General features: G+C 41.1%; 13 protein-coding genes and 4 long non-coding RNA genes across 39 annotated transcripts; 10 read left to right on the top strand and 7 right to left on the bottom strand.

Moving 5' to 3' along the window:
- The first annotated feature begins 66,607 nt into the window (after positions 1–66,607).
- HSF2 (heat shock transcription factor 2) lies at positions 66,608–82,034 on the top strand. 3 transcript variants are annotated; one of them, XM_079970788.1, is made up of 13 exons: positions 66,609–66,909; positions 71,147–71,255; positions 72,264–72,391; positions 73,422–73,546; positions 74,722–74,797; positions 75,485–75,546; positions 75,674–75,758; positions 76,594–76,739; positions 77,992–78,255; positions 79,257–79,362; positions 79,675–79,728; positions 80,327–80,411; positions 81,336–82,034. In XM_079970788.1, exons 1-13 carry the CDS (start codon positions 66,781–66,783, stop codon positions 81,620–81,622), a joined length of 1,656 nt encoding a protein of 551 aa, XP_079826914.1. In that variant the 5' UTR covers positions 66,609–66,780; the 3' UTR covers positions 81,623–82,034. The 3 variants fall into 3 exon arrangements, with proteins under 3 accessions (XP_079826915.1, XP_079826914.1, XP_079826916.1); XM_079970790.1 differs by lacking the exon at positions 66,609–66,909 and adding an exon at positions 67,280–67,380; XM_079970789.1 differs by lacking the exon at positions 79,675–79,728 and having other exon boundaries at positions 66,608–66,909.
- Positions 82,035–82,282: 248 nt separating this feature from the next.
- SERINC1 (serine incorporator 1) lies at positions 82,283–92,896 on the bottom strand. The gene is made up of 10 exons (XM_079970805.1): positions 92,706–92,896; positions 90,609–90,770; positions 89,900–90,060; positions 88,427–88,506; positions 87,493–87,630; positions 86,815–86,984; positions 86,243–86,333; positions 85,357–85,498; positions 85,036–85,266; positions 82,283–84,761 (listed from the first exon to the last, which is right to left on the bottom strand). The coding sequence occupies exons 1-10, from the start codon at positions 92,742–92,744 to the stop codon at positions 84,623–84,625; spliced, it is 1,353 nt and encodes a 450-aa protein (XP_079826931.1). The 5' UTR covers positions 92,745–92,896; the 3' UTR covers positions 82,283–84,622.
- Positions 92,897–106,110: 13,214 nt separating this feature from the next.
- Positions 106,111–143,332, top strand: PKIB (cAMP-dependent protein kinase inhibitor beta). Its single transcript, XM_079970837.1, has 3 exons — positions 106,111–106,564; positions 140,363–140,540; positions 141,481–143,332. The coding sequence occupies exons 2-3, from the start codon at positions 140,393–140,395 to the stop codon at positions 141,564–141,566; spliced, it is 234 nt and encodes a 77-aa protein (XP_079826963.1). The 5' UTR covers positions 106,111–106,564; positions 140,363–140,392; the 3' UTR covers positions 141,567–143,332.
- A 4,849-nt stretch (positions 143,333–148,181) lies between these two features.
- Positions 148,182–152,528, top strand: FABP7 (fatty acid binding protein 7). Its single transcript, XM_079971116.1, has 4 exons — positions 148,182–148,388; positions 149,840–150,012; positions 151,291–151,392; positions 152,289–152,528. Exons 1-4 carry the CDS (start codon positions 148,316–148,318, stop codon positions 152,337–152,339), a joined length of 399 nt encoding a protein of 132 aa, XP_079827242.1. The 5' UTR covers positions 148,182–148,315; the 3' UTR covers positions 152,340–152,528.
- An 18,716-nt stretch (positions 152,529–171,244) lies between these two features.
- Positions 171,245–189,054, top strand: SMPDL3A (sphingomyelin phosphodiesterase acid like 3A). Its single transcript, XM_079970804.1, has 8 exons — positions 171,245–172,016; positions 175,736–175,949; positions 176,601–176,745; positions 177,449–177,545; positions 180,967–181,145; positions 182,033–182,213; positions 185,035–185,159; positions 188,210–189,054. Exons 1-8 carry the CDS (start codon positions 171,905–171,907, stop codon positions 188,525–188,527), a joined length of 1,371 nt encoding a protein of 456 aa, XP_079826930.1. The 5' UTR covers positions 171,245–171,904; the 3' UTR covers positions 188,528–189,054.
- Positions 189,055–202,193: 13,139 nt separating this feature from the next.
- CCDC185 (coiled-coil domain containing 185) lies at positions 202,194–204,399 on the bottom strand. The gene has a single exon (XM_079971156.1). The coding sequence runs from the start codon at positions 204,382–204,384 to the stop codon at positions 202,294–202,296; it is 2,091 nt and encodes a 696-aa protein (XP_079827282.1). The 5' UTR covers positions 204,385–204,399; the 3' UTR covers positions 202,194–202,293.
- Positions 204,400–227,356: 22,957 nt separating this feature from the next.
- Positions 227,357–266,111, top strand: CLVS2 (clavesin 2). Its single transcript, XM_079970810.1, has 5 exons — positions 227,357–228,751; positions 234,491–234,665; positions 257,004–257,114; positions 259,412–259,632; positions 263,691–266,111. Exons 1-5 carry the CDS (start codon positions 228,363–228,365, stop codon positions 263,776–263,778), a joined length of 984 nt encoding a protein of 327 aa, XP_079826936.1. The 5' UTR covers positions 227,357–228,362; the 3' UTR covers positions 263,779–266,111.
- Positions 266,112–301,624: 35,513 nt separating this feature from the next.
- Positions 301,625–477,289, bottom strand: TRDN (triadin). 6 transcript variants are annotated; one of them, XM_079970771.1, is made up of 40 exons: positions 476,772–477,289; positions 443,167–443,370; positions 438,664–438,717; positions 433,675–433,812; positions 431,219–431,248; positions 428,561–428,590; positions 418,155–418,214; positions 417,513–417,586; positions 414,339–414,420; positions 411,300–411,404; positions 408,062–408,127; positions 403,915–404,094; positions 397,883–397,942; positions 382,585–382,650; positions 374,185–374,220; positions 371,505–371,567; positions 371,324–371,386; positions 370,259–370,324; positions 369,563–369,625; positions 350,428–350,463; positions 348,543–348,596; positions 346,020–346,040; positions 342,911–342,943; positions 342,763–342,801; positions 341,919–341,945; positions 341,032–341,058; positions 340,271–340,318; positions 338,799–338,822; positions 335,486–335,536; positions 329,471–329,509; positions 326,409–326,435; positions 323,052–323,099; positions 320,065–320,085; positions 317,489–317,515; positions 316,657–316,692; positions 316,458–316,502; positions 313,956–314,000; positions 312,393–312,419; positions 307,473–307,511; positions 301,625–306,708 (listed from the first exon to the last, which is right to left on the bottom strand). In XM_079970771.1, the coding sequence occupies exons 1-40, from the start codon at positions 476,791–476,793 to the stop codon at positions 306,563–306,565; spliced, it is 2,322 nt and encodes a 773-aa protein (XP_079826897.1). In that variant the 5' UTR covers positions 476,794–477,289; the 3' UTR covers positions 301,625–306,562. The 6 variants fall into 6 exon arrangements, with proteins under 6 accessions (XP_079826897.1, XP_079826894.1, XP_079826899.1 ...); XM_079970768.1 differs by having other exon boundaries at positions 414,339–414,461; positions 417,527–417,586; positions 476,772–477,287; XM_079970773.1 differs by lacking the exon at positions 397,883–397,942 and having other exon boundaries at positions 414,339–414,461; positions 417,527–417,586; positions 476,772–477,288.
- On the top strand, positions 428,478–434,416 carry LOC307213101. Of its 2 annotated transcripts, none has more exons than XR_013837382.1 (3): positions 428,478–428,618; positions 432,166–432,238; positions 434,282–434,416. It is a non-coding gene; the product is annotated as an uncharacterized lncRNA (long non-coding RNA). The 2 variants fall into 2 exon arrangements; XR_013837383.1 differs by having other exon boundaries at positions 428,483–428,623.
- A 59,967-nt stretch (positions 477,290–537,256) lies between the features above and the next one.
- Positions 537,257–983,535, top strand: NKAIN2 (sodium/potassium transporting ATPase interacting 2; the record flags this gene model as incomplete). Of its 5 annotated transcripts, XM_079970818.1 has the most annotated exons (8): positions 537,260–537,838; positions 758,138–758,275; positions 783,939–784,019; positions 895,287–895,487; positions 954,969–955,029; positions 966,808–966,864; positions 975,762–975,843; positions 980,972–983,535. In XM_079970818.1, the coding sequence occupies exons 1-8, from the start codon at positions 537,785–537,787 to the stop codon at positions 980,979–980,981; spliced, it is 684 nt and encodes a 227-aa protein (XP_079826944.1). In that variant the 5' UTR covers positions 537,260–537,784. The 5 variants fall into 5 exon arrangements, with proteins under 5 accessions (XP_079826948.1, XP_079826945.1, XP_079826944.1 ...); XM_079970822.1 differs by lacking the exon at positions 758,138–758,275 and having other exon boundaries at positions 537,257–537,838; XM_079970819.1 differs by lacking the exon at positions 980,972–983,535 and having other exon boundaries at positions 537,259–537,838; positions 975,762–975,847.
- LOC307213097 lies at positions 912,538–984,829 on the bottom strand. 3 transcript variants are annotated; one of them, XR_013837376.1, is made up of 4 exons: positions 984,206–984,829; positions 980,926–981,044; positions 914,140–914,189; positions 912,538–913,599 (listed from the first exon to the last, which is right to left on the bottom strand). It is a non-coding gene; the product is annotated as an uncharacterized lncRNA (long non-coding RNA). The 3 variants fall into 3 exon arrangements; XR_013837377.1 differs by lacking the exons at positions 912,538–913,599; positions 914,140–914,189 and adding exons at positions 945,919–947,057; positions 949,917–950,022; XR_013837378.1 differs by lacking the exons at positions 912,538–913,599; positions 914,140–914,189 and adding an exon at positions 955,046–956,468 and having other exon boundaries at positions 984,206–984,828.
- A 1,675-nt stretch (positions 984,830–986,504) lies between these two features.
- LOC307213105 lies at positions 986,505–1,015,616 on the bottom strand. The gene is made up of 3 exons (XR_013837386.1): positions 1,015,070–1,015,616; positions 990,887–990,991; positions 986,505–988,069 (listed from the first exon to the last, which is right to left on the bottom strand). It is a non-coding gene; the product is annotated as an uncharacterized lncRNA (long non-coding RNA).
- Positions 1,015,617–1,019,623: 4,007 nt separating this feature from the next.
- On the bottom strand, positions 1,019,624–1,025,175 carry LOC307213103. Its single transcript, XR_013837385.1, has 4 exons — positions 1,025,037–1,025,175; positions 1,023,865–1,023,908; positions 1,023,135–1,023,232; positions 1,019,624–1,022,444 (listed from the first exon to the last, which is right to left on the bottom strand). It is a non-coding gene; the product is annotated as an uncharacterized lncRNA (long non-coding RNA).
- On the top strand, positions 1,024,584–1,068,257 carry RNF217 (ring finger protein 217). The gene is made up of 6 exons (XM_079970806.1): positions 1,024,584–1,025,195; positions 1,040,728–1,040,961; positions 1,048,090–1,048,254; positions 1,054,906–1,055,107; positions 1,060,223–1,060,294; positions 1,062,977–1,068,257. Exons 1-6 carry the CDS (start codon positions 1,024,599–1,024,601, stop codon positions 1,063,054–1,063,056), a joined length of 1,350 nt encoding a protein of 449 aa, XP_079826932.1. The 5' UTR covers positions 1,024,584–1,024,598; the 3' UTR covers positions 1,063,057–1,068,257.
- A 6,531-nt stretch (positions 1,068,258–1,074,788) lies between these two features.
- Positions 1,074,789–1,089,611, top strand: LOC307213077 (uncharacterized protein). Its single transcript, XM_079970807.1, has 10 exons — positions 1,074,789–1,074,907; positions 1,076,629–1,076,719; positions 1,077,413–1,077,491; positions 1,077,616–1,077,730; positions 1,082,444–1,082,628; positions 1,084,010–1,084,164; positions 1,084,748–1,084,910; positions 1,085,872–1,086,030; positions 1,087,164–1,087,331; positions 1,088,776–1,089,611. Exons 2-10 carry the CDS (start codon positions 1,076,631–1,076,633, stop codon positions 1,088,974–1,088,976), a joined length of 1,314 nt encoding a protein of 437 aa, XP_079826933.1. The 5' UTR covers positions 1,074,789–1,074,907; positions 1,076,629–1,076,630; the 3' UTR covers positions 1,088,977–1,089,611.
- Positions 1,089,612–1,091,892: 2,281 nt separating this feature from the next.
- On the top strand, positions 1,091,893–1,121,881 carry TPD52L1 (TPD52 like 1; the record flags this gene model as incomplete). Of its 4 annotated transcripts, none has more annotated exons than XM_079970823.1 (8): positions 1,091,893–1,092,130; positions 1,106,431–1,106,546; positions 1,109,015–1,109,163; positions 1,112,488–1,112,589; positions 1,116,981–1,116,995; positions 1,117,591–1,117,629; positions 1,119,421–1,119,481; positions 1,121,096–1,121,881. In XM_079970823.1, exons 1-8 carry the CDS (start codon positions 1,092,109–1,092,111, stop codon positions 1,121,225–1,121,227), a joined length of 636 nt encoding a protein of 211 aa, XP_079826949.1. In that variant the 5' UTR covers positions 1,091,893–1,092,108. The 4 variants fall into 4 exon arrangements, with proteins under 4 accessions (XP_079826949.1, XP_079826950.1, XP_079826952.1 ...); XM_079970825.1 differs by lacking the exon at positions 1,091,893–1,092,130 and adding an exon at positions 1,092,210–1,092,232; XM_079970824.1 differs by lacking the exon at positions 1,116,981–1,116,995 and having other exon boundaries at positions 1,091,895–1,092,130.
- On the bottom strand, positions 1,094,137–1,132,326 carry HDDC2 (HD domain containing 2). Of its 6 annotated transcripts, none has more exons than XM_079970832.1 (6): positions 1,132,174–1,132,326; positions 1,130,710–1,130,831; positions 1,129,006–1,129,108; positions 1,126,534–1,126,602; positions 1,125,541–1,125,679; positions 1,094,137–1,094,157 (listed from the first exon to the last, which is right to left on the bottom strand). In XM_079970832.1, the coding sequence occupies exons 1-6, from the start codon at positions 1,132,216–1,132,218 to the stop codon at positions 1,094,153–1,094,155; spliced, it is 483 nt and encodes a 160-aa protein (XP_079826958.1). In that variant the 5' UTR covers positions 1,132,219–1,132,326; the 3' UTR covers positions 1,094,137–1,094,152. The 6 variants fall into 6 exon arrangements, with proteins under 6 accessions (XP_079826958.1, XP_079826954.1, XP_079826953.1 ...); XM_079970828.1 differs by lacking the exon at positions 1,094,137–1,094,157 and adding an exon at positions 1,120,650–1,120,924; XM_079970827.1 differs by lacking the exon at positions 1,094,137–1,094,157 and adding an exon at positions 1,123,261–1,123,413.
- Positions 1,132,327–1,153,433: the final 21,107 nt, after the last annotated feature.

Raw genomic sequence — 1,153,433 nt, 5'->3', positions numbered from 1 at the left:
TACTGACATTTGTACTATAACCATATCTCTGAAGCATTTCAGTGTCAATTTCAGCTTTGTAAAAATGGGAAACAGGCCAGCTTTGAAACCACCTGCAAAATGAGAGCAAAAAAACAACAACCCTCTATGTCTTCAACAGCATATAGACCTTACCAGATTAAATTAAAAAGTGCTAACATATAGTTCATGAATAAGACAATGTGTTGCACTTGGCCTCTGAGAGGCTCAGTTTTGTAAGATGGGGCAAAGCTTTAATCAGGTGAACCAGGGTATTTGTAGGAATCTGCTTGCAGCCTGGAGATCCAAAATATTACAATGCAGTGATGATCCAAGCAATGAAATTGTTGACCAGTTGTGAGCAGGTGCTCAACCTCAGCATCTTTAGCTGCGGCACAAGTGGGATAGAGCTGGTCAGGTGCCATCTTTTCCCCAGTAACTGGAGAAGCTGCTTGCTGAAGCGCCCATTAACAGAGAAAACATGGTGCTTGAACCAGGAGTCCTACATGTACTCAGCCACATTCTCCAGGCACAGCCTGTGAGTGGACTGTTCTCCTCTTGGGCATGGAATTCCTTGGTGTGCTAATGTAGTACAACTTGGAGAAGCAAGTGGAATGTCCACAAAACATACATGACAGGCAAGCACCAAAGCACTTGAACTTTTTATGGATCTTTCATTCCAGTTTGTTTGGGAGGTGGGGGTTAGATGATGTTACATCAAGCAAATGTTATTCCCACACTGTCAGGAGTGCATGCAGGAGCCAGGCCCTGTGACCAGTGGGGCTTTGCAGGACTGGGATCTTCCTAAGTTTGTTCTGGAGAGGCAAGGCACAGCCACACAGGTGAGGCCACTTGGTAACTCACTGCACCTAGTGGCAAGAGCTGGGAAGGGATATAAGGTCAGCATTTCCCTTCAGCTCTTTGCCACAGCAACTCGTTTCCTGCCTTTGGCTTCTGGCTTCTTGATCCTCAGACCTCGGCTTCATGACTCTTTGCTTCTCAACCCTCAGACCCTAGACTTCATGACTCATTGCTTCTCAACCCTCGGACCCTTATCTTCGTGACTCCCTGCTTCCTGACCCTTGGACCCCTGGCTTCTGGACTCTTGTTCCTGCTCCCACCCCGCCATCTTGCCCCCAGTCCCGACATCCTCAGCCAGGACTTCCGAGCGCCCGTAGACCAGACCATGACACACACTTTCAAGTGTATTTTCACATCACTTCCTATATACTGCAAAAAGTCTGGTCTTTGGGTGTGCAAAGCCTATAAATAAACTATAATGGCAAACTATTGCACAACTGAATCTTACCCAAAAACAGAGTCTGGAAGCGCCCTGAAATTGACCATGGAAGTGCGTGGTCTTCCTCATTAGAGTGACTAGTTTCTTGAGTCTGCATTGCAGGGAGCACACAGAGTGCCAAGAAAATATCTAGGGATCCAGCTAGTTTCAGAAGTTGCTTTGAGGAACAGTGCAGAATATGACCGTAGTTAAGAACAAAAAAAATGCCGGTCATCTTTTCGGGGTTACTTGTTAGCGGATGCTTTGCTTCAAGGCAGCTGCCGCCCTGCTTAAAAGAAACTTGAACCATGGTAGCATTTTTGTGGGGAAGGTTAAAATATCTGAAAACCAATTCAGCCTGAATTTTAGAAGAGAGAAAGAGTGCTTGTCAAATATGATATAATGCTTCTGCAGTTGTCCAAGAGCAGCCTTTGCACTGCTTTCCCTCAGTGTGTTGAAAAATGCAAACAGACATGTTAAAGCCATGTTTCCACGCCAATCACATTCCCGAAAGAGGACTCTGAGTAAGTGCTAGACAGGTCTGTGTGTTCCAGGAGTGGCAGGAGGCTGCTGAGTCATCCTATGCTGAATCATCCTATGGCTGGAGAGATGTAAGGAAGCAAGAGGAGTGTAATTCTCGCTTAATATTAGAGTTGTTTTGCAGCTATGTGATTCCTAGATTTCCTTTTTGCAAAAATTATGTGTGGAGAAGTGCATTTCCGGTTCATTTCACTTTATTATGTTCACTCTAAGTGCACGGTTGTTGTCTAAGGATGTTTCTTCATGGTGCTCTATTCTGACCTCTATTAGGACTGAATGTTTGATCCCTCCAGTTCATGTGTTTGGGAGACTTTTACTTGTGTGTGTCTCCTCATCTGCAAGGGTTGGGAAAGAGAAAGCGGGCACTTGCCATTTATAAACACGTTAAGCTTCATAATTTATCAAATTATTCAATCAGTTAAAGAGGTGAAGACATTTTTTAAAACAAACAAACAAGCACAATGTCCAAAAGGCTATTCTAATATGTTTACAAAATGGTTCCAGCTTTCAAAAGGTTAGCATTTAGGATTTTCCAGTTCTTGGTCCATGTTTATAGTTACTGAAATATAATGAAGTAATGTTGAAAATCTTCCTGATTTTGGCAGAGAACAAACTGGCCAGCCCTTCCATATGGCAGATGTAGTGGGGTTTTTCAATGAACAACAAGAAAGACTAAACTGAAACACGCTTACTAGAGGATACAACCCACAAAACACAGTGTTTTCTCACATCCTTATAAAATCAGAAGATTTGCGCTAGCTTTACAGATTAGTTGTTCAGATTTTTCTGTGTGATTCCTTGCTATTCCACCGCTTGCTCCTCTCACCAGTGGGTAAAGCCTAACAGAAAATATCCCAGGTAGGGGTTTTTCATCTCTCCCCTCAATCATTCTTCTCCACGCTTCCTTCAGTTCTTACAGGATTAAACTGCAGTTCTGTTCTTTAATCATTAGTTGTTACCCAACATTTCTGTTCTGTTAGTGCAAGAAATTTCTGCTTGAAGAACAGAGCTTCTCTTCTTCTTCTGTTCCCTACACAGCCTCAGTCAGCTCCAGGGGGTTGAGGGAGGAGAGGAAGGGGAGGTCCCACTGCATGAACAGAATTCCCCTTTGGGAACATTGGCTACCTTCCTCTTTTTTAAAAAAAAAAATGTACAATTCTGATTTAACAAAATCATGCAAGATCTGAAATAATAAAAGCAAATTTGGGTTGCTTACTGCTCTTCATGCTAAAGAGCTTCCTCACCAGCAGTGATGTATAATGGGTTATCTTTACTTAGCAGCTTTTTGGTGGTAAAGGGAAAACCAGATTAAGGTAATGGCTTGCATTTTGATGATGTCATGGGGCACCACTGTAAACTGCCCTATGGAACTGCCTAAAATGTATAAGACTTATAGAAGCCATTGATCTCTCTGCAGCCCATCTCCCTCTCAGGATGGATTCATCTGTCATTTTCAGTTTCTTACTTTTCCATTCTTAAAATTCAGTTCTCCACTTTGCACAACTTTAGCAACAAAAAATCTTCATGGAAATCCATCAGCATTTTGGTGTGAATTTCTCCTATAATACACATTTTGATTTGCAGTTTTGTATAATATACATATTTCTGAAAGCAATTTCTTTCCCATAATATATCTTCATATGTTATCTTCACTAATGTGTCATTTTTATGCACAATTTTCCCTTAATATATGTGCTTTTGTACACAGCTTAGTTGGAGAACTGCATCACAAAATTTGGAAGAGTGAATTTCAGTTCCCATATTGGTTCTAGAAGCACAGATTACATAGTTTCTCATTAAAATGGGAAATAAATCTGAATTTCTCCCACCCTGCCCAATCTGGAGATATAATATTGGCTTTCATTACAAGACTACTTATATATGAAGTTCTTTGAATACTTGGAAGGTGCTACATAAATGCTAAGTGTTATTGTTACTAAATGGTTATTTGGAATATTAACCAAATGAAGCTGGAGCCAAAACAACTGCATCAGTGGCTTAAATTTCTCCATTGCAGAATATAAATGATACATAAGCACTGACTATACAATGGAGTTGGCAGCTAGACATTTTAAAATGTTAGACTAATTGATACCATCAGCACTTAACCACATAAATATGCCACAGAGTTTACAGAAGTAAACGGGTCAGAGAAGATAAGGTACATAACATACGGTAATGGTTTAGCAGAGTGGTAAAAGAAAAATGCATTGCATAAAGGAAGCTGGTTTCGTGCTACTGGTGGTAGATGGTTGCAGTAAGACACGATATCAGTCTTTAAATGAGAACAGAAGATTTCTGTTCTTCCGAAGGCCATTAAACTTTTCTGCTCTGTGGTCATAGTTTACAATATAGCCTACTTAGCCCTTATTACATTAATTCTCTCAAATGCTATGTGGAATAGTGTTCGCTGCTGATTTCTAGCAAAATGCATGGTTAAAGCTACTATCCTATTGACATATAATTGTCATCATCAAAGAGCAATGGCAGAAAACGAAAAGACAGAAGGAGTAGGAGTATGTGCAAGAGATTTTTGAACTATCCAAAAGGGGAGAGGAGAGACAAGAGGGGTCACCAGAATAAATGAACATCTTTTCTGTCCCAGTAATTGTGGGGCAGCTCTCTGGAAACTTTTGACCAGCAAGCAGGGATGAAGTTTGATTCAGTTTGCATTTACAGATGAACCTACCTAATCCACACTTCCAGAAACAACATGCGAACCAAGGCACAGCCATTTTTAAAATTTTACACTTCTTCAATTTTGTAGTGAAGTTCTTCATCGAGAAGACCAAGAATAACAGGCAAGATAGTGTTTTTCTAAAGGTCCATGGTGGACTAATAATAAATATTCATCATTTGCCAGAATAATAGAACGGTGCATGACCTTTTGTTTCGTGTTTATATTCTCACATTAAAAAGCCAATTATTTATCCCTAATGTGAAGTCTATTTTCCTTTAGATTAAAACAGGCTTCACAGCACAATTCTCCACATGTTCACTCAGAAATAAGGCTGCCGTCCTTACTATGTGTACTCAGAATTTAATGGGCCTTACTTCCCGGGAAGGAAATAGGGGTAAGTCTATAACCTTAATTAATATGTTTGACAAAGGGTCATGGATTCAATTTTCAAAGACAACTATAAAAATTATTGAGTCCTCCCCTATTATATTCATATTGCATTTTAAACCAAGTTACTATTCAAAAATGAATTAAAACACAACCAATATAAAAACAAACAAACCACTAATTACATTTTAAAATCTGATTTAATGGAAACCTTTTAATTAAAAATAAGTAAGTCCCTTTTTATCCACCCTGACCTCAACACAAGAACATGGCATAGCATGAAGTTTGTTGTTTTTCCATATTACATACCATGACTAATATTTCTGTAGGAACTTGGTACTCATTAAAATCAAGAGTTATTATTTCTGGCATCTGTCAAATCTCTTAAAATATTTAAATATTTTTTTAACAAATATTTGTCTGTAGTGATCTTCAGGCCCACTCACAATTGTCCTCAGTATTCTTGGACCCTGCATGCAAAAACCTAACCTTTGTATGTTTGTTCAATGAAATCCTACTCAGGGAAGGCATTTTTCCTCAATTCAGGGAAGTCAGCAACTCAGCTGTCAGAAAAGACCAAGCAAAATACATGTCACTCCAAGATGCACAGAAAGAGCTCAAGAATACCACTAAGTTCACTTCGCATTACAGTCATCATATTCTGTCACATCCACCTCTGTTAATTTAATTAAGGAAATGTTGAAAGGGGCATTCCAGGGCTTGGGAGAAAAGCAACACTAAAGCACAGGTCTTGTGAATTCAGCTGAGGGGCCAGAGGATGATACAGACTTCCCTCTCCCTGGCTGTATAGTTACATGCAGCCCCTTCCCCTGGTATAGCCACAGAAAGCACTACCAACATTGCTGGTGGTTGGGACATAGCAGCTCCTGAAGGAGCGTCTCCACTCCCATCGTTCGGCCCAGACACTGAGGTCCAGCGCAAAGAGCCTTCTGACGGTTCCCTCACTGCAAGAAGCAAAGTTACAGGGAACCAGGCAGAGGGCCTTCTCCGTAGTGGCACCCGCCCTGTGGAAAGCCCTCCCATCAGATGTCAAGGAAATGAACAACCATCTGACTTTTAGAACATATCTGAAGGCAGCCCTGTTTAGGGAAGTTTTTTAATGACTGATGTCTTAATGTATTTTTATTCTCCTGTTGGAAGCTGCCCAGAGTGGCTGGGGAAACCCAGCCAGATGGGTGGGGTATAAGTAATAAATTGTTGTTGTTATAGTATACAGATTGGCGGTCGCTTTGGACCCGTCAGAGCAAACAAACAAACATTACCTGGATGTGCACCTGGATCAAGATGAAGAGTATGTTAGCCTTTGAGTTAGTATATTTTATCTCCAATCAAAATCAATGGGAGTAGGAAACCAAGGAGCTATTTTCCTCAACTTCTGCCCTGGCTGGCACAAGCCTGGCAGGGCTTAGGAAGTCATGGTTCCTTCCACCGTCATCCAACATAGGATTGCTTGACCTGACTTGCTTTATACCAGGTTAAACTACTTGTTCAGCCAGCCCAGTACCAGTTACCGTAATAGCTAGCAGCTCTGCAATATCTCCAGTGGAAGTCTTTCCCTCCCAAGCCCTGCGACCCGATTCTTTTAATTCGAGATGCCAGCATGTGCTTTTGTGCATGTTTAGGATTGCAGTCTAAAACAATTAATTTAACCTAGCACAAACAATTATACAGCAAAATAAAGCAAAACAGCATGTAGCAGAATAAAAACCAATGGCACAGCAGCAAAGCATGAATAGCAGCAGAAAGGCTCAGTTTTTTTAATTAAAAAATGCATAGCATTCTGTTTGTTTCATCTGGATGAAAGAAAACTGGATATTTATGGAGGCTTTGAAATGCCATTTCCAAATATACTAGCAGAGCATTTTTGGAAACAAATAGACACTCATAGAGAAGGCAGCAAATTTACTAATCCTTAATAAAATTTCCAGGGAACCATCTTTTATCCAAAAATTCTTCCCCTTGCAACCAACTATTTCCTCTCTCTCCCCCCCCCCCTCCATTTCTCCCTCTCTCCCTGGATGTTTCCAGATTGCCACTATTTTGTGAGTGAGATTCAATTGCATGCCAGCAAATTCAGGTTGTGCACTTAAAGTGGATTCGTGGTCTTGCACAACAAACTCACTTCCGAAAATGAGACTGGACATTTTGTGATAAGGAAAGTGACAGAAAGATCTACTGGAAAGTGTGGGAAACGATTGATGCAACATGGTATATTCTCCCTGCAAACAACTCAGAATGAATTCTCAGTGACTATTGGATGTCATATAACTTCTTGCAAACTAATCAGAATGAATGACTAATTAAACAGGTCATCCGGAAGAGACCTTTCTCTCGGCTGTCTAACCTTCTAACTTTTCTGCAAAACAAACTCCAAACTATTTCCATTTGTTTTCTGTCCTTCATACCACATTTCAGAAGACAAGAACTGAGAAAGTTTCCAAGGAGTGCCTGGAAAAATAGCTCCAGCATTCTGAATATGTTCCCTCGGTTGGGGAGGCGGGTGGTCAACTTATGTTTTAAATGCCCTTAGGTCTACCACACCTTTCCAGCACTACTTTTATATGTTGCTCAGATGAAAAAAAATCATTCCTTCCCCCGCACATTTACTCCTTTGCCGAACATCTAGAAAGAAGCCTGGATCTTGCTAAGATGCATTACCCCCAACATGTGAGTGGCAGAGCTCCCTGGAGAAAAGGATAAGTAAGCTTGCATTATTTGATCTCCCAAACGTTAAGCTTAGCAACTGCTTTGTCGCAGATAAAGTTATTCTGCCTGCATTCTCTTGATGAATAATTCAGGAGGGACTGGGAGTACCAGAACTATAGTCCTTGCCAATTATGGATGCTAAGTTACATAAGACAAAAAGCATGGTGCTCTTTGCTGTAAACAACTATTCTTTTCGTAAGCTTTCCCGAACGCTTCCTTCTTCCTCCCCATCCCCTTCGCCCCTGTAAAATGGGCCTGTAAAAATAAATCAGTCTCATTCAAAGCCCTTGAGTAGGCTGGCTTGGAACAGTGTGGCAAGTTATTCAAGGACAGAATGGTGACATCCCATCCAGGGGGAACAGTTGGGCACTATTTCCAAAAGGTTCTTCCCTTTTTTACGAGGCTGGGTTTGCCAGCAGCTGCACAGCAGTGACCCCTTATGGAAAAGTTGCTTGTGTCATTAGGTTTCGCTCCCTCTTTTCTCTCTCACACACCCACTTTCTTTGATAATTTACTGTTCACTTTGCTGTGTTACATAGTTTATAAGAAGTTCCCTCCCCCCCAACATGCACATCCCAATCTATAGGTTGCAGTAAGAAATCCTGTTTTATCTTGTCATAAAATAAATACTTGGTGGTAGTCAGCAGCAGAGCTACACAGAAGGACTCGACAATAGAGCACCGCAGAATTGCAGCCCTGCTGCCTGGAGGAACAGGGTTCCACTCTTGCAAGCCTGTCTCTCAGGAATGTCAAGAATGAATTCACAATCTACAGGCCTGAGAAACCATCAGAACCATAAGGCAGGTCTGCATAATTGTTCTCCATCAAACCAAGCACAGTCCATCTGCTGTAAATGGTGTGCCATCCACCCCACTGACCAAAGGCTCAAAAAAACCTTGAGAACTACTGAGCAATATATATCAGGTGAGTTGTGTGACAGATCAGAAATTTTGCCAAGCGGCTATGCATGCAGTTAAGAAGGGAGTTTGGGGTAGAGGTGTGGCTAGTCAGATGTGTATACACTGGTACCTCGGGTTAAGAACCCAATTCATTCCGGAGGTCCATTCTTAACCTGAAACTGTTCTTAACCTGAAGCACCACTTTAGCTAATGGGGCCTCCTGCTGCTGCCGCGCCACCGGACCACGATTTCTGTTCTCATCTTGAAGTAAAGTTCTTAACCCGAGGTAATATTTCTGGGTTAGCGGAGTCTGTAACCTGAAGCGTATGTAACATGAGGTACCACTGTACCTGGTAATCAAGCCTTATTGGAAATTACAGTCAAAAACCGGAGAGCTTGTGGTCTTCCAGATGGTGTTCAACTCCAATAGGCCCCAGCAGGCATGGACAGTGGTCAGAGGTGATGCGATGTGTTGTCTAGCAACATCTGCTGGGGTATAGGCTCTTCGTCCCTTCTATAAAGCTTAGTCTGTTCTCCCACCTCTACTGTGTGGAAGCTGACTATTGTTATTCAGCGGTGATGGAAATACATTCAGTTCAGACCCGGTCTTGCTACAATTTAAGACCTGACTGGAGGGGTTACTGTGATGACTACTCAGACACTCTTGTGCATTAGAGTGGTTTCACCTGTGCACTTTCTCTGCCCACAGTGACTTTGGGTAGCTTGTTTTTCTAGGCATGGTCCTCTAGTACTCAAGACTTATATCTCCATATGTCAGCTGCTGTGGGTGAATATCACTATCCTTCACAAAGGATGGGAAGAAATGCACCTGGACACATGGGAAGGGCCCATTGAAGTCATCATTCTGTGAGGAATGAGAAACACTTCACAAATTGCTTTTTGAACAAATTTAAACCAACCAGTATGTTTTTCATTTTATTTCTGACATGATCATCAGATATACCTAAAGGACCTTTTTTGTTTTGTTTTTTATGGACTGTAAAATGATCATGCATTCTCACAGGGCATATGCAAGCTAGCCACAATGGGATTGATTCCCCCCCCCCCAGTTTCCACACTCTTTTTTCATTTTCAACCTGACTCTTGCTTTATGCAAAGATGGGGGTTATAAATAGTGTCCAATCACTTTTAAAGTTTCAAGGGTGGAGCGTCTCTGTGCCATAACTCTAGCCTTCAAAATCCTCTTTTTGGAAGAGAAACCATGACATGGCCTGCTTTTGATTTTTGCGGTTTTTGAGTTGTCATTATTTATATATTAATTTCTAGATTTGGCACTGCATCTGTGAATAAATTTGATTTCCAAGAGTATGGAAGCCAAACATTGTAATTTATTCCGACCGATAAAGTCTAATGAAAAGAAACAAATTGATGTCTGAAACATCCTGTAGTGACAAGTCTCATTTTGAATACAGCTGTTCCATTTTCTGCTGTAGTGACATTGCCAGTGCCTTCCAGATTTATTTACTGCATTCTTTTGTCCTGAGTGCTTTACCACCAAGTGCATGAGAAGAACAAAAAACAACAACACAGCACTTGATGTGATGCTCTAAACAACATGTTCCTGCCTCTTACTTCTGCAAGACTTCTGAAGAAGGATCAAATGGCATCTTGAAGCCGAGTGTGGTATATACTGGCTTAGAACATGAGTTGAGAAGAATCTGATTCAAATCTCTGCTCAGTCGTGCTCTCAGAAGACTGTCCTAGATAAGTTACTATTGCTTGATCTTAGCCAAAAGGCTGAAAAGCGATGACAAGCTACTATCTCTGTGACATGGGTATCATAATACCAACGAATACCAATGTTTCTCTCTCAGTGTTGTTTTGAAGGTAACGTTAAATGAAATGGTTTGGGGGATGCACTACATGAGAACACTTGCTGTTTCTCATCTGAAACCCATCTGAGCCCGGCCTTGGCTGGGGAGGGCAGGGTATAAATAAAAAAATATTATTATTATTATTATTATTATTATTATTATTATTATCTTGTAAATCAGGGATGGAAAATCTTTGGCCTTATTTCATGATATACAAGCATGTTGCCTTGCCCAGTTCATGATGCCATGCCCGCAGGTCTGAACTTTTTTCTGAACCAAACTTGCAAGAATTCAACAAAAGGCACTAAATGTTGGGACCCTATGAGGACAAATGTAAGTTCCAAAGGCCAAGGAGTATCAGTGTCCAACTGCCTTGATCCTATCTGTTGCCATTCTCCATTGGGCCATGGTGGGAGCTCCTCCAACTGTGCTGCAGCTGGGAGGAGGAAAAGCCCCACCCACCATGGCCATGCCGCAAACTTAGCTCCCCTATGATTACAGAGGTAACACCCATTTTGTCCTAATGTACTTACTAGTCCAACTGATTTAACTGGCTGCATTATTCCCTCACATTGCTTCCCCAAAATTTTTTTTTATAGATCTGAAGTCATGAGCCAAAGTGTAATCACTGATTAGAGGTGACAAATACATGATTTAAGACCTGTTCTGACAGTCTTCCACAAATTTTGTTTTATTTTTATTTTTTATTTGTTGGAGAATAAATGCAGAAAGGGGAGACAACTACATTTCTTCTCAACACAGAGAAGCAGAAAAATGGTTTTGTTTTCAAAAACTCGGAAAGAGGTACAATGAGTCATTAAACATTACTCAAAGGAGATTAAGGACAAATAACAAAAGTAAATCCCTACTTCTACAGCTGTATACTAATCTAGTACCATGGGAAGAAAGTAAGTATCAGCTTGTTTCTGGCTTTAGTACAAGCAAACCCAAGTTCATGTCCCATTGTATTTTATGGGATGTAGCTCAGTGCTAGAGCATCTCCTTTGTGGGCAGAAGGTCCCAGATTCTATCCCCGGAATACTAAGTGGTCTTAGAAACCCTGAAGAGCTACAGCCAGTCAGCGCTGTAGACAATGCTGAGCTAGTAGCACCAGTGGTTTGATTTGACTAAGACAGCTCCCCGTGTTTCAAGGAATACAACTTCTTAAAGTCTCAGTGAAGGAAGGTGGTCTTTACATTCATCCAAACATAGAATTCATCAGAAATTGATGTCATGCAGTTTAACGTGGCTATTGAAAAGCAGTTCAGAGGAAATTTATAATCCTATTGCTACACTCAACAGGAAAAAACTATGAAGATGATGATGATAATTTATTAGATGATGAAGATGATGATGATAATTTATTACTTATACCCCACCCATCTGGCCGGGCCTCCCCAGCCACTCTGGGCAGTTTCCAACAGAATATTAAAACATGATAAAACATGAAACATTAACAACTTCCCTAAACAAGGCTGTCTTCTAAAAGTCAGATAGTTGTTTATTTCCTTGACATCTGATGGGAGGGTGTTCCACAGGTCAGGTGTCACCACCAAGAAGGCCCTCTGCCTGGTTCCCTGTAACCTCACTTCTCATGGTGAGGGAACCGCCAGAAGGCCCTTGGCGCTGGACCTCAATTTCCAGGCTGGACGATGGGGGTGGAGATGCTCCTTCATGTATACTAGTCCAAGGCCATTTACAGCTTTAAAGGTTAGCACCAACACTTTGAGTTGTGCTTGGAAACATACTGGGAGCCAATGAAGATATTCCATTGAGCAAAGCATGCTAGCAAGAAACTTTAATCAACATTGAAAAGAACATTTGCTTTCATGACTCTTTCTTGTGAATATACATTATATATATGTCAGAGCTGCCCCTAGGTCCCAGCTCACAGAGGACCAACGCCCGATCGTCGTTATGTACAAAAGTCTTTATTGAAGTTCAACTTCCATTCCAAAGCCGCAGCGCGCAGCCCTACGTCTTAAACCCTAGACCGGCGAAGTCCCGTCTGAATCTCCTCCCCTCTGACACCAGTTTAAGATCCTAGCCCTGCTCCACCTTTTCTGTTGTTCTCTCCTCCTCTAGGTCCTCCTGCCCGCCGGGGCTTTCCCCTTTCTGGACTCTTCCGACGCTGAGTCGGCTGACTCCTCCCCCTGTCTCCGGCGGGCTTTAGGACCCGGTTCCCAATCCTCATTCTCTGCTGTCCCGCACTCCTGTACATTTGAACTTGCCTCTCGCGCCAACCCAGTGACCTTCCTCCTGACCGTCACACTGCTTCTGTCACTGCTTCCCTCTTCCGGGATACTGCCCGGATCTGACCTCCCCTCCGTTGTCTGGCTCTCCGATGGAGGCGTGGCCAGCCCTGACTTATCTTCACTCCCTGGTGTGGAATCCTCTGCCCTCGATACCTGGGACTCTTCCCCCCCCCCCACTATGCTCTGGTGGGGAAGCTGGTCCTGATTTCCAACTGCTAGTCTGGGAGTCCCTGCTGGCCCCTTGCTCCTGGAGTGTCCCCCTTGGGAATCCCCTTGCCCTGGCCACTGGCGCCCCCTTCTGTGAATCTTCCGATTCGCTGGAGAGGCTCATGGAATCTCTCGGGCCACTGTCATCTTCTCCTACGCTGCCCTCAGATTCTTCCCCTTCACTCTCCATCTCCCCTCTTCCCTGTGCTTCTGCTCCTGAACCCCTGACAATATATTATTTATTAAATTTATATCCCCCCTTTATCCCACAGGTGTGGAACATCCATAGAAAAGTAACACTAAAAGGGCACTAGCATGGAGGCAACCCTTTGGTCATTATCTATGATAGTGTGTGATAAACTCCTGCAATTTAGGTTCACCAAAAAGTAGAGGTGGCTGAATATGACAGTTTTGGATTCTCTATTTCTTGTTTTTCCACTTCCCTACGTTTCCACATCAGTTTGAAAATTTTGTAAAATACATCCTCCTGAAAATTCATCAGAATTCTGACATTAATTTCTCTTCTTATACACATTTTTATATGCACTTTTGCTTAATATACACATTTTGGCAAAGCAGTTTCCCCATACAACTTGCATTTTTGGTGTGCTTTTTCACTAACACATTCATTTCTATGCACAGTTTACCCTGCATTTTTGTAGACATCTCCTGGCTAGAGAACTGCATTGCAAAATCAGAGATGTGTGAATTTTCAAGGCTGGCTGTGTTTTCATTTGTGTGGTGTTTTGGAAAGTGAGAACTATATAGATAGGTTCGCCTTTAAATGCTAACTGAATCTCATTTGTCCCCCATCCCTACCAAAATGCAACTTTTTTCTCAATTATACACCGTGGAAGAAAACCAGAACACAGAAACTAAACGGGAAGGAATTCAGTGACTAAAGAACAATTTAAAGTGAGATAGGAGCATTTTTTAACCATGTGGATTTCATTACAAGTGATCAAAGTATGACATGGAATACAGGGAAAGGAAATAAACCCACATGGGCCTTTGATTGATTAAATGCAACCTAAATCTAGCAGTTTGACTGCTTTTAATAGTTAAAGATTTATATGGACACAGTTAAGTTTTTAAAATCAATCAGGTTGGTTTTTGTTCTCTGAGCAGTGCTACGACAAGCTCTCCATATAAGCAGCAGATGCAGCTAGACGAAAAGCTGTTCACAAGCCCGTTAAGGCTGAAGTCCTATATAATTACCTGGAATAAGTGCCCTTGAACTTAATGGGGTTTACTTCTGTCTGGACATGTCTAGGACTGCAGTGTTAGTAGCCTTGCTGCATTAAACAATACATGGACTTCTTGCTGGAGAATAGTTATACATGAGAATAGGTATTTAGAGTCTCTTGTTTTTAACAAGACCTCTATTACCGAACCCTGGTCTACAGTTATGTGAAAAGCGCCATATAATAAATGCTCAGAAATTGCTTGTTCTGCAGATTACAAAGTGGTAATTACATCTGAAGTCACCCAAAGGCACAGGCAGTGATTAGTGGGAGACCAGAAATTTTGAATCACCAGATTTCACTTGAGGAAGAACCACTTAATTACCTGACTCTTACGTGGTCCGCGAATACCCTATAATTACTAGCACTTTAGTAGAACCCTACTGAAAGGATAAGCTTGTTGAGTGAGATGGGAGCTCTTCAAATGCATTTGATCTTTTAATGGCTATGTATTGAAATCCATAGGAAGCAGTTCCCACTATTAATTCCTCAAGGAGCCAGAGCAAGCCTAGATTCATCAGCGGCTGAATTAATTTTAAGAATTGTCTATTTGGGAAGGCAGGAAATCACGAAAGACCAAAATTGTGCCTGGATCAGCTGTGCTAGTGAGGATGAAAGTTCATACAATACATTCCCAACTATTTTTACAGAGGGAAACTTGTTTTATTTTGTTTTTTAAAACTAATTTGGGTAATTAGTACAATTACTAATTTTTGCACATAGAAGCAACGTACTCATAAAATGGATTTTTAACTATTTCTGTGATTTAACATGTACACATGAATCTAGATGGAATAAGTACATTTTAAAATATTCCCTAACACCTAACTATACTCTATCCATAATGGCCTATATATAAGTGGCATATTATGCTTTTTAAAAATTGTAGTTTCTTAATAGCCTCAGTTTTTAAATATCATGGTGTATTTATTTGGGTTTGGAGATAGCTATGATTGAATCTTTGTAAGTAGTGAATGAGCTCCAAAGCAGGGCCCTAAAGCCCTGCTACCTCCTCCTTAAAGCTCCTTGGCAGCCCCCCCAGTGCTCTGCTCACAGTGCCCAAAGCCATCCCTGGCTGCAGTCTGTTCTGTATAAGGGCTATTCCATGCTGGCTCCAAGCTAGAGGCGATTGGACTCTCCAACTCCACCTGTCTCTGGGTTTTGGATTTTTTGTCAGAACGTTCTCAGAGGGTTAGAGTGGGGTCACATATGTCCACAGCCCTTAGCCTTAACACCGGCTCACCACAGGGTTGTGTGTTGAGTCCCCTGCTCTATACTCTCTATACGTATGATTGTACAGCCATCTATCCCAGCAACAAAATCATCAAGTTTGCTGATGACACTACGGTGGTGGGGCTCATTTCAGGAGGGGATGAGTCCGCCTATCGGGACGAGGTGGAGCGGCTTTGTGTTTGGTGTGGAGAGAACAATCTGGCTCTTAATACGGCTAAGACCAAGGAATTGGTGGTGGATTACAGGAAAAAAAAGGCGGACATTCAGCCCTTGTATATCAAAGGGGAACGGGTGGAGAGGGTGGCGGAATTCAGGTTTTTGGGAGTGACTATCGATCAGGGCATGACTTGGAGCGCAAATACCACTGCTCTGGTGAAGAAGGCCCAGCAGAGAATTTATTTCCTCAGACTTTTAAAGAAGAACAATCTGAGTGAGAGACTGCTGGTGTCCTTCTACCGAGGCTCCATAGAGAGCATTCTCACATACTGTATTTGTGCCTGGTTCTCCAGTTGTACAGCTAGGAAGAGGAAGGTGCTCCAGAAGGTCATAACCACAGCCCAAAGGATTATTGGTCATCCTCTCCCATCTTTGGAAGAACTGTACGGTTCCCGTTGTCTTAGGAAAGCAAACAACATCCTGCAGGATGCATCTCACCCGGGATACAGTCTGTTTGCACTACTGCCTTCTGGCAGGAGATATAGAAACATCAAGTCAAGGACAAATAGACTGAAAAATAGTTTCTATCCAAGAGCTGTGGCCTTTTTAAATGCTGTAACTCGATAGTGTGACCTGGGAGTTTGATGGGTGTGGGTGTGGGTGTGGCTGGAATGTGGTTTGTTTGGTTGTTGTTGTTGTTTTGCTTTTGTTGTTTTTAAGGGATGGCATCCAATTTCGTTGCACTTGTGCAATGTTGCACTTGTGTAATGACAATAAAGAATCTATCTATCTATCTATCTATCTATGATCCGGAAAGCTGTCTGTGGACAAACGTCAGCTCCCTCGGCCTAAAAGCGAGATGAGCGCCGCACCCCAGGAGTCCTTTACCTTACCTTTTTTACCTTATTTCTATATAAGGGTTTGAGCCCCACCATTGCAATAGTATCGTTATTCGCACAAGCCTGTAATTATTTCCACAACATCATTGTAAACAGCAAGGGGGGGGCAGTATTTTCTCAGCAAGCAAATGTAACTGAAGTCCGGGATTGCTCTGACATAGTGTTACTTTGTCATTACATGTTCCAGCCTTATATGCTCCACACACACACACAAAATCATTTTCAATACCCATACAATGTTTCAGAACTAACCTTCTGAGGATAGCATGAATCTTTTATTTGAACTTAGTTATTAATTCCTTTTCACAACTTCCACATCATTTTTTTCCTTCAATAGAAATATTGTAAAAGAGGTAGATGGAAATGGACATGTTTTACAGCATACAAGATTTGCATCACTCAACCACTAAGTGCTAAAAGAAAGAATAGGCTAGGAATGGTTTGGGATGCTTTTAATCTGGTAAGAAACTAGTGACTGTCACTTTCAGGAGGTGATGGAGGGTAGCCCTGGAACATAGGATCTATATGAATCTGCCTTATACTGAGGTGCTCTTTACTTCAACCTGGTGTCCTCCAGGTGTTTTGGTCTACAACTTCTGCCATTCCTGACCACTGACCTTCCTTGGTGGGGATGATGAAAACTGCTGTCCCAAAGCAGAACTTCTAGAGGGCACCATGTTGGGGAAGGTTGGTTTGCTCCGACAGGTACTTGATGTACTGAGTCTCAGATGGTGGCCTTTCCAAGACCAACTACCTGAGATCCTCTGAACTCAAGATGTCAGGGATCTTTGTGTGCAAAATATATGCTCAGCCACTGAGTTACTCTCCTGAATTTGCCCTATTTTAAGACAGACCATTAGCCAAAACTACTGATCCCTCCTCACAAATTCGCTTCATCTTTGATCAAATGCCCTTTTTGTCAGAAGGGACAAAATGTGACCTCTGGGCTTCTCCAATGTTGCTAAAACTAGAACAGGTCAAAATACTGCTGCATAAATTTACAGCTATCCTTCTGAGCAAATTCCATCCTCCAGCTGTAGAAAGAAGAATTTTACAACAGGAAGTGGAAAGATATTTTTATTCCAGCCAGAATATAAAGAAAAAGGTGGTGGTGAAGGCAGACTGGATTCTTTGTCTACGTAATGAAGAGGCCCATGCAAATAGTACTTAAAGTGGATGCAGGGATTAATTTGAACCAGAACAGACCAGAACCATCAAATATTAATAAAGATGGAGTTCTTTGAAGAGTATTTTGCCTTTGAGGCCAAGTAACCTCAGTCAGCCCACACAAAGTATCCAATATTCCAGGTGTGGTAACATTTTGCCCTCCAGAAGTCAGTGAACTACAACTCCCATCATCTCTGATCACTGACGATGTTTGCTGAGACAGATGAGAGTTGTAATACAGCAACATCTGGCAGGGGGCATATACCTGCAATATTCTATAACATAATTTGATGGAAGGGGAGGTGTCAAAATCAAAGGTTGTCATTCAGACACTTAGGATACTGCCTTGCCTTATAGCCCAGTATTGTCTACTGAGTGACAGTGGTTTTCTCCAGGATTTTAGACTGAGGTTGTTCCTTTCCCTACTTAGAGATTCCAGAGATTGAAGCTGGGACTCTGTCCCTGAGATGTGATTCTTCATCTTTTCATTTTAGAAATTTAGCACTCTTGTCATGCTCCCTGTTACTCAATTCCTTTTACAGTCGTACCTTGGAAGTCAAACGGAATCTGTTCCAGAAGTCCGCTAAACTTCCAAAATGTTTGGAAACCAAAGCACAGCTTCTGATTGGCTGCAGGAAGCTCCTGCAGCCAATCGGAAGCTGCAGAAGCCATGTCAGGAATTCGGCTTCCAAAAATAGTTCGCAAACCAGAACAGACACTTCTGGGTTTGCAGCATTTGGGAACCAAAACGTTCAAGAACTAAGCTGTTCGAAAACCAAGGTATTACTGTATTTGTAAACACTCCTCCTCAATATAACACAGTTTTCAGGATTATTTGTGCTGCAATCTAAAACCTTACTAGAAGTGTGTGGAGGGGAATAGAGAAAAGGGTTTTCTGACAGTTATTTGTCTCCCGATACGAAACCTGTATGCAAACCAGACCTATGACGTAAACTTTGTGGAATGGGATGTTTGCTTTTTCAGACTTGATGGTGATATCATTTGCAACTCATTTAATCAAAAAGATGCAGATGGAAGATGGGGTTCACTCCTTTTTAAAATCCTGGTTTCTTGCTATTTTGTTTCCCTTTGTACATTTTGTGTGCTATTAAAAAATAACATAGGAAATTGCATTAAATGAGAGGAAATTGAATTAAGCAAGAGGAAATCAAATTAAGCAAACCTGCTCCACTAATGCTAGGCGCTTGACTTAAACCAGGCTTGGGATTCAAAATGTCTGAGGCACCCTTGACATAAGCAGGGTATTAAGGACCCAGAACCATGGCAGCTGAAGAAAAAATTACCTAATTTCCCTAACTAGTTACTACTTCTTCTCTACTTTATACAGACCAGCTTGAAAGTGCCTGTAAATGTTGCATCTCACATTCAGAGAAAGGGGTGGGAAGAGAAGTGGTTGTGCAAATAGCAAATCTGAGTTTTGCACTTTCATATAATGTTTGGAACAGAAACCTGCAGCATATTTTCACTTAAAAAAGGTACTTTTTCTCTCTTTCCAGATTATCCAGAATTCACCCAAACACCCACTTTTTGCTAAAGCAGTTTAGACAGCTCAGTTGGTTAGACCAGTGGTTTTCAACCACTGTGCCATGGCATCCTGGGGTGCCTTGAATGATAGTTAGGAGTGACTCAGGAAACACTGGCTTCTGTCCCTCTTTCCTTCCCTCCCTCATAGAATCATAGAGTTGGAAGATACCACAAGGGCCATCGAGTCCAACCCCCTGCCAAGCAGGAAACACCATCAGAGCACTCCTGACATATGGTTGTCAAGCCTCTGCTTAAAGACCTCCAAAGAAGGAGACTCCACCGCACTCCTTGGCAGCAAATTCCACTGTCGAACAGCTCTTACTGTCAGGAAGTTCTTCCTAATGTTTAGGTGGAATCTTTTTTCTTGTAGTTTGGAACCATTGCTCTGTGTCCGCTTCTCTGGAGCAACAGAAAACAACCTTTCTCCCTCCTCTATGTGACATCCTTTTATATATTTGAACATGGCTATCATATCACCCCTTAACCTCCTCTTCTCCAGGCTAAACATGCCCAGCTCCCTTAGCCGTTTCTCATAAGGCATCGTTTCCAGGCCTTTGACCATTTTGGTTGCCCTCCTCTGGACACGTTCCAGTTTGTCAGTGTCCTTCTTGAACTGTGGTGCCCAGAACTGGACACAGTACTCCAGGTGAGGTCTGACCAGAGCAGAATACAGTGGCACTATTACTTCCCTTGATCTAGATGCTATACTCCTATTGATGCAGCCCAGAATTGCATTGGCTTTTTTAGCTGCCGCATCACACTGTTGGCTCATGTCAAGTTTGTGGTCAACCAAGACTCCTAGATCCTTTTCACATGTACTGCTCTCAAGCCAGGTGTCACCCATCTTGTATTTGTGCCTCTCATTTTTGTTGCCCAAGTGCAATACTTTACATTTCTCCCTGTTAAAATTCATCTTCTTTGTTTTGGCCCAGTTCTCTAATCTGTCAAGGTCGTTTTGAAGTGTGATCCTGTCCTCTGGGGTGTTAGCCACCCCTCCCAGTTTGGTGTCATCTGCAAATTTGATCAGGATGCCCTTGAGTCCATCATCCAAGTCATTGATAAAGATGTTGAATAAGACCGGGCCCAAGACAGAACCCTGTGGCACCCCACTAGTCACTCTTCTCCAGGATGAAGAGGAACCATTGATGAGCACCCTTTGGGTTCGGTCAGTCAGCCAGTTACAAATCCACTGAGTGGTAGCATAGTCAAGTCCGCATTTTACCAGCTTCTTTACAAGAATATCATGGGGCACCTTGTCAAATGCCTTGCTGAAATCAAGGTAGGCTACATCCACTGCGTTCCCTTCATCTGCCAGGCTTGTAATTCTGTCAAAAAACGAGATCAGGTTAGTCTGACATGACTTATTTTTCAGAAATCCATGCTGACTATTGGTGATCACAGTATTCCTTTCTAGGTGTTCACAGACTGTTTGCTTAATGATCTGCTCCAGAATCTTCCCTGGTATTGATGTCAGACTGACTGGGCGGTAATTATTTGGGTCCTCTCTTTTCCCCTTTTTGAAAATAGGGACAACATTTGCCCTCCTCCAGTCTGCCAGGACTTCGCCTGTTCTCCAGGAATTTTCAAAAATGACTGCCAGTGGTTCTGAGATCACATCTGCCAGTTCTTTTAATACTCTTGGATGCAGTTCATCTGGCCCTGGAGACTTGAATACATCTAAACTAGCCAAGTATTCTTGTACTATCTCCTTAGTTATTCTGGGCTGTGTTTCCTCTGCTGAATCATTTGCTCCAAATTCTTCCGGTCGGGCATTGTTTTCTTTATCGGAGAAGACTGAGGCAAAGAAGGCATTGAGGAGTTCAGCCCTTTCTGTGTCCCCAGTTTGCATTTCACTAGCTTCTCCTCTGAGTGACCCCACTGTTTCTTTGTTCTTCCTTTTGCTACGAACATACACATAAAAGCCTTTTTTGTTGCTTTTAACCTCTCTAGCAAGCCTGAGTTCATTCTGTGCTTTAGCTTTTCTGACTTTGTTTCTACATGTGCTGGCTATTTGTTTGAATTCCTCTTTGGTGGTTTCCCCCCTTTTACATTCTTTGTACACATCCTTTTTTAATGTTAACTCAGTTAAAAGTTCTTTAAATAACCACCCTGGCTTCTTTAGGCACCTTCCATGTTTCCGTCTCATTGGTATTGCCTGAAGTTGTGCTTTTACTATCTCCCTCTTAACAAACTCCCAGCCATCATGAACTCCCTTTCCTTTTAGTATTACTGTCCATGGGATATCACCCAGCACTTCCCTAAGTTTTATGAAGTCGGCTTTCTTAAAGTCAAGAAATTGAGTCATAGTATGCTTGGCTGCTCCTTTCCGCTGTATAGTAAACTTCAGAAGAGCATGATCACTCGTGCCTAATGATCCTTCCACTTCTACCCCACTAACCAGGTCATCAACATTGGTTAGGACCAGATCTAAAATGGCTGTTCCTCTTGTTGCTTCTCCCACTTTCTGGACAACAAAGTTGTCTGCAAGGCCAGTGAGGAATCTGTTTGACCTTATGCCCTTGGCTGAGTTTGACATCCAGCAAATATCCGGGTAACTGAAGTCCCCCATTACTACTATCTCCCTTCCTTTTGCATGCTTGGCCATCTGTTCCAGGAAGGCATCATCTATGTCCTCCGTTTGGCTTGGGGATCTATAGTAAACTCCCACAATGAGGTCACTGTTATTCTTCTCTCCCTTAATTTTGACCCAAGTGCTCTCACTTTGGCTTTGAGGTTCTAAATCTTGGATCTCTTCATAGGTATACACATCCCTGACATATAACGCCACTCCTCCTCCTTTCTTGTCTGGTCTGTTTCTCTGAAATAGATTGTATCCCTCCATTATTACATTCCAGTCATGGGACTTATCCCACCAGGTTTCAGTGATGCCTATTATGTCATATTTAGTTTGCTGTACCAAGAGCGCAAGCTCATCTTGTTTATTTCCCATGCTTTGCGCATTAGTGTACAGACATTGAAGTCCATTAATCATTCCCCCATGTCTCTTATTTAAGGATTTTTTCCTCCCACCACTAGGTCTGCGTGCTGTTTGCTCCATTTGGTCTATGACATGTGGATGATCACCTTCATCAATTGATAGACTCCTACCTTCAGGAGCACTGTCTCCCTCCCCCACATTAGTCAGTTTAAAGCCCTCCTGATGAGGTTTCTGAGATTTTTGGCAAAAACATTCCTCCCAACCGTTGTGAGGTGCAGCCCATCGCTTGCCAGAAGTCCATCTTCAAGAAACTGCAGTCTGTGATCTAAGAATCCAAACCGTTCCTGTTTACACCATTTGCGAAGCCAGCTGTTCACTTCCACTATTTTTCCCTCTCTCCCTGGGCCACGTCGTTCAACTGGGAGGACAGATGAGATGACAATTTGTGCATTTAATTGCTTCAATTTCCTGCCCAGAGCCTCATAGTCTCTTCTGATCTTCTGGAGGCTATTGCTTGCAGTGTCATTGGTTCCCACATGAACCAAGAGGAAAGGGTATTTGTCAGTGGGTTTTATGATTCGTTGCAGTCGTTCAGTTACATCTTGGATCTTAGCCCCGGGGAGACAGCACACTTCCCGAGACATCTTGTCAGGCCCACAGATCACTGCTTCTGTTCCCCTCAGTAGAGAATCCCCTATCACCACTACACGCCTCCTCTTAGGTTTGGTCAGGGTTCTTCCGTGAGCTGTCCGTTCCAAGGTCGCCTGCACATTCCCTGACGACTGACTTTGCTGCTCGTCTTCATATACCTGATCGACTGTAATGAGGGAGAGATCCCCAAATGGAGTCTGGTCTTCGTCTTCCATGCTAGGGGAGAGGACCTCAAAGCGATTGTGTATTTCTAAACAATCAGAGCGAACCCTGGGCCTCCTACTTCTTTGAGTCACGTTTCTCCATATATCTGGCTCCTGTGTTGGTGAACTAGCCTCCTTCTCAGGGGAGTCCCCTGTCTCCTCCTTGGTGGAGACGGTGTGCTCTGTTGCTTCCAAGAAGAGCTCCAGCTCTCTAATTCTTTGGAGCATAGCTACACGTTCCTCCAGTTGCTGGACTTTGTCTTTTAAGAGGGCAATCAGCATGCAATTGCTGCAGGTAAAGCTGCCTGCAACCTTTGGCAAGATGGCAAACATTGCGCAGGAACCACAGGCGACTGCAGCTGTTCCCTCACTCTCCATCTTGAGAACGTGTCGTTGGGGGTGGTTACAGCGGTCCTCCATCATAAGAAGCGTGCAGACAGGAGAAATAACTCCCCCCCCCAAAAAAAACCCTAGGTCTCCCCCAACAAACGTTTGAGACGAGCTCCCCTAAACCTAAAAGATGGGTCAAACTGCGCGCACCACTAGGCGCGCGCCGCTGCCCTACAAGCTCTGATAAGCTCCTCCCACAGCTAATCACCTGCCTCAACAGAAACCCTGCCCCCTCTGACCTTTGCACAGGGAGAGCAGCTAATCAGCCACAAAGAAACACACACACACACACACACGAGAAAACCCTTTTTGCTCCTTCTTCAGCTGCTGCCCTGCAAGGCATCCTCTGATGCCTTCTCACATCTCTGCCTCCCAAAGGCTTACACAGCTGTTTGTTGCTGGCTGCAATCTCCCTAGGTAAATGGTGCCTCTGGGGCTGACCAGGGGGTGCTAGTTGCCAGGAGCTGAGGTGGCCCAGAGACCAGGAGTGACTGCAGCAGCTGCCTGGAGGGCTCCCAAAGAGAGGGGAGAGGAAAGGAGGCTGAGGGAGGATGTTAGAAAAAGGGTGAGAGGTTGCCAGCTTTGCAGGCAAGGGGTGACATAACTGGGCTCCTGAGCCCCACAGGGATACCACAGAAATAATGTAGTTGGTCAAAGGATTCAAAAAGGTTGAAAACCTCTGGGTTAGATGCTTAATTTGACATTCCTATTTAATCTACTGATATGGAGTATGTTAGGCAGCAACAAAGCACTGTAAGTAAAGGTAAAGGTAAAGGGACCCCTGACCATTAGGTCCAGTCGCAGATGACTCTAGGGTTGCGGCACTCATCTCGCTTTATTGGTCGAGGAAGCCGGCGTACAGCTTCCGGGTCATGTGGCCAGCATGAATAAGCTGCTTCTAGCAAACCAGAGCAGCGCATGGAAATGCCATTTACCTGCTCGCCAGAGTGATACCTATTTATCTACTTGCACTTTGACGTGCTTTCAAACTACTAGGTTGGCAGGAGCAGTAACCAAGCAATGGAAGCTCACCCCATTGTGGGGATTCGAACCACCAACCTTCTGATCGGTAAGCCCTAGGCTCTGTGGTTTAACCCACAGCGCCACCCGCGTCCCATATGGAGTATGTTAGGCAGCAACAAAGCACTATAGCAGTCTTTAATGTAAATTTAGGAAGTAGGTACCTCAAGTTGTTCTGTGAGCTTTGATTGGTTTGAACATATGATGCTTTATATTGAAATTCTATACATGGAATTGGGATCAAACCAATGATAGCCTACAGACCGATATGGAGCACCTGTTCATAAGTTATTTGAAAGGAGTCTATTCCCATGCAAGAGTCCATTGGACTGCAACCATAGCTGACTAATTGCTGGCGTGAATTTTTATCAGTGGGGCTGAAGGCACTGTTGCTTTTAAAAAGTTGTTTGAATTCAGGTACATTGCTGAAATATCAAAGGAGACCCAATGTCTTTTTGACCACTGTTGCTCTGTGTCAATGCAGTTCCTGATGGGTATTTTTATTCAGATATTTGTGCACTAGTATACTGTACAGTTTTCTTTTTCCTTTTCTTAATGGAAACACAATCACAAGACCATCTCTCCACTCCCTACCATTGCCATGCCCATTTGGACCACACAGGCCCTTCTGCTGAGTGCAACTTCTAGCCCAGCTGCCCAGACTTGGGCTACCGTGGGATGCTGTCTAGTTTTGATGTGCTGGGGCAACACAGCTCTCAAGCACTACAAAATATTTGTAGATCTAGAAATGGAAAAGAAAAATATTGGTATTTGCCTCTGAAACATGTGGATATCTTAATGGAGTTCTGTATCTAAAATAACTTTAAAACAATTGTATTTGATTACCACTGGGATTTGGATAATTGCATCATTTAATAACTAAACTTTACTAGCATATTGCCGCTAGTGTGAGGTTGTTGGGGTTTTTTACTTTTTAGAGCTAAAAACAGCTGGAAAACTGTTTTTCAAATGTTTTTCTAGCATTTTGTTTCTGTGTTTTGTGTGTGTCTGAGAGAGAGAGAGAGAGAGAGAGAGCATTTGATTTTTAGCAGCTGAAAGAGAGACAGGCCATTATCAGACTGGCCATGGTGTGCAAATTCATTTGCTGGCTCCCTTCATTGCTCTCAACAGCACAAGTATGGTTCTAATCAGGGGCAAGATCTCTGAACTCTACCTTTGTGATTTCGATTAAGGGAAGACTTTTTTTTTTAAAGAAAAAGGAAAAAACCCACAAATGTAAACAAAACCACACAAAAAATCTGTTGAATAATACCATTTTTCTCCAAATGATTTTTCCACTTCTGCTGCCAAAGTAAACACATGGTACATGTTAGGCAGTCGGGTCTACATCAATTCATCAGTTGAATGAACTGCACCAGTTCAACTGCCAAACCTGTTACACTAAATCCCACTGTTTTTAAAGCCTAACTCCAAACATCCTTTTAGCCTTGCAGAGAATTCAGAGTACTGCTTACACATACTGTATTTCTAAAATTTCAAAGAGAATTTCTCTCTCTTGCAAAATATCTTTACAAAATATTCCTCTAAGCTGGAAAATAAAGCTGAGTTGCAGAGACAGTACAATTAAAAAAGAATGAAAAGCTTTTTCAGCAATTCCGAGAAATGTTTTCCCTTCTGAGCAATTTTTCAGCATTCTCTGCTTATTCATTGACACTGCCCTCGGTTGCCCTTAGTGGGATCATCGCATAGCTAAACCTGGTTCTATGTAGCAAAGTGACATCATCCCAATTACTGTGTGATCTCCAATTGGATAGGGAGACTCATGTGACTAACAAGGGAGTAGGAAGCAGCTGCCACAATGGAAACAAATGGCAGTTCCTAATAAGGTTCTGAAAATGAATAGTCATATAGTCAAATGTTTGGGAGAAGATTTCTAATTTCTATCTGAGAGCATATGCCTGTTGCAGCGCCAACTGAAACTCAAGGAGCTTAAGGGTGGAATTCAATTATGAACACCCCATCAGCATAAGTGTTGCAGCTTGTCAGGTGGCCCAATCCCAACTTCACCTCCCCTGTTTCCCTCCTCTCTAATGCCATGTTCTGTGGGCTGCCCAAATGCCCCTTCCTGAGCCAATTTTGGGGGGCACCATGGGAGAAGGGGGGAAGGCCCATTGCTCAAGGGGAAGCACTGATGTGCCTCATGAAGGAAATCCCTCCCTCAGCTATTTATAGATGTAGCATGGGATGAGGAACTGAGATAGTTAAATCAATCCAAGTGTAACTTTTAACTCACAAGTGCAAATTCGGTGAGTCAGTTTCCACACTACACCACATTACCATGGATAAGTTAACTTCACTGCTAACTTGTCTCGCTGGTTTCTATGGGACCCAAATTCAACGAACTAAGTGCACGTCAAGCCCCTTATGTTTAGAAAAGGCTCATGTCAACAAAAATACCTACAGTAGTATCTCAGCTCCCAAACACCTTCCGTTTCCGCTCCTGAACGACTGAAAACTGGAAGTGAGTGTTCCAGTTTTTGGATGTTCTTTCAGAAACTGAACATCTGACGGGCCTCCCAAGGCTTCCGATTGGCTGCAGAAACCGCCCTTTGTAAATGGACCGTTTTGGAAGTCGAACGGACTTCCAGAACAGATTCTGTTCGACTTCCGAGGTATGACTATACAACTACAGTGGTACCTCAGATTAAGTACTTAATTCATTCCAGAGGTCCGTTCTTAACCTGAAACCGTTCTTAACCTGAAGCACCACTTTAGCTAATGGGGCCTCCCGCTGCCGCCGCGCTGCACGATTTCTGTTCTCATCCTGAAGCAAAGTTCTTAACCCGGGGTACTATTTCTGGGTTAGCGGAGTGTGTAACCTGAAGCGTCTGTAACCTGAAGCGTATGTATCCTGAGGTACCACTGTGACACTAATGGTAGTGTACCTGAAAAGGGTAGTCTATACATTCTTTTTCTCTTTACTCTCCCCCCCCCCCAGATGGACTTTCCAGCTCCCGCATTTGCTGTTCTAAAGATCATTTCTGTCTTTGGAACCAAGTGAATGGAGGGTCACCAGGGTTTTACTTCTCCCAACACATCTTCACGTTGACTGAAGGTTCATGCCTTCATTCCAATGTAGGCGAACATTAAAGGCTATGTAAGGATCACCTGTATCCAACAAAGGTTATATGCTCCCTTTACGCATCTGGCAATTTGGGTCAATGCAATGTATAGTGAAGCAGCAGTATTAGCATATACTTTGTATGCATTATGTCTCAGAATGAATCCAAACCCATCCAGGCAGCCCTCTGAAACCCTGGAGACTCACTGCCAGTCAGCACAGACAATTCTGAGCTAGAAAGACCAATGATCTGATTTGACAGAAGGCAACTTCTGATGCTCCTCAGCAAGTCTGTTTCCAAACTCACCCTTATACATTACAGCAGACACAGTGAACTACCAAACTACAGGCCAGATGTGGCCAGCTGAGCCTCTAATCAAGCCCCGAGCTTCCCCTTCTCAGCCCTCTCTGTGAACCATAATTATGCTACATTAATTGAGAGCGCTAAGTGGCTTGTACAAGTCTAAACTCATGCAGGAGTCTATTTGGGGGTGGGGGTGCATCTGGGAAGTAATAGCTGCCTCCCCCTCACAATAAAAAGAAATCCTGACCAAAATTTAGGCATGTTCACTGTCATGTTAACAGTACAAAATGGAGCAGAGACCATCCTATGGTGTACACTTGCCCATTGTTGAACTGGGTCTTTGTACGAATGGGAAATTCATGTAGGATTTGTGTGTGGGATTAAAATACTTGTTATACTTATACATATTCCTTGGGAGACATGGATGGCAAAAGAGGGTTAAAAGCTCCTAGTGTTTTCTGGTTTGATCATGAATAAGGTTAAAACATTGACACTTTCTTGTAGAAAGGGTAGCTGCCAATTTAATCTGACTTCTCATAAATCTTTTTTACCTGTTGTTGTAGATTTTAACGTGCCAAAACTCTGCAAAACATTCTAGGAGTTTTCTTCTCCCATCATGTTGGGTGGTCTATTTCATTCGAATAACTATCAGATGGTGCCCATTTTGGGGGAGGGGGGAATTCCTTACATTTCGGCATGCACCCTTGGCTATGTTGTTTATACTTTTTTGTTGCTTAATTTGACCACAAAAGAAATTCCTTGCTGGTACATGACAAAGTGAATTATCGATACAAGTGTTCAGTTAGGCATTCAGGATCAGATATAAAAGCAACAATGCACAAGGGAAACCACAATATAAATTTGACATGATTTGGCAGATAATAAAACATGTCTGGAGAAGAACATATCTGAAAATTCAAGCAAACAGTTTGCAGCTTCATAATTAGCCTTAATAAGTCCCTCGTTCTTTCCTGTTAGCAAACCATGTAATAATTTAAGTTGCTTTCTGCTTTTAAGAATGGAGCCCACTCTTCTTCTTTTCAAATATTCATAATTCACTATATCATCTAGTTCAGACATGGGTACTTCGTCTCCTGAATGCTTCAGGGTTAAGCATTTCATCTTAGACGGTCAGCAACATAAATCACAAAGCAAGCTTTGTATTTGATAAGAAACCTGCTGCTGCCAGAAGGAACATGAATTTGGTATGTTCTAGCACAGACACTCATATTCTTAAACAATTAGGGAGAGATGACTCTGTAAATTTTGGTTCTCTAACTCTCTCATTTTTTTCCAATTTTAAACACAGTCGTCCACATTTCCACAGTGATTTGTTTTGTCTGGGGGGAAAAACCCTCATGAAAAATTATCAGCAATTTTGTGCCAATTTCTCATAATAAATTTTGTCACAGTTTTGACTAATATACATATTTTTGCAGAAATTCTCCCTATTATTCTTTTCCTTTTCATTAATATAGCCTCATTCCTCCACTAATATATGCATTTTGTACATATTTGGTTGGAGAACTGCATCACAAAATTCAAAGACGTGAATTTTGAAGGAGAGCTGTTTTTCAGTTCACGTGTTGGTTCAAGAAGTGCAAATTACACAGTTTCTCGTGGATATGCAAAGAAAATCAAATTTCTCCTCCATCTCTAAACAGTAAGCTATTTGAGCTTTCATACCAAGCCTAGCTAAAACCATGAATAAAGAACAATCAATGTAATCCCAGGACAAATGGAAATTTAAATGAGCCTTAAAAACATTAAGAAACATATTCAATTAATGTGAAATACCTACAACTGGAAACCTCTGGAGCAGATTTGGGGATGAGGGCAAGGAAAGAGGAAAGGAAACAGAAGTCCTGTTCTGTGTTGGATACAACTCTAAGACTACAGTTTTTCCATTAATAATGTACTAAGAGAAATTAAGGCATTGGACATGCAACAAAGCTGTTTGTCATGGAGAAATAAAACACAAGCCAGTAAAATATGTAAATGACTTGCACACAAAAAAACTGAAATCATTACTAGGTTTCTGAATAATTCCAGGACAACTGATTTCCAGGCACACAGTTTAGAACAGCGTTGAAAATGGATTTGTTGTGGCAAGGTAACTGACTACTTCAATCCACTTGCAAACCTTTGATTATGCAAACCTCTGCACTTGAATCGCTCCTGCAAAATGCAGACAGTCTGTAGGTACCCTTGGGATGTGTTCAAACTAACCCATTTGAGAAAAACTACATTTTTTCACTTTAATCTGGAATCATTCAGGCTGGTCCTCAACATGCTGTTTTCAATCTACACTGATTCTGAATCCTGCCATCCACAAGGGTGGGTGTGATTACTTGGTATAAATTTGAAAAACTTGCACTAAAGTTATCCATTTTTTTCCCTTCCTGCACATGTCCCTGTTGAAGAAGGATGTGGTGTCTGCAATCTCGGTGGAACGCAAGATGGTGATGAGAAGGTTGCATCTCCTTTGAGCTCTGCAGTCTGCAGTTTGTTTTTAGTTAGCTTTTAGTCTCTGCTTATTAGCCAGGTAAGTTTTTATATAGTTAATCTTATTCTAATACTTCTTGGGTGGTTTTGAAACCTTCAAGAACTATGAGTGAAGTCAAACAACTCTGTGAGCGAGCAGAAGATATGCTCTTCCAACTTGGAGAAGACGATCAACGTCAAGCATTAAGCCAAAACTTAATTATCTCTCTTGGCCAGGAGAACCCAAGAGGACTTGAAAACAAGAGTTATGGCGCTTACCAGAATCTTGATATAAGCCCACCCATGATGTCCTTGGGGAGTGTGGATACGCCCTCCCACCATTGTTAAGACTATCTACATCTCTTTTCAAATAGAAACACTGCAAGATAATGCAGAATCGATCTGCAATAAACTTTTTGTTTTGCAGTGAAACCAGTTTCTCAAGAAGTGTTTTTCAGGTGCTAATATGTGATAGATCTAGATTGTGCATGTACTACATAGAAGTAACAAGTGCGCAGTCTCCATTAATTCTAGAATAAAATATTATGTGTGCAACCTTAGTCCAGCAACATCTGAAGTGCCACAGATCCCCTGCCCTTCTCATGAGAGAGATGTAGGTCATGAATCTACTCAGATTGTTTCTACATACTGTGAAATATAAAAGGAGACTTTTGTTGCAAACTTTTCAGCTGGAGAGTTTTTTTATTTAAAAAATCCACTTACACCTTTATTTTCTTTACGTGATTATAGCTCTGCCCTTCATTTATAGGAAAGTTTCCTTAAAGGATTTCTAACACTTCATATTGGTAGCCCACATTTTCCTGCTTTTTATCTCTCAGAGGAGGAACAAGCCAGCTCCAACATAGTAAATGAAACCAGATCACTATTTATTAACACCGTTCAGCTGAGACCACTTTGATGCCTGAAAATCAAATCCTTTGTGGTGCCCGACTCTTTTCACATTAATTGAGAATGACTGTTTGGCTTTTGTGTTCCTCTTTAGAGCATAGTAATAAAACACGTTTTTATTGAAGACAGTGTGTCTCAAACTTTATGAAATCTCGACCCTCTTCCAAACTACTTTGATCTCTTCCCACTCCTTTTCGATCCCATCATGTAAACCTGACTGGTCCCTATATCACAAGGGCAAAGAATCTTCTTCAATCTGAGGGCCAGTCCTATCAGTGCATGCCCCATAAGTACCTGCTAAAATCCTGTAACTTCCTATTTCATAAATGTTTTTCTCACACTTTTGCTGCACTATAGAGCAAGAGTGTTAGAAGCACTGCAGAACAACTAATCAAGTAGAATGATGTGTGGCTGGTCCAGTATAAATTCACAATGAAAGCATTATTATTGGGTCAATAGCATTTTCCAGAATACACTTGCAAAAAAATAATAATCAGTCTATAGGGACTCTGAGAAGTGCCAAAGCTACAGGCTCTCTAAGGGGATCACAACCAGTCTGGTTGCATTGGGTGCAGAGCCTCAGGGGCACTACAGGGGGTGCTGCAACTATTATATAGAATGGAGGGCAAGAGGTGGGGGCACAAAATTTTGGCATTGCACAGGGCACCACAGGTCCACCACTGTCTCCACTCCACTCTTTCACCCAATTGGCTTTTACATATGCACTCTCCCTCCATGCCATGTATGATCCACTGCATTCTTCACACCAATATAACACACAAAATTTGTTGGTCAGGCAAAAATGGGGACAGAGCTCCTGCTTCAGTGCTTCAAATTGCTGTTTAGAAGAGGGAATTTTAGCAGCTGTAGCTTGTCATGCTGACATTCCCTCTTCTACACAACTATTGAAAATGGAGAAGCCCTGTCCTCCATTGTCATCTGGCCGCCATATGCAAAACGGCTCGCTCACTCCTTAGGCATTCCACACACTTTGATTTGACAAACACTGATTTGAATAATTTGCTGTATGTCTGTGTAACTGAGCAAACTTCTCACAACGATTGGTCAGTCCCTAATCAACTCACCCAACACATAATCACCAATGTATCAAGTTTGTCTCTCATGCTGCCCTGTGTGGGATCCAGGACCTACTGAGTGAAAGCATGGTCCTCAGAACTGTGAGGCATCTTCTTCAGTTTGTGCACTCTTTTGCTGTATTCCTCAGTCTCTCACTGAGGGAACTGTAGGCATCCTTAATCAAGTTCCTCAAGAGAACCACAAAAGCTTCAAAACATATTAATAGCCGTGCTTTGTTGAGACCAAAGGCCTATTCAGTTCAGCTTTCTATTCCGACAGGATCCAAACAGAATCACGAGAACACTCCCCACCCCCACACTCCAAAAAATCAGGACATGAACACAATAACACTCTCCCATAGTTTAGACTTAGTCTTCCTAAGGCAATGTAAGGAAACCTGTGGTCCTCCATTGGTCATGCTGGCTGTGACTGATGGACATGAAGTCCAACAATACCTATCTGAAGGTGTTCATGGAAGGCCACACCATTACTAAACAAAGTCCCCTTCTTTGAGTTTTTATAAAGCTACATAGCTACGACTATCCTGGTAGCCCCAATTCCAAGGGCTTGTTTACATGTAACAGTACTAAAAGCTGCCAAGGACCAGCAACTTTTGGGGGCCCATTCTTCCATTTCCTAGCTGGAGAAATCTAGCACCCACTGCAACCTCTGCTTCAGACTACAAATGAATCCTTCTTTCAAGTTGAATTTCAGTGGAGGAAGGGGACCGTGTGGGCACCAAGGAAGGTCTCTGTGGATGCATCTGCACTCATGGCTACCACATTGTCAACCCCTGAGCTATGATGTTCTCAATTTGAAGAGCAAGACAAGGATAATACTGTTCAGCAAATTGCCAAACTACCCCTTTTTCTCATTTCCGACACATAGACCGCATGGAACATCCATGTGGTATCCTCTCTTTTAAGAACCCCCGGTATATTAAGCATGTAATTCTGAAATGAATGTTTAAAAAACACTAATTCAAACCATGGAAATCAGCTGTAAATGTTCTAAATATCAAAGCAAGACAAATCATGCTTTCATAGCTCTAATTTTTGAATGCTCTGAACACATTTGTAATTCATTTTTATATTATTACTTTCTCTAGTGTGTATTTTTAATTTGTTTGTCTTACAGCTAACTATTTTTCCACTGTTGTTTCCCATTGCTTCATCTCTTTGCCAAATTCATAATGGTCCTGGAACCTTGCTGGTTTGTTTCGGACAATACAAGGGAGCCAGTGTTTCTATCTGCATCCAAACGTGTGTGGTTTTTTTGTTTTTTTTAAAAAAAGAGAGGTGCCATTAGTTCAAGACAAATTATAACTCAGCAACATAAATCAGCCAATCTTTCTGCAAAAGCACCCATTTACATGAGACATCACTTGAACCGGTTTGCACAATTTATTTTTCACACTAGTTTAATAGTATATCATCCATCATGTGCCACCTTATGGACATTAAAACAAAGGACTAGATATTTCATATATTTCAGACAGCTACATTGCTCACTTTTGGGGCAGTTGTACTCTGCAGTGGCAAGTAGTGACATCCCCCCCCCCCTGCTATGGGCATGATTCATCAAGCTGTGCCCTTGCGAAAACTTTGTTTTTGTGGTCTTTTGATTCTTTGCTGGGAAGATCAATTATTTTATCATTAAAAAACTCTGAAGTTCACATAAGTCAGGCAGATGTGCAGCACTGATTACTTGCAATTATTGTTGTTGAAGAAAGGACCAGTTCAAATGAGGTGGCTTCATAAGCCCTGTTTTATGAAGTCGGGAATGAGCATTGGGCTACACCCTCCCTCCCCAGATTCAGCATAGAGATTCTGGTTTGTTTAAAACAAGCATTCTTTGGTAAGTCTGTATGAGGAAGTTTAGTTTAATGTAGGTTTACTAACCAGGGTATTAAGCCAGAATGACCGCTCCCCGCCTAAAACGGGGGGCGTCCTTTGCGTGGACGCGTGCAGCCCCTAGATCTGGAGCGGCTCCAACAGCATAGGCTTGGCTTTGCCTTCAGACCTTGGGCGGAATCCTTTAGTCCATCTTCCTCTTTGCGGCGGCGATATCAGGGTTCCCCGTTAAAGGGGTTTCTGAAGGGAGGCTTTGACCGTACGCCGAAAGGTCGTCATTGCTCTCCCCTGTGGCGGCGGCGTAACGGGGGCGGCTATCTCTGCTTGAACACATGTTCTCCAGAGTCGGCCCATCTCCCCCCCCACACACTGGATAACCCTGATGCTCCCTAGGTCCCCGGCTGGGGACTGGGGAGGGAGAACGCCCAATGCCTGAGCCAAGGTGTACCCACATTTGAAATTTAATAAAGTTGTGGCCAATTTAATCCCATAGCATGTTGTCTTGAGTCGTTATTCCACATGACGGGGGGGGACCGCGCGGGATCTGGGGACTCCACCTGTCCACACAATGACCGCTCCCCGCCTAAAACGAGGGGCGCCCTTTGCGTGGACGCGTGCAGCCCCTAGATCTGGAGCGGCTCCAACAGCATAGGCTTGGCTTTGTCTTCCCTCAGGTGGGATACCTGGAGGTCTCCGCCTACCTCAGTCAGTTGTCCAATCCCACCTGGGGGAAGCGTTGCCAAGGAGACCAGGCCAGGTAGGGGAGGGATTACCTGCCCATACAATAGAGGGAGGATCTTACCTGGGAATCCTCACTTGGCTCCAGAGCTTCTCCCACCCTACCCACCCTCAGTTAATGTCTTATTTTGCAGGTTAACTTTTCTTCACAGGTATGCGGGCGCTGCTACGTTAAGGTCGCTGTTAAAGGGCCGGAAAGGAATTTCCCTGCATTGGCAGGTTTCGCCTTTCCCGTAGCAAAACGTCACAACTTTGGCGGTATCAGGCCTTGGGCGGAATCCTTTAGTCCATCTTCCTCTTTGCGGCGGTGATACCAGGGTTCCCCATTAAAGGGGTTTCTGAAGGGAGGCTTTGACTGTACGCCGAAAGGTCGTCATTGCTCTCCCCTGCGGCGGTGGCGTAACGGGGGCGGCTATCTCTGCTTGAACATATGTTCTCCAGAGCCGGCCCATCCCCCCCACACACACTGGATAACCCTGATGCTCCCTAGGTCCCCGGCTGGGGACTGGGGAGGGAGAACGCCCAATGCCTGAGCCAAGGTCTACCCACATTTGAAATTTAATAAAGTTGTGGCCAATTTAATCCCATCGCACATTGTCTTGAGTCGTTATTCCACATGACGGGGGCGACCGCGCAGGATCTGGGGACTCCGCCTGTCCACGCAATGAGATCAAGTGAACAAATTAAGCAAACTAGGATTTCCATTCCCAAACGTGGCCTGCAGTCCCAACTTTATGTCCAAACCAGCCCAGTGCTTTTTAGCAATAAAAATGTTCTGTCTCAATTATGGAACCCTGCCCTGTCTGTAGGTCCTTTGTGGTGACCATGATACCTTATTCAGTATGTCAAAAAGCAAAGTGGAATACAGCAGCTTTCATATAAATATTTGTCAGAAAGGGATGGAAGGGCTGTCAGTTTTGGTTCTCTCAGTTCTCTACATTTCCTCAGCAATTTGTGATCTTTTAATATTTCTAATAAAAGATATTTGAGCATTTAAGTGCAAATTTCTCCTTACAAACACATTTTTGTACGCAGTCTTGACTAAGGCACACATTTTTGTGAACAATTTCTCCTAATGGTGTGCTTTATTATGTCATTTGCACCAATATATTCATTATTGATGCACACATTCCCCCCTAATATATGCATTTTTGTAAACATCATTTGGTTGAAGAACAGCGTAGCAAACTTCAAGTGAGTGTGAATTTCAGAAGTTGGTTATTTCCCTCTTTCTAATATTGTTTCAGAAAGTGTGAATTTTTCCCCAGTCCATACTTTTGGCATATCAATCAGAAACATTGGATTACAGTCCCTGAACAAAATCCATAAAGAATAGCCACTTCATTGCCCCATGAACATCACTGTCAGTATTCTGTCCCTATTTCTGACTTTTGGGGATCCTAACTCTAAGTTTGGGGATCCTTCTGATCTGTGGTTTAACCCACAGTGCCAGGGTGGTGCTCCTGACAACCTAGCAGTTCAAAAGCATGAAGTGCACGTAGAGAAACAGGTACCGCTCTGGCGGGAAGGTAAACGGTGTTTCCGTGTGCTGCTCTGGTTCGCCAGAAGTGGCTTAGTCATGCTGGCCACATGACGCGGAAGCTGTACGCCGGCTCCCTTGGCCAGTAAAGCGAGATGAGTGCTGCAAACCCAGAGTCGTCCGCGACTGGATCTAATGTTCAGGGGTCCCTTTACCTTTAACTCTAATTTTGCTGGTGTGAATAGGCAATGTCTATACTGAATATATTGGCTAAATCAATGTCAGAATGTAGCAGCTGGAGTCAATATGGTGATGGAAGCTGGCCAACAAAGCTGGCCCACCCATGAGGTAAGGTGAGGTGACCGCCTCTGGCAGAATTCACCAGGGGCAGCAGATCCCAATGTCAATCTTTCTCCCCACTTTGCTCCTGATGTCTTCCCTCACCCATTTTCCCTACTGGGCAGGGGGTGCCATTTAGGGATTTGCCTCTGATACCAAAATGCATTTGTCTGGGCTGCTAATCAAGCTGGTGATATTTCAGCAGGGATCCTGACCTTGACATGTGGAATGTTACATACACAGGTTCCTATTTTCACCTGTGAAATAGTGGTGGGGTAGGCAGTTGCCATCATCTGTGAACTTCATCATGTGAGATTTGTGGGCTCTGCAGGTTCACAGATCAAGTAGCCAATGACACAGATGATTTAGTCTATGCAGAAAAAGTGGAAAATATTGCACAACCCTTACTGAACTCCTGTTCTTAAATGACTGCCCAAACCTATGCATCTCCACTCAGAGGCAAGTGCCACTGAGTTGATGTTCCCCATCACTACAGCAAAAGTGGTGGTGGGACCATCCATAATGAATCTGAATAGAATCTTGTTTTCCATGGTCACTAAAACATTCCAGGCTTCAATTGCCCATGCCAAAAGCTTTGTTTGAGAACAATCTAATACAATAAAATGTTAACATTATTGTAAACACTTTGGGTTGGGTGGGAGTGCAACTTCTATTAAGACATTTGAGAAGGACAAACTGTACTTAGCTCAAGGAATGTCAAGGGCAGAGCCAAAGCTTTATTTATATTGTTATATTACACAACATGAATGGAATTGTCGGGTGGAGGCAAAAGGCTTCAAACAGCACCTGATCTGTTCCTACACTGGGCAAGCTCACTGTACCTGAAGGTCATGCAAGTTGTTGATCTATTCTGGTGCATAAGGGTTGAAATGAAAGCAATTACTTAGGTTTCAAAGATCTAAACATGGTTAATGATTTCATAGAATCATAGAATCATAGAGTTGGAAGAGACCACAAGGGCCATCGAGTCCAACCCCCTGCCAAGCAGGAAACACCATCAGAGCACTCCTGACATATGGTTGTCAAGCCTCTGCTTAAAGACCTCCAAAGAAGGAGACTCCACCACACTCCTTGGCAGCAAATTCCACTGTCGAACAGCTCTTACTGTCAGGAAGTTCTTCCTAATGTTTAGGTGGAATCTTCTTTCTTGTAGTTTGGAACCATTGCTCCGTGTCCGCTTCTCTGGAGCAGCAGAAAACAACCTTTCTCCCTCCTCTATGTGACATCCTTTTATATATTTGAACATGGCTATCATATCACCCCTTAACCTCCTCTTCTCCAGGCTAAACATGCCCAGCTCCCTTAGCCGTTCTTCATAAGGCATCGTTTCCAGGCCTTTGACCATTTTGGTTGCCCTCCTCTGGACACGTTCCAGTTTGTCCGTGTCCTTCTTGAACTGTGGTGCCCAGAACTGGACACAGTACTCCAGGTGAGGTCTGACCAGAGCAGAATACAGTGGCACTATTACTTCCCTTGATCTAGATGCTATACTCCTATTGATGCAGCCCAGAATTGCATTGGCTTTTTTAGCTGCCACGTCACACTGTTGGCTCATGTCAAGTTTGTGGTCAACCAAGACTCCTAGATCCTTTTCACATGTACTGCTCTCAAGCCAGGTGTCACCCATCTTGTATTTGTGCCTCTCATTTTTTTTGCCCAAGTGCAATACTTTACATTTCTCCCTGTTAAAATTCATCTTGTTTGTTTTGGCCCAGTTCTCTAATCTGTCAAGGTCATTTTGAAGTGTGGTCCTGTCCTCTGGGGTGTTAGCCACCCCTCCCAGTTTGGTGTCATCTGCAAATTTGATCAGGATGCCCTTGAGTCCATCATCCAAGTCGTTGATAAAGATGTTGAATAAGACGGAGCCCAAGACAGAACCCTGTGGCACCCCACTAGTCACTCTTCTCCAGGATGAAGAGGAACCATTGATGAGCACCCTTTGGGTTCGGTCAGACAGCCAGTTACCAATCCACTGAGTGGTAGCATAGTCAAGTCCGCATTTTACCAGCTTCTTTACAAGAATATCATGGGGCACCTTGTCAAATGCCTTGCTGAAATCAAGGTAGGCTACATCCACTGCGTTCCCTTCATCTACCAGGCTTGTAATTCTGTCAAAAAACGAGATCAGGTTAGTCTGACATGACTTATTTTTCAGAAATCCATGCTGACTATTGGTGATCACAGTATTCCTTTCTAGGTGCTCACAGACTGTTTGCTTAATGTTCTGCTCCAGAATCTTCCCTGGTATTGATGTCAGACTGACTGGGCGGTAATTATTTGGGTCCTCTCTTTTCCCCTTTTTGAAAATAGGGACAACATTTGCCCTCCTCCAGTCTGCCGGGACTTCGCCTGTTCTCCAGGAATTCTCAAAGATGACTGCCAGTGGTTCTGAGATCACATCTGCCAGTTCTTTTAATACTCTTGGATGCAGTTCATCTGGCCCTGGAGACTTGAATACATCTAAACTAGCCAAGCATTCTTGTACTATCTCCTTAGGTATTCTGGGCTGTGTTTCCTCTGCTGAATCATTTGCTCCAAATTCTTCAGGTCGGGCATTGTTTTATTTATTGGAGAAGACTGAGGCAAAGAAGGCATTGAGGAGTTCAGTCCTTTCTGTGTCCCCTGTTTGCATTTCACCATCTTCTCCTCTGAGTGACCCCACTGTTTCTTTCTTCTTCCTTTTGCTACGAACATACCCATAAAAGCCTTTTTTGTTGCTTTTAACCTCTCTAGCAAGCCTGAGTTCATTCTGTGCTTTAGCTTTTCTGACTTTGTGTCTACACATGCTGGCGATTTGTTTGAATTCCTCTTTGGTGGTTTCCCCCCTTTTCCATTTTTTGTACACATCCTTTTTAAATGTTAACTCAGTTAAAAGTTCTTTAGATAGCCACCCTGGCTTCTTTAGGCACCTTCCATGTTTCCGTCTCATTGGTATTGCCTGAAATTGTGCTTTTACTATCTCCCTCTTAACAAACTCCCAGCCATCATGAACTCCCTTTCCTTTTAGTATTACTGTCCATGGGATCTCACCCAGCACTTCCCTAAGTTTTATGAAGTCGGCTTTCTTAAAGTCAAGAAATTGAGTCCTAGTATGCTTGGCTGCTCCTTTCCGCTGTATAGTAAACTTCAGAAGAGCATGATCACTCGCGCCTAATGATCCTTCCACTTCTACCCCACTAACCAGGTCATCAACATTGGTTAGGACCAGATCTAAAATGGCTGTTCCTCTTGTTGCTTCTCCCACTTTCTGGACAACAAAGTTGTCTGCAAGGCCAGTGAGGAATCTGTTCGACCTTATGCTCTTGGCTGAGTTTGACATCCAGCAAATATCCGGGTAACTGAAGTCCCCCATTACTACTATCTCCCTTCCTTTTGCATGCTTGGCCATCTGTTCCAGGAAAGCATCATCTATGTCCTCCGTTTGGCTTGGGGATCTATAGTAAACTCCCACAGTGAGGTCCCTGTTATTCTTCTCTGCCTTAATTTTGACCCAAATGCTCTCACTTTGGCTTTGAGGTTCTAAATCTTGGATCTCTTCACAGGTATACACATCCCTGACATATAACGCCACTCCTCCTCCTTTCTTGTCTGGTCTGTTTCTCTGAAATAGATTGTATCCCTCCATTATTACATTCCAATCGTGGGACTTATCCCACCAGGTTTCAGTGATGCCTATTATGTCATATTTAGTTTGCTGTACCAAGAGCTTGTTATTCTTTCCAGTGTCAAAGGCTCGGGACAAATAACTCACATTGATTCGAATGGGAGAGCTCTATGTGCATGCACAATTCACCCACTGAAATTATAGGGACTAAATTTGCTTAATAATGATGGGATTGTGGTCTGTATTTATAATGCTGGTACACATTCAGAAATATAAGCTCATAAAAGACCTATTAAAGTACCCTACCCTATTTTAGTAAATTTTAGAGGCATATGGTAAAGCTTTTATAGAAACATTTTTACTTAAACATTTCCCCAAAGGACAGAGATGTTTAGCATGCACTGCCATTATGAGAAATTTCATTTACAGTCATCCTGGTAATTGTGTTTTAAGGTTAGCCAGGATCTGCATGAATGTTGCTTGTAGCTGTCTCTGACACCTTTTATTGCCCACACATTCATTTCATTTCTAGCCAATTCTATAGGGTACAACTAGCAATACCAACCAGGTCATGCTTGCCAAACTCACTGTGAAAGTACCTCAGAAAAGTTTGATGATGGCAATTTCATGATAATATGCAGTAAACAGTAGACTCAAATGTGTTAATTTTTATCAATAGCCCTTAACAATAAAGTAGTAAAGCAATAAATTTGCTTGTACTGTATAGTGATTGCTCCTGGAAAGGCAGGGTAGCCTAACCTAGATCAATTCATCACTAAACAAAAATGTACCCAAAATTGCTGCCCAGCTACAAATGTCAGGAAGTTCCTAAGAGTTGTGCAAGCCTTTCCTAGATGGTAGCAACTTATTTGTTATATTGATCAATAAAAGTTTATGCCCTGGGTGTATTTTATTGAGCCAGACACAGAATTCTGCTTATTATTTTGGACAGAAGGGCTATTAAAGTTTTGCTTAACTGAACACTTTTGACATTTCAAAAAGCCTTCACCTAGACTCCTGACTCCTGTTAAGTACCTCAGCCTAAGCACTGCCCAATAAAGAAACCACTTTAACTTTTCCCTGGCTCCTGGCAGCTTCATAGAAATTATGTCTGCTTTGCACATGCTAAGGGGACTCTATTCTTTCCGATTAATTCCCATCTTCCAGAATAGTGCTTTCAGAAGGTTGAAGCTGAGGCTGAATACAACATGCAATTCCTCACCCAGATCCACCATGTCTGTAGGGATGCCTTTCTTATGGAAAGCCCTGCAGTGTGCCCATTGGAAAACAGTTGAAAACAGATGGAGGCGTCCTGGCAATGGGAGCATATCCATACCTACTCAATGAAGTTGTGGGTCGGCGCTTGCCAAGATCACAGCCACCACTTCCTTCTTCGTTCACTGGGGGCAGGGGCAGTGAGAAAAGGCACAGATAACCTAATCAAGGGGAGAGTTTTCAACACATATCTAATAACCACACACCCCCTTGTGGAAGGCTAGAGGCAATCTAGGTAAAAAACATATTGAGCAGAAGCATGAATGATCTCTGATTGAGAAAAATGACATTTTTGTGCTGCAAATGGATTAGCATGTATGCAACTGGTGACATTTCAGCTTTGAACCTTTGCTGGTGTTTAAATTCCAGTAGGTGGCTATGATTTTAATTCTAACCTAAGTTATCTGCTGGCTTTAATTCTGCCTTAGGTTATTTATTTTTTTATTGTGATACCAATGCTACATTTTCAATATCTTCTGTACCCCAGTTTGAGATGGGTGTGGGAGGTGGAATAGAAAAGTTTAAATGGCTAAATAGTGATTTCACAAGTATCCCCGCCAGATAGCAAAAATAATTAATACATGTGATCATTTAATGCACATAATGAATAGGTCACCCTATAACTTAAGGTCTCTGCATAGCTTACAAAACCTGAAACAAACAAATTCATAATCAAACAATGCCATTATAAAATTGCAACTCACTTTAAAACAGAGAGAGGGGGGAAATAAAGCAGGAAATCAGTTTAAAAACTGAGGGCAGAACTTCTCCCTGTTCAGGAAGCAAAGAGGAGGAAAATGCCAATCATAAAATAAGTGGAATGCTACATATTCCTCTATTGGATATTTCAAGAGTGGCAGACAAAACAAATGGCTAAACATGCATTATAATTTTTACTCAATGCATCATTGCGCACTACAGAGCAAACCGAGTTGTCAAAATCTTTTTTATTAAAATTCATGCCATGTGGTCATTCTTCAGTAAATGATGAAGTCAAAGGACATAATGTCAGAAGTTGGATTAATTGTTGACACTCCTGTCAATGTGTGGCCTGTTGCATTAATAGTGATTTATTTTCCTCTTACAGCTCACATTCATGAAGTTTTAATTTCTCTTTGGTCCTATCTTTTATTTGTCTTTGTTCTTTCCATTAATTTATTGAGGTCTTTCTTGTCATTTTCTACCTGAGACTTTTAGCAGTCAAAACAAGTGTTCAACCACTGAGATGCAACCCATCCCCAAGGATCTGAGTGTTCATCATAAAAGCGGGTGAAATGGCAATGGCCGAGTCATGCATCACAGAGTTTCCAGTTCAAATGAGACTTTTGCCCCTAACTCACTTGCCTTTTTTTAAAAAAAGCCTCAGACCAATTCCCCCTGTTGAATTGTTTCTTTAAATGTAAAGGTTCATCATTGTTTCACCCGATGTGTATGTCTTTAAGGGGCCAGAGCAAGGGCCAGAGCAAAACAACGAGACCCAGCTTTACAGCTGTGAAACATAGCAGGTGCTGCTGAGTTGTATTGATTAAGCTGTGTCAGCAATTGGGTGTAGTATATAAGGAGCAGCACCTAGCTCTCCCATTACCCTGGGGGATGGGTTGGTGGTTGTTGATGTATTTAGTGTAAATGGAGTTTTTGTTTTTCTTATTAAAACCTTGTTTAAGTTATTTTTGAGTCCCTTTTTAATGCATGGTCTCCCCAGCAAGCTCTCTGCAGCCCTACCATACTGCAAATAGCCAACACCCCCACCTACAGTGAGGGCATAACAACACTGGCCTGCTTTTCAGGCTTGTTGTAAGGAGGGTGTGGGAGGTGTTCAAAAATGCTATAGCACCATCAGCAGATCTATCCAATTGATGCCTGCTTCACCCAAACATACACCTATCTATTGCAGAAGTTTTGGTTATGTTGTGCCAGTGCTGTAAGAACTACAGAAATATGGAAAGGTCATTTGACCAAAGCACATGACCAGAAATGGCGTAACTGTTGTGAATACAGCAGACAATGACAGTTCAACAATACCATCTCCAGATCCCTGAAAATATATTTTCTGTACAAAGCATAAGAGCTTCCTGTACAGTGGTACCTTGGGTTAAGAACATAATTCATTCTGGAGGTCCGTTCTTAACCTGAAACTGTTATTTAACCTGAGGTACCACTTTAGCCAATGGGGCCTCCCGCTGCCGCCATGCTGCCGGAGCACAATTTCTGTTCTCATCCTGAAGCAAAGTTCTTAACCCGAGGTACTATTTCTGGGTTAGCGGAGTCTGTAACCTGAAGCATCTATAACCCGAGGTACCACTGTATCTTATTTAGTATCCTTGTTTCCCACCTCTCTCAAGGTATATCATTCTCGTCCTTTATCTTATAAGCCTAGCTATTTCCATCTCCCAGCCTATGAGCCTCAGCACTGTCTGCTAATTATTACACCATTTTAAAATTACTGGTGATTTGTTTGTTTTTTCAAATTTGTCAATCCAAGTGCCTTGATATACCATCTGAAGCTTAGAAAACTGCCTTATACTGTGTCAATCCATTGGCCCCTTCATTGAACTCAGTGGTTAAGCAGGGCTTCAGACACGGAGTTTGTTCTGGCCTCAGCTGGAGATTGAACCTGCAAACTTTTGCACACAGCGCATTATCTTTTCCATTGAGCTACTGTCCTTCCCAAACAGTATCTGACCACACTGACTTATCTCCAGTTTACAGATCCATCAGTAATGAAATAATTTCTTCTCTTAAACCAGGGGTCAGCAACTTAAGGCCCATGGGCCACAAGCAGCCCACAGGGGTCATATTACCTGCCCACAAGCTGCCCCCAAACCGAGCTGCCTGCTCGGCAAGCCCCCACGCGCTGGACTAAACTGGCGCAGCGTGGCGTGGGGACTCGCTTTCGCGGTGCCGGAAATCGCATCTGCGCAGGCACCAGAAATCGTGGGCACACACTTACGCACGCCCACAATCTGGCCCACGTAGGGGGCTCGACGGCAGTGAACAGGCCCAGGCAAGGTAAGCCTTGCCAACCCCTGTCTTAAACTATAAATGCTGTATTTACAACACACACACACACACACACACACACTAACATGTTGCTGATTAGGGAAATAGGTAGGATTTTTATTTTATAACAGGTACTGGATTCAGTCTGTGCTGGAGTCACTTTTTTATGAAGTGCAACTTATTCTGCACGAAGAGGTAAAATGGTATGAACTCATAAAACCAGCAATCTTGGACCAGATGGGTCTCGCTTGAGGGACTCATGCTTCACCCTGATCAATTTAAACTCAGAAGAACATCACAAACAGCATTTCAACAATAACGTTATTTATAGCCTAGTCCTGGCCATGTTTACTTGAAAGTCAGGACTGGTACATACTTAACACATAGGTGCCGGTAAAAACAGGCTTCCTGTAAACAGCAAATGGCCCAGAGGCATCTTAAAGACTGATTTACTGCGGCATAAGCTGTTATGAACATGGAGGCATATTCCACAATAAATCTATTAGTCTCTTGGTGGGGGATTGCTGCAGCTAAATAACATGGTTACCTCTCTGGAATTAAGTTTCCCATAGTCCATTATCTCAATCCTGGCAATAACATCTGTAACTGTTTACCATGCGAATCACTGCCATCTTGTCAAGATGATCCCAAAATGAACGTTGTTCATGACTGTCGTTGGCAGCACAAAGTACCTGAATACAAGAGTAGCTTGCCATAAGGGAGACTGGTTTTGTAGCAGGTTTGTGGTATTAATATGGACACCTGTCCTATGTTGGGGTTAGCCAAACAATTGCCATCATCCTTGGCCATTAGCCATGCTTGCTAGGGCTGATGGAAGTTTTTGTCCAACAGCATTGGCCACTCTTATCCTATGCCATGTAAGAACAGATAGGAGATATAATTTATTTAGCAGTACACAATAAATCTTTTCATTTGTGAATTCCAGACTAAATACAACCACTAGGGCACATCAACCCAAAATCATCGTGGCACTAATGGCACTTCCTTCCTAAGGCAGCTTTATGGTTGGCATTTGTATGTGTGGCAATTTTAACCAGGAGCATAGTGTCCGAGGGTTATTATTCCCTTTGCCACAGGCTGTCACCCCAGGTATTTGTAAAGAAAAATGCACAATATTGCTCAGCCCATACACACTGAATTGGTCTCCTTTGGTCTTCAGATGCTCATTGCATGGAAATTCATGCTGTTTCAAGGACTACCAACATTTTGGTAAGAGACTTTGCCTATGGAGTCACTTTGGCTTAGGACACGAAGGCCATACTTCTCCTTAACAGCAACAATTGCAGGATCCCCAAAAGAGATTAAATCCTGCAGGTAGGGGAGGCAGGAAAGCCAAAGACCCTGTGTTCCTACAACAGTAATTTTTTTTAATAAAGCTTGAAGGCCACCAATAATTTTTTTAAAAAACCCCCACAAAGGAACAAAATGGGTTCTGAACACTTTAGATGAGTTGTTAGTAGCGCATGTTGGTTTGGCCGGTTCTATACTTTTCTGTGGGTTTCATATTATTTTTCTGGGAAATTATGTGCACTTCTCTTCAGTTGTTCAGAGGACTTGCCAAGACTCACAGCCTTTCTTGAAGGTCAGAATAAATGAGCTTCACTGTTCATAGGAAGCGTCCTCTTCCAATTAATGTCAGTTGTGCAACACACACAGTCCCATACAAATATGGCTGACAGCAGGGTATATATGGCCTTTGGTAATGCCCTCAAAGGGTTGTGTCTGGAAATGGAAACCCAGGGGAAACAGGAGGAGACAGCTGCCATCAGGTGGCTGTTTACATCTGTCATGAAGAAACAGGATGATGAATTGCAGGCTTTGAAGCAGGATATTACTAGAGAAGAAGACTTACGATCGACCACCTGTGAGGTCGTAAAGGACTCTGCTACTGAATTACAGAAGGCGGCACAGCTCATCTTAGCATGCCAGTATGTCTCCCCAGTATGAATGCCAGTTTCCAGCAACTGGTATTCAGAAGGCCATTGCTGTTATGAATGCCAGTTTCCAGCAACTGGTATTCAGAAGGCCATTGCTGGTATTCAGAAGCATTGCTGTCTACAACTAGGGACAAGAAAGTAAATCCCATTGTATCTGGAAGATGTATAGAAGTCCTTCTAAATGTTTTTGGAGTCGTTGAAAAACTGATGAAAGCTATGGACCCTTCCCCAATATTTTTCCCCCCAGCAAAGATCATTCTCGAAGTAACAGGAAGGATATCAAAGAAAAAAAACATTTTGCTCTTGGTTCATGGACTTCCTGAAGACGACCCACAAACTCCTTAAGTGTTCATGGACTGCAGGTTAAGAACCCCTGGTGTAAAGGATCATGGCTGTGGATGAGAGCCATATGACGATTATTAGAGGGGAATCAAAGTGTGTCATGTGCATCAGATGAGGAAAACCCCAACCCTTCTCCATCCACTGGATCAGACAATTGGCAATGTGGAAACACATCAAAGCATACTTAGGAGTGCAACAACGAGAAATTTCAATTTGAAATGCAGACCTCATTGTGTTTCAAGCTGATAATATGTGCACAGCCTAAGTTCATTTCAAATAAAGTAGTCCTTTGCCTATGACAAAAATATACATCTAGCAGATATCAGCTACAAAACTGTATCCTAGCTGCTGCCTTAGCTGAAAGGAGTGCATCAAAACTTTGGAAATAATTCCCCTCCTCTGACAAAGATACCCCCTGTCAATTTAGAAGGTCCATTTCCAATTCACTTTGGCAGCAAATAGAACAGGAAATGCCAATGGAGCTTATCTTTGCACCTGTAACAATGAACACAATACTGGTTGCAGCCTCTCTGGATTCCAGCTGTGGGTTTTGGCATCCCTATAGTCAAAACATCTTCCAGAAGAATGCTCTCAGGAATCTAAACTTTATCAAGTCTTGACACCCTTTGCCTTCAAACGGATGTCTTCCCTTCAACAAAACTAGACAAGCCTTGCAGTTTGGGGCATTACATTTCACCATTTTAAATGCAATATTCCTTCTCCTCCACCACCAAATATATTCTTCAAGTCCTTTTATCTTTTACAGAAGTCAACATTGTTCAATGTATGAAAAGAAAATTATCTGAATTTCTCAAGGATTCCAAGCACATCACTAGTAAACAGTGTGTGTCCTCTTAGATGTAGCTCCTTGGATAAAAGGATAAAATGCATTTAATTAATCCATACCCTCAGGTATCTCGCTATCTTATAACACTGCATTCTCATACTAAAGTTGTCTATCTGAACATGTTACCTCCCATGATAACACATTACAGATAGTTCTTTTCCATTTGCAACATATAATGTTATATATATAATGCAATAGACAGTTCTGTGCTGGCTTCTGAAGTGTGTAGTAAACTGACCTTTTCCTTTTTAAAAAAATAGAAGAGTTGAACAGAATGTGTAATCTCACAGTGAATCTGGTTATACTTATCACAGAATAGAAACATTCCACATTCCAGTTCATCTGCTGCAGCAAAAACAACAAAGAGGCTTGTGGCATCTTCAAGGCAAACAAATTTATTATGGCATAAGCTTTCCTGGACAGCCCACTTCATCTGATGCATGAAGTGTTGTCATGAGTTTCAGATGTGCATATGCACATGGTTGGGGATGGTGTGGTCAGAGTGAAATGGAACATTTACTGTCTGAAGAAACCAGGGGTGGACAACCTTTTTGAGCCAGCGGGCACACTTGGAAGTTTAAGGAAGTGATGTTGATGCCAATCACAAAACGGCTGCCACACGGATATGAAACAGGACCACAAAAATAGTGCAGGCATGTCCCACCACCACCAATCAATGATAAAAAGGCACCTAACATTTGCAACATGGCCCCCTCCCCACAAACAACATGTCTGCAGGGTAAAACAGAGATAGATATTCACCAAAGACAGGCACAGGTGGTACAAAAATGGGGACAACAGAACCACATGTTTCCGCCACTGAAGTCAACATGACAAAGTGATGGATATTTTGCTTTGCTGGAACAGAATTCAGAAGTTAAATTGTTTACAGCATTCAAAGATTAGCAGCATCGGACCCAGATTTGTAGTGGAAGCAGATTTCAAGCTGAACGCTCAGGCTATGGAAAAACAAGGAGAGACCTCACACACTGGTTTGCTTCTGATCAGCCTGGCAGCCTAGACTCATCTGAAAGTATCTCAAAGCACACATTCTTAATGCGGAAGATTTCTGACACCTACAGGCCAACCTAGCTCACTGCATGGCATAATTCTTCAAAAAGCTGTAGAGCAGTGATGGCCAAACTCGGCCCTCCAGCTGTTTTGGGACTACAATTCTCATCATCCCTGACCACTGGTCCTGTTAGCTAGGGATGATGGGGGTTGTAGTCCCAAAACAGCTGGAGGGGCGAGTTTAGCCACCACTGCGGTAGAGGGAGAAATCAAACTGGAACAAGCCACAGAACAATTTATTTTTAAAAAGATGTGTAATTTTTGCAGGTTTGTGAACAGTTCTGGGCTAACACATGATTGGGCCAGCACCAGATCCCCAGTGCTATCCAGCTGGATGTAAGAACAGCTCAGAATCCAGCAGATTCCAGGCCACCTCAGGACCTCCCTCACCTCATTCTCAGAAGGGGCTTTCCGATAGGTTCCACTGGCTAGGATACCAGCAGTGAGCCTTAAGAGTCATACATTCAGCAACCAGCAGCAGGTCAGCTGAGCCAACAGAAGTGAGCAGAGTGAGGCATCCACTCAATCCAAGCTCTCCATAATCTGGCATAGGGTTGGCTTGCATCTTTACCAAGATACCTCTACGTGGGGCTACCTTTGAAGGTGACCTGGAAACTACAACTAATCCATAATGTAGTACCTAGACTGGTGACTGGGAGTGGCTGCCAAGACCATATAACACCAGTCTTGAAAGTGCTACATTGGCTCCCAGTACATTTCTGAGCACAATTCAAAGTACTGGTGCTGACCTTTAAAGCCCTAAGTAGCCTTGGTCCAGTATACCTGAAGGAGCATCTCCACCCCCATTGTTCAGCCTAGACATGGAGGTCCAGCGCCGAGGGCCTTCTGGCAGTTCCCTCACCTTGAGAAGTGAGGTTACAGGCAGAGGGCCTTCTCGGTGGTGGCAACCGCCTTGTGGAATGCCCTCCCAGCAGATGTCAAGGAAATAAACAACTATCCGACTTTTTAGAAGACATCTGAAGGCAGCCCTGTTCAGAGAAGTTTTTAATGTTTGATGTTTTCTTGTGCTTTTAATCTTCTGTTGGGAGCCTCCCAGAGTGGCTGGGGGAACCCAGCCAGATGGGCGGGGTATAAATAATAAGTTATTATTGTTATATTATCACCATCTGTTAAGCCTGGATACCTGACAGTAAAAACAGTTCTTAAAGAGAATGAACACCTATCCTGACCCCTACACAGAAAGACACCTTTTCGTCGTTTAAAGACTTCTTCACTTTGTAATTACCACTTTTCCACCTATTGTTTTATGTTGTGTATGTCTGTTGTAATTTTTATGCTTCGAAACCACCCAATAAACTTCATTTTTATAGGTGTGACCCAGAGTATGGCACTCAGCATATAACTATGAATCTTGCTTGGGAACAGAATAGAAATGTCTAAAAGAAATATACATTCCTAAGATACTTGTATTTTTGAAGGATTTGGAAGATTAATGTATCAGTGTGGTATGGAAATAAAGACCTGTCAAAAGTTTTGTCCCTCTTGCACCAGGGGAAACTGTGACCCTTCCAATGTTGTGGGACAACATCTGTAGGGCCATCGGTTCTCCATCCCTCTTTTACATAATGCCATTAAACTTACCAGCACATTTTCTCCCAAAGTCAACTAATAGCGAACTCTGGAGACCCAGCTGTGTGAAAGATAATTAATTTGGAACTGAAACCCTGGAGCCAAATCAAGAGTTTGCTCATCTCCCTGCAATTCCAGCAAACTATAATTGTCCTTGGTTTGTTATAGCAGCCAAAAGGTTTTTAATGAACTCAGAAGAGGCCCACACTTGCTCAACTATACTGAAAGACTATGGGAAAATCATTTCATGTGATTGCCGCACGAGGCTCAAACTTTTCCCTGTACAAATGCATAACTGATCCTTAAAGCACAGCGCTTTGGTTGCAGATGTTTGGCTTAACAGGAGATTACTTCACCGCTGCTCTCTCCATGCGTTGCCAGCTTTTATGCTTGTCAACACCCCTTCCCACCAACAGAGCACAGATCCTTCTGCCTGCAAAGGCGGAAAAATTAGTGCGACACACAAGTCTACACTTCTGGCTCTGCTACAAAAAAATAAAAATAAAGGGAAAAGTCAACATCTATTGGGCTGGAGACACAAGGAGGACACTCCAGGATCAACGCTATAAACCAATGTGGGGATCATGCTCCACTTGTCTTGCCTTGGTAATCTGGCCTGCACTTGGCCACAATTCCCTTTGTGAATTCCTTTTTCCTCCCAGATTATTTTCTTCTCCTCGGACTATAGGTTTTCCAGTTAAGTATGAAGAGAGATATTCAGTTAGCGGTAGGCGCACTACTAGTATATTTGGCAAATCAACAACTCACTTCAAGAAACTTGGGGAGAATAAAAACATACCAAATGCTAGCCGTAGAACTGCAGTTCTAGTATTTTTTGGCAGATGTACAATATTTCTCTCCAGGAGCAAACTTAGGATAATGGTTCTGCCTGTTTGCATTAGATGCTTACTGTGCTAGCTCTGACTGGTAGACAGCAAGGATGAAACGGAAGATTAAGTCAGTATTGGAATCAGAAGCAAGTCCATCTGTTTGCTGTACAAAGATGAGGCAAGATGGGCACAACCCCCCCCCCAAAAAAAGTCTTTTTTTAATAATAATAATAAAAAAAGAACAGAATGTGCCAACACCTGTTTTAAGCATTTTCCATGTCTGATTACATGGACTCTGGTCTCCAAGGCTTATGCCATAAAGTATTTCTTAGCCTTCCAAGTGACACCAAGCTTTTAATCATTTATTGTTGTGTTGTGTTTTGAAGTACAGCCCTTGGGAATTCCTTCTTGCCTAGGAAGTCAATATGTGAAAGCTTCAGCACAATTCTATATGTGTCTACTCAGAAGTAAGTCCTACTTTCAGTGACACTTACTCCAAGATAAGTGGAGACAGGATTGCAGCTTTAATGCCTTAGTGGTTTTTGAAAGCTTTAGAATCTACAGAGGAAAAAGAGATGCATTTTATAAGTTATGGGCCATATTCAACAAGCATGTTGCTCTAGCGGAAGCCATCACAATGATTCCCACTAGTGCAGCATGGCTTCCCTCCTCCCCCTCTGTGCCCTCCCCAAATCTGCTTCAGAGGGTTGGGAGGACCTCCCAAACACCCGCAAAACAGCATGCAAGGAGAGGAGAGGAGATACTTGTTTTATCAGAGAAGCAGAAATGCTTGAGCTGATGGAACAATCTTCTTGGCGTTACACCGAATGCAACCGTAAACTATTATGTGTGGCTGTGAGTGTGGAGGAATGCTAGGCCACAGGTCAGTGGTAGTGAACGTGTTTTGCATGCACAAAGCCTCAGGACACTTGTACCCCCTTATCTATAAACTATAGTTGTTTTCCATGTTAAGACTTACTAAACACATTCATCTAATTCTAAGAATTCAGCAATTCAAATTTCAGGCCAACTAATTCTCCATTTGCCATAGCTATTTCGCTAATTGAATCGAGAGCTCCTTTGAGCACATTTAAGTGCTTGAGCATGTGCATTGTTGTGGGTCAGAGCTGGATGAGAGAGGCTGACGCTGGAAAGCAGGGACTTGGACGCCTAAACTGCACACATGTGGAAGGGAACTGACTAATTGGTCCATCTCTGCCTCTTAACAATCTTCTCAAGCCAAATGTCTCTAATTAACAAACTTTTCTGTACAAATTTTTGTTGTGTTTTATTGCTTATGCTTGCACCCAGGTTTCCAAACTATGCACAGCAAAAGGCATTTCACCACAAGCGAAAAGATCGCCACGCTTATTGCACAATGAATTTCTTTTCTGTTATGCCAACGCGTAGAAAATAAGGAGACCCGTTAAGGGGAAAACGTAAAAACACCAGAGAGTACATTTTGTTCATTTGTTCTCCAAACTTCCTCCTTGGTCTTTGTGCAATAATTGATACCAATTATTTTCATAATGTCTTCTAGCCCTGTATGTGCTCAGTAAGCCAATTGAGTCAGCAGCAGGAGGGGGGTGGGAATTGGCTATAGGCATGCATCCAGCGACACCTGCCTATTGGCTCTGAAGTCAAATATCCTTCTGCATTAAGGGATTCAGCATGGCAGCTTGTTTGTGGCCAGTTTGAGGAGCCACTGAGCTAGATTAGGAAACTCCAGATTTGGGTTTTCTGACACCCCTTGCCACTGCAGGTCACCAAGAACCCAGGGCTACAACATTTGATTTGTCTGTTTTTGGCTCCTTTGAAGACTAGCAGCAGGAGAGGGAGGAATCCCTCGAGTTACCACTGCTATACTGTAATGCCACCCTCCCGCCAACAGAGCCTACGGTGGCCATGGGATAAGGACACATGCACACCTTGCTGTCTCATATGCATCCACATGTGAAATGGTGTGCCAGTATACCACAGCAATGGTGGTGAAGGGAGGTCAGGTATATAAGTTATACCCTGAACAGACTTGGACCAAACAACCCTTCAAATAGAAACAAGGCATATGGTGACCTAAGTCAAACAAGGCCTAGTGAATAAAAGTTTTCCTAGCCACTGCTGAGACGCAACATCACTGATGCAGTAGGTCCAAGGAAAGGCTGTGGCTCTATGAAGGCAAAATACAAGGGGTGTCTCTGCTTTCGGCATTTCTCCTGCAGCTGGTGCAGTGAGAAAACCATGTCGACTGTCGACTTCTGAGCTCTAAAGCCACATTGTGATAGACCCCATCAGCAAGTGACTGTAAATTTCTGAGAACTACACAGGCAAAGGCTTTTTCCACCACAGAACTCAGCAGGGAGATTCCACGCTAGTTGTTACAGTCATGGCAGTCACCATTGTTATTGTATAGGGTCACAATGCTTGAGTTTATAGGAAAAGGTATATTGTACTTTTAATTTTATTTTTGTTCTTTAAATTCTAGGGGACTAATGTAAGAGCACCATAACCTATCACCGTGTGCTAGATGGCACCAGCGGCAGAGAAGGTTTATATGCAGGTATGTATGGTTTGGTGGGGTGTTGTTTTTTCCAGAACTGTTGTTTAAATAATTAAGCAAACAATGGTTTTTCTCCCAGAAATGTGGTGTGAATAATTAAGCAAATAATGTTTTTAACTTTTCTTCGTGATTTGTTTAGAAGTGTTGGGCTCTAAAAACGAATCAGCTAGGCCATCAAAAGCTTAGAATTGTTTTGGAAATTGAAACAGATGTTCCACCAGACATTTTACCAAGAAAACGGAGGGCAGCTGAGATCCAGTGTGAGATCCACCATAGTTGTGCATGAGTCTTATGTGAGGAGTTACTAAGAATCATAGAATTGATCAAAAGATGTCAGATTGTTTAAATAAATATGTTACATTCTAACAGATTCCTCAATAAATGCCAGAGCACAGGGCTTTGGAAATAAATATAACATGAAACATTTGTTTTAAAGGGGGGAAATTAAACTTATTTCTCCAAGCCCCACCTGGAGATGCTTAGGGGTTATAGATGCCATGCCTTTCATTTACAAAGCTCCAGAAGCATTTGATCACAGCAGATTCTGTTGTGTATTTTCCGCCCAGCCATGGGCAAATCACTTAATAAAGCCTTTATTGCAGCTCCATCATCTCTTCACCTACAAAATGGAAATAATACCCTCGGCAATGAGCTTGCAGGAGGAATTTGAGATCCCTCTCTCCCACCTGGCAAAAGGACATGCATGGGCCCCATATCTCTGGGATGACTCATAAGGCTATAAAATGATTCAGGATGACTCATGAATATTTTCAATACCTACAAGCAAATTGATACTATCTTAGGATGCGAGTGCTGGTGGCATATAACTGTCACGGCACATTTGCAATAGCCGGATTACCCCTCCCCAAATGCTGGATTATCACACGCTGCGGATGAACTCCTAAAGAGCAATTGTGTGCGTGAACTTTTATAACCTGCAGGTACAGCTTCTATCCAGCATGCATGCAAGCTGTATCATATCACACAGTACTATCAAGAGCCAAAACAGAGCTGATATCATCTAACCAGATAGAACCCTTGAAATGGAAATTGGAGACAGGCTATATGGATCCAAGTGTTTCTACAATGAGGCCTTTAGCCAACATGGTTTTCTGACCTTGAAAGTGCCTATTAGACACATGCATGCAACAACTAACCAGAAACACATGGAAGTTCTTTATTAGAACCTGCCACAGAAGCATTACCAGACTCTAAATCCATGCCTACATTAGCAACACTAATAACAGCAGTAGTGGGAATATTAGTGGAATAAAGCCAATTTTTTTAATGTAATTCAGATGCTGGCTAAGTTCTTATCAAAGTTCACTGCTTTCAAGGGAGTTAAATAACAGCTATGTTTGGGCTAAAGAGAGTAGCTCTGTATTATTAATGATATATGGGAGACCTAATCCTAAATTTGCAGCTGCCCAGGATTAACCTGACAATCCCAAAAGAACTTTTCCCTGGATATTTAGGCTCTTTGCTTATGAATGATGCATACAGAGATTTCTTAGGATTTGCAATAAGTACAGACACCTTCCCCGCAAGGCATTTCCCAATTCACCAAGGCTTCAGCTCCACTCGGCTTTGTCTGGACAATTCAGATGGTGCCATTGCAGATTTAGGGCTAGAAAAATGGGAGCTTTGAGGTGAGGAAAGTGTTCCCACAACTCATACAACAACATGGATGTCTTGGGTGTGGGGAATGTGAACACTGTTGCTTACAGAATCTCTACATTCCAGACGGGTATCTGCTGTAAGGTGGGTGTTCCTCACACATGCAACCCTAATATAGAACTACCATGCATGAAAATCCCTTTCAGACAATTCTCCCAAATGCATTGGTGGAGAAAGGCCCAAAGCTCAGAATATCCAAGGCAAGTTTAAAAGCTCAGATCCTGAAGTCCCAAAGTCAAGAGGACATAGAACTGTGCAATGGCTGCAATCTAGCTGACTGCAAGCAGGTGGGACTCAAAAGATAACAATGGAGAGACAATGATTTATGGTCCCACAGACAGCATGTACACTGTTATGTACAAAGGTCTGTATAGTTAAAGCCATGGTTTTCCCAGTAGTAATGTATGGAAGTGAGAGCTGGACCATCAAGAAGGCTGATTGCCGAAGAATTGATGCTTTTGAATTATGGTGCTGGAGGAGACTCTTGAGAGTCCCATGGACTGCAAGAAGATCAAACGCATCAATTCTTAAGGAAATTAGCCCTGAGTGCTCACTGGAAGGACAGATCATGAAGCTGAGGCTCCAATACATTGGCCACCTCATGAGAAGAGAAGACTCCCTGGAAAAGACCCTGAAGTTGGGAAAGATGGAGGGCACAAGGAGAAGGGGACGACAGAGGACGAGATGGTTGGACAGTGTCCTTGAAGTGACAAACATGAGTCTGACCAAGCTGCGGGAGGCAGTGGAAGGCCTGGCGTGCTCTGGTCCATGGGGTCACGAAGAGTCAGACACGACTAAATGACTAAACAACTAAACAACAACACTGAAGTTCTCACCCTGGGCCAGCAGGGGGATACTGTAGATAGTTATGCAAATGAAGGATCGAAAGTGACGTTCAGTGACTGGATAGTTTGTATGCAAATGAAGGATCGAAAGTGACGTTCAGTGATTGGATAGTTTTAGAAAGTTGTTACAGTAACAAGGTACTGGAGCTCTATATAAGCAGACTGACTGAGCCCTTCAGTTCAGTTCTGTTCTGGCATCTGAATAAAGAAGAGCTGTTTGAAGAATTACTGTGTCGTCTGATATGTTCACCCACAACATAACATAAACTTTTTTTTTTCCACAGAGAATTCCGGATCACAGCTAATGTTACAACATTTTTTCCAGCCGAGGTGTCAGTCAGAGACTTTTATGCCAGGATGCGTATCACTTCGAGTTTTAATAATGGAAAAGAATGAACAGTACTGTAAAGTTCAATGTTTCTTTTCAGCATTTAAAAAAAATAAAATAAAAAATACCAATGGTGCTGCACTTGTCTATAACATAAATCAAGTAAGTGAAATGAACTGGGCACAGATTCTTTGTGTGAGTATTCTGCAAAGCACTCTGAATAAGAAATAATGGCTCTTTAGCATATTAACCACGCGGGTACAGCATTTGTTTTCACTTCATTAGAGTCCCTCCCCCTTTCTCTCTCTTGGCCTCATGAAAAATTGTGAACAATCAACTTACTGCTGCCAATGTCTGGGACCCATTAAGGAGCAGTAGTTCCGTTTCATAACTCTGTAGCCAGTTAGACTTAGAATAAAAGTATACAGCTGACCACAAAAATTAGCTTTGTACTCATAAAATCTAACCAAAAAATGTTGATGGGGGAAAATATGCGACTGAAAACTTTTTATGCAGAAATGGTTTTGTTTAGCGCCTCATCACAGCCAGTCTTTGTAAGAGCACTTCGGATTTATATGGTGCCTTCGGTGGCAAAGGATCTCAAAGCAATAGCCAGGCAGGAGTCTGTGTACAAGTGAATTACGGGCTGACTTCCAAGGGAAGAAGGCAACACACAGGGGAGAAAATGTAACACGCTAGTCCTCACCTTACAGGGCTTTAGCCAGTGAGTGCAATCAAGAGTTGTGACTGGCAAGAGACCTTCCTGGCCATCATCAGCCAGAGCTGCCTTTCTTCCTGCTTCTGTCACACTGCTGCCCAGGCATTGCAGATAATGGTCTGTGAACACTGCATGAGCTGAGTGAGTTTATGTCCTTCAGCAGCAGTAGCCCTTGTGCACAGGGCTGGATTTAGGTTTGTTGAGGCCCTAAGCTACTGAAGGTAATGGGGCCCTTTATATGCGATATTTTAGGGAGCAGGCTAGCAGGCGGGGCCCATTACCTACACCATAGGAGCCGACACAACACAAAACACTGTTGCTGTATTTAGGTTTTATTTTATTGGTTTTTTTATCTTATATTTTGGAAATGTACCGGCACATCCAGGGTTTTTTCCCTTTAATTTTTTGGGGCACCCAAGAGAGTGGGGCCCTAACATAGTTCGTTTAGCTCATACGTAAATCCAGCACTGGCTGCCCACCATTCTCTCTTTGTGCACATCCAGCACAAGGTCCAAAAAAACCAAGAAGCCCCAGTAGGCATACGCATTAAACAACAGCAGTTATGATGACAATAAATGCGTCCGTGCAGCTTTATGATATATATTCATTTTATTTCCAAGGAATAGCAGCTGACCTATCAGATAGCTTTTTTGAAGAGATATAAAAAGTGTACATTCAGCTTATGATGGCATTGAAAAGTTCTGATAATTTGTACAGCTCTTTATATTTACAAAATATTTTTTTCTGGGCTGAACAAGAGAGCTTATTTGTCTAATTAATAATAGCCTGTTTTGAATGTGGTCCTTCCCAGCATCACTTCCTGGGTGTAAGGCTAAAATCTTAATCCCGTCTGTTGTTGTTGTTTAGTCGTTTAGTCGTGTCCAACTCTTCGTGACCCCATGGACCAGAGCACACCAGGCACTCCGGTCTTCCACTGCCTCCCGCAGCCTGGTCAGACTCATGTTTGTAGCCTCGAGCACACTGTCCAACCAACTTGTCCTCTGTCGTCCCCTTCTCCTTGTGCCCTCCATCTTTCCCAACATCAGGGTCTTTTCCAGGGAGTCTTCTCTTCTCATGAGGTGGCCAAAGTATTGGAGCCTCAGCTTCACGATCTGTCTTTCCATTGAGCACTCAGGGCTGATTTCCTTAAGAATGGATAGGTTTGATCTTCTTGCAGTCCATGGGACTCTCAAGAGTCTCCTCCAGCACCATAATTCAAAAGCATCAATTCTTCGGCAATCAGCCTTCTTGATGGTCCAGCTCTCACTTCCATACATCACTACTGGGAAAACCGTGGCTTTAACTATACGGACCTTTGTTGGCAAGGTGATGTCTCTGCTTTTTAAGATGCTGTATAGGTTTGCCATCGCCTTTCTCCCAAGGAGCAGGTGTCTTTTAATTTCGTGACTGCTGTCACCATCTGCAATGATCATGGAGCCCAAGAAAGTAAAATCTCTCACTGCCTCCATTTCTTCCCCTTCTATTTGCCAGGAGGTGATGGGCCCAGTGGCCATGATCTTAGTTTTTTTGATGTTGAGCTTCAGACCATATTTTGCGCTCTTCTCTTTCACCCTCAATAAAATGTTCTTTAATTCCTCCTCACTTTCTGCCATCAAGGTTGTGTCATCTGCATATCTGAGGTTGTTGATATATCCCGTTTACCTGGATGCAACCCCGATTCCATTCAATAGGATTTACTTTTGAGTGGACAAGGTTTGGATTCGGCTGTAAGTCAATGGAATTTACTTCTAGGGTTGTATCTACCTCCCTTCCATCCTAATTTTTAAAGCAATTACACAGTGTTTACTTACGTGTCACTGTCGATATTGACAGGAAACTAATACTGTGTATATATATATATATATATATATATATATATATTCATATCTATATCTATATCTGTTTATCTATCTATCTATCTATATCTATCTATCTATATCTGCAGTGATTAACTGATTTTGACAATAAACCTTTACGTGTGTGGGGGTTTTTTTTACATTTCTACTGTCGGCAAGCTTTTTAACTTTTATTTTGGCTTGGTCTGATAGAAGCTGGATTCCAGAATTCTGGCAGGCACCATATTCCAGCATGGTGTAGTGTTAGTGTGTTGGACTAGGACAGGGGTCAGGAACCTAAGGCCCATGGGCCACAAGCGGCCCACAGGGGTCGTTTAACCAGCCCATGAGCCGCCCCCGAACCAAGCTGCCTGCTCGGCGAGTCCCCGCGTGCTGCACTAAAACAGCGCAGTGCGCGACTCGATTCCACGGTGCCAGACATTGCATCTGTGCATGTGCAGACGCCAGAAATCATGTCTGCGCAGACACTGACGCCGGAAATCGTGTCTGCGCAGGCGCCGAAAATCGTGGGCGTGTGCGATCCGGCCCACGGCGGGTTCTCCACTGGAGTGAACTGGCCCAGGCGAGGTAAACCTTGCTGACCCCTGGACTAGGACCTGGTAAAGAGCCTCTCAGCCTAACCTATGTCACAGGGTTGTTGTGAGGACAACACATGGGGGACATGAACCATGTACACCACCTTGAGCTCCTTGCATGGAAGGTAGAATATAAATGTAATTAATAAATTCCTGCACTTGTGAGAAGCAACCATCAGAATATGATTCACTGGATACAATCAGTCAGCTTAAAAAAAGTAGTTCTGCAACTGAACCATAGCTCTTGGTTAGCAGAACAAAAACATTCTCCTGAGTCTTCCCCTCAGCAATAATTTGGTATTTTCTAGACATAAAACCCAACGAGCAATATTCTGGTTTTAAGGAGAGAAAATCCCAGGGAGGAGGAAGATGAATTAAAGTAGTTTCTGTATTATGGAGCCAATTCTGAATATTTGTGGGATGAGAACCATTGGTAGATAAAATGAAAAGTAAACTGGGGTCAGGAAATCTTTCTTGGCAATCAGCAAGGAGTCAGGGGCAGGAATGTATGAAAGCCACTGAAATTCCATTGCTAATTCCACATTTTCCAGAACCAAACAATAGATTTCTGTGGAAAATCCTTTGTCCAAATCAAAATTTGGTCAGTTCATTATGGGATTCTATTCTGTACTGCTTTCTGTATTAGTTGGATCACTAATTAATGGACTTAAAAGATTTTTTGCCTGTAAACAGCATGCCTCCCAAAACGGTTTGCAAACTATATATCAACATATACATATTAAAAACCCTTTTAAGCACTCATTTAAAACATCCATTTCTTTCAAAACACTATTAAACCCCAGCATAAACCATACAATAACAGCAACCAATTTATATTGTGGACCCAGAACACAGTACGGTTTCTATAGCCCAAGTATGGTTAGCCACCAACATCCTTGATAAAAACACAGGTATTTGAAGCCTTTTAAAAGTAATGAAGGCTGGGGTTCTTGCCTGGTCTCAGAACTGAGTTCTACAGCTGTGGGGTCACTGCCCAAACAACTCTGTTCCACTCCAAGAATTTATAAGATTTCCATTAGGCATGGATCCTATGGTGCCTCAAGCAAAATGTGTTCTGCGTTTCAAACATTTGTAAGGTTTCCCTTTTATGTGCTCTCTTGTGCACCATAATAATAATAAGTAAAAGGCAAATGTCATACTTTTACTATACTTGCAGAACCATTCCAAGTCTGTTTTCTCAGAAGTAAATCCCGCTGATCTCAACAAAATTTACTCCCAGGTGTGAATAGATTTGCAGCTGTAAAGCTGTCTGAACACACCATTTTTGTGCATTTTCAAAATTGTACTGCATCATGGGAGTTGAAGCAGCATGAAGGCCCCAGTAAAATAAAAAGTAAATATTTATTTCACTGGTGCCTTCATGCTGCTTCAACTTCCATGATGCAATGCGAAAGAGTGAGAAAAGGTATTGGATAAGGAATGGGCACGATTGCAGGAGGTTTGGTGCAAAAGTTAAAATATTGTGGGAGTAACTTTCTTACAGCAATGGTGGTGGGAAAAATTCCTGGATAGATATGAATCAAAGGTAGTTTTTGGTAAAGCTGCCTGTAAGTTCAGCACAATATTCTGGTCTGACAAATTTCAGTTTCAATTATCCTGTTACTAACAGCAATAACCACATCTACCGCAGTAGTAGCCCTGGTCAGCTATGGTTAAAAATATAACACAAAGATCTATATTGCTTGAGGACAATGTCAGAAAGAATTACTATGTTTGCAATTTCTCCATTAATTGAAGTTCAGTTTTGACTTCGCTTACCTCAAGTAGAGCTGCACTGCCACTGTGTGGCAAGCTTGTTTGCAAACCTAGCAGTGGTTTCTGTGGCACAGTGAGCAGAAAGGGCACAGCAAACTGGATATAGAAATGTGAAGGTCAAGTGGGGAGGGAACTGGGGGGGGGGGATTCCAACCCCTTCCCACCTCTGTTCCTACATTCTTATGTCACAAGGTCATAAAGACTGAATTCAGGAAATCAATTTTTTGTGACTTAAATGAAACTTATGCAATGTCTTTTAACATGCAGCCATTCAAACACCAGTTACAGCCTGAACGCTTTTTCCAAAAACATGGTAATCCCCGTGTGTTGTTGTTGCTGTGTGTGTGTGTGTGTGTGTGTGTGTTGGGGGGGGTTGAAACAACATGTATAGTTGACCTAAGATTCAGTGCTCTAGCAGATATCTTCGCAGCTTTCCCATCATACCAACGTGTCAGATCCCAAGGAAGTGGAACTTTGCTCACATAATGTGATTTTCCTGGCCTGCTTGCAGAACGTCCCAGGTTTAACCCCCAGCATCTCCAGGTAGGGCTGGGAAACAACTTCGTTGGAAATCCTGGGAAGCCACTGCCAGTATGGATTACCCTGAGCTAGCTGGACTAATGGTCTGGCTTACTACAGTGGTACTTCAGGTTACAGACACTTCAGGTTACAGACTCCGCTAACCCAGAAATAGTACCTCTGGTTAAGAACTTTGCTTCAGGATGAGAACAGAAATCATGCAGCAGCTGCGCAGCAGCAACGGGAGGCCCCATTAGCTAAAGTGCTATCTCAGGTTAAGAATAGTTTCAGGTTAAGAACGGACCTGAGGTACCACTGTATAAGGCAGCTTCCTGTGTTCCTTTGAGCCCATCCACACCTCAAAAGCTGTTCCCTCTGGAACAGAATGTGATGGGGCAGGAGGCAGCAGCAGTGGCAAGGAAATTGCAAGAATCTGGCAAGTCTGCCTAACTTTAAGGGCCTTTCTGCTCATGCAAGATATTTTTGCATGCAAGTCATTGCCACCAAGTATCACGTATTAAATATAGATTTTTAAAAAATCCTGCACAAGTGTTTCGGTTTAGCTTCCCAACATGTCTCTGAACATATGTTTGGGTCTGCGAAGTTCAGTGGAAATTATTTAGGCGTGCTCTTTCTATACGTAAACCAGTAACATTACGCTTATTGAATAAGCTTACTACCAGAAGTAAAAAAAAAAAAAAGTCAAGAAATGTTTCATTCACCACCACTTTTTAACATTGGAATGACACTGGCACCACCTTGAGGTAGACGTTAACAGTATACAGTATTGAAATTTTGCAACAGTTATTCCTCTTTTTAAGAAAATAAAATATTTTAGCAAACATATAATTAAATAACAGACAGTGTTGACACTGTTATTTACAAATTCAGGCAATTACTTCTTCATACCAGCCTCTGAATGGGATCATACATAGATGAATATGTATAGCTGGTCTAGGATATTGTTGTTATTGATATGAAAATGATGATACAAGAAAGTAACACATTATTCATGTGGAAATTGTTCAGTTTGGTTGTGTACATTGTGTGTGTGTGTGTTTCTTATGTTTGGAATCTATTATCTTTTCATGTTGAGGCCACCTTGAGCATGGTTTTAAGCTATGGCAAGGTGGTGTACCAATAAAATCTCAAACTATTTCCTAGCCATTACTTTCCATTGAAGAAACATCAACCAATATCCCAGGCCACTAATAAGCAAGCCTGTTAGCAATGAAAGGCATACAACTTACAAGCATACACACTATTAGTGCAGCTAGATTATCAAAGCCAGCTTTCCTTTTACCAAAATGAGGGGGGAAATGGCACCAAAAATATAAAAACGCTTGACACATTTTGTTCTGAGGAGCTAGACTGATAGCAAACCTTCAAAGCATTAATGAACAGAGGCATTATTATATTTTATCTGGAAGGGGTTGAGGGAGGAAGAACTCCACACAGCAAGATCCACATTTCAATTTTTTCAAACTCATTAAAAGCTTTTAGACAAATGTATCCTGCTCCACCTAGCATTATGGGCTGGCCCTCACTTAACTGCTTTGGAGAAAACGTAGCACAAATCATAAAACCCAGTGCTTAGTGAAATCCTATAAAAACCTTCCTCTACTAGTTCTGTACACCTATGAACTAAATCAATAGAATTGAGGGGGCTGAGGTGCATAGTAGTGGTAGGCATTATGTAACATTTGTCCATTCCAGGCTGATTGCTACCAAAAATATGAGAGACTCTGCCCACTATTCTGGGCTTCTCAATTAAACAGCCTCCTCATATGTTTCTGAAGTGCCACCTTTTTTGGGCAGAAAAAGCTGGAGGGTAGTCAGGTGGGTTATTTTGCACTGTGGTCTTAAGTCACTATCGCACACACCAGTGTGAATACTCAAGATGGAAGCTAGTTCTAGACCACATGCAAATTACAAATGTCACACAGAGGTCACGGTGTACTTTTTTAAGGTCAGCAATAGTTAATGAGCTGTACATACATTGGCAATTTTCAGAAAGTGTCGTCTTTGAGACTATGCAATGCAAAATTGCAGGTTGGGTTTCTTTTAAAATTCAGTTTCATGAACTACAAATTTGTAGCTGTCAGGAATGGAATTGATTCCTCAGCAGAGGCAGGTATCGTTCATTAGACCCTTAAATTATTTGCTTATCCAGCAAATAATTTTTTTCTTCATTGCAAGTTATAGCCATGGGTGGAAATAAATCCAGGACACTTAAAAAAAAATTAAGAACATATATGCTTGCATCAATTCTTTCAAATCTACTTAAGCAGCATGATGTATTTTTAATTCAGTTGAAATATTAGTATGTTCAAGGGCTATTATTATTATTAAATTTAGTTATCCCTTACCTATTCCTTGAAAAATTACAGATAAAATATTACAATTACAGATAAAATAAGAACAGCTGTCAGGAATCATGTTTTCAGATGTGTTAGTGTTGCAGATTCATATTTCTCTAAGCATATAATGCTCTCCCATCATTAATTGCTTTAAATAAAGTTCTCTCACTGAAGTGATCTATTGCTTTTTCCCTTCCCCAACAAAATGGATTAATATTTTCTGCCATTTTTTCCTATTCATTTCTGAGGAACTGTAAAGGCACGTACCAAAAATACGGTAAAACTAAAATTTTTATGAAGGACATTTGCCATACAGATCTTCAGATGTGCCCACTTATTTAAGTCATTTTCTTTTGCTTTCCACATGAATTTATTAGGATTGTATTCTAAGATCTCTTTCCATTTTTTGTGTAATCCTAGATATTGAACTGGCTGTCTCTCCAAGCAATGTGTATTGTCTTCTTTGGTAGGTTTGTTTGTATCAGGGGTTGTCAACCTGGTCCCTATCACCCACTATTGGGTGTTTCAGGATTCTAGGTGGGTGGCTGAGGGTTCTACAGCCACAAGCTGAATCCTCCTTCCATCGAGCACTGGTGGGCAGTAAGGAAATTTTACCATCAAGAAAGATGCATTTGTTGGCGGTAGGTATAAAAAGGTTGAATATATTATATCCAATTCATTTGGGTTCTGTATCCATAAAATTTGTATCTATTAAACTTTTACCCAGAGACAACCAAAAGGTTAAGAGTCGTCCCCCCAAAAAATTCAGGATTGGGTATATATAGTATACATAATCTAATAACACCAGGGCACAAAATAATTTTTAATACTTCCCTGCATATTTTGACCTCATTAATTGGCAGCTTCCCAGCCACAACAGCCTCCTGCCTACCCTACTCCCCTTAAAAATAATGACCAGTTTTTTAAGAGCTCGCTGCTCTTTCAGGGCCCCAAAAACCCCAAACACATACACTGAAATAAAATGTGAGAGGTGTGTTTTTTTAGATCTGTCTGCACATTCCTGTTGCAGAAGGGACTCTGCAACATAAAGGGGCAGGGCCATGGAACACACCTGAGCCCAGCAGCTGGATGAGCCCAGCCAGCCTTTACCAGTTTATTGTATTGATCTTGTAACTGTCACTATAACACTTTTCCAGATGTAATTAAAGAGTATCACAGTGTTTTAAGACCATAATACTAGTCGTTAGGAAGATGATTCACAAACATAGTAGTGATCAGATTTCTTTTTAAGGAAAAGAAGAATAAGAATTCTAAGAGACAGTGCAATGAAGTGCTGGGTAGGGGGAGGAAGAGCAGAAGCACTTTTCCGGGTGAGCAGCAGAGGATCAATGCTGGGAAGACAGGGAATTTGTTGCATCAGATAAATGGTCCATCCAAGCACACTTGAGTAGCAGCGGCTGCCTGGGCTTCTCAGGCCCTTCTCAAAGGCTGTACCAGAGCGTGGTCGAGGGTGGATCCCCAGCCCTTCTCCATGCAAAGCAGTGCCGGATTTATGTATGAGCTAAACAAGCTATAGCTTAGGGCCCCACTCTCTTGGGGGCCCCCAAAAAAAATTAAAGGGGGAAAAACCGGATGTACATTTCCAAAACAGAAGATAAAAACCAAATAAAATAAAACGTACATACAGTAAGTGTTTTGTGTTATGTAGGTTCCTATTTGTTATGTGCAAATGACTTTAGATACCTATTAAGTCCATAAATTACAATATATTCAACACAAAAAACAGTAACAATTTGTTGATGACAAAGTACAGCTAGACATATAAAGGGCCCATTACCTTCAGTAGCTTAGGGCCTCATCAAACCTAAATCCGGCCCTGATGCAAAGCACCTGCTTGTGTCACCAATAGCTAAACCCCGCCCCAGCTATTTCTACGGGTGCAGAGCTTGGACCGCAACCTGAATTACAGTACTAGAAGCGTGGCAACTTCAGTGGCAAATACCAGGCTTCTAATTCCAACGCCACCGCCTCCCAACCCAGAGCCTTCCCCCCCCCCCCTTCTTTAATTTTCCCCCACCGTTCCCTCCCCTTCGCGCGCGCCGCTGCCGCTCCGGCCTTCCATTCTTATTTGGAGAAACTCCCCCTGATTGGCCGAACTTACGGCTATCTCCAAATTTGCATTCTACGTCGGTGGAAATTTCCGTCTCCCGATTTATATATTTATTTATTTATTCCGCGCCCGGAGCCAATGGGAGCCCCTCCGCTCGCTCCGGCGCTTTTGCGGCCAATGAAAGGCGAGAATTCTCGCTGTTGTGGCACGTGAGGGCCGCGCACGTGGACTCGTTATGTAAAAGGCGGGGCGAAGAACCCGCGAGGGCCTCCCCCCGCGCGCGTGCGGGGCGGCGCGCACGCGCCTTGCGGGGGGAGGAGCGGGCGGGCAAGAGGAGGAGGAGGAGGAGCGGCGGCGGCGGCGACGGTATTAGCAGCGGTAGCGAAGGACAACGGCGGCACCGACGGCCGAGACTGCCTCAGGCGCACCTCAGCGGGCGAAGATGAAGCAGCAGCAGCCGGTAACGTCGGCGGCGAACGCGGGCGCCGCCACCGCAGTCCCGGCCTTCCTCAGCAAGCTCTGGGCGCTGGTGGGCGACGCGCCGAGCAACCAGCTCATCACCTGGAGCCAGGTAGGCGCTGAGGAGGAGGAGGAGGAGGATGGGGGCCAGGGGAGCGGGATGAGGCGAGGCCTCCTCGCTCGGTAGGCGGCGCGGCGCGGAGCGAGGCGGGAATGAGGGGGGGGGATCGGCCTCCCCGCCATCTCCCATCGCCGTTTCATGGATCGCGCGCTCCTTCCTTCCTTCCCACCCTTTTTCTGTCCGTCTCCCCTCAGCCGCCCATCTTCGCGTCTGTGTTGCGTCTTGGGCCTTCGATCGGACAAAAGGCCGGGGGGGGGGGAGGGAAGGGGGCGTGGTCAGGCGTTGGTCACGCTTTCTGTTTTCCTGACGGGCGTGGGGGGGGGGGTGGCTTCACGCGGCCTACCCGCGAAGGGCCCCGTGAGGCCCGAGGCGCACTCGGGTTCGCCATGAGGGCGCCTTCGTCCGAGGGAGCGGGGGGGGGTGGAGAAGGAGGCCTCGACAGCCGTCTATACACACCACACGGTAATCTGAAGGCCGCGCTTCGGTTCCCGCAACATGGAAGCTCCCCCCCCCCCCAGTCTACCTAATGGCTGCGAAACAAGTTCCAGGGGAAGGGAGGCGACAGACAGCCAAATATAAAGGGGAGGAGGATGTGCCGCGCGACCCTTCCCAAACGTGGCTTTGACGTAGGCACGTGTGGATCAGCACATATCTACCCGCGTCCTTAACACGGAGGTGGTTCGCATGTAGGGAGAAACGCCTTGTATGGAAGTAGTCCGCAACCAGAGGGTGAGGGGTGTTCCTACGTGTGGTGTACACACAAAAAAAGGCACGAGTTAAGAGAACATACTTAGGTCGTGAGCATCTTACTGACTGTGTTAAGATCTGGTTTGGGGGAGTCCCTGGTTCATGCATTATTATTTTCTCCTTAGGCATGAACTTGGTCAGTAGTTCTAGGTGAACCATTACAGTATTATCTTGCCTATTACCTCCACAACATGGGCCTTACAAAACTGTTAAGCAGGAGTGGCAGAACTGCCCTTACAGGTACTGGCTCAGCTTCTTATGCACTAACACACATATCTGCCATTTTATTGACTTCCAATAGTCCATTAATTTTGGGAAGGAAACATAAATACACACAAAGTGTTGGAGTCAGTAGAGAGGTTTAGACCTCTGTTTGTAGCTCCAGGAGATCAGCAAGGGCTGAAGGTGGTTCTCAAGTTAAAAAAGGTTACTCACTTCTCTTGTAAACAGAGGTAGCCATGTTGGTCTGTTTTAGTCAAAACAGCTGTCTTGTGTATTGAGATGTGGATCATTTTGAATGCACTAAAGTGCTAAATAATCACTATAGTTTCTTGTCCTAGGTTTGAATCTAGTAGTGCTCCCCTGTAAGTAGGCTTACATGGAGAAGAGGAGGTGGCAGCTCAGTAGCTCCTTAGACCATATTGGGCTACAGGTTGTTAGATTACTGCTTCTCTGTTTTGCCCAAAATAGACAAATTCCAAGAATTATGGAAGGAGTTACACCTGTATGAATAAAACCTTATGGTGAGAAGCAAAGAACTGAGATTGTTTTGAACAAATTGATGAATGTTGAGTACTCTTTCTGTAACAATGTAGAAGAGGTCCTCTTTCATTAGCATCACAATTGTCTGGGAACTTGTACAAATTGGAACAGCAGGGTAGGAAAGCTTTGGTGATCAATTTTCAGACAGTCTTTGTATGCCTAAGGCAAACAATGTCCAGATCTCAGGAGGCATTCATCTTTTGCATAGTTTTTGTGTCACATTCCCTATCCTGCTAACAGTGACACTTTATTTTTAGCATATGAAGTTTTAGGTACTTAATTCTTTTGTTTGATTCCAGGCTTAGGAACTATTTGGTAGGTAAAAATAGGCTATTTAATCATCTTAATATAAGCAGTAAGATTTACACTGCATTCCTATTGCTCATTTGCAGTCCATTTTGTATGTCCATGCATCCATTTCAGGTCTCTTTAAGAGGAAGGACACTTTCTATTAAGGATACAGTTGCAGGAATTTGTGCAGTCATGTACACCAGTTTGGCAAAGAAACAAAAGCCAGGGTGTTATGGGTAGATGAAGGGGCAAACAATATAGAAAGGGCATTGGTGGCAGCAAAGGTTAAAAGCTCTGCCTGAGTGCTTGTCCAGGAAATCTCTCTTCATCTTCCCTTGCAGCATTTCTATGGAAAGCTGCAGATGTGGTGACTTAGTCAAGTCTTCATCCAGGTAATGGGAACAATTGAAAACATCCAATCTCTCCTAAAGACCTTTCAGGAAGTAGTACAATAAAGAATGCTGCCGAAGCGCTTGACAACAGGGAAGCAGTAGGTAACAGACCAAGGACAGTGGTGTAGTCACTGGTGCCACCAGTTGGAAACCCAAAATTTGCAGGGGACAAGCAGAACAGGCCAAATCTTGCAGTTAATTTTGTAAACAAGAATTTTTTTAAAAAACGCCAACACCACCAATAATGTACACACTGCACATGTGCTCTGATGTGCACATGAAACTTTTGTTCAAGTAGACTTTTTCACGGAGAGACAAGTTGGAAGAATAAGCCTTTTGGGCTGCTCCCTTTCATGACCAGAGCATTTGAATATTTTCTCAACCAAGAATTCTCGTCTTTGTAATTTTCCAGTTACTGAGCAACATGCATAGCATACTAATAGGGAATATGGTCTGCCTCCTTCATGTTTTATCTGAGTAACCTTGAGGAGTTGTGGAAATATGCTTGTGTTTTGTCTCCGTTTTTATATAAGTATAAATAACAATTCTGAAATATTCTAAGCTCAGCCATGATAAGAATGAATATTACTCGGGTATGTATGCAGCAGAATCATTCTGCAGTTGATTCTCATTTATCTGTTTCATTTTTAATTAGCCCTTTCTTCCTGATTTACCTGATCTTGCTGCACTCTGCACATTGTTTCAGTATGCACAAAGATTAGCATAAAAATAGTGAGGAGCAAGATTCAATAGATGATTCCTAACTTGTATCAATGGAGTTGCATTATAAATGGTCCATGTTTCACAAGCATACAGTAAGGTTGGTAGTACAATAGCTTTGTGAACAAGCATTTTGGTTTCCCTGCGAATGTACCAGTCCACAAACACACTGCACTTCAATCGGGAGAAAGCTGCACTCGCAGAGCTCAAAGGTTGTTGGATTTTGGCATCAATGTCAGCCCTTGTGGAAAGGTAACTGCCCAAGTGGGGGAAGTGATTGACGCTTTCCAACATTACACCACTGAGTTGGATTTGTAGCTATGCAGAGGCGTTGTTTTGTGCTTGTTGGTACAGCGCTTTGGTTTTTTGGATGTTGAGCGATAGGCCAAGCTTTTTATAAGCTTATGTGAAGATATTTAGGATGGTTTGGAGGTCATCCTCTTGAGTCTGCACACGCTATGTTGTCATCAGTATGCTGAAGCTTTATGGCAGAAGTTAAGGTAACCTTACTCTTTGTTTTCAGCCTACTCAAATTAAAGAGCTTTCCATCTGTTTGATATGATTTTTATTCTGGTGGGGAGTTTCCCTTCAACAAAGTGTAGGGTCATGGCAATGAAAATAGTAAATAAAGAGTTGGGGTGATATCACAACCCTGTTTAACACCTGATCCCACTGTGAATGGTTCACTTTGAGAGCAATTATCTGCAATTGCTGCTGTAATATTATCATGGATGAGCCAAAAGATGTTCACAAATTCATCTGGGCAGCCGATTTTAAGGAGGACGGTCCACAGGGCATTACGATTTACAGTTTCAAAGGCCTTAGTCAGGTCAGTAAATGCCATATACAGGGTTTAATTTTGATCTTAGCATTTTTCTGGAAGCTGTCGAGCGCTGAAAATCATGTACACTATCCCCCTACAAGGTTGAAAACCATTTTGGGATTCAGGAGGGGTAGCCTCGGATATTGTTCGGAGACAGTTTGCTAAGATCCTTGCAAGAATTTTGCAGGCTGCAGCTAATAAAGAGATCCTTTGATAGTTTCCGTACTTTGTTCTATCACCTTTTTTAAAGAGATTCATAATTTTGGCATCCCTAAAGTCTGCTGGGATCCCTCTCCCAGATTTTTTCGATGTGCTAGTGAAGTTGTTGTGTAAGTTTAGCTCCGCCCACTTTGAAGACTTCAGCAGGTATCCCATCACATCCGCTGGCTTTGTTGTTTTTCATTTGGTTAGTGATAGTCTATGCTTAAGAAACTGTTTTACATTTCTAACCACATTATTTAGGCATTGAATGTGATTGTGATCTTCATTGCAGAATGGACAGAGTTTCCTTGTGTTGGATGAACAAAGATTTGCCAAAGAGATTCTTCCAAAATACTTCAAGCACAACAACATGGCAAGCTTTGTGAGACAGCTGAATATGTGTGAGTTTTATAACAATATGTAGTATTAACCTTTAGATATACTGGTCTACATTTAAAACATTGAACTCCATGGAATTCAGTTCTGAGATGGATTCTACCTTTTATTGTAATAACAGATTCTAACTATTCCTCAGTTTTAATCATTTATTGTACAAAACAGTATCGTAAGGCATTCAGTTGCAGTCACTAACTGGAATGCAAGGGAAAACAAGCAGAATGCATACTGCATATTGAGTGAATCAAAGAAATGTAGACTTGGAAGGGATCCAGAGGGTCATCTATGCAGGAATCTCAGCTAGGAGAAGGACAGCTGACGCTGAGAGAGAATTGATTCAAAGCAACGAGCCATCCTCATAGCTGCAGCCTGCAGCTTGGTTTTTGTGTGAACTTCAGTCATGTTTGACAACCAGTAATAAAGTTTTTATAAGCATTTTGAGAGCATGGGTGGCAGCTTTATAAAAAAGAAATTGAAAGAAATAAAAAAGATATTGATAGTATCTTCTTCCAGAAGGGACAGGTTTTGACATGACACATAGCAGTTTAAGTTCATCTCTTTATTTTAGGAAGGACACCCATCTTGTAACACAGCATTGCGTTGTGATGATTGAATGTGTATGTCATATTTTAAGTGGCACTTTAAAGCTAGAACTCTTAGATATAGCCTTTATAGTACTAATATATGAAGGCTGTGGTTGGCTTTGTTCTGCCTTCCACTGCTCTTATTAGTACGGCCTTGTTATCCCAAGATAAAACCCAGGACTAATAAGGCTGGAAGGGAAACAAAATGGGACCCTGCATAGGTTGATAATGCACCTAGGGTTAGTCACACAGAAACTTGCACAAATGAAGGGCAGCTTGTAGCAGAATAGCTTTCACTAAAGGCAAAAGAAATGTGAATAGGCAGAGCTGTTACCTGCACAAAGACAGCAACATTTTCACTCAACTGAATGAGGTTTGTAGCCTTGATTATTCCAGTAGGCTTTTCCATAGGTGGTTTATTCTTTTCAGATGGTTTCCGTAAGGTAGTCCATGTTGACTCTGGCATTGTCAAATTGGAAAGAGATGGCCCTGTTGAATTCCAACACCCCTACTTCAAGCAAGGACGGGAAGACTTACTGGAGCACATTAAAAGAAAGGTTAGTGAAAGGGAGCCTGGAAGCTTTGAACCTTCTGTAAGCACTGACCTAGATCCATGTGAGGGTTTGCCAGGATCTTACAGATAGTGTAAGTGGGAACAGAAATCTAGATTGCAGAAAAGGAACAGTACAATTCAGTTTTACTGAGTACAAAGCAATGCACATGCCAACAAGACTGCCGTGCAACAGTTCAAAACAGCTGCATGCAAGCCTTCAGTCACATCAAGATCTAGAATTACAGATCAAGGATGGCTTACTGTAACCTAAAATATGCCTTCAACAAAGGGGGATGGCCAGTTCTCTGATCTAAAGGCAGAAGCAAGTCTTGGACCTATTTTGATCAGTCTAAGGAAGCACTTCACCAATGAAACAGAAATCCAGGGAGATTGAACATCTCCCTGGATTTCTGTTTCATTGGTGAAGCGCTTCCTTAGACTGATCAAAATATCTTATCTTCATTTGGCACAACTTGACCTATGTCAGATTTCACTTGCTTACCTTCCACACTTTTTCTCCTCCTTTTTACAAACCCCACTTCTTCCATCCTCTATGCTTGCAAAAATTGTCATCTGACCTCATGGAATGTTTGCACTATTTATTTCTTCAGTTGCTACTTATTTGCTACGATACCTGCATAAAGTAGCTTTGGTAAGCATCTGGGTGAAAAGGGAATTCTCTGTAAGAGATGGAACAAGGCCCTGACCATCCAGCTTGAATATCCCTCCATTATTCTCTTGACCTTTCCGCCCTATAATAATCATACATACGTACATAGCACTCCCCTTTTTATTCTTTTTGAATTATTTGAATTCAGCATAGCCTTTGTTTATTTAGTTCATTTTCAGATGGCATATGATCCCTACACTATCTTGCAGATTCCATCCATGTGTACATTTTTGTTAATTGAAAGCAGAAGTACAAAACTCTGCATGGATTCAGAGCAAAACCTTATTTATCAGTTAATAGTCACTGCAATCCATATTTTTTAAAGTAACATGTTAACTTAAATTTGTGGTGATAATTCTTACAGGTTTCTTCTTCAAGGCCTGAAGAAAATAAAATTCGTCAGGAAGATCTGTCTAAAATCATAAGCAGTGCTCAGAAGGTTCAAAGTAAACAAGAGACTATTGAATCCAGGCTATCTGCTCTGAAGAGGTAAATAAGATTTCTAGCTTGATTTTTCAGGAGGATGAGTATGAAAGACTACTAGTTCATCTAAAACTGTTTTTACATATGCTGTAAGCTTCCCAGAGTGGCTGGGGAAACCCAGCCAGATGGGCAGGGTATTTACTACTACTACAGTTATTATCATCATTATTTATATCATTACTGGTGGGTTTATGGCACTTTTAAGGAAACAGTTGTTTATTAAGGCTGGTGTTCACCTAAGCGTTACTCTGAGTAGACGCATTGAAATTAATGGCCATGACTATGGGTCTTCCATTTCAATGGGTCTGTTCTGAGTAAGGCAACTGAGTACAGTGGTACCTCGGGTTACAGATGCTTCAGGTTACAGACTCCACTAACCCAGAAATAGTACCTCAGGTTAGAACTTTGCTTCAGGATGAGAACAGAAACCGCGTGGTGGCGGCACGGCAGCAGCGGGAGGCCCATTAGCTAAAGTGGTACCTCAGGTTAAGAAGAGTTTCAGGTTAAGAACAGACCTCCAGAACAAATTAAGTTCTTAACCTGAGGTACCACTGTACTCCCTGTAGTGCTGTCTTTGTGTGTTTTGTATTACAAAGAAGAGGTGTGACAGGTCCCTGTTTCAAGGAATTCACAATCTAAAATAGGAAAGGGGGGGGATAAGCATGAATATGTGATTATTTTAATTATATATGTTTTGGCTTAGTTAACAATAAGGTATAATTACAGTTCCAAGTTTCACTAGGTCAGTTATTGGGATGTGGGTGGCGCTGTGGTTGAAACCACTAAGCTTCTTGAGCTTGCCGATTGGAAGGTCGGCAGTTCAGAAATGTGCAATGGGGTGAGCTCCCATTGCTCTGTCCTAGCTTCTGCCAACCTAACAGTTGGAAAGCACACCAGTGCAAGCAGATAAATAGGTACCACTGCGGCGGGCAAGTAAACTGTGTTTCCGTGCACTCTGGCTTCTGTCACAGTGTCCTGTTGCACCAGAAGTGGTTTAGTCATGGTGGCCACATGACCCAGAAAGCTTTCTGTGGTCAAACACTGCCTCTTCAGCCTGAAGCGAGATGAGTGCCCCATAGTCACCTTTGACTGGACTTAACTGTTCTGGGGGTCCTTTAACTTTTTACCTTTATCTAGGTCAGTTAGTAATCCTTATATTGACTGTAAACATTTTGAAACAGAGAAAATGAATCTCTTTGGCGGGAGGTAGCAGAACTGAGAGCAAAACATCTGCAGCAACAGCAAGTTATTCGAAAGGTAATTATGTAACTTCTTTCTTCAGAAGAATAATTTAAAGTCATATATAAATGCAGTGCAAAATTGGAAGGGAAGCAGTTATTTGTATATTGTAAAGGGGAAGGGGTTTTAGTGGAAATTGGTAGCTTGAATGGTAGGTGACTTGCAAGAATTCAGTAAAGCTTGAAATTATCTTCTCGGAGATAAAGTGGGTGGCAAAAAGCTCAGATGATCTGTTTAGGATATGGTAGCATGAAATGTAAAGGGCATTAATAATCTAATTTTGTTAAAAATTGTATAACAAATGGTTAAGAGATTAAACGCAGGGATATACACAAAATATAAAACTTGCAGAACTCCATGTTTTATATTTTGAATGCCTTTAAGTTCCATCTGTAGACATTCATTTCTTCTCAAAAATTTTAAATTGTTTTTAGACAAATCTGATATCTAAACATACAAAAATTAGGCTGTTTAGGGATTTGCACTATTATCTCTGCATTAGAATGACACCCAGACCTCTAAATCCTATTGTCCTATTCCTATTAGGAAGGTGACTCTAAGGCTTTGGTATTTCAGGCTTTAATTCTAGCCTACTTGACTGTGTATAGTACCATAAAAATAAAATTGAACTATTGAGTTCAGTTGAACTTGCTCCTAATTGTGTGTAGGATTTTTCTAAAGGCAACATTCTGTCTTTCTCTGCAGATTGTACAGTTCATTGTCACCCTTGTTCAGAATAACCAACTTGTGAGTTTGAAACGAAAACGGTAAGCATCGGGTTGACGATACTGGAATTGTAACACGGGTTTATTTTGTGAATATATAGTGTTTATAGAAGCATAAGTTTAAATCCTTGTGTTTTTTAGAAACATTTTTTTTTCTTTTATGATTTAGCCCATTGCTTCTGAATACTAATGGGACACCGAAGTCCAACATATTCCAGCAGATAGTCAAAGAACCAGCAGAAAACAAACATCATGTGAGTTAATTCTGAAATTTACTTAAGGAAAGTATTAAAAAATGGACAGAATCACTGCTTGGTTGGACAGAGAAAATACAATATTCCCCATGAAAACGAGTACAGTAATCATTATTCACATAGCCCTTGTGTTGGCTGTTCTCCTTTATATGGAGTGAAAATAGATCAGGCATATAGCAGTAAGGTACCAAGAATGCTGTTGACAGAAAGGGAGGGGGCACCAAGTGATGCTTTTCCATAGCATTTACACCCAATACTGCATTGTCAGATTATTGTTTAGTTTTGATAAGCTAAATGGGGTGGAAGCAGAGTAAAATATTCAACTAAAAGAACAGGTGTCATTGATGTGGGAGCTATTTTTTTCCTTAAACACAATCTGAAGAAGTCTTGTCTGTACACATTGTACAGATTTTGCATTCTTTCTGCATCTTCTCCCACAAATTATTTCACTATTCTGTAACTTTCTTCCATTCATCTTGAACCCTCTAAGGCCCACATTGGTTGTGAAGGAGAAAATGTATTTTCCCCCTCTTTATTGTGTACACACAAACTTCCTAATTAGGATGGCAGCTTTTGTTCAGAACTGTACTTACTGTCTCACCCTCACCTTACAAAGTTAAGCGGAGGGTGGTTTCTCCAGATTCTCGTCTTAAGCTGCTTTTTACATTTGTCAAGAAAGCTCATTTGGAAATTGTATCATTTTCCTCTTAAATGTTTGTTTAGTATGATGTCTGAATTTCTAATGATTTATAAATCTAAATGGGTTTCAATTTATGGTTGATTTAAATTTTTAAAAAATCATTATGACACTATTTTGGTTCTTGTAAATGGGCAGGTACCACACAGCAGGACTGATGGCTTAAAGCAGAGAGAACAGCTGTCAGACGATATTATTATTTATGATATCACTGATGATATTGGTGATGAAGAAAAGCCTCCAGTTACTCCAGAAAGCAGTGAAGATGCTGCTTCAGACTCAAAGTAAGAAAAAATATTTGTACATATTTGGAATTAAATATCCTCAGGCACACTGACCTACAGAAATTATGTCCCTATCTTACTTGATAGTTTAACCCTCTAGGTCTTGTGTAGATCCCAAGATAACTGTTTAATCAAAAGATAAGATCCAAGATATCCAATAGGTTAGTCTATAAATTTTAACATTAAATCAAAATTGTTCTGAAAGGTAACTGGTGAAAGGTGTAAGCTTAAGGGAGCCATCCTAAAGCCTATGGACCGCCTCTCCTGGTATGCCCCGCAGAGGACCTTATGGTCCACAAACAATAACACTTTGGAGGTCCTGGGCCTTAAGGAGGTTAGGCTGGCCTTGACCAGGGCCAGGGTCTTTTCAGCTCTGGCCCTGGCCCTGGTGGAATGCTCTGTCGCAAGAGACCTGCGGGATTTGACATCTTTCCGCAGGGCTTGCAAGACGGAGCTGTTCCAACAGGCCTATGGTCAGGGCCCATTCTGGACCCCCCACACACTTTTTTTTGTTATAAGACCCAGTATACAAGTGGCTACCCTAAGCCTTTCCACCGGCTCATATAAGACCAGCACAAACAGTTGCGCCTGGTGAGCACTCAGTGTTCCCATCCCCTATAGATATAATCTGTGAAATCAGAATAATCTGATTTTATTCTACTCCAAATTTGATTTTAAGCTGTTTTTTAATTGTTTGTTTGATTTATGTTTTTAATGTATTATACTTTGATGTTAGCTGCCCTGGGCCCGGCCCTAGCTGGGGAGGGCAGGGTATAAATTATTATTATTAGAAGTGGAGCGAGTGGAGCTTTGCAGTGGGATGTGATATAACACCTGCTAGAGTATCCCTGATGTACACTCACAAAAAGCTCCACAGGCATATACTCCCAGCAGTATAGGATGAAATGGGGTGTGTTGGAGCAGATTCCTGGGGGCAGGATAAAAAAAAAAGAAAATTAAAATATGCTACCACCTGCCATCCTAGCCACATTTGAGTTGGAAGAGCTTACCTCTCTTCTCTTTCCCTGGACCCCAACAAACAGGTACTTCCCTCTTCTACCCTTCCTCCAAAAAAGAAAAAAAAACATACTGGTATTCTCAGTATTTGAGCATTTAAGGAAGTGCAGAACAATAGCATTATGTAGCTCATAACAAGGGCAGCAGTTTAATAGCTGTTCTCTACATTAATATGAGCTGCAAAGGAAATGTGGGTGTTGCTTCTCTTGAATCACATTTTATCTATGTATTGCAGTTATAGTCCTGACATTGTAATAGTCGAAGATGACAATGAGGATGACTATGCTCCTATAATCCATGAAAATACAACTGCTGAATCAGCCACAGTTCCATCCAGTGATTCTGTCAGTCCTTCCCCATATGGTGCAAGCCCATTAATGTCTGGTGCTGTTCAGTTAAACAGCCAGTCAACTTTAACAGCAGAAGACCCAGTCTCGATGATGGATTCAATACTCAGTGAGAATGGAGTGATTTCACAAAATATCAATCTTCTTGGAAAGTGAGTCACATTCTTCAAATCATCTTTAAAGTTCACACTTGTTCTCTCTCTTTTTAAGAGCTTCAAGAAGAGCTACATGAATATTTAAATTTGCACTAGTTCTCTGATTTGTTGCTTTCTGAACATGGCATAGTGGGTGAGATTCAAATGTTTCCCAATTCTAAGTGCTGGTGCTGACCCATTTACACAGTTAAGGACCTCAATACCTTAAGGACTGCCTCTCCCCATACAAACTAACACGGACCCTGCACTTGTCATCCAAGGTCCTTCTCTATGTCTCCCTTCCCCAAGATGTTCAGAGAGTAGCAACACAAGAATAGGCCTTTTCAGTGGTGGCTCCCCGTCTGTGGAATGCCGCCCCCAGAAATGCTAGCCTGGTGACATCCTTACATGTCTTTAGGCACCAAGCAAAAACATACCTCTTTACCTTTGGGTATTAAATAATTTGTGGCCTGTTAAGGAGAGGGAGACTGTTACTATTATATTTTTTTATATGCTCGGCCAGTAAAGCGAGATGAGCGCCACAACCCCTGAGTCGTTCGTGACTGGACTTAACTGTCAGGGGTCCCTTTACCTTTAACTAAGATATGTTTTTAATGTTGTACACTGCCCTGGGATCTTTTGAATAAAGGGTGGTATATAAATCAAATTAATAGTATTTCTTCAGTATTCCTCAGTTTTGGATTCTGTAGTCAAGGTACAGATAGCTTTTAGAGTAGGTGCTTATTTCCATTTTTAATACTGAATAATCTCATGCTTAGTGTTTACTGAAAGACTAGTGGTCTTCTGTAGAATCAGTGCATGCTTGATCCACTATATACCCCCACTCAACATCATGGATCACTTGCAGATACCTAGAATTATACTCTTACCTGTTGAATTCCAAATAATACTAGTCGTTGTCCTCTTTACCTTCATTTTTCTTCTGCACTTTGATTCATTTGTACAATATATTTCTCAGAAAAGCTAGAATTTCATGGGGTTTTCTTGCACTCCTTTAGGGTGGAACTTCTGGATTATCTTGAGAGCATTGATTGCAGTTTAGAGGATTTCCAGGCCATGTTGTCAGGACGACAGTTCAGCATAGATCCAGATCTCCTGGTTGATGTAAATATTTACACTATATATATATTTTTTTACTTCTATTTTCCTCACAAATTTGGCTTTACAAAGATTTTGTGCAAGAAAAATACATTTGCATTTTTTAAATGTGTTATACCTTAAAAGGTCTATATTAACAACAGCTTGAGACTGCAGTTTCAGAGAGCAGCAGAATAGTAGTTTGTGCTTGAGGATTTGTGCAGAACATTTCTATTTGTGGCTATTTCAGACACAAAAGATTAGTTTGGTTTATAAGTCACCCAATTTATATCTAGAATATAGAATTTTAAAACTTGGTGTACATTTTGTCTTGTCCAGCTTTTTTCAAGTTCCGTGCAGATGAATCCTACAGGTCATATCAATAGTACAAAAGTAAGTTTTAAAGTAGCACAGCAGTGGGAAATACGGTGTAATGTCAATGGCCAGTTGTCTAATTAATCCAGTTGCATAGCATGTTAATATTTGTTTTAACATTCTGTGTGCCTTAACAGACACATTATTTAAAGATGCAGCTGTTTTCCTTTTTGTGCTTTCCATATTTTTTTCTGCATTTTGAAAAATTACACATGTGCATCTTAAGTTTTCAAGTTCTATATTGGGGGGCAGCACATGCTGCCCGGAACATCAGTTTAACACATCATTATTTTAAAAAGTTATTATCAAAGTACATCTAGCATTCAAAAGAGGGCGAAAAACACAGGCTAAGAACTGCTTTTGAAACGGGAGTTTTGCATCATTTTGAAATGTATTCTCCTTATTTTAGACATGCTTTCTAGAGTAAAATTTGAATGTGATTGGGTGGATATACCCATGGTGACAGTCTAGATTTCTAACACTCCTGTGTCCCAGCTGCTAGATAAGTTCCTGAACATTTGCTTCTAGCAGTTATCTTCTAGACAAATGTTTTCTCTGTTCCTAAAAAAAATTAGTACCAAGTCATGTGATTTTTGTAACCATGCTTGCTTTTAAGGTGGAGACAAAGGGAATTGAAACTATGAAGACTAATAGTGCTCAACCATCTACACAAGATGTGCCTACTTCTGACCCCAAATCAGGTTGATATGCAAGTTCTGTTGGTTTCAGAAATGTAGATTGGGTATAATTTAACCTGCATTCATAAATACCCTTATTTTAGACATGAAATGAATAAAATACCGTATTTTTCGCTCCATATGGTGCACCTAATTTTTAGGGGGGGGGATTCAAGAAAAAAAATATTATTTAGGCTCTGTTCAGTGCTCCCTTTCACAAGCCACATGGAGTGTGGGTGTGGCTCTTGGGGGCTTTTCCCCTAGGAGGGAGAAAGGCAGCCAGTCAGTGATGGGCTGCCCTTCTCCCTCCTAGGGGAAAAGCCCCCAAGAGCGCCTCTGCAGGGCAGCGGGATGAAGGCTCACTGCTGCCCTGCGGAGGCTTTGCGGGCTACCCCAGAGCTGCTCATGAGCTTATCGGGGCTGGCGGGGAAAGCCCGGGCTTCCCCCACCAGCCCCGACAAGCTCTGGGAGTATTCCCCACCTCCCGCAGAAGCCGTGCGCTCTTTAAAGGGGCTGCGCGGCTTCTACTGGCTTTTCTAGGAGATGGGGGAATTCCCCCACCTCCCTGAAAAGCCTGCAGGCTGCCATCCGCAAGCCTTGGGAACCCGGCGGGAACTCCTGCCGGGCTCCCAAGGCTTGCGGATAGCTTCCTGAAGCCTGGAGAGCGAGAGGGGTCGGTGTGCACCGACCCCTTTCGCTCTCCAGGCTTCAGCGAAAGCCTGCATTCGCTCCATAGGACGCACACACATTTCCCCTTCATTTTTGGAGGGGGGAAGTGCGTCCTATAGAGCGAAAAATACGGTAGTTAACATATGCCCAGTATGTTTGGAAAGTGAGTTGTAGTTGTGCTGTACATTGCACAAGTTTCTCTTCATTTTTTAGCCTTTTCTATAGGAATATAGAGCAGTTGAGTAATAATTTTGGTTTGGTTTGTTTCTTGCCCTGCAGATAAACAGCTCATTCAATATACTGCCTTTCCCCTACTTGCATTCCTTGATGGAAATCCAGGCTCAGTGGAGAATGCAAATATGACACCTGAATCAGTATCTTCTGTGGATAAACCAATAGAAGTGGATGAACTCCTGGAAAGTGGTCTGGATCCTCAACCAACCCAAAGCAAACTGGTTCGTCTGGAGCCACTGACAGAAGCAGAAGCTAGTGAAGCTACACTATTTTATTTGTGTGAACTTGCTCCTGTGCCAATGGACACTGATATGCCACTGCTGAACAACTAAAACAAGAGAGTTAAAGCAAACTATTTATTGAGGCTATTGTTTGGGATCTATCTTTTGTAAATGGCATTTTGTGAGCAGCTACTGTGGAACCTTAAACAGTTTGTTCTATCACTTTCCCCAAAACTCGGGTCTCAAAAGAGCAGTTTAAACATACAAACCATCAACAGTTCACAATGAGTTCATTCTAGTGCTGTCATATTTGGAATTATGTATTCACAATATGCCAGGTAATTGGATGCTCTATATTAGCCACTCGCAGTTTTTCTTGTTCACTTTTAGTCCTAATGTATGACATACACAAGTAAATAAGTAACTCTGGATGGAGGTCGTAGCACTCAGAGTTTAATTCTTCTGTACTTTGTTTTCTATTTTTACAACTTTGTTTAAATAAAACTGTGTTAGGGGACCAGAACTGAATATAGTGCTTCATTGAATTGACAAGTGTCCATCTTAATTTCATAGTCGTAAGAGTATCCACTACTTGCTTCACCCCATAGGCACAAATGCTGTTGAATGGGTTGGGGGTTTTCTGTGAATGTGTTCTTTGTTAAAGAGGATTTTCAGTAGCAGGCTAGAGGAAGTATATTCAGTACTATGAAAATGTATGGCCTACAGCCACATTGGATAAAAAATCAAAACAAGACTAGGCCTAAACAGCCATCTTTTCTGAATGTTTACTAAGTTATAGCATACACACAAAATGACTTTAATATTAAAGCTACCTTGAAATTGCATTCATGTTGAGCCTAAGTCAGCCATTAAATATATATAAGTATTTTTTTTATAGAAATTTACCACTGATACTCAGTAATGCACAACAGTGCTGCTACAGCTGAAACTGTTCTGTCAGCTGTGCAATCCTTAAGGAAAAGCAAACCAGAACTGTACCTCCCATTTAAGCAGCAAAACACAGTATTTGAAGATTTCCAACAAACAAACAATGCAAAACACCTAATAGTTTCTGTGTTATGTAGACTTAGGATTTTCCAGGTACAAATCCACTGCCGGCAATGGACACACAAAAGATAATACCTTTGACACAAGAATCAATGACATCTGTGAAGAGATCAGCTATTAAAATGCAAGTGTGCTTTAACTAAAAATGAGTATTGGTATACATCAATTTATCCAGGAAAGTATTTTTAGAAAGATACAGAACAACTTGATTTACAAACTAAGCTCAATTAAAACCCACTCAAGGAACAGATGGAGCCAGGATATTTTTTTTTAAAGTAACGTTTTAAAAAGCTATAAAAATAACAGTGGTACCTGAAGTCTACCTCATCAGCGTGAAATATACTATACTACAGCTACCAGCAGTGGGGGACAGCAATCCATTTCACTCCTTAATTTCAATTTAATGAGCGCTAGTCCTAAATACCTTCCAAGTATTGATTAGGTTTTTTTAAAAAAAGACTTATCTTGGTATCAAATGGTTACAAAAATGAAAAGCCTAGAGCATGCATTAATACTTCACTGCACTTCACTTTAAAAAACAAATCTGGTCAAAATGGCAACTATTTTTGATACCCCATGCACATTTTGAATAATTTCAAGTACAACCTTAAACATTTACTCCTGTTCACATTCTTTAAAAGAGGCCTTGTACTTACTCAAACCTGCAAGTACAAAAACCAGTCCTACAGAATTGTAACTGCTGTTTTCTTAAATGCTCACACCAGCCCTAGTGACAGCTGGGGATCTTTGTCGTTTAAAGTGTGGAAGGGGGGAACCCTCCACAAATTGATTAAAATGGCAACTGAATCACAGGTACATTCTTTCCCTTCCTACTAACCCCACTCCTTGCTCTGCTCTATCACCAGCTAAGGCTCATTAGAGTTGACATTCCTGTGCTCCTGCTCATCTGATATTTGTTCAACAAACAAAAGATCATACCTCCTACAGATCAGCTATGATCTAAAGGTAACCTAGACTTAACACACACCTGATACGCGATTCTCATTCAGCATCAGACTCTCCTAGACAACCATCCATCCATGCTTCAGCTGAGGTAATACAGTATCCTCCAAAGGCTTACAACCATTACGGTCTCTCCTATCTGTCATAGCCATATTTTTCTCATCTTTTCTGGGAAAATCTCACAGTTGCGAAAGATTATACTTCCTTGCTAGACCAAAGTTGATATTTTACTAACTAGAAAACTGCTGTGTAACAATTATTAAGCTGCAATAAAGGCCAGTAAGATTGTCATAGATAGCCCTAGCTTCTAACACTCTTCATGGTTCCCCATCTGATTATAACTGCAAATATCTGACTTTCAACCTCGGCCTATCTACATGCACTGAAAAATACTGTTTTACTGCACCTTTGACTGTACACGATCTAGGAATTCTTCAGTAAGCAGTAGGGCCGAGCCAAATATTTGTGGGGTTTGAAACACATGGAACTGTTGTTCTCACATCTAGTTTGACCCTAAATCCCTCTCCAGGTGCTAGTTAGGGGAAAGGAAATATACAGAAGGGAACAGTGGGAAAGATCACACTAGCTCTGCCCAACATTGCCTTTTTCATCACTTTCCAACTGGTGATAATGTAAAGCAGAGAGATGTTTGTATCTGTGGAGGCTGCCAAATGGAAAACCAAGGTTGTCACCCACAGAAGCAGGGAGTCTCCATGGATGCAAAAGTCTCCCTGCTTCACAGTCACCATTTACAAATCGTAAAAGTGACGAAAATAGCAGGGTGGTGGTGGAATCTTCATCCCTACTCTACCCACCACATGTGTTTACTTTCCCCCAACATTGGAAGAGGGCTCAGTATTAATCATTAATATGTATTATTATCATCATCAAGCTCAACTAGAAAACAGTCACTGAAATAGCAAGTGAACATGATTTAAAAGTATAACCATGCAGAAGACATGATAAACTATTCAGACGATACATACACGTATTATTTACAAATTACATCTCGATGTTGAATACTGTTAGCTTCAAATTAGCAACAAAATAAAGCAAGAGCTTTCAGATGAGACACTTGGCTTAGTCAAATTCACGGTTTGTTAGAACAAGTGGAGCCACCAGAGTCCACACGTAGAGGACTATGCCAATCCAGCTGGAAGAGATCTTCACCCAGACAGATGGCCACTTACTGGTCATTGATGCAGAGGCAGGGTCAGGGCTGAGAAAGAGGAGAGATAAAGTGTTAGCCGACTCATTTGTGGAACTGAATAACTACTTTTCTTTTGATAATCACTTATTAAAATTGAAAAAATTATGTAAGAATCAAATTCACTACCACCGATAATCTATGATAAATGGGAGAGGAGATTATGAATCCAACATCTGCCTCTCTGCCCACTTCAACCCCAACAGGTGATCAGCACTGATAATGTCAAAAAAATGTAGTCTCTGGAAGTGTCACCCTTCCATAATTTCCTGCAAGATCCACATACCTGTACCAGTTGGTTAGGGTCATCATGATGTAAAGCGAAGCAAGAAAAAGCATGAAGTGAAAGAATGAATAACTGTAAGTAACTCCATCTCTCTCATTATCAACAGCACGGTGCAAATCATCTCCTTCATCAAGAGAGCCTTCACTCCTGGGAAGTCCATCTTCTATCAGTGTTGACTCATCACTGGTTAATGTCAGTTTATTTACCTGACTATTATTGGATGTACGAATGCTGCAATTAAAAAGTGGATAGTGTCACTAGATGTCCTTTTAAAAAAAAATAACTGAAAATTGGAAAAGGTTTTCCAAAAGTTCTGCTCACCTTGAGTACAGAACACACATTAAGAACAGGATGAGGCCTACAATTCCTTGGGCATCCCACCAATGGACAAACTGACCCTTAGTTGGAGTGCTTGTGGAATTATAGCCAATTATGTTCAGCAAGCTTGGATTGCATTGTCTGTCTATATCAGTAAAGACAAACAAAATTGAAAGTCGGATTATTCTACACAAAACAATCTATTTCTCACAGAAGCAATGTCCAACATAATAATATACAAGAGGTGCTAGCCTTTTACACTGCTCGAAACTGTTTTGGAGCTGTTTGTTATGTAGCTTTCCAATTGCAATGAAATACAGCTATGGCCTTTCCATACAAAGGATATGGGATTAACAGTGCTTTCTTTGAGCACTGTACTAGCAACATCCCCATGCAACAGAAGGACACTGGCTAGTCTTGCTACTGTCTGGTGAGAGAGCAAGTGTTCAGAATAGTGTTAGAAACTGATATATGAAAGCAAGGAGATAAATGGCACCTTAAACCTAGGTTATGGGCACTGCAACCGAGTATCTAGGTGCACTTTTTTAATAACAAGAATACAAAGCTGAAAATGAATAAACTGCCCGCCCTACAAGAAGTCTTTTATATACCAAAACTGCAATCCTAATCATGCTGACTTGGGAGTAAGCTTCATTCACTTTAAGAATCATTTAGATAACCACAGATTCTCTAACAATCAACAATTTATAGCATTCTACCTTGCACTCTGAAATACTTTTTGTTTAACAGTTTTTTTCCCTTCAAAGCTCCAAAACATTCAAAAGTTTTAAAATCATCCAAAGCAGGTGTGACAGCAATAAACAAAGGAGTCCTACCAGAGTCACTTCTGGATCATAACAATAACAACAACAACATGAAATCTCCTTACCTGGCTCATTGGTCATTGCAGCCCAGGTTAGATACATTGTATAAACGGTGATCACAGATGATTGTAACAACCCAGATCTTGGTTGTGATTCCTATATGCAGACAGAAAGCAAAACAATACAGGTAACTTGCATATTGCGCTGATTTTTCTTATGTGATCACAACTTAGCACAGGGTAGGAGAGTAGGAAATGAATGAATGAATGAATGAATGAATGAATGAATGAATGGAGAGCAGAGGAAACCAACTCTCCATTTACTTATTCCCCCCCCCAAAGCTGTAATTACAGGCTTGCCAGACTTCGGGAAGGTGGTGTGAGGGCTCTGGCAATGTCCCAGAGCCCTTGTGCCTCCTTCCCAAAGCTGGGTAAGCAGTCCTTCATCTTGTGGGGTGCTGGGAGCAGTTCCAGGGTTTCCTGCCTTTATATGCTTTTGCATGTATGCAGAGACCATACACCCCCGAACCAAATGCTTGGATAAGATGTGAATTACCTGTATGTAGAAATTTGACAAATGGCTGATGTATTAGCCAGATTCCTATGAAAACAAATATCCACTTAATGTAACCTCATACCTGGATTTTAGGCAGAATTGACATTACAGATGCTCCAATGCACAGCAGCATATTGACACTGATGAATGCCTTATTTTCAGAACAGCCATCGGGCAGAGTATAATAGACATAAAATAGGACAATTGCCACCAGAGACAGAAGATAGTTTAATGCGGTGGCAGACAGCAAAGCTGTGAAGAAGCAAACAAAACTGGATTCAGGTTTTATTAGTACTTTTGAAGGAGGCTCACTAGAGCAGTGATGAAAAATAAATCCTATGGTACACTGTTGGATAAGAAAAGTGATCTGCTGGATTAACTTCAGGAGGCAGACTAAACTACGATTGCCTCTAGAAGATCTGGAAAAACTGAATCAACCCTCAGGAATTATAGTTGTTACTATAGCCGCATCAATTCAGGCACAACTTTCTCCTCTTCTGACCCCATGTGATCAATACCATTATTATGCTTCTGGGAACACCAATTCCCTCTTAACCATGGTATGTTGGGGATGGGAGGGATTCAGACTCTCAGTTCCGCACATGCACAAAAGCACACCCTTCCATGGTCAGCAACTAGCAAGTGAAGAGCAACAACAAAGAGTTCTCAGCTCATGACCCCTACAACTGAAATTTGAGCACTGCATGTCCCAATTTTAATAAACAAACCCTGTGATGCTGACCAACAAACCACTACATACCTGCATACCAGCATCTTGAGTTTCCTTCTTCCATCTTTTCGACCCAAGATTCATTCCAAGAGTGGGCAAAATCAATAAGTAAAACCAGCTGGATAAGAATGAAGCAGAAAGCACCAGCCATGCCTACATAAAACCACACTAGGAAGAAAAATAATTAATATATTAATTTTCATAAATATTTTTTCTGTTTGAATTGTTAGCATGTATTGGGTGATTCAGAGTCATCAGGGTAAAATTTACTCGTAAAATAAACTCTTAAAGTGTTTGACAATTAAAAAATAAAAAGGGCTGTGTCCCCAGGTAGTTTATAATCTAAAACCAACAGTGAGGAAATCACAAGGATTTAAAGAGATAAATATGAGTATGTGACTACACATACATAAAACTAGATTCTTTGGGAGTGATAATTAAGGGATTATGCTGAAGTAAGGAACCTCCAGCCTGCAGGCCAGATTTAGCTCAATTTGGCCCACAAAACTGTTTTCCCTAAACCATGGCCACCTGACATCATATAGGATATCAGGTATGAGGCAGGTACAGACAGCACTGGATTAGCTGTGTAACTGAGCTCAGCATGGGGAACTCAATTGGACAGCTGATTGCTGAGGAATGTACCTTTGCCAGTCCTAAACTGGCAATACCCCTTGTGCTATGGTTTCCAAATGCCTGACAATAAGCTGGCTGTTGAGCACTTGAGAATCGCTGCTCAAGGGACACTGACAGGTAGTTGGGACCACCCATCTGTCTAAAGTCGGCAAACTGAGGTAGGGCCAGAAAGGTTTCCCAACCCTGGGTCATGCCAAAGACCTACACATCTTCTCCAGTGTGACAAATCAGAACATTAAGATCTGTTAAATAAGAACTCAGTATCACATTGAAAGCTATTGGAAACAGTTTCTGTGCAAAATATACATGACTTTCAATGCAATCATACCTGTTGTAAAGGGTCCTTCTGGAATAAAAAATGCTCCAACTGTAATTGCAACAGCTGTGATGAATTTAAAGAACCAGAATCTGAAATATCACCAAAGAACCATCAAAGTTAGGGTATCAGCAGTATTTTTAAAATTTATACTTTACATAATATACTGTATATAATATTTTACTGCCCTCCACTGAACAGCCTTCAGGTTTTGTTATTTATATACCTTGTGCAGGAAACACAAGACTACAATTTATCTATATCCCTCTCTCTATATCTATCATCTATCTATCTATCTATCTATCTATCTATATGAATGAATTTATATATCACCCTATACCCAGAGGTCTCAGGGCGGTTCCCAGAATAAAACCAAAATATAAAACCAAAATACATAATACATAATCAAAATAAAAACAACAACCCAATAACCCCCTCCCAAAAAAACCCCACATTTCAAAAGGGCATAGGATGCCAATAAAAGCAACCAAAGGCCTAGTTAAAAAGGAACATTTTTGCCTGGAGCCTAAAGGTGTATAATGAAGGCACCAGGCGAACTTCCCTGGGGAGAGCATTCCACAGACGGGGAGCCACTGCAGAGAAGGCCCATTCTCATGTTGCCACCCTCCAGACTTCTCAAGAAGGCACACAAAGGAGGGCCTCAGAAGATGATAGGTTCATATGAAAAGAGACAGTCCTTGAGGTATTGCGGTCCTGAGCCGGTTAAGGCTTTATAGGTCAAAACCCGGAAACTACCATATTTTTCCGTGTACAACACGCTCCCATGTATAAGATGACCCTTTTTTTGGACCTCATCAAAAGGGGGGGGGGGAATTGATCAAAGTTGTTGTGCTTGGGGGGGGGGGGGGAGACTGCCCACAGTTGCTGAGCTTTGGGGGTGGGGTCAGCATCGCCAATCGCTCTACAGCCTGCCCGCCAATCAAAATCGCATGCATCACTGCGGCAAACAATCGTCTGCATGCACACCACCAAAAGCCCACCTGCATGCTCAGCACAACAGAAGATTGCACACATGCCTCGATGATGCCGAAAATAGCACGCACAATTGCCAAAGCTGCACATAATCGTTAGCAGGACTTGCCACAGCAACCTATCACACGCCCTATCGCCTCTGCAAATGTCATGCTGGCTGATGCCAACAATCACCCATCCCCCCTCTGCTATCTGTGTACAAGACGACCCGCTATTGTTGCATATTATTTCATAGGAAAAAATATCGTCTTAAACACAGAAAAATATGGTAATCAGTAGCCAGTGCAGTCGGACCAGGATCACTGTAATATTCTCAAACCATCTTGCATGAGCAACCTGGCCAATGAATTCTGCACCAGCTGAAGCTTCCAAACCGTCTTCAGAGGCAGTCCCTTGCAGTAATCTAACCTTGAGGTTACCAGAGCATAGACAACAATATTTAGGCTGTCCCTGTCCAGATAGGGGCATAGCTGGGCCACCATTTCTTCTTACCCATTGTGTATTGCTGCCCTTGGATCACTGCTGCTCTTCACTTTGATCATCATTAAAGAGAACAGGAGAAAGAACATGGCCATACCAAAGCACACCCGATATACTGCTTTATAGCCTACTAGAACATCACAATTCACTTGGCCATCACAAAATCCAGGAATCTGTAATGAACAACATAAAATATATTAACATATGTCAATGAAGAACCCAAACTTTTTGTTTTGTTAGGAGCCGACTATGACAGGATTATTTTAACATCTCTTCATTACTTGAAATTTGTACAGATCTAAGGTTCTCACAAGCCAATGTTAAATTGAAGATTTAAATACATAATATATATATTTAAATACATAAAATATAGTCCCCCGGTGTTTTCAAAAGCCACATACATACATGTATGTATACTCCTGGTCTGAAATAATAGCTAACTAATACGGGAAGAAGGCAAGGTTTTACAGACAACCATTATGCTAAATGTTAAAACACTTCAATGAAAGGCAGTCATAATGAGAAAACTGCTCCATAGTTAGGCCTTAGCCTATGTAAACAAAACACTAAATAACATTCTAGAATAAAAGGAGGTGCGGATACAAAGGTGCTCTCTAGAGCAATCAGTGCTTCTGAAAAGGTAAGAAAATACAAGTCAAACCCAAACTACAGTAGCAGTGCCAAAATAATTCTACCATAGTTGTCTCACGAGTAAACTGACCTTCTTCAGCTGTTCTTCCATTCCTGGAATTAACATCACACATGCAACACCCACTCCAAGGAGCAAGAACAGAGCATATATCACCCTTGTTATAGTGGAGTTATTTCCACTGGGGCAGCATCGGCACAGCAGACATGGGGCACTGCCACACAAACATGGTATCTGATGAAAGAAAGGGAGGGGTATGAGGACAAAATAAAAAGTTATGTTCAGTTAATTACGTGGTTAAAATGTTTAACCTCTGGTTCTGATGTCATAATATTTAAGGATCACACCCCCACTAATGTAATATTTGTAATCTCATATTCTGTATTACGTTTTCCTGTATACCCATTACTGCAAAGGCCATGGTTTTGATAGTAAAATGTGTGCAGATATGAGCAGTATATCCTTTGGCTCTTGATTCAGTGCCATAACACTAATAGAAGCATGAACAAGTCCTGCAAAAAAGTAAAGGTGATGTTGCAATGCTGCTTCTCAGATGGCTCTGTGATTGCCCCATGTACAGCCAAGACAGTCATCAGACTGTTTACAAAAGTTATTAGTTATGCTTACCAGGGCAAATAGTGATGTACACCATAGCCAAGAAAAAGTGTATGACTTACAGTTTGGTGGAGATTTGTTTTTACTTTATGCCTGCATCAAAGATATATACTGAATTACACACTTTACTTCAATATCCTCAGAGGTGTAGGCAAAAATATAGGACAAGCTCTTACTCTAACTTCCAGCAGATTAGGAGGAATGCACAACAGTTAAATCAGCAAAAGTTTAAGCAACATTCTATCAAGTTGCCCAGTCTGACCATTGTAACTTTCCACTCTGCCTTTATTATTCCATAGGAGGAATTTATCCTAGAGAACAGAAAAAAAATCCACAAATTTCAGTCTAACCAAACAATAATATGAATTTCTACTACTGCTCAAGATATTGTGTTGTTTTTCCTCAAAAGTCCACATTTTCTCTAGATTGATTTGATTCTCTCTTACACACCTACAGATGATCCTACTTTAATGCAGGGTTTGTCAAAAGGAGGTAGAAGCCACACTTTCACTCATAATTTTCAGTTCTGTAATCCCACATATACTGCTAGCATGGTGACTTAGCATACACTGCGGAATAAAATGGTACAAACATTTGCCAGATGCCTTGGAACAATAAACGACCCTGTAAAATTAGAGATGACGAAACCCCACCACACACACAAACACCTTTCACACTGCAACTTCAGAACCCCTTTATAGAGACATTCCTAAAAATGGCCTTAGGAAGCTATCCACAGAGGAGGAAAGCATGAGGGCTGGATAAAAGATGATGCTGATCTGGGGGGGCGGGCGGGGAGCAACTACCTAGATAGCAAACTGCCCTCCAGGAAAAAAGCGAGGAACTGTCAAATTTCAAAGGGCCGATGTTTAAATAGGCAACATCACCAACCCAGTGCCGGATTTACGTATAAACTAAACAATCTATAGCTTAGGGCCCCACTCTCTTGGGGGCCCCCAAAAAATTAAAGGGAAAAAACACCGGATGTAGATTTCCAAAATATAAGATAAAAAACAAAAATAAAATAAAACCTACATACAGCAACAGCATTTTGTGTTGTGTAGGCTCCTATGATGTAAGTAATGAGCCCCGCCTGCTAGCCTGCTCCTAAAATATCACATATAAAGGGCCCCATTACCTTCAGTAGCTTAGGGCCTCATCAAACCTAAATCCGGCCCTGCACCAACCCACTGCTTTCCATTACTAAGGGTTTTTAATTTGGGGTGCGTTATCATTTCGCCATAGCACCTGCAAGGCGCAGACAACAGGGTCGAGACGTTAACGCGCCTCCTCCATCAGTTCTAGGGCGTTGGCAAACGAAATCATATTATATATGATTTAAACAAAGGGGACGCATCACGGCCAGGGAGGGGCCGCCTCGCCGCAGAGAAAGGACAGCGCGCGGGGATGCATGGGGGGGGCGCAGTCAGAGAGCCCCCTCACTGCGCCTGCGCCTCTGGAACTGCTGCTGCTGCCACAGCCGCCGCCCCCGCGACTCCCTAACCCAGCGAAGTGGGGCCCCGAAGGAGGAGGCCGCGGTTCCGGCCACATTACCCAGCTCGCCATGGAGCAGAGGCCCAAGACAGCCCCCATCTTCTTCTTCTTCTTCCTCTTCTTCTTCTTCTCCTCCTCGCGGCGGTTGAGTTGCGCGGCAGCCCTTTAAAGATGGAGCCAGCGGCACCGAGCGGCGAGGGCTTGTTTACTCTCCAGCCTGCCTCGCTCACTAAGCTTTGACAGGCAGCAACGCGTCACTTCCGGGCCGAAGGAGGGAGGACCGCCACTGGCCACCTCCCACCTCAGCGCACAGGATTTAGTAGGGTAGACTCGCACGGGCATGTGACTTCTGGGTTACCTTTTAAGTATTTTATGTTATGCTGTTTGGTTTGGTTTTTGCGGCAAAACAGTACGGGGAAAATCCAGGATTTAAACGTAGGTGTGACTGGGCAGCAATGTTTCCTGTCCCCATTCGGTAAATGTAGCTTTAATGTATTGTTAATCTTTTGTTAGAAGCCGCCCAGAGTGGCTGGGGAGACGCAGCCAGATGGGCGGGGTATAAATAATAAATTTTTATTTTTATTTTATTTTATTTTAATAACCTAACCTCAATAGAGGGACGTGGGTGGCGCTGTGGGTTAAACCACAGAGCCTAGGACTTACCGATCAGAAGGTCGCCGGTTCGAATCCCTGCGACAGGGTGAGCTCCCATTGCTTGGTCCCTGCTCCTGCCAACCCAGCAGTTCGAAAGCACGTCAAAGTGCAAGTAGATAAATAGGTACCACTCTGGGGGGAAGGTAAACAGCGTTTCTGCGCTGCTCTGGTTCGCCAGAAGCGGCTTAGTCATGCTGGCCACATGACACGGAAGGTGTACGCCGGCTCCCTCGGCCAATAAAGCGAGATGAGCGCCGCAACTCCAGAGTCGGACACGGCTGGACCTAATGGTCAGGGGTCCCATTACCTTTTAACCTCAATAGACAGAATCCAGCTCCTCCATCTCAGAAACAATCATGCAGCATGTGGTTATGATAGCTGGAGGGCTGTCCAAATTATTGCAGTTTTGAAAGTTTGAGTCCACTATTTTGGTGGTATCTAAAGATAAACCAGAATCTGCTCCTTGACCTTAGGAACCATCATGCCAGTTTTTGCTACCATATCTTAAGCAGTGTCCAGTTCAATGCAGTTTTCTAAAGGTGCAGTTCATCATTTTGTTTCAACATTGCAACCAGGAATATACAAACACAGACAAAAACCTGCCCCATTACCTCAGGAATGACCATGCCAAAATTGGTTAAGATCTCTCAGGAGGTGTCCCAATGTGTATGAACAAACAATCAAAATATATGATGGAGAACCTGTGCTGTATTTATGGTGTTCTGTTATTTTCCCGCTATTGTTTATTGTTTGCAGGCCACTTGTGGCATTTATCTGAAAACTCTTGCATGTGTAGTACATGATAATAATAATTTATTTATACCCCACCCATCTGGCTGAGTTTCCCCAGCCACTCTGGGCGGCTCCCAATCGAGTGTTAAAAACAATACAGCATTAAATATTTAAAACTGCCCTAAACAGGGTTGCCTTCAGGTATCCTAAAAATAGGATAGCTGCTTATTTCCTTGACAACTGATGGGAGGGTGTTCCACAGGGTGGGCGCCACTACCGAGAAGGCCCTCTGTCTGGTTCTCTGTAACCTCACTTCTCGCAATGAGGGAACTTCCAGAAGGCCCTCCTTCAGGTATACAAATGCATTCTAGTAGCATTAAGCAAAACATTTGGAAGTCCATGTCACCTGACATGAATACAGGAGCAGGGAACACATTTCTTGGAAGAAATTGTAATGTTTTTCATGCCTCTCAGTTTTCCCTGAAAATGTTTCCCGCTTCCCCTGCTACTTCCTCCACTGGATTTATTTCTAGAGGCCAACTGAGAAAGATGACACCCTAGCTGTGGATGGGGAGGGGGGGATCAATAGCTATGGAAATGATAACCCCCTGATTCTTCAGCTCCCTTCATGCCATTATGAGGCAACTGCAGGGCTGAAAACCATTGTCCCCTCAAAATGTGTATTTCTGCCCTAACTCCTAGAGGTCAGTCTAAGCCAAGAAATGGATGAGCCCTTTAATGATGACCAGCTCCTAAAATGTACACCCTCCCTAGGCTAAAGCAGATTGTGTTTTTCCCACTCAGGGATGTCAGTTTGAAGTGTCATCTAACTAGCATTACCACCATTACCCAGAATGTATTTGTGTACTGAATATCTCCCTAGATGGCATTTATTTATATATAAGCTGCACGTACAGCAGCATCAGTACAGATGATGGCCGATATTTTCAGCAGGGCAATCATTTCCATGACAACAACTGTCTGTGGCTTTCCAAAGGAAGAAATGGATTCTTAGGCTACAATCCTCTACCCTTTCCTATTGAAGTCAATTAGACGTACTTATGATGAGTCATGCAAAGGATTGTGCTGTCAGTAAACAAATGTTCCTTTTAAAATGCAAGTGAAGCCAGAAGTTCTTAGTTTAAACAAGATCAAACACTGTATGTTTAATTCTGACCTTGAAATACATACAATATACAGGAAGCAGCCTGTTTAAAGAAATAGCCTTGAGATGGGGTAAGAGCTTTCGGATTACTGTGCTAGAAAGTACATTCCGTTGTTCTCTGAGTGCTGAACTGCTTGGAAGAACACACAGTTGTACAAAATGTAAAAGACTCAAATAAAACAGTGTGTCAAGTGTTCCTTTAGTAGCTGTGTCAGAGACTCCCAGCAATGTGTCACAAAAGAGCCCAGCATCCTACTGTGAAGTTATTGCAAGACTTAAAGCACAATCCTAATTTTGGTTATCATTCCTAAAATAAAAACCCTTGTGTGATGTGTCTTGGGTTCCTTGACACTGTCTTTTCTCCTCTTCCTTACTTGCCCTATGTGGGGAACGCTAATGTAAATGAGTTTCGCTGCTTGCTATAACAAGGCCTGGACAAGGTCAGGGGAGGCCTGGGTTGTTGCTGGTGGTACTGCCACTACTAACAACTAGGGAACTACTGCAACCTTTTCCATACCCCATCCTAGTGCTGCTGCTGCTCCAGCCTCTCTCACACACCACCACTACATGTTTGCAAAATGTGCACAGTGGCAAGCCTTTCTTAACTATACTGGGCAGGGTTCAATCCTGATTGCAACCCATTACCATAGAGGAAGGAAGGAACACTGAGATTTGGGTGTTCCTGCTTATTTTCTACAAACAGGTATATTTCACCTCCCTAATCTTTTGTGACAATTCGTTCACCTGGAATTTTACCAATGACAAATCAGGTGCGGTTGAGAACATTTAAGCTATAACGTAACACCTTAGACCGTTATATGGTTTGCCTTTACCCAAATGTATTATTCAAAATGCTTCTCGGGGAACATTAATTCATTTTGATAAAGGGCTGGACTGCTATTGAATGCTATCTTGGGAAATATATTTAAAAACCCAACATTGTCAATTGGGTGAAACAGTCTATAGGAATTTGCTACATTTACACTCTACCCAAATGTGTTGTGCCTTAAAGTGGGTGTACTTCTTTTGATGCTCAATTTTTGTCAGTGGCTTAGTAGCCATTGTGCTATTGCTAGTTGGATACTTCTACTACTCATTTACCCCAAGAAAGAATCCAGCAACTTTCCTGTGATCCAGGAAACTGTGAATCCAGCAACTGTCCCAAGCGATACATTGTATCTTCTATACAAACAAAATCTTTATTTGACAAAGGCGTGTAACCTAAAAATAGTCTGTGGAATCTGGGTATTTTTGGCCGTGGCTTAATAGGTCAAAGTGAAACCAAGACAGTTTAATTCTAAATGGCCTTGAAGCTTTGCTCCTGATATCAAAGCTGAGCTTATACACAGATATCAAGTCCAGATGGTACTTAAATTAATCTGGCTTCTGGATACTTTCCCTGCCTTACCATCTTAAAGTAAAAGTGTTTCCAAATTCTGTGCATGCCAGTTACTGACAACATGAGCAGCATTTGAACATTTCAAATTAAGCCAATAGGCAGGTCTTTTGGCTTCTGTAAACATTTCCTGGCTCCAAAAACTGTTTGCCATGATATATATATGCAGAGTAGAAGATAAAGGCCATTAGCTGAGCAGATCTCTGCATTGTGACCATTATATTTTTTCTGATTTTTTTAAGGAAGCATGTTTATCTGATCTGTAGAAAATGCAACTTGAAAAAAGAGACAATGCACGTATTTTTGTAAACTGAGTATATATATATATATATATATATATATATATATATATTGCATGTTTATTTAAATGCTGAAAACTGATCAATTCCAAATTTCTCCTTAGAATATGAGAGTTTATTTTTTTAGAAAATTTATCTCCTACTTTTCCATTGCGTGATAACCTCTGAGGTCTTTTCCAGTTCTATGATCCCAAAGAAGGTTCACAATAGATTGAAATAACACACACACACACACGTGTTCAGATCTGAAACCTACACAGCCTGGCCGTCCTTATCCTCCTGACATGGTGGATGTGCCACAGAGTGCTTCCTTTCAACTCCACTGTCTCAGGAAAACTGGCAGCTGGAGGTTGGTGCTCTTTCTGACAGGGTGGGGCAAGCAAACTCCCTGCAGCTCCTTCTTCTTTCAGGCTGATGGATGGGGCCAGGCTGGTCCTGCACTCACTGTGTTCTTCTTCCCGCAACCTCTCAGTGACACTTTGGCTCCAGGGTTTATTCTAATGTGCAGCTAGACACATTTTGTGCAGCATCCAAAAAAAGAAAAAATAGTTTGCGGTGTGACATGTACACTTGGGCATATGGGATTTAACAAGAAGCTAAGTAATTTATTGAAAAAAGAAAAGAAATAGATGAGCAAAGATAAAAAGAAATGGAAAATGAAGATGAATTCTGGTTCCTTTCAAATCTGCATGACCTTAATAGTACATGATGGGGCTAATTACTTGACTAGTCAAAGGCATTTATTACCTCACATTGAACTCTACTTACACAATATATGTAGGTTTTTAATCGCTACGCACCAGTACAAAAGGAACAGATTACACAATTGTGCCATGGTGCTTCATCTCACATTATGTTGAGCACATTAAGATTTGTTTTGTTTTGAGAAGGGTGGGAGCTCAGCTTCATAGTTATGCTTTGTAGGTTAAGGAATTTAGATCATTTATTCCCCCAAATAATTGGGGGATCTCTTTACTTCCCCCATTCTTTTCAAGGCACATCTCTCTTTCTTGCTCCCTCACTGCCTTTTTTATTATTTTCCCAAACTTTCTTTTTCTGTTATGCTTTTTTTGTTACCCCTCCTATCTCTTTCTCTATTAATTCTTATTTTCTCTTCCCTCTTTCATTTTTGTTCTTTTGGTTAGAATAATTCTCAGGGTGGGCAGAGTGATGGCTCCATGTGTGCAGCAGGGGGGATAGTGTATAAATAAACCCTGCTTGGCTCTTTGGCCAATGGCAGGGACCAGAATGAGTTTCCCTTCAGCTCGCATCTGACTCACAGATCAGAGATCTGAACTTCCACAGCTCCAGGCTTTCATGATCTAACCACCCCAGCCCACGGTTTCTCAGCACACCTCCACGCTCCTAGCATGGTTCATGAGCGCCTCAGTGTGCAACACAATAGCTGGTTCATAAAAGTGCATGTGTTCTTCCTTCTCCTCAAAGACGTACCTGGCTGTGAGGTGTTTGGGTGGCACTCTGCAAAGCACTTTGCAAGCCCTGGACTCAGCAAGAGAGGACAGCTCCATGAAAGGAAAACCCCAGATTTTCAAAGGGAAGTAGGCAAACCAATCATCTTCTGCTGGAGGCTTGGCTTGGAACCCACAAGGGGAAGTCAGAAATGTGCTGTCTCAGCAAAAAGGTGGTGCCATTTGAGGTCCTGGGGAGGCAACGTCAATACTGCACTTGACCACACCTCCTGGTGAAGTTGTGCTTCCTCAAAGGGCCCTTTGCCCAGTTCTGCCAGGGCTGACATCTCTAAAGTGATGGAGATGTTACAGGGGACTTGTCCTAATAGTCTGAGGAAGGTGGGAGAGCTATGTCCTCAGGTCAGGAGGTGTTAGGGACTGGCTGGATGCAGAGAAGTGGGAGGCAGCAGCTGGGGAGTGCCCAAGAGAAGACTCCAGGGGGTTGGTGGTGGAAGAATGAGTGGTCAGAGAGAGAAGAGGGAGCAGACTGGGGGGGGGGGGGAGGTGTCAGAAGCTGGAGAGGTAACAGGGCTTAGTGAGCGGGAAGAGGTTATGGCAGAGAGCAGTCCAGAATCAGAGGCAGAAGCATCGGCTGGAGAGGAGGCAAGAGGTCAGGCAGACTGCTGAAGAAATCTGGAGGTTCTCTCCCTTCCTGCTGTGGCCTGGGGGAGAGATGCCTGGAGGGCCTCATTTGGCTCCAGGCCTGATGTTCCCAACCCCTGCTGTAAGAGGTGGAAGATGCACTCTCACTCGGACCACCTTGAATGTTCAGTGCAAAGTGAGAATGACAGCATTGCTGGGATGGTGGGCCTGTTGCCAACTCTTGGACCCTGAAGAAGAAAAATGACATGCTGCAAAGTCACATCCAAAATATACCAACCACAATGGGGGCGGGGGAGAAAATGCCATTAAAACTACCCTGGCACTTCCCTTTCTTGCCACCCTATGGACTTGTCTCAGATCTTTATGATTCTAGACGTACAGCACAACCTAATGCCTGCTTACTCCTAAATTCTATTATGTCTAATGGGGCTTTCTCCCTAGTGTGTGCATACTTTGGGTTCTGCTTTGATTAAGGCCTATCACCAGCCTTTTAGAAAGCAAATCTTTGTTTGCAGCTAGCACCATTGAGAATTCTTGAATATAGTCTCCAACCATTTGTTATCAAGAGTCACATCACCACCACTTAGATTCTCTGCTTTCCAGTTGCAGTCTGCACAGTTATTTCATTAACCTTGGACCAATACATTTATACCTGCAAGGCACAGAGCAGATTATGCACTTCATTTCCTAAGAGCATCTTGCCAGTATTAGTGAGGAATCTGTTAAATCAATGCAGAGATAGCAAATCATGATAAATGACCTGAAATAGAAACTGTGATCATTTATTCATTTGAGACAAGTCTGTAGGAAAGAGTTGGCTATAGCTATTTCTGAAGCATGCATTCTTGAGGAAAAATTGAACTTCTCACCCCTGTTACACACTGAGTTTGGGAGTGGAAAGGAACACAGTAGTGAAATTTTTTAAAAAAACCAACCTTGCTGTGTATGCCACATTGGTCAAGTTAGAAACACACAACTCAGGAATATTTTCTTTGCAAAAGGGAGGTGCAAGGTAGGCAAACTAAGGCCCAATCGCCTTCTTAGTCAGGCCCGTGGATGGTCCGGGAATCAGCATGTTTTTACATGAGCAAAATGTGTGCTTTTATTTAAGATGCATCTCTGGGTTATTTGTGGGGCATAGGAATTCGTTCTTTTTTTCTCTCTCTCTTCAAAATATAGTCCGGCCCCCCACAAGGTCTGAGGGACAGTGGACCAGCTCCCTGCTGAAAAAGTTTGCTGACCCCTGTGCAATTGGGATATCAGGATAACAATCAGATCAATTTGACCTCCATGGGACACAAACCTGGGCAGTGTGAATAGAGATCCTGGGCTGCCCAGATGCCAAGACTCCCCTCTCAGTATCAATGATGTGGTCCAAAGGAAAGCAGAGCAATACATTTGGCACTAGCTTGGCTGCAGGAGTTGCCGGAAGGCCCCATTTTAGGGACTCCACTCTGGATTTGTGTAGGGTTTACTCCCTAGCCTTTCCTTCTCCCAAAGATCTCCTGCATGGCCATGAGTACAGATTTTTCCTCAGAGTTTACTCATGAAGCCTTCTCACAAATGAGTATAGCCACAAGGCAGTGGAAGTTTAGGACCAGAGTTTTCCTTCTCTTAGATGGGCTACCTTCCCAGGTTGATGAGCCCCATCTGCCCCCACTTCCCTTTTTGACTGTTGCACCCACTATGGGTCTCATCCACGCAATCTGCCAGAGCCTATCTTCACATGGAGGGGAAGTCCCTAACTCATCTTGGGCTTTTGAGACCCAATGGCTGTCCTCCTTTCCCCTAATTAGATAAAGAACAAAAATATCTACAGTTAATATTTCCATTGCATTTTTTAGGTGGACCACTTAAAGCCAGTGCTGAAATCGAAGGTCACTCAGATTTCATATTTTCACACCTTTGAGAAAATCAACATGGAACATGTGAACATTTCACAGTAAAATGCACATTTTGAGGTGACGCATTCAAACCATGGTCCCATTCTATAGTAACTTGTATCATTCATATGTACAATTTCCAAATTATTGTCTTCTATCTGTTTCAGCTTGTTGTATATTTACTGTTTTTGACACCACACTTAAATTTGCATTTGAAAAAGAATGAAGGCCTTCCAGTTTTGCTTTTCAATCTTTAAAAATGCCTTTTATAATGCTGAAGAGTTTCAGCCATGTAACAGCTGAGCAATGATAATAGCTTATAGTATCATATTGTCTTATGTCTCACACATATTATGAAATATCCCAGGAGATGCATAGCTGGCAATCATACACATTTATTTAATTGACTCTGACTTTTAATGAACTTTTACTCAACAGATTTGATAAGAGGTTCATGAATATATTTAAAATTATAATTCAAATTATATGGTACTTTTCTTATTCGCAAGAAGAATCAAGCAATATGCAGCCATTTTTAATAGTATACTCAACTTGCAGAACTGCACTTTTAGCTAATTAATCCCAGTTGGTTTTACATTCATCAGAATTCAATAGGATAGAAATAATAAGGGCAAAAAACCCCACCCACCTTATGATATCTTTACTTTGTCGGTATGATTGAGCTGATGATTATATTAATTATCAAAGGATCTGTTTGGCTCTTCATCACAGGCATCATTTAAAATGCATGTCTTTATCTCTAATTGTGCTTCCAAATGGCTCTGTAATTGCTTGTTCACTGTTGGGAGCATGTTTGCATGTGGATGTGGGCACACTGGGGAAATGACTCCTACCTCTTGGCCCCTGGTCATCCAACTCAAGCCTTGCATATTCACTAACACCCAAGCTCTGATCTAGCACACGGAGTAATCTTGTGCATTCAGATAGAAACCTCATTGGGTTCAATGTAGTTTACTCCCAGGTGGGTGTGCATAGGACTGTTGCCAAACTGTAGGTGAATTAGGGCCTAAGATGTTTGATTCTTAAGGAAATCAGCCCTGAGTGCTCACTGGAAGGACAGATTGTGAAGCTGAGGTGCCAATACTTTGGCCACCTCATGAGAAGAGAAGACTCCCTGGAAAAGACCCTGATGTTGGGAAAGATGGAGGGCACAAGGAAAAGGGGACGACAGAGGACGAGATGGTTGGACAGTGTTCTCGAAGCTACAAACATGAGTTTGACCAAGCTGCGGGAGGCAGTGGGAGACAGGAGTGCCTGGCGTGCTCTGGTCCATGGGCTCACGAAGAGTTGGACACGACTAAACGACTAAACAACAACAACATGTTTGAGGTGGTACGTAGATGGCATCAGTTTTCATGGACTTAACTGCATTCACCTTGCAAACTATAGTTGTCTCCCTTTTCCTTCAGTACTTTAGACCACTGAGCTCTGGTCCCTGCTTTTAGCTGAACTCCTCCTTTTCCCTTTTCAACCTGTGTTTAACACGCTGATCTGATCACTTATTTGTTCTGCCCTTCTTTTTTAAAAAGTGCAACACTTTTCATATTAAAAATGCTCCTAAAAGAGGAGTGGTAGCTTTGTGACTGATACAATGGACAGCACTATGCTGTCTGTTGCAATAAAGAGAAACAGGTTCTTCTGAGCTCTCACTAGGGGAAGAGATTGCATGTGTGCAGGCCCATGCAAACAGGCAGGGGTGGTAGCCAGGTACACTTGTCTCAGGCCCCTGATGCCAGGGAGCTGCTGGACTTACGCTGTCATGCCAAGAACTCCCTGTGCCTCCCTATCACTAATGCCCGATGGCAGTGCTTCTCCCTTTAACAGGAATTCTTATCAGGGCTGGGCAGCTGGATCAGGGAGCCCCTATTTTAAGTTTCCCCAGTGCCTCTTAGCGCAGCTCCAGGCCATTGGTGGAAATTCTAATGGCTGCTTTCAAAACACTGCTGCTACCCACCTCTGTCACTCACTAAACTAGAGTGGTAGGCAACGATGTTAGAAAAGACACATCAGGGGGCACCTTGCCAGCACCCCTCTCAAATCTTGAACCAGACTTATTACTGTGATGCAAATAAAATGCGCTGAACAAAGTCAAGATGAAAAAAAGAACAAAAAAGGGCAGACACACTTTGAATGGAGAGTCAGCTGTAGGATGACAAGAACATTATGATAACTAGTTATCTGCAGCCTCTCATAACTTCTGAAAGCTTTCCTTCCTACCCTGTCCCTGTTAATATATATACACATTCCGTTTCTCTCTCTGTCTCTCTAAGCAGCTTCTGATAATGTTGCTTCTTTCTGGAAATGCTTCTTGTAATCCTGGTTTCTGACTGCTCATATATTTCTTTGCAAAAACTGCAGATCAGACACAAGCTGGGATGAATTTATGGAAATTAGCTAGTCAAGGAGAATCTTGGCAAGGGCATTAACAAATCTGAAGTGGGGGCGGGACTTCAAGGAGGCTGAAAGCTTGCCTCCAGGAGCTTGCTGAATGTATATATATATATATATATATATATTCATCATTTTGCAAATGAATCATTAATTAGAATGAGGTAAACCAGGCAAAAGAGGGGGTGATTCAGTTTGTTAAATGTGGCGGTGTCATTTTTTTGTGATGTTGACAACATTCAGAATTACCTGTTTCAGAATACCAGTGCATCCACCTTGCAGTGCTTAGCTGTATGATGAACCAAGCTCTCCTTCCCCAAAAGTTGCTATCTAGCTCAAAATGGAAGATAAGTTTCAGCGTATGCTTGATCAGTATTCACAAGGACATGTGCAAAGGTGTTTTTTGACATTAAAGCCCATACAGCTGCTGAAACTACAGTTCATGGTAATCAATTAGCACTGACCAGGTTGCTCAGCCAAGCAACTTTTCTCTGTTCTGGTTGATGTCCTTGGTTGTTTATTGCAAATGTAGTATTTGAGTGTTGTCCCACCCTGACTCATCCAGGTCTAAAAACCTGTCATTCCCAGGTGTGTTTGGTTGAATTTCTCTAGGTAGGCTGATGTTGGGAACAGCTATTCCCAGGGGGCAACAGAATAAGGTGCATGCCCATGACACCATTAATATGCATGTGCCAATCTTATGAAGAAGTAAAATACTCTTGGAGAACAGCCAGGTTTCCCCAAACACTTACCAAGAAAGCTTGTAATTCCTAAACAGATTCAGAAATGTGATGAGGGCAACTCACCATTTCTTTTTATTTTAAAGTGCCCTTGTTTATTTACAGCTTCATAATGCTGCTCCTTTTTGTGCTCCAAACCTTCCATTTTTCCATTTTCCCAAACCTTCCAGTGGTTTTCCGTGGCACCCTGGGGTGCCTTGAATGGGGTGCAGTGAGCAACACTGGTCTTGACACTGTCCTTCTTTCCTTCCCTTCCTCCTCTGATGCCTTCTCACATCTCCCAAAGGCTTGTACACCTGTTAGTTGCAGCAGCCCTGGCTACAAGCTCAGCAGACGAATGGGGCCTCTGGGGCTGGTATGGGGCTGCTGGTTGCCATGAGCTGAGGTGGCCTCGGAATAAGTAAGCAAGCGGGCGGTGGAACCCAGCCAGCCAGTCCACCAACCCTTGCTGTTGGGAATGGACAGGCAAGTCCCAGGCCCCTGTGGGGCAGTGTGAGGAGGCACCTCTCTTGGGGGGAGGGGGCAGGTCAGAGACCAGGGGTGGCAGCAGTAGCTGCCTGGAGGAATCCCAAGGAGAGGGGAGAGGAGAAGAGGCTGAGGAAACACTCCACAAGGGAGGGTAAGAGGCTGCTAGCTCTGCAAGCAAGGGATCCTGAGCCCCACAGGAGTGCCACAGAAAGAATGTAGTTGGTCAAGGGAGCCTTGGACTCAAAAAGGTTGAAAACCTCTGCATTAATATGTAGAGACGGAGGTGTGGAAGGAGGAAGCAGCTAATTTGGGGAGTGTGTATTTGAACAGATGCTTGAATAAAGGAAATGTAATCTCTTCCTCTTAGAGCTGTCAACTTTGTTTAGCTGGCTCTGCTCTTCTCCCTGCTGCTGTTAGCCTAACACCCAGAGCTGCTAGATCAAAGCAGAAATCATTACAGGATCCTGGCTTCTTTGCAAATTAAGGGTGTGATGATCCTATGCATTCACTGAGATTTACTTTTCAGAGAGAAATGGAACAAGCTGCAGCTTTGCTGCAGGTAAAGTACGGTACTTTAGAATGCATGGACTCTGCCTGGGTAGCTGACAGCCAGTGGCATTTATTCTGCCTCCTAGGAGTGTTTGCTCTTTGCCTTTGCTTATGCTCTGCTTTTTATTATTTGATAATAAAGCAAATATTACAAGTCTCCAGTATTCTCTACTCCAAATGATATTAAGGCTGCAATCTCACACGCACCTGGGGGGAGGAATCCTATTGAACTCAGTGTTGCTTACTTCTAGGTAGATATAGAATTGCAGAATCATAGCATTGCAGAGTTGGAAGGGACCCCTGTTTAAATTAAACTCACATGGTTTAAATAAAAACCAACATAGTATTTTATTGTACGGTATAGCATTTTAATCCAACTACTTATAAAAACCGGAAGTGGCAAGACCTATCTTTAAACAACTGCTCTTCATTCCCACTCATGCAAGAGCAAATGCTTCTTTATCTAAGATGAAGATTTGCATCATCTAAATATATGTACAAACTTACAAAATCTAAAAAGCTCCAGAGAAAAAGGTGGGATATATATAAATATAGTAACAAACTTTAAAACTTTATGACTTTCCCCCATTTCTTTTGTTCTACTCATATGAAAATCTAATTAAGGGGAACACACCCAACCCTACTGCCCTGGTATGCATTCCTACTCGAGTCCTATTGATTCATTGGGACGTACTCTCAGGTAACTGCGTCTATGATTGCAGCCTAACTGGGGACCGAGTGAAAGTCCTCATCGCGACTTGTCCTCATCCCTATTAGCAGAGATGTCGCCGCTATGGGAAGAAATCCTGCGGGCTAGCTCAGATTATGCCCTGATCTTTGAACCATTAATTGCACGCGTGCTTTCAAGTACATGCACTTCCACGAACACTGACGGAGCCTCCCACTGATCCAACCCCTCTCATTGGACATCGGCAGCTCCTCTCCTATCACAGCGCCAAGGATTTAACACGATCGAGCAACGCGCTGTAAATCTCCTTAGATCCCTTGCTCGATCTCGCCTACAAACCAACCGGGATTTATTAATCTTCTCGACAGCTTGCGCGGTGAGGGGAGAGAGAGGGGGGTGGGAAGAAGGAGAAAACCGGGATCCAAACAAAACGCAAGAGGGCAAGAAACCTCTGGATCGCTTTGCCCCTTGCGTCAGGAGAGCCGGATCCTTGGGGTTTTACGGCGGCCAAGCTGGGAGCGGAAGGCAGGGCTGCCGTCCCTTCCCTTCTGGGGACCGGTAGGAAGGATTTCATAGGATCTTTCCTTGCCGAAGCCGCAGCGAGCGCCGCGCGAGTTCCCGCCTCCTGCCTTCGCTCATTCATTCCCGCCGCCGCCAGCAGCTGCTGCTCCATTATGAGCGGCTCCTTCCTGGTTCCTCGTTGCCAGACGCGCGACTTGGACGGCGAGCCTGAGGCGGCGGGAGCCGGGAAGAGGAGGCGGCAGCAGCAGGAGAAGCCCGGCGAGAAGCCCTCCTTCCCCGCGCCCGGCGCCTCTCGGGGTTCCTGCGCCGCCTAAAGAAGGAAACCCAAACAACCCGCGACGGGTAAGGACGGGTCGCCGACAGGGGCTGCTGGGCTCAAAGTTGTCACCGCGGTCCGGGCGCTTTGGGTCTGTTTCTCCCCCTCCCCACCCCCCAACACCTCCCTCCCTCGCGATCTGCCGTCGAGCTTATGCAATAGAGCCAGTCTGGTCCCAGGAGAAAAGGGAAGCGCCTTCGGGATTTGTCGCGCTTTTGGCCCCCTAAAGCGCGCCAGCCAAAGGGTCGAGCCCAGCCGGGGATGGTTTGTGGGCAGGATTTCTGCATGGCAGGGGGTTGGACTAGATGATCCTCGGGGACGCCGTCCAACTCTACGATACTTTGATTCTAAGCCCCGGACAGGAAGGGCTGCCTTGTTTTGCTCGTTTCCAGGGGGAACTCTCCGTAGTAATGGTTTGTGGGGAGGGGGGTTCTGTCCGTCGGGATGGGGGCGAAAGTAGGGAGGTATCGAACTTGCTTTTTCTTCTCAAAAGCGGGGGAGTTTGGTACAGGAGCAAATTGGGTGAGGGGCTATCCCCGCTTTTGCTTCAAGCACATCCTGGTGCCGTTTGATACCTGCTCTTGAAAGTCTCCTTTGCCCAAGTTGTGCGCACGTGTGAATGTTGGTGATTCGTGATAGGAAGCGGACAAGAACTTGGTGTATATGTACATGAGTGTGTGTGTGTGTGTGTGTGTGTGTGTGTGTGTGTGTGTGTTCTAGCTAGTGGAGGGATTATATCTGCAGGTGTAAATATCAACAAGTGCCCGCACTCCCCAGCCAGCAGGTGGGCAATTCAGGACTGCAGTCTTACTGCTTAGTGAGTCCCGTTGAACTTGGAAGCGCCACAGAATCTGCCTTACATGCAGAAGGCCTCAGGCTGAGTCTGACATCGCCAGGTAAGGGCTGGGAGAGAACCTTGCCTGAAACGCTGGGAAGCTGCTGCCAGTCAGTGTAAAGAATACTGAACTAGATGGACCAGTGCTCTGAGTCAGTATAAGGCAGCTTCCCATGTTCCTTCTGAGATATGCATCGGATTGTGCCATCAGTAGCCATCTTCCAATCCACTGCCCCAAGAGAATTGTCTGTTCCTGTTACCGCTTCTGGAGTAAAAAAAAAAAAAAAGGTTATAAACTCATAACGCTCCTGTGATGATTTTGCATGATTCTGTAAGCTTTGTAGCTCTATTTCTGCAATAGGCAGTCATAAAGCACAGGTTCCCAAACTGTGAGCCACCCAAACTTCTTCGAGGTGGTTACAGTGCCTGCATTAAATATCCAATATAGAGGTGATGATAGCTTTTTGCCTTCCAAGATCATAAACAAGGATTACCAAGCTGGGGCTCTTAGGCTCTAAGGCAGGGTGCTCTAGTGCTGCCTTTCCCATCTTCTATATTCAATCAATCCTATCCCAAGCCCTGCTGGGACAGGCTGCTGGTTGTGGGGAAATACTGGCAATGCTGCAGCCAAGGGTAAGGGTCAAAACAGTGGCCGTTTCACAGCCCTCCGTGGTTCATGCTTTTAAAAAATATGTCCTGCACCCAGTTTCTGCCATCTGAGTCTTCTATATTTCACACTTGGTTGCCCTGATGAGGTGCTCTTCCAGGTGACTTTCATGTGTATCAGACAAAATGATGTATTTTCAAAGGATAGTGCTAATAGCACTTTAGTGGAGGTGTTCTTGGAGGTGGGGCAGAGCTGTTGCAACAAGCACTGATAGACCTGCTACTGGCACAGCCTCCCTTAGCCTTGAAGGCAAGTAGGTAGCTGATATGAAGACGAAATTATTTTGACATGCTGAGTTGCCAGCTGAACAGTGTGCATCTGGAGAGAAGAAGAGTTATTGCCATAAATACTAACAGGATGAGCTAAGCTGGTCCCCCAGTAGCTTAGGAACGAAAGCTTTGGTTTGTTCACAATATTCTCTAAAGCTGTGCATATACTGTAATTAGGAGAGATGTTGGTTGTGCATCACCTTCTGCCCTGGAAACTCTTAACCCTTATCCCAGACTGGAAGCTAGTTTTATTAATGAGTTGCAAAAAAGAAAAAAAAGAGGCAGTTCATGATTGCTTAAGTGTTCCACTTCCTCCTTACTATACCGTATTTCTCCTGTTCTTTTCCAAGATCTGGTGCCAAAATGGCCTCAGCTAATCATTGTATGAACTAATAGCGAACACCAAAAGAAGCACAGTGAGAACTGCGTGTGCTTGGTGGCCATGGAATGCTCATTGACTTTTTTGGGGGGGGGGTGTTTGGAAACATGGGGGGAGGGTGGAATGGAATATCTTTTGGGAGGGCATTGTTGGAACCCTGAACATTCCATATGGCTACATTTTGTCGCAGGCCCCTTGTATGTGTGGATTATTTCTGCAGCCAATCAGAATGCATTCTTCTTTAGGTAATTCATGGATTGCAGAAATATGAAATGGCAAGTTGAAACACAAATCCACCTTGATGGGTGCACACACAGAGAGATTAGTCTGCTTCTGCACACAGGCCTTCCTGGCTGTGTCTGGCAAATACATGCTCAGAAACTCCTTTCGAAAACAGCTCGGGAAGGGAAGAATTGTTTGCTCAGCAATGTATTGATCATAATTAGTGTTTTCCTCCCGTGAAAGTTGCAGTGATATCATAATTAACTACTAGATGTTTTATCAGTTGCAAGTCACGTAGGTCTTCAGTTCTATGCACAGCAAAGGCAGCAAAAGTACATAGAGTACTGTAATCTCCAGTGGTTCATTGAATTACAGCAATAAAACAACAGAGTGGATTTGCTCCAGCTCACTGTGGGTGCAACGTCCTTGGGCGGATCCCCGTAGGGCATAATGTAGCTCACTTTCCCCCCACTTATGGGCACTCAGTGCACCAGACCATTACAGGAAAGGAGACTTCTAGCTCAAGTTCCATGACTGAGTGGGAGGAGGAAGAGGAAGAGGAGGGCTGGATGGGGTTCCGGAAAGTGTACAACACTTTTCCTCCATAAAACACAAGTCTAGAGTGAGACTTTCTCTTTCCATTGTGAGACTTTTGTGGGTGAGCTGAATTTGTTTGAATGCTGAGTGAGAACCCAAGACTGAGAGGAAGGGTTTGTTAGAAGGAAAATGAATTTATGTTGATTTGTATACAGTATATTAGTAACTTTGTATAAATGTACCATTTTTATATGTAACTGTGTATTTTCAAACTGTTCTGTTTAAGTTTTCTGTTGTTGCTTCAGTTTTTTTGTACCCTGCTTAGAGATATTTTTATTATGTTAAGCGGTATGGAAATTCAATAATCAATACTCAAAGTGTGCACACTGAAAAGGGCAGTGGGGAGGATGTAGGGCTGTTATTCACTGTCAGGAGCCTTTGCACCCGCAGCATGTAATCTTCAAAAACTGGATCCTGGTCATTGACAGTAATAAAGTGAGTGATTCATACTCTTCAAAAATAGATTTTATTGCAGCAATTCAAAACTGTTGTGGCTTACACAGTGGGATTATTGAGTTGTAATCTCCAGAGTACAACAAGCTTATCTTTCTCTTCTGGTTTAATAAATATCTCCACGTGGTGACTATGTTTGGCATTATTTTTTTACTGCCATGTGCCCAGGCAGCAATTCAGGGGGTGCAGCTTCTCTTGCATTGAGTTACAGCAATGGGGAAATGTTTCTTTTGAATTTTTACTTGAAGTACAGACATATGCACTTTTAAAAGGAGCTCCTGATACATCACAGTGACAGAGGTTTGCCCTGACTTATTTAGGACTTGCTCACTTAACCCTGAAAAGGTTAAAACATTTATTAATTTGCCTATCTTTGGGCACCAAGTGAAAACTTTTCTCTATAACCAAGCTTTTGGCTGATTAAACAATATATGGCCTTTTAAGTGTGTTTGTGGGGCAACTGGTTTGTTTGGTTTTTTTGTTACGTACTTCGTGTTCTCCTTTTGTTTTTTTATGTTGTAAACCATCCTGATATCTTCAGATTAAGGGCAGTATACAAATTAAAAAACTAAACCTGGGTTGTGTTTGATACTTACTTACTTAGTTACTTACTTACTTACTTTTACTAATCTATTGCTGCTGTTGTTGCTGCTGTTGTTGTAATATTGTGTTTTTATGTGGTACACAGTCTTGTTATTTTTTATGTAAGTGTGGTTTATAAATATTTAAATTAAAATGTATAATGTTTTGAGGAGAGGGTAATTATTGCCTACCAAAAAGTGCAGAGGTTACATAGTCTCCACGAAACCCAATTTTCTACGCACTTTCTTCCTGTTTGCCTTGCAACCTGTGTGAACGGCTGTTCATTGTTCAATATGACAATGTTTTAAAGACTGAAAAGCACCGGAACCTTTCAAGTTCTTTTTCAGGCATTAGCTTCAGGATACTTGATTGGTCCCTGCTCCTGCCAACCTAGCACTTCAAAAGCACGTGCAAGTGCAAGTAGATAAATAGGTACCACTCCGGCGGGAAGGTTAACAGCGTTTCCGTGCGCTGCTCTGGTTTGCCAGAAGCAGTTTAGTCATGCTGGTCACATGACCCGGAATCTGTACTCCGGCTCCCTTGGCCAATAAAGCGAGATGAGCGCCGCAACCCCAGTCAGCCACGACTGGACCTAATGGTCAGGGGTCCCTTTACCTTTTACTAATAAGACTGAATATTTTCCTACCTGGCTGTGCTAGGTTGCTGATCACTAGGGGCGCTTGGAGATCAAAGAGTGGTCTGGATTACCAATGAAGTGTAGACCTGAAGAGTTCTGCCACTACTATTATGGTGTCAAGACTTTTAGTGGCAGTTCTGTTGTCTCATATTAAAATCGCAACCCCTGCTTTCACAAAATGGATTATTGCAGTAACGTTTGCATTTGAAAAAAGCAATGATAGTCTTCCAATATTCACCTACAGTGAATCTCTAAAAGCATAATCTCTTTTGTTCTCTAGAATCCTTCCAGTGAGGTGTGATTGAAATATCAAAAGCATTTACCTGCTAGACATTCCAGGTATCTGCTGTCTCATTTAACTGGTGCTTACAGGCCGATTCTCATGTAGCTGCTGATTTGCCTTGGAGCTTGCAGATCACTGGTGCACTCACATGGCATGCAAATGTCCCAGTGTGTTGCAGGGAGCATCTGTTAAATGAAATGACTGTGATATGAAATGCCTTAATGTGCAAGTGCTTTCTGTGGGGCCTTGTCACATCTATGTCTATCCACAGCTTTCTGTTGTTGTGCTATAGTTAAATGCATGGCTGCTTTTACCCCCTTTCATGATGTGGATTAATACTTTGCCATACATTTGCAGTTTGGTTTTCCTTTACTGGTTGGTTATCAGGTACAGCATTTTTGCCTAAGAGCAAGTGCATATGGTGTTAGAAATAATACCTAGCTTGTAAATAGTATGATGTTTATAAAACTCTTCATATATGGAACACAAAACAGTGGTTTAAAGAAAGGAACTTGCAAAGATACAGTTACTGTTCATTGTGTTCATAAATTTCAGTGGGTCTACTTGGAGTCAAACTTTGTTGAATATCACCCAATATCTTTTTAGGGGTTTGATTGATAATTCTTAATGTGGCAGGATGCATCCATGTCTGGTTATGTAATGGCATTCTCCTAAATGATTAGCTGTCATCTTAGAAACCTAACAAAGTAATTTAAACTGATGTCAGGCAGCTTGCATACTTGGCAGCTTATGGTTTGGAGGATTTTTCAATTCTATGTTGAACGTAACCTCCTTGCAATTTAAACCAATTACAGAAGGATTGAATTACCACCACGCGGGTTATAAACACATGGGCTATGTTTAGCTTGACCTGAAATGCTAGGCAAGGGAATACTGTGATGGTGTCCTCCCTGCACCCTCATGGTCCATCTGCATTCCTGAAACTATCATAAAGAAGTTCACCTTCCTCTTTTCTTGGACATCAGAAACATTGGTCTTTTACCCTCCTTAAGATGATCTGCTTAGCCTACCACTACCCATTCCCTCCGTTTGTGCGACAGCAGAGTGTGTACAGTACTTGGAAACCACAAATCCTAAACCTAGGATATCAGCCAATTGTTCTAGGGACTTACTGACCCCCAAAGAGCCAGGCCACTAAGAAAGAGAAGTCTCTGCTTGATGCCTCACCAAAGACAACCTTAAACCTGCTGTTAACCTGCTTTAATGTCATGGCTCTCAAACAAGAAGCGTTGAGACTTTTAGGACCATGAGGGAACTCAAACAAAACTTATTCAGATCTTTCTAAGCAGCCTCAGAATACCCAGAGTTTTTTGCATAACATCCGTCACTCTCCAGAATGACTCGGTTTTTCTTTTTATGTAGAAGTAACTTACAGAAACCCAAGGTTCAGAATTCCCACTTTACTTTTTCATTATAGCGGTGCATCCCCTTGTTCTTGTTCTCACCAGAACTGGCTGTTCATCGTATACCTCTGAATACAAGGGAAATTCCTAATTAGAAAACTTTATTAAAGCTACAGATAGAGAAATGTAAAACGCCTTCTCTTGGCGTTCCAATCACAGTGGTTGCTGAGCATTTCTAGGCACAAGTTTGGGATTTCCAGGTCCGAGTGCTTTTTCTTTTTATCTTTTTGCCCCACCATTCCCCCCACGAAAACCCACTCTTTACTTCTGAATCAGTGCAAAGAGCAATCCATGGGAAACCTGAATTGCCATTTGCTCTGATTCAGCAGTAAAGATTGGACTTTCCTGTGGAAAATGTCAGGGCAAAAAAAGAAGTGCTCACATGCAGACTTGGAAAGTGTGGACGTATGCCTAGAAAGCATGGCACAAAAGATAAATGTGGATGGTGCAGGATTGTTTTTCATGCTTTATTAAATGCCTAAAGCCACTGCACTCAGGTACTTCCATGTGATAATCTCATAAAATAATGCTTTTACATGTAGTGTACTTTAGACTCATTAGCCATTACCTTTTGAACTTCCACTTTTCTAATTTCCCTATTTACCTCATGGTATCTATTTACCTCATGGTAATTCTCCAGAGCTTTCAATTCTGAAATCTGTTACCTCTTATGACAGTGCTCTGCCTCCTCTCACTTCTCACTTTTGTGCCATTTGTTAAATTTCCTCTTTTTGTCCTACCTGGGGAATGGAAAGAGAGAAGCATTTATTCAACCTTAAGAGAGATTCCTGCAGCCTATGACTCTGAGACTTTGCTTTGTGATCCCAGCCCATCAGCCAGGTTACAGCCCATGTGACTGCGCTTTGTAGCCAAGCGGATTAGAATTAGCTTTAGAGAGTGGGTTTTATAAGGCACTGAATCAAAAGCTTAACTGAAAATACAACACAGCAACCAATTCCTCAGTTCCTACTAATTTGATTGTCTTGGGGAAATGTGTCAGTTTTGTCTGGGTGGCTCTGTCATCCAAAAATCCATTTTGCTTATCTTGGATGGTTTTGAAATTTCCTAGATATTTTGTGATTTTTCTTCCCCTGTGTTAAAAGCAAAGAGTTGGTGTGTCAAGATTGCCCAGGATGCTTTTGTGCCTTTTCCTTTTTTAAAAAAAATTAACTCCTAAATATGTGTTCTTTTTTCATTTTGTCATAATTCACTGACATCCCACCCGCAGTCTCTCTCCCAGTTCTTCTCTAGACAAACCAGACATGCTGGTGGTGGCTGTCTTCTTCCCAAGAGGAAGCAGAAGTTGAACTTGTGGGCTGCTGATTTATGCAAATGAAAGTACACATCAATATGCTGAACTGTGCAGACATTTGGTCCCTAATGTATTTTTGATACATCCATTAGGAATGGCTCTCTGATACTATTTATTGGCTCCCCCACCTCATCTGCCAAAGGAGAGCCTTACAAATATCAGTAATAAGACTATTCTTGCCCTCACACTCATACATACAATCTAGAAGACATGATATGAATGGAAAAGGAATTAGTAGGGAGGAAGAAAAGTACAGTGGTACCTTGGGTTACATATGCTTCAGGTTACAGACTCCGCTAACCCAGAAATAGTGCTTCAGGTTAAGAACTTTGCTTCAGGATGAGAACAGAAATTGTGCTCCGGCAGCGCGGTGGCAGCAGGCGGCCCCATTAGCTAAAGTGGTGCTTCAGGTTAAGAACAGTTTCAGGTTAAGTACGGACCTCTGGAACGAATTAAGTACTTAACCCGAGGTACCACTGTAAATGGGCTTGGACACTCAAACACTTTGTTATGTCCAATGGCTTCCAGTCAGTTTCTGGGTCCAACTCAAGGTGCTTGTTTTGACCTTTAAAAACCCTAAGAGACTTAGGGCTATTTTAGTTGAGGATAATTTCCTTCCACATAGTCCTGCCTGTGAGCCTCCTGAGTGCCTGACCTGGATGACAGTCGAACTGGTGTTAACCAGTTTGGCCAGAGGAGCAAAAGTCATGAAGCTAGCCCAAGTTTTCCAATCTTTCACATGGATTAACCTGGACAAGAAACAATAATATCCTTAAGTGGCTAGTTAGCAAATGGCTTAGAGATGAGAGTGTACCAAGTACCAGTCGTGGTTCATTTGTTCATCGTTGCTGTCTCCATTAAAGTGCTTTCCAGTGTTCAAGCCTATAAAACTAAAGCTTTGCACTCTTGAATTTTGTAGGCATAAGTGTTGAGGACTTCAAATCATGTTATAAGGTCTTGAGTTGTTAACAGTGTTCACTACTTGGCTCCAGTTTGCAAACTTTTCTTTATGCTTCATGGGACTGTAAACTTTGAGGAAAACTTAGAGTTTCAGTGTCCCAATGAGTGAATGTTTCTTCTTCTTCTTCTTCTTTTCCTCCTCGAAATAGTTTGGATTCAACCTAAATTAGGTTAAATTAGAAAATGGGCGAGGGCAGGAATTTCTAATAATTGGGTTGTATCCAATCAGAGTAGACCTACTGAAACTAATACTTTCTCACTTGGGTCCATTAATTTCAATGGATTTACTTGGAGTAGGATACAACCCATTGTCCTTTCTCCCTTGCTGCTTCTTAACCTGTGTCTTTGAAAATAAGAACTGCAAGTAGAGGCTGTAATCTATACAGTTCTTTCATGTACACCTAGAGACTTGGGCAGAACTTCGATTATTTTATTCAACCACATTTCAGGCTACATCATGGACTCTGAAATTCCGCCGTCTGCTATAGGGGCTGACGGGTGGCAGTGACCACTGCTGTTAAAAAAGGTCAGAATAACTTGCTGAGCATGTGGAATTGACAAAACAATACTATTCTTGTTTACGTGGGAGTTCCACTGTGCTCAGTGCTTTAGAATTGGAGCTTCAGAGAACAAAACTTTTGAATAAACGTTAAGTGTCTTTCTGTGTTCAATGCATTGACACACTTTCCAGGAGTAAGCCCCATTGAACAAGTTTGTATACATAAAATTATCTAGAATAACACCATTAAACACAACTTTACTGTTGACTAAATAGTCAGTCTTGCAGTTGTCTGGATTGGAGCCTTAATTCAGATTTGGAATTTAGTTCATATAGATGGAAGATTTATAGGCAACTTTACCAGATTAGGGGCTCTGTGGTGGATTGTACAAAATATGAAACTGGCTTCCCAAATCATTTCTGATACCATCTGTCCCTTTTGCATATTATTATCAATTATTCTGATATTTGAAACTCATGTGTTGAAACCTTAGTTTATGAAAACATGTTGACTTCTCTTTGTTTTATGTTTATCTCTCTTACCCGACCCCCCTTGTGTGAAAAATGCAGAAATTACTCGAGACTCATGAGCTGAACAATCTAATTTAGCACAGTGGGCTATCATGAGTCATAATTAGGAAGATCACAGCCAATTTCAACGCATGTTAGGCACACTTTATTGCCACCAGCTGAAACTTTTCCCATTAAAATGTACATGACTACCTAAAAGAGAGGTTTGTTCTCTGTGTGCTTCATACTGGGTTTTCCTTTTATATTTGTACAGCAGTGCTTGCCTTAAGTGGTATTTCTTCATAGTCAAGAATCAATTACTTCCGTGTAATTACTTCCATGTTTCAAAGTACACTCCCACCAGTTGTGTCCCCTCCAAGATGGGAGAACAGAGAGTTCCAGCTTTACTATCAATGTTCAAAACTAATGAATTAGCCTCTTAAGCCACGAGCTGGCTTAGAAATAATTAGTTTTAAAATAATAAGTTTGGGCTTATCTGCCTTTTGGTTCCTGAGCGGAAATTATATGCTCGTCATTATAATAATTAGGGTTGTGTTGTTGTTTTTAACTAACTTAATCACATCTTTTCTGTTATTTTTTATCAAGGTTCTAGCCTAACTTGTCGCACTCAGTTCAGCAATAAAGCAAACTAGCATTGTTTGTATTTGTTGTAACCAGCGTGTGGCGGCTTTTGCAATCATTTTGTCAAAAGTCCGTTCCTCAGATTTGTCAGGTTGTCAAAGAAAATTCCTCAAAAATACGTAGGATTTCCGCCCTGTCTTTGCTTGCTTCTGTGCAGGCACAGTCAAAAATTTGCCCTTTGATTCACAGATACTCAGGACAAGCCCTATTGGCTCTGAGTAATATAATACATAAAGCTTAATGGCATTTTATCTGTACATTCTAAAAAGACCTTTCTTTTCTGAGATAAGTGTTTCTTTAAAATATCAGCCAGCTGTTTTTGTGCCCTGAGAAGAGCAAATATAAAAAATTCAGCAGCAGCGTTCTTGTTCTTTTTTGCTCTTAACACACAGTCTTTTAAATAGCTTCTCTGGAGTTGGGAGAGTTCAGTAAAAGCTCATGCTAATGAAGTCTCCAGGGGAAATGGGAGTTCTTTGTTAATCTGCTATTAGGATTTATTTAAGGCTGCCTGAAAGATGGATTGTGTCTCTTGCTGATCTGGCCACACTTATGTAAACCGGTGGAATCTTGTTCCCTAAAGTTACAGAAGCAGCCTGGCGCTTTTGTGTGTTTGAATGAACATGTGTATGTTATGTATTCAGTGGTCTGTGTTTGCCTGAGCTTGAGTCTGGAGTCTGGATTCTGAGCTCCTGTGTTCTGATTCAATACATGATATCCAATCACAGAACAATTCAGGATTTGGACCTCTACCATTGGCCCTTAAACTCTAAGTTATGATTCGCAGCTTGGAAGTCTAGACAGCCAATCACGTTGGGAGTGGGAGTGGCTCAGGCCTTCAGAAATGTATAAGCAGTTGCTTTGCTCATGTTGTCTAGGCCTGTCAGTTCAATAAAGGTTTTTGCTGCTACCACTGTGTCTTGCCTCGTGGGAACCCACCTACACTTCAGTGTACTCTGGGAAAGGTACAAAAACCCACATCTTATAACACATGTTATATTTATATTTCTGCCTGATTAGTTAAGAAACTTTCCACTCTTAAACTTGGAGTATGAAAGCTCAAAAAGATTTGGACCCAGAAATGGGTGGGTATGGGTGTACATAACTTGAACAAACAGTGATTTCTCTCTACCTTGCCTTGGCAAAATGTTGTAAATGATTATAATTCTCCCTAAGAAACCTAGAGCATTTCTGATCTACTCATTTCATTCTTTGTGATCCTGCTATCATAGGTTTATTAATCCAAACAAGGTATCAGAACAGGACACTAAGGAATATTTGTGACAGGTTATGTTTTGACTGAACAGATGACCTCTTTTATTATCTCTCTCTTTAAAAAAAGCTACATTCACATCTAATCCGGAAATAATGACTCATCCAATTTTTATTTTCACTATAAATTAATGGCTTTCTGGATCCTAGCTATAAAAGGTATGAGAAATCACTCGGCATATGAAACATTTAGAGACTGTGCCATGTTAGGGTCACCAAAAGAGCACTGGGCTATGGTGCCAAGAATCATGACATAGATGCCCTTTTTATGTCTTAATAGTGGTATTATATTTTCTGCATTAAGTAGCCATTACATATATAGTAAAAGAGAGAGAGTTCTGAAAAGTAGTGGGGTGGGTGGGGGAGAAGTGCAACTGATTCATACTTCTTCTACCCCCTTTTTCATATCCAAAATAGCTATGAAACTTCCTGGCCAGAATAGAAGATGTGGGGTGTGGGGTATACTCCATAAATAGTTGAAATGGAGAAATGTTTTGCTCCTACCACATCATTATCTGTATTAGTAAAATGAGGTGCCCATATGCAGGTACTTCAGGATCTTAAATGAGATACAGTATAGGAGAATGGAGACCTTTGGGTGGAAGGTGTCCTACATCCCCACAAACTCCAAAAACCAACAACACACTTGTAGAAAAATCTTGTGCACAAGAACTTTCTTTGAATGTTGGGTGATTTCTGCTGGCTGAGAAACAGGGATACCCAAAGAGCAGCCTCAAGGTCAATGCAATGCAATATAAAGTTCAGTGCTGTGGCCTGAGAAGTTTTCTTTATAACTGATTTGTGGTCTTCCTCTCTGCTTGAAGATACTTGGGTGCCTGATTCAGTGTCACTGTTCACACAGATGGAATCTACACACATATAAAAAAATGCTGTGAAAATGCTTTAAGAAAACATTTTGAAAAAATGCATTGAATTTTGCATAACTCACTTTCGCCATCTGGTGTCTCATTCATATATTGCACTTTACAACACATTTAAAATGTTTTATTTGCAGCTTTGTAGATGAGTCCACAGGGACGCAGGTGGCGCTGTGGGTTAAAGCCTCAGCGCCTAGGACTTGCCGATCGAAAGGTCGGCGGTTCGAATCCCTGCGGCGGGGTGCGCTCCTGCTGCTCGGTCCCAGCGCCTGCCAACCTAGCAGTTCGAAAGCACCTCCGGGTGCAAGTAGATAAATAGGGACCGCTTACCAGTGGGAAGGTAAACGGCGTTTCCGTGTGCGGCTCTGGCTCGCCAGAGCAGCAATGTCACGCTGGCCACGTGACCCGGAAGTGTCTCCGGACAGCGCTGGCCCCTGGCCTCTTGAGTGAGATGGGCGCACAACCCCAGAGTCTGTCAAGACTGGCCCGTATGGGCAGGGGTACCTTTACCTTTACCTTTAGATGAGTCCACAGGCTTAGCTTAGTTGCTCTTGGGTCAGACCCAATAAAAATAGGCAAAAATAATAGCCAAGAGATCTTCAGCTCCATAACTCCCTTTAGTTTTGGACACTGGGCATGATCCACCCAAAGTGAAGCGTACTTAAAACCAATTCATTTTAATGAGAGAGATAAATTAAACTGTTTTTGTTGAAATGGGTGGGACTTAGATGGGTTGAATAGATTGCACTACATTTCTCCCCACACCATTTCCATATCTTACCATTTTCCTTCCTCCTTTGTGCTACCATCTAAAACTGCAAGTCATTGTTCTCTTTGAAACTCATCCTGTGCTGCTTTTCCTCTCATTTTCTTCATCCTTCTTCATCCTTTTTTCATCAGTTGTCTTTAGCAGAAGGGCTTATGTAGGCTGATAGATTTAGGATTCTAGCGAGAGCATCCATCTTCCTTAAAACACAGTAGGTGTGGCAAGACAGCTGTGAGGTGGATGATAAATCTGTCCATTATGTATCTAGATGGCGACTGATGGATGGTTGTTTGTGAAGCCTTTACTATTAAGTCCTTTAATGAGGAGTTTTATGCAGCAAGCAGGTAGGAGAATCACCTTTAGCCATATACTTGAGTGACTGACTCTTCATGTATAAGTCATTTTTCTTTGTCATTATGTATAAAAGTCAAGCATCCTTACATATTAGGCTACAGCATCATGGAGCCCACTTCAGGTCAGATATAATAAGCACTTGAACAAAAACATTTCCCATGGAGAGGAGGCTGGATGTCAGTTTTCAAAAGCTATTGTAGTAAGCAGGGAGCCTGTTGACAGGCAACAACAATAAGGAGGGCAATAACTTTTTTACGGGACTCTAATAAATAAACCCCTTTTTTCCCTCTTTCTGCCCCACAGCCTTTGTCATCATATCCCCCATTTATTTTGCCTCTTGTTGGCTAGATTGCAAATAGTTTTATATTTTAAAAAAATTTACTACACAACATTAGGTGCTTATAAATAATGTAAAGCATTTTTTTTTGTCAAAGTGAAGACATTAACTGGGTCAACCCTTGTGTTTCTTAAGCTTGATTCACTAAAATAACAGCAAGAGAGGATATCTGACACCTATCTTAGCCAAGCACTGCTCCCTTGGGAAAGACATGGTCTGATGACTTCTGCTTCTGAAATGGAAATTGCTGGATTCAGCGCATTTGTAAAGATTTGGCCCTACATCAGGGATTTGAGCCCACCCAGGAGAATCCAGACCAGTTTTGTGTTTGTTTTTTGTGGGTATATTCTGGAACATGTCAGTGATGCAGTAATACAGTTGGGTTACAGACGCTTCAGGTTACAGACTCTACTAACCCAGAAGTAGTACCTCGGGTTAAGAACTTTGCTTCAGGATGAGAACAGAAATCGTGCTCCGGTGGCGCAGCAGCAGCGGGAGGCCCCATTAGCTAAAGTGGTACCTCAGGTTAAGAACAGTTTCAGGTTAAGAACGGACCTCCAGAACGAATTAAGTTCTTAACCCAAGGTACCACTGTAGTGCATTTGTGGTGGATGTATACTGGACCATCCAGACATAATTTTTCAATTTTCAATTGGATTTTATATGCAATTTGATTGTAGCAAGACCTCTCCGTGGTTTACAAGATATATTAAAAGTGTCAATGAAAACAGTTTAAAACATCTGAAAATAATTAAAGTGAAGGAGATAAAACACGTCAACAGCTATTTGTCTTTGTTCAGGCTTGCCTAAACAAAAATGGTTTAAACAGGCACTGGAAAGAGTACTGATGTTGATCGGCAAAGTACTGTATCTTAAAGATGGATTTCTTGCAACTTCATTAGTTCTGTGATGCTTCCCAAAAGTTTTTGCGTTATTGCTGTCTGGTGGAGGGGCACTCTTGCACTACAGTGAAATAAAAGGGATGTATGAAGGGCTCTTCAGTTTGCAGTGGGGGGGGGGGCAACATTGGATAAGTCTAAATGAACCAGGTGAGTCTTATTAATTTCTGTTAGTTTTAACCTTTGATCTTCAGTGGCAAGAGCTTGGGAAACAATAATGCTTGCAGATACAGAGGATTGCCCCACTCTGGCAGTCTGCAGAAAGTATGAGTATATATGCTGTTCCATATTGCATATATTGGGGGGGGGGGGGAGAGGAGGTCTCATTTCCTGGCCTAACCCTGGCACAAATGGGAACTCTGAGTTAGCAGGTCCTCTGCTTGTAGCAGACTAAGGCAGTCTTTGGAGTCTGTCTTGGCCTTAGAGAATCTTTCAGCAGAATGGTGTGCTTGGGAAACTGACTGGGACTCAGATCAAGATGGTTTTATTGTAGTTCCACTTTAGGTTAACCTTGTCACACCAAACCTTATGGGTAGTATTGAAGATTGGAGAGTGGGAAGAAGGATACAGGTATGTACTGTGAGAAAACTGCAGAACAGGTTTAGTGAGTGTGTGTGTGTGTGTGTGTGTGTGTGTGTGTTTGAAAATGGTTGTGTATCTGTGGTAACCAACATGGTTGCTTCTGGACGTGGTGGAGTTGAACCCCCATCAGCTTTATCCAACATGGCCAGTGGCTGGGATAAGAGTTGTAATCCAGCGACATCGAGAGTGTGCCATATTTGCTACCCCTGCTACTTGAAGGATGTTGTTATAGCCCTCAAATCTACCAATTGTCCTTTTATTCTACCCACTGAATCTGCACAATGAGATTATTTGGGGACCTAGTCCAGTGTGAAAGCACGTCAAAGTGCAAGTAGATAAATAGGGACTGAATGGCCGGAAGGTAAACGGCGTTTCCGTGTGCTGCTCTGGTTTGCCAGAAGCAGCTTAGTCATGCTGGCCACATGACCCGGAAGCTGTCTGCGGATAAACGCCGGCTCCCTCGGCCTATAGAGCCAGATGAGCGCGCAACCCCAGAGTCGGTCACGACTGGACCTAATGGTCAGGGGTCCCTTTACCTTTACCTTAGTCCAGTGTTAATGGCCGTTTGACAGGCCGTCTGCTTATTTACAGTGGCTCTTGTGTCCTGGGAAGGGCAAGGTCGGCTGCCATCTTTAAGAGGAGTGCTTGTGTTAGAGGTGGTGATACACCACAACGTTTTGTTGCCAGTCCCAGTTGTACCACATTATTGCTGAACAGTGACAAACCAAAGGTGATGTGAAACACAATTTGGGAAACGCTGAAGACAATAATTAAACAGAGAGCCAGTAAGGCATGATTTTAAAAATCAAAGATATTAATGAGTTGATGTGTGTGGATGGATTTACTTTGGATGAGCAGCATCCCTCCCACTCAACAATTTTCTAGATGAAAGACTTGTGATTCAGATGAATTAGGTACTCTCGCTACTAACTGTTTGCAGGTTGAAGCTGTAGAGGCAAGGCTACAAGAAAAAAGGTGTTTTTATCATAGCGAGCAAAGCCATTCATTGAACGGTAACTAAGGATTATGGATCTGATCTGCAAGCAGAACAATTAAACAAGCAAATAAAATATGTTACCACTACCTCCCCCCCCCCCATTGACTTAACAAAGTCAAGAATATTCCAATTAAGTGCCATTTTTATAATTACATACTGGGTAATTAACCTTTTAATTGACATTCTTGAATCTACCTTTATGTGACTTTTTGAATTCCCTCTTTGTTTTTTGATAGTATTTTAAACAAAAATGCATGTTAAGTAATTGCTACTTTTAACCTTTTCAGGAGGAAAACAGGGAAGGAAGCTCAGCGAATGCTTCATTTTGTGATTAAGCGTCAGTTTTGTGGAAAATAATGCAGATGAACTGTGTTTAAATATCCATATGAAGGGAAAAAACCTCATTCTGTTGTCGTATGTTACTTTTCTGTGGGCTAGGTCTCCTTCACTTCTTTTGCAGTGCAGAGACTTTTTAATAAAGTTGTATTCAGGAAGGTTTTCTGAAGATAGCTTTGCTTTGTGCTCTGACATCTTTGGGTAAGGAAAAGGGTTTGACAACAGGCTGCTTATATAATAGAAAAGACGCAAAGCAAAAGGTCATGCTTGATGGGGGCTCCGGAAGCATCCTGTGATGGACATCTTGTAGACTTGATTTGTCAGGACCTCGCTACAATTGCTGCTGTGCTCAAATCCTACAAATACAGCTTGTAAGCTGGGGGCTAGTATGACAGCTTCTTGGGGTAGGAATGATAAACTTTTGTTCTCTCATGGAAATTATTGGACTGCCTATGCAGTTTAACTGCCTATGCAGTTAAAGGTTGGGGTTATTGTGCAGATTGGAATGTCTGGGTACTCTGGGGAAGAACCAGTGTCTTACCATCTGAATACAGTGATACCTCTGGTTAAGTACTTAATTTGTTGTGGAGGTCCGTTCTTAACCTGAAACTGTTCTTAACCTGAAGCACCACTTTAGCTAATGGGGACTCCTGCTGCTGCTGCTGCACAATTTCTGTTCTCATCCTGAAGCAAAGTTCTTAATCCGAGGTACTATTTCTGGGTTAGCAGAGTCTGTAACCTGAAGTGTATGGAACCTGAAGCGTATGTAACCCGAGGTACCACTGTATCCATATAGGTTTATGCAATAATGGGTAGGGACCCTTCAGATATTACTGAACTGCAACCCCCATCAGTCCCAGCCAACTTGCCTAATGATCAGGGATGATGGGAGTTGTAGTCCATCAGCATCTGGAAGGCCACAGGTTCCCCACTCCTGCAGTAAGCAATAAATTATGGCTTAGCATTGGCAGCATGTACTAGTGGTCTGAAGCACTGATCCTCTTGGGCTTGCCAATCAGAAGGTCGGTGGTTCGAATTCCCATGACGGGGTGAGCTCCTGTTGCTCGGTCCCTGCTCCTGCCAACCTAGCAGTTCAAAAGCACGCCCAAAAGTGCAAGTAGACAAATAGGTACCGCGTTTCCATGCGGTGCTCTGGTTTTGGTGTTCTGTTGCTCCAGAAGCGGCTTAGTCATGCTGGCCACATGATCTGGAAAAACTGTCTGCGGACAAACACCGGCTCCCTTGGCCTGTAAAGCGAGATGAGCGCCGCAACCCCAGAGTTGTCTGTGACTGGACTTAACTGTCAGGGGTCCTTTACCTTTTACCTTTTTTTTTACTAGTGTACTGCTTATTTGATCACTCCCACTTCGTTCCACTCTGCCTGGAGCCAAGAAAAAGTGAGGCAAGAATAAACCATGGTTTCCTCATAACTTGAGAGAAACAAAGAAACCAGGCAGGGAGACAAACAAACCAGTTCTAGGCAGTGTTCAAAATTACTCAGGCACATTTTGCTACTGTCGTGTGTCCAGTTGCAACTACATGGAGATTTCTGGGCACTGGGTTGGCCACAGTTTAAAAACCTCTGCCATAGTCCATAATTAATCCAGTCTCAATTTCCACTGTGTGTGTGTTTCTCTTCCTTGCACACTGGGACAAGTGAATTGTTGTAAGAGCAAGCTACAGTCAAGCAATGTAGTTGAGATCATAGAATTGTAGATTGCAGCATTGGAAGGGATTCCGAGGCTCATCTAGTCCACCTGCCAAATAGGTGTTCTGTTGCGTGTGGACCTGCACATGGTGTTAACAATTGTGTGGGTTGTTTCCATCTTCTATTTTACTTGCTAATCTTCTAACATACTAATATACTTGTTGATCTCCATGAGCCTGGAAGGAGGGGTACCTCCAACACAAAATGTGTGTGTGTGTGTGTGTGTGTGTGTACATACACACACACACGTACATATTTGAGTATACATATTTGAGTATACACACGTACATATTTGAGTATTTGATATCTAACAGAACGTGGCGTATTGAATAAGCAGCCTTCTGTGTTGCATTTGTTAGCGGCACAATGTATTCATAGTGTCAACCTTCTGAAATTCTTTCCAAGCCTTGCTATTGAGTCATTTGCCTCTGTCCCACATTTCTCTATCAAGACTGATTCTTTGTGTGATTCTTCAGCACCCCCTCCAAAAAAAAAATATCTATTCACGTTTAATTTCCCTATTGAGTGAGATCATGTTCTTAAGTAACAATGGAATGACTATGCATGTTTGTGGGCTTATTTAGAGATTATGTAGATTCATGCTGAATAATGCCATAAACTGGATATTTTTACTATCACTATCTGTTAGCCCATTCAAGTGCTGACGTGGATGATTTGTACTAATGTTTGCACAGTTGATCTGAAATGGTGGGAGAGCCATTACACGCCTTATTTGCTGTGAGTAAACAGCAATCCAAGCTCAATACAGTGGCAGCAATGTTCTTGTCACCCGTTTGTCTAATGTAGGTGTTACTTGAACTTGCTTGTTCTTGGGGATTCATGTGATTCTCTTCCCACATTCTGAAATGACACCGTTCCAAAAAGCATTGTTATCATGTGCCTTTTTGTCTTAATGAGATGGGGGGTGGGGGTGATCTAGCAGGTCTCTGTGCAGAGCTCAGTTTACTGAATTATTCCCAAAGAGGTATTATGCTGCTGACAGAAGAGTATTCTTCAAAGAAATGCCAAATGTATAAACAAGCCTGTTTTTTGCAGCAGAAAGAATTGGGAAATTCAGCAAAATGATACCTTACAGGGGGTACCACCACCAGTAGCAGCAGCCTGGAAATAGCTTTGAAATGTTATTGAGACATCAAGGAGGATGTTTCAGGAGGGAAAAGGCGGGGAATGACATATATATATTTATTCTGTCCTACAAGGGCTGTGCTGTGTTTTCTAGATGATTCAGAAACTTCAACTGGTCCAAAATCCAGTAGCCAGATTACTGGCTGGGATTCCATTTAGATCTCACATAGCCCCCATTTTAAAACAGCTGCCCTTGTTCCAAGTTTGGTTCCAGACCCAATTCAAGGTGGTCACATTAGGGTTTAAAGACCTAAATGACTAAGGCCCCAAATACCTGAAAGACTACTTGCTTCCATGCAGACCTCTTTGGATGTTAGGATCAGTGGAGATCTCTTGGTTTCACCATCCTCAGAAGCTCCTGGAACAGCAACTTGAGAGAGGGCATTCTCTGTGGCAACCCCTAAGTTGTAGAACTCCCTCCCCACAGAGGTGCATCTTGCACCTCTTTACCTTGGCCGTTGATAGCTGCAATCTATCTTTTCAGGACCTCCCCCCACCCCGCTTACTTCTGTGATCATAAGTTGTTTTAAACTGATTTTCACATTGTGTTTTAATAGTCATAAGCCACCTTGCAGTGGATAGTAATAGTAATAATAATAATTAATGGTAACAATGATGGGAGATGTGTCCAGAACATGAGGGCAGCCACTGTTTTCCCCTCCCCTGCTTTGGGATGCAAGCATGCCTGAAGGAGCGAAGTGCCCTAAATTCAACTGCCCCAGATTGGTGTTACTAAACATATCACACTTTAGTTTTTGGAGTGCATCAATAATACATTATACAGAAAGTAAACACACTGCTAGGCAGGGCCTCTCTTGCATTATTTGATGAAGAGCCAAGTATTGTCATCTCTCTTGATCTATTTCTTACCCTTCCTAATGAGCAAGCTGACATTACAAGCTCATAAATATCTCTCTCCCAGAGCACACATTTCTTTTTGTTGCCTGAATCTCTGAGAAAGCAGTACCTTCTTCCTTGCCACCTAGTTACACTTTTTCCTTTGCTTTCTTTCTTGTGTATTACATGTATATAATACCAAATAGTATTATAGTTCACACTCACTAGTTAAAGCGATGTAGGAATATTTTTATTGTTCCTTGCAATATCTAACTTGATAGATGGGGCAAGCACTATATTGCCAGATTTCAATTTTAATCTCTACACCCTGGATGCCAGGCTTTCTGTCTCTTACTAAATTTGCATAGGGCCTGGCAAAGATTATTGCTTGATAGGCTTTCTCCTGTTGGCAGGTAGCATGTTGCTAGGCAGTGCTTTTTTCGGGGGGGGGGGGCAGATGCAGAGGTACGTATACCCCTGAACACTTTGTGAATCTTTGTACTTTTGTCCATTTATGGTGATTTTCTTGAGTCAAAATGAGAGCACCCCTAAACAATTTTTTTTTAGAAAAAAGCACTGTTTCTAGGTAATAAGAAAGTTATTTCAAAAGGGCAGCTGTTTCTAAAAAGAAGCTCTCAAAGGATAGCATATTTCTCACCCATAATTCGATTTATAATTTTAATATCCATTTCAGTAGAAATGCACTTTGAAAAAAGACCTACACATAAATGTAAATTATTCCATCACCTGTGTTAAATACCGTAATGTGACCTGCAGAACTGATTCTTACTATAATAAATGTCACAATTTGTACATTTTAAAATGCAACAAACATTAGTTGATTCAAATTCATCCCCTCTACTTAATACAGTAACAGCATAATCCTACATAGGTCTTCTCAGAAATAAGTCTCATTGAACTCAATGGAACTTTTCCCCCAGGCAGGATTCCAGTCAAAGTTAATTTCAGTGAACCAGTTATTGGCTAGGACTTGTTTAACAACTGCAGGGCAATAAATCTTCCAACATTTATTATTTTTGTGTGCTGTCAGTAGATGAAACAAGCTCAACTTTGTCCTTTGATTTCTTGCAAATGACTCCATATTACAATTACATAGCAGTTGTGTCCATCAGCTCTTCTTGACTTCTGGTGTGCTGTGAAGACATCGTTCTTTCTGTGGGTGAAGGTTGATTATATAGTTCTAGCTGATGCTTTTGTAGTGCAGTTTCTGCTTTTTTTATGATGTGATTTCATTCTCTTTAGGCTGCTTTTTATTGTTCTCCTTTGGAAGCTTGTTAATGTTCTCTTTTGGCTGGCATGTTTTTAAATTGTATTACAGGCAATAACCGATTTATGCACGCTCAACTGATGTGCAACCACACACACGTGCATCACAGTGACCCGGAAGTGGCTGGAAAAGGGGGGTGGGGTGGAGCAGGCTTATACATGCTTCATCACTGTGTGCAGTGACCCAAAATGCAGCCCCATCACCAGTCAGGGGATTACCTGTATTATGTTGTCTTATTTTTGTTAGCCATCCTGAGAGGTCTTTTCCAATGGAATGGGTTAATCTCTCAGTGAAAAAGAACAATACTGTGTGTGGAATATAGTTTTCCACCACCACAAATAAATGGTGAAGAAGAGCCTTAATTGGGTTTCCTGAGATTAAAGGAGGTATTCACTTGTTAGTTTTGACAAATGTTTCTTCTCTTTGATCCAAGAAGTTGTGAGGTGCTCTTTCCCCCCCATTCATCTCAATGTTATTTCTTCAGCAGATAATACAGATGACATAAGCTGCCAATTATATTCAGTAGAATGGGAAAATATACTAACCCTATGCAAGCAAAACCACTTACATGGTTGGTTGGTTGGTTGGTTGGTTGGTTGGTTGGTTGGTTGGTTGTCTGTGTGCAGTGTGAACGTTGTGAAGATTCCTCCATAAATACCAGTGGATGGGGCTAGTTTGCGTAGCCCCACTCAAGTGCTGTGGTTTCATTTGTGTAGATCTTGTTTTGATTGGCTGGTGAACAAATGTTGGCAGTAATCAAGGTTTTGTTCAATTTGACTGTGCCAGAATCACCTGCAGCCTGTCTCATCCAACCCATACTAATTTTGACACCGGAGCCTTTGTTTCGGGAATATAGTAAGTGGCAGGCTTTAACAAATGTTGGTGGTTTGTTAGGAGAATTGTTGGGCCAGTCACTAGCCCTCAGACCAATCTACCCCCCATGGATGCTGTGACGATAAAGAAAAGCTCATGTATGGGACTCTGAGCTTCTTGGAGAAGAGTAAACTACAAATACCGTCATTTGGCTGAGCTTTCAGTAGTGGCAAGCAAGGCTACAAGTTGATGGAAGTTTGCTTCTCATGATGTTGAATGAGAGGGCAAACAATCCAAATGCCATGTAGGCAGTCCTGAACTGTGATGGATACAGAAGATAGGTTGCCTGTTTGGGTAGCATCTATAGAGTTGACCTTGTAGATTTCTATAGCGTATATTCTGATGTGAAGCAGGTGGTGTTTGTTTATATTCAAGATGGGCTTGATAAAGGGATTTTTTAAGTTTAATTGCACCAGCATTGGAACAGCACATCAGCGCTGGGCATTGGGATTGGAAATGATTTATTACCTTTTGATTCACAGGGGACTTGAGATGCTAAATGTGGTAGTTCACAAATGGAATGGAATGCTGAGCAAGTAACTGTGCAGGTGTGGTTATTTGCAAAGGTCTTCCATTTTTGAGACAGAGGCACTCGGGGAAAGTATATTTATGAGGTTTGAGCTTCTAAAGGAGACAGAGCCCCACAACTGTGACCTAATTTGCTGACGTATTACTCGGTTGTGTCAGAATGTGCTGAGTGATAAGTATCCTGAAGTCATGGTCCTGAGCGATAAGTATCCTGAAGTTGGCACTAAAGGAGAACGAGGAAAGCATGAACTAATGATTTAATGTTCCCTCAAGTCAACAAAGAGGCTTGAAGGAGGAGACCTTGGATTTATATCCCCAAAATGAGGGCATATTGGCATTCCAACAGAAACTTTGATGCACTATTTTTACCAATGGAAACTACAGGCCCAAACATGATGGGTATTTCATTTGCCACCGGGAAATATTACGTTGAAAAAACATTGTCAATTTTCAGACACAATTTTATCAGCACCAAAGAAGGAAATCTTTTCACCTCTCCTGCTTTTCCCCTTCCTTTCTTCTTTGCACTCATTCCCATGCCTCATCTTCTCTCCTGTTCTGCAGTCCCCTTTGCACACAAGCCCCCCAGGATAACCCATTACTCTATCTATAAGGTAAACAGAATTTGAAGAGCTAGCTTGTTCAGTTAGAGACTATTAAATTCAGTCGGCAGATGCTATACACATATGTTATGTGTATATTGTTAATGAAATATCTGTTCTACACTACTGCATGGAATCTGGAACTTCTTATAGAAGATAACCCATGTTACCAGGAGTGAAATACACTGCGTGAAGTTACTATGAAATGTATGAGGGCTCTGCATCCTTTATCTCTGATGAGGAAGCTGAAGAATGGAAGAGAGAGACATTTGAGTACAGTGAGGAGGGAGTAACACTGACATATTCCCCTTCATTTCTCCCATTGCCTCTTCTTACTCCACCGCACTGCAAATGCTCCTTTTAACCCTATCCACTTCCACCTGCCTGCTCCCCAATTCTTCCTCCTCTCCAGCTTTCTTCCTTTCTGTCATCAGAGCCCTGAAACTGTCACACACTCGCATCTACCTTCCTACCTCTTCCTTTTCCCTGCATCACAAGAGGGCTGAAACTGTTGCACACAGAGACGCCCTCCCCCTTAGCCCCCCTAAATAATTTACTACAGACATGAGTCCCTATTTTTTCTTTCTGCCCCCTCCTTCCCCCGCCCCTGCCTCTAGAACCTGGGGAAGCAGCCAATGGGAACAGCACAATGATGGACTAGTGCAAATATTATATATCCACTTACTTCGGAGCCATTGCATTTTACAGAAGACCCCTGTTTGCTGCAAGTGTATGCATGCACACTTCTTCTCTCCCTCTCCCTCCTCTTAAGATGTCGTTAAGTCTGATTGGTATCGAGTGTAGAATACAAGGTGATTTAAGAAGTTGCTATGGTAACTTCTCTTTTAAATGGGATGGTGAAGTATGTTTGTGCTAGAAAAGCATCAAAACCAGTTTAGGGAATAATAACCAGCAAGCAAACAAGTTCTCCATTTCCCTTCCTGCCACTTTTAAGAAATTGCACTGTCTTTATTTAAAAGCCTTGTGATACATTTGCGACTCCGGTCTCTGAAGCAGGTTGAAGGAGGAGTCTGTCCTCCTTGGCTCTTTCTCTCCCCCCCCCCCCAATAATATTTACAGTGGTACCTTGGGTTACAGACGCTTCAGGTTACATACGCTTCAGGTTACAGACTCCGCTAACCCAGAAATAGTGCTTCAGGTTAAGAACTTTGCTTCAAGATAAGAACAGAAATTGTGCTCCGGCGGTGCAGTGGCAGCGGGAGGCCCCATTAGCTAAAGTGGTGCTTCAGGTTAAGAACAGTTTCAGGTTAAGAACGGACCTCCGGAACGAATTAAGTTCTTAACCCGAGGTACCACTGTACTGTATTGACACTTGACAGCCTTTTATCTGAGGGCAGAAAACCAGCCTGGCATTACTGTACTGTACTTCATACTCAAAACACTCATGTCTAACATCAGGTTTAGTGGAAGTAGATGCCTTATAAAATGGTAGCAAAGGTGGGACACTGTGTGAAATTGTTGCCTTTTTTTATGAGTAAAGCCAAGACTGTGGCTAACTATAGTAAAGGAAGCTGTTTTTATCGCAAGTCAGACCATGGCCCATTAGCCAGCTCTTGTACTGCTCTATTCCACTCTGGTCAGACCTCACCTGTTCTGGGCTTTGCTTACAATGTATGTTCCCAGCCAGTTGCCCCTTGAGGATAAAATATTCTTTAAAGTAAGAAAGAACGGAAAGGTAAGGTGGACCTGAGAATGTGCTCAGTAAATGTAAGAACCAATGGTGCTGTTTTTAAGGGGAAGAGAGAAACTATTTTGACAGTGAGGGTAACACCAGCAAAGAGAATGGCCAAATTCAGGATTATATCTTGGAATTGATTTTGGCATTTAAATCGCTGCACTGTGATAAAACTGACTCCTAAACTGGCGTCTCTGTCTATGGCGAAGACAGGGACTCAGGATAAATTATTAAAAAGTGAAGATGCAGTTGTTAGAAGCTACAGTGACAGGTGAAGAAATCTTTCCTTTGGCTGAATGTTAATGGAAACCATATGCTTGTAAGGATTTTGCATAATGTATTTTTGAGAGCAAGCAGATTCCATGTGTGACGTAAAGCCTCAGAGTAGAGGGCAATAATCCAGCTTTTGATAATGCATCCCTGTCTAATTTTGGTTTTCAGCTTTTTCTTTTTGCCCTAAAACAGATATAGAAGTTCTTCTGTTGTGCTCATAGCACTGAAAGCTTCCACACTGGCTGAGCTGATGGAAAGAGTCCAATAGCACAGGTGTCCCACCCACCACCCAGGAAAACAATGCTACTACCAGTGTTTTCAGAGGAGACATGGAACTGAGGGAGGAACAGATTGTCAAAAATCTCCTTGACCCTTTGGTTAGAAAACTAATGTTATGAGAGTGGGGAAAAGCAGGAGTTCAAGCAAGTCTGGCTTAGTGAGAGGCCAGGGGCCCATGTGGCAGTCCAGTTCTGGTGAATGCAGATCAGTGTTCAAAGAACCAGAGGCAGGTGATTAAGGCAAAGATGGACCTGTGCTTGGGATCCAGGGCAAGGTGAGAGAAGTCTGTTCAGCAACTTCTTCCAAGAGTTATTTCCTTAGACTGGAGATATGGGGAGGGGAGAATGTAGAGAACAGAATCTATCAGGAGATCTCTGGCTGGTTTGCAGGAGGTGACTAAGGGTTTGACTACCAGTTGCTTTAACAGTAGAAACCACCTCCACCTTCCCTTCAAGCTAGGCTGCAGAAACGAAGAAAGCTTGGAGAGGAAACCAAGAATGTATGTTTGCATGGTAGAATAGCATGCCCAGTTATGGTGCTGGAAGCATATTCATGGGCTATGATGCCTGGTAGCACATGGGCAGGTCGTGCAAGCTTTTGAGCACCAGAACAGAGAGCTGCACTGAGGAAGACTTTTTGTGAATATAAGGCTAATATTATCTGGGCCAAGAACCAAGCAGGAGTCTTAGAGTTAAACTCCACATACTAATTGAACAAATCAGTTCCTTGTCTTCTGGGTTTCTGAATTTCCCACTATGCAATAGAATGGTAAAGATGGCATAGACACGAACTGTCTCCTCCGTCTCTATTTTTTCCGCCAAGCTTTGGTTTTCCTGGTTCTTCCTGCATTTTGTATTTTAACTATACGTGAAAAATAAATGAGGACTGTCTCCCAAACGGATCCAAGGATAGCTACTGGTGCAACAAAAGCCGCTCAATAATATGCTAATTTATGAAAATAAATGAGGTTGCTTTGCTGACAGGCTGTGAGGCAATACTTGATTAAGGAAGTTATAGAAGTTGAGTTTTAGAAGCAGATAATTTGACAGCCTTAGCAATTAGTATATTTTATTCATTCATTCATTCTCCATTTTCAGAAGAGAAGCAAAACCTGTTCTTTGCCAGAATGCTAAGGTTGCCACTACGTCTTTGGCTGTTTTCATACTGCTGTTTGTTGTAGACCCAGTGCCTTTCCATCCCCCCCCCTTTTTTTTAGGTGGGGCAAATGGTCCAAAAAGGGGGCACATTCTTATGTTCTTGGCAAAAAGGGTGTAGATTTGTCTGTAACTTACTTTTCTCAGCAGATGTCCTTCAAGATGCATGCTGCACAACTCCAGTCTGTATATCAAAGCAGCAGTGTTGTATTACTGAAGGATTTACTGATTATGCAGATCTCCCTTCCTACTTTTCCTTCCTGCTGTTATTAAAGGAAATAAAATGCCATGTAATGAAAACCAACCCATCTAAGCACAGCTGCATATTAGTAATATGAGAAATCAGTTTGGAGCACTATGCAATGGACCTGACAGAAAAGGTGTTAAAAGGTCACAGGTATCTAGGTGGAAAAAGCAACAGCTTAATATTCAGACACTAAACAGTTACTGTACCATTTGGTACCACAGATGGAGTTGGGTTGGTTATGCTTCATACTAGCAAGCCATGGTTTAGCTAGTCATGAAATGGCATCGTGGTTTGTTTCTTCCCAAGAAGCCTTCGTCTTCTGTTTGTGGTTTGTTTGGAAGAAATGAACTTTGAGCCTAGGCTGTGTGCCAAACTTTTGCTTGTTTCCTTCCCTGAGTGTCCCAGTCAGGAACAGGTGCAAGCCATGCACTCATGCACATCAAGCTATTGTTGAAAATAAACTGTAATGTTGTTTGCAAATTGGGTCATTTTTGTTTTATCAGTAAGCTGTGCAGCCAGCATTTTCTGGAAAGGAACGTACAAATAGGCTGGCAGGAAACCTGTAGGTGTAATTAAGAGGGCTCTTATCTGCATTGTAGAAAGTGAAGTTATAGGGAAGGAAAACAACACTGACAAGTTCATTTGAAAGAAATATAGGGACAATGCATGTGTAGCGATGGAGGTGCAATTCACTGCAAGTGCTAGGACATGATCTGAAGGGATAGCCAAGGATGAAATAAAGGTTGAGAATGGAGGTGAAAAGCAACACTATCAATTTAGCAGGAAGTGGGCAGGACTGCACTGGCCCTTTGCATCCAATCATACGGCCCTACTAACATATTTGCCTGACCCAAACCTTGCACCAGCTGTAAACCCCTTTTAGATGTAAGCAGCTGCGTGGATCTGCCTTGTCTCTTGCGCACTGCACTGCTATAGTTTTCACTGGCTCTCCAGAATTATCCAGATGCCAGTATATATGTGTGCGTGTGTTCTAGCTATCTGGAGATTTTAAAACTTCAATTACCAGGTTCTGGATAGACAACAGAGTCAGAATGAGCTTTCTTTGAGGATGAGTTGCATTTCAAATCCAATTTTATGCTGAGTCACCCTTGTGCTAGTCAGATTTCTATTCGTAATTTCATTTAATTCATTAAAGCAGGAAAACATTATGGAGATGACGCTTGGAGATTTATATTAGAAGAGTACATAAAGTGTTAACATTATAGCTACCATGCATTAAAAAAAGAAAAAAAATGACATTTAGTAGAGAGCTATGGACAGTGGCAACAGAAGCCATAAGGGAGTGAGGTCTACTCAGGGAAGGGCCCCATGAAGGCATCTCGCCCAAAGACCCTCCAGAGCCTGGAGGTCACACTGACTTCAACCAGCCTGTTATAAGATTTTTTTTCCAGAGCCTGTGTGTGTGCTGCAGTGCCAATTAGTGAAATGGCTGCCTTGAAGCACTTCTCTGTTTCTTTTTCCACTAAGTAGAGAGAATTCTGCTAGCATTCTGCTGAGGAACCTCAGACCAGGGCCCAAATGTGTGTGCCCCAGGAAAAGACCTTTTTAATGTTGCACCAGCTAACTAGAGTGCACAGCTCTTTTCTTAGAAACTACTAGGGAGGGTAAGTGGGCCTATTTGTGTTTTAGTTATGTATTTTGTGATTACAGTTATATCTCACATTTGCTCCAAGGAGCAAAAGGTGATGGACGTGGTTTTCCTTCTCCCCATTATATCCTCACAACAACCCTGTGAAGGCAGGTAAGGTTGGGAGACAATGGCTAGCCCAGTGTTTCTCAGACTTGTAGTCCAACAACAGCTGGAGATCCAACTCCCAACATCTCTGGCCACTGGTCCCACTAGCTAGGGAAGATGGGAGTTGTAATCCAACAACAGCTGGAAACCTGTTGAAACACTGGCTCAGCCTAAGGTGACCGAGTGAGCTTCATGACTGAGTGGGAACTAGAACCCCGGTCTCCGAGGTCTCATGGAATCATGGAAATGTAGAGTTAGAAGGGTCTTGGCTAAATGCAGGAATCCCAACTAAAGAATCACTGGCAGATGGCCATTCAGCCTGTGTTCAAAAAGAAGAAGAGTTTGGATTTGATATCCCTCTTTATCACTACCCGAAGGAGTCTCAAAGCGGCTAACATTCTCTTTTCTCTTCCTCTCCCACAACAAACACTCTGTGAGGTGAGTGGGGCTGAGTGACTTCAGAGAAGTGTGACTAGCCCAAGGTCACCCAGCAGCTGCATGTGGAGGAGCGGAGACGCGAACCCGGTTCCCCAGATTATGAGTCTACCGCTCTTAACCACTACACCACAGTGGCTCTCCTACAATGAAGGAGAGTCCATCACCTTCTGAGATAGCCTGTTCCAAACAGCTCTTGCCATCAAAAAATTCTTCCTAATATTTAGTCTGAATCTCTTTTCTTGCAATTTGAATCCATTAGTCCGGGTCCTACCTGCCACAGCAGCAGGAAACAAGCTTGTTCCATCTTCCTCATGACAGCTCTACATATCTTTGAAGGGGTTTCCTTTGTCAATCAGCCTTCCCCAACTTGAAGCCCCCCAGTCATTAGAGGGAACCAGGTTAGGGACACTTGGCAGTTCAATACTAGCCACTATACCAGACTGTCTCTTCTGTTTATAAATAGGAGTAGATAACCTGCAGGTGCCAGTTATTTTTCTATATTTATTATGACCTATGGGATTTTCAATATATTACATTTATAAAACACTCATATACAGTGGTACTTCGGGTTACATACGCTTCAGGTTCCATACACTTCAGGTTACAGACTCCGCTAACCCAGAAATAGTACCTCGGGTTAAGAACTTTGCTTCAGGATGAGAACAGAAATCGTGCTCCAGCGGCAGCAGCGGGAGGCCCCATTAGCTAAAGTGGTGCTTCAGGTTAAGAACGGACCTCCGGAACGAATTAAGTACTTAACCCGAGGTACCACTGTAAATTATTCTTCTGCGATTTGATTCTGAATATATACAAGAACGACCCTTTAAGCTATGCTGAGAACCCACCCCCAAACAAGAAATCTGAACCGTTGCCTCAATCCAAACCTTAGCACACGTCAGCATTGTCTTATCTTTTAAGAGGACAGAATTTACGTCATCTTTGCAGCTGACTGAGAGTGTTTCAAAAGGGACAATCTAAAAACAGCAAGTAGCAATGTGTTTTTTCTTCTCCTTTCAGCACCCTGTGTGGAGTGGAGGCAATTGAGCTTTATAACAATTCCCAAGGAACTGTTTCCTTTCCTGGGTGAACTATTAAGTGTGCATTTGTATCCATCTCTCCCAACAGCACTCTGCACTTGCGTGTATGAGCCTTGCATTCAGAGGGGAATAATAGCGGAGGAGAGGGAAACAACGGACCACGTATGTTACAACTTCCTCGTAACAGAGGGGGTGAGATGGGCACGTACATTAAAATATTCCATGGACAAACTCTTCATTCCCATCCACTATGAACCACGTTTGAACCTGAGATAAACTACTGTGATGGTGCTTTGAGAGATCTGTGTTCTTTTTGTTACTTGCTTGAAGTGAATTCTGTGACTCATTTCCCACAATTAAGCTGGCAGTGAGGATAAGCTGCTGACATAGTCCAAATAAAGAATAAGCAATCTCACTCCCTTTCTTGTATCCCTGCTGGAAAATTTGTGCCACATCTGGGCAAACTGTGCTTGCATTTTTTTTATGCTTTAGTTAATAACCATCTTGGAGTGAATCATTAGTGACAGTTGGAGCAAATGCGGTAATATTGACATGTTATCTTGATCAGGTTTCAGAAGTTTTATTTTACATATTCCCTTGAGGGATAAACACCAGACAGGCAAGACCTGCTCATTTTTAAGCTCACACTGGGTCTGGTACTTGGCATAAGAGAATTGTCTTTATGATGACTGGAAGCTTCCGTAAAGATGAATAACTTTTTCAGCTGGAAGTGAATTATTGAGCCATATTTTTATGGTTCAGAATATGGCAGTGAAAATCTTAGTTTTTGTTTTTTACTTGAAGGCTTGCTCTGATGTGTACCAAAGGTTTACAGTGCCAAAGACAATTAGAAAGTACTTATTTATACAGTTGCACCTTTGGTTAAGAACTTAATTTGTTCCGGAGGTCTGTTCTTAACCTGAAACTGTTCTTAACCTGAGACACCACTTTAGCTAATGGGGCCTCCCACTGCCGCTGCGCTGCCACCGTGTGATTTCTGTTCTCATCCTGAAACAAAGTTCTTAATCCGAGGTGCTATTTCTGGGTTAGCGGAGTCTGTAACTGAAGCGTCCGTAACCTGAAGCATCTGTAACCCGAGGTACCACTGTATGTGAATGAATTGGTTGATGGCTTTAAAGCACAATCCTATACGTGTCTACTCAGAACTCAGTAGGACTTACTTCTAGGTTAAGTGGGTACAAGGTCAGTAACTCAACTGACATGATTTTATAGACCGATTATGCTCAACATACCCCCCCCATAATAGTATGCAACAAAAACCACTGAATACCTATAGGTCTCATACATTTATCTGAACCAAATAAGATAATAGTAAGAGCCCTGTAGCTGCCTACAGGATTGCAGCCAAAGTCTGTAGTATTTTGTACAAAAACCTGGGAGTAATCCTTGTTGAACACCATGGGACTTGCACCTGAGTCAACATGCATAGGGTTGCTCCAGAAGAGTGTGAACTAACCAGAGTTTGAATCAAGTTGCTTTCATGACTCGTGGCTTGTTTTCAGCTAGATGGAGTACTTTGTTGACATAGTTTTGAGTGCATGACCTCCACTGCCTTTACGAAGGCCAGATGACAAAAAATATTTTTTTATAGCTTGGAGTTCTTGTTGTGACTAGAGCCAGTCCTCTGAAGTAATAGCCATGTGTGTGAAGGAATTCATACAGCACCACCTACTGCTCCATCTTCAAATCTAGGCGATTCCATATGCAGCTGAGCCCTGTCTTATGTCCTGGTGTGGTCCATGTATCCTAATGTGAGCAAAAGTTTATTCGGTCTGTACGGTTATTTCTCATTTTAAATGAGCTTGAAGCCCTGCTTTTCAACTCGATGCTTTTCCCCCCTGTACAATATTATTTCATATCAGGGAATCGATCTTAAAGGGTAGCACTTGTTGTGGACTGGGGTGTTGCAAAGAGGCCCATCAAATGGAAACTCTGGGGTGGGGGAGAGAACACTAATCTGAATTTATCACCTTATCCTTCCTGATTCTAACTCCTCTTATTATGGGTCTTCACATCCAATCTCCCTTTACGGCTGCATTATTCCTGCTTCATGGGGTCAGATCTTCACAACTGCACTTCTGTGCCTGAGCAACCACATCGCTGTTATGGGGAAGAGCACTTTGCAAGTTCCCAGCAGCCCCAGGAAAGGCTCTAGAAATAATTGGGGGTGTTCTCCTAGTTCAGGGGTGTTGAACATCTGTGGCTCATCACTGAACCACTGCCCATGCTGGTTGGGGCTGGTAGGAGCTAAAGAGCTGCAGGTCCATCCATCCCCCCCCCCCCCGTCCCCCGCTGTAGTTACATGATAGCAGAGCAGTACTTCTTCCTAACTTCAAAAATGTGCTTCCTGGATTGCAGAGAAAATACATGTTTTTAATGCTAATACAGTGGCACCTCGGGTTAAGTACTTAATTCGTTCCGGAGGTCCGCACTTAACCTGAAACTGTTCTTAACCTGAAGCACCACTTTAGCTAATGGGGCCTCCTGCTGCTGCTGCGCCGCCGGAGCACAATTTCTGTTCTCATCCTGAAGCAAAGTTCTTAACCTGAAGCACTATTTCTGGGTTAGTGGAGTCTGTAACCTGAAGCGTATGTAACCCGAGGTACTACTGTATTTAAAAAGCTTTTCATATGGTTGTGCAACCAGATCACATTACCATAAAACCGTACTATGAATCCCATTTGTATCTATTTTCTTCAGACGAAAGCCTGCAGCTAGCTCCCAGCCTGTGCCGTACATTTGAAACAAAAGTTTCCATTCTTTCTTCTCCCCCCCACCCCATATCTTTCAGAATTGTTGGGAAGTTTTCTCTCCAACTTAAAGAAAATCCTCTTCTGAGATAGGACAGTAACACAGAAAGCTGGTCATCTTCTATTTGGCTGATCAAACTAACCACAAAATACACAAAACGAAATTGCCTATTCAAAGTTGTGAAAGTCCGTGGATGCTTTTCTTTGTACTAGTCATGAATGTGGAGAGTTTTCTATTATGCCGGCTCAGTACTGGTGGTTGAAGAACAAATGGGAAATGGAGAGAAAGGAAAAAGTGGATTCTGAGGATAGAATTTCAGCATCAGTGTGCTGAACCCCTGACATTTACTAAGGAACAACTGGTTCTGTGCTCCCTTCAGCCAGCTGACATTTGGGTTTTCAAAAGGCGAGCTACCTTCCTCTGTCAAATAGCTGGATTACTTTGTTCTCTGACACTAGACTCTTGAAGCTGACAATCTTCTTTCTACTCTGTGTTTTTCAGTCAATGTTGCTATGAGGAAAGAAGTCAGAGATGACTGATGTAGAGCCTGTGGTCACAGATTTTGCAGCCTCTGGACGGGCCGGTCGCCGAAATGCCTTACCAGACATTCTGGGTTCTTCCGCTGGTGCTGGAACATCGGACCTACCACACAAATTAGCTGAGCTCTCAATGTCTGAAGGTAATGCAGACAAAACGATTGAGAACAAGATGTTACCCCTCATTGATGGCCAAGGGTTGTACTATTTCCTAGCTAGTGACTGCCAACTGTACAGGCCAACTGGTACATGCTTGGACTACTGCAATGTGCTCTATGTGGGGCCATCCTTGAAGATGACTCAGAAACTACAACTAATCCAGAATGCAGCAGCTAGACTGGTGACAGGGAGTGGCCACCGGAACCATATAACACCAGTCCTAAATGAGCTACACTGGTTCCCAGTACATTCCCAAGCATAATTCAAAGTGTTGGTGCTGACCTTTAAAGCCCTAAATGGCCTCAGCCCTGTGTACGTGAAGGAGCATCTCCACCACTATCATTCAGCCCAGACACTGAGGTCCAGCTCCAAGGGCCTTCTGGCAGTTTCCTCACTGCAAAAAGCAAAGTTACAGGGAACCAGGCAGAGGGCCTCCCATCAGATGTCAAGGTAATAAAGAACTACACAACTTTTAGAAGACATCTGAAAGTGGTCCTGCATTGGGAAGGTTTTAATATTTGATATTTTATTATGCTTTTATATTTGTTGGAAGCTGCCCAGAGTGGCTGGGACAACCCAGCCAGATGGGCAGGGTATAAATAATAATAAATTTATTTATTTATTTTGGGTGCCAGAGGAACTCAAGAACTTCCTAAATGTACCGTTATATCCTCACAACAAAAAAACAGAGACATACATGTAGTATGTAATATATCCATGCTTTTTTCCTGCACAATGAAATTAGTATATCATCTCCATTATCCAAAGCTTTATTGTAGAACCACCCAGATTCTCTGAATTCCGTATGGTCCAATATTAACACAATCCATTTTTAACTCGGAATTCTCTTCACCAAACCTCCTAATGATCAGAATGTTTTGACCAAACTGCTCAGGGTACATCTAACATGTTGTTTCTCTTTAGATGAAGGAGCTGCTGGCGGGGAAACGTCCTCTTCCAACACCACAACGGAAAATCAAGAAACGGAAGGGAAGAGCATGGATTCCTAATATTTGTGAAATGCTTGGTTTGTGGAGATCGCCAACAGATTCCACTCCCAGCATATGCAAGACTCTGAAATACACAATACTTCAAACAGCTGGCAGACATGAATAAGGAGCTGTTGAAGCTTTTCAGTGGTGTTACTTAATCCATGAAATAACAAGTTATTTGTGTGCTATAGTCCACAGCCAATATCTGCAGAATGCATGTCAAGGTTTTAGATTTGTTTTCAGTCCTGTAACAAAATCAGTGCCAGCATATCCTCTCGGATACAGTGTAAATAATCAAATGCAACAACCACCCAAATACTTGCTGCTGTTAGGTTGATCTCTTGGGGGCTTTTCAGAGGATAAATCCAAAACATTTCTATTTGTGTTTAACCTGAAACATTCCTTACCCCGATTGAGAGCCGGAGGCGCACTGTACTAATGTAAAAGATGTAGGGTTCACTGTGCTGCAGCAACGGAGCTGAACCAAGGCTTTAAAAAAGAAAGTAGAAAATTAATCCTGGGCGATGGGAGCTTCAGAGTGGAGCAGGAGAGCTCAAACTCCAGAAATAACAATACATTTCTAAAAGCTGTAAAATGGTAGGGCACTGATGCAGGAAAGGCAGACTTGCCAGTGTGCTTTTTGTTTTAAGAGGTCCCTAAGAACTCTCCTTGCAGCACTTCTGTAGCCCAGCCAAAAGGAGCCCTATCTAAAAATGTAAACAAATGAATAACATGGGAGCGGCCTTATACCAGACCAGATTATTTGCCCATCTAACTCAGTTATTGTCTACATAGACTGGTAGCAGTGTTTATCAGTGTCTCGGCAGAGATAGGGAGACAATAAATTGTACAACCCCACATTCACACAATGTTTCAGGAATGGGGAATGTTGGGCAGGCACCATGGGGACAATCTAGTAGGTGCCCATGGCTCTCATGCAAGCACAATTCACACAACAACAGCCATTGGCTGATGGGAGCTGTGTTCCACACAGCCGTCACCATGGCAATGGGCTGCTCTGAGTACCACATTTTCCTGGCCAGAGAATACAGAGTGTTCAGAACATGGAAGTATCTCTGAATCGTACGAAAGGTCTCTGGATCCCTTGTAACAATGGCACAAGTGTTGTGCTACTATCTGGAAAAGGCCCTCCTTTCTTCATATCTAAAGTAACCTTTTCTCTCTTCCCCCAGCCCTATCATTTTTTAATTTCTCCAGACTCTGAGGCTATATTAAGCCGTTTATTTTTGACATAGTAGGCTGTCTAATATTTGGAGGAAATGGAATGCCACCTGTCTATAACCCCAGGATACCCTTTTGAAGTTTGGACTCTAGAGATGTCCTGGTATACAGAGGAAAATGAAAAACACTCTTTCCTCACTCCTTCAAAATGTCACAAGGCACTGAGATCACTTAGGATTTTAAAATCCTTTTGAGAGCATTCTGCGCTGCCCTTTCTCAAATCTGCCAGTGATCTCAACCTTCTGTGTATCCATAAGTTTCTAAAGTGAACTAGTGGCATTTGTAATTGATTTAAACTTTTATTTCATTTCAGCATGAAAAATGAAATTGGTTATCTCTTCATTTGGTCTTTGTTTGTCTTTTGTCACTCGTGTCTTCACAAGACCCAGGGACGCAAACTTTTCACTTGAGTTAGGATGTGGGTTTATTGGCTCATAACTGATCCTGTTAAAATCAACATTCAAAGCATTTTCTTTCAATATATATTTTGCCTGTACCAAAGGATTGATTCACGTTTTATAATAAAGGTTGTATTTAAAATATACTGCATATGTTATTTGTACAGCAATTCAAGAGCACACTTGTATCAATCCTTGCACCCATAGCAGTATATTTTTGGATGGGGTACCATCCAACTTTGTTATTTGCTCTGGCATCCAAAGTTGTTGTTGTTGGCATCCATCTGTCTTGGGAGACAATGGAAGAGTGTACCTTTAGGGATAAAGTCAAACCATTGGAGAGTTACAGCACCTGCTGTGGCTGTAGAGACCAATACGGGAGAGACATGTTTTATTGCAGGTAGGGCAGATGAAGGCATCCAGTTCCGCTGTTACAGATGTTTCTTCTCTCTGCACTCCTTCCAGCAGTCATTCCTCCTCTAGTCACTGCTGTGGATACACAACCTGACTATCTGTCTCCAGGCACTGCCAAAGATGCCTTGGGTAATGAGTTGTAAAATGTAGTGGGTTGTACAGTTGTGCCAATAATTGCCATCATTACCACATGCCATGCATCAGCATCATACAGAACTATCATGTAATACAGAAATTAGAAACGGGCAAGATGATACCCATCCTTCCTTGCCAAGAATTGACCCAAGCGGAAGTTTGGCTATCAGCTAGGAAAAAATGTATACATTGGATACCTAGCAATTGCTTTTTGTTATAGGCCTTGCAGGTGGCAAGTCAGCAAAGCAGAATTGTTAGGAACACAGGAAATGACCTCAGGATCAGTCAGATCATTGGTTCATCTACTGTAGCTCAGTATTGTTCAGGGAGGCCTGTGGCATCATTTGACTGCACCCAGGCTGGGTTCTGCTAGCCAGTCTCTTCATAAAAAGATTGCGTGCAGCTCCAGCATACCTTGGTCTCTGCTGCAAACAACATTCTGTGACAGGGAAATGGATTTTTCTTCCCCTCTATTTCACACCACAGACGCTGCATTCATCCTCCTATGCTCCACGGCAAGTCTGTAGCAATTTGTACCAAATGTTGTGGCCTGCCTCTGGGCAGGATTCAGCTGAGTTGTGTGCATGGAAAAAGGCCTGCCTGCACAATGAGACTTTCTCCTCCTCTTCCCTCCTGTGTGCCCCCCAAGTCTATTCTGGAGGGTTGAGGGGTAAACCAGAACAAGTTTAGGGGAAACTCAGGGCATAGAGGAAGGGAAAGTCTCTTTGTGCAAGCGAACCTCATTCCATGTGCACAGCACCCAGTGCTGGATTGACGTATAAGCTAAACAAGCTATAGCTTACGGCCCCACTCTCTTGGGGGGCCCAAAAAAAATTAAAGAAAAAAACTGGATGTACATTTCCAAAATATAAGATAAAAATAAAATAAAATAAAACATACAGCAACAGTGTTTTGTGTTGTGTAGGCTCCTATTTGTTATGTACAAATGGCTTTAGATACCTATTAGGTCCATAAATTACCATATAGTTTATATTCAACACAAACAACAGCGACAATTTGTTGTTGACAAAGGACAGATGGACGTATAAAGGGCCCCATTACCTTCAGTAGCTTAGGGCCTCAGCAAACCTAAACCCAGCCCTGTTTCCACCCCACTGAGTCCCACATTTTGGGGAGGGTGGTAATTGAAATGTTCGATAGTGGTAGATACTACAGTATTCTGATAATGCTTTCCTACAGGTAAAGGTAAATGCTTTCCTACAATTCACTCAGAAAGGTCACATTTCCTCATCACATGCAAGTCAATCATGTCCTGGATGTCAGTGATTCTGCATCTATTTTCCAAAGCTAAATGTGATGAACTGGAGTGTATGTTACATTAATGTTGTAAAATATGAAAACCACTGTGCAAAGTCTTTTACTTGTTTCCACAGTTCTTTACAAGCCGTAAAGTTCCAAGATAAGTTGAAGGGGCCGCGAAGAACAGTCAAAGTTGGTATTGCTTGCTGCAAGCAGTAGATGGCACTCTGCACCCATTTGAAGTGAAGCATTTAATGTCCTGCAGACTAAGCTGTTCCAGGCCTTCAGCTCAATAAGGCTTGTGCTAGCTGAACTTTTGAGGAACAGAACCTGTCTTGGACATGGATTTTCCTCTCTGCACAGTACTTCTGAATACACAGAAACTCCTATGCAAACTGCATTATTGTTTGGTGATCAAGTCGTAGACTAGCAATGCACTTCACACTATTGAGCTGTGGGGAACACATGCTAAACAGCTAGAAAATATTAATACATTTTTATGACACCTCCCACATTGGTCTCAAGGGAGTGTACAAAAGTTTTAAAATAACATAACATTACAACTGCAATGCAGTTTAAAACACAGCTCACAACAGCAAGAGTAAAGCAAAAGCAATGTACTGAAATTATAACAATGTAACAGCAAAGGCTGGGGGGATACAAGTAATGTTTTTAGAAGACACTTAAACATCAAGGGTTGTCTGAGCTGGGAGAGAAGATGATCTCAAGAAAAAGGGAGTCACCCAGTGGCGTAGCGTGGGGGGTGCAGGGGGGCCCGGCCGCACCGGGCGCAACATCTGGGGGTTAGGGTTAGGGGGCGCAAATCCACGGGTTAGGGGGCGCAAATTACTTGCCTTGCCCCGGGTGCTGACAACCCATGCTACGCCACTGGAGTCACCACATACCATCTCATGCCAGGACACTCTGGGAAGAAGAGGGTATGAGAAAAACTACATTGAGGGAGCAAAAAGTGTGGGAAGGCAGTGATTTGGAGAAAAACGTCATAAGGGCAGTGGAAAATTGCTGGCGGTACAAGAAGCTTACTATCCACATTAAATGGCAGTATGGATGAGCCAAATAGTAAAAGGCGAAAGATTTATAAGATCTGAAGAGAAACCAGAGTATGTGAATTGGCTATATTTTTACTGTTACTTGTAGCTCAATACTACTTATAATGTCATATTTTTATAAACTGTTTTCTGGTCATTGACCGTATTAAAGATATTTGAAATTTGAGCCAAATAGTAATCTAGCCTTCTGAGTCCTTGGAATTTCACCGGGTCCATGGAATTTCACCGTCAGATAGCTGTGTACACAGGATTTGATCATTTCTAAACAGTTTAGGAGACCTTATCACAGCGGAAAGATTAAGGCAGATTCCTGCAACTATTTGTCTCTTGAGAAATTTCCATTATGGCCCTGGTTCCATCAAAAAGGATGCTTTCAAGTGGTGGACGTGCTTAGATAGTAAGGAGATACAGAGCCATGCCCCCTTTTGACCATTCAATGGGTGGGGGAGAAATGAAACCAACCCCAAAGTTGGCCACCTAACAGTAAGGTCATAGGAGTGCTGTGAGCTCCTCCTGGGATTGCGTGCTTGCCCCCCAACATTTCCCTGACGAAGATAGGGACGTCCTAAGGAAAAGTGGGACATTCCTGGATCGGATCAGAAACCATGACAGCTTCTGTAAATCTGAGACTGTCCTTGGAATATAGGGACACTTGGAGGGTCTGTTGCATGTCTGTGCGGGAGGAGGGGGTTAGTTATTTATTTTTAAATACTTTTACATCGCCTTCCATTAAAAATAAATCTAAAGGCAATTCACAATAAAACAGTAAAAATATAGTAAAAGCAACAAATACCACAGCAACAGAATTCCAGTAAATTCAGCATCCTACACCACAGCATCAACTAGCTTAAAATGGATCAAGTAACTCTGGGGCAGCTGTTCCTTCATAGCAAAAGTGTCGCTCCAGTTCTCTTGATTTCCTTTGGTGATTGGAAGAAGAGGCCATTGGATTTGTTATCCCTGAATGCCATGTTCGTATGTACAAGGTATGACAATGGTGGGAAGCATATACCCAATACTGCCACAGTGGCTATCTACCTAGCAATTTAGGAAGCTGCTTTATCCTGAGTCAGGCCATTAATCCATCCAGCTCAGTATAGTGACTTGTAGTGGCTTTCTAGGATTGCAGACGAGAGACAGTTCTACTGGGAGATGCCGGGGATAAAATCTGGGAGCTTCTGCATGCAAAGGAGATGCTCTGCCACTGAGCTAGGACCTTCCCCAAAATTATTGCTACAAACACAGGAAACTGCCTTATGGTCCATCTAACTTAATATTGTCAGCAGTCTTCCAGGGTTTCAGATGAGGTTCTCACCTAACCCTTCCTTGGAGATACTAAAAGCTGACACCTTTCAAATGCATGTGCTCTATCCCTGAACTACAGATTTATTGCATGTTTTCTTGGTAACCCATACTTCTGCACGTAAGGGCGGGGGGGGGGAAGCAGTCAGTGTTAAGTCACAGATCTTTGGGCCTGTCTCTATTCAGAGTCAGAAAAAAATATTTTGTGTGCCCTGCGTTAAGTGACATCGCTGTAACAATATTTTATACTGTATCTCACTTCTTAAATACCCTCATTTTCCTTGTGGAAACAATGTCGCCTTAGTCAGTGTATATTACCCCACCTATTGATATATTTCATTCCTTTTTGGCATGGGTTGGGGGAGAGGAGGGGTGGGCAGATATGCTAATTCTATCTTTCATACTTTCCCCTTTTTAGGGAACAAGGGGTTAATCCTTGGTTTTCTTTGCAAGACAAATAACAGCCCAGTGTCTTTTTAAAATCTTCACCAGCATATAGAGTTTCAGTGGAAACTAATCTGAATGTCTTATTGTGTGGCTCTCCCTTTTGAGGCCGACACCTCCCTATGCCAAGTTTTCAAACACAACTTAAAAGACCCTCAGACATTTTTACATTCCCCTCACTCACAGAAGAGCCTCTTCTTCTCCCTCCCCTGATTTCCAATCTGAATAGGATGGCTAGTCCAACCAGCTCTGTTGACCCAGTGGCCTGATCCAATCATCTAACAGACTGGAAACCTTCCTCCCCCCCCCCTTTACTCTGCCTCAAAGGAGCAATGAGGAGGCCTGGGTGGAGCCTCCAATTTAAGTTATTTTCGAGTTTGCATGCCTCTTCTCTCAGTAAAGAAGGGGCTGAGCTGGAGTGAAGGTGCAAGATTCTAACACAGGAATAGTAACACCTGCTCTCGCACCAGCAGTTGTCTATCCCTCTCATTCAACAGCTAAAATGGTCGAGGCATTCTGTGCTACCTGGAAGCTGATTGACAGCCAGAACTTTGATGAGTACATGAAGGCACTGGGTATGTAGAAGTAACTGCTTAACTGCTTAAGCCAGGTCATCCTAGGTAATCTACTCATGCGGTTTGTGACTGTTTCTTCTTTAGCACAGTTATAGAGTGTGGGATTTTGCAGCGTGCTAACCCATTACAGTGATGTAAGTCTTGTGATACTGACCGAAAAATGATTTTAATATTTTAAATAAGCATGCATTGCCACAGGGAAGATGAACTATGTTCTGTAATTTAGACCGGTATTAACTAATCCACAAATGCTTGAATTTAAGTATTGGTAAATGCTGTTTGCAAGTCTAAATATGCTTGTGAAGAAGTAAGTCTGAATGAACTAAGGCTGAGATTCTAAGCATGTATGGTTGGAAGTGCACTTATATTTATTAAATCAAGTGGATTTGCTTCAAAGAAAATATAGTTAGGATTGGGGTGTAAATGTACATAGATATTGCTAGCATCATTTGAATGAATGTTACTCCCAAGTAAATATTTTCAGGAATCTTAGCCTAACAATATGATACCCAAGCACACTTATTAAAAAGTTCCATTGGAAATTAATGGACTAAAATGCTCATCGCAGTAAATATTTGAGCATAATAGAATTGGAAACTAAATTCTCTTTCAGTATAGCTGTTGTGGGAACTGTTTTGTGTGTGAATTAAAAAGCAGCTGAGGGACAATGAGGGTGCACTGGCTCAGCTCTGTAATGGACGGCCCATGCTTTGTGTCGCTTTATTTTTTGTGGAAAATAAATGACATCTGTTGCAGTAGCAAAGGCAAATATAAACCTGGTGCTGATTAGAGCAAAAATGTCATCTGTGTGAGCAAAATGCAGCAGTCAGTAGACAAGGTAATGAATTGCATCACTGATGATTCTATATCCTCATTATTGCTTTTCAGTGAGCTAGCTCAAGCAAGTATTGGAAGAGGGGGAAACCTCCATGCATAGACAACTATGCAATGAGTTGCAAAGTAGATGACTGAACAGAAAAATAAAATTCATGAGATCTTCTCCTTTGCAGGTTGACTCTCATGTAAGTCCCATGTAACTGCACCTAGGATTGCAGACTTAACATTCACATCTTTATTTCAATCACTTTATCTTGATTCGGTGTAATCTCTTGCACAATTCTGATTTTGTGAGCAGTCTTGAACAGAGCAATGGAATGGTGAGCTGTAAATACAATAAATAAGCAGAAGGAGATCTAGGTACGGTACTTCACTGGGATGGATTTAAGCCAAGGCTGGATGGCTGGATGCCATGAGTGCTGTAGTTGCATTCTGCACAGATTCTACATTGAGCAGGGAACCGGACTAGATGATTGTGAAATTTATTTGTTTCTAGGGGAAACATGTTTTTTTGAATGGGGCGGCAAGACCTCCTCCACTTTAAACTTCAGAATCCAATATATAAAATAACCCAGTTTCATTATTTTCATTTTAAATTCTTTTAAAAACCTTAGGAGTTGGCTTTGCTACTCGCCAAGTTGGGAATGTGACCAAACCAACTGTGATCATCTGCCAGGAAGGAGGCAAGGTGGTGATCAGAACCCAGAGTACCTTCAAGAACACAGAAATCAGCTTCAACCTGGGAGAAGAATTTGATGAAACTACCGCAGATGACAGGAACTGCAAAGTAAGTAAGAAACAGCTTTTGCTGCAGCAGAGACTTTTTTTAAAAAAAAGCTAATCTTTCAGAATTGACAGGAAGTAAAAGAATACAGGTAGGTAGCCGTGTTGGTCTGCCATAGTCGAAAAAAAATAAAATAAAATTTAAAAGATAAGAATACAGATATTTTTTGTCTGTTACTGATGGGAGCACTAAGTAAATTTTAAGAAGGACGGTTTTTTCAGCCAGAACTCAGTTCCAGCACTTCTCAGGTAGGCCCCATTGCCATTATAAGAGAACAAGAGAGGCGTTCTTGGTGGGTTCTGGCACCTCTTTGTCAAGAAAAATAGCACTGGTTTTAAGGAAGGCATGAAAAAATGATTGATTTGAACTTATTCAGCACATTGAAATAATGAGGTTATAGGGTTTTATTAAATTTTTGGGCCACCTAAGTTATGACACAAAGCACACGTACTTGGAAGATCTGTTCAAACCAATGAGATCTGGTTCTAAATAAATGCATTCCATATAGGGATGTGATTATATACTTGCCTTTCAACTTTTCCAAGGCCTCTGGGAGTGGCATCACCCCCTTAGCAGAGACCTCTGGGCATGGAAGGTAGGCATAGTGTATCTAAAGAACATTCATGACTCCATTATGCATCACCCCATGACTATGTCTCAAATGGTCCAGAATCTGCTGGATAATAATGGGTCCTTGTTCTGTTCCAGAAATGCTTCTGTTCTGATCAGAAGCTGTGTTCTTGACTTGAGATCAAACTCCACGTTAGTATTTAGCAATCTGACTTTTAGAGTGAAGGATTTCAACTAAACATTGAATCCATTTACTGGATGATGTTAATCATACCCAGAGAAGACCCACTGAAATCAATGAACTGAAATCTAAGTCCATTGATTTCAGTGACCCTACACTGAGTATGACTTGGTTGGATGACATCTATTACCATTCACTGAAATGAATGGTACACCAGGTCAAATATGAATTCTGGTACAGCTTTATTTGAACCAACGACACATATAAGAATCAAATTATTTTTATATATAGTATGCATTTTATTACCAAGCTGTTTATAACTGTATTGTTACCAAGTACATTGATCTGAAATAAATGCTTCAGACTAATAATTCAGAGATTTAAACATATGATTAATGTTTCCATTGATAATCAAGAGATTTTGAAAGTCCTTAACTGTGGCTGGATGGGCTCAGAATTATTTGGATAAACTTAATGACACTTGCCCTATTCTAAATGAAACATCTGGTGTGTGTCCTTTATACCCACAGTCAGTGGTGACCATGGATGGTGATAAGTTAGTTCATGTACAGAAATGGGATGGCAAAGAGACAAACTTCGTTAGAGAAATCAAAGATGGTAAAATGGTCATGGTAAGTAAATAAAGGTTTATTGAGGCTATATATGCTCATGTTGATAACACTATAAGGTATTATGTCTCAAACTTTCTGATAATTCCCCCGCTCTTCTGACCACTTATAAAGAACATGTTTCGCAGAAGTAACATCTGCAGTTCCAATGTTAATAATAGACTAAGCTGATAATAAACATTTAAAAAAACAGTCAAGGTGTAGCCATCTTACTTCTGAGTAGACATGGTTAAGATTGTGCAGTAAGTCCTACTTAATGCATTGGGGTTTACTCCTAGCTGAGTAAGATTAGGATTGCAACCTTAGCTGGAAGTTAGTTGGGAATGTTCTAACAATTCCTCTTCCTGCCGTCACATTGGCGGAAAATTCATGACTTTCTTCTTCGGACATCAAATGAGAATTCTCAACATATCATTGAAAGGTCTGTAAAGAGGCTTTCTCTTTTATTACTCTTCATTCCTTGGTTTCCCTTGAAATTGCATTTTGTTCCATATCTTCTTTCAAACCCTAATGGTTTTCAAAACCTGCAGTGGTACATTCTAATGTGAACTTCTTTGTCCTTGGTAAAATGGTTCTTGACTCGAACTACATTGTGCAATATACTGATGAAATAAATCATAATGCAGTATATTGATAAGGTAATATACTATGCAGGAGGCCCCTCCTCCGTCCCTGTTTGCACAATTTTTGAACGTAAGAGTTGGCTGGATCAAGCTGGCCCATCTAGTGCACTATCCTGCTCTCACAGTGGCCAACCAGTTGCTTGTGGGAAGCCTGCAAGTGGGCTAATTTTTGCAACAATGGCTTGTTGAAGAATCACAGGATCCACATGGTGCTTTGTATTATGTCCAAATGGCACATACTGGTCCTAATCACCCCATCTCTCCTTGAATTTGCAGACCCTCACCTTTGGTGATATTGTTGCTGTTCGTCAGTATGAAAAAGCATAGAAATGTCAATCTCTTGTTGGAGTTTGTATGAAGAACCGTCTTCAGACTATCATCTCTGAAATGAGCAATGCTGACATGGAAGGAAAACCAAGTGCTAGTTTGTTTTTTACCTGTATATCATCAAATTGGCAAACTCTTGCTCTGTAAATTGGTAGCAGTAAAACTTTGCAATAAATTTCTGAAATTCTTGCTTGTCTACTTAAGGATTCCAATAATATTTAACACTTCAAACAAAACTGAGACCAAGAGAATCTTCGGGCTTCATACTAATGGTACAGTTCAGTGAAAATAATTTTGGTGGGATAGCCCTTTTATTCAATAGTTGATCACAGGGAGGGACAAACTACATGTTACTCACCCCACTCCATCTGTCTTTAAAACATATACATATTCTCTTACATGAACATCTATATCTTTTCTGTTACTCATACACATGCCAGGTGTGGGATACCTTTGGCCCTCCAGATGTTGCAGGATTACATCTCCCATTATCCCTGGCTTTTGGCCATACCTGATGGGGCTGATGGGAACTGTAGTTCAGCAACATCTGGAGGATCAAAGGCTCTCAATCCCTGTGGCACATGCTTGAATCCCACCTGCAAAATACTGGACACACACAATCCATATTATAAAAGAAAAGAGATTAAATTCCAGTTTCTATTGCCAATATCCCATCTTATCAAACTTCCCTATGGGATTTTATATGTAGTTATACATCCATATACACAGAGGCTACTGTGTTCTGGCCGATGCACATGGGGAACTTGCAGTCCTCTCCATGATTGTGGCTATTTCTAAAATACTGCTGTGATTTTGAAAGGTGAGGTCATCATGCACCACTGCAAGAAGTAATTTGATAGTGTATGAATTTATTGTTCACAACTTCATAAGCTGCAACGATTCTGGACGTTTATAGAATCCCAAAGCTTGTAGCACACACTCTAAGTGGCAGAATTGTAAAATCCAAAGTGTACTCAAGATTGGGTAAATGCTTTATCATGGTTGTGTATATTTAGAGGTCCTTGTCTCTAAAGATCTAACAAGAATAAGAATGGTCCTCTCCAGCATTCTTGACAGGCACCCAAGAGCTGTAGTTATTTCTGCTTAACTAAGGGAAGATGAAATAGAGAATCCACGAAACATACAAGAAAGGCACCATATCGATCAGTTCATAGTTGTAAGGCATGAGAAAAAGCTAAGTTATGTAGTGCAGCATTTACATGTGTGGTGCGTGGGGAACACAGTTGAATATCCTTTGAGAAGGTAAGTTTAGTTCAGGGGAGTGCCTATGCTCTCCAGATGTTGCAGGACTACAGCTCCCATCATTCCTCACCATTGGCCATGCTACTGGGGTTGATGGGAGTCAGAGTCCAACAACATCTGCAAGTCCACAGGCTCCGCACGTTGGTTTAATTGATGGTTCCCTCTGCACATTATTAAAAGGTTGGTGTCTGGAGAACACACATTACTTCTGTCAGTACTACAAGGATGCAGTACTGCATTCTCAATGCTTTGGGGAAACATTTTTGATTGGATGGGAAGTTATATTCATAAAGCCAGTGATGAGAAGAAATGACCACCCAGTCTAAACAACTCTCTTTGGTATTGGTTCCATCCAGACAGAATCATAAACAGCTTTGGAGACAACTGGACTGAATCTGCTGTGGTGGGGAGTGATGAAAGTGTTGAAGCCAAGCCTTTTCTTTGTTTTAGGGTTTTAAAATACTCCAGCATTTATCCAAGAATCTTCTGTGCATGGGTGCTGAGCTTGCACTTGAACTGGTTTGGGTCCTTATTCATTAACTGCTACACATTTAAATGTATTTATTTATCCAGTTTAACAAGCCAAAGATACTACACTGAGTGTAGTGCCCATTTTATATTTTCTTTGCCATCAATTTGAAATATGTGCAGACTATTTCTTATTCGGCACATGAGAACCAAAGCAGCTTACAATGCTGACAACTCATTCCATCCTTTTATTTCATCATATACTTGAACTCAGAGCCATCCTATAAAGCGAAAGCTGTTGTGCCGGTAATGAGGCATGCATACTTAACCAGCTGAAATAACAATTGCATGGTTTTCACATTTTAAAAACTTGTTACAGGCCATTAGTGCTATAGCTGGATTACAGCGTTCCCTTATCATCAATGAGGAAGGAAAAGGTCCTTTAATATTTTACTTAAAACATGAAACGTTAGCACCCCATGGGATGCAACAGGAAGTAAAAAGCTCACATTTAAATCAGATAAGTGGTAGCAGTGCTTTCAGTTACAGTGGTGAACATAATCATCTTTCACAAGGCTGATCTGAGATATAGCAACATTTGACACTATTTCTCCCAAAGAACGCTGTAAGTGTTGAACGCACATCTCTCCAATGAAATCATTGTTGCCTACAGCTGCCTTTACAAACACTAGTTTTTCCTCACTGCTGTCATCAGCATCGCTGGAAGAGCAACCAGTACCACTTTCCTCACTCTTTTGTTATAGCAGTGGCTTTCTTACATGTGTACAGTATGAGCGTATGAATGAGAGGCTACCTTACATTACTTGCTACAAGCTTTGTCCTCAGTTCTGTAACAAAGTTCCCAGTGGTGAAGAACATGCATTTGGCAGGCAGGCCCACCTATGAGACAAGGTGAGGCGACTGCCTCAGACAGCAGGATCCATAGGGACCACAGATCCCGATGTAGAACTTTATTCCCCCTCCTTCACCCCTTCTTTCCTGGTGAGGAGGGAGGCCCCATTTGGTGGTTTGCCTCAGGTGCCAAAATGTCTTGGGCCAACCCTAACATTTGGACAAAAGTCTTGAAGGTAGACAGGTGGGAGAGACCTTTTTAGCCAAAGGGCTGTGATACAGAAGGAGGGGGGGTACCTTTCCTCGTGAGTAAGGGGCCTGAGGCGAGGGGCCCGAGGCGATGACCTCGACGGTGCCCAGCTCTGCCGTGACTCCTGAACCCCCACACTGTTGCACAAGCACCACACTATACCCTTGACTTTATAAATAATATCTTCTCCTTATATATATATCTTTTCCTTCTATATACGGGCGAAATAAGCCTTTCCCTCTTAAGTCTTGTTCGCCCTATTTCTAACGAGTAGACCGTATCATACTGTTTCCCCATTGACCATAATGGCTGCGCCTTAGCCAATCAAGAACGTGCATTCCCCTGCAGGAGCTAGCTCAGGGAGTTCTTGCACGCCTCATTTAACCTCCTGACAAGTTGTTGACGGCTCCCCGCTGCTACAACAATGGAACCGAAACTAGCGACCTCGTAAAACTGTCAAAGTCCTGTTACATTGTATCCATTTGTTTCCGCTTTCAATATACAATATACACTTGACCGGCAAGAAGCCGAAAACTTCAGAAAATAATATAAAATCAGCCAAAGCTTCGATCTTCTCCATTTTAATGTTATTCTACTCGATTCCCTCCGGACTCCATGATGCTACCCTCAGCGCCATAATCCTCGAACCGACAGGTCACGTACCCAGGAAAACCTTAATCCTGTCAAATGGTCCAGTCAAGCCCTTCCTCCAGGCAATGCTAGGTAATGGGCGATGCATGGCTGTGCCATTGTCTTGCCATCACCTGTACTCAGGAAACGTTTATGCATATCTCTATTACTCCAGGCAATCTCTGCCCTGCCTACCTTACTGAAGTGATGATCTATGTAATCTCTACCCTGCCTACCTTACTGTAGTGATGATCTATGTAGTCCCCACCTTACTGAAGTGATGATTTGTGTAAACCCACCACCTACTTTCCTGTAGTGATGATCCATGGAACCCCACCTCTTGTGATGTATTTGTGACGTTTTCTGCACTGTATTCTGGGACCTGGAGGGAACTTTTAAAAGTTTATGTCGCCCCACTCTCGGGGTTCAACCCCATCTTGAACCTATTGCACAATAAACTTGGATCTCCGCATCTTGCTCCGTCTCCGGCTGAACTCATTTCTTCCGCTAGGACCCGCGGACTCCGTCCGACGAGCCGGGTGGCAGGGCAACTCCGCACCCGGAATTTTCCGTAACATTTGGCGCCCAATGTGGGGCTGGCGGTACTCCCGTGCTGCTGACCGGGGGCCCCGAAATCTTCAGCCGGCTCCGGGCCATTTTGCCTGGGAAGATCCTTTGGACCTCCGGCCATCCTCCGGGCGGTAATCGAACGTCCCAAGGGTTCAGCCAGGGAGCAAAGGGAATCCAGCCGGCTTACTCATCGATCCCGGGATCGTCATAGAAGACGCTTGAGTATAAGGAAAAGGAAAATCCAGTGCACTGGTGGGAAAGGGGTGGAAATCTCCTGGCAACTGAATTCTCTGCCCTCCTCTCTATCGCTCCTTCTCGCCTGTCTCTTAGTCCAATTGGTGAGAGAGACCGTGGACTGCTGCTCGACCCGAAAGGGGGGTTCTGAGCTCTATCCCTTTCTCTATAATTCTCCAGCCAGCCGCACCAATTGGGAGCCCGAAAGTAAGACGGAGAGACCCGACTTGAAAGATAGCCGACTCTCCGCAACGGGTATCCCAGTTGAAAGCAAGGGGTTGGAGTTCTCTTTCCGAGCTTCCCGAGCGTCCTTTCTAGGGGGCAGGAAGTGGTCTTGCTTTCTATCCAGATCCCAGCCGCACCGGTCGGGCTACGTACCACGTGTATCGTAAGCCCGCTTCCGAAAGCAAGGGGGATTTTCGACCCGAAATTCTATCCAGGGATCACCCGATCTGGCACCGCACGGCGCGGGCATTCAGTAGGGCCCCTTTTCCTGAGATTGTGACGATAGGTAGGAGGTTGCCAGGAGGGATAGCCCATGAGGAATTGGGCGGGATCGGCAGAGTGGAAAAGGGACCCCAGGTTACGAAAATAGGAAGGAAATACCGGATAGCTAGAGCTCTTTAAAACCTCTCTAAGGAAGTTGCCAAGCGACTGAAGACCCCTCTTTACTATAAATCCCTGTGTTAAGTATACACCAATCCTTACCGCCCTTTCTCTCCCCTCTTTCTGTCTAGACACGCGTAAAACAAAATGGGTACCCAGGCTTCCAAACGCGAGCGGGCTCACTCTGAGAGGAAGGCTTCTAGAAAGCCATCTCAGTCTCAGAAGGACCCTGACTCTCCCCTCCAATTTGTTATCACGTATTGGAAGACGATTCCTGGCCACAAATTATTATCGAAGCAGAAATTAGAGGACCTCTGTTCTGTAATTTGGCCCGCCAGCACCGCCTCCGCCAAGCCCGAATTGCGTTGGCCGGCAGGGGGTTCGTTTAAAGAAGAGCGCTTGAACCACCTCAAGAAATACTTAATGGAGGAAAAGCCCCGTCAGTTGGAATATCTGGCTGCTTTTGAGACCGTAAAGGGATTCCTCCGAGCCCCGAAAGGGACTGCATCCTACCAGTTACCTATATTGAATCCCGGACGGCAGCCCATGCCCCCCCCCTTACGAAGGGCACTCAGTAGACGATGACGTACAGCGTACCCTGATTCCCTTTTACTATAGAGGACCACCGCCGCCTAGTAGTAGCTCAAGTAGTGATGACGAAATGGGGGATGAAGGGGCACAGAGCATCGAGAACAAAAGAGTCACAAGGCTACAGGCAAAGAGGGACCAAAAAGACCCCGGGCAGGCCAAGACTAAAATTCCCCCCTCAACACTTCGCAACACAGTCGAGGACCCCGTCCAAGCCAGAAATAACCCTCTCCCCTCAGAACCTTGTGAGTGCACAGCAGAAACCCCAGATCACAGTGCGGGGGCTCCAGGAACTTCCGATCAAGTAAGCTCTACCGTGAGCTCCACCGCGGTCCAGATGCCCCTAAGGGCCTTGCCGATTCCACCTCTTCAACCTGATGGACCCCCGCGAATGGTTTATACACACCAACCCTTCTATACTTCTGATCTCGTAACTTGGTCAAATCAGATGCCCTCTCTGAGGGACGACCCTGACAAATGCCACCGGCAAATCAGCGCCATCTTTTCCACCCATAACCCCACCTGGCCAGACGTCCATGTCCTTCTCAACGCCCTCTTTAATGAGGCAGAGAAGGCAGACATTCTAACTAAAGCTGGGGAGGCAATAGAATCACCCGACTATCAGAGGGGACGGCCCCAAGGATTGCAGGCTCTCACAGCACAATGCCTCCGAGTAGATCCTGCATGGGACTACAACACCTCAAATGGGATCTGGAATTTGAACCTATTTAAGAAAGCCATTCTGGATGGCGTTAAGGCTGCCGGACAACACACTGTTAATTGGACTAAAGTCCAAACGATAATGCAGGGACCAAACGAACACCCATCTGATTATTATACTAGATTGGTTTCTGCTATCAAGACGTGGGGAGGGATAGACCCCGAAAATTCACAGCATGAAGTAATCGTTAAAGGTTTCTTCAAGGATCAGGCCTGTCCAGACATTAGGAAAGCCCTAAATCTCCAAATTGGATACGACGGAAAGAGCGTAAGCGAAATCTTATCCATTGCAAAATCCGTCTACAACTCTCGAGATGAAAGAAAGAAAAAGGAAACAAAATCCGAGGCCGAGCAGATTTTGGCCTTAAGTATGGAAACCACCTACGGCCTTAACCGAGGTAGAGGTCTCAGCCGAGGAAGAGGAGTCCGGGGTGGAGGACCCCCGAATCCCTATAGGCAATGGGGGCCAGGCGCCGGGGGGTGTTACTACTGCCAAGAGGAGGGACACATAAAAAGATTCTGCCCCTACCTCAACACACCATCCTACGGGGGACAGGGCTCCAGGCCATTCCCTACCCGAACGAGCCACCCTCCTTTTTCCCCACAACCCAACCTGACCCAGGGACACATTAACCACAAACCAGAGGACTACGCTCCGCAAGTGCCTACGAATCAAATGCCTCACACTCAACGACCTCAATCGGGCCCACAAACCCGAATGCCAACAATAAACGCGCCTACTCACCCTTGGGCAAACGCTACTGCTCCTCCCTTGCACCCCCCAAACCAGCCACCTCCCGATGATCAGGACGCCTACTGACTACTAAAAGGGGATCCCAGCCTAAGTCCAAACCAAACCATCTGCCCCGTGATAACATTGTCACCGGAGGATCCTGTCTGTACTATTGAGATCGACGGTCACCCCTATGAATGTCTACTAGACACAGGGGCCACATATTCCACCCTAACTGATAGTCACCTGGAACCAGGGACAGTAACCAAGAAGGTAATGGGACTAGATGGGATACCCCGCACTTGCCCACTCTCGCAACCAGCTAAAGTTACCCTTGGACCCCTATTAGCAGAACACACCTTCCTTTTAACTAGCAGTCCTGTTAACCTCCTCGGCAGGGACCTCCTTTGCAAACTCAACGCCACCATAAAATGTTCCTCGGACGGCATCTACCTATATATGCCCGAGGACTCCATCCCCGCGTTCCAGGGTATCATACGGGAAGCAGAATTGGACCGCCAGTTTCCCGAACTCCCTCCAGAGTTAGAGAACGAATTACCCCCTTCCTTGTGGGGCACTGAATCAACCTCCGTTGGACTTCTAATATCAGCCACTCCCGTTAAGATCACTTACAGAACCGACCTGCCCTTCCCCTGTACCAAGCAATACCCCTTGCCTAAAGAAGCCATCGAAGGGTTAACACCCATGATTAAGGACTTCCTCGAAAAAGGGATCCTAGTTCCATGCGCCTCACCCTGTAACACTCCCGTGCTCCCCATAAAGAAGCCCTCAAAAGAGGGAGCCCCAGTCTGATATCGTTTTGTCCAAGACCTGAGACTAGTAAACCAGTTTGTAATACCCCGACACCCAGTGGTGGGAAACCCAAACTGCCTCCTGAATGCGATTCCGGCAGGGACAACTTGGTACACCGCCGCGGACTTATGCTCCGCCTTCTTCAGCATACCCCTGGACCCAGCTAGCCAGTTCCTTTTCGCTTTTACCTGGGGGCCCAGTCAATTAATGTGGACAAGGTTACCCCAGGGATACGTGGAATCACCCGCAATATTTTCAGCCATCTTACACCAGGATTTGCAGGACATTCACCTACCTGCAAACTCCGCCCTCTTGCTCTACGTAGATGATCTCTTATTATGCTCTACTAGTGAAGAGGCATGCAAGATAGACACTAAACACCTCCTATCTGAACTAGCGAGGAAGGGACATAAAGTGTCCCCAAAGAAACTCCAATACTGTAAACAAGAAGTAAAGTACCTCGGGCACATCTTGGGAGTGGGTACCCGAAGCCTCGCCACCGACAGAATTGAAATGGTCACTAAAATTCCACTCCCTAAAACAAAGCGACAGTTGCGCGGCTTCCTTGGAATGGCCGGCTTCTGTCGAGCATGGATTGCTGGCTACAGCGAAATAACGAAACCCTTAACCGCTATCACCCGCCAGGACCACCCAGACCCATTGGTTTGGGAAGAAGGCGCTTATAAATCCTTTGAACGCTTGAAACGGGAATTGAGATCCACTCCTGCCTTAGGATTGCTCGACTACCGGGTCCCCTTTAACTTGTTCATTCATGAACAAATGGGAGTCGCCTCAGGTGTCCTAACCCAACCCTTTCGAGACCAAGAAAGACCAGTAGCCTATTACAGCTTACAACTCGACACCACGGCGAAAGGGGCAGTCAGCTGTCTAAGAGCTATCGCTGCTGCTGCGCTCCTCCTCGAGAAAGCTCAAGAAACTGTCCTGGGCCATGAAATCACAGTTCATGTGCCACACTCGGTCTCAACCCTCCTAACCCTAAAAGGATGTCACCATTTCTCAAATTCCCGCCTCAACCGGTACGAAGCCCTCCTATTAACCCCGTCTAATGTCACAATTAAGCGCGTCAATTCCCTGAATCCAGCCACCTTGCTACCCCTTCCCAACGATGGCACTCCACATCATGACTGCGCTACCATAGTCCGACAAGCTGAAAAACCCCGGGAAGATTTAGATCACCTCCCCCTGGAAAATGCGGACTTAATATTGTATACCGATAGCAGTTCTAAAGTTATTGACGGAGTTAGGAAGACTGGGTATGCAGTGGTGTCTGACTTCGAAGTGCTAGAGTCAAATCCAATCAACCCACAATATAGTGCCCAAGCCGCCGAATTAATTGCGCTTATACGCGCCTGTGAGATTGGCGAAGGGAAAAGGACTACTATTTATACGGACAGTAAATACTGTTTCGGCTTAGTACATACAACCGGCCAAATTTGGCTTCAGAGAGGTTTCCTGACCGCCGCCGGATCCCAAATTTCACATGCCGCTCTGGTAGAACGACTTCTGACGGCAATTCACTTACCCGCCGCAATAGCCGTTGTCCACTGCAAAGCTCATACAAAAGGCAGGGATTTAGTCTCCAAAGGAAATAGACGAGCCGACAAAGCCGCACAGACAGCTGCCCTTCGCACCCCTAACAATGACTCTGAATTCCAAGCCGTGCAGCTACCTACCGATCTAGACTTGACAGAAATTTACAAATCTGCCCCAGGGGATGAAAGGGCCACGTGGCAATCTATAGGGGTCACAGAACGAAACGGTATCTGGGTCCTCCCCGATGGAAGAACCGTCCTTCCAAAGGCCTGGACTCCAAAATTAGCGAGAATTCTTCACCAACGGACACATTGGGGAAAAGGGAGGCTGATGGAACATGTTATTAGATCTTGGTATGCCCCAGGGATAGCTGCCGCTGCCACGGCAGCATCAAAGAATTGCATAACCTGTCACCGCTTCAATCCCAAGCGCGAACCCAGGAGACCACCAGGAGCTAGACCGTGGACCTTTGTCCCCTTCGAGAACTTACAACTTGACTTTATCGATCTGCCTCTATGCCAGGGTTTTAAACACGCTTTAATTATAGTGGACCAATTTTCTTCATGGGTGGAGGGATTCCCTTGCCGAAAGGCTACCGTATCCGTAGTTGCTAGGGCTCTCCTACAAGATATTATTCCCTGATATGGGATACCTCGCTGCCTAGACAGCGACAGGGGAACTCACTTTACGGCCGAAATAGTGCAGCTAGTGGCCAAGGCCCTCCAAATTCGGTGGGACCTCCACACGCCATATCACCCACAATCCTCTGGCCAAGTAGAACGAATGAACCAGGAAATAAAAATACAGTTGGGAAAACTTTGCAACCTTACGGGCCTAAAATGGGTTAATGCATTCCCACTGGTTCTTCACAACATACGTAGTGCCCCAACTGAACGTTTAAAACTCTCCCCGTTTGAACTCTTGTTTGGGAGACCCCCTCCAGTCTACAACACTCTATTCCCACTCTCAGAACTGGAGCTGGGAGAAGCAGAACTTACTAATTATGTTATTCAGCTCCAGATAGTTACAACGCCTCCACCAGTACGCCGCCATTGAAGGACAGAACCTACCCATCGACGTCCAAGCCCACTCCTTCCACCCCGGAGACTGGGTCCTAGTCAAGGTCTATCAGAAGGAACCGCTTCAACCCGCGTGGGAAGGTCCCTACCAAGTCCTTCTAACCTCACAGACTGCCGTGAAAGTAGGTGAAAAGAACTCCTGGCTACACCACACCAGGTGCAAGTCGTCACCCCCTCCCCAAGAGCCGGGGGACAGTCTCGGCGAGGACTTCACCTTCTCGACTCCGCCCACCCCACCAACTTCATACATTGACGACGACGACGACGACCAACAGACCGGACCAGATCGGGGCCAGAATCGGGCCCAACAGACCGGACCAGATCGGGGTCAGAATCGGGCCCAACAGACCGGACCAGATCGGGGTCAGAATCGGGCCCAACAGACCGGACCAGATCGGGGTCAGAATCGGGCCCAACAGACCGGACCTGATACAGTATCGCCCAACTGGACATCCGAGATCATCCCGGATTCCGACGCTATCAAGCTACGCCTGAAGCGCCTTTGACAGTTCCTTTGACAGCGCCTTTGACAGCTCCTCTGACAGCGCGCCTTTGACAGCTCCTCTGACAGCGCGCCTTTGACAGCTCCTCTGACAGCGCGCCTTTGACAGCTCCTCTGACAACGCGCCTTTGACAGCTCCTCTGACAGCGCGCCTTTGACAGCTCCTCTGACAGCGCGCCTTTGACATCCCCTTTGACAGCGTGCCTTTGACAGCTCCTCTGACAGCTCCTCTGACAGCGCGCCTTTGACAGCGCCTCTGACAGCTCCTTGACAGCTCCTTTGACAGCGCGCCTTTGACAGCTCCTCTGACAGTACATTGATAACTCCTTCCCTCTGATAATGCCTTGCTGTCCCCAGACTCTGATCATGTATTTCTCCTTCATCTTCCTCACCTTAAAGGCTTCGACCCAGTCCTCAGCCACACCAACCGATCATTGCACCGGATTAACTACAGGTTACCATTTTTTGGACTACCATCGAGTCGAAACCGGTGGGAAGTCGAATCCGGATCGAATGGGGGACTTTGACTTCTGCCTCCCTGAGTCTCGAACATTGTTACGCCATTCCCTCGTGCCCCGACTAACTGCCAGTGAATACTGGGAACTTTTCATCCAAGATGGACACCTACACCGGATTGGGTCAGCAGCAGTCACCCTTGACCGTTCCTACTACCGCCTTAGTTGTAAGAACGGGACCCATTTCCTTTACGGCAACGGAGAAATCTTGAGGAACCCAAATTGGACTGAAGTCGAAAAAGGGGGGGCCACATCGGCCTACACCGACACCACTAACCCCTCCGACAACTTGATTTTCGGGTTCCAATGTCTCTTCATGGCCCCAGAACCCCAAAAACCCCAGCTGCAAGGACTCTGCCTGAGAGGGTTCTGTTGCCTCTGGAATCTTGGAGTCACCCACGACTGGAAAGGGGCAGAATACTTAGAAGGGTGGTATCATCCGGCACATCCTTCACGCTCCCCCACTTGGGATCACGTAGGACCTTTGAGATGCGGAGGCATAGCCCAGGACAGGCGACTCCTTAATACCACCGACCCACTTCATCCACTCGGCACGGCACCTCGCCAGCTCGGCACTGATCCCTCCCTCCCAGGGGAGGATCTCCTCTCCTCTTGGGAACAGAACTCTTACATCAAACTCTTGGGCCGGGTGGCTAAAGAGGCACCCTATCCTGAATGCTGGATATGCGCACATGCGCCCAGCCACCTCCAACAAAGTCTTCCCCTTGTTCCTGTACCCGTGACCACTGAACAGTTCCGATCGGGAGACGTCGCTTCTTGGAATTTAACGGCCTTGAACTTGACCCACCAATACCTCTACCTTACTGGCCCTACAAAGGGACCCCTCTGCCGCATCTTCACTGGAGAGGGAACTTTCATTGGGTCCAGTACCTGCACCTCCAACTTAGAACTTTTACCCACCGGTCACGTCACTGTTACCGATGTGGCCGCATCCCGAACTTTCCAAAATCTCACCCTTGCTTGGGCCACCGTTGTCGGACACCCTCCTGCCTGGCAGCCTCAGCCCGCTGACTCCATGTTACTGCAAGCTTTTGCCTCTGGAAGAATGGAGTCCTACCTCAGTGGCTTGTTTTGGATATGTGGTCACCGCGCATATACTTGGGTGAGCCCTCATATGTCAGGATCTTGCTTCGTAGGGTACATTGTCCCCGGCATTAGAGTAGTCCCACACCTACCCCCTGGGAGGCAGAGGAATAAGAGAGAACAGAAGGGACTGTCGGACCTATCGGATGTCGCTGCCAACGGAGAGGCTGTCGGTCGGGCACTCTTCCCTGCCTATGCGGCCGGCTCTAATCATGTGGACATCCTCCGACTTACCGACATCCTTCTGAAATTCATGCAAGAGGCAACCCAAATCACGGACTCTCTGATGTCGGAGCTGTCAGAGGTGAGACAACTTAGTTTACAGACCAGGATTGCGACGGACTTTCTCCTGTCCAGTCAAGGAGGGACCTGTGCCCTAATAGGCACTGAGTGTTGCACATATGTGACTGATCAGACTTTGAATATTACCGGACATTTGAACAATATCCACGAGCTGGCAGGGAAGCTGGATGAGATACTACATGAAGGTCTATCCGACATAGACTTGTGGGGATGGTTGCCCAAGCTCGGATGGCTCCGACAGTTACTTAAGGTGATATTGCTTACTGCCCTTATTATTATCCTTTGCATCTCAGTGCTCTGCTGTACTATACACTGTGTCTCTCCTTGTTGCTCTCTCCTCCGCTGTCCTGCTCAATCCGCCCCTCTTCCTATCCGAGCCTATTCCCGCTCCCACAGTGCCTCTGTCTTCCCTGAATACGTACAAATGAGACACCTGGGGGAGGGAGAGTACGAAATCACAGGGGTATAGGGTGCGGAGAAAGGATTTGCAAGTTCTTACAGAACTTCAATGCAAATCTATCTCCGAATGGGGGACTGATACAGAAGGAGGGGGGGTACCTTTCCTTATGAGTAAGGGGCCTGAGGCAAGGGGCCCGAGGCGATGACCTCGACGGCGCCCAGCTCTGCCGTGACTCCTGAACCCCCACACTGTTGCACAAGCACCACACTATACCCTTGACTTTATAAATAATATCTTCTCCTTATATATATATCTTTTCCTTCTATATACGGGCGAAATAAGCCTTTCCCTCTTAAGTCTTGTTCGCCCTATTTCTAACGAGTAGACCGTATCATACTGTTTCCCCATTGACCATAATGGCTGCGCCTTAGCCAATCAAGAACATGCATTCCCCTGCAGGAGCTAGCTCAGGGAGTTCTTGCACGCCTCATTTAACCTCCTGACAAGTTGTTGACGGCTCCCCGCTGCTACAACAATGGAACCGAAACTAGCGACCTCGTAAAACTGTCAAAGTCCTGTTACATTGTATCCATTTGTTTCCGCTTTCAATATACAATATACACTTGACCGGCAAGAAGCCGAAAACTTCAGAAAATAATATAAAATCAGCCAAAGCTTCGATCTTCTCCATTTTAATGTTATTCTACTCGATTCCCTCCGGACTCCATGATGCTACCCTCAGCGCCATAATCCTCGAACCGACAGGTCACGTACCCAGGAAAACCTTAATCCTGTCAAATGGTCCAGTCAAGCCCTTCCTCCAGGCAATGCTAGGTAATGGGCGATGCATGGCTGTGCCATTGTCTTGCCATCACCTGTACTCAGGAAACGTTTATGCATATCTCTATTACTCCAGGCAATCTCTGCCCTGCCTACCTTACTGAAGTGATGATCTATGTAATCTCTACCCTGCCTACCTTACTGAAGTGATGATCTATGTAATCTCTACCCTGCCTACCTTACTGTAGTGATGATCTATGTAGTCCCCACCTTACTGAAGTGATGATTTGTGTAAACCCACCACCTACTTTCCTGTAGTGATGATCCATGGAACCCCACCTCTTGTGATGTATTTGTGACGTTTTCTGCACTGTATTCTGGGACCTGGAGGGAACTTTTAAAAGTTTATGTCGCCCCACTCTCGGGGTTCAACCCCATCTTGAACCTATTGCGCAATAAACTTGGATCTCCGCATCTTGCTCCGTCTCCGGCTGAACTCATTTCTTCTGCTAGGACCCGCGGACTCCGTCCGACGAGCCGGGTGGCAGGGCAACTCCGCACCCGGAATTTTCCGTAACAGCTGCATTCCAGGAACTGCATGCCAGAGGCGGACAGGGCCAGAGGCAAAAGTTAGTGGGTTAACAGATATGACACTTAATTGCCTACAGTAGGAGTCAGAGGTTTCTACACACCGAGACACACACACACACGCACACCACATCCTCCATCTAGGCAAACAAGGGGTGTTATCACAGTTCCAGGCCACATTCCATCCATGCAAAAGCACTCAATGAGATTCAGAGCAGGGCTATTGGAGACCATTGCCATGGGATGTGTGGCTGGGGAGGAGTCCTAAAGGCCATGCAGAGAGGCCTGGAGATCCAGATCTCAGGTCTGAGGTTCCCCACGTCTGCCACAATGGAACATAAGGGGCAGTGTCAGATTTATATATAGGCTAAGTAGGCTGAAGCCTAGGGCCTCTAAATCTAGGGGGCCTTGCCAGCCCGCCCGCTCCCCAGCGGGCAGTCTCCCTTCTCCCAAAATTGCAAACCCAAGACTTCATGTGAGGGCAGGACAACTTGGGCCTCTAAATCTAGGGGGCCTTGCCAGCCCCCCCGCTCCCCAGCGGGCAGTCTCCACTCTCCCAAAATTGCAAACCCAAGACTTCATGCGAGGGCAGGGCAACTCGGGCCTCTAAGTCTAGGAGGCCTCACCAGCCTGCCCTCTCCCCAGTGTCGCAGTCTCCCCTCTCCCAAAATTGCAAACCCAAGACTTCATGCGAGGGCAGGGCAACTCAGGCCCAGCAACTATTAGACTCAGGGCTAGCCAGTGGGGCCCACTTTGAAGCAGTGGGGCACAACTTGATTTTTTTTTTTTGTAGGGCCCCAGTTCACAGCCAAAGTCTGCAAAATCTTATAGATATAAATAAAATCCATCTAGATTGCTCTGGTGCAGAGGCCCCCTTAGGAGCGGCCCGAGGGGTCCAATTTGGCCCAATTGCCTTAAGGTCAGCCCTGATGAGACTGTGCAGCCCTGATGAGACTAACAAGACCTGCACCTTCTAGGTCCCTGGTGTCACTATTCAGAGTACAGACTCAAGGACTTGTTATGGAAATAAAGGGGGGCACTAACTGGAAATCAGTTTTGTCACCTCTTCCCCCCAAACCCCAAGACAATGAGCCCAGCCACCTTTTATTCACAGCACTACACTACAACATGGCCATAAACTTGTACGTTCAACCGCTGAAATATACACCCAATATGTAGCAATGGAAATTTATGTTACTGCTTTATGAATGAACACTGTGTTTTATGAATGGACTCTGTATTTTGTGAATTACCTAAGAGCCACCAATAGGGAGCTCTAGAATCTGACAGCTAACCTATTGGGTACTACCAAACAGCAACACCTATTGCTGAAAGCAGGTAACCAGCAGGGAATGCTTCAGCTCAGCCTTTGCACTGTTGACTGAACACCTCTTGCTGTGCAGATAATGGAGAAAGCTCATAAATTGTATCCCTTCTGGCATCCTGGCCAACTCTATTACGTTGGTGTAAACCCTGGTGCACCAGAAGCACAGAATAGTAGCAAATAAAATCCGCTCATACGTCAGCAACTGATAAGACTAGTCAACCAGTTCTTCCAAAGTCTTCCTAAATTATAAAGCTCCAAAATACAGGCCAAAAGAGAGCAGGTCTGGGAAGAGTGAGGCATACAATGGGCACCACCAGTGAAACGGCCCTGCTCCGCGTAACTCCTACCGTGTCATTTGCCCTCTTCTTGCCCACTTGCCCTCCTTCTTGCCACGGAATGCTCTCTATTGGAGTCTCCAGGCCCAGTACAAAGACCATAAGAAGGGAGAGCAGAGACCTTGAAGTTCCCAGCAGCTGTTAATCAATCAATCAATCAAGCAAGCAAGCAAGCAAGCACACAGGGCACCTTTGTCACAGTCAGGATGTCTATGTCCTGGCCAGGCCTGAATCCAATCCTGTTTTTGTACAATCTTGTTTGTTCTCAGTAACCAAAAACATATTATCAACATATACAAGGAGAAAAGTTGTTTTCCTTCATTTGCAAGGAATCGTACAAAACAAAGTGGCACAAATAAAGAAAAGTTCCAAGGTGGCAACAAAAAGCAAACTAAAAATGCTTTTGCAGTTTATCAAAACTATCCAGCAATATCAAGTTATAGGAAAACTGGTGCTATTAACAGTAATCCTTCTAGTTGGTTAATTGGTTCAGCAACTTCCATGCACATGACATATGATGCTAATTATTTCCCCCAAGAGTTAAATGAAAACTAATCAGAGGCAGCTACAGGAGAGCTATGGGATTCAGGTGAGGGTCAGATACCTTGTCAATCCCAGCCAGTATATAAGAGGACGATCTGGCCTGCCCAACTCTTGTCTTTGCCTTGCTCTTGGGTTGGGGCAACTGGCTAAAATGTTTTAAATGGTTTTAATTTTGTTTTTGTTGGGTTGGGGTTGGAGTTATTTTAATTTGGGTATAACTGTGAACTGTTTATTAATTATTATTATTATTATTTTATAATAATAATAATAATAATAATAATAATATTGATTTATTGGTTTATTTGTTGTCTGTATAAGACATTGTTTTTTAATGATGTTTTATTATATTTTTATATTTGCTGTAAGCCACCCAGAGTGGTTGGGGAAGCCCAGCCAGATGGGTGGGATATTATTATTATGCTGTGATGCAGGGGGTGTGATAGGACAAGGGTCTGGTGAGCATTGTGACCAGCACAGTGCAATGGGTAAGCTTTGGAGATGCATCTGGGGAAACTTGAGAGTGTGTCTGCTTTTTTTATATACATTTTTTAAAATTTTATTTTGGGGTTGTGTATTTTCACCTCCCCTGCAGGGATATAGCAGCTGTCTACTTGCATAGCTATAGTGTACTTCTACAATCCAGTATAATTGGTGCTCACTAAGGTTGCTCTTAATTATAAGTAGAAATCACTCAATCCTACTGGCATGCAACATGTCTTTCTTCATGTACTTAGCAATTAAAACTGAGTAATGACCCAGATGTTCAAGGCCACACTTTTATTATACACTCTTTGAGGCTTTAGGGAAACCACAGTCTCTCTGCTTCAGCCCCACAACTGTAATATAGGGATAATAGTGAGCTACCTTTCAGGGTTGTTGTAACGATTACTGAGATAATGTGAACTGCTGTCAAAATTCTATAGAGCTACATAGAATACTAGGTAAAAAGGTAAGTTAAAGGACCTGTGGACAGTTAAATCCAGTCAAAGGTGACTATGGGGTTGCAGTGCTCATCTCGCTTCAGGCCGAGGGAGCTAGTGTTTGTCCACAGACAGCTTCCGGGGTCACGTGGCCAGCATGACTGAACCGCTTCGGGTGCAATGGAACACCGTGACAGAAACCAGAGTGCATGGAAATGCTGTTTACCTTTCTGTGGCAGCGGTACCCATTTATCTACTTGCACTAGTGTGCTTTCAAACTGCTAGGTTGCATGGATCCAAACTGCCAAACTTTTGATGAGCAAGCCCAAGAGGCTCAGTGGTTTAGACCACAGCACCACCCGCTCCACTAAGCACCCAGGCACTGCAGTAAATAATGAGGAAGTGTTCATGCCTGTAGATAGAATTAAAAATATTTCCAGGCTGCTCTCCTATCTAGCACTATATTTGGCAGTGGGTCCTACACAGGGAGCTGCCGCTGCTAGTGTACTGGGAATGTCCAATGTATGGATGGAATCAATGCTGGAGTGTCCATGACAATAGCATTTAACAATAGCATTAAGCAGGAAGTTCTGTCAGCACTAGTTTTCAGAAACTGCAGCCCCAGTACAGATGTAGAATCATGATGTATGTGTGTGAATCTATGCAAGACTGTAACTTATTTGTGTAACCTCATAATACTCTTCTTCAGAGCTTGCAATGTTTTGTGACTGCAGTATGGTAATACACATTGTGTTTGTAATCCATTAATACAGCTCACATCACTGCTGTCTGGCTTGTGAGTTTAAAACAGATGACTGCCTTTCCCAGACCTCCCATTCCCAGGGATGTGAGAACAAGGTTGTTAACTTCATCTCCATGGAAAAAGCCATCATTCGAGTGGTGTTAATTTCCATGGCAACTGATTTATGGTGGTACCAAGCAAAAGAAAAAAGACGGATTAGGTTAAAGGTGGGGAGGAAAGAAAAAAATGGTTGGAAAGGATTCTGACATATATACTATGTTTAAATGATAAATAAATATTTGACAACGCAGTCTCTTCCGTTGTGTGATATTCTTCACACACACTACAAACATACTGTACTTCAATTCTCCCTTCCCTTCTTTTAACTACACACTTCATGTTATGCATCACAACTTTACTGACTTGCAACTTCTTATGTAATCGATAACTGTGAATATCTAAGGACAAGAACATGTTGCTACTTGCCATATCTTTTGGGATGCAGAGAAATTAGGCTGGCTAGCTGCTTAAAGATGCAAAACTCATGTAAAACACAAACAAGGGAAACTATGTATTTCGCGTGTAAAGTTTACGCAACATGTGAGCCCCTGGAGACCAATTAATCAGCAGGCAAAACGAAAGGAGAAGTGCTCCTCCCGAGTTAGCACGAAGGTTACGCTTCCTCAATCGAGGCAGGCAAAAAGTGATGAAGTGGATCATTGCCTTCCATGGAAATGCGGGCAAGAGACGGGGGTCGGGCAGCTACACCTGTTGGGTATCTGCGGCAGGTGGAGCCCTTCGAGGAGCTGGGAAAGAGAGAGGTGGCTTTTGCCGACGCTTTGCATTTCCGCCACGCCGCTTCAGGATGCCTTTCCCCGCTTCCTGATTTACGAGGCGTCGGCTGGCTCCGTTCCAAGCTCCTCGGAGCAGGCCGAGCCGCCTCGAGAAGCAACCGCCTTTCCTGGAAAGGGCTTGAGAAAAAGAAACTCCGGCTGCTCCTTCCCCAGCGAAGGGAAGCGAGCCAGGCTTCTCCGCGAGCCTCGCCGAAGGGGAAAAGCCAGCTTGGGAAGGGGAGCCGAGTGTTGCGCTGCCGCAAAGCCCTCGCCTTCCTCCTTCCGCGGGGTTGCAGGAGAGGCCCAGCCGAGCATGGGAGGGCGGCGCGGCTCTCGCGGCCTGGCCCTGTGGGGACTTCTGCTGTGCGGCTCGCTGCGGGACCTGGCCAGCGCCGCCCCGGCCTGCGCGGCGCCCTCGGACGCGGGTGAGTCGGGCTGAAGCCGAGCGCGGCCTTGAGTCAAGCTGGGAGCTGCCAGCCGTGTCGTAGGAGCGGCGACCAAACAAGGCGCCCCCCTCCTTCCCGCCAGAACAGAAAAGTAGGTCGAGGGGCCGCTCCAGTTGGAGGCGAGACAGGGCTGTCCGGCTGGCGCTGGGGAGGCTGGCGCGAAAGCGCCGAGGGAGGAGCGCCTTCTTCCCCCGGGCTCAGCGGCAACTCAGCGCCGCAAGGCTTCCACCTCGCCATTTGCACTCACCTCGGGCAAAGAGCGCACGCTTGCATCGAGGACTCCTCGTAGCAGCGCGTTTTATTGTGCCTCGAGACAGCATTGCGCAGAAGGCGTTAGCAAATTAATACTGATGGTTATGGTTATGGTTTATTGCTATAATAATAATAATGATGATGATGATGATGATGATGGTGAAGGCAGGTGGTGATAACAGTTCTACATGTTGAATTCAGTGAGCATTGCTGACAGGTTAGTAGGCAGAGGATTTCAGCCATCCATCCAGTGTTGCAGGAGCCTGCTGCAAGTTGCTGCCATATGGAAACTGGCAACAGCAAGGAAGTACTGTCAGACAATCCGGATGGAGCTGATAGAGAAAATATTCCTGTAACTTAGGGTGAAAGAGTGTCAGATAAAGCGTTGGCTGCATGACGGAGACCCCATTACTGATTTCATTATTTCACAGGTGTTGCATACGGAACTATGTACATAACCAAGGGGCTGGGTCACATCAAAAGTCTTGCCTAGTTCAGCATTGTGGCTCTTAAAAGTGGCCAGTCAGATGTCCTTGTGGCATTCATAAGCGAGGGCACCCAAAAAGAGCCTGCTGGATCAGGCCCAGTCGCCCACCTAGTCCAGCATCCTGTTCTTACATGCACCTTAAGTGGTGCTGAATCCAAAGTGGACACAATCTTGCCCAAAATTGGTGCTGATGATGGATGTGCTTCTCTACTAATAGCAAAGATGGTGGGACAGACTCACAGGGGTGCTGCCTCTGGGGCTTCTGCTGTCTGGTGCAATAGCTGCACCCTGTCCCATGGCCTGGCTCTGTGTGTTGCCATAGAGACAAATGAGTGGGCATTCCTCCCTCACCTGGCTGGATGTCATGTTGTCCTATGGGTGAGAAAATAACTGGCCAGGGGGAGCTGCTCTGGATTCAGTGACTGAAGTTGTGATAGGAGCGACAGAGTAGTTTGACTTGCTATGTATGCTGAATCCAAAGCTATGGCTTTGGGGGACCCTACTAGAAAACTAAGATCTTCTGGCATATCAATGTTGCAAGCCCTTCCACCCTGTTCTCAGGTTGTATATACTTGTAAATAAAACCATATATCCTAAAGACACTACAGTCTCCACTTTTGTTCCAAGGAAACTGAACCTTCAGTAAGCACTGGAACCCTGGAATCTCTGTTTCTTGGAGATTGGGGTGCACACAACAATACTTTGCAGTGAGTTTGGGAGCAGAGCTTGAGTTTGGGAGCAGAGCTTGAGTTTGGGAAAATAGGAAAGAGGAAGAGAGGTAATTGATATGCTCAAGCCACTGCCCTGGCAGCTTAAGGGAAGTATCGTGAAGGAGGGATTAGAGTCGGGAGAGTGCTTTCCTGTCTCTAGAACTTCATACCCCACAATATTTTTTCTCAGTACAGGGACTTAGACTCAATGACCTTTATGTCCCTTGCATCCCAATAATTCGATGGTTCTATTATTTCATGTCCTCAAGTAGCTTTTACAGTACTATCTGGGACTGTTGTTACAAATAGAACATAACACATGCCAAGCAAATAACTACCTGAAGTACAAAGTAAGTAAATGGATATCTTTTAATTAAATCAGTCTCCATTGTTGAAAGTATGCAAGCTTTTGAGTCTATTGAACTAATCAAGAATTCTGAACTTTTCTCATTATTACATTCCCTTTTGTGATGTCATTCCCAAAGAGCTGAGCAGTGTGCAACTGTTTCCTCTTTTTCCAACAGGTTGCATAATTTCTTATCCTTCTCTATTCTGAAAACAAATAAATCCCAATGTGTAGCAATAAGAGAGCTGGTTGTGTTCTATGCTGTATTGACGTCACCTTGGCTTGGATCCAAATCTGCAATAGCAAAACTCTGCTTGTAATGAGACTTTCCCAACGTCCGCCCTCCTAAAAAGTTTCCCCTGATGATTGGCAAAACCTCAATAAAATGGTGTTTGATGTGGTGCATAGGAGAGAGTAATTGGTTGAAATTGGAAAGCCCTTTTACATGAGTAGAAGTGCCTTCTGCTAACAAGCACCATTGGATCCTTTTCTTTTTCTTTTGGTCTCAAAGCACAGTCTAATCCTTAAACTGTGAGCAAAGGCAGTTCCTCATTTTCTGTGTGATTTACTTTCCCCATTATTTCTAGAAGTGGCATGTTTGCATGTTCTTCTGACTCATGTTCTCAGATCCATACCACTGAGACAGTATTGATAAAATTTCTTAAGATTGGCCTGAAAAACCCAATTGCCCTGAATAAAGAATGATAACACTCAAAATGTATTGGACATCAATCTGGTTTGACTAACTGTTCCATTGCTCCTTTTGATATTTGTCTCTTCAACTTTTTGTAATTACACAATTACTTCTGAGGAAGAAATTTAGTTCTCAGAGATTTGCTGCTGTTGCGTCTTCGTCTTCGTCTTCTTCTTTTTAAAAAAGCTCATAAATTTAGGGTTCTGATCCAGTGTTGTTGCAAACTCCATGTAAATCACTTCACCATCTGTATGCCATTTTCAGAACTATACGGTAAATTGTTTCATTAAATTTAAGAGACTTGCCTATTTAAAAAGTGAGAACCAACCGAAAGGTACCAACCGAAAGTATTGCTTAGTGTTAGAATAAACATTTATTAAATTCCATATTTTTTCAGATCTATGTTTTGGTTAGTCCACTACCTATGCACAAGTGTTTGTGGTATGTTTCAATTTGTCTACTGTCTTGACCTTTGCCTGATCAGAGTGGCTTTCTAGGCAGGAAATTGTTGTCAACAATTGCCATTCCTGGTCAGTTATTTCATAGCCATTGATGGAGAAAATAAACCTTAGTTGCTGTCACCTTTTAAATCTTTTTAAAAAACACAGTTGTGTAGCTGCACAGCTGTGCTTCATGAAGTGCCACAGATTACTTTCCATTTTTTATCTCCCCATGCCCTGGAAGTTATGGGATCCAAAAAATCCCCCAAAACACTGCCAACTATGAAGCAGCCTTCCATTGTAATCACTGCCATGTGGCAAGGAGTTCCTTGATTAATTTAAGAGGAAGAAAACACTATAGTACAGTGTGTAAAAGCACCAAGAGCACGCCCATTTATAAAAACAAACAACATAAGTAAACCTAGGATTACTTTCAGAATTGTTGTGATACAATAGTTCATATCTTTCATTCAGAAAGTTCTGTAAATCCAGACAAGAGTTAAAAGAAAAAAGCCTAATGTTTATAGTGAAAGCTTAAAATTCTGCAGGAGTTGATGATTCAGACTTTGTCCTCACCAGGGAAAAACTTTCTGGTCAAATGAATAAATAATTTCTAGGTACTGACCAAGGTGATGAACAGTAACCCTTAATGGGAACATGGAGTCATAATGGGAGTTTCAGGATTTTTCAGTAGCAGTATTTTTTTACATTTTGCTAAGTAAATGTACATCTAATTCTCATTTTTTTCTTCTCTTTTGTCTGGAAACAGGCCAGTTCTGGCACATCTCCGATTTACACTTGGACCCCACCTACCACATTACAAGTAATCACACTCAGGTTTGTGCCTCTTCCAAAGGAGTGAATGCCTCAAACCCTGGCCCATTTGGAGATTTCATGTGTGATTCACCATATCGGCTTATTTTATCAGCTTTTCAGCACATGAAGGATTCTGGTCAACAGGCATCCTTCATGATATGGACAGGGTAAGTAAGAAAGACACTAGTATTTCTGATGTAAAGCTAATGAAAGGTTAGAGCAAATGTATTTGGCCATTTCATAGCCTTATTTTAACTTATGGGATTAACTTTAAGCGCCAAGTTACACATTTTATTTGACTTCTGAAGCCTTGATTGACTTGTCCCTGGGCTCAGCATGCAGGCAAGTGGAATGGGGGGGGGGGAGCCCAGATAGATCCTGTTTTTTGGGACCCGGGATTACAGTCTGGCTGACAGGAAATGTATGCTACATCCTGGGGTTTTTTTTCTCTTCATATTGGCAGATTCTCCAGTACGCACAAATGGGAGGGATAGTAATATTGCTTCCTGTAGGTTAGACAGATTGCAGGTTACAAGGACTGAAGATTGTGTGCATTGAAGCCCAAAATGTCCTTTGAAGGGCCTGCAGTTTCTTTTAACTTTGGTTAGTCATAAAGCAATTTATGTAACACATGAAAACATTTCATGCTTAATTAATTTCTTTGAAACTGTTTGAGTACGTTAATTATAACTTTAATCACTCTCAATATGCAGTACTGAAGTACTTTTAGAGTACTACAGAGAAACTAATGTTTGATTTCAAAAATAATTACACAACAACCAAGTTGAGTTTTTTCTTTTTCTTTGCTTTTCTTAAAGAGACAGCCCTCCACATGTTCCTGTAAAAGAACTCTCCACAAAAATTGTCATTGACATTATTGGTAACATGACTTCTACCATAAGAAGTTTCTTTCCAGATCTCCAAGTTTTCCCTGCATTGGGAAATCATGACTATTGGCCACAGGTAAGACAAATTCTTCAAGAGAGTGAATAATTTGGCAACCTGATCCTATGTTTCTATACTCCTTGGAGGTTGTGGGTGCAAGTATAACTTAGCTGGGCACTATCTGCCTTTGATTAGTAGTCCGCATTATAAAAGATGGCTTAACAATACAACAATGCACATTTGCTTTGAAGAAAGTGCTGCTGAGTTCATTGAGACATACTCTTAAGTCAGTGTAAATAGTATTACAGCCTAATGTTTGTACATCTCTTAAGTCAGGAAAATCCTGTTGCCCCAGAATGAATTGCTCATAGAAACACAGTGTGTTTCAGTTCTAAAGTACAGAGGAGCAAGCAGTTGGATAAAGTGTGTTGTAACGATATGGAGTTAACTGCTTATGGTTGAATTCTTACCTGTTTCAAATACATTTGTCACTATTTGAGGATTCAGATGTTTAGGGTTTTTGTTCTTAAAAGCATCTCATGCACCTATATGAGAATGTGACCTGATCTACCTGTAGTGCAAAATGAGGTGGGGTAACTCTGAGACGATAAAATCAACAATGCTATTTCAGAATGTAGGTGGGGGTATAGAATGATACTCTCCTTTCATCCAATGTAGAGTTTGGGGTACATTCTTGGTACATATCCAAACTGAAAAGCTAAGATTTGGACAAATAATGATTAGTAAAGCATATTCTTAAGGGGATGTCTGTATTTTAAAGAATCAGTTGCCTGCATCTGTCAGTGAAGTTTACAATGCTGTAGCGGATTTCTGGAAACCTTGGCTTACGGATGAAGCAGTCAGCACCTTGAGAACAGGTAGGATGGATAGTAAAACAGCACACATTTGCTAGGTCCGCTGTCTTTATTTGGCCATGCTGGATATGGGTGAAATTGACATGGTAAAATTTCTAATATTGGGTTCTTATTGCAAGTGAAAATGTTTCATATTTCAGGGCACTTTCTGTCCCTGAATCGCCAAGGCCCAATCATTCTACTGATTTACTAAACATTAAAGTTATATGTGACAACACCCACGATGTTGTATATTTTGTACTGTATATCCTTGATAGTTTGCATAGGCGTTTCTCAGAGTTTAAAGTGTTTCTAAGTGTTTAAAGTCAATGTTAAGGATGTTGTTTACAGGAACAGAATGGTGTGATACAAGATATAACCCTCCTCTTTGTTGTTGTTGTTGTTTAGTCGTTTAGTTGTGTCCGACTCTTCGTGACCCCATGGACCAGAGCACGCCAGGCACTCCTGTCTTCCACCGCCTCCCACAGTTTGGTCAGGCTCATGTTTGTAGCTTCAAGAACACTGTCCAACCATCTTGTCCTCTGTCGTCCCCTTCTCCTTGTGCCCTCCATCTTTCCCAACATCAGGGTCTTTTCCAGGGAGTCTAGTCTTCTCATGAGGTGGCCAAAGTACTGGAGCCTCAACTTCACAATCTGTCCTTCCAGTGAGCACTCAGGGCTGATTTCCTTAAGAATGGATACGTTTGATCTTCTTGCAGTCCATGAGACTCTCAAGAGTCTCCTCCAGCATCATAATTCAAAAGCATCAATTCTTCAGCGATCAGCCTTCTTGATGGTCCAGCTCTCACTTCCATACAACACTACTGGGAAAACCATAGCTTTAACTATACGGACCTTTGTTGGCAAGGTGATGTCTCTGCTTTTTAAGATGCTGTCTAGGTTTGTCATCGCCTTTCTCCCAAGGAGCAGGCGTCTTTTAATTTCGTGACTGCTGTCACCATTTGCAGTGATCATGGAGCCCAAGAAAGTAAAATCTCTCACTGCCTCCATTTCTTCCCCTTCTATTTGCCAGGAAGTGATGGGACCAGTGGCCATGACCTCGTTTTTTTGATGTTGAGCTTCAGACCATATTTTGCACTCCCCTCTTTTACCCTCATTAAAAGCTTCTTTAATTCCTCCTCACTTTCTGCCATCAAGGTTGTGTCATCTGCATATCTGAGGTTGTTGATATTTTTTCCGGCGATCTTAATTCCGGTTTGGGATTCATCCAGCCCAGCCTTTCGCATGATGAATTCTGCATATAAGTTAAATAAGCAGGGAGACAATATACAGCCTTGCCGTACTCCTTTCCCAATTTTGAACCAATCAGTTGTTTCATATCCAGTTCTAACTGTAGCTTCTTGTCCCACATAGAGATTTCTCAGGAGACAGATGAGGTGATCAGGCACTCCCATTTCTTTAAGAACTTGCCATAGTTTGCTGTGGTCGACACAGTCAAAGGCTTTTGCATAGTCAATGAAGCAGAAGTAGATGTCTTTCTGGAACTCTCTAGCTTTCTCCATAATCCAGTGCATGTTTGCAATTTGTTCTCTGGTTCCTCTGTCCCTTCAAAATCCAGCTTGCTCTTTGGGAGTTCTCAGTCCCAGTGGCGCAGGGGGGGCCGGCCGCACCGGGCGCACCATCTGGGGGGGGCGCTCGCACTCGCAGCTCTCTGCCCCTACTGGGTTAGGGGGCGCAAATTACTTGCCTTGCCCCGGGTGCTGACAACCCACGCTACGCCACTGCTCAGTCCACATACTGCTTAAGCCTTCCTTGTAGAATTTTAAGCATAACCTTGCTAGCGTGTGAAATGAGTGCAATTGTGCGGTAGTTGGAGCATTCTTTGGCACTGCCCTTCTTTGGGATTGGGATGTAGACTGATCTTCTCCAATCCTCTGGCCACTGCTGAGTTTTCCAAATTTGCTGGCGTACTGAGTGTAGCACCTTGACAGCATCATCGTTTAAAATTTTAAATAGTTCAGCTGGAATATCATCACTTCCACTGGCCTTGTTATTAGCAGTGCTTTTTAAGGCCCATTTGACTTCACTCTCCAGGATGTCTGGCTCAAGGTCAGCAACCACACTACCTGGGGTGTGAGAGACATCCATTTCTTTCTGGTATAATTCCTCTGTGTATTCTTGCCACCTCTTCTTTATGTCTTCTGCTTCTGTTAGGTCCTTTCCACTCTTGTCTTTTGTGCCTTTCATATCTCCAATTTTCTTGAACAGATCTCTGGCTTTTCCCATTCTATTGTTTTCCTCTATACAAATGATCAAACAATAGTTTATTACATAAATATTCAAGCAGTGATCATAGAATTGTAGAGCTGAAATGGACCACAAGGCTTATCTAGTCCAGTGCCTTGCAATGCATTGTAACGAAGCCAAATAATTGAGGTCATCATTTATTTTTCCCTTGGTTAACAGTTTGCAAATAGTTAGCATGATATCTAGAGTTAAACTGTTCTATTTTTGCTCTGAGATAAGCAGGAGCTACAACCTGCTTATATAATCAGCAAGCAAATAAATTTCCAAATCTATTGTAGCCTCTTAAGAATTTGAAAATGGAAAAAGGGGTTTTCCCTTGAATTTGATCCTTATTTTGCACATTAAAATTCAGGAAGTAAAATGGAGACCTGTAAATCAAATTTTAGGTTAATTTTTTTTCCCAGCAAATGTACAGAATATTAGAAATATGCAGAATTCTTAAATGTTAAAGATGTTAGAATTCCTGCTCCATGATTGCAGTTGTGGGATTTTAATCTATCACATGATGGTGTATGTTTCGACTCCATAAAGTGGGAAGTGACGGAGACAGGATGTTTGTGTTACTGTGTTCTGTGAAGTGGGACTATGGTCCTTTGTTCTTTTTCTCTTTGCTGTCTGATGCTAGAGAGACAGAGGGAGCCATGTTGCAGTGCTCTATGTGTGTTTATATGTAAATAAAGTAGATTAGCCAAAATGCTGAGTTGCTGAGGTCTGTTATGCAAGCTGCGAAGACTCTGCAGATCCCTAAGTGTGCCGATGTCTGTTGGCATCGGTCGCTGTGATGTTCGGGCTGAAGAAAGCTTTTGAAGCTCCCAAACGATCGGCCAGGAGGGAGAGAACATGCCAGTCAGGCATGTGTCTCTGCCAGGGTCCTACTCGAGTGTAGAATGAGCTCCTGACAAAAGATGCAGAAATTATATTCCATTACTCCTGTTTACCCTTTATTAATTATCCCATTGGAATTATATCCATGGGACATCTTGAAGAATGGTATTACCCAACAGGAATATGTATGTTAGATTTAGGCCCATAGAAAAGATACTGCATTTAATTTGCAAGCCAATTCTTAGATAATTCTGTCCTATTCTATTCTACCTGACTGGAGAAGACAACCAAAAATCGGTGGAACTTATCCATAGTAAATTAAAGACATACATCTTCTCTCCACCCTCCCCTAGGTGGTTTTTACACACAAACAATTCAGTCCAACATGACTGCACAACCTCTTAGGATAATTAGTTTAAATACCATCTTATACTACCCTCCCAACACTATGACTCTGAATATGACTGATCCAGCAAACCAGTTTGCATGGCTGGAACGTGTATTAGAGACGGCACATCAAAACAAGGAAAAGGTAAGGATTTTTTAATAAAAAAAGTAATATGAATGAGAAAAGGGTAACTATTTGTTTCAAGAAAGTTTGCAGTTGGTGGGACCTTTGAGCAAGGTAGGTATGTCCCCTGAACTTCCACTGCTCTGAGTAGAAAGCATACTAAACTTGTATCAGTTAATCCAGGGGAACTCCTAACTTTGGTAATAAGGGAGCACCCCAAAGGCCACCCATACACAATGCTAAAGTATGAGGACACTCTTACTCAGTCTGGTATGCTGCCAAAAGTATTCAGAGTGCCAAATACCAGGTCCCACCAAATAGTTTGGTCTGCCAAATGCCAAGAGTTGGAGTTGCTTTAATCAGTAAATGTGAATGGGTTGAAAGCATGCGAGCTTTTCTGTGTGTGCTTGAGCCTGGAGCAGGTATAGTCATGAAGTTTGGAGTGTCATCTAATTCTTCATGGTGCTTATGTCTATACTGGGATCATTAGTTCAAGGCTTCTAACTCCTAAATACATCAGTTGTTGTGGCCAAAAAAGGAAGAGACTAATTAAGATAAGTCCTACCTGAAATACTACAAATGCTGTTTGAATGCAAGACTTCTTGTAACAAAGGTTTGTGCAGTTAATAGGAAATAAGTTGTAACTCATGCCTCTAGTCAATGGCATTGTAGAACTTTGGTTTATTCGACCTGTACTCTATATCCTCCAAGCTTGTAAGCCTTTATGCCTGTTTCACAAACTATGACTTCATTCTTGGTAGGGGGGAAAGTGTTTACCTTTCAGAAAGCAACGAATGGAAAAGTGAGATTATAAGCAATTTCTTTCACGTCAACATTATAGTATACACCTAATGTATTTGATGTAATATTAAAATGCTTTTTCTGATATGTATATTCTTATCCCCTAGGTTTATGTGATAGGACATGTGCCAGTAGGTTATTTGCCTTTCTCTCAAAATACCACTGCCATAAGAGAACACTACAATGAGAGGTTGATAGAAATATTTCGCCGGTATAGCAGCGTAATTGCTGGGCAGTTTTTTGGACACACTCATCGAGACAGCATCATGGTTCTTCTAGATGAAAAGGGTAATGATGTTTGCAGATGACAGCTTTCTTGGCTGGTGACACAGATTACACAGTAATGGGAGATCTTTTTTATGGTGCTTTGGGGATAGGCAAAGGCCATATTCTCTAATGGGATAAATCAGAGTTAACCCATACGATGCCATTCATATGTTGTCAGGTTGCAACTCCCATCAGCCCCAGCTAGTGTGGTCAGGGAGGATGGGCGCTACAGTTCAGTAACATGGAAGGCACCACAAAACTTGGCCCTGCAGTTGCCAGCTTGAATCCACCTTCTCCTTCATACCCTTGCTTCATGATTTTTGTACATTCTTACCCTTCCTAAATCTATCGATTCTATTTAAAACTATCACAAATAACGTCGCAGAAACTAATTCCACTTTGAAGAAATAGATGGTTAAAAACAAAGGGGCAAAACCAACCACATTGAGTAAATGCATCCCAACAACTTTAAAATTCACACTGGTATTATTACAATCAGTACTTTTCTAAGTACCGAATCGTGTTTTGCAAATGGTTTGGCTTGTGCTTTATTTTCAAATAGGAGCCATAACAGCTCTTTTGTTAGGTTCGCACTTCATCATAAGACAATAGCAGATCCTATACAAAAATCTTTCCTTCCTGTTTCTTCAGAGACAGTCGCAAATTACACTGGCCAGTTCCCACCCATTGTAGAATTTGTCAAAAGGGAATGTTCTCAAGCTTGTTAGATACACTCAGTTTTTCTGTGTGTTTCCTGCATCTTTACTAGGTCTCTGTCTGTACTGGGCTCCCTGCTGCTTCAGAGTTACCGGTAATTAAGACAGGAACAGAGAGTGAAGATAGAAGGAGAGAGGAGTCTTCTAACCCATAATAATCTGTAAAATGTAGCCAACATCCAACTTTCAAGATTATATGCAGTATTATATATTCTTCTCTAAAGTTGTTTCAGATTGAACAAAGAAACTTGCAGCAGCAGGAAGCATTAAAATCTAAGAAACACCACCTAAATATTGTATCCCTTTAAACATCATGGCCTAAACAAACTATAAGCATATTGGCTTAGTGTTGCATTTGCTGGTTCGGACATCATGCTAAACCAAGGCACGTTGTGGTTTAAATGAACAAATCACACAGTGTTATTTGCAAAGGCAGTTGAGATAAGGCACTATATTGAGTTTCCAATAGTGATATAATCATTTGGTCAATTGATTAAAAAGCAGGTGCTTAACCAACTGGATGTTCTTTAATTTGATGTCAATCCCAATACAGTGGTACCTCAGGTTACATACGCTTCAGGTTACAGACTCCACTAACCCAGAAATAGTACCTCGGATTAAGAACTTTGCTTCAGGATGAGAACAGAAATTGCACAGCAGTGGCGGCGCAGCGGCAGCAGGAGGCCCCATTAGCTAAAGTGGTGCTTCAGGTTAAGAACAGTTTCAGGTTAAGAACAGACCTCCGGAACAAACTAAGTACTTAACCCGAGGTACCACTGTAGTAGCATCCCAAAATGACATAAAAAATAAGCAAGTTCAGTGTCTGTATTGTAGAAGATCCACATTTGAGACATGCTGGCATTCATTCCAATTGATGACAGTCTGCTTCAGTTGCCTATGGCTTAGAAGGGAAAGCAAAATCGTTTCACCCAGAAAAGCAGAGCATGTACTGATTTTTTTTATATATAGTGATAACCTATCCTCTTCATTTAATCTGGTATCTGTAGATGTAAACCAGTATGCTTGTGTAACCTGAACAACAGCAGGTTTTTGAAGCATCCAAAATCCTTTTGCTTGTTGATAATTGGTGAGCAATTAAATCTTTAGTCCTGGAATCTGGAACTGGAGAGCCTCTGGTTGTTCAACTACAAATCCCATTATCCCTGGGCACTAACCGTGCTGGTTGGGACTGATACAAGTTGGACTCCAACACCATCCCTTCTTTAGCTGATTAATTCAGTTAATTGATATGCAGCCAAATCCTACCCATGTTTACTTGGAAGTAAGCCTGACTAGTTCCCATGGAACATACTGCCAAGTAAGTATATGACAGGTTCCAAAAGCTTTGAACCAATCTAGTTAATAATGCCTGGAAATTTCCACATGTTAAGTAGAAATACAAGTAATTTAATGATGTGAATGCTGATGCAATTTGACTTTTTTAAAAAAAGCAGTCCGTGTATTCTTTATGGACAAACTCAGTGTAAATAATTTTTTAAAACCCTAAGTAGTCAAATTGAATTGTGTTTTTCTTTTTGGACAACTGTGCAGTATAAATTTGTGTATGTTTACTTAGAAGTAAGTCCCACATGTGACTGACTCTCTAGTAAACGTGTTTAAATTTTCAGCCTAAATTCATCTGAAGAAGTCTTGCTTTTACAAAGCTTTCTTAAGCATGGCTTTTGTAGAGATACCTTGACAGAGGATTACCCAGAATCAGATCAAGACAAGGGTCATAAAAGTTGCTTAGGTGCACACAAGGGGCTTTCAGTGGCTTTTTAAGTCTTTTTTTACTCTGAACAGTAGACACCCTCCCAATTTCAAAACTGTGTTCATTGTTATTTAAATCTATCCATTGCCCAAAAATGTGAAATCTCCAAAATAAGTTTTACTTCAGGGAGTTGGCATAACTTTAATGATTGGCAAGCATTGATGGCTGCATCAGAAATTGTGGCAAGGGATTCCCATGTGTGGTTATTGCATAAAGATTTTTAATAATGTGCCGGTGGAAGAGCAGGACACAAAGTACATGTCCTAAAGTAGTGAACATATGTGTAAGTTTAAACATTGCCACTTATTAAAACCTTTCTCCATTTCCCCAAACCCTTTGTTTTGTAATCGTTCAGAAAAGCCAGTAAACTCCTTGTTTGTGGCACCTGCTGTGACGCCAGTGAAGGCCGTATTTCAGGTAGACTCAAACAATCCTGGAGTGAGATTATATCAGTATGACCCTCTTTCTTATAATCTACTGGTAAGTAAAAAAACAAAAATAAATCAGGTGTCCTGGAAAGTAAAAATTTAATGTGATGGGTTTTGTGATTAGTTTTTCAGCTAACACTAACTTCCGTGGTTAGTGGTAAAGCCATTTGTGCTTCCTAAATAGTCATTTTCCATGTTTCCATAATTGTGTATCAATGTTTAACGTATATGAATGGAATTGAAACCAGTAGCTAGAAATGTATGAAGAAGTATGGGGAAACGTCTGTACATTTTGTATCCTTACCTGTCTCCCAAGTTTCACATGCTTTAGAATTCCCTTGTTCCTCCCTTCTTCCCCAGTGATTGCACAGTTATCTATTTATTACACGTTTTTCTCCAAAGAGCTCAGTTGCTCCTCTCCCCACTCTCCATTGTTAACTTAACAACAACTTTGTTGAGGTAGGCTGAGGGATTGTGGTTGCTTAAAGGTCACTCAATGAGCTTTTTTGCCAAGTAGGGATATAAACCCAGATCTCTCTAGCCCTAGTCTGGCACCCTAACCTCTACCCCACACTTGTTAGAAATAAGCTACTGTTCTCTTTGCTAATCCTACAAATGGTCTTCTCTTTCATTCAGTGGTGCAGTTTAGACTCTGGACTTAATGGTCTTATGCCCCCTACATCCCTCTTTAGATGGCAGTGCAAATTACTCCACTTACATTAAAACTTGGTAATCCATCTCTGCTGTATTTGTGGGTCCTCCTGCTCATTCTGCTGCGTGTGGCCCTGGACTCCTGCCCTGAAGGCTCCACTGCTTTTTTCTTCATTCTGCCTTGGTTTCTCAAACTGTTTTCATTTGCAGGAAAGGAAGAGCAGCAATCAATATGAGGCAGCTCTGCAAAGAGGAAGAGGAGGGGTTGGGGTTGGGGAGAACACGCCTTATTCAAATGTTATTTGTAGTAATTTATTGAGGGAGGTGTAAATCACAGTTCTGCCGGAAGCATTATCCAAAGCGGTGTACATTAATGAACCCTATTATCGCTAAAAACAATGGGATAAAACAAGCCACAGACCAGGATGAGGATGCAAGCTGTAATTAAAGCAGCCAATAAATCTGCAGGGCTTGCTTGTTAGCAGGCATTTACCAGTTGCTGAAAGACCCATAACGCAAGGACCACCAGACAAGCATTTCCATAGTTTGGAATGTGTCGCCAGAGAGACCGGGAGAATTTGGTTCCACACCTTCACTTTTAAAAAGGAGGACACAGAGCAGGCCTGCCCCAGTGGATCTGAGAACATGGGAATAGATGTATGGGAGGAAGAGACCCTCCCTAAGGTGTGCAGAACTAGAGCATTTGGAGCTTTAAAGGTCAGCAACTAGGCCTGGAAACAAAACATGCCATTGAGCTAGAACTAGAACAGTAAATGACATGTTCCCACACATTTTTCACTGGCTGTTGCTGCAGAATCCTCTTCAAAGGCAGGCCCATGTCGACCACATTGCAGTGACCCAAACAGATGATTGCTGAAGCATAGATAACTGAGGCCCACTTTCTGTTTGAGAGAAGGAGTTGGAGTCAGCTCCTCAGCCTAAGCTGGAGAAAGTAGCACTCCTGATCACTGACACCATGTAAGAACCTAATACTAAAGTGAGATCCATGGGCATACCAGACTCTCAGCCAGCCTCTGCCAAGCTAGTGCCCTCCCATCAGTATCGGCCAGAATGGGCTGGCTGGGGCTGATGGAAATAGTACCCCAGACCAAGAAGGTGCCAGTTTGACAAAGACTGCTCTAAGCATTGTCCTTCATGTGGTGTCTTCATATGGGAATGCCACATTCCCTTCCTGTTTTGGGCTGTCGCAAGGTCATGATGCTTGTTCTGTCTGGATTCAGTTTCAGTTTGTTATCCATCTTCCAGCACATAAATACAACAGGGCAATTGTTCAGGAAATCCATTGTTGTTCCTGGATTTGCTGGGAAAGGAAAGCTCATGCTGGATGCTGAGTGACGCAGCACTCCATGCTGTCAAAGAGCTCTCTCAGCAGTTGCCTGTAGATGTTAAAAGTCTTGGGGCCAAGATACAACCCTTTGGTATCTCTGGTTCTGTTGGGTTTATCAGCTGCCTGTCAGGTGGGAGTGAAGCCTCCTGCAGAGCAGTGTCCTTAACTCCCAGCAGTCTCAAGTAGCACAGAGATATCTGATTATATAGTATCAAATGCCACTGAAAGGTTTAGGAGACTGAACAAAGGTATAACTCTTTCTATTCCAGACACAGGTAATAGACTGGAGCAGCTAAGGTGCTTTCAGTCTCAAACCCTTTTCTGAACTTCTATAATATGGGTCTAGAAAATATTTATCATTCAAGAGGTTTTGTTGGTCTGGTACTTTCTGGTCGAGGAAGGCAAATTTATACTGTACTATATATGTTCAGATCAACTATCTCAAATGAATATATTTTTTTTTAAATCACGAGAAGGTGGATTGCAGCATCTCTTAAGCTTATTGGCACCATCCTCATCTCTACTAGTATGTGAGAAGCCAGCACCATGAACTATTGGGTTCTGAGACCTTTATCAATCATGCACATTTGCATAGTTTCACTTCTTTTGCCCAGATTATTCTACCATAATGGAGAGAGAAAAAGAGTCCTGAAATCCTACTACACCAATAAAAATCTACTTGGCCAACAGGCATTGGCCTTGCACACATTCAAATATAATTTTGCACTAATGTGGTGCAAAAAAGTTGAAGGTTTCGTTCGCAAGAGGCTATTTTGTGCTCAGTTCCACACTCATGGGACACAGAGAGTAATGGGTTATGTTGGTGTGAATTTTCCTTGAGCTGGATATATTGTTTGTCTTATCTGCAGGCCATGCCCAAGAGTGTTGTTTTTGTCTCTTTTCTTCCCATCCGTTCCCTTCCCCCAGTATTAGCATATGACAGAAACTGAGCTATATATGAGTCCACGTCTTGTGGTGGGACATGACCTTTCTCTTCAGTTGTGAATAATAGGCAGTGACGGCTTCTTAATCAATACATCACTCTAGAAGTTTAATGAAGCAGTGGATACAATTGTGCACTTTTTGTTTCCATTTAATTCCAGGATCTTTGGCAGTTCTACTTGAACCTCACAGAAGCCAATGTGAAAAATGAATCAGTCTGGAAACTTGAGTATGTTATGACCAAAGCTTATGGAATCAAGGACTTAACGCCAGAAAGCTTGTATGAAATGGCAAATCAACTTAGTGTACCTCACAGCAAATTGTTCCAAAATTATTACAGCCACTACTTTGTGAGTTACGATGATCCAAGCTTGTTCTGTGACGAGCACTGTAGGATCACCCAACTCTGTGCAATTCAATATTTAGACCTCACCTCTTACACTGATTGTATCGAACATAAAGGCAAATTACATGGGTAAAAAGTAGCGCTCACGCTAAAGAATTGTGTCCTCTAGGGCCTGGTTCTGATGTAGCAACTTTAACCGTTGTTTCTTCAGCTGTGAACTAGTGTGGTGTCTACCCACTCCAACCCACTTCTCTCTTCCTTAGTTTTCCATTGCAAATGAACTGCTCTTGGTTTTATATCCTGGTTACCAAGCCATGATTAAACCACAGTTTCTCAGTTGAAATGTAGCAGGAAATGGTGGTTTCAACTAAACAGAATGGAAACACTGAAGCTAACATGCATTGGGGGGAAACGCACAGGCACAACATTAGTTTTTGGTGCAATAAACCATGGTTTATATAAGCAGAGGTCATTACTGCTGTATTGAGCCTAAATAAAGTCCAAATAATATTTTGCCAAATTAATTTTGCCTGCAAATTACCATATTTTTCACCCTATAGGACGCACTTTTCCCCCTCCAAAAATGAAGGGGAAATCTGGGTGCGTCCTATGGGGCGAATGCAGGCTTTTGCTGAAGCTTGGAGAGCGAGAGGAGTCGGTGCGCACCGACCACTCTTGCTCTCCAGGCTTCAGGAAGACATCCGCAGCCTAGGCAGCCCTGCGGGAGTTACCGCAGGGCTGTCTAGGCTGCGGATAGCAGCCTGCTTCCCGGAGCGCCGGGCGCGCTGAAAGCAGAGCGCCCAGCGCTTCGGGAACACATCCGCAGCCTAGGCAGCCCTGCGGGAGTTCCCCGCAGGGCTCCCCACGCTGCGGATAGCAGCCTGCCGCCCGGCGCGAGCAGCACCCTAAAGCAGAGCGCCCCTCATGCCGGGCAGACATCCGCAGTGTGGGGAGCCCTGCAGGAGTTCCCCGCAGGGCTCCCCACGCTGCAGATAGCAGCCTGCCGCCCGGCGCAAGCAATGCCCTGAAGCAGAGCGCCCCTCGCGCCGGGCAGACACCAGCCAGCCCCACAAGCTCAAGGGACAGCAGGGAGGCGCAGCGCCGCCATCCCGCTGTTCCTCGACCTGGTTAGGTTTCCCCGACCTGGTTTTGGGGGGGAAATAAAGGAAAAAATTTTTTCCTTTATTCTCCCCCCCCCAAAAAAAAAACTAGGTGCGTCCTATGGGACGGAGCGTCCTATGGGATGAAAAATACGGTAATCAAATGGAATGTTGTAGAAAGAAACCAGGTATTTCATCAACTGAAAGGGGTGGGATGGTGTGCTTCCCTGAGCTTTTAAAGCTTAGCTGTTTCTTCAATGAACTCCTGCAGTGTATGCAAACACACAAAATATCTCATTCAAGTGACTGTAAGCGTATATAGCTGCATCTTGCAAGCCTTTTAGAGAATTTTTCTTGAATGTATGATTCATTTTAAAATATTTTTAGAGATATTTATATGGAAATTGTACAATTTGTATCGTAAAATTAATAAATAATATGGCTTGATCCTAAGCATAATTTACTTCTATTGCACACAGGCTTGCAGAAATTAATTGCTGGTGTACTAGCTCAGGGACTTTCACAATCTTATTTTTCATTGTGTTAAAATAAAACTTGCTCATTCCAAGTAGATCTGCTAAAAATGTGTGTGTGTAAATGTTTGGGTGTTTATAAAAGAAGATCTATAAGAGAAGCTCCAGTGGAGAAGATGGGGACAAGTTACATATTTTTGTTAGCAGATCAGTAATTTCACTTTTGAGTTATTTGGGAACTTTCTGGTGGATGCCATCTGTCAGTTTTTGTTTTGTCAATAAAGTCTAGTACTTATCACCACTATTTGTCTCAGTTCCTCAGGCTCCCTGTGAAAAGTTGGTTAAAGCACATGGTCTATCTTATATCTTCCCCTGTGAAGACAGGTGGAAAACATTTATTCAGTTTCTTTGCAATCTCTGTTAGCACATCTTTGACTCCCTTGTCATCCAAAAGCCCAACTGCCTCTCTAGTCCTGTTCCTGCTACTAATGTATTTAAATATTTTTTTGGATCTTGGTCTTCATGTTTTTAGCAATGTGTTCCTCAAATTCTTTTGTTTAGCATCCCTTTTTGCCTGCTTGCATTTCACTGGAAATTACTGAACTATACAGATCAGTGATGACAATTCAGGATAAAGCAGCAGTTCCCTTTGGGCCTATTTGTACTATGGAGAAATCAGCTTCCTACATACCTGGGAACACATGCCTGAGTGTCATTTCTGTACTGCAAGGCACATTAGAAATGAGTAACTAGTGCTGGATGTTCCAGCATTAGTGAAACGGCAACAGAATAGGAATCTGTTCCATTTATTTTTATTCAAAAGTAAAATTACAAACTACTTAAAAAAAACAACACTGAGAAGGAGTAGATGCTGTAATGCCTGAGTAGCTACATCACTAACATAGTTGTAGCATGGGCACAGATTTAATTTGCCACCAGGGCTTCTTAGGAACTCTGCGCTAATCCTTCAAATGGCCATGCAAGAATGCAGTGAATTAGAAGAATCTTTAAGCAGGCTGTTGTATTCACTCTATGCTCTTAAGATTCAAATCACTTCTACAGCAGAATGCTCTCATTCATTGAAAACTGATGCAGATTTCCTATGTGGATGGACTTTAAGATATCCGCATTTTTCATCAAACATAAATACAGCCTACACAGTTCCTGGAGAATAGCCTAGAAAGCAGAGAGAATCGAAAGATGCCCTTTAGCTACCCATACTATTGCTGCAATCAAGAAAATGAAACTTCTAAGGATCATAAATGTGTATATATGAGTGAACAGCTTAAAATAGGCTAAATTTACTCATTCCTGTGCTTGATTTGTACCTGCTCAAGATTATGTTTCTTATTTTTCTTCTACCAGTGATCCATCCAGGCACTGAACAGACCAATGCACGTGTAACTTCAGCAAAGCGATGGCTTCATGTGCTTTTAAATTGTTCTGTGATCCAAGCTGTATTTATTTTAAGGCATTATACATAGTTTTTCAGACATAACAGTTTTCCAGAGTGGGTTGAAAAATGCAACAGAATCAGTAAAGATTCCTAAGGCACAAGAAGATCATGGCAGATGAGAAAAAAAAACCTCGTCACTCAAAAACCGGAGATTCTGAAAAGGCTGTGTGAATAATAATAATTTTGTATGGAATTCAAGATCATGAAAATGTTAGTAGTCCACCAGCTCAAGCATTTCTGCTTGCCAGATGGAACAATATCTTCCCTCTTTCCCCTGCTTACTGTTCTGGGTATTCTCCCAGCCCTTGGGGAATTTATGTTACACTTGCAAGAGTCGTTGCATTCTAGAGCAACGGGTTAGTTGAATGGCCCAAAATGTTTTTACTTAACATGGAAGGCTCCAGGGATGTAGCACCACAACAGAAAGTGAAACTGAAACTCCACCTTCATGCTCGTGCAATGGATTATTGCACATTAAACAATATTCTCTAGTGCAAAAGTAGGACATGTTGTTGGACTACAACTGCCATCAGCCCCAACCATTGACCCTGCTGTCTGGGCTGGTTGGGAACTGAAATTCAACAACATCAAGAGGACCATATGTTCCCCATCTCTGTCCTAGTGATACTTGGAACACCAGCATCCCAGTTCCGTGATTACCAAAGGAGATCTGTCATGTACATATATACCTTTTCCATTTAAAAAGACCTCCAGTTCCTTCAGTGGAAGAAAAATGCTCCTCATATAAGCAAAGACACATGTGCCCCCTCCCACCCCCTCCAGTCCAATGAGGTATGACTATGTTCTGGGCTGGACTGGTGCAAATGGGGCCAGGGTGGCAGACAGCAAATCTATATATACCATATCGGCCTGAATATAAGTCTCACTTTTTTTCCAAATTCTGACCAAGAAAAGTTAAAGTGCGGCTTAAATTTGCAACCTTACAAGAATTGACTTTTACAATATTGCTGCTGAAACAGACATACAGTAAAATGGAACAGGTGTTCGTGCCTGCGGAATTTTAAGGGAGTGGCTTACATTCAGGTATTGTCTTTTCTTCTTTTCCCCCTTAGAATTTTAAAGGTGTGGCTTATATTCAGGTGCAACTTATATTCAGGCCAATACGGTACATAGTACAAAAATGAATTACCGGTAACTAAAATTTGTAAGTGAATGGCTGACTTTAAAATATGCATAACAGTGATATGCTCTTAAGTAATATCTGTGCTCAGGTATTCCAAAGGCCACAATAAATGTGGCACTGTTGTCTTCCGTGCACAACTTCATCTTTGAATATGAGAAAATACCAAAGCTGTATAAAAAGCCACAACATTTCCTTAGAACTTTAAGATGATGATGATGATGATTATGCAGAGAAGCTACTTCACCACATACAGATGTGGTACAATTTTTAGCTAAGAGCTTTAAAAGTATCTAAAAATCACACTGGCAGAAATCAATGTGATTAATGGATCCTTCTACTGTGGAACAAAAACTACACAGGGTTGTCACTAGATAGTTGCTATGGTTTCCTGAGGCCTCCTGGCAGCAATTTGCTAGCTTAGCAGGGAGGAAAAGTGACACAATAGAAGAGAAAAGTGTTCCATCGACTGTTCACAGTCATTGCAAACATGTCCCTCTGCATACGTCCTTGAAGGTACGGTTTCAATTTTTAAAAGAAGAAGAAAACATTATTAATGACAAATATATTTTGAAGTAGGTCACACAAGCAAAATGTTTTTGTTGAAAAGCAATCCCAAAGATTCCATCTGGTAAATAATGGACTAACCATAAGGCCTGGCTGCTCTGGCTAGTGCTGTCCATGAATTTATGATGTAATAAACCAAGATTTAAGTGATTGCTAGATGCCTCAACTTTAATGATGCTTAACAACGATTAACATTTAAAATTGGTTTAGAATTATGTGCAAAGGCTTTTAAATAAACAGCTTTCATTATAACACATAATAGATTATTTAATTGATACATAGGGCAGCACTTCCAATCCTTAATCAGTCCAAGCCTGTCCAGAAAGTTCCATGGTCGATGGTTTTCGAAGCTGCTGAACAATCTAGAAGAATCAGCAAGACAGAAAATTTGACCATAAGAGAAGTTTGAACCAAATACCAATAAAGGCTATGGGAAGTTCCTCTCTGGTGGTATTCGAGCAAACACTTGATGAGTCATTTCCTGGGGATGACTTGGTGCTGGCTTGTTTGCATCAAGGTCAGGATAGCCTACAAGAGTCCTTCAACTCTATGATTCCCCCGTCTCTCTTCCAGCATAGGCCATCTGTCAGAGTGACCAAAGCAGTTTCAAAGCCAAGCCCAGGCATGAAATCTAGCTGAAATGGAACTAGGAACTCCACCTCATCCAAATAATGGAGGCTCTGTGGTAGGCATGAAGCCAGAGTTAGTTAGGTGTGTCATTTTTCATTATTCCTATTAAGAAATAATTACTGTTGCTAATGATCATTTTTGGCTTGGCTTCACTGGTGAGAGAAAGGGAAGAAGCCACACCAAACATAGCACGCTTGCACGTTTCAAAACATAAGCACAGAAAAGCATTCAAGTTACCACTACATTAACAACCCAGTGATTTGAAGACTGATGTGGATTATTAGGAGAATTAGTTGTCATTTTATGCCATTAGCTATTTACTTACAGCTTCATAAGCTTCCGCTGTGATGTTCGTGTACATGGAGGAAAACTGTAACAAAATCGGTACCTTCACAAATACTCCTCCACCCACCATAAAGACCAAAACAACTTGATCTCACAGAGATGAGACATGTTACAAGAACACAAGGAAACCGTATGTGTATGTTTATTGTACTTAAAGGTTTGTAGTGATGTACATTGGTCTCCAATTCAAGCACTGACCAAATTTGACAGTGTTGAACAGAAGGTTGGTCAGGACCTCCCAGTAGATATCTAAGATACTATTGCACTAGATTAGCCAGAGATTTTACAGTAACAACACACTCTCTCTTGTGCCTCTTAGCATTAAGTGATGTGCTTGTCTCTAACAGTGGAGGCATAACGTAGCCATTTTGGCTAGCAGCCATTGATAACTTACCTTCCACGAATTTGTCTAATCCTCTTTTAAAGCCATTCAAGTTGGTGCCTCCTATGAGAACAAAAATCATAATTTAACTAAGCTCTGTGTGAAGAAGACCTTTTGTCTGTATATTTATCTACTGCCATTAATATGCAAAATGAGCCATGTGTTTCAAAGCTATTTGGGATTTGTGGGTCACACCTCAGAAATTATAGAGAAGGAAGAAATGTGAATCATAGTGTTCTGCTCTTTTTCCTGAAACAGAAAATTGGGAGGGTGGGAGGTGAGTGAGACTAGAGCTAGTTCAAAGGTTAGAAAGAAGAATCTCTCTCTCTCTCTGAAACATTCATGTTTTATTATCCAATGTGTCTATATGAGAAAGAGAGAGCCATAGTTCATTGGGTCATATACTGTACAATATTCCCTTTTAAAATATATTTGGCACTACATTTCAAGGCTTTTTCCCACCCTGGCAGAAATCACTCCTCAAACAATACAACCCTTTGTTAGGTAGGAGCTTAGTAACAATTGGATTGTGTAGAATAGGCTTTCAGGCTCCTTTTCATTGAATCCGCGTCCATCCATTCTCAACACATTTGGCACTGCCTTTAATGAGCCTGCCTGAACTGTAGTAACCCCTCTGGCAATTTGTAAGGAAGAGAAATTAGATGGATCGCTCTCCTCTGTGTGTTAGGGATGAAGCACTCAGCTTTCATTACAGGATTTTCATTTATAGGTAGCAAATCTCACCCAGAAGTTCCAGCACTCTCTATGGGCGTATGGAGTATTTTACCATTCCAAAGGGTCAAACAAATGATCTCGTGTGACTACAGCTGGCCTCCCACTCCACACCTCTGCACAGCCAAATTCAACCTTGGCCATTTTCACTATCTTGCAAGTAATTTGGTAACCTTCGAATTTCTAGCATTTAATGATAATTGTTTCATGTTAATGAAGTTAATTTACCTGGCATGGTGAAACCGTATGTTAGGGATATATTGATAGCTGCTAAAACAGTATGGAACAAGCACTAGAAAAAAACCTCTTAACCAGGACCAGCCTATGCATGACGCAAGGTGAGACAACAACTTTAGCTGGCAGGATCCATAGGAGCCGTAGATCCTGATTCCCCCACGCTGTTCCTGATTTAGTTCTTCACGCACTCCTTCTTCATCAGTGGGGAGGGAGGTGCCATTTTGTGGTTTGCCTCAGGTGCCAAAATGTATTGGGCCAGCCCTACTCTTAATCTAGCCGCCACCATTTCAAAATGGATAATTTACCAGACAGAATTGATAAGAAAGGACTACTCTTCCAACCCATTCATGTTGCAGATAAATGGATGGACTTTATAGCTTATCAGAATGTGCCCTGGCATCAGAAACAGTTAGTGTTTTGCTTCTGAAACTTTTCTTATATTTGATTTTTTTCAGTTTGTTTTCCAAGGATATTTGTATTTTTTAAAAAGGGAGATATCTATTTATTTGTTGCATTGATATCCCACCCTATTCTCCAAGGGACTCAAGGTGGCATGCATGGCACACCGCTCTTCATTTGATCCCCACAACAACCCTGTCAGGTAGGTTAGGCTGAGAGGCAGTGAGTGACTAGCCTATGGTTATCCAGTGAGCTTCATGGCCAAGTGGGGATTTGAACCCCGGTCTCCCAGATGCTAGTCCAACACTCAAACCACTACATCACACTAATGTGCATGTTTCTTCACATGACCTTATTCTCCTTCCAAAAGGGGCCATGCCTTTCTTAAAATAAAACCCAAACTTAGAATGAAAGCTCATGGCCAACTGGGCCAAAGCAAGTGAGAACAAGGGAGCAGATGGTGCAGATTAGACCTTGTGGATTTAATAATGCTCTCAGTTGTCACTTGCAGGCACAAAACCTTTAGCTATGTATACATTAGTGGTTTAAAATACAGCTGATGATGTTCCTCCATATCCCCATTGCCCGTGTTTCAAGTTGCTTACTTATATTGCTGTACGCACCGGGGTGGTGTGATGAGGATGCCTTTGCTTAATGCGCAATTCAATGAAACCATCTTCTGTGCATGTGCAACAGCTGTTTCCGCCTTAACTGCAGCTTCCATTTCCTAATGATGGAAGCTGGTTTGAGGCAAACAGCACCAAACAGGAATATTTCTCAAAAAGTGACAGGATACCGATGGGTCGTCTACACCCCTTCAAACGCTAGTGGTGGGTGTACACCAGACCTGGGGTAAATGGCAATGTGTACACAGCCTTTGCTTTCTCTGATTGGAATCAGGGCTTTTTTTCAGCCGGAACTCACCAGAACTCAGTTCTGGCCCCTCTCAGGTGGGCACCATTGCCATTATAAGAGAACAAGGGAGGCATTCATGGCGAGTTCTGGCACCTTTTTTTCCTAGAAAAATAGCACTCACAGGAGTATATGGTTTGTGCAAATGTTTCCATGATCCAAAGACATGCTAAAACAGGCTTTGGAAACATTTGAGATATTCATTTCTGCCATTGCTTTCTGCTTTCCGCTCCTATTCAGTAATCGGCAAAAGCTGGCAGAGTGGGGCAGTTGCCTCAATCAGCAAATTCCGAGGGGCAAAAAGTGGACGTATGTTATTCTGAGCTCTTTGAAGAAAGACTGGAATAAGTAAAGCAAGTGAGTAGAACTGGCTATTATAGTCATGTTCTTAAAGCCAATGGCCCAATGCTGTGCCAGTTCTTGTGCACGCTATTTGTGAAATGGAACCACCAGCTAGTTTCCTTCTGCGCTTGTTCTTTGGATCCAACCCACAGTGCTCTGCTTTTTGATAAAGCAGTACAATGGTACCTCAGGTTACATACACTTCAGGTTACATACGCTTCAGGTTACAGACTCCGCTAACCCAGAAATAGTGCTTCAGGTTAAGAACTTTGCTTCAGGATGAGAACAGAAATCGGGTGGCGGCGGCGCAGCAGCAGCAGGAGGCCCCATTTGCTAAAGTGGTGCTTCAAGTTAAGAACAGTTTCAGGTTAAGAACGGACCTCCAGAACGAATTAAGTACTTAACCTGAGGTACCACTGTATTTTCTGAGGGCTTCAGCAGCCAAACGACATATAATGGAAGTGTTTCACTCAGCTATCTTCGTCTGTCTCCCACCTGAAGATCCAGCTTGCATATCACAAGGAGCAGAAAAAATTTGTCGCCTCCTGTTACCACATGGCATAGTCGCCGGCCTTTAACTGAAAGAGCTGGCAACTGTCTCTCTACTGAATGCAAGATTTCCTTTGCTTTCATGCTCGGCTGGTGCTTTGTTAGGCTGTGAATGCTTTTTCTTTAGCCGTCTTTTGTAAGGACAGATTTAGCTTCAGTGTGACAGTGTTGTACACCGACTGCTCTGCCATGTGTGGACAAAACATGACCAGTTTGGCTGCAGCCAGTCATCGTGGATCTTCTCCATTACATCACCATCAGACGATGGCTTGGCCTAACAACGCAAAACAGACTTCAGCTTGTGGGAGGTGGGTTTTTTGTTTTGTTTTTTTAAGTTAAGAAGAAAGCCTGGGGGGGGGGAGCACTGGTTCCCCAGACTTCTTTTTTGGTGAGGGGAAGAATAGTTGAATATCGTCTGCATGGTAATAAAGAAAACCAAGTTGGAAACATCATATTCTAGATTTACACAAAGCAGCTTCAGAGTGGGGAACGGGACAGAGAAATGTTGGGAAGCAATGTCTTCACAATTCCACAATATAATTTATTGGAAGAGAAGCTAAGGGATAAATAAGGGATATTGGTTTCATTACTCTCTTAATAAACTTTTCTGTAGGAATACCATGAGCAAGCAACAGAAAATAAAAAGTGATCAAAGGGATTATTTGTAAACTAGTACATTGGTGTTAACCAAATATACAAGTAACACTCGTTTCTAGTCCTGTTATAGCTATAGCAATGGTAGGTTCTGCGTTCTTTGAAAGAGAGATCATGAGACTCTTAGATTTTTGTTGTTTTGGTTTTTAATTTTTTACAATTTGTGTATTTAGGAATGAACAGGTTGAGAGGAGGGGAAGGAAACAACCAATACACACAAACCTTTCTTAAGCCAGGGGTGGACAACACATTGCCCTCTAGACTTTGTGGACTACAAGTCCCATCATCCCTTACTATTGGCCATGCTCACTGGACCTGATATGAGTTATCTGAATAATAATAATTTTCTGTTCATCTTCCCAAAGGAGCCCAGGGGAATAAGTAGAATCACTAGAATCCAACAAGTCAATCCAACAGTCGTGCACTATTATTGCGACATACCTTTGGTTTCTTTCTTTAAATCTGAGACAATTCTTCAATTTAACCATAGCAGTGATTCCTCAGTTTTTTCTATCCATTCTTTAATAGGCAGAGTACAAGCTGATTTCCACATTTTTGCAAAAAGAATTCTGACTGCAGGCAGCATGCAGGGAGACCATTTCATGATGTTCTATTAGGTCACTAACACAGGTTTGTGCTAAGTCAGTCTGCTGTGACTGTGGGTCCGTGGTGGATCTTGGGGTCTCAAATTTCAGCAGTGCCCTGTTTGGCACAAAAATTCAGCGGCCCTCTGCCTCTCATCATCCATTGTAAATCATAGTTTTTAAATATATATATATATTTTAAAAACCACATACCTATATTTAAGATAATATCTACTTTGGCACTGGGAGACCACTATTATATACTCTCTGAATATATAATACTGGCAAGGCAAGAAACCTGGCGCAGGATCAGCTGAAGCTTCTGGACAGTGTTCAAGGGGCGGCTCACATAGTGCACATTACAGTAGTCAGCTCAAGCGAGGACTGTGGCAAAAACTAGCTTTGAGGGAGTGTGGCTTTCCCTCATCCCAATCTACGACAGCCAATCCCATCTTCCTTACATCAAACAGCCCACCCATCACCACCACCCATTCATTATAGTGTAGAGATGCAAGCTCACAGCCAATACCATTGCTCTTAAGATAAACAGATGATGGAAAAAGCACTATCATCAGCAGACAGATGACAACAGTCCCCGTGCCCCCAATTTCACTCAAGCGATTTCATATAGATTCTTGAAATTGCTGGGGAAGTTCTTGAAGAGCTGAGATGCCTGCACATTTCACCTCTTGTAACTTTATTTCAGGTCAAATCTGATGTAATGACAGTTGATAGCAGGAACCATTTAAAAGCAGAAATGAGCAAGTGACCTCTAAAAGTACTCTGTGACACAAACAGAATATCCTCTCTCTCTGCCTCTAATAGGTTATTGGAGGTCTAGTAACTGTTAACTGGCCTTTAATGACAGACAGACAGACAGACTCCCTCGATATGCAGGGGAAGGCTATAGTAGCTGATAAGAGAACATGTGCCATGGATCCAGCATTTACAGCAGATAAGGCATGATCTGAGCAGTTAATTGAGCACCATCTGGTGAAAAGGCAAGATACAAATTTAACAAATATACAAGAGACTTCCCATTGACTCCAACAGATAACAAACATTTGCTTAACTCTTCAATTAAGATCAATGGGATTTTCATGGACGGGCCCATAAAGATACTTTAGAATAGTTCTCCCCCCCCAAAAAAAAAAAATGTTTAGGGGTAGTCTCATTTTCCTACTCATATTGAAATACTGCCCCTCAAAGAGGCCAAAGTTAGCTTCACAAAATGTTTAGGGGTATGCGTACCCCTGCGTCCTCCCAGAAAAAAGCACTGCTTTAGAGTATGCCCCATTAAATAAGTTGGGACTTGCTTCTGAATGAGAGGTTTGCACTTGTCATGTATACATGATAAGGCCAATAAAATGATTCCAGCTCCAAAATCTATTTTAACAGCTCTTTCCAGATGAGAAATCATTGTGCAACTCTTTAGTGCCCTCCTCTGGTCCATTTTAGAAGTGTTACATTCTGGTGAGGAATCTTAATTTTCCGGAAAGAAGCAAAAGAAATATTGTGAGCTATGTGTTATGCAAAAAGTAGCCTTTCCTATATCCAAATATAAGCATATCAACTTTTCTAAGATTAAAATGTGGTGGCAGTGAGATTACAGCACCCAAGCGGAGAACATTTATTTCAGTGATACACCAGTTCTTATACTTTCCAGAGTGTCTTAGGTATATACTGTGAAATCCAAACTTTGGTCCGCTCCTGGCAGGGCCAGGGTCATAGCCACAGTCCTGCCATTCACGTCAGCCAGGGTGGAGGAGACAAAAGTGATTGGGCCAAGATTGGGTTTGATTGTGTCATGTGATGGTAGTGGGGTCCACTTGGTCTGCATCTAGGCCAGTTTTAGAACTTATATGGAGGAGGAAAGGGAGCCATGTGGTCCTGTCTGTGGTACTGTCTGGTTAAAAGTCCAAACCTTGGGCTCCAAGTGCTCTGGCACCATTTCAGTCAAGTATCAGATGTGTGAATCTTGAATGTTTTGGGCACCTGTGTCAATAGAAGTGAAGTTATTGTTCCTCAAGTTCTGTCATTTTATTCTCTCCAACCAACCTATCAAATAACACACGTACTTATTAAATTTTGAATTACATTAAGATGGGTAATTAATTCACCATACTTATAATTGTATATTATCTGTTTTAGATCACAGATCAACCCAGAACATGAATGATGCAATGATAGTTTCCTGGAAGGTCATCCTAGAGGAAACAGGATAGGTGATACATATAACTCTGATGTTAAGACAGAGAAATCTGATATCAGAACTTCCCTCCTCCGCAATCCTGCCCCAACTAACATCAGAGCTCCAGGTTGGAGAAGATCAAAGGGGAGTGATTTGGGAAGCAGCTTGAATCCAAGATTTCAAATCTTCCTGGTTTCCAGGTAGCTATTTAGTTATACTCTTGTGCATGACTAAATCTCTCCCTCCCCATTCATTCCCACTGCTTTCTATGGAAGAGAGGTTTTTTTAAAGCAGAAAAATGTAGATAGAAATGTAGGGTATTCCCCTCTCTTCTCACTTCTGCCTTGCAAATTCAAGCCCAGATTTGGATATGACAGTGGAATCGTCTCCATATTCCCAACTTAGTCACTGTTATTGATCATAAAGTAATACAATTCCTACTTTTCAAAATATGGAAATATACTGATCAAGCTTTATTTTAAGAATACTTTATAAATTATACATAGTTTGTGTTCCTGCAGTTTCCTTCATAAATAGGTTTCTAATTCACTACATTACAAACTTGACAGAGCCATCATAGCCATATGCTAAAACAATATATTCGTTATGTTTGCCAAACTACGGCGATTGTGCGTGCACAGTGATAAGCACATGTACTCAGCCAAAATAAATGGGACTAGTGTAAATGGTTGACTGTGCAGATTGCAGGCAACTGCTTAGGTTATTTAGCTATAAAAATAGTATTTCTTTAGATAATTAATTATTGGAATATCTTTAAATATGATTCTATTCTTGATGTACGATGAACTGCTACATACTTTGAAATGAAGTATGTGTCATTAACCATTCACAAACTGTGTAAACTCCATAATCTGTGAACACTTCAGATATTCATTGTAAAATAGAATTTTACAAAATTATAATTTGTTACAAGAATACTCAATTGAAAGTGCCTAGCATTAAACCAAGGCCACTTTCCATAAAGAGTAGCACAGGGCCAAAGTTCAATTCTTTCTCTTTACGATCAAATCACAAATGCAAGTGATAGATTTTTAGTATAAACAGTAAATGTTTGTAAACCAAACACTTATGAGTCAAACAGTAATTAGGGCTCAAATCACTTTAGTGTACAGCAATGCAGAGTGAACGCATTACAGCCATCTTTTTTTGACACAACACAGTCTGGAATGTTTCCTTAAACTTCATTACAGGCCTCTAAGGAGGCTTGCATTACGTTGCGCATCTAAAGCCATCTGGTCGAATGAATTGCGATTTATCAGGTCTCTCACTTTTTCTCTAAGGTCATAAGATGCTTTGGCTATTCTCCTAGACTCGTCGATAGCTGCGTCCTTGTGCCTTAGAATCTGATTGCTTTTCTGAGCTTTCCTTCTTAAAGCTTCTTGCATTTCCCGTAGGTGACATTTTTCGTCATAATCAAGCTTCTGTTTGCGAAAATGGTGGTTCCGTTCTTTCATACAGTTCAGCTCTCTCACGCGCTGCGATCTGTCTCGGATATTTTTGGACATGATTTCTCTGGCCTGCTGGATCTTCATCTCAGCTATCTGCAGCAACATCTCCTTGCGCCTCCTCTTCTCTTCCTCCGTCTCTTTGGCTCTTACCTTGGCTATCAAGCCCTGCTCTTCTTCCTTTAAAGTCTTCTCCTTCAGTTCCCTGTTCCTTTCTTCAAGCAGTTGCTCCAGGATTTCCTGGGACCTCTGAAGCTTTTGTTCGATACACAGCCTCTTGTACAGCTCGTCGGCTTTGACCCGATCTTCCACCTGGTCCTTAGCGCTCATGTGCTTGGTCTGCTTGTAGTCATTCATATCTATCTTCCTCCTCTTCCTTTCCATATCCTTTATCAGCCTCTTCTCCAGGGCCTGCAGCATCCTTTCCTTGTACAAAGCGGAGTTCTGCTCTTTGGTGCGCCTATCGCTTAACCTTTTGTCCCAGAGCTGCTTTTCCTGGCACCGTTTCCGATACTCGGCCTGAAGCCGAGCGCTCTCCAGCTTCTCCCTCCGCCTGCAATCCTGCTCTTTGGCCAGCTTCTTCCACTTCTTGTCCCGAAGCATCACATCCCTCTCCCGGGCTGCCAACAGCTGCTGCTCCTCTAGCCTGAGCTTGGCTTTCCGTTGATCGCGGTCCCTCTGCCACTGGTCCAGGCTGTCAACCAACTGGTACTGCCTCTCCTTCTCCGCCCTGGCTTTGTGCTGCTTCTCCTTCCTCCTCATCTTATCCCAGGCGTCGGAAACCTGCAGCTGACGGTCCTTCATCTCTTCTTCCTCCTGGTGCCTGGCGAGCATGAGGGCCGCGATCTTCTTGTCCCTTTCGGGGATCAGGTCCTCGTACCTTTTGTCTGTCAGGTCCTGCAGGCTGACCTGTGGGTCTCCCTTGCGGGGCTTGCGACGGGGCTTGCGGCCCAGGAGGCGCTGGTGCAGGTGGGCGCTGGGGTCACGGGGCAGGTAGGCCTGAGGCTCCTCGTCCTCATACGGCCTCACCAAACAGTGCATGAGGTCTGCCAGGCTGTGGCTGCTGTCACAGGGCTCCTGCCAGTCCCTCCTGGGGAGCTCCTTCTTCTCCAGGCGAGGAGAGGCCTTGCTGTCGAACTGGGCGAAGGAGAAGGAAGAGGGGCAGATGGAGGGAGGCTTGCTGGCGTCGGTGGGGAGATCCGTGCCGTACTCCAAGGGCCGAGGCACCGGGCTGGCCCACTGGTCGTCGCGGAGCAGCTCCTCCACGCGGGTGCACCTGCCCACCGGGGAGCGCGCGGGGAGATCGGGGTGCCCCGGGAAGTCCCCGCCGTAGAGCGTGGTGCACGAGGTGGTGCACGGCGTGGCGCAGCCTTCGCCCGCCGGCGCCAGGTGCTGCTGCTGCCAAGCGGACAGGCGCAGAGGGGACGCGCAAGAGGCAGACGCGGCGGGTCGCTTGCCGCGCGGCGCCGTCGAGCAGCCCTTGCCCTTGCGCGGCGGGGGCAACAGCAGGCCTCCCTCGTCGCGGTACGCTTGCGCCAGGAGGTGTCGCCGCAGGCCGCCCTCGCCGCCCGCCACCTCGGGCTCCGAGCTGTAGGCGTCCGGGAAGGGCCGCGGCGGGGAGAAGCGGCCGGGGCTGCTGCGTCGCCGCGCCATCCTGCGCGGGGTCTCGGCGCCCGACAAGCTGCAGCACGACGTGGCGGGCGCCTTCTTGCGGCCCTTGCTGGCGCTGGGCGCGCCTCGGTCGCTCGGGGAGACGCGCCACCCGGGCTCCGCCCCGAGGTACTGGCCCGACCCGCGCCGCGGCCGACGCCGCTGCTGGTGCCGCCTCATGGCCGATGTGGCCTCGGGCCCCGGCGCACGCCGCCCCCGCCTGCGCAGCAGCACAGTCGGCGCCCGCGCGCGTCACAATGCCCGGCCAAGGAGGGCCTGGGCCGCAGCTGCCTCGGCCCGCCGGCGCCCTCCGCGCAACCCCGCCCGCCCGCCCGCGCGGGGACCCTGGTGCCGGCTTGTTCCGCACCAGGCCTCGCGGTGGCCCCCAGCGCCATCTCCTCCCTCTCTTCCTTGGCGCTATCTTCAGACGCGCGCTTGTTCTCGCTGAAACCAGTGGGAGGAATGAAGTCATTCTACCCCAAGTTTGCATTCAACCCACTGTTCGGTCCTGGTGGGCACCAAACACGTGAAGGGCACCTTGGCTAGCCCTGCTGCCCCTAGGTGCCCATGCACGTGTAGTTGACCGAGCTACACTTCCCAGGATTTTTCAGGGGAAGCCCTCTGCCTTCAGGCACATGTGGTCTGACACGTTATCATATAGCTTTTTAACATGAACTTTTGTAGGCAAGAGTGAGAAAACTCATTGCACAGTAAAGCAGTTTGGATAATCTGGGATGCTTTCCTGAGTAAACCCAAGTGGTATTAGAGAGAGACTTAAATTTTGTACAGCGACTTAATGGGATACATAATGCTATGCTAAATATAGCTATAATGCTAAATATATGAATTTTTCAGTGACCTACATCTCGGTTTAACACCATATTCCTATGCAAGTCCCATTAAGTTAAAGGTGCCTTATAAGTAAGCGTGCATTGGATTGCAGCCAGGATTATTGAAGTCACAGGATTACAGTGTTTTAGGCTGCAATCCTCATGAAAGTAAGCCTTATTGAATGCAGTGGGTTTTAACTCTCAGACATAGCAAATGTGCATTTCTAAATACTGTTGGCAGCCTTTTGCAGACAAAAGATCAAGTGTGGTATAGTAATGGATAAAGTCTTGGACTTGGATCAGGAAAGAAAATCTGGGTGTATGGCAACCCAAAAGCTTCTTTTTTTAAAGCTGAACAACTTTGGGCAAATCTTTAAAATGTCACAATTTAGTAGCTGAACAGTCATCTCAGTTTATCTGGAAAGTGTTGGTGAAGTTTCCAAAGATAAGGCTATGTCTGGACGAGCTTGTTGAACCAGCCCCTGCAGTTCACATTGCATTGCAGCGTACTTGTATGCAAGGTGCTTTCACCTTGGCTTACCTTGCTTTCACCTTGACTGTGTTCTGTGCTGTTATAAGCCACACTGATTTTTGAGATATGTGTTACTGTATCACCAGTCCATTTGCACCTGCTCTGGAGTAGCAGCACCAAATGGCACTGATTCAGCCTCACCATACTCTGAAGGAGGCTTCTAAGCACTTTCAGATGAAGGTATCTGTGGGAGAAGGATGTTGGAGGCCAGGCTTGCATGCGTGACCCTGCTGCCCTCTTCACTGACTGTGAATGCTTGAAGAGGACTTTATTTACAACTGAATTACAGCACCTGCTTTTTATGCAGTAAGTTAAAATATGCAAACTACTGCTTTTTAATTTTTAATGTATTGCTGAGTCTCATTTTGACCTTTAATTAAAAATTATTAGTGCTGACAAGCTATTTTGAGAAGATATAATTCCTCATACAGTGATACCTCGGGTTACAGATGCTTCAGGTTACAGACGCTTCAGGTTACAGACTCTGCTAACCCAGAAATAGTACCTCGGGTTAAGAACTTTGCTTCAGGATGAGAACAGAAATCGTGCTCTGGCGGTGCGGCGACAGCGAGAGGCCCCATTAGCTAAAGTCCCTCAGGTTAAGAACAGTTTCAGGTTAAGAACCATAACCATGGAAATAAGGGACCAGCAGCCTCAAAAAAAAAAAGGGATCAGTAGCCAAAATAAGGGATTTTAGTCAACCAGCAGCCAAACGAAGCCTCAAGCGGTGGTTCCCACAGCGCAGCAACCCGGCAAAGGGGATGCAGCAAGGAAAACCACCGTCACCTTTCCGCTGCGAAGCGCTGAGCAAAGGCGAGTCCCCAGGCAACGCGGCCGATTTGATCGGCACAAGGCATGCAAGCTCCACCCCCCAGTCGTTCTTAGACTCCTTGTTGGGTGAGCAACGCACCAAGCAACACAGTTGGAGCCTCCCTCCTCCCAGGCCGGCAGGGAAGGAGGGAGAGGAGCTGCTTCATTTGAAACCCGGGAAATTTACAGGATATCATCAATCCGGGACAGCAGCAGGAAATGGCGCTGGGATAAGGGAATTTCTCGTCAAATAAGGGACGGTTGACAGCTATGGGCCTCCAGAATGAATTAAGTTCTTAACCCGAGGTACCACTGTACCATCAAATCTAGATAACTGGACTAGGGTGTAAACTCATTAAGATCGCTTGAAAGGGCCTTCTGTCTTCTTGAGAAGATGATAAATATACCAAGTATTACCACATGTGCAGGAATCAGGCTGTTTCAAAAACGAATAAGCATCCTATAGGAGGTTGGTTTGGAATGAATGGGTTAATTTGTTTCCTGTTATCAAGCCTTGCCTCTCAAGTAATCAAACTGGAAGGTATTATAATTTAATTAGCAAAGTTTGATACAGATCCTATGGCAGAGCTTTCCCAACTTTTCCTGCTGGTGACTCACTTTTTAGACATGCATCATTTCGCAACACAGTAATTCAGTTTTACAGTGGTACCTCTGGTTACGTACTTAATTCGTTCCGGAGGTCCGTTCTTTTTTTTTTTTTTTTTAATAAATATTTCTTGAGATTTTTTTAAATACAAAATGCAAAAATGATAAACAATATAACATGTATCATAACACATTTTTCAAAACTTCTTTGGACTCCCTCACGTCTCCCGCTCCCACTTACATCATTATAATTTTTTTCCAGCAATTTATCATCTTATTTATATTCTTAAATCTTATTCAATTAGTTTAATCTAATCTCCAAAAGTTTTATGTTTTCCTCAGTCTCACTTATCGTCAGATTCAAATCTAATTCAATGGTAGGCAATTATTTATGATCTAGCATCCTTCTTAGCATTCGACCAAATTACAATACTTTTGTAAATAAATCTTGAATTTCTTCCAGTCTTCTTCAACCCTCTCTTCTCCCAGGTCTCGAATTCTACCAGTCATCTCGGCCAGTTGCATATAGTCCATCAGCTGCATCTGCCACTCTTCCAGTGTGGGTAGATCTTGAGTTTTCCAGCTCTTAGCGATAAGTATCCTTGCTGCCGTTGTTGCATACATAAAAAATGTCCTTCTTTAACACCTTCTGGCCGACAATGCCCAGAAGGAAGGCCTCCGGTTTCTTAGTGAAGGTATACTTAAATACCTTTTTCAACTCATTATATATCATTTCCCAGAAGGCCTTCACTCTAGGGCAAGTCCACCAGAGGTGAAAGAATGTTCCTTCATGTTCTTTACATTTCCAACATTTATTATCAGACAAATGGTATATTTTGGCAAGTTTAACTGGGGTCATGTACCATCTATATATCATTTTCATTACATTTTCCTTCAAAGCATTACATGCAGTGAAGTTCAGCCCAGTGGTCCACAACCTTTCCCAGTCCTCAAACATGATATTATGCCCAATATCCTGAGCCCACTTTATCATAACCGATTTAACCATTTCGTCTTGTGTATTCCATTTCAACAGCAAGTTATACATTCTTGAGAGTACCTTAGTCTTAGACTCTAACAGTTCTGTTTCCAACTTCGATTTCTCCACCTGGAACCCTACCTTTTTGTCATTTTTAAAAACTTCTTTAATCTGAGCGTAATGTAACCAGTCTCGCACTTTATCCGTCATTTTCTCCAAACTCTGCAATTTCCAATTGTCTCCGTCTTTTTCTAATATTTCCCAATATTTTGGCCATTTGGCCTCCATATTGGGTCTTTTTCGGGCCTTAGCTTCCAGAGGTGAAAGCCACCTCGGAGTTTTGTTTTCCAATAAGTCTTTGTATTTTGTCCAGACATCGTTCCGGAGGTCCGTTCTTAACCTGAAACTGTTCTTAACCTGAAGCACCACTTTAGCTAATGGGGCCTCCTGCTGCTGCCGCGCTGCCGGAGCACGATTTCTGTTCTCATCCTGAAGCAAAGTTCTTAACCCGAGGTATTATTTCTGGGTTAGCAGAGTCTGTAACCTGAAGCGCATGTAATCTGAAGCATATGTAACCCAAGATACCACTGTACTAGCAAACTGAAGGTTAAACTAGCCCCTTTCCAGCCCCAGGAGGAGTGCGGGGAGCATTTATGTGACACATATACACAATGCAGCTGACACACAGTTTGGAAAGCTCTGTTCTATGGTTTGGTGCCATAGGATCGATACAACTGTATTTTCTTCAATGTTTTGAAATATTTGTGGATTTAAATGTAAATCACGGCTTAATACGGGCTATAACTAGCTGGTTTATTGCACTGGCATTTAGGTCAGGAAGGATCTCACAGAGGGCTTAAAAAAGTTGACCTAACAAGATTCTGCTAAGTCTTTAAATGTTAGGGACTGTCTAATTATGGGCTAACCTGATGTGTTTATTCCTATGTTGATTTCTGTATTTCCACTCCTTTTGGGAATTGCTTTGTATTCACATAACCACTCATCTGCTTAAGCCTCCTCCACTTCTAAGAACAACTTACCGTTTTAGTAAACATTTAATCATGATTCATAACACCTTGTAGTCTCCATTATTTTAAACCACCCTGCATTTATGAGCCAACAAACACCATTCTAGCTAAAAAGAAGGAAGGTTAAGGTAGCCAGGGAAAAGCAGACTTTTGACCTGGTGGCTGTGGACAGCTCATTGTAAGGGAAGGCAAAGTAGAGAAGAACACATTATTTTGGCCAGATCTCCCTTCCCTTCATGGTCCTGGGTGCAGCTGGGGTGCCATGACACCACAGTATGTGAGAAAGTTTAAACAATTGAAGAAGTGGGGGTTAGGTTAGATGCATAATCTTATTCCAAATGATTACAAGAGCAATAGAAGAAAATGAATGAAAGACATAAGAGCGAGAAAGTCCAGAGACTTCTGATTGTTGCATAATTTTTTTGGTGCAGCTATGGGTGGATAAGATAGTAAATTGCCATGGTGTATGTGCAATTGTTTGATAAGCCACTGAGTGGATACTGATAAACCTTTCTCTCACACATTTTACCATGTTTTGTGCACCTTCATACTGCTGTGTGGCAGCCATTTTTCTTTGGGACTATCTCATGTTGCAGTGGGTAGGCTGATCAAATGAATGGGCTATTTTCATATAAGCCATACTGCAGTGTGTGTGTGTGTGTGTGTGTGTGTCTGAATTTCAGCTTTCCATTTGGTAGGGTAATACATTTGATGGGCACATTTGCTAGGACAAACTGAAATTCTTCCCCTTACTAAAAAAGACAGAAAAGAAAATGTGTCTACATGGTGCCAGTACATTATCCTGGCTGCTTCAAATATTTGTTTCAGTAACAACTGGAAATTCAGCAAGCTGTAGAAAGAGCCATATGCCGAAGGAAGACATTTACCAGGAACATAATTGTAATTGAATTTAAAGTTTAATTTTCTGCCTTAGTAACATAGGATTAGCCGTTTTGACCAGACATTTCCTAGCAAAATTTCTCTGTGATACCTGAGGACCCGTCTAACTGTGTGACTGCTATATAGACTCCACTATTGCATTCAGATCTCTGTGTGTTTTTGCTCACTGCATTTCAGGCAAAGTGACAGTGAATCGATGTGCTACGGATTTGCCAATAGAAAATAAATGATAGGCAAAAATTTGGCACCTATTTTATAAGGGGAAAGATTAGGAGAACTGCAAAACGTATCGGTTGGTTGTCTTTGGGCACTTCCAGACTCTCACTATTCTCATGTGGGCTTCAGTCGCATCCCAACAAGTTAAGGCTGGGCAACTAAAGCTGTCCTGGAGCCCTTACGAAACAAATATGCTTCCCTAAAATGATCATGTTGGGATAAGGAAAGTGATGAATAAATGCACTGGAAAGTGGGGGATAAAACTTGCTTGGTGTAACATCATTTAATATACCCCAAACAAATCAGGATGAATTTGTTTTAAATAGCCAGTGTTGCCTAAACTCCATAAACCAATAAAGTTGAATGATCATTATAACAGGTTGCCTGGAAACAACCTTTCTTACTTCTGTGAATAGGGTGCCTGCATTCCTGAATACAGTTTCATAAAGGCATGGATGGAGAAACTGGCCTTCCAGATATTGCTGGATTAAAATGCTTATCACCCCTGAGCATGAGCCATGGCGACTGGGGATGATGGGGGTTGCTATCTGACAATGCCTGGAGGACCACAGGTTCCCTGCATTAAGGTAACTTCCACGTGTCAGTGACTCCATTGCCAGGTTATGCTTCATGCTGTATTGGGAGCCATGGTTTGTTTTAAGTCCGCCTTCTCCCTCCACCCCTTTTCTTATTTTTCTCTAATGTCCTTTACCTATTTATTCATTTTGCCCCTGAAGTCTAGTTTTCATGCAGTTACAACCACTCCCTCTTTTCTGTTTTCTTGTACGATTCTGTAATGAATATTCAAATAAAAAAAGGGGGGGGGAATTCTGTGTGTAAGAAATATTCCACAGAGAGTCCAGTAGAGAGCACTAAGGGGCCACTGGAAGTTCACCAATCTGGAACTAAGTTTGTTCTTGGTATAAGCTTTAGTGTGTGTGCTACTGGACATTTTTTTTTATTTTTTATAATAAAAACATATTAAAGCAGTCCACAAAAGAGTATGCCACAATAAATCTATTAGTCTTTAAGGAACCACAAGACACTTGTTTTTGCTGCAAGAGATTAACATGCCTACTCCTGTGGAAATTGTTACATTTTGATAATGAAAGATCAGTGTTAGCCTATATAACTGTAGACTGTTAGAACTGTATGTACTACTTAGGACAGATCCCCACCATACATTTCAAGTACCTTTAATACACATTTAAAGCATGTGGCTTCCCCCAAAGAATCATGGGAGCTATAGTTTTCCCCTCATGGAGACCCTTTCTCAGCATACTTAAAACTACAGTTCTTAGAATTCCAAAGTCACACGCTTCAAATGTGTGTTGCATGAGCTTTAAATGTATGGTGTTGATACATGCAAACCCCCCAAACAATCAGATTTGCCCATAGAAACACAGAAATATAAAAGCAGTATGTTACTGCCAGATTTGTTTTCAATCGCTTTGCAAGTGATCCCCAATATGTAATTTGCCTTTTTCACAGTAGCTACACACCGGGTCAAAATTTTCATTGAGCTATCCTCCACAACTTTAAGATTCCTTCCCTGGTCATTCATTGTCAGCTCAGACATCATCAGTGTATATGTGAAGTTGATATTATTTTGCTCCGATGTGCATAAGTTTACACTTGCTTCCACTGAACTGCACAATTTACTGCTCATTCGGAGATATCCTTTTTGAGCTCTTTGCTATCCCTTCTTGTTATAACCACCCTAAACAATTGGGTTCCATCAGCAAACTTGGACACCTCACTGCTTACCCCAACTCTAGATCATTTATGAACACGTTACAAAGCACCAGTCCCAATGCAGATCCATAGGGTACACTACTATTTACATTACTCCATAGCAAGAGCTGTCCATTTATTGGTACTCTCTGATTCTGAAAAACATAAGAAGAGCCCTGATGGATTGGACCAAAGGCTTATCCAGTTCAGAATCCTGTTCTTTTGGTAGCCAACCAGATGCCTATGGAAGTCCAGAAGTAGGGCATGAGCACAATAGATCTGCTTCATTATTTAGTTTTGTTATTGTTAAGATGACCTCTCTCTATGACATGATGGCCAAGTTCAGGACTTTGCCAAATGCCTTCTGAAAATTCAGGTAAACAAATGTGTCCTGTATCACTCCCTATCCATAAGGTTGTTGACACTCCCAAAGAACTCTGAAAGGAAAGGAGACAGGACTTACTTTTGCAGAAGCCATATTGATTCTTCTTCAGCAATATTTGTACTTCCATATACTTGATAGTTATATCTTTAATAATACTTTACACCAATTTACCCAGAACAGACGTTAAGCTAACTGGTCTTTAATTTCCTGGATCCTCACCCCCACCCCCCTTAAAACAAACCTGGACGCTCAAGTAAGTCCAACTGGACCATCAGTGAAGGCAGAAAAATATCTAATTATGTTACTGCACTGAAGATGATTGGACAAGACAAATACTCAAGCCACCCCCTTCAGTACAGTATAGCAGTTCTTCTAAATCCAGCTTGGCAGACAGTATGTTTAATGACTGGTACATGATTGACAAGGCGGCATGTTAACACGGGCTAGGACTAATTCTCTGGTCTGATGCCTCCTTCTCTGAATGCTAATGATGTCTGTCCCAGTGAAATGAATGAAAAGTACATCAATCCCTCGTGGCTTTGTGCAGATGCTCAGTTGTGACAGCTGAATTTGCCCAGGAGAAAACTCACAGCTATAGGGCCATCTGGTTATATAGTATAAACTTTAATCTGTCCAGCCAAATGTTTGGCAAATCAGCAGCTGATAGAAAAGGATTTATTGTTTTCATGCTAGATAGTGCCAAAACCTCACAGGGAAGAAACAGCTATAGTTATGTTATGGGAAATGTGTAGGCTAGGTATAAAGGTATAATGAAATTAAGAATCATTTCTGGACTTGGTCAAATAGACATGATTATACCTAGCAAGAAAAGCTGAGAAGTAGTCACCATATAATGAGAATACAAAATAACTGTGTGTTTCTAGTTATTCTGGATAAACTAAGCATTTGCTTTGTTGCAGGCTCCTTAATCATCCTATTATATCCAGCTCCTGTTATAAAACCCATGACATCCCATATTGTATCAATAAATCATAACCTTTTTTTCAATTTTTTTTTAGGTAGCATTCTCACGGAATATTATTTCTGAGCTGCATAGTCTATCTTTGAGTATGACTTTTAATATTGATGATGGATTCACACTCCTCAGTGCTTATGAAAGGTAGCTGTTACATCTACTAAGGCAAGGAGACGCAACATGCCATCAAGGACTGAGGCATCTGGGTGGCTAGGAACATTCAGGAAGGACCAGAACACGGATGACATCCATACCATACACCTTTTGGTGCCACCCTTGCAGTCATGGCTGGCCCAAAGAATCCTGGGAACTGTAGCTTGAACTAGGCACAGTTAGCTATGGAAAGCTCCTGTCTGTGTGCTTCCCACAGATCTCAAGTTGGCCCCTGTGGGAAACAGGATAGTGGTAGTCCTTTGATTGACCTGACTCATCTGAGCTCCTCTTATGTCCCTGTGACATACTTTGTTTGGCATAATGTAAACTCGTAATTTAACAAAGTTGCTCTTCCAGCAACGGGCGATTCCGTTTCCAGAACCAGGCAGCCAGCTAGGTAATTGCTGTAATTCTCCCTCAATCTCAGCAATGAAGTTATCATTTTATTCAGTATCCATTTTGGCCTGGTTTCAGCAAAAGGAGTTGATGGGAGTTGAAGGGGTTTAAAGTAGGAGGTATATCTTGCCTTGCAAATCTGTCATCTTAGTGCCTTTTTAGGGGTGTTTCCAAAGAGGCATGAAATTGTGCTTAGAAAGATGGGATCCCTTCATCTGTGAATATGGCTTATAAGGTGTCGTATCTTCATTAGCAGGCTGTTTTGCTTGCTGCGGAAATAATGCACATGGTGGAAGCATATATATATACTGACTGTGCTATGCTACTCAGTTTCAGTTTTCCTTCCAATATTTCTTCCATGCCCACATTTTATTTCCTTTTGTTTGATAAATGTAAGCACAGTTTTATTGATCTCCTTTTATCATTCTTGCTTTATGGTGCAAGAACTAGAGTGTCGTCTAAATCAGTTTGATATTGCAACTGTCATCAAACATGTAATGATTTCCCCTCCAACCCTCCCATCTTGAAGTAATATCAAGGGAAGATTTATACATCCATCAGTGCAATATTATTTGCCCAGTGGCAAAGGCAAATTTTACATTACGGAGAGAGCAGCAAAACCAAAGAATTCAGTAGCTTCATATGCTGACTTACAAGGCTATTTAATTTTTATAGAGTCCTGTTTATTCTTCTTCCTTTTCTTATTTGATCCTGATGACCTTTTTTCATTTCACTCCTCCAGCACCAAACACATGCACGCAAGACAGAGAGATTTCCTTCTTACTGCAGTTTGCAATCATTACTGAAGGATGAAATTTCAGTTTATGTTCAGTGCGGGAGCATTTCAGTCTTATGTTTCTAATGCTCCCTAATATTTTCTGAAAAAAGTCTTAACGGCAATAACAAAGCAGGAAGGTCTTCCTGTTGTAGAGCAGTTTATGTTACATAAAGCTGATATTAAATACAAAGCATGAGTGTAACTTTATAGTATCCCAGTTCGCAATATACTTGCTATCGCCAGCTGATCATTTATCATTCCATTTTCAGTAGCCAGGCTGTGAGTGCTGTTGGTTATACACACCATCTAAAAGTGCAGGACGTCCCCCAAAGAATCCTGGGACCTGTCGTTTGTTAAAGGTGCTGGGAATCGAAGTTCGGTGAGATAAATTACTGCTCCCAGGATTCTTTGGAGGAAGTCACATGCTTTAAACAAACTATAAGTGTGGGGTGTTGGCAGAGGGTGCTGCTGCTGCTGCTTGCTCACTCAGAGAGGAAGCTGAAGAGACGTGCTTTTGAGAAGACTAGCTCTGCTCCTCCAGTGCTGGGAACAAGGCACAGAGCAGATGTGTGGTTTGGGAGAAATGGCTTCACAGGCCAAACTGGACCTCCTGGTATGCCCACAGCTATAGATGCCTCATCCCTAGTGCAGATTCTGCGCTATATGGACCAATGGTTTCACTCAATATAGGAAGGTTTCTATATGTCCGCATTTTACTCACACACACACACAGATAGAAAGAGAGGGGGGAAAGTATTTGCTCCCCTGCTAAATTTGCCCGTTTGCCCTCTGATGAAGAAATGACCAGTCCATAATTTTAATGGTAGGTTTATTGTAGCTGTGAGAGACAGAATAACAACAATATATATGGAGTGTTTGTGTTTGTGTTTGTGTGTGTGTATTTTTCCATGTATATGACGCCCCCCTATTTTGGGGGACTCAAATTTAAGAAAATGGGGGAGATATATCTGTGTATAAGACACTCCCAAATTCTGGACATTATTTTTTAGGGGGGGAAACCCTAGTCTTATACATGGAAAGATATGGTAATTCTTTTCTACAACATTAAGCTCATCCCCAAGTACATGTGCTTAATAGCAAGACACCAGAATCAAACTCTATTATGGTTTAAGTGCAGCTAAAATTCAAAACCGCATATGTATAGAGTATTATTCTTAAAATTCATTGTTGGCAAACTGTGTTTTCTTTGTGTTTTGCTCTAAAAATCAGGAATGCAGCAGCAGTTGTAAACTATGGAATGGTTGCTGGATTATGGGGAGAGAAGAGAAATATTAACTGGGTGCTTCACAACCTAAGTAAAACACATGACCACCTAAAAAGAAGCATTAAGGCCAAAGTCTAAAATTACCTTGCTCTATCACTGATCAAGGCAGTAAGTCGTTTTCAAGGGAATACTTAAATTGTGTTGGTTTAAGCAAACTGACTGATGTTTTCACATTCTAAAATACGGGGCTTATCTAGGCTGCCACCTTGCGGAACACATTAATCTCTTTTACATGTGGCTTTAATGTGTGTCTCATTTGTAAGATCTGCACAGGGCACAGCTGGTTAGAAGTGTAGTCCCTAATGAGTGTAGCCATGGCTCAGTGGGAGAGCATCTGCACTGCATGCCGAGTCCCTGATTTAATCCCTGGCGCAGCCAGGTAAGGCTGGGAAAGATGCTTGCCTGAAATTCTAGAATGCCACCGTCAGTCAATGCAGACAAAACTGATTAGGTGTGATTCCTGTGTACATTACCAGGGTGTTTGTGTGTTGGACTAGATTACCCTTTCGGACCCTTCCAACTCTATGATTCTGTGAGCTAGACTGGAGGCTTGGCGGCCAAGTTCTAATCCATTATGTGCAAAAACAGGAAGAAATAACAATGTGTGTACTTGCCACTCTGTTTCTGTGAGTACTCAGCTGACGCACAAGTGATGAGCTCTGACAATGCCTATAGACAACACATTTATCGAGAAGTTATCCTTATTTTACTTGCACAAAGCTTATTTGGAGGTTAGACCATACCTGAGCTTTATTGAGCATTCACTCTGATTTGTTTGAGGGGAGGTTACAGTATAGGACCATGAGCATTCATCTTGATTTGCTTGCATGGTGTTTATACGTTCGTTCGTTCCACACTTTTCAATGCCTTTTCAATGTACTTCCCAGTCAGTTTCCTAACAGCAAAAATTGTTGCACTAGGGCAGCAGAGTGCTTTAATTCACTCCAGTTGTGCAAACCTATACATCCTGATATGTTCTCAAATTCCTCCTGCAAAATACTGAGTCTGGTGATGCCCTTAAGGATATTGTGAATTTTATTAAGCTGCTGCATGCTACACCAATCTCTGAGCAGCACAAGATTCCAGGGGTACCAGACACTGACCCAGGATTCCAGCAGAAACCAGCCTTGGCTCACTCTCTCTGCCTTTGCAGCCTGCAGCTTTTGCATCCAGCTTCTAGCTCAGACCACTCAACTCTGGCCTTTTGTCTTTCTAACTAACAGACAATTGAGGGATGGAGGCTCACCCATTTGCCCACAGAGCCACCCCCTTTGTTCCCTTAAAGACTTATCTTTAGTGGGCCATTGCCAGGCTGCCCTGGCTATTCCAGCAGTGGAATCCATGCTGGATCCGGGAATTAAAAATGGGGTTCAGGCACACAGCGCCTCCCAAAAAAACTCATAACAATACATTTTGTGGATTTTATTTTCATCTTGCAGTAATTATTATTTTATGGCGAGCTGTTTACTTACATTAAAAAGTGCAAATACTTTCCCCCCTCTTTTTCCTAGAAAATGAATAGGTGATCAAGGGGGAAAGAGTAAGAAATCACCAGTCCTGGGACCACTGCATTTTCAGTCGTGATTCCTGAGACAGCTTCTGAACTGACTTACAAGAACAAAGTCATGTAGAGAACAGCACTGCAGAAACAGTGGCTTGGTTTTATTCTTCTGTATATTGTTTAATTTTATTTCTGACTTGCATGCTTGATGACATATTGCTTCTTCCCCACTTTTAATGCTCTGAACACAGGAAAAAATAATCAGTACTTTTAATTGCTGAATTTAAAAACATCCAGATAACAAATGCCCCCTACTTATATAACATTTTGCAACTTCAAAGTGGTACGCAGATCTTAACTCATTAATCTCAAAATATCAGTGTGAGGAAGTTAATTAAATATTACTGTGCATATTTTAGAGATAGGGAAATGGATTTCAGGAGACCGGTAAGAGCCTCCAGCAATGTCACAAAGCTATAATTCACAAAACTGCTTCAACTGGAGTCCTTAAATTTGAGGTGTTGGGCAGCAAAAGCGCTCGTTCAGCTTCAGCAGGGCAGAAAGAGGTTTGTATTACAATCGACAGAGACTAGTCCATTAGGGCAAATGAGGCACTACCCAACCAGTCTTAGTCTGCCCTCAACCAGCCTCTACCTGCCCACTTTCTTATTTATTACCTCCAGTCTGGGGAGTGGCCTTGAATTAGTTGGCTCTGCCTGTCTTTGGCTCTGGCGCCACCTACTGTTGGCCTCCCAGCCTCCCACCCCACCAGTCCCAATGGCACTAGCCACCACTGATTGTACCAGCCAAAGCAATAGGCTTTGCTTAGCAAATTGGGCCGAGGAAAAGGCAACAATCTCCTTGCAATCAAAGAATTGTCACTGAATTTCTCGAAATACTTGTTGTTTTTTTCAAAAAAAGACACCCAGAATTGTGCTTGTTGCGGAGATCTGGGCTTCCAGAGTTTCACGGGACACAATTTAACTGGCCATGGGTAGTGAAAAAGATAACTGTGGGCCAGGTAGCACACAGAAGGTGACCCATGTGAGGTAATAACATGAGGTCCCCTGAGACCACGCATTCCTGAATACACAAGAGAACACAATTTCCTTTCAATGGCAAAAGATGTGTCTAAGCATATGAAAACATGCTGACAATGTTCAAATTTCCTGTCTTGCATTGAAAGAAGATGGCTTTACTGAAACTAATGTCAAATTGAAGAAAAGCATGTGAGTATGGGATTATCCTAGATATTTCCAGAAATTGTTCATAAAATGGAATGCTAAATCTAATACTGCAGAAAACTAGAATTGGATCAAAGGGAGGAGGGATTTAGGCTATGCTTGCAACAACAGATGAAAATGTGAACAATATTGTTCAAGCTAAAAAAATAGTTCAGGGCAACTCATTGCTAACAAAGGTAGAAACTGAATTTAGTCTTAAGAGTCTCTCTTGATTTGGGCCTTAGTTTGCCTACCCATGTCCTAGGCCACCACCAGTGTAACATTACACCAGCCAACAAAAGAGGTGGTAAGTCATAACTCTCTGGAACACAGGGACACAGGAAGCTGCCTCATACGGAGTCAGACCATTGACCCAGCTAGTATTGTCTACACTGACAGGCAGCACCTCTTTGGGGTTTCACACTGGGGTCTCAGTCCTCCTGGAGATGCTGGGGATTGAAGCTGGGAATTTCTGCATGCAAAGCAGATGCACTACCATTGAATCTCAGCCCTCCCCTACTCTATGGAGAACCACCACCTGGTGTTCTGCAGACCCCCCACTAAGCCAGGAACCTCTTTGCACAGCCAGGCTTGCCCCTATATACCATGGGTAGGCAAAGTAAGGCCCGGGGGCTGGATCCGGCCCAATCGCCTTCTAAATCCAGCCTGCAGTCTGGGAATCAGCGTGTTTTTACATGAGTAGAAAGTGTTATTTTATTTAAAATGCATCTCTGGGTTATTTGTGGGCCATAGGAATTCGTTCATCCCCCCCCCCAATATAGTTCGGCCCCCCACAAGGTATAAGGGACAGTGGACCGGCCCCCTGCTGAAAAGGTTTGCTGACCCCTGTATTGCACAACCCCCAATATGTCTAGACCTGTCAGCATAACCGAGCATCCTCTCAAACAATATTTTAGAACAGCGGCTATTTTTCCATGTGTTTACTGGTGATGCACCGCAATGAATAATAGAGAAGCCAGCAGGCAGAGGGGCACCTCTGGCACACTTTCCTCACCAGCAGCGCAAAACATAAATCAAATATTGATAGAGCTTTAGTTTTCAGTTTCACTTTCCACAACTGCAAAGTTCAATAGTTTCTCATTGTGCCTTTCAGCAAGATGTCAATACTGTATTACTAGGGCGGGGGGGGGGGAGGGAATTCCCAATTAACCTCTCTGAAAGCCTCTTCTACCCTAGAGCAGTCTCCATCCCCATAGCAAACTGTAGATGGTGCTGAGCCCCAACTTCCACCAGCTGCAGCTAAAGGTTGCCTGCGGTGGGACTTGTAGTCCAAAACAGCTGCCTGAGAGCATTCATTTCCAAGCTAACTGCAACGAATGAACATTTCCTTTTTTGTTTAACACACACAGTGTTTTTATTCCCGCTTTCCTTGTGTAATATTTGGACTGTAACATTTGCTGTTATTCAGTGGAAACTTCACCGACTTTGTTAATATGGAATTAGGCCCATGGATTTTAGGCTAGTTAGCGTAATTGTTGTTGTTGTTGTTTAGTCATTTAGTCGTGTCCGGCTCTTTGTGACCCCATGGACCAGAGCACGCCAGGCACTCCTGTCTTCCACTGCCTCCCACAGTTTGGTCAGACTCATGTTTGTAGCTTCGAGAACACTGTCCAACCATCTCGTCCTCTGTCGTCCCCTTCTCCTTGTGCCCTCCATCTTTCCCAACAGCAGGGTCTTTTCCAGGGAGTCTTCTCTCCTCATGAGGTGGCCAAAGTATTGGAGCCTCAGTTTCAGGATCTGTCCTTCCAGTGAGCACCCAGGGCTCATTTCCTTAAGAATGGAGAGGTTTGATCTTCTTGCAGTCCATGGAGTCCCTTCCAACACCATAATTCACAAGCATCAATTCTTTGGCGATCAGCCTTCTTGATGGTCCAGCTCTCACTTCCATACATCACTACTGGCTAATATCAAACGCAATAAGGATTTTAAAGCTAAAATCACCAAACTTACAGAATGGCAGTTGCCAGCCTGGTAGTCTCATAGCCATGCAGGGGAAATTTTTTTTATTTGTGGGGGAGGGGGGAATGAGGATCATAGCTGGTGATGGGAATGGATAACCGCCCTCTCCCCGTGTACTACAGTCTCAATAACAATCCCTCTTCCCACACCTGTAATTAAGTAAAGATGAAAACCAGCTGCATGGTATACACCTTGTATAGTTAGCTTAAGAGGAGTTATCACAGAGGTGTACAAAATTATGCATGGTAGACAATTTTTTCTTTCTCATAACAGAAGAACTTGCTGTTTATAATTTTATAAAGTTCAGGGACAAAACTGTCTTGCAATTCTTAAACTTGATGTTTAACTTGATCAGTTGATTTTCATATTTCTGGGTGGTTAGAGAACTGCAGGAGATGATTCTGACTCCAAAACAACCAAGTTATCAGTGTCATAGTAGCACTGCTCTGGGTGAAGAGATGCAGCAGCAAATATAATTCTGAGTGGAAATATAGCCAAACAAATTGTACAAATCAGCTAGTCAGACTGAGTCATCACATGCAGCCAACTTACTCTTGAGGTTCAGAATAACATAATAAGAATGTTTGCACATATAAAAGAATCAACCTTAAGAAATCAGATTCTGAATGTGTGTGTGTGTGTGTGCGTGTACGCAGGAGTCTTGCAAACAGAAATTAAAATTATATATCACTTTTATTCCTCTTTTTTTGCCATGCATGTCAAATCAGCAAATCAAGTAATGTTTACAGTGCTTCAGTTCTATAATTTAATGAAAGTCCTTGAGAATATTGCATAAAGACTGGCATATTCTTTGGTTTCTTAATTCCATCTAGACCTTTCCTATGCACATACAGTGCATTTGGAGGAGCTTTGGGATCTGTCTTAGAGGGGGAAAAGGAATAAATATTCCATAAGTGAATTTTTGCTATGAAACTCATCCAAGTGATTAATCAAAATGATATGCTGAGACTCCCTGTTTATGGCTTCATATTTCAAGGGACAGAGTTAAATATCATGAAACAGTTTAGCATCTTGGTCACCAGACACAAAAATGACAGGCAGCTGCATCTGAATTATATTGCAGATGCACATGTAAAGGTCAGAGAAACCTGGTGACATTTGGAGATACATATTTACTGGAGACTATTTCCTTTGATACAGAACTAACATGTGTCCAGATTGAAAAACCTATTTGTTGTCTTATCCCACGATATAGGGGTTTCAGAAGGTGCAGATTCATCTCTCTCTCTCTCTCTCTTCTTATTTGTAGACAATATAGCATTTCTATAGATACTATGAACAGGTTGTTAGCAAAATGTATTCTTCAAATTATTGGATTTTTCTGGGAAAGTGTGTATCTACAATAAAAGGGGAAAAACCTGTTGGTACTAACAACCCCACATGGATGCTTTGAAAAATTTGCATGTGTGAAGAGCACTCATCCCACAAAAACATCTGCCTGGAAACATCCTCCTGTGACAAGCCCTCAGTCTTCTTTGTGTACCACAAAGTCTTGGTTTAGTAGCCGTATATCTATGTAAGAGAAGAACTGTATGTTGGGTATATACAGTATACAATCACAGGGATTTATGGAGTAGAAAGATGTGAATACTGTGAAGAAAAACCATGCCAATATTACTGTAAGGAAGTAAGAAGAGCCTTGCTGCATCAGGCCAATAGCCCACCTAGTCCAGCATCCTGTTCTCACAAAGGTCAACCAGTTGTCAGTGGGAAGCCTGCCAGCAGGAACTGAGTTCAACAGTAATCTCCCCACTTGCAAATCACAACAACTGGTATTCAGAGGCACACGGCCTTCAGCTGTGGCAGCAGAACACAGCCATTGTGACTAGTAGCCACTGGTTTCCACCAGCTTTGAGTGTGCCATTTCATTTTTTATTTTTTTTATAAATATTTATTGAGATTTTTTAAAATACAAAATGCAAAAATAATAAACAATATAACATGAATCATAACACATTTTTCAGAACTTCTTTGGACTCCCTCACGTCTCCCACTCCCACTTACATCGTTATAAATTTTTACCAGCAATTTATCATCTTGTTTATATTCTTAAATTTTGTTCAGTTAATTTAATCTATTCTCCACAAATTTTATATTTCCCTCAATCTCACTTATCTTCAATTTCAAATCTAATTCAATGGTAGGCAATTATTTATGATCTAGCATCCTTCTTAGCCTTCAACCAAATTACAATACTTTTGTAGATAAATCTTGAATTTCTTCCAGTCTTCCTCAACCCTCTCTTCTCCCAGGTCTCGAATTCTGCCAGTCATCTCGGCCAGTTGCATATAGTCCATCAGCTGCATCTGCCACTCTTCCAGTGTGGGTAGATCTTGAGTTTTCCAACTCTTGGCAATGAGTATCCTTGCTGCCGTTGTTGCATACATAAAAAATGTTCGGTCCTTCTTTAACACCTTCTGGCCGACAATGCCCAGAAGGAAGGCCTCTGGTTTCTTAGTGAAGGTATACTTAAATACCTTTTTCAACTCATTATAAATCATTTCCCAGTCCTCAAACATAATATTATGCCCAATATCCTGAGCCCACTTTATCATAACCGATTTAACCATTTCGTCTTGTGTATTCCATTTCAGCAGCAAGTTATACATTCTTGATAATACCTTAGTTTTTGGTTCTAACAATTCTGTTTCCAACTTCAATTTCTCCACCTGGAACCCTACCTTTTTGTCATTTTTAAAAACTTCTTTAATCTGAGCGTAATGTAACCAGTCTCGCACTTTATCCTTCATTGAGTGTGCCATTTCAAAAGATGCCTTTTTAGACATTACAAATTAAGAGCATTTGCAGATGACCTAGTATTGACTTTGCAACAGCCAGACACTAGTACCAAAAGAGTATTAGAATTAATTGAAACATTTGGTCGAGTAGCAGGTTTTAAGTTGAACAGACAAAAAACGAAAGTGTTGGAAAAAAATTTAACAATGGAAGAAAGAGAGAGTTTCCAGAATGAAACAGGTTTGGAAATTACAAAAAGGGTAAAATACCTGGGGGTAAACTTAACATCCAAGAATGTGAATTTATTTAAGGATAATTATGAAAAATGTTGGTCAGAAGTTAAAAAGGATTTGGAAATATGGTCAAGGCTGAAACTTTCCTTGTTAGGCCGAATTGCTACCATTAAGATGAATGTATTGCCTAGAATGCTGTTTTTATTCCAGACGCTGCAGATTGTGGACAAGATGGATTGTTTCAAGAAGTGGCAGAAAGATATATCAAAATTTGTCTGGCAGGGCAAAAAGCCCAGAATTAAATTTAAGATTTTAACTGATGCAAAGGATAGAGGGGGGTTTGCCCTGCCGGACTTAAGACTCTACTATGAATCAGCAGCTTTCTGCTGGTTGAAACACTGGCTACTTCTTGAGAATACTGACATTTTGGATCTGGAAGGGTATGACAATAGTTTTGGTTGGCATGCATATTTATGGTACGACAAGGTAAAGGTGTATAAAAGTTTTAAAAACCATATTGTAAGGAAAGCATTGTATAATGTTTGGATTAGATACAAAGATTTGTTGGAAAGCAAAACCCCTAGGTGGGTGTCACCAATGGAAGCTAGGGAAGTAAAAAAGCTTAATATGGATTCTAAATGGCCAAAATATCATGAGATTATAGAATACGATGGTGAAAGGGTGAAACTTCAGAGTTATGAGAAACTAAAACCTAAGGTTCGAGATTGGTTGCATTACCATCAGATAAATGAGACGTTTAAACAGGACAGGAAAATAGGATTTCAGAAAGAGAAGTCAAAATTAGAAACAGAATTGTTGGAACCCAATACTAAGAATTTATCAAGAATGTATAACTTGCTGTTAAAATGGAATACACAGGATGAAACGGTGAAATCAGCTATGATTAAATGGGCACAAGACATAGGTCATGATATTATGTTTGCTGACTGGGAACAGTTATGGACCACCGGTATTAAATTTACTGCATGTAATGCATTAAGAGAAAATATTATGAAAATGATCTACCGATGGTACATGACCCCAGTCAAGCTTGCAAAAATTTATCATTTGCCTAATAATAAGTGTTGGAAATGTAATGAGTCTGAAGGCACTTTCTACCACCTTTGGTGGACCTGCCCAAAGGTTAAAGCTTTCTGGGAAATGATCTATAATGAAATTAAGAAGGTCCTTAAGTGGACTTTTCCTAAGAAACCAGAGGCTTTCCTCTTGGGCATGGTTGGCCAAGTGGTGTTAAGGAAGGACAGGAATTTTTTTATGTATGCCACTACAGCAGCAAGAATTCTACTGGCAAAGTATTGGAAGACGCAAGAACTACCTACTCTGGAAGAATGGCAAACAAAGGTGATTGACTTTATGGGACTGGCTGAGATGACGGGCAGAATCCGGGACCAGGGGAAAGAGACAGTGGAAGAGGACTGGAAGAACTTCAAGATATATCTTAAAAATAATTGTAAAATTGAGGAATGTTAAGATGTCAGGGGGTAAGAAGTAAAGAATTGCAGCAGTAAACAAAAAAAATTTAAGAAATATTTATGAAAAAGAACTAAGACAATGGACTTAAGGGTTGCTAAAGAATTTTAAACAAGGATGCAGGGACAGGGAGGTATGGGGAAGTCAAAGAAAAAAGGCTATGAATTGATGATTATGAAGTAATACTGTGTTACATTGTTCTTCATTTTATGTGTGGAAAATTAATAAAAATCATTATAAAAAAAAAAAAAAAAAAACAAAAGATGCCTTTTTGCTGCCAAAAAATTATGACATGGTAATACAGATGAGAGTCGCATCATCTGCTGTCAACCACTGCTCACCTTTTTATGATCGAACAGATAGCCTGATCCCTCCCTTACCATTTATCACATATTACTGGAAGTTACTGAAGCAAAACCTTATTTAATAAGTGGAAGCACTACTGAAAACATTTTCTTATAGGGAAGATAAATCCATGGGAGAATACACACCACTTTAGGTCAATTTCCAGTTATTGGTTTGGCTATGGCAGTCATGTTTATAGGACATAAAGCCACTTTTTCAGTATACAAAGATCTATGCAACGATCATCATGCACAGAGTCAAGGGCAACTATAGCATCATCTAGATTTTCCCCTCAAATGGAGATTGAACTGCACCTGTCAAACTCTGATCGTGATACGGTTGGACATCACATATTTAGCTGTGATTTGACACCTTGTAAGCAACTCCCTCCTCCCACAGTCCCCCGTGATGTGATGTGGTGGGTGCTGGTGTGACACCGTGATGTCCTGGCATCGCATGTGTGAGCATCGTGCCTCCCTTCCTAAGCCGGATAGAAGCTTCCAGGTCCTTGGGAAGGAGGTGTCATACTTTAATACTCTAATTCAGTGTTTCCCAACCTTGGGCCTCCAGATGTTTCTGGCCTACAACTTCCATCATCCCTAGCTAGCAAGACCAGTGGTCAGGGATGATGGGAATTGTAGTTCAAAAACAGCTGGAGGCCCAAGGTTGGGAAACACTGCTCTAATTGACCAGGAACATTTAGGGGACAAGCCTAAATATGTGCCTGGCCTAGAGAACCAAGAAACACTTCCAGGCACTTCCCACTACAGTACTTTCTATATAGCATTGAGCCCATTTTCCTGCCCTTGCCCTCGGGGTCGTGTCCTTTGGTCTACATAGGTACGAATAATCTATCCAATATTTGAGGCTGTTATTGACCGGCTAGCACCACCTTGCTTTCGGCGGCTCCAAACTGCCTTGCCTTTAGCCCCAATCCTGTAAGGCCACGGGCCCCAGGGAGCGCCCCAAAGCAACCGCCCGAAGCAACTCATCCCGCGCCACCTTGCGCACAAAAGCGCAACAGGCAAGGCGCATTGGGGCGCAGGGGGCTTTCTTTTTCGGGTGTTTGTGATCTGGCTTCTGCGTTCCCGATTCCGTGTGTAGATCGGGGAGGGTTGGCAAAGCAGGTGCCGAGAGCGAGGCATGATGCGAGGCGGCTGGTGGGGCTGGGCTCTTCTTGGGAAAACGCCCCTCCTCCCCGCGCCCTTCCTTCAGCTTCCTCCTCCCGGCCAACAAAACCGAAGACTAGCGAGCGAGAGGAAGGGTCGTGCTGGGTAATAACAATGCGCGCGCGGGGGGCGGGGGCTGCATCGGGAGCCACTGGCCGCGGCGACAGCAGCAGCAGCAGCAGCAGCAGCAGCGACGGCTGCCGCCCAGGGAGCCTTGATTGACGTCGACCTGCTCGCGAAGCGGCGCATCGAGCGCCAGGCAGAGCCAAACAGCCGCCGAAGCCGCCGGCTGGCTCGCGCCAGAGGAGCACAAAGAGGCGGCAGCTCCATCTTTCCCAGCGGCAGCGAATCGGCCCCTCCGAAGAGGATCGCCGCCCGCCTCCGCGCCCTGTCTGCGGCCAGACGGCGCCGGCATCTGGGCAGGAGGGCGAGGAGGAGCAGGAGACCCACATGGGCATGTCCTTGGCTCGTCTGACCGCGCTCCTCGCCACTGCTTCCCATCGCAGGGAGCTGCCGTAGCTGATGGATGCCGGAAGGTGCCGCATTGCCTTGTGCGGCTTTGCAGTCTGCTTTGCTGGTGCGGATTACTTGGCTGTTCCCTTTTCGCCCCGGATGCCTTTCTCCTGGCGGATGGCTGTTCTGTTGCGAGGCGACTGAATCCTCTCTTGTCCTGCGACTCTGTCTGTCCTCGCGGGGAGCGGGGCGGGTGGTGGGGAGGAAAGGACCTGGAAGATATTTTTACCCCCTGCCTGAGAAGACCCGGGAGCGAGCGAGAGGGACATGCGACAGTCTTGCTGGTAGTGGATGAGATCACTGTGTACGTAGGAGGGGAAGTGGGGTGGGTGGGGGGAGGGCGAATCCATCCCAAGCTCCATGGGCTAAAAGGGGTGGGGTGGGGGTGCAAATAAGAACCTCGGGTTTTTATTTTTATTTTTTAAAAGAAGCACCCTTCAGCAGACCAGTTGCATGTCCTTAGTACCCTGTCACGCACTGACTTCTAAATCCACGAGGATCTGAGTTTCTTATTTTGCGGGAGGGAGGAAGTCCCTGGTGGAAACATTGCATTGCCACCTGATTTATTGATACAGCTCTTCTTGCTATCTCCATTGCACCAGTACCAAGGGTGAGATCACTGGTTTGCACAGAGGAGTGAGGTGGGAATATCTGAAGACAGTGGTGGTGGGGGGAGGGGGAGGAGAGATATATCCAGTACTGATCGCCCCCAGCTTGGTGAAAGTCACTGTACAGCGGCTGTTTGGCCTTCCTCTCTGCCATCATGTTGCTTTAACAGTACCTGCTGATCAGGGAATCTGGTGATCCAGCCAACATGACTAGTTAACCCAAAGGACAATATTGTGTGGGAGGGAGGCAGGGAGCACCATTGCCGGAGCCAGGCTATAAAGAATACCAGCTCCATCTACTTGGGCCGTGCCAAAGCCATTATTTCTGTCAATCAACAAGCAATTGCAGTGAAAGGATAGCAATTGGGGGGTTGGTTATATGCAAGGTATAGTTATACTTCAGCTTCGAGCTGTTAGTGGGTGTGGGAAGGGTGGGAATTTGAGGGCGAGGAAGAAAAGCAGCAGCTGAGTGGAGTTACTGTGAACGGGCCACCGTGAGATGGAAAGGGGAAACAGGAGCTGAGCGGGTTGTGCACACTGGACGACATCAGGGTATTTGCTTCGGAGAGATTCATGCTGTGAGGCAAAGGAGCACCAAACTTGTCGGTTCTGGAAAGGGAAATAAGGAACTCCCCCCTCTCTCTTTTTTTGGAAAGAAGAAGAACAGACTTTGTGGCATTAGGGGCTGTCTCCCTTTTTACTTAAGAGGAGTATTGGACGGAGTGGCACAATGACTCATTTGCAGGCAGGCCTGTCCCCAAAGACGCTGGAGAAAGCCCGGCTAGAACTGAACGAAAACCCGGACACCCTGCACCAGGACATCCAGGAGGTGCGGGACATGGTCATCACCCGGCCAGACATTGGCTTTCTCCGCACGGACGACGCCTTCATTCTCCGCTTCCTTCGGGCCAGGAAGTTCCAGCATTTCGAGGCGTTTCGCTTGTTGGCCCAGTACTTTGAGTACCGCCAGCAGAACCTCGATATGTTCAAGAGCTTCAAAGCCACGGACCCAGGCATCAAGCAGGCACTCAAGGATGGCTTCCCAGGAGGACTGGCTAACCTTGATCACTACGGCAGGAAGATCCTGGTTCTGTTTGCTGCCAACTGGGACCAAAGCAGGTAAACATAAGAGTTTGGGTTGTGGGCAGCTGGGGTCAAATGAGACACTTGCCTGAATTTACCATTGTGCTGCAGTCTAGAAATGTCACCTCATCATAGCAAACTGAAATCCTGTTTGGCCCCAGTGATGAAATGATGTTAATATTCCTTTCCCAGCCAGCAGAATGCCAGGCGTAAGGCATCTTGTTTTGTCCTGAGTTCTCCATGTGGCAAATTGCAATTTTGATGATCTCATCCAGATGTCCTGTCATAGTGGGGTGGTTTGAGAGGTGTCCTTCAAATTCTTTCCAAATGCAGAGCTCAGAGACAGGGAGAACCAACATTCTTAGGTTCACATTTGCATTGGGCCAGGTTGGGCCATAAAATGTAGGAGAGGGGAACAGACGAATGGAAACTTGTTCTTTTTGTTGGGATACTGTGGATCTTGGATCCTTTACTTGGAGGGCTGTCGGCTAAGGCATTGTAGAGATCCTGCTCAGTAGGGGAAGAGGGATGGTCTTGATATACCACCTTTAATATATTTCTGTGACAAGAGCTGTGATGCCTGTAAAGGAGCAAAAGTGTTGGCCGTTTGTCCTGTCACTGACATATTTATCCAATGCAGTTTTGCTCGCTTCTGTGAAATAAGCAGTCAGCTGGGACACAAACAGAGGATGACGTTCAGGAGTGCTCATTTGCATGTCAACCATAGTCTCCCAGGTGCTGGTCCTACACTATTCAACCCATAATTACTCAGAATTTGCCCCAGTTTGGAGGTAATTTTTATAGTGTTTCCCTCTGGTCATCACCCATGTTGCAGCAGCAAAGCCTGAACTTCTGCATCAACATGGGTTGCCCAGAAGATAGAGGTACTTCCTAAGACAACATTCCACTTCTCTTGGTGTCTGCATGATGGAAATTACCCATTGTGATACATAATTTCAGATGATACCAATGAAATGTAGGAGCCAATCATAGTGGGACAGAAAATTTGAACTCTGACTTGTTAATTCTACCACTTTGGTTCAGTGGAAGTTGATGGAACTCAGCTGATATAAGTGCTGCACACATGCTGATTAAGCACTCTGTCACAATGCTACTGAGCCCACAAGGAGCACCCTATGCACTTGATCCAACCCTCTTGCAGGTACCTTGGAAAAGCAAGGACTTTATCTTGGAGGCAAACTCCATGACTCCTGCCAGTAAATCTATTTATCCTAAAATTTATCAGATGCCTTTCCAGGCAATGAACATCAGTTGCTTAAAATGTAGTGAAATGATAATGCAAATGCAAAAGCAGAGTAGTCCTAAAAATATCTTGTAGCAGGAAATTGAATATTCATCCCTAAAGAAATGCCTTTATTCTCATAAAGTCCTGCAAGGCTCCATCAAGTCTCCAGAGCATGCAGACTTCCTGGCCCAGTCTGGTCCCAGTTTCCATTGTCTGGTGTGTGTGAGCACAGGCAAGGGACCAGCCTGGTTTAAACCACTGGAATCTCTGATGTGCTGGGGATGGATATGCTTTAGGGCAATGATGGGGAATCTGTGACCCTCTAAATGTTGCTGTACTAAACTCCCATCATCCCTGACAAGTGGCCATGCTGTTTTGGGTTGATGGACACTGGAGTCAAACAACATCTGTAGGTTCACAGGTTTGCCACTCCTCCTCTACAGTTAAAAGGGGATTGGCTATCAGGTCTAGCAAAGGCCTTTGCTCAAGGTTTTGGAGGGCAGGAATTACTAGGCATAAACAACCTTGAGTTACATGTTCTGTGCTGTGATTGTTCTCATTTGCTCATTCTCTCATGTATATATTGAATGGATGGAGAATGGAACAGAATTAGTGTTTGGCTCCATCTTCAACAGAAACAGTAAAACAACAAAATAGGCCTTATTATGGCATAGGTTTTCATTGACAACAGCTGTATTAATCAGATGCAGGAACTGAACTGAGACGGTAGGAGGCATGAGGTGAAGTGTAGTAGAAAATAAATCATACTAACCTAGTTCTGAATTTTCATTCAAACCCTTCCATTTATCAAACTAATACATGTAATACAAATGATTGTACATAGAGCAGAGTGAACAATACATATCTTGTCAAAATGACAGCAGAAACAGAAACACAAGGAAGCCATATTTGCTTATAAGCACTTACACTTTGGGGGGGGGGGAGGCAGTTACACCCAGGAGTTGATGTTAAACACTGCCACCATCACAATGGTGGGGGGTTTAATTAAAAAGGTAAAGATGACATCATCAGGATGCTGGATTCTGTAGTGTCAGTTTTGAGCTTTTCCTGCAATTGCACATAACCATGAAATAGGCACAGCCCTGGTTAAAACCTGCTGAAGCATAATTTGTAAATTAAGCCTTTCCAAAAGGAAATTCTACTCTGTCAATAATTTATCATTTATGCTGGTACAACCCCATGCTGTATCAGTGCAGTGGCGTAGCGTGGGTTATCAGCACCCGGGGCAAGGCAAGTAATTTGCGCCCCCTAACCCATGGATTTGCGCCCCCTAACCCGTGGATTTCCCTAACCCCCAGATGTTGCGCCCGGTGCGGCCGGCCCCCCCTGCACCCCCACGCTACGCCACTGTATCAGTGTGAAAATAACAATAGCACAATCCTATATATCTTTGCTCAGAAGGAAGCCCATTTTGTGTGTGTTGGGGATTACTCTCAAGTAAGTGTGCATGAGACTGCAGCCTCAGTATGTGCATTTACTTTTAAATATGTTTTGAGAGTTGGCAACGGTAAGAGTTAATTTTGCTTATAGCACACAAGTGCTACAACCACTTTACAGATGCGTAATTGGGTCTCTTTTCTTAAGGCATACAACATTTTAGAAATGGGATAAACAGTGGTTTTCTAACAGCATGCATAAATAGGGGGCATTAAGCACAGTTAAATTAATCATGGATCTCAGATTATCTTTAGAAATTAGTTATACACTATTGAGTACATAAATGTGACCCATGAGACACTATAAGAAAACTAAGTTTCAGTGAAGGCGGCTGGATATAAAACAGAATTTAATTTACTGGCATGCTAATGCAAATTTTCTCTTATGTTACTGAAAGGCAATAGTTCCTAACTTGCTTTTTCAGCTCTTGACATCCTTTGCTATTTATTTGAGAAAACTTGAAGATGGAGAAGGAAGAGGTTACTCTTACTTAAATTGCGTCTAATTTTGACTTACAGACACCCTACAGTGGCCTTTGGGAAATTACACATACAATTCATATGTGGCAACATACATACTGCTTACTTTTAATCACTTGATAAGTCATTGAAATGGATTGGGTAAATATTTTATAGGCACTCCCAAAGTCAGCAAGTTTGATTTAGCTCTGAAACAAACTCTGGGGCTGGGGGATCCTGAAGCATATTCTCCAAACTCAGTTTGTACACAGAAATCTGAATGCATGTTGACCCAGTCCTCCCTGCTCCACAAACAGTCCTCTCATGGATAGTTTTTGATGTGGTGGTAGTTGTAAAAGCAGTACATTTCCTTCAAACAGATTTACAGGATTGCAAATTTAAGTGTCCCTCAGCACAGAGCACTTGGGAATTTTTCAGAATTCAAACTCTGAAATGTTGGCAAATTTCAAATTTGAGCAAAACTTCGTTTCAGCTCTACTTCAAACATAACATTTAAGTCCTTAAGGTTTATTTCAGAATGGAGCATGTGTTGTGTTTCATCACTCAGGAGAATACGTTAATGTAATCTGTCACGAGCCTGTGATGGAACTTCAAGTTTACATTCATCCGCCTTACTGTGCTGTCAACATAAATAACGATAAGGATGAGGTGAAATGTTGGATATTGCAAGTCTAGGGTGAATTTATGCAAATAGTTCCTTCTGTGGGAAGACTTCAATGAAGATGTCTTTCATCATAATTTGCTTGATGCTGCCGCTTTGAAAACAAAAGCTTACAATTTGTGATTCCTACAATGTATCATGGGGCTAATGGTTGGGATGGAATCAAGACCTGGTATCCTAACCCCAGTTGCTGGGTTTGTCGGCTGCCATTTACACTTCCCAGGACATTCTGGACTAACATTATGTTGGGCACTTCGCAGCATTGCTAGAAATTTAAATGCCAGCTCTCAACCATCCTTGCGACTGCCCATCCATTTTCAGATATGCCTGAGGGATCCAGCAACATGAGAAGGGAGACACAGAGGGCATTTTGCTCATGCCTCTTCAAACCTAGCTTTGGCCCTGGTTTATCAATGAGCTTTTTTTTTTTAAATAAAAAAATTGCTGCCTTAAATTGTGTCCTGTAGTGGATATTATTATTCATCAGTGGTGGTGCAAAATGAAGCTTCCTTATCTCAATGCCATGTAAGACAAGGAGAAGGCCACTTAAGAAAACCAAGGTATCCCACGGAGATTGCATATTGACTGCTATTTTTAAGTACTTTTAATAGGTCTTTCTGGATGAACAGGTTCTTTAAATGCTCTGTTCTTTTTAAAGTTAATGGCTGCAAACCTGAAAACAGTTATGCTTCAAGAATCCAATTGACTTCCATGAGCTTTAAGCAACTCAACAGGGAGCAGGACTGCAGCCAGTATTGCTACTCTCTCTTGCTAGCTAGCTAATGAAAATTCCACAGTAGGTAAATCATGGAGAGGCGTAGAGAAAAATACTGAAGGAACATAGCTCACTTTACATGCAAAGAATTCCAGATTCAATCCCTGGCATCTCCAAATAGGTTGGGAAAGATTACTTCCCCAAATCCTTGAGAGCCACTGCCAGTCAGTATGGACGAGAAAGGGATGGGAAACCTCTGGATATTGTTTGCACCATCCCTGATAGTTGGCCAGCTGGCTGTGGCTGATAGGAGCGAAGTCCAATTGCATCCAGGGGGCCCTGGTTTCCAGACCCTTGAACCTAGTACAGTGGTACCTCGGGTTACATATGCTTCAGGTTACATACGCTTCAGGTTACAGAGTCTGCTAACCCAGAAATATTACCTCACGTTAAGAACTTTGCTTCAGGATTGGAACAGAAATTGTGCAGCAGCGGCGCAGCGGCTGCAGGAGGCCCCATTAGCTACAGTGGTGCTTCAGGTTAAGAACAGTTTCAGGTTAAGAACAGAATGAATTTAGTACTTAACCTGAGGTACCACTGTACTAAGCTAGGCCAATGGTCTGACTAGGTGTAAACACCTTCCTAAGTTGATGAGGCTCAGTGAGCCTGAACAAAGTGATGGGCTTGCAAACTCTCCCCTCTCTTCCCCCTCTGCCTCCTCTGAAACTAGAGTAAGGAATTATGCTAAGTTTAGTTTCATATTTAAACATTCTTGCCTTAGTGTTATGTACCAGCCAGGAATCCTAATTTAAAATACAGTGTATTCTAGCCAGTTTACAAGAAGCCAAATTCAAAGCTTGGGCTGTTATTAAGTTAGGCAAAGTTTGTTGCAAGCCAAGTAAAACTAAGATCAGACTCTTTAAAACTGAAACTATAAACTAGGAAGGGAGGTGGGAGTGTACAAACCTGACACTTCACTCGGACTCATTGAGACTCAGCCACATAGTTTCATGTTTCATACAAATACTGTTGTGTTGCGGTGTCACCCCATTCTTAAAGGTTTGTGTATTTATCTGATCACATATAGTGAAACTGTGATTGCCATACTTTATCATGTGCAAACTGGATACGTTGACAGCAGATTGCAAATAATATCTTTTCTTCTAGCATCGGAATATTGTTAGCTAGCTTAATATGATCTTGTCTTTGTTGGCAGGTACACACTGGTGGATATTTTGCGTGCCATACTTCTTTCCTTAGAAGCCATGATTGAGGATCCTGAACTTCAAGTAAATGGATTTGTTTTGATTATAGACTGGAGCAACTTCACTTTCAAACAGGCTTCTAAACTGACACCAAGTATGCTTCGATTAGCCATAGAAGGCCTTCAGGTAAAAAACTTTTTTTAAAGCATTACTCGTATATCTCCTAATCTTCCCTCCTCCTCACCCCCCCCCCCAGTTGGTGTGGTTCCATGCTAAAAACAGAACAAGAAGAATATAAATTCAAACAATCCAGTAATTGAAATGTTAGGCTATATATTCATTTCTCTCAATTTGTGACCTAACTGAAGAATAATCAAGTGGTTGTTTATTTTATGGCCGAGAAACTGAGTCTCATATTTGATGGTTGCCTCAAATCAAGCAGTTCTAAATTATTATTGAGGGAAGAGAAAGAACAAAAACTCCCAAAGGAGGCAGAGTTGGATTTCTGATAGATGTTGTGCATTGTCCAGCCAAAGCAAGTTCCTCTTCAATAGTGGTATTAACTTTGGGATTCCCAAATGTGGAGTATAAGTTCATTGCCTGTGAACTTGTTTGGAGTCTTCCCTCTGTGTTGTGTCTGTCTCACCTTTACCTGGGGCACATACTAGTCTGGATTGCAGCAGTTGACCTCTTGTGGGTGGGGAAGAGCATCTAAATGCAGGGAGGTGGAGTCAGTGGCGTAACTTTAAGCATCCTAGGGGTGTGGCACCCCGCCCGCAGGGGCATAGAGCATGTCCTGGGGGTGTGGCGCGCATTCTGGGGACGTGGCGTGCCGCCTGCGGGGGTATGGGGGGCAGCTGCGATGGCACCCCACCAGGATTGTGCCACCAGAGGCGGTGCGCTCCCCCCGCACCCCTGTTCCTCCGCCAGTGGGTGGAGTAGATGGCATTTTGGCCTCTCCCTTCTGTAACTCATGTTTTTTCACTGATATCTTTTCTAATAACACAGAATAAGTTGGTTGTGCTAGTTGCTATGTATCACATGTAAGAAAACTGAAATTAACCCCCCCCCAACAAACCTATAATGTAACAGATGTGCTACATTAGGTTTCTGGTGTGTTGTGAGGAGAGAGACAGAACACATAACTGGATATCCATGCTTGTATGAATGGTTGCAGAATTAATTTTACACTGGCCACGCTTTGGCCACCACAGGACTATGGAGATGCATTTCTGAGATAGTGAAGATCTTACTTTCAGTATGCAAAATGTCATTCCTATGCAAGCTTCCCACCTTGTCTGTTTCTAAGCATTGCTCAGCACATGAGTTGTGTGTGTGTGTGTGTATTGCACAGCCCTGCCAGCTGCCACCATGGCCTTGAGTAATGCACAGTGGCCCTGTTTCATGTGGTGAATAAATGCTTCACAGCATTTATTTGGGAGGTAGGAAATTTGCTACTGGGACATTGACCGCTGTGGTGAAAGTAATGTCTAGATTGGCTAAAACATATCTTCATGTCCTCAGGATAGAGTTCTGAGGTGGCCTCAGTAGTTGACAAACCACATGGAGAGCTTATTGTTTGTAGTTTCAGGCTATACAGTAAACTGGCTGTCACCACACACCCAGTTCTCTCAATTTTCTACCATGTTTAGGAGTGGGGTGATTCTTGCCCTGAGGGCAACAGAAAATGAGTTCATTAGTGTGGTTAGAGGCACCACAGCACAATGTTTTCAGAGGCCACTATGCAGTAAATGGTTGTGTGATTCAACCCTGTATCTTGAGAGTTTGCTGATACCTTAATGCTTAATGGAGGTTGCTGTGAGCTTTTTCTTAGCCATTAACTGCATACTTGATTAAAGTTATCTATAGGTTAAAGTGCTTCTCTTGCAATGTTAAATCATTGAATCATGGTACATAAGTGCTTTATGTTATATTTAATAAATGCAAAACTATCTTCATTAAAGCAAATGTTTATCTAAGAGGGAACTGAATTTTTATATCCAAATAGTGAGGTTTTTTGCCTCATTTCTTACTGCAGTCAGTTCTGCTTTCACTCGAGGAAATGCTTTCATTCCCTTACATTTCAAGCTCTGAAATGTTTTTATGACTCCTATAAAGCAAATGAGCAACCATCTCTATGAGCTTTTATGCGCTCTGATATTGCAGTCAATTTTAGCAGGGCCTGCCAGAATTTTCATCGTTCTTCTGTAGAGTTATGATCTAAGGCCACTTTCCCATGTCGATTCTACACCCAATATATATCAGGCTAATGAAATGGATTCACATGTCCCTGGACTTGACATAAGACTGTTAGATAAATGCCAGGCTGGTTGAGGAAATGCACATTACTTTAGGACTGGGGCAAAAATGACTCATTTCTCACCCTCATCCCTGAGTGCAGGAAGTCACTTTCCATTTCTGGAAACTTTAGACACGCTTATTTGTTCTTCTGGGCACCATTTTCCTGCTTCTGTGCCCACTCTAGCCCTCTTCAGGTCTTCTAGCTTCTGTATAGAAGAACATAGGAGCAGGGCTGCACTCAGTAGCCCTGCCTCTAATATGATGCAAACTGAGAAGCCAGTCTGCTGGTATCCACATATAGAGAGTAGATGTCTGTGGGAAAAGTGCCCCCCCATGCATACAGCTGGATGTACAAACATCTACAGATGTTCTCACTGTTTGCACAGATGTTGGGAGAGGGCCTTCCCAGAACACATGATATTAGGAGGGGGATACTACTTGGCCTGTTCCTGCTCCTGTGTCACTGCATGAGTGAGCTAGAATGCCTGAAGGGGGCTACTGTATTTTGCCCTGTTTGCCCACCCGGTTGTTTAATCTGGTTGGTGGTGGTAAGTCATGTGATGTCACCATAGTATTCTGACATGATGATGCCACAGACACATTGAAACAAAATCATCTGAGTCCATACAGTGGTACCTTAGGTTACATACGCTTCAGGTTACAGACTCCACTAACCCAGAAATAGTACCTTGGGTTAAGAACTTTGCTTCAGGATGAGAACAGAAATCGTGCTCTGGCGGCGCGGCAGCAGCAGGAGGCCCCATTAGCTAAAGTGGTGCTTCAGGTTAAGAACAGTTTCAGGTTAAGTACGGACCTCCGGAACGAATTAAGTACTTAACCTGAGGTACCACTGTAAGTTTATATGACATTGTGGGAAAATCAGAAAGGAAATAGTGTTCAGGAAACAACCAGAAGAACAAAAGGAGCAGCATGGAAACAATGGAAATGTTCAGTTGGAACTTAAATCTGCCTCTTATGTATGTTGTTTTCCTCTTCCATTCCACATGAGCCGTGGTTATTCTTCCCTTGAAAATGCCCACCCTTGGAGTGGATAAAGACATCCCACAGGTTTTTCAAACAAAAACTAATCTAAGGAGGTAGGCTTACTTACAGAGCAATCAATTACATGTCTACTCAGAAGAAGTTAGTTCCATTGTGTTTACTGTGGCTTGTTCCCAGATAAGTGTCCATAGGATTGCCTTCAGTGCCCTTCTCCTGACACCTCACATGTGGATTTGTTTGGGGGTATTATACTTCCTTGAGATACACTGGAATTTGGCTTGGGGACCGTCAGTTGTTCTACAAATCATCTCTTTGTTTATGTTCCTATTTATCAATGTTAAAGCATTCTTGTACATTGCAATATTAATTCAACATCACCCACCAAAACATTTTAAGGAGCCATTCAGGACTCATGATGACTGCCCTGAATGGGCTAAAGTGTTGTGTTGGGAGGCCACTTGCTGAATCTGAATGAAAACCTTCAGGTGACAATCAGAAAAAAAGAACATTTATAAACTGGTTCCTTTCCTTTTCTTGCCATGTGACGTGCACATCAGAAACTGGTCTATCTGAGTTACAGAGCAGGTTAGAAAAGTACAGATGGGAGATACTGAAAAAGGAGCATAACCAATAAGTACACATGGCGTACCTGCTGTCTTGATAAACAGCTACGCTATTTAATCAGTGGAATTGTATTTGCTTTGGCTTACAAGACTTTGCCGAGATCACATGGCAGCTGAGGAAGAAAAAAAACTAGCACTCTAGTAAATTAATTGCTTTTACAGAAAAAGAAAAAGGACACAGAGATGGGTGGACGGGCGACTCCAACAGACTAGCACAGGCTGTTTAACACTAAGTGCACCTGAATACCAAATCGGCCTGCTTAAAGATAGCCAACATTTTGTACTCCAGACTCCCATTATCTCTGATTGTTGTCCATATTGGCTGGGGCTGATGGGAGTTGGAGTCCATCTGGAGGCCACCACATTGCCAGTCCCTGATCAGCAGTGACCAGATGGTGTTGGGTGGAGAGCAGTTTACAATAGCTCCTTAAGCTGCAGTTCTAACCCCACTAACCTGGAAGTGAGGTCTGTCGAGGACTTCTGATTGTGCATGATGAGGATTGCACTGTTATTCCAAAAAATGGTTGGAATGCATACTGAGTGACTCTTTGGTGACCTTCTTTCCTTCAAGGTACAGAAGCACCTTGGTTGTGTGTGAGAGATAAGGGATAAATACATGGGTCCTCCAGGGTGCCCTATTGTCTTGTCTCACTTTCTGGACCCACATGCATGATTTCCCTCTGGATGTCATTAGGCAATATTTGGTCCACCTCTACCTAATTACGTTGTATGGATGACATTTGAATTCCATAGAATCATCGAATCATAGAGTTGGAAGAGACCACAAGGGCCATCGAGTCCAACCCCCTGCCAAGCAGGAAACACCATCAGAGCACTCCTGACATATGGTTGTCAAGCCTCTGCTTAAAGACCTCCAAAGAAGGAGACTCCACCACACTCCTTGGCAGCAAATTCCACTGTTGAACAGCTCTTACTGTCAGGAAGTTCTTCCTAATGTTTAGGTGGAATCTTCTTTCTTGTAGTTTGGAACCATTGCTCCGTGTCCGCTTCTCTGGAGCAGCAGAAAACAACCTTTCTCCCTCCTCTATGTGACATTCTTTTATATATTTGAACATGGCTATCATATCACCCCTTAACCTCCTCTTCTCCAGACTAAACATGCCCAGCTCCCTTAGCCGTTCCTCATAAGGCATTGTTTCCAGGCCTTTGACCATTTTGGTTGCCCTCCTCTGGACACATTCCAGTTTGTCAGTGTCCTTCTTGAACTGTGGTACCCAGAACTGGACACAGTACTCCAGGTGAGGTCTGACCAGAGCAGAATACAGTGGCACTATTACTTCCCTTGATCTAGATGCTATACTCCTATTGATGCAGCCCAGAATTGCATTGGCTTTTTTAGCTGCCGCGTCACACTGTTGGCTCATGTCAAGTTTGTGGTCAACCAAGACTCCTAGATCACATGTACTGCTCTCAAGCCAGGTGTCACCCATCTTGTATTTGTGCCTCTCATTTTTTTTGCCCAAGTGCAATACTTTACATTTACATTTCTCCCTGTTAAAATTCATCTTGTTTGTTTTGGCCCAGTTCTCTAATCTGTCAAGGTCGTTTTGAAGTGTGATCCTGTCCTCTGGGGTGTTAGCCACCCCTCCCAGTTTGGTGTCATCTGCAGAAACATTTCATGAGTTGAAAAATAATTTAATACAAGTGAAAGGGTAGAGTTTGGTGCTCTTCTTTGAAGGACAGCTTGTTGTTTCATGGTTCTTCATTTTCATTGCTTAGCTCAGGAAAATCTTGCTCTTCATGTAGAATGGTAAGCAGTGTCATTAATCTGATCAATTTTGGAAGTCAATCTGCATAGAAAGCCAGATTCTGAGTGTTGTAATAAACAAATGTGGGGATTTGAACTCTGTTCTCTCGAAAACAACAGGCATGTTGGTCAGAGGTGAAGACTAAGGGCCACATTTTCTTCTAGGCTGTCTTATACCAGTGCTGGGCAAGGCGAGAAGTCAATGCGAATAGATGCAAGAGGTCGAGCGTTGGGCTTATGCTATGCTCAGTGCTATGGAGCTTGTGGAGTTGAGTCAGTATGGGAGAACTCATTCATTGTGTCTCCTTCTGCATCATAGGGATTATAATAAAGTGCATTTTCATGTAAAAACCTACCACAAGACTCTGAAGCAGTGCTTTGGCAAAGAAAGAAAGAAAGGTGTATCAAATTGTATTGAAGCTTTGTAGGTAACCTGGATTGAAAGTGTGGTGGCTCTACTGTTGAAACAAAAATCACACTGGAGCTTGTTTGTTTGTAGCAAATAGTTTTCAAATAGTGTAAAAGTCTTAAGCACTTACTGCTGCCTGAGCAGGCCACAATGAAGCCAGACAGATCTGATGTTGAGCAGTTCCATGTTGTTGCAGTGGTCGTTACACAGGATTGGGCTCCCAAGTCCCCTCTTGCCCAGCTCCCCTGCCTTCAGGGGTTGGTGAAGGAGGTCTTCTTGTCTGTACAGTGGTACCTCAGGTTACAAATGCTTTGGGTTACAAACTCCGCTAACCCGGAAGTAGTTACCTCGGTTGCAAACTTTGCCCCAGGATGAGAATAGAAATTGCACGCCGGCAGTATGCTGGCAGTGGGAGGCCCCATTAGCGAAAGTGCGCCTCAGGTTAAGAATGGTTTCGGGTTAAGAATGTACCTCTGGAACGAATTAAGTTTTTAACCCAAGGTGGTGCTGTGGGTTAAAGCCTCAGCGCCTAGGGCTTGCCGATCGAAAGGTCGGCGGTTCGAATCCCTGCGGCGGGGTGCGCTCCCGCTGCTCGGTCCCAGTGCCTGCCAACCTAGCAGTTCGAAAGCACCTCCGGGTGCAAGTAGATAAATAGGGACCGCTTACCAGCGGGAAGGTAAACGGCGTTTCCGTGTGCGGCTCTGGCTCTGGCTCTGGCTCTGGCTCTGGCTCTGGCTCTGGCTCTGGCTCTGGCTCTGGCTCTGGCCAGAGCAGCGATGTCACGCTGGCCACGTGACCTGGAAGTGTCTCCGGACAGCGCTGGCCCCTGGCCTCTTAAGTGAGATGGGCGCACAACCCCAGAGTCTGTCAAGACTGGCCCGTACGGGCAGGGGTACCTTTACCTTTACCTTTACCTTTACCACTGTATTATTAATGCACCCAATGGCTAACAAGCCTAGTGTTTAAAAATCTGTCCCTGTTTCCTTTCCCCTTTTTATGTTATTACATGTAATTGGCCTTCACACATTGCTGAGCATTTCCAAGGAAGTCTGCTAATTAATTAAAGCAAAAATTACTTAAGAGGGATCCTTTTAAGAACATACAGCTCTTCCTTGCATGAAAATATTGTGATGTTAATTAACGCTTCCATAATTTCACACGCATAGGAGAAGCTCTGTGTGTCATGGCGCTTCCTGTTGTCAGGATAACTGAGTGAAGAACAGGGACTTGACACCATGATCCCTGTTCTCCCCCTGCCCCACACTCCCAACACCCTTGCTACTGGGAATACTAGCATTTTCTTCCAGTTCTCAGGAACCTTTTTCAGCCCAAGAGCCACATTCCCTTCCATGCAACCTTCTGGGGGCCACATGCCAGTGGTGGGCAGGGCCAGGGGCAAAAGTGGGCAGAGCAACAAATGGGAATGTGATATTTGTTTCTTCACACACTTCCACACCCCTCCCTCTCCTGCAACCAGGCGAGCAAGAAGTGTTCCAGCTGCACAAAACTGGGCACTCAAAGAGGATACAAAAGCATACCCAGTAAGGGGTGTGGCATGGGAACAAGGGTGTGGCCTGGAGAGAATCCCAAGGGCCAGACAGAGAGGCTTGGAGGGCCACATTTGGCCCCTGGGCCTGAAGTTCCTCATCATCCCTGATCTGCTTCCATATTCCCCTTTCTTGCATACAAGCAAAATAACCTATCCCCACTTCTTCTCTCTCTCAGTGCGGAGTGCTTGGCACCTCCCACAGAGCCAGTATTTAGTAGTTACTGTATTTTTTGCTCTATAAGACGCACCAGACCACAAGACGCACCTAGTTTTTGGAGTAGGAAAACAAGAAAAAAAATATTCTGAATCTCAGAAGCCAGAACAGCAAGAGGGATCACTGCACAGTGAAAGCAGCAATCCCACTTGCTGTTCTGGCTTCTGGGATAGCTGCGCAGCCTGCATTCACTTCATGAGACACACACACATTTTCCCCTTACTTTTTAGGAGGGAAAAAGTGAGTCTTATAGAGCAAAAAATACGGTATATTCCCAGGGACTGATGGGTTATTTGAGAATTGTCCAGCATTATACTGATTCCCAGGTACCTCTGTGCATCTCGATGAGATTCATTTATACTTCCCCCTCATCCCTGACCCCTGCTTTCCCACCATTATGTTGTCCAGATAAGTTTGATATTTGAAAGCCTCCTTAGAGAATGGCATTCAGCATGATGCTTCGGTTCACGGATGGCTGGGACAAGGGGGCAGCCAGGCCTGTTCTGTGCTCCCTCTCTTTCTCCTTCGACTGGTTTTGCTGAGCTTACTGGCTTGTTGCTCACATTATGTCGCAGCATCAAAGGTTAGCGATGAGCTAGCAGATCAACACACTGTATGGATTTCTGTGAAGGTAGCAGTGTAGTAAAAGGTGTTTGTGTGCAATATATATATATATATATATATATATATATATATATATATATATATATATGAAAGGATAGTCAGAGTGCCACATTATTAACAAGTCAAGGTGATATTTAATTATTTGAGGCAAAGTAAAAGGAGGGGGAGGGAAAAGGATACAGTCATACCTCGGGTTACATACGCTTCAGGTTACATATGCTTCAGGTTACAGACTCTTCTAACCCAGAAATAGTGCTTCAGGTTAAGAACTTTGCTTCAGGATAAGAACAGAAATCAGGCTCTGGCGGCGCAGCAGCAGCAGGAGGCCCCATTAGCTAAAGTGGTGCTTCAGGTTAAGAACAGTTTCAGGTTAAGAACGGACCTCTGGAACGAATTAAGTACTTAACCCGAGGTAGCACTGTATCCAGTTTTGGTTGCCATCCTTCTAAGTGAGCAATCCTAACTGAACACAATGGGATTTTCTTCTGAGCAAACATGCATAGAATTGCATGCTGTGGATGTGTAAATAAATCACGTGATAGGACTACTTTTAAAAATATCACTTCAAATGAGGGAAGGGAAAATAGGGAATGTTCTAGGTGTTATAAATTGATTGTGGGTGGACTCTCTAGACAGAATCATTGTTTTTTACATCTTTGTTTGGAAATACAAATGAGGGGGGGGGACTTGCTCTCTTTAAGGGCAAATTTAATGTTACATAAAGGCAGAAGGCAAATGCCAGAAGTTCTTTTAAAAAATTATTATTATTCCATCTCTTTGGAAGTATCCTAAAGCGAAACCAGAGAAATGCTAAAGCTGCAATTTAAATTTGAGTTACAGAAAATGTATTAGAAAAATAGAGCAAGTTTGTTTTTAAGAAGCTAAGCTTCCCAGTGTCATTTGGTGAAGTCATTTCTGGGATCTGCTGCAACAGATTAAAAACAAAAACCAAAGTAGGCACAGTGGTACAATACTGCAGCTCTTCATTTGTATGCTGACAGATGGGAGAATGTATTGTTCATGCCTGAGAGGGACAAGGAAGGGCTGTCTGGGTTTGCACTTACAGTAGCTTTCTCTACATTTTGAGCCGTTTTTGTGTAAATATAGTTCTATCTATTTCCCAAAATGATTTTGTAAAAGGCTAGCATAGGCAATGGGAAAGAATCTGTATTTTATCTCAGCTATTCAATTTGTATTCATGTTTGTCTAAGGTAAACCTTCCTTGCTTTTACTTGCTGGGTTTTGATATGATAAGGTATATAATTTTGAAAAGGGTTCCTGCATCTTTATCTTTGTCCAGTGACAACCTATCATCAAACACATACATCCATGAACTCCCATTTCTTTTCAAGTCTATTGAATGGAAAGGAAAGTAATCATCACTCTTGTCAATGAGCAATTAATTACTATTGCTTGTTCTCCTGTAATGGCATAAAAAACCATGCTGATGACATTAACGGCTGTTATTCAAGCCAGGCTAATTAGCAGTTCTGGTCTAAGGTAATGTTGAGTTGCAACGAAAATCATGTCAGAGTAATGCTGGAAATATTGTCAGTTATCCGCATAGTTCTCTGTATACTTGGATGCCAAGCAGTTCCTCACTTAAGCTGACAGTTACCATGGTGAGCCTTGATCAGTTAGTATGCAAACATGCATTAAATTGTGGTACAGGAGAATAAACACAGATCTCAGATGCTTAAAGCAGGAGGCAAATAGTTGTGAACTATGTGAAGAAAATTGCTCCATTTCTTTCCCCCCCTTTCTAACTCATAATGTTTCCAAAGGGCAGCCAGTAGGTTTTTAAGATACAATAGAAAACTTGAAAATAGACAATTAAAAAAAGTAATCTGCCATTCAAACAACCTGCTCTTCCCTGACTGCTAAATGACTGATCAAATTAGGCTTCATGTTGGTTCTAGAGCAGATTTGGTTGGATTTTCTTAGCCATCTGAAGAAAAAGAGTCACCTAATGAACTTTCCACAATTGGATTTGCTTCTCTGGGGGCACCACACAGAAACCTCTCTCAATTGACAGTAAAGTTTGTAACCAATTGTAGGGAAGGAAATGATTTTTTAATTTTTTTTAGTTCCTCCAAATCAAGCAAGCAGGTCAGAATTGTTGTAGCTTTGACCTCAAAGGCAACGTTCAGGCATATTGATTTCTAAAAAGAGAAACTGGAACCTGGAGAAAATGAGTGATAGGTTTCAAAGTTTGGTTTGATTTTCTTTGAAAAATACGAAGGACGGCAACATTCAATTTGTTCTGTTAGGGTTTATAGATGGGGGCTTGGCCTGCTGTCAGAAACTATGCCGCAATCAGACAATGCACTATTGGGGTTTTATTGCTATTTTCCTCTTCTGCTTTTCAGGAAATGGGGAGGAGGACAGGTACACTGAATTGTTTTCTGGCCTGTTGGCAACCCTACTACAATTACATGGTGGGGGTGGTTGCAAATTAGCCAGTCGAATAGATTGCAGATGGACTTGGTGGAGCAGAAATTATATAAATCTGTAGCAGGGAAATGACTCTGTAGAGCTGTGACCTCAGTGCTTAAGAAGCAGAGCAGAAATGTAGTGGTAGCAACAGAATCCAGGAAATATGCATAGATTAGGTGACACCTGGAAATAAGATTTCATTGTTGAGAAAATAGCTAAGGGTTATATCCAACACTACAGTTGCACTTGCTCAACAGACCTCGGCTTGTACAACAGAACTTCCTGTCGTCCCTTTCCTCTGCATTCCCTTTCCTCTCAAAATCTTCTCCAGAGCATAGGCAGACCCTCCAGAACCTGTTTTGGGGGCACACAGAAAGCGGAGAGAAAGAGAGAGTCCTGTTGTGCAAAGAGAACTATGCATGTTCAGCACTGGACACAATTCTTAAGTACTTGCCTGTTGTTTCAGAGTACAATCTTATGCATACCTACCCATAAGTAAGCCCTTTTATATTCAGTTGGGCTTGCTTCCAGGTAAAAGTCTTAGGCTACAATCCTGTACCCCACTGCTTCTTTTTCTGAGAATATATTTATTTGTTGCTGCTGTTAAACATAGATGGTTGGACAACAACTCAGCATTTTATTGTTTCCCTCCAATATCCATTCACCTCGAAACATGGCCATGAAGGACACAATAAATCCCTCTTTTTCCTCCATAGGAATGATGGATTTTCTTTTGCTTTCACTCACATTATGATGACAAAAAGCCTCAATAATTTTTATTGCTTTGTGTAGGAGAGTAGCATTGAAGGAAACCTTTATGTAAGTGTAACAGAAGAATTATTTAATGACCGTATTATTTATTTATTAATATCTTGTGGACCCAGTATAAGCTTTCAGCTCTTAGACTCTGTGCTCAAATGTTATGATTCCTACAAGAGGGTTTTTCTGTGTGTGACATATATATGATGTAGTTTATATAAGGGCATGTTAACCTGTCAGCATCCTCCGTTTAACAACTGCTGCTTTGAAAAACGACATAGTTTTCAAAGAGCTATATATCTACATTTATTTCTGTGAATAAAAACAAGCTGAAGGAGCTTTGTTCTATCCAGTATTTAGTTCTATTTTTGAGTTGCAAAACCCATTCAAAGACCTGTTGAGGTATTCTGTGTGTAGACACACACACACATGAGAGAGAGAACTTTGTGTACAAATTACTGAGTATAATTATTATAAATCATATTCATATTTATACTTTTTGTTCTGCCACAGGACGCTTTTTATATGCATGTTATATGCATTATGAAAACCATCCATGTCCATTTGGGGACGAACACTTTTTAAGCCTAGATATTGGTGCTTTTGGTCAACTCCCACCCATATCTGTATAAAAACCTCATGATTAGAGTAAATTTAAAACTTGTCTAAATGCAAGATATTTCAATCCTCTTTAGTTCCAGTACAGATATCCAAATGAGGATTGTAATTATTTTCAAAAATCATTAAGAATCCATAGGGTCATTGCTTTCAGATATGGTGCCAAGACAATGTTTAGGCTTGGCAGTCCCCAAACATTCCCTCAGAGCTTCTTTGTTCATACAATATCTAGCAGTCATGTTTGCACCACCTACACTAATGCTGCAGTGGGGGTTTCCTGCAGGAAACATATATAGCAGGGATGAGGAACCTGTGGTGCTCCCGATATCGGTGGTCTACTGCTGCAGTCACCTGTGATCATTGTTTGAAGCTGGCGGGAGTTGGAGTCAACACCTGGAAGGTCACAGGTTCCTTGTCCAAGATACATAGTGTGGAGGGCAGGTGTGCATCTCTAAATATTAAAGAACACACATTAGGAAGCCATGATTTGATGCTGCTCCCTTACACACGTCCACCATGCTCATTCAATTCATCCAACCTATTCAAGCCCTGAACAGGGTTCAAGATGATCACCATTAGATCTATGTGAGTTGGCATGTAGCATTAGCCTGAGGTTCTTTCATGTCAGTTACTTCGTGACTTTCATCAAACTTAACAAATTGAAATGACAACAACTGAGAAAACCTGAAAATTTTGTTTATTGATTGACCACTGGGCTTTCCGCAACTACTCTTTGGGTGTCTCCAAGCGATAGATTTGTCCCTTAAAAAACTTGCCCTCACTAATGGGCAATATATTAATGTGATTAGATTTTCCTGTAATAGTCTGATTTGTGAATGACGTTTCCAAAACCAAGCAATCCTATGATAATGAACAGTGAGTGCATGGCGCTCATGTTGTGTGAATGAGCTTGAAGAAACTAAACACAATTAAGTGAATGTTCAGCATCTGGAATAGTTCAGGGTGAATTCATACTTGCACTTTCCAACAGCAGTAAATTAGTCCAGCATTAAAGTACCTTACTCTGGACTTTCCACACAGCCAAATCAGTAGGGAGCTGGCTAGCAATATAGACAGTAATGAGGTGAAACACAACATTGTTGGAGTTACTGCTGGAATAAAGTGATGCTGTTTGATTGCATAGATGCAAACACACAACCCTTGGTGGTTTTCCACCTTTCCTTCCAAACAAGTTTCAGTATATATTCCCACAATAGAGGGTGATTCCTTTGAATGTGAGAAGAGCTATATGGTGTTCATTTGTTAATATTTATTATTTATCAGGCATTTAGACAGTAGATTGAAACAGCTACTAATCTCTGTAATATGTATTTAAACAGCAGGTGATAACAGCTCCAGAACAACCATTAAAACCTGTCTAATCAATAGTGTGCAACTTTCTGAATGTTTAGTGATTTAAAGCCCATAAACTCATAAATGTAATACTGCTGGGATAGCATTCTGTGCATTTTAAATTCAGGCGTGCCGCTGCAGATACAATCTTCAGACAAAATCTGTGCTGTTCAAATTGCTATCAGCAGTTAGAACGAGCCACTCTGAATGCTTCGGGGAGTTCAGTGTGCCAGGAAAGTTGTTGCAGGATCACTAGGCTAATGGACATAGCCCATTTGTGTCTTCTGGCCATGCAGTTACCACCCAGCAGCCTTTAAATATCAGTCTGTCTTAGTTATGTGATTGGTGCATTTCAGCACCTCCAGGGCTCTGGACAGAGCAGGCATGGCTTGGAGTCAATAAGTGATTGCTGAAAATGAGCAGAATACTTGTGAATTCTAGTAAGCAGTTTCTACAACTCTTCCCCAAACCTAGGCCCTTATATCTATTTCTGCTGGAATTTGAATGAGGGTAAGAAATTCTGAGTAAACTTCCTTCCTTCCTCCTTTTGGGGCCCAGATTGATTCATGGAATTTCCCTCTCAGTTTTTGTCAATCTAATGGTTCGGCTAAGGATGCTAATATCATTAAGATTATAGACATGTAGCTGGAAGAGAATGAATCACCCCAGGACAGTACATTCACCAGCTCCCTATAATTCAGCCTTGTTGATCAAGGTGACAGCATGTCACATATAGGGGAAAAGGTGAAAATAAACGTGGCTGGAAATAATGCTAGCTTGTCACATCTTTTGTGCACAGGCCATGGAATATGGTAGATTTCAATCAACTTGACCTTTCTGAAGATTTCAAAAGAAGTTCGCATTTCTGGGGCATAGCCAGCATTTCACTTCAATTTATTAATTGTGATGTCACTGCTGAATTTACAGTTCTTGACCCATTGTTCATTCCATTAAGCAAATGCAACCATTCCTAGTTGCCTTAAAAAAAGAAAGGAAAAAAGTACACAGCAAGTTTTCTTACAACTTCAGGATGCAATGAAAGATTACTTTGTTTATGTGAAGCTAAGGGAGGAATTTTAGACGAAAGAAAATAGCTCAAGCTGGAATCTAAGCTGAATTTCAAAGATACTTTTTGAGGGTTACTTTTCCAAAATTTTCAATCCAAAACTATTGAGAGCCTTTTAGAATTTTGTTACTGGTTTTAACAAGGTGCCATAGAATGCTGTATGATCTCATTCTACATATGTTGTTAGTACTTCAGTTTTAAATGCGTCATGGAAGTAGAAAAGTGTTGCACTGTTGCTTCTTAGAAGAAGCCTAGACAAGGGACGTTATTTTTTAATTCTATTAAATCAGAACATTGCATTGTTTTGAATTGCCAACATTAAGTTGAGTAAAAAAATAATACTGCATTTGCAGCTTACAGTGCATTTTTGCTGAAACTACTTCTAGATATGCCCCTACAAGCTGGAGGATATGTACTTGGCGAGCATTAGTTTGACAATAAATTATATCAGGAAACTCCAGCAGTAGGTAGCTTCTGTTTCTCCTTGGATATTTGAAAGGGATGGCTCAAGTGAGTTGGGAGTGGATCAGTACCCTGTACAGTTGCTAGTAGATACTACTAGCATCAATTCTTTACTAAGTAGCGTGTGCAGAATTGCAAGCATAAATGGATTTTCTGTGCCTTTGGTGCAGAAGGGAAATATTAACTTTATACAGTCCTTATTCTGTCACCTTAAATTTATATCAAATGACTAATAAACACCAAATAAAACATGTCAATTTACTCAAGTCTTGATAGTTTGGGGCCAAAAAAATATATATATATATCACTGCTTTAAATCCCCCTTTATATAAGAAGACAGTTTCAGCCAACATTGCCTTAGATTCAGCACTTTGTCTGGCATTTGCTCTGAATACACCCTGCTGCCGCCAACCATGTGACCTTGCACCTGTTATTGACTCACTCAAGTGTTTGATTGCTGGCTTCTTTTGTCTGTGTATCTGTACGGAGGTGTGAAAATGACTTATTTTGTGACATGATCTCTAGGCTGTCTCAGCACCTGCATCCTCTGTCAATGGCAGATCGGCATAAGCAGAGTCAATTTGCATCAAGCAAGAGCAGTTTTGATTGTGCCTCTGCTTGTCATATGGCCTCACTGACGGAGGCTGCCTGCAGCTGGTGAGAATATGCCTCTTTTCTCCGAGGGCGGCTCTTGACTGTTGAGTGAAAAGATGGCAATTCTCATTCTGGGATTAAAGCCTCATCCTCTGGGAATGCTGATGCTGCAGATGCCATTTATTTAAGAGGAGCTTGAGCTCGCAGATCCCTTTAAGGAGCACTCTGGTGCAAATCTTTTTGTTGCACACTTGGGCATTGATCTAGCTCCGGTAATGTTATTTATTTTAAGGCATTCTGTGCCATCTTCCTGTCAGACATGACATTCAAGGCAGCTTATAGTTTCATAAAAGCAGAATGAATTTTTCAAAAAGCAACAACCCTGAAAACCACTGTAAGAACAGAGGGTGATGCCTAGCATGGGCATGCACACAGGGTGTGTCAGGTGTGCAGTAGCAACTGGAAGGCACATATATCTATTTATATACTGTGCCTCAGCCCTGTGTGTTTAGCAAAATACATACCAGCTCCATTCACATTCAGATGTTCATCTGTGCCCCACTGAAATGATGTGCATCTCGTATCCAGAGCCACCCCTTTAACTGCCTGGTGATCATATCACAATTTTTATGTAGGGTGGCGCAGAGATTAGGACTAGATGTTGCATTTTTTGTTTCCCTTTCCCATTAATGATACTGCTTTAAACAGCTGCTCCTAGATTCTTATCTGATGCGTCCAATTTATTTTGTGGCCTGAAGTATTTGCTCTGTTCTCCTTCTCCTCAGCATCTGCAGTTTTGCTGTAATTCATTATCTGGGTTGTATCCAACTAAGTCATACTCACATAGACCCACTGAAATGAATGTACTTACATTATTCATGTCCACTGACTTCAATGGGACTTCCCTTATCTCACGAAATTCACAGCATTTCCATGACTTCTGCCACTTCTTACCATTTCTTGCATCGTCTGACCTCTTTGGGGTATTGACTTCTCTTACTTCAGAACCAAGAGAAAAACTCTTAAAAAACAATAAGGAACTTCATAAAGAAAGCACAAATGTTCTTCCATCCTGAAATCAGTCAAAGATCATTGCCCTTGCAGATCCTGAAGAGCTCCATCTCCAACGTGTCATTTATCTGAGCACTTCTTCCAACTGACATCATGCTTTCTGTGATGGTCTGGTTGGCTTGCTCTCCTAATACAGAAGTTGCTTCTCTGCTAACTCTGCTCTTTGTCCTGGACTCTGATGGCTCCCCACCCCCAGTAATAGACTCCCCAGTCCTCCCTGCCCCTGAGCCTACTCACTTGATGTCATGGGCGGGCTGGATGCAAAGGAGCGGTGGGAGGTACCAGCTGGGGAACATCCAAGGGAACCCCCAGGGAAAGAAGGCTCAGAGGCAGGGGATTGGTGGTGGGACAAGAATGGTCAGAGAGAGAAGAGGGGGCAGACTGGGAGGAGGAGGTGTCGGAAACTGAAAAGGTAACAGGGTTTAGTGAGCAGGAAAAGGCAGGGATGGAGTGCAGTCCAGAAGCAGAAGCAGAAGCAGAAGCAGAAGCGGAGGCTGGAGAGGAGTGGGGGCAGGACTGAAGAAGCTAGGGAGTATTTGTCTCCTTCTGTGACCATCTCCCTTCCCTTCCAGTGTTCCAGAACACAGAAAGGAATAAAGAACTTGGAGCAAGAGAGACAAAACAAAGGAGCCTCAGGTTGTTGGGGGAGGACCTGGGGGAGGAGTCTTAGAGATTGGTGAGAAGGTGGGGACCTTCAGTTCTTGCAGCTATTGGTGTTGTCTGCTCAATCTACTGGAGCCTGTCTTTGCATGCAGGGGAAGTTCCTAACTTATCCACGGTTTGAGACCCATCAGCTACCCTGGTTTAGCTGGCCAGTCAAAGCCACTTCCCAGGGTTTAGCCACTATTGCATGCTGACAGCTTCTAGGAGCCACAGATGAGAGCTGAGTGAAGACCAAGGCAGACAAATTACCCCAGAAGGAGCATGACGTGTACCCCACCAGAGATACTAGCCCTACCCCACAAACCCCTGCAATATTATCTAACATACTCTGTCCTGGAGTCTATTGGGTGTTCCCCCTCCTTGCACAGGCAATACTGCTTTCACTGCTGAGAGCAAAATCTGCAGAGACTTGTGCTTCCTATTTATCTCTCTGTAAACAAGTGAGGTTCCTTTCTTGCTGCTCTTACTTCCTGCCAAGTGTCATCCTGGCCTTTATGCCCATTCATAATTGCCTCCTTGGCGAGTATCGCAGTGAACAATGATTTTGGTAGACTCCTTCTGTAGGGGTTCTCTTAGCTCGCTCTGAAGGGCTTTCCCAAAGGTAGCCAGCTCTTATGTGGTTTCTTGCCACTTCCTTCATGTTGCTCTTGCCTCTAAGCAGAATGTTTTTTTTGGTCATCTGTTGTATTTACTTTAAAATGGTTCCCAGAAAGCTTAGCCCTTCAATTATCAGGGCTTGGGGGGCATTCCTTTGGTTGGGTCCTCAGGCTACCAGCCTTTGCCAACCTTTGCCAGCCTTTGCCAACCATGTAGAGGGCATCAGGTTGGTGAACCTTGAGCTGAGGAGCTTTTTCTTATAAAAGGAGACACATGAAAAGACATACCCACAGAAACTTCAGGAAGTATGGACAAATCTAGTCAGTTTATTCAGAGGACTTCATTTTGAACAAAAGTGAGGTTAAAAAAATTAGCGGTTTTTTTCCTTGCAGATCTATCTGCAAAACACACGAAACACACAAATCAGCTTTCCAACTTATAAAACCTCATTCATCAGTAATGAAATGTGTGACCCATAGCTAATGAAATGTGTAGCAACAGCTGTACACCTGAGGGGATCGTAGAACAGGAACAGATCTGACAGCTCCAACTAAACTCCTAGATCCTGTTTTTTTCCATTTCTTTCATTGATATGTGTCCCCCCCCCCCATCTGAAGGCATCAGCTGCATGTTATGTCATTCTAGGGTCATGTAAACCACAGATCAACTTTATATTGTAAAATAACAGGGGGAGAAGTGTGCTCTCATCCTGGGAATATGCAGTGACGAACTATACGGCATTTTAGCTTGGGGATTTAGTGGACCCGTATTTAAAAGTTCACGAAGCTGAATGAGAGTTTCTGATTCAGAACTGCAATGCGCACAGGAACGTAACTCCAGAGAAATGATCTGTTGGTCAGTTTAATGAGTCATCAACGTGGATTCCTCAAGCCTTCTCTGAGTTGAAAACAAATCAGGAACACTGCTGGAGTCTACACCGTCATCATCAGCAGTGTGGTTGAAGATTTTGTATCCACAGCTTTTAGTACCGATAGAAAACAGAAAATCCAATAACCTAGCCATTAAGCTGCCATAGGAACAAAGGAGACAGGTACTCTGGGTTTTATCCAAAGTACCACATTGCCTTCAGGAGAAAGAAAAAGAAAAACCACATGTGAAGATTAGCACTTGTAGACTGATGACCCTTACTGCATCAAATGGCTGATTCTGCTGTTTTATACTCTCACCAGGTAGCTTTTCCTGTTTTGCTGACCATGCATTCTGCAACTCAGGTGTTCTGTAGGGAGGGGGAGAGAGAGAGGTGGATGATTCAAGAAGATAATAAAAGTCACATTTTAAACTTCTGCTGAAAATAAAAAAGCAAGGCATTCCTAGGAATCAAGGAAAATTTCACATTTAAGTGTGTCTGCTCCACATTAGAAAGTGGGTGAAGGGTTTATATATGAGGGCTCCCATGTGAGGAAGGGCAATATATAATGAAATCATGAAATCATCATCAGAAGATGTTGAGCTGAAAAGGGAAACATTGAATCTCTTAGCAGGAAGTTTAGGAAAAAGTCAGTGGGATGATTTCTGAGAGAGGCCCTCAGAGTTGGGAAAACATCTTTGCTTGAATTGTTCATCTGAGAATAATCATGGTGCAGGCTTGACTGGAAAGCAGGAAGGTGACAAAGGGTACATGTCTACTGCATAATAGACTTGGCTGTTAAGTTTGAATGAATATGATCCAGCCTCTTCATAAATTTTGACAGTCGGTCAGCAACCAAAAATTTAACCTGATTGTAGTACAAATATATCATAGCATTAAAAATTCCAAGTGCTATTTGTGTTGTTCCCTAATCAGCTCTTGCTACTATACAGTTGTACATGGATATTCAGCAATTACATTAAATTGACATTTAAAAATCCATTGTTCCTTTGCACAATGACTTGTATAATTTCCCTAAGAGCTAGTGAAGTACAACTAGAATATTGCCTGCAGATATGGTAAATAAGGTTCCAATCTTTTACACACACAATACAATGTTTGTTCTGCACCTGTAAGGAATAGATCTTTTAGTGTATATTTGTATATAATAGATAGTCATGTATACTGTATTTGATATCTATGTACACATGTTTTTAGTGTATTTGCGTATGATAGATCTTTATGTATATTTGTTTAAAAGTCTGTTAATTTTATTTATATTTTGATAATTTTATGTCTACTTGTTTTTGAAGTCTGTTGATTTTATCAGTGTTTTACTTAAGGTACACAAGGTATTCTTTTTTTATTAAACGGTCAACAAATCTTGCTTTTAAAATAATCCGACTTTGCCATGAACAACACTAACTCTTAGTCTGGTCTACCTCACTGTGTTGTTGCGAAAATAAATCAGACACTTTTTTTTTTTTTACACACACAATGATGTGGTTATTATAGTGGTTGCCTAAACATCTTTACTTCAATGTAAGACCCACTGAGTTTAATGCAGCTTTCTCCTAGCTGATTAGTTTAGGATTGCAGTCTTGCTAGGAGAATGTGACATAAATAAATAAAGTTTAAGAGCATATCCCAGGAGCTGGGCATAGCAGTAATGTATGGAAATGCACATTGGGTTGAGGGGCAGTATATAGGCGTGTCTCCCCACTTATGTGGGGGTTACGTTCCCAGGTAGCATTGTGTATAGTGCGAACACTATCTGAAAAGCCTGTAAAACCCTCTAAACTTCTGAAAACTATTGAAAAACCCTGTAAAAACCAGCAGCACTTACCAGACTGGCATGAATAGTGGCAATGATGTCTCTCAGCCTTCCTCATCACTGGAGGATGATGTGAAAATAACGACAAAGGGAGTAGACTCAGTACCCCAAAGTGGGATTGCAGTTGCAAAGGTTCCTGTAATTGCTAGCTGTTTTCTTGCTCTTTTCAGGCTGTTTTTGCCCTTTCCATGCCTTTTTGCAGTTTAAACCTATTTATTTACTTATTTCCTGGCTTTGCATGTATTTGCTGTTGCATGTAAGTCAAACGTGTCGGGGTGTGTGTGCCTGTACTGAAGCGTAAATCTTTAAATAACTGAATTTATTACTTGGAACCTGCCAGAAAGGATATTCTTGATCATCAAAGTTCTGTTGAAACTTACGAAATTACATTTTCTTGCTGCTTAAAATTAATACAAAAACTACAGTATGTTGAGAGAAGGATGTGCTTTAAGTGATAAAGATGTTGTAGACAGAGGCTATGATTCTACAGAGAGGATGGATAATTGTGCGCACAGGGAAAGGTGTATACATGGCATGAGAGAAAAAAAGTGAGAGGGATAGATGGACTGGAACATAGATAGGAAGGTTCACCTAGGTTATGTTTTCAAGATTTCCTTTTTTCTTTTGCAACAATGAAGCCTTGGAACTTGCATTTTAATATGAAAACCCAACATTCCAGGGTTTTAACAAAATCATTAGAAACCTCCCCTCTGTACACAGATTCTGTGAGCTGCCAAGTAATGCAGCAGAGTCAAGTATTGCTTGTAAAATTGGTTTGCACGGTTACATTTTCCATTCTTTCATGTTTCTTTAATAGCCGCCTGTAGAGAAACAGCCAAAACCAATTTAGAAAGCAGTTCAGTAGAGAAGCTTCCTCTCTACATTTCTTATAGAAAAATCTCTCTGAGTGTGCAGCATAGACAGAGGTTCATAAATATTCTACAGTCACATTTAAAGAATACATAATGTAGTTTCAGCTTTATGATGTATTGTGAGTACTGAGTAAGTATTTACCTGTAAATCCCTCATCTCTTTTAATAATCTATAACAGGAAAACAAATATTTAATTGTTAGACCAAGGAATGGGACAAACTACTGTGTTAATTTATTGAAACATTTATACGTTCCCCCTCCCCATTCAAAGACTCGCAAGGCAGCTAACAACATATATAAAACAAGAATAGTGTTCATTCATAAAAGATAAACGAAAGTGAATTTGGGTACATGGATGGGGAAAACAACTTTTGATGGCAAATCTTGTAACTAGAATGAATATATTTCAACTGCTACCTAGCAGGCAAAATTGCCATCTCTTTATCTGAAAGATTGAGAGAGAGCTACTGACAGGAAACTGGGCATCTTGGTTATTGCTATCCTGAAATGAAAAATTGGAATTCCATTCTTTAAATATTACCTTACTTTTGTTCTTTGCCTTTTATTTTTAAAATAATGTGGCTACATTTTAGGACAGAGAATTCAAATGCCATGCATGAAATGACTTAGGTGTGATAATTGCCAATAGAATATTGGATTTGGAGTGAGAAGGTCTGGATTCAGATTCGCATTCAAGCATGATTGCGCTAGCCAAAATCTCAGCCAAACCTACTGTGCAAGGTTGTGTGAGGGTGCACTTTGTGATGAGAAGGAAGCAAATTGCAACTGTGATGAATAAAACAAGGCCACTAACCATCTTTTATATGTATTATATCCTAGGACAGTTTTCCAGCTCGCTTTGGAGGAATTCATTTTGTAAATCAACCATGGTACATCCATGCCCTCTATACAGTTATACGGCCATTTTTGAAAGAAAAGACAAGGAAAAGGGTATTTTTCTCTTGTTTGTTTGCATGGTTTTGCAAAATTGTTCTTTGTTTCTAGATTGATCACTTTGATTGGCAAGCAACACAAGCAGCAGAGGCAGTGCCCGTAGCATTGAAATAAATTCCTTATGAAACACATTTACTCATTCTAAAACTATGTTTGTTTCATCATGCAATGTGCCAATGGGGAATGGTTTCTGTTGTTCTATTAAGAGTTTTAACTTCCAAGTTATTAGGAAGCTTTGCAAAATCATAATACAGTAATCATATTTTTTAAAGAGTAAGAACAATTGTAAATATGTTTTATGTAAGAGATAAAACATTGATACCAATAGACTTTAGCATCCAGATGATAACAGAGACTAAATAAATTCATCTTCAAACACTGTTCCTCGATCAATCAAAGCCTAGCCCTGATTTTATAAGTTTTACAGTGCTTTAAAATGTTCTGAACCTAATGCAGTAAGCATAGTTTAAAAATGCTGTGTGTAAGTTAATAAAGAAGCTGTCATGAAATGGGACATAATCAAATTGCCTGTGTTTTAATTTATGGGGAGGTACATTTTCACAAATCTTGGTTATGTTGGGTGCAGGTTCCTAACCTATTACTTTTACTGAGGTGCATAATGCTATAAGTAGCCAACATGTGAAGCATTGGAGTAAAATACTCCCAGGAAGCACCCCATCAATAACTGGACTATAGTATTTTGTACCAGCTGATACTTCTGAATATCATCTCTGCAGGTGATATTCAGAAGTATCAGCTGGTACAGAATACTATGTTGACTAGTCAAAGTTATAAAGTCTTTAATGGCTCATGTTAACTTAACATTAGACAAAAATACGACACCTGTGTTTTAACATATGGTGATGTACATTTTCACAAGAGTCATAAATGGAAATCTGACTTGCTGGCTTAAAAGAGAAATGGACTCTGGGGCATTGATTACTGCAGCACTCTGTGTTTTCATTGCCCATTTTCATCAGTCCAGTGTACCAATTTGTTTGATGTGGACACTAATCAAACTCCAGGAAAGTACACCAGCAGGAAAACCCACTCATACTGTATGTGTTAGGGCTTTTTCCCATCCTTTCCCCAAGAACAACTCTTGCACCACATTCATACGCTGCCTTTGAAATCCATAGGAAATTCAAAAGCAGCTTGAAGTGACATGCTAAGTAGCACTATTCTTTGAAGTGAAAGAAAAGAAAGTTCCACTGTACATACTGGAGCCCTTGAGGGTACATGCAAAGGCTAGCTAGATGGCAGCTACTAACTATCTAGAAGCAAAATGCGGTGTCCTGCTGTAGTCAGAGCAAGTGGAATTTGATGAAGGAAGAAGAAATAAATTCCATGACACACATCACAGATCCCACTCAGTAGGATATTTAAAAAGACCCTGGCAGGGTGCTGTGGTTTATCTTAGATTTCTGAGAAGCAGAGATGCTGTGTTATCCAACTCATTCTGGGTTTTTCTCTCCAAAAAGACTGTAGTGTTTCTCGGTCATATGTCAGATTTTTTATTTTTTAGTCTGGAAAATATGCTTGGGGATATTTGGGGGCACTTATGAACCTTTGATTGCCTATTCTTTTAATATAAACACACACACACACACACACACACACACTGAAAAGCCATCTTGCCGGATATATTTGCATTCTCCCTTCAGCTTCTGCTACAAAGTATCAGCTGCATGAAACTTATTCCGGCATGAGATGCACTGGAAGTGGTCCGAATTTTAAAATTCTGCCCAGCGGGTTTGTATCCAGTGCTGTGTGAATGGAAGTCCACTTGTACCAAGAAGTATTTTTGCAACCATTTGCTTGCACTAGCTACTTCAACCTAATTTTGGCAATCCTCCTTCCCTTTTGTACCCTCCTGCCCCATACCTCAGGCCATACTTGAGAATGCCTGCCCTTGGAGAAGCTTTTCAGTGGGCACAAGAGGCTACATTGGGGAAGAGGTACGTGAACTTCTAATCGCACTGGGTACAATCCAGTACTTATGATTTCTAATAAATTAGAAACCTTTAAGTGGTCCTAAAATGCAACATTCCTTAGAGTTTAGCAGAACATATACATACACATTACACACATACATTTATTAGCTAGGATCCATAGAATGAGATGCGTGCACTAGTGGGATTTTTTTTTTTTTTTTTACTTTTCCTTGTTAAACATCAGACATTCCCAGCATAGCTGCTTTTTGAAAACCTTGCATGGATTTGCCTTGTGTCAGGAAGGACTGATATCCGCTGAAGGTGCTGGCTTGTAATGTCTTTGATTCATCCTTTTAACAGATATTTCTCCATGGAAATAACCTCAACAGCCTGCACCAGCTAATCCACCCTGAGATTCTGCCTTCTGAATTTGGTGGAATGCTGCCGCCTTACGATATGGGCACGTGGGCAAGAACGCTGCTGGATCACGAATACGACGACGACAGTGAATACAGTGTGGACTCATACAACACTTCTGCAAAAGAAGTCGAAAAGGACCTGTCTCCCAAATCCATGAAGCGGTAAGTTAGGCCTGTTGAAACAGAAAAGAAGGGTGTAGACATTGACCATTGACGATGCTTGGATGGGGCTGATGGGAGTCGGAGTCCACAAAGTTCTAAAGGGCATGTCAGTAGCTATCTCTCATGTAGTTGATTTTCTAGACTAAATGACTTCTGCTGAGGGCCAGGACAGTAGCATATTATTTCCTAGGAACATAGGAAGCTGCCATGACTCAGTCATAGTGTTGGTCCATTTAGCTCATCACTGTTGACACTGTCTGGCAGCAGGTTTTCAAGCAGTATTCTTTATCTACTTGGATATATCAGGAATTTTATCTGAGATTTTTGATACAAAGCATGAGCTGTGGTGCTTCCCCTATGTAATTTAGCCATTCCATTAAACTGTAATGCATATTGATGCAGTAACATTCATTGTTTTGTATTAATGCATTTTGAAGTGGAAAATGAAAACTCCGCTCAAGGCAGCTTGCAACATAGAACATTACATTTTCATTAATGATGTAAAATACAAAGAGAGAGGGTCAGCAGTTTAAAAAGATCGTAAAAATATTGTCTGTCTCATATAATAAAAGCCTGCCAGAACAGAAAGTAGTGATGGAGAGGGACCAAATGCACTTCATTGATTTGATTGACTATGTATTTCTATGCCACCTTCCATTCAAAGGAGTCCCAACGTGGCTTACCAACAATAAAGAACAGCCACAGCTGTAGGCTACAATTACAATGTCTGGGCAATTTAGAGCTGACCCCACCAAGGCATATAATACCATTAACAAATCAACAATCACATGATCATAGGTAATTAGAAAACAATTATAAAACAGCAGCTAAAACACAGGCTAAACATTCACCCTCACCCCTCTGCACATACTGCCTCAATAATCATTTACTCTACTGATTGAAATACAAATCCCAGCAAACAAGAGGACATTGATTCAATAGAAATACCTACAAACAGAACCATACTGCAGCAAACGCCTTGTCTCCTACACACTGATCACAAAGGGGTGTGTTTGTGGGCAGCAGCCCTTCTACTGTTCCCTGAAGTCAAGCTCTCAGCAAGAGATTGGGATAAGCCTCCTCACAAGCAATCTCAATCCCAGCAACAGACAAAAGCAGTGATATCCTATTACAGATCTATAGGTGGGCTGTCCAGGAACTGGCAGCGGACACACCTCATCTCTCTTCCCAGTAGCCACAGCTCATCAGTGTCCAGGCTGCTAGAGCTGCCACTGAACTGGGTGGGTGGATGGAATTAGTTCCCTTCCCCCCTTCCCTTTGCTTGTACTACCTGGTAGTCTGACAGCCAGTCAGAATTCTCTCCATCCACATTTCATGCTCCAGCTGCTCACCACTAAGAAATTCCTCTCTTTTGTCCCATGCAGCTGTGCTTCCACACTTAGCAGGACACAGAGGATGGCCTCTCCTTCTGATCTAAGGGAGCAGGCAGGATGGTGTGAAGTTATTGCAAGTCATGGCACTTTCATACCAGCCCTGTGGAGTGTTGTGTGATTCCAGATGTGGAGGACAACCCATTGGGACACAGATATCAGATATTATCATGAGGGAGCCAAGTGAATTCCCCCTTCAGGCATTATGCTGGAAGAACAAAAGCTATAGAATTGAAACACGAATGCAGCAAAGCAAGCCCAATGAGATATGCCCAACTTATCAGACATTGCTCATACACCTGTGCAAGCCACGCTGTGTGCTACAGAGTTCAGAAATTTAGGAACCAGAGAAATAACCTCTCAATAACAGGTTAGACAGTATTGTTAGGAACCACATATGTGACTACATTATTATGCTGAGATCTGAAGCCATCCAATTCTACAACATCAGTAACAAATATTAAATTACATTTGAAGGGAGGACTTTAGAGAAAAAACAGCATTGCATTTTCAGTGACTGCAGTTTCTTTCGGATGAAAAAAATGTTAATGAAATGTAGCTGCATGAACTCTGAAGCTTTGTTCTTTGCTAGTTGACCAGCTTTGCTGAAGGAAACTGTCCTTGCTCAGTGATAATAGGGTAACATATTTCCCTTTGCGTTGTCAGAAATATTAGTGCAGGCTGGTTGCCCGTCCATTTAAATTCAAGTGCAAGGGGTGCCATGTGTCACTATCCCAAAGTATCTGTTTGAATCCTTTCTTCCTAAGCCACAGCCTGAGCTCATCCACCCACTCATGTTTTTAATATCCTCCTTGGGCATTTCCAAGCCATCCACCAGAGATGGATACAAACAATTTGTTTCATTAGTCAAGTAGATTAAGCTTTTCTGTTGCACCTCGGCTAGTGGTCAAGTTAATCTCAAGAAGCTGGCGCATGTATTGCTTCAGCCAAGAATCATTCTGCTCCATGGCTTTGGGGTAAATACTGTTTTGGGTGTCTGCTAATGCTCCTCTTGAAAAGGCCAAGTAGGGCCTCTAGGTAGCATGTGATGCCAGTTTCAGAGCATTATTAGCCAGATGGTGTGTTGGAAATATTCCACTGCCAGCAGCTTGCAGCTGGCAAGACTTTGTATGAAATCTAATCCCCTTTCCTCAGCAACAGGACGTTTTTACCTTACTGCTAGCACAAATGCATGGAAATCCTTGCTTGACTTCAGTAATAGCTAGTAAACCTATTTTTTTTGTAAGATTCATTGAATTCAGGTGTGTGTGTGCTTTTTAATCTGATATTTCTACAGTCAGAGTTTTATTTTTATTATTTCTCAGATTTATATACCGTCCTTCATCACAAGATATCAGGGCGGTTTGTCCTCTTTGATCCATAGCAGTTTCACTTCTACTAGGTAGCTCCCTTCCTGTGAATTAAGTTGATGTCTCTGTACTTGCTCAGGACACATGCCGCTATAGACATCTGTGCACTGTGTTCAGGAATAAGGCCTTTTGAAACACAAAAGACTGGAAGGGACTTTAGCTCAAATGTGCTCGGAATTACTTACTCGGAACACTGGCTCTTCTCTGCTGGAGGGCAGACTGCTGGCTATTTGGTAGAGATGCTTTTGCCCCACCTTGAACATGATACTTTTGCCCAGTTTTGGGTGATGTCCCCTCCTGGTGCAGCTCCAGACCACACAGGAGCCCACTGACCTGCTGGAGGGGCTTTGTGGGTACAGGGGGCTGCAGAGGAAGAGAAAGGTTGGTTGCTCAAGATGCCTTCTGCTTGCACCCACCAATGAATTCAATTCCATTTGTATAACTAATGTTTCTCACACTATCTAAAATGAGTAAATTGGATGTTGAAGTGAATTAAAAGAGGTTCATTGATTTGTGCAAGATCAGAAGCCCTTAACTTCTATATGTTTTCATCATGGAGTAAGTGATCATGTAAACTTGAGGGTACCCAACAGAGTGCTCTCCAAATATTGCTGGACTCCAAGCCCTAGAATCTTCGCCCATTGGCCATTCTAACTGGGGTTGATGGGAATTGTAGTCCACAACATCTGGAGGGCACCACCTTGGTGATCCCTGATATAAAGAATTCAGTGTTGTTCTCTTTGGTGAGTGGATCAGTTTCATCAAGAGAATGGCACATGGATGACCAAAAAAATGTATTCTTTGTTAGTGTAAAATAATGATTGAAAGTGATTTATCTGTTAGCGTAGACAGAATTTGTATCTCAGGGTAGCATTCTGGGGTGACAAACCTCAAAAAAATACAGTTTGAATCTGTCCTGAGAAAAGTTTACCAGCTTTCTTTAGGGGAAGTATGGAGAAGCTGTAGCCCTTTAGGCGTTGTTGGACTGTAGCTGCCATCATCTGTGACTTAATAATGACAATTTTATTATTATTGGCCATGCTGGCAGGGTCTGATGGGCGTTGATTTCCAACAACATTTGGAGTGCCATAAGTTCCCCACCCCTGATATAGTGTGTGGAGGAGAGGTGTACATCTTTAAATATTAAATATACACTGGTTGTAGGTATCACACCATATTTCCCAAGCGATTTTCTGGATACTGGCTAGCTTTTAAAAAATAAATAAATAAGTGAAGTCTACTTTCATTTGTCTTAATATCAGGCTTTTCTTTAATAAAAAAATACTTTTTTCCACAGGTCTCAGTCAGTTGCGGACCCTGGAGTGTTAAAGCGCATGGATAAAAACGAAGAAGAAAACATGCAGCCCTTGCTTTCTCTTGACTAACAATGTCTGAGCATCAAACATGAATTGGGGTGGAAGGTATTGCCTTTCGGCAACAAGCAAACCATTGGGAGGAGAATGTGTACCAGCCGGAATCCTATTTTTCATGTTAATGTAGCATAACATAATGAGGCAGCAGGTTTTGCCAGTCAGCCTGGAACATGCGAGCCCTGGGCTGGAAAACAGGGTGGAAAGGAAGAAGATGAAAAGGAGCAAATATCAATAATATATTCTGTTAAGTGCCAACCTGTTTGTAAATAGAGTCTATTCCTTCTCTCAGAATTTGTAAGTAATGGTAGGGATGTAGTACAGGAAAGGGGAAAAAAGAGTGGCTATTAAAATATGCCAGTTGAATGCACTGTAAAAGAACGAAAAGCACTCTGAGAAAAAAGAAAGAAATCAGACCTAAGTAACATTCATCCTTTTTATACAAAGCCATATTACACCTTTCATATGGACTGCTTTATTCTGTTCAAACATTTTTTCTTTAAACGAGAAGATATAGGGTCCTGTAGACATCGTTGTAACTGGTGTGATGTTACCTGTCAATCAGATTGTATTTCACAGACATTGCTGAGATTCATGATGGAGACTAGAAAGAGAAAGAAAGAAAGAAAGAAAGAAAGAAAGAAAGAAAGAAGAAGGTATAGACACAGGGAGCCAAGCACCTTTCTTTGGCATATAAGACAACTAGTTTTTAATCTTTTAATACTAAGTTTGGGGTTTTGAGACCCATTTGGGTCCTGAGCATAAGGTGGGTCTGCCTCTTATCTGGTCCCCATTTGAGAACTTGCCTCCTTGACTGGATCATTTGTAGTAATGCTCAGCATTCTACCCATAATACTCAGCAGCAGCAGATTGATGCATTTCTAAACCTTACAAAACTGAAGTCTGAATACATATCTATATATTTTTACCACTCTCTACATATAAAGTGTCATTGGTAGATAAGTATATGTAATCAAGGATTTATAAAAACATACCTATTTGGTGTGCTTAGAGTTTATTATAGATTGTATATTAAGACAATGTCATCGTTAACATAGTAAAAGATTAAGTACTGCATCCTACTTTGAGCAAGATTTAATTGTTATAAGTACGGTGTAGTACAATACCATGCTAAGGCCATCTTTTGTTTTGTGATGTAATTGTGTAGATGAAACATGTGCCATATTAGACAGAAAATACATTTTTACCTCAAAAGACCAAACAGTCCCTAAAGTGGACTGAACACAGTCAGCTGTAGTTTAGGGGTATATATTCATCTTTGATGTGTGCTGATATGCTTGTGTATTTTCACCGTACATCAAGACAAGAATGTACCCTACAACTATACAGATCTCTGTCATCAGAATTTAATATGCCACTTGAACAGGAATGACAAGATCTCTTTCTCGCAAAAAAACCAAAACGTTACTACTGAACTCTTAAGGGCTCTGAAGAAATATATTGGAATTAATTATTGGATATTTAAGATGCCTAAGATCAGGCTTAATGCTGCGACAGATTGTGTTTCTATTGAAAATCTTCAGTTTCAAGACAGTAGAATGACTTGTTTGTTTTAAATCACCTCCATACCATTCAGAGAAAACCTTCAGATAATTTTTGGGGAAAGAGGAATTAAAATACATTCTGCCTGTACTGTCTTTGTGTAATTCAGATACTCTGTTGAGACACCATATGCATGTCTGCTATCATTGATTTCCACTGCAAGCTAATGTTTAAACAATGTGAGGCTGTAGTGTATTCTAGACCACTTAATGCTCAGTTAAGAGATTCTTATTTGGTTTAATTTTTCTTTTCCTTATTTAAATTATGACAATGGTGTTCTTTGCAGGCTAGAGCATTATGCTTGGTTACATTATAGAAGCATTCATCATTCTAATAACATGGTAAACAAGCAACCTATCTATTAAGCAGGGAAACCTTCATGGTGGGAACACTATGATGAATGCATTAACCAAAACGGATCTGTTTTTGACAGGAATGGCTTGCAGTTGACAAGAACTATGTTTATCACATCCAGAGAGCTTAAGTTGAAGGCTGTGATCTTAAAACAATGACTGCCTATTGTATGATATCAATTGCCCTTGGGCCACCTCACTGAATAAACACTTAACAGGCAGCCATGGCCAATCTAGGCTATCTGGCATATGTCCCAGGACCAGCAACTGTATCTGGTTTGACCCTTGGTGGTAAGTAAGCAGCCTAACTTATCACAAGACTGCAGCCTCAGAGTTTTCCTAGAAATACAGCTGCAGCACCTTTAGCAACATCAGCAGTAAGAACATTGCACGTCTCTCCATGGGGCTCTACATCAGTTCCCATGGAGTAATTTGATTGTTGTTGTTGTTGTTTAGTCGTTTAGTCGTGTCCGACTCTTCGTGACCCCATGGACCAGAGCACGCCAGGCACTCCTGTCTTCCACTGCCTCCCGCAGTTTGGTCAGACTCATGTTTGTAGCTTCGAGAACACTGTCCAACCATCTTGTCCTCTGTCGTCCCCTTCTCCTTGTGCCCTCCATCTTTCCCAACATCAGGGTCTTTTCCAGGGAGTCTTCTCTTCTCATGAGGTGGCCAAAGTACTGGAGCCTCAGCTTCACGATCTGTCCTTCCAGTGAGCACTCAGGGCTGATTTCCTTCAGAATGGATACGTTTGATCTTCTTGCAGTCCATGGGACTCTCAAGAGTCTCCTCCAGCACCATAATTCAAAAGCATCAATTCTTCAGCGATCAGCCTTCTTGATGGTCCAGCTCTCACTTCCATACATCACTACTGGGAAAACCATGGCTTTAACTATACGGACCTTTGTTGGCAAGGTGATGTCTCTGCTTTTTAAGACGCTGTCTAGGTTTGCCATCGCCTTTCTCCCAAGGAGCAGGCGTCTTTTAATTTTGTGACTGCTGTCACCATCTGCAGTGATCATGGAGCCCAAGAAAGTAAAATCTCTCACTGCCTCCATTTCTTCCCCTTCTATTTGCCAGGAGGTGATGGGACCAGTGGCCATGATCTTCGTTTTTTTGATGTTGAGCTTCAGACCATATTTTGCGCTCTCCTCTTTCACCCTCATTAAAAGGTTCTTTAATTCCTCCTCCTGCCATCAAGGTTGTGTCATCTGCATATCTGAGGTTGTTGATATTTCTTCCGGCAATCTTAATTCCGGCTTGGGATTCATCCAGCCCTGCCTTTCGCATGATGAATTCTGCATATAAGTTAAATAAGCAGGGAGACAATATGCAGCCTTGCCGTACTCCTTTCCCAATTTTGAACCAATCAGTTGTTCCATATCCAGTTCTAACTGTAGCTTCTTGTCCCACATAGAGATTTCTCAGGAGACAGATGAGGTGATCAGGCACTCCCATTTCTTTAAGAACTTGCCATAGTTTGCTGTGGTCGACACAGTCAAAGGCTTTTGCATAGTCAATGAAGCAGAAGTAGATGTCTTTCTGGAACTCTCTAGCTTTCTCCATAATCCAGCGCATGTTTGCAATTTGGTCTCTGGTTCCTCTGCCCCTTCGAAATCCAGCTTGCACTTCTGGGAGTTCTCGGTCCACGTACTGCTTAAGCCTGCCTTGTAGAATTTTAAGCATAACCTTGCTAGCGTGTGAAATGAGTGCAATTGTGCGGTAGTTGGAGCAATATTTGGCACTGCCCTTCTTTGGGATTGGGATGTAGACTGATCTTCTCCAATCCTCTGGCCACTGCTGAGTTTTCCAAATTTGCTGGCATATTGAGTGTAGCACCTTAACAGCATCATCTTTTAAAATTTTAAATAGTTCAGCTGGAATATCATCACTTCCACTGGCCTTGTTATTTGCAGTGCTTTCTAAGGCCCATTTGACTTCACTCTCCAGGATGTCTGGCTCAAGGTCAGCAACCACACTACCTGTGGTGTACGAGCCATCCATATCTTTCTGGTATAATTCCTCTGTGTATTCTTGCCACCTCTTCTTGATGTCTTCTGCTTCTGTTAGGTCCTTACCACTTTTGTCCTTTATTATGGTAATCTTTGTACGAAATGTTCCTTTCATATCTCCAATTTTCTTGAACAGATCTCTGGTTCTTCCCATTCTGTTGTTTTCTTCAATTTCTTTGCATTGCTCGTTTAAGAAGGCCTTCTTGTCTCTCCTTGCTATTTTTTGGAAATCTGCATTCAATTTCCTGTATCTTTCACTATCTCCCTCGCATTTTGCTTGCCTTCTCTCCCCTGCTATTTGTAAGGCCTCGTTGGACAGCCACTTTGCTTTCTTGCATTTCCTTTTCATTGGGATGGTTTTCGTTGCTGCCTCCTGTATAATGTTGCGAGCCTCCACCCATAGTTCTTCAGGCACTCTGTCCAACAAATCTAAATCCTTAAACCTGTTCCTCACTTCCACTGTGTATTCATAAGGGATTTGATTCAGATTGTATCTTACTAGCCCAGTGGTTTTTCCTACTTTCTTCAGTTTAAGCTTGAATTTTGCTATAAGAAGCTGATGATCTGAGCCACAGTCAGCTCCAGGTCTTGTTTTTGCTTACTGTATAGAGCTTCTCCATCTTTGGCTGCAGAGAATATAATCAATCTGATTACGATGCTGCCCATCTGGTGATGTCCACGTGTAGAGCCGTCTCTTGTGTTGTTGGAAAAGCGTGTTTGTGATGACCAGTTTGTTCTCTTGACAGAACTCTATTAGCCTTTGCCCTGCTTCATTTTGATCTCCAAGGCCAAACTTGCCAGTTGTTCCTTTTATCTCTTGATTCCCTACTTTAGCATTCCAATCCCCTATAATGAGAAGAACATCCTTCTTTGGTGTCACTTCTATAAGGTCTTGTAAATCTTCATAGAATTTGTCAATTTCAGTTTCTTCAGCACCAGTAGTTGGTGCATAAACTTGGATTACTGCGATGTTAAAAGGTCTGCCTTGAATTCGTATCGAGATCATTCTATCATTTTTGGGATTGCATCCCAGTACAGCTTTCGCCACTCTTTTGTTGACTATGAGGGCCACTCCATTTCTTTTACGGGTTTCTTGCCCACAGTAGTAGATATGATGGTCATCCGAACTGAATTCACCCATTCCCGTCCATTTTAGTTCACTGATGCCCAGGATGTCAATATCTATTCTTGCCATCTCATTTTTGACCACATCCAACTTACCCAGGTTCATGGTTCTTACATTCCATGTTCCTATGCAATATTTTTCTTTACAGCATTGGACTTTCCTTTCGCTTCCATGCATATCCGCAACTGAGCGTCCTTTCAGCTTTGGCCCAGCCGCTTCATCAGCTCTGGATCTACTTGTACTTGTCCTCCGCTCTTCCCCAGTAGCATGTTGGACACCTTCCGACCTGAGGGGCTCATCTTCCAGTGTCATAACTTTTATATGCCTGTTGTCTTTGTCCATGGAGTTTTCTTGGCAGGGATACTGGAGTGGCTTGCTGGTTCCTCCTCCAGGTGGATCACGTTTGGTCAAAACTCTCCACTACGACCTGTTCATCTTGGGTGCCCAGCTCGGCATAGTTCATAGCTTCTCTGAGTTATTCAAGCCCCTTCGCCACAGCAAGGCAGTGATCCATGAAGGGGTAATTTGATTAGATATGTGTTATTTCTCAATTGAAGCTCGGGTCTCTAACTTTAGAAGTTTCCTGTATAGCTCTAATACCTTTTTGCATGGCTCCATAGGAATGAGCAAGCTGTTTAATGATTGGAATCCTTATGCTTCCAAACTGATAAGAGTTAGACAATTTGGAACAGAAAACATGCTAGGCAAAATGAAATGCTAATTTGTTCTTAGCTCTATAGTGGATAAGCTTAACTGCAGATGCAGACATTTGTAGCAATGCCAGACAAGAGGACTCTGCCTTGGTGTAGCACACAAAAAAAAGAGTCTGGTGTTGAAAACAAAAATGAAACACACCTGTAGTTGGCACCCGTCTGTCTTGGGAGACAATGGACGAGTGTTCCTTTACTGGTGAGATCAAACTGTTGGCAGGTTGCAACACTTACTGTGGCTGTAGAGACTGATGTGGGAGAGACATGGTCTGTTGCAGCTGGGGCAGATAGTGACGTCCGGTTGTTCTGTTGCAGATGCACCATGGCGTTTCTTCTCTCTGTGATCCTCCCAGAAGTCATTTCTCCTATGCTATGGATACATGACTTGACTGCCTGTCTCCAGGCACTGCGGTCATCTGCAAGGAATTCCCAAAGAGCGGGGTTTATGTTGCCAGATTTCATGTCATGTTCACAGACATCTTTATAGCACAGCGTTGGTCTGCCAATTGGCCTATGGAATCCAGTTAAGAGATCAGCTCACCTATTATGCAATTTCATCAAACCAGATTGGCAGCAACATATAATGCATGGCTCTGAAATTATATGTGTGCAATGAATAATGGCATTTGTGGTACATCTTGAACTGTGTTGTGTACATAGATCTGGGTAGGTGGTGAATGAATGATCCTTCTGGTGGTTAGAGTCGGGAGATGTTGTGTCATATGGTATGTTAGTCGCTCCGAAGTCTGAAGATTTGAGATCTGCCAAATACATACAAGTTGATAGAGATAGGAAGCTCCAGGAACCCTGGAATTATGCTACAGTCAGTTTCTCATTGTCCAATAATATCCTGGCTGAGGCAGTACGGAAAGAGCTAAGCAAAGGCTTTGTTGAGTGGGACAGCCTGCTCACTTCATTATGAGCTACAGGAGCTATCCTTTCAGGACCATATGTATGCCAGGGCACCATCTGTTTCCCTATAAATCCTTGTTCTCTGGCAAAAAGCTTTTATTCAGAAAGACTAGGGTTTTTCTGAGGGGGCAGGGGATAAATGAATTCAAGCCTCAAATACTGTGTTTTGTATCACTAGGGCCTGTCCCCATGATTCCTTCCATATATATGCTGTCATGAAATGGATTATAGGTGGGTCTATTTCATAGGTTGATTCACTCTCATTTAGAGCAATAAAAAGATCTTTTTTCTTGCAGTGTCAGAACTAATTTGCCCAGAGTTAACATGTTCCATATTTAAGCTCAGTCAAGTCAGCGGTGCTTAAGCCACAGTTGACAGTTTCTGAATGTACACAGACAGAACTGCTGCTGGTGTGACTGAGCATAGCTTTATTAATTCCACTTTACAAAAGCTGAATTTCATTAAGGCTGTTATCCTGGCCTCACTTACCTGGGAATAAGCTGAATTCAATAGGACTTACCTCTGAGTAGTCATGGTTAGAATTGCAGTGTAACTCACTTTTAACAGCACAATCCCATCCAGGTATACTCATTGGATATTAGGTATAGAAAGTGAGTATAGGTTGGCATCTCTAAAGGTTCTTATTTTTGCAATCTTCATGAAACTTCATAAAGGAAAAATCAATCTTACCTCATGAAACCTCTGTATACTAAGTGGCTCGTTTTAGTACTATTTTTGCATTTGAATTCTTGTCTCTATGTGCAATTTCTGAAATGCATCCCGATGTCTAATTCAGCTATTGCTGTAATGAACACTCAGATAGTCCTCTCAGGAGGTAACACCATGATTTTGCATAATTCAACCTCCATATTTTGCTGAGAATAAACTGATATGTTCCAAAGGAAGTACTCTCGCTGTACAAAATCGGGTCTTCAGAGAGCACCAGCAGATTCTAGGTGCACTGTATGTCCCATAGCCACAAATTAATTCAGCAGCAGATTTTCAGAGGTGGGTGAGGGAAATTAATAGCTTATTCCTAAGCAGGCTTCCTCCTTTTATGAATTCAAGAAGGCTTATGATGCCAGTAGAAAAGGTCCTTTAAATGAGAAAGCCAGCCCCTTTGATAGCGGTGATCTAAAGGAATACAGGACATGATAAAATCTTACTCAGTTGAGCCATCCTTGGGTACAACCACAAAAGCAGTTTAGGAACCTCCTGTATCTATTTTACATGTTTGCCTGAATTATAAACTAAAACATACTGAGAGCTAGATCCTTGGCAAAGTGATTGTTTTGAATATCACATCATGGATATCTCCAGCCATGGCCTGGAGTTCAGCACCTAAATCTCGCATAAGAACACATGCTGCATATTTTTGTTACAGGACCAGCAATTTCACATTTGAGAGAACTCTTGGGGGGATTCCACATTGACCCAGTGAGTTGTTCATTTTATTTCTTAGAAAAGCCTACGATTTCATCTTTTGTCACCACTGCCTCAGATGCTGACTCCCTTCCCGAGAAAGTTAGTTCAGGCACAGGGATCTGCCTTACATCTTCCACAGTTAAAACAGATGCAAACAATTCATTCAGATTCTCTACGGTCTCCTTTTCCTATTTTAGCAGGCCTTTGACTCCTTTGCTGTCTAAACATCCAATTACCTCTCTGCTCCTGGTGTTTTTCTTCTTGGGGATTGTTGGGTTTAACATTTTTAACAACATGCTTCTTAAATTATTTTCCTTCCATCCATTATTGTCTACTTGCATTTCTTTTGCCAAAGTTCGCATTCCTTTTTTCGACAACACTTCCATTTTACTTCCTTGACTGCTTGTTACCCATTCTGGCATCCTCTTGGTCTTGGTAGTACCTTGGTAGTACCTTTTCCAGTTCTAGCTAAGCTTCTATTATTGTGGTTTTTAATAACCCCAAACATTCTGGAGAGAATGGTAGCTTTCTGCCCCTCAGGGCACAGCTGGGACCTCTGCCATGGCAATGATTCCATCCTCACAGTGGTGGTCCCCAGCAGATATGCATACGCGCCATCCTGCCGCCACACCCTCCATCAACATTGGTCACCAATCAACATTGGTCACCAATGTTGTGGGTGGCAGCTGTGTTAGGGTCTCTAACTCTATTGGGTTGTGACTGCTAAATCTCAGTGCAAATCATGACTTTGTTGCCATTGTTTTTATTACCACATCTAGTTTATGTGTAGCAAAGGGTTTACTAAACCCCTTGAAACAAGGTCACATTTCAGCCTAAGTTAAGTACATGCTTACTGTTCTGAATGAAATATCTGAATTTTGACTGGCTCATGCCAAATCTCTACCTTTTGGTTTGTTGCCATCAACAGGCTTCTAAGATTTGTTAGAAGATTATGAGACCAGAGGCAGAAACTACAGCCAGGCAGTTTTGTGGTTTTATTTTGGATTAGATGCTTGATAGCAACTGATATGGCATTAACATGGATGACAACATTAAGCATAAATATGTTAACATGAAATCAAGCTAATGAGATTTCATTTCTTTTAAAGCTTTGAGATGTACTGTAAAGTGCCATATTAATGTGTATAGTAGTGCCTGTTAGATATATAAAGATGCACAAAGCATTGCTTATCATATTGTGCTGGCATTATATCAATATTTTTGTTGTTGTTTGTGTCACCGTTCTTCAGGTGAAAAATAGAGACTGAGGCCTAAATGCATGCAGATTTCAGATCTGTATTCTTTGCCAATTAATGTTTGAGGCTGGTGGAAAAAGTCAAGCTGGTAACTTCCCAATTCTTTTCCTGAAATTGCTCCACGTGGTCCGATTGAGAATTAACAACACCCTAGAAAATTGTAGGAAACATTTATCATTGGCCCATCACATAAAGATGGTGGAAACTTCATCACAAAAAAGGGAAAATGCACCTCAGGGTAACTGTTCTGTCGAAAAATGGTGCAAATCAGGCAAATGTTTTCACAAAGGAAATGTTGGATGACTTGTCCATACTCTTAGTTGAGCACTGCTAGTCTGTAGTGATTAGATTACTAATAGCACTGGCATTTGTGCTATTTTTATATACACATCTAACATTATGTATTTTGGTCTCTGTGTGATATGCAGTACAATCCTTCATATACCTTACTCAAAAGTAAGCCTCATTGAACTCAATGGGGCTTACTCTCCCAAGTAAGTGGATGTGGGATTGCAGCCAGAAGCACCTTTCACAGTCACTCTCTTTTGTGTTATACGTCTGTGCTACCTGTTCATGTGACGTTTTTGACTAGGATGGGGTTAAGAATGGAAAGCGAATGATGCCGACAATTTACAATGGCTTTGTGTAGACCATATTGCAGCCAAGTTACCTAGAGCTATACATGCTGGATTTGAAAGAGAAAGAATAATCTTTTTTTAAAAAGAAAACACTGGACAGTTAATTCAGAGAGGGAAATGGAACTGATTATTTTCCAGTGTTATTAAAAGCCAGCCAGTTTTCAGATGAGGCAGGGACCACATTCCCATGTTCGTTTTTGACGAGAAAGTTACCACATAATGACATTACCTTTTCAATTTCACCTGGTGACTGTTCTTATAAAATGCACCTCCACATGGTGCCAGGTGGTATTTATCACATTAGGAAATGTTTGAGGCCTGCCAGGTGCCCCGAGGCGATATTAAATAGCAGGCACATTTATAAGAATGACCCTCCTTATGAAACTGACAGGGTAAAATTGTATTGTGATTGAATCTAGGAATTGGACCAAATCCATGTTGCTAATGAGAGTTCTGCTGAGAGAGATCTTTTTTCTTGTTCACTGTACTGACTGGGAAGAACGTATATTTATTGTACTACATTTGTGCCAAAACTGATCAGTATAAGTACATGGAATAGAATGTTTCATATTCATTTATTCGCGCAAGACTCTTTGAAAAGTTGTAACAAACCTTTTCACTGTTTATATAAACAATATATATTTGAACAAAAATAAACAACTGAAGCTAATTAGTAAGGATGGCTTCAATTTTGTCAAAATAAAGTTTTGATGAAAAAAATGGCTCAGGACATCTTGATTTTGTCTTAATTTGCATGGCTTTTTCCTTTTCTGACAGTACTGAGAATCAACAGTTTTAAGAAAAAGTAGTAACCTTCTGATATGTTGCTTAGATGATATTAAATATACACACCAGCAAATTTTTGAATTATTTTTGATCCAAACTCAATTTTTTGACTGGACCTTATTATATTTTTTAAAGTTGTTTACATATCATAAATCTGAATTGCCTTCCTTCTAGAAGGAGCTCAGGGCAATGTACAATAAAAATCCCACCAGAACAGAAGAACATATCAAATGAACAAACCATATACAAATAACTATACATTCCCTGGAGAAAGGGGAAAGAAGGCAGCATGTGAAGAAGAAGAAGAAGAAGAGATTTTGGGGCTTAAAAAAAAAAAATACTGCAGTGTTCTGCATTGTCTAGGAACTATAGGATGAACTCTGCCTCCCTAGAAGGTGAAGCTATGGCAAACCTACTTTGTTGCTGTCTGTTGTCTTGGAGGATGGCTTTGCTGGATCAAATCAGAGTCCATCTGATCAAGCATTCACAAACAGAGCACATTGGAAATAAATACCATCTTCAGTTGTGTGTCTCCAGCCACTCTTAATCAGAAATGTACTGCCTTTGAACACAGAAGCCCCTTTCTGATTTATTATGGCTAACAGAATTTGTTTCATTGATTGCCCCAGAGCTCTGTTTTGACAGATTGATAATAATATCTCTCTATTAGCTCTTTGCACAATTCATTTTTTTTAACCACTATGTTTAGTTGGCCTGATCCACTGGGGCTCTTACGTTCTTAATCCAAGACACATTTTCCTCCATCCTTAATACAGTCACATGCTTAGCTGACTGCTTTAAGAATGTTGCTGATGCTATATCTGAATTCCTCTTTCCTTTAGGCAGGCAAACATTTAATTACATCCTCTTTACAACACTCATGTTTACATCTTGAGCATGCAAGATCAAAAACATAAAAGTTGCCTATTTTACATCATGGATGTAGTGATATCCTAAATTAATTAACTACAAAAGCATTTCTAGCTTCAGAGTTCATTTGATGTTCTCTCCAAGGATGAACTTCCTACCTATTTGCTGCATTAAAAATGATAAAACTAGAACTTAATAACAATGTTTCATTTAAAATATGAATTCACACTTCTGAGAGACAGGACATATCTGCAGAACACAAGCTTAGGGCAAAAGCAGATGCACAAACATGAAATGTAAATAAACAGCAGTCAGGTTTGGGGTTCAACATTTCCGGGGGTTTGAAGGAGGTGAGAGGAAGAAAAGGGGATGAAACCTTAGCCTTGGAGTAAAGGGTGATCTTTCTTCCCTCTGGTTATCTCCCTCCCTGCCCTCCTTCTTGACAAGGTGTCTGAATGGGTTCACACACTGTGTACTAGATCTAGTGGCTTCCTTGGGTGTCTTGCAATCTGTTAGGGAATGGGGGGCCTTGAACTCTTTCCCTTTATTCAATACACACACCTGTCTTTGCCACCATTGCACACATTTTCTGTTATGCCTTTGGTAAGATTCTTTCCAGATCAAGTTTTGCATTCCCACTGTGATGCCCGAGTTCCCTGTTCCAGAACTCAAGGCAATCTGTACTTGCATAGGACTTTATCACTTTTGCCTGTTTCCTTGTGCAGTCTAGTTCAACAGCACCCTAAAGGCTCCAGCTGGAAATTCCCCCCGGATGTTAATTCTGTCTTTGAAATCTCAGATTCAAGCAAATTTCATTGTATTGCCTCATCTACTGTTACTCCACAGCTTCTTGGTTGCAGCACTGCTCTACAGCCAGCTATGAAGGCTGCTCCTGAACTTAATTCCAAAGCCAGTAGGTGGAGGAGAATTAACAGTTACCATGGTTTATTTCAATTTTATTGGGCATTGTGTGTGTGTGTGTGTGTTCCCCAGCAAATGATGAGTCACCATGGAAAGAGTTCATTGCAGGTTGAAAGTTGGAAAGCGACCAATTTATACTGGTGCATATTTCTGTTCCTGAGTGTTGTGGTGGATCACAATGTCTTGCTGCTGCACTGAATTTGAAAGATGCATTATGGCAGCAATTACAGCACATGGCAAGACAATTTTGTCAGGAAGCATGATGAGGTTTCTGGGATGGGGCCATCTAAGGTTAATGAAGAAGAAATAGATGGTGTCGCTAGCAGTTAAGAGGCAATTCGAAAAACATGCCGGTGACACTGATGGGAGAGAGAAAACCACAAGGTGGAAAAGTCACGTATAGAACTGGGATGGAGGTCCACAGGCTGAATACAGCCCTCGGGGCAGGCCATGCCCCACCCCCAAGCTCCACCTCTCTCTGCCCCTGCTCCAATCTCTCCTTGAGAGCTTTTGTAAGGTTGGAACGTGTCCTTGAACAGTGGCAATGCTCCTCCTTGCCTGGCTGGAGAGATGCAGAAACCTTTGGCTATTGTGGGGATGGAATGTAGCCTACAGTACAAAGCAAATTGTCACATCCACTTTAGCTTCTGACCCTGCTAACCTTTGCCTCTGACCAAGCTCTGCATTGTGTTGGCAAAGCAGCAGACATTTCTGGCGCTGATCCTGCACTGTGCTGAGCTCCCAGCTGCTTTGAAACCCCCCTGCCTTGGTAACTTGCAGGAGGGCAATGCAGTCGTGAGACATTGCTAGCTGCTATTAGCTGCCATCAAACATGGACAGATAATAAACTCTCCTCTTCCCTTTTTAATGAGAAGCAGCAATCAGGTAAGAACCATAAGATTCACGTATGGTTTCCTTTTGCTGATTTCTCTTGCCGCACCATAAATGTATCCTTCCTCATGTCACATATGGGGAATGGAGGGTGGCTTGCACATCCGTTGAACTCATTAACTGGCTTGAAAAGCTGAACACAAAATGCTAAGCCCTGTGGCAGTGTGTTATAATTGTGCTTTCCCACTGGGAACAGAGTTTAACACTTTGGGGCAGTCTGGCAGAGAGCCAGGGCGTTCTCTAACGAGGATGGTCCGAAATGAGTTACAAAAGAGGATAGAGGAGTCCCCAGAGATAATAGCTGAATAATATGAATCCAGCCATGACCTACCTGTGAATGTGTTAACTACCATAATAAATCTCCCCCCATAGAACCACCTGGATAAAAGCAGGGAGTTTTTTCCAGCTCTGCAAAACCTCCCTTTCTAATAAGCTGCCTGCAAAGGTTGGAAATAAAAGAGCTGCAGTGGTCCACTTCCACCTGCCACTATGGCTGAAAGCTTCCAAACATTTCTCAGAGAAGCTGGAAGTTCCCAGGTTAAAAAACAGGAAAACCTAGAAAGGCATTGGAGCCTTTAAACTATTAGGGCCCTTTAAACTGGTCATGTTTTAGGTTAGGAAAGGAAAATGTGCATGTGTACAAGCACACCTGGATTCAAAGCAAGACCTAGTGTCATACCTAGTGCTTTTCTTCTAGAAAAAAATGGCTGCTACCCACTATGAAGTTATTACAGTAAGTGCCACAATTTTAACCCTTGAGTATCTCCAGAAAAAAAGCACTGGTCAAACCCTCTAACACGTCAAGGCGAAAAACTGGGACACTGTCTTCTGGGGCCACGCTTTTTTTGGAGTGAGATTGTGGCACCCAAAATTGCCACTGTCCTCTCACGTGAAAGAACATGATGTCCTGGTTTTCCCCAGACAGTTGAGGGGTATGCTGCGTGTGCAAGTCTCAATTCCTTCTTCTCGATTAGCTCTGTTATATTACTATTGACATCAAAGGAAATTTAGCATGCCCTCTTAGAAAACAGTTTTATCATTGCTTCTTAAGTGGGCCTATTAAATTTCATTTGAATTCCAAAGTGCTCTTTTACACATACATTACGTGGCTTTGTGCATACATCATTATATTATCACCCCCATATTGTAGATGGGAAACTGAAATGGAGAGAGTTGAACTCACTTAGTGAGTTAAAGGCAGGGGCAGGTGCTGAGCAAGAAACTTCTTGTTAACGCAGCTCTGTTGTTTCCCGACAACACTATGTCAGCAGCACTTCTCTAGCCTCACCTCCAACCCCAGTCACCCATGATGCCTAAAAAGGTGTTCCCCAAACCAGGAAGATTTGTTGAGCATAGCAGTATAAGATGATGCTTTTGGGGAAAGAAGGGTAAGTTCAAAGTGCCTAATCTATTGACAAGATAAAGAGAGGAAAAGGAAATAAAGGTAAGTATCTAACTTTGTGTTTAGATTTTGTGAGTCACCATAAAATATGTCATAAAGCCACATGATTATTCCTTCGTGCTCATGTAGCAAAAGTATTGGAGTACTGGGGATTTGGAAACAAGGAAGCAGTGAAGCCATGGATGCCGATATTACGTTGTTTTGTGTGTGTTATAGAAAGGCATTCCGCCTTTGCATTAGTCCTTTAATTGCCCTGTTACATTAGGTGCCTCTAAAGCAAGAGCAATAGCCCCACCAAACCTCATAAATATTAATAGTCCAGAAATAACTTTTAGGCTAGTCCCACATGAATGGCTATATTATGCAAAAGAACAGCATGCAAGCACAGACAGGCAGACTTGTGGGAGGCGATTAGAATGTACGAGCGGATCTATCCAGACATCTAAATCACATTTTCTAAATACCATTATTCATTTCAATTTCGGAGCTAGGATTTTTATGAGATTTATTGTAATTTGACTCCCCAGGTGCTAAAAAATTTAGAATGGCTGTCAGAAGCTGTATCTTTGGGGAATTGCAATCTCTAAATAACACTGAAGGGAAACGTGTTTCAAAGTAATGGGAATTACATCAAATATTACCTTGGTCCCTGCACAGCCCAACATTCATTAGCTGAAACAAATGCATTGCTGTGCTGTATTTCCCAAGGGGCCACAGAACCCCCAAAAGTTCTAGCAAATGCAACCCTATGAAGGTTGGGGGAAGAGGGAGATAGTGGTGGAGGGCTCATACCTGGAAGGATGGAAGGGAGCAACATTCCCCCCTCCCCACTGTTGTTTTTCCTTTTTAGGATATTTTCCCTTCAGTTTGTTCCAGTGGGAGGGGAAATGTCTGAACCAGATACAAGGCTGATGTAGTTTCTGACCCATTCTAGAGCCATGTCCTAGGAGGGGCATTGGACTTCCCAAACTTGCCTCTGGCCTGGGACACCCAGTTTTGACCCTTAATGAGGGTGTATCAGCAATGGCAGTAGAGTTTTATTTGATTGCACAGGGAAGGTATCCAACCATGGATCACCCTCTCCATCTGCAGAAGAGGAGGTTCACCGTATTCTGCAACCTCTTGGCCACTCTCCAGGGGAGCGTAGGATTGCCCTCTTAGTTGCCTTGTGTCAGAAAACAAGTACTTAGGGAAGGGTGGATTCAAATTTGCCTCCATGTTAAATCATAGATGTCAACTTTTCCCTTTTCTTGTGAGGAATCCTATTCAGAATAAGGGAATTTCCCTTAAAAAAAGGGAAACGTTGACAGCTATGTGTTAAATAGATACCAAGGTGGAATGTAAAGATCATGTATGCCTGCCCTCATGGCATCATGAGCATAAATCATCACGGATGCGCAATAAAAGGGGTGGTTGAATAGGCCCTTTGACAACCTGCATAAAGCTCATTCTTAAGTTATCCTGGTGCTGAAAAGATCTAAAGACAGCCAGGGCTTCTGTATCACTAATAGAATCATAGACTCACAGAGATGGAAGGGACCACAAGAGTCATCTGGTTGCACTGCTGGAATCTTTTGTACGACAAGGGGCTCAAACCCATGACTCTGAGATTAAGAGTTCCATGCCCTACCGAGTGAGCTATGAACCAACAGTTAGTAGCTTCAGCTTCACTGCTGCCTGATAAGTTGGAGCAGCCCAAATATTCTCCTATACATCTACGCAAGGCAGAGGAACCCAGCCCATATTGGCTGCTGCTTGGTGCTGAGAATATAGGACATGGAGGCAGACACTTGTGCTAAATGGGATCCCAAAGAGGTTTGGGTGAGCTTAAATATCAGAAAGTCCACGACAAAGAACAGACCATAGCAGTTTAGTTGTGCTGCCAATGTTTGTGAGGGTTGGGAAGCCAAGGAACAGAGAAGAAAGGGAAAACCGAATCTCACATTTCTACTAACAGTGCAATCCTGCGTAAGTATACATAGTAGTAAATCCCACTGTGTTCTATGAAGTTTGTTCCCAAGTAAGTGCGCATAAAGTATGGCAGGCTACATCTTTGGCAACTGGGCTTCAATGGATAAATACAGTGTTTGTGCACAAACTGAATTTGATATGGACATGGCTCTTTCAGTTACTGGCAAGCCTGTGGCTGCCAAGTCAATATCTTAGGTAAGTGTAAATGTTTGAGTGACAAGTACCTATTTGCACATGAATCAAGTATTTACAAAGATCTTGATCTGAATGACATGAAAATATATGCCCTCTGTCTTGGCCCTCTACCAAAAAAAAAGTATAGTTTCCTGCTGTGTAGATACCGAAGTGGAAATGCGTGAGCGTTGTAAATTATAAAGCTCATGAATACAGGAAAAGGCAATCATAAAATGCATGGGCTTCCACACTTTTTATCAAGTTTATGGTACAAATCAAATATATTTACTGGTCAACAGGTTTTATAAAGCTAAATAAAGACAAAAAGTCAACTTGTTCATGTCTGGCATCCTCAAACACTGTAATAAGGATGAGGATAAAGAGGAAGCAAATGTGAGATATATTGAAAAATCAGTACTAGTAAAGCAACCACCACCACCAGTAGTAGTAGTAGTAGTAGAAATAATTGATAATGATGAATTCTACTACTGTGGTGAATGTATCACAGCTGGGTCATCATTAAGGGGAACCATCAAATAGCTGAAGGGAGGAAGTTCCCCAGCTAGGGTGCCACTGCAGAGAAGGTCTTGTCCCATGTTGCTGCCAAACATATTTTCCCCATAAGCAGGATCACCAACAGGGCCTCCAGTATATAAATGATATAGACCATTCATAGAGACCCTGAAAAATTAATGCCAAGTTGCATGGAATTGCATGAGGGCAGTGAAAATATCCAAAGTTCTCCTATATCAGAATTGCTCTTCACTGCTTCCCAATCACTATAGTTTCATAATTCTTCACACATTTTTACAGCAAATTAAAATGCTCCTTAAAATGCTGCCAAACCCGTCAATCTTACCCTGATGACTGAAGCATTAATTTTCATCTATTTTTATCTTGTGGCCACTTGCTGTTTTGATTAACTTATGCTGTAAAAACCAGGATCCCTTATCCCCGAGATTATATTTGTCCTGGATTAAGGCAATTAAATGATAAAGATGGTTTTGCTTTCACAAGGCTGCTGCTGACACAGATAAAATCTGACAGATCAGATCCCCGACAATGTAATGGTGTCACAATGGAAGCATTTCTGCTCCACTTACATCTGTGAGGAAAAAGCGACATGATTGTTCAGGAGGAGAGAGAAAAAGGCAGCGTATACTGAAGCACCCAATTAAGCCACCTCTTTAAGACCAGCTTTCTGCTGGTCTGATATCCTTAGGCATGTTATCATAGCTAGGAACCTGTCCAGAGACATATGTGTTGTATTTGGAAGGCACCACACAGGTAAAATCAGTTCACATATGAGTGTGCAACATCATAGCAGCAGGAAAGGGCTCGGTCCCTTTCTATGGAGACCCATATCTGAATGCATCCATATTTCCTGAGTCTGATCTGTGAAGAGCGAAAGGCTGTGTTCACTCCACTCCATCATTGTTGTGATGGGTAGGATGGAGGGAAGCTCTTTCTCTGAAACACTGTCTCAGCATTGGGGAGAGTGTCTGCAAGTGTGTGTGCTGCATGTGTGGGTTTGTGTGTGCTGAATATGTGGTGAGTGTGCATGTATCTGTGTCTATATGGTGTGTGTCTGCACACATGTAAATAAACATTTGCCACAGTTACCACTGGAGGCAACCCTGGTAGAGGTGGCCAACTAGTTAAAAACAAGTTTTGCCGTCCTGGCCCTAAATTGTGATGAAACTTAACTATGGTTTGCTGAAAGGATCCTGCTGCTTAAACTATGGCTTGAAATTAATAAGGTCAGTTTGTTGAGGTTAATCTAGATCAGATCAGAGGTTTTCAGACAAAGAGGAGGGAGAGGGGAGAATAGGTGAGGTGAGGCTCATCTCTGCTTGTTCTCTAAATGATAAAATATGATTTACCAAGCCACTACAAAGGTAACACATACATAGACACAGTAGCTCACCAGGCCCTGGAGATTTGAATTCCTTTAAAGTATCTAGGTGTTTCTTTACCACCTCTTTTCTTATCTTGAACTGCAGCTCCCTCCTTACAACATTTGTTCTGTTATCACCTGGTTGGGCATCACTTTCCTTTTGGGTGAAGACAAAGACCAGGAAAGTGTTGAGCAGTTCCACCTTCTCTCTGCCACCCAATAGCATTTCTCCATCTTCTCCATGCAGAGGACCTACCACTTTCTGGTTCTTCTTTTTGCTTCGAACATAGCCAAATAAACCTTTTAAATTATTCTTAACCTCTCTTGCAAGCCTGAGCTCATTCTGAGCTTAAGCCTGCCTCGTATTCAGCCTGCAACTGTTGGCTACTCATGTATACCCCTTCACGATTTCCCCTTTCTAACATTTCTTATACTTGCCCTTCTAATATCTCAGCTCATCTCCTTATGCAGCCACATTGGTTTCTTTAGATGCCTCCCACTTTTCTTACTTGTTGAATTTGTCTGGATTTGTGCCTTCAGTATTTCACCTTTAAGAAACTCCCATCCATTTTGGACTCCCTTCTCTTTGAGTGTTTCTGACCATGGGATCTCATCCAGTAGGTCCTTAAGCTTTTTGAAATCAGCCTTCTTAAAGTTCAGAGTGCATGTCCAAGTACATTCAGTTCCCTTACCTCTGTATAATGAAACCTAGGATGACATGATCACTTCCTCCCAAGGTTCACAGTACTTTTACTTCATTAATCAGTTTCTCTTTGTTGGAGAGGACTAGGTCCAAGATAAATAATCCTTTGTTGCTTCTTCCACCTTCTGGGACATGAAATTGTCTGTGAGGCGATAGAGAAATCTGTTGGATCTTATATTCTTGGCAGAGCTTGTGTTCCAACAAATATTGTGTTCCAACAGATATTAGGGTAGTTGGAGTCTCCCATGATTACTGTATCTCTCATTTTTGAATGTGTGGTAATCTGCTGTAAGAAGGCATTGTCCAAGTCTTCAGTCTAGCCTGGCAGTCTGTAGTAGACATCCACAATTTTTACCCATATACTCTCAGTCTGCCTCTAAGGTCAAGGATCTCTTCACAAGTCTACACATCCTTTCCTTATACAGTGGTGCCTCGCAAGACGAAATTAATTCGTTCTGCGAGTTTTTTCGTCTTGCGAAGCACGGATTTTGGAAAAGCTTCAAAAATCACCAAAGTCTTCAAAAACCTCAAAAAAGGCTACCACACCGCATGCTATGAGTTGCTCCTCGAAGTCAAGTCACAACTGCACCCCCTGAATGCACGGTTTTAAGAAAAAGGAAACAAACTTGCAAGACAAAGGAAACAAACTTGCAAGACGTTTTCATCTTGCAAAGCAAGCCCATAGGGAAATTCGTCTTGCGAAGCAACTCAAAAAACCAAAAACTCTTTCGCCTTGCGAGTTTTTCGTCTTACGAGGCATTTGTCTTGCGAGGTACCACTGTAATGCTACTTCTCCTCCCTTCCTGTTTGGTCTATTCCTTTTGAATATGTTATATCCCTCAACTTCTATATTCCAGTCATGAGTCTCATCCCACCAGGTTTCAGTAATGCCTATTAGGTTATATTTGCCATCCTGTATTAAGAGCTCAAATTTGTCTTGTTTCCCACACTCTGTGCATTTGGTTTAGATAGGCCTTTGGTTTCATTCAAGAGGACTCATTTGTTTTCATTGATTGCATTAGGCCCATTCATCCCTCCCTCCAAAATATGTGTTTTTTTGATGCAGAAAGAATTGCAGCATTATTCTATTTTTCACACCACAGCAAATATATGGTATATTTATTTCCTTGCCATTTATTTCTTAGCAATTGTGATATTGCAGTAGTAGAACCAATTATAATACACCAGAGAACAATTTTCTCTTTGTGTTAAGACATTTGCTGAAATAATATAGAAAAGAAAACTAATGCATTGATTTCAATCTATACCGAAGCCTAGGTTTAAAAAATTGCTTCAATTTTAACTTTGGGGTATATATATATATATATATATATATATAGTAATGAATTTTGAAATATGGTTGCTATCTTAATTTATATAGACTACATTGTGGTAGTGGCTCTGTTTTTAAATTAATATGGCTCAGAGAAGACTAGAAATATTGAGTTAATTTCTTTTATCTCTATTATTTTCTTCTGCTGCTCCACTTAGTTAACAGAGCTGATACATTTAAGCAATTAAATACACAGTCAGTTGCATTCAGATTTTCTCTATGAATGGCTTCAATATATATTTCAGATTCTGCTCCCAATTTAAAAAAGAAGATAAAGAACAAGTTTTTCAGTCCCCTGGGATACAACCTATAAAGGACAGGTTCATAAGGTGTGCATCAATTTATGAAACATATATTAGCTTAGGCATAAAATGCATGTTTGCCAATATACATAGTAGCTCTATTTCCAGTTTTGCTTGAGGTCTTCAGATTTAATAAAACAGGCATTGATTAGAGTGAATGTATTTCTATAAAACAAATACACTGTTATTTTGTAAAGGGTCTTGCAATCTAAAATTTGTTTAATAAATGAAAGTTGTGGAGGATAAGTAGCGTAAAACACACTGTCTTAAAGCAGTTCTACATAGTTTGAAGAAGGAACTGTCATCCAGCCCACACACCAACATCACTCTCAGTCTATGCAGTCTAAGTCACATTGTGTCACAGGCTAACACATGATCTAGCAGAGAAAACAGTTCCAGATTCCTCAAACAAGCAAGTAAAGTGGCATGTTGTAGGAGAAGGCAACTTTCCATAGATTCTCTAATCAAGACCGGCTCCACAAGCACAACCTGCTACCTATGACTCAGCCCCTGTTGCTAAGCTCAGGACTCATTTAGGGTCATTTAGATCATCAATCCCAGCTGAGCTCCTTTGCCAGTCAGCGCTGTGGCATGAAGCCCATTGCTCTGGCATGAGTTCAGTGCTCTTGCCTACAGACCTGAATGTCTTGCCATTTGTATGTTGTGCTCTCTGCATCTGATCCAACATTATATCCCAGGCAACTGAACATTGATTGTCACGGCATCAGTCTGAAATACAGATTCAAAACAGATGTTTACATTGCCCCCATAATTGTTATATCCCTCAACAATAAGAATCAGTATTTAACTATGATATCTGTGGCCAGCACCCATTTGCTGCAGACTGAATTTTCTTTCATTGTAAAAATGGCTGATGGAAGCTTCCCTTGAAGACAAATAGTTACTTCAACAGGGGCAGGCAGAGGGAGAATTGGCAAAATGGTTTAACCCTCTTCCCACAATCCCAATTCTGTTCAGTTCCCCACCATCTGCTATTTAAAGAACAAAAACTGTGCATATTAAATAGTTACACACATTCAAAATAATGTGTCGTTTGTGTTGTAATATACAGTTACTGACTTGCACTTGCATGCATAAAAGGGTTAACCTGAGCCCTGAGCTCAGTTTCCAGTTGGGAAGGGCTCAGCAGGCAACCAGAAGCCTTTACCTCTTCCTTTCTCTCTATCTTTCCTGAAGCTGGAGCTGCAGTATGGCTCACAGTTGAAGACAAACAATGTGAATGAAAAGTCTCTCTAAATGGAGATTTTTACTGCTTGCATCTTCCTGCATGATTCTTTTGTAAGGAAACCAAGTTTTTTTTTTTTTAAAAAAGTCATTTGGAACCTTTCTTCTTCTTCTTCTTCTTCTTCTTCTTCTTCTTCTTCTTCTTCTTCATTTTACTGCCAGTGGTTGGAGAATTGTTTGCTGTAACTCCTGGAACTGTGGGTAAAATTTTCAGACATTTTCAAAGCTAAGTGGCTGTGATTTATTCTAGCCTAAATCTTTTTGTGAGGAATACTTGTTTAAAGGTGGATGAGGGCAGATGTAGATCTAACCAAGTTTTAATATGCTTGGACCAATTGCCATTGTGCCAAGTCTGCTGTGAGACAGTAGGAATCTCTCTTCCAAACCTCTCTCCCCAACAGTTTGACCCTAAGTGATATTCATCCCCACTATCACCAACCCCACCAATTATTGGGGCTTGTTGTGCAAACAGGGACTGGAGGGATGTGCATGATTGGTGGTGATCCTAAGTGTGGGGTTACTAACATGGAGACAGCACCATCACATACCAGGTTGTCTGAGTAAGCACCTTTCCCCATATATATCTCCTAGCCTGCTGAAATTTATTTCTAAAGAACTGCTACAGAGTCTGTCAGAGTCAAGAGTGGACAGAAACAATTAAAAATTTTCCTAGTGGAATTTCCCTGTTGACTGAGATGAGAGTCAACAAATTTTAGAGTACAGTGGTACCTCGGGTTAAGAACTTAATTCGTTCCGGAGGTCCATTCTTAACCTGAAACCGTTCTTAACTTGAAGTACCACTTTAGCTAATGGGGTTTCCCGCTGCCGCCGCAACGCTAAAACACAATTTCTGTTCTCATCCTTAAGCAAAGTTCTTAACCCGAGGTACTATTTCTGGGTTAGCAGAGTATGTAACCTGAAGCATCTGTAACCCAAGGTACCACTGTAGAGCTCATTTAGGAGCCCCCCCCCCCAGTCTGAGTAGGTTTAGTTGACAGCAGGTCTATCTGCATTTCAATCCTGCTGCATTATTTTTTGCTTTTCATCAAGATTGTTGCGTGATTGTTATTTTCATTACAGTTTTATTATTCTCCATTCTGAGAATGTTTTCATTGAAATGCAAAGGATATTGTTTTTCAGACACTACCACGACCACACACATCCACACCCAATATTTGGGAAGAGTGCACTTAATGTTCGCTTAATGGATCTACCACCTAAAAGAATCAGTATACAGAGGAAAGAGATGGTCTGGTCTGTTTGGACCAAGTCCCCTATCAACACAGCACCAGCATAACCATCTCTTTGGTGCAGAGATCCTTACATGCGGAGGTATCGATGGGCACCCTTTGAACTGAGCCAAAACAATTCTTTCCTGAAGGCTGTTCTAAAATGGAAAAGTTTAGATCACTATGTATGTATTCAGCTAAAGAAGGAATCTGCCCACTTCCAAGCCATGGCTTTATATCAGAAAGACAGAAAGAAATGCAGTTTGGCTTCAGCTCTCTATTTTTGTCTCTGGATTCTTCCATTATGTGCAGCTGAAAGTTATTTTGGTTTTGCTGTATGTCAGAAAATAACATAGCTCTCCTTAAGGGGCTTTGATTCTGCTGATGCTATTCTGGTGACCTTCAGAAAAGGAGGTTTCTTGTATTCAAGGGCAGAAAGCAATGTCTTTAGTGATAACACCAGCACATTATAGGATGCATGTGTGGCATGAAATGTGTGACTTTCTAATTGCAATTAAATATATTCAGGATGTTAATTGCAGCTGGAGGGCAAAACAGTTTGAAGGCTGCAATAAGGATTAGGAGCTGGGGCTGATGGTGGTGGGGGGGAAGGAGGGCACTAGTGTCAGGGGTTGGGGGGAAGGCAGAGAGAGATGAAATCCTAAGGGTTACAACAATAAAGACTTTTTATTGCCCCCCCCTTAAGATTCCAATTAACATTCTTCTTAGGAGTACCACAATGATGCTTTCTAGTGTGCTGTGTAACTAAATTGGGGTTAGGGAAAAGAAAGGACCTGATCTGCCTCCCTGTAATGCAAAAACAGGACAACCAGAGTCTTATGCCCTAAAGGGAAGAGAAGCTGATGGAAAGCAAGCTACTTAAGCGAAATCTGGAATTCTGTAGGTTGTAGAGAGCACTTTAGCTTTATTGTCTAAGGCAAGATTGCTATTATATGGAGGCAACTACCTATTGGTTCCATATAGTCACTGGAGTTAGGAGAGGTTAAGGGGAATACCTTAACCATTAGCCAGGGCTGTGTGTACTTAAAGAAATAAAAACCCCAACTCTTGCTGCAAGGCAGCCCAAAATACAGTACTAAAAGGCGAATTCTGATTATTTGACCTAAATCAAAGAAAATAAGAAAATTTGCATACTTGATCTCACATTGCATAATTTGCTTTGCTTCTTAAAACTATTATTCATTCTTGGTTCTTGTTCTGTCACAGGAAGAGGCAAGGAAGTATGCAGGGTACTGAAGTCCTGCCTTGCAATCATTGGAAATCTTATCCAGCCAACCTTTTGGCTTCTGAAATGAGAGTGGATCCACTTACCTTTAGAAATATGTTCACAGCCATAAACGTCTAGAAATTCACATTGAAATTATATACAGTCCTGCTGAAAAATGCATCTAAAGCAATGCCCCACTCAGCCCCCAACCCTCAGGTGTTGAGTAGGTGTTGATTTTATTTTTTGTGTGCATCTTCACTTGAATGCAAGTTGAACCCTTCAAATGATCAGGAAGATTTCTTTATCAGGATCTTCAAATATTCAGAAAGTTCTGCTTGCATTCAAATGAACATGAATAAAAGCTCTATTTGGACTTTTGCCACTCAACATGGGAAAGGTCAGGGACTGAGTAGACTAGGTGATGTGCACCAGGATGTTAGAGGTAGGGCTTCAGTACATGACTCTGTCCCCATATACCAGGCACCCCCAAACTCGGCCCTCCAGATGTTTTGGGGCTACAGTTCCCATCATCCCTGATCACTGGTCCTGTTAGCTAGGGATGATGGGCGTTGTAGTCCCAAAACAGCTGGAGGGCTGAGTTTGGGGATGCCTGCCATATACAGTCAGAGCAGTCGCATGCTCTGTCAAATGCTGAAACATGCTTTGGGTGATAATAGAGTCAAGTGTTGGTAGTGCAGTTTGGCTTTTGTGATTCTGAAATACTGTACTCTTTCCTTTAGTACTGGGTACATTAAAAAAAAAGCCATAATTTAACTGGGCACCGTATGAAGAAGTGCTTCCTTATGTCTGTACTGAATTGATTGCCCCAAGTTCTAGGATTAAGAGAAGGACTTCTGCATCCACTTTCTACACACAATTAATTGGGCCAACAGTGGCCCATTGGAGCATGCAATAGGCACACTGGTGAGGAGGCCTCAGCATAACTTTCCTTCCTTCTCCACTTCCCCTAAAAATCTATCTTGTTCTAGGGACATGCTTTGCAACAATTGTCTTGATAAGACCATAATTATTTTCCAGGGGAGACAGGAGATGAAATTATCACAGCAGTGTCCCCAAAGAACTCACACATACAATTAGTGTAACTATTAGGTGTGTCTGCAGTGTGCCTTATGCAGAAGGGTTGTTGAGGCAGAAACTATTCAGTTGCATATCAGAGACATGAAGTGCCTTTGAAACCTGCATAACTGTTAATATTCTCAACAACAGGAAAGGGGCTATTGGGTTACCATTACACACAGCTGCAGTGAAATGTGTAGCTTGGCCCTGTTCATCCAAACTCAGGCATGTTTACTCAGAACATCACAAATGAAGCTTACTTCATAACAAAAAGTATTAAAGCTTAGAATGCATAGGTTGGAATGACATCAAATAATAACATAAGAACTATGTATGAATGTCCAGTTGAAGAATATGGGGCTCTGAGAGTCCAAGTTACACTTCTCCAGCTGAACCATGAAGGTCCAACTCATCCAAAGATCTAAAAACTGGGAATTAGAGTGTCAGCTTTGGCACAAAACTGGTGAAGACCTGTGGAATTGTACCTGCATCATAAATTGTCAACAGCACTGGTAGTATCTCAGAGATATTTCATTGAGAGTTGCTCCTCAGTATCTTGGTATTTGCTAATCTTGTGCATCAAGATGAAGAGGGATGCAGCATGGACCCAAATACCCAGTTACCTGGACTATCTCCAAATTGAAACCTGTTTAGCACAGAACTGATCCATGTTAAGTTATGGGTGAACATATCAGACGACACAGCGATTCTTCAAACAGCTCTTGTTTATTCAAAGGCCAGAACAGAACTGAACTGAAGGGTTCAGCCAGCCTGCTTATATACAGCTCCACTACAACGCAACTGTAACACTTTCTGTAACTATCCAATCACTGAACGTCACTTTCAATCCCTTATTTGCATATGTGGACCTGAGTGAAAACTATCTACAGTATACCCCTGCTGGCCCAGGGTGACAACTTCAGTACATAACAATCCACACCTTGCAAATTACCAGGATACCTGGTAGTGTTGCCCCACAAGCACAATGCTAGCAGTATTAGCAATAATAACATGCAGGCTTTTGTCATGTTTGGTGGAGGTGTCCTTTGGGTCAAATATTTGGATTGGTTCATGAGAACTGCTGCAAAATATTTTGGTGGCAACAGATATTAGCACAGAACTGGACATCTGGTTTATGCCCCAAAGGAATGGAATGGTTCTTTCAATTTCTTGCAATTGCAGAAATGGGCACGCAACAACATCAGAGAATAATATTAAAATGCTGAAAATATTATAAGAATTATTAATATTTAGGAGAGTGGGCTCACAGAAAACTGGGCCACCCTACTTTCAACTGCAACAAGAGGTCCTATTTTAATTTTTCTCTATATAGTTACTTCAGGCAGAGCACTTTTTACCAACACTGAGATACAGACTTCAAATTTTCTTGCAGTTGCTGAGAGGCTCAGAGAATATTGTGTGTGAACCTGGAAGAAAACAAACAGCAAGCTATCAAAGTAAATAGCAGTCAGTTGAAAAGGCTGAATAGAGGTTAATTCAATTATTTAATGGATGTCTACTTCTGTTCTTTCCTTCGGGCAGCTGTGCTTTTGCATGTTCTGCTTTCCACTCCAGACATATCTCTTCAGAGTTCTTTCCCCTAACAGCAAGAATATTTCACCTTCCTTCCTATATACCTTAGTCTTCAGCATTATGACAGTCTTCCCATACAGTTGGATGCCTAAATTTTGCTGTGCCCATTGGTAATGTGAATGACACATTCAGTCCAGTAAAAATGTAGGATTTTTTTTTTAAGTGGAAAGGTTTTAAAAATATTAGTGGACAAAGCTTATGAGCAGGCTGTACCTTTATTTATCAGATGAGTAGTTTTAATAATCTCAGTGTCTAATACCTTTGGCATGCAACAGGGCCTGACATTTTGGACAACTTATGCCCATAATTGCTGTGCCTTCAGCTCTTGAAACTACTTATTAGAGGCAGAGTCTGGGTATCTTAAGCAGGTCTCACCAGAGTTGCAAGGTCATGCTGACTATAATAATAGGCCAGAAGGAGCTTGAGTTTCACTTTCTATCTCTCTTTCCTTCTGGTATGGTGTTCTGTACATAGTATGCTTAGCGTTAAGGTTTTAGTCCTATTGTAAGTTATTGTAAGTTTAAGTTAAGGCTGCTGCAACTGGATTTCTTATGGGCAGTGCCAATCCTTAATGTATGGATTTTTGACCATTATGCTCATTTGCCTTCAGTAGCAGTAAAGCTCTGCCAGATGAAATACAATTGCCTCTGTTGTATTTTTATGGGAATCCTGCAATGAGCTACGTTTATTTTACTCTGCTAATGATACATTGGAATTTGTTCTGGATCAATACTGAGCAGAATTCTTGACACCTCCATCCTAAATCCACTGAAAAAAATCTGGATATTATCAGAGTTCGGAGGTAATTTTGTCCTTATATAACACCTTGCTCCAACATGCTGGTTAGGAGAAGACAAACCTGCTAGGGGTTGCAACCATTTTGGGCCATGGAGTTTTGAGAAAAATAGTTGCTGTGGTGCATATGGCAGAACACAAATGGTTGCCATGGGGATATGGCATAGCACAAAATGCCTCCCACATGTAAAAGAGCAGGGAAAGAATGACAAGAGCACAAAATGGTGCATTGTTGGTTTTTGTTGGAATATTTACTGAGACCTTTTATAGGCTCTACAAGCAGTGCTGGAGTGGCAAATCTTGCTGTACTTAATGGTAGATGCAGCACTGCCCCATCCTATCAGATTGATGGAGATTCCTGTTCAAAAGGAAAGTGGACTTGCTTAAGGCTTTTGCTTCAGATTGCTTTTTCTAGGCGCAGGGCAACAGCTGTAGCAGTAAGGCTAATAGCTAGTTGACACTATGCACTGCACATTTACATGCTCTCCACAGCAGTTGAATGAGATGCTTGGAGAGGGGAGATATATTTTATAATGCAGCTGTCAAGACATTGCCGCCAGAAAGCATAACAGGTGCTGTTATGTAAAATCCTATCCAGCTGTCAGATTTCGCTTAGATTTATGTTAGTTGGTGAAGAGATTGAAAGTAGTAATGGTCCTTCAAAAATAGAGGAAGAAGACCAAAGTTATATCATGGTACTGTGCATGTTTGTTTATTCAGAAGAAAGTTCAGGAGTTCCGTGGGTCTTTCTCCCGAGTATCTTTGCATAGGATGGCAGCCATGATGTTACATAATATATTTGGGATAACATCGGTATGGGAAGGAATGTTCCGCCATGTTGTGTTCTGGTTGGTTGTTAGAAAACGATTGGGGTCTGTTTTAGTAGCTGACCAGAAGTTTATAAGTTCACAGGAGGGTCAAATGTTTCATTTCAGGTACTTTGAAGATATAAGAGTGAAAGGTGGAAAGAAGCACAACAGATTTTAGGAATCAAAACTGAACAAGCATTCTGCTCGAAGCTTGAACTTTTGGAAAGTGTTTGCATAGTTGGAGTACTGTGGCAGAAAGGAGGAAGGAGAAGACCTCTAAGGGACCCAGGGAGGCAAATTGAGAAGTATTGGTAGATTAGGGAAATGGTCCAGAACAGGCATAGCAGTATCAGCCCTCAGTCACTCCAACTGAGCCCCCTAGGAGTGCCCCTCAGAGCCATGTGTGCCATAGATCTGTCACATGCCCCTTAAACTAGCAACTTGCCACCAGGTACACTGGGTTTTTTTTTATCCCATTGCCATTGCTGGTTTCAGTCCAGTCCAGTGAGCTGCTGTACATGGGTTGTGTGGGTGGATGGGTGGGTGCCATCTTGTCATATGCCTCAGGCAGTCAAATTTCTTTGGCCAGCCCTGGGTTATATAGAGAGATAATGGAGCACATAGCAGTGTAGATATAAAAACTTGTGATATTACATTTTGAAAGTTTATTATATATATATTTTGCTCTGGATTTTGCTGTCCAGAGAATGCTTTTCTGTCACAAACACTTTCTTTGAAACATTAAGTTTGTATAGGCTTGTTGAGGTTTGCTGTTCTGCTTTTGCTAGGTTTTCCTTTAGCCATAAAGTGGCCCTAGAATAGAAGGGGGGGAACCATTCACTTTCTGCCTTCTTCATCAATCATACTACGACAACCTATACAATCCATTGCAGAGTAAAAAGACAACCACTGTCTGACTGGGAAATGTAGCAATGGGATAAGTATTGCTTGAGAAATCAGTAGACTGTGACTAACTACGGTTGATGACTTTGCATGTCTCATGCAAGCTCTTTAGTACTGATGCCAATATCCACTGACACTTCCCAGCAAAGGCAAGGAAGAAGCCTTTATTTACATTGTCATTCAACATACGTCAATAACAATAACACAAAATTAGAAAGAACAGTGTGGTCCATTTGATAGAAAGCTGGGGAGACCACATGCAAACAAGAACAGGGGTTCTATAGCTTTAACGAAGATATTTGATATGGTAGAGACTTTTTTCATTACTTCCTTCATTTCTATTATTAAAGACTTCTTTTGTTTTTCATTCTTAAAATTATATTCATTTTCTTATTAATTCAGTATTCTTTTATTTGTTTTCATTATTACATTTCCTTGCCTTTTCCCGACACCCATAACTTATTTTCCACTTCCTGCAGATGTGGTAGCAATCAGAACTGATTTGGCAGGAGCCATGTTATTTAACCAGAATGCCCCAGAACAATGTAACATACAAGGCATTGGGATGGGGATGTGTGTGTGTGTGTGTGTGTGTGTGTGGGGTAATGGCAGCCACCACATAAAATGGTCTCTGTCTCTGTCTAGAATCTGACATTTTTTCTCAGAACACCCCAGAATGATTATTATTCTGGTAAAATAAAATAGCAGCTTCTAGGAGGCAACTACTGAGAGGACATTGAGTGCCAATAGGAAAGGCAAGTTCACCCCTCCAAATGAATTATGAATGGGTATGAATTGGGAAATGAAAGCAAACCCATATTGTTTCATAACATATTAAACTTCAAACAACAACAACAACACTTTATAACGGCCGTAGACCAGCGTAAGTAGGGAGGGGTACATAATTTAAAATCATTTAAAAATAAAGTATAAAAAACTAAAAAAAACTAAAAGGAGTATAAACAGAATACAGTATGTGTGCGTGTGTGTGTGTATATATATATATATATATATATATATATATATATATATATATATATGTCCATAAGAATCCAAAAGAGGCTAAGAAAGTCTAAAAGAAGGGTTAGGAACATCAGAAAAGAGTGAAAGAGCGCAACAAGGCTAGTATATATAAGACCACAGCTATCAGTCTACAGAGCCCTCCAATACGAGTGCTCATTATATCTAGTTTGTGGCACAGGTCATCATCCGCTGAATCTTGAGTGCGGCTGTGCAGAATCTGGCAACGTTGTATGTTGTAGCAAGATTGGAACTTGAACCAAGCGAACCCCATTCAACACAATTTTTTATTACTTACAAAACGATGTGAAAGGTCTTGCATTCTCTCAGGAAGGATGAGGTTGAAGCACCAGAATTGCAGGATGGCTTGTAATTAAAAGAAGTCCGTTTAATCTTAATGTTATACAGTACTTAGCTTTTTACCTGGGTGCATGTAAATAGAATATGAGAATCAGAAAGCAGAAGGAAGCCATATAAGAATGAGGGTGATTTGGGTGGCATGCATATTTATGGCACGACAAGGTTAAAGTACATAAAGCATTCAAAAACCATATTGTTAGGAAAGCATTGTTTAATGTTTGGATAAGATACAAAGATTTATTGGAAAATAAAACCCCAAGGTGGTTGTCACCAATGGAAGCGAAAGCTCTTAAAAGACTTAATATGGAGTCCAAATGGCCAAAATATTGGGAAATTTTGGTGCAAGAAGGAGACAAATGGAAATTGCAGAGTTTTGAAAAATTAAAAGATAAAGTGAGAGATTGGCTTCATTATCATCAGATAATGGAGGCTTTTAAATTAGACAAGAAAATTGGTTTCCAGGTGGAAAAATCGAAACTAGAAACAGAATTGCTAGGACCTAAAACTAAGATTTTGTCAAAGATGTATAACTTGCTGTTGAAATGGAATACGCAGGATGAAACAGTGAAGTCTGTTATGATTAAATGGGCACAGGATGTTGGACATAATATTATGTTTGCTGACTGGGAACAGTTATGGACCACCGGATTGAAATTTACGGCATGTAATGCCTTAAGAGAGAATATTATGAAAATGATGTATAGGTGGTACATGACCCCAGTCAAGCTTGCAAAAATTTATCACTTGCCTGATAATAAATGTTGGAAATCTAAAGAAACTGAAGGTACATTCTTTCACCTTTGGTGGACGTGCCCAAGGATTAAGGCTTTCTGGGAAATGATCTATAATGAAATGAAAAAGGTATTTAAATATACCTTCTTGAAGAAACCAGAGGCCTTTCTCCTGGGCATGGTTGGCCAATTGGTGCCAAAGAAAGACAGAACCGTTTTTATGTATGCTACAACAGCAGCAAGAATATTGATTGCAAAATATTGGAAGACACAAGATTTACCCACTCTGGAAGAATGGCAGATGAAGATGATCGATTATATGGGACTGGCAGAAATGACCGGCAGAATCCGAGACCAGGGAAAAGAGTCGGCGGAAGAAGATTGGAAGAAGTTTAAAGACTATTTGCAGAAATATTGTAAAATTAATGAATGTTAGAATGATGATGGAAAGAAAGAAAATGGTTTCCAGCTGTAATGCTAAGAGATATGGAAAATAAGGTTTTGAAATAAGTAAAAGAACTAATGGTGAGGATTTGCTGAACAAATAACCTGAATTGGAATATAAGAAAGGGAGGTGTGAGGAGGTCGGGAAAATAAGTTAAAAGAAAATAAGTGAATGGAAATTGTATGTGTTTTTTTAAATTGTTTTTATTTCTGTATTTTTATATTTCTGTATTTTTATACTTTTGTTGTTTCCTTTTCTTGTTTTTTTTGTATCATTTTTTTTTAAAAAAACTCCAATAAATATCTTATATATAAAATATATATATATAAGAATGAGGGTGAGGGAATAGTCTTTGGGTGCCTCTGGATAGTACAGGAAGACATCAAGCTCATATCCAGATCTTTTGCAGATTGCAAATAAATGGATAAATAGAATTTTAAAAATGTGGGATGAACAAATACAGTGGTACCTTGGGTTACATACGCTTCAGGTTACAGACGCTTCAGGTTACAGACTCCGCTAACCCACAAATAGTACCGCGGGTTAAGAACTTTGCTTCAGGTTGAGAACAGAAATTGTGCTCCGGCGGTGCAGGGGCAGCAGGAGGCCCCATTAGCTAAAGTGGTACCTCAGGTTAAGAACAGTTTCAGGTTAAGAACGGACCTCCAGAACGAATTAAGTACTTAACCCAAGGTACCACTGTAATAAGGAAATGTATAAATTTCCCACAGATAAATTAGGATGTTTACTGTCATATAATCACCCCATATATAAATAAGAATGAATGCTTAATAAAAACTGGGCACGTGCAATTGTCTCCAGTAAAGTTCCTCAGAGGAGTTTTGCAAATTGCCCAGAATTGGCCTTTTAGTTGAATACATGTGTAAGATATTTGTTCATGTGATCAAAAATACAAAAAGGATTGGAAAATGTTTGTAGAGTATTTAAAAAATCAGTATAAACAAGTGAACAGATTAGCAGGACTTGAATAAATTCAGCAGTATATGAGGAAGCAGGAGATAATGAGTAAGAAGTAGAATTTGGTAACTTGGAATATGTGGAAGAGAGGGAAAAGAAAAGATACCAGAGAAGAAGAGGAAGGGAAGTCCTTAGGTGTTTTGTGTTGTGTCCTTGGATTGTCATGGTTTTGTTTCCATTTTTCTTTGTATATTCTTTACTGAACTTTTTTTTAAACTGTGTGTAAAAATGCAAATAATACTTTTTTTTATATAAAAAAAGGTATTTGTTTATATGAATGTTTGCATTGGTGCACTACAGATCTTGTAACAGTTGAGCCCCTATATGTGAAAAATATTTTTACCTTGTTTATTATTACTATACTAATGGTTATGTACTGGGTGGCGAAATTAACTAACTACATCTTAATGTTTACACGCAGATTGATGTATCCATTTCCACTAAGAGATACAATTTCTCACTAAATATTAATTGGTTCCTTTTGACATAATATGTCATTGTTCATACAAGTAACTGCATTCAAATTATTGTTGCAGGTTGTTTTTTCCTCATTTTAAATTGAGATCAGTGATGCCAGTCCAATTCATTACCACCATATTAGTCCATATTCAATACTAGGAACACAAGCTACATGGCTGAATTAGAAAAAATGAAAGTTTGGATTAAATTTTGATCCAGGTAACATTGGGAGATGGTAGCAGTGGGAATATGTTGGTCCCATGAGCAGAAGCACAGAATTAAAAGTACAGTGGTACCTCGGGTTACATACGCTTCAGGTTATATACACTTCAGGTTACACACTCCGCTAACCTAGAAATAGTGCTTCAGGTTAAGAACTTTGCTTCAGGATTAGAACAGAAATCGGGCTCTGGCGGCGCAGGGGCAGCAGGAGGCCCCATTAGCTAAAGTGGTGCTTCAGGTTAAGAACAGTTTCAGGTTAAGTATGGACCTCTGGAACGAATTAAGTACTTAACCCGAGGTACCACTGTACTTGAGGTTAAAGCCTGGGGGAGGAAACTCCACTTGGGTTAAATGGCTGGTGGGAAAATGTTCAACGCTTCCTCTTCTCTGCTTATGGTCATCCCTGCTTGAAGCAGCTTTCGATGCTGAAAAATGGTCAATGGATTATTATTTGCACTGCAGAATTTGCACAAGATTGAGAGTGGTTTTTCTCCCCATCTCTGATCAGAACACCAGTTGGCATCCTATTCTACATTCCTATCCACAGCCTCCCATTTGCTTTGGCTTTCTTTTAATTCCGACTCCCTGCCCTTGCAAAGTCAGAGAAACATCTGATGTTTTTTAAAGTCGTGAAAGGAAGGGGAAACAACATTCAAATGGCAGCGACAGAATGATGAAAAATGCAAGCTCTGAAATACTTGCTGGGGGGCAAGAAGACTTGCACGTGTCCCATCATCCGCCATGGCTGTGCTTAAACTGACTTTTGTTGCCATGCAAATCACAAACACCTCTTCATCACAAATACGCTCTATTCAACCCTTTTCTTATTTGCAGAGTGGATTGCACAGCCTAGGACAGGGATTAAGTCACAACCATAGGTTGAGAAGATCTTTCTTTCAGCCTGATTAGTATTGGCTATAGCCAAGCCAATGAGAACAAGTGCCTCTGCCACTGAAGGTGCATCTAACAAGGGCAGCTGAGGCAGAGATACTGCACAATCCTCTTTGCAAGCCCATAAGAGCGATCTGCCCTGCAAATTATTACAGGCTCCACCCCTTCATCTTCTTCCACATTTTTCTACGATTCCCAGTTTGCTTTTCCCTCTGCTTCCACCACACCACACATCTATTTCTTAGGACTCAGTTACACAGCTGCAAATAAAACGTTTTAAATGTGTTGTAAAGTGCAATATACAAATGTGGCACTAGATGGCGATAGTAAGCTATGCAAAATTCAATGTATTTTTCAAAACGTTTTTTAAAAATGCATTTTCACAGTGTTTCTTTATATGTGTGTAGATTCCACCTTAGACGTATTCACTTTCCGTTAGCTCACTTACTTCTGCTAGCACATCCTCTTCAGTGATTAGGTTTTTTTAATCGTACAGGCAGCTGTGGGTAGAGTGACAGAATTCATCTATTGGCTGCTCTGCTGCAAGACCAGCCATGTTAGCCTGTTCTCTCTCTCTCTCTCTCTCTCTCTCTCTCTCTCTCTCTCTCACACACACACACACACACACACACACTGCATTGTAGTTTCTAGATGGGACACTTGAGTGGCCTTGCATACTGAAGATCTTCCATACTGAAGGATATGTATTGGATGCCTGAATATTTGAATGACCAGAAGTAGAATTTTAAATCTGATAAAATGTAAATGGTAATGGGGAATCCTCATACGGGGAGAAAATATACTTCAGAAGGCCAGGAAGTACAAAATCAGCATTTATTTATTTATAAATGTTGGTTTAATTTAAGGCTATTTGTCCCACAGCTTAACAGTATTTAATATTTAGGGAAAGTGTAACTATGCTTGCAAATGCGAAGTATTGAGTTTTTGTGGCAGTTTGTACCTAAGGCATGTTCTAATGCATAATTCATTTAAGCTGTGTCAGAGAACAAACTAGACCTAGAAAATTATTTCCTTAACAGCCTTTGAAAATCTAGAGTAATGCAAGGGGCTAAGACATGTTATTTGCTAAGTTCACAGTGGCTGAAATCTGTAATTGAATGTGCTTGCTAATTTAATTTCTTCTGCTTGCTCATGAGCAAAATAGCATCCTCTCTGATCTGCACAGATTAAAAGTGAAAGGACAGACTATTGGGGTGGGTGGGTCGGTTTGCTTATACCTTTGGAAACTAAAAAGATGTGTAGAATATGTAGAAACTCAGTGAATGTGGACAGCTATAGATCAACATGGGTCCTTAATTTCAACATATGCTATGGTGGAGACACCCATTGAATGTTGACTGATATTCCTTCTCCTGTGTCTGACAAATGTGCTAGACGCACGGTGGCAGAGACGTCAAAATGCCTGACTGTATCCCTCATGAAATGAATGAATGAATGTTCATGGGCAAGCAGGGAGAGCATCACTGTTGAGGTTCAACCTCCCACTTGCCACAGCTAGTATTGTGTCAGAGGGAGTAAAAGTAGCAAGGCCGATCCTTCACTGTTGCCAGAATTGCCAAGAATATGGAAACATTCCTAGGGAAAAGAAAACAGAACAAGCAAAGAGCGTGAAGAATGAAGGGAAAGACAGCAGTTGGCCATAAAGGTGGAATGAAACATTGAGCCAGAAACTAGCAAATAGGTACCAAGTGTAAGTCATGTGGTTCCTGTGGCCAGTAATTATGGGGTTTCTGGGAACGGTAGTGGTTGCAACTAGGACTTGATAGTCAGAAAGACGCCTCATTTATGGTGGCAAGTTATTACAGGTGGGTTCCTTGTGGCATAGTGTATGTGTGATGGTTTGTTCATGCATAGCCCTGATATTAATGACATATTTGTGGTGGAGCACTGCAGTGTAGGCTGTCCCTGCTCTACTTACACACAGCCCAGTGGAGCATAAGGACGGCACGTGTCGATAGGAACTGCAGACATGTATTGGCTCCACACTACACATCGTGCTTTGCACGTGTGGGGTGGTTGATGGTTTGTGAGCCCTGGGCTTGTGTCACACAGGTCACGCACAAGGTATCAGTTTCCCTTCTCTCCTGTTTTCTTGCTCTCAGCTAGTCCTGCTCATTTAAATTTTGCATTATCTCAGATAATGTGAATTTGTTTATTCAGACTTTGCATAGTCAAAGGGAGTAGACAATAGCAGGTCAAATGCCAAACCCCAAATGACCCTACAGCAAGATGTGAATATCCAAACTTAGGAACGTGAAGCAGTATCATTCTGTAGTAGAGGCTCATCTGTTAGGCTGAGTAGAGCACTGTCCCCACCAATCTCAGTCTGCCTTACGTCAGACTAGTTCAGGTGTGCCACCAGCTATCAGTTTGCTCCTCCTTATTCTCAGTGTTGGCCCTTGTAAAATTCGGCAGGGAGAAGATGGAGGACCATTAGTTGGCTCCTATTCTCATTGGCTTGGGCTCCACTTACTGCTGGTCTCTTAGCTTTCCATCCCCCTAGTCCTAATGAGCACAGGCTGCCACTGGCACTCTGAAGAATATTTTGAATTATGAATAGTATCATTATAAGATAACGAAGCTGTATTTAACTAAAATAAATGGGAAGCATTGTTGAAAGAATCTGCATTTTATTTAGGAGAATAGGTGAGGCCTTCTAAATCATGAATCACTGACACGTTTTATAACATTGGGCAGTTTGACATAAACCAAACAGTGCATTTGTTTGTTAAATGCCTCTTTGGGTAAGTACAACCTCAAGTTTCCAAACAAGCATCTCAATCTAAAGGATGATATGCCCCCTCCCTCGTCCCCCCTAAAGTATCACAGAATTAATTACAACATTTAGGAGATGACAAAATATCTGCTATATCAAATATATTTTGAAGAACAAAGATATTAAGGAGGCGTACTCCTGGAACAGAAACATTTTAGTAGTATGCCAAGGTGTGTACCAAATAACTATCCAGACGGAGAATGCATTCAAACACACAAAACAAAACAAAACAAAACAAAACATTTCCTGTCCTTGGTTAATTTTTCTTTTGAAGAGCCTTTTGGATGCAACCTTCATCACAACAAGAGCCTATTTCTTGCAGCCCACAGATATACAATAGTGAAATGAATTGGGGGTGTGGTGGGCAGGGCTGAAATGTTCTTTTGTGTGTGTGGGAGACTGTTTCTAATTCAGGCACCTGAAATCAACCACTGAGTGCCTACTAGGGCTAAATAATAATGCCCCATTGTCTGTTTAAATACCCTTATTATGAAATTAATCAGAATTTCCAAGAGAATGAAATAGGCATGATAGGCTTGATGTCCTGAGATCTGGAGAAAGCCTGGAATCTAGTTGTGGCTTTGCCTCAGCAGAAAGTTCTGCTCACACAAGTTCTGTGTGGAAAACCTCTGGAGAGAATGGGTATGGAGTGATGACCTACAGGACGTACAGAGGGCTGGTGGAAACCACTAACCAATAGTGATTTAACACTAAGTGCTAAGGAACATAGCATTAACCCATTGTGGGAGCCACACAACAGCACTATCAAACCCCGATAGTGTGTCATTGTTTCTCAAAACTCAAGACCAAACATTTCACTTTCTCATCCAGCTTATACTCAGTGTCTGCATGCCCTTCACTTTCCCTGTGCATCTTCTCTCAAATTTTCTCAGCATTCCTCTCCCAACTTCAAAATGGTGATTTGTCCCCGTTTCCCCCCTCTTACAGCCACTTTTTATGCTTTCATCTTATGACTCTGTTCCCCTCCCATTTGTAAAACATGTCCGCTTCTGTTCACTGTGTAATAATTCTCAGATCTTGTGTCCTTTTCACATAGCTTCCTAGCCATATTTATACTCTCCTTATTTACACACAAGTGCCTGTAAATCTACCAATTCCCACCATAGTATTTCTCTTTGCTTATGCTTGAGCCATTCCCAGAGTGATTCATGTAGTGCTGCTACTTGGGCAACTGGGAGATCCATGTGGCATCTCATACACAGTGGAAGTTGTGGAAAACCAGTCTTAGGTCGTATTCAAATGTTTACTTACCAACGTAACAGAATTTTTTTCCTGTTACCAATAGCTCTATTTTAATTTTATGTGTTCCTCCCCTGACCTTTCTTTCCTTTTCTTGAAGTTCTTAGAGTGCAGTCCTAATCTGTTGATGTTAATAGCTACAGTAGGGTTAGAACGACACTTTGCTTCCTCTGTGCTAGTAGGGCAAAAATACTGCCAGGCTTCAGGTGATGGGCCACAAAACAGGGTTTTTCAAGGATGGGGGCAGCTTTGGATCTGCCGGATCCAGTCCCCCCATGCACTCCCCAAAGGGCTACATCTTTTGAATCCCTCAGGTACACCAGCACATGGCATAGTGAAAAGGTAAGGAAAAAATATCTGCCACCTGCTTCTATCCTAGTTATTGTTAGCTAGCAGGACCTGATATGTGATGTCTGCTACTCCTTCCTGAACCCACCTAGGGATGCCATACAAGATGTCTAACAAAGCTTTATGCTTCTAATCCCTATCTCCTGTCAGAAATTTAACCATAGCATATTTATCTTAAAACACTGGGATTTATATTTTTGTGATGAAGATTTTGTCTTTTAACACCAGGTCTCTGGTAAGAATAGTTCTTAGACAACATCTCTTGTAGTCTTTGCTCTCACACAAAAGCATTTTTTTTTTTTTAGGATTTTGGCTAAAGATGTTGAGTGAAATTGTAACAATGCACACATTGAACATGACCCATGTAGAAAGAGACTCATTATATTTAATTCTTGGTGATAACAATATGAGCATGGACAGGAAATTTGTTTAGAGCTATACATAAACAAAGCTACTTTTAGGTGCCCCCCCCCCAATTCTCACACTGATAAGAATGTATCACAGCCACTAGGAGACATGCATTTTGTTTTGCAAAATCCCTAGCAACAAATATACCCATCTTTCAAAGTTAAGTTTCTCTGGATAAAACATGCAATTCAAGTAATGGTATATCAAGGTTTCAGATTAATTGGCTTTATGAAGCAACATTCAACTCATCTGCAAAGCAAAGCAATTAATATTTCCGAGATCAAGGGCCAAGGTCTGATTCATACCATTTTGACATTGTGATTAAAGCTAGCTATTTATTTCCTGGTCTAAGCCCTTCTGGTATTGGAAGGAAAAAAAGAAGGAAATCGATTCTCAAATGCGCTATGGTACTTTCTACAGTTAAATAACACTGAGAAGGTGAAATCTTCAAAAAGCCCAAATTAAAATGCTAAAAAAAGTTTTAACTGAAACTCGCAAAAATGAGCAACAAATGAAATCCTCAAGAAAACTTGTGCTAATTCTTTGGCTTAAAGAAAGCTAAACTGGCAGGTCTTTGGAAAGCCAATTCATCTATACTACACAATAGACAAAGCTAAGAAAAAAATAATGACAGAACCTTAAGGTTTCTGTGTGTCATAAGGTTGGAGGTAGATGCCATCCATCTACAAGAGGCCAGATCCTGCATTTGGGGTCTGAAACCTCTGCACTCATTGTTTAGCATAGTTCATTCCTGATCTAGGTGGTCTGGTGACAAATTAATCTGACACCAGCTCCGCAATTTCACATCTTGATCAGGCACTGTTAAAAGTCTTGATGTTTCTTATGAGGTATAAAGTATGAATTATTTCACCAAGTGTGACATGATATCAAAAAGGTCAGTCACTTTTGTATCTATAGATACAGTTGCACTGAGAGATATCAGAAATGCCTTTTGTAGATACACTGAAAAGGCACTAGAGTTGTTGTTTTCCAAAACAACTTCGTTGGTTAAAGTTGTTATCCTTACTCATTTTACTTATCCATGGAAAAGTCTATAGCAAAGGAAGCAGTCCTGCAAGTCTGTACTTCCAATGAGCTATTCTTCCCACTGGATAATTTACCATGTAGTTAAATTACTTAGGTCTCTTTTGATTTAGGCTTCTATCTTATACCCAGTGTCCTGGAAGTAAGCCCCGCTGAACTCAGTGGGACTTACTTTTGAGAAGCCATCCGTAGGATTGCATTACCAGGTACCAGTCCAACACATAGTGGACTTCCTCCCTTCCACTAGTGGCAGTAATTGGACTGTTATGAATTCCAGTCACTTCTAGCTTGACCTAGAGGTGAAAAAAAGAGATGTCCAAACATTGTCGTGAACTGGTCAAGTCTTTTAAGGCACAGTTAATCTGAAGAATTGTACCTTCCTATAAAAATAAATGCCAGTTCTATGGTAATGTTATCTTCCTTCTGGAAACATAGTATACACAATAAAGTTTACATGTGTTAAGTAGATTTGTCTAAAGAAGTATCCTACAAACATTCATGAGGTTTGACATTGTAACTACAAGTGTAAAACAACATAGACAAAACACGACTACATGGAACAACTTGTTTGCAAGGACACATTATTATTTACAGACTTACTGTGACTGACAATTGGAATAATGATATTCCGACATCCTCATCTAGACCAATATTGTGCATTTCATTTTGATGCTAAGAAATCAGTCTCAAACATAAAATAAGATAGATTAGGAGTTAGATGCTCATTTCAACTCTCCAAATTAAAAGTAATTAAGAGTGTAGTGTTTGTGGAAATGCAGCAAAACTGAGCATAATCTTACTTTGTCTAATTGGGACAGTACAGCACAAAATAAGACATATATAGCTGAGTACATAATTTGCTTCAATAATAGTAGCATAGTTTCCCACTGTATCTCTCCAGGGCCAAATAGTTAACTGGTTTTTCCCATTTATACATTGTATGCTAATACTGAATATGATTTGGAATAGTTTGGGGATAATGCATATGAAAAAATTTAAAACACCAAGTTTATGTCTAAAAACCCCTAAACCCTTTATCCTTCATTTAGTTCATCTCTGCTAGCCCGGCATATCCTTGATTTTTTAAAAGAAAACTGGGAAATAATTGAATTTATCTTTACGGATACATAGAAGCAAATATATGGCAGGTTTTCTTTGCATGCCTCCAAAGAGATCATCAGATTGCTATACAGTGTATTCTTTAAGGACAAAAGAAAAGCTCCTGAAACCGAGTTATGATTCAGCAAATAACTTTGGCATTGATCCATTTAAATGAACACAAGCATAGATTGAAAATACTGTCACAAATTTTTCTTCCTATGCCTAAGTATTTTTGAGTGGGACATTTGTTGTAAATTGATACTTGGAAAATGCTTTTTGTTCCAACAAGACTTGAAAAACACAAGACGGAAACATCTGTAAGAACATCCCCCTACACACACACACACACACACACAACTTTACTTTTTGTCAAGTACTATTTCAGCCCCATGCTTCCCTTCAGGAAAGGAGTACTTGGAGATTCTCTAAAATGCTGTTACATCTCCCCTCTTTTTGCCTCTGCTCCTCTGGAGATGAGCAGACAACCTTTCCAAGTGCATGTGACCTATTGGATCACATTTCTATGATCACAGGTGTCAATGGATTTCACGTGGCCCTCTGTAGAGGGCACAAAGTGCAAAATTGTCATAATGTCGCAGGTTGCGTGACTCTTATTGTTTTGGTGCCTTGGTCTTTGGCCCAGAAGTCTTTGGCTGTCCGGCCTTCCCTTTGTAGTCTGGAGCTGGAGTAACAGGGTGTTGGGATTTATGCCCATTGTATCCATTTACAAAGACACACTGATAGTAGCGGACAGCAGCTGGTAAGGAAAAGAAAAGAAAAAGAATGGTCATTAACATTTGATTTTGGTCACTATTGCATTAAAATGGCATTACAGTGGTACCTCAGGTTACATACGCTTCAGGTTACATACGCTTCAGGTTACAGACTCTGCTAACCCAGAAATAGTGCTTCAGGTTAAGAACCTTGCTTCAGGATGAGAACAGAAATCGTGCTCCGGCAGCGTGGAGGCAGCAAGAAGCCCCATTAGCTAAAGTGGTGCTTCAGGTTAAGAACAGTTTCAGGTTAAGAATGGACCTCCGGAACAAATTAAGTACTTAACCTGAGGTACCACTGTAATTTGAGGAAACGCAAAGTTTACCAAAGTGTAGGTTGACATTCCTACTTTACTTCTATACTGACTGTTGTTTGACTCTAACTCCCATCATTCCTGACCATTCGCCATGCAGGCTGGGGATCAACAACATCTGGAGGGCCACAGGTTCCCCACACTTGATATATAGTATACTCAGATAGCTCCCATATAAATCTATAATATTGTCAGGATTGACTTTCTTCAACATAGTTAGACCTGGTGCCATCACACCAAGGTGAATGCTAACCGCTCCCCCCTGCAATCTCATCTCCCCCATGCTTGTTTACCTCTACACAACAAATCCAATATTATGACCTAGAAATGACATGATCTTTCAAATCAAACTGAAATTGAACCTCACATACACCATTCTCATTTTATTAATAGAAATAAGATACAGTAAGAAAACATTCCAGTTACAAACTCACATTTATCTTTCTTTGTTGCACTTAGATCAGCGTGTCCCTCTATAAAAAAGTAGTAAATATAAGGTTCTTTAGTAAAAAGAAACTTAAAACAATGTCTGTGTTTCTAGGTCAATGATGGAAAAGGGGGAAAATATAAAATCAGCACTATTTGGGAGATAGAATTCAGATATTGCAATAGAAATATAGTTCTTGACCATTTGCATTGATTACTAGTTTGCTTCCAGGTATGGCTCAAAGTGCTGACCATACACTGCACACAGGTGACAATAAAGGATGATGATGATGATGATGATGATGATGATGATGATTACACAGACACTGCAGCAGGGTGGCTAACCTTCTCCTGAGTCTTACAGTCAGTTCCCAATTCTAGATTCAGATGACAGGATTGGGCTGATAAGAGTCTGAAAAAATCAGGCCTCTAGAAGGAAGGCAGAATGTGACCGGCACAACCCCAAAACTATGTATTTACGAGGAACTCTTCCTTATCAAATATATATATGCAAATATATATTTTTGCATAATAATTATTTGGACTTTCCATCATCTTCTGAAGCAACAAAGCTAAATGGAGTATACCAGTGACCCTGGTTCCTGCAGCTAAAAGTGTAAGCCCTTAGCTGTATGTGTGTGTGTATCCTGTTCAGTTACCATGTATTATACATGTCCTTTCTCATCTGCTCTTGTTTATCATAGAATTATAGAATTGGAAGGAACCCTGAGGATCATCTAGTCCAACCCCCTGCAATGTAGGAAAATGTAGCTGGCCTATACAGGGATTGAACCTGAAACCTTGGCATTATCAGCACCATGCTCTAACCAACTGAGCTATCCAGGCCCTGTGTATCAACACAACCAGTCAAGTTTTCCAAGAAAGCTTTCTTCTTTTCTTAAATCCTTGTGCCATGCATTTGTTTCTTGCATGATACATTTTGAACTTGGGCACATACACCCAAGAAAAGATTCTCCATACAAGGGGGAACCTTTATGTGAGTGAGCCTCTGGTGAGGCTAGCCTTTGCAGCCCCACAATGCCCCTTGTGTTATTTCAGTGTTTGTGGAGGGTCACATGAACCTCCCTAGACACATATGCATACATTCTCACTCGGCTAATTATTGAAGACACACCGATGAATAATTGCCACTTTTCCCTACACACAAAAGGAAGCCAGGTAAGAATGAGGCATCTGTACTTGAGCATAAAACATACCACTAAACCTTCACTAAACCAATTAAATCCCTCCTCTGTTATGAAAACGCCATAAACTATTGATGCTGGTCTTCTTCAAAGTTGTTTAAAGACTGTAAAAAAATAAAATCAAGCCATGAATCTTGATTTGAATATAAAAAACCTGTTATTTTGGCTAATTAGAGGCATCTCTGGGCAATTCCACCATGAGCAAAATATGTAATGAGTTATATGTGTCAGAAGCAGATCACCCAGCAGACATTTTTAATTAAAGCAAAGTAGTTTGGCAGAAATGGCGATGCAGACAGGTTTTTCTTAAGAGACAATGTGAAAAAAACAAAATAATTATTCATTTGTATTGACACGTTAATTGAAGACAGGATCAACATTTTGGATGGAAAATTCAACATAGTGCTAAGGCAAATATTTCATTAGCACAAGGATTTATTATTGCACAAAGGTAAATGTCCTCCCTTTCCTCCCTGCCCTGCACCCCTGATTACTGACCCTTTATTTGGGTTAAGTCATTTTCTAATGAAATCAAACAATTTCAGTAAATCTATAGTGATGACAGGGCAGAAAACCTCCCTGGGCCTCTGCCTAGGCTACAAAGTACTCAGCCTGGGCATTGGGAGTGTGTTCACCAGCTATTATCCCTTCTTTGAACTCTTCAAATGGTGTGTGAAGGATACCACTGCAGAAGAAATAAGTTGACCAGGAACAAGGGGGTTTAACCAAAAGAAACTGAGCTGTCCAAGAAGTGGGAGCCCCTGAGAAAGAAGAGGAACAGAAACTCTGCCTCCATCACTGGCAAGCAAACAAACCTTGAAGTCAGGACTGGTAGTCAAGAAGCAGATCATGGAAGATGAAGATATGACAAGCAGAGGTGACAATACAGGCAAAATACAGGCAAGACGTCAAAAGGTGCTAAGCCCTAACCACTCTCAGCACTCTTAACAAACTACAACTTCCAGGATTTTTTAAGGGAAGCCGCAACTGCGTAAACTGGTATCACAAGTTGAGTGGGGATTTGAACCTTAGTCTAGTCCTACGTGCTAATCAATATATGGTCCCTAAAACATATGCTGCTCCTTTGACCAAATTACAGGGCTAGAAGGAGTCCTTGACTTTTCTTTACACATTTTGTTTAATAAATTAATGTTTTATCCTTATTTCTGAAAAAAACTGACTCATAAATTAAGGGTATCTTGGGGTGCAGCTAAACCTATTGATTTTGTCTTCATTTGGCAACCATGACAGGTTAATTATGGGGATGGCAGGTCTCAATGAAACATGGTTTTATTTGCTAATCATAACATTTGTTTTGTATTCTCTTTATATCAGGTCAGTTTTTGTTGCAACATCTAATTCATTGTGTAATATTATCCCTTGAGAATGTACTTTATGTGGTAACAGCTGTGAACCCCCCCTTTGTCACACAACTTTTCCTTTTGTTTTGTTATTTTATTCTATTCTTTATTTCTTACCAGATTTCTTTTTTTTTATAAAGGAAGATGGAGGTCCAAAACATCAGGAGGGGAGCCAGTTGGGAAGGCTGGTTTAGATGCTACATTTATTTATTTATTTATTTATTTATTTATTTTCTTTTGATCCACATATACTTCTACAGCCACCCTAGTCTTTATTGTTCACTGGCACTACAGCAGGAAAAAAACCCTCAACCTCTAGGCCACTGTTGGCATATTTCAAGATGCTGGAGGAGATGATGAACAAGTTCTACCTTACATATAACAAAATGAAAGGTCAAAAATGTTCCAAGACAATTCACCCACCTTTTAAAAATGGCAGTCCCTTGAAATACTAAATGTAACCTATTAGGTAGTCGGTTGGGGAAAGACACCTGTTTTTGAGGAAACCCCATTATCCTCTTTTCAGTCTGGAATGTGCACTAAAAGAAACCCTCGAAAAACCACACACATCTCTAATAGAAACTGATGGCTTGTAATTGAAGCACAGTATCGTATGACTTTATGCTGGGAGGTATTTTGCCTAGCTTGGGTTCATGGATGGATGCCTAATGCTGCAGAAGTCTCCCCCCTCCCCTGCCAGCAACTGAGGTTAACCAGAGTGTGGTTATATAAGGGCTCTCTCTGTGTTCTTCTGATGAAAGGCAAACAGCATTAGGCTCTTTTGTGGGGGTTATGATGGAGGGAGGGTTTTTTTTGGGGGGGGGGAGGCTGTTCTTTACATGAGGAACACACACACAGCAAGAGGCAGGCACCTCCATCCCTGGCTTCACTAATTGTAAAGGGGCTGCCATATTTGTAATCAAGTAGGCCAGTGGGCAATATTTAAAGGGTTTCTACAACGTGGAAGATGTACCTTTTTTAGATGATCAGGAAACAATAACTACCATTCTGGCCTACAATAAAATTTTGCCGGAGTCCAAAAAGGAAACGAGATTGTCACACCCTCCACACAGAGATATCCTCAGATAATTGCACAGGACCTTAATCTAACATTAATCTCAACCCCTATTTGGAATTGAAAATATGATTCCTGGTTGTGCAGTGTTTATACATGCCCAGTTTTTAAAGAGTGTTATTGTCCTCCATTTTACTCTGCCATAGGTTGGGTATTGAACAGATCACCTATGTTTGGGGTAGATAAGAACATAATAAAAACAAAACCAGGTCTAATCATTTCTTCAACATGCAAAGTTAACTAATTAGTCTTAGAGCCAGTAGAGGATTATATTCAATACTGGTTTGCAAAGTGCAAAAAGATACACACAGATACCCCTCTCTGTGACAATAATCCCCATCCATTTAAAAGAATGAAAATGCCATCACTGGCCTGTGAATTGCATCATTAAGCTGTCATCTGTCAGATCTCTTCTTACAGTTTGTAAGTCTTACATTTGCATTGCCCTGAACCTAAGCACTGGTATCAAAGTGGGTTGGAAATTTGTAGTTTGCTAACCTACTAGCATAAGGGATTTAGTATGCCAAATTATAAGAAAAAAACCAAAATATATTGCAGGATAATGGGGATGAAGACCCGTGTCTTTAAGGCAATTCAGTCACTGTAACATTCAATTACCTGCATCTTTCATTTGGTAGGGGTGTGCATTTGTTTCTGTGGGCTTACATTTTCTGTTTTAGCTACCTGCAAACTGCCACCAACCTTAGCAGCAAAATTCAGGAATTCTGTCGAAGCAACTGCAGTGTTCCATGCACCAGAAACCGTTTAGTCATGCTGGCCACATGATCCAGAAAAGCTGTCTGAGGACAAATGTTGGCTTCCTTGGCCTGAAAGCGGAGATGAGTGCTGCACCCCATACTCGAATCTGATTGCACTTAACTGTCCAGGGGTCTGTACCTTTATCTTATTGGAAAGCCTGATTGACTGTCTGGTGTGGTCCACATGGAAACCACAGTGTCTAGAATTTCCCATTATTTCTCATGTGCAAGTGGCAACAGAACAAAACCCTTTGCTCTTATGAAAATTGACTTCTTGTTCAAATCCCATAACAGAATAGCAGCATCAGGAGTAGTACATTTATATTTTAGGGTTAAAAATGTATTACATTTCCCGATAGGCCTATGAAGTTTTCAAGGGCAAATGACTCATTCTTTCTCAGTCCCTGACAGAATAAATAACAATATTTTTTGATAACCCAAGTTGTGTTTTGTACAGTATTGACATGTACTATATGTCACCTGAGAATCAAAGAAGTTTGCAGTGTTGTTAACCCTAAGCAGAACTTACTTGCTCTTGCAGCTTTTGAAATCTTGTCTGCAAAGGAAAGAAAGTTGTATGTCAGAGAGACAGAGAGAACTTGAAAGACAATTGAACAACATAACAGCCACCCTCTTTGCTTATTAATACAGGTTTTGATGAAGTTAACTCAGATGAATATATGAAGTTGTCAGGCAGTGATGATGACAATATGCCCTTGAACAACTTCTTTGATAATGTGATTGGAGAATGTTTCTTTGCCCAGGCAAACATCTAAGAAACCCTACTGTTATCTACCATGGTGGGTGCAAAGGGTAAACGTGTTTGAAAAAACAATAAGCTCCAGCAAGAGACACAGCTTCACTTGTCTTCCTACTTGCTACCTAATTCATTCATCTTTCCCTGGGGTGCAACTTTACTTATGAGAATAAAGAGGAAATGTAAAGCTCCAATTTATGCGATCTGCACTCAGACTGCAACTGATTCGTAATACTAATTTAAGAAAACACCTTTAATATGATCTAAACATGCATTAGGCAAGTAAAATGGCACATAGGTTGTTATGTAGGGCTTCTGCCACTGAAAAATGAAGAGAGCCATTGTTGTGAGTGGTGGGATCCTGGGCATGTACCGCACTTGGGAGTGATTATGGGGCTGGCAGATTGGCAATCCAAACTCAAAGTATACATTCATAAACATGCCCTTCATTTTTTATTATAATGGAGTCCAACCTGCTCTGGTTGTAGCTCCCAGGTCAGCCAAACAACTAGTGACTACATCTCTTCAAAACCAGTCTATGTTTTATAAACCACATGAACATTTCATTCCTCACAGAATGCTATGGGAGAATCCTGGATGTGTGTGAATTGCACCAACTCATAATCTATCCCTCTATACTTTGGGAAAAGAAATGTGCAGTTAGGTGGATTTGTATTGTAAACAGCACCACTGAGGATTTCCTTCTTTTTCTCATGTGTTTTTGTAGGGTGGACAAAAGGGGAAAGAGGACACACTTTCTGTATTAATCTGTTTTGCTCACTAAAATCCAGCAGGCATATAAGAAATCTGTTTATCTCCAACTACTTCAATTGACATATGTGGTCAATAATTTCAAGTGAATAAGGCTGATTAGCAAAGATTATAATCGAGTGGGATCATGTGCAGGAACAAAGACCACCAGTACAGTGCTGTCAAGTAACATGGGAAATCTTATCTGAGCAAAAAAATCTGGTAAAGTAGGGGAGTGATAGAGTTATCCTCGCCAACACACATGACAGTACAGGTGACCAGCTTGCCAAAGTAAGAAACACTGAAAACAAACATGGGAAATCATCATGTATGATCCTTGGCTCAAACTGAGAGAAAGTTGTTGGTAAGTTCCATTGAATTCAAAAGTAACATTCAATTATGGCATATTATGCCCATTAATAGACAAAACCCATTCATTTTAATTGGATTTAAGAAGGCCTATTTTCTCTGGGTTGGCTAATGTTTATATGTTCATCCTTACTAATATTCAGCTTGAGCAGTACACATGTAGCCATTAGAGAACTGGGTGACTTTGGAAACTTAGAGCAAAAAACTGTTGATTACCTGTTGTCACATTGTGATGGTAGTGGGTTTCCTTTACTGCTGGGACTGTTAAGCAAAACAGAAAGATCCAATTCGTTTACATTCCCAAGGTCAATTTAGGCACTAAAGTTCCTCATTAAACCTACTATGTTTTATATATGTTGTAAGACACCCAGAGTGCCTGGGGAAACCCAGCCAGATGGGCGGGTTATAACAGCAACAACAACAACAACAACAACAACAACAGTTGCATATTACCCCCTTAAGTCACACGCATTGTGCAGGTTAAAACAACAACAGCAGTAATATTTCTGATGCTAATATCACATTTTGGTGCCCTGTTAAACACATTTTAATTTCTTAGAAATCACTGGAATTGGGCATTTAAACAAAATGCTCAATTAAAACCAAAACACAAAAAAAAATAAGGAAAGGGACATTCTTTTGGCAATGTGCTGCAGAATAAGAGGTTCTAATCGGATACTTCATAAGAAACTATCTAAGCAGCATGATCCTATATAGATTTTGGGCCTCAGAGAGATCAGATTGGCCTCGATCAGAGCCAGTGCCTTTATGGCCATGGCCTCGGCCTCGTGGAACACTCTCTCATAAGAGACTGTGGGATTTGACATCTTTACGCAGGGCCTGCAAGATGGAGCTGTTCCGCCAGGCCTTTGGTCAGGGTTCAGTCTGACTCATTTTCTCCTTGTATAAGAACAAGCATGATGGAGGTTCCCAGCCCGCTCACAGGTGCTTATAATATCAGTGGAAACAGTTGGTAACAGCCTTCAATTTTAACCTGAAGATTGCCGCTTGTCCGGTTTTAATTTTAATTTGTTTGTATTAATTGTGGGATGTATCTTAATTTATTGATCGCTTGTTTTTTATGCATTGTTTTATTTGTATGATGTTAGCTGCTCTGAGCCCGGCTTTGGGTGGGATATAAATAAATTTATTATTATTATTATTTGTACCAATGTCTCTAAACTAGGGCTGGGCCCAGGTTTCATGTTAATTTTCATGCCAAAATCTGTATTTTAACTAGATCAAATCTTTTGCCAAACATGCCTACAAATTACACAGAATCGCAATATGTTTGTTCACCCCCACCCCGACAACACAGAGAAATAGGACTGTTGAGAGGGAGCTTTGTAATGCTACTGTTTAGTTAATGGCAGTAGAAATCTTAAAACTTCAGGGAGATGAAGGGATACAGCTCAGGGAAGCTCTTGAGCCTTGGTAACTGTGAAGTCTCTGAGCTACTCTAGAAGTTGTAAGTTTCATAAATGCTACTATTAATATCTGACATTGTACCATCTTGTGAACATCCACACTTAACAAAGGAGGTCATCTGCAATTCTTCTACAATCTGGACATATGCAATCATGGTTACAATGTGCAGAATTATGGGGAAGAAAAAGCACATCCTGGTCTCTTGGAGCTATCATTCTTGGGTTAGAGAATCATTTAGAGATTATTACTTAAGAGCAGAAAATGTTTCAATTGGCTGCTGAGAACTGAAAATTAAGAACGTTATTTCTCGCCTTTTAAAAAGAAATAAATTAAGGAATGCATCCAATGTTATATTTCCCTAGCTGTCATTTGAAAATACTTATAAGGAATCCACTATTAAATATCACACATTGCTTTCTGTTCTAGTAAAAAAATTATGGGGAGTGCATTTGACAAAGCTCCCAGCAGCACCTCCAAAGTTGCTTCCTCACTAGAATCTTGTAGCATTTCTGAGGTGTTGCACTCCTTGGGTAATTAGCAGAAAGCAGAATTTAAATGGAGCTTTTACAGAAGCTCTTTATACAGCATTATAGCCTATTCCCCCCAATGATTAAGAAGTTTCTATAATGTATGCTCAGATAAAGAGCCACACTATTGTGTCTCATTCAGGATAGCTTACGTTTTGGAACATCACAACAAAGTGTGCCAAAAGTTGGGTTGGTCTGAATTCGGTGTGTGGAGATGGCACAGATTCATTTCTCGAAGCATTGGTTGATATGTAAGGTTTATTTGTGTGTGTTTTTGTGTAGCTGCCACAGGTTGGCCCAGCACACATTTCCACTACAGTATATATATAAGATGTACAGAGAGATATTTTCTTCAACATGGAATGTAAATCAGCTCATCACTTCTGGGCTGCCATACGACCGATACTCATGCTTCACACTTCTTTCTACACAGAGCTGTTCTCCATGCAGGAAAAATAAATAATTGTGTCCAATGTTCCTGATATATCCTGATGATGGAGGGCGGATGGCATATAACAATGTGATGTGCAGGCCAGATAATTCTTTTGAGTATACAGGCATAGAAACATGTGCGTTAGCCATCTCTGTTGGGTGAGTTCTGCAGGAGTTTGATTTAATTGCTTTGTGGGAAAGCTAAGCACACTCTTATTATTTTAGCTGAATATAATACTCTAGAATTTTGCTGTTCTTCCTGTTACTGTAAAGAAAATCCCATGAAATATAAAACCCCTTATGAGGTTTTATATGTAGCTCTTTGTATTACCTGTGACCTTTTTTTCTTTAAAATGTGCCTTCTCCACCTTTTTCCCTGTGTAGACCAAGAAGTGAGAAATAAAGTACAGTATAAGAAGCTGAAAATCAAAATACGCAATGCACATTGTTAATTCTTTTTTCGGGATGGGGGGGGGGAGGAATTTGCACATCTGCAATATAACGACCGTTTAAAGAAATCGAGCCCTTACCTTCTTTTTCCGTCAAAGGCGTCTCTTTTTTCTTGGCTGGGGAGATTTCCAAGGCATAATGATTAAACCTTAGTAGCCTTGAATATTTGCACACTTTAGTTTTAAAAGCACCTGAAGGACATGTCTGCTGTGTCGCTCCATCAGCAGTAGCAAGAGCGAATGTGACCAGCAGTGGCCTAGTTACTATATTTGCACCATTCTGTGCCGCTCTATGGACTTCCATTGAGCCATATCTCAAAACCTTCTGGAATACACATATGCTCTTTTTCAGGCTTCTGAGAACAGAGTCAATCATCTGTGTCTTCACACAAGGAGGCAGACTGAAATTAACAAAGGTGCAGTGCTGCAGGCACTTTCGCCATTCCCTGCTGAGAACAGCAGCAACTATCTGGCAGTCTGCTTTGGTTCATCCCCTCCCGCCCCCCCCCCCAACCTGATCTGGCTCACTTTAATACAGATTGGTTGAGTGTCTTCTACAGCACAAACCATCTGCTAAGCTTCAAGCTGGGCTGCCACTAATCAGACCAACCTAGATCAAACTCCTAAGGACCTGGCGTGCCCAATCCTATGCAGAAGCAAATCCCACTGATTTCAATAGGACTTGTTCCCAATAAGTCTCGAGTTACAGTTGCAGCAACTGTGAATGAATAAAATAAACTGACAGTTTCAGCCAAATCCTTTGATAAGGCAAGTCTAATCAGTTTTCATGGAGCTCAGTGGATATGGCAGTTTTTATGAGCTAAAGATCTAGAAATGCTAGGCTCCGTTAAGTCAAATGGTGAACCTGTTCTTATTGCTCAATATCTAAGGGGGGGGGGGGTATGATGTTTACCTGCTACTGTGATTTCAGCTGATGGTTCTTCAAGGAAGGTATGCATGAGTATATGGAAATAAGAATAAAAAATTAGAAAAAGAGGAAGGAAATAAGCGGAAGATCTTGATAATTGGATACGATGGCACTTTTGTTAACATGTGCATGAGCTATTAATTTGACACTGGGCACACGACTTTCCTGGGTACATGCATAAAAATATCACATTTTAAAGGTAAGCACTACAACCCTGTGGGGTGTCGCTACCATGCACAAGCACATGTTTGGATTCAAGTCTATGTAATTTGGGAAATGCAAATCTTTAATAATGGGCCATCACAATCCTTTTCAGACTCAAAACACTTAAGTCAGACGTTATTCTCCCATGATATAATGAGGCATTGTTTCTGCTTTGGTACATATTCTGGTTTCATTGTGAACCTTCCATCTCTATTACCTTTGAGATCACTGGAAAGAAACAAAACCCAGCACTACCTTGTTCAAATACTTCTTCCAAAATAATCTTGGCATCAATAATGGCATTTCTATGATAATGAGATAATCACTGTTTCATTAGAAAAACATTGTCTCCTATTTTAGGCATCAAGTCACAACAGAACTTCTTTTAAAGCAATCAGCATGCATTAACAATTATTTTAATGTGAATAAAGCTTCTGATGTTGCAAAATTATCAACTCGTGCCACAGGCAATTAATTAAAGATAAATGGAAATAGGATGAATTAGTAATTATTTTTTAAAAAATACAGTGCTAATTAATTTCCTTGATTGCTATTATTATCTATGTGTAGATAATTTAGGGTTTCCTTTAAGTGCAAATATATTTGCATGATCTAGCACAAAGATTACAAAGAGGTTATAAATCCATAGTTAATTAACTTGATATATTTTGAAATCCTGCGCTACAACAGTCTGTTGTTATACCAAGAGATGTGAAATAGTCACTGCATTGATAGATTTGGTTGTATAAATATTTCTGAAGTTTCACCCTTTCTCTTCCCAGTGAGATGCTCAGAAAATCTATAGTAAAAAATGTTGGTTGTCATATCAGTAAACTAAAACTACATGAACACACTCTCTGTGTGTTTCCTAGGATAAGGCAGAACAAAGTATGCATTTTGTGGCAATGCATTCTAGACACCAAATTCTGCGAAAGTCTTTAAAACAAACATTCATAAGGATCGCTGCCATCTGCTGGCTCCATTGGGAATAGCACAGCAAGGCTTTGCTAGAAAATTTTCACCAGTCATTCTGTTTTCTGTTTTTTGTTTTGCAGCAAAGTGCTATCTGACCACAGTAATTCTCTAATGGATACACACTGTTTCTAACCCACTGGGCAGTCTGCATAAATCATAAAAAGGTATACCTACCAAGAACAGCAGCAGCAGCTCATATTCTCTCACGTAATCTATCCAAAACCCCGTTTAATTACATTTAGATTGCAGTGTGGCCAATTCTTCCTATTTTACTTAATATTGCTTTCCGCAAAGCAGTGAATCGTTATACATATTTCATGGACTTTCATCGATTGGAATTGAATCAGGAGTTCTAAATCTAATCCTATGCTGTAGGCCGTGTTATTGCATTTAAATCTCACCCTTTCTCCAAGGAGATGGGAAATTTCTCATTTTACCCTCACGTCAAATCTGTGAGGGAGGTTGGGCTGTGAAGTGGTCAGTGGCCCAAGGTTAGTGTTCTTCATGGGCAAGTGGGGCTTTAGCTCGAGATCTTTTTATTTTTAAAAAGGCATATGTATAAAACACCTCCTTATAAGTGCAAAAAGTGCAAAATATTCTTCTGCATGCAAATTGCATTTACAACACAATCCTATGCATGCCTGCTCAGAAGCAGAACTCAGTGAGCCTTCCTTCTGAGCAGAAATGCATAGGATGTGCCATAAACTCAGGAGGTTGGATTCTGCATTCTTTTTACTGCTAGTAGCATTTGCTAAGTTAAGTTCTGCAACTATTATTATTATTATTATTATTATTATTATTATTATTACTAATACTAATACTACTAACCCACCCTTTACACTATGCTTCCAGCGTGGGTTGCAACAACGCAATGTTAATATTAAAACACAATTTTAGTATTACACAATATTAAAACCAGTTTTAAGCAACCCAATGTTACAGAAATAAGGTGGGTCCTAAAAATATCAAGATGTTCTTGCCAGAGAAATGAGGGTAGGGAGAGGTGTTTTTGCCAAGTTCCCTTTCCTTTTGCAGCTCCTAGTGTCACTCTCCACACTGTTCTGAATAGTAACCCCAGTATCTGGAACAGATGTGGGGGCTGCAGGGGGAGGGAGGTAAGCAGTGAGATTGCTTCCTCCCCCCCCCCATTTCACCTGTGGAGTCCCTCTGCTAGATCAGAATCTTCTGCACATATTATTATTATTATTATTATTATTATTATTATTATTAAATTTGTAAACCACCCAATACCTGCAGGTCTCAGCAGTAGCATAATTAGCACAACTATTTCAGAGGACTGAATGAAGAAAAACAGAGAATAGCTCTGTTACCATGCATGCAAAGTTAGTTTTCTATTGTTATAAATGTACTAAGGCACATACTTTTAGTTTCTTTAGGCTTGGCTGGAAAGAAAAAGAAGAAAGCAGCATATGAGAACGGAATGAAGTGAGAGAGCTAATGCTGAGGTATAGGCCTTGGTTTGAACATACCGCACTGTGTATATTCTTGACATACATATTAGAATGTGGTGGTACCCTTTAGAAGCATAATTTTAGTGTGATATTTTAATTATTATTTATTATTATTATTATTGTTTAAATAATAATTAAAATATCAAACTAAACAGTTCCAATAGCAAAAGGACTTTTAGCTGGGCAACAGAACTTCGTCCTTCCTCACTTGCCACCACATCTGGTCCTCCCTCAAGCCTCCAGAACAGATTTGTTTTTTTGAGTGGTGGTGGTGGTGGCGGCAGCGAGCTTGTGAGGAGAGGAGGGGGTTGGGAAGTTAAAACTCATTGTGCTAGTGGAATTGTTTAGATGGATACCACACATTATATTTATGATGGAAACAATCACTGAATATTTGCAGTTGCTCAGATCCCTGTGTAATTCACCTGATTTTTCTGTCCCATTGGAGTCCACCTATACAACATTCCAGAGCATCTCTTGAACCCTTTGTGTATGTGTTCAGGGGAAGCAGCCAGAAAAGGACTGCTGTGCAAGTAGAGTTCTGCTCAGTATTCTCTGGATCTAACCAGACGCATCTTTTGTCACTCAGTGGGGTTAACCCATTCTGCTACAACTAACTAAAGGAGTTGTTGTTGAGAACCTGACCAGAGTAGGGCTGTGACTAGCTGGGCTTCCTCTAGCAGCCACGTATATCCTTTAAGCTCTAACACTTAAAGTTTAAAGGGCCAATGAAGGTTTCCGATCATGTTAAAGGTAAAGGTAAAGGTACCCCTGCCCGTACGGGACAGTCTTGACAGACTCTGGGGTTGTGCGCCCATCTCACTTAAGAGGCCAGGGGCCAGCGCTGTCCGGAGACACTTCCGGGTCACGTGGCCAGCGTGACATCGCTGCTCTGGTGAGCCAGAGCCGCACACGGAAACGCCGTTTACCTTCCCGCTGGTAAGCGGTCCCTATTTATCTACTTGCACCCGGGGGTGCTTTCGAACTGCTAGGTTGGCAGGCGCTGGGACCGAGCAGCGGGAGCGCACCCCGCCGCAGGGATTCGAACCGCCGACCTTTCGATTGGCAAGCCCTAGGCGCTGAGGCTTTAACCCACAGCGCCACCTGCGTCCCTTCTGATCATGTTAAGGCCCTACAAATGGACCCATTATCTTTCCATCACCCCAACTCCCAACTCTAACAGAAAGGAATAGCATGGGGGGGCTATCAAAGCAGTCTGGATGTATTTTAGGTGGGAGCTTGTTTCTAACGAAACTGGAATGTGTCCTGTTTCAGGAGAATACTCTTAATATTTTGCAAAGGTCAAATACAATTAGCATTTTTGGTATTGTATATACCACGTGTAATGATATGAGTCAAATGTGTAAGAGGGAATGTTGAATTCATGGACCGTACTTTCATATGTGGTGAGACTTTGTAAAGGTGTCCAAAAATTGGTCTGAAGTATATATCAGAACATTCAGAATTACTGGGTGGATGATACAGATCTTTTCAAATAATCTGACAATCTTTCCAGGGTGTTACTCAAAGATTTGACTGTGTTTGTGCTCATATCCTCTAGGCTTTGAAACATTGTTTCTTTGGCTGTTCTGAGAACTTCTTGTCTGACAACAGATGATGTATAGAATTGCTGGCAAAACTTACCCATCAGCACTGTCTTTCCAAAAGACTAATCAAGCCAAATGCTTTGTATTCAACATGACACCTCTCTACCTGGTGAAAATCTGCCAATCCTTTTGGAAATACTTGTTTTGCTCACTCCTGTCTGACTTTCACCAGAAGAGTTTTTTCTTTTGATCTCCTAACCAATTTCTGTTTAGTATTCTTTCCCTTGTTCCCCTCCCTTGTTTCATTGTTTAATTATGTATCAATCGTTTTAAAGATATATGGTAAAAAGAGTTTAAAAAGAGTTGAATATAGAATGATCACCAAACAATCTTAGGTAACTGGTAAACATTCTCTATGGAGGTCATTACTGATTTGATTAGAGATGGGAAAGCAGAAGAAGCTGTTTGCTTGCTTGTTTGTTTTTTTGGCATACATTTATGTTGAACAGGAATAATGCCAGGTGCCCAAGGACATATTAGTCTGCTGGATTAGTCAGCTCTCCTTCCTGCTTTGCCAAGTGACTGTGCAACTATTACAATTTTCTTGTTTGTTTCTGTGTATCAAATGGCACTATTTGGAATGGATAGGAACTGAAAATAGACTATACATTAGGCATGGAGGAGAATTTTGTTTGGTTTGCATTTCAAGCAAACCAATTTAATTCACACCTCCCAGACTAATGGGACATAATTATCCTTCAGATTGCACACTAGAAAGATTATGGGAATATTTCACTGTTGATCATTCCACCAGCACAAGCATATTTTCCCGCCAGATGGAATAATCTACCCCTATCCTCCCCCCATGCACTGTACTGCGAGTCGGCCTCCCCCCCTTGAACTGATGGGGACACACACTGTGTGTAGGGTAAGAAGAGGGGGAATAAGTCCCATTGCACTAGCAGCACTCATTGTGCTGGCTCCCACTAAACAACTGTTAAGTTGAATCTGTGCTGATGCATGTAAGGATAAAATACATTTAGTGATGCATAATTTGGGATAAAATACACATTTAAATAAAAATGTCTCCACTTTGTTTTTAAGTAATAGATTAACAGGAGTTACAAATGAGCAGGAATGAAACTGAGAGGGAATCTACACACATATATAAAAAGCACTGTGAAAATGCTTTTTTTAAAAAAAGTTTTGAAAGAATACATTCAATTTGGCATAGCTCACTGTCACCATCTAGTGTCACATTTGTATATTGCACTTTACAACACATTTAAAATGTTTTATTCGCAGCTGAGACCTAACATGGACTGGAAATCCTTCCGTGCTTATACATACCTGGTTTTACTTGAGGAACTTCTTTCTCATGCTTAAGGCTTTCTTGTTCTACAAGACAGAAGCAGCATAAAATAAACAAGGAGCCAATTTGTCAAATAACCCCTGTCATGTGTCATGAAGAGGGCATCACAGGATAACTGCATGTCCCATCCCCAAATGAGCATGTATTGCTATGCTTATGTATAGAACTTCCCTATGCAGACTGTCCATCCCAATGTGTTGATGTCTAGGGATGAGCCCAGCTCCAGGCAAGACATGGCAATCTTAAGATTCATGCAAGAAGGGGGCTTCTTTCTATTCTACTTCCTCTGAAACTAGATAGGACCCATTCAGGCACCAAAAAGACAATATTGTACTGTAGAAAAACACAAATACGAACCTTAAGAAATGCTAAAATATTTTCAAATATAAATTTATGTATCCCTACACTACTCCTACCCAAAGTCAGTGGAATAACAGAGGAGGTTACATTACAGAAGGCGGGGGAGGGAAACACAGCATAACTTCTATAATCCAGATGTACATTCCAGAAACAGTTTACTAAAAGAAAAAAGGCAACTACTTCATACAATAATTAGCAAAAGCTTATTTCTGTAAATGGAGCCCATCTTTCTATCTTAATGGGAGTACAGACTTCAAATACTTCTGTTAATCACCTTAATAGGGTAAAATAAACTTGTTAATTTTCCTTTAAACTCCAAAGCCCCAAGAACTGTAATGCATAAACAGTGGACCCCCAACCATGGTTATGATCGAGAGAACAAGGAATTGTATAATGGAAGCAACTGGGCTTCCATTTGTGTGATAATTAAACTTCATAAGATAAGGGTCACATTACTCAAGGGAGATTTAAAGTGAATTGGTTCTGAGGAATCATAATGGATTGCCAATTAGGAATGGCATAGAAGTACTTTTTTTATCAGAATGAATCTAGTTAATAAGGACCAGTGGAAGATAGATAATGCTGCTTAAGTCCAAGCAACCATCAGCTGCTACTATAGAGAGAGCACGTTTATATGGCAAGGCCATAATATCATACAAGAATGGTTTGAAAACACATGTGTTAATAGCAAATAGATTTTTCCTTCAAATACAGGTTTGCTTTCAAATTATCACTCGAATGTATTTGCAATTCTAGTGTTTTCAATATCATTTTTAAAAAATGCAGCGATTCAGATTCTGTCATGGTAAGATTTTCAAACAGAAAAAGGAGGGGAGTTATTTGAACTGCCTTAAGAGAAGGATAAAAAATAGATCGATTTGTCAGCTCCAATTCATGATACAGTGGCAGAAAGACCCTTGTAGCCCTGAGAGAAGAGGAACACCAGGGAGGTGGACAGCGTCATTTCATATTTAGGATTGAATTTTTGAAAAGTGTTGCATGGGTTTTCTGAAAGCACCAAAAAGCTCTTTGTCTATTATTGTGCTGTGGAAACCAGGAAATGTTATTGATGGGAGGCAAAATCTCTATTCCAGCACCAGGACAGCATAGTTCTGGGTCCTTTTCTGGAGCAGGCCAGAGGAAAAAGGGCTTTTTGTATCCTGCAGATTGCAGACCACTCTGCCCCAGGATGCCCCTATTTTTTTATTATTTCATTTTATAAAGTATATAAAACAGAGCACATATAACAATGGATGAAAATTAAAAGTTGAGAAACGAAACTGCAAAACAGGCACATAGAATGCACATAAGTTAAAATAACAAAGTCCAAGTAAAAACTATCAGTATTATCAGATCATCAGGTATGGCTCCATATTTACCAGGCTTGTGACAAAGACAGTATTGAAAATGATGATTCTGCTGCACATGTCAAATAACACATTCCTTAAAGCTGCTCTGGAGTGCCGGGGGGAAACCCAGAGCAATTTTGTGGGGAGAGTACAGGCAATAAAATCCACTGGAATTTGAAAGAAGGCTTGGCATAAGAAAAAACTAACAACCTCTTGCTTTAATATTCAAAGGAAGGGGCTCATCTATATAAAAAACATAAAGCAAGTGCCTTGTTTTAAGGCGCATGACATTAGCACAAATAAACTTCAAAAACATACATTGACTTCTCTTTAAACTAAAACTGAAAGTCAATGTGTTGGGGAGAAGGTGTTTTCTATTTTCCCCAGATTCCTTTCTTTAATTCCTTACTGAGCTCCTTTTGTTCTCTAACACACTTGCCAGCTGATTGTAAGAACTGCATGCTGCAAACTGTGCACTCAGCTCCATTGCACAGCTGCGTAACTCCAACTGACAAGGCAGTTTGGATAGAGTCAAAAATATGAGGAAGCCACTGTTTTACATATTGCAGCTCTTGTCACACGTCAGCTGAATTCTAGTATGTTCACCATCATCCTCAGTGGCTTTAGATTTACCTGGCAATTTTAATAGTGGATAGAAGAGACAGCACTAGCATATAATACCAGGGGCAAAATGAGGCAAAGCAGCAGCAGAGGTTCAAAACTATTGCTTAGCACACGAGGAATCTGCAAGGAGTAGCAGTATTTATTTTATTGATTTTATATCCTGCCCACATCACAAGTAATCACAAGTCACAGTGATTATGTTGTTGGACCCAAAGCATGGTGCTAGGGGGAGAACAAGAGGACTAAGAAAATGGACTAAAAATGGCCACAACTGTATTGTTTATAGGTTGTGCATGACTTTGGCCAAGGATCCAGACACTGAACACCCTGATCAGTGAGCCTGAATGCCGGGAAATGCTAGTGGGAGCAAGGTGAGATCATGGCCACTCAAAGGCGGGCAGATACCATGGATATTGCATTCCCAAAACCAGGATTAGGGTTACTAATATGGAACATTTTCATTGACCAACAATGGCATCTATGACCAGTATGTATAAGCTAAACAAGCTATAACTTAGGGCCCCACTCTCTTGCCCCCCCTCAAAAAAAGAAAAAGAAACACTGGATGTACATTTCCAAAATATAAGATAAAAAACAAATAAATAAAATAAAACCTACATATAGTAACAGTGTTTTGTGTTGAATAGGCTCCTATGATGTAAGTAATGGGCCCCACCTGCTAGCCTGCTCCCTAACATATCACTGGTTTGCTCATTTATATATAGAGAGTGCTTACATAAAATATGTATTTTATGATAAAATACATATTTTGTTATGTGCAAATGGTTTTAGATACCTATTAGGTCAATAAATTACCATATAGCATATATTCAACACAAAAAACTGTGACAATTTGTTGTTGACAAAGGACAGCGGGACATATAAAGGGCCCCATTACCTTCAGTAGCTTAGGGCCTCATCAAACCTAAATCCGGCCCTGTCTATGACAACTGTTCATTCTTTTTTTGTTTTTTAATTCTGCTACGCAGTTTAGCAACTTACTTGCTGGTTTGTGTTCCACTTTCTTGCCTAGAAAAATACAAAGACAACAGTGAGCTACATTCATTCTTAAAATAAAGACTGCAGATGAAACTCATTTGAGCTCTGTAGCTTTACACTGCAATAAGAACACGCACCAGGGGAGCATTTGGGAGACATGGTATAGCCCTGTTTCCATAGTGCCACATTGTTGTTGGAATTCCTTTCCCTCTCAAGTATGATGGATATTTGGTGCCAGCAAAATACTTCTTTGCCCAGGCCCTGTACAATATGTACAGATATATGTGAAGTGACAATTGTCTGTCTGTTGCATTGTTAATATTATATCTTTTATGCTTTGGTTTTAAATGTTATATTTTAATTTATAGGGTGTTATGCACCCTCTAGACTGTACATAGAAGGGTGTACTTTGGTGATTTTATGGCATGGGCATGTATGTAGCGGCAGCAGTGTGCTTATTAACACAATGCCTTTTTCCTACGATTGTGTGGGACTGACCCATGCCAAATGCATTCTAGAGCTCAAAATCCTATCTCAGTTGATAGAATGCAAATGGTGTCTCATGCTCTTAGCATATCACTACACAGAAACAGCACAAATGGTTGGTTGTGTGCACAGTTGGACAGATAAGTCTTTGTCAGCTCTGCCTTTGTTCCTTCATAAATCCACCACGACTCATTTCTACATTAACCTGCATGGTTTATTTATGTTACAAAGGCACAATAAATAAATAAATACACATGTAGATGTGTATTTTTGATTGTATCTTTTTACAAAGTGCACAGCAACAAACATATTTTCTCTCAATATGGTCTTTTAGCTGACAACTATATCTCAAAATTCTGAAAAGGGCACATTAGCACATTAATCTGGGAGGTGCAGATCAGGCTAGTTCTTATCAGAATTCACAAATAAGTAATTCCCCAAGCATCCCAAGTAAAATGCCAACCACACTGAAATGGTTGGAGAATAAACAGACATGGCTTAAGGATGAATTGATCCTTTTGCAACATGCAGCATCATCCTATTACTTTATCAGAATGCCAGAAAGATATTAATATAAACAGCACCTTCCCCTCCCACCCATGGACGAATGATTGGGATTCAGGATGAAAATCTTTCAGCCAAGTGAACCATAAATTAGTAAGGCTAAAAGCAGAACATATTTTTGGTAACTTGTCAGTTACTAAATCTGTCTGTCGTTTAACAGAATGAATGCCTGTGTCTGTTGCACTTGTGTTCATGGCTGATGCATGCAGTGTAAGAAAGAGGATTTGTTAAGACACAGAATAGCAGCTATTCTAGAACGGGAGTGGGGAACCTCAGGCCCAGTGAGTAATTGTGGCCCTCCAAGCCTCTCCATGGGGGTCATCAGGACATTTCCCAGGTCACACCACTTTCCCCAGACCTACTTCACACCCTCCTTGAGTGTTTTTGCCTGGCTGTGGTGTGCCCTCAGGTAATGCTTTTTCCTTGCCTGAATGGAGGATTGACCGGGCTGTGTGTATAGGAACTAGCCTACAGCACAAACGTAAAACCCACAAATTAACTGCTCTGCCCACTGCTGCTTCTGGCTCTGCCACTTAATGGTATGTGGCCTCCAGAACGTTTTCCATAAGGGAATGCAGGCCTTCAGCTAAAAAAGCCTCCCCACCCCTGCTCTAAAACCATTATTTTTATTCATAAGAACCTAAGGAGAAGCTGCTAGATCAGGCCAGTGGCCCCTCTAGGCCAGCATCCCATTCTCCCAGTGACCAACCAGAACGTGACATAATGGGCATATATTTGGTTGCTGGTGCAGTTTAAAGAAAACGGCTTAATTTATTAATAAATTCTTTTTAGTTGTGCAATGCCCTCTGTCAGTTACCATGGCTTCATCAATTCATCATTATTTCTAAACTGAGACAATCAGCCAACATTTCCCCCTTCCTTCATCTTGGTCTTTACAACATGATCCACAAAACCAATTAAGAGCGTGCCAAAATAACTGAAAATGAAGTAAGACACATGTTGGTATACTTTTGAAAAGTATCCATCCAAAACATATAGCTACTAGATGAAGATAACTTTGTTGCAATAATTTCAATGGTCAACAAAAATTAACACAGCTGTTGGTGTCTGGATTATTTATAGCAACAAGGAAAAAGACTTTACAGGGCACAAAAGGGTTTGTCTCTTGATACTACAATAGTTTTACATGCATTATGTCTATACGTAAGTTGTATCTTATTATCGCAATGGCCACTGCTTAAACCAGAGGTAGCCAAATGGTGTGTTCCAAGTATTGTTGGGCTGACATTCCCAATATACTTGTCCATTGGCCATTGACTGCGCCTGGTGGGAGATAGCAGGCAACATTTGGAGGGTACCACAATAGCTATCCCTGTTTTAAACAATACAGTTGGTTTTGGATAAGCTGCATTATTATAATGCAAATATGACTGAATAAAAATATACAACTGAACAAAAGTATTTTGAATGCTGGTGTCACTCCACTGATAATGTCAGGCCCAATTACAAACTTGTGAAAAGTTGTATCTACACAAACAACATGCACATCTAATTATAATATTGCTCTCGTCTATGCAAACATTATCATGGATGAGATTCTGTTGAGAAACTTTTGCTTTCAAAATTATTCTGCCACTTGGAAAATAAGCTCAATGACCCTACTGGGGGGAAAAACTGCATGGCCAATTTGTGCATTGCACTGATACCACAGTATTTTAAAATGTCATACTGGTTGACAGCTAAGCAAAATGACATGAGTTTGTGAGCTGACATTATGGTAATACATTTGCATGACACACAACATGCAGCAATGCCAGGTCACCCACCGTTACATTTTTATTTTGGATAATAGAGGCTCACAAAATTGCTGCTGAGATGTTGAAGATCTCTCATTAGAGAAATTAAGAACTGAAAAACATATTGTTAGATATATTGACATTTTCAAATTGAGATTATGCCCTTCAAATTGACCAGTGCAATGCTTTATCTAGAGGAATAATTCAGTCTGTAGAAAACACAAATGCTTTCTGTTAAATACAGAAGTATCCCATTACCTGTTTTAGGTAGACTGACTTCCTTTTTTATGCCAGGTTCTGAGGTAAAAGAGAAACAATTTGTTTAAAAGTCATAACTGCTTGCCATAATTCATTTTACTGTGTTCATTATTTCTTGCTTCCTATATGTGATACTGGTTTTATATTGAGAAATTATCTTTAATTGTCAAGCATATTCAAGATAAAAGTTGAAACAAGCAGCTCAGCTCATAAATCACACAATGAATTGAATCTTCACCACCACCCCCCCCCCCAATTATGGAAAGAGATTTGATAAGGTGGGGAATAAGCACCATAGCATCTATTTTATTGTTGGGTGCCTACATGCTATGTAACACTGCCTTGGATTTCCAGTTGCCCCTCCATTAGCAGAAGTGCTTCTCACATTCACCAGTGAAACCAGGGGGAGGCAATTTTTGCTGTTCTGGAAAGTCACCCAGCCCTGATTTTTTGGAAGGCACGGGGGGAAAGGGAAGTTAGCAAAAAATATAGGTTGTGTGGGAGGGCAACCCCAACCTTTCCACAAGTTCCGCACTTGGGAAGTTAGGGTTAGGGATGCCAAAGATAGAAATAGGAGCAGGAATCACCAGCCAATGTTTACTTATTCATCCAATGTCTAGAATTGAAATCAATACATTTGTTGTTACCACTTTCAGGCTACAAAGCTTGTTGCTTTCAGTTCACACACATTATGTAATTGATTACTTCTCTCCCCCCCCCCCCCATTGAAGTTGCACTAGGTTTCCTTTGCATTAAAATGAATGGGATGGAATAACATAATGAGAATGTAGGTAACCCGTGGTAGCTACCCCATGTCAGCAGAAAGGGAAGCAGTTTTCCCAACCTTACCTTTCTGTAAAGGACCCCTGACAATTAAATCCAGTCACAAACGACTCTCGGGTTGCGGCGCTCATCTCGCTTTACTGGCCGAGGGAGCTGACGTTTGTCCACAGACAGTTTTTCTGGGTCATGTGGCCAGCATGACTAAGCTGCTTCTGTTGAACCAGAGCAGCGCATGGAAACGCCATTTACCTTCCCACCGGAGTGGTACCTATTTATCTATTTGCACTTTGATGTGCTTTCAAACTGCTAGGATGGCAGGAGCTGGGGCCGAGCAACGGGAGCTCACCCTGTTGCGGTGATTTGAACTGCCGACCTTCCAATCGGCAAACCTTAGGCTCAGTGGTTGACACCACAGCACCACCCACATCCCTTACCTTTCTGTACTGGTAGGCAAAAGTGGAAAAAGGGGTGGGGGGTACTCAAGCCAGCGGCACTGTGAAAGTGCGAGGTTGCTGGTGTAGCATGGTTGTTGACATCAGCTGGTGAAATCATCCAGTCAGCAACCATGCATTGCTCAGTGCTGGCTCTGACACCTTTGGCTTCCGCTACCACCTCATAGCTTAGAAAAGCAAGGTTGAGAATGACCCCCCTTTGTTATGACACCATAAACTGCTTCCACTAAATAAAGACACTAGACAATTTCTACAAAGAAATCGCCCACATCTTTTTGCTCATTCTATCTTCATATGCATCACAGACCTTTAGAGAATGAAACAGCTAAACTGCAAATAGTAAGAAAGCTGTGAACCTTATAATGCTAAATGTCTGTCACAGTCAAAGATGCACGGATGGTGAAATACCTTTAATCTAAACAGCAATGCTATAGCTGCATAGTGCTTCTTTGCATATTGTTATAAACTACGTGCGAGGAAAAATCAGAGTGCGCCTGTCTCTGTGGGTTTCTGCAGGGCACTGAATCTTTATAGTCACCAGAGCTATTCTTTCTTTTTGCAAGGCCCTTTTTAGACCCTATTTTGTAGGATCTGTGTGGTATGTCACTTATTATTGTTTTTTTTAAAAAAAGAGAGGTCTAATAAAGCACAGCACTGCACACAAGATGCTTGCAGCCAATTTACACATAGGGGTTATGTTTTTCTGACAAAATGTCAATGTTCTGTCACAGACATTCAACATCACGGTGCACATTCAGTTTACTCTGGAAAATACTGCGTTCATATTATATAAATTCCAGCAGATAAAAATGACTGAGAGCTGGTTCATTGAAGTCCCTTGTGTGGCACAAAATGGTTTGAAAAGATGCTTGCATGTGCCATTGTGTAAACAAGTTCATGTGTGAGTTGGACCTATTTGCTCAATATCTTTGAATTTCTCCATCCTACAAGGATCACAGATCTTGGACAAATTGTGCATATGTTCATAGGCATGAATGCTTGACTCACAGATGTGACATAATTTGTGAAGTGCCAGGTATAGATATTTCTAAGGCCCAGATATTTCCATCTATTAGTAAGACCTTCCCTTCCCAAGCTAAATGTCTCAACCTAATTCCATTGCACTGAAAAGGGGAAGTCAACAATTCGTCTCCAGATCAGATTTCAAACTGAGCCAGAGAAGAATTTGGGAGGCTTGTAAACATCACCTCTACTTTGGAGTGGGCTATAAGCAGGGGATCTCACCTAATAACATCAGTACTGAAAAGACAATATAATAAGAAGCTAACTTTTTGAACCCTCCTCACCACCATATGCTTACATTCTGGAAGGAAAAGCTTTATTTAAGTTGACAGAAAAGGACTGTTAAAACATGGATCTGAGTGGGATTTTGCTTAACATAACATAGCATGATAGTTGCATTTCTGAGCAACTAGGGTCTTCCTTCATTTCTGCTGCCTCTGGAAAAAAAATCAAATTTTCTTAGTTTACAAATATGGAAATGTTATGGTTTAATTAGGTGCACTCTCTGCACCCTGGGAAATAATATACATTCCAGCTTAGCATAAAATGCTTTAGCTGTTGCAGAATGGGTGCAACGGTGCTTCTGCTGGATTAGAATATAGCTAAAGTTGACCATGAAAGTAAAAAATGAAATATACTCCAACATCCACCATTTTTTCTATAATGGAGTCACGGTAGCAGCTCTATAGTCAAAGTGGGTGGGCTTTTCAGTCATTTTGGAGCCTGAACATTCTGTTCATCATAAAGTTAAAACAAGTTCATCTTATGATAGATGTTTCGTTTGTGTGCCTTTAGTTTCTACAGTGAAAGCCCATTATGTCGTCCTAAAGTTTGTGGAGAGGAAGACAACTGAGGTTGATGTGTGGCTGAATGGAGGCTAAGTTGTAAGTGAGCATGCCTTGTGTTTAGTGCTTAAAAGACACAGAAAATATGGCCTGGTGCCCTGTAACCAATAAACACATACTACACTTACACATACTGTGCTCACTTACAACTTAGCTGACATGCAGCTCAGTTATACCTTTCCTTCGTTTTTATCGACTAGAGTAAAACATCCTTAAACTTTGGATAATTTCTCTGCTTTCCGTTGTGTGTGAATTTGTATATGTCTTAACTCTCAGCAACAAAAGTCATTCTAATCTTAGAATAGTTCTGGTAAATAAATGAATAACAAGTTTGCAGCTATCAATTCTCCTCCATGAAAGAATTCATGAACTTAAAAAGGTATGCAACTTTACAAATAGCACCTTTCTCTTTTGCAGCATCTAGGGGGAAAATAATAATTAATCCCATGCTTACAAAATGTTTCTTCTCTACGAGCCCTGAGAAGTATGTGAATAGTTCCAAGTGTTCAGTTTTCAAACTTGCATTGTGAAGTTTTACAGCATCAGAGATCAACAAGCTCAGCTGTACTTATGAGATGATTTTAATAACAGTCAATTCGTGTGCCCTGAGTATTTCATTTGATGTAGCAAAATAATCTGGCCACATGAAGTGCCAATTATCAGTAATTCCTCCCACTAATATGGCTTTCCAAGCATCATAACTATCCTTGGAGGCTCAGGAAAGAGATTGGGTTGAGGAAGAAGACTTAAGATGTTTAATGTATACCATTTCCCAATGCCCATGGGGTTCTGGAGTTTTCAGGGTTTTCTTGTTTTACAGCATCTGTGAAGAACTATATTTAGCAAGCATTAGTCAAACTCAGCCCAATACTGAATCTATGTAAAATGCTGTGAAATATTTTGTGACTGAAACAAAAGGACATTGAAGGATCCAGAAGCTCAAAGTGAATGGAAATGGATAAATGAGATATTAAGCTGAGTATTTTGAAAATTGCAATCAATTAACTTCATAGTGTAAAAACTAAACATTATCCATCCATGAAAGCAAGGAGCTTCCTGTCATGGTAAGAGAGTTGCATTTGTGGAAGTGGCCTTTCCATTCAAATCAATTCAATTCTCCTTCTACTTCTGTCTGTCTGTCTGTCTGTCTGTCTCACCCCACCCCCATGTGTCGACTTAAAGATTTGCCATAACTGTGTTAATGTGGAGTAAATACGTAATGAACGCAATTTAGAAAATATGGGTCTCCACACCTTCCTCTAAAGTCCATTCACGTCTCTCAGTGTTTTAGGTTGGAATTCTATACTTTGCTTGGTCAAGGCTAGAGTTTTGTATTTTCTACGTAATTACAGGGTGCACCTATTGCATTGTTTTATTTTGCAGCAGCTGTCTTCAATGCAATTGAACCAAAGCTGGCACTGAATTTTGGCATTTTAAAATTGTCATGACCTTGACACTGCAGTTATTTTAGCAATTGAATAAATAGCATGTGGTTCAAATCTTGCTAAATGTCATTTCCTGTTGGTGTTGAACCACTGACCTTTCACATGCCGAGATCAGTGATGCTTTGGTAGGAATAGATTGGGACTGATGTGTCGGAAGCTGCAAAATCGTTTTGGGACTTCCTGAATATCACTTGGTTGGAGTCAAAGAATGCTGTAGCTTATAGCAGCCCTAATTGCATCCGATTATAATCTGCTTGACCTGATATGGTATTTTAAATGCAAGCCTTCTTAAAGGCAATGAATAGGCAAATGTCAAGACAGATGAGCTTCCCTATATAAACTAAATGTACAAATGATCACATTCCTTGTTATCTCACATCCTATTGATACATGCAAATACAAGACTAGTTATGCTGGGTCAAGGCGAAATATTTATTTAGTAGCACTGGCAGCTTTGAATGGGACAGACAAATGAAAACCTGTAGAAGTTTTCTATCCATGAAACTAACTGTAAAGTGTGCAGAGGGAAGCCACAAATATATCTTAAGGTGAGAAGAACTGATATGACCTAGGTTCTACTTATGAGTTGGAATGGAGTAGAAATTTGATTCAGTATGCATTTAAAGTCAAATCTATCAAATTCACATTTTCTGAAGCAATACACAAACTAAAACACAGCTATCCACTGAAGATCACACGTAACTAAATTTTATGATGCAGCTCTCCAACCAACCAATGTTTACAAAAATACATATATTAGGGGAAAGTGTGCATACAAATGAGGATATTAGTGAAAATAGCATACAAATGTACATTATATTAGGGGGAAATCCTTTCAAAAATGAGTACATTAGCCAGAGCTGCACATGAAATATGTTTATTGGGAGAAATCCACACCAGTATGCTGATGAATTTTCATGAGGAATTTTTAAATCAAGAAATTGCAGATTGCTGCAAAATGTGGAGAACTGAATTCAAGACTGGAAAAATGAAAAACTGAAATAAAGGAAATTGACAGATCCTAATGCATGAGTATAATATAAGATTGGGAGATTGCAATGTAAGTGTCTCTTAGCGGTGAGCCTGGTGACACAGGGATTTTAAATTAGAATGGGAAAATGGAAGTCAAGGATATCTGGTCTTTTAACAGACGTGGGTGTTTAAATGGTTAGAGTGAGTGTTTCTTAGCCTCTGCCTTTATGAAGTCCTGAAGGCATGTCGGTCTCAATCACACCTTCACACCAACCCATATGCTGCTGTTTGACTCCATTTATGTTATATTTGGTTTAAACTGTATTTAAACCTCTCACACGTGTGCAGAAATGTGCAGAAATGCTTACAGTTAATTTGTGCAGAAATGCTTACATTTAATTTGGCTTAGTCAATTTTGCGTGAGCTATTTTTCAATTATAGTTTTGATTGCAATCATTCTGACTTACATCTTTGTTTTCGATTGCATGGCATTACCTTTGTCTTTCAATGCTGGATGATGCTTTATTTCTTTTTCTTTGGCATCTTCTGGAAAAAAACCAAAAAGAACAACCCACTACCAAACAATTTTAAACAAACAATAGACTTGTTAAAATGTGTGTAAATACATACTGACCAAATGACAAGTAATTTACCGGTAAGTGGGAATGAATTATTATGAGTGGTATCCAGATTGGCTGTTCTGCAAAGAGCTCTTTCTGAAAAGTTCATTCTGTTTACAAAAAGCTCAGAGATCCAGCGGAAGTTCCCTACTGGTCAAAGGGAGGAGAGAATCTTGACAAGTATCTCTTCCTCCTGCTGCCCACTTGCACCACCCCAATGCTGCTCTGAAGTGTCCCCCAACCTTCTGGAGTAGCTTTTCAGGAGACAAAGGGGGTGCAGGGGAAAGGAGGTATCGGTGCAAATTGCCTCCCTAGCCCTTTCCTCCAATGCAAGAAGACCTTGCTTCTTCATTTAAAAACATAAAAAGGTAATACACACAGAAGACCAATAAAACAGTGAGGATGTCCAATTAGGCAGTTTCTGGAGAATTAGGTAGTTTCTGGAGAAGGTTCCATCTTAGGGAAGGTGATTTCTGTTGGATTCTCTGCTGCCCCATCTTGCCACCACCACCACCAACAAAAATCACCCTCCCTCTTCAATAGGCACATCCCATGAACAGCATTCTGGTAATGAGAATTCCAGATCCAAGCTAAATATCTTAAGAGGGCCTACTTAATATTGGGTTATGAACATTAGCAAAGGTGGTACATCTGAATTTTGATTGTAATTTAAAAAAAAAAAAATATTCATATGATTTTCCTTGATGTAAAAAACCCTCAGCTCTCATATACCATGCACACTGATCCTAAACACATCCTCTTCCAAGATTTCAAATGAGCTAGTTTTTGCTGAAGGTTTTATGATTTTTCTTCTGTCCTCATGAATAATAACATTTAAGTAGAGCTTCCCAATTTATTTCTGGAAACTGCAATATTTAAAATCATGGACTAACTTAGCTCATCAATTCAGAAATTTTCTTACAACAACCAACAGGAAATATGCACTGCCATTACTAGGAAGAGCTTTATGGCAATTATTTCAAAGAAAGTCATGCTGATTACTTGATTTTAGGAGATCAAACACTTTTGGAGCCTGACTCATTACTGATGTTGCCTTAAATCCCAAGTGATCTGATAAATCAGAAAATCATGCCGGAAATATTTCAGAAGCTAATGTTGTCTGCAGCAGTAATTTAGCATTTGTGATGCTGTCTTACATGTGCAATACAAATGTGGCTGAGGAACTGGAAATAAGTGATTATGGCTAGCTCAAAAAGAGTTTATTTCAGTAATGAAATATGTGACTTACTTTTTTACATATATATATATATTTAGTCTTTGCTTGATTACATCAGACTACATATATTGCCAGCAAACCTTGCTGAAGCTAAGAATTTGAACTATATTTCACTTAAAATTGAAGTACTATGATTTAGGCACAAATCTAAGCACATTTTATTGGAAGCAAGCACCACTGAAATAATTGTAAATTAGGTAAATCTTTTTAGGACAAGATAAAATAGGAGATACATTTAATCAGTGCTTTTTTCTGGGGGGACACATACCCCTAAATATTTTGTGAATCTAAGTTTAGTCTCATTGAGGGGCAGTATTTCAATATGAATAGGAAAACTAGAGTACCCCTAAACATTTGTTTTTAGAAAAAAAAGCACTGCATTTAATTATCACACATGGAACATCACTCCCCTCATTACTTTTATGGAAAATAAAAATCTAATTATCTGAAGTTTGCTCCTCCTGCAGGACAGGATATCAATATATGTTTATTTATATGCTCCTTTATACAGTGTTTTATATTTTGACTCGTATCTATCTGTCTATCTGAACATACTAGGTGAGATTCACCTAAGAAGCCTTGTCACCTCAAACCCTGTGCAAGGCCTTCTGCTTGCACAATGGGGCTCCCCTTTCTCCTCCCTCTGTGCCCTCCTCACCCCTGAAATTGGCTCAATGGGGTTGGGAGAATTCCCAGAACATCATGCAGGGGGAGGAGAGGGGGAAGAGTTCCACCTGACAAGCTGCAACACTTGCAATGATGAGATGTTCACCATAACATGATGTTGAATTATATATTTTTTCCACCTACCAATCTAACCAGCAAATCTATCTATCTACAGTGGTACCTCGGGTTAAGTACTTAATTCGTTCCGGAGGTCCATTCTTAACCTGAAACTGTTCTTAACCTGAAGCACCACTTTAGCTAATGGGGCCTCCTGCTGCTGCCACGCCGCCGGAGCACGATTTCTATTCTTACCCTGAAGCAAAGTTCTTAACCCAAGGTACTATTTCTGGGTTAGCAGAGTCTGTAACCTGAAGTGTATGTAACATGAAGCATATGTAACCCGAGGTACCAGTGTATCTATCTATCTATATCTATCTATTATCTATCTATCTATCTATCTATCTATCTATCTATCTATATCTGTCTGTCTGTCTGTCTATCTATCTATCTATCTATCTATCTATCTATCTACTCATGTGAAGTTGTGACCCAGATATTACAAGAGACAAGAAATATGAGATGGTTTATTCATATTGTGTCCCTTTGCAGACATAAAGCTCCTCAATTCCATGGAAGTTTCCATTGGCGGAAAAGGAGGAAGAGAATTTTGATGATTTCCCCTTCTGTCTGCACCCCCCTGCACTCCCAAATCTATTCAAGAGGGTTGGGGAACAGTGTGGAGATGTCTCAGGAGACGGAAGGAGAAAATGTGGATTTGCAAAAGTCACATCCTTACTTTTGGCATATAGACCACCTCCCCCAAACCAAACAGGAAATCTATGGAAGAAAATTAGTGCAGTGTTGTTTTTCTAATTGTTATGATGATTATTATTACTAAAAATCACAATTACAACTATCACACTGCACTTTTGAAATATTGTTGAATTTACCTCATAATACGTGCTTTTTGTGTTGTGGGTTAGCAAAGTGAGCAATTGTGTTATGGATAACTATGCTTCTTGCAAGGCATACTGCATTTGCTTGTTGTGCTCCAATTCATGCCTTATTTCTTGTTTCAGTAACGTTCAACATGAAACATTTTTTGAAACAAAAGAGTTTTTGAACATAATAATAATCCTGTGTTATTCTGTGGTTCGTTCAAAGAATGTGTTTGCATTGATCTTGCTGTTTCTTAAAAGGTAGAAAATGTGAACAAATAGTATATACAGGAAATGTTATTGCATAAGTGATATACAAGAGTCATAGACAATGTCATATGGCTTACTTGATTCCTTTGGTTTTGGTTTCTCTGCAAAAAGAAAAAAAAAGTAACAATCCCTCAATTCCCTTCAAGTTACTATAGCATATACGGTAATTTATTGTCAGTTTAGGGTTAAGAATAATCTGTTTAGAAATGTTGCATTTGCAGAATAATTTAGTTGCTTCATACTGTTTCCTTGCTAACCAACACATAGCAAAAGCTCTTGAGCTTCTATTTCTTTCAATCAGATCTGACTAATTCCTTAACACAGTGTCAGCCCCAAGAATCATCATTGGACTGAAACGATGACAGTTGAGTATGATGGATTTCTAACGTTACCCAATGGCATTTCTCTCGGATGAAATGAAAGACCAAATATTTTTCACATAATATTTTATTTCTGTTATTGGTGGTTCATTTCACATAACCAATGTTGAAAGGAAAAGGTCACCATTATGGATGGGACAATTATTCGAATCAGAGACGCTAAACAAGGCGAGAGCCCTGCTCTGCTTGAATGCAGGTGGTCCCCTTTTGAGGCAAACACAGTCCGCCCCACACTGAACTTGTCTGGATATAAATTGGGACTTGTGACTTGCTTCAACAAACATTTGCAGCTGAACCATTCAGAAAATTAATTCTACAAATCAGATCAGTTAAAATAACTAGGGCCAGAAATGTGGACCATGTCACAGCTAAATAGAATAGTATGGCCACTTCTCCATGAACAAAAATGTGGACAACAGCACCCACAGGTTTGTATAAAATTTGGAAATGCTGATTTATATGTATAGGTGCACATTTAGAAATAATTACCAGCACATAATGGTAGTTTCATTAGCAGTTTCATAGTGGGGAAGACTGCATAGTGTGGCTGCTTAGCCTGCTGTGCCAACTGCTGGTGAGGCTCTTTAATGATCCCTGTGTCCGCTTCTCAGTAGTGGTGCCCACCTTGTGGAACGCCGTCCCCTCAGACATCAAGGAAATAAACAACTATCTGACTTTCAGAAGACATCTGAAGGCAGCCCTGTTTAGGGAAGTTTTTAACATTTGATGTTTTATCTTGTTTTAATATTCTGTTGGGAGAGAGTGGCTGGGGAAACCCAGTTGGATGGGTGGGGTATAAATAAATTAATAATAATAATAATAATAATAATAATAATAATAATAATAATAATAATTAGTAGTAGTAGTATTTTAAAGTGGATTTAGAACAGGCACCCATCAAACAGAGGACTGTCTTCTGTGAGATAGGACACAAGGCCACCACAAAACTGAAGATGACTGAATGGGTTAATTCCAGTCACTGCAGAAATATGATTAGTGACACAGAAACTGAATTTCATCAGAAACTTGATCCAGAATTATCTGTCAAGAAAGAATACTAATAGCTAGAGAGACAAAATCAAGATGGTCCACTTTTTGAATGTGATTTTATTTTTAATCGCTATGGTGCTCTCCTTAGATAACATCAGCTTCACAGAGTTTCTCCTTACCTTTCTCTACCACCTTCAACGGCCTATCTTCTTTCTTTTCATGTACCGCTGCAAAACAAAGATAAGGCTTTTGTAACACTTCCAGTCTCAGGAAGAGTGGCTCATGCAAGCTTTCTCAAAGCACTGAAAACGCTGCTGCTTATTTGAAAGCAACTGACATTATCCTGATATTGATCTAATCTACCTTTCTAATAAATGTTATAAAACTGTAGAGTTACTTTTTTTTGCCTTCCGATAAATCTGCAGGAAGAATGAAGCCTTGCACAGTTGCAAAATGAATCATGGAAAAGTCAGCTCCCTATTTTACCATTATAAATGCTGGTATAAAAACATAGGAAGCTGGCTTATGCCGAATGAGACTGCAGGCTCACTGGTTCATGAACGTCTACAATGGTTGGCCATAGTTGTCAAGGGTTTCAATCAGCTTTACCTGGCCATGCTAGGGAGAAAAGCCAGGACCCAGCTGCACCCCATACTGGTTGAAGGGAGCAAAGCAGCAATAAATCACAAAGAGTTGAAGTTAACTCTTTGTACTGTGCTGACCTCATCGCCATCTTATCCTTGCTCCTCTACCGCCCATACTCTGCTATCTAGTTTGCTACTGATTCATCTGCTTGAGCATGGATTAAGGTTCCAAGATCATTAAATTGCATGGAGGTCCTTCCACAAACCCATCCTATGTTCAGCTTGGCCATGGACTCAGTCCAAACACTATATATTGTGTACATTTAATTTTACTGTAAAATGTAAACAGTACTGACCTTTTGGCTTATGAACTTCTGTGGTCACTGTGAAATGAAACAGAAAAAAACATTGTGAACATTTAATGGACATCTAGGATTTATCCAAAACACTCTTGTTAGGGGCAGCTGTGTAAATGGAGAAAATAAGCCAATAAAAAGCAACAGCTTCGAGTTGTTGCAACAAAGGTTTCCCTTCAGTTTTAGCAGAGCTTTCAATGCATATCCTTTTCTGGTTCAGGAAAGGGTTTGCATCAGAATCCCCTGCTAAAATGAAGGTGGTGGTCAGGAAAACATTCATTTTAGCAGCACCATGGGGATCTGGGTTGTGGAGCAAAAAAGCTCGTGCCATCTCCGCTTTAAGGAAAATGAATATGCTTTAAGGAAAAGTAGAGGACAATAAGTAGTAGAGGACAATAAGTAGAAAAGGACAATAAGTAGTAGAGCACCTGCATAGCCAGTGGAATGTCTCTGACACCTCCACTTTTTAAAAAGGAGCACTGGCTGGGGAAACCCTTTTCCTAATACAGTGGTACCTCGGGTTACAGACCCTTCAGGTTACAGATGCTTCAGTTTACAGACTCTGCTAACCCAGAAATAGTACCTCAGATTAAGAACTTTGCTTCAGGATGAGAACAGAAATCGTGTGGCGATGGCAGCGGGAGGCCCCATTAGCTAAAGTAGTACCTCAGGTTAAGAACAGTTTCAGGTTAAGAACGGACCTCCAGAACAAATCAAGTTCTTAACTCGAGGTACCACTGTACCTGATATCACTGCCAGGTTGAGCAGCAGTGGATTAGATGGACCCATTATTTGTCTCAATATAATGAAGTATGTGATATTACAAGAAGCCATAACATTATACTGTACATATATTTGGGATATATATTTAAATTTTAATCTCTCACCTTTTGGTTTATGAGCTTCATGTGTCACTGAAAAATTAAACAAAGAATTTAAGTGTGTTCAAACTACATATATACAGCTCAGGGGGGAAGGGGGATAGCTCAGTGGTAGAAGTACATGCCTTGAATGCAAAAAGTCCCAGGTTCAATTCCTATTATCTCCACAAAGGAGAGGGAAAAGATCCCTGTCTGAAACCTTGGAGAATTACTGCTAGTCAAGGTAGACAATACAGAGCTAAATTATAGACCATTTGGTTTGACTCGGTATACGGCGGCTTCTTATGTTCCTATGTGCCGTGGCCACCTGAAACAAAGCTCTTGTACCCAAGACCTCAAGCAAAGATGCTTTGACCAAAGGATCCACGAGTAAATCATACCATTTCAAGCTGGTGTATTAATAGTATTGAGGGCCACAATGTAGACATTGTCTGTATGAAATTTACATGCCTTAAAAAAAAAGCTGGCCTGCTGGAAACACTGTGATGGGGGAAACGATTGCAGTGAACAACAGGTTATGATATTTGCTTTTTGGTTAGTTAGTTAGTTTTATAAATATTTTTATTGATTTTTAATTTCAAGTAACAAAAGTAACAAAACATATCCACACTCTTGCTGATTTGTTTGCTCACGGAATTTAGATTCTACTTTTTAACATAAAAAGCACAGGGAACCCATGGTGGTTAGAATCTCCTCCAAATTATTTCTAGCCATGTTCTCCATTTTAATTCACTAGTTAATTGTTGTATGGCATACTGAATTTTATAGCATTTAGTTAATTTAAAATTTTAGATTAGAGATAAAATAGGAGAGCATTATGTTCTATGATAACTTTTCCCTCATGTCTTACCAGCTGCTTTGACAGGCACATCCTTCTTTGGGTGCTTGGCTGAAACACAAACATAAAAGGAGAAATAGTTGGTTATTGCATATCTGGAACAGGTGCATTATCAGTATGTTTGAAGAAAGCAAAGATTTGAAAATATGAGCATATTTACCTGTTTCTACTGGCTTTTCTTTTTTGTGTGGTTCTACAAAGTTGGAGGAACAAAGCCGGATAAATTATTTCTGCATTTTGAGGTTCACAGTGAATATTAGAACCATTACATAGAATGAGATAGCAGACTGAAATTGCAGAACTTTCAGCTGCATTACTTTAGCATGCAGGCAGGTGGCCATATTTTGAATATTCCCCCCATATAACCAACTTCTGGATGTAATAAGTTGGGGAATGAATGAGCAGGCTATGCAAAATCTTTTTAATGTTTACTAGATGCATGGAGTGGGCAACATTGAGAAATACCTAAACTGAGTTTAATTTTGTACTAGCAGTAGTTTGGTTATGATCGTGATCTAACATGGTAGAATGCACTCAAGCACTTTGTTGGATTCCACTCAGAAGTGGGGAATGGGGTTTTTTTTTAGCATGAGGGATGGATAATTGTGGTGGCCATGGCCAGAGACAAACATGGGTAGGGCCTGAGGTAAAATGGGTAAATAAATAGATGTGATGTTTTGGCTCCAGGTCCTGAGTGCTGAGACTCTTTTGGTTCCCCCAATGGTTTTTTTTTAAAAAAATGGGCCTCGCCCTCTAAATGTTCAGAGGGCATTCAGCTTCGGCCTCTGGCTCTGCGCGATGTCAGGACATTGCAGGATGTCATGTGAGCCATGTCAGGATGTCACACGACATCATGTGTATGACATCAGGACATCATGTCAGGCCCCCTCAATCATGCTGAGAAGATGGCACCTCTGTTACAGCAGGTTACATTCCAAACATACAAAATTCAAAGGTTTCTACACCCAGCTGTAGAAACATTATCACAGTTCAGGACACACTCCAGTTAGGTAAAAGGACTTGTGGAACAGCACCAGAGAGGGGTATGGCTTGTCCAACTCCCAAGTGACAGCGATCTACTCACAGTATTTAAACAACAGGCAGTGATCTACCCATTGTCATTGGAGAATGGACAAGAGTTGTTGAGGTTTTTTTAGGAAGCCAGAGTTGTTTTTGGAGGAATACCACTAAGGGTTCAAAGATCAACCAAGATCAACCAGGGCATGCTGAGATCAAGCTGTGGATCGCAATCGACCTACTGGACATGCCTGGCCTAGGGAAAGCCCTACGTTCCAGATGGAGAGGCCTGGAGGGCCTTATGTAACTGTTTCTGTGTTTATTATTTTGAAATTCCTCATGTCATAGCCTTTGATTAAGATCAAACTACATGAACACTCCTCTATGAGCAGACTCTTATTCATTGGGCTCACACCACAACCTGCCATCAATGGCCTTCTACCTTCACACTAGGGGAAGGGATAGCAGGAAGGAGTGTGGGCCATGTCTGTACATGAAAACTGGCAAGAGAAGAGAGGATATTTGGATGTCTGGTGAAGATATGCTTGCATGATCTTGAGGACTTGCTAAGCCAATTAGGGAGTTGTTTGTCCTTTCCCATGAGAGAAGCCTAAGGTTGTCTACCACGTTCAGGGAAGCTATGAACCAATGACTTTATAGATCACAGCTCAGATCTTAGCCTGTATGCTAGAGTAACTCTGAGCTACCATTTACACACAGCAATAGACTAAGTACTTGGTTCTAAATAGTATACCTTGTTTGCAAACCAACCAATTCTCAACAATCTTAATGTATGTTTGGTAGCAGACATGTCCTTTAAATAACCTCTATTGTCAAAAATGCTGACATGTCATTTTAAAATCTCATCAATATAGTTTTGATGTAAATTCATAGTTTGCTGAAATATGCTTCAGGTTTTTTCTCACAGCTAGCTTGCTCCCCCTGCCTGATTCATGCAGTAATCTCATTGTTCAAGTAATGTTTTCAGTGTACTCAATTATGATTGCTGAAAAACATGAATCATGGCATCACATCTGTCAGGTTCGTACAACTGCCCCTGACGACACACACGTATGCTCCCAGTAAAATTATGATAGGAGAAAGATGTTCTGAAGTAAAGCTATAATGGAGTTTTGGGCAGATCACTATATATACACCTATGTCCATGTTATTAATAATTAGAGGGAACCAGATTATGCTGCTGAAAGTGCTGCAGAAAATCTATAACACACTCTAGGCACTGAGGTTCCATGATGTCCAAGCATGGTTTCTTGGAAACAAAAGCATTGGGATTTAGTGGACTCCACAGAAGGACCTCTGTTAGGCCTCTGCTACTGCCATGAGCCTGCACTCTAGTAGCCAAGGCCATGAGGAACTTTGCAGTACATGTTTCTGTACTGCAGTAGCCAATATGGTACCCACAAGATGTTACTCAACTCCACCTCCCATCAACCCTACCCAGCATGGCCAATGGTAAATAAGTGGGAAGTGGATTAAGGCATTTCTTTGAAATCCTATTCCCTCTTCTTTATAAGCCTCTTTAGGCCACAAAATATGGGTATTTAAATGTTTTACAGTTCAGAGTTTATTTTATGTTTTGCAATTTCTTTTAAATCCTCTATCACTCATACAGTTTTAAATTAGATAAACCAAATCTGCAGCTTTGAGTGCCATAACTCTAAAAAATTCATCTTTCAGCTTAGACATTTAATTCTTTCAAATTTTCACAAATATCCTCACACATAACTTCATAGTTTCAACACTGAGGAATGAGAGCTTAGGCTGTAATCCAACCCCTTGGCTGGCAACAGCAGGGCTTGATGGAATGGCATCACCCATGGTGAAGAGGGTCATACTGGACATGTTGCCAGATTAGACATCATGTGGCAGCAGCAAGGCTGGCTCAGAATCCAGCAGATCCTATGCTGGCCCAACCCCACCTCCTCCCTTCTTTGTTTTAGGGGATTTCATAGGCTATGGGCAGTGGTGATACCACCAGAGGTAGCTTCTGCCTGAGCACTGATTGGGCAGGCAAACTGTGGTGTTCTTTTGTTGGTGGGGATTTACCACTAGCAGAGGCTGGTGAAGCCAGGCAGCACAGTTAGCTATTTTATTTTTATTGTTGCATTCTGGCAAATCACCTATCTTAAAGCAGCATGGTCCTAGAAAAAATTCACAAATTCTGGTTTATTTTTTTAGTAGGCGAAATATTAAAAAACAGAGATTGGTTCGCATAGCCTCTGCAAGCCTACCTGCTATTGACTTCTTGGCTACTGAAAAAAAAGGGGGGGGGAGGGAAATTGTTTATTTTTCTTGTATGTACCACAGTGGAGTTCTGTACAGTAAATAGTAATTGCTTTATAATGTAGATATAATTCTGCTGTAGGATGTCTTCATTCAGCTGAGAAACACTTATACAATTCCCCTGAACATGCCTTTAAGTGTTGATTTTATATTTCCAAAGGAAACATATACTTCAGAATGTAAGGTCTTCTTTAAAACAAAGGAATCATATGCTGTCAAGGAAGAGTAGTATTTGGACCCACAGGAGCCTGTAGTTGTTTCATGCTATGCTATCAAGGGAACAGAACTATTAACGATAACTTGCAGTACATTTGTCAACTGCTATGAAGGTATCCTGGTCAGTAAGTGGCGTGCTAATGAAGTCCCTTCTGACACACAGTGGTTAGATAAAGTCAGGGATATATCCTGTAATGTGGAATTGACCCATCAAAGGTTAGTAAGCTTAGACAGGTATTTATGGCTCATTTCTCACATATGGATAGGATTGTGGTTTGCTGTTCCCAGTTATGATAGGGGAGGATTAAAAGCAGAAATGCACTCACAGTACGCATCATTGTGTGCACCATGACATGTGAATGATGTCAACAAGAAGCTCTCCATATAGTCTTTGTTTTGCGCTTATTGATCACTGACCGCTTTATAATATTTTTTGTTGCCATTCGGCTGACTGCACCCTTTTCAATTTCTGTATTAAAAGTTTTATAACTGCTGTTGAATCCATCTGTTTGGTAATTAATTAATAACACAAGACTCTTTAAAACTTACTGCTAATGTCTCATTGCGTTGGGTAACACTGTATCCAGTATTTTGAATGAATCTATCACATTATGTGGATTGTGTGATATATATTGCTTGCAAAAACTATAATAAGTCAAGTGTGTAAAAAAATTAAATAACGTTTCTGTCTTTCTTAACACAGCGGGAGGAAAATAACATTGTTCTGATGTATTTAATTTTGAATTAAAATGGTTAATTTGAGGAGAGATAAGTACATCTCCCTCGAGGGGGTATCTCAAAATTGATACCTCATTTGAAGCTCCACCCACTTCAGTCTTCTTCATTTTTAAAAATGTCGTCCTGACAACATGCAGGATGGACAAGAGGGGAGGTCTTCACACAACGTATAAACCAGGCACAGGCAAACTCAGCCCTCTAGATGTTTTGGGACTACAACTCCCATCATCCCTAGCTAACAGGACCAGTGGTCAGGGATGCTGGGAACTGTAGTCCCAAAACAGCTGGAGGGCCGAGTTTGCCTATGCCTGGCATGAACTGTAGGATTCGCTTCTGCAAAATATTGTGGTGACCACCAATATGGATAGCTTTAAAATGGGTTTACACAAATCTATGGAGAACGAGGCTATTGATTGCTACTAGTCATCATTGCTGTATGCTATCTACTGGTATCGGAGGCAGTCTTCTTCTGTATATCAATTGCTGAGGAGCACAAGAGGCAAGAGGGTTGTTGTACTGATATCCTGTCTGAAGGCTTGCCATAGGTATCTTGTTGCCCATTGTAAACACAGGATTCTAGTCTAGATGGGCCCCAACCTTGCCACCTGCCTGCTTCATCCCAGCCCCATTCAGGTAAGGTGCATTGACAGCAGTGTCGAGAGGTCAGCTCCATGGCTCTGCCCCACCACATAGGCTGTTATTATTCAATGGTCAGCAGACCAAGTTGCTAAGCGCCTCTTTTGAAATAGAAAATACAAGGAAATGTCCAGCAGGCATTTTTTCAGTAGCTGCCAAACAGCTGGAAAGTCTTGGACTGTTCTGCCTCTGTAGCTCAGTATGATGTGATCTAAGTCTGTGGGTGATATTCAACCACGTTTCATTCACAGTTAGCCCACTGAAGTTAATGAACACGGCTACATCATGTCTTCTAATTTCATCATGTCTGCTCTGAGTAAAGCTTAGTAGAATACCACCCTGTGTGTCTATGAAAAGGAATGGGGCGGAGGGGAACTTGAGTGTTGGTGTCAGAACTGAATCAGAAGCAGAAAAATGGCTCTGGCCTCTGGAAGGCACCTTTGGGTGGGGCTTCCTCTCTGGGGATGATGAGGAGCAGTGGGATATACTGCAAATTATACAGTGAGTCCACTTGGGTGCAATACATCTATTATAGAAACATTGTAAGTCTCTGGCGAATTCTTCCTCCAAAGGAAACTAGTCCCTGGTAAGCACTGCTACTGGGGCTTCCACACTTATCAGAAAAGTTGTGTGTACATATAACATCAGTGAAGGATTTTCTTTCTTAACATGCAACACTTGTTATGACACATGTTAGGAACTACAGACACATGTTCATAGCAATGACACTGCACCATTATTCTTACCCAACACAAACCAAAAAGAACATTAACTTGCAGAACCCAGCAGATGGTGCTATGATGCAATGAAATGCACCATAACCAGAGCAGTTGATTGAATACATTGAAAATAAAGCAAGAGAAAACAATTTAATCACTTACCTGGTGCTGCTACTTTTACAGAAGCTGGTTGGGCTGCAGGAGCTTTTGCTGGCTCTTAAAATGAGAACAAATTAAAGCAATTACTACAAAGCATTCTACAGCAAAAACACAGGGACATGGGGAAATTTCAGATGAAAAAGATTGCCCTTAGCATCTCTTGCATAGGCGAGCAGAGAAAGAAGATTATTAAAAACAAAGTGCCTATCTGCATTCTACTCAATCAAAGGCATGGAAAAAGTAATGAGCAAAAATGGTTATTTGGAACCACTTGATAATTGCTTTCATTAACAAATATGGTTTTACTATTGTATCACTCTGCGCTGCATCTTAGTACAGTAGTAGTTTTCTTAGTCACATGCAACATTTGCATATATGGCAGAAATAGTTATGGGGAAATGCTCCCCCCCCCCCGAAGGAAAGCGCAACCTTCTGAAAACACACAGCATTAAGAGTTTCCAGGATTCTTGAGGATTCAGAAAAAAATAATACTACTACAGGCTGTTTCCTGAATCTCTAGCCTAGATTAGAGTCACCTGTGCTGTGCTAGTGTCAGAAACACATAGAACTGTGAGGGTAATGTCACTGCAGCATGAAACAGAAGATGTTTCGGTTGCCTTTGTTTTTGTCACAGTTCTCTTTCTCCCTTTTCTTCCGCTGGAATACACGTCTTAAACAATAGGTTAAATAAAAAGAATCCCTTTCGCCAGTCCCAGCCCTACCCTTATGCTGAGCGAGGCAGCTACCTTAGGCAGGTGATTTTGGGTGTCATGAAAGGGAAGCAAATTCTTCGTTGTTTGTTTTATTTTATATTATTTTAATTGCCTGGGAGGTGGAGAGACAATGGCAGGATTTTCTGCCTCTGGTGCCCAAATAACTTGACTGGCCTTGGATATATGCATCCTCATGGCATGGGGTGGGAGCACCATTGGGTACTCTGCCTCAGGCAGCAGAATGCCTTGGGCCAGCTTGGCCATCCATTTTGTGAGGATGGAGTTAGTGCTAATAGCACAGTTCTATGCATGTTTTCTCACAAGCGAGCCCCACTCTGCTCAACAGGGCTTATTCCCAGGTTGCAATAAGAACTGTTATTATACCTCAAGTCAGGTATAGGGAACCTTTGGGCCTACACATGTTGTTGAACTACAACTCCCATCATCCTTGGCCATTGACCATACTTACTAGGGCTGATGGGAGTTGTAATTCAGCAATATCTGGAGGTATCTTCACACCATTATATTATACCTGTGTAAATAATACATAGAAAGGACTTTAATGAAGAGTCACTTGTTTCCCACTGAATACAGCTCCACTGAAATGGAGACTGAAGAACAGTTAAGCTTAGGCAATGCTTCCTATATGTTTAAGGTCACGGCATACACAGAAAAGCACAGATGCACAAGCTTCCCAGCTTTTCTTTCCAGTTCTTGACCACCAAGAACATGTTCAGCTGAGATCACAGCTGACATTTCATTCCCCATGAAAGCTCTGCTTTTTCGAGACGTTAGATTAAAAAAAAAAATGAGGAAGGGAGGCAATAACTGTCAGTCACAAACAGGAATGCGGAATTAGAAATACAGTGTGAATTGATTTAGAATGGAAGAGGCAGCTGAAGTCTAAACATGTCATTTTAGAATTATAAATGGTGTCACCACCTCCTTATTTGCATCTTCTTGCAATTTCATAGCACTATCCTATGAATGCCTCTTCAGACATATGTCCCATTGAGCACAATGGAACCTGCTGTCAGGTAAGGGAATAAATGAACGAGCTGTTTTTAATTTGAGTACATTGAATCACTATCATTTGGGTACATTGGAACAGGCTGTTTTAAAACTGAGCTATATAAAAAACAGGATGTACAACCACAACTAAAAACGAGACATACTTTTGAGGTCTTTTGTCAAAACAGCTTCTTTCTTATCTGCAAGAATAAAACACACACAGAGGAATTAGCAGCGGCATTGTACCGAATGCTATCACATATATTTACAAGTGATTCGATAACACAAATGCCCAAAGAACACATTTGGAGTCTTCATCCTTCATTTTGCAACACGGTACAACCTCAGGTAGAAAGACAGCCAATAGGATTTATCTGATCATCACAAAAAGAACCATATTTATTGTTTTATTTTTTGCAGGATTCCTATTAAATGCCCTTTCTTTGATCAAAAGCAATAAAACGCCTAGAAATTTCAAGGGGAAACTCAATTATTCTTGGGTGTACGTACACTGCTCTCTGAACTAAAAATATTTCTGGGTTAATCTGCTGTCTCTACTAGCATGTTTTCTAGGAATCACTTCAAAGCATGCTAATTACCACATTGAGATGAAATTAATCATAAAGCAGCTTTCGGCCATGGGGGTCTACTGAAGCATTCAAGAAACGCTTTATAGTTGCCAGATATGGAAATTTTAAAAGGTGTCACTTGTAGTTGATATGAATCATTTATCACAATAATCTGCCATTACTGGAAGCTATAAAACCTGAATACACAGGCAGCATTATATGCAATACCAGATGTGAGCTACAATTAAATACCCTGAGCTCACTCAAAAATATTTTGAAATATTGGGATAGTGTGATATATTTTGGATAAAGAATATATTTTAAATACCTTCTTCATAGCTTCATAGTCCATACAAGTGTATTTCATTGTTGGAATACTGGAATACTGCATGAACACTCAGGAGTATTCTCTCTCTCTCTCTTTTTCTCTATCTCTCTACATATATATATGAGGTTTACATAAACACAATAAAATACAATGGCATTTAATAAAATTTCCTTTAAAATAGATAAAAATGAGGTTAAAAACAAAATTATGTAGCACAAATAAAATTTAGCAGTGTTTTAATAAATTAAGTCTACATCTCCTTCGAATATCTTAAAGATTGTCTTGGACTGTGAGTACTCCTCACTATACATTCATTATATGATCAGTTCCTTATTCAACATGCATTGTATCTATTGGAGAATGATGATCTTAAGTTTTCAAAACGGACCAGTGGATACAACTATCTGAGCTGCAACTATGAAAAGAAGTTCAATCGCAAATCAGATGTTTATAATGTTGCCAGGATTTTTAGTATGCTGCATGCATTAGTAAATTACTCATCAGTAAATCTCATTTCTGAATCCTTCACAGGTTTATAAAGTTTTGAAGTAGCTTCTTCTCGCTCCTGTCCAGTGATATACTGGAGAACTTAATTGAATTCACATTCTGACATGGAAGTAATATAACAATGAAATTATGGCCTGGACAGAGTAGCCACCTTTTGACGAAAGAATCAGCAGGCCACCAGTTCAAGCAGTAAAACTGAAGTCATAGAGGTATATTGTACCTGACTGACAAAAACAGACCAGGATTTCTTAAAATAAGCAGTACTAGCGAAAGTAGTGAAACTAATTACACTGGCACATTTGAAAATAAAAGTAATGCTTTATGAGGGGATCATAAAAACTAGGAATAGTAGCAATAATGTGAACGTTTTCAAGAAATGCAAGCCACACATTAATTATAATGGATTAGCAAAATATCAATCATTTTAGCATGTAGGAGGAGGGAATTATATTTTGCAAGGTCAAGTACAGTTTGTCACCTTGCATCCCCCCGCCCCAAAATTCTTACATCAAACATGATATTATTATGAACTCTAGAGAAGGGCTTGCCAATATTTTGGGGTCTGTGGACACATTTACAAACTGAATAAACTGCAGTGGGCACCATACACATGCCACAACTCTCTTCTCCCTATCTATATCTCCCCAAATCCACCTGACACAACTGGACTTGGAAAAAAGCCCTTTGTTGGCTAAGGAAGGCTTCTTTGAAGCATAAATTCAGCTGAGGAACAGGTGGACGATGGGACCCTGCGGGCTCCAAGGCATGGGAGTGAGGGACGGAATATCAGGACGAGGGATGGAAGTACTATCTTCACAGTAGTAATAAAAACAGCTTGACTACTTTTTTCCAGCTGGAGAACAAGTGGTTCTAGAACAGAAATACTGTACAGGTAAACACTCTGTTTCTTCATTTTAACAAGCAAATATTTTGACAAACATGATCTGTCTATAACCGTGTGTGTGTGAAAATATATATATGAAAACAGAAAAGCTCAGTCTCCTTCTTTTGGCACAAGCCACTCAATTTTACCTCAGGCCTTGTTCAACATTCCTTTGAAGTAAACTAGCAGCAATACAGTAGCTGCAAATGACATCTAAACAACACACAGGGTGATAAAAACTAAAGCCCCCCCTTTGTGTCTTCCATACAACTATATCCCTAGGTGGTTTATAATAAACTGCTATGCGATACTGCTATTTTTCAGAAAATAGACACTTGGAACATATTTTTTTTTAACTGAATCTTGAGTGAGTGTGAATCCCAGGTTTATGTTGCCAAGCCTTAACAAAAATGTTTTGGAGAGTGTGCAATTTAGGACAATGACAGACCAGCTTAGGCCATCTAAGACAGGGATGAGAAACCTTTGGCCCTTCAAATGTTGCTGGACTACAAATCACATCATCCCTGACTATTGGCAATGCTTGCTAAGGTTGGTGGAAATTGGAGTTCAACCGGATGTGGAAGGCCACAGGTAGATTTCCAACCTCTTGATTTAAGATTTCATAGAAAGGCAACTGTCCAAGTAACTATAATGAGGCTTAAACTCAACACCATTCCATTCCATTTCAGCTACCACTATAATGTTTCTTTTGTTTAGTAAATAGCCATGGCCATGACTCTCTTTCATTATGCAGACTTGGGCCAAAGTGTTGACAGATAAACTAAATTGTTCAATATGTTTCTAGAAAATGAGCAAAAACAGGGAAATGTCTTTCTTCTTCCCTCCCTGGGTTGGAAGTTTGTATCAAGGGGTGTATGCAAGAGGTTAATAGTCTGGCAGTCCTCGAAATGGGTCTGAAAGACACACAGAAGACTTGCTCACTCTATTAAGGAATTGGTGTTTCCCTTGGAAATCTGATGGGGAGCAATATCTGTTGGTGTTCATGCCAAGGACCTTCTGCCATCCAACATATATTGTAAATAAAACCTTGCATGACAGAACTCGTGTCCTATAAAACTTGGGATGTAAGTACCTAAAAGGGCACATCCCCCAGTATTGACCATCTCAGGTCCTACAATCAGTAGGTGAGGGCCTGTTGATGGTGGTTCAATTGGCTACTGCCTGGTTGCATTGATGCATGTCAGGACCTTTTTGGTGGTGGTTCCCCATTTGTAGAATGTCTTCCCTGGTAAGGTGCATCTGTCTCTGTCATTAATGTTAAAGAGGAAGTTAAAAACATTTCTGTTTGTGCAAGCATTTGGTAGCTGGAAGAGACATTCCTGACCATATTTTGGGGGGTGGGAACATTCCAGCTGTGAGTGGGACTGAAGTCAGTTGAGGGCTTGGCCAGACCTGAAACTGAACAGTGTGCACTCGGCTTTCTCACTCTCCGTTTCTGTCTCTCTCACTCCTTTTTCTTTCTCTCTTCCCTTGCTCTTGCTTAAAAAAATAAATAACTCTCCTGGCCATTCACACGAAATCAGGCTGAGGGCTGTATGTGCCCCTGGGCCCACAGGTCACCCACTGTGCTGTAGAGGCTCAGGTGCTCTAATGGACTGGGAACATAAGAACATAAGAGGAGCCTGGTGGATAAGTCCAGTTGCCCATCTTGTCTAGCATCCTTTACTCACAGTGGCCAATGAGATGCCTGTGGGAAACCCACAAGCATGATCTGAGCACAACAGCACTGCCCCCTTTTGTGCTTTCCAACCACTGGTATTCAGAAGCCTACTGCCAGAATGCCAGACATGCTAGAAATAAAGAGGCGCCATACAAGATATTTCACTAGGGAAGGAAGGATCATTTCCCCCTTATATTTCGAATCCATACAGTGCAATCTTATGCATACTTACTGAGAAGTTCCATTTTGTCCAGTAGAACTTACTCCACTGGAAGTGCGCTTAGGATTCTGGCCTTACTGCTATTACTGACTTGCTGCAAAAATAAATTACTAATGAAATGACTGAAGTCTTTCCGACTTTCGGCTCACCGTCTACAAACCGATCAGTGGTTCCACTTACATGGTTATATAAATCTAGCATAACCACTTCCAAGTGCTTCCAAGAAACTAGATAAGCAGAAGGTTTCTAGATACAGTATGTCAGCCACATGTGTGAAATCATTTCCTGCACATTTGACACATTAATGGGGGCTTTTAAACCAATACATCATGCATGGATGGTACTTAACGTTCCATTTGCTGCCCTGAGCAAAGTGTCCAAATGTGTTAAAATAAAAGAAGCAGCAGGTGGCATACGTTGTCTGAAAAATAGCTTAGCATCTGAACATTTTAGTCAATGAGAGACCATTCTTCATATAGACCAGTCTTAAATAGCAGATTTGCCTGACTTTATATATTTGTTGCTGAGCAATGTATTTTATTTCTATCCAGCGATCTAAAAGCTAGATATCTATCTGGCCAAAGCCAAGAATGAACTAAAATTAAATCAAAGCCATTACATTTCCAAAGCAACTGTTATCAACTATACAGCAAAACGCTACATCCATGTCTGAGTGTATTTGAAAAGCCTGATAAGAAGAACTTGTTTATATTTGAGATTATGTTGTTGGGATGAAATCAAGGTTATCAAACATACATTTAGGGTTATTGTGGTGGTGGTTGGTTGGGAAGAGGCCTGGTTACAGTTATTTTGTTTTCAACTGGATCTTAATTGAATATTTTTCAGGCAAATCCAATCTAAAACTGTCTGTTTGGAGCTCTAAAAATACAGTAAGCTATACATTTTAACATATAAATACAAGTGTATATTTTCAATGTGATTGCAGTGATTTGCTGCAATTCACAAGCACTCTTGTATACTTAGGCTATCCTACTCCCTGTAATGGAAGATGTAGAACTAGATGCATCTCTCTTTCTGCACTGGAAACTGCCTTACAGTTACTGGGAAACCCACTTGTGCAGAAGCTCCAGAAGTGCAGGATCTTGATTTAAGCATTTGTTTCCCAATTAGATGCAGACTGACTGGATAAATTGTGATGGAGAAGCTGCTATTGTCCTGCCTTTGTCTGAGGATAATAGTGGCTTCCTAAGAACTTTCAGTGCCCTTAACAAATAACAGTTCCCAGGATTCTTTGGGGGAAATCATGGCTGTTTAAACTGGTATAACACCACTCTAAATATACAGTGCAGATGGGGCCTCTGTCTTCATTTACAGAACCTCCATTTTTAATCAACAATAAAGATACTCAACACATCACGGCTATGTAAAATGATTGCCTAGAACATTAGAAAAAAATAAGATTAGAAATATATCTGATTACTTTTTTAAATTGTAGTGGGTTACTTTGATTTTTGCCTTACTAATTTTTGTATTAATTTTATATGTGTTAATTAATAAAACACAGCAACATCCAGAAAGCTATTGCATATGACTCAAAGCAAGATGAGCAAATAGAAAACCATTTCATTCAAATATTTTATAAAAGAAACTATCTGTTATGTGACATTGACCTGTGTTTCTATTTTGCAGTGTTTACTGCTGCTTAGCTTAGAAAATCTTTAACTAAAAAGGAATGAGTATTACTTCCCGTTACTCCAACAGTTACACAAATGGATCCTTGTATACTAGTGTCGCATGTAGAACCCTGAAACTGCACAATCTACAGTCAAGAAGATGAGGACTGAATTCCCATAATGTATTATCTAGTTGATGCTGAGCTAGGCAAGTGTATTGGCAAGGCAGCGATGGCAATGGCTCACCTCTCTGAAATGGTATGGGAGAATGAGATGCTAATGTTCAATAGCAAGATGAAGGTTTACCAGGCTGGCGTGTTGAGCACACTGCTTTATGGAAGTGACTTGTGGGCAACTTACAAGCATCAGGAGCAACACCTCAATGCCCGGAAGATTTTAGGCAGGATGCTTTTTCAAATAAGGATGTGCTCTCCCAAGTCCACATTCCCAGGATGTTCATATTCCTGTCTTAGTGACGTCTCTGCTGGCTTGGTCATGTCCATGATGTCCAATATTCCCAAGAATGTGCTCTACAGGGAGCTGGCTTCAGGCACCAGGCCCATAGGCAGACCAACTTTCCATTACAGAGATGTCTGCAAACATGACACGAAGGCTGGCAACATCAGCCCCGTCCTGTGGGAATCTCTTGCAGATGACCACAGTGCCTGGAGACATACAGGTTGTGTAGGTATAGCAGAGATCAGAGGAGGAATGACCGTTGGGAGGCGAGCAGAGGGAAGAAACACCATGGTGCATCTGCTGCAGCATAACTGGATGCCTTCATCTGTCCCAGCTGCAACCAAGCATCTCTCTCCCATATTGGTCTCCACAGCCACAGCAGGCACTGCGACCTTCCAATATTTTGATTTCACTGCCAGAGGCGCACTCCTCCATGGTCTCCCGAGACTGACGGATGCCAACAACAACAGTCTATTTGATATTTGCCACTATTGCTTTGTAAGTTGAAACTAAGGTCTTAGGTCTCCTACCAAGTCATGCACTTGCTTAACAGTTCAAAGCAAGCAGCGGGTTGCTTTATCAACACACGAGCTGAATGTAAGACCTTGCCCCAAGTAACAAAAGGATATAAAGAAGCCACTTGCTCAGGCAAAGTCTCATTAAAGTCAACAGGAGTACATCTGCTGAGGGTCTTCTCTGACATCTATAAAATTTCAAAACTAAATGAAGGTTTGAATTTGCAACAGGAGAAAGGATCTGTCTGATATTCTTTTGATCCAAAAGGGAACAAATATCTGCTGATTTTTTTTTATATTTGCAGTGGGCATGATTGCTTTCTGCTAGGACATTGCAGCAGAATCGTTAAGAATTCTGTTAAAAGTGTAGTGCAGCCTTTATTGTGCCCATTAGCCATCACAGAAGAAGAATATGCAATAATTATGGTTTTCAGTATATTATATCCCAAGCTGTCTCATTAAACCCACAAACATGCTTTGATCAGGGGCAAAAACATTATGAAAGATGTTCATTCTATGCCACAAGACTAGCTCTTCAGATCCTGCCTATCACATATTTCCTGATTGTGTGCATCTCTGTGCACAAACAGGGGGGAGTTCAATGCTAATCTAAAATCACTGTTTGTTCATTAGTGCCTATTTAACTCAATTTTGGAGTATACTGTCACATTGTACACAATAATTTGCCAAAATGTGTATTTTATGTGTACTTCAGAACTTTCACACAAGAGCAAGTATGACTAAAATGGTTTCTACTGGCCCATTTTAGAAAGGGGAGTCATACATACCGGTAAGTAGAAGTGCACTCTCTTAAGTGCTCAACCACATATATTTACTGCAATTATTTTCAAGAACATCTGCACATACCGCTAAGCCAATCATTATACAACACTTCATAGAACTTAATAGCTCCAAGTCATCAAAAAGAAAAAATGGAGGATGGCACTGTATGAAAAGGAAGAGAACTACAATTCCAGCTGCCTAAAACTGGGCACACATTGAAATAATCACGTAATTAAGGATGCAGTGGAATACCTTCCATTTATCTCTAACAACTTGTGTTGTTTCCAATGATCTCTCAAAGATGAGACATTATCACATTCAGCAGTACATGGCTTAACATGCAAGAGCTTCAAAGGGAGAAATTTCACATAGGACAAAATGGCGGAACTGTGGTTTGAACCACAAATTCTGCACCTGTGGTTTGGATTAATGTACATTAAAATGCAAAGTAAACATAATTCCCCCCCCCACTACCTACTTGAAGGTACGCATGAGTAGTTTTTAAGACCTCTCTAGTCCTTTTCAGGCACAGAAAAGCATATGTGGGAGCTCAAACTGGATAGGGATGTGCCCATTCTACTACCCAGTTTGAGTCCATATATGGATGAATAGAGCTTCTAGAAAATTCAAATGTACAGGGACACAGATCTGAGCTATACAGTTCAAAAGGATTGTGTGATTCATCTTTTGCCGAGCAGTAAAGATTCAGGCTGCTGAGGACTGACTTACATGTTTGAAAGTTCCATCAGTACTTGCATGCTAACCTGAGGTCTGAAGTGGTACAGTCCAGCAGGACTTGCCAGAGTCTGGAAATGCAATGGTTAACTCTTTGTAGTCCTTGATAAGATTTGGTAGTTTTGTCTGAAGTTAGTAACTTGCTTTTAAATATTTGCAACCAAAAAATTATGTAGGTCATCACTGGGATTTTTGGATTATCACCTAGGTACCAATTTCCACTGAGAGGTGGTGTGTTTGTGTGTGTGTGTGTGTGTGTGTGAGAGAGAGAGAGAGAGAGAGAGAGAGAGAGAAACACTAGTATTTTGTTGTGTTGTGTGTGTGTGTGTGTGTGTGTGTGTGTGTGTGTATAGCATTCCTATATCTGAAAGCAGAAAGGAGCAAAAGCTAGACAATGCCAGAAAACATCAAATGAGGAAAGCTTTGCAGGTGCAGGGGAAGAAGTGTGAAGGAATGGAGATGATAAGAGTGCTAAGGGCTAGTTGTGAAGTAAGGAGGAATCAGTCAGCAGTCCACAAGCTAAAACTCAAAAGGTAAGAGCATCAGTAAAAACAGATAGCCAAAATAAAAATTATGCCTTTTGTTATCTCAAAACTTCAATTACCGCAAAGGCCTTAACCCAGTCTCCATTTCATGCTGAGCACTATAAGATATCCCTAATCATCAACTGAAGTCTTTGATCTCCCTTCCTCATAAACCATTTGCTTTGGAATATAGTGATATTTAATAGGAAGAAAGCAATAACATAGGCAAATAGAAAAGCCCAAAAGAGAGTAATGGATATTTAGCCACAAGGGGTCACCAACATTTCTTTTGTGAACAAAATCAAATCTATTAACATAACGAAAGTTACATGAGACTTTAAAGAGGTCCTTTCTCCTCAAAACATCAAGAAGTTTAAAAATTGTCACTGGACTTTTTTTAATGTGTCTATAAAGCAGAGTAACAAAGGCCAACTTGCGAGAGAATGGCTTGGCCTTTTCTCCTCATTTCCCATGTATCGGTGCCCTTTTGAAAGCTGCAGAGATTGGCATTTCAACATCACAGTATTGATGACAATATGCCTGCTGTCGTGCTATGCAAAAAGGCAGCAGGGAATGCAAACACAGGCTTGTCTCTGATGCCTGTTCTGTGCTCAGATGGCAATATGGTAGATCCAAATATAGCCAATGATAGCCACGTATCTCCAGGTCGTAGGACTTGTTAGGCCTAAGCTACGTAAACTGTTCACCATGTGATAAAGCCATCCTTGGACCACACCACTTCAGACTACAGCTCATGTTAATGAATGAACCCTAGTTGTGGTTGTTATTTTTAAAAGAGTTTTAAAGTTCAACACTGGGGCTTTAAACCAGTCCCAGAACAAACTGTTATCCATTTGTTTTGGTATTCTCTTCTTGTAATATGACCAGAAAGCACTCACTTAAGAAGATGGAAGGGATCTTTGAGCTCATGTGGTCCAATCCCATGTTCCCAACAGGATTTATAATGCAGGTTGCAACTACTGCATCCCAGACAGTCGACTGTCTAGAGTGAAGGAAAGCCCACTACCTCCCAAGGCAGTATGTTCCACTGTCAGGCAACTCTTACCATTAGGAAGTTTCTTTCAATATTCAGCCCAAATCTGCTTGCCTGTGATTTCCACCTATTGGTTCTAACCCTGCCCTCTGAAGCAACAGAGGACAAGTCTACTCAATCAAAGATTCAGGCTTTTGACAGTCACTTAACACTCCAACAGCTGTGAAACAATCTGCCATCTAGACAAGCCTGTGCAACTATCACGCCATGCCCAGAGCAGTAGAAGGCTGGTCTATGTGGATTTTCAAATAGGGTTGTGCCAGATATTTGTTTTGCCGGTTATGTTTGTTTAAACAAGGCTTCCAAGTCAACAACAGAATTGTCTGGTGTTGTGATCGCTGTGTGTTTCCTCCAGACCAATTAGCACCATGTTTTTGCATTATTGAAGGTCAGAGGATTAATGTGTTTTATCTACATGAACATTTTAAAAAGCTAATTAACAATCCTCGGGTTCATTTTGTGTTGAAGAGTGAAACATTCAGTATTAGTTTACACTGTAGGAAATGAGAGCGAATAGAAGGAAGACTGGAATAGAGTAAATACGAATGCAAATACGTCTCGCATTTAGAGGGATTTGGTTCAGTGATGCACCATGGATGCAAGAGCCCTATTTCTGAATTGGCAGAAATCTAAATATGTATTTGGCAATTAGAGCAACCTTTTAATGAGCCTGCAAAACAGTGACCTTTAAATACAGAAAACCAGAAGGCTGTATACGGAGAGGTTTTGAAAGGGTGTTGGCAAACCATTTTCTTTTCTTAAAAAAATATATATTTTAGGTGACTGCCTGTCAAAATAGTCTTATATTTTCCAAGGAAAGATGGCTAAGGTATGAAATGCAAGAACTCATAGAAGCAACCAGCATATGCGAAATTTGGCAGGGCAGATAGCAGAAGGGGAGCAAGAAAGCTGTTATAATTGACTCCTGTCTTCACATATCTCAACCCTGGGAAAGAAATCAGTATTTTCTAACTGAGCGCCATCTCTTTCCTTTCATAGATTTTCTGTCTGTAGATGTCTCTGCCTTCTCAAAGCTAGTCTGTAACAACTTATGCTTTCCTCCCCTCACTTATATGAAAGCTCTTTCCTGCTTATTTCCCCATCTGTTCCTCCAGCAGAGTCTTCCCACTTCGCTCTTTACCTCCTTTGACCCCTATCTAGTATTCCAAGTCCAACACACTCCTGTGTTTGTGCCCTGGAAATTCAAAGCCTCCTCCACTCCTTCCATCACACAGGATTCAGTTACTGCTAGTTTTTGCTTTGATAATAGTGCACAATCAATATTAAAGAGAACTCCTGCCAAGGGAGGCATTAGGGTAAAAAGTCTTCACAAAGAGACACAGCATCGCCTTCCTTTAGTTTTTTTCTTTAGCACAGATGTTGAACTGAAGGAGGGCCTCCTTTCAGCAAGCTGCATTTTTATTATTTTATTATCAGGTTCTGCCTGCAAAATGCTATATGAGGGATTAAAAAAAAAGAAAACAACTGGGAAATCGGTAGATATTTGTGCATGGAAGTGATATATCTTTCATCAGTCCCATATTCATTCATTCATTCTCTCTCATCCTCCTCACAATAAAGCACAAAGGCTGCACACCTACACACACTTACTCATGAGTAAGCCTCACTGAAATTAGTGGGTGTAACACAGAGAGAATGAACACACTATTTAAAGACTTGAGGCATTACCTATAAAAGTAACTTAAACACATGAGGAAGCCAGTGGAGATGAGCGTGCAAGATCCTAGGGATGTAGGACAATTCCAACAAAAATGGAAAATTAAGCAGAAATTCCTGAAGTTTACAGGTTCATCTGTGATCAGAAATGGGAATCAACTGAGCAAATACAACTGGTGTTTGTTCACATCGCTGGCTTTTAGAAGTTCACAAATGATGCATACTTAATGGGGGTTTTATACATTGTTTAGACGTTTCCTTTATATTTAATTATATATTTATATTTTTATTTAAATAAGTGTAAATTATGTAATGTGTATTGCATAGCCGACAGCATGACAGAAACATAGTATTTGGCAGATTATTATTTGATGTATAATTTGACAGAAACCAAACTGCAAAAGAATGGAAACGGTGCTGACAAATACATGTTGGAACAGAAATCACGGCCTTCTAACACCCCTACTAGCTCCTTTTGCATCCAGGGAGGCTACCTGAATATTTTAGAACCCTGGAAAACTTACAGGAGCCTCCACAAATGCAATAAGCTCCCTACTTCAGACAGCCACCCTCCAAAAGTAATAATAATAATAATAATAATAATAATAATAATAATAATAATAATTGTACCCTGCCCATCTGGCTGGGTCTACTCAGCCACTCTGGGTGGCTTCCAACAAAGAGTAAAAAATATATTAAAATGTCACGCATTAAAAACTTCCCTAAACAGGGCTGCCTTCAGATGTCTTCTAAATGTCAGGTAGTTGTTTATCTTTTTGACATCTGATGGGAGGGCGTTCCACAGGGCGGGCGCCACTACCGAGAAGGCCCTCTGCCTGGTTCCTTGTAGCTTTGCTTCTCGCAGTGAGGGAACCGCCAGAAGGCCCTCGGCGCTGGACCTCAGCGTCCGGGCAGAACGATGGGGGTGGAGACGCTCCTTCAGGTATACTGGGCTGAAGCCGTTTAGGGCAACTGAAAGGCAACTGAAATGATGACAAAAGGGAGAGGAGCTAGTGTGCTTCTCCCCATAGCCTTGCTACTGAGACTGCCTTGATTCAATCTTATTCCCTATGCTACTTAACATCTATATGCTATTTTTGTGCTTTTATATTGTAAACCACCCTGTGATCTTCAGATGAAGGGCGGTATAGAAATTTAAGTGACAATGTTAATAATAAAAATAAGATGATGAAGAAGAAGAGGATGAAGCCACTGGTTCTGTCACTAAGGGATTTGGGGGCTGAGATATTATTAATATGTGGGCTCTAATTCCCCACCCATCTGAATCAGATGTAGAAATAGAGTGTAGACAGTATTGGGCAAGGTGAGCCAATGGTCTCATTAGGCTCAGTTTAAAGCAGCTTTCTATGTTCCTATATTCCTAACTCTTCTTTATATAAGTTGTGTGCAGATGACTCAATGGGGACAAATCAATGTGCATGTGTCTGAGACCATGCCCTTGGCCTCCTCCAACAGCCTCCATAATTAGGTTTGATCTTCTCCACAGACCCCCAAATTGATTTACCAGCATGAGTTGACTGCACCGGATAATATGTGCTGATTTAATGGGCAAAGTTTCTTTCCTTTGGCAAAATCGTTTCAACAACCCATGATAAATAAATAAAAACTGTTAAACACAAGAAATATATATTCCGAAATATGTACCACAGACTCACAACTTGAATTCAGCTTTACGTGCTTGGCTAATAATAAATATAATAATGATAATAATAAGTGGGTTGGCATCTGCGAAGGGGATGCAACCATCCATTGCACTCACCTTGGGAGAGTATCTGGCGATGCATGGAGAGTATTCAGTGGCACTGGTATGAGCAATCGGAGGTTCCGAGAGAGTCTGTTTTGACTATATACAATTTTGGCTTTAACCCCCATGCAAGTTGAGAGTTGATTGTATATCAGCCATTAAACACATACACACAGTATCAGTCCCAACAAATACTTTGATTTAGCAACTGTTGCGAAAAGCCACAGGCCACGACACAATTAGAGTGTGGACAATGGCCTAACAAATAGACAAACCTTATTCCAACTAAGATGCTGCACTCTGGCTATCTGTTATCCTTATATAATCCTTCCATCTTGACTGGGTCACATCTTACCTCCTGATTACCTTGTCCCCCACTCTTACGATTAGTAGTTCTTTCATCTCTGTCTGCCTTTCTAATATATACACCAGGAGATGTCAAATTCCCCAGGTCTTAGTCATATAAGCACAACAGAATGTTGGGACAGTGGGGTGAAGTATTGATAACCAATGGGGGGGGGGAGAGAGTGAGAGAGAGAGAGAGAGAGGGAGAGAGAGAATATCTTTGTATTCAAATCATTGAGAAAACAGTGACCTCTGGTTTTGAACTGGTGCACAACCAAAGGGATGTAAACAAATAATTATTTAGCAGTGTTGCCCTACAAGGGGCATGCACCAGAATAAGACAAGCACTGAAGAAGTTTTAACGAGCTTCTAAGGTGAAATTCCTGTCAGAAGCAGCGTTTATACTTCTGTGTTGGACAGATTGCGTTCCTTTGTTTTTAGCAAAATGCTGCAAATAAAAACCAACAATTTATCTAAAAGAATCCCACAAACCATCTCAGGAAATGAGACCTAGTTGCTATGACCACACATTAAAAAGTGCAGTTTGTGCTGCATTATCTGAAGGGTAAATGTGGCAAGAATTATTGGTGTATCAAATCAACAAACAGAGAGAATTTATTTAAAGTGTGACATATATGCAGCATGTGTACCTAGAATATATATATATATATTAATACTACAGTTTATTAAATTAAGAAAAACACAGATCTGTAGGGGTGGCTTATATCGTGTTTTGGCAGATTCTTTTGGAAAGTGAGTCATAAACTGTTAATAACTAGACAGATGAATACTTTTACTTCGTATTGCATAATTCTCTTCAAGTGGAATATGAAGGGGGAAAACTGCATTCTTACATAATATGCAGTCTGAAATACAATAAATTGTGAAATGTTGATTGTGATGAGCCATTTTAAAAAGGCAGTACAGAATTAGAAAGGTACATTTTCTAAGTACTCATTTGAAAAAAAATATTGTGAAGCAGATTAGAGAAACAAACTAATACACCACTTCTACATTTAATTAACTATGAAAACTCATGCCATTATAGTAAGGCTCCATGAGGAAAGTTGTGCCTACTTCTGATTAAAGGTGTCTGGGATTTCTCTGTTGCTGCTTTCACAGAACACACAGAAGTAACTTTTGAATTTTGGGTACCTATTTAATGGAATTTTTATCCCACTACCTTCATTCAGATTTTCCAGTTGCCAATCTGCCACAGCCTCACGGGAGAACCAAGGGAAGGAGCTACACTCAGTTAATTAACATATATTGTTATAACTGAATTAGAAACGTGTGACACCAGATAGCACTGTGGAGCAGTCAAAAATAGCCTATGGGATTTTACATTATGAGCTTTATGACGTCTCTTCCTGTAACATTTTTTTTAAAGACATGTCTAGATCCAGCCAAGGTCTTTCACTTTGAGCAAGGGCCTATTATTCCTTTTTCAGACTTGGGCCTTTCAGAAGCACCTAGATGTGTGCATTGGTTAGATCATGTAGCTGAAACAGCTAGATAGTAGCACTTGCATTTAATATAGCTGTTTTCTGTATTCAATTCATTGACTGCTATTTGTATGGATTACAGTAAAATGCATTCTCCATGTCACTTTTGTTAAGAACTCTTATTATTTATGGCACCACAGTGTTTTGCTTCTTGCTGCTAGACTTACATTATTCCCAGTATAATATTTCTAGTAAGTCTCAATGAAAACATTACTATTTATTGATGTGAGCGTGCATTTAGAAAGGCAATCCAAAGGGAAGATTCACAACTAATTCATATGTGGGTACAACTGTTGGAATCAAGAGACCAAGTTGTGGCCTTTGCATGGTTCCCTAGTGAGGCTGTTCCAAAGTCAGCAGTTTGATGAATGCAGCTTAGTAAGTAAGCATTATAGTCCCTGGTATACTTTTCAAAGATATTTTAATCATGGGGAGGGAGGATCTCTGTACCAAGTGATTTTGCATAGGCCAGACTGAAATGGTTCACTGGAAACTTTTCTAGCAAATTTGGGAGATTCAGTGATGGATAAAACGTCTGGAAGGAAATGGGATTGTTTTGAAGAACCACTTCAAACTGCTGCAATCGGCAGCCAGGCAGGCTGTCATATTTTCCCAGCAGAGGCAGTTTCAGTGTAGCACAACTGGTTCCGTCACACTGGGCAATGTGCTGCAAGGGGTGCCACAACAATACTGTAGAACAGAGTGGGGGGCACCAAATTTTAGCACCATACAGGGTGCTGCTGAAATTCGAGACCCCAAAGTCCACCACTGCTTCCAGAATGCTTCAGATGCAACAACGCTCTGTCATAATGTGGCATCACTAACTCAGGTACTGTTAGAGAAAATAGATGGTGGCTGTCACTGTTGCCCAGGAAGTCTTTTTGGACAATTCTGTAAGGTTATGAGAGAGTTCTGTTTCTAGATTTCAACGACAGCCTTTATGATTTTTAGCTGGATAAGGGTTAAATGGCTGTAGCAATGGTTTCAGTGGCATTTGTTTTTAGTGCTAATGTATTTTAAATGTTCCAGGTAACATATAGCTGCATGGTTTTCAAATACTACATTTTGAGAGGCCTGAGCCTTTGTTGAGTTAAAACTCCAAATAAATGGAAGAACTAACAGCTCACAGTGCTAAACTCCTTTGCATGTAAATAAATATACTTCCCCCGCTTAATGAAACTTAAATCTGGGTAAATCATGTCTAATACTGAAGCTTATTATTGCTTAAGTGCAAGCACACTGTCATTTTTATTTTAGTTTTTTGCTTGTAAATCACAGCCATAGGCTTAGTAGCTATGGAGAGCCTAAATTAATCTGTCACGATTTTGGAAAAAAAGAGCTTCAGTTCCACATAGGCAAACCAATTTTTATATATGCCTAGTAGCCATATTGTTATAAATTATATTATACTATAATATCTACATATGACATTTACATAATGTTACAAAAGCCGTTTCTCAATTAATTTTTTTGCCTTCTAGAATTTAAAATGCACTTTCAACATGCTTCTTTCTGCAACGAGCATGAGCTTCTATCAACATATTGTAATGACTGGGAATGAATTTGTGTAGACACTCCCCAAATCTCCATAAGAGATCAGCTGCTACAGGTATGAATGGCTTCCCCATTTACTGCAATACTGAAGGTAGCTCTGTGCATTTTGGGGGGGGGGGATACACATAGGAGGCTGACTCCAATTCTGCATTGAACAAGGAAGTTCTTAAGAATGCAAGAACTCTGCTGGTTCAGACCAGAGTCCTATTTAGTTCATCATCCTGTTACCACAGTGGCCAACCAGTTGTCTATGAGAAGTCCACAATCAGTACATGAACATACTAAAACTGCCCTGCTTGTGTTGCCCAGCAACTGCTTTTCGGAGGCATGCTGCTTCTAATACAGTACTGGAAATTAATAGTAGCTAGTGGCTGTTGATAGCCTTATTCTTCCTGAATGTATCTGAATCTCTTCCACAATCATCCGAGTTGGTGGCCATTACAACATCCTGAGGCAGCAGAAGGACCAACTGATGCAGTGCTGCCTAAGTTTTTATCTTAGCTGAGAACATCTACTTTGGGGAGATTTAGATCCAGTCCTGAGATGACTTTTTACACACATAAATTGAATTAGACTATGAAACCTTTGCTTTGGCAACTCACTCAAGGTAGGTAACACCAGTTTACCTCCAAAAACAACCATACTAGGCTAATACATCCACTGACAAACTGACATGAAGGCTAGACACCCATTTCACTCACTTAAGACAATGGACCATCAGCCTCACTGCCTAACACCAAAATGTTATTATTTAAGTATCACAGAACCACAGCGCAGTGTGGTGCTTATGTGGTTTTCGAGTTGACTGCTGAACAGCAAAGGCAAAACTCAAGAGTCATCTTCAATGATAAAAACATTTCAATGGTTCTAAACTACAGCAGTGTCAAAACTAAGAGCAGATGTTTCACATGCAGAACCTGGCAGGGCAGAGAAAGCCTGATGTCTAAAACCCTGGAGAGCCAACACCAGTCAGTATACCGTAATATTGAGCTCAATGGCTTTACAGTGGTGCCTCTGGTTACGTACTTAATTCGTTCTTCAGGTCATTTTATACCTGAAACTGTTCTTAACCTGAAGCACCACTTTAGCTAATGGGGCCTCCCGCTGCTGCCATGTTGCTGCCGCGCAATTTCTGTTCTCATCCTGAAGCAAAGTTCTTAACCCGAGGTACTATTTCTGGGTTAGCGGAGCCAGTAACCTGAAGAGTCTGTAACCTGAAGCGTATGTAACCCGAGGTACCACTGTATTCAGTATTTACGGCATCTCCTTGGGCTCTTAATAATAAAATTAAAATGAAATGATCTCCAGGAACTATCAGCACAGCTGGTGGGTAGGATGGAACAATTTAACCAAATGCAAGTATTCTGAGTATATGGGAGGGAGATATAGCCTCTGCCGGTTCCTCCCAGTGCTCCCAAGGCGATCAGAACAGTTGAGACTAGCAGTGCTCAGTACTAAGTGCACAGATCTTAATCACCAGCCCCAGCTGCTGGATCCAGCAATGGGCATTATGCACAGCACCCTTTTATGAATGAAGCTACTGTGCCACAAGAAGATGCACATGCAAAAGCTTGCATCTATATGAAATGTTGTTGCTGGATGTTTGTGGATGTCCTTGTAGCTAAAAAAGTTTAACATGTTTAAAGCAACATGAATCTGTGAGCAGGTAAAGGTGAGCAAAGCGAGTGGGTGGTGCTGTGGTCTAAACCAATGAGACTCTTGGGCTTGCTGATTGGAAGATTGGCAGTTCGAATCCGCATAATGGGGTGAATTCCTGTTGCTCTGTCCCAGCTTCTGTCAACCTAGCAGTTCAAAAGCACACCAGTGCAACTAAATAGGCTAAATAGGTACTGCTGCAGCAGGAAGGTAAACAGCGTTTCCGTGTGCTCTGGCTTGCGTCACGGTGTCCCGTTGTGCCAGAAGCAGTTTAGTCATGCTGGCCACATGACCCAGAAAGCTGTCTGTACAAACAAACGCTGGTACCCTCTGCCTGAAGCGAGATGAGCGCCACACCCCAGAGTTGCCTTTGACTGGACTTAACTGTCCAGGGGTCCTTTACCTTTACCTTTTAAATCTGTGAGCACAAACATTCACATCTATTTCCTTCTGTTCATTAGGTAACTAAGTATGTTGGTTGGTATTGTGCTCATAGCTTATGTAGGACTTGGCTTTTATGCTCATTATTTCATCTAAAGAACTGCCTGCATATGTCACTCTCCTAATAGAAATCTTCAACTGACATCTAGAAGTTATTTTGTTTTACTGATTGCAAGCCTAAGCAGACCTGCTCTGTAGATGTAGAGGGTGTAGCAATTTTAAAATATTTAATACTATAAAACAAAATAAAGAACATATTAAAATGCAGTTTAGCTATAAAGCAGAAAACTAGATAAAAGTGAGAAGCATTTCTGTCAAAAACACTGAATTCATAACATTAAAAAATCAGAATTTAATGAGCTCATAATTTACATACCTACCTAATTTAAACTTTTAATGTCTAAAAATGTACACGTATAATAATGGGATTTAAGAGAAGAGAGTGACAGATTGATATTTCTTACCTGCTTTTTTAACTTCGGGGACAGCTGTCTTCTCAGGAGCTTTCTTTCTTTCCTCTTTTTTTTCTAAAAAATAATTAAAAGGAAGCCATTTTATATGCTAGAAATATGAATCACACACTTCAATGTGCATTCAACCAAGCACAAGGAAGAAAATGTGACATTCTTTGATCTAAATAGCTTCTCCCCAACTATTTTACTTTCCTAGTCATAGAACAAGGTTCCCAATCCAGATCCCTCTGGGTCAAACTAGGGCTGTATCTGCAATATATATTTAAAGCAGTACCATACCACTTTAAACAGTCATGGAGCCCAGGAACTGTAGTTTGTTATGGGAGCCCAGAGTTGTTATGATTAGGAGACCCTTCTCCCCTCAGAGCCTCAGTTCTCAGATTTCCCTGGAAAGGGGGGGGGGGGGTCAATTTTTAAACCACTCTGTAAATTGTAGCTCTGTAAAGGGAATAAGGGTCTCCCTGCTGAGGGAGGGAGAGGGAAAGAATGTGCACGCTGGAGATCCACGCGGCAATTCCTGGACCGTCCGCAAGCCAGATCCAGAAGGCAACTGGGCCTGATCTGGCCTGTGGTCCTTAGTTTGCTGACCCATGTCGTACAGTATGCTATTGCTGTCGTGAACACACCCACCCCAACTAAAACTGGTTGAATAATATAATATAAAACAAGCACCTTCAAATAGCCCACCTTTTGGTTTAATTTCAGAAACAACCTTCTTCTCATGGGTTACCACCTCCTTTTCTTTTTCTACTTCTAAGAGAAAAATAAAAAGATGGCTTTGTCTCATAAGGACCCCATGTACCATTTTTGGTTTCATAAAAGTTAGACAAATACGTCATAGGAGCAAAGGGGATGGTGTGTGTGTGTTTGTGTGTGTGTGTGACACACACAGACGGAGAGAGCGCGCGCGCGCTTCTGTATTCCACCCCCAAGGCTCACTGGTGCTCATGCATATGTAGTGCTAAACTATGGTTTCTTGTTGCATCTTGGTTCCAAGTAATGTGTTTGTTTATTTTGAAATGCATACCCTGCTTTTCTCTATAAAACAAATGCAAAACAGCTTACAAAAAAGTTTGTAGAATACATAAAGCCCAGTAAAACAGTCCAAATCACTCAATATTTAAAGGCCTTAATGCCAGGTAGATGTACAGTACATTCCCAGGCAAAACTACACAATTAGGTCAGCACTATACCCAAATTGCTTCCACATGCTTCGTTCTTTTTGGGTGAAATTCAGCTGTGTCGATCTGTCAGCAGAATCAACACCATCGTCAGAGCAAATTCCATCCCCAGCCTCACTGTACACCCCAAAGTCTGCCCCAGAGGGTTTGAGGAAGCTATGGAGAAGATTTGAGGCATGGGGCTAGGTGTGGCAAATACAATGGGATGCTGCCACAAAGCTTCCCTCCCAACACTGGCATTGCTGTCATTTACCTGGATGGTGCAGGAGCAGGTCAGTGGTGAGGTCAGCATTGCACCTATACATCGATGGGAGCACCGCATTGCCTCTGCTAATCCACCCAAAAAGGCCTGACCTCACCATTACACCACCCACCCTATTCAGGTAAGTGGCAGCAATTCTGGGGTCAACAACGTAGCTCCATTGCACCACCCCTGCATGGGGGGGCAGGGGGAGGAGAGGAAGGGGCTAAAGTGACTGCTTATCTGAATCCAGCCAACGAGGCAAGTATCCATCATACAAATTCAGTTCAGTAATGATCTAGCAATGTCATACTTGTGCAGATAGCTTACCTTTCTTTTTAATTTCAGGAATAACTTTCTTTTCATGTGTTACCTTTTTCTTTTCTTCCACTTCTAAAACATGAATCAAAAGCTGATGATTTGGCTTTGCATCTTACAGAATTACAGCAGGCAGAGTTCTTTGAACATCAGGTCAATTTACTGCCACACTGTAAAATCAGAAACACCTTACCTTTTGTTTTAACTTCAGGAATAGCTTTCTTCTGTTGAACCACTTTTTTCGCCTTTTCTTCTTCTAAGGAATAAATGCAAAAAGCACTGTTTCACTATGCATGTCTTACTTAAAATATATAGATCTTTTATTTTGAGGATCAATTTCCACACTTGAGGAAAAATAAGAACTTAAAGGTAAAGGTAAAGGTACCCCTGCCCGTACGGGCCAGTCTTGACAGACTCTGGGGTTGTGCGCCCATCTCACTTAAGAGGCCAGGGGCCAGCGCTGTCCGGAGACACTTCCGGGTCGCGTGACATCGCTGCTCTGGCCAGAGGCAGAGCCAGAGCCGCACACGGAAACGCCGTTTACCTTCCCGCTGGTAAGCGGTCCCTATTTATCTACTTGCACCCGGAGGTGCTTTCGATCTGCTAGGTTGGCAGGCGCTGGGACCGAGCAGCGGGAGCGCACCCCACCGCAGGGATTCGAACCGCCGACCTTTCGATCGGCAAGTCCTAGGCGCTGAGGCTTTAACCCACAGCGCCACCTGCGTCCCGGACCCAAACCCAGAAAGAGGACCCAAACCCAGAAAGAATGCAAAGGTAGCAAATGTTGCCTGGCCAAGTTGATAGCACATATCAACACAAGGGCGGGGTTCAACTAGGTTGTTGCATGTGTGGAATGAGGTCTGCTTTTGCCATAGAACTTTTCCCCATTCTATTACCCGTGTCCCCTGAATCTGCTCTGAAGGGTTGGGGGAAACTCCAGAACTGGCTTAGGGAGCATTTGTGGGGCCTGCAGAGGTGGAAAGGGTGGGAAAGTCTTGTGCACGAGCAGACTTTTATCCCCATGTGCATACCCACTAAGAACTACATTGAATTCCAACCAATATATGCCAGGGCTGCAATTCAGTGAGGCATTTCCTTATTCATTTTAATGGGGGAAGGAGATGCTTGCATCCCCTTGCATTAGCCAATCTGCTTCTTCCCTTGAATTTAAAAGGACAGGGCAAGATGTCCAAATGAGAATCCGGTGTGTGCATGGGGAGCTCTGAATCAGGTTGTGTATCCCCGGTGCTTTTTTTCTGGGAGGACGCAGGGGTATGTATACCCCTAAACATTTTGTGAATCTAAGTTTGGCCTCAATATGAGTAGGAAAATTAGAGTGCCCCTAAGCACTTGTATCCTAATAGGTTTGCTTATTGTTCAGGTAAGCAGTCATTTACCATGTAGTCTTATTGGAGAAACACTAGACAAGCAACACCTGCAACTTTTGAAAGTAGAAGATATTCATTTTGCATTGTCCCCCTGCTCCCACCCTGGAATGAGTTTGATGAAGAATGTGTGTGAGCTCCTGACTCAAGCTTAGTAAACCGTAGCATCTGGCGTGGTTGCTGACACATTGCCAAAAAATTATAGATAAAAGAGACACAAATTTACATTAAAATGGCTTATGTATATGTATAGGTGTAAATTAAGAAATATTTACTTTCCTTTTCAAGAGAAATATAGTATAGCTCACTGCAGTGAGAAAGATATGGACAGTAACCTGTGTGTCTACTGAGACTGCTGTCTGAATACTAGTGGTCGAAAACCTAAAACACCTCCTCTCCTCCCCTTCTATGGTTCTTTAGCTTTTAAACTGGGCCAGCCCTTAAAATAGAGTCAAATAAAGGAATGTCTTCATACAGTTTTTCAAGGACTATACCCTGTAAAACAGTATACATGCCACCCAGTCTGTGCCAGAGTTTTACACCACTGGGCTGCAGATGGTACTTATATAATTGGATGCTCCCATACCATTTTTTAAATCCCCTACATATAGAAAAACTAGGTGTCAAGATATAGTCAAGGCCAGATTCCTTCTCCGGACGCCTGATTTTCTATGTGCATTTGTGTTGGGATAGTGATGGTGTGGAGGCATTGGAGCTGTCATGACTGAAGTAATACACTTTAAGCCCTGTTCATGCAACTGAATATGTGGGAAGAGGAGCATGGGAATGCAAGAGGAAGTCCTGCCCCTGAATCTATTCACATCCATTCAATTAATAATGTGAACAGGCCCAGTGTAGATTAACACAGATAATCAGAAACTCTGTTTTTCTTTTTCTTCTCTCTTTATCTCTCTCTCTCTCTTGCCGTGTGCCTACTCAAATGAGGAAGAACATGCACACAAGGTTTTTGCAGGGTTTTTATCTGTATGTGCAATACAATGCAAACCAACACAGAAATACCAACCCAGCAAAAAAAATAAAAAATGGGGGGGGGCTTAGATCCATATTTTCATTTTGGGGTGTGATGGCCTGTCTAGAGTAGCATAAGAAGGTGGCACAAGTGGCTGCAGTGAGGAGGTAAGAGAAAGCAGCAAATATTCTCATCCTCCTTCCTCTGCAAGGGAACCTCCACTGGATCGCAGTGCCTTCCATGAATGGAAGAAGCCCTTTGCCAGATGGCCAATTTGGATCCAATCCAGTGTCTCCAATAAAACAAACAGAATCTACATGTTCTCAGTATGCATTAGGATTTATTCCTGTGAGCAATTAATGATGCACAGGTCAAGAACTGAGCTTGCTGTTGAATTCCTGCTTTATTAATACACACATGTAGTTTATCTAGACTAGTCATATGAAGAGAGCTTCAGTGAGAACAAGGTATCACTGATAACCTAAAAACAAAAGAAAACAACAAATTATATTACTTACTTATTGGCTTTGTAGTTGTCACATTAGGTTTTCCAACTGCATGAGCAAAATAATATAAATATTATTTTTAAAAAATATATAGTTAAACCAAGGAATAGAAATAATAAATTACAAAGGCTGAAAAAGCACAGCGTGTGCTCAGAAGCTCTAGCAAATGTGATTGAGAATATTATAAAACAGATATCTTCTCAAGAGCTAGAAACCACATAGTCATTTTGCATATTGCTTCCATAAATATAAGCAAAAACTATAGGGAAGGGTAAGGGAGTGTTTAGAAACTTGACAGAATTTGCACGAAAACCAAATTGAATCTGCCTGTATGACAAACAATACAGTTCGGTGATATCTAAAATGCAATGGTATCTCCATTAAACTGTTTAGTCACATGAGTAACTCCATCTTAGACCATTTTTCTTTTCACTCCACAGTGCATGGGCCAACTCAGGTTGATCAGTTCAATCCACCACAAGTATATCCACAAGACAGATATATTCTGCATGTACAAAGGATACTGCTTGGATTAAAAGTCCTCAAATCTAGCACCTTGGTATAAACCCATGACCTTCAGAAAAGAGCCATTGCTCTGTGGCAGACCAATGTAGAAGGTCCTAGGTTTAAACCCTGGCATCTCCAGATACCTCTGGGAAAAGAGTCCTGTCTGAAATGCTGGAGGGCTGCTGTGAGTCAGTACAGACAATACTGAGCTAGGTGGGCAAATGCTCTGAGTATAAGGCAGTTTCTTACACACACATGCTTGTTAAGGAATGCTTAATATTGTAAGCTCTGACTGTTTATGAACACCTGTTTATAAAATGTAATGTTTCCCCTTGTACGTCCAACAGCCGATCTGTACTATTAGACTTAACAGCAACTACCATTGGTTCTGTGTATGACTGGATTTTTGCCAAGGCCCACTTCCCCCTGCAGCTCCCATGTTGCCTTCCATCTTGTTCTAGAAGATGCCTCTTCTGAACCATAAGTCCTTCCATGTGTGCAAGGACACCAGTTGGATTCCACCCTGTCTGTATAGTGTCCTTACATAGTTTAGTCACTATATGGAACTGGACTTAAGTTATATCTGGATGGTGTGTCCTGTAAGCTTTCATAGACCACTCCAAATACATTGGCAGTCCCAGGAACTTCTTAAGCTTATTCAAAGAAACATGATGTTTGGAGTAAGAAATATTATGCAATAGGCACTGATGTGGGAAGATTTGAAAACAAAACACGGAAGTATGATCTTTGGAAGTGTGGGAGAAATGTATTCAGCATTTGATGGGAACAGGGAATTTTAAGAAGGGCACATTGTGTTTTCTTACAAGCAAGTAGGCTGAAAAGAACTCATTCCAAGGTAAGTGTACATAGGATTTGCAGTCCAGGCCTCTTACATGTCTAGCCTCTTTTTGGAATATTCCATTGCATTAGCCTGTCTCTGTCTCCCAAACATGTCACAACAGCTTCTTCTTTCACTCCAAGCCTGACACCTCAGAGATGCATAAATGGGAAGAATAAAGCATGCTAACAGCCCACATAAAGAATTACTGGATCAAGGAGATTGCACACTCAGTTTGCCACAATATATGCAGCTTATTTAGGCCTTAGCAGCATTTCCAAGGGTGATCTTCTGTGATATCAAAGAACTGTTTTTAAAGTTTTCCAAACCGCATTTTCTTCTGCAGGCCCTATCCTACCTGCTACTGTGCAGAATCCCAGGTTTATGGGGAAGGTTCCTGGGAAATTGCCTGAATCAAAAAGGTGGTTTTCTAAAGTGAAATTTAACTTTTAAAAGTCACTGAGATTTATTTCTGAAGGAGTAAAGGATTGAAAGATGTGATGAGAAAAATAAGAAGGATTTAATGTTAAGCCTAAAAAGGTCAGGCATATTGTGCTGAATGGTCTTTGGTGGCTTCTGCAGCATCTCATGTTTTCCACCTGTGATGTCAAGTATCTTTTAAGAGATGGAGAGGAGGAGGGGAGTAAGAGTGCTGGCTTTCAGCCAAGTGTCCTTCAAAGTCGATTTGAGTGTAACAACAGCCTGTTGATCTGCTGGTGATGGGAAGCTCTAAATATAGCAATGCACTTGAGTTACAAGGCATGGTGTTACACAAATGAGACCCTCTCTGGAGAAATGCACTGCAAGGATCTGTATTTTCACACTTAAACTTCAAAGATGATACAGGTAGTAAGTCATATTAATGCTGACTCTGAAAGAGCTTGCCTGCCCATCCATCATCTGCAAGAGGAGGAGGTAAGAAAGGTGCTGAAAAAAAGCTATCCTCAATATGCTGTGTTGCTGGGGTAGGGGTGGGGATAACCAGAAGCAAAAATAAACTACGCAGGAGTGAATGCCAAAAGGGCCTACAAGGTGGTCTGGTTCACTTAAGTCTTTGATGCATCAAATGCTTATCTTTTGCTTCTTATCAAAATCCCTGGAAACCGTTATGGAGAGACTTTTGTGGGAGATATTTTATATATTAGCTCAGCTTTTGATAAAATATTGCTTTGAAGTTAGAAATGAAAAAGTACAGGAATATAGAAATGAAATGTATTACTATTAACAGGGTCTTTCAAAACTAATGAGCAACATGCTTTGTGTTTGAGATAGATTTCTGTCCTTGCACTAATCTATATTCATGCCAACTCCAACAACATTGTGTTTATGTGACACAGAGATATTATTAAGCATTACATAAATCTTTAAAACTCCACATTAAGAGTATAATTCATTTTGGCTAGGTCAGGCCTATTTAACGGTGCAGGTACAGGTAGCTTTGTGCTACATGCTGTTGAACTTGATTTTGAGGTGAGATAGAATTAAAACCCTGTGGTTTAGGGGACATTTGTAGGAAAATACCACACATCACAAAGGTGCCCCTGGATAAGTATGATGAAAAATTTCAGAAGGATTGGTGCATGTTTTAAGAAGCTATGATGAATAAAAACAATTTGTGTGGGGGGTTTGTTTTTTGTTCACTAGACAAGACCCTTCCTTCTACATCCCTCCCAATGATTGGAAATAAAAAGGGGAACCCTGAAAAAGTTATCTTCTAGGTGGACACTAGGCCTGACAGAAGACTACACCCTCATCTCCTTCTCCACTGTCCCTAATTTGAGACGTTGGGGGTATGTTAACGCCCTCCCACCAGATGTCATAGAGAAAAACAACTACCAGACTTTTAGAAGCTTTTAGGGAAGCTTTTAATGTTTAATAGGTTATTGTATTTTAGGGTTCTGTTGGAAGCCACCCAGAGTGGCTGGGTTATAAATTATTATTATTATTATTATTATTATTATTATTATTATTAAGAGGCATCCCGAATCTAAGTTCTTTGGGAGCTCTGAAGCAGCCATGGGGCTTTGAGAGCACCCTACTTCCATTTGGCACACCTCAGAGATCATCTGTTTTGCCTCAGAAGAGCTCCCAATTCAGACCAAAACTGGGGAACCACTGGCACATGGGCCCACCAGACTTCCCCATCTGACTCAAGAGGCCATTTTGGTCAAGCTATACCCACCTGCCCCTATACCTGGTATCATGTATGACATCAAGTGTGGGGCAAGTAGAGAAGAATCAGCTGGCTGCTGGGACTTTGCCTGTACAATTTGTTTTTAAACTGCACAGGCCAAAATGGGTCACCTGACTTCACTGTGATGCCAGGTAGACAACCCTACTGACCTGACAGAATTGGCCCAAGTGGGAATGTGGGGGATATGTCTCTGGCCTGCCAACCAGACCCTTTCTCCACCCCTGATGTAGATATTGTTTGCATGCGGACATGCTCCTCACTGCGTCTCAGCTCTCTCCGATTTATTATATGTAAAAATAGGGCATAATATGCACACGTACTGCTCATGTCACACAAAAATAGTTTACTAGAATCCAAGCTCTGTATGTATCTCTGTACTAGTTTTTTTAGAATGAATTGCCCTGCATGATATGCACTATCGTTTCAATTCTTGTTAGCAATGAGGTAAGGGAAATTGCTGCAAATGTGAGCAGTACAATTATCCTGATATTTTACAAGTCCAACACTTGCAATAGTATGATTATATATGCATGTATCATCTCTCTCTTTTTCTTTTTTAAAAAATCCCCTAAACTTATGAAATAACTATTTTAAAACTACAGAAATATTAAGGCAATCTGTGAGCCTTTTAATGTAATTGTTAATGCTTTGAAATGGAAATTTCCCAATACATGCCATAAAAATATATAAAAATATAAAATCAATCACTTTGATTTGCAAGAGAGAAAAAACTGTAGAATGACAAATGCTTGAAACAGCTATTGTTTGCTGTCATAGAACAACAGTCTTAGAGAATTGTATAAAGAAGCATGTTTTATATATATAATAAGCTTTGTCACACACATGCATAGACACACACACACCACACAAATAACTGAAACAGTAAGCGACAAGACTGCTGTTCAGTAATGATACAATAGTTAACATATCATTCAATTTCAGACATTTCATTTGATTTTTATTCTTCAAGGGACTGTAGATTGATTGACCGAGAGCATGAACAGCAGAGTTTTTATTCTCCATTCTGTATTACAAATCCACTTTGTGTTAGGCAACTGAGTCCCAGGGAGGTTTAAAAGTGTGCACTAAAAAAATATACTGGCAAACGGAGTGCAAATGTCCTATAATATGCCAGTTGTCTTAGCTCAGGGATAAGCAAATCTAGGCTCAGGAGTCAAATATACTCCTCCAAACCTCTCTTATTTTTCCTTCAGGGCTTCTGCTAGGGCCACATTCCTCACCAGCCCAGCTTTGCACCCTCCTTGGATATTTTGCCTGGCTGGAATATGTCCTTAAACTCAGATAAAACCCCTTACTTGCCAAAATGTGGGATAGAGAGGGGTGTGGGAGTATGTGTAGAAATTGCCTGCTGCATGAAGAGGGGGAAACTTGAAACTTTTCAGTGACAGTCCTGTATTACGTGTGTAGCTCCCACCTCAATGAGCTCAAAGTCAGAAATGCTCTATTTTCCATGAAGAAAACTGTCATTTATCTCTCCTCTATTTTGTTGCTTTTTTTAACCTACAATTTTGTATGTCAGTTCAGCAAACTGTTTCGTTAATGCTCGCTTTCAAAGAAATAATTATCCTTCCATTTTTAATCATTATTTTGTTCATCTTTGCTCGGAGCTTTTCAAATGCAAAGTGTCACTCTTGTTCCAGAGAATACTAAATTTATCTTTCTTGGTCTCTAGAATTATTACTTAGTGCTCCATAATTCCAGACTATGCCCACATAGACTATCCATATGATCCACATTTCTTTCTCAAACTGAAATGCTGGACTACAGCCCCAGACAACCAGCTCTACGCAACATGCTGTTTCTTTATGTCAAATTTTGTAAGGAGCTCATTTATTGCCTTCTTTTGGCTCTCCATTCTTGAATAAATCCCAATGACTTCTGATAACTGAGTTTTCTACAAGGCGCATGCCTCGTTCACCATTACTGCAGCTGCATGCATTAAGTAGCTAAAACGATTGCATACAGCCACCACTGATATGAAACATACATTGTTCATTCAATAATGGCTAAAACTCCTCAAGAAGATGCAGAAGTCATAATTCTCAAGAATAGAAACTAAATATTAATTTCATTACTTTTAAAACTTAAAGTAGTGATTACATCTTAAGACAATGTATATTTACTATTATGACAAACAGGTTGAAACAGCAGAATTCAGTTCCTAAAGGATATGGATTTGCTAATAAGCAGAGGAGGAGCATAACTGTTGCATCCACCAAAAACAATAAGAAAAAAAATCTGCTTAACACCAGACATTGTAAGGTTCAAACTGGGGATCAAGGATTGGTTTTTTCCCTTGCTCTAGCCATAGGACAGTCTGTGAGAGGAACTTGCTTTTTAATTAGATAGATAGATAGATAGATAGATAGATAGAGTATGTGTATAGATAGATAAATGATCCTTTAAAACATGCTGATCTTTACAAGAAAAGCAGTCTGCTTTCATTTTCATTTTTAATGAATATTTTATACTATTACGAAAACCAAGATTTTTTTTTTATTAAGTGGTATATAAATCTTCCTAAATAATATTTAAAAAATCAGAAGGGGAGATTTTCACAATGCTTCAACAAAACTTTATTACATTTTCCTCTTGCCCATCTTTCAAAGAGCACAGGGTAGAGTATATGATGTGTGTCTCGCACACTCATACCCTGTGGCCATTTTACCCTGAGAGGTTTAGGCATATTGCTGCTGTGTAGGCTGCAAAATGAAGCCTTGAAACATGAAAGAGAATTGAGTAGCTTCACAGATATTACACAAAATTTAAAGGGAAATTGTAGGCTGAAAAGATGAGGGAGATAACAGATGGAGTATTGTATTCAGTTCTGAAGAGCACAGTTCAAAAAAGAACATTATTGACAAGTTGGAAGAACTATGAGGATAATAAAAGTTTTAGAAGACAAATCACATCAGGAAACCCTGAAAGAGCTTGGTATGTTAGCTTAGAGAAAAAGAAGATTAAGAGGGAATATGTTGCTAGTTTTAAAATATTGCCAAGAAAGGAGAACTGTTTTTCACTCTACCCACTGTGGACAGGAGAGAAATGGATTCAAATTAAAATGCGACAGATTCCAGTGAAGCATTAGGAAACGTTTCTAGCTACAAGGATGATTCGGCAAAAGAATAAACTTCTTTAAAAGTTACAGAATCTTTTTCTTTGGGGGGGGCAGTTTCAATACAAATTTGAACAGGGTTGTCAGGGCTTGCTATTTAGTTATGGCATGGGACACCTCTATTTCAGAACACATGTTATTATCGTCCAGGCAGAGCCTATTATTTCTTTCCTGAAAGGGCACACTGAACAACTGCTTTCTGACTCAGGGAAATGGGCCTTTGTACTACATACAAATCCCTTCACTTCACAAAGGGTGACTATACTGTGCTCACAACATTGCCATAGTTATTATGAAGGGTAAAATATAATTGCAAAAAAAAATGCTCTTAAAATACGCTGCTGTCCTCCCCTCATCAGTAAAAATCTTTGAAGACACCTGCTGTCCAAAGGCCTACGTAGTCCAACATCCTGTTTCTCAAATTAGTCAATCAAGTACCTCTGGGAATCTCATTAAACAGGACATGTTGACAATAGCCACAACCTAAATGTGGATCCTGGGTGTGAAAAGGTTGAAGACACATACAGGCTGCCTTCATGTAGAAAACAGTTCTATGACAGACCTTCAGTGAGAGAATTGTATAAAGTCAGACACAAGGCCAGCCTGTTTTACAGTTAACCTATGAAGCAGCAAATGGTGACTGTTTTCAGACTGAATCCAATTGAATCTATACTGTCCTCCTATTCACAGAAGCCTCTTTGATCCAGCAGAAGCTTCTGTTAATGGAAGGGGGAAATGAGTGGATTTTTGAAAATTCACCCTTTCTCCTGTAGCCCCCTGTTTCACCTTCCAGAGAGTTTCCCAACCCTCTAGAATAGATCTGGTGGTGGCAGCACAAGGAATTGCAGAAAGAAGAGGGGAATAATCGCCTTCCACAAGGGGTAGTGTTGGATACAGCTCCTAAAACTGCCGAGAAAAATAATGTATTGATTGAAAAATATAGATGCTTAGAGTCAAGTGTAATTACCAGTAAGTGGCGCAAAAACTGCTAAAAAAAGTAAATATTCAAGGCTGTTAATCTGCAGCATGAAGTCTAAAGCAATAGTCTTAAGGATGCAGTAGCAAAATGAGTGAAGATCTACTTATATAACTTGAACCTGTTTAAAATGCACTAAAGTTATTGGGTTGTTATCAATACTGTGTGAGCAGAAAGCAGATTGTGCAAGGGTTAAGGCAATTGGAAGAGCCCTGCTGGAGCAGAAGAAGGCCTTTCTAAGTCAAGCATTTGCTTCTCAAACCTGATGCCTGGGGGAAGCCCACAACAGGGTGCTAGCACAGTAGCACTCTCCTGCTCATGATGCTACTCAAAAGCACAATGTCTTCGATCCCAGACGTAATATAGCCATCATGACTAGCTGCCATTTTCATTCCTGTCTCAGCTCCCTGTACTCCCCATGAAAAGTCATCCCAGAGTGGTGGAGCAGGAGAGGCAGGCAAACATTGTGGACTGTGTCATCTGAGGAATCCACCTGAAATTAGGTGGGAATCCTGCCCTACTTGCTCAGGGTTCACGATTTTGAGGTGTTCCACTGCAACCTTCAAGACATAGCCCACAATGTTCAGTAGAACCCCCTAAACAGCCAGAGAGACTTTATGGGAAATTCATTCATTGTGTGAGCTTCATTTCTGCTCACACAACATTGGATACAGTTCGTAAGTCTGGCCTCAGTAAAAGCAGGGTTAGGCTTCCCCATAAGAATCTACGAGTAATTTTTTAAGAACAGAAACTGAACTTGCCTTCAACAGCGGGGATTGCAGGTGTCATTGCTGGGGTTTGTGGAAACCAAAGGTGAGGAGGCGGCCCTGCACATAAGACAGGAATGAAAGAGCATTGATAAACAAAAAACAACAACATTATTTTCAATGTAGTGCCTACTTAAGCACGCATGGAACACACTTTCTTTTTAACAGTCTCTGAGCAGCCTGGACTCTCTTCTGAATTGTTTGTGTTTATTACTAAATACCTGTCAGCAGTGGAATGGAATGGCAGAACAAACAAAACTCATCAGGTCTGTCTTTTAGATTGCTAAGCAAGAAATTACAGAAGTTAAGTAAAAGAGCAGAAACTTATTTTTTGAATTATTTGCCATTCAATATTTATTCAGGACTAAAGAACACAAAAGATCTTTAGAAAAAATAAAATAAATTATTAGGTTTTACATTTTAGTATTCAACACATTTATCAAATAAACAAAGAAGATAGAATAGATAGAAGATAGAAATTAAAACAAAACCCCACCCCGTGACTTCCCTCAACTCCCCCTTCTGGTTACTTTGTTACTTCTGCTTGATTTCCCCCCCCCCTTGTTTTTCATCTTTTAATTGCACACTCTTATATTCTTATTATTTTTAAACCAAATTTTCTTCAAATTACATCTTACATTTAATAATTTTTTATATTATTATCTCTTAACTTTTACTCTTGTTTTCTTAATTGTAAGTGTTTATTTAAACCCTTCTCTGAGTAAAGAACACAAAAGATCAATATAATAAAAAGCTTTCACATTCATGCCTCCAGTACACTTTCTTCTGTTTTTAACATAAAGGGCCAGTCTCATTACTTTTAAAAATGTAATAGTTGTTTCCTATTATGTATACTGTTCTGCCTAGAACTATAGCGCTATGACGATTTAATGGGCTGCTATGTTATGTTCAGATGGTGTGTTCCTCTCAGGACAGCTTTTTACATCACATAGAAAGAAGAAGGAACATGAATGAGTCCCACTTCCATTTATCACACTTATGAAATAATATGCAATGGAGAAAACAATGTATTTCCCACAGGTGTCCGTGCATCATTGGATCATTGTACAGCATGGTGGAATCTACACAAATATTTTTAAAAAATGCTGTTAAAATGCTTTTTTGAAAAACGTTTTGAAAAGTATATTGAATTTGGCATAGCTCAGTGTCGCCATCTAGTTTTATTTGTAGCTGTATAGCTGAATCCTATGTCAGCCTGCCCCAATCTAGTGCTTTCAATATGTTATTGGACTCCAGTTCCTATAACCTCTGACCTTTGGCCCTGCTGGTGGGGGTGATGGGATGGTTGGGGGTGATGTTCAGGTGTTTGCCCGAACATGTGAACTGTATCTGTGGACTCAGGATGGGCACCTACACAAAAGCCCCACCCTAATTTCCCTGCATGCACCATGCGCCATGCTCAGTTCCCAGCCTTCTTGTGCTGAGCATGGGTCTTTTACTTGTTTTTGCTTGAACATGAGTTGAACTCTCCACAAAAGCCGGGTCTCCTGTTGCACAGCATTCTAGTCATGTTCAAGTGAGCTTGAGTAGAAGCCCTCTGTAGACCTTCACGGCTCAACAAGGTCAGGGGGTGAAAGGTGTGTCTGATGGGTGTGAGAATTTAGCAGTGGAGCTTAAGTATGTGCCCCTCCCTCCTTCCACTTATCCTTTGGGGCTTAAATAAAACAAAACTGGAAGTAACAGCTTCTTTCAGAACAGCAATCCATGGGACTAGAATATTCTTGCTCTCTGTTAGTAAATAGCTCCGTCCATGCTTAGAGGGTAAATACAATTAAAAAGTCGATTCTTCACCATCCCACCAGCCCCAATTACATTTGAGATGTGTTGGCAGTCAGTTTGGCAATAAATAGTTCCTGCACCTGTTGGATTTGGTCTCATGCATCTTTCTACGATATGGTACCCCCTTACTCCTTTTGTATTTTCTTTTCGAAACAGATATATTACCCTTTAGCAATATTTTCATAAATATTGAAAACAGGTGCCACTCACAAAAGGAATAGTAATACTTATGACCCAAACACCATGGTGCAATATGGATGCAGAGCTAGGACACTTTTATAGCAGAGATTTCTGCAGGGACTTAGAGTAGCAAAGTAGAAAGTTTCAGAAGCTTTGCTTCTATCATCACATAACAATATTTTTTAATGCCCACATTTGTGGGAAAATTTTTATAAATATACATTATCAACTTTCGTTCTGGTATCCCAGCCTTCAGAGCAGATAATGAATGAACAAAGGTGTGCTTTATATATTTTGAAAATAGATCTGACAGTTGATCTAGGGTTTAATCTGAAATTCCTAATGCTATCCTGAACACACACCAAGGCAATCCTATACACACTTACCTGAAGAAAAGAGTTTGGATTTGATATCCCACTTTATCACTACCCGAAGGAGTCTCAAAGCGGCTAACATTCTCCTTTCCCTTCCTCCCCCACAACAAACACTCTGTGAGGTGAGTGAGGCTGAGAGACTTCAGAGAAGTGTGACTAGCCCAAGGTCACCCAGCAGCTGCATGTGGAGGAGCGGAGACGCGAACCTGGTTCCCCAGATTACGAGACTACCGCTCTTAACCACTGCACCACACTGGGAGTAAGTCCCACTGAACTCAGCAGAGCTTTCATGTGAATAGAATCTATAGGATTGCACTGTTTAATTCAATAGCTCAATCTTCAAGAGAAATATGGCAAGGTAACCTATTTTACTTTTTTCCTGGGCTTTTTTCTGCAGAATTTGAGTTGAGATTTGAACTGTAGAATTATATCCTAAAGGAGTATACCAAACTTCACCCTCATTCAAGGCAGATGTTTAATTACAACCAATTTAGCACACGGAAACCCAAAACACAGAGCTGGAGGAAGGATGCTTATTTAAACCTGAAATACAGAATTATGGGAATAATTGTAGCCAATTTCATTCTAATATCCTAATGTTCAGCGGAGCTATCACATTATCATCAAACCCAACAGAATGCAGATTGGGCCAATAGTTATAATACCACACTTTGCTTGGTGCATACTCCCCAAAACCATGCAAATTCATGCGTGCATTTGCCTAAAATGCAAAACATGCAATTCATTTAAAAATGTTATATCCAAATTTATTTTAAAAGCATGTATGTATCCATTTTGGTGAATAAAGCTCCTACATGAGTTTTTTATTTCTGCTAATAACGGGGAAAGGCTGCATAGCTCAAGGGGAGAACACATGCTTTGCATGCAAAAGATCCAAAATTCAATCCCTGCCAGCTCCAGCTGCTGCCAATCAGTGTAGACAGTAGTAATCTAGAGGGACCAATGGCCCTACTAGGTGGAAGGCAGCTTCTTATGTTCCTGTGTAATCAGAATACTATGTTCACTGGAGAATTCTAGAAGCTAATGAACCTCCCACACTTTTATACTTTGGAAAATTGCATGGAAGCTTGCAGGCGTTGCTTGGTAAGACATTGCCACAAACATCACAAACATTACAACTATAATATATATATATATTAAAGTTATTTATTAATTTATATACAGCTTACACGCCAGAATGGCTTCTAAGTGTTTTACAACAATAAAATCAATTATAAAATACATACATAATTTATATACACAACCAAACAGTTCTATCCAAACAGCAACACATAATGAATTAAAATACAAACAAAACAAGGTAGTTAAAAATGTATAGCAACTAAAATGGTTTAGAACAAACAAACAAAAAATAGCTGGTGGGATGCCAATGCTGATGGCACCTCTTGTATTTCAGCAGAGAGGTCATTCTGCAATACTGATGCCACCAGTGGAAAACCCACCTCTGTGTTACTAAAAAGCAATCATCATCAGGCCATAGCAAAACTCAGAACTTTGTTGTTGTCATCCAACTTTGCCACGGAGAGCTGCCTAAACCCATTCTAGAGACACATGTCTCACATCAGAATACTTCTGAATACAATTCATGAGGAATTTTGACCCATGACTTCCCAGCTATTGCCCAAATCTTAAAAACAAGACTGGAAGGCTTTGAAAGCTAATGGTGAGTACATCAGAAGCAATTATTTGCACACATGAATTATTTGCTATAGGGAAGACTAATGATGTCACCACCAAAACCTAATTACCTGCTTCAGAATACAAACCAAACAGTATTCTGCACCATGCATTCTGCCATCAGCTGATCATACACCCCCAATTAGCTGCATTTTAGGCCCTTATGCAAAAGCTCTGATGTTTTACTCTGAAACGATCCGAGATTACTGCAACATGAAGTGAAGTAGGTATGTGTAGACTGGTTTTTCTTGCCCAAATTCTTGTTGATTACTGTGAACTGCTTGCCTGGACCACCTGACCAATTCTTATATTACATGAGTATTTTTCGTTTCAGTCAAATGCATTTAGCTGTTTTCGCTATTTCTACTATTGTTGTACCCAATCCAGATCTAGAACCCTCTTTTATTCCTGTTTGTTTTGGGAATTAGGGTGGTGCTTAAATTGCTAGGCATCATACTTGACAGTGTGCAGATATGGCACCATCCATGTGTACCAAAAATACATGCTAGGAGAGAACTGTAGGAAAATAGACAAGTTCTCTCATGCCTGCATACCCCAAAAGCTAAATGCTCACTGAGGAAGCCAGTTCCAAAAGGAGTTGATGCATTGCTACATAAAACTCCTCAGACATTTCTTATAATCAGACACCTCATCCAACATGGTTCTTTCAAAGGAGGCAGATTACGTATTCAGCTGCAAATCACTGAATGTTCAGTAATCAAGTGTGAAGATATCAAGTGGACTATGAGCAAGTGTGAACCATTCTGAGGACAGGTGAGGACAGGTGAGCAGAGATCTCTTGTGACTTTCAGGAAAAGTTTTAATAAAGAAATTGAGCTAAAGGTTTTTTTGTGCGTTTTTTTTAAAAAATAGTTTGATAAAAATTATTTAAAGCCCAGTTAGTTTGCCCATTGTCATGCAAAGGAAATGTGATAAATTACACAATCAGAATAAAATTTTTGTGGAAGATGATAAAGGGCTGATGCTCAGGAGGTTGAGTAAGCCAGTAATGAAACAAGATGGCTGATCATTAAACTGCCACAGACTTCCCCAGAAGAGGACATGGTCTAGCACCTACAGGTGTTTGCTTTAGGGCCTGAGTATATAAAAAAATTAAAACAGAAAAGAACTTCAACTTGGCAGATGAAAAAAGACCCCTGGGTCAAAATGTTTCTTTTGAAATGGCCCTCTTCTATCCTGATAAAAGGCCTATCTTATGTTTCCATGTGTTATTAAATGCCTCTCTATTCACTTTGATGAGGAGACACAGAATAGAAGAGCTGAATTAATATTTTATCCATTCTTTTGATTAAATATGTTAAAGGGGGTATCCTAAGTCAATTTGCCCTCCCCTGAATAGGTTCAAAGCACAGTTTTAAATTACCTCACAGCCATACTGAGAACTGAGAAAGTGGAATACAAATATCATTACAGTCCATGTCTAAATGGTCCTTGACATTTATGCCATGCTGTATATAAGAAAAGGCTGACCACCCGCCACTAGTAACCCTGCTGTTAATAATATTGCAGTCAATCAGATGTTTATTGGAAAAATAAGTGGTGGTCACTCATATTATAGCAGGACCTTGTGGAAAACATATCCATTTAGAGCCTTTGTAATTTTCAACCATGTTGAAAGATTTGAAACCCTTTGGGTAATATCCCTAAGTCATACTCATAGCAGACCCATTGACTAACCACCTGATAACTCTTGCTACTTAACTCGGCACTGAAGCATAATTTTTGTTCTGTTATTCCTATCCTGCCTAATTTGCCTTGCATAATTAAAACTTAACCATTACAGCCCATCTTCAAAGCTAATGTCAACAGCGGCTGGTCCTAATCTGCTAAAGCAGGAAACACCATCAGAGCACTCCCAACCATATGTCAGGAGTGCTCTGATGGTGTTTCCTGCTTGGCAGGGGGTTGGACTCGATGGCCCTTGTGGTCTCTTCCAACTCTATGATTCTATGAAATACACCAAGCCTGAACCTACTAGCCATGATTGTCCAAGACTTGCAAAGCTAAAAAAAAATCACTCTAAAGAGAGGCTGTGCCTAAGAGGAGTTTCAGAAATCACCCACCTAGGTAAAAGGCTGCTTACCTCTGGGAGTTGTCATTTTTAGGGCTTCCTCAGAAAACTACCTTCCCTTCAGAGAAAGATATTATAATTATAATTATATAATTATATAATAATTATAATTATAGTAACCTTTTATGTTCATTTCTAAATTGTTTGCACTGATTAATGCCTTTATCTCTCAATAAAAATATCATTTTTGGAATAACTCTGCAAGCTCAAATCTAACCCCACATGGCTACATCTTCGGGTAACGATAATGATCTTCAGAAGACCATATACACTGAGAATGCAGAAAGAAACCCAGCAACCCAAGTACACCTTCTTTAGTGGTCTTTCCAAGATGTCCACCTTGAGGATAGGAAGCACAATTTAGGGGTACTGGTTGCAGCTAATTACCTCTTTGGCATATTTCACAAATGGAGGTCTTAGAACCTACAAAATCCAGTAAAACAGGGGCATTCAAATCCTCCTTCATGGTCAGGTATGTGACAGGAGTAATCAAAGGTAAATCTAAGGCTTTGTACCCAGCCAAAAGGTGAATGCTGCTGATGTTGTCAATGTATACAAAACACACATGGGGGCGGGGGACGTACTTTGAAGGGAAGATAAGAAACCCATTCTTTGGTGTTGTTTGTTAGTGATGAACTAACTATCCAAGCAGAAAGAGCAGACAGGCAGTGCTGAGAAACATAGCTGGGTGGATGGCGTGTAGAAAGAAAAGAGCAGAAGACCAATAATATACTCCTGTTTCATGAATTCCAACAGATGGAAGGCCTATTCCTGAAGAGGATACAATGACTGAAGAGAGGAGCTGGATTAGAACTGATACATGGAAAGTTAAGGCCTGGTAGAAGCCAAACCAAAGAGGGTACTCAAGTTTATCACCATGCTTTCTCAATGCATCATCTCAGTGCAATGGAACGAGGATACATTTGCAGATACTTTCTCCAAGAACATGAAGAATAAATGAATAAAGTTAACAGCCATCCACAATTTTGCTGATACAGGGAAGGCTTTCCCACCAAACTGCTAATACTTCTTAGTCTAGCTTCTCAGCTGACACCACACATTTTAATTTAAATAATGGCAAGTCATAAGTTTCTGACTAACTTTGTATCACAAAATCTCAGCTTCTAACTATTACGCAGTGTATTCTCGTGGCTTAAAAGTGGAGTGGTGGGTGAAAAACAAGGAACTCATAATTATGGCTATCTTTAGGAGGCTCAGAGTAGATACAACTCCCATTGCAACCAACTGTTCTGTGCAGCTCAGAACCAAGCACTTAATTAAAAAGATTATTGCTGATATTACAATATCACAACCTCTAATGTTCCATGAGGTCAATGTATCCTGGGGATGCTGCAATAGGGCTGGTAAGCTCAGCTATAACAAGCAGCAATGCAATTAATCATTTAAACGTTTATAATCTGGTACACTTGCTATCTACCAGGGAGCACGCAAGCATGCTAATAGGATGACCCCTGCCTCCAGTATGAGGTATTAGATATTGACCATCAAAATATTCAGTATGTTTTGCTTGAATTTTTAAAAAAGAAAATATTTGAGCCACTGGTGGAGGAAGAGGAGTGCAGAGGGAGCTCACTGCCCCCGGCAGCACGATTCTGGCAGGATGCCATCGTGGCTGCACCCCCCGCCCGTGCTGGTCACCCCGCCCCTGCAGGCATCGCGCCCCGCCCCCAGGACGTGTGCCAGCCCCGCCCCCACCTGCTCTCCACCCCCCCGGTGCCAGAGCATGAAGCTCCGCCACTGATTTGAGCCCAACCTTTCAGAAAATTCCAGGCAGATTCTGGAAAAAAAGAATGGAGTACCATCCACTTCCTAAACAGCAGGAGACAGGAATAAAGCATGATTGTGGACAAGTGAACACAGAGATATATTTAAAAAACGCTTTATACCAAAGCAGACCCTTGGCTAATCTAGCTTTCTATTGCCTATTCAGACTGACAGTGGCTATTCAAGGACTCAAACGCCTTTCTTAACCTTGCTATATGAGAGCCTTTAAGCTGAGCCCTGAGCCCTTGGACCTTCTGCATGCAGACTCTATGCCACGTAAACACATTAACATGCTTTATACCAAATCAGACCATTGGTCTATTTAGCCCACTATGATGTACTGGTGCTCTCTAAGGTTTCAGGTAGAAACATTTTCCAGTCCATTTTTTTTTTTTAAGTGAAGATCCAGTCACTTTAAAGTGAAGCACCTAGGTCCTTAGTGCAAAACCTGCACTCTTCTCTTGGGCTATTTGCGCTGATCTAGAGTTAGATTGGGGCATTTATATTCTGAATAATTATATTAATATATTTTACTATAGGGAAGAAAGTTGTAAAGCATATTTAGAATGAGAAGATGAACATAAATGCATTTCATATACAGTATTGTTCCCAGTTGTGAGCTAATCTCTTCAGATAATGATTGCTGATGGATACATTTTTCAGATGTATTTTCTGAATGGTGCACATAATATGTCATTTATTATTGTGCACTGCAGCCTTCTAGAATTTCTGATTGCAGTTTACAGGATCAATTAGGCACTACTTGACACAAAGTTTTTGCTCTGGTGTGAACTGTCAGCTTCACTAAGCAAATATAAATGAAGCTACCACGAAAGACCAAACTATTTTAAGTCATAAACCAACGAGGGCAGGTGTACACAATGAAGACAAACTTTAAAAGAGGAAAGCATTGTTTTGAAGAAGAGACATAAGTTGAGACAATTGCTCGCGACACTATTTCTGGAGCTAATGTGAAGCAGCAGTGGTGAGAATTTCTATATAGCTAGAAAATATTCCATGAATCCTAACAAGATGGATTTAATATGACAAGAAGATGTCATTTGATTCCCTGGGATTCCTTTCTCTTTGTCCCCTCTGCACTCCAGTGGCCTTCTTTGCTGCCAGAAGAGCCCTAATAAGCAGCACTCTTCATCATGCTCACACTGCTCAAAAACGACAAGAGCCTATGTGCAAAAAGACAGCATCTTTTTATGCAGTTGCCAATACTAGCTAATGGCAAGTTCACTAAACTGAAAAGAAAACACAGTGAGCAGGACTTCATTTTCAGGACTAAGCTATAAAAGCCAGGGCTGCTTAACTGGGGTACAATTTATTGAGGTCATCATCAGCATCATGATCCCATCCTTCCTTCATTGAGCTCTGCAAGCATGCCTGGATCTTCCCCATTCCATCCTCACAGCAGCCCCATGGTGTAGATCAGGTTGAGTGACAGTGGCTAGCCCTTGCCACCCAGTGAGAGTCATGGCTGAACAGGGTTTGGATCACAGGCCACTCTAGTTCTAGTCCAGCACTGCAACCACTATACAACACTGGCAAGTGGTAGGAGAAAATCACACACACACTTCTGTTTCGGATCACATATCCTTCTTTCTATAAGGAGCATATATATCTGTTGACAACTCACTGGTTCTGCAGACTGAGCAACTATTGTTAGAAACATGCATACATTTGGAGCTTGCTTCAGGCATTCACTTGCAAACTTGTGAAGGGGCTTTGCAGGGAACCTGTGGGACTAGCTCCACTCAGCCAGTGATGCCACACCTGCCAGCAATACTCCTGAGCCAACACGTGATTTTCTGAATTTGAAGGAGAGCACCTTCATTACTTGCAGGGTTTCCAACACTGGGATGGGAAGCTTGTTGGGCAGCCTTGAAAGATGGTGCTGGAGGACATCTATGTGATGCCCTGAACACTGGCCTATGTGGTTCCAAGCGGTTCCAACTTGCCCCCCTGCTATTTAATATGAAGGAGTGTTTCCACCCCCATCGTTCAACCCGGACACTGAGGTCCAGTGCCGATGGCCTTCTGGCAGTTCCCTCCCTGCAAGAAGTAAAGTTACAGAGAACAAGGCAGAGGGCCTTCTTGGTAGTGGTGCCCACCCTGTGGAATGCCCTCCCACCAGATGTCAAGGAAATAAACAACTATCTGATGTTTAGAAGACATCTGAAGGCAGCCCTGTTTAGGGAAGTTTTTAATGTTTGATATTTTACTGTATTTTTAACCTTCTGTTGGAAGCCGCCCAGAGTGGCTGGGGAAACCTAGCCAGATGGGCGGGGTAGAAATAAATCATCATCATCCACATGAAATTACTGGGGGAAATCATTCAGGGATATAGAGTTCAATGCCATCAATATCTGAGTGACATTCTTTGTCTCTCTCTCCTTTTCATCTTTCTCTAGGGAGGCGGCTGAGGTGCCAAACCAACGTCAAACTGAGCAGATGCAACAAACTGATGCTTAACCCTGACAAGGAAGCTTATCCAATAGAGCTGATCCAGACATGGGGGTTCAATCTTTGTTAGATGGGGTAAGGAAATGTAGGTTCATATTTGGGAGGTTTCTTGGATCCAACCCTGACCCTGGATGATAATTTATTTATTTTTGTACCCCACTCATCTGACTGGGTTTCCCCAGCTACTCTGGGTGGCTTCCAACAGAAGATACAAAAATGCAACAGAATGTCACACATTAAAAGCTTCCCAAAATACTAATAAAGTAAGAAGAAGAAGAAGAAGAAGAAGAAGAAGAAGAAGAAGAAGAAGAATTTGTTTGTTTCCACAGGATCAGAAGTGCCTTAACCTAAGTGAGGCTAGTATGATAACTGTGACTTTTGAAAACTGCCGTTTTGGCCAGAACAGCATGTGTTACATCACCCTGGACTACTGTAAAAATGGACCTATGTAGGCTACATAGGAAAAGTATTTGGAAATGACAATTAGTCCAGAACACTGCCTGGGTTGTTATATTTAAAAATAAATAATAGTGGGCCACAGATAGTAATAATAATAATTTTAATAATAATTTATTATTTATACCCCGCCCATCTGGCTGAGTTTCCCCAGCCACTCTGGGCACCTAAGCCCTTTATAGAAATAACTGCACTGGGTTCTAGTGGCTTCATTTTCATTTGGAAGCAGAACATTTGAGGAAATCCTATTTCCATACCAGCTCTGCCCCCCCCCCGCTATTCTATTTATCATAGTTCCTTTTGTGTGCATCTGCATTCCCAGATGTATGCTTAGCTGAGACCAGAAAGAAGGTCTATTTAGTGACTGCACCCAGACTTTCCACCAGATAACTAAAACCTAGGTAGGAGAAACAGCAAAGAGTCTTGTGGCTCCTTAAAACTATTTTTAAAGGCATAAGGTCTTGTTGGTTTCATCCCATGCATGAAGTGAAGTATTAATTGGCAGCTATATTTAGGAAGGCTTTGGGGATGTTAACAGTTTAAGATTCTGAACTGATTTGTGTTTTAACTTGCTACACTGGGGATGTTTTTATCTCAAGAGGATGTCTATTCACACTAATGGCTACCTTTTATCTTGTTTGTACTCTGCTGCTTTTTGTAATTTTGTTCTTCACTTACTACTGTCAGCAGCCTTGAGAGGTGGGCTATAAATGTTTCAAACAAAGAAATCTTTGTCAAAGAAGATCTACAGTGCAGGGCGTAATATACAGAGATGTTTCTTTGCCCAAGCTCCACTGAACTGAACAGGCGCTGGGTGTAGTTCTGCTACATTTCAATGGGGTTTGCGCAGAAGTACTTCCTGACAAATTGTGATCAAAAAAGGCTTGACACAAAGTAAGCCACTTTTTGATATTTTTTGCATAACTGAATAGAAATATAAAGAAACGTCTCTGGTGCTGGCAATTGTAATTACAGAAAGAATGGTTCGTGATAAATAATACCTGATTAGACTTAAATGATTCAGTGATTAAGTCTTAATTTTCTATGCTTCTCCTAGAATGTGCTTGAAATTATTCTGTATTATGCCTTCCCTTTCAGACAGATTTAAGAATGTGCAGAGAAATGATCTCAGCGTGGTATCAAAGGAGGAAAAGACAAAATGTCAAACCAGCAAATAATCCCCAATTTTGTAATCTGCATCGGCCATCAAATAAACGAGAGCTTTGGCAAGGATACTGGAAAGCCAGTTAGTAAAGTCTCATTTGGATTGGGGAAACCTGGGTAGAAATCTCAGCTCAGCCATAAAGTGATTTGGGTGGCCTTGGGCAACTCACCATTTCTCTATCTAAACTGTTGTTGTGAACATCAAAAGGAAAAATAAGGCCACACAAATTACTCTGACCTTCTTGGTGAAACACTGGGATACAAATGTAGTGGCTAAATAAAAAACTAGGGCTTTGCAGTGACCACAAGATGTATCTGTAGCATTTGGAAGCAGCCCAACCTGTTTTAGATCCACAATGTGTCATTCCAATTTTATTTGTTACTTGGGTCTGAATCTGATCTGGTAAATCTGAAGCTTTGTTTCATTCCTGTTACCTATAATGAGGAATCTAAAAGCATCTATAAGCCCCTTTTTTGTTTTCACATAAGTGGATGAAACATTTAGGCAAAGTCCCCCCCCCCCTTTGCCCCAAGTGAATTCCGGTAAACCCGTAGGAAACATCAGTTTTAACTTACAGTCTCTTCACAGAGAAGCACCTTAGAAGCACCTCTTATAACCCGTGTCTAACTGAGCCAGGCAGTAGCTTAACATGGAAGAATTTAAGTGCAGCCTTGAGCCTATTCATTTACACTGACTGCAAGTAATCAAAGTCAGCAACACTCTCCCATGGCAGGCAGCAACTCAGATTACTAGGAACTGAATCACCATGGGTATTTTTAAGGTCATATGAAAAAAGAATGCTCAATGAAATGTTTCTTTTAGAAGCAAACAAGGGCACATGTAAAATGTACACATATATACATTTGTTGTAAGGGAACCATATTTTTTCTAGTTGGATTTGTGTGCTTGACAGGCAGGAATTCAACAAGGCCCTAGGAGCGGGAAGGAGACCATGATGTGATTACACAGGAAACCAAACAATGATTACAGGTGAACAATTCTGTTTTCTTTTCTCCATTGTAGCTTTTGTGCAGTCTCAGATATGAGCTATATCAGAGTAGCGTGCTTCCTTACCTGAAAAGGGAAGTAGATAGCTTCCTGAGGAGAAAACATCAACATTCTCTTGTTGCGTAGTTCCTCTCAAAGACAGCAGAAGAGGACCATTGGATGACATTACTTATACTGAATATTCTTTTACTCTCCACAAAGGAGGAATGGTTAGTTAATGGGTATTTGATAAGAGATTCTGAGATGATATTGTAAGACTCGTCTTTCAAACCACCACCACCACTTCCCCCAGTGCTAAATAAGATGCTGAATGTTTTACATAAGTAGGAGGAGAGTAGTCTTCTGAATGCACGTGAGTGAAAGTCTTTGTGTTATTTGGAAGTGTGGTGGTGGGAGAAAATCCTGTATGACAATGTCTTGCAGGTCAAAAAAAGTTGTATAGCAAAATAAGATGTCTCAATACCTCCCATAAGGAAACCACTGTAGCCTGACCTTGCAATGCAAAAGCTAATTGAAGTGTTTCAGCATATTTTTAGAGTAATTTATCTGGGCTTGACTGTACTGTTGGGGTATTATGCATTTTCAGAATTCTGTTAATATATTGGTATCCTTTATTATATTTTATTTAGTTATCTATTTGCACTTTTATAAATTTGTTGTATGCTACCTTATACTTTTGGGGGATACAAAAGAACAAGACAGTGGACAACAAAACATTAGGTTGTATCCTTCTGCATGTGCAACAGAACTTCCTCTCCAGCCCCCCCAACCCCCCCCCCCAAATGGATACATAGGGTTAGGGGAGGAAAGGAAATGGAAGTCCTGTTGCATGTGTGCAAATCAGCTTGTGTAGTCTTGGATAAATCACTAGAAGGAATTTATTTAACTTCTCTAAGTTCAGTTTTTACACAGCATGAAGAACTGTGAAATGCCCATAGTGCAAAAGCAATATATTTAGGAGGCATTAATTACTGTTAATTTGGTAAGAATAAGGTAGCAAAAATAAATGGAAGCATCTACCATAATGGTGGAAGTAGTAGTATCTGGGTCCTGATATGGTGGAACAAGTCGCTTGATTTTTGCCAAGATTTAGGAGCCTCACTTTAGACATCTGGCACTGATATTTTTGGCTTCAATCCTATGTGCCTGGGAGCCAGCCCCATGAAACATAATGGGACTTACTTCTGAGCAAGCATGCACAGGATTGTTCAGTTTGGCCAGCTTTCTGTGGAACAGACATTCAAAAGTGCAATTGAAATCAATGAGACAAGTAGCTGTGCTGTTCCTGGATCACGAATAGCAACTGTTTTACATCTAACCACTACATTTATTATATAGAGGATCTGAGTTGTTTTCAAGTTTCTTCCATAATTTTCTTGCAAAATTTTTCATTGAACAGTTTCCTAGAACATATTCAGTGAAGGGGCATACCTTCTTTATAAGTGGTCATGGCTCAAACATCAGAATCTCATAAATGGGTGTTTTGTCTAAAGATTATTTATATTTCACATGGGCAAAAAGGCAGATTCTTTCTTCACCATTCATTCTGGTGGTAAGCTCATCACAGAATACAGTTCATTCATTGATACATACCCTATGCACATGTTCAAAGCTGATGCCTGATGGAACTGATACCCTCAGGTACCATAAGGCTTTAAGTTCACTGACAGCTCCAGCATGCAAAACCATCTTAACCAGCAACCATCACAAATTAACAGCAGTGAACACTGGAGTGACATATGATGAATATACTCATTGTGCTAGAGATCCCATTCTAAATTTTTAACAGATGCGTTTCATATGAACGTTGAACATCTGCATGTAACAAAAGGAGTAAGCTTAAATGTGGTGGGCTTTCTTATATTCTTTACACTTTTGAAGATGACATAAAGAAATTTAAACCAAATCACCTCTTAACTTTACACATCTACCCCATCCTTTCTATGGCATAAATGCATGCAAAAGATATACCCTAAATTCCACGCCAATTGATGGTTAAGGCAAATGGTTTAATTCTTTCTTAGGTTTCCACTGGTGTCACCTTTTAAATCACCATTAATCTCAATGCATGCAATTATAGAAAAGAGTATTAGAAGCTTTAATAATATAGCCATTAGTTGATATGCTTTATTTAAACTCTCGTTGCACAGGCTTCATTTCCGCTTTTAACAAATGAAAAAAAGCACACACATTCCAGGAGCACAACAAAGCAGAAGCTCTCCGCGAAACAGAGAGTGCAATGATAGAGTTCAGTTCAAGTACCTGTATACAAATCCCCGTGCGAAAACATGTCAATCATATAACGACAGAATGCATATTGATCTAGCAGAACAGAAAGGGGGGGAAGAGTAATAAGACACAGTTTACAGGTCTTTTTCAAATCAAGCACTAAAGAGAGAGCTTAGCACTAAAACAAAACCTTTGCCAGTTTTTCATCTCCTGCTCAAAGTAATCAATAACCAAACAGGTGGTGAAATTCATGTTTCTGTTCTTCTTTTTTTAAAAAAGTGAGCTGCCACAGGAAATGCCTTCTGGCTCTCTGCACAGTGATCCCCTGATAGCTCATTGCATCTAATCATGTAGCTGCCAGGACTAGATTTCAGAGGCAAATCTCTAATACAGGCAGATATTCTTACACACTGAGGGTGCTACTAGTTTGGAAGACCCCACCACAGCCAGGCTGTTAAGGAAGGGGACTTCTGGCCCAGGGAACAAATGCTGCTCACTATTTATCTGCCTCTAGGTGTTCTCACCAGGTCACACACCTTACTGCCCCTGCAGCACACCCTTCTCCAGTTCTGCCTGGCTAGCACATGCCACTGAACTGTCACAATGCATCTTCTGTTTGCCTGGATGGAGAGATGTATGTATGGAACCTCAGACTTTTTATGTGGCTGGGCGGTACAGAGTCACATCTGTTGCCCCACCCATCAGTGGCATGTGACCCTCTGAAGGTTTCCCAGTATGGAATGCAGCCCTTGGGCTGAGGAAGGCTACCCACCCATGCTCTAAGGGAAATAAAAATGGCCTATTCTGAAATATCCATGGGACGGGTTAAGGATCGTTCCTCAAATTTCTTACATTGTGATTTATGTTACTGTAAGCAACTTTTTTTATTTCATTAACTAATGACTTTGGCTATGCAAACATATAATATTGTTCTCTCTCTCTCTCTCTAGTCAATGTAGAAAGCCAGACAGAGCCCTGTGCTGGCATTTGCTCATATTATAAACTGGACCATGACATTCTGTGGACTGTGCCTCTCATGTTTTACATACAGCTTCATATACACAAATGCATGCTCCAATGCAGAACGATGTGTTAAGATTATCACATTATTGTGTGTTACATGCCATCGTTGCCTGATACTCATATGCTGGGTTATTTTCACTGAGCTGAAGAAGAGACCTGGCCATTTCCAGTATATATTTTAAATAAGTAAATAAATATAGAGGCCAATGCAGAAGGTCAGGCACACCATCATTTTCATTCTACAAAACACACACAGATTCATCAATGAGTATGCATGTATCAAAGAATGAGAAGAACTTACTGATACAGCAGGGAGGTGCGATGGGAGTGGGAAAGGATGCAGTAATCTGAAAGTATTTGTTCAGAAAGCTAGCCAGCCAGCCAGCCTGCCTGCCCTGAAGTCTTAGATGAATTTTGCCCTCGCATCAGTGGACCCAAGGCTTCGTGTGCTACCATAACGCTCCTGTCAATGGTCTGATTCATTTATCTAGCAGTGATAGGTGACAGTTTTGGAATCAGTAATGACCATTTGACTGTCAGCAGGGTTTGCAACTGACCATTTCAGAATAGTTTCAGTTTCCTCCTCTGCTAGAGCTAGCAGCTTCCCCTTAGGCAGAATTTGTGATCCAGTTATATATTTTCTAAGCTAAGTTATGCAAGCCACTAAGAATTAAGCGTTCAGAGTTGACAGAAAATTAACCGCATGATAAATTCATGTAACAGAAGCGATATATTACTGATTCATTTTCATTTTTCATTCAATAAAAGAATATGGATTGGATGCAGATTTAGTTATGCCTGCATCCAGCCCTGTATTTTTTTAAAAAATAAAAAATCTGCAGGTGCTACAAAATAAGTAAACAACTGTACTCAAGAGATGGAGAATTCTGGATGCTTAACTAAATAATTTAGGTCAAGTTTATCTTTCACAGTTATCACAGTTCCAGAAGGAATTTCCATTAAGTACTACTTCTGCACCAATCCCACAACATAGAATTGAGCTTCAGACAGCATAAGTAAAGCTTTGTGGATCACCTCCTGTGATACTAATCTGGAATAGGGATGTGTAAAACCACTGCCTTTAGTATCACTGATTTGTTTGAAGGGGGGGGGGACTCTGCATGTTCAAATAATAATAAATAAATAAACCAAAGAGAAGTTGCACACATTGTGGCAAAGGGCTGGTGCAGGCCTGTTCATATTTTGCATGCACTAATGCATCTGCAACATTTATTTTATTTAAAATATTTACACCCTGCACTTCTGATTGCTCACATCATGACTGAGATATCCAGAGCCAATTTGCAGTGCCTCCTCTTCTTCCACAGGATGTAAGGAATAGCAGTAAATCTTATACACTTTACAGTGGGTCCAGAATTGATACTATATCTGTATGTGGAATCTGTTTTGGAAAACTACCACAACATTCGCAATCAGTAAGGATTATTTTGCACTAGCAGTTTTCTGACACAGCAATAAAATGAATGAAAATTGTGAATCAGAAGCATGGGGTGATTTCTAATATTTAAGCACACAATCTAAATGACATGAAAGTAACTGGGGGGCGGGGAGGAGAGGGAATCCTTTGACCAACATTAAGTCTTAGATTGAAAATACATATACATGCCTGCTTTGGAAGCCCCATTAAGTCCAAAGGGACTTTCAAGTAACTGTGTGTAGGATTGCAGCACAAATGCATTTGCTCATTCCTTCTGAACACAGAAGGAGTGCCAGAGGAGTCAACAGACACCCTCGTATTTAATTAATTTTATAAATAATAATAGATTTGTAGAGTTGGAAAGGATCCTGAGGGTCAGCCGAACCCCTTGAAATGCAGGAAATCTCAACACGTGGTCCCTTATCCAATTTGAAACCATACTGGCTCCAACTTAGCTTTACAAATATGCTAGATGTTTTAAATACAGTGGTACCTCGGGTTAAGTACTTAATTCATTCCGGAGGTCCGTTCTTAACCTGAAACTGTTCTTAACCTGAAGCACCACTTTAGCTAATGGGGCCTCCTGCTGCTGCTGCGCCGCTGGAGCACGATTTCTGTTCTCATCCTGAAGCAAAGTTCTTAATCTGAAGCACTATTTCTGGGTTAGTGGAGTCTGTAACCTGAAGCGTATGTAACCTGAAGCATATGTAACCCAAGGTACCACTGTAACACTTAACTGCAATAACCTCTAAGTGGCTTACAAGGATTCAATACAAAAAAAGTAAACATCAGTTAAAACTACAAAAACAAACTTCAGTTAAAATCCCTGCTAGATTGTTTTTTTTAAAAGAAGTATTCTGTAGGCACCACAAATTCAGTAGGGAGAGATCCTGTTTGACCTTAGGTGGAAATGAGTTCCATAAAATTGGACCCATAATACTAAATGCATGGCTTCTGGTGGGTGAAGACTGTGCATCTGAGCCACAGCATTTTGCACTGGCTGGAGCCTCACACAGAGCACATTGCAATAATCTAGTCTTGAGGTTAACTGAGCCTTGGTATCCTACACCTCTGAAGGCACATTAAGCCATGACAGAGAGCATTAGGCTCAGATGACCTGTTATATTCATAGCCAGTACAAATTACTCAAGTTCAGAGCCCACAACCCTTTTTGGTATGAACACTGGACTTGTGCCTCCACATATCTATATGAAGCATCTAAGAAAAAGACAAGCATACTAGTATAGTTCTGGCTGGGGGTGGGATGGGCTATGGAGAGGCAGTAAGAATGTGACCATGTTCTCCTGTTAAATATACTTTCTACAATAGTGCAAAATATTTCAAATAAAACAACATTTTGCAATGTTTGCCTCATGTGCCACAGCTAAAGATTCATGTTAAACAAATACATCTTGTGGAAGTAAATATCCGTGATTCAATTAAATCTTAGGAAGAAATTTGCAACTGAAAAGCTAAGGGTTTTGGTCTAACAAATGCCCAAACCTGAAACCTGCTGGTATTTGTTTTGTGCTCTACACTACGGTAAACAGAGCAATTTTTATAAGTGCTGTGCAAATTTTATTCTCATGTATACCTGTTATCTTTTCCCAACTAGTCATGCTGATAAATTTCTAAGGAAAGGACAATTCAAGATTGCAGGAGCCTACACACCATGCTTTGCAGTTATTTTTGAGCAATTATTTTTCAGTTCTTCAATGACATGGAAACTGCAACAGCTTACAAATCACAGAGGCCAGGATGCCTAGCTGCACATATAAAAGACGTTCACTAAAGACAGATGCTTCAGAAAGACACAAAAAGCACAGACAGAAGCCTAGTGGGGAATTTTCAATGCTTTGAAACATATATTAATCCAATATATTAATAGCACCTCAGTCTTTGAGTGTGAATTCCTATGCAGCCAAAACAGTAATATCCATGCATCAGAGGAAGGATTGAAAATTTGAGATCCTAAAGTCTGCAGAAGCACAAAATATATTTAGGACAAAACTAAGTAGCCACACCGAAAACTGCTTAATGAGGATTGAACGTTCTCAGTGGGATGACACCAAAACTGGTGGGAAGAGTGAATGGAATGGAGAATCTTGAAAGGGCATGGCTGGCCGGCTGGCATCCTGAACAGGAGTTAAGGAATGGAATGGGTGGTCTGGCTGGAACTGGCCAGTGAAGTTGCATGTGGCTGCAGCTGGCAGGAGAGGCTAACCTGAGAGAGAAGTCACAGTGTACAGAAGAGCAAGGCAGAAAATGGAAGCTGGGAAGCTAGTGGCCCCTCTGTAGGGAAGCTAGTGTACTGCACCCGGCAATCATTCAAAAAATAAAACTTTCTGCACAAGAGGGGAGAATGGCTGGAGCAGGGACTCTTGTCTTTGATGCTGATTTTAGCCCTCTTAAACTCAGGGAATGCCCACTCAGCAGAGACACATTTTTAAACTTGTTTCATATTAGACCAAAAGTAAAGGAGGCTGGCTTCCTAATTGGTGGTGTCGCAAAGGGACCTAGAACAGCCATGTTCTGTTCCCCTTTTGTTCTGGTTTATGAGGGAGGCCCTCTCTCTGCTGAAAGTTTTCTAATTCCTCCAACTCTCCTGGTTACTGTATGGTCTCTCTCTAGCACCTACACAGCAACATGAGAAGAGCCCTCCTGGTTCAGGCCAATGGCCCATGTACTGTAGTTTAGCATTCTGTTCTCCCACACACCAGACACCCATGGGGAAATATGCAAGCAGAATCCTTGAGTGAACTCTCCCCATTTGAGCTTCCCACTGTCTGGCATTCCGAGGCACACACTGCCTCTAACAGCAGAGCTAGAACATAGCTACTGGGACTAGCAGTCACTGATAGCCACATCTCCATGAATTTGTCTAATCCTCTTTTAAAGCCATCCAAGTTAGTGGAGATCACAACCTCTTGTGGGAGCAAATTTCATAGTTCAACTATATTTTATCCCATCCTGAATCTTCCAATATTCAGCTTCCTTGGATGTCCCTGACTTCTAGTATTAGGAGATATGGAGAAAAACTTCTTACCCAACTTTCTGTACATCAGTTTTGTTGACCTCTGTCCTGTCCCCACTTATTCGCCTTTTCTCTAAACTAAAAAGCTCCAAATGCCATAACCTTTCCTCATAGGGGAGTCGAGGAGACGTCTGCCACTCATGCTGGTGAAACAGTTCAGGGGGAGCAAGGAGACCCACAGATCTTAAGAGAGTGGAATACTATATAAATGGACTGATGACATAGCTCCTTCTTTCAGCTAAGACTAAAGCCTTTCACCCCTTCAGTCTTATATTGGGAAACCCTTAGGAATGGAAGATGTGTTCCTTAAAGAAACATGTGGATTGCAGAAAGAATCATTAGTCAGAGGAGCAACACATTAGCCTTCCCAGGCATTTTGTTTTCATTTTCATTTTAAATATGCTAGAATCCAGTGTATTCTTAACATTATTTTCATTCTCATGTGTCAGGGGTAACTCTCTTTTTTTTAGGAGTAAGTGTATGTATCTGGACTACTTTTAATTCACTGTCTGAATTTCTTTACCCATGCACTTCAGAGGTCCTCTGCTGCTGTCTGCTAGCATTGTTTACCTTTCTTCTCAGACTTTTCTGTAACCACCAGTGCTGTCTCTTCCTTTGCTTTGCCTTTGGCGGGCGCAACTACCTCTGCTTTGGTTTCCTTATGCTTCACTTTTTCAGGTGCCTTGGGTTCTGGTTTTCTTTCCTTCACATCCTTCTTAGCCTTGTCTTCAACCTTTATGCTCTTCTTGTCTGTAGATTATATATTTATATGTAAAAAGTCAATATAATTTTTTGTGCCTGCAGGAAATGTAGCTCTTACTGTCCATGCTGCTTTATAGTTTACCGTTGATTTTATGAATTGCATGTTGTCATTTGTATTAAAAGAAAAGAAAAATAGTCCCCAAAGAATTTTAATTATTCTCAACAAGCTCCTGGACATATTGAAAAATAAGGAAAGGAAATATCTTTTGGAGCAACTTCCCCTCCTTTTTTCTTTTTCAGGTTCCACCTATTCTGTTACTGAATTATTATTTTTTAGACCTCCGCCCCCCCATTGCTATAAAGACAAGCATATTAACTTACTTTTGAAAGGGAAAAAGTAATCGACACATACTGGGAGACCCATGTCTATAGATATATTGATTTCTTGTTTGTTTTTTGAAAGCTAATTCTATCTAAACTTCATCAGGGATTTTGGTGCACGCAGACATGTACAGTACACTTATAAAACTGACAATGAATCAGTTCACAATTAGTTTCCTTTTAAATGCAATAGTGGTCTTATCATTTTTCAAAACTGCTGTTAAAATTAAGCCATATTTTATAGGAATCAGATTTAAATGACTGTGGCATGACTTTTGCAATAAGAATAGCTTTTAAAAAATCCTATTTCCACTAGCAATTCCAGGAGCATTACACAGGACATATTTATTTTTCTTATGGGGTTTCAACTACATTATTATCATGTTCAGCTTTTCACGTTGCATTATATTCAACAGTAGCTCAGAGCACATGGCAAATGCAAATTAGTGCTGTGCTGAAACCTTTCCACCAATTTCTCAAAACCCTTTTTCCTGTGCAAAAGGAGTTTCCATTTTTCCTGCCTCTTTTCTTAGGGCAGTTTACAATTTGGGGGCATGTGGGGTTGAGCTCACTTCATCATTGTAAGGTGGCTGTGGGTGGTGTGTGTTTTTCCTCCTGGTCTGAAAAATTCTTCTTCGAGCTTTAATCAAAGCATAGGAAGCTGGGGAGATGGCTTCTGAGTGCCTGAGATAAGTGTACTTGCTGATTTCATATTTTTTTTTAAAAAAAGCTTTCTGCACTGATTTCTTTAAAAGTAAAGAAGACTGCAATTTTTAAAAAATATCAGACACACAGCTGGCACCCTATCTACCTTCCTTTGCATAATGGAAAGCCCAGGGTATCACAGGATTATCAGGAAATGGGGGCACTCAGAAAGTGCAGACCGCCAGAGATGGTTTGTAGATCTGGAGAAAGGGCACTAAAAACCAACAACTTTTGGTCACTCTGCAACTAAGGTAAGTGAAAACACACACAAACAAACATGCCTCCCACCCATGAGAATTCATCTGAAATTTTCCTGCCCCCTTTAATAAATTTTGATTGCATTTCCCCCCTGATGAATTGCTGGAGAATGGTCAAAAAATAGTGGGGAGAAATTTTCAGCATAGCACCAGTGCAAATTACAGATGACATGGTGTTCTATTGCATGAGCAAAGGTAAGTTGTTTTCTCATACACTTCATCAGAAACGGAACATACATTTAAATTCCATTTAACACCGAGGTCTCTAAGAAGATAGCTTGGGCCCCACCATTATCTGAAAAGGGCAAGGAAATGTAGGCTAGAGAGCGAGACAGAACAAATAGAAAAGACTCTAGAAAATAAATGCTATGTTTTGGCTGAAGAGTTTCTCAGAGCTAGGTCAAATAAGCTCACCAACTCTACCATTTCTTCCTATCCTCTAAGGCTCTGGAGTTTTCTGGGCTTTGCCAATAGTCACCAAAAGCCTTAAAAATCTCCCTTTGAGATATTTGCTTATCCCTCTTTGAGAAGCATTTTGCACCCAAAACTTGAACAAAAATGTAATAAAATGTAAAACCATGTCATACAGTGCAGGAGACATTATGTGTCGATAATATTCTATTTTTCAAATATTGTCAAATTGGTGACCCATTTATGAATCAAGCTGAGGAGAATTCACCCATCACTAGAGGGTGGTGGAGCTTTGAAGGAGGCTAGGTATCACCATATCTAATTAACTAAGGATGTTGGAGATTTGCCTCTATCCTAAAACCTGTGTGTGGAAATGGTGGTCAAGGGTGCATAGCTGTCAACTTTTCCCTTTTATTGCAAGGAATCCTATTCGGAATAAGGGAATTTCCCTTAAAAAAGGGGAAACGTTGACAGTAATGTGAGGGTATGAGGGCAAATAACCTAGAGTTGAATTTAGAGAAAGGAGAAGTAATGCCAGTGGAGAATGCATAGGCCTTGGAGGGAGTTAGCATGCATGTTCTGGATGAAATGGAAGTATCACCATCAGAACTTATTTTGAATCTAGGTGTTCTCTTGGGTCAATCTCTACTCCTGGAAAAGCTGGTTGCTTTGATGGCCAGCGCTAAGTTTTGCAGGCCCTTCTTGGAAAAGGGTACTTTGTTGCATGCTTTTGCAACCTCCAGGACTGATTCTCCAGAACATAATTCTAGACATGTCTACTCAGACTAAGTCTCACTGTTCAGTTGGAACAATTCCCAGGTAGAGATGCACAGTTTCTCTCTCACACACCCATCTTAAGTTCCCTTAAATTTCCACAAAGGTTTGTGCTCCCCTGCTTCAAAAACACACCTGTGAAAAGTCCCAAGTAAATTCATCAGAATGGAAAACCATCAGCATTTAGGTGCATAATTCTCCTAATTTTATATGCAATTTTCACTCACATGCATTTTGATGTGCATTTTCTTTTAATATATCCATTTTTCTACAAGAGAACTAGATTGCAAGCACAAATTTTGAAGGACAGCTGTGTTTCAGTTTGTGTATTGTTTTGGGAAGTGCAAATTAGGTAGGTTCTCATTAAAATGTGGACTCCCCCACCCTTACTCCCAGGAAATTATGGAAAGGGGCTGCAAACTTAAATAAATAATTTTATCCCATTTGTAAGGGGTTTTTGTCTATCACAAACTTTACGAATCATACATATAAAGGCTGAAAAAAAATTAGATTGATGAGAAAACCTAAAGCTTTTCTTCTTTCAAAGTAAATTTAAAAATAGAACAGAAAAATGAAGAATAGAAGATGTCCTCCTCCTCCTCACAGCCCACTACCCTAGAATGTGTGTGGTAATTTTGAGATAGAAGCATCTTATCCAGGCATCTTTCCTCGCCTTGCTGTAGAAAGAAGTGAAACTGTCAGTGACAGAAACACACATAATCTGCTGGAATGAAAAAGTTGGTGCAGTAAATAAAAGAGGGAAAATGAACGCCTATTTTTAGATGCTATGAAAGTCACAAACAAAGAGATGGTAAACAACCCCAGAAACATCCTGATCCTCACTAAATAGAAAACTGATACACAGGTAGAAAAGCTTTGTTAGAAACACATCCCTGGAACCAATTTTGGAGGGTTAAGGTAAGGGAAAGGACAAAAACCACCTCTTATACAATACCCACAGGATATTACCAGAAAACTCGGGATATTCCCTGTGTTTCCTAAGAAGAAGCACTTCATGAAATGGATATGCTATGTATTAGTACTGGGTGTGTGGGTGGCTGCCGGTGAGCTATGGACAAATGTCATGCAGCTGCTCTAAAATGAACACAAGCCCAGGAAGGTTATTGCAAAACAAATTTGTTACGCTTTAAGCTGCTCCCAGGACATTTGATCGTAATAGAGAAATGTGAGTAATGAAGGGATTAATAGTTCTTCATCAAAACACAACACTAAGTACACCAAACCAAAAGTGTTAAATTCACGATGGGCAGAAAATACAAAATGGCAGCCACTGGTGAACAAAATGACAACAACTGGGAAGTTGCACATGAATTGGAAGCTGCTCATGAATTGGGCACCACGGACCAAGCCTCCTTGCCTTCCATTCTGCCACAGTTAACAACACCCAAAATTCGCTGCCTCATGTAGGCCATTTTCACTGTGCCTCATGGTAGAGCCACTTCTCCATGAAATATAATGAGCATTACCTTTTGGGGAAGGCGGTGCTTTCTTTTTTGGCTTTTCTTCCTTTGCAGGTTTCTCTTTGGGGGGTTCTAAAAATGAACAGACACGATACAGCACTTATATAAAAAACAGCAACTGAAATCCATTTGTTTCAGTGGGTCTACTCTAATTTAATTGGGTACAATCCTAGTTACATTTTACATATTACCTATGAAAATCCACGTGTAGTTTGGTCTATGTTATACACTCTATGCAATGGCAAACAGCCAGGAATGCATTAACATACTTTTAAAAACAAACAAACTAAATCCCACCAATCAGCTGTTCAGGAGGGCATTGGGGGTGTGGATTCAGTGATTGCAATCTAACCTGAAATCTCTCCAAGGAGAGAGATTTCAGAATTTAAACTAAGTATATAGGCTCAGCTACAGCTCATCTTTACACCTCCGTTTGACTGCAGTCATACGTTTGAACTTCTTTTCAGCAGAGAGGGTTATTTGAAACAACCAGAAATTAAAGCTCAACACAACATAAATATGGATTATCACATATGCCTGTGCCACACAGACACTGATAATGAGAACTGGAAATCCTTTTAAACCCTGGTTTATCCATTGAAGTTATTTCAGACAATAGCTGTTTTGTCAATCGATAATCTCATTCCCTGCAGGGTATGAACTTTAACCCCAACTGGCCACTGCAAATACTGAAACATGATTATGCTGGAAGGAAAGTTTAAATTCGATAAGCTAAAATGAAAAATGACCGTAAGTGCTCCTGCAAATACCACATGTCCACTTGCCTTAAGCAAGTCATTTCCTTTTCAGGCAAATACAATGTAATTAGTTTTTCTTTAATTATCATCCATCAACCTTGGAAGTAGAGCACGAGTGGATTCTGTGCCTGGGAGAACACTGTGTTTTCATGACAGTTTCATGGAATAGTCTTATAACGGGTACTCCATGATTTCTGTGGAATCAGTTAACATAACATTGGACAAGTTACCCCACCTGAATCTTAGAACAGGTATCATTTCCCTGTCCCAGGGAAATCTTGAAAATACTCATGGGAATAACTTCATCATCATTTCCATTTTCCAGATGGAGGTCTGAAGCTGAGGAATCAGCTCAGTTCATTCTCTGTCATAGTTCCCATTTATTCCAATGAATGGTGCATTGGGCCTTTGGTCAATAAGATACAATTCTAGCTATATGTAGATAAAAGTGCTTTTACTTTTCTGAGCCAATGTGAGCTATGCCCGTGAAGCCATGCACCTAAAAATGATTGACAGTGTGCACATGCATTGAAAACTTGTAATTTGTTACTCAAGTCCCTAAAGAATAAGGCAGTTAACATTTTACATAACACTTATCTATAAACAATCCGACAATCACTAAATTAATTAGCATATCCCCCCTCCCCATCTACTGCCACTGTTGCAACCAGGCTGCTCATTATCTTATTTAATTAAAACCAGTGTTTCATATATATGTTTTCACCTCACTGGCCTTCCCATAATTTTGAAAGCTTGAAACTAATCAGATAAAGTTTTAGGCTTTGCACATATGAATTTTTAAATCTGAAAACAACTACAAAAAAGTCTCTACTCTCTTGCAGCTGAAAATGTTAGCTTCCTACAAAAAGCAGCATTGTGGCTTGATCCCCATTTCGAATAGGGAGCCACCTGAGAAGGTTTGCCACCATCAACAGTCATTCATAACAAATGAGATTTACAGCTACAGCAAATCCTGTTGCCAGCTGATAGGATGAGTGTCCCTGTTCTGTAGCCTTGTAGCACACTCTGGAGCATGGGTAGGCAAATGAAGGCCCGGGCGCCGGGGCAGGATCCGGCCCAATCACCTTCTAAATCCGGCCTGTGGATGGTCTGGGAATTAGCATGTTTTTACATGAGTAGAATGTGTGCTTTTATTTAAAATGCATCTCTGGGTTATTTGTGGGGCATAGGAATACATTCATTCCCCCCCCAAAAAAAATATAGTCCGGCCCCCCACAAGGTCCAAGGGACAGTGGACTGGCCCCCTGCTGACAAAGTTTGCTGATCCCTGGAGTATACAGGGTTGGGAGGCCTCAGGAGGAAAGGAAGTTTGCATAAAGCTAATGAGGTAGAAATCACAGATCATTCAGTAGGTGTCAGTCAGCAGTCTAGTCAGATGGGCAGGGTACAAATGATAAAATTATTGTTATTATTATTATTTTTATTGATTAGAATGTTGGACTAGGATCTGAGAGACCAGGGTTCAAATCCTTGTTCAGCCAAGAAGTTCACGGGGTGACCTTGGGCCAGTCATTATCTCTCAGTCTAACCTACCTCACCGGATAGTTGTGAGGATAAAATTGGGAAGGGGAAGAAGCATGCATGCTTCTTTCTCCTTCGAGGAAAGGTAAGATGTAAATGTAAAAATAAATATAGTTCGTGGAACGGGAAGAGGCACCAGCTTACGCTTTTCCCCAGGCAGCAAAATGTCTTGAGTTTTGCCCTGGCTAGAGTGTCACACAATGGCATTGTTTCACTCCTCCCCAATCTCAACAGTGTGAAATTCCAGGGATTCCAGGCACTTACCCAAGGTCTGGTTTCCTCAGAATGAGGGACAGCAAAGACTGTGGTGTAGTCAGGAAATGCGGTTTTTTACACAGATATACAACCTGAGCCTACTATGGGGGGACTCGCAGCATTAACACCCTAGAAGGTCTTGCTTCTCCCATAGTCATAGCCTTGGATTCCAGCAGAAACCAGGCATGGCTCTCACTCTCTGGCTTCTGCCTGAAGCCTGTTTCTAGATTTAGTTCACACACATGCCTTTTTCCTTCTCACCAACAGCCAGGTGAGGGAGGGGTCTACCCATTTGCCCTCTGGAAAAAAAGCCACTTCTGCTGCTACCCTAATGAGCCCTACATAGGGGACTACTACCCCTATGTATGGCCTGGCTATTCCAGCAATTGAATCTTTGCTGGATCCAGGAATCAGGTGGGTCTCAGGCAGACATACAGCCTAACTCTCTGACCCTCCTAACTCACAACAGTATTTCTCTTCCCAGGGGACAACATGAGAGGTTTGCCTGCCATTTCAAGAGACAGGCCCTTTTGTGGCTGGTGGATCATAACTGGTCCCCCCGCCCCCACCCCCGGCAAATGTAGAGCTTCCTCTCAAAGTAGGGCATCATCTCTCCATATCCCTGGTGGTTTATATGAGTCAGAACTCTTGAGTTGCTCTTTATAGAATTCATGAAAAGCAGCGATTACCTTTGGCTTTCCCCACTTTTTCAGGTCGTTCAGGTTTGCCGCTCCTGTCAGGCTTTTCTTTCTTTTCGGGCTTTTCATGTCTTTCGGGCTTTTCTTTGTGTATCACTACAAAAGGACAAGCATATTTAGGTACAAGATATAAAAACGGCATCTTGGTCAAATGGTACCATAGCACAATGTGGCTTTCAGACTAAGCTGAGGACAGATAGCGTCCGTTCCCCCCCCCCCCCCCCCGGAACTGCTGCCTCTTACCTTCCCTTTATTTCAATGAAACTCTGGCATGCTTGCTGAGGGAATCCCATTTAAATGAATAGCTACGGCACAGCAGCAAAGCATAGGGGAATTTGTTCCTATCTCCTATCTATTACTGGGTTGACCTGCTGTTTGTTTGTTTAATATGGGAAAAGCTAATTATCATTGCCATTTTTTCACAACGCACTGGCTTCCAGTATCTATTTCCCTGACAAAATTAACTACTGACAGCTAGTTTTAATTTTTAAAGTATATCCACACATACACACACAAATTGCTAAGCTACTAAAACACACACATATAAACCCCATAATATAAAACTGGCAGGTGTGGGTGCTAAGAGTGCCAAGGAAAACTGGCTGAGGGCCAAAACAGATGTAGCGTCATGGTCTTGAGGAATACACACACACACACACCACTATTTGAGCACAGGAGGAAAGCTCCCATGAGTGCCAACATAAACGTCCCTCCCAGGATTATCAGGAGAGAGTGCTGCCCTCAGGTTCTGCATATGGCTCCCTATAGGCATCAGGTTGACCACTGTGAGAAGAGGATGCTGGACTAAATGGGCCTTTGGCTCTTCTTATGTCCCTATGTCCTTCAGGGGAGGCATTTGCATCAGGACCATATTGTGGGTGGAAGATTACCCCGTTTCCCCGTGTCCCATGTTCATGGCCCTGCAACCCACCACCACAGCTGTTGTCTTGAAATAAAAAAACACATTAAATTCATTTGCGCATCATGTCTATTTCAGCCCCGAACCTCTTGCATAAGAATGTCATTTGAGCTTTTGCTACTATGCAGCAACAAAAACAAATCATCTCTAAAAATGGTGGAAATGTCCTAACCCCTGGTCCAGTGCTTTCAGGGAAAATGGGCATTTATGTATTTTCCAGTCTGGCTGAGCTGTCCCCAAGAGTTGTTCCTATTTTCATTTTCAATTGTCTAAGCAGGAAAGCAAAAAGGGTTTGTTGGCCAGCAACTTTTGTGGATTAGAATGGGGCTGACCACACTGACATCACTAGGATTTAGGTATCAAGGTCTGGAGCCGATAATTGCAAGAGATGGAGCTTTAGGTAAAAATCTATATTTTGCTTATTTATATATCCCTCCCTACTCACTCCTTTAGAATAAGAGGTTTATTTCGCCTGCTTGCTGTGGAGTGCTGGAAGCCTAGGGTAGATGCTTGAAAAGCAAGTGGAATGAGGGCGGGGGGGGGGGGGAGCGGCACAGTAGTAGACATAGTCTCAAATGACTTAAATCAATTTCAGTCAGATCCTGATTCAGGGAAGCAGTTCAAAATGTCAATAAGTGTTTTCATTAATGAATGATCCTGTTCACTGCGGCATTATGGTGGTGAAAAATAGCATGCCATTTTCAATGAAAACTATTATCAGTGAGCGGCTTTGCTGGGGTCTAGGACTTTAAGAAAATAGCAAGTTGATACAAAACTGCTTTGTCCAACTATACCACATTAAAAAAGGCTCGCTCGGGGTGTGTTATTTTCACATCAAAGCAAAAGCAAGAGAGGAGGGCTGACTCCGTCTCTGGCCTTGATTAACAGTATGATTGTTGCAGAGCATGCAGGAATGTGAGTGCTTGTTCAAACCAATCAAATGACGGATGTTTGTGGAGGCAGCTAATTACCCTCCAATTTTATTCTGGTTATTGTTTTTACACCCGCTTCTTAAGCACTTCACTTGACTGGAAATTAAAACCAGATATTGCTTCCTCTCTGCTGAGTCAAATGGAAGGACACAGTAATGTGGCTTTCACAGAGGAATTTCATTGGTGCCACTGGCACAGTGAAGAACTGCACTCTCTGGCACATCGGATGAGAAAGACTAAAACACTTTCTCATTGGCCTGACAGGACATACCAGAGGAGCACACACATGTGGGTTAGCAGGGAGCTCACACCTGCTTTCTTCAGTCTTTTTTCACTCCTATGCCATGCTGAGCTAGGCCAAGGCTAGGTCTAGTGTGTTGTCCAAACCTAGGCTCGTGCTTGAGCTTGCTAACCACAAGCCCAGGTTCGGTTCACATGCTGAGCTCTTTCCTTGATAACCACAAGTCAGGAATGAATTTTGGGTGCAGCATGTGGTTAGCAAGGAGAGAGTGTAACCACATGCTTAGATTCAGATAACATGCTAAGGTGAACTTTAGCTTAGCTCAGCACGGGAGTAATAAATACCAGGAAGGAGCAAAGCCAGTGGCGGAGCTTCATGCGGATAGCAGGCAGAGACAGGGCTGGTGGGCATCCTGGGGGTGTGGCACACTGCCTGCGGGGCATGGTGCCCAGTGTGGGCGGGGGGGGGGGGTCAGCCACGATGGCACCCCACCGGGATTGTGCTGCCGGGGCGATGCACTCCCCCCGCACTCCTCTTCCTCTGCCAGTGAGCAAAGCAACTGTGAGCCCTTCTCCAAGAGCCTGCACGTTCGCAGAAAGTCATAGTTTGGCTTATCATGTTGTGTGAACCAGCTCACTGTGTTGGAATTTGGGTCATAGCAATCTTTTATTTATAGCAGCTGTGTTCCTGTGGTTAAGGTCATCACGTTATCATCATTAGTGCCCACAGGGCAAGACTCTGGTGCAGGCATCCAGGGCCCCACTCAGCAAAATGAACAGGAGGACCACCAAGCACAGAAGGACTGGCTTACCACATTTTGAAGCCATACCCATTGTCATCTGAAGAGGGACCATTTTGCTCACTTACAATAATTTCTCCTGTGCAGAAGTACAGGGGCACGTATGCACTGCAGCTATGTCCCTCAACTAACGACTTACCTTTAGAGATTTCTCTTTTTTCAGGTTTTTCTACTTTCTCTGGCTTTTCAGGTTTCTTAGCTTTCTCTGGCTTCTCAGGTCTCTCAGGCTTCTCTGGCTTTTCAGGTTTCTCTTTCGGAATTGCTAGAAATAATAACACCAATATATTCATGTATCTGCAATACACATATAATATATTTTATTATATACATTCATGTATATTCATGTATCTGAAATATACATATATCTTAGAGAGGTACACCAAAGAATAGTGTCTAACTTGAAAACACGCACTTATAGGTCCTGTGATGTCTAAGACATTGAGGAATAGTGATTTGCTGTACAATCGTAAGCATTTTTATTCCAGACACTAATGCACATGATCACGTGCACACCTGCACCCTCCCTCTGCTTTACACACACACAAGCACACACACAGATGGACAGACACACTCTCATGGGTGTGCAAACAGACACAACTTGCTAACTACAATATTGTAATTTATATTGTAATTTAATGTTGTGAACTGCCCTGAGTTCCACAGATGAGGGGTGGTATACAGATTTAATTAATTAATTAACAAAACCCTCACTTGCCTTCCCTCTCATTCAGCTCCCCAATCAGCTGTTGAATGGAAGAAGGCACACAGTGTTAACAAAGAGGGTGAAGATCACAATCGTGCTCTTTGAGCTGTTCCATCGCTGCAAGCAATTGCAGCCAGATGAAACAATTGCCTCTCTCCTTTCCATGCATGCTGTTCCAGGGTTTCTCCTAACTCTCACCCAAGCCAATTTCAAGGGTGACGGGCGTAAGAAGAAGGGGGGGGGAGCACTATTGCACAAGTGTAAATCTGTGTGCAGAGCTTCTACTGACAGGAATGGAGAGCTGAATTCCACCTTATGATGCCACCATGTGCCTCCTCAGCTAATTGGTGTTGGGAGGAGCTGAAGAGTTCTCTAGTTGGTATTTGAACACCGACAGTTGTTTGGCTGACTGAGGAGAATGTGATTGCCATCTTGAGGTGCATGTTGTGGGACAGCTGGGTAACCCACAACCAGGCCCCCAAAAAAGGTCTGTGAGGGCCACAGGAAGTAGGTTATAAGTCTAACCTATTCTGCATTGGTGGTAGTGGTTGTCATTAGAAATTAGTTTAGCTTCATGATGGTGAATTAGCAACAATGTTTCTTTAGTAAGTGTATCTCTTCAGGGAAATCTGCATTTTCAAACACTGCTAGCTCATGGCCTGCCACACAGAATTAACACCCACAGACAGCTGCCAGCTTACACTGGTATTGTTGCAGTTCCCCCTTTCTGCATTAAAGAGATTTAAAAATCTTCAGAAACTACTTGGGAAAATGTTCCCTCAGTGGGGGAAAGCAAGACTTTCCTGATGAAAATAACTTTCCCTTGAACTTAAGCAATATTCCTTATCACAAGAGAATGACTGGTGAGGGATGAGTCTGATGAATTTAGGATTTTAGGCAGCCCTTTCTCCCTTCTTGCAAAAGCTTCTGGCAGACAGCAGAGGACAGTTGTTGCATTATTCTCACCCTGCCCTGAGAATAAACTCCCAGATCCTAGATTTAGTTCCTCAGAGAATAATATCAACGCACCATCAGTTTATAATGAGACAATAAGAACGTGCATGGAGTTGCCAGAAAGAAAACAATGGAGGGGGCACTGTAATGGCAACAAAGGGAGAAAGGTCCTTAAAGAAAAAAGGATGCTTCTTTTTTTGAGAAGCTTTCTTCCTTTGCCTGCAGGAGCTTCCAAAACTCACCCCATCATAATCCATCATTTACATCCTCTACCGTATCTCCAAGCCATCACCTAAGAGCATTTACACCACCACTAACCCAGCATGACACACTCTCCTCCATGGCCCTTTCTGAACCCCTTCTCCTGGTTCCATCCTTGAAGCCTGAATACAACCACCACCATAGCACTCCTTCTCCAACTCCAAGCGCTCCTTAACAACTGCCTGTTCTGGGCTCTGAAGTGCCACTTTAACAACCTATTTTTTGTTACTTGTGGCTTCAGGGACACTGAATCTAGTGGGTGGTAGTGGGTGAAAGGTGGAGAACCACCGACTTTCTTTATTTTGAAAGTCATGCTGAAGCCCCGGCATGCTTCCATAGCCTTGCCCCAGAGAATATTCCATGTCACCAATCCAAGCGATGTCAAAATGTTTAATCATCCCTAGAATTTGAAGTCTCCTATTTTGGCAGCACCTGCCATTCTCAGATAAGCGCATAGCCTTCAGACACGGCTCTTTCTGCGTCCTTATGAGGAAGTGGTGGTCACTGTTGTCCTACAATCCAAGATTAGCATATTGTGCTGTGAGGATGCTGCCAAGGCTAACCAGGCAGGCCTGGCAAACTAATTAGAACAATCCCTTATCCTATATTTGGTGGCAGGAAAAGAGATTTGCTCATCATGCCAATACATTCTGTAGTTATCCACATCCCCCTCTGTTTACCCAGCTAATTGGTTGCACCAAGGAGACCTCGATGCTGTGTAATTCTTTTTGAAACATTTTTAACGGCAAACTGCGTAAATGTTACTGGTCAGTATAAGTGCAAAACAAATGCTTTTGGAATTGGTCCTCTGCATCACAGTAAATGTTTCCGTTTTGGTTTGCACCATGGTTGATTTTAAGCCAGCCTCATATTTGTTTATTTATTTTTGTCCATGGCAAGTTTTTAGTTCCAGCCTCCGAAAGGCTGCTCAGCAACACAGCAAAAGGTCACTCTGTGTTCTCACTGCAGCTGCTTCTGTCTTCATGGGAGAGTGAAAGAGGCAAGATATTTTGCAGTGCTCTCCAATGCCTTATGAACACAAGTGTCTACAATGAAGATTAGCACCTACGAAATTTGCCTCATATATCTGGTTCTACAGGGGCTAGAGACTTGCTTTTCAAACATAAAAATGAAAGCACAGATTCCTGGCCAGCCAATGAAGCTAACAGGCTCTTAATGCTGGGTTAGCAAGTCATATGACTGAGCTGAATTGGCTTAGAGTGCAGTCTAATATCCATTAGGGTCAGCTCATCTGGCCGAGCCCCCTCTGAACTGGATAACCTATTGATTGGTGGGTAAGGCTTTCCACTCCCAGAGCAGATATTTGTGTGTTTTAAACTGTTTCTGAGGAGTTCTGCACATTCTTACAAACAGAACACACTTGGAATAAAATACATAGAAATCATCACCTTTGGGTGGAGGCTTCTTTTCAATTTTCTCATGCTTTACAGGCTTGTCTGTCTGGATTTCTGGAAGCAAAACACCAGTTAGTTCCTGGAAAGCAATTTTAAAAGTATGTTGGAAAAGCAACAGTGCCAGTTAGCTAGTGCACCCAATATTTGAAATTATTACCCTTCTTATTTTGTTTCAAAAAAGTATACCCTACTTTTTTCCATCCACAAAGATGCTGCTCAAAGAGGTTTGCAAATATGCAGCAATGATCTAATCATTAAAATACAAATCACGAAGACAGTGAAAATGGCCACAAAAAGTAAAACACAGAAAAACACAACCACTAAATGAAGCAGCAGGATAATTCAACAATGCTTTCAACTGTTGGCAGAGCAGAACATAATTAAGGAGGAAGATGTCCCAACAAACTAATAGGGGGACAGACACAAAGGGTGCAACTGCCTATCATAAAGGATGGGCAGATTCACAGAAGAGGAGGTGGTCCTCCAGGTAGCCTGGTTACTTGAAGCCCAGTTTAGAACTTTATTGGTAATATCCGGCACCTTTAATTGCACGCGGAAATGCACTGGAAACAGAAAAAAGGGAAGAAAACATACCCATAATAATTTAAATAGAAATTATTACCTTTGGGTGGTGGCTTCTTTTCAGTTTTCTCTGGTTTTTCAGGCTTATCTATGTGGATTTCTGGAAGCAAAACATCACTTAGTTATTGAAAGAGATACTATTGCCGCAGGAAGGCAGTGGAGAAAATACGTTAAAAAAACACATCAAAGTTACCTAGCTTAGAAAGGAAACTTTTGAAATATTGAAAAAGAATATATATTGCCTAGACACAACAGTGTTCTTGATAGTGTTGCTGTTTGCAAAATCCAGTATTTATTCCATGGGGGCGGGGGGGGGGGGAACAGTTCACTCTGTAGGGTCAAGCTAACAAGGAAGTGGAAGGGGCAAAGCCACTTACTAGGACAGGATAGGGAAAGGCAGTAGAAAGGTAGCAGATGCACAGATGCTCCTCAGAGCCAATCCAATGCTCCAACTGGCGCATCCACACACCACACTGCCAGCAGCGGAAAAAGGGGGTGCGGTGGGGGCAGTTCGCCCCAGGTGTCGTCCTGAGGGGGGTGACATTTGGCGTGCCACCCGCCCATGACTCCCAAGCCTATCCTGATTCCTGAGCGGTCAAAAGGAAGCCTTCCTTTTGACCGCTCAGGAGTCAGGGGAGAGTTGCGGGTGGGTGGCTAGCCCCTGTGTGCAGCTAGCCCGTCTGGGACACATGTGGCTAGCCCCCCTGGGACGCACTCAGCTAGCCCCAGGCACACAGCATGTGGACAGTTCCGGGTGCTGGAGCATCTAGTTCCGCCTCTGCACACTGCCATCTCACACGCTCACCCAGTAAACAAATAATATATATATTTAAATGAATTTATTGTTTCATTCCTTCCTTTAAATTTTCAAAATGGTGCAAGGATGAAATTGTGTGTTAGTGCAACTGAGCAAGACCTCTTGCCTCACGAGTCTTTAGCAGTGAGTTGTTCTTTGCTCCCCACCAGACATTTTTCAGGTGCAGCCTCTTTTGAGCTCCCTGTTGATTTTATATCCAGGGCTATGCATGTAGAACAGACTCCGTTGCAAATGACTACCATTGAGTTTTATGGGGGCATGTTCACAGAGAAGAGACAAATTCCTTTGCCACTCCTAAGAGTCCTGATGTTCTTGGGAAAAGGCACTGATTTAAACCCACTACCACATTTGGGTTCCTGATACAACCTGACTGCTACTCAGTGGGGTCAGTTTTATAGCTGAAAAACAGCATCCCTAAAGAACTTGTAACATTTAAGGGGGGGGAGAGAAATCACATTCCCCCCATCAGCTTCCTTTCAGTGCCTTTTTTAAACAGCATCTGCTTTATTCTCTATGACAAATAGCTTTAATTTTCTGCTAATCACATCATATCTTTTTTGCTGAGTTGCCAAAGCAGTTGTATTCTCATAGAAGACTTGCATGGCCAGTTGAAAGGATGCAATTTATCTCCATCAGAGAGGCATATTGTTAATAAATCCTAAATATTATGAATTCATGTTTAGAAAACTGACAGAATCCAGCAGCAGCAACGATAATCTCAGTCACCAAGGCAACCATCCTGATTCTCTATAAGATGACAGTACAGTTTATTAAATTATTGTGAGAGAGTATGTATTTTTAAAGAAGTATTTCATTGCTAAATTTTCATTAGCTACCAAGGAAATCCAGAGGGGGGGGGAACCACAGCTTTCTTTCTACACTGCTGGTTTCACAGCAGTTTAGCATTTTATTTCCTTGATTGTGGATATCACCTTTTCTGATAATAGAAAGATACACATCACCTGTAGGCAAATAATTATTTTATATTCTCTAAGATGAAAAATCAATAACCTGTTCAACTACAATTTTAAAATATTGAGGAGATATGTTTCTATAAAAGTTTAGCAGATCAGCATAGCCTTGCACTGCTCCATTTGGAATTCCCAAGCCACGGCACAGATTTTACAGATTGTGATATGAAATTGTTTTCCACATATACACTGAGGTATTTAATCAGACTGACTATTCTCCCTGCATTATTGTCCAGGCTTAAACTACAATAGCAAGAAAATGCTTGTGTGCAAACTAGATATATAGATATAGTTTTTGCTTAATTATTATGTTTCATGTATAATCACACAAAAAGTATGGTTCAGCCAAAGTTCAGCACTAATCTCATCCACATGCCACAGTAAGACATAAATTGTGGCTTGCCGTGCATGAGCAAATGGGTCCATCTTCTTTCCATCCTGCTCTCCTGGCCTGCACTTGGGAGAAAACAAACCATGATCCCTGACTCAGCATTACATCTGAACCAGGGTTTGTTTCACTCCCAATAAACAATTATCTATAGCCAATGTTTGGGTTGTTGTTTTTTAGCTTTCTGATCGTGATTTGTTGGACTCAAACCAAACATGATCTCAGCTTCAGTTGTAATATGAACATAATGTAGGATCCAAAATTGCACGGACAAACTTCCACTCGTGCAACAACACCATACATTTTTCTCCTTCACCCTGTAGACCCCATGTGCCACCAGATCTTCTCCAGAGTGCCACCCAATCCTCCAGAACAGCTTTTAAGGGCATGTGGTGGATGCAGGGGGCAGAAGGGGAGGAAGGTGAACTTCTGTTGCATAAGAAGTTTGTTCTGCTCACAGATGGGCAGAATTAGATACAATCCATGGTTTGCTTCTTCCCAGCTTGGTGCATTCATGGTAAACCATTAATTATGTTTCACTGTGTTGCATGAACTGAGCCACAGTAAAGTTCCTCCATGCGACAGTAGAATTTCAACTACTTAAAAGCACCTGAGATCTATGGCTATAGGGCAGCATGCAAATTCAGGCATTCGATCAGTTAATTAATAACTCTCCCACTGAGATCAATGGAACTCAAAAGCACAAATATTGCTTGGATTATTCCAGTTTTTCAATACAAAATCCTGGAAGATTAGAGTTTGTTTTCAAATAATGAAATATAATCTTACATTGACCTGCTCCTGCACCAATATAACATGAACTATTTAATTTTAAAGCTCACATTTGAGCATTTGGGAGTGAATTCTGACAGCAATACGTCTGTCTTGATTCCTTCATGTCAAATGCATATACCAATATAGGAAAAGGCAGAAAGAAAAAAGCCTATATTATAGAAGTAGTTTGGCAAACAGTGATCAGAATAATTTTAGCTAACCATTGTTCCTCTCCTCTGACTGCAAAAGTGTTGGGCTCAGTGAGTGGGAAATAACATCTTTAGCAATCTAATTAGCTTGATCTTTTTGTAGTTTTAACGACAGATTAACAAGGGTTTATCTCTATGCTGGCTTGCTGCTTTGAAGTCCTATTTTCTGTCAATTCAGGATGCTAACTGCCCCATACTGATGTCTACCAACCATTCAAATTAGAAAAGGATATCAGATTTTGCCTTCTGACATCCAAGACCCCATTCGCCTGTCCTGTAGACATTTTGCTGCTGCCTTCTCAACCACCTTTGTTGCCATCACTGTTCTTGTCCCCTCGGTCTTCCAGTTTAGTCTTTTCAACATCTTCGGGGTGTTTAACAAATGGATAGTGAATGAACACAAGCTGCAATGCAACACTTGTGTACTTGGCATAAAAAGTCAACTTCTGCTGACTTCTGTATGAAAAATGCATTGGCAATCAGCCAATGTACATTCTAGATTCAGAGCAAGCAAAGAGCAGGAGATAGAGGGCACGTGAACATATATGTTGACTGGGCACATGAAAAACATGGAGCATCTAGAGGATGAATAAGCATGTCTTTAGAAGATGAAGAAAACTAAAGGATGAGATTGAGAAAGAATGGGTGGAAGAATGGTGGTGGCAAAAATCTTTAAGAAACAGAGAAATACCATAGCTAAAAACAAAGACAAAGTGTATTTGTGTAGGTTAGCAGGGTTAATTTTGTGGTCCCAGTCACAGTGCCACCCTCCCCTAGGTAGTGACTAAAGAAAGGTGCAATAAAATAACCCAATCAGACGATGATCTGGATTAAAATGGCCATTAAAATGTAGGAGGAATTTGGCTCAGGCATTGGGTATATATCCATCCCAGCCTCCTTGCTGGAGGCCTGATACTTTTTCAGGGCCGTGTCAAGGATTATGGTTTCCCCAAAATGCTGATCTATTAAGATGGCTGTCCTAAGATTGCCACTGGAAGCTCTATGGCCTGTCTGCCCCACACTTGGCTTCTGGACATATACTTCCACCAAGACCCCTCTAACAGTGTACCCTGATTACACTTCTGGTTCAGGACAGGGTGACAACCACTTCACCCAAAAGCAACTGCACTGTGGAAGACACACACAATCAGCTTTTATGTGTTGGCACTGCCCATCCGAGGGGCCTCTGATTGGCCCATTTTGAACTTAAGCTTTTGGCAGGAAGTCGTGCCCTGTGACCCTGCAGGCTGGGGAATTCCCAAGCGGCCAGCCCGCCACATGTATTCTGGCTGCCAGGAATGGTAGCTGAGGGTGAGGGACCGCAACTATTGCTCACCCAAGAAAGGGGTGAACGGCCATTTTGGTCTTTTGAAGACACAGAATTACTTTTTTGTGTTTATAGCTATATAAAAGAAGCCCGTCAAATGTGATGTATAGTGGACAGTTTTGCATTCAAGAAATATTCATGTAAATGTCTTTTATGACTCTAAGCTATCCTCTTAAACCATAACAGAGCACCTCAACTTCCTGTAGAAACACACAATCCAATTTCAATACAGGAATTCAAAAAGCAGATAAGTTATTGGTGTAAAAAAAAAAAAAAAGGTAAAGGACCCCTGACAGTTAAATCCAGTCGCAAATGACTCTGGGGCTGTGGCACTCATCTTGCTTTACTGGCCGAGGGAGCTGCTTCCGCAGAGAGTTCTTCCAGGTCATGTGGCCAGCATGACTAAGCTGCTTCTGGCGAAACCAGAGCAGTGCACGGAAACACTGTTTACCATCCCGCTGCAGCGGTACCTATTTATCTACTTGCAATTTGATGTGCTTTCTGACTGCTAGGTTGGCAGGAGCTGGGATCGAACAATGGGAGCTTACCCCATCGCAGGGATACGAACTGCCGACCTTCCAAACGGCAAGCCCAAAGCCACACTAGATATTTGAAAGGTCACTTGACATGCAGCTAATCCAGAGTCCCCACTACAAGCTACACTCCTCCATGTGACTCAGTATGATTGATTGGTTCCTTGTGTTCACTATCAGGCCATTTGACTTTCCACAAGATCCCACTGACATGATGGAAAAGCAAGATGAGCTCCACCTTTGACTGGACTTAACCGTCCAGGGGTCCATTACCTTTAGCTTTACATGCAGATGATTAGAGTTTGTGATCAGTATATGTCTTCTTACTGCTGTGCTGGACGTAGTGTGCTAAGATCAAGCTGTTTGCTCTGTGTACCACAGTAAACAAAAATACTATGGCTGAGAATCTTAACTGTTCTAAAATATTTCCATTGCAGTCCTGGAACCTTTATACAGTACATCCTTCCCTCCCTGAATTACTTTACTTGGATCCACTGAGAAGCAAACAACCACTTTCAGGTCTTAGAAAACCCAGCAGCTCTGTGTTTACCAAAGAGATAGTTGAAATAGTCTGACTTTATGATGCATTCAAATACAAGTCTATTTTGTTTTCAGGAAGAGAGCAATACAGATTTATCATGGATTAAGGCTTTACTGCTGAGAATTTTAAGCGATTTCCCCACTGGGGTGTAGCTCTATTGAAGCCCTCAGTGATGAAAATATTAGTGCCAGCAAGTCAAACACATCCCTTCTTCTCCACAGCAGCAGGTGTTTTGATTTGAAAGATAATAGTTTTGATTATTTCTTTGTTGGGCAATAAGGCAAAAATGGGAGAACTGCATGAAAGTACTTTTGATCCCCCAAAGGGGAACAAATATCACAACTGGAGAGAGACCTGTTGTAATGTAATGTAAAAGTGCTGTCTAAAATGCATAAAATAGTATTGGAATGGGAGACAAAGGATGAGCAAGTAAAACCCTCAATGATACACTGGGCAATAGATATTGGTCATAATACAGACAGGGAAGCATGGGAAGGATTGTGGAATATGGATATAAAATTTACAGCATGTTATGATCTAAGAGAAAATTATATGAAAATGATATACCGATGGTATCCAACACCAAACAAATTGGCAAAAATGTATAAATCTAAAGCAAATAAGTTTAGGAAATGTAAAGAGAAAGAAGGTTCTTTTTATCATATGTGGTGGTCTTGAAGTAAGGTTAAAGCTTACTGGGAAATGATACATAATGAAATGAAAAGGATGTTTAAAATACTGTTTGTAAAAAACCCAGAAGCTTTTCTTTTGGGAATTATAGGGACCGAACTACCTAAACTGTATAAAAACTTATTTATGTATGCTACTATAGTGGCAATAATGTTAATTCAGAGCTAGCCTAATCATGTGGTGACATAAAACAAATGTTTCAACTGGAGCTGACAATAGTGGGCTGTAGTGGCCATTAGTCTCACCAGTAGTAGCAGTCAGTGTGGAAGGGTGGTGGTGTTTTCCTGACCTGTCACTGCCGTTGGATACTTACCAACAAGGGAAAAGGTCAAACATTAAGGAGGTCAGCATGGTGCACCAGCAGTAGTACTGGATTGGCTCTGCTGGTGCATCTGTACTGCACCAACCTCCCTGCCACCTCATCCCTCCCTGTTACCCTCCCAGTACAGCGATGCTGGTGGCAGAAGGTCAGGTAAACACCACCACCCTTCCATGCGGACTGCTACCAAGGCTGCATTCACAGGGCAGTTTATTCCATTTTCATGATGTTTTCCACATTATAGTAGAGCTTCCACACAATGTAAACGCCTTTTGCTCTTTTGTTTCCTTTCTATTCTCACACCAGAAGCTATATCTCTCTTCCCTGTACCTTCCTTAAATTCCCATCTAATAATTCTGCATAACATAATCTCAGCATGTTGTCTTCTTTTTGCCTAGGGTGCAAAAAGAGAACAGGAATTTAAGCTACACCTCCTGTTTTAATTAAGCATACTGTTTTCTTTGACTGAACATGATAATTTCTTTGCTCAGGTGTGGTCCTTTACTCTAGATGTGCTGCTATGGTACGGATGGATCCATCCTGGATTCATTTATGAAGGACATTGATTTTGTGTTTTTTTTCCCTGATGCCTGAAAGGTGGCCACTGATTTCAGGAAGCTTCCCCATGCACAGTTATGCACTACAAAAACAGTTATGCAGTCCTGCAGTCTTCCAAAATAAAAATGTGTATATTTTAACACAAAGTGCTTTGCAGGAAGATTCACAAAATTGCCTTCCGGTGAGTAGTAGTTAAGAGGCAGCAAGCCCCCATTGCAGTCCACGGTAAAAGCAATTCACATACAAAAAGAAGCACAGTGCCATATGGAGATATAAAGAGAAAATCAGCTAAACTCTGAAAGCACTAAATATGCAAATTGGGATATTCTTTAGAGACGAGTGAATGGAATAACTAATTACCCAAATGGTGCCAACATCAGCCATACTGACAAACTCTATAAAACCCCACAGGTTTCAGGAGAGCGTTGTGCTATTCTAGTGCTTGTATTTTAAGTGGCTCTGCAGTTTGAAAGAGGGATTTTGGATTTAGATAAGGATTGGTGTTTTTTGTTGGCTGGTTAAACAATTTCCATAAACATGAACATTACCAAAATGTTACTGCCACCCCTGAATATTATTTAAAGATTGTTGAAGTGAAAGGAGAATAAGAATTTTCAGTCCTAAGCAGGTGGACAGAAAGGGGACAGCAGAATGTCAACAAGGTGTTAACATTTACAGGTGTGTGACACATAGGCCCTGGGACAGTGCAGAGGCCGTATAACATTAGATTTTGTTATGAAAGCAAAGCATTCTCAGTAGTCTTAATGGCATATTAATTTTATTTAACATCTCCTGCCTTACACACAGAGAAAGACACTTTTTCACAGAGCAAAAGATCAGAGGTGTGACTCTAATTCAGGAGTGGGGAACTCGAGAGACATATTTCTTCTTGGGCAGCCTCCTGGATGGCAAAAGTGGGTGTGGCCAGACACACAGCACTTTCCATCCTCCATCCAGGCAAGCAATGGCTATTATCACAGGACACATTCTAGCCAGGTAAAATCACTAGAGGAGGACACAGAACAGACCTAACAAGAAGGGTAGCAGAACAGGTCAGGTAGAGAGGATTGGCAAACCACATTCAACCTCTAGGTCTGGGATTCCCCAACTCTTCTCTAAGCAAGAAAGCAGATTCTCAAGAGATTAACTGGCACTGCATATCCCAGTACATTACAAATCCCCTGATCCTCCCTTTCCCCCACCACCCTGCTCTGCATCCCATTGCAGGATTCAGCACACATTGCAAATTCACTTGCAAACCCACAAATCTCCAGATTACACTACTATGAAATGGCAGTATTCTGATGTTACAAGTACCGGTGTTAGCCTTCTTTACTAAGAAGATCAAAAGCTAGGGAGAGGGCTATCATCATCATCAACAACAATTTGGTCCAAAGACCCACAAGGATAGGGCTATCTGCGGACATTAACCATTGCCAGGAATTACATTTGCTACTTGTTTTGGATGTATGGAAGTGAGAGCTGGACCATAAAGAAGGCTAGTCGCCAAATAATTGATGCTTTTGAATTATGGTGCTGGAGGAGACTCTCGAGAGTCCCATGGACTGCAAGAAGATCAAACCTATCCATTCTTAAGGAAATCAGCCCTGAGTGCTCACTGAAAGGACAGATCATGAAGCTGAGGCTCCAGTACTTTGGCCACCTCATGAGAAGAGAAGACTCCCTGGAAAAGACCCTGATGTTGGGAAAGATTGAGGGCACAAGGAGAAGGGGACGACAGAGGACGAGATGGTTGGACAGTGTTCTTGAAGCTACCAGCATGAGTTTGACCAAACTGCAGGAGGCAATGGAAGACAGGAGTTCCTGGCATGCTCTGGTCCATGGGGTCACACAGAGTCGGACACGACTAAACTACAACAACAACTTGTTTTAGGAAAGATTTAATTTCCAGGCCTTTGCCTAGGTTTTTTGGTTTATGGAAATGAAAAAAGTTGGAGATACAGAACACCCACTGGAAAAAAGTTATCTGGTCTTGATGTTCTTTTTTATTGAAATTGATATGTTGCTCAAGCAGGAAGCTCCAGATTCACCTCCAAGCATTTTGATGTGTCACAATATGTGGAAATGTTATTATTATAGCTGTGGGCAGGGGTGGGGTGGGTGTGATACCTTAATATTTGGTGGAACTGACTGCCATTCTTCATGCATTTACATCTTAATGATTTCAAAGAGTAATGGTAATGGGGTAATGGATTTCAATGGATAATGGATTTCATGAATCCATAGCACTTAATTTTTAAAAAGGTCTTTGGTCAATATTTATTTTTACTTTGGGACAGCAGTGTCAGAGTCTAAATGGCATCTCCTTATTTATAGCACAGCCCTATGCATGTTTACCCAGAAGCAATTCCCACTGAGCTGAGTGAGACTTAGTACCTAGGAAGTTAGGCAGGCTGATACAATAGGTATTAGAACACTGCAATATTTAAAAGAAATTACAATAAATAACTAGTGACTGTAACAAGCTTTTAAGCAGTAGACAAAGCCTGCATGTGGCCATAACTTTATCTATTTCTATATCTAGTTCTTTCTAACATCATTTATTTCCTAAACATTATAACTAGTGAGCCACACACCAAGTGATGGGAATATGTAGGAAAATATGGCTGTATGATGGAGCTTGTGGATGACTGTCAACCCCACAACCTCTCTTCCCAGCTGGTTTTGGCCCACTTTTATTTCCCTTGTTCCTCTCCTCTTCCACACTTGCTCTCCATTCTCTGCCTCATCTTGCCTTTTCCCACCTCCACTTCTATTTCAGCTGTGGCCTTTCCGTCTGAAGTCAGCCACCAATGTATATTCAAATATAAGCATAGAGATGAACTGTAGCTGGGTTAGAGGTAGCCCATCAAAATTTGGCTTTGCCTCCTTGCCCATTTTCTTGGCCTCTACATCCTGCAGCTTGTCACTTCCCGCCCCCCTTTTACTGCCCTTGCCACCTGATAGGCCAAATTAAATATCTTATAGCCATTTTGAAATTTGCAGAATAGGCCAATTTAGCAATTGCTGTTTAGAATGCTTGGTCATGCAAAAATGGATATACTGGTTGATGATGTCACAACTGCCCTTTAACTCGGCTCCTAACAGTTTTAACAGTTCTCTCTCAGGCAAAATCTCACATGTTATCCAGATATGTTATATCCACTCTACCATTGTTATCTTTCTGAAGGTAGCTCTCTTGCCCATGGCAGTGAAGCAGTTCAGCAGGGATAAGGCTGGAAAATAGATCCTCTCATTTTTGAACATCTGAAATTTTATAGTAGAAGATGAAACTAAACTAGCTTTGAAATTTGCTTACCTTTCTTTTTGACCGGTGGTTGGATTCCTTCTAAAAAGAGAGAGAGAAAAAACATAAAGTAAGGTTAGTTTGCAGTTTAGGTATATTTCAATAAACTCTTCTTCTGCGTTCCAGTCATGAGCTGTTCATGTAAAAGTAAGTTATATTGGATCCACTTCTGTATGGATAGAGGATGAGGTTATGCATTAGTGGCTACCTTTTGTATCTGAGACACTATGCTGAGAAACACAAGCAGGAGATGGCTATTGCTCTCATGTTCTCCACAGGCATTTGGTTGGCTACTGTGAGATCAGGATGCTAGACAGGATGAGCCTTTGGTTTCACCTAGAGCGGATCTTCTTATGTAGAGTCAGGGTACTAATTGCCAATGCTTTATCTTTTACCATTAAGCACTGCTTTAGTATTAGTATCTCTGAGATAGTGAGATAGGAACTGATACCCGGGCACAGAAAAATATACAATAATGTATTAGGAATTGGCCAGACAATAGAACAGGGATGGGAAACCTGTGTCCCTCCAGCTGTTGTTGAACTCCAAGTCCCATCAGCCCCTGCCAGCACGGGCAGTGGTCAAGGATGGGAATTGTAGTCCAGCAACACTTGGGGGCAGGGCACAGGTTCACCACTGCCCCTGCTGTAAATGAAGGCCCTATCCACCTATCTCAGCTCTACATGGGTCTGGGGGGGGATGCAGAAATCAGAATGGCTCCCCTTGTGATCACAGCTCTCCTGTCTGAAGTTTTCATGATGGCAGGAGCTGAGCCACCCTAGCTCTGCTACACTCTCACGTGTCACTTGAACTTGAATTCTCATTGTTGGCTGATTCTTCCTACCTCATTCTCACTTCCTCTTAGCTCAACAGATTCAATATATTACATTACTCCTCTTCTGTGCCTTAAATAGTTGTGTAGGAGGGATATCTTCAGGAAGCTGATATTTTCCTGTCATAGTACTTCAGGAGAAGTGACACTTGTTATGTTATACTATGTGTTATAGGGTTAGATCCAGACTCGCCTTCCATTCACAGAAGAAGGACTGAGATCCAGCAGAGGCTCCTGCTGTTCTTGAGGGTCTCTCAACCCCCCACAAGAGTTTTGTTTGTTTGTTTTGAGGATCCAGTGGGCTGCAGGGGAAAGAGGGGAATTAGTGAATATTCCTCCCTCCTTTTCTTCCAGTAGAGCATGGGTAGAGTTCTGGATCAAGCCCACAGTTTATTTCTTTGCTGACATTCAGCTAAAAAAATGTGGTATGTATATTCAAAATTCAAATATACAGCAAACTATACTTGATACTACTTATTTTCCTTCTGTATAACAACAAGAGGAGCAGAAGGCGTGTCCTCTGTTGATTCTGGCAACCATGTTTCCTTTCCATCCCTGCTCAGTACAGTTGTACCTTGGGTTACATACGCTTCAGGTTACAGACTCCGCTAACCCAGAAATAGTACCTCGGGTTAAGAACTTTGCTTCAGGATGAGAACAGAAATTGTGCTCCAGCGTCGTGGCAGCAACAGGAGGCCCCATTCGCTAAAGTGGTGCTTCAGGTTAAGAACAGTTTCAGGTTAAGAACGGACCTACAGATGAATTAAGGTCTTAACCCGAGGTACCACTGTATATTGTATTGTGTTCTTCAATCTTGGATCCCCCTGTCTTTTACTGCAACTCACGTAATCCCCAGCCAGCTTAGCCAGTGGTCAGGGGTGGTAGGAGCTCCAGTCCAACTACATCTAGGAATCCAAGGTTGAAGAACACTGGTATATTGCGTTGTCTCAAGGCCAGGTATAAGCTTTGAACGATAGCACAGGCACATTTTTGTGCTAATTTCTATACCATTTAAATTGTCCCTCTTCAGCACTCAGTAAGGTGTCCTGTAATATCAGGGACCAAGGCTTTTGGTGCCAATAGGAGGCTGTTCAATCTGATTGAAAACGGATCAGGAACCTTTAAGGGCAGACTTTCCCAAATCAAAATGTGGGTTTGTTTTCATTTCATTCTAGTCTCCCCTCTGTTCTGTTAAGATAGCAAGTCCTGACTACTTGAGCAATGAGTTGCCAAGTATTTCTGCCATGCTCTTTTGCTTGTCAGTCTGTGTATTTGTTCAAGGGACTTAGGGAAACAATCTCTCATTTTTTCCTGCTTCTTTGGGGCTTATTGCCTATAACAGCTGGAAAATAGGCAGAATCCAATATGCTTTTTCCTAATACAGTGAAGTGGGTGGAGGGAATCTGCTCTTGAATTAATAAATGCCAGGCTGCTAAAGATATGGGAACTCTGCCAGAAAAAACAAACAAACAAACAGAGCAGTCTAATTCAGGTGTTGTTATTGCAGGTTAGCATTGCATAGGATGCTCTGAAAATGAACTCTAGTTGCAAACCCTTTGGAGCTTAGTAGCTTGTGTGCATGTATTGTCTCCATCAAGCAGTATCCCTTTGACACTCACATTCAGCAGTCCAGCTTGATACTCCGTGTGTACAGCACAGGAACAAACTATCCAGCATGCCATGCAAATGATTTTAATCTACAGAGAGGATGCTCAATTAGTAGAAAGATGTATGTAATTAGCAATAAGCACTGGCAGCATACAGCTGCATTGTTCCTGCCTAATACCCATCTAATCAAACAAAGCATGTGACCTTTTATAAAGATGAGCAAAACCAACCTTTTATTTTCAAGGAAGGCACCACTTCACCTAAACCAAGAGAGAAAAGAATAACCAGATGAATAGCAGCATAATCATATATTAACAATATATATATATAACTCCATCTGGGTTATCTTCATATTTAAATGCACTCAAGCATTATGAGTTGGACAATGAAAATAGAAAGACTGAGAGATTTTTATTCTGATGCTTCTATTTTCATATGTATATCAGGGAGTTTGTAGCTTTTTTTTGGCTCATGCTTAATGGGAGTTTGAACATTATACCCATGTGGGTCAAGATACATGTGGGTCACATACACTGGAACTGCCTCCTACAATTTCCTATTCCAGTTGCACTCTTTGTGCTCCCCCAAAGGTACCACTCCCCAAACTCAGGTGGGGTGAAGGGACTGCAAAATTCCCTACATTTTTGGATCCCAAAGAGAACTTCGATGCCTTGATAACTTGAAATGTGAAACTGCAAGAAGTAGTCATCGTGTATTGAGTCATCACATATTTCCTCCTAAATTTAGAATTGCCAAAATCCAAACAGACCATCCTTTTTAGAATGTAGAACAAAACTGAAAATAAAATAAAAATGTATTCCATGCTAACTCTTAAAAGGTATAGGATCTCTTTCAGATTCAGGGCTTGATAAAGTTAATCTCCCAATCCAGATTTTCTAGGCGGAGTGGTTCATAATGTGAAGTTCTTAAAGTCATAAAAGTAGCCCTGAAGTTATTGTTCTGAGCTGTCTTGGTTTTGATAAATTATGACAGGCTTTCTATAATGTTCACGTTTCCATTTGCAAGTATGTTTGCATTATTGCATTACCTTTGTGTTTATTTCATGATTTATACATAGTATGCTTTTCCCCAGAAGCAGTTTCTGAGATTAGAGCAGAGCCCCAAAAGCCTATTGTTGATGCATTCAAAACTAAAAAATTAAAAATTCTATTTCAAGTTTGCCAAGGATTATACTGAGGAACTGCAGAAGTACACCACAGAATAGGGTCTAGTGTCAGCAAGACCTGCTGGTTAGTATTCACATGTAATTCTTATTTAAGAGCTTTGTGGTGGGAAAAACTGGGTACTATTTCAAACTGATTAATCATATTTGGAGGAACCTATTTTTTAATTCCAGCTGGGTTTTAATTGTATTTCTTTTGAAGAGTGCTTTCTGAAGCTACAAAACAATACAGTCATACATCGAGCTGAATGTGCTTCGGGTTGAGCACGTTCGAGTTGCGCTCCACGGCAACCTGTAAGTAACAGAGTGCATTACTTCAGTGGTTTCACCACTCACGCATGCACAAATGCTCAAATTGATGTTATGTGCATGCGTAGAAGTGGTGAAAAGCGACCCGCACACGCGCAGTCGCATCTTACATTTGGATCCCGTTTGCGTCCCGAGGTATGACAGTAATGACTAGAATCACAGAATTGTAGAGTTGGAAGGACCCATGAGGGTCATCTAGTCCAACCCCTTGCAATGCAGGAATCTTTTGCCCAATGTGGAGCTCAAACCCATGACCCTGAGATTAAGAATCTTATGTTCTACTGACTGAATAATAGGCATTACATACGTCACCTGCGACCCAAGTACCTATCCACTACAAAACTGATTATCGTTTGATGTTCCATTAACAGAGTGTCACAGTAGACTGCAGTCAGGGGTAATGCATTTTAATTACAATCCTAAAGCAACAGAAACACATGCCTACAGAGGCTTTTGATTATTTTGCCCAAGTTGCTGCCTATGCTTACCTGCATTGCAGGAGTTTTTGAAGTGAAATTAACAAAAGGTTTTAAAAAGTGCTAGTTATGTGCTAAGGAGTTCCATTAGAGTTGCACAGGAGACAACAGATATCAGCTTTTTACTTCTTCTGTTTAAGTAGCCCCTGTCACATTGCAACAAAATAATCAAAAGCCTCTTTGGGCTTGCAGAGTTAGTTGTGCAGTTTCCCTGGATTCCAGCCAGTGTTTTTATTGCCTAGACCACAGGTAGCACATTAGAACTCAACCGCTATTGTCAGTTCCAGCCACAATGCCAACTACTACTCAATATCAAATATGAGGTTGGTCTTTGAATTCTAATGTGTCCAGTGCCCATTCATTGCTCAAAGGGTATACAAAATTAAGTAGAGAGCCTTGGGAACAGTTGCTACTGTTCCTTGAAGTTAATTCTTTGGCTGTATGCTTGCATTGTACTTTTCCAGTTTTTGTATAATCCAGCACAACTAGAGTTTTAAGTAAAAATAACGGCAACATTGTAATTCTGGCCTCCTTTCCATAATTGGAGTATTAAATACCATACAGCTGACCTCAAATGAGAGGTCAGCTGTCAGGCTATAGTGGTCACTTGATGAATTCTTGCCTCTTAGCTATCTATTTTGCTTGACCCTACTAGACGGCAGGATAAGAATGCAGCTGTATAAAACCAATCACTTGAAAGCATCTGGTAAAAGAATACCTCTTTCACTCTCATCTTCATCTTCAAATATGAGGTCGGTCAATAATGAAAGAAAGCCATACACCCAGTCTGTTGTATCTTCCACTGCACCATGTACAAGTCTCAGTGGATCAGTGGTGAGCTTGTTTACAGATTGCCCTGAATGCAAAATATAAAGAAGAGAAGTTTGGGAAATAAAACACATTAATTTGACTGACTGATTGATAGCCTTTCGATTAAAAAAAGTTGAATTCTCTAAAAAGTTGACTTTGATGAAGCAATCCTAAATGTGTGGGTGCCTTTTCTTTTGTAGACAACAGATGTGATCCACAAAAATGTGAGCGTATTTAAGGGCACCAATAATTTGCCCCTGGCCAGATATGCTAAATACACAGGCAGATTGTTGCCTACCTGATACCACAGACCTTGTTTTGGATCAGGAAGAGTATCTTTAAAAAGTGAAGTGCCCTAACAAATAATCATATGACGACTTTACTGCCTCAGCTCAGTTCCTATAACCTCAGGGTAGCTAAGATCAGAAGTTACGTTAGTATAAAGCCAATTGGCTTGTTGCTGAATTAGTGATTCTGCCATCGCAGGTCAACTTCTAACAGATATTCTTCTTCAGTCTTCCAGGAAACAAACTTTCTTGCTTCCCATTCCACAGATGGATACAACCCAAACCAATTTGCTGTTTATTAAAATGCCACATGGATTCTATTTGCACTTCTTCAGAGAACCAAAGCTTTGGCTTAGAGGCAGCCTGTCTATGTGTCTAGCATAGACTGGAATAAACCATTGTTATGCTTCCATTATTTGTACAATACTGTATAAAACATATGGAATGAAAAATAAAATATAATGAAAAATAAAATCTGATTAAGAGAATTGTAAGTCAGCTGTGATACAACTGTGCAAAGGGAGGAGCCTGCGGAAGGCAGAACTGTGGTAAACAAAAGGGGAATAGCGCTAGGAATGATGTGTGAGATATACGTATGTACATACATACATACATACATACATGCATGCATATATAATCCTGGGTGTCCAGGTTCGTAGGTCATCAATAAAACAATAAATCACCCAAGGCCAGTGAAGTTAACTCTTTATTCAAGGGAACAAATCACAGCTCAGGCCTAATAGTCTCAGCAACTCTTGCCAGGAGGTCTTGCCCCAATGAAGCAGTTGCAAGGACTGAAGGTCCACACCTTTCCTCCGCTTTCTAAGGCTCCTCCCCTGGTTCCTTCCCCAGCAGCCTTAGGCTTTGCCTTCTTGCCTCTTGTTCCTCTGCCCTCTTCGTTTCTCTGTGTGTGCTGGGATATCAGAAGGGAGGAGAGCTGGGTGCAGCAGGATGAAAAGACTCTCTGTCTTCTTCCACAGCCTGCCTACACTCAGCTTCTGAGTCTGCACTGCGCTCTGCCACCACCTCTTCCTGCTCATTAAACCCTGTTGCCTCTCCTGACATCTCTTCCTCCCAGTCTGCTCGCTCTTCTCCCTCTGACCACTCACAGTCGTCCCACCACAAATCCCCTGGCTCTGAGCCTTCTTCCCTTGGGGGTTCCCTAAAGGGCTCCGTGCCTCTCACCACTACTCTGCATCTAGACAGTCCATGACAATGGGTCACCTGTCTTCTGCTAACACAAGCAGTGCAATCAAGGTGTATATGCAGACTCTTATTCGTGCCTCTTAATAATGTGCTTGTAATAGAAAAAGACAAGGAGCCTTGGGCTGCCCTGAAAATCAGTCAAGCCCACTGAGTGCTCAAAAACCTTTGAGGGAAGTTCAGAGTGTTTGAAAGGAGCATTCATATTGCCCAACTGATGCATTTACTCGCCCAAAGTGGTGGGGTTTCACTGAAGGGACGACAAGTGATGGGGTGAAGGGTTGGGGTAGCAGGTGGGAAAGGATTTTAAAGGTGAGGTCTGTAAGGCTTCTCCTCTTTCAAGCAAATTATAAAGGCAAAGTCATTTACAGATGGGGATCACAGGGATTGTAGTTCAGCTCAATGATGCCCCAACAACAGAAGACATGGCCAGAATCACTTATCATAAGGAGGAGAGGGGTGTATCTGCATCACTTGCTACCTCATCCCGTTTCAACATGGTTATTCTTCCCATCACCTTGTCCTTGGGAGATGGGAACAAGGTAGCAGATGGTGCAGGCCTTGGAGTGAAAGCAGAACTGAAATGGGGAGGCAGCTCAATGTTGGTTGTGTGCCTGCCTTGAGTCAAGAATTCAAGCAGGAGTGTTGAATTTTCAAACCCACCTTTAGATTTTAGCCTTACCAATCCCTATTAATTTATTAATTTATTAATTTATTAATTTATTAATTTATTAATTTATTAATTTATTAATTTATTAATTTATTAATTTATTATTATTCTGCTCAAGCAAGGTAACCAAGTGCAATAGAAAATAGTGGTTCAGCAACTGCAGCGCTTCTTACATTTATAACACCCTGGACGTACTCTGGGGAGGCACCTGCCAAAATGCCCCCATATGGAAGCTATTGTTGCAATATGTTGCACTTGGTGTTTCCTTCAAAAACAGCTCAGAATTTCTAGTTGGATCAAAATAGGGCTACTGGAGCTGGCTGATGAAAAACATTCAACTAGTACTTTTCCACCTACACCAGACTCATTTCCAGACTCATTTCAAAGTGTTCATGTTGCTCTTTAAACTCCTAAACAGCTTTGTCCAAAGTACCTCAAAGACTGTCACCTTCCTGGACTCTTAGGTCATCTGCAGAGGTCCCTCTCAGGCTGTCCTCACCATTTAAGGCCCTGTTTGGTGGCAGTGGCACCTTGTTTCTAGAATGCCTTCCCTAGATAGGTTTCCCTTGCACCTACTTTATGATCCTCCACAGAACAGGTCTTGCTGCTGCCGTTTTTACGCGTTTTAGTTTTGTGTTGTTTTATTCTTGCTTTAATAGTTATGGTTTAATTGTTCTTCTTGTTCACCACCCAAAGAATGTTAGGTATTGGGCAGTATGGAAATATTGTTATTAAATAGTCTTAATACTAGTAGAAATAAGTAATAAATTAAAGATACAAGAGTCTGGTCTTATTTCCAGCAGAGGAGCAATATTAAACTCTGCGATTATGCACATTCCATTATCATTTTCTTTTTCACAATTGTGATATCTAAGTATTCAGAAAACCACATACAAATCTGTTTTCTTGTTAATTGTATACCTAATGTTCACAACATGGGACGCAGGTGGCGCTGTGGGTAAAAGCCTCAGTGCCTAGGGCTTGCCGATCGAAAGGTCGGCGGTTCGAATCCCTGCGGCGGGGTGCGCTCCCGTCGTTCAGTCCCAGCGCCTGCCAACCTAGCAGTTCGAAAGCACCCCCGGGTGCAAGTAGATAAATAGGGACCGCTTACAAGCGGGAAGGTAAACGGCGTTTCCGTGTGCTGTGCTGGCTCGCCAGATGCAGCTTTGTCACGCTGGCCACGTGACCCGGAAGTGTCTCCGGACAGCGCTGGCCCCCGGCCTCTTGAGTGAGATGGGCACACCAACCCCAGAGTCTGGCAAGACTGGCCCTTACGGGCAGGGGTACCTTTACCTTTAATGTTCACAACAAATACTAGTACCACCACTTCACCACCTAAAGCTCCTTACGAATTAAAATATATACCACATAATTTGTGAGTTATTTGAAGAAGACCATAAAAGGTTCTCAGAAAGAGGTAGAAAATGAAGGTTAAAATAAAATGCTGAAAGAAGAAGTAGATAGATAGATAGATGATAGATAGATAATAGATAGATAGATGATAGAAATAAATAAATAAATAATGACATACAAGTACTCTAATAAAATATGGCAAAATGAATTTAATAATGTTTTAAGAACAGTGTTTGATATGGGTGCACAGTAATAAATTGGTTTCTTGCTGCCCAACAAATGGCTGATGGAATGGGAGGCGAGCCAGTCCCAACCCCTTCTAAGATAGGTATCTGATGTTGCAAACCTGACACACTAATTCCAAATCCAGTGTCAGGCTTCATTTGCAAATGATCTCAATAGCTATGATTCAACTCCAGAAACCATGTGCATAGCACACCTTTGTGTATATGGTACTTCATCCAACAAGAAAAAACACACACAAAAGCCTGCCCAGTTCTACACACACATCACCTTTGATAGAATGCAGAGATTGCCAACACACTGTGTCAGATGTGGGGAACCTTTGCCCCCCCCCCGCGCTGTTGCTGAACTACAACTCCCATCAGCCCCAGCAAGCATGACCAGTGGCCCTATGTAGTTTTCAAAGGCATTAAAACAACTTTTCTTTTTTAAAAGAAGAAGATGGCATTTACGTGCAAATAAACCCTATCTATTAATTATATTTATACCACCCTTTCCCCCAATGAACTGAGAGCAGCTTACGTGTGATTCCCAGGTGTCTTTGGTTCAGCATTTGAACTGTATTTTTTCAACCATTCTCCGAGCTCAGTTACAGTGTACTTAAGCTGAAGTATTTAATGTGATTTAATGCCAATTCGCAAATGTACACATAACATTTGTTTTCTCTCCACGATGACTTCCCACTGAGTGTGCAAATTGACTCCATTTACAAGCATTGTGTTTGAAGTGCTATGAAAGTTTGCTTTGTGCTGCTTGACTTGCTATGGTTCATTCACGCATGCAAGCCCCTACTTAATTTTACAGTTATCAAATATAAATAAATGGATGTGTGACCCAGTCCTAATAGCTCCATTCTCTTCAATCCAACCACATTGGCTTAATATTTAAGTCTTAAATCTTCCTTCCATTCTTCCTTAACTGCTTTTTGGATCGGCTCTTGTGTCAGTTTTACTCCTTTTACCTCAGAGCATTTAGTTCCCAACAATGTATACTGCAGGTTTATTATGGAGTGTCTATATATTTCCTGTAATTTGGAAAAACAAAAACAAAAACTCTTTGCAGCAGTTGTGCAACTCAATACGATCAAAGAGCATGACAGATATGTTTGAAACGTGGAAAAAAAATAAAATGGGTTCCTTGCCTCTAGGGATCTCAGCTTTCCCCACATCTTTGTCAATATCAAGTTGATGTATTCCTATGAGAACAAAATACACATGAAGTAAGAGTAAGAAGAGGAAAAGTTAAACCTGCCTTCCCAACCCCCTCCCCTGTTGGCTTCCCACTACCCAGTCCTTCTACTGCCTTCCCAACCCCCCAGGCTTACTGAGCAGTGGGGATTACGGGCTCACTTGTTATTATTCTTGTGGGCATACAGGAACACTGCAAAGCAAAGTGTCTGCCTGGAGGCATCTACCATCTTTATATCCCAAGGATGCCTATGGGGCCCAAAGGCATTAAAGGAAATGAATGTGATAGGGGATAGGGACCAGTGCTTCACTTTGAAATGATCCCAGCTGCCCAGAGGGAGGGAGAAAAAACCTAAAAATCAAAAGGAGTTTTGCTGGGCAGCAAGGATGGTATCTGTAGGTGCACTGGGAAATCCCAGGGTAAGGCTACATACATTTTATATATGCCATTTTATCTATCCCCTAAATTTTCCTGGTGAATGCTACACTTCCAATCTACAGAATATTCCAGGTCAATTTTGAAGGTACACTGAAGAAATGGGGAATTGAGAAACAGGGCCTGTTACATGTAGGAAAGCAGGGTCATATTTCACTTCAGTTGCAACGTAATTGGAGTTGTTACATGTTATAAGTGAAGACCAATGGAAACATCTTCCACAATATTTGCACATTTCACCAGGAGACCAACCTCTGGATTTGGGCCAGGGCAATGCTTCCAAATTTTCCTATGGAATGAAATATTACATAATATAAGGCTAAACAAAGTCCTTAACAGCTTGGGACCAGTTAACTTACAAGGTTGCCTTGTGCACTATGTGTCTACTTGACAGCTTCAGTCTGTGGAACTGGCGCTACTACAGGTGCCCTATGATACTCTGTGCACAGTTGTAAGAAATTATTATTTTAGTGTGGCAGCAGCTACACTTTGGATATCTATGCCTACTGACATCAGACTTTTGCTGTACTCTTTCTAGTACATGCTTAAAACATTTTTGTTGAGGCAAGTCTATCCAGAGACATAGATGTTGATGCATTTTAATCTCTTTTACTGTTAATTTTAAAAGCTTTAAATTTTTAAAAATTGATCTAAATGATTAATGTCAATTTAAACTGTTTTAATTGACCATTTTACAGTTATTGTAAAAAGCTTAGAGGTTTTGTTACAATTAAGCTGCATATAAACTTTGTTATATACAATAAAATAAAATATGATAAAATAAGATGAAAGGTTATATAGCTGGATCTGCAAATGCAGGTCTATGCAGGGCTTTGTGGATAAAAGTTTATTTGCCTAATTCTCAAGGCTGGCTAGTTCTGCATTCCACATATTAGCTACATGAGATCCAGCCACCTTTGAAAATAGGCAAAGAACCAAGGAAGAGAATCATTCTACCTGAAGTTCCAACACCTTCAAGATTCTTAATTGTCAAAATTGCTAGATGGTCCAGCATATAAGCAAGTTTTATCTGTCCCTTTGCCACCTCCAATTATCTATACTATATTTGGGCTGAAACAAATGCAAATAGACAAATTCACTTTCAAAATGCATTTGAAAGTCACACCACAAAGTTCACAATGCCTGCAGAATCAACAAAGAGTCGCTTTAAAAACAAACCCCCTGTAATGCAGGAATATGCAGTTGTCCCATAATGGGATTGAACCTGCAACTTTGGCATTATCAGCACTACACTCTAACTAACTGAGCTATCCATGTCTGGTCATGGTCAGAATTAGATATGCTAGAAGTTCCATTTCTTTCTTTCTTTCTGAATTTAAATCAGACTTCTTCAAAAAAAATTTAAAAAAGAAGTAGATACCAAATCCCCCCCTCAATTAATTGCCAGTAAGTCAAGTCAAATGCAAGTTTAACATAGTATTTGAGCCATATCAGGCAAAATTCAAAATTATGCCTTTAGAGAGCTTGTGTTGCCCATTTGCTGCAAGAAAATTGGGAATTTGCTTCGATTTTCTTTGATAAACACATTCAATATGGGCAAAGGTTTTCTTTATCTTCTAGGAATTGCTGTGAGGATTAAGCATTGCTGAATCTCATGAAACCCCAGATGGATTTGAAAACTAGTTCTCATGCTTATTATATCCAAATTGGATTAATCTGTTTCTTTGTCTGTGGTGTTCCATCACTGTTTCTGCAAGGACTGTGGTTTGGTCCAAAACGTGACAGCAAAAATGATTGTATATTCCCAAAGGAAACAGCCACACAAAATACACTTCTCCAACTCTGAATTATTTGTCTCACTTTTTCTTCCCAAGTAGCACAATCTTAAGCAGGTTTACCTGGAATTAAACTCCACTGCATTTAGTGGGCCTAGTCCACAGGTAGCCCAAATGATAACCTCCAGATGCTGTGGACTGGGGCTTCATAGTTTGAAGTACAACACACATGTTGCTCAAAATCCATAAGAAGATCTCAACATGAGCATTTCATATTGCTATTTTGCATTTTGTCACAAAGCAATTTTGTTTTAGATTCTACCACATCACCACTTGATGCAAGTCTAGTCAGTTTTGTTCCATTCAAGAATGCACCTCATACATGTCAAACAGTTTGCCTGAATTCTCCATTTATATCGTATTAATACAAAGCTTTTTTAAAAGCCAGCTTCTGCCACCTCCCAATATACTTTTCTCTGTTTCTCTTTCTAGTCCTGGAAACAAAAGACGAAAGCCCCTAAAATCTGATTTATAATGAGAAATTAGAGAAATGTGCAGGCTTGATTTAGCCCACCACAGCATACAGCTCACAGATGTTCCCAACCTTTTGGATGAAGGGATCTGTACAATCCTGGCCTGACAGTGGCTGGAGAAGCTGCCAACCTGACTGAGCTAGAGCTAGAAGAAAGTCCTTTTTCTGGCTGTGGGGAACCTGATGCAAGCTCCATATCCAGCCATACCTGAAGTCACATGGCCATGTCAGGATGGGGGGGGACAGGGACAGGTGTCTTACAGAATGGATTTCATTCAGTTGGGTGAAGCTTACAAAACAATCCTGAGAGGCTAGAGACAACCTGAATGGCAGAGCCATTGGGAGCATTGCTGGCAGCAGCTTCCTATCTACTATGGCAGACTTGGCAGAACCTCCTCCCCTCCTTCCATCTTGTTCTTCGGCCACGACTTTTGACTTGGGTGTTATTTATTTAGCTGTTTGAAGAAAGGTCATCTTGATGAGTATGCAAATTTCAAAACAAATCTAGAAATTCACAATAGTTCAGCACAGCCCTAATGAGTGCTCATATGGAAGCATGTAAATGACTAACAGATTGGTCTGTGCAAATTATTTTGCTTAATTTTCTAATTTTAATGAGAGCACAGTGGATTAAACCTTGGTCTTCAGTTCATTTCTGTGATTGTTAAATAATTAGACGAGTCATATTTTAACTGGCTTTGGATGGATTGCAAAGATTTGTTTAATAATTGATTTTTTTTCAATTATATGTGAAGATATCAGTATATTGAGTGCAATTAAAATAACTGCACAAATGAGGGTACTTTATGCAGACAGATTTATTTATTAGATACAATCTAATTCCCTAATAATGGCAAGCTATTGTATGTGTGAATCCTTTTAGACTAATTTCTGTCAGACATGAAAGATATTTAAAGCATTTCAATAGAGTGAGTACTCAGAAGCATTTTAGTAGAGCTTGCCTGCCTGCCTGAAATGAATATACAGTGTTTCACCTAATTAATATTTTGAAAGACTTACATCATTAATGGTATTTAAAAGAAGACCAGTGTATCTTATATGAACCTATTAAATTGAGTAGACCATTAGAGCTATCCCATATCTTGCTTATTGAATTCCATTTAAGTACATGAGGAACACAAACCTTCTACATTTGAAAAACCCCTCAGAAAATCAGAGGGTTTGATCAGATTAACATTTAAGGGAATAATCTGCTGACATCATCTCACAAAGAAAAATAATTCAACACACATATGTGTGTGTGTGTGTGTGTACATATACACATACACAAATTCTTTGAAACAACCTATGAGAAACATATATAGCATAATGTTTTCTGCTCTAGACTGTTTATAACTTATTTCTTATCTCTCTGTCCTGCCTGACACTATAGTACCCCATCACTGGGAATGCAGAAGCTAACATCTACAGTATTGTACAATAAACTGATGGGAATATTCTAGGGGAAAGCTTGTACCTCCCACTTTCCCCAGGACATCATGTTAACCACTAATCATCTACATTTGCAGGCCTAAAATAACATTTGTGATGTCAATATAATGGCAACCTCTGGATATAAATACCAGCTGACTGTACTGAATCTTTTAAAATTAGACAATATACTATTTTCAATTGTTCACTCCCACACTTAGCTTGGAAATAGCAGTCATTTAGTGGTTCTCAGAAGGACCTTACAAACTGTATCTACTTTGAAAGTGATTACCTTACATTTCGTAAGATATATGAGTCTCACCTGCCAGGGTTTTGTAATCTACCAAGTCGAACATGACAATGGCCACAGCTGACCAGGTAACAATGAGTGCAGCGACAAGTAGCCATGCTGCTGGTGAGCTGAATGTGGTGGCAAAGTCTTCTGAAACTTTCTTGGACACTTTCACATGTGGCATGGGGACTGTTCCATTCTTGTTGTCTATCACTGTAGTGGTGGACACAGGTCCTAAGAAACAGGTAAAAGAGATGATATAAATGCACAAGTCTTGACGGTTGCACCTCCCAGCATTAAAGAAACATTTATACATTTGTAGAATTTAAGGCACAATACAAAAAAGAGATTTTGCCCTCAGAGCTCAACAATAACAAAGCTGCGGATGGAATCATGAGAAGAAAATTCAAATTGCATATATCTATAGCAGAGCTTGATTGAAGGACTGGATCACCATGGCTTAGTTCTGGAAATGGCCTTCAGTTCCAGAACAGGTAGAAGGCTTTTGAGCATGAACACATGTTCTCTGTCTTGCCACAAATTAACAACATCTGCTCTAGTCTTTACATTTAGGAATATTGGGGCTAAGGTTCAAATTAAACCAAAATAAGTTTTATTGTACAAGCCAAAGGCCATGACAAAGCCCTACACACACTGTCAGGAAAAGAAATACCGGTAACTGTATATAAAAAATAGAGCCACTGCCTGAAGTCTAGGGTTCATAAGCTGTAGGGCATGACTGCCTGACACCTTTCAAGTCCTGGCATTTCTCCAGATTCTACTATAGTTTAAGAAATTAAGCACTGATCAGAAGCAGTAAGTATTTAACTTACAAATGGGCAATCTAACAGCATGCTATTATGTACGCAAGTGCAAAGATAACTGAATTCTTATAACACGCTGACACAGCTGCTGTGTTCCATCACATTACTTCCACAGAAAATAAATTTAACATGGGGAAGATGTCTCAATTGCCCCTTGACCCTTGTATTTAACTAAAATCCTCAACAGAGTTTGATTCCCCCCCGAAAAGACATAAAATGTTCATGGTGCAGTGAAATAATGCCAAATGAAGGCTACACATCAACTTTATTTTTGACTTTTTAAAAATTGGACCCTGCCTTTTCCCTAAGGAGCTCAGTGTATTGTGGACTGCATTACACACTTGTATCTTCACAACAACTCATTGAAGTAAGGTTTGTATGAAAGAGAAAGATTGGCTCAATATCACCCAGCAACCATCATGGCAGAAATTTCTACCCAAGTCTCCCTAGTCCAAGTCCAATGCGTTATTTGCCTCATCACACTATTTCTCTAAATATATGCAGATCTAAAGTTATACATTTAAATGAACCTCCAGACCCTTGGAATAATAATTTTAAAAATCACAGCATGTCTATCTAACTGGTAACCACCGAACGTCTTTCAAAATATGAGAGCTAGCTAAGCTGAAGCTCAAGGCTAGATTTCAGCAAAATATAGCAAGGTAATGCCATATGCCAATTTCAAGAAAGTCATCGCCACCTGTCAGCTGGCTAAGTGATAGCTACATCTTTATGACACACTAGTATTTAGTATACTTCCATTTTAGCAGTTAAGAACACTATATTCTGCACACAGTTCAAGAGAGCGGTAGTCTCTGGTTTCATTATATAATATTCCATAGTGCTAAAATTAAAATACTTAAAAGCAACAAGCAGAAGGGTACTTTCACATGTTTTTCTCTACTCTAACTACCCCAACCCCACCTTTTTGCTTTTTGTAATGGGAGTGGTGATGCCTACATACATCCACACAGTCTGCATCAGTTCTCCATTCAGTTGGCAATGCCAGCAGTCCATTGTGAGCCTCTGTGTAGCTCTGATTGGCTAAATGTTGTCACTGTTGCCAGGATAATGTCCAGGTTGAAGACCAATAAGGCACCAAAGCTGCATCCAATCAGATCTGGCTATGTGACTTGATGGCAAAGCTTCTTAAATAGGCATTGTACTCACTCTAAATGATTTCTTTTGCCCTCTGTGAGCCACAGCTGCAGCATGTATTTAAGGCACTCTTATACCACTTTAGATGATGCCTTCCCCTAAAGGATCCTGGGAGCTGCAGTTTGTTAAGGATGCCGAGATGTTTTAGGACACCCCCTCACAGAGCTACAATTCTCAGAGCAGTTTAACAATCTTCTTCACAGAAAACTCTGGGATTCTTTGGAAGGAGCCGTGGCTATTAATAAAGTGGTATATAAGTGCTTTAAATGTATGGCTGATTGGTTACACAATGATATCAATGTTACCCAGATAGAGAATTATTTTGGGAGAAGGAGAAGATTTAAAGCAGCAGACATTTGGACTGTGAACCCCAGAGAAGAGATGTGAAAAAGGACCACTTTTGCGGTCTCTCTAAAAATGTTTCGGATTCTTCCAAAGCCTTTATTCCTTGGCTTTAAAAGCTGCCAAGGAAGATTAACTATCTTCATATTGATAAAGAAGTAATCAACCCGACAACAATTGTTTTCAAAGGTACAGAAAGCCCAAGAATTCACACTTTCCTAGTGATCCATTTTAGGAATGTCCTAGTAATTGTATGTTTTTACATTATGTGGATTAATGCACTACCATTTAATAGTCTGCAAAAATATAGCACTAAAACAAATTCCGCATTCAAAAGATTGTAAGGTTGGGTACAGAGGGAAAATGACGAAGATGGTGTCCCATTAGAATTCAAGTGCTATTTTCACAGATTGCCTATTACCCTCAGAGCTAAAATCTTGGAAGCACTTGACTTTCTTATATTAGAAGGTGAGATGCTTATGGAATGCTTCACTATCAAATCCCTCCACAATTTTACAGGATAAAATGTGAATTTACTTTTCTAGAAATGTTTGCTATGAGTACTGTTAGAATCCATGGCTCTTCCGGGCTGAATTTTTGAAGTGGGTAGCAGGTTGGGAGTGAAGGAAGAGGTAGTGGTGCTGCAGTTGTAGAAACCTATTTTCACATCTAAGGAAGTATCTTGACCTCTTTGTGTAAATAAAAGAATTTAGCATGCATCCTAGGGTTAAGAAGCCCTAGCAAGGCTCAAGTCCTCATGAAAATAATTTGATTCTCTGTTCAGCTCAGTATTTCAACATGCCTGCTATACTAGGGGGTGGGGAGAGTACAACTTGGTACATATTGGGACAGTAACACAGTGCTATAAGGTAGAGTCTATGGGAAAGGTAGGCAAGGTTTCTTGGGATGCCCAAGGGATCATTACAATGTCCTCTACTGGCAGCAGATGCCTGCTGGTCTTGCACTAAGCCTAGGCATTCAGTTTTGACTGACTGGTATCCAGGAGGATCAAGACACCTTGAAGGCCCACAGTCATGGACTGGAAGTCAATCTTCACAATTGGAGCTATTGTCCTTACAATCATTTGTGAAGATCACAGACTCCCTCAGTCTCGCCACAGAAGATTCTAATGGTTTTCAGAGTTGACAAAAGCTATTCTAATTGGCCTCCTTGTCAGCTCGGCAGTTCTAACCCATTTTGCTTTTGTATACAATTTCCCTTGTTCTTTGTCCTCTTTTCATCTCACATTCCTTTCAAACATCCCAATGCTGATCAAGTGATTTGTTTTACACTCAAGATTTCTAACTTGTGATGTCGTGTAAGCCGAACAAGATTGGCATGCTACATAGCTTTTGCCACTTACATGAAATGTGGTCTTATTTATGAATGATGCATTTGGTTCATGAATACTGTCTCATATACTTAGATACAATCCCTATGCTTATTTCTTTCTCATTTTAAATACATCTCATATTCCATGTCCCTAAGCATAATTTTGGTTCAGTCAAATTGCACCAGGAGGGAAAGTTTGCTGAGCAACGAACAGTTATAAAGATCTACTACACAATGCAAAATTACAAATCAGTAACATTACACATTCAAAAGTTGAATGTTGGTGATTACGAGAGGTGAGTGTGCATAACTAATTCTTCTTCTGCTGCTACAGTGGCTGCTACTATATAACAGTTATATAGGTCCATTGGTGCCAATATACGTATAGCATTACCTAAACCAAATAACTAACGGTTTGAAAAATCTACAGGAGCCACATCTTATATTAAACATTAAGAAGCTAAGCATGAAAATCTAGTGTCTGAAATTCTCCTGATCTGATTCACAGCACCACCAAATTTTGGAGTTTCAAGCCCATAGAAAATAAAGGTACAGAAAGGGGCAAATCATTTCATTCCTAAGTAAACTCACCTGACTCCCCATATTTCTCCCATGGAATATCCATATGGTGTCCAGCTTTTTCCAGCTTCACTTCAAGACACAAGAGGTTGAAGAGCAAAGATGCTTGCTAGGCGGAGAGGTGAATCAAGTCTGAATTACATTGCTTGCATGATTGTTCTTCAAACATAAAAAAGGGAGTACTGGGGATAATTCAGTTCTTTCCTCCTGTGCCTCAGTCTCAACAAAAAGCTCCCTTCATTGAAACTGTTATTCAGTATGGTAGGATACTCCTGTTGCCCTCATAACAAACAGCATCTTTAGATGAGTATTTTAATATATATATAAAAAGATGTAACCTTGTCCACAGGGCTACAAATTATTTCTACAACACATATCCTTGTTTATTGGTACCAACTGTTGTGAAGTCATCACACTAAAAGCTATTATTAGTTACTAAAAAGCAGGGTTGGATTAATTGTTCTGCCGATAGCACAGTGCTAGACTTCAGCTGAATTATGAAAGGTGTTATGTATTTATCTGGAGCTCTCAGTGTACTGGCTTGCTCATCACTGCAAGTTTCCCCTTGTGGTCTTCAAATGCAGGGTGTGCTCTGGGGGTTGATTTTCAGAGTAAATACAGATGACCATTTACCAAGATGGTAACTTGCTAATGCTGAGGAAGTTATACCATTCACCAGGACGATAACTTGCTGTGATAAGGATATAATCACTGGGAAAACATATATCATTTTGTCAGATGGGGAAGTAAATCTCATCCATATGGGGACAGAGCTGACTTGAGTTCTCACAAGGACTCCACTCAGGTCTGTTCCCAGGGAATAAAAGGGAAAACTCACTTCACCTTCCACCACATCTCCCATACATCCTCCCTGTAGTCAGGCTTGCATGTACCCATCATTGGGGCTAGTGGTTTTGTTTTGTTTTTACCTTGCTACAGATTATAATCAGTTGCGGTTATTTTGGGCCAGAGAAGAATTTTTCCTTCAGGTAAATTGGCCAACATGGGGTTTCTGCCTACCTCATAGCAACTGTCACAACTTTAGCGGGTAAGGCATTGGGTGAAGCCTTAGTCATGATTGAAGGGGAGGTTGTAAACCTCTGCCTGCATCTCCAAGGGAATGAGGTATTCTGTTAAAGGGATCCTGGAATAAGTGCTCCTCTCCAAATGCCCAGACAGGGACTAGGGTCATAGCATCCCTTCAAAAGGCAAACCACATGGGGTAGTACCTATTTAATGTATGTCTTGGATTTCCTCACCACTGGTTCAACCTCTGAGAGAATCATCCAGCAGGTGGGCTGGTTGATACAGGTTACACCCAACGCCTAAGCCCAAACGCCTTACATCTGTAATCAATAAAATTGTGGCCTAATTTGAACCAAAGGATTGTTGTCATGAGCGGTCATTCAGTTACATTGTACAGAGCAGGTCGGCAGGCTCACGTATTCTGGGCATGCAAAAATTACCTCCCTTCCTTTTCCATTGATGGAAGTTTCTGCTGGATCAAAACGTTTTCCATCAGCAGAGAACCATGATGCGGCCAAAGTTTCAGGCCTGGAAATTTAAATGTCATGTTCCAGAATGTGCATTGCCCACTGTACAACAAAACATTAGTGAGATCCTGTGCTGCATGAGGGCCTTTGCAAATGAGGGTATGAGCCATAAGCTCCAAGTACCGTAATTAAAAGGACCTGAGGAAATGCAGTTGGGAAAAACTTTTGGCAACGATTGCCCATTAGAATAAAGTAGACAATACTAGGTTGCATGTTGTATATGGCAGCTTCACGTGGTCATACTAATGCTTGCAGAGGAATATGTATTATGCTTCCGAGATGAGGGGCAATTCAGAATATGGTTTTATCTACTGCAGGATTAAATAGAAAATTGCACTTAACAAATGAATGTACAAGTTGTCATGTAAAATTATACACAAAACCATCTTTCCTACATAAAGGCCTAATAGGGCTTTGCATGGGAAAATCCAACACAGAAGAAATTTGAGAACTGAGCTTTTAAAGGCAGGGGACTACAGACAACACTCTTTAGAAACAGTTTCTGATCTGCTTATTGCCTCTGCCTTCTTTCTTTTTAAAAGGCATTTGCATGAAAACAAGATCTCTCTTTCTAAAGAGTTCATCAGCTCCCGCTGCTTACATCCACCTGGAGTCATAATCCTGCCTTTGTGATATCATAATCATTTTCACATCAATATATTGTGAGGATTATGGTTACTTTAACTGAGAATGAAGCAGTGGGGACATCTGGTTTTTGTTTTTGTTTAAAAGCAGTATACTATTTTAATGCAAATATGTTTAATAAAAGGCCAAAAATGTAAACTGTGTGAATGTACTTTTCTTTTCTCCTAAACAGAATATTTTTCAATGGCTCCATAGTGCATTCATATCCTTACAAATTAAAAAGCAACAAAAACCAGAGATTTCCAAAACTTGATAGCCATGTCTGCATTATAGCGGGGGCAGGCAGAAAACTGATGAGGCTCTAATGCTAGAGCTCAGTATAATGCACAGTAGATCATCATGGATTTCTGACTCCCAAATACGTAACAATAGCAACTACAAAACAATGTTTGTTTGCTTTATTCCTGAAGATGAAGAAAGGCAGTAGTGGGGAGACCAATAATGGGTTTTTGTGATAAAATGACTGTGTGCTGATTCTGGTACCAAAAAGAATTTCTGCATGTGTTCAGAGGCATTCTCTGTCTTAATGCTAACTGCACATCCACCCAACACCCCCAACCACTATTTCACACCTGGTTCTGGTTGGTGGACATCAGCACTGTGATAAAAAGCAAAGTAGTTTTCAAAAGCTTAAAATCTGCTCATCCCTGATCTGAAGAGTATAGGAAATATCTAATTCATGTACCTGTTTCCTAGCATGAAATAGAAGCATCCCATATTCAAATATATTTATTTATAGCCAGCAAAATTCTTGCTAGTGCAAGAGGACTTTCCCTCCACTCCTTCCCACACGTGCCCCATAATCAGCTTCAGGTGGTCAATGGGACCCCCAGAACACTGAGTATAGAGAGAGCAAAAGTGCAATAAGATAATTTTCAGAGAGGAGAAACACTTGCACTGATGGAACGATCTTCTTAGTGCTATGTTGCACACAATTCTTAGTATGGCATAAGCTTTCATGGACTCAAGCCAACTTTGCCAGATACATGGGCTTGAGTCCATAAAAGGTTATGCCTTAATAAATGTGCTAGACTTCAGATCATTTTTGCTGCAAGAAACTTAACAAACACATCTCTGGAAATTTATTTTAAAGCATTTTAGCCAATACCTCCTCCAGGAGCTTAAGGCCACATACATGCTACTTCTCCCCCTGTCTAAAAAAATTTAAAATCCTATGAGGTTGATAAGGCTAAGAAAAAATAACTGGCATTAACTCTCTAATCTATAAGAGCACAGTCACATATTTCTAAACCTCATCTATAACTTCCAGATGGCAAGCATACCACGGAAAAAAGTGATCTGGAAGACTTTCCCCCCTTAAAACGATTGGAGTAGTAATTTCATAGCCCATTCAAAGGAGAATTTTGAAAAGCACGCTCAGTTTATTGTGAATGTATATGAAGATGAATACTTTTCCTATGAAGACATTTGGACCCCTCTTTTTATGCAACCGTAGGATTTTATGTAAGGGCTTTTTATGCGCTCCAGCTTCATTTAATTGTTACAACTTGGGAAAGGGGATTAGCATCAAAAAGTCTTCAGACGCTATTGTTGATCCTGTCAAAACACTCTCGCACAATTGTGAGTGTATTGTATAGTCCCATGCAATCATTTCTGCTTTAAATGACTGTGAAGAGAGCAAAGTCCTAAAGCCTAGGTTTCAAATACTTAAAAGAACATAATAGCAGGTTTTAGCGGGATACTGTGTACACAGTCTATGTCATCTGTAGCTACATCACCTTTGGCAGGTAATCTCTGCAAAGACCACGAGATCAGCAGGATTAACCGTAGCTGGTCCAAGTATCCTTAATAGCACCTTTTCTCTTCAGCAGCATGAAATACTGTGTAGGTTTAAGAGAGCAAAGCATTTTTGAACTTTTGGATGGATAGAAAGCAGGGCTATACAGGAGGAAGAGAGAAAAAGAAATTCCAGAAGCCTGTGGTAGAATGAAAATAGGCTCATGAATCCAGAAACAGCAGTGTTAAATGGCAGTAGCCATGTTATTCAAACTTCCAACAGACCCAGCCAGCAGGGCCAATGGTAAGGGTTAACAGAAGTTACACTCCAATCAAAGTGGAGGGCAGAAGATTCCCCATCTCCGATTTAAAGGTAAAGGGACCCCTGTCCATTAGGTCCAGTTGTGACCGACTCTGGGGTTGCGGCGCTCATCTCGCTTTACTGGCCGAGGGAGCCGGTGTACAGCTTCCAGGTCATGTGGCCAGCATGACTAAGCCGCTTCTGGCGAACCAGAGCACCGCATGGAAATGCTGTTTACCTTCCCGCCGGAGTGGTACCTGTTTATCTACTTGCACTTTGACGTGCTTTCGAACTGCTGGGTTGGCAGGAGCAGGGACCAAGCAATGGGAGCTCACCCTGTCGCAGGGATTCGAACCGGCGACCTTCTGATCGGCAAGTCCTAGGCTCTGTGGTTTAACCCACAGTGACACCTGCATCCCATCTCCGGTTTAGATACCAGTATATAGTTGATTATGAAATGAAGAAAAGGAGAGTCAGCATTCTAGTTTGGCTACATGGATGAATCTGTCAGTTTTGGTTTCTCTCCATTTCCTATTTTTTCAGTTCTTCACATATCCGAAGAAATTTGTGGTTTGCTTTTATTTATTAAGTTTTTTAGTACTCATGAAAATTTGTCAGCATTTTTGTGATAATTTCTCCTAATATATACATTTTTGTATGCAGTTTTTACCAACATACATATTTGTAAGCAACTTTTCCTAACAGAATGCATTTTTGTATGTTACTTTCACTAAAATATGCACTTCTACACATGCTTTCACCCAGATATAAACAGTTTCTTGTTGGAGGACGGTATTGCAAAATTCAGTAAAGTGCAGATTCTGAGCAATAACTGTTTTCTTTCATGCATTGGTTAAGAAGTAAGCAGGTCATCATTAAAAAGCAAATGAAAATTAATTCCTCATCCCACTCTTCCCCCAACATCCACTCTATTCTTCAGGGATGAAACAGAACTGATTCATTCTGGAATCCACCAAAACAATTTTGCCTAATCAGTTATAGTGGACAAGACGAAAGTTTCCAAAACTTTGCCTTTTTGAATTTAAAATAACCTGCTGTTATCCTAGCTAAGTTGAAAATAGTCTTCCAAAGTTTCCTTATTACTAGCGCAAAACTTTCATAATAATAACTTCACCAGCCTGATGATATTATTCAGATCTTAATCAGTCTGTTTGATATTTATAATAAGAATCAAAAATCTACTTATTTATTCAACGTACACCTCTGCATTTCACAGCCTACTGGATTGTGGTCATTCATCATGTCACCTTTCTTTATTCATTTCCTTTCCTGCTATATAAATAGTGCTGGACTTTGACATTAATTAGATAAGCAATAATCATAAAAAATGTGTACTTCCAGTTTTATTGAAACTGGGTATTCACAATACTGTTTTAGCCTCTCACAACTTACTGTTGCATTACAGATTTTACAGTTTACTTCTTTCTTTTCTTTCTTATTTCTTCAAAAGTAAAATAATTATGGGCTAAATCCAACCCAGATAATTTTGTACCAAAATGAAGAGCTTTATATGTGTGGTATAAAATAAATTAACAGTAATATGGGCTATCATATCCACAAAGCAAAATAATCAGAGATTCAGTTCACAAGAGTACTCCTGTTTTGCCATAAAATTAACGAGCCATAGTCCTGAAATTACAATGAGCTTCTAAAGATATGGAAAACCATCCACTATCTGCATATTCTCCAGAAATGTCACCTGAATCCAATGGAAAATAAAATATAAAATAATGAAACCTTGATTCTCTAGCCATTTGAGCTAGAGCACTTAAATAGACTCACTTAGCTCCACCCAGGAATGAAGAGGAAGAGGGGTGGCAGACTGAATGTGGACTTTCACAGTTGGATTCCATATTAAGCATGGAAGAAATATAGGGATTGAAAGGCCACTTGAGAATAGGGATTACTGGTAAGTAAGAAGACTGAATCATTGCATATTTCCTATAGACCCCCTTGAGTGTTAAGATCAGCAGTGGGGGCCCTTTTAGTAGTTCTACCACTCTCAGACATTTCGGGGGTACAAGCCAAGAAAAAGTATTCTCTATGGTAGCACCTTAGCTGTGGAATTCCTTCTCCGCAAAGCATCTTCACAATGTTCATTTTGTCGGATGCTGAAGACGTACCTCATTATCCTGGCCTTTTACACCTGAGATATATATTTTTGGACCCACCTTATCTTCTTGATTGTAATCAGTTTTGCCCGCTTTGAATGTCTTTTTTAATTGATGTAACGTGCCCTGGGACCTCACGGTGAAAGTCAAGTAAAAAATTAATGATAACAATATTCATTACTCCTATTCTTAGAAGAGAAAATTGTAAAAGAAAGTGCAGCTAATCTAAAGAACATAACTTAAATGGATAAAAAGCCAAAGAGAAATATTTGCAAACAGAATGTACAGTGGTACTTCAGGTTACAGACGCTTCAGGTTACAGACTCCGCTAACCCAGAAATAGTACCTCAGGTTAAGAACTTTACCTCAGAATGAGAACAGAAATTGCGCGTGGCAGCAGCAGCAGCAGGAGGCCCCATTAGCTAAAGTGATACCTCAGGTTAAGAACAGTTTCAGGTTAAGAACAGACCTCCAGAACGAATTAAGTTCTTAACCTGAGGTACCTCTGTTTAAGAAATTGTTCATAAAGACCAGGTCATCTATGTGTAACATGTTATGCAGCGAGTTGTCTTATGTTTACATAAAATACATACATTGGTGGAGACACATTTCATGTTGAAAATAGCCATGATACATTGCACTCAAAAGGTCATGCCAGCTCTTGCATACTTAACACAGGTGTAATTAGCTCTTTCAACTTAGTTATATGCTGCTCTCATCACAAATTGGGTAACTGTAAATTGCACAACTTATATGTCCTCTTAGAAACCATATACCTATTTCTGTAATGTATGATCTTCTGAAAATTCATAGCAGTTCATAATGTGTATCCAGATTTCATAGCTTATTATTTAGTTGTTCCTTGATTGAACAATTTAAAGAAAACCACACAATCAGCAGACCATAATAATAATGAACAATTCATTACCAATTTGATTTGCAGATAATGTCTGAGGGGATTACAAAGTCTGCTTGTGCAGATTGGCAGAAGAAAAACCAGATATAAGGGGTTTAGTTGCATATCCATCTTAAAAGAATGAGTAATGTTTGCTCAGTCTTGAAAAACAAGCCGAATGATTTCAAACAATGGGAAGATTGCAACTGTAAGGCATGGGCCCTGATCCAGATCCAGAGCGTGTTCTGGATTAGACCCCTGTGACTTTTTCTTCAAAACAAAAGAAGCATGTCCCCACTTCCCCTCCCCTAGTATTTTTTTATTGTAAACCGTAATTTGACCCTGTGATGTGACTCCTTTCCTCCACACCCTATGCTCTGCTCTGCTCTCCCTTGCCTCTTCCTTATGATATTGTGCTTGTATAGCACTTGTAAAAATTAAAAGATATATTTTAAAATACAGTTGAGTACATAGGAACAAGAACTTACAATTTCCCCATCACTTAGATGTTTATAGGTTTATAGGTTTAGATACACATGCTTTTATCACCTCTCACTGCCAAATGCATTAGTTTATTCAAGCTGACAAGCAAAGGTATGGCAAATATAATTTTGCGAGGAACATTTTTTTAATCAGCTTTAATGAGGAAAGAAACCCCAACACATCACTGCCTTGAATAATCACAGAAAGAGTTACCTTAAATAAATTTATGCTAACTAAATATGATTTTGTAAACCCCTAGAAATCAAATCTGCATGTGTTTATGTGTGTGTTTTCCCTTAAGGCAGCTTTCAACATCAAAAGAATTTTTAGTTGATAAAATTGTTGTTGTCAATGTCAGCAGATCCTCTTAAAAATCAAATAAAGTAACACTGTTTTGTTTTGCTCTTTACAAGACAAAGGGAAAAAACAATCAGCAGCAGCAGCACTTGGGTAATGAATTGCTGTTGAGTGGGAGGGGTGAATTGGTCCATGCCTTTTTAATGTCCAGGACAGATCATTACAATGAATGCAGCAGTGGTGGCACTTGGGAAGAGTGGAGCAGCAACCATCTCCCAACACCTGCACCATACTCACTAAGAAAAGCAGTGGTAAGGCTGGGAGAGCTACAAGTCAGTGGCAGCCTCAGAGGTGTGCATAGCCCCAACGCAAAGCTATCTGGACCTTGCCACCACTTGGACCCAACCCATCAGGGCAAGTGCAGTGCCGTGGCTGACCAGAGGGCACTGCTTCTGCTCCACACACACTTATTTACATGCCACTGCTGTTATAATGCATTCTGTATGGGGCTTCCTATGAAAAAAAAAATGAACTGGTTCAAAATACAGCAGGCAATAGTTAAAAACCTTAATTTGCTACCAGTTCCCCTCTCCTACCCTGGGAATAATTCAAAGAGATAGTTTTAACCTAAAGAGCTCTAAACACACTGGGACCAGAACATCTTAAAGGCAGCCTGCACCAGTCTGAACTTGCTCATTTGCTAAGACCTTCAACTGGGGCATGTCTGTAGGTTTCCCCACCGTCTGGGAGTAGTAGACGGGCGCTTACAAGAACAGAGGCTTTCCTGTGATGGCCCTCAGACTCTAGAACAACATTTCCAAGCACATCCACACAGATACCTACTTTAATTTCTTCTATAACAAAGAGGAAAACAATTATTTTCTCTCTCAAACCTTTGGCAGGATATATGAAGCTACCTTATATTGAATCAGACCGTGGGTCTACCTAGCTCAATACTATCAATACTGACTTGCAGCATCTCACCAGATTTCAGACAGGGTTCTCTCCCAGCTATATCTGGAGAAGCTGGGGGACCAAACCTGGGATGTTCTGCATACAAGGCTGATGATCTACTGCTGAGCTACGACACCACTACAGAAATGGCTTGCTTAATTTTATCTGCTGGTATGATTCTTCTTGTTGTTTCTATTCTATTGATTTTAATTTTTCGATTTCTTTGTCCTGTAATGCTTGTATGATGCCTTGAAGACTGGCCACCAGAAAGACTGTATATAGACAGACAAATAAATGCCTAAATCAAACTAAACCAATCTGTCCTATGCCTTAATCCTCTATCTATACCAAGCCAAAGCTTAACTCCCATCACAGATACATTCTGCAATATTTTCCCACCGGGGCAACTGCAGCTGCTGTTGATGTAAAACTGTCTGTGCCCCATGAGAGAGGGGAGCTCCAAAGAATGTGTCAGTCCACAATTTTACAAAACTGGTTGCTGACCCATCCTCATCACGATGATTTCCATGAGCCAAAGACCTCAAATTAGAAGTCGGGTGGACTAAGAAGTCTATTTTAATGACTCCCTCCACTCAACGTGTGACTTCAAGCCAGATTGCTGAGAACTATTAGATTGCATTAAACGTCTAAGCATATGTCAGTTACATTTCTGAATACCCCAGAGACTACAGGCAAGATCTAGTGTAAGACTTTACCCGTCTCTTGATTTGTTCTGTTTTATGCCTGTGGCAACACTATTGTGGTATTGCAGCAGCATTAAAATGAACGATGAATTACTTCTATGTATCAGTGACAAAGACATTATATTCCATTTATGTGCCACAATGTATAAAATAAATCGTAGTAGTAGTAGTAATAATAATACAGTGGTACCTCGGGTTACATACGCTTCAGGTTACAGACTCCGCTAACCCAGAAATAGTGCTTCAGGTTAAGAACTTTGCTTCAGGATGAGAACAGAAATCGTGCTCCGGCGGTGTGGCAGCAGCAGGAGGCCCCTTTAGCTAAAGTGGTGCTTCAGATTAAGAACAGTTTCAGGTTAAGTACGGACCTCCAGAACGAATTAAGTACTTAACCCGAGGTACCACTGTATATTATTTATACCCCGCCCATCTGGCTGGGTTTCCCCAGCCACTCTGGGTGGCTTCCAACAAAAGATTAAAGGTACATTAAAACATCAGTCATTAAAAACTTCCCTAAACAGGGCTGCCTTCAGATATCTTCTAAACGTCAGGTAGTTGTTTATTTCCTTGACATCTGAAGGGAGGATGTTCCACAGGGCGGGCACCACTACCGAGAAGTCCCTCTGCCTGGTTTCCTGTAACCTCATTTCTCACAGGGAGGGAACTGCCAGAAGGCCCTTACCACAGTCCTCACATCAGGTAGACACGTTGTAACATGTGTGTCCCAACATTCTTGTGGTAATGTCACAGAAGCTGTCATCTAGGCATAATATCTTGCTCAATTATTTCTGTTACAGCAATTAGATAAGCACTTCTCAGTTGTGAACTAGGGACCATGGGTGGACCTCAGCCCACTTTCAGGTGGGCATCAGCACTGCAGCCCACCCTCTCTCCTTTCAGTTTTTTGATTACACAGAAACACAAGAGCCAGGCAATAGATCAATCTAACTTAGTACTGTCAACAATGGCTCTTCGGAATTTCAGACAGGAGTCTCTCCCAAACCTACCTGGAAATGCTGGAAACTGAGCCTGGGACCTTCTGCATGTGACACAGTTGTTCCACCACAGTGAAAATCTTCCCCCAGATACAGGGAAGCTGCCTTACACTGAACCAGACCATTGCTGTAGCCCAGCAACAGTTCTCCAAGATTTCAGGCTAGGTTTCTCTCCCAGTGATACCTGGAGGGATTGAACTTGGCACATTCTGCATCCAAAGCATGTGACCTACCACTTACCAATGCCAACGCCGGCAGTCCCCCTGCCCCCATGTACAGTACGTAGGCATGCATGGGAGTGAAAGCTGTGCAGGGGAAATAGTGAAAGAATGGAGAGGAAAGAGAGGAGAGGGGCAGGTGGAGAAGACTAGGAGAAGCCAGGCTGCTACATGTTGTGTCTCTGTTACACACAGACACACCAAAAGCGCTTCTCCTTCCTTCCCACTCAGCTGCCTGCCACCTCAGGAGAAAGGGCCAAAACAGGGCATTGAAGGCAATGTGAAAGACTTAGTACAGTGGTACCTCGGGTTAAGAATTTAATTCGTTCTGGAGGTCCGTTCTTAACCTGAAATTGTTCTTAACCTGAAGCACCACTTTAGCTAATGGGGCCTCCTGCTGCTGCCGCTGCACGATTTCTGTTCTCATCCTGAAGCAAAGTTCTTAATCCAAGGTACTATTTCTGGGTTAGTGGAGTCTGTAACCTGAAGCATCTATAACATGAGGTACCACTGTATTTAAAAATAAATAGACTTCTGGGTTGGCGCCATCGCCGGATGGCGGACTCCCTCCGAGCTCCGGAGGGAGCCTGCTCGGCAGGGGCTGGGTTCTACTGCGCCGGCGATGCGGGAACCCTCAAAAACCATGGGCGCTGAGGAGACTTCCGGTCGGCGCCAGCGCTTAATGGCGGTCCGAGCCTCGAGCTCCGAGGCAGGACTGCTCCGTTAGTTCGGGTCTCACCCGCTACGGCAAGCGGGGGACCCCTAAAATCACAGGCGCGGAGCCTGTGAACAAAGGAGATTCGGTGGGCACCCTTTGCGCCCCCCGGTACTGTGAGGGAGCCTTTTTAAAGGCTTCTGAGCGGCATCGGGGTAAGCGCGGTGCTGAGAGTCGTCACCCAGCTAGCGGAGTGAAGCCGCGTCGCCATGAGCGGAGAGCGCCGATTCCTTCCTGCAATTGGAATTTGACTACAACACCCGTGAGTAAGATTGAAAAAGTAACGGGACATTAAAAAAAAAATTTGGCTGAAAACGGGAAAGGCAAAAATTAAGGAAGTCTGCCTCCCCGGAACTGCAGAAGAGATAAAGCAACGAAAATCAAGCTGCACTTAAAGGGAATCTTTCTAATTTTTTTAGCTGTCAAACTGACATCGGACTTAAAACCTCCCCCCAGATTGGCAGGAGAAGGGGGGAAGGGAACGTTGTTAACCTGCTGGAAAATTAATGGAAAATTAAGACCTTCCATTGCCAAATCCCCCGGGGTCGGGCTGCCCAAACAAGACACCGGGACGTGGACTGTCAAACTTTGAGAAGTGGGGACTTGTCTGTAACAAAGTTACCGGACCTTAGACGTACTTTGTTGCATTTTGGCCACATAGAAAATAGAGACATTACAATTTGGATATTGGAAACTTCTGGCTACTGTTATATTTCCTTGCCTCTTTGTTTTCTTCTATCTTTGCCATTTGGATACAATTGAATGCTCCCTCTAGAGGGTTCTATGTGAAACTGTTGCACTTGGAAAAGTAACAGTGGGATTTTCCACTTGGGAATCAACTCTGTGAAAACGACCTTGAGGATATGAGTGCCCCTACAGAAGAGATAGTAACAAGGCAGAAAGCAAAACAATCTCACAAGAAAAGGGCCTCTATATCAGGAACTGCAGCTGTGCAGGAAAAAACACCAGCTTCTATGGATCCTATGACTCAGGCACTACTTAAAATAAATCAATCCCTGGAAGCATTGACAAAGCTATCGACAGAGAATTCTAAAAAATTAACAGAGTTGACAACAAGGTTGGATGTGAATACAGCTAGTGTTACATCGAACACAGATTCTATAAATAGATTAATTCAGGAAAGTTCAGAAACACGAAAGATTGCAGAAAGTGCAAAAACAACGGCTGAAGAGACAAGGGAAAAATTTGGGCCTATTATTAAAAAAGTGAATGAGCATGATGCAGCCCTCTCCTTACTGGAACTTCAACGTAAAGAGAAGAATTTAAAATTTAGATTGGTCCCTGAAGGGGAAGGGGACAACCTTGTGAAATTTCTTACAGAGAACATCATAACTTTTTGGCAGGAGGAATGGGAGGAAGATGAGGAACTTGAGATAATATCAGCCTTTCGACTGGGTAGAAGGCAGGATAAAAAACCAAGGGACTGTCTAATTACATTGAGATCAAAAGAAGAAAGAGATAGAATATTGAATTTGCATTATCAAAAGGCATTGGTGATCCAAAATTGTCAGATACAGATTTTCAAGGACATTCCTAAATACATTTTAGAGGTGAGAACATATTACAAAAGCTTAGTAGACCTGCTGAAGAAAAACACTATACCATTCAGATGGGAGTTTCCACAAGGATTGTCCTTTAACTTCAAAGGAAGGAAGATTAAAATAAAAACAATTCAGGACAAAGAACAATTTCTGGAGAAGTACCTGGAGGATCTGCAGAAAGGAACCGTGGAGGAAAGGGAACCACCTGATATAGCAAATTTGTCATTTGGACTTTCACTACCACCATCGGAGGAAGAGCAGAAGCTTGGAGCAGTTGGAGGAACAGCTACCTAAATACAAAATGTCTCTGCAACTCCTTAGTTGGAACTGTAACGGTCTGAACCTTCCTCGGAAAAGACGACAGGTTTTTCACATTTTGAAGAAAGAACAATTAGACATAATATGTTTGCAAGAAACCCATATTGCCAGGATACATAGGAAATTACTGATAAATAAGAGACTTGGTCAAGAATTTATCTCATCAGACAAAGTAAAGAAAAGAGGTGTTGTGGTGGGATAATGAGCTGCTTGTGCGTTGAAACTCGATCCCTCAGAGCTCACTCAGTTTAGTGAAACCCTGCCTTGAGAGGAGCCCTTGAGCATGGCTCCCTCAGTCGCTGGTAGAATCTGACAGTGGGCGTTTGCGGAAGCGTTTCCAACATAAAAGCTGTTTCACAGACATGCGCCTCCTGGATTCCCTGCGTGACAGTTTCCGGCGGGGGGTGGGAGTTCTTAAGGGCTGTTCTGATACCTCCTCGCTGTTCCCACTGGAAGTATCCCAGAGCCTCCCCTCCGACTCCCTTTCCTTTGGAGCTCTCGCACTCCCCCTACTGGTTCCCTCTTCTGCTGAAGAAGAGGCTCTCCTATTCTCCTGAAGCCTTCTCACCACCTGTCCTTCCGATGGCAGTTCCCTGACATCCACCTCCCCCCCAGGGCCCCCTTCACCCCCTCCCGCCTCTTTTCTTACTGGCGGCGAGGACGGAAATCCCTGGAAGGAACTCCCCTCATCCTCCGAGGATTCAAACACTTCTAACCACGGCCTACCGCCTCTTTCCCCCTCTTCCTCTTCTTCGTCGGAATCTGTTTCCACCTCCACTTCCGACTCTGGGAACCCTTCAAATTCCCCTTCCTCATCTGTAGTCCCGAAGTGTTCCCTCCTAAACCTTGCCACTGGTTGTGGTTTACTTGGGAAACGCCGATGAAACGTTTCTATTAAAATCTCGTCTTTGACTTCCTCTGCCGGTACCCATGCGTTTTCTGACTCTTCCTCCCCCTCCCATTCTACCAAGTATTCCACCTGATTCCCCTTCCACCTGGAATCAATGATCCCTGCCACATCCATGTTGCGTTCTCTCTCTTCTATGACGGGTGTCCGGGTGACCTCCCTCTCATGTTCCCCCCACTCACACCCCTCTCTGTATGGCGACAGTAATGACCTGTGAAACACTGGATGCAATTTCATGTCACTGGGCAATCGGAGTTTGAATGCTACTGGGTTCACCTGCTGTATGACCTCAAAGGGTCCCAACCGTTTGGGTCTCAATTTCTTACACCCTCCCTTGAACGGCAGTCCTTGGGTGGATAGCCACACCCGGTTACCCACCCTTATGGTTTCGCCTTCCCTCCTATTTCTGTCAGCTTGCTTCTTATATTCTTCTTTGGCTTTCTCTAAGTTGAGTTGGAGCTGACGGTGGATCGCTTCCATCTCTTCAACAAAATTTTCCGCTGCAGGTACACTCCACCTTCCCCCGCCCTCTCCTGGAAACGCCCGAGGATGACACCCATAATTGGCTAGAAAGGGACTCATCCCTGTGGACACGTTCTCCGCGTTGTTGTAGGCAAATTCTGCCAGAGGTAACCAGTCCACCCAATCCGTTTCTCTGTCCTTTACATAACACCTCAGATATTGTTGCAAAACCCCGTTTGCCCTTTCTGCTTGCCCATTTGTTTCTGGGTGTCTGGCGGTGGAAAAACTTACCTCCACATGCAACATGCTCATTAGTTTCCTCCAGAACCTAGAAGTAAATTGTTTTCCTCTGTCGCTCAAAACCCTCAAGGGGGCGCCATGCAACCTAAAAATGTGCTCCACAAACAACCTTGCGGTTTCTTCCGCTGTCACTGCATGTGAACAAGCTATAAAGTGGCACATCTTAGTTAGTAGATCTACCACCACCATGACCGCGGTTTTCCCTTTGGATCTCGGTAGATCGGTCATGAAGTCTATGGATACCATCTCCCATGGCCTTTCTGGGGTGGGTAAGGGTTCTAATAACCCCGCTGGCGCCAACCTCTCTCCCTTTGCTCTTTGGCACCTGTCGCATCCCCTGACATACTCCCGCACGTCCTCCCGCACCTTGGGCCACCAAAACTCCCTGGTAACCAACCACATGGTTTTGTGCTGCCCGAAGTGCCCCGCCGTGGGGCTGTCATGCAACTGCTTAAGCACCCGCCCTCTTAGTTCCCCACCTGGTATGTAGAGCGCCCCTTTGTAATATAGTTTTCCGTTCTTTTCCTCAAACCCCCCTGCGTTCTCACCTGTCTCCCTGAGTTCCCTAAGTTTCTCTTGGGCATATTCATCGTTTTCAATACCCTCTACCAGTTCTCTTTGCCCCACCAATGCCGCCCCACAAACCCAGTGGTCCTCTGAGATGATATGTCTTTCTTCCGCCCCTCCTTCCCCCTCCAAGTACTCAGGTTTTCTGGAGAGAGCGTCCGCCCTGACATTCTCAGCCCCTGGCATGTAGCGAATCTCAAAATTGAACTTGGAGAACTCTTGCGCCCATCTTACTTGTCTCTGGTTCAACACTCGGGCTGTCCTCCAGTATTCTAGATTTTTGTGGTCTGTCCGCACTTGAACCTTGTGTTGCGCTCCAATCAACAGGTGTCTCCATCTCTTGAACGCTTCGTGGACAGCGAGTAATTCTCTGTCGTACACTGTATAATTCCTCTCAGACTTGTTCAATTTCCTCGAGAAGAAGGCACACGGCCTCCATTCCGACGTATTCGCTCCTGGCTGCAGAAGCACGGCCCCCACCGCTCTGTCAGACGCGTCGGTTTCCACCCTCATCGGCTGCTGCAGATCCACGTGTAAGAGTTGTTCTTCCGAAGCAAACGCCCTCTTTAAACTTTCGAAAGCTCGCTGCGCTTCTTCCGTCCAAACAAATTTCTTCTTACTGCTGAGACAATCCGTGATGGGGGCTGTTAAATGGGCGAAGTTCTTGATGAACTTCCGATAGAAGTTTCCGAACCCCAAAAACCTCTGCACATCTTTCTTAGTTTTCGGTGGCCTCCATTCCAGCACCGCTTGCACCTTGCTAGGATCCATGGCCAGCCCCTTGTCCGACAACCGGTACCCAAGGAATTCCACCTCCCTGGTGTGGAACTGACACTTCTCCAGTTTCACCCACAGCTGGTTTTCTTGCAGTTTGCTCAGTACTTCTCGCACATCTCGCACATGCTGCTCTTCATCCTCCGAGTACACCAGTACATCGTCCAAGAACGCAGCGCAGTTCTTGTACAGCAATGGTCCTAGTACGTGATTCATGAATGATTGAAATACTGCGGAACCCGCCTGGAGGCCGAAGGGCATAACGCAGTACTCAAATGCCCCCAAGGGGGTGAACATAGTGGTTTTCCACTCATCTCCCTTTCTCATACGTATCAGGTTATACGCCCCCCTCAGGTCCAGCTTGGTAAAAATCTTCCCTTTTCTCACCCGGGTCAGAATGTCATCGATTCTGGGCATAGGGAAGCTCACGGGTTCGGACACTGCGTTTAGGGCCCTGAAATCCACAATTAATCTCGGTTTGTCCGAGTTTTTTTTGTCTACAAAGAACACTGGACTACCCCCCACCGCTCGTGACTCCCTGATGAACCCACGCTTGAGGTTTTTGTCAATAAACTCCCTTAGCTCCTGCATTTCTCTGTCAGACATTGCATACACCTTGCCCACTGGCAATTGCGCCCCTGGAAGTAAGTTGATTTGGCAGTCAAAGGGTCTGTGCGGGGGTAGTTTATCTGCTTCCCTTTCGCTGAAGACGTCGGCAAAATCTGCATATTGTCGTGGTACCCTACCTTGTTCCATTGCTTCTATCTTTGCTAAAGTGGCCTGAGTCCCCACTTGGCCCCCTCTTTCAGCGCAGTGTCCCATACAATGTGCTGACCCAAAGGAAACCACTCTCTGGTGCCATCCCACAAGCGGATCATGCAGCGCTAGCCAGCTCATCCCCAAAATGATGGGCGCTCCTCCCAACGTGGCTATATTAAACGCTATCCGTTCTGTGTGTCTTGCCACCCTCATTGTCATGGGGACAGTTTGCTGGTCTACTTCTCCCCCCAACAGCGCCCTCCCATCAATCGTGGTCACCTGCAGGGGATTTTTTTTAAAGGAATGGTTTGTATCTGATGGGCGGCTGCAAACTCCTTACTCATAAAGTTGCAGGAGCTGCCTGAGTCTAGTAACGCCTTCACTTTTAGTGGGTGTCCGTTTGCCAGCTCCAGCAATACCTCTATTACAAGAGCTGGTCTTGGGGGTTCTGGCGTGGGCACATTTACTGTTCCTTGGCCTGGCTGCTGTGCCCCGTCGGTGGCAGCCAGGCGTTGGCTTTTACTTGCTCCTTAGCTCCTTCTCCCTCCTCCCCAACAGCTCCCGCCATTCCTTGCCATTCCTTTCTTTGCGGACAAACTCTGGCAAAATGACCTGGCTGTTGGCAGAGAAAACATTTCTTGGCGCCTTTTCCCTCCTTCTTCCGCCCTTCACTGGGGTTTGAAATTGCGCGCGCGCGCGCTGTTCCGATTTCCATCGGCTCTGCTGGCAGAGAAGGCTGCTCTGGCATCTCTGGAATGCGGAAATCCCTCCAACGCTCCCCTTTCCCTTCCCGCTTCTCCAAGGCTCTGGCCTCCTGGCGTGAGCCTATGGCCAGCGCTGATTTAGTCAGAAGGTCCATAGACTCCGCCCTGGGCCCCCGGGAAAGTTCGTCTTTCACTGCCGAAGATAGTCCTTCTTCGAACAGCATTTGTATCGGTTCCGCTGACAAATCCCATCCTAATTTATGGATCAACATGGTGAACTCAGTCCAGTACTCACGGACAGATCGGTTCCCTTGTTTACACGCCATTAACTGCCTGCGCGCCACTCCCTGCTCAATCTCGCTGGAAAACATCAGATCCATGGCGCGAAAAAACTTCCTTGTGTCCCTTAGGGCTTCATTATTGGCTGCCATTAGTGGTCTCACCCAATCTCTGGCCGGGCCTTCGAGATGCCCAATCACAAAAGCAACCCTCGAATCCTCATCAGGAAAATCATCAAACTGCAGATTGAGGGCATATTGCATCTCAGTCCTGAAGGCTTGATAATTCCTGGGATCACCCCCAAACTTCTGCACCAGTCCTGGCACTTTCCTCGAGAGCTGGGCGGCTTTCCCCTTTTCTGCATCATGAGCCCTCCTCTCCTCCAACCTCGCCGTTTGCAGAGCTAACTGTACCTCCAACATCCTGTACCTTTCTTCCAGGCTAGGACCGGCTGCAGCTGCTCCCCCATCTCCGGCTCCGGCTGGGTTGCTCATGATGCCTCTCTTTGCACAAGCTGCTTTCAGGGACTGTCAGATTGCTGTGGTGGGATAATGAGCTGCTTGTGCGTTGAAACTCGATCCCTCAGAGCTCACTCAGTTTAGTGAAACCCTGCCTTGAGAGGAGCCCTTGAGCATGGCTCCCTCAGTCGCTGGTAGAATCTGACAGTGGGCGTTTGCGGAAGCGTTTCCAACATAAAAGCTGTTTCACAGACATGCGCCTCCTGGATTCCCTGCGTGACAGTTTCCGGCGGGGGGTGGGAGTTCTTAAGGGCTGTTCTGATACCTCCTCGCTGTTCCCACTGGAAGTATCCCAGAGCCTCCCCTCCGACTCCCTTTCCTTTGGAGCTCTCGCACTCCCCCTACTGGTTCCCTCTTCTGCTGAAGAAGAGGCTCTCCTATTCTCCTGAAGCCTTCTCACCACCTGTCCTTCCGATGGCAGTTCCCTGACAGGTGTGGTGATCTATGCAAAGGAAAAGTTGGCTCCAAAATTGATATTTAAAGATGAACAAGGAAGATACCTGGCAATTGAAATACAAATTCAAGGAGAAAAGATATTAATTGTGGGAGTTTATGCCCCAAATGAAGGGAAGGCCGAATTCTTTAGGAAGTTGCATGAGACATTAGTTGACTTTTTAGACTATAAAATCGTAATGATGGGAGATATGAATGGAGTTGTCTCAACAAACATGGATAAAGCACAGAGACAAGTGATTTCAAAAGAAGGGAGACTACCAAAGATCTTTTTCGAAATGACTGAAACAATGGACTTGATTGATATTTGGAGAATAAAGAATCCTCTAGAGAGAGAGGGAACCTTCTTCTCTGAAGCAAAGATGACATGGACAAGAATAGACCAAATCTGGATTTCTAGTAGTCTGGCGCCAAGAACAAAAAAAGTAGAAATATGTCCAAAAACGTGCTCCGACCATAATGCGGTGAAGATGGAGATGAAACTAACAACAACTGGATCCTTTAGATGGAGAATGAATGACACCCTATTTAAGGATGAAGAGATCCACAAGAAGGCCCTTAAAACATTAAAAGATTACTTTGAGATCAACAGGAAAACAGATGTGGAAAAAAGAATAATTTGGGACGCAAGTAAAGCCGTGATGCGAGGTTTCCTAATTCAACAAAACTCTATTAAGAGGAAGCAACAAAATGAGAAGAAGGAAAAATTTTTAGAAAAAATAAAAGAAGGAGAGAAGAAGTTGAGGTCTAAACCAAAATCCCATGAGATTTTGAGAGAAATAAAGTTCTATCAGATGCAGTACATGGAGCTTATGAACCAACAAATAGAGTGGAAGATAAGGCAAATGAGACAAAGAACTTTTGAATCAGCGGATAAATGTGGGAAACTTCTGTCATGGCAATTGAAAAAAAGGCAGAAAATGAACACTGTAACAAGTTTAGAAATGGATGGAAAAATTATCCATAAACCCAATGAGATCAACAATTGTTTTCAAAGCTTTTTTAAGAAATTGTATGCACAAGGGCCAATCAACGAGCAAGAAATAGAAGAATTCATCAGAAAATACGGTTTACCAAAAATCTCAGAACAAAGTAAAAGGATCTTAAATGAGGAAATAACAGAACAAGAAATAGAGGGTGCCATTCAAAATATGAAATTGGGAAAATCACCAGGACCAGATGGCCTGACGGCCAAATACTACAAAATGTTGAAAGAATGGCTGACACAACCATTGAAGGAAGTTTGCAATGAAATTTTGAAGGGGAAAAAGGCACCTGAATCGTGGAAAGAGGCTTTCATCTCACTTATACCGAAAACAGAGACTGAGAAGAACCAGGTTAAAAACTACCGCCCTATATCTTTACTCAATGTGGATTACAAAATTTTTGCAGACATTTTGGCAAAAAGATTGAAAAGAGTTTTAGCAGAAGAGATTCATAAGGACCAAACAGGCTTTCTCCCAGGTAGACATATGTCAGACAATGTGAGAAACATTATAGATATTTTGGAGCTGCTGGATGTTGACATTAATAGGAAAGCAGTTTTGATTTTTGTGGATGCGGAGAAAGCCTTTGACAACATTTGTTGGACTTTTATGAAAAAGAATCTCCAAGGGATGGGGGTAGGCCAAGGTTTTGAAAACGGTATAGGTGCAATATATTCTCAACAAAAGGCCAAATTAATTGTAAATAATGTGGTAACAGAAGAAATACCTATAGAAAAAGGTACACGACAGGGTTGCCCAATATCCCCTTTGCTTTTTATATCAGTCCTGGAGGTATTGTTAAACATGATTAGAAAGGACCAGTTGGTTAAAGGAGTTCAGGTCGGAGTTAGACATTATAAATTAAGAGCATTTGCAGATGATCTAGTATTGACTTTGCAACAGCCAGATACTAGTACTAAAAGAGTATTAGAATTAATTGATATATTTGGTCGAGTAGCAGGTTTTAAATTGAATAGACAAAAAACGAAAGTGTTGGAAAAAAATTTAACAATGGAAGAAAGAGAGAGTTTTCAGAATGAAACAGGCTTGGAGATAACAAAAAGGGTAAAATACCTGGGGGTAAACTTAACATCCAAGAATGTGAACTTATTTAAGGACAATTATGAAAAATGTTGGTCAGAAGTTAAAAAAGATCTGGAAATATGGTCAAGGCTGAAACTTTCCTTGCTAGGCCGAATCGCTACTATTAAGATGAATGTACTGCCTAGAATGTTGTTTTTATTCCAGACGTTGCAGATTGTGGACAAGATGGAATGCTTCAAGAAGTGGCAGAAAGATATATCAAAATTTGTCTGGCAGGGCAAAAAGCCCAGAATTAAATTTAAGATTTTAACTGACGCAAAGGATAGAGGGGGGTTTGCCCTGCCGGACTTAAGACTTTATTATGAATCAGCAGCTTTCTGCTGGTTGAAACACTGGCTACTTCTTGAGAACACTGACATTTTGGATCTGGAAGGGTACGATAATAGTTTTGGTTGGCATGCATACTTATGGTACGACAAGGTAAAGGTGTATAAAAGCTTTAAAAACCATATTGTAAGGAAAGCATTGTATAACGTTTGGATTAGATACAAAGATTTGTTGGAAAGTAAAACCCCTAGGTGGGTGTCACCAATGGAAGCTAGGGAAGTAAAAAAGCTTAATATGGATTCTAAATGGCCAAAATATCATGAGATTTTAGAATACGATGGTGAAAGGGTGAAACTTCAGAGTTATGAGAAACTAAAGCCTAAGGTCCGAGATTGGTTGCATTACCATCAAATAAATGAGACGTTTAAACAGGACAGGAAAATAGGATTTCAGAAAGAGAAGTCAAAATTAGAAACAGAATTGTTGGAACCCAATACTAAGAACTTATCAAAAATGTATAACTTGCTGCTAAAATGGAATACACAGGATGAAACGGTGAAATCAGCTATGATTAAATGGGCACAAGATATCGGTCATGATATTATGTTTGCTGACTGGGAACAGTTATGGACCACCGGTATTAAATTTACTGCATGTAATGCATTAAGAGAAAATATTATGAAAATGATCTACCGGTGGTACATGACCCCAGTCAAGCTTGCAAAAATTTATCATTTGCCTAATAATAAGTGTTGGAAATGTAATGAGACTGAAGGCACTTTCTACCACCTTTGGTGGACCTGCCCAAAGGTTAAAGCTTTCTGGGAAATGATCTATAATGAAATTAAGAAGGTCCTTAAGTGGACTTTTCCTAAGAAACCAGAGGCTTTCCTCTTGGGCATGGTGGGCCAAGCGGTGTCAAGGAAGGATAGGACTTTCTTTATGTATGCCACTACAGCAGCAAGAATTCTACTGGCAAAGTATTGGAAGACGCAAGAACTACCTACTCTGGAAGAATGGCAAACAAAGGTGATTGACTTTATGGGACTGGCCGAGATGACGGGCAGAATCCGGGACCAGGGGAAAGAGACAATGGAAGAGGACTGGAAGAACTTCAAAATATATCTTAAAAATAATTGCAAAATTGAGGAATGTTAGGATGTCAGGGGGTAAGAAGTAAAGAATTGCAGCAGTAAACAAAAAAACTTAAGAAACTTTTACGAAAGGGAACTAAGACAATGGACTTAAGGGTTGCTAAAGAATTATTAAACAAGGATGCAGGGATGGGGAGGTATGGGGAAGTCAAAGAAAGAAGGGTAAGAACCGATGAGTATGATGTGATACTGTTTTATATTGTTCTTTATTATATGTGTGGAAATTAATAAAAATTATTATAAAAAAAAAAAAAACAAAAACCATGGGCGCTGAAACCCATGGGCATTGTGACTCGGCGGGCACCGTTTGCGCCCCCCCGACCCACGAAGGAGCCTTTTTAAAGGCTGCGGAGCGGGTGACAGGGGGGGTGGTGGTGCTGTGAGTCCTCCGCTTCCCCTGCCGAGTGAAGCCGCATGCCATTCGACGGGGAGCGCTGACTTCTTCCATTGAAAATTTGGTCTTTAAAAGAATAACCCGTGAGTAATTGGAACTTGGATTAAAAAAGGGGAAAAATTCTATTTAAATTCGGAGCGAGCGGGGGAGGTGCAAAAAGGAAGTCAGCCTCCCCCCTGTTGTAGAGGAGCTAAAGCAAAGGATTTGACAACTAAGATCGAGTGTAACCTTTTTTTGATAAAGTTACTAACTTCGCGATGGAAAATTATAAGACTGGGCTGGAGGAGAAAAGTGGAATGTGAATTAAAATGCAACCCCCCCCCCCGGAAACCCCGGGAGCGATCTGAAAGAGCGCCGGGAGAGGAGAAATAGAGGTTTTGACAGCTGTCAAAGGAGCTGTCAAAGCGGAAGAACAAAAAGAGAACTTTGTTACGAGGACTTTGCTGGTCACATTTGTTACAAATTGGATATAAATTGTTTAAAACAAGGAATAATAAGTTACTTTGACTGTTGGGTGTGATCGGGAAGGAAACTGAGTTACTATAATCCCTCTAGAGGAGCTGTGGGACACTACAAGTATTGTTGGCATCAAATTTGAATAGGACTTTTTATCGCCTGGGAAACTGCAGAAATGGAACACTATTTTGTCTACAGAGGTCTACACACTAAAGGAGACAATAGATTTATCTATTGAAGAATGGAAGGGACTTGACGTAATGTTTTGTTCCTGAATAACAAAGCCTCTGCAGAGGAATTAGAAGCTTTTTGGAATTAGAACATTTGTGCAGGAGAGCAGGGGAAAAGAAAAAGAAAAAAAAAAGAGGAGGAGAGAGAACAACAAGAACAATAAGAATAACAAGAACTGGACAAAGTTGGAAGATAGACTCCTTCCAAGATTGGACATGTGAAACCAAAGATGACCAAAAGATGGCAAAGACTAATAAAAAGACGGCAAAGAGGACTGGTGAAGGACTGTGGTTTAGATGTGGGAGCTCCAGGATGACAGTAGACATTGATGGACATTGGGAACGCAACCGGGAAAGGGGGGAGGGAAATTTGGAATCCAAAGGGTGTTAAATTACATTTTATACTTTTTTTAATCTTTCTGATTATCTTAATCTGTATTGCATATTAAAGAGGGGAACTCGTGGAAGGGAACAGGTCGATTTTAGGGGATGGGAAAATATTTTTTTTAAAATTGGGCCAATGATAATAATTTTAAAATTTGGGGTAAGAATTTGTTGAATCTATTTGAAAGAATTGGAATACAAGAGGGGGAGGGGAGGGGAAGTCCTGGAAAGATGCCAATGAAAATAAGGTTTTAAATATGAATGTTTTTCTTTTTCTGTTATATTTGAAAATCTTTAATAAATATTATTAAAAAAATAAAAAATAAATAAATAAAGAAGTAAATGTGGAATAGAGAAGAATGGAAGTTGTTGAAGGAAAGAAGTGGATGTAAAAGGAGCAGGGAGGAGAGGTGAAAGAGGGACATTTTTTGGAAGGAGGAAATGGGTACTAGTTACACATGGAAAGAGAAGGGGATAAGAAAAGAAAGGTGAATACTTTGAGAGGTATTTCAGGGAAAGGGGAAAGTAGAAAAGAAAATTCTTCATTCAAAACCTCTGCACTGACAAATTCTGCCTAAAATGACGTGGGCTCTGAACATTTGTTCAGAGCAGGTGAGCAGACTGTTGTTGTATTCATGACCTGCTTGCAGGCTTTCCATAGGGATCTCTGTGACTACCATGAGCACAGACTGGTGGACCAGGTGGGCCACTGGGCTGTTTCAGCAAGCTCTTATGTTCTTAGGAATCGTATCAGCAGAAAACTATTGCTGATACACACCATTGTGTAACTGGCTCCACTCTGCAGCAGCATTTTGTGACTGGCAGGCCTTAGTTCAGCTTTCTCAAGTGGGCCCTGGTTGCAGAAAGTCTGGCATGACACCCCTGGCCTAGATGATACCTGCGCAGCTGTCAGTATATAACGAAGGGATAGACGGATAGATGCATCTAAGAATAAAACAAAAATGCATATCCAGCTTGTGAGACAGTGCTTCCATCCCCGGTGTCTCCAAGTATGGCTGGGAAAGGCCACTATTTGAAACCCCAAATAGGCTTTAAGTTTCACTGAAGACAAGGGAACTAAATGGACCAGTGGTAGCATCCTACATTCTAATGGTTCTTAGAGACCTAAATTCAATACACAGCCAGTTTTTAAACCTTAATAGATCTAACTACTTGGACCTTTTTTTAAAAAAAATGGGATCATATATTTCTTCCCAATAGCTTTGAAAATCTGGTGCAACCTACGTATGTGCCAAAATTCACACTTCTCTGAAATGGAAATGTACTGCCACCAAAAGGCCTCCCATACTCTCCATGGTGCAAATTAACAGAAGTTGTAGCAGCAGAATCGAGCCTACAATGCAAAAGATACCTTTCTTTCCCATAATTTATATCCTGCCCATCTTCCAGTACATTCAATCAAAGCTTTAGATTTTAAATTTCTAATTGCAAGACTCAAGCAAAAGCAAATTAACAATGCAGATACTAAAATAACTCACCTTGTACAAATGCCCAACATATTTGTTTTAACAAAAGAAATAATACTTAATTACAATTTGTTTTACTCTAATTAAAGATCACTCAGATATGACACTTTATGACATTTTCCAGAATTCCTCCCCCCCTTTTTTTAGCAACTGAATGCTTGTGTCCCTCCATGTCAGCTTTATCTAACGTAAACAGCACTCCCATTTTTCCAGACATTTTTGAATTGCTGCTTCTCCCTTGACCCACAAGCAGTTAGAATAGGAATTACAAAGTCAAACTGTCTACAGAGCTGGCACATTGGGAATGCTTTACAGTAGGGATCAGCAAAAGGATGTCTCTGGAGCCAAACAGACACACAGACTCCTTTCTGCTCAAATCTATCTTGCCTCTGGCTTAGCAACTCGTGTGTGTGTGTGTGTGTGTGTGTGTGTGTGTGTGTGTACTTGTCAACCAACAAGCTAGAATTTGGTGAGTAGAGAACTGTGTTCTGACAATGGGACTTGCCAGCATTCTGCTTTAGGAAGCGGGTTTGCATAGTGGTCCACAATCTTCTATAAACATAGCTACTGGCATAGGAGCCAACTTCTAGAGGCAGAGTTTACTTTGCCCCCCCTAAAATATTTGAGGGGGCCGCCTCTGCCCCCCCAGTTGATGGGCATTGCCATTCAAATTGTGTAGGTGGGTGTCACGTCTTGTGACTGATTATGTGGGGGCAGGGCTTACCTGCCCCGCCCCCCATATTTAATTCAAGTTGTCACTTGAATAAGTTCTTACCACTTTCTTCCAAATCTATTCATGAATAAAATTAATAGCTTCTTTCTTTCTTTCTTTCTTTCTTTCTTTCTTTCTCTCTCTCTCTCTCTCTCTCTCTCTCTCTCTCTCTCTCTCTCTCTTCTTCAAAAATGTCCATAAACCTAAGCCTCCTTGAGTCAGCAATGCAAAAATAAGCTATTAGAGTGAAATAACTTTAAGTATTTTTTATGAAAATGACCTGTCCCTCTGCCCTCTTGCCACACTCTTACTTTTCATCTGCATTTTCTCCCACAAACACTATGTAGGTCCAGGAGACCTCTGATGAAAATTTATAACTGCATCAGTTTTATTATTATTATGCAATGCTATTAGGAAATGTACTATTGACTATGAATATGAGCAAAGGTTCCTGGGCTCCATTAATTTTGCAATCTTTACAAAGAAACAGATTCAGTCCCTAATAATGCTTAACACAAATCCTCTTACATGAAGCATATTTTGCTTTCATATTTAATTAATAACGGCAGTGACTTGGGGCACAGTGCCTTGGTTTGGTGAATAAAAAGTGCACAGAATATTATCTGAGAGACTTTTCTTTATATAGAAAAAACACAGTAATAAGCTTGGGCAAAGAAAATGGAATGATCCACAATGGAAAAGGCTAGTGTTAGATTCCATTGTAAAATTGAATATTTGATTTTTAAAAGCCTGCATTTTAAGGGGGGGAAAGATTCCCCTTTTTCATTCTGTTGGATAAAATGTTATTTGTATATATTAATGGTCAGGACATATTAAAATTATTCATGAACTATTCATATTTCCCAGATAACCATTTCTTTATTTATAGGATCAGATCTCATTCTTTTTACCCGCTGCTTAGGCAAAGTTCTCAAGGGACTCTAAAAGTGTATTAATTGCTTAAGGCTTCCAGGATTAATATTGTGTAGCCTTGTATCAAGAACTGAACTTATTTTCAATTTGATATGACACATTATGGCACAGTCTGCTATCTTTAAGTCTTGATCATATCTTTAAGTTACCGCCTCTCGGTACTTAGGATCCCAGTGTTGTGCTCAATCTACTTCATCCTGCACTGGATTAAATATGGAGAAATGGGACGGGGGGGGGGAGATTGGGGGTGCTCCTGTTTTGAGGGACAGTCTTGTCAAGTTCTGCCCTGGAAGGCACATTTTAAAATTAAGGTTTGCAAGCCTATGCACATTAACTGACAGCAAATCCCATTGAACTCAATGTGACTTACTTCTCAGGAGACATGAGTAGGATGGCACTGTAAAAGTATTCCATAACTGCTAGGCAGTAAGTCAGCCAACACAGATAAGAGAGAAACAGAGAGATAAGGGCCTCTTTACTAGGTATAGGCATATCTGTCCATTTTGGTTTCACTAGGTTTTTCCAGTTCAACTCCCTACATTTCCACATCACATTCTTTAAAAAAAGTTCATGAAATTCCATGTGCATTTTAGTGTGATTTCCCCCTAATGTATGCAATTTTGCCCAACATATACAGTTATACCTCGGGTTAAGTATTTAATTTGTTCCGGAGGTCCGTACTTAACCTAAAACTGTTCTTAACCTGAAGCACCACTTTAGCTAATGGGGCCTCCTGCTGCCGCTGCGCCGCCAGAGCTCGATTTCTGTTTTCATCCTGAAGCAAAGTTCTTAACCTGAAGCAATATTTCTGGGTTAGCGGAGTCTGTAACCTGAAGATTATGTAACCTGAAGCGTATGTAACCCAAGGTACCACTGTACATTTTTGCAAAGCAAGTTCTCCTGATAGAAAGCATTTCTGTATGTTGCTTTCACAAATATATGTATTGCTATGCATGCTTTACCCCACCACACATTCTGATACACATTACTTGGCTAGATAACTGCATTGCCAAATTCAGAAATGTGTGGATCTCAAAAAGTGGCTGTGTTTCAGTTTGCATTTAAAGGGAAACTCGCCTTATTCGCACATTTCAGAAACAATATACTAACTGAAACACAGCCATTCTTTGAGATTCACACATTTCTGAATTTGGCAATGCAGTTTGCATGTTGTTTCTGAAAGTGCAAATAAGGCGAGTTCCCCTTTAAATGCAAACTGAATTCAATTTGTACCTCATCATTTGTCTTCACACTCTACTTTTTTTAGGTGCACACATCATATTTTATGGAACAGGTTATTTTTAATCACTAACCTAAACATGTAAAGTTATGAGCAGTGCAAAGAGTACCTAAAAACATGTGATCAGATAGGAGCCTACTCACCAGAGTATCTCCCAGTGGAAACATAGAACTGTAGAGTTGGAAGGGACCCTGCGCGTCATCTAGTTCAACCCTTTGCAATGCAGGAATCTCAACTAAAGCAGAGTGTGTGCTCTGTGGCAAACTCAGCTTTGATGTTCGGCAATGTGTAGAAAGGCACATTGTCAACTTATAGGTGCAAAATGGAATTTATGAAGCAGGAAAGACAAGGTAATGTGGTCTCTTAAAAAATAAGTTATTCAGCAGGTGAAAGGCAAATTCAAAGAAAAATAAATATTATTCACAAATGTGTGTGTAGCTCCTACAAAAAGCATGAGCACCAAACAAGAAGCTAACAAGTTATATATACCGTATCTATATCTCAAAACTGGACGATCGTCCAGTTTTGAGATGCTTTATTTCTCCTTACTTTAATCTCTGCGCTCTCTGCCTAAGCGAGCATTGCTGAGGTTATGTGACCAAGGCTATTTTTAGAGGTGTATGATGATCAAGCTTTACTAACTAGTACAAATTCCAGCTGCCGTAGAAGAGCAGCTTCTTGCCTTGAAACTCTCCCTACAGCAAAAACTGCAATTCCCTAGGTGCCAGAGATCATGCTCACAGGCTGAGTCTATTAAAAAATGTCAAGGCTGAAATCTTTTTTATTTCCAGGCAGTTAGAACATCAAGATTGTTACAGTACCTTCTGCTGTAATCTCTGTCATAATGGTGACGGCAAGGAACACTCTGGTGAAAAAGGTTAAGTTATACTGGCAGCTGAGAGGATGTGACCAGGGTCAGCGCTGACTTTTGCAGGAGACGGCAAATTGAAGGATGGGAAGTCCTCTACAGTTCTGATTTTTCTTTGGGATCTTTTCTTCTTCTTTTGAGCTATCTTCTTAGCGAAGCCCTCCCTCCCCACCTCCCAAGACACTAACCCCTTTCCCAAGGCAATGCCTGCAGCCCAGACTAAAGTATCAGCTCCTTACAAAAATAGCCGTGGCTCTCAGCAAATCTCTAGCGCGGCTTTTTTGGCATCATAGGCACCACGCTCAGGGACCAACTCTTTCCTTGTTTTCTGTAAGTGTCCAGACCCAAATAAGACAACAAAGCAGGTCAAAGCAGCAGCAGCAGCAGCAGCACAAAGGAACTGAAAAGAAGTGTTTTAAGTCCCTGCAGCTTCTTAAATATTATTACAGTTCTTTTGAGGTCTGGGTCACAAAATATGAAATATAGACTTGACTGTAATCTTATCCAACCAAGCTCAAATGTATTCTTAGCACACTCTTAGCACATTCTTTCCGGGCCTTATTTGGGTTGGGGAGGGTGCTATGAAGGCAGCCACAATGACTAAAGAAGAAAACAAACCTAGGTAAATTTCACCCTGTTAAATGGCCCGTGGACACTTAAAATCACCAAAGTACACTGTTTTACCCTCTGCTGCTTCTTCTTCAGTTGTGGCTGTTGCATTAGTTCATAAGAAGAAGCCTGCTGGATGTGACCAAGAGTGCATCTATTCCAGCAACTTAATCCTTAAATCTGTGAGCCTGCATATTTAGAATGACAGCATATAAGCTTCTAATATGCATTTTAACAAGCGTTTGAGCAGTCAGAAAAATATTAAGCAGTGACTTCTTTGAGATTCAAGTGCACTTATGCCTAAGATATTTTGTATTAAAAACATGGAGTTTCAAGTGTGTTAATGGATGCATACAACTCCTTATTAAAATACAGGCTGTCTAGTGTTCAGCTTTTAAGCTTACAGAAGGATCCCAGGTAGCTAATAAGAATTTGCAAGGTATTGTCCTGATACTCTGGAGGGCCACTGTGGTCAATGACCAGGCTGGACTGTATGTACAAATGGGCTGATTCATTATATTGCAACTTCATACAAGTTTTGCAGAATTAGAAAACTTTAGCTGGATCCTCTATCACTATCTCCTTTCTAGCAAGGAAGTCAGAGGTGGCCCAATACGATTATTACCCCAGCGGCATAGTATCTGCTGCAGCACTAGGGTGGCCATGTGTCCTTATTTGCAGAGAACAGTCCTCTGTTTGAGGGGCTTTTAACATGCAGCCCTCAAATGTCCAATCCAAGTTCAGTGTAAAGATAAAGAACCCTAGAAAGAGAGGCTTGCAAGGGCCTTGAGTTGCCCATCAGCTGTAAGCACCTAGACAGCAGACTGACGAGGCACGCAGGTAAGTTCGTCACAGTTATCCACTCTATGGGAAGATATTTCTATTTAAATAATAGCAATCATTTCTAAATTTGCACACATTGCATGTGTATTTTTGTGCAAATGTGCATCCTCTTTTCTGTCAATGCACTCTTTTTTTTTAATGTGGTATAAGTAGTTCTCCTGACTGGTGCAGCTCTTTCCTCCAGGCCATCAATAACCCTGGGCCCTGGACCACACAAAAGAAGCCCATGCTCCAGCATCACTATTATTATTATTATTATTATTACTACTACTACTACTACTACTACTACTACACGATCTCACATATTATAACATTTTTTACTCCATAAGACACACTTTTTTCCTTCTAAAAAGTAAGGGGAAATGTCTGTGTGTCTTATGGAGCTAATGTGTGGTCCCTGGAGCCGAATTGCCCAGGGGCAAAAAGCAGATCGTGCTCTTTTTTTTAGAAAGAAGGAAGGGAGTGTTGAAACAAAGCTGCTGAGCAGCTGATCAGCAATCGATCGGGAGGGGGGATAAGGGACACTAGAGATAAAGAAGGCTGCCTGGGAGGGGGGGAGGTAAAGACAGTGAACTTGCAAGGAGAGGAGACAGGAAGATTAAAGCAATGAGGAGAGAAATTAGAAGAAAAGGAGGAGCAAAAAACTGGTCCAGCTAAGGAAAAGGCAAACAAGAGGGAAGGGGGTGTTGAAACAAAGCTGGTGAGTAGCTGATTGGCAAGGGATTGGGAGGGAGATAAGGCCTCTAGATATAAAGGAGGCTGCCTGGGAGGGGGCAGGTAAAAGCACATGGATCCTCAGGATTTTTACACTAGATCACCCCAAATTCACTATCAGATCACATAGCATGTCCATGGATACAGCCTGCACCAAAAAAACCATGCACCCACTGTTTCGTGGGGCCACAATGGCACAAAAATGTGGTTAAAAAGCACGGATCCACATGGATTCTCAGGCTTTTTGCATTGGGCTACGTCAAACTCCCCGTCAAATCACATATCATGTCTGTGGCCACAGCATGAACCACAAAAATCATACATCCACTGTTTTGTTCAGAATATTTTTTTTTGTGGTGTAGTGGTTAAGAGCGGTAGTCTCGTAATCTGGGGAACCGGGTTCGCGTCTCCGCTCCTCCACATGCAGCTGCTGGGTGACCTTGGGCCAGTCACACTTCTTTGAAGTCTCTCAGCCCCACTCACCTCACAGAGTGTTTGTTGTGGGGGAGAAAGGGAAAGGAGAGTGTTAGCCGCTTTGAGACTCCTTAAAGGGAGTGAAAGGCGGGATATCAAATCCAAACTTTTCTTCTTCTTCTTCTTCTTCTTCTTCTTCTTCTTCTTCTTCTTCTTCTTCTTCTTCTTGTTTTCCTCCTCTAAAAACTAGGTGTGTCTTATGGTCAGGTGTGTCTTATGGAGCGAAAAATAAGGTCTTTCTCTCTGTATTTTGTTTTATTTTATTTTTGTTAACTGCCTTGCTGAAGGGCGACATGTCAATCTTTAAAATAACTCATATACATAAATGAGAGTGCATCATCTGGAAACTGAGTTAACTGGTTCCTCCAACCCAATACAGTACTTCTCTAATAGTTCAGTAGCCCTGTAAGGACCAGCACCATTGCAGTCTCTGTTCAACTGGAATAACGTAAGTTGCAGCACATATCAGGGGTACCAGCAGAGAATGCCACCTGTTTCCCTGGCTGGAGCGTTGGAGTACTGCTGCCACTGCAGTGGTAGAGCAGGCTTACAGCATCGTTACCCTTGCAGGAAGATCATAGTGACATGCTCTGGCTGCTATGAGTTCTCTCTCTCTTCCATCCCCCCGGCCCACCTCTCTTCTGGCAGAGAGAGGACTCACGCACAGAAGAAGGCAGAGGGAAGGGGATCAGCTAGCTAAGAGCAAGAAATGGGCAAACACCCAGGAGTTTTTTTTAAAGGCCATGCTATCCTTTCTCCCACCCCCAATCCCTGGCACTACCTGACTGCTTAATGGAACTCTGGGCAGGCATTCCCCTCACTGTAAAGGACCCTACTTCCTCTTTTAGCAGTGTAGCTTGATGACCTTTCATGCTGTGCAGCCAACATTTTGAGTGACGGAGCCCCACACAAAAATACATATTTAAATACGTATTTTAAATGTGCATTTAATTATATATTTAAATTCTTATTTTAAGTACACAGTTAAATGAACACTCTGTTTCAAAATAAGCATCCAAAGACATTATTTTGATACATTAAAAACTGCTGCGAACCGATTTGCAACATCTGAAGAAGTGTGCACATTGGTAGATAGCCTAATTCCATGCTTTAGTCTAGGTGGTACGCATCAGGTCATCATATATATATGTGTGTGTGTGTGTGTGTGTGTGTGTGTATAGGAGTTTCAGAAAACCAAATTCCTCAACCACCCTTAAATCAGATTAGGTTGGATCCTAGAGGGGGATGATTATATGGCTGGTGGAAGACAGCTAACAATTCAGTCCTAAAAATACAGTACTCCTGTAAATGGGTTGATAAAATAACATTCATGACCTGCTGCATTACAGTAGCATCTTGAACTGGTTCTGAGTGTTATGCCTGACAGCATCAGTAACAGAAGCAGCAACTTACTATAAAACTAAATTATTGCAAATCATAGATATGGAATATTATTTAAATATCCGATTAAACCTTTCTACCAGTTGGGTCTCCTGGAGCAGGAACAGCTGATGGGAGGCTCAGGATCCCAAAGATATTCTGTCTACCGCTGGAATCCTCATGTCCCGACAATCCTACACTTGTAGGTCACAGTATGGTACAGGAATTGAATTACGACTGACGTACAGAATGCAGCATGGGTGATGACAAACTCTGTGGCTATTGCCAGCACAGACATTTCAACCCTTGGGTGAATTCTTAACACCCCTGAAGATATGGACATTTTTAACCATCTCCTTATTAAAACCAAGGATTACACTGCAACTTGGGTCTGAGACTTGTAAAATTATTTGACTTTCAGGTGGGCTGTTGGGCTGACATAGTGTAAAATTAGTCACATACTTATCTTTAGTTTCTGAGATACAATTAATGCCTCCAGGTTTCACCATCCTGTATTTGTATATTGCAAGTAGAACCATAAGTAAATGAAGCATGTCTCTCTCTCTCTCTCTCTCTCTCTCTCTCTCTCTCTCTCTCTCTGTGTGTGTGTGTGTGTGTGTGTGTGTAGGCAAGGCAATATCAGCGTTTCAGCATTGCGGTATATCACCAGCCAAACATATATGACACTACACCACAATGTTGACGAAACAAGTTGCACTGGCCTCAACCTGCGAGGCGCCGGGTGAAATTGCCACAGCTCTCACCATGGAGCTGAGGCAGTTTCACCCCAGTGCCTAGTGGGCTGGGACAAGGCAGCTTCTTTGTACGGCTCAGCTGGGGCATGGGAGGGCTCCCAATTCCCAGCTGAGCCATCCCCGTGCTGGCCCCACTTGCGTGGGAGACAGCACCGGGCTGGGGTATCCTTTAACTGCTCAGCTGAGGAGAGCAGCAACCGCACACTTCTCAGCCGAGCAGTTAAAAGATGCAGAGGGAGGAACAAGCTGTATTGGTGTCTCGCCGATGCAACTTTTTTCTGCCTCTGCACAATATTAGGGCAGAGTGGGATGGCAATGTTCACGAGAGAAAGTCGCTAGCAGAGGGACTCAGGAGCAGTGAAAGTTTCACCAGCGATATGCCACTGAGTGAAGCTGACATTGCGGTCTGCTCCTCATACTGGTCCTGGGCGATATATTGATATATCGCCCAGGCTACACACACACACACACACACACAGAGAGAGAGAGAGAGAGACCTTGCAAGGAGCTTAAGTTAGAGAGAACATGGAGTTATCTCATTTTAATCTCCACTAAAGATCTATTTACATTAGGTGGAGTTATTTGTGCAGTAATCTGATCATTTTTAAAGTGATCAGAGCTGATCATTTTTGCCACATTGCATTCTATAACCATTACCTGCTAATCACATTTCTGTAACTTCAAATTATACCACCATCCAAAGTTAACACAGGAATGATCTAGAACTTATGGTACCTGAACGTTTAAATAAACATATACATATTTTCAGAGAAAAGTTATGCTTTTAAGATAGACAGAACTACAAAATTCACAAGAGCAGGAAAGACAGACCTTTGTTATGACCAACCAGTGTTCATTCACTGAAATATGACCGATTTCAGGATACACAGAACTGTTCCTCACAGCAGATATATGCCCACAGAGTGCATTGTAAGCATTGATAAAGGTATTATTTTGCAAATATAAGTTGAGTTGTATTTCAATATATTATTGAAGTGTTATTGTAATATTGTAATTTTATATGCTTATATTTTGTTTACTTTCTTGAGTGGAATTGGTCCTGAAAGATAGTTAATATGTATTTAAATTAAACTGAACTAATCCTGTAGATTCTGTGTTTATGGAGCAACACAGCCCTCTCTTTTAATCTACTGGATGGCACCCAGAAATCAGCAGTCAATAGTCTGAAGGCAGAAGATGTGGTTTTGTTCTACTGAAACTAGGCAGGCCTAGCCCTGAAAGTGGCCTTGGACCCATCTGCATCCTTCTGGCGAAAGAGCAGGATTTAAGTGGTGAGGGAATCTGTTAAAGTCATTTTGTTTCAGAAATAGATGCAGGTGACAATGTGAGGTGCTCAAGGTCAAAGCTGAAATTACCAAAGTCAAGAGTCCACTCTCACTTTTGTATTGAAAACCCTGAATGAAGAGCCTATTTTATTTGGCAAGTTGTGGTCTTTGCAGAGTGTGAATGGGAGTCGTGAATTAGCAGATCCTCAGCGTCTCAAGGCAGCTGCAGCTGTTCTGAAGGAGGACAGTGAATAAAGGGCATTTTAAGAGAGGAAGAGAGAGAGAAAGGAGGGGCTAGTTCCTTAATGGCCCTGTCATTCAGTTTGGCTTATGTATTAGTGTCCCTGAACAATATGTCACCACTTGTGATTGTCAATCAACATAAATTCTTGACCACACTCCAATACAGTCAGCTCTCTAATGCACTTGAGCATTTTATAATATTGTGGTCCAAAGAAACAAATCTTTCTTTTTCTGTTCCTCATGCCCATAAAATTCCAGTTGGAAGTGTGATACCAAGATTTCAGAAAGAAGCAAATAAAACCTTTAAAAAAATACCCAGCTTAATCTAGGAACACAGTAAACTAAAATTATGTAGTGTTCCAACAGACAGGGTAGTTTAATACTATATCTTAGTTACAGTCACAGTAACCCTATTAAAAAATAGCACTAAACTGCTATTAAGGTGTAAGGAAGAGCCAGGCTGTCCTATTCATCTGAACTTACAAAAATCATTAACATCCACACAAATGCAAAATACGGTAATGTAGACTATTGCCTCAGAGTTGGCTCACTATCTGCCTTGCTGGTGAGGACCAACTTGCATGTATAAGGAGCACTGATTCTACCAAAAAAACCACACCACACATCTGAAGCTCCTTAACTACGTATCAGATAACTGAAGCAAAACTAGTTCAAATTTTAATCAACATTCATCAATGTATTAAATTTTATTAGCATTCAGTTCTATCAATATTCAGTATGCAATAGGCAAACTGAGATTAGACCCACTGAAATTGATGGGCATGACTAACATAGTTTATTAATTTTGCTGTGTCTACTTTGAGTAAAATTTAATTGAATACAGCCCATAATCTTTGATTTCAGACAACCCAAACTGAAAATGTAAGAAATCCATTAAAAGATCCAACCCTATTTTAGTTAGGTTTAAAAATAAAAACAAACATTGTAGCAATATCAATACAAGAGAACAAAAGCTTCATAGTATCTCACAAATAAAGGCTGTATCATTATTGTGTAACAGAGAAACAATACTTTGAGCTCAGGGAGAAGTTCACAGGCAAGATTGTTTCAGAGTCGTTATGGTTATGGTTGTGCTTTTTGTGACAATGTCTAGAGTGGCCAGGTATTTGAAAAGCGTAAAGACATTTTTGAGACAAATATTTTCATTTCATTGCAGGTTAACTGCTACAAATCAGGATGTACCAAATGCACAAATATAATGCTTTCAGAGGACATCTGCACCCAAAACTAACTGGTGTTTTTATTCATGACTGTTTACAGTCACTGTGTTTTCCCTTTCGGCTTCTCCTTCAATCCTGTTTTTACTGTTTTTGCTTTACTACGCTGCCATGTAAGGCTAAGGGAGCTTGCCAGAAACCTTGACAATGACTCTATTATCCCTCCCCAACATGAACAGAACAAGAAACCCCAAGTCGCTGATATGACCATATAGTCCAATGCCACCTGGTTACTCAACTATATAACAACATTATCCACAAAACACATGATCATCAAGCTAGGGATCACCTACTGAACATGAATTACAGTGGTACCTCATGTTATGTACTGTCCCCCTTACGAATGCTGCAGGTTACGCACTCTGCTAACCTGGAAGTAGATGCCCTCTGTTGCGACCTTTGCCCCAGGATACAAACGGAAGTCGCGTTCTGGCGGCACGGCAGCAGTGGGAGGCACCATTAGTGAAAGCGCACCTCATGTTACAAGCGGTTTCCTGTTATGAACAGACCAACGGAAAGGATTAAGTACGTAACGCGAGGTACCACTGCACCTCAATGCCATACAAACAGACGGACTTACTACTATGACAACACCACCAAGGAAAAAACAAAGTCCCTTTGTGAAGGCCATGCTTCCAGTATCACAATGCTCTCACTGGCCAGGAGAAGTGTGGTAGAAATAGGGGACATGGAGGAAAGGGGAGCATCAGTAAAAGCTGGACCACTCCAGGCACTGCAGACATTTCATGTCCCACGATGCTGTGATAGCATTTGTAACTGGAAAATCAATTGTTTGGGTGATGCAGGGTAAAGGAACAGGAAAAGGAACTACCTTTTCATTCCTTTGGAAAACCATGCTTAGATAACATGCTTATGGAGGAAAATTAAACTATAATGATGGTTATGAAGTATTGCCACTCTCTCCTCTCTCCTCATAGCCTTCATTTCTTTTCCTTCCTTGCTTTGCTCTCTTCTCTTTCTTCTTTATTGTTGTGTTTATTGCTTTTTTGTGTATGAGAAAATGAAAATAAAAACAATAACAAAATAACTGTTTCAAAAAATCTCAGCTAAGCACCAATTATAATTTCCACTGTTTATATATAGACTTTGAACAATTATTCAATTTTATTGACCAGCTAACCTATTCTTCCTTCACACCAACTTCCCTTCTTATTTATCAGAACTAGTTATTTTCCTTTACCCTTTGTTCTTTCTGGTTTACATGGGCTATGAGCCTATTCATATGACATCATTCTCCTGTTACTATTCAACTTGATTAAGCTGGAGCAAGGTGATTTTACTAGGTCAATTTCCTATGGTGAGAATTTCATTAGAAAGTGCCCTCATGTGGTGAGCAGTAGTATTTAACACAGTATCTTACAACATGAGGTCACAAATCGAGGGTTCTTTTGTTTTGCTTTTTGCTCTTTACTAGATATAATATTCTTAGATCTGTTGATTGTTATTCTTTATAAAGTGCAGGTACTGCCTAAAGACACTTAGCACATGAGCACAGTAACAAAACAAGAAACGTATTGTCTTCTGCTCATACCATATAATAGTCAAACATTAAGTTTGATTGTGCTGTCTGATAATCACCATAAGGAATATTATTGCATATATGTTTGTACTACAAGTTGGAAGGACTAAGAGGAACCAAACTGTGAAATGCATGGCCACCTCAATTGGGGAAATCTTTAAAAGGCAGGCTAGCACTACCTCCAGCAACTGGGGCTTTTACTTGGGTGTAAGATTGATGGAACTCAATGGGGCTCACTTCTCAGTAGACAATTTCACTGCATCTTCGAGAGCAAATGGAGAGATTTTTGTCAGGAAAATTGCCTGCCTGTCACATTTCTGATCATGAGAGGGGATTATTGCATTGCTATTTCTCAGTAAACCAAGCCCGGGAAAGACTGTTTCAAGTAAAACAGCTATTACCCAAGGCAAAATTGTATACCCAATACCAAATTCCCCAGCATGCACCTTTACTTTCTTTTAAATCAATGCCAAAATATACAAATTGGAGAAGGCCTTGATCAGGCATACTCACATCTGAGTTTGCTAAATCCATGCAGTGGCCTTTCAACCAAAATGAAGCTGTACTAACAGGCACTTAGGTTAGGATGCCATCGCAACCAGTACTAGCTACCTTCGCAGACACTTTGCTCAAATATAATTGCAGCTGGCATGCACAAACCTGCAGTGACTGCTGCAAGGACAAAGCTATAGCTTTGCTGGTGTGAGTTGATGTACAGCAAGTACATATGTGATGAGGTATCTATCATTATCCATGGAATGCAACTCAACTAAATGCAAAGGTATCACTGTTTCCCGCCCCCATCTGTTAAACCTTTTGAAGCATTCCAGACTCTTTATTAAAGTGTTTCCAGGCAGAGGGCCTTCTCAGTAGTCACACCCACTGGGTGGAACACCATCCTATCAGATGTCAAAAAGATAAATAATTATACAACCTTCCGTAGACATCTGAAGGTGGCCCTGTATCAGGACACTTTTAGTGTGTGATGTTCTGTTCTGTTGTTGTAGTTGTGTTTTTGTATACCCTGTTGGAAGCAGCCGACAGTGGCTGGGGCAAGCAGGTCAGATAGGCAGGGTACAAAAAATAAATTAGTAGTAACAGTAGGAGCAGAAGTAGTAAAACCACCACTAAGTAAGACTGTTGCTCAACATCAGAATGACATGGAGAAAATTCATCTGCTGCTACTTCATAAAATATATTAAGCTGGAAGCACATTTTAAGAATTCTAAATGCTTTGACAGATTTGTGAGAGGAAAAAACACCAAACTCATACAAACTACTTTTCAAGTTATTAATGTTGATGATTTCACTAGTAAAATGATTATATGTATAATTTTTGAATATATAAATAACCCAGTGATTTGAATGAACACTTTAGCTTTAAAAGAGCTTCTTTTTTTAAAAAAAAGCCTTTCAAATCAAGTAGGGTTTTTTTTGTGTTTTTATAACACAGTGGAAAACGAAAATAAATTAGCACTAAGATGCTGTTAGCTGTTATTCCCAACCAAGCCTACACAAGTTGCAATGTAATCAGTATTGAAGATGACAAACAACTATCTCTCAGAAGCTATCTGAATCATGAGAGGCAGTTCAAGTGCAGGAATGATACCCGGGAGATGGTAATGGGCTGGACGTAAGTCAATTAAATGAATCCAAAAATGGTGTTGGTGTTGGTGGTGATGTGTGTTGTGGGCTCTTGGGTCTGGAGAGTAAATAGATCCCTCGCTCTGGAAGGAGGAGCATTCCTTTGGAAAGATCAGGTTCACAGTTTAGGGGTACTCCTTGACACAGCACTGTTGCTCAAGGCCAAGGTGGCTTCAGTGGCTAAGAGAGCCTCTTTCTGACTCCAGCTAGTTCAATTACAGAGACAGAGACAGCTTGGCTATAGAGCTCCATTCTCTGGTCACTTCAAGACCAGACTAGTTTTCAAAGAGAATAGATCCTGAGCAAATTTCAGCAAGTCCAGGACACTTTGGTCTAGAGAACACCTCTAGAGATGTTTTTTGGATGCATGTTTGCTCAGTGTGTCTTGTTTCCTCAGGATTTCACAGAATGTTTAATTTATTTGTTTAAACTATAAAGCTTAATGAGGAAAATGAGAAAGATCATTTGGAGAGGTTTGTTTTTTGTCTGCACCTGTGGAATGCCCTGCAGCAGTTCCATTCTTTTGGCAAAGCAAAAGTGGTCTGAGCTACAAATGCAGCAGAAAAAGGTAGGAATGAGCTCGTAAAGGTCTAAAGTGGAAAAATGGACTATACCATGTCAAACTGCAAGTGGTAGAACCATGTTTATTAATGTCCTTGGAAAAAAAGTCCTAAAAGTGAAAAATGATGACAGTAAGGAACAAGCTGGGATAGCACCTCTATCTTGCTGTGCTAGAGTTTTACTTGCATGCACGTTTTAAAATTAACCCTTTACCTAGAGTCCGATTTGGAATAGCCTTTTCTAACACCTCAGGATTTTTCCCTTTATTCTGCTGCTTGCGTGGATAGACTAAGTCAGTGTCCAAACACCAGATAAAAATGATAAGAGCTCCAAAGTTAAAGTCTTCACTTGTTTTGGACCACAAATGCAGAAATCTTAAGTACTCTGTTCTTAGTATACCATGAATTGTCTCAAACTAGCTAAGGTTATAAAACAAGGCTGAATAAAATACTTGAATGAAAAGCACGTATGCTCTTCAGAGAAAAGATGAGACTCTAGAATAGTGGAATGAGAATTAGTTATTTGCATCTCTTTCCCGTCATTACTGACCTTGATTTTTAAATTAAAACCACAGTATGTCTTCTGATTAGATCTGTAGATGGTCCAACTACAAATTGCAGGCAAATGGAGTTTAGTTAAAGACTCCTTAGGAGAATCCAGCTCTCTCTGGCAAAAAATGCTGTTGCGCTTTGCCACTCGGATATTTTGTCTGCAGCTGCCCAAAGTGCAATTATCTCTTTGTGCATACTCAGAGACAAGGCTGCTCTGTCGGCTGTGCCACTGCAATCAGGGCAATAGGAGAGCACATACCAGCCAAGCAACAAGGGACTTGCCCTTGATGTGGATCCATGGCAGTTGACCTAGCTGCTGGTGTCTGTACCTGCAAGAGGCAGAAATTAGCAGGCATTCACTTCCCAGCAATATTGATCTAAGTATCCCCCATGCCCTTTGCTCCTTGAAGTAAGACTGGGCTCCAACTGAGGAGCACAAGCATTAACAACTGTTTGTGTATTGTGCTTTTTGTTTCTGTTTCAGACAACTGTTTGTGTATTATGCTTTCAGACTCACCTCTGCACTGAAAATCAATGGCCGGGTACAAAGAACATCAGGCTGATACACTGAATGCCAAGAGGGTTCTGAATGGCAGTCAGGGATGGCATGACATAAATAAAGAGCAAATTTTTCTCTCTCTTTCTCTGCAACATGCTGGGAGTCTCTAGTGATACTTTCCACCCAGTATGGAATCATGGGTGCTGCAATTTCATCTAGCATAGCACTCCCATGTGCTCATAAGCACCATTCACCCAAGGCTGCAAGACAAATCTTGTGCATCTTTGTGGGGCCCTGCAATTTAGCCACTTCATCATCAGATTCCTCTAGGGCAAGTTTGCCTGTCGTACATTTAAAAAATCAGGCCCATGTAGTCCAGTTTGAGGAATGAGTTCAAAATCTTCCCCATAATTTGTAATATCCAGAATTTCTTTTTTAAAACTTCTCTTTCTGTTTGCTAGTGGGGGGGAGGAGGTCTGTAATTGCCTTTTTGTAATTCAAAGGAAGCTCAAAGTTCCCTTATCCCAAGGCTTTCTAAAGAAATCTATTTTTAAATAGCAGCGTATCACCTCTCTTTCCAACTTCAGAAAGACCTACTAGCCTCAGATTTAATCTTTTTTCTCGTTGTCTTCCAGAGCTACATTTTCTTGTGAGCCTTAACAACAAAAGATTGATTCCAGAGAGTCTGGCCTTATTCTGCATTCTATCTACAATATCACCAAATAAGCTCTCATGCTCAAAATGTTTTGGGACATTTCATATACACCAGTTGTTGGCATTTGTTTGTAATTAGTGCATTAAAAAAAAAATCCTTAAAGGCAGTCAGTAGAGACTAACTGGGTGGAACCTAGACTGGGTGGGGTGTCTAGGAGGTCATGTATGGGCAACACCCAGGAGGTCCCCATACTCCTTTCTTGAAAAAGTAGACAAAAAGTAGCATAGCATCAGCTTCCAGCCAGAAATTCTGGGATTAGTAGTCTCAGCCCTAGTCCCTGGTAGAAAAAAAGAATGCTCTACTGGGATCCTGGGAGTGCTCTCTGCAACCTCCACCACTGCCTGTACCTTCCTGGATATGCTCTTGGGTTGGGGAAAAGGGGGAGAGGACTTGCAGGATCCAGGTGAACCAAGGAGAGAGAGAGAGAGAGAGAGCGCACATTTGAAAGCCTGCAGCACTATACTTAAATGCAAAGAAAACTGCATTGGCTATCTAACATCAACAATGTACTTCCCATGCATTTCAAGCCCCCAGAAGCCTCTGTTCTGGCCTGCCCTCATTTGGGAAAACTAGGTTCTTTAAAAAGGCTCAGACTAAGAGAAAGATGACCATGCTGGCTGAGCAGAGACCCTAGATTTCTCTGCCACAGCCATCTTCCTCTCTACGTTTTTAAATGCTGTCTCCAGCTCCTCAAGAAAAGGCCACAAGGGAAGGCAATGCTTTCCCTATGCAGGCAAGTGTCCCCTTTCTCACAACCCATCTTGGCACAAGAGGAAAGATCTGCTGCTTCATGGCTGCCATTTCTCTCACCCACCCCAGTTTTACAATAAAAGCAAAGGGCTTTACAAGAAAGAAAACGTTTTTGCCTTCTTGCCTCAGTGAATAGTTGTCCGCCTGACTGATGCCTTATGGTCAAAAAAAGAAAAATGAAAACTAATCTCTCTCTCACTGCTACAAGCATATGAGATTAAAATGGGCTCACATACTATGTGTCTTTCTCCACACATACAGTTTTGAGAAAGAAATGAAGTAAATAAGTTTACTACATCCTGGCTCCAGGTGAATTGTGTATATCCTAAACACTCAATTGCAGTTTTCTTTAAAAACAAATCTAGAGTTATAAACTTTGCTGTTGCTGCTGTTGTTCTAAGTAATTAGCACTCATAATTGTCAAAATAACCCTCAATTGCAGAGTGTCTGGATGTCTGAAAAACCCAAAAGCAAATAAGGCAATTCTGAAATGATCATTCTCATATGTTGTTATTGTAAGCCTTCCAGAGAGCTTTGCTACTGAGTGGCATATAAATGCTGTTAATAGCAAAAGCAAACACACCAATATTTCCCAAGTTCAATTTACCGTTTTGAAGAACAGTTACGGAATGTTTAACATTTAGGCTCAGCCCAGCAGTTTGGAATCTTAAATGGTAAAAGGGGGCTTGTTACATGATGGAACATCTTGCACAGCAGCCATCAATACTATAACATTCTGTAGTCTGCAAATGTAGCTATGTTTGGACGTTGGGGGGAAAAGGGTGTGTGTGCATGAAAACAGCTCATGACACATTTCTTGGATAGCTCAATTCCAAATTATTCCAGCCTGATTCTTCAGTTTCATTTATGAGGCTGAACCTCCTTTGCAGTATGCAGAGTTTTTGCATACTAATTAGACTGCATCCCACCAAAGGGCCCTATTAACCTACTCATGCTGCATTCTAACGTAAATTGCTTTTAAACTCGTCTTTGCTGTAGATAACAAATGATGATAGCTAGGGGTATGCTATAGAGACCCCTTTCTTTCCAGATTCCTTCATTTCAGCTCTATGTTTTAAGATATCCACAGAAAACCTATCAATGTCTTGGTTATCCTCGCTTTCTTGAACAACACCTGCACATGTAACAACCCTTGTTATTTTGTAATCACAAAATATCAGTTGCAAACAAATGTATATTATAGCATAGGGGTACGAAAACCATGGCTTTCCAACTCTCATTAGCCCCAGTCAGCATGGCCAGTGGTCCAGGGGGATGATGGGAGCTGCAGCCATGTTCCAGCAAGTGGCCAGCCATGCATGTCAGCATTTTACATGTGAAAATGCATGCGCACCATCACCGATTATTCACACCATGGTTAGATAATGTTCAGTTAGCACTGAATATATCAGCTACCCTGCAACTTTGAAGTGAGTCTGAAGCCACTTCACTGCAGTGATGAAAAGGGGCTTTCTAGGAAAAAAATGCCAAGGTGAGAACAAAGCTTTTGATTTTCACCCCTGCTCTTTGCAGCCTCTGAAGATAATTATTCAACCTGGTATTAATCAGCACTGAATTTCCAACTGCACCTCTTTTCCCTGCCTTCTGTGACCAGCATGCATGTGAGGGTTTGTTGTTGTTTTTTGTAATAAATTTCATCAAGGTTTTCAGTATTGCAATAAAATACAAAAAAAGAAAACAGATATAACTTAAAACAAAACACACAAATAGCAGGCAGAGGCAACTGACACCTCTGGATGATATATATAGTGTTATGAGTTTGTGGGTGCTAGACAGCCTACATTCCTGGAACTAGTAGGTGTTAGAATTTAATTAAGGCTCAGGGTGTTAAAACGCTGGGTGCAAGGTTGATGTGTATTAAGTTGGGTACTGGACACTTATCGTCCTGGAATCAGCAGCTAATTAATCCAGGTTAAGGTTCCTGCATGAGGCAATAGCCTCGGGAATGAGCTATTAAGACTAAAAAGGTAAAGGATCCCTGACAGTTAGTCCAGTCACATACAACTTTGGGGTTGCAGGGCTCATCTCGCTTTACAGGCCAAGGGAGCCGGCATTTTTCTGCAGACAATTTTTCCGGGTCATGTGGCCAGCATGACTAAGCTGCTTCTGGCGCAACAGAACACCGAAACCAGAGCAGCACATGGAAACACCATTTACCTTCCCACCAGAGTGGTACCTATTTATCTACTTGCACTTTTGGGTGTGCTTTCAAACTGCTAAGGTTGGCAGGAGCTGGGACCAAGCAACGGGAGCTAACCCCATTGCAGGGATTTGAACCGCTGAACTTCTGATCGGCAAGCCCAAGAGGCTCAGTGGTTTAGACCACAGCGCCACCTGTGTCCTGTGCTACCCGCGTCCTTAAGACTACAAAGGATCAAATGAACTCTGTGTGAGACAGTAAATGGGAGGGGGCCCTCCCTCAACTCAGTTACAAGATAAAACCAGAACTTAGAGCTTAGAGTTAGGAGTTATGTGACCAGGAGAAGAAAAGTAGCAGGCAGAGCACAATGACTAATGGCTGCTTGAATTTAGGGCTCACATAAGGAAGAAGTAAGATCTTCTTACCTCCGTTGTAGGCTCAGGTTGTAGATATGTATAAATAAACCATATACCATGAGGACACCAAAGTCTCTGCTGTGCCCCATTTCAAAAACAACAACCATGACCCCTGGGTAGCCCCTGGAACCTTGCACCACTGTGAAGATTGGGGTGGCATGCAGCAGTATCACTGAATAGAAATGAGAGGGTGAAAATGTGAAGGAAGAAGTCAAAGTGCAGTAAGTCTTTGCCGTCTTGCAGAGCAACCCATTCAGAAAAAACTCCCCCACCCAGCCTGGACTCCTGGAAGAAACAGCAATAACTTTTCAAAGAAAATACGGTGTGGGTCATTGAAAATATGTGAGTAAAATGATTCCCCAGCCATTTATATTTAAGTTGCCCATCACTAGATTTTCATTCAGCTTCAAAAAGAAACACCAACTCCCTGTAACAGAGTTTATTTTTATGACTAATAAGGAAGAAAGAATTGGATTTTTTTTTTATTTGAACAATCTCTTGCTTTTTACCAGTTGACCATGATAACTTGAGATATTTTCAGCTTCCAAGCAGCAAAAAATGTATTTGCTGTTTTCAATGCAAACTGTAATTTGGTGCAAGTGTTTAGAATTCTGTTATAAGCTGCAGCCCATCTCACAGATCTGCAGTTCCTGAGTTACCCTGGTGAGAATGAATGACTGTTAAACAAGTTAAGTAGAAATCTGTGATGTAAATATGACCTAACGCTTCCAATCTTTGTTGCAAAATCAACTTATATAAAAGCTAATGGAAAAAGGAAAGCAGCAAACGAAAGTAATTACAGGTCCCTTTTCCAGCACCATAGCTTTGCACTGGGTTACAAACACAATTTTGCATTTCAGGGCTCAGTGTGAAATTAGGAACAAACTCAGCGCTATAGCCAGTTTCCAGGAGATAACATGCAGTTGCCAATCTTGTTAAGCAAATCCTTCATATCTAGAACAGCAGCTATAAATAGCTTTTGACTATTAGTCATATGTTTCCATATAGATTCCCTTTAGAGTTTATATTATTCCAGCTCTATACATTATCTACATGAAAGTTATGGATTTTGCCGTCACCGAAAGATGATATGTAGTAACCACTATTTCAGGAAACCTTCATGCAAAGTCTGATATGAATCAGGACTAGTAGTTCAGCCTCCAAATCTGGTTTTCAGTGCCAGGAATCGCCTCTTGAACACATGCATTTCAGCAAAATAGTACCCATAATCATGTAAAAACAGCTTTTCAATAGCACCAAGCTAACAATACTTATCCCTTGCATTCCCAGAAGTGGCAAGCCTTTCTTTTTATTCATTCAAATGGTATTCACATTTGAATGTATTAAGTAAAACGATTAATAAACATTACAGAGTGCATCACAAGTCAGTCCTAATGTATTGATTTTAGGTCTAGAATATATGATGGGGAAGTATCCAGAATCTTCCCGTATGTTTGCCAGTGGAATCAAGGCATTTGTCCTGAATTCCAGACTCCAAAACAAGGACAGACCTTCATCAAATTTCTAGACAATAAACCTGGGTCCACCAAACCCTCTAGGATGAAACTAAGTGGTTCCTCCCAGCTCTTCCTCAAGCTCTTGGACCACAGTAATCCTAGTTTAGTCTCAAAATGCCCTGAAACTAATAGAATAACTGATGATACAAAGTTATTAACTGATGATACAAAGTTATTTTATATCACAGCTTGATCCTTTAGGCAACTGAACAGGCTATTTTACACTGTGTGAAATTCAAAGTCATGACACCTCTGCCTGCTTTGTCAAAGCAGCCAAGTTAGTGCTGTCTAAAGATACAGATTCAGTAAAGAAGGCTTGTGCAAAACCACTGGATAGACCAAGTGATAGCTAGGAGGAAGTATAAAAAGAAGTGGGAGGTTTGGGACTAGCTCTCCTAGGTATAATGCTTAACAAACTTTTTAATGATGCCCTTTTGGAGCAACACCTTGGTTTAAAATGTGCTGACAAATTCAACACTGTGGGAAAACAAAAATTGTGAAACACTAAGTACCACACCCCGCTTATTTTATTTCCTGTTTCCCCAATTCAAAAGTATGCCACATCCCACTCCAAAGGGCTGAGAATGCTAAAGTTAAATCAGGCAACAAATTCTATTAATATCTAAGGAGGGGGGGGGAGAGAGAGATAAATGAAGCAACACACCAACACTGAAAGCCCAACAGACTACTTCCAATTTGTGATCTGCCAAACAAAGTGTGGCTTACCCACTCTGCACTATATACACAGGGTTTTTAAACCAGTTTTTAACAACAACAAACCCTCCTGACAAGCGACCTATGTCCCCAAATTCACTTGGTGACACATTTGAAGGGGGGAAATATGTTCCACAGAGAAATCCCATGGAGCGGGTTGGTGGTGTGCAACCCTTACAGCCTGGTTGAGTCAGAGGAAAGTTCCCATAATGCTTCATCAGCTCCCTGGGTCTTACCTTTATGCAGAAGTCCTCTTAGATCAGGCATCCCCAAAACTGTTTGGGGACAACTCCCATCATCCCTGACCACTGGTCCTGTAAGCTAGGGATGATGGGAGTTGTAGTCCCAAAACAGCTGGAGGGCCGAGTTTGGGGATGCCTGCCTTAGATCTAGAGGGGAAAGCTCCTCCTTCAGCCACATAGAAAAAAATCAAACACCTGAAATACAAGCTAAAGAAATGCCTTAATTTTCCAGTAGATTTGTACTCCTTCCCCCAGGTGGAGATCTTCCCAGTCATGAAAGAGGCAAGTCCACTAATTAACAAGAGGAGTGAGCTTTCCTTATGGGGCTCTTTAATCCCTTAGTTCTTCCTGCTTAAGGACTAACCATTTTCTAGCTAACCTCTCTGCTTTCCCCTTCCCTTTCTCCACACACACACAACACTTTTTCCTCCTCCTCCTCATCCTCCTCTTTGGGAGGGGTTCTACTCTCTGCTGTGAACTTGTACAGGTTCACAAGGGTTCTGAAAGGAGGGAAATGAGATAAAACTGTGGACATATGGACAGTTCCCCTCTCCCACTTTCTCATCTAGAGGTGCTGGTTCTGCCTTACTCATTATTATACCTGCTCTCCTGAAACTTGTAGAGATGTAACAGCCCGAATAGAGGACTCTCTTGTACTGGCAGAGACTCCTCACACATCTTTAAAGCATATTCAGAGCTGTGAAATGTACAGGGAGTGTCCCCCAATACAGAAGTCTCCTCACTTTAAGCAGAGGCTTGACAAGCATATGTCAGGAGTGCTCTGATGGTGTTTCCTGCTTGGCAGGGGGTTGGACTCGATGGCCCTTGTGGTCTCTTCCAACTCTATGATTCTATGATTCACTTCAGGCTGTTGAACTCCAAATTGTGGAGGTTTGCTAACAATGACAGCAAAGGGGAGCAGAACTAGCACACTTCTGCCCAGATGCCTGCCCATGTGTTTCCTCTACAGTGTACGCTAAGGATGAAGGAGAAAATCCAGGTGAGGCTACCTGATTTGCACTTTCCAAAACAACATGAGAACCCAAGATAAACATCCTTTGACGTTTCCACTTCTTTGAATTTTGCAATGCAGTTCTCCAGCCAAGTAACATGTACAAAAATGTGTATACACACACACACACACAAACACACACACACACACACAGAGAGAGAGAGAGAGAGCGCTAGGGTAAAGTGTGTTTAAAAATGCATATATTAGTGAAAATAAAATTAAAAATGCATTCTCTTAGGAGAAATTGCTTTGCAAAAATGTGTATATTAGGCAAAATTGCATACAAATGTGCATATATAGGATAAATTTGCTGGTGAATTTTCCTGATGACTTAAAAAAAATGCAAACTAATGTGGAAATGTGGAGAAATGAGCTTAAGATAGGGCATATGAGAAACTGAGGAAATCCAAAACTGACAGATTTACCCATCCCTACTCTATACTGAAAGGCAACGCCTGAAGCTGACTTAGGTTAGAAAAGAATGTGTGCGACAGACACCAACAAGGGCTCATGAATCACTGTGGAAAGATATGGACGACTGACAGCTTAGGAAAATATGCAATGCTTGATCAACTACTGATTATATAGTTGTATTTACTGTTGTTGTGTTTTATTATTACTAAAATTAAAAATTAGTCATAGAAAATGAAGGGCCTTTGAATGGAGCCCTTTGCTCTCCCCCAATATATGAGAATCAAGTGAAATGTGTTCTTGGGCAGAAAAGCAACAATTTCTGTAGTTGCCAGTGAATATCAAACAAGAGTAAGTGAGGTTTGTGTGGTGTGCTACAGACTGTAAGCAACATAGAGGACTCAGATTAAAATTATAGACATGGGCGGTTCAGTATGGATGCAATCTACCTCAAAAGGTTGTTGTGAGAACAAAGGAAATAAACATGCCAAGCACTTTGTTTGTACACTGGAAAGTGCTAGAGAAATGATTTGCAATCATTTAGGCAAGCATGACTAAGCACTTGAGTGCCTCCATTCGGTGCTAATGGCTATTATGTGCGTGCTTCCCCTGAGCCTTGGTTAACAATTAAAGTTATGTAGTTATTTATGAATCCTCAAGAGTTTAAGAAGTGGACACTTATGGGTTTAGAAGCAACACAAGAGTAAAGAGGGCTAAGAAATAATTATTTCAGCATATCAGTAATTACAAAATTGGCATTTCACTCTACAGGCACTATGAAGGAAGGAAGGGGGGAAGCAATTACGAACGTCAAGACAGTTGTTGCTAGAAATAACAGTGGAGAGAGGTTAATGAAGGAAATTTCTTAAACTGTAATGCAGGCAGATTGTTGTTGAGAGTGTACTTTTAGAAAACAGTAGGCGGTATCAGTGGAGAATGTGATAACAGGATAGCGGTGGGAATTCAATTTGGAAGGAGCTGCCGCATCCTCCATCTGCACCTCTATTAAAGAAAACCCATTTTAAGACTGTTGACGATGAGAAACTCATAGTTGTGAAATTCAAAAAATACATATGGGCAAGGGGTAGACATCCCATAGGTTGAACCACAAAGGATTATTCTTCTTCCCATGACAGATGGCGAGAATATCTGCATAGTTCATCAACGATGGTGAATCCATACATATCACAAATCAGATCTAAAATAATGTTCTGACTCAAAATATTCTGAAGCATTTTGGTAATAAGAAGTATGTTTATTGTTTATGAAGTGAGCAATTAATTTTGCATTTTCTTGTGGCTACCAGATGTTCAGTTGCAGGATCTGAAGGAAGCTGTAGGGGCATGAATAAGGAAGAATGTCACAAACCTTTGCCTTGTTGGTTTCCAGGGTTTCGAAACTCCCTTAGCATTCATTATTTATTTGTATTTTTTCCTACATTCTCTGAGGGTAGAGGAGTAGAGTTGTGAAGAGAAGAAGGCAGAGCATAAGAGTATCAAATGCTGGGGGGGGGGTGTGCCAGAGATTTTGCTGCAAAGATCTAGACACACAAGTTGGAAACAACAAACATACAATAAACGTTTTCTGCACACAATGCAGGATTTACTTTGAGGTGCAAAAACATGAGCCCTCAACATAGGATAACTAGTGGCCATTTCCTATACCAAAATTGATCCCTTGTAGAAGTGAATACTACCTGAACATCACCCCAACAAATGGGCATATATGTTTCACTTCTACATGAGTAGCACACCACCAACCATCGTGATTTCCTGCTATGCGTACACACAATTAGACTCACCTGCAGTTATCATGCATATTGAGAACAAAGTTTCGATTCTTGGAGAAGGCAAAAAAACTGGCATTCCTAGCATTGCAAGCCCAGATCAACCTGCTAGGTTCTTGCAAGTTAGGTCTCAAACCCCTTGTTGCCAAGGTGGTGGTGGAAGGCAAGTACCTGAATGGGATTGGAAGAATCATCTCACTACCTTGAATAACTGCTTCACCTCCTTCACTCTACTGGAGCAATGGTCTGCCAGATTGCATATGGTTTAAGCATTGCCCTTCTCCACCAGCTTTTTCACCTTTATGGTAAATCAGGCTATTGGAGAGGTGAGCCCATTTTTTTTAATGAACCACAATCAAATCTGCATTCCCTCCCACCCTACTATTCTCATACATACACCATTGATTAGTATAATACAGAACAAAATACATTGAAACCTGGCAAGTTCTTCCCGCCCCATATTTTAACATTAAAAAAACATTAAAACATAAGCTTCAAAGAAGCTCCCTCAATTTAAATATCAGAAAGGAGAAAAAATAATTAAGCAATAAAATAACAGCAAGGCAGCTATTACAACATGATAATAATTCTCCAGGGTGTTTTCAGTGGTCTCTAATCCCAGCTATAAATAGCATAAAAACAAATACTGAAGCTTTCGTTTTGCATTCCTTTTCTGTTTTATAACTCTGCGATGTAGGCAAAAGGATGCAAGATGGTGAACATTTAGGATGGTCTACAAAATGAGCAGTAATGAATGTAACAAGGTTCAGCTGGGCTTACTGAAACCCTTAAAATATATTTAACTTTACCATTGTTTATCTTACATTTCAGATCAAAACATACACAAGACTACTGTCTATCTGTATGCATGTTTTTTCTTGGAAACAACTCACATTGGGTTTCGTTGAAATTGCTTTTCAGTGAGTATGTAGCCTTACAGTCCTCGTTTACAGAAGAACTCTTCAGAAGTGACCTATTGATTTCAGTGGGGCTTACTCCTAGGTAAGTGGGTATGATTTGATTGCAAATTCTGTCCTTCTTGGGAATTTAAGAAAGTTTCACCATTTTGTCACTGGTTAACCACATAGATACTAAGGATTAAAAGAACTGAGCTAATATTTTCTGGATGTCTTTGTGGCAACTGTAATAAGAATCTTGTTTCATATAGCTGGACAAAATCGCTATGTATTTTTCTTATAACCACCAGGTTAGAGTAATGGTCGCTTGCTCCTAAGTTCTGTTGAGGACTTGGAAAGGGACCATGGCTATGAAATCTCCACTCTTGATTGTCACCATACCTGCATAACAAATCAGCCTTTGGCTCAAGTCTTTTTCACATGGAAGGCTCCCATGTGTTGAGGCAGGAGCAGGGCTTGTTCTTATCCATGCCTGATATTGCATCCCTGGGCCAGTCCTGCCCCCCAATGTCTACACATTGAAATGGTGTCTATGCACTGATGTCACCTAACGTGTGAGCAGCTGCTGATAAACAAGGGCTCCACATGCTTGGAACACCTACACAATTAGGAAGTGGTTTCCTGCTTACGCAGTCAGGACACCAACATCAAGGTGCCTTTTCAGACATCCATACTCATCGTGAGGCTAGCCAACATTGGTGTTGGGCCAAGAGCACGAGTCCTTTACACATGAGTGCTTTGCACATGTAATGCTAAAGAGGGCTACAAACAGTTAAATAAGTGAAGCAGGAATGAAATACCGTAATCTCTGTGCACTTAGAAAAGGAGGATTAGACAGGTATTACACCTGCTACAAAATTTACCTACAAAATTAATTGGTTTAACCTCCTCACCTCAGGCATCCCTACTGCTGCTGAAATTGAGTGATTAACAGAGCCATTATCTAATTAGTGGATGATTTGGCTAAACTATGGCTGCTAGTGGTTTTACTTAAAAACAAAGCCTGTGACAGTCATATTTGCTCTGATAGGTATTGTTCATAGTCCCATAGAGAAACTTAGTCACCTGTGAATGATCTCAGCTACTCAAAATCCCCAGTGTGGGGGACTCGTTTTGGTGTAGGCAAACTCCATTTGGATTCAGGGAAAAGCTAAGCCAACGTAGCAAGTTTTGAATAGAGAATTGAAAGTAGAGATGTGCTTCATGAGAAAAAATCCACCTGCTGGACCTCTTGGTGGCTTTTGAAACAATCAACCATGGTATCCTTCTGGGCTGCCTTGCTGGGATGGGACTTGAGGGCACTGCTTTACAGTGCCTGTCCACACACATACCTATGAAAACGATTTATCCAACAACCTAAATGACAGCAGCAATAAGAAAGAAAGAAATTCCCTTCAATTTGCACTTACTTCCCTCCTGAAGGAGATTCTTATTTGCCCAAAAGTGACCAGAGGAACTGAATAGCTGTCTTATACGGCCTGGTAGCACAGCATTAAATATGTGGTTTTAAAAGTTGGTTTCAGAATGGGTATGGACTCTGTGTGTTCTACATCTTTAGACATGACATTAATAGTTTTACCAAAGAAAACAAACAAAACAGGCACTTTTTTTAAAAAAACCAACACGACTTCCTGCATGATCCTCAAAACAAAGCCAAGCATTGTGTTGTATGGTAGGTGTCATCAGGAGATTGAAATCTGTTTCTGTGATTATGATCTCAGAGACTCAGGCTGAGACAGAAAGGCACACTTCAGCTGCAAATATGTAGCAATTACCATGAAATGAAGTTCCTGGCACTTTTTCTTTTTTTCTTTTTGCTAATCACCATGGAAACCTGTATTTTGTGGATTCACCCAGGAAACACTTTAAAGCATTTTAGGTTTTATGACTGAACAGTTTCTTAGAAGTATGATACTGCAGCCTTGCATTTTTGGCCAATAACCTTTGCATATATCTAGTGGAACTAAACAAATAAATATTGTGAATGCCCCCAATTGCTTCATACTTTATTCAGATTACAGAGGGGAGCTTTATCTGAATCAGAATTTCAGATTCAGAACACTCGTGTACTATGCTAATTTCCCCCCCTTCTATTTCTTTTGAGAAGGCTGAAGGTTGTCTCTTTCTTCCATCTATCAATTCTATGCTAAATCTAAATGCACATTTCTTTCTTTTTAATAAAGACAAGAACAAATGGCCTTCTCATCTAGAACATTATTTGGAAAAAGTATTGCAAACCTGGAAATAGAAAGAACTGAATTTGTATTGAATATGGTCTTTCATGTCATTATCAGGAGCTGTGCATCCACAGAGGTGTCTATGTGGCTATTTCAGTCAAAATTTTGGAGGTTTAGCAAGAAAGTCTGTTTGCTTCCACTGTTGGATGAAATTGAGCAGCATTCATTCTGCACACATCTGAATCTGTGTTCTTAATCTTTTGTATATATGTATATGCTCATGTACTTAGATGCACATAAATATGTATCTATGCATATGTGACCAGCAACGTGGAGAACTCGCCTGGGCAGAATAAAATTGTGAAATGGAAGAACTCAGAGGAAGTAGTGTGATTCTGTTTAACACAGAACTTTATTTGAAATAAAGTTAAAAATCCAGACAAGAAAAAAGACAAAGATACTTAATAATACCAATGATTTCTAATAAAGTGTGTGGGGGGGAGAGACTCATTGAGTAAGCTTGTACCACAACTGGGGTGATATAACCTAAAGACCATTGCCCATTGAGAGAGTCCGTGTAATTTATATATATATGGTTGAAAAGTGATCAGAAGCTTAAAAGACTTATACATAGGAGAAAAACAGTAACACAACATCTATTGTTGACATAGATTTTACTGCTTGTTGCACTTGCTGAATTAAGGAAGTACAGAATCATGGTGTCCCATTGCGCTGTTCTTTATAAAGTTGCTTGGGAAGCTTCCAAGCGCATGACTTAACTGCATTTCCGTGCGCTGCTCTGGCTCATCAGAAGCGGTTCAGTCATGCTGGCCACATGACCCGGAAGCTGTACGCCGGCTCCCTCAGCCAATAAAGTGAGATGAGCGCCGCAACCCCATAGTTGGTCATGACTGGACCTAATGGTCAGGGGTCCCTTTACCTTTACCTATGTTCTAGATTCTAGAACATTTGCACTGTTAGACATTCCCACTCAAAGTGAAATTATGAACAGACTAATCTACACCTGTTCCAACAATACTAACTATAGATGCATTAGTTATTCTTTTTAACCATACCCAGTCAGGTCCCAAGTTAAATAGTTGGATGAATATATGACTTCATTACATCACATGAATCTTTAGAATAATCTTTTCAAAGGACTTATACTCTGGCACATGCCACCCAACATAAATCTAAAACCAGTGCTATTCTTTTTACAGTGAAATACAGTGGTGTCTAAATTGAAATTACTACTAGCTAAGCATTTAGCCAAATAACAGGTAAACTGTAGCAGCATCATGATGTCTGAGTGTTCCTAATATGAGAACATTTGCATAGCAAACCAACTGGGATTGCTATACTGTCAATCTATGCACCTAATAAGGGTTTTCTTTTTGTTTCAGAATAATTATGTATACAGAGATTAATGCTTAAATAAAAACAAAAAAACAGAAACATGAATTGCCATACTAACACATATTCTCTGAGAGGCACTGGTAATCTAAATTAAGTTCTATAGGGCAAAATCATATTTCCCTGTAGATCTGAATATCAAAGGAAACTGTACTTAGACGTTGCATAATGTTGACTCTTGTACCCTTGAGACAGATGTGATTGTCTTATCATTAGTGAGGAAACAGCTAGCCAGTCAGTTGGTGTCAATCAAAAGCTACAAGACATTCACAAATTAGTCCTTATTGATATATAATGATATATGAATCAAAAGCAGGAGAAGGAGCAATTTGTCATTCTAACAGCCAGGTTTCCAATTAGCCTTTTTAGCTATTATTTGCTGCAGATGCCATGCATTTTTTAAATAACTCAATGCATTTTAATTGAATACCAAAAATGCTCAGAGGATATGATATTAATCCCTACCAAAATCTTTGTTTTTAATTTAATAAAGGAGAAGCACTTCTTTTGTGTATTAAACAGAATTATAAAAGGGGACAAAACACTCTTTTCTGATGTTATTCTGCATCTAACTTCAGGAATTACTTTGAATTGCTGTGATACTGGGGATTGACCCTGGAGATCAGGCAACATTTTAGGACCCAGTTTTGAATGTTGAGTGGCTGCTGGCAGGAGTGTGTTATGTTCAGGAGTAGAAAGCCATTGTTCTCAATGTTACGACCATAGCTTCATTTTTGAGGGTATTATTGTGAAAGCTATCCACACAGATTTTTCTTGTAGCTTCTTCTGCTGGCTTCTGGACATCTGGAAGAGTTGATATTGAGACTAGACTTGCTAGCTGCAACAGATCCAATGAAAACGGGAACTGCATGTAAGGCACTGATGCTGTGCCTTCTCAATCCCTGTCCACCATGACTGATAAAATCTAGCAGGAGGGCATTGACTGGATGGACCCAGGGAGTGTTTAACACATGCTGTCAGTTGGGGACACTTGAAGGACATTTCCAACAAAGTAACAAGGAACCAGGGAAGGACACTGACAGTGAGACATGGTAGTGCCAACAAAGCACATCCAATATAATATAGAGAATGATCTGTTACAGTGGAAAATACCCATAATTTTGTTTGCATTTGTGGAGTCTTTATCCAAAATACCTAAATCAATATTTGACCAATATGCTTTTCTGTGAAGAGGCCATACAAGAAATCCTTCCTTTCATTCCCAGGAACAGAATAGAAATGGTGTATTCCACAGAACTTTAAAAACAGGTAAGAAATGAGACAAGACTAATGAGTCAAAACTGGAATGACTGGTTTATTTTTTTACTGAGTCCTGAAAATGCATAAAAACTGGGTTGAAAGCCACAAAAAGGAGGATAAATCGTTAATGTTTTCTGAAAATGATTCTTCTGTTTAAGCTGTACAGAAAGGAGGATAGATAGTTAATGTTTTCTGAAAATTATTCTTCTGTTTAAGCTGTACAGAAAGGAGGATAGATAGTTAATGTTTTCTGAAAATTATTCTTCTGTTTAAGCTATACAGAAAGGAGGATAGATAGTTAATGTTTTCTGAAAATTATTCTTCTGTTTAAGCTATACTTTATTTGGATTGTGGCTTCAGATCAGCAAACCTTTTGATCCTTTTTATTTTTTAAAAATGCAAACTTTCTGTGTGTATTGCAACAGTCCAGTAATCCTACTTAAATTATCCTGAGCTGGTATTATTGTAAATTCTAGCTTTTAGAGTTTCATGTCTCAACTTTGCAAAAGCACACAGTTGCCATTTCTTCAACAACTAGGACTCACAAACTATGGAAATTTCATTAAGAAATAATAATAATAATAATAATAATAATAATAATAATAATAATAATAATTTATTATTTGTACCCTGCCCATCTGGCTGGGTTTCCCCAGCCACTCTGGGCGGCTTCCATAGAAACCAAAAATACAGTAAAAGCACACGTTAAAAACTTCCCTGAACAGGGCTGCCTTAAGATGTCTTCTGAATGTCAGGTAGTTGTTTATCGCTTTGACATCTGCTGAAAGGGCGTTCCACAGGGCGGGCGCCACTACCGAGAAGGCCCTCTGCCTGGTTCCCTGTAGCTTTGCTTCTCGCAATGAGGGAACCGCCAGAAGGCCCTCAGCGCTGGACCTCAGCGTCCGGGCAGAACGATGGGGGTGGAGACGCTCCTTCAGGTATACTGGGCCGAGGCTGTTTAGGGCTTTAAATGTCAACACCAGCACTTTGAATTGTGCTCGGAAACGTACTGGGAGCCAATGTAGGTCTTTCAAGACTGGTGTTATGTGGTCTCGGCGGCTGCCCCCAGTCACCAGTCTAGCTGCCGCATTCTGGATTAGTTGTAGTTTCCGAGTCACCTTCAAAGGTAGCCCCACGTAGAGCGCATTGCAGTAGTCCAAGTGGGAGATAACTAGAGCATGCACCACTCTGGTGAGACAGTCCGCGGGCAGGTAGGGTCTCAGCCTGCGTACCAGGTGGAGTTGGTAGACAGCTGCCCTGGATACAGAATTGTCCTGCGCCTCCATGGACAGCTGTGAGTCCAAAATGACTCCCAGGCTGCGCACCTGGTCCTTCAGGGGCACAGTTACCCTATTCAGGACCAGGAAGTCCTCCACACCAGCCCGCCCCCTGTCCCCCAAAAACAGTGCTTCTGTCTTGTCAGGATTCAACCTCAATCCATTAGCCACCATCCATCCTCCAACCACCTCTAGGCACTCACACAGGACCTTCACCGCCTTCACTGCTTCTGATTTGAAAGAGAGGTAGAGCTGGGTATCATCTGCATATTGATGGACACCCAGTCCAACCCCCCTGATGATCTCTCCCAGCGGCTTCATATAGATGTTAAAAAGCATGGGGGAGAGGATGGAACCCTGAGGCACCCCACAAGTGAGGGCCCAGGGGTCTGAACACTCATCCCCCACCACCACTTTCTGAACACGGCCCAGGAGGAAGGAGCGAAACCACTGCATAACAGTGCCCCCAGCTCCCAGCCCCTCTAGACGGTCCAGAAGGATGTTATGGTCGATTGTATCAAAGGCCGCTGAGAGATCCAGCAGAACTAGGAAACAACTCTCACCTTTGTCCCTAGCTCGCCGGAGATCATCAACCAGCGCGACCGAGACAATTTCAGTCCCATGATGAGGCCTGAATCCCAATTGGAAGGGATCCAAATGGTCCGCATCCTCCAGGCGTGCCTGGAGTTGTTCAGCAACCACGCGCTCAATCACCTTGCCCAAGAATGGAAGATTTGAGACTGGGCAATAGTTGGCCATACTGGCCGGGTCTAAAGATGGTTTTTTAAGAAGCAGTTTAATGATCGCCTCTTTCAGTGGATCTGGGAATGTTCCCTCACAGAGGGAAGCATTCACCACCCCGCAGAGCCCATCACCCAGCCCTTCCCAGCTTGCTTTTATTAGCCAGGATGGGCAAGGATCCAGGAGACAGGTGGTTGGTTTCACACGTCCAAGCAGCCTGTCCACATCCTCGGGGGTAACGGATTGAAATTGATTCCATGCAACTTGACCAGACAGAGCTCTAGCACTCTCCCGCCCCAGCCCTGCTCCCACGGTGGTGTCTAGCTCCTTCCAAATATGAGTGATTTTATCTGCAAAAAACTTTGCAAAATCGTTGCAGGAGATCTTGGGGTCTTTACAAGGCCCCGGTGGTAAAGGTGGTTCCGTTAAATTACGAACCACCTGAAAAAGTCTCCTGCTACTATTTTCTGCAGATGCAATAGAGGCGGTGAAGAAAGTCTTCTTCGCCGTCGCTATCGCCACTTGGTAGGCTCGACGATGAGCTCTAATCTGTGTCTTTGGCATATTTTAAAATCAACATAATGTTAAAAGAGAATGAGATGCATATATTTTAAATGAAAAGAATCTGACTAAAGCCTAAACTTTTAGCCACTGAAATGCATTAAATAAATGCATGATACTGTTGAATAATCACAAGTGGGGGGGGGGACACACCAGATAAGATTTGTACAGATGAGGATCTTGCATCTTCCCTCTACACACTGCCATGTCCCCTCAAATTGGCTTGGGGTGGGGAGTTCAGAAAAAAAAACCCCAGAACAACATGTGTGGGGAGAAGAGTAGGGATTGTTCTGCTTTAGCACAATGACAAATTTCTCCCCTTATTTTCTTCATTTTAATATTTTGGTGGACCTTTTTTGTTATCCCTTCATGTCAGAGTTTTTCAACCTTTTTGAGTCCATGGCTCCCTTGACCAAGTACATTCCTTCGGTGGCTCTGCTGTGAGGAAACAAGCTTTGGGCCTCAGAAGCCCAGTTATGTCACTCCTTGCCTGCAGAGCCAGCAGCCCTTCACCCCTTTTCGAATCCCCTCCCTTGTAGAATGTTCTCTCAGCCTCCTCTCCCCTCTCCTTGGGAGTTCCCCAGGCAGCCACCACCTCCCCTGGTCTCTGAGCTGCCCCCCCCCCCCAAAGAGAGGTGTCTCCTAGGGGCACTATTCCCTTGCGGAACTTGTAGCCAGGACTGTTGCAACAAACAGCTGTGCAATCCTTTGGGAGGCAGAGACATGAGAGGGCATCAGAGGAGGGAGAGAAGGAAAGAGGGATAGAGGCCAGAGTTGCCTAAGGCACCCCTGCCATCATTGAAGGCACCCCAGGGTGCCATGGCACACCGGTTGAAAACCACTGCTTTCATATTAAGGTATGCCAGCACCTTGATACTCATTCAAGTGTCCTCTGCGTCCCCTATTATGAGTGTGTATTTGTTTCAAAATGAGTAGAAAGCTGAACTGAATGGAGATACAGTTCAGTTTGCTTTTGTACCAAAACAGATACCACATCTTGTGAATAGATGTGAATGAGGTTCATCACGTTGCCTCATTCACACCAATTTGTCACTTATCAGTGGAGGGTTTCATTATTCAATGGCAAGAGAGGTCTTTTTGGCAGTTGCCTTCTTGCAGCTGCCATTTTTATTTCCCAGAATGCCCCAGACAGTGTGAATTCTGGCTACATATACCCCCAAGCAATGATGGACTTCTATGGTTATAAGATGAAACCAGAAATTTTAGGGGAAAATAATCACCAAAGCCTGCATGGTTCTATCAATGCGTTTTGACTAACCCGACAAATTGATCTCCCTTCTCCTTTCCTGTGTGTACTGGTGGGGGCATGGAAGAACAGAGGGGGGGGAGTCCCATTCTGCTAGTGGGAGACCTTGAATTGTTGGTGGGATAGTCTGTCCACAGTTTCCCATTTCATCCAAACCAGGGAACTATGGTTAGCAACTTCAGAACAAGCTAGGATATTAAGCCAACTTCAAACCCAGTTTAATATCCTGGCTTGTTCTGAAGCTTGTAACCAATTTCCTATTTGGGCAAAAGTGACAGTGAATTAGAGCTTCCTGGTTTATTCATGGTTCATACAAGAGGAAGAGTAAAGGAGCTCAGGACACAAGAAAAAGGCTCATGCACATTTCAGCTTAATAAACCAAGATATGATCATCCAAAGCAGCTATTAGCAACTTCCTCCATTATCAGTGATAATGAGTTTTTCTCTTAATTAAAACTGAACTTGATATATGACTTATCTGATATCTTTGACTTTTGGGAATATAAATCTGAAAACTGTGCTCCACATCATCTTTATAACATTTGGTGTCAAAATACAATCACAACCTTTGAAGTAGGGTTGATTGGCAAGGGTCAACCTGTAAATAAAAGGACTAGTTAACACACTTTGTACTAACCTTGGTGAAAAGCCACATGTACAAATCTGCAGTTACCAAGTTGTCTGAATCCTGAGAAGAACTGTGAATGGATGGAGCATTAATTTACTGTCTCATGCAACTTACCTCCTTGTGCATTCAGCATGCTTACCATTATAGCGTAGCAATGGCTCACGCTATTTGATAAATATGAAAGAAGAAAATCTTAGTACTTTGTAGACTGTGGAATGTGCTCACAGCCCAGCAAGGGACCGGTTGCCATGACTCCTGACTATAAAAGCAGCTGATTATAGCAATATACTATCTATACACAAGAAAATAAAAATGAGACAGGGAAATAATCTCCATATGTTTGCCTTCTGATGGCATCAGTCTTTGTGGGATGAGCTCTCGCTTTTTTTATTCTTGTGTGCCTACTCCCATTTGTGCTACTCAAAGACCAGTCACTCTTCCCAATGGGATTGTGAACAAGTTCTCCATGCAATTCTGACCTTAGGATACACCTACTGGGTGAGGATAGGATCATAAAGCCCTTGTACTGGCATCACATCATTATGCACCTGTGAAAAAAGGTGTATAACATTTGTTTATACATACATACCCCACTTATCTGACTGGGTTGCCCCAGCCACTCTGGATGGCTTCCAGCATAAGAAAAGCACAGAGAAATGTCAAACGTTTAAAACGTGCCAAGAAAGGGCTGCCTTCAGATGTCTTTGGAGAGTTGTGTAATGGTTTATCTATTTATCTCTTTCACATCTGATGGAAGGGCGTTCCACAGGGTGGGTGTGGCATAGCAATATTATTCTGCTGGCATAATCCTATCTGATGCTGGCAGGACACTGCTTCCAGAAGGACTGAATTGCATCATGGGATAGTACTTTTGGTCAAGTCAGTCTTGCATTTATAAAACCCCCTCTATGTGTTATACATGTGAAATGGGATCCACATTATCAAAGAACAATGAAGCCACAGTGCTAGAACTGGGCCTCTCCCAAGTTCCTCTGAGGTCCATACATAGGCATGGTCACCTGCAGGCAGAAAGTGCTTACGGGAGCTGGAATTTGTGATTGCTAATACATGGACATTGGGGGCAGGGGTAGAGGCAGGACAAAACCACATGATTTCAAGGGCAAAGCATGTAGTGTGGCCCCACTGACCCACATGGACAACGGACCCTTTAAGTGTCCCTATTTTCCAGGGGCATTCCTGATTTAGAGAAGCCATCCTAGTTTCTGATTTGATCCCAGAATGTACCACTTTTCCTTAAGCTGTCCATATTTTCAATGGCAAAATGTTGGAAGGTATGGAGTTATCTGACCTCCGAGCCATCTGAAGGCAATCCTGTATAGGGAAGTTTTTTTTTTAATGTTTAATGTTTTATTATGTTTTTATATATGTTGGAAGCTGCCCAGAGTGGCTGGGGTAAACCAGTCAGAAGGGTGGGGTATAAATAGCAAAAATATCATTACAGAATGGGACATCCCTATTTCCATCGAAAAATGTTGGAGGGTATGGGACAATCCTTTAGTCAAACAGCACATGAAGGGAACTTACGTCCAATTGCAAATGGAAGTCCTAAAATTCTGATTTGAAGTAGAAAAGATATATAGCTCATTCAGTCTTATGTCAGTATGGCTTGTGGAAGCTGTTGTGAAAAGTATCCCACGAGGGACCTATGGGCCAAGAAGCCAGGGCAGCATAATGCTTAGATCCTACAAACCTTCTTGTATCTTAAAAAGTTACATGGAAAGGAAAGTTGTGGAAAGCCAGTTGTGGTTCCACCATTACTACAGCATTGCGAATTTCTAAGACTAAAGGACAGTGTGGCTTAACAGGTAGCAGGATGGGGTGAAATATCATGTTGCATTTATTGATTTGAACTAACCAGCCTATCCTTGGCCTGAAGCTTTCCAGTTTGTTAAGTACATATTCATGCTTAAAGTGTTATAGTCTCCTTTTTAGTATTCACACACACACAGTTTACAGATATTATTTTTTTGTAATAAATCTCCTTTTAAATTTCATTTCTAAATACAAATTCATGGAGAATGAGGTTCTCACTGGCTACTAACCCTGATGGTCCTATTCCACCTCCACTGCCAGAGGCAGCATGCCTCTGAATACCACTTTCTGGAATGGATGGGAGGGGAGAATGCTATGGCACTCTGGCCCTGCAAGTCTGCCTCCCATGAAATCTGGTTGGTCCCTGTGGATATATGATGCTGGACTTGCCTCATCCGGCAGACTCTTTTTATGTCCTTATCAATCTTCTTATTCATTTCCCAAGGGTGTGCTGCTCTTGGAAGATTTAATAAATAAAAATATTTAGTTAATTCTCCCCCTCCCCCACCTCATCCCATGACAAAAGTTAGAAATGGTGTGGAATAGTGGGGTGTGTGCATGCACACACACACACACACACACACATTTTTATACAACCAAAGAACTGACGCATCAGAATTGCTTGCAGTTGCTTTTTCTTTCTCATTAAAGAGAAGAAAAAAGAACTCGCCAATTTCCTCTTAGTAATTTCATAGATCGCCAAATTAGTTACAAGAACAGAAAAGAAAAGAAAAGTTGTTATCTTCCCTCCACTGTATACCAGCTCTATTCTTTCTTCATTCTCAGAACAAAAGTTCAGAGGATGGTTATTTCTTTGATAGCCCAGTCATTACTGATGCTTGTGTGGTGTCAGTTTGCTACAGGATTACAAGAAATTTCATGTTCAGCTACAATGAGCTTCAGGAAAACCAGTTGTTTTCTGAGCTTTAGCAGCAACCAGGTAAGTTCCAAATCATTACCCAGACTATATTATATTGCCACAAATGTATAACGGAAGGGTCCCATTCTGCTCTTCCATTTATACCAATGAAGCATCTGTCATTTGCTTTTAGATGGGCTAAATCAGACCCTATTTGCACAGAGATTAGCATTGCAATCTTATGCATTTCTGCTCAGAAGTAAGTCCTTTTAAGTTCAATGGGATGTACTCCCAGGCAGCCTAAAACTTTTTATAGAGGTGCGTCCTTGTATTTCTGTGCTGTGCAGTGTAGATAAATATTAAATAGCATGAAGCATAAGGAAGACATTTGTTATAAATGTATTGTATTTTTATTTAACAGAATTTGTAGAACATATAATTATATAAACCTCTCAGCAGTTTGTATGAAATAATATATATATATTAAAATCATCAATAAAAGTCGAAATCAAAAGGAAGTTGACCTAAAAACATTCAAAATATAAATAAAATCAATAGTTAAAAATCCGGGGTGGAATTCAATACCACACTATATCAATACTTGTCAACTTTATAGCTTCCTATGAATTAAATGGCCTTCAAGGATCTTCCAGCTCTACAATTTTATACTCCAGGAAAGAGCCCCCATGGAAGCAAAGGTATTTACACATAGGGGGATAGTCTGTTCAGGAAAATAGTTAAAATTTAAACATATTTCAACTTAGAGATCATGATGACTAAGGACTAAGTCTAGCTGAAATCAATGGGACAAATTAGTAATGAATTGTTTTCAATAGAGCTTGGCCATGACTTATTTTAGCTGCATCAGGCTATGTTATCTTGATACTGTGTAAAGTGAGCACTCTTTGTATCCCTAGTGGAGATCTCAGAAGGCTATTAATGATCATACCAAACAAATGTAATGCATGTCATGGAGAGCTCAGCAGTTGTGAAGGCTGCGGATTCTTGTTGACCATCCGCTGTCACCAAGATTCTTCTAAGACAGTCCTTATACAAACAGCAGCAACACTGGCACAGTAAACATTATTTCAGAGCGAAGACTATTATCACAACAATCCTCTTATAAATTCTTCTATGGACAGCTGGTAAAGATGGAGCTTTTCCTTTTGATCTGTATGTGATAAGCATTCATCCCTAAAGCAATAGCCACATGAGGTCACTGTTGTTCATATGAGAATTCCAAGTTGAGACCTTTATAGGCAAGTTGACTTTTCCCAGTATGAAATAAACTAATAAAGTCAAGTAGACCATGTAGCAATAAAGGAGATTTCCACCGCTTAAAGTCCGGTTTGCATCTACAAAGGATTAAAATAGGAAGCCAATGGACTAGAAAACAAATGAGAACGTGCAGTTTAACTGTCTTGAAATTATTGTATATATTTCAGGAAAATGTTGTAGAAGTATTATATTCGAATTCTGAATTTCAGTGGTCTAGTTCTCATCATGCTAAACCAAACCATGGCTTAGCAGGAATGCATGTGTGTGTGGGTTCCCAGGAGGATTTCTCTGCTCCCCCCATGCAGTGATTTTGCTGAGCTAACCAAGTTTTGTTAAGAAAGCTTAAAGCTTGGGATATGTTCAGGACTGCTAAACCACCAGCTCATGTTTAGATGACACACTGAGCCAAGCTATGGATTAGCTGAGTGTGGGGCAGAAGCAAAATGACTGAGAAGGAGTGAAGTAGCTGTGATCTCATCTCTGGGAGCCCACACTCTTGCATGTGTGAACCAAGCCAATAAGCAGAAAATGGATTTGCATAAACTGCTGCCTTCACCTTGGGGCTGTTTGTATAGCCATAGTCATTAGTGTTATTGTGTCATTTGTATGTGTCAACACAGTTGCACCACAGAAAGGAGGCTAAAGAATGAGCCAGCAGCACGAGGGCACTCATGACATGGAAAGCTAGGCTAGCTCTCCAACACTGCTGCTACTATTTCTTTCTTGAACCAAACCAATATACCTGCAGATGTTCAAAAAAATGTTTTGGCTAATTATACACCAAGTCTGTTGTCTTATCTCCTTCCTGCCCACTGGAATTCCAGTCCTTTCTAACTGGTATATCATATGAATTAGGAACGTGACATTTTGAGAACACATTGGTTGCCCTTCACTGCCTTTCACATCAGCTTAAGAAGTCAATTCTAACCTGCTTGACATCTAATTAAGGCACTGCTAATGAGGCTGTAAAAATTGGGGTCTCTAGAGAGCAGCTACTGACATCCACTGCTCCCTATATCTGAGCAATATATTGCTGTCTGTTTTTGGTCATTTACAGGGATAACATCCCCTGGTGTAACTTCATTCAATGGTAAGTTTTCAAGGGTGTAGCTATCTGTTGCAAGGAAAAAAAGAACAAAGTAGCGAAGCCAAACAAACTTGTGTTGGATTTGTGGTGGTCTGCACTTTGTATTCAGACAGAGAGATAATATTTGTGATGTGACTGTTGTAGTTTCAGCACAGCTTGATAGGGCCATATCCAAACAGCGTTCAAAGAAGTGACTATAAACAAATGCATGCTGATGTCATTCTGAAGAATTTCATATGCCTGCAATTTTCTAATTAGGAAAATGAAAGTTATCTAAAAGGCAACATATTGTTCTATGCTAATGGACCATTATGGCATAACTTATTTACTTAACAGAGTTATCTGCTCAAGCTTAAATTCAATTTCAGCAGTTTTGGACACAAAAGCCCCATAGGCTTTTGCAATTTACGTGTCATAAAACCACATCCAAATCCAAGCCACTCTTCGTGTTTTTTTCCACCTCCCTAAAGCTTTGCTAGCAAAGCTCACATATAATGCAGTCTTTAGTAATATATTTAGATAATATAATTTTCCACTCTCGAGGCATTACTGTTGTGGCTATCAGCTCAGAAAACTCCCAGCACCAAGAGTCATGTGCCCAGGCATATGCTCACATGCAATGATGAAACAAGTCAGAACAATTGGCACCTTATTACTCTTGCCTCTTGTATTCTGCTTACTTTTCCACTGGTTTATTTCTTTGCTTCTTCTTTCACCCTCCCACTTTCTCTTGTTCTTTCCATCTCTGACTATTTCACATCTCCTTTTTTGTTATTCTGTAAGAGTGATCTTTCCCTCCATCAGGAGCTTGGAAATGACAGGGCTGAGAAGCAGGTGATGCAGTTGGCCACAAGCCAGGTGGGAACTTGCCGCAGACAAGAGGTTCCCTAACCCTGATGTAAAGTGCCATTTACACTGATGGGTCTACGTAGGAGTCCTGCTACTCCCACTGCTCTACTACTATTACTAACAGCACAATTCATATGCATAGCTACTCAGTAGCAAGTCTCTTTGAATTTAATTAGTCCCAGAAAAGTGCATACAGGATTGAAGCCTAAGTAAGTAATAAAGCTTAGGGGAAAGTTGAATTAAAAATACATTTCTGCAAATCAAACTGAAAAAAGCAATCAAAGATTTGACTGATCTGCTGACCAGAAGGTATAGTACATTCTTTCATTAATGATCATATCCCTCTGTCCTATCCAGCAGGCAATCCCTTTTGTAAAATGCTGAGCCCAAGGCAATGCACTAATTCAACGTCCTGAGTATAACAGAATATTCATCTCACATGTTTCTTAGGGCAATTTAGTTGGGCACCTGGAAAGCTTGTGTAAGAGCTATCCAGCCTTCCTTCTGTGCCACACTTTCCAGGCAAAGGTCCATGCTTTCCATGTACGTGTCTGAGAGGTGTGGTTTTTTTATTTTTGGTCCCAGCACTTTTCTCAGGAAACCCAATGTTTACTGCTGAATCAGAACAAACAGCAATTTGTAGGCACTCACTTTAAGCTCCTGACAGTTCCTTTCTAGTCGCATCCTTACCAGCCCCACAGCTAACATCATATATTATGCTGGGCCTGATCAGGCTCATAGGCCAGCAGTTCTCCACCCCTGATATAATGCATCTGAGGGACCAAGATAGGAAACTGGGAAGATACACCTTTTTCACATTTGCAACAGTGACATATCATTGCAAGCACTATATGCTACCACTGCCACAGACTACCTGAGAGCTCTTCAAGGAACAAGGACCCTGCTTTTTATTACACCTCCTAACCCTAGCTGCTATCAGGGCTAGTTGAACACTGCAAATATCAACAGGCAGGCACACAAGTAATTCTGTTCTGCAATCCCTATTTAGCCAGTGGTTACTCTATGGCAACATCCTGCCATCAAAATCTCTACACAGTTATGCATCAGTGCAAACCTGACAGTCAGCTGCAAACCTACTCATGCTAGTTTGATCCCATTCCCATAAATATCTGTCAGTCATCCTTCAGTTCAGCAAGAAAAAGCAAGAGGGATGGAGAATGCAGATTGGCCATTAAGAGTTCTTTGAGGTTTCTTTCTGTATACAGTACATGGAATATATATGTTTGGGGTGATGAAGGCTGACTGGTTAATTTACATAACTGTTCACATTCCCCATACTTCATGTAGAATTTGCACATGCCATGAACAGTCCACGAAGAGTGAATTGTGCACATTTCCTGGTCAACATGCATACTCTCCAGCATCTTGACAAATGTGCATACCTCAACAAATTGTACATTCCCTGAACATTCTGCATAATCTCTAACCGGCCTTTGGACAAAGTGCATATCTGACTGCATTTTGCATATTCTCTGGGCAATGTGCTTACTCTCAAAAAAAAAACAACCCTGTAGTTCAGGTCTAGGGTACCTCATTCTCTAATTTATTGTGACTTGTGGTACCCTCTTCTGTCAATCAGTTGAGCAGTGGGGAAAAAAGGGTATGGCTTCAGCCTCTTTTCCCTCACTGCCCAGCTATTCCTCAACAATCCATTGAGATTGTATGGTGGGCAGATGATTGTAAGGTTAAACCTTCCTATAATTCTGAAGCTCCCCAGCACATTTTAGTGGCTGCAACCCCCTTTTCCCTGCTGCATAGGTGTTCCCTGCCAATCAGTTGAGCAGCATGGGGAGGGATGCAGGAGGAAGGACAGTTAAACCAGGGAAACAAAGAGTTAAAGTTCTACCCATGCTGCTCAACTAAGCAGTGGGAGAAGGGTGACAAAAGGCTGCAGTGATGCCTTCCCCCTGCTGCTTCATTGGTTAGTGGGAAGGAGACCACGCACAACATAAAATTAGACACTGCCTGCAGGAAATTAGGCTACCCACTTCTGAATGAGTGACAGAAACAAAGGGCATGTTTCTTAGGGAGTATTCATACTGTCTAAAAATATACTGCATGCAGGAGATATGCACATTCCTCAAAGCTTATTGGAGATTATGCATAATGACCAGAAAATGTGCATATTTCCTTCTACACAGATACATTATGTGTACATTCTGCATGAAGTATGGTGAATATGTACAATGACCAGTTGTTAAGCACATTAACTCCTCAAGTCCCATTATCCCTAACGTATATGCAATGAGAAATGCCAGAAGATGGTATGTCATGCCTTAAAAGGTAAAGGGATCCCTGACCATTAGGTCCAGTCGTGACCGACTCTGGGGTTGCGGCGCTCATCTTGCTTTATTGGCCAAGGGAGCCAGCGTACAGCTTCCGGGTCATGTGGCCAGCATTACTAAGCTGCTTCTGGCGAACCAGAGCAACGCACGGAAATGCTGTTTACCTTCCCGCTGGAGCGGTACCTATCTACTTGCACTTTGGCGTGCTTTCGAACTGCTAGGTTGGCAGGAGCAGGGACTGAGCAACGGGAGCTCACACTGTCGCGGGGATTTGAACCGCCGACCTTCTGATCAGCAACTCCTAGGCTCTGTGGTCATGCCTTATCAGATATATATACCTTATGCACTATGCAGTATGCAACTTTTTAAAATGTTTTAAGTAATTTTTAAAAAGTAGAATAAGTCTGAAGGTGCTCCACCTTCTTTTCCAAATCCCCATTAAAATGTACCCTTCTTATAAGCGCCTTGCAATAAAGGCTTTTCTCTAGACTTCCCCCGCTCCCATTGATTAACATTGTTAAAATAATCCACTGTTTGTTTTTTTACCCAGGAGCAACTTGACACTCAGGCTATGAATGCACACCACACTTTAAAAGCACTCCTTTGCCTACAAGAATACTGGGAACTGTAGTTTAGCCATCACACAGCTACTTTCCCCAGCACCCTGAGCACAAACTGGTTTTATCTTTGGGAATTACCACCATTCAACCCAATTGTGGAACAGTCCGCCTCACAAGTTGATCTTACTGCCTCCCACAAGTACGGTTAAACAATCCAATAAACTGCTCAATGACACTGGAGAGTGCAAAAATTAAATGTGGCACTGGGCTGTTTAGGGTGAGTAATTTCTTTATACACAACCCAGTGTCTTCTTGAAATCAGTCCTAAGCTATTTTTATTTCATTATAGCCTTTGAGGGAACTGGCTAAGTAACATTTTATTTCTGCTAACTCTCGATGCTTATTAATTTTTGCCCTCCAGTTGTCATTTGTAGTTTTATTGTTTAATTATAACCCCATTTAGAATCTTCTTCAATGGTATTATTACAGGAGCTGCCTTGGGCTGAAACAAAGATTTCAAAAATAAATAAATGACATATTTTAGTATCATATTATAAATTCCGTTTATACCCCACTGTCAGGGTTTGCAAATTCCAAATATATTTGCTAGTGAGGTGAGAAGCTCCTACACCTCTTGACTTCCTCTTCCATGCGCAAGCTGGCAGGGCAGCCATTCATGCCTATGATGGGATGGCGTGAACATTCTTGTGGGTTTCCAAAATGATTAGTTGGAATTCTTTGATTAAAGGAGATTATTATGTTTGATCGTTATCCATTTAATTCTGTTAGTGGGGAAGCTGTCCTGTATTATTATTCTGAATTTCTGATTAATGGTCAGTTCTCCAAGAGAAATGTCAATTATGCCAATATTCTAGTTCTCTTGGTGTTTGTCTCTCACCTCTCCTCACTAGTGTATGCAGGCTTAAATTTAGCAAATATTGTGGTTTCATTAGTACCCCAGTCTTCTACTCTCACTTCTATATTGTTAATGAAGGTGTTAAAGAAGATTGACCTATCACTGACTCCAGTGCCACTTCATCATTTTAATTTATCATTACCCTTTGTTTGCAGTAATTTAGCTGGATTTCATGCCATGTGACATATTCATTATTTTCAGATCTACACCAATTTGAATTAACTTGGGCAAGATTTTGTTAAAGGGTTACTCTAATGCATCACATAAATCAAAATATGCATCTATCACATTACTTACACCCAATATTTCTGTAATTATCAGGTTTGTTCAGGAGAGCCACTTTTAAAGTCACGCTGCCTGAAAAACAACATACACTATAAATAAACATGTGATCATTTGTGGGGAAAATTATAGGCTCATAAGAACATTAAACAGGACACCCCATTCATGGAGCTTAGGGTGAGAAAAGAAGGTTTTAAAAAATCCAGGTAGTTAAATTTTTGAGAAAGTATTGGAAGATTATACCTGAGTTTATAAATAATGATCGGATATGAAAACTCTCATTGTATTTGAAATATTAAAATAGAGAAAAACAATTCAAAATATAATTGCCACTTAGATTTGAGGCATTTACTTCTAATTTACAGAATTAGCAAATTTCAAAGTGATTTGGGACTTTATGAAGATTTTAAAATAGTTCCCCAAAAATGTCTTACATACATTGAAATGTGTGATTTGGACCATTAAACCCCACCCTCAATGAGTTATTCATGAATTTACCAACAGCAGCAAACATATTAAATGTAAATAATTAGCAAAATGCAAGGCTCTTTGTATGTTCTTATGACTAGCTTAAATTAGGAGTAAAGAATTTATCAGTCCCAAAAGATCTGGAAGGATTCCACCACACAAGCAACAGCTCAGACCTGGGTAGACCACCTCATTTGAGAATTAGAGCTGAGAGTGATATGCCTGAGCCTGTAATTCTATACTCACTGACCTGGGTGTAAGTCCCATTGAACCAAGAAAACACTTACAGGATTGCATTGTTAATAGGTCACAAGAATATGAAAGCTTGCTATTAATGTGGCAGGTGCATTGTCTTTTTTGAAATGTCAGAGATGAAATAACATTGCATCTCTCTCTGCTTTTCCTGAGACACTCTAGATTTTTACATCATGTTAAAATGATGCATGTGTTGTAAGAAATGGGCTTGAAGACAACTAATGACTAAAGGCACTTTCTATGGCAGCTGAAAAAAATGTTCTGCTTTATTGGAAAATAATGATCATGTCTAACAACAAAATATTATACCACTGCATTATTTACAAAGCTTTGAGAAGACATATTAGAATACTCATTACTAAGGAAGCTTCTCTGTCTCTTCTCACAACACTTTGCAAATTTAAATACTCCATGGGATAAATATATACAGCATTTGTAATACTGTTTTGTCATCTACCCGGCAGGTGGCAAGCTGCAGTATCAGTTTATAAAAAAAACCCAACCCCTGTTATTTCATGATATAAATCCCACTACTCAATTTTTGATATAGTTTTTCTTTCTAGGACTCGTGTCTGTATTTTGAGATCAATCTAGCCTTGTTTGATTAAATCCTATCCCCACAGTCAGAACAATAACAAATCAGCAAAATGCTCACCAAGTGGTGGGGATGTATATGTAACAGCTACGTAGGTTGTTGGGTACCTCTGTGTTCCCAAATTCATTCTTTGCTCCTTTGCTCCTTTGGTCCCTGTGTTGGTTACTGGACATGCAGATATGTCTGAGGGGATGGATATCACTGATGCCTCCCTAAAGAAGGAGGAAGCAACAATATACCACATCATTAGATCCCTTAGATCTATCCAATTACCGCCCGGTTTCGAATCTTCCATTCCTGGGTAAGGTGATTGAGAGAGCGGTTGCTGAACAGCTTGGTAGGTTTCTGGATGAAACATCAGCTCTGGATCCATTCCAGTCCGGCTTCCGCGCTGGTCATGGGACCGAGACGGCTCTGGTCGCCCTAACAGATGATCTCCGCAGGCAGCTGGATCGAGGCGGGTCGGGGCTGCTGATTCTTCTAGACCTGTCAGCAGCCTTCGACATGGTCGATCACGAACTCCTGGACCACCGCCTTGCCGACGTGGGGATCCAGGGCACAGTCCTTCAATGGCTGCGCTCGTTTCTCTCTGGTCGGGGACAGAGGGTGGCGCTTGGGGGGGAATTGTCATCCCGCCACTCCTTGGTGTGTGGTGTGCCTCAGGGTGCAATACTCTCCCCGATGCTTTTTAACATCTTTATGCGCCCCCTCGCCCAGCTTGTCCGGAATTTTGGGCTGAGCTGCCATCAGTATGCTGATGACACCCAACTCTATTTGTTGATGGACGGCCACCCGGACTCGGCCCCAGACACACTGATCAGATGCTTGGAGGCTGTGGCTGGATGGTTACGTGGGAGCCGGCTGAAGTTAAATCCTTCGAAGACAGAGGTCCTCTGGCTGGGACGGGACGACATGGGACTGAGGGGGCAACTCCCATCTCTTGCGGGGGTGCAATTAGTGCCAGCACCGTCCATTAAGAGTTTGGGTGTAATCTTCGATACCTCCCTCTCCATGGAGGCGCAGATTGCAGCTACAACAAAGGCGGCATTTTTTCATCTCCGCCAAGCTAAGCAGTTGGCTCCTTACCTCTCTCGCCCTGACCTAGCCACTGTGATCCATGTGACGGTCACCTCCAGACTGGATTATTGTAACTCGCTCTACGTGGGGCTGCCCTTGAGACTGACCCAGAAACTCCAGCGGGTGCAGAATGCCGCAGCGAGACTCCTTACGGGGTCCTCGCTTAGAGATCACATTCATCCGGTGCTATACCAGCTGCACTGGCTCCCGGTGGAGTACAGGATCAGGTTTAAGGTGCTGGTTTTAACCTTCAAAGCCCTATACGGCCTAGGGCCCTCGTACCTACGGGACCGCCTCTCCTGGTATGCCCCACAGAGGAACTTACGATCTTCAAATAAAAACACCTTGAGGGTCCCAGGCCTCAGAGAGGTTAGGCTGGCCTCAACTAGAGCCAGGGCTTTTTCGGCTGCGGCTCCAACCTGGTGGAACGCTCTGTCACAAGAGACAAGGGCCCTGCAGAACTTGACATCTTTCCGCAGGGCCTGCAAGACAGAGCTGTTCCACCTGGCATTTGGTCAGGGCGCAGCCTGACCCCCTCCTCTGGCAATCTTTACAAAGCTTTAGTTTATGGTTGCCATCAATTTTGATTTTAATTCATTTTTATAATGTTTTATAATGTCACACTGTTTTAATGTTGTTAGCCGCCCTGAGCCCGGCTTCGGCTGAGGAGGGCGGGATATAAATAAAATTTATTATTATTATTATTATTATTAGTGCAGGGCCAAGGATTAAGGGACATTTGTGAGCTCTCTCCAGGTTAAAATGTTCAGGTTACCTAACCACATTCCCCCTTCTCTCTCATTGCAGATTGTACTTTTCTGACCTAAGTCAACAAAGACATTCAGTAACAGGAGGAGAGTAAAATAGACCTGCATGCAAATAGACCTACAGAAAATTGGAACATGGTTTTATTTATAATAACATCAGATGCTGGGAATTTGCATAACACTTCAGAATATCATTTATTTATTTATTTAAAATATTTTGATACCACTCAGGGTGGTTTACAACACACAACAAAAACACACAATTAAATTTCAAGAAATGCAGTAAAAACAGCTGGACACAGTCCATGGTCAGTTCTCAATAGCATTTCTATCAATGGCTAGAAATGACCTGAGCAAACAAATATGTTTTCAGGAGGTGCTGAAAACTCAGGAGCTTTGGTGCTTGCCTCAAGCTATGTGCCTCCAGCACATTCAGGAATCCCTCAAATTCCAGTAAGTCCTGGGGGTTGATCATCTTAATGTGGGTCCCACAACTCTACCGGGAAGACTACTGCTGTAAGACCAAACTTCAGCAGAAAATATTCTGACCATGACAAGCCACTCACTATCTCCATACCATGCTTCTTGCACTCTAAGGGAAGTCCTAAATTGAGGTTATGTCCTGTTCTTTGTGTATAGCTGTCGTATAGGCCATGAAGTCCTGAGCTGGCTTTGGTGTGTATGTATGTTTCTCCAACACTGCCCTCCCCACTTGAAAATCACTTCTTTCAACTGAGTTGCAGAGGCTGCTAGGCAGTAGGGTGCATCTTCCACCAGCAGCATCCCAAATCTGTATTGGTGACCCAACATCTGGCGCCACCCCTTGAAGTCTGCTGCAGAGCATAGAGGTTCACTGCTAAGAGAGATACAACCTAAATGGACCACTACAATTTCCTCCAGCCTTCCCAAGCTTCATTGGTGCTGCATGGAGGCACAGCTGTGTTGTATTAACTCCATCCAGCTCGCCATCCAGGTATCCATAATATATGCCAGGTCAGCTACCTCAAATCTTGAATGACTGAGACCTTACTGAAAATTGATTTGGCAAAAAATAACAGTGCCACCAGACTGAAAAACAAAAGAGCAACCCAGCACCTGAAGAATGGAGGAGCATTTCATATTCACTACCTCAATAATTCTGACAACAGCTCTGTGAGATGCTGTTTTTTTTTTTTTTTTGCATACAATTGTACTATGCAAAAATATCTCACAAAAGACAAATTAAATGGTTAAGCTACAAAAACAGTCCTTTCATATAAAATTGCCAGCTTCATTCTCCATGGGGTATATTCCTTAAAAGATGAAAAGAAAGAATGCAGAACCAATTGAAAGTGTAAGTATGATATTAAGTTTCAACGCATAGCCCAAAGCCCAATAAATGGTGAGTAAACAATGAAGCCTGAGGTCTTTCTTTTCCTCTGAACATTTTTGAGTCACACTGATTCTTTCCATCTGTAGTTTGCATTTTCTGAAATAAAAAGTGTATTTTACTGCTGGGCTCCACCTATATAAACTGTGGTTCCTTCTTCTATCTGTGGTTGCTTAGCTGTTCTAACTAGTGTGTAGTTGAAAGGGTGTGATTATGACTAATAAATTTAGTCTTTGTCCACTTTATACTTCCTCTGCCATTGGGGTGGGGAGAGGGAAACTAGCAGTGCCTATGTGGCAAATAGTACTGAATTAAATTCACCCAAGAAAGGCATCTCAGAAAATATGCCCACAGTTACAGAAAAACAGATAAACGAAGCATCACAATCTAAAATGTTAAGAATGTATCACGCTCATCTTCTGCTATCCAAGGATGAATTCACACAACAAAGTAATTTATTTTATCCATCAGCTTGCAGAGAGAACATGATTCTGAGGCTTCCTTTTGTATTGAAGCCTGGAAATTCAATAAGATTCAATTGCACTGGCTCTCAACAAAGGACAATGAAAAGAAAACATGCCGCAGCAGGGGGAAATGTCATATACCTCTCAGGAATGCCTACTCCTCTATAGACCTTCCCATTCCCAGACTAGAAGATAGGTGAATTATCCCTGGCTTCCTCCCCTCAACATTGTGAAATACTTTGGTTTATATCTGAGCCTAACTGAACTCTGGAAACAAGTCATGTCCTCCAGTGAGTCCCACTCCACGAATCACCCCCCCTCCCTCATGCCTCCATAGCCCATTTATTTGCTTGTTTGCAAGCATGAATTAAACTGCTTAACATTTTGTACATCTCTTAAGTGGTGCACAGTCTAAAAGCAAACACTGCCATTAAAACAAGAAATGCAACCTAAAACCAATTAAACAACAGCATGAAAGAATATAAAAAGAAACCGGCAATGGACTTGGGTCATTGAAACACATAAAATGGGGTCCAATCTTGTGGGTGAGGGAAAACCTGGTGGAAATGATAAGTCTTTACAGGGCTTGCTAGCGCAGCAGTGCTCTGGAGCAAGTGGAGACAAAAGCCCCTGGTAGACTTTGGGAAATGGAGTTTTTCCATGGACTACTACACTGACAGTATTGATTGGGGGATCTGCATCTCACTGGGCGGGGGGAGCCTGGTAGCAGAGAGTGGGAAATGCCTCCATTCCTCCCCTGCACTGGCTTGCAGCTAGAGTGGCACTGCTACAACCAGAAAGGAAGGGAGTTGAGGCAGTAGTGGAGCTTCATGCTCCTGCACAGGGAGGCGGAGAGCAGGCGGGGGCATGGCTGATGTGCATCCTGGGGGCGTGGTGCACTGCCTGCGGGGGTGGGACACCCAGCGCTGGTGGGGGGCAGCCACGATGGCACCCCACCGGGATCGCACTGCCGGGGGTGGTGCGCTCCCCCCCATACCCCTCTTCCTCCGCTAGTGAGTTGAGGTCCTGGGACTGTAGTGCTAACCTCCTTCTAAGGTAAGCAATTGGAGAATCCTGTTTCCAAGCCTAGAGGTTTCACATACCACCCTCATATATGGGGAGAATGTGCCCACAGGCTAGCCCTGCCCCCCCATAGCTGATGTGCGCAGTGGCTATGCTTTCCTGCTGCCCATGCATTTTGCTGGCATGTGAAAAGGCTCCACATCAGCTCAAGTGCAGAGCTCTTTCTCAAGTCAGCTGAACATGGGGGCAGGGAGCTGTGCATGTCAGTCTCCCACTCAGGCATTTTATTGTTACTGAGTGAGGAGGTCATCTGGACATGCTCCCCCCCCCCCGGGGGGGGCAGCATCAGGTAATCAAGCTAAAACTTCTCTGTGTAAAGTTAAATCTGCTTGAAAGCAACTTGGGGTGTTTGAGTAGCAGCATCTAAACCCAAAACAGCCTTTCCAATGACATCTATAAGGCCTATTGGTTAGCTGCCTTCCAACAGCAAGCTATGTTATTTTAATTTTCTAAAGACTGCTTTTAAACTGAATTGATATTTCACATGTTGCCTTTAGATTATAACATTTTTAGTTATTATTATTTATTTTGTTGGCCGGTATGTGTTATTTTATGGGGAAAGTGATCCATGGTTGCTGCAAACAAAATAGAAATTGCAGGCACCTTGGTATGCAACTTATAATGAGCCAGGCAAACCTTAACAAATAATGATTACTGTAGAGTTGGTTTTCCAACACAGTCTCCGCCTCGAGACCTTCATGTTTGCCAAAAGATTAGGAACAGTCAGACACAAGCAGAGCTATGGAGCCACTGCATGCTAATTGGAAAATGGGCCCTTGATGTTGTGATGACCAGAAGCTGTTGCCAGGGACAGGTGTAGTATCCCAATATTTTGAATGTTTCAAGGAGCCAGAAGCTAGCACAGAGAAAGATGGACCATCTGGTGCTATTTGGTAGCTTGGTTCCCACACTGAATTCCATTTATCCATATAAATGCAAGTGATTATATTTTTATTTTCTTTTTAAAAATCTACATATAAAGACACTTAACCAAAGGACACTTAAAGATGCTGGCGATATCAGAACTTTCAGTGGCCAATGCTTCAATCTATGATGTACTTTCCCATGTCATACATTTTATTTGATAATTGGCAAGAATAATAGATAGATAGCCTTTTATATCCCGAAGAGTGCTTCTAATATATCCATTGGCATCCTTTTAAGATGGCTAACTTCCCCTAGAGGGTCAAGATAGATCATCAATTTTTGACAGCAAGATGGTAAAGCTTTTAAGCATTTTCTTTCACAGAGTGCTTAGATCAGGAAAAACTGGGGAACGTTTAGCCCTGAGGATGGAAAGGGGAAAATATATGTCAGATTCAAAATGACAAGAAAAATAGAACCACCCAAAATTTATTTATTTTTTCCAGATATATCTGATTGTTAAAATGCTAATAGCAAACTAGCTAATTTGCACTAGGGCTTCATCCCATTTTTAGTGGTCTGGCTCAACCATAGAGTGAGTATAGCAATGATGAAAGCAATGCCTCTGGGCTTGTTCAGAATGCCTGCCTCTAACCACGCACCTAAAGTTCAGGCAAATGGATTACAGGGCAGGGGTATAATTTTTAATATTAGCCTTTCCAAGCAATGTGCATAATTATTCATTTGTTGCAGGGATACTAGACATTTAGGGTAGCACTTCTGCTGCAGGGATATCAAATTTTCTAAGCACTGAAGTCACAAAAAGTTGTTACTTGAAAATGCATTCCTTGCCCTAGATTATCAGGTCTGCTGTGATTGGGAGTGATGTGTGGAATGCAGGTGCACAGGTATCAGAAGTCCCTAATAAATAGATCTGCAGCATGCTTCAGAGAGAAAAGCAGCAGGCAGCAGGTGTAGCAGGTGTAGGATTGGCCCATTACAGGACCTTGGACAGTTCCTTTATCACACAAAGAGAGCACAAGAGAGTTGTTATATGCATACAGAGAAGTTGTGACTAGATTTCTTCTGGATATGTCACTGTGTGTGCTGGTGTTTGAGTTTTGTTTGGAAGAGAGAGATAGCAAAAGGCCCCAAAACAGCATGCGTTAAAACTGCTCCAGGGAAATGTGCTGCAGAACCTTGACAGAACCTTGTTCAAAACTCTGACACCCAGGAAACTTGAGGTTATGGTGAGGTAGAATAAAAATTATAAAATAAACCAACTGTCATATATGCAATTGGCATTAGGCTGCATTTGACACTGTAAAGGAGGATTTGTGTTTTTTGTTTTTTTTTGTTTTTAAAAGCAATATGTCTTCATGGAGTTTTAGCTGTTTAGAAGAGAAGCAACAATTGTCATGGCATCATTGCTTTCAAATCACCAGTCATTTAGCTTCAGTACAGGAAAATAATTCACAATACTATTGGACTGTAGGAACAGTCTCAGGATAAAATTCTGTGCACAGTTCCATGGAAATAAGTGACACTGAACATAGCAGGAATTTCTTCTGTGTGAAAATGCACAGGATCGAGTTTTCTCATTTTGCTAGGCTAAACAAGTAATTTGCTAGTTGGTGACAGATTACTTGACATGTCTAATCAATTTCTCTACTAATTGCCACTACCTTGACCACATGGCATACTTTTTGCTGTTTTTATGACTGCTTTTCCAGCTTCTTCACGTCCCACCTTTCTGCAGGTATCAGCATAGTTCCTCATTACTATTTGTTTTTGCTTCAAGTAAATATATATTTACTAGGCGTTCAGGCTTCTTCTGCCACCCACACTCTGTGGATTATGTGAATATTCTGCTCCAATATCTCTCAGGCTATTTTACTGTGGGGTTTGTTAGGCAGCAACACAACTCCCACAGTTTCTCTTGTAGCACTCAAGTTCCTATCTTTAGTGCTCACCAGTAAATTCAGGCTACTATCTCTATTCAGGACTGAATTAATTTAAAGCCCTCATAATTAAGTTCACTATATCTGCTGAAAACATTTCCCCCATTGCTCATGAGGTGCAGCCTTGCCCTGGCAGGGATTCTGTGTTAAGGAAGTTCAGATTGTGGCCGCAGGAACTGAATGTCTCTTGTCAACACTGTGTATGTGGCCTGTAATCCACCTTAAGCGTTCTTCTCTGTTTGTAGCCATCTACTTTTTGAGGAACAATGACAGGAGCCCCACCTGAGTCCCATGGTCCTTTATTTTCCTCCCCAGAGCATAGAGCAGCAGGCAAAAATGTTTCTCTAGAACCAAACCTTTGGTGAGTGAACATTCTATGGTCTTTCAAATGGGGTTGCGAGAGGGAGGTTATTGGTTTGTTTATGTTTTGCTTGTTTGATGACACTGAAATAGCTCAGTCAGTAGTGCATGAGACCCTTAAGCACAGGGTAATGGGTTTGAGCCCCATGTTGGGCTAAAGATTCCTGCATTGCGGGGGGGAGGTTGGCTTAGATGTTCCTAGTGGTCCTTTCCAACTCTAACTCCTAGCTCCTAATACTGCACACTTATGTCCCATACATGAGTAATGTTTGGACAGGGATTAAATGTAGGTATGCATCCCCAATCCCAATGCTTCCCAGAATGGTAATGGATAGATTTGTGTTGATGACATTACTGCAATGGAGATTATCAGTTTCCTTTTCGAGTGTTGGTCCTGCTGCCCCCAGCCTCTTTCCTCTCTCTACCTGCTCTACCTGTTGCAACCTTGGACTGGGCAGGAGGCAGGTAGCCTCCTTCTTAGGGGCTTGTCGTTAGCATGGTTCCTGAACATCACCTTGCCATAGGGCAGGACCAAAAGGGTTGGTTCTTGGTAATCCCTGGCAGTCCATCAGAAATTATAACTATGCATAGGATCAGGCTGTTGGACACTACTTGAAATCTAGAACCTTGATGATGTCTACAGATTTACTGTTCACTCAAATAATGGAAAAAAATAATTATTTTTTAAAAAAACTGGGTTACCATCAAGAAAGTAAATTTCCTCCAGTTGATGCCTGACTGGTTAAACAATCTTTTAAGCTGTAAAGGGAACAAGTAAATTGCTTCATTTTTGTATTGCTGTCATGTCAGAAAATCGTTGGCATGGATGCACTGAATTCACTCATATATATCTTGAGTAATGGGTAGACCCATATTTCAAATTAACAAACAGAATGCCTATTCTGCAAGTATATGCTTTCTAATTTGAAATAATAATATTCATCTATGTTTCTGTGGTATATTAAGCCTTTCAAGGAGTAGCCCAGACACATTTCAAGGACTGCATCTCCGTTTCAGAACCTCACCAACTGTTAAGGATTCAGAAGTCATGCCTCCCAATCCTTTGTGCTGCATCAAACCCCAAAAAAGTCTATCAAAGGAAAGGAAAGACAGTGAACGCCCACCCTCTGGCTAGAAGATTGAGAAGACAGCACCCTTCTCACCCAGCACAAACTCCATTAGAACTACCAGTTGTCCTCTTGATTGCTGCAATCACAATTTCTGGATGTTTGGGAGTTCTTCATAGTTCATTGGTGGGACACTACTTGAGTTAACAGAGCTCCCTCTGTCCTTCTGTGTGGTTAATGCATGTATTTTCTCCCTCCTAACATTACTACACCTGTGCTAGGTATAGTTCCCCCCGATCAATGTGCAGGGGTGGGGTGGGGAGTGGGTTCAGTATCCTGTCTATCAGCAAGACATCTATGCTAGCAGGAGTTTTTGTGGATGTACTCTAGCAGTGTAAATGCCATCTGGTTTCCTTTAGTCCTGTATCTGTAATTGTAACTCTCTTTGAATCTTAGGACAGAGTAAACCGCATTTTGAAAAATGATAAAGAAACCCACAATCCACCCACCATCAAGCATTGTTGCAATTTATCAGCCATATATGACCATCTGGGTTACTATATCAATCCACTCATAAGAAAGAGCCACAATTGAGGCAGTGTTAGAAACTGAGATATGAAAGCTAGGAGCTAAATGGCACCTTAAACCTAGGTTGTGGGCACAACAACAGAATGTCTAGGCACACTTTTTTATAACAAGAATACAAAGCTGTAAGTGAATGAACTGCAGCTAAAATCTTATATTCATTTTTCACATGGTCTAGTCCTCATCTGAAGACTGCAAAAAACAAAGCCATGCTTCCCCTGCCCACCTCCCTAATATTCTTAAGAAGGTCTCGTCTCCAGTCTTCAGAGAGTGGCTGGAAGTGGGGAGGCAGAAAAAGGTCCTCCTTTCCTTCTACTCTGCAGTTTTAATCTGAAACCTTAGGCGCAGCACTGTGCCCAGAGTTCAGAAACTGCTCGTGCTAATGAAATTCCCTGTCGCAAAATGCACCTAGAACAATGGGAGTTTCGAATGCTGAATAGAGGATTTCTGTTGGTGACTGTTTCCCATAGAAGGTGGGTGAACAGAGCAACAAATCTGTTTTCTTTCACATTACTGGCTAAGTAGTTAAGGCACCAATGATGTTGAAGAGCACAAAAGGTCTCCAGCATGTTTGCAGTTGTCAGAACCAAAGAGGTACCATATGTTGATTTAACTGTTGGAATTTTTGTAAGCCACTTCCTACAAACAGAAGTCAAGAAAACTCCACTTTGCAGCTCTTTTGTCACCAGGTTAAACTCCTTTCATAAGGTATTTTTTTTTATCCCTCCCCCACAACCAATTGATGAATGATTTAATGAGTAAGCATCACTTAATACTTCTTGCTGTTTAGTTAAACAAGGTATTTCATAGGGAACTTCCATATTCATAAAGCCATTTTAATGTACTAAATATCATCATCATTTTTTCAGCAGGATCTGTTACTTAGCTAAATGGATTTGAGACATCAGACTATTATATGACAGACGATTTTGTCACTATGCAAAATGTGAACCCTGTAATCAACTTGTTATGGCATTTCACAAAAGTATGTGACAGTAAAATAAGTAAACTGTCATTTGGGCAATCAAGCTTTGAAATCCTTCAGGACGAGGAAAAAGGCATTTGACACAGTCTTCATCGTAGCAATGAGGTTCAAAGATAATTTAAGACTATTACAGTCATACATGACTGCATAGCTGAATACAATAATATAACAGAATGTATTGGAATAGTTGCTTGTGACATAAATGTGAATTCTCAGTAATTTTTCATAATATTTTAATCACATTTTCCTCTTGATTTTAACCCGCATATAATAGTAACTATAGACAGATAGAGATACAGATATATAATTGCATGCAGAGGGTGCGTTTCATGAATAAAAGCATTATTTTCCTTTCATGGAGGTAACTCATATTCATGGAGGTTTTTGCTAGAGGAAGCCGGGGAGGAGTTTTTCTCAATTCCCCTTTAAGAACATCATAAGAGCCTGTTGGATCAGGCCAATTGCCCATCTTGTTCTCAGAGAGGGCCAACCTGTGGGAAACCCCCAAGCACAATTCAAGCACAAGAGCACTCTCCGCTGCTGTATTCAGAAGCATACCTGACTCCAGCTGTGGAGGCACAGCATAGTTGACATGGCCTTCAATAGCCCTCTCCTCCATGAATTTATCTAATTCTCTTTTAGAACGATCTAGGTCGGTGGCCATCACTGCCTCCTATACCACCTCCCATACTATTCTGGTGGGGTCTCCCAACCCTCTAAGACAGTTTTTGAGGGGACAAAGAAGGCTCTGCAGGGAATTCTTGACATGCAATAGACATGTAATGAACTACCAAACAAGCTATGATTCATACTAAAATTGATTATGTGGGCAAGTATCTTTTCTTGGAACTGTCTACCCAGGAATCAAGATGTATGAATAGGTGAGAGACATGCCTGAATTACTTGTGTTGATATGCAAAACACCCTCTTGGCCACTGCAGATGCAATATTCTCCATCTGCAGTCTGTAATAGCTAATGCTGCAAAATGTAATTCATTTCAACTGCCTGAATGGTGCTTGCTTTGGGCTGACATCATCTTTGATATGGTCTTTAACCAAAGATGGGGTTTTTTTGTAAGCTTGCACAGAATTGGTTCTAATATTCCAAATGAAAATATAAGGAAATATTTCCTATTGTGATTAAGCAGTAGCCCAATGATGTGTTGAATTTCCTCTTGAGTAAGGTGTCATGAATTACTTTCATGCCTTGATGATGCAGGAAAGAAAGGCGATAGCTTCAGTCAAGGGCAGGAAAGACAGAAGAGAGCAGCCTAAAGCAGAGCACCCTAGAATGAAAAGGCCAGGAGAATATAAGCACAAAAGGAGCACTGACATGTGGAATAAAAGGAGGAAGATGTATGGATGGAATGAATGAATGTGGGGAAGAGAGCTGAAGATTCAAAGGGTAGGAAGCGGAGGGGAGAAGTAGCAGATAGAACAAAGGAAATTGGAAAGCTGACCTAGAACTAAGAATGGATGAATCTGCCCATTTTAGTTTCTCATTTTCCCAATATTAAATTTAGTTTGCCACACTTCTGCATCACTTTGCATATTTTTTTTAAAAAAGTCTCACACATCACTTTATTTCATGTGCATCCTAATATACACATTTTTGTATTCAGTTTCTGCCTAATGTACATATTTTGCAAGCATTTTGCATAATATAATGCACTTTGTGAATGAAAGTGTTGTTTATGCATGCTTCCCCCTAACATACTTATTTTGAGTTTGGAGAAGTGCATCACAAAATTTGGAGAAGTGCAAGAATCTGGAGAATTTCAAAGGATAGCTGTATTTTTTTGTTCATGTACTGTTTTGCAAAGTTCAAATTAGGTAGGGTCCCACTGAAATGTGAACTAAACCAAATTCCTCCCTCCCACTCTTATGTGCACGAAACAGACAAAAACAAAAACGTTGCTAAAATGATTAAAGATGAGTGAGCTTACCCTGAAAATGTATGAGCACCATTTCAATGCTCCTTCCACTTTCCAAAGAGTTGGGAGAAGGAGAGGTCTGGCAGTCCTCTCCCGTCTTTAAGGGAGCCTTCTACCACCTGCAACCCATTCCTTGGCCCCAAAATAAGTTTTTGCTCCTTGGGTGTGGAGGACAGGAGCTCGAACAAAGACATCTTAAATTTGAGCAGGGGTGTTTGCATATGCAAAAGCTCTACTGTGCACATGTACCCCATCTCTGTCAGTAAATGAAGGTAAAAAAAATGAGTAAACACCATCTAGGTTCTGTGAGTTTCTTTGCTTTCATTTGACAGCTCAAAATTAATTCAATTGAAAACACATACAACTCTGTTGTGTTGTCTAAATCCTGACCCCACCCCCTCCAAATTTACTGATTCAGGGTGTGGCTGCAGTAGCTCTCTACTGGTGGAGCTCTGCCAACAGGCAATGAAGTACTTGTACGTAGAGGCCCCTACCACACCCAGAGAAACCTGGCATTAGGCCCCCAAATGGAGCATTCCAGGGACACAGTGGATCCAGAGCCCCTCTATTCCCTTGAGAGATGACAGCCTGCTGTTAGTGTGGGTAATCTCCCCTCACCAACCCATTGAAATGTTTATTTTAAAACCCTATCAGGGCTAAAATAAAGAAGCACATTGCTTCCCACCTCTCACCCTTTCTGGTGTTAGCTGGAAGGTGCTTTGACAAGAAATATCATTAACCACTTCCCTCCCGCTTAGGGTTGCTTAGTAAGACACTTATAAATTCATTTACGTGCCAAAAAGCATGGGAATTATGCCATGTAAGCAGGAAACACAATTCTGCAATCTCTCACAATTGTGCTTGCTTGCTTGCTTACACTTTAACATCTACACACACACTTGTATAACAATACATGCTATATAACATATTTGGTTGGTTGTTGTTCATCCATTTATTTTTAATAAAAAATAATATTAATGGAGTGAGTGGGGACATTATTGTGAGGTAGATATTTTTAACATGTTACTATACGAAAGGATGATTTTGCCTCAGTAATTTTCTGATAACTCGAGCATCCTTTTTCTTAAAATAGATCCATCTGCAGAGACTTGCTCAGCTGCTGAGGTGGATCGTCCACCTGGAGTCTCTAAGATGACTGTTAAATGAATGAACAGGCATCTTTTATCTCTGTCAATGCAGAAGCATGGGCAGAATTAGAGTGTCCTTAAAAAGCAGTATTGTACTGGCTCCTTTTGTATAAATATAAAAGAGAATGTGTATTTATAAAAGGGAGATGCTATATATTTTCCAGTAGCATTTTGATTTGGAATTAAACTCTGTCTCCCACTGACAACAGGCATAACTATATGGGGTTTTCACCCTTTCATTGGGTTTTCATCATCATTTGACCAGGTGGAGGTTTAACAAATGTAACAGTAAGTCATCACTAACTGTAGTGGCTACCATTAATGAAAACTGCAAAATTCACTCAGGCAATACTTTTGATGGTGAGGCTGAACAGAATGGAAGAATGCCTAGAAATGCCTATCCATTCATACAAATCACCAAATAGCTCTAGTTCATGCAACTCCTGGTACTATTTTATGGGTTAGTTTTCTCAAGATACTACATGTGCACTTATGCACAAGTGAACCATGTAATCTGCTCTGTTCTATATTGGTGCATTCAATGTAAAACCAGCAATCACCACAGAACGATACCTGGGCATATGCCAGCTTTGTTGGTTGTTGTGACTCACAAAGGATACTGGTGAGCTGGAAAAGGGCAACCAAAATGGACAAGAGGTTTCAGAAGCTCCCCTCTGGGGAAATGTTGCTTATTTAGGGCTTTTTAGTTTAGAAAAATGGAGTGCAGATTTGTATGAGATTGTGTGGTATGGAAAAAATGGAGAGAGAGGTTTCAGAATACTATAATCTATTATTATTAGTAGTAGTAGTAGTAGTAGTAGTAGTAGTATCCTGTCTTTTCCTGAGACTGGGACTCAACGCAGCTTACACAAATGATAACATAGATAAAATACAAAATGCTAAAAACATTTAGAAGATAATAGAGAAAAAGTAATTAAACTCTAATAGAATTAAAGCAATTAAAACAAATTTATTAAAGTACAGATTAAACACAGCACTCTCAAAAACCCTTAAAAAACAGTCATAAATCATTTCATTGCTTTTTTTGGTGGCAGCGGGGGTTCCTATGATTTTGTTTGTTGCTTTTCTCTATGCATTAATATGAACATAAGAAAAGGACATCTAGTCCAGCTGTAGCTAAAAGGGTGCTCTCCAGAAGCTGTGGGATTCCACTTTCCAAAAACCTCAGTTAATGTGACCAACAGTCAGGAATTAACGGAGCTGAAGTCCAAAACCTTCTGCAGGGCACCATGTTGGCCTCCCCTGATCTAGTCTAACATCCTATTTCCCATGGTAGCAAATCAACGGCCTCCAAGCAGCCTGAAGGAGGGCAAGAAAGAACTAGCCCTCCCATGCTGTCAGTATTTATATTGTACCTGAAAGCTGAGGTTATTGGTGTTATGTAAGCAGCTGTAAGATCCTTTTCAAAAAAGCAGCTGTAGTATCTTTTTTTGGTGTTGATGATGTTATTATCATGTCAAGATGTTTCATGGAACCAATTCATAAATCAAAATATAAATACATAACAGTATCTTCCATTCATCTCCTCTTAAAGCAATTGCAATCAATTATCGAACTTTGCACTTGACTGCGTAGGTGGAATAATACCATCTCTGAAATGTAATTGTTTTGTTTTTGTTTTGTTTTTAAACCCAATGTTTGAAGTGGCTTCTTTCAAAGTCCCCACAAAAATGAACCAGGCTAGCCTTCCTTTTCTCCTCCTCAGAAAAATAAAAATGACAGCTGTGTCTGTATCCCCTTTGCAGTGTGGTGTGGGAAGGTGGAATCCAGGGGGCCTTGGTAGGTCCAACCTACCTATTCTTTTCTTGAGGTCTTGGTATTTAAACTTTTCCTGAGGTTATTAGAAAATGTAGACTTAGAAAGTCAACTCTGTTTGTAAAACTTAATTTTAGTCAGAGGCATATACATATACCCTCACGCTTCATTAAATAGACTGCAGCACATTGCGGAACGCCTTGTTTTGGGGTACCTGTCTGTTTGGCTCGCCCCATAGCCTGGGGTCGAGGAGCCCCACAATTTGACACGATGTGTTGGGCGCCTCATTGTCATCTATGGGGACCTACCTTTTTCTTGAGCCTTTCACAGGTGAACGCCAGGACAACCCTTATGGGGAACCCCTCCTTACTCAAAACTTAGCCCAGCTTTCCTCCCTCAGGAGGGCAAGAATGACAGAGACGTGCTCAGGCCAAAAAAACCAACAACAACAAAAAACCGAAAATGGAAAAGTTGGACTCTTCTGCGGCTGCTACTGCTTTCGTGTTTTGTTTTGCTGTGGCCACTGCGGCGGCTGCTGCTTCCTCGCCCAAGGCCCAGCAGGCGGCAGCAGAGAACTCCGCGCTGCTCAGCCAGTTTCTCCGCACCTTCCTCCAGAGGCGCCCCCCGCCCCGCCCCCATTTCCCCTAGACAGCGAGAGAACGCTCAGAACCAAAGCAGCGTCCTCACGTGCACCGGGTGGGCGCGCGTAGGCGTGACCGCTGGGCGAGGGCGGGCAGAGTCTCTTCCCGCCAACACAGTACAGTTGCCGGGGCTGGCGAGCCGAGAACAAGGATGCCACCGGCTGTCTGTGTGGGTCGTTGTCTCTAAAACGTTCTCTCCTCCCGCTGCCCGCCACTTCTTGTGTGAGGGGGGAAAAAAAACACCCTTCAAAAGCGGCAGAACATCTCCCTCAAGTTCGTTGTTTCCTCAGCGACGCTGGCGGGGGTGGGGAAGAAAAAAAAAACCCAGGGCGGAGAGAAAGAGAGAGAGAGCGAGAGGAACGCGAAAGCGTGAGCGGAGGCTGTGTTGGCGCGCGCGCGCCTGCCTCTGACAAGGGAGACGACCCCGAAGTCTAGAGCAGAGCCAAAGTCATAAGGGGATTGGGAGGTCCTCCTCCGCTCCTTTCCCGCTCCCCACCCCACCCGCCGCCGCCGCCGCCGCCCCCTCCCCGCGTTCTCCAAGCTGGGCTGGAGCGGCGGCCGCCGTTGCCTTGCTTACATGGAGAGACAGCGCCTGTCATGCTTGTGAGCAGCGGCAGCCGCCGCCAGCTCCCTGCCTCCTCCTCCTCCTCCTCCTCCTCCTTCTGTTGCTGTGCTGCATTGGGAATAACCGCTCTGCCATTGACTGGAGGTGGACTCGAGCCCTCGCGAGGGGAATAATACCTAGCCGAGCGCGGCCACCCTCCTGAGGGGGCACGACAACAACAGCAGCAGCAGCAGCAGCGAGAAGTGCCCGCGGGAGGAGAGGGGGCTTCCCGGCCACCGCCGCCGCTTCCCGCCGGAATGAGCTGAGTCCACTTTCGCCCGCCTCTCTGCCGGAGTGGGCTGGATGGCTCGCGGGCTGAGCGCAGGCGGCTGGCAAACTTGCAGGGCCCGCCGAATGCCTTCGGGGAGCGCCGCTGCTCCCGCCGGCTTCCGGGACGCCGCCGCCGCCGCCCGCGCCGCTCTTGGCGGAGGCATCTTGGCACAAGGGGAGTGAAGGCTGCAAAGGCGGCTGCTGTCCGCGCAGGGGGTGCTGCTCACGCGGTCCTAATGCCTGTCACTTCTCGGGACGCGCTGGCGGCGGCGGCGGCGGCTGCAGGCGGGAGCCCCCCGAGTGCTGCTCCGGCTTGCTTGGCTTCTTCCGGCATCTGATTGGATACGGCCGGGCTCTGCGTGGGACAGCGGAGCTGTGGCGAGGGGCCTCCGAGAGACAGAGAGAGAGAGGGAAAAAAAACATGGGTTATTGCAGCGGCAGGTGCACGCTGATCTTCATCTGTGGCATGCAACTGGTACGTGAGTCGCTGGTCTCCTTGATTTCCCTTTTTTCCTGTCTGAATCCTCTCTCCAATAAAACAAAAGTATAAACAAACCCCCGAGAAGCAAGAGGCCAAATCCGATGGCTGTTTGTCGTTCGTGAGGGGAGAAGAGGTTAGAGAGGAATGGGCTGCAGGAGTGAGCTCAGGGCATGCCTACTCAGAAGTAAGCATCCTTGTTTTCAATGGAGTTTGCTCCCTGGCATGTGCGTATAGGCATTGCGGCTTGTGTTGTAACAGGGACTCCCTGAGTGACATTCACGTGGGCACGGGGTAAACTTGTTTGAGGCTGCAGTTCTGTGCTGGTTTATTGGAGAATGGAAGCGATTGGGACGTAGTGAACATGCATAGGATGCGACTGCTAACCTTAAAAAATGACACACACATCCGCCCTTTCTCCTCGAAGGCTCAAGAGATCTCAAAGAGATTTGGGAATTTTGAAAGACTGAGCATGGTTTTTGTTTGTTTGTTGAAAGGAAAGCAGTTCATAGGTAATTACAGTGGATGGAGTGGCTGATGAGAAGCATGTAGCTTTGCAGTGAGGGAGGAAAAGTTAACTCATCTTAAGAAAGGTATGAGGTAGAGACTAGAGGTTTCCTTAATTAAATGGAATGAGCACTGTTTTAGGCATGGTTATGAACTTGAGCCAAGATAATCAGATAAGAGACAAAGGGTGTGTATGAATTCAGCAGAATGATTGTTTTGAAGTATGTGGTAAAAGCTTTCATTGTTTCCAAGCAGTGCTAAAATTATGTTGTTTCCAAACAAGCAAAAGAGAGTAAACTATAAACTCTATGGTGGCCACATATTGAAGATAAGATAATAACTAGAAAATCTGTTGCAGTGCCTATTTTCTGCATGTCTAACTTCACAGATGGAGTTTTTCTGAACACCCTGAATGGATGTTGTTGTTATGCAGTTAGTCAGCCTCAGAAGATGCCACATTTCTGAATGTACCTTGAATGAGTTGTCTATGGTAGAACAGGTTTGGTATGGGGCCTTAAGGGTGCAGTCCTATACACTCTTGACCTGGGAGCAAATCCCACTGAGCTCAGTGGGACTTACTTCTGAGTAGGCATTCACAGGATTGCAGTGTTAAAGCAGTTAACCTTGAAAAGGGAGAAAACAGTTACAGTACACTCTTCCAACTGGCAGAGTACCACCAGTTTCCCCAAAAGACAGGTGCTTAAGAAGACTGCATGGGAAAATAAAATTACCATTCTGGGAACAAAATCAGTACATGGGAAAGATTCACTGACCATCGCAGAGCCTACACATCTGTGATGTTTCAGTGACTCTATCATCTTTGTGCGTAGCAGGAAGCATTCTGCTTGTCTAAACCCTGTTCTTCACAGAAGTATCTGATCCTGTGTGTTTGATTTATTCTTGTGCAAGTTATTTGAAAGAAACCCTCCCCCAACCCTGTTAAATGTAAACAAAATTGTTGGAACGTAAGCTGTTTAACATTATCACTGGAGTTCCTGCCCCAAAGCTAAATGGAACAATAGTTTTAGGCTTTCTATGCCAAAGGTCAGAATACAGAAACTGCCCAGCTGGACCAGACCAAAGATTCACCTGGTCCTGCATCCTGTTTCCAGCAATGGCTAAATAAATGCTTCTGGGAACTTCATAAGCATGATGAGGACAACAGCTTTCCCCTCCTTGCTGTCCCCAGTGTCTGATATTGAAAGGTTTGTGCCCCTTGTTGACTTGACCCAATACAGCTACAACAATGTATTTAAAGGTAGCCACAAGAGTATTCATTGTATCCTAGAGGTTGATTATAAGCTACTGCATCAACATTAGCTTGGGAGTGAGATGGCAAAAGGCAGATAAATATACATTTACCATTTTGGGGGGTCTATGAAGGAACATAGATTACAGGACTGAGTGTGAGAATAAAAAATACAACCATCCTAATACTGGAGCTTATGAAATATGCCTTACTGTTATTACTTTAGCTCTGCTGGGCCGTGGAATGACTCAAATGTAAATGTTACATGGCGCTCATCCATAGAGAGAGAGAAAAGATTTGGTATTTTAAAATAGGACATAATGACAGCCTGGATGGTTAGACTGTTTATAATGCAGGATAAGTAAATATCTTACAGATACGTTCAAGTATTGAAGCAGATTTCATGAACATAGAACAATGATGGAGGGATGTTCCTTTCACACTAAATAAAGCTTATCATTGCAGTGTTGGATCTGATGGAGTTAGGAACTGCAATTGGCTTTCAGTGACCACCAAATTTTATTCCCCAATTCCTCTCATTATGCATTGGCTTTCAAATGCTCACTCATGAGTAGTCTCAGCACTATGATGGATATCAGTGTGCAAGATGCCACATGTGAGTTCATATTGGGTTGGGGAAGTATGAATAAGGCAAATGCCATGCATACAGCTGTTCTCCTATGAAAACCATGACTGGCTGCAGCTTCCTGTTGAATGTACACTTGGTGACAAGCCTGAGACTGATGCCATAATGTGTGGAATAGCCCTTAAATGGCTTGGGTTTGGATAGCGGTAATCTTGTGAGCCTTATGAGATACTTTGTCTATTATGCTTATCAGGTACTGGACTTGCACAAGAAAAGCTTGAAGAGAGGTGTTAATTTGTAAGAGACTTATTGTGTGGAGGTTGTATGTGGAGGTCTATGTCCAGGAGCAGAGATCTTGTCAATATTATCTCTATGTTCCTACCACTACTATTAATCATTGTTGTACATTCACTTCATACTCAGTTTGTTGGGAAAAAAGGTTCATGCTAAAAACAACACCAGGTTTAAATATAAAATTGAAGCAATAGTTGTTTTTTAAATCCACTTTACAGTTTGATTCATTGCAGTGATGCACATGGTTGCTCAGAAGTATTACTCACTCAAGACAGTGTTACAAACTTATGAGCAACTCTGTTTAGTGGGTTTGAGAAACCTGTCACCTTCCAGGTGTTGCTGGATTCCAACTTCCATCCTTCCTGACCATTGATCATGCTGGCTTTGGTGGGATTCAAAGTCCATAAATATATGAATAATCACAGGTTCCCCACCCTTACTGTATAGGATTACAGTCAATTTTATGTATGTATGTATGTATGTATGTATGTTCAGCCTGGAGGCAATGTGTTAATTTCCCCTTTCAAAATATGTACATAATTACTGTGGAGGTAAACATCTGATATAATATATAAAGTGGTTTTTTTCTCTCTCTGTTTCCTTTTTCATGGTAGGATGAGGAACAGTATTATGCACTGTATAATGGTTTAAAATTTGAAGAATAATCCACATGTTTGTCTTAGTTGCATTCTCTTCTTTCTTCCATTTTCTTGTTAACACATACCCACATGCCAACCAGCTTTCATGTGTGTCATGGAAAACCATTTCTGACAGCTCATTTTCTTCTGAAACCTATATGAGAAATAATACAAGGTAATAAGCTTAACCTGCTGATAGCTAATGCTATTAATTGAATCAGCATATTAAAATTTCCTCCTAATTTCTCAAAGTTGTTAAAGTGAGAGGCTATCTTGAAGAGAGGTGATATTGTGGACCAGAGTGGAATATGAAATGCTGTTGTTTATTTTTTCATTCAAGACTACAGCAGTGGAACACATTACCTGAGGCCCCCAGTCTTAACACTTAAAACACTCCATAGCGAAATCAGAGCAACTTTAAATTGAATCCAGAAAAAAAAAAATGAGTACTGAAGGCTGCTGATACAAAATTAGTAATTGTGACCTGGCTCTTTTTTATCCAGATCTGGTTGCAGTTAGTGAACCAACCTAACCTGGTAAAAGACACACCTACCTACTGAGATTGCCTGTGCCTCCATAGATAACACTGGATCCTAGAGTACCTCTAAACTGCACAATAGTGCAGCCAAAACCAATTGCAAACCTCAGTCTAGTTCAACTCACAGTATTTCTATCTTATTTTGATTAAGATTTCAGTTTAGCTGCCTATTCTGGAATAGCATCCAGGCACCTGGTTTCTGTTGCATCTCTGTATTTAGTAAATCTGTGTACCATCTGCATACTGGAGATACCTCAGCCTAAATGTCTGGATAACCTCTTTGAGTGAAACTTTGTGACACCCCCAATGCTGGTGGCCATGAGTTGACATAGTAGTCCTTCAATGGAGTGTTCTGGATTCTTCCAGAAAGGATTGTTGTCACTGTAATACTGTGCTTCCAGGCTCCACCATCAGATGGAAACTATGGTTGGTGGTTTTGAAAACCACAAAGAGCTCCAGTGGTTGTTCTTCTTAAAATCCAGAGGTGCCAACTTGTGAGAGAGATTGGGTGGGGGAGCAACATCACGGATGCAACATCCCAATGTTGCATCAAGACATCAGAGGAGCCAGGGGGCAGAGCTGAATGTGGCAGCAGTGCAGCTTCAATGGCAGGTGGCTCTTCCTCCTGCCACCACCACTGGCTTCCCCATTCCTTCCCTTCTGTGGCAGGAGAAGGAGGAGAAGGAGCCAGTCACTGAAGCTGTGTGATGCTCAAATCCATGCTTGTGCCCAGATTTTTTTTAACATTGCCCCCACCCATATTGGGGTGAAGATGATTGAAGAGGGTGACACAACAATTTTAGCCCCATAGTCAGTGTGAAGCAGACTGTATCAAAATAATCAGTGTCATTCAAAGCTACCTGGAGTTGACACATGATAATCTGCTCCCCTATCTTGCCCAAAAGTAATTCTGTGGCTGATAAAAGTTTAAGGGAAAGTAGAGGGATTTAGCTGGATTTTATATTAATGAAGAAAATACAAGTAAAATATAAATGTAAAAGACATAATATGATAGTGTTTACTAATAAGAACATTGTCACTGGCCAAATGTTATGTAGGTGGTGAGTGGTATTTTTAATCGCTATGCACACTGCAAGTTTTCTGCAGTTTACTTTGTGTATCCCTCTATGAATGCAATTTTGTGAAAGCTCTTACGTAAGAGTACTCTTGGAAGTAACAGCCTTTAACAAAATGACTGTGATTACTATGAGTCAGGCATGTAAGTAGCTGCTTGCTTTGTCATCTTTGAAGAAGAAAACTTAGCTCTACATGACTAGGTTCGGAAATATTTTACAATTGTTGAAACTGTCTTACAGTTTTGAAGGGGAGGACCAAAATTATGTGGGCAAGTGGATCAGTAGAAACTTTGTGATATCGTTACTTTCATGAGTCCACTGGCAAAGTTAAAAGGCAGTTAAAAGATCCACACCTATAGTTTATCTGCGAAACCCCTATTTACTGGCAGGGTTATCATTTTATCAAGTAGTTTCTGTGCCTGTGCCACAGCAGCTTGTTATGTAGACATCAAATACAGTAATTGATTCTTGTTATTCAGTTTATACCCCACTCTTCCTTCTGAAGGACCTTAGGGCAGCAAACACAGCATTGGTTATATATTTTTAATAAAATTCTAAAAACAGTCAGAAACATTCCAAAACAGTTAAACATTCTATCAGCCAGTGATCTCATGTTTGCCAGAAACAGTGTTCTTTAGCCATAAAAAGCTCAAGTGAATGCCAGTGTAGTGCCGTGGTTGAAGTGTTGGGCTAGAACTTGGGAAACTGCCACTGAAAATACCATATTATGGGTCAACACCAATTAGGCAACCCTCAGGCACCACCAGCAAGGGCTCACCTGCTGATTGTAGAGTCTGAAATGGTGATACTGTTTCTTTGCATACTCTGAAAATCTTCCACTGTTGATTTCTCCAACAGCTGTGCTGTTAAAGGCACAACAGCAGGGCTGGCCAGTTTTTCTTCTTCCCTCGATCAATTGGTAGAAATAAAAAAGGGTGTGGTTCTGTGAGGTAGAGCACATGATTTGCATGCAGAAGGTCCTGGGTTCAAATCCCTGGTACTTCCAGGCAGGGCTGGGACAGATCCCAGCTGAAACCCTGTCTGTCAGTGTAGACCAGGAAAGACGAAACTGAAGAGATGGGCCCTTCAGCTATTGTTGGACTCTAGTTCCCATCATCCCTGGCCATTGACCATGTTGGCTAGGGATGATGGAAAAGCCAGCAACATCTGGTGGGCAAAATATTGCCCATCACTCATGTAGGCTATACTGAGCTATGAGAGCCATTCGTCATATGAGAGCCATTCGACAGTATGAGGCAGCTTCCTGTGTTCCTGTGGCAGCACTGTTTACTAGAATTCATTTTGATGCCCACATATAACGTTATGTAAATATGTCTCTGGCTAATAGCACTTTGGTTTATTTGGGTGCTTGACTATTCCCACACCAAGCATGTCTCCTCCAGACCATTGGAAACTACCATATACTGTAGGTAATCTACCTCATACAAAATGTTCTGGGAAACATTCTCCCCCTCCCCTTTTTATTCTCTTTTTCATGGTAACCACAAGATTTTATTTTCAATAGTATGTAGAAATGTAATTTTTAAAGTTAAACTTAGTTATAGCCTATAACCTTTTTTATTTTCTAAGCAAATATAACTCACACTTTCCTGGTCTTTCTTCATGGTGACATCTAATCTGAACATTCACTGAAAAACATTTCGTATCTGGAAAATGCTCTCATCTGAAAATATTTTAAGGCACATTTCTCTACCTTGGTAACTTAAAAGTTACTTTTGAAACTTTATTTAATTGTCATTGCCTTACACAAGTTCTTATACTTGGCTTGCCACAGCTTTCATCCTGGGAACAGGTTTTACAATGGAGCCAAGTTTCCTTTGACATTCCCATGATTCCTTGGGGAAGTCATGACAACTAACTTGCTTTAAATTCATAATGTCCTAAAGAATTTGAAAACCAATTATTGTTGAAGTTTTCTTGGGCTAAGTAGCAGAGCTGGGACTCGTGAAACCAAAATTGGACATATTTGGTTACTGGTAATTTGTGTGGTGAAAACAGTAATCAATTTTGTTTCATATGGAGTTGCTAAAGTACTTCATACATCAATACAAGTACAGTTACCAATCTCATGATTAACTGGAATAATTCTACATTGAACTAAAGCTATCATGTAAATGAGCACAGTACTAGCCATAGATGTATTATTTGTGGTTGCTAAAATATTATAAACTTGCATATAAAGGACGGCATATGTATAATATTATGTTTGTGCAATCTAGCAATATCGTCAGAGGCATCTAATCTTCAGAAGAAACAGTTCATGTCTTACAGCATTTTTAATTGTCTGTATTGCATAAATGGTAAAACAATGACACATTTAACCACATAGAACAGAACTCAATTCTCTATACAACAAGTATGTCTTAGATACCATTTGTGCAAGGGTTATGACGTAAGCCATTTTTTGCTTAAAGGGCACAGAATCTCATTGTTCATTTAATGTCTCACAAAGCATAGCACTCAGAGATTCATTATTTCTTTCATATGAGACATTTATGAAATTGTCACAGTTCACATGAGAAACTTTGAGACTTCCCATGCCTCAATGATAGATTCAACCAGCTTCATACTATATCATATATTCATGTAGAGTGGCACAGTTTGGTAAGATGAGTGGGGCTGTTCAAGAAAAGGCTATGTTTCATTGTCAGATAGTTTATCAGCTACTCTTGAGAGATGGAACTGCCCATGTCACAGGTGATGTTACTTGTGGAGCAATATCAGACACTTTTTGCAGTTGTATACTTCCCATATAATGTCTGCATGTTCTACAGGATTAAAACAAACCTGTCTCCACATCTTTATAGTTTGGCCATGAAATATTATCATTATCCTTTATTAACATATTTGTAAGCTGCCTTCAATAAGAATTTTCAAAGCAGTGAACATTTTACAACAAAGTACAAAAATAATGCACCAGCAATAAAAACATAATACCATAAGAATTATCAGTTATCGGAATACATAGTCACAAAGCAACAAACAACTGTGCTCATATACTCCCATATACTGAATGAAGCGGACAGATTTTTCAATAGCTGAGTAGAAGATACCACTGAGAACTCCAGTAGGAGGGAATTCCACAACTGGGGAGCCATGACTAAGAAAGCCCCTGTCTATGGCCAGAACTGGCTTTGTCATACTGCATACTGCAGTATTTGAAGGGAGGGCCACTCTGTCTTCATGTGACTGAGATAGGAGCTGGCAGCCTATGAGCCAACACCAGCAATACTTACCATTCAAGTGGACAATGTAGCCCTATGCATCTTTACACAGGTCCCACTCTGTTCAATGACATTTACTCTGTGGTAGTCAAGGGTTGCAGCCATAATCTTAATTGAGAAATTCAATTTTAAGGCTCATCTGTGTGCTCTTTCTTGTATTATGAAGCAGTGCTAGAAACTATTGGGGAAAGGACATTTTAGTTTACTTGCTTTTGATATCTCTTGGGTAAGAGGGCAAATCATGCATGTCAAGTTGTCTGCAATGCAAAAGAGAAAATTCAAAGAATTAATATCTGGTAATGAAGGAAATCCTTGGAGGGAGAGAGGAATAAAATTAAGACTGTGTTCTGTTCTCTTCTTGAAATTAAATGCAATGCATTGATAATTATTTACTTCATGAGACTTGGAGGTTGTGCATAGTTCCAAATAAGGAAAGTTTATAAGCTATTTAGGTAGTGCTTTTTTGTATATAGATAGAATGCAAGTCTAACAGTGCAGTATTTACAGTTCAAGGGGACTTCATTCCAGATAAGTGTGCATGGGATTGTAGGCTAAGTGACATTTTTGTGTTTTGGTTTTTCCAATACACTCTGCCTATTTAATATGGAGGCATTCACCTTGTGCTCAAAGATTCAGGCATTTGTCTAGTACAGCCTAGCGGCACCTGGTGTCCTCCAGGTGCTTTGGAGGCAAGTCACATAAACCTTGACCACTGGCTAGGGTTGATGGGTTTTAGACTCAAACACTATCTGGAAGGTGCCACATTGGGGAGCGTTGTGCTACCTTGTAATATTTTCACAGAATTCTATGGAATATTGTTGCAGTGATACTTTTAAAAGACATCTGAAGGCAGCCCTGTTTAGGGAAGTTTTTAATGTTTAATGCTGTATTGTGTTTTTAATATTCGATTGGGAGCCACCCAGAGTGGCTGGGGAAACCCAGCCAGATGGGCAAGGTAATAATAATAATAATAATAATAATAATAATAATAATATAATTACTACGAAGACCCATTATTACTTTACCAAGCAGTGCTTCTGTACAGCCAGCCCTCATTTCAATAGACTATTATTTGTAACAATAACATATCATTGAGTGTTTCCAGTAGGTTTCATAAAGCTCATTTCAGGTTTTGGACCTGCAGTCACAATAACCTGGTTGATGGAGCTGACAAGGTCAGAAAAAGCAGACCAGCAGAATAGTTTTCTGGATCTGCATGATTGGGCTGTTCATAAGGCTGCATATTTTTTGGAATTTTATAACATTTTTTGCTGAAATTTTTAGGCCAAGATCCGAGAACCATGCCAACTGTTTCTATGTGCCCAATCCTATATGTGTCAGGGCTGGTTCAGCTGCAGGTCAGCACAGAGATTCAGAGATGAGCAGTAAAGTTGATTCTTTATTCAAAAAAAAACCTGAATACAAACAGAGAAACCTATGGTGAGACTGGCCCCGGTAAAGCAGTTGCTAGAATGACAATCTGGGCCTCCCACTTCCCTCTAGGTCTCCTCTTCGTCTGGCTGTTTTCCCTGGAGTCTTAAACTCCATCAGGCAGAGGCCCCCTGTCCTTTTTGTGCTTGTTGCTCCACTACATCCAAAACTCTTTTAGCTCTAGGAGACAAGGGGGAAGGAGAGCTGAATACAGTAAGACTGGGAGGTTCCTGTGAATCTGTTGCAGCCTCAGCCCCTCGCCCCCATCAACTGCATGTTGTATGTCTGTAATGTTTTCTGCCTCATCTTCCTCTCCATCACTATTTCCTGTTGCATGTTGAGCATCCAACCATTCTGCCCCCATTCTTCCTCTGACCCGTCTTCATTGTCCCACCACCAGTGAATTTTTTATAGGGGAAGTTTGGGTCAGAGGTGCCAGCTTGTGATTGGGGGGGGGGGCGATGTCATGCATGTTACATTGTGACATCCTGATGTCACGCACATGACCATCACGCCTCCCTCCCTAATCCGGTCAGAAGCTTCCTGGGCTTTGTGAAGGAGGTACCAGGGCTCTGACAGCACGCTAGAGCCCTCCTGCCGCCTCCTAAAAGCTGGATGGGCTTTGGGAAAATGGCAGGATGGATCTTCGACCCATCAGAGCCTTACACTCCCTCCCTAATCAGGGCAGAAGCTTCCTGGGCTTTGGGGAGGAGGCACCGGGGGAACATTTAGGGGACTAGCCTAGTCCTCTTAGTCCAATGACCGCACGCCACTGCCCACTACTCCTCTCCTGCCTCTGAGCCTTAATCTTCTGATGCTTCCCTATGGGTTCTCCAGCTTGAGCCGCCCACCACTCCTTATCTTTCAGCCAGTCCCTGACATGCCTGTGTTTAGTAAAATACACAACCCTTTTTGTATTTAGCTAGGTTATCAGTGATAGAATATTAATCACTTTTTCTCATGTTCGTCTGGCTTACTGTTCAATGTATATTAAATCTAACAAATAATAAAACAGATTATTGTACTAAATGCCATAGCTTTAGGGGGGGGGGATTTAAATGGCACTAGCATAAACAGCCAGCCATTTAACTTTGCTCTGCGTTTAACTCCAAGTAAACATGGATTGGGCAGCTCTTAGTATTAGTTTGCTGGTTCTCAATTTGGATTAAGGAAAGGTACTGTATTCTATAATTGGTTTTGAGCACTCTCTATTTGCAATCTGTGAGATATTTTATATATATTCTATAGAAATACTGGAACAAATTATATATTCTTTGACATTTTGCTGGTGGAAATGATGCTGGGAGAATGAAATTGCCTGTCTTTGTACTTGCTAAAAAGTAAACATGCATAGTGAATAGTTCTATTTCCACATGTATCCCACTTATGCATTTTTAATAATTTCTTGATTTCAGTTCATCCATAACTTATGAGAAATGTTTATCGGTTTACAACTCTGTGAAGGTCCCAGGTAAAATGTGCACACATTTTCTGTATCTCTCAAGTGTCCTTTCTTTTAAAAGCATATTTACCGTTACACACATTCCCTGTCTTGCATATAAATTGTGGCATAATGCAAATAATTGGGGAGCGGACCATAGCCTAGTGATAAAGAACACAATCTGAATTACAGAAGATCCACATTCATTCCCTGGGGTCTCAGGGGTGGAAAAAAAGGAGGGAATATGTATTTGTGTTCTGAAAGGTCCCTCCCTGTCAGTGGAAGGTGATCTGCTAAGGCTGTTGGGGCACAGCCCTTCCAAGGAGAATGTCAAACAATAAAAAACGCCCTTCCCCCAAACCCCCTCAAAGCTGAACACCAGTTCCTGTCCCACACACATTCTATATTTCTATTTGAACTTGGAGAAGCTCTGCAAACATTTCTGTCAATCGGTAGCACTCAGCCAAACCTAATCCAAAAGTATAGTTCTGGCAAAGAGATCCTTCCCATGTGCTCTAAGCAGGAAAAGAGCAGCAGCAGCAAGATGTGATTGAACTGCCTGTCAAGGTTGCCCCACCACAAAGGCTTCCATTCCATCTCTGCTTATGAAGGCTAACCAGTACACACAGTATTGGTCTACTAGGGCTGCCTTGAAGGGCAGTCTGAGATTGCTCAGAGCTCTTTTCTTGAAAGCCACTTCTCAAAGCACATTCTTTGTAACTAGCCAGGAGAAGAGTGTGGTTGTTAGTTTGACAAGCTTACTTTTCTATTTAAAAAAAATACTATTTGTTAAAACTGAACAATGGTGAACAGAGTGTGTATCATTCTGTAATATCTTTTTTTTAACTTAATTAATAATTACATTTCTTATTGTAAATGAGGAGGATTGTGATGAGAAATTGTGGGTGGCTTATGTGTGTGTTGCAACTTTCTACACTTTCAGAATGGTAGGGTTCTTTATACATGGGGCTTCTTTTAAAGGACTCACCCTGTACTTGAGAGAAGTACAGTGGTACCTCTGGTTAAGAACTTGATTTGTTCCGGAGGTCTGTTCTTAACCTGAAACTGTTCTTAACCTGAGGTACCACTTTAGCTGAAGGGGCCTCCTGCTGCTGCGATTTCTGTTCTCATCCTGAGGTAAAGTTCTTAACCCGAGGTACCACTGGGTTAGCAGAGTCTGTAACCTGAAGCATTAGTAACCCAAGGTACCACTGTATAGAGAATTATCCTTCATACAGAGTTTTCTTTAGGTTTAAAAATGCTGGGTATGTTTGTTTGGCTTCTATGATAACAGGGTGCTGGGCTATATGGACCTTTGGCCTGATCCAGCAGGATCTCTGTTATGCAGAGCAGACCCATTGTAGAATCACCTAATGAAATACAAACAGAGGTTCCTCACTGATGAGGCAGATGCACTCTGTGCATGCTCATGCCACTTTTTTCTGAGGTTCATAGTTCCTAATCAGAAGTCTGTAATAGGCAGTGGTTCTTCACAAATAGGACTTGCTAGTACCAATAGTTAAACCTCTTTGGCTGCATCACACTTTGACTGGCTAGAATATTGCCTACACTTTTTCCTTCTCAGTAAACCAATTGTCAAGAGCCTCCTTGTCTTCATACTTAGAAGAAACAAGCACAACAGAGGATCTTCAGATGACTTTAAAACCCTGCTCTCTGTTGCTGGCTCATTGTGTGGTGTTGAGAACATTATCATGGTGTATTTTCAGTCAAAGGGGTAGCCAACTAGACATGGCTTGCAGCTGAAATTGAGCAATAGTCAATCAACACTTTAGAGTGTTGATTGACTATTGCTCAATTTCAGGTTGTATATATGTGTAAATAAACCATATATCACAAAGACACCACAGGCTCTGCTTTGCCCCATTTTCCAAAAGGCAACATGTACTGTGGGTAAGCACATTTGGAACTTCCTTGAATTTTGCACTGCTCAGAGATAGCGTGCAACAGTATTGTTCAATAAACCTTCATGGATTACCAAGAATGATGCATCTGGTGGACTTTAACCCCCCAAACTTCATGCCATTATGTGCTTTGTTAGTGTTTAAGGTGCTAGTACTGTTCTTTTTGTTATTTGCTAAACATGCACTATGGTCTATTTTAGATTGTTGTTGTGGGGATAAAAATATTATAAAACACTCTAGCAAACTTAAGATGCTGTTACAAAAAGTATGATGGTGCAGAGGATGGTTCAATGAGAACAAAGTGTGTAGAGCCTATATGTAGTAAAAAAAATTGGATTGCACCTTGCTGGCGCACTCTACCCCGGGAAATTTGTCCTAGCAAACAAACAGTCCCTTTATGCCAGGGACTTGTGCATACAGTTCAAAGTTTGTGGGCCTGAATATTCTGATTGTGTCCCAGATTCCTTTTTCTTTGATTTTTAGGTAAGGCTCTTTTTTTTCATGACTCCAAACTTGCCCCTCTCCCCCTAAAATCAAAACCAGGGGCAGGCAGCCTAGAGGGAATTTATTTTATTTTGTTTGTTCCTTATGAAGATTTCATTCACTTTTTAAGTACTTTGCAAATGTTAAATATTATCATTGCTTATTGTTACCCAAGTGTGGTATATAAAATAGTTTACTATAAAACTTCATTATAGGAAGTAGCTTTGTTATAAAACTCTTCCTTGGGGCATTTTCTTTTCTTATTTCTTGCAATAGACAATAAGCTTTTGTTTATGCACTAGTTCTCTCTCTTTGTAGCACTGCATCTGTCACTCTTCTATGGAGAATCGCTAAAGCACAAAAAAGTGCTAATGCATTAGCATGTGGTACATCTTATTAAACTATTTACTGTCTTTCGGGGATCTGTCAGTTTGATCTGGCATGGACCCCCCCCCCAAGTGCTCTGTATTTATGATGCATTGTGATTGGATCATAATTCTGTATTTTTATTTTATTTTACTGTTAGTGGATTTCTATATTCTTTCTGTTTTATGTTTTGGTTTGTTTTAACTTACTTTCTTTACATTTAGTTGTCATTGCTTCTGCTTTGTCCAATATTTAGATGACATATTCCACCATTATTATTTTTTAGAATACTGTATCATAACATTGTATAAACTACAGTCACCGTCACCCAAATTAAATGTGGATGTATTAGTCTTAGGGTCTATCAGTAGGCAGGAACTAAAGCCAACACATGGAGCACAATATTATTCTAGGACAGTCTTAAGGGGGGAAATTGCATTGACATTTGGCATTGCATACTTCCTATTTGCAGAATAGATATAGCCAGAGTGACCCCATGATTCTCTCCCACCCACTGCAGTCGCTCCACTAGGGCTAATGCTGACATAATGTAGTAAAAAGTTTATGCTCAGCCAGCAGTAAAATCAGAAGCACAACAATATCTGCAGAAACAAGTGCCAACTGAGCAATGCAGATACATTCTCACAGATTGTCTTGGTAACCCAGCTGCCACCACAAAAATGAGTCCATTCACTGACAACATCCTACGTTAGCCATGCAGGGAAGGTACCAATCAACACATGATGGTGGCTCTCTGACCTCATCCAGTATGCACATAGCTTCCACAAACAATGTGTAATCAGGCAGCTAGAAAGAATCCATGAAGCCTGCTGCTGTTTGGAGATACAAGATTGAATCACTTAGCAGTCCAAACATAAGCAGCTTGCGAAGAGTCACCCTTTCGCTAGAAAAAACAGCCAGGGCCACAGGTCACCCACTGAAGTAAGGCATGCCGTTCCACTTGCAACATCCAGCCAGTTCCAGTAAGTTTGAGACACAAATGGAGTGTTTCCCCAGGAGAATTGTTGCAGCATTGCTAAGCAGTCACAGATGAACACCTAGCAGAACATTGCATGCAACTCAGTTCTATTTTCTGCCTATGTGAAGAGAGCTAGTTCTGTTTTTCAACAGAGAGCTGTGCATCAACTAAGAGCTGAAACGACACCACTAGACTCACAGCAACAAACATGGAAGGCTACTTGATGACTCGGAGCATTGCAGTAGAAACTAGGAGCTATGGGTTGAGTACCACCACAGGAAGACGTTCCAGTAATTGTTAACAAGGCAAAGCTTACTTCTGGGTGTTCTGCTAACTCCCTTTTCCATTCCTGAATCACTGTTGCAGGTAGAAATTGAAACCAAACACCCCACTTTACAGAACAACTCCTTAATCACAGGAAAGGACAGAAGACAGAACCTTTAGACTTCCTTTGTAGAATGAAGTATGTATATCAGAGGCTCCCTTGAAATATCGCCACTAAATTATAGAATGCCTTCCAAAACATGATCATATTATTCATAGCACCTGTGTAATTTCAGAAATTCATAAAACAGTCAGTTTGGTCAAACTACCATAGTTGCGTAGGACAGAGTCACTCCTATAATGGAGTGATCAATATTTCAATGAAGCTTCTAACATCCTTGCTTCCTGCTATAATCAACCATGTATGTGGTTAATTGCATTTTGAATAGGCATTTACGATATTCCCTACTCCCTGCCCTGATAAGGGTTAGTTTATTCACAGGAGCAGTTTACTCTACATTCATGGAGAAACCTTGAAGTAAATTGTGGCAGGGGCATGTTTTTGGTCTTGAATTTGCAGCTGGCAACAAAGGTGGATTCTTTACTGATTTCAGTAGGTTTTTAGGGGCAAAATTTGGGGTTTGTGTGTTGTGCCATTGCAGCAATGATGGCAGCAGTTATATAAGTGGTCCTGAATAGTGACTACGCTTTTCTAGAATAAATCCTGTAATGTGATGTCATGATACAGGGAGATGTTAAAATAAGTTTTACTCAGATAAGAGCCAATGAAATTAATGACATAACTTATGTTCATTAATTTCAGTGGGTCTACTCTAAATAAAATTACATTGAATACCACCCATAGTGTTTTCTAGAAGGAAATATGGGTTCTTAAAAATATTATTAATTTTATTTATAGGTACCTACTACAAAAATGGGACGCAGGTGGCACTGTGGGTTAAAGCCTCAGCGCCTAGGGCTTGCCGATCGAAAGGTCGGCGGTTCGAATCCCTGCGGCGGGGTGCGCTCCCGCTGCTCGGTCCCAGCGCCTGCCAACCTAGCAGTTCGAAAGCACCTCTGGGTGCAATTAGATAAATAGGGACCGCTTACCAGCGGGAAGGTAAACGGCGTTTCCGTGTGCGGCTCTGGCTCGCCAGAGCAGCGATGTCACGCTGGCCACGTGACCCAGAAGTGTCTCCGGACAGCGCTGGCCCCTGGCCTCTTAAGTGAGATGGGCGCACAACCCCAGAGTCTGTCAAGACTGGCCCGTATGGGCAGGGGTACCTTTACCTTTACTTACTACAAAAATAGTCTGAAGGTGGCTTACAATATACCGGTACATTACAATACAAAATATACAGAAGGTTAAAAAATAGCAAAGCACTATAAATAGTTGGAGATTAACTCTAAAATAATAATGAACTAAACCCTACTTCTCTCCATCACCAAGAAGGTAGACAGTTAAAACACCCATTGAGATAATAAAGAGGTTAACAGTAAAATGCCTGCTAGAAGAGAAAGGTCTTTGCCAGGCACAGAAAATACGTTAATGTAGGTACTAGGTGAACATCTTGAGGAAAGCATTCTACAAATGGGTGACCACCACTGAAAAGGCAGAAACTGGCCCCTATTAATAGTCTGGCTTCTAAGTTCAACCCCAGCTGTAGGTTCCATACTCTCCAAAGGCAGCCCCTCATCCACACTGCAATAATTTAATTGGGGTTAGGGATGGCTGAGTCTGTCACTTTCTGTTTCTCTTCATTTCTCAATTTTCCAATCTTCAGTTTAGCCTACTAACAGCCATTGATAGCTTTGCCCTTCATGTATTTGTATAACTCCTCTTTAAAGTCATCTAAGGTTCCATAGTTTAACTACAAGCTCACATTGGAGACAAGTTGCTTAGATTGAGGAGAAAGCTCTGAGGCAAAGATTCAGCTGGGAATGATTAATAATGACAGGCCCAAGGAGTCATCTTATAATACCCTGGTAGGCTGGTACTGTATTTCAGTTTAGATGGTGCCCATGAGCCTCAGACCTCAATCTTGCTGTGAGACCAGAATGCCTGTGGTATACTGCAGGATGCTTATTTCAAGCCCTTTCCCACCCCTGGAGCCCTACAATTCAGCAGTGAGACAACATTAAAACTAAAGAATAAATAAATTTTGTATGTTAAGAATGCATACTCTTTGATTCCTGGAATATTTTTGTTGATCAAGATAAAACATGGTCCACACACATCTTTGAAAGGTCAAGAAGTAAAGATGATTTATTTCATTCAATTGAAATTCAACAAGTCTCGTGTGTAGGAAGAAAGAAATCAAAAATGTTAGATGCATTCATATTTTTCACATTGAGAACCAATACTTGAAAAATGGTTCAGCCACTGCTGCTTTGCAATGAAATAGCAAATGTCCAGAGCTGCATAAATATTTCTCAGTTGTAATATATTTTGCTATAATGAAGTGTTCCAGTTCCTTTCCCCTCCTCTTTTTTTGTCTTTGGCCATCTTTCTTCCTGCCCTTCCCTTGTTGATTATTCACCCACTCTTAAGCAAAACGAATACACTACATGTAACGGTGCCTTCAAAAGAGCAAAATCTCCTTCTGCTCTAGGTGTATGGTAGCAGAAAGGTGGGGTGAGTGGGTGTTATAGATGTAGGGTAAAACCTAGAAATTAATACAATCTAGGCCTTAGAAAGCACTGCAAATAACAAGGCCAGTGGAAGTGATGGTATTCCAGCTGAACTATTTAAAATTTTAAAAGATGATGCTGTTAAGGTGCTACACTCAATATGCCAGCAAGTTTGGAAAACTCAGCAGTGGCCAGAAGATTGGAGAAGATCAGTCTACATCCCAATCCCAAAGAAGGGCAGTGCCAAAGAATGCTCCAACTATCGCACAATTGCACTAATTTCTCACGCTAGCAAGGTTATGCTTAAAATTCTACAAGGAAGGCTCAAGCAGTATGTGGACCGAGAACTCCCAGAAGTGCAAGCTGGATTTAGAAGAGGCAGAGGAACCAGAGACCAAATTGCAAACATGCGCTGGATTATGGAGAAAGCTAGAGAGTTCCAGAAAGACATTTACTTCTGCTTCATTGACTATGCAAAAGCCTTTGACTGTGTCGACCACAGCAAACTATGGCAAGTTCTTAAAGAAATGGGAGTGCCTGATCACCTCATCTGTCTCCTGAGAAATCTCTATGTGGGACAAGAAGCTACAGTTAGATCTGGATATGGAACAACTGACTGGTTCAAAATTGGGAAAGGAGTACGACAAGGCTGCATTTTGTCTCCCTGCTTATTTAACTTATATGCAGAATTCATCATGCGAAAGGCTGGGCTGGATGAATCCCTAGCCGGAATTAAGATTGCCGGAAGAAATATCAACAACCTCAGATATGCAGATGACACAACCTTGATGGCAGAAAGTGAGGAGGAATTAAAGAACCTTTTATTGAGGGTGAAAGAGGAGAGCGCAAAATATGGTCTGAAGCTCAACATCAAAAAAATGAAGATCATGGCTACTGGTCCCATCACCTCCTGGCAAATAGAAGGGGAAGAAATGGAGGCAGTGAGAGATTTTACTTTCTTGGGCTCCATGATCACTGCAGATGGTGACAGCAGCCACGAAATTAAAAGACGCCTGCTTCTTGGGAGAAGGGCAATGACAGGCCTAGACAGCATCTTGAGAAGTAGAGACATCACCTTGCCAACAAAGGTCCGTATAGTTAAAGCTATGGTTTTCCCAGTAGTGATGTATGGAAGTGAGAGCTGGACCATAAAGAAGGCTGATCGCCGAAGAATTGATGCTTTTGAATTATGGTGCTGGAGGAGACTCTTGAGAGTCCCATGGACTGCAAGAAGATCAAACCTCTCCATTCTGAAGGAAATCAGCCCTGAGTGCTCACTGGAAGGACAGATTGTGAAGCTGAGGCTCCAGTACCTTGGCCACCTAATGAGAAGAGAAGACTCCCTGGAGAAGACCCTGATGTTGGGAAAGATGGAGGGCACAAGGAGAAGGGGGCGACAGAGGACGAGATGGTTGGATAGTGTTTTCGAGGTTACCAGCATGAGTCTGACCAAGCTGCGGGGGGCAGTGGAGGACAGGAGTGCCTGGTGTTCTCTGGTCCATGGGGTCACGAAGAGTCGGACACGACTAAACGACTAAACAACAACAAGGATTGTGAGTATTTGGGGTGGGGTGGGAAGGGAGAAATATAAGCTGCAGAGGAAGGGCCATTAAGGGAACAATAAAGGACTATTGAGGATCATTGCCAATGCAAGAGAACTCTCCCAACTCCACTCAGCAGAGAGAGGGGCAGGCACCTGGCTTTTGTAACAGGTGGGAAGTGGGCATTTCATCCTTTCCTTACATACTTATGTTTTGCTTCCATTCTCCCGCAAACAGCTCCCTGCATAAAGGGTTTTAATGTGTATTTACCACATTTCAACCTGTCTTTTTGGGGGGAAGGGGGGATTACAGTTTGGAGTGGATATAACCTTTCATGAGGGGCCTTAATTGGAGGTGTCCAAGTTTTTTTGTTTTTTTCTTACTTTATATTATTTTTTTGGCCACTTGGCTACCTAGTGTTTTGTACTTACAAGCAAAATTCCTCCTAGATGACACTGCCATTGCCATTACGCTTGAAGTGTGATGTGGTTGCATGAGTATTATGGGTACTTAAGAAATAAGCAAATCTTAGTAGTCCCTTAGTAGTGCTGTTAGTAGTCCCATCAGTTTCTCCCCTGCATATCTGCATAGTTTTGTGGACCTTACATTTTCCCATGTGGCTATAGATCTTAATGGTACATGTGGGCTCTCTCCCACCTCTTTGCTTGTTCAGCGTGAAAATGCACTAACAGCAAGTTAGTAAAAAGGGCAAACAGATTCATAGTAGATGGTGTTAGGCTGTAAGCCAGCCTTTCTGAATCTGGTGTCCTCCAGATATTTTGAACATGGACTCCCATCACTCCCAGCAAACATGGTTAGGGATGGTGTGAGTTGTAGCCCCCAACATCTGAAGGGCACCAGATTGGGGAAGGTTGCTGTAAGCTTTGCTCAGTTCTTACCGTGTCTGAATTATTTAGCACAATCAAGTTCTAACCAAAGTGTGTATAAAGGAACCTATTATATGTAAATATATCTCTAATTCTATAAAATGAACTGTCAGTAATTAATGATGGGATGCTAAATTTGTACTCTGGTAGCCCACTGGCCTACTTAGTTGTAAACAAATGACTTTTCCCAGTGCAGTCATGAACTGTTATGACTTAAATATATAATAAAAGTATTAGTAATGATTTCACAGCAAAATCTTTAATTGACTCATAACTGGTTGACTTTACTCGTGTGGATTTATGGGCAAGGTTCAATAAAGTTTTATGGCTGGTTTTATATTTAATGCATAAATCAACAATACAAAGGCAACATTTTTCCACCTGCATTTTTTCTGCTTGACTGAATACAGATGTCAATTCCCACCTAATCAGTTGTGCTCAGTATTGGATAGAAATCAGAAAACTGAATGTTGGTAGACTACTGTGAGCATAACTATTCTATATTAACAGGAGCTGATAATTATGTAACCTTTGCAATAAAATATTCAAATCATGCTGAAACTAGGGATTAAGGTTAGAACATGTTACTTAGTTGCTTTGTGATGAGATTGGAAAACAGGGAAAGAGGTCAGCGTAAATACTTGAAATAATGACTGTATTAGATGCTCTGTTAGTGGGGGGGGGGACACATGATAGAAAGCTGAAATTAATAGGAAAAAACAGCACAATCAGATGAATTTGTTTGTTTTATCAAACTATTTAGTAGACAGGCATAGCTCCGACATATTGCAAGTTCAGATTCAGACCACTGCAATAAAGCAAGTCATACAATTGTGTTTTGTTTCCCAGTGCATAATTTTCCCGGTGCCAAGTTATGCTTTATATGTAGTCTGTTAAGTCCATCCTACCTGGCTGAAGGAGCTGCAGGAGAAAAACCTGACTCCAACCCTAGCCAGCTCCATTCCCCTGGCCAGAAGAGGGGTGACAATGGTGACTGTGGGTCAGGCTGCCTGTATCTGCTCCAGTGTCCTCATAAGGAACAATATCTGTGAAGTGCAATAAAGTGAAGCACAATAAAATGAAGTGTATAAATTTTGGACAGCCTCCAGATATGCGCAGATTGACTGCTGCTATTTTTATATCCTTAATAAATTGTGCGATACAATTTGAGAAAAACTCATTTAAGAAATGTTGAAATTAGTATATTAATAACATGTAAGTTTGCAACAATCATATTTTTTTCATGTGTGTGGAATTTCATCATGTACCATCAGTATGCTAATTCCTTAGTGGTAGCCATAAGCCCTTTTATACCAAGAACTGAGGTGTGTGAGTAAAGCATTATATATCATGACTCAGGACTGAAGCCCATGAAGTGGAGGACTGGATGTGTCATCATATAAAATCTCACAAGGAAGAGAAACCCTGAACAAAAACTCATATCACTGAATTTCTAGTTATAAACATTCTGACAAGATCTTTGTGTATTTTTCCCCAATGAGATTTTTAACACAACCAACCATAAAAAGAGAACTTCTAGAGAAGTATTCTACCATATCCCATGTAAGCAGCTCATGCACCCCGAGTTGAGTGAGGCTGTGCAGGTTCTGGACCAGTAGCTGGCTCCTATAATAAGTGGCCCAGTGGGATGAAGATGAAAAATTGAAACTGAATCACCATAAGATAGAGATGTCATGATCTGGTGGCTCCCAGGAAAGGGAATGAGGTGAATGGTCTATTCTTGAAAGAGCAGTTGTGTACTGTGGGTATGTACACCTAATTTCCACCCTGTCACTGAAGACCTAGGTGTCTTCAGTGACTCAGAGTACCTTTCTCCAGTTCCTGGACAGAGACAGCCTGGCCACATTAATCCATACTCAGATAATTTCCTCTTTGGATTAATCTATGTAGGGTTGCTCTTGAAGATGTCCTGAAGCTATTTCTAGTGCAAAAGATGGTAGCTTGACTTCTGAGCGGAGTTGCTAGTCATAATACCCCTAGTCTCAGAGATGTGAGTTTTCAAAAAATCTTGGATTGGTGGGTTGTTGTTGTTTGCAATTCAAATTGGGGTAATTTGCATAGTGTAATTTGCAGGGGATGGGGGGCTTCCATCAGAAAAATATTCTGTTTGCATTAGAAAATTTTCTGATGCCCTAGAAAATGGTTTACTTTAGGATACTTGTTTTATTTGTATTTCATAAGCAAAGCCAAAAACTTTGAAGCTGCCAAGCTTGCCTACTATTTATTTACAATTAGTATCCATCCATTGTTACTAATGGACTGCTAAAATATTTTTCCCCACAGAAGAATAAAACCCAGAAAATTCCTCCCTTAAAGCTTTGGTAACCAAAATTTGTTCCTGCCATTATTCTCCCCACTACTCCATCTGGGTCACCAATGCCACATTTAAGGAGCAAAGAATTGCAGGTTTCATGTCTTATGGTGAGGAAAACCTGCAGTGATTGATAATGCACATGTCAAAGAAGAGAACATTGCATTCTTGGGGAGGGGGGTTGTTCATGGAAACTTTCTGCACAGTCTAAGCACTCTTATTATTTAAAATTATTATATAGGAAAGCAATGGAGCACACTACTTTGCCTTTTCTTGAGACTAATAAGTGTGAAAGTAATTTCAGAAACTCAGCCTGATCATTTAAAGTTCTCAGCTGGTTCAAGCCCCTAGTGTATTCACGGAAATGAAACAGTCTAACATGGCCAGAGGGAACCAATATTTGCCAGCCTGTCTCACCTATCACATTTTAATCTTTGATTAATTGAACCTCACATGATAGTGTGATTCTAATAGCTATATTGGAGTTTTTATCCTCTTAAGTTCTAAAAGATCTACACAATGTATTTAGTACATAAAAGTAAAGGTACCCCTGATCATTAGGTCCAGTCGCAGACGACTCTGGGGTTGCGTGCTCATCTCACTCTATAGGCCAAGGGAGCCGCCGTTTGTCTGCAGACAGCTTCCAGAGATCATGTGGCCAGCATGACTAAGCCACTTCTGGCAAACCAGAAACTTTCCCCTTAAAAATGGGTTTAGTATTGGAGGTTAATTTAGGAAGTTATTTTGCCCTTCTGAATAAATGGTGTCTTGATATTCAACATCTTTGCATGTCTGCAAGGAAGGAGAGCCCTTACATCAATAGCCAGTCCTTGCATTCCAAAAATGGATCTTTATTATGTGGAATTTCTGACAATTAAATGCAGACCTTTCTATCTTCCCCGGGAATTTACAACAGTGGTATTAACAGCGGTGTACAGTGGTGCCTCGCAAGACGAAAAGAATCCGTTCCGCGATTCTCTTCGTCTAGCGGTTTTTTCATCTTGCGAAGCAAGCCCATTGACGGCTTATCGGATTAGCGCTATTAGCAGTTTAGCGGCTTTTAGCGGCTTATTGGCTTAGCAGATAAGCGGCTTATCGGCTTTGAAAAGGGGGGGGAGGGGAAAAAACCCGCAGGAACTCGCAAGACATTTTTGTCTTGCGAAGCAAGCTCATAGGAAATTCGTTTTGCGAAGCACCTCCAAAACGGAAAACTCTTTCGTCTAGCGAGTTTTCCGTCTTGCGAGGCATTCGTCTTGCGGGGCACCACTGCACATAGCACCAACTGCAAATGCCTGCAGGGCCATGAGCAGTATGCATGGAAACATCAATGCTAAATTGAGCAGATACCCAGAGGCTGTGCACATTATTGCGGGGGACTTCAATCACACAGATGTGAAGGCAGTACTCCCAAAATTCCATCAGCACATTGAGTGTGCAACAACGGGAGAAAATACTCTTGACAAGGTGTATACGAACATTAGACGGGCATATGAGGTCAAGACCTTGGCGCACCTCTGTGGTTCAGATCATGTGTCCCTGCTTCTGACACCAGTATACACACCCCTCAGGAAACAAGGCCAGATACAAACACGGATGGTTACGGTGTGGCCTGAGGGAGCCTCTCAGCAACTGCAGGACTGTTTCCAGGAGACCGACTGGAATATCTTCGACCATCAAGATGTAGAAACTTATACATCAACGGTCCTGGATTATATTAGATTCTGCACAGCAAATGTCACCAGGGAAAAGTATGTTAAGTTGTATCCAAATAGGAAGCCCTGGATGACAGGAGAGGTTAGGAGATTATTGAAGGCCATAAATTCTGCTTTTAGAACTGGGGACCGGGTATTGTATGGCATAGAAAGAGCGAACTTGAAGAGGGGTATCAGGAAAGCAAAAGCGGAGTACAGAGGAAAAATTGAGGACCATCTGAGAAATCATGATACTAGACAAATGTGGCAGGGAGTCCAACATCTGACTGGTTATAAATCAAGGAATTCATCAGTGGTAGAGAGTACCGCTTCCTTGGTGGGAGAGTTGAATACCTTCTTTGTCCGATTTGAGGTGACACCAACAGTGACTCCAACAGGGATGCCAGAGCTATTGGCGTCACTACTAACAGGAAATGCTGTCAGGGTGGAAGAGGGAGAAGTGAGGCGAACATTAAAGGAGGTAAACACGAGGAAGGCTATGGGCCCGGATGGGGTGGCTGGCAGGGTGCTAAGAGATTGTTTGGACCAACTGGCAGGAATCTTTACGAAGATTTTTAACCAGTCTCTGGCCCAAGCCAGTGTTCCACCCTGTCTGAAATCCGCTACTATTATACCCCTGCCAAAAACATCAAAGATAGACAGTCTGAATTATTTTCGCCCTGTGGCGCTGACACCCATTATAATGAAATGTTTTGAAAAACTGGTGAGGAAGCGCATCTTATCTTGTCTGCCAGTGGGACTTGACCCTTACCAGTTTGCGTACAAGGCAAAGAGATCCACAGAGGCTGCTGTGGCAATGGCTTTACATGCTGTCCTGACTCATTTGGAGAAGCAAGGGAACTACACAAGACTGTTATTTGTAGACTTTAGTTCTATTCTTCCACATAGATTGGTGCCCAAATTATTAGACCTGGGACTTCCACCATGTTTGTGCAGGTGAATATTAGACTTTCTATCAAACCGTTCCCAAAGGGTCAGGTTGGGTTCCCACGTCTCTGCGGATCTCATCATGAATACGGGGACGCCGCAGGGGTGCGTGTTGAGCCCGCTTTTATACACACTCTATACAGCTGACTGTGCCCCCAAATACCCCAGTAATAAGATCATTAAGTTCGCAGATGATACAACGGTGGTTGGTTTAATTACGGCTGGAGAAGGGGAGACGGCCTATAGGAAGGAAGTTGAGCAGTTGGGGGAGTGGTGCAGGAAAAACAACTTACTGCTTAACTTAAAGAAAACAAAAGAGATCATTGTGGACTTTAGGAAATGTAAATTGAATATTCAGCCACTTATTACTGAGGGCAAGTGTGTGGAATAGGTCTCAGTGTTTCGATTTCTGGGAATGGAGTTGAGAGACGACCTAACCTGGGGAGAGAACAGCAAAGACCTGGTGAAGAGAGCACAGCAAAGACCTGGTGAAGAGAGCACAGCAGAGGTTATATTTTCTGAGAATCCTCCAGAAAAACATTCTCTCAAAGGACCTGTTGATGGCATTCTACCATTGCACTGTGGAGAGCGTACTAACTTATGGTCTGTGCGTGTGGTTTGGGAGCTGCACGGCCAGGGAAAAAACAAAGCTATCCAGGGTTGTAAAGACTGCAGATAGAATTATTGGGTGCACTCTTCCCACCTTAGATCAAATCTATGCTGCCAGGTGCCATAAGAAAGCGGCAGAGATAGCACATGATAGTACGCACCCCGGAAATGATCTCTTTCAGCTTCTGCCTTTTGGAAGAAGGTATAGGGTTATAAAGGCCAGGACTAGCCGCCTGAAAAACAGTTTCTACGCTAATGCAATTCTGGTTCTAAATGCAGCATAAGGGGTCTCTGTAGTATAGTGTATTTTAAAATTGGGTTTTAGAGTTTTTAGGGGTTTTTGAATGTTTTATGTAGTTTTTATGTAGTTTTGTGGTAGTTTTATGTAGTTTTTATGTAGTTTTATGTAGTTTTCAATTTCATTGTTCCACAAGGGACAATGACAATAAAGGTATCGTATCGTATCGTATCATATCGTATCATATTTATTATGCTGCTGATCATCTAAAACTAGAGGCTGTATACTGACTAAGATAAAGCTTATGAGAGCTATGCAGGGTGGATGTTTGTCAGATGCAGATGGTCCCACTATTCCAGGTTTAAAATAAATTGGTAGGAATGTTCATCTTCTCCATAGCAATGGAATCAGAACACTGTTTCTGTAATTTTTATTTATTTATTATTTTTTTACAATTCATAAAATTGAAATCTACATAGTACAGCTGTGACATGCAGTTTAAGAGCCCTGGGCAATCTTTATCAGACTGTTTGGAATAAGCTGGGCCCTGTTTTCCATGGGAGACTGAAATGTAAAAAAGAAAGCCTTAACAAAGCTGTAAGGATACAAATATGAAAGAATGGGTGCTTAAGTACTTGCATTCCACTTTGAACATATGGAATCTCCTCTGTGGCCCCAATGCAAAATCAAAACAAAAATTCCCCCACCAGACAAGCAACAGGGTGGAAAAGAATGATGATGGAATCATAGACCGACTGGCTAACAGAAAGAACTGAGATATACTGTAGTCTGACCCCTTTGCAAACTACCGTATGTTAAAGTGGATTACTGTAATTAGAATTGTCCTGAATTCCCTCAGTGCAGGCATGTCTAAAGTCCATTTTGGAAGATTCCAAGAGGAAACTGGGTTAGTGGTGGCAAAGAGTGTAAAATACCTGGGGATTAACATGACATCTAAGAATGTGAACTTATTTAAGGACAACTATGACAAGTGCTGGACTGAGATAAAGAAAGATTTAGAAATATGGTCAAACCTGAAGCTTTCCTTGTTAGGTCGAATTGCTGTGATCAGAATGAATGTATTGCCTAGAATGTTATTTTTGTTTCAGACATTACAAATTGTTGATAAACTGGACTGTTTCAAGAAGTGGCAGAAAGACGTATCTAAATTTGTCTGGCAGGGCAAAAAGCCCAGAATTAAGTTTAAGATACTTACCGACTCTAAAGAAAGAGGGGGGTTTGCCCTGCCGGACTTAAGACTTTACTATGAATCGGCAGCTTTCTGCTGATTAAAAGATTGGCTACTTCTTGAAAATGCAGACATTCTAGATTTGGAAGGATTTGACAATAATTTTGGTTGGCATGCATATATCTGGTATGACAAGGTTAAAGTGTATAAGGGTTTCAAAAATCATATTGTCAGGAAAGCACTATATAATGTATGGATACGGTATAAAGATTTACTGGAAAACAGAACTCCCAGGTGGCTTTCACCTATGGAGGCTAAGGAAGTAAAGAAACTTAATATGACAACCAATTGGCCGAAATACTCTGAGATTTTAGAACAAGAAGGTGGTGAATTTAAATTACAAAGTTATGAGAAAATAAAGTCCAAGGTACGAGATTGGCTCCATTATTTTCAAATAATGGAGGCTTTCAAACAAGACAGGAAAATTGGTTTCCAGGTGGAAAAATCGAAATTGGAAACAGAATTGTTAGAACCCAATACTAAGAATTTATCAAGAATGTACAACTTGCTGTTGAAGTGGAATACAATAGATGAGACAGTGAAGTCTGCTATGGTTAAATGGGTACAGGACATAGGTCATGACATTATGTTTGCTGACTGGGAGCAGTTATGGACCACAGGTATTAAATTTACGGCATGCAATGCCTTACGAGAAAACATTATGAAAATGATTTATAGGTGGTACATGACCCCAGTCAAGCTTGCGAAGATTTATCATTTGCCCAATAACAAATGCTGGAAATGTAAAGAGACTGAGGGTACCTTTTTCCACCTTTGGTGGACCTGCCCAAAGATTAAGGCCTTCTGGGAAATGATTTATAATGAAATTAAGAAAGTGCTTAAGTGCACCTTTAACAAGAAACCAGAGGCATTTCTCTTGGGTATGGTCGGCCAGTTGGTGCCGAAGAAGGATAAGAATTTCTTTTTGTACGCTACTACGGCAGCAAGGATTCTTCTAGCAAAGTATTGGAAGACACAAGAGCTACCCACGCTGGAGGAATGGCAGGCGAAAGTGATTGACTTTATGGGACTGGCAGAAATGACCGGCAGAATCCGCGACCAAGAGAAAGAGACTGTGGAAGAAGATTGGAAGAAATTTAAGATGTATCTTAAGAATTATTATAAAACTGAGGAGTGTTAAAATGCTGAGGGAAAAGAAGACGTAGAATTGCAGCGATAATTGGGTTTAAAATTTAGGGTGGAATAGAGAAAGAGGACAAATTTATATTTAATTGGGCAAGATAGGTTGCTGAATAATGGTACTAAACTAAGGATGCAAAAAGGGAAAGGTATGGGGAAGTCCGGGAAAAGAGGGTTATGAAAATAAGGTTATGAAAATATGAGTATTTTGTTTGTCTGTTTTTTGTTGTTTTTTGTTTCTGTTAAAAAATTGGAAATTAATAAAAATCTTTATAAAAAAAAAAAAATAAAGTCCATTTTGGGGGCCTCATCCGGCCCGCCGGTTGGTTTAATCCAGCCCCTGTGGCAGTTTATTTCCTGGGGTAAGATCCTCAAAAAAAACCTCAACAGCTTCAATCCTAAAAGAAGCTCAACTCCAACCCTAAATAAAGCTCAACAACTTTAATCCTAAAAAAAAGTCAACAACTTTGGTTGGCGCTTTGGTCGCCCCCCATGGCCCTCTTTGAAAAAAGTTTGGACATCACTGCCTCAGTGGAAAAGATGACAGCAAGGTACAGCCAGGTCTTTGGCGAAGGATGGGGTCACTCCTTCCCTGGTTCAGAGTTTTTGGAGGGATTAAATTTCCACCTGGTGCTATAACTCTGCTTTGAATCCTAGTGACCCTGAGATAGACTGAGCAGTACTGACTCACATTGACACCACTTCAACAGTTATGGTTTCCCTTAAATAATCCAGGGAACTACAGTTTGTTAAGGGTTCAGGGAATTGTAGCTCTGTGAGGGGTACACTGCAGTTCCCAGGATGGGGACATAGCCATCTTCCCAACACTGGTGTGGCTGTAGCTTAACTAGATGAGGCTTGAATGCAGGGCAGGTGAGGTCAGAGCCACATGGTTGGATGATATAAAGTTTTATTGAGTTGCTGATTCCCCATTTGATTGCACATGCAATTTATTATATCTATCTAATGAATAAACAATGTTTTCCCGGTGTTGTACAAAGACTATATACCAGCAATCTTCAAAACTGACAAAGATTATATTTTGTGACAATTGCAAATTAATATTGACTCATAAATCAAGATTCTAAAATATTCACTGCCACTTTAGCGGAGCAATTCAAAGAGTAATGAAGACTATAATTCATAACAATCAATCTGGATTCATTAGAGGATGACAGGGATCTGATAACATCTGTCGGTTGATTGATCTGATTGCTATCACTAAACACAAGTGAGACCCAACTGCTGTTTCATAGTAGGATGTGCATAAAGCATTTAGACACATGCCAATCTGAATTCAGATTGGAATTAATATTCTTTGTTTGCTCTTCTAAAATATGTCACTTTTCTGAATTTTAACTGGATTGAAATTATTTATAATTCTCTAAAGAATTATCAAATTGATTATATTATGTGGCTTTTCTACTTAAATGTGGTACAAGGCATGGATGCCTCCTATCCCCTATCTTGTAATCAACGTTTTTGCCTGGTCAGTTGAACAAGCAGGTAGTACACTGGTACCTCGGGCTAAGTAACTCTGAGCTAGGCATTTTTTACCCTTTTTTTTAAGGGCACAAGCATTAGAATAAGTAGCATCCAAGTCGTTTCCACAATTGCTGATGCTAGCCTATGGTGTGTAGGTCTGACACTTAAAATCTAATCTCTAACTCTTAGAATCTAATTTAATAGACCAATCCTGACCTGTTGATTTGAGGCAAAATATTAGACCACTTGAGAACCTACTATCTCCAGTGAACTAATTGGACCTGGATTTTTGGGGATTTCACTTACATGTGTGTGAGCTTGCTGGGACACCCCAAAAGCAGTATATCCCACTTAAACAACTCCCTTACCTCTACATTTGGACCTCATGGTCTTTCTCTTGTTTCCTGCTCTTGAAGCATTGTTCCCAAGCCTACAATATATATTAATGAGAATTAATGGCATGTTCTAAATTTGACAGAAATAAATGCTGAGCACACTGGGAAGAAGAATTGAGGTCATACATATATAAAAAAAGGAAAACAATAATGTTAGCCATAAAACAATTTAGCCTTGATGTTAGATGAAGATTGATCCAGCAGAAATTAATTTGGAGAGGCTATTGGACTTCGTTCAGACTTTATCAAAGGGGTATGCATAGAACAGCTCCTTGTGCAGCTTTGAGTGAGGCATTTAATCCATATGATCTCGTTCTGACAAATAACCCAGCCCCTATGGATGGAAAAGTTGGGCCTATGTAGGAGCTTGAACATAATTTTGGAAAATTCACTAACCTTCAAATAGCTGTTCCTGAAACTTTGACTTCTACCTGCATCCTGAACATTAAATGGGTGAAATTTCACTTTGTTAGGGTGTGCTTTGATGGCTACAAGAGACTTCCACTACAGTCTTGGAAGCTTTAAAATTTAACATAAGAAGTAGCCTGATATTTGATAGAACATAGAGCCGATCTAGTTCAGTGTCCTGTTCTCACAGTGGCCAAACAGATGCCATTGAGAAACTCACAAGCAGGAACTGAGTACAAGAGCACACTCCCCTCCTGTGATTTCCAGCAACTAGTATTCAGAAGCATTACTGCCTTCAGTCATCTCTTAAATTCTGTTGCTGGATTAAAGAAGTGCCTGCCCTTGATTATACTTGATTAAGTCAAGTATAATCACAAAATGAAACTGGACACTTACCTTTCTATCTGGATATAATAATTAAGACATTAACTTATTAGAAGCACTGAATTATAAACGAATATACATGAGTAGCCAAAGAATGCCGGGAGATGGTCAGGTAGGCCAAAGCTCAGAATGAGCTCAGGCTTGCAAGAGAGGTTAAAAATATTGATAAAGGTTTATTCAGCTATGTTTGAAACAAGATGAAGAACAAGCAAATAATAGGTCCTCTGCTGAAGACAGAGAAAAGACAGAACTGCTCAACACATACTTTACCTCTGTCGTCACCCAAAAGGAAAGCAATTCCCAACTTGGTGACAACAAAATGATACAAGGTGGGAGCTGCAGCACAAAATAGGAAAAGAGATGGTAAGGGAACACCTAGCTACTGTAGATGAATTCAGATCTCCAGGGCCTGATAAGCTGCACCCAAAGGAACTTGCAGGTGTAATCTCTGATCCTCTGTCTATAATTTTTGAGAATTCTTGGAAAACAGGTGAGGTTCCTGCAGATTGAAGGTTGTCCCCATCTTCAAATAGGGAAAAAAAGATCCAGGTAACTATTGACTGGGACGCAGGTGGCGCTGTGGGTTAAAGCCTCAGCGCCTAGGACTTGCCGATCGAAAGGTCGGCGGTTCGAATCCCTGCGGCGGGGTGCGCTCCCGCTGCTCGGTCCCAGCGCCTGCCAACCTAGCAGTTCGAAAGCACCTCCGGGTGCAAGTAGATAAATAGGGACCGCTTACCAGCGGGAAGGTAAACAGCGTTTCCGTGTGCGGCTCTGGCTCGCCAGAGCAGCGATGTCACGCTGGCCACGTGACCCGGAAGTGTCTCCGGACAGTGCTGGCCCCTGGCCTCTTAAGTGAGATGGGCGCACAACCCCTGAGTCTGTCAAGACTGGCCCGTACGGGCAGGGGTACCTTTACCTTTACCTTTAACTATTGACTGGTCAGCTTGATAATGATACCAGGAAAGATCCTAGAACAAATAATTAAACAGTCAATATGTGAACATTTAGAAAAGGATGCTGTGATTACTGAGACCCATCATGGGTTTCTCAAAAACAAGTAATGCCAGATGAATCTCATTTTCTTTTTACAAGCTTGGTGGATCAGGGCAATGCTGGGAACGTAGTGTGCCTTGATTTCAGTAAGCCTTTTGACAACTTCCCCTGTGATATTCTTGCAGAGAAGCTGGGGTAACTGTTAGGTAGATTTGTAGCTGGTTGATCGACCAAACCCAAAGAGTGTTCACTAATGGATCCTTATCAATGAATTTCAATAGGGACAATTGTAAGGTTCTATAGTTAGGCAGGAAGAACCAGCTGCACGCATATAAGATGGGGGACACCTGGCTTACTAGTAGTGCATTTGAACATTATCTAAGTGTCTTAGTAGGCCAGAAGCTTAACATTAGTCAACAGTGTGATGCAGCAGCAAAAAAAATGCTATTCTAGGTTGCAGCAATAGAAGTATAGTGTCATGATCGAGGGAAGTCATAGCTGTGCTCTAGTCTGCCTTGGTTAACCCCACCTGCAGTACTGAGTCCAGTTCTAGGCATGACAATTTAAGAAGGATATTAACAAACTGGAACATGTGCAGATGAGAGCAACCAAGATAAAAGGTCCTGGAAATCAAATCTTATGAGGAATGGTTGAGGGAGCTGGGTATGTTTAGCCTGGAAAAGAGGAGACTGAGAAGAGATATGATTGCCATCTTCTAATTCTAAAGGGCTGTCACATGGAAGATAGAGCAAGCTTGTTCTCTCCTGCTCTGGAGGCTAGGACCCAAATCAATGACTTCAAGTTACAAGAAAGGAGGTTCTGACTAAACATTAGGAAGAAGTTTCTGATAGAGCTGTTTGACAGTGGAACTCCCATGAGAGGTGGTGGACTCTACTTCTTTAGAGTTTTTAAAGCAGGGGTTGCATGACCATTTATCATGTCTAATTTAGCTGAGAATCCTGCATTTCATGGGTTGTATTAGATGATGCCCTGGGTCCCTTCCAACTCTACAATTCTATGATTCTCTAAGGGCAAATAAGGTTCTGAAAGGTCAAGGTCTATCATGCACATGTCGGTTGGAGGGAGAGGAGAAATCTCTTTAGAAATGGTAACAGCAGCAATTCGAACCATGGTTTTTTGACCAGCACCACTAATAGCACCACTACTCGTCTGAAAGATGATTAAAGGAGGTGTGACTTTTTTAAAGGGAGGGAGAATTTTTCTACCAATGTCTCCTAGTGTACTCTCAAGAGACATGGCTCCAAATTTCCTGTTACCCCTATTTTGTCCAAGTAGTCCTGTGCATGGGGAAAAAACTCAGAAGAAATGATCCATACATCTGCTCTCCTTGGAAATAAAGTTGCATCAGTATAATGATATTTATCATTTCCACTTGAAAAGCAAGAGTGTAAGAGCTATGAAGAGTACTTGTATTCATGTGTTCTCCTTTAGTGCAAGAAGATCAATGCTTGGTTTTGGTAACTGCATTTAATCTCTGAGATGGTGTTAGCTGCACACTTTTGTTAAAGAAAATTTATGTGAAAAGCAAAAGTGACAGAAATTATGGATCTGACAATGCTAAGTAGTTAAAAGCATACATATCTGGTATAACTGATGACTTGGAGATGGATGCATTGCAGTTTGCTTCTTGTGGCTGCAGTGTTGAGGATATGCAAAGCAACTCTTCTTATCAAGCAGCTTACCTCATACAATACCTTCATGACTGGGAGAAATGTAGCAGCTTCAGCATTTTCTGTGCTAGGAAAAGTTCCACCTGTTGTATTCCGTTTTTTAAAAGGCATAGGATTCCTGCCGGGGCAAATTAGGCAGCATTAGTGGGAGGCTAGAAACACCATGGGATTTGAACACACGACAAACAATAATTGTTTTATATCTACCCCACCCCAAGACAATATCCACTTCTCCAACCTTTAACATCAGCTTAACATAAAGAAATCATGCAGGTGAAGCTTTTCCTAGCATGAGATAAGGTGATTGGGAAAGCTTTACTCCTCTTATGTTTAAAAATAGGCAAAACATTATAGTAGGTAATTGCATAGGCTGGACAGTTTTAGAAAGCAGAGATCCACAGGTTACAAAAGTGTCAGGTGATCATATACTAAATGGAAAAGGTATCTGTGTCTTTAAGTGGTATACAGAAAGTAAAATTCCACCATCTGCAGCTTCACCTGCTTTGATACACAAAAGAGCCACACCTGGTATAATTTTCACTTCTATGCAGTTCTTACCAGTGAAATTTTAGACAGAGAAGCTCATAGAGACAGTGTGGAGGTAAGATAAAAACTGGAAACTGATTTTTCACTAACGGTTTCATTAATCTACAGAGGGAGGAAGTCAGGGTGGCATGCTGAGCTCTAGTTCAGGCTTTGCTTTTGCCCTGCAGACTGGCTCTGTTTGTGGAGCACATAAAGGGCCTAGTGGTTAGCTTGTTGAACTAGCACTTGGGAGACAGAGGATCCTCTGTAAATTAGGATATATGGTCACCCTACCCTGAACTCCTAGGAGGATGGATGGAATAAAAATATGTGTTAGGGACTGCCAGGACTACGATGGGTGTGTAGCAGAGGCAGAAGAGGGGACTAGTGACTTATGGGGTGAGATGCTGACTGCAAGGCAGGATACAAGGAAGGTCTGGGCAGACTGAGATGGACAAAGGTGTGCCAGATGTGGTGGAAGAAAAAGAGGCTGTTCAGCTGATAGAGGGGTTAGTAGACTCTCCACCTTCTCCCAGCCCACTATCTCCTAGGACAGTGCCTTCTGTGTAGGAGAAGTCTCAGGTTGCAGGCATGCAACCCATCATGGGATGGTATATCAAAGCTGGCAGAGGGGTGGGACTCACCTGTTGCTGCAACTGCTCCATTAGGGCCCAGACCTGTGGACAACTGCCTAAAGGCTAGAAGTGTGTATGCATGTATATCTGGAACACCTTATCTGGGATGGGCCGTGCCAATGGTATTATCATTTATGAGAAAGCAACATGACCGGCTTAGTTCAGCTCATTCCCTCTGTATCTGGCAATAGTTTTGCTGCTTGAGATACAAATTATGTTATTTGTTGGAGACTGGCAAGGTGAGTACAAACCCAGGACTCATCTTGTCTCCCCTCATGAGCTCAAATCCACAGATGGACCACAATAGTGGCTCTGGCCTTTTGATAGCATGTATCTAAAGTTAGCTGTTGAAGCATCAGTTAGGAGTAACAATTCAGTGTCATGTTCTGTAGCTCTTCATCTTTAATTTTATGATGTAGTATAAGTAATATTTCATTAGCTAGCTCATTTATCAATTTACTCCAAGATGCAAAGAACCTATTAAAATCACCAATAAAAGAAACCATCCCTATCAATTATGCTCTTTTTTTAAAAAAAAAAAAAGTGTCACCGAGTCAAAACTGTAGGGCTTCACTCCAATCTCTATAATTGTTATCTCTCTGCTAAATAGCAGAAGTGCCTTGTGTCAGTAAAGAACTAATGTGACTGTATCTTTTTTAGATAGCTTTCGCACTGATCTACTTAGTTATTTTCTACCGAGACTGTATCAAATCAGAGCATGCGTTTTCCCCCCTTACAGAATCTGTCTCTTCCTGATTCTTTTTGTGTGGCTGGATTATTTGAGTACTTTACAATCTAGTCATAAGTCTTGAAGTGTCTGCACATAATTGCATAGCACAGGCTATGCAGATGAATGACAAAAATTCCAGTGCAATATTGGATATTATTACGTTTTGCTGGCATTGCAGCTGAATATGTTGGAATAGAATATATGTGTTAGTACTGTTACGCAGCTCAATCAGTAGCACAAAACCAATTTACAAAATACATTTTCTACATTTTTTCTAGAACGCTGCACATCCCACCATATGAATTCTGCTTATACAAACAACAACCCTCCCAACTTTTATTTTACATATACAGTGCTCTCAAAGCAGGATTTATTTTTAAACCCAGAAATCTGATATGAATATTTTGAGTGTCCTAATGTATAATGAGCAAGTTTGTACTGTTCATGACCTCAGTTACTTGTAGTGGAGTGTTGGAGAATGTAATGGTGCAGGTGTTTGACTTGGTTTCCACCCACAATCCTAACCTTCATGTTCCAGAGCAGATGAAATCTCAAGACAGCTGCATCGGCTAATAGTAGGGAAATAGCATAAGTGACAATCACTGTGACATTATTCCAATTCAGGGGTATAGCTGTTGTCAGAGATAAATGAACATTGAGATGATTTTATTTTTGTCTCTTAGGATCAAATGCTTTTCTTTTTGCCAGAGTATTTATAATATATGTTTTCCACATGAGTTGAATAAATAGTGGATTATTCCATTTTTTTGCAGAATATATATATAAAACCCTGTTTTTATGGAATCTCTTGAGTCTTCTAGAACCTCCTCAGTGTCTCCTACTTGAGACACACTCCCTTCCACAGACATGGTAGAAGCACAATAGTTGCTCTTGTTTTTCACAGTCTGTCAGGAATCAATAACTGAAGGATGGAAAGTGTTTCTGGAATGTACAAAAGAACTCTAAAGAAAAGTATTTCTGAGCATGTGTAGACTACCTTGCACTTCAGAAATGCTGTATTTAGGAATTTAAAAATCGGCGTTGACAAATCCACAATGGTGGGTAATTATATGCAGCAGCATATAATGCTATATATATTAAAAAATATAAACTAAGAAAAACTATCAGCACAGTTTAGTGAGGTGAGATTTGGTCCTACTCTCTCTGATCCTTCGGTTTGGGTATTTAAGGAGAATCATGAACACTGCTGCTCTGTGTCTCTGGAATGGCAAAGTATTATTCTTTTATTTAATGTAAATCAGTATTCAATACCACAAAAGAGTAATGACGCCTGTATATGGGTTTAGCTTAGGGGGAAAATCCTATATAAAACAACTGATATGATTAAATAACACTATGCTAACTGATTCAGATATTTTTGCATAACAATTACTTTATCACTTTTGGTTTAAGAACAAAACAAGAACTTGTTTCTGCCTTTCAAATATCGTACTTATTAATATGATATTTGGCTGTTTGAAGATGTGGTGTCCTTGGCCGTGTCCACTGAGGCACCACAAAATGTACTCCGAGCAATGTTTCATATACTTCTTTCTATACTCTAATTTCTTTTGCCGCTTTGTATTAGTTAGTTCTATTCCCCCATAAGTCATTTTGAATTTCTTAAATTGTAAAGTTTGATGTCATTTTGAAATGCTGCATTTTTAGCAAATTGGGAAACTCTTCCTTTAGGCTTTAAAAATTTGCAGTCTCTCTGGCAGACCACAGTGACAGGTGAGACACCATTTGATACCAACATTGTAATGAAATAAAATGAAATGAAAACCTGATGCAGTGAAAAAGTACAGAAATTGCTAAGGCAGCACAGTAGTTTGAAAAGTACTTTTCTGTAGTCAAGACAAATTCTTGGACCGCAGTAAAGGAAATTAAAAGAGTATAGAATGAATTTATGCAAAAGCCTGTATACAGGTACTGCTTTTCCTGGAAAGGTGCCAGATTCATTATGGGTCAGGCCTGTGATTTGTCAATCTGGACATTATGCCAAAATAAAATTGCAGTGAAAAGTGTTTTTAAACCATTTGTTGTTGTTGTTCTGCTTTGTTGTCTGTTTGCAAAGAATGTGCTGCAATATGTTCATTATGCCTAAACTTACCTAAGCTTCCTTAAACACAAGCCTCAACTGCTCTTGTGAGAAGTGAAATTAAACCCTCTCTTGAATAGAGGGGGGGGGGAAGGGGGAGGAAGTTGATTTTTATCATGTGATCTCTTAAACAGGTATAATTTTCCTAGACGGAATCTGACACATTGCCTTTATCAATGATTTAAAAATTGTAAACAGCCTATTAATTTATTTTGCCAGAACATAAAAACCTGCAAGTGTTTTGAACACCAATGATGAATACAAATAGAGATATCAGCTGAATTAAAAAAAGAGATTCAACCTAGAGAAATAGTACATTAATGCACACTAGGTAATAATGTGCGTATGAGATAAATATTTAGGAAGAGGAAGCTGTTTGGAAAAAATGAGGGCAGAAAAATAGGCTTACAATATGCTTTATGAAGAGAAATTAATTCCGAGCTTTTAATTTTGGTTCACATGAAGGAGGATCCTAGGTATTATTATTATTATTATTATTATTATTATTATTATTATTATATTTTCAACATCTGTTTATATAGCACCAAAAAAATATTTGTTTGGTAAGGTACTGTTTTGTGGAGATAAGCCAGGATATTGATTTTATAAATCAAAATTGCCCATAAATTTCACCACTAAAAAAGAAAGTCAGATTTTTTCATTCTGCTATCTTTTATTGCATACATCTCTGGCCTTGAGAAAACCATACACTTTTTGCTTGGGAGTCTTCTCATGCCTCTGGAGAATGTCGTATCACAAGTGGTTCACAGTATGCATTATGAGATGTAAGTCACTCAGTTGAGCTCACAGTTTGGTATTAGGTAAACTGTCACTTCTTCCCCGCCCTTTTGGTAAAATGTGGATAAATAGTGGTTTGTTATTGAGTTAGTATAGAAATAACTGAGGAACACTCCAGCACATAAGTTAAGCATTATTTAAGTCCCATCAGTTTCATGGGATGTTAAAGCATGTATTAAACTCTCTCCCTCTTGAAATAAACTAACTGTAAAAAGGTAAAGGGACCCCTGACCATTAGGTCCAGTCGTGACCGACTCTGGGGTTGCGGCTCTCATCTCGCTCTATTGGCTGAGGGAGCTGGCGTACAGCTTCCGGGTCATGTGGCCAGCATGTCTAAACCGCTTCTAGCAAACCAGAGCAGTGCATGGAAACGCCGTTTACCTTCCCGCCGGAGCGGTACCTATTTATCTACTTGCACTTTGACGTGCTTTTGAACTGCTAGGTTGGCAGGAGCAGGGACCGAGCAACGGGAGCTCACCCCGTCATGGGGATTCAAACCGCGACCTTCTGATCGGCAAGTCCTAGGCTCTGTGGTTTAACCCACAGCGCCACCCGTATCCCTTAAATTAACTGTAAATCATCTTAAATTGATGGGATCCTATCCCTAGCATTTATAGAACTTACTTTTTTTTTTACAAACCTAGGACTAATGTTGCCCCATCTAACTCAGTTGTCTACATTTGCTGGCAGCAGTTATACAGGTTCTCTCCCAGCCCTATTGGGAAATGTTGAGCATTGAACTAGGGACCTTCTGTACACAAAGCTGATGCACAACCACTTAACCACAGTCCTTTACTGGGTTGTTATTTTTCCATATTGCTATGTTGCATTGACCACCCACAAGGTGGCTGGTACTGATAAATCCATTTATTTTCAAATGCTCTGTACTGAGGGAAGAGGGCACTCTGGTGGTGGTGCCAAAGATTTTGGTTGCTTCATTGGTACCGAAGCTGCAGTTCCAGGTATGAGATAAAGTAATTGTGTTTGAAGCAGTTTTTCAAAAACAGATGAGAAAGCAATATTGCAGAATAATCCGGCTGTATACACCACAAGCAAAGTCGACTCCTTCATACCACTTTCTAATGTTTCTCCAGCCATAACCAACTACGCTGTCTCTTATTTCTCCCTTCCTAAGAAACCACCCCCAGCAGTTTGGATTGACTGGGTTAGGTTATTTTATTTAATCTTGTTTCCTAGCCCTCTCTATTTAGTTATTTAAATTCCTTACTCTTTTTTTTATATAAAAAGGGCATGGTTGCTTATTCCACACCTTATGTGTATTTTTAGCTGAACAAACTGATAACAAAACCTCCGGACAATTGTTGATACCAGTGGCAGATAGTAATTTCCATTGTTGCCTATGATTTGAACATTTTTGTTCTTTCATGACTTAGATCTCTAGCCCTTTAAAATGGTTCAGAATTTGACAAAGAAAACTACTCAGATGAAAAGCACCCTTTTAACTGTTTTTGCTGTCATAAAGCATGACAAGAAGGTTCCATTAAACTGACCTGAATTTGTTCTAAAATAGACTTCAATTGACCCTACTTATTTGAAGACATTCATATATTTAATGGATGGGGGGGGGGAATAGTTTGCTTTCACTTTGATTACTGCAGTCATTTCCCCCCACCCTCTTGAAATATGTTGATGATTTTATTTATTTATTGTCCTCTTATGCTGCCAGTGATGACCACAGAGGCCTTCTTCCTACAACTTTAATTCCATCTGATTGTCACAGGATGTAAAAGCTAAATTTTATTACCAGCTGTATTCAAATAGCATTTAAGGTTTAGAACTATTTTATCCAAAAGTAAAATCTAAAGACCTAGATTACATCCTATGTATGATTTACAGATTATGGATTTTTGTCCTGAAATTTTCAGTGATGCCCCACCTTCTAAATTATTTCAGTATATTGTGAATCTTTTCTGTTTGGTGAATATGTTGTATCTCTCTCTCTCTCTCTCTCTCTTTAAATAATATTTATTACTTTTAAAGCTTACAAAAAAGAAAAAGAAGAAAGAAAAAAAAGAACAAAAAAGAGAAAAAAACAATACAATACAATATATAAACAATACAAAACACAACCTTAACACATTAAGCTAACACAATAAACTAAACCAAACCAAACAAAAACAATTTAAAAACATACATCATACCTTTTCCATATTCTATCTTTCATTCCCTTGTATCATCAACCTCCTCTCACCTCCCTCTTTGTATTCCACTTCCATTAATTGTTTCAGCAATTCCTTTCCATCTTTCTCTATTTTCTATCATGTAAATGTCTTAACATATTTTTAATCTTATTTCCATTAAAATTAGTATACTTATTTAAGCTTAACTCCTTATAGCATTTCAACTAAAGCCATAAAATTTCATTCCAACATTTTTCTATCACTCATTAATTTTACAATATTTCTATATATAGACTTTAAATTTCCAATCTTCTTCCACCATCTCCTCTCCCCAGTCTCGGACTCTGCCAGCCACTTCCGTCAACTCCATACAGTCCATCAACCTGGAGATCTTATGTCCGAGGCTTTTAACTCTTTTCCACGTCCCTTCTGCCAGTCTTCTTCATATTCTTTGATGCTAAAGAGCAGATCTCGGGGAAACTCCAGTCCAACAATACTTTTATTCCTTCTCGACAGGTCAGCCAAATTTCCATAATTAAAGCTAGGATCCATAAAGTATTTCAGGGCATGTTTCAAAATTCCTCCAAATCCAAAGGCCCCCAGAACTCCAATCTCCTCCTGACCCAAGTCCATATTCCAAAAGTCAGTTAATCCCTGCATAGAGGGATCTTTCCAACTTTCCTTTTCTAGTCCAGGCCAGGCTCCGATCTTCAAAATCTGACTTTTTCTAGTCTCAGTCATAAAGGGCCTCAACTTGTAGTCCTCAATTTGCCTCTGTAAGGCTAAGGCTCCCCCTTGTATTACTTTAGGTTCGACAACAGCAACTTTCTCCTTCTCCTTTTCAGCAATTTGTCCTGTTAAAATAGATTCCTGTGCCAAATCCCGAATAATTTCTGTATTGGTGCTCACTTTTGGTTCCAAAATGTCAATTTTAGTAGTCATAGCATCCATCTTTTTATGAAGCTGTTCCAACAGATGGCTTATCTTAGAAAATGCAGTCCATAAGGCTTCTCCTGTCGACATTCTTGAATATCCAAGGTCAATCTCTAGTTCTCACAGTTCTTATCAAGCAGCTGGAGATTTCCTAGCTCCACTCTTGTAACAGTTTCAAAAGCTCCCTCTAGAGGGGAACAGTCTCCACTTGTATCAATCTTTTCCAACACAGACCAAAAAGTAAAGATAGTTTCAATTTTCAGTTACTTTTCCTCCCTTTTATACGCAGAAGCGGACAATGGAAACAATATAGTTCTCTTATTTAACTGACTGCCAACATCCCGAAACGTCAATCACTGGGAGCCCGTTCCCAGGTTCAGAGCAGTGGTAATTTAATTTTAATCACTCTCTCCTGCAGAATACACAGTCCAAAATTTTCCCCCTCTTCTCCTGCTTCCAAGGGGGGTCTAATAATTTCAATCGATGGAAGTTTAATCCTTTACATAAGGCTTTCCAAGACCTTAACTTGTAAGCTCTTTGCTACAGTCTATTTACAAAAGGGGAAGGCGGACTTCCTGTTTTGAACCTTCCCCGTTCGATGTCAAATTAAGATATTTAAAGATCCAATTTTCCGTTTTACTCACGGGTTGTTGTTTAAAATCCAATTGTCCACAAGAAAAATCTGCGCTCTCTGGCAACAGCAATGAGGCTTCACTCCGTGAAAGAAGCGGTCGATTCAAAGCACCGCGCCGCTCACCCCACGTCGTTCCAGATCCCCAAAACAGGGTTTCCCCGCAAGTAGGGGAGGCGCAAAAGGTGCCAGCCGAATCCCAGGTTCACAAGCTTCTGCCGCCTGTGATTTCAATGGGTCTCCACCTTCGCCGTGGCGGTTCAGACCCAACTTTCCACGGAGCAAGTTCCTCCCGATCGGAGGAGCTCCGCCATTGCCGGGGGCGCCAACCCGGAAGTCCATATATCTCTCTCTCTGTGTGTGTGTGTGTGTTTTTACACAGTTATGCATTTGCACTGAAAACTACTTATTGCAGCTAATAATTCTACAGCCATAGGCTACTGCACTTAATCCTTCCAGATGGTACTGACCAATCCAGTTTTAGACCCTATGGACTAATGCTGATGGCTGGGTTCAGACAGTGGTTAACAAGATATTTTATACCACCCTTCAGACAAATTCTATGTCACTGTACATCAAAAGAAAATATACAGTAAAACAGTTAAAACAGCATATTAAAAATACAAAACAAGCACACACACACACACACACACACACCTAAAAATGCATCACTTGCCTCAGTTAGATCTGAGGAGAAGCCCCCCCCCTTTTGTGGTAGCCACTGGCTTGGCTTCTCTTCAGTCACAAAGGTAATGGCCTTTTTATTCATTCAGGGTTTTACTTAGTAAAAAAAAAACCTATTTTGTAGATGCTTGGGGTGGTGCCAAAGGTTGTAATTCTTTGGCAACCCAACAACTTAAAATTTGTAATGATTTTAAGAGGGCTACTTAGTCTAGATTAAATTGCATGTAGGAAGAAGTTGGATCCAAAGCACATTTATTTGGAAGTAAATCTCATTTGTTTAAAGTAATGGTTATTCCTACATCCCTCACATAAATGCGGCATTAAATAGTTCTGACATACTACTGCTCACGTTATTGGCATTGGATATTGCTTAGTACCATCCAGAAGCTGACTGGGGCTTATTGGAGTTGTAGTCCAGATGTTGTTGGACTTCAACTCCCATCATTCCTAATTACCAGCGATCCTGGCTTGGACTGTTGAGGGCTGGAGTACAACATCTGGAGGGCCACAGTTTCTCGCATCACTGCTTTGTAACAACAAACCCATTATCTCTATATAATTATTCATCAGCACCTGTAGGATGCATAGTAGAAAAACAGTCTAACTGAAAATGCTCACAATGCTTTGGAGTTTTCTTCCTTCTTAAGTCCTGTGAGTAGTCTAAAGCAGTCCAGGCCTGCCTACTGAGCAGGCTTCAATAGCTAGCTCCAGGAACGGAAGAGTAAATGCCACACGTTATGATGGTAAATACAGACGTGCTGGGTTTCTGGTTATTATTGCTACTAACGCAAACACTTTGTTATTATTTATACCCCACCCATCTGGCTGGGTTTCTCCAGCCACTCTGGGCGGCTTCCAACAAAATATTAAAAATACAATACAACATCAAACATTAAAAACTTCCCTAAACAGGGCTGCTTTCAGATGTCTTCTAAAAGTCAGATCGTTGTTTATTTCCTTGACATCTGATGGGAGGGTGTTTGACAGGGCGTGTACCACTACCGAGAAGGCCCTCTGCCTAGTTCCCTGTAACTTCACTAATAATAATAATAATAATAATAATAATAATAATTAGCATGGGTTATAGTATGTTTACAAATTAAATGTGAACAACCTGCCTGAAAGCTAATTAGAAGGGGTACTAACATTAGATTTTGCTGGTATGCACGTCTGTGATTTAAATGGCAAAGCTGGTTTGAAGAGCACTGAGGAATTTACAGAGAGTTACTTTAGTGTTATGTCTGTGTTCAACCATTCTCAGTATTGTAAATGTCCTAAGCTCTCTTGCCCAATTATGGATTTTCTCTTTGCTTATCTTCACACAACATACTGAAGCCTTAGCCTGAGCTGGCAAGTTATTGGATTTTTCATTGTATGCCTTTTTATCTAAAAGTGGTGGTGTTCAACTATATTTTGATGGAAACAAACTGTTACTACAATTGTGATTAATCTGTTAGTTTGTTCTTTAAAGGTTTACATTTCCCCCCTGTACTTTTCTTTCTTTGGGATACAGCTTAGAAAAATTCGTTTTTGGAAATCCTTCTTAATGCTTTTTAAACAGGAGGTGTTTGATGACAGGCCAATGTAATTTCAAACCAGAAAGTTTATCACTAATATCTGTCAGAGGGTTAAATGGACAAGAGTCAAGTCCTGCCATTCGAATGATGGTGCCCTAAGGATTGTTCCAGGTTCATGCTAATAAGTTGGAACTAATTTGACTTGGCGTCAGATAAGTTAGAAAAAGAGTTTTTCATTTCCCTTTCAATTCCAAAAATGTTAAAAGACAATTTAACTAGCTTATATCAATGTCACACACAGCCCTTTTCCTACTGTGTGAAGCTGAAGGCTAAGAATTAAGTATTCATTCATTGCTCCTGTGGGTTAGGGCAGTTCGAGATCAACTTGGAAAATGCAACCTGGGAGAAGAGAGGGTTGAAGAAGATTGGAAGAAATTCAAGATCTATCTACAAAAGTATTGTAATTTGGTTGAATGCTAAGAAGGATGCTAGATCATAAATAATTGCCTACCATTGAATCAGATTTGAATTTGACGATAAGTGAGACTGAGGGAAACACAAATTTTTTGGAGATTAGATTAAATTAACTGAACAAGATTTAAGAATATAAATAAGATGCTAAATTGCTGGAAAAAATTTATACTGATGTAAGTGGGAGTGGGAGACGTGAGGGAGTCCAAAGAAGTTCTGAAAAATGTGTTATGTTCCATGTTATATTGTTTATTATTTTTGCATTTGGTATTTTAAAAAAAATCTCAATAAATATTTATATAAAAAAAAAAACAACTTGGAAAATGCCAGTTGAATTCCTTTCTTCCATGTTAGTTTGTTTTTCAAATCAGGCTGTACTGTGTTAGCTACAACTATGTTGATTAAGTGGACTACAAATTGTGTGTTGTGTAGAAGAAAATAATCACTTTTCTAGTCTTCCAAAGACTGTATAGTTGAGAAGTTTTTTACATGGGCTAATTTGATTACAGTTTATAGCACAACCTCTAGAGCAGAGATTGGGAACTTGTGGCCTTCCATATATTGTTGAAATCAAACTCCATCTAGTCCTAGCCAGTATGGCCTTGGGCTAGGGACAATAGGGGCTACATACTAACAACTTGGGGGGGGGCACAGGAAGTTATGATAGTGGGTTTCCATATTTGAGGCTACTTGGCAATCACTCCAATCTGAATGGCTTTTTGTTGATAACTACTTAGATTGTGGAATCTGGATGGCTTTTAAAATGTTGTAAGTGTCAAGAGTTTATGACTGTATTTGATTATGTGAACAGCTTCAATGTATGGATGAACCATCTCACTTATTTGATGCCTGATTTGAGCTTTTTTTCCTTGCCCCCCATTTCTATATGCAGTTAAAATATTATTTGCTTATGATAACTTGTCCCAAGATATATTCAAAGTTCCTTAGTCTTAATCACTTATCATCATCAACAAAATCATTCACCTTTTATAACTTTAGATGGAAATTGTGATTGCTTTTAATAAAAAAAAAAAAGGAATTGGAATTACGGAACAAAAAGCACTTACTAAAGCAGAGCATTGTAAAAATCAATAAGCTTGCTAAATGGCTATGTGAGGTTGGGTGGGAAAAGGCTTGAGAAAGTGTCCAGAGCCTTTGGGGATTTAAAGGCATGGACTAATCCTAGTTTGAGTTCAGTACTCCGTGTGTGCAGCTGAACTCTTGCCTTGTTCATTCTTAATTTGGCAGGGACAGGACTGAGCCAAGCCCTTTTAAGACCCATTTATTTCATTGGTAGGGTTCAGCAAATGCTTACATCTTTCCTATTGAAACAAAAATGCTTAACTTTGGCTAAATCATGCTCTAGAATATGCTTCTTCAAAGAAGCATAATTTTCCAAAGCACCCTCACCTCCAGTGATGACTGATCCTGCAAATTTTATTTTTAACATGCTGTAGCTTGAAGATTTCTCCTTCAGAGTATAATGCATTCCTCTGCCTTTTTTCACTTCAGTCACTACCTTGATATGAAGGTATCTCCATCCTCTGCCCTTTAGCCAGGGGTGAATTTGCCTACCACCCTTTCTTGGGATAAGACACAATTCAGTCTATGTAATGTAGAGTTGTTCTTGGGGACCACATGGCAGCAGTGTCCAATAGGTGGGGAATGATCAGACTCCCATGTAAGACTGCTCTGCCTTCACCCCTTCCTTCTTCTATTTTGTAGTGTTCTCCTACACTCTACAATTTGAGGGTGGTTTGTTTTTTCCCTAGTAGCCTTTTCCGGGGACTGAGTACGAAGGTGGTAGCCCCTGATTGGACCTTGGGACTTTTTGGGGTTTTTTGCCTACTGTTGCCTACTGAATAGTACTGTTCTTTGATTTGCTTTTGATATATATTTGGTCTGTTTTGCATTCAGGGCAGGTAAGTAAGGGAACTTAAGAACTTAATTGGCAGGCACGCTGAGGCATTAGGGAGTTTAAGATAACTCTTGAGTCACCTTCCACAGCCTTGGGCTTGGCAAGCCCTTAAGACTGCCCTTTAGGCCTGGCATGCACACTGTGAACATGTTGGGTTCACATAGGTTCACTTAGCAAGCAAGGAGAATCTTCTCCCAATCCCTTATTGGGGATCCAGGGAATGCCTGGTGGAGTGGAGGGATGCTGCTGTCATATATGAATGTCAGTTCAAACCCAGCTGCCCATGCTAGGTAATTTGGGTATTGTTTGGCAGATATTCTGTTGTTATATTTGACTAAATATGACATTTTCCACCATTACTCTGTCTCTCAAATCTTCTTAGATGTTGTGTTGGCAAAGCTTCCTGGGCTGCTTTTGAAAACTATTATTTTTCTTCTCACTCGAAAACTGTTGCTTCCTTGTTAATTTAATCCCAAACTGATTTAATCGCACACTGGTCTATTGAGGCCTTTGCTACATGATAGAGTGTTGCAGTTCAACTTCCTATTTACCTCCTCTCTTTGGTAAACTAAATGCCTAGACACCAGCAGTGACTATCTAGTGTCAGATCAAGTTAGGCATAAAGGTGTCAGCTTTAAAAAAATATTACCTTGTGCTCCAAAAGTCTGCCACTTTTGCTCTGTTATGTTTAAAATTGCTGAATAAATTCTGTAATGATTTTGGGGAAAAAAGATAAAATTTTGGAACCAATGTCACATGGGCGGATGGCTGCTACGCAGTAGATTGTTCCCTTCTCCTCTCCACACACTCTGTGCCTCCGCTGGGAAATTATGGGAAGTGGATTGAACAGCACAGATGGTGGAGTGAGGGTATGCAGTGGCAGTAGAAAATTGTCCACTTGCCGAAGGTGTATTTGCCCGTGCTGTTCTGGTGAAGCATTTCACAGGGTGCAAGGGACTGCCTGAGGAAAGGCAGGGAAAATCCATTTTATGAGTGGTCATGCACTTGTTAAGTTCGATGCAGTCCACTGCTTCATTTTGTTTTGCCTAACTTTGATAATTTCTTCAGCTCTGTTTTCTATGAGGAGCTGCAGTGTGCTCTTTTGAACTGAAGGCCTGGAGGGTAGAATTTCCTTTTGGTAATAAATTTCTTTTTTAAAAAAAAAGAAAAAGAAAGAAACAACCCAAAAAATTGACTGTAGTTTTCAGACTACCTTTAATGACTATAAATGAGATTTGCATATTTCATTTTTAAATAATAACATTTCTATTGCTTCCCCCTCATTAAGGTAAAGGTAAAGGTAAAGGTACCCCTGCCCGTACGGGCCAGTCTTGACAGACTCTGGGGTTGTGCGCCCATCTCACTTAAGAGGCCAGGGGCCAGCGCTGTCCGGAGACACTTCCGGGTCACGTGGCCAGCGTGACAAAGCTGCATCTGGCGAGCCAGAGCCGCACACGGAAACGCCGTTTACCTTCCCGCTGGTAAGCGGTCCCTATTTATCTACTTGCACCCGGAGGTGCTTTCGAACTGCTAGGTTGGCAGGCGCTGGGACCGAGCAGCGGGAGCGCACCCCGCCGCAGGGATTCGAACCGCCGACCTTTCGATCGGCAAGTCCTAGGTGCTGAGGCTTTAACCCACAGCGCCACCTGCGTCCCCCTCATTAAGACATTATTATTAATCCATTCTTAATAGAATGCTAAGAGCTAGCACTAAAAATAGCATCCTAGATGCCTTCCCACCTAAGGTTAAAGAACCAAGCAGTCTAAATCTGAACACTTTAAGCTATATAAAATAATATCAGCTCTGTCTTTATTATTTGCCCTCATTTGATATTTCCTATTGGACCTGGTCTTGTCTTGTAGGCAGCACGGCTTGGTCAATAGAATTCTGAATCGCACCCCCTTTGTTCTGCAGGCGAACATCCGGTCATGCTGCACCAAAAAATGTATTGGTCATAAAAGCAAGACAGCAATGCAACAAGATATTTTTGTGCAGTTATGATACCAAGTAAAAAAAATAGACACATGGTGCTTCAAGTCTGAACTGCTTGTGTATTTATTTTCAGCTTGTCTTTTTGTAATACATATGGTTCACTTATCACTTATGTGGCTAAAAATACAAATGTGTAGTTCAGTTATGATGCATGGAATGCAAATGTTCAAGGATACACATTAAATTCAAAGTGTCTCCAAGGGCTATGAGTCATAGAGTTTATGGCTCAATATCCCCACCCCACCCCATTGTCACAATTTTCCATTTATTTTCCCTAAAATATGGTTCTCATTATCACACCTATATTGTTTTCTTTTATTCTGATGAGTTTTGAAATGCTGATTCATATGTGCAATATAAGGTGTACAGCATCTGCTATGTAGTTCTGCAGCTTTAGGCTCATTGTGTTAATTTGGGAGTAGAAATTATCTTAATTTCCTGAGACCTACATGAGTGACATATGCTTGGTAGGATAATTGAGGGGAATGGAGAGCAAAGAAATTTATTTACCTAAATCTTAGAAGTTCAGATAAGACATTCACAGAGAAGATGTAGAAATTGCTTTCAATATTACTATTGTAGGATAAGATTGCATGCCTCACTGCATAGAATAATTTCCTGTGCCAATTGGAAGCTGCATCTGCAAGTCCAAGTTATTTCTCAAATAGTGCTTGTTCAACCTCTCTTTAAACTTAGTAGATCTTCCTCATCCTTCACTGCCTACTTAAGTATAGAAATCTATTTGGTTAAATCTGTCTAGCTCATAAAACTATCCCCTGGGCCAAATCAGTCACTCTTGCCTATAATCACTTATTCTTGCAACCTTCACAGTTTGAAGTGGTGTGTGATATGCTATCCTGTTTCTTTTTAATGGATGTAAAACAATATCAGCACCCTATGTAGAGCCACCCAAGGCCTAGGCTTAGGTTTTGGCTGAAACAGCAGCTGTCTATCCAAGTGCCTGCCTGCTGACTCCACAAACAGCTGCAGTCTAGGCAAACCTAGAAGATGGAAGTGGGACCTGATGAATGCTAAATGTGATAATATTCGAAAGGACTTTCAACCACTTAGAAACAGCTGTTAATACTTCAGTCATGCTAATGACACATTTTTAATGTGCATTCAGTACTATATTATCTCTCTAATAAGAAAACATTTTTCTAAAAATAGCATTCAGTCTGATGTGTATCAGCTTGGCCTTCCACTACAATCATTTTATGCCTGAAGCTTATGTAAAATGTTTGGGAAATGGACAGTATCATGCTGACTCCACTTTTTTTTCTGAAATGAGATAGTCAGCACTATGGATGCTATCCAGTGAATTGCCTACCCAAAATATCCTCTGAGGGAAAGCCCCATAACAGATTTAGGGAGCATGGGGGAGAGGAGAAGGTGGGGAAGTTTCATTGTGATGCCAGAGGTCATTGTGCTAAAAACAGCACTTTGCTGGATATTGCCAAAGGAGAATATTTGGAAACTTTTTTGAAGGCATGTTGTACGGTATCTAATATTTGGACGCATCCATTAGTGTGTTTGACTTATTATATAGTGACTCTGTTCATTCTTTGGAATAACTATGTTAATTCTTTGGAATATCAATTGAACACAACTATTTTAAAGCATGAGTGTATTAATTCAAGCTTGTTAGGAAAAGGGTATGTAATTATAAATATGGTAAGTGGACCATAGCCTAATCCGAGTCTCCCTCGTTTCACATGGAACCATCTCATTCCCTTTCCTCTTGGTTGAGCACTCTCCACATTCCTTTGCCACTTCACTTTATCATTTTCCACAATTAACTGAGACTGCAGTATGAACTCCTCATTCCTTTCTGAAATCCTAGTGGATTTGCAGGCTGCATGTTTGAAATCCTTAGCTGTGACAGTTTAAATCATAATGTTTGTGCTGTGCTGCCCTTCTTCCCCAAATACTTCAGAAATATATTCGATAATATTATAGGTTTGTTTTCTGGCCCAATTTAAAGTGCTTTAAAGCCCTGCAGCTTTGAACCTGGTTAACTGAAAGACTGCCTCATTCCATATCTATCTTACTAAACCTGAAAATCCTCTTTGGAGTCTCTATTCTGGCTGCCAAGTGAAGTGAGGGAGGTAACTACTAAAGAGAAGTTCCTTTTGGTGGTGGCACCCTGCCTGTGGAGTAACTTCCACAGAAAGGTTCACCTGGCACCTTTTCTATTATATTTGTATTTATTTAACATGATTTATATACCACTTAATTAGCAAGAACATGTAAGTGGTGTGTGTGTAAAAAAATGTGAACTATATATAAGAACAATACCAACCAAATCAAACTTAAAAAACATATTTTTTAAAATCAAAGATTAGATAAAACCTTATTTGGCACCTTTTAATTCACCTAGGCTTTTATATTGTATTTTAAAACTAGCCTTGGGCTGCTGTAGCTTAATGTGATTTTAATTTGAGTAGTAAACTGTGTTGTCTCCGTTACAAGTATTATTATTTTTGCAGCACAATATTGCTTATTGATGATTTTTAATTATTGCAAACACTGTATTTTTAATACTTTCTTGTTTGTAAGCTGCTCGGTGAATATTTATTGATGGGTTGTGATGTAAATTTAATAAATAAGTGAGAATGGGTATAAAATGCCAAATAGATTTGAGTTGGGCCACACTTAATTAATGAAAACGTTTTCTTCATTTATTACTAAAAACATTTAGTTGAAGAAGTGGTGGAGCCAACTTAATGTCACCCTGTGCAAGTAAAGAGAGAGAGAGTGTGCTTTAACTGGCAGAAACAAAGCTTCCTTTCTGGGAGGTGGGAGGATGCCTGGCTCTGATGTGACAAACAAAATACCTAGCAGGAGATCATTAAAAAGTACCCTGTCACTTCAGGGAGACCATGTATTGTAATGCAGATTATATTGATTTTCTGCAGATTCATGTGTGAAACTAAAGGCTCCTCCAAGTGAGGATAGGTACTAAATCTCTTTGAGTTACACAATGGGAAGCGGCAGGATAGTTGATGTGGTGCTTCTCTTATCCAAAAGTTGAGATCAGGAGGTTAATAGTGGGAAGTTTCTGGACTTCCTCTTGAAGGCTTAATAAATTATTGCATTCACACTTGGTGGATTGCTAAAATGAAGAAATTTGGGCACCAGGGTATTGAGCTTTTTAGCTGGAAGTATACAGTACATTATTATTCTTCCTGCCTCCCTGCCCCGCTTTTGTGCACATTAAGTCCCTTTATCTGGGGAGGAAGAACATTATCCTAGATATAAATTCAGAGCTTGTTTTCAATCTGTCTCTATAATTACCAATGCTGATTTACCTCTGTCCTCCACCCAAAAAGTATACTCATTTTTTAATAACTTGCTGTTGAAGTGGAATACAATAGATGAGACAGTGAAGCCAGCTATGATTAGATGGGCACAAGACATAGGTCATGACATTATGTTTGCTGACTGGGAGCAGTTATGGACCACTGGTATTAAATTTACGGCATGCAATGCCTTAAGAGAAAACATTATGAAAATGATTTATAGGTGGTACATGACTCCAGTCAAGCTTGCGAAGATTTATCATCTGCCCAATAATAAATGTTGGAAGTGTAAAGAGACTGAAGGTACCTTCTTCCACCTTTGGTGGACCTGCCCAAAGATTAAGGCCTTCTGGGAAATGATTTATAATGAGATTAAGAAAGTACTTAAATGCACCTTTCATAAAAAACCAGAGGCATTTCTCTTGGGTATGGTCGGCCAATTGGTGCCGAGGAAGGACAAAAACTTTTTTTTGTACGCTACTACGGCAGCAAGGATTCTTCTAGCAAAGTATTGGAAGACACAAGAGCTACCCACGCTGGAGGAATGGCAGGCAAAAGTGATCGACTTTATGGGATTGGCAGAAATGACCGGCAGAATCCGTGACCAAGAGAAAGAGACTGTGGAGGAAGATTGGAAGAAGTTTAAAACATATCTTAAGAACTACCATAAAATTGAGGAGTGCTAAAATGTTAAGGGAGAGGAAGACGTAGAATTACAGCGGTAAATTTTGTTTGATTTAGGGTGAAAGTGAAAAGGGGAATGAATTTAAATTTAATTGGTTAAAAGGGTTGTTGAATAATTGTTAAAAAAAAAAGGATGCAAAAAGGGGAAGGTATGGGGAAGTCCGAGAAAAGAGGCTTATGAAAATAAGGTTAAGAAATTATGAATTTATGTGTTTGTTTGTATGTTGTTTCTGTTGTGTTTTATAAAATTGGAAAACTAATAAAAAATTATGTATATATATAAAAAAAAGTATACTCATTTTTTAATTTGAGCTGTGCATTTCCAGCTCTCATTACAATTAGGCATATGGAACTAGAGGTCATTTTACTAAGAAAAGCTATTGGACAACAGTAGAAAAAGCAGAATGAAGGAATCTTACACTAATAAAAGTGGGAAATTATTTATTTTATTTCATAAAATTTATACGCCGCTTCAATGTAAAAAACCACACACCTTGAAGTGGTTTACAAAAAGATTAATACAATAAAATAAAAAATTACAGCCCTATTTTAAAACATACAAGATTTAAAATACTAAAACAAGTTAAAAATGCCTCAACTTTCTAAGCATCTGGATAGGCATGTCCAAACAAGAATGTTCTTCGTTGTTGTTTAGTCGTTTAGTCGTGTCCGACTCTTCATGACCCCATGGACCAGAGCACGCCAGGCACTTCTGTCTTCCACTGCCTCCCGCAGTTTGGTCAGACTCATGTTTGTAGCTTCGAGAACACCACCCAACCATCTCGTCCTCTGCCGTCCCCTTCTCCTTGTGCCCTCTATCTTTCCCAACATCAGGGTCTTTTCCGGGGAGTCTTCTCTTCTCATGAGGTGGCCAAAGTACTGGAGCCTCAGCTTCATGATCTGTCCTTCGAGTGAGCACTCAGGGCTGATTTCCTTCAGAATGGATACGTTTGATGTTCTTGCAGTCCATGGGACTCTCAAGAGTCTCCTCCAGCACCATAATTCAAAAGCATCAATTCTTCGGCGATCAGCCTTCTTGATGGTCCAGCTCTCACTTCCATACATCACTACTGGGAAAACCATGGCTTTAACTATACGGACCTTTGTTGGCAAGGTGATGTCTCTGCTTTTTAAGATACTGTCTAGGTTTGCCATCGCCTTTCTCCCAAGGAGCAGGCGTCTTTTAATTTCATGACTGCTGTCACCATCTGCAGTGATCATGGAGCCCAGGAAAGTAAAATCTCTCACTGCCTCCATTTCTTCCCCTTCTATTTGCCAGGAGGTGATGGGACCAGTGGCCATGATCTTCGTTTTTTTGATGTTGGCAGTACATGCACTTTGGAACTCTAATGTTCTTAGCAGGTGCCAAAAAGAGTAAAGTGGAGGTGCCTGCTTGATCTCAATACGCAGGGAGTTCCAAAGTGTATGTACTGCCACATTAAACAACCGAGTTCTTACAAATGCAGAATGGGTATTGTTATGTGCCGGCATGGTTGCTTGAGAGCAAACAGGCAAGACTCCCATTGGTCTTTTCCAGCCTTTATTATCTGTACAAAAACATTTACAGTGCAGAGCGTCTCAAGCCCATGTCTGCTCAGTCGCTAGCAGAATCTGGGAGTGGGCGGTCCTTAAACCTTCCCCAGCATAACAGTCTTTTGACCCCCACTCTTCTCCTCCCCTCTCTGCATGTGAACCGACTGCACAGAGAGGGTGCTGGCAAAGGGGGACTTGCCTCCCCTCCGCTTTGCTCAGGCTCGGTGTTGCGGCTCTCCCTAGCATCTTCTGATGTCTGCATCCCTTCCCCACTGAAGGCAGGGCTTCCCTCCTCGCCAGAGGAAGAACTGCTTCGCAAGATCTCCAGAGGCTCCCTGTAACACAACTGCTCTTCCACCTCTCGCCTCTGAGCTGATGGCAGTTCCCTGCAGGTATTATGTGACACATGTAGTAGTGCCAATTCCGCTGATCAGAGCAGCTAAGTGGACACATCTGGGGTAAGGTGATCTCATAAGTAAACTGGTCCCAAGTTGTTAATGGCTTTATATACTATTAGTAACACTTTGAATTTTGCCCAGTAGATTTCTGTGTAATTTGCAGTAAATTGGCAAGGATATCAGATACCAAATAATTTTAGTACTGGGCCATATTATTCAGTCCAGACTAGTTTTTAGCATTTTGTGGGTAGGGAGTGGATTGAAAACTTTCAGCTGGAGTTAGGCTAACTTTTTAAAGATGAAATGGCTAAGGGTCTTAACCTTCCTAGGGGGTGACTTTACCACCCCCCTACCATCCTGCTAGCCAGCCACTATCCTGTACCTGATTTGGGTTGGTCAACCTTGGGGTTTAATTGAAAACGGATCAGCTGTTATTTTATTTACTTGCTGCCATTGTCTTAATTTGTACAGTAAAACTTTAAGGTATAAAAACCTTGCAGATGCATTGCTAGATGGCAAAATAATTTAATCATTCACTTGCACACAGTTTTGGACAGTTGTGGCATGTTAACAAGATGAAAGAAAAATACAGTGCCAATTATCTTCCAGTTTACAACAAAATCTATGCATGGTTGGCTGGAGGTGATAATTACTTTCCACAGGTCACACCAAAGCTAAATGGAACTGGCCAGACCACGTTTTCTGCACTTCGTCAAATGTTGAGATGGATTGATGGAAGGAAATGATAAAATGAAGCATGACTCTGTAAGGCAAAGGGGGAGAGTGCCATGAAACTGCTGGCGAACACAAACCCCTGTGTTGCAAAATGTAACAATCTACAAAAATGGAAATGTAACACGTTGGCTAATAACTGTTAGTGAATATATAATTGATTATGATGTCATTCAAAATATACAAATATTGTATTTTTGTGAGATGTGTTGTATGATATATACATCATTTTGAAGTGGCTTACTCGTATATTTTGAATGACATCATAATCAATTATATATTCACTAACAGTTATTAGCCAGCGTGTTGCGTTTGCATTTTTGTAGATGAAACTGCTGGCGGGCATGTGAAAGATCTTTTGGCCTTTCCTTGCTTGTTTGCTCCCAGTTTAGCGGCTAACTTTTGTACCAGGACAAGTAGTCATTGACTGGAGACTCTGCCCATCTTCTGGCTAGGTAAAGGGCCAGTGCAGCTGTGGACTCATTCTGGGTGATGGGGTTTCCAGTTACTGAGATCTTTTATTGGGGCTCTCTTTATCCCCCAAGGAACCAGCCATCTGATTCTACTGACAGAGGTGTCTTCTCAGGCCTCAGGGGATCAAAAGTAATGCAAATGCTAGTTTGGTTGTATGAAATACCTAAAAATGCCCTACGTATCTTTTGTATAAACAATGGCATTATGGTTCTGTTGGAAAAGAAACACACACCAGCAAATAAAAAAAGAGGACACAGAGTTATTATGCTAACTAAATTTTTCATAGTTCTCTGCTCTAATTTGCTCTTCTTGCACATACTTGGTGTGTTTGTGGATTGTGTTATTATTTTCGCTACAGGGTGGCACTGGACTTCGTTGTATCTGGGTGGAGTGAGGAGTTTCCTGCTGCTGTTGTGTTCTTGTTTAATGGACATACTAAGGTTCTTATCTGGCTTTCTGACTAGTGTGTCCTCTAAGTCTTCCACCCTTTAATTTAGTACCAGAATTTAGTTTTAATGAGCTCAGTTTTGTCTTGGAATGCAAATGCAAATAGCAAACTGCAATTTCTAGAGATGTCTTGAGGCATGAGGAGAAATTTTTTAGCTGTCACTTTGAACTGCTTCACTTTTATGTAATGGGTCTGCTATAAAAGAGGTAACAAATACTACAATTGGTGTATTCAGAGGGGATTATCTGCTTCATATGCAGTCTGTGGGATTTAGAAAACAGCTGTCAGACAAAATAAAAATACATGATTTTTTTGGACTCATCTCTTTAATTGATTTTAATCTATTTGCATCCGGCCATAAAATTTCCTTGTTGATGATATGGCAAATAGTGTGAATGTAATTAGTTAGCAATTCAGTAAGCCTTCCGGGGGAGGGTGGGGGACCTTTCAAGCCTCTAAAATCAGCTATTGTGAGTTCAATCCTGAGAAAGTAAGCATTTCTATGCCTTACAGAAATCAATATTTGCATCCACAGTGAGGCACTTACTCTGTTTTTTGCTCCTAGTTCAGTTTTCTGAGTATCTTCTGCCCTGTTCAAATGTTCTGTATTAAGCATTCATGTTAATGTTTGTAAGAACCTGCATGTGTATAAAGTGTTCATATATCATGCAGATCATGCAGATGTTGAGTATAGGTGTGCTTTTATCCTAGAAAAAAGGTGCCTGTAATGTGTGCCCTGAAAAAAATCACTGGAGAGAGACAGCACATGAAATCCCACTTCATATGTAAAATGTAAATAGGCCGAATATTTTTGAGTAGAATAATATAATGAGATATAATAATAATTGAGTTAGAACTAGCTTAGGTAAAGGTAAAGGTAAAGGTACCCCTGCCCGTACGGGCCAGTCTTGACAGACTCTGGGGTTGTGCGCCCATCTAACTTAAGAGGCCAGGGGCCAGTGCTGTCCGGAGACACTTCCGGGTCACGTGGCCAGCGTGACATCGCTGCTCTGGCGAGCCAGAGCCGCACACGGAAACGCCATTTACCTTCCCGCTGGTAAGCGGTCCCTATTTATCTACTTGCACCCGGAGGTGCTTTCGAACTGCTAGGTTGGCAGGCGCTGGGACTGAGCAGCGGGAGCGCACCCCGCCGCAGGGATTCGAACCGCCGACCTTTCGATCGGCAAGTCCTAGGCGCTGAGGCTTTAACCCACAGCGCCACCTGCGTCCCCCAGAACTAGCTTAGCAGTTACTAATTTCTGTACAGCTGGGGTACCAAGAGAGACAATGGATACAGCCAGTAACGTAGCAAGCCAGGGGTGGAGGGGTGGGGTGCTCCTCACCAGATGGGAGGTGCGTAGGCTGTCATGGGGGTCTGTAAGCGGCACTGGGGTCTGTAGTGTAGCATGTTGGCTACTGTGCATCTGGGGGTGGGATTCTGGGTGACAGGAGCTTGAGGGTGGCACATTGGTAGCTGGGTGTTTCAGGCACTGCTAGGGGGCGGGGGGCAAAGCCACTTCCTGTCCCTGAAATGGGCAGCTACAGAATTCTTGTGGCTGCCTTAGAAAAAGCTCAACAACAACTTTGATTTTCTAAGAAAAGCTCAACAACTTTGGTCAGCTCCAGGTGCTGGCGGGTTTGCTATGCTGCTGGATACAGGCATGTAGTCAGAAGTGTACTAGGGGTTGGTCAGGTTGGCCCCTGCTAAGTGCAAGGGACAGAAAAACTGTGCCTCTCTTGGTGCTTGGGAAGATAAATCTGGATGCTGGCCTGGGCCGTTGCAGCAGCACTGTGGAGTCCCCTTCCCAGTTGGCCCTGCCCTCTGCTCCCCAACTTGCCTCACTGTGGTGATGTGGTGACTGATAAATGTCACGTCAGGCTCTTAATTTACCACAGATGAGTTGCTTTTCCCTGGTGTTTTTCCTGCATGTGCCACTGCATGCTTATCTCAAAGAGCAAGGGTCATTTACTTAAGCAGGGCTTACTTCCAAGTAAAGTGTGCACTGTGGCGCATCCTCCCATTTAGTACTTTTCTGCTGGTGCCTTGTTGGACGTAACAGGAAAGGCATGCAATATATTGTTAGAAGTTCCTGCCTACGGCTTGCTAGATTTAGGCTGCAGTCCTTTTGGGAGTACACCCCATTGAGCTTGGTGGGATTTACCGTACTTTTGAGTAGACATTTGTAGGATTGTGCTGTTAAACACCCAGTTTAAGAGTAATTTGAGATGATTTAATTATGTCATTTTTTTCTGGACATGGTGGGGAGAGTGTTGATACATCTCCTTACCAGGAGTGCAAGGGAGCCCAGGTACACCTCTGCATGTAGTTGAGTGCATTTTTCTCTGGAGTCTCATTACTTTCCTTATCTGCAACTTTCCAGGTTCCTTTAGTGTAAACAATGAGCCAAGCTGTCTGAAGATTGATAGTACTTAGTGAAGTTTAACAGACAAGCAAAGTGAATTCCTATCTCAGATTATTGGATCCAGGAAATCATACTAACATACCAGAAATTCATTCCTGTGGTGCTTTAGGTTATTTTTCTGTCTCTCACTTTTGTGATCTTATGATTTGAAACAGACTGAGTCATTATTTCGACTGGAGTGTTCTATGGTAGGTATAGATTTTGCTCTAGATTCATGGTGCTACTGTAGTACCTTAGCCTTGAGCTCATTTAAGGGCATTTAAGGGCAGAGGCAAAAAGAGTGGTATACTGCTGCATTATTCCAGCATTGAACCACTAGGATTATGAGAGTATGTATCATCAGTGAGTCTCTTCTTTGGTTCACTGACTTGAGTGCTTGCAGGAATAAATCATGTTTTGTTTCTACTCCAATTAAAATGATGGATGTTTGAAACCACTTGTAAAGGTTCTACATCCTCTAATCTAATGAAGCCTGTATAAATGAATAGGTGGTCTAAGGATGAGTTTGTGGGGGAACAAAACTTTACTGAACATTGCTGTCTACTGGTAAGTATGTTCCACAATTTAATGAATTAGCAACAGCAAACAGATTACTGCCAGTGTTTTTATAACCCTCTTTAAAAAGTTTTGGGGGAAATGCCAATGGAAACAAGAAGTTACCTGTGTGTTGTATTTTATAATGCTCAACATAGTGAATGAAGGTTAGGTACTGCATTCATAGATGTTCCAGTTCCCAGGTTCTACAATGATGCAAAACATATCATGAATTGTCATGCTGAATAGCGTTCATCTGCTTTAATTTTTTTTAAAAAGCATAGTCAGATAATAAGTATCTCAAAGATATTATTACTTCTGCCATCATGAGCAGACCATGTGGAGTTAACACTGGCAAGTTACGCAGAGACAATTGAGTGTTTTTGAGTCCCATTGAAATCCACTGAAGCACAGTTCTACTGCAAGCACCACTCGTTTCAATTGGTTTTAAGCCCCCTTCCCTTTCTCTAGATTAGATGTTGCCAGTGCAGTGCCCCCCCCCACCAGATGATCTCCCATCACCCCTGGTTGTTGTTGGCTTATGCTGGCTGCAACCAATAGGAGCAGGGAGGCAACATGTGAAAGGCACCAGATTGGTTTTCCTCACTCTAGATCAGGTCTGTCCAATCACGATCTACTGGTCGATCGCAGGATGTACGTGGTCGATCCTGGTCAATCGCGCGCGCCCCCCAAAAGCTCAACTGCCAGTTTTTTTAATAGTGGAAGTAGATCACAGTCTATTGGAAGTTGGACAGCCGTGCTCTAGATTGTGCTCATAGGTTTCAGATGCAAATAAAAATAAGAGACTAGCATTGGGAAAGGAATTATACAAAATCAAATTTGCATGTGAATTCACTACACCATCCTAACCAATGTGTGGATTTGATGTCTATTGGATGTCAGCTTTCCAGATCACCTAGTTGCACATCTTGTATGAAGTGGGCCAAGGGCTGACTTGCTTCTGCTTACAGAGCAGCCTACAAGTGGCTAACTAGCACGTAGGGATGCTGTCACATATTGAAAGCATGGCAGCAAATTCCCCTGGCAGTGACACATCATTACTGCCATGCGTTTTCTATACAATTTCTCCAGAGAGTGAGTGACAACATGTCATAAAGTCCTGGGGGGTGGGGGCCTTGTGGCTATGTTTTCATTGCTTTCAAAGTATACAGTGGCAAGAGCCCCACATTTGTACACAACTGTAATAACATTTTAAACACAAGTGAGAGAAGGCAGAGGCGGCTCTTAGACCAGCTCAAAAGCATGTTACTAGATTTCTGTAAACTAAAAACATTCTCAGGTGGTGTTGTTTTTTTAAATAAATAATTTGTGCAAATTCCTTTTAAAACATCTAAATATCTGCATGGAATCAGGACAAGGCAGGCATTACACCGGTCGCATGAGGAACTAGGACCATCTAGAATTTGCTCTTGGTCCCATCCATACTTACATCAGAGTATGGATCTTCCTTGAGAATGCTCACTTCCAAACTTTGTCTATATATGTGACACCAAAAGGCAGTAAAGCAGAGGTGCCAAGGAAAACTCTTCATCTTCTTTATCTGTGCTTGACATTGACACTAACTCTCTGTGTGGCTCCCCTGTAACTAAGCACCCATTAAGATTTCAGGACTGTAGTTTTGTCAGGATTATCTCACTGGTCAGAATTTCAAATAACAAAGTAGTTGTTTCCCAAAAGCCATTCCTTTGTTCAGAAACTTCCATATGCAGATATACACAAACTAGGAACTGATTCAGTTTGACATGCTTGTATCTACTATGCAAACAAGTGTGTTGGCATGTAGTAGTAAACCTTCCTCTGTTACAGTAATTTGTTGACTGAAAATGGCAACACAAGAAATGGCTTTGGAAAGATGGCTACATGTATTTAGCTTTTTTCTTCCAGGCTTGTTGACACAACCATCTGACATCATTGAATAGGAATATCTGGCTGAAATGTGAATAAATGAGCCAGAAATTCCATTAAGGAATAGCTTCCATACTTCCCATGAGGTTTGCGAGAGGAATTGTCTTAGGTGATCATCATTGGCATAGTCTCACCCAACTACCACAAAAGAGTCACGTTTGATTTTGCCAGATAAAAATCTCACATACCATGTAACCTTGTTTGTACCATCAATACAATTGAGCTGCCATCAATAAAAAAATCTAGAGTTATTTTATTTCTTCATTCTGGTCCTGAAACAAAGGTAAAGGACCCCTGGATGGTTAAGTCCAGTCAAAGGCGACTATGGGGTGTGGTGCTCATCTTGCTTTTTAGGCCTCGGGCAAACAAAATTAGGGTGTGAATTGGATGAATTCCTTTAATCTCTTTGAGTACCAAAGACCAGAATGCTTGTATTGCTTGAGTTTTCTGCATTCTAATCTTGACTATTATGGGTTTTGATGCAGTGGGATATTCTCAGTGTAAAAACAGCTGGTCACAGACAGGAGCTGAAGGCTCCTCCCCCCACATACTTAATTCTGTCTCTGAAATCTTTATAAAGTATGGGTATCCAGCTCATCTTACTTTATTTATTGGGATGAGTGTACTGAAAAAAGTGTGTGTGTATGTGCTTCCATAGTGATTGCTTGAGAATACATTGAGTAAACTCCGTTTAAATAAAAACAAGGCTCCCAAGCCAGCAACTGCAGCGTTCTTTGAGCTCAAAATTTCATGGCAAAAGTCAAAAACCCTTCCTTTTAAAGTCTTGTTTTAAAGTGAAGCCTTGCTCTAGGTGCATGTCACTGATGAGAAGCTTATTTCACTGGAGGGTCTACATTTCGTAATGCCAGAGCAGCAAATCAAATTCCAGAAGATAAATTAACATGGAGCAAATTTGTACTGGCTCTGTTAATAACTAATCTGGCATTAGATTTTTATTACATGCACAGTAGGAGCTTTGAGAAGCAAAGAGGATGACAAACAGGCTCATACTTTGGTATTTTATTTAAAAGTTAAAACTCTACTTGCACAAGCACACTTGTTGCTGTTGCTGTTGTTGTTTTCAAAGTGCTGATGTCTGCTTATTTTTCAAAGCATATATTATTGATTGTCCCCCCTCCCCGCATTGACAAACTTTACAACTATTGTTGGGTCAGCCATATATTTCCAATACTTCCTCTTTGGGAAAATGAGAAATAGCAACTGAGTGAACATCATGGTATTTCATGACATTTTCAAATCTGAACATCTGGGAAGTTGAGTGTGACACTGACAACAAAGCTGACAATAAGGTTGATTGTTATACAGCATCTGTATATAGCTGTGTCATTGGTGCCTGCTTTTTTTTTAAAAAAAAAAAACCAGCTAAATACAGCCTTTCTGTTTTTGCCTTGAATATAAAATAATATACCACATTCATTTTCAGGCTTTACATAGAAGTTTGTGTGTCATGTGGTTCAAAAAGAAAGCAATGCAGATATTCACTAGGGGGAGGGTTAGGCATTATTTTATATTGAACGAGGGGAAACTCAGCTGCAGAATTCAGTATAAGTGATGACATTGGGAGGATTTTGACAATCAGCCATCTTTCTGCCTAAAATGAAAATGAAGCAGCTAAACATTAATTACTCGTACTATGACTATTATATGTTGTGATATAGATGAAGATAAAATCAGAGATGGGAAAGGTTTCCCCCCACCCCTGTTATGTTTTGGAAGTCTGGATTGGTTAGTGTGGTTGAATAAGTAAGAGGTTTCATAACAATCAAAAAAATTATTTGATAGGATGCAACGTTTTGTAAACTGCTTTGACGTTTTATTACAATTAAGTGGTATATAAATGTGAAATCAAACAAACTTGTAGAGAGGGTTGAAATGGTTAAATAAAACAACTGCTTTGTCTTTTTCTGCTGTATCTTATGTTAAATATGATTTTTAGTGCTCTTTTTTTGTTTTGTATGTATGTAAAAAAATACTTTCTTCATTATTATTTTTATTTTAATAAAATTTAAAAAACAATCTTGAAAGGAAGGGAAAGTGAAGGTTGGGGAATTAAGTGAGAATAAAAACACTTATGTAATTTTACTAGTTGCTATATTTGTATTGGGGGACGCAGGTGGCGCTGTGGGTTAAAGCCTCAGCGCCTAGGGCTTGCCGATCGAAAGGTCGGCGGTTCGAATCCCTGCGGCGGGGTGCGCTCCCGCTGCTCGGTCCCAGCGCCTGCCAACCTAGCAGTTCGAAAGCACCTCCGGGTGCAAGTAGATAAATAGGGACCGCTTACCAGCGGGAAGGTAAACGGCGTTTCCGTGTGCGGCTCTGGCTCTGGCCAGAGCAGCGATGTCACGCTGGCCACGTGACCCGGAAGTGTCTCCGGACAGCGCTGGCCCCTGGCCTCTTAAGTGAGATGGGCGCACAACCCCAGAGTCTGTCAAGACTGGCCCGTACGGGCAGGGGTACCTTTACCTTTACCTTTATATTTGTATTAATTGTAATATGATTTGTTGAAAGCTCTAGATCAGGCTTCCTCAACCTCGGCCCTCCAGATGTTTTTGGCCTACAACTCCCATGATCCCTAGCTAGCAGGACCAATGGTCAGGGATGCTGGGAATTGTAGTCTCAAAACATCTGGAGGGCTGAGGTTGAGGAAGCCTGCTCTAGAGTTGTATGGCATGTATTTGTAACCTTACTCAGGCTGGGCACCCCATAACCTGCCTCACAGATATAAGAAAACTGTTTACGTTCCTGGATATGAGCATCACATTTTGCTGGGAGATCATCATTCTCTAGTGTTAGCCCTTCTCTCCCTTTCAACAATGATCATTGCTCAGTAAGAGGGCATCTGTTTTACACACAAAGGGAGACAATATTGAGTCCCTGGCAACTGCATCCAAAGACCCCTATCTGAAACTCTGTGATCAGTGTGAATGATACTGAGCTAGATGGACCCAATGGTCATGAAGCAAGTTACCATGTCATACAAGCAGGAACAAAATGGCTCCTCCATAGCTCAAACAAAACGGCATACCAGTTTATTAGCTCTGTTAAAATTAGCAACTGGTACAGTGGTACCTCAGGTTACAAACACTTCAGGTTACAGACTCCACTAACCCAGAAATAGTACCTCGGGTTAAGAACTTTGCTTCAGGATGAGAACAGAAATTGTGTGGTGGCAGCGGGAGGCCCCATTAGCTAAAGTGGTACCTCAGGTTAAGAACAGTTTCAGGTTAAGAACAGACCTCAAGAACAAATTAAGTTCTTAACCCAAGGTACCACTGTACTGTAATTTGAAGGTCGGTCACATCATACATGACATGCAGATAGGGTGACCTGGTGTCGCATGTTGAAAATATGGTCCTCTGTTTGAAGGGCTGTTAAATCCAATGTTGGTATAGTGATAATCATTAGATGGGAAAGCAGGGATACTGAAGCTGCCCATCAGTAATTAGAACACGGATATTAGAGTAAGCAAGCACACAGGTCACCAACTCATAGCCTTCCCAATTATGGTGAGATTGTTTTCTTTTTAAAATTATAGTAATTATTTCTAAATTTTCAGCTATGCATATAAATTAGGAGATAGATTTAAAAATAAATAAATGTAGAGGTTGCTTTCTTCCCAGGAAGGCATTTTTTCCTTAAAAAGAAAGAAAGAATGGGCTTACTGGTCATGGATACACAATCTTATGTAACAAAATCAGTTGCAAAATATGTATTCCATGCTATAAAGATTCGTAAGCAACTTCTACAGAATTGTTAGGGATACTGGCTTTGATTTTGCCCTAATTTTAATTTTTTAGTGCTACATGGAATCAACTTTATTTTGAAGGTCTGTGGACTATTAATACATTTTAATACCAAATTCCTTGGAGGCTTTCTGATTTAGTCTTCTGTGAGTTTTGTCACCCTAATCGTATGGTTTTACAGAATTGCATGCATATGAATTATTAGTCAGCAGCAACAGAACTTTGCATAAGAACATGTCTTGTTTTAAATGTAGTTACTCTGCCATTATACAAGGATGACTCAGTGGAGAGGGTGGCTGTATGTTGGTGAGTAGCAGCTAATGGATGAGTTGATATCTGAAAATGATAAGCTCTAAAAGGTGTTATACAAGTGGCCGGATTTTAAAAAGTGCATTGCCTACTTGCCTTAGCACTTATATAAGTCTTAAAACATTTATTGCAGTAAAAAAAGTATTTATAAAATTGCATGGAAGGAAGAAGTGTGTGTGGTTAATTCTTTAAAAATGTACAGTACTTCAAACCTCATTGATTTTAATATTCATAATTTTGAAGATAACTTGCATTATGATATTGCCAAAACAAAACCAAGCTACTGATATTTGAAGTGCTAGGGTGGTATTTGACTAAGTCATACTTGGAGAAGTCCTATTTCAATCAACTGAGTTAGTTCATACACAAGCATAGTCTATGACTTTGTTGGGTACCATCCTAGGCAGCCTAATATATTGAGTTTAGAGAGGCTTTGTCCTCGTTTTCTGTATTAAAAATGCTCCCACAATTCCTATTTTTTTTTGGGGGGGGGGGAATCCACGACAAGAAAACCAGTTTGCTGTAGTTATCATCAATCATTTTCAGCAAACAGGTTGCTTCCAAGAACCATCTATGGGTCCCTAGACATTAGGATTAATTCTGTTAGGGCTGGGAAAGGCTCTTGTCTGGAATCCAGGAAAGCTACTGAGTCAGTATGGGGCAGGTTTGTCCAATGTGGAATCTCCAGATCTTGTTAGACACAGACTCCCTTCGGCACCAGCCAGTATAGCCAGTGGCCAAGGAAGTGGGCTAGCCTTGGTTTAGACAGTACTGAGCTAGATGTACAAATGATCTGATTGAGGAGCATAAAGCATAAAGCAGCTTGCTATGATATTGTTAGGGTAACTGCTGTTCTAGCTTTGCTTACCAACAAGCATAACAATGCAACATATTACATCTATCAGTGACAAATTCCTGCTGTACACTGAGGTACAGTTATAGGTTATTTATTTTTATAATACACTTTTTTTTGGTTGTTTTTTTTTTTGGGGGGGGGGAGTTTTTCCAACTCTTTTAAGCTTCTTTTGAAAACAAATCCTACTTACTGAACTTTCTAGTTTCTCTATGCTTAGTCATTTTAACTGGGAAGAGTTTGCAAAAATTATTATTCAGCCACCCACATCATGTTTTGCACTTTCTAGCACCATTTTGGATACATTGTCTGCTGTCTTATTTTTACCAAGTATGTTATGATGGTCTGAGTCATGGGTTTTTCAAGGTGTTTCTTTTTTAAAAAAATATGTGAAAGCTTGTGTGGAAAACACATTGCAGTATGTACGATCTGTTTTAAGGGCTTACAGCCTAATCCATATCTTGATTTAGCCTAACTGCTTGGGTTTATGTGAATTTTTGACATTGCCATTAGTGGAGCCAGCAGTTAAAGTTTTTGTCCTACAATACTGACCTAATGTAATGGACCAGGATCAAAAGAACTTGAATTTCCTCTGGGCTGGCATGTGTTTTCCTTACAATTATAGCTCCCTATACCACACTAGAGACCACTTCCAAAGTTCTATTAAAAGAAGAATATAAGAACCTTTTTGGTTCAGGCCTATCTATTGTCAAGACGGCCAACCCAGTCAGTTGTGTGAAATGCTCAACAATATTCTCCTGCCCATGATGCCCAGAAATTATTATTCAGTGGTAATATAGCTTTCATAACTAGTGGCCATTCTTTTCATTATTTTCTATTAATTTGTCTATTTTGCTTCCAAAGCCATACAACTGGGTGACCATCACTACATCATGTGGAAGTGCATTCCATAGTCTACCTGTTACCTATGTCCTGTTTAAAGACCTACTTCCTCCTGCCTCTCCAGAATCCTCCAACTTTTTGCTTAGTTGAACAATATTCAGGTTCTAGTATTGTCAGAAAGGGAGAAGATGCTCACCATCTACTTTTCTTACACTATACACACTTTTATACACTTCCGTCATCATCCCTATCCACATGCTCTGAAAGGTTAAAAGAATGAAGAGTTTTGATGTGGCACCTTAAATGCATAAGCTTTCATGGAGTAGACTCCATAAAATACCTAAAGTATTACCCTGAGTTACAGGTGCATATACATGTGGATGATGGTGGTGGAAGGGAACTTAAATGCCTAATAGCACAGATGGTAAATTGCATAACTAACAGTGATAATTCAAAACAAAATAAAAGAAAAAAAATTCCTTCCAGTAGCACCTTAAAGACCAACTAAGTTAGTTCTAGGTATGAGCTTTCGTGTGCATGCACACTTCTTCAGACACGAAAGCTCATACCTAGAACTAACTTAGTTGGTCTTTAAGGTGCTACTGGAAGGAATTTTTTTCTTTTATTTTGTTTTGACTATGGCAGACCAACACGGCTACCTATCTGTAAGTGATAATTCATAACTTGAGATGTTTACTCAGAAGTAGGCAGCAAGGCTTATTTCCATGTAAGCATGTACAAAACTCGAGTCTTAAAGCTCATGTTAATCTGGAGTTGAAATCCTAACGTTCAGGCACTGTTTACGGCATACTGCCTAAACTTCCTACATACCTCCCTGCCCCCCTATAAGTGCTCATGTAAAAATATCCCTGGAGCAAAACTAGCACATGTAGCACTATAAATACTGTGAATTTAGTTGTCAAGAAATGCTTGTGGATCTTTTAAACCTCTGAAGCAAGTTGGAATGAATAGGCTATAAAAGTGACATAAAGTTGTGTTTTGCTTTCCATCCTTCGGCTACTAGTTGTCATCTGCCCAGTGAAAATGGTATATAATGAGACCAGCCTTGGTTTAGATTGAAGTTGCAGCTTTGCTTTCCTTGTACTTGCATGTTTTACAGCCACTGTGCAACAAACTGAATTTCTCTCCACTCAAGCTGGTGTCTTGATAGTAGGTTACTTTATAAGTCATTGGACCTAATGCACAGTTCTCTATCAACATAAAATAGAATCTGAATGGTAACTCTTAAGATAAATTCTCTTGTATCCATTATCAAAAAAGTCTATTTCCATGTGAGGATAGAAGTTTTAAAATATTGCTATTTAACCTAACACTGTGTCATTGAGTGGCTGGCAATTCCTGATAGAATTGCTTGTGACCAATAGTAGTCCAATCAAAACCTTTTATTTGTTATCTTATAATTGTATACATAAAATCTACATAAAATAAGATAACAAATTATAAAACTGTCATAAATATGGGAAACCATGAGTAAATGACAGCTCTGTCTATATGTTCTACCTTTATAGCTATTCAAGCATGTGTGTGTGCGCACACACACACACACACACACACACAAAAATATTCAGGCATGAGCAGATTTTCTGTTTTTCTTTATTATTCTTTTAGATTGCTCAGATCTGTATCTCACATTTTCTAAAAATTAGTTAATATACATGGATTTGTAAAAATCAATCCCAGAATTTGCTTGAAGAAATTGCTCCGGTTTTATGTGTATGTGTATATTACAGTATGTGTATAGGTGCATTCATAAAACAATGCTCCTGTTTTGTTATTCTTGACATGCTTACATGTATGCGTGAATACAAGGTCCTTTTGTGAGGTGTTTTAGTGACACCTCACAAAAGGTGAGGTGACACTGCTGCTCAGTGGTTTAAACATTTTTGTGTGAGTGTGACAAGTTAAAGGCCAAACTAGATAGTATGGTAGCTTGATGCCCTTTTAGGGCATTTTCTGAGTCTCTGCTCTTCATTCTGTGGGAGCTGCCCGTGGACTACTGCAACATCTGTGCTGCTGTTGCAATATTGCCTGGGGTTCTGTGAACCCGTCTATCTCTGCTGTAGGGCTGCACAACATAAATTCCTAAACTTTTATTTTCTGTCAGAATAGAAGCAACCCTGAAAACGTTATCACAAAGTTAGATTGCTGTGAACCATTCCTGTTCATGCTGTGAATTGCTCTGTCTCTAGGTTTAGCTGCCTGCAGTGGCAAGATCAGTGTTTTCCTTTTTAAGTTGCGAGTTTAAATAATAGGTATAAAAAGATACATTACAATAGATCCAAAGCCTTTATTAATTCTACACTCCAGTGAAAGTCAATACCAGCAGGATAACAATGGCACAGCAGAAATTTATCCAGACTATGTTAGTGTGCCTAATGACAATGCTCTATGGAACATGTATGCCCCCCTTTTTAATATATATTACTTATTTAACCAACAGGTACAGATTGTTGTACACACACACACACACACACACACACACACACGGTTCTCCCCCACCCCCATCTATAACATATAATGTACATTGTAACCAAATACTGTGGCATAGCAGTATGTTAAAACCAGTATTCCTCACTTTTTGAACCAGGGTCCAACTTCTGAGCTTATTCTACCCTGTGTCCCACCCTACCTCATCACCCAAAAAATGTTTTCGACAAATTTTGAACTAAAATTTTCACATTGTTTGATTATAGCTGCCATCTGAGAAGGTAACAAAGGTGACTCTTCTCTCTCTCTCTCTCTCTCTCTCTCTCTCTCACACACACACACACACACACACACAAAATATTTCTACTACTGCTGAAACATGTGCAACACGATCCTTTTCCCTCTCCTGCAAGCACTTGGAGTGCCTGGCTAAACGACTAAACAACAACAATAGCTCTCTTAAGATGAGAGCTGGTCCTCCTCTAGGCATGAGGCAGCGGATGTGGAGGGCAGGGTGGGAGGGAACGGCAGCAATGTGTTGGAGGACAAAGTGGTATGTTTCTGCCATGTGCCTCCTAAGCTAGTTTGCTTCTTTATGTACAATGGAGGAAGCTGTCCTGTTGCCAATATTGAAGTAAACTCCAACTACCCATCCAGCTGATGTTTTAATCAGGAAATGTAAGGTGATGTAGAATTGATTTGAATAAATAAATAAAATTATTAATAGTGCCTCCGTGGTTAAAGAAGCATTTGCAGAAGTCTGGTGAAGAAATTTATATCTCTTTTCCCTGCATAGGTTACATTGGCTGTGAATGTACAATGAGGGAGCCAATTTTTATTTTTTTATTTTAAGCATTGAGATAAATATAATTAGACAGACAATAGCTTCTGTTCCAGCAAGAGACCTCTTCTCTGCTTAATTGTGAATGGCACCATCTTCAAACCCATAGCAGCCTTCCTTCCATTCCATGAGTAAGATATGACTAGCCAAATTGGACACATGTCAAACAAAAATTTGGTGTCATGTTAATGTGCAGTGAAACTAAGTTTTACAAGATGGACCACAGAGAGGTTTGTTAACTTAAGAAGTACATCATAAGTACCTTCTTGCAGAAACAGACAGCTAATTCCAAGAGAGAGGCTGAGCTGTAAAGCAGGACTTGGAACCAGAACGCTTAGAAACTGACAGTTCATATGCAATACCTGCTTCCACAGGAACATAATGTCAAGTTCATTTGGAACTGAGTGAGAAATGATGGTTCATATTTTTCTTCCTTAAAAAAGGGTATGTAGAAAAGTGAATGGAGAACCATAACATGATGGAGGCACCTTTTCTCCACCGCACAATTGCGTTTAAAGGCTCAGGGACTGATATCAGAAGAGGTGTAAATCCTAGATGTACTGGAATTTCTTTTCTCTGAGTTCTATAGCTTGAGATTGCAGCTATCACTCTCAGCACTCAGAAATGCACGCCAGTGGTTGTAAATATGGAATCGACTTTCAAGTGAGATGGAGCAGTAAAAATGTAAAGCCATAATCATGCCTGTTTCTCTCCAGTGCCCAAATTTTGGCTTCAAAGAGGAACATATATTAGAAGCACACACAAACTCTTTCTCTGTCATGTTTTCCTATTTCTGCTTGTGAATGATTAAATACCTCCAGATATGGAATAATAATTGTTGAGAAATGGCAATAGAATAAAGGCGAAGGAAACAATAACAGAATAATGTGTGCATTTTAATTCTATCAATCTGTTTTATGGGTTTTCTACATAATTATTGTAAAGTCGTATTACATGTGTGCAATTCAAAGTTCTTGTTTAAAATAGAATAATCAATAAAATGCACACAGAGGTTATATTGCCCACATACCTGGATTATCACATTCCCTGTAACCTCAGTCCACCCCACAGCATTAAACGTCATCTTTTGGAATTCCCAAAAACATTTCTTTAAAAATCCCCTTTTAAATAGGTATTTAAATTACATAGAGAGTACTGATACTGTAATAAATTGGTTGTAGAACAAAGTATCAAATGGTATTTTGAAGAACTAAATCCACTTGACAAAGCATTGTGGATTAACAGGATCAGTAACCTGATTCACAGAGCATGCTGAGGACGCATTTGGTTCATCCTTAAGCTACACAGGTTGAAAAAGTGAGACCAAAGAAATTATAAATCTTAGAAAATGTGAACACAGCAACTCAAAGTTCAGCATCCCTTATTGCATTGCTAGCAGTTCTCACCTCACTAATGAATTACACTTTGCATAATTTATTATATTTCTGCCCTTGTATCTCAGTAACAGAAAAGTAACATAGCCATGGAAAACTCTGCGCTGAAGAAGTCATTCTGTTTTAACCCACTGTGTAGCCCAAGGAAAGCCAACCTGGTGTCCTTTATCTGGTGTTAAATTCTACCTCCCATCTTCTACAGTCAATATGGGCAATAGCTGAGGATTATGGGAGCTGAATTCCAACATCTGAAGGGCTGCATGTTGGCCATCCCCATTCAAGCCTAATGTTCTTGAATGACTTGAGCTCAGAGGTTGAGGAAAAGTTCCAAGGTTCAATCCCTCGCACTTCAAGGTAGGTTTGAGAGACCAACCCTCTCTGAAATCCTGGAGAGCCACTGCCAGATAGTGTACTGTAGACAATACTGAGCTAGTGGAAGGATCAATGACCTGACTCATTATAAGACTGCTTCCTATGATTATGATTCAGTTTAGATAATAATTAATTATATTGCAAACATTTGACTGCAGTTTTCATAGGGACAATAGCAAGGAATCTCTAACGCCACCTTGGGCTGAATGAAACATATATTTTTATTTAATTGGCCTGAGACAACTTTTGGTATTTTCAGTAAAAAAAAAAAAAAAAAGGTACCCCCCCCCCCGAAGGGCAGTACTTTCTTAGAAGGAATTTGCCTTTCAGTGCAAGATTGGGATCCCGCCCTCACTCTTTGCAAAACACTTGCCAAGGGAATTCTTCTGAGCATTACACTGGAAATTGCTTCTCAAGTGGCTACAACAACTACTTTAAAGAAACTGATCTGTAGTGCAGTGGTACCTCTGGTTACGAACTTAATTCATTCTGGAGATCTGTTCTTAACCTGAAACCATTGTTAACCTAAGGAACCACTTTAGCTAATGGGGCCTCCCGCTGCCGCTGTGCCGCCAGCACGAGATATCTGCTCTCATCCTGGGGTTCTTAACCTGAGGTACTACTTCTGGGTTAGCGGAGTCTGTAACCTGAAGTGTTTGTAACCTGAGGTGTTTGTAACCTGAGGTACCACTGTAATATAAAGGGCTGGATTCTTCCCAGTCTTGTCAAGAGAGGAGAGTGGATGCTGCTGCAAATCATACTGCAGATGAGGAGAACATTTTCACCCCTGTTTGTTCTCAAAAAAGGGATGCTGTCCCTTTTTTTGGTAAGGTTTATCTTATGATGTTTTTCTTACATTCCCCTTGAGTCTGAACTCCATGATGTTTGGGAATATATATAACTATATGCTCATCTCTGGTGTGCACATTACACATTAAAACTTATTGTAGTTATCTAGGATAGACAGTTGGCAGCCTAGGGACTCATGCTGGTAACCACGGTTTCCTATGTGGCTCCTAATATAGCCTCAATCATCCAGGCTCCCCTGATTAAAATGTTCACACATCCCTATCTCATGTGTTGTAGGTCAAGTCACAAAGTTCTCTAACCCCATCTCACTGTGAACCATCAATGAGATCTTTGGCAGAATCCTTCTCTTAATATGCTCCTCTGCTTTCTGGATCCAAAGGGCTCCTTAATCCTGTGTGAAGAGCACGCTTTTTTTCAGAATATAAACTAAGGTACTTAAGGAGACAAGTCATGTGTGCAATGATAAAACACAAAGCACCATTAACAACAATATAAGTAAGCATTAAAGTGACTGACTAATAAAATAATATAAAAAAAATAAGCAATAAGCCTGTTTGCATAAAAAAAATTCTTCCAGAGATGCCTGAAGTTCAAAAGGGAATCTCCACAGCATGAAATTGGCAACACTAAGTGTCCAAACTCTGATTGAGGCCAGTCAGACCGATGTAACATGGGGGATAACCAACAACATTCCTAATGAACTCAGTCACTGAGCTGGGATGTAAGAGCTTAGGTGGTCCTTAAGGTATTTGATGTGTTTGGGAATAAAGTTATATATGAGTGAGGCAAGAAAATAGTAAACCACAAAAAGCTAGATTGTTTCCTGTTGCATATTCGTAAGTAACCTTACAGATATAGACATACTGTATCTGTAAAAGTGATGCTTGTTGGGGACATATGGGGTGTTAGAGGAGGGGAAGTACTTCTGCTGGGGGACACAGCATGCTCCTTCTAGGGTAGTTTGTTCATCTTTGGTCCCCACCCTGCAGTCAGCTCCTAGAAGCTGTCAGCTTGCAACAGCCACCAGACACAGGGAGCAGCTTCAACTGATTGGCTAAACCAGGTGAGGGTAGCCAATGGGTCTCAAACCCGTGGTGAGCCAAGGACTCCCCCTGCATGTGAAGCCAGTCTCCATGGATTGAGCAGATGAGACTAGTAGTGGGTTCAGCAGTCAAGAAGATGGATTCTGCACATGCTGTAGAGGGAAGTGAGGGGCAGATGAGGCTCGTCAGCCTGGGAATGTAGCCCATCTAGGAGAAGGGAAACTCTGATCCTAAGCCTCTGCGGCCTTACAGGATATCTTCAGGAGGATAAAAGGCTAAGGAGTAAATCCTACACAGATCCAGAGTGGAGTCCCTAAGCTGATTGGATGGCACCTGTATGCCTCATTCTGGCAACTCCTGCAGCCAAGCAGGTGCCAAATGCATTGCTGTGCTTTCCTTTGGGCCACATTAGTGGGGCCAAGAGGGGGGCATGGGCAGCCCAGACTTCCACATACACTGCTCAGGCTTGTACTCCAGAGAGGTCACTTGGGTGCTGCTAACACAGCGATTTGACTTCATCCCTGGAGATGCATTCCATTGTCTCTCAAGACAGATGGATGCCAACAATTATGCTTGTTGAATGGTATGTGCTGTCTTCTCTTCTCTTCTTTTCTTTCTAATATAAGCTTTTAAAAACTGACCTGGAATTTCTTATTTTTGCATCTATTTATAACTGGTATTGATTCCAAAAGCATGAAATGATGACATCTTATATTCATTTCTGCTTAAGACATTTTAAAATGACCCATGCTTACTTGGTGTATCAGCATTTTACTGTGCTGCAAATAATATGAAATTATGCTCACAAATTTTACTCAATGAAATTTGGGTCTGAATGCTTTAGTGGTTGGCAGGAATATTATCACAGAACATGCAGAAAAGCTTAAAATTGCTGGTATTAATTTATTTCACAACAATGTATTTTAGCCAGTAAAAGTGATGAGAAAACATAAAATATTTCCAATCTAACCACAGCTGAATATTTTTTATTGCTTTATTGAATATAATTACCGGTATATATTGTACAGGGATGTATATAATCCAAAAATGGAATCATGCCTAGGTATGAAAACTTAACTGCTAAATGTCCTATCTTTTGAGTAGGAAGCCATACAATTTTATCATTCTTTTGAAAGAAACCATTTGTATTGCATTCTAAAGTATCTGGAGGATTATGAAAACTAAATCCCTTCAGAAATAGGTTACGCTATACTGGATATGACATCAGACGGAAAACCCAAATCAAACTCTTTCTAATCCAGACTACTTGCCATATCCATCACGCTAATGGGTAGGGTAAGAAATCAGCCCAATTAACAGTTTCATTTGGCCGTATATAGACAATATATTTCTGACTACTACACTACTTTAGATTTCTTCAAAGGCAGATTCACTGGGGTCTTTTTTAATGATGATAATATGTACTGAAGTCTTAAAGAAAATGGAATTGTATAGTCTTATTTAAGACTCCGTTTGGTTATTAGATTTCATTTCTGAGCAAATGATCGCTAATTAATTAAGAGATGGTTTCTAATGCTAGAACTTCCTTCTTGTTCAGGTTCATTTAGATCGGTTATCAAGTTATGAATTTCCACCAATATAGTATAGGAGGAGTGTACGGAATGTTAAGTCAGCTTCATCCTGCTAATGTCTTGGCCTCTTCTCTTGGCGTAGTAGGAATTAGTTTCATAGTCAGCACATGCCTCTTGACACCTATAAAAAAACAGAAATGTGTGAATACTTAATTCCAGAAGCTGTGATTCATTTAGAAGAAAGTGGCATGGAAAGTCAGAAATGACATTGTCATGTTCTGTCATTTCTTCTGTGTGTGCCTCAACCTCAAACCCAACCAAATCCTTATTCTTCCATAGCAAGAAAGCTAATACCTATCCCAGGAGTTAATTCCCAGTCAATTATTTTATGTTGGATTTAAGTGAATTCACAGTATTTTTTCCAGTTTGACAACATGGTTAGTTGTTCTGCAGCTGCTGGTTTCCTTGCAGCTAACTAAACAAAATGTACCTTGCTGTACATTTTCTACTACTTTCTACTATTCAGCTCTACTATTTTCTAATATTCAGCTCTACACACAGATTTGAAGTTAATTCTCCTAATTTCCTTTTGATTTATAGTGTGGCTTAAATTTGTGTTAACATTAAAAAAGGAAAATTATTTTTCGTTTCTTTGTTTCTTAAGTTAGATTAGCCAGAAATCTCATCTGTAATGACATAATTTTTGTATAAGATAATGTTACTCCTGGAAATATGGTATATAGGAAAATAAAATAAATACAGTGTTGTGAGCAGGGACACAAGAAGGCATCATTTTTTCTCATTTCACCTTGTATTTGTCACATGCAGGACTGTTTTCATTCTGCTGCAATTCATCTTTCACCAAAAACTTTGTTGTCTCAATGTTCACTGTGTAGAAATTAGGTATTAATTACCTAAGTTATGTTGCCATAACATTCTTCCACCCCATTCAGGTCAATGCAGAGGAAGTGCAATACAAATGGGGGGGGGGCATAATCTATTTTGATTATGTGAACTCACAAGAAATTCCTGAACCATATAAGGATAACAGAATGTCTGGCTATGTCATCTTAAGCTTATGTTAATTCAGAGTATTTGTATTTGTAATTTTCTAGTTAGAATGATTGTGGCTATGTTTGTATCATAGCAATTATATTGACCCTCAGCTTAGATTCTAACTGAACATGATAGATTTTAGATCTTAAAAAACAAACAAACCAGAAAATGTTCCCCTCAGTATATAAACATGCATCTTCTGAGGCTAAACATAACCCATGAATGGAGAGACACACAAGAGAATTGATATGCTAAGTTTCAATAGCTTTGAAGATTATATGAAGAGAATGTGGAAGCCAGTGAGATTAATCATAAACATAGAGAGTAGATAAGTAAAGTTTGGCCAACAATGCAGATAAATAAATTAAGTGAAATTGTCAGACTGAAAGATCTGGAACAGCAGAAACTTTATTATTATCAATAATAGTTTTGTTGAAAATTTACACATTTGTATTAATATCTAACAATTTAATATCTAACAATTCCTTTTAAAATTTTCACATCTATGCCTCATAAATAATTAAAATAACTATCCTTTAATGTGTGTTATTCTTTTTATTTTATTAATCTATGAATTACTTTATGAATTTGTTGTTGTTGTTTAGTCATTCAGTTGTGTCCAACTCTTCGTGACCCCATGGACCAGAGCACGCCATTTAGACAACCTATTATAAATAGTTTTGGAAGACTGGATATAATATTATTTGGTTTCTAATTAATTGAATATTAACGGTTCATTATCATTTAAAACATTGGCATTTTGATTAAATAGATTAAACTTGTTTATAATGTTTATCAATCGTGTTATGTGATCATAATATTCAGGGTGAGCAGTATGAATTAGGTGCATGGAAGCGTCTTGAAGCGAATTGAAGTGTGTGGACTAAGAAAGAAAAATGGCAAAACAATGCAAGAAATAATAGCAATCTGAGGATAGGAAAAATAATAGATTTTGAAAATATGAAGATGGAGGTGCTGAGAGGGGAAAATAAAGAAATAAACCAGTGCCAACATCAATATTAGGAGCTTGTAAAATGAAAAAGGCAATAGTGATACTGAGAAAATGAGAAAGGAAAGATATGTTAAAGGCGGGGGGGGGGACAGTATGATTTTAGAAAAGTTAAACTGAAGGGAAGGTAGGATTAAAACATTGTGGCTGAAAGTTGTTAGCATAAAGGTAATGCAGAATACCTCCATTGGTAGAGTAAAAAGGTAAAGGTAAAGGGACCCCTGACCGTTAAGTCCAGTTGCAGACGACTCTGGGGCTGCGGCGCTCATCTTGTTTTACTGGCCGAGGGAGCCGGCGTACGGCTTCCAGGTCATGTGGCCAGGATGACTAAGCTGCTTCTGGCAAACTAGAGCAGCGCATGGGAACACCGTTTACCTTCCCGCCGGAGTGGTACCTATTTATCTACTTGCACTTTTTGGCGTGCTTTCGAACACCTAGGTTGGCAGGAGCAGGGACTGAACAACGGGAGCTCACCCCATCATGGGGATTTGAACCGCCGACCTTCTGATCAGCAAGCCCTAGGCTCTGTGGTTTAGACCACAGTGCCACCTGTGTCCCATGTTGGTGGAGTATGAAGCTCTTAATCTCAGGGTCCTGGCTTCGAGCCCCACCTTGGGCAAAATATCCCTGCATTGCAGAGGGATGAACTAGATGACCCCTGTGGTCCCTTTGAACTCTACAGTTTATGATTCCATGAAATGGTACAGCTAAGGAAAAACCATGGTAGAGAAGACCCCAAATGGAGTGTTGAGGCTCATATAAGGGCAAGAGGAAGGAAGAGGCCAAGTAAAAGAATCTATAGAACTGCCTGCATTAGGTACTAATACGTAGTATTAGTAGTATAGTAATAATAGAGTGGCAGGTGAGTTAGCTTGAAGCCACGAGAAAACCGAACTTTTGAAGAATATGACTGACAATGTCAAAAGCAGAAGACATTTTGAGGAGGAGAACAGAGATGTCTTGAAATTCGGCCTGAAGAAGATTATTTGAAATTCAAGCCAGACTGCTTTTTAGTTGAATATACAGAGCAAAGCTCTGATTGAAAAGGATTGAAAAGAGAGTGACAGAAAAATCCGAGTGAGAGAGAGACTAGAAATAACCTGTTCTTTGAACTCAGGAAGAAAAGGAAGGACAAATGGGCGAGAAATAAATGTGAATACCTGCTCTGCCATTGAAACATCATTCTAGTATAGATATAACATCAGATTTTGTTGTTTTTAGTATACTAAATGATTTGGTTATAGTTAAGGGGGGGGGAAAGGGTCGCAGGTGGCGCTGTGGGTTAAAGCCTCAGCGCCTAGGACTTGCCGATCGAAAGGTCGGCGGTTCGAATCCCTGCGGCGGGGTGCGCTCCCGCTGCTCGGTCCCAGCGCCTGCCAACCTAGCAGTTCGAAAGCACCTCCGGGTGCAAGTAGATAAATAGGGACCGCTTACCAGCGGGAAGGTAAACGGCGTTTCCGTGTGCGGCTCTGGCTCGCCAGAGCAGCGATGTCACGCTGGCCACGTGACCCGGAAGTGTCTCCGGACAGCGCTGGCCCCTGGCCTCTTGAGTGAGATGGGCGCACAACCCCAGAGTCTGGCAAGACTGGCCCGTATGGGCAGGGGTACCTTTACCTTTACCTTTACCTTTACCTTTACCTTTACCTTTACCTTTACCTTTACCTAAGGGGGGGAAATGGGTAAATCTTTCTTATTTGAATCAATGGGACTTAAATTCTTTAATCTCACAAATCCCAGTGTATTTGGAGTTTGTCTTAACTTTATTTCGAAAATGCTCTTATTTTTAGGATGGGGGTGGGGTGCCTTGCTGGATCAGGCCAATGGCCCATCTAGTCGAACATCCTATCCTCACAGTGGCCAACTTAACATATATAGGAAGCCCACAAGCAGAAAATGAATGCAAAAGGGCTCTCTCTATTTGTGCTCTCCAGCAACTGTTATTCAGGCTTACACCACCTCCAATACTGGAGGGAGTACATAGCCATTATGACTAGTAGGCCCTGATGGCCTTATTTTCCAAGAATTTGTCTAATCCCTTTTCAAACTGGGTGGCCATGATTGCATCTTGTGGGAGAAGTGGAATTACATAGTTAAATATGTGCTGTGTGAAAAATGTTTCCTTTTGCCTGTCTTTATATATTCCAACATCCATTTTCATTAATGGTCCCAGGTTCTGGTATTTTGAAAGAGAAGATTTTCTCTTTCCATTTTTTTTTAATACATTATGTGTAATACTATGCACAGTCGCATCACCCAACTTCCCTGCTCAGAGGGCAGTTGCTCCAGCCTTTTGATCACTTTGGTTGCACTTTCTGCACCTTTACCATCCCTATCATACCTTTTGGAGGTGTGATGGCCAGAAGTATATAATGGTTTCCTCTCCTAATTATTCCTGACACAGAGTTCACTTATTCTACAGCTGCCGCACACTAGGTCAACATGTTCATCAAGCTATTCATGGCAGCCCCATTATCTCCTTCCTGGTCAGTCACTGTTAATTCAGATTTATTTATTTATTTATTTATTTCTACCTACCTTTCAGCAGCAGGGGTCAGGGAAGGGTACGGCAATTTAAAATTCAGAATTATAAACAGCTAAAATAAACTGCAGTCACAGGAACAGGGAGCACCCTGAGCACACATATTTCAAGTGCCGAAGTCCAGGATAAAGAGGTACATCTTTAGCATGCATTAAAAGCTGTACAGTGAAGGTTCCAGGCACATCGTTGTGGGGGGTGCCACAGAAAATGTTCTAGGTTACTCGTGCCCAACTTCTGAAGTGGTGGAACTACCAAGAGCTCCCCCCCCCCCATGGTAATCTTAACACCCAAAGGGTCTGTAGGGAAGTTAATATTTACTTGCCCCTGTGTGCATCATTTTACACTTGCACTTGAACCATATTTGCTGTTTTAATGCCATTAAACCCAGTTTGGAGAAATTCTTTCTTTGGTTTTACTACCGCAGTTTTGTGTGTGCCATCAGTGTTTGGCTACCTTGCTGTTTATCCCAACTCCAGATAATCTGTGAACAAATTAAAAAAAACAACAGCATTGGGCCTAATACTTATCCTTATAGTTTGATTCCCATTTTAGAAATGATGAAGGAATCATAAGCTCCCAGTGGGAATCAGGGTATCACCCTCCCATCATTTACTATGAAGATGTAGCATATGCCATATATATTTGTTCTTTCAAAGTTAACTTTTTTGATATCCTTCTTTCATGTCTTTATTCAGATTTGATGTATGTAGGTAACATATTAATCGCTGCTACCAAGAATGGTGTGTAAAACCATTCTGAATACGTAAGTGTTGAAGCACCAAAACATAGCATTGTGAAAATTAGGGAATACCAAATGTGATCTTTAAATAGACAGCCACTCTACTGGAAAGAGAACATTCAGAAGTCAGCAGGTCAAGGAAATAAGGTGGCTAGGCCATTTTCAGAAACCATTTCTATTCATTATACCAGGTGAAAATTTACAAATCCTCTTGTTCTCAAGGTCCACTTTAAATAATTGCAAAGTTTAGAAACGGAATGAATGAATCCCAGAATAGATGTAAGGCTGTTCATTCAATCCAAGGGAAGGTCAAAAGAATCTCAAAGCACAAAAGTACCGGTATATCTGAAAGTACATATCTTTATTTAGCTATAATGGTTTATTAGAAGAGGAATAGGCAGATCAAAGGAAAAAATGAAGATAAAATTGTCACTTCATATTTTTACATTTACAATATGCTCAGAGCAAGGAAGAACTATTTGTCAGTAATGTCATTTGCCTGGGATTCTGTAATGAAGAGTGTGAATAGGAACATTTCATTTTCCTCTATGCAAGTTATTTTTCATCAGTGGACACAAACAGAAATATGCTTGTACAGAGACTAGAATGTTTATTGGTCAGAATATTCTAAGCCTACTTTACAATTTATAGTCCATAATAATTAACATGCTGAACATTTCCATGCCAGTACCATATATTTTAAATATCTTGCACTAGAACAGATACCGTCACATGCAGTTCATGTGGTGAGAACCTTATATAATTTTATATGATCGTCACTTACCCACATGGTAAGAAGTTTCAAAAGCATAATTAAAGGGCATATTTTCACTGGATGAACCTACCTGAGTTATGCAGTTTCTGCAATATTTGCTTTATTTGCAAATACATGAGCAGCAAAGAACTTTTTTTGGAAGCGAGTAGGCACTGCTGCGGCAGCCAGCAAATCTGAATTCCAGAAATACCCTCTACACACCAAAAATTATACCATGTCAGCCATCCCATAGCTCATGTGTCCCGTCCCTGTCCCCCACTGTGTGTGAACTTACTGCAGTCTGTTGCTCCCTCTCTCTAGCTGGAGGGTGTAACTTTTTGAACTTTGGTGAGTCTTACATTCAAAGACTGGGTAAGGATTCTGAGATATCAAGGTTCTTCTGTTAAATCCCTTGCTCCCATCAGGCAACAATTTGTGCAAAATCATAGTGGTAGATTGACATAGTAATCAAAAAGGCCCAAATAATCATATTACAGTGAAATATGCAGTCCTCACAGTGTTGTTTTTCAACTACAGCTTCCAGTGCTTGCTTTGTTATCTTTATTCATGTGTAGAAAGTGGCAACATTCGTACATCATGTTAAAGAATAGTGCTTGGTTAATGAGTCATTTATGGTTTACCATGAACATTGAGATCACTCATGCTTTTCTCCAACAAACAATGGTTGGGAAGCCAAGAACAAACATTGGCTTCATATTGTGATTGGTTTGGAGCACGGGAAACACAATTCCCGGTTCAGAGATAATACTAAGCCAGGGATCATGGTTTGTTGCTCCTGCTTATACGGGGGGGGGGGGGGCAGAGGGACTAACCAGGAACTGCTAAGAAGAAGCCATCTGAACATCACAAGCCATAGTTAATGCACAAATGCAGTAATGAGTTCTTCAATTATCTGTATAAGCACACCTTTAAAAAGTATTTGACGTGGGACAACAGCATTAAGAAGGGATTTTCCTGTTCTTTTCTTTTTACTGACATACCCTAGCAGTCACCAAACATTCATTGTTGTTGTTTTTTAAATGCCTACTTGCAATAATATTAAGTTAGTTCTTAGAGACTATGGGGAGTGGGCACAAGTCATTTCCAAGGATGTGAAGACAAATATTCAGCCAGGGATTTTATAAAGCAGTGATTAATACAAAGTGACAGCCCTTCATTCTCGTCGTCCTCTTTAGAGCTAAAGTTGGAGTGCAAATGCAACCTCTGAACAGCAAAACAAACAACCCACCCCAAACATGATACAAAAAATGGGAGTTCTTTGAACATTCACCTCACTTCTGCTTCAGGACTGGCATCTACTTCTCGTTGCTACCTACTTTTCAACATGATGTGCTATGATGCTGTCCACTTGTGCTATGCAACAAAGCCAGGTGGTCACATTTCTTCACATTACACCAAAAGATAGACAACAATGCTAACTGTATTTTGCTAGTATCAACTTCATCCATTTCTTGCTGCATATCAGATCCAATTCAAAATAACTGTTGGGAGGTGTGCCCCCCCACTGCAAGTGCTCGAAAATGGATGAACTTTCTTATCTTACTGCAAACCTCACCTCAGGCAGAGACCAAGCTTGGAAAATGTCACTATGAAATATGACTGCTTCAGAAAACGATGAGTGACAGAAATCATAGAAATGCAGTTTTATGCGTCAGTAAAATATAATAAAAGGCAACCTACACTTTTTATTCTGGGTCTTGTGTGCAATGTTTTACATACATTATCATGCAACACTTGGATAACACAGGGTGACTGTTTCTGTCATTTCTCATCAGTGCCAGAAAACAGCTTTATATTATGCAATCATGAAACCAAACACTAGCTGTATTTTTTAAAAAATGTTTTAATTATAGTGCTATTATGTTCTGGAAAATATTTAGTTATAAATGCACTTCACTGATCATTTTAATTCTAATGCTATTTAAATATCTGGGCACTGGATTTACTTAGTTACCTCTGCCTTAGCAAAGTTTCCCTTGATCATATGAAAGAAGCATGATTGGAGAGAACAACAGAAAATTGTAAGTTTTTAGAATACTGGTGACATCTGTTAGCAGAAAACTGCAGCTGTGCTATGAAAAGACAATCGGAACCTCGTTGGTAGTGCTTCTCAAAATAAAATTATTTCACAAAGTGTTTCAGCACATACTGTTGATGGAAATGTGCTATTGTGAAATGAAAATATTGTGATGCCACCAAATACCAGAAAGCAAGCTGCTTAGAAGATTTTCTGGCCCAGAGGGGGAAAGAGGTGCACAAAATTTCAAGCAGTAGTTCCTCAACTCACCCCGCTTCACGGACCACGTGAAAATTGCTTGAGGGTCTTGGCAGACGACTTTGTGATTTTTCTACCTTTTGTAACAATTGCAATGCACTGTTGTTAGATGTTGTATGATTTTTAATTGTATTTTTATTGCTTCTTCTGTTTCTTATCTATTGTATTTTCTTACGTTAGAATCCAAATTACAATACAAAAACAACATAAGAAATAATAGAAGCAATAAAAAAAAACAAAATAAATATTTAATTTGATAGGTGTGCCAACTCCCACCTTCAACTACAAATTCACAGACAATGTGCAGACCACCTGAATGAAGCTTCCAGTCCACTGGTTGTTTGTGGACCACAGTTTAGGAACCCCAGTCTAAAGCATTAAAAATATTAATAGCTGCATCATACCTGGGTAAAGCCAACAGAGAGTATCTACTAAAACAACCCATTTCATTCCATTCTGAAGTGAAACTGTATATATCTTGAGCTCAGGAACAACAGATTGCTGTCTGTGCTACATTTGAGGCCTTTCTCTGCTGGCAGATGAGGAAGAGAAAAGACCTAATGTAGAGCAGTGCTTTACTTTTTTATTCACTGAAGTTGCCCATGCAAGGACCTTGCCAGGCTGCTTGGGAGCCTCACTACACTGATTTCAAGCCCAGGAAAAGCTTCAAGTGCTGGCCTGTTCTTGAGGACTTTCCCGCACTATCAAACTCATGTAATAACTGATAAACTCTATCAGCTTTGACAGTGTTAGGGATGCTGTCAGTACTGGCCCTTGCCATGAGCAGCTGCTTCAGGTGGCAGGTGCTAAGTGCTGGAGAGGAGGCAGATTTGTGTGAACCATGCAGCCTGCCCTGCAACCCTGGATGCAGAGGAGGACTCTTTCCTATTGTCACTGTTAAATCATTGGTGTTGCTCATGATTAACTGCCCTGGAAAAGCAACAGGTTTGCAAAATGTTTTTCTCAAGAAAAAGCAATGACTTGATGGTGTTATAATTAAGCCATTTGTGTTTTGATTTGGTATTTTTTAAAATCAGATTGGGAGTTTGCTGTGTATGTTTTTCCTAGGGAGTGAGGTGCAAAATCTAAGTCTGCACATTTCAATTGGAACCATGCACAGTCGGGGGGGGGGGGGCACTGGTATGCACTGGGACCATGGTGTGGAAAGAACAGAGCTTAACTTCTCCCTACTGCTTTCCTGCTGAAAATCCCCCCTCCCAAATGCTACTATTTGCTTGCATTGCAGGTGCAGAAACAAACAGGGTGTTCAATATGGTTTCAAAAGTTAAAGGGGTATGCAGTGCAGTTCAAGAAGGATATATAGATACTCAAACATGTCCAAAGAACAACAAGTCCTGGGAGGAAAGGCTGAAGGAATATAGGATTAACGGGATGGTGATTCAGTGAAGAAGGGTCTCCTGTGCTCTTTTAATACTGAACTGCCATTAATGATTTATAATGTGCCATTCCTATCAGATCAACTTCAACATAAAAGCCAAAATACTACCAGTAAAAAAAAAAAAGGAATTGTACAGCATGGCATTTCGGAGGACAGTGAGTGTGCCGAGCAGTTAATGAGACGTAATAGCTTCCTTTTGAAAAGGAGACAAGTTGTTTTAATCAAAAAGGTCATGCATGTCAGATAACATTATTGTTTTCGATGTTAGCTTGACTTAACCTCAATCTGTGGGAATTAGTTTTCAGCGTACATTACTAATAGAAAATAAATTTGTCTGGAGATGTTGGTAGAAGTGATTTTGCTGAAGCTGTGATGTCAATAAATAATAAAGTATTGGCATCAAATTTTAAATTAATAGAAAATTTTGTCCATTGCTAAAGTTCCCAGAGACAAGCAAGTATTAAATATGCAACATGGAAATGACTATGCACCCACCCAAACCCACACACAGCAGAGATGAATGGCATGAAGTTTCAAGGCAGCCCCCTTGGAGTCAAGTTCCTTTATGTTCCAATAACTTTCTGTTGTTCTCCATATTATTATTTGTTCATGTCTTTTATACATGTTGAACGGGTTACATCCCCACTATACACTTAAAGCACATTCAGTGCTCATTTAAAGCACATGACTTCCCCAAAAACTCCTGGGAACTGCAATTTGTTAGGGTACTGAGAATTGCATCAAGCTACAATACCCAGGATTCTTTGGGGGAAGCCATGTGCTTGAAATGTGTTTTAAATGCACAGTGTTGAAGTGGCCCTAGTCTTTATATGTCCCCAAATGCATCTGTCCCCAGAAGCAACAGCGGCCTCAAAGGTAGTCTTCTCATAAAGTCATTAAAAGTTCAGGTTTGAACACTAGAATTATTTTCTTAGTCCCTACCCATGGAGAGGATACAAATTCTAGGACTTGAAATAGCTAATTAAGCCTATTAAGCAAATCATGCAAATTAAGCCATCATGCAAAGTAAGGGAATGACTTTATTTTGGATTTTGTATAGCTTGATCAAGCTATATCAAGCTATACAAAATCCAAAAGAAAGCTATTTCCTCATTTTGCATGATGGGATATTATGTTCCATAATAGCTTACACACTTTTGAATGTGAAGCAGAAGCCAGTTGCTTTATCCAGCATGTGACCTGACATATTTGTTAACTATAGTGATAAATATTTAGAAATAAGTGGAGATTCTTTGGAATACATTTTCCAAAGGAAATTTCTGAGGTTTTTCTTTTTCCACCCACACAGAAAATTTCCTCAAATATTGTCCACCATTTTGTGGGTGAGTATGGCAGTATCATTCACCTCTCATGGTGACCTAGAACAACTCTAGACCGGGTGCATTGTGGGGGATACGAAATGATGGCCAAGTCACCAGTTCACTTGTGGTGGTCGTGGTAAAACACCGAAGGGGGGGGGGGAGAAGTTGTGCAATTGCTACTGCAAAAGCTGAGCCCCACCCTCAAATAAATGTTGAAGAATTTCTCATTCCCTGGATAAATTTGGTGAAATGATTCCCCACCTCTGCTACCTCAGTTTCTCTGCCAGCAAACTGAGTTGAGAACACTGAGATGCTATTCATTCACAGCTCTTTATATCCTTCCCTTTAAATAAACCCCCAAATTCCAGTTCCAATACAAAATCAAATACATAAGAAAAAAATAATTACAGACAACACAAAACTGGCTTACGGATGGCTAAGGGAACTAAAAGTGTTTTGTGAGCTCTCCACCCGCTCTCCCAGCAGTTGCTTTTTGGCAGTTGCCTGAACTGGTTTTTGAGGACAGAAGAGAGAAGTGGGAAGCTAAAACATGACTAAAATTCACAGGTTCATTAGCATCGAGGATCCATCTATTCACATGCCTCTAAGATTTGAAGTGAGGTCAGCATCATGCTTGATGGCTGTAAAGAAAGATGATAAAGTATAAGATGGCAAACTGTTGCCTCCAAAAACTGATGCACTGATTCTTATCATTACTTAGGAAAGATTGTGGATGTATGTTCCATTCTATAGTCTCCTTTGCTGATGCTTTAATCTTTGCCACCCCCTACCTGTTATAGTTCACTCAAGTGAAAACTGGCAGGTTCTTTCCAATTTTATTCCTCTCCTTCCTTTATCTAGGGTTTTTCTCCCCTCTTAGAAAGCAAATTGAATCAAGATATTTTTGGCTCTAAGGAATGTAATCCAGTTTACAAAATGAAGCCTAGTTAAAGTATTGGGAACTAGAAATGAATGCCCATATTGAAGAAAGTCAGGCATAGGTCACATTGGCTTATAAAAAAGATATGAGTATACTGGATACAGTATTGCATTTTTTAAAATGAAAACGTAAATACAGTATGATAAATGAATGTGAACAGTACCTTTGACTGTAATGCTGGCTTTGGGTGGCAACGGGGATCAGAAGAGTGGGACAGCTGTATCTCTTTTCTAAAAAACTGGGGAACTTTAAAAATCTTTCCCTGTATTATTTTTTGAGGATGGAATTTGTCATTTTACAGTGTGCAGAGGTTAATGCACAAGAAAAGGTTGTGAATGTTGCTGAGTTATTAAGCGGCGGCATGGTAAATGTGAGTTTAATTGCAAACTGGGTGCCACACTCTGTATAGGCTTATTCTACTTTCACTGAACACACCAGTTTAGTAGTTTAATTTGCTCCTGAACTGACAGCTGAACAGTAATACAAACACCTTGGACGATCCTGATCAAACACAGATCAATGCCAGGTCACATATTCCAAGGTAATAAATGTGGATTGTAGTGCTTTACTCAGCTATTTATGAGGGGAGGGGAAAGAACTTTAAAGGGGAATTATACAAATCAATTGTGAAGCCTCATATAGTAGAGAAAATGGCCAAATGGCTCTTGACACAGAATCAGTGGCTTCAGACCAACTAGGCAACTGGTACTGAATTACATTAAGATGAAGTTTTGTTCTGATACTAGTAATTGGATATCCAGGGTACAGGTCCACTATATCTTATTCATCTCCCACCCATGCCTGCTGATAACATGGAAGCTATGTAATGTAAGGTGTTTTATACACACACACACACACATCACTGCATACGTGAATATATCCTGGTTTTGTTATCCCAGCATCCCCTCAAAGTAGTAACAATAATGTAATAAGTGTGTATGTCTGAAATCCCAGACTTTTCCTTTGTGCTTGAAAATATCAGGAAATAGTTGTTAAATGTCCTCTTTTTGAAATGTTATTACCTGGGGGTTAAGAAGACAGAGACAGAGAGCAGGCCACAGCTGATAACCTGATGCCTCAAATGAGCATAGGAACATGCTGCTGAATCCTAACTTGGCTGCAAGTGATGGAATAGCACTGTAGGATGCCTAGTTAAAAGCAAGTTCAGTAATGAGTCTTATGATTCTGTGGTCATGCTTGGTCTTAGAGGGTTGTTAGCAAGGCATCCTGGGGCTTAGATAGAGTTAGCTGGTGCACAGTTTTTTACTTTTAAAAAGCAGATGTGTCTATAAAAGTGCACAGAATGATGAGACCCATTTCATACGTTCAAAAAATGGGCGAGGAGCATTACACTGGGGAGCAGATACCTTGGCAACACAGGATTCCAGATTGCAGAAAAGCTTATATGCACATCCATTCAATCAAACATACAACCCCTTCTCAGACCTTTCAACTGAACGTGGGAAACTCAGGGCTGGAGTAGGTGTCCTCAGCTACCACACCTGTATTTAAAGCCTTACTCCTTTTTTTGAATGCATAAGTAGGTCCATGGGCACACGATGTAATTCTACTCAACCAGTGTTATGTTTGCTTAAAGTGTTTGTCAATCCAGATTATTTACATAGGCTATCTAATTTAGGGCTTATCCACACTTTCCCCCCACACTTTGCAGGCACTGGTCCACACTTTCAAGCTCAGTGCACTCCCAACCATACCCCCCCCCACTGGAGCTGTCCCCTCAAAAGCCCACTCTTTAAAGCAGAAGTGCAACAAACTGCAGTTGGGGTTTTCTGCTGCTTGCCATTTGCTCCAGTTTAGCGGTAAAGAGCAGGTTTTCATGGGGAAAGCTCCAGAGCAAAAAAATAGAATTAAAAGTCACTCAGACACAGAGCTTTAAAGTGTGAACCATGACTGGAAAGCACGGAAGAAAGGTACGCATGGATAATATGTAAACCATATAATGTGGGTAGTGGCAATGCTGCTAGTTCTTGTTGAAGGAAATGGCACACAGGCTAAGCATGTAACATAATTGTTGTTGTTAATGTTATTGTTAGGACTACTACTACTACTACTTTTAAAAAAAACAAAAAACAACTTTGAATAATACTTCCTGGAGAAAAGTTATGTGTTATTAGGTAGCCTGCTTTCAGCATTTTAGATGTTACTCCACTCAGTGAAGTTATTGGTTCACATGCTTTTAATAATATCTGCATTCAGTTCCTCTACTTTCCCCTAATGCTGGTCCAGTTATATTATTTTTTACATCTTTCTCACTTGCTCCCACATATGTCAGCTTGCCTTTCTGTATCGCAGCAGTGTGCTTCAACTAAGAAGGCAGCCATCCATACTTCATACAGTCAAGGGCCCATTTGTAATTAGGATCAAAGTCCTGCTTAGAAGAACGGCAGTCAGCGATGCTTCAATTCTAATAGAAAGAGCATATAAATCCATAGGATTCATTAGCCTTTAAGGCATCTGAAATTAATTGGCTACCATACTGGAGATGCAGATTATCTGTTGCTTTAAAATGGCTGAAGCATTCTTTAGAGTGATCCAATTATCCAAGATGTTCAGATAAGTTCTAAACATGGAACGGAGCATATGGCCATCCCTGTGGGAGTTCTCTATGGCCCTCATAATCTCTTTCCATATGACATGTGTCAGTTTAAGTAAGATGCCATCTGTATATTGGATAGCAGAGAAGTATACTATTTACATAGCCATACCATTTTCTTATACAAATGAAAGCCCACATGCAGGTTGTTGCTCGCCTGGTGTAAGCAGCATTTGCAACCACCTTAGAAGAATGGGAATGACATCCACCCCACCTCCCCTCAAGTTTCCCCTTTTATAGTGGACTTTCTGCTGCCTGAAAAAAGAAGAGGAAAACTGTTCTAAATGAAAATTTCTAGCCACTGTTGCAGCAATGTAGCACATACAATAGTCTGGATCCTAAATCCCTTTCTGTAAGGGGCTTGTAATTTCCATCCCACCTTCCAGCTGCACCCCCCATTCCATATCCTGTACCATTCACATGCGTCTCCAAACTTGCCAAATATATATATTGTTTCCATGCAGGCAAAAGGGTCTGCAGAGAAAAAGAGGAAAAGTTAAAGTCCTCTTCAGTGAGCATGAACACTGTTCTGTTCATTGAAATATAGGATTCATAACAATATGGATTCAGTGCTTGCCCACACCAGGGTTTACTGTGGTTTTTTTGCAGCTGTTTCCATTTCCATTTAATTTACACAATCCACATGATGCTATCCTCACACAATACCAGTTTAAATGTAGGTTTACACGATATGGCGATAATCCAAAAAAGGGGGCAGGACATCAAGCTCCAAACTGCTCCACTAAGTGTTGCAGATGATGTGTTTTAGGATGGTGGATTACTCATCACTTTCTGCTATTTTTCTTTTCACATCCACTAGTTCCTCAGGGTTTCCATTTCTTTTCTGGCATACTCATCACTATTTCTGATGCAATCTGGAAAAAAACAAAGTGCATGTGCAACTATTTATCCATGCATGTGCATGTGTGGACTATTGCAGTCTATTTCAATTGGGGAGAAAGTGAACTAACAGTTAAATAATGCTGAGATGTGGAGAGGCCCTTACTAGACTGTCCCTGATTAACAATATAGACAAGTGAAGGAGAACAAAACCCTGTCTGAAATAGACTCTTACTTTGGGAGATAGTGACACTTTTAGCAAAACGAACTGGAATACCCAATAAATATTTTGAAATATTATGCAAATATAATATTTTCCATTGTAGGTGTGTGTGTGTGTGTGTGTGTGTACATATACACATACTTGGCTAATGATGCTTGTTTTTGTGCAGCTGAAGGCTCTCCACATTTACTTATGTTTACTAAGTTCCATGGAGTTTGATAGTAGTTACTTCCAGCTGTGCATAGAATGGCAGCCTTAATAATTATTAGCCCCCTATACATCTCTTTTAAAATGTTTAGTAGTAGTATTTTTGGAGTTTTTGGGTTAAATATATAATATAGTAATTTAAAAGAAACCCCACTTTCCAAATTAAAAACTTCTGTGACATTAGCAGCATTAATTAAATTAGATTCTGCTAGTCTATATTTGGTAACTGGATTAGATTTGATTTCATGTCTGTGAAGAATGATAAATGGCAGCATTATGCTGCTGTATAAAATATATCAGACTTGTGAAGAAAACCCTACAGAAAGCCTAGAATTCATTAATGGAGTCCCCCCCCCTCCACCTTTCCATATAATACAGTTGCCAAAACAGCTAGCCGCAACAGCTGCTAATGGATTTAATAGGGTTGACCACTGGGTTTGAATACTTGAGCATGCAGTGCCTTAAAATGAAAACTGTGTTACTACCTCAGGACAAACTGTATGAATTTTTAGTGTTCCATTATGGGACTCTCCACAGCATGGATATAATCTCTAATTCCTTGAAGATTCCATGCTGCTTTTAAGAAACGTAGAAGTCTGTTTTGGTGCAAATAAAACTCCAGTGACCTTTTCATGCAAAAGGGAGGCTTTCCATTTAGATAAGCCCTTAAAACCTGAAAGGGTTGTGGAAACTAAGGGGAACAAAAATAATGAATTATTCGAGTGCTCAGACGAGGGATGTTTTAAGGAGCCAGCCTGTTCAAAGCTTTCACTGTGTGGTATGTGTGTTTCTGCCGAGTAATATCCTTTCCACAGATAAAGATATTGAGTACAACTCATGTTTAACTTTAAAACAACTTGCCCCATTTTAAGCCACTTTTGCGGGCACTCACAGTCTCCATCGGGGCATAGGCTTATTTTGTACTAATTGTTATTTACCAGTATTTGAATAGGCTTAATGGTAGGCAACTCAATGTAGTTATCTGTGGTGACAGGTTTTTTTTTTTTGGGGGGGGGGGGATTTATGCTCCATCAACAGCTAGAGGCCACCTTTCTTTGCTGTAGCTGCATAGGAAGAGGACTAGAGCCCTATTCTTTATCTTGTCCACTTCTGTGTAATATAACTATGTAGAAAGCTTACAATGGTTTTAATGCAGACTCAGTGAGAGGTCAGACCACAGGAAAGGCCCTTTTTGGTAGATATATGTAGTAGGTGGGTTCAGGTTTGGGGTAGAGGCTGGATGGTTGAGCTACAGAAGCTTATCAAGACCAATAGAGGCGCTTACTGAAAATTGTGGTAGTCATATTGGTTGATATCAGCTATTTTCTATGTGTTTATTTTTCCTAACACAGTTCTATAATTTGAAAACTGTGTCATGATCTTGATTACATAAACAGGAATGTGCTGGAAGTGAATATTTCCCAAATGAAGCTTGCCGTACTTCCTCCTTGCTTTCATCAAAATCTTATTTGGCCATGGTGGCAGCATTCTGAGCAGTGCCTGAATAATGCTCCAAGAGCCAGGGCCCCTGAGATGTGTAACAGGGATTTCAGATGTTCTAGAAGCCACGCGTCCCAGATCTCCTTGTTCCTTGTTCCTGGTGTTCTGCTAAGAAACTCAGAACAAAAGGATAAAGAGCTGTGTGCCATGCAATGTGCCGAAATCCCTACTGGAAAGCTACACATTTTCAGATTCCTTGTTGACTTGTATATACTCTGTATCTCAGTTTACATTCACAGAGGGAGCAGAAATTTTCAGGGAAATTGTGTTCCCTTTGTAGGAGAACAATATGCCATGGACAAAATTGTACCCTTAACAAGGTAAACCTGAACTTCAGTGACCTATCAAACTCTGATACAGATAGGAAATGCCACAAAGAGGATGCTTATAGAAATGAATAAATCTTTTTATTTCGGGAATTGATTGGAAATACAGGTAGGACTAGAGCAGGACTATAATTTAAATAGATCCAGAGCGCCAAATTGCATGAGTGTTACTGTAGCTTTGAACAAAGCCAGAAATTCAGGAGAAGAATTTGCAGCAGAATTATTTTGGGATTTCACCGTTGCTTATTCTGGATGCTGTACACCTTCGAAGATCTGACCCAAAGGGCATATCATTTGAATATGACTGTGAGGACTGATTAGTTGAGGAGGAGGGTGGGGAGTGGAACCAGGGATTTGTCCATGAGCTAGAATTTGCAATTGTATGATAAGAATCATCAACAACATGTAGTGCTCAACATCATTTTTAATTAACATTGCTACCTTTGTCCTCTGAAGCTCAGGAGATTAAAAGTCTGTTCTACTAGGAAAGATGACTTTCCCAATCAGCATCTTGATTTGTAGTTAATCAAGACTTTTGGGAAATGGCAATGGCAAATAAGATATATAGCAGGGACAGTGGCAGAGAATATATATAGGCATGGATCTTTCAATAAGATTTCTAATGTATACAAATATTTATAAACTGACTATGTATAAAATATCAAGGTAAGCATGAAAACAGTACAAAATAATAGAATTAAAATGGGCTCCTCTTAAGAAGGGTTAAGGAACTGAATAGGCCTCCTGGCACAAAAAGGTAATCAAGAGATCCCTGAAAATTAGCAGTAAGAATGCCTGTCAAATATTTGCTAGTAGAGTAACTCACAACATGGGATGCCTAATTTCTAGTTTAAGCTCAATTGGTCATCTGAAACACAGTAGACAACTAACAGCACTCTTCTGGATGATCTCAGTGATAAAGTTGGGATATAAGGGCTCGGGCATTCCTTAAGGTATCCTGGTCTCAAGTTGTTCAGGGCTTTTTATATTGATACCAGAAGTTTGAACCTGGCCTGATACATATGGACAGCGAATTGAGATGTTTTAGCAGAGGTGTCACATGCTGTCAGCTGTCTGCCCCGTTCAACAGTTTAGCTGTTGCATTCTGCACTAGCTGGAACTTCTGGGCCAGGCCCAAGGCACTGCAGTACTCTGATCTTCAGGTTACTAATGCATGGACTCCAGTGGCCAGGCTATTCTAAGCTAAATGCAGCCATAACATATACCAGATAAAGTTGGGGCATCTGAAGCAAATATGTTTCTAGTAGTACCCAACATACATGGTCTTTCATAGGGTGTGTACCCCCATCCAGAACAGGCAGTTGACCTGTCTTTCAGACATGGGAACCACCTACTGCTGGAGCTTCTCAAGATTCAACTCACTTTATTGGCCTTAATCCAGTCCACCACTGTATTCTGGCACTTGTCCAAGCCTTGAAGAGCCTTTGCTGATTCAGATATTATGGAGAAACAGAGATACATGCCAGCAGCATACTGATGACACTGTGCTAGAAAACCCCTAAGGACCACTCTCAGTGACTTCATGCACATCTACTAAGAAAACTTAAGAAAGTGTCCAGTTCTGGGCACCACAGTTCAAGAAGGACACTGATAAACTGGAACGTGTCCAGAGGAGGGCAACCAAAATGGTCAAAGGCCTGGAAACGATGCCTTATGAGGAACGGCTAAGGGAGCTGGGCATGTTTAGCCTGGAGAAGAGGAGGTTAAGGGGTGATATGATAGCCATGTTCAAATATATAAAAGGATGTCACATAGAGGAGGGAGAAAGGTTGTTTTCTGCTGCTCCAGAGAAGCGGACACGGAGCAATGGTTCCAAACTACAAGAAAGAAGATTCCACCTAAACATTAGGAAGAACTTCCTGACAGTAAGAGCTGTTCGACAGTGGAATTTGCTGCCAAGGAGTGTGGTGGAATCTCCTTCTTTGGAGGTCTTTAAGCAGAAGCTTGACAACCATATGTCAGGAGTGCTCTGATGGTGTTTCCTGCTTGGCAGGGGGTTGGACTCGATGGCCCTTGTGGTCTCTTCCAACTCTATGATTCTATGATTCATGGTATGAAAGCTTCTCTCCTCATTCCCTCCTTTCCCAGCAACCATCTTCACTCCCTCAAAAGCCTCTCTGGAGGGTCAGAGGGCCTCTAGCCAATTTGGGTGATTCTTTTCTAGTCCAGCATCACTCCCAATATAATCCTGTAATATTTAGGAAGGCCCTCAGCCTTGGTAAAGGTTTTCAGAAAGTTACACTTCCTTGGGTAAATATAAACATGCCTTTGTATCTAATTACTCTGATGTTTCCTGAACTAGACATGCATTAATGATGTTTTGGTGGTTTTTGGGGGGGGGAATGTGTTGGGGGGAGGTTATGCCATCAGAATAGAATTAACCTATGTGAATAATTGACATAACCATCAGCATGAACTGAGAACCCAAGAAGGCTTGTGCTATGCATTTATAAGCACACCATAGGTGAAAACTGAGTACACTTACATTATGACCAGGCCATTAGTGAGCTTTGGACTGAGTGCATTCTACTCCAAGTTTCCAGCAATATGAGGAGATTTGACGTCCCAGCTGAGAGCTTTAAAGTGGGTTAAGGTAATCAAATTATAGTAGTTCTATTTGAAGCTACGAGAGAGAGAGAACAACACTTCGTTCTGCTGAAAGTGAAGGATTACACTGGAAGCATACTTAGCTCAAACAAAGTCCTCATTCTGTCCTGTATAAGAAGTAAAACATAGAAAATCTTTTTTTCCCCAATTCTGTTCCCCAGATAATTTCTTTGTATTCATAGTTTTGTTTTGTTTTTACTTGGAAAAGGGGGGGAAATTAGCACCAGGTTGCATCTTGTATTGCTCTTCCAGGGCATTTGATCCAACAGAAATCTCAAGTAATGGAAGGGGGAAGATGATTTTCAAAAATTATTCCGGTACTGCCTCTCACATTGTACTGCTTGTTCTGCCAACCATCCAGAGCAGAAGAGGAGCTAGAGATGGGAGGGGAGGAATCTGTTAGCATTGGTCTCCACTTGATCAAAAGTCCTTCCACAAGTTGAAGGACATTATTAACTACAACTCTTAGTGCACAGGTTGCCAACTCAGGACCCATGAGTGTCAGTGCACCTGCTGAAGACTTGTATGGTTTTTCTGAAAGTTTTCAGGAAAATCCCCCCCCCCCAAAAAAATCACAAATCAATTCACAAGACGCTGTATTACTGTTTGCCTGTTCTGGCTAGATTTCCTCCCAGATTGAGCACACACTCTTAAATATGATTGGATGGCAGGATTGGACTCCCTTCCTCCTGTACGTTCAGAACTTTTGAGTGCTGTGGTAGTTGAGTAGCTTCATTTCCTTTGATGGTGGTAGTAGTTGATGAAAGAGCCTGATGGAGGCAGATGGCATTGCCTGACTGATTTGGGTGGCAACCTGCGACAAGTTGGGTTATTTCCCATTATCCTAGCCTTGCTATGTGCTCAGTGGATCCCCACATCATAGCCAAGTTTTGATAGGCCACTTATTGCAACAGCCATTGTGAGGGTCGTGTCCACAGTATTCTCTCTAATATCCAAATGTGTGCCTAGACTCCAAAAGGTTGGCAACCAGAGCCTTAGTATTCCCTCCTCCTCCTTTTTTATTACAGTCTTGCATTGTGTTAATAATTGACGCTATAGAGGAATACAGTACTGTATAACCTTTCAGTGCTTGTTTCTGCACCGACCTTTTACATCAGTTAACACTAATCTCTGTTTGTCACACATCTAGAAAAGCTTTCCCCAGCTAGGATCTATTGCAAATAGTAGAGTCAGAACAAATCCTCATCAATTTCTAAGCAGAGAAACATTGTTTCCCTTATGCCATCAGAGAAAGCAGCAAGGAAGCTTCAGAGGGAATGGCCTTTTAAAGGCTCCTTTGCTCTGCCTTTGTCTGAAGCAAAGCTGATTTCCCATTTAAAGTGTCAAGGTGCTCATTCTTGTGCAGTCTTTTCCTGAAACTGAAAAGAAGTAAATATATAGTTGCTTTTTACGCAGGTATTTCTATGTATATATTTGCTTCTTACACAGGTATTTCTGTCTTTGTCCCGTTCAGCCTGTAAGTGTACTACGGCTTCTAAATTTTAAAGCAGTTGGTTTACAAAAGTGGTAGCAGACATTATAACACTAGTGTTAGTGAACTTTATAGCACTATTTCAAGGAATAGAGTGGGATATTTGTGATCATCCTGTATTAGGCGTGTTTTCCGCTGACACGACTATTGAATTTGGGCTCCACACAGGTGTTGGCAACTAAACAAAATTATTAACAGTGTCCACCTTGCCAACAAAGGTCCGTATAGTAAAAGCTATGGTTTTCCCAGTAGTGATGTATGGAAGTGAGAGCTGGACCATAAAGAAGGCTGATCACTGAAGAATTGATGCTTTTGAATTATGGTGCTGGAGGAGACTCTTGAGAGTCCCATGGACTGCAAGAAGATCAAACGTATCCATTCTGAAGGAAATCAGCCCTGAGTGCTCACTGGAAGGAGCTGAGGCTCCAGTACTTTGGCCACCTCATGAGAAGATAAGACTCCCTGGAAAAGACCCTGATGTTGGGGAAGATGGAAGGCACAAGGAGAAGGGGACGACAGAGGACGAGATGGTTGGATAGTGTTCTCGAAGCTACCAGCATGAGTTTGACCAAACTGCGGGAGGCACTGGAAGACAGGAATGCCTGGCGTGCTCTGGTTCATGGGGTCACGAAGAGTTGGACACGACTAAACAACTAAACAACAACAACAACATCCATGATCTCACTACAGACCTGTAGCACTATTCCTCTTAGTCCATGTAAAGAGTGGAGGGGCAGGGGGATACATCTAGCTTGGACTTAGGGGGATGGTGCACAGTTCATTCAGGGTGCCTGAACTAGAGATGAATGAATCTGCCAGTTTTTATTTTCCTGTTTCTCATTTTTCCACGCTTAGGTTTAGTTCACCACATTTCCACATCAGTTTCTGAAATTTTTAAGAGATTATTTTGCAAAATTGAGAGCATGTAGCCTGCATTTCTCCTAAAACAACATATTTTACTAGCAAATTTCCCTAGGAAAATGAGCCCTTGTATGCCTGCCAGGACTTGCTTGCTGTTGCAGCCAGTCACGGGTGAGCAAGGGTATGTGGCTTGGGAGTGAACCAGAGGATGCAAAATTGTAATATCTCTTTATTGATATTAGATCCAATTGGCTCTTATCAGGAAAGTAATACTAAACATACAAACCCAATAATGATAGAATTCTATTCAAAATTCTTTTCAGCACATATTAACTACAGCCTGCAAGCATGCATATGACATTAAGAGTACCAACTTCACAGCAAGGGATGAGGCTTTCAGGCAGGCTTGAATCCCATTTCGTTTCATTAAAAATTATTCTCAGGTGCCCTGGTGACTGTTGTAGGATGATACTAAGGGGACATGGCTACAGCCATCTTCTCTGTTGTTACTGTAGAGAGGTTGGGTGTGTATCAAAGATTTGCTTTACAGTTCCAAACCTCTCTAGTATTTTATATAAAATTTAAATTATAATATATACTAATTTAAAGCTGTGAATTTCAAGGAGATTCCCACTGAGACAATTCAAAGTCTCTCAATATGAGAGCCCTAGAGAAACTGAGAATAGTTTCTCAATACCACTTTGAAGTGGCATCTAATTCAGAAGTCCCTCAAAAATCCAAAATCCTATTTTGCAACATTCCTAGATCTTCCTTCTCAAAATTACCCTGAACAGCACAAACAGAAGTGTGTTGTAGCTATACCATTATAATATATGTTCCTTACATAGTCCCTTTCATATACCATATAGATGACTTTGTGGGATAATAAGCCTTCTCTATACACTTATGTGAACCAGGTGTTTAGTGTTGCGCTCTCTCTCGTTTCTTAAGGCCTTGGTTTAATTGGAAAGTGAAAAGACTCAGAGCAGTTGGCAATGAATTTCCATTCCTGCTCTTCACTGTGAGGTCATCAGGCTGGGTTGCAATAATTTAAAAATGCAATATTATATATATATATATATATATATATATATATATATATATATAGCCAAGAGAATAGGGTAGTCCTAACATGTGTGTGTGTGTGTGAGTGAGTGAGAGAGAGAGAGAGAGAGAGAGAGAGAGGCATCTTAAACACATAATAAAAGTGACATAATTAAAATGCCAGGTGAACCTCCACAGCTTTGCCATTGAGAATGCCCTTTGGTGCACTGTTCCAACACCCAAATTTCTGAGGGCAGTGGACCTACCAAAAGGGCCTGTCCCTTCCAGGGGAGTGCAACCCTGTCCAGAATATCCATCAGGTTATCTCTCCATCTCCTGGATTCTAGAACTTGGAACACAAAATACCTCTATCTTTATAGGATTCAGCTTAAATATATTGGCCCACATCACCACCACCATGCATGATTTAACACTTCAGCTGGAACAGAGACATGAAGCTAGATAAATGTTCCATTCACTGTGAGTAGAGCTTCTGCTAGAAAAGTGTGTTAAGGATTTCAGTTACACAAAATAAAGCACAGAGGGATTGAACTCATGGTGGATACTTTAGACTTTTCAAAATAAGAAAACTTTGCTGGGGACAGTAGCAGATAATTGTTTGGGAACCATTCTTAGTGTGGCTAGGATTGTGAAAATCTTTGGACTAAGCTGTTTAGAACAACAACCAATCCTTTAGGTCTGCATCCTCAGATGGTTCCCTGCTAAAATATATATATATATAAAGTAAATAGATCACAAATTGGTATTAAGTGATTGACACTATTCCATGTGGGTACATTGTTATTTTATTTATTTATACTTGTTATGACTAGCCAGTTACTAGGCAAGACAAAAAACGAGGGACAAGAGTTGATGCCCGGAAGACAGACAGATGACAAAAATATACATCTCAGGTTAGACAAACTTGTTTTGCTGTATCCCAAAAGAGGGGTTTGACACTGTAAATGTCAGTATTGCAAGCAAGCTAGCACCATCAAAAGGATCACAGGAGAATTACCTAAGAGCCTCACCAAGTTTTTCATGGCAATTGGAAAACAGCCTCTTTAAATGAGCATAAGAACTCTGTCTTATGTTCTGTTATGTTCTCTTTCCATGTAGCTAGTAGAGGCCCCTTGCAGAATCCTGATGAGAGGCTTTCTTTAATTTGACTTTCCAGTCACTGCTGGGATCACTCAACATTCTGTTCCCTGCAGGAAGTCAATGTCACCAACCACTGCCTTGGGGAGGGTACTCAGCAGCCGTTTCAGCTAGAGTGTGAAACCTGCTAACCCTTCCTTGCTTTTCCCTACATGATATTCTTTTGATATCATTAAGTGAGCTGTGGACAACCCACAGTATACGTGTATCCCTGAGGTTCTCTTTCAAGAATAATAAAAAATGACTGAAGAAGTATGGAGTCTCTCAAATATTTTAAGAGGTTTTCCAGACCTGAACAGCCATAGAAGTCTTAAACCAGTCTGCCCCAATAAGTCTTAAGATTTGGGAAATCAGAATAAACTTCACAAATAGAATGCATGTGGGGGGGGGTTGTTTTTTAAAAAGGAAATAAGATCTAATATTTAATCTATGCTGTTTCATCCTGGCCTAGTTTGCACATAATGCTAAGGCAAACCCCAGTTATATGTGAACACACAAGACTACAGGTACTCTCAGCAAAAATTGTGGTCACTTACTGTAATTTCCTCCCTGATCTTTCTGCTATCACTGTGCTATCCAGAACTAAGTCCTGGTTTGGCTTTGAATTACATCTGAATCCAGGCTCATGTTTTGTCTCACTTCAGACAAGCACAAGCTGTAACCAAAGTTTGTTTGTGGCTTACCACTTATAGTTTGTCTAGGGGAGATAAACTACAAACCTGTCAGATTAGCATTAATTCACCCCATCCCAAAGACGTATTTGCTAGCATAGTAAGTAAGAGATTGCTTTGTTTGTCTAGGGATGGGTTGATCTGTAAATTTCAGTTTCTTTCAGTTTCTTTCATTATTTCAGTCTTAAGTTTAGTCCCCCACATTTTTGCATCAGTGTGCAAGTAAACAAGTGTCCTTGGATACCACACTTCTGAAAATACTTGAAAGGGGTAGAAGGAAATGGACAACATTACAGGCTTATCTGAATCTAGTGGTTTGCTATTTAGAGACCATTAGGAAACTGCTAGACAGGAAGGAAGCAATATCTATAATTTATCACAGTAATTTATCTCTGTGTTAGAACTATATTTGCTATTGATATGCTACACACCAGTTTCATCCACAAGGTCAGAAAAACAGAGTGAGGTGATAAGTCAGTGTTAAAATGAAATGAAAAGGGTTGGGTTGAAGTTGACAAGAAATTTTGTAATGGGCACAAGGGCAAATAGGACTATGCACATAGGTTCTGGAAAGACCCAGTTCATGAAGCCTTTTTGCAAATCAGGTTCAGGGATTGTAGTCCCAGTCAGCTGTTTTGCTCCCATATTCCGGGTATTTTTTGGCCATTATTGTGTTGTGTAAGTGCCATAGTTGTCATATTGGACACAAATAGGAACCTCAGGTCCCCAAACCAAGTGTGGCCCTCCAGGCTTCTCTATGTGGCCCTCAGCACTTTCTGTAGGCTACATCCCTCACTGGCCCTGCATGGAGGATGGAGGGGTGTATGCAGTGCTTTTTTCCTGGGGGGATGCAGGGGTATGCATACCCCTAAACATTTTGTGCATATAAGTTTGGCCTCATAGCGGGGCAGTATTTCAATATGAGTAGAAAAATGAGAGGACCCCTAAACACTTTTTTAAGAAAAAAAGCACTGGGTACATGTGTGCATGTGAATCTGTATGGGTATATGTATATGTATGTACCTCTGACTTTTGCATGGATTGAATGTATTCAACTAAATCTAACAGACATCTTAAAACACACGGGCCTAGCAACCGGTTTTATCACACCAGCCTTAATGATATCCTAACACTAAGTTGATCTGGAGTATAGGGTGCCCTGCACCCACAGATTCAAAACACTATGAACTAAACCATATTTCTCCTCAGTCCCTTTTGCTACACACACATTCTTCTAGGTTGAAAGGAGAGGATAAAAACAGTAAAAAAAAGTTTGCAATTGTTTCAGGTGTAAAAAGATGAGATGGGGCTTAGGGAGCAGAGACTGGTTAAAACATTGGCCTGCAGAAATGGACACGAGTAATGATTTGGAATCAATATAAAAGGTTGACTGATGCCAATAAGTGGTTTATGGAAGCAATTTATTTTAAAATTAGAATGAGAAAAATTGCACAGTCTAAAGAAACTGCAGCAGATTTTCTTCAAAGCAAAATAAAGAATAGGGAGCAGTTACATGATTTAGAAAAGAGCAGGGCAGACTCAGCATGGCAAAATGCCAGACCACTGCCATCAGTTAGATATTTGTGTTATAAGTGTTAAGAATAGTATTTTGTACTTGAACGTATGCCATTTGTTCTGCAGGATTGTAATACTATGTGATTATGAATTTATCTGGAACTTGAGGGAATACCATAAATCTACTTGACTTAGTTAACATGACTGAAAGATGTGGCAAAGGAGGGTGCCCTCTCTCTCTATCTTTGGCCTAGGTGTTAAGAATGTCTCGTGAAGATGCTCCCATTCCCTTCACAAGTGTCTCCATTTTGCAACTCCATGTTGTTGAAGTCTCAGACAAAGAGTTTAGTATTCCTACTTTTATGCATATCCACCACCAGCTGTGCAACTGAAGGAATACAACAAGTAAATGGCAGCTGTCAAAAGGAAAATTATAATTAGCAGCATTTTTACATATTTGGCTATGTTTCTACTCTAGGCTTGGTACTTTTTCCTACTGATAAAAGAGTAATTTAAATGGAAAACAGATTTAAAATTTAACTGTTTTTAAATAAATCTCAGTTACTTTCAAGTTGTCTGCAAGATATGTAGCACACAGAAAATAACTTCTTTAAAGAATACCCAATGAAACTGTAGTTATTCTGTGGCCCGGTGGGAGTGTAACTTGCCTGTGCTTTAGAGTTCTTCCAAAACTTCCAAAACTTTTTATGTCATTCTGTGGGCCATATACCTGCCTAAAAGAGATAAAACACCTCTTCTTAGGATCAAAGCTAACTTCAAAATGAATATGATCACCACGGCTTATTTCATTGTGCTTTAAGCTTATTTGTTTCCCCTTCTATTAGTACCACAATTTTTCTTATTAAAGTTTTTTCCCGGGAGTGGAGCCACACCTCCTATTTAAAAATAATTTCATTTCTGCTTCCAGCTCAGTGGTGCAAGCTGATTCTCATTCATCAACAAGAACCAAATTTCAAAGCAAATCTCTCCCCTACTGAACTTAGTAAAATGACCCCCACTAATATCTAGTTTCTTAAACAAAGGGGGGGGGATATCAGACTAATGACTACCCACTGCATAATATTTTATATGATTCACATTTTCTCCAGGTTCCCAGATTTTGTGGAAACACTGGAGTGCCAGTGTGGAATCTTATTTGGAGTGTCTCCTATTTCCCACTTTCTCTCTACACATCTTCTTCTGTAGGTACTCATAAGAAGGATACATTAGCCACTTCCTCTTTGCGATAATCTTTAAATTTGAGGGACTTTCCCCCTTCTAAACAATGGAGTAGCAGGGACGCCGACTTATAAAAAATATTGGGGGGCGGGGGCCCATACCGACTTATAAAAAATATTGGGGGGGCCCAAGACCTCCAAACCGCTGCTGATGGGGGAACAAAAGGGGCGAGCCCCGGGCTGCCCCGACCTTAAGTGAACCTGTGAGGGCCCGCCCTTTGCGGCAGCCGATTGGCTGCCGCCGTGGGCGGTGAATATTAATGAGCTAGGGGGAATCCTCGCTTCTCGCGGGGCTGACGCCAGCCCCGCGAGATTGTTGATGGGTCGAGAGCCCGCAACCCCACCCCCTCTCTAGATCGGGAGTGGCTTTGTTTTTCTTAAATTATTGGGGGGGCAGAGCCCCCCAAACGAATTTTTGAGGGGGCTCGGGCCCCCTCAGGCCCCATGGAGTCGGCGCCTATGTGGAGTAGTATATGAAAGCAAGGGGACTTCATTGAGCTGTTGTAGGAATTTGGGTTTGTTGCTAAATCTAGAATCATGAGAATTAAAGCAGTGTCAATATCACTGCTGATACTATGGTTCCTTAAAAGTCATTTAGAGCCAAAAGATCCTTACATAACATGCCTGTATCCTATCTGCATTTGTGAATCAGACCTAAGCACATTCACTGAAAAGAGCAGAACATAGGACTTTACATACATAGCAGGAATAGGAATGGCTTTACGGTTCTTGTTGTTTCCTGTCTAAGGATATGATTTTGTCCATTAGATTGCTGACAAGGATCCACTGATTAACACTAACCTATTAACTTGGTGAAATCCACTTTCATTCCAGCTAGACCAAAACAAACTGAAAAGCAGGGGCTGGGAAATGTAGACTCTGTGGCTGTCACTCTCCTGTTAGACTCTTCATCCTATTTAGCCTTAGAAAGTCATAAATTGCTTAGGAGATTAGAAGTGCCTATTGGTAGAGTTGCCTTGACATATGAAGTGGGACACACAAAGGCCATTGGCATAAAAGCATCCTTCTAGGAGTATGGGAATAGTCAAGTCCTCTCCCCATTGAAAAACAATTTGGGGAAAGTGGCACAGGGAAAACATAGGCTCTGTTTGAAATGCCAGGACCCTGGAGGTTCTGTGGTAGTTTCTTCTCCTATCCTGAGCTGAGCTTCCTTGATCCAGGTTTGGTTAGCTGTCTGTAAGTGTTGATGACAGTTTTTCTAAACATCAGACACAGACACAGAAAAAGGGTTGTGTGTATCCGTTCTGGATGAAGATCCAGTAGGAACTGGAGAAGTGGCAAAATTTGTCCTACGCTCCAGCGATAATAAATCTAAAATATATTATTCTATGGTAAAATATTTTTTCCAGTATAAACTTTTCACATAATATTTTTATAGGATACTAACTAACTAACTAACTAACTAACTAGCTTACTTCATTTTAGCTCTTAAGGATTTTGATAGGTATTGTGCAGACTCCTGTATTTTTAAATGAGGTAGCATGCAGTGAGATGAGAGATAGGAAGAGCGCTGGTGAGCAGAAAATTCCTATGCAGCAGTATGATAGTATGTGACCTCTGGAATATTCCTAGAGTAGCACTGGCAGACTAATGGAATAAGCCATACATGTGTGCCTTGGTCAGGTATTTTCAGCTTTAGCATGGCATGATACAATTTTAAATAACTAACAGAATCTAACTGGCTTCTGCATATAATAAACTATTCCATGTGTACCTACTAATAAAGCATTCCATTTGTAACTTATATAATTTTTCTTTCATTTTTCTTTCAGAACTCATTTCTGAAAAACAGTTTCAGGGTGTGTGTGTTTTGGTTGTTTTAAAAAGCATGAGAAATAATAGCCAAGGTACTGCGGGAAAGAAATAGCTCTTTGTGTAAGTGATGTGTTTTATCCTTTGTTCTCAGTGTTATTTGATTGAAAGGCATCTGAGGTGATTTAGTTAATTTAACAAAGCTGACATCACATCACACTTGGCACATTAAGATAGAGGACAGAGAGCTGTTTGCTGGTGGTTCACTCATTAGTGACAAATGCCATTCCACCCAAAGAGGGAAACAGACCTCTGAATTATTAAACATCTGGATCAGCAGCTCAGTTGGGAATTTTCTTGGGTCATGAATGTTGGCAGGTTGTCAAGGAAACGGGAATAATGCAACTACATGCTTAGGTTTATTGTGAAATGGCTTCATCTTTCATTTTTTGCTTTTGATTACTAATACTGTCTGCTAGACGAGCTTAGTTAACGGCAAGAAAATAAAACTAATGTGCTTTTTATTTGCTATCAACACCTGCTATGCAATAACATTCATGGGCTTTTTTCTGTTTGTTTTCTTAAACTTTTACTAAATACTTTATTTTAATGTGGCTCTGAATGGCTCCTGTATTTTAATGGCGGTGTAATGAATTAAATGAAATCCTGCAGATTTGGGGCAGGATTCAACAAATTAGTCCCATCAGTGGAAGCCCTGCACAAGGACTTATTGCATTATGGAGCTTTTTCTCTTCCTCCTACATGTCCCCTGTGCCACCCAAAATTGGCTTGGGAGGTTGGGAGATTCCGCCAGAACAGTGCACATGGGGAAGAGAGGGGAGATCATTCCATTTGGCAAGTTAATATGCTTGCTCTGACACAATGATTGCCTTAGCACAATGTTATTTTTTTTGCCTTGCACAATATTAAGACTCAGCTACATTGGCAAAGAAAAAGCACTTTATATGCGTTGTATACAATATGTGATATAACACTGTGATACCAGATGGCACTGTGGAGTCCCGTCTTTCCCTAACAGATTTTTCTGTATGAGTTTAAAACACATTTAACTGAATTGCTTCTTTGACATGTCTAGATCCAGCCTTAGAACAGCAATTCATTCAAGACATCCACTCAAGACAGCTATCCTGTAGTATCAGTACAGTGGTACCTCTGGATGCAAATGGGATCCATTCCGGAGCCCCGTTCGCATCCAGAAGTGAACGCAACCTGCGTCCGCGGGTCATGATTCACCACTTCCACGCATGCATGTGATGTCATTTTGACCATCTGCGCATGCGCTAGCGGCGAAACCCGGAAGTAACACGCTCCGTTACTTCCAGGTCGCAACCCTAAAATACTTATCCCGAAGCTACTTCAACTCGAGGTATGACTGTAATAGATTTATAGCAGAGAAAAAAATGTCCTTTAAAAGAAAGGGATCACATTTGATTCTCAGTTTTTGTTTAAGTGAAAACAGAAGGGGAAAATGTGCTTAGATGATTTAAAAAGGGAATTTTAAGAAATGTATGACATTTAATTACAGTGTTTAGTATCAAGTGCAGCAGAATGTGAATTTGTTACTAAAACACCAGAGGTAGCAGAAATGCCTTATAAATTGCAGGTACTATTTGCAAAGGTTACCAACCTTTGGGGGCCAGTGGGCTCTTTTGGGATTTAGAGAAAGTGCTTTGGGTGTGAATCAAAAAGCATCTGTCTTGAAGGCATGGTACAACACAAAATAGCTGCCATGAGGCATAGCATAACACAGGTGCAATGAACCTGTGGCTCCTACACAGTGGCGTAGCGTGGGTTGTCAGCACCCGGGGCAAGGCAAGTAATTTGTGCCCCCTAACCCGTGGATTTGCGCCCCCTAACCCTAACCCCTAACCCTAACCCTAACCCTAACCCCAGATGTTGCGCCTGGTGCGGCCGGCCCCGCCTGCACCCCCACGCTACGCCACTGCTCCTACAGATGTTATGGTCCCCATTATTCCTGACCATTGCGTCATGCTTGTTGGGGCTGATGCAAGTTGCGGTTCAGCATCACCTGTCATTACACAAAATGACTGTGGCATCTAAAAGAGCAGAGAAACAGAAAGGACCACATTGGTATGCACATGCTCCCCTCCCAGAAACCCCTACATCAATGGGAAAAAGCACCAGCACCAGCCACTGCCATAGTCCTTCACAGAAAATAATATCTTTGCACATCTCCTGTGATCAGAACAGAAGGGAGAGAGGGAGAGTGTCTAGTCCTGGCACCCAAAGAAATACAGGCATGCTTAAGAGGTTGTGCTTGATACAGGAGAGGCTGAGTTGTTGCAAAGAGGCACCAAGCAGGAGGAGCAAGCAGTCCCTCATGTGTTGTGGATTTTTGAAAGGTTATTTACTGAGACCTTTCACAGATATCATCTATGTGTATCTGGTGGTCCTGTACTGTTGACATCAACATTTGCGTTGTGTTGTCAAGACATGGACTGGATTTCCTTTGCTGGGAACTGGTTGAAAAGAGGTTAACATATATCACCTCTATTTATTGCACGATAAAATATGTGTGCGTAGAAATCTCAATTTGTAGACCATTGTAGTTGTCAAGTCGTATGGCTGGTGTTGCTGTCATAAAATCAGTGGCGCAACAGTTTATCACTCAGATGACAGACTGTGGTGCTGTTAATAATAATAAAAATACTAATTCTATGCTTGGAACTCCCCCACAGAACAAGGGACCTCCTCTACCTTCTGTCAAACTTCTTCTTAAAACTCTTTACAGGAAGGCTTTGGCTTATCCCCTTAATCTTCTTCCCTAAATGAAATAAACTCTTGAGTCCGTTTAAATACAGTCATCCCTTTGCCTTCTCCACTTCTCTCCTCCCATCTGTGATTCAGGATTGTAACTGTTGGATCAGGAATCTGTTTTTGTTGTTACTTTATAAAGTGCCAATTATGTTGATGGCCCTGTATTAGAAGAAGAATAAACAGTCTTAAGGGACGCAGGTGGCGCTGTGGGTTAAAGCCTCAGCGCCTAGGACTTGCCGATCGAAAGGTCGGCGGTTCGAATCCCTGCAGCGGGGTGCGCTCCCGCTGCTCGGTCCCAGCGCCTGCCAACCTAGCAGTTCGAAAGCACCTCCGGGTGCAAGTAGATAAATAGGGACCGCTTACCAGCGGGAAGGTAAACGGCGTTTCCGTGTGTGGCTCTGGCTCGCCAGATGCAGCTTTGTCACGCTGGCCACGTGACCCGGAAGTGTCTCCGGACAGCGCTGGCCCCTGGCCTCTTGAGTGAGATGGGCGCACAACCCCAGAGTCTGTCAAGACTGGCCCGTACGGGCAGGGGTACCTTTACCTTTACCTTTTAAACAGTCTTAAGTCCAGGACAATATTGCTTTTCACTGGCAGGTTTTGCAACGAAAATCACTAAAAATAGCTCTAGCATCCCCATTTTTATGTTCACTTTTCAATGCCCTAGTTCCTCTATTTAATTCCTGTGTGAATTGTAGCTTTTGTACATCAGACTTCTCTGGCAGTGATTTCACACCCCAACCTGTGTTTTTGAGATGTGTGTTACCCTTAAGTAATGCTGTTTTCATCTCAACAATTCAATTGCACCAAAAACTAAGAAAATGTCATCTTTTAGAAACCAACCCTTTTATCTCATGTTGTGTCTACATTTGAAAGATCCTTGTACTTTCATTTGACAAGCTATATTATCAATTTCTCTGATAATCTGTTCTACATTACCATATACTGTTTAGTTCTTTACAAGCAAATCTTTTTACAACTATAACAACAGCAAATTTAATTCCCTGTGTTGCCTGTTCATAAAAACTGGGATACAATCTGTACCCCATAGCAATCAGTATCATCAAGCCCATTTCTTATCTGTTTCAAAGGAGTTTCTTTAATGGCTAATGAAAGCTTTGGAAAGATTAGCTTTTGAAGAGGAGAGAAGCTTTCGTTTATATTTCTTCTTGTATTCCCCTTTTGCCATCAGCTAAATTTTATAAACCATTTTGCTACTCAGTATTAAATTCAACTGATGCACTATCAAAGGGTATCTTGGTGATCAAAGTTTCATTTCTGTTGTTATCAAATGGCATTCCCAGGTGGAAACTGGTCAGCCCAGATCTCATAGATAGCCAGTTTCAGTATAAGCATCAAAGGCTATAGCAGTGAATAACACAACTAAAATTACTGTGGTTATAGTTGTGGAAAATTTCATATGCACAGGCACTGAAGAATAGTTTCACTACTTCCATTTGTGAATGGAATGGAATTCACTGGTCGGAGAGTCATGCTTCTCCATGTAATTTTCATGTAAACAATCACAGTGAATAAAACTTACATTATAAGTAATGTTCATTATGCTCTTTATGGCGTTGATGGCATTGCATATACAAAACCTAGCAGGTTCAGAGAAGACAAGTAATAAATAAATGTTTTTGTTTCCCAGTACAATGCTATGAGGAGCTGCCTTCCCTTTTATATTTCAAAAATAGTAATTGGCCCCAACACTCACAGTTACTAAGAACACCACCCCCTGGTCAAAGCTAACACCAAAGAGTGCCTTTAGGGAAGGAAGCATTCTTCTAGGTGCACCCTGGGACTTTAAACACCAAATGAACACTGAAACAAACTGGCAATCAGGGCAGCTGCTTTAACGCAGGAGTTATAGGAGTTCTAAATCCACAAACTTCATTTTGGAACAGTGAAGTTTCTGAGTCGTCTTCAAGAGCAACTGTATGTAGAGCATGTTGCAATAATAAAATCTGGACATAACCATGGCACGACCAAGTGATCTCTGTTCAGTAGGATCCAAAATGATATCTCCAGGTTAGATGAATAAGAGAATGTGATTTGATGTAAGCAAATGTAAAGTGATGCACAGATTTATTGTTGAGGTCTGAACTGGCAATGAAACCAGCAAGGGAAGGAATTGCAAACTGCCAATATCATAATGCCATTTATACAAATCTATGGTGAGACCTCACTTGGAACACTGTGTACAGTTCTGGTTGCTATACCTCAAAAGTAAAATTGTAGCTGGGAAGGCAGTGTTGCCTGTTGGAAAGTCCTGTAGGCCACACAGAGAGCCATACTCATCTCTCAGGCCTGAGAATCCCCCACCACTGCTTTAGATCTTAGGCACCTCCAATGACTAGCCTTATTTTCTTTTCTGTCCTGAAAACATCTAACTGCAGCTAATCTTGTCCCAGTTTGCCTGTATGGTTCAGGGAATGAACTTAAGGCACACTCAACTTTCAGAGTTCAAAAATGCTGACTGACTGTAATTTCGGAAGAACCTGAGGTAGATAAAGAACAATTCAGCAAGTATTGACTAGGACTGACCTGAAATAGATGATAGATAGATAGATAGATAGATAGATGATAGATGATAGATAGATAGATGATAGATAGATGATAGATAGATAGATAGATAGATAGATAGATGATAGGCAGACAAACAAACAAACAAACAAACAAATAAATAAATAAATGCTGCTCCAAATGGCTCCCCACTCATTCTTGACATTTATTTGTTACTCTTTTTGAAATGTTTGCCTACATTTTTCTGTATTTTGAAGTGCACATGTTTCCTTTTCATTGACAAATTGTATAACACTACTACAACATGTATGTTTGTGTGGTATGTCATTTAGTTCTTTTGGTATACATGACTTCTGTACTACACTGACATAGGAATAGTCATGTAATGTTATGTCATTTCCAAGTGGACTACGTAGACTGATATAATCCATTTTGAAAGTAAGCCAGCAACATGTTGTAGGAGGAAAAATTATTTAAATTATTAGAAAAACTGATACTGTGTAATTGAAAAGTTAAGTATGGGGAATACTGCACTCAAAAGTGCAGTAACATAGTATTATAATAAAAGAAGATGTTTTGAAACGGTTTTGCATATCAAGAAAAAATTGTGCCCTTTTGAAAAAGCAGGCTAAAAATCAGCATGGGAAAAGTAGTACTGTCCCTGAGAAAAACAATATTTATTTCAATTGGGACTGCATAGAAGGAGTGCTGCTGAGTGAATTAAGGCATTAGTGTCATCATTTACATGCTGAAAATAACAAAGACGTTTGTACATTAAAAGGACTCAATACACAAGAGATCCAAAAAGACTGGGCACCTTCAGGTGGGTGATAGATTTTGTGTTAACTTCAAAGACTTAGCAGCAGAAAGGTGTTTCATTTACTTTCATTGGTTTCTTGGGCCATCTACAAAAGCTGTTAAAACACACTTTTCTTCTTCTTTCACAATTCAGAATGGAAATGGAATTTTATGTAAGAGTTTTATAAATAGTAATTTGCATATTTATTAATTAAGCTGAACAATTATACAGTTTAGCCATCTATGGTAAATTATTCCTGTTGCATAGTGTTGAAAAATGTTCACACACCATATATTTCACATATTTTAAGATATATGACTAATTAGTAAACTGGCAGCGCTTACTATTTAAAATTACATCTGCATGGAATTATATTATGAAATGTGACTATTGGTCGATATTATGTATAGCTTCATCAGATGTATGGATCAATTTATATAATCCTTCTCAATTATGTCACAGAGGGTACTAATTACTGTACATAAGCAGATAAATTTTAAGGCCTTTATTCACGTGCTTTTCATCTGCTTTCTTTCCATAGTGCATATTTCAATTTGTAGCCTCTTAAGTTAACTCCATCACAAAAAGTATCTTAGTATCTCATTAAAGTAGTAGGTGCATGGACTTTATAATATATTAATAAATGGAAAAAGGAAATAAAGAAGACAGTCAATAACACTGTGCACAGATGCCAACTCACTGGGGCCACTCACAAATTTTGGTGCTAGGGCACCCATGGCCCCAGGCGCCCATGGTCATGGAGCCTAGCTGACATTCCTGACACAGTGAAAGCTCAATGAGCCTCAAACCTGGAATAAAAAGCCAGAATGTGAGTGATGGGTGAACTAAAGGACACAACTTTATTTAACTTTCACAATGTAAATCTGCAGCAAAGGCATAACTACCTGTGACATTGGTCACCTTGCTGCCTCCTCCTTACCTGCATTTTGTGAGGAATGCTAAGCCTGACTAGGCTAATATTGCCTTAAGCATAAGCAGTAGATACCCCCAGTTCTGTCTGACAAGCCACCCTCTCGGATGAGTGGGGCTGGCAAATGCAGTTCATTGTGAACAAGCGTAAAGTGATGCATAAAGTGGGGGTGAGGAGGGCATCTTAATTTCATATATACATTTATGGGGTCTGAACTGATGGTGACTGACCAGAATGAGACCTTGGGATCATAGCTGATAGTTTAATGAAGATGTTAACCCAGAGCATGGCAGCTGTGAAAAAGGCAAATTCCATGCTGGGATCATGAAGAAAGGAATTGAAAATAAAACTGAGATAAGGCCATTATATAAATTTAGAATGCGACTGCATTTGGAATGCTGTGTACATTTGTGGCTGCCTCACTACAGAAACAATACAATAGAGCTTGAAAAGGTTCAGATAAGGGCGACCAAAATGATCAAGGACATGGAACAGGTTGAAGGATTTGAGTCTTTTTAGTTTAGAGTAAAGGCAAAGAAGATTCGACATGATAGAACTTTATTAAATTATGCATGGCATGAAGAAAGTGGTTAGAGAAAAGTTTTCTCGCTCTCTGTGTGCAGGATAGCAACCTATGAATTATTGGATGTAAATTATGTTTCATCTGCTTACCCATTGTCATTAAGAATGGGGTTGCCACTTGAGCTTGCCCAAGTGGTGCACTTATCAATAGAAGACTTTCTTCATGCCCCCTTCCATCAATCTGATTGATGTGTAATTATAAGATAGAGGACATTTTCAGTAGTGCCAACTTGTATGTGGAATTCTGTCTCCAGGGGAATTTGCCTTGCACTAGTGCTGATGTATGTGAGATAATGTTGCAAAGCACCATTACAGCAAAATCACAAGCTGATGTGGAAATGTGGAGAACTGTATTTAACACTGGAAAAAATTGAAACTGAGAGAGAACAAAATTGACAGATTCATCCAGCCCTTCTTGTACTCACATCCTTCCATTCTGTTTGGTTATAGTTTTTTAGCTACTAAAGCAATACATGCTGCTGAAATTTAGGGATAGGAGGAAGAAAGGGAGAGGTGAAGGAAAAGAGGCCAGATATTATAATCGCAGCACCTCCATACCCCCCAACACTGTGAAGCCCAAATGCAGGATGCCATCTTCCCGGACGCCATCTTCCTGGACTCCCTTTTCTCATTTTTTTATCATGAGATCCCGACATCCCTTTGGGTTGCTCTGATCTTGCACAATTTCACACTGTGCCCCCCCCCCCCAAAAAAAGCCAGTGTGATGTAGTGGTTAAGAGCGGTAGATTCATAATTTGGGGAACCGGGTTTGCAACTCCGCTCCTCCACATGCAGCTTCTTTGAAGTCTCTCAGCCCCACTCACCTCACAGAGTGTTTGTTGTGGGGGAGGAAGGGAAAGGAGAATGTTAGCCGCTTTGAGACTCCTTAGGGCAGTGATAAAGCAGGATAGCAAATCCAAAACTCTTCTTCTTCTTCTCTTCTCTTTGGGGCATAGTGCCCCAAAACACACATTTTGGAGCACCATAGCAGATCTCAACACTGGAAAGGGGTTTTTTTTCCCCGCAGGGGGGAAATGCACCTTGAAATCGTATCTGGTCTTGACAACCAAAATGGCTGCTGTTCTCTCACGATAAAATATGGGATGCCCTGTTTTTTTCTGGGACACATGCAGGGTATGTACCACTGGTTTCAAACTTCTATTTTTTTTAAAAAAAAAATATTTATTAGCAATTTAAAGATCACAAAAGAAAAGAAAAGAAAAGAAAAGAAAAGAAAAGAAAAGAAAAAGAATTAAACAATACAATGCAGTACCATACAAGAAATACAGAATACAGAAAAAAATAAAAACAGTTAAAAATAAATCCCTCTTTCTATGTCTTACAATTCATTTACTTGTTTCCATGACTCCCTCACACCTCCCTTTTTTGTTTTCCTGTTCGAATAGTTAATTCAGCAAATCCTTTCCCTCTTTATTTTATCTTAGCTCTTTATCTTAACATATTATAACATTATATTTTCATCTATTATCAATCCATTTTTACATATTCCTTTTTAACCTTATTACTAAAACAGCTTCGTTTCATTCCAACATCATATTAACATTCATTCACTGGTTTCAAACTTCTAGTAGCCATGCTGCTGTTAGTTGTGCTTTCAACAAATCTGCCTAAAAGACTGGCTGGCATAAACAAGCTTTATGTATTCCAGGGATATAAGCACTCTCACAGTATTTCAACAGTAAATCGTTCATATTCCCACAAGGCCTGATGACAACCATCTTCACCTGTAACAGTTGCAAAGCATGCTGCCTTAGGGTTACAAAGCCTTGATGTGATGCAACCATGAATGAAGTGTATGAGCTCAAAAGCATCCAATATATTAAGTGAAGAAGGAAAAATGTAAATAGAAACCATGTGAAATTGAAATAGGCAGCTTTTATTTTTTTATTTTTTTCCCTTGCATAAGAGGCCTGCTCAGGGACAGGAAAAGGGAATTAGAAATATAATTCTACCTATAGGCTTCAGGCATAATTACTTAATAGTGCAGTCTCATGCATGCTTACTCAGAAGCAAGCCCCACAGTTTTTCCTTAGGTTTCCCCCCAAGCAAATGCTCATAGTAGGACTGCTGCTTAAAAGCAGTATGTTGCAAAGATTTTGGCCAAAAGGTATGTATATGAGTTGCTAACTGTAATAACCATCGGGAGCAAGCAGGAGACTAGTGGCTCATCTGAAAGATGTGTTGGCACAAACAGTTATTGTGCCAACACTTTTATTTCCATGAAAATGTAGGGACTAGCAGCTGCTATGCATAATACTCACATTTTCAGCAGATTTTATTCATGTCTGCCCTTGTCTGAACAATCACTGCAAGCATCATGAATAACAGCTTAATACTTAACAGAGGGGGGGCAGGGATGGTAACCTAGTAACCTTTGTGTAGTTTAAGGCTTAAAAATGAGGCTAAGTGGTTCTTTCATGGCAAGAGTGATTATAGTGTTGCAGCTTATTTCACTGTATTACATTTTACCCACATTTTTAAACAAAGTTGATGCATGGTTTTCAGAACCTAATTCACTAGTATAACTTACTCTACTAGTAAAGTTACAAAATTACTCAACATAAAAATGGCTGAGGTTACCATGTGGATGGCTACTTTGATCTGCCTGCGTCATCCTCAACCACTAATAATAATACTGTACTTTTCTGTGTATAAGATGCACCCTATTTTTTCGAACCCCAAATTAAGAAATCAGGCCAGACCCTGAACCCGAGCCCAGGCCATCCACACCAGAGGCCAAACCTGAACACCTGTGCATTCACTATTCATGTACAGTGGTACCTTGGGATGCGAATGGGATCCGAACGGGATCCATTCCCGAGTCCCGTTCGCATCCCGAACAGAATGTAAGATGTGACAGCGGTCTGCGCATGCGCAGGTCTTGTTTCGCCACTTCCGCGCATGTGTGTGATGTCATTTTGAGCATCTGTGCATGTGCAAGCAGCGAAATCCGGAAGTAATGCACTCTGTTACTTCCGGGCCGCCACGGAGTGCAACCGGAAGGTGCTCAACCTGAAGCGTATTTATCCTGAGGTGTGACTGTATAAGATGACCCCTAATTTTTGACTATTTTTTTTTAGCAAAAAACATTGTCTTATACATGGAAAAATACGATATATTATTAATCAGACTAAATTATACGTGTTAAACAAACAATGCCAAAACGCAGTCCATCCAAAGCAGGATCTAATAGTCTCTTCTTCACCTGCCTCCATCCCTTTCCTGCTTGACCTTTGATGCCCCTGTGGTAGGGGACAACCTAACTGGAAGTGTCTGATGAGTACCTTTCGCATGAAGGGGTCAGTGTTGCTAGGGACAATGGAACTTGTTGGAGAAAAGCAAATACATATCCTTCTGAACTTCTAGTTATTGCATGTGCAAGTTTAAATCACACAAGGGCACTGTTTGTGTAGCAATATAGCCAGCATTTGTTTGTAAGCCTCTATGTTTACGTTAACCCCACCTCTAAAAAGCTGAGATTGTTTGTTCTTCTCTCCAGATAAGATATCTGCTATTTATTCTCTCTTATCTCCGCTCATACTGTAAATGGTTTCTGCATGAATAAAGTTTTTGAATTCCAGAAACGGTGAGTGGTTATTTCGGTCTAATTTAACCCAAGCTGCAAGGTCTGCAGTGCTAACAGAACTTGCCATTGGTCCTACTCCTGATATTACATTAGCCCCCTGCCCTCTGGCATCCATTTACTAACTGTGGACAGCTGAGTTGAGTAGGCTGCATGCATAGGCAGTTTGTATGGTAACTGGAATCCTGTGCAATCGTGGTTCCACCTTTCACAGTGTATGTAATAAGCTTCTCCAGCTCAAGATGCCCATGAACATTAGAGGGTGGGGCCTGGGAGCTTTGCAACCTCAAAGACAGGTCCAGCATCAGGACCAAGATGCTAGACACAGCTCTGCCATGGTTTGTTTAGCCAGGGTGTGGTGTGTTTGGAATATTCCATGGTTCATTTTCTGACTTATGGTTGTTGTTAGCTTATAAACCATGGCCTGCTTTTAACGATAGTTTGGTGTTGTGCCTGAACCCATTGCCTTGTTTAATCATGGTTTATTTGGCCATGCCATCCCAGACAAGCTCCAGAGATGCAAGAGCATCTGGAAAAGAAGCCGAGCTTTGGAGACAGCTTGTGGTTTGTTGAATAAACTATGGGTTTTTTTAAAAAAAACATATCTTAACAATGACACAACCATTGTCTGGAATAAGTCTACCAGGAAACCAGCTTGAAAATTTTGAATGAGAAAAGTTGCTTTTCATTTTTGCTTCTTATGTTTCAGTACTAACCCATAGCACATAAAGTAGGTGGCTGCAAAATGAGGTGATGATTTTTAACATAACCTTTCGAATTATGAGCAGTGTGTTCCTCTCAGACCTCTTGCTGTGCAGTCCAAAAATGATTTCAGTGGCACAGACAAAATGATTTACTACCACCCAGATAATGAATTAAAGAACATAAGCAATGAAATGAATGTGTTGAGGTATAACAGTAGGTCGTCTTTACTTAAGAGTTGTATTTATGAGGGAAGGAACCATAAGTAATGCAAATAGGTGATTATACAGAATAATCACATCATAAATTGAATATAATCTGTTTTTTATAAGACAGATTTTGGGTCTCTTCTACAGAATCCATCTTATTTAGAAAAGTTTATGGTTTTATTACTTCCTAAGGTAAAAAGTGATACATTTTTAATGTTGGAAAGACCATGAGATGAATAGATTTTCATTAGAATATATTTCTAACTGTGATTAGGGATCTCCAAGGAAATTTCCTCACAGGCTCAGAACACTAACTCTTGATCACATGTATGCAAATAAACTTGAAGAAAGGAGTCTTTGCTCTCATCTAAATAATTCACCTTCAGCTGGAAAGAATAATGGAAGCTGCTAAGGAAGTGCATAAAATTAAATGCAGAGTTTGCTACCATATTTCAGCCACTGAGCATGAACAATTCATCCCTACCATGCAGTATACAAAAGTAGTTGTAGAGAATAGTAGGGATGCTAGATTTCATTTGCAAGGAGACAAGTTGTCTCGTAAAACCCAGCCATGCTTAAGGACAAGGACATGGGGAGACATGAGGAGCGTTCAGGCAAAAATGGTGTCACCTAATTTATGGGTAATACAAGTTACTTGAGACAGACCTTGCTGGTTTTCTCAAATATATATATTTTTAAAAAGGATTGCGGAATGAAAATAAAGCAGTATTGCTGAAAACCTTTATCTGAAGCATTCAATAGGAAGGGATTGATATCTCGGTTTGATGAATTAGAATTTGTCTGTGTGTCAGTTTTTATCTTGTTTAATAAAATGTGTATTTTGCAGAACAATTCTTATTTTTTGTGAATTAGAAAAGTGTGGGGGAAGCCATAGATCACTGAATTTTTAGAACAGAAAACTGATATTTGGCAGTCATCAATAAATCCTATGTTTGTTGCAATGGAAATACTTTCATTTTATCTGAGTAGGACAAAACTTTCTTCTGTAATATAAATGAGATTGATGATCAACAGTGATCTGTGTTAACTTTTAATAGGTATGGGCAATGCCCTTCCAAATTGCTTTGTTTCTCCGTTATATTACAAAAGCTTTGGTTTTATCGCAGACATTTGCTTCCCTCCTCCTCCATTCCCATTTATTTTTGTTACCATTTATTTCAATGTGAAAGCCAGATGTTCTGCTGGTGCCTTTATATTCGGTGTTTTTCATACTATTGACACATATTTTCAGGCATCCTAGTTCCTACCCCCCCCCCCAAAAAAAAAACCCCAAGGGATCAAACCTGCAAAATTTCAGAGAGGGGGAATCCCAACTTATAAGCAATTAAAATAGCACACCATCTGGGTACCAGGCTTAAGATGGCAGATTTTACAAGAAAATGGGCACAAATAGGCAGACATGGGGAGCAGACTTGGCAAAGCAGAGGACAGAGGCAGATTTAGGGGAGTGCAACTGGTTCAGTCGTACTGGGTGTGGAGCCATGCGGCCCCTGCAGGAGTTGTTGCAGCTATGCAGTAGAATGGAAGGCAAGAGGTGGGGGATGCTGAATATTGGCGTCGCACAGGCACTGCACAGACACACATAAGCAGAAGACAAGCATGATAGTAAAGCTTCTTACAATGGCACAGAAGCTAATATAGAGGCAGGCCTAGAAAGCAAGCTAAAAAAGCATAGTCTGCAGGTGCACGAGAGCAAAGGCACTTTGAGAGAATGCTTCTCAGATCATCATAACTATACACAGAGGAAAGATAAATATGTGTGTAGGGTGGTAGTGGATGCAAGCACTTCCCTTTCAGTTTCCAGAAGTAACTTATCCCTGCAGCAGAAGGATAACAAGAACTTCCACGCCAGACTATTTCAGCCAGGCAGCGTTGCCGTCACACACACTTCTTGGAGCGGCTTGGGATCAATGTGACAAGTTGCATTGCTCCAAAGCCACTCTAGGAAGCTCAGCTAGCAGGAAGCAACCAATCCACTTACTGGAATGGTATGGAAGCAATGCATTGTGACATTTCATTGAGCTACTCTAGGAAGTGCAGGAAGTGAGATGAGACAAAGAGGGCCCCTTACCACTGTGAGCAACATGGGACCCTTTTTAAAATGAAAGAAAAAGACCCCTGCCTTGTCACATGGTTAAGGGAAGGGCATCTCCCTCCACTCTCTAACTATTTAACAGAGAATTATCCCATGCCATATAGTCTTCTGTTTGATTAAACACACACTTAAAATGTTGACCCAACCCACGTTGTGGGTTGTTGTTGTTTACCATACAATGCAATAAACATCCCCTATATACCTATCATCATCATCATCATCATCAGTATACAAGATCACAGGGTGGTTCACAAAATAAAAATACAAAATGAGAACACGAAATAAATAATAAATACATAATAAGACAAGGACAAAAACAAACCAAAAATCCCCTCCCACAAAAACATTTAAAAGGCCATGGAATGTTCAGTCAGCCAAAGGCCTGGTTTTTGCCTGCCACTTAAAGATATGTAATTATGGAGTATAAAGACAATTAAAAAATAAATAATTTCACAGAGCAATCAGGTGTTTTCGTCAATACTAAATTGAAAACTACTGCCTGGCCACAACTTTTCACTTTCTCTGGCAAAATGTGTATTTTATTTTCTCATGTTCTCATCACCTCAAAACAATTTTTAAGATTAGTTTATCTTCTCTGAAAGATACTGAGGCATCTAATCATAAGCCTGCATTTTTATTAAAGCTTATATGTTTAATCAGGGCTTGTATTTTAAGAAAAACTTAATGATTTTCAAATATTTTATGCCAGGAGACCAGTTGCCTAAAAACCTTGGCAAGATATTTTTACTCCTAGACAAGGGGCCCCCCTGATTTATAGCAGAAAACAATTCTCAAAGTCGTAAAAAGGGAATTACAGGCTGACAGCCAAGGTTACACTGACCCTACAAATTAAGGGTGGATAAATAGTAAAATGAGCCATATCTTCTTCCTAAGGTTAAGAAGGTCAAGAGCAGTGAAAAAGCATCTAGCTGGCAGAAACAGAACATTTTCTGGGAAGACTTTTCAAAAGCTGTTTGTTTCTTAAACTAAGATCCTTTTAAGATTTCTTTTCCTTTTAAAAGGTTGTTTATGTATTAAATATATTAGTTTAAATATAATTATGCAAAGGATTTAAGAAATGCTAGATTCTTATTTCATATAGTTGTAAGAGTTGTAACTATCCTGAAATTAAGTCAGCCACTAGCCAAGCCCCTTGCCAGACAGAAGACGCCAATCGAGCGCTCCTGATATATGGTTGTCAGGCCTTTTGTTTAGAAACCTTCAAATGAAGGAGATCTCTCAATGTTGATGTGAACTAAATCCTTGACATATGCATAAGATAAAAATTCAAGATTAATTATCTGTTTTGGAAGGCAATAGGGCAAGGAGGGTAAGAGGTGAGCTGGTAATTAAGATTCCTTGTTGAGACACATGTAAGATATATTACTACTTATTTGTCATTTATAGATAGAAGAATATATAGCTTTTTATTTTCCATAAAAGGCAAGAGGAAATGGGTGTATCTTTTGTGATTGGTTCTAGCAAACAGCCAATAGGAATTTCAACCAGGCTGATTGGACAGAGGCAGCCACAGGAGGAGCAAGGGGGCTGGATTAAGGAAATATAAGTGCTGGCCAGAATGGCAAGAGGCCAGGCCAGAGCTTGGTAACCATATACCACTGTGCCTCATATTTATTTGTCTGACAAATAAATTACTATTTTAATTTCTCTATTGCTGCGTTGAATATTTCATTCCAGCTAAGCGTTAACCACAAGCAGGGTGCTACAATACCTAGTATGTCTTTATCTTTAAAACATGATGTTATAATGCAGGAGTATTATAATGCATTGTGTTAAACCACCTGTTGTTGATGCAGATTTCCTGCCAGATCAATCACCTTTCTACTTTCATATACATTTTTGCCTCTGGCCACAAGTAATTGAAACCAGTGTCTATCTTTGTTTAATTTTCATTGAATGATAAAACATCCATGTCACTCAATACTCTGCATATTTACTTGGAAGTAAGTCTGCTGAGTTTAATGAAGCTGGCTGCCATGTAAGAGTGCATAGGATTTACAGTGATTTGATTTGATTTATTATATTTCTATGCTGCTTTTCAGTCAAATGAATCACAAAGCTGCTTATGAACAATAAATAACAATAACGTAACAATAACATAATAGACTATCACAAATACAACATAAATCACATAGAATAATTAACAAATCATCAGTGAAACAATTAAACAGTCTATAAAACATTATTAATAAAACAATTGCATACATGTCATCCCCCCCCCCAATGGAGGACCTACTGTGTTCACTCGGACTTAATTCAAAGTGCCTCTCCCCCTGTGGGTGCCAAGGGTAAACTTGCTCAGGTTTCCATGTTCCAATAGGTTCAGCATTCCAGTATGCACTCAGCAAAAATGTCATGTACGTTTACAAAACAGCTTCCTTAACTTGAAGCACAAAAAGACAATAACTTTCCTGTAGATAAACCAAGCAGGTCATGCTTTCCACTTACACCAACATTCAAAGGAGAGCCCACTACTTTCTAAGACAGACTGCTCCACTGTTAAACAGCTTATACAGTGGTACCTCAGGTTACATATGCTTCAGGTTACATGCACTTCAGGTTCCAGACTGCTAATCCAGAAAGAGTACCTCGGGTTAAGTACTTTGCTTCAGGATGAGAACAGAAATTGTGCTCCAACGGCGCGGCGGCAGCAGGAGGCCCCATTAGCTAAAGTGGTGCTTCAGGTTAAGAACAGTTTCAGGTTAAGAACGGACCTCTGGAACGTGTAAAGCCTATGTAATTAGTACTTCCATTTATGTGAATTTAGATCACCTGAATGTTCTGGATGTCATCCAATATATAAAGAAAAATGAAGTGATCCAGCAATGCCTCTAGGCTCCCATCCATCATGGTCCATAGTAGTCTCATTGCAGCCAGTATTGGGATCTCCATTTTGTTACACAGCATTCAGATTCACATGAAGATAGGGGCCACATTCAGTAAAAGGCTTTTGGGAAATTTCCTTTCTAGTTAGCAGCAGAGAAGTCCAGTACATTGGTCATGTGAAATCTCTTTTATATTCTAAAGGCCCTTGATGACTGTGACCCTTCTCTTGGCTGTGGTGACTTTTGGGGGGGGGGGGTTGAAGGTTTCCTATGTTTAAAGAGCAGTTTGCAAACCAAAATCTCATGATTATCCTCTCCCCCAAATTCCTATGCTACATAGCAAATCCAGTTTTTAGTTTTGCCCATCTGTTGTTTCACTGCCACACCGTTATTCTCCAAATATTGGAGATGAAAACAAGTCTTACATATGAGGTAGTTACTCGTACAGCTCAATCTCATTTGTGTTTACTCAGAAATAAATCCCACTTCATTTAATGGAGGTGACCTCTAGGTAAGTGTGCACAGCCCAAATTGTTATGCTGTGTTGTTCTAGTAGACCTGTGTAATCTTTTACTTTTATGAGGTAACCTGAATCATTACTCAGTTAATATTCAGGGCGGGGGGATATCAAAGGTAGTCAGGTGACAGCTTGAATGTAGAACATCTCTTTACTGCATTTTTTTTTAAATGCTTTGTTCTGTAGACTTAAGTTCAATTAAAAATATGTCTAGATATAATAATAAAATATAATTCATGCACGCTCTGCACACTTTCTCCCTTAACCCAGGGGTTGTCAACCCTGGTCGCTACCGCCCACTAAAGGGCGTTTCAGGATTCTAGGTGGGCGGTAGGGGGTTCTACGACACAAGCTGAATCCTCCTTCCATTGAGCACTGGAGGGTGTTTTATCTTGTGAGCCACATTGTATAAAACAAGGCTGTGTTTCCACCTTCATTATAATAGGGTTGATACCTTTCCCCCTTTTGACCAAAGTGGATGCAATTTACATGTACTGGTACTTCTCCAGATTTGCTTGCCAATTGAAGAAAAATAGGTCAAGGGATAATCCCTTATGCAGGGAAGTGGGTTATCTATTTCTTCTTTTAAAATAAGAGCTGGTGAAGGTGTGTGCATTCCTGCTTGTACATTTTAAAAAATATGTTGCAGCTTCATATTGGCCTATTTTCTAGTGGTTTCTTTGTGCCCTCCAATAGGCTTTGCAGCTCTTTGATAGGCCTTGCAATGTGAAACTTTCCAGAATGCTGCCTGCAGAGTTCTGAAGAACTCTCTTTGTTGTTCCTGTTAAAGCAGAACAGTGTAGGATTCTTTAAAAAGTTAGATGAAACTTCTAATTTCATCTTTAAAAAACCTTCCAGTGCTGTGCTACAACAACAAAACAACAAAAATCAGGAGCTCTTTGGTGCTCCACAGGGAACATTTTCAACAGTGTCACTTCTTGCAAAGCCCATGATTCTAAACAGAGATACTGTGTGGGAAATCATAGAGCTGTATATGCTCAGAAACTATGCTTTTGTAGAGATGTACAATCTAATTTAGGGGGCAGTTAATGACATTGCACTTAAACTAGGGAGTGTCCTCATTCAGTATTCTAAACTTTCCGTTCTGTGCAGTCACTCAAGTTCTTTGCGCAACTACACTCTGTTTGCATCAACAACAAAGGCTATAAAGGTATGTCCTTGTACCACTTAAATATGTTGACGTTAAGGAGGGTGTTGGAAAGGCAGCGATGCTTTTTTCATGTGGAACACACAGTATCTAAATATAGGCAAATAATAAATCTGTATCATTAATCATTAATGGGTTAGTAACAAAATACAGGCTCAGCATAATCCCTTTGGACATTGACAAGTGCATGCTGCCACCTTAAATAATGGCATAAAAAGGCTGCACAGCTACCTAATATAGATTTACCATAGTAAATGAGTTTGCATTACTGTATATATTTTGTTGTACATCCCTCTATTATCAATAACATTCTTTATGCCTCATAAAGGGCAGCCCAAGCAGGAAAAGAATAATTGCCATTCTGCATGGAGTAGGTTTATTGATGAGGTGGACAGAAGTAATATTTTTAGCCTGCTGGCTGTCCATCTGTAAGCAGTTTCCTGGAGCTGCCACTTCTCCTTTCTCAGGAAACTGTTATGGCTTTGTCTACCCAAGGAAAATAATGAGACCCATCTATCAAATGGCAAGCAAACAATAAACTCTATACCTTCCAATTAATTTGTTTTTTCACCTCTGTTTACCAATGTGCATGCAGTTAACTATCCATCATATTATAAGCATTTAAAGAAGTACATTTTTCAAAGGCTGAATCCATTAACCCCTTTGCTAGCAAATATATCTGAATGCCCTCCAGCTAAAGAGGGTATTTTACAAAATCAGTCATTTTAGAGAGGCAGCAACTTAACCATATAAAGTGCCTAGTGAAGCATACTGAAATGGTCTCAATCAAACCCATGGGGTGGCCAGGTCTTTATTTTCACTGAACGTTGGTTTTAAAATGCAACACTTGCTAGATGAGTAAATAATACCTACTTCCTATTCTTATTTTGTACAATGACACCTTTGGATGATGCTAATACTAGCAATGGGGGCATTTGGGGGTTGGTACACACAGATCTACTGGTACACACAGATCTACAGTTTCTTAGCTGAAAATGTTTTTCCTCCCTTTAGATTCAAAGTGCCTTTTCAGTTTACTTTTGCTACCACCTCTTTAAGTCCTTAATAGACTTCACATGCCAGCAATAAGTTCTTGGAAGGTAGTGTACAAGCCACCTGTGCAACATTGCAAAAGGCAGCATCATGTTGCGGGCAGCTGGTGCAAGTGTTTGATTGTGGCCTGGTAAAATGCTTGATTTACTCTTCATTCCTAAGATACTCATGCCAACAAATAAGTGCTTAGCCTAAGTAGCAGCTGCTACACCTCCACAAGGTCAAAATTTATGACTTGCACCTTGAAAAATACAAATAAACAGCTAAAAATTTCCTTGGTGGCCTTGAACACTGATGAACATTCCTCACATAGAAAACCCCAATGGTCCCCACACACCCATCTTCTCTGTCTGCTGCAGATTGCAAGCCCTCCTATTCTGCATCCACTATAGCATATAGAGCATTGTACACCAAACAAATATTGACAGAGTAGCAGAAGCTGAAATATACATGATATCTCTTCCACCTAAATGGGGCTGTTTAGATTTTGTCATTATTAGATTGGGGGGGGGGCATTATGAATAAGTCAATCAACAGAGGTACTGTTGAACATAATTGCCCGGATCAGAAAACTTACTGTAGGTACACCATGGTATTGTAGGTAGACCATGTCCCCTACAAAATATATAGTGAATTATTTTTATTTACATATTCCATAAAAGGTTTGCCATGCCATTGGGATAAGGAAGGAGCTGCTATTTGCGAAACTCGAGCCTAAGTGTGCAGTTCTTTGGAACCCAGACAGTGGTATGAACAATGGCAGATGCAGCTTATCACAGTATACATCAGTAACAAAGGAAAGGAGGACTTACAACATCTAACAGTATTTGGAATTTACAATCTTAGGGTGAAATCCAGGTATGAGAGTGAGTGTTGTCCAGGCTTCTGCTCACACATTGGAACTGCATCTTTATCTCCTCCTTCCTGTAGTTCCCACCCCCACCCCCCAAATTTGTTCCGGGGATCAGAGCATTGGATTGTGCCCTTGGTTCATTTTTCATTGTGCCTAAGATTGGAAATGTTTTCTCTTGAGGTGCAGTGGTAAATCTGAAGTACACAATGTCATGGTGATAGCCCCTATAAGCCCTTTCCTCAAGGTGAGACAAGCCCACAAAGAGATTTCAGGCGACTGTGTTGATGCAATATGTGAAATACATACCAAAGAACAACCTGACATACTATAATGCCTCAGTGCAACTCTGCACATAGCTTCCTGGGAGTAAGCTTCACTGTGCTCACCGGTGCTTACTTCTGACTTCACAGGTTCAGCTGCATACATAAAACATACCTCATTTTAGCAAAAGACCTGAAATGCACCCTTTCCCATTTAATTTGAAATTCAATTAATACTGCAAAGTATTACTATTTAAGCATAGCATGTAGTAAGAATGCCATCAAAGGAAAAGTATCTAGCCTTTGCTTCCTCTGTGCTAATATGTCAGAAATAGCCTTGAAAGCCTCATTATCACCTTGTTCACTTACTGGAGCAAGGAAGTTCTATCACATGGGTAGACAAACTAAGGCCCAGGAGCCTTCTAAATCCAGCCCACGGATGGTCCTGGAATCAGTGTGTTTTTACATGAGTAGAATGTGTCCTTTTATTTAAAATGCATCTCTGGGTTATTTGTGGGACCTGCCTGGTGTTTTTACATGAGTAGAATGTGTGTTTTTATTTAAAATGCATCTCTGGGTTATTTGTGGGACATAGGAATTCATTTATTCCCCCTCCCCCCCCAAAAAAAAATATAGTCTGGCCCCCCACAAGGTCTGAGGGACAGTGGACCAGCCCCCAGCTGAAAAAGTTTGCTGACTCCTGCTCTATCAGTTACCAATTACTCTCTGGCAGATGATGTTATCACTCCTGCTCTGAAGAAAATTGTGAAGCTGTATTCTCTAAATATCTAAATGATATTCTTCCCACATGCGGTGAATGAGAAAGATTGATATTTCACATGCCAGACAGCCACACAAAGCTGTAATATTTAAGTAGCACATACATGCATCCAGCTGAAAAGCACAGTTCATTTCCCTCATATAGCCAAATCTTGGTGTAGATGTATTGTTGTAAAGAGAGTATTGCATATTTGGTTGTTGCTTTATTTTTGTAAGCATTTGCAATGGTTTGAAAACTATTATGTTACTGATTTTGTTGTTGTTGACAGAAATACACTTGCAGAAAAAGTCAGATAGAGGTCAGCTCAGTGTAAGTTAGTTAATTAATGGGGCAGATGTATGACCTGGGAAGACATCCAGATCCATCTTTTTTAAAAATGAAACTGTCCAATATTGGCATCACTGAAGTTTCCCCTCTATTGCTATGCCACTGCAAGTGTAACTAATGGTGTTCAAGCCCTTTGACAATAATCAGCAGTAAAAATATTCTGTCTTTATTTGCAGGTTATGTGCATGTGTGCTTTCTTTTTATTTAAATATGCATTATAAACAATAGCTTCCACTTGTCAAAATTCACATTACTGGATTCTAATCATTTAATGTACAGTATGTGTGAGGCATAAGTAGTTTAATCCTGCTGCCTTTGTTGGTGGGCACACATTTTCTGTTGCTGCCATGTCTGGAATTACAAAGGTTAATATGGATTACCCATAATGGGAGCAGCAGTTCACACAAGCATTGGGACAGTTTTGGGGTGGGGAGCGGGGTGGGTGGGTGTGAAAAGAGCTCTGAAATAAACTCTCCAAACTGTCTGAAGGGAAACAAAATGGCAAAAGAGATTCAATGTAACTTCTTTTGTTGCAGATTGATTAAGAGTATCAGCTATTAGCCCTGGAGGAATACTTAGAAGGCAAGAATAAGATTTCATAAGAAAAGACTACAACCCCTGTAGTACTCATATTACGTTTAAAGCAATATAATCCGTTGTGATCAATTGCAGATTTTTTTTTTCTTAAAAAGCTCAAAGGCTGGGAAGTATTTTGTGAGAAAAAAATGCAGTGTGAGTGTCTTCTGCTATTAAATAAATAATTAAATAAACGGCACAGGAAATCAGTGAAGAATGAGCTCTGTTCAAAAGCAAAGCTTCCAGGCAGCTGACGTAGATTGAATCCATGTTATGCTAATAACTAGCGATTGATGTAGGGTCATTTTTGAATGAGACACACATTTAACCCTACAACACAAGTATAAATCTCCGTTAATGCTCAGTACAGATGGATCACACATTTGTTGGATTGCTGTAGGCACTTCCCATGCTAGTTTATCTATTTTTCTCTCTCAGGCCCTATATTGGCCATGATTATTGCTCTTCTGAGTTGTGTAGATGGTTGGTTCACAAACCCTGCCTAATATTTTGGCGATATTTAGGTGCTTCGGTGGTTGTGGAGCTGGGGTAATGCAGATCTACTGGGTGGTATTAAAATGCTATTAAAAGTGGATAAATCTCTGAAACAGATTCTGGACAAACCTCCAGGTGTCTGCCTGTTGTTCTTGCCACTTAGACTATCCTCCTTCCAGTGATTTTATATTTTTGCCTGCTTTGACTACTTGATTGTGATAAATAGGTTTATCTGACCCTTTCACAATGAGAAAAGGCTGCAGTTTTGTATGCCAGCTTTCAGTCAACATTGGATTGCAGTGGAAAAGCTGAAGGTTCTCTTTTCAATAAATAAGTCAGATGGATCCATTTGCCACTAGCAGCGAGCAGACCAAATCTAGACAGAAAACTGGTAAAGAAGCCACTCATCTCTTACAAAGTTACACATCTTCAGCAGCCTTCCAGTTGAATCACCTGGTGGATTTTACTTTTACGTACCACAGTAACATAAAAATTGGCCACCAGTAGACCACCTACTCACCCTGAACCTATTAGCCTGAAATTTGGCATGTTTTATCTACTTTTTGAAATTTGCATGCAGGGTAATTCCATCAGTTTATATAGAAATGTGCTGGTGCTGGTAGGGGCTAAAACCATGAATTTTGATTTTGATTTCCCAGTACTGTACTGCACAGATCCAAAGTTGAATTGGGTAGTCCATTAAGCACTTGGGATTCAGATGGTCTGTTTTTCAAAGTGCAAAACTGGGGATTAAACCAATTTGTTTGATGAGTTGAGCCCTAGTATAAAGTTTTATGTGAAATATGCATGTATAAACAGATAGAACTTAGCTTTTCAGAGATCAGCTTAATATGTATTGGCATGTGTGTGTGTGTGTGTGTGTGTGTGTGTATTAGGGTAAGAAGCTTGAAAATAGTAGCTGTGTGTAAGAACAGCCTTGGGTGAAAGGGGTCTGTCTCAAACATTTGTGAGGTCAAACTCTTGATCTTCACAGCTGGCTTTAAGGAATCATTGTAATAGCTTCCCATCAGCCAATTAACCTAAGTCCAGGAAGAATCCCCTTTCTTCATTGCCAAGTAATCTACCTTTAGTACTGCCTGCTGGCTGGTGACTGTGGAAGGATTTTTGAAAAGCTCCTTCCAGGTTTAAAGGATTGGATTCTCTGTTACTGTAGATAATACTTAACACATATAAGAAGATAATATTTGTAAACATCAAGGCCTGTGCTGCCTGATAAATAATTCTACTGAAATAGTAAAGGACTGTTCAAGGATTGCTGTAAATGTCAGCATCTTTCCTCTCACGACATTCCTCAAATTGACTTTTGTTCACAGGAGAAATCACAAATGCCACTATATTTAAAGATGGTATGAACCATTTTAATAATAATAATAATAATAATAATAATAATAATAATAATAATTTAAAATTCATTCCATCAGAAAAAATAAACAGAATTTTGTAAGCAAGCAAGCAAGCAAGCAAGCAAGCAAGCAAACAAACAAACAAAGTATATAGGAAGTTGATCATTTCATTCACATAAAATTCAAGGTCATATGTTTCAAAACACACTCACTGTTAAACCTGCAGAGTTTACAGCCCTTGTAGCTTTGTGTTGTTGGTCAAACTGAAACTATAAACTAAATATGAAAAATACACAGTTGTCTAGGTCATTTCACTTGCCAGGATTTAGAGAAAGTATAAAGGAAGCAATAAACGCAAGCTCTTATTCTTTCCAAATCATGGTTTTTATAGCCTGCTAGCATTTGGCCACTTACAGAGTAAGTTTATTTGGGGTGATGTCTGCAGCCTTTGCTTCTGTCACATTCCTATCTCAATAAATACATCAATTCTTAAATTAATATATGGCTCCCCTTAAACTCTTTGTAACACTATATCCATCAAATAGATTGAATAAGTAAGTTAAATGACACAAACTCTTAGCGCTTCCCCCCCTTTTTTTGGTTCTAGGTACAAACATAATTTTCTGTAGCCTTAGATTACATTCATACAACCTTTTAAACATATTTCCTGCCTCTACTTCTCTGGGCAGTGAAGCTTAGCTATCTTTGCAAGGCACAATGAGTTAAAAGGTCATGTGAATGTGCCTGTTGAGCATAATTGTGTGTGCGCAAGTGTATGTAGTTCTTAATAGCACAAAATCTGCCAAAATCAATTCATTCTAAATTTGGGGGTGATAAAGCCTATTGTTTAGAGGAAACATTCAAGACACATCACCAGACACCAGATGGTAGCACAGCCTGCTGTCAGTTTCAAAATTCCTAGCCAGCACTTGACACAAAGTAGCACGGTGAGATTAGCATGCCTTATTCATTGGGTAGGAATACTGACAACTTTTTTTTAAAGTAGTTTTTAAATGCTGTTTTAATTTAAAATGCAAATAAATGTCGTCGTCCCCCCCCAAATTGTAAAATAAAGTTTTCCCAACATCAACACCTTTTGAAAAGTTGCAAATTTAGTTGTTAACAGACAGAGCTTAAACTTGGACGCATCATAGGGATATGCAAAACTTTCACTTCCATAGATTTATTTCCAGTTACCCACATGCTGATGGAGCAACTATAGCAATTAAACTCTGCCAAAGTTTAAATCTGTGTGCATATCTGAATCATTATTGTACATACATGCTTTGTGGGGAATTCTTTGTAGCAGTTGGATGTGGTTAATATTTCAGCATTTCCAGTTGAGAAAGAAACAAGCACAGAAAATGTCACTATTGCATGAGAACTTGTTCATCCAGTTATCACACTAGCAGAGCCAAACCAGCCCTCCTGCCAGTGCATTCACACAACTCTGACCTCCCCAAACATCTCCTCCTCCCCCTCCCCCTCCCAGTAAGTTGTAGTACTTCTGATTATAGGAGGCTACTGCAGCAGCTCCCCCTCAATCAGCAAGCCACTCCTGGTAACTACCAGGACCTTCAGTGATTAATGCTTCAGGATTAGAAGTGGAATTCAAACACGTCCTCTCTGAAGCCCTCAGGCGGATGCAAAGGGTCACATGTTACTTAAGAAGTTTGAATAACACTGCTTCCCTCAAATTTCTATTGTAAATTCTGGTTATTTGGGGTTTAAACATTTAGCTTAGTATAATACGGCATGTTGTTGTTGTTATTGTTTAGTCATTTAGTCGTGTCCAACTCTTCATGACCCAATGAACCAGAGCACGCCAGGCACTCCTGTCTTCCACTGCCTCCCTCAGTTTGGTCAAACTCATGTTGGTAGCTTCAAGAACACTGTCCAACGATCTCGTCCTCTGTCGTCCTCTTTCCCAACATCAGGGTCTTTTCTCTTCTCATGAAGTGGCCAAAGTATTGGAGCCTCAGCTTCAGGATCTGTCCTTCCAGTGAGCACTCGGGGCTGATTTCCTTAAGAATGGATAGGTTTGATCGTCTTGCAGTCCATGGGACTCTCAGGAGTCTCTTCCAGCACCATAATTCAAAAGCATCAATTCTTTGGCAATCAGCCTTCTTTATGGTCCAGCTCTCACTTCCATACATCACTACTGGGAAAACCATAGCTTTTACTATACGGACCTTTGTCGGCAAGGTGATGTCAGCACAATACATTTCAAATTCAGACCAATTAGCATTGTAAAACAACTTACTTTAAGAAGATGCTTTTCATTAAATTAAATAGGTTCATTAATGTAAACTAATTCATTGGAATGCAATTTTGCACTGGCAATTTTGCTAGTGTGTTTTTGTGTAAACTTCTATGGGACCAGAAAAGCAGCAGATTTTGTAGCGAAAAGATAGTCATCTCTAGAAATACTGTGTTAGGCATTAGTATTATTTAATAGTATAATTTTGCAATAATGAAAGGAAAGTGAGCCAAAATATCTTTTTTCTAGAATATCATGTAGGCCAAATGGTAGAAATGCATGTTTCTGTATACAAGAGAGATCTAAATTAATCCTGGATGGTAGCTCTCTCTCTCTCTCTCTCTCTCTGTGTGTGTGTGTGTGTTTAACTCTGCTGCTTGTTAAAATGTCATATGTTTTCCTTGGGGAAAGAAAGAAAAAAGGCTTCCAGGGATAAATATATTAGCAACCTTGAAGTAATTGTGTGCATTGACAAGTTAGATGGCTCATCTGAGTTTGGTTTAAAAAGGAAACAATCTATTAAAGTAATGTAATATGGAGATGGCAAGTAACAGGGTTGCAAAAGTGCATTTATTTTGTTTTTATTTTGCTTTGAGATGGCATAGACTGTATGAAAGAAAGAAAAAGTACTCTCAACCCTTTCCCATCTTGGCTTATAAGATCAATGGATGGGCCCAGTTGATGGTGCAGATGCTTCCATGTGGCAAGGAGTTGTGCTGTCTGCCTTGAAGGGGAGAGTGGTACATCTTCTCAAGAAAACCTCCCTATCACTCAGAAGTGTGTGACAACTACTGTCCACACTCTGGAATTGTACTGCTGATCCAGCCAGATGTTGCATAAACCCACCCCAAACATCCAAACACTAAGTATGAACATCTGTAAAAGGAACTCAAAATGCACAGATCCTCTACAGCAGGGGTAGTCAACATGATGCCTTTTGATAGACTACAACTCTCACCACCCCTGACTATTAGCCATGCTGACTGCAGCTGGTGGGACTTGTAATCCAACATCTGGAGGGCAGGATGTTGCTTTCCCTGCTTTACAAGACCTGAAATCCTGCACAGCCTCATTTGACATTTTGAACTAGAAACAACTTCTAGAGGAAATAGCACTAAGTTTGTATTCCAGCAGAGCATTATGAACTGCACAGATTCATACACCAAACTAGGTAATTACAGTTTCTGGTGTCATCACTGTCTACAAGTTAAGGACTGAGGTACTAATGTTTCAGCAATCAAGATACTCTCATACATTCTGTGAACATGTTGTAAACCAGTCTTTTCTTAGCAGTGCTACATAGAGTTATATTGTGCTATTTCAAACTTGCAGATTGTAGCATTTTACAGGGATATCACATTTACGTCTAAGTGCTCTCTCTCTCTTTGAAGGAGTTTATCAGTAATATTGTAAACAGCTCTCTGGGGACTTCATTTTTATTTTCCTCCTTTGGAAAATAATAGGAAGCAATCATCTTTTTCCACCAAGCGGCACTGTATTAAGCATCAAGTTCAGCAGTCCCCTTGGGGAACTGTTGAATGTGTTGCCTTTATGGCTGGTTTAGAGATTGAAAAACCAGTTGCCAAAATTAGTGTGTCTTTATATTGGTATGTGGTTACACGTAGTTATTGCTTTCATGGGATAGTTTATGGACCCAGCAGCAAGGTCATTTAAAAAGAATCAGCAGCACTTAGTGCTGAATGCCAAAAGAAAATAAAACCTTGAATACACCAAGCATTTATCTAATGAAGTAAATAAGCGTGTTTGCATGAATAAGTTATTGCTCTGTCTCCTTGTTAATCTGTTTGACAGCAGGAAACCAAGGTGATGTATTAGTGCTGTAGTTCTCCTTCTGTTTTAATGTCATGTACTAATCCCCTTTGTATCAGATCAGAAACGTTTGACACAGTATTTTCTGATAACTTCATTTCTCTTATGGTCACTAGTAAATTTGTATGAAAGGCTGTAATAATTTAATTGAACACAGGTGCTTATAGAAAGTGATGAATAACCCCAGGTGGAGACTTTTGATTTATTTATTTTTTTAACCAAAAGCTTCATTAGAGAAATGAACAATGGAATCTAAAATTTCATTCAGTTTATCTATGGCAAGAAGTATGAGGGTCTAAGATCTGTTCAGATGTGTTTACCACAAAGTATTTGGCAAGCATTTCCCCCTCACACTTTTGTGGTCAATTTTTGTGGTCTTTTTGGCAAACAATTTCTTTCAGACTTTGTGGTCAGTTACCTTAAATATTTATTGGAATACTGGACAAGATCAAAGTCTAGCTGGATCTCATTAGAATGTGTTTTTAAATAATTGACTCAATGAATTTTCCCAAAGACAGGGATGTGGCACTTGCAGCCTTTAGGCCAAAATAGCCCTTGTGGGGGTCTTAATTTGGCCTGTGAGGCTGTTTTCCTGAGCCACCAATATCACATGTAGACTATATAAAGTGTGGAGTGGGACAGGTAAAGGACTGATTGGAGGCCTGATTCTTCCAGTTATTCACCTGCAAATAGGGTTTGCATTTGACACTTTGAAAATCTGGTGCCAAACAGAAGCACTCCTGTGATCAGCTCCACTCAGGAGGAATGATTAGAGGTCCCAAGTGGAGTCAAATTGCACTACAGATGTTTTTGGGGTTTTTTTCCTTTTAAGACTGACTTGAATTCAGGCCAACCTGCAAAAGGAAACACTTTACATGATGTCATATTGTCACCATGTGATTGGCAGGTGGGTGGTGTTAAACCATCACAGGACCTTCTTGGTAGTGCCCTGTTTGTGGAATGCTCTCCCTGATGAAGTGTTATCTGTCTTCCTCACACAACATCTCTGTTTACCTGGGCATTTGATGATTGAAACACACTGTTCCTGGCAACCTTGAAATCATTAATTGTTAGGGTATGTGACTGTTTTACATAGTTTTATGAATTCCTAATGTTTTCAAAGGTTTTATTTATTTATTTATTTATTTATTTATTTATTTATTTATTTCAGTTTTGCTTTATATTTAATAGTATTTTAATTGGTTTGGTGTCTGTTGGCCTGGGTATCTTTGGGAGAAAGGGTAGGATATAAATTTAAATAAATAAATACCCCAGGCTGTTTTTGTGCAGGTTTCCTCTGCATCTGAGGAGCCGCTTCCTAAGTCCCTTACCGACCCACTTCATAGTCCCGCAAATGTTGTCCCTCTGATGCTCATACAGCGCTGAGGCTGATCTTATATTCTCTGTTCAGCAGGATTCTCTAGTCAGTCAACATATTTCTGCTGGAATGTGACCTATAATTATGGTCCAGTAGGTTTGAATGGATTGTCAACTCAATGACCAATCATAAGCTGGCCACTTTGGATCCTACTGCTAAATACATAAAAATGGAAGTCTTGCATGGTGCATCACTATCTCTTACACAATGGTAGGGAACTCTGGCAGGCTATAACCTCAACAAAGGAAACTAGCTTATATTTTAATACTAGTTGGATCCAGAGGTTAGAAGGATTTCACACGCAGCCTACTCCCATAACCCCCCCCCCCAAAAAAAACACCCTTCATAACAGTAAGGCTCCACATAATTGTAATGAAGCATAACTATGTACGAAAAACACCACACCTTCTGAGTCACAGATCTGATGAAGATACACAGAACATATTTCCCATTCGGGCTGAAAATGAATAAATGAATGTCATTAGGATGGTACACATTATACCAGGGTTTCTACTCAGTAGTTTCTAAAAGTAAATATATATTTCACATAGGTATCAGGGGAAATCCCAACGGTCTGTAAAAAGGTGAGTTTGGAAAAGTATTAACTGCATTGTCTCAAAACTTTGCAGCTGCTTATTTTTGTGCAAAGGAAGGAATCCCATAGGAACTGCCCTTCAGATTGAAGACAAGAATTATATGTTTAGGATCTCAGTAGTGATGGAGCTATGAAAGAGTGTTGGCCCTGGGGAATGTGTGCTTCGTACTCTCAAACTTCAGAGACCACAGTAACTTTTAAATTGCATCCTATTTTTTATTTGTACACTGCAAACTGATATGTGTGTTTCAAAGTAATGGTAATTTGCTCATTCTTAGCAAATGTTGATCTTTTGAATTGTAATAATATTTATTGATTGATTGATAGATTTGATTTCTTACCTGCCCTTCACCATGAAATCCTAGGGCAGGTAACAACAATAACATGTACAATTATAAAACAAATACAACTGTTAAAACCATAACACATGGAAAGTGTAAAAACAATTAAAAACAGTTTTAAATGTAAAATAACACGAAATCCACACACACAAACACAATGCAAAGAAAATGATTCCATATATAAATGAATCAAAAATAATTCCAATACAGAAGCAGACTGGGGTCTCCACTTAAAAGCCTTATTGAAAGAACAAAGGGGGGGGGGACACAGCAGAGAAGGAAAACACAATTACAGAATGCAAGGACTTTCCTAAGGGTAGGTGCCAGCACACTAACACCTTATATAATAAAGAACAGACCTCCCATACATCTTCTTCAGAGTGTAGTAATTGATTAGGTATCTAAGGGTATATAATGATCATTTAGATATCAACGTCCCAAGCAGTACTTGTCTCAGTGGCTAATTGGCAGTCAGCTCAATTCTTTCAGCAGCAGTGTAACATGATGGTGAGCAGTGCTTTTTTTCTAGAAAAAGAGGTGCAGGAACTCCCACCCTAAGTGGCAGCAACATTAAAAGATGCTAGAATGCACCAAGGTGGTGCTGGAACTCACCATGGAGGTGCCGGAGCTCAGTTCCAGTGAGTTCCAGCTGAAAAAGAAAGCCTTAGTGGTGATAGTCTGCTCTGGTGAGATTACCCACACATGGATGACAGTGGTGAAGCAATCTTGGTCCAGAAATAGCTGTAGATGTCCAACTAAGACACTCCTAGCTGCTGAGGTCACCGGGCCTTTAGTGACTGAGATGGATCTAGACTATGAACATGGTCCCTTAGAGGGAGTATGATCCTGCTGAAAGCAACATGCTATTTTCACACATCAAGCTAAATGTTGTTTTGCCATTCCACACAAAAGTGTGGAATGCCTATGTTGTGTAGAAAGTATGTTTAATATAAAATATACTCCCCTTTTCTGTCCTGTGTTAACAACTTTCACACAGGGACACAAATAGTTCCAGGGAGATTCTGAGGATTTCTTAGTGGCATGTGATGGAGTATCATTAAATTGTTACTGTTCCTTCTTATAGCAAACACATAGTGAGTGTCAGTAGGATTTTAGCCAAAGTGGGATCACAGAGAAACTAGAGGGAGGTATCAGCATGCTTGGGGAAACTCCGAGGTGCACAATTTATACTTTTCTTTCTTTCTTAAAGAAAACAATCTTTATAACACCTAAAAAGAGTCCAAAGAGGACCAAGCATTCTCAGTAGCCATAGAAGTCATAGAAACACAGAACTGGATGAAGCAAGGAAGAGTGGCAGAAACTGCTTAGAGGACACATTCAGGTCCCACTTTCACTGATAGTTTTAGCATAGGATATGTTCTCTGCAACCATAATTTGCTTGATTGTTGTGTGTTTAAAGGTGTTGTTTGGTCTACATATTGCTTGAAGTGCTGTTGGCAAGATCAGAAGATGGCTTTTTCAGTTTTGTTATCCACTCTTTTGAACTCCTTGCAACGTGAGATCTGTTTGACCACTGCTCCTCTGGTGGCATTTTGGTGTCTCTTGAAATCTTCTTTGTCCAGACAGGCCTTTGATTTGAACGTTGATTGAATTTCCAGGTTATCTTCAGTTTCTAGATCCTGTTGCCATTTTATTTGCATTTGTTTGCTTATATCTCGGTATGTTTTATGATTTTAATTTTAATATTCTTTGCTAGGTAGGGTTTATTTTCTTTTTGTTTGGTTGTAAGTCGCTTTGGGTTGCCCTTGCCCTTGGCAAGATAAAGTGACTGACAAATTTAATAAATAAAATAAAATAATGCTGACTGTGTCTTGTTCAAGAATCAGCCTTTCTGTTCATAAAGGTAAAGCTAAAGGGACCCCTGACCATTAGGTCCAGTCATGGACGACTCTGGGGTTGTGGCGCTCATCTCGCTTTATTGGCCGACGGAGCCGGCGTACAGCTTCCGGGTCAGCTTTCTGTTCATACCTGAGCATAAATCTGAACCCAGATTTTCAAATTCAGATTTGGCAATCTTGTGTCTCATCCTCCAAGGGAGGAAAGCTAAAATCAAAACATGGAAACTTCATTATTATCTGTTCATTTCTGACTGGTTTCACATGACTTTATTCATGGAATAAATACACTCTGTCTACAATACCAGTAACTAACTTAGTTGGTAACTTAGTTGATCTCAGTGATCATGGGTAGGAGGAGGAGTTACGCTAAGACTAGACCATGTCATTACAGAGGGGGCAGGTTTAGTCGTTATCTGAGGACTATTCCTGCCTCCGGGTCTGGTCCTGACCGGATGGATACTAGAATCAGCAAGGGATACCCACATGACCTGAAGGTGCTGCTGTGCAATGCCAGGTCAATGATTCATAAGACCACTGCCATCCATGACTACTTATTATTATTATTATTATTATTATTAATAATAATAATAATTTTGTTTTGTTTCGACTATGGCAAACCTACTTGTAATTAGAGCTTTTTTGAATATATAGCATTAGCATACTTGGGGCTGCTGTTGATAAAACACACTTAATCCCTCATTATTGCCACTTCTCTAAAACAGTTTGCTGCCACAAAAACATACTGCATAACTGAAGGGATGCTTTTATCTGTAAATTCTGGATTTACTGGAAGGAGGAAATGCTTTGGCAGGGAAAGCTGGTAAACAGGCTGTGAAAGCCTCCCTTGCTCATTTTTGGTTCCCAATGCTTCTGCTCCTGTCATCTCCTCTGAAGGTGGAGGAATTTGTGCTGATTGAAACCCTGTTGTAGCATGGAAGATGCTCTCACAATCTGTAAGTCTAATTTGCCTGATTCCGGCACCTGGCATTTTTTAATTCCACTGAGAAGATTGCAGCTTGTTTTCCTCCAGCTGGTTATGTGTGTCCCCATCCCCCTCCTCAAGTTTTCATAATGGTTCAGTTTTCTATATTAATCAATAATTAAAATTCAAATAAATTCATATTATAAAATGCAGCCAATGGCCACTAATATTTCAGTGTATGCTAGAGGAAACAATACCTTGATTTCAAACAATAAGCATAGGATTACTTGTAGCAATACCAGAGCTCTAAATTTAGCATTCACAATTTGTGACAGCAATTGTCAATATGGCCAATACATGTATATTCAAAGTTCCCTCTCCTCTCAGTTTCACTCATTTGTATCTGCCTTCCACAGTAATATATATTTATTACCTTATTTATTACATCTATATTCCACCTTTTCTTCAAGGTCACATACAAATTTCTCCCCTCTCCATTTTTATCTTCAAAAGTACCATGTGAGGTAAGTTAGCTGATAGAGGGTGACTGGCCCATGGTCACCCAGTGAGCTTCATGACCAAGTAGGGATTTGAACCCTGGTCTCCCAGGTCCTAGTTTGCTATACCACACTCTAACCACTATACCACACTGCTTTTCAACTACCATTGATTATTGTAGAGGAGCCTCTTAATTAGACTGTTCTACTGACAGGAGTGCCAGCTTGGCCCCGCGACTTTGGGTGCCCGGGGACACATATGTCTACTGAGCTGTCTTTTCTTCATACTAGAGAGCATCAGCACCCCAAAATGTTCTTGTTTCTCCCACTGCTGCAGCCTTGGATTCAAACAGAAACCAAACATTGTACTCTGCCTCCCTGGCTTTCTAGTTTTGCTGCTTTACTTCTAGGTTACATCACAGCCAAGCTCAACTCTCAAACTCTGGCTTTGTCATTCTAACTACCTAAGAGTTCAAGGAGGGGCCCCACCTATTTGCCATCTGGTCCAAAGACCCCTTGATTATCTTAATGGCCCAAGCATTGCCTCACCAGGAAGCTGGTCTGACTTATATTTTAACACTTGCAGGATCCAGGGATTCAGGAAGCTTGCTTAAATCCTAACACTTGCTGAATCCAGGAATGAGAAAGATCTGGCACCCAGAAACTCATAATAATACATTTTAACTGTGCCAAGTCTCTGGGAAAAGAAATACCCTCCCACCCTGAGAGCTCAGTTGGCAGAAGTATTAGAGTTACTTCCTCTGGGAGTGTAAACGGAATATGAACTATAGTTCCATATGGTCAGAGTGCTGTACAGACAAAGAAAAAGTGTAAATGCCACTAAAGTAGAACAGAAAATGTTTTTTGGCAGGTGAATAAATGCTGAAGCATGAGACATTTTGGAATGAACAGCACTGATCCAGTGATAACACTTTCTCAGTGCGATTTCTGTAAAAGTATTTGATTGGCATAAATGCAATGTCTTCATCAGATATTTTCTAGTGGAACCAAATGGTATTTGCACACAGTGAATCTAATCCTAGTGGAGCAGATAGGATGTCCATCAGCATCATTAAGGATGTTGAGTAGGAAGGTCTGTTGAAATATCTTTTTTTTAATAAGATGTATTGCCTTATCAAAAAAATAAAAATACCACTCAGAATTTAAACACCCTTGGAGATGGGAACAAGCATTTAGCATCATAAACCCCAGGAAGCTATCAAGCTAATTATAATTTCTTAGCTCTAATCCATCTGGCTAGCATTTAGACCATAGTGTTCTGTGAGATGTGTGCTATAGCTGCTGTTCATGCAATTATGTAAGCCATTTCTGGTTGTTAGCTTGCACTGATTGTGTGTGTGTGTGTGTGTGTGTGTGTGTGTGTAGCTCGCCAACACAATAAGCTTCATCACAGTACAGGGATGAGGAACCTTTGCTCCTCTGGATGTTGCTGGACTTCCATCAGCCCCAGATGGCATGGCCAGGTGTCAGGGATGATAGGAGCTATCATCCAACAACATCTGCAAGGCCACAGGCTTCTCATCTCTGACACAGGATGTCATCTTACATTGTGGTCAGTTATTCAGAAGGTCTTTGTCCATGGAGTTTTCTTGACAGGGATACTGGAGTGGCTTGCCGGTTCCTCCTCCAGGTGGCTCACATTTAGTCTAAACTCTCCACTATGACTTGTCCCACTCCTGTGAAATGGCAGCTCCTGCCGTGTCCCCTTTGACTGACCAACTATTTCAGAGTCAAGTTGTTGCTCAGCCTCTGTACCAAGTCGTATGCCTTTCTTCATGACTATTAAAGTGATGGAATACTCCATTAAATGTGTAGTGTGGATGGGGCCTTAGGCTTCAGTTTGCTTATAGCAGTGTCCCATGGAGAGTGAAGCCATGGAATATCCACACTTCACATCTTCCTCAATGCACATGAGGTGTAGAGCACAAAACATCATTGGTGGGGAATTACCCCACCCACTACCTTTAGAAACACAATAAGAAATTGTTACAGGGGAGAGACAATGAGGAACATCATAAAATTTGAAACCATATGCCATCAGTGCTCCCAGCTATGTACGTGACACCACAGATTTTCTGAGGAAAATACAATCTTTAAATAATCTTTCTAACAATACTATACTAGCTACTATGGATGTGGAATCTCTGTATACCAACATCCCACACAACGATGGTTTACAAGCTATAAGGAACACCATTTCAGATAAAACCACAGTGGACTTTGCTACCAAACTCTGCCAATTTGTCCTTACCCACAACAACTTCAAATTCGGTGATGACCTGTTCCTTCAGATCAGCGGCACACCAATGGGCACCCGCATGGCCCCACAGTATGCCAACATCTTCATGGCAGATTTAGAACAACGTTTCCTAAACTCCTACCCACTCAAACCTCTCTTGTACCTGCGATACATTGACGATATTTTTATCATCTGGACACATGGTCAACAGACCCTGGACACCCTCCACCAGAAATTCAATGATTTTCACCCCACAATCAACCTAACAATGAATCAATCTATGCAAGAAATACATTTTTTGGACACTACTATAAAAATACAGGATGGACGCATAGACACCACCTTATACCGTAAACCAACTGACTGACAAACATATCTACATGCCTCTAGCTACCATCCCGAACATACCAAACAGTCCATTGTATATAGCCAGGCACTATGTTACAGCCGCATCTGTTCCAATTCTACAGACAGAGATTCTCACCTAAGAGATCTACAGCAAACCTTTTTAGAACTAAAATACCCAGCAGATGAAGTTAGACAACAGATCAACAGAGCCAGACTGATACCCAGAGAGAACTTGCTGCAAGACAGACCCAAAAAAGAAAATAATAGAACACCTCTAGTCATCACATACAGCTCCCAAGTTAAAACAGTACAACGCATCATCAGAGATCTACAACCTCTCCTGGACAATGACAGTTCTCTTTCTCAAGCTCTGGGAGGAAGACCTTTCATTGCCTACAGACAGCCACCCAATCTTAAACAACTCCTAACCCACAATAATACTACTACCAGACTTAACACGGACACTGGCACCAGAGCCTGCAATAAACCCAGATGCCAACTTTGCTGCCACATACACCCGGACAACATCATTACTGGCCCCAACAACATCACACATACCATCTCGGGACTATTTAATTGCTCATCGTCTAACATTGTGTATGCCATCAAATGCCAACAGTGTCCTTCAGCTCTCTATATTGGACAAACAGGCCAAACCTTACGCCAAAGATAAACGGACATAAATCCGACATCAGGAATCACAAGACAGAGAAACCAGTAGGAGAACACTTCAATCTCCCAGGACATTCTATACAAGATCTCAAAGTAGCTGTTCTATTACAAAAGAATTTCAGAAATAGACTGGAAAGAGAAGCTGCTGAATTGCAACTTATTACCAAACCTAAAACCATGGAGAGACCTAGTCTTAACAAAGACATTGGATTCTTATCTCATTATACATGACAAAGCCATTTTTCACCTTCTCATCCCTTGCTTTTTCCTGTAAGACCTATTGCAGTCGTTAAGAGTCGTCAACAGGCTCATCACAGCTATCTGCCAATCACCCATTCCCACCACCCTTCTGAGTAATACCCCTCCCCACCTTCTCACTATATAGAAGGGTCTGGTGACTTCTGTTTCAGTGTATCTGAAGAAGTGTGCATGCACACGAAAGCTCATACCTAGAACTAACTTAGTTGGTCTTTAAGGTGCTACTGGAAGGAATTTTTTTTCTTTTATTTTGTTTTGATCATAGAAGGGGATATTTCTAGGATCAAGGTGAAACTTTCATACTCCTTTGTTATTTTTTACCATTGACAGATGTTTTTACACTTGAAATATTGAAATGAGATTTTGTATGTTGTTATTAATTGTTTTTATTTCTCTTATTATGAAATTGTTCTTTAACTTGTTGATTTTGTTACAATAGTGCTTTGTTGTAACCTGCTCTGAGTTCAAGTGTGTGTGTGTGGACAGGCAACATACCAGTATAATGAAAAGGTGAGTTTGCCATGCTCTCATTTTTGCACTTCAAAGGTCAACCCCAAATTCAGGAGAAGAAGAGAAAACCAGAAATCTGTGGCTAATACTACAATGGCTGGGACCAACCCTGTTGGCAAGCTAAAGGTAGCAGGGTTACTGCGGGCCAAGTACCATCTGCTGTGTAAACTGGGGGGATTGAGTGGTACTAAATGAGTGCTTCCAGTTGAAAAAATAACCAGTACAGATATACCTCTGTCTTACCCCAAGCCACATCCATCGGTCATTTAGGTGAACATCCAGACTCAAATTCTCAGTGTCTTAATTTCCTTCTGAAATGAAAAGTATGCTTGCTTTACCCAGTTGTTGAGGATTTATTAGCAAAATGCCCATGAACAGATGAAAATCTTTGTAAAAGGTTTATTCCCATTCTTGCTCCTAACAAAGCAATAGATGGATAGAATCAGCTAGTGGCCTGGCATATTGAAAGTTTTCACGATGCTTTCTTTCACTTGGGGAAAACTGAATTTTATTTACAACCTGTTTTGTTTTCTTCCATTCTGCTCTGATCGTTTTGTGGAATGTTCCCTCCATCCCAACTTCCATTTATGTTCAAGCAGGTATATTACAGAGGCTTATGGCTAGCAATCTGTGATAGGAATTAAATATTCATGGGAATGAAAGATTAACAGCACTGACTAGAGGCAGGTACAGAAAAGGGATGGCACTATTCAGTCTCGCTTAGCTGGGTCAGCAAGCACAATCCTCCTCATTTCTGACCCACAATAACCCTGATATGCCAGCCAGAGGCCTCTCTTGAGCAAGTCTGGGAAATTATATTAAAAGAGAGGAGTGCAGCTAGAAAAAAATCATGTATTAGCCTCTCAGAAATGACATCAAAAACCTTGTTGACACTGAGGGCGAAGCGAAGCCATGACTCATCTTCACCAGAGATATATGAAATAACTTTCCCTGAATGCATTTCTATTTCTTGCCCAAATCTGTACTTCCTGTAAAATGGATCTCAAGAATTACAGCGCAATAGAAGGGTGGGGAGGATTGTCAACTTTTCTCGGTAAAGTTTAAAATAAAGTCTTCCCTTTGTTTTCAATTGTCATATTGATTTGAAGAACTCTAGAGGGGGCACAGATTCCCCACCTCTGGCATGGACCATCATCTGTTCCACGGCCACTTGACTGTCAGCTAGTTATCGGGTGATCCCATTCTTTCATTTTAAATGGTCATATTGATTTGAACTACTTTTCTTGTTGCTAGCATTCAGCTAGACTCACTGTAGCTCCATTAACCTTAGTTACAGTTTGCTCAGTATTTTGTCACGAAGTTGTCTACACATCACCTGCCTCTCTCTCTTTTTTATTTCTGGTCTCAGAGCACTTGTTTACTTTACACATAAATCAAACCCCATAGAGTATGATTGCTGTTAAACACATTGGCGTACACTTGTGACTTGTTTTCTAGGAATCAATTATTTCCCTTCCAATGGGTGTATTTGCAACCAAATATAACCATTTATTTATGACAGTGCTTCATACACTGCTTCATACACAGTTTGAGAATTTGCATGTTAAAGATGAGTAATGGAACCCACTCCCAGATAAGAGAACATAGGACTGCAGCCCATGAACGCTTATCTGGGAATAAGAGCTGTTTCCCACAATTCCTACACCAAGTAAAGTTTGTGGGTTTTTTATTTAGACTTTTAAAATGGCTGAAGTAAAGAACTGGGTTTTTCCCCTGTTGCTGGATTGTTCTTTATGATAGCTATTAGTTTTATGATTATTAGTTTTGTGATCTTTCTATATGGCTATATTGTATATTTTCTATCTACCATACTGGGTACCTTTAGGCTGAAGGATGAGATGCAAATTAATTAATTAATTAATTAATTAATAATCAGAAATAAAGTGCATTGAGTTCAGACAAACTAACTCCCAGGTAAGTAAGTGTAGCTGGGATTGTAGCCTAAATTTGCACACAGGATTTGTATCATAGCCATTTGCTTCCATCTAGCATATTTAGTATTTAAATGAAAATGCAATTCTCACACATTTTGCTGCATCCATAGTGCATTAATTGGCAGTGCACCTTCTTGACCTGAAAGGAACACAAAGTGTTCTGCCTTAGGCAGGCAAATTATACAGTCAGGTTTTGCAGCGACATGGAGCTGATGAGCAGCTCTTTCAAATGAGTTCAGTAGAAAGTCATTGAATTACAATATGCTTAACTAATAAAGTCCACATTAGTTAGTGTAGTATTCGTATGCCCTTAAAAATGCAGAGCTAATCCCATCATTAAACTCCTTGTTGGACAGTATTTCTCTATTATATGCATGTTCAGGTTTAAACCTTTCCACATCACTTCTAAGACACTGTAATTTGAGGAATCATTATTAATCTACTATTTTAATTAGCTAAATGGAGGCTTCAACAAATTAAGGAAATTAGAGATAAAACATAAGGTTTGGGGTTTTTTTGTTTTTGTTTAAAAAAACCTGTAGGAGCAGAGATAATTTGGTCATGACCCACAACAGTATAAAAACTTTCAGGGTGCCAATGAATGTCGTTTCTTGGCTAAAAATATAAGTTTATCTGAAAACCCTACTAATGGTCACTAGTTTCAACCCTATTCCTTGCTCTCTAGCAGCCCATTACAAATGGAAACAGTGGACACCTGGCACCCCCTTAGATTTGATCTTCTTTATTTGTACAGTGCAGAATAAGCAAGTTGTTGAAAAGAAGGTTGTCTGAATCCTCCTTTGAGGAATAGTTTAGACAAGCATCCAAAGGTGATGATATTGGTCGGATAAAATTTTATTTTACCTGAAGTGAAGTACTCAGGTAAATTAGTTCGGAGCTCAGTATCCAAACTGGTTTCTGAGTTTTTGGTTGGAATTGAGTCTGCTGAAACCATAACTGTTTAGGGAAGTACAAAGGCTATAGTCTGCAAATTACTGACTTTGTTACATTTTTCCACAATATGGCTAGCCTCCTGCTGCGCTAATTACATATTTTAGCCAGAATGGCTGTTAAATTTATCTGTGCAAAGAAGATAGGTGGAAATGAGTTTTCTTTTGCTACCTGTGATTTATATTTCTAGTTGCTATGGTGTCCGGGAATACCTGAATATTTTTGAAGAGGCTATCCCTTTGTAAGCCTTGATGGGTATTTTCCTTTCATACTATTTATTTTAAACATGATTTGGCACAATGTTGCTTTGGGATGAGGGAGTCCTGAGTATGTAGGAGGGATTATTTTTAAGCTATTATTTTTATTACCTTCATCCAGCCTTGAAAGTATTGAGAAAATTAAAGATAAAACTAGAATTTTAATAACTATACCACCCAAAATAATTTCTGAAAAGAACCAAGCAAAAGGATGGAGCAGTTTAAAGTTGTTTTGGCAATTATTTATTTCATATTTAAACATGAAAGCTATGAGAACTTTGTAGACTGAGTAACAATACAGAATAAGGCTGTTGTCCTAACTCTGCTACTTGGGGGTAAGCCCCATTCAGTTGAATAAGACATGTTTAGGATTCGGCTACAACTCTCTCTCTCTCTCTCTCTCTCTCTCTCTCTCTCTCTCTCTGTGTGTGTGTGTGTGTGTGTGTGTGTGTGTATCTTTAGGCACTATGCAAAAAACTTTCCTCTATAACCATTCCTTTGGCCTTTAACTATCTGTGGCCTTTGAGAAGTAAGTGGGGTGTTTTTAGTTATTTCTTTTTCCTCTTTGTTTTAATATATCTTTGTGTGTTTTGTCTGTTTGTTTGTAAGTTGCTTTGGTTCCCTTGGGCGGCATAAAGTGACTAACAAACAACAACTACAACAACATTCTTAGTAAGGGATAAGGATTAATAGGAGGGTAAATGGCAATTCCCTAAGAGCAATATAAATGTACAAAAAGAAAGGTGCAAGCTTTTCAAGAAACAGTAAGAGCAACATCCACCCAATGAAGTGGAGAAAAGGCAAGAAAGGGTAAGAACCAGAACCAGTACAAATTATTACATTTTTTATTTTATATTTTATATATATATATATATATATATATATATATATATATATGAGAAATGCTATAATTTTTAATGAAATTGAATAAAATATTCATGCCTAAAAGCCCCTCCAGGGTGAATAAAGACTGCCAAATTACAGGTATATAGGTTCTATGTGTGTATTGGATACGTTTTTAGGTTTAATATCTTTTTCCAAAAAGGAATACTCTCTCTCTATATATATATATATTAAATGTATAACATTTCTAGGTATTGTAGCCCCCTTTGAGGGGATGAATCTTGGCAGATTTAGAAAGGATAGCTGTTTTCCTGTAAAGGAAGCCTTTACAGTTTTGTGGCAATTAAAAAATGAATCGTGTCTTAAAACATTCCTTTAAAACAACATTAATTTATGAGTCATTTGTATGGTGCCTCTAGGAAAGGAACAAGCCAAACTGTAGACAAACAGGTTCAGGTTTGGTGGCTATGTTTGTTTCACTAGACACTTTTAAAGCTATTGGTGGGGGGTAATTAAAAAGTGTTCACTTTCTTCCCAGTGGCTTTGTGGGTAATAACTTTATTAGGAAAACAGCACCTACCAAAGAGGCACCCCATGGTAATTACCCTGCAAAATTTCTATGTAGGGGCTAAATAGTTATGATAAATGGGGTGGGAAGAGAGTTTCAGACTTGTGTTCTGTTAAATTACCACTAAAATTCACAGTAACCAAGTGCAAAGTTGACTTGACATGAATGGATGTGTGGGCCACTGAGGGTGGGACAGAGGGCTACTAATGTATTGGGCCTACAGCAAGCAGGGGGCCCAGACTCTGGGTTTCATTTTTTATTATATTTTAAGTAAGCTTCTAGCCTCTTGAACACAAATGTTTTTAACCAAAATGTGCAGGTATCATTCAGAGTAATTACTTTGTGAGAAATAAGCCTGTCATTTGTCAGTGTTTTTAGCAAATGAGTGAAGTCAGAGCCTGATTGATGAGTAGGGTCACAGAGAAGGGACTTCCTTGCCCATTTTGAAGCTGTTTTGACATCTTTCTTGGGGTTGATTTTTCACTTTAGGTTCAGGAAACGGAAGACTGCCTGGTTAATTTTGAAGGGACTGCCTTGTTCTTTTCATCTTCCATGGTAGAGAAGTAATTGTTGCCCAGAAAAAATAGCTGAAAAATCCAGATTTTTTAGTGCAGCTCTCACTGGGCAGTAGTAGCAGATCCATCCAAAAGCAAGAGGTAGCAGCAAAATATGTTCTCTGCTAACTCTGGTATAATTTCACACACACAAACACAAATACACCATTTTTTCCTAGGCATATAAACATTAAAAATATTACCAAGCTAATTCAAATAAAATTCATCTTTAGTATATTCATATTCCAGGAAGCACAGGATTTTGGTTGAGAAAGGATGGGTTACACCAGTCCTGTAAAGTAGTGTTGTTTTACAAATATTACTGAGGGGAGTCTAAGAAAGACTGGTGTATTACAACCCAGCACAGTAGTCCAATGTTGTTACCCAGTCTCTGGGAGCAGCAGTATCTGTGTTGGGGGGGGGCATGTCATGCTCCTTCTGGGGTAGTCCGTCCAACTTTGGTCCCCGCCCAGCAGCATTTTCCAAGCAAGCAACTCTAGCAGAACCAGCAAAGAGCATTATGTCTTTTCCCATGGATATCAATACTGATTTAAGTGTATGGGAACAGGTTTAGAAAAAAATATTCACAATGGGAACAAACAAGGCAAAATTGAATTGGTCTCAGTCCAAAGTTATTTGGAATTCTATATCAGCTGAGCATGATCGTTGATCAGTGGATCGTTGATCTTCCTTTCCCTGGAGTCAATTCCACTGGGGCATTTTGAAAATCACTGCTTAAAGGGAGACCCACAAACACCTTGTCTGAACTAGTAAGCCCTCTCTCTCTTTCCAAAATTGTTACAGTTTGTCCTTACCATCTCATGAAAAGTCACTGAATATCATCCCAACTTTTGCAAGGGACAGATGATTGGCCCAGCTTTATTCCATGCCTGCTATTCCTGGTGCCCTTTAATGCTTTCTCTTTCTTCAGTGAGATAAGGAAGAACAGAGGGAACAGAGACTGGCTTATGGTTTCAAAGGCTTTGTAAATTTAAGTTGCTTAAAAGGGTGTGTTTATTATTATTTTTTTAAAACGACACAATACTGCCTCAGTGTTCTAGCTCTAACATGCTTATATTCTCAGGAAAATGGTGTGGGGAGTGGGGAGGTTAAATATAGTGACTCTACCTGGCACAGCAAGGAATTTTGTAAAACTGGGGTGGAGGTAATATAGTCCCCCTCATTGACGGAATCCTGCCGTCATAGATGGTGCTTAGCATAGCATAGAAAGAAGACACAATGAGGCAGAGAGTATTTTCATAATGGCCGGGCAGCTGCTTCCAACCTCTCCCCTCCGGCAACTTTTTATTCTCCTTTGTCCTCCCAGCCGCATGGCTGTTTTCCAAAGTCTCCTGTTACCTCATCCGGTCAAGGCTTTTATTGCATCCGTCACCATATAAGGTAATCATTGCCCAGAGGAATGTCAGGGGGCACCCTGCAGTATTTACAAGCCTCTGCCTTGGCTTTATGACTCCCACACCTCATTTTCAAAGCAGTGATGTCCTCCTACGCATTAGACAACCTGTTCACAGTCTGCAAATTGCCAGGTGCACAGCTGTGCAAGGTAGTTTGCGCCTTTCATAACTCTGCAGCATTTTGTAGAGAGAATGCAGGGTTGCATACTTAGCCATTTTTGCTGCTTCACTTGCACGACCTTACATCCTCCTTTGTTCTGGATTATTGTATTCATAGAAATAAAAATAATAAATTGCTACGTCGGTGACCTAAAGTAAATACCATCATTCACTTAGCTCCCCTTTCTCTACTGTTATCTAAAATAAGTATGAGGCAATGTTGTGCTTAATTTTAGCTACAGAATTCGCTATGAAGTAACAAGGGGTAGGAAGTTTTGTATCTTTTCTAACCTTCATAAAAAGAACCCACTGGGGGCAATTGCTTTGTGGGGAAGGGCTCAAAAAGCACGAAAACACTTGCATGAAAAGGAAGGCATCCGCATCATAATAATAATAATAATAATAATAATTTATTATTTATACCCCGCCCATCTGGCTGAGTTTCCCCAGCCACTCTGGGCGGCTCCCAATCAGTGTTAAAAACAATACAGCATTACATATTAAAAACTTCCCTGAACAGGGCTGCCTTAAGATGTCTTCTGAATGTCAGGTAATTCTTTATCTCTTTGACATCTGATGGGAGGGCGTTCCACAGGTCGGGCGCCACTACCGAGAAGGCCCTCTGCCTGGTTCCCTGTAGCCTCACTTCTCGCAATGAGGGAACCGCCAGAAGGCCCTCGGCGCTGGATCTCAGTGTCCGGGCTGAACGATGGGGGTGGAGATGCTCCTTCAGGTATACAGGACCGAGGCCGTTTAGGGCTTTAAAGGTCAGCACCAACACTTTGAATCGTGCTCGGAAACGTACTGGGAGCCAGTGCAGATCTCTCAGAACCGGTGTTATGTGGTCCCGGCGGCCACTCCCAGTCACTGAGGGCATCACCAACACATATGAGGTTGGTTCAGCAGCAAGGCATTCCCCATGCTCTCCACACCAGGTTAAAATAAGGACCAAGCATTGGCTTCACTTGCCCTCAGTGATGTTTGTAAAGCAAAGGCTTTCATGCTTGTTTCAACAAGCTTCCCTTTAGAAGTGCGGGCTGTACTTCTTGTTTTCTCCAGTTGCTTTCAGAATGGAAGAGTGGAGTCAAGTATTACTTGCACAGCCTGCTTTATTTTAAGGTGTGGAGGCAGGGGACTTGCCTTAAAATATAGTGTAACAGTTCTACAATATCTCTTGATATGCATCAATATACACTTTTTCTTCCTTTATGCATCAAGTGTGAACAAGGTTTTTTGTATAGTATGAGAATCAGGTATGTGGCTTGAATATCTGCATTTGTTGGTTTATAATGATAGTGCAGCGGGTGTGTATTTGTGAAAGATAGACTCGGATGTCTTCATGTTCCACATTTCAGTTAAGACTATTGTCCTAGAATTATCTTCTCTCTAAAAAAAAAAAAAAAATATCAGAAGACTATGCTTTAGTTTTTCATGTGATGTTGCAATTTGGTCAAAACGAATTCAGCAACTGGCAAAGCTGTTCTACTTGTATTTGCTTAGTGCTTCATTATAGATTCATTTATGTTTTATTTAATTAGCAGGGCTCTAGTAGTCATCCCCCTCAAACGCTGCAGTCTAATGTTTATGGAAGTGCATGTGACCTTGGAGACAGACGCATAGCCATTGCTTTCCCCTGTCTTCTGAGAATACAAAACCCATATGGTGCACTCCAAAATGGGCAGCATTTATGCTGCATTGATGCCAAATTAACTGTCATTACATTTGAATAAAAGGTGAACAGTGTAAGGCAGAAATCCAATATTCATCTACTGCCGCTTAGATTGTTTGTACAAATTGAACATCTACATTTTTAATAACAATGCAGAAGACCAAAGTATATCTTTGTTAGGCTGAATATGTGAAATAAAGATATGAGGCCACAAATGAGGTTAAGTGCCACAGCTTTATTGACTATTAGCACAAGGATCTGCAATGGGAAAGGATTTACTAACTGAATCTGTGCAGGAATCCTAACTGGAAGAGACAGATAGACATATGTCCCACTCTCTCCCGTGAGCTTCATGGCTGAGTGGGGATTTGAACTCTGATCTCCTAGTCCCTAGTCCCTCCTCCCATTGTAACCACAACACCAAACTGGATCTTCAGCAATTGGTTGTGTTGGCAAGGGGCTGATGGGATTTGGAGTCTACTGGCATCTGGATGGCCACAGGTTTCCCATCCTAGTGGATCGTGCAGTGCATTGGGACACATGATGAAATAACAAATTCATTTTTGGGATCAGCAGCTGTTCACATGCCTAGCAAAAATTAGGGCCTCATGGACAGGGGCAGTCTATCCATAAAACTTGTTTGGCCACTGAGACACTTCTTGTTCTCTGTGCCGGCTCCAGAATTTGGGGTGGGGCTCTTGCACAGCACCCTATTGAACATTTTCAAGAATTAAACACAGCAGTTACAAATTTGATTTCAGTTTTTCAACAGGCAGTGTTTTTCTTTTTGTTGCAGAACATTGTTGATTCCTGCTGCTTAACCTGTCTAAAATATGCCTCTTTCTCTCTTATGATAAATAGAAAAATCTTTAGTCACTCTCACTTGGAATATACCTTTTTCATGTTTATCTGTTTCTCACTTGAAACCTCTCTCTCTTGTTTTGAATCCAGTTGCTTATCTTTCTTATGCTTGTTGCTTTTTGACCATGCTCCCTTTTTTTGTTTGCTGTGTGACTTTGGCTTTCTTTTATATTCCCTTTGAGATGCATTTAAGCATCTGTACTCTGTTACACTCTTTCCTGGCTTTTCATGGCACTCTTTCAATATTCTCTCATACTCTTCAAAACTTATGTTATCCTTTGTGTTTCTCACCTATATGGGTTTTCTCTCTGGACCTTAGTTTTTGGAATGCTATTCATATATCCTCTTCAATTATAAAATGCCATCTAAAAACCCATTTTCTATCTCAGTTATTTGGTTTTAACAGAGCAGCTTAGTAAAAAAAAAAAAGGAACAGTAGCAGCAGCAGCAGTATGCACATATTTTTCAGTATAACCTCAGCTCTGATCAATCATAACATGTGTTCTCCTTGAGGTTTTGATCTTTTCATTTATTTATTTATTTAAATTAATTATTCATTGTAAATATTTTAAATATGTATATGTGCCTCTGGACTTAAGGTGCATTGTAAAATCTAATTTATTATTTTCATTATTTATTAATAGCAGAAGCCACTTTTTGAGTGGCATTTAGTATATTGTTTGCATTTTCACATGAGGTTTGCCAATGACTTGATGACCAGAATTTACTGTGTGTGTTTGTGTCCGAATTTGTGTGTGTGTGTGTGTGTGTATAAACAATATTTTTTAAAATGGAACAGAGCATAGACAAGAGAAGTTAAGCTATCCTTGTCCAGATAGGGGTGCAGCTGCCTTCACTGTCACTTAATAGGCTCAGTAATGAACCCTCACCACTGTTCTATTTCATTCAGCTGGAGTTTTCCTCCACATGAGTTCAAGTTGTCTTCCAACTTGTCTCATTGCCCTAAATTCTGGAGTATACCAAGGAACCAAGTGGGCTCTATGAGTGGGAGATGGTGCTCAGGGATCAATGGCCTCAGAGATTCACATGTTCCAGAGGCTGACCAGGACTTTGCAAGAGTGCCAGTCATATCAGCTGGAAAATCCATGAGAGCTATCTGGAAATTTATTGGATCCATCAACCTCCAAAGGCAGACCATACTAATAGGTCCCCCACCTCTGCAGAGGTGGAAAGGTGCTGAAAGCCTACATCTCAACAGGAAATGATCTGACCATGACAAGGGACAGATGTCAATATCCCCCACTTTCAGATCACCCTCTTCCTGCTCAGTTGAACAAACAAGGTCCAGAGTGTGGCCTGCCACATGCGTTGGGCCAATGACATGATAAAACAGCTGCATGGTTGTCATGGCAGTCACAGTCCTGAGCCACCCTAGAGCCAGTCATGCTAGAGCCAGTTTGGGAGGCCTCAACACCACCTCCAGGAGCAGCTCTGTCAGCTCAGGCAGGGAGACTGCTGGGCAGCAAGGTGGGCAGTAAACCATCAGAATCCCTATTCTGTCTCGATTGCCCAACTCTACGAACACACACTCTAGATCTCTCCTCAACTGGACAGAGAGCCTGGAGATAAAGAGATGGCATTTCTATAGACTGCAGCAACCCTCCCCAACCCTCAAAGTCTGCTCTGATGCTGCATCAAGTACCCAGGTTGGCACAGCAGTGTGAAACCAACTCTACCCTGCTCACTCACCCAGGTCTCAGTGATAGAGACCAGCCTCCTCATTCACAATCAGATCATGGGTGAGGGATATCTTATTCAGAGCCGACCTGGCATTCAACAGCAGCAGCCACAAACCCGAGGGCTAGCTAATAGGACAACCAGAGTTCCCCAGGTTGGAGGAAGGGCTGGCATGTGGCACAGTCACTAGCCGCCTTGCTATGCATCCATTACCTGGCCTGCCCCTTCCCCACCCCGGTGTACAGCACAAAGTGACTCTCTCAAAGCAAGTAAGGATTCAACCCACTATGCCCCAAACAGCCCACAATACTGGTGTGAATGCCAATTGTCTCTCTTTAAGCTTGTCGGTACTACTGTCATTAAATGCAGTGTATAAGCATGTAGCGGTAATTCCTGGAAAGTATTGTGACAGTTTCTGTTTAGACCTTTTGTGCGACAAGGCTGAGAGACTACTGCTATCCAGCTATCTAACAAAGAAAGGAATATATGATAGGGAAAATGGAAGACATTGAAGTGCATGAAATAACAAACATCCTTTCACAATAGTATCATGGTTCATCTTTTTACATTTTCCTCACCAAGAGTAGCTGAGAAGCAAGATTTGGCTCCCTGACAACTTTTGCATTGTGAAAGTTCAAGGCATGCTGATTTGATTATTTATTCACAAGATGTGTACTGTATTAAAAGTAAATTCTATAAAATCCCCTTATTACCAACTATGTATTAGGATAGTACAAAAGAACCACTGAAAAATATCCAGCAGATGAACAATATATCACACACACTTAAGGACCTTAAAAGCACAGGTTGTCCCTTGAAATTAGATTTGGACGGTATAATTGAAGTGCAGTGTGAGTGCATTAGCATCGTATTCAAATAGTACCTTGTAATGGTATCATGGAAAGGTTTTGCTTCTCATCCAGTCACTCTATCTCTGCACCCGTAAATCTTTTGTAGAGCTAAATTGACTTCATTGGTAAATGATTATTGCCTTCCAGAATGGGAGCTTCTCTGCCTCTAAAAATAAAGCATTACAGCTCTCTTCTAACTATGCAAATAGACCTGCTGCTTGCAGATGTGATCTATAGTCCCTTTTTTGTCAGTGGAAAAATGGCCACAATAAGGGTGCATTTCCTGTATCTTAAAGTATTGCACATTAAATTCCAGAAATCATGAATTCTAATGGAAAAAATACCAGCCTTAATAAATTAACTTTGTACTGTACAATCAGGTAAAGGAACCATCCTAATTCTGACAGAGGATGTCCCTGGACTGTGCACTTCAACAAAATGAGGAAAGATGGTGTGTGTTACTTGCTTCACCTTTCCAGCAAACACTGAAGTGAGCTGGCCTTGAGGGGAAAGTCGCAGGTACACTGTTTACACAGAACGTCCCTAGATTGTGACAGCACTGCTTTTAATGATGACAGCTACATTAGTTTGTTCTAAAGCGGTAAAAAAACAACCCTTTTTATCAGTAATCAGAAAGGTTCCTATAATTTTAAAAGCAGGATAAAAGGTAAAGGTAAAGGACCCCTGACAGTTAAGTCCTGTTGCAAACGACTCTGGAGTTGTGGCGCTCATCTGGCTTTACCAGCCGAGGGAGCCAACGTTTGTCCACAGTTAGTTTTTCCAGGTCAGGTGGCCAGCATGACAAAGCCGCTTCTGCTGAAACCAGAGCAGCGCACGGAAACGCCGTTTACCTTCCTGCCAGAGCGGTACCTATTTACTTGCACTTTGACATGTTTCTGAACTGCTAGGTTGGCAGGAGCTGGGACCAAACAATGGGAGCTCACCCCGTCACGGGGATTCGAACCGCCGACCTTCTGATCGGCAAGCCCAAGGCTCAGTGGTTTATGGCATAAGTTACTTGAGCCCCAGATGCCCTTGAAGATTGCCTGTTTCAATCATACCCCCCATTGCAATCATTAAGATCTTTTATTTTTTTTAAAAAAAACACCATTTGCTGAACCTGGCACCTTGCTGCCCATGGGCATCACGGCATGCTCAGACACACACACTCTTAGTGCCCATCAAGGCCTACTGCCACTTCCAATTTTAATTCTTTGAAATTCTTACCATTGGTGGGTGGCACTGGGTCGGCAGAAAGTAAAGTGCAGGCATCCACTCAGCAGATTCCCTTTACCCTGAATGCTGGGGAGAGACATTTGCTTGCTTTACTGTTTTTGGTTGTATGGAGTGTATTTTGCCTGCTTTTTCTTTTGTTTGGTTGAGTGGAGGTTAGTTTAGGGAGGGGTGTTTCCTGCTTTTTGCTCTGTGTTTTGTTTGATTTAAGTGGGGGGGAGGGGGTGTCTGTTGTTTTGAGGGTGTTTCTAGGGATCACAAAATCTGTAAAATAGGTATTTTTATGTGCACACTACATTTTCTTAGATTTCCATTTGTGTCCAAGGTCCATATTGTTTCAGTTCAAGTACCTATGCAAATAGTTTAAATATCAAGACACATAAATATTTTTTTTCTCATTAGCTGACTTGAATTTAGTTTGCTTCACTTGTGGATTTACCATAATCCTAGCCTAAATTTATTTTGAAAAATTATGGGCTACTGTAAAGCACTCTGTGTGGGGCTGCCTAGAAGGCAGGTCTTGAAGCTGCAGCTAGTGAAGAACACAGTGACTAGATCCACTGACTGGGGCAGTTTACCATGAGCCACTTTTACAAGAATTGCCCTGGCTGCCAGTATGCTACCAATTCAGGTTTAAAGTTTTGTTGCATCTTCAAACAAGGCCCTGGTCATCCTGCAGCAGGATTCTGCATCAATAGGTCCATCTTTCAAGAATCAGGATGAGAGTCTTTTTGTTATGGTTTTCACCCCATGGAACAACCTCCCGTAAGAGATCAGTTTGTGGGTTTTGGTGCTTCATAAAAACTTGCAACTTCTACCAGGCCTTTGCTGTCTATTAATATTAATGAGCTGACTTTACTTGGAACATTATCATTAAACTGGAAATAAGAGAAGCATCCCTCAAAATGTTTTAACTATTAATGGTTAGAGTGAGAGTTCTGTCATATTCAGTTTCAGATTTGTACTCTCCAAAAGCTAGTACTTAAAAATGTTGGCAGTATTTCCTTTTAGTTCCTGGAAGTGACTCTGGACACACTGAATTTTATGTGAGGCTAAAGAAGTCAATAGTGGCGATTTCTTCTTTATTACAAAAGACAGAGACTAAGGGACTAAGGGACTCAGGGTCAGAAGAGGTGTATTTAAAGGTTTACTTCTCTAGCTTGCTGGTCCAAATATAATCCAAGTCAGAAGCAACAAGATCTTATCACTTTCTAACGGCTGATTTATGGCTTTAGTCCATTCCCAGTGACAACTTATGAAAGCATGCCTGTTGGTATCCAATACAAATAACTGGGGTCAGTGTGGACTATTGACTGAAATCACCTAATGAAACTTTTTGCCCTCCAATTTCAGATGTTTCCTGTTGGTGGAGTGATGACGGAAACAGGCACTGTGGTTTATTGTGTCACAGATGCCTAGTGCACCTGTGTGCAATGTATCCTACTAGCATCTTTCTGCAAGTCCAACGATTAAATTCTTTTATATTGTTTCAGCGTGTGCCCCACCCATAATATAACCACATTGTAGTACATCATCAACAAATTTTTAAAGGGCTTTGGTGGCATGCAACTCAAAAAGCATATTTTCAGAGGAAGGAAAAACAAAAACCTAAGCCCCAGAAACTGTGCCTCGTTGTCTCAAAATGGATGTGCAAAACCATTTACTTGAGCAATATTATCTTGCGATTCCTTCTGCCATTTGCTTCACATTTCACCAGTACTGCATATGTTTAGTATTATAGCAACCCTGCAGCACTATAGAAAACTATTTTTCACTATCACTTTTTAATAGTAGTAGGACTCATAATAGTAATAATCACTATCCTTTTCCTAAATGTGAAAAGCTAGCGCTTACAATAATATTACCAGTATTATTCCCATATCACAGATGTGTGGCTGAAAGACAGCCCTTTCCATAGTCATCCATGTCCAGGGAGCTATTGGCTGTGTTGAGATTTGAACCAATGTCCATCTCTATTGCTTACACTGTTAGCCACCACTCTATACCAACTCAGCACTGTTTGCTTATGGAGAAGACTGAATTAGCACAGAAGCTGAAGCAGTGGAAACAATGTCAGCGTGTGTTCTCACCAAATCCAGAGATGTGCAAATAGATTGGACCTGTTCTATAAATAAATACTGGGATGTAGATTATTCTGTTTTGTTGTTTGTCTAGCACCTTTTCAAAGCTCCTGAGGCTTATTTCAAGCATTGCCATGTGCGGGCAGCAGAAATAAAACCCTCTAGTCAAATCCTTGACTAATTTTCTTGATTCTGTTCTTTGTGGAATGCAGAGTTTATTCTTTTCTAATTAAATACAGAAAAAGGGAATGGTGTTTTTTTTTTTAAAAAAAGTGATATGTAGTTTTATTACACATTTCTGGGCCGTTGACCTGTAACATAAATTGGGTTGCTTTTATTTCAGTTGTTGTCCCAACCTGAATTACTTTTTCATAGCATGTTGCTTTTCTCAGCTTTCAGGCACTCAAATCTGTCTTATTACTTTCATGCCCTTTTCTCAGTAGAATCAATCGATATAAAGTGTTTTTAGCAGTGACACATGACACCAGTTTACTGCAGTGTAGGTGCTGGATGGTATTAACCCTGTTGACCTCCTTTTACACTGTGTTTTGAGTTAAATAGTAGGTATCATTTGTTGATTCTTTAATATATGTCCTCAAGGTGCTTGAACATGCCTAGAATTAGGCTTGAGTAATATACATGCCTTCTTGAATTCTGAAGGGACTCTTCTTCCACTTCACAATTGCTTCAGATTATGTTTAAAGTACAATACACTCCTGTGTCTAAAAGTCCTTTATTTCAAAGGAATAGCCTCCCTCCCCATTCCCAGAACTGCAGTTCTCCACAAAATAATTTGTTGTTGTTGTTGTCAAATTTGTGGATTCACATCATAGTCATCCCAGGCTTGTTTTCATCATGCTACAAAAGGTACAGTCACATATACATTTGTTTAAAACAGGCTACTAAAAATAAAAAACCATTCAGTAAAACACACTAGCACAGATATATGTATGAACTTGGTAAAGTTTGCCCTAAATACCTGGGAGAATAAAAATGTCTTCACTTGCTGACAGAAACTGACCAGAGTTTATCTCATCCATACCTCAAGCAGAAGGGAGTTTCACAGTGATGGGACCACACAGCAGGGCAAGACCAGTAGATACAGTGGGTATTATACTGCTCTAGAGTGATTATTTGTCAGACATGAGAGAAATAGTTATGAAATATGTATCTTGCAGGTGATTTCTGCAGTACGTGAAAGGGACTTTTCTGAAAGGGACTTTTCTGTTAGCCTTAATCCTCAGCTATTGCTTCTTATCATCACACAAATATTCATTGATGCCCATTAGAACTTCAACAATAGTTGTTGGTGTGGTGGGACAGAGCTGCAGAGACACCCTCCTGACACTACAGCTTACCTGGGTGGGACAGAGTGTTGGCAATGTCAGGAGCTATGTGGATGCATTAGCAGGTGTGCCAGATTGGTTTTACTGGTGCATCTGGGCAGCCCTAATCTTGCCACCATCTTGCCCCACCCAGTTCCTATCTAGGAAAATGTAATAGTGGTTGGAGGGCAACTCTGCAGCTCTGTCCCACCACCCTAGCTACTACTAATCTTAAATCATTTTGTTTCTTCTGTGTAAACGGACTGTCAAAAGCTTCTGGAATTTAACTAGATAAAAAATACACATTTCTTTGTGTAGAGAAGTGGTTCTTAATGTGTGATCCATGGACCCTAGGGGATCCATGATGCGCTTCAGGTCTGTGCACTAGGTACACGTACACGTACACAAACACACGCACACTTTCCAGATTCCTTCCTGTTACTTTGAAAATTGTCTTTGTGTGTGGAGGGGAACTGGGGAGGGGATCCATAGCTTTCATCAAATGCTCAAAGGGGTCCACGAGTCAAAAAAAGATTAAGAACAAGTGGCCTAGAGTGCATGTGTCTTGTCCTGTTTCTACATAAACAAATACTGAACTGATTTATTAAAAAAAACCTCAAGGATATGCTAGTATGAACAGTGGGTATATAAAAGGACATTAAATGCATGGAATATAAATTCTTTTCATTCAGGCTTAATACGGCATTAATTCTCTTTTAAAGTATTTGTTGTACATATCCCATGGAATGATGCATAAATAACAGGGGAAATAATTATCATATGAATATAGCTTCTGAAAATATTTTCTGTAACTTCTAAGCCCTGAGTTTAGTGACCCTCCTCAGCACACACTAATTTTCCATAGTATACACAGTTTCTCCTTCACTTCCCTTTTCTTACACCCTTATGAACTTTCGTTTATACGATTTGTATACCTTTTGATAAACTGATTGTATTGGCTGAGTTGTGAAGTATAAATTTTCATCTGTCTCAAATCAGCACTTCCTCCCTATTTCAACTTTACAATTCAGAAAAATATTGCAGATACACCACATTAATCAGAAATAATCTCTTCCTTCCTTCCCCCCCCCCCATCCCAAGCTAGGAAAGTGCAGTTGATCAAAAATGCATATTAAGACCACCTCATCTTGGAACTCTTTTGATGAGTTTTTATGCTTCTCTGATGGGGGTTGCCAGAGGTTTTTACTGGTGCCCTCAGTGTCCCCTCGCCCCACTAATATTAGCCTTGAAGGAAGCATTATATTGTAAAGTTGATGTCACCTGTTCCCTGGTCTGTTTATGGATGTGTGTTGAAAGCTACAAATATATTTCTACAGTAAGACCAAATGTGTATCAATTAGCCTGGAACAGTGGAATACCATCTCTTGGGGGGAGGGGCAGCAGCAAACTGCTTAGGAATAAGTTCACTGATTAATTGGAGTTCATTTTGATCCCCACCCCACCTCCCATGAACAGAGGAAAATAATTGACAAAGAAGAAGATGACTACTGTACTTGAGAAAAGAAATAAGGATGTTACCTAATCCCGGGGAAGGTTTCTGATCTGACTGCCTTGAGAGCCAGAAATAAAGGCTATCTCTGAGTGAAACTCCGGGGCTATGAGTTTGGTTCCTAAACTATGCATCGTATTTTCTGTTCTGATGGCTACTTGCTATCAGTTCAACCATAACTGCTGAAAGTATAAGAAGATGTTTTCACACAGAAGCTCTGAAAGCCCAGTATGCTCTCCCATGGAGAAGAAAATAGCCATGAAATGTTCTTTTAAACTCACTTCCACTGGGGAATCAGGAGCAAAAGAGTATCTCCCACAAGAAGATCAACAGTACCTTATGTTTTTCCCCATTGCTATGCAGTGGCAGAGGTAGATAGAAGGGTGGTTTTGTTTGTTTGTTTTGCATTTTCCAACCACCTCTTACAAAGAGGTGTCCATGAAGGAAAAAGGTTCCATTTGCATGGTGGATGCACCAAAACAGAGACCTATCAGCCTGTGCATTGGTGGTTTTAACTAATGTATGCTGCTATAGGCCCTGCACTCACCACCTTCCTTATTTTACAGAGGATTTTGAAAAGTTCTTTCCACAACCTGATAGGCAAGTTATGTTTCTTTACATTTTTCATATGATCATTCAACTTAGCTTCAGCAAGCTGCTAGCCTCATGCGCTCTCAGACCATACCACTTAAATATTATAACACACACACACACACTTAAATATGATAAAGATAATGTTACTGTGAAAGGTATGTTGTTCATAATTTTTTTGGGGAAAAATTTAAGCTAGCATCTGTTTCTTTCCTACAGGATCATTCTCAGCAATTTATTCTTGATCTTTATCTGCTGCACTGTGGTCTAAACCACTGAGCCTCTTGGGCTCGCTGATTGGAAGGTTGGCAGTTGGAATCACCACTATGGGGTGAGCTCCCGTTGCCCTGTCCCAGCTTCTGTCAACCTAGCAGTTTGAAAGCATGCCAGTGCAAGTAGATGAATAGGTACTGCTGTGGCGGGAAGGTAAACGGCATTTCCATGCACTCTGGTTTCTGTCACGGTGTCCCATTGCACCTGTTTTATCATGCTGGTCACATGACCCGGAAAACTGTCTGTTGACAAACTACAGCTCCCTCGGCCTGAAAGCGAGATGAGCACCACAACCCAATAATCACATTTGACTGGACTTAACGGTCCAAGGGTCCTTTACCTTTTTACTTTTATGGATTGGAGGCATCAAATCAAGACAGATATAGTTTGATAAAGGTTACTGGAGATTCTTAATGAGATTCATTTTTCACATTAGAACAAAACAACTAAACCTGCTGCATTCATCAATCTCTTTCATGATGTAAATAAGGTTCTTTGTTTAATACTAAATTATTCCCCCACCCACACCATTTTTAGATAGATTTTGCATCTGAGCAAAATTGGTTTAAGGTCTGAACATCAGGCCTTCAGATTCTGACTTTGCTTCTGTATAACACAGAAACCAAAAGTAACTGTACTTTTCACCATGTTTACATAACCATGTTCTAACTGATATACAAACACTCATGCACTTTAGATCCAAAAGAGGTATGTTTGCCTCTCTAATGTTACAGGGTTTTCCTTGTGCATACAAATTCTAAGATATGCCAGGTTATCAGAGGTAATCCTTTAACATAGTTGCATATCATCACTGAATGGTGCTGGCATGACAATTTTGAGAATCTGGAATTTGGTCCTCTTTATGAGTGTCTGCATTTTATCTTAAATCCTGCATGCTACAGTTGTTCTTTTACTTGGTGGTGGTAGTCTGCTGTTTGCGTGTCTATATACTAATGACAGTCTCCACAAAGGAGGCTATTTCCTTGTTAACAGATTCTAGCGGAACAGAAAGTGTGTGTGTAACAATTTCCTACTTTGAAACTCTCGTCAAATTATCCTGTAATGGTGCCTGATGTTCATACCTACTCCACAAACTGAACCAAATTAAACCAGATCATACTAAACCAAAGTTCTAAAATAGGCTGACTTATGCAGAATATGTCAAGCACTAATCCCTTACCACATTGTCACAGGTTCTGCTTAAAGTAATGTTTGTTTCATCCAGATTTATGATGTAAATATAAAGCCTGCATTGGCTGGAGAGCTCATTCTCATTACTAACACTTCTCATCCACACTAAGGTAAAGGGACCCCTGACCATTAGGTCCAGTCGTGACCGACTCTGGGGTTGCGGCGCTCATGTCGCTTTATTGGCCAAGGGAGCCGGCGTACAGCTTCCGGGTCATGTGGCCAGCATGACTAAGCCGCTTCTGGTGAACCAGAGCAGTGCACGGAAACACTGTTTACCTTCCTGCCGGAGCGGTACCTATTTATCTACTTGCACTTTGATGTGCTTTCAAACTGCTAGGTTGGCAGGAGCAGGGACCGAGCAACGGGAGCTCACCCCGTTGCGGGGATTGGAACCACCGACCTTCTGATCAGCAAGTCCTAGGCTCTGTGGTTTAACCCACAGTGCCACCTGTGTCCCCTCATCCACATTAGCAGCAACTAAAATATCACTATAATGGCTAGAGAGGTCTCTTTCGTTTCTGTTCCTGCTTTCTCCCTGTCTTTTCTTCTGCACTGCATATCTTTGATCTTACTGCCATAGCTTGGGAAGTTCCAGGGTTGATTGGATTGACACAGTTATATCAGCTGCTATAGGATCTCTCTGTGAGTTCTCTGCATTGAAGTGACTCATTGAGCAGGGTAGTGGAGGCATGGAGATGATAGATAGATAGATAGATAGATAGATAGATAGATAGATAGATAGATGATAGATATAGTACAACAGCATGCTGGGCTGCTGGGCATGCCTACTGATCACTTTAATTGTATGGAAATTTGTATCATGGGCCTGTGTCCAGAGTCTTTCACATACTAAGCAACACCCTTGGGTCAGTCCTATGCAGATTAAAGTATTGCTCTAGTTTGCACATATCCAGGAGGGCACCAGATTGGTGAAGGCAGAACTAGGGTTACAGAATAGGTCCTGATCTGGAAACCTTCAGATGTGTGTGCCAGCTGCATGTTGTAGCTGCTGATAGCATCTGCCTAGGCAGTTAAGTTCCCTCAGGCCTGGCACTGCCCACTCAGGTTGGCTACTGGGGACTTCTAGACATGTCCTGCTCAATTCTATGCACTCGGCTCAGACCACAGTGTTGATTCAAATGAATAAAACTGAGGTAATGGATGGTAAAAGCAAATATGTGCCAGTAGCAAGGCCCTTGGGATACAGCCAAGATATAAAACCCAGTGCTGAGTCATGATTTTCCAGTTCATATGCTTAGCAAAGAAAACACTTTATAGAAGGACTGATAAAATGTTTTGCAGCTTAATGCCTCTTTTTTCATGCTGGTTGCTCTAATTGCAGTTATAGCTAAACAATGGAGTACAATCTCTATAATTATTCAAATAAGCATATTTGCTTTTGTGAAGCAGCTGTTAAAAAGGAGGCAGAAAAAAATATTAGCTTTCCATGCAGTTTATTTATTTATTTTAAGATGGAAAACATCAGACTACTCATCATTGTCAAGAGATCTTAGGCTTCTTACTATTATTTGTACTTGGGCTAATTTGATTGTTAAAAGTCCAAATTAGTTTCAGGATGTTTGAAAGAATGAATGGTGGTTCTAAATGAACTGATCCATCTTGGGATGATACATACATGGAAGCAAGGTTCTCCGTGCATCTTCCTAGTTGATGGAGCATAACAATGGGTGCTGGCTCCTAATTCCACAGCCAGTCCAGCAAACAAAGATGTGCTCTCCTAAACCCACATTCCCAGCATGTTCACAGTCTCAGTGACGTCTATGCTGGCTTGGTCACGTGGAACTGGGAGATAAATGCAGTCAACGTTATTCCCTTTTCCTTTTCAAACAGTCGATTGGTGGATTTGGGATTCATTTGATCAAGAACATTTTGTTCTGTTTCTGCAATAGCGCCAGGTGCAGTACAATGACCTCAAAATAAGGGCTTTTCAGGGACAGCATGCTTTAAAATAAGAGATAGTCGAAGAAAAACAACAAATCTTTATGAAATATTAGGCAAGAACAGAACCTGAATATTTTGAAATGGTGTAGAAATAAGTTTTGTTTGTATGCCTTTGACATTTCCTCTCTTTGGTCTGGAGAAGGGCTATGAATCAGGGTTAGTGAATGTGCTTTGCTTGCAAAAGGCTACATTCTCTAGCTTCTTCAAGTAGGGCTCTGGCAGGCCCTTTTCTGAAACCCTGGGGAGCTGATGCCCATCAGTGTACTGCAGACAATATTGAGGTAGATGGACCAATAGTCTGGATATAGTCCCCCCCCATGTTAGTTTCTTTAAAGCAGGTATGTGGTACCTGTGACCACCCAAATTTTGCACTACAATTTCTCAGCAGCCCCAGCCAGCATGGCTAGTGTTCAGGAATGATGGGAGTTGTAGTCCAACAACATCCGAGAGGGTCCAGGTTCCCCATCCCTGTTTTATGTAATGAGCAACTTTAGTTAAGCCAATAAACAAACAGGTAAGCAGTGCAAATCCAAAGCCTCTAGCCCATCCCACAGACAGTAGTCTAGCAGTTGCATGGCCATCACTGAGGGAGAGATGAGGTAGACAAACAGTGCATATGTTCTGTATTTCTAGCCTTAGATATTGATCACTTACAGTTTTTCCTCAATTGTTTACATCTCATTTCCTAGCTAGATATTGGTGCCAAATGTTTGAGCCTCTTAAATCACAATATCTCTGTCAGGGAAGTTATAAAAATAATTACTCTAAAATGGAAAATACACAATTCACTTAGACATTCCTAACTGTTAAGCACTTTACTGAGAGAAGAAAGAGAGATTCTGATATTCGAAGAACCTGAAATGTCTCAGATAAAGGTCTGCTGCACTTTGCACATTTTGGATGGCTGAGGGAACTGAACAGAGCAGTGCCTTAATCTTTTGAACATTGACTCTTAACTGCCCTTATGAACATAACATGAAGAGAAAATGGATTTTGTTGTCAGAAGTCAGTAATATTTTTCAGTCACAGGCCAATTTGATCTCACATTATCAGACAAAAGCCAGTTTGAAAGCTATTGTTTGTCCTAGATATCTTTCAAGACATGGGTGTCTAACCTGTGGTCCTTCATATATTTTTAGACTCCAACTCCCATCATCTCTGGCCAGTATGGCCAAAGGTTAGAAATGAGGGCCACAGATTGCCAACCCCTGCACTAATTTGTAACATTTTTCTTTAGATGTGCTATTAACTGCCCTGAGATCTTATGATGAAGGGTAGTATATAAAGTTAATTAATAATAACAATAAATAAAACAATCTGCAATGTCAAAGAAAGCTGTGGCTTGGAGATCAATTCATCACTCTCTCAGCTTCCCTAATGTGATATTAATCTGTACAAGTCTTCTGACAGTCTTCAGCCATGGCCAAGATTTACCTGGGAGCATCACAACTAGCCTTTCACTTAAGAACACTCTGGTTGCTGGAGATATAGCAGCACTGTATGCACCAAGTTCTGAACCTGATTTGTGAGCACCTTTGTGAGGACATAAACAGACTGGGTTCATTTTTTATTTTTTTTAGGTTAGGGATGGAGAACCTATGGCTTTCTAGATATTATTGGACTACAGGTCCCATCATTTATGACTATCAACCATGTTGGCTGAGGCTGATGGTAACTGAAGGCCAATAGTATCTGGAAGGTAGTCCTTGACAGTTACAGTATTTCGTTTTGTGGGATTTACCTCTTTTGCTGAATCTACTACCAGAAACCCCCACACCCCTAATACAGAGGGATAAGATGAGGATGTTCTGTGGCAAGTATATATTTTGCATATAGCAACATGAACACATATAGAAAACTCTGGAATTCCATAACTTAAAAAGAAAAAAAACCTGACACATTTTCACCACATGATAGAATATTTATCTGCCTAAATAAATGCAAGTTTCCCTATTGAGTCATTTAAGGCTTTAAAAAAAGTGTTTAACATGTCTATTATATATGTTAGAACTTCAGCATAATAATGCAGAATTATCGAGCAGTACCACAAATTCAATAAGGGAACACGCAGACCAGGCTTGTCAGAAACAATAATGATGTAGACTCGTGCAAAATCAATGATCCAGCAAGAGTTTTGATTTTCAGTTAAACGGTTTCCCTGAATTATTGTAAATCCTTCAAGAGTGGCATTTTTCAATAGGCAGCTTGAACTCACTGTAACTATTACTCTGGTTGGCAAGTTGCTGGGAACACTAAACTGAAGCACAAGGTCTATTGATCCTGGCGAGGCTTGAAATGTTAGGTCTTGCAAATCCAAACAATAAAAAGAATAAATTTGGGGTGGGAGATATGCACAAAAGCCACCCTCCTAACATTTCCATAATTTGAGGTCAGATTTTGATATCGGGATCCTAGGAGGAACAGATTTCCTCATAATCTTGTATTTTATGACCCCATGAAAATAATCTGAAACACCACCACTGTTACGGCTCTAAGAGAAACAAACAGTGAATATAGCCTTTGAGCTACTGATTTAGTGAAACTTTTTGAAGGACTCTTCTGAGCTGCTGTTTGTAGTGCTGGGTTGCCAGATGTGTGGTCTACTACAGATTCTGAATCTGGGACCTGAGAGATGCCAGGAGCAGGGAGTCAGACTGATTGGCAGTCTCTAGATATGGCTAAAGAGGGAAAGTAAAAGGAGATAACCTAGGCCAGCAGTAACATGCCGGAACACCTATAGGCCAGTCACCTATTAAAAGTATTCAGGTGAGCCTTGCTCATTAGTATCAGCAACAAGGGCAGGGATGTGCAGAAAGCAGCTTGGAGTCTACGGACAGGTCTCTGGGTGATTTGCAGTAGATCAACAAGGGTTTCTGACTCCCAATTTGTTTAAAAATAGCAGCAAAACAACTTGTTCCACTTAAATTAGGCTGCTGAAATGAAGAAAGCAAAACAGAAGTGGATTTTGTGTGAAAGGAGTGTTTAACTCTGATGTTGAAAGCAATCCCTAGGCTCTAAAGAATGTGCACTTTTAGATTAATTATGGCAAACCTGAAGTCTGTCCATCCCTGACTTGCTCCTGTAGTTCCTTGTGCTGGCTACACTTGGTCCTTTCCCTGCCTTGCCATTGCCTCTGTCTCTTCCATCCCAGCCCTGATACAAACTGGGCCTGGCACAACACAAGGACTACAACAGCAAACTGAACTTCTAATAACATTCTTTGGGTTAGTAATACTTATGAACTATTCCTGATAGAATACTGACTCTCACTCAAACACAATACTTGGACTTTCCACTCAAGGAAACCCAGAAACATTAGTCAAGAAGTCAGCACACAGTGAAGGTATCAGCCCAGATGCTGGAGGCTCCTTGGTGATAAGACCAGAATCCTATCTTCTTGACTCTCCCATCACCTCTACTTGGCAAACCTTGAGAGTTCACCAACCATCTCCTCGGTTGCCCTGGGAACCTTGCATTCAAGGGGCAGAGTGGTGACTTTCTCAGGTGGCTCCCCCTCCCCTTCTGTGTTGTTCAGCAACAATGTGGCAGAACCCTCTCCCAAGTCACTGCTCAACCTCTGGTTCCTCTTCCTTTGACATATCTTCCCATCTCATTCCAGGAGGCACTGTGGTAGCCAGAACATAATCTAGTGACTTTCCTTTATTTGGAACTAGCAGTCTTGCACCTGGCCTTGCTTGGGAAATCTAAGAAAAATTAAACCAGTGCAGTTTTGAAAGTTTCCATCCGCCATCTTTATTCAAAATGGCATCCAGTTTTATCTATACATAAATGAATACATGCTCCTTGATCTCAGGAACCGTCATTCAGATTTGGTTATGATACTTTAAAGAGTGTCCAAATGCAAAGAAACAAACAAACAGCTTTCCAAAATATATGGTACATGAATGGAGAGTCAGAAAGTCAAGAAAGTAAAGTAAATGCTAGCTGCTGCATGTGAGGATCATTTTGTATATTTGTATTGGTCATGGTGAGCACAATGCACATAAAACTTATTCGGGTTAATCATATTTAAGTATGGCTTGAGAAGTGATGCTCAGTACCTGCATGTACAATATCAGTAATATTTAACCAGTAAGTATATAAATACAGTATCGCTTCTCAGCTCATTGAAGTATTTATTTTTAAGCCTGCTGCTTCACCATATGAACCTTTAAGGAGCTCGTCAATAATTGCATGTCGTTTCACAATAGTCGTGAAAAGAGTACTGGTAATCATTTTGTGTGAGTCTATGTGTGTGTGTGTTTAATCCTTAATACTTTCACTATGCCTTTGAAATGAAAACATGGAAAGCAGCAAGTGCCTCATTAGCTGTTATTATTTTTCCCCATATTTATTATTTATTTTGATTTATAATACATGAAAAGCTTTCTGTGCTCTTATGCCACGAATGAAAAATGCAGCCATAAAAAGATCAAATCAGCTGCTACTGTTCATGTCTGAAATAGAAAGTAAATTCAGTCAAAATTCATGGGAAAACTTGTGGGAGTGCAAAAGAAATTGAATTTTCATTCAGCATTTCAAGCTGTCTTTTATATAAATGTCACAAGATGACAAGGGATTGAAAGAACAAGCAAACTATGATAGTTGCACACAATACAACTAAAATTAAAAATTGTTTGAATATAGCTTTTCCTTAAATATGAAAAATTGCATGTCAAGATTGCTCCAGTCCTCCCTTAAAGTCCCAAGGATCTTCAGAACCCCACAGTGTCTCTTATTTTCAGAGACCACCTGGTGAGCCCATTGCTCTCAGAAACCTGGATGCTCTTGCCATCATTAATACTGTTTATTTTACGTTTTATTTCCTCAGCTAAATAGTCCTGATTACAGTCACACAGGGTAGGCTCCCTGCCTCACAAAATTCCTTCTCAACTCCCTTAAGCTTGCCATTGGATGTTTCCTGGTCCCCTGATCTTCTTTCCTTCCTTTCTAATGTAGCCCTGTGGCAATAGTTGCCAGCTGTTCCTCCACATCTCTCCTTATCTCTCTATTCTCTTCTTCCTCAACTTTCTCCTTCCCTTCCGTTTTCCTTTCCTGCGCTCTTTGTTTATATATCCCTAAATGCTACCTTTTCATTCTCAGGACCTGCAGAGGATGTGCAGCCAGTGACTCTTGTATCCCCTAGCTCTGTGTGGCCATTTGGCTCCTGCTGTGTTACTGGCTCACATCTCCACTTCTGGTCTATCCTGGCCAGCTCCCAGTTGGGATACAAGATTAAAGGAGTAACAGGAAGGTTGCTGTGATGCTCCCTACATTACTGATCAGTCTTAAGGTAGAGAATCAAGTTACCATGTGGAGTCTAGAGCTGGCCACGTGCTAGCTGAACACTTTTGCAGAGTGCCAGAACAAGCAGGAGCCCCTTGAATTCCATGACAACACCACACTGCTCTCCCCCATGCGTTTATTTTCTGCAAATCCATATATTGTTGGGGATATATCTACTTAAGCTGGGGTATATCTATTTGGCATAGGATGCTTCTCTTGGTAATGGAGCATCTGGCAACTCCACTGGTGTCACTTAGCAGTCCTTTTCTTCCAATCAAGTCTTGGCCTGCATCTGACTTGCTGAAGCCAAATGAAGAAGGGAATATAAGGCAATGAGCCAGCTCCCCACTGCCTCCTCCCACAGTTGAGTTACAGCAAATGCTATGGCTACAGCTCTCTTTCAGTCCTGCTGGAGACATAGTGATCTTCTCACATTAAAGTTATGGAAGACAACAATTAAAAGCAGGTTCAGATAGCAGGAGCAAAAAGTAAAATAAACAAAAACAAAAACCACAATTAGTATGGTGCCTGGGGTTATTTATTTAATTTATTTATTTCCCACCTTCTACTCCAAGAAGCTCAAGGTTCTCCACATGGTTCTCCCTCCCCTCATTTAAATCCCACAACAACCCTTTGAGGTAGGTTAGACTAAGAGGCAATGACTGGCCAGGGGCACTGAGTGAGCTTTATAGCTCAGTGGGGATTTGAACCCTGGTTTCTCCCAGATCCAACCACTATACCACACTGGCTCTCAAAATGTAGTGAGGAAGTATGATATTGTGAACTGAGACCTTTCCACAAAGCTTCCATCGTGACATCTGGGGTTTCTCAGCTGTTGCCACACAGTTGAGAGGACTGACCTGGTTCAGTACACCCGGTGTGAAAGCCAGGCTGATTGCCAAGGCTAGAAGAGGAAAGGATCCATACTTTTAAAATTCAGAATTATACAGCCTTTTATCAGAAGTCTAGGGTAGGAATGGAAAATGTATATAGTAAGCTTCCCTGGCCCACAGCCCTAAGGGACAAAAGACCCTGGACTGAAAGAAAAATGCAGGGCTCCATGCTCCCAGCCCTTATTTTTCACTTTTGATTTGAAGTGCCCTTTCCTTTCATATTAATCAGGAGAGATGCTGCAGCCGTCACATCTCTGCTACTTGTGTCTTTACAGTTAGGGCTCTATAGCTGTTCCCCCACAGAATAGTCACACAGGTACTTCCTCCATGATTGCATCTATCCTTTGGGATCTAAGTCACAGATGTCTTGCAACACATTTGAATCAATCTGTCTCCAGAAGTGAGCGGTGGCCTCTTTCTTTCCATGTCTCCTTGGGTAGTAAGGGAGCACTCTCATTGATCTTCCCTTTGTCCTTATTTTTCTTCTGTTTGCTTTGTTCTCCTTGAATGATGATGTCAGTAAGTATTAGCTTCTTTTGAGGCAACTGGTATGCAGGTCCTGGCTAATGGTGCTATTAATATTGTCATCCCCACTGGCTAGCAAAGGTGAAACACTGCTGTACTTGTACTTTCTTGTATAGAAAGGTCGCAGAGCAGTCTATTATTCAACGTCCTTGATCCTGAAGAAAGTCCTCTACTTGATTTATTTGAAAAGGGGCAAAGGATACCTCTGAGCTACCAACATCAGGTCCAGCTCAATCCCAATGTGAAATTTCTTAGGAACCAAATCCCATATGGGCTATATTGTCAGGAAATGCACGGCAAACCACACTTTGACATTTTCATGTTGTAAGCCAACTTGAGCATGGTTTGAACTGTGGAAATGCGGCATACAAATAATATTATGTATGTATGTATGTATGTATGCATGTAGTAAATGATGTGGGCAATCAATTCACTCAAGGAGATATTGAGAATGCAGTCTGTTTAAGGGACCTAAATGGCTGAAGAAAAGACTCAAAAATAAATCTTATAAAGATGGGATCATTTTGAAGTAATTCAATTTTTGCTCCTTCTTAAGTTCCAAAAGGGAAGCAGTGTGCCTTGTGCCACACAACAAAAATTGAGTATGTAACTTAACCTATTAAGCCACACACACCCCAATCCCATTACAGTCGTACCTCATTTTGTGGCTGCTAGCTGAAAAGGACACGGGGCAAACCTGTTCCAGTATTTCCGGGTTTGCCGTGGACGTTCGTCGGAATGGATGCTAGACAAGGCAGATGTTCGCGGAGGTATTACTGTAGTGCCATCTGAGCTTAGAAATGTTTTTACTCCTCTGCATATTCTTATAACCCTCAGATAGCTTTGTTTAATGTCAAATAAACATTCTTGTCCAAAAACACAGAGATGCACTAGAACTACCACTGAATTACCACAGACTACCTTCTGTTAGTCTATAGTCATACAACATATGCCAGTGTGAAATCTTTTTCATCCATATATACAAGAATGATTTTATATTGGCTTGTATCAGGAGTTTAGCACCTTGAGACCAAGAACCAAATACTTCTCTATTGATCTCTAAGGATTCTCCTGAAGGCTGTTTCACTTCCTTCCAGTCCATACCCCTTCCCAGTCTTCTTATGCATCCTCATGTTCTTTTACTTGGACAGAAGGTAAGAGTCTGATCTGTTGCCTCACCAATATTTTACCCTAGGTTCCATCCACTTTTCCCTTCTATCTCCTGCCACCACCAGCATATAACATGTGGAAGCTTCTCTACAAGGGAATATGATCCTAACCCCTGCCATGTATGTCGCTTTTCTAAAAAAAAAAGTATATAAAATGAGTTTAGAATATAATTGTGCTATTTAAAAGATGGCACTTGTGTTTGCAAAACCTAGTCAGACTTCCAGTGGCAGGTGCAGTTTTATAGACTAATTTGTCTCCCCTCCAAACACCTTTAAAGAAACATTTTGGCCAATACATGATTGTCTTCTGAAACCAGTGCTTGGACTTTTAAAGGAATTAGGTTTAGGCTTTATTAACGATTTCAGACAATTGGTTCATAGAGCTCAGTATTGCTGTCAATGACTAGCTGGAGTTTGCCATGGTTTCAGACAATTTCTTGCATATTCTTATAGTTTTAAATATCTTTCATTCTCTTCCCATTAATGCCATCAAGTTGTGCTAGCTGGGTTTGGTGAGAATTATAGTCCAAAACATTTCAAGGGCACTATATTGAGGAAAGCTGCCTAGACTGAGTCTATTGAGAATATAACATGACATCTACTCTTATAACATGGAACCTGCTATGAGCATATAGATTTGTGTGCGAGAGAGAGAAAGATAAAAGCTGTTGACATAACATCTGCATCTTTATTGACTTCTCCAAATATTCTGAATTGCAGAATATCAGACATTAAAAATCAGATATTTAATGTTTCCTTCTGTGAATAGAAATAGAGAGGACTTTAGAAGAAACATGGTGGCTAGAGCAATAATTTGTAAGAAATAAAAGATGCCTAAGAATCGATAGGAGCTGCATCAAGCTTGCTTGGCAGCCATATCATTCATATGATCCCTGAGAAAGTTGTAATTGACCTACATCAATGAATGAAGTTTTTCAATCAAAGTATTGCTATAAAGATTAACCATCTGGGGAAGCTTCAGAATTACATTTGGACAAAACTAAATGGAGTATGGATTTCTGAAAGTTGAGAAGAAACAAAAAACGTGTCCCCCACCACCAGGTATATAAATACTAGGAAGATATATTTGTCCTTTCAGAGCTTTGTTAGAAATGCAACATGCTATGGCTTCCTTCCTAGTCCATGGCCATATAGAATTAGAGGACAGAGAGTGTGGTAAAGTCTCAGTCTTAAATTTAGAACATCTACACTCTCCAGAAACAACGCTTTTCAAAAATTGTATGTTGAAAATGGGCCAAAATCGCCCATGTAACACACATTGAGTAAATACTTTTTCAATAGGTGGTGACGTTTTGCGTCCTTCAACATCACTCCTTCACTCAAGGTGGGTATTAAATTCCTCTAGTCTCTCCTATCTATTCAGTCATGGTAAGCAAGAATCGAGAACACAGATGCTCACCTGTCACTGAGATGGTAAACGTCTATTTCAGCTCTACAATTTCAGACTCCAGCTGATTGCACAGATAACTGATTCTCCTCTGTATGGAAAACACCCACACATATACAAACTCCCTACACATAGGAAATTAGATTTCAAGGAGAAGGATTCTTGCTAAGCCTTCTTCCTAACATGCTAGATTTCTGCAAAGGAACATTCCTTTATCTCAGTTTTCATTTGCAGGCTGAAGTGGTACATCAGGACCCAAGCTTACTAACTCAGTAACAGCTAGGCTTCAATCCATGGTCAATGCAGCAAAAGCATAGGGCCATATACAAAATCTGTTATATACGGTATTCCCAAAAGAAAGGGTTTGAGCTAAGCAGAATTCACTCCCCATGAATGATGATTTGACTTTCAGCAATGTGTTCATCATTACGTGAATGGCGTGGTTATTTTTTGTTGTTGTGTGAATTTTGTGGATAAATGCTTTTAGTGTATTTGCTTCATTCTGAAGGATTTTTATTGTATATTTTGTCTATTGTCCTTGAAAAACACTCCAGGAGTCCTTCTGGCAGCATGAAGCGGTAGTAAAGGGAAATTATAGTGCTAAACATTGTCTCCAGTTATTATAGGTTGGAGTTAAGACTTCTTCCTTTATCTTATTCTTGTAGGTACTTTCATTTTCCTATGCAGATGGGTATTTATTGATGAACAGGTTAACAGCCTCTTTTTCTGGGCCTACAAAGTGAGCAACCCTGCTGTATCTTTCTATATTATATTTGCAGTAGTCCATCATTGCACTGTTTTCATTTACTGTTTTCCGGGGTTCTAAAAGCAAGAAGGGGGAGGAGGGAGCAGTGAAAGGCAGGGGTTCATGTCTGTAGTAAATGACTGGGAGAGCAAGGGAAGAGCTGGGTAAGGAAAAGAAGGATCTGTCTGGCAGTCCTAGCCTTTCAATGACAGAGGGGGACAGAGGATAAGGATGAATTAGGGAAGGGGGTGGTGGAATTGAGAGGGGTAAAGGTAGCATTTGGAGGACTGAAGGGATATATAGGAGAGGAGGAGGGAGCTTTAGAGCTTTGGTGACAAATGTAAAGAAAAAGAGAAGGAAGGGGAAGATTGAAGTGGATGGGGTTAATAAGGGCACTTGCAGTGCTCTGGATGAGCAAGAGGGTGCATTGAGATAAATGAAGGAGATCCATTTTTGATAGACTCAAACTTCTCTCTCTTCCATTCCTCAGCTGTGTTGTGCAAGAAAAAGAAATGATGTAGAGTCCTCAAATATTCCATAGCACTTCGCACAGTGTATTTCACCCCTGGTACCACGGGTTGTCTTCAACATGAAGACTCAGTATACTAATTTGGAACAGATACCACACTGTGTGCAAGATGGATTTGAGAAAAAGGAGGAGGGAGGGAAAATGGTGGATGCCAAAGGTGGATGCCAAAAAGGGAGTAGAAGGGATTAGTAATGGGATTGAAAGTAGGAGTAGAAAAGAGGCTGCAGAATAGGAGGGGATGGTGATTTCATTATTCAGCCAAAGGTGAAATGGGTGTTTAGATGCAATGTGTGGAAGGAGGAAAATGCAGGCGGTTGCCATGGGATGGTCTGTATGTAAGGGGGGGTTGCAGAAAAGGAGGGGGAGGGAAGGCATGGATGTGGGGATAACACAAAAACAGGTGCACAGCAGGGCTGCAGAACAGAAGAGAAATGTGGCTTCCAAAATAGGGTTGGAAAGGTGTAGCTCTATGGAGTGGGAAGGGGAAGCTCTAGAGGGTTAATGTGGAGAAATGGCAGAGGGCTGGTGAGCAGAGCTGGCAGGGAAAACACACACATACCCCAGTATTTAAGAACTTAACAAAAGCAATACTGAATTGTTTATGAAATAACTGTGAAAAGTGAACATTGTTGGTTGAAAATTCAGTTCACTGGGTATCCAGAGTCTAAGATGCTAAGATAAATCTCATATGCTGAGAACAAATGGGATAAGACTGATAAAGCACATTCATGTGCTTAAAAATAATTATTGTGATGTTAGACCAAAGGGTTTAGGACAAAACAGAAAATGAAGTCGAAACAACTTGGATGAGGAGGAGATGATTATTAAAAGGTTCAGGGAAGAGTTTTAGATTCACATAAGTATTTTCTCCACTGCCTCTGAAGGAGTGAAATAGTAACAATATTAACCTCTGATCTTGACATACTTTAACAAATGAGCAGTGATAAAGAGGGAAAGAATAAGAGAACTTAAGCAAACAATGCTGCCAAGCTCTGCTGGTTTCATTATAGACAATCAATTTTCTACTGTCCTGCTAGCCTAACATATTATTTAATGCTTCTGATACTTTACAAAACAAGTCACTTTTTCTGCTTAGAATTATTTCATATGCATTCTCAAACTCTGGGTGAGACTCAGAATGTTGCACAACACAGAAAAGTGGATTGTTTATCTACTGATTTCCAAGCTTTGATTTCCAGGTGTTAGAAACAAACAAGAAAGGCTAGCTATCACCCATTTCTCCCAGCTTTGATCTTCTGAGGGCATCTGGCATGGAAGACAAGATTAACTTTTCTCAGGGTGCATTCAGACCTAGGAGGGTTGTGTGTGTACAGATGAGTGAGTACACAGCCATTGTTTGTTTTTCATTTCACCATAATCCACATTAAGATGGGTTGCAACTGCATACATACAGTACACTAGCTATATGAATCAGGCCTGAAAAGGAACAGTGAGGACAACTGTTCTCATGTAAATTAATAGACACAAACAAGAGCCATTAATTACCTAATTATTGCAGTCTCTTTCTTCTTTTCCCTCTGACCTCGTTGTTACAATCCGCTCCTCCTGAAACCGTGTTTGTGTTTGTATATGTGTGTGTGCACCTGCAACTACATGGACAGAGCAACTTAAAATTCAGTGTAATTTTCACTGGTGCTCAGTCATAGATCCATTCTGGTGTGTAGCTGTGTGCGTGCATGCTTGGTTTTTCTGAAGTTTTCAAAATAACACACACAAAATCTGCATGTAAATTAATAATAATAATTAATAATAATAATAATAATAATAATAATAATAATAATAATAATAATTTATTTATACCCCGCCCATCTGGCTGGGCTTCCCCAGCCACTCTGGGCGGCTTCCAACAAAATATTAAAATGCAGTAATGCATCAAACATTAAAAGGTTCCCTAAACAGGGCTGCCTTCAAATGTCTTCTAAAATTCTGGTAGTTGTTGTTCTCGTTGACATCTGGTGGGAAGGCATTCCACAGGGCAGGCGCCACTACCGGTAGGCGGCACTACCGAGAAGGCCCTCTGCCTGGTCCCCTGTAACTTGGCTACTCGCAGTGAGGGAACCACCAAAAGGCCCTCGGCGCTGGACCTCAGTGTCCAGGTAGAACGATGGGGCTGAAGACACTCCTTCAGATATACTGGACCAAGGCCATTTAGGGCTTTAAAGGTCATCACCAACACTTTGAATTGTGCTCGGAAACGTACATATTTTGTACGTATTTTGTACACAGTCTCTTCCTAACATTCAACTTATTATGTATTTCAGTGCTTTTCAATGCATTTTCATCTGAGGTATGCATTTTTAATGCAGTTCTTACTTAAAATGCATAGTTATGTGCACACTTGTTGGTAGTGAAATAGAAAAATCTGGAGAAGGGCATAATCCAACTGGCATTTGCTCTGCAAGTGAGGTTGATATGCTAAATTGGGTTGGTCCACTGTGAAAAGCGTCCTGAATAAATTTCTCTTTTATTTTTTTTTTAAATAATATTTATTCAAATTTTAAAGGTTACAAAAAGAAAAAAGAGAAAAAATAAAAATAAAAAGACAGAAAAAATACAATCAATTAAAAAAGAACAAATCGAACCTTTACATAGCTTTCTTTCCTTTGCTTATTTCCTTGACCTCCTCCCATTTTTGTATTCTAATTCAAATTGTTATTTCAGCAAATCCTTCCAACCTTGTTTTTATCTTAATAATTTGTCTTAATATACTCTAATTTTACGTTCTCTCTTTCACCAATTCATTTTTACTTAATCCTTTATGTCATTTCTGCCAAAACCACATAATTTTCTTTTTCCAACATGTTTCTAACAATCCTTAATTTTACAATATTTTCTTCCACTGACTCTTCTCCTTGGTCCCGGATTCTGCCAGTCATCTCAGCCAGTTCCATGTATTCCATCACCTTCATCTGCCATTCTTCCCGGGTGGGTAGATCTTGTGTTTTCCAATACTTTGCAATGAGTATTCTTGCTGCTGTTGTGGCATACATAAAAAAAGTTCTATCCTCCTTTCTAAATTTCTCTTTTATTCCTACTTTCAACTCAGGATAATGCTTCATGCATCTGGTGAAGTCAACTATAATCCATGAAAATATATGCCATACTATATGTGTTAGTCTAAGGTACCACAAGATTTGTTTTTACAGCGCAATAGGATGGCTACCTACCCATCTGGAATTAGAAAAGGATTTGTGTTTCTAAGATATGTTGTACCCTGAGAAAGATAGAGACAAAATTGCCCTTAATTGAAATATATAACTTTAATCAGTAAAACTTCTAAGCTCATTCTGTTTGTTTTCATCAGCCTCAAAACAGCACACCCCGATTTCTTACTTATTGAAAATAAAAAAGCATTATTTTTTCTGCACATTTTTGCTTCTTCATCTCTTTTTAATCTGATAGGGAGTAGCAACACACATGGTTTTTGTTGCTGTTTCTGTGCATCAGATACTATAACAGCATGGGTGCCCATAGTAAAGAAAATCATATGGGTTGCTGCAACAAGGTGAGCAAATTAGCCCAAAGTCAGTGAGGGCAAAGAATAAGAACATGGTAGGAGAAAACAAAAGGAAGGACACCAAACAGCCTTGAAACAATACACATGCTCAGGTAATGATTTGTTAAAAAAAAAAATTGGCTGTGTGAAATCTGTTACTATGGAGAAAAAAGCATAAAAATTAAATTATCACTGATGAAGCTATTGCTACAATCCTAAATGTTCTTACTAGGGAGTAAGCCCAACTAGACACAGTGGACCTTAAAATGTATGACTACCTGTTGGTGAATCTGGGTTTGGTGTTGTCCTTTAGCTGAAGCCCTGCACCTAAAAACCAAATGAATGTGTGGCTTTTGTTACAGCAAAATCTCTCTCCCTCTCCCTCCTTTGTGAACTGCTCTGTCTCTTTTCTCCCCCCCCCCCTTGTGAACTGCTCTTTTAAAGATAAATAATACATGCTTTTGTATTGTGAAGAACTGCAGTTCTAAGTTAACTGATATTGAAGGTGTACTGTTGCAAGGCAGATTTTAAAATCAGGCCAAAAAAATGTTAGTATAATAATAATAACTCTTAATAAGGATCATTGCAGTGAAAAGCAGTTAAAGGAAATTAGGTATCTTTTGTTGGAGGTGTAATTTAGGAACTACAGACACTTCACTTAACTTGCAGCCTACCTAATGGCATCTACATCTTCTGGTTCTATTCATGGCAGCTGCTAATTTCTGAGAAAAAGAAAAATGTAGCACATTCATTGAAGGTACTGCTGTTCGTCTTGAGCTTTGCAGATTTGTAAAATAGCTTTTCAGTGAAGAATCTCCCTATTTTGGTATAAGCAACAAACCTAGAAGTGTCCTCCTTTCTGTGGTTGGTGCATAAAATGATTCTGAACAAGGACACATTAGGTACCCAAGCATTAGAGTTAAACTATACATCAATTGTGTCATGAACTGGCAAGCCTATGGGGAGGAGGAGGAGGAGGATCCCAGTGAGGGTTGAAGCCAGGACAGGAACACACTGGGACAAGCTGGGGATGAGGAAGGAGAGGTGTAGGAAGTACTTACAGAGTGACACAGGATGATGAGGGGATGGAGGTCAGTGCACAGGAAACAGAGCAGCAGGACCCATCACCAGAGTCAGTGGGGTCCCTCTCTCCACGAACACGCTCTGAGGTGTAGGGAGCAGTGAGTGGGGTGCTCCAGGAGGCAGAGGCAGGCAAGAGCCCATAGCCTGCTTCACTAGCTGACCAGGTGAGGCTTGCTAGCTCTGGGAGGAGCATGGGATTCTTCAGCTGGAGTAGGTTTGGAGCAGGTGAGGGTCACATGCCTCATCAAGCCCAGATGCTGCAATCAGCAGGCATAGTAAAAAGGACAGCAGAGCTCAGGTGCTGAGTCTGCTCATGTTGAAGGAGCCTAGCTTGGCTGCTTCAGGATCTCTGTGGAATTGTGCTTCAGTTTGGACATGTGGACTGACCCTGGACGGGGGACTTGGCATACTGACTTGCTGCCAGGTAGGCCAGGGGTTCAGGACATATTGTTTATGAAAGAGGGTAAACTGTGGGAGCAATTGCGATTGACACATTATGGCCTAGTCCAAATCAGTACCCCCAGTCTCCCAAACACTGTTATTGTTAACCATGGCTAGGTAAGAACCAGCATTTACCATTAGAGTTAGAAATAGGATACCCTTAATGTTGCTGAATTATAACTCTGAACTATGGTGACTATCTTTGAAGAAGAATGGTGTAGGGTAAATTTGTATGCAAGAGGGAAGGGTACACTACTACACCATAACTGACAGATGAGACTGTGATTGCACTGGACACTTGAACAAATGCAATAAACTGGAGGGAAGTACTTGGAAGTTCATAACGTGTACAAATTACATCCCCAGAATACATACATTGAGAAATTAAAATGGGATTTATTTATGAAGATGAGCACTGTTTGGGCAGATGTGTGGCAAATTAAGGGTGATAGTGAATCAACTTCAGCATAAGTAGTCAGATTCTAACATTCAACCAATTTAATTAGTTAACTAAAGTCTGGAATCCTACACAAATCTTTCTGGGGGTAAGGTCCGTTCAGCTCAATGGAGCTTACTTCTGAGTAGACAAATATAGGACTATAAATAAATCTGGAAACATATATCAATGGGGATGAGAATAGACATTTTCTTCTGTGTGTTTTTTACACTGTGTTACTGTAGTCAGGAATGAAAAAGACAATATTTTAGCTGTTTCCTTCTACCTCATTTTATTTTGTGTGAACACCCTTATATATTGAGATTTTAGGTGATGTGCACCATTATTTAAAATGAATTGAGTAACTGGATAAAAGGCAGATGATTAATCAACTAAAATGTTTTAATTGATTGTCAACCTTAGTTTCCTGATATTTATTTAGTGATTGCATTGCACTGATACAGTATGCTTTTAGAAACTAAATTGAATTAATGAAGCAATTTGTGAATACAGTTCATGTTCTATAAACCTTTATTTACCCATGCCTCTCTATAATTTATACAAAAGAGATTTCCCTAGGTGAAAATGGGCATTATTCCACAGAAAAATGGTTGTCGTGTTTCTTTTACTTTGTTTATTTAAAATATTTATAGCCTGCTTTTCTTTACCAAACATGCATCCCAACATGGATAAATTCTTAAAATGCAAACATAAAATAACCTAAAAATAAACATCAGGAAAATCAGGAAAGCTTCATAACAGCAAATCAGCAGCAATAATTTCTCTTTTTTTAAAAAAAAAAAAAATAATTTTTATTGGTTTTCCAACACAACTAAAAACAAACAACACATTCACATACACAAACAAAAACATATAAAACATGTATAATTTCATAATCCTGTTTTCATACCCCTTGTTTCTGCGACTTCCCCATACCTCCCTTTTACTGCATCCTTATTTTTAACATTTTTTTTTTAGCAATTCTCCAATAATTAATTATTTAATTCACTTTCATTATATTCCTTTTTTCTTTAGCTTATTAGTTACAGCTGCAATTCTCTATTTCTTATTCCCTGTCATCTAACACTCCTCAATTTTGCAATAATTTTTAAGATATATCTTGAATTTCTTCCAATCTTCTTCCACTGTCTCTTTCCCCTGGTCACGAATTCTGCCGGTCATCTCTGCCAGTCCCATATATTCAATCACCTTCGTCTGCCATTCTTCCAGAGTAGGTAGTTCTCGTGTCTTCCAATACTTTGCGAGGAGAATTCTTGCTGCTGTAGTAGCATACATAAAAAACGTCCTATCCTTCCTTGGCACCAATTGGCCCACCATACCCAGAAGAAAAGCCTCAGGTTTCTTAGGAAAAGTCCACTTTAGGACTTTCTTAATTTCATTATAGATCATTTCCCAAAAGGCTTTAATCCTCGGGCAGGTCCACCAAAGGTGGTAGAAAGTACCTTCAGTCTCATTACACTTCTAGCAATTATTATTGGGCAAATGATATATTTTTGCAAGCTTGACTGGGGTCATGTACCACCTGTAAATCATTTTCATTAAGTTTTCTTTTAAGGCATTACATGCCGTGAATTTAATACCGGTGGTCCATAACTGCTCCCAGTCCGCAAACATAATACCATGACCAATGTCTTGTGCCCATTTAATCATAGCTGATTTCACCGTTTCATCCTGTGTATTCCATTTAAGCAGCAAATTATACATTCTTGACAAATTTTTAGTATTGGGTTCTAACAATTCTGTTTCTAATTTAGACCTCTCCTTCTGGAAGCCTATTTTCCTGTCCTGTTTAAATGCCTCATATATCTGATGATAGTGTAACCAGTCTCGTACTTTAGGCTTTAGTTTCTCATAACTCTGTAATTTAACTTTTTCACCATCTTGTTCTAAAATTTCACAATATTTTGGCCAATTAGGCTCCATATTAAGTTTTTTCACCTCTTTGGCTTCCATTGGTGACAGCCACCTGGGAGTTTTACTTTCTAACAAATCTTTATACCACATCCAAACATTATATAATGCTTTTCTAACAATATGGTTTTTAAAACCCTTATGTACTTTTACCTTGTCATACCATATGTATGCGTGCCAACCAAATCTATTATCAAATCCTTCCAAATCCAAAATGTCTGTATTCTCAAGAAGCAGCCATTGTTTCAACCAGCAAAAAGCTGCCGATTCATAATAAAGTCTTAAGTCCGGCAGGGCAAATTTCTCAAGTTCTGGAAGTTTCTGCCAAAAAACAGATCACAATGTCAACCTTATTTGATATGGGAAAGAATTCCTTAATCAGGGTGCTTGTATTGGCTTGTGGGTTGAGCATGCTGCTTTATGGGAGAGTGTTGTGGGCAACCTACAACTACCCTGAGCAACGCCTCAACACTTTCCACATGGGTTGTGTCAAGAAGATTTTGAGTGGCAGAACAGATGCGGGGAATGTGGGTTGGGAGAGCGTATGTTCACACTCCAGTTCAATGTCATCTGTGCTGACATGGTCACGTCCACAGAATGGAATATGACAACATCCCCAAGGATGTGTTCTACGGGGATCTGGCTTCAGGCACCAGGCCCGTTGGCAGACCAACTCCGCATTACAAAGATGCCTGCAAATGTGACATGAAGGCTGCCAAGATCAAACCTGTCTTGTGGGAATTCCTTGCAGACAACTGCTGTACCTGGAGATAGTCAGGTCAGGGCAGCAAACATATAAGCAATAAAACAATACAACTGAATACATCTAAATTATGTTTGGGAAGGTTTTTAATCTTTGATGTTTTATCATGTTTTTAATATTCTCTTGGGAGCTGCCCAGAATGGCTGGGGAAACCCAGCCAGATGGGTGGGATATAAATAATAAATTATTACACACACACACACACCACGCATTTTGCAGGACTGTACCATGTTGGTGAAGACCGTTATCAATAAAGTGCAAATAGAACAGTTATTCCCAGTTCTGACAGTAAGTTGAGCAGCAAGAACTCATCCAATTAGGCTGAGCAAGGAAAAAAGAACAAAACCATTAAATTAAGCCAATTGTCTGCAGGTAGGAAGGAAATATATGCTGAGCTAATTAGGCTGCAGACCTCTGGCGAACTCTGAAGTCAAGTATCACCCATTCTGGTCTGGGATATAATGAAAACTGAGAAAAGTAGCTACCGTAATTAACTCAACTGTAATAAGAACAGTTATCTCAAGATAGGGCTATTATATATATGTATTTGTTTTATTGACCTCCGAGGCCTATGTAGCTTTTGCTCTGGAGATCAAGACAATATCTATCTTCTCTGAAAACTCAAGACACTATTCACAGGGTTTTTTTTTAATGTAACAGGGGCCAAACAGCACTTGTTAAACCCTTTTTATGAAGGATGGTATACTAATAAAAATAATAATTTATGGGAGGGGAGTGGCACTAGCAAGAAATATGTTGCTATTCAGGATTCAAGCCTTCCAGCTATGATATATCTTAGACTACATTCTGTTCCATTCTCCACCTTTTCTATTCCACAGTGACAGTGCAATCCCATACATGTGTACTCAGAAGTAAGTCTCATTGACCTCAATGGGCTTACTCCTAGGTAAGTCGATTTAAGATTGCAGACTTAGTGTTCTGTAGCTCATTGGGTTGTTAACTTGTGGAAAGGGAGGTTGGTCCCTTAGGGTCCTCTGTCAAATATTTTTTTCTTGTATTTCTACAAACTTTGGTGTACTGTCTGATACCTTCACCTTGACTGTCTGTGGCCTGGCTTTGGCTGCAATTCTGTCTCCCTTCATGCACAGAGCTTGCTATCAGAGGATGTGTTACATTTCTTTTTTTAACCAATTTCCTATTTTTTAATCTTTATATTTTAACGTGTTCAGCTGCTAAGTTTTATAAACTAGAAAGCCCTGATTTGGGCCAATGTCTTGGTCTGTTCCCTGTCTTACATTCACGAAAAAGAAAACTCTGTTTTCAGGAGCCATTGCCAAAAACAAAGGTGTGGGCAGGTACAACTGAGATAGGGCTGTTCAAGTAGGCTAAGACGAGGCGCAATAATTTGTTAATAGTGGTGAAGGGTTATCTGGAAGATATGAGAAAGCTAAACGATGGGCATAGCTACGATAGTGAAAACCACAGTTAAAACCATTAGTAGGTTTAGGTTGCTAGTCCCATTGTAAAAAGCCCAGGAGGCTTTAAAAATTAAGAAATTCCAGTACAACCAGGTATTGTCATTGGATAACAACCCCATATTTCTTTTCCAGACCACAATATATTCTACCTGAAAATAATGGAGTGTTGATAGTTATGCTGCTATGATTATTGTGTGGCATGTAATTCCACAAAGCTAATTGACTCCTACTTGTTGGTGACATAAGTGATCATTAGTGCTATTTTAAAAAAATCAAAATTACTTGATGTTTGTGTGTGCCTCCTCTATAAGAGTAGGGTTTATTAGTTTTGTTTATTAGGTAGTCCTGAAAATGTACAGTTACAAAATATAAGGATTTCAATTATATTTATCATTGTTTGAGAAACAGCGCTTGATTTCTAAACGTAACAGCCCTGGCAGTAAATTCTCCCTGGAAGCAGTATGATGTGTCCTATAACCTTTCTTTTTATGATACTATGTCTCCCCTTCTGTATTACTATATCAAATATATTGAACAGGTCTTGAACCTGGCTCCAGAACCAAACCTGGTGAGCCCTGGAACACATTTAATTCTGCTTAAAAGATCAGTACAGGATATACTGCTGCCCTAAAGATTAAAATTCTTCCCTTGGAGCAAATCATTGAAACTAGCTAGATCTTCTCAAATGTGTATGCTCTTATTTTGCTCACTGCTTTGCTCCTGTTCTCTTTAAACATTGAAAGAGCAAGGAAATGCAGTTGTGTGGTACTACTGCTGTACTTGCATTTTTCCTCAAAACTGTCAGGCTAGTTTGCCAGTATTTGGGTCTTCGAAATTTGTTTCTGTGTGAAGGCTCTAATCCCTTTAAGGGTGAAAAATCAAGGTAACATAACTTTGAAGCACTTAAGAAATAAAATTACTTGTATTCAAAATGAGTTAAGTTTGAAAAGTATTAGAATACTACAATAATATATTAAAACAATTTAATGTTCACCATTTAGCTTTTGACTTAGGATTTTGTAGATTTATTTTTTGCTTATAGCAGATATTTACCCTTCAAAATAATTTTTTGCTTGCAGAACAAATGGTTATTTTCATGTATTTCAATCTTCTCCTGTGTTCATCAAATCAAGTACTTGAACACTCATTCTTATCTTTATTGTTCAGCTATCAGTGTTAGAAACAGAGATATGAAAGCTAGGAGCTAAATGGCACCTTAAACCTAGGTTATGGAATGCCTAGGCACGCTTTTTTTAATAACACGAATACAAAGCTGAAAATGAACTAACTGCAGCTAAAACACTATGTTCATGTTTCACATGATCTAGTCCTTCCCAACCACCTAATATTCTTAAAATGGTCTTTTCTCCAGTCTTCAGAGAGTAGCTGGAAGTGGCAGAAAAAGGTCCTCCTTTCCTTCCACTCTGCAGTTTTAATGTGAAATCTTAGGCACAGTACTGCACCCAGAACTCAAACTGCTCGTGCTAATGAAATTCTCAGTTGCAAAATGTGCCTAGAACAATGGGAGTTTCGAACATTGTCTGCTATCTCATCCATCTCCATTTTATGGTTGTAGAACAGATAATTAAGCAGTCAAACTGTGACCACTTAGAAAAGGATGCTGTGATTACCAAGACCCAGCATGGTTTTCTCAAAAGCAAGAAATGCCAGATGAATCACATTTCTTTTTTTGTTAGAGTTACATGCTTGTTGGATCAGGGGAATGCTGTGGACATAGTGTATCTTGATTTCACCATCATATTTTTGTGCAGAAGCTGGTAAAATGTGGACAGGATAAGGTAACTGTTAGGTGGATTTGTATTTGTTTGGCTGACCAAACCCAAAGGGTACTCACTAATGGTTCGTCACCATCCTAGAAAAAAGTGGTAAGTGGATGCTGCAGGGTTCTGCCTGGGCCTGTTGTTGTTCAACATCTTCATAAGTGACTTTGATGAATATATTGAGGGGGTGCTGATTAAATTTGCAGATGACACCAAACCAGAAAGGTAACCAATGCCGCTGAAGGCAGAATCGTGATTCAGGATGACCTTAACAGATTGAGGAATTGGGCCAAAATTAACAAAATGAATTCCAGTAGGGGAAAATGTAAGATTCTACACAGATACAAGGGGGAGACATCTGTATTGCGAATAGTAAATGTGAAAAGGATCTTGGGGTCTTAGTAGACCACAAGCTTAACACGAGTTAACAGTGTGGTGCAGCAGCAAAAATGCTAATGCTAATCTAGGCTGCATCAACAAAAGTATAGTGTCCCGATCAAGGGAAGTAACAGTACTTTCCTTGAACAGTACCTTGCACACCTAAAGTACTGTGCCCAATTCTGAGCACCACAATTTAAGAAGGATATTCACAAGCTGAAATGTGTGCAAAGGAGGGCAACAAAGATGATCACAGTTCTGGAAACTAAGTCTTATGAGGAACGGTTGAGGGAGTTGGAAAAGAGGATTCTGAGAGGGAGATATGATTGTCATCTTCAAATATCTCAAGGGCTGTCACAAAGAAGATGAAACAAGCTTGTTTTCTCCTGTTCCAGAGGGTAGGACCTGAACCAATGGCTTCAAGTTACAAGAAAGGAGATTCCAACTAAACATTAGGAAGACCTTTCTGACAGTAAGAGCTGTTGGACAGTGGAACAGTCTCCCTCAAGAGGTGGTAGACTCTCCTTCGTTGGATGGTTTTCAAGCAGAGGTTGGATGGCCATCTGTCATAGATGCTTTAGTTGAGATTCCTGCATTGTAGGGGGTTGGACTAGATGACCCTATGGGTCCCTTCCAGCTCTACAATTCTATGATTCTAAGCATACATTTTGTTTTCAGGTACTACTCACCCTTTCCCTCCCTGTCTCAAGTTTAAAGGATTCAGAATGGTGGTAGAAAATAGAGAGTTGAGAAGAAATTAAAAGCAAATCAGCAGTAATATCTTATAGTTAATTTCATAGGTTTAAGATAGGTCTGTGCCTTTAACAATGTTTTATGAATTAACCGAGCACTGAAGTATCTTGACGTGAATTAATAAGCTATTCTATTTGTGTCCCTGTTCTTAAGTGGAGTTTCTTGAATGGTGTGTGTGTGTGAGAGAGAGAGAGAGAGAGTGGGGGGGGGGATAATTGAAAATACATGTCTTGAAAATACCTATGAAGCCATGTTTATACTAACATTGCTCAGTTGGTAGAGCATGGGACTCTTAATTTCAGGGTCATGGGTTGGAAACATGGGAATCTCAGAGAAATAAAAAATGACAGATTTGTTCATCCCTAAGAGCAGAAGTGAGGAAGCATTGGCCACCCAGATGTGGATTTTTAGTTCAACAGAAACATCTGGAGGGCCAAATGTTCCTCACCCCAGGTCAAGGACATTAACAGAATCAAGTTATTAAAAACTCTTCTCCCCATGCTGTACACGGAGGTATATCAACACCAAGCAGATATTCTGTGTGAATGGGTAGTACAGTATTTGAATATTTTAAATAAACAAATTGACATTAATCATCCTGGAGCAAAAATATCAGTTCTAAGAGAGAGTATTCTATATAAACTTTATACATTGCCTAGAAGTAGAAATATTTTGTTCAAATGCTTTGATTTTCAGTTGAAATTGCTAGAATCTGTAGCCCATTCTAAGTGTTGTTCCATTGTAAAGGTAAGTAATTCAATGCTATACGGGCTACTTCACTCATCCATTCCTTTCACTCCTCACTGCTTTCCCGTCACTCAGCATCCACTCCACATACATCTGGACCCTTATCCTGAAGAAATAATAAATGCGGCTTCAGGCACTGACCTTGTTTGTTGCTATTTGTTCCCGTGGTTTTATGATTGATAGTACTGCTGTAGATTTGAGAAATTCCTTAAGTGACAGTCCTGAAACCCATTCTCCGGTGGCCAGTTGTGATTTCTTATTGCTTAGTGGAACAACTCTGAAGCATGTCCCTTCAGGAAGGTACTCACCTGTGTCAGTATTATAGTTATATGACTGCAGTTGGACTTGCATTAAATTTGCAGAACATTAATGATGCAGAGAATATAGAGAAATAATCAAAACAAAATAAAATAAAATAGAAAAATAAATAAATAAATCCTTCCAGTAGCACCTTAGAGACCAACTAAGTTAGTTATTTGTATGAGCTTTCGTGTGCATGCACGCTTCTTCAGATACACTGAAACAGAAGTCACCAGACTCTTATATATATAGTGAGAGGGTGGGGAGGGGTATTTATTCAGAAGGGTGGTGGGAATGGGTGATTGCCTGACAGGTGTGGTAAACCTGTTGACCGACTGCAATTGGTCTTACAGGAAAAAGCAAGGGGTGAGATGGCTAAAAATAGCTTTATCATGTATAGTGAGATAAGAATCCAATGTCTCTATTCAGACCAGGTCTCTCCATGGTTTTAAGTTTGGTAATAAGTTGCAAGCTTCTCTTTCCAGTCCATTTCTGAAATTCTTTTGTAATAAGACAGCTACTGGTTTCTCCGTCTTGTGATTCCTGATACCAGTAGGAGAACACTTCAATCTCCTAGGACATTCTATACAAGAATGTAGCTGTCTTATTACAAAAGAATTTCAGATATACTTGCCCTCTCATTACAAGGAACCACAGTGAATTCTGCTGGCTGTTAATATAATTGTTACATCCATATTCACTCACTTTTATATTGCTCTTGAAGAATACACACACACCCCGCTATATCCAATATTATACCTCTACTTCATCTCTTACAAATGGATCTATTTGGGATCATAATAGTAAGAATCACAAAACACAAACATGGTCTCTGGTTATAATGGAAGATTCTTTGTCAAACTTAACTAATGAAAATTGTAATCAAGGGAATTTCAGCTTTTTTAATGACAGTGGGACATACTCTGTGCAGGGAGATTATTTTTTTCCATAAAATTAATTGACAACCTACTGAATCTATATAGTAGCACATCAACTTTCCTTTTGTTTTCATTTCCACCCTTGCAGTTCAAGCAATATAATGCTATGCATATAATGCTATGCATATAATGTATGCTATTGAGTTGATTATTTAATAAGTTGTTATTCCAATGTATATCTGGCCTTTGTGCCCATAGCACTCAAGGCAACTGATGATACACTGAAAATGCAATAAAAGTAAAAGAACATGAATAGGTAAAAAAAATGCGAGGGCCAAATCAGGATACAAGAGTTGCGTATCCAGCTCTGCTCATCTTAAGGTTTTGCATGCCAGAGTTTAAGTCCTTTTCTGTACTAGCTCTGAAAAGAATGATCACTGCAATACAGAAGTTGTTTATTATTATTATTATTATTATTATTATTAAGGTAAAGGTAAAGGTACCCCTGCCCGTACGGGCCAGTCTTGACAGACTCTGGGGTTGTGCGCCCATCTCACTTAAGAGGCCAGGGGCCAGCGCTGTCCGGAGACACTTCCGGGTCACGTGGCCAGCGTGACATCGCTGCTCTGGCCAGAGCCAGAGCCAGAGCCGCACACGGAAACGCCGTTTACCTTCCCGCTGGTAAGCGGTCCCTATTTATCTACTTGCACCCGGAGGTGCTTTCGAACTGCTAGGCTGGCAGGCGCTGGGACCGAGCAGCGGGAGCGCACCCCGCCGCAGGGATTCGAACCGCCGACCTTTCGATCGGCAAGCCCTAGGCGCTGAGGCTTTAACCCACAGCGCCACCTGCGTCCCATTATTATTATTATTCCTATATAATTATCATTAAATATTTATACCATGCCTTTTCCCTGACAGGAACTCAAGGCAGCTTACTAATAATAATAATAATAATAATAATAATAATAATAATATTTATTTATATCCCGCCCTCCCCAGCCGAAGCTGGGCTCAGGGCGGCTAACAACAATCAAATAATCCAACATTCTAAAAACATTTCATTATAAAAATTAATTAAAATCAAATTGATGGCAACCGTTAAGCAAAATTCTGTGCAGATTGCCAGAGGAGGGAGTCAGGCTGTGCCCTGGCCAAAGGCCTGGTGGAACAACTCTGTCTTGCAGGCCCTGCGGAAAGATGTCAGGTCCCGCAGGGCCCTAGTTTCTTGTGACAGAGCGTTCCACCAGATTGGATCCGCAGCCGAGAAAGCCCTGGCTCTAGTTGAGGCCAGCCTAACCTCTCTGTGGCCTGGGACCTTCAGGATGTTTTTATTTGCAGACCGTAAGTTCCTCTGTGGGACATACCAGGAGAGGCGGTCCCATAGGTACGAGGGTCCTAGGCCGTATAGGGCTTTAAAGGTTAAACCAGCACCTTAAACCTGATCCTGTACTCCACCGGGAGCCAGTGCAGCTGGTATAGTACCGGATGAATGTGATCTCGCAGCGAAGACCCCATAAGGAGTCTCGCCGCGGCATTCTGCACCCGCTGTAGTTTCTGGGTCAGTCTCAAGGGCAGCCCCACGTAGAGCGAGTTACAATAATCCAGTCTGCGCCTCCATAGAGAGGGAGGTATCGAAGATTACACCCAAACTCTTAACGGACCATGCTGGCACTAATTGCACCCCCGCAAGAGATGGGAGTTGCCCCCTCAACCCCATATCGTCCCGTCCCAGCCAGAGGACCTCTGTCTTTGAAGGATTTAACTTCAACTGGCTCCCACGTAACCATCCAGCCACAGCTTCCAGACATCTGGTCAGTGTGTCTGGGGCCGAGTCAGGATGGCCATCCATCAACAGATAGAGTTGGGTGTCATCGGCATACTGATGGCAACCCAGCCCAAAACTCCGGACAAGCTGGGCGAGGGGGCGCATAAAGATGTTAAAAAGCATCGGGGAGAGTATCGCACCCTGAGGCACTCCACACACCAAGGAGTGGCGCGATGACAATTCCCCCCCAAGCGCCACCCTCTGTCCCCGACCAGAGAGAAACAAGTGCAGCCACTGAAGGACTGTGCCCTGGATCCCCACGTCGGCAAGGCGGTGGTCCAGGAGTTCGTGATCGACCATGTTGAAGGCTGCTGACAGGTCTAGAAGAATCAGCAGCCCTCACCCGCCTCGATCCAGCTGCCTGCGGAGATCATCTGTTAGAGCGACCAGAGCCGTCTCGGTCCCATGACCAGCACGGAAGCTGGGCTGGAATGGATCCAGAGCCGATTTCTCATAAAAATAAGAACAACTAAAACATAAGTGGAAAACCCCAATCATTAATTCTGTCTATAATCTATTAATTCTGTCTATAATCTATTAAACCGTACAGTCAGTTCACAAAAGTCTGTGAAACAAGAAAGTCTTCACCTACCAACAGAGGTGGGCTACATTTATCCTGTAGTCCAAAAAGAGCTACCAAGATACTTATTCTAGAAAATGGTAGTTTCAAACTTCTTTTTAACTCTCTCAAAAAATAAAAGTTAAATTTATTTCTGTTGCTCACAGTTTTGGAGATAAGCCTGAAGACTGGAGGGCACTGTGCTCACAAGTGATTGCAACCAGCAGGCAAATAACAGAGAATTCCACATTTATACATTTAGAATTTTGTGTGGAGGTAGATTCTGATTCAGATTCATGGGCAATGGCAATTTCAGGACGCTTCATCACCCCAGCTCACTATTAGACTGAGGACATTTTAAACCACATACTTGAGGCAGAATATATTGCAAGGCAGGGAAAGCCTATGGTACTGTATGCAGTCTATTGAGAGGAGGTGAAGTCCATCTACTGTATACAGTCGACTGAAGGAAGGTGGAGGTATCGGTAACTTAGGGAGACCACGTGCGGGGGAAATGGCACAGTTCCCCAAGAGGAGTGAGGCTTGGCATACCATAGACAACCTTGAACCAGGCTATATGTTTTCTGGTGCTTCTGCCAGGAAAGTGACCTTTTGCATGAAGCTTACTGATATTACAAAAGTAACTGAAATTTAAGGCATCACTGAAATGCTGACCACATGTGTCTTGCTGGATATGTTATCATAACTGACAGTGCTTTTTAAAAATATAGTAGTTTTAAGAATGTGTCTTTTCAGTACATCAGTCAATACAGATTAAGCAAAAGTGACTGTGCACTAATAAAGTAGGCTATTAGTAGGTCTTAAAGTCCAACCTCCTTCCTCCATAGCATTTTATATAATTTGAGCTGCAATAATAATTGCCAGCCTTTTTCTTTTCCTTACAGGGACAAGAAGTCTCTGAGGTTTGCTTGTGACTCAGTGTGTGTATGTACACACACACACACACACACACACCTATAAATAAATAGCATTTTAATTTTATATTCTATTTTCAGCTTTCAGATAAGAGTGCCAAAACAGCAATAGCCACACACAAACAGGATATACTTGGAAGCTTTGGAAAACAACAAGGTTTCCAAGAAGTACAAAACAATTATAGGAAGAAACAGCCCAGTAAGGACTGAGCATGCTTGATGAGCTTGGAATACTTACTGGCTATTGTGGGGTGGGGTGAGCAGTCAGAAAACAGGATGGGAGGAGGAATAGAATGGAGTGCTTGGAAAACAGACATAGATATCATATATAATACAGCCATCTCATTGGACAGGTCAGCCTGTGGTTCACATTGAGAAGCTATTGTTAAATGAGAGCTTCCTATAGAATTCGGTTGAGAAATCCAAGATTTTAATGAAGCCATGAATAGGAACAAGTAGGTATGCTCCACCACTCCTCCCACACACCCCATCCTCAAGCTAGCACAAAATAAAGCTCTTGGTGTAAAATGTTTTAGAAAAATAAATGGCCCTGCTAATGCAAATTCCAAAGCAAATGCAATTAACTGTCTCAGGTTGGAAAGGTTTGTGCTTGTAAGAGAGAATGATTTAGAACAGTCCTGCAATGTAGTTTACAATATCACATATCAAGTTCTGAGGGTTTTACAACAATCCTGCAGTTTTGTCTGGATGTTTGGATTAAAGCTGAGAGAGCAGCTGGATTTTATCCCCACATTGTGAGTTAAATTGAGAGTACTAGACAAGAAAGGCTCTCCTGCTGCAAGAGAGGGGAGTGGTTGTGGTCGGGAGCCAGACTCCGCCTCAAGCAGGGGACGTTAGCCCCCTGCCTCCCACTCACCTGGCTGGCACCCACGCCCACGGGCAGGCACCCAACCAGGTGCCTGCAAGGGGGCGTGTTTAGCAGCCTAAATTGCTGCGGCACCAGCCTTCCGGCCTCACTTTTCGCCGTCCCGTCGTGAGTCACCCACCCTCCACTCCCTTAGAGCTCAGGGTCTCAGTTTTCTTTGGCCTTGCTATGGACCTTAGGTTGGTCGCCCTGGTTGTCCGGGGGGGGGGGCTGGTAGGAATTTTTCCATTTGGCATTAGGCTTTTTGGTTTTTTCGCCTACCTCGTAGCAATCATCACAACTTTCGTGGTATTGGTGGGTAGGTTAGGCATTGGAATAATGTGTTGTGGTGTGTCGAAGGGCTAGGTGTGGCCATCGCCTGCGCCTTCAATTTTGGGTATTCCGTTAAAGGAATCCGGCGGTCGTGTATTCTGTCTGATGCCTCCCACCCAGGCCAAAACAAACACGCAGTTGCATGCAGAAACTTCATGCTCCATTTGTTTGCATGCAGACTTGTTGCACTTTTGAATGTTCAAAAGCTTTTGTTGTTGTTTAATCATTTAGTCGTGTCCAACTCTTCGTGACCCCATGGATCAGAGCACGCCAGGCACTCCTGTCTTCCACTGCCTCCCGCAGCTAGCTATGTAAATAAATAAGCATGAGAAAAGACCCAAGCTACACACAAATGCACGTACATGTACAAGGATACCCTGCAACTTTTTATTATGGGGGCCTACTTGTTAAAATAATGTGGCATTGTACAACCACTGGTGTGACGGTATTAGGGACAATGCCCCAGATCACATTGCAGCTTCTGAGTAAAACCAGAACAGCATTCCTGTACCATGAATCAAATGTCTGTGGCTTTTGTCACCTATGCATGTTAAGCTGCATTTGCCAAGAAACACTCTCCTGAAAAGCAGCTAGTGATATAGCTTCAAAGGAGGATGTGAGTTCATTGATAAGGCTCTTAATACAACCAATGTTTTTATCAGAGTTTTAAAATATTGGCTTTATATTGCAGATTGCATGTGGTACAATATTATTTCTACCTCTCTTACATTCGTTTTGCTTCTCCATTCAGAATTGTTTTACTAGGGTTGCTGTTTTCCATTCAATGTAATGAAAAGAAAGTGCATGCATAAAAACATGAAGTGCACAGAGCTAAAGGAGGTGCTCTTCTAGACTCCTGTAAAGTGTAGATCAAGCACCTGACAGATAAGTACGGGCCACTGTTCCAATAAGTGCTACTTGTTAAAATGAGAGCAAACAGAAGCATTTGTGAAAAAGCATAACATGTTTAGACATGTTCACTCTTTGAGGTTCAGTTCCCTTTCGACCAAGAGGCAAGAATAGTAAATGCACACAAAAGTTAAAGCGCATTCATTTTTCTCTATACACTATACACTGCATGCAGCATAATTGTAGGGGATATTCTACAAGAGGTTTCTGAAAAGGCTTTCAATGCTTATTCTTTAAAATTCTCCCAAGCACCAGTTTTCCATTGCCTGTCTGATAATCTTTGATTAAAGAATTGCATTTGTTGATGTTAATATTTATTTTAACAGGTGGTGGATTTATGGCACTGAGAACAGAGCAGGGAAAACCTGTCTTTCTTTGGTTTCTAGAAAACAGTAACACAAGTGAAAGTTCATGTAAATGAACAAAGTGAATCTATTTGTTACACCATCAACAACTTCATTTCTATACTTAGCTCTTGCTTGGCGGCAACACTTACTCAACCTTTGAACTTTTTACTTAGTGCTGCATGGGCAATTTATTTAGATTGCACAATAACAAAATACTTTCCAAATACTTAACAAAGTGTAATTAAATATATTGTCTTGAACACATTTACTCTTTAAAGCCTTTTTTAATGTGTTGGAATCCAGCAGAATTCTTTGAGCTCATTTCCATAAAGTTTGTGGCCTGTATTATTGCTCCTGTTTGTCTAGAACTGGCGAACTATCTTGGTCTGCAAGTGTTTCTCATATGTTCAGACTGTTTTGCAAAACGAGTGCCCATAGGTCGGGGGTGGCTGCCCCAGTAATATGCATGTTTAGCTGCACGTCTGCAATGTGGCTGTGTGCATGCCAATGCACATATGTTGGGGGGTTAGAGCCTGCAGCCCTCACTCTGCACACATATATTGAACACATGGAGGAGAGCCTTCATGTGTGAACACAGCCTGTTTTGCTGAGGTTTGAAGCTTGCAGGGGAAGTGGGCAGTAACTCCTGTTGCAAGAAATATACAAAGCAGAAATTGTTATAGTAATTAGAACTAAGTCAGATGCTAGCAGTGAGGCAAAATTCTAAAGAAAGTAGCCTTTCCCAAGTGCATTGATTAAGGCTAATCAATGTTTTAAAATGGTATCAGTTAGACAAAGCTCAGACCCAGCCTTGCTAAATTACAGTAAAAAGCACTGGATACAGAAACTATCCTCAGATATGCTTTCTCTGTCCCAAAGGTCTGCATGTGCTTTAGACCAGTCATGGCTAACACATGTTGGACTCCAGGGCCAGCAGTCTGTCAGTATGGCCAATGGTCAAGGATAATGGGAGGTGTAATCCAGAAACACCTGGAGAACCACAGTCTAGCCACTCCAGCTGTGCATGTGTCCACATAAAAGGTAAAGGTACCCCTGGCCATACGGGCCAGTCGTGACCGACTCTAGGGTTTGCGCACTCATCTCGCTCTAGAGGCCGGGAGCCGGCGCTGTCCGAAGACACTTCTGGGTCACGTGGCCAGCGTGAATAAGCTGCACTGGCGAGCCAGCACCAGCGCCGTGCACGGAAACACTGTTTACCTTCCCGCTAAGTAAGCGGTCCCTATTTATCTACTTGCACTTAGGGGTGCTTTCGAACTGCTAGGTGGGCAGGAGCTGGGACCGAATGGCGGGAGCGCACCCCGCTGCGGGGATTCGAACCGCCAACCTTACGATCAGCAAGTCCTAGGCACTGAGGCTTTACCCACAGCGCCACCCGCGTCCACATAACTATTCTCAATTCTCTTTTCGAGGCCAGGGATAGCTATATGGTTGTAAGGCATTCAGGCACACAACTGTCAAGGAAATAGGAGTCCCTCGTCCCCATGCCCTTTGCCAAGTGTAGCCTGAAACATTATCCTATTCAGAATAGATAGGCAAGAAAGAAAGAAAGTGTTTTAAGCTATGAGAAAATAAATCTGAAGTAAACATGAAGAAGGTTGAAAGGCAAATTCCCCCAATTAAACAGCAACATCTTACTAGAAGACTTCAAGGAGAGTGTTCAGAGCATTTCTGCTAAATATTTTAGGTTATGAGTTCTCCCTACAGTGCACAGATTAGGGTGAAATGGTCTTCTGGAGTCACAGTTGTGTGATTCTAGCAAAGAATTTAGTAAATTTTGTTTTGAAGTCCTCTTTTTACACACACCTTGTTTGGATTGCATCATTTCCCTCCCCACTCCTCCATGGCAATAATTATGGTTTATCATAATTGTTGCAGACATAAGCACAGTTACTGCTGATCATAGTTTGCACTCATTTCCTTCTCTGATTTGATAGGAAACCAGGGTTAATGGTAACCATAGTTACACTGTTCAGATATCATGGTGAACCATATGATTGCTAACAAGAAATGGGAAAGTGGAGAAAAGACGTCTGGGAGCCACCAGGGCGCTGCCAATTGCCAATCTAAAGGTTAGCAATAGCTGAGCACAATGTCTGAACCATGACACCATAGTTAACACATTCAAACCTTTATGGAAAGTAAACTCCACATGGGTTAGCAAATGACATTTATCCCAAAAGCAAACAGAAAGAATATCCAGTACAACAGGACTGCGCTTTTCTGTACTAAATAACAATAAACTGTATCATAGTAAAAGACCTTTTCATTAGCATTGTTTTCATTCCTTTCATGTAATGCATAATGAAAGTGTTGCTATTCATAATAACTCCTTAGGAAACTATTTGCTGCAATGAGCAAATTATTCAATGAATTCAGCTTCATTTTTAAGTTATCCATGCACAGCTTTGCTGCTATTTGTGAATTTGTTAGTAATTTAATATTGTTCAACAAATGCATACTGGAAATAGATTTGGGCATGTGAAATCTGGGGTTTTTTATAAAAAAAAAAGTCTCCAGTGGCCCAGGCTTTAAGTATCTATTATTTCCGCCTTGTAATTAGCCCTCTACAGCTAGGTCCTAAGCAGGGCTTTTTTTCCAGCCAGAACTCACTGGATCTCAGTTCTGGCACCTCTAAGGTGGGCACCATTGCCATTCTAAGAGAACATGGGAGGCTTTCAAGGTGAGTTCCGGCACCTCTTTTTCTAGAAAAACAGCACTGATTCTAAGATTAACTGAGCTAGGAAAGACATTTGTAGGATAAGGAAGACCAGGCTGGTATGCTGTTATGGAGGGTAGTATTACACCAGTATAATATCATTACGCCAGTTAACATGTTAACATGCATAGCTAAGATAGTTGTGTATTCTCATAGTATTGAGAATAATGTAAGAACTGTGAAGTACAGTCAGAGCACTGTCAAGTACAGATCATAGCTGTCAACTTTCAGATTTGAAAATAAGGGATCAGCAGCCTCACCTATCCCAGGGACAGTCTACAGGATATCTAACAATCCAGCATAGCAGTGGGAAACGGCACTGGAATAAGGGAATTTCCTGCAAAAAAAGGGAAGGTTGACAGCTATGGCACTGATCCCTCTAGGTCATCATTCCATCATCCAGCAGGAATCAGTCACATGCCATAAGGAAGATTGCAACACAAACAAAGCATGATGGTGATGTTTGTTGCCAAGTCTCAAGCTGTCCATGAACAGTTTTTTCTTCTTCTTGCTTGCTTGCTTGGTTATTTTCACAATATCTATCCTAACTGTGTATTATCAGATGCTTTTAAAAGTCCTTATATATTAGTGGCCATTCCAATCTTCTATGGCAATTAATTGCATTGGTTAATTATATGTACCAGCAGTGTGCACTGACTGCAATATTTGACTTGTATCTGCATGTGCAGCTTTGGGAGAGTAGTCCACTCTGTTTTGGACTTGTTCTGTCTTTCCAGTTCGACTCATTATCTGTGACTGAATTAGCTCTATTAAAAATGAAGCTGTGTCCCCACCCACCCCATCTAGTATATATTTTGGAGGGTGGTTTTTCTGTCTGTTTCTTGAGCTATCATCACCAAACTCAGCATGAGGTTTCCCAAGGTCAGATTGATAGTTTCCGTCAGCATTTGGATGCCAGACAGACTTTAGTGTGACTGTGCCCATTTTTTTTATCTGTTTGGCCACCACCAAGATATTGCCAAGCTTGGCACTAAGGTTCCCAAGGTGAGGGGTCTTGTCAACGTTTCAACACTAGGCTCCATTTTGAATCAAGGTGGTAGACCAAAACATGACTTTGGTGTAACTTCACACAAATTTTAGCGTGACAGGTCCAAGCTCATAAATTATACTATCCATTTAAAAATCATAAAAGGTTTTTGGTTTCTAAAAATTCCTGGGCAGTGCTGGGCACTTCCTACTATTTCAATTTAATAGGGACTCTAAAAAGGCTTTCTCATTTCCCCGTTTTCACAGAAGTGGATGAATGTTGCAGGCAATCGTCCGCTACGAGTGGATTAATTCTGCAAATTTGTAGGCAGATCTATCTTCCACTCACACAGGCTGCTTTAATGCAGGTGGGAGAGACTGACAGTGAGAGAAAACTGGCCTTGATGCCTGTTTTGCTGACATATAACTGGATTCCCCCCCCCCTCTTCCTTTTGGAAAATGCACAGGGAAAGTATTTGAGAGAAGAATGAAATGGGGGTAAATAAATTGAAGGGGAACTTGAGTGGTATCTATGGGAGATATTCTTGCAGATGGCTTTAAAAGGGGATTATACAAATCTTTGGAGGATAAGGCTATCAACATGTAACAACTTATGGCTATGTGCTACCTCCAGTTACTAGGAAACAACAACAGTGCTTACCCTGCTTGTTAGCGTCCAAGAGGCACTTGACTGACCCCTGTGGGAAACAGGATGTTGAACTAGATAATCTTTTGCTCTAATCCAAAAGGGCTCATACGTTCTAAATCAGGAGCAGGAATCCATTTGGTAGGCCTCATCCTTAACTTTCTCACCCCCTGCACACCAACTTTGACAGGTTGGTGTGCCATCCACCTGTCAATCACCTGATGTCACAGTGATGTCAGGTGACCTTCTTTGCATGGCAATGCACAGAAAAGCTCCAGTGATCAGCTGATCATCATAGTTGGCAAAAGCACAACTGTATGCAAGCCCTGCTGATCAACTAATTGTGAACACTTAGAATTCCTTAAGGTATCTGCTCTGCATGTAGGTTATATCATTCTTTCTGAATGCACTGTAGTTTCAGTCTGGATTGTATTGATGTATGGGGGTGGCAATATCTTGTATATCTGACATTGTGTTTCAGCAGTAGACTTGTAAGTATACACTGAGGAGATTTCACCCCTCCCATATCCAAGAATCTCCTGATGAGTCTGCTGATTCTCCAGAGAGGAGGGGCAGTTTTCTACTCTCTACTTATTTAGCTCCAGCACCACATCAAGGAGTCAGTCAGTCAGTGTCGGAGAGAGAGAGAGAGAGACTGAGTGTTAGAGATCGTGTGTAGAGATAAGGTTGCTGCTAAGAGCAGCTGCAGGCACTCAGTGCGGTTCAGCATTCATTTATGCTTAGACCTCATTAAGCTCTGTATATAGTTGTATAATAGTTGTAGATAGAATAAAGAAGATATTCTACAGAGCTGCTCTCCGAGTCGTTTATGCTCTGCTATACTCTGCTGTACTCTGCTGTGCGACGACTGTCTTCTTGTTGGAGTGAATCCGGTGCTCACAACTCTAAGCTGTGAGTCCACAGCACTTTGACCTGTTCCTGTGCAGAAGGTGGTCTCTGGAAGTGCTACCCAGCTCGCCTAGCCGAGTCGGGGCTGAAGTAGATGAGTCCAGTTAGTGGCACTGGCTCAAGGGCGATGCTGACAGCTGTAGATAGTTGACCAGAGTGTTTTCTATAGGCTGCAACTCTTGACCCATCAGACTTCATCACTTGAGCTGCCAGGCTTTTCTCCTTGACCCAACCAGCCTTTGCTGGTGGGAGATTTGAAGTGATTCAACTTTTGGCACCCAGTGTTTTGGAGATGCAAAATTTCAGCACCAAAATACACATTAAGGCAGCCTTTCTCAACCTGTGGGTCCCCAGATGTTGTTGAACTACAACTCCCATCACCCCTAGCTAGCAAGGCCAGAGCTCAGGGATGATGGGAGTTGTAGTCCAACAACATCTGGGGACCCACAGGTTGAGAACCACTACATTATGGCAATATGCTTAATAGGCCAACCAAAATGATGCAGAAGAGTGTGCAATGTATAGGCTTTCAGGTTCTCTAGAACTCTTCATCAGCCTGGATGGGTGATGCTGGAGGCATGGATCGAATCTGCATGGAGTCAGTTTCAAGATGGAATGTGGGATGAGACAACAGACATTCCAAGGCATCACACTGAAGTGCTCTGCAGGTTTCAGTTTGAACCTACGGCTGATGGGAGGAAGAAACATGCAATATTTGATCTCCCACCTTTGAAAATATAAAATCCAGTTTTTGTGTAGATGGGTGGGCTTTAAATGCCAAGGAGAAAATGTTCTAACAAGAGTAGCAGATTTTATTCGCTTTCTTGGGTCTGCAGTCCCATCAATAGTGTTGCTGATGTTTTTAATTTAGATAGATTAGGGAAGTAGCTAGGAAACACATTCAGTTGCTGTTCTCACAGTTAAGTAATTTTCTAGTTCATTTTTTAAAATTTTTAATTATAACAGCCAGTGGTCCATAAATTACAAGTGCCCTTGGATTGTTAAGGTTGGATTTAATTTTCTGGTTGAACATTTTGTTGAATATTCATTTTGATTGAATATTTGACTCCAAGAAAATAAGTAATCCTGGAAACTAATAGGAATAGTTTTAAAATTATGGATGGAAAAGAGCAGCTCTAGAAAAACATGTTTTAAAAGATAATGATCCAATTGGCAAAGTTATATGTAAAAAGTAGACACAATTAACTCTTATTCATAATACTATTTTCCCTTCTTTTGCAACACGGATAAATGTGAGTTGTTGCTGTTTTAAATACTTCATTTCAGGTAGCAAAACCTGAAGGAGTACCATATAGTGAATGCAGCAACTTACAGATATATCTCTAAGATTTGTTGCCTGATTGGGTCTGTAAAATACAGTTGATGGGGACTGACAGTTTGTGGGCTGTATTTGGCTGGGTGAAGTTCCCAGCTCAGCTGATTTCAGAGGAGATGAATAGGTGATCCCTAAGATGGAGGGAGCAGTTGTGTGAAGCATGAAATCCCACCAAGTGTCCTATTGTCTTCCCAACCCAAAATCATGACCTTAGAAAAGGAGGGGAAACTGGTGGCATTGTGGGCTCTCTAGCAACAGGAGAAACCTTCCTAGCAGCTCCTTAATTAGGAGCAGTGCTACTGAACTTCCACAGTTGTGTTAGTGCTTGTCAGTGAGCATGCAATTTCTTGTCTTCCAAACTAAATCAGGAAAAAATCCTGGTTTTTTTTCAGCCAGAACTCACTGGAACTCAGTTCTAGCCCCTCTCAGGTGGATGTCATTGCCATTCTAAGAGAACAAGGGCGAAAATCATGGTGAGCTCCTGAACCTCTTTTTCTAGAAAAATAGCACTGCTAATACTTTGGTATGAAAGGGGAGAAAGGCCTGTCTATATGAAATAATCTGCAGCAGGAGTCAATAACCCCTGGCCCCCTCTTCGACTCCACTCTCCATACAGCAATTAGTTTCTGTGGCAGGACATTCTGCTCACATGAATTTAACTGATTATTACTTTATATCTAAACAGGACAAGTGCCACACAAATTATGTTCTAGTTTTTCACATATAATGTGTACAAGATATAGGAACTTCCAACATTCATGAAAGCATTGTGTGACAAAATCTACAGGCAGTTTGTGGAGATTAGAGATGGCTGGGTGCATGAGGCAAGGCTGAGAGTTGAAAATCTTGATGTTATAATAATAAAACAAACATTTTACCCATTTGGTGGCTTAGTAGGGGCATTTTCTGTGGTAGCCCCTAAGTTGTGGAATTCCTTCCCCACAGAGGTATGTCTGGCACCTTCATAGTATAGCAAATGCTGAAGACACACCTTTGTGCCCTGGGTTTTGACACTTGATATGTGCCTTTTTAGAACCCACTTTATTTCTTTGATTGTAAACTGTTCTAAGCTGTTTTAAAACGATCTTTAATTTTATATTTTAATCCTTGCCCTGGGATCTTAGGTTGAAGGCTGGGTAATTTTTATTAGTATTAGTATTAGTACAGTGAATCACTCCAACTTTCAGTCACTGCCATAAATCTCAAACCCTTACCAGTCTTAACATTTACCCTAGAGTAGCACTGCCAAAGTCAATGGGATTGCTTTAGAATTATGTGTGGCAAATTGAGCAGCAATAGCAACTGTAGTCTCTGTGTTAGTCTGTATTTAAATCTTCCTTTCTTCTCCATAGAAAAATATTCAGTCCTTTGCCAAGCTGTATTAATGTAATAGTTATGAGATAATATTTATCATCGGTGGTATGAATCTTTTGTACATCTATTTTAAACTCTCATTTTCTTTGTGAAATATATCTAATAAAATTACTTTCTGGTAAGATAAAATATCATAAATATGTGTACCACTGATGCACTTACTATGTGGCATATTCTTTAGCTTTCATTACTCTTTGATTGATGAAACCTGCTTGGTATCTTAGCCTTTGTACTGAATTAATGTTGGACCCCTCGGCACAGATATCGGTAGCTAAAAAATAATAGCTGGGTAATATTATTCATTCTGGCTCACTGCAGTGCCATTTATTCCATCATTCCTACAAAGACCTAAGTTGCACTTTGCTTGAATATCTGCAAATATACCTCTGGGGCAGTGTTTTCTGGAAAACCACCACTTATTTTTGAGAACTCCTCCCTCCATAGTCATACATTTTCTAAGGCGGCTGACGAGTTTAGTCTAAAATTACTATCATCAGTGTATATATAAAGTAGCAGTGGGTATCTTTCTCAAATATTATAAATGTAACCAATTCAAACACAGTTTATCTTGCAAAAAACTTCATTTGAGACAGTAAATAACAGGAGGCTAAAGTTGTTTGGATCAGAAGAGCTTCATTGTAGAATTGTGTCTTTGCAGTTCCTTTCAGGAAAACACATTCAAACAGACAATCTGGACCAATGGTGATATTCCGCAATGGGACTTTCCTCCCTCTCTTTCACCTCAAGCACCCTCAAAGTGTGGCAAGTGGAAGAGACGAGAGTGGATTGTTCTGCATGACATGTTTGGAGTTTGGAGCTTTGGGAAAGTAAATCCAGTGTTCCTCCTCTCTCCCCCCACTACCCCCACCCCAAAGTATTGAAGGGAGGTGTCCTGGGCAATCTTCCAGAGCCTTGTGAACTATCTCTAGAACACAAGAGTGTAGCTTAGTTATGCAGTCTAAAAAAACACACACAGGGAAGTTTATAGTGAACAAATGAATAAAATTGATAATCTTTCTTCAATTAAAAAGGATTGTGACAGCTATGCTTGGCTGCAGTAGGAAGTCACAGCTATGTAAGTGTATGAGCATATTCATTAACAGTAACTGAGGCCCCACTTACCTGAAACAATATGGTTTGCACTGAGCTGTAGTTACTTCCACATTCTTAGTCTCCAACATTGTAGACTGCATAGTTACCGGGGATAAATAGTTTTTCTGCCAAATTCCATAATTCAGCAGGGAAATTTAAGACGGCCTCACCAGATTCCATGATGAATTCTGGCTTGCTCATCCAAATGTGATCAAACATTTCCAGATGCAACATCAACGCAAAAATGGGTAGAATGAGTTTTTGGTGAGCCCTGTGACCTTGTTTATCTGCTGTAACATAGCTGCCAGCCTTATTTCTATTTATTCTGTTCAAAAAAAATAAAAATAAAGCTAGGTATAATCTAATATGACTTGCACCACTTGCATTTTTACATTTCTACATATGGAGCAGCTTTAGAAAAGGATTTTCTCCAGAAGCAACCAGAACATTTTCAAATATTAAAAGTCACCCTTTGGCTGTGCAAGTAAAGGGAGGAAAACGATCAATTTTCTTAGGAAAGCATTTTAAGAAATAAGCCTTTATCTATAACAGAACATCTTTTCTAATCTTACCAGAACAAATGTGCAGTTAGTTATGGATCTGTTGGCCTCTCTGAAATGTGAGTACATTTCAAAATTTCCTACAGCCGTTGGATTTATACTGGGGGGGGGGGGCAACTGAGTGGCACACCTAATAGCAGACCTTGAGTATTGCGTCACAGAGATCACTGGTGGATTTTCTGATTGCAAATTGAAGGCTGCTTTACATTTACTTTCTTTCTCGTTTAGCTCTGATTTGAAGCTATAGGAAATAGCACAGCATCTTGTTTTCAAATGTATAAAAAATGATTTCTTAAAATACAAAAACAGGATTTCAAAAAATGCAGTACAACAACCAATTAAATGTTACTTGGTTTCATTTTCAGGTTGGGGCATTGTTTTCCAGATACCCATGATACCTGTGAGAAGGAGGTAGAATTCTGTCACATTGTTCAGGAAATCCTTATCAAAACACAGCTTGGTTCTCTGGTGGCCTGGGGTGTAAGGCTTGATAAGTGAGTTCTATTTTGTTGCCTGAACACCGGTTCTTTGTTGCAGAGGGCATTTATTAAGGAAACAGATGGAGAGACATCAGTTATCTTTTGTGCCTTCTGTTTTCTACAAAGGCCAGGAATCACAATCAGAATAATTGAAGGCGTCATAGAATAAGTCAGGTATGTCAGGAGAGAGCAGCTTTACTAAACCTTCAAGTCTTGGTGTGGTTCCCAGCAAAGCAAAGCATTTTAATCTTTATGTTTGTGTTTGTGAAGGATGTTGAAGAAACTCAAAAGGATGAAAAGGTTTTTTGTTTCTTCGTTTTTCATTGATGAATATAGAAAGGCGAATGGGTCTTTAGAACCAACAGTCGGTGTTCAAAAAGCCCTTGTTGCATGCCTAAAGTACCTTATCTAGAATGTGTGCTCCCCCTGCCCCACATTAAAATTCCTTGTATACTTTAAGATATCACTTTAGAGGTTGCCAGACTTTCAAGGGTGACATTTATGGGCGAATAAGGAAAGGAGCATCTGAATTGCCCTTGTGCACATCTGGGCCCTATCCAATAAGTTTATATCACCTGAATAATTTCTATAGTGCTCCTCCCCCTCCCCCATATTTACTTACTGGTTGCATCAATTATCCTGGAACTTGACAAACTATAATGTCCAAAGACCAAACATTTTTTGCCTTTAGTGCATAGTTAGTTAGTGAAGGGAGTGGGGAGGAGATGACATGTCTCAACCATTTCTTGCCACTCTACATTCTAATGTCACAAGTGAGGGGGCAGGAGGACTGGCCATGTTTACTCATGGACAAGCAAGAGGGGGAGAAAAATGTTTAGGAGTTAATTTACTACCTCACATGTTTCTATTCTAGAATGAATTAGAATTTGTTCAGCTTCAGGATGTCATTTCATCCTCCATGATAATGAATAATTGAATTTGGCAGTTATTTTGGGATAATATTTTTAAGTGTAGATAATAGAGAATATTACTTCTTTATATGGGAGTACATACTATCTCCTTTGAGATGTTTAAATTGAATGGGGCAGCAGACTCTAGATTATTAATAGATTATTAATTTTTATTATTTAGGGTGTTTCTTAATCCACCAAAAGGCCCTCGGAGAGGTTAGAGCATATAAAACACAATACAATGAAAACAATGAAAAACAACTCACACATAAACCCAAAACAATGATTCCACACAACTTATTACAGGGAGGACACCAAAATCCATTCTACAAATTTCAAATGCAAGGATAAAATATGCATTCATAACAGCACACAATGCTAAGCTGTTAAAGCCCTGTACATCCATTCTGGACTAGGCTACCATAGCAACACTTCACAGCTAAAGGATATATGGGTGAGGTATTCTCTGACAATAATGTATTTGTGGTGTTTTCCAGAATTAGTATAACATTTCTATGGCAGTTTTATAATTCCATACTTTGTGTGTCACATGTGCAGTATGGAATTTGAAGTGCCTCTATAAGCATGTATAACTTAGTTCTACTGGTAATAGTCCATTCTGCTTTGTTTTAATTTCAGCATGTACACCTTCCCCCCACCACCATTTCCTTAGGCCTAGTGTGTTCCCCAAATACAAAACCTCAGGAATAAACAAACTGACAGTTTAAGGCTTAGGAGCAGGGAATCACAGATTGCTTGAAGGCTGCCTTAATTTCAGATGTCCTTGCAACTTGGAAACAGTGTTGGCCGGTGTGGTGATATAAAGGAAATGTAGACTACAGAATAGTTAATATATGGATGCTCTCGCTCAGTTGCTATGCTGCAGCGTTCTTAACATAAAAGCTAACTGATGATGAGTTGATTTAGTACAGTATGATGAAGCTTTCTAAAAATGCTGTCTGTGACTTTACTGTATCACACCCACTGCATATGCATCATTACCCTAAAGCAGCCTGCTCACCCACCAGTCTTTCACCCTGAAACTTAATAAGCAGTGGGTTCATTACTGACCACTTTTAGAGGATGGCAGGTGGCCGATAAAGCACTCCATGGAATTTTCCATCTGGCTTTCCACGTTTGTTCCTATCCAGGATTTGCTAAAAGATACCCTTTCTCCTCAAACTGCACACTTCAAAATGCCAAAAATCATTTCTCTTCTGGTGCTCTGACTTCCATAATGCTTCATCAATCTGACAAGACTTTGTGATGACACACATTTTTGATTTATTTTCTAGAGTGACATTGTATCCTAGGTATACACTCTTCATGGTGCCTTGGCATTTAGTGCTCAGCAGCTGAAAAGCCCTATTAAAACAGAATAAATTCACACCAGGGGCATTTTAAAAACACACACAAAAATCATATTAATTTCGATGGTGTACAGGAAATTCAGCAATCAACCTTTGCCATAGTTAATGCTAACGAAGGTTCCCCATTTAACTGTACTCTGTGGTTCCCTAAAATATAAGAAAAGCAGCATTCCCCCCCTCCACAATAGCCTAGTAATAAGGTTTGAAGGGCCCACATAGCTTGATTCATCAATGTGTCACCAGAACTGGGAAATAAAACCATAAAAGGAGTCCACAAAATTGACTGTGATATCTAAAGGATTTCTGAAATGATCTTTAAATCATAATAGGAAACAGGAACTTTGATAGGAAATGGGAATGGTTAGCAGTAAGCATGATTAAAAATGGTGCTGATATTTCCAATAACTCTGGGAGAGGGGGTGAAAGGAGCGGGGAAAGTTATCATGACAGGCTCTCAATCTTTTAACCATGGTGAAGGAGGAGGCATTGAACTGCTTTGTACTAGACACTAAATCAGACTATGGTTTAGCACAAATGTGTGGTTGGTTTGGCTTAGCATGTCATCTAAATCCAGGCTCAGGGTTTGTAGAGCTGTGGCCAAGAGTTTTTGTTTGTTTGTTTTGTTTTTGAGGTATACAAATTTATTATTTGGCTTCTCAAGACAAACCATGAGCCCAGGTACAGATGACATACTAAGCCAAACCATGGTGTAGCTCACTATAGCACAGCAGGAATAGGACTAGGAGAAAAGCACAGCAGCTATGATATCCTCTAGAAAGTAACGCTCTCACTCACGCATTCATGCTGAGCTATGGTTTGGCTTAATGTTATGTGTGAAGCAGTTCAACATGTCTGCACTGACCCTGTGTGTGGTTTCACTCCTATTCTGCTTACATGTCAATAATTTGTGATGGCATGATATCTTAGACTTTCTGCAAACATGCAAAAAATGAGATTAATGCACTGAGAAAACTGTTTCCTGGAGTAGCCTGAATGACACTGACTTAGAAAATAATGCAGTACTTTCATAGGTGAATAAACTGGGTTTTATTTCACAGAAAGCCATGCCACTGCATCTTTTTTTTACAGATAAGTCCTAGAAATAGGTTTTTCCCCAGGCTCTACCACTCAGTTACTTGGGTGACCTGACTCAATTAACTTAATTGATTCTTGGTTAGATTGTCAATGGCAAACACACAGTGCTTCAGTGCCTAAAACCTATTAAAAATCAATAGGGATAACTAGACCTGCTAGGAAGCCGAACACTCTCAATCCATGCATGAATCTGTATTCCACTTAATTTAAGAACTGGACAAATAGCAAAGCCCTGAGTATTAGGGGGCAACCCTGAAATGGGCAAATCCAAGAATACTCCTGTAGTGCAAATGGTTTAATTACTGTTCATATCCATTATAGCCTCAAACATTTTGTCAGTTGGGACATGAGCAGCCAGGAAGGTAAAGTTGTGGGAAGCTGCAGGGAGTGGGCTGAGGCACAGTGAAGTGCTATAAGCACAGGACAGCCACTTGGGGTTTAAACAAGCCACAGCTTTATTGATTACAGATGTCAGCAGATTTTGGCACAAGCATTGGGTGTGTATTCTGAATCAACAATCTTGTCTGCTGGTAGATCATTTGGTAGGATTAACCAAGGTTCAGGATAGCCCTATGACGTACAATAAATTTGGAAGGCCATTGAGGGGGCCATCAGCCCCTGTCTGGGTGTCTGGACGGCACCTCCCTGTGGATCCCTTTAATGAAATACCTTGATTCCTTGGACTGGAGGGGTGTCCTGACCCCTCCCCACCATCCACCTAGATTAAGAATCTAACCCAATGCCTCTGGCACCAACTGAGGCCGAGGGCTATGCATGGCTGGATTTTATGGCCAGGGAGTGGACCAGAAGGAAGACATTTCTCCTCTGGTCCACTCCCTAAACTGCACTATCAAGCTCATCCACATTTGGCCGGAACCACAGGTGAGCCTCAGGAGCCAGCGCAGCCAGCGGAAGAGCAAGTAACAACCTCCCCTGGCTGCGCTGAAGCCAGAAGATCACACCACTGCTGCACCAGGCTGCAACCACCACTCTCTATTAACCGGCAGGCAAGCGGCCATTCTCAGCAGACAGAGATGAGATTAGAACCAAATGCAGTGGTGGGGCTAGACAGCAGGTAGAGAGAGACTGGGGCACTAGACAGGGAAACTGGGAAAGGTAGCAACTTAGAAAGCACCTATAGATTAATAAATTGTGGCTGATAATAGTCTTCCCTGTGCAAAGAATCACAGTTACCTGGAACCAATTATGACAAGGCCAGAGGGAAGCAGGCAATGCTTGGGTAGATGAAGCTATGCTAGAACCTGAGGTATAATAGCATTCTGCAACCTTTAATGTTCTGCTCCAATCTGAAGCCACCTGGTTCTAGTTCTGGTTGTCTCTGATACATGATATTTGGATCTTTGAGCTCTGCATCTTTCAGAATAGTTATCATTTATCCAAGGGTATGTGGAATCTGGTTTATTGAAATCTGGCACAGAATACTGAATTGTATATTTTCTCATTTAGGTAATTAAAGGCTGAAGAATTACCTTTTTATTGGTACATTTTGTTTTTAATTAGCAATATTGCCATGAAGAATGTATGTTAGAAATATGTTCAAATTGGCTAGCACACCTAATTTAGCGTTTTCATTGATATGGTCATTTAAGCAAAAATGCAGCAACTCAATGGCATTCAGTGTATTTTTATATTGCTACCAACTGCTGAGAATTTCTGTTGCTTACGAACTTAAATGGAACATTAGATTTCCCTCATAGCTTTCTTCTCCTAGACTAATCCATGTTAAATGGGTCAAAAACAATTGTAAACACCTAGCTTTTTGCAGGTCATGATTGCATAGATAATTGCTTCTTACCATTCAAAGAGGGTCATTAGCTAACAAGCCAGAGTACTCAAAATGGACAAATTTAAGTGGCTAACCTGAAATTTTCAGCTCACTTTTTTCCTGATAGGCACTGCAGAATAGTCAGACGCAGACAGTTTAATTTGCCTTTCATAGCCTGTGACAAGGCTCATGATTATTGCATACAACAAATATTCAGTGCAACAAATTAGCAGATTCTGCTGTTTTGGACAGGCAGCATTAAAAACCCTGCCACTGAATTGTTGGCTGCATCCCACATTGTCAGCATAATAATTACTGCTCAGTTTCTGGACCTCATCAAGTCAGCAAGGTGATAACCCTATTGGATCAGATAGGGATATGAGATATGGCCAACAGAAAAAAGGACAGAGTACTGAAATGGTAACTTCTCTGCGTTAGAACCCTGGCAAGTACCACTTGAATTATGGCAGTTGTTTGGCAGGGGCAGGACTGTTCTGGAGAATAGCTTGCAGCAACACTAGATTACAACATTTGTGGCTTCCAAGGGGAATTGCTGTGAGCACTGAAGCAAAGAAACCAAATCGGAGGGTGGGGAAAGTGAGGATTAGAAGGCAAATGTAGTATGGAAAACTGTGATTTGTAACAGTGTTACAAGCTCTTGTTTCACTGGACTTGCTAGCATTTTCTGCCAAGGAACAAAGTCCCTGGTATAAGCTAAAGAGGAATTATATTCTCCTCTATTTTCTCTTATAGTTTAGCAGGACGTGGTTGAAAAATGATTGACAGTGTATAAATTTAATGCTGTTCTTCTAGCCTTATCCAATGGACACTGGTTTTAAAAAAGTGCAGCAGCAAGCAAGATATATAATATCAACTGAACAGATGATTGCACAGTCTGGCTAGACACTGTGGATGACCTATGGGGGTGTCTAACTTCTCTCTCTCATACACACACCAGGTGATCATCATTGTCAGAGCTGGCTATTCATATCATTGTTTAGGAGAATCCTGCGCAAAATCAGTCCAGCACAGATCACTGCATATGAAGCCCTGTGTCAGGTTTTTACCCTTTACCCATACAGCATCCTTTGTTAAATGTATGACAAAATCCAGCAGATATATCCCATTGTGCTAGCAGGAGTCCTTATACAGGACTTTCACTTATGCAGCAGGTTAGGTGAATGCCACCCATGGTCAATTTTATAATAAATGTTTAATATATACAACAATATACTTTTCCCCATACAAATCTCTACATTTAATTTGGTTAAAGGGCATCCTGTTTGTCATATACAGCACGTATATATGTTAGTTTTGATATAATCTCTTTCCTTTAGGGTTAAATTTACCTCCATTTAATTTTTGTATGAATGAAAAATATTTTTCCAAAAATAAATGCTAGAGGTGTGAGCAAGACATTTCATATTATAAAAATAATAAGTAACATCATATCTTGATAGAATTTCATATTTTTTATATTTGTCACTTGCAGTAACTTTAAAGATTCAATCTGTTTCCTAGGATGTGTAGAATGCAACAGTGTCTCATTAGATTTGTGCTTGGCTTGTTATTGCAGTTGTTAATGAACAGGAAATCAAATATGGTATGGAGACTACTAGTTCACTGCATCTCAAAGATTATATTACGCACTGCAAGTTTGTAGCATGGAAATTGCAAATAAGCAATATTGAACATCTAACACAGAACAGTTTTCACATGGCTAGCTTTCTCAAGATGCTATTTTTATAATAGATTGATATAAATCTTGTTACTCTGTATCAGCGAATGCTAGATAGTATGCAGTTCAGACTGTCTTCTAAAACACATTGATATTAATCTTGTCCCTGCATATCAAGTTGGTAACTCAAGTATCCATACATACTAAATGTAGCCTGAATAGCCTCTCTTCATTTGCAGGACAACTTGTCCCTCACTAAAGGGGTATTCAGAAACTTTCAGGATGTGGGTGAAGTTTTAAAGAATTCTCAGAGGATGGTGGTCTTACGCTTTTCACACCTGTGGAACATCAGTATGTCACATTCTACCATTCGGAATCAAAGATCACAAGTCTCCCAAAAATCTACCCCAGGTTATTCTGACAGCCTAATTTAGCAGCTTTAATGCAGCCTCCCTGGGCCTCCCAAAAACTTTTCTAAATCAAAGTCTTTCTTGCATTCTCTCTCTCTCTTAAATATAATTTGTATTGATTTTGAAAATGTGTGTGTGTATGTGTATACTGACATTACAAAATATCCAAAACAAATAAGCCACTCAATAATTTACAGTCCAAACAAGAAAAAGAAAAGAAGGAAAGGAAAGGAAAATAAATTACAGATTAAGCATCAGAGTCCTTTTAAACTGTTTCATCTTCTTTATAGGGTTTAGCAAATGCAGTTAAGGCACAGAAATCTATTTCAGCTATAAATCATTCCATATACCCACATACTAAGTGAGGGTTACTGGAACCTCCATTTTTCATTAATAAATTTGATAAAATCTCACCACATCAAAAAGTACCTTTTTTGTTATTCCTTTATGTAAATGTATATTTTGAGTTAGCTTTTCAGATAAAGCCCCAAACCAGACTTTATTATGCCAATTTTTGAAGCAATTAGGGGCATTTTCTTGAAGCAATTGGGGCCATTTTCCTAATATTTCCAGAATCTTGTAATGGTTAACCTAGGCACCAGTAAGAGGAAGTGGATTACGTCTTTATTCTTACAATCAAGATTTTGCCCATCTCTTATATTTAAAAATGCAATGGATGGAATCACAAGAACATTTAGGTGAGAAATCAAGCACCTAGCACTAGAATCTTTCCACCTTGTGTAAATTTACCACGTGTAAATAAGTCGCTTTTGAGATCTATGTGTGACAGGTGTCAAGTGCCATCCAAAAAACAATGTTAAGGTTTGTTTCCTTACCTAACACTGAAATTGAATGCATAGGTTTAGTAGCCCAGATTTTTTTTTATTTGTCAAGCATCTACCTTGAGTTGAAAGCTAAAGCATTATTTCCAGCAGTCTTTTAGTGCCTGAAGGGAACCCATATTGATTCCAATCAGTTGATAAGTCCAGCCCTTGCTATAATTTCTTTCAGAAGGAACCACATTTCATATGCATTCAAGTTTCTGGTGGCACCTAGTGAGTGGGTTTTGCTGTAGGGGCTACTGAGGTGCTGTTCATAAACTTCGCTAAGCATCTGTAGTACTGAACAACCTGTTCTGTAGTTACAGTTGCTGATATCTGATTGGTGCCAGTCTTTCCCACTGCCAATAAGCTAATTATACAAATAAAGATTATTGGCAATGTTTCAGTGTTAAAACCTTCTGTAGTGATTGCCCCCTTTCCTTGTATTTATGCCTATATTTCTCAGCATTTTTTTCTTTCTTGTTCAATATTGCACATTTGGTTATATTTGATTTTTGTCTTCATATAGTGAATTCTGATTGGACTTAAATACTTTGTTCCTGAAACAGATCTTCCCTGCCTGTCCATATAATGTATTTTCCATTTTCTTGAAGCAGTTCTTAATTTCTTGAAGCAACCTCTTGCCCTTACGGTGATCAAATTTTCAACCCTTTCATTGCATTTCAGTTAACAGTTTTGGTCCTCCACCAACCTTCTAGAGCAATTTGGGATTGGTGCAAGGCACATGTGGGGAGCAGAGGTGGGAAATCCTGTTGCACAAGAGGAAGTCATTCTGCTTCCACAATTTAGTTGAACACAGCCCATCGTTACCTGCTTCTTAACTTTCTGCCCTAGACTTTATAACTCTCAGTAAGTTGTCACAACCCATACATTATACAGATGCCCCATGATTCCTTTCCTTTGGCAAAGTTGTTTTATATTCCTCCAACAGTGCAACTGAAAAATAATAAGTGTGATTCTGTGCATGTCTCCTTAGAAATAAGTCCCGTTGAGTTGAATGGGATTTATTGCCAGGTAGAAAGGTATAGGATTGCAGCTATAATTGTCTGTTGAGGACTATTTTAGTACTCTCCATTTCTGAAGTGAAAACTGTTGTTTTGCCTTTAAGGGTCATGTGATTACAGAGATTAGTCATCCTTGGAAGAGTACTTTTAAAAACATTGCCTTATACCTAAACATACAACCCATTCCCACAATCATGGCTAATCATACTCTTCTAGGTTCACCAGAAAGATGGGATAAATACAAATAGCATCTTAAGAACAAATCCAATGGTATATGATAGTTCAAACAGAATAGTCCAAAGAGAGATCAACAACTGATGCAAGATACAGAAAAGTTCAGCATGTGAAGTTTCCGTCAATGACAACACTGCACATTGATGACCAGATAAACCTTACTTCAGAAGTCCTTAGTACCCACATTTATTGTAGTATATTTTAAAAAGGAAAGTGTATTTTGGGCAGTAATTGGCAGCCACTAGGGACACCACTTTCCTCTCAGCACACATACCATCTAGCCAGTTTAATCTTATGGAATTGTCATCTTGAAAACTTAAGTCAGTGGATACATTTTTAATTTACCAACTCAATGCATTATTTACTTACCCATGTTGTTTTCCTATTAGGTTTCTACCTCACAACCTTGGTAATAAAATAGATACAATATGCACATTACTGGTCTATAAAATACTATGTGGGGTGGGGAATGCAAAAAATTAGAAGAGCAAACTGAGCAACCAGAATGAAATACAGAGATTTGAACAATACATGTATGTTGTTCTGGGGAGATGTGTTTAAAAGTCATCACAAAAAGGCCCAGTTATCTGTATGGTGCAGGGCTTAACCCCCATCAATCCCACCCAACAATTTTCTACTTTACTGTGAAAGGGAGGGAGGAAATGTGGTCTCATTCAAGAATGCCAAGAAAGCTGTATACCTACTATAGAAAGATATGACTGAACCATAAAAGATACATAGAAGAAGGACCATCAAAATAATTGGAAGCATGAAAAAAAAATATTTGGAAGGAAATTCTAGCATGTTCAGGGCTTTTCAGCTTAGAAGAAAAGGCATCTTGGAGAGCAGGAGGGTGGAAAAATAGATGTGTCATAAGTAGTGTGGGAAAAATGACTAAGGTACTATTACCTGCTCTCTTCCTCCACACCAGTTGTGACAAGCTTATCTCTTCAGCCTGTCATAACACACTGTTGAAATAAGCAGTTATTTCTAAGTTGATTATTATAAATCTTGTAATAAATGTCTTCAGTAAAGTACATCTCTGGGATGGGAATGTGAACTACAAATGTAAACATTTTGATCAATGGTCAATGTAATTTTTTTCTGCATTAATTGTGTTTAAGAAGTGAAACACATGATCAGCAAGTTCACATGATGATCAGCTGTTATACGACACCACATCAGACTATAGTTGGAGAACTGAAGACTTGGTTGCTCCCTGATTCAAAATAGTAATAATAAACATCCTTTCACATAACTACTGTGTTTTGGAGAAGACTAGGCTAAAGCTCTTCTCATTGCTATACTGGATTTTTGTATATGCTGTAAGTTTGCTCTCAGACCTCTGAAGTTATATACAGTGCAGATCTATTCATGTCTACTCAGAAGTAAGCCCTATTGAGTTCAATGGAATATAGTAACCATGTATAGGAATGAGTCATAGTCAAGCAACAGACATCAAGTGGAATTGCTGATCATGTCGTTTGACTATAAATTCAGAGCACAAAAACTTCAAACAAAGAAGATGGGGAAAATCTTCCTCCTAAAAATTAAGGGGAGGGGGGAGCAAAAAAAAAAAAAGAAAAAGTCCAGAAATACACTGTGAATATATCTACCTTGCTCATAAGAGACAATGGATCAATTGAATTAGGCATTTATGTCATGCGGGTACCTTAGTTAATTTAAAAGTTAATATTGGGGCCTGAGATTAAGTATCACCAGAATAATTAATTTTGTTTACTGATTTTATTTTAATTTAGAAAGGCATTCAAGAACATAACCAATCAAACTCTCCGGAGGGAACTAATTCTTATCAGTCTGCTGCTGAATATTTGCCCTCAAAAGCCAAAATTGATTCTCATGTAATCCATTCAGAAATGGTGATGTTTGTGTTTATTCTGCACTGCAGTTGGGTCCAAAAGTACCACATGAAGATGTTTTTATACAGTCTGAAGCAAGAGCCCCTCTTTAGGAGAACTCCACCACTGTGTTTTCTAAAGATTATTAGGAAATCATCACCTCTATCTTATCAGTTCAGAGAATCCATGGGATCCACTACAGTGCCCCATGTATTTGGTGATAATTGCTGCTAAAAACAGGGCCTCAATGAATGATTTGTTCCAATATGTGTTGGACCTGGAACAAATTTCATTTCAAGCACCCTCCTACTCAGTATGGACAAGAGGTTCCTTCCATACAGAGCAGCTGAAAATAAGATAGAAGGTAGAATGTTGGTGAATTTAGTCCATTGTGATGTCCATTCATAGCTGACCTGTAGCTCCCACTGATGGATTGATGCTGTCTGTTATGGAGTTGGAACTTGATTTCTCCATCCAGATGTATGACAAACAGTCTTTGATTGGTCAAAATCAGTGCATTGAGCATTGCTTGACATTTTGCAGAAAAGCAGTTTCTGGATTATTCCAGAGTTTGGTGCCGTTTCAAGGATGAATGTATTAAGCACACTTTTTGAACTTAGAGATGGGCAAATTTGTCAGTTTTGGTTTTCTCAGGTTCTCATTTCCCCCCAACCTTGAGTTCTCCACATTTCCATCAGTCTGCAATTAATTTATTTTTAAAAAGAGTCTCTGTGCATTTTAGTGCAAATTTCTCCTAATAAGCACATGTTTTTATTCACTTTTGTCTAATATGCAGTATTGCAAAGCAATATTCCATAAAACATTATTTTCACTATCATATGCATACTTTTACTTTAGTACAGGGGGGCACAACCTGCGAACCTCCAGATGGTTGTTGGACTACAACTCCCATCATCCATGATCACTGGCTATGCTGGCTGGGAGTTGTAGTCCAGAAACATCTGGAGGGCCAAAGATTGTGCACCCCTGCCTTAATAGATACATTTTTGTATACAGTGGTTGGTTGGCGAAATCCATTGCAAAATTCAGAAAAGTGTGAATTTCAAGGGATGCCTGTCTATTGTTTGCCTGTTGTTTCAGAAAAGTGCAGATGAAGGAGGTTCGCCTTTAAATATGAACTGAAAGGAATTTCTCCTCAATCACCTTTTCTATCATGCAGCAGTTAACATCAGCTGTGATTTGATCTGCACAAGAAAAGTGTTAAATCTGGCAGCATATTTTAAAAAGAGCATTTCTTTTTGTCTTATTGATGCACCATTGCTCTTAAGGGGAACTGGACATATTTTACTTTTTTTAAAATTTAATGCCCCCCCCCCAAGACTCAAGGGGAGAATTCAATGTAAAATAGTAAAATGTATGTAAAAAGATGTATGTACTTTACACACATTTTAAGCATTTTACGATTCCCCCTGAGAGCGATGGAAGGTGATCAAATTCTCTAACTTCCAGCAGGCCTTACTACGGTGATTTCATTCTGCATGGCAACAAACCACTTTTTAGGCTAGCTGTACACAGCTGGATGAAATCGCTTTTTAAAAACAACATGATTAGGCAGACAGCCCCCAGATCACCTTGTGAGAGCTCACAACTTAGACCACCTCATAAGTGGTGTGAGAGTTGTTATTGTTTTACAACCAAGCAGTATATACATTTTATAAAACAAACGTTTTCCCCCCTTTGCTTTTTTCATTTAAACAACTTCTGTACAGATTTCAAAGGATATATTCTTTGGAAACCTGTCCTGAACAACCCACATGGAAACAGGATGGAATGGAATTTTGTCCTGTCCCATGATGACATTGATTTATTCCCTGGTTCTATCCCTAGTTTTTAATAACCCAAGTAGGTGAAAAGTGTGATGGAAAGTAGCTCCAAAAGGGTAGATTTGTATGTGATGTGATATATAGATATATAGAGAGATATATAGAGATATAGATAGATAGATATAGATATAGATATAGATACACACACATATTTAAACAATACACACATATCTCTTGGTTATAAGAAATTTATAAGAAATGTATCTGAAGCAAAGGCTAAGAGAAAGGATGAGTTGGTGCAAATAGAGGGGAACGATGGGGTAGCTGTGTCTTTAACTTGGCTTGGACTTCCAAACCAGCTGGTGATAGAGAGCCTGTCAGTAATAACAGTAATAAATGACAGATGTAGTCATGCTGTACCTGCTTCAACTAAAGCATCTCCTTGAATGGGAATAATATCTTGGCAAAATTGTCCTTGTGAATATTTTTGCTATCGGATTATAACTCAATGGACTGTCACAGAAATGCTGTTTTCAGTAAAACAAAAGGAGTGAATTGTTGCAAAGTCATCCCAACTTTCCCCCCTGCTTCCTGAACCATATATCTAGTGAGGCAATGTTTCTAGTGGTGGTAAGTGAAGAGGGAAAATGCTTTCCAAAGCCTCTGACTATTCTTTCTCATGAGCTATTCTAATCAAATCATTGTTGCTGTTTAATCCTAGGTATGTGTGCTGGAGAGACAGATATTTGATTTCCTTGGTTATCAGTGGGCACCAATCCTGGCAAATTTTGTACACATTATTATAGTCATACTTGGCTTATTTGGAACCATCCAGTATAGACCTCGCTACATAACAGGAGTAAGTACCATTCACCTTGTATCCTTAACTCTGTATTTGCCATGTATGGTACAAAACAAACAAACTTGGAGCTGGGAAGAAATTTTATTTGGAGATTTGAAGTAATATGCCCGGTATATCTAGGTAATTGTTTTCAACACATTTAAATGTACAGTGTGTGGTTTTTTTAAGGGGGTGGGAGTATATTTTTTAAAAATCCTACAGAAATATATTGCTACATTATTTATTACTACATTATTGCTATACATATGAAAACTTAAATTATATTCTGCTATTGTTTCTATAGAGAAAGCAGGAATACAATCTGGCTCTCTTCTCTTTGCTTCCAAAATGGTTTAAACTTGAAAACCACCAAACAGCAGAGGAATCCTGCAGAAAATGGCCATAGTAAATACTGAAAGCCAGTGAATAGATGGAGAGAAAAGAAGATTTGCAGCCTGATATTGCACATGTTTGATGGGTTTCAAATTAGATCACAGCCTTAGAACAGTAGGCTAGTAACAAATCTAAGTGTGTGTTGAAAGTCAGGTCGGAGTTAAAGTTGAAGGGTGATCCAAAGAAGACAAAACTGATGAGCTGTAGTGAAGCATGGTAAAAAGAAATCTGTTAACAACCCTACAAAAATACTACATCGCAATTAGGCTATTAAAAGGGGATGCAATGCAATACAGTTAGAACTTGGATCAGTGGTCTCCAACCTTTCTGGTCCTATGGACTTGTCTGCAAACTACAACAACTGTTGTGAACACCACACACACTCTGGCTGCAACTTCACAAAATACCCCATACCACAACTAGGCTTGAAGAAAAAGCTTTCTGATGACCAAAGAAGGCTTCTTTCAAGGCTAATTTCAGCGTGAGAGGGAAGACTGTGGGCCCTGGAAAGGCCTCTCTGGGCATATGTGTGCCTGCAGTTGCCACATTGGCAAACCATGAACTAAACCAGTGGCTAGAGATAACATGGATATAATCCTCATAAGAGGGAACTTCTAGATATACCACAGATTTCTGAATTTGGCAAATGATACTGAATGAGCAAAATAAAAGTGAACCTGAGATTCCCCTGCAGCAAACTCATTCCCACTTTCCTACATTGCAAACTTATTATCCATCTCTGACCATTTCCCCAATTTATGACATGCCTTTTTAATATCAATTTGCAAGCCCTCGAGTCAAGGACTATCCTTAGGCTTGGTTTGCATGTATTTACGAGCTACAGATAAAGGGGATGTAGTACCCTGCCCACTAGTCTGGGGGTGCCTGTCTTCTACTGGGGTGCCTGGTCTTCTACCAGGCTTCTCCTTGTAGGTATCCTTGTTAGCACAGAGGCTAGATGTGAAAAATCCAACAAGTGTAGGCTCAATTGATATAATCTACAACCCACATACATTTTGGAAATTGGCTAAATGATTCAGACCTTGGTGCATCAGCTGTATTCAAATATTTTGCCATTGGTAGATGTCCTTTGGGCCCATAGGCATGGATGCTGCCCAAGGGCAAGGCAGAACAGTATCATCCCATTGCCCCTGTTGCATATGGCTGGTATGTTTGTCCAAACTAGCTTACTTAGTGCAGATTAAAATCTGGCAATCTTTAAAAGCATAATAAAACCCCATTCCTTTTAAAAAAAACCCACCTCTTGTTCCTTTCTTTATGATCTTAGAACTTTTATTGCTCAAAAACATTAATAAGGCACACTATTCATAATGCCCCTACCTCCTAACCTTTATGAAGATCCTTCTTTCTTTAGAATAAGTCCTGTGAAATAACATCAGAGTGACTTGTGGGTTCTTGACATTTTTACAAGCAATCTCCTTCTGTACTAAATATATAGCACTTTGTACTGGATAAAGCACAGATCAATGAACTATGTGGGTGCTTCACAGATTACAAGCATTGTCACTCAAGGGCAAAGAAATCTTTCTTCTGGCTTGGAATGGCTCACTTTGGTGGTCTTCCTGTAACCAATATAATGGAAAGGAAGTTCCTATTTTTTGCACAGCAAGTCAAGTCCCCTTAATTTTTGGTAATGAACTTTGAAAATGTGGAGTCTCTGTTTGCATCTTCAGGTTGCTTTCACCCCAGTGTTTCATACAGCAGCCTATTTCATATTTTCATGTGAAATCAAATGAATACATACCAGGGAAGTGGCACTGTGTAAGTAGGTTCCATACCTGACCTACATACATTCATTAGAATGTATCTGTAGAGAGCCCACAATGGATATGAACACTGTTGTGTTGGTGTATGCAGGGCCACACTTAGTAGGACAAATTGGCAGTTCACGTTTTCTGCCAGAAGCTTTTCCTGTCAATGGCACAAATTCCACTCAAAGTAGTACAAAAGTGGAGAACAGATGAAGTACCATCAAGAGAAGAATGGCACCTTAAAATATTAGAATACAGAACTTGCCAGCATGACAAACAGATTAAGAAATAAAGATGATACTAATTTAAAAGAGGACTGGACATCATATATAGAGAATATATAGAAAAAAATAGTATAACAAGAAATGAAGTGTAACAGACTGAAAAAAATACTCAGCAGTAGATGTGACAAAGTGGGACAGTGTAAGGTAATGAAAATAATTTAGTAGAATAAGAAAATGCAGTCAAAAAGACAACAGATAGGATACCAGAGAAAGAACAGAAGGGAGTTAAAATTAAGGCTCATAGGCGTCAATTAAATTGGAGGAATAAGCTATGTTACTATTATTATTTACAGATATATGTCTTATACTTATGTTATTTTTTCCTCTTCTTACTATCATGTGTTTGACTGCAACATACTATGCATTGATAATATGATAAAAAAGTTTTTTTAAAAAAAAATCAATTCAAAGTCTTTTACCTTGTAAAACAGTTTACTTTCACCAGTTTGAAGTGGGTGAAACACAATCTCAAACTATTTGATGGATATTAGGGGTTATGAAACTTACCTATGAGAACAGAACTTCAGTTTATTTGCAGTCTGGTTCTACAAGTCATGGTACTCTTAAGAACAGCAGTTTATCTATCTCATTGACTCCTATCCTTGGTATAAGGATGGATCCTTCATTTGGAATGGCACTTGAATGGCACTTCTGGAGCACCTGTAGTGCCATTTAAGGTTCCAGACTTCCTTTACTGAGGAAACTTCCCTCCCCTTTTAAAATAGCAATACGTTTCATTATGTTCCTGCTTGGCAGGGGGTTGGACTCGATGGCCCTTGTGGTCTCTTCCAACTCTATGATTCTATGATTCTATGTAAAATCATAGTTTCTTGTTAATATTAATAAAGACTCAAAGAGCATTATTACAGCAGGTACCATTTAGTAATGGACCTTTCAAGCCTCTCGGATGGGAAAAGTAAGTAAACAAATCCTCAGTCTTAAACTGGAGATTAGTAGTTAAAACTAGTCCACCTTTCTATTTTTACAGTGCAAGATGGTGCTTTAACTACTTCTATGTAATCCTCTGCTTGAGTTTCAAGAGCTAATATGGATTTATAGGATAAGGTTGCAAACTGTCATTTATTAGCCTTAAGCTGCAATCCTAAACACAGATATTTGGAATTAATTTTGGTGAGATCAGTGAGATTTTCTTCCAAGTAAATTGGGATTTTTTTGTTTGTTTCATCTGTCAGTTTTATGGATTAGGTGTGTTGATGAGAGGATAAGTGATGGTGGGGAAATGGTTGGGAGGATGCTTACCATTGGGTCACATTCCCCTCTGCCAGAATCCTTTAAGCTGTGAGGAGGACTGCAACCTGATCATTTAAAGATGTGGTGTAGGGTGTGGGGTAGGAGTTGTTTTGCTGGGACTTGTTTCCCACTGGATTCACAGATTTATCAGGCAGCTAACAGCTGTATCTCAAACTCTTCTTGCTTCCTAGCTTTGTAGTTTTTTCTAGGTAAATTATTCTAATGTCCTGTCACTATGAGGAGGCAACAGTGGGAAAGAGATGGCAGAAGCGTTCTCTGAGCTGCCCAAGCCATCCTTGTGCTAGAGGAAGGTCAGGACCTTGGACAGGACCCTGGACCTGAGTGCTAGACCACAGTGCAATAACAATAGTTTCAGGACCATGGTTAGCAGTCCTGTAACTGAGAGCAGGAGGGAACAAATTTCCTTGTTACAACTATCCAAGCTTTATAGCCATATCTCGAGGATATAGACTAAAACTCTACTCCCAGTTTGCTTCAGCCTGCTAGTTAAAGGGCCTGTGACCATTAATGCAGCCTCCTCTAGGTGGTAATGCTTTGGGATGTGGGGCCTTAGTTCGTGTATTCTCTGCAGCACTTCCATGATCCTTAAAGGAATCATTTGTTGATTCTTCAGAGTCCCGAGGCAAAGATACATCTTTGGTGTTTGGGTGGCTAGGTGTGGAATCTGATGCTGGTGGGTCTACTCAGAATGAGCTGGGGAGTGGATCCATTTCTTCCCTGGAGCTATTACTTCTCTAGGACTCAGGGTCTGAGGACTCTGGATTTAGAGCCATGGCACTAAGGTGACAGCTGCAACCAAGATATTGGGGCATCACTACCACATGGTTTCACTTGTATACCAAATTAGCAGAGCTGTTAAGAAAGATGGGATTCTATGGGGTGGGAGCTATGCTTGAGCTCCAAGAGCATGGCTCTTTGGACCACTGTTTTGGCCAGTTCCATAAAGCTGTTATGCAAGTGCAGAGCTATTAGCAAAGGGATATAACTTAGTGAGACCCCTACCTCAAAGTTCAGACAGCCATTGCCAATCTATGCAGACAACACTGAGCTAAATGACACAAGGCATCACCTTATTTTCCTAGACCTCACAAGACATCAAACATAGAAGAGGTAAAGAGAAGAGGCAGGGGGGTTGTGAATGAGAATATGAGATGAAAATGATGGACAGGAACAGGCAAGGTAGTGGGAGTTGGCAGAGGGAGAGAATGTTAAAGGATTATCTGTCTGTCTATCATCTATATCTATCATCTATCTATCTATCTATCTATCTATCATCTATCTTTATGTACCACTCATACAGCATAGCTCTCTCAATTATAAGCCAAAATTTTAATGAATTTATTGCTGCCTTTGCCTTTCATTCCTCACCCCAAGGATCCTTTAATCAGTGATAGGATTTCTGCCTTGCAGCATAGAGAGTGGCCTAGAGTTTACATTTTTTATAGGTTCTCATCAGCAAAACCATCCCAGAAAACAGTTTCCCCATAGTTCCCCATGTTGCAGTTCATTCAAAGATGTGTGTGCAACAGGGAGAGACTGAATAACTGTATGTTTGAGAAATGCAGTCCTTGTCAATTATGATAGGGACTGACCTGATCTGCACTTCCCAGCCTAATATGTGGACTGAAATGTAATGTATTCATTGGATTTTGCACTTCTCTCAAGGTTGCAACAGGGTTCACAACTCAACATTATTATCTGTGCTCCGCTTGCAGGAGAATGAGCAGCATGGGGGGTGGGATAGCATTGAACACATCAATCCAGTAGTGGGTTAAATATGCCCACCACTGTAATACTTCCAGCTTGTCAGAGCTTGGTGTGGCACAGGGCAAGGAGCCTACCATCAGGCAGCCCGCCTGCTGCCCAGCTTTTCCTTCTCTTGTCTTCTCACTGGGGAGAACAGGAGGGATCTGCCATGCTCTTAAGTCTACCATGGCGTGTAGCATTCTGGTGATACTGCCCACAACCTGCTTGTTTGGCAACCAGCCTTAACGCTGTAAATTGGAGCTGAGACTGTCAGGTGGCTCCAGTTAAAACTTTTCATGAAGCTCCTTTTAGTAGGCTGTTGATCCTGCCCAATCTCTCCTGCCATATCAATTTGTGATTAAAAAATAGCATAAGAACAAGAAATTCTTTATTCCTATGGGAGTGGTGAACTCTTTATTGCTTTATTGAGGCAAGGTGAGGTGACTGCCTCAGGTGGCAGGATCCACCAGGGCAGCAGATCCCAGTGTTGATATTTCTTCCCCACTTGTTCATGATGTAGATCTTCCCTCGCTCCTTGTTCCTTGGTGTGGAGGGGGAAGCCCCATCAACCAGTGTGGCTGGCCGCAGTCCACAAGCATTCTCTACTTTTTAGGAAGGGTGGTTAAGTTGGGAGCAGGGAATCCTGGCACCCATGGCATCAATTTATAACCTAGGAGTGGGCCAAAGTTCATTCCATTGAATCCTCTGATTGGCACTCTCTGTGTGTCAGGGTTTGTCCTGGGCATCAGCACCATGGTGCTGTTCCTGCTTGAGTGCTTCCCTGCTGGCTGCAGAGGCAGCACAAAGGAAGTCCCCCATGGAGATAGTGGCGAGCCAACAATTATTTTTTGTAAATATTTATGCTCCATCCTTCTAGGGCCTATGCAGCATTCAGTGCATAGTTTGAGATGAAATACATTTAGGAATGTGTGTTTCTAGAGGAACATATAATTTTTGAGCAAAACTGTGGCAGTACATGTGAACGTCACATGAATGCAAAATAAAATTGCCCATCTATCCCTAGTATATCCATTACAATCCTTCCCTGATATTTTTTGTTTGAGCAGACATTTTCTTCACAATGTGACTGTATCTGCTGGGTGGCCAAGGCAGGTGGGGAAGGGGATGTTCCATTGTTGCCCTGAAGTCATACTGTGAGACACTCACTGTACCTTTCACTTTTTAGCCACAATGCTTTGTGTAAAGCTTTGTGTAAAGCCACACTGGCTGGCTTTAGCTTTGTTTTAAAAGCTGTTTCATGCTGTTTGCCTTTCTTCCATGAACTTATGCACTGAGCCCCCTGTAAATCTTGTTGTTATGAGCACTTTAAGTGCTTATTGTTTCAACATGTTCTTCACTTTCTTGGTGGTCTGCAGGAAAATAGCGAATTACTTTTTCAAACCATCCCTGTTGTCATGAGTGCTATTACCAAGAAAGAAACATTTTACAACTGACACTGAAAAGCAAGAAAAACAACATGCATGGTTGTAAAATGCAGAAGTAAAGAGGTTTCAAAACTTCAATTCCTCACCATTTCCATAGTTTGCCTGTCAATTGTGCTGTTTATTTTGAGATTTGCTTTATTGTCTATGCACAGGCCCAAATGATAAGGCTACACATATTCTTGTCAGATAAGCTCAACTGCAGATAATAAATTTGAAACTTAAAGTAATAAGGATCTCAGTGAAGATGCATCTCATGTTATGTGAGTTCAGCAAATACTGTGTGCATTATAAATGCCGACCAAGGAGGCACTTTATATAGTCTTTGACACAGAAATAATTCCACCCCTAAACATTTCTACTGTAGCCTCCTTTTTATCTTTGCGAGTTCCATGATTTGTTAAAAAGAAAAACATTGTGAAGAGATAAAGAGGAGCTACTACTAAAATAGGTTCTTGTCACTCCCTTGTTCAAATCCAGTGAAAAGTCAGCCAATTATGTATCTCAAAACTCTTTATAGCATTTTGCATCCATTGCAGTATTCACTGTTTCTTTGTTTGAACACAGAGCTAAACAATTTCAAGCTTGAAAATCCTCTTCATATATTATTTAAGAAATTAATATCTGCTCTGTAACCAAATTAGAGCACCATTTGTTTATCTGTAAGGTTCAGTGCATGACATGAGTTGCATAGCTCATCAGTGTGATGAGTTAACAACAGAGATTACTTTGGGTATAATCTTAACATTAGTCAAAGGAGAGGGTATATTTAGATTTAGTCAGTTCATTCTGGCCAAAGTTTGCATATGGAAATAACATATTTTCTTTCCCAGTAATTGTATATTTGTATCAGTTTGCTGGAATGTATATTTTAATTATTATATAAAAGTAAATTTGAGAAACTTACTTAGCTGCAAGAAAATTTTGAACAAAAATCATATGTTATTTTCATAATTCTGGACATTTCTCAGCATATCCTGGTAAATTTACTGCGGCATGATGGAAATCAGGAGGAAATTGGATCACTTGTTGAAGACAAATGTCAGGTCTATTTTGAACACTTACCAATCAGCCATTGTATATGTCATCCTTCACTGCTAAATGAGGGAAATGAGAATGAAATTTGGTTATTAGCCAAAGGCACTTGGCTGACACTGAAATTTACTGGTAATCAGAATGTAGCACCGGTTTTCTATTTTGTTAAAAAATATATTGGTAAATGTCAACATTCTTCATAACATTTATTCTTAATGCATTCTTGGTGTTCTTTATGCATCTGATGAAGTAACCTGTTACCTACAAGAAGTCATATCAAATAAACTGCTGGTCTGAGTGCTACAACAGCTTTTGCAACCAGACCCAGGCATAAAGAGGTGAAACACAAGTGTTGTGTCAAACTAGGGTTACATTTTGTTAATAACATCTGCAATGTCATTAACAATAATGAGAAGGCCAGGAAGCTAACTTCAAGCTTTGATGATATTATTGAAGGGAAATTATAGGATGATATCAAAAGTTAGTCATACTCAAAACAGCCCTATTGGAATCTATGGACATACATTGCCTATGACTTAGTTTGATATCAACGCCAATGTGCTAGATGCCCTTTAGATCTGCAGCTGCAATAACTTGCTCTCGGTGAATGTGAATGTCATGTGGCAAGGCAGTTTTAAATCAGCTCTCTGACCTACTGAGTGAACTCTATTGTTTGTTCTTTTTCTAGAAACTGCTTTGTGATCATTTTTCAAAATGAAAAGTGACATACAAACGTGTATGTGTGTGTGGTAAATATAGAATAATTGCCCTCCCTTTAGGAATTAAGCATTTTTTCATATTTCACATTTTCAACAATACTGTTGATAAGCATGAAAATGTGATTTCTTGCACTAGAACAGATAGTGGCTACTTGAAATGACATCAGATGGATGCACATAGAACATATTTCAGAAGTCAAAACAGCAAATAATCTTGTGGCACCTTAAAGACTAATAGATTTATTGTGTCATAAGTTTTCACGGTCCACAGCACACTGTCAGATGCACCAAGTGTTGTCTTCTCTTGGCAGATATATATACACACATGAGTACGGAGGGGAAAAAGAATTCAACAGTAGAGTCAAAAGGCCATGAAATGTAAGAAAGGTTCAGTATACTATGCCAAACCCCAAATGCTTCTATGATAAGAACCGAGTAACTCATTTCCAGCAGCGATCACAGGGAATAATACTTTCTAGCTATCTGGTAGTTTGTTTCTCATTTGCAAGGATATCATCACCAGTGACTGTAGAATGAGAAACCTTCCCTCTGTGTGGCTACATATCAAATAGCTTTAATTTAGCCTCACATTTTAAAACGATTCATCCTTAAGCAATGTGCAACTGCAAAACCTGTTGCTGCTGTAGATACCAGCTGAGGTCAAGAAGGTTCCCCAGCAACTTCCTTTAATTTTCAGTAATTTTTCTTTCCTTTCTCTGAAGTGGCAGGGATTGTCATGTGCTGCTAATGTGTAGCATTAGATTATATAAGCTGATGCCTAGGAACGCTTTTGTTAAGGTCTTTTGTTAAGGTACAGAATGCATACATACAAAATGAGATACAGGAGTGCCAATATTTCAGCTATGATTTAATTTTCCATTTATATTAGAGCTGCCATCAAAATTTGACAATAAAGGAATTTTTGTTATCTCTAAATATTACTCAGAAAATTTATAACAAGCCTAATAAAACCTGCATTCTCATCCATAAAGTTCTATTGGTCAACCCCCCCTCCCCCGCATGCCAACATTCTGCAGTAATAATTGCTATATATTATTGAATTATTTAACCCTTCTTCAGAAGACCATCTCCTGTAGTTGCATTAAATCCCATGCTATCAGTGAAATGCATAATGTTTAACAATGCATTCCTATACGTATTAACTCAAAAATAAGTTTCACTGGTTGTTTGAAACAAGTGCTCCCATATGGGATGGAAGCACAACTACCACATCGGCTCTCAAAAGAACTGATGATCACAAAAGTGTGTGTCTTGTATGCATATTTCCCCATACTCTCAACCTCCTATGAGCGCAACAGGAAGCTTTGGTAACACAATAATATCTCAGCCCATCAAGGAGTTGAAAGTGTCAACAAAGGCATAAGACAGACCTCACCAGGGAGAGCATTCCACAGATAGGGAACCCCAACTGAAAAGGCCCTCTTTTTTGTCATCACCCTTCAGAGGGGGTTCCAGAGAAGGGCTTCCAGAGAAGAAGATATGTGTGTCCAGGTATGTTCATATCAGAAGAGGCATCCCAGAAGCTATTGGGACCTGAGCCATAAAGAGTCCTATAGGTCAAGATCAGCCTTTTGAATTGGTGTTATAAGATCTGTTCTCCTTGAAGAGTTGGGGATCTGCATTCTGTACTAACTGGAGCTTCTGAAAAGCAACCCCATGTGAAGTGCATTGCAATAGTCCACTCTTGATGTTACCATAGCATAGCTAACTGTAGCATATTCCTTTGAATACCTTATACATGGAACATGTCCTAAGAAATGTCTCAGTCCTGCTGGGTCAAGTCTGAGGCTTCCATGACTATTAGTCTCGATGAACAATGAACTCCATAACTGTCATTGTATATAATAGCTTAGCTGAATAGTATCAGGACAGAGCGAGGTCTTCAATATTCAAATACTGTGAACTTTTGTCAGAATTGTAAAAGCTCTATGCTATGGCTTGTACTGTGGTTTGGACTTCATTCTCAGGCTTCATTAAAGTCCATAAAAAGACTTTCTGGGACTAAATTACCAGCAGTCATTGAAAATTGTAGCTTGCTGTGTTCCATCAGAGTTACTGGTACAAATTTGTGCTAATGTGTGTAGCCGGGACTCTGCATCTGAGTTTTTCCCTGGTTTTAATCTCTTTTATTTCTTTAGTTGTGAATTAATTGAACATTATCAATATTTTAATTATGTGCATGCGCCTGGAAGGCCTTTGGCTACTGGGCAAACATTTAATTACTGTTAATAATGTTATTGCTGTTGCTACTGTGACTGCTATTATTACTAGACTATAATAATATAAGAAATAACATAAATGGAGATTAAATGAAGTTAAAGAAAGAAGAAAGGGCCTGAATAGGTCTCATGAGGTTACAAATACAAGACATAATCTGTACAAGTAATTTTCTGTTACATCAATACTTCAGTGCCTGCCATATTTAATCCAAAGCAAGTTCTGAGCTTTGACTTTTTTTCACTAGGGAGCTTCTATAATATGGATCATATCATGTACTGGTCACATAAATAGCCCTATTGCTTGCTGTCCAATTTTGATTACTGTTCCATAGTTTCATGCCCTAGGTGCTTCCCCCATCGTACCCTAAGACAGTGTTTCCCAACCTTGGGCCTTCAGCTGTTTTTGAACTACAATTCCCATCATCCCTGACCACTGGTCTTGCTAGCTAGGGAAGATGGGAGTTGTAGTCCAAAAACAGCTGGAGGCCCAAGGTTGGGAAACACTGCCCTAAGATGACCATTGCAATATTGTTTATCATCTAGGATGGGCAACTGTTACTTGTTCTGTTCCCACTCCAATGGCTACTGCAATAAACTGGAATATTCTCCATATGACATGCAGAAGCCCAAGTTCTCCTGTTTCCTTTTCCCCAGATGCTCCCATTCACTTGATTTCTTCTAGGCAACAGCAACAAGCAACAAACCCTTAGTTTTCTTCCCAGAAAATTGTTTCTGTCTGGGCAATAAAAAATATCAATTTTACAGAAGGTTTAATGGAACTTCTAACTTGGCTCTGCCTGGCATGGTAGGGGCACTTAATGAAATCTGGGAGAGCCATATTTTGATTCTTAGCTTCAGTGAGTCCCACTTACACCCAGGGTAACACTGAATAATAATCAAATTTGAGGGCATCTAGACCGAAAACTGGGGACATAGAGGACAGAACCATTCAAACCCAAATGCTTCCAGTCATTTTTCAGTGAATATCAAATGCATTTCATAAGTAGTCTGTCCCTTCCCTTGTTGCACTACATTGAAAGGATATAGAAAGGATATAGTAAGCTGCCTTAACCAGGTCAAATTATTTGCCATTCTACCCTAATATTATCTGCCCTAACTAGGAAGGACTCAACACTGCTTCAGGCAGAAGTTTGTCAAATCTCTTGCTATCTAATCTTGCCAGAGATTGGATATTGGAGAGATCTTTTGCATGCAATGCATGTACTCTGCCACTGAGTTATGGTTCCTCCCTGTGTCATGGGACTATTTCCACACATCACTTGTCAACAAACTGGCTTTGCCACAAGTGTCTGTTTGACAGGGGCCTGCAAAGAATTGTGGCTCACTGATTAGTCTATCTGTATGATGGTTACATTGTGCTGGAACGTCACTTACTTTTATTTCTCTACATTTTTATACCACTTGTTTGTAATAAAATGCCCAAAGCACTTTACAAAATGAATAAAACAATAACATTGGTCAATTAAAAAAAACTGTTTAAAATCAAGTATTTGAAACATGCAGTAAGCTAATACCAGATGAAAACACACAACAACTTCTAAACTATGGAAAACAATGTGGGAGGCAGCATTTTATATTGAAACTCATATTTTCACATTTCTGCAAGCCTCTTACCCTGGCACAAGAAACAGGAGGATGAAATGAGAGTTCACCAGGATATTGATCATATTTTAACTGTTAATGAGGTATAGATGAAATATTCATATATACAGTAGAAACCTCTATTATTCTATCTGCCTAAAATAGCCTGCTCCTGACAGCTGTGTAAGTTTTGGGGCTGTCAGTGAGGAAATGTTAACATTTGGAATTGAAATTCTGTTCTTTGTGATACTCAAGGAAAGTATAATTAAACCAATATATGTGCAAGTAACAGAGACAGCTTATGATCAGCTTAACAACATTCACCAGATTTCAATTTAATGTCTTATTGGTTTATCTGATGCCACATTCTATCAGGAAATAATGAGCGTTGGTGAAAAGTTTTACATAATTCTTCACCAAATAAGAAAAGTTTGGCTATGTATGGTTATAAGTTTATTATTGTTAAATTACCAGGGTTCAGGGTCTAGTCACGTGACTACAGATTCAAGTTTGTAAATCTGTTTAACTTTCCTTGAATGAGTTCCAAAAGAAGGTACCAATTAGGTTAATAAAGAAATCCTTTTAGCTTTAAGCCCTGTTACTGAACATGTAAAAAGGGAACAGAATTGCATCCACTGTGTCAGCCCCACATTTTATATGTGTTAGTCATTCCCCCCCCCCTATTTCTTATTGAAGCAACTTTGGTGGAGAAGGACATAGGTCAAGATCCATAGGGGAGTTGGGAGTGGCGCCTCAAGGTCTTGAAGCACCTGCCCACATAACTGAACTGGCTGGCAGAACCCAGAAGAGCAGCTTGCACCATGGTGGGCCTTAAGAGCTTGGCAAATCCCACATTGTGTCCCCATCAGACAGGCTGAGTGACTAAGCAGCCAGAAGACAGGCTGCCTGATAATTTTTGCCCTATGCCAGATCAGCCTCTGGTAACCAATCAAGCTGTGGCCTCATCTGACCCATAATAGCCTTTCTGTGCTCAATCATTGCTCCCTTGGATTATTCCTAGCTGTGCATGCATGGTGACCAGAATACTGAATCTGGAGATGACCTAAACCACAGGTCCTGAGATCCTTCCTTGGATGTTTACAATGTTTAAATGTATGTTCACATTTGAGGATGAAGGCCTAGTTTTAAAAACTTGGTCCCTGTATTTTTATAATTTGCATGTGAATTTTTTTAACACAGTCACCTCTACAAGTAGGTGATAAATTACACATACAGACACCATTTGGAGGATTGCCGACTAATTTCACACCTTTTAACTGCAATTAAGTGCTTGCTTCCAGCATGCTGAAAACGGAAATATCTTCCTGATAGCAATTCATATTTTAAAGGCTGTTGGCTGGCGCTACAGTGGGACAGTCCACCAGTTATGTTAAAAATAAGATCTTAATTCTGGGAAGCACTACAAGGTCTACATAATCAAGTGCCCTGCCCTGTGGCAAGATCTTTCCAGCATTGGCACCTATAGGCTCTCTGTATTATATAAATTGCCTGAGTTGCAGTTCTTATTCCAGCTGCCCTTCCAATTAAATCTAATTGGAATAACTCATGATTAGTTCATCCAGGTTTATTCTCAGAACAATTTTGCAGAGCATATATTTACTTATTGCCAGAACAAAATCCCACACAAAACTTCCTCTTTTGAAAGACAACATGGTAAAGAACTGCGTAGAGCTGACTCAAACGTTTGTGAGATTCAGCTTTTGTTTCAAGACTTGCATAACTGATGAGGAAGAACCTTTCATCAAACTGCCAAGAAAATGGCCTTTTAAAAACTTGTGATTCTGGGTATTCCAGCCTGGAATGATGATAATGATGATGATGGTGATAATGATAATGATAATATAATTGTTTTCCTACACTTGCCCTAAGGTTCCAGGGTGGGTTACAACATTAAAACATTAATCACAGCTTAAGGATACAGTGAACTGTACAGTGATTATTATCACTGAGTTATCACAATGGGGCATAGCTCAGAGAAGCTCTGAACCTAGCCCTTAAGTTGCTGGGGGGCAATGTTCTGACATACACTTGTATAAAGGGAGTCTATTTGTCATGGCTTCCAAACCTGGCCTCTTACAGTACACTGAGGAAGATACCAGTAGGGAGGACAGATAGACTCCTCCACTTGATGATCATCCTCAACAACGCCTTCCTTGGGGCCCTCTCAGCAGGAGAGGACCTAACTCTTGAACCTTCCTAGGACTCATAGAATGAAGCTCAAATAGCATTCCCATGCCTTGCACAATCTAGAAGTCAGTGTCTCCATACTTACGCAAGAGCCCTTTAAGTCAGCACAACCAGCTCCTTACGGAAGCAGGGCAACTGCAGTACAGGCCATGCTACCCTCCATAAGGCTACAAATGGGTCCAGCTCTTGATTTAGATACCACCTTTGAAAACTCCAAAGCTCAAGTAGCAGGGCCCACTGGGAGCTGCCCAGGGTCCTGACCTATTAAGAAAGTCATGCTTCAAACTGCTTGCCTCGCCAGACTTGTTTCTTGCTTCCACTTGCCCATAAGGTCCACAGAGCAGAAACTCTGGCTCTTTGGAGAACTTGGTCAGATAATTATTGGATTGTCCTGTTTCAATTTTAGAAATTTGTCATCTGACATATTCAGAAATGATTACAATTAATTTATTTTCCACTCCTAAGTAGAGAGATTGCAGTTCCTTTGTAGCAAGATCATTATATCCATCTATTGCATTTTTTTAAAGTACTTGTTAAACTGAGTCTGAAAGTTTAAAAGCAACATTCTATTATAAACCCATTTTACCCCTAAATTATCTCTACCTACGTGGATTCTCTTCTATCCACCAAAGCTTCATTGGTTTTCTTACTTCCAGCTGTATTTATTTCTCACCTTTTATAATTGCTTCTCTTCCCCCACCCCCTTCTTTCTACTAATCAGTACACACATTACCAGTATGGCTCTAGCTTTCAAGTATCAATACACAATCAGATTTCTATTTATTGTATCCACAAGCTGCTTGCATTAGTAGAAGGATATGATGTTTTATTAGTATTCCAAGAAAGATTGGAAAGTGAGTTAATTACTGGGAAAATCCTTAAGATGTGTAGTCAGGAGCATCCATTGCATCTCTGTCTGAAGAGGAGCAACCATTCTTTGCTATGGCTAAAGGAAATAGGGGAGTGAGGCTTCCCTAGCATTGGACTTGATTGTTCCAGCCTCCTGTGTGTAGGAGGGATCACTTTAAATCCTTCTGAGCATACCCCTTCCCCCCCATACAAGTGAATGGCTACAATTTGCTTCTGGGACACTATTTCAGAGGTAGCCAAACCTCTCCTATCTCCACTGACACTGGACATCTGACTCCCACTGGCATAGATTCCATTGGGGGCAAAGCATTTGTGGATTTAGAAATGCATTGTGTCTCCTCCTCTCCCAGTGGCTCTTTACTGTAAAGCTTTTTAGGTCTGTGTTGTGTTTATAAATTTATGCAGTGACTGACACAAATCCAATTCCTAAGTGGCAGGAATCTTGCTGAACACTCCAGGAATACAGATGTATGCTAATCATAATGATGAATGCAACTGCCTTTTCCTGCAACACAGGCCACTTTAAATGCTCATAGCCCTGTAAGTCTACACGTGCATTTACTATGGTCCTGTTCAATGTATGCCTCATCCTAGGATTCCAGCTTTAGATTTGCACATTATAATAGGAAGCATTTAAGATTTTGTTGTTACCTAGTCAAATTCATCTTGGCTCTAAAGTAGGCCACAGTAATATGAATCTCTCATATCATGTATGAATAAATGGTGGCTAAAGTACAGCTAATGTTTTGTTTATCCAGCATCAAATTACTGGTGTCCTAGGACTGTGTGACCCTGTGAGTGCAGAACTGATGTGATAAATGCATTTGCTGCTTCCTTCAAGTGAAATTAGTTTTCATGAAAGAAGCCAGTTTGGGGGCATTAGAAAATGAATCATGGTTTTATCTCCTGAATATTAGCACAGCATGTCCCTGCCTCCCTTGCTCTCCAGCATATGTATCAAAACCTTGGCAAAGGAGGAGGCACACCAGTTCAGCCTTCCTTCCTAGTGTTCATTTATGCAAATTCGCCATGACCAAATATTTCAATCTTTGTCCTGTCTGCCACATCCAATCTAATCACAGCAGTTTCTGCTACAGAACTCATTACACTGGTGCAAGTGCTTTATAAAATTATAAGTCAGCAAAATGTGAAAGTGATTTGGCTTATAACAACAACTTCCTTTTTTCAACTGCATCCATTATATTACCAATTATAATTTATTTACATATTTGCTTTTCTATTACCTCTTTCCTATTGTTGCCCTTTTCATTTCTAATACCTTCCTTTGTGGACGGCTGATCATCATTAAAACCACCCAAACTTTTTTTCTCAATGTGATGGTTGTTGATTTAATAACAAGACACAGTATTTAGTTTGTTTGCCATGTTGTTGTTGTTGTTGTTGTATTGTTTAAACACACACATATATATGTTGTTGTTGTTGTTGTTTAGTCATTTAGTCATGTCCGACTCTTCGTGACCCCATGGACCAGAGCATGCCAGGCACTCCTGTCTTCCACTGCCTCCCGTAGTTTGGTCAAACTCATGGTGGTAGCTTTGTTGTCCCCTTCTCCTGTGCCCTCAATCTTGTTTGCCATAAAAAGGTAAAGGTAAAGTACCCCTGACCATTAGGTCCAGTCACGGACGACTCTGGGGTTGCACGCTCATCTCGCTCTATAGGCCAAGGAAGCTGGCGTTTGTCCGCAGACAGCTTCTGGGTCATGTGGCCAGCATGACTAAGCCGCTTCTGGTGAACCAGAGCAGCGCACAGAAATGCCGTCTACCTTTCCGCCAGAGCGGAACCTATTTATCTACTTGCACTTTGACATGCTTTCAAATTGCTAGGTGGGCAGGAACTGGGACCAAACAACGGGAGCTCACCCCGTCGCGGGGATTCAAACTGCCAGCCTTCCGATCAGCAAGCCCTAGGCTCTGTGGTTTAGACCACAGCACCACCCGCGTCCCTCTTGTTTGCCATAAGGTGTTCTAATTGTGGCCTTTCACTATAGTAGGGTAAAAGAGCATATTGTTTCAGGTTTAGCCTAAAGCACAAGAATTGTGGAATCATACTGCTAAAGAATATATTGTGCCAAACAACCCTGTCTAATCACACATAGCTTTAATTTTTTCCCCAGCATTTTATCAATACTCCATTGTGAGTTTTTCTCACTTGCAAATAGCAAGTGCAGGTGTCTTGATCCAGATCAGGGCCACAGTGAGGAACAAATAATTAAAGATACCTCACCCCTCTCATGCCAGGGCTGCCCATGCCAGCTAAAGTAAAAGCAGCTACACAACAGAAAATTATATTCAAAAGTCACATTTTAAAAAGTAAGTTTGACTCTTACTAATCATGGGAAACATTTCTCAGGTTCTTACCAGACATATTATAGATATGCAAACTTGTGGCCAGTTTGGTTAATTTCATTCTCATATATATATGTGTGTGTGTGTGTGTGTGTGTGTGTGTGTGTATGATATATATTTCCTAAATATATTTCTAATATTGACATGGAAAATACAGTACTAAAATGCTTTCCAGCTTTCCATTTTAATTATTGAAAGACATGTGGGTAAATTAGGTGAGTTGCATTTTACTGAAGTAGTAAGAATGCTTGAGTCAGGACTTTGAATTTATGGATTCATTGTTGAATCTTTTTTTTTTTTTAAGTCACATTTTTCTCTTTGAGATCTAAAGCACTTAAGCATGTTTAAGTGTGAATAATGTTATTTTTCCTAAACTGAGTCTGAACTTTTGGCTGTTTTGCTTGACAAAGAAGAGACAAATACATATTGAAACACTTTGCATATTGATATCATTAAATCAATAGGGTCCATTTGAAGAGCAATTAATATTTGCCCCAAAAACAAATGCAAAAATCAGCCTTCATTTCAAAATGGGTTGACTATTAAGTCACAAGGGAATTCCTTATAACCTTTGTTAGGAATTCTGACCAGGAAAGGCAACCACACTAATTTGTGCTGCTAAATTGCTGTGGAAAAAAACTGCCCTGTTTGTATGATTGTGGTGCTTGCAAATGAATCAATAAAGCCATCAAAACTGCTCAGGCATTTGGCCACAAAGCAACAGGAGTTTAAAGATAAGGCTATAGATTTTCTTTCAAAAGGACATTACAAGAATATAAGAAGGTTTTTTTAAAAAAAATGAAAAATGAGTTTACAGTATCAGCAAGAGAAAATAAAGGATACATAGCTGATTTCTCTCTTCCAGCCCCTTGTCCTCAAGTGTAAGCACATGCTGCCATTGCCATACACAAATGGGGTTGTATCCAACAGTTGCTCAGTTGATGCTAAGGCTTCCATCAGTGGAACAGGAAGGGAATCAAATATGATGTAGGGGGACCTTCCAGATTTAAAGGGGCACAGAAACTGCAGGGGGAGGGAAAGTTGTTAAAAACTGCTTTTCTCCCCATTTTGCTGATGGAAGCCTTACTCTCAGCTGAATTACACCATTGAATACAACACAGTTTGTATAAAAAGATTCAAGGTGCAGTCACTAGTATACAAAGCCTTCGCCACCAATGGCTCCGATGTATGCACTCAGTTGTCAGGGAAGAATCTCATTCATTAAGCAGAGAGTCAGCTTCTTACCTGTAGGAATCAGGAGATCCATTTTTAGAAGGGAGAAGATCTATCAACCTTAGCACAATTTGGTATGAAGTAGTTTGCAGGCCAGTATTACCCATCAGAACAAAAGCTGGAAATGGGTCATTTTTAAAAAGCGAATCTTTGCCATTGAAGTCAGTGACAGCCAGCCAATTCATTTTTGCTCCAACATTAGCCTTTAATTCTATCAAGATGCTTGAAGAAGTGACCCCTTCCATTTGAATTTTACCCGTTTGATGTTTAAAATATGGGTACATTCAAAACTGCTGTGAAAATTGTAACTTAAATTTTCATATGTATAATGTACATTTTTTCCATACATTATCATTTATATTATTTATTATTATATATTTCATTTATGAAGCAATTCCTATGAAGCCTCTCATGGTGAGTTCACAGTACAATAAAAACATGTCTAAAACAATCGCATATATAAAAACAATTTGAAATTCAATGAAAATACCCACTGGAATAGAAATGGGCACTTCTTGAAAGAAGAAGGTCTTCAGTGGGCATTGAAAAGAACATAGAGGTATGGTGCCTGTCTGAAATGTTACAGGACAGAATTCCTAAAGATAGATGATGCCACACTGAAAGCTTGATTCTGACATTGTGTGTCATTGGCTTCCTGATACGATGGTATCTGCAGGATCTCCTCTCCTGCTGAGCACAGGGATCCGTTGGGTATATTATTAAAGGGATGATCTTTGTGTAGTTACCTTAGCAGTTGTAAGTACCGGCACCTGGAGCTTAGCTCACCAAGTTGTAGCTTCCATTAATATATTTATACAGATTTACTTTTCTCCAGTGCAGCAGGCAGTAAAACACAATGGACAGGAAAGAAGTTTTCAGCAATTTCCCCTCCCTCTGCAGGAACAGATAAGTGTGGTTGGTTGAAATAGTAGAGCCATGAAACCAGATCCTCAGATACTTAAAAGAGTCAGCATGTTCTAGTCTATAGCCATCAGTGGTTCAGGAATGCTTTCCTTGGCCTTTCTTTTTGAAAAAATCATAACCTTTGATTTTCATCATTAATTGTTTGAAATTCATTTCTACAATAATATGCAAATCCAAGTAGTAATCTAGTTATCAGTAGTCTGACTGGTTGAAACAGCGGGCTATTTAAACAGCCAGCATTATTTATTACTACGTCCCCAATGCAGTTTACAGATTCAATAAAACAATCCATCAATTAAAAGGATAAACCAAATACCAATAAAACCACCATAAAATAGATCATTACAGTACTTTTTCCACCCAGTGCTTCAGGATTTGCATAAGCCTTTACCCATCACCATTTTTCCTATTGCTGTTGAAATCCCCATGAGAACCAGTGATGGGTCTCCATCACTGAGCAATTCCTTTGTTACCAGTAGTCTTGCACACCTGTAAAAGACCCAGACAATTAACTGATAGTATGATGCACAGATGTGGAATGTGCTGTAACATGTATCCTAATGTTGTTGTTTTTTACTTATGCATAAGTCTCATGGAGTTGAGTGGAGGTTATCCCAAAATAAGTGAACATAGGTTTGCAGCCAAACTCATTCTGCAACCTACTGCAGTGACAAACAAAGCTTCCTTTCCCATTTCAGCACCTTATTCATAAGTTTTTCTTCTGTTATTTGTCTTTGGTTTGTTCTGCCTTCAGTTCTTTTTTCTTATGCATGTAGGTGCTTCAGCAGCATTCTATTGTTCTTCTGTTCAATAGCATCTTCATTTTATGTTGCTATAATAAATTAGTGCATGCAGTTTCACAAAAGTGGTTGAGAAATGCAAAGGGACGTTGTACACCAGTGTTTTGAGCTTGTCGGGGGGAAACCTACTTTGTGCAAAAGAACTGGCAAGGTTATGGATGCTGCCTGTCAAAGGCCATTACTTGGCGCTAAGACCCAGTCAAACACTCCAACTGACTGATGAGTGGGCACCAGGCCATCAAAGCAGATGGACATGAGTGTGCAGAGCCAAAAGACAATGTATGTGCATCAAGTGTAAATGTTGATGGCAGGTTTCCCAGCCAGTGTCTAAGCTTATGCATCTGTAGTTACAGAAATGCCAGGCTTGTTCTGGATTAAATTTTCAAACAATTAAAAGGAATGAGGGCAGAGGAGGAAATGTTTTTTAAAGCCGGCCTGGGTAGAGAAGTGAAAATAGAGAAGGTTTAATGTTGGGGATCTCATCTGCTAAATTCTCTCAGAGACACTTCCGCAGGTTGAGCCACAACCAAAATTACTATTGACTGGATATTATTCAATCAATAGTAAATTGACTGAATAATTGACTGAGCCTAGTCTTAAAATCTTTTTAAGCTTCCTGCTGAGCTGTGTTGATATGCCAAATCCCTAGTATAGAAGCTCATTGGGTCTGATGGCCTCATCTTCATAGCACAGTGAAGATTTTTCTGGTTGGCTTTTGCAGACTGTTGGCTTTAAAGTATTTTTCAATGCAGAGCCCTTTTAATGATAGACATTCACATTTTGCAAAACCACAGGTAGACTTTCTCTCCATTGTCATGGGGGATGGAATGCAGGATTCATTTCAAACATGTTATTTTCAAACGGGCTGGCTTCCTCTCCTATCAGGGTTGCCAGCCCAGGCTTTGAAACTGTTTCTTTAAAAGCAGTGAACCCTAAAAAGCAATATCTAGAAAGAAAACTGCCTAGCCAACTCCTATTGTTTACAGAAATTGTGGATTTTCAAACATTTTACTTTGGACTGAAAATGTTAAAAACTAGTTTTCTCCTTATGAGTGCTATCTTGTTCCTATGGATATTTTTAAAGCACAGTGGTGTGGCATAAGACTGGCATACTAAATACTTTATATTTGCACAATCTCTTTTTAATGAATAATTAGCTTATATTTCTGTCCTTTGCAGAAATAACATAAGAGCTGCATTGCTGGCTCGTATAGTCCAACATTGTCTCTCTCTCAGTTGACAGTCTAAGTCCTGGTTTCTTTCATTCATTCATTCATTCATTCATTCATTCATGTATAATTTCTGTATGTTCAGCTCTTCAAACTACTTTCTAGTTTCCCAATTCATTATTGCAATTATGCCCACAATTTGTACCCTCATTACTTTTATACCCTCTTCCCTTTTCATTCCACTATCTACACTTGCATCATTTCCTCCCAGTGTTGCTCATGCCTTTTATAATCTGTGGCATACCTTTGCTTTTATTTTATAATAACCTCACATCTCATACCAAGTGAGTTGGAAGCAAGGTCCTAGAAAACACAAGAGAAGACTGAGCTGGTGATGGTAAAGGCAGGAATGTTCAATGAGTTGGTGGCTGGGAGGCAAACAGACGGTTCATCAGGCAGTATAACAGCTGGGTGGGAGCCTGCTGACTCCTCCTGTCACCTGATCCTGGCTGGGCTGACAGCTATGATCTACCAAGGTGGCTCAGGGATAACTATCTTCCAGAGCTGCCAGAGTCACTAGTTTGAGACTTCTGGTCCCTTAACAAATAAACAGGAAATGAGAGAGAGAGAGAGAGAGAGAGAGAGAGAGAGAGAGAGAGAGAGAGAGATGAGCCTAAGGAAGGGAACAGCAGCAAGCTGAATCCTGCAAAAGATTCCATGAACTCCACAGAGGTTCAAGCAGTCTTTTGTAAGTCTTGCTAGTCATATTTTATCTCATCATGCTGAATGCTGGCAAGCCTGCTGAATCCCTGCCTGACTTTCCCAAACTTCAGGACCCTCTGCAGTCTCTCTAGTCCTGAGACTTCAAAGCTTACTTTCAACCTCTCATTTCTGAAACAGTTTCTCATTTCATTTGGAAAATGAGAGTGTTGGGTTTTCTCATCCACTGTCCACATGTGTGCATGATGAACTTGATAGTATTGTGGTTATTCCCCCCCCCCCATTGGTGCTGTAGCTCTTGTATCATTCCCTGCCTTGCACTCTTGAGCATTTGGCTGGAGAATTCTGTTTATGAGGATCCAACACAGTAGCTGAGCTATAGTGATTAAAATGGTAAAAAGATATGGGACAAAAATATGTCTTGTATTATAGCAATCACTTCTCATGCAGTGATACAATACTGCAACCATCATTGCATGTTTTCTTCCAGACTGAAGGGATTTGTAAGTGTTTACTTCTAAGAAAATAACATTTTGGGGTACCTAAAGCACTCCTGTCTAATGTTGCTAACTTTCACTTAAGCATAATGGTCCTAGCCTGAGCTTTTAAAAAATACAGACACAAAGAGTATTTGATGGCGACATTGTTGATATAATTGCAGTTATCTCATGATAACTTGGGTGAGCAACAAGCTATTATCCATTATGACACAATCAGTCACTGATGGATTGTTGCTTTGTATTAAACAATTTGCCCAAGAACAAGAGCCATACTAGGGGACAATAAGCTTTTTAGAGCTAGGCTATTACCTATTGCATGATGAGTATCACACACTCCCAATAACCATGGCAGCCTGTGTTTTCTGTTCCATAGTAGAACTCTGCTCCTATTTTTGCCTTTAGAAATGTTAGTTATTGTTTACACATGTGCGCAACAATTATTCACATTTCAGCTATCTCACACACAGCTGTTCAGGTGTGTCAGAGATGTTTGAATTCTAGTGCATGGGCCTAAGAATGAATATCCATTGAACTGCTTCCTTTTCATCCTCTCCTTTATAAGAATATAGCAGTCCTGCTGGATCACACAGAAATAGGATCTTGGCCTTATGCCATGCCATTTTCCTCTGTGAAGCTATAGCTAATAAAATGTTACAGTCAACATACGTTCTGGTTTGGTGACTCTGCTTCAACTATGCTCTTCTGGTTACAGCTATATGTGCAACTGATGAAAATGCCATGCTTTTGTGTAACATGGGGCCACCATGTTCTGCTATGATGGGAATGAGTTTTGGAATCAGGCATTATCCCCTATTTCCTCCAATGTCTCTACACTGAGGAGATTTGAAGTTTTTGCTTTGGTTTTTGATTAGCTACACTTTAATAACAGCTTGAGGTCTGGATATAATTCTAATCTTAACTGTGCTTTGTTGAACAAGCCTGCTACATGTTTTGAAGTTGGCTTGTTTCAACAAACCATAGTTAAGATTAACCACAATTTGTTTGGTTCAAACAAAGTAGCAAACTATGGTGAATCAAAAACTGTGACCAAAGTGGAACGAAATGATTTTCATTGAATTGTAGAACAAGAACTACTATTCTTATCAAAACACAATGGGTTGGGTTCAGACTTGCCTGAGATCCAATGGAAACTTCCACTGCAGGAAGAGGGAGGTTATCTTTACAAATACCAACTTTCTCCTATAGCCTACAGCTTCAATCCCCCCCCCCCAGTTGTTCCAATTTTGGAGACTTCTGGAGCATCATTTTAGTGGTGAGGAGGCACAGGCAGAATGCAAAATAACTTTCTCCTTCCTCCACAATGAAGCTCCTGTGCTGGTCTGGATCCAGTTATTCCGCCCACATACAAACACACTTTTATGCAAAGATTGCATTTGAAATATAACATATGGTACACACAGCAATTTATTATTATGAAAAAGGATGTCAAAATGTGGAAGGTGGTCAAAAACAAAAGCACTGTAATGACCACAGAAATATGAGCTATCAAACTAATAAAAAGAATTTAATGATGACAGTGTGTAAAATTAACTAAATGGAATATAATAGCATTGAATAACTAAAACACAGACACAGTGTTTAACATGGATAGAACAAAGAACATTTACTAAATAACAAAATGAGGATGCATAGCCTTATGGCTGTGTTTATACTAGCTTGGAAAACAATTTTCCACATAAGTGATATAATGGGCCTGTATAATCAATTTAATTATTGTGAAAATGAGGCACATTAGCATAAAGCCCCCCCCCCCTTAATTTAGTCTTGTAGAAATATCAGAGGTTGTTTTGGAATTTTTGTTTGTTTGTTTTGGCAAAGACTCTAGCAAAGAAATAAAAAGGGGTGCCTAGAAGGTTGGTCCATGGATGCAGATGCAATGGAGAGAAGAAGGAGTGTTACAAGGAGTAACAGAAAGCTGTGCTAAATATGGAAGTCCTGCCCCTGTCCTCCTTACACTGTTAGAAACTCTCCATTGACCTAGTTTCTGAATTTCTACACCTGTATCAGGCAGTTTTAGAATTTCAAATATTCATCTGCAGCTATGGCACTTAGAAATATAGAACTTCTTTGTCATAAATACTGAGATACTTAGCTTTATATTACACTAAAGTCTTGCCACAAGCTGCAGTTCTGTGTAACATGACATATTAATACCCCTACAAGTTTTCTAAAACCAGCAGCTATAACTAGTTTGTTCCAAGTGGAATGGAAATATTTTCTTTTATGAATGAAACTCCACATAGCTTTAATGCATCGACAATACTAGGGTGTTGTTGTCATTTGAGATTTGTAGTTTAAACTTAATTTAAACACCGCTGATTTTGGGATTCATGATGCATTATTCCTTTTTTCCTTTTTTTTACAGTACGCTGTCTGGTTAGTCCTCTGGGTTACATGGAATGTATTTGTTATCTGCTTCTACTTGGAGGCTGGGGACCTATCAAAGGTAATTTGCCATCTGATATATCTAAGCCAACTGATGTTAACACCCTCTGAATTCTGAGGATGTTGCTTTGTATCTATTTAAACTCTTTCCATTTTTTAAAAATGAAGAAATCACCTTGGGAACAATGAATAAATTGCATGCCTTTTGCTGTGCATGTCCTAAATTGTTGCAGAAATCATGTAGGACTACAAGCTACCTACGTGATTTTGTGCAATTTTTTTGGGGGGGGGTGACTTCAGATATGAGAAATTTCATAGATCCCATACTTTCATTTAATGAGAACTTCATATCTGTAGTTATCAAAGGTGATAGTTAAGCAAAGGATAAATACATTTGTATTATGTAGCTTACTGCTTTCTGGTTCCTTTATAGAGTTGTGAACCTAATGTGAAAACATAAAATAGTTTTGCGAGAACTGAGGCATGATAGTGAGCCAAAGCATTGGAGTGTTACGTTCTCTACTCCTTGGCCCCTTGTTAAGATTATTGTGATGGGTTGATTAGTCTGTGATATAAAGGATATTTAAAGGAGTGAAAGTTTTGGTTGTATCTTATATTGTATGTGATTTCAGTGGACTTCCTTTCCCAAATGTAGAAGACACCTGTGGCTGAGCAAGAAGTACTGTTTCCCAATAGTGCTCTTCTGCCTTGAGTTTTATTAGAGAACATAAACACCTGCCTCCTTAAGTATATATTCTACTGCATCTCAATTTACTTGCTGCTCCATCATTTCCACGCTGTAGGAAAATAAGGCATGATCTGGCTTGTGTAGTCTGAACCCATGGCTTCTTCCTCTCCAAACAAGCCACTAGCAAAAGTTAAGGTTTGTTCTTAGCTACAGAAAACAATGGGATCTAAATCTGAATGCTGGTGGCTTACTGCATTTTGTTTTGTTACCATTATCACAAAAGTAATGTAAAGTTAGTGCATATGTTTCTTTCCTGGAAGTAGAGACATCTGAGGACATTGATCTTTGCAAATTCCAGTATAAACCAACCTGATCCACATGTCCTGGACTAATTTCAAGATTGGTATAACAATCAAACCCTCTTCCCAAGGAACTCTGGGAACTGTCGCTCTGCGAGGGGATAGGTGTCTCCTGACAACCCTCAATGCCCTTAGCAAACTACAGTTCCCAAGATTCTTTGGAGGAAGCTACAGCTGTTTAAAATGGTTTGATATTGCCATAAATGTAAAGTGCAGATGGGGCCTAGGTTGTTGAGTTCAATAGCTTCTCCTTTGTCACACATCTTTACATATTTCCGAAACTCCCTGGTAACAGCTGTATCACTGGATGCTGACCTATTCCTGATGTCCTCAATCACCAATCCATCACAGGCCTGCAGAGATTAGAATGTTAATATAAAATGTCAGTACAGTATAAGATGGTAATAGAAATAATCTAAAAACATAGAAAATGATTTGACCTAGCTGTAAACCAGCAACCATCTTGGCTATGAAACTCTAGTGTGCCCATTGCAGAAAATATTCAGGCTAGTAATGAGGTAAACTGTGAATTTCATCTAGAAGAGCATCTGTTAGATTGTCTCATAGATATCTCATTGAATTCTTTGCATTACTTGAATTTGCAGCTGAGAATAAATATGACATCAAATGTGTAATGGCACTCCTGAGCATTTCCTCCTGCTGGGAAAGTAAGATTGAATCTTTAAAAAAGAAAGATATTGCACTGAATTAGCTCTAAATAGAGAATAAAAAGTAACCTTTAGGGAAGCATAGGGCTAAGCATTATCTTACACGAGGGACATGGCTGAGGTTGTAAACCATGAGAGATAATCTTGCACAAGATGGTTTTAGGAATTGCTAAGTAAAAATTACAGTCTAATAATTGCCCAGCTGGGTATACTTTGTTGTATATGGGTATGATTTATGGCTCTCTGCCACATAAAATATTTGTGGGGGTGGGGAGAGGTAAGTTTTGAGGCTTACTTCTCTTGCCTACGTACGGCTGGTTTTCTATCATTACTCAGTAATATCAAGATGCCAACAACACATTTCAAGCTACTGGCATATCTTCTGTGGAGAAGTTTACTAATGGCTGCTTCCTTTGCCCCCCCTTCCCCTTGTCACAGAGGTCATGTCATTTTTTACAGCTGCTCTTTATTGAAGTGAAAAGATAACGATAATGGGCTATTCAGAACGATGAGATTACCACCTCCTCATAAGATTGAAGCAGTTAAAGAACTGCCAGTGAGGAGCTTAGCAGAGCTGTTCACATCACATTATAGCCTGGGACAGATACATAGTTTGAAGTTTGGCAGTGGACTCAGAACACTTCATGTCACTGTGTCACTGTTAATGTCTTACCTATGACAGCATGGCTTTCACAGCCTGTCAAAATTATTATGATCATGTAGCCTGGTGACAAAAAGAAGGACAAAAGATATGTTTTAGAAAGTCGCTCTATACAAATAAAATTTGCTGTCAGGAATTCGTATCACCCAGAGCATATCCTGTTACACAAGTACCTTTAAATCACTAGTCACCATGTTGCCACCACCTCAGTCATATATCTGCCTTACTTAGTAGAAACAGACTAATTTACTATTTTTTAATGTTATTTTTTAAGACAGAAATTATATCTAATTCACAAACTGGATTCAATGGAGGTGCATCTGGTGCCCTTACTTCAAAGAACACTGGGTGTTTGCATCACATTTTCATTTCCCTCTTACTACCTTTAAAGAAGGTAACTTGAAAGTATTGGCATGGAAAGAGTTTGCAATGTTATACTGAACACAAGTATAACGCGGGTTGGGACGCGGGTGGCGCTGTGGGTAAAAGCCTCAGCGCCTAGGGCTTGCCGATCGAAAGGTCGGCGGTTCGAATCCCTGCGGCGGGGTGCGCTCCCGCTGCTCGGTCCCAGCGCCTGCCAACCTAGCAGTTCGAAAGCACCCCCGGGTGCAAGTAGATAAATAGAGACCGCTTACCAGCGGGAAGGTAAACGGCGTTTCTGTGTGCGGCTCTGACTCGCCAGAGCAGCAATGTCACGCTGGCCACGTGACCCGGAAGTGTCTCCGGACAGCGCTGGCCCCTGGCCTCTTAAGTGAGATGGGCGCACAACCCCAGAGTCTGTCAAGACTGGCCCATACGGGCAGGGGTACCTTTACCTTTACCTTTTTACTGAACACAAGATTAACTGAAAATATTTCTTTCTTTCTACTTGTGGAGTCAAAGTTGCCATGGCATCAAGTGTAACTTGGCATTAAGAAAGATACATCAAGTGATGCTCCAAAATCTTCTCAGTCTGGAGACAGCACAGTACTATACAGGTCCACCCCAAAGCAAGTCCCATTGAGCTCAGTGAGGCAGTAATTGATGACATAGTGGGGTGGTAGTACTTACCACACCTCAGATTTGTCATGTTGTTGCTGCTTTCCAGGAGATGGATGGGCAAGCCAGTGATGGCAAGGCCAGCATGGTGCAAGCACACTGGCAAAAGCACCAGATTGGATTTGCCCATGGGTTTGCACCATACAGACTTTACTGCCACCCCCTACCTCTCACTTAGCAGCAACATGACCGATGGTTGGTCAGATGACTGATGCCCTACTACACCATCCACTATTCCCTCAGGGCCAGTGTTGACTGTTAATATGGCACAGACATCACACATTTGTCCCACCGCCCTCCTACTTCCAGTCCTCCCCTGTAAGCCCATCTCTTCTTTTATGCATCATTGTGAACTGCAACAATATAGTTTCATTCAGTATTAACTGAGCTGAAGTTTCTCAGAAAAGGCTTTGCTGAGAATTTTCTCTTCTTTCTCAACACTGACTATTGAAGAAAATCTCCACCATCCTCTTTGATGATATTCAGCTTAATGCCCTACTACTTTCATCCCCATCGAATGGGGCAGACTACTTTTGCTCAGCCTTCCTTTAAAGCCTGACTCTTTGGGAAGACTTTTGTGGCTAGTTGATTATATATATTTAGTTTCCAATGGTTTGTTTTTGGTCCTGTTTTGTTTTATAAGTTTCTGCTGCACTGTAGTGTTCATAATTTTTACTATGGTATTATTTTTCTGTGTTTCTGTTTTATTTGTTTTTTGTAATAGTTCTAAATTACTTAGACTTAAAGAAAACTCAAAGTGGTATACAACAGTAAAAACACGTGTTGAAACAATTTAAAACTAAAAACTAAGAACTAAGAAACTAAAAACTAAGAAACAGATAAGTTTCTAGTTCAATTGGTCAGAGAAAGTCCAAGCAACCAGATGGGATTTTACTACATAAATTCTGTACCAGCTGCAGCTTCCAGACCATTCTCATGGTAGCCCTGCATAGAGTTCAGTATTTCAAATAGAACATCAGCAATGAATTAATTTTATTGTTTAAATGTTTTGATATCAGTTCCTTGATGTCAGTGCCCTACACATGTAGGTTTTACCTTTTCACACATGTTCAACTCATGCATATCAAGGGGGGCTATTGGGATGGGGCTACCAAGATCTGCCCAGCTCATATGTTGATTTTAACATGTGAGCTAGCTTCTGAAAAGGACTTTATTCCTAGACTGCTTTACAGACTGCTTTCAACACCAGGTGATTTTGAGCTCAGCCTAGAAAGAAACTGGTAGCCAGTGAAGGTGACTTAATGCATACATAATATGCTCTGGTTTGCAAACACCATCCTCCCTCCCTCCCACCCCAGACAGCAGTCATGCAAACACAGGCTGAACTAGGTGAAGCTTCCTAACTAGATTCAAAGGTATAGTTTGGATTTAAAGATATTAGCTTCTTTCAATGATATTTTACATTGCCTTAATTTTATTGTACATATTTATCTCTCACTGTCCCTGTGCTAAAGATATGTAGGCAGAACAATCGTCTGAAGCACTAGTAGCAAGTCACTGAGGATAAACTGTCGCACATTAAAATAAACAATTACTCCAAAGAGACAAATAATTGGAGATACTAAATATCAAGCCGCAGATTATAGTAGCAGAGAATGCCTACATTTGTTGAAAAGGGAGTTATAAACGGAGACATTCCCTTTGCTTGTTTCCCCTTTCTAAATCTTTTTGAATGGGTTTGGGGAGAGCTGTGCTTTCTACTTGAGAGAGTATTGAAACCGAACATGGGAAACCTAACCAACTATGAACATATTAGATGGTAGTGGGCAAACTGCATTGCGACCTGATAGCCGGATAAAGAAGACACATGGGGTGGGTTGAACTAGGACTGCTTTATTTAAGATTAAAACCCATTAAAAAAAACCCTGCTGGGGAAACACTATTGGTGCAGGAGCAAGCATGGATCTGAAATAATATGCAGCCTTTAGGGCAACCAAAAGCCCTGCCTGCAGGACCTGGATGCACAGCTGTCCAGCCTGCCCATTCCCAAGAGCCACCATGAAGGTGAGTAGGAAGGCTATGCTGTTCCACCCCACACACCCTGAGGCCCCATAGCTTTGGTTCAATAAAGCAGTTTAGCTTCAAGGGCAGCCCTAGAGCCCAGAGAGTAAGCTTCAGGATGAGCCCATCACTCAGAAAGGTGCATAAAGGGGGTCACTACTCCCCTTCCCTCACCTGAACCACCAGAGGTTATTGGTTTAAAGAGCAGTTTAACCTAATTAACAACACAGGAGTCCTTCTAGTGCCCACCACCCAGTCAGTAGGGCAGGGATTTTCAACCAGTGTGCTGTCGCACCCTGGGGTGTCTTGAACGATGGACAGGGGTGCTGTGGGCAACGCTGGCCTCTGTCCCTCTTTCCTTCCCTCCTTCCTCTGATGCCCTCTCAGGTCTCTGCCTCCCAAAGACTTGCACACATGTTTATTGCGGTAGCCCTGGCTATAAGCTCCCCAGGCAAACAGTGCCTCTGGGAAACACCTCTCTTTGGGGCAGAGGGGGCAGCTCAGAGACCTGGGGTGGCAGTTGCTGCCTGGAGGACTCCGAAGTAGAGGGGAGAGGAGAGGAGGCTGAGGGAACACTCCACTAGGGAGGCTGTTCAAAAAGGGGTAAGGGGCTGCCAGTTCTGCAGGCAAGGGGTGACATAACTGGGCTCCTCAGCCCCACAGGGGTGCCTCAGAAAGAATGTAGTTGGTCAAGGGAGCCATGGACTCAAAAAGGTTGAAAACCTCTGCAGTAAGGAGCAGGACAGCCCTCCAAATAGAGAATTGTCCTATGTAAAGTAAGACACATGGCCACCCTTTGTTTGCTAGGGCAAAGCTCTGGAATATATGAAAGAATAATATGCCACACATCTATAATTGGAAAGGTTTTGTGCGATGGTGATGAAACATGTTCCTGGTTGTAGCATAAAACGATGGGTTCACTGAGATATCCACATGCATGGGAAAATCACTGGTACAGTGCCCTACAGAGCAAAAGATTGCCTTCCCTAGCTGTGATTCAGCCTTATTGATCCAGAGACATCTGCAGCAGCAGTCTACCTTGACATGCTGCTGCTGCTACTGCAGCAGCAGCAGCTGCTGAGATTTCTGGAGTGCAGAAGACTATCTGTAAGGCTAGAACAGCGACAGGGGCTGGATCTCTAGACACATCCAAAAAAAAAAAAACGTGTTGCAGGAAAACACATTGTAAACTTCATAATGAGAAATCACGTTGGCAAAAGACGGGACTCCACATTGCTATCTGGTGTCACAGTGCTATAGCGCATATAAAACACTTTCTTTACTAATGTCTCTTATACTAATAATAATAACAATTTTTTTATTTATACTCCACCCTCCCCAGTTCAGAAAACCGGGCTCAGGGTGGCTAACAACAAAATTAAAACACTTAATTGTAAAAGCAGCATAAAATACAGTATAAAAACATGAATAACAATAAAAATCAAAAATCAATTTGGGGAAAATCCATCTAATAAGCATTAGATAGTCACTAGGGCTAGCTGGCTGAATTAGTCCTACTAGAGAGCCCTGTAGCAGTAAGAGCATAATGAAATGGACTGTTGAGGTTCTCATACACGGCATGCATTGAGGACCTGGTAAAGGTAAAGGTACCCCTGCCCGTACGGGCCAGTCTTGACAGACTCTGGGGTTGTGCGCCCATCTCACTTAAGAGGCCAGGGGCCAGCGCTGTCCGGAGACACTTCCGGGTCACGTGGCCAGCGTGACATCGCTGCTCTGGCGAGCCAGAGCCGCACACGGAAACGCCGTTTACCTTCCCGCTGGTAAGCGGTCCCTATTTATCTACTTGCACCCGGAGGTGCTTTCGAACTGCTAGGTTGGCAGGCGCTGGGACCGAGCAGCGGGAGCGCACCCCGCCGCAGGGATTCGAACCGCCGACCTTTCGATCGGCAAGTCCTAGGCGCTGAGGCTTTAACCCACAGCGCCACCTGCATTGAGGACCTGAGGTCCATACAAATACCTAAGGTAGCACTTCCAGCTTCCTGGTATTAAATTTTCAGTAATGAGTCAGTTAAATGTGACATTTCAAAAGGATGTTTAACACACCAGTTAAAAATACTAAGTGTTTTGTAATGTTTAAAAGGTAGGAAATTAATTTTTTAACATGACAATGTGGTGATTTGTTCATTGTATTAATCCTTCCATATTAGCTACAAGAGTGATTTGGCACTAGAGATGCATTGGTGCCTTATTAGTTTATAACCATCAAAGAAATAATTAAATCGTTGTGGTTCACATTTATAATGAAGTGGTTAGCAGTTAAATTTCAGTGTTGCGTGTATTCTAATAAGGCTACCTGCAGGATATTTAATTTTGAACACATTACCTTCTTTGGATATTGGTTTAACAGATGTTCTGTTAAGATAACAGTGAAATTAAATTAGTTTTCTTCTCAAAGCATCTGGTTAACTTTGTAGGTAAATGCCTTTGAGCACAAAATCTGACCAGGATTTTTTGGACAAATAGCTATCAAAATGTTTTAAGTAAATGACTTCATTTTATTTTTCTAACTTCTATTACTCAGGGCAGATTTGACATGGTTGATCATATATCTAACAAATGAAAATTGAAAATAGTGCTGGGATCCAACAGCGTAGGGTTATATTGAAGGTAGTTTCATGGGCAGATACTATTAAGCATGCTTGTGGTTCCAGATAAATTGGTTTGCAGCATATTTTTTTTAACCTCAGCATCTCTACCAGTTAGAATGGAACTCATTACAAAATTAAATTCCCCATTACTGTAGATACAGCACATTTGGGCAAGCTTTCATGAACACTTCCATTTTTGTACTCTCAACTAATAATTCATATGGTAAAGGTGATAGGATAGAGGGGAAATTGTATTCATGGTCTGTTAGAAATGGTTGGATACACAGCAGCCTGCATTGGAGGTTTTGGCCTAGTTTTTTTATTATTTAAATGTAAAGATGCCCAACCTTGAAATCATAGGGTGGATAACAATAAGATAAAAAAGAGGAAACTGGCCCTTCTTGAATTTCACATTTGAAATACTATTATTAAAATAGCCAAAAACATATTGCTGCTGAAACTTCCAATACAGTTCAACCACAGTTCCCAAACTTCAGCCCAGATATCACAAAAGGTTTTGGAACAGTTCAAAAAAAGGGGGTTACACCAGTAGTAGTTTTTAAGTAGTTTCTATGAGAAGGAGTTACACACTTGTAAAACAGCTATTGAAAATGCTTTTCTATATGATGTAATAAAGTGCCAGACTCTGTTTGTTAGTTGTCTTCCTGCCTTCCCTTGGTATAATCTGCATGCTAATTCATTGGTTAGTGGAAAACTCTAAACAGATTGCTAATTCTTGGTTAAAAAGAAAAAGAAAATCCATGAAACATCAGGCCTGACAGCTTATCTGTACTCCACATCAGTAGCGCCCCTCCTCTGAATAAAAGATCAGGTTGTTATCTGTTTGGTATACTTGATCGATTTTGCTGTCCATGTGGCATACATCTATGTAGAATTGCTTGCTAGAATTGGTGCACAGACAATAAATTGCTCCAGAATGCATACCCTCCAACATTTCTCCAAAGAAAATAGGGACGTCCTAGTCCATAATGATGATGATGATACTCTGGGTGGCTTCCAACACATATAAAACATAAAACTATATAGGACTGCCTTCAGATGTCTTCTAAAAGTTGTATAGTTACTTATCTCCTTGGCTCTGGGGTCACATAACTCCATACCCTCCAACAATTCTCCAATGAAAATAGGGACATCCTAAGGAAAAGCGGGACCTTCTGGGGTCAAATAAAAAACTGGGGTGGCTTCTGTAAATTCAGGATGTCCCTGGAAAATAGGGGCAGTTGAACAGTCTGAGACTGGTGTAGCTGAGGGTCCCAATCCTCATACTACACAGAGGCTCAATGGAGCTTTGCAAACATAGGATCCAAAGCCACCAACAACCCTATGTGACAAGCTCCATTTTGATATTATCTGCTGGCAATAGCTTCCTACTCAATTTGGTGAAGCTCAGGTGACCACTGTGGTGGAGCTCTGACAACGAGCAGCATGGTGGAGGCCAGGATAATGTCCTAGCAGCCACCCCCACCCCCACTGCCACACACATCATCCACAAAGGAGTTAGGAGTGCACTGAACATCAGCTAAGTCTAATAAAGCATACTTTTAAATTTATTTTAATATGCCTGAATTACCTTTCTTTCTAAATAAATCTTAATTTTGTTGTGGTTATTATTTGTTTTGTCAAGGTTATTCGGCAGTTCTTGACTAAATCTGATATTTAAAAGTGCAGCACTCTGTGTGTAGTAGGGGGGAAAGAAAATAGATATTTGCGAGACCATCCATTAAATACAAAAGGTGTGCATGAACTATACCAGGTCTCCCCTAATAATTTCTGAGTTTCCAGCTCTACAATTCTATGATTCTGTGATCTTGGGAGAGATTGCCCATCTCAATTCTTTAAGCACATCAACTTCACTCCTGGTTGTTATATCTTTTAGAGCTCCCATCAGCCTAGGTATTTAAAAAATGGTATCAGTATTTGATAACTTGAACTTAGCTTAAAAACAGAAAAAAACAGAGGTGGGGGGGGGGAGAGAGATTTTGAGAATAAGAAGCATATGCCTCATCCAGAACAAACTTCTGGGCTTTTAGGAGACACACCAGAAGGACAAGCTAATGCACCTTAAAATAGAAAAATGGAACTCTACTTTAATATTGGGAAAATAATAATAATAGAGCAGTTACTTAATACATTAAGATATCCAATTACTTTAAATAAAAACAAGTGCTTAATACATTAAAATAATTACCTAACACATTATTAAATAGGTGTCATTCTGATAAAGTTCATGTGCAATTAATCAGCATCACTATCTTTGTGGTATATTGTACCGGCAGATACCAGTGACTTTCACCACTCAGGGTAAAGTGTTTCATAAACATGCCACAGCTTGCTCAGCTCAACATGTGAATTTAAAATTGTTTATCTGCACAATATCCCAATTTATTGTGATGTGTTTTTTCATGCAAACCTACTGAAAATTTGTGATGGGCTTAAGATGCAGTCCAACACCCATTTGCCTCATTGTTGAACTCAATAAGACTTTCATTTGAGTAGGCATGTAGAGGATTGTACTTTACATTTCTTTAAACTTCCAGAATTACCAAGAACTTTAAGATACGTTTTGCTGCCAAATGAAGGTGGGGGTAGGAAATGGACAAAATCATACTCAGGTGCTCTTTTCCTCAAATGTTTATTACTATGCTATTTTATAATGGAAAATCAGGTAAAATACACCTTATTCCATTTTGTCATATAATGTCATACATTTGTGAATTCAGTCCTAGAGAGTCCAGGTCGAGCTTAATGCATCTCCTTTCAACATCTGCAGCAACAATTTCAGTGGGATTAATTTAAGGTGTATGCTATCTATTCAAGAGTCGATTGCAGTAGTATAGCATTATATTCCACTTATCAAGCTACTGCAAACACCTATTTGGAAAGAAATTGGATTCTGTGTTTTGAGGGTAGGACTTCATTGATTAAGTAACCTTATGAACTGAACAGAAGTGCACTTGATTGTTGGTTTCATACTAAGAGCGTGTTCTTCAACAAGCAACAAAATAACAAAGCCCCTTTCTCCCAAAACAGCTGACTAATCCAGCAATTCTGAGGTGATCAGAACTTTATTAATTTGATTTTTCTTAGTGGTAAATTTGGTCTCACATGCTGCTGATACCATATGGCACAGGCTGTGGGACAGAGGTGTCTAATTAGCCCCTAGCTGTAATTCCTCCAGATGATCCATTAAAGAAGCTTTCAGACCAATTGATAAGTACAGTTTCAATAAGTTAGAAAAGCAATAACTGAAAATCCAAAAGTGGAAGAATTTGCAAATAGCCAAGCTATCACTGGCTGTTCCTGTTTCCTGTATCATTCCTGTATCTTAGTTCCTCCCCCAAGTGTACAGACAAAGGGGGGGGGCCTACTATTAATAACTACCGTACTTGATGCTGGTCAACATGGCATTGGTGTAAAGGAAGACATTTCTCTAGTGGGAAAAGGAATTTTCCCCCCTCCACTGTTTCAATGGGGGTTAACAATGGAAGCTAGGTCATCAGGGCAAATGGGGCACTGCTCCCCCAACCTCAGTTTGTGCTCTGCCACCATCTGTCTGCCTTCTTACTTGCAACTATTCCAGGGGGTGGCAATGTTTGTCAACTTCTTCCTTAGTCTCAGTGCTGCCCTGGTGCAACTCCAGAGGGAAAAGGATAGGAATAATAATAGAATTAGCTGGCACTACCTGCCATTAACTCTGGTCCCATCTGCTGTTGGTCTCTCTGCCTTTTGCCCTACCAGCCCCAGTGAGCCCCAGCCACAACTGGGACTCGTTTGCTAGGATGAGCCCAATATATTTTGTGACCTCCACTGGCCAGGGAAGAAGGAATGAGCGAATATCTACATCAGGAACAAAGGTGGGAGGAGATCAGTGGTGCCTCCTATTTGCCAAGAGGCCACTGCAGAGGAAGCATTGAGGGCAAACAGGGTGAGCATTGACGGCCAGCATGGCAACGACAGTGGACAATACATACTTTGGAGGCTGGATTTGCTGCCCCTATTGATTCTGCCACCTGAGGCAGTCACCAATTTGCCTCATGGGTGGGCCAGCACTGACCTTGGCAATAGCATATCTTATTTCTTTTTCCTACAGGATTCCCGCCCCCTCCCCCGATTCTGCTACTTCAGCTGACAACAGAAACTGTATTGGCAACCTGGTCATAATTTTGTACCCACCACAATCTAGAGTTGTTATGGGAAGAAAATGATGGGAATATTTTGGGGAAATTCTGCAAAGTGGCCTTCTTTTAGTAGTTTGTGGGAAGTTAGCAAGTGGGGGGAGCTCAGAAATTTCCTCAGACAAATGACTTCTGATCATTTTTTGGCTTAGCTCTACTACTTACTATCAACAGTCTCTACCATTTGGCCTTCCACAAACCCATGCAGGGACACAGCTGAGAACTGCTGGATGCTCAGCTGATTCCCCTTCTCAAAGTAAACATTATGGGTATGTGTGTGTGCATGCTTCGATTTCTCAGTGTGCTAAATTTGTGGTGATCTCTTTTAACCCAAGAAGAGCACATGGAAAGTTCACGGAAAGTAGTTTCATGAAATTAAAGACAGAGAGTTGAGTGAAACTGCTGAGCATTGATCAAAGATGATCAAAGTTCTAATAGCTGGTAAAACTCGACTATTGTTCTTTTAGCTACTTCCTGGGTCATTATGTGTATGTTTTTTTCATTTTTAATAAGGGGAAATGTGATGGGCTCTGATGTAATCAGGCATTTGTTTGGAAGGGAGGCTTGGGAAAAGGCTTGCTAGGTAACTGATTACAACTACTATGTAATTAGTTTTTCTTCATTAGCACATATAACCTGTTACAGGAATAAGAATATAATGATAATTGCACGACTCTTGGGTTTTGCTCTCTGAAATACCATAAGGAATGAAACTGGAGTAATTGGGAACTGTTACAAGAAATGTTTCCTTCTCACATATTTAAAGTAGACTTGCTTCCCTGGCTACTGAAATATCTCTTTAATTTTGTATTGACTTTTAAGAATTAAGAACACAATCCACTGATAAATTCTCCTCTGCAGACCCTTCTGAAAATCATGGGAGTTGCACATGAGCACAATAGGATGGATATATATATATAGTGTTTGTGTGTTAAATTTGTATACCATACTACCCTTCATCCAAAGATCACAGGGCAGTTCACAACATAAAAATACAAAATAAGAACACAAAATACAAAAACAAGCCAATAATCCTCCTCCCATAAACACATTTAAAAGGCCATATAACATTAATCAGCCAAAGGTTTGGTTGAAGAGAAACGTTTTCACCTGGTGCCTAAAGATATGTAGTGAAGGTTACTGGATGCAGAGTAAACAGTAATATGTACACAGTTTTAACTGGTCAACAGAAAAGGAAGCCACTGCTTCATTGGCTTGTGTTTTGAACTATGGCAATTCTTTTTTTAAAATAAAAAAAAAAGATACCAGTTATACTGCAACAGAGCTCCCAGATTTGACTGGGGCCACACAGCACTTTACTCTGCCAGATCTTTGTTTCTTTCCACTCAACGTTCCCACAATTGCATAAATGTTCGTTCACCATATACTGTGCTTATTTCTACAGAAATTTATTTTAGTTCTCTTCTTCTAGATTTTTTTTTTTAAAGTAGGATTGGGGAAGTGTAAGAATTTGGACAATTGTGTTTTGCTTGGCATTTAAAGTAAAATGTTGCAATTGTTGAGAAGTACATCCTTCTGTACTTCCAGAGGCATAAAACAACATGGTGCTAGTTTCAGCAGACAATTTCAGTCAGCTTTAATTAGGGCTTTAGAAGTGTTTACAAGCCAGTTACATATTCATATGTCATTGACAAATAATTGGGACTATAGCTAATAGTTCAAACTCTCATACAGTTTTTGCACCTGTGTTTGGATTCTTGCTAAACTGTTATTAAAAAGCCTGATTGTGAGATTGACTTTGTTCATATTTGGATATTTAATCATAGCTGTCTTTTTCTGGAACATTTGAATATTGCTTGGCAAAGCAGGAATAAATCTTAAGAAATATTAGATGTCCAGAATATATTGAATATAATCCATTTGGAAACTGGTTTTTTCACCTAAATCATGTATTTAGAATTGGAGTGTTTAATGGCTTACTACCTCAAGATGTTAACACCAAATGTTTGCTCCAGTATCTATACCTGTGACATTATCGCAGTCCTGAAATATATGTGTAAATAGGATATAGAATTGGCAATTATGCTAGCACTGCTTCAGCAGCCGTGAGGGTCGGGCAATGAATCTCCTTAAAGCCTATAATTTTAGCTGTGCTGGGTTGTGGATTGGGCTGCTTGTGATAAACATTATGTTTCCAGGGATACTGATATAAAAGCTTTTCTAACTTTGCCAGCAAAGTTCATGTGCTTCTGTAATGTTCTGAAAGCTGTGCCCTGTGAATTTTGGGTGAGGGTTTTTAATAACTTCAGGATTTCACAATATTCCTGTTTGTATGAAAAAATACTAACCATGTGAGCTTTGTAACATAAACACAAAGTAAAACACTAATGAATCATTTTACCAACAACTATTCCATGTTCACACCTTGGTCAAGGAAAACAGATTTACAATGAAATCACACAGCCACTGCTTTGAACTTAAAAATGTTTTATCCTTACAAAAGCTTTGAAAGGTGGGTTAGGCTGAAAAGGAGAGGGATTCTGAATTGGGCCAAGGTAATCTAGCTTTTGTGGGAGCTGGGTGGCACTGTGGGTAAAACCACAGAGCCTAGGACTTGCCGATCGTCAGGTCAGCGGTTCGAATCCCCACGGCGGGGTGCGCTCCCGCTGCTCGGTCCCAGCGCCTGCCAACCTAGCAGTTCGAAAGCACCCCCGGGTGCAAGTAGATAAATAGGGACCGCTTACCAGTGGGAAGGTAAACGGCGTTCTGTGTGCTGCACTGGCTCGCCAGATGCAGCTTGTCACGCTGGCCACGTGACCCGGAAGTGTCTGTGGACAGCGCTGGCTCCCGGCCTCTAGAGTGAGATGAGCGCACAACCCTAGAGTCTGGCAAGACTGGCCTGTAAGGGCAGGGGTACCTTTACCTTTAATCTAGCTTTGTGTTTGAGCAATCTCCAGTCCCCTGGTACCTCAGTTCATTACTTGAGATTTTATGAGGTTGTTTTGATTATGTTTGTTTTAAAAGAGTATGCATAGTTGTATGCTAATGTAAATCAACACAGGTCAGAAGTATTGTGCATGCAATATTAAAGTCACCATCTCTCATACAATTCCATCCTCAAAAGCTGAACATGAGTTGCTAACATTTCAGCACCCTTTTTTGGCCACCGTTTTTATCTGTTGGAAAAATTTGGCATGGAGGAAAGGGTTATTTTCCATCATAATTGTAAATCATCCCATGGATGGGATAAGCCAACAAGTGCATGGTCAGCCAAGCCAGTTGCTATGGTAATGGCCCAGTGCATGTCAGCTCAGTGTCCAGAGTCTTGTTAATGTGTCAGTCAGAGTAAGGAGTAGGAGTCTGTTACATCCTGAATTGCTGGAGCAATAGAAATACTTCCTATTTGTATATATCTGCATCTGTATCTGCAAAGCCTTCAAGTTGTATGTATATATCAATGTCCAGAACTGTATTACTGAAGCCTTATCCTCTGTAGCAGTAAACTACTTTGGACCTTAAGCAGCCTGCATGGTGACTGGAACTGAGGGCAACTTCCACTGCGTGAGTATCTCACCTCAGATTCCCCAAAATATCATCTTAGGGAGACTCGTGACATACTCAGAAAATTAATTATCTGTAAATGAGAACAGATACCTCCCATCCTTCTCCAACTCAATTCATCCTTGAACCACTGGACCATGCTGATTGGCCCAAAACATCTAGATGGCACCTGGTTAATAAAGTCTGCCTTACACACTGACTTCTGTGAAGGGAGCTGTCCAGGTGTTGGTTTAATTTTCTTCCTCTCATGTATGGCTTTAGCTATGTTTATGATTTTCTATTCAGTTGTGCAGGCAGTGCAACACAGTCAACAGAATGTGTTTTCTGGCATAATCTATGCTCTTTGTATTGGACAGCAAACCAGGTTTTGTTCTGTTTTCTAAGTCTAAGTTTCTCAACTCATGGGAAACAATCCAACCAGTCTGCTTATTGGTCTGATATGAGCTATGGTTTTCTACCCCTTCTAAAAAAAATGCTGTGGTCCCTAACCAATATTTTACAAACAGAACAAAAGATTTGAAGCACAGTATTACCTAATAGGTATCTACTGAGCATAGGAAGCTAGCTGGAATGCATTTTACAGTACTGCATAAAGCATAGGAATATTCTACACTTTTCCAAGAGGGAATTTGGTTAGGTTGGCCAGGGCACTGCAGTCCAGCCCAGGGTATTGTGATTTTTGGCAATTTCTTCACTGCAGATTGTCTTGCTTCAGTATCACTTAGTAGTGTTTCTAACATTTTCAAGTGCATATTAGAAATGCATTTAATCTTGTTTCCCTAGTTTTCATTGAAGGCTTAAAATGATACCTTTTTTTAAAAAAATGAATTATAGAAACTTACAATACTTCATCTAAAGAGAAGAAAAGGAAGTTGACAATTGACAATAGGTAGCATCAACAAAATAGTATTTTATGCAAATGTAAGTTAAATAAAAGCATTTTCCCCCATTTACCCCCAAAAAATGATCCCTAAGGGACTCGCCAGAATGGGATGGGGCATGGGTGGAGGCTTCCATTTGCGCAAATGGGCTATATTTTTATTGCATCATAAGACGCAATTTGAAAGGTTGTCCTTGTATTTCAAATGTATTTCAACAGCATACCTGTATTCCTTCTCTCTCTTTCTCTTACTTGCGCGCGCACACACACACACACACACACACACACACAAACACCATATATGTGCCTCAAGTCAGCATTGTTTTGAAAATTTATGCAGCCTTCAAATGGTAACATGAAATGCAGAAATATCAGTTGTAAATATGTGCTTTGTGGGATGTGTATCATCTCTACTCCCCTCAATGGCTTTTGTCTGCAACTTGTATCTGACCCTCCTGGCATTTGTAATGCTCCCCTATAAATGGTTCAAGTATTGTAAAATGAAGAAGAATAAAATGCCTATCACATAATGTTGAGATAGTAAATGTTAGTCAATGGCACTTTTAAAATATATGCCATCTTGGTTGTCAATGGCTACTTTTAAAATGTTATTCATGTTCCATTTAATGGGCTTATGTAAGCTATCTTTCACTGATTTAAAACTGTGTGTAATAACTCCAGATTTCTGAAGACAAATGTTCTGGCGTAAGTAACTGTGGTTGCTACTGCAGTGGAATTAAATGCCGAGATGCTTGTGGAATGGATAACGATAGTACTATGAAATATGTCCTTTGGAAGAAGTGGCAGGGCGAGAGTATTTATGAAGCAAAAACTTGCTGCATTTGAACTTAAATACATTTGCACTTTTTTTACAACTTTAGATATGTTGTAATAAGATTAGGATTAAAAAAATCAATTCAATCAAAGTATTCAAATGTCTGCACTCATTAACAAATTGTGAGGTTTAAATCCTATTTAAGAATGCTCGATTTTTCTTACTTTAATTAATCTCCAGATTAAGATTGGTTTGCTTTTGTGCCCTTTATCCCATTCTTAGTTTCTACCCACAAAACTTTCAATGGAACGTGTTGTGATATATGATTTGGGTACTCATCCCAGGCACTTAGAAGGCCGCCTACTGTTACATTTTGGCTGCTAGAGGCCACATAACAGTTTAGAGAACATTTCTTACAAGGAGTGCAGTGGGGTTTTGTTTTGTTTTGTTGCAAATATTTAACTAACTCACTTATTATTATTATTAGTATTATTATTATTATTATCTTACTTAGCTATATTTTTTCTTAGAAGAAATGCTACGTATCACTGTAGACTTAACTCATACTGCGGAGCTCTCCTTGATCCTCCTCTTTTCTCTAGCCTGACACAATCTCAGAGAGGGGAAGCACTTCTGAGGGTCAAGGGACAATCTGGTATGGGGCATTGGGACTGCAGCAACAGGGAAGATTCAATGAAATTTTGGGTGGCTGCCTTGCATAAGCCAAAATGCCTTGTTCAAGGTAGGTTTGAATTGATGCCCACATATCCAGTATCCTTTGAAAGGCTTCAGCAGATAGAAATATTGTCATTCAATTCAAAGGTGAGTTGCTTACCTATTGCTCTAGAGGAGTCTTGAGGGTGCTGAGATATACTGCCACCGCTGCCATGTGGTAGGAACAGCCTCTGTTGGTCAGATTTGTGGGATTTGCGCTACCTGCACACTAGCCAATGTCTGGCCTGTTTCATGGATCAGCTGTGTTGTGTTTTGGATAATTTGATATATCATATTTCCTTAATTATTATTCTTTCATAAATCACATGTGACAAATGCAATATGGCTACATAAAGGCATACAAATGAATACATGCTGTACCATGCTGTACCATACTGTACTTTATTCAGCAATGAAGAATGTTTAGTATCATAGGTCTTGAATACAATGAACACACATTCAAATAAATGTAGAGTATATAGAACAGCACTGTACTGCAAAGAGAGGGAGAGGGAGAGGTACATGGATTAAACAGGATGTAAGTAACTTTGTCATTCCATGCCAGATAGTTTTGCTGGCAAAGATCTGAACAATCACACTGAACAAAGGAAACATCTATATGTAATGTGTCCAAAATAGCAGTATGATTTTGACTACTTAGTCATTCCACCTCTTTATTTACCTGACTCAACATAATGTGATTAAAATGGCATGCATGCAATTAGAAGCAATCATGGGTGATTGCAGACCACTTTAATTATTTATAATTTGCTCTCCATCTCCTTCCAACTCACTAGTTTTATGATCAACCTAATGTAGTATGCCTAACTCTTTCCCAGACCACTCAAGACTAGGAAAAGTAAATGTCTTGCAGTTCTGTCCCAAATCAATATGTGATTTTCCAAATGCCGTGGAAAGGCTTTGCTGTCTAGTTCTTTTATATTGGCACTTAAACTAATCAGAAAGCTAGTGAGGAAAATTAATTTAGGGGCAATTCATATTTTCTCAACGACATTTCTGATCTTCAGGGAAGAAGTCATGTTGGAAATGCGCACACATACAAATAGTCTGTGGACTACTAAACAGTCCTAAGGGTGACTGGCTCATTTCTATACACTTGGCATTCCAGTGTGCAACACAACACAGGGCTACACTTTTTCTTGGTATAGGTTGTTCCATGCTTTTGCTCTGGCTGGACAGAACAAAAGATGTTTAATGATGGTAGGAATAAAATGGCACATTTGCTGCTGATTTACAACATTTAGAGGCTGCTGCGCTTGGAAGAAAATGCCAGCTTCTTGGCTATAATTGTTGGTAATTTGTTGGAAGGCTTGAAATCTAGTTGACACATGCAAAAGAAGAATAAAGCATCTGCACTGAATCTCTTTTTTTTCTTGTGGCATGGAAGTCCCTTTGTATGAGAAATAATGCACACGGCACTAGGAAATGCACAGCAGTTCAAAAGTCCATTACTGCTCAGTTCCTGAATACATTACCATGTAGATCAAAGGTTATGTGGCTTTTCACTCATAGATTAGCACTTCGAAAAGTGCGGTGAAACTTTTACCATGGATAATAATATGCCATAGTTGAGCATGTACTCTAATCAACAACTTCTGAATACCTCCAGGGCCTCCAGAATAATTGTATTCAGTCATTTCATAGAATATATCTCTAATAGGGAAAGCTCCCCCCAATAGTTGCTAGAGACAGGTTCCCTAGCAGTGCACATAATATTTATAAGAAATGTTCAGTCCTCATTGGAAAAAAGGGGCAGGGGATCTGGTAAATATGTAGCAGGTATTTAGTATGTCAGTGTGAACCAGATGAAATGTAGAGAAAATGAAGATTGCACCCACTATTTAAATCTCACCTGTGCTGCCTTTTAGCTGCCTGGGCAGAGCAGTCCAGTGAGAAGGGGCTGAAGTGAATGAATCACCCAATCCCATCCTGCTGGGCTCATGCTAGCTGAAAGCAGGTGGAGATAATCAGATAGGAAATCAGTACATTAACTCCAGGGGACGCGGGTGGTGCTGTGGGTTAAACCACAGAGCCTAGGGCTTGCCGATCAGAAGGTCAGCGGTTCGAATCCTCGCGACAGGGTGAGCTCCCGTTGCTCGGTCCCTGCTCCTGCCAACCTAGCAGTTCAAATGCACGTCAAAAAGTGCAAGTAGATAAATAGGTACTGCTCCGGCGGGAAGGTAAACGGCGTTTCCGTGTGTTGCTCTGGTTCGCCATGCTGGCCACATGACCTGGAATCTGTCTGCGGACAAACGCCGGCTCCCTCGGCCAATAAAGCGAGATGAGCGCCGCAATCCCAGAGTCGGCCACGACTGGACCTAATGGTCAGGGGTCCCTTTACCTTACATTAACTCCAGAGCTGGCATTTCCCTCTTGTTCAGGAAATGTGCCAGGATAACATGAGAGCTGTGGATCCAGAGCCTCTCCTGATCATAAGAACGTAAGAAGAGGCCTTCTGAATCAAGCCAAAGACCTATGTAGTCCAGTATTATTATGGGAAGGTTGATGAATATATAATACATTGTGTTTTAGGATGCTGCTTACTTATAATGAGGTTGTGATCCTATTCCATTAAAATCACTGGAAGTCTTGCCTGTAATTTCAGTTGGATACGGCTTGCATATGATACTCACTTTGGGGCTTTCATTTGCCTTTATGGTGGTATTAGCCATTACATCCCATGATACCCTGACCTTATGTATTTCCATAATCACCCATTGAATCAAAATTTTATTATGGTGTGAATGCGTCACTGAGGCCCACTTTTATAACTTTGGGGAAAATATCTGTTTTCTGAGTCAGTTATGCATATAACCTGATAGTTGGGGACATCACTAGCATGATGTGGTGTCTTTCCTGAACTGGAATTTAGAACTACGAATTTCTGAAATGAAACATACATGCTAGTGTAGCAATACATTATTGCTTCCCATGCAAATCTTGCAAATAAATTACCCATTCTTCCAGAGAACTCTCAATATGCTATCAAAAATTGTTTCTGTTGTAAGCAAGAAATTTATTACCACTGCTCACTTAGTTAGCGATGATTCCCTCCCTGTTAAAGATTACATTAAGGTGTCTAATTTTAATGCAGCAGAAAGCGCTACAGTAATTGCATGGCATCCTCCCAAATGTTTCTGCTATCTTAAAGTTTAGTGTTTGCTCTAGGCCTGGAGAGCTTCCAACTTACTGCAGATGAATGTATCAAGAAGTGTGCCCTGTACCAAATGCCTGGAAGGGGAAATGCAAGGAAAATCAACAACCAAAATGTCATGCTTATCCTATCAGCGGCACCTTCAAGAACGCATTCCTTGAAGTCATTAATTTAGCTGTCTTTCATGTGGTGAACGGTGAAGAGATAAAAAGGGTATCTCATTTTGGTTTTCCCCTTTCAGTCAGTACAAATTATAAATGTCTAATTCATAATAAGTTACTATCTCAATTTTGGCAACCCCTGATAAAGTGATTTGCTTTATAGATCTTGTCAAGAATGTGAAAATGGAGAAAGCGTGGTCATATAGAGCAGAAGGTACTCAGGAAAACCTAGCGTTTTGGATACAGTCTAGTCTAGATGCAGGTGAGAAAAGATCAAGTGGACTTGCATCAGTTCTGGAATAGGATGGCTGTGAGATATTCCCAGGTTCAATCCCCAACATCTCCAGGTAGGGCAAGCAAAAATCCCTGCCTGAAACCCTGGACAGCTGCTGCCAGTCAGTGTAGACAATACTGAACTAGACTAACCAATTAGTGTGGTGTGGTATAAGGCAGCTTCCTATGTTCCTAAATAATAGCATATGCTCTTAGGAATTTTAATATACTGAATGCTGATTTGTATTGTTTTGAAACATAGAGAATGCTAAAAATATTTCATAGCAAACATGCTTCCAGTTCAAATGGGGAAAGCGTCACCTAACCTCTTACCACCATAAATTATTCTACCGTTAGCAGCTTTGGCTTAAGCAGTGCTCAGAGCCAGTATATAGAAACAGACCATAGATAAAATATTAAGTATCTAGAATGGAAAGAGACAGCAGAATCCCTTGGGTTTTAAGAACTGGTCTGTTGTTAAACTAGTGAAAGGGAGTGTGAATTAATTTGTGACTGAAATGGATGATGGAGAAATGCATTAGCAAAATGAACTATTACTTAGAAGATTCTCTCTGTGGAAGGACTGAGTCAAAGAAATAGTTTAATAGTAACCAAATGTGTTTCATGGGCAGGAATGCCACAAAAGTAGGGCATTCATTTCCATTTTTGAGGCTTAAACCTGTAGTGTTAGTAGGGAGTAAGAGCCATTGAATATAGTGGGACTTAAATCTAAGTAGACATGCATAGCATTGCACTGTAAATAAGCTTTGACTTAGTTTCATCCTGGAACATAAATGCAAACCCTACATTGATTAGAGCAGGGGATTTCTTCTAGGCTATATCCTGCATTTCGGGTTTACCAACACTTTCACTTGTCCCATGTCTAGAAAGCATGGATCCAAGAGGTTTTCTGCTTGTCCTGCTGCTTTCTCTGGGAAAACCTACTGTTTACTGCTGAATCGGGACAAATGTCAAACCACAGAAAACTGATTTATGATTGTTCCGATTCAGGGGTAAACAGCAGGTTTTCCTGGGGGAAAGTAGCTGGACAATTGGAAGTGTGAATGAGTCCTTAATGATGGAGCAAAGGAGAAATAAGAGGCTCAGATTAATATTGTGCCAAAATCTGTCCTCCAGTTTCTCAAAAGATTTCTTCCCTTGCAAAACTGGCTTCTATTTTTCTTCCTTGTTTTCAGCATACTTTAAATTTCCTTAGCATTTGTTTCTGAATTTTGGTGATTGTGAGGTTAGGCTTATTTTATTGTTGTGAGCAATGTGTAGCCTCTGATCCAAAAAAGCTGCACTCTCTTCCTCTGAGCTTTAACTAAGGTGCAGGAAGCTAGGGAGGCTGACTACTGAATGCCAAAGACTGGTGCTGTTCCTGTTTTTGTTTTTAAGGGAACTTATTCCTTTCAGCTTTGAAAAAATCTTTCCACACTGATTTCTTTAGAAGTCTACAGGCTTCACTTTAGAAAAATAACTATTAACAACTACCAGATGCACAGTAGGCAGCCTCCCCCGCCTTACCATGCTGACAGGAAAGCCCAGCTAAAGATGTCATGGGCTTTTCAGAAAGCAGCCAGGAAGGCTGCAAAATGCAGGCCACTGGAAAGCTTATTTGTTGAATGAAAGAACACTCACAAACAACTCTTGGCCAAGCACAAGAAACCACTGCAACCCATCCATCAGAATTTCCCTGATTTTTTCTCTTCTCTTTGATGCTTTTAAAAAGCAATTTCTTTTCCAATTAACTGGTGGAGAACATTTAAAAATGCAGGATTTGGGGGGGTGGAGTATCACACTAGAAAGTAGCAGCCTGCAGGGTGCTATTGCTTTGGTCTTCTGGCTTCTGAATGCTGCATGTCACTGCCAGTTATCAAGTGGGCTGCAGGGGCAAGGAAGTGGGGAGCTTTGTGCATTGCAAGCACAGTGGTACAGCCAATCCAGTGTTCCCAAAGCTGCTCTGTGCTGAGCTCACTGTCTTCCTCTCAAATACCAGCAATGATGAAGCATTGGGAAGCCAAAATAGCAAGGTAGCCGTGACCCACCAGCTTTTACTGGCACTATACCAAATATCCATAAATTCTGTCAACTATTACATCCATCCAATGATGTTTTTTGAGTTCTCCTGTCCTGGTCCATCTCATACACATAACAGTTTTGTCGTTCATTTAAACTGAAATAGCTAATCCATATGTATGTAACTCTGTGCATTCAAATCAGCTTCCACAACTTACATGAATAGGGAACTTTGTATATCAGGTTTGGGGAACCTCCACCCCCGTCTGTTTGTTGAACTATAATTTATATACTGCTATATCATAACAAAAAAATCAAAGCAGTTTGTAATAGTATCCATATAATATATATATAAAAAAATTTTAAAATCAGAGACCATAGACTGTTTTGGAAAATTATTGTTGCAGGGACACATGAGATATGACTACAATATTTGTTTACCGAATGAACTGGGAAGGATTAGGGGCATAGTGTAGTTCTTTGTTACTTATATGGGAAACCTTGACAGTAAGAGGTAGAATTATTCATTCTTTAGAGGCCAAATCCAACCAATGTTACATTTTTCAAGTCTTTTGAACTGCATGATAAAGCAACATGTTGAATTTCTATGAGTAGATTCACAACCAACACATTTTTTTTAACGATCTATATAATTTGCCTTCTGTTACAGCTATTGGCTGAAATCCTAAAATGATCTGAGAAGCAGCTATTGTTAAGAACTTAAGACCCTGTGAATTTCTAAAACCCTCACTCAGCTATAGTGACATTTCAATCCATCTCTTCTTGTAATTGCCAAATATATCTTACTGCATTATTTAAAACGCACAGAAGAAACACATTTATACATTTCCACATAGAGTACCTCAAAGAGTCTTTAGTAGGTAAAGTCTACACACCTTGGTCCCCCTAACTGTCTGGGAACCAAACTGGGCAAGACACTAGACATGCTGGTTAGCAGCAGGGAAGGAAAAGGGGGAAGAAACCCCCTCTTTACCCTTTGCTGCTTGACTGATGCACCAGCATAGGGCACATGTAGCTCATTTCCCCAGACTGCTGTGGCAAGATGTACGATTTCTAGGAGACTCCACAGACTAACTTGAGAGCGACTGACTGTGTCTACTTATCTCAAATCAATATGTGAAATTTAGTCCCTTCTCCCCTTGCCCCTCTGATATACTCAGTTTCCCTTCCTCTTTTATGCTTAGCCTTTTGTATCACTAAAATCCCAATTCTATCTTTCCTTCAACTCCCTGCCTCTTCTTTAGTATTCCCCACTGCAAATCCTATGGGTCCTTCTGCCCTCCTTCCGCCTGCTTCTCAGGTCACTGCATATGTGTTCTCCTTTCTCCTTTTCCTTCTTTGTTATCTCCTGGGCCCTCTTCCTATTCAGCTTCCCCCAGCATCCTCCGTTTCGGAGGACCCTTCTTTCAGTCCTCTACCTTTGTCTTCTGCCGGCAGCACACCAACTCTTTTCCTGTAGGGCAAGAGGCAGGTTATCTGATCATGCTAAATGAATAGAGAACCCAAGCCACAAAAAATTATAGTTTATTCAGAAACAGATTTAAAACATGTTGAAAATGGGTTAATCATATAAATTTTCATGTACAGATAGAAGGAGTGTACCGTTCTTCGGTCAAGAGTATACGATAGCTGCGCTCCCCTGCTAGAACCTCCAAACCAGCTAAATTTTCATGTATGATTCAGCGTTGTTAGGGTTTAATTTTCTCCCTATTATTTAGATATTCAACCTGTGACTTTAAAGGGTTAAAAAAGTAATGTAGCCATTCCTTTTCAAACTACTTTTCGTTTGACTTTTTCCTTCTTGTCCGTGGCTTCGTAAATGTGCCCCAATGTTGCCCCTACTTTATTATTATTTGCATATTTATATTCCATTGGCACAGAATGACTAGTCTAGATTACTGCCCCAGTGCTGTTGACCTTTTTCAGTAATCTGATTTGCATACTGTTAATTGTGTAGGGAAGGAAAGATGCAGGCACAGTGCCCTTTCCGCTTCTGTCTCCAGCATTATTGTGAAATGGCAAGATAAGCACAGATATTAACTCTTTTCTGTTACATAGAACTGAGAAAATAAAGACAACCTTTATATATAATCTCTGTCCCCATTAGGGTTTCAATGAATTAAAGCAGTTTAGATGACTAATTGCCTTTTTATTTTATTAGGAAAATGCAAATAGGCAAGTACAAAAAGTCATTCTAACATATAATGATCCTTTAATTAAATCAAAATATAATACTATTTTTGACTAAAATAAACAAAATCAGTGTAAGTCAGACTGTATCAGTGAAGATAATATCTATAGTTGAATATTATATTTATGTTTTGTATTCCAATGATTTGTAAATAAGCTCCACTTTTCAATAAAGTAGCTTTCTTGTAATTTTAAGTTGTTGTGTTTTTTTTAAAAAAAATATTGCCCAAACCTCACTCATATGAGGATGATCATGAGGTTTTCCAAAGCTATCTGGTTTTTTTACCTGTTAATCAATTACATAATAAATTTGAATAGTACCCAGATATTATTAAAGTTGTTGACGATAGGCTATTTGCAGGACTGTAGGTGGTCATATGAATCTATCCATGCCTCAAGGCATCAAAAGTTATTTTTATTGACCCACCTTTAAGATAATTTAGACTGACAACTACAAGTTGTCTCTGCAGTGTTCCCTGTGTTATAAAATTCCTGCAAAGGGAATGTATGGTTGACTCCTTCAGTTGAAGTACTGAAAACAGCTGCTAAAACAACACCGGTTTAGATTGTAATTTGGACATTCTGCTGCTGATTTTTTTTTTTTTTTTACTGCTTTGGAAATGGGTTTCTACTGGGGTCATTTATTAGTAGTAAGGTAAAGGTATAGGGACCCCTGACCATTAGGTCCAGTCATGACCGACTCTGGGGTTGCAGCGCTCATCTCACTTTATTGGCCAAGGGAGCCGACGTACAGCTTCTGGGTCATGTGGCCAGCATGACTAAGCCACTTCTGGTGAACCAGAGCAGCACACGGAAATGCCGTTTACCTTCCCGTCGGAGCGGTACCTATTTATCTATTTGCACTTTGACGTGCTTTCGAACTGCTAGGTTGGCAGGAGCAGAGACCGAGCAACGGGAGCTCACCCCGTCACAGGGATTCGGAATGCCAATCTTCTGATTGGCAAGTCCTAGGCTCTGTGGTTTAACACACAGCGCCACCCGCGTCCCTTCTTATTAGTAGCAGTAGTATTCATTTTTATTTGGGTTCTTTATCAATTTAAATTTTATCAGATAATATGCTTTTTGTCCCACAATGGAGTGGCAAAGATGAACCCTGTTAACATTGGTGTTTTTTTTTTAAATGATAATAATAAACATAACAAGAGCCTGCTGGAGTGGGCCAATGGCCCATTTAGTCCAATATCCTGTTCTCTCAGTGGCCAACCAGATGACAGTGGCAAGCAGGATTATGTGAGCACAAATGCATTCTGCCTACCTGGGATTCCCAGTAACTAGTATTCAGAAGCATGTTGCCTTTGGACAGTGGAAGTGGAGCATAGCCATTGTGGCTAACAGTCATTGACAGTCTTGTCCTTCATGAATTTGTCCAATCCTTTTTAAAAACTCATCCTCCTGCAGGAGCAAGTTCCATAGTTTATGTGCTGCATGATGAACAACTTTATTTTATCTGTCCTAAATCTTCCAACATTCAGCTTCTTTGGATGTCTATGATTTCTAGTGTTATGCGAGAGTGGGGAAATTAGTACTAGCACTTTATGTTAGTGGAGAGGGGGTAGAATATACAAACGCTAAGCTGGTGCCAAACGTATTGCTCTGCTTTCTTTTGGACCACATCAGCAAGGCTGAGAAGAGGGTTTTGTCGTCTGGGCAGCCCAGGACCTCCATACACGCTGCCCAGTCTTGCACCCCAAGGAGACTTCAGTGCCGCTAACACAATGGTTTGATTTCACTCCCAGAGGTGTACTCCATTCTATTTCAAAACAGATGGATGCCAACAACAACAACAACTAGATGTAAATACTTTGATTTAAAGACTTTAGCTAAACTATCCAATACCCAATTCTGAGTTCATTGATCCTGTCACACTGTTGATGATGAAATTGGGTGTGCAAAGGGGCCTCTGAACACTTCTCTTCCCATGAACTCTTAAACTCTGCCACACCACCCTTTCCTCCTCCATATCACAACTACGAAGAATCATGGGAAACTACACTTCTCAGGCTCCTTGGCACCTAGAATGCTGCAACAGTAGCACCCCAGACACCAGGAACCTCAATTTTATCACAAAAGTTCAAAATGCAGTGGTACCTTGGTTTGCATAAGTCTTGGTTTGCATACTGTCAGAGCGAGCAGCTCTGACACATACGTTTTGGATTACAAACATGTCAAACCCAGAAGTGCTTGTCCCGGTTTGCATCCTTTTTTTTTTTTTTATTACTACCCATTTTTTTGGATTACGAACAATAATTTTTTGGAGGCTCCATTGGCGAAAGTGCGCCTTGGGTTACAACCTGTTTTGGTTTACAAACAGACCTCTGGAACAGATTATGGTTGAAAACCAAGGTACCACTGTACTTCAGAAGCCTTTCTTTCTTTGAAATGTATTATTTTCCTTTTCACATATCCCAGTCTAATTTCTCCCCTCCTCAGATTGCCTTCTACCTGCAATAGAATTTCAGTACTTTGGTACAGATACTTTATATTCAGCTTCATTGATCCCAATCTGTGATAGTCACAAAGCATCAACAGTACATCTACAAGCTGCAAAAACAACTCTGCCTTGATCCCATTCAGCTGTCATCTGCTTTATGATATCTTTTTCGGCCTTTGGGGTCTCTCTTTCACAAGCAGTGGAACTACACTAACTGTTCTCACACTTCTATCAAAAACAGAGATAAAAGACACAGTAGAAAATCAGGTTGTTTAAGTTATGACTGGAAATATAATTCTGCTTGCCTCAATGTGCACTGCAGGGTGAACCCTGCACAGGCAAGATACAAAGAGAGAAAGAAGACACTTTAGGTGTTTTGTATCCCATAAATACATTTAGCAACATATATTTATCTTTTCTGGGGGAAGCTCCTTGACAGCATCCACAACTTCAAAGGCAGGGCTGTTTGTACACAGCATGTGGCACAGGTGCACATCTTTATAGTTTTATTGAGAATTCTATCTTAGCCAGCCCCTGCACATTTTGCTATATTGTTATGTATGCCGATCTGGAGTGCCTGCAGGGCTGCATTGCACATTGCTCCCCAAGGGCCCAACAGCCAACTGGTTTAAGATGTTTGGGAAGCACTGAGCCTGCAAAGCACTTCCTGCAGCATTTCCCAAATGCCTGGCAGCAGCGCTTCTGAAGTTGGTTGTCCAGTGTTTGGGAAACACTGCGCAAGGGACTTAGTATCTGGCCTACTGAGACCAAATTTTCCCACTCCTGCTATGTATCATGGAATAATATTTGTGGGACTATATGCTATCGCATGGTATCCATAGGAATGTCACCAAAACTGGCATACCTGCAGTAAGTTCCCTTTACAGATGTACTGTTTATCACTATTGGTTGATGGGAGTGTTGTGGGGTTTTGCCTTGGGTTTTGTTTTTTTACTGTGTCTGTTCCCACCTTTCTAAAAACAGATGTTTTCTCTCATAGCCAAAATACAGCTACCCAGTGACTGCCACTGCAATCATTGTTCCATTTTAGTTTACAGAGATTCATCAATTAGCTTCTCTAAATGGACCTAGTTTACAACTGAACATTTGGTTCTAATTTGTCCCAATTTTTATTTTATGAAAATCCACTTTGATAATGCATTGCTTCCGGGTATTGCAAACTTACATAAGCGCCTAAAAACTCCTGAAGCACAGAAGAAAATGCACAGCATGTAAGCTTACTAGGCTGGGATTTCTGGTGGCTTCAACAATTCTTCAGATTATCCATATCGAACACCAATAAGCTTCAGGACAGTGTCTTTATGGCCATTGGTTCTTTAGACATTATTTTGTCTCGTGAACACAAAACATAGGAAGCTGCCTTATACTGAGTAAGAGCACTGATCCATCTAGTTCAAGACAGTCTACACCAGGGGTCAGCAAACCTTTTCAGCAGGGGGATGGTCCACTGTCTCTCAGACCTTGTGGGGGGCCGGATTATATTTTGGGAAAAGTAATGAACGAAATCCTATGCCCCACAAATAACCCAGAGATGCATTTTAAATAAAAGCACACATTCTACTCATGTAAAAACATGCTGGTTCCTGGACCATCCACGGGCTGGATTTAGAAGATGATTGGGCCAGATCCAGCCCCCGGGCCTTAGTTTGCCTACCCATGATCTATACTGTCTGGCAGCAGCTTTTTCATTTTATGGTGGGGGTCTCTCTTACCCCTACCGGGAGATGCCAGGAATTGCACATGGAACCTTCTGCCTGCAAAGTATATGCTCTACCCACTGATCTGCCGCCCTTCCCCAAAATACCTACGGGTATTGTTCAATTCAAGCATATCTGCATTAACATAAAAAAACAAATATATATTTGAAAACACCTCTGACATTCTATCAGAGTTGGCTTTTTAATGCCAATTGGTTAAAGCAAGTTATTATTTTTATGCTTGCATGTAAAATCAGCATAGGCAAATTATTTTGCTTTGACAATACTGTGAACTCTTAAGAATACATGACATGTAGTAAAAGAGTAAAGTAAATCAAGTATCTTTATCCATAGCAGCTATAACCCACACTGTTATTTCCTTTAAGTGGGTAGTGTAGCCTCTCTTCCAAAGCTGTTTCTTTTTGTTGCTGCTAAGTCAGCCTCTTTCATATATGAAACACTATTTATTCACAGAAATGCCACCATGATTTTGTCAGGTTTAGTGCCTAGCATTTCATTGGTTGATGATCCCCCTCATCTTCTGTTACCCAAAAAGTTTCCACCAGAGATTTTACATAGCTCAGGATCAAAAGGGACCACACAATCATCTATTTCTAGCATCTACAGTATTGCATAGATTTCTGCCCCCCAAAATAAGATTCTGAAACCCACAAATGGATTATGATAATATGATGTTTCACAATTATATTATAAACCTTACAATTAGAATGCAAACTCTTTGGGGACACAGCGCCATCTCTTTTAATTTTCTAATATCAAATTGTAAAGATCATGCAATCCATTTTCAGCTATGGCTTTAGCATGTGCTGCGAAGTGTTTTTCAAAGCCTTCCCTGGACTTCCAGAGCCTCACAACTTAACCCTCCTCTACCCAATCTTCAGTACTCCCTTGTCAAGCCCTACACCCTCACTTCACCTTTGTTCTGCCAATCTCAGATTGTATGCCCTGTAGGTTAGAACTGTGTCAACTTCTGTGTTTTATGCTACCTCTCAGCGCTCCTTGAGTGCTTTGATGCCAAAGAGACAGTGTCTTCACCCCAGGCTCTCTTGGATAATTACTCAGCATTTGGGTCCCAGCTTTGAATCAGGTTTGATACTTAATTGAGCCCTGAATCTCTTGCATGATGACATTCTGTGTTTGAAGCTTCCCATGGCATGTGATTCATTTTTCATGCGTTGCACAGGGTTGGCATTGCAGAGTCACCTTTTCATGTGCTGTGCCTTCTCTTTCCAAGTCACTTCTTGCTGCTGCTGCTACTGATGTTGTTGTGTCTGCAGATTCCATCTTTACTCGAGTACTTCAAATGTGTTCCTTGGTAGTGTTTTTAATTAAACATCTTCTTGCAAAAACCTGTAAACACAGACTCGGCACTAGCTATTGTCTGAAAGAGGATAAACTTCACATATGCAGATGCACATACACTCAGGTGCACATACAGGCGCTCTACCAGCTTGATAGTATTCCTATAAATTACCATAACCACAAAAAAATCACAAACGAAGGTGACAGGGTTATGTAGGATTTGTAACATGCTTCTGCCCTAACTCCTAGAAATAGAAAGGCTTTATTTTTCCTCACTGTATACTATTCTATAGATGGCTAGTACTAGAAATGAATTATTACTTAATAATGCAAGGCATATGCCACAACATGTGAGAGCCAGTGTGGAATAGTTGTTAGAGTGTTGGATTAGGACCTGGGAGACCAGGGTTCAAATCCCCACTCAGTCATGAAGTGCACAGGGTGACTTTGGGCCAGTCACTATCTCTCAGCCCTAACCACCTCACAGGGTTCTTGTGATGGTAAAATGGAGAGGGGGAGAAGTGTGCAAGCTACTTTGACTTCTTTGGATCAAAGGTGTAATATAAATGCAATAATATATAAATATATAATAAACTATAGGTGGGGAGGGAATAAAAGAGCCGAGAGGGAAATTCTGGCTACCAGTACTTAGAGGGTTGAAGTGTGCTTTCTGAAGCTTTGCTTGTGCAGGCACATATAAACACATGGTACAGAGAACAGTTTTTATGAGGTCTCTCAAGGTTTTATGGGCAGGGGCCGCACTCCTGGAATATGGGATTGCATGTAAGTCATCTTCTGCATCGACACCCTCTATGACTTCATATAAAATTCCAGAATTCTGATAAACTGTCACAAAGAAAAATGATAAAGGGGTTTATGCTCAATTTTGCTGGAAGGGAGAAATGCGAGGGCTGTCAGTCTGGGTCTTTAGAACAAATGAGTCACAGTTCGTAAGGCAGCTCAATAAGGCTATCATTTCCCATCAGCTCCCATCCCCTGACAGTCACAAATTTATTGTCTGGGGAAAGCGAAAAACGGCTAGGTTTTGGTGCCAGGTGAGTCCGACACTATTACTCCATCAAACCAGACTTGTATAGACAAGAGCCTACCATGAATATTTGATATAACCTTCTTCCCAGAAAGAACACAGTGAAAGTGTTCTCTCATTTGCTGAGAAATGTTTCCTTTGTGTCAGCTTGAATCTCTTTGAAAAAAGGCCATTTGTAAACCACAAAGCTTTCTCTGGTGTTTTCACTTTTTGCTTGGATTGTTTGGCAGTGCATTTGTGGCATGCTTCTTATTTATAGCTGCAGAGAAATGAAACAAAAGAATCCTCAGCCTGCTAGATTTTTCTCTTTTTTTCTTTTATCCAGTGCATTTGTCATTATCCTTCTCACATGGTAGCATTATGCATATTGCAACGCAGCCACCTGTGTACCCAAAGAAAATAGACTTTGCCATGCTTAATACTTGTGCTTAAAATGTGCTGCTTCCTCAAGTAGAAAAATAAGGCTCTGGATAAAAATAAAGCATGGTATTTTTATCTTCTTACTAAAGGTAAGCATTAAAAAATAACTTTCAGTTTACTTTCCACTTACAATTGGTGGTGATCAAAGTCTTCTGCTGGAGATAAACTGTAGGCTCTTATTGAAAAACTCTACATTATTGGGGTTTCTTAACTAAAATCTGTATCTCCTTCATCACCGAAGGTGTGATTTATGTTTTGAAGTTGAATGAAGTTTTATGTATATATTTTGTTTAATGTATAACTTACATTAGTCCTACTTTAGTTGTATTTCTCTACTCTGTCTAATTTAAGCTCTTCAGAGTCATTGACCAAAGTCTTTAATACTTGATCCTTAAAAAAAATTACAGAGTTACTAGGGAGTGGACCTGAGACCTTCCACATGTAAATCTTGTGCTCTAACACTGGTTGGTGATTCCTCCCTATCACCAAGTTCTGCTGTGAACTGAAATAAATAATTACAGCATCTGTATTTAGCAGGTTACCAACATCACTAATGTATGCTGCACCAGAGAAGCAGGAGCTCAGTGAAAAACCACAGCATCTTTATGGGCTCATATGCAAGTACATTTGATATGGTCAGAGTATAACGCAATTCAAGAGATCGTAAAATGCTTTCAAATTATCACTCAGCATACCTTAAGGGGAAAGAAAATCACCCATATGAACCAGGTCTTTTATAGGTTTTTAATAACCCAAATATTTTCCAATCAAGCTGCTTATTAAATTATATCTGTATAACTAGTCTTCAAATCAGGTTTTTTCCTGAGTGCTTATGTTCATCGTTTTCATTTCAAAAAAAGAGTCCACAGTCAATTTACAGACTTCAGCCTTATAAAACTTTGTATCAATGTATTCTGCCTTTTTTTTTTTTTTTTTACTAGCAACAATGAATAATATGGCATACATTTCAGGCCACTACAAGCTAGAGCAAAATAGTGTACAATCACAAGAACATAAGTAAAGGTAAAGGGACCCCTGACCATTAGGTCCAGTCGTGGCTGACTCTGAGGTTGCGGCGCTCATCTCGCTTTATCGGCTGGGTCATGTGGCCAGCATGACGAAGCCGCTTCTGGCGAACCAGAGCAGTGCACGGAAACGTCGTTTACCTTCCCGCTGGAGCAGTACCTATTTATCTGCTTGCACTTTGACGTGCTTCCGAACTGCTAGGTTGGCAGAAGCCGGGACCAAGCAACGGGAGCTACCTTGTCGCGGGGATTCGAACCGCCAACCTTCTGATCGGCTAAACATAAAGTCAGATCATTGACCTAACTAGCTCAATACTGTCAACACTGACAGGCAGCAGTTTTACAGGTTTTAGACAGGAGTCTTTTTTCCAGCCCTATCTAGAAATGCCAGGGGTAGAATTGGATACTTTTTTAATATGCAAAGCATGCGCCGTACCAATGAGTTATCCCCGCCTTCCCGACATGATGGCTAGTGTATTTAAAATGACAAAGGAGGGAAACTGAGTCTTATCATTCACCATTAGTAATATATACCAGTATTTATAAGAGCTTTTTTCTAGCTCCGATGCAGTCCTTGTCAAACCATGGTTTTGAATGGTGTTGATGGTGTCTCCATTATAATCTGTTACTATTGCTAAGATGCTGGTATAATTCTCGGGTCAGGTCTTTCTAGGGTCTCTGGGGATTCAGCTGATATCAGGGTAGCTTGGATACACTGTAAACTTTCTGAGTTCAGCATCTTGGTTACTTTTGATTTAATAGAGGGGTCCATTTGGCTCGGCAATGTGTTTCACCTGCGGGCATTATGATGGACTAGGAATTGTCCTGCGTGTGATTTCCATTAGGTGGAGTGAAACTGGGAAATGGTCACTCTAAAATATAGGTATCTCTATATTCTTTACATGTGGAAGAAGGTCTTCAGAGACAATAATGTAATCAATAGCACTCATCCTGATTCCAGACAGAAAAGTGAGCTCAGCTGGATGGTCCTTTCCAAGAGCACCATTTATAATGTAGAGGCTTAGTTTGAAAGACATTTGCGCTGGGCAGAGACCCACAAAGCTTGACATTTGGTCTTTTGAGGCTCAAGTTGTAAGTGGGCCTTCAACCTCCAATCTGGTGGGGTATGGCGAAACTATGTGTATAAGGTCTGGTTGTTTGGCCCTAGTCTGGCATTTAGGTCCCCTCCCAATATCACCATTGTGTTTGAATTTTGCAGTTTAAGGTCTGCAACATATACTTTCAGATCACCCCATTGGGCTCTGATCTCTGATTTCTAATGCATTGGGGGCATATAGGCATTTATAATTAACAAAGCCTTCTCAAGATGGAGCAGAGTAGCCATGGTGTATGTCTTAAGTGAAGGCCTTGGTGTGGAACCAATGTTGGTAGAAATAAGGATCCCCAATCCCCCTTTTGCTCTGCCATGCCTCTTCCCTGGTACAGCTCCCAATATAAAGGAGAGGAATCCATTTAATGATATGTCATCCCTGGTCCAGGTTTCCTGTATCAGTCAGATGTGATGTTGTGATAGAAAATCAGTTAAACAGGTGTTCCTGGTATATGCAGACCATCTGATTACATTCCATATTACGAGGGTAACTCTATGTTGGCCTGTTGCCTGTCAATCCCCTTTTTCCCCCACAGGGTTATTGGGGGGCTGTTAATTCCACCTGTGCCTTTGGAAATATTAAAGAGTCAAAGTGGGGGTCACTGGCTAGCAAGGAGCCAGCTTTGTAAGCAGGGATATCATTTGTCCTGTTCTGCCAGAGATGTAATGGGGATAACTGATCCTCTTGTGTCTGTGCCTCAATAAGTTCCTGAGTCATGGAGGTGTTGGTCAGAAGTTGGTATGTAGTCTGGATACTGTTATGTGGCTTCAGCTGTCTGCCAGTAGCATGGGATTTCTTGGTTTCCTTAAAGATTATTAGTATAAGGGTAGCAGGGTTGCCAAGCCAGCCAGGGGAGGGCTGGCAGGGGTCTGCCAGACTTCTGCTGTCATGTCAAGAACAAGACTCCACCCTGGGCCTCAGACAAGCTCTGCATGTGCTGCCACACCCATGTGTTTCAGCCTGGTGACCCCCTTTTGGCACCTGGCCCTCTCTGGGCTCCGGAATGGGGCTGTCCTTGAGGATAAAATGCTTTATCAGCCTGGAGCGATGGGGCCTTGAAGGGGGAGCAACATAGGCCTTCCTACCACCTTCATGGTGTGGCCTGAAAATTGGGGTGTAGGCAGTGGGTTTCAATCCCCTACAGCAGTGGTTCCCAAACTTTTTTCTCTGAGCCACACTTTCAGAATAAAAATTTGCTCGCACACCAAATTTTTTATTGCCAAGAAATACATTGGAGAACAAAAAGAAACAACTTAATAGAACACAACTACTTTATAAGATGATCATGGGACATATAGAAAGCCTAAAACAATGCAGCTACATAATAACATGAATCCTTCCCAGCACTCTATTTTAACTGCGATTCTGGATCACAACTAGGATTGCCCTCAGTATCACTTGATACTCTGGCTCTCATTTTGAAAATATATTTATCCACATTCTGCAAATTATTATTACTATTATTATTATTATTATTATTATTATTATTATTTGATACAGTGGTACTTTGGGTTAAGAACTTAATTCGTTCCGGAGGTCTGTTCTTAACCTGAAACTGTTCTTAACCTGAGGTACCACTTTAGCTAATGGGGCTTCCTGCTGCCGCCGCAGCACGATTTCTGTTCTTATCCTGAAGCAAAGTTCTTAACCCGAGGTACTATATCTGGGTTAGCGGATTCTGTAACCTGAAGCGTCTGTAACCTGAGGTACCCCTGTACTTTACTATGCTATACTGCAGGCATAGGCAAACTCGGCCCTCCAGATGTTTTGGGACTATAGCTCCCATCATCCCTAGCTAGTAGGACCAGTGGTCAGGGATGGTGGGAGTTGTAGTCCCAAAACATCTGGATGGCCAAGTTTGCCTATGCCTGCTATCCTGCATGTAAATTTTAAAATGTTTCTTTCATCATCCTTGAATCTTCCTGCCACATTTGCCATCCTCTCTTGCCATCCCTTTGAGAACCACTGCCCTAGAGGCTGCCATTTCCTCCATTTGAAGTTTCCTCTCACACCAATAGTGTTCCCTCTGCAGGGTTTTTTGTTACCAGTTTAATCTTAAATAAAGTGGCCCTTTTTCAATCCAACCTCTGTGTGTCTCTTTATTCGGTCATCAGGTCACAATGTGTGAAGTGGGTCAGTGTCAGCTCTGTGAAACGTTTTTTATTCTCATGCACGTTAAAGGGGTTTGGCTTTCTTTCGTTCATTATCAGCTTAATTTTCTCCGTGCTTTCTCCAAAGTGCCACTGAGTTCAGCACGCCTCACTCCCAAGTAAGAGTACAGAGAATTTCAGTTTTAGCCTAGAGTTTTAATCAAAATCTATGCACACTCCCAGTGTCCCTTTATATCTGCATTATATTGCTCTTCTGCTTCTCAGAGTTGGAGAATTTCAGCCATACATGTTTCAGATTGCTCAAGGCTTGTAAATCTGCCTTCTAGGAAGACAATGGAAGAGTCAGTAATGATGCATAAAATATAGACTTTGCCCAACTGTGCAGCAGAATAGAAGTTAGGTAAAATAATATGCATCACCGGAGGGGGGGGGGAACTGACATAAAATAATGGCCTTTCTCTATGCAACTCTCTCTGTAGCAATTTAAGCATGAATGCACAAGGCCCCTCTCTATGAATCACTTATCTGAATTCATAGACAGGTGATCCAGGAACCCATAAGTAGCACCCAGGTGGTTCAAAATCTTGGATATAATATTTCAGAAAATATTTCTATTAACACATATTCAACACAAAGGTAATTGGCCTTGGAGAGCTAGAATCTATCTCTAGACTTCTCATTGATTAACAGAATAGCCTCATTTGGTTTACATTGCCTCTGTTTAAAGTTTGTAAATTTTTCAGATGATTTCAAAATCCATGTTTTGCCTGTCAATATAAGCACTATGATTATTTTCTGTGCTTAAGTGTTGCCAGAAACCATTTCTTTAACGCATCAACCATGAACATTCTGATCCTTTTTTATATAGGCTTCGGTCACAATCCTAAATGTATGTAAATAAAAGTAGGTTCTTACTACAGTTTCCTAGCTGATGAAGTCTGATCTGCACTCTGTTCAGAATGGTTTGCTTGCAACACTGAAGCATTGCTTGGTGTTCTCTGAATGAGCTTATCAAGTCTCTGGCCACCTTCCCTTTTCTTCAACAGTCACTAGAGCACTAGAAGCATCTGCTTTCTGTTTTCGAATAGCCACACTTTGCTGTTATGTTCAGACTGGGTGTGAGTTAGTTTAAATGTTAATATATGGTTTATTGGAACAAGCTGGTAACTGGAACTAACTTTAAACTCAGCACAGGACATGCTGAGTCTAAACCTGGAAGTGAAAACTTCAGATCTCTTCCTCTAGCACAAGAAGAAAGGGGAAACTTGAACAGTATCACTTGCATATTGCTGAACTATGTTTTAGTAGTGCACCTTGTGCACCTTGCACAGAGTATAGGTATTCTTGGGCTTCCATACTCTCTTTTTGCCTCCTCACTGCACATAGGTGGTACCAGGCAACCTGGAAGAACAGAATTGGTGGAAACTAGGGCCAGAGGAGGGGGACTGTCCCTAGTGGGTCTTGTCTTTAAGAGATTGGTGGGCAGGGTGTGGTAACTGTTAAGACATCTTAGTTGCTTCCATCCAAGCCTAATTCCAGAACTTCTGAATTGTGACTCTTGATTCTGTGCCTGTTGCTTATACCATTACTTGCATGAACAAATATTTCTTTCTTACTTGCACTTAAGAGTCTCTGTCTGCATATGTTAGGATGGATGCAAGTGAGTTATCTTTATTACAAGATTTATTTATTTTCTGTAAGCCACTTTTATAGCTGCTCAGGGCTATAAAGTGAGATATCATTATTCCAAATAAAGAAATAAATATTGCTGACCATCGTCAATTTTATACAGAGGGACAATGTTTACATAAGCTGGTTATTTGCCAAGCTCCTATAACAACAACAACATCCCTATACTGAACAAAATACAGTGGTACCTCAGGTTAAGTACTTAATTTGTTCCAGAGGTCTGTACTTAACCTGAAACTGTTCTTAACCTGAAGCACCACTTTAGCTAATGGGGCCTCCTGCTGCCGCCGCACCACCGGAACACAATTTCTGTTCTTATCCTGAAGCAAAGTTCTTAACCTGAAGCACTATTTCTGGGTTAGCGGAGTCTGTAACCTGAAGCGTATGTAACCTGAGGTACCACTGTACAGAGTTAAAATTGATAATACAGCAAAATGACAAGACTTGTTAGCCATATTAATATTAATACTTTCATACTCTGCCACAAAATTAATTGTGTATGTAAATGTGAATGATTTAATAAAGGTGCAATGGAAGGAAAACCAGCCTGTCATATGTAGGGTCACTTTAAATTTCACCCGAAGTTTTAACCACAATTAGCTCAGCAGTTTGGGGTTATTACCTGATAGGCAGCAGGGGCCTATTAGAATTAACAAGCAGCTCATAATCTATTACAATTAGGCTTAATTGGCCTTCTCAGTCTCTGTTCAACAATGACAATCATTTCAAAATCTTAAAAGGTGGTTTTTCCCCTTTGGCCACTGCCAAGATCAGTGAAATATATTGTAAGAATCAATTGCTAAGGAATGTAGGATTTTAATCTAGATGCCTGAAATTCTAAGGTTTACTCTTTCATGCTTTTCAAAATTACGATGCAATTAATTCTCAATACATGTCAACAGAGCCAAGGTAAATATATGGGATTAATAAAAGCTGTTTGCGCAACACCATCTTTATATGCCCCTCCCCCCACGTTGAGCAGTTGCACTTGATGGAACCTGTATACGATGATCATTAGAGCTGGCCTCTGAAATTTTAAACATCTGCAAGTATAGTAATAGGTTATGTGGCATGTTTATAAGGTATTTGTTAAAGCACCTGGCTTCAGTTGGTGCAGTTGCTTTGTGGAGGTTCCTGAATAATAGACATGGAGAGTGTTGAATGGCTCTAGGAACATGGACGTTGCCTGTGAATGCCTTCATGTGGAACATGACACAGATTTCATTGTGGATACATTAAAAATAAAAGCATAGGTGGTTTTAGCATGTTGAACACATTAGGTGTAAATAAATTAGCCTATTATGAACTGCTTTCATTCAAAGCATGCTAAGGCAATCACTCTGTCAGCACAAGCGTTTCTGCTTGCCTGGCGGAATAATCTGTTCTCCCTCAGCACATTGTTCTATGGGTTCTCTTTACCCACCCCCAGGCAATCAGAGGACACTGGGGCATGCGGGGGGGGGGGAGAGAAGAGAAAGCCCTATTGCACTGGCTCCCAATAGTGCGCACTGTTTGGTTGAATTCAGACCATTGTATTCAGAAATGATTGTTTCTAATACTGACCATTCCTATTAATCCAGCATCAAAGTGATTGTTGTGATGTTAAAGCCAATCTGAAATGGACATAGTTTTATGTAAGCTTAGCAATGACAAGAGGAGAGGCCCCTTTGTGGACCAGGAACTGGTTACCTAACAGGAACCAGAGTAAGACTAAATGGACAGTTCTCCCAATATCCAGTTTGGGGACCAGCACTTACATAGTTCTTTGGATTGGTTTTCTGGTTTTCTTCATGTCAACAAAAAGCAAAACAGACTGGTGATAAAAATGATCCTTTCAATATTTCAGATTCTGTCTTAACTGTACACACACACACACACAAACAAACACACAATTATGCAGGATCTTCTTAGCTTTGTTCCAGTATAAATTATTGATCAATTTTGTTTATTGTTAAATGTATGTAGTGTGTGTCCCTGTGCTGAGTGCTCCCTCTTCTGAAAGAAATGTTCTTCATTCACTGTGACCTCTAGGTATTGTCCCTGGTCAATCACTGCCAGATCAGACAATGTGAGCATGTATCTGAAATTTATTTATTGCCATGGCATGCACCACTTTATACTTGTTTACGTTGAGTTAAACAGGTCCTTCTGGAGCTCTTCGCAATCCTTTTTTTTGGTTTAATAACCCTGAACAATTTAGTATCATCAGCAAACTTGGCTGCCTTATGGTTCACCCCAAACTCTAAACCATTTACGAACAAGTTAAAAAGCATATGTCGTAGGGATATGTTACCATTTTTGTTTGAAGATCAGCAATTTCACACAGAGTTCATTGAGAATTCTCAGGTGGATGCCATCTGGGTCCAGTGAATTGTCAGTTTTTATTTTGTCTGTTAGGCATAGAACTTCATCTCTCATCACCACTGTTTACCTCAGTTCTTGTGATGGGAATGGCGGAAGATTAAATAAGCGTGCTGGTGTACAGCCTATGCTACAGGAATAAACTAAGGACAGTGGTTGAAGTTTTCCACTGCTGCTTACTTCAGTTCTTGTGATGGGAATGGCGGAAGATTAAATAAGCGTGCTGGTGTACAGCCTATGCTACAGGAATAAACTAAGACAGTGGTTGAAGTTTTCCACTGCTGCAAATTATGTTAAAATTGGACCCAAATTCACCATCTGAACAGCATGGTATAAATACAACATAGTGTACTTGCCATGTAACCTGCTGCATGTTTCACTGCACATGGCACATTTGAGTCTAGATTAGGTTAACCCCACCAGACGCCATCTGTCCAAGCTCTCATGCCTGGAACCTCAAGCTCTCATGCCTGGAAGTGTCCCTGTTTTTAAACAATTGATTCTAACTGTGGTCAGTGAATGCATTGTCATGCCTATTTTTTTCACTAAGCTTTTTCTGAAATGGTTGGTCTGCATTATTATTTTTTCTGTGGGACTACCAGATTCCTTTTCTTTTAGTTCAGTTTCCTCCCAGAGATTTATTCATCGGTGCTTGATACAGCTTTCTAGCTTTGATTTGGTTTTTATTTCATGGGAGGAAATTGTTCTCCTGGTATTGTAGCAGTTACTTTTAAATATGAATAACTTCAAGCATCAGCATTAAATGGCTGTATGCCTAGTTTCTTCCTTTAAAAAAAACACCATGGGGGAAAAAAGCACCCGTTGCCTCCAAGGATGAGATCTGCTCTGTAAGAGAAATTTATGGATGAGGTCTTGAACAATTCCTTTAACAGTGGCATGCACAGCTTCCTCCTGAAGCTTTGAGCCAGAAATGTGAGAAAATGAAGGTGACTGAAGCCTGCCCGATAGGGAAAGAAATGCCCGAAGAGTGATTATATGGATCCACAGATAGCAAAACTGAATCTGCTGCCTTCACTGCATTTATTATTCAACTGGATAAAAACCTTTATTGAAACCATGATAGGTTGGAAATGCACAATTTTAAAAACTGTCCATCCAAGAATAATTGTGAAGCCCTGAATTAAGCAGCTAATTTCTTGTGTCACGGTGAAATCTCATCATTCAAGTAGCTTTTGCATTTATTGGATTTCTTCCTCATATATTAGCAGAGAACCACTCTCTTTCCATGGCTTCATTAGGTATGCAATCCAATGTGAATTTAGAACTCCACTGTTCAGTGATGAGTATTACTCCACATGCACTGTCTCTCAATATGCATAAGGCATCCCATGACATCAAGCTGTCCAGCACTTACTCACTACATGTGCACACCAGAGTCCTGTGAGGTTTTGAGCTGTGGTCGATAAAGTAGTATTCTTTTCTCATGGTGGAAGACTGAGCCAAAGATAAGACTTTATGAGGGTACCAGAAGAGATGGTTAGAAGGTGACTCGTGGGAAATAAAGTTTGTTCCTTGAGATCTGAGAACAAACATAACCTCATGGCCACAGTATTATAATTCATCTAGCACAAAATGATTCTGGGCCACCCCCCTGGTAGATCAACATGGCTGTAGACTTTTTGCAGAGAATGAATTCAAAGCATTCTCTCTGGCAGCAACTTTGGGAGAGAGCTACTTCACACATTTGGCTTCCTGTGAGAAAATCAGATGATAAAGACGGTGCCAGCCCAAAACATTTTGCTCCCTACTTCCTGCCTTCCTCTATTTCCCAATCTTCTGCCATCTGAAGCTGGTTGCTGCACCCTGCTGCAGCCCTGGGAAAATCCATCATATGAAGGCTTTCTACTACTGCAAAAACATGATGCCGACCCTTGAGGGAGATGCCTTTATAAATTGCTATTTAAATTTTGGACAGGGTTTTCCTCTGTATTCCTGCATAGGGTGATTTCTAATTTATCCCCCTTGTTTTTCTACCCCAGCTATCAAATCAATTCTGCAATAAAAGCACCTCAAGTGCCAAAATCCTACCCTTTAGGCAGTGCTTTTTTGGTAAAAAGAAAACAGTGAAGTGCTGATACTCATATATCAATAAAAGTGTTGCGGGTGCCAGCACCAAATAACTACTATGCCAATACTCTGTTCCATTTAGTACTATCATAAAAAGTCCTGTCTTTAGTTCTGTTGCACCTTGTGTCCCCGCACCCTGATCATGGTAGAACTGGATATTGTGCTAGTAACTTTTGTGAACCACTCACCTGTTATTTTCCAATAGCCTTTGGGGAATGTCAAAGGAAAAGATTGGCTAGTAATTCCCTATGTGCCATTCTGAGCTGGTTTAAGAGGCAGGGTGGAAACATAAGAAATCAAAGTAAAGTTGAGGGTTTTTTGCTCACACACTTAACAACTGAGCATGAGCAATGCTAATAAATCTGCAATTCGCCTCTTTCAAATACAAGCTTCTATATAGCTTCTAATTGCATGCAATTCTTGAAGCATAAAACCTTTTTTCAGCTGTGTAGATAGGCTGAAGACATTTCTTTCTCCTGTTCCAGAATTAATAATGAGAAATGAGGTTAAAGATCATTTTAACCAGATTAGGGCACACTGCAGTTACAACTCAAAGCTTTTTTTAAAAAAAGTTTAATCTTATATAGTAAGGGACTGAACACAAACACAGTTCTTAAAAAGAAATACAACAGCATATATAAGCCGATAGTGTGGTGTTCTCTCTCTCTCTCTCTCTCTCCCCCTCTCTCTCTCTTTCTTTCTCGTGTGTGTGTGTGTGTGTGTGTGTGTGTGGTTATGAAGGAAAGTTGTTCAAATCTTGTTGGATGTGAAAGTGTCTGTTTTTATATGAAAATGCTTGTCAGTTTCCAGAATATGTATCACCACCAGCATTCAGTTTCAGGTTATCTTGAGAGGAGGATGATATTGTAATTTCTTTTCATTTTATAACAATTTCTAGAAATTGTAGAGTATTGATACACACACACAAACACAAACACCAAAAAAGAACCTACCGTATGTAGGTGTGAATTGATTTACCTCAGATGTATTGCCAAGGTTTGTTCAAAGACTGTAAATTTGCAGGTTCTTTTCTTCAGAGTTAAAAACCCCACCCAAGTGTGAACGAACAATGTAGGCAGGACATTAACAGCTAGATACACAAACACAAGAGGTAGAGTTCTGTTGAGCTCAAAGTGCTGAATACTTTGCTGATATTATTTTGCTAGGAAATACTAGTCTCCGTTCCTTATAAAGATTTAAAAGAACACATCATTGCTCAGCAGATCATGCATCTATCAAAATGAGCCATGCAAACATTGCATTCATGCCCCCCCTAAATACTCCATGTACACAATTTGTACAATTAAACCTTAACCCACCTTTTAATGAATTTACCATGTCTAATGCTTTTTGTTTCAAATATGTCAACATCTATCATGTTAAATGTATTGGTTTTAGCCTGCTGCAGAAAAATAGCAACAAATCCTAGAAAGTAAGGAATACCAATCTATGACTGGCAGATGGTAAATGGATGTTGACACTGTGATTTATCAGTCTAGGTGATGGCAAGGACATAAGTCACTAGAAGTGTGTGTCAAAAGGCAAACAAACAGCAACAGTGATCATAAAAAGTGTGTTACCGGTACCCTTACCAAAGCTTTATGACATAAATTGGATCACTGCAGTGTATTAGGGATGGGGCTGCCTTGAAGATTGTTTGGAAACTTCACTTGGTACAGAATAACATGGCACTATCTCTGGGCACTATTCAAAAGGCTCATTCTTGCCTAATAACATTCTTAGTGGCCTGTGACATAAGAGTGTCTGAAACACCTCACATATTTAATGCGGTAAGATTTTAATTGCTTCTTCTGATATCCTCCTTCAGTTGCTTCCATCTTTGTATTCATTTTTTTTGTTAACAGGAAAAATGCTAGGTATAATAAATAGAGAATTGCCTGTCTGACTAAGATCCAGGTTTGGAACAACTATACTTTGGTGAGAGAACCCCAGCAGAGATTTAAAATCACAAAACATGCAGCAAAGTAAAGCATGGAAACATAGGCTGTTACATCTTTAAAACATCCCTTTCTTGCTTCCAAAGTTCCCTTGTTCCCTTAGCATAGAAAGAGACCACAAGTTTGGTAAGTTAAAATGGTTTACTTACAAACCTTTCAAAGGTCAGATTCGGGGGGGGGGTGTTCATACAGTAGTAAGAAAACACAGACAGTAGAACTTAGGTGCCAAAGTGATAAATGTTTCTGTATAGAAACAGAAAGATGGCTTGCTTAAGCCATGCAGGCTGAGCATGGAGCAACCAGCCCAGACTGGCAGGGTTCACATAGTGGAAGTGGAAAAACATAGGCTTGATAACCCTTTCTCCCAAGGTGGGGGGGGGGGTGATCTAGCAAAACCTTGCAGAACAGCTTACTCTATGGTCCTTACCCCTTCATGCATTAATTAAACAAGCATTTTGGTTATATGACGCTGCTTATCCATCCTTTGGAGTTTAAGCCAGTGGAAATCAGGGGGAAAATATTTTTATGGTGATGTCTTATTGTGGACCGTCCTCCCCATATATGTTTGCCAGGGACCATCATTGTCAATTTTCAGGCTTCAGATCTGAACCATCCATTTTGCCTGAGTATTAAAGAATAATTTATTATATCATTTTTGTTTTATGGGCATCAGTTAATATTTTTATCTACTGCTTCTGCCATTTCTTGTGCTGCCTGACTTTGCTGCTATTACTGTTTGCTGTTGTGTGATTTTGTAAACTGTATTTATTATTTGGTTTTATTGTTACATGCTTTAAGCTGCCCTGGGAGGCAAATGCTGAAAGCTGGAATACAAATACTGTAGGCAGGCAAGCAAACAAACACATATTAAACACTTCCCAGTGACTGAAAATAAAGTGTTATAGAATTCAATTCAAAGCAAGAGTTGGCAGTGGAATTTTGGTTCTGCAAGTCCTGAGCCAGAACCAGTGGCGTAGCGTGTGTTGTCAGCACCCGGGGCAAGGCAAGTAATTTGCGCCCCCTAACCCGTGGATTTGTGCCCCCTAACCCTACCCCTAACACTAACCCCCAGATGTTGCGCCCGGTGCGGCTGGGCCCCCCCCCTGCACCCCCCATGCTACGCCACTGGCCAGAACACTGGAGCAACCTCAGCAAGGATCATGAAGTAACCCAGAGCTATCGTTATTGGTTCCTCTGTCACCACATCTGAGACTGACGATGCCAGTTTGATCAAAGAAGCCACTGAGCAACAGGGTGAACCAGCCACAGCCCTCATTTGAGGGCTCCTTGGCTCAATATCGGGCATAGACCCTCACAGCCAGTTCTAGGATGGAGGGGTTTCCTGGTGATGGAGATGCGTCTTGGGTACCACAACCCCCTCCATCCATCCATCCCTAAAGCCTATGTTGATGCTGTACCAGGTACCCCAGCTGGGTGCAGCTGAGTCAAGTCTACTCCCAGCCTGCCCATCCAGGTCTTGGTAATGCATGCCAGATCATTCATGATTTAGTCATGGGTGAGTAAGCTCTACAGGTTGAATTAGTGCAATGTGCTCTTTGTAGAGCTGCCCCTGAGATTGGCCTAGAACTTGCATCTAATGCAGAACATTGATCCTGCTGAAAGGATTACAGAGACTACCACCAGTTAGCTACCATGCTACTTTCAAAGCCTTATAAAGCTCAGGACCAGGATGCCTAAAAGTTCATCTCACCTCTTATATCCCCAATTGATCACTGTACTCTGCAGAAGAGGTCCGTCTGCAGACAATGTAGGAATCAGACTTATGGGGGGTAGTGGAACTCACTCCTGTTATATATCACACTGGCACCATCTTGATTGTCTTTTTGGTGCCTATTGAGTACCTTCCTCTTCCAGCAAGCCTTATAAGTGCATTTTAAAATTACAATCTTTATCTGCATTAGAAATTATATTTGTATATATTTTAATATTGATAGTTTTTTATTGTTTAATAATGCTTTAGGATGTTTAATGCAAAGTGATCCATAAATGAACTAATAATAATAAAACCAAGTGATCTCTTAAGATTTCAGGAAATGCTTTGGATGGAGTAAACTCTGTTGGGATGTGCCTCAAAATAAGCACATACACTAGACTGAGTATGAATTGGGATTCTGAACTCATTGTCAGTAGATTAATCAACAAGCCTCCAAACCATGAATTAGCTAAAAACAACAACCCAAAGCTGTATACTTTACAAAGTATGTTATTGTACTTCACTAAATCTTAACCTATTACAATATTTGTAGGAATGGATTCCAAATATCATTGAATTTGTCCATGACAAGTCTATGTTTATATGCAAGTTGTTCATATGTTACGAGTTTGTATAAGTCTTCAATCCAATCACATAAGGAAGCCATATTTTTATTTTTTTCAATTCATCAGTATCAGTCTTTTTGCTGTGGTAAGGGCACAGAGAGTCCACTCATATTGTCCTTTTGTAATGTGCTGGGCATATAATTCAAAAGGATATTTTGCTCAGTAAATGTAAGGTTTTTCCGTACAGTACTGTTCATAGTTTCAGTTACTTTCTGCCAAAAGATTTTCAATATAGGACAATGAAAAAATGCTTTAGAGAAGCATTATTGCTCTTGCATCTCCAGTGGTTAGATACCTTAGATAGCCCTTTTTTAAACAAACGTAATGGGGTCCAGTATATTCTAAACATTATTTTTTTGTTGCATGAACCTCAATTTAAGGTCCAGACACACCCTTGTCATAGCATTTAAAAGAGTCTCCTACTGTGTAGTCAAAATTGAGATCTCTAATTCTTTATTCCATTACTCCCTCAATACTTGTATATCAAATTGGTTTGCTAGTAACAAACATTCCATGTTGCAATAGCTTATGACTAACGTTGTGAGCTTGGGTAAAATGATGTCATGGGACTGAACAATATAACATAAGAAGTACTGGGAGTGTGAAATGGTCTATGAAGTAACTTATCCTGAAGGGTTTGTGCAACTAAGTGAAAACTAGGAAAAAACAAATTTTTCTCAATTTGCATTATTTTTTCTCTCAATCTGTATTTTTGAATGGGCAGTACTACAGCTGGTAGTTAATGTAGAATTTGATCTGCTCTTACATTAGTTGTGCTACTAGGGTATATAAAATGTTGCCAGAATGGGGTTATTTAAAAATAAATAAGTAGCAGCTTGAATACAGATAAAGGTAGCAAATCCAATTAGGAAGTACATTTTGAAAAAATCTGAAAGCCAGCTTTATCCTCCTTTACTAGAGAAACACAGCTGTGTGGAGTTGTGCTACTAATACAGCCTGCATTAAGCAGATTGCAGAGGAAAACAGATATCCTTATTTTGGACACAATTCAAATCATCTTCTGAGGTCACTTGCTCTACTTCATTATCATGCATAGAACTTGTTCATACGTTGTTATACACCTATCAACTCTAAGTGAGATATTTTCATGCTGCTTCTGTATTGAGAGGCATTGCATTTTGCAATTTACAATATTTAGTGTCCAAGTGGATAACTGCCAACCACAATTTACCACATAGCTACACATTTTGCAGAGCAAAAGCCTCTGTAAAAGTTGTTCATTATGCTGGACAGGCAATGTGCAGATGTTCTATGTAGGGCTACAACACTTAATTGATTAATGAGTCAAATCAAGGGAGGGGATGATCCAGTCCACAGGCCTAATTAGGCTTAATATGAGTCCCAGTTTGGCCCACAGGCCTGCTTTCCCCAAACATTCACCTGCCCCACAGCCAATGTCATGTCTGCAAAAGAAAGATGTCCATTTGCAGGCATATCTTGATTCCAAATTGCCTGCATACAGACTTTAAAAGGGCTCCCTGGAACAGCTGACTGGCACCGACAGTGCATCTTCAGAGAGGTTTGCTGTAATGGTTGATCAGATGACTGTCAGATACAACAAGCCCCTTTGAAATTTGACACTGGTATTCTGGGGACAGAGAAGGGGTGTGCCGCCCTGGGTCCACTCCTGTCGTTTGTCAGCACTGGGCCCAATTTAGGCCCAATCAATGCACCATCTCCAGGGTTGAGTGGTAATTTATGTACTTGTCCCCCAGCTTCTGCCCAGGTTAGCATGAACAGCAGGGCTGCAGATGCAGCCATTGTTTGGCCGCTCTGTTGAACCCTACTGCTCCACAGGTGGGGTTTGGATTGCACCGCTAAGCACAATTCTCAGTAGGAAGTCCCGCTGCATTCAATTTTAGTTACTTTAAGGTAAGTGGTACTTGATTTCAGCCTAAAACATGTACAATTAATTGACTAGAGTGCTTTAATCAGGTGAGAGCCATAATTTCAACCGTTGTTAATTTGGTTCTAATTTGCTGTAGTGAGGAGCAGAATTTATGCTGATGATACTGTGAAAATGGTTGCTCTAACTTGGACTGAACACTTGGCTTAACACTTTAAATAAGACGGTAGAATGCAGTCATTACCAGCCCAGAAGAAGTGCAAGGTGGTTTCACCAGCTGGTTTCTTGATGATAATAGAAATAAGAGTGTTTCAGTTTCACAAATCTGATACCTGAAGTTTAGATAATCAACCACAATACATCTCCGTACAACATATTTCTTCCAATGTTATCAAAGGAATGGATACTGGATTTAACAGAAAAATGTAATTTATTTCTGTAAAATCCTACAGCTGTTTCTGTCAGCTTAAGGCCTGTAGGCCTTATCAGGCAAACTACCACTTTTCACCTCTGAGTAACTGGCTAGTGGTTGTGCTGCCATGCAAAGCTAAGGGATAATCCTGTTTAAACTAATCAGCTTGTTAACTGCTTATTGCAGAAGCTGAGTTTGAATAGATGTAAGCCCCTATAAATGAATGCCCCTTACACCCGTCTACTTATATTTGATTCCTGGTCACTAAACAGCTGCTGGTTGTAAGGGAGTTACTAAAGCTGCCATTGTAGTAACCTTTCTCTTTGCAGCTACCAGGAAGCTGTCCCATGAACAACTATCTGTGACCAAATATCAAGTGCAAGACCTCTTAACTAGATCAGTGCTTGCATGTAACTAAGCCAGCTACTAAAGTTCTGGAATCAAACTCACAAGATGCTCACAAGATGCGCTATTAGGTTTTAAATTCCTGTCATTACAAGCTGTATGTTTGGAACTACATGCGTGTTCACCCAATGCACACTCCCAAGAGGGTTAGGATCTTAGAGTGAAGTTAAAATGTGTATCTGTTATTCATATGTGTTTACCCTTAGCCTTAAGCCCAGAAGTTCACACGCCAGAGGAATGAAGAAAGAATGGTGTATGGTTTGAAATAAAAGTGGCAAAATATATGGATGTTGCTTTCAGACAGAAAAGTTGCAATATAAGCAAGCAGCAAATCACACAGCATGCACACCTTGAACTCAAGAGGAAAAAAGGGATCCCTGTCAAAAGCCTAGCGAGAGCACGATCATTTGCCATGGTACCAACACACTAAAAATAAAATGAGAAAGGGAGGGGAAGGATATCCCTGTCTTGAAGCAAGCATGAAGTTGGCTCATTGTGAATGTAGAGTAAAAAGGGTTCCCTTGTTAGAGCTTGTAAGCTACCCAGCCATCAAGAATCTGGGACTTGAGTATTATTCTGGACCAGTGTTACATTATAGAGGGAAGAGGGTTTATATTGGATATATTTCGGATATGTCGTACTGAGTAGAATAAAAAGGGGGTGTTTGAATACAACTATCAGTTCTTGGCTGTGGTCAGCAATCTACGGTGAGTCAGCAGCCCAGCAGCCAGGGGACAAGCAAGGGCCATAGGATCTGTAAGAACCAAAGGCAGAATCAAGGAGCAAGCCAGATCAGGGCCAAAGTGTTAGGCAGGAGGCAGGTCCAACGAGCAAAGCAGAAGTTGGGACAAAAGAATAACCAAGAGTGCCAGAACAAAGGAGGATCTAGTTGTTCAAGGAAGAGCCAGTTGGACACAGAAAGTCCCAAATGCTCCTCTGGCCAGACTGGATGGGTTGAGTCAGTCCAGAAGTTTTATTTGAGAAGGCTAGTAGCCTCAGTTCATGAATTCACCACATTTTTATTTCAATGTCCTTCCCCCAGTCTGGGGTGCAGGGAAGCTAAAAAGAGGGATAAGCAAAGCAACTGTACAGAAATGAAATATTTTAAAACCACATTGTTAGGTATATGCATTGTTAGGTATAATGTGCTGGGGGAAGAAAATAATTGCCCCCCTGTTACTATCTCTTCCACTCAAATACAATGTCCCTGGGAAGTAAAGCATATCATCTTGTCCCATTACTTCCAGGGACATTTGTGGTCACTTGATAAAATACTTTTTTCAATACAGAAAAATACAGAATAAGGGTACAATCCTATAATGGAGTGGTGTGCCCTGTTTTGGGCAGTATCACCAGTAGTAGAGGTAGCGCAGCAGGACTTTCTACCAGCATACCATTCACTCCTCCGGCTGCTTGTCGTTCCTCTCGACTGGAAGAGCAGATTTGACACTGCTTCCAGCTGCTTTCCATGTAGCCCATGGCCATCTTTTAGATTGCTCTGCCAATGAACACATCCATCTCAAGTTGCTCTTTCCTAAACAGTTCTTTCTGTGGGAGGATGGGTCATGCCTTTAACAAAGACAGTGCTGGATTTACGTATAAGCTAAACAAGCTATAGCTTAGGACCCCACTCTCTTGGGCCCCCCCAAAAAATTAAAGGAAAAAAAAACTAGATGTACATTTCTAAAATATAAGATAAAAAAACAAATAAAATTAAACCTACATACAGCAACAGTGTTTTGTGTTGTGTAGGCTCCTATTTTGTTATGTGCAAATGGCTTTAGATACCTTTTAGGTCCATAAATTACCATATAGCTTATATTCAACACAAAAACAGTGACAATTTGTTGTTGACAAAGGACAGCTGGACATATAAAGGGCCCCATCACCTTCAGTAGCTTAGGGCCTCATCAAACCTAAATCTGGCCCTGAACAAAGTTCATAATATTAATATATTTTCTTAAGCATAACCTGTAGTTTTTATCTCTACAAATATTTATTCTGGTGATGATTTCATTGTTTGGAATGCAACAAATCTGTCTGTCTTCTTCAGGAAACAGATGTTTTCAGTGCTGGGAGAGTCCTATGTTACGATGTCTAGTCTTACATAGATTAGCCCTCTCTGTATTCTCAGCTGATTGGTCTAAGGTTCTCTGAAACTTAGTCACTACATATTAGAAAATACATTATCTATTGAAAAAACAACACAGTGAGGAAAAAATACAGTGACCTTTTTCTGCACAGATTTGAAACATTTTAAGTGGTTAATTATCTGCTGTAGATTTTTTTAAAGGAAAATAAAAAGGTTATTCACATCAAAACCTTTATCATTCCTCCCCCAATTATTTTGAATTGTGAGAGCCATCCCATGTAGTGGTCGTGCATATTTGTATTCCTGGGTTACTTACAAGAAGCAATGGTAAAGTATTTTCCTAAAATGAAATTGCTGCCAAAGAGCTTATGTTGTTTATCATTTATGTTTATATAAAATTATGAGTAGTGCCATACACATCAAAATAAACTTTCTCCTGATTCCAAAGCTTGAGGGAGAAAAGATGTGAAGCTGCAATAACAGACTCCTAACATTTAATGATTCAATGATAAAAAAATAGATTTAATTTAGTTAAAATGTTCACTGCCAGTCTGTCAGCCAAAAGACTCCAGCAGTGTCTCCTTGTTTCTACTTCTCTCTTGTTTAGCAAGCATATGCAACAAATCCATACATCAGCATAGTTCAGTTTGAAAAGAACCTTAACTGGGCAATATGGGTCTTTTGACTTTTCTGCCATAGTTATGTTCACTATTTTACAGAGAAATGGTAAGTTGTGAAAACAATCACCTAGTTATTGTCTATATCGTGAAATTAGGTGGTAAAACAACAAACACAGACCAAAACCTACAGACTTGGAAGTATATAGTTAAAAAGTGAGGGCTGTTCATAGCTAAATACAGGGTGCCTTTTATTCATCCATAGGCTCTGATTGTTCTATTAGTGACCTTCCACTATCTAACACTCAGGATACTAACACATGTTAGTAATTATACTGTAGATAGTTATAGATATTCAGGGTGCTTGTTGGCTTTGTATTCCCCAAATAATGAGTCCAATTGATTCAAGACATTTCTAAATCAGACAGTACAGTACCAAGATGCCTTGAGGTGGACTATTTTTTCCCTAAAAGTTAAAATGCATGAACTCCCTGCCTTCAACCATTGTCTTTTCTGAGAAATCAAGCTGTCTGGGGAAACACCCAGAGCTTGAGAGCGGAAGGTGGATAGGAAAGGAGAAGAGAGAGTGTGTGTGAGAGAGGTGGGGATATATTACATTTGGACAGACAGGACTACTTTTCATCACAGCAAATTATTTTTCAGTAACACTCCAATTAGAGTGATCTGAAGAAGAGATACTGAGGGAGAGAGAATGAAGAACCCAGGTTGTTCCGCATGTGGGTTGTCATTCTCCTTTGGGGTTTGGCTGTGAGAGTTAGCCTATAAGCAGTGGAGTTAGACTATTGAGGTGGCCCGCTTTTTCCCATTTGTTCTTTTTACTGACAAACAAAAAGAATTAAAAGCTCTTTCTTTTATTTTCATCATGAAGGGTACTTCCAGGAACAAGGGGTGGTGGAAAAACCCTGTGCCTTCCCCCCCCCCTTTAAAAACAAAGCTAAAATTCACCTAGCAAAATAGCCCCTGAGCCCATTTGTCTGAACTTCTTACTTGGGGTACCTCCCTGATGTTCCCACATTTGGAAATTGTACCATCAAAAATTATGGGATGAAATATGTCCAATGCCCGCCCTTGCAAGAGAACCACCTAATTTGGCAGGTTTAATATCCTCAAAGGGGCAAGAATGCCAGCAATTTGCATCTAATTCAGGCAGAAAATACTAATTTAAAAAGTTGGGTACTTTTTCTTACAAAAAAGTAAAGCATTTGTATAAGAAAACTCCTGTCTGGGTCTGACTGAAACATGGCAGACTTAATCCTCAGGAGGGGTTCATTTGCCTACAAATTTCATCCACGTGCACAAAAAGGAATAAAGTTACAGTTTCAGATTTAACAGATGAGATCCGGACCCAATAAGTAATGTAATTGGGATGGCACATAACAGATTCAAAACAGATCAGGCTGCTTTCAAATGTTGCAAATAAAGATAAAAGGCAACTCTTGTGGTGGATTCACATAATTTACATGTCCATCTGTTAGTAAAAAGGAAGAAAGGAAACAACATAAATGTTGAACCACTTAGTTGGGTATGAAGTTAGCCAAAATTTGTGGACCCCTGGAGATCCACTGTATTAAAATACCCACATTTTAGAATTGTTTAAAGTCATTTAACTGGCATTGTTGTTAACATTTCCCATCCACCGTTAACAGTCAAATTTTTGGTAAACCAACTGGCATTTTGACTGGGATGAGTTAACTGCACCAATAGTTTATATGTTTTGGCCATTAGTTATATTTTGAGCAATTTTTAAGTCAGGAAAAGAATGAAAGATTATTCTCATTTTTGCCTCAGCTATCTTGTACTAATATGGGAACTGTGGGCCAATAAAAATATCAATATTTTTTACCATCCTGAACTTTTCCTCTCTTTCTCTATGTGAAGCTATTACTGTCAGACCTATACATTTAAATCTGTCTCTAGAGACACATATGCAGAGTGAAGGTTGAAGTTCCACCTTTCAATTTTATTTTGTATTTATTTTGGTACTACATTAACGATGTTGTTGACATAAACGTTCCTAATAACCTCGAGATTTCGCCTTTCAGTTGTTTTTTATGTCATCATCACAGATTGATATTGGCCATTTGGTGATACTGAAAATGGAAAAAAAGAAGATTGCTCTTCACTGGAGCAGATGTAGAATTGCTGTTGGAAGGTCTTGAACGAAAATATCTTATATACTGGCTATAATTCAGGGCTCGAGACAGCTAGTCTTGAGGAGTATCAAAATCAGTGAGATGGCATTGTTTTCCTCCTCAGCAAAACAAAGTTTCAGGGCCAGTTCATAGGAAGACATTTTTTTATATAACTGTAACTATCACATTATACTTTGGTTGTGCCAAATGCCTATTAAAGGTAAAGTCCTAGGTGAAAGAAAGGGCTTTATGTGTCTTATTCTGGGACTTAGGTGATAATATATTACTTGTACCCTGCCCATCATACATTAAAATCTTCACGATACAGCTCTGCCTTCAGAGGTCTATGGAAGGTTGTATAATCGTTTTTCTCTTTGACATCTGAAGGGAGGGCATTCCACAGGGCGGGCGCCACTACCGAGAAGGCCCTCTGCCTGGCTCCCTGTAATTTCACTTTGCGCAGAAAGGGAACTGCCAGAAAGCCCTCAGAGATGGACCTCATTATTATGCCTTCCAGTGTGCAAACACATATGTTATGTAGTGGGGGGGCATGGAACTGGAAAAGGGACAGAGAGCTTGTTCTTCTACGCAGCATGCTAACTTCACACATGTATACACACCCTTACTTACCTAGTTCTACGTATGCGCATACAAAGGTTTTTGTGCATCTTATTGTGTAGAGCAATCCTGAGCATTTAGCTGAGCATGCTTAGGATTGCAGTCTTAACTTTGTAGACACAGGCTATCCACAAGTGTGAGTGGTAAGGTGAAGAACATAGCAGGTTGACCCTGCCAGGGTCCTTCCCATAGCTTTCCTGGTGCATTTTAAGGGTGTTTAGGCTGTTCCATCATTCTAATCTCCAGTAATAGCTAATCTTTTTTGCCATAGATTTGCAAACAGTCTGGGGATTGATATGCTTAGCACTCTCAGTGGACTCATTTAAATATAATTAGATATGCTTTCTTACAGAAGTTTTCTGGAACTGTTGGAACAGTTCCACAGAAATGAACACTGGGGGGGGGGGATCTCTCTAACTGTATGTATGTTCATTTACAAAGTATTCTTTTTAGTGAAAATAGTGGCAGATGGAGCTTCTTTTCAGGGAGAAAGGGCTTGAGAGGGCAAGTGGACTGAAGGGGTCTCTCCTATGGCTGTGTCACTTGACTGTTTCATAAATAACCTTGAAAAATAGTTAGCACTAGAGGAATGAAGAGTGATATATCCCTGCCCTGTCTTAGGACACGTTTCACAACTAAGATCAAGCTTGTGCTGCCTTTTAGTTCCAAGGCCTGGTATTCATGTTGCCCTGGCAGTGTGGCAGCTACCAGAATAGTGTGAAATGCCCCATATAAGCAGGAAGAGTTCAGTTTGTGGCTTGCCTCCACACTATCATTTAGCCCTAGGCAACTAGCTTTAACTCTAGCATTGAATGGACTCCTGCCACGTATGTGTTCTTGAGCTTCTCCTGTTACCCAAGTGCCATAGGAAGGAGCAATCCTGGTGTGATTCCTACATTTGTTGCCAGAGTAGCATAATGGCCCAACCTAACCATCTATGTGCATGTCCCGGTCAATATTAAACATGCTTACATTACACTGATTCTATACTTTGAAGATTGTACTGTCTGATGAATATCTTGAATTTCAATTTGTATTCTGTGTAAACTTGAATTTACAAGAGGTTCTTTTTCTTATGATGTCCCCTTTTCAGGGTTAGGAAAATAGTTTGCTTGCCTGCTGCTCTTGAAGTTAGTTTGTATTTTTTAAATTCAATGGAAAAGTAACCACAACCATTGAATTAATGAGCTTATATTTTCTTTTTTAAAAAAAAGTTGCATAGCAATAGAATGTCAGCAGTACTAAACTGGCTTTCTGATCCAAGAACATTAAATTATTTTAATTACATTTTTAATTATGTTTATTTTTTTTTTAAATGCCATTATCCACAACACTGCACCTATTCCACTTGAGGGAATTTCATGATTCTTCTATTTTTCAGTCAAAAAGTTTCCTAGTCTGAACTTTCAGTGATGCTTTTGAAACTATCTAATACAGTGGTACCTCAGGTTAAGTACTTAATTCGTTCCAGAGGTCTGTAGTTAACCTGAAACTGTTCTTAACCTGAAGCACCACTTTAGCTAATGGGGCCCCCTGCTGCTGCCGTGCCGCCGGAGCCCGATTTCTGTTCTTATCCTGAAGCAAAGTTTTTAACCTGAAGCACTATTTCCAGGTTAGCGGAGTGTGTAATCTGAAGCGTATGTAACCTGAAGTGCATGTAACCCGAGGTACCACTGTACTTCTTGACTGTGTCAAAGTCTAGTTATAAGCCATACTGATCTAAGATGAGAGTCCTACTGAAAGTGGTGACAAAGTGCAAAATAAGTTCCCAACCCCACTCCCACCACCCCTAAAAAAGTATCCACGGGCCCAGTACTGGTGCTGTAGATGTTTGTGATGTCCATATTCTTTAAGTGACACTTCCTGATGGGCCGGCATTACTTGTTCTTGATTGATCAATGTGATATATATATAAAACTTCATCCCTGACAGAGTATCATTTCTGAGAAAGTATTGTGCCCCTGTTTTGGTATCTACATATTTTTGTACCTTTTCACTCCTTGGCGCACAGCCTTACTTCAATGCCAGCTGCTGACCATTGACCCAGAAGAGCTCGGTGAGAAGGTCTCTTGTCCCCAACTCTTTCATTTCCCTAGGTAGACATGAGTTAGAACTGTTAGGTTCTTCTTCCTCTGATGTGATTGAGTAAGAGTCAAATGTCCTTGTTGTCTATCTTTGATCTGTGCTGCCGCATTGTCTGGCTGATTGATTTGCAGGGCACTGTTTAACAGAGCACTGGCTATTTGTACTGTGGAGGGCACAGTGTGTGTGTCATTTGTCTCATTTTTGCCTTAGTGGATGGAGGCTTTGTTTATCTGAAAGTAGCATTGTCTAGGGACAGAGGAAAAGCAGCTAGTGCTAATTTAAGGAAGCCAAGAGGGACTGCTGTGGGCTCTAGTGGTAACTAATGAAGATGTAGAAAGCCAAATAAAAAAATCTGCTTCCTCGGCCAGCAAGAACAGGAAATATGTTTTTAGGTTGCTGTGAAGCCAAGTAGCTAATGAAGCTTCTGAGGGCAAATGCTCAACAGAAGGCCAAATGCCAGAAAGATTAAAGTCACAGTGTGATTCTAAGAGATGGAACACAGTCTCAAGAAATCAAATCACCATCTGCTGATACCCCACCCCCGGTGAGCATTACCTCTGCTACAGAATTCCCTCCAGAAAGAAGTTAAGTTAGCCCTAACCATGGTGGTTTCTAGGCTGAAATAAACCCCTTTTTATTTTGCCTGGCTTTCTTTTTTTAAAATAATATTTATTAAGTTTTCCAATTTAACAATCCAATGAAAACCACATTAAAGCATTCCACATTATAATACAATAAAAAAAGCCAAATTCATGCCAACTTATATGTCTTTGGGTGACTTCCATTTATTTTGCCTGGCTTTCAGTCATGTTAGAATTCTGACTTTTTTTCCATTTCTCTGCTCTCTCAAGCTTTTAACAAACTTTTAAGTCTGATTGATTTCACTGGATCTGCTCTAAACAGAACTAAATATGAATCCACCCAATGTTTTAAACTGTTAACAAGCCTATTGTTTTAGGGCAGTGGTTTTCAACCAGTGTGGCGTGGCACCCTGGAGTACCTTGAATGATGGTCAGGAATGCCGCAGGCAACAGTGGCCTCTGTCCCTCTTTCCTTCCTGCCTTCCTCTGGTGCCCTCTCGCCTATCTGCCTCCCAGAGGCTTGCACAGCTGTTTGTTGCAGCGGCCCTGGCTACAAGCTCTCCAGGCAAATTGTGCCTTACCATCTAATAAAAGAAATCTGATTTAAATATTTCTAAAATTAAGGCATCATTATTTCTACTATATTTCTCTCCTGCACATAAGTGCCACCTTACTAAAGCATTCTAGCAACCTGTAAATACTATCTTTAATTTCTTTCTTTCTTGGGGGAAAACACCAGTACTTTAGTACATAAAGAGGTTGCTTATATACCTTGCTTTGAATTAAGTGTAATTTTGTTCTCTGAAAGCAGCCTTCCTAACAGCTTCTCACACTTGTGCAACTTCTCTCTAGTATAAATTGACATTGATTATCTAAGTGACTCTGGACAGGACATGCTTGCTGACAGAAATAATAAGAGGCTCTACTAATGCTTCTTAAGACTGAATGCCAAAGCATGCCCTTGAGGGACTTAAACAAGGGAGTTCAAAATTAGCTGGAGCACTGAGTTGGTCACTTGTTAAATAATTATCATTTACTTATCCTGCTGAATCTCCCCTATGCTAGGCTCCCCATTGGGCACATAAATTCTTTCCCATAGCTCAAATACAAATTATACGTATGTGCTTAGCAGCTTAAGCCATCATGCACAGAAGCATGCTAGCAAAACTTTTATGATGTTCCTAAAATATTTATGCAACTGGATTCAGCGAGAGGTTGCACTTCACCCTCTTAAGATAACGTGCTTCTATCAGCTATTGGCTCACATTAAAAAATAAAAGACATGTACCTTTGGGCAAAGCTTTTCACATTTATGGTGTCCAAGCATACCAGAGTGTGCAATTCATTTAAAATGCAGCACATTCTCATGGTATTTGAAAAATGTATAAGAAATCAAAGGAGTTTTTATAAGGCTGGTTTCCAAAGGAGCCCTGGGATTCCTGAACAATATCAGTAGTGGTTGACACATTTAAGTGAAAGACAGTTAGTGGACCACCACCCAGCCTTTCCTGTCAGATGTACAACTGCAGAGAGCTTGCCACATTCTAGACTTGGAATGACAGCTAGGCCTGAACAGTAGCCCCACTGAAATGAATATGCCCCATAGAATAGTTTGTAAAGTGTTATGTGTGTAGGTGATGCTGCATAAACACCTAAATCAATGATACAAGTCAGTACGGAAAGATTTCTCTGAAGGCAGGTTTGAAAACCACTGCCATGGTAATATTGGTGTTGATGTTCATATGTCTTTTTGTGTCTAGACCAGGAGTTCCCAAACTTAGGTCCATTGACCACCAGTGGGCTGTGAGCTTCAATCAGATATCCACCATGTGTCTGTGGATTTATGGTTGTAGAAGGGAGAAAGCATAGCCATTGCACTGAATATTCATGTAGATTTTAAATTGTGTGTTTATTTTATTCATGTGTGTGTGTGTGTAGTATTGTTTTACTGTCAATTTGGGCTGGTGGCCCAGCTACACCTCTATCTGGACAGGGATAGCCTAACGTTTGTCACCTATGTTCTGGTAACCTCTAGGTTGGATCAGTGCAATGCATTATATGTGGGGCCGCATCTGAAGACAGTTCAGTAAGTGCTGCAAAATTTTGCAGCCAGACTGCTCACCTGTACAAGACAATTTGAGAATATAATGCTGATCCTGGCCTGACTGCACTGGCTCCCAATTCAAAGTGCTGGTGCTGACCAAAAAGCCTTACAGGGCTCAGGGCCTCAATACCTTAAGGACTGCCTCTCTTCATACCAACTAGCCCAGATCCTCTGCTTGTCATCCAAAGCCCTTTTCTCTGTCTCCCATCCCAGAGGGGTTCAGAGGGTGCCAGCATGAGAGCAGGCCTTTTCTGTGGTGGCTCCTCATCTGTGGAATGCTCTTCCTAGAGAGGCTCGCTTCGTGCCATCATTACGTGTCTTCAGGCACCAGGCGAAAACATTCCTCTTTATCCAGGCCTTTTGTCATCAAATAATATATGGCCTGTTAAATTATGATTTTTATTTTTTTATTATCCTGTGTGTTATTATGCTGTGTACTGTGGGGTTTTTTTATTATGCTGTGTAAAATATGTTCTTAATGTTGTACGCCATCCTGGGATCTTTGGATAAAGGGCAGTCTAACAACTGAATAAATAATAATAGCATCTGTATGCTCTCAGCCTTTGAAATTCATAGTCTTGGACCTTGTGGCTTTGGGATTTTTCATGTTATTTTTCTTTTAATTTACAAACTTGCATTTCTGTATACCTAAAAACATCCCCTGAGTATTTAGAAACCAGGCTCTTATTTTTTTTGAATGATACACAAAGGGCATTAAATAAGTGAAAATTTCTAGCTAGACTAACAGAATCAGTTGCAGGGCAGTGCAATTGACTGGCAGCTCGCTCTTTATAGTATAGATGCCCTTGTCCTATAAAACCCTTGAACTATTATTGCTTGTTTGAATCTTGCTGATATTTTTAGAAATACAGCACTATAGTAGAGTTACAAATAAAATGCTCTGCGCATGTATACTAGGTTCTGGTTTGTGGCCATATTTCTACTCATACAGGAAATAATTGCATTTACATATGCAAACCCAATCATCTCCAGTAACCCAGGACTCTGGAAGCAAGGTTGTTTCATCGTAATAATTATGTTTGTAAAGCTATCCTTAGCACAAATGAAAGGACAGACTACTGAAGGTGTCATTGGCCTTTGTGGCAACCTTTAGTGTAAAATTATAATTGCCTTGAAGGGAAGCTGAGTTCTGATCAATTCTTTTTATTTCCATGGGACAACTTAATGACTGTGGAAGATTAATGAGACAAGAAAAATAGAAATGAAAGTTTTAGTGTTTTAGTTATACTCAACGCACCCATGGATATTAATGGACATGAACACGAGGTTGTAGGTTAGCTCCCCGTATGGGACAGCTGTATATTCCTGTATTGCAGGGAGCTGGACTAGATGATCCTCAGGGTCCCTTCCAGCGCTACAATTCTATGATTCTATGACTAAGTTAGGCTCATAATTTCAATGAATCTATGTGTTTGTTTTTACATTTGTACAACACTTGTCCAGCAAGAAACTGGAGAGAGCACTGAAGCAGTGGGTGACATGAGCTCAGAGTCCAGCAGTGATCAGGACACTGAGTTAGAAGCTCAGATACAGTTCTGTTAGTGACCAGGAGCCCCCTGAATCTGAGGCTGGAGCTCAATAAAGCAGACCCTACAGCACCATGGGCACCTTCCTCTAGTCCTGAGGAGCTGAATGCCTGCAACCCTACCTTAATTCAGATTCAGGGCCAACATCCCAGGCTTTTTCTCCAGAGTTATATATCTAGAGGTCTGAAGCACAATGTACTGTTGCTTTTAACAGCTAACTGGTGTAGCTGGGAAATGACTGTAGAGTGGAAAATTGGCTTTCTGTTTACTAGAAAGTAGAGCTTATTGGGCTTGAGAAGGGGAAAACAAGCAGAGGGGAAGAATGCATATATTAATAAGACTTATTTGTCTTTTCATTAAAAATTGTTTTGATCTCTTTGAGTATAAAGAATATTGAATCTAAATCTTTGATCTGAGACCTTTAGCACAGCAGACATTTCTGCTTTGTGACATTTTCCCTCGCATTTAATTGATAAAAGGAGTGGTATAAAACGTCAGATATGCATTTCATCACAAATGTTAAGAGCTTGATTTTAATAAATATTATACAGATTTCAATTATGCTGTTCTTTATGCCTTTAAGGATTTTCTTAGCACTAAAAGGCCCACTACTTTCAGCAATCTGGTTCGCAGCAAGGTGTTGAACTTGACATTTTATACAGCATAGATATTTGCATCCTTTGCCTTTTCAATTCCAAGCATGCTAATTGTGCATTTTCAGATGTGTGTGCGTTTTTTTCACTGCTCTTACTTCTACTTTACTTCTACTTCTTACTGCTCTTCTGATATGATGAAGAAAGAGGATAGGATAAATGTAAGCTGCTGTTATACATTTCAGTGGCCTCTTCTTCCCCAAGATCCTCCATGAGCTGCCAGGTGAATAAGGAATCTGCTTTAAATTGCTGTCAAGACATCAAATAATGTAGAGCCCAAGACATTCACAAGTTTGTAGATCAAAAACAGCATCTTACATTGGAAGACCATAAAAAGCAAGACTTTACAGTATTCTGTTTTAAATGCTTCCTACCATAGGACTGCGTCGTGGGACGCAGGTGGCACTGTGGGTTAAACCACAGAGCCTAGGACTTGCCGATCAGAAGGTCGGCGGTTCGAATCCCTGCAATGGGGTGAGCTCCCATTGTTCAGTCCCAGCTCCTGCCAACCTAGCAGTTCGAAAGCACAAAGTGCAAGTAGATAAATAAGTACCGCTCCAGCGGGAAGGTAAACAGCGTTTCCGTGTGCTGCTCTGGTTCGCCAGAAGCGGCTTAGTCATGCTGGCCACATGACCCAGAAGCTGTCTGCAGACAAACGCCAGCTCCCTCGGCCAATAAAGCGAGATGAGCGCCACAACCCCAGAGTCGGTCACGACTGGTCCTAATGGTCAGGGGTCCCTTTACCTTTACCTTTTTACCATAGGACTAATTTCCTATGGTCTTCTGCTGCTGCAGATGCCAATCAGCCTTCAAACATTGAAGATTGTAATTAAGTCTCAAGGTTACATCTGATGAAGTGAACCTTAGTCCATGAGAGCTTATGCTAAGGTGAAGAAAGACCCTGTTGCTACTGCTGTAGTAGACTAACACGGTTATAGCTCTGCAAAGTCACAAGGGAACTTGTGTTTAACTAGCATGGCTATGGGTTTCTGGGCCCTAGTTTTAGTTTTCCAAAGTTGTTGAACTTTTTTTACCAAAACCTCAAAAAATGGCTTGTTATATGTCCAGATTTTCTGAGACATTTGGCCGATTTCCACCCAGATACTGCTTGCGACAACAGTTTTCTGGTTATGTCCAGCAAATTCCAGACGTATAGCAACCCTAATCTATGCACAAATTTTGGGTGCAGTAGTACCCTGAGCTCTACCCTGGAACTATTTCCCATTCATCTCATATGCTTTGTCATTTTTCATTCTGCAAAAAAAGACTTCCAGACTGTCACTATATTGGGATAGGATTCAGTCACATGCTGGGAAATTCTGGTTGTGCAGTGGTAGGTGATTGGGAGTTCTTGCACAACAACAACACACACACACCCCGTTGGAATTTTTTACAATGGCAGAAAACACACTGGAAAGTACATAACACTTGTTTTGATGAAACATCATCTAGCCTCCCTGCAAACAAATCAGAATGAGGGCTTATTAAAGAGCCAGCATCATGTAATATCCCCACAGACAAATCGAGAACAATGCTCAATAAAATATATTGTATGGAAGTACCCATAGTTTATATTTTGCTAAGTTTACTACTTCCAAACAACTTTCTAAGCATTAGCTACTATGACAACAAATTGCCTGACATTGGTCATCTCTTTAGTTCTGCTAAGACCCATTTCCCCATCAAAAGAAAATGTGCCAGACTATCTACTTAACAAAAGGAACTGCTCTGAACATGTTTTGCAATCCTCCTTGTCTGAGGATTCAAATCTTACAGCTAACAAATCACAGGGCTGGATGGTGTTGTTCAATTTTTTTTTTAAAAAAAAATAGGGGGTTCACAACTTTTAGCAGGCTCAGCCTCATTGAGGCACTTCACTCATAATGTTGTTATAGCTGTCAAATGACATCTCTGACCATTAACTACTATGGCAACAAATAACCCATGCCTGGCCAACTCTTTATACAAAGTCCCATTCTCCAAACAAAATAGAAATGTGCTGAATGGCTCTATTCAATAGGCAAGAAGATTGTGTTTATGAGTGAGAGAAGGAAAGGTTTGTACTGCAGAAATTTGTTTTATAATCCTAAACTGATAGTTCGCCATAATTGATTAAATGGGTTTAGATGATTCCCTGCTCTGTATCAAATATTCAGAAACACAAGATGGAGCCAAACAGTCACAGTATTTGGAAACGAATTGGCTCAAATTGGGGCTTTGTCAGTTTCTTCATTCCCTTTTCTGAAATATCATTGAAAAGTCTCCTTGTCTCACCTTTGTAAATGACTGGACAGTTCCTGCAAAGCATCAGGCACACTAGTTGATTGGAAATGTAAGTGAACTCCCTTGCGGTATGGAAAGAGGTTGTTTCTGACAAATGGAAATGTCTGCCAGCAGATACATAAAATACCTAGAGAGCACCTGATGGGCATCCATCGATGTCATCTTGTCTATTGCAGGAGAAATCACATTGTGGGAGGCAAAATATCTGCAACCCTATTGTCCTTTGAAACAGGTTTTGTTACCAAGACAGAGTGAATCCTTGATATTCTGGTCAGGAAAACAAAGAAATGAAATCTAAAGTTAATAATTAACATCTCTCTTTCTCTCCCTTGTGTTATTTTTATGTGTCAGTATGTACATGTACATTTATTTCATCAGTAAAAACAAGCCACCATATTTCACCTATGATGTTACTTTATATCGCTGTAACTTTCCCCTGCCTCATTTCTTCCTGTCTTTTGCTGCGTTCCCATAGCTAGGGGAAATTCATGAAGACGGTTGGGTTCTCTGCAACACGTTACAGCTGAAGTTCCCAAAGCATACCATTACCTTTGGTGATAACAAAATGCATTTATCTTCTATGGCATTTTAGATAGTTTCACAGCCTGCTGTGTATTCTAATGAAACCTGTATCGCTACCAATTAGACACCTGCAGTAGAAGTGGGCTATGCAAATGCAATGTCCCAAATGCTATTTTCCATCTCGCATTAAGGTTTCAAACTAAATTTCATTGCAGATAATGGCTAAAGGCCTTCTCTCCCCAAATTTCAGAGTGCTACATGGAATGTCGCCAAATATCTCCTACTGATTTTAATGGAGGTGGTGTGTTCGCATGTCTTTGAAAGTGCATTTGCATTGCCTCCTACATTAATAAACTTCCCCCTTTCAGGAAAAAAAAACCCCTACACTTTGATAGGCTTGGCAGAACTGTAGGTTATTGCTTCAAGCTTTTCATCTTCAGAGGCATGGAGTTCAAATGTGACTTAATATAAGTCACAGAAGACTTGAACAAACGCTCCCTAGTAATATAAATATGGTGCAAAATAAACAGCAGGTAACTGATTTATGGAACTGCATTTCTATCTAGGGTTCAGGTGATAAAATAAACGATGAGAATTCAGCACACTTGATTTATGCTACATCCAGAATACCAAAATAAAATTATAGCTTCATAATTCAAAGTTACTTGCTTCGTTCTTCCCAGACATAGGTCTGAGCCTAAAGTCACAAGACACAACCTGTTTTTTGCTATCTTCATCTTTCACCCTGTCACTGCTGCTGGCCTTCTCCCAAGCTGTACTAGTCATTTTTAATTGCTGTCCCCCCACCCCACGCCCTGGAAAATTTAAATTACCTTCATCATTGGAAAACAGCAGAAGCCCTCTCCTGCCTCCCAATTTGTTTTGGGTTTTTGGTCGGGGGTTTTTATTAGACAATTGCCATTTTCTCATAGACGCTGTGTTGAAGTCAATAGCAGCTCATGAAGAACAGCAGAGGGGCTGAACTCTTACCTACCTTCCCAATGCCAGCTTTGCTGTCAGCTACTGAGAGGGGAGCAGCAAGACAGCAAAGGCTGTCACAGGGTGGGCACAGTGGAAGGAGCATAGGGTTGACTCTACTGTTGTGTGATTACACCGCAGCTAACCAACTAACCAACAGTGACTCCAGCATTGGGAAGCCTGGTAAGTAGCTGCAACCACAACCCTGCCCTGCCAGATGCTACTGAATGAAGTATAGTCTCTAACAGGATTTGCTTTGTAACCACAGAAACACAAGCAATGCAAGCAATGTGGAGACTTCCAGAAAGTCATCAATGTGGGCTAGAGTCACCAACCTTTTCAGGCCCATGCACACATTGCAATTTGTGCTGGGCACTATGGAATGTGAGCCTTGGAAAGTATATAGAGCTAAAACAGGAAGCAGGAAAGGCAAAACAACATACATATTTGCATGGTCCTAAGAAAAGGGAAGTCTTTGGGATCTATCCAACTAAGTCGCACTCAGAGCAGACCCACTGAGCTGAAATAATTTTACAGTAGGGCAGGGGACATTGGTGATTGCATGCTTATGAAAGTTTGTCTGAGGAGTAAAATAGTGGCATGTAGGTTTATAAAGGGACGCAGGTGGCGCTGTGGATTAAAGCCTCAGCGCCTAGGGCTTGCCGATCGAAAGGTCGGCGGTTCGAATCCCTGCGGCGGGGTGTGCTCCCGCTGCTCGGTCCCAGCGCCTGCCAACCTAGCAGTTCGAAAGCACCTCCGGGTGCAAGTAGATAAATAGGGACCGCTTACCAGCGGGAAGGTAAACGGCGTTTCCGTGTGCGGCTCTGGCTCTGGCTCTGGCTCTGGCCAGAGCAGCGATGTCACGCTGGCCACGTGACCCGGAAGTGTCTCCGGACAGCGCTGGCCCCCGGCCTCTTAAATGAGATGGGCGCACAACCCCAGAGTCTGTCAAGACTGGCCCGTACCGGCAGGGGTACCTTTACCTTTACTTTACCTTTAGGTTTATAAAGCATTATGTCAATATACCCCATTGAAAGCAAGGTAATAGCTTCACAGCTATTTAGATGTTCATTCCAATCCATGTCCACTTGCCAATCATTCCTAAAAGTAGAATGAGACATATGGCAATATCTCCACAAGTAACTGAAATCAGCTGGGGTAGAAAAGCAGGGGGGAGAGGGGAAATGTACCAAGAAAGTAGATACTGATACCCAGAAGCATATACAGTGGTACCTTGGGTTACATACGCTTCAGGTTACAGACTCCGCTAACCCATAAATAGTGCTTCAGGTTAAGAAATAGTGCTTCAGGATGAGAACAGAAATCGTGCTCTGGTGGCACGGCAGCAGCAGGAGGCCCCATTAGCTAAAGTGGTGCTTCAGGTTAAGAACAGTTTCAGGTTAAGTACGGACCTCCGGAACGAATAAAGTACTTAACCCGAGGTACCACTGTACTGTATAGATTTGAGAAATGTCCAGCTGCTTTAATATATTTGGTAACAACTGTATTTGGGAAGAGAGTAAATCATTTTGCTATGTACTTTCAGTTCCATAAATAATTCTCAGGTTAAAGAGCACTGCAACATGTGTTGGCCAAGAATATACAGTCTTGATTATGGTATTTTGTAGTTGCTGCTTGCAGAATAGAAGAGGGAAGATTGGTTATTTTTTTAATGAAAACTTGTATCAGTTTTCTTTTCTTTTGGGAAGAGCCTGGGAGTATGACAACTTTGTCTTATTGGACCAATACTGCTTTGCATAGGGGTCCAGTTGGGACAGCAGATAGACCAAAGGGACTGAAGGGACTATGTTTCATTCCCCTGGCATGGATAATTGTTGTGTAACAGGAGAAGCAGCATCTGAGCCAGCATTTATCCTTGCTTAATGTATGCATTATCAGTGTGATTGCATTAGTGTCCCCCTTCATGGGTTCTGAGACTGAGCCCCAGCATTTAAAAGATATGCTGACAAACTTTAGCTTCATAATTAGGAAGAAAGGAAGCCTCTCCATACCAAGTTGGACCACGGTCTGCACCACCTGGCTAGGGCTCTCCAGGGCTTCAGACAGGATCTATTTCCATTCCTAACCAGGAGGGGCTAGAGATTGAATCTGGGGCCTTTCATTGAAGCATTCACCTTTTAAGACTTGCTAGATATGGCCAGATCACCTTTTATGTCACAGAGCTCAGTTAATAAGAAAAAACTGCATTTGGACAATATTTCGCAACTGTTACAGATGCAAGATTTTCAGAACCGGACTTTTTAACCCTTAGCTATGAATGTATCGAGCACATGCCATTTGGGCCTTTTAGCTATTTTTGTCCATTATTTTGTCCATTATTTTTGTCCAGTTGGAAGGCATGTCTTCTATAGCCTTTTCAATATCGCAGCCTTTTATTTATGCATACAACATGGAAAGGAATGCTTTTCACAAAATAATACCTATTTTCACTTCACCGCTTTAGGTTTTATCTCATTATAGGAGCAGAAAATCAAAATAAAATAAGAATCAATGCATTATTGGAGAAATAAATCAGATGCAAGCAGAGAGAGAGAGAGATCAGAGTGCCCTGTGTAATATATTCATAAGCACCACAATAATAAGGGGGAAGTGGTGGAGGGAACCCCATAGCCTGCTTGTACACTCTATAGTCACTGGGCAGTATTGGGTTTATCTGGGTGGAGTCAGGAGTTTCCTGCTGCTGCTCTGTTCTTGTTTAAGAGACAAAAGAAGCTCTTGGCTAGCTCAGTGATATATGTTTCATAAGCAAGCATACTTGTGAGCTCATCCTACTGCTGCTAGGAGCCAGTTTGATATTTCCTAGCAATTTCGCACCTTGTGCTTTACAGAAGTCCTTTGGCTGAAGTACATCTTCTTCCCAACAGATGGTTCTGAGGTTTCAAGCATAACTGCCTCAAAAGTATTTTAATCTGAGGCACAATGGGGGCAATACAGCAGATGCCCTGTAGCAAACCTTGTGAATTTCACCTTCCTAGTGTGGCTTTGCTTCCTCAAAGCAAATGGGCAATCTATACGTGAAGGAGATTATTTATCACTGTTTGTGCATACAATAAAAGGAACAATGTCGTGCTAGAAATCTGTTAGGCTGGAAAGGCTAGAACCTATTTGTGTCCACTTGCTGTGCTGGGTCAATGAACAAGTCCTGAGGGATTTTATCTTACAGTGGAGTGCTGTAATGTAACACTGGAACTCCTAAAGTACCAACTGAAAAGCTTCCTCTTGAGCTAGAAATTGCTCGATGCTGTAAACTTCCTTCTTCAAGATTACTCCAAAGCATTCTCTGGAATAATAGAGCCAGCAGAGATTTTCATTTCACAACATTTTTAATTTCTTTTAGCTTTTAGCTTGTTTTTAAGTTTTTATGGTGTTTTTGTTTGGTTTTATGTTTCCATATGGTTGTAACCAACTGTAATATATGTTTATGATACAGCAATCTATACATATTTTAAATAAATAATGAACATGGATAGGAAATGTACTCTTATCTACCAGTGTTCTAAAAGGCAAAGCAAGAGGTGCTTACTGGTTTACTCTTGCCAGCCTTGGAGAGGGTCCTTCCTCTCTTCCAAACCATCATCACTAGTTGCAACTACTTGTCATTTGGACCACCACAATTAGGTACTGTCGGAAGGCATGATGAACAGGTTTTCTACAAAGCAATTGTCAGGGACAGCATAATGATGGGTAAGCAGTGGTGATGTCACTCTTTCATCCTCAAGAAAATGTTGACAACTGGTCAGTACAGTTCCCCATCAGCTGTTCTTAGTATTCCGAAGGAGTACTGCTATACAGATGGTGGGATGGAAATGTCTGAATATCATCTAGGAACATATGCTGATGCCTTATACTCACATAAGCCTAATTGTCCATTCCCCTTCAGCTGGTTTATATAATACTAGTCTGTGCTCTTGGTAACAGAATATGCAAAATCCCTGTTAGCATTCAGCTACTGCGCCATTCCCAGTGGATTGTTTTGACAGAACTCCTGTCTGGAGTGGACAGACTGACCACCTCATCAAGCTTTCCACCTTTCATACACTGACGAATCAGACCTTGAATTAGGTTACATAGGTCTTCTAAACACATCAGAAACATACTTGGGGACAAATCTTCATTCTTAATATGAACATTTTCAAAAACTTTAGAAATACTTCAGAGTTCGTTCTAAAGAATATATAGTAAGTTGATTATTGTGAAATCAAACTGTTTTTCTAAAGCAATAATAGTGGGCAAGAAGGGCATATGAGCTTCCTCTAATAAATGATGCACCCCCCCAAAAAAAAAAATCCTTACACTGTAGCATGCCAAGAAACGTTCCCGTTCAACACCACGAACCATGATGTTACTTTAGCTTTTTGAAAGCATTGCATTGGCTCTGCAGGAACAAATAGTGGAAAATGTTTCTCAAGGGCAGGCCAGACATCTCAATAGATACTTTGCAATAATAATAAAGAATCACTCAGACAAATGGCTCTTTCCCCATATCTACTTTGCATATTTTAAAAAGAAACCTTGGGTGAAATAAACAGTACATTCTCATCAGAGTACATGTATTTTAAAAAGTCAATGCCAAAAGTCTTTCTCTTACTTGAATAAATTGTCACATATTTAGAGCCCAGACACTAGCATACCTTTATTTTCAGGGTCACAATCCATTTATAAATATTTAGGATGCTGTATACCAGGACAAGTACCAGTGCTACAGTTGAATGTTTCCTATTTTCAGTATCAAACATTAAATTAAACAATTAACAGGAACATGGTGAATTTTTTAAAAAAGTTTATATTCACTTGCTTTTTTGAAGTGTGGGAGCAGCTTTTTACTTGCACTAACATATTTTCTGTGCTTTTGAGCTAAATGCCATTAAGTAAGGGGCTTCTTAGAGTATGACAATAGCTGTCTGTGCACAGGCCCAGTTTTCATGATTCCTCTTTAAAGAAGAAGGGAACGATGGTGCAGTATTAATAGTGGTGTGCCCACTTCTCTGTGCTATGATGCAGCCAGGGCTCATAGTGAGGCAAATATGTGAATTGCCAGCTCATTGTATTTGGTGGGTTTACTGACACAATCACAGAACAGCTAGGGTAAGCCCTGAAAGAAGTAGGTTTGCCAGGAGGACTGAAATGTGCTGCCATGTTATGATGACCTTGTTTGGGTCCCAGTGGTTGTCTGAACTGACAAGCTATCCTCTCATGCTGGTGCTGGGACACCTTATGCTGGTTCATGGGAACTGCTGCCTCATGACTGGGATGCAAGATACAAATTCAGCTTCTGACTGCAACATTCAGGCTTGTGGTTATATATGGCTCATAAATAACCTGATTTTATTTTGTGCTAATGACTCATTGAACTTATGAGTGCTTCCTGGAAATTGGGGACTGTTACTGGAATCCATTAATGCATCAGAAGACTCATTAAGTCCCTGCATGACTACAAAAAAATTTAAAAAATGCTCATCTTCCTGTATCTAGGGCAGAACATTGTTCTCTGGGCTTTGGTTGTCTGCATATTAAATATAAAAATGTCTCTATATATGGTATTGTAGGAAATCTTCCAAGGGGAATGGCAGAGGTGTTCCTGAGCTCCCAGGCCTGGCAATTAAAATCTGGGCTCATGATACTTGCTTCAGTTACTGAATAAGTATTAACTCGTATCACTTTCCCACGTCCATTTTATATATATTCCTCTCCAGTTGTAGCAACGGTGTGGTGGTGAAGCAGTGGTTCTGACCTGCCCTCCTAATGGCTGAGTTACTACTGCTTACTGTGTGGAAGGAACAGAGGGGCAAGGTTGTGGGGAGGTCAGCACAGTACAGATGCCTTTGATTTCCCTTCCTGCCCAGCCTCTTTCCTTTAAATCCCACTGCTGGCAGAGCCAAGTAGCCACAGGGAGAGGGAAGAAGAAGGTAGTTCTCTCTCTACCATCTCTGGTGCCTGGCACATTGCACAACAGCACACCAAGAGTTAAGGCCCCAGTATGCCCCTTGGGGACCATGCCATAGTCATTGAGAAAACAATTCATCCAAGGGGCACTGATGCCTTGTGTCTGCTATGCATCATTCCAGGAACCCAAGAGAGAAGGGAGGGATCCTCTCTTTTTCCTCCTCCTGTGGCTGCTCACAATCCAAGAAGTGCTGCCAGCAACACCAGCCAGTAAGTGGAGTTTGAGGAAAAGGTGGATCTGGGCCTGAAAGTGAAAGAGCCAGGCAGGGAGTGAATATTGGAGCCTCACATTGGCTCAGAAATTAGCAAAGCTGCATCCGGATTTGTTTGGAACTAGCTCAGCTTAATTCCAACCCAATGCAAACTGGGCAGAAGGAAGAGGAGCTGCCCACTTCTAATCTTTTATGGATGATGGTTGCAGAAAGATGCTAAGTTTCACCAAAGATGCTAAGTAAATATTACCTACCTTTGTTCAGCTTTCTTTCAGGCTGTCAATATAATAAACCAGAACATCTGGAATCTGGCACCAGATCAGGTCCTTATTATCAGATGGCACACAGTGTTTTCAGGCTTCATTTTGGAGGAAAGGGGGGAATTCCTGTCTATGCACTACAATCGGGAGCCAGGAATTAGTTTTTATGGAATTTCGCATGAACCAGTTTAATTATTACACTGCTTCTAGAGAAGAAATTAAGCTGAATGGCCATAAAATGCACTTAAATCATATTCTAATCAACCTTAAGGATTCTGTTTACACTGTGAAGCTTTAAAATGTTCATTAAATATGCACAGCATTTTGCAAAAGCAGTATGAATTGCAACTTTTGATTTCTGAGGAAACAGTCTATTAAAAAGTATAGAATATTACAGTACAGGGCTTCTGTGGAAACCCACTGAGGCAATTTGTACTGGTACTTAAACATTTTGTGAGACACATTTCAGATAACTTCCAGGAAACAAAGTCTACACATACTTAAAAGAGCTGAATATATCTTTCCCTGATTGGTTTTGCTGAGATATCTTCATTTTCTTTGTGAAGGCAAATATAAAATTAGAAGCAATCCTAATCTTTTGAAACATCGATAGAAAGTTGATTTCATGGCATGTGGATAATGTCTGCAAGAATGAAGCATCATTCTTGCATTTCATACAATAACTGAGAAGGAAAAGCTCTCTATATAAGAGTTGGTACATTAATTTGCTTATTTTCTTCTTTCCTACCTGTTACTTTTAACCTTTAGTGTAATGTCTTTTAAATTACTAGCTGGCCTCATTCCTTGCATGTATTTATTTGAATGCAGACAGAGTACAATGAGTGATATATGGCAGAATACCTCAAAATTGGGTCTATAATCTAGCACTTGTGTTCTTTATCACCAGTATGAGGGTTATGCTTTTTTACCTAATCCTCCTGTTTTGTTTTGTTTTTATTGTGTTTTGTTTTCATTTCTTTTGTTTTGTTTTGGATTTATGTTTTCTAAATCCACACATGTTCCAGTTATGTTTGCTTGCTTGCTTTGTTCTGTAAGAATAGCATGCGCAAGGAATGCTACTTTATTTGTAGACAGTAAACAGGTAGTTTAAAGATGAGGCAGTACTAGAACCGCAACAATCAATTGTCAAGCTTAAGTGCTCCTGGCTTGCAAAAGCCTCTCCAAAACAGCCCAAAGGAAAGCCACACTACATAATTAAAGCATATGATTTGTGATTACTAAAATGCAGCTGTGACGGTTCAAGGAGAAGCTTGACCTGGTTGAATGTTGTGCTTGGTAAGCATGGCAAGTTTACTTCAGCATGCTGCTTGTCAGTCGCTCCTGGTACTGGGTGTCTGTTTCCTACTGTCTTTTGGAAGATAGCAAGAGATTTTGGCCAAAATCTATTGGGAACTACTCAGAATGTGCTTCACTGAGCAACTTATCTCCATTCTGCTACTAAGTCAGCCCCGTCCTCTGGATCTGACCTCAAATAAGGGAGTTCTCTCCTAGCGGTGCAGACCTCAGCTAGTGATGTGTGAAACAATGCTAATCATGCCTCAAAAACCATTTGTGGTTTTCACATCTCCTTTTAAATGCTGAGGGGGGCGACGATGACTCAAAAGGGTTTTTGCACAGCCTTTTCTCATGCAAGCTCCCACCTGCCCCCATTTGCCAGAAAAGACCTTCCCTCAGCAGAGGAAGAACTGGTAGCAAGATCGTGAGTTCCTGTTTTTGCTGCTAGTTTTTGTTCTTAATTTGACAGGATTTACCCCAATGACAAATACACTAATATTCTGGATACTTGAATTGTTTCATCTGGAGCAGCAATCACAAGCAGAAAAGGTTTAAGAACAAACCAGTAATATCCTTCTCTAGATTCTAGATTGGAAGTGACTAACTGCTTTTCAGGGGCCCAAGCATATCCTCACTCCGGCATCATGATGCTGTTTCCCTCCCTGATCATCATATTGATCATGTACAAATCAGCTGAGAAGGTGGTCCCGGGTGCACAATTGAGAAAGCAGAAACCCACTTTTGACCACACCCAAGGTCAAGGGTAAATGTGACCCATAGGCAGTAAGGTTTACATGCCTCTGATCTAAACAATGAGTGTTTCACTCTAGCCTTCTCTTTGTCTAATTGGCAAGACCTGTTTTCCTAAATCTCAGTTATTGCTGTGATTTTATTCATTGGATAAAAACACAGAAAGGCAGGAACAGACTTATTTCTCACAAAACATGATAGTAAGAGGATAGTGGCTGTACCTTTTGCCTCCTATCTTTGGTTGAAGAAATGCTAAGAACTTGTTTTAAAAAATAAAGAAAGCTGGGCATCGGGAATGCAGGCCCAGGTGCAGCGAGGCTGTGGGAAGCCTGCAACTAACATGGCAAGATGAAAAAAATCACAGGACAATCACTTTGGGATAAAATAGACCACAACTTTATTGATTACAGGTGAACATAGATCTTGGCATAAGCGCAGTACCTTGGCATAGCACCTACCCCCGCTACTGGTTGATTTCTGAGCAGGGTTAATCCCAGATCACCCCTTGACATCCATCGTATTGGGGTGATTTCTCTAAGATCACAATTGGGGGGGGGGCGTTGTCATGGCTCATCAGCCCCCATCTGGGCATCAGAATGGAAACACATCCCCTAGACCCATTTAATGGAGTACATTAAATGGAGTACACCAGTGGAGTACACCAATCCCTTTGAATGAGAGGGGGTCCCAACCCCCTTTGTCTTATTTCCTCATCCTCTTCTTTGGAAGTCAAGCGCCAACTGGACCTTGGGCAGAAGGTGCAACCTCGCTTTGTAGCCAGGGAGAAGACCTGAAGGGTAAGGTTCCTACTCTGGTCTGCTCCAAAGTCCCACCCCCACTGACCCACCCATTACTGGTCAAAATCACGGGTGAGCCACTATAAGCCCCTGCTCAGTGAGGAAACTGGTGTCCCCACCACCACCGTTGTTGCTGCACCAGCCCACAATCACTGCAGTTCTTACAGCTCATATTGGGAGGAAATAGCTTTCTTCTTCCTTGCAGACAAGCCATTCTTGTTCAATTGATAACTCCTGCAATGTCATGACATGCAGGGTTACAGCAGCATTATGGGATAACTTTGGGCATTCACAAACTGCCTTAAGGTTGGCACTGCTATGGCAGGAACAACCACTATTTTATTGGCATGCCCTCACCACATTACTTTTTAAACACTTTAGCACCCAGTTGTGTATATAATACATCTGGAATCAGTAGTAGTTTCAATGCCTATCCCAAGCTTTGGTTTGGATGCTATGCCTAGGTTTATCCTATAATGCTTATGAAATACTGTGGGTCATAATGTCTCTTTGCAAGGTCAGTGGTTCATACCATTGGGCTATAAATTGTATTATCTCTTATTTGTACAATATAATTTCCAGAGTCCTCCTGTGTAAATATGAAATAATCCATTCTATAGAAAGAGGTAAAAATTAAACACTTTCCTTCAAATGAATGGGGTAGTGTTTTGTTTTGTTTGTTTGTTTAATATCTTGGCACAATATTGAAGGTATCAATTTCTATAGTGTTATTTTGCTAAAATAAATTTCCTTCAAAATAATACAGGAATGTTCTGGGTTCCCCACACACAAATGTATTTTGAACCATCTTTGCTTTGGAAAGAAAAGACTCCAATTTCTTCACATAAAAGCTATTTTTCCAATAGTGTCATCTGTTTCCTAGGAGACTCGATCACACTTGTGTTAACCTCTTTCAAGTTCCCCCTGGATGGATCTGTCATGCAATTAGGTTACTGAGGGGCTTCCATGACAAATAGGATTCTGTTTGCTTTTGATATACTTACGATCTGGAAGCTTTACTTAAGCTTTTCTGCTGGTAGATGCTGTCTTAGGAGTGCTGCATGCTGTTTTAACTAACAAACACGCAAGCAAACACATAAAAATCTACCCCATTAACTCTCCAGCAACTTTGTTTCATTATTTTTCATTTATTTTTTTATTTATGGTTTTTTAGACATTCTGTCCATCTTTTCCCTCCACTGGAGTCACTCAAAGTGGCTAACAGAAGATTAAGAAGCAAAGAATAAAAACAGCAATAATTGTATCCAGTTCATTAACAGAATCTAAATACTGCTTAATCATCAAAGCCTCTAAGCAGTTTATATAATATGGCCAATAATCCAGCCATTCACACAAATGAAATGCAAACACAACATGTCTCAATACTAGAAGCAGCATTTTATTTTTATTTTTTTTAAGGAACCAAGAGAACCAGAACTCACAATATCTGAAATACAAACAGTGTTTGATGAAGGGGGTGGGGTGGGGAGACAGGCCGCCTGATGCCAGCAACAGAAACAAAGATACAGATGTTCTAGCTTCTTGTGAAAGTGAGTTCCACATACTGGGTGCTGCCACTGAAAAGGTCCTCTCACACATTGCAACCAAACACACCTCAGATGTCAGTGGCCTGCAGGGCCACATCAGCAGATATCAAATGATGCACTCAGGGAGAGGTGTTTTTTTCAAGGACTTTGGTTCCAAACTATTTAGGGCTTTAACGGTAATAACCAGCACTTTGAATTGCACTCTGTCATGAGCTGGCTGCCAATGAAATTGATGCCATAAAGGGCTTACATTATCTCAGCTGGTCAAGATTTCAGCAGCATTTGGCGCCAACTGAAATGTCCAAGTGGTTTTTGAGGACTACTCCTCACAGTGTGTGTTAATGTATGTCCAGCTGAACTGTAACTAGCACATGTGTGGCAATGAAGCCAGGGACAAATGTGGGTGAAGCAATAGATGTAGCTGTTGCCTTTGTATAGGATGTGGCTTCCAGCCACAAAAAGTCAGAGATTTCTACACACACAGATCCATATGCATCACTCCAAGCAAGCAGAAGTCTGTACCAGTTGCAGTTCCCAGACTATTTTCAAAAACAGCCCCAAGTTTACCAAAGCATGGGACACTGTGGCCAGGCCCTCTGTGGCCAGGAATGACTACAGATGGCAAATCAGCCAAAGCTGAGAATAGGCAATGCCAATGACACCACTTGGGCTTCCAGGGACAAAGCTGAATCAGTGAATACCCTCAGACAATATACCTTATTCCTTCAGAGGTCGTACAACTCTGTCCAGAATAGGAGACCTTCTAATTCACAGACCCTAAGACCCACCAACACAGCACTTCCACTTTGTTGGGGATTCAAACGCAGTATATTGGCCCTCATCCAGTTCATTATTGCTCTTGTTCAAAATGCATACTGTTAACCTATTCTGCACCAGCTCTGTCATTTATTTATTCATCATTTAGCATATACAGTGGTACCTTGGGTTACGAACACCTCGGGTTACAGACTCCGCTAACTGGAAGTAGTACCTTGGGTTAAGAACTTTACCTCAGGATGAGAACAGAAATCGCACGATGGCAGTGGGAGGCCCCATTAGCTAAAGTGGTGCCTCAGGTTAAGAACAGTTCCAGGTTAAGAATGGACCTCCAGAAAGAATTAAGTTTGTAACCAGAGGTACCACTGTACTCAGATACTCTCGGAAGGCACTTTTGTTAGTAGCTGCAAAGAAAAAAAATACTTTGTTGGGGATCTGCTGTTAGGTCTGCTAATGTGGACTCCACCACAACATTAATCACATAATGCCCCCACACAAATTCCAACTGACTAATGGTATTATGGGTTAGCTATGAGGAAATACAAAAACTGTTTGTCTCATGCCAAATTGTAATTCTTCTTAGAAAATTATGCTGCGCAAATGCTGCATTGATCTTGGGAAAATACAACAGTAATAATATCTAGGGGGTTAATATTCTAATGATGTACGTTCCGTAATATTTTTCACAATTAGTATTTCATGATGGATGTCAGTGGTATTAATTTTTTTCACTTTAGCGAGCAAGGGATTAGCTGTAAATAGCCTGAGAAAGGACTGTAGAACTTTCTTATGAATAAATTAAGTGTGAATATTCATCAAAATAATAAATGTAACTTCTAATACCAGCTTGCATTGTTTTATGAACTACTCAAGTATATATATATATAATTCAAACACATATAAAAATGTAGCACTGAAAGTAATTGTAATAATTAAGTTTTAAGACTTTATTTTTTCAGAGAAATGTGATAAAGAATCTGGATATTGTTCGTTTTTTGTAAATAAATATATCACAACTTGTTACATAGTTTTATAAGCCATTTAACTTATATAAAGCTCTACAATATACTTGAGACAAGAGCTGCCGAAAGTGAAAGGTCACTTCCTAAGTGGTAACAACACAGGTGTTGATGCTTAATGCATCAATGTGGTGTGTGTGCCAATTTGTTGCATATGAGAAGTTTGCTGTGTGAGTTAAACAAACAAAAAAAAACCCTTCTCATTTGTCAGGTTTTCTTTCCAGGGCACCCTTTTCTGAGGAGCATAGTGTAGCCAGCTGCCAACCCTACAACCTTAACTACTTCCAAACTGGATGATTTTAATGAGTTCTGCATTTGGCTGCCTTTGAAACATCTCTGGAAACTTTGCTTGATCCCAGTATACAGCAGCGATGCTGTTAGTGGGTGTACACCTGTGGGAGACTACTGTATTTTGCAATAGCTGCACTGGTTGCTGGTATGTTTCTGGGCACAACTGGAAGGACTGGAGATTGCTTTTGGAAAAAGAAATGGTTTGAGCCTACTTAGGATACTTAGGATCCATCTTTTCCCAAACCAGCCTATCCACTCCCTAAGATCTGTGAGGGTGGGATTCTTTTTTGTGTCCCAGTAATGGCTGTTGGTTTGCAAGCCCCCTCTCACTGTCCTCGGAGCTTGCTTACCGGTAACCTCCTCTGGCTGATATCCAGACAGACCAGGGAGATTTTGATAGGCGACATTTTCCCAAACGTGGGTAAAATGCACAACCCCTCCCTCCTGCTTCCGCAGGAGAAAGAAAAGTAGTCAGAAATCTATTTACATGATGTTTATTTCTGACATTACAGCACTAAAGGAAAACACATCCTTTCAGTTCAGTTCTTCTAGCACGTCTGACAAACTTCCTGAACATGCGCAGTCGGAATGGCTGAGGGAAGGCTGCTCAGGAAATAGTAGGGGCCTTCCCTGTAGGCATGCCTAAACTGTGGGACTTCCTGCCTCACAGGTCTTTTGGGCCTCTTTCCTTATTATTCGCTGCCTGGCCAAGTCATTTATTGCTATTACCGTTATCATTCGTATTCTGCCAGGCTTTTGACCTGCTAGATTTACTTCTGTTTTATTATTGCTTATTGCTTGATTTTCATTGGACTTCATTGGGGGGGGGTTATTAACAAATGATGTAAGCTGTTCTGAGTGTTGCAGACATAGTAGAAAAGCTAAGAAGAATTCATTGTGTCCAGTCCGTTAGACTAACAAAAGCTGCAGTGAAATGTTAGTCATTCCATGTACCCTTCTTTTTCCATTTGAGGATAAAATGATTTCTCCCCACCCCATAAAAATAAAAATTGACACACAAAAAGGGTACTGGCGTATCAATGCTAACATTTCCCAATATTTTCAAAATAATGTGGCAGCCATCAATAAGACTGCATTGAATTTTGCAAAACAGAACCCTGAGCTCCCTAGTGCTATTCAAGAAACATGCTCCTCTGCCCTAACAAGATACACTGACAAGTACAGAAAGACCTCTGACAATGCTTGGATGAACTGAAGATTTAGCAATACACTGGAAGAGCTTTCCTGATGAGAGGACTGTTTTATTTTATTTTTACTATCTAGTATGGGAAGGACCTACTCTACTGTAAAACACTGGGATATTCTGAATCTAAAGCTGCAGTCTGGATACAAGGTTTCCAGGTACTGCAATGGCTGAGTAGGTATGCGTGGGATTGTACTGTAACACATTGCACATGTCTTCACAAAATAAGCTAAATTATGCTCATGAAAAGGAAAAAAAAATGACCCCCTGTGGATCTGGTGTGCTTGGAAGGAATTGTAGTGTGTGCAGGGGGTGGGGAATTCCCCTGCCAACATAAGCACCACAAAATCCTTTGCAAGCATCCATGTCCCATGGGGGGTGGGTAATCCTTAATAATTGATGGATTTCCTGTGTTAACAGCTGAGGCCACAGGCGCCAGCTCTTAGGGGTCAAGCCCTTTTGGTCCCCACCTATTTTTGGGGGTAGGAGCCAGATCTCCTCCCCCCAGTGTCCCAAAAGCATGGAGCTGAAGTGCAGAGCTGATTGTGATGTGCCTCCAACGGCCTTCTCCTTCTCCTTCTCCTTCTCCTTCTTATTCTGCTTCTCCTCCTTCTGCAGAGGGGAAGAAGGGTCGAAGCAGCCTTCCGCCAGTGATGGTGCCAAGAGCAGGAGGAGCCTTTGGCCACTAAGCCATGCGGCCACCACATTCAGCCCCACCCACAGCTCCTCCCAATGTCCTGACATCACACACGTGACTTTGCCTCTCCCCCGTCCCCATTTGCCCTTGCAAGCTGGCACCTTTGACAGAGGCTGAAAATCCTCATAATTAGTTTATGATGACAGAATGGCTGTAAAAGCTCTTGCTGCTGGATTTTATCGTGCATTGAAGCAGATTGTGGTACCTTTTCCCATTATGAGTAGGACCTTAACTTTGTAAGGGCAAGTAATGATAAAACAGTCTTATTCAAGAGAATGAGACACTGGAAAATCTGCCTAGTTCCAAAATCTTTTTTCATCATTTGCAGCATGTGTATTGTTTTAATGGTCAAAAAGACTATCTATTTTTGTTTAAGCATAATGAAAGAAAGAAAGAAATCTTTACAGAGCAAACTGCTTAGAGCTTGCTGCTGCTTGGTGATCACTAGTCTCATAAAATGCAGAGACGTCCATGGTAAAATCCGTGTGGAACCTTGTGAAAGACCCAATGCACATTCAGCTCAGCTTTGTGGTTCATGTGGCAGAAACACAGAAATCCGTCTTAAAGGAAATTTGAAAACGCCAAGCCGACTCTTTGTTGTGCTGGTCAGAGTGGGGAAATCATCAAGGGTTTAAAATATGCAGAAGCCTCAAGAGTCAGCAACTAAATAATTCTAGATGTTGGTCAGCATGGCCATAAGGAAAACACTGCTGACAGTGAGGACTGGAATGGTACGATGTGAACAGTGAATATATGAGCTGGAATTATCTGATCAACATATCTCAAATAAGGGGCATATAGGAGCTGTGTGTAGAGCAGGGATGGCTAACCTGTGGCCCTCTGGATGTTATTGGACTCCAACCCCCAACTGCCCTAGCAAGCATGGCCAATGGTGAGGGGGGAGGGGAGCCCAGCAACATCTGGAGGCACACAGATTAGACACCTCTGGGGTAGACGGTATACAGAATGCGATATGGAATGCATGTTAGCAGACCTTGGAACTTAGTTGAATTAGACTGGAATAATCACGTGCAGCTTTCAGAGTTCAAAGGCTCATCTCCTTCAGCATTCTGTTCTCACAATAGCCAACCAGATGTCTATGGAAAGCCTGCAAGTAGGCCATGAGTCCAAGAGCTTTGAAAGCTAACGCCATGCCAAGTCCTTCCCAATTTATTGCAGGGAAGTTGTGGGATTTGAACCCATGTCTCCAAGATTAAGACCTAAATCCCACACATTCTGTACTGCAAAATACTGGCTTATTTCCCCCTTTCTTCTCCTATACTCTGAGGAATAGATTAGATTGCTTTTATTTTATTAAACTGACTCCTGGAAATGTTTTCCTTAATGCATGTAACTGTAGAAATTCAGTTCAAAGAGATGCTCTTTAACTCTTCCCTACTGTTATAAAGGTTCTGATTGCTCTGTGTCCCCATTGGGTATCTGCAGAAATAAAAAATGTGAGGCAGGAATCAGATGTATGCTTCTCTTTCATGATGAAGGGAGAATAACGTACTCTATGAAGTAGAGAAACATTAATAAAACCATTCAAGAGTGGTGGGATGCATAACAGGATTCATCCAGGACTAAGATTTTTATTGCATGTTTAGAGAAAACATTATTTGCAAGAGAATTGCACTGCTTTGCATCAGCGGCAAAGAACATTTTTCAAACAGAGAGTTACATTCCCATCTGGGCAACCTTCCAGGACCATATGTCAGTGGTGGATGGGTCTAGTAGCAAAAGAACAATTGCTTTGTATAGTAAGCCTGTTTGACTTTGTATAGTAAGCCTGTTTCTGCCACCAGGAGGCATCTTCAGAGATCAAAGACACATTGCAGCCAAGCAAACACTCAAGGAAGGTGAAAAATAGGGGTAGAGATGAGTGTGAACTGGAGAGAAAGGGATGTGGCTTTGGGAGAATGCTAAGGGCCAGGTAAAGAGGTCTAGAGAGTCACATTTGGCTCTCACATCTGGGATTCCCCACCCCTGCTTACAATATTAAAACCTGGGTGCTATGATCACGTTCCTCCTATGTTTCAGCAACTGCCTGGCTTCCAGTTCATTTCTGTACCCCATTCAGTAAAAACCTGGTTGCCTCCACTATCAAAGCTGCCTTGCCGCTTCTGCTGTTGTGTTTATTTATCTACTGTCTTGTTGATGGCTAGGTAGTGAATTGGCAGAGTTGTAGATGAAAGCCTGTTTCTGAAATTGGATTAATATTGGTTTCCGTCCCCACTTTCAGGCAACCTTGCAATTTGTAAAATTGAGTCCTTGATCATGTTCTTTAGAGCACAGCCTGGAGATAGCAAGCACTCCTCCCCATGTCAGCCTTTCTGTCATCGCAACATTTTATAGAAGTTTCCTCTGTTGGGGAGAAAAGATCAATTTACAGTGCAATCCTATGTATGTTTACTCAAACATATGTGCAACTGAGTTCAATAGCAAGTAAGTGGGTACAGGATTGCATATATATTAGGAATGTGCACAAACCACAAGATTTCCCATTTCAGTGCTTTGGAAAAGAGCAAGGTTCAATCCAAAGCTGTTCCAATTTGACCCAATGTCTGATTCTGACTTCAATATGGAATAAGAAAGCTATGTGCTGCTCCTATTCACTATTATGGGGGAATAAAAAATGGCTATAGCCTTTTCCCCTTTTGACAGAATTGAATGTAATTTGCAAGCATATTTCTCCTTTTTTAAAAGGGGCCATCTGTAACTTTGGAGAGGATTGTTTTTGGCAGAATATGATTAAATTTGCAAGTCCATTCTGAGGGGATGAATATTGTCAGATTTCAGAAGATGTATGCAGCAGTTTATGTGCAGGGATAACCTTTGCAGTTTGGAGTGGTCAAAAAAAGACTCACTTAATCTCTCCTGTTGTTTTATAGGCAATTTGTATGAAAGTAGCATACATTAGACATGTGCTCCTGTGTGAGAAACCTGCCAAATTGATGACAAATCAGTCCAGGAGTTTTGTACTGGGTATCTCGAAACATTGATTTGGCTGAAAACTAAAAGGGTTTTGCTTCCCGGTTTGTGTTTTGTGGCTATGACTGGCAACCACGGCATAGGTTTCCTTAAAAAATAAATAAATACCCGGCACAAGGATGGAGGATTATGCTCAGGAACCCTCAGGAATCCAAGGGAGGGTACACCTTGCATCCCCATCTGTAATATCATTAAAAACAACCCCTCCCTCTGCTGCAATTAGTATTTGGTGGGAAACTTTCATTGGTGCCAAGTGGAGGTTTTTTCCTATTGCTAACTGCCACATGGAAGAAGGCCACTCCCCCCACCAAATATTGCAGCTGTAGATCTACCCTCCCAATGCACTGCATTTCTGAGAACAATACACACATACACACAGAGAGTGCTTGGTATTTAATTTTTTAAGACCTTCTGTGATTGCTAAAAGCTTTGCGGCCATAATTGTCTCAATGATTTAGATGCAACATACAATATAAAAAGGCACAGTACTTACAAAATCATACTGAATCCTTATTCTGTCTTCAGCAGATTGACTACCCCTTCCAGTTTGGTGTCATCTGCAAATTTGATGAGCATCCCAATACCTTCATCCAAGTCATTTATAAAGACTTTGAACAACAAAAGGCCCAGGACAGAACCCTGCGGCACTCTACTTGTCACTTTTTTCCAGGATGACGAGGAACCATTAGTGAGCACTCTTTGCATTCAATCAGCCAGCTACAAATCAACCTAAAAGTAACCTTGCCCAGCCCACATCTTACCAGCTTCTCCATAAAAATATAGGGGACTTTGTCACGAGCCTTGCTGAAATCAAGATACACTATGACCACAGCATGCCCCTGATCCACAAAGCTTGTAACTATCAAAAAAAAAGAAACAAGATTTGTCCAGGCTTAGTTGTTTCTGAGAAACACATACTGGGTCTTAGTAATTACAGCATCCTTTTCTAAGTGTTGGTAGACTGACTGTTGAATTATCTGTCCTAGATAATTGGTATTGATGTCAAGCTGACTGGCCAGTAGTTACCTGGATATTCTTTTCCCCTCTTTTTGAAGATGGAGACAACATTTGCTTCTCTCCAGTCCACAGGGACCTCACCTGTTCTCCAGGAATTCTCAAAGATTATAGACAAAGTCTCTAATATTACATTCACAAGCTCCTTCAGTACCCTTAGGTGCAGCTCATCAGGCCCTAGAAATCTAAATTCACTTAAAGTAGCTAGGTGCTCCCTTACCACCTCTTTGCCTATCTTGGGCTGTAGCTCCCTCCTTGCATCATTTATTCTGTTATTAGGTTGGGCACTGCTTTTGCGTGAAGAGGCTAAGTGGATGTTGCGCAATTTTGCCCTATCCTTATCACCCAATAGCGTTTCTCCATGCTAGGGACCTCCTCCTTGCTTGTTCTTCTTGCTTTGAACATAACCAAAGAAACCTTTATTGTTACATTTAAACTCTCTTGCAAGCCTGAGTTTATTCGGAACTTTGCTCACCTGACCTCCTTGCACGTGTTAGCTACTTGTGTATGCTCTTCTTTCATGATTTCTCCTTTCTTCCATTTCTTATACATGCCATTCTTAAATCTCAGCTTATCTGTAAACTCCTTATGCAGCCACACTGGTTTCTTTAGGTTCCCCCCACTTTTCTTTGTTGTTAGAATTGTCTGCCTTTGTGCCTTCAATATTTCGCCTTTAAGAAACTTCCATCCACCCTGTACTTCCTTCTCTTTAAGCATTTGTGATCATGGGATTTCACCCAGTAGTTCCTTTAGCTTTTTGAAATCGGCCTTAAAGTCCAGAGAGTACATGTCTGACTACACGAAGTTTTCCCTTGCCTTTGTATAATGAGAGTAGATTAAAAAGTGTTTCATTTATGTGGTACAGTTCTCACATGGGGACTTTGAAGAAGCCCATATGTGAAAATTTCACTCGCTATGAAATATCTGCCACAACAGGTAGACTGAGCTTACTCAAACATAGGTTTGATGGGGAAGCTGGTAAACAAAAGAAACATGAACTGCAGGTTGCTCTGAAACAAATATTTATGAAAATGTCATGATGTTTGTAATCCCACTTGAAGTTTACACAAGGCTTTTGTTCTTCCTTGTGACTCCCTGGTTTGTAGAATCATAAAATCCTAGGGCCATAATCTGGAGAACTTCTCAAATCCACATCATAGTGTTACATTTATTAGGCCAAGTAAATGTAATAAAAGTGTGCAAGCTTTCAAGTTCTTTGTTTGAGAGAGGTTCTGACTATAGGTGCACCCAAAGCCTTGTGCATGCACAGCAAGACTTCAGTTTTTGCCTTTGATGAGCCAGATGTTGGTGCTCTTATTCCCCTGCTATCTCAGAAACTGGCCCTGAAACCCCCCTTTTGTAATTGTGAACATTATCACTCTACAGCAGGGGTAAACAGAGTAGTACCCTCCAAATCAATTCAACCATTGGTCCTGCTGGCTGTGGGGGATGGGAGTTGGAGTCAAAAAATATCTGGAGAATACGATATTGGCTACCAGTGCTCTACATAAATTATTTTAGCAGGTTCTGCTGAACAGTTGAGATTATGAATCAGATACACATTCCTTATTATACTATATTATGCATTGTGATGATTTTGTGAATGCTCTGGCATGATTCAGATGGTCAGTTACACACACACACACACACACACACACACTACAGCATTCTTTCTAAAGCTGTTTGATTTCAGACTTCAAAGCATAGTTCATTGTTATTCAAAGTGTTTTATTTTAACTGTACTATCTGACATCCCCAAATCTACACAAATCTACACATCTTCAGCTGAAATGAGTACATGATAAAATAGTCTCAAATTCAAAGTGTCAAAATAGCAACTCATGGGTATTGGTAGATCAGGGTAGAGGGATTAGAAATGTCATCAAGGTCAAAATCAAAATTGATTTAATCTTCAGCATTCTTGTGCCTAGTGTCACACTAATATTTGCAAGTTTTATAGAGTAAAAGGCCACATGAAATAAAATTTTCCTGAGGAGGAGAAGAAGAGACTCTCTCAGTAGTTTCTTAAACCCGTTTGTCAGGTTTAAAAAGCTACCAGGGACTCTGGACATGGACCTGCTGCTAGAGAAAGTGAGTTCAGGGATAAACAGAGATCATACCAATTTGGGACTATAATGGACCTCTTTGATTCTATTACATGCATGACAGGCTTCCTGGTGTACCCCAGCAGAAATCTTCTTTGAAATGAGCATCAAGGACTATGGAGAGATTGATCATTTATCTGAAATAATGTTATTTCTCTGGTTTATTCTGTTTGTGCAACCACTGGAAAAATATTTCCTTTCTTGACAGAAGCATCTAACAGAGCTTATCAACTTCGGGGGGTGGGGATTCTTCTGCCACAATAAATGGGTTCCTTATTAAATATTTTTTTCTGTTATGTTAATACTAACATTGCAAATTAAGTACCTTCTAAAACATCTCCTTGTTATAAGTTGTATAACTTGTTTCTTTGTTCATCAAGGCTGAAGGCTTCAGCATTTTGATTCGTTTTTGAGCAAGGAAACAGAAAGGTTGTGCTATTGGCCTAGAAAAAGTGGAATATTAACCCATTGTGAACTATATCATAGAGCAGAGGGTTCATGTCGTGCTTGGCAGCCTTTCATAGGAAACTACGAACTGTTCCCAGGAGAAGGGTCAGTTCTTCCCTAGCCCTTCCAAATGGATGCTTTGCTTTGCTTTTGAAAAAGCAACCTCAACCTACTGCTAGACACATCCAGTCAATGTCTATTCTGTGCTCATTTATATTTTTTTATTGACAAGGACATGCCAGTTTCATTTGTGAAGAGCAGATGGGACAGCTCTCCATAACCAGCTTATTCTTGTTTGTGTGTAGTGAATATATGCACAAGAACGTTGGTGAGCACACCTAGCAATCATCTCCTAGGATAATTTAACCAACAGTGCTAGAGGAGGAAAGAGGTGGATGGTGCATTATGCAATTCTCTTCCCACCTCCAACCCCTGCTAGTTGCTTCTGATCTGTTTACATGCCTAAAGGGAAGAATCCTCCCTTTCAGCATTTTCACCAGGATGCATACATTTTGTCCCCTAACCCTATTTTAGGTATTTCTTTGGGACACTAAGGCAGTAGCTGTTCTTCATCTTCTACAAAGGCAGTTTAAAAAAGTTGTTATCATCTGACGTGCAGCTGAACAGCTAGTGTTAACAATTAAAGCAACCCTTTTTATTTTATTTTTATTGTCTGGAAACACACACCAGGCAACCAAATTCCACATGGCAGTAAAGAGCATGTTCAATAAAATCTCTTGCAGGGTGGTGCATATGTAGGCAAGGAAATTCAGTGCTCCTGCAGTGCACATGCTAGCAGAGAGACTAAACATTTGGATCCAGAACAACTATAGTGTACCGTTGTACAGCCATTGCACAAGAATATGCCCTAGGTTTGGCACAGACACACAATTACATGTGACCTGGGTTTATTTTTCCTTCTGTAACAGAATGGCAAAGCGCCCTTATTTATATAACGGACTGATGGGAAAGCTGCTATTAATTGCATAGGCAAGAAGGGCTAGTCTAACCTTATGCACAGTAGTAGAAAGAGGGTTTGCTGGAATTGCAGACCCTTATTCTGCCAAAGTTAACTTCCCTAGCAAATCTAGTAATTAGGATCACCTCAGTTCAGAAAGGCACCTAAGCATTAAAGAAGATTTAAGCACATGCCTAAAAGTTCAAGCATGCCCTTAAGTATGCTAATGATTGAGTTGTGCATGTGATTAACTCATTTCATGAGTTTAGACTGTGGTAAATTGAAAGGCAGGCTAGGCAGAGAGATTACGATAGAGAGAGAGAAGTTTAGGCATATCTGTGTGGGGTCATGAATATTAATAGTTTTGTCTCTCTCCATCTTTCAGCAAGCAGTTGTGATTTTACTTATCAGTCAAACACCTACGTGATTGTGCCTTGTCTTAATCAAGTAATAGGCACTATTATGAATCACATAACTCATCAACACACCACCCACCACTCCCATCCCATATTCACCTTAGGAGCCCACCCTAGGACTACTAACCTTAAGCATCCAAAATCATAAAATGGCTTTCGAAATGATGAGCTTTGAAGACATGTAGGTTCATTGATTTATAGATCCTGCACATTTTCAGAATTCCACCACCATATGTTGGAATACACCTTCCCACCTCATAATATCAGCTAGTTGGAGAAAGAAGTGGGGGTTCAGCAGTCTAATAAGGCCATTTGACTGCTTCAGGGGCTTCAGGTTATGACAATATTTTGCTACCAGGTATTACTTAGAAGTAGAGGACATGAAAGGATTCATATTTATACAATGAAATTGAGGTAGCCACATTTCCCTAAACTTTAAAAATGTTTTGAGTTGAGAGGTTTTTGTGGAATATGTTTTATCAGCATCAGTCGGTGGGAACTTTGGGGAGCTGCACATATTCAAAACAGAGGTTTTACTAGGGTAGATAACTTACATAAATTACGAAATGCAGCTAAGAATTGACAAAATAGCAAAGCAACATACTTGTGACTCTTCATGGCAGAGTGGAAGGTAATAAAATAGGGAAAACAAAGAGATATATCCATCTCTAATTTGTTGTATACATATAGCAGGCAGATGTTAACAGTGTGAGAGAGACTTCTTTTCAGTCACTTAAAAGTTTACAGTGGTAGCTTGGGTTACAGACGCTTCAAGTTACAGACGCTTCAGGTTACAGACTCCGCTAACCCAGAAATAGTACCCTGGGTTAAGAACTTTGCTTCAGTATGAGAACAGAAATTGTGCGGCGGCGGCACGACAGCAGCAGCAGGAGACCCCATTAGCTAAAGTGGTACCTGAGGTTAAGAACAGTTTCAGGTTAAGAACGAACCTCCAGAATGAATTAAGTTCTTAACCCGAGGTACTACTGTACTGTATTGCTTCAGCACAGATACACATCCCGCCATCTATCCTGGAGACCCATTTTTACACCTGAGGTGAAACAGGAAGATGCTTCCCACCTTCTGCCCCCATCCCATCCCACCGTGACCAAAGCTGGGTGTTGCACAACAGTGGCTTCTGGAGAGATCCATACCCATTAACATTTAAAAAACCCCAACAATTTCCCTATACAGTATTGCTTTCAGACAGATTGGGGGATGGATAACTCCATACCCTCCAACATTTCTCCAATGAAATAGGGACCTCCTAAGGAAAAGTGGGACATTCTGGGATCAAATGAGAAACTGGAATGGCTTCTCTAAATCAGGGATGTCCCTGGAAAATAGTCACACTTGGACGGTCTAGAGATCTCTCTGGAAGCCACCACCACTTTTACAGCAGTGGCAGGAGTAGATGGGGTGCCATGTGGGTGCTGCCTCACAGGATTCTACCACCTGAAGTGGCTGCCTCAGTCTGCCTCATGGGTGGGGCAGGGCAGCCCTGCTGAAGAGTTATAGGACACTTTTGCAACCTGGGTGCAGAAGAGATGGTTGCCTGGCATGTGATGTCAAGGCACATCTGTCTGATATGCTGGGGGACAGAGCCAGGACCTGTGCTTTTTTTTACCGTTTTCTTTTTCTTTCTTTCTTTCTTTTTGCAAGTTATGCCCCATCTCTGATATTATGAAATGGACATTAAGAATGAGGGGAATCCGTAAACTTCTATCCTAGAAAACCAAATCCTTCAAGATTTTAACATGGGATTATTGAAGTATCAGATTAGAAGGCATTGAATATTACATCTCAAATTAAATTCAATTAAATTGCCTCCTTCTGTGACTTTTTTATTAGCTTAATCATAGCCTTTGTCCTGGAAAATGATTTTGGCATTCTTTCTTACAGAGTTTTACTTTTCTGATGAGTAGAAAATAATCTGATTTCTAGCCTTAATGTATTCATGGTCATGTTTGTATCCTTGATACTTGCAAAACATATTTTCCCCCTCTACATTCTCCTTTTACTTCACATTCTTTCAACGATTGTGTTCTAATTGGAAGTGATTTTTTAAAAAAGAAAAGCCCTGCTACTCACAGGGGGGAAATTAGGTACAGTAATTACTAATAGCAGTCCTGACAATAAAAACACACCATCTGCATCTGTCATGGGGCACACTTTTTTTTTTTTTTTCTTTGAAGCTTTAAGCTGCAATTCATGAAATTTGTTGCATTCATTGATTGGCTTAAGAGGAGTTTGGCAATAGCTTTAAACTCCAAAAACCTGCTTTGAAGCCAAAATGTAGCTGTCAGTGAATTGAATTTGATGTTCTAGCTTCCTTGAGAACAATGCCTTGCCTTTCAGAAGAGTCTCATGAAATTTAATATAATTGTCAATCTGATCAAGGGAGACAGAGAGAGCAGTTTATTAACATACTGTAGAAACCAGAACCTCTTGTCAATCTACAAAGAGTAGGACATGTTGAGAACAGTATGGTGCATAGTTTAGTGTGAAACCACTGAACACACATACAAACCTCTCTCTCTCTCTCTCTCTCTCTCTATATATATATATATATATATATGATTCATATTCAGTGATCCCCAGTAAAACGTATAATCTTTAGTGAAAATCATGTTTGAACCCATGTAACTTTTTTCATCATGTTCTTATTTCCTTTAGTAACAATTTAAAAGCAATTATGAATGATTGGTTTAAAAATATATTTGAAGAGTGCAGCAATTCAGGGGGAAATGTTAGCATACTTTGAATTGCCCTACTACACATGATCCAGTGGTAACTATGCAGAGATCTATCACCACACATTTCTGTAAACATGGAGATATGCTTCCACTGCTGAACTGAGCAGGGAAACCCACTTGTGTAAGTACTATGTTGCTGTATTGCAATGACTGTAGAATTCTGGACTAGGCTACAGTTCTGAAATTCTTAGACTGTGCATTGTGTGTCATTAGATCTATTCATGCCTTCAATATTCATGAATACTACAGTGGTACCTCGGATTAAGAACAGCCCTGTTTACGAACTATTCAGTTTAAGAACTCCGCAAAACCGGAAGTAGTGTCCCGGTTTGTGAACTTTACCTCGGTCTAAGAAGAGAAGCTGAACAGTGGAAGGGCACTGGCGGCAGGAGGCTCATTAGGGAAAGTGCTCCTCAGTTTAAAAACGGTTTCAGTTTAAGAGTGGACTTCTAGAACGGATTAAGTTCATAAACCAAGGTACCACTGTAATTGCATAAAGAGGTTCTCAGTAATGAGCCTCTTCCCCTACATACTGATACATGCACCAGTCACGCCCCCTGCCAGGTAATGGGCATTCAGAATCAGTCTGAAGGGGGCCTATTCACATAGGGTTTATTCACAGGAATGGTAACTTGGGTTGACAGGTTACCATTTCTTTAGAGGAAGCCCTTTGCACATACATCTGCCTACCTTTAGGCTGCTTCAGATTAATGCTCATGGCATTAGGTCATAAAGTAGATTGTTAACATGCCTGGTCCTTGTTTTAAAGATAATAGTGTTAATGCTGTTCCATCAGCATTGGGACCATGCCACACAAGGAGGGTTTTTTTAAAAAAAACCCTTTCCTTCCGTTTCAGTGAAATTTTCCCTGCAAGTTGCTAAACTGTTATATGTTCTAGTTGCAGCTTCTCCCCCACTGATAATAGTAGCTTCAGGGAAAATAGTTTTCAATAGGACTGTGGCACATAAGGAAAGGGTTGCTGTCCATACACTGCAGCCACAATCCTGATCGGACGCCGCCACACACCCCCAGCTGCTGTTTTTATAAGTTGAAAATAAGGCATGTTTAATGCATGCACACATTCAATATATTGTCTGCTATGGTTCTTTCATTCTTGTCATGCAGAATTTAATGGTGAGATTTATAGTATCTATTGCAAAATAGGACCTGTTTATGGCAAAATAATGCAGAGTGTGGTGCATAGGTTTTAGAAACCAGGATGAGTCAGAGAAATAAAATTAAATTATCAGCAGAAAATGATGGTGTTGAATGTCTCATATTGTCCTTCCACTGTGTATATTAGGGGGTGGCCATCAAGACATCTCATAAACTTCTCTTAGTTTTCCCCTTCTGTAGCGTTTGCTATGTTTATGAATAGCAATCATACCTCAGGGCAGCAATTAATTCAAAAAGCTAAGTGCAGTTATTAAATCACTAAGCAAAATAATCTGTCTAAATAAATTTTAAAAGAATAATTAGCAGTTAAGCAGGATGCGGTCTTTGCCATGAGATTAAGAACCAGAAAATTCTATTTGAATACAACAGTAAGCAGGAATGGTGACTGATTTCCATAAAAGTTTGAGCCATATTTCCATATCTGTTTATTAAAACATAGAGACAGCTCATTTTTCAATGAGCATTCATTCACCTAAATAATGGAATTAATATCTACTGCTGCCCTTGTCTGAAGGGCTTAATTTCTCACCATGCTTAAACACCAGTCCTGTTTTCAATACTGCAGCTCAACACAGAAAGTCACAATAAATGTGAAAAGATAATTGGAATGATATCCATTTCCTTTTTGTTCCTTTTTGCACTGTTTTGTTTTTCTGCAGGTGCCCTTTGTATATTAAAACATTGGGCTATGAATGAAGGAATGTTCTAAAATAAAGTATTGTTCAGTTAAAGAGAACTAAGAAGCTAGTGGGAATCCCACTGATGAACAGTCACAAAGGTTGCCAGAAGATGTGACTTCCAGACAAAATTGAGAAAATTTAAAAATGGAGGTGTGATTTCCTAAGGAAAACTGTATTTAAACTAATAATTATACATGGAAATTAGTGACAATGTAAAAGCTATAAGGAAAATCTATGTGCTATTTCATTTTCCAATTATGCATTTTTAAAAACAATGTCATTTTGGATTTTTATCAGACTTTTTTTTTAGGGGGGGAAACCCCATTTCTGTCTTTTAGGAAGTATGTATCCCTTTCCCAGCTTCGTAAAGTGTGAATTTCTAAAAGTAATCACTATCTTAAAGTGTGGTAACTAGCAACAGCCTTTCAAGGGAAGTTTCACCTAATAACTTTCCTAATGTTTTTATGATCAAAGAGTTCATTCAAAGTTCAAAACAGTAGCGTGTAAGAGAAAAGAGTCCCTGAATAATTAGTAGTTCACAACACTTGTTTCTCTTTATATTAAGTGATAGAGTAGAGGAGTAGAGCTAAAAATCACAGGAAGCATACGATCTCTAGCATAAAAGAGAGAGGGGCACGCGATACCTAGGCTTCCTCAAACAGAAGTGGATTTAGAATATTTCATCATTTGCAGACACAGCAGGTAAACTAGACCAATTAGCTTCTGAAAAATATGCTCCACATTCCCACTTTCCAGCTCTCTTTCGGTCACTGTAACCCTCCCACTGATTTCTGGGTACATGCACGCATATGTGAAAACATGCGCACATACATACAACAGACACTTGTGAGCATACTGGTCCCAACAAAACACTGGCATTCTGAATTGTGTGTGCTGGTAGGCATGGCTTGGGAGTCATCATTTTGTGCCACTTCCCTCTGTCAGTTTTATGAGGAAATGGCAGAAAGCAGTGGGAGTTCCAGGACCAGCCATACCTCAGGCAGCCACAGGTAGTTCCTCGCATCTAGACTCTTCTATTTCCTATACACCCACAACATTAGAATTATACCCCCATTACAGTAGTACCTCAGGTTACATATGCTTCGGGTTACATACGCTTCGGGTTACAGACTCTGCTAACCCAGAAATAGTACTTCAGGTTAAGAACTTTGCTTCAGGATGAGAACAGAAATTGTGCTCTGGCGGCGCGGCAGCAGCAGGAGGCGCCATTAGCTAAAGTGGTGCTTCAGGTTAAGAACAGTTTCAGATTACGAACGGACCTCCGGAATGAATTAAGGTCTTAACCCGAGGTAGAAGAAGAAGAGTTTGGATTTGATATCCCACTTTATCACTACCCGAAGGAGTCTCAAAGCAGCTAACATTCTCCTTTCCCTTCCTCCCCCACAACAAATACTCTGTGAGGTGAGTGGGGCTGAGAGACTTCAAAGAAGTGTGACTGGCCCAAGATCACCCAGCAGCTGCATGTGGAGGAGCGGAGACGCGAACCCGGTTCCCCAGATTATGAGTCTACCGCTCTTAACCACTACACCACACTGGCTCTCACTGTACCACTGTATATATACATTCCTGTGCACATGCTCATAATTCTGACATTTACTGGCTGGAGGAACACAAGGTTATGTAAGGGATGTGACTACAGGAATGGAACTCTTCCCAATTCAATCACAGTGTTCCATTAATGTGGAAGGGAAAAACCACACTCACTCTCTATTAACAGTGATATGTGACCAACAGTGCAAAGAATTAGTGCCAAATTCACTCTTAAAAGCAGCCATACCATTATAAGAGAGAAGTGCAGAAAGGCCTAAAGACAGTGGCTACATCCTATAATGGAATCATGTGTGCATCATAATAAGCCATGAATCATGGCTTACTACCAAGGAGCAGTGTGCTAATGCATGCTGGTCAATTGCTCTTTCCTGCCTGGCCTGGGAGAAATAAACCATGAGGCACAGCTTAGCACTGCATGTGAACTCTGGCTTTGCTTCTCCACCCCCCGCCCTCCAAAAAACCCATAACTGCAAGGAAAGTTTTGTTCTTGGCTTACTGGAGCCAGGCAACAAACAGCAAAGCAGCAGCAACTTAACAGCATTCATGGCAAACATTGGTTTAGTAGTATAATTATTATTTTTTTATACCTTGCCTTTTTCCCAGACCAGGACTCACGGCGGCCAACACAAATTAAAACAACACAGATAAAATACAAAAAGCTAAGAACAGATAAAAGACAATTGTTTTAAAGTAATTAAACTCTAATAGGATTAAAATAATATAAAAGAAACCTTATTAGAATACCGATTATTAAAATATAGATATTTATTAGAATACAGATAGGTTTATTTGCCTCGGCTTACTACAACATTTGAAGAAACCCACTTATTCAGAGAGCTATAGAGAAATGATGACCTTGTTGGCAATGCCTGTTCCTCCTGTTGTTCTGGTTCAGCCCCCGCTTGGCTTTGGCGTAGCAGGAGTAGGCACTTCTGCCTCATGGACCTGCAAGGAGGTGTGGCTTGGGAGTGGACCTGAGGAGAACCTCTTCCCTCTGGTCCACTCTCCGGCCATATAAAGCCAGCCATGCTGGGGCTTTGGGTTGAATCCTTAGTCCCTGCTCTTCTGTCTTGGGGTATCCCCTTATGGGAGCCTGAAGAGGTGCTTCATGTCCAGATTCCCTGCTCGGGTGTTGATGGGCCCTATCACCTCCACTTGCAGTAATCTTGGCCAGTCACTGGGATGTGATGTATTTTGCAGGGTCAACCCTGTTTAACCATCAACCAGCCAATGGTTGGATAAACACCCATTGGATACACAGCCAATGGGCCAGGCCATCAAACATCTGTAATAAATAAAGATTTGGTCTTATTTTATTCCGATACTGTTGTCCTGTCTGTTTTGTTGTGCAATCGTATGTCCCCCTCACTCCACCACTGCCTCTACCATGTCTGGGCCCACAATAGGCCTCTTTTCATTTCTAGACTGTGCAAACTAGGCCAACGATATCTGGAGTTACACTTGCACTCTCCTTGCAGAAAAGTAATAGGCACTGTTCCACTACATATGCTGTGTTTGTTAATAATTCCTTTCCCTATAATTTGCCTTTCACTTTTGTGCACACATCTGCTAGATCCTAAGATTTACATTTTTTGTAAAAGATAAATGATCAAATATAACTAAATATGCTCTCTATTTTTTGAAAGAACATAACTCTGCAAGGACAAGACAAAATGCTGAGAATGCCAGAGATACTGTTGAATTGTATATCTGTTGAAGGCAGTCTCTAAAAAAATCATTAGAACAAAGCGCATTTGAGATGAAATCAGCATGGTGACATCAGAAGTGATAATGCTATATGAATCACAAAAAGGAATGATTAATGGTATAAAGGAGTCACAGTTCCTCATACTGCATCCACCTTTTGGGCTGACTTATTATGAGTAAGAAGAGCAAACAGTGAGAAACATTAAAGGGTAAATAGAGAGAAAACCCATTTGGTGCCTTATTGGCCACCTCCTGTTTTTGAATAATATTCAGTAACAAAGGGGAATAGATCTTTCTCTCTCTTCTCCATGAGATCCATTATCTCTGATTAATTTCACATGTTTTATAAAACTGAGTCTCAAAAAAACCCCAACTATTCCATTATGTTCTGAGCAGAATACTGATGGGGCATTATCAGCCTTTTCCAAATAAAAGCTTAATGGTTTGGATGGCAAGGTTAGTTAGGCCAGGTCAGAGCACACTAAGCCTTTTAGCATTGTGTACGGACAATTCAAATTTATTCATATCTAATGAAATAACTGGCTCAGAAGCTTGGAAAGCTTTAAGTACTGAATAAAAGTGTAAACTCTCAAAGCTGGAAAGCTTCAGTTTAAAATCTTGAAGAATAAAATCTTCTAGAAGCAGTCTGGCAGTGAGATCAAAGGTTCATAGGCAAGTTTAAACATAGTAGAGATGAACTTGATGGTATTGTATCAAAGAATATATATGAACAGTTTGTGTAGTCACCCATAAGTGGCTCCATAAGAAACATGGATGGTGGGTGTATCAGGTAACATAATCTACAGTTGTGTCATCAGCCAGTTATGCATTTGCACAATAGGTGCAAGAATTGTGCATAGAATATATATCCATTAGGGTTAGACAGCTTGCATACATTTTATATGTAAATGATCACCTGATGTACATGATAGTCCATTAAGAATAATCTTTGGTGAACTTTATCTTATTTTTCCTATGTAAAGGGATTGATGATGATATTAGTCGCTTTATTTTACAAACAGTAATTCAAAGTGACTTACAATGACAATTACAGCAAAAAGGATTCTAAGGATTTTATTTCTCATGCCTTTGGAAAAGCAGACCCCTGTAAGGTCATCAGTATCTGCTTGTGCGTTTTATTGGGTCTAGACTTCAAATCCCATTCAGAGGTTCCCTGGAGCTGCCTACTAAGCACAAATCCCCCTCCAGGTTATTCTAAGGTCCAAAAAGGGATCCCAGCTGTGTATCTTAATCTTCCCATTATCTCACCCTGAGGACCCCTCAGAAATGACTCCTCATCCCCTTAACTGTCTTTGTCAAAGTGTGACAGAGATCCTTGTAGTTGTGACCTCTCCAGGTGCCTTTCTGAGGTAACATTTTGGCTGGCCTCATTCTCTCTTGGAGAGTGGAATCCACTTGAAGGCAATAAACTAGCTTCACACTTCTAGTTGCACATATTCAGCCCTGTATTGGGAAAATTTTAATGTCTGATGTTTTCCAGTCTTTTATATATGCTGTAAGCCTCCCAGAGTGGCTGGGAAAACCCAGTCAGATGGATGGGGTATAAATAAACATATATTATTATTATTATTATTATTATTATTATTATTAGCCTTGCCTCCTTCCTCTTGACAATAGGTCTTATACAGCACGTACTTAGGAAAGTGTGCCACTGTTTTCTCACTAAAAAAAAGGCAATTATTCCTTGGATAGAGGAAGAGCTTTCATATAAGAGGACCCAAGTATGAATTTCAGATAAAATTGACTCCATACCTTATATTTAAAAATTAAGCCGCGCCACAGGACGTACATTTTTGAATTCATGTATTAGTTATACTTGCATATCCATTGCCAAAAAACAATTAAAAAACCACTGTGTGCTATGAAACACTACCTAAGAAAGGTGCCTAACTATGTAAGGGAACTTTGGCTCCGTAGGAATAACAAACAACAAACAAGAAGGATTGCCAGACAGCTTCCTAGCAAAGATCAGGTGATTTGAAGGGAGATGAAGGTACAGATATTGCCCATACATTGTGATGAAAACAGCAAGGTTAAAAATTGCAGCCCTGCCAAGTCAAAATGTCACCAGCTTCCGCTGCTGCTAAGAAGACCCACCAACCTAAGTGCTGTCATTGGTGAACACACAAATCGGGCTTCTAAAGCGGGTGTGCTGATATGAGTGAAGACAGTCCTTTGGTAACCCAGTCCCAAATCATCTAGTGTTTTAAAAGTCAATACCAGCACTATAATGTGGATCCCAAAACACACTCGCAACCAGCGCAACTGGTGCAAGACAGGTGTCACATGTTTCAAGCAGCTAGGCTGAGCAGCCACATTTTGCACCAGTTAAAGATTCTAAATCATCTCTAAAGGAGCCTGTGCAGAGCATGTTATAGCAGTCCAGTCTGGTATGACAAGTTGCTGAGAGGTCTGGGAGAGCCAATAGTATTCCAGTGTCATTTACCCTTGCTCCATCCATTCCCTGGTATAAGGCATTCACCAGGGCAACCAAAGCTAGTTCCTTCCTGAAACCAGGTTTGAAATTAGCCTGGATTGGACTGGATCCAAACAAGGTTCATGTCACTGCAGGAGCCAATTCATTAGCAATATCATATACAATTCAGTGCAAGGAAATTAACATTCTATCACTTATTCTCAGTAATTTAATAGTTATGGTGCTTGAGCATTGTTTGTTGGAATGTTGCATTTCCTTTATTGGATAAACGTATATTCTTTTCATGAAATCTATATTTCATCACATTCTGTTAAACTACCAGCAGTATACTATTAATTCTGCTACTTTGAGTTCACATTTCCTAATGTTTTACAAGATTCTGAATTCTCTGAAGAAAGGGAGGAAGGAAGCTCTCAATATCATTTTCCCCAGCCAGAGCCCTATTGAATAAGACCAGCTTTCCAATTCAGAGTAATAAAAGCATCGATCTTCTAGCTCTCTGACACAGTAGTCCCTCTAATTCTGCATTAGCACTAAACACAAACAAAAAATTTAGTATAAGAAGCCCCAGGAGACAGTTCAACCACATTTCTGCATTTCCCAAGGCCAAATCAGCTACGGAAAACTTAATTTAAGAAACTGACACAGACACCACAGTTAGAATGGTAAATCTGCCGTCTGCCAGATACCGAAATAAAGTTTTCAATCACTGATTCAGCCTTCAGAAATAGGGAGTTTGGTTTCTAGCTGCCTCTCCAGGAAGTCATTCTTAATTAAAGTTCATTGCTTTTAGTGCTGAAAGGTATCTATCTGGAAGGACTTCGGGGAGTGAGGGCTGGTGGCTGAACAGCTTTTTCTTTCATGGACTCAGTTGATTAAAAAACTGGGATGCAGAAAACGCTGCTTTAGAAGCTTCATTGTAAAGATAATGGAAGGCCTTCTGCGCCATGGGGTGTGCCATTTAGTGGGGAGAAGCTGTGTAGAAGGAGGCTGCTGGGCTGCCATAGCAAGGAAGGTGAGAGGACTTCCAAAACTTGTTCCGCAAGCTGTGTGACCTATCAAGATGCCTTTGCACACTTGCTTCTGGATGTTCCGTTTTATGGACAGAAAGGACGGAAGCAAAGTTCATTGACTTTCTCCCTTTCCTAGGGATGGGGGAGAAATTCAATTCAGTTTGCATTTAAAAGTGATCTTGCTTAACTGGCACTTTTCGAAACAATGCATGAAAGGAAATACAGCAATTATTCAAAATATGAACTTTTGCAATGCAGTTCTCCAGCCAAGTAATATGTACAAAAATGTATATATTAGAGTAAAGTGTCTGTAAAAATCCACATAGTGAAAATATACAAAAATATTAGGGGAAACAGATTTGCAAAGAAAAATGTGTGTATTGGACAAAATTACACAAAAATGTGTATATTAAAAGTAATTTGCACTAAAATGCTGATAAATTTTCATAAGAACATGTTTTGTAAAAAAATAAAAAATAAACGTATGTAGAAATGAATTTAATGGAAAATGAGAAACTGAAATAAGCAAAATTGACATATTCTCCCAACGTTACCCTATGCTTACATAGCTGCAAGTTTGAGTGGATTTCTAAGTATTCATCTAAGAGAGTTTCCAAGCAAGAACACATAAAGAGCTGAAACAGTCCAGGTTTATGGCTTCATTCTAGTTGAGCTACATTTTCACTTCCTACAGGAGTGGCTGAAAGGGCTGTATCTGCAACTGGACAAGTCAGAGAGCAAATTTCTTCTCACATCACAGGATGACTGGATGTACTTGGCAGCCTTCTGTATTTCCCAGTACTGCCAGATTTGGGGGGCATGTCTCTGTTTTATAACAACTAGCAGAACTAAGCAATGAATCCATGGTTCTGCATCATTCATGTTTGTGCTATGTTGCTTGATTTATCTATATTTGATAACTGTACTCTTGACCCAATGGAATCAGAATGTGTGAACTTGATCCACTGAAAAGGCCTTGGCTTATGGCTACAGGAGGTAATATGAAAAATCTGTCTGTGGTGATAGAGTCTTCAAAGAATATAGCAAATTCCCAGTAGATTCCAGTCTCTAATGGCTGTAGAACGCCTTGAGTGATGAACATGCATGTGTGAATCACACCAAGAAATTTGCAGAGTAGTGACGGACTGTGGGAAGGTCAAAACCACGACAATCAAAGATCTACTGTTTTCGGTGAGACTTTAAACATCAGGACATATCAAGAGATTTCTGAGTGCTTGCCAGCAGAGCCTCAGAATTGTAGTTGTGCTGGAAAGTCCTGTCAAGTTCTTGCTGGGATTACAGTGCTGACCAGGACTATCTTTTCTCTAATGCAGAGCCCTGAGTCTACAGTGGAGTACTTTTGCACATTGACTACTCCTTTGCATCAACATCCTCCATTGAAGTTCATGGGGCTGCACATTTGAAAATTGGCCATCTGTGGCAGTAATAAATCATAATAACATACAGCCTGTTAGACCAGCCGATAGCTCATCTAGTCCAGCATCCTGTTCCAACAGTGGCCAACCAGATGCCTGTTGGAATTCTTCTGAGCACAAGGGCACTCTCATTTCCTCTGGTTTCCAGTAACTGGCATTCAGAAGCATACTGCCTCTGACCATGGAGACAGAGCATATCATGTAACCTTGAAAGACCTCAGTCTCAGAGTCATGTGTTCAGAATTGTTTAAATTAATGGACCTTCAACAGAGCTAGAGTTTATATCATACAGTGATGATTAGATTTCATTTCTGTAGGAGAAGAGGTGAATAGCACATAAATTGCGGTCCCCTGGTGGAGCCCCTATGGCCTGCTGGTATACTGCAAAGAATACTAAAATATTAGGTGGGCCTTGATCTATTCACCAATATATTTCTCATGTTCTTAAAAAGATCCTGGGCGCTTATGCCTTAACTTTTAAGAGATTGTCTGTATGCATTCTTGGTTTGTGAATTTAAAACACATTGGCAAATCGCATTGATCCTAATAAAGAAGAAAAAATGGGGACCATAAAAGACTGAAGCCAGTTCACATGTTCATTCCAGGCCACGTCTTCCCCCTTCTATTTTTTTCACGGCCAAAGCTGCCAGCAAGCTATGCACAAATGAAGATTTATGGATCAAGGCCAGTTATGTGGGTTCAACAATACCGAACCCTGTAACAAAAGTGTTTATCCAAACATCTGCTTTTCTGAATGTTTAGAATCTACATTTTCTCCAATCGCACAAATGAAAATAAACAGCATTCATACCTATGCTAGGAAACATGGCACATTTGAATGTGTCCTTTTAATTTTAATGACACATTAAAAATTTAAATAGTTACATTCTTTGTCTCTGCCCTTGAATTTATCACATCCAGGTGGAAGCTCAAGATTATTATTATTTTCTTAAATGGCCATAAATATTTAGGTGGCTTTTGCCATTCTTCAGCAGCAGCACAGAGGATGATTGTGACATGTTCACAATGTTAGCTTTTTGGTGCTGCATTTTTAAGCCTCCATTGACCTTTTATTTTCTACAGTAATTGCAATATTTCTCCAGACTGTTTGGATAATGCCCAGAGGATAGGAAGAATCACAGATCCAGGGTTTTTTGGAAGAGCGGGTGGATGGGCTTGCAAAGTTTCTGTTTATAATTAGCAAGTCATGGGTAGAGACAGAGAGCATCTTCTTTAAAAAAAATCCACTTAATTGATTACTACTTCTGCAACATGTACAGTATTTAGGAATGCTAATACCTAAAACTCCACCTATCCAGATAGGAGACCCCACAACAACTCACAGTGCCATGCTATTCTGGCTTAGTGTGGTTACAGTGGAGACAGAACTGGCTATAGGCATTCAGATGGTTCAGAGGGGATGGGAGCATCAAGTGGAGCACCCACCTCAAATAAACCAAGGCTCTGCTCTTACAGGTTTCATAGTTCAACTCTGAAGACCTGTTGTTGTTGTTGTTGTTTAGTCGTTTAGTCATGTCCGACTCTTCGTGACCCCATGGACCAGAGCACGCCAGGCTTTCCTGTCTTCCACTGCCTCCCACAGTTTGGTCAGACTCATGCTGGTAACTTCAAGAACACCATCCAACCACCTACACCAGTGTGGTGTAGTGGTTAAGAGCGGTAGACACGTAATCTGGGGAACTGGGTTCGCATCTCCGCTCCTCCACATGCAGCTGCTGGGTGACCTTGGGCCAGTCACACTTCTTTGAAGTCTCTCAGCCCCACTCACCTCACAGAGTGTTTGTTGTGGGGGAGGAAGGGAAAGGAGAATGTTAGCCGCTTTGAGACTTCTGAAGGGGAGTGAAAGGCGGGATATCAAATCCAAACTCTTCTTCTTCTTCTTCATCCTCTCTCGTCCCCTTCTCCTTGTGCCCTCCATCTTTCCCAACATCAGGGTCTTTCCCAGGGAGTCTTCTCTTCTCATGAGGTGGCCAAAGTATTGGAGCCTCAGCTTCACGATCTGGCCTTCCCCTTCTAGCGAGCACTCAGGGCTGATTTCCTTAAGCATGGATACGTTTGATCTTCTTGCAGTCCATGGGACTCTCAAGAGTCTCCTCCAGCACCATAATTCAAAAGCATCAATTCTTCGGCGATCAGCCTTCTTTATGGTCCAGCTCTCACTTCCATACATCACTACTGGGAATACCATAGCTTTAACTATATGGATCTTTGTTGGCAAGGTGATGTCTCTGCTTTTTAGGATGCTGTCTAGGTTCGTCATTGCTTTTCTGAAGACCTAAAGAAAGGGAAAACCTGACCTCCTTTGGGACCAAAGTAGCAACAGCCTCTGTATTTCAAGCAGGAGGCTGGAGCTGAGGAAGGCTGTCTGGATCGAAACACCTCCTGCTACACTCTTAATAACCTGCAGCCCATCCTAAAGTACATTGAGGGCAGCAGTGTGAAGCCCCTGCCCCTCTTAACAAGCACCAACAAGGAGAAAGAAGTTCCCTGACGCCCTGAAAAAATCTCAATTGCCTCACAACCTGGCTAACTCTAAGGTTCTCCTATTAAACTGCCATGAAGATGGGGTTTTATTCCCACCACTCCCTGTTTTCCCTTAGGGAAACTGGTTTCTTCTCTTTTGTGGGCCATTGGAGTCAAGGCCCTAATGTCACCTGGGTCCCAGCCACAATTTGCCTTCAGCCCCACAGTAACTGAAAGCAGGAACCAGATCAACAAATCCCTTCCAGTCCCATGAAGTAAATCCTTGCTACTCTGCAGTATGTTGGGGTGCTGGTTCAGTTTCAATAGAAATGACACTCCTGTATGGAAGGAGAGATCAAATACTTGCCAACAGGTCTTGGCACAAAGAATGTCAAGGTATGTGCAGTTTTGAAACCAGAAGTCAGGAGTCAAGTCCCTCTTCTCTCAGTGGAAAAACCTCAGCTCTAAGGCATTTATAGTAACATAACTAATAAACTGTGTGTTAATAATTGAAGTGAGTGCCATGAGAGAGTATTTGCAGATCAGCTTTATCGCATTAGCTAAAAATAAAGGTCTTAGAGACTTGACTGCTGGGCAGGCAGTGCCTAGAATCTTTCCATTTATACATCAGTAAATACAAAATTTGAATAGTATGCTTGCAAAGTTCGCTCTCAATCATGGCCGGCATATAATGACTTTGTTTCACCTAACTGCCATTCTGAAGCTGGTAAGATTTTCCTAGAAAGGTATATGCTGTGACTCACTGTGAAGCATACAATCCCTCTCCTTTAGATTAATGTAGTTTCAACCTTGAAATAGGATGAAAATAATGTGCTGAAGTCCCACTGTTCTCACCATGGGCTATACTCCTGCACTGGTTTTCTCCCTGGCCTCTTGCCATAGTGGATGTTTCAGTGGCCAGTAAACCCACTAACCTATTTTTATGGAGGTTTCCTGGGACTCTTCTTTTTTGTACACTTGCTTCTTGCCCACCCAGAATGCACTTTAAGTCAGAGTTGGAGAACTCACATGCTTGAGTATTCTATAGTGCACATTTTTATCTTTAATACAGTTGTAACCTCTTTCAATTATTTATTAACTCTTTATAAAATATTGATGAAATGGAGCCTTGCCACAAAGCAATTTGCCATCTTGGCTGTTGTTAAGATATTTCACATATTAACTGAAGCAAATGTCAAGTGCAGGGAGCCAAGCAACCACTGCACACACTTTTTTATTTTAAATTCACTTAACAACTAACTGTAGATTTATTTATTTGTATTTTATCCTTCTTCGCTCTTCTGTTGGCTAACCACATTGCTTATAACAAAACTAAGGCCTTTGAAAGTGCACCAAATCAGAGATTCGTACCTGAGTTGAAGTAAACAGGCTGTGGGTGAACCTTATATTGAACTGTATTCTAGGGCACATCACCTTTTTCCTAGCTATCACACAGCAACCACTTTCTTGTGTCTATTTCTAAAGATATGTGCAGTGGCAAGAGCTGTGTTCTGCCACTCCTTCTAGCAGGATCTGATTTCTTTCCGCAGGGCCTCTAAGACAGAGTTGTTCCGCCTGGCCTTTGGCTTGGAGCCAATTTGATTCCCTCCCTCCCTCTCTCTTTTTTTTCTTTTCCTTCTCCTCCTGCGATGAGGCTACATTTTAATATTTTAATGTTCCATTATTTTAATGTTGTATTTTATTTTTGTTTTTAAGTTGTAATCATTCATCTTGTTTTTATTATTGCTTGTAAGCCGCTCTGAGCCCGGCCTTGGCTGGGGAGGGTGGGGTATAAATAAAAAATTATTATTATTATTATTATAGCATGGCCCAGGGGCCAAAGCCATCACTCTGGATCCCTGGACCAGGCCACACCCCGCACTGGCCCTGCTTTGAACACTCCTTGAGTGTTATTTCTGGGCTAGAAAATACTTTTCGCTTGCTGCTTTATAGTATTTTGAAATCACTTCAAATGTTTCATAGGAACTGATTTAATAATACTAATACTAATACTAATAAATACAAACAAGCCTACTGCACAAAGGTGTCCTTAACCCCTGGCCTACCAGGCAGCTAGTCAGTATGCCAAGTCCAAAGTCTGAGCTTCAATCCACACAAGCAAAGTTCAAAGACACAGTCCAGGGTCAATCCAAGAAGCCAGGTCTAAAGTCCAACAGTCAAGATACAACCCAGAATCAATCCCAAAGGACAGTTTCTGTAGAAATCCATGAATATCCAAGTCAAAGTCCATCAACATGGGCAGTTGAGCAGACATCTGGGTTTGACCCTCACCTGTTCCAAGTCTGCTCCAGCTGAGAAATCACACAATTCCTCCCAGGGCTAGCGAACCCCACCTGGCTAGCTAGGACCTGGGCTGTGGTCCCTTGCCTTGCCTCAGCCTCCTAGAGCTGCTCCCTATGCCTCAGAGCCCACTGTGTTTGTGGAGACAGGGGCCTCTCTGGCTCTAGGTCCTGCGGCTCTGGATCCTGTGCACTGACCCCCATTGCCTTGTCATCCTCTGTCACCCCATGAGCACTTCCTTCCCCATCCCCTGCTTGCCCAGTGTTCCAGTCCCAGCTAAACCCCTCACCAGGTTCCTCTTCCTCCTCTCCATTGTCCTGCAAGTTCATGGCAAAAGGTGACTTGTTGCTTCTGGTCCTGTCCGCCATTGGGATACTGGCCTCAGAAGGTTACCTAGAAAGAAATGCAGCCCTCATGTTGAAAAATGCCCCCTGCCCCTATGTTTTAATGTAGGAAATGTGGTGGTGCAATTCCATATGCTAGGCAGTTAACTGGCATTTTACATTTTCATTTTAAGTAGAGTATGAAAGCTGTTCTCCTTTCATATGGTAAGGGACCAGCTGCCATGTTCCATGCTGCTAGAGATTTTAAGGGAGTTCAATGCAACATATCAAGAGATATTCTCTCCACTAAGAGATGTTCCTCATAGCAACATGTCGATTCATGCCCTAGTCGGGCTCAGCTAGTATTCAGTTGCCCAATGGTTAATCTAGTCTTGAATGAAAGAGCAGAATTCACGTTGTTAAATTTATTGTGGCATGTAGAGCGAAATGAGATGACATATCATGGCAGAAAATTAGAGCTGAGTTGATGTAGTTTTCTTAGTTTCACGTTTGCTTTTATTGTTGAGAAGCACATCTGTTTTCCAGGGTGTTTTCAGCAGTTCCCAGAAATTAAATCTAGTTTTTATTTAATTTGTGGACACTAGAAGGAAATGTACAAAAACTCCTCAATACCGTTTTTAAGAACTGTGCTGTCCTTGAACTAGCTCACAGGGAAGTTGTACAATCTCTTAGGCTGTCAGACCAAGTCTAAGGAAGCATAGTTCTAAGGAATTTAAGCAAAATCCTTTTTTATACTCCCTGTACCGCCTTCTCTCCCCAGCATATATGCTGAATAGCCACTGCCCCCAGCCCTAACAACAATATCGCAATCAATATAAAGGGTGTTTTCATTTAGGTCAGGGAACTTCATCAGGTTTGGCCAGACATACTCAGGAATTGTACAGTTCCCTTACTCCAAAGATCCACAAGCTTTCCTGAATTAGAAGCAGCACAGTACTTGGAGCTTTAAAAATAAGCTTTTGTGGCTTTTTTCCAGTGCTTTTGTGAATGACTCTTACAAAAATCGGAGAAACAGTTCCATTTTCTTAATATTTGCTTAGCTGTTCAAAACTGCTTCCCATCATTGACTAAGCAAATTCCATCTTGAAACTCAGCAAACAATTCAGTTCAGCTCTACTAGACTTGCATTTTTGTGTTTGATACAAGTTGGAATCACTAAGGGCAGGAACGAATTGTTTTGGTGAGGGACTTAATAGTGTGAGGGAAATACAGTGTTTACTGGATCAACTTACCCACTTGCCTGTTGACACTATCAAAGATTTCTGAAGAGTTACTATCTAGTTTCAACTGTTCCAACATCAACTGTTCATCTGACATGAACTTGTCTCATCTAATATGTGATTCTTCTTGGTTGTGACTTTGTTTGAGCCTGAGGGGTGTGTGTGTGTGTGTGTGTGTAACCAGCAGTCATCTCTGCAGGATGATTTTTCTATAGAATGATTGGCAAACACCCTATGCTGCTCTACCAGTATCTCTTACGGAAAATCAAGGGCACTATTTCTATATGGATTGCTTTTCAACTGGGCTGGGGAAGAAAGTCAGTTCAGGTTGCACTGAAAGGCTAGCCTACCTAATTTAAACCTTCCAAAACAACACATGAACCAAAACAGAGCCATCCATTGAAAGGCACACTTTTCCAGCTGTTGCAAAGCATTTCTCCAGCCAAGTAACTTATTTTTAAGAATCATATACTTGGGTAAAGTGTACATGCATCTGTTCGTGAAAATAGCATACAATAATGCATTATACGTGGGGAAACTGATTAGCAAAACTTGTGTAGTAGGCAAAAAATGCAGACAAAATGTGGCTATTAAGATAAGTTTGCACTAAAATGCTGGTTTGTTTTCCTGTAGACTTTTTTAAAAATCACAAACTGATGAGGAAATGTGGAAAACAGAACCAGAGACTGGAAACCGAGAGAAACCAAAACTGACAGATTTGACCATGTCTACTTCCAGAGGGTGGGTGGGGAATCAGATCACAGGTGTTTAAAATTATAGTTTCTAGGCTAGAATTCATGAGAGGAGGCATGCCTAGATAAATTCTTTCTTAAAAAAAAAATATGTTACATTCTCACAGGCAGGCCACTTGTGAAGTTGTCTAAGCAAACCATGTTTCTAAGACTCCAGCTTGTGCCTTTCCATTGAAATAAACCCATACCTAACCCATTTAGAATCATCTTTTGCCACCTTAATAATGCCAAGCAAGACACATTTTTGTATATCACCCCCACTCCTGTTTCTCACTTGGACAGAATGCTAAATCTACTTTAATACACTCATTTTCATTAGCAGGGCTTTCAAATATCATCAGGATTTACAAAAGATTGACTATATTCATAGGCAATAAATAAAACTTGCACAGATGTAGCTCTGTGTCCTGAAGAGGAAGCAACTGTTTGTTGAACTGGGATTATAAATTCATCCTCAACATGAATGCAAGTAAGAATACAATATTGACATGCCAAATGTGTATCAACACTTCCTGTTAAGTTCTACAGCTTCAAGGCAGCTGTTTCCCTGGCAGTCTTTGAAACACAGATGTTAAACAGAAAACATACGGCAACTACTCAAGGCAGGGTGGGAGAGGTCCCTTGCTATTATTGCAGACATTTTTAGAGTCCACTCAAAATTCATTCAGCCTGTGGTATGCACAGCCGTGTTTTAAGCAACACCTATATTAATAGTGTGTACAACAGTGGTACGTATACACAGCACAGTTGTAATAGTGGTGTTTCACCTTGAATTTTGATGCTCCAAAATAACAGATGCGAACAATAATAAATTAATCCACTGGTTTTTGTGCTTTAGTACCAGTTGTTTTATTTAGTTACTAATAAGTTGAGCCTAAGCTGTGCCCTCAGCATACTTGTACTACCTAGAAGCGATCTGCACTGTTAGAATTGACAGCATCAATTGCTTGTTGAGTGTTGCGGGGAGTGAAAGCTGGTTTCAGTGATCAGTGGAATCTGAGGAGACAGCAGTGATCTCTTGGGGCTGTGAAGAGCAGCAGCAGAGATGCTGCCTTCTGCTGTATTGAAGTTCCCTTGATCAGTGCTCCCCCCCCCCCAAAAAAAAAAAATCTTAACTTGATTTGCAAAATATTAATGATAAAAATAGTGGGATTGTCTGCATGATATGTGGGATTGATTGGGTTCAGAGAGGGCATTTGTGACGTGAGGCTTTGCCTTTCCTCTGCATGACTGAGCACATGTGCTGTTCTCTTTCTCTGGATATTCCTTTCTACTGAATGTGCCAGCTGGTGGCAGACTTTCTTTTCACTGAAAATACATGAGACGGCCACGGTGCCTTAGGAAATAGCTTTCAGCAATAAGTGTTGCCTTGTGAAGGGTTAGGAAAATAATAAAACAGAGCTGTGTATAAACATCTCTTTGGAAGCAGAAGGGAAAAAGACAAGAGCTTGGTGTGATTACAATGTCACATGTATTATACATACATTTTAAGGACATAAGAAGAACCCTGTTGGATCAAGCCAAAAACGCACCTAGTCCAGCTTCATGTTCTCACAGTGGCCAAAGAGATGCCTATGAGATGCCTACAAGCAGGACATGAGCACAACAGCACTCTCCCCTCTTGTAATTCTCAGAAACTGACATTCAGAGGCACACCTGCCAGTGGACACATTTATAAATGTGACATCCTCTTTGGAACATAAATGGAATGGAAACGATTCAAATTCCAAATTCAGATTCAATTTTTATTTGCGGGTCATGAGTGAATGAGACTTTGAACCCCGTACAGTGGTACCTCGGGTTACATATGCTTCAGGTTACATACGCTTCAGGTTACAGCCTCCGCTAACCCAGAAATACCTCAGGTTAAGAATTTTGCCTCAGGATCAGAACAGAAATTGTGCTCCGGCGGTGTGGTAGCAGCAGGAGGCCCCATTAGCTAAAGTGTTATTTCAGGTTAAGAACAGTTTCAGGTTAAGAACGGACCTCCGGAACAAATTAAGTACTTAACCTGAGGTACCAACTGTACTTCATTCAACTCTCATGCTTTTTCTTAATGGATCTATGTAGATGCCTGTTCTTTCTAATGATAACAGAAAATTGGACCTTGATCCATAATACTACTACTACTTCTTTTATCCTCTTGACAGGAAACAGATCTTATACTGACCTTCAATATCTCAATGCACCGTTCTTGGTGGATGGAGAATGGGCCGGGCTGCACAGTGACATCTGTGACCCCAGCCCCAGACTGGGCACCGGAGGACCATCGCTACATCACTGTCTCAGGTTGTGTTCTTGAATACCAATATATAGAAGTGGCTCACAGTTCCCTACAGATCTTTCTTGCAGTAAGTATCCAATTATCTCCTCTTTCAGCACCCTTTTGTGTAGTATATCCCAACAGAGTACAATGTAACTATATAGCTAGATAGGCATGGTTTAAGCAATCATTAAGCTTTAAGCATCTGTTTTCAGTATGAATCTCATTCTTAAAGGATTACTGGTTAGCTGGCATCCGTCTGTCTCAGGAGACAATGGAGGAGTGTGCCTTTAGGGGTGAAGTAAAATTGTTGGAAAGTTACAGCATCTGCTGTTACTGTAGAGACTGATATGGGAAAGACATGTTTTGTTGCAGCTGGGGCAGATGAAGGCATCTGGTTGTGCTGCTGTGGATGCACCAAGGCGTTTCTTCTCTCTGCACTCCTCCCAGTGGTCATTTGTCCTCTGGTCACTGCTATGGATTCACAACCTTACTTCCTGTCTCCAGGCACTACATTCTAATATTAATAGAGGGTGAAAAGTTAAGCAGTGTACTTCAGAATAACTGTAAACTATAGGTCTGGAATGCAAGCATGAGGGTGCCTTGTACACATTCCACACAACATTTGTGTATTACTACAAAATTATGACCAAAATGAATGCAACCCACTAGACAGTTAATTGACACCTGCCAAGTATGTGAGAAGCTCTCTCCTGCCAAGCTTTGTGGTCTATCTGTGCAATCCTATGTTGGTTTATTCAGTTTTACTTGAGTTCATGAATTTGGTGCCTAGTAAATGTGTATATAATGTAGCATGGATGGCATAGCAGTTGTGTGCCCAACAATGATGGCAAATAGCAACTGAGGGAGGGGTTACACTGGAATCCAATGAGGAGCTTGTCTCTGCCTTGCTATTCATATGTGGACCAAGTAGAATCAGTGTGTTGGAAAGATTTCCTGCAGTCTTTTTTATTTGCATCTAGTGTTTCTATCATGGGACGCATGTGGCGCTGTGGGTTAAACCACAGAGCCTAGGACTTGCCAATCAGAAGGTCGCGGTTCGAATCCCCACGACAGGGTGAGCTCCTGTTGCTCGGTCCCTGCTCCTGCCAACCTAGCAGTTTGAAAGCACGTCAAAGTGCAAGTAGATAAATAGGTACTACTCCAGCGGGAAGGTAAACGGCTTTTCCATGTGCTGCTCTGGTTCGCCAGAAGCGGCTTAGTCATGCTGGCCACATGACCCGGAAGCTGTACGCCAGCTCCCTCGGCCAATAAAGCGAGATGAGCGCCGCAACCCCAGAGTCCAGGACCTAATGGTCAGGGGTCCCTTTACCTTTACTAGTGTTTCTATCATCTCTGTTTCTGCAGATATGAGATACCTAAATGAAGTAATCCACATATGTGTCCTTCAGTTCTAATATACCAAATTTCCCCTAGTTACTTTCTTTGATTTAGAATGACCACAAATAATTCTCGGTTTCATGGTACACTTCACTTGGTTCAAAATGATGGATTCTTCTTTCTTTCTTTGGCTCCTCTGTTTGACCAAAACAAATGTCTGAGGTATGAGCTGGTTTGGTGATAAAAGTATATTAACTCATGTTGCTCTATACATTAAAATGTCCTCATTCACTTAATGGCTATTGATTTTGCCTGCTTGTTTCAAAGTCACCATTTCATTTTCAAATCCCTTGAGTTAACAAATATAATTCCATCAAAATAAAATAATCTTAGTTGAGATATCTTCACTACACATTTCAAGTCCTGAACAATAGCCTTATAAAAAGTAGACAAAGCAAAAAATTATTTTAAAAACCATCATTGTATGACATTTTCTTGTTGGCATCTACCTGTCTTGGGAGACAATGAAGGAGTGTGCCTTTGGGGAGTGAAGTCAAGCTGTTGGAAAGTTACAGCACTTGCTGTGACTGTAGAGACTTGGTGCAGGAGAGACATGTTTTGTTGCAGCTGGAGCAGATGAAGGCATCCGGTTGTGGTGCATTTCTTCTCTCTGTGCCCCCCCCCCCAGTGGTCATTCCTCCTCTGGTCACTGTTATGGGTTGATGACCTGTCTGTCTCCAGGCACTGCGGTCATATGTAAGCACTTGATGTTGCCAGCCTTCATGTCAAGTTTGCAGACATCTTTCTTTTTGAAGTGTGCATTTCAAAGAATGCCTGTGTTTTGGTTTGCATACTGTTTCTTAAACTGCAAATTAGGTAGGTTTGTCTGCAAATGCAAACCAGACTGAATTCCCTCCCTAACACTACTATCTATATCCTTACGATGGCATGCAGCAGTCATAGGATGAGCAAGTAGAGGATTAAAACATTTACTCACTTTGTCTGTGTTTATTTGCCTTTTGTGTGATTTATGCTATTTTTTCACATTCTTATCAAAAATTTCTGGACCAAACAGCAGGAATTTTCATCCACTGTTAGGTTACCACTCTCCTACATTGCAACAGTAGTGTTTTGGCTGGGTGGATTATACAAATATATGGCAGATGGGCATAGGTCACAAACATATATAATTTTGTATCCTTCACTCCAAGTGATTTATTTTATGTTAAAATAAGATAAGCCACATAATATTTGCAAAGCACAATCTATTGTAGTTATAAATCAGAGATTTATCATTGACTCTAGTAGGAAGAAAATCACACCTACAAACTGTTTTTACACAGAAATAATAATAATAATAATAATAATTATTATTATTATTATTATTATTATTATTACTATTACTGCCCTTCATCTGAGGATCACAGGGCAATGTGTGTGTGTGTGTGTGTGTGTGTGTGTGTGTGTGTGTGTGTTTCTATATTTTGTATATGGTTCAATGTTATCCTTTTGTAGGAAAACAAAAATCATTTTTATGGGAAATTATTTCCAGTTTACCATTCAGTTCTACCAGACTAAAGGGATAAAGTGGCTGTGTGTAGGGATGGATGGATCTGTCAATTCCAGTTTCTCTCATTGTTCCCGCCTTGATTTTAGTTTGCCACATGGCTGCCTTGGAGACATGGCATAACACAAAGTGGCTGCCAGATCTAAAAGGGCAGAAAAGGAAACAGGACCACAAAATGGAGCAGATATGCCCCTCATCAACTCCATCCCGCCACCAGTGGGGGGGAAGGGCACTTATATCAGCCGCCGCCACTGTTGCTCACAGTTGAAAAGCACTTTGCACCTCTGTTCAGTTCTTGGTGTCCAGTCCTGCCATCCAATGAAATGTGGGCATTTATAAAGGTGTGTGTTTAATGTAGGAAACACTGGGCCACTGCAAATAGGAACTGAGCAGGAAGAGCGAACATTCTCTCGTGCACTCGTGTGAATTTTGGAGAGGATATTTATTGAGACCTTTCACAGGTGCCATAGTAGGTTCTCCTGGGCACACTGGCACCCATGGGCACTGTGTTGGAAACCTTGTCCTAATATGTGTATTTTTGTACACATTGTTTGGTTTGAGAACTGCATCACAAAATTCAGAGAATTTGAATTTTGAAGGATGGCTGCATTTCTGTTTGTATATTGTTTCAGGGAGCGTGAACAAGGTAGGTTCACATGAAAATGCAAACCAAACCAAATTCCTGATCCACCCGTAGCTGTGACAGATGGATCTTATGTGTAACTTGTGTACTGAACTCCACTGACTCCCTTTTCGTGCTACAGGTCTCTGTCATACTAGGCATCCAGTGTGTACACACACTCCCTACAGGGGATAAAATAAGCAAAAGATAATTCAGTCAGTAGAGCATGAGACTTTTAATCTCAAGGTCATGAGTTCGAGCCCCACATTGGGGAAAAGATTCCTGCAATGCAAGAGGTTAGACCCTTGTGGTCCCTTCCAGTTCCATGATTCTATTTGCGAACAGCAGTCCTAAGTTGCACTAACTGAACCAAAGAAAAATTATTTATCAGCTGCCCTTCAGGTGCTGCCTCTTCTCTAAATGCAAATGTAAATAAATGTGCTACATATGCTACTAAGCATAATTCAACAGTACTATAACAGAAAAAAATGAGCAAAAGTCCTTCCTTCATATACTGTAAATACATCATCACTAACAACTTAAATACAACCAGCTACAATAATTTATATAAAGGCTGGCCATTTCCATATTGATCCTGCTGAGTGCCTTCCTATATAACATGCTATGTATTGACCACAATTTCTCTTTGCTTGCACTGAAACTAACGTAATACACTGCAAGAGTTATCATGGTACCATTACTAACTTTCCTTTCTGTTTAAAAAACAAATCCCGTAATCAAGTTAGCGATTCTAGAGCTTTACAGTAAGTGCTTGCGTTTCAGGACAACATAATTAATTTTAGGGCTGAGATGAGTATTTAGGACCTTGTAGTTTCGGTGTGCAAAGGGGGCCTAATATGTTTCTCCAAAGTCCTGAAAAAATTCAGATTGTTACTGTAAAAGGATCAAGCATCTGCAACCTCAGGGCCATTTTTGCCCTTATTCTGAACTACCTTTGTTTGCCCTTGAATATTACCACCAAGCAAACTCTTATTGTGATGACATTACCATAACTAGAAGGACGGTTTTCAAACAAAAAGCAGCAGCTGGTTGGAGCTGCAAAGAGGTCAGCCATTGGGATGGTGCTGGTTGAATGCAAGCGCTGCAGCAGTGTGGGCTGCATAGTTTATGTGCTGAAGATACACTTTTTCACCACATTTTGTACTTCTCCTCCTGAAAAGTCACTCAAACGTACCCACACTATGCATTTAAGGTGCACTTATGGCACATTCGAAGCACATGACTTCACCCCAAGAATTCTGGGAAGCGTGGCGTGTTAAAGGTGCTGGGAATTGTAGCCCTGTGAGGCATTAACCAGCACCATGACCAGGCCCAAAGGCAGACTGCAGTGGAGCCAAGTAATATCTTCAGAAGGACACAGATTTTCAGTTCAGAATCATTATCTTATGTTCACACATACAGAGAAATTTCTAGAAGACCTAGTGGTTTCTAAGAATCCTAGTTTCAAATCAAGTAGTTTTTAAAATGCAGGTTATGCAACTCTAAGATCAGCAAGACAGATCAGCCAAATAAAACAGGGCAAGCAATGTGACACTGAATGTACTTTAACAAACAGCTGTTTACTGATTGTGGCAGATGTTATGGGCATTGTCATATGGATCCATTCGTTATAGGCTAAATGGTGGAGTGGTCAGTGTTTCCTTGTAGTGGTGGGATCCTATTTAGATCTAGGTCCCTTCCAGCTCTTTGATTCTAGGACTTTGAGCACTGCTGGCACTTCTGAGCACTGGTTCAGATCAGAACAAAAAGCAATGGCTACAGTTTTAAGCAAGGGCACAATTTCCCCCACAAACTAAGGAGCCAATTCAGTTTTGTAGAGCCAATGGGGAAAGAAGAAGAAATGTGACCTGAAGTCAAATGCAGCTTGCCAGTAAAATGAGAGATATCCTATTCTTTTTTCTCAGGTCTAAACAAGAAGTTCCAAGGCTCAGATTTATTAGTCCCTAACTTTGGGACCTTTCCTCCAATCTCTGGTTGGAATTAGGCACTAAAGTAGAAGTGAAGACAGCCACATATGGCTGGCTGGAAGACAAACTTGCTTCCTTCCCTCTTTAGTGTCCCAGCCACGAAGGGCATGCTCTTAGTTATGAAAAGTGCCTAGGTTTGGTTTGGTTTTTGCAACCGTGTTTGACTAGGTATTGCTCCCATTTCATTGCATTGTGTCTTTTGTTCTGAATATTTTGCTGTATGCAAATGAGAAAAGAGTCAGATTTGTCAGAACTTCAGCTCCAGTGCCTGAACCACTTAAAATAAAGTTTATGATGAATGTCAGTATGGTTACTTTCTGTTAACACTTCTCAGAACAGCCAAAGACCTCTAGCATCCAGATGGTGGGAGTGGGGGCAGGGTGGGTGTGACAATTGTAGATTTCTCTTTCGCTAGAAGAAATTTTCATTATACTTCTGTCAATCAAACACTGCAAGAGGTTTTCAAATAGCAGGTGCTATCTATATATCCTTGGCTCACATCCTGCTGAAATGAGTGGCTTTCATGCCAACTTTTATAAGGAACATGTACATATTACATATCTGCAGCTTACAAGTGAACGTTCATCTTGAAGAATTTTCTTACAATGTATTGAAGAGAACCCACCAAGGCTTTCTGTGAATCAACAGACTGGCAATAATTTGTCATGTTAAATGAAGCAAGATCTTTTGTAATCAAGTTTGGGCTCACTGGGCATGGTGGAGAAAAAGAACCTTATTTGATTAAGATGGAGCTCTTAGCTAGGTCAATACAATTCTTTTATTATTATTATTTTTAAAAAAGCAGAACTATTGATTCTAACTGATACAGATAGATGCCATAGAAACACTAGTCCTTAAGTCACGAACGAGTGAAATTAGTAGAAGGGAAGAAGGATTTGAGCCACCCCCCAATGATAATGTAATAACACCGTCATGTCTTATTAGCAAAGAAGTGACCAGCTTTAGGCTGCTGTGACATTGCCTCAGAGCATGGTATATTCCTGAGAGTCTGCTTCACAGTAATATTAAGGAACACCTCATTAGGGATGGAAGTACTGAAAAAGAAGCTTCTTTTTTACCTAGCCGCATTAATGTATTGTTTATCAGGTCTGATTTACCTAGTCACCACAAGCCCTTCCTTTTTAAAGGGAATTTCATATACAAAACCTGCCCTTGATCTTTTACAAAGAATTTTTATTTTAAATTGGGTTTGATGGAAACTATATGGAATAATTCAACACTTTTGTCAGCTTCGCAATGAATTCCATGCCTTGGGCTCAGGGAGACTAATCCTGGACTGTTATCATTTTATCTTGCAGTTCATCATTACTATAATGCACTTGCCAAATGACTTTCATGATGATGGATTGGCTGTATTAGGAAGGAGGGCATTTATATTGCAAGGGCCCTTGGGAAAGTACAGAATGGTGCCTTGCACCCACCTATAGAAACTCAGTGAGGGCTTCACTTCACTTAGTTGTGCTTCCCATGTACTTACCATTACCTCCAGCAACCAGAGAAGGAACCTGGCATCTTTACACAGTTCAAGGAAAGTATAATAATAATAATAATAATAATAATAATAATAATAATTGTGCAAGTGCACCTGCTTTTTGTGCTTCTTGGAAAATATATGAATAGTGAAATCATACTTATTGAGATGTGCTAGTTCCCCATCCACTCATTACTATGAATGTCTCCAAATGTAGGTGCACAAATCACTAGGATATCAATTTTGCATACTTCCGGTGTAATGTGCAAAGCTCTCCCTTGCTGTGCGTGTTTATGAATGAAAACGCTGCATGTATTATATAGAGGCAGGTTTGGGGTAGAGTGAATGGTAGAGAGCAAAAATAATTATGGTTCTCATATTATTTTCTCTGAGAGATGCCTTTATTAAGCCCAAGTGCAGATTCTGTGGATAGCAGCTAATGGATTAAAAATTATGGAAGTTTAAGATGCAATTAGAAAACCACTTACTATGGAGCAGTCCCAAAGGCATTCCACAATAAGTAGTTTTGGTAATGGTGAGAGTAAATAATCAGCTCCTGACTATGTGGTTTCAGGACTGCAGTATAAGTGGGAATAAGAATTGCAAAGTTGGAACCTCTAACATAATGAAATACCTTGTGGAAGTATTAACCACAAAAGATGCACAGTCTTTACTTTCCCTTTTGGCTTCTTACCAAATAATTTGGGCCACTACTTTGTAGATATGTGTACATAAAAGATAGGGTGTTGAACCAGGGTTCAAATCCCAACTTAGCCATGAAGTTCACTAGATAACTTTGGGCCATTTCACTGTCTCTCAGCTCTACCTGCTTCACAGGGCTAGTGTGATAGTAAAAGTAGCACAGGGGCAAGGAAGCTTATGCTTTTTTATTCTGTCTTTCCCAATCTAGTTCCCCTGGGGGGGGATCTCAGGGGGGGGTCAATACTGAAGGATTAGGTAGGAAAGCTGCTGAGGGAAAGGAAATTGCCCCAAATGGTACAGAAATACCTTGCACAGGCAGAACTTGCCTCTTTTCCAGCAGTATCCCCTTTTCTCAAGAGAGTCCTCCCAATGTCCAGAGAGCTTTTTCAGAGGATACATATAGCTAAAGGCAGGAGTGGGTGAGAAAGTCCCCTTGCATGATCTTCCTTCCAGTTGCACTACTTGGGATGCGAACTTTATGGGGCATAGAGTATGTCGTGCCCTTTGGGCATGATTTTGATTTCTCTCTCCCTGATAAGTAAGAAAAATAATAACTTAGTGGTGCAGTCAGAAGTGGCTAGCCTGGGGGGATGGAACTGCAACACTAGCTTCCCAGCATCAGGGTTATTACTAAATCTCTATACCCCCCCCCTTCATCCAAAGATCACAGGGCATTTTATAATATAAGAATTTCTGCGGCTTACTAGGTGAAGAAGTTGGGACACTATTGGCACAACAGCAGAAACAATCTTGCACTGCACCACATCACCCTTCCTGCTTCCTCAACCCTCTCCCAGGAAGTGGCAGTTCCATTGCTGCCAGGAAGCTAGTCTTGCCCCTCTGCTGTAATAGGCTAGCCATTTCTGAATGTAGTGATTAGAGTGCTAGACAAAGAACAGAGAGACCAAGATCAACTATCCATACTGCAACGAAGTCACCGGTGACCTTAGGCAAGTCACTCTTTCAGCCTAATCTACCTCCCAGGCCATCTTGAGGCCCTTGGGGGGGAAGGCATGATATAAATATTAATTATTTAATTAATAACAGAGAGCTGTACCTTACAGTCACCAGAATATGCTGCTGATAAGGGGGGGTGATCCATGGTGCGATTTGCTTTGACACCTAGGAGCAATCATCACATGAAACCATGTAACGATAAAACAGTACCATGAGTTGCGGTACACCCATGACCGCAATGGGTGATGGTGAGAATGAACTCACAGTGTGTTGCTGATCAATGCAATGCACAGTCCTGAATGTTATGGCAGGATGGCAGTAAATTCATGGGATTGCTGATGGCTTTGCATGAGGGTGATGTCTCATTTCTACAGAAGGGGTTAGTTTGACTAACATCTATGAGAACCTTCGTCGTTTTTGTTATAGGCTCTTGGGACTTGTCTTAAAAATATATTTTTTTAAATGTTCTGCAGGCTTCAGTGAATTATCATCAGCTAGTTACTAGATTTTCATCTGGTCTGCACTGTAGCACTGGAGTCTGCCTTTTCTCATGTCACTCACTGTGCCTTCTCAGGCAGGCATTCCTTCATTCTGCCTCTGCTGCTAAAAAGAGGCAGCGGCAGGCAGCTTGAAGTGAGCAGCTGTCCTCAAACAAAGAAGGTAGAAATGGAGGAAGGGCTGTCGAATCCATAACAATAAGCACATCATGACATAATTACAGTAAATCTCCAGAGTGATCTTTATGCACATAATGCCATATGTTTTCAGAAGAGGAGATGTGCCAGTGTGTGTATTATAGTGGAATGTAAGCATCTTTTAACAATATTCCTGGTAGTGCTGAATTGATTTTTTTTTTAATCCAGGAAAGTAGTTTATATGTGATGAGAGAACAAATCAGTTAAGTAAGCTGTAGGTAAAATTTTAATAATGATTTTTTTCAAGGCTGAAGGGCATAAAAAGACAAGAGGAAATGATTGACAGACATAATAAATATTGTCCTGTAGAGATCATCAATTTAACCCTTCTGAGCACTCATAAGTAATCATTTTTCTGGTACTTGTGTAATATCCTTTCATTAGGTTATGCCACTATGCTATAACAACAGTTATGGGAACAATTCTTTATCACTGGTGTTTTCATTTCACAGATCAAGAACTTATTGTCACTCATCCAGATACTCTCAGTTCTTGTTTTTATTTGCATGTGGTATATTTACTCCAAAAGGCAGCACAAATTGGGTCCACTTTATTCTCATCAACACTGTGTGTGAGAGTGACTCAAAATATTTTATCAGAATCTGAAGCTAGTTCACCCTGGTTCGAGTCCACAATACTATCCTTAATGCCACTGTGTCGCAAATGCTTTGTCACAGAAAAGCTCAAAGTTTTCAGGCACGCAACAACTTTTGCAGCACAAATTCATCGGGTAGAAAGCATCCTTTATTGACAGAAAACTGTCAAGGTTCTTCACATACAAAAACTGGATTGGGAGGAAACAAGGAATTTGTGCCAACTTTGGGGGAGAACCACCCCATATTCTAAGTCATGGAACCTGCTCAAAGCCATTCAGTGAATTCCTAATTGAAGGGGCATTTGGATCTTCTATACCAGAGTGTGGAAACATTTTTTTTTCTTGCCAAAAGCCACATTCCCTCAGAGGTAATTTGTTTGGGGCTGTATGCTATTGGAGGCATTAATTTTAAAAGGGCATTGTTGTTCAGCATCTTTGGGGTTTATTCTCTGTTTTTATCATTTCCACTGGATGCTTCAAGGTGGAAGGGGGCTGCATGCCAGAAGGAAGTGGAACCAAAAGTGGGTAGGGACCCCCTCTTTTCAGTCTCTTACTGCCACCCCATTCTCTCTCACTCTGTCACTTGCTCTCCCACTTCTTCGTCCCTGGCATGCTGGGGGCAGGGGAATGTTCTTCCCAGAGGTCTGACTCATCACATCCAGAGGGCTTTTATTGTTTCCTTCATCTATTTCAGATTTCCCATTTTCCCTCTTTCCTTCCCTCTTCCACTCTCCAAGCTTCCCATCTCCCTGCGTGAAATTAGGTCAAGGGCTACATGTTGCCCTCAGTTCACTGGTTGGTCACCCATGCTTTATACATTGTATGACCCAGGTTACAAATGCCAATTCAATGTCCTTCTAACAATGCATATAATAGATGTTTCACTGTTCTTTTTTTCAATGTCTTTGTTTGACTTTGAGTCGGTTAACATCATTTAATGCTCCTACATACAAAGCACTTGTCAATATATGCAATAGCTTGTGGTCCGTCAAAGATTAATAAACTGCACTCTCCATGCCTGCTTCAGGAAATAACTTAGTCTTCTGAAGATTCAAACAGGATGGTATTTTGTTTTAAATATGGGTGGAACAGCTTAAAAGCCAATTGATATTTTCAGTATTAGCTGGTTAGACTACCCTGTTTTTCAGAAGATAAAGAGCCTAATGTCCATTAGAAAGAAGCTGGCAGTGGACCTAAGTGGTAACAAATCAAAAGATCAGCCAGCTAAAGTTCAGTGACTCCAAAGGTTTACAAACTTCAGTTTTCAGGAATCAATGTTCTTTTTAGTTGGAGTGTTTATATTTGATATAGAGCTGTCCTAAATCAAGAGACAACATCATTCCATCTCTTTTCCCTTATTCCAGAATTTTTAGAATCATGCTAGTCTGAAATGAAAACATACAGTATTTGTTATACTGAACCATCACAATGTGAATGTATTTTTCTTATTTAAAACCAAGATGCCAGACTTGATGCTGGGTAGTATAAATCCTAAATGCTACAAGAGCCTATGATCCTACAAGCTTGGTGCATCTTAGATTTCCTACTCCCATTCTTCTTTGCCAATCTTTTTGCTTTCTTAAAATTCATGTTTCAGATTTCCTTGAATAATCATTTCCTGAAAAGCTGGGCATAGCTGTCTTTCCCAGTTGTCTGTGATAGCACATTAATTATTCTCACAAGAAAAAGTGTTTAGGCTTAACACAACTATTCCTATGTTTTCATCATGACGAAATGAAATAAATCCTGAGACTGAATCTGACATGACATTTTAAAGGCACAGAGTTTGCTCCATTATCTGTAAAACGGTGAATGCAGGTGTCATCCAGTGTCTATAAATGTAACCCAAAAAGCAGCACTTTAGTCTATTCAAGCCATATACTGCAGTTCTAGAAGGAAGTTACCAGGAATAATGAAACTATACCCATCAATATCACTGAAGGACAAAGTTGCAACTTAAGTTCTGTTTTTTCCTGGGCACTTTGCTAATCAAAAGGTCCACCACCAGGTTCAGAATGCTTGAGAACAAAAACCCACTTTGATCTTAATGTCCTTTGTGGTTGCATATAAGAACAGGTGTAGGAGTGGATTAAGATGAGTTTTCCTTTGGGGGCAGGTTAGAAGCAATTTCAACTTTTAGCTGTATCTTATGATGATTTAAGAGAACTTTTGAAGTCAGGTTATACAGTTGGAGAAATCACCTTTTCAAAAGTTTTGTAATTCCTACTTGAGCTAAGAAGCAGCTCTGTCAAAGGTTTAAACCATGCTTATTGAAACCAAAGGCATTGCTGGCATGCATTGAACTACTACCATGTGACAAGCTGTGTTTAACCAAAAGGACACACTACGGAGCAACTTTTTCATCTTAATGAGGAAGCTAATGTATCCAGCATGACATGACAGTAGAAGATGGACGAGAGAAATCAGTCTTCTAGAGTGAGCAACAACAAATAGCAGGGCAGAAAGGGGAATACCAGGATGAATGATGTTGCACTAAGTAAATGCAGTTACACATGCGCTGGATTAATTACCAAGTTCTGCAAACATAAGCAGGAAAATAGTCTTATTTAGGAATCACTACCAGGGATCAAAAGATGTGCTGTGGCAAATCAAGAAAAACCAACATTATGAATCCCTGGAAAGTCCAATGGTGCAAATTCATCACAAGCAGAATAACTGTATGCAAATTGCACCAATTAAGCAAGCAGTAGTACTTTGATCTATTTGATCTAATAAATCAGTAAGAGTTAATCTATTAGACATTAGCAGATGATGCTAACAATTTATTTGAGATGCATTATTCTCGGGTCTCTGTCATAATATAAAAAATATTACAATAGTAATATTATGAGATACAGGCACACTGAAAAAAAATAAATTGGAATTAGAAAGCATGGAGTGGTTTTACATCCCAGGCCTATGACTGTTTACTTGCAGGTAAGTTTTACTTTGCTAGTGGGGTTCACTCCTGGATTAAGTGTACATAGGACTGCAGCCCTGAAGAAAGCTGGCAACTCCAGATCCTGTCTGCTCTAAGTGTCTTCAGTTGATATGGCTCTCATTAAATCACACTCCACAAAAAAAAGGGTTTTCCAATACCGAGCTGCCAGGTTTATCTAAGTACACCTCACACTGAGTACAGGAAAAGGGAAGTGGGGAAGGTACAGGCCAAAGCCAATGAGCAGCAGTTCTGTGTATTCAAAAGCTCCTCAATGATAAGGCAGCCTTCCTGGAGATCCTGCTGGGACAAAGAAGAGGGTAGAGGAAGAAACCAATCAAGCACTGGCTGGAGGAGCATTATTCGTGGACCCCTTGGGACGACTCCACAGCCCCCCACAGATCCACAGGCCACACAGGTTGGGAACCACTGGTTTAAGAAGCATTATATTTATGTATTGTTTATTTATTTATTTGGAGCATTTATGTCGTGCTCTTTAGCCAAAAGGCTCCCAGAGTGGCTTACATATAATCAAAAACAAGACAGTCCCTACCTACAGGCTCACAATCTTATAAACCATGACACACAAGGGAAAGAGGACAAGGAGGGAAGAGGAAAGTCAAAATCAAAACTCATTACCTCCATGTATGTGAGAGAAGTATAGACCAGCAGGTAGAGGTGATGCTTAACCATTTATCTCCTGGTGTGTGTTTTTTCTGAGCAAAATCCATTCCCAAAGTTCTTTTTCATTCTGCCCCCTGCAAAGTCTCTGGTTTGGTCTGAAGGTATTTACAGTCCAATTTGACATAACATCATTATGGAGACTCCAGCCTTTGTATTTGTGAAGAATGATTTGTCTGTTTGTTTATTGTTCTAAGTCGCTCTGAATTACTTTGGTTTTTGAAAAAGGTAACTAGTGAAGTTTAATAAATAAAATAAATAAATTGTCCCTGCTCTCATTATCAGGCAGTTTTATCAGTTTCCATCAATTACTACTATTCAATATGGCAAGTACATGTAGGCACAATTTAAATATTTTATTTACAATCTGTATAATTTTTACCACATAAATGACATATCTCACATTGGCAAATCAAAACTTGAAATGTAAAGTAAGGTGAAATTAATGTGTGCATGTGTGTGTTTAAAAAATGCAAATTGCTATATTAGCAATGGTAAAATCACTTTTTCAGGCAGGGAAATGTGCTGCTTGTATATTGATGTGTTGTGCTATTCACTGTGAACTAATGCTTTCCCCAGAAGTTAATTAACAAACTGCAGGCTTGCATTGTTGCATTACCTTTGTTTAAAATGTGATGCATAATGCAAAATTGGCTCCTGGAAGCAAACCTAGATATCATTCAGCAAGTTCCCTACACAATGCAGAACTAGAGATGTGCTACAAGGCAATATATGACCTTAATTTATTTTGTTTACTGACAAATAAATGCCTCTAAAGCTGTAGAGATAAGCAAGCTGAGATGCTGTGGTATCTTGCTATTTGGAATGTTTGTTCAGTAAGGAATTTTTCATCTCCTGTCGCAGAATAATGCACCTGTGACCATAGCAGCTGATTGGAACTGGAGTGGATGCACAGAGGCAGATGGATTAAAACTGTCATAATTGTGGGGTTTCCTGCCCCCCCCCCTTTCCTGGATTATAATTTTAACAGGCTCCAGGTGATTTCTATTTCTTTGTAGCATCACTCATCTCAAATAAGTCCCGGCAGGCTTGGAAAGAGAAGATAGATGCATTTGGATTCCCACCCACCCCCCATATGAACCCATTTGCATTGTGAGCACTTAAGAGAGTTGTGCTGTGAAAAAAGCAATTAGCTGCTTTAGTCTAGGGTGCCATTTAGAATATCCAGGTCTGTGCGCTTCATCATAAAATTGACCTTTTAAATTTTTTATGTCTAAGATTCTCCATATATATATATATATATATATATAGTGTGTGTGTGTGTGTGTGTGTGTGTGTGTGTGTGTGTATGATAGAGCCTAGAGGGCAGGAAAAAGAACTGGTTGCACATATAGATTTTATTAAAAGAAGTCTAGCCCTAAAGTACTGCTGCAGCTTTCTTCCTATTACTATGAATACCAAGCATATGGTATTGCAGCCTTAATGTTTAAATAACTGATGTAATTAAGTAACATAATGACACCCATGATAGATAGATGATAGATGATAGATAGATAGATAGATGATAGATAGATAGATAGATGATAGATAGATAGATGATAGATAGATAGATGATAGATAGATAGATATAGATATAGATATAGATATAGATATAGATATAGATATAGATATAGATATAGATATAGATATAGATATAGATATAGATATAGATATAGATTAGATAGATAGATAGACAGATGATAGATGATAGATAGATAGATAGATAGATAGATAGATAGATGATAGATGATAGATAGATAGATGATAGATAGATGATAGATAGATAGATGATGATAGATGATAGATAGATAGATGATAGATAGATAGATAGATAGATAGATAGATAGATAGATAGATAGATGATAGATAGATGATAGATAGATAGATAGATAGATAGATAGATAGATAGATAGATAGATAGATAGATAACATAGTCAAGCTATGCTCAAGGGAGTTAACAGTAATTTTTTTACATGTGGCTCAGAAACTTTGTGTCATCCTCATTACACCACCAACACCATCATACACACACACACACACACACACACACACACACACACATTTGCTTTGTGATCATTGAAAGATGTCCTCTAAGAACTGCTCTATATTGCCACAGTCATGTGGCTGGTGCCGAGAAATCCTTCCATGTGGCATGAACAGAATGTGCAGGGGGCGGGGAGTGCTGTGTTGTATGTAAATGTCTTTGCCAAATGGATGTATGCACTGCTGTTGCAGTAGGACCAATCCACACAACAAGCATCTTATGTTTGGCAGGACCTATTTAAGAGGATTGCTATGTGGATTGCCCCTGATGTACTTTCACACCACTGGACATTCAGTTGCGAATGCTCGCAATCCCAGGTGGCTTTTTTTCAAATGTCTTAAAATAGTTTCCCTCACATTTCATATATTAAACATTAATGAGGGCTGAGCTTCAATTTGAGGGTGGTTTCACACAGGGCATTTTTAAGGTGACACTGGTAATGTATGCATTCAACAAATGCAGTTTTTCAACCACAGTGGGTTACAACATATCAGAAAACCCAGGATTGGCTTGGGCTTGTTGCTACATAACATTCAGTTGATCCAGAACAAACACCTATTTTCTGCCATGGGGCATGTGAAGTATCCCTTAATCAGAGTGTGTCTAGTGTGGAAATGGATTGGCTGGTAGAAGAGCTACAGAATCATCAACCTGGAGCAGGCCCCTTCTTGCAGAATGCATATGTTTAAGTTAGCTGCTTTTGCAGCACATTTGTGTACATGTTGCTTTAAGAAGTATGGCAAGATTATATTTCTGCACATGCTCAATAGGAAGCTGAAGTGTAGAGCAGCTACCTTTTTCTTTATCTTTTTAGAATTATACCCTGCTTTTCACTATCCGGGTCTCCTTGGGCCACAGGGAGAAACAAATATGATTTCATTTGCCATGCAGTTAGGAGCTGGTGTTTAGATAAGGAACAGTTGGTCACCTCCTTACTGTAAAGCCCACAGGAGGAGGCCCTTTTCCTTTACAGAGCTTGTTTTAAGAAGCCTGCTTTGGAACAGCAGAGAGTGAAGAATAAGGTTTCCTTTTTGTGAACAGCTGGACTAGGCTGCAAAAGTAAACTTATGGAACTGTTAGGGAACCTAATCAAAGAGATTACATGGCATTATTCTGGAAGAGAGAACTTTAAGTCATCTAATGCATGTTTTATTGTGCCTTTTACATAGAATCCAGACATGCATATGTGTTCAAGACAGTATATTGCTTTATTTATGAATGTTGCATCCAGTGCTTTTTTCCTTAAAAAAATGTTTAGGGGTACTCTCATTTTCCTACTCATATTGAAATACTGCCCCTTAATGAGGCCAAACTTAGATTCACAAAATGTTTAGGGGTGTGCGTACCCCTGCTTACCCCTAGAAAAAAGCACTGGTTACATCATGTTTGGCTTTGCATCATTGTAAGTCCCTCCAGAGACCCTGAATTGGTTGAAATTAAATAAAAGCAGAACAGAATTTGGGAAAGAGTCACACTTTCACCATGTTTGCTATAACTAGGGGTATCAGATGCAAATAAAGGAAGTGAAAGCTTTATGTAGAAGAGAATTTCGGGAGAAGCATTTTTTCACTTCCTCTGTAAGACAGACTGCACCTGCCTGAGTTCTGTCTTTTATAGATTAATTAAAGGTAGTAGAGCTCTATGTCCCTTTTGTATATGGCCAGCCTATCTGCAGCCATTTTAATTTTCCCAGCTCAATTGCTTTAGCTGCAAACTTCAAGACAAGATTTAGGTTGGTGTGATGGTATCAGGTAGCAGTAATATTTGACTATTCTCTCTCTCAAATGAAGGTGATATTTCTTTTCACTTCTCTGAGCTAGTGGTGAACAGATGGGAAGGAGGGGACCATAACAAAGAATCATACTTTATTATGTGGTGGATGTGTGTGTTCCATTTAGGATATTGTTGCAGCTGAAAACATTAAAAACTGTTTAGCAGAGCACTTTAAAATATGAGAAGGAAAATGGTGGCATAAATATCTCCATGACATAAAAATGACCACGTGAATTTTTTTTTTATCTAGGCCACCAGTTCAAATCTAGCATGATTAAAATCAATATAACTGTGTGCAACAGTTATATTCCTACTCTGGTGATTAATTGCTGAAAATCCAAACAATAGTTTATGCAGTTACATTAAAAGCAAAAGAGGAGTCACGTGTAAGCCAGCAGTCAATAAATGTGAACAAGATGAAAGGCTTGTTCTCACTAGTTATACCCTAGGCATGGAACAGAGCCAGGAGGACAGTGAGAAATGGAAGTGTGAACATCAGTCTGTCGTGGAGTGTAGGAATAAAAAATAGACCAGGATCTTCCTTTGAGGAAACATAAGCCATAAACCAAAAGCACTTTGAAAAAGCCAAGGTACACTGTAAGTGCTCCCACTGGAGTTTCAAAGGTATGGCAAGGAAGAATCAAACAGAGGGATGTAAGATGCTTATAAAACTCAGTTTCCAAGCAGAAGAAGTGCCAGAGAAAGAGCTTGACCTGGATCACATTCTGGACACAAAAGAAGATCAGAACCCCTGACAGAAAACCAGGACCCATGAAATACTTCTGGAAGCAAGAGAGCAGGAGCTCTGAGAGCAGAAGAGAGAAAACAACAGCACTGTTGCTCAGTTTGGGAAGCCTGTATGTTTTTCAAGCCGAAATGAAGAGGAGATTCCCTCAAAGACTCAGCTGTATCACACAAATATTCAAGGCATTATAGGATATTGGCAGGATAAGAATGGAGTAAAGTGTCACTGAAATGTCCAGATGTAAGGTGTTAGCCATGAAATGCTACAGTTCGCTAGCAGACCTGAGAAACAGTACTCTTTATCCTCTAGTTCAGTAGTGGAGAAACTGGTGCACAGGCCTGATCTCTCCCCTCCCCTCAGTATTTTTATGATTTCCCCAAGAAGCAGAAACAAAAATTATATTGTATGGACTGCAGTGGTAGACATTTTGCTTGGACAGAGCTGCATGGAGTCTAAGCTGTACCTAACTAGACCAGGAATAGTGCTCTGGACTCATCCCATGTACTGTATTATAAGCAGATGTATTATAAGCTGAATTTTAAATAACTCCATAAATACGTTATTAATTTCCCTGCCCCGTGCCTTTAATGAAGTACTTACCTCAAGTGCTCTTCCACCTTCCTGGAAAATGTCTAAAATGATGGTGATACCTAAACCAAATGGAGGGGAAATCATATATTTAGAAAGTTCTGTTTAGCTTGCTAAGATACCTAAATATTCACAGCTTCTTTAGCAAGGAACTTGAATACAATAATTAATCATGCCACAGTGAAAGATCAGTGTTGTTTTGACCTTACAAGACAATTAATGGACAATGTCAGAAATACTTTAAATGTACTACATCAGGCAGAGCAAACAAAAAAAACTGACCTATTTGTAGTCTTGTTCGGTGATGTAGACAACAGACATGATAGCAAACAGCTTGGGCAGCATTTTGGAAGTAACCTTCAAAATTTCTTACAGTTTGGGTCTATATTCTTGAGGACATGAACTTGGTACACAGCTAGTTAAAAGCCACACTAAAGAAAACTGTCGCAAAGCTCTTTTGGGTGGGGCGGGCGGGTGGACAATAGTTCTGCTCTGTCCAGCTTAAAAGCACACACACACTTTCCTCAGGTGGAGAGCACAAAGGAACCTGCAGCAGAGCACAAAGGAACCTGCAGCTTCCATTCACAAAGTTAAGCTAAACAGGTTGGTTGATGCTGCATCACTGAGGTTTTCCAAGTGTTCCAAGTGTTGAAGTGTCTCCTGGTGTCTTCAAGTCTTCCCTCATAGAAGCTTCTGGCCCTTGGAGCTTCAACCTGGACAACCCCTCTGCAGTGCAACATGGAAGAAAGAGTGCTCAGGCAGAAATCTTTTTGTTCTGGAAGCCTCCTAAAGTTTAAATTTTGGGCAACAGCTCAGGGATAGATTGGCTACTTCCATCCATGCTGGTCAGGAAAGGCCCTGACTCCCTCTCACCAGGGCTTTGTAGTGACTTTAGGGCTCAGCAGGGGATAGCCTAGCTACAGTGTATATATGTCCCTTGTGTTTTCCCAGTACATTTATAACAATAGGTTGGATCCAGACTTAGTCATATTTGGGGCAGATGCATTGAAATGAATGGGGCATAAGTAATGTAATGACCAACTGTTTTAATTGAGTCCCACTGATTTCACTGAGTAACTAAACCTGTATCCAACACATTAAGAGTCCTTAAGAGGCATGTACAAGTTGTCACCCAACAAACCCAAAAGCAGGCAGCAGAAGCATGAGTTTTATTGAACTCCTGGTGGACCACCACGTGGCTGGCAGCTTGCATCTTATGAAGTGTGCCAAAAGCTTTATAGGCCTACCTCTGTGTCAAACCTTTGGGACAAAGGTTTCTTCTTTCCTGTGCTATGATGCAATAGTTTCAGACTCTGGAGTCAGCCTAGCTCTCTTCTGTGAGTCAGGAAATGCTGTCCATGCATAATGAAGGTTTCCTATTGTGAAGGTAGACTAGCATGGGAGGAAACATATTCTGAACATGTGCCCATCAAAACTATGCAGAACTTGGGTTTGTGCGTCTAGTCTCCTTAGACTTTCTTCTTTCCAGATGGACAGCCTTTAATCCCTATGTTATTTTAGTGCCCTCCTTAGTATTTTTACCCCTGTTTTATTTTATTCTTCTGGAGGTGAGATGATCTGAATTAGTTAATTCAAATTGTACAAACACTTCAGACTGGCTGTGATGTCCTTGAGCTCTGAAGGAAACCAGTGCCCCTTGCATTAATTTAAATAGCACAGCACTGAAGATATAAAATGGAATTTTACTCAGGGCTGTTGTGGCAGCTCTCCAAATGGTTCCTTTTACTTTTAAAATATAAATGATTGTATAAGACTTGATCTGCTCTACTGCTTCACATGTATTACATTTAACAACAGATAAGGAAAGAAAAGCTACTTCAGTCGCAGCTCCAGCAGCTGATCTGCAATGGAATGCAACCATATCAGAAGCCATTCTAATTGCTTATGTCATTTTAATGGGTTGTGTGAATATTTATCATGCACTTTGTGTGCTTCTGTCAACATCCCACAGCTGCCTTCCTTTAAGGGTATGGATCTGATATTTCAGATACATCCAGGGGTCAGTCTTTTCCCAATACTCTGACTCTGAAGGCAGCCAGTGCAGATTATTTTGGAGGCTTCATTCTTTGGTAGGGTTGCCATATGCCTGGGATTTGGCTGTTGGGAATTGCATCTGGGTGGCAAGCCATGTCAGCAGTCCCAAACTCCACAAGAATAGCTCAACAACTTATTGGGGTTTTTTTAGATTTTTCAACAACAACAACAACAAAACTCAACAACTTTTTCTTAAAATCGCAATAAATAACTTTTGTGTCTGGATTTTCACTTTCTGAAATATGGCAACCTTATTCTTTAGTAAATGTTATTTCACCTGAGATGTTCCAAATGTAGTAATAACAATTTATTTCACTAGATAATCAGGCTGCAATCCTGTGCCATGGCAGGCTGCTTAATTCCCACTCACTTTGGGATTTAAGCAGTCCGTGTACAGGATTGCAGCTAGTTATACTGAGTCAGCTTTGGTCAGTGATATGTCACACATCACTTTTATCATTTTTACATCAGAGAAATGTGATAAATGCATTTGATAAACTGGATGAGAATTTTGTACTGTAGGTTGTCTAAATTTTCTGGGTTTTAATTGATTGTTACTTTGAGACTTCTTTTGTAAAAAGCAACTAATAAATGTATATTACTTCTTCTACTACTACTACTAGTACTCCACGCAATATGTAAAATCCACTCCTAAACACCTTTATTTGGAAGTTGTACTGATTTCAGTAGGTCTTGCTTTCAGACAAATATACTTAGCAGCCCAATCTACATACATATTTACTCTCAACACAAACTGAGTTCAACTAGAGTGAAAAGGTTGAGATTGGGGAAGAGTGTGCAACCATGCTATCTCTTTCCATGCCATGGAAATAACCTGGATAAATTGTTGAAGAGGACTATTGTTTTCATTAAATTATTAGTGTTGTTTTGATGTTTACTTTCTTTAAAAATGCTGTAATGAGGTTGTCCACGATACTTCCACAATTCAGCCTAAATGATGAAGAACTTACTACTGAAGTACAGTGGTACCTTGGTTTACAACCATAATCCGTTCTGGAGGTCCATTTGTAAACCAAAACAGGTTGCAACCCAAGGCGCGCTTTTGCTAATGGGGCTTCCAAAAAAAAAAATGTTCGTAATTAAAAAAAAATGGGTTGTAATCCAAAAAAAGGTTGCAAACGGGGCACGCACTTCCGGATTTGACGTGTTTGTAATCCAAAACGTATGCAAACCACAGTACCACTGTATTAAAAACTGGAAGTGCCCAAGCTTATTTTTGAAGGATGGATTGATTTAACATTTAAGAGCTATCTCATCAATATGAAGCTCACAGTGGTTGGCTACTCTGTTTCCATTCCAAGATTTTACAAAGTTGCTGAAATGTTTTGCATGTATTCTTATTTCCCTCTAGTCAAACTCCAGTCTATCATTCTCTTAGTTTACAGTGGTACCTCTACTTACAAGCACCTCTGGTTACGTATCCTTCAGGATACGCATGCAGCAAATGCGGAAGTATTTTTCCAGGTTTCACGGCATGTGCATGTGCAGAAGCGCTCTACTGCACCGCACACATGCGCAGAAATGCTCTACCGTGCCACGTGCATGCGCAGAACAGGCACCTCCTGTTGCTAAACCCTCGGGATTCAACTGGAGCTCCAGAATGGATCCCGTCCGCAACTGGAGGCACCCCTGTATTTCAAAAATGTTCATCCTGCTTCCTAATCAGTGGAAGTCTTATAAAGAGGCGGCCCCTACCATAAAAAATATGGTATATGGATTTATAAATCCATTCCATACAACTAAAAGATGGATAGACATAAAACCACAAGATACACTGGTAATCATAAAAATATAATTATCCTATGATTCCACTGTCCTATGATTCCACTGTTCCCTCATCTCCACTTGTGGCTTCCCAGGCCTATCTGATTGGCCATTGTGGGAAGAGGATGCTGGACTAGATGGGATTTGGGATGATCCAGTAGGGCTATTGTTAGAATTTGCCATTTTTTATTCTGTGGTAAAACTTGTTACTCACCTGATAATAAATCAAGAGTCTGGGAATTGTGCCATGCTGAAACAATATAAGAGCCCAGCAGGAAGTGGCTGGAGGAAGCCAAGGACAGTCAGCGAACATAACTGGTACTGCCTTGCACAGGATAAAGGTTCACGGACCAAAAGAGAGGCCTAGGCAACTGCAAGCTTGAATCAACAAATTCAAGTTCTACTCCTCTATTTTTAAAGCACAGTGCAGGTTTATGCCATTGGATAATTGTATTAAACTTGGGGTAAAGACATAGTTGCTTGATTGATAAACCAATCAGAAGGAATGCTTTGTGTGATTAATGACTATGCCATATCTAATGGGGCACATGTTTAATAGTCTCCAAGGTTCTGACAAGTAAAATAGCAACTAATTGTGGTGCCTAAGAATTATTCAGTCCTCGAGGCCTAAACAAAAGTTTTCATTTGAGTTTAGGAAGGGTGGAGGTGTTGAGAAAGTTTACTTATCTTCTTTTCTTCAAACCACACCAGCTGTCATAATACATATTTATTTTCTGAATTTTGCTTATTAATGGCTTATTTCACTTTAAGCTCTTTCAACATATGCAGCAAGAAGCAGGCAAACACGGAGGTTTTTGCAAGCAGACAACAAAGGAAAGCGCTGTACTTACAAATCTAATTTTCATCTAAGTACTGTAGATTGCAGCTCCCTGAGGCAAAGTCCTTGATATCAGAAAACCAATTTCTGGCAGATTGGAGGGGTTATTCCCCTTTGGTTTTCCAGCATCAGCGAGGAGATGGGAATAGAGGACCCATTCTCAGGAGGCTGGCAACTTCACAAAAGAAAAAACAGATGGGACCTGACAGGCTATTTCCAGGAGATGGAGTCTCTGAAGCAGGAAGCAGCGATGCCTGAGTGACTACTGGGAGGCCCTTGCTTTAAAACTGGGAGAGTCAAGGACTCTGATGAGATGACAGCAGGCAGCATGCATTGTCAGGCTTCCACCTGTCCCGTCAACATTTACACTCCCCACCCCCTTCCTAATATATAATTTGCAGATTGTCTTGTGAGTGCTATATTGTTTAACCCTATATAACACCCTTAGCTGTACTCTGTGAATATTTTTTATTTATTTGTTTTTGCAGTTTTGCAGAATTTGAGGCTGCACTATGTAGGCATAGAACCTTCAGCTATTTCTATTCTATCTCTGATTTCCTATCCTTTCCCTATCTTTTTCCAATGAAAGAACATGTAAGGATAAGAACACTGGGGTGAATTCTGTATTCAGAGTCCACCTCAGAATATCCTACATTCTGAGAGAAAATAATATTAGGCAGCTGTTTTCCCTGCTCTCTAAATCCTTCTGAAGCAAGCACTGTTTCCCACTTCCTCTTGGTATTTGAAATCAGGTTTTGTTTTCCTCTTCAAAGTCATATGTCATCAACTTCCCTGAGCCAATCATGAAAATCATCAGCTGGCATGATTTGTGCAGTGAAAACACTTTATCTACAGTTAAAGTTTGTATTTTGAAATAATTTTGGAATTTTGTACATGATTACCATTAGCTCTCAACAAGTTGTTTAGAGTCCATTTGACCCAAGCTTGTTCAGTTATCTTCTCCCAGAGACCAATGAGGGGGAAATTATCCCCAGTTGTGAAGATACTTGATTTCAGCCCTTTATATTGTTGACTATGAGCTCCTGCTGTTGCTGCTGCATCTAAGGAAACTGATAAGCAAATTCTTGGCTGTGATTAAGTCTAAGCTGGTGAGGGAGTGGGCAGGGTTGGGTCACTTTTAGGTGATTACCAGTTTCCCATGATATAAATGCATGAAAACTTTCCAACCATTTCAGAATCTGATAGCATGAGAGACTGGGTACTCCACTTCCCAGTCATCTCCTAAGTAGGATCCAGTTTTGGCTGGTAAAGGTAAAGGACCCTGTGACAGTTAAGTCCAACCAAAGGCAACTATGGGGTGCAGCACTCATCTCGCTTCAGGCTGAGGGAGCAGGCGCTTGTCCACAAACAGCTTTCCAGGTCATGTGGCCAGCATGACTAAATCGCTTCTGGTGCAACGGAACACTGTGACAGAAACCAGAGCACACAGAAATGCCGTTTGCCTTCCCACCACAGTGGTACCTATTTATCTACTTGCACTGGTGTGCTTTCGAACTGCTAGGTTGACAGGAGCTGGGACAGAGCAACAGGAGCTCACCCCATTGTGCAGATTCAAACCACCAACCTTCTGATTTGCAAGTCCAAGAGGCTCAGTGATTTAGACCACAGCGCCACCTGCACCCCTGTTTTGGCTGTACATCCTTTGAGAACCACCTTTTTCTTGTGGTAAGTTTTTTAACAGACATTGTCCCCTAGACTAACACTGCATAGCAAGATCACAATTTGATAGCTGACCCCAAACTGTGGAACTCCATTCCCCTAATGATATCTGAGCCTGTACAACTTCAGTAGCTCTGCAGGGCCTTCTTGTTTGGTACTGCTCATATACAGTATTTTATGGATTACAAGAACAGTGGACTGCAGACACTGCAGTTTTACACTTTATGCACTAGTCAAAACAAAATAAAAAAATTCCTTCCAGTAGCACCTTAAAGACCAACTAAGTTAGTTCTAGGTATGAGCTTTCGTGTGCATGCACACTTCTTCAGATACACTGTGTATCTGAAGAAGTGTGCATGCACACGAAAGCTCATACCTAGAACTAACTTAGTTGGTCTTTAAGGTGCTACTAGAAGGAATTTTTTTATTTTGTTTTGACTATGGCAGACCAACACGGCTACCTATCTATAACTTTATGCACTGTTATTCATCATCGGGCAATATTTCCGAATTCACTCTCTCTGAATCAGTAACCCCCAGTTTACACACATCCTCCTGTAAAGCCTTTTCATCTTCAATCGTAACAGTCATGTCTTTCTCAACAGTAGATGCTACCACTACATCAGGAGTCTCTACTTTGGCAGCCGTTCTGCATATCATGAGAAAACAAGCATTAGCAGTGTAATAAGCGATAGTGCTCCACACATTGACGTCCCAATGGCAACCAGTCAACAGGGCAGAAATTAACAGCTTCAGCAGATTTGAAACCTTGGTTAAAGCTACTATGAGAGGCTCTTGGAAACGTAATCACAAATTTACCAGCACACCATGAGACATTAATGTGTTGGGATTCATAATTGTAACCAGCTGATGTAAAACCTCAGCTGAGATTCAAATAGCTCAGGAGCTTCTTCATTACATCTTCTGGTTGTTCAGCTGCATATCCTGGGGCTCCATACCAGATAGATGATGGAATAGCTCCAGTGATCCTCAATACGCCAGTGAAATGAGGAAAAACAAATCCCTACATGTAGCCAAGGTGACTTCCTTCCACATATATCTGCAGTGATGTGAGCAAGTACAGATTGTTCCATCACAGGCATATTCAAATTCCATCCACTATCAATATACTCCTCTTCTTCTGGTTTTAATTTGTTTTTACCATCTCTCACAGGAAACTCACTGCCAAACTCCTTTGAAGCAATATCAGCACCATATTCTACTGTAACATCTTCTTCAATTGTGCTAACAAGATGCCAGAACTATTTCTTAACCAATTCTGTAGGAACCATATGCACTGGCATATTAAAATAATCTGACTTGCAGGCACCTGCCATTTCTCCAAATGTGCAAAGTGTGTAGTCTCGTGCTGCCTGTTCAAAACCAAATGCTTTTTGTGGTTTATTACACTCCTGAGCTAGGCCTCAGTCCCCCTCAGGGAACATCACGAAGAGGTGGTATTAAGCAAAAGGTATGGTAACTGTCATCACAGCCATCACATAGGAGCAGACTATCCTCATCATTACCACTGCCGCACAACAGACAAACATACAAATCTATGGCATTAAAGCTTTTCTTAGAACTTCCCTTTCATTGTTCTCTTTCTGTTTCCCAGATGGCTTGCCTTTTTTCAACCATTTCCCATTTTACTAGGCCATGAGACTCTTTAACACTGTCAGGCTCAAGCTTTGGAGGGGTGGTTCCCATTCTATGTCTCAGATTGTGAGTTTTTGTTTCTGTAAAGGTAAAGGGACCCCTGACCATTGCAGACAACTCTGGGGTTGTGGCACCCATCTTGCTTTATTGGCCGAGGGAGCCGGCATACAGCTTCCAGGTCATGTGGCCAGCATGACTAAGCCGCTTCTGGCGAACAAGAGCAGTGCATGGAAATGCCGTTTACCTTCCGCGAGAGCAGCACCTATTTATCTACTTGCACTTTGACGTGCTTTCAAACTGCTAGCTTGGCAGGAGCAGGGACCGAGCAACGGGAGCTCACCTCGTCGCAGGGATTCGAACCACCGACCTTCTGATCGGCAAGCCCTAAGCTCTGTGGTTTAGACCACAATGCCACCCACGTCCCCTTTTTGTTTCTGTAGCATCCTCCAAATCAGTTTTAATATTAGTAGCCTCTGCTCTCATGCGCTTTGCTCAATGAGCAGGTGAACAAGTTTCAGGCAGCTGAAAAGGCTTGTCTTTGAGGAATATAATGGGGTTTATATTCCTTGTCCTTTGTGCTGCTGGTGATATCTGGCTTCTGAAGACACTTTTCCAGAACTGCATCATCCACTAAACACATCAATTTGGAACAAATATCTGGCGCCAGCAGACTAGCTCCAGTCTGAAATAAGTTATATGGGTAAAGAATGTGCTAATAATGAGCACAAATACGTGAGCCCACAGCTTTGCCAGGAACAAACCCCATCTTGGTAGCTATATTAGTCCATTTTCTGTCCTCACACACCAAGTCAAATCCACCTTCTTCTGCAACTAGTCTATTAAACTGGAATAAATCCAAGATCTTTCTTTCTACATGTGGAATTTTCATTGTGCATCCCTGAAGTTCCCAAAACTTTGCAGTCTGGTATTTTACGTTTCCAAGTGTCTTGTACTACTTCTTTTATTATTGTCCTCTCATTTGTGTTATTACCTGGGTAAGAAGCTGCTGGAATGTAATAAATAAGAAAAATGTGTGGGCAGCTTCTTGAGAGTGGAGAGCACAAACTGTTTGACCTTTGCTTGTAACATTGATTGATAGGCTGGAAGCAATTGAACCAACTTGCTATTTTTCATCGCATCTTTTTTTCTCACTTCAGCTGCCCATCTTTATTTCGTCTTCATTAGTCTTAGAGTGGCTTGTGCAACTGGCTCTTGATTTAGACATGCTCACTAGTACAAAGTTTGCAAACCTCTGAAACAAGTGATTGTAACCAAGCTAGACATATCAGCCGTGAAGCTAGTGTAAGGTTCTAAATCAAGAATTTTAATGCGCTTTTCTGGCAAGAGATTTTCCTTTTCCTACATTGAGCAAATTTTAATCCCTTGACACTTAATGCCTTAAATTTGGCTCTGTGTTATACTCACATAGGGCAAAAGAGCAAGGTGGAAGACTGCTGGAACGTAAGTGGAGAAAAACTCCAAATGACTATAGTGAAACACTGGTGAGTGTGCATTTTCAAGCATACTTATTGGCAATGAAAGCAGCAAAGAAGGCATACTTTGCTACCTCCATTGCATCCTCAGTATGCCATCCTGCACAACTTTACCAGGTAGCAGGGCCTTTAGCATATTGGCCTGAAAGAGGTGGTAGAACAGACAGAGGTTTGCTGTAACTTGTTTGCTAAGCATTTTGAGAATAAAATTGCTTGCATACATGGGACCTTGACACTGTTGCTATAGCAGTTGAATCTTGAGAGATGTCCAGAGCACTGTCTAATTCTGTTTTGTTGGATGGATTTCAGGAGATGAGACTCGGAGGTGTGGACAAGGTGCTTGCCCCTCCTTGACTCATAAAATCCAGCAGGGAAGAGAAAGCTATCAGGGCCAGGGAGGTGGTCAGTGCCTCTTTACAAGAGGGGGTCATTCCTGGCTGTTTTAAGGTGGCAGTAATAAGACTGCTTCTAAAGAAACCATCCCTAGATTCTGAGAACCTAAGTAATTCCCAGCCAGTTACACTGTTAGTGGGTGGTTCTCTAGACTGGATAGATGGGAGACTGCCTGCTCTTGAGGGAGTTACACTGCCTTTTAAGGGGGTGCTCTTGGATCCATTACTGTCACTTGAGGCCCAGGTGGCCTCGGTGGCTCAGGGTGTCTTTTGTCAGCTTCAGTTGGTGGCCCAGCTATGCCCCTATCTGGACAGGGATAGTGTAACTTCTGTGGCCTACATTCTGGTAACATCTATGTTGGATTTATTCAATGCATTATGCATGTGGCTGCCTCTGAAGATGGTTTGGAAACTTCAGCTGGCCAGACTGCTCACCAGAACAAAATGATCTGAGCATATAAAACCAATCCTGGCCCAACTGCACTGGCTGCCATTAACATTCCGGGCCCAGTTCAAAGTGTTGGTGTTGACCTATAAAGCCTTACATAGCTCAGGACCTCAATGCCTTAAGAACTACCTTTCTCCATACAAACCAACCTTGAAAAGAAGGCCCTTTTCAATGTCCCTACTCAGAGAAGTTTGGAGGGTGGCAACATGAGAATAGGCCTTCTCTATGGTGGCTCCCCATCTGTGGAATGTTCTCCCCAGAGAGGCTCATCTGGCACCTTCATTTGATGTCTTTAGGCACCAAGCAAAAATGTTTTTCTTTACCAAGGCCCTCAGCCATTAAATAATCTATGGCCTGTTAAATGTTGGGGGGGACTGCTATTATGATTATTTTATTATTATGTTGTCTATTATTATTCTGTCTGTTATGTTTTAATTATTATGCTCCATAGAATGTTCTTAATGCTATAAACTGCCCTGGGATCATATGATAAGGGGTGGGATATTAATCAAATAAATAATAAATAACAATAAGAGAGAGAGTATATACACACTAGGGATGGGGAAGAAATTCAATTCACATTTAAATAGAAACCTAAATAATTCTCACTTTCAAAACAGCAGGGAGATTAAAACACAACCATTCTTCAACATTCACACTTCTCTGAATTTTGCAGTGCAGTTCTCCAGTCAAGCAGTGTTTTCAAAAATGCATATACTGGAGTAAAGTGTCCATAAAAGTGTGTATAGTAGTTAAAATAACACACAAATATATTATTTTATGGGGAATTACTTTGCAAAAATCTGTATATTAGGCAAATTTGTATGCAAGCATGTTTATATTAGGAGAAATTCACATTAAAATGCTGGTAGTTTAATGAGGATTTAAAAAAAAAATGACAAGCTGATCTGAAAATTTGGAGGGCTTAATTTAAGTTTGGGGGGGGGGGGAATGACAAACTGAGAGAAACTAAGATTGACAAATTCACCCATCCCTAAAACACACACACACATTCCAACACTGCTCAAAGTCTTGCATTATATGGAAACCAACTCTAAAGTTTTGTGTTGTGATGCTTAAATAATTTTTTCACATCTTCAGATTCAGATGGCTCTCCAAAGAACTAGCCCATATCTTCATTTTGAAAAAAAAACCACCTGCATTTCTATAGTGCTCTGAGGCTTTCAGAAGAAAATTAATTGTGTAAAAAATATGAAAAAGGAGCCAGTCACAGCCTGTCTCCTTCCAGGGTCCATCATTAGCCAGCACCATTTCACTGCCAGGGAGGGTGAGACACACTCTGTCGGCCAGCTGAAACCAATTTTATTATATCATGTTAGCCAACTTCAGTTTTTCTTTCAAAAAGGGCAGGATATAAAAATGAAAAATATGAATTAAACGTGGTGATTTAAAGATGGAGTCAGATATCCTTCCTGTCCAAGTAGCTGCCTGTAGGGATGCAACTACATCATCTAGAAAGAAGAATGCAGACCCAGACATGGCCTTATGAATCACAGCATCTTTTGCCAAATGATCTTGTCATCTTGATCAAATCATTTAACTCTCCCTTGTCCCCAGTTTTATATGCACTTCAGTAGGCCCATCAATTGGTATACTTTTAATGTTGAGAATTTGCCTGTTGGGTTGAAGAGGTGAAGCTGAAGTGAATCCTTTATCCTATTTGCTGCCCTCCTAGAGCCACTGTTAGCAACCCAATGACTCACCAGATTTATACCGATATTTTAGGTCTTAATTAACTTATGTAGAACTTACAGGCAGTTAGATTATCAAGGAATATGAAAGCAGTGCAGATTCAAAAGGGCAAGTATTATATATTGTAATGTGAGGAACATATGTTCAGATGTCTAGTTCCTTCTGTTATCAAGACCATGGTGGTTTAGATAAGCTGCAAGCCAGAAGCAGGTCATTAACTACCAGATTGAAATTCTGTGGACAAGGATTTTCTCATGTTCTTCCTTAGATACTGACAAGCCAGGCAATGAGCTATTTCACTGCAATAACACTGATCATGTGAAAAAGAAGTATATGCTTGTGTGCATTCAGTTCTAATTAGTATACCCTTTACCAAATCACTCTTTGGTTGCCTGGTATCAAGTTCTTCGGGGTTTGTTCCTTAATGTGTGCGCCATTTATCACTTTTTTTAAAAAAAATATACCAATTTAGTGTCATAATTTGAATGTATAATTGAATTTGCCAGCCTGACAGATGAATGAAACTGCTGCAAAACTCAAGTAACTTTTTTCAGTAGGGTTATGAAGGCAGCCGATCTGCCATCAGCGGCAAGCCATGGCTATCTCTTGGATTTGTACTGTTTAAATATTCGTGCCTTGCAAATAATAGAATAAACACTCCTTCCACCCCCACCCCTTTATTCCCCTCCAAGCCCTCAAGATAAATATTAATAATACAAGAGATTGTGGGAAGATGAATAAAGCATAATTTGAGCTAAAAGCCTACAGATGGCAAAGAAATGAAAAAAGCTAAGTGAGGTGGAAGAGAAATGTGTAATTGAGCAACACCAGCGCCATATGTCAGATGCTGCCATAAAACAAGACAGCAAAAGGAAACCTTTGCTTTTGCTCTGTGGAAAACACCAAAATGAGTGCTTGGGTGAATGTCTTTCTAACTCTGATGCATTAAGCTCATCAGGGAGATCTTACCTGATCTTGCATTTGACAAGTTAGTATCTCTTTTTATATAGAGAGTGACAGTCCGTTGGTCTTCTTTTCCTTTCTTGATAAGGCGAGAGAGCCATTCAAATTTAGCTGTAGCCAAAGTGATGAAAGTGAATTAGGCTGAAAGCACACACATCTCCTGTTAGATATCCTGGAGAGCGGCTTCCTTCAAAGCCCCCTCAAAATGTTTGAATTGTTTCCTCTTGCATATTTCTAAGCTGTGTGTCAGAGAGGATTTCAAAAGACGGGGAATGATCTGCCAGTCTGTCTGTCTAGTCTGTGATTGTGTGCATTGCTTCCCAAGGAAGATCAAAGAAAACACTAGCTTTTCCAGAAAATATCACTTTGAAAAATAAATAAATAGAAGAATGTGATACTGTGGCCTTAGTTCTGCATGTATGAATAGGGAGATTTCTCATGGGCAACCACACAGCTGAAGTTTCATTATAAAACTCTGGTGCTGAAGTTCTGCTCACATATACTATTTCTATTACCAAATGGATAAAATCACTAATGTTGCTTGAATTAAGATCAGATAATTTATGGAGTCATTCCACTTGACACAGATGAAGCACAAAGAAAGAGAAAGGGAATAGTAAGTACATGTAATGATGATTGCTTATGATTGTTTCAGGGCATGAACCTTTGCCTGGCCCTCATTTTCTCAATAAGAAACTAATGTGATGCTATATATTGGTCAGAGGCTGACTTAAATGCATCAAATTAACTCCAAGTTCCTGTTCCTGTTCGGCATGCAAGTTTGTCCCTTGAAAGTTTCTGTAGGCTGACTACAGATTTCTTGTTTACTTCAGAGATGGGGTGGATGAAAGTCAGTGCTCAATCAATGCTTGGTGGCGGTCTGTGTTGAAGTGAATTTGGAAGGCCACTCACAGCAAAGCTTTGGAATGGACCATGGCTTGCACCATTAGTCTGGCACAGTGGTGGATGCTTAGCATCCTACGGAGTATGGCTTCCTACTGGATTTGTTTGAGCATCATCACAAAGAAGCCTCCTTTCTCATTAGGATGTTTGCATATTATGATGCCACCATCCAGCAATGTACCTGAAGCATCTATTATGCTTGCATCTCCATACCAGCTCACCATGATTAAAGTATAACAGTGCAAGGACTGTGTCCCTGCAATCCTCCTTCCCTCCTTGCAGGGTTCCCAGCGTCCACTGCTGCTGAAATTTTAAATGCAGGCTTCTAGCTCATGCTCCCCGTAGCAGCAGGGCGGGAGAGGAAAGAGGAAAATAAGCTTCTTTCTCCCCTTTGTTTCCCCCACTTCCACCACTGCTGCAGGAAGGGAGACAAGAAACTTTTAACGTGCAGGCTTTTTCTCTCCCTACAGCAACAGTTGGGGCAGCAGCAAGGAGGGTAAGGTAACACAATAAGGAAAATAGCAGCGCGGGGAGTGCAGGAAGGCTTGCAAAGCCTGTCCCACAGCAGTCTTTTCAACAATGAAGGTTGAAAAGAACAGCACAGGGGGGCTTAGACCTTCTTCTTTCCATCTCATACCATTGCCCCTGCTGCAGATCATGAGGCCTGCCAGCTGCCACTTCAGGGTGCCTCCCTCCTCCCTCATCACTCCTCCTTCTGTTCTTTATGATGATCGGTAGTGGTGGTAGCAGGGGATTCTGAGGCCAGCTATAGAGGAGGAAAGTGAGCAACAGCAGCAACAGCTGGCCTAAAGATCTGGATCTGACAGTCGAGGGCTCCAAGTCTGGCAGGCAGAAGAGTCAGAGGAGCTGACCACAGTTCATTCTGACTGTTCCTCTGCAGCAAGCCTGGCTGCCACCTCTCATCATGCCATAGTTCACAGCACCACCTATTGGCAAGCATGCAAACTACTGCATGACAACAGTGCAATGCAAATGTGTATTATATAGTGTATTTTATAACTAAACTAAACTAAATTAAAGTAAGGAATAGTCACCAGCTAATTAAGCATATATTCACAGTATCTCTGAATGTGTCACACATAATAAAGACAGTATGCCTTACACATTCCACTAAATGCTTCAACACTGTAATATTTTTTTCTCTTTTATCTCCATTAAGCAATTAAAAAGAGAGATTGCATTTTAATTCCTTTATGTTTATTTAATGGTTCTTTCGGAATAATTGGTGCAGTTGGTACTACAGATTAATGGAAAAGCAGAAGGGAATGAAAAAGGATGGCATATTTTCAAGTTTATTTTCAATGGAAAAAAAGTCTAGGAAGAAATTAAGGTCTCCCAAAAGCATACAAGCAGTCTTTTTACTGTTTACTTTTGGAACTTTTTGTCCTAAATTACAAACTCTATGGAAGTGAACCATTATTATATTTCACCAGGTTTAAAGTAACAGTGTGGGGAAAATGACATGCCGGGGGTGGGGGGAGGGAGAGGGAGAGGGAGAGGGAGAGAGAGAGAGAGAGAGAGAGAGAGAGAGAGAGAGACCAAGTTCATTTTATGAGTAAGTGAAGCTGTACTTAGTGTCAGAGCTTCAATTAACAAGATCTGGGAAATAACCACTTCAAGTTAAGATCTAAAATGCATGGCTCAGGCTGATTTTGCTTCAATGAAATTACTTTTAAAAGTGTGTATGATCAGACTTTTAACAGGCAGGGAACTGGGCTTATTTCCAAATTGCAACTTTAAGATTTATTGTATTTTCACCCTCTTCTCTTTAGCCCAAGCCTTTCTGGCTGGCTGCAATTAATACAGATGTTATGGTTTTTGATTTGCATTGCTACAGCATATGAACTCAATTACTTTTCATTTGTAGCCCTGAAAATGGCATAAACCCCCTTTGTGATGAAGTTTTTCACTGCATTGGTAGAAGTTACTGAACCATGGAAGCAGGCAGATATCAAGTGAGCCACAGAGAGTGCCTTCCTTTTGTTTCTGTTTAATATACTTCGCTTTCCTTATGTGTTCTGCTATGGCAAGAGGTCATTGAGGCAAGTGCTGCAGCTGATTTTTAAATGGCTCATTATAAGATTTTCTCATGGGGAAAAATAAGAGGATGTCTAATTTTTGAATGCTATGACAACGATAACTAAATCCATGCATAAAAATGCACAGGTCAAGATTTTCTTCCCATATTATCTACATATCTTTAAGAAAGCTTTGCTAATGAGTGGCAATTTTTACTAGCCTGCTTTCCCTCCTCCTGCTCTGCAGCTCTAATAAGCCCCTTTTTCAAATGCTATGGCAATCCCCTCAGGTTATGTACTTGGTTTCTGAGCTGTAGTCCTAGCAATCATTAGTAGTCAGTGAGGACGGCTGGCACCACCCATGTGGCCACACGGTTTACCAGAAGAGAGCGAGAAAGATGGCAAGGAGGTTGGGACTGTGTTGGCATATTGGGGAAACTAATCCATCATTCTTTCTAATGTACAGTGGTACCTCGGGATGCGAATGGGATCCGTTCCAGAGCCCTCTTCGCATCCAGAAGCAAATGTAACTAGCGACAGCACGTCTGCGCACGCACGCACGCACGCGTCGCTTTTCGCTGCTTCTGCGCATGCGTGTGATGCCATTTTGAGCAGCGAAACCCAGACGTAATGCGCTCCGTTACTTCCAGGTTGCCACGGAGCACAACTCGAATGTGCTCAACATGAAGCATATTCAACCCAAGGTATGACTGTACCTGCATAGAGCTGACCTCCCTGCCTCCTCATTTCTCTACCTCTTGGTACATCTCAGCAACTCTACTTCTGAGAAGCTAGGTGTGTGGAGGTAGCTGTCCTTACCTACCACTCCTACCAGTAACCTCCAGGAACAAAAACAGTTTCAAGTAGTGCTATGGCAGCTCAGGACTTCATGGCCTCCATGACAACCATGGGGTTCACTTAAAGCAGTGATGGCCAAACTTGGCCCTCTAGCTGGTTTTGGACTACAACTCCCATCATCCCTAGCTAACAGTACCAGTGGTCAGGGATGATGGGAATTGTAGTCCCAAAACAGCTGGCGTTTGGCCATCACTGACTTAAAGCATCAAAAGTCCTGACTTTAAATAGTTTTGAATGCCATTTTCCTATTTTTACAGGCTTGTGGCTGGTGGCTTAAGTCATTTTTATTATGCTCTAACTGTTATGTATGTAAATTATGACAATGATTTCTAATGATTTTGCTTATGGGGTACTTTATTTTATTTGTAAACTGTCCTATGACCATTTTGGTGAAGAGAGAAATATTTTAAAAATTAAAGAAACCTCCAACTCCCAACAACCCCAGCCTGCATGGTCAACAATTAGGTCAGGAATTATAGCAGTTGGGAGTCTAACAACGGATGCTTCCAGAATATCACTGTTTTTAAGGAGGATTCAGTAGCATACCAGGAAATTCAGACTGAATGATTAAAGCTGATCTGGAGCTCTTGTGAAACAAAACTGCTTCCCCAAACTTCAGACTTTTGTGATATGGAAGTAATGGGGAAATGCACTAGAAAAGGTGTGATAACACCTGTTTGATTCAATGGCACCTGATCTCTCTGCAAACAAATAATAGTGAATGTTCATTAAATAGTCAGTGCTGTCTAATTCCCCCTCAAACAAATCAGGGTGGATGCTCATTGAACAGGTCATCTGGAAGTGACCAACATCTGGACAGAGACACGTTCCCCATCATCCCCAAAGTGACAAATCTCTTCTGTTTTGAGCCTAATCAGTGTCCTTTTTGTGTTCAGAATGATACATTTGACTGAGATTCAGCCAAAGATAATTATTGTAAAATATCCTAGTTTGTAACTTTCTGCAAATCCTTTGACATTATTTAATCTCTGGATGGGTTGAAACATATCATCAGTTTCTAACACAGTCTCCTTTCCCCTCTAATACAAGGTTATTTTCTTTCTTTTCCTTTAGTTAGGGCAGAGGTCAATTATCATTCAGTCCAACTATAAATGGACTTCTGTCTCATTCTCATTGGCGAAAGTGAAGCCTAGCAAAGCATCCACCACAGTTCAGATGCAGTTCAAATCATGACCTACAGAAGGCTTATTTTTAACCACCCAGCTATAATTTCTCCTGTCATTCAAATTGCTCAAACTATAAAGCACATGAATTGTAGCAACTTAAAGTCACAATAACACTGTTATACTTAACGTTTATCTAATAATAGTGCCATTTTTTTTGTTGCTGGGGAAAATGGTTTAGGAGGAAATAAAGCTGGACAACAGCCTGTGAACACAGCTGCCAAGCAAGGAAGCAAATCAACTAATCACATCAACACTTAAACCAATGATAGCTGTTTTACAATAGAGGGAAATTGAATCAGACACATCAAACACCTGGCACAGTAGGGCACTTGCTAGCCCCATAGAGATTTGTGTTCATGGTGGAATAAATTTCACCATCATTACTGGCAAGGATTTATGATCATAGGATTTAATTGCTGTTGCTAGGATTAACATGGTCTGTACTGACAGAACATACATTAGTGGTCTTCTCAACTATAAGCAACCAGATCTGCTAGGTAGAATCACATGCATGAGAGTGTTCAGAACATTTCACAAGAATTACCTCAGCAGTTCTTACAACAGGCCTGATGATGTGTGGCATTCTAGGCCAGATACAGCTCACTGCCATACATGGCTGCTCACATAGAGCTCAAGGACCCACCTGATGTTCCTGCCTGCTTGGGACAGTAAAAGCAGCAGTGGGCTGTCAAATGCTTGGTAGGCCACAATACCAAACAAAGGCATCCTTTAGCTGTGTGTCTTACAAGTTGTGCAGCCTGCCTTACAACATCTCCATAAGGGAGTGCAGCATTATTGCCTCTTTGTTACAGATATCAAGGACTGGAGAGTGAGAGATAAACCACCATGTGGGATAGTGCCAAGGAAATATTTGGACAAAGGCTCCCATACGGACAAAAGCATTAGGAGTTGTGCTGGCCGTGCTACCTCCTCACACACCATAGTCTGTGATTTTGCCACATCCACCCATTTACAAGGAAGTGGCTCAGGACAGAACAGATTTTCATGAGACTAACATTTTTAATTTCATTTTTTGTTCTCAAAATAGTATATAATGAAATAGAAGAAATGGCAAAGGAGCCCAAGGAAACATATGAAGCAATTAATGAAGCAATTCATGTTGTATATTATAAAAGGAAAATTATCAGCATTAAACCCTAGAACTAAGGACTTTCACCCACATTCTGCAGGAAAGAACCATGGCCCCATTTTGTTTGTGGAGGCTCCCTGCTGCACAAAATGCACCCAGGGATAACTGTGGCATTCAAGACAGGCACTTGGGCAAAGGTCTGATGTTCCCTGGTACATATTAAAGCTTACAAGGCAGTAATTGTGTTGATACAACTGCCTGTAATGTCAAAGAACCATGTGTGCAGTGCCAAACCTCACATTTATGATATTTCTGTGGTGCATTGACTAGGGCTTGTCTTCTGGAATGCACTGAAAGTGTGGGATCAGTATGCAACTTTGTTCAATTACAACCCTGTTCAACTATGCTCTGAATAGATCAATGACATGATTTATGAATGTTACAAAAGCATGACATGAACTTATGGTATATTATTATTGCATTATATCAATAAGACTGTTCCTGCAAGCTCAACTAGGTGAAGAACCAGACCTTGTGCTCATTTTAACAATGGCATGAACCTTGTGGGAATTCTCAATTATGTATAGCAGGCATTCCCAAACTCGGCCCACCAGATGTTTTGGGACTACAACTCCCATCATCCCCAGCTAACAGGACCAGTGGTCAGGGATGATGGGAACTGTAGTCCTAAAACATCTGGAGGGCCAAGTTTGGGGATGCCTGATGTATAGGCTACATTTCTCAAAATACTGTGCATGACAGCCTAACAGCGCAATCTTAAAATTTGCAATACCAGCAAATAAATGCAGGATACTGTGTTGAGGGTGAGTTTAGTACTGAGCTACATGAAAGGTGAACCATAGGAGGTCAGGTATAAAGCTGAAGCACTGCTGATCTTTCTTTTGGGTTTGCAAAACAAAATGCACAAGTTTATAGGTGCAAGCACCTGGGAATTTTCACTCCAAATGTTAATCTCCAAACTGCCTTGATCCATTTGAAAGAGTAATAGTGAGAAGGCAAATGAAATTCAATATAAAGTAATGTGTATTGGAGCAAAACACCCCAAATTCACAGACACACGGATGGGATCTGATCTGGCTGATGCTCTTCAGGAAAGAGATATTGGAGTTGTGGTAATGATCAATGAAATCACCAACTGAATAAGTAGTGACAGTGGAAAATGCAAATTCCAGATTAGGAATTATTGGGGGGGGGGGTTGAAAGTAAAATGACCAGAATCAAAATGTAGAGGTGTACATTGGTTCCGTGTGCAGCTCAAATTACAAAGCAAGTAGAAACAATCTGGGTAAGGTTTTCAAATGCCCAAGTCAGACTGTGTCATTAACAAGTCAAATCAACAATTCCCTAAAGTCCCAAGTTACTCTATAGACTCAGGTGTCCAAAAACACTGCATTTCCTTTTTTAAGTGAAACCAAACTGACTAGGGAAATGACCTGAATTTGAACAGGGAGAGGTAGAGAGGTTGGGTTGGATCTTTCATTTGATGGACAGGCCTAAAGTAGGTTTTAATCACAGTGAATTATTTTTCCAGGATGCTCCAATCACATTGATTTAGGGGAGAAAAGTTGAAGGAAACAAAAGTGTTTGCTTTTCACTTGGCTGTTGTTTTGCCTGGGACAGTAGGGTGTTTAGAAAGGCAGCAGATTATTAGTGTCCTTCCCAATCACCTGGTTCCTAACAAGCAATTAAAATACTTCCATTGATTTGTGTTCATTCCACTCTATTTATTTCTCCTCCCACCCTGGATCCTGGTTTGTGTTGGTTTGGCTACTAGTTTTCAGACTTTTGGAGAGCTCAGTATAGGGTAATTCTATTTTCCTGTCCCTCAGATCCATTATTGGGCTTTGCCTGTGATTTATTTTTCTTCCCAGTTTTAGTTCACTTGCTAGAAGTTTTAATCTCTTCCTTTCATGTTTTAGAGTACCTGTGAATTTTGTACACTGAATTTTGTACACTGAATTTTGTTTTTGCTCTCCAATAATACAAATAATTTTATTAGAGTTTTCTCCCTTCCACCTCTGGGCCTGGTACTTTCCCACCACTCAACTGAACCTGCTTGCCCCTTAAGTTAGTGCCCAGGGGCTCCATGTCACCAGTTTTTAGACTGATTGTCCAGAAAACACTAGCAAAGGTTAATTGAGTTCACTTCCACCCACCCCAAAATGGCGAAGTTTGCCCTTGTGAGAGAACCACTGCACCTATCATTCCAAATTTGGCATGCTCCATCCCCAGAAGGGGTGACCAATGCATGCAAATTACACCCAATTCTGGCAGAAAAATGAAAGCTAGCGACTTTTTTCTTTTAAAAAATAAAATAAAGTTTCCCATGCAAACTCTCCTGACTGGATCTGTTTGCAATTTGGCTAACTGGAGGGGCTCTTTTCACTGAAATTTTCATCTACTTCTGTAGGGAGCAAACAATTCTTAAGGTTATAGCTGTTTTCAGATTCCCCACTACAGTCAATGAGGGAAAACAGAGCTTCAGGTTCAACAGATCTGATTTGGAGCAGATTAACATGTGGAATCAGAAAGAGCCTGAGTGAACTGGAAACAGTTTGGGTTGCTTCCCAATGCTGCAGATGCTGGGGGGGAAACAACGTGCACTGTGTCTGAGCTTCTCAGAGGCATCTGGCTAGCAAGATCCTTGAAGTTAGGGTGCTAGATGCCTTTTGTTTCAGCTTGGATTCACAGGATACATGGAGGCAAGTAGGTGTGCAAATGGCTTGTTGAACACACAAAGTGTTGTTTAGCATGTAACAGCAGAACAGATGGGTGTAACTTGCGAGGCAGCATGCCAAATAGAGATTTATGCCCATGACAAGTATTTCAAATTAGTTGGTGATATGGTGTGGATGGGGAGAGGATGGCTTTTGCATATACAGGAAGCAGATATGTGATTTTAAACAAAGATTGGGAAGGATCTGGTTGCTAGTTTATGCACAGAATATCTGTGAGTAGTGCATATCGGATCTAATTCAAACGTCAGAAAAGTGCATCTTCTTGCAAATAAAGCTCATATTAAAAATGTACCAGAGTTATGCAAAACTTTTGTTGTGTTTGAACTGGCCACAAGTCCTCATCATAGATGTATGATAGTTAATGGTGACAGATTATTGTTCTATTCTAGAATGAGTATTTTCTGTAGCCTTAAGTAGTATTCATCATTCTAACTGTATATTGCTATTATTGCAGTATTCCCAAACATCCCAAGAAGATAAAAACCCACAACCCTTTGTATTTAGGGCTAAAAAACCTTGGCTAGAGGCCACACCTTCAGCTACCATGGAAGTTCTCCCATTTGAGATGAACTCACATATACCAAATGGCTAGAGAAATTTGTTCAGTCTAAGCAAGTTGTGTTAAGAATGAATATTAGAAAGGGAGGATATTGCAGGCTGTCTTCTAAAGCTTTTCAGTAGATACAGCCGAGAAATGAATTTTTGGACAGATATCAGCTTCAGATGAATCCATAATGTACTTTTTTATACGTAATGCTCTCAAGACTAAGCAATATCACAATGACTAGTAATCATAACTTTTCCTCTCTCTCTCTCTCTCTCTCTCTGCATGAGAATGAATTCAATAGCTGCATTTAAGTCTCCTCCTGCTACCTTTTAGAACCTGATGCATAGATCTTTTCCACACTGTCCTTATAAAATAAAAAGGTTGACGGCCGAGTCTCTTGAGTAGCTTTATGGCTTGGCTAGTCTTATCATGCAGCTGCACAGATCATCTGTCCTCAAAGATGGTTACATGACTTAGACACTACTGTGTGATGTCCTATTCCATTCTCTTATGTTCTGCCAATTAGATTATCCTGTTTCTCCTTTGATTCCGCTAAGGCAATGAATCCCTGTAATAAGGTCATACTTTCACTTTAGCTTAGACATTTTAAAATATATTCACACACATACATAAGGCAGTGCTCAGCAGAGCCATCTTCCATTTACTCAGTCTTAGAATGCACCTATGATAGCACCTTCTCTGGCCATAACATTTCTTAATCATTTCTTTCTTGCCATTTTGTTTTCCATCTATGACTTATTGTCTACAGTGTCTAGCATATTCTCAGTCTAATGATTGATAGGCCATTTAGAGTTGGTAGGTGTTGTTGTTGTTGTTTGTTTCAAACAGGGAGGAATGAAGTGTGCAGGGTTGTGGAATCTGGGGTCCTTGATTGAAGAGTTTTAAAATTCTAGCTGCACAGAATATTTTGTTGTGGTTTTTTTAAAACAGAAACTAAGAATTTGGAGTAGAGTTTGTTTGTTTGTTTGTTTGTTTGTTTGTTTGTTTGTTATTTTCACTTTTTTCGATTATGTCTGCTGCCTCTTCTGAGATTCCCCACCCCACCCCTTGTTTTACTACATATTCCTGGCTCCTAGTTCCTTCCTGAATTAGTAGTCTGCATAACTGCATGCAATCAGAGTTATTCAGTCAACAAGATAATATTGTGTCATGCTATTCTGGACTATATCACTGAAAGAAATGAGAGTTAGGGCGATCCTAAGGATGTTTAAAAGGTAAAGGGTAAAGGGACCCCTGACCATTAGGTCCAATTGTGACCGACTCTGGGGTTGCGGCGCTCATCTCGCTTTACTGGCTGAGGGAGCTGGCGTACATGTGGCCAGCATAACTAAACTGCTTCTGGCTAACCAGAGCAGCGCACAGAAATGCCATTTACCTTCCCGCCGGAGCGGTACCTATTTATCTACTTGCACTTTGATGTGCTTTCAAACTGCTAGGATGTTTACTCAGAAGTAAAACCAACTGAATCAGCTGGATGCAAGGAAATTATGCAGTGGCAGCCTCAGGCAACAGATTTGGTGTGTCATATGAGGGCAGCAAGTTGCTGGTTAAAAAAATTATTGTTACTGTATTTTTAGTCCTAAGGAGAGCCTAGAGGTGCTCTTTCTCAGATGCCAGAATAACTTGGCTGGCCTTAGGTACCTTGACTTGGTGGGATTTGGACATTAGCTGGCTCTGCCTTAGGCTAGCTGTGGTTGAATGAGACATGGGCTACTTGCACGCCACACATTTAAGGTACTTTTAAGTCACATAACTTTTCTCAAAGAATCCTGAGAACTGTAGTTTGCTAAGCATGCTGGCAATTGTGGGGGAATCCACGTGCTTGGAATGTATTTTGTGGAATGCATGCTGCCTTACTCCTTTGTAGCAGTGCTTACGATTACAGCCTAGTCTAACACTTTCACAAGGAGTACTGAAGGAGAAGCATTTTTTCAACACTGCTAAAAACGCTCAGTAAAAATGGAACGGCTTTGGCTCAGCTGTATGTAACATTATTAACCTTGCTGGGCTTTCTACATTTAAAACATAAATAAGGGCAGGAACATCTCTATAAAAGGGAGGGAGGGAACAAAGTGGACATAGAAACCTAAATGGATGTCTGGGCAGATTAATTTTTTTTATTAAAATAGAGGAAGACGCCAGTAAATTTGGAGGAAGAGAATTGAGATAATGAATTGGATTAAATCCAATAGCTATGCAATGATAAGGAAGGGAGGGTGTTACATTACTCCCCCTTTTGTAGACACCTACCTTTTTGGAGATAAGATAGTGCTCTGCAACACCCCATAATATAACCACCAGAGGGCCAAAAAGCCTAATGCTACTTTCCAGACTCACTCCCAGATGTAAGATTGTAACCACTGTAACCCAGGGCCCCCAATTCCCATTCCCTGGAGCTGGTCCTGGAGGATACCATGGTCAGTGATATCAAAAACCAACAAGAGATTAAGAAGCAGGAGCAAGGTCACACTCCCCTTGTCCTGCTCTACAGAGCAACCAAGGCCAACTCTGTCCCATCACCAGGCCTTGAGATTGGAATGGATCTATGTAATCAGCGCCAGCAAATAATGCTTGCAGTTGCCCACACACACCCCTTTAAAGAAACATTTTTTCCATTACAAAAAAATAAAATAAAATGCAGCTTAAAATCCCCCTCTCTGAAAGAGACAATGCCAACCACTGTAGGCACTTCTGAGCAACATGAGCCCTTACCTTTCCCGCCCCGACCTGGCCACAGTGATCCATGCGATGGTCATCTCCAGGCTTGACTACTGTAATTCGCTCTACGCAGGGCTGCCCTTGAAGCTGACCCAGAAACTCCAGAGGGTGCAGAATGCTGCAGCGAGGCTCCTCACGGGGTCTCTGCCATGGGAGCATATTCACCCAGTGTTTTTCAAACTGCACTGGCTCCCGGCAGAGTACAGGGTCAGATTTAAGGTGCTGCTTTTGACCTTTAAAGCCCTTCAAGGCCTAGGACTCTCGTACCTACGGGACCGCCTCTCCCGGTATGCCCCACGGAGAGCCTCAAGGTCCATAAATAGCAACACCCTAGTGGTCCCAGGCCCTAAGGAAGTTAGATTGGCTTCAACCAGAGCCAGGGCCTTTTCAACTCTGGCTCCGGCCTGGTGGAACGCTCTGCCTCATGAGACCAGGGCCCTGCAGGATCTGATTTCTTTCTGCAGGGCCTGTAAGACAGAGTTGTTCCACCTGGCCTTTGGCTTGGAGCCAATTTGATTCCCTCCCTCTCTTTTTTCCTTTCTTTCTCCTCCTGCGATGAGGCTATATTTTAATATTTTAATGTTTCAATATTTTAATGTTGTATTTTAATTTTGTTTTTAAGTTGTAATCATTCAACTTGTTTTTATTATTGCTTGTAAGCTGCTCTGAGCCCGGCCTTGGCTGGGGAGGGCGGGGTATAAATAAAAATTTATTATTATTATTATTATTATTATTGGTCTGGCATGAAGTAAGGGGCATTCTGTAGCTCCCATAAAATCTCATTATAGCTCAGCGCAGTTTTTTTTGCATGCAAGCCTGTTAGCAATTATTTAGCAGATAATTGCAGAGTAATTAATATGTAAAGGTATGTGAGGTTGTTAGAAGTTATTCTGAGTTGCTTTAATGTGGGTGCCATTAGTGCAAGTTCCTTCCCTCCTGAGATCGTTCAGGATAAGAGAACAGTATCAACCACTTTCCTAATATATTCTCTTATCATAGTTCCCTAATATCAAACTCAGATGGTAGAGTGCCCAACAAGACCGTAACCAAAATAGCACACAACCACACCCATGAAACAAGGGGGAAGTATCAGCATGCTCGAGTAACAAAAACTCAAAGGGGAGGGGCGTTAAAGTTCAAGGGAGACCGAGCATGCTCAGTTGCCTCAAGAAGTCAGCAATAATTCCATAGGGTCAATGGGAAAAAAGAACAAGCTGATATCTGATTATGTTTATCTCCACTCCCATGGAATATCTCCTTTACCCCACCTTCCATACCATTTTTATACTAGAAATGAAAAGTAAGGGGCTGTGTAAAAAATAGAAGAAAGTGTGCTAAGGGGGAATTTGAAGGAGGTGAGAGAAGGGGGGCCGTACATGTGTACAGGGAGGGAGCTGCATGTAGAACTCAAACCTTATTTCTCTTGTTGTTGGTATCCATCCGTGTCAGGAAAAGAGTGTATTTGGGGGTCACATAGTCACCAACACAAACTCCACATGTTAACTTTGTGTTGTGCAATTATTTCCTTTTAAAACGAAGCAAAAGAATGGCCAAAAGCAGTAAGGCTGAGTAAGTCTCAGCAGAGCATGACTGGTAACAACTATAGGATAGGATTTATAGAACCTTAACTTCAGAACACAAATGCTAGCCTGATTCTGCAAAACTCCCATATTCAGTATTCAAAGTAAACCTTTAAATATAACAAATCCTCCTATGTTAATTTTAACGTAAGCCCATACCAAATACATGTTTATGTTGCAGACTGTTCCTTGATCCATATTTATGTTTAATTAATTACTTCTGCATTTCTGAGTCATGAATGTGTAAACAAACAATTCCCATCTACCTGCAATTTCACAAGACAAAATCAACTGCAGGTGGGTTGGACTAGACAACCCTTTGTGTCTCCTCCAACTTGGTGCCCTCCAGATGTTTTGGGACTACAGCTCCCATCATTCCTGGCCTTGGTCATTCTGACTGTTGCTGAAGGAAGTTTCAGTCCAGAAGATCTGTAGAACATCAAGTTGGGGAAGGCTGCCCAAAATAAATATGATACATAGTGACCATGCCCACTGCAAACCAGCTTTTTCATCATTGACCTTGCACAACAATATGTTTAAAATCATTTGAAGCCAATATTTTCAATTAAAAGAAGACCATAGGGGAAGTCAAGAGTAGATTCTCTAAATTTCCCTGGATTATTGTTTTTTCAGAAAACTGAGACCCACAAATTATTATGCCTACAAGCCCAAGGGTTTCAGGCTGAATATTACTGATTTAGTCAGCAGCAGAAGAGACTGTCTCAGCTGAAGCAGTTGGTGTTAAATAGGTCTCTGATGTCTGACAGGCTGGGGTCTAATTTTGACTTCCCTGGATCCTCCTAGCTGGCACCTTCCCAGACATCACATTATATTAACAAGGCTCATAAACTGTCAGAAATAACTCGTCCACTTAACTGACTGGAATGATGCAGATTTTAAGGACATGGCCTTTCCGAGAATTGTCTGTCTTTATAATTTGTCATCTCCACAGCCAGTAATATAGTGTTGCTGGATTCCTCAGCTAAAAGTCTTTGCCACATTAATTTCTCAGGAGACTATGGCCTCTTTTGACCATTTACCCTTAGGGTGTCCTCTCACACCAGACTCTGAGGGTGATGCCCTCCAACAGAACGATTCCACATTATACTTCCTGACAAACAAATTACTGTCTTGTCAGGTATAGTAAGTACCAATGTGATTCTCCATTACATCTTTATAAGTGTCAGAGGCTGTAGATTTCTAAAATAGCTCTTTCTCAAAAGGGCTAACTACACATTGCATGGAAAACAGACCCCATTGGTTTTTTGGTTTTTTAAATGAAAAGCAACTTGGCGAGAGGTACATGGTGAACAGAGAGTGACAGGGAGGGGAGCTTAATCCTTCTTTGCCCACTCTTCAGAATAATGCCCAGGATATCTTAGGAATATCCTTACCTAAAGACCTACCTGTGAATTGGTGTCTCCCATTTATTCTTCAAGTTTAGAAGAATGCTGGAGATGCCATGCTGGTTTTGGTGGCAATTCTTGAAGGATAGCCTCTAAATGTGCCTTGCCTTGTGGCTGACTTAATTTTGCTTCAGACTACAATGTTCTATGTTCTTTCCTCCTTCTCCTTGAACCTTTCATATACAGTGTGTCCGTTGTCCTTGTCATACCACCATCACAAGCCAATCCCAGTAGTACTCTTACTAGAATCACATCAGGATCTTAGACTAAAGCCATCCACCATGGAGGCAGTGTAATGGTAAGTCTGTCATGCAGCTCTAGGTTTCTAAAACTATTAACTGTCACCAGAGCTTTGAAGTGCACTGCTTTTCATCATACTAAAAGGGAATCAGTAAAGGAATCAATCATTGCCAAAAAATCTTCTTCATTTCATTTCATATGTTAGGATTCATAGTGCTTATTTGGTCACATTTGTTCAGCTGACCATGAGTTCAACCACAACCATGTGGATAACCAAGAGGGCTTTTTGAGCATTCTGTGGGGCAGCCTACCATTAGTAGAGACTCTAGAAATGGTAGAGGAACAATCCAACCACCACCAGTCAGTGGCAATGACTGAAGCCCTGTGTGTGTCAACAGTGACCTTGCTTCAAAAATAGCCCCATTTTTGTGTTACTCTCAGAAAGCAGCAAATTAAGTCAAAGGGGGCTGTATGTCTGCATATTTGTTGCTCATCCCATCCCTGCTGTCCACGTGTTAACACATTTATCAAACCCTAATTAACATTATTCCCTCATTAACATCTTTCTCATAAAAATTCTTATTACAAAATAACAGGCCTACAATGCACATGACACTATATTAAAGGCATTTAATGAATTTGGATGGATTTGTATGTTTGGTTGGTATGGGTTAAATTGGTCTTTTGAATAACTGAAAATCACAGCTTAGCATATCATATTTCAAAAAACTTTCCTGAAGCAATTTCAGGACACATGAAGTCACAGTCACAACACTACTGAGTCATCTCAGCATATGTCAATTCACTGATTCAAAAGTCAATTTATGTTGATTTCCAAAAAAAAGAAGAAAATAATGACAAGAGTACAATGGATTTTTTTTTAAAATGTAGACCATTAAGGTGTTGCCATTTTCAGTAATGCTTTTTCTGGGGGTTTTAAGCCATCTTTAAAAAATATACCACTGAAACTTGAATCAGGAGAAGAGCTTGTAGGTAACAATGTGCAAACAATTCTTTCTTTCCCTACTCCTGTGGCCACAATTCTCGGCTGCTGTGATTTTAAGATGAAAGAATGCTCAAATCTAGGCACCCATCATTCCTATGCAAATCTCTCACCATATGCGTTTCCTGCAAGTGAAGGAGTTTGTACTCAGCAGAGAGGAGCTTGTCAGAGCTTGTCTTTGTTTACCAGAAAGCTTTGGGGTGTTCTTTTTTTTGCTGCCATCAGAAATACATCTCTGCAAACAATCAGCACTGTCCTCAGAATATGCAGATCTTCTATATCCACAGGCCCTCAAATAAGTACCTAGCATTTATAATCATCAATTTCATCTAATCCAGGTGGTTGCTGGGTGTTTTTTCCTCCTAACGCTAGGCATTTATTTGGAGGGCTGTGAGCAGTAGGTGGTTTTGTCAGATCTGCAGTAGCATAAAGAACCAATTTTTCTTATCCTAATCCTATAGCTGTCTGGAAAAGGTGACACACAGTGAGACATAATGATAAGAAAAGCTCAAGCTGCCCAAGGCGGTCAGATACCAAAGCCGGATGATTAAACTATTCTGTAACATTCCCAGAGTCCCAGGGTGGGGGAGGGAGATGTGAATGGTTACTTCTCCAAAACCACCAGAGGAGAATGGACAGAGACAGGCAATGTCCTCCTTGCCTTCATATTCCTCCATACATAGAAAGTGGAGCCTGGTGGGTGGGGGAGAACCACCACACTTCTCTGTAATGTGTTTGGAGAACTAAAGGGCACACAGCACCTACTTGCTCCATTTAGCTAAGCTGGGAATGTGTCAGTATTAAGCACTGACAGCTCTTACACTCAGCCAGTGCTGGGTAGGGAGAGGAAGGGACAGATGAGAAAAGAAGAGAAGGAATGGCAGCAGTTTCAGCAACTTCCCCTCTCAAGCGGCATCTCAAGCACAGACCCCAAAATAAGAGGGAAAGATGTTGCTGTCCACATGTAGGGCTAAATGTAGGGGCAGGATGTAAGCCCTTCTGGCTCTACCCATGACCACACATTTCCAGCTGCCCTGTTTGGATACAGCAACACTTATCAAGCCAGGCAGGCCAGTGGTTTCAGCACCATGGAAAGCTCCAGTAAAGCCTGGATGTGAATAGAGGCCATTTGAATCCCTTCACACAGTCTACCTCTCCCAAGCTCCACACACAGTCCCACCCGAAGAGTGTGAATCATTAAATGGCCAACTCCCTGGCCCTAACATGAGTGCTTCTCCTCTATTCTGTGACCTCCCACCTAACCTGCTCCCATGGTTGGGCAGGGAGTGGGTGGTATTTGACTACTCGTGTCTCAATTAAGGCATCCCCAAGGGCCCTGGCTCAGGTTCCACAGTATCCAGAATCTGTTCCAGTTTCCCAGCCAGTAGTACAGCAGCCCCAGACCTGTTCAGCTTATTCTGAGATTGACACTGATGCCACTCCCCAAATATCCATGTGTTGATATGGATATCTTCAAAGAAGCTGCTTTTGTGCAGCGTACTGGTTAAATTGAATCATTCATGCAGACAGCCTTTCCATTTGCAGATATCTGCATCAACCCATGAGCATCAGGTGAAGGACCAAGACCTGTGGTTTAGACCTAAGCTTGGATGCTGGAGGCAACATCCAAAAAGGAAAACAGGGCCAGCTGTAGTATTGCCAGTGACTTCAGGGAAGAGGGCAAGTACAGACTCCTCTGCAGGTTTTAAATACAAACATAAATGAAAATGTGTCAGCAGAGGATACCTCTATCATCCTTTAGAGTACCATTACCTCATCTAACAGTGATCTGTGACATTAACTCTGTTCTCACATTTGAAAGTCACATTGAAAATGTTAAGGAGGAAGCAGGGCTATTGTCCCTGACCTCCATTCATTCATATGAATATGAGAATTGTGGGGTTGTTGTATGCATGCTTGGGATCTCTGACCTTGTGCACACTCTCTACTGTATTTCATAACTTCCACTTAACATTTAGGGGACAGAGTCACTAGACGCAATCCCCCTCACCCATCCATGTGCTGAGGGTAGGTTTGAAGCTCTAGGATAATGATAGAAAACAATCATTATTGCATTGTGCCTTCCAAATCCCCTTAACACTGATCTAATTCTACTCATATTAATAGAATAATATCTTGTCTCTTTTGTTCTAGTACTGAAAAAAATCAGTATAGTATGTTTTCTCCATGGTAACCCATCAGTCCCAAAATTGAAAATTTTGCATAATTCAGAATTCAGCATATTTCCATCATTATAAACTCTGTTTTTGAGTAAAGGATTTGATCTTACCCCTACATGACAAAACTTGCTTTTTTTATTTGATAAAAATTATGTATGAATGAATGAAGCTGATTTAAAATTTGCAAAATTTTATTGAAACTCGTTTATCAGGTATTGTCATGTACTAAATGTCAGCTGTCAAATAATTACTCTGCATGTCAAATACAGTCAAGCACTGACTGCTACCTGGCAGATACTGTCAAAACTACTGCTTCATGCTCGTTGTCCAATACTGTTAAATGTTCATTGCTCTGTGTCAGAGTACCAACAGTAGCTGTGTATTAGATACTGTAACATGTCGGCATAAGAACATAAGAGACCTGCTGGGTCAGGCCACAATGGCCCATCTAGTAAAGCATCCTGTTCTCACAGTTGCAAACCAGGTGGACACATGGGAAGTCCTATATCATGTTGCAAATACAGATACAGAATATGAATGTTCAGGGAATATTTGGAAACTGTCTGCCAACATTTTCAAAGGACTCATTTCAATTCTGATTTCTCATAGAACAGGGAGTGTCCTGAGGAATAGCTCAGATGGTAAGAGCATGGGACTCTTAATCTCTGGGTCATTGGTTTGAACTGGTTGTAGTGTTGGGCACTACAGGCAGTTAGACTAGGTGATCCATTCCAACTCTACAGTTCTTTAAGTCTATATATTTAATGGTTTTAAGGATGCGTTGATTTATGTTTTATTGTGTCTTGCGTTGTTGTAAGCTCACTTGTGGGCCCTTCGAGGCAGGGTATAAACATTATTGAAAACCACACATTTTATAAAGATGGAAGAGTAGTGCTGAGGTGACTGCTTGCAGAGATTGTTGTGCTCTTCCATGTCTTCTCAAGCATGTTATTATGTGAGTTTTCAAAAGAAGCAGCATCCCTATGCTTTTGCTAGACTAACAAGCAGATGATGAGAAACAGAAAAACTATCACCATGCCCTGCCTTACTGTACACTTCAATACAAAACCATAGAATAGTTTTGTGGTGCTTTTTAGTTTGGTGTTTTATTTTTGGTTGGGCTTCTTTTTTCCTTGAAGTGGAATCAAAGAATGGTTATTAAAGGAGATAAACATTATTCATCTTCACAGAAAGCAAAAGCCTGTTTCTGCTTCCAGATACTCCAAGTCATTCATCTTCATTTTCACAGCTTCCTCTTCCTCGCCTCCTTCATCTAACCTCCGTGGTCTGTTCAGCTTCTCTTTTCTTCCTTGCCCCAATACTTTGGGCTTGACTGTCTGGCTTAATAAAGTTACTTCCTTTTGATGATCAATCTACTGTTTGAGTATTAAAAGGAAATAAGAGCATATATAAGAATTATGTGCTTTCATAGAGAGTCTCTCCCTAAATCCGACGGTGTTCTCAGTGTATGAAAACAATTTGTCTCCATAAAGAGGGTCAGGGGAAGTAGTGAGACAGTATTTTGATAAATATTGATTTTGCTTTAGTATGATCACAGCACTTGATGACCTTGGGACTCCAGAAGTATACTCAGACTAGAGTCAAGAAAACTTTTAGCTTCCAAAACACTGTAAGATTAGATTGCTTAAGAAACATTATTTGAGATTTTCATAATCCTCTACTAGTTTATTGTGTAATGTTTATATGACAGAAATCTAAGTGGGACAGAATATCAATTTCTAGTTATTGCATTTGCTTTTTGCTTTGGGTGTTCCCTCCACACAATTGTAATCATATGGAGAGGAAGGAGCTGTGACAACTGGCCCCACCTTTACTGTCACATCCCAATGTGTCTCACTCTTCATGTGTTTGAGGGGGAATGTCTTGAATATACATAAGCTACCCCACTATATGGTCTAGAACTCTACAATTATGTGGAATGAGTGCCATTTCGTGAAAATGGCCCATCCCCATCAAACCCTTGCCATTTGAATACTGAACACTGTCCATCTATATTGGGCGGGGGGGGAGCATGCATACTCACAGTGGGTCAATGTGTTAATTGCAAAGTGGGCTCTAGTCCATGAAAGTTTATACCAGAAATCATTATCCTTTTGGGCCCATGGATTTTCTTAGTGAGTGCTGTACCTGCCCCCAGCACCCCTCTGATCACTTCTCTCCTGCCTCACCCAGATCAGAGACAAAAAGGGGGAAAGTACACACACAAAGTTTGTTTTCCAGAGGATCTGGATAGGAGTTGAATCTAACAGAATTAAGATGAGCCTTGAAAAGCAGATCGGTTGTAAAGGGGAAGGGGAAAGGAGTCTCATTCTTCCAATTTTATCCTTGTATCCTTATCAATGTACTTTCAAAGGGCATAAAAGATAATCACCCTTATCACCTTGTATGGGGAAGTGGCAGAAATTGGGAGAAGGAGCTCAGAGGCTTTGTGGACACCAAGGAAAACCTCTAGGGCGCCATTGCACCCACAGACACCACATTGGCAACTGCTGGCTTATTCCACAATAAATGTGTTACACTTTAGTGTCACAAAACTGTTGTTTTTTCTACCATTGACTAAAGCTGCATACATTCTTTCCCTCAATGAACTCTAGACATTGTAGTTCACCCCTCACGGAATTACAATTTCCAGTAACCCTTAATAAACTACAGTGTCCAGAATTGTGGGGTTTTTTGGAGGGAGGTGCGTCAAATGTGTTTTAAAGGTAGAGTGTTTACACAGCATAAACATGCTATCCTCTTGAGTTTCTGTTGAGTAGTTTGAGAAGTAACAGTAGGGGAAGGGATGCTTAACCATTAGGACTTCACTATCAGTGGCATATGCACTCTGGTTCATAGTCTGAGTTGTTTCAAGGGAATGGATGCCATAGGGCACTTCTTGAACTGTTTCTGGGAGACTTTTCACACAATTTAAGGTGTGCATCCAGTATACAAGTATACAGTAAACCTATAAATGATCCACAAATGGGGCAACAATCATGTGTTTGCAAAGAGATGTATCATACATCATATTATATCATACAAGTACCCCCATCAAGTAGCTAAGATTAGCTAAAACTCTTTGTAAAGTGTGTGTGTATGTATGTATGTATGTATGTATTAGAAAATGAGAAATTGTTCAGTGCCTCTGAATGGTTTGTGATACCTCTGGACCAGGCTGCAATCCTGACGACAACTCATCTGGAAGAAAGCCCCACTGGATTCAATAAGACTTGTATTTGAGTACACATTGTTAGGTTTTTATTTTACTTGATCTCCATAACATCTGAATTCTCTCAAAGCTGGGGAGCTATGGATTGACTCTAGGCAGTATGCCTTCTTCCAGCTCTTCTAATCATTGCATTCTTCACAAAAGGAGCAGAGGTTTCAGGAAAGTTCTCAAAGGGCCGAAGTGTTTCCATGGCAGCATTTCTATCTTTAGGGTAATTCTCTTAAGGCAGAGATAGGGCCCTTCTCTCCATCATCCCCCAAAGACTCATTATCTCCTTTCTAATGGTGACTTTTAAAAAAATCAGACTCAGAACTTAAAAGGTAACTCAAGGCTGGTGGCATAATACACATACACACAAAAGTTGAGGTCTGTTTTCCTGAAATACACTTCCTCATTGAAAACACTATAAATCTGGTTGCATCAGATTCACACACACACAGCTGACCTGTCATTGCTTCTTCTTTCTATGCATAAACACTATTGGGAAGCAACTGAATACCTATCCCTATGTGTGAACTAATAACCAATTATTAGAGAAAACAGAGTTGCAGATGTGAACTTTAACCAAAACTTGATTTAAAAATCAAGTTTAAATACTGGGGACACCTGTACAGAAGTGGTTTGCTAGGTGGGGCAGAACCCCTATGCTAGCTCCTAGCAGGTGGTTCAGTGTTGCTTACCAGGAGGGAGGGACAATAAAGCAAGGAGGTCTGTGTGGTGCAAATGCACCAGCAGAGCCAACCCAGCACACCTGTCAGGCACTTGAACCAGACTAATCTCCCTGCTACTTTGTGTCTCCCAATCTACAATGGTGATCCACCTGCCATGAAGCTAGTGGAGTCACTCCACCTCACGCAGTAAGCCACTTCTGGGTTTGTTTCATGACTCTGCATATCCAAGCAGAAGCCAGCGTCCATGTGAACATATGAGAATGTTCACTGGTAAAAAAATGTAAGAGTGAAAATATAATGAAAATTCTCTTAATCTTTCACTTGCTGCTTACCACTTGTTGGGAGCTTCTTCTTCCTTTGAATTGCAACTTCAATATGATTTTTGCTTAAATGGGTTCTTTGTAAGACAGGAGTTACTAAATATTTGGGCTTGGTTGCCTAAATAATGAGAAACTGTAGTCAGCATGACACATACACCACAACCCTAGACACACTGCAACCACACACACATGCATGTACACATGGCAACCACACATACATGCACGCACTCACTTTCCCCCTTCTGCTTGAAAAATGTGTGTTTGCTACCTGCCCCCAGGTTGATCTTCTTGGAGACTGCAGCTGGGGAGGCAAGAGTTAACCTGTGCTCAGCAACTGCAAGGAAGATCACACACAGCTTATGCAACAACTACATCATTAGAGAACTTTCCAGAGAGGGGTGGGGTCACAGCCAGAAAGATAAAAGTCAAGCCTTATTCCCCAGTTGCAACCCTCAAAACTGTTATTAGGCTTCATTTTTAGTTTTAGTTTGTAATAAAAAAAACCTCCCATCTTACATTAGCCCTAATATTTAGAGAAGAGAACGCATTCTAGTTGAAAAAGGTATGTCGTTAATCAGTAAGATTGCCTCCTGAAATTTATTTAATGAGTTTTTGCAATACTTAAGGGGATGCAACTGGAAACAATTAAAAGATCAGTGGTATGTACAATTTGTGCTACAGTACATTTGCTATGCGGTATGTGGGCGAAGGTTAGTTAAGAAGATATTAACTTTTGACATTTTAGCAACAGGCGTGTGCCAAACTCTGTTAATAAGAACATCCTCATCCCTGTAATTTTAGACCACTTTGGGGACTGTTGAGCTGTAAGTGTGATCCATTGATTTGCAAAAATAAATCAAAGAGCCAGGACTTGCACATGTGTGGGTTAAACAGCCCTTCAACTTTTGGTCACGTTAAGTAAAGGCTATAATAGCTCAATGAGGCAAAGACGGCCTGCTGACAATCACACAAGGTTTCACTGTTCTTTGCTACAGTGCATGTTAGCTCCTGCAGTGAATTCTCATCCCTGCTAGTGTGAAAACCTCCCAGCAGAGCCTCATGACAGATGTGAAATAAATGTGGGATTTAGCTCTGATGTAACATAGAATTGTTGGTAAGATACAACCAAGACTATAAATGCTATTTTTTAAGGACAATGCCCTACATATCAGCAGGTCTGTGTTTTTGGACTTGTGTAATGAGATGGGCACTACCTGAAAGGGAAGATTATAGTATCTGAGAAACCTGCAGCTTTTCACCTGGAAGCTAACCCCCCCCCCAAAAGAAAGGTTCATTTTTTTCATGGGAAGTAGTGCCATTTTCTTTTCTTTTTTTTTTGAGGGATTCATTTAGGTCTTTACAAAGAGTAGCACCTGTTGGAAGATTTGGATTGCGGCCAAGGGGGATCAAAACTGTGGCCATATGCCTTGGGAGAGGGTGAGTCTGCAGTAGGAAACAGAACAGGGGAAGTGTGTGTGATTTTTTTAAAAAAATACTTGCCTGCTATCCATGTTTATTATTTACTTTCAATGTCAGGAATCCAAACAGATCACAGAGCCTTGTGCATTCCCTTTAAGCCACCCTGCCAATATCATCATGCTGCTATACAAATACGTGGTGCAACCACTTTAGGAATACTGTGTACAGTTCTGGCTGCCTCGCCTCAAAAGTGATACTATAGAGTTGTAAAAAGTTTAGACAAGGGTAACCAGAATGCTCAAGGGGGTTGAGCAACTCCCACAAGGTGAAGCCACTTCTGCTATTGAAGCTCATCTAAGGAGCATTGTGAGATAAGCTGCAGGCAGGAAGGTTTGGGATTCCCATCCATGCGCCCCTTTTGTTCTAAAAATTGTCCCCTGACATATACATGATTGGACAGAGCTGGGCAGGAACAAAGGGGTTTGCTGTCTTCACATCTAAACTGGTCCTCAGTTTTGACCTATTTTTAAAGCCACATTTCCATACCTGTTCCCACCATCTGGTGGGCATATTGATAGTGAACAATAATTACTTAATGGCAATGTTGTGTCTGTAATCAGATTGGCATGAAGAGATCTCTGAAAGTAGGTTTTATCTTAGCAAGACAACCTGCTGTAACACAAATGCACTATTGCATTTCATGCCTCAGAAGTGATTGAATCAATAACTGCATCATCCAAGAACTGGAATAAATTATTCATGCTAGCCATTTTGGATATTAACATACAAGGCAGGTGGAGACCTTGTGTAATCCTGATCCTTGTTTAGATGTGTATTATCTTAAAGTTGTGTACTCTGGCTATTAATGAACTAACATACTGTACAGAGTTTGTGAAAATGTGACTCATCATTTTAGTTTTTTACTATATTTCCTTCCCATTCTTTTCTTTACTATTGCCTGATATCTTTACCTGTCAGATGTGATCATACACCTTTTAACACACCTTTATTCACATAGTGTTTAGTGTGGGAATTGTGGTAAATTTCAGGTCTGCTAAGTGCTGACTGTATTAGCTGAAGCCAGGTAATATAATAAATAAATGATTCCTAAAACTGTACAGCAGAATTTCTCAAATTTTTCAGCCTAGTGAGCTTGGGGGTGTCTCCCACCACTTTTCACTGTACAACTGTGCTAATTTAGCACTCTTGCCAATGGCTATGTTAGAAAGATGTGAACATTTTCCGCACAATGGCCAAAAGGTCAGAAAGTGCCATTGCTGTGCCGACCAGCCTCTATACACCCATCTAGGGCTGATCACCAGCTGAGAAATGGCAATGAAGAGGATGCTTCAGTGAGCAATTATAATTGGATCTATTTTGAGGCATGCTTGACAAGCTGTGCTGAGCCACAGCAGTGAGTCTCCTTATGCTGGTTGGGAAGTACTGTTCTACAGAACTCAGCTGGTGACTATGTTCAAAATGTGACTCTGCTATCATACACCATTAAAATGATCAGCCCTATCTAGTAGCTGCAATATCCATGCAGGGCTCCAAAAGAGCAGGGATGTCCCATCCTGATGTGAGGAACAGCTTGGTCTGCACATCCACCTTGCTCATATGAAGTCTTCCGAGCATCAAAGAGAATAGAAGCTCTGTTTGTAGAGCACGCCATTTTAACACTTAGGTCCTATTGAGCTTTGAAACGTTGTCAGCATTATAAAGTGTTGAAGAAAACATATCCTGTAGTACTAGTTTTAGTAGAAATAAATGCAGGTGCAGAGAATCAAGTGATAGGAAGTTCTTCTGATCACAGTAATACCAAAGAAAAGATCAAAATGGCTATTGATTTATAAGGAACAATTTTCCCTGATGCAATATGTGAAGCAGAATCATATAATTCTACCAAATTTTGTTGGGTGAGAAAACAGCAGCTCTTAATTTCACCCCTTATTTTTTACCAGCACTTGGGAAATGTTTGCACATAGCCTTGGTTGTCCATCTACACAAGGAACCTAGGAGTGAACCCTGCGGTAGTGCATCTCCCACTCTGTGAATACCCTGTAAGAACAAGGAAAGGTTATGTGACACTGCAAACAGGGCCTGTGCACGTAGGCCTAGAATCATGACGTTGTATACACTGGGGAGGAGATTGTGAGCCTGAAGGTTTTTCTCACACTCCACTGCATTGATAGCCTACAATAATAATCATAATAATCATAATAATTTATATCCCGCCCATCTGGCTGGGTCAAATCATGTGCAAAAGAAGCCAACATGGTCTCTCCAGAAGCTTTGGGCTCCAGCTCCCATCATCTCCAGCCTATAGTCAGGAATGATGGGGACTGGAGTCCCCAGCAACTGGAAGACACCAGGTTGACTACCTCCCTTTGGCATGATTCGCAAAGGGAATGTGCTGGAGCAACTGTCACAGGCTTCTATTTGAAATTCCTTGCAATACTACTAATGATGAACCACACAGCCCAATTTCTTCACCATTTGGAGAACTTCCAGATTTTAGATGTTGCTTTTTTATTCTTCAGTGAACATATATTCCTCCACTATAGAACCTAATGAATATGTATGTTACACCTCTGCTCAATAATCTGCAGTGACTGCTAATTTGTTTCTGGGCAGTTTCAAAGTTTTACTGTTAGTATATCCAGCTTAAGACAAGCTTACTTGCCCCATACATGCCTAGCCAACTGCTTCTAACTGTGGATCTTGCACTTGGTAAAGTGCCATATGATGTTTGTTCTGCATCTGTTAGTAATATATTGTGGCAGCATCTTCTTTGTTTCAGCTAGCCTATTCATGCACAAAATTTTGTTATGTATACTTGTTTTTAATGTCTGCCGATTTTATGTTTACTGTTGATAATTGTTGTATGTATACTTCTTAGAGGGTTCTTTTAATTAAGTGGTTTATAGTTCTTTCTTAAACAAACATTTTTAAGTATTCAAAGCAATTCACACTCTTCATTTTGGTAACCCTATTATCAGCATTTTACAAATGGCAGAGGGGCTGACATTGCTGAGTTAGATGGCTGGCCCAAGACTTTGCTCATTCAGCAGTATTGTTTTTCCTTTGCCACTTTAATGTTTTGTTGCGGGGTTTTTTTTTAAGATTCTTTGGCAGCTTGGCATTTCCTCCACCCCTCTTCTTTTCTGGAATATGTAGCCATGCAGATATTTATAAAAAGATGGGGCAGATCTCAACACAACAAGGCCATTCACTCATTCATTATATGCATGTGGCTATGGTGCTATTGTCTCCGGATTCAGGCTCGCAGGAGTGTCGTGGATAGTATAATAATGTTAGGGTGCATTTTTTACAATGTGAAAAAGCCTTCACTGGGAAAGTGGGTGGTATTATTGTATACTGATTTTCTATATGAATTTCATTTCTGAGTGAAAGGGAAAAAATGAGTGAATTCTTAAAAGAATTTTCCAGCATCGCAGTACACCAATGCAGACATTATAGATATTTATCACTGCAGCAAACGTATAATTATGTTAAAGTATTGCAATTTTCATAGCAAAAATAAATAAATGCAGGGAAGATTGTTTTTGTCTTATAAGCGCACACCATTGTTGAGAATTCCAGCCACTTTTACTGTATATCTAATTCTTTTCCCTTTTGTTTAAGCTGGCAGGATTCATCTACGCCTGTTATGTTGTGAAATGTATCACCGAAGAAGAGGACAGCTGTAAGTAATAAAGGTTTATTACATGCCAGTTGAAACTATTTTTTATATCATCCATCTCACTCATCCATCCCACTCCAATATCATTCTGAATACTTTGTCATACTGTAAAATGAGAAATGGGTTGGGGGCAGGGGGTAGAATATTTGAACTGAGGCCATGACAGTTCGGAGCAAATAGTGGAAATGGTAAAATTCAGCAACAGAAAATAATTACTTTCTGAAGTGAAACACTACAAAACAAAACTTCCTCTAAAAATACTTCACAAAGATCATGTTTCTTGCTTCTCACCCATCTTATTTCTTGCCCTACTAATGTGTGGGTAAAAGTTCTTGTAAGGTGACTATTCAGATTTGTTGTAGCAGTTTTGGCAAGAATAGAATGCAACAGTTTCATTTCAAACTTGTTAGTTCATGTTTCTTCCAATCAAAAATAGTCAAGGAAAGGGGTTAAATGCTTGGAGTTTCTCCTGGTTTGTTGTGTCTGAAAAACCCTGTTGAGTGGAATGAAGTGCATAAACATAATGCAGTAACTTTAGCTTATATTCCTATAATCTTGCTTTTTACCTAATCACTTCTATTGCTTTGGTGCAGTTTGCTATCAATATCAATCAATCAATCTTTACTGTATTTGCATTTTCACTGGCCAGTTTCTCCTGTATATATGAGCATATATCAATAGACAAACTTTATAAATAAATGTAAATATCATAGCCAGACAAAAACATAGCCGCCACAGAAATCAAAAATACACTTCCTATTAAGAACAGTTTACTCACTCCTTTCTGATAATATTTGTGTCAGTCTAGCAAACGCATGCTGGGGAGGAACAAACTGCAACCCCTGGCTTATGTCTGAACCAGAGATTGTGATTCATTTAGCTCAAACACATGATGATCAGTAACTCCCAAACAAACCTTGGCTTATCTCTGTGGAGTGAAACAAAGCACATCCCCTCTTTCAGACACAACACCAAGCCAGTGATTATGGTTTGTTTCTCTGCAGCACAAATGGGGTACAGTGAAGAGGGTACAGTTGGCTTGTGTATGGTATACCAGGAGTGGAGAACCTTTGGCCCTCTAGAGGTTCCTGAACTACAACTCCCATCAGCCCTAGTAAGCATACCCAATGATCATGGATGATAAGAGTTGTAGTTCAGCAACTTCATGAGCTGGTTTACTGTGATCTCCAAATGTGGCCAATCACACAGGGGTCAAGAAAGAGGAAGTCCCATGTTCTCTCCCCCTCCCCAATATTTATACACACCTTTACCTGTGTTGTTTCCCAACCTCTGCCAGAAGCAGCCATGTATATGGAGCACAGTGTAATGATGTCATGATACAGATAAGTATTCCTAAATGTTGTAGGAAAGCGCAGGGGTGAAACTGCCATGAAACTGCCATTTTCAGCAGCAGTCTGCTGAAGAGGTCATCTAGCTATATCCTGAACACTATTTCAGTAACCACACACATAGTTCAACACTCTGAAATTGCACTAATTTCAGCAGGAGAAATTTAAGAACTAGCTGGATTTAACCACATGTGGTTTTCTCGTTATCAAACCAAAATTCTTTCCCTGTTGTCATTAAAATAAAAAAAAGTGAGATTAAAGGAAAATGCATGAAATTTGGGAACAGAATACATGCATATCTTATGGCCAGAGGAGTGATAGAAAAGCAATGCAGAAGGGTGTCTAGATGTGTTGGCATCATCTGCCAGAGTACTATGGTAATCCATGGGTCCTACTTGCTCTGGAGTCAGTGAGGTAATAATGGGGCTTTCAGGTTTGTTTGCGATAAATTAGAGTAGAGGAAGCCAGAGAATAAAGAAAATGGACAAGCCAAGTCTGGGTGCCTCTTTCTTTTTGATGGGAACCCTACTTCATGCTAGCAGTTTAAACAGCAGCACTTCTTTACAAGATTGTTTGGATTTCAAATTAAAATTTAAAAGGTTGCATTTTAGCTGGCTGAAGATGTTTTGTTGAAGTTCAATGCACTGTGCAAGTTGAACCTATGCAGTCAGAAGTAAGCATCACTGGATTCAGTTGAGCTTATTAAAAAAAAAACAAAACCCAATACATAGGATTGCAGACATCTCATCCCAATAAATTAGATATTGTGTTATGTACTGTAGCTGCTTTCTCTGTGTATGATAAGGGAATAACACATCCAACTTCATTTTTAGACTTTCCTTGGAATATGGCTATGAGGAGAAGCTTTCATGATGTATTCTTGAACTTCAAAATTTATCACTACACCACTGCTTTAGGCTGCTCTTTTCCTCTCTCACATTTTACATGCAGCCTAGGGTTTGCTATGAGGAAATTCACTCTCAACAGTAGTTCAGGGTCTGACATAAAACATCATGTTTTAATGATCAGAGAATGTGCCAGTGTGTGCAGTCTGAATTGATTTGCCTGTCTGTTCAGTTGTTTACGTCCTGTCTTAAAGGTGTAGGGCAAGTAATCAACATGCTTTCAATTATTGCTATCCATATGGATAATATTTCAATAGATCTATGACTTGTCTGGGCACCATCCTGCATGTCTGCCATGAGAATGATGTTTGCCAGTTTCAATCTCTGGTTACCTTCATTTTCCTATAAAAATTAGATGATGTGGAGCTCCTGGTGTCCAGAACATACCCAAATAGTACATTAAATACAGTGGTCTGTGCTTGTTCAAAAAGTTTATATTCCATGGCTAATTTGTGGCCCTCCAGATATTGTTGGGCTATAGCTCCCATCATCACTGACCACCTTGTCTGGGTCTGACCACTGAGAATTAGAAGCCAACAACAGGATTACAGGTTAGCCACACCTGCTATAGAACTTCTAAGGGAACTTTTTATTTATTTTACATAGCAGGTTAGGGAAATTCCTATTCTCACCAGGTAATCACAAATTCTGCAACATCAGTATACGGGTCTAGCACTTAAATTATCACTTTAGGGCTACTCTTTCCAAGCAATCCCCTGAATCTCACTAGGAAGTGTTTGTGGAAACCTGAGATTCTTGGGTGAACACTTGGGTAGAACAAAAGCTACATGAGCCAAAACTAAAAAATGCAACAGCAACTGTACATTTTAAGGCAGCAGTGGGAAATTTGATCCAGCTAGTGGGCTGGATCCATAACTGCCCCACCCTCCATGGCCCACTTTGACAGGGCCATGGAAAAGGCTGCCAAATTCAAAAAGTGCTGGATCAACTGGAAATACTCAGGAGTGGACTGAGAGCGCACCCCCACTTACTCCTTTTTGCATGGTCCTGTGGGCTGACCCATCCCAATCCCAATCAGATGATGTCACGAGATGGACAGGCAGGCATGTTTTGGGTCAAAACATGCCATGGCTCAAATGTGGAGGCTTGGAAGCCACAGGACACAGGTTCCCCGGTACTATTTTAAGGGTTAGGGTTAGGATTCAACTGAGTAGATGCACAGAAGGGAGGGTCATGGAAAGTGGATGGAAAATAGCAAAGGTGAGCCAAGGTATCAAAATAGGATATAAATCTCTATGAGAAATTCTGTGGAAGTAATTATGGGGTAGAGATAAGAGACCCATTAAGGGAATAGGAAACCCAAGATCTGTGTTGCCCCAGTCCCTTTCTCTCTGCATCACTCTCTGCAGATATTGATATCGTAAAGCATTTGTCTTCCTAAAGTCATTGGTATTATTAGCTGCAGCAATTTAAAACCACTAAAATGTCAACACCTATCTTTCCTGGGTGGGATATAATCTTTCCCAAGCATCTTGTTTGTGTGTGTGTGTTTTTGGAAATCTTATTAGAGCTACATTTTCTTAAAATTGCACAGTAATTCTATTACTTTGAAATATTCATTTAATCAGTTTAAACTCTCTAGCAATTTGACTCCTCTAGTACAAGCTTTATGTCAGGAATTTCCAACAATTTAATATGTTTTTTTGAAAACATCATTAAATATTTAGTTACTTAGTGAAAAGCTCTCGAGGGTCATCAATAAAACAGCAGCCTTGTGGGATTTGTAGGTTACATGAAATTAAAAGAAGAGACTTGCTATTTCACTGAATTCTTTCCCTCCGGGCTCTACTCTGCCTGAGGAAGAAGGGCTGATGCAAACCGGGCATTCAGAAGACACTGCCATGACTGTCTAGAGAAGCACAGTGTGACTGGCCATGCAGATGCCATCTTAGCTCACAAGAGCAATGTCTTCTTTCAATGTTCACGACTCCATCTTTGGATGTACACACTGGCTTCCCCCAAGCAGCAATATTTGGCTTAAAGCAAGGGTCAGGAAGGGAGAATCCAATGCAGAGTTTTTGTTGCAGTTCAGTATTTTGCATTACTGCTTGTTACTCTGCATCACCTCCCTTGCTTTCTTCCCCTTGTTTTATTTGAAGCAAACACCAAAAAATGGTTGAACTATTAATGCCACAATTACTATTAGAAAACATGATCTGTGCTTTGTGTGACTTCTATCCTCCTTTTCTACTATGAAATCAGATCTTGAGGAATACTTCACCTTGTGACGGTTGTGTTGAAGCACCTTAATAAAAGTAGTCAATAATCAAATTATTAATTTAATAATAAATTAATATATTTATAAAGAAAAGTCTATCTACTGAGTTCAGTTGGGCTTATTCCCAGGTAAGTGTTTGCGTCTCGAGGCCCCAAGACCCACCCCCAAAATAAATACACACAGACACTTATATTAGTTTAAGTTTTGGGGCAAATTTTGGCCACAACTTTATTGAAATACAATCACTTAAGCAGCATTGGCTTAGGCATTGACTTCCCCACTATAACTGACTCCACCTCTCAGGGTGATCGTCCAATGGGGTAAACCAAATGAGGGAGCTAGGTCAGTGAGGACCAACCTAAGCTCACCCCGGGTTCCTGTGGTCCTGCCATGGCTCTAGCCCCTCAAGCAGACTTCAGATGAGATCCAGAACCCCCAGATAACTTTAACAGAATACCCAGTTCCTGGAGGGGCAGGTGATGGCCGCACCTATCCTCCCCACAATCCAACTGAGCCAATGCCTAACCGCCACCTTACAAGTTGTGACGATTTGCTAAGGGGTAGGCAAAAACCAAATGGCTAAAGCTAATCTGCCAAATGGAAAAATTCCTACCCAGCCCCTGTTCCAAAACAGGCGACCCAACCAAAGCAAGGCCAAGCGACTCTACCTAAGCTAGGGGGGGGAGGGTGTTCAACAGTGCGAAGCAAGTGCCCCTCCTTGCGTCACACTGCTGTTTTTAAAGCCCCTGGGATCAGGCCGCCCACTGGCTATTGGCTAAAATCGCCTGGCATGATCCCAGGGGAATGGCCAGGACACCTTGCTCCCACCCCCCATTTTAACCCTGTCAGGTGAGCTCTTGGGTCTCGAGCGCAACCAGGACCCTCTGTTATGAGGATCCCATTTGTAGGAGTATACCTTAATGCCTTAATTCTATATATATATTCTTGGAAATAAATCTTATTGGAACCAGGCAGAGGTCCTTCTCGGTAGTGGCACCCACCCTGTGGAAAACCCTCCCATCAGGTGTCAAGGAAATAAACAACTACCTGACTTTTAGAAGACATCTGAAGGCAGCCCTGTTTAGGGAAGGTTTTAATGTTTGATGTTTTATCATCTTTTTACTATTCTGCTGTGACCACCCAGAGTGGCTAGGGAAACCCAGCCAGATGGGTGTGGTATAAATAATAAAAGTAGTAGTAGTAGTAGTAGTAGTAGTATTTCAGAGTAATGTGATTAGGAGCTGGTTGAACACTGCCAGCCTAAATTCACTTACTGGAGAGGAAGTCCCGTGAAAATCAGTGGGACTTGCTTCAGATGTAGTAAATCAGACAGAAAGGTATATAACATTAAATCTTCTGATTTGTTTAGTTCATACTTGCTGATCCATGCCTTGTTGATTTCTTGCTGAACATGTTCCAGGACACTAAATACCAATATCTGTTAATGTGGATGCTCAATATTTCTTGGGAATCCATACTAGATTGGGTTAAAGTGTTGTTAGAATGTGGATTTATTCCAGCCATTTAAGCCACACCTTATAGTGAAGCATGCATTTTAATCCATGTCAGTGACTTTTAGTGCAGACCTAGGAATGTCGTTTATTCCGCATTAATGCATGTTGCACATCTGACATCAGAATTTAACAAGTATCTTTTTTAACTTACTGAAGATTGCAATATTACGCTACTCATGTTCTAGTGCATTCTAATGTTGCACTAAAGATGCAAAGATGTTATATTTTCTGTCTTTAAATTTCAGTAACTGATAGCTATACATAACACCCCCTTCAGACAACTGATCCAGGGACAGTGATTGCATTTGGCAGCAGGCTCTGTTCTGAATTTATGCATGTTCAGTGGAACAGGAACACTCACCTATTCAAAATGCTGAGTTTGCTATTTAAAGCCCTTCATGAGGCACGACTGTGGCTCCAGGGGAAAGGGGCTTCTCAGTAGTGGCACCCCAGCTGTGGAATGATGCCATTGCGGCACCTAAGACCTTTGTATTTTTTCCAGGCTTTTAAAGAGCTTCCAGGTGGCAGTTTAGGATTATAAACATTGAGCTATCATAAACTAGTCATTGACAACAGGCTTTATTGTTACAGGATTTTTCCTGGAAAGGGTTAATCTTGATTAAACAGGAGAAAATACAGGATGACATTTTAATAATGACACTATGTAGATGAAATAAATTGCATGCGTGAGGAGCCCCTTTCTGAAAAGCACCCTTAATTTCTATCCTTTGTTTTTATGCTGTTCGTTTTTGGGGGAGAGGTTGTTTGTGTGTTTTTTGTTTGTTTTTTTGCAGACTGTTGTTTTATGTTGTGGTATGTTGGCGCTGTGGGTTAAAGCCTCAGCGCCTAGGGCTTGCCGATCGAAAGGTCGGCGGTTCGAATCCCTGCGGCGGGGTGCGCTCCCGCTGCTCGGTCCCAGCGCCTGCCAACCTAGCAGTTCGAAAGCACCTCCGGATGCAAGTAGATAAATAGGGACCGCTTACCGGCGGGAAGGTAAACGGCGTTTCCGTGTGTGGCTCTGGCTCGCCAGAGCAGCGATGTCACGCTGGCCACGTGACCCGGAAGTGTCTCCGGACAGCACTGGCCCCTGGCCTCTTAAGTGAGATGGGCGCACAACCCCAGAGTCTGTCAAGACTGGCCCGTACGGGCAGGGGTACCTTTACCTTTACCTTTATGTTTACATTCTTGTTTTAATTTGTTTGATTGTGATTTAAACTTTTTGTATGCTGCCCTGAAAGCTGGTTGAAGGGGAGGTACATGAAAATAATAATAATATGCCCACACAAATTATATGAGAGATTGGGTATATAGCAGGGTCCCCAGTGATAGGAGACAAGCTCATGCGCAGTTGATTTGTCTGTGCACTGCCTGTGTGTTCTCACATTCTTCTGAACCCAAGTAAAGTAAGAGATGGAGCTTGCTGCTTTGAGCCTGCTCCTTTCTCCCAGACTCTGGATCAGTTGTCTCTATAGGGCTGCTTGTGTTTATACAATGGTGTATATACATTTACTTAGGCTTTTCCCTTCACACTTCTTCTGAGTCTTTGATCTACTCCATAGTTGGTATTCCAGACTTTTATACAATGTCAGTGCTAAATGCCCCACTCAGTCAGTCAGTAGGACATAGCTGAAAAATAAACAGTTGAACACTGGACTCTTTCTTTAAAAGCTGTAAAACTAGGATGCAAAAGAGAGATACAGAAATAGACAGCAAACATTGCATTGTCAGGGGAGTAGTTTGTTATATGGATCCATGTTCCTGTTTTGTATGCATTTCCTCCCTCCCTTCTCCTCAGGGATCCTTTTATGTGGCCAGAATAATTCAAGATCATGCAGAATTTGCAGCCTAACAAACTAGAATGCTCTGAGATTACTATCGCTTACATTGTTTTGGTCCTATAAATGGTTCCTTGAGGCACAGAAAAACCAAACCAAATGTATGCATGTATTTGAAGCTCTAACACAATTTCAAAAGCTTGAATATTTTCCCCAGCAGTTCAGCAAGCCTTTAATAAGAAATCATGATGTTGGGGGGAAATGAGAAAGGTTATCGGAGCAATCCTATACTCACATAACCTCAGGTCTGGAGATATACTGCTGCTACAGCCAACATATCTCATGTTTACTAAGTCCAGGTGGGGAGGGGAGGGTAAGAAACCCACAACTGGAAAATTCAAAACAGCATAAAAATGACAGATATAACCCCAGTGTCCAAAAGAACACTGCCAAAGCCCTCCAGTGGGAAATGGTGTCATCTATAGCACCCACATGCTACCCACACGTGGCAGGAGCCAGCAAACTGTTGGCAATGGGGGAAAACACACTGCAGTTCATTGCATCACTATACAGCATACAAGATGATGCTGAAGAAACCATCAGCCCCAGTGGCTTAGCCAGCAATGACCCTGCTACTGCTAGACAATCTCCCATCTCTATAGACAAGGGTTCAAATCAACTTATGTTCCTCTCATTTACTTTTTTTTATGAGCACAACACACACGGCCTTCAGTGGATCACTCTATAGGTCCCAGGGTTGGGAAGCAGGAGAGTTCAAGCCCCAGCAAGGGAAAATATGGCTCAAGTCTTCTCTTGCATGCCTGGCTTTAAAAAAATGTCATGGTGCCTCAAACTTACACTGCAGGCTCCACAGAACAGCGCCCTAACAACTCAGCCACAGCAGCAGGCATCAGACACCTCCTAGAGTATCCTATCTTTCTGCTGCCCTCAGCCTCAACCCCAGGAGTGCAGAAGCTGCAAGATGAGCCCTGGTTGGATAGAATAGGCCATGGTTTCAATGCAGGGAATACATGGTTCAAAGCCAAGGTATAACACACCTGAGCCCATTGGAACACCACACGGACCAATGCTCACCCCTTTTGGTCCATTCCTGGTAGCCCATGTGACCAATGGAAACCTGCCCTGATATCTTGCCTAATAGGCTGACCCAACTAGGTAGGATCCCAGCAGGTAACATAACCCATCTCCATTTTCTCCCACATCCTCAACTCATAGCACCCTCGCAGCAGCCTTCATTCCACTTGTGCTCCCTGATATGCCTGCTCCCTCGCTGTCCATGTGTCTGACTGAGCAAAGACGGAAGAGAGTCATTGCCCCTAGCCCATCAAGCCTTACAGTCCCATGCCAGTCTGGCATAGGGGGGCCTAGTAACAGAAGGCGGGAGAGAGAGTAGCAACTTCATTGTGCTCAGATGGAGGATCCAGAAAGCGGAAAGCATATATGTGGAGTTAGCACTCCCACAGGTCCCCTATGTCTTGGACAGTGCCTCAACAAACAGCAAGGGTAGCAAGTTTCATGTCCCCTATGGCATCTACAAGAATACAGGAACCTGACTAAAACAAGTAGGTTAACAACCCCATGGAGAAACATTCAGGAGCATCCCAGTCACCGCTGCTAGTTATGGGGTAGGTCTCATCTGCATGGAATGGGGGTGGGAGTAAGGGCGCTTCCAGATAAGCTATTTATCATTCTAATTTGCTTGCAGGTAGATTAGGTGGCTTTTGGTGTTCACAAATGCTCATAAATCTTTGCAGCGTGGATTAGATGACATTGCGTGAAAGCAAGTGTTATGCCACACTGCCCAGTATATTATATCACTTTCCTTATTGCAAAAAGCCATCATTTGGGTAAGTGGCTTCATTGCGCAAGACCTCCCAATCAGCTCAAGTTGTGCAGCCTGAATTCGCTGGCATGTGTTTGCATGCCACCTGAAAATGGTGACTGTCTGGAAGTGCCAGGAGAGCAAGGAGAAGCAGGAAGCAGTTGGTCCCTGAACCTGAGTACACAGTAGATGCTTGTGAGGGAAGCAGAGATCTAGTGGATCCAGGGCTACCTCTACCTCATCCCCCTGCCTCACCTCAGAGTGCTCTGTTTCAGGAGTGCTGAATGCCAACTGCTGTCAGTGGTAGATATTTGCCTATGGAGCTTTCCATGGGCACAGCAGAGGCTTCCTTAGCAAGCGTGGGTGTTACACCTGCAGACCTTTCTGCCAGCAGAGGCACCCACCTAGCCTGTGAATTAAGATTGCTCTGTCCATCCTAATGTTTGCAGAGCCACAAATAGACCAGCCTGGTCACAGACATAAGCACACACCTTGATTTGTTGACAAGGTGTAACTGTGAGAAACCTAAACTTAAAGCTCAGCTGAGGTGCAGCTGGTTTAAATAATAGCAAGCAATTAGGCTGAAGACAAAATCAGCGGTGGCATTTTATAATTACAATTAATTTAAAGGTTAATTTCCTTTGGTGCTAAAATCTTATTTAAAACATTTACCAGGAAAGGAGATTAGGATGTTACTATTAAGATGCATGGAGTGCTTCTGGGAATCCATGCCTATTATCAGTAGAAAATTAGGTTAGGCTCAAAGTGGGAATTTCAATTCATTTTAGTGTATAATAGGTGGCGATCAGGGCCTTGAGTTGGTGGGTTTTGGTTAGGGAGACTGTAAGATTTGCATTTCTTTTGTTTGAGGGATTAATTGCAAATGTTTTTAACAAAGGGGCTGGTTTAATACGTGAACAAGCACAACATGAAAAGAAAATTGGTTATGGATTGCTGCCTTCCTAACTTATGAAGTTGATGTTAAGGAAATCCCTGAGAGACATAGATGTGCTATGAAAAAAATATTAATAAATAGATTCACACACTGAAAGTGGTGCTGTCACTACCTTCCTATATGTTAATTTTCCTTTTCCCTTATTACCTGGTCCATCCCTCCCCGAACATCCATCACCATCTCCTAAGGGAGCTGCCAAGCCTGTGTTTCAAATATGTCTAAATAATAGTGGTGCTTTGATGGAAGAAACGTTTGCATTGGTTTCTCATCATCTTAACAGAATACTGTTTAATAAAATCAATTCCTGCTCACTATAAGCGAAGAGGGATTGTGATCACCATGAATTTTATTATGTTTTATGTTTTTCTTCTTCATCTGTCATATAGTCTTATTACATGAAATAATTTTTAAAATGACTATCTTTTAATGGCAGGGGAATCTTCAGTAGAAATAAACCGCAGCCTTGAATGGTTGGCAAATGTCATGAGCAGTTATATAAAAAAACACCTTTTAGAAAGAAATAAATGTTACAAGCTAACTCTTTAAAATTAAAAATTGTAGATTCAGCTAATAACATAATAATTGTTTTAGGATTGTAGTAACTGGGAGATTTATTTAACCTGATTAATTTGCCTCAGTCATTTCTGCTGTTATTCCTCATACTGTTCCTAGCTGGTACTGTCATAACAATAATCAAATGCAAACCGGGATTTAAAGGCTGAGAGTGTATTGGGGATTCCAAACCAGGGTTTCAAAGAAACCTTAGCCATGGCCAGCAAAGGTCAGATGTAATGCCAAACCAGGGTTTAGGCAGGCAAAAAGAATTCATACGGCCTAAAAGAAGAGAGCTGGGGGGCGGGGTGCAGTACCATAACCTGCTCCTGACTGCTAAACCGTGGCTAACCTTTGGGTAGTATTACATTGCAGCTGCCCTAGGCAGCAAATCTAGGATTCCAGTCTTCTGGGTGATATAAGTCCACATCCCCATGGCCACAAAAAGTTATGCATCTCCCACTACATAATGCTTTATTTCTCATACCCTTCATCCACCCCCCAAAAATAACTTTTGAAAACTTAATGGGCTAATGCAGCTAAAGTAGCATCCAAGTCTTTAATAAATATTTCTTTAAAAATGCACTGCCTAGCAAAATTCTATTTCTCTCAAACTCTCATCTGAGTTTTGGCCTGCTAAAATTTACAGCTGAATACCCGATGATGGGAGGAAGAATGGCCTACTGGCTCCCTGGAGCAAACCAGAGTATGTATTCCTTTAAAAATTTGAATGTTTTCTTAGAGTCTCCTTTGTTCAGGAGGTTTGGTTGGGGGGGGGGGAACCCTTGCAGGGCCTTTTCTCTAGTGCTTCTTACCCTGTGAAATCAACTCACCTCTGATATTTGCCTTAGTTTGACCCTTCTAGTACCTCACAGGCACTAGGAGACATGCTTGTTCGGCGTGTTTTTGAAGGGATTTTATGTCTTCTGTTTGCGGGGAATTTTAAAATGTTTGACCTGTATGTGTATTTTTATTGTCTTTGATGTTGTTCTGTTGCCTTTGTATAAGCTGATTCTTTGGTAGACAGAACAGGATAAAATGCTTGCTTAGACTACATGTTTGCATGTATATATTGTTGCCTGCCACCCCAATCTCCAAGTGGTGTGCAATTCCAGGGGTTCCGGTGCTTACACCAGGGTTCAGTGTCCTTGTAATGAGGGGCAGTGGAGACTGTGATGTCTTTATAATACATGGCTTATTTACACATACATATAACCTGAGGCTACAATGGAGGGTCTCGCAGCATTAACACCACAGAAGGTCTTGCTTCTCCCAACATCACAGCAGAAATCCAGCATTACTCTCCCTCTCAGGCTTCTGCCTGCAGCCTGTTTCTTACCAGCTCTCACAAACACAAGACTGGCTATTGTCCTTCTCACTACCAGCCAAGTGAGGGAAGGAGCCCATCCATTTGCCCTCCAGCACAAAGATTCGTACTTGGGGTCATTACCAAAATATTGCACGGAGGTATTATGTAACTTGTCTATGCCTCAAAGTGACCAGCCTCTCTTTTACACAAACTCTCTCTCTCTCTCTCTCTCTCTCTGCTATCCTTTGAAATGTGCACTTATCTGAATTGTGTAATGCAGTTCTCCAATCAATTACAAAACTCTATTCCAGTATTTCTACAGCGATTTGATTTGTGCTAAAACATTGATCAATTGCTTAATTTTATTGCAGGAATTGTAATTATGAAAATAGGTATCCCTTTGACCATAATATCTCCAACTTTTTCATACATTTGATTTTAATTTTGCTTTTATTTGATGGGCTGCTTTATTTTGGTTTGCTTCTTTTCATGAGACTCTGGGGCTTCTTGAAAGTGTATCTAGGGTTCCTCAGTGAAATCAGTAATAGTGTAGACAAGCCTCCCTGAAAGACAGCTGGCTCTGTTCACAACTTATCTTGCCCTGTAATCGGAGAAGTTAGGGGGATGGTTGATGTCTTCTAGAGCACTTGTAGTTTATATGAGCAACACTGAAGTTCAACAGAGCTTACCAGTGCCTTGCAGGAATTGAGTGTGTACCCTAGGACAAAGCCCAGGGTTCTCTGTGGCACACAACAACTTCATGGGAGATTGTCAAGGGCTCCTCTACAGCCAAGTCAATAGGGAAATTGCTTTAGATTCTGTCTCACTTTTGGTCTTCAGAATTCTCCTTCTCCTGCTGGAGTTTTCCTCCATTTATAGCAGTTGTAGCTCTCTCTTGCCTCCAACCCCCTTCTTTATCTCTTTACTTGTCCAGTAATAAGCTAGCCTACAGCAATCTCCTGCTAACAATTTGTTCCATTAGGGACACAATGATCCTACCATGCTTGCATTTCCTCTAGATGACACTGATTAGAAACAACCTGCAGATTTTTCCAGGCTATTTGAAGCATCTTGGCAGTTTGAAAGTCCTTCAGGGGCAGTTTTAGAATGCCCCATGTGTAAAATGGTGCATTATAGTGGAAATTGTCCTAGAAATATCCTAGCTCAACTGAAACTTGATTCAGGAAGGGAAAAGAATATATATATTTGCATGTATCATATTTCCTCACGGAGGTCTTTATTACAGGCTGTTAACAATACTTTGCATTTCTAAAAAGTTCCATGTTCATAGACCAGTAGATTCTGCATGCATTTGTGTGTTGGGGAAAATTTGTGTAGACTTTTGCAGCACTAAACGTACCTGTAGGAAGGAAAAATAGAGACCCAAAAGGCATAGTTTGCTGTGGGTTTTGGGGCATGCTGGTGGTAATCCCCAAAATAGGTACTATGTCGATGAGCTCTAAGGCAAAAAACAACCAACAGACTTTCCAAACCCAAATGTGCAGTTGCTTATTAATTGCTGTAAATATTTTTTCCCACATGTAACATTTCTTTGGTCAGGAAATTACCGTAAGTTTTGAGTTACAGGCCAATGTATGCTACTGGAAAGATTTGTTTCCCAATTCTTTTGAGACCCAGTAAAGCCCAGTTTATTTTAAATATTTGTGGGATTTTTTTCTCTCTTGATGTCAAGTGAAACTTCAACAACATCAACATATTTACTAAGTCAAAAGTAAGAATAAGTGTGCAAGAAAAGAAAGTTTACATGATGTGCAGCCCATTCCTGTGCATGTTTATTTGGAAATAGGTCCCAGGGTTCAATGGGATTTACTCCAAGTAAGTGTGCTGGGGGAGCAACTATTCCAAAGATGTGTATGTGAATAAAGGTTTAGTTTGGTTTTAGATTGTAAAATGGTTGCTTTTTGCTTTAGACATTCTTCTATATAGGAGAGTCAAAAGTTCACAGGAGAAAGGAAAAACTGTTCTGAAATCAGGTTCAGTGAAGATGCTTAAATTACTACAGTATTTCATCTATTGTCAAAAGGTTACTATATACTGATAGATTCTTGTTTTTTCTTTGTTTTCATTAACTCCTTTTCAGTTAAAATTTGTACACTAATTTTGCAGACATTTCATGACTCTGGTTTGGCAAATGTTCAATCTAAACATTTAAGACTTCCCTTTTTCTTTTTTTAAATTCTAATTATAAGTATCATTGTGTAGTTTTAATAGAAACAAAAAATGAAAGTTCACAAGAGACTAATGTGCACAGGAGAGTCAGAGTATCAGCCTATGAACCTGGCAATTAAGGAGAAATAGAAACATAATCAAGACTTGATTCTCCTCCTGTTGGCTAAAAGGTTGAGAGCAAAAATACTGTAAAGCTAGTAAGTTAAAGAATGGAAGAGTTGCAGGAGAGAGAAAGGACCAAAACATTAAGATGAAGGATCAGAGAACCCAATTGGGACATTATAGCAGAAAGGAGCCAGGAAAAGACCACAAAGGGATCCAAAAGCTGAACCCATAAGAAACAGTGTAGAACAGTTTTGTATGCGTTTCTCTGTTTATTTATATATATATTCTAAAAGCATGTTTTCTGAAACTGCCTCTAAGTGTTGCCTCACTAAGACACTAAGTAAAAGCATAGCTTCAGGGAGGAGTCCCTAAAGCCTTCACACCTGTGTGCCTGTGACATATTACTCCACCCGGTATTGATAGACAGAGTCTGCTTCGTGCATGTAAAGAGGGAGAACACATCAAATTTGTGGCAGGGGTGAGGACGATGAGTTGGTTTGGCTATTTTTTGCTTTCTTCCCTTCCTTCTCATAGTGTAGACCACAACAGCCCATGGTGCCACTATGTTCTGAAGTGTGACTTCTGGGCCACTATATGACTAGGGAAGGAAGACTCAAGAATTGAATCTACATCTGTGAAACAAGTCTTCCATTGTCCCTCTTCTCTGATCTGAGCTTTTTAATAGCTGTGTGTGTTCACATTTGATATCTGGAAATGGAGAAATGGGCAGGACAATCCTCATTGTATTCTGCAGGGCTGTAAGTGTTGAATATATCACCAGTTTGGAAACAGTCCAAAGCTCAGGGAAATCTCGGAGAAGGGGAGGGCCTTTATGATACGGATGTTATTTTATTTACATTTTATTGATCCAGAGTTTCTGAAGGAAAATTAAATGAAACTGCCCTCAGTCACAGTCTGTTAAACATATCAAAGTTTTACTAGAAAATCATTTATATGACTATACCCATGATAATCTTGATCATACAACCTTGCCCTCATCACTGCAACATTTTAAACATTTTAGAATACATGCCTATGCATGTCTAGTCAGAAGTAAGTCCCATTGCATTCAAGTAGGTTTCCTCCCAGGTTACTGGATATGGGATTGCCACCACAACCAAATTATTTTGTAGAGATGGATATTTAAGGCCAAGTCATACGTTACTTTCCCCCATGCAGAGGTTCATAAATATGGTTCCCGCCTGGTGGCCTCTGCACAATTGAGACTTATTTGAACTTGGACTTACAGCAGCGATAAGCCAAGCACAGAAATGCTACATGTCTATGTTGGTGGGACTCCCACACTAAACTCAACACATAAATGTTGTATTCCACTATATATAGTGCTGTTATAAGGAAGCAGCCTCCACACTGAATGGGTGATGTATGATTCAAGTCATCTGATTTCTTACAATTCTGTTAACATTTGCTACTAGGCTGACTACTTGGTTGAAAATGAGATGGATGATTGTGTTGTTTTACACCATATTGCTTTCCTTCTGTCTGCCCATCTGCTTTTTTCCAGCTGACTCACTGCTGCCCTTTGTGAGGCCTGTAAAAACCCCACATCTATAAGCTGTGCTAATGAAAGCCCTTCTTTTCCAGGGAGTTGCTATTCCTTGTGAAAAAAGCTTTTGCAAACATTCCTACAGATAGCAAAACCCAATTTAGGGTATGTTTTAGTGAAGTTGCATAGGTCTGATCAATGTCTTTAGTGGAGGGTTTGCTGAGCAGTTGCTGCCACTGCACGCTATTTCTAAAAATTTGCAAAGGTTAGAAGGTGGTTTTGTTTGTTCCAAGAAAGCTACTACCAGGGGGGAGGGAACAGCTTAGCAACCTCAGTGTGTGTGTGTGTGTTCCCATTTGCATGAATGCAAACCATTTGTTGAGGGTTTGCTCAGTAAGTGCAGTGGTTTTGAAAGTGAGCAGTGGCAACTGCATTAGGTGACTTCAAGACATTTGTATTGGAGTTGCCAACCTTTTGAGACATGTGGGAGCAATTGGGAGTGTGCCATGCAGTGCCATGCAGTAAAGTTTTTTGTAGGGGAACAGTTAGGGCCAAAGATATCAACTTATGAGGGCGATTGGGAAGAGTGATGTTGTATGTGTGAACATTGTGCCTCCCTTTCTAAGTCAGGCAGAAGCTTCCTGGGCTTTGGGAAGAAGGTGCCAGATTTAATAATTTAATACTCTAATTTACCAGGAATATTTAGGGGACTAGCCTAGTCCCCCTAGTCCACTGACCACATGTCACTGGTTCCATGTACACCAACTCCTCTGGTTACTTCTCTCTCTTCCATTCCTGGGTCACTCTCCCCCAGGCAGACATGAAGAGGGAAAGCGCATGCGCGCACACATACCCTACATCATTTGCTTTTCAAAAAGGTTTGAGTAAAAAGACCGATCCAGTGGAATTAAAATAGCTCCTCTTGCTTTTGCATGATTTTACATTGAGTCAACCTCCCCACCCTAACACCATCAAATAAATGCTTAAATTAGTAGACTGCACAGTAAAAATCACAGTGCTTTCCAGGGTTGCTATGGCACAAATGCATCTATCCAAGGCACAGATCCTCCTGAATTATCCAGGGCTCTTAAACAGGATGACAACAAAACCGCCACTAAATGACAGGACACATGAATGGACACAGATTTAAAGATGGTTCTGAGAGGATCAGTCTTAAAAATTATGGTGATCTGCATGGATTTTTTTGCTTTGGGTCCATTTTTTATTACCATGGTAGTGTTGGAAAGCACCAGATGCATTATTTTTATGGTTCAGCCAACGAGATAAGTGGTTTGCATGGTGGCGACCCCAAGAGGAGGGAATCTGTTTTGATGAATCTCTGTGTGTGTGTGTGTGTGAGAGAGAGAGAGAGAGAGAGACCATGACTGATCACTTTTCCCTGCCATTCTCTCTTCCCTGACTCCTGCAGCATCTCACTTTATCCCCCTGCCACTGCCTGTCTCCCCACAGTCTCCCAGATCAGTTACCTTTTCCTCCTACAACCTTGGTCATTCCAATGAGAGCTGAAAGAGGAAGTGGGGAGTAGCTTTTCACTTCCAGTCTCCCTCCCATAGCACTACGTGTTTTGGGGGGCGGGAAATAAGGGCACAGTGAGTGGAGGCAGCACTAACTTTCACAGGTGATGTATTGTGCTTACAGGCGCCACATTGGTGATCCCAGCTTTAAAAGCACCAGTTGAAGGACTATAATCTAGAGCCCTATTTTAGCACTGAATTTAGGGCCAACAAAATAGTATGGTAGATTTTTGCAACAATGTTTTTAATGCAACAGTCCCAACATGAGATAATGGTTGATTATCTGAGACTTACATCAAGGCTCAGCTAACAAGGCCTTTTCATCGGACCCAGGCAGTATTTGTCACAAGATAAGTCGCAAGTGCTACATGATGGTTGTGCAAATCTACCCTTGTCTCCATCAGGATACAAAAGAAATCCTGATTCCCAACATAACAACATGTTGCCCATTGCAAAGTACAGATAAAGACCACAAAGATTCATTTTGTCTTTCTTTAGTGGTAAAGTACATTAACTAAGGCCCATTTGGCAAATATCCAAAATAAAACCTGTGACACAGTCATTTATAGCATGTGTGGGTACATCTCAAAAACCAGCCTCCTCAACAATAAACTCGATGTTTTCACCATTGTCACCATCTGTCTCAGGACTAGGTGGCAAATATGCAGCCTTGTAAAGAAATTAATCTGTTTTCCCAGGCTTTTGAGGAAGCAGGATTATGATTTCTCTAAAGACACTGTGGATGCATTAATATTTATTACAACAAATAAATTACCATTGCAATCTAATAATATTTTATCCCTTTCTACTGGACTTGAAGGAACAGATGTGAATTATTTATCCCCCAACTAGAAGGTTGCAGTGGACACTTGCCAGCCCATTCTGCTTTATCTGCCATCTGCGAAAGATACTAATGTGATGTCAGAACAGGCACTTTGACCACTGCTGCCATCTCCAGAGGAGGAATAAATACAGATATACACAGAGGCAACTTATTTAGGCATTAGCATGCCTGAATAATCTACATGTTTTCTGATAAACTAATTGTGCAATCTTGTAAATAGAGGAGTAAATCACATTGGAAACTACCAGTGTGACTTCCAGATAAGCATGCATATGACGGGTCTGTAAGAAATTTTAAAATCATGCCTCCATGAAAGAAGTGACTGTAAGCTTTTGATGTTTCACATCAATGGGATTATGCCTCTGCACTTTCAGATTTGCTCCTGAAGAAACATAGTTAAGAACCCTAACTGGTGGTGATGTTCTTAAAAGATCAAAAGCAACTTTTCAGTGTGTTTGATGAATCAGTTTAGGATTAGAACATCTGTGGTCATTCAGTCAATAAGGTTTATTTATTCAATCCCATGCCAATACTATCAGACATTAGAAGCTGCACGACACTTTTAGTGACCTTTTAGGTTCTGCCAAAATAAAATGCCCAGTAGAAAGGACATCAATTGGCATGGGGTTTGGAGACTATAATAAACCCACGAGCAACTTTTAGATCAATCTGGTCACCACCACAGATTCAGCAAAGCTAAGTAGGAGTGTGTCATAAATAAGGGGGACAAGACTGCATTGTACTGCTAGTTTGCATACACTGTGAACCGTCCTTCTGGAACCTCTCTTCTGTGCTCAAGTCTTTATGGACTTACAACATCCTAAAACAGATGCCCACCTCCAGGCTTCTTTTGTGATGGTACTCACCTATACAGAGTACCAACACCACTTTTCTTGCTGCCCATAGCATCCATTTTATGCTGGGCACCCATGGAATGTTTGTCAATATACAAGAACCATCATGCCATTTTTATGCCCCCCCCCAAAGCACTGCACACCCCTTTCCCCTTATGAACCTGCCTGGACCCAGAGATTGACTTTTGATGCCCTTCTCTGCATGCTGCCTTCAAGGGGGGTCTGGAGGGTGGCGGTAAGAGAACGCATATTTTCAGTGGTAACTTCCTAATTATGAAATGCTTTCCCAAGGGAGGCCCACCAGGTCCCAACTTGGTCATTGTTTCAGTGCCAGACATTTTTTTGTTTGCTTGTTTTCCTGGGCCCTTGATGGGATGCTTTTATTCTCACTATGTTTTTCATATGTTTATGCTTTTATATTATTGCTATGTTGCTGTATTTTATTCATCTTGTAAATCTTTTGGGGATCTTGTTGTGGCGTAATTCACAAATTTAGTAACTTAACCATTCTGCTGAAGAATCTCCCAGAATTCTAGTACTCAGGCTATCCAAAGCAACTAACTAGAAGCAAAAAAAGAATCACTTTATGCTATGAAATTCATTGCCACAGAATATTAAAACTAACAAGTAGTTAGTAGTGATAGTTTCCTTGAGTACCTGACAGAATAAATAAAGATGGCATATAAATTCACTGGTTCCAAAGCAGTCTACTGGAACAAAGAAACAATGCAATTGCTCCCTTGGAAAATATAAGGTCTGACCATGTCCATCTAGGCTGTCTTTAGCACTTACTGGAATTCACAGGTTCCTTGTAAAACCTGGGATAATTTTTCAAAGAGCATAGATCCATTTCCTTTCATCTGTTACTCACAGAACCAGTGTGGCAGCCTGATGTGACACAATAATCACAACCAGTTAAAACATGGAGGCTGCAAATTATTGGTTTACAGCCTCCAACAAATGTGTAATTTATGCATTCCAGTCAGGTGGGCTGCTCAGAAACAAGAAGATCAATGGTATATAGATAAATTGTTATAATCTGTGACTGGCAGGCTGATGAAAACTTGCTCTCTATATAGTCATTACCCTGTAGATTCTGTACTTTGTTTGCATTCTCCAGAATCAATCACTTCCATTTTAATAAACTATTAAGGGCGGGGGAGGTTAGCCAATGTAATATGCATGAAAGCTTGTTTTAAAAGGAAAATGCCTATCACTTCTGAGAATGTCAGCAATGAATGCAATTTCCTCCTTTTCAGTTGACTTCATAGGTGGATTTGACTCTTACGGCTATCAAGGCCCACAGAAGACATCTCATTTACAGCTACAGCCCATGTATATGTGAGTACCTAACTTTCAAGTTACTCTATCAACTGCTAGATGTGTATTAATGATTAAAAAGTAGCACTTTTTAGGGAATATCCAAGCACTCCTTTAAAAGTACATCTGCTTGATATGCATTACTTACATTACAATGCTGTTGTATGAGTAGGGAATCTCAGGTTTGCATTTTTACCACATGGATTGCACTGAATGCCATTTCCAGCAACAGCCAAGCATATTCACCACTTGCATGGAGAGTCCATGAAATTTTACCATCTACATCATCTTTCAAACAACTATTCTTGTGGATCTTTCTCTCCCAGCAGCTTCTTTGTTGATGAATGTACATTAGCCCTAATTTACCTCTGGGTGAACGCCACAAATAGTGATCCTATTATTATGCTCAGCTGTCAGACTATTTGTGAAACATGGCAGCTTTCTCAAAATACAGTTTCTCATCTGTGTGTGCCAAAGAAATGCTTTTTCACTTTTGTCACAGTGTTCTACACTTACAAAATGTTATTTCTTCCTGTCACTGTTTGTGGCTCCCAGGTACTCAGAACAATTCAAATCCCATTTCTTCCTTCATATAGTATACCTTGCCATCAACATATGGAGCCTTCTAGCTGAGATATTATCCCATTCTCTTTATGTCCTCTGCTTTGAGAGTAGCTGATTGCATTTACAGAGTTTACAAACACTGGCTGGGAAAAAAGCTGAAGCTGTAGGGCAAAGAAGTCAATATAAATTTTGAAGCTTGTAGTTGAGAACAAGGAAACACCGGAGGAACATCTGAAACTCAGTGCAGGTTTGTTGCCATTTTGCTCCAGTACTGCTCACTGACATGTAGGAGATATTGGCTATATGCAGAAGACAACAGAGCTGTTGATATTTCTAGTAAAGTGGCAAAGGACACAATGGCTGCATTTGGATGTCATGATAAATTTGTCCAAATTTATCATATTAGGCATGAGAATTGTCCATGTTGGGAAAGAGAATAGGAGAGACTTGCATTTACTTGCTCTCCTTTCCCCTAACCCACATCAGTAAGACTGCAAGGAGTTCAGAAGCTGTTGTGCTTCTGTCCTGCTTGCAGGCTTCCCATAGGGATCTGGCTGGCAAATGTGAGAACGGGATGCTGGACTAGAGACCAGCAGAACCTTTCTTCCACTCATAAGCTTTCGCTGCTTCTTTTTTATTATTAAGTGCAGCTTGTCACATCATCCAGACCCAATAAACTGTGGTTAACAGTTTTGAAACAAGCCGGACTTCCGGGTTAGCGCGATCGGATTAATGGCGGATTCCCTCCGAGCTCCGGAGGGAATCGGCTCTGCTGAGGACGGGTCTTACCGCGCCAGCGACGCGGGGACCCTTAGAAACCGCAGGCACTGAAGCCTGCGGACTTGGTGACTCGGCGGGCACCTTTAAGCGCCTTCCCCGACCCACGAAGAGCCTTTTTAAAGGCTACGGAGAGGGTACGAGGAGTGGCGTGGTGCTGTGAGTAGACCGCTACTTCAGTGGAGCGTAGCCGCGAGCCATGGCCAGAGAGCGCTGACTTTTTTCCCAAAATTCGGACTGGAAAATAAACAACCCGTGAGTAGATTGGAATTTATACCTTTGAATTTGGTACAATCGGGGGATGTGCTAAAGGGAAGTCCGCACCCCCCCTACCTACAAACGATCTAAAGCAAGGATTGGAGAACTAAGGTGGAGAGTATTGTTTTTGGTGTCAGATAAAAGATACTTCAATGAATTTGACAGAAGAAGTCTTTGTGCTGGAGAGAAAGTGAGGAATTTTGGAAGCTTTTGTGTAAACCCCCCCCCCCCGAACCCGGGAGTGTCCTGTGCGTAAGCCGGAGGAAAAAGAATAAGGAGTTTGACAGCTGTCAAAGGAGCTGTCAAACGGGCGGTTAAAGTTAAGAACTTTGTTACTTAAAAACTCTCTGAATTAAAAGTGTTGCATTTGAACTGAGGTGGTTGGAAACAACGTAGCTATAAACAATAAGTAACGGACTGTTGGAAAAGGACTATCAAGTAATTGGAATCCCCCTAGGGGGAACTAGAGACATTACAATGGCTGCAGAGGGAAAATTACTGGCAGAGATAGAAAAAATGTTTTTTCTCGTGGGAATCCTGCAAGAGCAGAGTACGGCTATGAACAAAGAACTTATGACCTTGAATTCTAAAACAAACAACTCTGCTGAATGCATAAAGGATTTGACTAATAAGAAATCTGCAGCTGAACCAGAAGAGACATTTTTGGAACAGGTGGAGAGGAAAGAAGGAGTGGAAAAGGAAAATACCAATCAGAAGCCTATATTGTCAGGAAATAAAGAAGATCTTCGGATTACAAATCTGCGAACGATGAGAAAGATGAAGGAGGAAGTCCCTGGAGTACCTGGAATTCTGGAATTTAAAAGAATAAAGAAATATGATTGGGACTTCCTCTTTGAGTATGGGAGATCAGCTGACCTTTTGCAGCAACTGCTTTTAAGTATTTTGGATGGAAGAAAACTTGGTGTGACTGCAACTGAACTCCTTCGAGACCTGAGGACCAACAAAAAGGGTTACCAACAAAATCGGCGGAGAGAGACTGACAGAGACTTGAAGGCCTCGGATGTCAGGAATCCAGGCTAGGAACTGTTTCTGTGGACATAAGGGATGGAAACCGGGGTAGGGAGGGAGGGGAGAACAGAATCTTAAAATTTTATGACTTTTGTATTTGGCCATTATGACATATAATTAATTAAAATATAAAGAGAGAAATTCGCGGGAGGGAAATTAGGTCGACCTTAGAAAAAAGATTTAATGTTTATAAGAGAATTGGATAAGTTAAATGTGGACAAGTAAAAAGAGTTAAGTTTTAAAAATAATAATATGTTAAAGATGAGAGATAAGAACTTGCTGAATTAATTATTGGAATTGGGATGTATGAAGAGGGGGTGGGGGGAAGTCAAGGAAAGAGGGTAAAGAAAGTAAGAGTATGAAATTATATATGTTTTGTTTTTGTTTTTGTTTTTGTTGTGTGTGTGTGTATAAAATGTGAAAACCTAATAAAAATTTTATAAAAAAAAAAAACAGTTTTGAAACAAGCCAACATCAAACCATGGTTTATGAACCACAGTTTGGGCTGTGTCGTGCTAAAGCTTCCAATCTCCTTCTCATGGCCATGTCAGCGAACATGTAAGCCCAAGGTTCACCTAGACTCACAATAGTCAGCCACTGTCATAATCCAATAAAACCCTTAAGACCAAATTTATACAGATATTTGTATTTAAATATATAAAATACTAATTAAATGTTTTGTGTTGAAATATTTATTTAAATACATTTTATTCTAGCTCAAGATATGCAGTTCTGCACATATTTTATCCTAAAGCACATTTTATGCATTTTGGTACAATTTTTTAATTATTATTTTTTTTGAGCCAAAGGCCATATAGCAAAACTGAAAAAAGTACTAAATTGAAAGTATAATTATAGGCTTGTTCATGTGCTACCCTGAGAGGTGCGAATTAGGTCACTTTGCTTTAAAATGCAGAGCAAACAAAGTTCTCCTTGTAGGGGATATAGTAGGAAAGCAGTAAGCATTTTAAAGATCATTTCTGAAGGGCTTGGGAGTTGTTTTCTACCCTTCTTGGGGATTTTCAGGATTCTGAACCAGCTGTCATAATCAGCCAAATTTCAAGCAAAATTATGTATGTGTTGATGCATGATCAACTAGCATTCTTGCTTATGCCCAATGCATTGCTCTGTGGCATTCTACCATGATAGAGCCTGCTTTCATCTAATTGCACTGAAATACTCTTGACTTGTCAATGAGAGCAACAATATGGAACCACTAGTGCAAAAGATAACTGAACCCCCCGTAAAAACCTTGCAACGTTGGATTATTAAAAATGCATGCCGCCAAATATTTGAATTATAGAATAAGCAAGTACATGACGTCAATATTTTTGGTAGTCTAGGAAATAATTTGTAGGAGAGAGACGCTCAAATAGACAATAGAAAGCCAGACTCCTTCAGTGCTTCACTATAGAAACATTGGTTTAAAGAGAGAGAGTCTGATCACAGTATGTAATATCAAATGCATAATGTGTTGGAAAAAATTGCTCAAGAACAGCTCGCCATTACAGAAGAATTTTCCTGTCATTCTCTGAGGACTTTCAGCCATGAAATGATCTGCCTTCTATACAGAGCCAGTGTCATGAAGGCATGCAGTTTGCTTTATGAAGCAGAATTCCTGCGACTAGTGAGATTCTCAGATCTTATGGCCTGATTAAAACTCATTAGGATTTACTCATTAGGGTCATTTTCCCCCTTCATGTCATTGCTATAATCTGGACATTTACATTTAATCCAATGTTTCTCGATGTATTTGTTTCCCAAACAAAAGAACTCCTCTACATCTGAGGCCTGCTGCAGGGCATGGCACCCTTCCTTAATTATGTCATTTGCATTTTCCTCTTCTTCCAGAGGAGAAATGCCAGGGTGCCATGCTGTTGTTTCATTTATAGTACACCAAATCCTTTGGCAACCCCAATGCTGTCATATTTACCTTCGCATAGCTCCATTTAAATGGATAGCCATTCTGATCCAGGCAATGAACAGGGCTAATCTGACAGGGTGATGAGGAGAAGGTAGACCCACTCACACTGATCACCTGTGAGGGATAAAAATGCTATAGTGAGGGGGGCTGCTACAGCCCAGCTCTTCTCTCCTCACACTTGACAGATGTGTGAGGCTGTCAACCTCCCTGTGATCTTCAGATGAAGGCCAGTATATATTATTATTATTATTATCATGGCTAGTCACCTATTAAGATAGGAGTGTGGAGGGGAAAGGTGGGGCCCAGACTCATACTTGGCATTCTCTCTCTGCTCTCTAACCTGTGATTGTTGGTGCCATTGTCTGAAGGAGATTAGGTGTTTCTTAGAGTATACACATGATTTCCATGAACATCACCTTAAAAGTGTTTGATGAGTTGTGAACTATATATGCCAGTGGGCAATGACAACTAAATCTCTCCTGTATGTATATTATTTTGAAAATTCAACAAAAAATAATCCCCTCAAAAAAGTGCTTGATGGGTATACAAACCTTTGTGCTGATTATATATATATATATTTCTGTCTCTTTCTTTTAGGTCAAAGTAGACAAAACAAAGTCTGTGGTTGGGGTCGAAGGACTAGTCAAAGAACTTATTCCAGCACGGCCTCCTGTGGGTGCAAAAGAAGGAAGAAGTCTTAACTTTTCTGTTTCAAAATATAATACTAGAAGAATGCTGGGACACGGAGACCTCACTTTCTCACAAGTACAGACTGCAATGCACAAGATCCTTTCTCTCCCATCTTGGATTTTCCAAATTCTTATACAGAAAGTTCAGAAGGAGAAGCAGTGGCACCATCTTCTGGTCACTGCCTGCCTTCTCTTCCCTTTGCTCCTGCCTCTGAATTATGAAACATATCTCATCCATTTTGGTTCTGTCTGGAGCCGTGTCCTCTTAGTCAATAAACACTAACGATACCATGATGACCTTGAAACAGAAGTCAATAGACAGCAAGTTGTTTGCCCTAAAGGCTGTATAATACATACTTGCCTTAACCTATCCTAAGTTACACATCAGAGAAATTCGGTGTGGACTTTCTGAAGTAACTTCCTTTAGGCTCAACCATGCTGTTCATTAATTGTTAAAGATTTCTAAGGCTGTGTCAGGTAATAGACTGTGCTCCCCAGTAGTTCCAGAGTTGGCTGTGTAAGAAAACCACCCGCTGGCAGACAGAAGAGGTGCTTTAAGTCTCCAGAAGGGCTGGGATGCAAATACACTTTAAAATACTTCTAACAGAACTCTTTGGGGAGCTGGAAAATGCTGAGGGGAAAAGGAACATTTACTAAAGTAATAACTGTAAAGAAACAACAAAAACAGTGCTCCTTAACCCCACTGTTTTTATTTACTGCACTCTAGGTGCTTTTATAAATGACTCTAAATATGTCTTTTACTAATGACAGAGACGTCTGCATTATTTCTATCAGCAGAGGCCAACTGAATATGTATTAACTATGTTTACTCTTTTATAACTTAATTCCAGTTGAAAATCCTATGTAGGTGAGCTTTTTTAAAAAAAGAAAAACCTGCAGCATATAAGATATTTCTTTCTGGGTTTTGTTTTTTTAGTTGGGGTGGGAGTAGTTGCATTGGTAACATTTTTGAAGACCTTTTTGTGATATTTGGGGGATCTGTTGTGTGTTAGAATGTGTATCTTAACTTTCTGTATTATCGTGGCTGAAAAAAAAAGCTGTGCTGTTATGTAGTTGGCAACAAGATGCCTTTGGAAACTTTGCTAGTAGATCAATGTCTTTATGAAATACTCTTGGAGTCCTAGAAATGTCTGTTTGTTCTGAATTTGAGCTGTATATTCAGCCACTTCATTGGCTTTTCAATGGGAAGAGATATTTTGCTCAGGATTTTTGGGAACCAGAATTGCCCTCATTTCTTTATTTAAAACTTACATGGGTATTCCAGCTGTAGACACTTGATGGGGGAGAGGTTCTTCTACAAATTAGCAAATTGCCCATCAAGTCGTCTTCAGGCAACTTTTTTCTACACTTGCCAAATGTTTGCATTCTGTGTGGCCTATAAAAACCATCATTCCCCATGACAACTTTCAAAGTCTGTTCCTATAGAAACACCAGTCCAGCTCACTCCACCTCACATTTTTGTATCTTTCAGTGGATGTAACATGTCACAGACAAAAATAAATCTGGATGCGTCCAGGACAGACATGCACTATAAACGTAATCAGATTCCAGCAACTAAAGTGGAATGGGTGTAACCAAACTGTACTATGAGGAAATCTGCATATTTTAGTGGATAATACATGTAAATTTCAAAACTGTATTCCTGCAAGATCAAGCATCCTACTCTTAAGCAGTTGCATAATTGTATCTACACTGCACTGGTGCAGATTTTCAAGGTGCTCTATAATTCTTGTTGGCTTGTTCGCCATTTTAGGCTCGGACCAGAAGTCACTGTAAACCTAACATTCACTCACTATCAGTGGAATTAGTCTGGGATATGATGCATGAAGTATTGCATCCTTAACCTTACTTTTCACATAGGTGAACATGGACCATGTTACATAGTGAAGCAGCAGCACTGACCAAGCAGCAACTCACTGACATTCTATCTCCACTTATGGGGATAAACACAGCATATCAGCAAACTTATATATGTATTTTGGCTCTGGAGTAGAGTTTTGATCTCCTGAATGCATATCCATAGCTCAGACTCCTGGTCTATTAAAGAATGATGACTATACTTAACTACACAATTTTTGGATAATCCATTGCTTTATATAGGTTCAATCTTGCTAAACACCATAAAGACCTAATTACTTTAAAAATAATTGTGTTTATTTTTACTGTTTGTATAATCATATATATATGGGAGTGTACCAACACCAAGCTTCCTCAAATTCCCTATCAGGAAATATTTGTGAAGTTTGTGGTTCAGTTCAGTGTTCGCAAATATGAGCAAGCTAGCCAGCCAGTGCTATTTCATTGGCCTATAGAATGAAGGCACTTCTCTACCTTTGCTTCCCATGCCTGCACCTAGGAAACAGCCATCTTGCTGCAAATAAATGGTATACTTTCCTAGAATGTATCCTGCTACCCCTGCTGCCAAATATTGCTGTATGTTTTTAAAAACAACTGCATCCACTGTAGAACAAAGCTGAATGAGAAGAGGGAAGTATGTTCCCTTATTTCCTGTGAGCTGTATCACCCCTAGTGCAAAAGCCTCCATGAAAGATATAGAGTTTCTCGAGCTCGTGTGCAGGTTTACAAGGATCCAGACTTGTTCTTATAGCAGCACTAACACCAAGTGCCAGCTGCTTTTCAAAGTGCAGCGCAATAGTATGACTAGTGAGTGTCCAGAAAGGAGAAGTGCTCAGTGGCGTAGCGTGGGTTGTCAGCACCCGGGGCAAGGCAAGTAATTTGTGCCCCCTAACCCGTGGATTTGCGCCCCCTAACCCTAACCCCCAGATGTTGCACCCGGTGCGGCCAGCCCCCCCTGCACCCCCCACGCTACGCCACTGGAAGTGCTCGTAGGAGAGGGGATGTCGGTAAGGGAACCACTTTCTCTGCTTTAGTGTGGGCACTGTCCCAACAAGAGATGGGTTTTCACTATAAAAGGGACTCCCAACTGAGTTCTCCTCCTATATTTGGCTAGAACGTCTTTCCCTGAATTTGTCTAGGTGTATTGCAGGCTTCTTCCCTCTAGCAATGCCCCTGGGGAAATGGAGTTGAAAAATGACAGTGAGGTGTTTTATTTCGGTTTGGTTTTTTTGCAAGAGATCAGAGAAAAGAGAAAGCTACTCACATTTAAAATGGATTGGCATGCAGAGGAGCAGAGACGCCTGGGGTTGCTACTGCCTGGAGGTAAGACGAGAAAGTCGCTGAAGACCATGGTCTTCGAGAAGTGAGATGGTTCTGCTATGACTGTAAGAGGAGAAAGAAAGTTAGAGTGCCTCTTCTCCTAGTGCAAGAGTAAGCAAAAACAAAGAATTTTGAGGCATTGCGATGAAAATTCTACACTTTCGATGCTGCCATACAAACACAAACACACAAACACTAATAGGCCTTCATACTTGCTTACATTGCAGCTAAATCACTACCACCAAAACAATTTCAAGACTGTTGACTACTACAGTGGATAAATTAATGGACACATCTGCTATGGAAAGAGTTTTAGAGCACAGTAGTGTGAGAATATCTGAAATGCTGTTGTTGAATTGTACAGCTGTATCCTCCTAAAAAATCCAGTGAAGAATGTTATTTTTCTAGACTGGGCTTTTTGTTGTTGTTATAAATCCAAATATTTAGAAGGCAAGTGTTAACAATCCAAATGTCCTTTTTTTCTTATAGTCATTTGTTAATTCTGAATGTATTTTTAACAGAAGGTGGATTTTTTTTGACTAACTAGTGTAATTTGCATTTTAAAAAAATAAATGGAAAAATATAGGTTTCCAAGTGTTTCATGGATTCCTGCTGCTTTTCACAAGTTTCATAGATTGCAGTAGATTCTCAGAAGAGCAAAAATACAAAAAGGAACAATCCTATTATATTTACATGAAGGCAATTTTGAGCTGTGCTCCACACAGATGTGTCAGCACTGAACAGAAATTGCCAGGTCATGACATCATTTTAACTCAGTCATAGGTAACTGGTATTTTCATTATCTACTGACACTAAAAGGCTACTTTTACAAGGCTGACTGTAATAGACTCTCTGTCATTTAGAATATGCCTTTTTTATTTTGTTCTCTCATCAGTGAATGTAAGCATGTGATAGGTTTACAGCAGCCAACAATGTTAACTACTGCATTAAGTAATCCCTGTTAAGAGGGAGTAATATTCTATTTTAGTACTGAATCCTCATTCAGGTTTTAAAATACTCATCCCTTGCACAGTCCAAGGGGGGAATAGTAGAAAGTAGTTAAGAGATAGGCCAAAACCAAAACCTAACCTAGGAAGTTTGCTGATGGGACCACAAACTACCCTTGGACTAATATCCCAATTTATGCCAGTAAGTCTGAGGTCCAGAAGGAGGCGTGGTCAGATGGACATCCTTGATCTCTTGACAAAGTAGCACTGCATCCTGATAAACTCAGCACACACACCCTGCTTGCTGCTGCCAGCATAGTAATACAAAGCTACCCAAGTACTTATGGCCTAAATATGTCAATACATGGGCAGGCGGTAGGAAAAGCTGGCAAATATACCGTATGTTCCAACTGCCCCTGTTTACCATATGTTCTGGTTCCTTTCTCTGGAAAAATCACTCTATTTTGTCCCTATGTTTTATCTTTTTGTGCATTGCTATCATTGCCATTCTCCTCAAGGTCTCTAGAAGGTAAATTGTGAAGGAATGGATGCTTCTTGTCCCTAGCAAATATGCATGTCTGTGAGCAATAAGGCAGCATGAAGTGCACAGCCTCCCATTTCACACACTGCACCTGTTGGGATCAATTTTAAACCACTAATGACATATTGTGGGACTTTTCTGTTTTCCTGATATATATTTAATCCCAAGGATGACCACCCTCCTGATTTTTAAATCAGGCACTGTGCAAAATAAATAAATATTGTGTGCAACAGATGGATTAAAAAGCATTATATGATGGAGGGATCTCAGGCTTCAATGTGATAACAGGGATGCTAAAAAACAATTTCCCGTCTCCATCCACAATATGTTCCATACACACTTTGTCCACACAGGAGGTTCTCTTATCTTGGCTGCCTGTTGACAGCCTCAGAGCAAGCAAGCAAGCAGGCAGTCAGGCAATGGAGCCCAACCAGCCAGTCCTTGCTGTTGGGAATGGACAGACAAGTGGGAGGCCAGGTGGGCAGGCACTATGAGCCTTACTGCCATGCAGGCCCAGCAGCGCCCGCTGTTGCCACTGCTGCCTCCCAAGGTAAAGTGCTGGTCTCACGTTCACCTTGGGCCACTAAGGCTGGGGCATCCTCATTCCAGGCCCCTGTGGGGCAGTGTGAGGAGGCACTTCTCTTTGGGGCAGGGGAGAGGCAGCTCAGAGGCCAGGGTCAGCAGCAGCTGCCCGGAGGACCCCCAAGGAGAGAAGAGAGGGAAGAGGAGGCTAAGGGTGAGGGGCTGCCTGAGCCACAGTGGTGCCACAGAAATAATGTAGTTGGTCAAGGGAGCTGTGGACTCAAAAATGTTGAAAACCTCTGTCCTAAGACTTCCAAACTGGATCTCATCACTTAATCTGAAACTCCTGTTTTTAAATCTTACTACAAACAAAAGCCCCTTCCTTCTTATTCATGTCGGTACCACCAATACTGCCAGACACTGCCTTGAAAGTACAGCAAGAAACCATGAGACTCCGGGTAGAAAGCTGGGGCACAGGTGGTTTTTTTCATCACTCTTTCCTGTTGAAGGTCATGGCCCCGGAAGAGAGAGGAAAATACTGGAAGTAAACAACTGGCTGTGCAAGAGGTGTTGTCAGGAATGATTTGGCTATAGTGGTTGGCAAGAATGTCTTATCTTGCAAACCTGGGAGAGGTAGTCAATGCAGAAGACAGAATCAGGATTCAAAATGACTTTAACTGATTGTGGGCCAAAACTAACAAAATTATTTTCAATAGGGACAAATGTAAGATTCTACACCTAGATGGGAAGAACCAACTGCACAGATATAAGATGGAGGACACCTGGTTTGCTAGTAGTACAGGTGAAAAGGATGTAGAGGTTTTGGTAGACCACAAACTTAACATGAGTCAACAGTGTGATGCAGCAGCAAAAAAGCTAATGTTATTCTAGGCTGCATCAACAAAAGTATAGTGTCATGGAAAGTCATAGTACTGCTCTATTCTGCTTCTGACAGACCGCACTCAAGAGTACTATGTCCAAGCTGGAATATGTGCAGAGGGGGGCGACCAACATATTCAAGGGTCTGGAAACCAAGGGAGGGAATTAGGTTGTTTAATCTGGTAAAGAGGAGACTGAGAAGAGATATGATAGGCTAGCCATTTTCAAATATCTAAAGGGCTGTCTTATGGAAGATGCAGACAGTTTGTTTTCTCCTCCTCCAGAGGGTAGGACCCAAACCAATGGCTTTAAGCTACAAGAAAGGAGATGCCAACTTTCTGATGGCAAGAGCTGTTTGACAGTGATGGACTTCCTTCAGTGGAGGTTTTTAAGCAAAGATTGGATGGCTGTCATGGATGCTTTTACTGAGCTTCCTGCATGGCAGGAGGTTGGGCCAAATGACTCTCAGCACCCCTTCCAACTCTATGATTCCATGATTTTAATAGCTGAATTCAAATTATAAAAATCATTCTAAATCCTAACCTCTACAATCAAGCAAACCTCCACCTAATTTTTCCAAAAAAACTAGACAATGCTGACCTTCAGTACAGCATCAAAAAAGAGAAAGCAAATGTAGATTTAATACACTGCAAAATTTATCATAGCTGCAATAAAAGCCTTCAGCACCAGTTGACTAAACTGATTTGATGTTTTGGAATTTCAAGCAAAACTCAGTCCTGCACAGCTTGTGACTTTTCCAATTGAATGGTACTCACCTGCCATGTTTGGTGGCTTTCAAGGTGCTTGAGAAAGCAGCTTTTCTTGCCAAAATATGGCAGTAGTAAAGCACTTGGTCTTGGACTGAAGCCCACACGAAGCTTACAGACAGGAGGAGCTGTGGGGCAGCAGACCTGAAATACTGAGTTGAAAAAGGATCCAGGTAACAGGGAAATTAACAGGAAGCCTGGAGGCAGGGTGTCTCAGGAAGTGAGCCAAGGCAATGATGAACTTCAGGTTCCTGTTGCTAAGAAACAGGAATCTGAGGGCTAAACTTCATGCCTACCTGGCTGCTATCTGCAGTAAACAGTACCTTTTGGAGGCAAATAACGAGGGAGGGTGGAATAAAAGTAGGCAACTTAAGCACACTATTCTAGAAACATGAGCAACATCACACAAAACTAGGCCATTTGAGAGAGCAAGGTGGAAGAGGTTGAGACCTAAGAAAACACTACCATGATATTTGTTTCTTTATGAGTTGACAGATTTCAAATATTCTTATAAATAAAATAAAGACAGGAATGAAAAAGACGATGAATTGAGGAAAGAAGGGCCAATCAGGGGGAAGTGTAGAAAAAACTCACAAGAGAGTCAGGGGAAGTGGTACATTTTAGGCAGGCAGAGAAATGTGGCAGATAACTAGAGTCCTGGGTAATAAAGGATGCTAGCCTAGACATTTCTCTGATAACTAGTCTTCCATTTTCATAATTTCGTTGTTGCATGACAGAGCATTTAGCCATGTGGACCCTTCTCAGCCCAAAGTGGTGTTCGTAAAAACCAGGTTTATGGCCTTAGTGAAAACTAGGCATCAAGGTCTGTATTGAGAAAGTATAATATTTATAATAACGTAAGGGTTGACAACCTTTTGGGGGCTGTGTGCACATTTGCTAACTGGAGAAACTGTCATGGGTATAACCAATGTCAATGGCAACAATGGAAGGCTTCTTTTGAGCCTTATTGCAGCAGGCAGAAGGGAACCTGTGGGCATTGGGGCAAATCCTGCCATAAAGAAACATTTATATCAAAAAGGAAAGAAGCTAGGAGATCAATTTCCCAAATTGAAGAACACAATTCATAATCATGGGAAGCAAAATAAACCTCAGACTTGGCTGCTAGGCGCCTTCTGTAGGATAGGAAAACAACAAGCTTTCTACATCATTCTGTCTGCACGCTCTTGCTAAATTCCAACTTATTAGGGGCCAGAAAAAATGTTGGCAGCCTGATTTCTGACTCTTAACCCAGGAGTGCACTTCCTTCTGTCAGCTCACTTCAGAAGCCTAAACACTAAAAACTGGGGGAAACGGCAATATAGCCAACAGTGCTTTTTAGTTACATAATTGAATCCCACACTATCTGACATAAAAGAAATTATACACATGTGTACTTTCAGATTAATGCATTCCATACTTCATTTTACCCTGATGTGCTTTTATACTGGTAACTCTGACGGTGCCGCACACACCAAAAAGTCTGCAAATTGATGCTGTCACCAAAAGATGATAGACTGATTCAATTAACCAATAAGTCATTTTAAGAGTGCTGCTGGGAGTTACTTACTAAAGCCATACACAGCTTAGTCTCTCTTCAAGAGTTTGCATTCTGTCATTCTGCTTCATTATTCTTACAGTTTCATTAATAAACCTTTGGAAAACATCCTCTTCTCTTTTGTATTTTTTTTAATTCAAAATTAAAACAAAACATATTGTCCAGAAACATATCATCCTTATTTTCCCCCCATTTTTCCTCCCTCCCCCCACCCTCCCACACAACCCCACCCCACCCCACCCCCGCTTCCCTCAGTTCCAGTCTTTGATTTCTCTGAGAATGCTGTTTTCTGCATGTTACAAAGTTGTATAGATCCTCAAACTATTTAGCTGATTACTATCAATAAAAAGTTTGTGAATGTTTATTCAAAGCCAGCCAAGGAGTCCAGTTGGAAAACATCCTCTTCTCAGAGGATAGCAGAGTCTGCGCGAATCTGCTTCTCATTTGCTACAGTGCTGCTTTGCACCTTGCACGAAGCAGAGGTTCGAGAAGAATATGCCCACTTCTGAGAACTTCCTCAGAATCTGGCGCAACTTGAATCCAAGGCAAAACAAGCTAGTCCCCAAACTCCAGAACCGCCTCAGAAGGGTATTTTATTTTTTTATGGCCCAATTTCATACATTTTTGTACCTCCCTCAAGCTCTCTATGTGGTTACATTTACTCCTTCATACTAATAGATAAGATCTCTTTGTATAACGCAGTAGGAAAGAGTGTGAAATATAAACACCATGGAGGTACGGGTGGTAAGTCAATCTCTAAGGATATATTAAACTGGGAATTAATTTGCAATTTTTAAATTGCTAATCTGAGATTTCTCAAATTTGTTCATTTGGTTTTTTAAAATTGAAAACTTAATAAAAATTAATTGGCAAAATAAATAAATATTACTCCTTCATACATATGCTAAAGGTTGTGCATTTCAGGCCAAAAGGAGAAAGAGGCCGCAGAGAGTGGATGCTGCTTTGTGATTGACAATTCTAGGGAATGCCCTTACCAGGCTCTCTATTTTACTCTCAATAGCATTGTTTTTAGGAGGGATGTAGAAGGAACATATCAGAAACTCCTCTCTGCAGGCTGACTGCGTCTGTCTGGCAGTGGGGCAGCACTCTGTGGCTTCCAAGTATAGTTTGATAACCGCAACTAACTTGGGAGACCAGAAAGCAGTTCGGCTGAAACCAAACTGCACAATCCGCACTACCTTGCAAATGGTTCCCTATTTTTCAGCCAGCCCCTCTGCTGCCAGACAAAGGTTATTATTTATTTTATATATCTATTAACGTTATATCCTACCCTTCCTCCCAAGGAAGTCTAAATAAACATTTTCAAGTTATCTGCAATATCCCCTGGCGGCTAAAGGCTTGATGGTGGTTGTAACATGCCCATGTTTATAAGAATATAAAAAGCAGCACTTACAAAGGCCTTATTGCTTCCTCTGGGCGTGACTCCGACAGCTTCTAGTTGTATGTTCAGAAAACTGCTTCCAGTGGATTCAGTGCACTTCTGACCCATGTAATGGCTCTGGGTACACAAGACAAAACAAGAGGAAGGGCTTGAAACAGCTGTGCTCTCCAGAGGCTCCAAGACAAACTTGTGCTTCAGTTTCTAGGTCTTGATCTTGTGACCTTAGGGCAAGTCCTCAAATTACCAGCTTCTTAATACTAAGGCCACATTCACACCACGCATTTAAAACACGAGGGTACCACTTTGAACAGTCACGGCTTCCTCCAAAGTACAGTCATACCTCATATTACGTTTGCTTCATGTTACATTCTTTCAGGTTATGTCCCGCGGTGACCCGGAAGTACTGGAAAGGGTTACTTCTGGGTTTCGCCACTCACGCATGCGCAGAAGCGCAAAATGATGTCACGCGCATGCACAGAAGCACCGAAGTGCAACCCATGCGTGCGCAGATGTGCCGCTGCGGGTTGCGCTCTTTTCATGTTGCAAACGGGCCTCCGGAACGGATCCCATTTGCAACCAGAGGTACCACTGTATAGGGACCATAAACACCAGGATTTTTCTGCATCAAAGTTAGCAAAACAATAGATGGTGGCATTCCTCTTGTACTAGGGTCAGGATCTTGCATTAAACAGATAAATGTCAGGACTTTAAAACTGGATCACCGGCTCCCTTTCTGGTCCAGGCCCAGCAAATTATTTATTTATTATTTGGTTTTAAAGGGTTTGCATTCACTTTCAATAAAATTTGCAGTTTACAAAAATTCCAAACAAGTTGACAGCAAATTAGAAACATACAAAAATATATTAAAACCATAAAATTCAATTGGAGTGTCATACAAACAAGCCCAGCTTGTGGGGGCGGGGGGAGGATCAAATTGAATTTAAATATTATAGCTATTTTTAAAGCCTCATTTCTCAGGATCTGTAACCAATATATGAACTTGTTCCTTACTTCATAATTATAAAAAAAAATATGATACAGATGACAAGTAGAAGGACTCTTTTAGTTGTGTGTTCCTCATTTGAGTAGCAAAAAGTTAGACTGTTAACATGTAGGCTGATACATGAACAGATTGTTATTACAAGGCAGAAATGGTTCTATGAGGAGTAAACTGGAACAATGTGATTCGGAGTATGTGAAGTCAGGCTTTTTGGGCCAGACAAAATACATCTGGAATACAATCAATACAATTTATATCATATTTTCCTAGTACAGCAGCTAATAGCAGCATTGTAGAATAATCTTGATTAGGGAAATGACTTAGTGGGAAACAGTTGAGCCCAAAGAGATTAGCAGCCCTGCAACTGTTTTGAACTATAAATGGATCTTCCATATATAGATTAGCCTACCCCTGTGTTAGAACAGAGTTGTCACTGAATTCTAATAAAGTGAGGGAATGAGGCAGTTTAAAGCATAACATGGGCATAGCAGGAGAGAGTACTAAAACACGCATATATTCCTCCCTCCTGTTATCTCCAACCATTTTTTTCCTGGTGGGCCTCCCTCCGAGACTGGAAGTAATTCTGAACTTCTTTGGGAGGTCGTCCCCCCCCCGAATTAATAGCCATTAATTTGTGAAGCTTAAAGAACACAGGGCAAATACATTAATAAGGCAGTTGCCATCAGCAAGAAATTAAAAATTCCCTTTCAAGCACACCACCATCAACTGCAAGCTTAGTGTTGTATCAAAACACATGAGTGTATTGCTGAAATGCCAGAAAGTGGGGGGGGGGGGGAGCCTCCGCATGGGAAATATGTCACAGACCAGCGGCTGTCTAGTTGCAGGCACATTCGCATCAGGATAATAATGCTACTGCTGACAGATTTTTTGACATATTTGGAGCAAGTGAAAGGTTTTAGACAATGGGAGAAGAAACTGCTCTCTATTCATTTGGGTTCTTTCGCTTGGGGAATGAGTATAAAACAATTCCCTCATCGTATGCAATGGGAAAGTGTTTTAATGTCAATTAGATCCCCAGAAAGTCCCAAACAAATCCAAGTTCTTTCTGATTCCCGCCCCCCTTCATTTCCTTTTTTTCTCTTTCCTTTTTACCTCCAGACTGGTCTACCTAAGGGAGAGACTGATGTGCTACTCTGTTATTTGCAAGAGAACTTACTGAGCTCGTTAGCCTTCATCCAAGGTATTATGCATTCACATACTGGCTCAAAACTTCCACTACTTCCTTGGCATCAGTTAAATGGGAAAGTTAGAACTGCATACCATCCATATTTTGAAGACAGCTAACACCCAAATCCCAGTATAAATTCTCCTAGCAGTGTGTTAATATGTTAAACAGCATGAGGAACAAGGTAGTATACTGAGTGTCACTCTGGATCACCAGAAGTCCCCTGGCAGCATCTTTTGGAATCAACTAGAGCAGGGGGTCAGCAAACTTTTTCAGCAGGGGGCTGGTCCACTATCCCTCAGACCTTGTGGGGGCCGGACTATACTTTGGGGGGAAAAATGAATGAATTCCTATGCCCCACAAATAACCCAGAGATGCATTTTAAATAAAAGGACACATTCTACTCATGTAAAAACACGCTGATTCTGGGACTGTCTGCGGGCTGGATTTAGGTGGTGATTGGGCCGGATTCGGCCCCCGGGCCTTAGTTTGCCTACCCATGAACTAGAGATATAGGATGAGTGCCCCCCCACCCCCAACTGGCCCTGTATTGCATCTTGCTCACTGCAGCACCAGTGCTATGGAACTCCCTCCCTAGAAAGGTTTGGTTGACCCTCATCATTTTAATGTTTGAGCGGCTAATACTATTGTTCCCACCCAGCTTTAGTGTTGTTTAACCTTTTGTCTCCTTGTTTTTATACTTACTTGTTTTACCTTGTTCTTGGTTTTAATTTAAGAAATCGATTTTAGCAAATTATTTTAAACTTCTTTATATACTATGTCAAGTATACCACATTTATAAAGAAAACCGTGTATACAGTACTTTTATAAGATAAATAAAATATATCCAGTTCCTCTTGTCTCTGCACTGTTTTAGCTCCTTAATAACTGGGAGAAACAAAGCAAAGGAGAAGCATAAAGCAATAATGAAATTTACAAACTAGCTGAATCGATGTTCATTTTACTTAAACAATAGATTGAAAATGTGGGTTAGCAAGGAGTGGGTAGCGGCCGTAGGTGTGAAATCAGCTTGTGTATTTATTTCATAATGAATTAAAACTTGAAACCAATGGGCCCCATTCAGTTCATTTTCTATTCATTACTCAATTAATTGTATCAATAACAAATGGGCACCAGTGCTGTTTGTTTTCGTTACCCCATGCAGTGCTTATTTCAAGCTGGGGTCTCTGCTTTGTTTTAGTTGTAGTGGAGCTAATTTCAGTGGTAGCTCCCTGACAGCAGCCATCTTATTTTTCCAGATGCCCTAGACATTGCACTTGCTCTGGTATATTAAAACTAGAAAAATAAAACTAGGAAAGAAAAAAAGAAACAAATGGAACAAAAGTGAATGTATGTAGTGAAATGAATGTACGGTAACTTTAATGTATAAGGAACCAAAATGAAGCCCCCTTACAAATGAGCAATGAAATGAATGAAGTTTTTAATAATAAAAAGGAATGAAATAATCTTGTATATCACTACTTCTCCCTAAGCCTTAACAGGTGCCAGCAAAGTTAATTGAACAAGCTGCAAAATGTTGACCAGCTTCAGTTGAAATTATTTCTTTACAGACATTCATGGCATCTTCAACAGTAATGACTATATATCAGAGGAATTGCAACCTGCCTTAGCTGGCAAGTTCTTCTATTTAACCTGTAAATTGATGCATAAACAGGTATATGGAAAAGCCCAAGTGTCCAATTCTTGTCCCACAAAAGAGAGCCGAGTCTTCAGAAGGCTCCTAAATCTTTCTACCACTTGGGGAAAAGGCAACCTTACCACAGAAGCAAAGGTAACTAAGATTAATGGGAAGGGAAGAAAAGGGGGAGAAAGCAAGCCCATTTTACAAAAGAAAAGAAACTGAGAAGAAGCTAACAGTTGTATTTTAATGTTTGTGCAGTGCCATAACTAGCCAGTTCTTCACACCTATATTGGCTCATAATTCAACTGCCCTCCCGTTCTGTTTCCATCTGGGAATCAGCATTGTGTGGCCATTTGAGGATGGCTGTGGAAATATTCCTGCTGAAATTCTAAGTTCTCAGGTCATTCAGCTCATAGCTCTTGCAAACACGCATAGACACACACCAGCTGGCATGTTTGTCTCCTTCTCTGCCAATTGTGTTCAACAGCTGAGTGTACTTTACTGTCAGTTGATGCTTATGCACTGAGGCTACAGGGACACAGTGCTCCCATGGAAAGTGCCAGGAGTTTTTTAAAAAAATATATTTTAAAATCCCCCAAAATCTCAAAGCTGCCTACTCTTTCCTGTCCCCACCCCCATTTAATACCTCTTTTTGAACTGAGAGAAAAACTCCTGGAGACATTTATCCCAATCGTCTGTTCTCTGGATAATCAGCTCCCTGTACCAGTCAGCTGATCCTAATCCAAAAGTATTACTATGGTAACAAGGTCCTTCCCGTGTGTCTCTCTGGGCAGAAAAGCCATGTGAAATTTGAATATTAGGATGGCTGCCTATTCTGCCCATATTCTGCAGTTTCCCACTTCTCCCTGTTGTTATAACGGCCAACCAGCCAGCAAGCCCATGCACGAGGTGGGGCAGCCAAGGACACTTGCCCTGGGTCACAGAGGGCTAAACTGGCTGGGGGACCTGCCAGGGACCAGCTGCTTTTTTGTTTGAGTGCATAACTTTATTTTTTTAAAAAATTCCCAATCTGGTCCTCAGACAAGCTCTGCATAGACCTGCCATCCACAACATCAGACTAGGTAGGACTGCTTGAAGAATAGCCCTACTGGTCTCTAATAGGGTCTATCTGAATCATACATCTGTTCTGAGCATGCTCAGAGTTCTTTCCTTGAAGTCCACATCTCATGTTCTGGTAATCAGAGAAGCAACAGGGCATGTTTCTTACTTTGAGGAGCTTTTGTTGTTTTGTTGTATTTGTTTTGTGACCAAGAGAGAGAGATTGCACGCAAGCAGCAATGGACACTGTGTGAATCTCTTTCTGTAATAAATATCTACTTTTATTTAATCGTTTTGCCTTTATTTTCTTCTGAATTGGGGAATTAGGAAGAGAAATGGTGGACCTTGTGTATGTTGCAACAAATTCTGTACTGTACTATGTTAACCACTTCCCTGCATTCACTCATTAAAAGCTACAGCAGCAGCTGGTTTGGGCAGGACAGGTACATTTTCCATGCAAACCATGTGCTCTACAACTGAGCTACAGCTCCTCTCCAAGTGTAAAAAGGAGATTATGGGGGAAAATGACAATATACTAGGCCTGCATATCATGGTAATGTTCAAAAGATGCCAAGCAGGAGACTCGTATGTGGTGCCAATTTCATCAATATAACACTTAAGGTTCATGTTCCTCAATTAAGGCTGTATCTTTATCAAACCTTCCCTACTGACTCGCAGCCACTTTGACCATAAAAAAGTGAAGAGAAAGTGAAGCCAATGTACCACAACTAATAGCAGCACATGGAAGTACAGGCAGTTGCATTTTTCATTATTACTTTTGGGTCACCTCCAACTTAAAAGATTCCCAGTGAATATCCTTTGCCAAGTCTGGAATGAATGGATCATTCCACAAACTTAACGAGAGAGAGAACCAGTGAATGACAGAGCCCCCAAACTGCTTAGAAAACAAATATGTGGGTCGCTGTTGGGAAGATTTAATGGCAAAGAACTAACACCAATTCTTCTTCCCCTCTCACCATCGTAACTGCTCTCATGCAGCATGTATGGCTGATTACCACGTTGTCATTTTAAATGAAGTTGAAAACATGCTGACAACTCAGTAATGTTTTCCTTTCAGCTCTACAAATGCTGCAGCAACTGATTACAACTGGATTGTAAGTACCTAACAAGAGCATTACAAAAAGAAAAAGACTAATGAGGAGAGAGGAAGTGGGGGAAATGGGGTGGGGGGAGAATTGCAACACAAAAATAAATTAAATTAATGAAAAGAGAAGAGGAAAAAGAAGCCATTTAAGTAGTGTTCATTATGCTATAATTTAGAGCTACAATGGCAGTAAAAAAACAATTCTGTAACGTATTCTCTTTATGGTTTCATGTCCCAATTTGTAAATTGTCTTTCTGCCTCCATTCTTCTCTCTCTGGGGGCAAAATGGATGCCTGAACTACTCCAAGCCATGATTACAATGTGAAACAGAAGCAGCCACAAACACTCTCCCTCTTGCCCCATCAAAAGAAGAGGTCTTGCTCACATGTGGGAATATTTGACATTATTTTGAATGTGCATTATTTTGAAGGTGGTGAAAAGGAGATGTGCAAATGACTTCTGCTTCTACTGCCATTCTTCTAGTATAAAGTGGAAATGAGGAATTTGTGCATGTTGCACCACTCCTTGTAATGCATAAAGTGGGCTTTAGCAAACATTTTGCAGACCTTCAAATGTAAAAATTAGATGATACCAGTGTCGGCTATGACTTGCAGTTAAAAATGAAAAACAAAATCTAAATTAAACCCATCTGTGATGCCATGAAGGTATTTCCGGCACAAATGGCTGATTAGAGGAGTTAAGTGCAGGAATGCCAATTAACTGGCATAATTACATCTCTTGTTTTTAAAGGGAAACGGTGGTGCTTTTGTGAGAGCAAATTGCGCTTTAATTATGGTAGAATCCTATTTGCGAAAAGTGAGAGTTATTCTCCACACCTCAGGGGTTCTCAAACTAATATATCAGTTCTGTTTGGGCCTCCCTAATTGTAATTAAGGGCTTGTCCGGACAATCCCGATTATTGAGCTCCGGTGCATCAGCTTCCTGTAGTTTAGGTATGTGGCGTGTGTCTCACAGCCCCCAGTGGTTTCCTGCTGGTCTGCCTCCTGCTGTTTTATTCAGTTTGCAAGCCTAGATGTGATCCTTGCCCATGAGCTGGCTTCCCATGCTCCTAATTCATGCTACAGTTGCCTGCATGTGCCCAAGCAAAACAATGACAGACACTTTATTTGATGGTGCTTGTCTCATCTCAGTCCCAGGAGGAACAGATCAAAGGAGCAAGGAAGCAAGGTCACATATGCTGCTTGCATGTTTAAGAATCCCACAGGAGAAATGCTACAGAAAGAGACAAATGCCCATTGGTCTAGTGCAGGAACAGCCAACTGGCTGCCTTCAGGCATCATTCAATCTGCAAGATGAAGGCTGCCATTTTTGCCCTTCCAAATGATGATTTCACTCCCCAACCCCCATGTTTTAAAATGTGTTTGGTAGCTCCTGAAAAGAGAAATAAATGGTGACACTAATATAGTTCTATATCCACAACACACTTTTCACAAATCCTACCAAAACGTTGGGGTATAAACAAGTAAAGAAATGGCAGCCTCGTGGTGTTGCTGTTGCACCAGAACCAACAGCCAGGGCTTTCTCAGTTATTACAGTTTGCAAGCACGGATTCAGAGCTTCTATAACTGATATGCGTTCCTATTCCACATTGAACTTGCTGCTCTAGAGTCAGTAGCTAATTTCTTAGAGAACTGCAGGAAAGGATGAAAATACAAGAATGACCTGATTAATGTCATTTGTTCAAAAGTGGGGGGGAGGGGAAGGGGAAACCCACATTGCTAAGTTTTAAATATTCAGACTGATCCTTGGGAAGTGTAGTTACATCAGAAAACTAAATGTTTTCCTACAGCTGAAGCAATCTAATTGGGGAATTAGAATTCAGAGTATGTGCAAAGTCCTATTACGTTGCTATTTGCAATATAAATCTTAACACAATTTTTACTACCCTACTCAAAGCCCTGTAAATAACCACTTTAAAACCTGCATCTCAGGTAAATGCCATTAATTCCCCAGAGACACAATGCAGTCACATTATTTCAGTTTTTATTGTGTCTTTATTATTCAGTGGTGTGGAGCTTGATCCTTGTGTAAACATTAGATTTCATTGTCTATAGTTCTCAGCAAAAGCAGTTTTAGCTACAAATAACCCAAAGTATCTATTCTGCTCAAACACTTTCCTGCAGCCTCGATGGTTATTTCTTAGGTTCTATAAAGGGGGAAACAGAAGCTCTAAGAATTCTGTATAGGAAGGAATCCTCATAGAGTGTAGAGGATTCATTTTCCACATCCTCTCCAGCCATTGTATGCAGACCCTGGACCAGGACTATGCCCTTAAACACTGTGGGTGCTAAGCACACACTGCTAATATCTGCACCTAGCTTGCTCCATCTATTCAATGAGCTGCCACTCAGAGTTCATGTTGCTTGACTGATCATAATGCAGAAGCTTTGACAGGTTAAGGAAAGTATGTACAGACCTCTCATTGTCCATGAGGAGCGGGTGCACTGACATTGGTCCATCAAGCCAAGTACATGTTAGGATTTTACGTAAGCCGATGCTGGCTGGTGTGATTAGTATAAATCACATGAGATGGCTGAGAAGAGTGTGGGAACAGAAGACTGTCTTATCTCTTCCGTCTGAGAATGTTAGTGGACTGTACTTTCGCTTTTGCTGTATTTTTTTTTCTGCCAGCGTTTGGAGAACACAGACGTGATTATGGACTCTCTGTATATATTGTGAATAAAACATAGTTTAGATCTACAGTGGTACCTCAGGTTAAGTACTTAATTCGTTCCGGAGGTCCGTTCTTAACCTGAAGCACCACTTTAGCTAATGGGGCCTCCCGCTGCCACTGCGCCACTGTAGCACGATTTCTGTTCTCACCCTGAAGCAAAGTTCTTAACCTGAAGCACTATTTCTGGGTTAGCAGAGTCTGTAACCTGAAGTGTATGTAACCTGAAGCGTATGTAACCCGAGGTACCACTGTACAGATGTTTCTATCTTCTTGCTGCGTGATGCCAGAAGACTTGTGTGCACTTTTCATATGAGAAGTGTCACAGAGGGGCACTCTGGAGTGAAGGGACATGCCATTCCAGAGACGTGCCTACTGGGAGATGCTCGGAGGTCCTGGGGGTCTGCTGTCCCCCCAGGAGCGCTTACCCTCAACAGTAGAGTCTACTGCAATTCTCCAAGTTTCAGGATGGAATGTTTCCTAGTCTTGCCACAAGAGATTCCGAGGATTGTATCTGGGACCTTCTGCATGTGGAGCATTAAGGTTACTCCCCATCAAGAAAATCATTTGCACCTGCAGCAACTGCACCTTTTACTTGCCTAATGGGGTGGAGCTTCTTCACAAGCTTCCTGACAGGTGGGCCGCTGTGGCATATCAGGATGGAGAGAGACAAGATGGAGAGGGAGATGGCACCAGGAGAGCCCATCTGGCACTGCTGCCAGTGTGTTTCTAGTGTGCCAGCCTCCCTCCTGCCCCCTTACCCCTCCTCCTCTCGGTATGCAACAGCGCCCCACCTTCCAGTGAGCTAGCATAGCAGCTCCCCTCCACTGGCCAACCTCTCCTGCTGTAGGTTCCAGTATCATTCTTTGGCAAATCCTTCCTTATGTGGTATACTGTGTGGTGTCTATGTGGCATAGTGGTCAGTGTGTTGGGACTAGGACAGGGGAGTGCAAACCCCCGTTTAGCCTGACTGTAGGTCAGGAATCAGCTTTCAGCCTAACCTACCTCAGCAGGTTATTTTGAGGATAAAATGTGGAATAGGACCATGTCTGTTGCCTTGAGTTCTTCAAAAAAGGGGGGAGGATATGATATAAATACATATAAATCAATTCTCTCCTCTGTCTTCCACCTCCTGGCTTGCTGTGGAAATTCTGTGCATGTGACAGTGTATTTGTCACATAAATTCCACTGTATTCTGCTCTGGTCAGACCTCACCTGGAGTGCTGTGTCCAGTTCTGGGCACCACAGTTCAAGAAGGACACTGACAAACTGGAACGTGTCCAGAGGGGCAACCAAAATGGTCAAAGGCCTGGAAACGATGCCTTATGAGGAACGGCTAAGGGAGCTGGGCATGTTTAGCCTGGAGAAGAGGAGGTTAAGGGGTGATATGATAGCCATGTCCAAATATATAAAAGGATGTCACATAGAGGAGGGAGAAAGGTTGTTTTCTGCTGCTCCAGAGAAGCGGACACGGAGCAATGGATCCAAACTACAAGAAAGAAGATTCCACCTAAACATTAGAAAGAACTTCCTGACAGTAAGAGCTGTTCGACAGTGGAATTTGCTGCCAAAGGAGTGTGGTGGAGTCTCCTTCTTTGGAGGTCTTTAAGCAGAGGCTTGACAACCATATGTAGGAGTGCTCTGATGGTGTTTCCTGCTTGGCAGGGGGTTGGACTCGATGACCCTTGTGGTCTCTTCCAACTCTATGATTCTATGATTCTATGATTTGGCCTTTGGTGGGGATTAGAATCCCCTTGAAATACTACAAGTGCTTTGCAGAAGCATTCTTGGAATCAGCCACCCCACTTCTTCTTTAAACATCAGAGCAAGCAGACAGATGGCGCCTGGGAGAGAGGGGACTCCCCCCATCCTCTTGCCCCCTGCTTTCTCTTTCTCCCCAAGGTTTAAAAAATAAAGGAGGTAGCTGCTTCAAATAGAAGTTTGCAAAGGACCTTAAAACAGCCTGCCAGAGGCCTGAAGAGGAGCAAGTGGACTGCCTTAAAGCCTTTGCAAGTCTCCCCAGACTCCCCTTTTAATCCACCAAGATGGTAAATTTAGAGAGGGAGGGGGAGATTTGCAAAGCCATGCAAGGGTTTTGATAAATGAGCGACCCTACCCACCTGCCAATCATGTGACACCATAGTGACACTGTTATGTACTGAGTTGAATAGGATCCAAAATGTAGCAGTCTGATTGGTCCTAGAACAATAGGACCCAGAATGCAGCAGTCTGGTTGGTCCACAGGAGCCACCCAATCCAGTTCCAGGTGGAAGTGAATCCGCAACCTGTTTGGCCTACAGGAGAATCCCGGAATTAGCCAATCACGTGGGGCCCATTGTGTAAATAATTTATATAAAGCAGACATTCTGGGGGAACTTCCATTCCTCCTTACCACTATGAGCTGAATAAAGAGCATTAAATCCACTCTCGACTTTGAGTATATTTCAGACACCATGTAATTGACAGCCCCACCTACTTGTCAAATTTGGCCTCCAAGGCCACAATCCCATGGAGCCAAAAAGTTTCCCCATGCGTGTCTTAAAGCAAGAAGTAAGTGTTCTAGCCTGAGCAAGAAGGAAACATCTTTGCCACTAGTGTTCAAGAAAAACCCTGAAAAGACTGGAAGATGCTAGAATAAGTAATTTAAAAGTTGTCTTGCCCATAACTATAGGCTGCCTATGTCACCAGTGGGCTCTTTCAAGCACTGGGAAATGATCATATTGTGCTTTATTGTGTCAACATCAACAATTGTGTCCACACTTAGAGATATACTTCACTTTATATCACAGAAGACTGAAAATCTGCTTCTATCAGTACCTGTGTACACTGTCTGAATTTTTTGATGAATTCCTATCTTGATCCCATCAAAAGACCTTAATCCTGGTCTACAGAGGGTTTGCATAAAAGCTAGAAGTACCTTATCTGTCTTCCTTCTGCCTTTCTTCTGCACACACAGGTAGCAGAAGAGTGAAAAACACACACTGTAGAAGAGCAATAAAGGATAGCTTTGCTACAGTACTGGATATCAGAAGATGAAGCATTTTAACTCATAAATGAAGCATCCCCACCACCAAAGAACACCTCTGGATTCTTCAACTCTTGTGACACAGAACTCAAGCCCTGCTTGAACTATTTCATAATCTGTTCAGCAGATCTTTTTTTCCAACAAATGCCATTCAAATGGGAGCCTAAGAGCACACCCATTTATGGAATTAAAGCAAGAGTGCTGGCCCATCACCCTACATTGCCCAAAATTTCTTCTCAGGAAAACTAGTTGCTGACCAAGACTTTATACATTCATGATTATCCATATAAAACAGGAGTAGCCAACCAGATGTGATTGGACCACACTTCTCAACAGCCCCAGCCAAAATGGTCAACGGTCATTAGCCATTTCCCAAAATTTTGTATTAGAGCACAGTTTGAACTGAGACTCGTGCCCCCATGGTGATGCTTTCCTGGGAAGAGAGTGTCTAGGCATCCATGTTTGGGTAGCCTCCAGCTTAGGTTACTGTCGTGTGTTATATGTAGGACTGTCTTTGAAGACTACTCCAAAGCTTCAGTTAATCCAAAATACAGCAGCAAGCTAACTATCTGGGAGCAGTTCAACGGAACACCTCTTCCTAGTCTTGGAGCAACTTCACAGGCTACCATTAACATTGGGGGGCGCTAGGGGGCGCATTGGAAGATGGCCGACAATCTCCGGCTCACACGAGGTAATTAAGAGGCTGTTATGGGAGTATGCAGCCTCCCTCGTTACCCCAGGGGAATGGGGAACGCTGCCTTGCCTGCTGTGCCCATAATTCACCCCCAGATTCGAAAGGGGGTGAGGGCACTAGGCACAAAGGCCCTCGTGTGGGTCGGCTCTCCTGGATGCTGTCTCTGATCTGCGCAGCTAGTTGCGGGAGCTCAAAATAAACAATCAGAACAGAAGCAAACACACATACTTCAAGCGATGATCGGGAGTAAGGACTGCTAACTAAAGGGATCTCTGGGAAGTGGAGCAATGGGCTGGACTTAACAATAAATCAAGAAGAGGAATAAATCAAGAAGATGATTCATCAAAGGATAGGTATGTCAGAGCGAGACTGAAAAGGTGGGGGGAGAAAAACTTTTCTTTTTTTTTTCTTATGTGAGTACCCAATAATCCCCCCCCCCAAGAAAAAAGATTCGTTGCAATAACTGATCACAAGCAGGAGGAATAAGAACTGTGTGGAAATTAATTACTATGTAAGGACGTGGCTTATGGGAGCATCGGGAAACGAAAGTAAGTCCTTTGTGACGCAGTTATAAAAAGAGATTTATCATGGCAGGCCCGCCCGCAGGAATCCAGGGGGAGGAGGACTATGGCTGTTACTATGTTGGAGTGTGGGTTCGGCCTAGCAGGGCCCCCTGAGAAAATTTATGAGGGAGAGGCGGGCCTGGGGAGATCAGGACAGACTGTCGGAATGTTTTGTATGGAGGTGTTGAAATGGCGTCTGTCTACTTTTATGGCTCTTGAATGAGTGTAAAATCCACACAGGAAATAAGGACGTTTGTCTTCAACCCGCTTGTGGAGATTATCAGAGATCACAAAGAAAGGAGATAACAACAAGAAGATGAGGAAAACAACAAAGAGAAGATTGAACAGAACTGTGAATATTATTTTGACAGAACTGTGTAATTAAAGCAGCAGTAAGAGAGATGATCGGATCCCTTTCGGAGCTTGAAGCATGGGTACCCCCAACAAAAATTTTAAAAATTTGGCTGTGTAATTTGGAATTATTGTTATTTGGAATTAATGTGATGTGATTGGCCTGTTAATAAAAATTATTTTAAAAAAAATTAACTGCCTCACATTGGAAGCCTTTCTGGAGATGCTCTCAGCTTTAGAGGTTAGACTGGTGGCACCAGAGCAAAGGTGTTCTTGACTGTGATGCCACATTTGCAAAGCACTGCCTCTTCAAAGAGGATCATAGAATCATAGAGTTGGAAGGAGCTCTAAGGGTCATCTAGAACAAACTCCTGACATGCAGGAATTTCAACCAAATCATACATGACAGTTTGGCTAGCTCAGTTGGTTAGAGTGTGGTGCTGATAATACCAAGGTCGCAGGTTTGATCCCCATATGGGAAAACTGCATATTCCTAGATGATCCTCAGGGTTCCTTCCAACTCTACCATTCTATGACAGATGGCCATCCAGCTCTGCTTAGAAACAACCAAGGAAGGAGAGTCCACCAACTCTCAAGGGAATCCATTCCACTGTCAAACAGGTCTTACTGCCAGAAAGTTCTTACTAATGTTTAGTCAGAATCTCCTTTCTTGTAACTTGAAGCCATTGGTTCAGATCCTAGCCTACAGAGCAGGGGGAAACAAGCTTGCCCCATTCTCCATGTGACAACCCTTTAGATATTGAAGATGGCTATCATATCTCCTGTCAGTCTCCTCTTTTCCAGACTAAACATACCCAATTCCCTCAACCATTCCTCATAAGGTTTGGTTTCCAGACCCTTGATCATCTTGGTCGCCCCCTTCGGCATGTGTTCCAGCTTATCAATATCCTCCTTAAATTGTGGTGCCCAGAATTGGACTCTGCACTCCAGATGTGGTTTGACCAAGGCAGACTAGAGGATGACTATGATTCCCATTGATCTAGACACTATACTTGTGTTGATGCAGCCTAGAATAGCATTAGCTTTTTTACTGCTGCATCACACTGTTGACTCATGTCAAGCTTGTGATTTACTAAGACCCCAAGATCCTTTTCAAATATACTACTGGCAAACCACATGTCCCCTGCCTTATATTTGTGCAGCTGGTTTTTCCTGCCTAAGTGAATAACCTTACATTTGTCCCTATTGAAATTCATTCTGTTAGTTTGAGCCCAGTTCTATAATATGTTAAGGTCATATTGAATTCTGATTATGCCTTCAGTGGCATTGACTACCCCTCCCTGTCTGGTGTCATTTGCAAATCTGATGAGCATCCCCTCAATTCCTTCATACATGTCATTTATAAAGATGATGAACAACAATGGGCTCAGGACAGAACCCTGGAGCACCCCACTTGTCACTTTTTTCCAAGATGACAAGGAACCGTTAGTAAGCACCCTTTGGGTTCGGTCAGCCAACCAGCTACAAATCCACCTGGCAATTATCTCACCCCTCCCACTTTTTAACCAGCTTCTCCACAATAATATCATGGGGGACTTTGTCAAAAGCCTTAATGACATCAAGATACACTATTTCCGCAACACTCCCCTGATCCACCAAGCTTGTAACTCTATCAAAAAAAGACATGAGATTCATCTGGCATGACTTGTTTTTAAGAAACCCATGCTTGATCACAGCATCCTTTTCTAAACGCTCACAGACCGACTGTTCATCAGGTGCCAAATCTAATCTGAGAGTATGTAAGGGCAATTGAAGAGTGGGACCTACATTTTAGAAATAAATGTCCTTTCAGTACGAGCTGAATGCATTTTTATGTTCCCAGGCCTTTTTAAATGTCATATAATTGCTTTTATTCTTCTGCTGTGGTGTTTTTATTCTCTTGCTTCAGCTGCTTTTATATATTTTGCTATTTTTTTGGAGGTATTGTTCTAATTGTTGTTGTTTTTATTGGCTCTTCTCTACCCACCCTGAGAGCATTATTGCTGAAAAATTGTGTATACATTTTAATAAATTACAAAATACATAGTCAGGACTGGGTAAAAGTGTGCGTATTAACAACTCCAGTTTTGATGGATTAATAATTTCATGTACATATATCCCCTAAGAGAAGGCACACAAGTCTTTTTATTAGTGATGGTCTGCTACAAAGTATACCTGCAAACAAGGAAGCGTGCTAGAAGGCATCAACACTATTAATTTTAGTAGAATTCAAAGCACCTGGATGTTACTGAGGTAGCTCAGTACATTCTGAAATAAATAAAATGGAGCACATAACTCTTTGTGATTTACCAGCACCACCTATTGGCAAAATATAACATTAAAAAGGGAGTTCCTCTTAAGAGTTTCCTTACCAAAGTGTATCTGTACAGGTTACAGATTTTATCCAGATTCACACTGTTGGTCCTTGTTCTATACCAGATCTGTTCAGCCAGTCCTTTTAGAATGGCCCCAAAAACCTCCCCACTCTCCAAGAGGCCATTGAAATGTATTTAAAAGCCATTGCTTTGAATCAACCACACTTTGCTTGCCTCTTTAGGCAGCCCCCCCTCCCCTTCCTTCTCCCTTTCTATCACTTGGCTGTGTCAAACTATAGATTATGGGTGCCTCAGAGCAGGGGGCCCATCCCCTTGTACTCTGTAAAGAGCCAGTCTGATGGCACTCTAATATAATTTCTATACATATGTTAATAATAAAACAATAATATTTAAAGTATTTTTAAAATTAAAAAAATCATTGGGATGAGGATGACCACAGCCAAAATGATGAGTAGTGGGGGGGACAGACATGATAGAGATACAAATTTCTCATGGAGAGAAAGTGAATAGAAATTCATTTTCCTCATTCTCTCCTTAGGCCACCCATGAAGATGAGTGTTAGAACACCCAGGATGGACAAATTTTTTTAAAAAAATAATAATAATATTTATTAAGAGTTTAAAGATTACAAAAAGAAAGAAAAAGAATTAAACAAATCAACATAATAAAATACAAAAACACTACATAAAACATTGAATTAACAAAACAAAACAAAAACAATTAAAAACACTTCCAATATTTTCAATCTTAACTTTCATTCACTTGTTTCATTGACTTCCTCACGCCTCCCTTTTTGTATTCCACTTCAATTAACTGTTTCAGCAATTCCTTTCCATCTTCATCTATTTTCTGTCCTGTAATTAATCTTAACATATTCTAACCTTGTTTTTTCCCTTTAATACATTAACTATCTGTACCTAGTTCCTTATAACATTTCTGCCAAAGCCATATAACTTTATTCCACCATTTTTCTATAGCTCATTAATTTTACAATATTTCTGTAAATAATCTTTAATTTTTTTCCAATCTTCTTCCACCGACTCTTCTCCCTGGTCTCGGATTCTGCCAGTCATTTCCGCCAATTCCATATAGTCCATCAACTTCATCTGCCATTCTTCCCGGGTGGGTAAATCTTGTGTCTTCCAATACTTCGCAATGAGTATTCTTGCTGCTGTTGTTGCATACATAAAGAAAGTTCTGTCCTTCTTTGGCACCAATTGGCCGACCATGCCCAGGAGAAAGGCCTCTGGTTTCTTCAGAAAGGTATATTTAAATACCTTTTTCTTTTCATTGTAAATCATCTCCCAGAATGTCTTAATCCTTGGGCATGTCCACCAAAGGTGAAAGAATGTACCTTCAGTCTCATTACATTTCCAACATTTATTTTCGGGCAAATGGTAAATTTTTGCAAGCTTGACCGGTGTCCTGTACCACCTGTAAATCATTTTCATTAAATTCTCTCTTAGGGCATTACATGCCGTAAATTTCATACCTGTGGTCCATAACTGTTCCCAGTCAGCCACCATAATGTTATGTCCAACATCTTGTGCCCATTTAATCATAACAGATTTCACCGTTTCATCCTGAGTGTTCCATTTCAACAGCAAATTATACATTCTTGACAAATTCTTAGTTTTGGGATCTAACAATTCTGTTTCCAATTTTGATTTTTCCACCTGGAAGCCAACTTTTTTATCCAAATTATATGCCTCCATTATTTGGTAATAATGAAGCCAATCTCGCACTTCGTTTTTCAATTTTTCAAAACTCTGCAATTTTACCCTGTCTCCATCTTGTTCCAAAATTTCCCAATATTTCGGCCATTTGGCCTCCATATTGAGTTTTTTCTGTGCCTTCGCTTCCATTGGTGACAACCATCTTGGGGTTTTATTTTCTAACAAATCCTTATATCTTATCCAAACATTAAACAATGCTTTCCTAACAATATGGTTTTTGAATGCTTTATGTGCTTTTACCTTATCATACCACAAATATGCATGCCAACCAAATACATTGTTAAAACCTTCTAAATCCAGCACATCCATGTTTTCAAGAAGCAGCCATTCTTTCAGCCAGCAAAAAGCAGCTGATTCATAGTAAAGTTTAAGGTCTGGCAGGGAAAATCCACCTCTTTCTTTAGCATCAGTTAAAATCTTAAATTTTATTTTTAGGCTTCTTGCCCTGCCAGACAAATCTAGAAATGTCTCTCTGCCACTTCTTGAAACAAAATAACATGTTTTTTTCACACAGTACAGAGTTAAACTATGGAATTCGCTCCCAACTTGGATAGCTTTAGAAAAGGGTTAGGGAAATTCCTGAAGGGTAAGGCTCCTAGCCATGATGACTATCTTCTGCCTTCAGTGTTGGAGACAGTGTGCCAATTACTGGGAATCACAAGTGGGGAGAGAGTGTGGGGTTGTGTTTGGGTCCTGCTCATGGGCTTCCCATAGGCAACTGGTCACTGTGGGAACAGAATGAGATTTTGGTCTGATCCAACAGGGCTTTCTTATGTACTAAATATGCTCATGTCTCATTGGGAGTGAGAGCGGTGGATTGGCACATCCGGATTGTTGTTATCATTGTTGTTTTGTTGGCCACTGTGAGAACAGGATGCTGGCCTAGATGGGCCACCGGCTGCATCCAGCACACTCTGCTTACGTTCCTACTTCTGCAGAACTCAGGCTCCCTGCAACATGCCACTACTTCCCTCTTTGTTTTCAGTGGTCCCATTTCAGTCCCATTTCTGTTGGCGCTCAGCACTTGAGTTCACTCTTAGAGTGACAGTTCATGTGATCAAAAAAAAAGAATCAAGCAGGTGCATTTATGAAATAAGCTAACGTTACGGAAGAGACTTCAGTACTGTAGCATTTCTTATACTAACAAGCATACACAAGAGGGAGCTCCGGGACTGATGAGAAATTCACTGTATCAAACTGGATTTTAAATCCGAACAAAATAACCCGCACTTCATTTTTCCCCACCTGGAAAACGATAAGGGCAATACAAAATACATGGAATGAGAATGGGTAGGGAAAGGCAGATTGAGGATTATATCACTGATTGGTTTGATGAAAGGCCAACCTATGCAGCTGTCTTTGAAACATATTTGTAACTTTCTTATGACTGTGTCTTTGTTTCAAGAGCCTACATGGTTGAAGTAAGCTGGAGTAAAACTGATAATAAAATGCTTATTAACTAGCCTTTGTTTCAAGAAATTGTAAGAGAAAGCAACTGTGTTTATTCCAAGCCTAACTATTTAGGCAAATTGTTTAGTTAATGGCTTGATTCAGGAAATAAAAAGCACATTTGGGCGCATCTCTTAGGTGCAGGAAATAATACATTTCAGAAGGGCAAGGGCACATATTTTCAACTTAGTTGTAATTCTAAGTGGTACAGGGTTGCATTAACGGGATTTCCAGGTGCTGATATATCCTTGTTATTTCATTTTTTATTTTGTTATTTATCTATCACCATGGGAACAATACAGAAAAGTAACTCAGGAAAGCAATGCAGTCATTAAAATGACACGCAATATTATTTTTGACCAGGATGCTCTTGTCTAGATGCTTTCCAAAAACGTACAGCTATATTTGAGCCTGTTTTATCATCTTTTTTTTAAGTCATCTTTTTCCTTGTTTTGCATTCAGGAACATTTAACAGACTTATCAGAAAGGAAATTAAATATTGACATATTTCTGGGTTCCTTTCCCCCCCCCCCCACCCAGGACTTCTTGTGCCAGCAGTTCTCATTGGCTATAAGCAAGTTCATGTTCTGTTATGGAAACTTAGAAAACATATACTCTGCTTACATTCCAGCTTTCTGCAGCCATATACCTACATAACCAAAAGCCAGATCCCAGCATTCCATCACACTCCAGCATGACCAAGTCCACACATGTCTATGCAGATATGAGCAGATTTATGTCTTAACAGATGAGGTCACATGGGACGTGGGGGGAAATTAAGCACCCACCCCAATGGTATGTCTGAGTATGCCCTTTATGTAAAAACCTATATGTTGTTTGCCATAGAGAATAAAGAAAAGGGTTCTTTATAAATGCTTCATAAGCTTCTGAACTGTACAAGAATATTCACCAAGCATGGGCATTCAGATCAAAGCGATCTTTATTTTCACCTATTCATGCTCCCAAGGGACGCGGGTGGCGCTGTGGGTTAAACCACAGAGCCTAGGACTTGCCGATCAGAAGGTTGGCGGTTTGAATCCCCGCGACATGGTGAGCTCCCATTGCTCGGTCCCTGCTCCTGCCAACCTAGCAGTTCGAAAGCACCTCAAAGTGCAAGTAGATAAATAGGTACTGCTCCAGTGGGAAGGTAAACGGCATTTCCGTGCACTGCTCTGGTTCGCCAGAAGCAGCTTAGTCATGCTGGCCACATGACCCGGAAGCTGTACGCTGGCTCCCTCGGCCAATAAAGCAAGATGAGTGCCACAACCCCAGAGTCGGCCACGACTGGACCTAATGGTCAGGGGTCCCTTTACCTTTTTTTATTCATGCTCCCAGGCTGGCCACCTAGTTTGGTTGCTCTGAGAACAAAGAAGGTCTGTGGTGGGCTATTAGGTTAACTAGATTAAAATTAATTTTGGCTACCCCAGCAATGTCATGATGATTCTGGCTTCTAACAAATTTAAGATTGTACGTGTGGCTTAGTGGTTGGAGTGTCAGGCTAGGAGCTTGGAGATCAAAGTTCAAATCTCTGCTCAGCCATGAATCTCACTGAGTGATTTTGGGCCGGTTGCCGCCTCCTAGTCTAAGCTACCTCACAGGGTTGCTTTTTTGTAAGGGTAAAACAGATGGGAAGGACCATGTATGCCACAAACTTACAAATAAACCAAACTTGGAAATAAAATAGCATAATAAAAACCATGTGGAGATTATTGTGGTGTTGTGGTGTGCAAATAAATTTGTATGTGTAAGAATGTCAAAGATTAAACTAACACATTCTTGCAGGAACAAAACCAACTATTTGAAGGTTATTTAATAGTTTAGGTGTCAGAACTCACTCCTGTGCCCTTGAGCTAAATTTCTGATGATGAAGAGACAATGAGAAGGTTCTCAGAAACAGAGTGCAGATCTTGAAGCAGCTTCATATGGGCTATTTTCTCCTGTGTACCCTGCAGTTTTCTCATTGCATGCTGTGACTAGCTAGAATCATAAATTGACATGACCTTTGCTTGCTATTAAAATATATCTTGCCGCACATACATACTCCCCGGGAGATTCGATAACATTAATGGAACTTTTAAAGGTTTACAGTAGTGTGTTGCAATGCCTCCCCCCCCCCCCACTAGCGGGGGAAGCAGAGGAGATGAAGGAGAAGTAAGTGGCACATTGCGTGCCATGAAAGTTCCAGTGCTAACCTGAATTTGGAAATCAAAACCAGGAAGCACCTTTAGCACCCTTTCATTTTAAGGGTTCACTGAACATCTTCTTAGATTCTGGATTTCCCTTCCCTTTGCTACTTCCCATGCTGTTCTTACACTATAGCGAACACCACTCAATATATGGTTAAAGGGAGTCCCTCGTAGCCTGGTGTAGTTGTCACTAGGGTAGCCTGTTTCAGGCTGGTGCCTTCCAGATGTCGTGGACTGCGACTCCCATCAATGCCAGGCAGCATGGGCTGTAGGTCAGGGCTCATGAAAGTAGTAGTCCATCTGCAGGGCACCATGCTTGCGAAAGTGTCTCCAGGGGGAACAATAACTCCACAGGAACTGATGGGATTCTCGCCCCCCCCCCCCCCACTGGCCCCATCTCCAACCTCTGTAAATTGAGCTGAACTCTGTGCAGAACTTATGGAAGCTCTACACATGTGTAAGCTGTCCATGGTGCCTTTATCCATGTGGTGTGTATCCCACAAATAGAAATTCCTCTGAACTTCTGTTTGTTCAGAGGAACTGCAGAGGAACTTCTTTGCTGCAATCACTGCTGCCCAGTCACTTGTCCTCAGTGCACAGAAGATGCTCTTCCTTCTTGCTTCCATCAATACTCACTCGTGCTTAGGCAGAGGGGACAAGTGAAGATGCAGTGACTGCAAGGAGAAGGAAACGCAGGGGCAGGACCCCTGTTAGGGGGTGGTCCTTGGCAGGTGCCCAACATTTCAGGCTCTGTGCTAGTACTGTCTACATTCGCTCCTCCCCCTTCAGTTGCTTTTTCACTCTGCGTGGTTGCTGGCTCAGGGCGTCCAATTTAGATGGTCTTGGAAAAGCCAGTAAAAGGTTTCCCCTAAGCCAGTGGTTCCCAACTGAGAGTCCACAGACCCAACCAGCAGGGTACATGGCACCATTCACATAACAAAAACTACCAGAGAGAAATCAAAATTTTAAAAAGTAGGGGGTCTGTGGCTTGGCTTTTGAAAGTCACGGGGTCCAGATTACTTAGCTAATTGGGAACCACTGCCCTAGGCAACTCTTTCAGAACAGCATAGATTAGTGACCCTCCCAAACTGAAAAAGACTTATCTGAGAGCTTTAAAAAGCCACATAGGTTTATAAGCTGTTGTGCAGGATTGTGTGTTTGTGACAATCTGTGTGACGAGCAGTTTGTAAATGAGAAGGAAGAAATGGGGTCAGTTATTGCAACAGGCAGTACCAGCCCCAAGGTGGCATCAGGATGAGCCCCTAGCCCAGAACACAAGCTCAGAGTGAAGCAAGATGCTAGGTCAAGCATGCACTGCCACAACCTGAGACCACCGGTTGAATCAAAACTAGCAACTTCCTTCAGGGAAGGGCTGCAGAGCACATACTTGGCATTCAGAAGGTCTCAGGTCCGTTACTGACCTCTTCAGGTAAGGCTGGGGGAAATCCCTGCCTGAAGTTCTGGAGAGCTGCTACCAGGCAGTGGAGGCAACACTCAGCCAGATGGAACAGTGTTCTGACTCACTTTAAAGGCAGCTTCTAGTGTCCCACCCCACCCCAACCTGCAGTGTCTGCGACTGATGTCACCAGTAACCACATTCCATGCAGCTGGCCAACCAAAGTAAGTTTAGAGGAAAGCGACTATTTAATTCCTCAGAACTGTTTCCTTTAATTAGTGAAAGAATCTGAACAGCCTGGAGCATCATGACAGAGGTGATGGAACTAGACTTGCTGCAAGTGTAAGCATTGTGGTTTCTGCATATTTCATACTTTGTGTAATATTATTTTGACTAAGTAGTATTGCAGCAGAGATTGTGTTTAAGGGGTGCTTAGAGTATGATCCCCATGTCAAGCAATTTCACCTATGCGCAGGGAGCGGAGCATAACTGCCCACATAAGTGGGGGGATGCCTGTATTGGCTAAAGTTATTGCATAATTGTAGGGACAGCCCAATGGCTGCAGCTTTCAGACTCTTCATACTGACTTATCTGCTGAGGAACCACCACTCTGCAAATTCAGAGGACCCTATCATCATGATTTAGGGTTGCCAAGTCTGTCTTCAACCTAAAGTGTTAGCAGTTTAGCTGCCTTCTCAGGTTGTTCTGGGGAAGGACTAAAAATCTCAGGCTGTGTGCACAGACTCAAGGGAATGAACTTGAGAGCATATTGCTTTTAATTTTGTCCTTTCTACATCAAGATCTACTTTAGAAGTCAGGCTATGTTCCCTTTCTCATCTGACTCCACTATCTAACCTATGAGCATGTCCTGCCCTCCCATGAGGCGTGATGAGGCAGCCACCTCAGGCATAAGATCTGGCCTCCTCCACGGCTACCCACCAGTGCAGCCACCGTCTCCACACCCATCTGCCACTGCTGCCTCCCTTAAGCCCAGCTTCCATGTATATCTTAACTCCCGGATGAGTCTCAGGATGTGGGTCCTGTCTGGCAACTCACTGAAGCCACATGTAAACAAGTGCAACCTAGTACATACCCAAAACTACTATGTGTTTGTGCACTGATTAGTGTAGGTGGTTAGGTTGTCTATCAGGGAAGCTTATCTGCTATTCTTGATCATCTCCTTGAGGAATCTCTCAGAACTTCCCAGATGCATTTTTTAAACCGTCGATTAAGTATTCTGAACCAGAAATGGTTAATCCAGAGCCAAATTGAAATTAACTCAATTTTTATTGCCTGAATAAGGCCCTTCGCCAAACAGGGCGGTCCTGAGAGTCAGCATACTGCTTCCTTCAAAACTGGCTCTTTAGATAATGTAGCAACAAAATCTAAACACTGTCAACAGTCCTGTGCATTCCAAGCATGTAAACCCTATACTCTGCTAGATTTGGTTTCCCTAAGGCAGCAGCTGAAACTGCTCAAATTTCTCTAGACTCCACAATAACAATGCCCTCCTGTCTACAGCAAAGCTTTCTTTTCTGAACGGGGATCAAAGAGACTATGTCAATTCTTTCTGTTGATACACAGATTAAATAAGATCAGCAGCAGGGTAAGCTTAATGTGTGGGCCACCACAAGTAAATTCAGGAAACGAGGAATGTGCAGCAGACCACAACTTAGTGAACTAATGTATTGCATGGGTTCAGGAGTGAGAATAATAGAGAGCCTCTGGTTTCAAGAGGAAATCCCGCAGCCAAATACATCTGTATTGACACCTACCTCAAGAGAAATAGCATTTCAGGAAATGGGCTTGTTAGGGGTGGGCACCTAGAAAAATGAGTAAATAGCCACATTATTGTTTTCCTTCTTCATGCTTCTCAACAGGATTTCCTTCTTCCATCACGAGGAACTCTTTGGTTCAGTAGCAGGAATAATTTCCTCTTTCTTTCTTGAAAGAGAAGCCAAAACAGAGATCAGGAGCTTGGGACAGAGACAGCACTTTAGTCAGGAAGAGGAGGAAGATTACTAATGACAAGCTGCAGTTATTTATTTGCACTCCTCCTTTATCTACGAATAGTATTAGAGAACGTAGCTTCCAGAATTACATACACATGTTAGCACATTAGCATCTGCAATTCCTTATGTCTGAACCTATACTAGTCGAGACAATTGTGGTCATTTCCAAAGGAGCCACAGGCTCCCTATGTCACATTCAGAAATCACTTCTCTCATTTTGCCAGATGGAATATACCCATTTACTTATTTTTTAAAAGATTGATAAACCACTTAATATTCACCAAAGCACTTATGCTAGAGCCAGTGTGGTGCACTGTGGAGATTACAGTGCCGGACTGAGACCTGAGAGACCAGGGTTCAAATTCCCTACTCAGCCATGAAGCTCACTGGATGACCTTGGGCCAGCCACCACCTCTCAGCTTCACACAGGGTTGTTTGTGAGCATAAAATGGCGGGCGGGGGGGGGTAGAGAGAGACAGGGAGAACTGTGCGTGCCACCTTGAGCTCTTTGGAGGAAAGGTGGGCTATAAATGTACCGTAATATTGTTGCACACCACCCCAACGTCCAAGTAGTATGAGATTCCTGGAGTTCCAGGCACTTACCTGTCATGAACTGGCACGATGACGGGGACAAGAAAGAGGATCCTGGTGAGGGGTGTAGCCGGAGGCAAGCAGGGGATGGGGAAGGAAGTATTCACAGGGCGATGGAGGATGGCAAGGGATGGGGTCGGTGCACAGGAACCAGGGCAGCAGGACCCAGAACCAGAGGGGCCTCTGTCTCCACAAACACAGCAGGCTCTGAGGCATAGGGAGCAGCAGGAGTGGTGCTTTAGGAGGCTGAGGCAGCTCCCTGGCTGGCCAGGTGGGGCTTGTTAGCCCTGGGAGGAAGTGTGTGATTCCTCAGCTGGAGTGGGCTTGGAGCAGGTGAGGGTCACATGCCTCATCAAGCCCAGATGCTGCAATCAGCATGCAAAGTACAGAAGGGAAGCAGAGCTGAGGGTGCTGTGTCTGCTCAACTGCTCCTGCACCTCCACAGAACTGTGCTTTGGGTTTGACTCTGGATTGTATCCTGACTGCTGGACTTCAGACCTGGCTACTTGGATTGACCCTGGACTGTGTGTCTTTGGACTTTGCTTGTGTGGATTGAACCTCAGACTTTGGACTTGGCATACTGACTTGCTGCCAGGTAGGCCAGGGGTCGTATTTCCATTTGGATTGTGGTTGTGTCTTTATGATATATGATTTATTCACACGTATATACAACCTGAGCCTATGCTGGAGAGGTTCACAGCATTAACACCCCAAAGAGTCTCTTTTTCTCCCATAGTCATAGCCTTGGGATTCAAACATAAATGAAATGTTGCTCTCAAATGTTGCTCTGACAATCTCTCTTCCCCTTCCTCCATCCCTCTCCATCTTGCTGATTTACCTTTAGGTCACTACCACTTTTCAACTCTACACTTGGGCTTTGTCTTTCTAACTTTCTCCCCTTTCCTTTGTTCTCTTAACGGTCCATCACCCAGGTGATCACCGCAACACAGGAAGCTAGCCTGCCTTACATTTTAACATGCAGGATACAGGGGCTAGGAAGATTTCACATACAGCCTACTTCTTCCCCTGCAAACTCAGAACTGTATGTATGTATGTATGTATGTATGTATGTATGTATAAAGTGGTGCTGTATGATCTAAAAAAGAAAATAGATTTGAAAAATGCAACATTGCAACCTGTGCACCAATTTAAAAAAACTAGGTTTTTTCATGTTTAGATTTATTTTCCTGGTTGCTACTGCAGAGCCCCCTCCTCCAAAGGGGGGGTGTGTGGAGATTATTCCAGTGTATGAAGGGGGAATTAATACAGCCCAAAGACACTTTGTCCCCTCTGCCGTCAGTTGCTCCTTGATGAAAGCTGTAACAAGGGTCACAATGATGCTTCAGAAGCCTGAGGCAGAGCTCAGAATATTGGGTTTTAAAGTTGTAAGGTTTTTTTTTTCCAGTGCTTGAAACATTTCAACATAACACTTCTATCTTGAGTTATTGTTGTCAGAAACAGTAGGAATTGGAATATCTGGCAAACTTTCTGGAGAATATGTCATTTGTCAGCCGGATTTGGGTCAGAGATGGGCGAGGATAAAGGGAAACACATACAGAAGCTAACCAACACTGTGGATATAAATAAAGTCTAGATAACAAGAGAGACTTTTGGATAAGGGAAGTTTCACCAAGCTGGTTGACTAGAAATCAGATTATGCAAGTGAATGCAGGGCCATGATTTCTCATAAAGAGAGAAATGTTTTGTCCCTATAATGGTCTATTTGATACCTGACATTTATCTTATCTAATATAAAGACAAAACACTCTGAAAAACATTTTTCACTCTGAAACAACATCTGGCTCTTTTGGCAGGCTGTGTAAGGCTAAGCAGCTTAAATCTGGGAGGGAAAATGTTTCTCTAATAATCCGCTTATTTGCAAGTGGCCTAAAGAACCAGACAAATGCTGGCCTTATTGATTAACCTGTCTGATTTTAATTATTTATATTGCTTTTCACAGACCCAATTGCATTTTTAGTGATGTGATAAAACTGCATCTCTCATCAACTACCCATACATTTCAATTTTAAACAAATACTGTAGTTGTAAACACGTTTGAGACAGACTGCAAAAATCCCACTAAAATCTCTGGGGATTTAAGTAGCCTAACTGTATGCAGGGCTGTGGTAAATATATTTTACAGGTGCTCTTAATCAAAACCAGTGTTTGGCAACCCCAAATGTTTTCCCAGGATCCGAGGATCAGGATCACGCTTACCCTCCTGGGTTGGGTGGTTTAGACTAGCCAGTAAACCAGGGGTCGGCAAACTAAGGCCCAGGGGCCAGATCAGGCCCAATTGCCTTTAGGATCTGGCCCACGGACTGTCAGTGGATCAGCGTGGGGATTCTGTTCGTTCGGGCTGCACCATTTCCCCTACACACACACACACACACACACACACACACACACACACACACCCGTGGCGACACCTCCTCCCTCCCTCCCTGCTTCTCGCCGTCCTGCCTAGAGGAGGAAGGGGGCTGGGCTGAGCTGGCTGAGCACAATTTTAAACAGCCCCTCCCTGGAGCCAGCCCTTTCATGCCACTCATCTTCCCCCCCCCCCACCGCCCTGGTGCTCCTGTGGGCCAGAGAGCAGAGCAGACGAGCTCCCTCTGCCTACCTATGAGAAGCAGCGGCAGCAGTGGTGGCGGCAGCCCCTGGGAAGGTAAATGCAGCAGCTGTGGCTGGGGTTGGGGAAAGGACTTTCAGCTCCCCCCCCCGGTGCTGCTTCTCCGGCCCACCACAAGGTCTGAGGGACAGTGGACCGGCCTGCGGCTAAAATATTTTGCCGACCCCCGCAGTAAACCATTCAGGTTCAAGCATAGCTCAGTTGGTTAAGGCATGGTGATGATAATGCTAAGGTTGCAGGTTCAATCCCTGTATGGGACAGTTGCATATTCCTGCTGGACCAGATTATCCTAAGGCTTCCTTCCAACTCCACAATTCTATGATTCTAAATCCTATGATGGGAGGGGGAACAGGAGGTCCATTTGGCTCATAGTCCCAACATTTAGCCACTTGATTTTTTGTGTGTATTTGCAAAGTTTTGCAAATTCTTTTCTAAAAGTTGTTCTTTGGTTAAAAAGGGGGAAAAAATGTTTGTTGATAGTTGGCCGTATTAAAGAGTTAAAATGTTAATAGCTTGGTATAAGGCCCAGCCCCTTCCACTCTGAGTGGTTGTGAAGTAAACCCCTTCCATTCTCTTTGGCAGGAACTCCATGCGGAAGTAGTCTGTGGATGAAGAGGGTGCCTTGGCGTCAAAAGCAGGCTATACACCACTTGCTCTTATTATTATTATTTATTGAAATTATATGCCACCCCATACCCGGAGGTCTCAGGGTGGTTCACAAAAAAAGATCACAATATATAAAATCAAAAATTGGAAGAGTCTGCAGCTTTCCTTCTCCCCTCTGCTTATTGTGATCTGCTGCTTCAGCTAGGGGGGACTTGGAGAAGGGGAGGAGGAAAAAAGAGGGGCAGCTTTGTCATCAACTCATGTCCCGAGCCTATCCTTGGGTACTTGAGTACATATTGCCCTGGTGGATCATAAGAGGAGACCTGCTGGATCACACCAAAGGCTCATCTTCATCCAACATCCTGTGGCCAACTAGATGACTATGGGAAGCCTACAAGCAGAACCTAAATACAACAACACTTTCCACGCTTGTGAAACAGCTGGCATTCAAGAAAGTAGAGGCAGAACACAGCCATCATGGCTAGCAGCCATAGATCATAAAGTGTTATATTTTATAGTAGGATCATAAATGGATGGCATCTTAACATACCAAAGTAGTAGGGCCTTCCATACTTAGTCTACGTCCGTAACAGAATGCTGAAGTGCAGTTCATACATAATTAACTTGCATCTGTTATACATTTGAATTTCACAAGTAATTCACAAGTGTTCTGTATTGCCAAGTCTGTACCATTGGGGCTCTATCCATAATTTGCTCTGTTAATTGACAATAAATTCCCCATCTATATGGCCATATGCACAGAATACTTGATAATGAAAGAGTGGTTTCTTCATCGATGGGCGATGTATAATAACAAATCTCCTGAAGAGTGATGCCTGCATAAAACTGCCAACCTTTTTAGGTAGTTTATCAGTAGTCTGACAACTGCAGAATTTAAGAGAGCAAAGCTTCTGCCTGCAATCATTGCTACATCCTAATGCCAGGGACAGCTGTGCATGCCAAAATTCCTGCATGTTGGGGACGCAGAAGAGAGACCAGATAAAAAGCTGACAACCCCTACAGTTAGAGCTTGTTCATATTTGAGCATTATTTAGCTGCTAATCCACCCCACCACATTCAGATTAGATAGGATACTCCATTCCACACACAACATAGTTTCCCATTTCTCATTTTCAACTGGCTGGCAACACTCTTGAGGCTACTGAGCATAATCAGTTCTCATTTGGCCATGCAGTTTTTGTTTGCTTGTCCCCTTACAGCACAGGTGGGAATCTTACAGCCCTAGGGCCACATGTAGTTCTTTGCTTAATTCTGGTGGCTCTTGATAGCAAGAAGGGGGAAATGAGGGAAGGCGGAGAGGGGCAGACTGACAAAGGGAAAGGAAAGAATGCACCCTACCCCTGACTTAGGGGTGTTGTTTAATTGTTATTTAGTGTCCCAAACCTTTCACTTCTTCATGTCCTCTATCCTCACCTGTGCTTCCACCTCTCCCCCTTGCCAATTCACTCCATTTTCTGCTTTCTCCCTTCTCCTTCCTTTTTTTCTCTTCTCCCACCAAGCAACACATGCATTTATTCTCATTTGGTTCAAATCTGGCTCATGCTCTGGAAAGGTGGCTTCATTCATCAAAACTTCCAAATCTGCTCTTCACACCCCCTACTCCTACCCCTTTTCTTCTGTGTAGTCACACACATCCACAGTCTTGTTTTCTTGTCTCGAAGAGCTTTTGCTCCCCAAGAATTGACTTTGTCAATTTTGTTTGTTTTGTTTTTTTGCTTCTGCAGACATCATGTTTCTCTCGAGCGTGGCACAATACCTTCCTCCTCTTCTTCATGGCAGCTTAGGCTACCTAATGACTGGCAAACATCCCCACATTTTGCTGCTGCTTGGAACAATTGGTATAGCCATTACCACCAGCTACTGGAAAAATGAAGGGGAGGAGAACGCAAAGGTGCTGCACAGATGGCATCATTTCGCACAATGAATTTCAAATTAAAATGTGCCTTAAGGGGCAAGATATATGTACAACTGAATAAAATTCATCTCTTGAAAAATTATGGTAAACATAGAAATGAATACATATATAGAATGCCACATCATATGCTAGCTATTCTCTGTATTGCTTGGGAAGGAATCGCAGATCAGTGCTGGAGCATATGCTTTATATGCATAAAGTCCTAGGCTCCGTCCAGGTCAAAGGTGGTTGAGCAGCAGGGTTGGGGCAGACCTCCACTTGAGACTTTGGAACATTGCTGCCTGCCAAAGGAGATATAAATGTTACCTGAAAACATAACTTGCAGTTATGAGTTGGTGCTGTCTGACAACAAGCAAGGTGGATGGGTTCATCTATTATAAAGGCTCCTACACTCTGGTGGACCACCTGTGGTCCACAAGCTTCCTTCAGGTGATCCGTGGTGTGTCTGTAGGTTTGTGCTTGAAGACGGCAGACAGCATATCCCTTGCATTAATGCTCATATGGATTTTAACTGTATTTTAATTGCTTCTTCTATTTCTTCTATTGCATTTTATTATTCTGAGTTACAAAGATGTCTACAAATGATACCTGAAGGAAGTTGGCAACATCAACCCCGCCAGGAGGGAATCCCTTGCAGATGACCACAGTGTCTGGAGACAGACAGTCATGTATCCAGAGGAGGAATGACTGCTGGGAGGAACGCAGAGAGAATAAACATCATAGTGCATCTGCAGCAGCACAACTGGATGCCTTCATCTGCCCCAGCTGCAACAAAACATGTCTCTCCCACATTAGTCTCTACAGCCACCGCAGGCACTGTAATTCAACAGTTTGACTTCACTCCCAATGGCACACTCCTCCATTGTCTCCCAAGACAGAAGGGTACCAATAATTTTGTTACAGTTTGAATTCTATTGAATACAAGTTGTAAGAGAATAGATGCAATTTATAAGAAATAATATGCCTGTTGTCTTTGTCCATGGAGTTTTCTTGGCAGGGATACTGGAGTGGCTTGCCAGTTCCTCCTCCATGCTTTTGAATTATGGTGCTGGAGGAGACTCTTGAGAGTCCCATGGACTGCAAGAAGATCAAACCCCTCCATTCTGAAGGAAATCAGCCCTGAGTGCTCACTGGAAGGACAGATCGTGAAGCTGAGGCTCCAATACTTTGGCCACCTCATGAGAAGAGAAGACTCCCTGGAAAAGACCCTGATGTTGGGAAAGATGGAGGGCACAAGGAGAAGGGGACGACAGACAAGGTGGTTGGATGGTGTTCTTAAAGCTACCAGCATGAGTTTGACCAAACTGTGGGAGGCAGTGGAGGACAGAAGTGCCTGGCGTGCTCTGGTCCATGGGGTCACGAAGAGTCGGACACGACTAAACAACAACAAAACATAAGAAATAAAATAAGCAAATAAAACCCCTAATGATCCTACTGCATCTAGCACAGTGCATTACACTTGTTCATGGAGGAGAGGGCTATTAGCAGCTATTAACCATTATGGCTATGCTCTACCTCCACAATTGGAGACAGCAATATTTCCGAATGCCAGTTGCTGGAAACCAAGGGAGGAGAGTGTGCTCTTGTGCTCGTGTTCTATTCGCTGGTTTCCCATAGGCAACTGGTTAACTACTGTGAGAACAGGATGCTAGACTAGATGGGCCATTGGTCTGATCCAACATTATGTTCTCATTTACAATAGCCAGAAAAATCATTAAGTGGTCCACCAGGCCCCTTGTAATTTTCAAGAGGCCAGTATGGGAAATGTTTGGGAACCACTGATCTATTATTTAATCAATGTCCAAATTCTCCACCCATCTATATATTGCCATTGTCCCGCAATGTGGCTTGGGAATGCTTTACATTTGAAGGGTGGGATACAAAGATATAAATATTAAAAATCAATTAACCAATAACATGAATTGGTTGCAACTTAAAATGAGCTCTCTTACGAGTTTTGCTTTTTCTGATAAGCAAACACAACAGTGTGGTACTTGTCTGTGCACACACAAAGGAAATCAATTGTATTTCTTAAGAATGTCAGGGGGGAGCATTATTGCTGTCACCTGTGGGGAACCTGTCATCAGTCCCAGATACCATGGCCAATGGTCAGGGGTGATAGGAGTTGTAGTCTAGCAACATCTGGAGGTTCCCGAGCCATGATCTTTGTGATGGGGGTTGTAAGTAAAGAAGAAAAGGAAGAAGAGAAGTGAATGAACTACCGTATTTTTCTCTCTATAGGACGCACTTTTTCCCCTTCAAAAATGAAGGGGAAATGTGTGTGCGTCCTATGGAGCGAAGAAGCCATAGCCCCGCGACTCTCCCGGCTGGAGAGGTGACGCGCGGGTATGGCAGGAGCCTCTCCGCTGCGCGCCTTTCCGCTTCTCCCCAACCTGCTCTTTGGGGCTGGTGGTGGGCTTCCCCCCGCCAGCCCCGAGGAGCAGGTTGAAAGGAACCTGAAGCCTGGAGAGGAGAGGAGTCGGTGCGCACCCACCCCTCTCCAGGCTTCCTGAAGGCGACTGAACGCACCTTAAACGGCACCTTGTTTTAGAGCGGGAAAACAAAAGGGGGAAATTCTCCCCCTCTCTGCGCAACGCCTCCTGCCGCTTCGCTGAAGGGGCGCTGGGCAGAGAGGGGGAGATTTTTTTTTCTTGTTTTCCCCCCTCTAAAACAAGGTGCGTCCTATTGTCCGGTGCGTCCTATGGTGCGGAAAATACGGTAATTTGTCCCCCATACACACACCTATTGTTTTTAAACGTACATCAGCTCTAGAATTAAGAAGATGATATAACTTACAAATATCACAGCACGGATTTCAGATTCATGCTCTAGTTAGAAATCTGTGAAAGGAAGACGCTAATAGTTATTTCAGATTTACGAAATGAGTAACTGGGCGTGACCTTGGGTGTGCGAGAAGGGACATTAAGGCTTTAATCCTAAACAAAGTAAGTTCAGATCGAACCCCTCTGAACTCCATAACTATGCACAGATCAGATTACGCATTACGCGTCAAGGAGAAGGGGAGACACCCTATGTTAATTTTTAAAAAATAAAAATCGTAACGCTTTAGAAGAAAGTGGGGGGTGGGGAATCTATATGAGAGATATAATTATCATAAAATGTAATAATACTATAAAGGGCGGGCGGGGGGAAGCTGGTCGGTGGGAGAGGGCGGCGCGCGCGTGGCGGAGGCGCTAGGTAGCGCCGAGAGGTGTGCGCGGCTGCGGGAGGGGCTGGTCCTCCTCTTTGAACTCGGCTCGCCCGGCAGGATGAGGCGGTCCCTGTCGGGGCGGCGGGCCCTACGTGCGCGGGGCTGGCGAGGCGGCGAGCGAGCGCTCCCTTAGCTGGCTCCGGCGGGCGCAGGAGGGATCCCCGCGGGGGGACAGAGCCAGGTGGCGGCGGCGGCGGCGGCGGCGGCGGCGCTGCTGTACGCCGTGCGGATCCGGCTGGGGCGCCCCACGTCCGGGGAGGCGGCTGGATGGGAAGCGGCGGCCGCGGCGGCGAGGGCGGCTGCAGCGGCGCCGGCGGGCATGGGGGAGCAGCTGAGCACGGCCAGCGCCCCGCGGGAGTCAGCCGCCGCCACAGCCAGCGCCCCCGGGCCGCCTCTCTCGGCCGCGGGGAGCGGGAGGGCAGCGGCGCCCCGTCCAGAGGGCGAGCTGGGGCCGCCGCCTCCTGCTGAACCGCTGGGCCGGGAGGCGGAGGCGGAGGACGGTAGCGCCGTCGCTCGCCCGGAGGAGGGCTCCGGCTCGGAAGCGGGAAGCAGCCCCAGCCGCCGGCTTCCTCTGAGGCCCGTCTACTGCACCGTCTACTGCGTGGAGAGCGACCGGCGGCCCAGCGCCCCGCCGGCGTCTCCGCGCCCAGGAGGGGACCCTGGCCCCGGCCTCTCGCCGCCGCCGCCGCCGCCTTCCCTGCCAGGAGGAGGAGGAGGAAAAGGCGGCGGGGACGGCAGCCTCGAGGTGGACTTGTACCTGCTGCCCGAGCCGTTCTCCGGGCTCATCTCCGGGGACTTCGGGCCTTTGCTGGTGCTGACTTGCCGCGTGTGTCTGGAGGAGAAGCCCCTCAAGCCCTTGCCCTGCTGCAAGAAGCCCGTCTGCGAGGAGTGCCTCAAGTTCTATCTCAGCTCGCAAGTAAGCATGGCGCGCTCCCACCTCGCCCGCTTTCTGCCGGCTCTGCCTTTCCCCCCTCAGCTCCTTTCGCCTGCATGGCCTGCGGTCTTCCCGCCTTGCTCCAAGGATACCAGGTCAACGCCACTGTTCTCCTGCCGTGGCAACTTCCAAGGTTATGCCCTAGTCTAGCCTCTCCCCACCTCAGATCAGAAGCAAGTGAGCTCAGCTCTAGAACAGATGTTAGGGCTCTGAACATGTGCAGAGTGCCTTTCCTAAGCCTTGACTGCTTGCCATTCCCCAAGGGGGGGGGGACACAAGGCCCCCAAGAAGCAAGTTGCCACTTCCAAGATTGTGTGAATGGCTTTTCCCATGGAGGCTGCAATGCTTAACCCCACACTCGCCCTGGGACCCAGCCCCTTTGAGTAGGTCTCATGAGTAGACATGGTTAAGATGGTGCTGTAAATCACTATTGTGATTTGTTGTTGTGGGGGGGGGGTAAATCTTCTGCTTCTTTCCCATATGTCAGTGTTTGGCCTGTTCAGTTGTGAGGACAAACCCATCTCCATTTCCCTGTAAGGAGGAAAAAGCCATCCACTGTGTAGGTTTGTTCCCTTCACCCACCCCAGGAGATATAAACACAATAGCCTGGCCTCAGATCCTAATGTCTCCTTTGTGGGGGAGTGTGTTGATTTAATATCAGCTGGTTCCTTATCGCTGAGGAAGGTCATATGGGCCATTGAAGGCAGTACAAAGACTAGATAATGCATTTGTTATTCAGGAGGTTATCTGCCTTCTGTCTGTTGCGACTTTACTCACTGCTGTAGGAAATCTTAGCTGGCGTTTGTGTTTTTGTACATGTACACAAGCTCTGTACATATTTCCATGCCAGAGCTGCTGTTTGCATTTCTGTTTCTGCAAAAAACCAATACAAGAAGACATGGATTACCACACTGATCATTAAGGGGGGGGGGAGGATTAAAAATCACAGTAGGGTAATACCTTACTAAGATCAACTGCAATTCTATAAAGTAATGAGATGTATTTCAGAAAGAAGAACAGCTGTTTCCAATATGCTGTTGATCATTTTTACGTTAGTCATACAGAATGTTTAATGTATGGAGTGAATTTGGAGTCTTCATCTTGTCTATACTGATAAACCACCAATGTGGTGTGGTGTGCGGTTAGAGTGTTTTCATAATTTTCAGTGGGTCTTCTCTGACAAGAATAGAATTAGTTGAGCAGCATCCATAGGAAATTCCCATGCTCAGTTCTGGGGCTAAATTATTTCTGTTTGAACCCCACCCCTTTGAGCTTGATCTTGTGATTTTTCAGCTTCATAACAAATTCAGGTCTTTCAAGACTGTCGGAATGTGGACTTGCTGATAGTGTCTACTGATATGTGCACTTCCTCGTTGTGTTGTATAAAATTTCCCAGTCCTTGCAGGGATTTCACCCTTTCTAAGTGTCACAGAGGCAAAGGTAAAACTTAGAGAGGCCTGTAGCTTTGAGAGACTTGTGTCATTTTTCCAAGTATTTAATCAGAAGAAAGGAGTACTTTTATCTAGAGGTTTTTTTAAAAAAAAATCCAACTCTGCATCTGTCTTCCTGTTTAAAATGACAGGTTCTCAACAGATTTGTTAAATGTGTTGCTGCAACTTCTTAGTGGTATTTCTGACTGATGACAGCGAAACAATAGGAGCAAGTGATCACATACCTATATAAGCAAGCTGGTTATTTAATTGTAAGGTACTGGTATTTAATTTGTTCAAGTTGTATGTCATAAGCAATAATAGTGCTGAGTATGTTGCAATTTCAGAAGTATTTCATATTTGATCTCTCAATAATTCCGGCCTGCAACGATGATGTGTTACATCAGTGTTGCACTGCACACCACTTGCAACTTTGAGCATTCCATGCTTTATTTGACCAAGAGAGGGCGCAGTATAAATAGTCTGTTCTCTGGGTATTTGTGGCAATTTTTAGAGGAAGCATCAAGGTGAGGGAGGAAGAATCTGCATACATGGCTAGGAAGCTGATCCTATCTTTCAAAGCCCATCAAGAAACCATCAAATGAAAGAAAGAGTAGGAAGTGCTCTCCCAGGCTCTCTGGAGCATCACTATTCTTGTTCCCACAGCCCTCCATGTGTTAGGAGCTGAACCTCTGCAGTGGGGAGCCTTTTCTATACCTGAAGAGGGTTTAAGCAACTTGTCCAAAGGAACTTACTTGAAGGGGACAGTAGAGAGCCAGTGTGGTGTAGTGGTTAAGAGCGGTAGGCTCGTAATCTGGGGAACCGGGTTCACGTCTCCACTCCTCCACATGCAGCTGCTGGGTGACCTTGGGCCAGTCACACTTTTCTGAAGTCTCTCAGCCTCACTCACCTCACAGAGTGTTTGTTGTGGGGGAGGAAGGGAAAGGAGAATGTTAGCCGCTTTGAGACTCCTTAAAGGGAGTGAAAGGCGGGATATCAAATCCAAACTCCTCCTCTTCTTCTTCTTCTTCTTCTTCTTCTTCTTCTTCTTCTTCTAGTGTTGTTGTTTTTTTAAAAACACACACCCCACAAACCTGTTTTTTTCTTCCACAAAGTTTCATATCTGTACCTGTACATGGTGCCAGGGAGGATAGTTTTAGTTAAATTTAAATTTAGCAGTATAGACCCAGGGTCCAGGAAAACTCTTTCTGCTGTTATAAGACTTTTCCAGGATTGAAAGTTCTGAATCTTCAACTTTATGCCTCTGTCCTAAAATGGGTGTAATTTTTTTTAACCTGATCCACAGTTCATTTCTTCCAAATAACCAAAATGGAAAACCAAAATACCTCTTTGTTTCTATTCCTTGTTTAATTGTGGACAGGCCATTTCCCTTTTCCACCTTTGCTGAGGAAGGAGGAACCTAACTGAACAGAGTGGGAACTTTTCCTGGATTTCTGATTTTCACGGCTTTAGAAACATTTTCTTTTCAGAGGGTCTGGTAGAAGTCAGCATCAGTGTGTGTGCATGGAACAAAATGCTGATTAGAGCCAAACATCTTTTTCCCAGTGTAAGGCTCAAAGTGAGTAAGGACCACATACTCTAATGGGAAACCTTCCATGGACCACATACCAGTGGCAGGTGGGGTCAGAGGCAAAGGTGGGCATAGATTTGATGATTTCCTTTGTACTGGAGGCTACATTTCAGCCATGCAGAAGATGAGAGTCTTTGCATCACACACAAATCTCCATCCAGACAAGCTAGAGGTCACAGTTCATGGACATGTGTTAGCCAGGCAGAAGCCATTGAGACACAGAGCAGTCCTAGTAAAGAAGTGTGGCCTGGAAATAGATGTGGTCTAGTGAGAATCCCAAGAGCCAGATAGAAAGGCCTGACAGACCACATTTTGGTCCCTCATCCCAAGGTTCTTCACCTCTGCTCTAATGAATCAGTTTGCATCTCATTCCCCAGATACATGGAAATGAACTGAATGGTATTTCAGATGTTTGACCTGCTGGAGAACTTGTACTCTGTGGGCTGGTGCTGGCAAGCAGGGCTTATGTATGGAGGTCAAAGTGACCCACATCAGCACAGAATCTTTTGCACAGCTAAGTCCATAGGTCCAAGTCTTGCAAAGACTTGAGCAAATATTTAGCTAAGAATATGTTGTGCATCTAAACGAAGGCAGAGGCGGGGGTAGTTGGTTGGAAAGGTGAGTATTTGTTAAGAGCACCTGCTTCACTTTTCATAAACCCTATTTCGGTTAGTGTAATTCCATAGAATATGGCATGTGCTTTGTGTGGCTGGTGAAAGACAGGAGTAATATCACTTTACGAGATGAGATGAGCTTGCAGGAATGAAGCAACTGGGTGCCCTTTCGATTCATACCAAAAGCACAGAATTGTGGCAGCTTCACTACACAACCATGTGCTCACGAAGCAAAATCGCTTGGTGAGGAAGCAGGGAAAATATTCTGCATGATATCATTCTATAAGTGTCATACTTGAAAACATGTGTTGATCATGTGCTGGCTTGAAGCAGGTGGTAGGAAAAGACTGGTTGTTCAGGCCAGGAATGGCAAAGGGATTGTTTTTACAGTGCTAGTAAAGGACTAGTACATTCTGGGGACTTGAAAATTAGAAACTGTTCATTTGTTTACTGTAGAGCTTGGCACATCATCACCAAGATATAAAGTTTGAATAAGGGTAAATGCCTGGTATTCCTCATGGAGGGAGCATACTTGGATTCACTCTAGCCCTTTTTGGATGTTCTGTAGCTTCATTTAGTAAACACACAAGGGGAAAGTGAGATAAGCATGCTAGCTCCACCTATTTGTTCTTGTCACCTTCCAACTCCCTGAGGCTGTCTGAAGTTGGGAGCCTTATGTACTCAGGCAGGCTCTCTGTATATTTTAGAAACTTAGAAATTCAGGACTCTGAGTACAGGAGACTCCCAGCTTCAGACCGTCGCCATTAAACTCACAGAATCAGGGCCAGCTCTACCATGAGTCAGAGTGAGGCAACCACCTCAGGTGGTAAATGCAGAAGAGCAAGGAGTGGACAGAGATGGGTGTGCAATATGATATGCTCTGCACCCCACAATTGCAGCCTTTGAGTGCAGTGGAGGTCTCATCGCCAGTGTCAAAGTAAGATTCGCCAACCAATCTGGTCAGCTTTCATTTGCAAAATGGGGGAGTACAGTATTGTCCTTCCCCTGAGGAAGCAAAGTGTATTTGGTGGGCCCTGCATGAGGGCCAATGAAAATGTTGATGAGGGAAATGGAACTAGCATGCTCATCTCCACTGCCTTCCATTGTGTGGTCACCACACACAGTTACAGCATGCCTCAGAGAGGGGGCTTGTGTGCCAGCCCCTTCCTTTGCATTCTGCCTCTCAGGCTTAAATAGCTTGCGTAAAGTTAACACATGAATTCAAGATCCAAATCAGGAGTGACATTTACAGCAACTTGAAATGGCAAGGTAATGTTTAAGGGACAGGGAGAGAGCGGTTGCACAATAAAAAGTGGATCCGAGTACTATGATAAATTGTTTCAAACCAAATTTTAATTGATTGTTAAGGTCATTTACAAGTTGCTTTTAAAATTCCTTTTTAGGGAATTTTTTTAATGTTTGATGTTTTATTGTGTTTTCAATATTCTGTTGGGAGCTGCCCAGAGTGGGTGGGGAAACCCAGCCAGATGGGCGGGGAATAAATAAATAAATAAATGTTAAATGTCTTTTAATTTCGTGTTGAGATTTAAAAACAACTAGCCACATAGGTATTTGTGCCTAATGCTTTATTTTATATAAATGGTGTTATTTATGCCAAGGTTATTCTTTAGTATGGACTACTGAGATAGAATAGGTGTATTTTTAGTCACTTATAAGGCTTCACAGTTGCTTGAAAAACAGTCATATTTGTGCCACTCAAGTTCAGCACTGGAAGAAAGAAGGAAAGCTTCTGGCAGGACTGAAAAACGTAGTTGTAAGCTTCTTGAATCAAGATCACGAATGCAGTTATTAAGACTAGAAACTTCATGGATGTAAGTATAGAATGAATTGATAGGCAAACAAACAGGATTTCTGTGTTCTCTTTAGTTTCATATCCCAGAATGTACAACTCTCTTAAATTTATACCCTCTTTCTCTGTAGTTTGAACACAAGCAGGAATTTGTGAGTTGATCCTTGGGCCATCAGAACACTACCTAACCCAGGGGTAGGCAACCTAAGGCCCAGGGGCCGGATGTGGCCCAATCGCCTTCTCAATCCGGCCCGTGGACACTCCGGGAATCAGCGTGTTTTTACATGAGTAGAATGTGCCCTTTTATTTAAAATGCATCTCTGGGTTATTTGTGGAGCATAGGAATTCGTTCATTCCCCCCCAATACACACACACACACACACACTGGCCCACCACATGGTCTGAGGGATGGTGGACCGGCCCACGGCTGAAAAAGGTTGCTGACCCCTGGCCTAATCAGTGCATGGTTAGTAGCTCCCTTCAGATGGATGCTGATCACACAGTGACTGGGGAGTGTGGCTGGTGCAGGCAGCAGCAATGCGGGAGTGGGACTTGCTTATGTATTACTGATTGCCCCTTTCTGCATTCAGACTGAATGCCTGAGGGAAGCTGCTTTCACTCTAAAATAGACACAATTTATTCTGACGATGCATATTCTTCAGTAACCTTTATCATGATGTTCTGCAGTGCTAGCATAAGTGTAAATATTTACACTGCAAAACTTTATATACCAGAGTGCTGCACATTATTTTTATTATTATTTATATAATGCCTTCAGTATGCAGCACAAAGCTTTGTAGAGTAAGAGACGGATCCCTTCTTGAGGAGCTTACAACCCAAAATAGATAAAAAGATTAGCAAGATATTGTTTTAGAGGTCTTTTTGTTTGAGTAAGTGGTATATAAATGTTGTTAAATGAATAAAAATAAAGACCCAGTCTTTAATGCAAGTTTATTCGTGCATTAACATAACCTGAAGTTGTTTTACATCCCTGGTTGATAAATAAATATATGATACATTGTTTTTTCACAGAATAGAATAATAGAATTGTAAAGTTGGAAGCAACCTTGAGGATTATCTAGTCCAACCTCCTGCCATGCAGGAATTTCAACCAAATCATACAATACAGGTAGTCATCCAACCTTTGCTTAAAAACAGCCAAGGAAAGACAGTTCACCACTTCTCAAGGGAGTCTGTTCCATTGTCAAAGTTCTTACTGATGCTTAGTTGGAATCTGCCTTCTTGTAACTTGAAGCCATTGGTTCAGGTTCTAGCCTCCGGAGTAGGAGAAAACAGGTTTGCTCCACCTTTCATGTGACAGCCCTTTAGACATTTGAAGATGGCTATCATTTTTCCTTTCAGTCTCCACTGTACCAGACAAAACATACCCAACTCCTTCAACTGTTCCTTATAAAACTTGGTTTCCAGATCTTTTATAATCTCAAGTGGTCACCCTCCTCCAAATGCATTCCAGTTTGTCAATATCCTATTATCTTAAATTGTGGTGCTCAGAACTGGACATGGTACTGCAGGTGTGGTCTGACTAATGCACAATAGAGTGGTACTTTTACTTCCCTTGATTGGGACACTATTGTTTAAAGTTGTTGAAACATAGTTGTTGAAACATAGAATAGCATTAGCTTTTTCTGCTGCTACATCACACTATGGACTCATGTTAAGCTTGTGTTCCTTTACCACCTTGTTTCCTATCTTGGGCTGTACTTTCCTCCTTGCATCATTTATTCTGTTATCAGCCGGTTGGGCACTGCTTTCCTTTTGGGTGAAAACAGAGGCAAAGTAGGTGTTGAGCAGTTCTGCCTTCGCTCTGTCCTCAATAACATTTCTCCATGCAAGGGACCCACTACTTGCTTCTTCTTCCTCTTGCTTCAAACATAGCCAAAGAACCCTTTTTCATTGTTTATAACCTCTCTTGGAAGCCTGAGTTCATTCTGAGCTTTGGCTCACCTGACCTTCTCCCTGCAACTGTTGGCTACTCATATATACTTTTTCTTCATGATTTTTCCTTCCTTCCCTTTCATAATGGAAAGTAAGCTCCCTCACTAGTTTTCTTTAGATGCCTCCCACTTTTCTTTTTCTCCCCCCTCCCATATCTGTCCAAAGATATACAAAAAGCTCTTACCCAATACAAAATACCTTTTTATAACACACCAGAAACACCCCACCCCTGCAAAATATCTATTTTTATTGATATGTGTGCATGGCTCTTGGGCTGTAGACTGTGCTCCCAGTGGTGGCATATAGTGTTGGCAGAGGCTAGGGCTTAATGTTTGGGCGCCTCTTTTGGGCTGCCTTTTCCCAGTGCCAAGTTGCTCCTCTACTTCCTCCCTCCATCTCTCTTCCTCAGGAGAGCTGAATTGGCTGTGCTGGATGGAATTTTGTTGGATTGGATTGTTTTTATTGCATATAGGATAGTTTTTGAATTCCTGTTTTATATTGACAGTATCCTCTGCCTCGGTATGATTTTAATGAGAGGCAGTAGATCAACATTTGAAATAAATAGTCTGCAGGGAGGAATTCAATGTAGTGCTCAGCAGATTGTTCCATCAGTGCAAGCATTTCAGCTTGCCAGACATTCAGTCTCCCCTCTCCGCACCCCCTGCCACATGAGCTGTTCTGGGGTTCCCCCAACACACATACATCAGAGCCAATTTGGGGACTCCCAGAAGGAAAGGAGGGGGCGAGAAAAAAACCTGTTGCATTAGGGGAAGGCCTTGCATTGGCTTCCACTATTGTGACTTGCTAGTTAAATCTGACCATATTTGTTGACATACTAAAATGCTACTAGGCAATACTTGATTCATGGTGCAGAGAGAGACAGGCAGCATCACAGAGAAAATTCATAGGAAAAACAGACATGGGCTGGGGATAGAGGTACACGTCTTCATCAAGTACAGCTGGGCATGATTCTGAGCACCGAGCAAATAACAAGCTGAGTCACTGCTTCAGCAGAGCCTCTTTAGCCAGACCTGTTTTCCTACCCGCATGCACATTGGGCTCAGTAGGTGGGAGAGAACATGCCCAGCAGCTAATTAGTGGAAGACTTTTGCAGTTTTCATCTGCAGATAAGAAGCTTTGCTACTGTGCCATCTTGCTGCTTTTAGCTTCCTGCCCCCTATCAAAACTAGAACCCCATAGGTAACATGACTGAATTGACTCTGGTTTGACCACCTTGTGTGTTTCATCGATGTAATGCTGCCCAGTGACATAGCATGGCATTTTACTATTATCTCCAATTGCTTCCGTATTGAAACTTGTGCCACCCCAAGGCTAGACAAAGGACATGTTATAGTTTATTACACTAGGGCTGTCTAATAATTGACACAGTTATTACCCCACACTTCTTTAAGGAGTTCATGGCTGAGTGAATTTGAACCTGGGCCTTCCCTGTGCACTCCAGCCACTACACTAAACCAGCTCTTATTAATTATACCATCTAGTTTATAATTAATTGCATAAACATGCATAATGCAGCAACAACAACATAAAGTGTTTTTAAAGGATCTTGTAGAACAGGAAAAGTTTCTCAGGCATCAGAATTCAAAAGTACATGTGCAAATTAATTGAAACAAAGCATGTTTTCTATCTTACTCGTAATCCTGTACTCAAAACAAACACGAAAAGGCAGTTGATCATTATGATGTCGGAAGCCTGCAGCCAATAGAAGGAATGATGCACTCGCCACAATATATTGAGGTTCTATGAAAGAGAGTTATTCCAGAGCTGGAAAAGAGGTATCCTGGCGGTACAGGGATATTGCAGCAGGACCTAGCCTCCTGTCACACATCGAAAGTGGTGAAGAAATTCGTGACAGAGCAGTAAATAAATGTACTTGATTGGCCAGGGAATTCCCTGGACATAAATTCCATTGAGAATTTGTGAGCTGTATGCAAAAGTCGCCTCTCTGCTGTAGACTGTACAGCTATGGAGAAGCTCATTCAGGCACTGATTCAAGTGTGGTACAGGGATCCGAAAATCAACAGTGACTGTTCGAAACTAGTAGACGCCATGCTAAACTGTGTTCAAATACTGCTTAAAAATAGCGGAGGTCATATCTGTTACTAATGTACATGTATGTGAGTTTTGTACATGTATATGTGAGCTTTGTACAATAAACTACATTGTTTGTTTCAATTAATTTGCACAAGGGGGGGAGGAAAAAACTCAAGTGTGCTGTTGCCTTCTGCTAAGAGTGGTTCTAACAGTGATATTTCCACTCAAAAACTGTCCAAAACCTTTTCCTTGCAGAAGCATCTGAACCTTTTTACTATGCATGTGTGCATTTTCCTGGGGGCCACTAGCACTGAGTATGAATGCTACACATTTGAGTGTGTGGAGACATGCAGTGGGCTGACTCTGTACTTGGCTATGCTTGGAGTAGATGCGCTGAAATCAGTGGAGCTTTAGCCAGTCAAGTCCCATTGATTTTTGTGGGTCTGTTCTAAGAATAATTAAGGTCTTGATCCAACCCAGTAAGAAATATTTGGCTTCTAAATATCTTTTTAATAGGTTTCCTGTTAAATAGGTTGCCTGGTTTTCACATGATCCAGGTCTTGCTTTAACACCTTGAAATCTCAGTGCTAGTTTTCTAAGGAAAACTAAAACTTGGTAGCAGTATTACACTGACAGATTTTTCCTTTATAAAATTGCATGAATTGTTTTTGATTATTTTTTTGAAGTTTGTGGCTGAGAAGATAATTGCTGTAATGTAAACTAATAACATCAGAGCTACCAGACTTTCTGTAGACACCCAGACAGATGCAGTAATTGCAGGAGACAATTTAGATGCCATCCCCGAGAACTTCAGACATTGCTTCATTTTGACAGTGGATGTGTAGTGCAATTGCTGAGGTCTCGTGGGTCAGGAAATGAATGCATGTGGCATCCTGCTTGCTTCCAAAACCTCGTGTTCTCTATTCCTCACAATGGGAAGTCCGTCCCCCCACTTTAATATAAGAAGAGAAAAACCCAAAACTCAAAACTAAACCTTCATGAAAGGCACAGTTTGATAGCAAGCCTTATGATACCATAGGAAAGTCTTCTTAAATTACATTTGTGTTCATGAAGATTATGCAAGTGAATTCCATGTCAGTTATACGTCATGTGAAGTACGGTAATTCCTACTCCCCATCTCATTCTCATTTTATGAGGAATCTGATGTAAGGTTTTTCTTACAGATTGACTGATGACCACAAGGAAGTTGTTAGTAAACTGAACCGATTGTGTTTTAGCTGTGGTTGAAAGTGGAGCTGGGAGATACTTTAGTACAGGGTTGGGGAACCTGTGGCCTTCCAGATTTTGCTGGTTTATAACTCATTGTCCCTTACCATTGGCCATGCTAGCTGAGTACCAGAAGTTGCCCACCCCTGATTTAATATCTGCCTATCCTCTGATGTGGGTGGCGCTGTGGGTTAAACCACAGAGCCTAGGACTTGCTGATCAGAAGGTTGGCGGTTCGAATCCCCGCGACGGGGTGAGCTCCCGTTGCTCGGTCCCTGCTCCTGCCAACTTAGCAGTTCGAAAGCATGTCAAAGTGCAAGTAGATAAATAGGTACCGTTCTGGTGGGAAGGCAAACGGTGTTTCCGTGCGCTGCTCTGGTTTGCCAGAAGCGGCTTAGTCATGCTGGCCACATGACCCGGAAGCTGTACGCCGGCTCCCTCGGCCAATAAAGCGAGATGAGTGCCGCAACCCCTGACTGGACCTAATGGTCAGGGGTCCCTTTAACTTTATTATCTTCTGTGTACATTCACCCCTTCCAGCCAATATGGCTGGCCTGCTTCTTTTCCTCCGTTCCTTTGCAGGATGTGATATAGTATCTTTCATCTCAGGCAGGCGTTGGAAAGAAAAACTGTGTGGAGGACACAGATATTATTTTAAGACAACAGCTTTCCTTTCGTGGATGGTACAGCATTCCAACAATTCCATCAACAGAATGTTTTGTAATGTCCATATGTGTCATCCTTCTAGTGCCCTAGGAAATGTCAATGAACACAGACAAATCCTATTTACCAGAACACCCAAACCGCAGGAAACATTTCTCCAACATCAGATACATTGTTTTGGCGTTCAGAAAGAACTGTTTTCCAGTTGAACATCTGGAGGAATTGCTTGCTTGCCCAGGAATCTTCAGGTCTAGAATCCATGTGACTGGGGATGGAAAACAAATAATCTTATCAGCCTCTCCAGACAAAACTTCTGTATGTCATCTCAACTTGTCAGGAATTATTTGCCTCTGTGTATACGAACATGCCTAAAATATCATTGTGTAAAGAGTGCACTTAGCAATATGGTTTTATGTGCCTATGGAGTACATTGTTTTTCCAATAGCAAAAAAAATTAACATTGTATCTGGTCTGTATATTCTGTTTCCTCCCTGACACCTCTTATTTTTTACACGTTCTTGGGCAATTACTTAAACCAAATAAGGCATAAGTGCTGTTTTGGAAGTGTGTGAGGTTTTTTGTTTGTTTTTAATCCAGGCTCACAGCTTGGGACTTTACTGGATTCAGGATTGTTTTTCCAGAGCTCAGTCTAGTGCACTAAATTCACTTGTTCCTGTAGAGAGTAGATCTGGATACTATTTCATATGCCTTAGTCACATCCAGGTGGTATTTGCAATGTGTACTTTTCAAGGATTGCTATTAACAGAAATCTCACTTGCTGGGGTTTTCCTGCTGCATGCACAACCAATTCTCAGAATATTTTAATGTGGAGTTTGATGACCGAAATAGCGCAAGGATGTATGCTGGAATAGTATTGCGTTATCTTGTCTGCTTTCATACTGTTAGCAGCCCTGTTCATTTCAGAACTAGGGAGCAAAGTTACCTTAGAAACTCTGCAGGAAGGAAGGTACTGTGTAGTGAGAAGGGGTTTCGACAAGTATGAGGATTTAGGTGGCATCATAGAATTGTAGATTTGGAAGGGACCCTGAGGGTCATCTCATCCAACTCCCAGCAATGCAGGAATCTCAACAGATGACCATGGATATGGGTTTCTTTCCCTTGGTGATGGTAATCCTACCCCACTAGAGAGAACTCCTTCCACAGAAAAAGGTGTCTGATTTCCCTATGAAAGTGGTTTGAGGAAAGGAGTTCACCCCCCCCTTTCCCTTTTGGGGAAGGGCAATAGCTCAGTGGTATAGCATCTGCTTTGCATTCAGCAGGTTCCAGGTTCAATCCCTGTCATCTCTGGGTAGGACTGGGAGACAACCCATCCCAAAATCCTGGTGAGCCACTACCAGTCTATGTTGGAAATACTGATCTAGATGGGCCAATAGCCTGACTCTGTAAAAGTTAGCATCCTGTGCTTCTATTTTTTCAATTTTTCCTGGTAGCAGTCTTCCATATACAGCTACACATTAAGGGTCTCTCTCTCTATATATATATATTCTATCTTCATATATATATATATTCTTTCTTTTAAAAGAGTTCATTATGCTGACAAATCAAGAAAAGCTAAAAGCTATAATAAAAACCATCATATTAGCTTGTTGATGTTAACAACAGTAGCAACTAGTGACAACAATAACAAAAACCTCAAAAGCTTTCAGTCAAACAAAGTGCTCAGCCAGAGGCCTTCTTAACTAACCAAAGAAGTAGCCAACTCAATCACACTTAGAGTAGACCCACTGAAATTAATAGGGTGATGTTTTTACTGGTCTCCTGAAACAATAAAGAGGGTCTAGTGAATATCAGCTGGTAGAACAATAGATAGGCACCACAACAGAAAAACTGGTAGAGCTCCTCTGACCACGAGGGTCAAGGTACTGTCGTTGCTTAATACTCACTTCACCTTCTACCATATGTTTTCATTCTAGCTAGGGAAAAAACCTGTGGTGTAAATAGTATTTACACTTAATTTATGGTTTTGCCCATCTACTACACATTAATGTTAAATCATCCTAAGCTATTATGCTATTTTCCCGTGTTGCTCTCCCCCGCTGTCGTCTGCTTTCTTTTTCCTTAGCATGTTAGTCTTCCAACATCTCCATAAAGACTCCCCAGATATAACCAGAGTTCCATGTTACAGATGTTATTCTTTTGTGTTGGAATATTTTGGCTAAATCTTGTCAATTTATAAGCTAGACATCTGTTAATGTGCAATTGCAGTCTAGCTGAAAAAGGACCTACAGTGACTGTCTAATTCAAAGATAATGTCTGGTGTTATAATAGAAAATAAGCTACTTTTAAATTTCATGAAGTTCTGAGACTATGACAGTTGTAGGTGCTAACAAAGTACCATGCAGTTTGGTGTATTGGTACACTGTTAAATTTAGAAACACTTCTGGGGCATTATGTGACTGCTGCCTTAAATAAGCTGTTTCGTGATTTTCATGTTGGTCTTGCTCTCCATGTTTGAGAGAGGTTGGGTGCTAGTTCTCACTGGCACTGAGTTCCATATTCAAGGATTCGTGTTCAAAATCACTGGCTTTGAGTATAAAAAAAAACAGGAGCAAACTATTTCAGGATTGAAGTTAGTCATTTATTTGGGCAGGATAGCAACTCCTAGGCAACTAGCTTACTAAGCCAAACACTCAAGGTGTACAGTGATACACAGGGGAGTGTTTTGTGCATTAGTTATAGTTAGATATCTATATAGAGCTTGAAACTTGGGGGGGGGGCTGGATCCTCATTTGCAGCAGTGGGGAACCTCTGGCCCACAGCCTAATTATGTTTACCTTTGTTCTGCTTGCTCATTTTACCCAACCCTGCTCACCTGTTCATCCATATGATGTCAGGCATGAGACAGGAAAAGCTTCAAATTGCACTGAATTCAAGCCATAGATGCAAAGGAATGTTTGCAGCTTGAATTTGGCATGGTTTTGTATTTGGTTGTCTTATTGTGTCCCACTAGCTGTTGGCTCTTTTCCAAAGTTACTGACTGACTGTATAGTTGGATTATAGGTGGAAAGAACTTGGAAGTCCTGGGAAGCAAATGTTGTTGTGGAAATGTGTCATCAAAATGGAAAGACAACTGAAAGGGAAATTGCAGTCCTAGCAAGAGGACTGTTACCTGTGTTAAGCATTGGCTGTAGAAGACAATTTCCCTTGGCATAAACATTTAGGATTTAAATATTGTGCTTGCCAAGCAGCCTGCAGTTGCTTAAAGTGGTTGGTTGGATGAATGCTTGCTTTTTGGGGAATTCCCAACCATACAGGTGCTAAAGCTGTAAGTGTTTAATTTTAGATACACATTTCAGAAATTAAATTCCTGTGCTTACACAACTTGTATATGAACAGCTTTTGCATAAGATGCTTGTAGCTTCATGCACATTGTGCCTTCATTCTACTACAGTTAGAGTAAAGGTTGTACAAAGGTTGGAAGATTAGCCTTATTTCACAAACTTTGAATTCCTGGATTTACTTTAGATTTGCAACTTCCTTCAGTGTAACTGCAGCATAACAAGCAGTATCAGGGGTGTATCTTCGATGTTCTGATGCAGTACAGAATCACAGATGCGCAACTAAGAGGCATTATAGACTATGGAAATTACTATTACTGATTGTGCCAAATGAGAAATGCTTAGCTGCTGATCCACCACACAGCACCAAAAAAAAAAAAAAAGAAAAGAAAATTGGATCAAACTCTAGATTTCATATACTTTGAAGCTGTGTATGATTAAGAATTAATTAATTTTTAGGGAGCTAAAAAGTTCATTCTGAGATCGTTTAAGATTAAGCACTTGAACTACAGAGAGGCTTCCTTCTCTTGGATCTTAATCAGCTGATAACCTAAAAGGTGTTTCTGAAAATGTGCTGTTATAGGTTGAAAAGGCTGGTATGCATTGATGAGAGAACATTTGCTCTGAACCAGTATTAACTTATAAGAACATCAGTTTCTTTCTTCAAAATAAAAATAGTTTGTTATTTGGGCTTTCATATTTCCTGTAAAAGTTAAAAATGAAGTGATTTCACAACTGCCATGCTATATTCATGTAAAGCCATGCTATATTTATTTTTGTTACATATTTACAAGTTAAGTACTGGAATTGGGTGTCCAGTTATTGTGTGTCCACACCTGTTTGATCACAGCTCTTGTGTTTATTTGCAGGTGCAGGTGGGGCAAGCAGACATCCAATGTCCCATAACAGAGTGTAGCGAACACCTGGATGAAACAACTGTCCTCTACAACTTGCCACATGATGACATCATCAAATATAAGTACTTCCTGGAACTTGGCCGTATTGGCTCGAGCACCAAGCCATGCCCTCAATGCAAGCACTTTACAACCTTCAGGAGGAGAGGCCACATTCCAACCCCTACCAAAATGGAGAACAAGTACAAAGTGAGCATGCTCACCAAAGCTATGGATTAGATGGCACAGCTGTGAGCTGCAAAAGTAGGCCAGGATATGGTGGGCATTAAATGGGCTTTCTTCTCTTACTGGAACCTAATGTAAGATGTGCTTTTAGAATACAAATCTATAGTTTCATACCCCTTACTAGCTAATTGATGTCAGCTTTCCAGAGTAGCTGGCCAGTTAACCTATTAGTTCCTTTCTTTATTGTACCGCGTTGTTGTTTATTTTGAATTAACCATGCTGCCTGAAATATTTCACGAAATCTGGCAGTTCCTACATTCCACCAAGCATTAGGTGAATACCACCATACTTTTCAGTAAGTATTAAGTTGCATGTATCCATGGTTGAACTTTCTGTAGGTTTTTGCTATGCCGTTTGATAACTGCAGTGGAAGCTAACTTAGAAATTCTTAAGGCCAAGCACTTGTTGATTGACTCTTAATTATGGGCCACCTTCTCTTATTTGCCCTGGTTCTCAGTAATTAAATAGGAGTACTGAAATAAGCCTGTATTGAGGGGCCCTGTCTGTGTAAATACAGTGTTCAAGACTTGTAAAACTGTTTTGTAGACTGACCAAAAGTCTGTTGTATTGGTTGAGATCCAATGTCATGCCAATGAACACAAGCAGTCTCACCCTTCATCTACTTCTTGTTGTAGTTCCCAAGGCCCCCATTTTTTCCAGAGGGTTCCTCAGAGAAAATTTGGGGGGCACAGAAAGGATAAGCCCCATTCGTGTAAGTGCAAGTCTACTGCGCAGGTTCCACAATGGAATATTACCTATTATTACTGTTTACATAGCTAGTCTTTATTCCCATCCTTCTCCTGTTAATATCTAGACATTGGTGTAGAACAGGGATTCTCAAACGTGGAATCTACACACATATTAAAAATGCTATGAAAATGCTTTTTAAAAAAAGTTTTGAAAAATACATACATTGAATTTGGCATAGCTCACTGTCGTCATCTAGTGTCACATATTTATATTTACAACACATTTAAAACATTTTATTTGCAATTTCAGGTAGGTAGCCGTGTTGGTCTGACGCCATCTAAATAAACAAACAAAAAAAAAAAAACCCCGAAAGCTTATACCCAGAAGGTGCTACTGGACAATTTTTATTACTATTTGCAGCTGTATAGCTGAGTTCAGATTGTGGTCCGTAGACCATCAGTGGTTGGTGAGCTTCATTTAGGTGGTCTGTGGCATGTCTGCCGATTTGTGTTTAAAGATGGGAGATGGCACATCCATCACATTAAATATTCATATTGATTTTCGATTGTATTTTTATTGCTATGAATTCCAATTGTAATATAATAAAATAAAATATATAAGAATTTAAAGAAGCAATTAAAATGCAATTAAAAACCATACTGCATCTACCAAAGTGTATTACAATGGCTACAACAGGTAGAAAAACTAGTCAGTGGTCCACAAAGACCCTCAGCCATTTTCAAGTGGTCTGTAAGGAGGAAAGTTTGGGAACCACTGGTGTAGAATCTTGGGCAAGGATATTATTTGCATAAATCCTGTTCAAATTACTGGAATGTAGGTGAGTTTTACATGAACAGTGTGAGTAAATGTTGCAGAATGCTTGGCTTTGAAAGCAGTTGGTAAGAAAATCTTTGTGGCACCAGTACCATAAAGCTAAGAAGAATACGTGTAAGCTCTTTGCCAAGGTTTTCCAATTATATGGAATGTTTTTCTTTGCAAGTAAAACCCTAGCAAATGCTTTTAGTGGGTGGTGCTGTAGTCTAAACCACTGAGTCTCTTGGGCTTACTGATTTAAATACCTGTGACAGGGTGAGCTCCCGTTCCCTAGCAGTTTGAAAGCATGCCAGTGCAAGTAGATAAATAGGTACTGCTGTGGCAGGAAGGTAAACGGTGTTTCCGTGTGCTCTGGCACTTGTCACAGTGTTCCGTCATACCAGAAGAGGTTTGGTCGTGTTGGCCACATGACCCGGAAAGCTGTCTGTGGACAGACACCGGCTCCCTCGGCCTGAAAGCGAGATGTGCGCTACAACCCCATAGTCACTTTTGACTGAACTTAACTGTCCAGGGGTCCTTTACCTTTCTTTTTGTTGTTGTTGTTGTTGTTGTTGTTGTTGTTGTTGTTGTTGTATGGTGCTCATACAAACCACTTTGTGTTCATTATTCATTAATGGAAGCTAAGTTGTTCTCCTTATCATTTGCAGATAGGGAACTGAGGCTGCAGTAAGTCACCCAACAAATTCATGGCTGAGCAGATTTGAGTGCTGCATTTCCATATTGATTTGGTGAATGACAGTGATTCTATTCTAACTCCTTTTGAATTTTCACTCCTGGTCCCTTTTGCAAATTACATTCTGCTGCTTTACTTGTTCCATTAAGTTATGTCAATGTAAGGAGCAGCATAATGCGAGATTGGGGACTGGTGTAATAAAATTAAAGTGCATTATATAACTGGATAGCTTAAAGGTAAATGCATTCCAGTGTTTATTGCTGCCATCTTCCATGGGTTGAATCCAGATTTGATCATGATTAGAGCAGAGCCATTGATACCAATGTGACTTAGTATTGTTTAACGTGTGTCCCATTGATTTTAACTCTGGTTGATTTCAATGGAAAACATAACTAAGCCTGGATCCAGCCCTTTCTTTACTTTTGAATGGTTTAAACCAGAAACAACGTGCGAGTCCTTCTTTCCATTTATTTATTTGACTTACACTCCACCCTTTCAGGCACAGACTGGAGATGGCATACATAATCTTAAAAGTTAGAATCTGCATTCTGTACACACCTGCACATAGAATAAATACAGTAGTACCTCGGGTTACATATGCTTCAGGTTACATACGCTTTAGGTTACAGACTCCGCTAACCCAGAAATATTACCTCGGGTTAAGAACTTTGCTTCAGGATGAGAACAGAAATCGTGCAGCGGTGGCGCAGCGGCAGCAGGAGGCCCCACTAGCTAAAGTGGTGCTTCAGGTTAGGAACAGTTTCAGGTTAAGAACAGACCTCCAGAACGAATTAAGTTCTTAACCCGAGGTACCACTGTACCTAGAATGCTTGATCAACTAGGAATGGAGTGTACTTAGCCTTGCCAGATCTTGCATAGCAGCAATGTGCCTGTGTGTCTGGAGCAGACATCCCCAACCTGCGGCCCTCCAGATGTTTTGGCCTACAACTCCCATGAGCCCTAGTTAACAGGACCAGTAGTCAAGGATGATGGGAATTGTAGTCCAAAACATCTGGGGGGCCGAAGGTTGGGGATGCCTGGTCTGGAGCTTTCAGGTGTGACTGGCAGGAAACATTGCCGCCCAACCTTGCAGGTTGTGTGTGGTTCTTGGGTTCATATCTCTGTTAATGAAGTCAATTGCTGTGTTAGAACTATTTATAGCTTTGAAAATGATAGGCCTATCATTTACAAATATTTGATTGGGTGATTGCCAGGGACTGGACTTCTAGTGAGAGACAGTATAGCTGTGGAATTTTCTCTCCAGGGAGCTCTCTTGCTCTCTTTCCATTTCTCATGGGGGGGGGGGGTTGCATACATTTTTTGACTCCTGAAGGCATTTTATGACAATTTTGTGCCATTTCAAAAGACTGCTTTTAAGGTTGCTGTGTTTTATAATTGTTTTATGTTCTGTCTATCTTTGTGCTTTATTACTGTAATTTATTATCTGGAGACTGCTGTGCAAATTGAAAAGGGGGATCTGAATAAAGTAATTAAATATAAAGTAGCAGGTCTTCCCTCAAACCTGGAGAGTTAATTAAATTTAGGAACTTGGAAGTGTGCCAAAGGTTTGTGTGCTTTCTCCTCCCCCTCCCAGCTTACGGTTCCCTTCTCTATATCCTGACTTTCTCTAGCCACAGATTGTCATGACATACACATTTACAAGCTAGAGTTTGCCAATTTGGACATTATGACGAACTGTGTTTTAAGAAAACCAGGAAGTAGAGAACAGAACACTCATACAAAAGTGGAAGAGAGAGCACACTGAGCCACATTATGTACCTGAGCCTTGAAACCATCTTTCAGAGGATTGTTTCATGAAGTCTGAACTATGCAACTGTCTTTAGGTACGATATATGTTATGGTTTTCTTTTTCATTATATATAAATATAATTGTAACATTAAATAATGTATGCACTATCCGTATCCTTTGGGAGACAGTGGAGGTGCTGTGACAGAATCCAGATAATGCTTTTTCAAATTGCTCTCCGTCCACAATCAGAATTTCATGCTTTTTGTGACTCCCATGTCCTCTGGTAAGCTGTGATAGGTGTGATGAGAGAGGTGTGATGAGAAAGTTAGATTAAATCTCTGCTGTAGTAATATCACTGTTCATATTTATTTCTAAAATAAGATTCAGAAGTTGTAAATATCTTGGCTTGCTTTTGATCCAGTTTTGCCTTAGAGAATTCCCTGTATTTACTATGGTGAGCATTTTTCTTAGTCATAACTCGAGTGAAACCCTCTTTGTCCCACAGTGCATGAGAGCTGCTGGTAGCAACTAGAAGACAAAAAGTCCCCAGACAGCAGGAGTGTAGGACATGTGCCCATCATCCCTGGCCATTGGTCATGCTGGAGGGCTGCATATACCCTTTACCTGCCATATATAAAACCAGCAGAACAACAGTGGGAGTCTAAACAACAATCGCCTTCCATATTTTATCATAGTGCACAAACTAAAAATGGATTTGTATTGCAGGAATTTCTTGCGCAGGCAGATTTGGGGGGGGGGGGGTTGTATTCCGTTTCTGCCTAGCCCATAAGTTTGTTTCATTTTCATTTCTCATTTGTATTCTATCTTTGTACATTTCTGCCTTTTTGCAACATATAGCACAAAGGCAGGTGACAGATGAAGTGAAGGCTTGGTGTGATTGCATGCTTTTAGAAATAGAACACCAAGGATACCTACTGAAGTATCCAGCAGACAGGCTCTGTTATGAACTCTGTGGGATTCTCTTTCGTCAGAGGAAAAGTCAATATAGAAGGGCAGGGAGAACTTTCTCATTGTACTTGGTAGACACTGAACAATGGAAGCTCGGATTCCTTCTTTTCTTGAAGCCTGCCACTGAATTATTGTAGGAAGTATATCCTGTAGATGAGAAATGAAAAATTTATCTGCTTCTCATTAGCTACAGAGGCTCAACTAAATAATATTAGTGGGAAGGTATGAAAGTATGAAGTCAGATATATTCAGTACTTTTATAATACTTATTAGAGGTTGGCAAATCATCTTTAGTCATCCAAATAATCTTATTTATTTATTTATTCTGTTTGGGAAATGTATAAACCATTTGCTAAAAAAAAAAAAGTTCTCCTGCTGGTATACAGTTATAATTAAAAGTAGACTAAAATGCACAAATTGGTTAAAAACAAATATGCATAAATATAATTTGAAAGCATACATAAACATCAGTAAAACATTTGCAACAAACGTAACTAAATCATGTGTCTTGATATGTCCACTCAAACAGAAAGAGTGTCTAAAACAGTGTTGTGAAGGCGCCTCACCTGATGTCAATAGGCAAGGCATTCCAGAGCCCAGGGGCTGCCACGCTAAAGGAGCAATTCCTTGCAAATGTTCAACAAACATTGTGTAGCACTTATAAGAATGCAAGCTCCACAGACTGTGGTGGTTGAATAGGCACATACAGGGTGAGGTAGTGCCATAAGCAAACTGATCCTAAGTCATTAAGGACTTTATATATCAATAGTAACAGCTTGTGCTTTGCCCTGTAATGAATCAGAAGCCAGTGCACATTTTTGAGCACAGATGTAATATGCCGACAGACTTCTGCTCCTATTAGCAATCACGTTGTAGCATTCTGCACTACCTGGAGTTTCAGGACCAAGTGCAAGGGAAGCCCCAGATAAGAGTGTGTTGAAGTGATTCAGTCTTCAGGTTACAAATGCTTGGGAGTTCTGGGCTCATGCTATTCCAATCCAGGAACAGTCACAGCTGTTGTAGCAGCCAGAGCCGGTGAAAGGTGATCCTAGCTACCAAAAGCCACTTGGACCTTCAGCGACAAAGCTGGATCCAGGAGCACCCCAGTTGTCATTGCGGCGCTTTCAGAGGGAGCACAACCACGTCTACAGTAGCAATCATTCAGTTTCCCAGACATGAGAACCACTCACCCACAGAGCCTCTGTTTTGACAAGATTCAAGCTCAGTTCGTTTCCCCTCATTTAGCCCAATACTGCATCCAGGCTCTAGTCCAGGAGCAGTACAGCTTCTCCCAATTCAGATATTATGGAGAAATAGAGCTAAATCTCAGTAGTGTCCCTTTCCCCATTTTACAGCTTTTAATGTGCAATACAGTACCATATAGCACAGCATGGGAAGGCCTCATTCAGGTGGAAAAAAAATGTTCCTCCTGTCCTTCCGCTGCTCCTAAAACTCTTCTCTTCATCCATGAAGCCTCAACAGAACTACAAGGCTCCTGTTTCAGGATGGAGCCTTGAAAGGGATATTTTTCCTCTCATGAGGTGGGGAGAATCTGCAATGTTTAGTTATTGCCCTTAATCTTAAATTCAGAGCTTCATGATAATGCCCAGTGTAAGGAATGTTGAAAATGCTGGCCTTCCCAATAAGCAGCTGGGGATTTTAGTTTATTGTTGTTGTTTTTTAATGTGGCGCTGTTAGTTAAACACAGCTTCCATCTTAAGTTTGTATTAGGTCAGATTTCCTGAGCTAAGTGCCTTACAGTTGCCTTACTGTTGTTTAGAGACATTTCAAAGAAAGTAAAAGGGATATAGCAGGATTATTGGGGGGGGGGGCTAAATCATCCATATTGGAAAATTAGCATGCAGTGCCCACACCCTGGTTTCCAAACCTTTTCTACAGACTGGCCTGCCAATAAGTTCAGTAACCAGCAAACTGTTTGCTAACAGTTGACGCCTCTTATGCTGCATTTCTCTAGCAATGCACTGCTGGTTTGGCTAAGAAGCTGCAAAATTATCAAAGCCATTAGTGTGGCATTCTTCGCCATCCCCCATAACATAGTCAACTAACATAGGTTATTTTGGGAAAATGCTTGTGCAATCTGAACTGTGGTTTCCTAATCACATTTATTGGGCAATCTTCAAAACTGTTTTGTTGTTTTGTGCTCTTATTTCTACAGATACAGTGCCCAACCTGCCAATTGGTGTGGTGTTTTAAGTGCCACTCTCCCTGGCATGAAGGTGTCAACTGCAAAGAGTATAAAAAGGGAGACAAGCTGTTACGTCACTGGGCCAATGAAATTGAACATGGGCAAAGAAATGCTCAGAAGTGTCCAAAGTGCAAGGTAAGAGAGTGCATACTAAGTTACGTTTCTGTTTGGTGCACGAATATTCTGTGAAGTTTTCCAAACTGAGATGCCTTAGTGAAATTCATGCACGTCAAGTTATGTGTCATCAGTTCTGTTAGATTCAGAATAACTTGATCCCTGTCATCTGCTGACCTTGCTGCTCTTTTACAAAAGTGCTTATCTGTCACCCTATTTATGTTTGTGGTAGCTGAACTGCTGAGTTTCGGAGCGCTTAACATTGCTGGTCTGCAGAAAAATAAAGAAAGAACTCAAGCCTTTCAATACAAGTTAATGAATGTGTTTGATATTTATGGAATGGCACTTTCACAAGAAGTAAGATTCTGGGGAATCCTGTTGCACCATTCTGCACAAGGAACTAATAGTGCAGAACTGGAGAAAAGGAACAAGTGAACATGATGCTGATGCAGTTTAACCTGGCAATGACTGACCTGGAAAGGGTCCTGGGGATGTGGTGGATAGCTCAATGAAAATGTCCGTTATTGGGATTATTAGGAAAGGAATTAAAAATAAAACTGCCAGTATAATAATACATTTGTAGTACAGTTCTGGTCACTGCACCAAAAAAAAGAAAAGAAAAGAAAGAAAGAATATTTTTCAGCTGCAAAAGGTGCAGGAAAAGACAAGCAAAGCAATCAAGGAACAGCTCTTCTTTAAGAAAAGATTACATTGTGTGAGGCTTTTTAATGAGTCAAGGGGTAGGCATGTAAGTAAGGGGAGATATGATAGAGGTATGTCACATTATGCAGTGTGGAGTAAGGGTGAAATCTCTCTCTTCTGTATAACACTGGAACCTGGAGTGTTGTGAGTAGACTCTTAAATACCATCTCTAACATAAAACCTGGTCTAATATATAATGCCAATATATATCTTAAAAATATGAAATCAATAAAGTTTGTATCTTTCTTTCATAGTAGCCTGTTCGATATAGCGATATAGTGAGATTGACCTACAATTGAGGCAACACTTTAAAAAGTAACATAATAACATTTATTATAGGAATTAATATGTGTACAAATGAGATTAATTTAAACATCACAATGTAATGTGAGGTTACAAGTATGAATGTTATTTCTGCCATAAAGTTGATATTGTTGATATTGTTACTAAGGAATGCAGGATTCACTTTTGTCAAAATAAATCCCTGCTTAAATCCAGGGTCTAGTTATCTCTGTCATTTAAAAGTGTTGCTTTTTGGATTGAAGTCTTCACACAGATCCAGCCCTCAGTCTTCTACGCATTGACTTGATGGATTTTCAGCTGCAATAAGGTTGCCAGTTGCTTGCTTGCTTGCTGAAGTCTTTCACATTCGTTAAGCACAAAACTTCTCAAACTGTCTATCACCAGCTGCTGTCTTCTGTTACTTCCCCTTCAAGAGTTTCTTCAGGCTACGAATCTTCCTCTCAGGCTTAGTCTTTTCCCCTGCGACATTTATTCTTCTCTGCCTGCTCTCCCTGCATTCTTTACTTTGCGCTTCCTTTCTCAGGCTCTTTTCTGCCTGATTTGAGCTTCAACTGACCCTCTTGATAGTTCTTTGCCTGGTGTTTTGGTCTTCTTCTGGTCACAGATACTCCCTTCTATTGAGTATGCTTTTAGAGTGACCCTCAGATTACCATTCTAATGCTCCTGATCATTATAGATACCAATTACTTCTAGTTTTGCTAACTGCCAAATATGCATCTACCCTTAGCAAATGCAACCAAGGCTTTTGTCATCTGCCAGGCCTCCATTTGCAGAGGTTTAAGCCAGGCCTGATCAGATACAGCTTTACCTCATGTTTCATTTCAGGCTGAAGTATTTAATCATAGTACAACTCTTAACTCTAAACATCTATCATTTTACCTTAAGCAATAATAAATAGTTAATAGTGTTTTGTTTTCTTTTTTCAAAATGGCTCATCCAATGAAGGTGAATGATAGGATACACAAAAGCAGCAGCTACAGAATTCACTACCACAGGATGTAGTGATGTCCAAGCATTCAGGCCACTTTAAAAGAGGGCAAGACAATAAAAAGGCTATCAGTGGCTACTACTCATGATGGTTATATTGCCTCAGGTATTGGAGGCAATATGTCTCTGTGTTCCAGTTCCTGGGGAGCACAGCCTGGAGTACACTTAGACCTGTGTCCTGTTGGTGGTTTTTCCATGGGCATCTAGGTGGCCAGTGTGGGAACCAAATATTGAACTAGCTAGGCCTTTAGTCTGATCCAGCAGGGCTGCCCTTGTGTTACTATGGGCTTCAGCTGATGCTGAATGGTTGTGACCGCAGCCTTCATCCCAAGCTTGGAGTTGGGGAAGGGTCAGGGATCACTGCCAGTTTGATTCCCACACATCTCTTAAGCTTTAAAGTTTGGAGAAAAGCTTAATATGCCTGCCAGAGGGGAATGCTACACTTTTGATGGCATGCATGGTGTGTAAGATTGATAAAGCCTTTCTCTTAGTCATTACTCTAAACCAGATCTCATTTACCTTTGACACATTTCAGATAAGAATTTATTTGACAGATTGACATACAGGATGTAACTGGTTTTGGGTTGGTTTTTGTTTGTTTCTCTTGGTGCGCATGTTTTTAAGTAATACAGATTTATTTTACCTCCTTGCCCTTACTTGGCTTAACTTTTCTATATATAGGAGAAAGCAAAAAGACCAAATTGGCTTGCCCCTTGAAGGTATGGGGCAGGATGATATCTAGAAGTTGTAAGCCCTGTTGAAATGAATGGAAACTGCACAAGGGTGCTTGGATGGATTAGCCTGTAGTAAATAGAAAGGCTTTTGGTTCCTTGCAATTCTGATTCTGTGGTAGATGAAGCTATATGAACAATGTGGAATACGCATAGAAAGGAATGACAGCTGCTGTGGACAAATGCCAACTTTTGTTTTATGTTAATGCTACAGCATTAACTCTTCCTTTGTACTACATGATTCCTATTAGACAGGTTGCATAGCTCAGCAGTGGCATTATGGCAAATGATGTGACATAACAGCTGAAACAGTATTATTGTATTTCTCTAAAAGGATAGCCTGCAAAGATCTTGAAGTACCTTTTTCATATCGGTGTTCACAAATCTCTTTCATGCGCTGATGCCTGCGTGTTGTTTTTACAACTTTATTTTTTCCTGCCACTTAGTAAATAGTAAACTTGTGACAAATTACACAGAAAAGAATAATGGTTTGCACTGAGATATTTTCCAGTTCATTTCTCATGTTTAAAATCTTGTGGCAAATATCTGATTAAGAGAGCTTGATAACAAGCCTGAGAAAAATCTGCACTGAAGACTTTCAAAGTGCTAGTCAATAATGGTCAATGGAATTTTTGTTTGATCACAGCTTTATCTACTTTGCTGTCAAATTCTCTTTGAATGAGATCTAACATCATGCCAGCAGATGTAGTAGGAATTCTCCCTTCATCTCCTCTGCTCTGCAGCTCCCTGTTTGCCCCAGTCTTCTCCAGAGGATCCTCCAACCCTAAAGAGCAGGTGCAGAGGCTGCATGGGAAAGAAAGCAGGATCATGCCCTATTTCCGCAAGAGGAATTGTGTTGCATCTCATTAACTATGTTTCAAAACTATTCAACTGAAACAATTGTATTATTTTCATGCTGATAGATCTACCACTCCACATTTTTGTTTCTGGATACTTTACATAAAAAAATAAAATGAGTTAATACTCATACCACTCCCTCCACAGCTTTGCAAATGTGCTAGTAGTTTTATTGCTGCACTTCTAGCTTGTTTTGAGGAATTTGTGCAAATCCCTGAAGCTAAGAGGTTTATTAAATTAATGTTGTTAAAGTTAGGGTAGATAATTTTGAAAAGGAGGTGGCTATGTGAATTGTGTTTGGAGCAGCTAATTGAGAGAATAGATTTACGTGTCTGTTTAATCAAATAATAGCACTAAAATGGAGAGCACCTGATTGCTCTGCACTCTGAAGAAGCAAGCAAAGGAGTCAAACGGCTGTTGATAGTCACTTTCAATGGAGTCCAGAATCCCTCTGGAGGAATGAGGAATATTTTATATAATAACACTGTAAATTGCATTAAATAATTGAGCTTTATGTGCAGTACATGAATTTATATCAGACTTGTACACTAAGGGTTATAAAATGTTAGGGTAGTGAAGAATGGTGAATATTTCTAACAATTGGTTCTGCTTGTTTTCACAAAACTGCATTCTCACTGTTCAAAAAGGAAGTAGGGTATGTTTTGGAACACTTTGTTCTGATATGAAACTGACGTTTTGGATTTGCAGCATTGCTTTCATGTACATTCCTTGTGTTTACTGTGAGTATGCAAATCTTCAAGGCTATTGTGATTCCCAAAGATGAGACATTATAAATCTCTCTTTGGGAACAGCTGTCCTAAATTACTATACCACTTCTATTTACTTAGCTAACTACTTGCCTAGTGCTTGTATAATACCAAGGGAACATATTTTTTTATTTGCAAGGCAACGTTTGTGCAGTTTTCCCCCATCTCAGGGCCTGGCTTCATACTTCTGAATTGTAGGATATTAAATGGGAGGCAAAGGAAGTTCAGGATGATTTATGGTAGACGATTATCTAGTTCGTTAATACAAACTGTAAATCTTGTCCTCATTATATTAGCCTTGGCTTATTTCTTTTTTACTGTTCATTCCGCTCATACAGTTCTGTGAGTCTCAAGTGCAATTTTACCTTTTTATTACCAAGATGCTCTTCTACCATAACACACACCATGTAAAGCAGTGCAGGGGGCAAAACGAATTCCGTGTCTGTTTTTATGTGGTTTCTTCATTTGAGATCTGACAAATAAGCATCTGTACTACACCCTGCTGTTCAGTGGATTGCTCAACTCTGCTTCAGATTTTATACCAGATTCTGACAAAGCACTTTTGAGATCTTAAGATTTTGTGGCTATCCCAAGGGAAGGAAAGATCTGTTAACTTGAGCAGAAAGAGATGGTTGTTATGTTCCTGGATCAGGCTGTTAATTGTATCATCTAAACGGAGTATGATTACTTGCTTCTTTGGAGTCATGATTTCTGGTTGCCAATGAACTTTATTAGGCCAGTGTGAGAAGCTGAGATAAGTGGCGGCGGCCTCCCCTTACTCAAATTTCCAGCAAGTTCCTTATTGTCCAAATCTGTTCTTTCCACATGCACCTTTTATCTCTTAGTAGCAACTGGAGGTGGGCTGCAGATAACATGCCTAAGCTTTGGATTTGGCCTAGGAACTGACAGTTGCTCTCTTTGTGCTCCTATCTTTTAAATTTTTGGCATATTTTAAACTATCTTTCCCCCACTTCTATGTCACGTCCAGCTCTTTCACATTAAGGAGGGGGGGAAACAGTACCCAAGTTTTCATCTTATTAGGGATATCGAAGCTTATACAGGCCACTCCAAATTTACATGGGGGTTACATTCTAAGGCACCACACATTTCAGTGATATAGCATATATTTGAAACACAATTGAAAAAGCCTGCAAATACCCCATTCCACCCCTAGCCCCATTCTGCCCCTTTTTGTGATGTTTTTGGGTCACTTCTGGATTTGGCGTGATGTGCACTGTCGTGATCATGCATGTATCAGATGTGACCAACGATCACTGCCTGTATAAATACTTAAGTGATCTTCTGATCTCCTGCCCTAAACCTCAGGCAGTTCTTCTGGGGCTTTTCTCTAGAGTCTTAAAGTAGGTTCATGAACATGAAGGGAATTAAAGCTGTAGAATGCTACTCATTTTCTGCTGCAATCCTACACTTATCAGAGAGTAGATCCTACTGAACTTGAAGGGACTTAATTTTGAACAGCAATGCAAAAGACTTCAGTATACAAACAAGGAATTTGTAAAATGTACCCTTAATTCCTGCAGCCTGAAGCCAGATCCTGCCAATGTGAAGTCTCATCAATTTCTTACTCATAATATCTAACCCCCTGCAAAATTCACACGAATTCCTTTCCTGTTGTCTCTGTCTGTCCTCGCATCTCCTTTGTCTCCCATTCTGTTTAAATTTAGGGCAGAGATCGTCTTTTTGTTGTTATGTTGTAAAATAAATCAGTGGTGTTATACAAATATACACACACAAAGTTTACTTCTACTGAGCCAATGGTCCATCTTGAGCAGTCTTGTCTACTCCTACTGGCAGTGACTCTCCAAGGAAGTAGGCACATGCTATCAGATCTGCTACCAGATCTTCTCTACTGGAGATGCTTTGGACTGAACCAGGCTCTCCAGTGAGCTGCGCCCCTCTCTTGAAAAATGGTGCAGCTACCCTGTTCACTTGGGTAGGGTTTGTCTGGGAAATAATAGAACTGCTGAAGAATCCCAACAACTCTTAAATTATGGAAGCAAACATTAACAGTACCAAATGTAGTCTCGGGTTATTTAGTTTCTTTTAAATTGTTGTATTTGTTTGTATATTAAAAGCAGATTACTCGAGCTTCTTAAATGCCACTGTCACAGTTTCTGAAAATCAGGCTGTTTTGCAATTTGAAGAGGTTCTACTAAGTCCGTTAACAATAAGGCATTAAACTTTATTTCAGAATTCCACCTTGTATGATTCTTTGCAAGACAATTGAATTGACTAAGAACCAACTTGTTTAATTTTTTTTTAAATAACCTTTTCTCTCTTTCTTTTCTGTTTTGTCTGTAAAGATCCATATCCAAAGAACAGAAGGGTGTGACCATATGACTTGCTCACAGTGTAACACTAATTTCTGTTACCGCTGCGGGGAGAGATACCGCCAACTCCGTTTCTTTGGAGACCATACATCAAACCTCAGTATATTTGGATGCAAATACCGCTACCTCCCCGAGCGACCACATTTAAGGAGATTAGTGAGAGGCTCTGTCTGTGGTGAGTGGATGATGACACTTTGCAAAGAAATGCTTGATGAACACATATGGCTAAACCAGTAAGAAATCCTTTTTAAAAAATAAACATGTAACAAATGAAGTCTAGTGAGTGGTGTAGCTTCTTGGGATGAAATTGAGTTGTTAGAGAAAACAAAATAGAAAACAATTTTGTATATTGTGGCAGACAGCATGTGGAATCTGTAACAGTGAAAATTACATACCAAAATGTATTTGTTGTTCACATACTTCATAATTTTCTGTACCTAGAGCACACACAGTCAACTGTGTAACGATGATTTGTACTTTGTATCTAGAATTTGCTTCAAAGCCTCTTAGCTTACAATGGGAGCAAATGGGAGCAAACCAAGTGTCCATTATTATTGAAGTAGACTATTACATTGAGTTGTCCTGCTTATGTGTAGCAGGAGGTTTAACAAACTGAAGGACACCATCCTCTTTCTATGCTCCTCCCGATGGAAACATGCAGATGGGGACAGATATACCCCTGTTTTAAGTCGTTTACAGACTGTCTTCTCTTGTATATTACTTACTACAAAGCTCAATGACTAAGCTCTTTAGTGACGAAACGTCTGATTACCGGAATGACGTCCGAGCACTGAATCACTGGTATAGCACAAGCAGACGATTTATTAATGCATTTGCAGCTGTTCAGATAAAATCTATTTTGGAAAGAAGAAATGAGCACTGAACCACTGATATATTACAAGTGAACTCTTTATGTACTGCGTTTGCAGTTGTTTAAGATAAAACCTATTTGGGAGGAAACTACTTTTGCCATTTTTATGGCCATTTATTGTTTGTTTACAGATATGGTGATATTATCTTGTGTTGATTGCAGTAGCCATTGTATCACCACCCTGTTTATTGTTTTATGTGTAGCATTAGCAGCCCAGTGACTGGTGCTGCAGTGGGTGCACTGCTGGCATTCTAACTCTACATGCAAATGGACTGATTCGATATAGTGTGTTCATACATGATAGGCAGTGTACATGGAATGATTTCAAGGAAATGTGCTTTGCTAATAACTTCAATCAAGTCTGTTTTGGATCTGGTTTTTCTGTGCAAGTATATTACATCAAAAAAGAAACATCAGAACTGAGCGTGCTCAGTTAAGATCACTGTAAGCACTGCATAGTTTCCTTATTGAGTGGGGAAATCTCTATATTGTTTCTCAAATTCGAATTGTGCCTAATCTAAATGGAATCACAAGTTAGCTAGCTTGCCACCCTTTGAGCTTTGTGACTTCTTTTATCTCTCGACTGCATTTCTTATCCGGATAAGGCTGTGACACTGTTTTTTAGTTAAACTCAATATTTAGACAGTGATTTTTAAAATAAGCAAAACCTCCCACCGATTTGCAGAATTATGTGGATTAGTTAGGATTACTTTGTGATGTGTGAAGAGTTTCCTGCATATGTTCAGGGACTTGTGCTTGGTTCCTAAAAGTTGCTAACCTGACTGGCTGCCATCTGTCCTGCTAACCCCGATCGTTAACTCTGTTCTGTTGGCTCTCTCTCTGCACAAGTTCTAAAAATACCCTTCTTTACATAGTTCTAGTACTGAAAAGAGACTGCATCCTGGCACAAATTAAGTTCTCGACCAAAAACACAGTTATGGAAAAATATGTGAAAAAGTATAGAATGTTTAATTATATTAAAAATATTATCAGATAAGCAAAGTTTTCAAAAATAAACTTTTAACATGCCAAATTATTGCAATATATTACAACATATCCTAAATGCATTTTGACACAGATATCTTTAATAGTGGCATAATACAACGGGGGGGAATTAAGCATAACTGTCCATTAGACCTTGGCTCTTGCATATGAGACTTCCAAGGAGGAGGACAGAGATAATTAACTTCAAATTAAGTTTACTAGCAATTAACCTGGACAAACAATTATTCATCAAAATAGTCATCAATGTTTCCAGGCCAAGAAATATAACCTTCTTTCTACAGAATCAAAGCTTAGGGTAAGCATGAATAAGCTCTGTGTCAGAATGTGTTTGTCTTATGTTGCAATATATTGCAGTTATTTGACTTACTAGGGATTTATTGTTGAAGTATTTATGTGATAGTTAATTTACTGTAATAAAAATTCTGTACCTTTTAAAAAACACATTTTACACATTTTCCTGGGCAATGTTTTTGGGTGACTAAGTTTTGTGTTAAGGATTATTTTTATCTTCATTTGTCTGCAATTTAAGCCATGTCAAAGTCACTCTGTTACTTGATACTAAATACTGATTTCGATCTCTGCAAGATAAGAGGATATGGGTACCTGGAAATGTCAGTTCTGTAAAACCTTACTTTCAACACTTACTGTAAATAGGGGTTAGTTTGTCATAAGTGATGGGGGAGGAAAACCTATTGGGAGGGAGGGAAGAGAAAGGCACTGCTCCTTTGCTATTATTAACAAAATATTTTTCTCTTGTCAGTCCTACGGCGTGCCAGAAAAAAATTTGTTCATGGTTGCCAAAATTCTGAGATTATAAGCTTTTTCTTAAACAGCCTTAAATTCCGGATTGGGTTTTTTGCGTTACCCTTTCACAGTAATCTCAGCTGATTGAAGCCATATTGCAAAACAACATTTTTCCCTTCTGGATGCTAGAAAGCAATTTAATAGGTGTCGTCATGGGTGTCCACTGTGGGGGAAGTTCTCCCTCCTCATGCACCACAATCCATATATTCCAAGGTTTCATTTTTAAAAAACAGTAAGTTTCTAGAATTTGTAGATCCTGAGATATGAAGCATAATGTGCAGGTACTCTTCTTCAGGGTAGATGGGGGTGACAAACTATCCTTTCATTGTTTTACTTCCTTCTCCCTCCACCCACCTAAAAAATCCAGATGGATGCCATCCTTGCTCTGAATAACTCAGGTGTGGAGAAATGCTGTGTATATTTCCATCTGTATTGTTGCTTTGAAAACTTACGTAATCTCTGCTGATGTCAGAGTGTAACTGTCAAGATTCAAAGGCCTTGTGTTGCAGGCTTGTACAGACGGCGACCATATTGTGTGGGGTTTACGTTCCTGGCCCCACGTGTGTTCCTGCTCCATCCTGTTCCACCCCCATTCTGCCTTCTTCCAGATCCCAAAGGACCCATAAGCAGTCACACGTCCATTGGATGTGCACAAAATAGTCCCCGCCTGTTGCTGCTTGGTGAGAGGTGCAGAAAAGGGAGGGAGAAACTATTGAGTTTAATATTTATAAACAGGATGTGAATCAGGTAAATTCGTTGTGATTGGTCACAGAAAGAAAAAGACTGATTGACTTGAGTTATAAGTCAGTGAAGAATGGGCATTTTAAAATAGTTGGATGAGGAAGGTGTGAGGCAAAGACCAGAGAAAGCTGAAGACAAATGAACAGTTGAGGCCTGAATATTAATTTATTCACTCTGGCATGTTAACTTTGCTGGTGCAGGTCAGAAGAAGGGAGTTCGTGGCTGCATTAGGCTAAGAGGCTGCCCTGTGTAAAGGGGCAGAGGAAGGTGTGTGCCATGAAGTGTGTACATGTGCACAGGAAAGTGAGTGAGTTGTGTATTGTGAAAATGTTATAATGACTTCTCTTTTTTTAAAAGCATATGTGTTGTGTTGTGGCCACCATGTATGTTTTTCCTGGTACTGGGGAATGCTCCCTGTCATTATGAGACAGCAAGAGCATCATTGTATGTAGTCGGCAAGCTTTTTAGGGCGCAGTGTGTAGAGGTTGGATTATCTTTGCAAATAACAATACTAGTAGCTGCAGCAATGGTAATTACATTGGCTTTTCAATAAGCTGACACAGCAGCTCTTGAAAATGTTAACTCAATAAAATATATAATGAGTGTACTGACTGCTGCATTACACAATTACTGATAGGTTAACAAAATTACTGATGGAGGCTACCATTCATGGACACAACGCTACTCCTTTTGTAGGAATAGAGGAGTTTATTGGAAGGTTATCAAACAAAAAAAATATTTTTACTGTGTGGTCCCTCTTCTGTAAACTATGATCCCTTGTCACCAGTGAACACAACATAGGAAAACAGTGTTTTCAAAAGGCATCAGAAAATAGTGGGGCACAACTCTTAATTTAGCCAGCATCTACCCAGCTGCTTGGGGAGGTAGGGGGCTGTTCCAAATTTAGACATTTTGGCAGGGATTGCAAATCCCATAGATTCTCTGGAAACAGGCAAAATACAGCTCTCTTAAATGTATTAAGTTGTTAAAGCAGCATCTGAATCCAATTAAGTGAATTAAGTAATCACTCACATGCTGCATTACTAATTGTGCACTTCAACAAGCCATGGAATACATTTCCCCATATTTGCAGGGATTTTTTTCTCCCTTGGCATATAACTAATTTAACTGTTGCTTTCACTGCTAAGAGATTTAGCATGGCTAGAGTTGTAATGTATTATTATTTATTAGATTCACAAAGGTGCCCATCGATAAAAGATTTCCTGGGTAGCTTACCAAAAAAATTGAAAACACAATATACAATAATAATTAAAAATAGACAATTGCATAGAAGCAGCAATCCAGATTTTTTTAAAAAAACAACAACACCCAGCTATAAAGATTGGATGGATATAAAGGTTTTAACAGGGCACCAAAAAGATCATAAAGAAGGCACCAGGTGAGTCTTTCTGGAGAGACTGATTCATAGGTGTCAGTGTATCACTATATATTTAGTGAGCAAAGAGATGCCATCAATATCTATGCTGAGGCTGCCTCAAATGGGCCAGTTGGGGACTTAATGGCATTCATGAGATGGTCTCAGTACAACACATGTAAGTGGCTAAGTAAACCCCTCTAAGGAACCAATATCCTTGCTCTTAAACTGGAAGCAGTTATAAACATCAGCATATTGTCATAAATGGAAATTTTAAATTGTTCTCTGTCACTTGAGGGGTTGGGGACACTTTTAACTTATGGATAGCCAAAACCAAACGTTTAGCATTAGTAACCAATGTAGGTACATAACCAACCAACCAACGTTCTCATAATATGCTATCAGAGGCTGTATACATTGGTTTTGTGCCTATAGGGGACAGAGTGATGTTACTTGAAATCTCATGTTAACAAATTTTTTTCTTTCCATTTTAGGTGGGAAGTTGCTTATTGCACCACTGATACTGGTTTTGGGACTGGTAATAGGAGCCATAGCTGTTATCATAGGTAAGAACAAAATGCTATAAACAGTATGAGGTAGCATTTTGAAGTAAGGAACATAATCCATTTCACTGATAACTGTTGTCAGAGGGGCAATGGGCAAAAATGGGGCAATTTGTGGGAAATTGTTTGGAGGTAACTTGTGTACAGGGACGCGGGTGGCGCTGTGGGTAAAACCTCAGTGCCTAGGACTTTCTGATCGTCAGGTCGGTGGTTCCAATCCCCGCGGCGGGGTGCGCTCCCATTGCTTGGTCCCAGCGCCTGCCAACCTAGCAGTTTGAAAGCACCCCCGGGTGCAAGTAGATAAATAGGGACCGCTTTATAGCGGGAAGGTAAACGGCGTTCCGTGTGCTGCGCTGGCTCACCAGATGCAGCTTGTCATGCTGGCCACGTGACCCGGAAGTGTCTTCGGACAGAGCTGGCCCCCGGCCTCTTAAGCGAGATGGGCGCGCAACCCCAGAGTCGGACACGACTGGCCCGTACGGGCAGGGGTACCTTTACCTTTACCTTTAACTTGTGTACGTGGAGCTCCCACTCATAGAATTCAATTTTGTATTCTTCTTCTTACCTCAGCATCCCCACCATAGCCCACCTCATTAAATAGGGTCCTCTAAACCTCTGATCCTTTTTGGAGAGACAAGACCTGGGAGACAAGAGGGTGAGGAAGTCACCCTCCACCCAACACCTTCTGCTGGCAGATCTCTGGTTCCATCACAATTAATACATTATGCATAATGAAACCACCAGCAGTGGTTAAAACAATTAAGCAACAATCTAAACTAAAAATTTCAGAAGAGCATAATGTTTAAAATAAATTTCCACACCACAAATAACAGAGTTTTAAAAGCTGGTAGGAATTTTAGAAGATACAGTGGTGCCTCGCAAGATGAAATTAATCCGTTCCGTGAGGCTCTTCGTATAGCGGTTTTTTCATCTTGCGAAGCAAGCCCATTGACGGCTTAGCGGATTAGCGCTATTAGCGGTTTAGCGGCTTTTAGCGATCAGCTGTTAAGCGGCTTATCAGCGGATCAGCTGATAAGCGGCTTAGTGGCTTAGGAAAAGGGGGGGGGGAACCCGCAGGAACTTGCAAGACATTTTCGTCTTGCGAAGCAAACCCATAGGGAAATTCGTTTTGCGAAGCGCCTCCAAAACGGAAAACCCTTTCGTCTAGCAGGTTTTCCGTCTTGCGAGGCGTTCGTCTTGCGGGGCACCACTGTATTTATTATTATTTATTAAATGTCCATAGCACCCTCCATCCAAAGATAACAGAGCAGTTTACAATATAAAAAATACATACCATAATTACAAACAAAAACAAGCATTATTATTATTTACTAAGCATCTGAAAACCAGAAGACATCTGGCTGATCTGCAGAAGGCCCTGTTTTGTGCTTGCCTGCCTCATGTATGGATAGAACAGTAAGCAGGCCCTGAAGCAGGTTTGTGTAAGAACAAATGGTTCCGTACATTTAACTGAGTATAGACAGATGGGTGAGGTTTTGCTGATTAGATACCTTAATATGCCTGAAATGTGCACACTGCTCCCACATCTCTAGTCAATGCCTTACAATTATGGTTACAACAATCTGCTTCAAAAGTGGAATTCCCTAAATAACTGTGGTGCGGATCCCAATCTTACTTCCTTCCAGGTACCTTTGCCAGAGATTGGTGTTACATAACGTAGACATGTGTGATATCAGAGGCAGATTTGGTCCTTCAAATTTTGACCTTTTTGAGGCTGAAATTCAGCCTCCCCGCCTCTCATTTTTGGTTCTGCTCAATTCACTGCATCATAGTTGTGACCCAGTGTGGCAGAACTGGTTGTGCCGCCCTAAACACGCCTCTGGTGATATGCCTCTGAAAGCATAAAATTATATTAAGCCTCTTGATTTCCTGGTGGTCTAGTGAAAAGAATTCCTTGCTCTCACAGCCACAGCCCATGTTGTATTCCCAGTCAGAGGGAAGTAGTGCTTTAGGACAGGTTATCTGGTCATAGAGCATCTGTTTTTCATGTAAAACATCCCAGATTCAATCCCCAGCATCTCAAGATAGGGGTGGAAAATCTTCTTTCAGAGAGCCTGGAGACCTGCGGCCAATAAATGTAGATACTAGTGAGCCAAATAGTCTGAGTCAGCATAAGGTAGCTTCCTGTGCCCTTATGTTTTGTGTTTGTAGAATTTCATATATGCTGGAATTAAAAGATCAGCTAGGTTTTTTAAATTGCTTTGAGTTAGGCTTGCAAGAAAAAGGCAAGTACGGTACCATGTGCAGGAACATCCAGACAGCTTAGAACATTAAAGTTCTAGCTTACATTCACGAACTCTTTTGTTTTAAAATACTTTTCAGAACTGCATTTTCACATTTTTTTGTATAACAAAGTTAATTCAAGTAAACTGATTTTTGTTATTATTGATAAACCAACTAAAATCTCAACTACTTCAAATTATATGGCTGCTTTTGATGCAGAGTGGCTGCTTCTTATATCCAGTTTGAATGGGCATTCTGAAAAAAAGTTAGCACTAACAATATCATTGGAAATAAGGCAAATTCTGTATTTGCTACCTTACAGTAGGCTTCTTCTCTTCACTTGGCTGATAGAAACCCAGGATGCATTTGTTTCTATTCAGTGAACTGTGTACAGTTGATATATATGTATTAACATTCTATATTTTCCTTTGGTTTTGGCAGGTTTATTTGTGTTCCCTATCTATTGCCTTTGTAAAAAGAAGAGGAAAAGGCCACGAACAGAAATGCCCTGGTATGAGTGAGCCATTATATATCTGAAAGGAGCCAGTCCTGCAAGAATTGTGGAAAACATGTGCAGCACGCTGTGCTAGTTAACTATCCTGGTAGAAAATTCAGGGGCAACTGCCATATTTTGTCTGCACTGTACACTACTCAAGACAGACCAGATTGCTTCCCTGCTCTGCTACTTCAGACAAAATGGAGGCCTCTCAATTTTTAAAGGTTTTTTTTTAATCCCTCTCCCAAAAAAATCAAGTTTACTTTGTTGGACAGCCTACATCTGCACTGTGGCTACACATCTACTGATTGGCCCACGAAAAGAGTATTTAATTTGGCAACCTCTTCCCCACCCCAAGTCGCTGGCATAACTCTCAGGTGGCCTTCCAGATGGTGTTTTCAGTGGACTTGTTTGTTTCAGAGGCTGGCTTCATACGCAGAAGTGGTTATTCTGTCTAACATCATTGGCATAATGACAGGTGCTGAATTCAGTAGCTCCTTATTTTGTATATGCAACTTTGCCCTAAATACTGAATCATGTGTGTGCTAATAGCTACTGTAGAACCTTATAGGGAATTTGGTGGGGAATGATTGGAACAGTATCTAGTCCAATTAAAGCAACGGAGACATTTGTCTTGGTTATTTGGGAGAGCATTGTGTCATTTTCAGTGTTTTTGACCTGTGCAAGCTGTTTAGCAAGGCTTAAAATGTTCACGCCATTAACTTCCATCAAATACACTGAATTAAGTTAGGTGTAAAAGCCTGCCTTTTATGGTTGTTTTTGAAGTCTGACTAAAGGCATTGTGGCACATATACACACTACAGACCAGACGCATGTTCAGATCTGAATATGCAACAGCAACTAAGAATGTGGCCAAAACCAGGGCAAATGCAAGAAAAGAAACAAAAAATGTAACTACTGGAGCATATTTCAGAATGTTTAGCACTATCTAGCTGGGGAAATAGCAATTTGTTCTGAAGCAGTCCAGAAGTGCACTGTTTTTCTAGCCTGCACCAATACATGCCTAAAGTGAGTAGGCATTTCTAGGTTTTTCCTAGGAAGATACATTCAGGACAGCTTTATAACACAGGGTCACTTAAAACACAGGATCTGTTTGTGTTCTTCTTACTGTTAGGCTCAGGTCTGGAGCAGTGCGCCAATGTAAATTATGTCTGTCCTGGTTTGCCCAATTTCCATAGTTCTTCCCCAAAGGTTTGGGAGTATTATCAATATTAGGTGAATCAGACACCAATTTGTAGGTGTATTAATCTAACCCACACATTAAATCATTTGTGTGGAGTTTGACATGTATATTTCCAAAGGTCCAGGCCTTCTTGCCTACTAAGAGAAAGGACATTACTGAATTTATTAATTGTCCCATTTGTATTGCACATTAGCAGTTAAATTAAAATGTCACCTGTGAAGTGTTACGTGTTTTAAACAATGAATAAATTCAGTAAAAACTAGTCCTTTTTTTTTTTTTTTTTTGAGTTCAGGATCAGGTACCTGGCAGTCTTATTTATATGTTCTTTTTTTTTTAACTTGATACTTTTTGTTGAACTCAACATGTGAGGGACGTGCAGCCCATTGATTTTAAAGTTAAGAATAAGGATAATTAAGGAAGGGCTTAAAGAAATTATACTGCCCTGTTACGTTAGCAAAAGAGAATATCAGAGAAAGGAAAACCATGCAAACAATCCATTATATAACGATGGACTGTATCGTAAGGTGCCTTTCTAAGCTCAGAAGAAGTCCTTTGGGGAATGGAAGGGCGCTTTGATCCAGCAAAAGTTCCCATTAACAGGAGGCAGAAAGTGAATTTTGCTTTTACCTTCCTGTCTTCAGTCCCTCTCACTATCTGCCATGCTGTTCTGGAGGCTGCTTATAGAATCCTAGGATCCAACCTAGACACAGAATTATAATCTGCTGAAGTTTCTTGTTATCTTCAAGGTTCTGTTACTCAACAGAGTAGTGAAGTATTTGAAAGTCCTATGTTCTGTTGTAAGGGCAATAGACTCCACAAAATATATAAAAAGGCAACATACAGTTATTTGGAGCACATTGTACATTAAAATATTACAGCACTTCATTGCTGTAGGAGTTTGATGATAGTACAAAATGCAACCCAATGAATATGTATTAATTGCTGGACCATAAAGCCTCATCTGAAATTGGTAGTAGATGCTACTTATCTGGCAATATGTCTCTGCCTTATGTTTCATTTTCATCTGCTAGCATCAGTCATCTTGCAACTGAAAGTCTTTAACAATATCCAAATTTACCACCTTTTCATCCACTAAAATTAGATTGATTTTAGTGGATTATGAAACCTGGCTTACTAGAGAAATGAATTAGAATGCAAACATTTCAATGAGAAATTATTTTTGGTAAATTAATATACACTATGCTGTTTCAAATATTTTGAACTTGCTTAATGTTTCTCCTTTTTTTGTGTTGTCTCAGAGTTGACTGCTGCCTTAAACTTTTTAAAAGAATGTATATGTTTACCTAGCCCCAAATTGCATTTTCTCAGGCCAAACTTGTGCATTTTCTTTGGTTTACTCAGGGATTTCAGTCCTTCATTAAAATGTCAAATACTCTTATGAAAAAAAGTTTTTCTAATATTTAGAAAACATTCAAACATATTAATTATATCATGAGATTTGGTGTTTGTAGTACAGGATGCATTAAAGCAATCTTGAGGCCTCTGTTTGATTTTAACATAATTCATGTACTACTTGAGCTTTCTTCTGTGTTTGATTTTTGTTCTCTACTCGTTTGAAATATAGCCCTTACATGATCCGGGAATTTTCATGTGCAGCAGCAAGTTCTGTGCAAGAATCTTTCTGCTACAACTATTGGCTCTAGAGACAGGAAGTGCTCTCAAGTCTTGACAGAGATGGTCACTTGCTTGGAAATGACTGGTCTCTCTCACACACATAACTACACGTGATCAGCAGGGGATTTGAACCATCAAGGCCAACTATTATTTCAGTAGCTTGTGAAGGATACAGGAATGCCACATGATATTTCTGGGTGGGTGCTTGTCTTGTCTAGACAATACTTTTGTGTCCACATTCTGAAGCACTCTTGCTCATGAAAGCTTACTTTTGTAAGTGGGTGTAATCCCATAGGTGTTGCTCCATTGACAGAAGGCACCCTTCAGCAGAATGGGGAGGGAGGCAATTCCTCCTCCAGTGTTGATATCTCTTGTCTTGAAATGGTTTATAATACTAAGATAAGTGAAAGTGAAAGGCATGTGTATATGTTATCTATATAAGGGTAATTTAAAGTTATTTATAGAAGCAACTCTTTCCCACAAAGATACAAAAATAGCTTCACGGACACAAAGGCATGACATTTTAATACTTAGATGAAACGTGTATCAATAAAACCCTGTGGTTATGCAGATTTAGTTCACTGAGCATTTAAGTGTAACCTCAAGATGTAGATTTTATATTCAGTTTTATATTAACTTGCCTTTTCCAAAAATGGAGTATTAGCAGTTATCATACAAGAAAGGAAGAGGTGCATTAGAATACTGGTTTGCTGACCCCTTTTGTAAGGCTATTTTCTTGAATAATTATCCCAAAGGGTTATTTTTTTAATTTCCTTTAACAATACATAAACAAACATACTCATTTAGCAACCATTGGAATGACTGCTGATTCACTATGTCGTAAAACTTGGGTGAAATCATATTGTTTAAAAATCTGTTTTGCTGAACAGTTTCAGAAAGACTGTTCTGTGGTAAAACTGTTCAAGACATTCTTTGATTTGTTTTATGCAATTGGTATCCTGCTCTGTGATTATTATCTGTTGCTTTTAAATTGGAGTAACTTGATCTCAGTTATAGTGAAATATGTCCCTATGCCTCTGACCATAGCTCACTCACAGTAAGGGAATAGTGCCTATTTTCTCTCTCTCCAATGCTTTAAAAGAAAAAAAAGTATAATACACCTTATCAGAATGAAAAAGAATTGAAATTGTCTATTTAGGGGACAGAACCTCCATTGCTTTTATTAGTTTAACAGTAAATACATGACTGGATTATTTGTTCTAAAGTAGAGCATCTATAAAGTATTTTATTATCCAGATTGCTACATATTCCAGTTTCAGAAGGTTGACAATTTTTCAATGTATTCAGACATTGCCAAGTAAAGATAGTTGTATTTGCAATGCAAGTAGGTGTAAACTATAGGTTGCAATAGATTGCCATTTTGGTCTTGACTACTGACATTCAGCCTGGAATTAATTTCAGTAAATAGGTAGCTGTTCTTTGGTTGTAAGAAATTCGTGCAATCCTTTTGGAAATGGGCACAGGAAAAATGCTTAGATATTGATTCTTACTATTGTGCAATTTTTCTAAATCCTTTCAGGGTAATATTTTTTCATGCATTGGCTGCTTTAAAAATGGGTGGTTGTAATCACTTTAAGAATGCTGTTTCTCACTGTGGCGAAATCTTTGCCAATACATGCCATGAATTTATTTATAAGAAATATAATACAATATCTATCCCAGGGCAAAAGAAAACTTATCTTAGCTGAGCCAATATTTCTCATCTTCTTTATTAAAAGAACAATTTTTACACAAAGCTGCCCCAAAATTGTTAAAGTAATTCTCTGAGTACAAGTGAGGTGACCTTCTGTTTTAAATGATATACTTTTATGTTGGCCACTTTTCCTCGCATGCCAGACATTCCAGTCTAGCAAGGAAGATTCATGCCTGAAATAATGCTTCTATTTATGGCTGGATGGGACCCCATACAGTCAAAAAATGCTGTGTGTGGAGACAAAGTTCTGGATTAAACCACACATGTGCACTCTGGCAGGTTAGCCAGTACTGTTTAAGTTTTTGTATGTATTTAATTCTGGACACCCTTTCTTAACAACAGGTGATTAGAAGCTGTCATTGCTAACCATATGTCTCTGGGAAGATCTTGAAGGACACCTTTTTGTGTTGCAGTGAGATCTTTGGTTCAGGGCTAGAGCTAGGGCTAGAGTTTCATAAAGTGTAGGATACTTAATATTTACTGAAAATCTTGAATGTTCACCTGCAATTGCAGTCATAGCCAGAAGTTTCGAGAACAAAGAAGTGAACTTGTGTGCAATTTTGTGTGCCATCCTTCATAAAATGATTTAATGTATTGCCAATTGTATGTAGTGCCCTCACAATCTCAGTTTTCTGTTTCTGTAAAGTTTTTAAAGAAATTGTACATAACCCTTGATTATGTGTGAAGGATTTTTTTTTAAATTAAAATATATTGGGACATAGTAAAACTTCAGCTGCAACTGTTGTACTTTTTAGTTTTCCATGGGATTTATTGGATTATATAATAGAATAAGGACAATAGAAGTTACTTCTGAGAGACTGGTCTTTCAGTTTGGTAGACTGATTGATGCAAAATGAAGATCAAATGGTATAATTCCTGTGGTAAAAGCTAAATAAATAAAAAAAACACTTGCTTTTCTTTGTTTTGGCATCAATGCCTTCATTTTTCTTGTGCTATCACCTAAATCAGCTTGTATTACAGCTGTGGTTCCCAAACGTTTTCCACCATTTGAAAATTTAATTTTCTGCACGTGCACTGTGCTAAATGCTGTATGGTTTTTATTTGTATTCCCATTATTTTTATTCCTTGTGTATTGTATTTACAATTTGAATTCCACAGAATTGTAATACAATGAAATACAGTATACCAAACCAAAGAAGCAATAAAATGCAGTTAGAAATCAATAGGAATATTTAATGTGATGGATGTACCATCTCCCATATTCAACCACATATTCACAGATATGCCATGGACCACTTGTGCGTGGCAGACCAGTTTGGAAATTCTGTGTTACAGAATTAATTTCAGTGACTTGGATCCAAAGTGCTCAATACACAGAAACCAGTGGAGGCTGACTGAAGCCTGTCCTTTCCCTGCAACAGTGCAGCACCCTGTATTACCTTAAAAGCTCTCCAGCAGTGTTCCCAAACTCAGGAGTAGCTTATTCTGAGGTATGAAGGCAGGAAAACCCTGATGCACTTCAGCCAATGACCTGTTGGGGGGGGCATAAATATTCTTCTTAAAATAAACACAAAACTTGGATTTAGATTTGCAGAAAAGCCATCCACAAATACAGAACTCTGCTAGAGTACATGTAAAGTTATGAACGGAAGAATCATGTTAGTTGGTTAGAATACAAAATTTAAGCCCGCTGAAAAATATTTTTCTCTTACATGTGAGTAGTCATCTTCTGACATGCATATGGCTGTGTTTATGTATGTAAATGGCATATATGAACTGATTAATATGTGGAAACATCGTATGTGAATGTCAGGTTTGCCATTGTGGGGGCACTTTCCCAAGAATTATAGCTATTCCACACATTAGCATTTTGGTTTTCAAGAATGGTGGGCAGGGACAGTTTTCAATGTAGAGGAGATGTGAGCCAGCCATATAGTAAAAAGAGAAGTTGCTAAATGATTATGCCAGTAGCTGTTACTTGAAAACACCCCACAAAAAGCCAAATAAGTGGTTACGCCTGCTTAGTCAGTGTTTGCTTCCTACTTCAATTAAATGTTTTATAGCATGACACACATGCATTAAAAATATGTCCATGCCTTGCAGATCAACTCAATTGAACATCTGTGTAGAATTTTGTATTAACTTGACTTTTCCATCCATCCTGGTAAAGGACCAAAACTAAATATGTGAAAATAAGTTTTGCTCATTTAAATAGGAAGCAGTTATTTGCTCAGAAAGGGGAAGAGTAAAATAAGGTATGGTGCGGGATGGTTCTGATAAATAAAATATTAATTCCCCTCCCTTCCAGAGCTACATTTCATTTCCAATGTCAATATGATACTAAGTTTTAAAAGGTAGCTTTTAAATTGAAAAGTACATTCTCAGATTAAACAGTCAATTGAATGGATTTAAAACTGCTTTTTACTGCACTGCTTTAGTCTTGTTATCTTTTTACTTTTATACAACTGATCTGTAATTCTTGTAGCTCTATGACACTTCATAACATAAAGCTGTTATGCAAAATCATTCCCTCTACCTAAATAACCATTTCAATATTCCAAACTAATTTTTTTACCTCTGTATGATACTTCAAGCAAACAGATCTACAACTTAGTATTCAATATCTAATTTTTTTAGTACAAAATATACCCTAGTCCTCTCATCAAGCTTCTTTCACTGAGGCAATTGTTCATACAATCCAGTGTGAGGATTCTGGCATTACAAAACACAAACTGCTCCTTGTAGCAATGGTTTGGCCATGGACCATTGTACTAGCAGTCTTCTTCCTACAGTGGTACCTTGGGTTACATATGCTTCAGGTTACATACACTTCAGGTTACAGATTCCACTAACCCAGAAATAGTACCTCAGGTTAAGAACTTTGCTTCAGGATGAGAACAGAAATCGTGCTCCAGTGGCGCGGCAGCAGCAGGAGGCCCCATTAGCTTCAGGTTAAGAACGGACCTCGGAAACGAATTAAGTATGTAACCAGAGGTACCACTGTATATATACACGGCTCAGTTTTAAAAAATATTTGGTTCCTCTCCATTTTCATAAGAAACACCTTTCTGAATTGCATGATAAGTCCATCTAGTCTGGTCTCCAACAGCATTTAGCTTTGCAAGCTCACAGGCAGGGCTTGAACATCATGGTCATTTCTTGTTGGTTGTCCCAGGTAATACAACATTTGTAAATGGAGGTTCCATTTACCTATTTATGGTTGATATCAGTGGAACAGCCATTTGATCTTGAAAACAATGTTTTGTTTGTGGTGTTTTAGATTAAAGTTTCAAAGTACTTAAGTAGCAATACGTTTCTTATACACGTTATATCTGTGTAGGAGCTTGGCAAACAACAACAAAAAATTCAGTAGCATACTCAAGGCAATATTTTCCCAGCACCTTCCTAAACAACTAGGCTGCTAATGTTCATTTTGTACATCATGTTGGCTTTAACTTGCATCAAAAACACTTTGTAACATATGCCTGGCCTTGTTAAGTGAGTGCCTTTTGTTTCAAGATGGCCTAAACACTGTCTTTTGTTGTCTTTTGTTGGTGCAGAATGTACTAGTACTGTTTAAATATGTCTTGGCACATGGATCTAATATCGTCATTAGATAATACACGGGTTGTATGTGCACGTGTATACAAAACTTAGAACACAAGGAATAGCATTCTCTTGCTGTATGTCCTGCTGGACAGGACCTTTTGAAATTAAATGAAGTTTCAACTGTTTTGAAAATTGGTTACCTTGCTGCTGATCATTTATGATTGTTATGTACTACATTTCCACTCTGAAAACATCTTTATGATAAGCAGTTTCAGAATAAAGTGTTGCCACATGAAGATCAGAAGCTGCTGGTAAAATTGATAATCCAATGCTTGAGAATGCATTCCATTTAATGTTTTTATTAACGGTGGTTTGTGATAAAGATGAAATGAAATGGGACCATAATGACACTAGAAATTGTGTAAAAAAAAATAAAATATGAATTTGACCCAAAAACTGTAATCTTCCGGGTGTTTAGTGTCTAGGGTTTGCAAATATATTTATAGTGGATTTTTTTTATTTGCACGCTATTGGATTAAGGTATCTCCTAGAAAACATTGAGCTAATAAAGTTTTGAAGAAAAAAAAGATATTGCCTTGATTTTTCATTGGGTTAATTTTATTACAGCAGTATTACTCTATATATTGTAAGCCGCCACCTGATGGACTTGCCTGGAAAAAAACAGCATATAAATATGAACCTGGCTGTAGAATTATGTACTTATAGCTAAGTAGTAGTCGGAGGCAGGTGTAAATATTCCCAGGTTTGCTTATATCTCCTGCCCTGTTCTAATCCTTTTTCTGCAGCACCTAGTAAGCATCGCCTACGGGTTAATCATAATTCTTAGTTATTTTCCATCCCGCCAGGAGACCCCCAGGGCACGTTGCAATCTGCACTTGTCCACCTGTAGAAGGAATGACCGGGTGAGATGTGCAGCCCTCGCTTTTCGGCAGCTAGCTTCCCATACAAGAATTTGCCGAGAGAGCTTTAACTTTTCCTAAGAAAAATTTTTGTTGGGAGAATTTCCACGTTTGTTCTGAAAAGTGAAAGCTTGGGACGGAGCAGGGCTTCGCTTAAGCCAGGGCTTGGGCGTTGGAAAACCCACCCGATGATCCAGATGGAAGGGAGCGGTTTCCAGGCAGGCTCGGAGCGAACCCACCAGCTGGCCTTTCGCCTGCAAGAAGCGAAAGGGAAAAGCCTCGCAGCTGGCGTTCCCATGGCTCGCAGCTGCTCAGAGCAAGACGCGCCAATCAGGTGCGTCGCAATCCTCCAATCAGCGCCGCTGCTTCCCAAATACGAGCCCGCCCCTAGGAAGCGCCGCTTGGCGGAGCTGCTTCCGGAGCTTGGGTCGCCATGGCTACCGGGACTGCCGCTCCGGCGAGGTGGTTCCTCCTGGGGCGCTTTCCTATTTGGGGAGCCCTCGGCTAAAGGGAAGGAAAAGACCTTCGCTGTTTGATAGGCAGCCGGTGGGGGCGGGGGCAGATCCTGCTCTCCCTTGAAACCCGGAATTTGGTGCGCCGAGGGAAGTGGGTTTTTGTTTAGTTCTTGCTTCACGTTGCAACCTTTGCAAACCGCTTTTGCACAAACTCGCTTGTTACTCTTCTTGCAGTGCTGGAATAAGCAGCTGCGCCGTGAACTCCCTGATGCCCACCTGCCTCAAAAGGGTAACGGATTTTTAGGACATGAATCGCCATGGTAAAATAACGGTTATAGAACTGCCCGGTTATATTAGCAATCTTAATATTTTCCTGTTTTTTTAATTACACCTCCCACCAAATACATCTTTGTGATTATCCTTACTGCAATTATGATTAAAATATAAAAGTGTTTTAAAAAGCATTTGTGCGCGCGCGCGCACGCGTGTGTGTGTGTGTATACACACACACACACACACACACACACATATATATATATATATATATATATGGGACGCAGGTGGCGCTGTGGGTTAAAGCCTCAGCGCCTAGGGCTTGCCGATCGAAAGGTCGGCGGTTCGAATCCCTGCGGCGGGGTGCTCTCACGCTGCTCGGTCCCAGCGCCTGCCAACCTAGCAGTTCGAAAGCACCTCCGGGTGCAAGTAGATAAATAGGGACCGCTTACCAGCGGGAAGGTAAACGGCGTTTCCGTGTGCGACTCTGGCTCGCCAGAGCAGCGATGTCACGCTGGCCACGTGACCCGGAAGTGTCTCCGGACAGCGCTTGCCCCTGGCCTCTTAAGTGAGATGGGCGCACAACCCCAGAGTCTGTCAAAACTGGCCCGTACGGGCAGGGGTACCTTTACCTTTACCATATATATATATATATATATATATATATATATATATAAGCTAGTTTTTAAAAATGTAGAGTGGGAAAGGAAGCAATTTTCAGTGATTATCCCTCCCCACTGTATCTCCGTCTGCACGCCCCACTTTGCTCTGGAGGGAATCTTAACCCTCTAGACAAGATGAGGACTTCGAGGGATGACTCTCAAAAAATCGCTGCATTTCCTGCCCCACTAATGGAAGACTTGCTGTGAGTTGAACACTCAGAGACGTACCAATAGACGGATATATAGAAAGATAGACGGACAGATTTTATCTAATCAGCAGCACTTTGGGACCTGGGATCGAATAAATACAGCCTTCCAGATCTCTTTATCTGGTCCCTGGGACTGTTCCCAAGCCACACCCCTTCTCAGACCACAGCTCCTATCCCCAGGCTAAAACCCACAAGGACAGTTTTATCACTAGCACTGGGCCTCCAGAACGTTGCCTATGAAGAAATGTGGCCCACCCTGGACTTGACCAATGGAAAACTATGTACTGCGCAATTCTGTTATCAGTTTCCTGGGTGTAAGCCAGTGGAAGTTGCTCAGTAGCCTTGTACAGGATTGCACTTGTAAGTTAGTGTACCTTGCTAGCTAGCATGGATTCGTTGCAACCACCTTGTTTAAAGGTATCATAGTATTTTTTGTTTTCCATTGAGAAATGACACCATTGTGCTAATGGGACTGAGTAGAACCTGGGAGACAGATTCAAAACCCCACTTAGCCATGGTCACTGGGCCGTGTGAGAATAAAAATTGAGAAGGGTTGTGTACACTGCCTTTAGCTCCTTTGTAGAAAGATGGGCTATAAATGTACTCATTATTATTATTGTAATTTTATATCCTGCCAATCTGCTCAAAGGTGGGTAGGATGGCATAATAAATTATGTTATTTTCCTTAATACGTTTTCAGCTAATGTGGACACATTTTTTGGGAATCTAAAGCTTTTGGGGTTGCAATTTTTATTTTATTATTTGCTGAATTTTTATCCTGCTTTACAGACCATTATTGCCTCCCATAGTAAGGTAAAGGTACCCCTGCCCGTAGGGGCCAGTCTTGACAGACTCTGGGGTTGTGCGCCCATCTCACTTAAGAGGCCAGGGGCCAGCGCTGTCCGGAGACACTTCCGGGTCACGTGGCCAGCGTGACATCGCTGCTCTGGCGAGCCAGAGCCGCACACGGAAACGCCGTTTACCTTCCCGCTGGTAAGCGGTCCCTATTTATCTATTTGCACCCGGAGGTGCTTTCGAACTGCTAGGTTGGCAGGCGCTGGGACTGAGCAGCGGGAGCGCACCCCGCCGCAGGGATTCGAACCGCCGACCTTTCGATCGCAAGTCCTAGGCGCTGAGGCTTTAACCCACAGCGCCACCTGCGTCCCTACGCCTCCCATAGTAGCTTACATCAATACAAAGGAGAAACAGACCCTGTCATCAGACTTACAATTTAAAAAGTCAAGACACCGAAGGAAAGGGGAGTGGTGGAAAAAGGAAGACAAGGGACAAAGCAGTGAGCTACATTCATTTATATTCAGTTCATGCCAGGCTGATCTCCCCTTGCTTGTGTACTTGCCTGAACAGCTGGTGAAATTCATCATCATGCAAGCATTTCCCCTCCCCCCTTGTGCTGTTCTGGGGGTTCTCCTGAGCAGATTTGGGCAAGGTGTGGGAGTCAGGTTGCACTTGGGGGACTGGCTTCCACTAGCTCAACAACTTAGGTGAATCTGGCCCACTGACTCTTGTTCCTTGGCCAGTGGTTGGAGCCAAAGTGTCATTTCCTTTGCTTCTGCCATCCCACGGCAACTGTCAGCTGAAGCAAAGTGCTTGCTTGCTTCCTACATTCCTTCCTTCCTGAAAGAGCAATCTTCCTTCAGCTGCTCCTTCTCTGGCAAATAGATGGGACCAGGTTGATCTTCCCCTTGCCTTGGTGCAACTTTCCAGTGGCTCTATGTCCATTGGCTGGTGTATTTCCCTTCTACTTTCAGATAATTTGAGATAATGTGGAAGGTGTTTCACTCTTTCTTTTTTATTTTTTATTATTATTATTAAAATGATTTGGGGGTGGTGGTTGGCTTCACACTAATTTCAGCTTGCTTTTATGAGGTGAGAGGATCTGTAGTAATAAAGAGGCCAGGTGGCGCTGGAAACTGCTTTCTGAAACAACCACTAATTCAGTGCAGCTTTCCAATAAGGCCAACTGTCTAATGTATTAAAGTATTTCTGTTGTTCCCTTTCCCTCCCTCCCCTCCAATTCTGTAATAACCTGAACAAAGAATACCTTATATACCCATAGAACAGCTATGCTTTTAGACTCCCTCTGTAACACTTTGTTGTTTAATACTCTGCATTGACTTTATTCTGACTTAACCCCTAATGTGCTGTTCTGCTTCATTTCCAGCTTTGAGGTAAAAAGAACTATGGAAGGATAGCTATCAGCATACATATTTATGCACATATTTGCCGGTGTCTTTGAGCCTATAAACACTACATTGGTGTAAAGCTTATTGATTATTGATTATATTATTTTTTCATGTAGAAGTGAAATATAAGGATTATCATACACTTTTAGATCACTCAGGGTCTTATGTCTAGATATGCAGTAGTGCACATTCTTAGTTTGTAGCTAGGTTCCTTTAAAACCTGTTTGTGAAATATTTAGATGATTTATATTCAAAGCAATAAAATCAGATTACATCTAAATACTTGAACTTAATTTAGCTGGGCTTTGTTAGTATATTCATTGTAGAACACTACAGGATATTTGGAGAATAGTTTTCTTGAAATACTGCCACTGGAACCTGTCTAGTTAATCTGTCAGGTATCATTTATATCCTTTACATACAGTGCACAGTTTCTGAACAATAAGGACATATCTCTCAGTCTTGATAACCTGAACTGAGTATGAGATGAAGGAGTTGGAAAAGTGGATCAGTTAATTTCTTGAGGCAGTGTGTGCTCTGATGTGCACAAAGTTCCCCTCTTTGTGAGAATTTTCTCATTGATTTAAACAGAGGTCAAAGGGAATGAAAGCGAAACTTAGCAGAATGCATCATAGGTCATGTTCGTCATTTCATCAAAGTAGCTGTTGGAGAAGATAAAATGTTAAATATGACTGTTGAAAGCAGATTGTTTCATAATAATATTTTTTTTAAAAAAAATGCATAATAATGATTTTATTCTGCTTGATAATTAAATGTTCCACTAAATGAAAATCATTTTGTTTGGTTTTAGAAATGGAGAATTCATCTTCAAGCATAGAATCTGAATACATCAAGAACCTCCAACAGCAAATTTACTTCCTTGAACTGGAAGCTAATTTTCTATATCCTGTACTATTAACTAAAAGCCAGTCTATTAAATAATCACAGAAATGGAATACAGGAGTCCCCCCACCCATACACAAGGGTTACGTTCCTGGACTCTGCATGAATACATTAAATCACATAAAATGGGGAGGGCACTATTGAGAGAGGCTGGAAAGCGGCTCTCCCTCAGCAGGTCCCCACATGCCTTTCCCCAGGTGGCGATGTGCCTTTGCGCATGCATGCCCTGTCTGCTTCTGGTGACCAGAAAGTTGAGCTGGGGATCAGTGGCTGGGTGGCTCCAAGTGCCCAGAGCCACTATGGGGCCTGTTGGTACTTTCCCTGTTAGTCTTGAAAGTACGTTGAGTTGGGGCAGCGAGACACTCGAAGTGGCCATGCAAACTGTATTTGCCCACTCTTCAGCTCGCTCACTTTTTCTGTGCCATTTTTGCTATTTCCTGCTTCAAATAATTTATTTGTTTATTTTGTGGTGACACACACAAACCCAGTTGCGGGTGTATAGAATTCATATAAGTCATGGTGGGGTGCCTGTATTGAAAAGAAATACTTCAAAAGGAACATTGGAATAAATTATTTTATTTCTATGGTAGCTGAATGAAAGCAGCTTGACAATTTTCTATTTTAAAATTCAACAGTTTTCTTTTTTAACATTAATTTCAAATTGCATTTTATCCTTAACTTGCTGTCATCACTCGTGATCAGGCTAAAAAACACACCAAACTGCAACCTCTCATTGCATCTGAAACAGAACAAATGCTGCAAAAGCTACAGGTGTTTTTCTTTATTATCTCTCTAATGGCATAACCAGTATTTTCCAGTTGAACACGTAAATCTTGCTCCCTTAGTTAGGCTATCAATGTACTGTAGTAGTAATAACAATAAATATTGTTCACAGGAATTACAGTCTTATTCTGATGGCCTTCAGCTGGAGCTAAAGAGAAAAGAAAGTGGTTTGAACATACTAAAGACAGAGAGGGAACAACTTAGTAACCAGATCAACATGGCTGATGGTAATATTTAATTTTATGTTATTCCTGTGACCAGAGCTTTTTTGTATGGGCGGGTGGGGGGTTGTTACTCAAAGCTACACAGTACCAACACTCTTTTTTCCTAGAAAAAAAAAAACACTGGTTAAAAGTGTGGCACTTACTGTAAGAACTTCATGGTGAGTACTAGCACCCTTTTATCTAGAAAAAAAAGCACTGCCTGTGACTGACATGCAGTCCTGGTGTCTTCTTTCACCACGTCCCTCAAAAATTTTATTTTTTATACAGTAAACAGTGGGAAATTCTGGAGGCTTTTAGCTTCTGAACACTATGAGTTTGATTTGATTTATTTATTGCGGCCATTGGCCCATAATGAAAACAATACATCCAAATTTATCCATATCAATACAATTTAAACAGTTCCAAGTTAAAACACCCGTAAACCAATTTTACTTCAGTTAAGTAAACACTATACACAATAAGCTCCCTCTATGTAAACCGCAATTCAAATCCATCAGCTTTTTGGACCCTTGGCTTAATGAGTTGGCAGTTGTGGGAGAAAGGACTGTTGGTAGACATAACACCAAGATACATATTCTATAAACAGAGCAAGCCTAAATTCATTTTCCAGAGACCAAGTGCATCTCCCAGTGCGTTTCTGAACACAATTCAAAGTGTCTGTGCTGACCAAGTCTTAAATGGCCTTGGTCCAGTATACCTGAAGGAGCGTCTCCACCCCCATCGCTCAGCCCAGACACTGAGGTCCTCCTCTGAGGGTCTTCCGCTGGTTCCCTCACTGCTGCAAGAAGCGAAGACATCTGAAGGCAGCCCTGTATCAGATATTTTATATATTCTAAAAGCGACCCAGAGTGGCTAGGGAAACCCAGCCAGATGGGTGGGGTATAAATAATAAAATTGTTATTATTTATTTAGGAACATTTAAGATAAAAGGGAAATATGATGTTAAAAAGTAAATAATCCAAATAGCCAATATGATTGAAGAAAGGCTGCAATTTTGATGGAGACAAACTGGTACTTTTCCTATTTAAATGACTGAATATTACCTTGGCAGAGGAAGAATGGAACATGGGCATCTCAGATATAATCACAAAACTGACTGGGTTTTGAGTAATCTGGAACTATGCTGGATACATAATTTCCTTGTTAAACCAAACCTTTTTAAAACACTGGACCTTTACTACTTCTGAAGAGCCAAGTGGTGCTTGATATTGATAAATCATTACACAGAAGGTGAAAGAAGCAAGATGTTTAATAGGGGGCATGTGTAAATATAGATAGAAAGGCTGCATTTTTGAAGAGTGAGGTTCAGGGTTCCGACTCCCTCCCATCCCGTGCTATTCTTTTAAAAAAGAATACCACCACCACGTGGTTAAAGTGTGTATTACTACTTCAAATTATGTCTTCAGGATAAGTATAGTTTGTTTCCAGTGATGGAGTTTATTGATTATCCTTTCTGTAATGTAATTGTATTTTTGCATTCTTTAATTCTGTATTGCTGCCAATGGAAGGCTGTTTTCATGCCTAATTGTAGCTTGGAGGACGGGATCTTTGTAAAGAATGCAGCTGGAGAGGGAAGAGGTAGCCTTTCCTTCCCTAGATACAATTTCCATGAAGATTACCTTCCCTTTGACAATTTTGCTTTAAAAGTTGTCTCTTTCTCAAATTCACTGAGATAGTAAAGTTTATTTATTTATAAAACATATTTATATGCGGCTATATGGTGTGTGTGTGTAATCAGAGTGGTTTACGACAATTATACATGAAATCATACAGTAAAAAAATGTATAAATTTCCAAAATCCGAGATCAACAATTACACAAGAAGAGCATTTTCTTAATTTTCAGCATAAGCTTGGCAGCATAGAAAAGCACAACATTGGTCCCTGCAGAAGTGTTGTAGGCCACTCCATAAGCATACAGCATCATGACTTACAATGAGCATGCTTTGACTACTGTTAAACTATATTTCAAGCCTTGATTGAAAAACAAGTAGTCTCCACAAACACAAGAATTTCATGAACTAGGAGATGTTTGCATTCTTGAATTTAATGTGTAATTCTGAATTTATCTGCCTTTTAAATACTATCTTTGTTTTTTATTTCTCTTTCTAAAAAGCAGCATGTATCTTTACTTTTGCTCAAGAAGTCTTGGGATTTCTTCTTGTTTTCCATTTTTAATACTATTGTTTAATATTCTAGTTTTAATATCATCTTACTGCTTGTTCAAAGATCTTTTTACACACACAAAACGAGTGTTTTTCTTAAAAAATGGTTAGGGGTACTCTCATTTTCCTATTCATATTGAAATACTGCCCCTCAATGAGGCCAAACTTAGATACACAAAATGTTTAGGGGTAGGGGTGCCACTGTGTCCCCCCAGAAAAAAAGCACTGCTCAAAACCATAGTTTTATTTATTACATTTTCCTTTTGGTTTACATTCCCTTCTCCCCACCTTCTGCACTATTGACTTTGATACATGTTTGAGTGGTTCCTGCAGCTCCTCCTGCCTAAGGCACTTCTTTTGACCTTTTCACTTTACATCCATTATCCAGTTGAGCACATCAGTTTGTATGATTTTAAGTGTCACACTATTTTGGTGATGTATACATTTCTTCATTGTGTCTCCTATCTTGAAATCATCTCTATCCAAAGGCAGTTTCGGATAAATGGCTTTTCTTTCTGAAGCCTAACATTCAGAATATGAATGCAAAATGCTGTGTTCTAACTGTCCAGTAATTCAATCCAGCCCTTAGTTTGAATATCAACCTTGAAATTCCCCTGCTTTTGAGATTTAGATCTTTGAGCTGAAAAAGTAGGTCTCTAGCTCAAAAATGTCATGACTGATGTTGACTTTAATGCAAATCCCCCTGGAAACACAAAAGTAACACAGAAGAATGGTGTGGTTTTTTAACTTATTTCTACGATCTATAATATTATATGCAGTTGACATTCTGTATTATTATTTACAATCCTCCACCACTGGTCTCCTGCTTCCAAGCAGCCCCCTTGTTGGCACTGTTTTCTTTTTTTGCCTGCAGGGCAGACAACTAAACAAACAACTTAATTTTTTCCCCAGTTTAGCTTTTTCTCCTTTGACAAAACTACTAGCCCCGTGCATTGCTGATACACCATCTACCCCTTCACTTAATCTCTTAACTGTTGTTGTATTTACCTGAGTTTGGATCATTTCTGTAAAATATATTTTATTAAACTGTGTCAGTGGCTGGCTTTAGCTGGCTGGCTTTGCTCTTCTGTTCTGTTTTTTTGTAATACTAATCACACCTGTATGCATTCAGCCTTTCTTTAACAAGGAATATCTGTATGATAATGGTTCAATGATGAAGACTTTTATGAGAAGTAGGCCAATAAAAAGGGGAGCAGGAATAGAGTGGTGTGATTTTTTTCAATGATGTGGGCTTTGGGAACAGTATCTCGAGAATTATACAAGTTACGATTCATGAAAATATAGTTACTTGACTGCAAGCTTGTATCACGCTTTGAACTTCAATTTGTGCAAGCATGCAAGCTTCGACAGATGTCACTTTTTGCTCACTTTTAATGAATTTCATAACCATCTCTACCCTCGACATTATAGTAATGTAGATCTGCATTCTGTGACAGAAAGAGAAGCTTTTAAGGTCTCCCTAAGGAGCACATATGGTAACACAAAATACATTTAATGAATGTTTGCCATGAGTAGATCAGGCAGATTATTCACAAAAATAAAAAACAAAACATGAGAAAGCCATTTCCCATTCCTGGGGAAATGACGTTGCGGGCTTGGGTCCTCGGCCATGTCATCCCGGGGGCATGGTGCGGGCTATTTAAACTGCCCACAACTGAGGACTCTCGCCCTTTTCTTCCTGCTCGCTCAGTTCTCCCGCCCTCCCTCCCTAAGGTTAGGCTCATTATCTCTTGACTTTACTATGGACCTCGGTTGGTCGCCTGTTGAAGGGGTCTGGTAGGAATTTTTTCCACTTGGCAAATTGGAACCGGCCATTTGGTTTTTCGCCTACCTCGTAGCAAATTGTCACAACTCTGTAAGATTTGGCAGCTAGGCATTGGAATATTTGGTTGAAGGGGAGGGGAGGTAGTGGCCATCACCTACCCCTCCTAATTCAAGGGTATTCCGTTAAAGGAATCCGGGGGGCATGGTCTCTGTCCGAAGCCCCAGACAGGGGGCTAGGGCCATGGCACGACCCCTAGCGGTGACCCTGAGGGAGTTCCTAGTTGATGTGCGTCAGCAGGGCTCCCCCTACTGGTGGTTAACCCTCCCAAGACTTCCTGTGAACAGGCAGGAATCAGATATAGTTGTGTGGTTTCCAATGCCTAAGCCAACACCACTCATATTCTGTAACCAATAACGTTGTGGCCTTTTTCACTCATTAACCCAAAATATTGTTTCATGTGTCTTTATTCCAACTTCCCGGGAGGATTTGGGACCTTGCCATGCAAAGAAATTGGGAGTCCCCACTTCTCATTCTGAGCTCTTCTAAATGCAGCTCTAATGATATGCTTAAAAGAAAGCAGCATCAAACTTTTGGATTTGGTTTCATTTCAGTTAGCACTTCCTCAAATGGTGTGTCAATTAATTTGACTATGGAACAATAGTTCGACTTCTGTTTTTAAGTGTTCTATTTTAGGCTTTAGAAATAAATTCCTATTTATGCTAGCAATTGGAATTGGAATTTTACATTCTCCTCCCTTTCTCCTTTAGAGCGTCATTCAAAAGAGAAACAGGCTTTGGTAGAAGAAATCATAGCACCAAAGAGAAAGAAGGAACAAAATGACAGAGAGATCTCTGCAAAAGAGGTAGAGATATTGCGTGCTCAACAGGAACTGGAGCAGCAACAGATGAACCTGAGTAACACAGAACATACTATCCTTGTACTACAAGCAAAGGTAATCTGATTGCTTTGTTTCTAGCAATTACTGCAAATACCAATACAGTGGTACCTCAGGTTAAGTACTTAATTCATTCCAGAGGTCTGTACTTAACCTGAAACTGTTCTTTACCTGAAGCACCACTTTAGCTAATGGGGCCTCCTGCTGCTGCCGCGCTGCCGGAGCATGATTTCTGTTCTCCTGAAGCAAAGTTCTTAACCTGATGCACTATTTCTAGGTTAGCGGAGTATGTAACCTGAAGCGTATGCAACCTGAAGCGTATGTCACCCGAGGTACCACTGTATGATTATCATTGTAGTCTGGCAGAGGAGGACAGCAGTTAGATATCTCTCACCAGAGGTGCCTGTATGATTCAGACAACAGTTTAGGAAAAGTGACCCAATATGTCTTAAATGAGTCAACCAAGCAACCTGCTACAAGGGGAGGTCAAAGCCTCAAGACTGTTACCCAGTCTGGTTTGGGGGATATTACTGTCGGAATTCAGGCTCGGTCAGAGGTATGTGCCTATCTCTCCAGGCACCGGCTGAATTCTTTCGACCTCCCTCCGGCGACTCCCGGTAGGAAAAACACACGAGGTCCGTTCCGGCGATTTTCCTCAGGCTGTGAGAAAAACACACCAAACTGCTTCTCCTCCTCCCTGCTCTCCAGCATATCCCCAGGGAGGGGAATCAGACTCAGACAGAAATGTATCTTACATTCTTTTATTCCTGTCTTTACTTCAGTACAGAGAAAACATGTCTGCACACAACAGACAGAGAGAGACTCCAAACTCCACCCATGTACATCCTGTACAGGTCATATGACACACACTGAGCTCACATCCTGTGCTCAATAAGGAGAATGGACTGCCCCTTTGTTTCCATGGCAACAGTCACATACATCCTGTCTGGCTTTGCAGCCACAAGCAGCTGACTGAGCTGCTGGGGCCTTTGCTTGCTGCAGCATTGCTGCTTTAGAATAACAATTACACCACAGTTACGGTGATACTATTTCAGTCTCGTTGCTGAAAAGAAGGCCAGCTTAGGCATCTTATGATGTTGTTGGTGCCTAGAATTAGTCATCACCATATAAAAACAGATGACCAGTGTTGATAGAGCAGGCCATCTGTTTGGCTGTGTTCATACAAACTCAATAAAGCAAGAAGCCCCCTGTATAAAGCCTTCAGTTGCTTGTGTGTGTGTTTTACTCATGCTATATCTTTGGACTCTTTTTGGTGAAAGGATCCAGAAACTTCATCTGCATACATGATGTTGCTATCTGGGAAACTGCAGAATGGCAACCATTTGTAAGCCCCAAATATTGACACATATTCATGCAACCAGGTTTGAGCTGTGATAAACTATACTTACCTTCTTTCACCTGTTGAAATTAAATCAAGGTTAAGCAACGGTCAGAACAGCAGAAGGCGGTGGAGTTGCAGCTTTCTGAAAAGAGGCAGGAGTTATTGAAAGTTCAATCTGCTGTGAATGAAATGGAAGATAAGATCTTTAAGAAAACAGCAGCGATGCAAGAACAAATCACTCATGAACTACGGTATCAACAAATGAATCTGGCAGATTGTGAAGACTAGTTGAGGTTGCATTGTTTTAAATTCAGCAAATATCCACAAAGTTACAAGACCATCTGCCCACTCATGCCTTTATTCATAATTGATTGCATCCAAGTAGACTAAAAGAAATAAGAGCCAATTCACTTCCAGCTCTTGACCCAGTCATGAAACATATTGTCTCCCATATGGAGGACCTGCCTTACAGTTTTGAAAACTGCTGTGATTTAGTAATACAGTTTCTGCTGCAGGAAAGAGAAAGTTGTGTCCTTGCAGAACTTCATTTCGTAGCCTGGAATTGGGTACCCCAGCACACAAGGGACCAGGCTTCATCCATGTGTTTGGAGAGCATGCTTATTAGTTGATTATTGCTCTTCTATTATAACCCATTCCTTTACCTGTTCAAGTTTTTCTTTGATTTGATTTGATCATTATTTTTTATTGTGGCGACTTATTTTACTGTGGATTTTAATTGTTGTGAAGCTGTCTTAGGAAGTTAGGTGTTCCTTGAATCAAAAAGCAGGATATAAATGATTGGATAAATAAAATGTGCATACATTTTCTGGTTAGGAAAGAGATATCTCTCCTTCATCAACAAATACGTGAGAGAGAGCTACTAGCAGAACAGGATCGTTTCCTAAGAAGTAAAATGGTGGGTGATTATACAGCACTGAACAAGGAAAATTCTGCACTGCGGTCCAGGCTCTTGGAACTTACCAGGCAAACAAACATTGTAAGAAAAGAAACAATCCAACCAATTGATATAAACTATTTGCAGAAGATTGTACATAGGAGAGTTCCTGTTTTTCAACAGATTTGTGCGTGGAAGTTCCCAAATAATTATTTTTTATAGTTCATTTGCATAAACCAGTAAATAGTTGACGAATAAATAATCTGTAAATTCCTGAAAGCCACTGATAGAAGTAGGCCAACTGAATATTCATTCTTCCTCTATCTCTCAAGGGGTGAAAATGTTACTACTTTTAAAATACATCTATGTCATGCAAATTAGATTGTGAGATCTGGGTATAAATAATTTCCTTCAGTGTTTAAATAACACTTTGGGAAAATAATAATTATATAATATCCCTTGAGTGTTGAGCAAAAGCATAATGTTAGGACAATTCAGACACCAAGAAACAAGGAAAAGAAAATCTGAGTGACCTGTGTTTTCAAGGGTATTACATAGGAAGAGCTGGATACATTTATTCACTGCACCCGATTCTCCCGATTCCAAACAGATTAAAGACACACAGAACTTGTTTGGATTTGAAACTGATTCTTCATTTATCTTCATAGTAGACAAATATGGATGTGTATCCATTGTGAGTTATGCTGGCCAAAAAACAGTCATGTAGCAGACTTGTGCTCTATATTTTTCCTATTACCTGTTTTAACCAATTTCATTTGTACAACTGGTTAGGCACTAAAAGCATGTGCCTCCTGAGTTGTCCTTTGTTATAAGTGCATGCTTTCCCAAACCTTTTGCTGGGAGCTTTCATTAAGGAGGCCAATTAACTAGGAGCTGTAGGAAGTTAAAGCCTGTGTAGGCAGACATAGGAAAGGGTCCAGCTACACAACTAAATTATTTGAAGGTTATTACTCCAAATGCCACTGATCAACTGCTGTGCTTTCAAGAACTGTACAAGATATGTAATTTCATGCTTAGTTCACCCTTGTATAACTTGCTACAGGAGAAAGCACTCAAGGAGGAGAGCTATACATCACACTCTGCCAGCATTGCTCAGTTTCTTACTTTAAAAGATTGTGAAGAACATCTGCGACAAGAGATCAAGAGGCACCAAGAACTCCTGAAACAGGAAAATAACATCTTCCAGGATCTTGAGGATAAGGTTGTATGATGCTAGAGATTCTCTTAGTGCTTTATAATTCTGAAACTGAGCAATAGGACTCATTTCTTAGCAGGTTCATAGATCAGAACACTAATCTAGGCATAAAGGGATACTGAAGGATTTTTCTTGACTGGGTCAAACTGTCTTCTTTCTTTCTTTCTTTCTTTCTTTCTTTCTTTCTTTCTTTGCCAATCACTTGTGGCCAAGTATGATTTCTTCCATAAACATGGTCTTAACAGTGTGTTCTTAAGTGACTGTGGTGGCCAGTTCTGGATCCACACATTCTTTCACAGTACGGATATAGGTTTCTGGGCAGGAGTTGATCACGGTGAGGATTTGCCAAACATGCCTTCCTCTTAGCTCATTTTGTCCCATGTTCATGCTTCTTCACTTCTATTATGCCTTTGGTAAAGGCTATTATCCAATTGGAGTGCTCGCAGGCCAGTGTTTCCCAATTATCTATGCTTATACTGCATTTTTAAAGATTTGCTTCAAGAGCATCTTTAAACCTCTTTTACGGTGGCACTGGTGGCGCTGTGGTCTAAACCACAGAGCCTAGAGCTTGCCCATCCGAAGGTCGGTGGTTCAAATCCCTGCGACGGGGTGAGCTCCCGTTGCTTGGTCCCTGCTCCTGCCAACCTAGCACTTCAAAAGTACGTCAAAGTGCAAGTAGATAAATGGGTATCACTCTGGCGGGAAGGTAAACGGCATTTCTGTGCACTGCTCTGGTTCGCCAGAAGCAACTTAGTCACGCTGGCCACATGACCCAGAAGCTGTCTACAGACAAACGCCGGCTCCCTTGGCCAGTAAAGCGAGATGAGTGCCGCAACCTCAGAGTCCTCTGCAACTGGACCTAACAGTCAGGGGCCCCTTTACCTATTGTCCACCAGTATTTCGCTTTCAATTCTTAAGTTGGAAATAGAGTAGTTGCTTTGGCAGACATCCAAACCACATGACCAGTCCAGCCAAGTTGATGTTGAAGAATCATTGCTTCAAGACTGGTGATATTTTCTTTTTCCAGTACACTGACATTAGTTTCAGAGGCAAAACATTTCTGAAACATTTTTATTTTGATACTTTAGTCTTTTATTATCTCTCTTTCTGGTTTATTTATTGTTTGTGGTTTCTAACAGATTAGAATTTTGGGAAAAGGAAACACATCTTTTAAGTTAAGCATTGCAACAATGAGCAGTCAAGTAACTGAAGCAAGAGCCTTGTTGGACAGAGAGGAGCAGGACAATGTTGAACTAAAAAGAGACAAAGTTCTGCTGGTTGATCTTGCATCTAATCTACAGAACCAGGTAAACTCTTTTATCCAGCCTATAATGAAGTTGCGGGTCTGCAAACAAAGCCATTTTGGGCTCAGTTGGAGCCCAAATAGATAATTCCTATGTATATATAAGAACATAAGAAAAGCATATACCTCTGTGAATCCCACAAACAGGACATGAACATATTAATGCTTGCTTGGCATCCCCAGCAATTAGTATTCAGAAGTGTACTGCTTGTTACCAGAAGTAATGTAGTCATGATGACAAATATGTAAATCATGTTATTTACTGATAATTTGGGGACATTTGCCATTATGAGCTCCCCTTGACAAACCCTACTTTATTTAATGATGTATGTGGTGGACAATGCATCATCATTATTTGTATAGCACTATCATTGTGTATGGTGCTTTACAGAGTACCAAAGGACCCATACCCCAAGGTGGCTTAGGATGTAATACTTGACATAAATGAAATAACAAAGGGAAGGGAAGGAAGTGGAAGCAGGTGTAAGTGAGGGAAATATGCATTTATATCATTTGTGCATACTTTATGAAGTCTGAGTAATCCTTACATTGTACTCTTATGTGTGTTTATTTGGAAGTAAATCCTATTGAATTCTGTGGAAGTATTCCCAAGAAAGCATGCATAGGTTTGCAGTCTTATTATAAAGCACAAATATACCTGCAAATCTAATTTGCTTTTGCTTGTAAGCCTAGGGCCAAACTACATATTATGCTTATGCATATCATGATGCTTAAAAATGTGATTAGCACCAGTCTTTCCTCTTTTAAAAAAAGCAGCTGCAGGGAACCCAGTCTGGATTGTGACCACAACGTGAGGGAATTAACATTTTCCCAATGTACTCAACTGAGTTTGCTATCCGTTAGTTTCATCCATTTATAGACCTCTTACTTTTTCCTTTGTAAGTAGGCCTCTTACTATTAATGAATTTCTAAGCAGTTTACAATAAGGAAAACCCAGATACATGATTAAAATATACAGATGTACCATAAGCCCAATTTCAGATGATTTACATTGAAAAATCCAAATACATAAAGACACAATATCCATATCTATAATAACTATATATAACTAAAATTGGAGAAAATTTCTAGGCAGCATGGTACAAATTCCCAGTCAACATAAAGCACACTATTCACAAGCCTTTCCCACAATATTAGTCACACCATCCATTCGAAAAACCACTGCAGCCATTCACTACCTGATGCAGTATGTCTGCTTGCAGCACCTTTTGGGCAAAAGGTTGTTTGAGAGGTGATTTTCAGGAAAGAGGAATGGGTTAAGCATCCTCCAGTTGCTGCAGCCCAGATCCACTGTACCAAATCCTAAGCACTTCCTTTTCTTGTTAGGAAAGAGAAGAAAGAGGTATTCAGTGTATTTTTTTAAAAAAATGTTTGCTTAATATTTGTTCCTAAGGAACATCTTTTCTTTCACAATTTTCTTTCTTTAGCTCATTGATAATGAAAGCAGTCTTCTACAGACTTCCAATAAGATGCTACAGCTGGATGAAGCAATATCAGCGTTAAAAACAAGGCATGTGTTACATCAGTCTCTTGAATCAGAAAAATGGGATAAAATCTCCAAAATGGCAAATTCAATGAAGAAACTCAACAAGTCAATGACAGATGTTGTAGTCAAAATGGGAAAATAGGAATCTGGTATTGTAGATGGGTTTTGATGTCTTAGAATTTTGAACACTGATGAATTTTAAACAACATTTATATGTTGTAATGTGACCTAGACAATTTATAGTAGAAATTGACTCCCCTACATTTCTACTGTTAGAGGTGTCTGTTAGATCAAAAGTTTTTTCCACAAGCAGAATGGCACACTTGGTTTCACCTACAATGTTTAGGGTTTTTAATATGTTTTTGTAGACCATCATATAATTGAACATTTTGTATGTCCATATATATATATATATATATATATATATATATATATAGTGTGTGTGTGTGTGTGTGTGTGTGTGTGTGTGTGTGTGTGTGTTACCTTAGTTGTTGTGTGTGACTTGCTCTTCAGGGCATCATATTAGAGCACCTTCCCATGGTAGTCTTAGCATATCTTTGTCGATATGGTCCAACTTAAGCATTTCCTTGGCTGGTTGTTTTATATGGTAATACATTGATCTTTATAATTGATATATATAAAGTGTAAGCACTGATACCTTGCCAGCAAAAAGTTTTGGTAATCTGTGGATGAAAATCCACTGGCTTCTATGACCCTTCTATGTTTATGTTTAAATGTACCTGTTTAAAAATATGTAAAAAAAAACCCAAAACCACATCTATGGTTTTCAAATGCATCTTCCTATTCCCACATAAATAACAAATCTCTTCTTTATCCCAAGTAGAAATGCAAATTGCAAAGGAGCCAACTTGCCCAAGAAAACAATTAATAATTTATATTCCACAATATTTCTGATTCAAAACCAGTTCACAGGCAGATTTCAGGAAGATCGTTACACATGTATAAATTGAAGGATGCCTTAGGCAGCTATATGATCTTTCACACTTTTATCTGTAAGAAACAAAATTAAGATGCAATATGAAGTTTGTAATGTGCAGTGTTACAGACTGCTTTAGGCAGTTGCTTGTTTTAGACGCCGCCACCCCCACCTACGTAATGGTATGCCTTTTCCCTCCTTTAAATCAAGAAAACTCATGTCACTCTAAACCAAGCATCAGCAAACTTTTTCAGCAGGGGGCCAGTCCATTGTCCCTCAGACCTTGTGGGGGCCGAACTATATTTTGAAAAAAATAAATAAACGAATTCCTATGCCCCACAAGTAACCCAGAGATGCATTTTAAACAAAAGCACACATTCTACTCATGTAAAAACACTGGGCAGGGCCCACAAATAACCCAGAGATGCATTTTAAATAAAAGGGACACATTCTACTCACATAAAAACATGCTGATTCCCGGACCATCCGGAGGCCGGATTTAGAAGGTGAATGGGCCGGATCCGGCCCCCGGGCCATGTCTAAACCCTTTCAAGGAAAAGGTCTTAACTATTTGTTCCAAGAGGAATCTGCAATTATGCTAATGATATTCATCCTCTTAAGTGTATGTCCATGTAAATGCCACAATCCAGACAGTGACTTGACATGAACCTAAGTGGGGCATATGGCTTGTTTCCCTTGGAAAAAGACAGACATACACAATACAAAACATATTTTTAAAATGCCACTATCATAAGTGGAGAGTCCAGCTTTACATGTGAAACTAGTTGTGAGCCTTTGGGGATATAATGCTAGTTTTCTCTGCTTTTCTTCATAGTAGGTTCATTGTTATTATATTCTGAGCTTCATTGTTATTTTTCCCATTTCATCATATATGAGAAATTACAGTTGGAATGTGCTTGCTCAAAGTTACTCAGCCTGAAGCTGATTTAGGATTTGGTTGAGTCCTTTAACAGATAGGAAAAAATGGATATAACATGTTCATATGTTTGCTTTACACATGGATGAGGGTTGGTTAGGCCTTGGGAAATTTACAGAAATAATCGGAGAATGAGAAAAGTTGTGTGCTATCCTTTACTGATTTACTACATGGATTATTATTACTATTATTAATTAAATTTGTATACTGTCCTTCATCTGTCGATCTCAGGGCACTTCACAGCATAAAAATACAAGGAACACAAAGCAGTAGTTATCCTTACAATGAGAGAGTGGTTAAAGGGATAGTTGCTCATGCAGGTGAGGATCACAGCTGAGCTTGGATCTGAACCTGTCCCAGATTCAAACCCGGCTCTCTGGCCACACCACCACCAATAATAATAATAAAAAAAAACTAACAAACAATTTGTACCCTGCCCATCTGGCTGGGTTTCCCCAGTCACTCTGGGCAGCTCACAATAGAACATTAAAAACATGTTAAACATTAAAAACTTCCCTAAACAGGCCAATCACTGAAGTTTCCTCATCTGTGCACTGATGTATTTGCATTTAAACTAACACAGCCACCTTGCAGTCATAACAGTAACAACATCGTTATAAAAACATACTGAAGCAGCAGCAGAAAACAGAAGAAACTGCCCAGCCGATTCCAGACATAAGCAGCAACAGTGACTCTCGGAACTAATCGGGAATCAAGATCCACTGGAGCAAAATTGCCTTCACTAACTTTCTAAAAGTAAAAACTGAGGGGATTTGGTGTGCCTCTTCAGAAAAGGAACTGCAGCTCCTCGCTAGCATGGACTCCCTCAGAGAACCTGAGGCGGGGAGGGGAGTATGAAGTGCAGGACGTGCAGGAACAAAAACAATCTCTCCCTTCACCGGGGTTTTAAAAAGCCATTCTTAGAAAAAATAGCGCGGTGCTTTCACTTTAACTAGAAAAATGGGGAACCTATGAGCCAGGCTGTTGAGTCATTTTTCACATTTCAGTAGTAGGTACTACATGCCAAACCATTAGGCGATAGTACATCTGAGGCATTTTAAACGTACGTTTTCCAGCTGAAGGTCGTGCGCGCCTCCACGCCACCTGCCCGCCCCGGCGGAGAGAAACGTGTTGACCACCGCGCAGCTTGTCACGTGTATAAAAAGCGGGCGCGTGGGTGCTGGGCGGGAAGCGGGCCTGCAGGTGGCGCTGTATCGAAGCGCCTCCCCGCGCGCGAGCGAGCGAGAGGGAAGGGAGCCGAGCGAGCGCGAGCCGGTAGCGGCTGGCGATTAGCGGGAGCAACAGTCGGGAAGCGCGGGAAGCGGCGCAGCGCTCGAGGGGCCGCAGCGAGTCTCTTCCCCAGCCGAAGAAGCGGATCCCAGAGGGCCCTGAAGGGGGAAATGGAAGCGCAGGCGGAGGAAGGTCAGTTCCTTCGGCGGCCAAGCGGTTCGGAAAGGCGCGCACGCCGGTTCCTTTCTGGAAGGGGTGTCTCTCCGCTCTCCTTTCCCCTCAGCTTCGCGCTCGGTGATGTCTCTATGCTGTATATCTATATATTGGAGTGTGGGGGTAATGTTTTGGTATCCACACCCCACCCTCATTCTGCATGATAGGAGGTAGAAAAAGTTTTGAAGAGACCCGCATGGCAAAATTTGATGAATTTTCTACGGAAAGTGTGAGCCCCACTGTTATTTCTTTCCTGTGGATCGGTAGAGTTATGGGTGCTATATATATATATATATTCTCAAGGTACATTTTTGAGTGCTTCGAGCAAAGGTGTCTTGCTCTGCTGTGATTCTCTGAAGTCGGAGCTGTTTCCTGAGAATCAAAACACAGCTGACCACCTTGAATGGCCGGTTCTCTTCTTGTCCCTTAACAAACTGCCACTTTTGAACCTTAAGAGAAACCAGTAAAATCGCCCGCCCCCCTCCACTCCACTTCTTTCTCATAAAGTGCAATCTGATAAGCCAAATAACTGGACTGTTTTAGTGTGTGACATGCTTGCATGTTGTGTGCATAGTAACAGCTGTGGAGTGCAACCCTGAAGTTGAGTCCCATTGTGTTCAGTAGAATACATTCCCATGTAAGCATGCATTGTTTAAGCAGCCATCCCAGTTACTTTCCAAGCAAGATCCATTCGCCACCACCCTGAGCCAGTAATAATTCTATTGTCATTCCTCCTCCTCCTCCTTGCACTTAGTGTATAATGTTTAAGTAATGTGTTTTTTAAACGCCCCATTTTTGTACACTAAAACAGCAGCAGCAGCAGCAACAACAACAACTCCACACTTGTATTTTCCACTAACATTTTTTGTCCTCTTCCTGGGATAGGAGTGCTGGTTACCTGTCGCTCACAGAACGAAAGTTCCTTTCTTGACTCCGAAGGTAGTGAAAGCAATAAATATTTAGTTTAATTAAAGGCTCTCATGGGCTTTGAGGATGAAACAGCTTTCACAATACCTTCTGAAGTTTTATTTTGCTAATGATCATCTGGTTGATATATAAACCATCTTTCCATGAGGGTTATTGCAGTATTATCTCCCTAGGGCTTTGCTTGGATTGCTGCATAACAAGCTTGGCAATTCAAAGCAAATATACTGTTGTAATACCTCCTAAAAATCTACTGCTCCATAAACCTTATTCCTAACCAATAGTTTTCTCTGTTTGCTGTGTCTATGTACACATCAGATTTATGGCAGATTTCATGCATTTCAGCTCGATATGGGTAGCATTAAAATGTTTACTATTAAAGGAATATCTAATAAAATTAGAGCTTTTCCATGCAGCATTTGCTTCTTAATGACCTCTGTCCTCACAGTGGAAAGTATAATCCTCTTCTTATGACTCGGTCAGTCGCATGCACACTGCTGAGTTGTTTCTAGGCCTAGTAATCACAGCGGAATGTTCTCCACCTTGTATTTTTAAGTGAAAAGAAGCACTCTTCCATCTCATTAACATATCTGAAAATGTTTGATTTCATTTTCTTGAGGGAGAAATGTGCATAAACCTCTTCCAACTGCCTTATCACAGGAATAAAATTTTAGAGCCTCCTTGTTGATTAAATGTATATGCTAGTAATTTGTCTCAAGAATAATGCAAGTGGTGTTCTTTAAAATTCATCATTACTTGTCTTTGTTAATCATCTGAATCAGTGTTAGAAACTGAGATATGAAAGCTAGGAGCTAAATGGCATCTTAAGCCATTTATGGGCGCATAATAACCCATTTAAGATTATGGGTGCAACAATGCCCATATGTCTAGGTGCACATTTTTATAAAAAGAATACAAAAGCTGGAAATGAATGAACTGCAACTAAAATATTATGTTTATTTTTCACATGGTCTAGTCCTTCCCCTAATATTCTTAAGAAGGTCTCTTTTCCAGTCTTCAGAGTAGCTGGAATTGGGGTGGCAGAAAAAGGTCCTACTTTCCTTCCACTCTGCAGTTTTAATCTGAAATTAAAGTACAGTGGTACCTCGGGTTACAGACACTTCAGGTTACAGACTCCGCTAACCCAGACTCCGCCTAACCCTCAGGTTAAGAATTTTGCTTCAGGATGAGAACAGAAATCATGTGGTGGTGGCGGCAGGAGGCCCCATTATCTAAAGTGGTACCTCAGGTTAAGAACAGTTTCAGGTTAAGAACAGACCTCCAGAATGAATTAAGTTCTTAACCCGAGGTACCACTGTATTGCTCCCAGAACTCAGAAACTGCCCGCACTAATGACATTCCCCGTCGCAAAATGCGCCTAGAACAATGGGAGTTTCAAACACTGATCTGAATGTAATTGGGCTCTGTTCCACACCTCAATTCTATGTTTATTTATCTAGGAGTATTTATGGAATCTTAACTCCCAGATAGGCCAGTTGGGATAGGTTAGGTCAGGATGTGACAAATCCCCACCACCCCACAGCTGAGCTGGCCTGAACCCAGTATAAATGACTTTAAAACAGTGTGGAGGTGGGGCTGCCTTGGCATCTCTCGCCCTGTGCTCACAGCAGCCTAGGCAGAAGGGGAGGGACAGACATGGTTGCACTAGCTTGCAGCTGGTTCAGCCAACAGGCCTGGCTCAGATACCAGGCTAGCTTAGCTCTGTCCCTTCACTGCCCCCCCCCATTTTTGGGCTCTGCTTGTGGGCAGAAGGGTAAGGATGTGTACCAGCAGGGTGATGCTTGCATCATTCTGTAGGCAGTGGGGGCCCAGCAGGGCTGGGCATCAGTACAGCTTTGGCCATTCTAACACACACCCCTGCCAGCTCAGGTCAAAGAGGTCTGATTTGCCTTGCCACCCTGGCATATCTGTTCCTGCTGGCTAGAGGGCAACCCTCCAGTGCAAGTTATGCTGGTATAGAGGGCAAACTGTATCCTAACTCTGTTCATTTGTGAGTTTCATCCACAGATCTTGGTGCAATGCCTAAGGAAGACTTTTTTAAATTTCAGCAGGCATTTTCTGGTTTTTGTTTTAAACTGATTTTTGTTGTTGTCATTTCAATGTTACTGTGCACCACTTAGAGACTAAGGTGTTAAGTAATACATCAACGAATACATAAAATAAACTTACAATTATAAAAAATGCAGGTGTAATGAAATTCATCTCATAGGAGAGGCAGCAGATGAATTATATTGCCACTCCCCCACCCCCACCCCCTGCTAGATGCAGTTAGGCTGCAACTTGTCTTGCACAGAACAGTTGTCCCATCATATCTTCACTGGTTAGGATTGCTCTCTAAACTCCATTGCACTCAGCTGAGTACAATGAATTGAGCAATAATCTGTACATGGTGTATAGATGTATGTATAGTTGAAGAAATTGTCAGCATGTAGAGCCACTGTCAATTGTAAATCCCAGTTACGTGCATCTACACAAGCACAATGTTGTCCCTTCACCTTCCTGTGTGTAGTGAGTTTTATGTACATATGATTGTAGCCTAAGCACGCATACTTTCATACCATGATAGAATTCAAACGTAAGAAAAGGGGCAGATGGGCAGCAACTTACGGATGATCGCTGCAAAAACGTAACTGCGTGCACCAGTTCAAACCCTTTAGCCCCTAGCCCCAAGAGCCATTTTCTACATTCCTGCCCTGTGATAGCTTCATGCACAGCCTTCCCTCAAATATTGTCAGGTTAGTGTATAAATGCTCTGCTATAACTTGCTTTCCTATTTAACAGATGTGAGCCTGGGAGAAGCTTTTGACTGACCGCACAGCACACTCTTATCTGCAGTTTTACTCAGTGTGTGGCATTTAATTATTAATTGTAGATCTAAATGGGCATCAAAGGCCAGAGCACTCTCTGTTCACCTCCCTTATAGTGTTGGCAAAATGACTTAGCAGTTAAACCTTATTTTGAGGGATTAACCAGAATACATGTAGTGCCTGTGCTGCTTACATGCTTTCTACATATTATTATTTATTCTGTGGGGCCTGTAAAGGGGTGTTTAATTTTTTGTTGTTGTGAAAAGGTTATGAGGGGAGGAAAAGGTTGGTGTATTGTTTGGTGCCCACACAGGGAACAAGCATTTTCAAGTAACAGGCATGCTCCTTGAACCCTTTGTTTAGTGGTTTAAAGAAGCTGATTAAACAAAATGAAAGGGTTTTGAACTGCAGTTCTTGGCTTGTCTAATAATTCTAGCTTGGATTGCAGCACAATGCGTTTCCCCCCATTTTTGGCTTGCTTCCCATTTTGTAAATGGAATTCATCAATAATATTCTGAAGAATTAAATTCTTCACCACAAAAGACAACTGGGAATATATTAAGAGCTGATGAGCTGCAGCATGTAATTTGAATTCGTTTATATCTCAATCTCACAAATATCCTAGTTATCGCCATGTCAGATTTGATAGGCCTGTTGTACTTGGAGCCAAACTAGAACAATCTGCATCTGTGGCCATACTGTCTAGCTCTAGAGTCTGAGGGAGGCTCCCTCCATTGACTTGGCTGGACTGTCATTTGGCTCCCCCCCCCCCATACTATATCCCCTGATTATTATTTTTAACATGGTCATTAACCATTTATGTAACTTGGGGAAGAACCGGTGCTCAATTTGTAAGCTTATATATTTTTAAAGTCCCGAGAATGCTTCTGTTGGTTATTACTATACAGTGGTACCTTGGGTTACAGACACTTCAGGTTACGCGTTTTCAGGTTGTGCACTGCGCCAAACCCGGAACAGGTTACTTCCGGGTTTTGGCGCATGCGCAGAAGCGCCAAATTGTGACCCACGTTTGCGCATACATGGCGTTGTGGGTTGCGAACATGCCTCCCACACGGATCACGTTCGCAACCCGAGGTTCCACTGCATAATATTTTTGCCTCAGATGCTAGTCCTACTCAGAGTAGACTCACTGAAATGAATTAAAAATCCAAACATTAATTTCAATGGGTCTGCCCTAAGTAGGTTTTAGCTGGATGTAGCCTGTTATTATGACCGAAGTATCTTACCCAAAAAGATCTGCACAAACCAGTTTATCTGAGTGCATTATTTTCAGGGTTGGGGGACACATTTACTTTTAATTGCTTAATCATATGGGACTAAACTGCATCATGTTGTAAGGACCTTTTATTAAATCTTAGAATTGTAAAGTTGGAAGGGACCCAAGGGTCATCTAGTCCAGCCCACTGCAATGATCAAAAAGTCAAAAACTCTGGGGAACCTTCCCTAAAAAAGGTCAACAACTTTGGGGTTCTACTCCTAAAAAAAGGTCAATAACTCCTGGAAACGGGGGGGGGGGGGGCCACCGGAGGGATCTTTGCATCACGGCGCCGGATATGCTTAAGACAGCCCTGCCAGGAATCATGATTACCGTAAATTTCGCTCCATAACACGCAGATTTTTCCTCCTAGAAAGTAAGGGGAAATGTCTGTGCGTGTTATGGAGCGAATGCCTACAGATGGCGGGGGAATCTGCTGCAGTTGTGAGCAGTCCGTGGCTCGCTTTGAAACAGCAAAGCGGGTGTAAGCGGCTCCTGTCAGCGAGCCGAGCTGGGGAGGAGGGAGAGAAGCAGAGCGGGCTTGGCTGCTTTAAAACAACCCCGTCCTCTATGTTCCTCTCTCCTCCCCACTGAGCTGCTAAGTAGCAGCAAAGCTTTTCAGCCAGCCTAGCCGGGAGGAGGGAGAGAAGCAGAGGGGGTTGGCTGCTTTAAAACAACCCGTGCTCTCTGTCCCTGCCTGCAGTTTTTTGCTGTCCGATTTTGGATTAGCCACTGTAGGGGCTGTGTGTGTGTGTGCTTGAGCTATCGTTCTCCTCCTCCTCCTGCTTCCCGTTCACTCTCCCTGCGCCCCTGCGCTCTCCCTCCGACTTTAGAATTGACACTCTGTGTGTCTGTGTATGAGAGAGAGAGGGCTCCTTCTCCTCCTCCTGCTTCCCGTTCACTCTCCCTGCCCTCTCCCTCCGACTTTAGAATTGACACTCTGTGTGTCTGTGTGTGTGAGAGAAAGGGCTCCTTCTCCTCCTCCTGCTTCCCGTTCACTCTCCCTGCGCTCTCCCTCTTTAGAATTGACACTCTGTGTGTGAGAGAGAGAGAGGGCTCCTTCTCCTTCTCTTGCTTCCCGTTCACTCCCCCAGCGCCCCTGCGACTTCCAGCGCCTTGCAACTTTAGGGCCAGTTCTCTCTCTGCGTGTGTGTGTGTGTTTTGACCTCACTGCGCTTGTTGGGGGAGAGTGTTGGTCGCAATTTTTCTTGATTTGTCTCAGAGTGGTTACTATCATGGTTTCCTTGCTGGGGAGGAGGGAGAGACGCAGAGCCTGCTTGTTCTAAAGGAGCAAAGCCGGAGAGGAGCCTCTCCTGCATTATCAGCAGCATCCTTCTCCACACCCCCCACGCGTGCTCCTTGTCCCTTGAGTTCTTTTCCTTCCCTCCCCACTTAAAACGTGGTTACAAAGCACGGATCCACATGGATCCTCAGGATTTTTGCACTAGGTCACCGCAAATTCACCATCAGATCACATAGCATATCCATGGCTACAGCCTGCACCAAAAAACACACGCACCCACTGTTTCATGGGGCCGCAATGGCGCAAAAACGTGGTTACAAAGCATGGATCCACATGGATCCTCAGGATTTTTGCATTGGGCTACCCCAAACTCACCGTCAGATCACATGTCTGTGGCCACAGCATGAACCACAAAAATCATACATCCACTGTTTCGTTTAGAATATTTTTTTCTTGTTTTCCTCCTCTAAAAACTACATGCATGTTATGGTCAGGTGCGTGTTATAGAGCGAAAAATACGGTAATTACATCCAAACAAGCTAAAATCAGAAGCCAACTTTAAGGCTTGTTTGGAAGCTATTAATTGTAGTTCACAGTTTGGACATGAACAGGAAGCTCTGTTTAATTGGTACTTGCAGGTTTATTTTGTCACTTGCATGAAAAAAGAAGTGAAGGATAAAGGAGCATGCAGAGTGAAGTGGTGCGGGTGCATGCGGCTTGGGCACTTCCTAGTTTATTCAGCCAAAATTTGATTGTCCCAAATCAAACAGTCATTTTGCGGAAGAAATATTGAACCACTTTGTGCATTATTAATTATGTCAGCATATACTTTACCTAAAAATCAGTTTGAACCAAGAGTTTTGTTCTTTGTTCCATATTTTCTATAACATAGAGAATAGAAATATTTCCCAGGCATTCTGATATGCCAGCAAATGTAGGACAAACCTTGAGGGTTTAGATATTTGCTTTCTTGTATTTGTTGTTATGCAGCTTATATTTAAAGCACTTTGTGAGTCTCATTTATCAAGTAGTAAGGTTTTAGCTGGAGCTTTCCCTCTATCTCCATTCCTTTTCTCAACTTGGAGAGCTTACTTTTCCCTTGGTTGACAGGGTAGTCTATGACTAGCTGCTCTTTTTTTAATTTTTAGAGTAGAGTTAATTGTAATGGTTGTTAATATTTGTATGCTGCTTTTCCAACGGCCAAGTTCAGCTCAAAGTGGCTCAACAATAAGTACAAATACAAACAGTACTTCCTAATACAAAAGAATTATATAAAAAGGTATAATAAAACACAATAACTCAACCAAAACAATATAGAATAGCAAAACCACAAAATATGAATCAAGCACACTGGATAAGTATTAGGAATGCCGGTTAACCCTGCAACCAAAAAGGGAAAGGACCAGAATTGAACAAGTGTTTTGACAAATCCAAAGGGAGAAGATTGTTTTACTTTATTGAGAATCATAAAGATTGTCATTCTCTGCCATCAGCCTTTCTTTTCTCTTTTTTATAGAGTTGATGTGAAGATTCCAGTATCTGTGTTTTATGAATAACTTTATTGTTTCCTCTTATCTGTGGGTTTGGGTAAGAGTTCTTCCACTGTCAGGGAGAATGTCACATTTGCTAACATTTTATTGGCCCTATCCTAGAAGTGAGAGCAGAAGCAGCCTAATACAAAGTGTCCTCAATCTCTGAAAAAGTGTGAATTATGACAATGAGTCCAGTATTCCTTTCTAAGTTCATCTGTTCCTCTTAACGTCTGTTAACTACAGTACAGTTAACATCTCTAGGCCTAATGGAACCATTGTTCAGGCTAGAACCTCTGTATCATTCAGGGCCCTGGATTAATGGCGCTGTCCTGAAATAGAATATTTTCAGTAGCATTACTTCCTCCAATTTGCACAACACCACTCTAGCAGTTAATCAACAAAGCAATGGCAATTTGCTTTTAAAGAACTATTGACTTCAAATATTAGTTTAAGCAGCAGGAAAGAAGTATAATAAGTCTATGCACTGCCTGTAAAGAAATGATATTGTTCAGTTGGCTTGAGTACATATTGCTGAAGGGTGGCATTTTAACTAAAATAATTAAGCAAATGTGAGAGCATTTGGCAACTACCCATAATCAAGCAGCTGTTTGGGAGGAAGCAGAGAACTCCTGTAATTTCCAAAGTTTCTTTCTGTGTTGTTTCTTTTGAATGCACTTGATGTGCCATTTAAGTTGTCATAAGGTCTGAATTAATTAGGTGCACAAGCTGATGATAAAGAAGGCTGTACATGTGATGGAGAGAAATAGAAATGTAGATCAGGCAGCAACAGAGAAACATGTTAGCTGGGTCAGCATGTGCTGCACTTCATGGATAATTTGAACCTGACATTTTACAGTATGTCTCTAATTGAGCTACCCCATGCACCCCAGAACTTCTCACTGTATTTTGTAAAATATACACAACATGTCTATTAAAATCCTTTATGTTTGTGACATAGTTGGGCAATGCCTGTAAGCACCAGTTAAGAACATTAGTTGTTGTTTTTTATGACTACATTCAAGAGGAGGAAATTTCTACCATAGCTAATGAATTGTGCAAATATCTTTCCATAGTTTCATCAATCTAAAGTAATATGAGTTAATGTGAGTTGAAAGCCAGTGTGGTGCTTAGCTGTAGAAATCCTAGGGCTAAATATGCACTCAGCCACACCTGTCTCACAGGGTTGGTGTGAAGATAAAAATTACCGTAGATCTATGCAACCTTTAACTCTTTGGAGAACAACAGAATACAAATGTCATGGTAAAAGGCTAGATGGCAGTCCTTTCCCCCTCAATTACAACTAAATAGGAAAGCAAGAAATAAGTTTGAAGATAAAGGATTTCCTAGTAAACAGTTTCTTTTCTGTAATAAGGAGGGTCACAATCCATAAATCACTGATTCCACACATGTGCAATTTCTTTTCCTGGGAGGTGGGCTTGCACTCTCATTGGTGCTTCCAAGGCTGATGCACTGAAATTTATTTTCTATTTTTGCTTATCACGTCTTCCAGTTAAGATGGTGGTTAGCGAAAAGGCATACCAAAGAAGGAATCTATTCCACTTGCTTATTTTCCAGTGTATGTGATTAAGGGGGGGGGGGGATAGGAGGATCTTTTCTACATCTCTACACTCTCCAAAAGTTAGCTTGCTGCTGAGAAAGGAAGTGCCTGCCTGTTTCGTTGCTTCGTTTACCTTCCCAAATAGTCCAGATAAAAAGACTGACATGTGGTGGTATGAATTGAGTTTCTTCAGATTGGGATCAAGTATGAGGTCTTGCAAATTGTGGCTGGTGCAGGCATGATTATTGGGAGGTACAGAATTATTTATGGGCTTGAAAATACTGGATAATGAAAAGTGGCAGCACAGTACTTGTGCTTGACATATTGTTTCAAACCTAGACAGGTTTTCCTGCTGGCATTTTTGGAGCTCTGGAGAGATTTTTCCCCCAATCACATTGCCACGGTGATGGGTAAACTCTATTGTCATACTCCAATGTATTTAAAAGGATTGAAGTCTTGTGCCATTTAGAAAATGGTCATCTGTTAAGGGGAATATTAGCAGCACCATTGAAACAATGCTGTAACTGTACTGATACCCTCTTAGAAGGATTGTGCCACTCAGAGATCCATTCCACCTGATGGGAGCCATGTTGGCTTTAGAAGTACTGTGGCACTATCTGCTGTGATCGGCAAGGGTATTCATTCTATTTTACCCCTCACAGTGTTGTCGGCTTTAGAATGAGTTTTGTTGTCATCATAGGGATGATGATGATGTTGATGATGATCTGTTATACTCAGTCCAGGCATCTCCTCTCCTTCTGTGGCAGCTATGTTCTTTAGAATCAACACTGCAGCAGATCTAGAGGGTCTAGGCTCTTGACGCAATCACAGTGCAGATCAGTTTAGTACAATAGAAACGAATAGTTCAAGTGACTTGGGTGTGCTGATTTCAACTCCACCCCTTTTGAATTTCTGTTCAGGTTTCCTGGTGGCTAGATGTCTTAAAAGTGGATGTGTAGAGTGGGGAAAAGGCTAGTGGCAGCCAGACTGAAAGTGGCTGGCTTTGAGAAGTGACAATTTGGTTATCCATATATCATCATTGTATTAAAATACATTACTGAAGCAATATCATAACAGTAGAACTTGAAAAATCTTGAGCCCTCAATTGATCAGGTGCATAGATATCTGGGCCTAGCAACTAGGCTTTGAAACATGTTGCCAATCCTAGATCCTAGAAATACTGTATTTACTTGAGTCTAATGTGCCATCAAATCTAACACACACCTCAATTTTCAGAACCTTGAAACCAAAAAAAGTATTTGCTGGTGAATGTAAATTTGCCATCGAATCTAATGCGCACCTTAATTTTCGCAACATAATTTGGCCAAAAAAAGGTGAGCACTACATTCCAGTAAATACCATATGTCTTAGTAAGTGTGAAATGTCATGCATTTCAAAGAATACTTGAATAGTATTCTGATCTGTTGCTTGCAAGAGGAAGGTTAGAAAGGTTTGCACTGTGACATATGGATGCCTTTTACTATTAAGTTTTCTGAAACTGAACAACAGAAGAGCTGCCTTGGTATAAAGCTGCAGAGAAGCATATTTATGTTATACTGAAGACAATTCTGGGAATTTGGGGGACAAAAGACGACTGACTTCACAAAAGAAGAGTTTTCAAATTCGGGGAATACTGTATTATGGCTCATTTGATTTCTGGGAGCTATCAAAGGTATATCCAGAGTGTTGCTCCTGATGGGACAACTCCCTCTGAAGAAGCCAGTACATAGCTTGGGAGTACTTCTGGATCCTTTGTTGTCACTAGAGGCTCCATGGCCTTCCATCAGCTGTGCCCATATCTGGACAGGGACAGCATAACTTCTGTCATGTAGGCTCTGGTAACCTCTAGGTTAGATTGCTATAATGCACTGTGCTTGGGGCTCCCTTTGAAGCCAGTTCGGAAACTTCAGCTGGTGCAGAATTTGGTGGCCAGGTTGCTCATCAGGGCAAGATGGTTTCACCAATCCTGACCCGACTGCACTGGCTGCCAATTAGTTTCTGGGCCCAGTTCAAAGTGCTGGTTTTGACCATTAAGCCCTAAATGACTCATGGCCACAATACCTCAAGGACTGTCTTTCATCATATGAATTGATTCGGACCCTGTGATCATCATCTGATGCCCTTCCTCATGTGCCTCTCCTACGAGAGATCCGGGGGTAGCAACATGAGAATCAGTGTTTTCCGCAGTAGCTCCCCATTTGTGGAATGCCCCCAAGGAGACTTATCTGGTGTCTTCATTACATATATTTTGGTACCAGGCAAAAATGTTTCTCTATAACCAGGCCTTTGACTAATTTGCATTCTGTGGCCTTTTAAATGTGTTTGTGGGAAGGCGGTTATTGGTTTTTTGTTTTTATTATGTATTCTGTATGTTTTATCTTGCATTTTTATGTTGTGAACTGCCCTAAGACCTATGGATGAAGGGCGGTACACTACTACTACTACTACTACTACTACTAATAATAATAATACACCTTCATTGGGTTTGAACAAATGTCATCTGCAGTTATCGAGGGTTTATATAGGAATGTCTAGAGATTATTTATTTGTAGGGGTGAATCAATTGGGGACACACCTCATCTGTCTTATTGGTTCATTTTTACAAGGAACAAATAACTAAAAATATTTGGCTCAGTTTCCAGCTGGACATGATCATTGGTCCATTTGACAGAAAATGGATTTCAGCTTGCTGGTACTGATAGAATAACAACAGGGAAAAGTGGCTGTATTTACTTTCAAGGTGGTGAAATTGCAGAAATCTTAAATGGAAACGGAAGATATAGATTGCTACAAGGATAAAAAGAATCATATTTTGTGTGTTAGAACTGCATTTTGTGGATATTAGGAATACCAATACATCTAAATTGGTGCTATGGTGTCCTTATGACATTCTTATTTCTGTTAGGTCAAGACAATAAATATACACGCAGATGGCAACATTTGGGAACTGGGCTGCTTGTTGCTTAGCAGCATATTTTGAAGGGAGAGTAAGAATATGAGTATAGAACAAATTTTATGTTCAGTTTACACAGGTCTGTTTAAAGAGAATATTCCTTTTTTTGACAAGTTGTAAATGGAAATGCCATTTGAAGCTAAGAGGCTAGGTACATCATTCGAGTATATTTTATGTACAAAATAAAATAGATTGTAACTTTTAGGTCTTGTCTATGGAGCGTGGAGGACAGGGTGCAGATGATCTTTGTGCATGTAAAAAGATCCCAGATTCAGTTATTCTGTGTTGCGTTTAAATCATTTTTTACAGAAAGACTCATTCTTGCTTTTTACAGAAAGACTCATTCATCTTAATATTTACAACCAGATGAAGGTTTCATTTTTGGAATAATACATTTTCAGAGTCCTTTTTACAGTTATATCAAAAATTACTGATTTGGTTATACTATTAGAAATACATAGACTGATAATTATGAAATTATGGTAAGGTTTCATAATTTAACTGTTTATATTTGGACAACTTTTCTGCTGTGCTTTATTGGAAGGAGAAAAATAATCATTTCCTTAATAACAATTTAAACAATTTACTTAACTAAAACAATAACATTATAGCATATGTATCCATATTTGTTAACTGATGCAGTTAAACAATTTTAAAAAAAAGTTTTAGCACACATGAAAAACTTAAACTAATCCTTATTTCCTGATGTTAATAGCCTTTGGACTATAATGTAACTTAAATAGAAAACCATCATTAGAAAGATTTTTCCTCCAAAAGCATTTTATTTTAAAAATCCAATTTAAATAAAAAAAATTATTTAAATAAAAAAACTGATTTAAATTAAAAAAATTGATTTTTATCCAGCCTGGTTCCCACTAATTTTTTGTGACAAAACTTGTGTTATAACATCTCCTAGCAGAAGAGTGGATGCTCTCAATAAAATAATTTTATTTTCAACAATGTGTTTCTCTTTTCTATGTATATAAGTGGTAATTAAAAGGTATATATTTCATTTTTCAAATCACCACATTTTCCAGCAAGGTAACATTGTGGTTATATTCCGGGTGACTGTACAATGTAGACTGTACACTGGTGCTTCGGTAGCTCTTTCATATGGATTTTTATTTCTCCTGTACCCTTTCTGGAAACAAAAGACTGGTGTGCACATGCCGTGACCTATGTGTGAAAATCCACTTGGCTCAAAAGAAGAGCCCTGCTGGATCTAGGCCCATCAAGTCCAGCATTCTGTTCTTACAGTGCCCAAACAGATGTCTAGCAGAAGCCTGCAAGTGGGACAGGAGGGCAATTGCACTCTCATATTCTGCAAGTTGGGATTTGGTATTCATCTGATGTACATAACTGTTTTCCCTTGTACATATTCTAAAGTGGGAATAAAGAGTCATTGTGGATCAAATAAAGAAGTCCCCAAAGATATTTTGATAATCAGACCTAATTTTACATCTTTCCAGTACAATTGACATAAACTGATGTTTTTGTTGCTGTTTGTTTGAGTGTGTGTGTATCTCATATACATTATTTCAGCTTGTTAAATATTTAGACGTTGGCTGCTCTGGGTTTTTTGTTTGTTTTGCTTTGTTCTTTTGCTTTGTTTTATGATTTGGTGCTAAGTCGCTTGCTGAAAATGGCAGTAGCAGTGCTGAAGCTAGCAATGGATTTCCAAATTGTCAAGCAGAGGTCTTTTCCACCTCTGGAACCTAATCACCTGTTAATTAGATATCAAATCTGACTCATTCTGCACACAAAGCATTTGCTATTCTTCTACATGATGGTCCCTCTTTGTTAAGATCCTTACTAATTCAGAAAAAAAGATTTAAAGGAGATTTGAACAAGCATAAGGCATTTTGTTTTGTTTTGTTTTGTTTTGTTTTGTTGTTTTGTTTTAACAAGTTTGCATTTCCTATCTAGGAAAAAAAATCCCTGAAACTTGTCATCTTACTTTCAAAGGTCTGTTGGAAAGGCAAGTATTACATGAAGTAGATGAAGACATGGTCACTGATGTTGATTTTACCAACATGATTTCTGAAGAAGAGCAAGAAGAATTAAAAGCTGAACTTGTCAAGGTAACTTTCTTTGTCTCCTGAATCTGTCATCTCAAACTAAGGGCTGGTTTTGGAAATCACAGCTGATGCCAATCTTTTCCCATGCAATTCTCCTTGGGCACATTGCTATAAAAGCAATTGCATGAATACCAATACCATGACTGTATGCCTTACCACCATATGTGTGAAGTGGTTCCTGCATGGATTGAGCAGAGTTCAACCTTTTTCTAATAAAATGTAATTGGAGGCAGGGCAATAACTAGCCAGGTAGTTCTTTACCTTAAACAGGAGCATTCTTGCATATGGATTCACTGAGAACGTAACCAATGCACTAGAATGGATAGTGTGCCAAAATTTGGGGTGCCTTGTCCAGCCATGAAGTGCTTTGGGCAACTTTCATGTATCAGTTTTTTCTGTCATACAGTTTGTTCAATAGAATAAAATGGAGTGATTCCGTGTTTCCACGTATGTCACGCTTGAGTTATTTGAAGAAAAAGCTTGGATATAAATGTGATCAATAAAATAACATTAAACTCATCAGTTCAAAATATACAAATGAGGTTTCTTTGATTAATATACAGTAATACTTTGAAAATAATGTATTTGTTCTTTCATTTTTATGTCTCCACCACCCCTTTTCAAGTCATAAAAGCAGGCATAAATTATGTTGTGTTTCACTTTTGTAAGTCTTTGTCCCCCAGTCTTTCCTTTTCAGTGATAACAAAATAAAAAAATTCCTTCCAGTAGCACCTTAAAGACCAACTAAGTTAGTTCTTGGTATGAGCTTTCGTGTGCATGCACACGAAAGCTCATACCAAGAACTAACTTAGTTGGTCTTTAAGGTGCTACTGGAAGGAATTTTTTTATTTTGTTTTGACTATGGCAGACCAACACGGCTACCTATCTGTAACTTTTCAGTGATGTGAGCAGAGGTTAAGGCCTTCATCCTCCAGCACATCCCACAATACGTATTGTTTGTAGTCACAGCAGTTAATGGAATCTAGGTCAGCTCAGATCACAAGACTGTCCTAAATTGTTCACAGCATTCAAATGGTATATAATTACATTGTTCAAAGGAAATGCATTGGGGATTTGCATTTTGAAATGCTTGGAATTTTTCAGAATTTACTAAGTTTCTGGAGCTCTAATGAATTCATTCTATTTGGAGTGGCTGCTGTACTTCCAATGGGAGTAGTTTGCCTACTGGTTTTCAGTGCCTTTGAAAATATTTCCCTGTATCATTGCCTTAAAAGCCTTAGAACTGTCACATTCCCATCTTAAGATTTTCCCCAAAGCCATGATTCCCCACTTCCCAGTTGTATTGCAGTTCCCAACTGCATTTTCCCAATTGTATTGTTTCTTGAATAATCCTCAAAGTGTACAGTGAATGTGAAGATTTTCATGGATGTTAAGGAACATATAATTCAACATATAATTCAAAATGTAGTAGCTTCTGAGGGGAGATAATTTATAACTTATTGCTGTATATATAGCTGATACCTTCTGTGCAGTTAGTTCTCCATGAAAACGTAGGTTCTGCAACTTAATATTCATATGTATAAATTGCACTCAATGCCCAAATGACAGCAAAGTTGCTCATCTTAATTCTGTTAAAAATAGCCCAGTCCAGAAAGGCCTAACTGTGTATGGAATTAACATTTTTCACATCATAAGATAAATATGTCTCTGAAGAGACTACCTTGGAGAATTACAATTTGAAAATGAAACTAAACGTTGTATAATCCACCACAATGTTTCATTTAATGAGACATATGCAATAATAGAAAAGTAGCTGAAGATGTTTATTTCTTTAAACTGGGACTAATCAGTTTTTCCAAGTCCAGTAAAAACAATGTGAAATGACTGTTGTACCCACCCAAGCCCTTCTGTGTGGTACTCCTCCCAATTTACAACCTGACTATTCTGCTTTACATACGGTAATCAGATGAAATGTAAGGCTATATTTAATTTAATTGGTTTTATTATAATGACACAAGGAAAATAGCTTTCTCTTTCCCAGCATGTTTTTAACTAGGCTGCTTTTTCTGTCTCTTCTGGGTTATACTGATGGGAGCCATTTTTATTTTACATACACTGCCTCTCCTTAAAGGCTCAAATTACTTCCTAACCATCTGTTCAGTACATATGTACATACAGATCCTTGCGCATGACATTGTGCAGCTCATTGCCTGACAAACTTTGAGCCATTATGGCTAATAAATCCAGAAATGAGCAGGCAAACACATTGCTCCTAACTTGTTTGCTAGCCTGGCCATTTCTGTCTTTTATATTTGTAGATTTTGGTAGTCCATAGGTCAATGAGAAAAGCAATGAAATACATGTGAGATTATTTTGACGCTACTTTATTAGGTCTAAAGATTCAAATACCATGGCATTTTTGTACTTGAAGACATTGCGTCATCTAAAACCATTTTACGTTTATCATGAAGAGAAATAATGCAGACTTTTCTTCTGCTAATTCTATTCAGCTTGAAGATGAAATTGCAACTTTGCGACAAGTGTTGGCAGCAAAAGAGAAGCATCTTGTGGAAATAAAACAAAAGCTTGGCATCAGCCTGATGAATGAACTGAAACAGAACTTCAGCAAGGGCTGGCATGATGTGCAAACTACAACTGCGTAAGTAAAAACCTGCACACCCTTTTCCTTTGTACTCCTCTCATTATGAAAGCAGCATGGTGCAATGGCTAATGTATTGGACTTTGTTTAAAGTGACCTATGTTCCAAGTCCCATTGGGCTTTGAAGCTCACTGCATTGCCTTCGTCCCCATCCTTGCTGAAGATAAAATTGAAAGCCAGTTAATGTGCCACCCTGAACTCTTTGGAGATAATATGGAATACACACATGGCAAAGAATTCAGTACATTTAGTCAAAAGCCATTTTGTTGTTGCCATTGCTATCTCCAGTAATTTGAAATCTATTTAAATACACCTTCAAGGGGTCACTTTGCATGCTTTATTCTACAGGTAGCATACATGAATTTATTTTCTTGCCACCTGACTTCCTTTGCTTTTTTATGAATGGTTCAGATGCCCCCCCTTTTTTTTTGCAATCAGCACAGAGAAGTGGGCTGGCTGAAAGTATCCTGATGTGCAATGGACTCTGCAGCCACCATGCTTTGTGTGCTTACTACAAGTGGCTCTTTTCTAATATAACTGCTGTAGCAGCATGTAAACAGTAGGACACTGCCATGTTAACATGGTGGCCATTGTTGTTGAACTACTTTGTGTGGATGATGGCAGGGGCAGACTTTGCTAATATGGCGCCCTGAGTAAGGACAAAATTTGGTGTGCACACACACACCGTATAAATGATGTTGTTGTTATTATAACAATTAGTGTCTCATCAGTTGGGTGCTCTATGCAGAGGAACTGTCCATGCTACCATAAAGCCAGTGTTAATGATGGTCACTGCTGACATGATGGAGTTGGCATTCTTTCTATTCACAACAGACATTAAGATATATTGGTCACAACACACTGGAGCCCTTCCAAGGATGGAAACTATGCATGGTGCAGCATTCAACTAAGTTTTATGCAGTGTGGACCCATGGGAATTAAAGAACACAATTATGTCCATTGATTTCATTGCATCTAACCTGAATAAAATTCAGCTAACTATTTTGCACAAGGAAAAGAACTCAACAGAGAAAGAACTTTAGTTGCGGTCATCTTCATTCTAATAATAGAAAAAAATCCTGAACTGGCTTAAAGAAAATAAGCAGTAACGTTTGTTCATTGGTTTCTACTGTGATGGTTGTACCAGCTGCATGTGCAAATCTGAATAGTTATTTTTTGAATGCCATTCTGTTTATTATTTCATAATAGTAATGAAAATATGAACAATATATTATTAATGACATTTTTTAAAGGCTAGTACCTTAAATATATATCTCCAGGCAGAAGAGAAGGTGAACTGTGAAAATGCACACTCAGCAAATACATTAGTAGCTGAATAGGTAGCCTCTGAATTTTAAAAAGCTTAGCAACCCTGATGAAGAATGCAAGCATAGCAAGTCAAAGCATGTTGCATAAATCAGCCATGTGCATATTTAAGAGGATTGTGGTTGAAGCATTCTTTGCATTATCTGACTGTTAGAAACAGCAAAACCATTTTGGATATGCACCTGTGGTCTAGATACTATCAAGGAACCCTAGAATAATAATTGCAGTGTTGCAAAATTACTGAAATGGCTTATCATTATTTGCCTACATATTACAGTTGTGTCCCCACCTTCCTCCAAGGAGCTCTGGTACATTTTATCGCTGCAACTCTGAAGTAGGTAAGGCTGTGAGATAGCAGTTTACCAGTGACCATCCATTGAGTGTAATGGCTTTGTGAGGATTTGAACCGGGTTTCCTTGATCAAAATTCCAACACTCTGCACAACTTGTGATCCATCAGGCTCAGTGCCTCCCACCAGCCAGCACTGGTGGTCTGCCATTGGCTTGACAATGCCTGTGCTGGTGTGCTTTGCAGTTCTAAGCAGGAAGAAAAAACATGAAATTCGGTGACCAAGGACTCTGTCCCACTTATGCACCTTGCTGTTCACTTCTGTTTTGTGTATACTGGAGCCATCCTAAATATTATGCAAAATGCAGTAGTAGAATTTTTCTCAATATTCTCGCTCATCAGACTGTAGAAGGGTAAAAATATTTTGAATGCTTCTTCACATACAGGTTTAATAATAGTAGTAGTGATGGTGATGATGATGATGATGATGATGATAATAATAATAATAATGATGATGATGATGATGTTTATTTATACCCCACCCTCCCCAGCCAAGGCCGGGCTCAGAGCGGCTTACAAGCAATAATAAAAACAAGTTGAATGATTACAACTTAAAAACAAAATTAAAATACATTAAAATACTGAAACATTAAAATATTAAAATGTAGCCTCATCGCAGGAGGAGAAGGAAAGGAAAAAAGAGAGGGAGGGAATCAAATTGGCTCCAAGCCAAAGGCCAGGTGGAACAACTCTGTCTTACAGGCCCTGCGGAAAGAAATCAGATCCTGCAGGGCCCTGGTCTCATGAGGCAGAGCGTTCCACCAGGCCGGAGCCAGAGTTGAAAAGGCCCTGGCTCTGGTTGAAGCCAATCTAACTTCCTTAGGGCCCGGGACCACTAGGGTGTTGCTATTTATGGACCTTGAGGCTCTCCGTGGGGCATACCGGGAGAGGTGGTCCCGTAGGTACGAGGGTCCTAGGCCGTGAAGGGCTTTAAAGGTCAAAAGCAGCACCTTAAATCTGACCCTGTACTCTGCCGGGAGCCAGTGCAGTTTGAAAAACACTGGGTGAATATGCTCCCATGGCAGAGACCCCGTGAGGAGCCTCACTGCAGCATTCTGCACCCTCTGGAGTTTCTGGGTCAGCTTCAAGGGCAGCCTCGTGTAGAGCGCATTACAGTAGTCAAGCCTGGAGATGACCGTCACATGGATCACTGTGGCCAGGGCGGGGCGGGAAAGGTAAGGGACCAACTGCTTGATGCAGATTATGATTATTATTTATTGCCTGCCCTTTACCTAAGGTCCCAGGGTGGCTTACAGTATAAAAATGTATTAACTATAATAGGAACAAACTTTAGAGAGAAATATGCAGCAAAGTACTTTTAATGTTGGAGACTTGTCTTTTCCTGTTGTATATGCCCTGGCAATTCTGGGTACATCCTGACATTATTATTATTTTATTGCTACGAATTTCTCTGCTATGGGTAAAATAGTTTGTGTTTGGGCCATATAAAATACAGTTAACTCCCATATATGAATATTAGCATTTGGTAAGCTATTTTAAAACCACCCCCTTTTCTTGTGCTGATCCTGCAAATGAGTTTAATGTACAGCAGTCACAGTTCTAATGGATTTCTGATTTGAACAGTTTGAGAAGCAAATGCCTTGAACTTAAAGGGTACTTGCTTACAGTGTAATAACTGTTAATTCTTAGATACAAGAAGACACAAGAGACTCTGAGTCAAGCAGGTCAAAAGGCAACAGCAGCTTTCAGCAATGTTGGAACAGTCATCAGCAAGAAGTTTGGAGATATGAGGTACAGACGTTTTGATTTAATTTCTGGGAGAAAATTAAATCCCACCCTCCCACAGTTCTTTAATTTCCAGCATTGCAAGATTTACATTGAATCCTGGCTAAGGCGACTTTTTCCTGTTTATCACAAAGGAACTAAATGATAGCTTATTAAGCTGTATTCCTGATTTAAATCCTGGCACATTACCAGAAAAACCAGGGAGATTACATGTTGGAATTCCATCTTCTAAATAATGCCATAAAATACATCAGCAGGGATACAACAATTGCATCTCCCTAATTCTTTTCATGAACGGGGATCTTGGAGAGAGAAATGTTTTGAAGAGTGAAGCATGCCTCAAAGCTATTCTTGAAACACAAATAAATCAACTTTACTGTTCTATCAATTTCCCAAGGAACGTTAATAAAGGCTTTTGTCAAACCATCCGTATCTCCCTTCATTGACTCAACAGAATGCTCTACACAAGGAAAGGTAGATTAGTTCAGAGATTCAAAGTATTCATTCCCAAAATGTACCGTATTTTTCGCCCTATAGGACGCACCGTCCCATAAGGCGCACCTAGTTTTTTTGGGGGGAAATAAAGGGGAAAAAATTATTTCCCCCCCCCCAGGTGCGGGGCTGGGGCGGGGGAGGCCCGAGCTTCCCCCGCCCCAGCCCCCAAACAGGCAGCTCTCTGCAAGCCGTGGGAGCCCAGCGCTGGCTCCCACTGCTTGCGGAGAGGTCCGCGAAGCCTGGACGAGCTGAGCTCAGTGCGCGCAGGCTTCTGCATGCAAGCAACTCTCCGCAAGCAGCGGGAGTGCTCCCGCTGCTTGCGGAGAGGTCCGCAAAGCCTGGACGCGCTGAGCTCAGCGCGCGCAGGCTTCTGCATGCAGGCAACTCTCCGCAAGCAGCGGGAGCGCTCCCGCTGCTTGCGGAGAGGTCCGCGAAGCCTGCAGAGCGAGAGGGGTCGGTGCGCACCGACCCCTCTCGCTCTGCAGGCTTCAGCGAAAGCCTGCATTCGCCCCATAGGACGCACACATTTCCCCTTCATTTTTGGAGGGGAAAAAGTGTGTCCTATAGGGCGAAAAATACGGTAATCTTCTGGAGGAAGAAGCAATTGCTGATTATTCCCTTTGTAGGGTAGCAAGGATCTCCCTGCTTTCAGGGGAGCAAGGCAACTGTGTCTGCTTCCTCACTTGCTGGAACTAACAGCAAATTTGTGGTACAGAGGGATTTACATTGGGAAAGAGGGTAGGAGGATACAGGATAAAAGGTTAAACACATTCTTCCACAGAACCACCAATCTTCTGAATGCCTTGGGGTCATTAGCTAAGAAAAGAAAAAATAGCAAATTCTAATCCAATCCTGATTTAAGTTACACCTAGTTTGGCCTCTTTTCACTGACTTCATTGCAAAGCCTCGTTATGACTTTAAAGGAATTGGGAGAGAATTCCTATGGTTTCTGTAATTACAGGTGCAAGTGACTGAGTGTTCTATTTAATTGAATAGTGTGTTGCCATTTCTAACACCTTCATCCTCAACTGAAGGAAAACCAGTTAGGAACTACATTTGCTTGCGTTGTCCCTTGCTGACCTTGTCCTGGCCTTGTCCCCTCTTTTCCTCCTTTCTCTTCCGACTGCTTGCTCTTTGGGGTGTAGATAATTTATCTGTGTATACTCTTCTTCGACATAGGGTCCCTAGATGTTATTGGACTTACTCCCATCATCCCCTATAGACCAGTTTAGCCCGTGGTCGGAGATGATGGGAGTTGTAGTCCAAACTCATTTGAGGACCCAAGGTTGAAGAATACTGCTGTAATGCATAATAATGTGTACTGATGGTGCCATATAAATAATGAGTGAATAAGATGCTGAGATGCTGTTTGTACACAGTGTGTACATTGACAAATTACCCTTTGCTTCCATGTCATTTTAAGTTTTACTTTGGTTAGCACAAATCTTTGGTACTTGGTAGGTACTACAGAGAATCTTTTGTCTATTCACTACCACCACAAACACACACCCATGCACATAAGCAAAAAAACCCAGGAATGTGACGTTAGGATATTTATTTTTCCCTATAGACTAAAAGCTAGAGTGTAACATTTTTATATGAATCATTTTTCTCTTGTACGAATAGTTTAAAATGCTTATTTCATGTTTGAATACCCCTTGCAGTAATAAAATAGGAAGAAACTGCAAACAGGGCTAGATCAGAAATGTATTGTTTAAGCGTACTGCATTAATAAGTTGCTTGATCACTGAAGAGCTTCTTGACAATAACAGTTATTGATTTAGGCATAACACTTGCTTTTTAAAGGGGATTATTTTCTGTTTCCTGTAAGGGAAATGTCCACAGTAGTTTGGAAGGAATTTGTGTGCCAGCCTCATTCCGCAGGAAAGCTGGAGGGCTGATTGCAGCTTGGTTATCAGCCTGGGAATTAAAAGATAAATTCAGGGCAGAAGCTATTTCTTATTATGTTGAATTGATTAGTGTTTCTTAACTTTCTTAACTTCGTTAAGTGTTTAGATGCTGTGGTCCTACAGAGCAATGCTGTGTCTTTAAGTTTGGGCTGTGCCACACGTACAAACATTGAGATAATTGCTCACTAATATTTGAAATAAAAAGAGGTGCTAAATACTATCTACTTAAAATGTAGAAGCAAACAATTGCTTAATATTCTGTAGTGCAGTGCTCTGCACGTTAACTCAGTTCAGTGGGGCTTACTGCCAAACAAATGTGCACAGAATTTTAGTTGTGTGTATGTGAATTATACAGGGTGTACATTTTATTTCATGCCAAGCCCTCAGGCTGGGGTCTTCATCCATTGGAGCATCTTGTTATAAAACCTGATGGAGTGCTAATCAGGCCTGGGACATGGCAACTCATAGATCTGAATGCTCAGGAAGTACATGTATTATTAAAACCAAAACAGCCGCCTTCTCTTTGCAATAATCAGTATCTAGAATTTTATAAAATCAGTATCTGGAATAGCATATACAACTTTGAGTGCTAGATGCGGAGCTCCAGCACTGGGAATTACAGTGTCCCTCTTTGCATGTGTAGTTCCCACTACAGCTGAAAAATGGGAGTGCAGAATTCATTGGGTGGTTATGAATATAGTTTATATTTTACTATGCCCCTGATGTGTGGTAGAATTCTAATCACTAGACAGGTTAATGAAGACCAACCAGTTTTATGCTCGCCATGGTAAGCTGCCACTTGCCAAATGTCATCTGTACCTTCCATGTCTCTCTGTTTCATTACAGTATTGAATAAAGGTATCAAGAGAACAGCTCTATAAAGTTGTAGTCTGTCCAGAAAAGGAATATGCTTTTTAGTGGCATATAAAAAATCAACAGTAAAAGTGGAAGACAATTTACAAGATTTTATGGCACGATATTTACGTAGCAACCAAGTTCAGGACTTGACCGAGCTTGCATCCTCAGAGAATTCAGTTGATCTAATTTAAATTAGCAAGGCTTTGCTTTTTGGGTTGTGTTTCTCCAGTTAGCACATTCAGTTGTATTACATTTGCCAGGCTTGTGGTCCACCAGGGGCTGCTACTGAACTTCCGTTCATTAAAATGGAGTTTGCTTGAGATTCTCTTACCTTAATTGGAGGATTTTATTGAAAATTAATAAAAAAATATTTACAAAAAAAGAGAGATTCTCTTATCTGTTTCACAGCAGCAGTACTTGATCAGTTGCTCTTCATACAATAAACAATTCCTAGTGTTTCTTTCTGACCCTTGTGTTTAATTTTGCTCTGTAATCCGATTTTATCAGCTGCAAGTAACTGGTCCCACTACCATTAAGTTGCATCTGTTGCAATTGATTTGATAGAGCTGAAATGCAGAAGTCCAGGGGTTGTAATTATTTGAAGTTTCTACTCCCTCTTCCCACTTGCGTTATTTATTTAAAAAGAAATGATCATTATTTGGCCTTCTGACCACTCTTCTTTTAGTATTAATTTAGTTTTAATGGATAATACATAGATGTTCTATCCAGTTCTCTTAAGGCAGTTGTGAGTCAGGGCTATTCATGTTATGTTGTTCTGCCTGAATGCCATTGTGCCTGAAACGAAGGCTTCAGTAACAAACACAGATTGCTTAGAATGTCATGCTTAATTGACACAGCTCTTTGGTGGGCTAGTTTTCAAACTGGATTATGTGCTTATCTTCAAACCAATTTGAAATTGCAGCTGGTGACTTGCTCAGGAAGCAAGCTCAACATTTACAAACTTCACAGGTTTCCAAAGAGAGCATGAACAGTTAGTAACTTAGCTAAATTTAAACATTTTAAATGTGCTTGATGTTGAGTGTTCCATGTTCAGGATTTTGAGGGTGGGGGTGAGATCTGTAATTATACCAGTGTTTAACTCTTCTTAATTTTTTTCTTATGCTGCTGTTCCAGGTCACATTCACTTGGGTAAGATAAATGCATGTCGCTGCTGCATTTGGCATAGTCTGTTTTATGGAAAAGGACACAGCATGATTTCCTCCATTTGTGGTCCAAGATTAGAAACTTGAATTATTTCAACTGGGACATCTTGATTTTATAGTTTAATTAGGCAGTGAAGAAATTGCTGAAGACCCTGAAGAAAACCTTGGATAGAAATCAGAATGTTGTTAATGTGCTCGTGATTAGATTAGACCAAATTTCCCATAATGGAGGCTTTCAAAATGTATTTCTACCAAACAACAATCCTCCCTTCACCACTCAAGATTGAAACATAAGGATTAAACATTCAATTAAATTGTTTTTTGATTGTTTCTCCGAGAGTGGGCATTATCATAGAACAATAATTAATTTCATCAGTTGTTTGAATCCCAAAGTTTGATCTGTGAACCGCCCTAAGACCCCCAAGTTTCCCCTAGTAAGTTTCAGGATTGCTTTTTTCCAGGATGTAAGAGTGCCAGAAATTCTTACTTAAAAACTAAATTAGCCAGCAATTGTGATTTTATTTGTATTTGTCATTTTATAAAGCTTTATGTTTTCTCTCTTCCATGTTTTTCAATTGCAGTTACTCTATTCGCCATTCCATAAGTATGCCTGCTATGAGGTAAAAGTTCCACCTTCTTATCCTGACCTTTGAATGTGTGTTTTCAGGCTTCACACTATTACTGTGAGAGTAATTTGTTTTTAGTACTGAATTTTAAATTGTCATAACCCTTTGGGATCAGCCTTCTAGTTAAGTGTTCTTCATACAGAAAGTAGGAAATTCAAATATGGCACCACTGACCATTCTCTGTTGTTCACGTGTGAGTAGTCAGATTCCCAATCCACATTCTCATAGATTTCACTGAAATATATTTCCAAATAAGCTTTGCCACAGTTTTCATTTGTGAGTTGCCCCAGCTGGCAGACAGTTGTGGCTATGAGCCACTTTGCTTGGATGGTAGGAAATGGAGGGCCATGTCTACCTTCTTCCTAACCAGAGTCCTTTCTCCTTGGCTGGGAGGCAAGTTGGAGTAATTGTCGTGCTCCGTAGAAAGCCCTGTCATAGAAAGGACTTTATAGCTTATCAGAAAGGTAAACAGGTGTCACATTAGTTAATGTGAAGTAATATGAAGGGCATATGATCCATTCCCAACTGTCTGTAGTTCTAAAGAATGCCTCCTTAGGGCCAAATGTCACATGGTTTTGTATGGTGGCTGTTTAAGGCCTCCCATGCTGGCTGTTTTTTAACCTGATTAAGAACATGGGTTGCTTTAACCCTTTTCCCCCAGTGCATCCTAATCAGGATCAAGCCTTCTTGTGCCTGATTTCCACTGGATCATAGCATGACCTAAGACTTGAAGCTTTAAACTGTGATCCCAATATGGATCAGTGTCAGAGCTGCCCGAGGTCCCAGCTCACAAAGGACCAACGCCAGTCCGTTGTTATGTACAAAAGTCTTTATTGAAACGCAGTTTCGATTTCAAAGCCGCGGCGTGCAGCCCTACGTCTTAAACCCTAGACCGCTGAAGCTCCGTCTGAATCTCCTCCCCCCAGACACCAGTTTAAGACTCTAGCTTTGCTCTTTCCTCCTCTGGGTCCGCCTGTCCGCTGGGGTCTTGCCCTTTCTAGACTCTTCTGACGCTGAGTCCCCTGAGTCTTCCCCCTCCCTCCAGCGGGCTTTAGGACCTGGTTCCCAATCCGGGTTACCTGCTGTGCCGCGCGCCTGTACATTCGAACTTGGTGCGCGCGCCCAGCCGGCAACCTTCCTCCTGACCGTTACACTGCTCCTGTCACTGCTTCCCCCTTCAGAGAGGCTAGTTGGACCTGACCTCCCCTCCGTTCCCTCACTCTGCGATGGAGGCGTGGCCAGCCCTGATTCATCTTCTCTCCCTGCTGGAGGAGAAGCTGGTCCTGATACATGGGACTCTTCCCCTCCACTACGCTCTGGTGGAGGAGCTGGTCCTGATCTCTCGCTGCTGCTTTGGGAGTCCCCGCTGGCCCCTTGCTTCTGGTGTGTCCCCCCTGGGACCCCCCTTGCCCTGGCCGTCGGCGCCCCCCTCTGGGAATCTTCTGATTCGCTGGAGAAGCTCATGGAATCTCTCGGGCCACTCTCATACTCCCCTACGCTGCCCTCAGATTCTTCCCCTTCGCTCTCCATTTCCTCTCTCCCCTATGCCTTTGCTCCTGAGCCCCTGACACTCAGGTATCCACACACTGGCTATTCATTAAACACACACATGACCAAATAATGTTGCAGCTGGTTTGACCCTTAGCTTTGTGGTAATTAGAAGCCAGAGATGGCAACACAAGCCATTGTTATCAGAACCCAATCCTGCAAACATTATCCAGAAGCATTTAAGGACATGAACAAGTGTAAGACTATCATGTTATTCTTTGTTATACCTTATCCTAGGAATTCTCCTACATTCAAATCCTTTGAAGAAAAGGTTGAGACCACTGTCACAAGCCTTAAGGTATGGATTAGAATTGAGGGAAGGGTTATGACCAGACTAGCTAATTTTTGTGGTGTGTCACTGAAAATAACTGAAGCCAGAGTAGTCCAAACCTTATCCTAAAATGAACCTGTGATTGTTCCTACACTTCCAGGGAATTTTCTGTGCACATTTGCACATCATCAGTGCAGCAGAAACCAGTGTTCCCTTTAAGCCCTGTGTTCCCTTTAACTTCCTATTCTTTGTCCATCGTGAGCTTTAAGATCAGTAAAGCAGCTTCATGATTGTACCACGGCAACACAGTCAAAACCTATCATTGGTAGCTGTGTCACATTGTGAAGCCCTCTTCTCCTGAAGGGTCAAGCCAAAACTCATTCCAGAAGCACTAAGACTTTCCTGTTTGGGCTCATGTTTATGAGTCAAGGCTAAGGAGGCACAGATTAATCTAATTTCTATCAGTATATATACTTGGGCCTCCCACACTTCTCAAAATAGTTTGTTCACATATAATATGAGCATTGGCTTGGTAGTGCATGTTTGTTCTTTGTCAGTTGTGATTATTTATCTGTAAAAAGGTGTAAAACCAAACAATGATAAGACCACCAAGGAAGATGAAGGAATTTCCACAGCAGCAGCCATTTGCTAATAACCCACATTTTATGCTTTCTAAAAATAAAGATTATACTCAGGAAATATTTTTCCTAATTGAAAAGATTATTTTTAAAAAAATAACTTTTAAAAATTAAGCAGGCTTATAAAAGATACTGGCCTGAGTTGAGAAGTTAAACATATTTAAGAGTAAGTAAATGTCTGTGATCATGAAATGTCGTCTGGGAGATAGGGGGACAAGATTAAATCTGATTAAATGTGACAAATATGGTGCCGATACAGCCTAAGAGAATAAAAAAATATTGCCAGCTTGGTCACCACTAGCACTTGTGCCAAAGGCAAGATGGACTGCACTAAGTTCATGCTCTGAAATCCCCTTGCTTTTTCAATACAACTTGTCAAGCTGTCAAGAATTCATCCGGCCTTTATCAGAATCAAATACTTAATAGTGCAAAGCACCACAGCATCATATACTAACTTTTATTTTATCTGAGCACCTAATCAATGTTACTGATAACCAGCTGAATTCCAAACTGGCATGGCATTTAGTTTACTCATAAACTGAGCAATTTCCCACATGTAAAGAACAATATAGATTTATTATGGTTTGAGTCAAATTACACAGAACAGAATGTATATTTGTACATTAACCTTGGGCAAATTGCTGCTGTTTCATATTCAACATTTTATTTTAAGCTTGCCTCTTACCTTTTTTGTGGAAGTCAGTACATATCAATACATTATTCTCAATCTGGCACTGACTTCTAGCATCTAGTACAAAGGGAACCATTTTAAACATTCATTACCACCCTTGCCTTTAGTTAACACTATAGTTATAATCTGCTACCTTGAGAGCTGAGGAAACAAAAGACAACATGGAATTAACATTCTTTGCAACTGAGGTTACAGAGCCCCTTGAGTTATAATAGTCCTAAGCGTTTATTTGGCTTGAGAATGAAAAAGAAAATTGAGGCAAATTGTTTAGCAGAATGTTAGTTACTGACTGCCCTTGCTCATTCCTTTCAGACAAAAGTTGGAGGTGCGAGCCATACCGGAGGAAGTTTTGAGGAGGTTCTCAATTCTGCTGCCCATGCCAGTGCTCAGAGTTCCGCTGTGAGCACTCAACTCCCAGAAACAGAAGAGGAGCTTCAATGCTAGACTGCCTGGATGCTAATCATTTTCTCCATCCCATGTCTCGGGTCCAATTCACACATGAAGCCCTGTTTATTTTTGCTTCAGGATTGAGTATGACTGTATGCTGAAACATTAGCGTAAAGCAGGCAGTACCCAGAGTGAACCACAGTGATTTTTGTGATAAGCCAGAAATGATCACTAAGTACTTCTTTATGTGGTCACTTGCCTACATACATGATTGCATGGAAAAAAATAAGCGAGTCCTATTCTGGGGGAACAAGCTTGGAGTCTTAACTTCATAAATGCTTTTACACATCCAGCTTCTATAAGAAAGTTCGTCACTTTTGAAAATGGCTTTACCAATGTTGTACTCTTAGAGATTTGTCCATATGTGTATATATGTTATATACTGAATTTTTGAACATTCTGTTCAAATAATATATTGCTTAAACACTCACTTTTCAAATCTTTTGGTTTCTCTTCCTTCTCCTACCTGCTTCTGTCTTCAGCCAGCTTTATTTTAAAGGTCAGCTATTTCACGAGACATGCCATTTTGTCCTGAGGCACCAGCCTACCCACCCACCACTGTTCCACAGAGACTGTTCTTCCCTTTCTATCTGTTTTCACTGCCACAGTAAAAGTACTTATGTTTCTAATAAACAGTTTGCTTTTCCTCTAGTTAAGGAGTCTGTAAACTTGATTTTTCAGCATCAAAAAGCATATATGGGTGTGAAAGAGTTGGAGGATTTATATATATTAAGCAGCTCTTAGCTACTGTCTACAAAAAGTACAATGACACTTTTTGCTGACTTCCACAATAACAGGACAGCTGCATCCTTGAGGACTGTGTATGTGGGGAAAAACAGTGGCTGTGAGTGGAATGCCATTCACAGGATACCACTCTTGGAGGAACAGATGAAGAGGCAAAAATTACCCTTTTCCTGCTCTTTTAGGGGATTGGGAGACTTTCTGGAGCAGAGTGGGAGGTGGTGCTGGAAATCTCCCCACTACTTGGTGCAGGAAACCTTGCATGCACCTCAGGCCAGTGCACAAACAAGAGCCTAAGAGGAAAAAGTAAGCTAAATCAACTGGTTTCTTTGAACTACAGCATAAGTTACGGTAACTTTGTTCTTGACTTTCAAATTTTTGACAACTTTCAAATTTTACCCTAATTCTAGAATATCATGTAAGCTATATATTCTTCAAACTGCCACAATAGCTAAGCCTCTAGTATTATTTAAATTTGTATACCACCCTTCATCCAAAGATCTCAGGGCAGTTCGCAGCATAGTGAAAGGTAATGCTTAAACCAAATTCAGTGATTTCTGGTCTGAACTCTTGGGGCTTTTACTGGCTTTCACACCCATGGGGGAGGGGACGTCTAGTATTGGTTTGCCTCATTTACTAAAACCTCCTCCTTTTATTCTAGATTTGCTGTGTTTGATTCAATGGAGGGTGGACATTGCTGTAGGCTTTTTTGATTTGTACATGTTTCAATAAAGTAGACCCCATGAACAGCAACATCAAATCTTGATATTTTGGGTTTTCATGTCCAAGCTTGCTTGACTTTTTAGGAGGTGCAGTGAATATCTAGCAAGGCAGCACTGTCTTCTCACAAGGAGCTCTCTTTTAGCATGTACACTGAGCCTATCTCAGAAGCAACCATAGAAACCTTTTTGTATCCAATTTACACATATGAATATATATAAAAAAATAAAAAATTGTCTAGTAGCACATTAGAGACCAACCAAGTTTGCTTCTTCTTCAGATATGCACACTTCTTCAGATATGCACACGAAAGCTCATACCAAGAACAAACTTGGTGCAACTAGACAATTTTTTTAAAAAAATAATAAATTCTTATATATTTCTACTGTCAGACCAACACAGCTACTTACCTGAATGTACACATGTTACTGAACAGTGTGAAGGGCCCAGCTGACTCCTATAAAACTACTATCGACATCATATAGCCCTACTTTTTATTATTTTTCTATAATGTATTTAGTAAACGAATAGTATTCCAGTGGTAGTATACTGCAAAACCAAACACGCAGTAGAGATTTTAAAATAATTTATTATAGATACAGCTGAAAACATTTGAAAGGTGACTCAAGATGGACGATCTTTGTTTGCTGCATCTATTTTTGTATTTCTTTCTGTATTTATGGAAGACACAAGCTGGACTATTTCAGGGTGACTAAATTTTCCTGTAGATCAAGAGATCACCATTAACATGTTTTCTCATTCTGCTATGTACCAAGAATATAGCAGTGAGGTAAAAGCACCTTCCTCAACAAGAAATGCTTGTTCTTGTTATGTTGGATAGCCTCTCATGTTTTATATTGAGCTGCTCTTACCCTATTATAGTTTTAGGAAGGGACATTTTAAAGTATGGAAAATTCCTGATGCTCATGCCCTGTGATTTCCTTAATCCTTGAAGCATCAGGGCACCACCAGGTGGCAGCATGAAGCAGCAGTGTGTGACATTCTTCCTGCCTTTCAAAGCAGGATTTGGGGACCATCAATGGTTCAGGAAACTTGGGGGGTGTCATGTGAAAGTGTTAGGTAGGCTGAGCATTACCAAAAACCTACAAGAGAATCAAAAGCAGTTAGTGATTCTAATGTGGACCTGCACTCCAAGTGAGAAGGGGCAAGCTCACTATCTAAATGGATTCACCCCAAGTTTCATTCTATATCAATTTCTATCTAATCTGCTTTTTGATGGAGGACTTCCCCAGGAGTCATAACTGGGGGGAAATAATGGAACTTCCTAGTCATTGTTCTGGCTCACAGACACTTTCTGAGTTCATTGTGTTGATAAGGTCCCAAGGTGGTTCAGATGCTCAAATTATTCCTGCCTCTCCTGTAACACAAGTCTCGAAGCAACTCAAATAAAACAATGGAATGCATCCAACTGCCATCATAGAAGTGGCACCTGCCAGTTCCCTGTGTGAGAGCGTCCATCACATGGAGGAATTTCATCATTCCCAGAAGGACAAGGTGTAATTCAACCATAGCTGAAGTATACGTGCATAACCCACTTGCCCACCAAGTGAATAAGCCGGTGAAGCCAATACTAGTCAAAACCATATTATTTTGGGGTGCTTTGCATGATTGTGATCTTCAAAGCAAGTGGCAAATGAAAGGGTGTTTGAGACCAAGGGCTTAGTATTGTTTTATACTGGATCTCTCTTCAAAACTTTTCTACCGTTATAGTTATATACCATTATATATGTTAGGAGTGTGCACTGGTCTCTAAAATTTGCACTGCATCTCTTTTTAAAAATTCCAGTCTGTTAACTCAGTCACTCTATGCTCTAAAAAGGACTCTTAACTCCCCCGTCTCGAAAAAAGCAGTTGAAATGTACAGATAACAGGCAAGCCTCCAGGGTAGACTATGTTTGCCACATTGCAGACAAACAAGTATAGAGGCTTTTCACTGGGGAAGCAAAAGGGATTTTATTTCCTCCACTGAACTGCAATTCTTCCCACAAAAAAACAGAACCCAGAGGTGCTCATCAGAATTAAAGAAAACCTTTATTAGGCCAGATAAAAGCCCAAAATTCCTAAGTAGAAAATTTTTGAGAGACATAAGTAAGAGGAGGGCAACTGGCATGTGTTCTTCCTTGTATATTCTGTTTGTTAAGAACTCCACACCTTCCTTTCTGGTGCTTGTTTATGTCCTCCAATAAGGCCCTGCAATATGAGGCGGTTTAGTTCCCTGAAAAAGCTGTGTTTATTTTCCCACTAAAGCAGAGCAATGTAGGATTAAAAAAAAGAAGAAGAAGAAGCTTCTAACTTGTTTCTAAGAATCCTCCACTGCTGTGCTTTAATAGAAATGAAGTAAAACGTGGCATTTTTCAGTGCTCTACAGGCAACATTTTGGCCGAGAGAAACAGAGATGCAGGAAAACAGAGCTGCAATACTCAAAAACAAGGGTCCCCTTGAGGGAACCCTGATCCAACTTCGGGGGGGGGGGCAGTTACTAGCATTGTGCTTCAATGCAGGGAGCGGGAAAGCATCCCAAATCACCCCACTTTGCCTCATTATTCAGCCCTCGATACAGAGTCACTGCACACCCCTAATATATATTAATAGCAAGCTTGGGTGCTGACTTCAGGCAGCTATGTAGCCAAAACAGTGCTACTAGAAAAAAAGAGCACCAAGGTTGAAAAGATTAGCATGGGGGTGGGGGTGGGAATTAAGATGGCATGTCTGGCTGTTTGGAACACCATTTTCTATTCACTCTGCAAATGTTTGTTGCAGGTTCCATTATAAAAATAATACCAAGCTACACAATGAGTGTTTTGAAAAAAAGGAGGGGGGTGTCTTACCTGCCGTTGTATCATAGAAGTCCTGAAGTCTTCCAGGTTTTTTCTCTAACTCTTCATACTCCAAGGCTTGAAGTATCATCTCACACTGGTCCAGCTCTTTTACAAATTTTGCTTCTGCAGTTGACTGGTGTTCATATTCCTAATAGGGGTGTGCAAGGTGGTAACCCACTTTACTGAGAAGGAAAAAATCACAGAAAATGCAACTGTATGCACTGCTGTACAAGGGAAGCAGTTCATTTCTGAGCCCCCTGGTCTAACCCATGTAAAGGATTTCTAGCCAAATATTGAGAACTATCACTACGTGTTCATGAGTCCAGAAGCAATTCTCATTAGCTGCTGCTGAAGAGAGCATCAGCCAAACCAATACCTTGCCAACAGGTTTCTCGTAACACCTGAATAATGAAATGCATTCACTGCAGAACACAGGAATTTCCTACTGGTTAGACATGCTTGTCAAATACTTTCTTTTTCAAACCGGTTCTTGCTTTCTAATATGCCAGTTTCCTGTGGAGATCCATCCGCTTCCACTTTTGAGTTTTTACTGGTAAGCACACACCAGCTTCTACTTTGAAATCAAAACTACATGGTTACAACCATTTTTTTCTAACAACTGACACCCTGGATAGCTCAGTTGGTTAGAGTTTATCCTATGGCAGAAGTCACTGCAATAGTACAAAATATGTTAAGTCTCCTCAGGCAAACCTTACTCCGAACCACTCCCAAATCCAATGCAGCTCGCCATGGCATTCAGTTTCATGACAGCCCCACTGGATTTTATAAAAACAGGCAGGCAGCAAACTCATAAAGCTTATTGTCTCCCTAGTGCCCCCTGTAACATATCCATATTTAGCTTGGTAGCCTGCTTTACACCAAGAATGCTTCCAAAAAACAGTAATTATTTAGATCTACAGTTGATGTTTAGTAGAGAGAAATACCTATTTAGGGGGGAAATGAATTTTAATATTTAAGCAATTTTAGATGTTTAAAACTTACTTCCCAGAGTTCATAAATTTCTTTTCTCAGCTCCTCAGACAGCACCTGGGTCAAATGTTTCATAGCTTCCTAGAAAAATAGAATCCTGCATTTTATTTGGTGTCACTCCAATATTGTTTCCCTGCTTTTGGCAGAGATGAGCTGCATTCTCTTGCTCTCACACACCTTGGGGGTGAAAACCTGCAAGGATTGGCCTTGGTGAATGTAAAAAGAATGTGATCACACGCACACACCTCCCTCCATAATGCAGTTCATCCCTCATCATCTTAAGTACTAACCAAAAGAAGAAAATTATGCAAGCTATTAAGCAATCTGGTGCTTCTCACAACAAAGCAAGTGAGATGTGTTTCAGAGGAATAATCTGGAAATCCAAGCACTATGCAGGATACCCTCTTGCCAGCTTCTTCCTGTGCAACTAAAGGAACATCAAAAGCTTCAGTTCTGTGGAAGAAGTTCCCACAGCACTGCCTTTCCGGGAAACTGATGTAACTTATCACTGGTAGATGCATAAGCTACACAATGGAGCCCTCCCTTCCCACATAGACTCATGCTGCCTCAGCTCCTACGCAACAACAAAGGTGATATGGGAATAGCAGCATCAGATTTAGGGCGGTGCAGGTGGTTTCCCTGTACAGGGCACAGAGCCAAGAGGGCACAAAATTGAGAAGATCCATTTATGGGTGCCAAATTCTGGCCTCACTCAGGAAGCCATATTACGAAAGATTTCCAAAGACCACCCCTGGGAAAGAGTCCATAAGGCTGTTGGTTGCTAACCTGGACATCCCGACTGTCCCCTTTTCAGCCCAGGCTGGACACTCTTATGAAAGCCACATGCCGGTGGTGTGTAGGGCCACAGCCAAATGTGAATTTTATTTCTGCACAGTAGGCTGGTTTCTACACCCCTCCCTACGCACCATCTAGGCAAATAATAGGCATGATCAGAATTCAAGGGCACATTGCAGCCAGGTGAAAACACTCAAGTGTTTGGGGGAGAAGGAGCACGGCCAGGTAGGGGTGCCCATGGGGCGAGGGCCAGTCAGGGAGGCCGGAAGAACTGCATTTGCCCCCTTCCCAGCCTGAATTCCCCCACCCCTACTTTAAAAGCCCTGAAGCAGTGGGAGAGGAGGCAGCTACTGCAGGCCTCCTTGTCCCTTCTCCAATGCTCATTGCTCACTATAGCAAGCAGGAACACAGTCTTGCCCAGCAGACAGCTTGTTTTCAACCTGTGTATAATTTATAAAGGGGTAAAGGAAGGAGCAAAGGATGACCTCTGGAGATCATCAAAAAGCACCAATGGATATGAATGAGAGGGGTCCACTATGCAAATGATTGAAACACCTGCCATTTTCACAGAATTGCACTGCCACAGATTGTGTGTGGTGCCCCTTACTTTAAATATTTCACACATAACAAGTTTATATCTCAGAACCTTCTAGTCTTTACTGTCCTTTGACAAGTCAGCTACTGGCACAGAATGCCGATCAGTTTTCATGAGAGGTAGGAAGTTTTCAAATAAGTCACTTTCCATCTACTTTTCTCCTGATAGACAACTGAATGTCAGCTGATGACACAGCCTATATGTTTGAATCTTCCCTTCTAGAAAGAAAGGCACTATGGAATCCCACAAACTAGACTGCTTTTCCTGTAAGAAATATTTTCTTGTAAAATACAAGATTGTGCCCTCTAGTGACCAGTATTCTACACTACTCACCCTGAATCTGTTCAATGTCATTATTAGAGCCACTTCACAGAAACAAATTTGTCTTCAACTGGGTTGACAGAAAACATCAATGAAGTTTTAAAAGGTGCAAATTCAAATAACAGAAATCCCATGGAAACTTTGTATCATGAGGCTGAGCCCTGTGTGTCTTTCCAACTGCATTCTACACAGGGGAAAAAAGCCAGCCTCTTTTCAAGAGAACAAACGCCACAATTCAGATAACAGAAATGGCAGTATCTAAGTGTTAGCGGGGGACATTTTAACCTCCCTGGATGTGCCATTACTGACCTTAAGGTGGTCATACTGGAACAAAGGAACTTCAAAAGGAAACAGCAAACTAAAACTGCCAAATTACCATTATGAAGCAGTTCACTTGTGGACTGAACTGGGACAATAGATTTTTACAACACTACGTGTACTGACTAACTTACCAGTGATGTGTGTTTTTTGTGACTGGCTTCTGTTAATAATGAAACGGACGTCTGCACTTTTCTGTATTTCCTTTACTTCTGATCTCACTGCTAACGATCTCTTGCCTGTATAGATATTCCTGCAATGCAGGATAACACTTCATACATCTGATGAAGTGGGCTGTAAACTATCCATGGAAGTTTACGGCTTAATATTTTTGTTAGTCTTTAACTTTCCGCAAGACTCTTATTGTTCTGAGGATCTTTCAGACTTTACAGACTAATCTTGGTCCTTTCTTTTTTAGAAGTAGACCATCAAGCTACATGTGCCACCATACTGACCTCCTCTCGTCTGTGTTTCTCCTCTTTGGAAACATTGTCAGCAGGAGCAATGTCACCAACTATGCATTCAGCCATATCGTGAACCAGAGCTAACCGGATGCACCTGGGAAGCAGAAAATATTTAAAGACGTGATTATTAAAAGGCAACTATGAAAGATAGTATTGTATAACAATCTCTGCATCCTGTCAACTTATTCTGCAATTCATTTTGGTTAGTGCAATTATATTTATTTCCTTAAATATCTATGTTAACCTTAAGTTTGGTTCCAATAAAAATCAAAAATAACAGCAGTGTAACATCCTATTAGGATCAAATATCAATTAAAATGTCACTTTCAGACAACAACAACAACAACAACAACAACAATAATAATAATAAATTGTATTTACATCCCGCCCTCGCCAGCCGAAGCTGGATTCAGGGCGGCTAACAACAATAAAATAATACAACATTCTAAAATCATTCCATTATAAAAATAATTCAAATCAAATTGATGGCAACCATTGGACAAAGCTTCCAAATACTGTCAGGGGTCCCTTTACCTTTACCTCTTCAAGCTAGATGTAGTTCAAAATAAAGAGGAAAAGATGTTTTAGAGCTACAAATGTTTTAATCAGGTTCAGGTTCTGAAACATTTTTATTGACTTCCTTCAACAGCAACAATAATAAAATGTCTAGCCTGAAGAAGAGTTCTCTGAATCAAAAGCTTGCTCACTACTTTCTGAAGTTTTAATAGGTCATGATAAAAAGGTATTCGATGTAAGTAATATACCAACTTAACAATTTCAGTACTAAGCCTGGCAAAATAATTGCTATCACCAGTTAAATCGAGATTTAACTTTTGATTTTATTCTGTTTTTAAACCTGCCTGGATTTACTTATTTGATGTTACAATCACAATATTGCACAGCTTTACATTACATATTAATTTACCCAGCAGAAGTTCTTCAATCATATTGGTGAATGTGAATTCCACATTCCACCAAGAAAGAAGCACATATTGGAAAGTTGGCAATGAGAGGGGAGAGGAATACACCCTTGGGCCTAGACCTGGGCTACAGCTCTCCTTTATCTTGGGCAAGGCACTCTCTCAAATTCACACACACTCATTTTCGAAAATTAAGGAATGGCCTAAATTTCACATTATGGTATTTTAATATTGGCCTGAATTCAGCTAGCTGGCCCAGCTAGCAGAAGCCCACACAAGGACTTCTGCTAGTGTTTCTTCCCTGTTCTCCCTGTGCTGCCCTCAGATTGGCTCAAGGTGTGTGGATCTGCAGAACCCCCAGAATTGGGGGTGGGGGTTGTCAGGGAGAAGAGATTGTTCCATCAAGCAATCAGATATACTTGTGATGATGGAGCATTTTTAACAGCACAACAATTAAGCCACAATTATGAAATATTGTCAACCCTTTTTGACCCACCTAAATAATAGTTACAGGAGTTGATGCAATCAAGCAGTATTAAAACAGCACTTCTATTTATCTATTAATTGTGTGGTTTGGCAGTGTACAATACTGATGGTTCAGTGTTGCAAATAAACAAACAAACCTGGATCCAATGAAAAGTAAAATAAGACAGTTGCAACTAACTTGATCCCATCAAGAATGGAACTTCAGTGCAGCTACTTTTCACTAAACTGAAGCCACAATCTGCAGTCCCCCATATCCATTAAAGATACCCACTGCAATCAGTATACATACCTGTCTTTATTAAGTGCTTTATCTTCAGTTACCATAGCCATGATTGCCATCCTGTACATATGGTCTGAAACGCTCTCTGGATTTGCTACATTTCTGTATACCCAGCCAGTCCGTGGGACTCTCTAGTCAAAAAGAGTTTAAGCAATACTGTCAAAGGGGGGGAGCCTTGCATGCATCTTCTTTTTTTATACCCAGGTGCCATTTAGAAACGCAAGCTGCCACATTTAACAGACTGTTTGTTAGTCATGCTTACTGATTATAAATATTGTTAAAAGACAAAAAAAAAAATCATTCCAAGGCAGTATTCCTATAAGCACCTGTGCTCCGGAAATAAAATATTTACTTCCTAGTTCCCCAGGTGGATAGTTTTGTATACTGGGTGTGAAATGTTGAACTTTGAGAGATCCTGCCTGTATCCTATTAATGACTATCTTACTAAGCTTACTGCAAAGCTGAACTACTAACTACAGTCTTTAGGTTCTTCAAGGCAACAGAGGCAATTTATTAGGAAATCCACCAACTGCCATTTCCCCTTGCTTCTTTAATAAGCCCTCTCTGCTCTTCGGCCTTCTATTACTTGTAAACTACCTCACTTTCATTGCCGGCCAACTTTTCCTACAGTGTCCCTTGGATTTACCACCATCCCCTTTTGCAACAGATTCCTTATTATTTCTATGCTATCCGGTCTCCAGGTTCCTAAACCAGAGTCAGAACACAGAAGTCCTTCAGCCGGCTAAGAAGGTGACCAGGCGCAAGCATCGTATGCACCTTTGTACTAAGCAAGTCTAATCTAAGCAGAAGTGCATGTTTAGGGTTGGAGCCTTTTCCTACGCAGGTCTAATTGTACATCCCACTGAGTTCAACAGGATTTGCTGCAGGAAAAATCTGCAAACTGCAGTCCTAACCCTGCCTCGGCCCAGTATACCTGAAGGTGCGTCTCCACCCCCATCATTCAGCCTGGACACTGAGGTCCAGCGCCGAGGGCCTTCTGGCGGTTCCCTCATTGCGAGAAGCAAGTTACAGGGAACCAGGCAGAGGGCCTTCTCGGTAGTGGCACCTGCCCTGCGGAATGCCCTCCCATCAGATGTCAAGGCAATAAACAACTACCTGACTTTTAGAAGACATCTGAAGGCAGCCCTGTTTAGGGAAGGTTTTAGTGTTTGATATTCTACTGTATTTTTAATATTTTGTTGGAAGCAGCCCAGAGTGGCTGGGGAGACCCAGCCTAATGGGCGCGGTATAAAGAAATAATTAATTATGATTCTGCTTACTCAGAGGTACGTCCCACCGCATTCAATGGGGCTCACTCACTCGACGCTTAAAAAGGGGGGGTGAGGAGATGCGTGGGGGTTTTGTGCAGCAGCACCTTTGGGGAACGATACCGCGAAGATGGGCAAAACTGATGCATTGACGCCCCCCACCCCCGCATTTGCTCTCGACCACCCAGTCGGGGTCTCTGCTCACCTTCAGCTGCCCCACCAACTTCAGAAACTGCAGCAAGCTGCCCATGGTGCTGGCTGCCAGTGCAGGAGCCTCGAGGCGGCAGGAGCTGCTACCTCCCGCCTGCCTGCCCGAGAGCGGGTGGGGAGGAAGTGACGACGCCACAGGCTCGGCTCCTAGGTTCCTGCGCCACTCGGCTGCTCATTGGCTAGCTGCGCAGGTCGGCGACGCGTTACGGCCTCGAACGCCGGCTAGCCTACGGACACGCACGCGTGAAAGCCTTGGTCGTGGGGATGCGCGCGAGGCGTCCTCTGCACCGGTTCTGCCAGCCCTAGCCCTTCGGAGGTCTCTTTGGCTTCTCCTCTCTAAGGATATAGGACGTTGTTTTCAAAAGCAGGAGTTTCGCTTCCCCTCGTCCCTCTCGAGGGTGGGAAGCAAAGCGGGGTCCGAGGCAGCCGCCCCCACTTTTCTTCCTTCCTTCCTCCTCCTCCTCCTGGTTTCTGTAGATAGGTCTGCATGGAAGGCAGAGAAGAAGGGCCGAGAGTGGGCGGTGGCTGCCTCCCTTCCCATCGGAGCACCGCCAATCCCATTCCTACTTGCCTGCAAGCAGGAGGGGGCGGGGATCCCTCGGCTGGGAAGGGAGGCTTCACTATAACAACATACAAAAAGGACTGTTTTACCGTTAAATAGTCATTATTTCTTACATTGGCACAGCGCCTCCTACTGTGATAAAAAAGGAACTGCCCGAACGCACCCCATTACACTCTCGGTAAAAAGAGAAAAAAGTATTTTAATTTTTGCATTTTAGCCTGATATAAATATTGGATTGCCAGCACTGTGTTTAAAACGCTAATTGTATAAAGTAGACAGAAGAGGAAGAAAAAGTTGCCGCAAAAGGGAGAATTTTTATGCAGCTCATTGCATTCCCATGTAGGCACCCATCCAGATACAGACCGGGGCTGTTTCTGCTTAGCAAATGGACGACTACATGCGCACTGCAACGAAGCCACAGCGTTTTACACGAGAGAAGTTTGTTCTGTGGCATATTTAAGTCCTTTTGTCTTCAGCGACTTTTCCCACCAACTTCTTGCAAAGTAATGTTAATAGCACGCCAAGTATAAGAACATTTAATTAGGAAACAAGCTCCGCCACAATTCAAGCCCCTTTAAAAAAACACCCACCCGTGTTGTAAGTCAACGCACGCTTGGAAGACCATATAAAATATGCAAAGGGTTTGGATAGATGGATTTTATTTCTATGCGACTTTTCATTCAACAGATCCCAAAGCGGCTTACAAATACCGGTAGATAACAGCAACATGGTAGAACATAATCTTTCTGTGCGTTAAAATACCCATACAAATAATGCATGTAACACTACATGAATTGGGATTTACCTGAGCGCATAACACTCTTAGTACTTTTTTTTTCCATTTTAGCCTGATGAACAAAATCGAATATGCAGAGAGTTATGGTGCAGCAAAAGCAGGGGTGTGTGTCTGGAGGATGGCCTTAGCACTTGCGCATGTGGGGCTCGTGATCTGCCCAGAAGTTTGCGGTTCTTACAGCAAAACCGGACTGCCATGCAACCGACATCAGTTGCTGAAAAGGATAATTAACTACGGACACGTCCCCCCCCCCAATTGGGTTCCCCTCCAAACCTGTGCAAGCCTTGCTGAAAGGCAGGAAAGCTCCTTAACCCACCCATCGCCCAGCCCCGGGGGGGGGGTGGAGGTGTTAGCTGCCAGTCCTTCCTGCTGCTGCCGCCTAGTGGAGCAACTGAGTCATTTTGGACTCTCTGGCTTTTTCCCACCGATGTCCACGGGGGGGGGGGGCACTCAGCTGTGCTGCGCTGCCTTGGAGCCCCGTTTTTCCCCGTTTTGTTCCCTGGAGCCCCCCCCCCTCCAAAAAAACAACACCTCCCTGGAGGCCCTACTGGGCTGCCTCTGCTGCCTGTTCCCGTCTGTCTCTCCTGCTGCTGGTCAACAGCAGAGCCCAAGGCAGGGCCTTGCAGGGTGGGGTGCGGAGGGGGTGGGGTGGCAGCCAGCAGTAAGGGCTGTCAAGGGGGATGCTTGGCTTTCCCAGAGAATTCTTCCCTTTGTGTTATTCCCCGCCCCTCTCGTTATTATTTATTGCGTACATATCCCACCTTCATCTCCAAGGAGCTCAAGGTGGCTCCATGATCCTCTCCTCATTCTATCCCCACAACAGCCCTGTGAGGTAGGCATAGGCTGAGAGGCAGGTCCCGGCCCAAGGTCACCCCAGTGAGCTTCATAGCCCAGAGGGGATTTGAACCCTGGTCTCTCTCATGTCCTGGAGACCCACACTCTAACCACTACATCACACTGTTGTGTCTTCCTCGGGCTTCTTCTCTCTACCGTCTGGGCCCAAACCTCACCTAGAGGCAGGAGGTGATGAAGTAAAAGTGGCTCGGCCTCCTTCTCTCACACACTCTGGGGTAGTAGCTGCTGCTCTTCCTCCTTCTCCCGTTTGCCGCTGGCACAGATCCGCACAAGGAGGCAGAGGACAGTGACGCTGAGCAGAAGGGGAACGGGGACGGCTGCCCAGCAGTAGGTGGGGAACAGGGAACAAGTGTATGCAGTGCCAGTTTTACTGTAAGGACTGGTCAACTTCTGCCAGGTCATCGTCCCACATGGAAGCGCTCCTGTAGATGCTGAGGTCCTTCACAGAGCCTCTTTGCTGTTGTAACCACTGCTGTGTAACCACTGCCTTGCCCATTCCCACAGGGCCCCATTTGCACCCCTGCTCAGCTCACCCAGAGGGATTTTGCATGTTTGGGAGAAGGAGAGTGAACAGGCAGCAACCAGGAGGAGGAGGAAGAGGAGGACCTGCTCTGTGCAGGGGTATGGCAGTCTGATGATGAAAATGGCCTATGACCAGGGCCAGCCCAAGACATTTTGGCACATGAGGTGAACCACAAAATGGAACTTCCCTTCCCTGCCAGAGAAGAAGGGTGGATTAAGATCTACGTCAAAAACAGGGGAGGGGGGATTGCCTGCTGATCCAGATGACCAAGGTGGATCTCCACAGTCTGCACAGCTATGAGAGTGACATCCCATAAAGACTTATATTGGGATTTGCTGCCCCTGTGGATGCTGTTGTACGAAGCAGTCGCCTTACCATGCCTTACAGGTGGACCAGCCCCATCTATGACACTGCACTAGATCCTGCTTTCTCTCAGAGATGCAGCTCTTTGAAATGAGGCCCTTCTTCATGTGCCTCCTCCATGAGAAGTAGGTGGGTGGGTGGTGGCAATAAGAGAACTGGCCTTTTCTGTGGTGGCTCCCCGTTTGTGGAACGTTCTCCCCAGGGAAGCTGGCCTGGCAAGCAAAAACATTTCTCTTCTCCTACCTAGGCCTTTTCCTAATTAAGTAATCTATGGCCTTTCAAACTGTGAAGGGGTATTGCTTTTATTTGTTACTATGGGGTTTTTTTATTTTAAAAAATGCAAACTACCCTGTGCTCCTCGGATAAAGAGCTGTATAGAAATTTAATAAATTATAATAAATAAATTAACCACCTGCTATGACAGACACTCATAGGTAAGAAAGCAGTTCTCTCTCACAGTGGTTGTGAACAGGAGTCAGAGCCTGGGACCACAAAGCAGCAGGGTTGAAATCTTGGTAGACACTTGCCCGTCAGTAAATAGGAAATGCAGTCCTGGCTGTACCATACAGCTGTTGCATCTAAGCCCTGTCCAGTGTCTTATGAGCCTTGTACACAAGCGCTCTGCACTCAAGAGGTTGAATTGTGGGTGAGGAAGAGTAAGTTCCTAACAGCTGGAACACAGGTGTAAATAAATAAATGAAACTTTGCTTCTGTGAATCCAAAAGAGGGCTAACTCTTTGCGCTTTGGAGGGCTGAAGTTCTCCTTGCGGTGGAGACAAAAGATGACGAAATACCACATATAGCCAGCAGGAGTCAGTGATTGCCATGTAGTCTGCCATCCAACATTTTTGCTATTGTTGATTCTGCTTAGCTGAATAAAGCACTACTGGGTCATTGCCACCAGAGCTATACGTGGAACCCCGAGCGAAGCTTGTCTTATTTTGTATTTGATTGCTTTTTTTTGTATACTAGGTCACCTGTCTGCAACGTTGCCAAAACAATACTGAAATAATAATAATGATTTTATTATCTATACCCAGCCACTGTGTCTCCAGCTGAGTCCGTTTCCTTGAATGGCAGCGTGGGTTTCCATTCGATTTAATTAACGAGCCTTGTTTGCTAGCGTGAGCACCTTGATCCCCAGGCACACCGACTCAGAAGTTAGCCCCCCACCCCACCCCCAGGTCCTGTGCACCCCCGTCCCCAAGGAAGCCGGAGGTCCGCCCCCCCCCGCCCCCTGGGAACAATCAGAACAATCAAAGGGGGGCGGACGGTGCAAATGAAGCCCAGTAATAATACATTTTGCTCATCGGGCATTGGCCTGGACGGTGCATGAATGCTGTGGATGATTCATGGAAAGAGGCTTGCTCCCCTCAACCGTTCAACCATTTAGCAAAAAAACAAAACAAAAGGGGATTGTGGTCTTTTCATACTTCTCATTTGATGTGCGGAACAGAGTTTCTGCTGGGTGTTTATGGGTTCGGGCCATTCTCCTTCGCGACGGCAGGTGGCGCTCTTTGCCCACAGGCTGCTGCCTCGAAGCCGCTGGAGCTGGAGACGCCAAAGGGGTTCAGCGCTGTCCCTCGCGGACCGGATTGGCACAGCTGCATGTCAGCACCTCTGTCTTTTTCTCTTTCTTTTTTGTAAATCGACAATGTTAAAAACATAATTATCACCGTCTGTAATTTTCTATGTTTTATTTCCTTCCGACCTCACTGTTTACAATTCTTTCTTCCGCCAACCGTGCCTGTATTTCTTAGGGTTTTGCAGGCCTTTGGTCACAGTTGACTGTATTCGCTACTATGCCCAGACTTCTTGGCAGATATTTTATTTTGTATTTTTGCTGTCATTTCTTTTGTGATCAAAGTCTTCTGAATTTAAAGGAAAAGCGGTGTATAAATATTTTAGATAAATAAATAAATGTGCCTGCAGCAGAGGATAGCATTTTGTGCATCTGATGTTGTCCACAAAATCTTACGCCACAATAAATTTCATAGTCTTTAAGGTGCCACAAAACTCTCTTTTCTTTTTGCCAACAGAACAATTCATTATCATGATGAATTCTGTCATGGATTGCTGCCTGCTTAAAAAGTATCACGACCTTCCGCTGTGAGACAGAAGGAATATTACTTTTTTGTCTGGTTTCATGGGAGCATCAGCTAGATTCTAGTATATGTCAATTCATTTTACATTAGATTACCTATCAAGGAGCTAGGAACAGTTTGTGCCTGCTTTATGTCTGCTCTTTTTGTAAAAAAAAACCAAACCCACACCACTGGCAATATACAATGAATATGTATATATAATAAATGCACACAAACACATTCTGGTCTGCTTTGCATGCCATGGTGGCATTGCTTTCAAAATAGATATGCTGTTAAGCACTGGATTTCTGCAGGATAAATTTAATTTAATTACAGTGATCTGCTGAATAATTGCTTCTAATATGGATCCTCAAATATGATATCCATGTCTTAGGTTTGCTGAGCAAGAGAAAAAGATTTTGGGGTGAGCAAGTCAGTGAAACTTTTTAAGTTCACATTATCTAGTACAGTACACTTCTGGAATAACTAGTCAATATTTTTTCCTGTTAATGTTCCTTGTGCCCAAATTGAAAACCCTCAATAGAAGCTGATTTTTCAGTGACGAGTAAAACCAAAATAATGCTCCACAGAATGTTGTTTTATAATTTAAAGAATACATTTGTTCTATTTCTTTGGTTGGTGGGGGGAAACTGGACAATGAGATCCAGAACTCAGGTGACAAATCATTAGAATCTCAAATGTATGTGCATATTTTCTAAAATGTTTTTGTATTTTCAAACACTTTTCAAGGTCAGTGGGGGGAAGGGGAACTTAATGACCCTGCTTCTCTGCAAGAGCAGTTTGTAGCAAAACAAGTCTGTTATTCACTGGTTCAAACTGGGCCTGATATTTGACATCCTCTGTTCTGACTTAAATAAAAATCTCTTGACCAGTTCATCATAAATACTCAAGTATAGCCACATGAATGCACAGCAGTTTCTTTAAAAGGTGGTTTTGCTTATGGTTTATAGTGCTGCTATCCTTTCAGAAGTCTGGATGTTTTGAAATGCAAAGAACCCCTTTTTTCATAGCAGAAGATCAAATAATGCTAAGCAGGCAGTGCTATAATCCATCTATTCAACTTGTCTCTTCTCATTTGGAAGGTCCTTCTCATGCAGGATTCCCTGGATTTTAAGCTGTCTTTTCTTAAAACTGCATCAGGTCCCTTCCCATCTCACCTAGAAATTGTATAAAGAGGAGGGTACATTATTTTCTTCCTTCTGCTGGTCATTACAAATTGCACCCTCTTTGTACTGTATAATGAAACAATGTAAACTCCACCTAGTCCCTAGAATACCAAAAAAATCAAAAATTAAAAACACCACTCAAGCGATTTGCTTGTTGCTCGAAGGGCTAGATGTCACTCTCTGTGGAATAGCAGCCGTTTTGCATTTCTTTCTTCCAGGACTTGCTGTAAAATTGCAGCTGTAACACATTTCTGGAGACCCTTTGCTCCTTCCCCGATATTGCCACACAGTGACGGTTTGGAATGCTTCCTTTCCTCAGCCTCTTTGAGCTTTTAACCTTCATTCTTCAGCATTCTCCACCAGCAGTATATTTTTCATTGGCAATGTGAGGGTTACTAATGATCCCATGCAACACACAGACTGATAGCATCTTTGCACAAACCTGAAACTTGTTAGGGTAGCGCAAACTTTCAGCCACAAGAAATGGGACAATTTTCACTTTGATGGCTTACTTTAAAACCGTAGGGTTGCCATCATTTATTTTTATATTGGCCTTGTTCCAGGGCTTTTATCAGCAAGCAGTCACTTGGAGCGACTTCTCTGTGGCTCAGCTCAGGGACCGTAGTGCTCCCTTGCTTCCAAAGCTCAGGAGGTTTTCTTGACTATGACCTCTGGGATAGTTAAGGAACTGGACAGTTCCTTAAAAACCAGCTTTTTGAGGCTTTTGCACAGATCTCTCCAGGGTGTGATTATCCTTTGGGCTTTTGAAGGGAAGGCTATTTTACAAATCTGCTCAACACAATTCAACATGAACCCTGAAGCTCGTGAAAATGGACTCTGTGCTTATGTCAATACTTGCCTTTCTCATGAAGTTGCTATAGGAACAAGTAGAACTGTCATAGCATTTTGGGGCAATGCTGGCATCACCCTGAGCAAGAAATGGGCCTTGTCTTTTCTGTCCCCCCCCAAAAAAAAAAAGCTTTCCACTGACATAAGCTCAAGAGGCACAATTCTACTTCTTGATCCTCATTTGTTTGCAGGGAGATTAGACAATGTCGTCTGTTTATTGAGCATTCATTCTTATTTGTCTGTGGGGAGGTTAGAAGATGGTGAATCAAAGCAGGTCATATCCCACACTTTCCAGGAGATTTTCCCGTCACTTTCCATATTACAAAAAGTCTGAACTTTGGGGGAAGCAAGTTTGTTGTGCAAGAGCTTCAAATCAACTATAGGTGCACAACTTGAATTGAATCCCATCCAAAAAAATTGGCAGTCTGGAAATGCCCATCATGAGATAAAAACTTTTAAAACAATAGATTTTTTTTCTTCATCTTTTCCCAATTAAAATTTTAAAAAGTACATTTTGAAAGCACATTTTGAAAGCAAATAGTACCTTTTTTAAAGGGTGTGGTTAGAGGGTCATACTGGATCATCTGAATATGGGGGTATGGAGTAAAACCAATAAAAGCTCTAAACCAAAATGAGAGAGGACGATGTTTGTTGGTACTGTTAGGTTGCAAGTGGCTGACTAGATTAAAATCCTAGAAAGAAGTAAAAATTCCTGAATGAGGAGGCAATCATGCTTGGCTGCTGCCTAGTGGAGGCTGTTGACCTAGCCTTGTAAATTGTACTTGTAAGGTCATTTCCTTCCCCGATTAGATTTTTTTTTTTTTAAGCCGCCAATGTGAGTATGTCAACATGGAGATTTCCTACTGTGCTGATTTTTCCTTTTAATGATAAATGAAAAGCTGAGCTTATACACAGATGCAGACATATCTCACCCTCAGTAAAATATGTGGACCCTAGAATCAAGGTTATTTAAAGTATTCCTTGTGTAATCTGCTCTGCCCTACTGTTCAATGAAGGGTTTTTGATGCAGTGGATGCCTCCACTAATGGGAGAAGAGGGGAGGCTGTTTCTGTGTATTCTAGAGTTGCCATATTTCAAGAAGTAAAAATCCATTGCAGCTCCCAGCACACACCCTGGAAAATTGGCTTCAAAGGGTTGGGGGCTCCTCCAGAGCAATGTGAAAGGTGGCATGGAGAAGAGAGAATAGGCAAAAATGGGTTCCTCCTCCTTTTCAGTTAGTGGGGGCTTCCAGTGGATGAAAGGCCCTGTTGGGAGCTCACAGACACCAGCTGGGTCCTACCTTAGCATCTGCATACCCTGCACATTTCTCTGATGAAAATAGGGATGTCCTAAGGAAAAGTGGGAAATTCTGGGATCAAATAAGAAACTGGAACAGCTTCTGTAAATCTGGGTCTGTTCCTGGAGAACAGGGACACTTGGAGGGTCTGCAACTGACGAGCAAAGGGAACTTTCAGCGACCTCCTAAAGAATCAACTAGTAAAGGTAAAGGGACCCCGACCATTAGGTCCAGTCGTGGCTGACTCTGGGGTTGTGGTGCTCATCTTGCTTTATTGGCCGAGGGAGCCAGCGTACAGTCCTAGGATCTGTGGTTTAACCCACAGCGCCACCCACATCCCTAAAGAATCAACTGCATGGGCCTAAATCCATATCTGGAGAATTAATTGCATTTGGGAAAGGGGCAGTTGTGCCACACATTACAGTACTACTGCCCATGGCACTTACACATTCCCATTCCATACAGCAAGCCCCATGGTAAAGCATATGTTGCTTGGGAGATGTGTTATCTCTGTGAGATGTGGCAGGGGAGGAAAGGGAGGGGAGGGGGATGCCTAGATTGCCAGACAGTGTTTTGTGAGCATCTGTTACTTATAAAAACAAAACATTGTGTCCAGTTTGTAGAGAGCACTGCAGAACGTACTGTAATTCCCCGTGCACAGAAAGCATATCTGCTTTTATTTCATGTGAGAATAATTCAGAACAACACTTTTATCAGCATTCATCAGCAATAAAACAGCAGTGCTTATGTGGCTTACTGTCAAGTACATGGTGTTATGATATATGCTCCCAGCAGCCAGCAGTGAATTGCCCGCTAATGTACCTCATTGAATGTGTAAAAATCCATTCTAACTAAATATCAAACTAAATATGATGGAAATAAATCAGGGACATGTGAATGGGCACCTTTGGTCATGAGCTGCTCTTCTGCTTTTCTAGATTTGAGATTCTTGGCTGTCACTTTTGTGAAGGAAAACCCTCTCATTCCAGAATGAGATGCTAAACTTATCATAGTAACCCTTAAAAAAACCCCCAAAAACTTAACTTCTACAATGTTCTTTAGAGCAACCAAGAGGAAGACTTAATAAGATTTTTGTCAAGTGTATTCACAATGACCAAACAGGATGTATTAAAGGCTGGTTATTAAATATGAATATATGGATGACTTTGAACATTGTTGTATGTAATATATATAATCCTAACCTTCATACTTGGGCCCTAGGTCCTGGCTGTTTTACGCTTATTCTAGCAATCCTTGTCAAAGTTTGGTTGGAACAGCAATCTTACAAATGAGGATTATTAGGTTGGGTATTAAGCACCCATTAACTTCCAGACAACCCTCTTACGAAACTTCAGAGTGGTGGTAGCCAATATGGTTCACTCCAGTCTCCAGATGTTGTGAGCTACAACTTCCATCATCTTTCACTGTTGACCATGATGGTTGGTGCTGGTGGGAATTGTAGTCTATAATGTGGGGAGAGTATCACATTAGCTGCCTCTGCTTTAGAGTCTTTGGGTGTTCAAAGCAATCCCAAGAATGATAAACAACTGTGGCACACACACATATACACAAAGGATAGCAACAGCAGTTGACTGTGCTTGCCATGGTTTGAAGAAACCACGTTCCAATTATCAATCATCAAGCAGTGGGTGCTTAGCTTTTGAACGGCTAGACTGTTTTCAAGCATTTCAAGAGAGCTGTGCCCTGTTTTCGCCTAGCTCTGTCTGCTATCTCTCCTCCCTTCCCAACTCCTCCAACCGGTAGGCATAACACATTTGGTAAGTGGCCATTAAAAAAAAAAAAGTTTCCTCAGTGTACCAATTTTTTCTTCCTATACACAAAGATCCCAGAATATATTTCAAGGCTCTTGGCAGACAAATGATTCCGCCAGAAGGAATTTATATTTTGATAAACTGGCACGTAGATGTCTTGCATTACAGCGTACCTCATGTACTGACAAGTCACAGTGGTGACATTCAGAAGATTATGGCAATGCTTTAAGAATGATTCAACATGAATCATATCCATTGCTTGCACTTAACTTAACCAGGCAAATGCAAACAGTGACACAAAGCTCAAGCTGAAAAGCATTTGGTGGCATTCATAATTGCTTAAGATAATAGGAATTGGCTGACCTTTAGGCTAACTAGTGACCAACAATCCAAGACATTATAAAATCTTCTCCATCTGACTTTGAGCAACCCAGCCTATTTTTAAGCAGGGCTGGCTTTCTACAAATCATGTCAGTACAATTCCTCCTTCCTCAAAGCATCTTCTGGAACTTTTGTAAAATTGCCAAACCAGACCTGACAGCTTAATGACAAGAGGCTGATGAGAGATGATGAGCATGTTGGTTAGATTATCTTAAATTAAAATAATTTCTGGGGTTTCTTCTGACTCTATGGTCCCCTTCTAACTTGCTTTACTTGTTCCTTTGTAAAGAAATGACTTATTTTGACAACAATCCTAATGGAGTTCCATCAGTGTTCCATAGCAGTAATACTCCGTAATTTAGGTTAACAAATGTGTTAATTCTATTTTGTTGTTGTTGTTGTTTAGTCGTTTACTCGTGTCTGACTCTTCGTGACCCCATGGACCAGAGCACGCCAGGCACTCCTGTCTTCCACTGCCTCCCGCAGTTTGGTCAGACTCATGTTTGTAGCTTCGAGAACACTATCCAACCATCTCGTCCTCTGTCATCCCCTTCTCCTTGTGCCCTCCATCTTTCCCAACATCAGGGTCTTTTCCAGGGAGTCTTCTCTTCTCATGAGGTGGCAAAAGTATTGGAGCCTCAGCTTCACGATCTGTCCTTCCAGTGAGCACTCAGGGCTGATTTTCTTAAGAATAGATAGGCTTGATCTTCTTGCAATCCATGGGACTCTCAAGAGTCTCCTCCAGCACCATAATTCAAAAGCATCAATTCTTCAGCGATGAGCCTTCTTTATGGTCCAGCTCTCACTTCCATACATCACTACTGGGAAAACCATAGCTTTTACTGTACTGACCTTTGATGGCAAGGTGATGTCTCTGCTTTTTAAGATGCTGTCTAGGTTTGTCATTGCTATTTTACTGACTGCCAAACTAGATGTGATCAAATCTCCCACTGTCCTTTGCTTTGCATCAGAGCAGCTGTGGGGAGCGGGGGGGTGGGGTGTTAATTTGGTCAAAGAAGTGCTTGGGAAGGAGGGTCCAACTTGATCCACTTGTACCATTTACCCAATTTACTGGGCTTCTGGACAGTTGTTTATAGCTAAATATCAGTCTTCTGCGAGACCTATGAATTAAACAAAACAAAACAACCCCCCCAATGAAAATGGATGCTGCCTCACCCACCACCAGAAAGCACGCCTCCATTTCCCCCATAGAAACCAGGGGCTGCTAATGGTATCTCTTGTGCACTTCATGCGCATTATGCAAGGCTACAAAAATGGCTGCATGCATACGCAGAACAAGAAAGGGGTAATGAAGGGTGGGGTAACTGGGATTGAGCAAAGGGCCAGAGAACACAGCTCATAAATATTCCATCAAAGTGCAATCAGGAAACAGTGGGATACAAATGAAAAACCTAAGACTAAGAAGGCACCCCCAACATGGGTGGTTGTGCACCAAAGATACAGATTTAACACCCCCCCCCCTTTGTGACATAACCCCTATCTGGAAGCACTCCAAACCAGGCCCCCAAACTGGGACTCATTCCAGGAGGGAGGACAGACAGCTATCCGTATTCTTCCTTTACAGTCTGACTGTTACTTAGCTATATTTACAAGCACTTATTCTTATGGACTACAACAAGATTCCTTCTTCTTCTTCCTTTCCGTTTTACTTTACTTTACTTGAGGGCACTGTTGGGAATTCCATTCCACCCTTGCTGCAGATATGGGGGATTGTTACATGTCGCATGTCTGCTTACATTCCAGCACAGATTGCTGGAGTCCCGTGAGCGGAACATCCGCTCTGTATTGCTTTTGTTTTCTCTCTCTCTGAGAAGAAGAACAAGGAGAGAAGCCATGTTTTCTTTGTCCTGATTTATGTACAATAAACGTAGTCTGGTATCCACGCCTTGAGCCAGATTTGTTGTGTATTTACTCTGCTGAGTAATGTGTGCTCAAGCATGCACAGCAGTGTGAGTTGCAGACGCAGGTCGGAGGAGGATGACTGATGAAGGGAGATGTTCCTGCTGGGGCCAAGCCAGCTGGCTTTCCATCCCACGGTTCCGACAGGCACATGGGTGGCGCTGCCAATCAGAAGGTCGGTGGTTTGAATCCCCATGACAGGGTGAGCTCCCGTTGCTCTGTCCCAGTTCCTGCCAACCTAGCAGTTTGAAAGCACGCCAGTGCAAGTAGATAAATAGGTACCACTCTGGCAGGAGGTAAACGGTGTTTCCATGTGCTCTGGCTTCCGTCATGGTGTCCTGTCGTGCCAGAAGCGGTTTAGTCATGCTGGCCACATGACCCGGAAAGCAGTCTGCCAACAAATGCCGGCTCCCTTGACCTGAAAGCAAGATGAGCGCCGCAACCCCATAGTCACCTTTAACTGGACTTAACTGTCCAGGGGTCCTTTACCTTTTACCTTTACTTTAGCATATAGCATTACTTGCAAAACCTCCTCCATCAAATTAACAGTAACATGAAATGATTGTACTGTTGTATATGGAAAGGGTAGAAGAATCCAAGGTTCAGATCCCTCTTCCACCATGAAGCACAGTGAGCAGCCTTGGACAAATCATTCTCACCCTTCCTGAAACCTTAGGGACTCTCTGCCAGTCAGTGTTGACAATACTGAGCTAGATAGACCAATGGTCTGTCTAAAGACAGCCTCCGGTGTTTATGTTTCTTACCAACCTCATACCATTGCTGTAAAGGAAAAAAAGGTTTCTTTGAAGTCCTTGGAAGAACGAGTGAAGAAAACAAATGCTGCGCATTCTATTATTTTGACCACAAGAATGATCCACAAAGCAGTTAAGTGGCTTGTGTGGATCAGTTTGATTCTTTTCATGCCAGTTTTCAGTGGTTAAAAAATAATATCGACATAAATGATAAGATAAAAATGTTCTGCTTTTTAGATGAAGCTGCCTAATGATTTACTTGGGAGGATAGTTCAGTACAGCTGCTAATGTGAATACAGCTCTCTCTCTCTCTTTCTCTCTGTGTGTGTGTGTGTGTGTGTGTGTGTTTTAGAATAAAGTGATTACTATTTATTTCCCCTGGACATTTAAGTGTTGGGAGCATTATTTAAAAAAAGACAAAACATTGCACAATGCCAGGTGAGGGGGGGAAAGAAGAAGAAAGCAGCAGAGTCCACAGACGTGTGCTCAGGTAACTAGGTTTGCTCTTATGACTGAAGGGGAAAAAATGTGATCAAAGTTGTCGTCCTCCCCTGGTGTATGTGAATGTAAACTAGGAAATGAATTGGAATATGTAACATGATTGCATTAGAAGTGGCACAGAGGTGCAAACATATCCTGTGACCTTGCTATCTGCGGGAGACTGGGATGCAATCCAGCATCTTTTACCCCTGTAGAAAAGAGGGAATGTGGCATCATGTTCAGCTAATTTAGTAGAGTTCAACTAGAGTACAACTTAAAAGTCCTAAAATGGGGCACATAATCCTGTAGGCCATGTGAGAGGGATGGACTGGAGCTGTTCATATTCCTCCTGTGTTCCTCTCTTAGGCACAAAATTACTGCTAAGAATGGCTTTTTAACATAAAAATAAAAAGCATGGGGGGGGGAGAGAGAAAAGAAAGCCCAACCTCCTTAACACAATAATGGATATATTTGGAAATCTTTTCATCCTTCTTTTGGAGCCAGTGTACGTCTCCAGCTCTTTATTACTTCGACTTGTAAGTATGGAACATATTACCGTCCTAAGGAAAATCCTGACTTGTCACTACTTTGGCACCTTCTGAGTGGTCTACTTGCACTGTATCCCAAAGTACTTTACAGAGCAATAAATTACATTACCAACAGCCATTATGACCTCAGTAAGATCCATGGGCAGCCAAGAACAGCTCCACTGTTACCATCAGTTAATTAGTCGTGCTATTCATTAAACAAGGGAGTGTGAGCCAGGTAGCTATCCATTACTGTTTGCTAAACTGAACAGTGCCCTAGAATGGCAAAAGAAGGAGAGAGAAAACCAGCCACATAAAGAGCCACCGCGAAAAAGAAGCTGGAAATCAAAGGCAATGTGCCTTGCACATACATGCCTACAGCACATTTGGGTGGCACAACCAAATATTTAGGAGAACACACAACAGGCCAAAAATGTGTCTTTTTGGTTACAAAAGTAGCTCTCAGATTTTATATTAGCTGCTCTAGCAGAACCCTGAAATGAGATCTGAGTTACCATATTTTTCTGTCTATAAGACGCACCCATGTATCAAATGCCCCCTATTTGGGGGGACTCAGATTTAAGAAAACGGGGGAAGATATATCTGTGTATAAGACATCCCTCTAATTTTTGATATTATTTTTTAGGGGGGAAACCTAGTCGTATATAAGGAAAAATACGGTAAGACTCCTGGTCAGCCATGGCATTAGAAACAGGGATGTCCAGGTCTCACTTCAGTCTACTCACTGGATCACTATGGCTTTCCTTTAGCCATTGAGTTTATATGTCTTTAGACCCAAGCCTATGATTAAACAAAGGGGCACAAGCATTTTGAGAGTGGAAACTCCCTCTAGGTATAAGAGTCAAATATTTTGTCCTTCTGATGTTCTTAAGCCTTAAAAACAGCTTTTTCAAAGAGATAATGAAAGCTGCAAGACTCTCCACAACAAACACGGACAGATGGCAGTAGAGTTCTCCATCCCCTGATTTTTTAGTTATATTTTATATCAAGACTCAGTATGACCAAAATGTAATCAAAATATTTGCTCATGATATTGAGGCTGCACAAGCCATTAAGTCTACCTGCCTGCTCCTGTCTCTCTCCATCTTTACTGCTTGCAAGAAAACTTACCTTTATTTTGTTAAACAAATATTTTATGTACCAGCTTAATTTTCATTTATTTCAAATATTTATAGGTCACATTTCTGGACAAAGTCCTATCAAGGCAGCCTTGCTTAACTGAAGGTTTTTGTGGAGTGAGGTAATTTTGCCTTGAGATCTGCATTTAATTTATTTGTTTTTAGTAATGATGGGGGGGAAGCCTCCCAGAAAGCATTTTATACCCTTCATATTTCACACTGGAGAACTCAGGATTGCATCTTGCACAACTGATGTCAAGCTGTCATTCCTTTTTTCTTTCCAAAAGGATTCCTAACTGGGTTTCTTGAGTGAGGCAGGACCTCAATCCCAGCCTTTGTCGAGAGCAAATCATTGCTGAAACATCAGCAAGCCTTTATGTTGTCAAAACAAGACTGGTTGTAATTTTCTCTTTCTGTATTTACAGAAAACAAGGTCTTCCTTCCTGCCCTCTTTCTGGAGTGCAGACAATATGCTACTAGTCTAGAAAGCTGATATTCTTTTGTTAGCTTGTGTTATAATGTCTCTTCATATCCTGCCACATTCTCTCTTGCCTGGATTTTGTGTGTGTTTGTTTGCAACTCTTTCCTGCTCCTGTGAGACGTGTGAACTATATATGGCCTGGGAAATCTGTGGCACTGTTGGTATTTTTAAACTGTCTTGGCCTCCGGTTTGAACACTGCTGTGACGCAGATAACAAAATTTGCAGTTTCTCATGGGAACCCAGGGATACCCCAACAACTGCTTTTAGTACCTTAATGTGTGTGCATTTATTTGTCCTCAATAATACAAACCACACCGACCCTCCTAATAAAAAACACTGCCCTGCTGACATCTTTAAAATCAACTATCTTTGCATCTGAACAGTCCAAGACTGGCTGATATCAAGATGCTTCTTGGTCATGAGCATGTGAAAAGCTGCAGTTATCCCATTTCATCCCACCATTTTTTACACTTCTAAATTGGCAGGCTCTTTCTCCAAATGCAGTTTGGTCCAAATGGTGTAGCACTGACATCCAAAGAAAAGGTTCTGCTGTCTGCAGTGTCTAAAAGGTTTGAAAAGCATTTTTTTTTAGTGGCAATTTTCTATTTGTATATATGTTTGTGTGTGTGTGTTGGTATTAATGTAATGTAATGTAATAAACCCCCCATGCCACTAGTATATCCGTGGGCAAACAATCTTGATTACACATTTATTTAAAAGACCAAACAAAACATTATAGCATAATGGGAGAGGCTGAGAATGGATTGCAAAGAAAGAAGCCCTTTATCCTTATGCCCTGTATGAAATGCAGTATTTCTGAAGAACGTGGCAACTATCAGAGAAGATGCTGAGCTGGATAAACAAGAGCATGGTTCAATGTGGATTATTTTAAGACTGCTTCCATATGTAAGATTTTGCATTGGTTTCAAAATGCCATCCCATACAATGCCCCACTTTAATCAGAATTTGCACACAAAAATTCACCAAGCGTGTGTATTTGAAAAAACAGGGGGTGCTATTTGGTTTTTTTTGGGGGGGAGGGGTGTTGCCAGCAGCCCCCTTTTCATATTAAGATTATGTTCTCTTCAAATGGCAGCACAAAATGTCATCTCTTGCCACAAACCATTTTTTGAAACTCAGCTCAGTTTCAGAAGTAGTTTGCCACAAGGCAGGTGGGAAGTAGCTGGTGTTTGAGAAACAGATGTCCAAACCTTCTCTGCTTTTGAAAAAATGGCCGTGCCATTCTTTAGATCTTGAACATCTCCTGTAGTAATCTAGGGTGGTTGCTTTCCTTGTTCGCTGTGGGAACAATTACAATATTTGAATATTGTTTCCCAGTCCCCTTTTAATTTATTTTCTCAAGCTTAAGCTGACTAATGCAGTTCTATGCAGGTTTATTCAGAAGTAAGTACCTGTGCTTAATGTGGCATACTCTGTGTTAAGTACATTTAGATTGCTGTCGGGCAACTTCAGCTGTTGGGAAACCTGTGCCCCTCCAGATGTTGTCCCATCAGTCCCAGTCACCATGGTAACAAGCAACATCTGGAAGGCCACAAGTTCCACACCTGTGTTTAGAAACAGAGATGGTAAATTAAATGACCCAAATTTATATTTATTCATTTATTTATTTGGTGTGTGTATGTTTACTTGTTTTTCTTCGTTTTGCATGGTATTGCATTACATGTTAATAATAATAATAATAATAATAATAATAATAATAAATGTTCTTGATTAAATAAAAAAAGAAATATATTTAAAATAAATTTTCAAGTAATATATTGTCCGTATAGCTCTTCCTTCCACTGCTGGTCTTCATTCTTGAACAAAGCATCACTGCAAAGAGGTTACTGTTTGAATTTTATTTGTGCATTTTAGTATTATTCTTTAAAAAAAGAAAGAAAGAAAAAGAAAAAACTGTGAACATATTGTTTGGAGACAGCATCTGCTGGAAACACCCATACCCAAGAGCATTTTAAAACCTTTCTGCTCAACGTACCGAGAGCCATGGAAGGAAACTCCTGCATTGTTTGTAACAGGAGCATCATGAGAACCACTTTTCTTATGATACTTCAGTGTATTAAGAATTTTCCAAAAGTCTATGAAATGTCTTGAGTTTCTTAAGCCCATTTAATGTGCATCTCTTCGCGAGAGAATAATGCCTCTCCTTTTATTTCAAAATATTGGAAGATGTATTTAGCAATAAAACCAAGAAACCCCCTTACATTAAGGGTACTGTGCAATGTCTGGTTATTAAAAAGCTTACCGTACTTTCCTTTAGCTACGGATATGAATAATGGGTATGGTTCAGTTGGTGCTTCTAATAACTGTTTGCACCACACTCTAAGCCAGACCTTGGCTTAGCAAGACCACACAATCGTGTGGGCTCCTTTAGAGGAGCTTGCAGCTGCTTTGCTCTTTCACAGTCCTTTTGGAGTTGTGTGGGTAGTAACTTCTGACTTTCGGGTGGCTGGCATGTCACCTAGTGTGCAAAGGCATGAATCACATTTGTTGACCCACCTACATGTGCCCCTCAGACGGTTGTTTGTGAGGAAATGTGGCCCTCAAGATGAAAAGCCCTGAAAGAAACACCAGGTGCTTCAAAAATGCACCATCCAGCTATGTCCAGATACCATCACTGAGCAGCAACTGAAGAAAGTGAGAAGATCTGTGCATCTGCTGACCACGACTACTGGCCATCATGGTAGAGCAAGCCTGTGCAGTATAAGCAACTTGCAGTGGTATGAACTGGTTATGTAACTGAAAAGTGCAGGCTGCTAAGAAATTCTGGGCAAACACAAGACAACACAAACACAGGATTTAGTACTGCAGCCTTCTAAACTGGTTTTGTGTATAGATGTTTCTTACTGGGGCTCAAGGAGGCTAGCAACTAAACACCTAAGCTACCTTCCTGGGATCTCAGTGGAATAAGTTTGCAGGATAGACCTCTGGTAAAGAAATACTATTTAACATTAATGGTTAATATTAAGAGAGCTTAAACATGAGTTGGCTTGGCTTGGCTTTGTGTGATGTGGCGCCGAAAAGGATCAAGGATTCCAGAGCTGAGGTTCTCCACCTCTGCATTATTTGAAGCATCATTCCGTCAAGTACCACTGGTGGTACTACCTGTGATAAATCCAGCGATCGGAAGATAGGCAAGACTATTACATGGTCATTGGATGAGTCCTCAAGTAATTATTATTATTCAAGTGAAGGAGATCAGAGCTCTAGCAGATGTTTAGCTTCACCCTAGGACTTCAGGGTATTGTGAGAACCAACATACACACCATATGTTTAAAGCCCATTTTAAGCACATGGCTCCCTCCAAAGAATCCTGTGAACTGTAGTTTGCAGTTCCTGCACTCAACAAACAAGATTATTTGGGAGGTCATGTGATCTAAATGTGTGGTGGGCATGTGGTACTTGATGCATCATAACATCATGGAAATAATGAAAACGAAACCAAAAACCTTGAGTTGTATCACCCTTCATTTCAACAGATGAAATTTGTCACTACTCTGCACATGTGGGGTGCTAGAAGGGCCTTTCTAAATTGAATCCTGTACAATTCTACATGGCAGCAGCCATCATTGGTCATTTTTGGGTCATCCTGAAGGCAGTGTGTTCTGTCTGACTTGAAATAAAGCCAGATCAGTTGCAGATCCCATAACGATCATGCATCACATAGAGAAGTGCCACACTTCTATAGTTTACCCACAGTTGGAGAACTGCTGTACAAAATTATCTCCCATTCTGCTGCCTAAATTCCTTCATTTTTGTATCCATAAGTTATCCATCTCTTATGCAGACCTCTGTCCTGTGTAACATTCCCATGGAATCTCAACTAGGAGCTGTCCTTTCATTTTCTTTTAAACTAAAGCTCTGCCCTGCCTCAAATAAGAGAAAACAGATACATCTTCGCTTGTGGAACACATGCTGCTTGGAACATGACAGTCATTGCCCAATATTTGCAGTTGGAAGTTGACAGCCAGTAATTTAACCCAGAAGCGACACTTAATTTTTGAATTTGCTGCTTAGTTGTTGATATTCTATTTAAAATAAAATAAAAGATCTACGTATTCTTAAAGGGTTTAGAAAATGACACAGCTCTCTACCCAGTAAATACAGCCCATATTGTACTTTGGTTTCTATGGCAACAGGTAAGGGATATCAAGTACTGGCATCTTCCCAGCTTTCTGTGCTTGGTTGTAGTCGCATGCTGCTAGCCTGAGGGAACTGGTGGGAGGCTGTCCGTCAGCCTCAGTGGTGGGGAAATGGTGCCGCACACACAAAAAGGTATTGCCTCTGCTCCCATGTCAACCCATTGTGTGAGGCTTGCCTTTCAGACAGAGGAGTCCCCCTTTCCTGTTTGTTCAATGAATGGAGGAAGGCTAGTACTAGCAAACGTGACAGATGAATGAGGCAAAGGCTGAGCTAGGAGAAGAACTCAGTAGCTGAATCACGGTTGAACAACATGACTTGAGATAAATGACTTCCTCCACCAATGATGAGACGACAAGGCTGAACAGGAAGAGTGACAACATCATCCGTTCAGGAAAGAGCAAGCATTTATAGTGGTCATTTTCTTTTACCAAAATAGATGAAAGGAAGTAGATTGTGTTTTGGTGGGGTTTTAGAAGTCATTCGTAGTTCATCATAGTTCACTTGGGTGTCCAGGTTGAAATCCCTGGCTTCAAATACCACTTCAATCAACGAAGCAAATGGAAGATCTTTGGACAGTAACTCCAATGTACTTTACAAGGTGGTTGTGAAGATAAAATAGGGGAAGCATGAACAAAATACGAATGGAATAAATCAATACAAATTTATACATTCTGATGTCCCACCTACAGACCCAGGCAAAATGTAATTACGTGAAGAGTTGGAACTTGTTAACAAAACCAAATGATTTTCTTTTTAAGGGATTGAAATTCCCTTATTCTTATATGATCAAAATTAAATTACAATTTTTTTATTGTGTTTTGCATTCTAGTAGTAAGGCTGTATGTTGAATTGCTGTCAGCTGTAATTCTGTTTTGTTAATCTGAGACCTAGCCCTTCACTGCAAAGAGCGCACAACTTCTGTATATTCCTTAACCATCCATCTGCCCTCTCTATTGGTTTCCAGGGTGAATAAGAGGTTCATTCAGATGCAGACATTATTGTATTAGTTTGTTTGGTTCTAATGTTAGTGCTTTTGTCCCACTTCCTAATGTTCATCTTATACTGCATTCCCTGTATTGTTATAGAACTGTGTTCATTTGATCAATATACTGTCATGTTGTGCTA

The sequence above is a fragment of the Podarcis cretensis genome, assembly GCF_951804945.1.
Source record: "Podarcis cretensis genome assembly, chromosome: 3".
Lineage (NCBI taxonomy): Eukaryota > Metazoa > Chordata > Lepidosauria > Squamata > Lacertidae > Podarcis > Podarcis cretensis.
This window is presented reverse-complemented; position numbering and strand designations above follow the sequence as displayed.

Excerpts from the sequence above, each read along its gene's own strand:
- HSF2 (XM_079970788.1), top strand. The coding sequence starts at position 66,781 with ATGAAGCAGCAGCAGCCGGTAACGTCGGCGGCGAACGCGGGCGCCGCC. Across the intron at positions 76,740-77,991 it reads GATGCTGCTTCAGACTCAAA|TTATAGTCCTGACATTGTAA; the intron begins GTAAGAAAAAAT and ends TATGTATTGCAG. Across the intron at positions 79,729-80,326 it reads GTCATATCAATAGTACAAAA|GTGGAGACAAAGGGAATTGA; the intron begins GTAAGTTTTAAA and ends CTTGCTTTTAAG.
- SERINC1 (XM_079970805.1), bottom strand. The coding sequence starts at position 92,744 with ATGGGGGCTGTCTTGGGCCTCTGCTCCATGGCGAGCTGG. Across the intron at positions 88,507-89,899 it reads AGGGCAGCAATACACAATGG|ATTCTGGTTCTTTAAATTCA; the intron begins GTAAGAAGAAAT and ends GTGATATTTCAG. Across the intron at positions 85,499-86,242 it reads TGCAATGACCAATGAGCCAG|ACAGACAATGCAATCCAAGC; the intron begins GTAAGGAGATTT and ends TTACTGATATAG.
- PKIB (XM_079970837.1), top strand. The coding sequence starts at position 140,393 with ATGACTGATGTAGAGCCTGTGGTCACAGATTTTGCAGCCTCTGGACGG. Across the intron at positions 140,541-141,480 it reads TGAGCTCTCAATGTCTGAAG|ATGAAGGAGCTGCTGGCGGG; the intron begins GTAATGCAGACA and ends GTTTCTCTTTAG.
- FABP7 (XM_079971116.1), top strand. The coding sequence starts at position 148,316 with ATGGTCGAGGCATTCTGTGCTACCTGGAAGCTGATTGACAGCCAGAAC. Across the intron at positions 150,013-151,290 it reads CAGATGACAGGAACTGCAAA|TCAGTGGTGACCATGGATGG; the intron begins GTAAGTAAGAAA and ends TTATACCCACAG. Across the intron at positions 151,393-152,288 it reads AAGATGGTAAAATGGTCATG|ACCCTCACCTTTGGTGATAT; the intron begins GTAAGTAAATAA and ends TTGAATTTGCAG.
- SMPDL3A (XM_079970804.1), top strand. The coding sequence starts at position 171,905 with ATGGGAGGGCGGCGCGGCTCTCGCGGCCTGGCCCTGTGGGGACTTCTG. Across the intron at positions 172,017-175,735 it reads CGCGGCGCCCTCGGACGCGG|GCCAGTTCTGGCACATCTCC; the intron begins GTGAGTCGGGCT and ends GTCTGGAAACAG. Across the intron at positions 177,546-180,966 it reads AGTCAGCACCTTGAGAACAG|GTGGTTTTTACACACAAACA; the intron begins GTAGGATGGATA and ends ACCCTCCCCTAG.
- CCDC185 (XM_079971156.1), bottom strand. The coding sequence starts at position 204,384 with ATGAGGCGGCACCAGCAGCGGCGTCGGCCGCGGCGCGGGTCGGGCCAG.
- CLVS2 (XM_079970810.1), top strand. The coding sequence starts at position 228,363 with ATGACTCATTTGCAGGCAGGCCTGTCCCCAAAGACGCTGGAGAAAGCC. Across the intron at positions 228,752-234,490 it reads GCCAACTGGGACCAAAGCAG|GTACACACTGGTGGATATTT; the intron begins GTAAACATAAGA and ends CTTTGTTGGCAG. Across the intron at positions 234,666-257,003 it reads TAGCCATAGAAGGCCTTCAG|GACAGTTTTCCAGCTCGCTT; the intron begins GTAAAAAACTTT and ends ATTATATCCTAG.
- TRDN (XM_079970768.1), bottom strand. The coding sequence starts at position 476,793 with ATGACAGAGATTACAGCAGAAG. Across the intron at positions 417,587-418,154 it reads AAAGAAGCCACCACCCAAAG|AAATCCAGACAGACAAGCCT; the intron begins GTAATAATTTCT and ends TTTTGCTTCCAG. Across the intron at positions 314,001-316,457 it reads TAAAGAAAAAAAGGTCACAG|TCCCAGCAGTAAAGGAAACC; the intron begins GTAATACAAAGA and ends TTTGCTTAACAG.
- RNF217 (XM_079970806.1), top strand. The coding sequence starts at position 1,024,599 with ATGGGGGAGCAGCTGAGCACGGCCAGCGCCCCGCGGGAGTCAGCCGCC. Across the intron at positions 1,048,255-1,054,905 it reads AGAAGTGTCCAAAGTGCAAG|ATCCATATCCAAAGAACAGA; the intron begins GTAAGAGAGTGC and ends TTGTCTGTAAAG. Across the intron at positions 1,055,108-1,060,222 it reads AGTGAGAGGCTCTGTCTGTG|GTGGGAAGTTGCTTATTGCA; the intron begins GTGAGTGGATGA and ends TTTCCATTTTAG.
- LOC307213077 (XM_079970807.1), top strand. The coding sequence starts at position 1,076,631 with ATGGAGAATTCATCTTCAAGCATAGAATCTGAATACATCAAGAACCTC. Across the intron at positions 1,077,492-1,077,615 it reads AAATGCTGCAAAAGCTACAG|GAATTACAGTCTTATTCTGA; the intron begins GTGTTTTTCTTT and ends TATTGTTCACAG. Across the intron at positions 1,082,629-1,084,009 it reads TCCTTGTACTACAAGCAAAG|GTTAAGCAACGGTCAGAACA; the intron begins GTAATCTGATTG and ends AATTAAATCAAG.
- HDDC2 (XM_079970827.1), bottom strand. The coding sequence starts at position 1,132,218 with ATGGGCAGCTTGCTGCAGTTTCTGAAGTTGGTGGGGCAGCTGAAG. Across the intron at positions 1,130,832-1,132,173 it reads AGTTGGTGGGGCAGCTGAAG|AGAGTCCCACGGACTGGCTG; the intron begins GTGAGCAGAGAC and ends CTTTTTGACTAG. Across the intron at positions 1,129,109-1,130,709 it reads AAAGCACTTAATAAAGACAG|GTGCATCCGGTTAGCTCTGG; the intron begins GTATGTATACTG and ends TCTGCTTCCCAG.